This window comes from Lagenorhynchus albirostris, chromosome 8 (assembly GCF_949774975.1).
Source record: "Lagenorhynchus albirostris chromosome 8, mLagAlb1.1, whole genome shotgun sequence".
NCBI lineage: Eukaryota > Metazoa > Chordata > Mammalia > Artiodactyla > Delphinidae > Lagenorhynchus > Lagenorhynchus albirostris.
The window spans coordinates 70,466,836-71,616,769 of NC_083102.1; the positions used below are offsets into that span (position 1 = coordinate 70,466,836).

Consider the following 1,149,934-nt stretch of genomic DNA (forward strand, 5'->3'; position numbering starts at 1 on the left):
CCTCCATATTCTCCATGGTTGATCTCTTATTAAATCTGCTAGTGACACTTCCATGGAACTTGGAAATCTGTCTTTAACTCCCAGATAAAAGAGGAGCTGTACTGTGAATGTTATGAACTCTTATTTTTCAGGACAGCAATAATGGCTGAGAATATAAAATTCTTTGCACTGGCTCTCCTATCCAACCCTGAAAGATGTGTCATGGCAGGACCGTAACTCTTTAAAGCATCCCTTATTGTCAGTCACTTTGACTAATCACCAATAGAGGACTCTTAAATTTGGCAAACTTGGAATTTACTCTAAAAAATTACTTTTCCACTAAGTCATGGAAATTAAGGGAACTGTCATTCCTTCTGCTGACTCATTTTTATTCCCCCATTGTTCTCTGGTGCATGAGGAGGAAGGGTGCTCTATTTTGATAGCTGTAATTTTGTCCCTCAGTGAAATTCTGAGTGGCAGCTAAGTGTGACATTTGCTCTTCATTTCACTTTGTTTCTCTCTTTGGACCTTCTCACTGTCAAAATGGTGTTGTGGAAAGAGCACTGGGCTAGAGGTAAGCCCTGATTGTTGAGCCCTGCTCTGCCAGTAGCTAGCAGTGTGATCTCAAGCAGTCCCATAACCTCTTTAGAGGAACTTTCCAATTTTCCAATTCCTGGCATATTTATCTAAGTCATGGTTGGGAGGAGGAGAGAGGATAGGTAACTAGCATTGACTATAAAAATATTTATCTTGGGCTTCCCTGGTGGTGCAGTGGTTGGGAGTCCACCTGCCGATGCAGGGGACACAGGTTTGTGCCCCGGTCCAGGAGGATCCCACATGCCGCGGAGCAGCTAGGCTCGTGAGCCATGGCCGCTGAGCCTGTGCGTCTGGAGCCTGTGCTCCGCAACGGGAGAGGCCACAACAGTGAGAGGCCCGCGTACCGAAAAAAAAAAAAAAAATTATCTTAGGTTGAACCATATGCAATGCCCATTTTTGTAGGTCAGGCAGTTTCATATGGTTTAAACTACAGTTGACCCTTGAAAAATGTGTATTTCTGCATTCCATTAAATTCACTCTTCCATTCATGAATAATTTCTCTGTAGCATGCAATGCTGTCATGCTATCATGAGAGTCCTTCTGAGAGTAACTTTATATACTGTGACTTTTTTCAAGGTTCACATTCCTGTCTGATTTTAGGTAGCACATGAATAATTGCCTTATTAACTTCTCCTTCCTGAACTAAGCCAAGTTCCAATCAAATTGTGTGGTGAGCCTCAGGTGAGATGCACCCTGATTACAATAGAACCATATAAATGTTGGTATCCTTTTTTTTTAAATTGGAGAGCTGTAATTTTTTGCAGCTTTGAATATTTCATTTAGAATTTATATCAAAAGTAGGGCAAAAATGGAAGTATTTCTGCATTCCATTATGTATTATCCTCAATTTCAAAGGGATACTTAACATTTCAAACTAGTTAAATTTATTTCACTCTTCTTTTAGGTGAGAATTCCTTTGAGATTTCTAGTGGAAGAAATGTATATTTTCCACATCACTAAGCCTCCCAAGGTCCTTTCTCTTTTATTTGAAACATCTTCTAACAATGGCATGTAAAAAAAAAAAAAACTCATCTATAAGTAAAACTAACAGAAAATCATCCCTTCTTTTCTGTAGATTTAGCAGCATTAAACACTGTTCTCCTGTAAAGTTGAATAATCAAAAAAAATATATTTTTTTGTAGTCCAGTTCTTCAGGATTTGAATATATAAGCATTATAATTCGGATTACTTAGCTTGTTTCTTTATCATAATCACAGGTTTTGGGTATAGGAAAAAGTGTTTTTGCATATTGAGGAGGGGTTATGGAGTATAATTTTCATGAACATAAATTATCACAGAGTAGCTAATTTTTGTGGATTACCACATTAGATACCACAGAGTCCAATTTCCTTCCAGGAGTGTGGTTAGAGACATGTTTGGTTGTCAAGGAAAATAATTTTCAGGGTGTACTTAATGTGAGCATATCACTTTGTATACACAGCAGGTCTTATCTCTGACTTAACAAGAGATTATATTTTCATATTGAAAAGGTTTAATTCTTTTAACAGAGGCAGAGTGGGTTTTGTTTGTTTTTACCTTGACAGTATGCTAGTGTGGAATCTGCTGATTGCTGATTCCACAGGGGCAAAGCTGCTTTTCTAGTTAGGGGCACAAGAAGAAAACAGACAGGTATGGATACAGGCGTACCTTGGAGGTATTGTTGGTTCAGTTCCAGACCACCACTATAAAGCAAATATGGCAAGAAAATAAGTCACACAAATTATTTTGTTTCCCAGTGCATATAAGAGTTACATTTACATTATACTGTAGTCTATTAAGAGAGCAGTAGCATTATATCTAATAAACAATGTACATACCTTAAGTAAAAAATACTGTGTTGCTAAAAACTACCTGAGCCTTTAGCGAACTGTAGTCTTTTTGCTGGTGGAGGGTCTTGCCTCCCTGTTGATGGCTGCTGACTGATCAGGGTGGTGGCTGCTGAAGGATGGGGAGGCTGTGGCAGTTTCTTAAAATAAGACAACAGTGGAGTTTGCTGCATCGATGGACTCTTCCATTCATGAATAATTTCTCTGTAGCATGCAATGCTGTTAGGTAACATCTATCTACAGTAAAATTTCTTTCAAACTTGGAGTCAGCCCTCTCCAATACTGCCGCTGCTTTATCAACTAAGTTTATGTAATTTTCTAAGTTCTTTGTTATCATTTCAACAATCTTCATGGCATCCCAGGGCTAGATTCCATTTTAAGAAACTACTTTCCTTGCTCATCCACCAGAAGCAACTCCTCATCTGTGAAAGTTTTATCATGAGATTGCAGCAATTCAGGCACATCTTCAGGCTCCACTTCTAATTCTAGTTTTCTTGCTGTTTCCACGACATCTGCAGTTGTTCCTCCACTGAAGTCTTGAACCCCTCAAAGTCATCCAGGAGGGTTGGAATCAACTTCTTCCAAACTCCTGTTAATATTGATATTTTGACCTCTTCCCAGGAATCACAAATGTTCTTAATGACATCTAGAATGGTGAATCATTTCCAGAATGTTTTCAATTTACTGTGCCCAGGTTCATCAGAGGAATCACTGTCTGTGGCAGCTATAGCCTTATGAAACGTATGTCTTAAATAATAAGACTTGCAAGTCAAAATTACTCTTTAATCCATGGGCTGCAGAATGGATGTTGTGTTAGTAAGCATGAAGAGAACATTAATCTCATTGTACATTTTCATCAGAGCGTTTGGGTGATCAGATGCATTGTCAATGAGCAGTCATATTTGAAAGGATTCTTTTTTACTGAGCAGTAGGTCTCAACTGTGGGCTTAAAATATTCAGTAAACTATGTTGTAAATAGATGTGCTGTCATCCAAGCTTTGTTGTTCCTTTTATAGAGCACAGGCAGATTAGATTTAGCATAATTCTTAAGGGCCCTAGGATTTTTAGAATGGTAAATGAGCATTGACTTCAACTTAAAGTCACCAGCTGCATTAGCTCCTAACAAGAGAGAGTCAGCCTATCCTTTGAAGCTTTGAAGCCAGACATTGACTTCTCCTCTCTAGCTATGAAAGTTCTAGATGGCATCTTCTTCCAATATAAGGCTGTTTTGTCTACACTGAAAATCGGTTGTTTAGCGTAACTACCTTCATTAGTTATCTTAGCTAGATCTTCTTGTAATACGCTGTAGCTTCTATATCAACACTTGCTGTTTCACCTTGCACTTTTATGTTATGGAGATGGTTTCTTTCCTTAAATCTTATAAAACAGCTTCTGCTACCTTTGGACATTTTTTCTACAGCTTCCTCACCTTTGTCAGCCTTCATAGAATTGAAGACAGTTAGGACCTTGCTCTGGATTAGGCTTTGGATACAGGAATGTTTTGTCTTGTTTGATCTTCTCTCCAGACCACTATAACTTTCTCCATATCAGCAATAAGGCTGTTTTGATTTCTTATCATTTGTGTGTTCACTGGAGCAGCACTTTTAATTTCCTTCAAGAACTTTTCCTTTGCATTCACGACTTGGCTAAGCTTTTCACAAGGCCTAGCTTTTGGCCTGTCTCGGCTTTTGACATACCTTCCTCACTAAGCTTAATCATTTTTAGCTTTTGACTTAAATGGAGAGATGTGTGACTCTTCCTTTTGCTTGAACACTTAAGAGCCATAATAAATTGGCCTAATTTCAAAATTGTTTTGTGTCAGGGAGTAGGGAGGTCAGGGGAGAGGGAGAAAGACAGGGGAACAGACAAACAGTGAAGCAGTCAAAACAAACAGAACATTTATTGAATTTGATGTCTTATGTGAGTGTGGTTCATGGTGACCCAAAACAATTACAATAGTAACATCCTAGATCATTGATCACAGGTCACAGTAACAAATATAATAATAATGAAAACGTTGGAAATATTGCAAGAATTACCAAAATGCTGATACCTAGGCTGTAACCCAGACCAGACAAATTTGAATCCCTGGGAGTGGTGCCTGGGCCTTGTATCTTACAAAAGCTCTCATGCTCCAAGGTTTTGGGTAGCAACAATGAGTAAGGCCATGTTTCAACTCTCAAGCTTTTGACACCTGACAGGGAAGACCAGAGTACCCCACCCTGAGGCAAGTGCTACACTTATAAGATGAACAAATTTCTGGGGAGGCCCAGAGGAAGCCAGAAAATTACACACAGTGGAAGGATGTCAAAGAAGTGGCATCCTGCTGGGCCTAGAAGGATGGAAGATTTTCCCTGAGAGAGAAGGGGAGAAAGTGTGCCCAGGACAATCTCCTTTATTATGGCTCTGAGATGCTAAGAGAAAATGTGTTGATGTGATAAAAACCTGAGGTCTTTGAATCAGGCAAAACTGTGTTCAATTAGTTAGCCAAATTACTTCACCTCTTAGTGCTCACTTTCTATGTCTATAAAATGGAGATACCCACCTCATAAGGATGAGAATTACCAACAGTATTTGGTACATTGTTGGTGCTCAGTAATATTAACTTCCTACCAAAGCTAACCTTAATTTAAGTGGTTCATGGTTGTGTAAGGGGCTTTATACCCTTGCTACTCACAGGGTGGTTTTCAGAATAGCAGGGTCAGCATAAGCTTGCAACTGGTCACAATTGCAAGGCTTCAGGCCTCATCCCAGAACAACTGGACAGGGTCTGCACGCTAGTAAGAACCCCAGGTGATCTATGTGCACCTCAAATTTGAGGAGCATTTTTGTAAAGCATAAAAAGATGAATAAGAAATAGCTCTTGCCCTTATGGAGCTTAGAGGTCCCTAAAACAACTTTAGTATTTACAGAAATAATTATAATGCAGGGTATAATGTGATAAGTGACATGAGGCATCCACGCCAAATGCTAAAATACCACAGATTGTTGCAGCTCAAATTGAAAATAGTATAAAGTTCCTTTTCTTACTGATAAAGCTGAAAGTTCTTAAAGTTACAATGAGCCCTTTTCCTTTTCTGCCATCCTCCAAATGCTATAAACTGGAAAGCTTAACATATATGTAAGTAGAAAGCTACATTTGTTTATGCTTGTTAGGACATTTGACCTACAAGTTGAGTCACTGCCTGAGAGGAAAGGAACAAAAATGCCAAAAGGTAATAAAAATGACCCACTAATGTTAAGTCTCAGAGCTGAAATAGACTCCCCAGAGAGAGAGCAAGGTTAAGACAAAGCAGGTGAATGGAAATAGTACAGTTACCTTAATTTTTGATGCTCAGTGCTTTTGAAAATAAAACCCTACTTTTTAAATTCAAGAGCAATGAATAAAACAGCAAAACTGGCCTATAATTTCCCCTGTTGACATTCAGAACAAAACATTGATTTATTAATTATTCTCCTTTTGATAGTACTGATTTCATCTCATCAAGTTTACCATTGCAAGTTACGAGAACAGTCAGAAGTAAAGAAATTTAGTGAAAGAATGTGATTAAACTCTGTATAACAATCACTACAATGTACTTATTATTGAAAGTATTAGCAAAATGAATTAGAATGATCATCAGAATATAGAAGGAGATGGGCATCGTTTAGTATATCTGAGGCAGAGATGTGTTATGTGTGGGATTTAAGAAAAACTGCAGTGATTATCCTACTCTTGTCACCTCCAAAAAAAACCTAAAGGAGACACAGGCTAAGTTAAGACAGAAAAAATAATTTCCATCGCTTGGAATGATTCAGTCCCTTCCCCTGATGAAATGGAAATTGAGTTTATGCAGAAGCAGATCTCTTTGAATTTGAAGGCTATTTCAGTAATATTAACTGTATCATTACATTTTATTGAATTTACAGCACATATGTTTTGCTCCTTTAAGTGAGCATATAAAATTTTAAAGTCTGGGGATATTTCACTTCAATTTGTGGTGAAACCACACGGCGTAGTATAATATAAAGCAGAAATAATAATTTGAAATCACTGTTTAACTTTTTGTCACTGGCTAACAGTTGACCCTTGAACAATGCGGGATAGTTTAGAGGCACTGACCCTCCCTGCAGTGGAAAATCTGTGCATAATTTACAGTTGGCCCTTTGTATGGTGCCTCCTCCGTATTTAGTTCTGTATCCGTGGATTCCACCAAGCGTGGATCATGTAGTACTATTTTACTTACTATTGGAAAAAATCTGAGTATGAGTGGACCCATGCAGCTCAAACTTGTGATGATCAACGGTCAACTGTAATTAATGGTGTTTGATGAAAGTGAATCAATTCAGCTGGGTTTTGTTCTCAATACAGAGATGTTGTAAATAGTAAAAGTAATTTTCAGGTGACACGTTAGACCAATGGACTTCTGATATAGCGGAAGTGAAAATGTTCATGGTTAATTTTATTTAATATTATTTTTTATTAGTAAACATAAAGACCTGTTATTGTCTTATTTCAAATTGCATTTTTGTCTGGTAATGGTTTTACTTTCCAAAACTTATTTCAAATTGAAATTTCCCACTTACATTCTTCAAATAATGTATATTTGAATCAAATTTCCTGAAATAATATATTTGTCTTAGAGATAACAACATTCTTAGAATTTTTTTTTTTTACAAATTATTTTGGTTAAGGGAAGCTTGATAACAGATATTGAAAAGTATATTTTTTTTTGGCTATTTTATGCATATTCAGTGGATGCTTCACTCTCTCCTTAGGAATTACATATTCTAAATTCCTCTTCACCACTTATATATTTCTGACTTTGTATCAAGCAATAAAACATGCTGGGGCTTCCCTGGTGGCGCAGTGGTTGAGAGTCTGCCTGCCGATGCAGGGGACACGGGTTCGTGCCCCGGTCCAGGAAGATCCCACATGCCGCAGAGCGGCTGGGCCCGTGAGCCATGGCCGCTGAGCCTGCGCGTCCGGAGCCTGTGCTCCGCAACGGGAGAGGCCACAACAGTGAGAGGCCCACGTACCGCAAACAAAACAAAACAAAACATGCTGGTATGTTTTTGGTACCTGGAACAAAGGGTCTAATTAGGAAGAGGAGCATGTTCACAATGCGTGTGGTCCATGCGTCACCACCAAAATGAATATATATTTTGGATTTTTCAGCACTTTTATTAAATGTTTAGATTTTTAAAAACTGTTAGAAGGGCTAGTTAAAAGTTGTATAAGTGTGGAGCATGTTTTTTGATAGAAGTTCATCTTGGCAAGCCATTTCGTTCTAAACTTTTGTCGAGTATGGACATTTTGTGGAATGCTGAGGTCTTCACAGTTGGAATCTAGAGGAGAGCTGATGTTAGGTAGTTAATTGAATGCTTAAGTCATGCAAGATATTCGGGTAAACAGATCTTTCCCTTCAATGTCCTATTTTTTTATCATTTCACCAGATTCTTATGATTTTGGATACCTCAAGACATCTATAAAAACAAGAGTTGAAGGACTTTTCTTCCCCATATTTCCCATGTGTTGATGACCCATTAATATAGATATGTCACAATATATCTATGTTTATTTTAACTCATTTTACATTTGACTTGTTATTTATTAGACTGACTTTAGTAAAGAAACATCTCTTTCATTTTTGATTAGTACATGAAGCTCTTATATGATTACAAATAGTTGTTTTTAGGAAAATACACTTATTTCTTAGGACAACAGAGTTATTTGCTATAAATTAAATTTAATCTGGTAACTAAAATTTTACTATTTTTTGATTTGTATATGAGACCCTAGATATAATTGGTAAAAATATTATGCTAATCATATAGATAATCTGCAGTGAGAGCTATATTTTTCCAGTAAATATTAGTTTGAGCCATATGAAATGTCTGATATTTGACCATTTTTGACTTACAGAGATGACAGTTGCATATGGTTCACTCTAATACTAAAAGCCAAAACTTAGGATGTTACACTAATTAAAATAATAACAAAACAAAACATGGAATGGGCAGCACCTCACTCTTGGGGTACACATTTTTATGCTTAAAAAACAAAAGCTAAAGGAAAACCATATTTCTGAGGAAATTGCTGTTTTTATTATCATCACGTAAATGTGAAAAGGCTAATCAAAACAATTAATAACCAGAAAATTGAAGGTAAAGTTGAAAAACCTGTATCAACAAAAGTTGGATACATGTAAAAAAATACATATGAGTTTCTCTCAAATAATTTTTTATTTCCTAGCTAACATCAAACTAACTAAACTTCCTGATTTTAATTAGTGTGGAATAACTTACTGGTTATTTTAATCTACTTTGGTACTTATTTCCTTTTTTTAATTGTTACAGGATTAGATGAAATAATTTTTTGCTGCTTTGTAAAAGAGGAGGTTGTGTTAGAAGAATTCTAAGGTGCCTTTCAGCAATAGGATGTCGTACAAATAGGAAAAAATCTAACATGGTTTAAGGACTATTTATTTAAGCAGTAATTATGACTGGAAAACATCAGAGTGGAAATGGGGTATGGTTTAGAAGCCGTTTTGCTTTTTTCTGGAGTTCATTAAAATGAAATTGTAAAAACTTAAACCATGACTATTTTTCATTTTGAACTTTAGTTCCTGTTGAAATTGGAGAGAAAACCACATAGCAATTTACGTATGCTACTAGGAGAGGATGGCTACCCTCCAGGGCTTTCACAATGTGTCTCACTGCCTTAACTCATTCATTTATTAAGTGCCTGTTATGTGTCATGGCTGGTCTCACAGATTCTAGGATGTGGACCTTAGCAGTGGAGATCTAGACATTTATTTGGTTAGCATATTTGGACTAGAGCAGTCATGCAGGGACAGCCTTGCATTAACCAAACTCACAAGATGTTAAGGTATAAACCAAAATGCAAATATATTGATTTACAAACAGTGGGTCTTTGCTACATATGATTTAGAATGCACATGTGAACCTACTCAGCGCTGTCTCACTGAAAGTTACTCTATAGGGAAAATCAACTTATAACCAGAAGGCTGCTTGGTAGTAAGGCCCTAAGAGGGAATGGAATGAATTGTATGATTCAGTGTTTGATATTGGTCTCTGACATTCTGATGCCTCCAATTCTACCATAGTGATGCACCTGCCAGAGGGACCAGATTGCTCAAGATTTTGGACCAGATTATGCTTCCCGTAAACAGCGCTCGCATGTAGATTACTTCTTTAGAAGAATTCCCTTACTTTTCTCAATTTCACATTACACTTCCCTCCCTGCCTCAGTATTTTATATAAGTTGACTAACCTAAAACCTAGTACCTGGCCCCATAAAGCATCTCTAGTTTAATAAATTGATACTACCATTTAGCTACCTACAAAATTATTATTTTTGCTTTAGGAATAGTACATATTTTACTTCTGAGCTACTTTGGGTATAGTTTATCACTTCATTCTAAGGTCTGTGTGTGTGCGTGTCTCTCTCTGTGTGTGTGTGTGTGTGTGTGTGTGTGTGTGTGTGTGTGTGTGTGTACATGCGTCTAATGGGAAGGGCATGATACCTTCCATGCCTTGATACTTTGAGAAAATAAACGTTTTCTGATTTTATTATTTTGCAAAAGTTCTGGATATGCTTATGCTTTTTTCTTTTTTTTTTTTTTTTTTACTTTCCAAATAAAGATTTAGATCATGAAGTTTCTTTCTAGAGACATAGCTTCAAAACTAAATGAAACTCAGAGTATCCCTAAGTCATCCCAGTTTAGTGAAGCTCTTTATGATGATAGTGAGTATGTATGTTTTGCGGAGGTAGGTAGAGAGAAACTACATTTGAACTCTTGAAAGTCATACTTCAGATTCTTAGTCATTTTTCAGGGACTTGAAACTTATTGTTGATCCTAGTTTAATCTTCACTAAATGGATGATTTTTTTCTCCTAAAACCACTGTCCAATTATTGAAATTAATGCATATACAAGATATCTGACATGTAAATAGAACTGATAATTTTAGTATTTTGCCATAATCCCTTAAAGCATGAGTTGGCAGTGTAGACTAATGGGTTGAAAAAGATACCCGCTTCAGAAAAACCCAAGAGAATTAATCTTTCAAAATTCTTCTGAAACCATCAACTTCCATTTTCTATTTTATTTTTCTATACCTCAAGAAAAGCCAACCAAAAAGCTATTTCCCCTCCACCCTCTCCCCCCTTTCTGAAAATAATTCACTTTTGGTTTGTTACCCTATATAACACATGCCAAAATTCAGCTCCGAATGAATTTTTGTAGCCAACTTAGAACCCCAAAATAGAAACTGCTGACAGTTCCTTAAATACAGTAACACTGGCAGGTGACTTGGTAATAAATTCACAAGCTTAGAATCCACAAAACAATAAAGTTATGCAAATTGGAGCATGTAGGAAGAATAATCTGAAATAAAAGGCAGAAGAGTAAGTTTAGCACTGTGGCATCCTGTTTTACTAACACAGGGCAAATCACTCTGAGGAGAATCATAGGGAAATTTAAGATCAAGGAGGGAGAGATATGGACATAATAAGTAAATGAGTACAGCTTAAGCTGACCAATTAACAATTGATTTCCCTATTACCACAACCATAAACAGAAATGAGAAAATGACCATAAAGTTTCACATTGCAGGTATAAATAACAAAAGGCAAATGGAAAATAAAAAGAGACCTAAACTGATTGAAGTTATCAAAGTTGCTTTGCTTTAATTGTTCCTTCAGCATCATGCCTATCAGTCATATTCAGATTAGTTGTTTAATATTAGTCAAATAATCAAGCATGTGATACATTTTGAATCCCATTTATTTTAAATATCCCTGCTTAATTATCTTTTACTTTTGTTATTAATCGCTGATACTTTTGTCATAATGGAAAGTTTTTATTTTTAATAAAAAGAAAAGGCAACATGTTCAGTTAACTTATTTTTAGGAAATACACATTTTCAATTAAAATTTAAAATCGCACTAATAATCACAGACAGAAGTGGAGCTGAGGACTATACCTTTTGTTAGGTGTGTGGTAAAATGTAACCTTTTGGACCTGTACTATGGCTTGTAGGATGTAAAGGAAATATTTAACTTTTTCTCCTTTTTGTTTTTATCACCTTTAAGTAACTCCCAAAGAAGTACAAAATGGCTGTTGTGTGCACAAGAAAAACCCATTAGAATAATGATTATAAATTAATCATCCTATTCAAGGTGAAGACATAGTGGATGACTTAGTACAAGTTCACTGGAGATGGCACCATAACTACCCTTTATCATACCATATTCCACTACCTAGCTCTGTTCTCTGGCACTTGACTCTTTTTTTTTTTTTTTATGTTTAAAAAAATTTTTTTTAACATCTTTATTGGGGTATAATTGCTTTACAATGGTGTGTTAGTTTCTGCTTTATAACAAAGTGAATCAGTCATACATAAACTTATGTTCCCATATGTCTTCCCTCTTGCATCTCCCTCCCTCCCACCCTCCCTATCCCATCCCTCCAGGCTGTCACAAAGCACCAAGCCAATATCCCTGTGGCACTTGACTCTTAATAAATATCACCTGAAATAAAGAACAATATCATTTGCAAATTTAGTAGGCTCACAAAAATTGAGTTCAGCGGTGTGGTGGGGACCGTCACTGCAAAGTGTCTCAGGAAAGGGGGGGTCTAGAGGAACCTCTAGAGTTAGATGCTAACTAAGGTCAGAGAGCCAGGACTGGAACACACATAACAGAGTTCGGTCAGCCTCAGTATACCTTTCGTGACCATATTTTCCATGCATTCAAAAGTTTAAGCTGATTTAAAAATGGTGCCATTTATTTTCTTTAAAGTTCTCACTAAAATTCTTTCTGGGAGAGGAGTAAGGACTTTATACAGATACTAAATAATTTTCCTGATTATTCCCTTACTTAAACATTTTCAAACTAACAACCACAGTATTCTTGTGGAAACAAAGCTGACCAGTAAATATTATACCATGGACTGAGTGACCAGAGTTCCCCTGAGAGACTTCCTCTTCCCAGCTAAGACAATGTTTCATTTTTTCAGAAGTCTGTAATTTATAGCTGTGTGTGTATGTATGATTTTTCTAAAAATCTCCTCCCTAGTCACTTAAATTTGATTGTTGCTTTTCTTCTGGCATATAATTTTTCTAAGAAAATTAATGAAAAATACTTAAAATTAGTGAATACATTCCATAACTGGGCCAATTAAACCTGGGAGAATGTTGGAAGGGGACTATGGCGGCAGAATCCAAAGAAAAATTTCTGCCCCAGTTACCCTGTCCAGGGAGTGAGACATTATGCAAGTCATTGAACACATGTAGATTTCAATTAATGCATCTGTAAAATACTTTTTAAAAAGTTAAGATGATGGTTATTTAAGTGGTTGAAAAATAACACTTCTCATTTTGGCTGCTTTTTATGTCGAAGCTAAAGGAAGTTATCCCTTTTCATGTACAGTAGAATGTGAGCTAATAATTTTGTTATGGGCAGAGAAATCAACATGTGCCTTGTAACACTGAGAAAGTAGAGACCTGCTCTTTATTTCAGAACTGGAGGACCCTTTAACAAAACATCCAATGTGAGGAGATAAACTTACACAAAGATCTTGACACAATATGTTTACTGTAGGATGAGAAGTCTGTTTATCATGTCAAATTTAGCTGCTTATATTGTTAGGTATTAAGTTATGTGCCAAAAGATACTACCACAGTTTTCTCTGATCACAGTGTAATAAAACCAAAAATTATTAACAAGCTATAACACAAAAATAAACAGTTACTTGGAAGAAATAAGCCGTTAAAACCTATTGGGTCAGATGCAATTAAAACTGCACACGTGAGTCATTTAGAAAATAATAACACTATTCAGGGGAAAAAAAACCCTCCTGAAATACAGGAGAACTGTACTCACAGGCAAATATATAGTGCTAAATAATTTCACTTTAAACTATAAAATATAAAAAATATTTTAGGAACTTTTAAAAAATATGAAACTTAACATGAAATATAAAGGGGAATTGGATGAGATAAAAAACAAAAATTGAAAAAACCAGTGAAAGGTTGAGTTCGTATATACAAGAGCTGGTTCTTAAAAATAATACTTTAAAAACTTTGGAAATAAAACTAAGGGAAAATATGAACCATGGTTATTTTTTAAGTGAATGAAGAGGTTGAAATAAAATATAAATTTTAATAAAAATAGAAATTATAAGCTAATTCTCTGTGAAACTTGATAGCAAGAAAAATTCAGTGGATGGCCACTTATAATTTTGGAGTAAAAATGGGCAATATCTGAAGTGGAAGAAATTTTTTAAAACCTTATTTAAGAGTTACTCCTCAAAGTGTTTTTACCAGTAAGGTTTTCAAATTTTTTAAAAAGTAAATTCTTGTTTGTGTGAATAGAAATTGATAGAAGGTGTTCCAATTAAAAATTTGAAGGTCACATAATCCTGAATCTAAAACCTAACAGAAATTATCACAAAAAAATATATCTGTAGACCAATCCCTTTTGAATTTTGAATAAATATATAGGCCAAAAGTCTAAGTAAAGTATGGCAAATTAAATTTAGCAATATCTTAAAAGAATAATTCACCTCAACCAGGATGGCTTCATGTCAGGAATTCAATAATAATTAATTACAGAAATATATCAAAAGAAAAAAAATCTCACTAGAGACGAGTAAAAAGCATGAAAAAAGTCAATACCTATTCCTAGGTGAAAATATTAATAAACTAGAAATAAAATAACCTTCATGATGTAAGAAAATGTATCTAAATCAGACAGCATCGCAGAGGGAAATGCCAGAGGCATTCTTGCCAAAATCAGGGTATTTTTATATTTGATGACATATTAAAGATTACTGGTGATAGTTACTTTTTCAAAATATCAAATAGGTTTTTTTCCAGTGTATAAATGAAAACATCTGTCTCCATTATTTCCAGAAACCCGATTAAAGTAGCAATAAAAATCTAAAAGTATAAACCCACAGAAGGGAGAGAATAGGAGAGGAGTAATTGTGGAGAAGGGAGGCCAACAAATTTTGGAAGATAGGAGGATGGTAGAGGAGTGGTGACTATCTTAGAACCATGGAGGAAACCCAAACTCAGTGTCTACAGGGAGGGTGACATGAAGCAGAAAGATATTTTGTTCCCCTAAAGCATCAAGGATTATAGGTGGGGGATAAGGCAAAGGGGTGAATATAATGGTTGGTTGAAAGTTAATATTTAAGCAGTAGTTCACCAGTTCACTCCTCTCTCTTCTTGGCCTCACCACCTTACATGTAGTCAGGAAACTACCCATCTACTTGCCCAGCAGTGTTTGATTATTTGGAGAAATTAATCCATAGAGTCTTGAGACTTTGGGACACCAGGGTTATGGAAAGCTGGGGAGAGGAAAGGCATTGATAAATAGGGGATTAAGTGAAACTCTATATACTAAGTGTGAGAATTGTCCACCTACTTCCCACCTGCTGGCCAGAAGTTCTGATCTTTCAAAAGAACTTTGAATTTTAAAGAAAGAAAGAAAACCTCACAAACAGGAAAGGAAAAAAAAAAACTCAAAAATATATTTAATGGAGGAAACAGAAGAAAATTTAAACAATTTAATAGTAGTCTCAGAGAGATAAGAAATACGTTCATTAAACAAGAAAAGGATGCTATTTTTGTCCTACCATAGATCCTTTTTTCTTTTCCTTTCTTTCTTTGACTCTTTTCAGATCTTTCCACTTCTTAGTACTACATAGTCTTTATGCCACCAACAATCCTAGGTTCCAGTCTTGTGGCTTCTTCAGCTGGGAGGACTGAGACTGAGAGATTCCCATCTTCTGAGTCCTCCTGGATTGTTCAAGGATGTGTTCTAAGAGTAGATCAGGCGCAAGATAGTCCTGATATAGATGGATTTGCTGAAAACCCTAGTCCAACGGAGAATGGCTGTTTTTGATTGCCTTAGCCTCTAAGATATTACTGGAGACTGGGAGAAGAAAAGGGTAAGAATTAGACATTTCTAATTTCAAAAATGTAGGAAAAACATTATGGAAGAGATTAATGGGGAAAGTAGACATTCTCAGGTAAGGGGTGGGGATAAATGCTGAGCTGTTTATCTTTCTATGAATGCTTAGAACATCCTTCTCATAGAAGGAGGTTAAGAGAATAGGGCAGGACTACAAGCCATGCTGTATATAGAATGATTCCAATTCACTACATTCCTATCTATCAGCAGAAGTGATGAGTGGGGAAGGGATCATGGCAGATGCAATGATGGGGGAGGGAATTTTTTATGTTTGGGAAGCTAATCCAAATGTAAGGGGCAAGTGTTGGTCAGTCATGAATTAGTATAATTCAAAAAGCTGTTCAGCCACACAAACGTTCTGGGTTTACAGTTTTTTTACTTGTTTATTTTATTGTTCATGATGTCATACAAATGATATAAATTATATAATTTAAAAAAATATGTACCTCAAAACAGTTTCAAGTTTTTTTAGGAAAGTTGGGAATTCACCTTCTCTAGTCAGAGTGCCTGGGATGGCATTTTCACCCAACTACTTGCTAACTACTGGAACTTGGATAGTGTTTTAACTGCTTGTGCCTCAGTTTCCTCACCTGTAAAATAGCACACGTGGTATCAGGATAAAATATTATTATTTTTATAATAAACATTTTGGTCTCCTCATTTTATCTTCCCCTTGAGATGTTGCCTAGCTCTGATTATTCATTTGTTGCATCTTAACCTCTCTTTTTACTTCTCATGTTTTAATATTCAAACATTGAGGTAAATGCAGTCCATGTATATAACTATATACCAGCAGACAAGGCACTATGAGATGAATTCTGTAAACAGAAGCTTGTTAACATATCATCCTATATATAAGTAAATAATAATATCTTCATTTCAACATAGGTAATTTTCACTATGAATATATGTAAAATTCTTCTTGCTGTATTTTAAGGAATTACAGTGGTAGAAATTTGGTTGCAACCCTAGCCATTTGGGAGAGATTTAATTATTATTGCTATGTTAATCTCATGCTAAAGATTTGTAGAAAGTCTCTCTCCAAGTTGAAGATGGTATGGATGTAGATGGTAAGACTGATGAGTGAAATCTGAAATTTTACCATGATAAGTTTATGTTTCGTAAGCTGGCAAACAATTCCACTATTTATTCCTCATCTATTTTCTTTTGAGGAAGCCAATGGAACATTAAGTTCTTGTGGATGTATTTCTTTAAAAAGTAGTGGTGCCATACCACGTACTGTCATTATTTAAAAACTGTGACATTCTGACAGTGTGTCAGAAAGAGTAGTAGCTGTATGAAGTTTACATGCCTAAGTTTGTAACTAAAACTAATTAGTCAGAGAATATTTTATAATTACCAAATTAAAGAACTGTATAATTAAAGTAAAATGAGCTCTGCATGTGCCTAGAAACATAATCTCTTAATGCTTTTGTTAGTTTTTCTCCAATGATATTACTTGTAAGATTATATATATATATATATATATATATATATATATATAATTTATTTCAGAAATAGTGGCAGAGTAAGGTTGTTTTCCAGAGATATGCAACCATTTGGAGAAATTCATGAACAACTTACTATGTTGAATTATTTTCACATGTAATTCAGTGACTTTTAAAAGAGGAAGAGCAAATCAACCAAATTCAAATGCCCCTCTCCTTCTCATACTTCTGTATTTTATTTATAGCAGAGGAAAGACTTTCTTCATTTGTTCCTGTCAGCTGTGCAGAGGCAGTTTTACTGAAATTGGGTAAAAGAATATCCAGAACACTTTTTAGCACTTTGAGTTAGTCTCTGGTAAATAAATTAAGATGATTATTTTTCTAGCTAAGATGATAGGGAGCAGCTTATTTTTTAAAGCACTCCTAAATAAAACTTTAAAAATTCCTTCAGTAAAGGGAATTTATTTTAATGGATTAATTTTGTGGAAGTGCAATGAATATTATTTATATTTTGGATTCTAATGTTATAATACTGTGAATTCTCAGTTCTCTGATCTAGAGTTTTACTCACATGGGTACTTGCTCACTCTTTAGATGGTCTGATCATGTAGCAATGTAAGACTTTAGGAGTGTGTACATTCTATGATGGACTTTATTACTACTGGGCAGAAAGCTTAGTAACCGTATTAGAAGTGTTTCATTATTGGGTGTATTTGAAGGAGACTATTTAGGAAATAATTTGGCATGTGCAACTACATTCAAGAAAGATGGTGTATATTTATGAAATCATCTCTCTTTCTGAAACTTAAAGGAGATGGAAAAATACCATCATATGTTTGTGTAGAAATTATATAGCTAAAAGTGATGGATAAATCACTTAACTTCTCTGGATCTCAGTTTTCTAATTTATAAAATGAAGATATTATTACCCTGTCTAGTGAGCTCACAGAGTTTTCCAAATCAGACCATGGTAAAATCAATGTGAAATGCTTGGAAAAGTGTAAAACATTTTGCAAGCATAAGGGATTATGATTTCTCATTATTGTTTTGTTATCTAGAACTACACTAGAGTTAAGTGCCTTTATTTTATTCTGCTAAATAAGAAGGAAAATAGAAAATTATTGTGTTTACGGTAGTTCAGGTTTAAGAAATTAAAAATACAATGTGCACAGGTCTGTACTGAGACAAGGTAAGCTCTATACAATCAATTGGATATGCAACTTACTATGTGGCAAGTCAAAATGGGTAGTAGAGTGCCATTGCTGTTCAAAGAAAGATTACCCGACAATGTAGAAGTAATGACAATAACATTGCAGTGATAATGACAATAAAGATATAAGCAACAGGGGATTCAAGGTGGCGGAGGAGTAAGACGTGGAGATCATTTTCCTCCCCACAAATACGTAAGAAATACATCTACATGTGGAACAACTCCTACAGAACACCTACTGAACACTGACAGAAGACCTCAGACTTCCCAAAAGGCAAGAAACTCCCCACGTACCTGGGTAGGGCAAAAGAAAAAAAAAAACAGAGACAAAGAATAGGGACGGGACCTGCACCAGTGGGAGGGAGCTGTGAAGGAGGAAAGGTTTCCACACACTAGGAAGCCCCTTCTCACACGGAGACTGCGGGTGGCAGGGGGGGAAGCTTCGGAGCCACGGAGGAGAGCACAGCAACAGGGGTGCGGAGGGCAAAGTGGAGAGAGCCTCGCACAGAGGATCGGTGCCGATCAGCACTCACCAGCCCGAGAGGCTTGTCTGCTCACCCGCTGGGCCGGGCGGGGGCTGGGAGCTGAGGCTCTGTCTTCGGAGGTCGGATCCCAGGGAGAGGACTGGGGTTGGCGGCATGAACACAGCCTGAAGGTGCTAGTGCGCCACAGCTGGCCAGGAGGGAGTCCGGGAAAAAGGCTGGACCTGCCTAAGAGGCAAGAGACTTTTTCTTCCCTCCTTGTTTCCTGGTGTGCGAGGAGAGGGGATTAAGAGCACCGCATAAACGAGCTCCAGAGACCGGCGCGAGGTGCGACTATCAGCGCAGACCCCAGAGACGGGCATGAAACGCTAAGGCTGCTAGTGCAGCCACCAAGAAGCCTGTGTGCAAGCACAGGTCACTATCCACACCTGCCCTCCCAGGAGCCTGTGCAGCCCACCATTGCCAGGGTCCAGTGATCCAGGGACAACTTCCCTGGGAGAACACATGGCGCCTCAGGCTGGTGCAACGTTACGCAGGCCTCTGCCGCCGCAGGCTCGCCCCGCACTCCGTGCCCCTCCCTCCGCCGGCCTGAGTGAGCCAGAGCCCCAGAAGCAGCAGCTCCTTTAACCCCGTCCTGTCTGAGCTGGAAAAGATGCCCTCAGGCGACCTACACGCAGAGGCGGGGCTAAATACAAAGCTGAATCCCAGGAGCTGTGCGAACAAAGAAGAGAAAGGGTAATCTCAGCCAGCAGCCTCAGGAGCAGCGGATTAAATCTCCACAATCAACTGGATGTACCCTGCATGTGTGGAATACCTGAATAGACAACGAATAATCCCCAAATTGAGGCAGTGGACTTTGGAAGCAACTGTAGACTTGGGGTTTGCTTTCTGCATCTAATTTGTTTCTGGTCTTATGTTTATCTTAGTTCAGTATTATTTAGAGTTTATTATCATTGGTAGATTTGTTTATTCATTTGGTTGCTCTCTTCCTTTTATATATATATATATATATATATGTTTTTCCTTTTTGTCTTTTTGTGAGTGTGTATGTCTATGCTTTGTGTGATTTTGTCTGTATCGCTTTGCTTTTACCATTTGTCCTAGGATTCTGTCTGTCCTTTTTTTTTTTAGTATAGTTTTTAGCGTTTGATATCATTGGTGGATTTGTTCTTTGGTTTGTTTGCTTTCTTCTTTTCTTCTTTCTTTTTTTTATTACTCTTTAATTTTTTTATTTTTAATAATTAAAAATTTTTATTTTATAGTTTTATTTTATTTTATTTATTTTTCTTTCATTCATTCTTTTTTTTCTCCCTTTTCTTCTGAGCTGTGTGGCTGACAGGGCTGGGTGTCAGGCCTGTGCCTCTGAGGGGGGAGAGCCGAGTTCAGGAAATTGGTCCATCACAGACTTCCCAACTCCACGTAATATTAAACGGCGAAAGCTCTTCCACAGATCACCATCTCAATGCTAAGACCCAGCCACTCAGCGACCAGCAGACTACAGTGTTGGACACCCTATGCTAAACAACTAGCAAGACAGGAACACAACCCCACCCATTAGCAGAGAAGCTGCCTAAAATCATAAGGTCACAGACACCCCAAAGCACACCACCGGACACAGTCCTGCCCACCAGAAAGACAAGATCCAGCCTCATCCACCAGAACACAGGCACCAGTCCCCTCCACCAGGAAGCCTACACAACCCACTGAACCAACCTTAACCACTGGAGGTGGACACCAAAAACAACGGGAATTACGAACCTGCAGCCTGTGAAAAGGAGGCCCCAAACACAGTAAGTTAAGCAAAATGAGAAGACAGACAAACACACAGCAGATGAAGGAGCAAGGTAAAAACCCACCAGACCAAACAAATGAAAAGGAAAAAGGCAGTTTACCTGAAAAACAATTCAGAGTAATGATAGTAAAGAGGATCCAAAATCTTGGAAGTAAAATGGAGAAAATACAAAAAACGTTTAACAAGGACCTAGAAGAACTAAAGAGCAAACAAACAATGGTGAACGACATAATAAATGAAATTAAAAATTCTCTAGAAGGAATCAGTAACAGAATAACTGAGGCAGAAGAATGGATAAATGACCTGGAAGATAAAATAGTGGATATAACTACTGCAGAGCAGAATAAAGAAAAAAGAATGAAAAGAATTGAGGGCAGTCTCAGAGACCTCTGGGACAACATTAAGCACACCAACATTTGAATTATAGGGGTTCCAGAAGAAGAGGAGAAAAAGAAAGGGACTGAGAAAATAGTTAAAGAGATTATAGTTGAAAATTTCCCTAATATGGGAAAGGAAATAGTCAATCAAGTCCAGGAAGTGCAGAGAGTCCCATACAGGATAAATTCAAGGAGAAACATGCCAGGACACATATTAATCAAACTATCAAAAATTAAATACAAAGAAAAATTTAAAAGCAGCAAAGGAAAAATAACATACGAGGAAATCCCCATAAGGTTAACAGCTGATCTTTCAACTGAAACTCTGCAAGCCAGAAGGCAGTGGCAGGACATATTTAAAGTGATGAAAGGGAAAAACCTACAACCAATATTACTCTACCCAGCAAGGATCTCATTCAGATTTGACGGAGAAATTAAAACCTTTGCAGACAAGCAAAAGCTAACAGAATTCAACACCACCAAACCAACAAGTGCTAAAGGAACTTCTCTATGTAGGAAACACAAGAGAAGGAAAAGACCTACAAAAACAAAACCAAAACAATTAAGAAAATGGTAATAGGAACATACATATTGATAATTACCTTAAATGTAAATGGATTAAATGCTCCAACCAAAAGACATAGACTGGCTGAATGGATACAAAAAACAAGACCCATATATGTGCTGTCTACAAGAGACCCACTTCAGACCTAGGGACACATACAGACTGAAAGTGAGGGGATGGAAAAAGATATTCCATGCAACTGGAAATCAAAAGAAAGCTGGAGTAACAATTGTCATATCAGACAAACTAGACTTTAAAATAAAGACTAGTACAAGAGACAAAGAAGGACACTACATAATGCTCAAAGGATCAATCCAAGAAGATATAACAGTTATACATATATATGCACCCAGCATAGGAGCACCTCAATACATAAGGCAAATGCTAACAGTCATAAAAGGGGAAATCGACAGTAACACAATCATAGTAGGGGACTTTAACACCCCAGTTTCACCAATGGACAGATCATCCATAATGAAAATAAATAAGGAAACACAAGCTTTAAATGATACATTAAACAAGATGAATTTAATTGATATTTATAGGACATTCCATTCAAAAACAACAGAATACACTTTCTTCTCAAGTGCTCATGGAACATTCTCCAGGATAGATCATATCTTCAGTCACAATCAAGCCCTGGTAAATTTAAGAAAATTGAAATTGTATCAAGTATATTTTCTGACCACAATGCTGTGAGACTAGCTATCAATTACAGGAAAAAATCTGTAAATAATACAAACACAGGGAGGCTAAACAATACTAAATAACCAAGAGATTACTTAGGAAATCAAAGCGGAAATCAAAAAATTCCTAACACTCCCAAACTCATTCTATGAGGGCACCATCACCCTGATACCAAAACCAGACAAAGATGTCACAAAGAAAGAAAACTGCAGGCCAATATCACTGATGAATGTAGATGCAAAATCTTCAACAAAATGCCAGCAAACAGAATCCAACAGCACATTAAAAGCATCGTACACCATGATTAAGTGGGGTTTATCCCAGGACTGCAAGGATTCTTCAATATATGCAAATCAAGCAATGTGATATATCATATTAACAAGTTGAAGGAGAAAAACCATATGATCCTCTCATTAGATGCAGAAAAAGCTTTTGACAATATTCAACACCCATTTATGATAAAAATCCTCCAGAAAGTAGGCATAGAGGGAACTACCTCAACATAATAAAGGCCGTATATGACAAACCCACAGGCAACATCGTTCTCAATGATGAAAAACTGATACCATTTCTTCTGAGATCAGGAGCAAGACAAGGTTGTCCATTCTCACCAATATTATTCAACATAGTTTTGGAAGTTTTAGCCAGCAATCAGAGAAGAAAAAGAAATAAAAGGAATCCAAATCGGAAAAGAAGTAAAGCTGTCACTGTTTGCAGATGACATGATACTATACATAGAGAATCCTAAAGATGCTAGCAGAAAACTACTACAGCTAATCAATGAATTTGGTAAAGTAGCAGGATACAAAATTAATGCACAGAAATCTCTTGCGTTCCTATACTTTAATGATGAAAAATCTGAAAGAGAAATTAAGGAAACACTCCCATTTACCATTGCAACAAAAAGAATAAAATACCTAGGAATCACCCTATCTAAGGAGACAAAAGACCTGTATGCAGAAAACTATAAGACACTGATGAAAGAAATTAAAGATGATACAAACAGATGGAGAGATATACCAAGTTCTGGGATTGGAAGAATCAACATTGTGAAAATGACTCTACTACCCAAAGTAATCTACAGATTCAGTGTAATCCCTGTCAAACTACCAATGGCATTTTTCACAGAAGTAGAACAAAAAATTTCACAATTTGTATGGAAACACAAAAGGCCCTGAATAGACACAGCAATCTTGAGAAAGAAAAACGGAGCTGGAGGAATAAGGCTCCCTGTCTTTAGACTATACTACAAAGCTACAATAATGAAGACAGTATGGTAGTGACACCTAAAGAGAAATATAGATCAATGGAACAGGATAGAAAGCTCAGAGATAAACCCATGCACATATGGTCACCTTAATTTTAATAAAGGAGGCAAGAATATACAGTGGAGAAAAGACAGCCTCTTCAATAAGTGGTGGTGGGAAAACTGGACAGCTACATGTAAAATTATGAAATTAGAGCACTCCCTAACACCATACGCAAAAATAAGCTCAAAATGGGTTTAAGAACTAAACGTAAGACTGGACACTATTAAAGTCTTAGAACAAAACATAGGAAGAACACTTTTGACATAAATCACAGCAAGATCCGTTTTGACCCACCTCCTAGAGCAATGGAAATAAAAACAAAAAGAAACAAGTAGGACCTAATGAAACTTAAAAGCTTTGGCATAACAAAGGAAACCATAAACAAGACGAAAAGATAGCCCTCAGAATGGGAGTAAGTATTTGCAAATGAAGCAATGGACAAAGGATTAAGCTCCAAAATTTACAAGCAGCTCATGCAGCTCAATATCAAAAAAACAAACAACCCAATCAAAATTGGGCAGTAGACCTAAATAGACATTTCTCCATAGAAGATATACAGATTGCCAACAAGCACATGAAAGGATTCTCAACATCATTAGAGAAATGCAAATCAAAACTACAATGAGGTATCACCTCACACTGGTCAGAATGGCCATCATCAAAATATCTACAAACGATAAATGCTGGAGTGTGTGTGGAGAAAAGGGAACCCTCTTGCACTGTTGTTGGGAATGTAAATTGATACAGCCACTATGGAGAACAGTATGGAGGTTCCTTAAAAAAACTAAAAATAGAACTACCATATGACCTAGCAATCCCAGTATTGGGCATATACCCTGAGAAAACAATAATTCAAAAAGAGTCATGTACCACAATGTTCATTGCAGCTCTATTAACAATAGCCAGGAAATGGAAACAACCTAAGTGTGTGTCGACAGATGAATAGATAAAGAAGATGTGGCACATATATGCAATGGAATATTACTCAGCCATAAAAAGAAACGAAATTGAGTTATTTGTAGTGAGGTGGATGGACCTAGAGTCTGTCATAGAGAGTGAAGTAAGTTAGGAAGAGAAAAGCAAATACTGTATGCTAACACATATATATGGAATCTAATAAAAAAGGTTATGAAGAACCTAGGGACTGGACAATAATAAAGACGCAGACGTAGAGAATGGACTTGAGGACCCGGGGATGGGGGAGGGTAGCTGTGTCGAAGTGAGAGAGTGGCATGGACATATATACACTACCAAATGTAAAATAGATAGCTAGTGGGAAGCAGCTACATAGCACAGGGATATCAGCTCAGTGCTTTGTGACTACCTAGAGTGGTGGGGTAGGGAGTGTGGGACGGAGACTCAAGAGGGAGGGGACATGGGGATATGTGTATACATATAGCTGATTCACTTTGTTATAAAGCAAAAAGTAACACACCATTTTAAAGCAATTATACTCCAATAAAGTTGTTTAAAAAAAAAGATATAAGAGAAGGTTTTTGTCTGTTTTTTCCTGTTGTTTTCTGAGCCAAGAATTAGGCATAGGTACCTAGTAGGTATTAATGAATATTTGATGATATTACTGAATGAATAACCTTTACTATTAGATACAACTAAAACTTGCACTTGTTTCCATGTAGCTCATGAAGAATTTATTTAGTATTTTTCTGCTTCTATGAGATGATCATGTGTTTTTTGTCATTTATATGTTGTCTTTCATAATTGATTTTCTGATGGTAAACCAATCTATCATTACTGGGATAAACTCCACTTGATCGAAGTATATAACACTTTTTATACATTGATGGGTTCTGTTTGAGGAACATTGGTTTATATATTTTTTTTTGTAATATCAGATTTTAGTATCAGGGTAGTGCTGGTCTCATATAATGCATTGGGAAGGAGTCACTTGTCTTCAATTTTCTGAAAGAGTTTGCATTATTTTTCTCCTTAAATATTTGGTAGAATTCAATAGTGAACTCCATCTGGCCTGGAGCTTCCTTTGTGGGGAGATTTTTTATTACAAATGCAAATTATTTAATAGGTATAGTACTATTCATACTACCCATTTCTTCTTGAATTTGTATTTTTCAAGGAATTTGTCCATTTAATCTAAATTTTCACATGTATAGGCAGAAAGTTTTTGGTAATATTCTCTTATAATCCTTTGAATATCTGTTAAATTGCAGTGATGTCACAAATTTGATTCCTGATATTGGTAATTATTATCTATTCTCTATTTTTCATGATCAGTTTGACTAGAACTTTACCAGTATTATAGATTTTCTTAAATAACTATTTAGTTTTCTGTATTATCTTCCTGTTTTGTATTTCATTGATTTCCACTCTGATCTTCATTATTGCCTTTCTTGTATTTGTTTTGGGTTTCATTTGCTCCCCTATTTCTAGTTCTTAAGGTGGAAGCTGAGATAATTGATTTGAGACCTTCCTTCTTTTATAATATATTTATTTAGTACTGTAAAATTTCCCTTAAATACTGCTTTAGTTATATCTCACAGATTTTGACGTTTTCATTTTCATTCAGTTTAGAATAGTGTCTCTTTTAAAAAACGTGTATAATGTCATGCTCTGATATGTATACATTATGAAAGGAATTCCCCCATCAAAGTAATTAAAACATCTATCACCTCACACATTTACAGTGTGTGCGAGTGAACCGTTAAGTTCTATTCTCTAGGCAAATTTCAACTATACTGTACAGTGTTACCAAGTGTGGTCATCATATTATACATTAGATCCTCAGACCTTATTCATCTTATAGTTTATACCCTATTACCAGCCTCTTCCTATTCCCCCCCATCCCCCAGCTCCTGGTGACCATTTTTCTACTCTCCGTTTCTATGAGTCCAACTTCTTAAAATAGATTCCACATATAAGTGACACCACACATTATTTGCCTTTCTATGTCTGGCTTGTTTCACTTAGCATCATGCCCTTCAGGTTCAAATTCATCCATATTGTCACAAATGACAGAATTTTCCTTTTCTTAGTGCTGAATAATATTCCATACCCACACACATACACACACACACATACACTCACACACACACACACACACACACACATATCACATATTAGTGATCCATTCACCATTTGGCAGACAAGTTGTTTCCATACCTTGACTACTGTAAATAATGCTACAGTGAACATGGAGTACAGATATCTCTTCAAGATAATGGTTTCTTGGATATATACCCAGAAATGAGATTGCTGGATCCTATGGTAGTTCTATTTTTAATTATTTGAAGAGCCTACATACTGTTTTTCATAGTGGCTATACCAGTTTACATTCCCACCAACTATACCAGTTTACATTAGATATGCCTTTTATAAATATTTTTTACAGAATGTGTTCTCTCTTGTCTTTTTGATAATAACTACCCTAACAGATGTGAGGCGATGCCTCATTGTAGTTTGGATTTGAATTTCCCTGATCATTAGTGATGCTGAGCACCTTTTTGTGTACCTATTGGCCATTTGCATGTCTTCTTTGGAAAAATGTCTATTCAGGTTATTTGCCCATTTTTTAATTAGATAGTTTTTGTTTGTTTGTTTTGCTATTGAGTTGTATGATCTCCATATATATTTTGGATATTAACCCTTTATCGGATATGTGGTTTGCAAATATTTTCTTCCGTTTGATAGGTTGCCTTTTCATTTTTTTTTTTTTTGATGATTTCCTTTGCTGACCAGAAGCTTTTTAGATTAGTTTGATGTAGTCCCACTTGTTTATTTTTGCTTTTGTTGTCTTTGATTTTGTATCATAAAATACTTTCTAATTTCCCTTTTGATTTCTTCTTTTACCCATGAACCATTTAGAAATATGTTATTTGTTTTACAAATACTTGAGGATTTTCCTAGATATTTTCCTGTTAGTGACTTCTAATTTATTACAATTGGGTCAGAAAACCTAACTTGTATGAACTGAATCCTTTTAAAATTACTGAGACTTGTTTTATAACACAGAATATGGTACCACATTCCTAGATAAATGTCCCATGTGCACTTTAAAAATGTGCATTCTGCTGTTGTTTTCTATAAATGTTAATAAGATCAAGTTTGTTAATAATGCTACTCAACTTACTGATTTCCTATCTGCTTTTTCTGTCAATTATTGTATATCCTTACTGATTTTCTATCTACTTTTTCTACCAATTATTGAAGGAAGAATATTACAATCTCCTACAACTGTGTATTTGTCTATTTCTCCTTGTAATTTTATTACTTTTTGGTTCATATATTTGAAAGCTCTTTTATTAGGTGTATAAACATTTATGATTGGTATATCATATTGATAAAATGATCCTTTTATCATTATGATATGGTGTTTTTTTTCTTTAATAATATTCTTTGCTCTGGAATCTACTTTTTTCTCAAGGTCTCTTTCTATTAGTGTTAGCATGGTATGTAGTTTTCAATTCTTTTACTTTAAACCATTTGTGTCATTATATTTATAGTGAGTATATTGAAGGCAGCATAGAGTTGAATTGTGCTTTGGTATCGAATCTGGCTATCTCTGCCTTTTAATTGGAGTGCTGGACCTTTTATGTTTAGCGTGGCTGTTGATATGTTTAGGTTAAATCTATCACCTTGCTATTTATTTCCTACTTTTCCTATCTGTTCTTTGTCTCCTTTTTTCCTTTTGTACCTTCCTTTTGATTAATTGATTTTTACAAAATGATTCCATTTTATCTCATTTTGTTAGCCTACCATCTACAACCTTTTGTTTTATTTAGTTGTTATGTTAGGGTTTATAGATACATCTTTAATTTGTCATAGTCTGTCTTCAAGTGATATTATACTGCTTCATGTATATAGTATGAGAAGGTTACCAAAAGTATACTTGCAATTTCCCCTTCCTGACCATTGATTGTTATTGTCATAGATTTTATTTTTTTACATTATTGATTGATAAACCCTACACTGTATTGTGATGAGTTTTGTTTAAACATTAGAAATTTTTTAAAAGAGATTTAAATAATAAGAAAAATTTCTGTTTTCCCACAGAGTTATTTCAGGTGCTTTTCATTTCTTTGTGTAGATTCATCAGACTTTTCCATGTGATATTATTTTCCGTCTGTTTGAAGGACTTTTTTTTAACATTTCTTGAAGTACAGATCTGCTGGTGATGAATTCTTCTGGCTTCACTATGTCTAAAGAAATCTTTGTTTCACTTTCATTATTGAAATATATTTTGGCTGGGTATAGCATTCCATATTGACATTTTTTTCTATCAGTACTTTAAAGATATTACTCCACTATCTGTTTCTGACATAAAATACGCTGTCATTCTTTATCTGTGTTTCTCTATACTTAAAGTTTGTCTTCCCCCACTCCCACCCCTTGGGCTGCTTTTAATATCCCCCCCCACCTTATTTCTGTTCTGTTGAGCTTGTTGGATCTCTGAGCATATTCTTTCCATTACATTTGGAAATTTTGGAGCCATTATTTCTTCAAATATTCCCCACCCTTTTGAGGCTTCAAATATATGTATTTTAGGCCACTTGAAATGGTCCCATACGTTGACAGTGCTCTGCTTTTTTAAAAAATTCTTTTTTCTCTGTGTGTTTATTTCCGTAGTTTCTGCTGCTATTTCTTCAAGTCCACTAATCTCTTTTTCTGAAATGTCTAATGGGCTGTTAGTCTTATCCCAATGTATTTTTCATCTGACACATTGTAGTTTCTATCTCTAAAACTTTCATTTGGTTTTTAAAAATAATATCTTTCATGTCACTACTTAACTTTTTGAACATATAGGATACAGTTTCATAACTGTTTTACTTTTCTTTCCTTGTTAACTGTAGAGTATATCAGTTTTGGATCTGTTTTGATCGACTGGTTTTTCTCCTTAGCTGGGGTCATATTTTCATCCTTTGCATGCCTGGTAATTTTTATTATGTGCCAAACATTGTAAATTTTACCTTCTTGAGTGATGAATATTTTTTGTTTTTCTATAAATATTCTTGAGCTTTATTCAAGGACACAGTTAAGTTATTGAAAGCAGTTTTATTCTTTTGGTTCCAGTTAGGCATGACTGGAGTAATGCTCTCTAGGCCTTACTATTTCTCACTATTGTGAGAAGCCCCTTCCATTTGCTGTATCCAATGTCTCTGATGATTCATGAGATATACCGCTCTGGTTGGTGGAAATAAGCACTATTTCCAACCCTTTGTGACCATTGCACACTATTACCTCTAATGTTGTGGTTTCCTTATACATATACTTATGAGTACTCTGCCGATCACTCCTTCTGTATATAGCTCTGGAGTTCTCTTTATCACTTCATGCTGCCTTCTCCTCTCTAGTACCCTCTCCTGTGAATACTTTGGTGTTCCCAGACTTTCAGCTTTTTCTCTTCAAATATGTAAGCTGGCTGAGTTATTCCTGGGTTTTCACTCACTGTACCATCACTAGCAAATCTTTCAAGTCAATAAACTAGAGTAATTTTTAGTCTTGTATATTTCACGTCTCTCAGGAATCACTATACTTTGTTGCCTGATGTCCAGTGTCTTAAAACAATTGCTCCAAATGTTTTGTCCACTTTTGGTTGTTTCAGGTGAGAGAGCAAATCTAGTCCATTACTGCATCTTGACAGGAGATGGAAGTTTCTGATGCATAGTCATTTTTATGTCACTTATTTTCCTCCTTTTTATTAAGAAGCCTATTTTCTTAACTTGTATATGCCTCACTTTCCTAATCCATAAAATTAGAATTATAGTTTTGCCTACTTTCAGGGTTGTTGAGAGATTTAAATGAGACAGCATTGTAAAACATTTGATAAGCACATGGAAAGCCCCCAGTAACTTACTTATTTTATTGTTATCATTATTTTTGTTACAAATCACATGAAACAATCTCTCACTTTCAAATGCATGTCCACTTAATTTGATTAATTTTCGATTTGTGTTAAACAAGCTTAATATTTATATTATACACAAGCAAGGGTTAAATGAATCTACTGAATGAGAGAGAAGAATCATGTCTTGAAAGACAGGTGGGAACTGTTAATATAATCAGTTGGGTAAAGTTTCTTGGGAGAAATGTTGTCAAGAACCCTTAATATGGTGCTCAGAATATTCTTATGAGAATGAAAGCCTCTATGCAGACAAAAGATTCTCAGTAACAATTCACCAAGTCATTTATTTGTGATTTGGATCATCTCTGTACCCTACTTGCATAAAATCTCCTCCTGTAAAGATGTACCTTTAATCCTGTCTTTCTCAATTAAAGCTGGGCTCTTTAACCAAAACAAACTCAGTGTCATGGGATTTGTAATGTATCTCTGTGGTATCTTACTCATCAGGTTTTTTTATGCTTACGTCATTGGGAAACGTTTCAGCATTCCCAAAGGTGAAATATAGAAGATATTTAATAGTAAATACTTCATGTCTCATGAACTTTTGGCAAGAGAGGTAATTAGTAACTTGCTATTAAAAACCTCCAAGGGAATTTATGGTATATTAATTATTAATAATCAGTTATAATATATTAGACATAATTTAATGGAAATAGTATTAGGCACAATTCAAATCATTGTAGCATTCAGATTATCTACAGAAAAGGTTGCCTGTGTGTTTGGTGTGTGCAGCTCGGATGTGTCTGCAGAATGTGGACAATGAGGAGAAGGAGGTACTCCTTATATCAAAATTAAAACAAAAAATCAAATTCATACTTTCATGTTTTTGTTTTTAAATAGAATATAGTTTAAAAGACAGCAAAATATAAAACACAAAATATAAATTTCTGTTTTGGTCCTAGCTAGAAGACTCTTTTGTTTTCTCCACTTTTCTTGGATTCAGTAGAATAAAGATGATTTTAGCATAGATTTAATCTATACTAATCTGCATTTCCTCAAAAGAATTATTTCCATTTTAGTAAATTCACCTTTATACGTGTATTTATTTCCACCAAAAGGAATCATGGTGTTCTTTTATCAAAAAGTAGGAACAGATAGTATTTATCACTAAAGTAGTAGTCTAATATAATCTCAAAATAGTTTGGGGAAACTTAATTTTTTCAGTAACTCACCTCTATTGGGTCCTAACCAAATTATATCTACTTTTACTAGAATTTCTTTTGTAGTGGGCAATTCAATAGGAAGGTCCTTTAGCAAGGTCTTAACGAGTAATTGTTTGAGGGGGAGGGAATGGTATACTTGACAGAAAATATTCAGTTTTTTACAGAGTTCTCTTATTAAGACACTGTCCAAAATAAGGGTGTTTCAGATTATAAGTGAAAGCTAGAAATACCTTTTAAAAAACTATTTTCCTTTTACAAGTCCATGATTAGTGTCTTGAATCCATAGGTGCAAATGTCTAATCGGATATCAGAGTAGGAACATCATTTATTGATTAGCTACTATTAGCAGCTAGGTTGGGTACTTTACATTTATTATATCATTAACTCCTTCCAACAGGGTTATAAAGTATTAATATCCCCATCTGACAGATAAAGAAATTGAGGCTGAGAGATTATGGATATTGGCCGAGTAGCAAAGAAAGAATTCTAGTAAAGTTGTCTAGTTTCAAGCCAGATGATGGTAGTGACAATTTCAGGATATCTATGTTCACATGTGACCTCCAGAAATAGTTCAGGTAGTTTTAGGTACTAAAATAACAAGTCAAATTAATCTATCATTCTGTTGGTCTTAAAAGCATTTTTCTTTGCATCCAAAATTACCATTGTAAAGTTTTCAAGGAAGACAGAATCTGCATATTTTGAGCTTTTGTTTTGGCAGAAAAAAATAGGAGTTAAAAATGTGCAATTTGTTCAAAGTGCAAATATGCTGTGGCATTTTGGCAATGTTCCAAGGGCACAGATTTAACTTGGAATTTTGGTGGCTGTTACTGGGAATGTACTGTTTATCAAATTCAGTGTTAACTGCACAGTTGACGATTTTCTAGCAAAACTCTATCTCTTTTTAACTTAAAAAAATTCTTTCACCAACTTCTGAGGGTTGATAAGTAAAATCCATAAGGAGCTATGGTGTTTGATGAACAAAGTCTTTTATTAAAGGATAATCAGTGAGGTCATTCCACAGAGAGTTTGTGTAATCGGAGTTTGGATGATCTGGCATCTCTCCTAAAACCACATGCCCTCACCTCTTAATGGGAATAAGAGAGGATGGAGTTCATAGTCCTTCACCGCCTTAGAGAGTGAAATAACCAGCCAGCAAACACCTGTCAGATGGTAGTAGGTGCTCCTGAGAGGTTTGACAGGTAGTATTTTAATCAGATGCATTGGTAATTCTGTAAACTGAAAGGGTTATTGTTTCCAAAGGCCAGGGTTTCCTTTCTTCTAGATAATGTTGTGTCCCTATGGATAAAATGACTTCCAATGAAACATTATGAACAACGGAATATATTTTAACTTATTGCTGAAAATTTTCTTCTGGCTTATTTCTTCATAGATTTTAGAAATTTCTCCCTCCTCTGTGCTTCAGGAGTTGCTAATTCATACAGATCATGTTAAGCATCATTTTCACTCATGTGCTAGAAAAATGTCTGATTAAAAGATCATTGACAATAGGAATTATGATCTTCCTAGCTAATCACACAGTGGAATTCAATAAATTGTTCATTTAATAAATTCTTGTTTAATAAAAGTGTATGATAGGTGAACCTAAAACTGCTCTAAAATCGTCATAACAGAAAAAGTACATGACTGTCCTCTAGTAGATTATTATCTTTATTAGTCAACAGAAGATGAAAAAAGAGACAATTGTTTGAGTATTAGTAGACTAATGAAGAAATTCCGATTAGCTTATTTTGCTCCCCATAACGTATAGTTGAGGTATAATTCAACTTTATTTTATCTCTAGGCTAAGGCGCTAAAGAGCCTATTTATTATTCTTATTTGATTGGGTGACAGATTCTTTCCAGGTTGGTGCTGTCTACACCTTCATTCAGCATATTTCTTTTATTTTACCTATATTTTGGGGATTTTACTCCCCCTGCTGGCCCCTGGCATGCATTAGTTTTGAATCCTTTCCAAGGAATCCAGTTAAGTTGCTCCTATCTGTTTCTTTTCACGTCTTATGTATAGTAATATTTATGTTCCAAACACAGCAGCAACCACAGAAGTTTAAGGGTAGATTTTAAAGTTTTTAGGCACCGTTTTTTCTTAAAAATTTCCTAGAGAGACTAGAGTACATTGATGCTAATTTAGAAAATATAGAAAAGACATTCTGAATTTCTGATTGCAAGATATAATTGATTTAATTAAAAGTCTTTTGCTAAAGAAAGGTTATGTTTTTGTTCATAATGAAGAAAGTTTCTTCCTTTTAAGATAGCAGTAATTATGCTGCAAAAAAGAAAACTGTTTGCACTTTAAAAGATTCATAAAACCTTTGAAATAGATAGCTTGATATGAGTAAATGGAGCTGGATGATTTCAAAGTACATTTACTTTGACAATGCTTTGAAACAAGTACCACCCACTGTCATTAAATCTTTATGACTATTTCTTTATGAGAGAATTTGGATAATCTAAATCTCAAACATCGTTACATGCTATTGTAGCCTCTGTAGTTTTGCTTTTGTTGGATGCCTCAACCTCCATTACACAACTTAATTTTTTTCCTTTTATTTTTGTTGGACTAAAAGATGAATATTTTCTGAGAGATATTTCCTTTAGGTTGAAGAGAAGAGCTGCACTTTTCACATCGTTCTTTTGTTGTTATTAAAAGAAAAAAAAAATCATCTGACCAGGAAATCATATTTTTTAGGAAAAATACTCTCAGAATCTTCTTCCCATCTTGAAATCTGTTGGATGTTGCTGCTTTTGATAGGTAATGGTCAATAGGATTGGAAGATACTTTTATCTTGTACATTTATAATAGACATCCATATGTTTGATTAGTGACTCTCATCATTAATAGTCACTGAAATCTCAAAGCAGGAGAAGATAGGCATATCCCACTATTTGCTTGGGAGCCAGAGGATGACAGTTCAGATCATTTTTCTTGGTCCAAAGAGAATTAAATAGCCAGTCTGTCACCTTACTTTGTTTCCTATGTCTAAAGTTTTTCCTAATTCATGGGTGTGGCATTCATAGGAGGGTCTGGTGGCACACAAAGATAATATGGTACCTACCAGTCAATTTTTTTACATCATACAATGGATTGAGAGTTTTAAAAACTTCTCGTTTGTTCTCTGCATCATGCCGAATGAATATTTTATAGCACTTCTTTTTAGAACACAAAACTTTGTGTTCTAAATTCACCATTTTAAATGGTGAATTCACTTTGTCTACTAATTCACTTTGTGTACTAATTCACCATTTTAATGTAATGCCATCCACTCCTGGTTACCAGCACTGCAAAATATATACCACTCAGCAGTTGCCAAATATACAGCAATGTGTTTTTTGTTTTGTTTTTTTTTTTGCGGTACGCGGGCCTCTCACTGTTGTGGCCTCTCCCGTTGCGGAGCACAGGCTCCGGACGCGCAGGCTCAGCGGCCGTGGCTCACGGGCCCAGCCGCTCCGCGGCATGTGGGATCCTCCCGGACTGGGGCACGAACCCGTGTCCCGTGTCCCCTGCGTCGGCAGGCTGACTCTCAACCACTGCGCCACCAGGGAAGCCCAGCAATGTGTATTTTTAAAACATATTAAAAACTTTCCAAATGAAGTCTGTTTTTCCCACTCTTACCAGAAAGTGGAAAGGAAAATGAGCACTTCATCAGCAACACTCTTAATGAGCACTTCATCAGCAACACAATTAAATAAAACATGAAGAAAAGTTTCTAAATATTGTGAGACCTTGATCACAACCCCCTGCAGGGGGTTTCTAAAAAGAAACCCCATGTACATTGTTTTATTGCTATTCAGTTAAAATCAACAAAGGGATCTTTGACATAGTTGATACATCGCAACATTTTTAAAATCTGTATATCAAATCCCTGTAACTTTACGAAGTAGGAAGATAAGTATTGGGTTTTGAAATGGGTAGAGAGTTGAAATGGACATGTATTCTTATTTCCCCTTTTTATTACTTTTAAATTTTTAAAAATTTTTATTGGAATATAGTTGATTTACAATGTTGTTAGTTTCAGGTATACAGTAAAGTAGATAAGTTATACATATATTTACATATATCTGCTCCTTTTTAGATTCTTTTCCCACACAGGTCTTGCAGAGTATTGAGTAGAGTTCCCTGTGCTCTACAGCAGGTCCTTATTAGTAATCTGTTTTATATACAGTAGTGTGTATATGTCAATCCTAATCTCCCAATTTATCCCTCTCTCCCCCTTTCTAAAAGAGAGAAAGTCTGGGTAGCAGTAATGGAATTGAATGGAGCATGGTACAGTCACTATCCAGTGATTCTCAAAATTCCTTAGTCATACGAATCCTCTGGATTCCTTGTTTAAAATATCTATTTCTTGGCTGTTCCACAGAAGATTCTGGGTCCTGCAGTGGGACATAGGAAGAAACACAAGCACCCCAGATGATGCTTATAATCAGGAGAATTTGGGAAACTTTTACCTGGTTTAATGAATTGTAGCAGCAATATCAGGAATTTAGACCTGAGATTCGTAGTAAAGATTCATATATTCATTTAAGAAACATTCATTGAGCACTTACTATGGACTGGGTTTGAGCACACTTTACTAGATGTGTAATTTTTCTAGATGTGTAGCTTAATCTTCACAATAGTACAGCAATATAGGCATTATGACCATTTAAATGGAGGCTGAGAAATGCAGTAATTAAGACAGAATCTTATAGCTATGACATTGAAAAAGAAATTATTTTAACCCAGATACATCTGTCTTCAAGCTCAAGTTCTGGCTACTAAGCCATATAAACTACTTCTGTAAGTTGAGTACAATTATTTTTCCCCAAGATTAGAGCATACAGTTCTCACATTTGGCTTCTCGTTGGCTTTCTTCTCACTCAGAATGAAATTCAGAGTTCTTACGGGGGGCCCACAAAGCGCTAAACGATATGCCTTATGTGTTCAGGAACCTCTGCCCTTCCTTTGTCTGGAGATAACTTCCCCTAGATAGACCGCACAGCTCTGCCTCATCTCACCAGAGATGCCTTCCCAGATCACCTTACGTAAGAGAGCTTCTGCTGACATACACACACAGCTATTGCCCCTTCTCCTTGCTGTCTGATTTTTGCTCTGCAGCAGGAATCAATAGCTAATATGTGCTATGCACTTTAAAATTTATTTTGTATTTTGTATTTCTCCTCAGTATAAGTCCTCAAGAACAGTGGCTTTATGTTCACTGCTGCATCCCCAGTGCCTAGCATATAGCAGGGAAATATTTGAATATTGAACATTGAATTGGAGGATGTATTTGATATTCATTATATTAGTAATTTTATAATTTTCACAGCATTACAGCTTCATAGATGATGTCTTGGTAATTATCCTAATATCATCTGTATTAGCTTTACTTTTCATAACAGAGTTCCTGACCAAAAAATATATTGTTGGATTTCACTTTTTGTACCAACAGGAATATCACTATGAAGAAAATAAAATATATTTTTCTAGATAGAATATCTGGAATGAAAGAGTTTTCTTATAAGACTTCCTACTCAAGTAACTTAGTCGCTCTTCAGTATTAATACTCAGTACATTTTCCTTACTCTTTCCTTTAGAAGCTAGAGCATTAGAATTTATGTGAGGATTAAGCATTATCCCAGTATTAGGAGGTACTCTACGTGCTGAGGGAAAATTCCTATGTGCTAGCTTGGGTCATTATTATTAGTAGCATTATCATATATGTGTGGTAACGCTAATTCAATGGGTTTCTAGGGTTTTTTTAACTGTCATTACTTTTACTCTGAAGTTTGCCCTATGACAAACTGGATGTATAGGTGTCCAGAATTATTGTACGTGTAACTTAGTGATTTAAGGGTAATTAGCCACCTTGTCTTTTCTCAAGTTTTAACAACATCATTTCATTGATATCTCAAGTAGTGTTAATGCTAATTTTTGAAAAATAGTTTATTTTGGGGAGGCAGTAGTTTTGAGTATTTGAATTCCATGAAACAAACAAAAGAGAGAACTCAGGAGCTAACTGTGCACCAGGTTCATTGGCATTTGTGCAAAGCAATGTTTAGCAACTGTCAGTGGCAACATCCATCTGGCTTCCCTTTATCCCTACCTGGTCAGTTATGTGTCTTCATCGATACTGGTATTTTAATTTCTTCTTTCAGGTATCTTTTTGTTTTTTTTTCCTTCTCACTCTCCCTTTTCTCCTCACTTTAAGCTACTTTAAAAAGTAGTAATTTAGTGATACTTAAGATGCAAATCACTTTGGAAGTGAGAAGGTGTAAATTTATACATGTGTTTGGTGACAGGGATTTCTAAGTCTGTCCCACTGGAGATGGTTAGTGCATACCATAGCTATAAGGGAAAAATCCAAGTTTCCCAGAAATAAAGGTCAATAGACATGGAACAACTCTTTTATTATTTGCTTTCAAAACAGAGGGGTTACGATTTATGTAGGATATAAGCTTATGTTATAGCTGTGCAGGTGCCGCAGCGAAGCCGTGACCCTTGTCTAATCCCCATAAAGACATTGGGCATTGACCACATTTGCTTTGTTGTTACCGAGCTGCTTTCCCAGAGGCCTTTAAGTTTCTGAACCCAGCTGCTGGGTAGTTAGCTGGCCAGCTCGTGCTTGGTGCAAGAACACTGTTTTTAAGTGCAATCTGAAGTATATTTTATGACCCCTGTCTGCGTTAAATGACTGTCGGTTTGTGATGCTGGCTATGTGATTGAGTCTAAAGTCTCATGGTAACACTCTCTTTTTTAAAAAATGAGTTTAGTATTTGCTTATAAATAATGTGTTTTCTACATTTCTTTCTCGTTATAATGCAGAAAATAATCACAGTTACTTATTTTGAAAAATAGTAAGCAGTGGCTTGATATTTATAGGATAAAATATATCTTTGATATTGACTGATAAGTCAATGGCTGATTTACTTATATAACTTATTTTTACTGTGAGAAGATATTTTTTCCATAATGTTTCAATATTTCCTTCATTTCTTACCTTCCCCCTAAGATTAATGACTTAGTAAATATTTGCAAGTCATCACAAAAAAATGATTTACAATTTCGTTCTACCTTCCAGTATTTCCATCTACTAGGGTTTTAATATTTTTAAAGCTTTCTATGTGCCTTAGATTTTTAAAAACCTAAAAAGTATTACCCTTATTTTAAATCTTATTAATGCTTTTTATGATGTGAGGGAAAAATGTATATATGTAATTTACCATTTAAATTAAGTTAAATTCAAGAAATTAAGAATCAGGACTCTGGAGGCAAAGTACTTGAGCTTGAATCTCAGCTCCATCACATCCCAGCTCATGATCTTGAGCAGTTAGTTAACCTTTCTGTGTCTCATCTGTAAAAGTTGGATGGTAATAATAATACTGATCTCTTAGGTGTTATGATAACTAAAAAAGTTAATATTTTCAAGGCCCTACATAAATTTCTTATGTAGAGAGGTAAAGTTTAAATTTCCCAACTAAATACTTGTGATTTGATACTTTTCATTAATGTGTTTTGAGTCATTCGTACTGGTTATCACAATTTCATTATGAAGTTATTAGCTTTGTCTTAAATCTTGAAAATTTTGAATTGATAGGGAATAAAGGGAAAGTGACAGTCCACAAAATTGTTCCTTATTTGAGGTGGCATGTGGGGCAGAGATAGTTTACATACCTTTGGAGAACAAAAGCTCAAGAAGAAAAGAGTTCAGAATAAATTTATGTTTTTCTCACAATAGCTGTGGGTACCCTTCAAGTCTTAGTTAAGTGATGACAATATAATTAGACTGTAAAATATTCAAGTGTTCCTTTGTCATCTCTGAGGCTTCTCAGTTTTGTTAAGGTTTCCTTAGGCTACCTATTTAATCTGATTTCTCTGAAAATATATACATGAATAAATAGGCTCTGCTAAACAATAACAGCAAAATTAATATTTAACATTTAGCAAAAGCCGAGGCAAATATTACTTTTGAACAGGACAAAAGGAAATGAGGTAAGATGGAAGAGCCAAGAAAATGTAATATTCTTCTTAGGGGAAAACAGTAGGTTGATTTTTAGATATATATTTTTGAAATATTTGAGACGACAGGAGTAAAATTACAATGCGGATTACCTAAGCATTCAGTCCTCACATTAACTGATTAAAAGTATTTGCCAAAGAGTTACCTCTGGAGGGCAGTGCAGTCTTATATTTGTTTCAGGAGCTTCAGGTAGTTTAAAACTTTTCCTGAAGTTCATTTCAAAGATTCCTGGCCTTGTAAGACCCGAATCACTCTCTCTTTTAAACACGCAAAGGAGATATAAACGTGAAAGTAAAGTCTTTTCTGCTAAGATGGTTATCCTGTTAGATTGCGGGAGGGGACGTTACCTGAAAAAGGACTTTAAAATCCCGTATGAAAAGTGTTTCAGCACTGTTTACACCAAACTGGTAAAGCTGGGTGTATAAATAAGGGGCCAACTGATATTTGTCTTTTTTCTGCTTGGTTCAAATACCTGTGAACTTCAACTTAATTATCCTTTTTTGGTCTCTTCCTTATTCAGAAATACAAATCTGACCTTCTGTGGAAATCTGTTGACAGCCTAGACAGATGACACTGCTTAGTTGTCAAATCTGTTGACACTATATAGTGTCCTGGCGAAGGTCAGCCCCACAGGCATCAAAATATCTCCCAGTACCTTAACAAATCAGCAAAATATTTTGAGAAATGCTTTACTTTTATGAACAAAATACCCTGGTAGTTATTGGATTTGTCACAGCATCTAAGGTTTCTCTCATAACCATACTGACCTTCACGTGCTATTAAATTACAAAACCAACTCTTTATGTAATCAAACTAAAGGAAGAATGCTTAATTAGCTGTACATGACCCTATGTTACAATATAGGCATACAAAAGTTATTTTCTTCAGCACTATCTAACTATTGTATAAAGAAATGTCTTTATACAATGAAGCCTGGGCTATTTGAAGTCTCAGGAGTAAAGTAATATCAGGATTTTCTTTTTCCTCTGAAGGCGATTTGAGAGCTTTCAGCAGGGGGATACTGCATTTAAAGGTTGCCTAAGATCTCATAACTTCAAGTGTCACAAAAAATATGTAGATTATGACTTTCCTCGTGAGCACAACAAATGTGCTTTTCAACCCTAAATCATGACACAGTCTTGTTATACTACAAAGAATTAAAGAATGTTAAGTAAATGACTTTTTTCCCTCCCTCTGTGCCTCTGAGGATAGTTATTAATGTCGATTCTTGCTGCTGAGTGATCCTGAAGCTACTGTCACAACCTTTTTATTCCCTGAGTGCAAATGAATCCTTTATGAGGTAATTGAAGGAAATTGATGACATTATTTTCTGTATCTTGGGTATCAACAGCATATAAATGAAAAACACAGTTATCACACTGATCAACACATTTGGATAGAAAGGTCTCAAGCTGTTTCCTGCCTAAGCAGACTTTACACTTTTGCATTTTATGTGAAGTAGCAGGTACAAAACTTTTAAAATTACTAATACCTAGTATTAGTTTACCATCACCCAGTATAAGGGATAAGCTTTTTAGAAACACAAAGAGCCTGGACTTATTCTTTTTGTTTTGTTCCTCTTTGTTTATTTTAATGTATTCACATTCAGAACAGTGACCAGTTTCATATTATTTTATTTTGACTGTTAGTATATGCACATTCGAAGCCAATGATGGCTTTAACGTTTAAGTTAAATCTCACCATTTGGGCCACCGCAAATTCTGGATTGTGTGTTTTAAGGGGGGAGGGGAGGGAAAGCACTAAGAATAATTTTTTTAGAAATTTTATTATAATACAGAGTATAGGTGAATGATTTAAATAGAAATGCTATTTTAAATCAGCACTACTGAATGAGTGACACTAAAAGAATGCTCATTTACTTAGGGAAAAAATCATCTTAAATATGGTCTCTAGTTATTTTTCTTCTCAGTTATTGCATTTGCCACTTCATTGTGACCTTACTGTGACCTTGTAGTTTATGGGCTAAAGGTAACCATTATGCAATAATGAAAATATGCAGACCGAGCTTTACCACCTAGAAAGAACTAGTTTTTTATATTTTGTTTAAATTAAAACACTTTGCTGTTTATACAACTCTGCTCCACGGTGCTTAAAAGAGGAGAGAAGCATTAATCGCAATTAGTGTGCAGATTTGGGCTTTTAGAAACTGTGTTCAGTTGAGGTGAGTCAGCAGCCATTGTTATATTAATTATAGTGGTTTGATTCTCCACTGGTCTTGATTCACAAAGATATGTACTGTTCCTAACTTAATGCCTTAAAGTATAAATTGCTTAGAAAAAAAGAAACCTAAAAATCAAACTATTAATACCCATGTTTGCTTTCTTGTTTGGTTTGATTTATTTTATTTTACTTATGCAGACCTGAATTTATTCTACTTCCGCCTTGCTATGATTTCTGACCTTTGTGAAATAGGCAATTTACCATTTGGATGAGGCGAGGGAAAAGCTCTTAGGAAGGCAATAAAAAACAGAGAATACAAAAAGTGTTAGAGGAGGTAAGCATGTTCTTGGCACATAGGCCCCGAAATGAATTGTTACCTTCTTTGAGATCAGCCTTTGAATTTCTCCTGGTTTGGTCCTTAGGCTTGGAAATGAACTGAAACCACAGCTTGACCTTGAAGATCCACAAAGCATATGATATAAGTAGTTGTAAATTAATGTTTAAAAATCCTCAGTCTGCCTATTGCCAGTCATAATATTACCAATCACAAGTGCTTTCTTTACTGTTAAATAGAAGTGATGATAATTATCCTTGGTAAAATAACTTTCAGATAATACTGATTGCAGTCACTGTGAACTATGTTCCAGGCACACATCTCAGAACTTTTGCATCTGAAATAAACTCTTATTATCACCATTGTATGGGTGAGGAAACTGAGGTTCAGAAACTTAAGTGCTTTTCCCAGTGCAATCTGATAAATTTGAGAGCAGCATGCTTGCTCCAAAGGACAGTCTGGAGCTCCAGGACCTAATCTCCAGAGAATCTGAGTTCTTGAGAGAATCTTAATTTTCAGCGTGGGGTCTGTGTTGCACCACTAGGATTAAAATGTTCTTGACAGACTCAAAATGGAGATTTTTTGTAAAACCTCATTAGCAAAGAATACTTAGGGAATAATTTAGGATTTTTGTATAGTCAATTGAAAATTGATTGCTCACACCCAATGAAGGCAAATCTAAAAACTATTAATCCTTTATAAAACCTTGGGATGTGAAACCTTGTTTTGAAATGGACTGTTGACTCATGTGTTAAAAGTATATCCATGGTCAATTTTCCCATAGATATTAGAGACAGCTTTAGCATCACTCTCAAAACTGTGGAAGGTTAAATATACACTGTGGGAGACATTTAAAAGTGCATATTTACTTCTCAAAAGTTTGTTTTGGTAAGGGATTTAACCCCCTTTTCATGACACTGATCAAAGCAGGAGGGTTGGAAGGAGAAGTGTTACAAAAAGGAAGACTTGTCTTGATAGTTATGTTATGGAGTATTTAATTCAAGACTTTCGTATTTCAAAAATGAAAAAAGAGGCAAATCCATAGAGATACAAAGCTGGTTAGTGGTTTCCAAGAGCTGGGTGGGGAACGGGTGTATTAGCTGTAAACTGGCAGGAGGGATATTATTGGGGATGATGGAAATGTTCTGAAACTGGATTGTGCTGATAGTTGTACAACCTGGTTTAAAATTACTAAAAAAGAATCACTGAGTTGTCCTCTTAAAATGGGTAAATTTATTGTATGTAACCTTGATAAAATCCTTTAAAAATGCAGGTAGAAATCAAGAAAAAAAGAAAGAAGATCCAGAATTGTTTCCAGAGAGAACTATGATTTGCATCGGATTCAGAACTTCCTCCGTATAATATTAATTTACTTCTCAATTTAAAGTCTGACACTAACGTAATACATTATTAGGTCAAAACCAGTAAAGATAAACATCAGTGCCTTCTGCCTTCTTTCCTTTCAACTTTTTCCATTTGGTATTTTCAAGTTGAATCATTTTCCTTGTAGCCTCTAGAGGGCAGCACATGTGTTTTTATTTGAAAGAACAATGTCTTCTCAGAAGTCTTAACTTTCTCAAGCAAACAGTAGTAACTTGCAAGCAGTAGGAGAGCCAGATTGCTTTAGATGAACCTTCTGATTTCAGGAGTTTATCCTAAGGACCTGGACAGTTGAGGGTCTTCGTTCAGCGGCTTGCTGGAATGAGTCATTCCCTCCTCCTTGTCAGCTGTCCTTTCCACCTCTCAGTATTTATGTCCTAGAAACATCTTTTGGCCCAATCTACAGGGGCACGTAGGAGACATTTCACTTGAGACTTTCACAACATTTTTCCATTGTAAGGCTTGGTTTTTAGGTAAAGACAACAAAGAACAGACTCAGTATTTGCACATAGGGGGAGTGGGAAGATCCAGGAAATTGTGATACAAATCCCTGAACCTTATAAATTTATAAGGTTACATTAGAAGAATGAGCTATGACAAAAGCAAGGCAAAAGCAATGCCAGTATTCTCATCAATGTATGAATGGTTAGGGATGCAGGACTTAAAAATCTGTAAGAATTTTTTGAATTGTGAGACATAAGCATTCTGGGTTTTTTCCCATGTTCTTTTCATTTAACTATGTACAGTAGAAATCAACAAATAATGATTGAAAGGGTAAATTAGTTAGCATTAAGTTATAAACTTCAGGTCATTTTACGAAATGACTAGGCTCCTCTTTTGCCACTTGATGGCATTTTTCCTATGGTAATTTAATTTAAAAAATACCTACAAAGTTACACCATTGTAGGATCCCATCAACACACAGGATTTATAAGCATTGATTTTGGTGTAGGGATCTGAAACAATTTTAGGCTCCCCTCACTGTGTCTTAACTTTACTTTGGTTCTGAAATTCTTCCTACATATCCAACCCAGTTTATATGTGAAAAAGAATAGACAAAGAAAGAAAGAAAGAAAGAAACTTGAGAATTGTCTGAACAGACATTCACATTGTCTGAATAAACCTCACAGTCCCATGATAAAAAATTAGATTTGAGTGAAACTAGCAGTTAATTTTTTCTTCTTCCATTCCTCCTTTTCTCCTTTCCCTCCTCCTGTCTTCATTTCTCTCAGTAAACTTTGATTGCCTGCTAATTGTGTGCTAGGCCTTCTGTTAAGTTCCACCTATACAATGGAGAAAGCACAAGCATAGTTCCTGCCTTCATGGAATTATAGCCAGTGGAAAAGGCAGACAAAACTACATACAAACAAAAAGTAAATGCGTCATTATGGATTGAAATCAGTTCTGAGAAGGAAAAGTAACAGTGAGAATAACTCTTGGGATCAACTTCAGGCTAAGTAGTCAGGAAAGCTGTTTCTGAGGAGATGAGGCTAGGCGGCCCCAGCCACATAAAGGATTGGGGGAAGAGCTCTTCAGGAAGGGGATCAGAGGATGGGAGGCCCTGAGTCAGGAAAGAGCTCGGCTTGTTCTAGGAGCTGAACAGGTGTCTAGGTATCTCACTGTGAATGAGGAAGTGGGCTGAGATGCAGCTGGAGGGGTGATGGGCCAGGTCAGAAAGGTCTCTGTGAAGAGCCTGGATTTGTTTCTAGGTGCAGTGATGGTTTTTAAAGGGCGAAAGGAAAAACCAGTCGCATCATCATCTGACTGAGCTTTTGAAAGGCTCATTCTGGCTACTCTATGGAGAAAGGGTTGGAGACAGGCTCAAGTGAATGTGGGAGAAGTTAGTAGGTGGTTGCAGAAATCTAGACACAAATGATTTTGTAATTGACTTTCACTTGTATGTTGGAAGTAGAGGAGAAAGCTCTTTTTTGTTTCTTTAAAGGTATAGTTTCAGCTTGTTAAGCGTGGCTACATTGAGAGAGTAATGATAAGTGGGCTATTTAAAAGTACTCTTGGAAACATTAATATCTCGTATTCTAGTTTCATGCAAAATGACATTGATTGTAAAAAGCTGAGGCAATCCAATATCCTCAAATGAGTGTTTTCTCTCTGAGGGTTAGAATTTTTTTAAATTGCTGATGAAATATGGGAACGGATGAGAACACTAAGAACTTGGTAAGTATGTTTACATGCCCCTTAATATTATTTTGTTAGGAACTTCTCTTTAATCAAATACACTAATAGATTGCTGAGATTTAAAGTGTCAAAAAAAGCCAACCCTGTGAATAAAACTAAAAACTCCAAGCAGACTTTATGCATGTGCATCTACAAATACGTATATACTTATATTCATGAATGCCTAAAGTACCTCTGTGAATACTGCTTAGCTGTTGTATAAGTATATATTGGTGGTCTTGACATGAGCAGAAATGATATGGGAGGTCTTCCCTGGTGGCGCAGTGGTTAAGAATCCGCCTGCCAATGCAGGGGACACGGGTTCGAGCCCTGGTCTGGGAGGATCCCACATGCCGTGGAGCAACTAAGCCCGTGCACCACAACTACTGAGCCTGTGCTCTAGAGCCCACGAGCCACAACTACTGAGCCCACGCGCCTAGAGCCTGTGCTCCGTCACGGGAGAAGCCACCACAATGAGAGGCCAGTACGCTGCAACAAAGAGTGGCCCCCACTCGCCCCAGCTAGAGAGAGCCTGCGTGCAGCAACAAAGACCCAGCTCAGACATACATACATACATACAAAAATAAATAAATAAATAAATTTATTTATTTATTAAAAAAAAAAGAAATGATATGGGAAACAACATATGGGATATTTTATACTTACCACACAAGATTCCTTTCTGCTGAGGTGGTTAATGTGACATGTAATGCTAAAAATAAAAGTATCACATATCTCCATTGCAGCACCCCTCCTGAGGACCAGAGGACAAACTCCATCCAGCATCATCCAGCATCATCACCCCACACCTCCCCCCATTCAGAATCAGGAATATAGTGCTAACAGAGCTGAAGGGCTCAGATTCTGGAGGTGGGATACTTAGGTCCGAATCCTGCCTCTGAAGCTTACTTTGTGACCTTGAGCAAGTTATTTAACCTGTCTGTGCCTCAGTTTTCTGCTCTGTACAATGGGAATAATAAATTCACCTATCTCATACAGTCCTTGGGACGACTAAAAGAGTTGTTAAATGAAAAGCACTTAGAACAGTATCTGGCACATTTGAAGCACTGTATGTTGGTAGTATCCCAGTGGCATCAGTTAGTCACTCAAGGCTATTTGTTAAGCTGAATACAACCCAAAATGTGTCACCAGGTGCTACAGGTTATTTCTTAGGGAACATACGATTTACTGTTTTAGGCACCATCCTTGGACATGCCATTTTCTGGGCATCTCTTCCCTTTGCTAGAAACTGCAGGAGTTATGAATAGTATTGCTCTCTTAGTGACCACTAGAGTAAAAGTGGACCTTTGCCTGGTCTTGCCGAGGTTGTGACCCAGCCCTGAGGACATGCATATTTTGTTTACTCTACATACTAGTTTTAGAATACTTTGAATTCGTTGTCAGAGTAAAAATCCTCATTTCCATACTCTTTTGAAAAATTAAAGATCTGTATATAAACCACTATATATAAAATAGATAAACAACGAGGTCGTACTGTATAGCACAGAGAACTGTGTTCAATATCATGTAATAAACCATAATGGAAAAGAATCTGAAAAAGAATGTATATACATATGCATAATGGAATCACTTTGCTGTACACCAGAAACTAACACAACATTGTAAATCAACTGTACTTCAATTAACAAAACAAAATTCAAAAAATTTAAAGATCTGTAAATATGGACCCACTTTTCCATATGGCTGCATTGACTGGTACTGAGCAGTGACTACTTCTCAAACACTATCTCACAGTTGAGATGAGCTCAACTCATCTCAGCTGTGGTTGAGATGGGCTGGGGTGAGCTCTCCAGCCCCCTATACTCATGTGTTACCTACCTGGCTCTTGCAGGCATGTGACTTCCACTTTGGGACAGCTGTCGATTGAGTGCATGTTAATGAGAGCTGTAGACGCAAAGATCCAGAAGGCACTCTCATCTTGGGCATGGTACTGATGCTCAGGAACCCAACAAGGAGTACCGTGTAATACATTCTACTCTCAGTTGTTACCTCTCTGGATCATTTAGAGTTATGAACACAGGCTCTAGGATTGACAGAGCTAGGTTGGCTTCACCACTTACTATCTATAACTTCAGACACATATACTCTCCCGGATCCTCCATGTTATAAGAATGTGAAGATTAAATGAAATAATATATGCAAAGGACCTGTCTCATAGTATTCAAGATCATGTGGTTTGCCCCAGAACATCGGCTAACAGGTGGCAGGGCTAATATGTGAACCCACAATGGCACCAAGCTTGCACCTTAAAGATTACACTGAAGCTATACTTCTTCCTTATATTGGGGTGGTGAGGGGAGATGGAAGAAGAGATATTTACTGTTATTCCTAAACTATCATTGTACTTCTCTTCTTCCTTTCACTTTCATTTCCTTGACTCTTATTCACATTTTCTAAAACTTAAGAAAGAACTTTACAAAATCACAAACAAATAGACAATAGTACAATGACCCTCCATGTAGCCATAACCCCCACTACCTGCTTTCTGTTATTAGTGATCTACCAAGGTAGATTTGGTGGTTTCCTAGGAAACCCAAGAGCATTTTCTCAGTCTCATTATCCTCTCCAGTAGAGGGTCTTGCTGTCCAGCACTCCCTCTTCCTGCTGTAGCAGCACTGGGCTATCCTGTCACTTTCCTCAGTCCTCAGATCCTCCCTCTTCTATCAACTTTTTACTTACTTTGTCCCTCTGCTCTTCTTTTTCTAGATTTTTCTAAGAACATTCTTCTACTTTCTTGGACTCAACTGTAATTCCAATTTAGATGGGGAGACTACTCTTATCTCCAGTCCTGGCCTCCTACCCTGAATATATTTCTACATTTTCAATACCTTTTAAACATTTCTGAACAAACTCATCACCTCTCTCATCAAGTGGACTTCCTTTGTGTCACTATTCTCCTCATTTCTCGTAAGTGAAAGTTTTAAGTTCTTTCTCTCTGCTTTCATATTTCATCAGTCGTTCAGTCCCAGTCTCCATTGGTAACAGTTTTTAGCATCTTCTCCTTATTTATTTCCCTGCTCTATCTAGAAACATGTATGAACATCATGACTGGACTATTAAACTATTATGTTACTATTAACCTCTTGATTGTTATCCCTGCTTTAATCATTTCCCCAACAATTCCTAAAACATTGTGTTAGCCAAAAGTTTCTAGAGCCTCCCCTTTTGCTATGGAAAAAGGAAAAGTTTCAGAATAGCCATTTCCCCCTCTCTGTCCTCTCTCCAATGCCCTTCTCCTAGTCACTTCAATGTACTATATTCTGCACTTCTTCCAAGGTCCACTTTAATCTCATCTCCTTCTTGAAGATTTCTATGTTCTTCTCTCAAACGATAATTTTGTCCTTTTCTTTAGTTAGTACAGCACTCTTGGTCCCACTCATTTCAAAGTTATTTCACACTACATTTTTTAGTTATTTGTCTTGCTTTACCAATAAAAGCATATACTTTCCAAGGGCCCAGATGATTGCTTTCTACTTGCTTAGTTACTCCCACAGTGTCTAGCCATTTCTTTGTACATAATTCTTTTTTTTTTTTTTTTTTTTTTTGCGGTACGCGGACCTCTCACTGTTGTGGCCTCTCCCGTTGCGGAGCACAGGCTCCGGACGCGCAGGCTCAGCGGCCATGGCTCACGGACCTAGCCGCTCCGCGGCATGTGGGATCTTCCCGGACCGGGGCACGAACCCGTGTCCCCTGCATCGGCAGGCGGACTCTCAACCACTGCGCCAGCAGGGAAGCCCTGTAGATAATTCTTGATTGATTGATGGATTGACTCTCACACCTGAAAAGTGGCAGAAGAATTATATTTGTCTGATGTCAGTTTTGTAACATGTCACAGTTTCAAGCAATTGCTCAATTCATTAGGTGTATTCCCAAATAATCTAGTTGTTAGGAGTAAAATGATGTTTCTTCTGAGAATTGTAAGAAAGTGTTTTAGTTAGCAAAGTTGTTTTTCCCCCTAGCTGATTCTGTATCTCTGTACCTTCTAACTATTAACAATAGCGTAATTTATAGATTATACTAAGGTTTCTGAAAGCTGGGGGGATTTATTCTTTTCTCTGGTCAAGAGAAGCAAGGAGAGAAACTGGGTTTTCTTCTCCTAAAATACTAACTTACTAAAATAATAAGTGCTAGTTGAAAATCTCAATGCATAGGCAAGTGCAAGTAGACAATGGCTGATCGCCTTTACTCCAGCCCTGCCTCTCTCCTGAACTTACCCAGACCAGTGCTTTCTACCCCTTTGAAACATCTAGTCTATTGCGTGTTGATTTCTTGTTTGTGTAGCATTTTTTTCCTCCAAGAAGAACTTAAACCTTTAAATTAAATTTCAATTTAAACATTCTCATTTTGTACACTTGGTAAATAATTACATTCAGTTATATTACACCAGGGAAACCAAAAGAAACATTCACATCTCTATTTTGGAAACACTTTAACTGCCTCAATAGGCATAAAATTTTACTGAGGGTTAGATTTCTGTTGAATATATAGTTAATACTACTTCTGCTTAAGGAAAAAACCTGGACTTTAATTCATAGAGCAATACTGCTGCAAATGTGTAATTTTCCAAATTGTCCATAGTCTATGAAACACTTTAATGTACTGTTTCCTTTATTGCAGAGAGAGAGAGAGAGAGAGAGAGAGAGAGAGAGAGAGAGAGAGAGAGAGAGAAACATTTTGGCAGGAAGCCAATTTATTACTGATACACTTGGGAGACTCATTGTCAGTACATGATATGCTCTTTTCCTCCAAGTCCTCCTTATTTCTTCCCTGCTCTCCTTTCCAGCTCCCCACCCTTCTGGAATTTCTTGGTTCAAGGACAAGTGCTGACTCAGCATGGGCCACCGTCTTGAACTAACTTAGTGCTTTGTGCTGCTCCTGAGGTGTCGCTTTGTGGGGAGCAAATGAAGCACCAGCAAATTCCCCAATTCTCTTAGGAGTCGTAGCTCTCCTCACTGATTATGAATTGTTTCTGTGAGAATAGAATGAGCTGTTAGGCTGCAAATGAGCTAACCTTTAATACTTGGCTATGTGGACTTTCAGTATTTATGATGTTCAGTTCTCCTTTCCAAACTTTACTACAGAACTGCAGAAATTAGATTCTGTTGTCACAGAATAGAAATCTGTGATGTTTATGTGTTCAACCCTAGTTTCCCTATATATCTGTGTTAGAGGCATACAATGTATGCAGAAGAACCTTGAGGTTTTTTTTTTTTTTACTGGAGTATAATTACTTTACAATGTTATGTTAGTTTCTGCTGTACAACGAAGTGACTCAGCTATATGTATACATATATCCCCTCCCTCTTGGACCTCCCTCCCCTCACCCCATCCCACCTATCTACATCATCACAGAGCACCGACCTGAGCTCCCTGTGCTATACAGCAGGTTCCCACTAGCTAGCTATTTTACACATGGTAGTGTATTTATGTCAAACCTAATATCCCAATTCATCCCACCCTCCCCTTCCCCCACATGCCCACACATCTGTTCTCTATGTCTGCGTCTCTATTCATGCTCTGCAAATAGGATCACCTGTACCAGTTTTCTAGGTTCCACATATATGCGTTAACATATGATAATTGTTTTTCTCTTTCTGACTTACTTCACTCTGTATGACAGACTCTAGGTCCATCTACCTCATTACAAATAACTCAGTTTCGTTCCTTTTTATGGCTGAGTAATATTCCATTGCATATATGTACCACATCTTCTTTATCCATTCATCTGTCAGCAGACATTTAGGTTGTTTCCATGTCCTGGCTATTGTAAATAGTGCTGCAGTGAACATTGGGGTACATGTGTCTTTTTGAATTATGGTTTTCGCAGGGTATAAGCCCAGTAGTAGTATTGCTGGATCATATAATAGTTCTATTTTTAGTTTTCTAAGGAACCTCCATACTGTTCTCCATAGTGGCTGTATCAATTTACATTCCCACCAACAGTGCAAGAGGATTCCCTTTTCTCCACACCCCTTCTAGCATTTATTGTTTGTAAATTTTTTCTTGATGGCCATTCTGACCAGTGTGAGGTGATACCTCATTGTAGTTTTGATTTGCATTTCTCTAATAATTAGTGAATAATTAGTGGCATTGAGCATCTTTTCAAGTGCCTCTAGGCCATCTGTATGTCTTCTTTGGTGAAATGTCTATTTAGGTCTTTTGCCCTTTTTTTTTTTTTTTTTTGCAGTACGCGGGCCTCTCACTGTTGTGGCCTCTCCCATTGCAGAGCACAGGCTCCGGACACGCAGGCTCAGCGGCCATGGCTCATGGGCCCAGCTGCTCCATCTTCCCAGACCGGGGCACAAACCCGTGTCCCCTGCATCGGCAGGCAGACTCTCAACCACTGCGCCACCTGGAAGCCCCTTTTGCCCATTTTTTGATTGTTTTGTTTGCTTTTTTGATATTGAGCTCCATGAGCTGTTTGTATATTTTGGAGATTAATCCTTTGTTAATTGCTTCATTTGCAAATATTTTCTCCCATTCTGAGGGTTGTCTTTTCGTCTTGTTTATGGTTTCCTTTGCTGTGCAAAAGTAGGTTCATTAGGTCCCATTTGTTTATTTTTGTTTTCATTTTCCTTCCTCTAGGAGGTGGGTCATAAAAGATCTTGCTGTGATTTATGTCATAGAGTGTTCTTCCTATGTTTTCTTCTAAGAGTTTTATAGTGTCCGGTCTTACGTTTAGTTCTTTAATCCATTTAGAGTTTATTTTTGTGTATGGTATTAGGGAGTGTTCTAATTTCATTCTTTTACATGTAGCTGTCCAGTTTTCCCAGCACCACTTATTAAAGAGACTGGCTTTTCTCCATTGTATGTTCTTGCCTCCTTTGTCATAGATTAGGTGACAGTAGGTGTGTGGGTTTATCTCTGGGCTTTCTGTCCTGTACCATTGATCTATATTTCTGTTTTTGTGCCAGTACCATACTGTCTTGATTACTGTAGCTTTGTAGTATAGTCTGAAGTCAGGGAGCCTGATTTCTCCAGCTGTGTTTTCCTTTCTCAAGAGTGCTTTGGCTATTCGGGGTCTTATGTGTTTCCATACAAATTGTAAATTTTTGTTCTAATTCTTTGAAAAATGCCATTGGTAATTTGATAGGGATTGCATTGAATCTGTAGATTGCTTTGGGTAGTATAGTCATTTTCACAGTGTTGATTCTTCCAATTCAAGAACATGGTATATCTCTCCATCTGTTTGTGTCATCTTTTATTTCTTTCATCAGTGTTTTATAGTTTTCTTCATACAGGTCTTTTGCCTCCTTAGGTAGGTTTATTCCTAGGTATTTTATCCTTTTTGTTGTGATGGTAAATGAGAGTGTTTCCTTAATTTCTCCTTCTGATTTTTCGCTTTGGTGTATAGAAATGCCAGAGATTTCTGTGCATTAATTTTGTATCCTGCAACCTTACCAAATTCATTGATTAGTTCTAGTAGTTTTCTAGTGGCATCTTTTAAGATTCTCTATGTATAGTATCATGTCATTGGCAAACAGTGACAGTTTTACTTCTTTTCCCATCTATATTCCTTTTATTTCTTTTTCTTCTCTGATTGTCGTAGCTAGGACTTCCAAACCTATGTTGAATAACAGTGGTGAGAGTGGATATCCTTGTCTTGTTCCTGATCTTAGAGGAAATGCTTTCAGTTTTTCACCATTGAAAATAGTGTTTGCTGTGGGTTTTCATATATGGCCTTTATTATGTTGAGGTAGGTTCCCTCTGGGCCCGCTTTCTGTAGAATTTTTATCATAAATGGGTGTTGAATTTTGTCAAAAGCTTTTTCTACATCTGTTGAGATGATCATATGGTTTTTATTCTTTAATTTCTTAATATGGTCTATCACATTGATTGTTTTGCATATATTGAAGAATCCTTGCATCCCTGGGATAAACCCCACTTGATCATGGTGTATGATCCTTGTAATGTGTTGTTGGATTCTGTTTGGTAGTATTTTGTTGAGGATTCTTGCATCTATGTTCATCAGTGATATTGGTCTGCAATTTTCTTTTTGTGTGATATCTCTGTCTGGTTTTGGTATCAGGGTGATAGTGGCCTCGTAGGACAAGTTTGGGAGTGTTCCTCCCTCTGTAATTTTTTGGAAGAGTTAGAGAAGTATAGGTGTTAACTCTTCTTTGAATGTTTGATAGAATTCACCTGTGAAGCCATCTGGTCCTGAACTTTCATTTGTTGGAAATTTTTTAATCACAGTTGCAATTTTGTCACTTGTGCTTGGTGTGTTTCTATTTTCTAATTCTTCCTGGTTCAGTCTTGGAAAGTTGTACCTTTCCAAGAATTTGTCCATTTCTTCCCGGTTGTTCATTTTATTGGTATATGGTTGTCCTGTAGTAGTCTCTTATGATCCTTTGTATTTCTGTGGTGTCAGTTGTTACTTCTCCTTTTTCACTTCTAATTTTATTGATTTGAGTCCTCTCCCTTTTTTTCTTGATAAGTCTGGCTAAAGGTTTATCAATTTTGTTTATCTTCTCAAACAACCATCTTTAGTTTTATTCATCTTTGCTACTGTTTTCTTCATTTCTATTTCATTTATTTCTGCTCTGATCTTTATGATTTCTTTCCTTCTACTAACTTTGGGGGTTTTTTGTTCTTATTTCACTAGTTGCTTTAGGTGTGTAAGGTTAGATTGTTTATTTGAGATTTTTCTTGTTTCTTGTGGTGAGATTGAATTGCTCTAAACTTCTCTCTTAGAACTGCTTTTGCTGTGTCCCATAGGTTTTGGGTTGTCATGCTTTTGTTGTCATTTGTTTCTATGCATTTTTTAAATTTCCTCTTTGATTTCTTCAGTGATCTCTTGGTTATTTATTAACGTATTGTTTAGCCTCTATGTGTTTGTGCTTTTTACAGTTGTTTTCCTGTAATTTATTTCTAATCTCATAGCATTGTGGTCAGAAAAGATACTTGATACGTTTTCAATTTTCTTAAATATTCTGAGGGTTGATTTGTGACCCAAGATATGATCTATCCTGAAGAACATTCTGTGTGCACTTGAGAAAGTGTGTTCTGCCACTTTCGGGTGGAATGTCCTATAAATATCAATTAAATCTATCTGGTCTGTTGTGTCATTTAAAGCTTGTGTTTCCTTATTAGTTTTCTGTCTGGGTGATCTGTCCATCGGTGTAAGTGGGGTTTTAAAGTCCCTCACTATTACGACTGTTAGCATTTGCCTTATATATTGGGGTGTTCCTATGTTGGGTGCATAAATATTTATAATCATTATATCTTCTTCTTGGATTGATCCCTGATCATTATGTAGTGTCCTTCCTTATCTCTTGTAACGTTCTTTATTTTAAAGTCTATTTTGTCTGATATGAGAATTGCTACTCCAGCTTTCTTTTGATTTCCATTTGCATGGAATATCTTTTTCTATCCCTTCACCTTCAGTCTGTATGTGTCCCTACGTCTGAAGTGGGTCTCTTGTAGACAGCATATAATGGGTCTTGTTTTTGTATCTATTCAGCTAGTCTGTGTCTTTTGGTTGGGGCATTTAATCAATTTACATTCAAGGTTATTATCGATATGTATGTTCCTATTACCATTTTCTTAATTATTTTGGGTTTGTTTTTGTGGGTCTTTTCATTCTCTTGTGTTTCCCACCTAGAGAAGGTTCTTTAGTATTTGCTGTAAAGCTGGTTTGGTGGTGCTGAATTCTATTAGCTTTTGCTTGTCTGAAAACCTTTTGATTTCTCCATCAAATCTGAGTGAGATCCTTGCTGGGTAGAGTAATCTTGGTTGTAGGTTTTTCCCTTCCATCACTGTAAATATATCCTGACACTCCCTTCTGGCCTGCAGAGTTTCTGCTGAAAAATCAGCTAACCTTATGGGGATTCCTCTGTATGTTATTTGTTACTTTTCCCTTGCTGCTTTTAATAGTTTTTCTGTGAATTTAATTTTTGCTTGGTTTTTAAAAACATAGATCTTAGTAACTTACTTAGGTAGAATGTGGCCTAGTCATCAAAATCATGGTATAGATTCTAATCGTTGAGGAATTTGGATATTTATCACTCAGAGAGGCATGAAAAAGCAGTATGTGAGTGTATATATATATACACACAGACATATATGTATATATTGATATACAGCTTGGAATTATTATGAGTACAAGTATTAAGTTTAAAAGCAGTGATATTTCTTTAAAAAAGTGATTAAAAAGTGACCAATGAATGGTGAAATTTTTTTGTTCACAACGCTTTTTCACATCATATATCAACTTATCATGCTGATGATTTTAAATTTCATGTACCATTTCTCATGCTGCATTTATCTCTTAGCAAAAATTATTTGTGAGTCTCATATTTGAATGTAGAGCAATCCTGAATAGTGAGAGTCCTGGCTTATGTTTTTAAATGTCAGAAAAATATGCATTGTTATGTTTAGTTTGTATCTTTCTTTTAGTAAAAATCTATGCCTGACAATTACCAAAAGTGTTGAATTTATGGGGAAAAAATTTTTATCGTAGATTGATTAAAGTACGCAAAGGTGCCAATTTCTGACATGTGTTGATGAAATGTATTAAAATAGTAAGCTCACTAATAAGCATTTTTGTATTTTGGATTGATTAAAGAATGTTTATGTTAAGAAAAGCACATTATGAAAGTAATTACAACTATTAATTATACTAATTCTGTTTCTCTTTCTTAAGGAAGGATAGGATTTAATAAGGTGGTTTTTCATAAAGCCTTTAATCCATGGCTTTTATTTTAGCCACAGTGGATTGTCATATAATTTCCTTAGCTACTTTTTCTTAATGTCAGATGAGGTACATATATCTTTTGTAACTTCCTGGTGTCTGATCTCAGATACTTCTGAAGCTAATTGTGAGGATTAATGGGCAGGACTTCTGTCTAGTAATTTTGTGTTTTAGAAGAAAAATGTTAATCCTAGAGAAAGAACTGATACATTTTTTTCCATTTTTCAGGTTTTGGTTTACATTAGTGAAAAAAAAAGAATTTTTGGAGACTCCTGGTTGTTCAATTTCTTAAGAAAGGAAGCATCGTTTTTTGTTTTTGTGTTTTAAAGTTTACATTTGATGCTATGCTGTGTAGATAAATCAGTGGAATCTAAGTTAGGCTTGATTTTGAAGTTCTGTTATTGATTCACTAAGTACTACTAAGTCACTGCATCTGCTTTCTATTTACAAAATGGCGATGTTTTCTGCTTCTCATTTGCCTCTCAGAAGTGCAGTGTTGTAAGGATTAATTAGAGAAGGCCAGTAGACTGAGCATTGAGGAAGGCATAAATACAGACAAAGGCCACATCACCAGGTGTCTCCTCTTCTTTGTATGTGGTTGATCGCAATTCTGAGAGTCTTGCTTTTGCATTTTTATATAAAGGGCATCACATTGTGTCAGTTAGTTCAAAGATTTGCATTGTAAAGATATGAACTTCCCGAGAGTTTATTTTCCTGGTGAAATGCCTTATCGTGAATATTTTGTTGAGTCCTACTTTTCATAAAGATTCTTCATGTTCAGAAATTTAATTCTGAATGGATGGGCTATATCCGATTTCTTTGCAATAGCAATCCATTCCCCCTCTCATGTTGTTCTATCAGATTTCCTGCAAGAGTATATAATCCCTCTTTTGGCACCTTTCAGTCACTTATTTTCAAGATGCAAGTTGGCATCACTGGCTTGCTCATGGCCTCTTGAACAACACTGGCATGAGGCAGGATTGCCGAAGTAAAGATCCCAGGCTTTCGAGTTAAATTGCTTGGAGCTGAATTCCTGCTCCGAGCTGGCTGTACAGTGTTCGTGATGCAACTTCAATTTACCATCTTTAAATGAAAAACTTTCTCATGGATTCTTCTGAGGATTAATTAAGATAATTCATAAAGTTTGTAGCATAGTGACTGGCACATAATAAATGCTCAAAATAATATTACTATTTGTATTAATATTAGAAATTTTAAAAAATTAGGCACAAGGAAGAATAAAAGAAGTCAATAAGGAGGCAGAAAAAGGGCAATTAGAAAGTGGGGAGAACCAGCCTGGTGTGTGTCTTGGAAGTAAAAAGTAGAATTATTCAAAAATGAGAGAGTTGTATATAGCCTTGCCACTCAGAGTGTGGTCCATGGACCAGCAACATTGACTTTGCCTGGAAACTTGCTAGAAATTCAGAATTTCAGGCCCCAGCAAGGCCCAAGGAATCTAAATCTGCACTTTAACAAGATTCCTGAGGGAATGCACTTGAAAAGCAGCAGATTGGGATTGAGTGGGATTTAGACTAAACAAACGATTGAATTTGTCTGCTAGACCTTAAGTGGAAAAGAGGAAAGAAAGAATAGGTAGCAATAAAAGAGAGAGTTATTGATAATTCTTTCAAGGAGATTAGAAATTAATCAGGGTTGGAAAAAAGTTAAATGAAACTTTTAAAATGCAACAGAGTTGAGGGCAAATTAGTTTATTTTTATGAGCAAGAAAAGGTTGAGCAGTTGTTTACACATGGAGTTAGAGTATCACGTAGTGGGCGAAAGATTTGAAAAGGAATGAATGAATGAAGGCAAGGACAACTAAGAGATGGGACAAGGAGGGAAAACATTGATGACTGGCAAATTTGAGAAAAATACCTCTTCTTAGGCATGTGCAACAGTGGAAAGAGTTTGAGGTCAAAAAGAGGAAAGACGTATGTGTTCTAATTAGATGTCTTACAGGATTCAAGGCTATTTGCTAGGGGTAAGTAGGGCAGGAATACAATCGATGGGTTTGGAACCATTGTGGTAAGTGAGATAGAACTAGAGTGTCACACAAATTTTAGATTCAGTGCTAACTCTGATTGATTGGTAGTGGCTGCATGGGATAGCCTCTTGAGAAGGATTCTAAAGCCGATATAGTATAAAGAGTTAAAAGAGCTGGGTTTGATGAGTGGTTCCCGGCATTCATAATCAGGGAGAAGTAGCAGTGTATGCTCCACACATATGCCAACCCTGGTATAGAGGATCTCCTGGCATTGTATGAAAATTATTAGGTAGAAATGAAGGAATAACTCTAACACTAATTTATGGTAAATCATTTGTGCAGTATTATTTGATCTTTCTCCAATAACACTTAGCCTAGGAATAGGAAATGCAGTCAAAAGAATAAAGCAATAATGAGTTTATTTTTGAAATGCCTGACTATGAGTTCCATATTTCTTGCAGAGACAAATAAGCCTGAATTTGCACAATTCTACACTCAAGAAATTGTGGCCTAATGGGCAAAACACATAGTATGGAATTTGAACACCAGATCAACTACTTACTAGCTGTGTCATTGGTAAATTATAGTTAACCTATTGCTAAAATGAAAAACTCATTTTCCTCAACTTTAAAGTGGGAATAATAATATTAACTTCCAAATAGAGTTCAAGAGAAGTCAAATGAATGTAATATAATGCCTGATGAATTATCTCATGTTAGTTCTTTTTCCCCTTTTGTGTTTTCAGTTGTTTGTTTTTTCTGTCAGTTTCTCCTCTGTTTCTTCTGACTTTCTTTGAGCATCCAAGAGAACCAAGAATCATGAATTAGGATTGAATAATAAAGTGGCAGACTGGTATTCCCATGATCATTCTCCACTAGTGTACTTTAATTCTTAATCTCCTTAACTTTCATTGCTTCATGTGTTATATGGAGATAAACTGGAGGAAAATCAATCATGGGTGACATTGCTTTGCAGAATAGTTGTGAGCAAGGCTCCTTCAGAAACTAATAAATTCTTTACCAAGTGCCTCTTAGAAGTAGAGGTTCCATCACGGAACACGGGGTCAGTATCTTATAAGTGTTGAGAAGAAAATAATGGCTGACTTAGCCTTGGAACTTGAGAATAAAGGTTTCTAGATCATGGCAGCTGGCTTGGATGTAAAATCTAGAATTTGCTCCAGTGGAAGATCTGTGCCCCCAAATAACTTGCTACAGTGCCAGTCAAGATTTGTGCTTACTCTTCCATGGGCTCGGATCTTTCAGTTACACTTGGCTAAGGACCTCCTTGGCTGATGAACTTTCACATGAGTACACTCCAAAGGAGCAGGGCTGAGAGCTAAACAGTAGTATGCATAAATTCCACAACTACCTTTTTCTTTTTATTCTTCAAGAAAATTTAAGAACATATGATACTGACAGATGATGACATTTTTGGCAGGGCTGTTAGGCCCTTGCTACAAGGCAGCTTTCCATCTTTGCAATTGCAAAGTTATAACTTGGTTTCCAAAAGAAATGCTCATAGCTATTCACCTAGCTCATATTCCGTTCTTAGTTTGAAATTCCAATGAAATGACTCTCTTATTTTTATGTACAGGTGATGCTTTTAGTTAAATAGTCATATCGTCTATATTTTGTTTATTTTGCTTAGTTTAATAAGAAAAAACCTATAGAAAATGTTTTGGATTAAAGATGTTTATTAAAATGTCATAAACTTGGCTAGTTTTGTTAACATGCAATTCTTAACATGTAGAATTGACTACTTTTCTAGATAACTTGTTTCACATTCTCATCCCATCTGTATAAGATTTCATCATTTTTCTCTTGGAATACCCATCAAAATAAGGCTTGTGTTTCTTTTTCATAAGTAATAGATATCACTACAGACAAATAAGCACAGATAAGCAAAAAGAAGAAACAAAACCATATTTAATTTCATGGTTCTGAGAGAGCCATTGTTAATTCTAGTGCATTCTAAGGGACTGCAAACTCAGATACTTAGAAGGGCCAGGGTGATAACAAAGGAGCAAATCAAGCTGGATAGGGACGCTGGGACTGGATGGGGCAGTTTTTACTTATAGCTCCACTGCTTTCACACCATGCGAGAACGTGGGCCCAGGGTCACCAGTTATTACCGTGTTTCGAGAGAAGAGTACCAGGGTTTTTTTAATAATATTTCTCATTTCGAAGTTTGAATGACATAAAAATTAGTAAAGACCGTATTCAAACCAAACAGAGCAGGTATGCAGACATTTTTCATTCTTTCTTTTGTATGTATAAAATCTAATGTTAGAAATTGCAGTTATGTTTGTAAGTTTTAGTGTAAGGTTTTATACATAGTTTGTGAGTATACAATGTGTAATTTATAATAAAATGAATACCACCACTACACTTAAGAACATTATCAACACATGCACTACTCTTGTGTTTTATAACAATCCAATTCCATGTTAACCACTACCCATCATTCTAATTTCTCATTCCCATTTGCTTTTTTTATAAAAAGGTGCTATATCTGCATGTACACCAAAACAATCTTTAGTTTTGTTTGTTTTGGAGCTTCGTAAGCATAGCATGAAAATGACTGCAGTCTTCTGTAACTTGCTATTTTCACTGTATATTATGTTTTAAAATTCATTCTAAGGTTATTAGCTATAGCTGGAATTTATTAAATTTTTACTGTACTTTAATATTTTATTATACCACATTTGCTTATCTGTTTTTCTCTTAATAGGCATTTATGTTGTTTTACGTTTTTGCTATTATAGTCAGTACTTTTCTGAACATGCTGCCAATGCATGTTTCCTGGTACACATGTAGCTTTTTCTTAGGATATACCTAGAAGTGGGATTGCTGAGTCATAGATGGGTACATCAAAAATTTTTTTAACGTCTTTATTGGAGTATAATTGCTTTACAATGGTGTGTTAGTTTCTGCTTTATAACAAAGTGAACCAGCTATACATATACATATATCCCCATATCTCCTCCCTCTGGTGTCTCCCTCTCACCGTCCCTATCCCACCCCTCTAGGTGGTCACAAACCACAGAGCTGATCTCCTTGTGCTATGTGGCTGCTTCCCACTAGCTATCTATTTTACGTTTGGTAGTGTATATATGTCCATGCCTCTCTCACTTCGTCCCAGCTTACCCTTCCCCCCACCCCATGGCCTCAAGTCCATTCTCTACGTCTGCATCTTTATTCCTGTCCTGCCCCTAGGTTCTTCAGAACCAGTTTTTTTTCTTAGACTCCATATACATGTGTTAGTATATGGTATTTGTTTTTCTCTTTCTGACTTACTTCACTCTGTATGACAGACTCTAGGTCCATCCACCTCACTACAAATAGCTCAATTTCATTTCTTTTCATGGCTGAGTAATATCCCACTGTATATATGTGCCCCACCTTCTTTATCCATTCATCTGTCAATGGACACTTAGGTTGCTTCCATGTCCTGGCTATTGTAAATAGAGCTGGGCAAATTCTTAGAAAAGCACAACCTTCCAAGACTCAACCAGGAAGAAATAGAAAATATAAACAGAACAATCACAAGCACTGAAATTGAGACTGTGATTAAAAATCTTCCAACAAACAAAAGCCCAGGACCAGATGGCTTCACAGGCGAATTCTATCAAACATTTAGAGAAGAGCTAACACCTATCCTTCTTAAACTCTTCCAAAATGTAGCAGAGAGAGGAACACGCCCAAATTCATTCTACTAGGCCACCATCACCCTGATACCAAAACCAGACAAAGATGTCACAAAAAAAGGAAACTACAGGCCAATAACATTGATGAACATAGATGCAAAAATCCGCAACAAAATACTAGCAAACAGAATCCAACAGCACATTAAAAGGATCATACACCATGATCAATTGGGGTTTATCCCAGTAAAGCAAGGATTCTTCAATATACGCAAATCAATTAATGTGATACACCATATTAACAAATTGAAGGAGAAAAACCATATGATCATCTCAATAGATGCAGAAAAAGCTTTCAACAAAATTCAGCACAGATTTATGATAAAAACCCTCCAGAAAGTAGGCATAGAGGGAGCTTACATCAACATAATAAAGGCTATATATGACAAACCCACAGCCAACATCATTCTCAATGGTGAAAAACTGAAACCATTTCCTCGAAGACCAGAAACAAGGCAAGGTAGCCCACTCTCCCCACTATTATTCAACATAGTTTTGGAAGTTTTAGCCACAGCAATCAGAGCAGAAAAAGAAATAAAAGGAATCCAAATCAGAAAAGGAGAAGTAAAGCTGTCACTGTTTGCAGATGACCTGTTACTATACATAGAGAATCCTAAAGATGCTACCAGAAAACTACTAGAGCTAACCAATGAATTTGGTAAAGTAGCAGGATACAGAATTAATGGGTACATCAATTTTATGAGATGATTCCAAATCATTTTCAGAAATGGTTGGAACCAGTTTATACACTCATCAGTGACTGAGAGTTCCTGTTGCTTCATGCTTTCCCCAAAAACTTATATATTCAGATTTCTTAATTTTTGTTGTCTGGAGGGTGTTGATGTGATCTTCATTTACACTTCCCTATTAGTATGGGATTGAGCATCTTTAGATGTGTTTATACAACATAGCGTTTCTTTTCGTGAAAAATGCCTCTTTTGTCTACTTTTCTTTTGGGTTGTTTCTATCTCTCACTGACTTATTGAAGTCATTGGAACAGTCTGATATTAATCCTGTGTCAATTTTATGCTGCCACTATCTCTTCCCAGGTTGTAGGTTGTCTTTTCCCTTTATCATTTCCTTTGGTAAACAGAAGTTTTTAATTTTAATGAATTCAAACTTATTATTTTTATTTAATGGTTAATAGTCTTTTATGTCTTGTTTAAACATTCTTTGATTTGAAAGGTCATAAAGATATCTTCCTGTATTTTACTCTAAAATTTAAGTTACCTATTATATTTTACCTTTAAATCCACCTGGGATTTTTTTGTTTGGTATGAGGTAGCGATCCCATTTCTTTTTTGTGTTACATAGGTTAACTGAGTGAGTGTCCCAGACTAATTCGGGATCTGCAGTGCTACCATTGCCATATATCAAATTTGTCACACGGTTCTGTTTCTGAACTCCATTTGGTTTCATTGATGAGAACATGCATTCTTTGTTTATAAAGCAAAGCATACTGTTTTGTTAAAATGTGTTTTATTTTCTGAAAAATAAGTTTTAATTAATTTTAGGGAAAAAAAGTCCTTCAGTTTAATTCCATGCCTGTTCTCTTCTTTCCCCTTTGGTTTTTGGTTATAAGGATTCACTCTTTCCACTGTCTGAGCTTCATGATGATACACTTGAGTTCTGTTAAGGAAGAAAGAACATATCCAGGTTTCAGACTTGTATTCAAGGCAAGAAAACTGAACATTGAAGCCTTCACGTATCCAGTGCCCATGCGAAGGAGAGACGTACCTCTCTGTGGTTCCTGTGAGCAGGAACCGGGCTTCCAATTGTTGAATTCACTCTGTAGGCACAGCCTTATGCTTGAATATACTGCTGACACAAATCCTTATAAATACCTAGACACAGTGATTATCAATTATCTTTTTTTCCATCTGCTATGAGTTTAAAAATCTACTAGACCCATTTTTCACCCCTGAAAATCTACCACCTGGCTAAGTGCTTTCACACTACTTATATATGTGATATTTAGGGTTTTCTTAATTTTTTTCCTTTGTTCTACTTTAGCATGCTTTATGTGTTCAAAGTGAAAAGTACTCCAATATTTCCCATATCTCCGACTATAAAAAAATTGACTAGGTCATGCTACATGTCCTCTACTTTTCTGAATTAAAAAAGAAGTGAAGGGGCTTCCCTGGTGGCGCAGTGGTTGAGAGTCCGCCTGCCGATGCAGGGGACACGGGTTCGTGCCCCGGTCCAGGAAGATCCCACATGCCGCAGAGCGGCTGGGCCTGTGAGCCATGGCCGCTGAGCCTGCGCGTCTGGAGCCTGTGCTCCTCAACGGGAGAGGCCACAACAGTGAGAGGCCCGCATACCACAAAAAAAAAAAATTAAAAAAAATAAAATAAAATAAAAAAGAAGTGAAATCCTGTTAATGAACTATTTTAAGAGTCTGTTCTGTCTCATGGAACAGTAGAATATTGAGATGCAAAAACCATTTTTTTTTGCACTTTAAAAAATTCCCTTTTAGTGAGCACAAATTCAGGAAAAAATAATTAACCTATGACATTATATTTTGTAGGAGTATTTAGACTATTGTAATGATATGCTTATCATGTTATCTGAAAATTAACCAAGAGGGTTAGATTACAGATCTAGCCTCTCTTTTTTTTCCTTTCCCTTTTCTCTTTCCTTTCCTTTTTAAAATATCCTTGAGTTTGCATCCTTACCTTGAAATCTTGAGAATACTGTATCTCAAGCTTCATATCCAGTCTTTATAACTATAATGACTCCTTCAGTGGAATTTCTAATTATGAGTGGAATAAATATCCCCTAAATGCTGTGGGCTTTGCACTAAAGGAAGCTGTACACTAGACCAATTAACTCAAGATAGCTAGTATGTTATACTAAAAAATTTTTTTTAGAATGCTGCAGAGCAGGTCTTGAAAAGTGTTTCATGGTCAGTCAAGGAGAGACTCAGAGGAATGATTGAGGAAGTGTGCCTCTCACTGAGTCTGTCCCTCCATTATCCCAAAGTGGGATTGTTTGAATCAGTGTAACTGTTGCTCTGAGGGGAAAACAAGGTTTATAGAGAATCTTTAAATCATTCTAGGGTAGAAGGAATTATAAGGTCAACTTTCCCACCACCTGCCAATGCAATAATTTTTTTTGTAGGTTCAAAGCATATTCCAAGAAAAGGTTTTTTTTTTTTTTTTAAGATCAAGACTTGCTTTTTCAGTTCCCTTTTTTTTTTTGTATCTACAATATAACTTGTCCACAGAGATAATGATACTGAAATGGAAAAAAAGTATGAATTTTTTGGAGCACAAGCTATCAAGAAAGTAATTTATTCCTGCAAACCATTGTGCATGTAGTCGTGTAGGTTCTTCAAGCCCCAAGTGGGTTACCTTCTTCCTGTACTCACTAGCAAGCCAGTCAGTGTGGTTCTAGTTAGAATGCCATAAATCTGCAATATAATTAATTGCATATCCTTTCAAGCTAGCAGTGAAAGGAGTAACACGGGCCAGGATTTTGATGTGTTCCCATATTCTGAAATCAGCATGATGGTATACGACACTGCTGAAAACATTAATTTAGAGGGTGGCTGGAAATTGCTGAAAATATTGAACTCCAGCTCGTGAACCCAAACAGTCTCCTTTTTTTTCTACCCCTAGATCAGAGAAGTCTATGTAGTTAAAACTTCACTGCTAATCTAATTCTCTATTTCGAGTAGATAGGCATAAAACCATATTTTTTTGTTTAGCAAGCTCAACAATGCTTCTTATAAGTCTGTAAATCATAAGTGTGAGGCAATTGGATCATTCTGCTCTATAAGAAGCATATTCCACAATAGTCAGGTTTTTTTATTTAACTTTTATCTAGCCCTTGCTGGCAATATACTGGATTTTGTGTGATGCATTTTGCATAAGGGTTCTATTTGGTCCATAATGGTTGGTGTAATGAACTATTTGTCCTCTTCTAGATGACAGCCAGTTGCTTAAAACCTATAATGAGATGTCAGGTGAATTGCACTGATTGGCATTGATGGATGAGCTTGTTGAAATATTGCAGGGTTTCCTGTAGGGGCATAGAGGAAAATTGCTGTTTAGAGCTTTGGGTCTCCTAAGCATTGAAACTGTAATCACATAAACAGAACCACTTCTGCAGGTCTGAGGTGTCATCGTGAATTTTCTGGCTAATCCATCCATTCATCTCAAAGGTCCAGAACTCGCGCTTCATGTCACTCTTTGCCTTTGTTCTGCACTTTGATCTTTCAAGATGTCTGTCAGAAGAAAAGTGTTTATATTGAATTATGTGTGGAAAGGGGTAGGGTGCATACTTCAGAAACTTGGCATGAAATTTGCTAAACAAACCTTGCCAGTTGCTCTGCAGCAATAATCGAGGTGTGGATTTCAGTTTAACAATACATAGGTATACATTTTTTACCTTCAAAAACAACTTTAATGTAGACGTTTAGGTGCAGAAGATTTTATTTTATTTGCTTTTTCTGTAGAATGCATCTAGCACCTTTATTAACTGTTAAACTTGATGTTAAGAAGGAAGATTAATGAATTTTTTTAAATGAAACTTTTTCCTGACATTCTGATGAAAGGAGTTAACTAAATGAATGCTTGGGATGAATTATATTTTTGAGTGTGTATTTTATCTCATTGACTTCTGTATTCTAGTATAAGGTAAGATAGTAAGATACTAGTATCTAGTATAAGATAGTAAGATACTAGTTAAGTATACAGTGTACTATTTATACTGTATTCTAGTATAAGATAGTAAGATAAATAGATACTGTTTTAGTATCTATTATGTCTATTATAATATATGTGTTAGGACACACTAGGAGTTCTACAACAGAATCACAAACAAACAAAATTAGGAACTAATTATGTTGAAAGTAGTATACAGGCACAAAAGCAGAATAAATGGGTGAATTGTTAATTGCTGTATCCTTTCACAGAGATCCTTTCTCTCTTCTCTCATATCTTTTTAATAATTATGGAATGAAAGTTGTTTTTTCCTCCTTATTGTGTCGCAGTTGGTTTAAAAACTCTGAATCAGTTTCCACTGACATGATGCTATGGTCAAGAAAATATGTATTGGTTCCATTTCCCAGACTAACTTACCTTGTGATGGGCAAAAACAATTCAGAGATCTTTTGACAGCCGTCATATGTCTTTGCTTAATTTGGACACTGAAGTACTGGTGCTATTGTTATGAGATTCTTGAAGTAGGAGCAGATCTTAAGCCAACTTTTGGAACCTTTTGAATTGAAATTGAATGGGACCCTCCAATGACACTGATTATCTCCTTGAATCAGTTTTCACTGCAGATGAGGCATTCATGTAATCTGAATGAGCTCAGCCAGCCCCAGGTAACACATGCCTAACAAATTCAGGTTTGGTCTTTGTTGAGGCCCAAGCATTAGTATTTCTGAAAGCTTTCCTGGTGATTCCAATATGCAGACGGATTTGAGAACCACTGGGCTAGGAAGATTCAACACAGTGGTTGCAGCTGTGGGAATATCAGACTGTCCAGCAAGAATGAATTACATGGACACCAGTGAGCCGCACAGAGCAGTAGCTTACCCTGCTGATCTTCAGAGGGCTTTTCAATCCTGAGACCCAGAACAGGCATGACAGAGCAGTGGCTGAACCGACAGCAGAGAGCTTATGAGGCAAGAGTGATCTGCTTGCCAGGTCTGGGTTTAGACTTAGCTCAAGATCACTTCAGGAGTTAAATAAAAGTTTTGATCCTTTAAAGGCTTTGATTAGTATAGGCACTCCTTCCTATATGTCCTAATGACACTCTTAGGGTCATTCTTGAATGGTTGAAAACGTTTTTATAGAAGGATAAGAGGGACAGAGCTGTAATTATTTCCTGCAAAATTTTGAAGATGACACCAAGCTGGACTCAGACCAGACCTAGTCTAGCCCATGACTTACCAGTAATAGAAAAATCTTTCTTGAGCAGCTGAATAGCTTCTGGCCGACCTGGTTTTGTTGGATGACTCTGGTGATTATGTTGGCAATGCTACGATAGTGGCTAGATATTATGGATTATAAGAAGGGTAAGGCATCTTGTACAGGTAGCCATATAACTAATTATTCTATCCAAAGCTGTGTATTTTAACAAACTAGAAATTTTATATCTGAATAGTCATTTGTTTACTTTGGTTCAAAACATAAATAAATTGGAGCCAAAAGTCTTGAGTTTTTTATCTGCAGTTGTAGTTGAGCTCTACTGAACATGTTACTTTTATAGTATAGTGAGAAAAGGTGGGTGTGTTTGTTTACTTATTTAAAGTTATCATTTATGCAAAGTCCATCTTGTTTCAGAAAATTTTTAATGAGAACCTATAGTAAATTTTTTCTAACATGAGAAAGATAAAAGGATCATTTAAGTGTTTCTCTTTCTCAGTTTATTATTCTCATCTCTAAAACGGGAATAATAAGAGAGTCTACCTTATGAGGTTATTGTGATACATGAATGTATATATTTACAGGGTCATAATGCTGATATTAACAGCTATTCTGTTGAATTTTGTGTCCAAGTAATTCAGAAATTCTGATGCACTTTCTTTTATTTGAAGACATTTTTCTACTTTAATGGGATTTCATAGTAGCTTAGAGATTCCATGCAGGAAATGAGGTGTAAGTGCCACATTTGCAATGCTGCTTCCCTTGAAATCCAGGTGAAACTGATGGAGCTTTGAAAGGAACACACCAAAACCTGAACTCTTGAGGTAACCCTTCTTTACAGATCATTGACATTTTTCAGCTCAGCCTTGGAAATTCATTTGTTTTGGAAAAAAACTTATGTATTTTCTCTGGCATTTAAGACATGCTAACTATTAAAGAGAAATACTAGACTTAACACTTGTGAGCCTTTGAATTACTTTTTTTGTGGTTGATACTTGATATTTTTAGAAATATGAAAAGCACTCTATAATTAGGTATTTGAGCTGAGTACTTCTAATAATAATGGCAGATATTAAATTATTGGTGCTGTAAAAATTTTTAGAATATATGCATTATTTAAATCGTAAAATGGAGTTAGAATGTGATTATGTTAGATATGTTTCTTTTAGTCTGAATGAATGTTTATTCACTAAACTATGTCTCTGTCTCTCTGTCTACCTCTGTCTATCTATATATTGCATGTATATTATACACTAAATCACTATATATATATATATATATATATATATATATATATATATATATTTCTCACCCCTGTGACGTATGTAATAGGAGGCAGCAGTGTTCCAAGGAAAGAGGATGGGCATCAAAGTTAAGCAGTCAGGCTTACCCGGTTTTGAGTTTTACTTTTCCATGATTTATTAGCCGTGTGCCCTTGAACAGGATCACTTAACCGCATAGACGTTTATTTTCCTCCTCTATAAAATGTGTGGGATAACACCTACTATGTAAGGTCGTTTGTGAGAATAAAGTAGATAATTTATATAATGGGCTTGATATATATCAGGCTTTTAATAAATTGTCCTTTTCCTTTCCCCTTAGTTGAGCCACCACATAGGTGGTACAGTTGGGACCCTGCACATTGGCACCTGGCTAAGGGTTGAGTGGATGCTAAAATCCAGCCTGCCCTCTTTTTAATCAGCCTCAAACCCTGTGTGGAGCTGCATTCACACTAGCATGGGCTGGTGGTGGCCCTGCCCCTTAGAGCTCTGAGACAGGCATCTGAATCCAGGACTGAATCCTGCTTGGTTCTAACCAGCTACATGACCCTAGTCACGTCACTTCACAACTTTGTATCCATTACTTCAATATATAGAGAAGGCATTAGTATCTGTCCTCTAATGCTAATCCTGATGTCATTTTTTTGAGATGAAATAGCATAATATCTATGAAAAAAATATAAAAGCAATGTTTTATGCAAATTCCTGTGTAACACAGGTTATTTTTTATGAAGAATAGGCAAGATCATACAAATGTTTCAATTATTGATATGGAGAATTATTGTTTAGTTAGCTGGGTAATTTTAAAAAAGAGGCCAGGAGATCTTGGTGACTCTTCTGGGACAGAGCTGCTGTGTGCGAAGATTAAGCGAGGATTGGGAACGAGCCTAAGGAGGAGGTGGTCTAAGAAGTAAGGCCCTCGAGGGAGTGAGAGACATGAGAGGTCAACATGAAGGGCAATGATTAGAGAATATGACATGGATGTTGCTTGGGCCAAAAGACACTGTGAAGGAAGAGGTACTCTGCTCAGTTACAAATGTTATCAAAATAAATTTAGTCTATAAGCAGAATTATAGTTTCTCTTCTAAATATGATGTGAAATGTGTCCATTCATAATAATTCTGTATCTGAGACATAAGTATTATAAAAAATAAGACTAAACTGGCTTTCATGCCATAATTATTCCACAGAATAAATGCATATTTTCCCTCATGTTTCACATGCAGAATGCTTTGATTCAGTATATTTGCCATATTGCACACTCTGGCACCCTAAATTGACACATATTTCCATTTTTACCATTAAATTATTGAACAAATTATCGTATATTTCTGTTGCTGCGGGATCCTGGAAATCATTAAATAATTCTGGCACCACACTGACAGTAGTTTCTGGCTATTAACCATAATGCTAATGTAATGTTCCCTTCCTTTTGCTTGAATTAAGCAAGAGCTCTCAGAGTTGCTGAGGCTAAGATCCAATCCATAGCCTGGAAATTTCTTATGGGCCAACGTTTTGGTCATCTCTAGCCTAGAACTCCTACTTTACAGGCACTCTAATTCAGCAATACTGCTTTCCCTCTTTAAAAAATTGGTATCTTGATTTTCTGGAGGCTTCCTTTAAAATGAGCAGTAGTTTTACCTACAAAATGCTGCAGCTGTTTTACTTGTCAGTAATATTTATTAATTACATTAATTCCTTATTAGGAAAATTTCTTCTATTTTTTTTTCTTTAAGAATGGAAAATATACTCAATGTCCACAAATATGCATGATAATTGTTTTGGTCAAAGCTTAAGTATAGTAAAGATAATGGAAGTCTTAAATCCTCTTATCAGAGTGAATGTGGTAAAGGTGTTTAGTATGATTTGAAATTTAAATATCAGCCTCCAGATTTCAGGTGTATTTTATTCTTTCAGTAAATCAGGCAGGCTGTGGATATATATTGAACAGCTATTCTGATCAGTCTTTTATGTTTCATCCTCCAAGGATAGTAATGATGTAATGATTCATTGTTAAAGATGTCAATACATTAAGCATTTTTAAATCTACAGTTATTCATATAACAAGAAGGATTTTGTTTTTTATTACTTCTCCTATTGTTCTCTAGATTTAAAGTAGAAACTTGGTCTTTTAAATAGACAAGGGAACATGGAAGTGGTTCAGTTTTACACGTTGAAAAATACGTAACTTTAATTCCAGAAAACCTAAGGAAGGTCTCAGATTCCTCAGTAGCTGGAACAAAACTAGTAAATCTAGAGACTTGAAAAAACAGGGGGACATATAGCTAAATTAGGTGCCACTCTTTGTCTACTGAGCCCTTACTGGTAGCACCTAGGGACTAGCAAATATGACTGGATGATTTAGTGCAGGTTTAGGAAAACATAAAATAGATTATTAAGGAAACTAGCAGGTGACAGGTCAAAGGAGTTTCAACTGTACGAATGTCAAAGCAAATATAAATGTTCTTTTTAGTTTAAAAAATGCCACAGCTGAATATTTGGGAGAGTAAATCATTTAGTGTGCAGATAGATATATATTTGTGTATACATATTTTGTATTTATATTATGTATTCATTTATGTTTAGAAAATATATATTTATTTTATTTCATTGTTGATCATATTATAATATAGTGCTTTTATAATAATGCCAGATAAAAATAGCTAAGAATGGATTATATTCATATTAAGAATAATTAGGGGGCTTCCCTGGTGGTGCAGTGGTTAAGAGTCCGCTTGCCAATGCAGGGGACACGGGTTCGAGCCCTGGTCTGGGAAGATTCCACATGCCACGGAGCAGCGGGGCCTGTGCACCACAACTACTGAGCCTACGCACCTAGAGCCCGTGCTTGGCAAAAAGAGAGTCCACCGCAGTGAGAGGCCCGTGCACCCAGTGAGGAGTGGCTCCCGCTCAACGCAACTGGGGAAAGCCCGTGCACAGCAACGAAGACCCAATGCTGCCAAAAATAAATAAATTTATAAAAAAAAGAAGAAGAAAAAGAATGGGCTTCCCTGGTGGCACAGTGGTTGAGAGTTCGCCTGCTGATGCAGGGGACACGTGTTCGTGCCCCGGTCCGGGAAGATCCCGCATGCCGCGGAGGGGCTGGGCCCGTGAGCCATGGCCGCTGGGTCTGCGCGTCCGGAGCCTGTGCTCCGCAACGGGAGGGGCCACAACAGTGAGAGGCCCGCGTATCGCAAAAAAAAAAAAAAAAGAAAAAAAAGAAAAAAGAATTAGGGAGGAAAGGAGCCTAACCATAAGTAGTTGAATTTTAGTAATCTAATTTTTTCCCTGTGGATGTTTACCAGAATAAAGTGAATTTTATATACATCTATATCTAATGTAGGTATATATTTATTTATGCACATGTGTTTATATACATATAAATATGTTTTTGTAAATGTATAGTCTCTATTTTGGAGTAAACATAAATTTTATAAAAGCAGAGCTCATATGAAAACAAAACAAAATGCCTTCACTTCAATATGTCTGAGCAATTGAAGTGATAAAGCAGATAGCAAAGAGATCTTGTTTTTATTAAATGACATCTGTATTGTTTTTAGTAGAACTAAATATGGAAAGCCTTCTCTTAATTCAATTTTATCTAAAGCTGTAATTGGTTATTTGAGCTAAGGTCACATCAGTTTTTTTCAAATGCCAAAGTGAAACCAAAGCTTGCTTTTTGAAAGATTTATATCTAAAAATCATTATTCTTACTACACATAGGGATCTGTGTTTTTACTTGACATGCAGTTATTGAAATTTATAATTTTATAACTCATAAATGACTTCTCTTTTTAGTAATACTTTTTTGAAAATCACCACTCAGAAATTTGGGTCTCTTAATAATAGAAGATGCCCTTAAGGGAATGAATATAAGAGCTACGTTGTGTTTAGTATGTCATTGATCAGTTTATATTAATTCTTAGATAAATATAGATTGAAATTGTAACTATATTATCTTCTGTTAGTAGTGGCTGTTTGGTTCCTAGTATTTCTTTCAGTAGAGCAAACATTTAAATTTGCAATGTAGCAAAGAGGTCCCAAATTCATATATACTAGAGAAATAACTGTTTTGTCTTACAACAAGAAACCTGTTTATCTTGTGAACATCTTCTTAGGGAAATCATTTTTTAATGGATCCTTGAACATATGGCAGTATCCTAGCTCTAAATGGCTTTCTGCTCTATATCAGAAATTGAACCGAATTAGGTAAGAAATTGGGTACCCCACCAATTATGTTTTGTTGAACTCACACACACACAAATCTAACTTCACAATCAGTTTTTAAATTTTAAGATTAACCTTAAGTATGCAACTCTTTTCTGTCTTTAGTTTCAGAATCTGTCACAAAATTACTGATTTTTTTAAAATATTTATTTTTCTATTTTAGTGGGAGGACTGTATTTTTTCATTGTGTAGTTGTTTCTTTGGGACTCACAGTGCATTATTGGTAAATAATTACAGTGTCTCTGTTTCCTGACTCTCACCTGTGGTTTTTTTGAACAGATCTAAGGGATCTCCATTCCATATAGACTCTGGGGAATGGAGAGGATTAGTTTGAACTGCCTGGACAGCCTTGGATTTGTATCTTGTGACTAACTCTTATCCAAGAAAGTCACCAAAAAGTAGAAGTGATGTCCTTCATGCTTTTCCCTACCTGGAGTAGAATGAATGACGTAACTCATTTTAGTATTGTTCTCAAACCAGCTGAGTTCCTAAAATAAAGTGTTTGATCCCTAGGTAAAATGAGACATATAATTATGCCAATTAATACAAATGCATCAAACTTCCACTTTAAAAGACAAAGGGGATCTCTCAGATTAGGCTTAAAAATAGCCTGTTTCCAAAAGGTCTAAAACAAATGACACAGTAAGTTGAAAATCAAATAATAGGTGAAAATATATAAGCTAAGTACAAATAGGGAAAATGATATAATAACTCATAGAATGTAAGTCAAAAAGACATTAAATGAGAAATAAATGGACTTACTTTATATAATTTAAAGAAGCATCCACAGTGAAAACACAACTGTGACACTTTATATACTAAAAATACAAAGAGCAGCAAATTAAATTGCATTGATTAAGTTGCATTGCTACAGTTCAGTGATTCAGAAAAGCTAGGAAGAGACCCAAACGTTAGTTGTAAGTTTGCCAAGGGTTCATGATTAAGCAGAATATAGTTGGCTGAACAGAGAAGAAGGATGCAGCAAATTTGTGCCTGGTTTTTCCTTTGCCCCCAACGCAGTTGCCCTTGACTCTCCTGGCATAGATACAGTCCTCACAGAGACCAAAGGGAGGCTGAATTCTTGCTATGTTGGAATCCATCTGCACACGGGCTTCCATCACCATTCCAGAAGAACACACACTGACACTCTATAAGCTTCTCTTAAAGGGGCTTTTGTTCTTTAAACAAGTGTGTTATTTGCAAAGCTGCATCCTCATCTGGGGGGAAAGAACACCTAGTGTCCTGGGGTCCTCCCCAAATATCTTTACTTCCAGCTCTCTGGAGTTCTAGAAAGCTGTCTCTTCATATTTATAAAGTAAAACTTTTGAAAAACTAGATTAATTGTGTTGGAAACACAATTATTCTGGGCCTTTGACAAATGGTTTAGGAAAAAGCTTGGAGGATGTAATTAATGTGGTTGAATAAATATTTCAAACTAGAAAGAGCACAGTTTACATTATCTTAACACAAAGCAATAAAGTAGAAATTAAAATGAAGGTTTAAATAAAAAATCATGGAGACATGAAAAGAAAACTTCTTTTCTAAATTTTTGGATCCAAATGGAAATCAAAACTGTAATCACTGACAATTAAGAAAATAGTGTTGGGAATTCCCTGGCAGTTCAGTGGTTAGGACTCTGCCCTCTCACTGCCGAGGGCCTGGGTTCGATCCCTGGTCCTGGTCAGGGAGCTAAGATTCCACAAGCCACACAGCACGGCCAAAAAAAAATAGTGGCAATGATGAGATCATGTATCAAAATGTTGGGATGGGATAAAACTACAATTAATAGGCACATTTCAGACTATGCTTAAAAGGTAAGAAAGACAAAGTAAACTATACACTAAATACTAAAATTTAGAAATAATGCTATGGAAAAAATATGAAGGAAATCATTTTCAAAATAAATGTTGATTAGAGACAAATATAGAAGTCAAATAAGTTAAGAGTGCATTTTAGGAAAAATACATCCTGATATTATGTGTCTTATTTGAGGATTTGGCAGTATATTTAATATTAGAAAATATTTTAATGTTTTACATGCTTTTAGGTTGCTTGTTTCATGGGGGGTTTTTTCCTTCTCTTTTTTTTTCTTTTTTCTTCTTTTTGGCCACGTGGAATATGGGATCTTAGTTCCCCGACCAAGGATCGAACTAGTGCCCCCAGCATTGGGAACGTGGAGCCTTAACCACTGGACTGCCAGGGAAGTCCCCTGTTTCATGGTTTTTTGACTCTGGTATATGGACTCTTGGATAGTTTATGAAAATATTTAATGCCTTTTCATTAAAAGACATTAAACTTGTTTAATTTTATACAAACTTGTGGATCTCTAAGGTTAAATACAAATTTGTGTGTGGGTGATGTTTTTCTGGGTAGAATCAATATTAACACCTCAAGATGGTCTGGAAACCCCTCTCTCCCAAATTGTTTTCATTGAAACAGTAAATCACCTTGGTAAATGAAAAGAGAAAACCTACATGGTGATCTTTTAGGAAATCTCCAAAACAGAGTCCATGTTAAATCTCTATTTAAAAAAACCCCAAAAAACAAGAAACAAATTAGTTAGTTAGTTAGTTATAGAAAGATGCTTTCTTAACAGTAACAGGTTATTCCCAAGCCAATATTTAAGCATCAGTCGTATGTAATAGAGAAATACCATTGACATTCTTGGTAAAGAATAAGAAAAAATAGCTACCTCCATGATGGTGTTCATGAGGTTCTAGTCTTTGTATTAAGTCAGGAATCAAAATTTTGAGATATAACTCTTAGAAATATGAAGAGGACATTGCTGTTATTTTTGGAAGATTATCTTATTTCAAGCAACAGTCATTCAGCAAATATTTATTGAACCTCTGCTATGTGGCAAGCACCATTCTAGGCACTGGAGAGCAAGTCATGCACAGGACGGGAAAGGTCCCCTTCCATGGAGTGTGTAGTTTAAAGTGGGTAAGTGGAAGATGGCAATAAAGAAGGAGACACGTGAGAAGATTCCAGATAGAGATCTAATGATTTCAACTGTGATGTCATTGCCTACCTAGAAAGTCAAAATGTGTCAGCAGAAAATTATTAGAAGTAACATTAGGGAATAGTAAGTTAGAAGGATGTAACATATGTATAAAAGTGATAGTTTTAAATAATCATATAGAAAATGTAATGAAAAAATATCTCCATTCATGATAGCAACAAATAATATAAAATATATAGGAACAAACTTAACAAACAAGTACTGGACGTATAATGAAAAAATCTAGTTATGAATGTGTATGTATACGTATATCATGTATGAATACACACTTTTTTTAATTAAGAGAATGCATGACTAAATAAATGGAGCAACTTATGTTTCTGGCTAGAAGGGCTCATTGTTGTAAAGATAATCTTCATTTTTTAAAATAAATTTACTGCTACTATAATCCTAAAAAAATTCTTTAGGACACTTTTAAAGAGAATATTACAATCATCTGGAATAATAAACATTAAAGACCAGCCATAAATAATTTGATTAAGAAGGAATATAAAAGGGCACCTGGGCTACAAGATGTTAAAATATATCAAAAAGCTGCAAGGGAATTGAGCTGGAAAATGCAGAAACTAATTAACTAGTGCAAGGATGGCACATTTGTGGCATAGTTACCATCTTCTCCTATCTTCTTCCCCATGGCAATCATTCCGTTATAAGTTACCTGGGTGCCCTTCCCTGCTGGGCCTGGACATGGTCTCAGAATACTGCAGGCAGGCACTGTTAGGCTATCAAAGTTGGTACATGAGTTAAAACATATTGGCACCTTGTTCTTGTTCAAGTATGTGATGAAAGTGGCATTTAAATTAGTAAACAAAGGAAGGATTATTTCGGAAATGATTCTGGAAAAACTGGCTGTCTTTGGAAAGAATATTTAGGCCTTTACTTCACATTATAAAAATAAATTCCAGATGGATCAAAGGATTGAATGTAAAAAAGAAAGCAGGAAAGAGCTTGACGATAACATAGATATTTATCTAACATCAAAGTTATGTAGGTCTCTTTAGCATGAAAGAGAAGGAAGAAATCAATAAAAGACGGATGGAGAGATGAAAGTACTCCAAAATTTTTCATTTCTGTCAGTTTTAAATGTACTATTTACAAAACATACTTGGAATGTTTTACCATATTTTGTAAAATATTGTTTGAAAATATGTATATATACTCAAACACATACATGCTGAAGAGATTAGATTGAAGCATACAAAAGTATTTTCAGCCATTCATTTAAGGTAGCGAAATTATGGATAATTTTATTTTTTTTTAATTTCTACAATAAATATGTTATCCTAAAAAGCAGTATGTATCAAAGTTGCAAAGGGAAATGTAGGAAATTCATATTTTAAGAAATCTAATATTCAGTAATTTTTACATACATCATTTCTGAATTCCCTTAACAACCTCTTGAAGTATGTAGTAATATTCCACTTTTAAACTTCAGGGACCTGAGGTTCAGTGAGATTAAATAAATGCCCCAAGATAACTCAGGTAGGAAGAAGCAGAGTTGTGGTCTGAAGCAAATGTTTATCTGATCTCATAAGCCATTACCCAGCATCAGTTATGGATCTCTGCTCTGCTTGGTGTCAAAATTGTATAGAAGGAAAAAAAGGTTAAGCTGAAATTCAGGCCTGATCTTTCAACAGCAGAAAGGGGCTTATTTTATCCTACTTTCAGTGCCTGTTCCTAATTCCTTCCACACACCTCCATGTAGTCCTTCAAGGGGGTGTAAGGTAGATGCTTGTCTCCTATAGATGGTGTTAGGCTTTTGGAAACAAAATATCACAGCTGGGTAAAAAGTGAGCTCTTTCTTTTCTTATCTACCATTTGCAAATATGAGTCTATGCTGGAAGATGATCCTTCGGTTCTTCTTTTTCTGGCTCACGAACTTGTAAATCTTGTATTTGAGTTCTTGTGGTTGCAAGAGTGTTAGTATTGAAAAAGAGAAAGTTTATTTCCTTATTACAGACATTCTGGAGCCTTTAATTCTATGTTATAGGCACCTTGCTGCAAAAAGCGGCAAAGTGATGGAAACAAATGCATGTATTACAGCTCCAGGTAAAAATAAGCACTCTCAAATGCAGAGGTATTATATATAGTTAATTTTACTAGATGGGTGTATCTTCAGTAAATATTTCTTCTCTCAGCATGAATACTTCTCAAATCCCATCATTTTCTTTTTGGAGAATAAAGAAGTGAATATATTTATGTTATAGTATGCTAGTGAATGTAGCCAGTTTACAGTTTGAGTCTAGGATATATTAGTCTACTAAGGTAAATTTGCATATATTTTGGAAATAATTTTGTGTATTTCATGATTGATATGTTTTATTGTTCTCTGGCCTGAGTTTGGGGCCTTTTCTGTTCTTCTGTTCACGGGGGAACATTATTTGAAAACATCTAACTAGATATTACAAATTTCAAATTGCTTAAAAAAAGGATCATAGTTATATTTAGGATATTGTTTTTCTGGAACTATTTGCTGATGGCAGTTTTCTTCTAAATTGGCTTTAGAAAATATTTCTGAATAGCATGATTGTGACCACTGTATTTTACAGCCTCCCAACCTGCACAAACAAACCCAATGCACTGAAGCTTCTGATCCTTTTACTTTTAAGTACAGTTTATAACATTGCAGCCATTATTGACATTACAGAGGCTTTTGCTAAGCTTTTTCCTTCCTTCCAAATTTTTAACAACTTCCCCACTGCTTGTCAAAAAAAGGTCACAATTCATGTAGCCTAAGGCTACCTTTCAAACCACTTTTATTATTTAATGTGCCCTTTGTTCCAGCAAAATTGTACTATTCAATATTCAGCTGATCAGATGTACTCATTTTCTGTTTCCTTTGGTCATTATGATTTTGATTTCCTGGTGTATCTTCTTCCTCCATCTCTCTCTGGTGAGATCTTACGTGCCTTACTGGCCTGGCTTAACTCATCATGAAGCTTCCTGTCATTCCCAGTTCTGAATTCCCATTCATGGCTTATTTGTACCTCTGATACCATATGCCAGATTCAAACGCTTTGTAAGTTCCCTTTCTGGCCCAGCTAAGCCTGTTGACAGCCCCATGCTGTACACCCTGGGCCCCTCCATTGAGTATCTGCAGTTCTCCCACTTCTTTCTCTTTTTTATTTCATAAGATAATTCCTCCTTCCTTACCTCATTTGGTTTGTATTTTCCATTCACTCCAGTTTTACATCTTTAAATGAGGTCTTATTTTCATTGGAGATCTCATTTTGTAATTCTTATTTAGAAGTGGTCTCTCCAGGACGTCTTTGGCCCTGTGCATGTCATTTATGCCTTTTGAGGCCAGAAGGACCTTGAGACCAAACCATAACTTGAGACCCAGGTAACTCTCACCTTGAACCTGCCCTGCACATGGCCCCGCCTACCAGAGGAGGGGAATTAAACACCTTATCCCACTTAACATTGCCATTGTGGTATTTGAAGTGCTTCCTCAGTCCTCTTTGTGGAGCCTCATTAGGATAATAGAAGTGCCCTTTTCTAACGAATTCCCAGCTGGAAAGGAGAGTGTTCAGTCTCTTCAGCTTCAAGCAATCTGTTCCCACTCCTATTCAGTCCCCAGGGTGAAGAAGATTCTAGACTTCCTTCTTTAGCCTTTTCAGCTCTTTTACTGAGTTCTACTCGTGGAATTTAGTCCTAGTCTCTTGAGACACACCATGTGGCAAAATCCATTCTCTGCTGTTGGCAGAGACATCCCTCCTGGGTCCTCTCCCTTTAGCTCTCTCTCCATTTTCCTCCCTTCCCTCAACCCAGCAGTCATCAATTTTTTTATCTCTTTGTACCCTTGTTGTGTCTGGCCTTTTAGGAAGATTGTTAGTCTCAGATTTGTCTCTGCTGATAGATAAGGAGTGGTGACCTTCAGCTTCTGAGGATAAAAGGAGACCTAAAGAGGAAGAGCATCTCCTGCTCAAAAGAGTGCCTGTCTCTACCTTTGCTTTAAAAAGTTCCCTTTTTGTAACCTTAACCTTTTCTATATTTCAGCATGGGGTGGGTCAGGGGGGAAGCCTGCCCTGTCACATCGTTTCTGTTCATAACTAGTCTTCCTCTATTCATGTTTATATTCCCAGCTGGTTCCCAATGAGAAGTCTTGCACGTAGAAGGTGCTCAATTAAATGCTGGATTCATAATCTTGTCCATTTTTTTAAATTCCCACATCTTATTCTCTCCTGCTATTATAGAATCTGAGTATAATTAAATCCTTCTCCAAATTGTCTGTGTTGTATTTCTCAGTCAGAAGCTTGCAAAAAATATTTTAAACAGTTGTCGTGTGGGCTTTTCCTGAAATGCCATGTCACTCCAAAAGTGATACTCTGCTATTTTGACTACTCATAGAAAATGAGGAAGGAGGTAGGCTGAACAGAGAGAAATTCCAACTGAAATTAGTACTTCTAGCCAAATCAGTGGTGTAAGAACATTGCTTCTCTTTAGAATTTTAGAAATAGCTAAGGCAGTGTGAATTTTTTAAAACCTTTCCTATCAGTGGCAAAAGAAAATGATGAAATGATAATAATGGTAGTTGGTGTATAGGGATAAATTATTGATAAAAGCATCTCCTGTCTTGGCATTTTTGATACTAATCCCAATAGTATGATGTGGTTATATGCTTTGTTAGGGATTGTGTATATGTGAGTAATATAACAAATTATATCAGCTCATTATTTGAAAAAAAAAAACCTTAATATTTTTTTTGTTTTTAAAATTAGGTTAGTGGGGAAAAAGAAAAAAAAAGCTTTCCATTCACATTAGATTGAAGTAACTTAGTGATTTCTGAATTATTTCAGTGGTTACTGAAATTTTAGTTTTAAATTCTAGTAAGAATATTTTAAATTATACATAGGAGGTGTGGGAGTTCATCTTATCCAGGAGAGAAGAATCTGTTTCACTTAACCAACTTAACTATGTGGGATTGTTTTATGAAAACAATATAAATATTCTGACCCAAAAACACCCTGGTGTGTTTGTCTATGTGGCTAAGGTAATCAAATGATACTTCTCCTCAAATTGTCCCCAGCGTATTTTATTTATGTTCTCAATGACTCCTGCTGCAATCCTCTGGAAAGTTCTGCCTGTTCATGAGCCTCCACGAAAACATCTGCAGTGGGCAAAGAGGAAGGTGCCCAGTGTCAGGGCTACATAGCTTTCCCAGCCCACTTCCCATTAACGTAAGTTTGGAGTCCCAGTATTGTTTCACACAGCTTCCGAGGATAGAAGAGAAATGAAGGAAGAAAAGTTTTTGATGACTAGAGTCAGAGTGCCTTGTAGAAATTCAGATAGCTTCTTCTTTTACCAGAGGCTCCTAGTTTCTTTAACAGTTCTCTCAGAAATTTAATCGGCTTCTGATATATTGCTTCTAGTCAGTTCCATGGCCACTCTCAACGTTTTTTTAAACACAGTTAACTCTGCTTTTTATCTTTCCTTCTGCCTTCTATGCATCTTTTTTTTTTTCAAGCCTTGATTTTTTGGTTAGATTCGATAGATATAAAAGAACTGTGTCAAATTTTTATCAATGTTTCTGTCTCTTGCTCTTAGGTACTATCCCCCTCTCGTTGCAAACCAGTAACAATTGTCTGTTTTTTTTAAAAAAAAACATCCTTATTGGAGTACAACTGCTTTACATTGTTGTATTAGTTTCTGCTGTATAACAAAGTGAATCAGCTATACGTATACATATATCCCCATATCCCCTCCCACTTGCATCTCCCTCCCACCCTCCCTATCCAACACCTCTAGGAGGTCACAAAGCACCGAGCTGATCTCCCTGTGCTATGTGGCTGCTTCCCACTAGCTATTTCACATTGATAGTGTATATATGTCCATGCCACTCTCTCACTTCATCCCAGCTTAGCCTTCCCCCTCCCCGTGTCCTCAAGTCCATTCTCTACGTATGCGTCTTTATTCCTGTCCTACCCCTAGGTTCTTCAGAACCATTTTTTTTTTTTAGATTCCATATATATGTCTTAGCATACAGTATTTGTTTTTCTCTTTCTGTTTTTCTCTTTCTCTTACTTCACTCTGTATGACAGGCTCTAGATCCATCCACATCTCTACAAATGACCCAATATCGTTCCTTTTTATGGCTGAGTAATATTCCGTTGTATATATGTGCCACATCTTCTTTATCCATTCATCTGTTGATGGACACTTAGGTTGCTTCCAGGTCCTGGCTATTGTAAATAGTGCTGCAATGAACATTGTGGTACATGACTATTTTTGAATTATGGTTTTCTCAGGGTATATGCCCAGTTGTGGGATTGCTGGGTCATATGGTAGTTCTATTTGTAGTTTTTTAAGGAACCTCCATACTGTTCTCCATAGTGGCTGTAACAGTGCAAGAGGTTGCCTTTTCTCCACACCCTCTCCAGCATTTATTGTTTGTAGATTTTTTGATGATGACCATTCTGACTGGTGTGAGGTGATACCTCATTGTAGTTTTGATTTGCATTTCTCTAATGATTAGTGATGTTGAGCATCCTTTCATGTGTTTGTTGGCAATCTGTTTATCTTCTTTGGAGAAATGTCTATTTAGGTCTTCTGCCCATTTTTGGATTGGGTTGTTTGTTTTTTAGATATTGAGCTACATCAGATGCTTGTATATTTTGGTGATTAATCCTTTGTCAGTTGCTTCGTTTGCAAATATTTTCTCCCATTCTGAGGGTTGTCTTTTTGTCTTGTTTATGGTTTCTTTTGCTGTGCAAAAGTACTTTCATTAGGTCCCATTTGGTTATTTTTGTTTTTATTTCCATTTCTCTAGGAAGGGGGTCAAAAAAGGATCTTGCTGTGATTTATGTCATAGAGTGTTCTACCTATGTTTTCTTCTAAGAGTTTTATAGTGTCTGGCCTTATATTTAGGTTTATAATCCATTTTGAGTTTATATTTGTGTGTGGTATTAAGGAGTGTTCTAATTTCATTGTTTTACACGTAGCTGTCCAGTTTTCCCAGCACCATTATTGAGGAGGCTGTCTTTCCTCCATTGTATATTCTTGCCTCCTTTATCAAAGATAAGGTGACCATATGTGCATGGGTTTATCTTTGGGCTTTCTATCCTGTTCCATTGAGGTATATTTCTGTTTTTGTGCCAGTACCATACTGCCTGGATTACTGTAGCTTTGTAGTATAGTCTGAAGTCAGAAAACCTGATTCCTCCAGCTAAGTTTTTCTTTCTCAAGAGTGCTTTGACTATTCAGGGTCTTTTGTGTTTCCATACAAATTGTGAAATTTTTTGTTCTAGCTCTGTGAAAAATGGCATTGGTAGTTTGATAGGGATTGCACTGAATCTGTAGATTGCTTTGGGTAGTATAGTTATTTTCGCAATGTTGATTCTTCCAATCCAAGAACATGGTATATCTCTCCATCTGTTTGTATCATGTTTAATTTCTTTCATCAGCATCAGGTCTTTTGTCTCCTTGGGTAGGTTTATTCCTAGGTATTTTATACTTTTATCAGGTCTTTTGTCTCCTTGGGTAGGTTTATTCCTAGGTATTTTATTCTTTTGTTGCAATAATAAATGGGAGTGTTTCCTTAATTTCTCTATCGGATTTTTCATCATTTGTGTATAGGAATGCAAGAGATTTCTGTGCATTATTTTGTATTCTGCTACTTTACCAAATTCATTGATTAGTACTAGTAGTTTTCTGGGAGCATCTTTAGGATTCTGTATGTATAGTATCATGTCATCTGCAAACAGTGACAGTTTTACTTCTTTTCTGATTTGGATTCCTTTTATTTCTTTTTCTTCTTGGATTGCTGTGGCTAAAACGTCCAAAACTATGTTGAACATTAGTGGTGAGGGTGGGCACTGATCTTAGTGGAAATGGTTTCAGTTTTTCACCGTTGAGAATGATGTTGGCTATGGGTTTGTCATATATGGCCTTTATTATGTTGACGTAAATTCTCTCTATGCCTACTTTTTGGAGAGTTTTTGTCATAAATGGGTGTTGAATTTTGTCGAAAGCTTTCTCTGCATCTATTGAGACGACCATATGGTTTTTCTCCTTCAATTTGTTAATATGGTGTATCACATCGATTGATTTGCGTATATTGAAGAATCCTTGCATTCCTAGGATAAACCCCACTTGATCATGATGTATGATCCTTTTAATTTGCAGTTGGAGTCTGTTTGCTAGTATTTTGTTGAGGATTTTTGCATCTATATTCGTCAGTGATATTGGTCTGTAATTTTCTTTTTTGTAGTAACTTTGTCTGGTTTTGGTATCAGGGTGATGGTGGCCTCATAGAATGAGTTTGGGAGTGTTCCTTCCTCTGCAATTTTTTGGAAGAGTTTGAGAAGTATGGGTGTTATCTCTTCTCTAAATGTTCAATAGAATTCACCTGTGAAGCCATCTGGTCCTGGACGTTTGTTTGTTGGAAGATTTTTAATCACAGTTTCAATTTCATTACTTGTGATTGGTCTGTTTATATTTTCTGTTGCCTCCTGGTTCAGTCTCGGAAGGTTGTGCTTTTCTAAGAATTTGTCCATTTCCTCCAGGTTGTCCATTTTATTGGCATAGAGTTGCTTGTAGTAATCTCTCATGATCCTTTGTATTTCTCCAGTGTCAGTTATTACTTCTCCTTTTTTCTTCTAATTCTGTTGATGTAAGTCTTCTCCCTTTTTTTCTTGATGAGTCTGGCTAATGTTTTATTAATTTTGTTTATCTTCTCATAGAAACAGCTTTTAGTTTTATTGATCTTTGCTATTGTTTCCTTCATTTCTTTTTCATTTATTTATGATCTGATCTTTATGATTTCTTTCCTTCTGCTAACTTTGGGTTTTTTTTGTTCTTCTTTCTTTAATTCCTTTAGGTGTAAGGTTAGGTTGTTTATTTGAGATGTTTCTTGTTTCTTGAGGTAAGATTTTATTCCTATAAACCTCCTTCTTAGAACTGCTTTTGCTTTTTAGGTTTTGGGTCTTCATGTTTTCATTATCATTTGTTTCTAGGTATTTTTTGATTTCCTCTTTGATTTTTTCAGTGATCTCTTGGTTATTTAGGAATGTATTGTTTAACCTCCATGTGTTTGTATTTTTTACAGTTTTTTTTTCCTGTAAGTGATATCTAGTTTCATAGCATTGTGGTCAGAAAAGATACTTGATATGATTTCAATTTTCTTAGATTTACCAGGGCTTGATTTGTGAGCCAAGATATAATCTATCCTGGAGAATGTTCCTTGCGCACTTGAGAAGAAACTGTAATCTGCCGTTTTTGGATGGAATGTCCTATAAATATCAATTAAGTCCATCTTGTTTAATGTGTCATTTAAAGCTTGTGACTCCTTATTTATTTTCGTTTTGGATGATCTGTCCATTGGTGAAAGTGGGGTGTTAAAGTCCCCTACTATGATAGTGTTACTGTCAATTTCCCATTTTATGACTGCTAGCATTTGACGTATGTGTTGAGGTGCTCCTATGTTGGGTGCATAAATATTTACAATTGTTATATCTTCTTCTTGGATTGATCCCTTGATCATTATGTAGTGTCCTTCTTTGTCTGTTGTAATAGTCTTTATTTTAAAGTCTATTTTGTCTGATATGAGAATTGCTACTGCAGCTTTCTTTTGATTTCCATTTACATGGAATATCTTTTTCCATCCCATCACTTTCAGTCTGTATGTGTCCCTAGGTCTGAAGTGGGTTTCTTGTAGACAGAATATATATGGGTCTTGCTTTTGTATCCATTCAGCCAGTCTATGTCTTTTGGTTGGAGCATTTAATCCATTTATATTTAAGGTAGTTATTGATATGTGTTTTCCTTTTACCATTTTCTTAATTGTTTTTGGTTTGTTACTGTCGGTCTTTTCCTTCTCTTGTGTTTCGTGCCTAGAGAAGTTCCTTTAGCATTTGTTGTAAAGATGCTTTGGTGGTGCTGAATTCCCTTAGCTTTTGCTTGTCTGTAAGGTTTTAATTTCTCCACCAAATCTGAATGAGATCCTTGCTGGGTAGCATCATCTTGGTTGTAGGATTTTCCCTTCCATCACTTTAAATATGTCTTGCCATTCCCTTCTGTCTTGCAGAGTTTCTGCTGAAAGATCAGCTGTTAACCTTAGGGTATTCCCTTGTATGTTATTTGTTGATCTTCCCTTGCTGCTTTTAATATTTTGTCTTTAATTTTTGATAGTTTGATTAATATGTGTTTTGGCATGTTTTTCATTGTATTTATCCTGTATGGGACTCTCTGCACTTCCTGGATTTGATTGACTATTTCCTTTCCCATATTAGGGAAGTTTTCAACTATAATCTCTTCAAATATTTTCTCAGTCCCTTTCTTTTTCTCCTCTTCTTCTGGGAGCCCTATAGTTTGAACGTTGGTGAGCTAATGTCCCAGAGGTCTCTGAGAGTGTCCTTGATTCTTTTCATTCTTTTTTCTTTACTCTGCTCTGCAGTAGTTATTTCCACTATTTTATCTTCCAGGTCACTTATCCATTCTTCTGCCTGAGTTATTCTGCTATTGATTCCTTCTAGAGAATTTTTAATTTCATTTATTGTGTGGTTCATCATTGTTTGTTTGCTCTTTAGTTCTTTTAGGTCCTTGTTAAAGTTTCTTGTATTTGCTCCATTCTTTTTCCAAGATTTTGGATCATCTTTACTATCATTACTCTGAATTCTTTTCCAGGTTAGACTGCCTATTTCCTCTCCATTTGTTTGGTCTGGGGGGTTTTTACCTTGCTCCTTCATGTGCTGCATATTTCTCTGTCTTCTCATTTTGCTTAACTTACTGTGTTTGGGGTCTCGTTTTCACAGGCTGCAGGTTCGTAGTTCCCGTTGTTTTTTGGTGTCTGTCCTCAGTGGTTAAGGTTGGTTCAGTGGGTTGTGTAGGCTTCCTGGTGGAGGGGACTGGTACCTGTATTCTGGTGGATGAGGCTGGATCTTGTCTTTCTGGTGGGCAGGATCAAGTCCAGTGGTGTGTTCTGGGGTGTCTGTGAACTTATTATGATTTTAGGCAGCCTCTCTGCTAATGGGTGGGGTTGTCTTCCTGTCTGGCTAGTTGTTTGGCATAGGGTGTCCAGCACTGGAGCTTGCTGGCCGTTGGGTGGAGCTGAGTCTTCTGGTTGAGACAGAGGTCTCTGGGAGAGCTCTCGCCGATTGATATTACGTGGGGCCGGGAGGTCTCTGGTGGTCCAATGTCCTGAACTTGGCTCTCCCCCCTCAGAGGCACAGACCTGACAGCCAGCCAGAGCACCAAGACCCTGTCAGCCACATGGCTCAGAAGGAAAGGGAGAAAGAAAGAAGGAAGGAAGTATCGAAGGAAGGAAGGAAGGAAGTATCAAAGGAAGGAAGGAAGGAAGGAAGGGAGGAAAGAAAGAAAGAAAGAAAAAGAAAGAAAGAGAGAAAGAAGGAAGGAAAGGAGGGAGGGAGGGAGGGAGGAGGGTGGAAGTAAAAAAAATAAAGTTATTAAAATAAAAAAATTATTAAAATAAAAAAAATTTTAAAGTAACAACAAAAAAGAGAGCAACCAAAGCAATAAACAAATTCCCCAATGATAACAAGAGCTATAAATTATGCTAAGATAAACATAAAAATCAGAAACTAGTCAGTCACATACAGCAAACTCCAAGTCTACAGTTGCTCCCAAAGTCCACCGCTTCCATTATGGGATGCACACAGGCTTCTTGGTGGCTGCAGCAGCAGCCTTGCCGTTTCGTGCCCGTCTCTGGTGTCCACGCTGTTAGCCTCAGCTTGCACCCGTCTCTGAAGCTCGTTTAGGCAGTCTTCTGAATCTCTTCTCCTCACACACCCCGAAACAATGGTCTCTTGGCTTTTAGGCAGTTCCAGACTTTTTCCCGGACTCCCTCCCGGCTAGCTGTGGCGCACTAGCCCCCTTCAGGCTGCGTTCATGCAGCCAACCCCAGTCCTCTCCCTGGGATCCGACCTCCGAAGCCTGAGCCTCAGGTTTCTGCCCCCACCCGCCCCAGCAGGTGAGCAGACAAGCCTCTCAGGCTGGTGAGTGCTGGTTGGCACCGATTCTCTGTGCGGGAATCTCTCTGCTTTGCCCTCTGCACCCCTGTTGCTGCGCTCTCCTCCGTGGCTCCGAAGTTTCCCCCCCACCCACCTCCCATTTCCACCAGTGAAGGGGCTTCCTAGTGTGTGGAAACTTTTCCTCCTTCAAAGCTCCCTCCCAGAGGTGCAGGTCCCATCCCTATTCTTTTGTCTGTGTTTTTTCTTTTTTCTTTTGCCCTACCCAGGTACATGGGGAGTTTTTTGCCTTTGGGAAGTCTGAGGTCTTCTGTCAGTGTTCAGGAGGTGTTCTCTAGGAGTTGTTCCACATGTAGATGTATTTCTGATGTATTTGTGGGGAGGAAGGTGATCTCCAGGTCTTACTCCTCCACCATCCTGAAGGTCCTCTATGCATCTTTTTACTTAATTCAGTGGTGGCCATCATGAATCCACCTGAAACAAAGGCTGGGGAAAGTGGCAGGGGTGGCACTAGCTACAGTCTTATTTTCGTCACAGGGTTAAGTATTTTTGTTTAATTGGGAAATTTTAATTGATTTTTTTGTTTAAAGCCTTGTACAGTTATATTCATTTTTGGTATTTGGGGATCAGAAGCAATCTTATTTTTCAATACTGTGTAGTCCTAAATTTCTGAACTCTCTGCTCCCTTTCATTTCTGTCTTCAAAGTAGTTAAGTGTTGTCTGAGCTCATCTCTTCCTTGTCATACCTTGCACTAAGCGTCAAGGAACAAATAATAGACGCCGATGTCATGGCATTTTGCAGCTTCTTCCTCTAGAGCTTCAAGTTCACTAGGCAGTTGCATTGCCTTTTGAGAAACTGCGGGCTTCAGTTTTACTAAATGTTTTTTTGGTAGCATGAACCACCAGCTTTCCAGTTGTTATATCTGTTTTCTTGCTACTTGATTCTGACCACTAAGCCTGTATTAAAGTTTTGGGCCTTTGTTATGGCCCCATTCCATTTCCAGTGGTCAATTAATTTCTTCGTGAAGCTAGGCTGGGTGTGATAACAGAGAGACCCCAAAATGTCAGTGGATTATTTCAATAAGATTTTATTTCTCATTGACATCAGAATCTTTGGGTTATAGGAGATTAAATCAGTACAACATCTTTCCTCTCCTATGGACCCATAGTGATGGTAGTTTTGAAATCTTTCACACATACTTCCAGTGTTACCGAAGTACTGGGAGAGAGACAGCATATGGAGGATCACTCATGGTCATTCTGTAGAGGCTAGATTTGGAGTAGCACAGGTCACTTTTGCTCACATTCCATAGGAGAAAATATTGTTGTTTCATGTAACTGCAAGGGAGGCTGGGATGCGTATAGTAGGAGGAGAGAAGCTTTTAGTAATTAGCTGGTAGTCTCTGCCACAAGATGTTGGGAAAGAATTTAAGTGTGTCAAGGATATGCGTAAGAAAAAAGAATACGACTACTGGAATGGCAGTTGGACTTAGTGACTAGATGATAAAGGACCAAAAGGCAAAAAAGAAACTGTGAAGTAATGATTACTATCATGTGATATTCTGGAAGATATAACTATTCTGATTTTTTTTATCTAGCAAAGGAAAGGGTGGTTAATAAAAGTTAGTCTCTATGTTTATATGCTTTAAAGAGTGTGTGACTTCCCGAGGATATAATGTTTTATTTATTTTGGCATTTTGTGAATATGACTAACATGTTCTCTACACACATCAATTAGTGTAGTTGTTTTGAAAAAATAAGGTATTTTTAGGTCTCAGTTGCTCTTGCCCCTGGAGAAAGAAAGACAACACACACACACACACACACGAATGATTGAGGAGGGAGGCAGTGGGGCATGAGGCAAGCATGAGAATGAAAAATTTGTTCAAAGGTTTGACCATGACTTTCCTGGCTTTTGCGGGGAAAGAATATAGCTATATTTTAAAGTAATTCTTAAATCATGATGAGATGATGTTTGTGTGGCTCTCGGCAGCTGACTACTACCTGGAATAAGCTGATAGAACTGGAGAGGAGGTCTTAGGTTTCTGCAGAATTTTGTCTATGATCCTAGTAGGTCAGCAGGGTCTGTCTCTCACGGAACCACCAGTTCATAGCAACTCTGAAGGTTTACTTACTTCTGTTCTTGAATGTTTGACTTTATTCTTGCTTCTTGCTTTTTCTTTCTGCCACCTCCTAGTCTAGGCGACTTGGCATGTCATCTCTGAATTCCAGCAGTAGTTTTGTAATGGCGGTTAATGTGTCTCCACTTCAGTATATTCTGCACCCTGCTTTTTCCTGCTCATTAAAGCTGAAATTACTGTATATTTTCCATAGGATACCTTACAAGATTTTTCACTATCTGTGCCTAGGCAAGGCATGGCCTAGCAGCCAGAGATCTTCAATTGTGGCTTCAAGTTCATGGCAATCAGCTGCATGACCATGGAGAAGTCACTTAGGAGACTCTAAGTGTCACCAGCCACTCTGTAAAAAATAACTATTTATTGGTCAAAGAAGTTAGAAAACATTGTGCACTGTATCTTTTTCTTAGTAATATAAGATGGCATGATAGTATATTTTAAAGGTTCTGAAAAGCCCTGACACAAAGCGACCTGTTTACCTGGAGTTAACCGTGCATCCTCCTCACTGATTGAGCATCAAATCCTTTTATTCACACATCACTATTGATACTACAAGCAAATTAGCATCCCCAGAAGACACACTAGTGAACTACATTTGATGGCATTAAGAACCTTCCAAAAATGTCTCCACTTTGTAAAATGAGGGGAATAGTACCTCATCAGGTTGTTTTCTGGATTACGTGAATTTATCCAAGTTAATGCTCAGAGCCAAGCATGAAGCCCAGCATGAAGTAAGCCGTTCGTAAATGTTGCCTGTTATTTATTATTAGTCACTATTTCCTCCATGTAACTTTTCCTTTCCCATACTTTTACCTTCACTTATGTATTTTCCCTTACAGTAAATGACTTTCTCATCCTCATAATTTAGCTGACACCTTCTTGAATGAGGTAAGCAAGATAGAGTGAAAAGAGAGCGGTTGTCAGATGTATGTTCTCATCCCAGCACCACAATTTACAAGTAGTGTCTCCTGAGCGCGTTTCTCAGTCTACCTTGGCTGTAGATTCCCTGCAAACTGGGATTATTATCATGACCTACAAGTTTGCTGTGAATCCCCTGTTATATATACACACACACAGAATATGTGTTCTGTGTAGGTAGCACTAATCTCAGTGACTGGCACATATAGGTGTTTGGTAAATGAAGACTGTGGCTATTATTTTAATTTTTATATTATTAATTTAAATCCTAGTCTCATGTTGTCACTTTTCCTGACCACTGTTGTCCAAGTAATGCGATTTTTCTCAGAACTGTAAGAGCTTAACTTCTGTGTGTCACACATCTGCATCATTTTATTATTGGCATTTTTAATATTCTGCCCTGTTATCAACAAAGGCTTTGAAGTTAGGGACCTACATTTCATGCTTTTTATTTTGTTAGAGGACATGGCATTTCACTTTTCACATAGGAGGGCTCAACTGCATGTAGTTTAACCTCAAGAAGAGCCAGAGGAGGGCCAAGGGAAACAGTTGAATATACTTTCCTGCTGACCCTCTTTGTTTGCTGGACTGTGACATTCAAGGTAAACGGTCCAGTAGAAGGCTCAAAAGGCATGAAAGACGGTAAGTGCTGAATGTAGGTTTAGACATGACTGACAAAAAAATAATTGAAAAGAGTAATAAAATAGACAAAATTCTGCCAAGATTTATTTTTTAAAATGTGTGGAGATACATGTAAATAGCATTAGGAAAGGGGATGGGCATAATCATACTTTGGTAAGGATATTAAAATCATAGGGACATAAGAAAAGCTATATGTGTCAATAATTGTAAGAACAGATAAAATTGATTTTTTAAAAAGAAAAACATATATTGATTCAAGATGAAAGAGAAAGCCTGTGAATCAGCAAGCAGTAATAAAGAAATTAATTCAGGCCAAGGTAGAGAGTGAATTAAACTAGTAAAGTTCATAAGACCTATCCTGGATGAAAGATAAAATGTAGAATTGGTGAAAATTAGAATTAGGAGAAAAAAGAGTTTTGGAGAAGAGATCATTTTGGCGTGAAACGATTAGGGACGTTTCCAAAAGATAGATTCGACCTGGATAGTAAAGGAGAAGGGTGGATAACAGAGATTTGAAGAAAATAGGCAAAGATACTAACCTCTTTTAAATCAGGAATGCTTCTTATATTATTTTTGCTACCTTTCTGGATATTTGAAATATTTCTAAGTTTAAAACTAAGCTTTTAAAAGAACGGATGAAGTGAGGTGGGAATGGGAAGCAGAACACTTCATCTGGGGTAGATTTTTGTTTAGAAGGGCAGAAGGAGAGTAAGCTAAAATTAAAGCGGCCGAATCTTTGAGTATTGTGTGAGCCTTCCATTTCCCATTCCTGCTACTCTGACAGAGTTGCTCTTAATACGCTAGATGCTGAAAGCTTGCAAAGGTTTTTTCTGTTTTTTTTTTTTTTAAGTGAAATCATTTTGGCCTTGCTTTCCTCCGTTATGGGAAATTGTTTCAGTGAAAATTTCCTACAGGCTGCTTAAAAGCAATGCATGGAACAATGGGCCTTGTGGGAAGTGAAATGCATGTGGGGAAGTGCTTAGCACTTAATGTGAGTTATTTTTACTTCCATTCATAGACATGTCTCAGTGACGTTCAAATTATCCCTTGGACAGTAGAAGGCAGTCTGTTAATTTAAAGCTAGACTTTTTTGGTTCCATAAAGCCAAATTTAGGATAGATTTCAAAAGCTAAATAAACAACAGTCTACCTCCCCATTAAAAATGAGTGTGTCAGGTTTCTGTGTACTTAAGTCTTTAAATAATCTCCACTTAGCTTTTCTACAAGGGGCCTTAGATATTTAGGAAGAGGCTATCCTTTCCAATCATACCTTGTGTGTGAAGGGGACGCTGAGAGGTGGGGGCTGTCTTAATTTTATTACTAAAATTCTGTAGGTGTCTTGTTGATTTTAACAAGTTAAAATGAAGGCTGGGAAAGTTGTGCATATTGGGAGTGGTGTGATAGTGAAATGCTGAGAGGCAGCAAAGGCTGAAATCCTTAAAGATACTGCTCAGCATTATTTTTCTGTAATGCCATAAAATATTAATTCCAAAAATTGTCGGAGGAAATTAATGTTATACTTTATAGCGCTGGTTCTCAATCTTGATTCTTAATCAGAATCCCCTGTGAAGTTCTTAAAAATATGTATATTGGGGCTGGGTTTTGGAAATTCCAGTTTAGTAGTTCAAGGGGATGGGGCCCGGGTGTGTGTGCACGTGTATATGTGTGTGTATCTGTCTGTATCTATGTGTGGAAAATTCCACAGCGTATTCTGAAGCAGATCCAAGGATCAAAGGATCAATATACTAAATTCCTTCTCTGCGGAAATTCATTGTTTCAGAGCTACACTCTGCAGATTTCATGTATGCCAACTTGTAATAGGACTACTACTTATGAGACTGCAAAGTAAAGGTTTAGCAGAACTGTTAAATGTATGAGTGTGTTGCTTCTTACATCAAAGGACACTTTACAAATCCATCAATAACATAGTTATGTATTTTTAAATAGTTATGTATTTTAGTTTTTAAAATTTTATTTACCATAATTTAACAAAATAAAAAAACCATCCCTGAGTTAAATATACAAATATTGGGAAATTTAGTAATATTCTGATTAATGTGATAGTTGACATGATTTACAAGAAAAATTTCTGTAAAAATGATAGTAATTTTACAATGTAGATTTAAATGGATAATTGCACTATGTTTGCCATCCTATCAAGAGAGGATTATTTTAGTTAAAATACTGTGGGGTATAGAGGCAGTTACAATAAACTGGACAAATGTGATAGTTGAAGTAAGTTCAGGCTTTGAATCAAGGTCCTACCACTAGCTGTGTGACCGGGCAAGTAATTTAACCTTAAAATAGGGCTAATTTTATCAACCTTACAAAGTTATTTTAAAGATTAAATGAGATAATGTATGAAATGCTACATAAGTATAAAGCAGTATCATTAATTATTTGGACTGAGACTCATTTTGTACATTTTCCATATTGGAAGATGATGTGCATATGTATTGGGTGTATCATGTGTATGTAGGTTGTGGAATTGCAGAAGAAATTAATTATACCAGACATTTTCACATTTACATTTTTAGCAACCTAAGCCTTCCAAAAGGGAATTGTTGTAAATATCTCTGCACTCTTTTGGGAAGGAGAGCATTCTTTGTTAGAACATTCTCAGGTGTGGTTCTCTGAGACTGGATTTCTTCAGTATTACTTATGATTACATAAGAGATGTATTCTATGTGTTGGAAACTTGACATTGCCAACACATATCAGGCTTTTTTTTTTTTTTTTTTTCTTGTGGTACGCGGGCCTCTCACTGTTGTGGCCTCTCCCGTTGCGGAGCACAGGCTCCGGAAGCTCAGGCTCAGCGGCCATGGCTCACGGGCCTAGCCAGTCCACGGCATGTGGGATCTTCCCGGACCGGGGTACGAACCCGTGTCCCCTGCATCGGCAGGCGGACTCTCAACCACTGCGCCACCAGGGAAGCCCCACATATCAGACATTTTTAACATGAAGCTTTCAACCACTGCTTCCCCAAGGCCATTATTATATTTCAGAGAAATCTGAAGCTTCTAATTTTGCTTCACAATTCTAGAATTGTAGAATTTTGTGTTGACACCGTGATATTTAATAAAAAATATTTTAGTGAGAAAACCTTGGGAGAGACCTTCTTTTGAAAATTTATATTTTGGCCTAGTAGTTGATTCTACCTTAGATTATGTTTTCTCACATGATGAATTACAATGTTTTGAAGTATACTTTATTCTGTTAGGAAGGATGTAGGGAAAAGGCAATCTTTTGGTACTATTACTACCTAAGTAGATTTTCCTGACAATGACTGTCAAATTGTCATTTCCCCAAATCTCCCTCTCATTCCCCACCCTCCCTTCCTTCCACAGATGTTTCTTGAGGGACACTGTGTGCCAGGCACTATACCGTGCACTGGGGGTACATACAAATGAAACCACAAAGTTTCTGCTCATATAGAACTTACATTCTCACGAGGGAGACAAACAATAAATAGGTTAAAATTGTGTATAAGATGATTGCAGAAATGGTAAGGACTAGGCAGGTACTAGCAGGGTGCTGTTATAGAGGGAACAGGAATAGTATAGAGGAGCTCATGCCACTGCATGAGACACGGGATGTGCACATAGGTTATCAGTATCCCCAACAGCTTAGAATCAAAGAGGATTTGATAGTTCCCTCTCTCATACCCTCCCCATACATTCTCCTCTGTAACTTTATTTATCCTTTGAGACTTCCCTTGCCTTTTTATTTGTACTTGATTCTATCCCTGTAAGTTGTTTTAAAGGATGGAGGTCAAGGTGTTAATTTTTACCCCTGACTGGCACTATTCAGAGATGATGCCCTTAACTCTCACACTCCTTTATGGAGACCAGGCTTAAAAGTTCCAGGTGTCTGATTAATGGTGATAATTGTGCTCAGCCAATACAGTAAAGACAGCTAAATGCTGGAATTTTACCTAGGAAAAGTACTTCAGTTACCATGTTCTCCTTGGACATACAAGCTCTCCTGATTCATTTCTGCTTTACTTTGATGGTAGAATTAACTTGGGCTGATGGTTGTCATCTTGTCCTAAAACAAATTCCTTTGGTTTCTTTTTTTTTAATCTTATGATGTAATGCCCGCCCTCCCTCATTGACTCCCCCCTCCCTTTTCTAAAGAGAGAAGTCAATGTTATGTTGGGAAAAAAAGCATTTTTGTTTCCTGTCTTTGGGCAGAAACAAGAAGAGAACAGAGGGAATAGACTTCGGATGCGTGAAAGTAGGTAATTAAGGGAGATAATGGATATGAATGGAGATAGAAGCATTCAGGTATAAATGGTTGAAGGTGTGTGAAAGAGAATAAGGGCAGAAGGGGTAGTCATTGTATGTTATTGTTCATATAGTTTTCATTTCTCAAGAAAGGAAAAATGAAACTGAAAGATTAGCACTAAGCTGATTAAGAAATTGTTGGTGAAAACACCAGTGTATTTTCAACTCAGAGTGCACTGAGAGGCAAGCAAATACTTGTTTATTACAGAAAGGAAAACATGTCACAGAATCTGGAAGTGGCAGTCTGAAATCAATAAAGCTTCTCGCTAAGTATGATCACCATAGAGATGATTCCCTAGGTGGATTTTGGGCAGGAGGATCATTCATTTTATTTAGTGTTTTAGGAAAATTTAAATACCATCACCTCCTGAGAATACATCCAGGTTCCCCTCCTCTCTATGTTAATCAATGTCTTTGAGAATGCGAGATTCTTTTAATGTTAACCTAAGCCAGACATCATTGAGAAATGCAATATCCTTTTAAAAATTCATGAAATATATGGAAAAATTAAAATATAAGTGATTTTAAACATTCTGCTTTATGAATATACATTCTCTCTGACATTTCCCCCTTTATTACTTGATAACAAAAGTTAGTTGTCATGAGGTTTACATCAGAAAGAAATGACAAAAAATTCCATGTGCCCAATTATTATTGACTCCATATGTAGTACTAAATCAATCAGGAGGGCCAGAGAGGGAGCTTCCTGAGTTGTAATTTTCACAAAGTCACAAAATAGCAAGCCTCCAAACCAGGTAGAGTGTAAAATATTTCATCCTAGGATGAGGAAACTGGAAGGGATTTCGATAATAATGAATCCAACTCCATCATCTTACAGGTAAGGAATCTGAAGCCTACTGAGATTAAGTGATTGTCTAAGGTTACAATACAAAATCTTAAATTCCAAGTTTACTCCAAAGTAAATTTGTATTTCTGAACCGTAATCCTAGAAGATATCCCTTGTGGCTTCAATTTATGACTATTTTCCACAGCTGATTCAAAGAACCGCGCCCTTCAACTAACAGTTTTAAAGTAAGCAAAAACTATTCAGAACACTATTCAAAAAAGGCATATCACAGATGAGCATTATTTAATAAGGAACTCATCAGGTATTTGATTGATTCAGTATTTTTCACATTTTCAATTGTCTTCTAATTTTCCCGGTAGAGAAGAAAGTATTTTCAATGTGAACTTTGATGAAACAAAAGAAGATTTTGTTCTTGGAAAACTCCTACTTTAAACCTCAGAAAGTAAAACACTGCCTTAGAGTTGAGTTTATTTTTCTTGTTTTTTTTCTTTTGTCTTTTAACAGCTTAAAATATTTGCCAGCTTCCTTGCTTAGAAGCACTGTGGTGGACTTTATAGATCCTTAGATTTGACAAGTGGAAAGATATAAGATTGAGGGTGTGATTCTTTGCTCAACTCAATGGTTGAGCTCTTTAGCCCACTGGATTCTTTAGGATATATTTCAGCCATAATTTTATCATTTAAGTGTGACTGCACTGAGTTTAGCCAATTCTGATACATTTTTAAGAAGAATGTGCTGCTGAGCTAAGACTCTATATGCCATATTTCAGCCTCAAGCAGATTTTTATGACAAAGTAATGAACCCCTGGAAATGGGTTTATAATGGAAAATGCAACTTGACCTTAAATACAGGAGCCCAAATGCGACTTACAATAGCACACTTTTTGAAACACACAAAACCCTTTTCTCCCAAGGGTGGTGTCACAGGAGGAAGGTGTATAATAATGGTTGTATTTACCATAAATACCTAACATATTTTATGATTATTTGATTCTATTATAAAATTTCACCTTATAGATTTTGATAAAGCTGCCTATGGGCAAAGTTATTGCAGTTGGATTTCTTTTCCTTTGCCTACTGGTCTCAGTGGAAAGAAGCAAGCAACCCTTATGGAAAGGCTTCAGTTTTTAGTACCTGGTTAATAAAAAATAATTTCCTCTCCTTTGGACTTGTTCATGAAGCTGAAAAATAACTCCCCAGGTCAGTGGTGTGTGGCAAAGCTAATTTCTATAAGCTTTTTATCAGGTGGTACTGAGTAAAACAATATGGGGAAACCAAAAAACCCACCCTTCTGTACTAAATTTACAAGGGTGAGAGTTATTCCCAGTGTCACAGAAAGGGGGGAGAATGACACTTTTCTCTTCCAGATTTCTACTACAACCACAAAAAATTCCGAGATATAAAGAGTACAGAAGAAAAAACTAAAGTGTATGGAAAATTTCAGATAAATATAGATTTTAAAATCTGACACAAATGGCACTCATTGTTTGAGACACAATAAAACTCAGCTTTCACTTGTTTGTTGACAAGGGAACTTCATAGTAGTAAACGTGAGTGAGGCAACGCATATCATAGCAACCCAGAAAGTGGTTGTCATTCAGCTCTCTCCTCCACAAGGCCCCTTCTCCCCAAGCATCACATTTTCTCAGAGGAGCATCATGAGAACATTCTAATCAACAAAAATCGGGCTTCTTCCCTTTAGGTTCAGCAGAGTGTTTGCTGTGTGTCTTGCAAAGTATGACAGCAAGATACTTCATACCCCTCTGTCTCTCCAGGATATTCACAGGCCGCTTTCCAGGAAAGAAGCTGGGAGCAGGGCTGCGTAACACACCCAGGCACCTGTATAGCAGGCAGCTCTGATCCCAGTAAGTTTGAAGTCACATTTCTTTCTCTACTTCTTCAGGCTGGGGAATCATAAGAATGAGCAGCAGCAATGTTGCTTAGCGGGTAATGGATCCCCTTTTTTACCATCCTTGTGTAAAAGCACCCAGGGCATCCTTATACTGGCTTATTCCCCTCAGAGCCCAAAGGAAGAATTAGAAACTGCAGGGATTTGGAGAGGTTGTAGGTGAGTCTTTCTTGGATTATTTTTATTTCGATGGCTACTGTGGATATTGGGAAATGACAGTATTCGATAGAAGAAGTAACATGCTACTGTGGAACCATGTCTTGGATCAAGGTGAAAAAACAAAAACAATTATAAGGTCTTTGGCGGAATGTAACTGAAGAACTTATTTCCCATTTTAAAATTCAATTTTACAATAAAAAAGTAAAGGCATGTGGTGTGCAATTGTGAGAAGGACTTTTTTTTTTTTTTTTTTTTTTTTTGCGGTACGCGGGCCTCTCGCTGTTGTGGAGCACAGGCTCCGGATGCCCAGGCTCAGCGGCCATGGCTCATGGGCCCAGCTACTCCGCGGCATGTGGGATCTTCCCGCACTGGGACACGAACCCATGTCCCCTGCATTGGCAGGAGGACTCTCAACCACTGCACCGCCAGGGAAGCCTGAGAAGGACTTTTGATCATCATGTTAGAAACATAAATTTCTGAAACACTGCTGTCTAGTAGCTATAGAATTGATTGGGATAGTGATCAGCAGGGTGAAGGACACATCCTTCTACTGATATGGGAGACAAGTGGTAAGGATGGGTGTGGAGTCAGACAAGTGTATTGTTGTGGGAGCCCAAGGTTGGCAGTGTTCCCTCCCATCAGATGACCTCTTAGTTTCTCTGTGAAATAGACATGTGGACATTCACTGAGAGGTTGTCCAAAAGGTGTGAATGGGAACTTGAAAGTTAGTGGATGAGTTTAGTGGACAGTTTCTGCAATGAGGGAGGATGCTGACAGTGAGACGTAGAAAAATCAAGAACCCTGAATCAATTTATACATGGAATAATGTGAGTCAAGTAGAGCAGGATGGAGATGAATTAGGGCTCTGCTGGATAGGTGAGGCAGAGGAAGGAGAACTTAGAAATGTGATGGAAAGAATTAGGCCTGAAAAAGGAAGAGTAGCCTTCATTGATCAGCTCCTTCAAGAACTGGAGATTGTGTCGTGTAAATCAAGTCTGCATTTTGCAAAAATAACTTTGCCCTTAGGTTTTCTTTCCCTAATGGAGTGGGGCATGAGTGTTTAGTTTAAACGATCAGATGTTAAATAAACACAGCAGTCCAATTTGCGTAAGCTAGGCTGAGAAACCTTAGTTGTGGTATGAAAATGATGGGAAATGCTTAAATCTAAACTTAATCATTTTTAGGCTGTTTGTGGCTGTTCTGGGGGGAAATAAGTCTTCCTATATTTTGCCCAGCTTTACTTACTTTTAGTCCTTTTGGTTGTGGTATGTCAAATATTTGCTCTTTGAAAACTACTTGGGATTAGAATTTTTATGAACTATTGTGCATTTATTTAAAGTATGACACAGTTATGATTTTACAGGCTAAAACAAAATGACCTGATGGTCTCTTCCAGGGATGAATCCCTGAAAGGGATTTGTACTCAAAGAAAGGACAGCTCCTCCCTAATCTTTATGCATCTACTGGGCCTGCCTTTTCACCTTTGCATAGTCGCTTTGAAGGATTCTACAGCTGTTTACCTCAATTGGAGATGTAGTTGGGGAGAAGAGGTGGGAGCAAATTGCTGGGGGTTTGGATGGCCTTGTTCTGTAAAAGACCCAGCTCTTGTGGACCTTCTCTCACCTGGGATCTTTGTGCTTTGCATAATAATACTTAGTGTCTCTTGTTTAGGCATATTTAATGTGATAGAGCTGGCGTGGTCGTGATGGTGACAGGAAATAGCTCTAATGCCTCAGCAAGTATTACAAAGGCAATGAACAATGCTCTGTCCTCTTGTCAAAACCATGCTCAACAACCTGCAGTGGTTTTGCCTTACTTGCATCTTAGAAGCTAAACTCATAAAATGCATGAGCCTTCAAAGAACCCCATTGCTCTAACCCTATCCTATCCTCCTCTTCATTTTTGTTCCACGCCATCCAGCTCCCTGTAATTCTCTTGGCCAGAGTTACTGCTCATAGTTCACAGTCTGTCATTACCTGCTTCTGGGATTTATTTATACAGGTGTTTCCTCTGACCCTCTTTCCATTTTGCATCCTATCAAGATTTTACCCGTTCTGAGAGACCCAATTCAAGAGAACTTTTGTGTAGGAAGACTTCGTTGATTTTCTCAATCAGCTTCTTCTTTCAACTCCTATCAGCCTTTATCCATACACTCCTTTGTGGCATTTCTCATATTTATTTCCCAATTTATGACTATACAGCTGTCTAATTCCTCACCTGCCAATCTCTTTTGTAAATTCCTTAAGTATCTTTTTAAGAAAAGAAATGACTACTATTTATTAAACGCCAATCTTGTATGAAACACCATGGCTAATGTGGGTTGGAAGATACAAAAAAATGGCATGCTTTCCTGTTCTTCGGTTCTCAAGGATCTTGTAGTCTAGCCAGAAGTATGACAGGTAAGCAGATCATATCAATATAATGTATTATAATAAGTATAACAAGATAGGCATCTCAAATTGTTCTAAGAAACTAAGTCATCTAACCTGGGTGGTAAGCTCAGAAAAGGCCTCCTACAGGAAAGAACTCTTGAAGTAAATCTTAAAGGTTAAATAGGAAAACCAGTCAGGACAGGAGCAAGTTCTGGGCTGAGGAAAGAGCACGAGCAAAGGCACAAAGGCATGAGACATTATAGTGTGTAAAGGCAGCCATGAACTTTTCAGAATCAGCAGAGTATAAAATGCAAGGTGAGGTAGTGGGTGAGCCTATGCAGACTTTTGTTTGCCTAGCCAAGGAACTTGAATTTTATTCTGAATGTGCTGGAGAACCATCAGAAGGTTTCAGACATGTGAGAGGCATGATAAGACTGTTGGTTTAGAGAACTCCCTCTTGCAGCAAGGTGGATAATGGATCTGGAGATGGGGGGACTGGTTCATATTTGTGACTGCTGATGGTTGGAATGAATTTGTAGGTATAACAGCACCTAAAAAAGCTGAATGGAAAGTTGTTTTTCTGCCCTTCTTCATTGGTTAGGCATCTCTTTCAAGAACAAACTCAATAAAGCACCATATAGATTATGTTAACCTTCAGAGAGAAAATTTGGGGTGGCATAGCTAGTCTAAAATAAAATCCACGGGAAATCTGATGTTCTAAACACAGTGATTATATAAAATGCTGGCTTGTGGCTTAAGCAAACGCAATCATAGAATTGCACAGCTATGAGTCAGAGTCGGCTTGGTCCTTAGAGTCCTTGCTTGATAGCAAATTAGTGGCTTAGGGAAATATATTTACATTTCATTTCTTATTGTACATCTGATTGCATGTTTTGAGATTTGGATACAAAATTTCTTTATTTACAGATTTGGAGTAGGGAATTATATTGACTGTGTGTGCATACAGACTTAAGCTTCCCAGTTAGGTATGTAAATCCAGTGAGGTATATCCTTACATGGTAAGATATTGCTAATTTGCCATTTAATTTCAAATAGAAACATATGCAAGATACAATATTAAATCGTCATTACTGTAGAATGGCATGTTAGGTCTTATGATTTGATCAGTAATAATTTATTTGTGGGAAGAAGAACAGACAACTATTTTTTAAGTATTTCTTTCCACATGTTCCCATGTTTCTGTCATAAAGCTTAAGCACCTTATTACACTCATTATTTTCCTGTATCTTTCATCTAGATTGTGAGTACTGTGAAGGCAGGGTCTGCTATATATTTGCTTTTAACCCCAGAGTTTAGCACAGTGTCTCATCAAGTAATTGCTCTCTATATAGTTGTTAAAAGCAAATGGCAAAATGAATTGAGTAAATACATATAAATAAATGAATAAGTGAATAAGTAAATGAACTGTATATGAATTGGCTTCACTCATAAACATTTATTGAGTACCTACTATGTCCCAGGCTCTGAGCTGATGCACCAATGGTTCTTACCTTTAGAGTTCTTGCTTTCAAGAGCAACACATCAAATAATTATAGAAGAAACTATGTAATTAAGACATCCCATAAATGTTGTGAAGGAAAAGAAGAGCTTGCTATGAGGGTACTTAACAGAGACTTGACCCACCCTAAGGAGGTCAGGTAAGCTTTTTTGAAGAAGTAGCGTTTGAGCTGAAACCGGAAGAATGAGTAAGCGTTGGTTAAATGAAGAACAGAGAGAACTTTCAGGCAGAGGAAAAATTTTTTGAAGGTTGAGGACTGTAGAAATGTGGCATGTTAGGGAAATGGAAAGGCTGATATGGAAAACAAAGGGAATGGAGCTTGATCAGAAAATAATAAGGGCGAGGCACTATATGTGGATACGATTTTCTCTCCCTCATTCTATCTCAATCTCTTTCTTTGGCTGCTAGAAATAATACATCAAGATGACTATCTGCAAATACATAAATATTAATGGTTTCAAATTATTCACCAGAATAGGCTCCCAGGAATACTACATAAATCTTAGATGAATCAAAAGAAACAGCTTGGTTACATGCCTTAAAAATAGTCATGCAACTATATAAACTATATGTCTGTAAACAATTAAAGATACATCAATAAATGTAGGACACAGCTTAGATAGTCTCTTATTGAAATCTCTGATCACTGTATGTACTGGGTTTGCCGAAACAAACCCAGTTGGGTTTGTCCATAACATCTTACCAAAAAACCCAAATGAACTTTTTGGCCAACCCCATATTTCTGTCTAAATCTCCCAAAGTCCAAGATCTGATTCTTGTTTCTTTTATTTTAGATCTCACTTCCATCTAAATCTGTTGGAGAAGACCCAGCTTTCCTAATTTTCAGATTTTATTGACTTATATATTGGGTTCTTTGCTCTATTTCTAGAATAACCTCTGAGTTTTACTTGATCATCTCTTTTTGTGACCCAAGAATCATTTCTTCTCTGCAGAAGGAAAGTATACTTTGAATATCCCCTGCAGTAGGTATCCTTTGTTTACTAGGGACAAATAACATTGTATGTTAAATTTTTGCTTTTCTATTGATTCCATTCTGAGGTCTTAAGCTACTGTAACAAATCTAAAAGGGTGACATATATCTAGGCTAAAAAGAACCCCAAAATATGTGACTAACAAACAGGAACAGGAGATTCAAAGGCAGTGCCCAGCCTTCTGTGATTCGTCAGTTCAGGGAGTAATACTCTGACCCCCCCCCAAGATTAAATAAAGACCCATCGCTCACACAGTCCTAGCACAATGTGTCTAGGCATTTAGTAAATTACATGGGGTTCAAATTCTTGAAACTCTATGAAGCATTCATGAGTTAAATGTAAGAATATCAGGGATGCATCAATTCCACAGAACAATAGTAAAGCTGGCAAAAATACTTTTCAGATTTCACCTGGGATGGTGCTCTAGAGATGGTTAAGGAAAAGGATAATGCTATCCTCAGTTGTTAAAGGAAATCTGATTGTGTTTCCTTTTGTCTAGATAAATAATTTCTGCAGAAAATTTCTTTATTTGGGTAGATTGAGATCCTTTAAGATTAGATCCTAAATTATTTTTCAGACAGAGATAGTGAAGTCACAAGAACAAATGCTTTGCAGTTTAACAGAAGTGGGTTTGAATTCTACCATATTCAATTATGTATCGAAGGTCAAGTTACTTAACTTCATACTTACCTAGTATTTGCATGAAATTATTGGGAGGATTAAATGAGATTATATATATGTATAATGTATTATATATATAAAATCTCATTTTATATATAACGAGTTATTATTATTTGTGTGTGTGTGTGTGTGTGTGGTGTGTGTGTGAATTTAACACTAGAAAGAAGTGAATTCTCTTAAAATCAGCAAATTTGAAAACTAGCCTAATGGTTTGTCCTCACTAGATTATCAGATACATGAGAGCCAGGTTGTGTTGTCTCTTTTATCACTGAACCTACAGTACCTAGTTCTTGAGTTACAGAAGGCACTCAATAAAATAAGAGTAAATGAAAGGACTACTTCTTAACTTGTGTCTGTCTGTTGGCTTTCACATAAGCAGATATTCTCTCAGCCATAGAAAAATCAGATATCATATAATACCTCTACTAGCTTTCTGGCGTAAATCTTTTAATTACCCTCTTATGAGGCTAGTTCACATAAATAAAACACCAGAAAAAGAAAATGGCTCTGCCTGGTATTGTAAGTTCAGAAAAATAACCAATTTCTTAATACGGTAGTAATTCCTAGTATGACTGGCTGGGCTGGGACTGAAACCAAGGGCCCTGACACTAATGGGCCTTTTACGAAACTTACATAGCCTGAAGTCATCTTATTGGAATGTCCTTAGTAGCCATCCCCATTGTTACGGGCAAAAATTGGGAGGCTATTTCTTTCTTGCAGTGCTTTCTTTAGATTTCTGTGTTTTGTGGGCCCCACATTTGAGACCATGGTTTGGATATTTATGTAAGAACAAACAGTCCTAACACATATATAACAATTTCTAATGCAGCCCCTAGGTAAAGAGAATGAAACAAGGCACAGACCTGTAGTGCAGTAACACTAGGAAGGGTACAGATTGAGTTTGAAACAAGAGTGACCTAATCCAAGTACAATCCTTCCGGTAGCAGCTTTTTGGAGATAATCAGATCTGTTTTTAGAGCTGCACATTTTCACTAACTTTTTGCCCTCCGTAAGGACATGATTTTTGATATATATCTGTGTGCTTTTACTTCTTGATGAACGGGGTAAGGATTCGGGCTTGGAATATAGTTGCCTTGGAAAAAAAATCCAAGGGAATATTTTCTAGGTTTTGCTGACTAAGCCTTGGAAGCAAACGAATTACGGTACAGGGCTGGAACTTTACCTCCTTGTTAATTAGCAGGTTAAACTTTTATGAGTTTCTGGTACCCTGGCAATACATGACTATTAAAATTTGCAGGTGGTTCAAGAGGAGACAGATGTAAGTTCCTGTGCTAGTAATATATCATAAAAGTGTGTATTTCATGTGCCTGTTGTGAAAGTGGAGACTTTAATACTCTTTCACAATATAAGCTGATTAAGGAATCTTTATGGTTCTCATTAACTCTATGGGTCTTTTTTCATAGAAAAATGAAAAGTGTAATGCTTATAGACAGAAACATAGAAGAAAATAATTAGCCACAATGGTACCTCTTTGAGACTAACTAAAAGCTTAGTGACACCCTCTGCATTCACCCCTCAACCCTTGGAAACTGCACTTGTTTCTGAAGCTGATTCTACTACATGAAGTGCTGTAAATCTCATGCTTTGATTTTTCTCCTCAGAAGACAGTGTTTGCTTGATTACACTTGTGTTATATTTAAATGTTAGCATACTTCCTTTTTTGACTCCACCTTTTCATCAGGAACTGTGGTGAGCGACATGATTCCACACAATAAACTAAATTTTGGAAAAAGTAATGTGATTGTAGTTTTCTGAAAGCTATACTGTCTTATGTTTTACATGTGGTTTTAGGGGAAAAGCCCTCAAATATTTGCTAAATTAAGCATCCCCCCCCCAAACTTAGAAGTAGCTCTTTGTAATTAAGGTTATAGCTTGTTTTAGCATGGAGAAATAGTGAAATGAATTAAGTTTAGTTAAGAAAAGGGTAGAAAAATGAACAATAGAAGATATTTGTTTTATTTTTCATTTTTAATTCCACATTTCTCTTTACCCATTGTGGCCAAGGGTGGATTCTGTTTGTTTCTCTAGGGTTAAATCATCATCTAAAAATAACTCTTTTGGAACATTAGATTATGATTGAGTTTTTTCATTCTGTTGGTGAATATATCAATATAATGTTTTAGTTTGAACATGCTGCATCCATTTGTATGTGTTGCTGAGAAAGAAAAACAGGCAAGGATGGTAGGATTGGGCAGGGGCAGGGGATGGATATGTAAGACAGGGCGGCACGCTGTGGAGACACTGAGGACCAGCATGGCAATAGGGCATTGGGAAGTGTTAATGAAGAAAGAAACTTGTGCTGGAGGGACACTCCTGTTGGGGCTTTTAGTTCTGATATCAGTCATAAGAACCCTGTTTCCAAAACTCTGTGTGCCAAAACTTTGTAGTTTGTTTTGACAAAGAATGCTTTCTGAGCATGGCAGTTAAACATACACACACGCACACACATATACACACATACACACACATAACACTGCTAAGATAATATATTTTTATAAGGACTTGAGCATCAACTTTATGGCTTTCTTTAAATTAGTTTTTAAAACCTTATTTTCAAATGTGTGACAATAGAGTATACACTAAAATTGAAAGGAATATAACTCTCTTAAATACTTGTTCCCTTCACTTTTACTTACTTTTATTTTTTGTTTAAGGATATTTCGCTTCAGGAAGGAAGAATTACAGGTTCTTTCGACCTGATGAAATGCAAGAGGATGAGAACAGGGTTGCATTTCAAGACTTCTATCTAAAAATTTTTTAAATGAAAAAGTACTCCAAATGATATTCTTATCAAGTTGATAGTCTTAGAACAATGGTAAATATAAGCTTTACAAAAAGTGCCCTCTTTTTGGTGAGAGGTACGGGAAGCAAACTCCCTTTTGTGGGAAAGATGTAAAAAACAGTCGGCTTCGGAGAATTAGAATTTAGTCAAGGAAGTATTTGCGAATCAAAGCCTAGTTTTGGAAATCCATCTCTTGCCAAGAGAAAAGGTGCTAAGCTGCTCCGCCAGAAGCAGTTTGCAGCAGAGGCTTGTCTGTCAACGTTTGGGAAGTGCTAATAAGCTAATAAGCCAAGAGTTCCAGCTCAGGGTATTTGGTGTATCCACAGGGTGGTGGTGGATACCTCACCTTTGGCAAAGATCCGAGTCAGTCCACAGAAGTTACTGGGGACCTACTTTCAATATATGTATGTATGTTTTTCACTGGGTGCCTGTCTGGGAGAAAAATTTATTTAAAAATAGCTGATAGGGATATGTCTCATCTTACATTATATATTCTTTATTTCCTAGCCAGGAAAACTAAAAAACAAAAAAATAACTCAATGAGAAAACTGTAATAAATATAAAAGAAATACAGATGGAGTATACCAGTCAGAGGAGGAGGCTGAGGCAAGGGTTTCACCGAAAGATGGCTTCCCCGGGGCTCTAAAGGATAGTGGTGGAGATTGCTTGCAGCTTTTTTGGCAGGCTTTGTGCTGTGTGCCTTATAATGGCTTATTTTCACCACTTAGTCTTATAGGAAACCTATGATGGAGAAATGCTTGTCCTGTTGGATGAGGACCCCGAAGTTCAGTTGAGTGAGGTAGCCTGCTCGTCATTGCATCCCGAAGAGACTCATTCTCATGGCTGACTTGCTTCAAAGCCTGAGCTCTTTACTATGTGGCAGAAAACAAAGCTAATGTTATGCAAAATAAAAAATATATGCCACATGTGATAGGGACACATATCCTGTGTTTTCATTGTTCAACTGTGAGATTTAAAATTATATTTAGAATTAAATATTAGAAGAAATGGCAGTCTGACAAATGAAGACTCTTCATCTAGTGAAAACTTGAAAAAAAGTTAAAACAGTAGAATGATATGGATAACTTTTTATCTGTATTTAAAAGACTATTGATTTTTAAAAATATTTATTTATTTATTTGGCTGTGCCGGGTCTCAGTTGCGGCACGCGGGACCTTTTTAGTTGGGGCATGTGAACTCTTAGTTGTGGCGTGTGGGATCTAGTTCTCTGACCAGAGATCAAACCTGGGCCCCCCTGCATTGGGAGCACGGAGCCTTAGCCCCTGGACCACCAGGGAAGTCCCTAAAAAAGTATTGATTTGAAAACCTTTAGAAACTAGCATAATATGAAACAATTTAAACTATGTCAATAACAAATGTCACTTCAAGGTTTTAAAATATGCCCATTGTCAGATTAACTAATGACAAATATGATTTAGCTTAAGAAGCAAATTGTAAAACTTATGAATCAGTAATATATATCTGCTACTGTATCTATCTGAAAGCATTTATTAGGCTTAACTATCAACTTAACTATTAATTATCACCATTATTTGAAGGACGTGCAAAATAATAATACCCAGTTTCCACTATGACTTGATATTTCATGCAATGATATCACAAAAGGAAAGTAGAGCAGGAGGAAGTATAAGCATATCAAACTAACTTGAGGAAAAAGTATATGATAAGTACAATATACTACTAGTTCTCTAGGTTTAATTAAAAAACTATAGGAAAAAAGAGCAGAATTCCTGGAACTAATGATTGCCACCTGGAGTTCATCTCTGGACCCCTAAGGGTCCACCAACTTAAGATTTTTTGTGTGCTTATTAATGTTTAAAATTCCTAACATTAATTATTTTACTCCAGTTAGGGCTACACAGGACTTAACCAGTTGAGCTTTTTTACTCTTTATTGTTACATTAACAAAGTATGATAACCTCTCTCATGTATGGTAGAAGCTCTGATAGGCTGTTACATGTGTCTGTATTTATAAAACACATAAAACTGTATTAATTCTTACTCTACAAAATTTGCTTGCTAGGCAAAATCTTCAAAATAAATGTATACATAGAGGGGTAGATAATAATAAAGGGTATAATGAAAAGGCTGGGGAATCACTCTTCTGGACGCTTAGACTTTAAATGAGTAAAATAACATCTCATATCTCTGTAGAACCAAGGCTGGTGTTTATGCTGCATAAAACTCCAGATATTTAGCATTTGGGTTATTGGTTAATAATCATTAACTCTATAGTAGATGCTGTGTCTTACTATTAAGCTAAGCATACTTTAATGTTCTGCACTTTTTCTTCAATATTGTATAAGCCACTTGTGATGAGATTTAAGTGACAGTGCTAATAAACTCACTTCAGACTAAGATCACACATGCAAAATTTCAGCTCAAAGGAAATTAGAAGGCCAGAGGGAAGAAATTAGGAGTAAATTAATGATGTTTTAAAACTGAGTTATCATAACTAGAATGCTGCTAAGATATTAAAATACTTAGGCATTTTAGAAACATGGTTATTTGCTTTTATTTTTTAAATGTATTGAAATGAAAACTTGAAAAATATGTAAGTTAAGCAGAACTTTCATATTTCCTTAATTTGTTAAAGAAAGAAAGTTAATTTCATTGTACTTTCGTAAAGATGTAGCAAGGATATTGACCGTTACATTACATGGTGTCCCTTTTGTAATATTCGCAGGATAAATTCTTAAATTCAGGATGGGGGGATTTGTTCTATTAAAGGAACTAAAACAAAAAAAAGGAAAGAAAGAAGTAACTTTTGTAGTTTTTTCTTGTCAAATAGTGGGAGATATGTCTTCTCCATCCTTACTCTCCATTTTTTTGTCTTGGCCAAAAATGGTTTGTATAAACTACCTAGAATTGATTGTATAAGCTACCTAAAATATCTTTTATATCTGTGTAAGGAATGAATTGTAAGTAAAGAAATGATCTCTGAGGTATCACAGATTTTTGCATGTTTTTTTCTTAGTTAAATAGTCTGTAATGAGTAAACAAGTTATTTGGGCAGTATATTAACAATATCAACATTTACTTTTATATACTGAAAAACATTAGTACAGTGGATACAAACATTTCTTAGAAGAAATCAAGAAAAAAATATAACAAATAAAGAAGAAAGACTATTTGTTATTTCTGGAGACCATCCTGGTTGAATTTATATTTAATGGAGATATAGAGGATAGTTGATATTAGTGCTTTTATCTAAACTTCTTGCTTGCTCCATCATCATTTTAGAGAATAATCTTATTTGAATCCTTTATATTTGATCCCAATTCTATGTTTTTCATGCCTTTCTACCTTGCCTCTTCATCCTATGACCTGTGTGCCTTTCTTTTCTCCTTGCTTTGTAGTTTCCCATCCTTCTCTTTGTTTTCCCATCTCTTTCCTCTAATTTTACAGATGAGAAAACTGATGCTTAGAGGCATTAAGTAGCTTGACAGAGTTTACACAGCTGTTAATTGGTCCAAGCTAGGGCAAGAACTCTGATCTCCTGTCTCCTGGTACTGCTTTTCTTGACTTTCTAATGGAGTTATTGCTTAGATCAGAAGATGATGCTGATAGATTGTGGTGTTTTCCCAGTTGCTTACTGTGTATGAGTTTTCCTGTCTAAACTAGAATTCCATAGAGCTAATTTCAGCCAGTTCACACAGGCACAATTGTACCAGTTGTTAAAATATTGAAATATTTTCACACTGGCTAATAAGTAAAGAAGCTGCTGCAAGGAGCCTCTCAATTGTACCTCATTTTGCTTCAGCAGCCCCTGAATATCCTTTAGGGACCACTCCCCAATCTGCAAGACCCTCATACTTTGGCTCAATAGCAATCAAAGTGAGGCATTTAGCTGCTGACAGTTAGATAAAAGGACTAGTGAGGCACTTCAGGTGTACAGAGCTACACTCTCTAACATATTTGTCTTTTAGGTTTGTTTCATTCTTATAATGATGAGAGGGAAAATTTAATCTGCTAAAAGAATGCTGATTCCAGGTTTTGCTTGTTTTGATTCCTCCTCCTCCTCCTTCTTTTCTTTCCTTTTTTTGCAATGAGAGATGTGAAAGCAGTGTCCAGAGACTTATCGTGCCAGATCATTTTAGCAGCTATATCTACTTAAAGTTTTGCAAATGTGTTTCCTTCAAAGATCATTTAAATGTTTTGATTCTGAAGTAACTCAAAGTGTGTATATATATATGATTCTCAGTACCAAAATATTTTTGTCTCTTTAATGTGTTATTGGTGGGTTTTTTTTTTTGCTTTGTTTTTATTTAGTTTGTCAATAGGGGAATTATATTGATTGATTTCCAAATATTAAACCATCCTTGTATTTTTAGTATAAACCCTACTTGATCATGATATATTATTCATTTTATATATTCTCTAATTCAATTTGCTAAAATTTTATTTAGAATGTTTACCATTAAATTAATAAGGGATATTAATCTATACTTTTCTTGTAACGTGCTTGTTAAGTTTTACTATCAAAGTAATGCTGGCCTCATAGAAGGAGTTGGAAAGTATTACCTCCTCTTTAATTTTATGAAGGAGTTATGTAGAATTGATATTATATTTTCTTTAAATGTTTGATAGCATTCACAAGTGAAGCTCTTTAGGCCTGGAGTTTCCTTTGTGGGAATGTTTTAAACTAAATATTCAATTTCTGTAATAGACATAGGTTACTCATTTCTTTTTGAGTGAATTTTGTTAGTGTTTCAGTGAATTTCCTTTAAGGTGTCCAATTTATTTGAAAAAGGTTGTTCAAAATATTGCCTTATTGTCTTTGTAATAGTTATGGAATCTATAGTGATGTCACCTTTGTATCTTCTTTCTCCAAATTTAAACAAGTTGTTCCACTGTCTTCTTGTTCATATTGTTTCCAGTGAGCTGTCTGCTTTCATTCTTATCTTAGTTACTCTGTATGTTGTGTGTCTTTTCTTCTGGACTTATAAAATATTTTCTCTTCATAATTGATTTTGAGTAATTTGATTATGATGTATTTAGGTGTAGTTTTCTTCATGTTTCTTATACTTGGAGTTCAGTGAGCTTCTTGGATCTACGGGCTTACAGATTTCATCAGATTTGGATAATTTCCTTCACATATTTTTCTGTCCCCTTCCCATTTCCTTTGGGGATTCCAATTACACATATTGTATTAGACTGCTTAAAGTTGCCCCATAGCTAATTGATGCTTTATTATTATTTTATTTCTTTTCTCTCTGTGTTTCCTTTTGGATAATTTCAATTGCTGTGCCTTCAAGTTTATTAATCTTTTCTTCTGCACTGTCTACTCTGTCATTTATTCCATCCAGTGTATTTTTCATCTCACACTCTGTAATTTTCACCTCTAGATGTTCAATTTTTGTCTTTATTATATCTTCCATATTTTCACTTAATTTTTTTAACATGTAGACTACAGTTTTAGTGACTGTCTTAATCACTTGTCTGCCAATTTTAACATCTGTTTCAGTGCTTGGGTCAGTTCCAATTGATTGGGTTTTCTTCTCACTATAGGTCATACTTCTCTGCTTTTTTGATTGCTTATAACTTTTTTATTGGAAGCCAGTCATTGTGAATTTTAACTTGTTGGATGCTGAATATTTTTGTATTCCTATAAATCTTGCTTTGTTCTGGGATACAATAAACTGTTACATGTAAACAGTTTTATCCTTTCAAGTATTACTTTTAAGGTTTTTTTGGTAGAGGTGGATCAGTGTTTAGTTTTGGACTAATTATTTCACAATACTGACACAACATCATTTTGGGTACTCCTCCCAATGCTCTTTATATTATGAGGTTTTTTGGCCTGGATGATGGGATCAGGCACTATTCCTAGCCTGTGTGTGCCAGTCACTGTTACCTCTAGGTTTTCAAGTGCTCTTTCCTTGACTCAAGCAGTTTCTTCACATATGTGTAGTGATTGGAACTCTGTTGAATACTTAATGGAAACCCTTTGTTGATTTTCAGAGTTCCATCTCTGTGCAGCCCTCCTCCCTCTGGTACTCTGTCCTGAAAAGTCTAGCTCCTTTATTCTCCATGGAATCTCAGATCTGTCTTCTCAAGTCTGGTAGTCCATCAGGCTCCTCCTGGGCTTTCCCTCTCTGTGCTGTTGCCTAGAAACTCTCTCATGGCAACAAACTTGGACAGTTATAGGTCTCGCCTCACTTGTTTTCCATCTCTTAGGATTACTATCCTTTGTTGCCTTGAGCTCAGGATCTTGAAAACCATTGTTTCAGTTTTTGATTTTGTTTGTTTCAGGGTTTTAGTTGTTCCAGGCAAAAGGATAAATTCAGTTCCTGTTAATTCATCTAAGTTGAAGTTCTTTGACACTTGGTGCAGAGCTGAAGTAGGAAAACTTTGGGACTGGATACCAAAGTTTCAGCCTCAGAAAGTAAAACTAGGGAGAATAAATCCTAGTATTTTGGCTGTTGGATAAGTATTTATATTAATTTTTTTTCAGAAAATAAAAAGTTCATTAAAAAATTATAGAAACATACAAACCAAAAAACTACAGCCACATGAACATCTAAAGTTTTCTTCAATGAATTAATGAAATAAAGTGATTGTGGGCAATCTAAAAAATGATGTAGGTGGTTCCCAAAGTCATATTCATGGGTGAGTACTTATCTTTAAGGATGTTTTCACCAGACCATAGAAGAATAAGAAAAATATAGAGAGTTTTTCATAAAACTAAATTTATTCCATTTCAAAGACTATTTTTGACTATGTCCTTCCTACCTTTTTTTTGATAAAGTTCCATGCTTTATTGAATTTATTATGATAGCAGATGGATGGTAAGGTATTTTGTTTTGTTTTTAAAGTAATTACTTGGCAAAAGTACGAGTGGGCCATCCTGTGTTCACTCCCCATAAAATTTTCATTTTACTGCTCTGGGTACTCCAGTAGTCTGGAAATACCTGTTTGGCTATGTGCAAATACTTTAGCTCTACTCATTTTTATACAAATAGTGATTACCATAAAACTTTATTCAGGAAAGCTGGTAAAGTTTCTCTTTTTGAGTGTCTTTTTACTTGAGGATAGTATGTTTTGCTATGTACAGCTCACAGAATCTTTGTGGACAAGGGGACATATTTGAATGGCCAACCTGGGTCATCTTTATGTTTCCTTGTTTTTCTTTACTCCGTAATGGCTATGCAACTCAATTCTTTCCTCAGTACTTATAAGCAGTATTTAGAGACTGATGATTGATTTTCATTGTTTCCCAGTATTGTTTCTCTTTATTATATGACAAGAAACCAGGAATTGACTTGGTTTCTTCCCTCTCTGACATCAACATTTGGCCAGTATATTAGAATTCTCTGGAAAAAGAGAACAAATAGAATACATACAAATATATATAGACAGATATATCCATATATCTATATCCATATATATCCTATATATATCCTATTTTGTAGGATGAGCCTGGGTCTAAAGGTCTGAGAACCAGGATGTCTGAAGGCAGAAAATGGATGCCCTAGCTGAAGCTAAAAAGGACAAATTCACCTGTTCTCTGCCTTTTTGCTGTACTTGGGCTCTCAACAGATTGGATAATGCCCACTAGTATTTATTTATTCAGTATACTGATTCAAATGCTACTTTCTTCCAGAAGCATCCTCATAGGCACACCCAGAAATAATACTTTACCAGTTATCTGAGCAACCCTTAGCCCCGTCAAGTTAACACATAAAATTAATCATCACAGCCAGTGAGAAAAATATCTTTTCAATGATAACAGTAATGATAATACTATTTCAATGATGATAATAATAATAAAACAACTTTGTGAGGTGGCCATCATTATTCTTATTTTACAAATAAAGAAATTAAGTCTTAAGGAAGGTAAGTAACTGCTCAAGATGTCACAGCTAAGGTAAAGCTCTAGACAAGACTCCAGCTCTGTGTTGGGAAAAGGCAGTGCCCCACTGCCTTCAAGTGAGGAGATGAGTTTCAGTGTTTTCCAAATTGTGGCAATATGTTCCTCTCCAGACACTATTCAGAATCTCCAAAGAGGAGCAAATGACTCTATTCTATGAACTATTTATTGCTTCTGTTATTATACAGAGCTTTTTATTTAAAGAGGGGAATATTGCTAATGATAAATTATACTCTGTTGTTGAAATAAACCTTTTATTTACTTTTTAATTTTTTAAAACTTTTTATTTTATATTGGAGTATAGCCGATTAACAATGTTGTGATAGTTTCAGGTACACAGCAAAACGACTCAGCCATACGTATACATATATCCTGAAAAGGCTTGAAAAGCAAAGAAAACAGACGTTCCAAAAGAAGGATGACCACGACCTGTTTTTTTTTTTTTTTAAAGAGGATGTTGGGGGTAGGAGTTTATTAATTAATTTATTTATTTTTGCTGTGTTGGGTCTTCATTTCTGTGCGAGGGCTTTCTCTAGTTGTGGCAAGCGGGGCCACTCTTCATCGTGGTGCGCGGGCCTCTCACTATCGCGGCCTTTCTTGTTGCGGAGCACAGGCTCCAGACGCGTAGGCTCAGTAGTTGTGGCTCACGGGCCTAGTTGCTCCGCGGCATGTGGGATCCTCCCAGACCAGGGCTCGACCCCGTGTCCCCTGCATTAGCAGGCAGATTCTCAACCACTGCGCCACCAGGGAAGCCCTGTTTTGTTTTGTTTTTTAATAAATCTTTTCTTTCACTAAGATCTCCTAAAAATATTTCCATTTTTATAAACGCATTCTGGTTTCTTTGTGAAAATAGCTGCAAGTATATGTCACTGGGTAGTTTCATTAAAAATTACAAGTGTTCACCATTACTGTGAAAAGTTCCTGCAGCCTGTTTCCTGCACTTGGGGAAGGGTGCAGCTTTCCAGTGATGGCTGCCCATGAATCTTGGAGACCTGCACCTGCAGATTCCAGCCATAGGCACAAACAGGCACTGTGAGAACAGCCCCCGTTCTGTAAAAACGAAAAGGTCTGCTGTTCTACAGAAATGTTAAGGACAGAGAAGCGAAACTCAGTGAGATACACAAAACCCATAAACCACTGAGATTAGATAAATTGCTGGAGTTGTTTAGAAGGCCAGGCAGGAACAAACATTCTCTTCCTAAATGTAGTTTCCCTGCACTTGGGACAAGCATACTATCTGATTACCCAGGATGATTTATTTATCTTTCTAGGCTGTTGACATGAAGTCTGAATTCAGGCCCAGGAATAGGTGTACTTCCTGTTGTTATTTTGTTTGCAGAAATCACTGACTTTTCTCGTGTTACTTTCTGTGATTGCTGGAGCTAACAGTATTGAAGTTTATACTGTGCTATATCATCTGTAGTAGTAAAATCATAGTAAATCACTCTGGATTTGAAGTTTAGGTCATGGCATAATAATTCACAATTAACAGGGTTCCTGCTTTATTTATGGTTTCATCTACAACCTTGTATCAGTGATACTTCCGTTTCTTCTTGATATAGATTTTTCATATAGTTTCATGATAACTTGTAAAATTTATGCTGCAGGACAAGTAAACTCTTTGGAGTACTCATTCATTTATTTGTTTATTCTTTGACGTCTCAAATTTTTATAATATGTCTAATCTCTGCCAGACATTTTTGTGGATCATGGGGACTCAGTGGTGAAAAAGAAAGATGAGTCCTGCTCTTGTAGAGCTCATGTTTTAATTGAGGGGTAGAGTGGAGGGGAATAAAATGAACAAGAAAATATCAGGTAGGAATGTTGCTCAGGAGAAATTACAACAAAGTGAAGAAGTCAAGTGTGCCCGGAAACCTGCTTTCAATCAGGCAATCAAGGATGGCCCCTCCAAGGAGGTGGCATTTAAGGTAATGCCTGAATGAGAAACAGACTGCTGTGCAAAGATTTGATGGAGGAGCATCCCAGCCAGATGTAACAGCTAGTATAAGGATATAGCTATACTGTGGACATGGTGAGACGCACATCATGTCACCTTGACTTCTTTTTTTTGTTCTTAATTTGTAATATATTTTATTTAAGCTACTGTTTAAAATATTATTTCAACATATAGTCAATGTAGAAACTATTGTGATAATATCCAAAATATTAAGTGGTTAATCAATATAAAATTATTAATGAGATTTTTACATCATTTTTCATACTAACTTTTCAAACTCTGGTGTGTGTCTTACACTTACAGCACTTCTCAATTTGATCAGTAGCCACATGTGGCTAGTGGCTACCTTGACTTCTTACTCTGATTTGCTTTCACTTTTACTGTTCAGATGTTCCTTCTGCACTCTGTCCCTTCCCTCTCCCCCTTCAAATTTGTGTATTCTTAATAAAAACTATATTATTAGGGGACTGGAAAAATACTGCTTTAGCTAACTGATTCTGTAGTGTTTTCAGGAAATTATTCCACATTTAGAATAATTTTACAAAATGATTTAATTTAAAAGTAGCTACATGAGAAACAGGTAGATTTCAAAACAATTCCCCCCAAATCTTTGATCTCCAAACTTTCATTAAAACTGGCAAATGTAATGTCTCTTAAAAACAGAAACAAAGAAAAAAATGCAGTGCTTTTTCTATCTGGAAAGATAAAGGGAACTTTTTCCCCAATGAGGTAACTTGGAAGCTGGGAGACAGATTCACACATTCATAACATGAAACTCCCAGGGCATAATTTCCTAAATTATTTCTTTCACTGCCCTCTTGGTAGCTCAGTGTCACGGATGAGTGAGTTTACCTCACAAGTAAGCAGTTAGCTCCCCAAGAACAGACTCTTAACCTTAGCTTGCCACGTGATTAAACTCAGAGTGAGTGCAAAAGATTAATGAGGGCCCTGAGTGAAAACAGTCTCTTGTAAGGACGGCACTAAATCTTGAAAGTCTGGTTGTTATTGTTTGTGGAGGCTGAATCCTGGACCAACCCCAGAAGGGATCATGGTGGTGGTGGGTCCTGGTTTGGGTATTATCTTTAATGCCTTGACCCTGTTTTTCTGTGACTGGCATAATGCCATTCTTCTTTGTAATCTATTTTTAGGAGTCACAACATATTCTTGCATTTTCTCAGTGTATCTAAATGTAGATCTTATCAATCTACTTTTAGTCCACTTATTTTCCCAGATGATAGAAAGAGGACACATTCTCACATTTGGAAGTGCATGCTTTAGTTCTGGTATATTCTCCCTCCAAGTACACTAAAGACATTTTCTTCCCTAGTGTCGGTCTTCTAATGGACAATAAAATGGTGAGAAAAGAATCTGAAAACTCTTCCCATTCTCCTCAGTTTTTCCCTATTTTGCCGCTTTTTTCAATCCTATGCCATTTTAGTAAAGGAAATATGAAGAGTGATTGTTGGGAAGAAAGGATATTAAGGAGAAGCCATTGACAACTAATAGTCAGCCAAGTAATCACAAAAAGAGATTTAATATTGGCAGGTAAGATAGCCTGGTTGGAGAATGCATATGCAAATTGTGAATAGATTATAAACAAATACTTATTATACACATGAGGAAAATCTGAATCAACTCCACTTTACCCAGTTTCCGTCAATTGACTTCTAGTGGTGGTCTCCAAAGAGCATTCTAATAGGCAAGAATGAGGCATTGATTTTATAAAACAGAATCTTCAAAGGAGGGGGAAACCAAGCCTGTGGGGAAGGACAGCAAAAGTCTGGCAAGAGGTCATGGGAAAGGAAGGAATCACCATGGGGTTTGGACTTGGAGAAAGAAGTAGCAGCAGTCCACAGCCCAACCTGTCATTAGCTAAAAAAAAAAAACAAAAAACTGCCACTAACCTCAGAATGGATTAAGTTGAAGGTTATTTTTTCCCCTCTCTAGACTCATTTCCTATCTGGAGTTTATGTTAATAATTTCACTACTTCTCTACAGTCCTGAGTTTGAGGAAGGAGGGGCTAGGTCTTAAAACTTTCAATCTAATAGTACTGTATATGACCCCAAAGTGTAATGTGGAAAGATTTCTACTGAGCTAATAGCTACGAATACATCAGTTTTCTATCAAAAGTTACTTTATAGCGGACTGCTATTGGGTAACTGAGATACACTTTACTAAAATTATAACAGGTTTAAACTAGTGGTTTTTATTAATACTTGTTTTTGTTTTTTACAATCCAATTACCCGGAACACTACAGTTTATTCCAAACTGGTATCTTTTTATTTCAAAAAAGACATTGATCATTTTTATGAATGTTTAAAACTTTTAACAGCTTTGTATGGTTTTGCCGAGTGAAAATTTCAACAAGTAGTCTTGATTTTTTTTTTCTTTTTTGGGTAAGTTGCTGTGCTTCATTTGTACCATAGAAATTTTCTATTCTATATATTTCTCTCTCTCTCTCTCTCTACATATATATATATATATATATATATATATATACACACACACACTATATATATACACACTATATATTTATATATACTCTATCATATATATTTATATATTCTACCTATGTATTTATATTTATCTATCTATATAAAGAATTTTAGAAAATCAGTAATATGAATTTATTTCTTCTCTGACAGTACTGAGAGAGTTTACTTTCTAGGTACTAGATGTCCCATTAGGAGAAGGCTTTATTCATGAAATAGTATAAGATGCTTAAAGCAGTTGCTTTAAAGAACAGACTTAATTAACGACTATTTTCATATATTACAGTAACTGGGACACTGTGCTGGGGTATAGTAGACTTTCCCTTTCCCTACTTTCCTTCAATGTAGTAATTAAATATCCTATGTAAAAAATTTTTTTGATGATTTTGGAGAAATAGAGCTTTCCTCCATTTTGGATTTGGTTTTTCTAGTTTCATTTTACAAGGCACAAGTAATAATAGTTTTTCTTTAAATATTTTTTTCTTTTTTCTCATTTATAAATTTATTTTTTATTGAAGTATAGTTGATTTACATTATTAGTTTCAGGTGTACAACATAGTGATTCAGTATTTTTATAGATTATACTCCATTAAAAGTTATTACAAAATAATGGCTATAATTTCCTGTGCTGTACAATATATCCTGTTGCTTATCTACTTTATATATAATAGTTTATATCTCTTAATCCCATACTCCTATCCTGTCACCCTCCCTACCCTCTCCCCACTGGTAATTAGTTTGTTTTCTATATCTGTGAGTCTGTTTATGTTTTGCTTTGAATATTTGGAGGACAAAATGAATAGGAAAAATGTAAAATTTGATATAAATTCTAGAGGTTTTAGTTTTTTATGCTTACTGATATAGAGTGCTTATATGGAGGTTTCATTTTTCAGAGTTCTTTTTCTTTTGTAATGACAACATTCCTCAGAAGAGGAAAACATTTAGCATTATTTCTATTTTGCCTTTACAGATGTTGTATGATTATATGAGTTTTACAAAAAGATCATCAAAAAATCTAATGTTACATTCCCCCCCATTAAGCTTTAATAGTTAAATGAAATGATAGCAATGATAGTAAAATATTTTGTGATTTTCCAATTAAGAATGTTTTATTCTGTATTCAGATTACTCATATGTTATGTGACAAAGTTATCTGTGGTTTACTTAAGAAAGACAATGAAAATATCATTATGAATTTTAGTCTCTAGGGATAGTAAACCCTCTCATTTCTTGTGAGAAAAGACAGCCTTCAGGAAGTTGAACCTTTTTGCTTTTAGTAAAATTAATTGGACAGGAATTTGTAGACAGCTTGCAGGATTGTGTCCAGGTAGATTAAAAAATTTCAGAAATAGGCAAAATTATTATCGACAAAATTAGTTTTGCAGAAAATTTTGTTCAAGCAAATATAGAGACAGTTTACATCCGAGATGTACCACAAGCACTCTATTTTGAAATTGGATAGGAGCTAAGATTATCCAGCAAGTTCTCATTTCATCATGAAAGAAAAATGCTGAGTTGAAGGTGGCGTGACACATTTCTCCATTCACAGCTGAGTGGGCAGGTGACACATGTTAGAGAGAGAGCTGCTTTCTGATTTTCCTGATAAAGCTTGTCAACTAAATTGAATTTTAGATTTTGAAAATATCGAAGTGTATGACCTCTTTGGCAAATTTAAACATTTAACTAAGTCTTACACATGGCTCCAGAGGAGGCTCTCCCTTTTCCAGTTAATACTAAATTATCAGTGCTTTGGCAGGAAGAATAAAGTGCTATGTGGGTTATGATTCTGGAGAGTTAACATTTAAATACTCATTATACATTAAATTTATAGAAAATATTAAGAGGAAGTTTCTCCCTGGCAAGCTCCATCCAAGGTTATCTTTCTAGAATCAACTGCAAGCCTCTTTAACACTGTCCTTGTGATCTGTGCGTATAGGTTGAATTATCATATGTCTTATAATGGGTCCTTTTTGTACATTAATAATGATATCCCCTCGTAATGAATTCATGTCAACTTGCCTTCTACCAGGCCAGCATATATTTTTCAACTTTGGGAAGAGACAACAAAAGAGAAATACTTTTGCACTTTGGACATGACTGAATAGTTACTGGCTCTCAGTGGGGAATAGACCCCATATAATTAGCATGGTGATATGTGGATACACAATTGCCGACATGCAGATTCATTTTTTGCATTTTATTTTAGGTATTAAAACGTATATAATATTTCTTCTGAATAAGTCAGGCATAATTAAGAGCCACATGTGACTAAATCAGGAAGGGTGATTTCATGGAATTGATTGGCATACATCGAGAGTTTTAGAAAAGAACTGTCAGTGGTTTATATTTATTATCTTTTGTTCATGGGACCCTCTGAAGACAGCTGCTGTGCCAAAGTCATTTGTCATTCTTTCTCTCTAAGTTTTAGTTTGCCAAGTGAGTTTCCACATCAGTGGCAGCATTTACACAAATTCTAGTACAATTTTTTTAATCTTAGTGAGAAGCATAGAATCTGAACATTTTACTAAAGTTCAGTGACAATGGTACTTAATATCAAGCAGCAGCTTTTATCCAGGGATATCTATAGAATTTAAAATTGAATTGGCCCAAATTATTTACAAGCACTGGGGCATTGGGTTACCATATTCAGACCATAATTTATTTGACATTTGAACACCCTGAAAGGAAATGTGAATTTTTCATCCAGTATCTTCAAAGAGTATAAAATGACTACCACAGGCCTATAATAACCATACAGTTTATTCACACTCATATACACAATCTTGGAATTACTTTTATTTACCACTCTCATCCTTATTTCAAGTCTAGTTGTATACTTTATGAATCCACAAATGATTGCCTTTATTGAAGGGCTTGTGTTATTCAAGATGACTTGTAAAGTTTACTCAATCCTCCCTAGCAAAGGAAACAGGAAATTCCAGAGAACGCTAGACTCAGCAAACCTATAAAATCTGAGAAAGCAGACCATTATTTCTGGAGACATTTCACATAACACTTTGGGAAGCGATGACTAATTAGTTTTTTGTCTTAACAATAGCACTTTCAGGGGCCTTTTTTTTTTTCCTTTCATAGCTTTCATATTAGGAAAAGAAGAAAAGTAGCTCTGAATGATGAAATATTGGCAATGAATGCACTTGCTTCTCTGTAGGAGTTCAACTCTGATCCTTAGTACAATTACCTTCATTACCTGGCTGGTATTAGCCGGCTGGAGAGTAACAACCAATTGTTGCAGGCACTACAACATCCTAATATGCTTTCCCTCTAGTAACTGACTGATTATTTCAAATTGAAGGCTCTGTTCTATTCGTAAATTCCTGTTGTAGTTAAGTCAAGCCCTCAAAGAAACATAGGTGCTCGTTCATACCTAGAGTCTCATCTTTTCCAAGGCAGTACCTTGCCTAGCCACCCAGCCACAGCTGCCTGTGAATACTTAGTCATTATCAGGGATAGGATTTATTCTGAGTTCTCTCAATGTAAATATTTGCATGCAAAATTCTTCCTTCTTCCTGTCTTCCTGCCTCCCTTCTCTACTTAATAATTTACTCATTCACTCTTTTATTCATTTTAGAATTTCACTTTCCTATATCTACCTTAACTGGGACAGTTTTCCCATTCCACACCCAATCTGTCATTGAATCCTATTAGCTGCTACTGCAATACTCTAATTGATCTCTTTGCTTCTATTCTAAATTCCGTGGCCTCCCACCTTGCCCTGGTTTATTCTAAATCTGGCAGCCCAAGTGCGCTTTCAGAAGTCATACCATGTCTGTCCTCTGCTCAGAACTCTCTAGTAGCTTCTCATCTTTCTCAGAGTAAAAAACAAACATGTATCCCAGAGCCTGTAAGAATCTGTGGCTCCCCTCCTTCTAATTCATCTCTTGTCACTGTTTCCTACCACGCGGGCTTCCTTGCCATACTGCCAACACGCCAAGCACAACCCACTTTGGTGCCTTTGTACGTGCTACTCCTGCTGGTCAGATAGATAGACCTTATATCCCAGATATCTGTGTGGCTCTCTGCAAACATCTTCAGAGCTGTGCTCAATTGTCACCTTCTTAGAGAGACTTTTGCTGACTGCCCTGTGTAAAATAGCAATGCTACCCCTACCACACCCTACCCCGCCCCAGACTCCTTTTCGCCATACTCTGGTTTCTCCACGGTGCTTGTGCTCTTCACCAGCCAGCAGGGTATGTATTTATTTGGTTGTTTATAGTCTGTCACCCCTGAGTAGAACATAAACTTCACAGAGGCAGAGACTTTGTTTTGGAACTGCTGTATCCCCTATGCCTAGAAAAATATCTGCCATGAAAACATGAATAATTGCTAAGAATTAGTCTACTTTCTCCTCATTTTCTTTCCTTCGTCTTATGCCTCCCACCACCACCTTCTTTAATTTAGCCGGTGCTCATGGTATTTTGTTTCTCTTTATTTACAAATGCATTACCCATCCTTCCACGCCTGTAGAAAAGTTACTTTTTTTTTAATGTTTCTTTTTAAAATTAAATTTATTTATTTATTTTTGGCTGCGTTGGGTCTTCGTTGCTGCGCATGGGCGTTCTCTAGTTGCGGCGAGCGGAAGCTACTCTTCGTTGCGGTGCGCGGGCTTCTCATTGCGGTGGCTTCTCTTGTTGCGGAGCACAGGCTCTAGGCGCCCGGGCTTCAGTAGTTGTGGCATACAGGCCCAATAGTTGGGGCTTGTGGGCTCTAGAGCACAGGCTCAGTAGTTGTGGTGCACGGGCTTAGTTGCTCCACGTCATGTGGGGTCTTCCCGGACCAGGGCTCGAACCTGCGTCCCCTGCATTGGCAGGCGGATTCTTAACCGCTGCACCACCAGGGAAGTCCCGAAAAGTTACTTTTCATTGGATGTTGGTACTTCTTTTCATGTTCTCAATTACAGATGGCCAGTGGAAGTTTGAGTTTGTGTGTGTTTTAAACTTTCTTTACACTGTAATGTTTGTAATAAAAACAAAGAGGAATATAGATTACATGTCTTTGATATAATTTCCCCATATTGTTGCAAGAAATTCAAGAATGAATGCAAGGCATGTAGTTTAAACTTGGAGAGGCAAAAATTCAAAATTTCTTTGAACCAAATCATGGAATTCCTATGCTATTTGTTGATAGATGCATTTCCCATTGAGTCTGAGAGCTGACATCAAATATAGACTCTTCTAAATACACTAGATTCTTCTTTAAATTATATTTTCAGTAGTTAATTAAAATATATGAAGAACTCATTTCAGTTGCATTCAAGTAAAATTTCCCAAGAGATTACTATGTAAAATAATGCCGATAATTTATGACTGCTTCTGGGGTGTTAGGAACTCTTATAGGCATTTCACACATTAGTTCATTTAAATTTTAAAAGTTATATCAGTTCTAAAATGTAAAGAATATCATCCTTATTTCACATTAGGAAACTGAGGCTTCTGAGCAGTTAGTTTGTCAAAGGCCAAGAGCCAGGAATGCAAAAGCTGGAAGTTGTCTGAGTCTGAATTTAAAGCTTCTTCTCCTAAACTAGTGTTTCTCAAAGTTGTGACCACAACATACAATAATAAACTAATTTTAAATTCTGTTTATTTGCACACATACATATAATTGCAGCATAAGTTTCATTAATATAATACCCTCACCATATGTAATGGACTCTGATATTTTCTATTCTGTTCTAGCCTAGCCTAGCCTCCCCAAGTCATGCCATGCCTTGCCTCTCCTTTTCTCTCCTGTCTTCTTCTGTCCCTCCCATCTCCTTCCGCTTCCTTCCCTTCCTTCCCTTCCATCCCTTCTTATCACATCCCACCTCATTTCATCCTGTCCCACAACCCACTGTATCAGTGTTATGATGCACACACTGTTCTAGAAACTGCTTCTATATTCATGAAGCACTGTGGATACAAAACTCAACAAAATGAAACCTTAAGGAACCTGTAAGAGGATGGAAAGAAATTAATGGTTAGATACAGTGATCATGTAAAATGATATATTAAATTTCAAAGGCCTTTGACTTTTTTACTTCTCTGAGGTTAAAAAAGTAGGAGAGATTCCTTGGATTTCTCCTCTCATATTTTTAAAAAAATAATTATTTGGTTGCGTTGGGTCTTAGTTGCAGCAGGGGGGCTCCTTAGTTGTGGCTCACTGTCTCCTTACTTGTGGCATGTGAACTCTTAGTTGTGGCATGCATGTGGGATCTAGTTCCTGGACCAGGGATCCAACCCGGGCCCCCTGCATTGGGATCGCAGAGTCTTAACCACTGTGCCACCAGGGAAGTCCTGTCTCCTCACATATATATATATATATTTGTTTGTTTGTTTGTTTTTTGTTTTTTTTTGTGGTACGTGGGCCTCTCACTGCTGTGGCCTCTCCCGTTGCGGAGCACAGGCTCCGGACGCGCAGGCTCAGCGGCCATGGCTCACGGGCCCAGCCGCTCCGCGGCATGTGGGATCTTCCCGGACCGGGGCACGAACCCGCGTCCCCTGCACTGGCAGGTGGACTGTCAACCACTGCGCCACCAGGGAAGCCCTCCTCTCATATTTTTAAGGGTCCCAGCCTGATAAAGCCAGGAGAATTGGGAAAATGACTCCCATAATATGGGCATACCATGGCTATGCAACTTTGCCATTTTTTTCTTCCAAGTCCGTGACACTCATTTTGATACCTAATCAAAAGCTGTTATGCTTTAATTTTGTGGGTATTTTTAATACCTATGCATTATATCCCCAGTAACACTGTGAACTCCAAATCAAGGAACGACCAAATGAGATACTAACTGTGAATGGGTTTTGAAAACAGAAAGCTAAATACATGTAATGAATCTTTGCTGATGTATAATCATTGCTGGTAGCATTATTATTATTCTCTTCTACCCCTATGATGTCTTAAAAAATAAATGTTAAATCACTGCCTGCTGTATTGATGAATGAAGGAATTATATACTGGTTTCAATACTGTATGATACATTTGAGTGACTGTGATACATTTGAGTGACTGTGAATTACATATCAATTTCTCCATATTTCAGCATTAATTTCTTTATGTATTGTGAGAAAACCATTTATTCAGTTTATTCAACAAAGATTTATTGAGAGTTTGGTAGGTATAGAAAGAACACTGTGCTGAATTCCATCTCCACTGCCTTCGTCATAAAATCAGAATTCCTTAGTGTGTCCTTTTTACCTCTTCAGTCTTACGTCCTGTGCATTTCTGCTCACATTCTCGCTGAACAAGTGCTATTTGAAGGGTTCTGAATAAAACATGCATCCAGGCCTTTGTGCCTAAGCCCAACTGTTTATTTAGCCCTATTTGTCTGACAAATCTAATTATGTCTTTCAAAATCCATATCTATCAATTGTTGCTTTCTTTCTCCAAGAGAGTGTCAAGCTTCCATTCATCTATCCATCTAGCCACTTAACAAATGCTTATTGATCACCCACTAGACTCCACCTCTGAGCTGGGTACTGGTATTACAGCGGCCATCGTGACAGAGTCTCTGCTCTTGGGAAGCACCTTCTTGCTCTCTGCTCCCACTGCCAGCTCCCTCTTCCATTCCTCTGTTGAGCATGTTGTTTTGTAACCATTATACTTATCTGTTTCTTCTGATAGATTATGAACTCCCATGAGGGCATATACTTTAACTTATCTGGAAGGGGGTGGAATTTCCAGTGCCTAGTAAGGGGTCTTGCACGTGGTAGACAACCAGTAAATCCTAAATTAATGAATGGAAAAACTTTTGTGAAAATTGGCGTAGATTGCTCATCACAAGCCTGGTGATGCAAGCTATCCCCAGCCTCTCACATTGGGGGCTTTCTGATTTACTACTGTTTGCATCTTCACCTAGAATTGGGAATAATGCTACTTTCCACATAGTGAACACTGAGGATCATGTTGGAAATGTGAATGTTCGTTTTTTGTGCTTGAAACATCTAGAAGGAAGGGTTCTGCACAAGAGGATCAAAGTCTGTGGTTATATGGATTATGTCAACAAGATTTAAATAAATAATATTTGTGCTATACTAGAAGTACTACTAATAATAAATATACAATACTTATTTTGATGGCTATTACATATTTTCTTTGAAGATATTGAAGTGATATATGAGAAAAAGTAAATTTTTAAAAATCTGTTACTGCTGAAGTCCGTTATTATTGTTCAGTCACAATTTGATTGAAATGATATTTTTTAGGAGATTTCTACTCCGAATAAAATTGTGCAAAGATTATTTTTTGGTCTCCTCTCTCAAATGTTTAGGTAGTGATCTTAATGGAAAAAGTCTGTAGTTGTTGGAAGTTGGTGTAAATCTATCAGAAACTCTTGTGAAATGATGGTACAGTAAATAGGAAAAGATTCCTCAATTCCATTCATTTTTCTTTAAAAAATTCATATGTAGTTGTTTCGTTTTCATACTGATTTCAAGACAGACTGATCTTTAGAAATCCATCTGTCTTAATTTTAAGTTGTGGAACTATCATGAGGGACTGTTCGATGTTTCACATATACAATAAATATTTCATTTAACTTCTTTGCAAGCAAAGGGGTATAAAACATTTAACATCTGCTACAAATGGTTGTACCTTGTAAATTGTAAGTTCAATATATTATGTTTTCATAAAAATTTGCATTGCTAAATGAGGCTTTATTTGTATATACAATTTATAGTTCCAAATCATCCATGTGTTAGCAGTAGCCAGATAATGAAATGTAGATGGTGGTTTAGCATTGTTTATTTATTGAGGCAAGAAGTAGATGGATAAGGAATAAATTTGATATGATGCAAATAATAGGATTGATGGTCCTGAAATCCAAACTCTGGTACATATCATTTACTGATGAATAAATCTAACTATACTGATACCACTTACATACATATTATTAACTGATGATTCTCTATAGGATGAGGCTAATGTGAGCAAGAGGGATTTCTAAGGCTCTCTTCCAATGGGGCTGGAGGCTTTATTTACTCGTTAAAACTCTGTAAATCTCTTCCTAGCCCTGGCAATTCAGTATCAGATTTTTTGAGCTGATTTTAATTAAAGTTGATTTTAGGCTCAATGTCACTTCATGTGAAGCTAAAATGGTCTGTGGAAAGTAGTCTTTTATGTATGAGGGTAAAAGAAGAATTTTAAAAGAGTTATACGGGTATGTGTGTGTGTGCTATGTGTGCATGTTTATATATGTATAATATATTCGAGAACACTAAGATAAAGCCAGCCAGAAATATCATACAGCTTTTTTGTTACTGTAGTTCGTTTGAGCTCCAACCAAAGGCACTCCAGCCAACTGAAGTCCGACCCTCTGAGTCACCAGTGTATACCCATGTGACCATGGACAAATCACTTAAACCCTTGAGTTCCTCTGTGCTCATCTGTAATTTTTCTTTTTAATTCCTACCATCAAAATATATACTTCAAAAGCCATATAGAAAAAGATTACAAATTTGACATGTTGTAGACTGACAGAGAATATATATAACATATATGTTAGATGCTGGGTAAATATATACCATAAATCTATAAATAACATAAATTGTTCCTACAGATCACTAGACAAACTCAATGCAAACATGGACAATGGTTATGCAAACAAAATTCATAGGAGATATGCAAATGGCCATATGACATACACTTAAGAAGAAAACATTACTATGAGATACCTTCCTTCACCCTGAGCATTGGTAAAACTTTTTAAAAGATTGGTATTACGCAGTGTTGGTAATGGTATGGGGAACTGGGCACTCTGATATATTATTGGAAACATTTTGCAGGTCAATTTGTCATTTAAAAATTTAAATATAATACTTTGCAAGCAATTGGACTTTTTAGACTCTACTTATACATCTACATATTTATACATTTGTGCAAACTCATGCACATAGGCTTTTTGTTTACAATCACAAGGTGATTGGAGAAGTGTTAAATTATGACATATCTGTAAATTAGGATGTGATAGAGATGTGTATCTAGACATGGAAAGGTCCAAGACATTGCAGAAGTGAACAGAAACTATATGCTACGTCTATTACCTGTCTATCTATCTATCAATCTTTCTGTCTATCTAGTGTGTGTGTATGCACATAAATGCATAGTTGGAAGGGGCATCTGGAAGCATATACAGCAAACTTAACAGTTGTTAACTTTGGGAGGGGGGTAATTTCTCTTTTTATTCCCTAAACTTCTAAATTGCTTTAACTTTACAGGGCTAAACTTTTAATAATATTTTAGAAACCAACAGAAGTTCTATATTATCCCTGCCTATATGCTATTAAGGTCAAAGGGGATTACTGAATGTAAGTTTATTTTTGAACACTGCAGTTACCAAATAGTAGATATAAAGTGTATGCACGTCATGGTATGACTTCATCTTTACTATCTGGACTTATGTAGAATGTGCATCATGTAATTTTGGATGAATCTGATTAGCCCCCACTTGACAAGCACTTAATTTATACTGCATAGTTCACTACTAATTGGATCTGTTGGTTTTGAATCATGCTAAAATTTCTCTTCTGGTAATCCCAGAGAATTAAAATGGGAAAGTTGCCACATATAGGAGTTTTCAGTCAATCTCTCTCTGTCTTTTCCATTCTCTCTCTGTAACTCTGTGCGCTGTTTCCTCCATTCTGCCTCTTTCTTCATCTCTTCTCTCATTCTCTTAAATTCTAAAAATATTGATAGTCATATATAAATACTGGAAGAAAATTGTAATTTGACTTTCTAACAGTAATGTTAAACTTTGAAATGTTTAAAATTGGTTAAGTCAAGGCAACAAATTAAACCCTGACTGACTGACAATCAAAAGACTCGAGATCTTTTGCCCAGTTCATTTCTACTCCATCAGGTTCCTAAGAGCCTCTGCAGTGAAGATGCTAATATGCCCACTGCCACTGTTTCCTCTTCAGTCCTCTAAGAAACCCTGGGCATTTCTTGGTCCAACAACCTGAGAGGTCCTGGCCTTCATTACTATTGTCTTCTCACTGATGAGAAGACCTATTAGTATTATAGTTTGAGAAATCAATTTAGTGGGTTGAGACCATTTTTAAACACAGGATCGAAAGTAACAGAGTGCACAAAACGTGTTGTAAGGGAAGTATTATTTATAAAACTTTATTTTCTCTCTCTCACACTTTTTCTCTCTGATGCTGGTGATTCTCAAAAGCCATAACAACTACATTTGCCATAATAAACAGACACAAAATATGTAAAGCTAGAATCTACTTGATCCTTTTTCTTACTACAGCCTTATATGTATCTTTTATGAGTCCTGATACTCTTATATGTAAGTACCATCTTTTATGAAAGCTGCTTGACCTTTGGGCTTCCTTATTAATGTTTTGGAAGCCAATTCCATAATAAGAGTTAATGATATAGGCAGTGCCTTAGGAGAAAGATCTGGCTTCTAGTTCCAACTTAACCTCTCTTCGCTCTTGGAGACTTTGGCAACACGATGAACTTCTCTGGACCTTGTCCTTCATATATAGAATGGATAGAGTAATATCGAATGTTAATAAAAACTGAAGGAGAAACCCAGATAATGAATCAAAGTAAAAACTGAAGGAGTAACCCAGATAATGAATCAAAGTCCTTTTTAGGTCTAACGTTTGTGTGTCTAAGACCATGTCATTCTATTGCACATGAAAATATCATAAGCTCTTTCATATCCAGTGCTATGTAGACATTTGGCCAGTTTTCTTTTTAAACTGTTAGATCACTTCACCCATATCATCTGTCAGCTCTTACTGTATTTTACTTGGACATTTGTCATTTTTCTTTCTCTCCATTTTGGATTTACTCTTATCTTTTGTGAGTTTTTTAAAAATATAATTTAGCACTTGTGTGCAAAATGTTAAATTCTTAAATAAATATATTTGAAGGATTTAACAGTACACAAATGCACACGTATATGCACATATAAAATCTATTTTTTAACGTAGTAGTATGACACTTCCTTGGAAATAATGCGTTGTGATTTATTTCAGCTTTTACTTTCACACATGCATAATATAGGTTGTAAATTATCTTACATTCCAAAGACATTTTTCAATATTCACCTGTTTTGAGGTGAGCCTCTTAGGAAACTTACATTTTAGAAATCTAAAACAAAACAAACTATATAAGAGCCCTCCTCTTTTATCCATGTTCTATCCAGAGAGGCATTTGTAAGTTTGAAAGGGCAGCAGAGTTACCCAGGGGAAGTTAATTTTCACACAAATTTTCATTTCCCAATGCAGGGACTCTTCAAAGTGAGAGCAAATTAAAGATAATAGATGACCAATGACTATCCTTATGTACATTGATATTATACACAGGATTTCTTTCCTATCAACATTTAGCATTTTCCACCCCTGTATTAGTTGTCGTGATTGGGTGGGAAGAACTATTTTTTTTCACTTTGTCACACTCATTTCTCTTACAAGATACATTACTTCAAGCAGACTAAGATTCACATTGATGCTTGGAAATAAGAAATATGAAACAATAGAAAAGGCCAAATACACCCCCAAACACACACACCCCCCTCCCCAGTTGCTAGACTCACTTTCCTGCAAAGCTGAGACTTACACACAAGTGATCGTGGTACATCCTCCTCTCTGCCCTCCCACCCCTACTTCCCTTAATATATTCCTGTATTCATCTTTATCTTCATTAGGGGGTGTCCACAGTCAGTTAAATACCTTGGATTTTCAATGGGTTTGTAAAAGCCTGCGTTACCTGAAATACTGCAATTCTCAGAGTAATTAAACTATGTCTATAATAGGTTTTATCCTTTTGAGTGGAAGTTTACACCATACTACTACTTTGAAATATCTATTTATAATTTTTTTATGCTGTAGCACCATGGGAAATCTATATTTTTTCCTTCTCTCTAGGCTTTTCAATGGTTGGGTAGTCAAGACAGTGCCTGGTTAATTAGCAGCTGGTTTGTCCACATCCCCAGAGGCTCATTCAATCCCAGCCCAGACACAAATGTACAGCTTCAAACCAGGGAAGGTGACTTTGATATGGGGCTGATATGATTCTCAAGTGGGCATATTTGAGGATTCAGCTACAGTGTATGCCCCAGGCACCCAGGCTGATGGCTGATTGACTCCTAATATCTGAATTATTCTCCTGAACCAGTACAACTCAACGGGAACCCTGATTTGCCAGGGTACCACAGATAAAGAATTCACAATAGTCCCTGCCCTGATACAAACGCACATCCATAGAATTGAGGTAGAATCTCAGTAATCACTGACTAGCCAGGGATGATAAAGCCCAACTTCACTTAAAGTGGTTTATTGACTTGACATTTTTCTGAAGGAAACTCCTCTCATTGCTTTTGATTATAATTTCCACAGGGATCAGATGTTATATTTTAGCATTAATTTTGTGTACTATGACATCAGGGAAAATTATTTAGTAATTTAATGTAACTATATTTTCTCTAACAGAAAATTTAACTGAAGAAGACCAATGGGTAAATAGTCTCATTTCTCTCATAAAACCAGGTTGGAAACGGTTATATTACAGGGAGCACACACATATACCTCACAGAAGGAAATAGAGTTAAATAAACAGGAAGTAAGCACTAGTGATACGTTGAGGATGCTTTTTTTTTTAAGTTTTGGCTTTTCAGGTGTTAGTTATGGTCCATTCTAAAAAAAAAACATGTTATACTTTAATAGTAATAATATTAGCCCTGGAAGTAAATATTAGCGAAGCTCTCAAGATATATGTGTAGATAGATAGATATAGATAGATATATTAAGACCAAATGTTTAACTCTTGAGTCAACTAGCAGAACACCACCCTTCATTTATAAAATAGAATGTAGGAACTTAAAAATGCTTTGTATGACAATAGAATCCAGCGTGAATTTGTACACACACACACGCAGATGTTACAATCCATATATATATACATATTTATGCACACATGTATATACCCACACACACATATAAATGCAAATGTATGTATGTATGTTTGTATGTATGTATGTATTTATCTATCTAACAGGAGGAGAAAAGCTTCATTCTGGCTATGGCAGTTACTAATGAAGATAGTGATTTACTATCAACATCAATAAAGAAATAAGTCTCTGAATAGACATCTCAGCATATATTTTCTACATACTAAGTGGCATATCTTGTAAATAAAAGGGAAACTAGATCACTATATTTTTATCCTCCAAGCACTGTATATCCCATACTTATTTTAGTATTTAAATTGCTATTTCCAAATATATTTATTATTATTAAGCATATGGGATGAGATGAAGGTTTCCTAGATACAGTAGAGCCTGGTTATTTGACTTTGTCGGAACTTCTTTTTTTCCTTGCATGTTAATAGTTCTTCACTCTATGCCATGCCCAGAGGAAGCACTAGTGAATAAATAAAATAGTGCCAACTATGATTTTAAGATAAATGTTTGGTACCAAAATATAAGCTGTGAATGATACCACAATTCTGTTGTCATTGTTCAGAAAGTGGCGTTTTTCTAACCCCTCCTGTTCTTCATTAGAATCAAGTACTGTTTATCGTTTTTGTCATAATAAGACTTTCATCCATTTAATTTGTAGGTACTGAGAATAGAACATATTATCTTTATCATCTCTTTCGTTTAATGATTAAATTTCCCTAGAATATACAACCAATGTAAGATTCAGGACTGAAAATGTTAGTTAAATGTGAGTTTCTCAAATTGTGCAAGAGCTTAATCATTCTCTGACCTGAGAAGGTTATGCTCCCCCCATTACCAATACAATACACCACTGTTTTTCCAAAGTTCGCTTTATTCCACTTCGTTATTACAAAAAACTTACATACCTGTTTTCACTAACCAAAAGAAATTTGAAGAGGATTTTCACTTTTGTGAAAAAAGGCGAAAAGCTAAAACCAAACAGCGTTCAGCATTTGTTTTGCAGTGAGTCTCAGTAGTGCAGGAGCAGTGAGAGTGGCGCCACCAAGCTCCTTCCCAGGGAACCACACTCAGTGTCTCAGCCTCAATCAGTTATCGCTTTGAACTGTGTCTGTGAGTGTCTGTGCTTGATCTCCACTTAATTTGTGCGTCAGTTAGCAAGATGTGTTCTAAGGTGATTGTTTTTTTGCTTTACGCTATTACAGCTCACTAAAGGTTTCATAGGAACTCTCCACTTTCAGACAGCTGGGAAAAGCTGTATTTGTATTACAGAAAAGCAGGCGGTTGCATTCGCCATATCAACTGTATAAGAATTCACAGCTGCAGAAAAATGAATTATGCATTTTCTTAAGACAATAATCATATCATGGCAACGGATTACATACTTAACTATAATCAGCTTTCACTAATCATGGAAGGTAAAATTAGCTCTATTAGTTCAAGTCACAACTTTCTTTAAGTAGTAATATAAATCCAATTATATTGAGTTACTTTAACTTTTTTTAGTGATTACTCCATTGTTTTCACTGCAAGCTATTTTGAATGAGTTGTGTAATTTGTTTATATATTTACATTATGTTCTATATGGTGGTGTTAATCGACTTTACATATTTGACATTTTCTGCTCACTAAATGAGTTCCCTATGTTGTTATGGGTATAATTAATGCTAAAATATATAATGCTGGGTGACCCCTATAATTGTGTTGACATTGCATATTAACATTATTAAAAAAAGAAGTACCTGTGATAATATGAGTTGATGTTCACAGAGCTTTCTGAGCCTTTTTCTAACGAAAATTTAAACTCAATACTGTTCATCAGTGCCAGCAGTTGTTTTTGTGTGTGTTATAACCAGGCCTATCTCTTCCCAAGTGCCTAGAGGCAGAGCTGTTTACAGAGAGTTAGAAATGAAGGCATTGTTTTGAAACTTCAGCCTGCCTGAATCAAATACTCCTTTTATGCATGGATAGTTAAATGGGTAAAAAAGATAGTTGACAGAAGTATATGGAAATATCCTGACAAAGTGATTTGACCTTTTCATTAGGTGCTGGAAATAAAAAGAGAGAATAAAAAGAAGACTATTATTTAACCTTTTGAACAAAAACCTGCTTACAAGTCAGACACATCTTGGGTTTGTGCATGAGCTACTGATGGCATAAAGGCTCATTTGCTCCTTAAAGAACAAAATTTGAGCACAAGGAAAGAGAACCATTCCCTGTTACAAGTAAGCTCTATTTAAAAAGTGTAGCTCTCTACTTAAAGAGAGTAGGCCTGGCAAGGGTCTGTCATTGGGCCAGCCAAGAGGATAATATGCAGAGACATTTAAATTCAGTGGGACAAACACTACCCTTTGTTGGCTCCCACACTCAGACACATACACAGAGCTTCCACTAAAGTTAGAGCACTGTATCTAATTTGGAATTCAGAAGATGGCCAAAAATAGTTTATTGTCATATTCAGATTTTATTCATGGCTTTCTAGGTTGGTGTGTATAACATCACTTCTCTAAAGCCAGCCATTCATCAGCATTGGTCACTATTCCTTCACATGCCAAGGTTGGGGGTGGGTATAATAAAGAGATTAAAAAAGAATGTGTTTAGCACAGATTTGACAAGACTCGAAAAAAGAAAAAGGTTAGGGATACATTTTGGAGTCAAATCTTCTCCTTTACTCTAAACCTGCTCTTCATGTAAACTATATTTTGGGGTATTTAAATTAAATTATTAAATTTTGTAATTTAAAATTATTTAAATTACAAAAATAATAGATGTGTATTACAAAAAATCATGTTATGAGTAAAAACAAAACTAAACTAAAGCTCTCTTTCTGTCTGTACTTCTACTTCCTTGAGGAAAGCACTGTTAATAATATGGTTCTTTCAAATTTTTTGCTATTCATTTACAAATATACAATTGTGCTTGTGTGTGTTTGTGTGTGTTTGTGATATGTATATTTTCCTGCAAGATGCTTTTTTTTTTTAACTCAGTAAAATATCAAGGGCAACCTTATATGTTGAAAGCTGTAAATACTCTCAGTTTTTAACAGTTGCATGTTATCTATGTGATTAAATTTTTTCCTAATGTTGGGTTTTAGTCTGTCTCCAGTGTTTCTCTATTACACACAAAAAATTGCCCCAGTGAATATTAATCAGTGAATGCTTATGAGCACGTGAGCTTTACATTAAAAAAAAATTCCCAGATGTTTGGATAAATGTTGAATTCCCATGTTGATAGATTCTTTCTTGCAACCCTAAAAATAGTATGGGATTATTGATGTATTTAAAATAATGAAAATGTTTATTGACCTTAGTGTATCTACGGCATTGTTGACCTTTTGAAAATCCAAATCTAGATATGAGTCAGTGGTATGAAAATAAAAATAGGAGAGAGTTTAAAATGATTTGTGATAAAATATATTGACACCTGAAATAACCTTATGTGAAGAAATACTTCATCGTGCTGTTTATTTTAATATTATTCTTATATTTCACAGAAACATTTCTATCCCTTGCCAAAATCATGGTCTATAATATGACCCTATTTTTTTAACTAGATTTTTGGTTTTGGAGGTAAAAATAAATACTGATAAGCTTATGCTGTTTATAAAACAGAAGAGAATATGATGTATTGAATTTAATCATTGTAGAACCGTTTGTGTTATTAGTCCATCTGGGAGAAAAACAAATGCAGCTATGCCCACCACTCCTTTTATTCATGTGTAGCATAGAATTTGAAATACATTAAAGCAAACATCAAAGCAATGAGTTTATTAGTCTTGCAAATTTAAATTAGGAAGTTCAAATTATTTTCATAAATAGGAAAAATGTTTATATTTTCAGTGCTTATAAACTGTATTTTATTATCCAGACTGAATATTGTAGCAGGAATTTTATTGTTAATAACCATATACAACTAAAAAAACTACCACACATTTTAGGAAATCCGTAAGTTTGGTTGTTTAAAAGTCTCCATTGGCTTCTATTATGTACATATTTCTATTACAATATATAACTGGAAAAACACAACTAGAGTATGTCCAAAGGAGAGTAGTTACATTACAGAGGGTCCTGAAACTATGTCATAGAAAGAACTGTAGAATGATCTGGAGGTATTTATCCTATGAAGAAGAAACAACCATAACTGTTATAAACTATTTCAAGAGCTCTCATGTGGAAAATAAGCTAAATTTATTCTGTGTAGATGCATAAAGCAGAAAAAAAGACCAATGAGTAGATGTTGAAAGAGGAGCAAATTTCACTTTTAGTCTAATGCTTATGGATATTTTCTGCTTATACAAATAATATGTATTTATTGTACAAAATGCAAGAAAGTACTAAAATAAAACAGTATTACTTTTGATCCCACCACCAAGAAATAGTTTGGTATATTTTCTTTCAAGATTTTATTCGTGTACAATATTCAAATTAAGTGGTCATTATTAGACTTCTAACAGTTATTAGTTGCATAGGGAAGAAAAGGAAGATATTATTTCTCAGCAAATTGAACATTTGTAACGTTTATTTCCACTCAAAAATTCCTACTTAGCATCACTTTTTTTTAAACTCACCCATTCAGTCAGTTTCCTTCTTAGTCAGTGTTCTGCTGATTTTTGTATACAAGTTAGAAAGGACTGTTTTCAAAAATATAATGCAAATAGGTGCAAAGTCAAATTATGGTTTCTGGAAAAGATTAAGGATTTTATTAACTCGCTGAGAATGATGTTGGAAAACAGTTTGAACAGCAAAGCTTCTGAAATTCTGGTTGAACTTAACCTGTTGATAGTCCAATAAGAGGACACCTGCAATATTTGTGGCATGGTAGATGCTTAAAAAGAAAAGTGAGGGGCAGGGAGAATAATTTGCTTGTAAGAGGAGTAAGAAAACTCTAGGGGAAGTTGATAGAGCCCTAGAGTATTTTGGCAAAACTGAAAACTTTGTTATGGAACTCCCCATTTTTTCTGATACAGTTGAGTTCGAAACAGTTTATACTAAATCTGAACATATGCGTACCTTATGACCTAGCATTACACCTTTAGCTACATACCCAGTAGAATTGTGTACACCAAGATGTGTTTACGAAAAATATGTGTAAAGTATATTTATACACATTATATTACTAATAGCCAACAAGCAGAAACAAACCAATGCTCCTCAAAATTAGAATGGATAAATTGTGATATATTCATGTAGTTAAACATCATGCAGCAATGAAAATGAATGAGCTATTATCACATACAATAATATTTGATGAATCTTAAAATATAATGTTGAAAAAAGAAACAAAACTGCCTAATATATGATTTAAGTTTTACAGTGTTAAAAAACAGGCAAACCCGATCTACGGTGTTAAAAGTCCAGCTAGTAGTTACTTAGAGAGGGTTAGCAACAGAGAGGGCCATGAGGAGGGCTACTGTGGTTTTCAAACTGTTTTATTTCTTGATCTGGCTGGTTTCTTGAGTGTGTTTGCTTTGTGTTAATTCACTGAGATCTACAGGTATCATTTATTCACTTTTCTGTACATATGTAGCATTAGAATAAGAGAGTTTATATTTAAAAAGCTTCATCACATCCCCTCCAGAAAAATCACAACATTTAGTCACTTTTTGTTCGTTATAAGAAGGTGCTCACATATATACAATGGAGTATTACTCAGCCATAAAAAGAAACGAAATTGAACTATTTGTAGTGAGGTGGATGGACCTAGAGTCTGTCATACAGAGTGAAGTAAGTCAGAAAGAGAAAAACAAATACCATATGCTAACACATATATATGGAATCTAAAAAAAAAAAAAAAAAAAAAAGCTTCTGAAGAACCTAGGGGCAGGACAGGAATAAAGATGCAGACGTAGAGAATGGACTTGAGGACATGGGGAGGGGGAAGGGTAAGCTGGGATGAAGTGAGAGAGCGGCATGGATTTATATACACTACCAAATGTCAAATAGATAGCTAGTGGGAAGCAGCTGCATAGCACAGGGAGATCAGCTCAGTGCTTTTTTTTTTTTTTTTTAACATCTTTATTGGGGTATAATTGCTTTACAATGGTGTGCCAGCTTCTGCTCCATAACAAAGTGAATCAGCTATACACATACATATGTTCCCACATCTCCTCCCTCTTGCGTCTCCCTCCCTCTCACCCTCCCTATCCCACCCCTCCTGGCGGTCACAAAGGACCGAGCTGATCTCCCTTTTAGAGTGGCCATCATCAAAAAATCTAGAAACAATAAATGCTGGAGAGGGTGTGGAGAAAAGGGAACACTCTTGCACTGCTGGTGGGAATGTGAATTGGTACAGCCACTATGGAGAACAGTATGGAGGTTCCTTAAAAAACTACTAATAGAACTACCATATGGCCCAGCTCAGTGCTTTGTGACCACCTACAGGGGTGGGATAGGGAGGGTGGGAGGGAGACGCAAGAGGGAAGGGATATGGGGATATATGTATATGTATAGCTGATTCACTTTGTTATAAAGCAGAAACTAACACAACATTGTAAAGCAATTGTACTCCAATAAAGATGTTTAAAAAGAAAGGTGCTCAGAGTTCTAACTAAATTTTAATGACCATATATTAAAATCAACTTATTTGTGTATTTGTTTACTTTTGAGAGAAGGTCCTTCCCCCTTCCTCCTCCCCATCTTATTGTGAAATTTGTGTTCACTAATCACCTCTGGTATCTCAGATAATTAAAATCTCCAATTTATTCTGCCAATATATCAAATATCATACTTTTTATATATAAGTTTCACCTATCATTCTGCTGTTGCCATTTTCCATGATATTAAATATTTCATTGACTGAAAGTACCAAAATGTATTTACCATTTCCTTATTTTGGGAAACAAATTATTTCCAGTTGAAGAAATACTTTTTAACAAAGATGTTAACAAATGAAACAGGTATCTCGGAAGAGTGTGGTCCCTTTATTGGAGACGTTCAAGCTGAGGCTAGTGGCTACTTATTGGAAAAGTACGGGGAATCAGACTGACACTCCAGTGCCTAACAAATGTTAAGCTTTTCAAAAATGTCTGTGGAATGAATTAATGTTTTTGGAAGTCCTTCCAACTCTGATCGCCTAGGATATGTGAGCAAGCAAAATCAACAAAAATACTGTGAAATATTCACTAACTGAGGCTAATCGGAGTATGACGGTGCCTGATTGTAGTTATGACATCCACATCTATGATTCCTGATTCAACTCCAGTGCTTTGATATTTATTCTTCAACTTTGCCTTTGTTTTAGAGATAGAAGATCAGCACCGTTAATATTGCTGGGAGCCTTTGCTTTTGGCAAATGGTAGATAAGTTGTCTCAAAAATAGCTTTATCTCAGTGGCAGAAGAATGTTTAACAGAGCTTGTACACTTTATTTTTATTCTCCATCACCCTTGCATAGTACTAGTTACAATGTAGATACTTTTAGTAACCTTCCTTGTATGACCCAAGTATTTTGTAAGAGTAAGCTATGGTTCCATCATTATTGTCATTCTTCACTTAGCCATGTGTGAATGAACTTAAGACTTTAAGAAGTAAGTGCTTTCTTATTTCAAAAGTGTTCTTTTTTTCTGTTTTACTGAACATGGAGGTCCAACACTGAACTGTACTTTCATTGTTTCTTCATATATACAACACAACTAATACTATTATTTATTAAATAACTTTTTATTCTATACTTCTTTTCTTTATATTTTTGAGAAGAAGTAAAGCTCCAGAGATTATAGTCCAATCAGAAGAAAAGGAGGTTTTGATTACATATCCCTTTGAGTGCAGTGCAATGAGACATACACAATGAAGGGGAAGGTATCAAGAAGGAGAAAGAAAGCAGTAGAGGTTAAATATGTGTTTCCCTGTGCATATATGTTAACATGTGAGCTATGCATATTTGTATATGTATATGTGTATGTTTGAGTGTATACACATATAGATAGGTAGGTAGACATGCATAAATAATGGGGAATCCCAGCTGACCAGAGTAAAGAGTGTACACATCCACATGTGGAGTTCCCAGACAGAACACATTACACATTTTCACATTATTTGTAACCACTGATTTATCTGGATATAGCTATACTTCTTGGGAAAAAATGTCTGCCATTCAGCCCTGTTGGTGTATTTGGTCAACTGTGTGATATGGGGTGGCTTAGAGAACATAAGGCAAATTTTAGGAAGGACTTTGTGGCCCCAGGAAAGAATTCATCCAAAGGAAGAAGTCTGGATCAGAAACCTGGGTTCAGGCAGGGGAGCTGGGCCACTGGAGGGAATTTTGAACTTGGAATCAGCATGGTGGTTTCACTGAATCTGCCCCAGTCCAGCAGTCCTTATGGTAGTTGCATATCCCTAGATGTTAAGGTCTGTGTGGAACTGAAAGAGATGTTGCACAAAAGTATTATGTGTTTCTATATGGAATCTTGAAAAAAAAATGGTTGTGAAGAACCTAGGGGCAGGACAGAAATAAAGATGCAGACGTAGAGAATGGACTTGAGGACACAGGGAGGGGGAAGGGTAAGCTGGGACGAAGTTAGAGTGGCATGGACATATATACACTACCACATGTCAAATAGATAGCTAGTGGGAAACAGCCACATAGCACAGGGAGATCAGCTTGGTGCTTTGTGACCACCTAGAGGGGTGGGATAGGGAGGGTGGGAGGGAGAGGCAAGAGGGAGGAGATCTGGGGATATATGTATACGTATAGCTGATTCACTTTGTTATACAGCAGAAACTAACACAACATTGTAAAGCAATTATACTCCAATAAAGATGTTAAAAAAAATAAAGTGTACAACAAAAAGTATTATGCGTATTAATACTTATGAATATACCAGATATGAAAATACCAGATATTTACAAAATCAGAGGTTTTTAAAATTTTTTGAGCTAAAAAAAAGCCTTTGAATTAATAATTTGATGAATTGCAGTTCTTCTTGGGCAATGTAATTAACCTCCTAATTTCGGTGGGTCACTATAATTTTTAGATTAAAGCTTTGGAAGCTTTTGTAATAGCAGTATTTTATGTTTGAGTAATGCTTTACAATTTGCAAAGTGTTCTGTTTTCCGATACTTGGTAATATAAATAGGTCGAGTATTGCCTCCACTTTCCATTTTAGGTAACTGTGCCTTAGAAAGTTTAAATTAGTTATCAAGTTCACAAAGCCAGTAGAGTTGGAAGTCAGACCCAAGTATTTGGACTTTTACTTTAAAATTCTTTCTTTATGTTACATTAAGTCCAACATAATACATTCTTGAAAACAGTTAAAAATACACACTTTACTAATTACTCGATTGAGAACCTGTGGATAACAGGAAACTTGCTTAATTTCCTAATTAAACAAAATTGTCTTCCACCTTATTATGCAGATGTTATTTTCAGCATTTATCCTAAAAAGGTGCCATTTGATAATTAACTAATTATACAAGTTTTATTTAACAATTCTGTTGATCTCATTACTGGGTTAAATATAATCATTTTTCTTTAACTGTATGAGGTAGAACAGTACAAATTAATTTTCATTGTAGATCTTGGTTCTTGCTGACAACAAATAGTCAAAATAAAAGGTTTCTTTAACCTAAAAATGGAGGAGGATGGCATCAGAATTTACTTTCTTCTTAACTGATTGTTAATTAGTTGTCCCTGAGCACACAGGTTATACATAATTCACTGCCTTCTCTTGTCTGAAGTTTTCTCTTTCTTTTTCTTCTTCTAAATCTGAGTGTCTATTTGCTTCATTCAAAGCCCAATATTAGGATAATAAAATGGAGTCAGGGATATGGAAGTGAGTATAGGAAAAAGATGAGAACTCTATTGTAAGAAACTTAATATTCTGTAACTCAAGTATAGTCATGTAAAGAAAATAAAAACAAAATAACTCCTGCTTTTTCAAGTTCAAGTTGATACTTAAAATACTTTTTAAAATATTAAGTCTAACTGAATGACTCCTGTAAAACTTGAACTAGAAATACTTATGACTGTGATATCCTGAGTCCTTTTTCCCATTAAATATGAAATTTTAGCCAGGTCATTGATTTCATTGCACAATCAAAAATTCCTGGTCTATTAAAGCATGTAAACAAAATGAAAACAAACCAAAGAATTTTGGATTGGTGTTTTTCTCTAAACTCAGAAGAAAAAATTCTGACAATGAGGATCTGCCAGCCAGCTCTGTGCTTTGGCAATAATCAGAATAAAAAATACTATAAATAAATGTTTTCATGTACTTATTTTCCAAGGGATGGATCTGAGCACAGAATCTATGTAGACCCAGAAGAGGGTGCGAGAAGAAAGGGCCAGGTTGGGGATGTAGCCAGCCGCCTAATTACACTAATAGGTTCACAGCACAGTTGGGTCACAAATTGTGTTTCTAAACTTAGGAGATGAATCTCCACCATAAATTATTGAAAAGCACTCTGTGGTGCTCCACTCTCCATTTCCCACAAATTAGATTACTGAGAGCTATAAAGCATCTTTAGAAAGTATTTTCCTTTCTGTTTTAAAATTTTCTTTCATCATCAATTAGTGTCAACTTTGAAAACATCGGCTATAACCAGAAAACATGAAATCAAAAGATAAAATAAAGAAGCAAGGAAATTATTCCTAAAAGAAGCAGAAGCATATTGTTTAACCTGCTAGGGAGAGTTAACTTACTAATGAAATATTGGTGTGTTTCTATATCCCAAACTTCCTTAGGATAGAAATGTAATAACATATTACATAAATATAGTCCCCAGATTTCATCTCCATGTTGACATCTGTTGTGAAATAAGCATAGTTAAACTAGAATAAATTTTGTGAAGACAATTCATTCTATAACATAAATTAACCAACTTGCATTATCACTCCACATTTAGCTTTTGAGCTATATATATTCACCACTTTCATTAATAAGATTCATGAATCTAAATGGAGTTGGTAGAAGATATTAGAAAATAAGATTATGAATGACACTACACTAAATTTAAGGTTTGGCCACTCTGCTTAGCTTATGATTTTCTTCATGCCCTCTCTTTTTCTGTGTCTATAAAAATGGGAATAACAACTACTTTTCTCTGCTTACTTTAAGTGAGATGATCAGTAAGCTTAAGCTGCGAGATCAGTCAAAATTGTTTTTCAGATTCTAAATTGAATCTAGAGCAATGTGCCATTTAAGGTCTCTTTGATTGCAAGTTTAAAAATGTCCAATGACATACTGTGTTCATGGATTAGAATTAATATTGTTAAAATGACCATACAACCCAAGGCAATCTACAGATTCAGTGCAATCCCGATCAAAATACCAACGGCATTTTTTACAGGACTAGAACGAATAATTCTAAAATTCGTATGGAAACACAAAAGACCCTGAGTAGCCAAAACAATCTTGAGAAAGAAGAACAAGCTGGAGGTTTTAAGACCCCTGATTTCAAATTATGCTAGAAAGCTAAGTCATCAAAACACTGTAGTGCTGGCACAAATACAGACACATAGATCAATGGAACAGAAATAAAGCTATGCTTGTACAGTCAATCTATGATAAAGGAGGCAAGAATATGCAATGGGGAAAAGACAGTTTCTTCAATAAATGGTGTCGGGAAAATAAGACAGCTACTTGCAAAAGAATCAAACTGGACTACTTTCTCATACCATATGGAAAAATAAATTCAAAATTGATTAAAGACTTAAATGTAAGACCTGAAACCATCCATAAAACTTCTAGAAGAAAACATAAGCCGTATGCTCTTTGACATCAGTCTTAGTAATATTTTTTTGGATCTGTCTCCTCAGGCAAGGGAAACAAAAGCAAAAATAAACAAGTGGGACTACAAACTAAGAAGCTTTTACACAGCAGAGGAAACTATCAAGAAAATGAAAAGGCAGCCTACTAAATTGGAGAACATATTTGCAAATGTTATATCTGATAAGGGCTAATATCCAAAATATACAACTTATACAACTCAACAACTACAACAAAACAACCCAATTTAAAAATGGGCAGAGGACCTGAATAGGCATTTTTCCAGAAAAGACATATAGATGGCCAACAGACTTATGAAAACGTCATTCATCATCAGGGAAATGCAAATCAAAGCCACAATGAGACATCATCTCACACTTGTCAGAATGGCTATCATCAAAAAGACCACAAATAAGAAGTGTTGGTGAAGGCGTGGAGAAGAGGGAACCCTCGTGCACTGTTGGTAGGAATGTAAATTGCTGCAGCCATTATGGAAAACAGTGTGGAGATACTTTAAACATTTAAACATAGAACTACCATACAAGCCAGCAATTCTACTTCTTTCTGTTTCGGAAGAAAACAAAAAAAGATAATTGAGAACATATTTGCACTCCTATGTTCATTGCAGCATTATGTACAATAGCCAAGACCTGGAAGCAACCTAATTGTCTATCTATAAATGAATGGGTAAAGAAGATGTGGTATGTATGTGTGTGTGTACACATACACACACACACACACACACACACACACACACATATATATATATATATACATATATTTAATATATAATGGAATCTTATTCAGCCATAAAAAAAATGAAATCTTGCCATTTGTGACAGCATGGATGGACCTAAAGGGTATTATACTAAGTGAAATAAGTCAGAAGGAGAAGGACAAATACCACATGATTTCATTTGTATGTGGAATCTAGAAAACAAACAAAAACAGACTCAGAGATACAGAAAACAAACTGGTGGTTGCCTGAGGGGAGGGAGAAGGGGGGATGAGTGAAATAGGTAGGGGAGACTGAAGTACAAACTTCCAGCTATAAAATAAGTCGCAGGGATGTAATGTACAGCATATGGAATATAGTCAATAATACTGTAATAACTTTGTATGGTGACAGATGGTAACTAGACTTACCATGGTGATCATTTTGTAATATGTAAAATACCGAGTACTATGCTGTATACCTGAAACTAATATAATATTGTAAGTCAATTATAGTTCAATTTTTAAAAAAAGGAAAAACCAACAAACAAAAAGTGTCCAACTCAAACTGGCTAAAGTTAAAAGGGTATTTATTAGCTCACATGACCAAAAGCCCTGGACGTGGAAACTGCTTCACATATAGCTATATTCAGGGGTCACAAAATGGTTGTTTCCATGCTCAGTTTTGCTACCTGTGGTGTTCGCCTCACACTCAAGTTTTATGTTATAGTAAGGATGCAGTACAAGTCAAGTGCCTACACTTTCTGAGATCCTAAACTAGTAGGAAAAATAAGAATCCCTTTCCCAGGATTCCTTGCAGATGCTCCTGAGTCTCAGAGGTTCTGATTAACTCACATGTCCATTCCTCAACCCTTTTCTAATGAGCAAGAAAAAAATAGTTTTTTCATATTTTGGAAAATGTGTATGCAGTTCTGCTTTCATTTTTTCTACAGTGTTTTGAGTGAACTATTTAATGTTCATCCCATCAATTTCTACCACCTTACTCTTTTAATTTAGGGTAAAATAGAAAGAACTGTCATTAAATGAAAGGGAAAAGGCTTCTCAGAGAATGTATGAGTTAAGGAATAAAATTTATGAGACAGTAGGAAGGGCTTTCCTTTTGATTTTTTTTTTTTTTGATTTTTTTTTTTTTCAGTACGCGGGCCTCTCACTGTTGTGGCCTCTCCCGTTGCGGAGCACAGGCTCCGGACGCGCAGGCTCAGCGGCCATGGCTCACGGGCCCAGCTGCTCCACGGCACGTGGGATCTTCCCGGACCAGGGCACGAACCCGTGTCCCCTGCATCGACAAGCGGACTCTCAACCACTGCGCCACCAGGGAAAGCCGCTTTTGAATTTTTAACTTAACTTTTCAAATTAATTGTGATGTATGGTTTTAAAAAGAATAATCTCACTTTTCTTTGGCTTTTGTTTCTTTCCGAATAGTTACTGCCTGCCTCTGGGTAGGTGACCCATCATATTTACCAGTTGGTTGACTTTTGCATATGGACCTTAATAGTCTCATAACTATATGAGATAAAAATCTGCTCTAATTAACTTTCTCTTATACCAACTGATTTTGACATCTTTGTTAAGACATTAGTGAATTCTAAAAATTATTAAGTTTACAAAGAGCACCATTTTGTTGATTGGTCAAGAGTATTACTAAACTGGCTTCACAGTGTTTGAACTCACAAATTTTCAGGTGATAAGAATTTTTTAATTGTTTTTTCTTTGCCCCTGGATGGGTCTTATTCTGACACATAGGAGTTAGATCTCTGATATTGGAAGAGATCCTACATGTCTAGCTGAACAGGACACGTGTATACACAAATGCACATGCAAATACTGACACTGAGGAATAAGTGCATGTGTTCTTTCTCTCTCTCACTTTGAGATTGGGTATGGGCACGTATGCCTCAAATGGGGTTGGGTTTTATAAAAATGTTAGGGATGAATCACATTTGTTTTGCTGTGACATTTGCTGCCTCACCTTCAAAGAGTAGGTGCAGTTGCACTGACAACTCCTTGGCATTTTGCCCCAGGGAAGTGTTACATTATCAAAAGAAGCAGTGCCAGTGTGCTGGCAATTAAAATGTGGACATTTGACCATGATTTTCAGGAGAAAATGATCAAAAGAATACACTGAAGTGAAAACCTTAACTAAGCAGAGTCATCTCTAATGAATAAGAGGGAAGCTCTTTTAGGCTTGGTAACTTAGATGAGCATATGTGAAATATATGGCTAATGTTTCTAAAAGAAAATGGTTACTAGGAAACTATGAAAAGACCCCTAATTATGTTATCTCCAGGCTATACCAATAAATAGAGAATTCAGATCACTTTGTTCTAAAAGCAGTACTAAGTAACCTGCTAATATTCTTAATACTCTTGAGGTTTGTTTCTGCAGCAAGTGAGATTTACTGTCCTTTTAAGGATTAGATAGCAATTTGAAAAGACTGGATTTAACTCAAAGTTCATAACCAATGCTATTGACTGAATTTTGGTGTCCTATCGCAGTCTTCTAAAGGTAGCAAAAGAATATCTTGACATAAAAATAAGTGTTTGTTGTTTAGTTGGCCAAGACTTCGAATTAATATATGTTAAGATCTTGACCTCTACCTGAAGCAGTAACAAAGAACTAAGGATATTGGCTCTGGGCTGCCACTCCCATGGAGGGTGTTTCCTTATTAAACCTGACTGTCCTACCCCATAATTTAAAATCTTCCCACAAAGAAAATTCCAGGCTTCACCAGTAACCTGTTCCATAAATTTAAGTAAGAAATAACATATTATTCCAGGATCTAGCTCCTACCTGTCAGAGTAAGACCTGTTCAGTGGCAAGAAAAATCAACTTAGAAGTTCTTATCACCTGAAAATCTGGGATTTCAAACATAGTGAATCAGTTTGACAGCACTTCTGATCAATCATTAAACTGGTGTTCTATGTAAATTTAACATATTTTTAAAAAACACCTCCTATGGGTTCTCTTCTCTCTGTTGTAATTTCTTCCCTGGTAGATGCAGACCTCACCCTGTTTCATTGGTTGGTTGGGAGTTGAACTGAGCATGAATGGGTGATTTTCTTTCCCAGGCTATTGGTCAAAGCTGTGGTCAGTACCAACTTTGGCCAAGACATGCCTGACCCAGTCCTGCCAAGGGGTTGCTGTTGGAAGCTGGCATGAATCTGAGAAGCAGGGTTACCAGCTGGGCAAAACTCTCAGGTTGGTTAGGTGTATTTTAGGGTCTTTTCACCTCTCTTTACTCTTTTTCTTTATTTATTTACCTCTTACATCAGGCCCTTAGATTCCTTCTTCCCCTTAGTCCCAAGTGCTTGAAATCTGTTACTTCCTACTAAATTTAAACAAATAAGTCAGACAGAGGTAAAACTGCTAAGATGATTTTAAAAAGATACTGTAGAGGGGTAGGAATTGGGTAGGAAAGCAAAAAGTTATAGTAAAATAGTAAGAGTGAGATAAAATAAATTTCTAAGGAAAAGATGAACAAATAAATAAAATTGCTTTTTGGCAATATACATGCTCAAATGTTTGAGCTCAAATATTTTCCCTGCTTTTTGCGGGGGCTGTTTTCTGGAGAGGCAATTTTTTTTTTTTTTTTTTTTTTTTTTTTTTTTTTTTGCGGTACGCGGGCCTCTCACTGCTGTGGCCTCTCCCGGTGCGGAGCACAAGGCTGTGGACGCGCAGGCTCAGCGGCCATGGCTCACGGGCCCAGCCGCTCCGCGGCATGTGGGATCTTCCCAGATCGGGGCACGAACCCGCATCTCCTGCATCGGCAGGCGGACTCTCAACCACTGCGCCACCAGGGAAGCCCAAGGAGAGGCAAATTTTTAAACAGGTAAGATAAGCTTCTTTAGTGACTATAATTGACTAATGGTAACCATAGAAAATGGCCCTTGGCCTCCAATTTTTGCTCCCTTGCCAGTGAATCAGTCTGCCTAGGGTGATGATTTAATTTTCATGGTGTTCAAATTACAAATTAACATTTGCAAGTGTAGATTTGGGGGAGTGTGCTGAAGCCTAATAAAGTTTTCTGAGGATGGTGTGCCCCCTTGGGCCACATCATATAACTTCCTTATTAAGGTGAAAGGAAATTGCCTTTTAGTTTTCTTATAGCATATCAAGTCCCCATATTTGAGAAAGGCATCCATCTAACCCCTAGAATCTTCAAACCTCATAGATATTCCTGTATCAAAATATTTCAGATCTTCAGCTTGCACAGTGCTTATGGATGAAGTTAACTTAAAATGATTGAGAAGGTCAACAGTATGTTTGCTTCTGATAATCTCAGTTGTTCATGGGTACAGTGTATAAATCTAGTCCATCACCATACAGATGATACTTCAGAGTATTACTTGCACTTGTGCTTGTAGTTTAACTTTTAAGGATCGATAAAAAGGAAACAAAGGTTTGGACAGTGTCCAGGCTTGGTTTCAGGGCAAAATAAACAATTATTTGTTGAATTACGTAAAATTTTGTGGAATTATGGTATATAACAACCACATTTGGAGGGCAAAATTCATAGGTTTCTATATTTTATGGTTTTCAACTTTATTCTATGGTACCAAGAGTGGATTTTCCTGAATCCTAATAGCAAATATTTAGAGAGAAAGACTACTATCTTTTCCTGTAAGGGAGATTCAGAAGAAAAATTATAAAAACAACCTAATGCTCTACTGCGACTAACATTTGCAACTCAAAATGTTTAATAGACTCTGGAAAATAAACAGTGGTTTCTAAAGAAGAGTGAAAAAGCCAAAAAGAGAAAATCTAATTAGTGGCACTCTATCTGTGGGGAACCCTATTAACTGTGGAAAAGAATAACAAAAGTCAGACAAAGTCTAGCAAAAAGTCTCACATGTGTGTGTGTGTGTGTGTGTGTGTGTGTGTCTACGTCTACGTACATACATACACATACTTCTCTCAGACATACATGGATTTTGCAGTCAGAATAAATTTGGAGTCCTAAGTATTTGGTTAAATGCTGGAAACTAATACCAAATTGATTTATAGAATGTAAATTAACATTTTTTTGGACACAGATTGATCCTATTATGAAGTTATAAAATTCAAGCAGTTAAAAAAAAATTTGTTATGCAGTCAGTGCTGAAGTGGATATTGGTAATTTTAGATAAGTTTAAGTGATAAAAGGAGGACTTTGAATGAAAGTTGTTTCTTCTAAAATTGAAGGAATTAAAAATATTTTGCTTATAATTTTTTAGAAAGACAAAAGAACTCAAAAAGCTTTGAATTTGATATTTCCTAACATGTTTACAAAATTGTAACCTAGTGATATAAAATTTGCACATGGTTTTGTTAGCAGCAGTACTATGCTATCTGCTATTTGATAATAGGATTCCTATTCTTTATTATATAAAAATAACACTTAAATTGGTACTAGGCAAAGCAACTGCTTTTTCTATCATCTTATTTTTATTGGCAAATTTGTAATGAAATTGTCACTTTGTTAACAGTTACATTGCCTACTTGTATCTCCAGGGCAGCATCTGAAGAGCTCTCCCAATTGTTTTAAGATCACTTTTACTGCATTACTGTTAAAAGATTTTTTTCATAAACTTTTGGAAGAAATATATTTCCTTGTTTGATTTTTGTTCTTCAGTCAAGCCAAACTCAAAACTTCTGTGATTTGTTTTGCTTTATTTGGGGAGCTTATCAGTACTGTCTAACCGTAGGATTAAGTGGAGTTTAAGCAACTTTAGCAAGAGCAGTCTTTTAGGGGAAATAACTGTCTCTCCTTACCCATTTATTGTTTATAAAGTGCATATGGCTGGGTAAAGGGTTTATTCAACTATGGTTAGGATGCATGGGACTTTTTTTGTTTTGTATAACAAACAAAGTAATAAATTTTGAATACATTGAGTTATTTGATTAAAAAATATTATTTATGATACTATATGTTTAAACTAATATGACTTTAGTCAGTTTTATATGATGATGATGATAATGGCTCACAATAGGCATGCTTATTATGTGCCAGGCATTGTGCTAAACATCTTACATAGATTATCTCATTTATTCCTCCCAAGTGTTATTATATTGGAGTGAGAAAACTGAGGCCTGGAGAAATTGAGTAATGTGCTCATGGTCACTGTGTTAGCAAGTGGTCATGCTTTACTAAGTACCTCTTATTATCATTTAATACTGTCTCTCTCCTGGTATTGAATCAGAAGCCTCAGAGTTTGAGACTTCTATTCTTAACATCTAAAAAAGAATGGGCTGGAAATTATAAATCTGTCATATAGAAATCTATCTTAACCTTTGAAGTAATGTTATAGAAATTCCATTTACACAGTCATCCCCCCCCCCAGAATTTAATCTCTGATATCATCTTTCTTGTGTCTAGACTTCCTGTTCTTATCCATTCTTTATGTAACTGCATGATATTACCCTGATGCAGTGGTCTCTCCTTATCTGCCGTTTTGCTTTCCACAGTTTCAGTTACCTGTAGTCAACCCCAGTCCAAAAATATTAAATGGAAAATGACAGAAATAAACAATTTATAAGTCTTAAATTGCAAACCCTTCTGAGTAGCGTGACGAAATCCCTCCCCGATCCCATCTGTCCCACTTAGGAGATAAATCATCCCTTTGTCTGGCATATACGCCCTGCCTGTATTCCCCACTCTCCCACTAGTATAGGAAGAAACATACAGTTGTCCCTCAGTATCCATGGAGTTGGTTCCAGGACCCCCATCAGATACCAAAATCTGATGCTCAAGTCTCTTTATTTATGTCTGGATTTCACTTCATATATTTTTATAGGATTTTTGCTATTATGTTCATGAATGAGGCTAGTTTATAATTTCCTGTCTTGAAATCCTCTTGTTAGATTTAGTGTCAGGATATATCTGCATAATAAGTTTTCAGAATTTTCTATTTCTAGAAGAGTTTAGTGTTATTTCTTCCTTAATACTTTGGTACAGTTAATTGGTGAAGCCTGGAATTTTCTCTGTGGGAAGATTTTAAATTGTGGGTTCAGTTTTTTTAGTAGTTATATGACTATTCAGATTTTCTTAGTTATTCATGTGTCAGTTTTCTATGTTTTGCTTTTCTAGTGATTTGCCCATTTAATTTAAATTTTCCATTTTTTTCTTTTTACCAGAAATCCTTTTGCAGTATGTCTGAATATTTAGCTATCTTCTTTTTTATTCCTACTTTATTCTTTGTGTTACAATCCAATACTACCTTACTTATTTTCTTGCTCAAATTGTTAAGTCATTGGGAGGTGAAAATTTTTAAATACCTCTTTTCCTGGTTAGAATATAAACTCTGTGAGGATAGGTATGATGTCCACTTTATCTGAAAAGGTTAGCAAAGAGCCTGGCACCCAGTAGAAATCAGTATTTATTTCTCACAAAATCAGTTCATGACTGATGAATGAATGGAACTCATAAAAATGAAAAAAAAAACCATTAAACTTATCTAGTCTTCAATGATTCCTGAGTTATCTTCATTTTCTAAGTGCTCGGTTATTTTTCAATTCCTCTGAGCTTCCAGGCTACTGTATAGGGGAAAGTCAGATGATACAAAACTTTAAAAAACAAGTAAATCTCTGTATTGTCAGACTCTACACGTTTAGAAGGATAAGATCATTGTTTTCTTGGATATGTCTCATTTCAGATTTTTATTTGTACTTCTTAGTCATCCTGCCATTCCTTCAAGTTTTATAGTCACCTACTCTATATTGATTCACACCCAAGTATAATTGTGGTAGCCTCAGTGTTCTTCTATAGATGGTTTGGTTTTACTTAATTGGCCGGTGTGACAAAATTGGTCACTTCATTGGTTGGTGACTTTGAGAAGAAGCTGAGAAGATATTTCTTTGTGGAGCAATATATATATCCATAGTTGGGTACGTGTTGACAGAGGAATAGTCTTAGCTTATTTACAATGTTCTGCCACGTCCCCTTCAGGGAAGAGCAGTACATTTTCATGTTCAAATTTGGGAACTTCTATTATTCACCATCAAGTACAGATCTCATAAATCAAAGAGCAGTTTTAAATGTCATATTTGTATATGCTATTTCTGGGAAACACCAGATACAGTGTTATTTTGGGAAACTGTGGGTTGACCTTGTAAAACTCACATTAACAAGGAAAAAAGCACATTTTAAACAGTGACACATCTAATAGTGGGCTTAAAAGAGCAAGAGAAAGTGTGTAGGTGTTCAATAGTAACAACCTAGTGGTATCACATTGTATTTCATGAATGAGAGCAATTCACAAAGTTCCCACAAATAGGACCTAGTGCAAGGACATAAGTGTCTAGGAGCTTTCTTTATCATTCATTCTACCAACACTGTACAAGTCCCTACTAAGTACCAGGTAGGATCCTGTTTGCTGTGAAAATGAAAGTATGGTACAATTCCTTCCTGTGTGTGGCTGAGTTTAATGGGGAGAACTCAGCTCTTATAGATGTATCACTCATATTGTTTATTTTAAAACTAATGAGCTGTAGGTAAGATTAACTTTGAGAATGAAGTCATGTCACCTAGATAATGTGTCTTCTTGTATTTAATAAACCACTTACAAAGAGGACTGCAAGGAGATATGTCAGAAACTTAATAGAGCTGATCTCCTATCTTGCTAATTAGTAGTGATTTTATGTGTTCTATGATTTCTAAAACAAGTATATATTGATTTTAATTTGAGAAATAAAAAAACAAAACAAAAAGTCACTTAAGTTTCTAAAATTTGCAAGGATATCTTTATGTTTCCTTGAATTTACTTTCACTGTGCTTATTAGCCAATTATGGATTTTCTGTTTCTTAGTATTACATTTAAATTGATTTTTTTTTTTTTGGAAAAATCATTAAAATGCAGAGGTAGAAGAAACTTTCACAACAGACATTAGATAACCCACATGAGAGTCTCTTAAGACAGAGGTTGACAGGGGACTTCCCTGTGGTCCAGTGGTAAAGAATCCGCCTTACAATGCAGGGGATGTGGGTTCAGTCCCTGGTCAGGGAGCTAAGATGCCACATGCCGCAGGGCACCTAAGCCCACACACCACAACTACTGAGCCCGCACGCCTCCACTAGAGAAGAGAAAACCCTCATGCCACAACTAGAGAGAAACCTGTGTGCCGCAAAGAAGACCCGATGCAGCCAAAAATAAGTTAAATAAATAAATAAATAGATAATAAATAAATAAATCTTTTAAAAAAAAGGAAAGACAGGGGTTGACAAACTTTATCTATAAAGGGCCAGATAGCGCATATTTCAGGCTTTGTGATCTGTACAGTTTCTGTCACAACTATTCAGCTCTGCTTTTAGCAGGAAAACAAACATAGACAATATGTAAATGAATGAGTGTAGCTGTGTTTCAATACTACTTTACTTAGAAAAACTGGCAGAGGTGTAGATGTGCTACAGTTTGCCAATCCCCTGACTTAATGGCATTTGTCAAAAATGCAAAGACCTAGTTCTCATACCTCCCTGAATCAGATTCCAGAGAGATAAGCCCTTGGAACCTGCACGTTTACCCAGTTGCCAATATTATTATTGTTTACTATTTACACTTAAGTTTGAGAACTTTCATCTCCTTTACTTCCTGGGATACCTGAGACAGCAATGTATCTCTGCAGTATCCCTGAGGGACTTCCGTTTAGTTTAACTACTTTGAAGTTTGTGGAGCATATGTTTATCAGGTGGAACCTCTATTTTAAATAATTGACAGAGAAAATATGAAGGGAAAATGTCTGTTGAGTTAAAGCCTAAAAATGGAAACTCTAAGAGAACAAAGATCTTTCCTCCCATTTCCTGCTGTAGGGTCGGTGCCTGGTGTGTGTGAGGGGGGTGTTGGTAAATATATATTTGCAGATTGAACTGAACGCACTTTCCTATTGCTTCACTCTCAGCACACAATGATGCCCTACATCCAAGTGATTTGACTGTCCCTGTATTTGATATCCAGGCAGTCGAGTTCTAGCCATACCTTTCCTTCTTCTTCTTTTTTTTTGCGGTACGCAGGCCTCTCAGTGTTGTGGCCTCTCCCATTGCGGAGCACAGGCTCCAGATGCTCAGCGGCCACGGCTCACAGGCCCAGCCGCTCCGCTGCATGTGGGATCTTCCCGGACCGGGGCACGAACCCGAGTCTGCTGCATCGGCAGGCGGACTCCCAACCACTGCGCCACCAGGGAAGCCCCCTTTCCTTCTTTTTACACCATAGTTCTAGTTCTTATCCAATATTCCATCTCTTTTGAGTAATCTGGGGTTTATGAATCTTGCCCTCCAATATAGTGTTTTTCCAACATTCATGATTCCAAAGCAGGATGACATTTATAATCAGTGATAATTATATTAAAGATCTTTTGGCTGTGATCAACAGAAATCAATATGGCCAACTTAACTGAAAAGGTATCTATTAGGAAAATGAGTTCAGTGGGATCTCAGCAACAGGGGTCTGTGGACCTTCTCTCTAGAATGCCACCCAACATAATTCAGCTCCCAGCTTTTTCCCACCTCTGGGTCTTTGCACACGCTGTGCTCTAAGCCAGTTTTAAATTCCTGGAGAGAGATCAGGATTGACCCAGCTAAGGTCAGGTGCCTGTTATTTAGTTTAATTACTCAGCCACTGGATCGGGGTACCATTAAGTAATCACCTCTGTGGAAAGAAAATCAAAGACTATTACCAAAAGGATGTGGGAGTGGGATAGTTGCTAGGAAGACTCAGCTAGTTTAGACAGGCTAATTCTGGTGCCTTTTTAGAAAAACCTGTAAATGACTATTTGGACTCTGGTTGTCTAAAGCCTGTTAAATTCTGCTACTAACACAAACCAGGCTGCAGACCTGTGAGAGGTCCATGCCAATATTCTCTCTATTCTGCTGCTCTGCTGTGGACGGTGTTCTTCTGTAATTGCTGTGGACTTCCTCTAGACCTGAAGATTTAATTTGGAGCACTACTTTAGCTGCCTTTAGCTGGAAAATTTGATTTTCAGTCCTGTTTTTGCTTTTAGATTATATTTAGTTATAGTATCTATCCCTGCCTACTTATAAGAAAAGACTGTTACTGGCAGGTCTCAAATCAAATTCCTTGGTAAGAAATGGCACAGATAATATTCAGACCACTCCCTCCAGTCTATTCATTTCAGGTTCTGTCCCTGATTAGCGGCCACCCAAACAGTCACTGCCCCATCATGGTACTGGACTGCTCTGCAGCATGAGGGCTCTTAGAACAAAGTTCTTTCCTACTTATAGCCCTGTCTGCCCCATACCCAACCTCTCAACCTCTCTCTATTCTGTTGTTGTAATCTGCAAGGATTGACAGGTTCTGATGGCTCTCCCCTCCAAAAGCATCTTCTTTACCCCTCCCCACTCCTTTCTGTGCTGTAGTTCCACTGGCCTGCTTTCTGTTGCAGACACACAGAGGTCTAGTCCCTCTGCCTGGAATGTGCCTTTCCCACATATTTACAAGGCTGGCTCCTTAATATTTTTTCGATCTCAGTTCATCACCTACTTTAGGGAGAGATGCCCTCTCCACCACCCCTTCTGAATGGTCCCTGCCTCCTACATCACTCTATATCCCATTACCCTCTTTTATTTCAATGTTTCAGTGATCACTATCTGGAATCCCACTTCTTTGTGAACATATTCATTGTTTGCTTCCCCCCAATAGAATATAAGCCCCCTGAAAGCGTGAATTTCGTCTCTGGTCTATCTCAGGTATTTACATCAGTGCCTGGTATATAGTAAGTGCTCATTGATCAAAAGAACAAATTAAGGCCAATTTGCAATTTCCAAATCATCTTTGATGCAAAACAATCCATGTGCATATGGAATGTATCAAAGCCAGGGAGAGCAAAGTTAAGCAACCAGCACCTTTTAGATTGTGGGGAGCTAAGATCACTGGACTGACTGAATCTCTGGTCCCAGAAACAAACATCCATTCAAAGAAAGATGTTGGGCATTTGCAGCAACTTTTATACCTATGCTCTTGGGTCACCCTTCTCATCATTTGGGCCAGCTCTGTGTTTGCTGAGCTCACCAGAGAATTTTATCAGGCTGGGAAGAAGTAAAATGTGGTAGGTGTGATGGAAACTTAGCACAAGGCTCTGACTAACTAAGAGCACTTATTTTTGTTGCATCCTTTCATAAGATCCAAACATTTCTATTTTCTGCTCGGTTGACAGTACCTATCACACAGCAGCCTCACAGGTCTCTATGGGACAATATTTTTTCCACTCATGTACAGGTGCACGTGTGAGTGCACACACAGACCAGCAACTGTACCTTTGAAAAGTGGTGCACAAGCCTAGCCATGGCTTAAGCCACTAAAATGACCTCTGACCTTATAAGGGGGAATTATGTTGGAAAATTTTGAGCTAAAGTTAAGGACAAAAGATATGTTGAGTTTTCTTTAGCAACCTTGATTTTCCTCCCCCAATAGCTATTCTTGGGCAGCATATTTAATTATTCATAGCTATTTCAATGTATAATTCGGTTACTTCTCACTGACTAGAGCCTTGTTACAATGTTTTCCTTAGAGCTTCATGCTGATGGATCAACCTGTTGGTGAAATTATTTTAAATAGCTTTAAATGGGTTTAAAATACTTCAGAAATCAAACTCTTTGGCCTGTTTGGAAAGAGTGTAAGAGGGACCTTATGCTGTATTAGCTGCACAATAAATAATGTAGAGTAAATAAGGCTCGTGTATGAGTTTATGATGTTCCATACACATCACTTAAAATGCAGAAATAAACAACTAGTTCTTAACTTGCCAGGCCCAAGTGCTTCTCAGCTTCTTATCCTGTGTTATTTTAGACCTTCTGATGGCATCCCAATTATTTGTCCTGAGAAGACTATTTCTGTCTTTTTGCCCAATACTGATATGAGGCTTGGCTATATCTCACAACTTTTTTGTGTATGCATGTATGGAAATATTCTAAGTAAGCTAAATTTAATGAAAAAAACAGCAATAAAATGAGGCACAATGTTAAAAATTGGTGAATCTACGTATGAGTATGAAGTTCTTTGTATTATTCTTGTACCTTCTCTACAAGTTTTAAATGATCTAGATAAGATGTTAAACAAAATGTCGGCAATGTTCAGGGCAGTCGGGGTTGAGCTTTCCCATCTCAGGTATCCACCTGTAGCAGCCGCTGCAGCATCTGTTTTTCCCTGGGAGATCCCCAGCCACAATAATCTCTCAGGAAGGCTCTGCTAAGCTGATGAAATCAGAGACCTATGGAAATGAAATTTAAAGAAACAAACATTTCTATCTAATTTTTAGAATGCATCAAAATGATGCAGAGGAAGTAAAATTTTATAACAATAGAATTTTAATATATTCCTCTCTTTGTATACATTTTATTATTTTTGACCTACAATTTTTTCTTTTGGGGGAGGTAGGCAGATTTATTACCAAATTTTAATAAGCTGTTACATTCTCAAATAATTTAAAAGCAAGTTTGAAATAGGTAATGATTATTTTATATGTTTATTTTGAACTGAAATTCCTATTTTCTAGTTTCAGGTTATTAGAGAACTACTTTTTAATAAAGGCAACACTAGAAACCTGAAAGTCAGAGACAAAAACAGTGAGATTTGAAATGATGCATAACAAGAATCTGGAATACCGAAAGGAAGCAAAGTGAATGAGAATTGCTACTGGAGGAAAGGAGGGAGGGAGAAAGGAGAGAGGAGGGATGGAGAGAGGAGGGGAGGTGGGGAGAGAGAAGCAAGGAAGGAAGGAAACAAGGAGAGCGGGAAGGAGGAAAAAGAGGAAAGAAAGAAGAAATGATCACAAGAAAGAGAAATCCATAAAGACACAGTGTGAAAATATTGCTGTCTTCACTTAATAGGAAGTATATAATGTAATTGAAAGGCAATCAAATAAGTATTAATAGAATTTTTAAATGATGTTCATCATATGGCGTGAATTTACCCTGCAGGTTTATGGAAGCTCAGGCTGCTAGCAAAGCCAGGGACAGTGTCAGGATCAGTTAGAGCCCTTTGCCTAACCAAGCTTGGAAGGATCCTGCTTTGGTTAATAGCCAGGCCTTCATCTTCCCACCCAAGGAAGCTGCTGCCTTAGTAACAAATCTCTGAAAATGGACCAAGATCCCTTTCCTCTTCTGGAAGTACCCTTGAACCCACACAGAGTGTCATGTCACCAAATGTTCTGCTTCTGAAACGAGTGTGGAACAGCTCTGTATTTGGAATGAGTGAGTTAAATTCTCTGAGTCATTTTTTTTTTTTTTGCGGTACGCGGGCCTCTCACTGTTGTGGCCTCTCTCGTTGTGGAGCACAGGCTCCAGACACGCAGGCTCAGCAGCCATGGCTCACGGGCCCAGCTGCTCTGCGGCATGTGGGATCTTCCCGGACCGGGGCACGAACCCGTGTCCCCTGCATCGGCAGGCGGACTCTCAACCACTGCACCACCAGGGAAGCCCTCTGAGTCATATTTTTAATGGAGATGTAAGAATTAATTTTACAGAAGGTACCATGCTTCTTAGAAGCAAGGCTCTGGATAAATATTTTTAATTACCATCCCCTCTGTCTCTGGAGGTATCCTACTATCATTATAAGAATTTGTTTGGATTATTTTATAAAGAGCTTCATTTTGTAGCTCCACACAAGGCAAAGGTGGCAAATGGACATTAAATCAATGCCTTAGCTTGTCAGCACGGAGATGCATTTTTTTTCTAATCTTACTAACACTCTAGCCAGTCACCATGCCTCCCCAGTCCATGCAGCTGCATAATTATACATCAGATCTCCAAAATGAATTAGTTTATTTTTAAAACAGCTAATTGCCTTAGTGGAGTCATGTTTTACCAGAAGCACAAAAGGGCTTTGTTCGTTGCAGGGAAATTTTCTTCTGGAATGACTGTGTTAGGCTCTAGCTTCTGTGAATGTCAGTCATAAACAGCAAAATATAAGCAAAATTCACTAAGATCACTAATATTCCAGAGCATCCCATTGTGATTTCAGCATTATTTACTCTACATGTAGCTCTATGTAATCTTAAAATGAAAATATCCTACTTAGGAATGTTCCGGTACAATGATATGCAATGGAGCCCTGTTACGTGTGTGTTTTCTATAGCACAGTTTAGGTCTCGTCTCTTGAAAGCCAACTGTGTATTTATAAGGCAAACTCTCATTGATTATTTGGTCCCCATTATGGGTGATAGGCCAATTCTTTGAAATCAAGAATTCTCTCTATTATAATCCCAAACTTAAACTTTAAACTTTTGATTTTGAATGCTATTTTACTTAACTAGAAGCAGGTATATTTCAACTATGTCACTCTGCAGGGGTAATGTTTTTAGAAAACACTGATTAAAGATTGTTGCCATGGTAGCACTATCAACTACAAGTGTCTGAGGGTATCCCCACAGGGTAGCATTACCCTAGCAGATTCACATCAGCAATGCCCACAAAGACAAATGGATTCAACCAGAATGTCAAACAAATAATCCCAATATAAAGTATTACACCAGGGAACAGTACCCTCATGACCTCTGAACAGCAATTTCTGGGAAACCGGATTATAATTAGAAGGATGATGGAAGAATTTTGACTGAAACCCATGCCTTTTAGTTATATGGTTTGAATGTTTAATAGCATGAAGCTAAGATGATGGGATGGATCTGCCTCTGTGGAACCCAGATGTGGCAAGACCACCACAGAGAGCCTCGGATCTGGCCCCAAACTCAACATGACTGTTTCCAAACTTCCCTGCATTCCCCAAAAAGGCAAATTTAACTTCTTACACTGTAAAGCATTTGTGAGTATTTCAGACTGCTACAGTGTATGAGAGAAGAGCCTAATGAATACCACACAATAAAACTTCATGTAAAAATCCTTATTAAATATCTTTCTTTCCCTAATATTCCCCTCTAATATTAGCAGCCAGTAACATTATCTCTTTTTTTTAATGTCGTTTTTTTTTTTTTCCATTCTCTATCCACACAGCCCCTGGAATATATTGTATTGTCCTAAGCAATTAAGCTCTGGCTCCAGTTTTGTATTCCCACCCAGAAAAGCAAAGCCTGCAGTTAGCTAAATCCTCCTTTTGTTTTCAAAGTTTTGCTGTTTAAGTTTGCCACCTGGGGAGTTCATCTTCCACGCCAAATCACTTTCCAAAGTAGTCACCTAATAATTCCTAGGAAAACATTCTGCTGCTAAGAAAAATAGGACTCCCTATTCCTAATTATAAGAACTTACCAGTCTCTGGGACTGAACACCCCACCCCAGAGCTGAGCTTAGGTGGGCCCAGACAATGTTCACCTCTGTGTTCCATGTTTTCTCTGACTCCAAAGATAACATAACATCCCTTCTAATGGATCTTTCATTCAGTAGATTAAAGTAATTAATTATATTACAGTCAACTGATACTAACCTGTAGAGTATATTATATATTATCATGTTTGAGTTAGCTCACTAAGAACTTGAATATAAGAGAGAATACTAGCCTCCGAGAGCTAACTTGGCCCCCATGAACTGACAGTTTAACAATGGACAATAGATGGCTAAAAGCTGTCCAGGGAAGCCTGATATTCAATGTCAAATTTTCTAAATTAAGGCTGGCAGAGGAGGTAATTAGTTCTCCATACATATTAACAAGCAAACAAACACATACATACATATTTATTTCAGGAACCAGAAGACTATATTTACAAAATATAGTTGAGATGGGGTAGTTATTAAGGTCAAACTGTGTACCTATGGAGAAAATACTTTTTTACTAGTAAAATACATTTTTATACTTTAAGAGCTTTTAGATGGTCTCAAAATTCCTTTCTGGTTACACTTCCTAGCAGTCATGAATCTTTGAAAACTGGTGAGGAGCTTTATCACTTGACAGATTACAGAGGTGGGATTTCCAGAATTTAATGTTATGTTGGTTCTTACTATTTGCCATTATTTTCAAATTGTGTTTATCTCAGACATTCATGAAAATCAAGGCACTTTAGAATAATTATAAATTTTCTTTGATCTATTAATAATCTTTCACAGCATGTTGCTACCTTCTGCCCTTTCTGCCAGTGGTTTTTTTTTTTTTTTTTTTTTTTTTTTTTGCGGTACACGGACCTCTCACTGCTGTGGCCTCTCCCGTCGCAGAGCACAGGCTCCGGACGCGCAGGCTCAGCGGCCATGGCTCATGGGCCCAGCCGCTCTGCGGCATGTGGGATCTTCCCGGACCGGGGCACGAACCCGCATCCCCTGCATTGGCAGGCGGACTCTCAACCACTGCGCCACCAGGGAAGCCCCCAGTGGTATATTTATTCAGATATTTTAAATAGTAGTCCCACTTGTTTTTATTTTATTAAGTTAAAATATGTTTGCCTATCATGGCTGTACCTGAATTTAATAATTCTTGCTTTTGACACGAGAGACAAAGATCAGTCAATACTTTAATTGCCTGAGGGCTATCAACAGACATGAAGCTTTCCTTAAAGTAGTAATCATCTTTGGCAAAGAAATTGTACTTTTAGGTACAATTAATGCATTTACTAATTCTGTGCTGCATTCTCAAGATGATGGGCTGCACATTAGCTCTTTCCTTTTATGTTACATTATTTAATTTGGGAATCAACTTTTATTTCAGGTGCCATAGTAATTTCTCATTGTTGACAGAATTACAATAAGAAAATCTCGAAAAGAACATATTTAGTTTAAATTAAGCAAAAAAGAAAAGAGAAAGGTAAGCTTAGACAAGATTCAATTTAGGATTTTACCCAGAATATTTAGTTGCCTTAGAAAATACAAAGTTTTGCCACTTCGAATGGAACTTTCTTCAGAAAATCTAAGCCTTCATTAGTGTTTGTAACAAATGTAAACTTTTGCTGTCAATGTGTAAAAGTTCTTATTACTCAGTATTCTTACCAATACTTGGTATTATTATACTCAATTTTTTACCTATCTGCCAGATTTATAATTGTATCTCATTGTGGATTAATTTATTTTCTGATTATTAGTAATCTTGAACATATTTCATACTTAGATTGGACATCAGAGTTTCCTTTTCAGTGAATACATCTTTTTATATTTTGCCTACTTTATTATTGGGTATTGTGTTTTCTAACTGATTTGTAAATATTGTCATTATATTCTAAATACTAATCATTGGTTGATTAAATGCACAGTCAATGTTTTCTCCCAATGTGTCATAATTTTTTTTCTTTTTTTTTTTAATAGTGTGTCTGCGTAACAATTGTATTCTTGTGTCATATTTATGAATCTTTTATGATTTGTGATTTTTCTGGGTCTTTTTGGAACAAATGTATTCCTAATCTGAGGATGTGAACAATACTCTTTTATATTTTTTTTCTTCTAAAACTTTTAAAGTTTGCTCTTTGTGTATAGATTGTTAATCTCCTTGGAGTTGATTTTGTGAGTGTGTGTGTATAGTTTAATTTCACAGGGTTCTAATTTCAAGGGATCTAATAGTTTAACATAGAGAACAAGTTATCTAAGCACCATTTATTGAGGATCTCCACCTATCTATGGTGCTAGCACTGACACGTGTAAAGTTATCATGTATATGCAGGCCTAATTTTTGTTGGTCTATTATCTTACCTATTTGTTTTATGAAACAATAATATAGTCTCTTTATCATAACTTAACAGATAAGTCTTGAAGAGTGGTAAGGTACATGTTCTCATTTTGATCTCCTTCAAAATTTTAATGACTCTCCTTGGAGCTTTGCTATTTTATATAAATTTTAGAATTAGCTTGTTAAGACTGATATTACTATTCTATTTATTTTTTTCTCTCCTTGGACATACTCACTATTAATTTTTTTATTTCTTGCCTTTCATCTACAACTTTTAAGTGAAGGGCACTTTATCTAATTTAACCATCACTAAGGGCACTTATTAACATTATTATTAATATTTTAATGTTATGTAATATGCTAATGGCTTATTACATTACACAATCTTGAGCTGGGTAAGTAGGTCTGTATGTGCCAATACTCAGTTATACTGAGTTGCAAGGTTTAGAGAAGTTTTAAGTCTTCTAATTTATTATTATAAATCTTCATTATATTTATAAAGATATTTCTTATCCTTTATTTTATGAATTCATCTCTGAATTTTTTTAAATTGGAAATTATCTGTTTCTAGCAGCACCCTTTTCCTCTTTCTGTTGTTTTCTTTTTTTCTTTTGATCTCTTGTCAACCAACTTGTTAGCATTTTGTCTAAAAGTAAATTGATTTTTGAGTAAGGGTTTAAGACATAGTAAGTAATTAGTTACTATTCATTAATTAACTATTATGTACCAGCGTTTGTGTTAGACATTTCATATGTCATCACAGCAACACTCCTGTTAGAGACCTATGGTAATAGCCAATGTGTCAGTAAAACCGAGGACAATTTGCCCCTGGTCACAAAGTCAAAATTCCCTGTAGTCAGGGTTGAATCTGCGTCTTTGCTTTTCTCCCTGCGCCAACCTGCCTCTAATGCATAACAAGGTGTTGAAATTGAAGTTTAATAAGAGACATTGTGATGAAATATTTCTAAAGCCAGACAGCCTGATCCTGAGGAGGGATCAGTACCTTTCCCTGTCCTGTGACCATGGAGTTCCTGATTTGCTAGACAGTTTCTAGGAAGGGTGGGTGAGTAGGAAGGAAAGAGGTACCGTGGGGCTAGATCTGGAGGAGTCTCTCACAGGTGGTTGTGGTGGGCTGGGGACAGCACCCCCATCAGAGCAGTGGACTGAAGGGGAGAAAATAAAGGGAGTTTTAAGATGCTCAGTCTGTTCTGCTACAACTCATGTTCCTGTAACAAAAATTAAATCAAATTTGATTGGTAAATAGGGGATAATAAGAATATAAAGTGGATGTTGGTTCATATGAGATTTTCTTTCCAGGCATAGGGAACTGGAAGAGTAGAAATAGAATAATAACTTGCAGTAAGAAAAGGAAAGGAAAAAGCTATTGATTGGGGGCTATGTTGCCAACAGGAGCCATCGTGACTCTATTTAAGAAAATGAAACTAGTGCCTGCGTCCCTCACCGCAGATGCACTTGCCGAGCTTCATTCAGCTGGCAGCTCGCGGCAGGAGGCTCTTCCCCAGGTGTTCTGCTTCCCTCAGTGCTGGCTCAGCTCCCACCACCCCTCCACGCACATCCCTGTCTATTGTTTTGTGCACTTGTCCACATTGTAGTAGCTTCTGGCCAAACTGAGCTGTGCTTTTGGTGTTTTCAGGGGGGTAGGGTGAGAGGGTCCAACTTGTTTCCCCAATTAATAATGATAAATATCAATAATAATATTAGATGATGACAATGATGATGATGAAGTTAGTGGTATATTTACAAAATAACGTAGGCTTTGAACAGTTTCCTGATAACCCTATCATCTCATAAACTTGTTATCAAGGGTGCCTATTTAACAGAATATTAATTTTCTCTGGAATTCAATTATTGTGTTATAGCTGATGCATGCATTGTTATGGGCCTGTTGTTCAAAACTTATAAATACAAGGCTTAATTTACTTGGATATTACTCTTGGGTTAATCAAATGCATATCCTTAACCAAACACGGCTGTGAACTACTGAACTCTATGGGACAGTTTTACGTCTAAGGTTTGTACTTGGTTCTGTTTACTTACAGTACCAGAGTTTTTGTCTCCAGTAGTCAGATTTTATCCCCAGCATCCATTACAAAACCTAGAAAATCTCTTTTTAATTCAGGGCTTTAGAAAAATCATAAAATCCTTGAATGTGAATTGATATACTGCACAGCGATTTATTTTACTACTTAAAGGAAGGAAAATTATATGGGACAAATGATGATTCCTATAGGAATCTTCAGTTCCTATCTCACCTTTACCATGTGGAGCCAAATCCAGGTTAGATTTCTTGTCTTGTACAGTCTGAAGGCTGGTGTTTCTCATCTGGGTGGGCCACATTGTGACCTGATGATTTTTGTCTGGTTGTTGCTTCCCCACGTTCAAGACCCTTGCTATTATTTGCATAAAAATGATTAGTCTCTGTGTCTGTAATTGCCTGTGGGTCACTTTAAGTGCCAACTCTCCACCACTAGCATTTCTAAAAGGGTTTTGTTTTCCTCCAATATGTTCATCAAATGCCTGATTGCAAGTTGAGTATTCCTGAGGCATGATCACGCAGCCAGGAGCCTGTCTAGTTCTGACTGTGCTCTGCATTTTCTCTGTAAAGTTGGGGCAACGAAAAAGATTAGATTCTGTTCTCTCTGGCAAGAAGAGAAAGAGTCTGAATTGAAAACAGGGGCAGAACCATGGCCCCTGATCTTTTGTAATGAATGCCAGCATGCCCTACCACACTGTTAAAGGGTCTCCCTGGCTGTCACATTTCAGGGATATATTTTTAACTATTTCCCCTCTATATGGATATTATATGTATTGTTATCTTGATCTCAGCTATCTTCCAGCACTAAATACTTAAGATGTTAGTCTACTATTCAAATATTAGAAGTTAATGTGACAGAAGGACAAAAATACAGTATTACGGGATTAAAAACATGAATTATGAAGGAATACTTTTCCTCCATAATTATGAAGGAATAGTACCCCTTCATAATTCATGTTGAACCCCTACTTATTTATCTTAGTTTTTTCTGGGGCTACATGACACATTTTTAAGGACATAGTTTTAGGATTCAAAGGACATGATTTCCATTCCTGGGCCACAAGATCAAACTGTTCCAGAGGGAACATTGACACCCAGGTCTGCTTGGCTCTGCACCTCATGAACTTACCCTGTTCTCACTTCTGGTCATGCTCCGTTCGCTTGAACACCTAAGGCCCTACTTCCGAGAAGCCTTTGAAAGAATGAATATTTGTCAAAGGAAACAGTATTTATTGTATAAATACAGGAAACTCTTAAAATTAAAAACAGAACAAAGGCTAATATATTTTTTAAGGGATTGATCAGAAGTGTTACTTTTGCTACTGCTGCAGTTTTCCCAGGAAGAAAATTATCCAAAGAAAAAGACACTGAATTATGTGTTTGATATATGCTACAAAGAAAGATGAAAGAAGGGGGAAACAGTATGGATGCTAATGGGTGAGAAATATGTGCTTAGGTTTGAGGCAAGAAAAAAACTGACTTCTGATTTCTGTGTGAGAAAACAAAGGCATCAAAGGGTGGTGTGTGAATGAATGTCCCAAAGAGCAGGCTAAGATTCCTGAAGTGACGGAGAGATCATTCTATGCAACTAGAAAGGACATTTTAAGAAGCACTGATATAAACTGGTTTGCAGGGCAGAAATAGAGTCACAGATGTAGAGAACAAACATATGGACACCAAGGGGGAAAGTGGCTGGGGGGATGGTGGTGGTGTGATGAACTGGGAGATTGGGATTGACATATATACACTAATATGTATAAAATAGATAACTAATAACCTGCTGTATAAAAAATAAATAAAATTAAATTTTAAAAAAAAGCGTTGATATAATCACTGTTGAGACACAGTGGTTTTGAAGAACCTAATGAAATATGTGGCAGGTTTAAAGAAAAAAGGAAAATGAATGTTAAAAAGATCTATTTGAAAGTGGATGTGTTCTGATTTATGAAATGTGTCAATAGACATCATCGTTGTCATGATCCTAGGAAAATCCTGGGAAGAGTGTTCTTGGAAGTAAGAGTGTCCATGTTACCTAATGTGTCTTATTCAATTTACTCCCATGTTAAGAAGCTTTATCCTGGAAAATCAAAATTGCTCTTGGATATACATACATACAACTTCTAGGAGATTTTATTTTTCTAGAAATAAAATGTAAAATTTTTACAAATCAACTTCTTTCTGTCTTTTCCATCAAATTTTCTAAGACTGATGCTACATTGCTATCTCTTAAAAATTCAAAGTTAATAGATTTTATTATTAGAAAAGAAGATATATCATGAATGCCTATACATTATACTCAAGGGCACAGATTCAAAGTTTTGAGTATCATCTTAATCTTGCTGTTTCTTATCAGCTGATTTGATCATATACATTTGGATGTCTGAAAGCCAATATAATCCACTATTTAATAATTATGCTAGTTAAACATTCTTGAGATGTCATGATAATCCATGATTCATTTGAAAATAGCAGAAAGACTACTTAAGATTTACCCTAGACTGCATATTAAAAAATATGACTATAGGTGTCATACCATAAGATGCAAAGGTAGCCACGTTACCAAAGCTGTTGAGATTAACTATGATTTCTCATTCCTTATATTGGTTTAAGGTGTTTTTTTTCTTTTTTTTTTTTTATATAATGCTCTACATATGGTTGATCCTGTTTATTTGTTTGTTTTTAAAAAAAAATTTTTTTTTGAATTTTCTTTTATTTATTTTTATATACAGCAGGTTAGTTATCCGTTTTATACATATTAGTTATCCATTTTATACATATTAGTGTATATATGTCATTCCCAATCGCCCAATCATCACACCACCACCCCCATGGTCACTTTCCCCCCTTGGTGTCCATACGTTTGTTCTCTATATCTGTGTCTCAATTTCTGCCCTGCAAACCGTTCATCTGTACCATTTTTCTAGGTTCCATATATATGCGTTACTATACGATATTCGTTTTTCTCTTTCTGACTTACTTCACTCTGTATAACAGTCTCTAGATACATCCACGTCTCTAAAAATGACCCAATTTTTTTCCCTTTTATGGCTGAGTAATATTCCATTGTATATATATATATACCACATCTTCTTTATCTGTTCGTCTGTCGATGGGCATTTAGGTTGTTTCCATGTCCTGGCTATTGTAAATAGTGCTGCAATGAACACTGGGGTGCATGTGTCTTTTTGAATTATGGTTTTCTCTGGGTATATGCACAGTAGTGGGATTGCTGGATCATATGGTAAATCTATTTTTAGTTTTTTAAGGACCCTCCATACTGTTCTCCATAGTGGCTGTATCAATTTACATTCCCACCAACAGTGCAAGAGGGTTCCCTTTTCTCCACACCCTCTCCAGCATTTATTTTTTGTAGATTTTTTGATGATGGCCGTTCTGACTGGTGTGAGATGATACCTCATTGTAGTATTGATTTGCATTTCTCTAATAATTAGTGATGTTAAGCAGCTTTTCATGTGCTTCTTGGCCATCGGTATGTCTTCTTTGGAGAAATGTCTATTTAGGTCTTCCGGCCATTTTTGATTGGCTTGTTTGTTTTTTTAATATTGAGCTGCATGTGCTGTTTATATATTTTAGAGATTAATCCTTTGTCCATTGATTCGTTTGCAAATATTTTCTCCCATTCTGAGCATTGTCTTTTCGTCTTGTTTATAGTTTCCTTTGCTGTGCAAAAACTTTTAAGCTTCATTAGGTCCCATTTGTTTATTTTTGTTTTTATTTCCATTACTCTAGGAGGTGGATTTAAAAAGATCTTGCTGGGATTTATGTCAAAGAGTGTTCTTCCTATGCTTTCCCCTAAGAGTTTTATAGTGTCCAGTCTTACATTTAGGTCTCTAATCCATTTTGAGTTTATTTCTGAATATGGTGTTAAGGAGTGTTCTAATTTCATTCTTTTACGTGTAGCTGTCCAGTTTTCCCAGCACCACTTATTGAAGAGACTGTCTTTTCTCCATTGTATATCTTTGCCTCCTTTGTCATAGATTAGTTGACCATAGGTGCATGGCTTTATCTCTGGGCTTTCTATCTTGTTCCATTGATCTATGTTTCTGTTTTTGTGCCAGGACCATATTGTCTAGATTACTTTAGCATTGCAGTATAGTCTGAAATATGGGAGTCTGATTCCTCCAGCTCCATTTTTTACCCTCAAGACTGCTTTGGCTATTCAGGGTCTTTTGTGTCTCCATAAAAATTTTAAGGTGATTTGTTTTAGATCCGTAAAAAATGCCATTGGTAATTTGATACGGATTGCATTGAATCTGTAGATTGCTTTGGGTAGTATAGTCATTTTCACAATGTTGATTCTTCCAATCCAAGAACATGGTATATCTCTCCATCTGTTGGTATCGTTTTTAATTTCTTTCATCAGTGTCTTATAGTTTTCTGTATACAGGTCTATTGTCTCCCTTGGTAGGTTTATTCCTAGGTATATTATTCGTTGTGTTACAATGGTAAATGGGAGTGTTTCCTTAATTTCTCTTTCAGATTTTTCATCATTAGTGTATTGGAATGCAAAAGATTTCTGTGCATTAATTTTGTATCCTGCAACTTTACCAAATTCATTGATTAGCTCTAGTAGTTTTCTGGTGGCATCATTAGGATTCTCTATGTATAGTATCATGTCATCTGCAAACAGTGACAGTTTTACTTCTTCTTTTCCAATTTGTATTCCTTTTGTTTCTTCTTGTTCTCTGCTATGGCTAGGACTTCCAAAACTATGTTGAATAATAGTGGTGAGAGTGGACATCCTTGTCTTGTTCCTGATCTTAGAGGAAATGCTTTCAGTTTTTCACCATTGAGAATGATGTTTGCTGTGGGTTTGTCGTATATGACCTTTATTATGTTGTGGTAGGTTCCCTCTATGCCCACTTTCTGGAGAGTTTTTATCATAAATGGGTGTTGAATTTTGCCAAAGCTTTTTCTGCATCTATTGAGATAATCATATGGTATTTCTTCTTCAATTTGTTAATATGGTGTATCACATTGATTGATTTGCATATATTGAAGAATCCTTGCATCCCTGAGATAAATCCCACTTGATTGTGGTGTATGATCCTTTTAACGTGTTGTTGCATTCTGTTTGCTAGTATTTTGTTGAGGATTTTTGCATCTATATTCATCAGTGCTATTGGTCTGTAATTTTTTTTTTTGTAGTATCTTTGTCTGGTTTTGGTATCAGGGTGATGGTGGCCTCATAGAATGAGTTTGGGAGTGTTCCTTCCTCTGCAATTTTTTGGAAGAGTTTGAGAAGGATGGGTGTTAGCTCTTCTCTAAATGTTTGATAGAATTCACCTGTGAAACCACCTGTTCCTGGACTTTTGTTTGTTGGAAGGTTTTTAATCACAGTTTCAATTTCATTACTTGTGATTGTTCTGTTCATGTTTTCTATTTGTTTATGGTTCAGTCCTGGAAGGTTATACCTTTCTAAGAATTTGTCCATTTCTTCCAGGTTGTCCATTTTATTGGCATAGAGTTACTTGTAGTAGTCTCTTAGGATGCTTTGTATTTTGCGGAGAAGTCTGTTGTCACTTCTCCGTTTTCATTTCTAATTTTATTTATTTGAGTCCTCTCCCTCTTTTTCTTGATGAGTCTGGCTAATGGTTTATCATTTTTGTTTATCTTCTCAAAGAACCAGCTTTTAGTTTTATTGATCTTTGCTATTGTTTTCTTTGTTTCTATTTCACTTATTTCTGCTTTGATCTCTATGATTTCTTTCCTTCTGCTAACTTTGGGTTTTGTTTGTTCTTCTTTCTCTAGTTCCTTTAGGTGTAAGGTTAGATTGTTTACTTGAGATTTTTCTTGTCTCTTCAGGTAGGCTTGTATAGCTATAAACTTCCCTCTTAGAACTGCTTTTGCTGCATCTCATAGGTTTTGGGTCATCGTGTTTTCATTGTCATTTGTCTCCAGGTATTTTTTGGTTTCCTCTTTGATTTCTTCAGTGATCTCTTGGTTATTTAGTCACATACTGTTTAGCCTCCATGTGTTTTTGTTTTTTATGTTTTTTTTCCCTGTAATTGATTTCTAATCTCATAGTGTTGTGGTAAGAAAAGATGCTTGATATGATTTCAATTTCTTAAATTTACTGAGGCTTGATTTGTGACCCAAGATGTGATTTATCCTGGAGAATGTTCCTTGTGCACTTCAGAAGAAAGTGTAATCTGCTGTTTTTGGATGGAATGTCCTATAAATATCAATTAAATCTATTTGGTCTGTTGTGTCATTTAAAGCTTGTGTTTCCTTATTAATTTTCTGTTTGGATGGCCTGCCCATTGGTGTAAGTGAGGTGTTAAAGTCCCCCACTATTACTGTGTTACTGTCAGTTTCCTCTCTTATACCTGTTAGCAGTTGCCTTACGTATTGAGGTGCTCCTATGTTGGGTGCATATATCTTCTTCTTGGATTGATGCCTTGATCATTAGGTAGTGTCCTTCCTTCTCTCTTGTAACATTCTTTATTTTAAAGTCCATTTTATCTGATATGAGTATTGCTACTCCAGCTTTCTTTTGATTTCCATTTGCATGGAATATCTTTTCAATCCCCTCACTCTCAGTCTGAATGTGTCCCTAGGTCTGAAGTGGGTCTCTTGTAGACAGCATATATATGGGTTTTATTTTTGTATCCATTCAGCAAGCCTGTGTCTTTTGAGTGGAGCATTTAATCCATTCACGTTTAAGGTAATTATCGATATGTATGTTCCTATGACCATTTTCTTAATTGTTTTGGGATTGTTTTTGTAGGTCTTTTTCTTCTCTTGTGTTTCCCACTTAAAGAAGTTCCTTGAGCAATTGTTGTAGAGCTGGTTTGGTGGTGCTGAATTCTCTTAGCTTTTGCTTCTCTCTAAAGCTTTTGATTTCTCCATCAAATCTGAATGAGATCCTTGCTGGGTAGAGTAATCTTGGTTGTAGGTTCTTCCCTTTCATCACTTTAAATATGTCATGCCACTGCCTTCTGGCTTGTAGAGTTTCTGCTGAGAAATCAGCTGTTAACCTTATGGGCGTTCCCCCGTATGTTATTTGTTGTTTTTCCCTTGCTGCTTTCAGTAATTTTTCTTTGTCTTTAATTTTTGCCAATTTGATTACTATGTGTCTCAGCGTGTTTCTCCTTGGGTTTATCCTGTATGGGACTCTCTGCGCTTCCTGGACTTGGGTGGCTATTTCCTTTCCTATGTTAGAGAGGTTTACAACTATAATCTCTTCAAATATTTTCTCGGGTCCTTTCTTCTCCTTCTGGGACCACTATAATGCAAATGCTCGTGCGTTTAATGTTGTTCCAGAGGTCTCTTAGGCTGTCTTCATTTCTTTTCATTCGTTTTTCTGTATTCTGTTCTGTGGCAGTGAATTCCACCATTCTGTCTTCCAGGTCACTTATGTTCTTCTGCCTCAGTTATTCTGCTATTTTTTCCTTCCAGTGTATTTTTTATTTCAGTTATTGTATTATTCATCTCTGCTTGTTTGTTCTTTAATTCTTCTAGGTCTTTGTTAAATATTTCTTGCATCTTCTCGATCTTTGCCTCCATTCTTTTTCCGAGGTCCTGAATCATCTTCACTATCATTATTCTGAATTCTTTTTATGGAAGGTTGCCTATCTCCACTTCATTTAGTTGTTTTCTGGGGTTTTATTTTGTTCCTTCATCTGGTACATAGACCTCTGCCTTTTCATATTATCTATCTTTCTGTGGATGTGGTTTTTGTTCCACAGGCTGCAGGATTGTAGTTCTTCTTGCTTCTGCTGTCTCCCATCTGGTGGATGAGGCTATCTAAGAGTCTTGATGGGAGGGACTGGTGGTGGGTAGAGCTGGCTGTTGCTCTGGTGGGCAGAGCTCAGTAAAACTTTAATCTGCTTGTCTCCTTATAGGTGTGGCTGGGTTCCCTTGCTGTTGGTTGTTTGGCCTGAGGGGACCCAACACTGGATCCCACCCAGGCTTTTTGGTGGGGCTAATGACAGACTCTGGGAGGGCCTACACCCAGGAGTACTTCCCAGGACTTCTGTTTTCAGAAGTCATCCCCCACCTCTACAGGAGACCCTCCAAGACTAGCAGATGGATCTGGTTCAGTCTTCTATGGGGTCACTGCTCCTTCCCCTGAGTCCTGATGCACACACTACTTAGCGTGTGCCCTCCAAGAGTGGAGTCTCTGTTTCCTCCAGTCCTGTAGAAGTCCTGGAATCAAATCCCACTAGCCTTCAAGGTCTGATTCTCTAGGAATTCCTCCTCCTGTTTCCAGACCCCCAGGTTGGGAGGCCTGACGTGGGGCTCAGAACCTTCACTCCAGTGGGGGGACTTCTGTGGTATTAGTATTCTCCAGTTTGTGAGTCACACACCCAGCAGTTATGGGATTTGATTTTATTGTGACTGCACCCCTCCTACCATCTCATTGTGGCTTCTCCTTTGCCTTTGGATGTGGGGTATCTTTTTGGTGAGTTCCAGTGTCTTCCTGGCAACGATTGTTCAGCAGTTAGTTGTGTTTCCGGTGCTCTCACGAGAGGGAGTGAAAGCACGTCCTTCTACTCCACAATCTTGAACCAGTTTTCTCTGGTTGATCCTGTTTTGAGTGATGTACATATTTTAAATGAAATGCCTGAGGATTTTAAATGACATTTCCTACTATTGTTGTCTCCTAGCTTATAAAGGGGAAATACTAACCTATGTTGGAGAATTCCCTATCATTTAGTCCTCAGAACATTAATTGCTCCTAGACTTTAGTTTCCTTTAACTAGGTTTGGGCTCCATCAAGTCAGTACTTAATTATTAATAATTCACATAATCAAGAAGTAGTAATTTTAATCCAAGTAAGATATTGACTTTAAAATAATTCAGTTTGGCTTCCAAATGGTCCCTTCTGCTTATCAGAAGTACTTTTGAAAATTTCCTTCAGATATAGCCAAAATAAGAAGACAACTGTCCCCACTTCATTACCAAAAACAGGTTGTTATAGCTTCAGATGAAATTACTAATATTAGCTTATTGATTTTAAAATACACAGTCACTGCCATCTGGAACAAAAACATTAGCTGGGGGGAATGCATTGTGGATTGAAGATATTCCTAGGTTTCGATTAAATGACAAGCACAAATGTAATTCAGTGTACCCAGTGAAGGGTCTGTGTTTCATGTGAGTTTTGTTATTAATCTCTGTTCCTTATATTAAAGTATCTGATTTGACCTTACAAAGTAAACATAGAAAATAGCCTGGCATATACCAATCACCCTCTTGTTTGTTATTTCCATTTCTTATTTTGCAGTTAGGAATCAGTGAGTTTTTGAATACACATGGTTTGTTTAGTCTAGAGAGTTAAATTAATATTATGAGAATTTCCATTCTAATTTTTCTTATCTAGCTTATATATACTCATTTTTTTTCCTTTAGGAAACAGCAGAAACTAATGATGTTTATATTCTGTTTTACAGTGTTACAGCTGATTTTGAGAAATAGGAATTATCTTAGTTCAGAATATAGAAATCTAAGTAGGCTCTCAATTATTCACTTCTTTATTTACATAATAATAGTGTGCAATATTAATAATGTGCAAAAATAATAATAATAACTACAGTGTACCGGGTACCTATTATGTTCTTGTCATAATGGTAGGAATTTTATATTCACTATTTCTAAATATTAAAGCAACATTGCAAGGCAGATGTTAATACTCACATTTTTAAGATGAGGGAATTGTGACTCAGAAATGTTAAGTAACTTATACAAGCTATACAGCTCATGACTGCCTAATAAGTGACAGAGCTAGAATTCAAGTCAAATTCTGTCTGAATCCAGAGCTTCTTCTCCATTTAATAAGTCACATGATTTAGAATGTTATGTAGTTGCCCTTCATGTAAAAGAGATTCCATGGTCCTCATGAATCAAATATAAATTAATATCTGAAGCCTAAGTGTCCAGTTTACAGAATATATCTCTTTCATTTAGAAAATATGTGAACATAAAGCCCCTCCTTAAAAAGATTTAGACCATGTAGCATCTCTTTAAAACTGAAAAGGAACCCTTCAAGTCAATGAGAATATAAAGTGGAACTTCTTTTGACTAGAGCTTTGATGCTTTTATTATTTATTTGTTTATTTTATTTATTATTGGCTGCGTCGGGTCTTAGTTGCGGCACGCAGGATCTTCATTGAGGCATGCAGGATCTTTCATTGTGGTGCGTGGGTTCTTTGCAGGCTTCTCTCTAGTTGTGGTGTGCAGATTCCAGGGCATGTGGACTCTGTAGCTGTGGTGCCTGGGTTCCAGAGTGTGTGGGCTCTGTAGTTTGCGGCACGCAGGCTCTCTAGTTGAGGTGCATGAGCTCAGTAGTTGTGGCACACAGGCTTAGTTGCCCCGCAGAATGTGGGATCTTAGTTCCCTGACCAGGGATCGAACCCGCATCCCCTGCATTGTAAGGCAGATTCTTTACCACTGTACCACCAGGGAAGTACCACTTTGATGTTTTTAGAAGAGTCATTTCACTGTGTCCTGTAGAATAATTGCAACAGGATCCAGGGTGGCCATTAGAGCCAAGGAGAGCCTTAAGAGCATAGGAAAAATTGCTAAAATTTCTGAAATTTCATTTCACGTATATCCATTTAACCAACACACATAGAGTACTTATCATTAGGTTGGGCAGTGGCTTAGGCATGTAGATGAATGACAGATCTCTATTCTTGACTTTCTGAGGTCTAGTGTGGGGAACAGACATATAACCAATGTTAAAATATCCAATGACTTATGTTATGGTAGAAGTAAGAACAGAGTTAAGTCGTCTTGTTCATGGCAGCTCAGGTCAGGGAAGGCTTTTCTAAGGAGATAAACTTTGGGCAGAGTTCTGAAGGATGAAACGGATCTACTACATTTTGCTATTGAGAAGATGGTGAACCAGCAAGGGCCACTATCTCACTTCCATGAACTTAGCAAATATGAGATTTTATGGGATGAGTGGGAAAACAATTCAGAAATATGCTGTCTATTAAAGCCATACTTAAAATAAAAAGATTCAAAGAGTAAAAATAAAGGGATAGAAAACGGTCTATCATAGTAGTTGAGGAGACCAATCAAGGAATCTGGAAGAAATAGAGAGTTTGAACAGACCAATCACTGGTAGTGAAATTGAAATTGTAATTAAAAATACTCCAAGCAAACAAAACTCCAGGACTGGACAGCTTCACAGGGGAATTCTATCAAACATATAAAGAAGATCTAATACCTATCCTTCTCAAACTATTCCAAAAAATTGAAGAAGATGAAACACTCCGAAACTCATTCTATGAGGCCACCATTACTCTGATACCAAAACCAGACAAAGACACTACTAAACATAACTACAGGAAAATATATTTGATGAATATAGATGCAAAAATCCTCAACAAAATATTAGCAAACTGAATCCAGCAATATATAAAAAGGGTCATATACCATGATCAAGTTGGATTTATTCCAGGGACACAGGGATGGTTTAATATTTGCAAATCAATCAATGTGATACACCACATTCACCAAAGGAAGCATATAAATCACATGATCATCTCAATAGACACAGAAAAAGCATTTGACAAAATTCAACATCAATTCATGATAAAAACATTCATCATAATTGCAATAGAGGGAACATATCTCAACATAATAAAGTCTATTTATGTCAAACCCACAGCTAACATCATACTCAATGGTGAAAAATTGAAAGCGTTTCCTCTAAAATCAGGAACAAGACAAGAATGCCCACTCCCACCACTTCTATTTAACATATTATTGGCAGTCCTAGCCACAGTAATCAGACAAGAAAAAGAAATAAAAGCCATCCAACTTGGAAGGGAAGAAGTAAAACAGTCACTATTTGCAGGTGACATGACATTTTACATACAAAACCCTAACGTCTCCACAAAAAAACTAGGGACTTCCCTGGTGGCACAGTGGTTAAGAATCCACCTGCCAATGCAGGGTACATGGGTTTGAGCCCTGGTCTGGGAAGATCCCACATGCCGTGGAGTGATAAAGCCTGTGTGGCACAACTACTGAGCCTGTGCTCTAGAGCCTGTGAGCCACAACTACTGAGCCTGCGTGCCACAAGTACTGAAGACCATGTGCCTAGAGCCTGTGCTGTGCAACAGAGAGAAACCACCGCAATGAGAAGCCTGAGCACTGCAACGAAGGGTAGCCCCTGCTTGCTGCACCTAGAGAAAGCCCATGCGCAGCAACAAAGACCCAATGCAGCCATAAGTAAATAAATAAATAAATTTATTTTAAAAAACTATTAGAACTAATAAGTGAATTCAGCAAAGTTGCAATATACAGGATTAATGTACAAAAATCTGCTGCTTTTCTCTATGTTAATAATGAGAAAGAGAAAGTAAAAAAACAGTCCCATTTAATACTGTACCAGGAAGAATAAAATACCTAGGAATAACTTAACCAAGGAGGTAAAAGACCTGTACTCTGAAAACTATAAAACATTGATGAAGGAAATTGAAAATGATACAAAGAAATGGAAAGACATCCCATGCTCATGGATTGGAAGAATTAATATTGTTAAAACGGCCATACTACCCAAAGAAACCTACAGATTTAATGCAATTTCTATCACAATACCTAGGACATTTTTCACAGAACTAGAACAAATAATCCTAAAATTCATATGGAATCACAAAACACCCCAAACTGCCACAGAAATCTTAATAATAAAGAAAAAAGCTGGAGGTATCACCCTCCCAGACTTCAGACTATACTACAAAGCTACAGTAATCAAAACAGCATGGTACTGGCACAAAAACAGACACATAGATCAAAGGAGCAGAATAGTGAGCCCAGAAGTAAATACAGGCATCTACTGTGAATTAGTCTACACCAAAGGAGGCAAGAGTGTACAACAAAGAAAAGGCAGTTTCTTCAGTAAATGGTGCTGGGAAAACTGGACAGCTATATGTAAAACAATGAGGTTAGAACATTTCCTCATACAATATACAAAAATAAACTCAAAATGGATTAAAGACCTAAAACCATAAAACTCCTAGAAGAGAACATAGGTGGAACACCCTTTGACATAAATCATAGCAATATTTTTTTGGTCTGTCTCTTAAGGCAAAAGAAATAAAAGCAAAACTAAACAAATAGGACCTAATTAAACTTACAAACTTTTGCACAGGAAAGGAAACCATCAACAAAAAGAAAAGACAACCTATGGAATAGGAGATAATAGTTGCCAATGATATGATCGACAGAGTTAATATCAAAAACATATAAACAGCTCATATATATAATGGAATATTACTCTGCTGTAAAACAAGAATGAAAACCTGCCACTTGAAGCAAAATGGATGGACGTAGAGAATATTATGCTTAGTGCAGTAAGTCAGACAGAGAAAGACAAATACTATATTATATCATTTATATGTGGAATCTAAAAACTAAAACAAATGAATGTATGTAACAAAAAAGAAACAGACTCACAGATATAGAAAACAAACTAGTGGTTACCAGTGGGGAGAGGGAAGGGGGGAGGAGCAAGATAGGGGTATGGGGTTAAGAGATAACAAAGTACTACATATAAAATAGGTAAGCAACAAGGATATATTATATAGCAGAAGGAATTATAGCCATTATCTTATAATAACTTTTAATGAAGTATAATCTGCAAAAAATATTGAAGCACTATGCTATACACCTAAAACTAATATAATATTGTAAATCAACTCTACTTCAATTAAAGAAAGAAAAAAGAAAAGCCAGTAGTAGAATGCAACTGATAAATCACACACACACACACACACACACACACACACAGAGAAAACTATCAGGCCAATAAATGTGCACTAAAAGAAAGTCTGTTATACTAATTGGAAGCAAAATAGAAAAACATTTTAATGAACATAGAAAAATATTATATTCTCTTAAAATGAAAAGGAGGATAGGAAGGAGGAACCAAGATGACAGAGTAAAAGGACGTGCTCTCACTCTCCTCTTGCGAGAACACCAGAATCACAACTAGCTGCTGGACAATCATCGACAGGAAGACACTGGAACTCACCAAAAAAGATATCCCACATCCAGAGACAAAGGAGAAGCTACAGTGAGACAGTAGGAGGGGCACAATCACAGAAAAATAAAATCCCATAACTGGTGGGTGGGTGACTCACAGACTGGCGAACACTTACACCACAGAAGTCCACCCACTGGAGTGAAGGTTCTGAGCCCCACGTGAGGCTTCCCAACCTGGGGGTCTGGCAATGGAAGGAGGAATTCCTAGAGAATAAGACTTTGAAGCCTAGTGGGAATTGAATGCAGGACTTCGACAGGACTGGGGGAAACAGACTCCACTCTTGGAGAGCACACACAAAGTAGTGTGCACATCAGGACCCAGGGGAAGGAGCAGTGACCCCATAGGAGACTGAATCAGACCTACCTGCTAGTGTTGGAGGGACTCCTACAGAGGCGGGTGGTGGCTCTCTTTCACTTTGGGGACAAGGACACTGGCAGCAGAAGTTCTGGGAAGTACCCCTTGGAGTGAGCCCTCCCAGAGTCTGTCATTAGACCCACCAAAGAGCCCAGGTTGGCTCCAGTATTGGGTTGCCTCAGGCCAACCAACCAACAGGGAGGGAACCCAGCCACACCCATCAACAGTCAAGTGGATTAAAGTTTTACTGAGCTCTGCCCACCAGAGCAACAGCCAGCTGTACCCACCACCAGTCCCTCCTCAAGCCTTTTAGATAGACTCATCCACCAGATGGCAGACAGTAGAAGCAAGAAGAACTACAATCCTGCAGCCTGTGGAACAAAAACCATATTCAAAGAATGATAGACAAGATGAAAAGGCAGAGGGCTATATACCAGATGAAGGAACAAGATAAAATCCCAGAAAAGCAACTAAATGAAGTGGAGAGAGGCAACCTTCCAGAAAAAGAATTCAGAAAAATGATAGTGAAGATGATCCAGGACTGTGGAAAAACAATGGAGGCAAAGATCGAGAAGCTGCAAGAAATGTTTAACAAAGACCTAGAAGAATTAAAGAACAAACAAACAGAGATGAACAATACAATAACTGAAATGAAAACTACACTAGAAGGAATCAATAGCAGAATAACTGAGGCAGAAGAATGGATAAGTGACCTGGAGGACAGAATGGTGGAATTCACTGCTGCAGAACAGACTAAAGAAAAAAGAATGAAAAGAAATGAAGACAGCCTAAGAGACCTCTGGGACAACATTAAACACAATAACATTTGCATTATAGGGGTCCCAGAAGGAGAAGAGAGAGAGAAAGGACCCGAGAAAATATTTGAAGAGATTATAGTCGAAAACTTCCCTAACATGGGAAAGGAAATAGCCACCCAAGTCCAGGAAGCGCAGAGAGTCCCATACAGGATAAACCCAAGGAGAAACACGCTGAGACACATGGTAATCAAATTGGCAAAAATTAAAGACAAAGAAAAATTATTGAAAGCAGCAAGGGAAAAACAACAAATAACATACAAGGGAACTCCCATAAGGTTAACAGCTGATTTCTCAGCAGAAACTCTACAAGCCAGAAGGGAGTGGCATGATAGACTTAAAGTGATGAAAGGGAAGAAACTACAACCATGATTACTCTACCCAGAAAGGATCTCATTCAGATTAGATGGAGAAATCAAAAGCTTTAGAGAGAAGCAAAAGCTAAGAGAATTCAGCACCACCAAACCAGCTCTACAACAATTGCTCAAGGAACTTCTTTAAGTGGGAAACACAAGAGAAGAAAAGGACCTACAAAAACAAACCCAAAACAGTTAAGAAAATGGTCATAGGAACATACATATCGATAATTACCTTAAACGTGAATGGATTAAATGCTCCACTCAAAAGACACAGGCTTGCTGAATGGATACAAAAACAAGACCCATATATATGTTGTCTACAGGAGACCCACTTCAGACGTAGGGACACATACAGACTGAAAGTGAGGGGATGGAAAAAGATATTCCATGCAAATGGAAATCAAAAGAAACCCAGAGTAACTATATTCATATCAGATAAAATAGACTTTAAAATAAAGAATGTTACAAGAGACAAGGAAGGACACTAAATAATGATCAAGGGATCAATCCAATAACAAGATATAACAATTATAAATGCATATGCACCCAACATAGGAGCACCTCAATACATAAGGCAACTGCTAACAGCTATAAAAGAGGAAATCGACAGTAACACAAGAATAGTGTGGGACTTTAACACCTCACTTACACCAATGGACAGATCATCCAAACAGAAAATTAATAAAGAAACAGAAGCTTTCAATGACACAATAGACCAGATAGATTTAATTGACATTTATAGGACATTCCATCCAAAAACAGCAGATTACACTTTCTTCTCAAGTGTGCATGGAGCATTCTCCAGGATAGATCACATCTTGGGTCACAAGTCAAGCCTCAGTAAATTTAAGAAAATTGAAATCATATCAAGCATCTTTTCTGACCACAATGCTATGAGATTAGAAATCAATTACAGGGAAAAAAAACATAAAAAACAAAAACACATGGTGGCTAAACTGTACTTTACTAAATAACCAAGAGATCACTGAAGAAATCAAAGAGGAAACCAAAAAATACCTGGAGACAAATGACAATGAAAACACGATGACCCAAAACCTATGGGATGCAGCAAAAGCAGTTCTAAGAGGGAAGTTTATAGCTATACAAGCCTACCTGAAGAGACAAGAAAAATCTCAAGTAAACAATCTAACCTTACACCTAAAGGAACTAGAGAATGAAGAACAAACAAAACGCAAAGTTAGTAGAAGGAAAGAAATCATAGAGATCAAAGCAGAAATAAATGAAATAGAAACAAAGAAAACAATAGCAAAGATCAATAAAACTAAAAGCTGGTTCTTTGAGAAGATAAAATTGATAAACCATTAGCCAGACTCATCAAGAAAAAGAGGGAGAGGACTCAAATCAATAAAATTAGAAATGGAAAAGGAGAAGTTACGACAGACACCGCAAAAATACAAAGCATCCTAAGAGACTACTACAAGCAACTCTATGCCAATAAAATGGACAACCTGGAAGAAATGGACAAATTGCTAGAAAGGTGTAAACTTCCAGGACTGAACCAGGAAGAAACAGAAAATATGAACAGATCAATCACAAGTAATGAAATTGAAACTGTGATTAAAAATCTTCCAGCAAACAAAAGTCGAGAACCAGATGGCTTCACAGATGAATTCTATCAAACATTTAGAGAAGAGCTAACACCCATCCTTCTCAAACTCTTCCAAAAAACTGCACGGGAAGGAACACTCCCAAACTCATTCTATGAGGCCACCATCACCCTGATACCAAAACCAGACAAAGATACTACAAAAAAAGAAAATTGCAGACCTATAGCACTGATGAATATAGATGCAAAAATCCTCAACAAAATACTAGCAAACAGGGGGCTTCCCTGGTGGCGCAGTGGTTGAGAGTCTGCCTGCCAATGCAGGGGACATGGGTTTGTGCCCCAGTTCGGGAAGATCCCACATGCCGCAGAGCGGCTGGGCCCATGAGCCATGGCCGCTGAGCCTGTGCGTCCGGAGCCTGTGCTCCGCAACAGGAGAGGCCATAACAGTGAGAGGCCCGCGTACCGCAAAAAAAAAAAAAAAAAAAAAATACTAGCAAACAGAATCCAACAACACATTAAAAGGATCATACACCACAATCAAGTGGGATTTATCTCAGGGATGCAAGGATTCTTCAATATAAGCATTATTCAATATATGCAAATCAATCAATGTGATACACCATATTAACAAATTGAAGAATAAAAACCATATGATCATCTCAGTAGATGCAGAAAAAGCTTTTGACAAAATTCAACACCCATTTATGATAAAAACTCTCCAGAAAGTGGGCAAAGAGGGAACCTACCTCAACATAATAAAGGCCATGTACGACAAACCCACAGCAAACATCATTCTCAATGGTGGAAAAACTGAAAGCATTTCCTGTAAGATCAGGAAGAAGACAAGGATATCCACTCTCACCACTATTATTCAACATAGTTTTGGAAGTCCTAGCCACAGCAATCAGAGAAGAAAAAGAAATAAAAGGAATCCAAATTGGAAAAGAAGAAGTAAAACTGTCACTGTTTGCAGATGACATGATACTATACATAGAGAATCCTAATGATGCCACCAGAAAACTACTAGAGCTAATCAATGAATTTGGTAAAGTTGCAGGATACAAAATTAATGCACAGAAATCTTTTGCATTCCTATACACTGATGATGAAAAATCTGAAAGAGAAATTAAGGAAACACTCCCATTTACCATTGTAACACAACGAATAATATACCTAGGAATAAACTACCTAGGGAGACAATAGACCTGTATACAGAAAACTATAAGACACTGATGAATGAAATTAAAGACGATACCAACAGATGGAGAGATATACCATGTTCTTGGATTGGAAGAATCAACATTGTGAAAATGACTATACTACCCAAAGCAATCTACAGATTCAATGCAATCCCTATCAAATTACCAATGGCATTTTTTACGGATCTAAAACAAATCACCTTAAAATTTTTATGGAGACACAAAAGACCCCGAATAGCCAAAGCAGTCTTGAGGGAAATAAACGGAGCTGGAGGAATCAGACGCCTTGATTTCAGACTATACTACAAAGCTACAGTAAACAAGACAATATGGTACTGGCACAAAAACAGAAACATAGATCAATGGAACAAGATAGAAAGCCCAGAGATAAATCCACGTACCTATGGTCAACTAATCTATGACAAAGGAGGCAAAGATATACAATGGAGAAAAGACAGTCTCTTCAATAAGAGGTGCTGGGAAAACTGGACAGCTCCATGTAAAAGAATGAAATTAGAACACTCCGTAACACCATACACAAAAATAAACTGAAAATGGATTAGAGACCTAAATGTAAGGCCGGACACCATAAAACTCTTAGAGGAAAACATAGGAAGAACACTCTTTGACATAAATCCCAGCAAGATCTTTTTAGATCTACCTCCTAGAGTAATGGAAATAAAAACAAAAATAAACAAATGGGACCTAATGAAACTTCAGAGCTTTTGCACAGCAAAGGAAACCATAAACAAGACGAAAAGACAACCCTCAGAATGGGAGAAAATATTTGCAGACGAATCAATGGACAAAGGATTAATCTCCAAATATATAAACGGCTCATGCAGCTCAATATTAAAGAAACAAAGAAGCCAATTGAAAAATGGGCAGAAAACCTAAATAGACATTTCTCCAAAGAAGACATACCGATGGCCAAGAAGCACATGAAAAGCTGCTCAACATCACTAATTGTTAGAGAAATGCAAATCAAAGCTACAATGAGGTATCACCTCACACCAGTTAGAATGGGTATCATCAGAAAATCTACAAACAACAAATGCTGGAGAGGGTGCGGAGAAGAGGATACCTTCTTGTACTGTTGGTGGGAATGTAAATTGATTCAGCCACTATGGAGAACAATATGGAAGTTCCTTAAAAAACTAAAAATAGAATTACCATATGATCCAGCAATCCTACTACTGGGCGTATACCCAGAGAAAACCATAATTCAAAAAGACACATGCACCCCAATGTTCATTGCCGCACTATTTACAATAGCCAGGTCATGGAAGCAACGTAACTGCCCATCGACAGACGAATGGACAAAGAAGTTTTGGTACATATATACAATGGAATATTACTCAGCCATAAAAAGGAACGAAATTGAGTCATTTGTTGAGACGTGGATGGATCTAGAGGCTGTCATACAGAGTGAATAAGTCAGAAAGAGAAAAACAAATATCGTATATTAACGCATGTATGTGGAACCTAGAAAAGTGGTACAGATGAACCGATTTGCAGGGCCGAAGTTGAGACACAGAGGTAGAGAACACACGTATGGACACCAAGGGGGAAAACCTCTGTGAGGTGGGGATGGTGGTGTGCTGAATTGGGCGATTGGGATTGACATGTATATACACTGATGTGTATAAAATTGATGCCTAATAAGAACCTGCAGTATAAAAAAACAAACAAACAAAACTACTAAACTTTCTTTGGGTTATTTGTATGGAAATATGTTAATATAAATGTTTCAGACATTTCATGAAATTTCTAAAAATCTTATATGTTCTGGTATAATGTTATAAGTCATAATTCTAGTTATTACTTTAAAGTGTATATCTCAGAAATAACTAAATTTCCTTGTCAGTTGCATTATTATGAACTTTCATCAAATCTTTAACTGTGGTCATTTAAAAAAAAAAAAATGAAAAGGAGTTTCCCAGATGGGAAAGAGTGGAAAAGCATTCTGGATTACAAGAACAGCACATGCAAGGGCATGGAAGAATGAAGGATTTGTGTGGGTAATACCAAGAAATTGTATGTTCGTGAATTTTGAAAAAGAAAGTAAAGGATCAAGTTACTAAGTCATGTTGTGGTCAGAACCTGAATGGCCTTGGAGGCCATGGTTCTTTGTTCTTGGCACTGATTTAAGGGTCCTGAAATAGGAAAGATTCCATATCCATGGGATGTCTGATGAACTTAGTGATACAGCCAATTGCAAATGTTTGTACTTTAATTATATGCCATTGCTATAAACAGTTTTGATCAGTCAAAAAATAAGTACAGTATATTTTGGGTGCTTGCTATTTCTAAAATTTGGTAGTTGGCACCCAACTAGATCGAATTTTGAAGTCAGAATATAATTGCAACATTAAAAGAAAGTGTTGTTGCTATTTTCGGAAGCAAGCATCCCAGCATTCTCTTGATTTAACTTGGTGATAGGTAATAGTTTGGTATGGTAAATACCACTCGATCTTTGTGGCAAGAAATGATGTTTCTGGGTTTATTTTCTGATGTCTGCTATACTTTTATTAGCATGTGGAAATTAGTCTTATTACAGCTCTGAAATGTAGTATCCATCCAGATGCTAACTATGACTATTAATTTTAGGTGATCAGAATCCCATTTATTTCCAAAATGATAAATATTAAAGGTACAGCTACATAATAATGAAACACACTTTGTAGTATAATATAAAATTAAAAATTTGAGGCATACCAAATAGCAAAGTTAGAATGCTAATTTTACTTAATTGGAATTCTCCCAGAATTTTTATTTTCATAGCCCTATAGACCAAAATAGTGTTTTTGTCTTGAAACTAAGATTTGTACTAATAGTTTGTGGTGTTATAAACACCTTGTACATACAGAGTTTGGTAAACATAGCATAGGTTAGCCAAGCTTATACAATTTGAAATACAAACCAGTATTTCAAAGTAGATGCTGTTAAAAAGAGAAAATGGTCTTTTCATACCTTGAATATTAAGTGGTCTTCTTCAGTCTATTAGCAAGTTTAATTATTTTCATTTTGAAAAAGTATTCTGTAATAATAATGTTTAATTTGAAATTGGACCCAAAATAGATAATTTATTTATACCTTTAGCCATCTAATCATTGCTTTGGAAAGAATGGTCTTATCTACTGGTTCTCAAACTTTACTGTTTATCAGAATCACTGAGAGGGCCTGTAAAATTCAGATTCCCACCAGAGATTTTCATTTAGTAGTTCTGGCCCAATAAATTGCATTTCTAACAAGTTCCCTGATGATCCTGATGCTCTTAATCTGCTAAAAATAGAATAAATCATGGATCAGCACATCCACTTTGAAGGGAAGAGTTAGAGAAGAAATCATTTTCAATCAAAGCAAGGCAAATAATTCTAGAGGTTTGTTGAAGTTGTTGTTTTGTTCTCTTATGGAACAGTCTCCTGGAATTCCACTGCTGATGTGTTTTCGCAGACCTTTTGGGTCCAGGCAAGATTTCCTTTTCCGAAGATCATTTGGTAGCCAATTAGGTTGTTATAGTACAGAGGAATCACTCATAAACTTAGTGTCCACTATTTAATAAGAGACAGAAAATTCAGAAAAATAAGCTACTTAGTTCAGAGTAAAAATTAGTACATTATACTTTCCCTCTCCTTCCTATTCCTCGGGGGTCTAGGAATCAAGTCAGTTGCCTGCAGGCAAGTGTGTATAACTTTACTGATGTGACAGTACTTTGAGAAATGTGAGGATGGGAGCAACAGCAACATGAGTGAGAAAGAGTGAGCAGAGGACTTACAGCTCTTGGTGAGTAATTTGTAGCTTTCTTGTAAAGCACAATTCAGTACTTCAGGCAAACAAGTTTTAAATCTTACTGCACCTGGATTCTAGAACCATAAGTTTTGGTACTGCATGAAAAGTCTGTGCTTGATTACAGATGAACAGAGGATGTATTATTGTGGTAGAATAAATTAGGTTCTACTACCTCCTTTGCTTTTTTCCAGTGGAGTCTTCAGTCATGTTATTTGTGGAAATATTTTGATGACATGTAGATTTTTTTAATCCATAATTTAAATTTTTAATTAAAATTGAATTTAAATGTTTAATTTTTTTTGTTTTGCCTATATACCCATAAAAAGAATTGGAATTATCATAATTATTCTTGAATGACATTTTGCATTAGGATTCGATGCCCATTCCCATTTTTTATTAAATTGGGAACCTGGTTTTTTGCCCTATTCTTTTTCACTTATTATTTAAATAAATGTAAAATATAATTAGATCAATTTCCAAAATATTTATTAAATTGAATTAAAATTTATTATATTACAATTTCAAAAACTGCCCAGCTATTCTAGGCTGACATTTGTATTAGCTTCTTACTGTTCTTATAATATAAAATTTATTATCTTTTTTCCTTGTCAGTAAATTGGTTTTATAAATACCTAGAAAGAAACTTAGTCACATTTCTTTACCAACATGGTTGAGATGATATGAGAAGCGTTACCTCAACATTCTTAATATTTAAGTTCTTGGATAATAGACGTAATCAATATACTTGGTGGTAGGTTTTAATAATGCTATCTTTTCCTCCCAGAAACAAGTGGTGTCTATTTTATGATAAGCGTCCAATGTCTTTTCACTCTAAGTTTTCATTATCAAGAGTTGAAAGACAAGATTGCTAATGGCAAAAAATGCTGAAAGAATGCAGGGATGAAATATGAATAAACCTCAAATTAAATAACTTGGTCAAAATGAAGAAGACCCATTATTTATACTATTCTACGTGGATTGCCCTCTCCTGGTACCTCTGAGAATGGAGAATTACTAACTCTTTTGAGTTTTATTTTATTTTATTTTTTATGATTATAAAAGCTTTGAGACTATTTTTTGTAGATTGAGGGCATAATTTAAATGTAAAACGACAAGAGATGTATATTACGTCAATGCAGATGGTCCCCAATGTCAATGGTTCAGTTACCGAACCAAGTTCGTCCTGCCCGACTCACAGCAAGCCAGAACGCTGAAACACGGGAGATTTGCAGCTAAGAGAGGGCTTATTCGAAAGGCAGCCCAGCGAGGAGACAGGAAAACAAATCTCAAAGGCCAAGGGCTAGGGGTATTGATGGGATAAAGAATAAAGAAGCAGGGTGGTCTGAGGCATGGGGAGCCTCGGGAGCATGGGGAGCATGGGAAAGGTGATTGGAAAAAGGTGCGGGAATTGTCTTTAGGTGCTGGTATAACAAAGCTACAGGCCTCTGCAAGTTCAAAAGGTCACCTCACGGGCCCTCGGCATGCCCATGTGAAGAGTCCGTGGTCTTACCCAGTCTTAACCACCTCAGCTCAAACCACATGCAGCTGACTCCAAGTTCCTGGAAAACTACTCAGGCAAACATCTTATTGTGTAGACCACCTGCTCTTGGAGGACATGCAAATCTTAAAACACCTTGATTAGTCCAGGCAGGTGAAATGGATTTGGCTAATCATTACCCAGAGTTTCAGTTCCAGTTACGATTTTTCAGCTTCACTATGGTGCGAAAACAGTATGCATTCAGGAGAAATACAGTTGAAATTTCGATATTCTATGAAGATGCTGGGCAGCAGTAGTGAGCCACAGCTCCTAGTCTGCCACGGTGATCACTGGGTAGATAACTGATACACTTAAAACCATTCTGTCTTTCACTTTCAGCACAGCATTCAATTACATGAGATATTCAATAATTTATTATAAAATATGCTTTGTGTTAGATGCTTTAGTCCTCCTGTAGGCTTCTGTAAGTGTTCTGAGCATGTTTACAGTAGGCTAGGATTAGCTATGATGTTTGGTAGCTATGATGTTAGGTATATTAAATGCATTTTGACTTAATGATGTTTTTCATTTAGAGGTTTATCAGGAAGCAACCCCATCTTAAGTTAAGGAAGATCTGTACTAGGATTTTTGCTGTCCCTCTTATGTTTATCACTAGCTTTACATATTCTGTTTAAAACCACTCTGAGACAATTAAGAGTGATTCTATTTTTCATAAGTAGATAATATTAAAATTTATTCTCAATATCTCCGATAATTATTTGCATTGTAAGGTACAAGATGGTGGACTGGAAAACATGAATGCTAGACCTACTTAGCTAGAGTACCTGTTCGAAACTAAGCAAGTCTCTTCAGTCATAACTCCATTAATGAGTGCTTTTGCATCTTTCATAACCCTCTAAAAAGTCTCTTTACTTTCTTCATGTGTAAAATAGGGAGATCATTTGTACTAGGTGAGTGGATTTCAGTTATTTTTTTCCTTTCTCAGCTTTACTGAGATATAGTTGACATACAGCACTGTATGTTTAAGGTGTAGGGCATAATGATTTGACTTAACATACATCATCAATGACTACCACAATAAGTTTAGTGAGCATTCATCTAATATATCATCTAATATAGGTACAAGATAAATTGAAAAGGAAAAAATTTTTTTCTTGTGATGAGAACTCTTGGGATATACTCTGTTAACAATTTTCATATAACACATAGCAGTGTTAATTATATTAATCATATATTAATTATGTTTTATATAATAATAATATAACTATTATGTTGTACATTACAAATTCCTAGTACTTATTTATCTTATAACTGGAACTTTATACTTTTTAACCACCTTCATCCAATTCCCATCCCCCTACCCTTCACTTCTGGTTATCACAAGTCTGATCTCTTTTTTTCCTTTATGAGTTTATTTGACTTGGAAGTATGATTGACCTACAACACTGTGAGTTCCTGGTGCACAACATAATGATTGGATATTTCTATACATTACGAAATGATAGCGATGATAAGTCTAGTTACCATCTGTCGCCATACACCATAATTTTTTCTTAATATAAGAAGTCATTATTCAAAACAAATCTTACATACGCAAATGTAAACAGATGAAAATGAAGCTGCCCTGGTTCAGGGAAGAACGTCTTCTGGAGAACACCGAGTCAACTCCCAGGTACCTTGGCATCCTGGGGGACAGAGAGTTTGGACATCATTACAGACAATGTCTAAATTTCCTCCCAGGTCTAAAATGCTGTGGTTGCTTACATAATCTCTGAGATAAATTGCCAGGTCCACAGTATTTCCATCCCTGTAATTTTATACACCAGTTTCTTAATTGAGTGAAAGTTTACTTGCAAAAGCAGATGGAATTAAACAGTTTTTCCCATTGACAGGAACATAAGATTTTCATGTTTAGCTTAAGTCAAATGTAATTTGGAATAACTTTTTAATAAAAATTCTTATAATTTATCTGTTCAAATATAATTGCACAGTAAGTAGGAGTTAATCTATAAAAGTAGGAAAATTCAGTGCCCTTTTCTTCAGCAGTGAGTTATCTGCCTAATGACTTAACATGCTTCCTCCTTTTCACCAAAAGTCTGTCTCCGTGTTCTCTTTCTTCTGCCCCACACTCTGCTTGACCAAGATCCCTCCTTCGCCAGGTCATCCTGGGAAGCTTGAAACGCTCTGCTGTTTCCCCTTCCTTTTCTGTTGCTACTAATGCTTTAGGAGTTTTATTTTTTCTTGCTGATCTAGTTTAGAAAAAGGAGAAGAGCTCCCATGACCAGTGGATTTTTCACTTTGGGGTTTGCTCTTGGTAGTGGCTAGATGCTAGCAACCAATTTGTGATGCAGAATTTATTTCTCAGATAGAAATGATGTTAACTGTACACCAGAGACCATAGAATTTTTAGTACTAAATACTATATAGCTCATGTACAGGTGAATTCCACAATGTGTGTTGGTCTGGGAATCTATCAACTATTATAAATGCTATTTCTATAGAAAAGTGAGGTCTGTGTTTCAGGCAATCAATGTAGAAATGAATGCAGAACATTCATAGTTGGAGACTGACCATATTTATTTATTGATCCACAGGTGCATATAATCTGTAATTCTGCACCATCCATAATTAAGTACCAACATTTACTTTTGCAGGTGAATTGAATTTAGTCTGAGAGGCTGAAATAGAGGGAACGTTTTTAGGTCTAAGCTGTGTGCATATATATATATATATATATTAGATATAATAGAAACTGAATGCAATAAAATTGATAGGTGGTACTAAGATTACATTAAGATTTGTGAAACAGGACAATTGCCTTACAAAAATAGCAAGTAAAAAATCAAGCTAGTCCTTCATAAACATTTTATTCTGGGGTGTGCTTGTTTTCTGAAACTACCTCTACTAAATCTCCTGTCAGTCTTAAAACTAGAAGGCAGAAAAGCTTCTAGTGCTACAGCCAACTGCAGTGTAGCCAGAGAAACAGGCAACAAAAATAGAACACCAGGATTGCTGAGCGTGGGTGAGGCAGAAACCACATTATGAGCAAAAGCTTCCAGTATTATTTTAGAACCAATACAGAGCTCTGCACTTCTCTCCTCTCTCTTCCAAAAACACATACTACAAAAATAAAATGAAATGAAATGTATGTGCATTTGCCCTCTTAGAACTATGATTCTTAATTTTTTTTTTTCCCCTTCCTTTCTTTGGAAGCGAATCGCCAGTATGGAAACAGTGTGTAAAAGCAAGCTTGGAGGGAGGAAAGAGTTAATTGCTTTTAAGGCCCTGCAATAGAGAATTATGGTTTGAAAGATAGAGGCTGGACAGCTGGGTTTGCTGGGGTATTTTTAAATGCATTAATGCAGGCTCCAATCACTCGGCCATGCTTGACCTATTTTTGGCTCAGGCCGACCATTGTTCTATTTCTGTGCCTGTGGGCCATGCTGTTGTTGATTCATATGCAAATGCATTATCACTAGCTTTAGCCAACTTGAGCTGAGAGAGACCAGAGAGGGGGAAGAGACACACACAAACAGATAGGAGAAGGGCACCGGCTGAAGGCACTTGCAGGACTGACTGACGGTTCTCACAACGAAACTCTAGCAGCCTGAGGAACTAAAAGCCAGGTTTAATTGGTTTCTTTTTCTCGTGGGTAGAGTTAATATTTTTCTACTTATTTTGACAAAGCAATAACCCCGAAGCACATTCCTAGTTCCCACCTGCTTTTAGTTTCCGGTGTAGCCTAAACTCCAGAGAGCCTTAGCATCCACTCGGTCCTTTCTGCTTTGTACACAGGTTGGTAACGTGGGAAAAGTGTCCAGGTCTTTTGAAAAGTGTGTGTTAACAGAGAGGAAACCATTGTTGAAGCTGATCCTCTGCTTCTTTTCCTCGGGGTGGAGGGAGGACCAGCCAGGGTAACTCCTGGGGCCCGTACACTGAGCAGCGATGAATCTTTCAGTAGCTGAAGTAAGAGTGATTGGAATATGCTGCAGACAATTTACGAGACTGACTCGTGTTTTTCTTCAGATGGGGTGGCTGGACGAGAGCAGCTCTTGGCTCAGCAGAGAATGCACAGTATGATCAGCTCAGGTAAGACCCTTTTTTCATAACTGAGACCTTTTACGTGTGAAAAGGGGTTGACTTGGGAAATGAAGCTCCGGAAAGCACCTCTGTTAAGGGTTTGCTGCTTTTTGGTGTTGATGTTGCTATTTTCTTGGCGTCTAGGAGGGTTTTAGATCCCTTCCATTACTGTTTCTGTGAATATTCAGTCTGCTCAGGGACAGGCTGCTTCTGAATGAAATCTCTAAGCTTCTGATGAAGGATGGGACTGAGATAAGTAAAATGTACTTGGGGGTGTTTTGCCTGACTATGCCACTAGAAAAAGGAGATCAGTACTGATTGTAAGGGTTTTCTAATGGGACTTTAAAATAATCAGGTAAGTTCATATCGGGGCTGCAGCTTACATTGCAGTCTCCTCTAGCCGGATGATTTTATATTTACAGTGTGCCTACAGAAGCACATCTATTTATAGCCCTACCTTCTGAAATGTGTTTGCTGCAGGAGTTGTGAAGGTAGTTTTAATTGTGGCTTTTTCTCCTAAGCCCAAAATGAAACTGCTTAAGGATGAAATAAAATTATTATTAGCAGATGGTTATTTTAATTTTCTTCAAAACATTTGGGGAGTCTACATTGTCAGGCAGATGCGAGGGCGTAACACACATATAAAGGTGTTATATGCAGGTGCAACGTTTTAAAGAATAACAGTAACAGATTCCGATTTTTAGTTTCCCCGTGTATGTGCTTGTGCCTTCAAGGAGCTGTGCTGATGGAAGATGAAGCTTGTCAACTTTATCAATTTCTGTTTGTTAAAAGAGCAGACGCTCCGGGCGATGGCACATACTTGTAATTGTTGCTTTTCATATTTATTCCCTACAGCTAGTTCCTAAAGCTTGGGGGACTTTTTGTTTTGTTTCTCTTCTGAGTTCTTCCATCTAAATTGGCTTAAAGTTCTCCCTCACATCTTCTGTGTTCCTATGTGCACGTAATCGTAATTATAGATCACCACCTAGATTTCCATGGTAAGAATGCGGCATAAAGCAGCGTCTACTTGGTAGAGCTAGAATGGGAAGAAATATTCCACAGGTAGGCATAATGTCTGTTTTAGTATTGAACACCTTCTCATCTCTGAATCTATGTTTGAAGCAAGTTTTCTTAAACCTTGGTTACTTAGGATGATTTTAAGGTCCTTCTGTTGACCCCAGTTTTTCAATGAATCAGAATAAAATATCAATTTTGTGTAATTTGGTGTGTTTACACTTAAGTAACAGGACTTACATTAATTAGTAGTGCCTGCTTATGGAAAGCAAACGTACCAGAATTTCATTATGGTTTATTATCTTTGCGGCTGTAAAGTTGACAAAAGCTTGCGGAGGGGTCAACCGGAATGTCTCCGATGGAACCGGTCACTTAGCATTTTATTTTTTAAATATCCACCAACTCTATAAAAATTACTATTTTAGATGTCTTTTCAGTATTACACTTTATCCTTTTAGTCCTTACCTCTGTATTACAAGTTTCCTATTTCTTTCACGTGGTAGAAACAAAGCTGTACCTTTCAAGCAGATACTGTCTGCTGGCATTGAACCTTGCTACAGGTGTTTGCAAGCTTCACTGTCTCAGCGTCTTTGATAATCATACATAAATTTACTCCAATTTCAGTTGAGATTGTCATTTTCCTGACATTTAATGATTTTTATACAAAGCAACAGTATTTTCAAGCAGGGAAGCACTTGAGACTGTCTGTGCTATTGTCAGTTTTACAGGAAGCAACATTTAAGCACCAGCTGTTAAACGAAAAGTGATGTCAATTGACATCAACTCCCAAACCTGTCTGATATAAATAAGGAAAAACTCCAAGTTCTATTTATTTTTAAAATTTGAAACATAAAAACATTTGCATTCTTCCCACCATGTCCTATAACATTTGCTTTTGTTTAATATATTATTATATGCCCTTAAATTTAATTCCCCTAGTTTTTATTGTATACTTCTGAGACAGTGGCTCTCAAAGGTGCCGTCACCAGGAGTATTTTACAAAATACCGGTGTCTGGGTCCACCCCTAGAGTTTCTGATTTAAACGGTATTAGAAACATCCTGGACATTGGGATTTTAAAAATCCTGAGCAATTCTAATATGCAGCAAACTTTGGGTATCACTGATACAGGGGAAGGGGGAGGTGATGGGATGCTGGTGACCCATATCAATAGGGTTGGCCCTTTAAGTTAATTGCTAAATTAGGGGTGTGTTTGTCCACATTTAGCTACAAATCTTGTTCAGCTGGCTTTTGGACCAGTGGTAGGGATATGATTGATAGGCTTAGAAATGGTTGGAGTCTTTGGATCTGAAAGAGAAAAAGATATATTGTGGCAGTGCAGGGTGGAGGGGGCACTGCTCGAGGAGTGGAAAGCTCTGTTCTAGCTAGAGCTCTGCTGTTAACCAGTTGTGGAACTGGTTTACTCACCTGTAAACTGAAGAATAATGATGTCCTCCTGCTTACCTCTTGACATTTCTGTGAAGTTCAAAGGTAACATGTCATTAATGTGTGCACTCACTGTTATTATTGCTATTTTTAATGAATGAACCTGGGTTTCTGGCTCTTCAATACCAAGGTCTATCTTGCTGAATGAGCCAGATGAGCTAGATTGCATGTCACATGGGGGAATGAATTTTAGTTTTGATAAATTTTCTTTAGTTATCTTATAAATCAGCTTTTGTTTTGTTTCCCTGCTCTGATAAGAATTAAATTCTTTCCTTGGGTAAATGGTGACTTTAAATCAGAGTAGCATGGGTATGTGTGTATTTTCTGTGAAATGTCTTCTTAATAGTCAAAGGCAAAGAAGCTGCAGAATATGTAATTGGACAGTGAGATCCCAACAGCAGATTTCTTGAGATTAATTGTTTAAAAAGCTTTGTTCTGTTGTTAGTTGTTGCTTTAGAGTTCCCATTTGTTTTTCTAGTTGTGTTGGATACTATGCATTAAGCTAGATGACTTTTTTCTTCAGAGCTCTTTATATACTATTAAATTGCAAGTGTTTTATATGGTTCCGTTTTTTTCCTAATACTGACCCAGCCAGGCTAGACATCTAAAGTAGAATTAGGTTCTACAATGTAGTCTGTTAATATCTTTTTAATAAAAAGCTTTATAATATTGAATCTCGGAATTTGGTACGAGTGACACATTTTGCCAGGTCGGTCTCCACTTTTGTGGCCTGTGTGGGCCAATATAAGTGATAACTGGCAGAAGCTGAAGCATGTGCAAACATTGACTCAGGTCACTCAGCAGTAGCTGGCAGAATTCGGGGTGTTCTGTTGCCAGGCATGTTGCTTAATGCGTTGGACAGCAGAGCTTTCCAGACAATATTGGAATGATTATTATGAAAGAATTTCCTAGAGTTTGTACAGCATCAGTGTAAAATACATTTACAATAAGGAAAAGTCGTGTTTTCACTATGCATTCTTATTTTGGGGTACAAAAGAAAAACATTTAAATCTAAATTCTGAATTTCTTTTGAGGAAAATGTTTCTTTACCCTTTCAGAATCCTTTTATCTCCGTGGTGTGTATTGTCGAGGGAAAAGGAACATTTTAGATTCAGTAGTCATTTATGTCTACTTGGAAAGCAGAATCTAATTATGAAAATGTAAGCCTGTGAAATGCTCCTGTCATGTCAAGAATCACTTCTGGTATTCCCCATAATTACTATTTTTGCTGTTCTCTAACTCAGGTTATCTTCACTTACAAGGCTGTTATCAATTGAAATATTTGATACGTAGCAATCAAAAAGCTAGATATAAGTAGGCCCGTTGAGGATGGGGACAAGAATGAGTATTTTCTTTTTCTGTGGGTGACACAGGTGGCATAATTGTTGCTATGTGCTTTAAGTAAGAAAATTCAATAAAACCCCTCACAAGAATATAATAAGCCCAAATTCTGAATTTAAAGTGGTGAGTTTTGATTTTGGAGATGAGAAATTTGTAAATGTACGACATAATGTCTCACCACAGATAGATGATGAAGTGACCCTAAAATAGTATAAGCCAGCAACCCACCCCCAACACCATACACAATACTTAGCACTGACTGAGCGAAGAAAATGATATGACCTAATGCAACATATCTCAGAAACTGGTAGTTAAGGGAAAAAGGGAGGCAGGGATCTTTGATCAGAACAGAGAGACTTAACAGGGCCTGAATCCTGTTCCTCCTTAGAATTTTACTGACAAGAGGACAACTTCCTGAAAATTCTCACTAACGTTCCCGTATCTGGAGAGAAGCAAACTGAGTGGATATCCTCAGCTTTTGGTGGCGGTGGTGTTTTTTCTTGTAACTGAGGAATAGTAGAAAGGATTCTGGAAGAGAAACTGGTGAAATGGAGGAAGGTGAACAAACACTATGTCTCTGGAGAAATGAAGACTTCAGAGCAACACTCTAAATTGGGAAAATGACCCATAGCTCTTTGCAATGAAATACCCTTCCCCAACTAATCTTATAGATCCCACCAAGAAAAAAAAAAAAATCAACTTCACTGAATCCATGGAATTGTCTAATAATTGCTCCCCACAAATAGGAAAATAAATTCCATAAAATAAGAGCTCAGAGATGAGATGATATTGATAAAACAGTAGAATGGGATGAAAAGGATATTTTAGGTCTAGGGAAACAAATTTAGAATGAAAACATGATAATTATAGAAGAGAAATACCCATTAGAAATAGCGGGGAACAATAGGCACCAGTGACAATCTTTACCAACAAAGAGGAAAGGCTGGAGACAGAGGGATGAAAAAGGAAAATGGATTAAAGCAATTGGAGAGAAGTCAATAGTAAGAAAGACAAAGACAGTGTAACAAAAAGATTATTTATGTCCTTGAAGTTGATATTCCAAAACGTTGCAATAGAAGATCACTTTGTAAAAATGAAGAAAGATTATTTCAGTGAAAAGGAAAAAAGAAAAAGAAGTCTGCAGATTGAAAGAACTCCCGTCTTTTAGGAAAATTTGCTGCAAGTGCTCATCACAGAGACATAGCCTAACTGGGCTATTGAATTTCAAATGATAAATAATTCCTCAGGGGTTCAGGCAGGTAAGGCAAAGATCTACAGTGAGGGAGAGGGGGGAGGAAGAGAATGTGTGAAACTCTAGAAGCTTTATCAAACTTATCCAGCACTCAGTGCCAGAAGATAATGAAGAAAAATCTCTGAAGCTGAAAAAGAAGTACAACACAGTGTTCCACCCAGGGCAGATGTTATTAAAGTATAGAGAAAATGGGTAGGCAAGTTCGACATTCTCAAACATGACCTAGACTGCTTGACAGGGAAACCCACTCAATGAAAAAATGAGCTTGGAACAAAAGCAAAAAATGAAATTCAGTCGGAAGTAGAGAAAGCATAGTAAGGTTAATGGGGCAAAAATTGAATCCTTTTTAAACAACTATGAGATTGTGCTTGTAGGAGAGAAAGCAAATTTTATGAAGTAGGGCAATGAAAAAATATTCATAAAGCTCTCATCCATATGAGGCACTGGGGAGAGGTGAAATGCAAGGATGTGTGAAAGTGCTAATATCATCTCCTTTCTGAGCAGGGACAGACTCCCTGCTGCTTAAAATAGAAACACGTGGTTAAAAAAAAGATCTAAATACTGATTTCTTTTTAGTAGTGTCTTCATTTAATCTTAGAGATATCTTTTTGGAAATAGTACCTCATATAGGAAGGAAGCATTTAGTATGTTTATAGTCCCTTCAGTTACAGTTTTTCATTATTAAATTCATTTAAATTTAATGTTTTTTAAATAAAAATAACTTTGGTGATATGATCTCATTTTATAAGAGTATATTTTATTTATCAATCTCCCAGAATAATTCATATATAAGTAGAAGGAAATCAGGAAAAACTGTGTGTGGAGGTGGTCGGAGGGGAGCTTTGGTTTCCATTGTCATGAGTTTTTGCCTTGTGTGTGAATTTTTATAATATGCATATATTTTCTAAGGTGTTTCTTACACACCCACACATGAAGTTACTATGCCAAAATACTAACAGTGATTAACTGTAAGTAGTAGGTATATAAGCTAGGTTGTCTCCCATCGCGAGTAACAGAAAATCGTATTCGAAGTAACAATGACAAGGGAATTTAATCATTTAGTGAAATAGCATGGTACTCAGGCAGCACCAGGGGCGTCAGTAGTATCAACAGGTCCTTCAAACTGTTCTTCTCTGCTGGCCTGAGAGTTTGTATCGTCCTAAGTCTGTTTCCTCCAATAGTCTCAAATTGATTGTAGCAGTTCCAGACGTTGTCTACATGCATGGTAAATTCCAGAGACATAGATGAGAAAAGTTTGCTTTCTTGGATGTTTTCTTAAGGAAGTTTTTTACCCAAAATTTCTCTAGCAGGTTTTCCTTCATAACTCATTGACCAAAAGAGCATCACCTGCCCATATATTAGCAAGTCATTGAAAAGAAGAATGAGACCCCTATGATAGCTCCTTAGGACCATGACTGAGCCAGGGAGGGTGGAGGCGACAGCTAATAATCTAGTTTCTATAAGGAAGAAGAAAGGGTGGGCAGAATAGATGTTGGCTAGGCACCACAGTATTTGCTACAGTGTTTGTTGGTAGTTGGACTTTTCTTCTTTGTAATTTTCTTTAGTTTGTAATTTCTCAAAATACAAATAAGTGAAGGAAGTGGGCTATGTAATTTCTCTTTCAATTGAATTGTGTTACTTCATTTTCATGAAGATATGCATCCATTTAAACACCAATAAAATTTTTTAATAGTATTGAATAGAAATTAGTTGTGGAAGAAGACTGGATGCCTCTAGGTTGCAAGTCACTTTTTTAGAAAGGAGGAAAATCAACATTGTGAACTGGTGCATTACAAGCATTTATTAGAAATTTGAGTAAAATATTCATTTCTTGTTGGCTTTGAGGGATACAGAAAACATTAACAGAAATTTATGTCATAATATGTAAACTTTTTGGTATATTAAGGAGGGTTTTCTTTAAAATATTCAGAATGCAGTTTCTTTGCCAGTATGTTGTTATAGTTATTACATTTTCAGAGTAATGAACAATTTTAACAATCTGGAATGGTAACTACATTTTAACATTTTTTTTCCTGAATTGGAATACTTTGAAAACAATTTAATTGGAATAAAAGCCCATGAAAATGACTTTTAAAACAAGCCTTCTTTAGATGAAATTCAAAGATATTTTGGCATGTGCTTCAAAACAGTGTGTCAATGCCATGGTCTATCCCATTCCTCAAAGGAAGTTGAGGTTCTAGTGGTTATTAGCTTGAGAGGTGAAATGCCCTTACAACGGACAGTTTTCCCTTTTGTAATCTTGGGGGATTGACAGTTGGGATATGAAAGGACAAGAAAATACCTTGTTCCCACTAGTTCTATTCTTCTTCCACTAAGTCAGTTGCACAAAACAAATTTAATTTAAACAAATATTTTTACAGTACTAAACGACGTATATACTTTTAAGTGTTATCAGAGAACATTTTGTTTAGGTGCTCCATAAATACAAAACTAAGTCATTCTTATGTTTTATAAAAATATCAGTTCTATTCATTATTTCCATGTTAAATTTTCAATAGTGATGGGCCTTTTATATATGGTGTTTTAAAAATACCCAGTAATTAAATCCAATGAAATCTACATTTAAGGAAGAAGGAAATTTACCAAACCACAGAGTGTAACTAGTCATTTACTTATGATTAAACTCTTTGCATGTTGATAAGGTTGGAAATACCCCAGAACTTCACTTTTTTGCTTCTTCCCCTCATGATCTACCACTTGTGTTTGAGATGTTCAATTCGTAATTTATATGCAGTATTGACACAATTGTAGCCATGTGGATGTCATTTTCAATTATTCGAGGTAAGTTTTGGTGGGTGGCTAAGGCAGGACATTTCCAAACTCGGTTAAAATATGAGAATGTCATGTAGTTTTTTCAAAATTTGAAATTAAAAGCAAGCAAGAAAAGAAACCTGGGAAAATTTCACTGAATTTCCATTAAATTACATTGTGGCCTGGGAGTTCTGGCTTTAGTAGAAACATGTTTACCCAGAAAGTTTTCAGGGAACCCCACATAGGATGAACTAGAAAAGCTGTTGGTGAATTGAACTCGATTTTAAGTTTTATTTGTGGTGATGTTTTTTGAGTCTGCTTTCAAATAGAATTCAAGTATGTATTTTGAGTCTGTAATTTTATATCAGGAACTACTCATTTTAGATTAGAAACAACAATTATCAGTATTAGATAACATTTTTATGGTTTTTCTGCCACATTCCCCTCTGATCCAGTTATTTAGTCTCAGTTTAGGAGGTCAGTGATTGGACCTATATATTCTCACCTTTTTTTTAAAAAATCATTGTCATTCTTATTATTGATATAATGAGCTAATGTTTCAAAGCTTTTTCTGTACCAGGCACGTTTTATCATTTAATACTCTCCACAGCTTGAAGAGGTGTACAATAGTTGTAGCATATTTTGCAGATGAGGACATAGTTTCAGTGAACTTACGGATGGTCATCATGGCTAGGAGCTGGCAGGGTCAGGTATGAACTTGTGCTTGTTTACCATGTCCCTGCCACTTTTTCTCAAAGAGAAAAATATTTAGCATAGGATAAAGTTTTTCACATCTGTTTTGTGCTAAAAATGTGGAGTCAACTGTACTTATAGACAAACATCTAGGTACACTTCTTTGTCCTGGGATGTTTACAGCCCACATAAGCAAATCTGTTGAAAGGCTTTCTGGAACAGCCTTACTTCACAGTTCCAGAGCTTGGTATTTAAATTGGAGTAAGTTAACAAGATTCCGAGCTGAGACCAACTTAAGGCAACCTCCAGAATTCCATGAGATTGATAATACATGGAGTAATGAGCAGACACTGTGGACAGAACCAGTATTCCCCATGCAGTTTGCCATTGCTCACAGTAACGTCTCACAAAGCATAAAGGTAAGGTTTATACCACTTCAAAAGAACACGATTATTAATGTATTTTAGCTGGAGAAAGTTTTTTTTCAAATGTTAGCACTGTGGGGCTCAGTTTCTTTTAACCAAAGTATTTGAATTATACCCACCCTGGTCTTTACCTAGAAATAGGGGCAAGGAGAGGTTAATAAAGTTTGCGTCTCCACTCAAGTCTTGCTTTCAACATGCAATGTCAAATTTTTGAGCCAAAGAATGATCTTAACAAAATTTAGATTCTGCCTATTTTGAATATATATTGGTCCAATTTGGGTCCAATTTTGGGTGAAAATTGGATGGAAGTGTCCAATTTGATAGTACATTTTTCTTTATCTTGAGTTAAATTTTCTTTCTTTGGATGAATATTGTATGTTCTATAGGTGGCTTATGCATAAAATTCACCAATTAGATGCTAATCCAGTTATTCAAGACCCAACTCTTTGGTTTCCATCAACTGATTTTTATAATTCTATTTGCTCTGAGAATCTCAAGCCATCTTTATGAATCAATACATTGTAAAAGCATTATTGATTGTCATGTTAATGACCAACATAATTTATTGCCTTCCTAAGGGAAAGAAGCTTTCAGAAGATCATTAAATGCATTAAAATCTGCAAATGCCCACATGTCTGTGGCTCTCTTTAGCAGGCTGACTCCTTTGGGTCAGTTATTCTTAGCTCCGTATTTCTATCTTATGGCATTGCAGGTCTAAGATTAGCTTGTTAGGCGTTATCATGCCATCTGAGTTACCTCCTAATATAACTCTACACTGGAATGATTATTTATAGAAAGAGCATTCTGTCATTTTTGGGTTATTTCTAGTAGTTTAAATAAAGAATAATAACATTCAAGTGAAACCACAGATTCCTTCCTGCTGCCAAAACAACATGATAACTGTCTGCTTAAGGGGCAATAATGTTTAAATGTGTGCTTAGGGTGATTGCAGAATTCTTTTTATCACTGCCACTCTGACAGAAGGGGGAGGCCTTCGGATAGTGATGTATAATGCTTATGGAAAGGCAGCGAGGCAGCCTTGATGCTTTCTGTCACAGAGCACAGAAGACTCTGGTTGATGATGACAACATGAGACACTCAGGGTTTATTTTTAGAAACAGACATTGCTAAGCTCTCTGTTTGGTGTTAATATGGCTCATAAACAGGGCTCCTTGCTGTTGACCCTTCCAGTGAAAATGGCATTTTATACACACACGCACAACCTTTTTTTTTCTTTTCTTACTTTGCAAGAATGACTCTGTTATTAAGAAAAATATTAGAAATTTTTAAAGCTAGTAAGTCTAAATTCTATTAAATTCCTCTAGTAGATATAGATTATTTTTAAAATCCCATGAAGATTGGGTTTAAGAGATGGTTTATGAAAGACAATTGAATGTTTTAAGTACAGTGAATATACAGGTTGGCTGTAAGGTGTGGAAAAATAGGTGAATATACATCCTAAATGACTTTTAATAATACATTACAATGCCTGTAAAATATATCATCTGTGCTTCTGGCTTTATTGTGGCAATATATAAAATAAAGCTATAAAAGATTATAATTATGATGCATTCATGTACGTTACTGATTTTAAATAGATGAAATAAAATCTTAATATATTTTTTAAAAAGTTGATACAAGCCTCTGTTAGTTGTTTTCATATACCTAACTCTTGATGAGCCCAACAGATTTCATGTACAGTAAAGTGTACAGTTTCACATTTGAGAGCTATTCTCTTATTTTACTTAAACTGTGCACTTAATGCAGAACTTAGTAATTGATATTTTGCTTTAAAATTAGAACTGTGATTTTAATCTTTTAAATTTACATTTCGTGTTTCCTGATTATTAACTCATCATTAGATGATGAAAATGTTAAAGTGGTATGTTTCATATTACACCTTAGTCAAAATGCTTTAGAATGAATAATTTAGAGCTCTGTAGGAATATTCATAATTTTGTTACCAATTATTTACTGAAAAAACATATTATCTTTTTAAAAGATAAATATTTTTGTGCTTGTGCTCAATATAAGGAATCCACTGATCGTTAAGAATTTGCAAAATGATGGACAAAAACAGGAAACACACAGCAATTCAGGTGTATTCTCAAAGAAGCCAAGATGTAAATAAATTCAGAGGGGTGGAAGTAGAAGCAATTATAGGAACCAGTTGCATCCCAACCACTCTTAATTAGCAGGTTGAAGGTTTGGGGAGGGTGATGTAATTGTTTGAAGCTTTGGAAGCTGAGGCAAACCAGTCATTCATCTGTCCATTTTTCACTCAAAAATATTTGAGAGTCATCCATGAGCCAGGTACTGTTCTAGGAATAGAGGCTCTACCTATGAAACAGGACAAGGAGACACATGGTAGACTGTTCAATTGAATGACGGATGGATAAGGCTACTTCAGATAGTAATAAGTACTAAGGGAAAACAAAATAGAAAAATGGGATAGAAAGTGACTGGTAGCAGGGGTGGTATTAGCTATGGTAGTCAAGTAAAGCCTTTTGAGGATGCTAAGATATGAAGAACATCTTCCCAATGAAAGTAGGTTTTCCATCAACATTGCATTTGGGCTAAGTCAAATAGAATGAAAGCACAGTTAGAAAAGAACAGAAAATATTATGGAGCTATTGTAGCTTCCACTTGCCTTATGTGAAGAATGGGGGAACTTTTATCAGCATGTCAATGAGAAAGCCCCAGGGAAAGGCTGTTGGCTATGGTTCTCTCTAGTTTCCAAAGAGACTGTGGAATCAGCTGAGCTCTTCCTAGGATTAATGCTGTTGACTGGAAATTAAGGACCTTGTAGAACTCCTTACCTTTGCTGCTTCCTAAAGATTTATCTTCGCCCCTATTCAAACTCTTACCTCAACTGTGCTGAAACTTCTTACTCAAGCGGTATGAACCATCCTAGTAGTTTAGTGAATAATTCCTCTTCCCTGGGGGCCAAAAAGAAGGGGAACAATATGTCCTCATGGGGAAGAAGAGAAGTCTGAGAACATTTTCTCATGAACACAATATTGCACATTTTTTAAGGGGTATAAAATACAGTATAAATTACAGTGTTTATTGAGCACCTATAGTATGCCAGATACTTAATTCAGGGAAATCATGGGTCAAATAGCAACCTTGTTAGGTGGCTGTAGAACTGTAACTTACAAACAAAATGTTTGGAATACATAATCTTCCTTGTGTTGGCTAGTGAATAGATTTGTGACAAATTGTTGCAATAGTTGAGCAAGGAAGTACTTCATGGAGGTGACAGACCTATTTTTAAAAAAGAAGAAACAGCAGTGTGCTGGGAGCTGTTTTCCCCACATGTTCTGCTCTCTCATGGATAGGGAACAATGATGGTTACACATAGGAGAATGCACAAACATTTTTGAGGGACTGACACATTATCTCACATGCTTGATGCCTCATGGGGTTTTCCCTCAACATTCCAATTGGTCTAAGTCAAATGGAATGAAAGCACAATTAGAATAGAGCAGGAAGTGTTCTGAGGCTATTTTAAACTCCACTGACATGCCTTGTGGAAGGGATGGGGAAACCTTTATTAGCGGGTAGGTGAGAGAGCCAGGGGAAGGCTGTCAGCTACAATTTTTCTCTAGCCTCAAGAAGACTGGGACTGAGCCAGATTCCTGGCCAACGTGCTTTGTTGGATTCACAGTGTAGCTGTGAAAAATAGTTAATAGCCACCTTCTTTTTTTTCTCCAAGGATTGTCTTATTCAATCAATATTTATTGAGTACTTGACAGCTATATTTTTAAGCTAGATTTCTTGTTTATCTGTTATTATTGTTTATATATTTAATGAGCTATTTCCTTTTTCTGAAATACCCTTCTGCTTTATTCCACCTAGTATTCACTGGAGAAATTCTAACTCTTGCAAAGCCCAGTTCAAATGTTTCTATATCACTAAATTTTCCCCAAACCCCTGCAATACTTCCCCAGTCATAATATTAATCTCTCTTCTCTCCTCTCTGTCTTCTCTCTCCTCTCCATCCCCAATAATCCTTTATTACTCCCTTAGAACATGCCCATTTTCTGTCTTATACTGTGGTTATTTATGTACATGTGTCCCCATCCCCCCCAATTAGTTATGTGCTCCAAGAGGAAAAGGATCATGTTTTACTTCTATTTTTATTCCCTGCAGTGCCTAGCACATAATTGATCCCTGAGACTATTTTTAAATGAATGAATGAATGATTAAACAGTACAGTGGTATTGTACACAATCTGTTTTTGATTTTTTGAAATGTTTCCTTCTTTTATGTAGAAAATAAGTCCTCAGTTATTTGTAAATTTGAAAAATACAGACTTTTGAGGATGTTAGAAACTTTGACTCAAAAATTTAAATTATTCATTACAGAATGTAAGTCAAGAATGATCCCCAGTGCTTCGACAATATGTATATGAACCTTTAAATGTTTCAATTATCCTTAACAAAGGGAATTTTGGAATATTCCTACTTGAGTTGATTTTTCAATGAATAATACCAATAGAAATTTCATAAGATACATGTCTGCATTCAAAATGTTGTGTGAAATAGCTAATTTAAGACTGCCTGAATGTAAATGCACTCTTTTTTATCCAAGGAGAAGAGTAAATTTGGTTGTGCAGATGATTACAGGTGTACTTTTATATTATTCAAACACCATTTCACATTTAATCCTATTTTTCTCTTTGTGATACTTTTTATGTAAAGACAGTTTTCTTAGATAAAGGACAAAAATGAATGGATTTTTGGGTTAACAACAGTATCAATTTGAAACAGTTCTGCACCTTGCATTGCTATTTAGAACTCATCTTCATTTCTTCAGTCACTATTTAATTAGCTATGTTCTTTGAGAAGGGGGCAATGAAAGAAGATTTTTTTTTTTGGTAAACCCTTTACTGATCAAATTTTGAATGCCAAAGGTATCAGTAATTTTAAAAATTATCTGAAGTAAAATGTCAGAACAGGGAATTCACACAGTGAGATACTAAGGAAAAACAGATGGATGGAATGAATCAATCTGTATACAGAGCTATTCAAGGAGAAGAATGAAATAAATATATTTATGTCTTAGTGGGAGAGGAATGATGAAAAGAATAGATATAACATATGTGGGGAAAAGACACATAATTTTTTGTGGTAGTCCTTTTGCCCTGGTTTAGGCTTGAACTCAGCACAAGTTAGGATAAATTAAGAGCATTAAGGCTCAGAAAATTAATTGAGTTGGTTAAAAATATAAGTATGAGCCAAAAAAGTAGTTGGATAATAAAACAAAATTTTGCAACCTAGCCATTGAAATCAGCTTAGTAGAGCACAGGGAATGAATGCATGCCCATGTTCTTTCAGTGACTTTGCTAAATGCTGCCAATTGTATTTTCTCATCATTAGGAATCCAAGTTAAGTTTCTAAGTGCTGTAATAATCATTTTGAGATGGAACAAATCAAGGTTGGTTGATCTTGGATTCAGAAGTTTCTCATTCTTATATTAACCATTACCAAGAAATAAGGATTAGTTCAAGCAAAATTCCAAAGGAATATAATTTTAAAGCTATAAACACAGTAAATTGAAAACACTCATTTGTTTTCTTTTCTGAAGAGGAACAAAAAATGTTAAAAAAAATTACCTTGGTATCAGCTTAACCTAACTTGTATATTATAAGAAGGAAAACAGTGTAAACAATCTCAGGCAACCAATGATTAAACATAATAGAAACAATGCCCCTAGTTTAAAATCACTTCCTTCAGATTTTAATCAGGAGTCAACTCTCACTATTCATTATCCCAATAATTAAATGGAAATTACCTCTACATCATTATCCTGGAAAGAGTAATGATTCTTTTAAAAAAAATTTTTTTTTCAGCAGATAGTGCTAAACCTGGATATGGATATAACTTTAGAAAACCTTATGAGTTCATTTTTAGATGACTAGAAAATATATTAAATTGCTTTGTAGACAAGAGAAGAGAACATCTTTCTATTTCATTATCTACTGCCCAATCATGTTCCTTGGGCACTGAACCAAAATGGGGTAGAGATTATTTTTATGCTTCACCAATCATATATGTGAGAACCATTTTTCCCACATCCCTGCCATCACTGAATGTTGTCAGATTTTAGATATTTTTACCAAATTGAGAGATGAAAAATGGCACAACATTACTTTTTTATGTGAATTTCACTGATTACTGGTGGAGCTGAATGGGTTTCATATGTTATTAGCCATTTGGATTTTCTTTTATGGAGAAATAATTTCACCAGAATGCTTAAAGGGAAAAAGTCTATCAGTGAATGTCATCTGTTAACAGACTAAAGGAAAAACCAATATGATCATTTCATTAGATGCAGAAAAACATTTGGTAAAATGCGGTACCTTTCCAGAATAGAAACGGTATTAAACTAAGAATAGAAGAAAAAAGTAAATGTTATAAATCAAAACCCTATCTGAAACTTTATATTTAATGGTAAAATTAAAACACATTCTCTTTTATGTCAAGAACTTTGTCTTTGGAGTCAATGTTCTAAAACATAAACATTCAACAAGAGATATAAGATTTTTAAAGGGAAAGAAACTAATTGAACTAATAAAGAGCTCAGTTTAGATTGCTCAGTACAAGTTCAATACAACATAAAAAATTGAAAAGATTGTTTTATGCCAGAAATAACCAAGCACAAAATGTAATAAAAATGATAGCATTTATAAATACCAACTGAAATTTTTATGGAGAAATTGATAAAATTATTGAAGGCATATAAGAAAACTAGAAGAAAATTGAGTTATTCCGTGACCATGAACAGGAAAACTACTTTTAAAAATTAGTTATTCCAAAATTCATCTATAAATCTCTTCGTTTTTAAAACAGCTAACTTAAAAAAAAATAGACCATTCATAATTCAAAAGTCAAATGGACTTAATATGATTATATAGTAAGTAACCTATGTGTTATTATATAGTCTGTAATTCTCACTTCTTTTCCATTTCCAGCAGCCATTCAGTTCCATGCTTCAGATAGCCTGATATCAATTTCTTGTTTTTTGTATGTTAGTACAAATTCAGATAAAATCCTAACAGGGTCTGTCAGAGAACATGGCCTACTAAATTCTAAAATGCTAATGAAAGAGTAAGTGTGGCAATTTAGTAAAACAACAGATTAGGAGAAGAAGGATAGCTACCAAGTTATACAAAGTTGTATTAATTATGATTGTTTGGTTTGGGCAGGGACACAGTTGCATAGATCAAAGGACAAGAATACAGAATTATTTTTCATATCTTGGTGTATGGCAGGCAGAGTTTGCATCACAGATCAGTGTCAGAGGACAGACTATTAATTAAATGTTTTGGGAACAATTAATATATTTAACTTGTAAAATTACAGTCAAATGATGTTATATTCAATACTCTATTTTTATAATACCATTGTGATCCTGTCCTGTTGGACAGGTTACAACTTAAACTTCTGTAAAGCCAATGTATTGTGTAATGTGTGTAGGGTCTTGCATTTTATGGAGAGATGAGAAGTAATTTTATGAAGATATGGGAAGAATTTTAGTTAATTTAACTAAATCAGGTGAGAGAAGTACTCAGTGTTTATATAGCTCCCCAAGTTTCAAAAGATAATTTAAGATTAAATTAAATAAAAAATTCAGATTTAAGAGTACCATTGAGTAAAACAGAGGGATAATAATGCAGTCAAGTAAAAAAGGTAGATAGCAGCACTGTCCTGAGGCCTCATCATACAGCAGCTGCTGAGTAGTGCCTAAGAAGACCCATGAGGAAGTGATTTTTTTCCTAGTGTTACTGAGAAATAATTGACATACATCATTGTATAAGTTTAAGGCATATAGCAGGATGGTATGATTTACATCTGTTGTGACATGATTACCACAATAAGTTCAGCTAACATTCACCTTCTCATATAGATACAAAAAAAGAAAAAAGGAAAGAATAAAGGAAAACAATTTTTTCTCCTTGTGATGAGAACTCTTAACGATCTACTCTCTTAACAACTTTCCTGTGTGTCACACAGCAGTGATAGCTGAAGCCATCACATTGTACATCACATCCCTAGTACTTACTTATCTTATAACTGAAGTTTGTACCTTTTGACCACCTTCCTGCAATTCCCCCTCTTCCTCCAGAACACTCCCCCCCACCCGTGCCACCACCATCTCTGGTAACCACAGGTCTGGTCTCTTTTTCTATGAGTTTTTAAAAATTCCACATATAAAAGTGAGATCATACATTATTTGTCTTTCTCTGTCCGACTTGTTCACTTAGCAGAATGCCTTCAAGGTCCATCTGTGTTATTGCAAATGGTAGGATTTCCTCATTTCTTATGGCTGAATAATAGTCCATTGAATTGGGCTGGCAAAAAGGTTTGTTCGGGTTTTTCTGTAACATCTTACAGAAAAACCCAAATGAACTTTTTCGCCACCCCAATGTATGTATGTGCAACTTTTTTGTCCATTCATTGTCTGTGGACACTTAGGTTGTTTCCATGTCTTGGCCATTGTAAATAATGCTGTTCTGAACATGAGGGTGCAGATATATTTTTGAGGTAGTGTTTTTGTTATCTTTGAGTGTATTCCCAGAAGTGGAATTGCTGGACATGTGGTTGTTCTATTTTTAATTTTTTGAGGATCTTCTGCACTGTATTCCACAATTTACAATCCCACCAACAACAGTGCAGGGGGGTTTGCTTTTCTCCATATCCTCGCTGGCATTTGTTATTGCTTGTCTTTTTGATAATGACCATCCTAACAAGTGTGAGGTGATATTCTATGGTGGTTTTAATTTGCAGTTCCTAATGACTGGTGTTGTGGAATGTCTCTTCATGTACCTTTTGTGCTTTCATATATCTCTTTTGGAGGAATGTCTGTTTATGTCCCTTGCCCATTTTTAATTGTTATTTGTTTTTTTGCTGTTGAGTTGTTTGAGTTCTTTATATGTTTTGGATATTAAACCCTTATCAGATATCTAGTTTGCAAATAGTTTGTCTCCTATCACAGGTTGTCTTTTCACTTTGATGATGGTTTCTTTCATTGTGCGGAAGCTTTTTAGTTTGATGTAGTCCAACTTGTTTATTTTTTATTTTGTTGCTTATGCTTTAGGTGTCATATCCAAAAAAAATTATTACCAAAACCCATGTCAAGGAACTTTGTTCCTATGTTTTCTTCTAGGAGTTTCATGGATTCAAGTCTTACATTTAAGTCTTTAATCCCTTTCAAGTTAATTTTTGTGAAAGGTGTAAGATATGGGTACAGTTTCATTCTTTTACGTGTGAATATCCAGTTATCCCAGCACCACAGAGAGACTTTTCTTCATCAAGTATTCTTTGCTCCCTTGTCAAATATTAGTTGACTGTTATGCTTGGTTTTATTTCTGGCCTCCAGACTCTGTTCCATTGGCTTGTCTTTTTTGTTAATGCCAGTACCATACTATTAGTAGTCTTAGATTATAGCTTGAAATCAGGAAGTGTGATACCTCCTGCTTTGCTCTTTCTCAGGATTTCCTTGCCTATTTAGGGTCTTTTGTGGTTCCACATAAATTTTGACTTTTTTCTACTTCTGTAAAAATAATGCCATTGGAATCTTGATAAAGATTTCATTGAATCTGTAGATGGCTTTCAGTAGTATTGACATTTTAAAAATATTAATTTCAGTCCATAAATATGGGATACCTTTCTATTAATTTGTGTCTTTTACAGTTTCTTTCATCAATGTCTTGTAGTTTCAGCACAATCATCTTTTACCTCCTTAGTTAAATTTATTCCTAAGTATTTTATTGTCTTTGATGCTATTATAAATGGATCAATTTCTTTATATTCTTTAACAAAAATTTTTGTTAATGTATAGAAATGATAGTGATTTTTGTACATTTATTTTGTATCTTGCAACTTTACTGAATTCAGTGACCTAACAGTTTTTTTTGTTGTTGAGTTTTAAGATTTCCTATACATAAAATCATTTCATCTGCAAATAGAGGTAAATTTTACTTCTTTCTTTTCAGTTCTTATACCTTTTATTTCTTTTTCTTGCCTCAGTGTTTTAGTAGGACTTCCAGTACTGTGTTGAATAGAAGCTACGAGAGTGGGCACCCTTTTCTTTTTCCTGATCTTAGAGGAAAAAGGTTCAACCTTTCATCACTTGAGTATGATGTTACCCATAGATTTGTCATATATGGCCTTTATTATGTTGGGATATGTTCCTTCTGTGCCTGAGTTGTTAAGTGCTTTTATCATCCAAATGGATGTTGGATTTTGTTGAATGATTTTTGCATCTGTTGAGATGATCATGATTCTTCCTCTGTTCAATCAATGTGATTCATCAACATTGCATATGTTGCCCTATTCTTGCATCCCAGGGATAGAACCCATTTAATCATGGTGAATGATCCTCTTAATGTGCTGTTGAATTCAGTTTGCTGATATTTTATTGAGAATATCTGCATCTATATTCATAGGGAATATGAGCCTATAGTTTGCATTTTTGGTAGAGTACTTTTCTGGTTTTGGTATCAGGATAATGCTGGCCTCTTAAAATGAGTTTCAAAATGTTCCCTCCCAAAAAATCCTCTTTGATTTTTTTTGGACGAGTTTGAGAAGGATTGGTGTTAATTCTTCTTTAAATGTTTGGTGAAATTAGCCAGTTAAGCCATTTGGTCCTGCACTTTTCTTCATTAGGAGATTTTTTGTTACTGATTAAATCTCCTTACTAGTAATTAGTCTACTTAAATTAGTCAGATTTTCTATTTCTTCCTGATTTGGTCTTGATGAGTTGTGTGTTTCTAAAACTATTTCCATTTCTTCTAGGTTGTACAGTTTGTTTGCATATCATTGTTCATTGTAGGCTCTTATTCTTCTTTGAAGTTCTGTGATATCAATTGTAATGTTTTCTTTTTCATTTATAATATTATTGATTTAGGTCTTTTCTTTTTTTTCCTTGCTTAGTCCAGCCAAGGGTTTGCAATTTTGTTTAACTTTTCAAAGAACCAACTCTTAGTTTGGTTAATCTTTTCTATTGTTTTTCCGTTCTCTATTTCATTTATGTCTGCGCCGATGTTTATTATTTCGTTTCTTCTTTTAACATTGGGCTCAGTTTATTCTTTTTTTCTAGTTCCTTAAGGCATGTAGTTAGGTTATTTATTTGGGATCTTTCTTGCTTCTTAATGTAGGTTTTTATTGCTATGTCTTTCCCTCGTAGAAGTGCTTTTGCTGCATCCCATAAGTTCTGATATGTTGTGTTTCCATTTTCATGTGTCTTGAGAAACTTTTTAGCGTACTCTTCAATTTCTTCTTTGATCCAGTGGTTTTTCAGCAGAGTGTTGTTTAATTTCCATGTGTTCATGAATTTTCCAGTTATCCTCTTTTTATTATTTCTAGTTTGATGCTATTATGCTCAGAGAAGATATTTGTTGTGATTTCAGTCTTCCTGAATTTGCTAAGACTTGTTTTGTGGGCTAACATATGATCTATCCTAGAAAATGTTCCATGTGCACTTGAGAAGTATGTGTATTCTGCTTTTCTTGGATAGACTGTGCTGCATGTGTCTGTTAGGTTCATTTGATCTATAATGCTGTTCAAATCCACTGTTTTCTTACTGATTCTCTGTCTGAATGATCTTTCCATTGTTTAGAGTGGAGTATTAAAGTCTCCAACTATTATTGTCTTGTTGTTTATTTCTCCTTTTAGCTCTGTTAGTTTTTGCTTTATATTTTTAGGTGCTCAGATGTTGGGCAAATAAATATTTACAATCAGTTTGTCTTCTTGATGTATTGACTCCTTTATCATTATATAATGACCTTCTTTTTCTCTTTTTATCATTTGTAGTTTGAAGTCTACTTTGTCTGATATGAGTATAGCTGCCTCTGAGGTTTTTTTTGGTTACCATTTGATTGAAATGTCTTTTTGCATCTCTTCACACTCAGTCTATGTGTGCCTTCAAAGCTAAATTGAATCTCTTGTAGGCAGCATATTGTTGGATCTTGTGTTTTTATCCATTCAGCCACTCTCTTTTGACTGAAGAATGTAATCTGTTTACATTTAAAGTAATTATTGATGGGTAAAGACTACTGTTTCCATTTTATTATTGATGGGTAAAGACTACTGTTTTCTGGTTGTTTTGTAGATCTGTTGTTCCTTGTTTCTTATCCTTGTGTCTTTTTTTGTGTTTTGGTATCAGTGTGCTTTAGGTTTTTTATCCTGTTCTTTTGTGTAGTTACTACAGTATTTTTCCTTGTGGTTACCATGAGGCTTACATTAAACATCTTAAACTTATAACAACTAATTTTAAACTTACAAAAACTTAACCTTAATAGAATTCATATACTTCTTCTCTCCCTCACATTTTAGGTTATTTCTCTTATAATTTACATGTTTTTTAATTGTCTGAAGACAGATTATTGTTTATGGTTATTTTTGTAACATTCTTTTTTAAACTTTTAAACTAGAGTTGTGAGTTATGCACCATTTTTACCACATTGCAGAATTTAACTATGACTCTATATTTACCATTACCAGTAAAATTTACTCTTTTTTTTTGTATCATGTTAATTAGCATTCTTTTACTTCTTCTCAAAGAACTCCCTTAAGCATTTCTTACAAGCAAGGTCTGGTGGCAATGTACTCCCTCAGCTTTTGTTTATTCAAGAAAGTCTTTATCCCTTATTCATTTCTGAAGGACACCTTTGCTGGGTATAGAATTCCTGGTTGAGAGTTATTTTCTTTCAGTATTTTTAATATGTCATTCCATTCCCTCCTGGCATGAAAAGACTGTTGAGAAATCTTACGATAGTCTTACAGGGGTTTTCTTGTATGTAACTTCTCTCTCTTCTCTGCTGCTTTGAAAATTCTTTGTCCTAGACTTGCAAAAATTTAGTTATAATGTGTCTTGGTATAGCCCTATTCAGGTTCAATCTATTTGGGATCCTTTGGAATTCATGGATCTGGATGTCCATTTCTCTCCCCAGGTTCAGGAATTTTCAGCCATTATTGCTTTAAATATATTTTCTGTCACTTCCTCTTTCTCTTCTTCTGGAATTCCCATAATGTGAATATTGTTTCTTTTCATTGTGTCCCATAATTCCTGTAGGCTTTCTTCATTCTTTTTCATTTTTTTTCTTTTTGTTTTTCTGACTGGGTAATTTCCAGTCCTATTTTTCAGGACACTGATTCTTCTGAATGGTCAAGTCTACTTTTGAAATGATTGAATTCTTCAGTGATTGTATTTTTCAACTCTAGGATTTCTGGGGGTTTTGTTGTTTTAATCAAACTGCTCATTTTGTTCATGCATTATTTTCATAATTTCATTTAGTTGTCTATCTGTGCTTTCTTACAGGTCATGAAACTTCCTTAAGAGAATTATTTTGATTTCATTGTCTGACAGTTCATAGATCTCCATTTCTTTAGATTCAGTTACTGGAGCTGTCTTAGTTTCCTTTGGTGGTGTCATATTTACCTGAGTTTTTATAATCCTTGATTCCTTGTGTTGGGATTTGCACATTTGAGTAACAGGGCTCATTCCCCAGACTTTACAAGTTTGCTTTGGCAGTCAGTTTTTCACCAGTCAGCTCAGTTTGGATTCTGGGTGTGTCTGCTGGTAGTGTCTTTAGGCAGGTGGGTCCTGCTATTATGATCTATTTTGGGGCAAGGCAACTGTTTCAGCTCTGAGGTTGGGGATGGGGGCTAAGAACAGTTGGATAGGACTGCTGGGTTTGTTTCCTACCCAAGTGAGTCTGTAGGATGGGCTCCAAGGTGGCATGGGTTCTCATCAGGCTTGCTAGATGTTTGAGGTTGGGTTCTATATTCAGTAGGAGATGGGACTGTGAATGAGCTTTCCTGCCCTGGCAGGGCAGCAGGCCAGGGTCCAGGGGCTGTACAGCTTTGGGGCCTGTGTCATGCCTGAGTATATACTGAATTCCCTGTTCAGGTGAGGCCACTAGTTTTGCTCTGCCACAGATCATGCTCTCTGTTCAAGTGCTACTGTATATAAGGCTATTGAATGGGCTACATTGTATGTAAGACTATTGAATGGGCTAGGAAGTTTCCCATGTGCTTTTGTTGGACAGGCTAAAGACTGTATTCAGCAATGAGTGGAGCTATGAATTAGATTTCCTGCCTGGGTGCAGTGGAAGAAGCAGCTCTAAAACCTGTAAAGCTGTTTGTTGTCTTAACTCAAGCTGACCTTCACCCCAAGTTCCCTAGTGGAACAGGTCCTCTGGCTTTGCTATGCAAACTATCACTTCTGTCCACCTTCCTCTTGGTTTGAGTGCCAGTGAACTGCACAGCTTTCAAGTGTTTTCACCAGCTCTTCTTGTCAGATGGGGCCAGAATACTGACTCCACAGCAGGGGGGCCGGTATGTCTCAGCCCCCTTGCCTCCGTGTGGGTGGGAGGGGACACTCCAGGCTACTTTCAGTTTCCCAAATGGTTTCTCCAGTTGGGATGGGCTAGGAGCTACCCTCAGCCTTGGTATGAATTAATCCCCCTGCCTGTGCTTAGCACACAGGAACCCTTCATGCCTAGCACTGCCTTTGCCATGGGGGAGATCAGCTCTGCTTGCCTGCCTCTCAGCTGGAGTGCCACTGGAGCTTCCAGAAGTTGTTACCAGCCCTTATGGTCAGATGGAGCTGGAAGGCACTCCTCACAGTGGATGGAGCTGTGACTCAGCACCTTGCCTGTAAGTTGGCAAACCAAGCTCTAGGGCCTGTACATCTCTTTGTTTAAGGGCCTGAATGAGGCAGATCTGTACCCCACCAAATACCTGGTCAGATGGCACCACTGACTTGGTTCTGCAGATGAGCAGAGCTGCTGGTTGAGATTAACACTTTGGCACTGCAGAAACGAACTCAGTCTTTCAAGACTCCTGTGCTGGTTGGTGCAAGCCCCTCCCCCATTCTCCATCACATTGAGATTCCCGGTGATTGAGTCCCATAGATTTCCCTGCAGTTGTCATGGTGTGAGATCAGAGTAGGGGCTCCCACAAAGTGACTCACAATATTAAGGGAGGCTCTTTGTCCTCCCTGCATTCTCTTTTCCCACTGGAGGCTCAGGAGGCTCAGGGGAGACTTCTCTGCGTGTTGCTGTGCTAGCCTGTGGGAGGGGCAATGCGGTCAACATGTAGCTGCTTCTCTTACCTTCTCATGCAGTCTCTCTTTGTCTCTGAGGTGCAGAGGGTGTTTCAGCCTCACTCCTGTGCTCTAGAATTCTCTCGGTGCTGTCTTCTTGAATAGATGTTAAGTTTTTTTCTTCTGACTGGGAGAGGAGTCAGGAATGACTTATGACACCGTCTTGGTAACCATAACTCTCCCCAGGAAGTGACTTTTAAGCTGAGGCATGAATAACTAGAAGAGCCCAACCATACAAAGATCTAAGAAAAGGCATTCCAGGCAGAAGGAAACCAGTGCAGAGGGCCCAAGTTTAAAATATATATTTGGCTCTTTTCAGAATGAAGGCTAGCATAGCCACTGCATTTTCAACAATATGGAGAGGAAGGATGAATGGTTAGGCAGGGGCCACTTGAATAGTGCATCCAAACTGTCTTTTGCAATAGCCATAAAATGACCTATTTTTCATATTCTTAATTCAGAAATTCATAAGTGCTTCAGTGTCCTACACCAATATCTGATAGTTTGTCTTCAGAAAGCACCATTTGCATGCTGAAGGAACAGAAGGTTCTTTATCTTTTTATTTTTCCATGCATACTAGAAACATACTGAATCTAATTCTAGTGCCAGTGCATGCAGGAACAGTTTAAGTATTGCATGACATAGTAGATATGAAATCGGGAAGACTGGTCTATCTGTTCATTCATATTTTTTTTTTTTTTTTTTTTTCCGGTACGCGGGCCTCTCAGTGTTGTGGCCTCTCCCGTTGCAGAGCACAGGCTCTGGACGCGCAGGCTTAGCGGCCATGGCTCACGGGCCCAGCCGCTCCGCGTCATGTGGGATCTTCCCAGACCGGGCCGCGAACCCGTGTCCCCTGCATTGGCAGGCGAACTCTCAACGACTGCGCCACCAGGGAAGCCCTGTTCATTCATATATTTTGTGTGTGTGTGTGGTACGCGGGCCTCTCACTGTTGTGGCCTCTCCCGTTGCGGAGCACAGGCTCCGGATGTGCAGGCTCAGCGGCCATGGCTCACGGGCCCAGCCGCTCCGCGGCATGTGGGATCCTCCCGGACCAGGGCACGAACCCGCGTCCCCTGCATCGGCAGGCAGACTCTCCACCACTGCGCCACCAGGGAAGCCCCATTCATATTTTTATGAACCTAGTAAAGGTACTAAAAGATTTCAGGAATAGTAAAACTGATGAAGAAACACCAGTGTCTGGTCTCAGGAGCATATACTTTCTGGGTGTTTTAGTTCAGGGTCTGCCATTCTTTGTGAGAAGGTAGGTTATTTAGTTGACTGCTCTTGGCATATATAAACCATGAGGGGGTTGCCTAGATTACTTTTAGGGTCTCCACTAGTTCTAAAAATGTCAGAGATTTTGCCTTTTTAATTCCGTGAAACAGATCAGACCACAGACTATGTCTTTCTTGTATACCAAAAGTAATTTTGATTCAGCAGGCAAATTGCCACAGTAATGTGTTGGTCTGATACTGTCAGTTTATAATACTTTATATTTTAGGCTTAGAAACTCATTCTGTTCTACCTTATTTTAACTTTATTCTGAATCTTGTACTGCGTCTGACAAGTTTTGAATGTCTTACCTTTTCACAAAAGCGTTGTGGTCCTGTTTACAAAGACCTGTTTACAAAGAATTATTCATTAATTGTTATGATTTATCTCGCTTAATTTGATAGTTTAAAGCATTTAAATTATTTTTTATTTTCCTGTAGCGAGAGTCATGGCATTCTTCTAATAGAAATAGAAGAGAAGGAAAAATATGACTCTGTACTAAACTCTTTGTAGCTTAGAACCAGTTATTATTTCTCTTTTAGTAATGAAGATTATCATTTTAATGTTAGAAATGTAAGGTTTTATCATCAGTCTTCATTTTTTTCTTTCTATATCCACCCAGTGACTACATTTGAATTTTCTAGATCTCACTTATAATTGCATTTCACTTTTTAAAATTAGATCTTATTTTGGATTAATAAATAGAGCAGAAACTTCAGTTTAAATAACACCATAACAAAAATTATTATAAATAAGCAGAAAGTTTGTTAAATACCTCAATAAATATTACCTATTATTGCTGCACATCAGCTGCTAAAAAGATCAGGAATCATTTCCAGCTGTCTTTTTTGCACATTCATTTAAATCAAAATAATTTTCTTAGTAAAAAACAATGTTTTGGACCAAGTGCTACAGAGTCCTTAGGAATTGTTTTACTCATAATTTTTTCTAACCCTAGTTTATAGTTCATAGTGGGTAGACTTTAAAAAGAGAGAGAGATTACATTGGTTATTGGTTTTAAAGTCATATTTTATTGAGTTTTACACCTACTCTGGGTGATATTTAAATGATGCCAAAGCTACATGTTGCATTCAGGATAACAACAGTATTTTTTCTTTCTTTCTTATTCCAATCTTTTGAAATGTAATGCATGGAATTTTTGTTTCATATGTTAAGTGTATCTCATTGCTGAATATAGTGTTCCTCACTGAAGTATTCACTTCTTTGCCAAAAACACATCAGTCATTCACAAATATTCAGTACTCTGAGAATGAAAATTTATTTAGCTACTTGTGTAGTTGGTGAAAGCCAGTTTGCAAAGATTTCTAAAGCCACAGTGTTAGATGTATTATTTGGAATCTAGGACTAAGTATTAGCGCCCGGTGTGTGAGGTAGCATTCTAGATATGTTGAACCCTGCAGGCTATGATATTCTAGACCAAAATTTGTAGCCGGTTAATAGAATGATGTTAATCAGTCTTCTATTTTGTGGATGAGATAAAAATTCATTATAATTTTGGAGAACAAAATCGGTTCCATCTCTGAACACATTCATTAACATTTGAAGAAAATATCTATAAGATAAAAATAGAATCCCTGAATTAATTGACATGGAAATTCAAGTAAGAAAACCTAAGACTTAGAAGAATACCTCACAAATAAAAATTACTCAATGTTTGTGGAATGAGTAAATGAATGAATGAATTGAAAATTATCCATTTACAGCAGCTGATATTTAAACTGCACACACACCTTTGAATTTTGTATTGAATGTTTCTCAGCGCATTATACTGCGTTATCTAAGCATAAAGATATATACAAAGAATATATTTTAGGAGTCAATATTTAATTTAAATGAAATAAGGAAGAGCTTCTCTTCCTTTTCCATGATCTTTTTATTAAGGATACATTATTATTTTTATGAATATTAAGTATGTTATACTTCAAATGTGGAGATCCTTCAATAACACATAAGGTTTTGGGGGACTGTTTCTTTCAGAGAAAAGTGGCATTTGCAGCTGTGATTTAAAATCTTTGTCCTCCTGCAGGTCTCCTTCTAGTGGGCCACATTATGTTATCCAAATTTATTATTTATAGTATAGTTAGTGAATAAAAAATCAGATGATCATGCTTGTTACGTTAGCTTCTAAAGCAAGTGTTAAAAGATCCTTTGGAAGAATTTCTTTTGTGTGAAATATATTCAGTTAAGTTCATATCCATAGAAAATGTAGTTTGGCCCATAAGAGGCCAAATGCCTGAGTCTTTAGTATGTTCTGGGTAGCTGAAGTTATTAGAGTAGTATCTTTCCAGAAAAGCGAATATTACCTCACAGTCCTACTCAGTAACCTACTTACCTGAAAACACTAACAGGAGAAGCCCAACTCAACCTTCCTCTACCCCTTCAGAAAAGAGCCCTAGAGAGTGCTTTGTGTGTCAAGTTGAAATTCTAGAATAGTAAATTGAGCATCTGATCTGGCATAGCTGAAAAATGAAACATCTTCTGGCATAATAGTAAAAAATTACATAGAAAGATTATTTTAAAAGACCAACATCAGATTTCAGGCTTCTTTCTCTGAAAAAATATCAGCCAGCATTCTCTATAATTTTGATTTCTCTTTAAATAAACATGAATATATAGTCTGATTCCTAATTTCTTGGCTCAAAATTGACTTCACACATGCACAAATTCACTTTCTAATGTTTGAAGACAAACATATTTGGAAAGGTTATGATGTGAAGAGCACCAAGTGCTTATGAGCATTGGTAGGCTTTGCCTTCATGACTGCTTCATTTCACTGCTTTCTGACTGACTGACTTTCTTCCTTCTGCTCGCCCTTCCTCCCTCCCTCTGTCTTCCTTCCTTCCTTCCTTCCTTCTGCTCGCCCTTCCTCCCTCCCTCTGTCTTCCTTCCTTCCTTCCTTCCTTCCTTTCCTTCGTCCCTCCCTTCCTTCCTTCCTTCCTTCCTTCCTTTCCTTCCTCCCTCCCTCTCTCCCTCCCTTCCTTCTCCCTCTCTCTCTCTTTCTTTCTCTCTCTCTCTTTCTCCCTTCCCTTCCTCCTTCCTTCCTTCCTTCCTTCCACAGCATCAATTTACTACTTCTCAGTTTCTATAGGTCAAGAGTCTAAGCACAGGTTAGCTGCATCCTCAGAGCTCCCAAGGCTGAAATCTGCATGTTGCCTGGGGCTGCATTATCATCTGGAATTCAAGACCCTCTTCTTGCTAGTTCAGGTTGTTGGCAGGATTGAGTTCCTTGTGGTTGTAGGACTGAGACCCCTGGCTTTTTCTTGGCTGTCAGCTGGGTTCATTCTCACCTACTAGAGGCTACTCTCAGGTGCTTCCATGTGGCCTCCTCTACCTTAGCAATGAAGAAATTCCCTCTTGTTGAATCCCTCTTAAGCATCAGATCTCTCTGATTTATTCTTCTACCAGCAGGAGAAAACTCTCTTCTTTTAAAAAGTCCAATATGGGGGCTTCCCTGGTGGCACAGTGGTTGAGAGTCCGCCTGCCGATGCAGGGGACATGGATTCGTGCCCCGGTCTGGGAAGATCCCACATGCCGCGGAGCGGCTGGGCCCGTGAGCCATGGCCGCTGAGCCTGCGCCTCTGGAGCCTGTGCTCCACAATGGGAGAGACCACAACAGTGAGAGGCCCGTGTACCGCAAAAAAAAAAGTCCAATATGATTAGTTTAGGCCCACTTGGGTAGTCCATCTTAAAGTCAACTGATTACTAACCTTAATTACATCTGCTGGTAACCTAACATAATCATGGGAATAACACCAGGTAGGGAATGTCATGTGAACCATCTTACAATTATGCCTTCCACAGTAAGTTTTTAAAAAATTATTATCGTCTTATACATTCTTCTGAAGTGATCTCTTCCTTCTACTCAGTTTCAGCTATCAGCTCTATGCTGATAACTCACAAATCTCTATCTCAAGCCCCAGCCTCACCCCTTAGCCTTTAGATCTAAAGGCTTAACAACAACTCCCACTGTCCATTTGGAGGCCCCAGTACAGTATTTTAGAGATTGGAAAATGAGCTACCTGCCTTTGGTTCTGTGAGTGATAAAAACTCAAAGAACGCATTATGAAAATGAGTTCTGAGGATGTTTTATTTCCTTGCTACTCTCTACTTAGAGGTTCATGTAAAAGTACAATCACTTGTACTTGGTAAGAAGCCAGAACTTTGGAAATGAATGAAAGGGCCAGCTCTCTAGATTCAGTGACTGCTTTGAGTGATTTCCTACCATCAATGCCTCCTCTCTGCCACTCGCAGAGTCTAGCACGACTGCTCTTATTCTTCTATACATTTGTCCTAAAGAATTAGCTATTATCCATTAGACATTGTGTTCTGCCTTTGGTGTTCTCTTGTTGTCAACCAGGCTTATCTTACTGCTAATTAGATCATTTGTCAACCTCTAGGGACAAGACCTTGCAGGTTGAGGAGTACAAGTGAAACCAGGGTTAATTAAAGAAAAGGCCTTTATTCCTCTTTTCTTCCATTCTTACCCATCTGTTTCCTGCAAGGATTATGACAGCAGGGTGGAAAGTGGGTTTTTAAAGCCGATTTGACAAGAAGCAGGGCAGTGAGGACAAGAATCTTCTTTCACATGCTAAGGAACTCCTGACTATACTTCTGAAGTAGACGTTGGAATGACAGCTCTTCTGGCTGAAATGCAATTTTTTTGTTTTAAAAATACAAATGATTCTCTTCATTTTCCTTTCTCAGTTCTTATACTCACATGCTCACATTTACAGTGTTACACAGTATATTTTCCATTATGGTATACATATATTTTCCATTGTTTTCCCTTCTGAAATAACATGAGAAAATTTCACTATAGACACATATTCACACAGTCACATATTTTGTATGTCTTAATTGAGCATTTAAAAGGGCATTATTCCTTATGATTTCACGTAATCTCTCATTTTATTGGGATCTATCATCTCTAACCACACTGACTTCTATAAATGACTCACTTATTTGGGAACTTTTCTGTCTGAACCAAAATCAGGGATTTGAGGTGAATCGAAAAAGACCTGGAGAGCCCAAGGTTCCATAAATGGGCTTTAGGCAGTCCCTGAATCCTGTGAAATTGTACACACACTAATACATTTGTGTAAATGTGCATTTTTCTTGGGAGACAGTCCATTCTTGTGTGATTCTCAAAGAAATTTGTTACCCCAGTAAATGTAAGTAATCATTTTTAGAAGGGGTAATAACAAATTTGGCTGTTTGGATTCTCAAACCCGAGATCAGAAGACACAGATTAAAAGGCAGGGTAGGGTCCTAGAGCTAGGGGGCTTACCCACAGCCACAAGGCACAATAGCAAGCAAGAAGAACCCACCCTCAACCCAAATATTGAGAAAGAAGAGGTGGAACTAAGCCTCATTCCGTGAAGGCCAACCATTGTGCCTAATAAGTCCTAATGGAACCACTGTGTCACAGTGCTGTAACCGATGGGCTCAAAGATGTGTCTTCCAAACTGTGGGCATTTTAAAAAGCAGGAATATATCTGATCTATTTTGAAGAGAGCAAAACTGTAAAATGGAATTTTAAAAACTATTGGGTTGGCCAAAAAGTGTCTTCAGGTTTTAAGTAAAAATAAAAGACACATTTTTCATTTTCACCAAGAACTTTATTGAACAACGTATTCACCCTTTTGTTCCACTACCTTCTGCCATTTTTCAGGCAACTTCATAATTCCGTCTTCCCCAAACTTTTTATCTTTTTGAGCAAAGAACTGGTCCAGGTGTCTTTTACAGTCTTCCAAGGAATTGCAATTTTTTCCATTAAGAGAATTTTGTAAAGACCAAAATAAGTGGAAATCCAAAGGTGCAATGTCTGGTGAATACGGCAGATGAATCAGAATTTGCCAGCCAAGCTGTAACAGTTTTTGCCTTGTCATCAAAGAAACATGTGGTCTTGCGTTATCCTGATGGAAGATGATGCGTTTTCTGTTGACTAATTCTGGATGCTTTTCGTCGAGTGCTGCTTTCAGTTGGTCTAATTGGGAGCAGTACTTGTGGAAATTAATCGTTTGGTTTTCCGGAAGGAGCTCATAATAGAGGAATCCCTTCCAATCCCACCATATACACAACATCACCCTCTTTGGATGAAGACCAGCCTTTGGTGTGGTTGGTGGTAGTTCATTTCGCTTGCCCCACGATCTCTTCCATTCCACATTATTGTACAGTATTTGTCATCACCTGTCACAATTTGTTTTAAAAATGGAACATTTTTGTTACGTTTAAGTAGGGATTCGCATGTGGAAATACGATAAAGAAGGTTTTTTTCGCTTAGCTTATGTGGAACCCAAACATCAAAGTGATGAACATAACCAAGCTGGTGCAGATGATTTTCAGTGCTTGATTTGGATATCTTGAGTATGTCAGCTATCTTCTGAGTGGTATAACATTGATTTTTCTCAATCAATGTCTTGATCGCTATCAACTTCAACTGGTCTGCCTGGCCTGGAGCATCATCCAGCAAGAAATCTCCAGAACAAAACTTTGCAAACCACTTTTGACATGTTTGATCAGTCACAGCACCTTCTCCATACACTGCACAAATCTTTTTTTGCATTTCAGTTGCATTTTTACCTTTCTTGAGATAATAAAGCATAACATGCTGAAAATGTTGCTTTTTTCTTCCATCTTCAATATTAAGGTGGCTACAAAAAAAATCACCAATTTTGATGTCTCTTTTTAAAATGCACACTGATATGACAGCTGTCACATACAATCTAACAAAATTGTTTAGAATGAAGTTAAAGACAACTAAGTGCTACTAGAGTCATCTTATGGGAAAAAAATGAATGCACCTTTTGGCCAACCCAATACTTTGAGAGAAACCTTTCAGCCATCTGGAATGCTATTCCCATATGAACTGAGATGGGTATATGAGGTTGAGGAATGTGTCACTTGCCACCTGATGGAAGATGAACCTTTACGGCCAGAAGCCCAATGCCTGGTTTGTTAGTTTTATACATATTTGTGGGCTCTGTTAAGTGACTGAGAAACACTTTGTGTAGGATGAATCTCAAGCTTAGCTTTGAGGCCCTACTTCATAGACCAAAATGAAAAAGGTGCTAGCAGAAACTATAGTTTAGATATTATGTGTTGGGGAAAATATTTCTATCTATATTAATGAGCTTATGAGTGAGGTTATCACAACTCATTCTAGGAAATATCTCTGCCAGTGTAATCCTATCTATAGAGAGTTTAAAAAAAAGAGTGATGTTTAACTTGGCATTAAGTCAGAAACAACTTATATGACGAATGATGCCACTATGTTTCACTAAATGACAGACAGATGGAAAAGAGTTACCATGTATCTAAAACTCAAGAGGTTAAACTGTAAGGTACAAATACGAACTATAAATACACTTAAAAATATTAGTAACTCAGCAGAAAGATGGTCAAATGTGTGAAGAACACAATCACAGAAAAAGAATAAAAAATGGCCAATAAATAAATGAGTAGATGATCAGTCTAAGTCTTGATTAATACATCAATGAGATGCCACTTTTGTTTTCATTATACTAGTTAAAATAAAAAGACTCATAATATCCATTAATTAGGGTTTAGAGGAAAAGGGCACCCTCATATTAGTGGAAGAGCATACTGGTGAAATTTTGGAGGTACATAAATTGCAGTACTGTCAACGTAAAAAATGTACATGCTCTGCAATCCAATAATTCCACTTTAAATGCTGTACTGAAATACTTGTCCAAATGCACAAGAATATATGTACTAGGGTATTTATGTGCAGTGTTATTTAAAGTAATGAAATATTGAAAGTGGGTTAAGTATTGCATAATACAAAAATCAATTGCCTTAACCCATACTCTGAAATGTGAGATGTCATTAAAATTAATAAGTAATGTCTGAATATATTAAGAATGGAAGAATTGGAAAAAAGGAGTATTGTTGAGTGGGAAAAACTTCAAAATGTATAACCATATACATATAGGATTGTAAGTTCAACTAATCTTTGTTGTTGTAGGAGCATAGAAAAGTTGTAAGAGTATTTTAATCTGAATAAAAATTACCAGTTAGGGATTCCCTGGTGGCGCAGTGGTTGGGGGTCCGCCTGCCAATGCAGGGGACGCGGGTTCGTGCCCTGGGACGGGAAGATCCCACGTGCCGCGGAGCGGCTGGGCCCGTGAGCCATGGCTGCTGAGCCTGCGCTTCCGGAGCCTGTGCTCCGCAGCGGGAGAGGCCATAACAGTGAGAGGCCCGCATACTGCAAAAAAAAAAAAAAATTACCAGTTAAAGAGAAATTTTAAAATTCCATGATATATAAATTTAAAGTAAGAAATTATTTTTATGTCAGTATGTTAACTTAAAATTGAAAGTATTAATAAATTTACCTCAGTAATAAGACTTATATAGACCTATGAGAGCCTTTTTGATATACATCAAAATACTAAAGTAATGATGCTATGTTTTAATTTTCATTCTGAAGACCACCTCTCACAGATCTTTACTTACAGTTTATTATACTATTTTATTCTCCCTTCTTTACTTTAGATGGAGCTCACAATTATAGAAGTGGGTTTACCTGTTACTTGCAGAAATGTCACTCATTATTAATATCACTTTCCAGCACAGAAAAAATTTTAGCATAATTAGGCAACCAGCCTGCTTAAGTAGAATTGGTTAAGTTATAAAATTCTAAGGGAGTATGATGAACTAAGTAGACATATGTAGTTAGAGCTTTCTGTTCTACTTTTTTTCTCAACTGCCCTTCTGTTGAATATGGTTTTCAAATTGATGCTAGGAAGCATAAGTAGTACTCTTTGGACAAATAGATCTTCATTTGTATAGTGATAATATGTCAACACACATTTTCCAAAATAACGGTCCAACTACCCTCAATGTCTTGGAAAGAGTTACTTGATACCCAGAAGGTGGAGTACAAGTTGGTTGGACACGAAGCACTAGGGGGTTTATTAAAGGAGATAGCCCGGATAGCTGGAGCCCTGCTCTGCTGTGTTGACATGTCTAGAGCTCAGAATAAAACTGAGTTTCCTGCTTTAGCCATAGCTGGGTCTTAAAATAACCTGAAGAAATTATAGTTCTGATTACATAGAAAGTGAAGGACTTAGAACATTCTCCTAATAAAGCCATGAGAATGACACAAAGCTTAGTCATCAGCAGTCCTTCTCTAACAGGCATTTTAGAGAGAAAAATAGAGCTTTGAAATTGGATAATTTGATTTGAAATCTTGCCTAATTATTTTAGGAATGCAGAAAACCTTTCTTTTTGGCCAAAAAAATAATGATCTGGAATCCAAGTATGAAAGAACAGGCTTTTAAAATGTTTGATATCTCCAGTAATGGAAAAAAAACCCCATGTATTTAAAGTTACATTCTGCTAGAAATCTCATTCTTGGATGTCTTGCTTGTTGCATTTTGAATGGAGGAATTTAATGTAATTTCCTTTTGGAAACATGGCATTGGAAAAGTTAGATGGGATGTTTGATTCTGTGTTGGAGCCTATCTACTAGGGCACAGATTTTAGGAGCAAAACACGTCTTGTTTCATTTTAATTCACAAAGGGAGATATCTGACTTAACCAGATGCCTTGAGATTTGTCACAACATGAGATTTTTTATATGGATTCAGTGCCCAGTCCTCCATCTATTTGATTAGCACACCGTGAATAAAATAAGCAAAGTGGATAAAGCCTTTAAAAATTGCAGTTTTTCAAAAAATTATCACTATTACTTTTCACTCTTAATATGCTGTCCCCAATGGCATTTATCGCCACACTGCCTCACCTTGTATATTTGTATGCCATTGCTTTCGATTCACATAGTGTTTGAGTTGTAGCCATATCAGTAATATGAATGACCATAAATAGTATTCTAGGATTTCCAATTTTAAGGAAAAGCACAATAAAACAAGTTAAAGAAAGCTATATTAAGATATTTTCTTTTTACTTATAATTAAAAGAAAAACATAAGATTAATAAAATTTTTTGATTAATATCTTGAAATGGTTCCTGTTATTTTTACTACGAAGTTAGTTGGACCGTCACAGAATTTTTCCATTTTACATGAGATTCAGATTCAGCTAAGCCTTAGCAAAGTGCCTTGAAACAGGAGGTTGAATAAACATTTGTTGAAAGGAAAAATCAGTTATTGAAATATTGTGTCTTCTGTTATCATTCTTGAGAAATGGTGGTGCGACAACTTAGTAGAAGTGACTAACAACTACATACATACAGAAGACAGGATGTAAGTCTCCAAGGTAATCAAGACCATCAGGAGGATGTTAGACCAAAATTAACACCAAGAGAAATGTGTTATGCATATATTACAGCCCACGTGTGGAAATCTGTTCGTTTATAGAGAGACTGCCTCTCTGTGAATGGCTAAGTTGGCTCCTCCAAGCACAAAGAAACACTTAGGGCCATTCAGAAGTAACAGCCACACACTTAAAGATTTTAAATCATAAAAAGTCTGATAAGTAAGTCCATCTTTAAATACAAAGATGGAAATTTTAACAAAGAAATGGTAGGAAGGTGAAAAACTTCAGGGGTAAAGCTCCAGGCTGAGAAACTCTGAGGATCCAGAACCTTCTAACAATGCACTCAGAGCTCATTCCCAGCCGTCCGGCCACATTTTCATTTCTTCTCTTGATCCTGAGGATTGATCACCTACTCCTAGTCAGATTCTTCCCAGGCTTACAACAGGACAGGCCACAGTACCTTAGCTTTCACTCAGATGAATCGTAAACTTCATTTGCTAATACTGAAAGGAGAAATAGGTTATATACAAACAAACAACATATGTCTGTCATTTCTTGCCCCATCTAATTTTTATTTAGACCTTCTGGTGAAGCAGTTGGAATGAGGACAAGGATGTATCTTAAAAAGTAATAATAACATTCCATGAATATCAGTTAAGCGCTTTGAACTTTAAATGTATGGTATTTCTTTTGTTTCTCCCTAGGATCCTTTTTGTTGGTGGTAAAAAAAAAAAAGTGAGGAAACTAAGCTCATAGAGGCTGAGCAACTTAAATTAAGAAGTATTTATGGGGCTGCAGAGGGCAGGGAATTGGAGGAAGGTGGTTAAAAGGTACACACTTCCAGTTATAAGATAAATACTAGGGATGTAATGCACAACATGATGACTGTAGTTAACACTGATGTATGGTATATAGGAAGATTGCTAAGAGAGTAGATCCTAAGAGTTCTCATTACAAGGAGAATTATTTTCTTCTTTCTTTTTCTTTCAATGTATCTCTATGAGATGATGGATGTTAACTAAACCTATTGTGGTTATCATTTCACAATATGTATAGATCAAACCATCATGCTGTACACCTTAAACTTATACAGTGATGTATGTCAATTATTTCTTAACAAAACCATAAGAAAAAAAGAAGCACTTATGGATGCCCACTGAATTTTTTAAGTGAATGATGCAATGTCTTGCTTCTGGAGCACACTGTCTAGAATGGAGAAAAAAGGCAAAGTAAACAGAATGCAATAGGTGCCCAAACTAGAATATGCAAGATTGAGAACTGGAAAACCTTACAAAGAAGGTCACTGAAGGGAAGTTCTGTGTGTTTGAGGATGGCTGGAGGGCTTGATCTATACTGTTGCTGTGGTAGGAGATGAAGCTGTAAAACAGGCAGGAAAAAGATGATTAAGGACCTTTAATTCCATGCAAAGATGGTGACTGTGAACCTCTAAAGCATTTTAAGCAGTAGAGCTGCACAATAAGAAATACTTCCTGGAAGTGTAACTTTGGCTGCAGTGTAAAGTATAGGACACCCCTTAAAATGGGTTGTGTAACTTTCATTCAGCCTGTTAACTATTAACTATAAGTGTCTGGGCAGAAGTAGTGAATGAATAATGAAAGGGAACTGGAAGGAACAGAAATCGAGAAATTGGGAATTGATGCAAAAGGTAGAAGAACAAATCTAGAATGACTCTTAGATTTCTAACATTCGTGACTGGGTAGATGCGGAGCCATTATTCATTTATTTGACAAGCATTTTTTGAGTGCTTTTTATGTGACCGACGTTGTCTCGGTGCCTAAGGTAGACAAGGGAACAAAACAGACTTGTATGTACGCTTGCCCCCATGGAACTTGAAATCTACGTGTGTGTGTGTGTGTGTGTGTGTGTGTGTGTGTGTGTGTGTGTGTGTGTGTGTGTGTGTGTGTGTGTGTGTGTGTGTGTGTGTGTGTGTGTGTGTGTTCCCATTGCTTGTCTTGCAACCCGTCTGGACTGACAGATGTACAGTGGAGGCCGGTGGGAAAAATTGACCAATTTTCACTGAATGAGGGTTGGGGAAGAATGAGAGCAGAAAAACCTTAAGCAGTGAAATCACAGAGGGGAAAGAAGCCCTGTGGAAACTGCAGCATCTGGCTGGGTTCAGCATCTCAGAGTAGTCAAATATGAAAGCTGTGTGGAAATCGGGTTTTGGCATGCACACATATATCTACATGTATACATATATTTACATGTATAGTGAATTTACATGTATAGTGAACTGCTGTATTTCTTTGAGGACTGAAAGTTAACCATTTTTTTATACTTGAAGAAAACTAACTGTAGTCTTTAAGAATTGCAGGGATTTTTAACTCAGAATTATTAGTTGTAAATTTCAGATGCAGACTATTGCTTTTCTCATTGAAGGGAAGTGAAATTGCTTCAGCCATCCATCTACTTTGTGATGAGGCCTGCTATCAGAGCTGTAGTTGAGTGGGGCTCACTCTCTATTATTAGTAGTTTGTCCAAGTTAAGGCAAGTACACAACTTGTACACAGGTTGGATTCAGGATAACAGGTTATTATGTTTTGTGGTTTCAAGATATTTCAGCCTCAAACTAATAGGATAAAATATATTTTTTTAAGTATTAATGCAATTGAAGATAAAATTCAAGCTTGGGGGAGGAGGAAGAGAGTAGGCATGTATATTCTCTCTGTGTGTCTCTCTTGTGATTGAGAGGCAGAGGGAGAGATTTAGAGAGTGAATTGGAGTGAACAGACATGAATTATAGCACTGCTTAATAGAATATTACCACCTCAACACCTGGCTTATAGTATGCATGAAGAGTTCTAGTAAAAGATCTTGAGTAAAAGGAGACTGTGATAAAATAGAGGTTTAAACATATATGAAATAAAGATAGAAAAGTATGTATACAGACAGAAGGTTGCTTTTCTAAATATTATGTAATACACTACCCAAGAAATTTTAATACACTACCCAAGAAGTCTTAGGAGACTCCAAAATCATTTTGAGATTTAATGATAGTGACACATGTACGTTTTTAATGTGTCATTCATTACAAACTAGAAAAGCTTAATAAATCAGCCTGAATCAGTAAAGCGTCATAGGTTTGCATGCCATAGTATGCTTCCTCATTGTTCTTATAGGACAAAAATTACTAATTATTTGATAAATTTAAGCTCATAAAAAAGGTGTTGACAGCTTGAAAGGACATGTAATGACTTGGACGGAGACCAGATGTAACACTATAGCAAATAATATCGGGGACTTAACCACTGATTAAAAAAATGTCATTGGGGCAGATTTTTTTTTTTTTTTTTTCAGTACGCTGGCCTCTCACTGCTGTGGCCTCTCCCATTGCGGAGCACAGGCTCCGGACGTGCAGGCTCAGCGGCCATGGCTCACGGGCCCAGCCGCTCCGCGGCATGTGGGATCTTCCCGGACCGGGGCATGAACCCCCGGACCGGGGAATGAACCCCCGTCGCCTGCATCGGCAAGCGGACTCTCAACCACTGCGCCACCAGGGGAAGCCCTGGGGCGGATATTTTAAAGTGACAAAAATACCAAAGCCTTTGTTTCTTTGGTCCTTTCCCTGCTTGAAATTTTGTAATCACTTTGGTGATCACAGAAGATATATCTTTTAAATTACTGAGTTTGAGTATTGAGAAAATAAATCTAATTCTGCCCAAAAAACTGTAATCCTTTAATTCATTTGCAGTCTTTGGTAAAATAATTGCTATGGATATTAAATAATTTTCCTTCTTAGCCATTTTGCGCAGTTCATGTTTTTGTGAACACTGAATTGTTTTGCAGAATATATTAATGGTGTGGTGAAAATAGGATCGCTCTTTGAATATAGGACTATTTGTTTCCTGTAAACTGAGTCTGGCCTTGGAGAGCAGAGTTGGATGCTTACTGCCTATTCTCTAAGGTTTGGATTCTTTGGTTTTGGTTCCATGTCACTTTGAGAACGTATAGCTCCTGGACTGTTTCTCTGCAGGTGTCTTTGACTTTCTGCGAATGATTTCTGGTTCACCTCAGTCCTAACTGCCAGTCCTGCCTCGCCTGCAATCCATTCTCCCTTGCCACCTAAGACATAATGTTCTGTGGTTGCTCCATTTTGTCTCTTTGCATATCACTCAAAATTGTTCTGTACCAGGGCTTCCCTGGTGGCGCAGTGGTTGAGAGTCTGCCTGCCGATGCAGGGGACACGGGTTCGTGCCCCGGTCCGGGAAGATCCCACATGCCGCGGAGCGGCTAGGCCCGTGAGCCATGGCCGCTGAGCCTGCGCGTACAAAAAAAATTGAATTGTTCTGTACCAGATGAAACTCACTGTTTTAGGCACTATTTAAGGGGCACATGAACAATCACTTCCCTCGGGAAGCTGCAATCTTCACGGGAAAGGTTCACAAAGTATATAATGGATAATTATTATATGAACTTCGTTTTACATACCATTTTGTTGGAATTATGTAGCAATATTTTTTTATTTTTTTTTTGCGGTACGCGGGCCTCTCACTGTTGTGGCCTCTCCCGTAGCGGAGCACAGGCTCCGGACGCGCAGGCCCAGTGGCCAGGGCTCACGGGCCCAGCCGCTCTGCGGCATGTGGGATCTTCCCGGACCGAGGCACGAACTCGTGTCCCCTGCATCGGCAGGTGGACTCTCAACCAGTGCGCCACCAGGGAAGCCCTATATAGCAATATTTTAAAGTTACTATTTGAGAATTATTGTGTCCTGAATCATCTTTCTCCTAGACTGATGCATAATTCCTCCCACTGACCACTCCTAACACTGAAAAGAAGCATGTTGTGAAGACTGCAAAGTAAACTATTAGAGTTCAATGGCCATTACGTAAAGGTACTGAAATATTAAAAAGATGGTATTTTATGAGCAGTGGAAAATTTTGTCATAGAAATTTCAACTGACACTGTCTTTATTACTATTCTGTATCTACATCTGAAGACCTAGACTCAAGTAGTTGTAATACAATAGGTGTAAAATGTGGGGAAAAGCCAATTCTTGTCAGTGTGGCACCAAACATTATCAAAGCTGATCTCTTAAGGGTGTCAGAGAAATTAAAGTTGCCTTTGGCTCCATGTTATAAGAACTGACTGAAATATCAAGCTACCCTCAGTAGCTGACTACATACAGCAGCAGGAAGCCTTCAATTAACTGCATCAGTTCTATTTGTAGTACAAAGGATCTGTGGCTTAGGATAGCCTACATAACTTAAACAGAAAAAACTCAACTAGATCTTAACAGTATCCTGAAGTACAGCCTGAGAGAAAAAGATACAGGGGGTCAGTCAGGAGCATGGGGGATAGTAACTAACTCAAAGGCAAAGAGCTCTTAGGTGGAGCTTTAAAAAATGTTCTATCTAGTCAATAAGAAATTCAGTGAAATTTTGTTTGAAAAAAGGTAAGCCAGAATGTAGAACAACATTCTACATTTTAGAGATTATAACAGTAAAAGTCAGCAATAGTAATATACAATAATTTAGTAGAGAAAAAGGTGAACTTTTAGAAGAATGGGGGTAGAAGAATTCTTGAGGTTATACATAGAAAATCACATGGATTTGATAGTGAGAGATCATTTGCTTTTGATTCTAATTCTGTTTCTAGGACTACAATTAAAATAATGGAGGAACATTAAGAGAAAGAATTAGAGTGTGGTGATGGTTCTAATCTTTTACTCTTTGAAGCTATAGCTTACACTAATTTTTCAGAAAAGTTTGTTGGAGACTTGCATGTCTTTTGCATAATTTTAGTTAAAGCTGAATTATCTAAATTTTGTCATTTTTGTTCTTCCCGTTTTTCTTCCCTCTCCTCCTGCTTTATAGACCATGTCTAATTAAGTAAATTAACATTTTTGAAAAAACTTTAAGCATTGAGAAAATTTGGGGGAATCTCTGGGTAATGTCACAAAATTAGATTTGAAAGTCACTGAAAGAAATATTGTGGCTCAATAAGGAAGTTAGGTTTGTGATAATACTGAAAAAAATCTGTAGTTTGGTTTTCTCTAAATTAAGGTTCACAATACAAAAGTCATTCTTGTAATTAGCATTTAAAAAGTCTGATATTTTGCCTAGAATTTGGTAATTATTTTTGGTAAATGATTTTTACAGAAAATGTTCCACCAAATTAAAATAAAAATCTTTAGGGAGCCAGTGTATGATTTTCTGTATTGATATATTTATGTAAAATTTAAATGGTAAAAAAATGTAATATACTATTTTTTGAGTTCTGAACTTACTGGGATATTTATCTTATATATGTCTCTATATAGATGATAATAAAAAATAATTTTGACTAAAAATGGCATTCCAGTAATAGTTCATGGAAACTGTCTTCTATACAGATTATAGTTTTCATGACTTATTCTCTAAAATAATTTTAAGTCAAAATTTTTTTTCAGAAAGTAGATTTTTGGAGCTGATAAGTAAAAATGATAAATACAAGTGTAGCATATTAGAAGTGTTGTGTAGCATCTTATATATAAGTAGAAACAAAAATAATTAAGGTAAGCCAATATATTCATAACCCTAATGGAGGAAATGGAATAAATTCTCTTCTGGTTCTTCAGACCATATGAACATTCTGTTTTTGTTTTTGTTTTTGTTTTTGTTTTTGCGGTACGCGGCCCTCTCACTGTTATGGCCTCTCCCTTTGCGGAGCCCAGGCTCTGGACGCGCAGGCTCAGCGTCCATGGCTCACGGGCCCAGCCGTTCCGCGGCATGTGGGATCTTCCCAGACTGGGGCACGAACCCGTGTCCCCTGCATCGGCAGGCGGACTCTCAACCACTGCGCCACCAGGGAAGCTCGACATTTTGTTTTTTTACTGAAAATTGTGAGACACGATCTGTAAGATTAATGCTTATTCTTCTTTGGCCCTTTACTTGCTTTGTAATAGCCTCCAATTGAGCATTAAAAATGAGTTAATGAACTCATAATTATATACTAGGAGCATTCTCTTTGGTAGGAGTTTCATTTTAGGAAGTCACCTTTAAAAGTGGTAGAGTGTTTCCAATATATAAGTAATTTTGCACTAATAATATTGATAATAACAGTAAACTTTATGGTAGTGATAGATACACAGAAGATAGGAATCAGTTTGCTGGGGGTTTAATATGGAATATAGCTTATCATCTTTCAGCATATGGAGCATTAGAAGATAATATTTTTCCATCTCCTCTGCTCTTCCCTTCAACTTCAACAATTTCCTGCCCAGTCTAGAGCACATATGTTTGGAATGATAGATATTGCCACAGGAACCACATCAGTAAAAAACCTGAGGTAAATAGCTATTTCAGTCATCGGAGTTTTACTAGGGTACTTGTATGACTTCTCTGTTTTCTTGTTTGATGTCTTTTGTCCTTCCATTCTCTGAATCTCTTAAATCCCAAACATTTGTCTGGCTGTAAAGCCTTTTTCCTTATATGACTCAATATAAGAGGGCTTTAAACAGCTAAGCAAAATAACAATGACTGAAGAATGTCTGTAGCCAAGAAGAAAATTAATAATAGGAGGCAGGAAATAACCAGAGAGGAAAAAAAACATTTGAGTGGTGGTGAAATGTCTTTGAGGTAACCCTGCAGGGAGAGATACCTCTCACCTCCTCCTCTTTTTTTACCTTCATCACTCTCTGAAGGCCTTCAGTTGATGTAGGACATAAAAGCAAATCAGAAGGTGGTAGGAAGTCAGCAAGTAAAGAAGGGGAGGGATGGTCCAGATCAGAATGAGGACAGAGATACTACTTTAGTTGAGTCTGAGTTTAGTTTCCATCAGACACTTAGCTTGGAGGCATCAGTAGTTAACACGTGAATGCTCCTCTAGATTTCCAATATAGAAACCAAAGCAGATTGAGAAACTTAGTGGACCAGTCCCTAGGATTTGTTAAAGGAATTTGAGAATCTTCCACTGATGCTTTTAACTTAACAGAAAAAGAACTGATGATTGTGCATTTTGTGTATTTTTGCTCATACCCATTATGTAGTTTGTTTCATAAATAGGCCTATTTTTTCTCAGTTATTTCGTTAGTTGTTTTTAGAGTTTGGAAGAAAGTCCACATATATTTTTGAGGAAAGAGACTTGTATTAGTTGGATTGACCAGTTTTTAAAATCCTTACCTGGTTTCCATTGATCTGATGTGGTACATGATTTGCCATGACATCCGTCCTTTTAAAATGAACTATAAATTCAACATTTTGCTCCATTCATCACATTACTTATCCATAAATTTTAATCTAACTTCTAATTACTTTTTAAAAAATACACACTTAGTGCTTTCAGAATGGTCCAATTATATAATAGTATATATTCTACCTGAAAACAACATTGTTAACATCCTATGGAAGCTGCTCTTGGAATTGAGGGAGACTGGTTCATGTAAGCTTAGCCAGTGCCATGACTGCTTCAGAACATAAATAACATTTTACATACTAGTAGTGTTGAATGAAAAATGATAACCTTACCGAAAGCCACTTCTACTGCTGTGTGGCTCCAACAAGTGATTTGTACATTTAGTGAGATTTTTTTCAGGGATTTTTTTCAGCTAATGTAAAATCTAGGAAAAAAAAAAAAAGAAACTCTTGTTGAGAAGTCTCTGAAAGGGTGTGAAGTTTCTTATTTTACACTCGTTAACTTTTTATTTTATTCAAAGTTCAGAAATAGGCTATTGGTCATGCATCATAAACTTACCACCTGGGTCCACCCAGCTTTCTGAGGGATTTTCCCTAATGTCACAAACTTCTGAAGATGTATTTCATGTTTGTAAAGGTATTGGGTGCTTAATTTTATATATATAATGGGCATTTTTTTGTGTGTGTATATAAAATAAAATGTATGTACATAATACTTGCATAAATATTGAGAGTTTAAAGATGTATATGTATGTATTGATATATATAGATGTATATATATAGTTTTAAGAAATCAAATCAATCAGTGTTGAAAGGCTTATAATAAAAAGAAACTGTTCTCTGTCCAGTTTCACCTTACTCCTAGTCCATATTGGCCAATTTTAGCAATTTCTGACTTTTATGCTTTGCATGACCTCTATATTCTTAAATAATCTACTTGATTTATTTACTTTAAACGTGTCTGTTGACTTATTGATGGTCATGAGAATAACTCACTAATTTTCCTCTTCCCTCCCCCACTTCATAATATAGTTATATCGATGTTCTTACTTCTTCTGCTTATTATTACTATTTTAATTTTTTACTGATGCTTCGTAAACCCAGGAACAATAGGTTCTTCTCAGGTCTTCAGTTGGCTGAGGTTATATGCAAATTTGAATGATTTGGGATGTAAGGAAAACTACAATGTGGTAGACTAGCAAACTGTAAACACCATATAAATGTGCTTTCTTAAGGAATGTGGTTTCACTCAAATTACTATTTTAGATAAGAAAAGAATTTAAACCACTTGACATAAACTAGAGGAAATTGTTAAATGATTTATCTTAATTTCTTCAAATTCTTTTCTCTGATGTGCATGTAATTGAGAACCAAATAAGAAATGGACTCTTAAAAAAAACTTTATAAACTTAAAAGAAAGTCACCTTTTTTTCTATGATTGAAAAAAAAGCAAACACCCCTAAAGTTAATGCATGGGCTATATGTTGCTTTTTGACAGTCTTTAGTAGCCAAATTGATTCATTTCTTGTAAGTAAGAAAATGGGAAGGAGAAAAATAAAATCCTCTCTTTCCTTCCTACTTTTCTTCTGATGCATCAACTCTGCACATGTATTTCTGTTTTTATGTGCTTGTGTAAGCATGACTCAATACCTTTAACCTCCCAGAACTGCCCTTCTGCTCTCTGAATTATATTGAACTCAACTTCAATACAAACAAGTAAAGGAAATGTTCCAAAAGTTGATTCGTGATAAAGAATGAACTCTGTTTTGTCAAAATGTTGGTGATTTTGAAAGAAAATATTGTAAAATAGATTTATTTTTGGTCCAAAGCATTTTGTTTGCTATTGTGTTTTTATATTTGAAGAATTAAAGTATTTCCATACTGAATGATCACCTTTCAGCTACTATATCAGAAATTCTGTTGTCTGCAATGATATCATGAGTTCTCCTAAATATATATTTCTAAAGCTAGATTAAAATTTTTGATTAGTTCAGAGTATAGGGATGGGAAGAGAAATGGTTTAATTATTTAAAATATACTGATTCTCAAAATTAATTTTTACTTTTAAGTTAAATAATACAGCTTTCATGGAATATCATAAACATTCATTTTATCCCTCCTCTCTCTCAGCTCTGATGTTAACCATAGTGAGAGCTGTCTAGGCCTTAACACCAACTTGAATTTCAAGTTCTCCATGAATTGAGTAAGATTATTAGAATGTAATATATTAATTCTATATAGTTTTTAAAAATCAAAATAAGACATATATTTAGTTTAAAAAGTAAAAAATCTCTTATAATGAAAATAGCTGTCCTCTCCTCTGCCTCTCTTCAGTTTCTTTCTCCAGTTTACAGGGGTAATTACCTTCAGCAGTTGTTCCTTCTTCTGGTCGCCTACCTTAAAATTTCTACATAATGTGCTCACATAGAAAATTCTTAGTGTATAAATTTTAAGCATTATGTATTATTGTTTCCTTGCCCAGGGAGATGAGGAAGTTCCTTCCAATACCCATTTATATATACACCCACGAGTGTCCGCACGCCACATGTCCATGCACATATGCACACACGTGCGCACACAGGCACATTTCTTCTCCACCCTCCCCAGCAGTTGTATCAAAGTGTTAAGTAAAATCAACTAGTGTTTAAACGACTAGTAAAATGTTGCTTATTGCTGAGCCAGCTGTGCCTGTTTTCTTTTTCAGTTGTGCCTTTTTCCTGGAGTTCATTGTAAATTTACCCCCTATTTGTCTGATTTTCTGTGCTTGAATACCTCTGCTATGTGCTTATAAAAGATATTTGCCATACCTGCAACATTTCCACTCTGTCTCTTCCTAGAGTTTCCTACCTTTTGCCACTGTTGCGAACTGTTTGTTCTCTAGGCGTTGCACCTATCCTGGGTCTTTTCCTTGGCTGTTTCAATGATCCCCTCTTTCTTGGATCCTTATGGCTTCTTTATTGGTTTCCCCATTGTTTTTATTTTTGGAAGAACATCTTAAGGTATCTTATATTTATTGAATTCTTACTTGTCTGAAAATGTCATTTTTCTCTCTTTATAAGTGATAGATTTGTGTGGCTGGGCATAGAATACTAGTCGAAAATCATTGTGAATTCCGATCCCAAGTTGATTCTATTTCCTTTATATGTGGCTTCCCCCACCCTCTCTGGAAGCTTTTTACAATCTTCTCCTTATCTCTGTTCTAAAATCTCACATAGAAAATTCTTAGTGTATAAGTTTTAAGCATTAGCCTTAGTCTAATTTTATTCATTTTGCTGGGTAATTCTGTGGACCCTTTCAGTTTGGAGGCTCATTTTCTGCAGAGTTCTCTCTCTTTTTTTTTTTTTGAGAATCATCCTTTTTCCAAGTGTCCTGTTCTAATTTTAATGCATGCAGTAACTTCCTTTATTAGATAGAAGATATCATAGTCAATCAAATGTTTATTTTTCTACCTGTACTTTGTGCTTCCCACGCCTGCCCCCGGCTCCCCCAGCGCCCAACTTCACATTTGTTTTGCTCTCTCCTGCACATTGGGAACTTTCATATTTATGAGTGAGCATTTGTATAATGCAGGCATTTTTGGACTAGAGGGCTTTCTGTACAGGAGGCCTGAGTGGTTAGCAGTCCTTTGATTGGGTGTGCGTGTGTCTGTGTACATGTAGTTAGGGGGAAATACTAGCATACAGGTATCTTTAGTTTTCTTCTCCTGAGTTGTTCAGTGTCCCCAGGAAAGAATCTTCCAGGCTTCTGTTTCAGGGGAATATGCCTGGCTACCAGAGCTCAGGGAGTAAATTGGCAAGTAGACTAGGCAGACTTGCACTCGATCTGCAGCTTTTCAGCTCTACCTGTGTCCCATGTTTTCTGTTAGGGCTGTGGGGACCCAGCCCAGTTCAGTTCATCCGGAGAATAACTCTCTAGTCTTGTAGCGGTAATGGGCCTGGTGCATGTGGAGGGTGGAAAGGGGCATGGAGAGGAGGAGAAGTCTCTTGGCTGTGAGAGAGAGGACATGGCAGTTTAAGTGCTCTGAAATCAGACCTGAAACCAGTCCCTCTGCATTTGACCCTGCGTATGACCACTCAGCTTCCTTGCTGCAAACTCTGAGCCTCTGGGAATTCTCTGGCCTGGGACTGCCAGCTGCTCCCTCCTGCGGTTCCATCAGTGGTGCCGGCTCCATTCAGCAGAGCTCTTAGTCAATCACTGTTCAATTCACTTTCCCCTTTCCACATTTCATTGAACTCTCCCGCTCATTTTTCTTATCTCTGCCATTTTCTTTTCCACTGTAGCTTTAAAGAATTTTAATTCTTCCACTGCCATTTTATGGCATTTCTGAAAGGAACAGAATTAAAAGTATTTGGTCAATCTGTCATTTTTATTCAGAAGTCACGCAGTTTTAAATCACCCAAAATTAACATTATTGATATTATAGTTGATGTTCTTCTTCTTATGATTATTTGAAGCACGAGGTATTTTTAGATAATAATACTGGAACGTTTCTAAGAAATCTTCTAAAATCGATTACTGAAGAAGCCTGTTACAGCCATGGACCTTATCAACATCTATAATTTTAAGGAGGATGTCCTAAGATTAAAGTTTGTGGTGGACATCTGTGATCTCTATCAATGATGCATTCATATCTCCATACATCATTTCTTTATAAAAGCTCACCCACCCAGAACTCAGCTCTCCAGCAATCTCATTTTATTGGTAACAAATGCCAGAACAAAGAAAGTATCAGAAATGGCTTTGAAACAACACAAGTTTGCATTTGAGTCTGCAAATGTTCCTCTGGGGATAGCCTGTAAGGGCCTTAAGCAAAAATGCATTTACTTCTATTTCATAACCCATTATAATAGCTTTTGAAATGTACATTCCAAATACGCAGAAGTTAGAAAACAAAATACAAGAAAATGAGAGGAAAGCATTCCAGAAGGTAGAAGGCAAGAAATGATCTATGAAATGCTCCACCACAAAGAGACAGGAGAACTAGAACTGATAAACAGAGGAACTCAAATTCCTATTAGGAGCTTGTAATTGAAGCTCTCGGTGCCCTGCCCAAATCTACCAGGGCTCTACCATTTTATGTCCGCTGGTGGGGCTCTTGCCAGCGTAGATCTCTCTCTGCCTAAATAATTTCTCCGGTAGCTTGAGCCTACATCACATGCCTATTACAGGTGCATGACAGGTCAGAAATGCCAGAGAAATAATGCCACAAGGAACTGGCTCACAACCAGTGACTGACAGGAGTTGATGTGTAAATATCCTAGCTTCCTTGCCTCTTGGTTGAGTAAGTCTAAAGAATGTGTTGTGCACTGGCAACCAGAGGCCCCCAGAGAGATGAAGCTCCATTTGTCCACCGTGGTGATTTACTTATTTCTTTGCTGCCTGCCTTTATTGTCTCATTTCCCTTCTCTCCTACTGGCGTTTTGTAGAATCATCTCCCAAATAAACTACTTGCACTACAATTTTTTTTTTTTTTCCGGTACGCGGGCCTCTCACTGTTGTGGCCTCTCCCGTTGCGGAGCACAGGCTCCGGACGCGCAGGCTCAGCAGCCATGGCTCAGGGGCCCAGCCACTCCGCGGCACGTAGGATCTTACCAGACCGGGGCACGAACCCGCGTCCCCTGCATCGGCAGGCGGACTCTCAACCACTGCGCCACCAGGGAAGCCCTGCACTACAATTTTTGACTTAGGTTAGGAGAACCCGAACTAAGTAAGGACCTTTTAGAGTTGGGGAACAATGATATATTCTTCAGTAGGACAGTGTGATATGTACAAAAAGTAAAATATCTAATTTTCAGATGATGCACAGTCACTGAGGAAATAGTTATATTCAATATGTTTTGTTTAAGAACATGAGAATTATGTGTATATTTAAGAAAGATTTCCCATTTAAAAATAGCTAATCTATTTCAGGTCCAGTGTTTGACTTTTATCTATACAGAAATTTAAATCATCCTGAATGATTTCATTTGATTAGAATTCTAGATATCCAAGAGGTTATTCTGATAATTAAAACATGTGTGAATGTTAAAGTATTTTAATAAATTGGGGATCGTTAACAGTGCTCAGTAAAAAGCCTACCTAAGCCTCCAAAAATTCATGGAAATATGCTAGTGAAGGTATTAATGAAGTTAATCATATACTTGCTACTCGCTACAGAAGCTTCAAAAAAAAGTTTTTTTTAAGTCGTACACCTATTATGAAATAAATGCTGACATGAAACACTGTGAGTATATCTGTGTGCACTCTTCCTCAGCTTCTCCTGGAAGTTAGTTTCCTAAAATATCATTATTGCCAACATGTTTCCACATTCTCCTAATCCTCCTGGGATTATCTGAAATATGGGACAAAACATACTTTCGCTCAACTACAGAAATTTAATTAACATGAATAATTGTAGGGCAAACATTTTAAGTGTAACCTGAATGAGTTATCCTCTGTGCTTCTTTTTCCTGATATCTCATCTTCTAACTGAAAAAGGGTGGAAGAGATTGAGGAATAGACTTTTGGGACAAGTAGAGGGGAGAGCCAGTTCTCTCTGCCAGGAGAATGGAGGATATTTATTTGTTGTTGTTATTTCTAGAGGAATGTAAATGAATGAAAAGGAGAGAAAAAGGCAGAGAAGGCATAGAGAAGTAATGAGAGAGCGAAGCCAATGAACTAAAAATAGACTTGTTGCATATTCATGTTTCACAGGGTTTTTCTTCACTCTTTATCCCCAACTCTACAAGAAAATCAGATGCCCACAAAAAGTCCACGAGTGAGTGGGTTTGTTTTTATAGGGATCAAAAGGATAAATGGTTTTTTAAAAATTTATGTTAACAACAGGATCAATGCCAGGACATGGATGAAAGTGAAAAATGCAGCAGAAAACAATAATTTAGTGGTGACAGGAAGTTAAACCAGATGGCCCTGGGAATTCCCTTAAATAGGAGGGAACATCATTGGACTTTGCATATAGAGGGAAATACAAGTCCAATCCAATCTGACCTAAAAGTTATAGGGGGGAAAAGTTAAGGGTTTGGGAGACGTGGCTAATATCTGAGTGTTTAACCATTCAGTGTCCACAGACTTTACAAGTCTTGAAAATGCCCAAATCCTGAAATTGAGCATTTCACTTTCAGCCACAGGTTGAAGAGATGGACTGTCATCTTTCTTAAGGCCTCAGTTGATGGGCAGGCGACACCTCTAGTCCCTCTGTAACTCTAAGGCTGTGGTTTCAGTGCCTGGAATGATCTCTGCTCTATGCTGTGCTCTGCAAGCTATCAGGCCACTCATTCCCCTATAGCCTTGATTGTACGGAGAGAAAAGAGCTATAATATCTTTTCCCCTGACAGTTCTCTGCTATTATTTTCTGTACTTCTCTGGCATTCACCCTCTGGATTTCTCTTCTGGTCTTCCATTCACTTGCATTCTCCCATGGGATCTCTATTTCCCCATAGTCCTCCTCTCCCGGGTTTGGTGATGTTTATCTTTGTTGTCTGGTATCCCCATGGATGACAGGTCCTATCTATCAGTTTGCTAATCACCACATAGCTCAGCCACAGCCTTATGAAATAAACACGCTAGTTCAAGTATGTTGGTATGTTGAGTTGGAAAGGTAAAATATAAGACTTGCATACTTAGTGAAAGGAATAAATTGCTTCACTTTTGTTGACACTTATTTTGGGGTAGATGAAAGGACAGTCTGGTAAGGTCAGAGCATGTGTTTCAGAATCAGATATTCATGGACTTGAATTTTACTTCTACCTCTTACTAATTAAGCACTATTTAATTCCAACAAGCCTCAATTCTCATAAAAAATCAGGATGATAGTACTTGTCTGGTGTATGTGGTGAAATGGAAAGCACCTTTCACATGATAAGGTTGTGGATAAATTAGGCTTGCAATAGTTAGTCATAATAAGAATGTTAAATTAGTGACTCAATGGCTGTCTCAGTGAATGGAGTACAGAAAGGGGAAAAGAGTAATGTTACAGTGGAGAAACCAGGCAGAAATCTCCTTAACCAAGTGATCAAGGTGAACCTCACCAATGATAAGTATGAGGGTCTCCTATACTTAGGTGGATGTGATGAAAAGAGTATTTCACCTCTTCATGTTCTTCCCCCAAATTCATATCCTCATTCTAATAATGCAAAAACAAAAATCAGACAAACTCAATTTGAGGAACAGTCTACAAAATACTTGAGCAGTAATCTTTAAAAAGCATGAAGATCATGAAAAACCAGGGAAGACTGGACAATGGCACACATCAGAGAGATTAAGTAGACCCAGCCACTAAATGTAACTTGGGACCTGGACTGGATCTTGAAGTTAAAAGGATGTTAACGGGAAACTGATGAAATCCAAATAAAATCTGTAGTTTAATTCATAGTATTGTAGCAATATTAATTTCTTAGTTTCGACAAACATCCTATGGTTACGTAAGATGTTAACATTAGGGGAAGCTGGGAGAAGCATATATGGGAACTCAGTGTATTATTTTGACAACTTTTCTGCACATCTGAAATTATTCCAAAATAAAAAGTTAAAAAAATTTTTTTTAAAAAAGTAAAACTTCAGTGACAGAGGACAGACCAATGGTTGCCAGTGGTTGGGGTAAGTGGAGCATAAGGGAGTTTTTTGGGGTAATGGACCTATGTTGTATCCTGATTGTGATTATAGTTTGTTTTTTTTCATTTAGCAATATGCACTTAAGATTTTTTAATTAATTTTTTATTGGAGTATAGTTGATTTACTATGTTGTGTTAGTTTCTGCTGTACAGCAAAGTGAATCAGTTATACATATATCCACTCGTTTTTAGATTCTTTTCCCATATAGGCCATTACAGAGTATTGAGTATAGTTCCCTGTGCTATACAGTAGGTTCTCTTTTTAAAAAAAAATTTATTAAAAGCTTCAATTTCATTTATATATTTTTTTATACAGCAGGTTCTAATTAGTTATCTGTGTTATACATAGTAGTGTGTATATGTCAATCCCAATCTCTTATAGTTATATTAATCTATACATGTGCTAAAATTCATAGACCTACATGCCAAAGGAGTCATTTTTACCACATGTCAATTTAAAAAATAAAACAGAAGGAAAGAAAGAAAGAAAGAAAATTGAATGGGAAGAATATACTATAGGGTACAAGAAAAAAATTATAGATTATAAAGTTAGAGCCTTGTTTCTTATTATATAACACCAACATCATCAAACTGACAAAACCTTATTAAATATTTTTGTTCTTTCACTTAACAAATATTCATTGAATCTCAGTGATGTGTTGGACACCGTGCTGAGGCTTGGAGGTACACAAGAACTGGACATGTTCTAGATATTAAAACAGGTCCTTATTCCAACATAGGCCAATATAGATTATAAAAAAATTCTTGTGAGGAATCAGGGCATACGCTTATGAGGAGTTAAATGGCATAAATATTTACAAAATATTTCAAGATAATGTACTATATTAAGCAAAGTGAATTATCATGACATAAGTTCAGAGGAGATGTCAACATCCTTAGATGAATAGGGAATTTTGACGAAGGAGGTACATAGAACTTTGAAAAGAGATTCCTTGTCTGTGGTTTCAGACTATTATATTTAGGAAAGGAACATTTAAACACCATAATTTTTTTTTGTTTCAAAAATTTATACTACATATTTTTGTCTCCCTAAATTTATATGTTGAAGGCCTAAAAACCCGCAAGGTAATCTTATTAGAAGGTGGGGCCTTGTGAGGTAATTAGGTTTAGAAGAGGTCATGAGGGTAGGTCCTCATGAAAGGATTAGTGCCCTTGTAAAAGGAGAGCAGAGATCCTGCTCTTTTTCTCTCCACCACGTAAGGGTAAAACAAGAAAGCAGCTGTCTGCAAATCAGGGTGAGAGCTGTCACTAGACACTGGCATCTTGATCTTGGACTTCTCATCCTTCATAACTATAAGAAATAAATGTTTGTTGTTTAAGTCACCCAGTCTGTGGTATTTTGTTACAGCAGTCCAGGCAGACTAAGACAAAAAATATATTAGAATAACCAATATTAATCAGCATTTAGTATAGTAAAACTCTTATAAAGATTTTACATGTATTAACAACATGATCCTTACAGGAACCCTAGGAGATAGGTACTATTATTTCCCTCAATTTAGAGAGGAAGAAACTGAGTTGTCAGACAGTGAAATAACATGCCTAAGATCGTACAGCTGGTAAGTGGCAGAACCAGGATTTGAATCCAGGTGCCTCAGGCCAGAGCATACACCCCACCCCACTAAAATACATGGCGTTGATAGTCATGGTTTGTTCCTTTTTTTTTTAAGCTGGAAACAAGCATGAAATGTTTCAGCTATCCAAGAAACCCTGATTTTTCTGGGAAAAAAAAACTACTTTAAAATACATCTACTTAGAACACACTTTTTTTTTCTGGAAGCAAATAGCCTTTGCCATGCCCTCCGTTTGGCACCCTGCTCGTTGCTAACGTGCATGGATGAGGGCCTGTTACTTTGCTTCCTGCCAGCAGAACATGACCTTGGCAGCCTGGCGTGCCAGCCAAGATTCCAAATAGCAGAAGTAGCAGTTAAGTTCCTGAAGAAACTCTTTGAACCCCTAAGTATGCCTTGCCTTGTCCATAGACACGTCCATAGATACGGCAATAGTCCTTTTACGAGGTGGCTCATTAGCTAATGGTTCTAAGTGTGGCTTAATTGTCTCTTAGTTTGCTCACAATGTGTTTGTAGTTCTAATACATTATTTCCTTAATTTTGTGTTTCTTATTGTTGGAATTGCCTAATTTGTCTGAAATAATTCCATTTCGTGTTACTCAGCAATGACCCATTTGCTTGCAAGCATTTTGGTGACAAACATAACAATTAATTATACGGGATTTTGTTTTGCATTATTTTTGTTGGAACAAAAACAGGAATTCTAATTTCTCTGTACAATTACTGCAAAACAAGGGTGCTCTATAAATGAATTATATGTGGCTAAATGTTCAATTTTTATAGTCTATTTAATTCTGAAAGCTTAATAACAAATTTGATACAAGCTGCCAGTGAACAGAGATGTAGATAACAGCATACGTTCACAGTAATCCATGAAAATATAACCCTTTTATGGTGTGCCTCTATATTGTTTATGCCAAATCTTTCTCTCTGACCTAGACCACTTTTCTGAGTTCCAGACTCCATATTAAATATATCCATTTAGATGGATGTTCCCAGCCTCAGTACTACTGACGTTTTGGGTTGGCCAGTTTTTGTTGTGGGTGGGCTGTCCTCTACATTGCAGGATGTTTAACAGCATTCTGGGCCTCTGTCCATTAGATGCAAGTATCACCCCCACCTCCTCAATTGTGATAATCAAAAATGTCTCCAGAAATGGCCAGATGTCTCCTAGGGAACAATATCATCCCCAGTTGAGAACCACCAACTTAAATATTCTAGAGGCTTATGAAAGTAAACACGTACAAAATTCAACGCATTTTTCTCCCTCAGATCTTCTCCTCCAGAGGAATTAATAGCATATGTGATGGGCTTCCCTGGTGGCACAGTGGTTGAGAGTCCGCCTGCCGATGCAGGGGACACGGGTTCGTGCCCCGGTCCGGGAAGATCCCACGTGCCGCGGAGCGGCTGGGCCCGTGAGCCATGGCCACTAAGCCTGCACGTCCGGAGCCTGTGCTCTGCAACGGGAGAGGCCACAACAGTGAGAGACCCGTGTACCGCAAAAAAAAAAAAAAAAAAATAGCATATGTGAGACAAGTCTTAGCTCTCTCCTTTAATACAACTGTGTTAACTTGATCAAGGTACTAATCTACACCTTACTTTCTTCATCTGCAAATATAGTCATAAAACCCCCTTCATATGACTGTTGTGATGATTAAATGAATTAATATCAATACATGTAAAACATTTAGAACACTTCCTGACACATAGTATGCTTAAGTTAATAAATGTTTGCAATAATAAATGAAAACTGTTAAATGTTAGCAATATTTGTACCATACAGGAAACCCTTGATTCTTCTTTCCAAAGGGTGTGTGCAGACAATTTAAAAAGGGAGATACTGAAGTGACAATAAATAGATGAAATAATGTTCAACATCATTAATAATCCAGAAAATTTTTAAGAGGCATCCTGATGTACTATTTAAATCTATTAAAGTTGGAAAGCTTTAAAAAATACTCTGTATTGGTAATTGTATAGCAGAAAGACACCTATACACTGTTAGGAGAATGTGTGGCTATATTCTTTCTGGAGGATCACTTGGCAACACATATTAGAGCTTTAAAATATTTATAGCCTTTAACAGTAAATCTAGTTCTAGAAATTTACCCTGAGGGAGTAATGTGCTCAAAAATGTATAAAGAAGTATGTTGATTACTCTGTTATTTATGATGGCAAAAATTAGAAGCAACTTTAAAAACTCAATAATAGGGGAATGACGAAATAACTCATCTTGTGTTTGTCATATATTAAGTAGGTATCACATTTGCAAATAATATTTATAAAACTGGACAAATGCTGTAGGGCAATTCCTGGTTAAGAATGCCTCCCTCACTTTCAAGATAGACATTAAAAAATCTTTAGGTATGCAGTAGCATGCACACATTAAACACTTACCTTTTAAAGTTAGTTGTTGGCAACCCCTCTGCCTACTTATCTAGCCATTTATTCTCCTTAGGTTTCCTTCCCAGTTTCCCAACACCCACGCATTATGAAATCTTGATACACCATAAATAGAGGGGCATCATCTGTATTTGAGAACCACAGGGAAGATTCTCTTGGACGTATGAACAGTGAATTTGTATGAGTGGAGACACGAAAGGACTGAGGGCTGCTGCCCAGTACCCCAGCTCTGCTGGCCTGCTTACAGTTTCCCGAACAAACCTTGCTTCATTCACCCTGCTGAGCTTTGACCCGCCAACCCGTTTTCCTAACTTGGAGAGCTCTTCTTCCCTTTCTCCTTTTGTCTTCTCCTCAAGACCAACGTAAAGCATCAGCTGCTGTAGGAAGCTTTCCCTAATCCACCACCCCATTCAGACTTCGTGTTTTTTCCCTCTGTACTCGTGTGGCACAGCATGCAGACCTGTTCATTCATTCATGCATTCCCCTATTCAAAATTTGAAATCTACCGTAGCACCCTGTGGGTCCACACGGGAAACTGTAAGTCTGGGAACTGTAGGTTTAGTGCAGAGGTTCTCCACTTTGGCCCTGCAGACATTTGGAGCTGGAGATTTCTTGTTCTAGGGGTTGCTCTGTACATTGCAGAATGTTTAGCAGCGATGCACCCAATAGAAGACAGTAGGAGACACTGCTCTCAGTTGTGACAATCAAAAATGTGTCCAGACATTGCCAGATGTCCCTTGGAGTGCAAAATTGCCCCTGTTTGAAATTCACGGGTTTGATGGAAGGAATAAGTGAGTCAATCAACATTTCCAATTTTGAATGAACACACAAAGACATCTGCCAAACACCATGTGCACTACCAGCTGAAGGCAGTACAGAATCTAATCTGATTCTAAGGTTTGAGAAGTTGTGCAGAGCCCAAAAGGTGTTAGGTTGTTAGGACGTAAATAGTTATTAAGTTGTTTGGGCTGGCAACTCAGTAAACTCAATCAATAGGTATTTCTTTGGGCTTAGGAGTATAGTTTAAAAAAAAATTACTGAGATGCTAAGAGCACCATGAAGGAGAAAGTTGGGAACTGCTGTGCTAGATTGAAAGTTCCTTGGGAATAGATACCTATATTAGTACTTTATATTCCCCTCACGTAGCACAGTCATGGTTCAAGTGTGATGTGTGAGATGCCAAGTGGACATCCAGTGGAGGTTGTAGGAAATGTAATAAATATAGATTGGCGGGCATGGAATAAATGAATAAAGGGGGCACGTGTGCACTGTAATGTCAAGGTAAGGATATGGTAACTAGTGAATTTCTACCTACTGGTTTACTGTATGCTAAGATATAGATATACTAAATATCCCTATTTTTATATTTGGTCAAAAACATACAGGGAAAAAAACATTTGGCTTACTTACTCTTTGGCCTGTGAATCTCTAGATTATAATTTCTTGATTTTAGTACTTGTAAGTTTACTTCCTCAGATTACATTGAATTTTTTTTTTCTTACCACTACAGATTTCTATTCTCACTTTCATTATGCATATTGACACAACTGTGATCTTATTCTGTAAGAATATGTAAGAGGGAACAATTTGAATATCTCCTAAATTTCTGGCTGCTTCTCTTCCTGTCCCTTTTTGCCAAGCACTACATGCCCTTGCCTAGTGATTACATAGATGCTGGAAAGAGATGTTCTTCTTAGACTTAGTAATTTTATTTCGTTTGAAGTAAAAAAGAATCTTTTTAGTATAAGAAAAAGATTAAAGACTATAAAATTCCAGAAAAACCCTTGGTGTAGCAGAAAGAAGTTGGCTTTTGGAAAGGAGTATCAACAGTCCTCTGCATCCCACACTCACTGAGGGACATCTTAAGATGCTCAGCCTCTTTGGTTCATAGTTTTGCCATCTGTAAACTTGGAACAGAAATTCTTACCTTTCAAAGTTGTTGTAAAGATTAAACAAGTTAGCCAATGGCAAGTACCAGCCCTGAGCCTGACCCCAGAGGAGATACTGAATAGACTGTAGCTTCTCTCTGTCCTTCAACCTGACCCATCCTGGCACCTTCCTTCTCCTTTCTTTTGTTTGACTTAATCTACGATGAAGCCAATAGAACATGTTGCCATTTTAGAATAGACAAGATTTTAATTTTCTTGATATCTGGTGGTGGTTGATGGTATGTTTCCCCTTAACCGAGTGAAACAGTAGTGCATTAGAAAATGTAGACACATTCACAGAAGTTCCTCCAGCAGGAGCAGAGCTGGAGAATGGCTGTGTCACCAGGGACTCATTGCAGTTTTCCCCACCCGAGAGCGTTCACAGCAAAACTTCTGCCTATTTCTCTGTTCCTTGGTCTTGCTCAGTTGTTATAGTCTGGAAGAATCATAGACCCCATAGATAATAATATTCCAAAATCATCAGTAAAACTAAATTTATATAGTAGGTCTAACTTCTACCAGATCTTTTTACAGAGTTGCTAAAATGCAGCCTGACTGAAATCTGGCTTACTGAACTTCCTCAGAAGAGTTTACCATGTATTAGCCCTGGTGACAATTCCACTGCCCTTCCCCTGCTCTGCTGTTTTGCTTTAGGCTGATGCTGGCAAACATCGTTTCCCAGGCTCCTTTGCCACCTGTTTCCTTCTTAGGTTCAGCCAGTGGGAAGTACCGGGTGGAAATTGAAGGACAGATGGAAGAGCTCCCACCTTGACCCCTTCTCTCTCTCCAAGAAGCTCTTCCCTCCATGGCTCCATACCTGGCCAAATGGCTGCATTTTCTCCATGGTCCCAGATCTAATCTCACAGCTCTGGCCTTGTCCCAACTAAGGGTGGCACCTTGGTGGCCGCCTGGGTTTCTGGTTCCCTTATGCCAAACCCAGCTTCTGGGCTCTAGCCTAACATGTCTTCTCTTTGTCACTTTGATCCTTTGAGGCAGTAGCACTTGTTAAATCTCTGGGTTACCTCACCTTCCTCTGTTTTCTCTTTTGTCTCTTCCAACATTTTTCAAGTAATTCTGCCATATTACTCTATTGAATTACCTCGCATGGGTTCTGTTTCCCTGAGTGGTCCCTAACTAATACAATGATGATGATGATGTTTCTGCAATTGCTGATAATGAGCAGTGTGATTGAAGGATCAGAAGACCTAACATTCAAAATAAATTTAGGAAAAACACAGAGATTGGAACCTTACTCATAAACACAGGTTTAAGTTGCTAAAATAGACGGGTTTTAATTTTGTGACAAAGGATTCATGTAAATAAAAAGCTTTTCAATTGTCGAAAAGAATGTGAGGTATTTGTCACAGTGAGAAAGTAACTTTGATTTTCAGTAAAATAGAAACTACTGTTGAACCTTATAAATATATTAACAGAGAATCCATTGGTCCATGTTCTACCGAGTGACAAAATGAGACGATTTGCCCCTGAAGCTTTTTTGTTCCTTGGATCTAAAAGCCAGAATGGTGTGTGGGGTATGTGTGTGTGTGTGTTGGGGGTAGGTGGATATAATTTTATAACAATATGTACTACATGCATCTACAGAGTAAATGTGCATGAACGAAAGTAGGATGTACATTTATGTATACTTTTTATTTAAAATTATTTTTACTTAAATGTTTTTCTGATGAAGCAGAGAAAGGTTTAAGAGGTAAAATAAGTGGATGACAGACTAAAGGCAAAAACAACAAAAAAGAGGGATTTTTATTAGTCATTTCAGTATAGTTGTTATCTGTTGTGTAATGAGACCTTGTGTTTATTAAATTAATAAATGTGTATAATATGAGAATGTGTGCAAAACGCTGACTATATTAAAAAAACAACACTTTTGCAACTATACGTATGACAAAGGATTCTAGATAGAATGTATAAGTAATTCTCAAAACTCAACAGTAAAGAAAAACAGAGTTCAATTAGAAAACAGGCAAAAGGCATGAAGAAGCATTTCACTGAGGAGGATATACAAAGAGCAAATAGGCACATGAAAAGATGCTAAACATCATTAGCCATTAGCAAAATGAAATTAAAACCACAATGAAATACCAATATACACTTATTAGAACAGCTAAAATTAAAACTAGTGATAATGCCAAATGCTGACAAGGATACAGGAAAATTGGATCACTCAGATATTGCTGATGGGAATGTAAATGATACTGCCACTCTGAAAACCAGTTTGACATTTTCCTAAAAATTATGAAAATACACTTACTGTATGATGCAGCAATTGCCTGTCTCGGAATTTATCCTAGAGAAATTAAAACTCATGTTTACACAATAAAAACTGTACACAATTGATCATGACAGCTTTATTTGTAAGTGCTCAAAAGAGTAAACATTCACAAGGTCCCTTGACAGGTGAGTGATTAAATAAACTGTGTGGTATGTCCATACCATGGAATACTACACTGCAATGAAAAAGAATGAACTATTGATACAGGCAACATCTTGGATTTATCTTAAGGGCATTATGCTGAGTATAAAAAGCAGTCCTGAAAGGTCAAAACAACACACTGTATGATTCCATTTATATAACATTATATCAGGGTTAACTTCCTGCTTTTGAGGTAACTATGTAAGATATAATCACTGGGGAAAACCGGGTGAAAGGTGCACAGGAATCCTCTCTAGTATTTTTGCAATTCTCTTTGACTCTAAAATTATTTCAAAATAAAAAGGTTTTTTTTAAAGCCATTCTTTGCACACACACTGTTGTTTGTTGGAAAAGGGTTACTTTGAAGTAAATGGGGAGTGTAGTTATTTCACTTATTCTGGCCAAAATTGTCTGTTTCTGTGTAAGATTTTGAGAGTTCTTCATTTTCTCATTTAGGAATATGCCCTCACTGGTTCTGGCCTTCTGACTAGTGCCTTTGCTTTTAGAAAGGCAACATTTTTTACCATTAGTTAATTAATTTTATTGTGATTATAATTTGGATATGTGGCTCCTTTGAAAACTCTAGACCATTTCAGAGGTATCTCATTGTTCTTTGTGTACTTAGCTGGATTTTTTTTGTTGTTTCATTTGTTTTTTCACAGATTAGAAACAAAAGCAGAGTCAGTGATATTAACTGGAGTAGATAGCAAAACAGAATAGACAGTTGCCATACCACCCTATTCTGATCCATTCCATTCCATTCCATTCTCTGATTTCCCAGCCTATTCTGTTCCATTCATTCTGTTCTATAAATGTTTTTTAAGCATCTGGTATGTGCCAGGTATTATTCTAGGTGGCCTGGCATGTAGCAGTGAACAGAGCAAACAAAAAAATGCTCTCCTAAAGCTTATATCCCAAGAAGGGGAATCAGAAATAAAATACACATAATATATAAATAAACTTTGTAATATAAGTTAGTAGGTGCTATGGAGAAAAAGAAAAAGCTAAGCAGATGGGAGGTATAGGGTTGGGAGGGAGGGAAGTTTATATTTTCCAAACAGGATAAATTATGAGAAATTGTGTGAGAGGTAAAGGATTTAGCCATAAATGGAACTGAGGGAAGAGTTTTCTGGGAAGTAGGATGGGAGGTGTCTGGAATGTTTAAGGAACAGCAGGGAAGCTGTTGTGGCTGGAACAGAGTCAGGGAGAGGAGATAAATTGGAGGCGGAGTCAGAGAGGAAAAGTAAGATCTGATCACACCAGGCTGTGTGGGTCATGGCTTTTACTCTGAACAAAATGGCCAGCCAGTGTAGGGTTTTCAGCAGAGGATCACGTGATCTGAATAGTTTAGGACCATGGTAATCTCACTGAGAAAGACACTGGCTTACACCCTACTGTTAGCAGTGGAGTTACGGAAGTGGTCATATTATTGACACCCACCCCCTCACAAAAAGTAAGGGTATTTTGAAGACAGAGGCAATAGAATTTCCTGATTAATGTGATGTAGAGAGCATGAGAGAATGGAGAGAAGGAACTCTATCCTTCTTTCACCTGGAAGGATAGAGTTGTCAACAAATGTGGAGAACAATAGAAACGGGGTGGTCTGAGGGGACTATCAGGAGTTCACTTTTAAATATGGTAACTCTGAGGTATATTTTAAACATATTGATACAAGAAGACATTGCTTGTCAGCAGGTGGGTACATGAGCGTAGAGTTCAGGAGTGAGGTCCAGACGGTAATATGTAATTTAGAGTTGCCAACACAAAGTGATATTTATGATGAGATTAGATAAGTTTACCAAGGGGTTGCCATAGATTGAGAAAAGAACCAAGGACTAAACCCTGGGAAACTCCAGAATTAAGAGGTCGGGGGTGGGGGGTGGGGGTGGAGAAAAGGAAACAGTAAATGGGACCAAGAAGAAGCAGCCAGTCCAACAGGAGGAAACCTGAGGGCAGAGTGTCCTCTAGGCCAATTGAAGTATGTGTATCAAAAGGCTTCCAAATACTAAGGTATATCTGTTACCATCAGTGTAAATGCGCATGATGTGATTCAGTTGCTGTACCCCTACTTTTAAAAAATTCTATTTTTATCCTGGGAAACAAGATCGTTGTTGTAAAAATTTATCATGCTAAATTCTTATTCTTTTATTGCTCAAGTTTCAAACACAGAATCAACATTAATTTAAATTGCTTTAAGAACTGGGTTTGGTGTTAGTAGTTTCTCTATAGTGATTCTGTGTTTATTTGACCCGATATTTACAGTAAATGATGGTGTGATGTCTTGATAAGAAGCCCATTACACTTACTTTAGGAGGCTAAATTGAAATGTACTCTTTGTGTAATTATTTGAGGAAAAGAAATTAAGCTTCTTATCTTTATTATGGTAATTTTTGTTATTGTTAGCATCTTTTATAAATAAGTTTTTTGTGTGTTTCATTTTCTCTTGTGCCTGTACATGTTAAAAGATTAAGCATTTGACTTGGAATTATCAAATAATCCTTTGTAATAACTGTGATTTAAAATTATACGGGAATTTATTTCAAGCAGTGACTACTATATGGAAGTTTACATTCTTCTTATTGAATTTTCCATATATTTTATTCAAGGATATCAAGTATTTATATACCAAGTACATGAAGGATGATAGGTGAAAATAGAAATTATTAGTAATGCAATTTTGCTATCTAGGAAAGCAGCTAGATTCTCAGGCTTAAAAAGTTTTTTTTTGAGCCTGCAGAATATTTTACAATTAATTTGCATGCATTTTGTGTATATTTATGTTGCCTTTGGCTTGTATTCTGCAGTGCAGGCTTCTGAGTTGCCACCTCATGAGTAGGCTTTACACTCCCCACAAATTACTGTAACAAAGTTAAAATTTTTTAAAACCTACAAACCTAATGAACTGGACTGCTGAGAAGACAGAGCTGAATAAACACAAGCTTCCCTTTTTGCAGTGACTGTTCCAAACTAAGCAGAAGCTGCTGCTTTTTTTCAGGGAAGGGAAAATAATGACCTGGTTTTCTTTATTTTTCTGGTGAGCAGTTTAACTGCTACCTCCGTTTGGTGTATTCTCCCACTCCTTTTATTGGAATGTGGCATAACTGTAGGTATGGCACTCTTTACCACAATGTATATTTTCTTTACCACAGTGTATATTTTGAACCATATTTACTGATGCAAGCTATATAATTTTTGTCTGAGGTGTAGTCTTGAAGCAATTGTTCAGAGAGAAATCCGACACTAAAGCTGGAGGTACAACCATTTCCAGGCATTTAAGTGTGTGTATGTGTGCTTGTAGAATTATCATCAAGGAGAAAAGATTATTCTCCCAGATGGCATTACCTTAATAGAAACTGCTAATATGCACATGCTTGAAAACCATTTCTAATCCAAGTGTACTGGCAGCATATTATTTTCAGACATGGTTGAATTAACTGTTTGAACCTTTTATTTTATTATTTTCTACTTTTGAACTGGACTTTTGGAAAGATAATAGCTCTCCCAATTAAGTTAGTATTTGAGTATTGTATGTGTGTGTGTGTCCCTTTGTGTGTATTTGTGTTGTGTATAAACCCTTGTATATTTTGGCATGGCCCAAGTCAGCAGGAAGGCTCCAGGGTTGAGGCTGCTTTCATCCTATGTTATACCCTCACAACCTTCCTGTTTTACGATAATTCTGAAACCTAATGCTCCTGCCACTTTTAACTCAGAACTGTGTTTATTTGCCTGTGGCCTGTTTTATTGTGAAATAAAAATCTTAAGAACCCTATGTTTTAGGGTGTGTTTTTCCCAAGAACAGTACGGTTGTCTTAAAGGCTAAATGATTGTGTTTTAACAGTATGTAAAGATTCAGTAAAAAATAAATCAAGGCAATTTTGTTTTAAGAAGAAATTTTTAAAGGTCATACATGCTGCAGACTTCAAAAAGTCCAATGAAACGATTAAGAACAAACTGTACTTGTGTGAACGAATCGTTTTATTCTGCACTTTCCATAATGTGTTAAGTCTTAAGCTTCAGAAGATTATGCTTCAATTCCAGGTGACCACTGGTAGAGGATTAGAGCCACAATTAGTTAAAAATAAGTTTTCGCAGATCTTGAATGTCTCTAGGAATTTTCCCCCTGTGGCACGTGATAGAGGGAATTATACCGATTTGCTTTCTCTGCCGATGTAAACAGTTAGGTGGCTGTCATTGATTTTATTGCACAGGCTAGCAGCTTACAGCCTCATCATTTTCTGGCAGTGCCCCTCATGGTGATGCATGATAAGTAGTAAATAATGAGACAGTGAAGTGCTTTGAACCTTTTAATTGTTTTTGAAATCTTACTACTTTTCATGTTAATCTGTCAAAAGGTATTTACATTTATTACATATCTAGCATCCATGTGTTCTAGGTGTGATGAAGGTAACATGTAAAATACCATTTTTGTGCTCAAGGAACTTCCTGTCTGGCTCAGCATGTCTTAAGAAGGGAGGGTGGAGCATTACTGGCATTTTAGGTGGAACAATTCTTTCTTTTGTGGGAGTGTTCCTCACAAGTTAAGCCTCCCTGGACTCTGACAAGTGAATGTCAGTGGTACCATTATTTATGGTGACAGTGAAAAATGTATTCGTATATTTATCAAATGCCCCCTAAAGAGGCTGTTAACTACACCTCTTCCTCCTGAGAACAGTTGGAGGCGCTAAAGTATACCCTATATGGATAGAACGTGATTATAGAACTCTGTTGTTGAAACTATGTTAAAGGAATGATACATACCATAAAAGTTTAGAAAAAACGGGGAAAAAGGCTGCACCTATTCATACCAAGTTATATTACAGATTACTCTCGAAGCCCATGATGATCCTTCTGCTGTGACTGTCCTCTTTTTTTGGTCCTTAGTTTTTATTCTCCTGGCAAGTTCCTACTTAATCATCAAGATAAAACTGCATTGTTATAGCTTCCTAGAAGCCTTTGGTAACTTTCTCTTTTCTCAGATACGGGGTTGGGTGTTTCCTACCTTTATTCTTATAAATCCTTATGCGTATCTCTACCATTGTCTTTGTCATTATGTTGACATCATCTCTTATGGATCAGTCAGTTCTGGTGGCTCAGTAGCTTGTATGCTTATTGTGGGCAGGAACTATGCTATACATCCTTCCTACTGATTTAAATTCTGTGGTGAGTACATGTTTAATGAGATGACTTGAACTTGACAGGTAACTGATGGAAGCACATAAAGTTGGGTAGTTTCATTGTTTCTTGACATCAAATTTAAATTGTGTTTCCGAGTCTCCTTAATGTTTAACTATGATCATTTTAAGAAAATTTTCATGCCTTGCTGTTGGAAATGTAATTTGGTACAGTGCTTTCGGAAAGTCATTTGGCAGTAGGTATCAAGAGATTTACAAATTCATGGCATTTGATTTATTAATTCCATTTCTGGGAACCTCTCCTAAGGAAACAATTCTAATTATAGAAAAGGCCTTATGCACAAAAGTCTCCATTTCAGCACTGTTACTAATAGAAAAAATTGGGAAGTCTTTAAGAAGTCTGGGTAATAAAAATGGGACTTCGCTTAATTTTCAAAAAACAATTCTAGTGGACAATTTGGGGGAATTATGTGTGAATATGATCTGGCTTTTAGATGAGATGAAATTATTCTGAAAAAGTAAGATGGAGATTGTTAACCCATAAAAATAATATAGCTATAAAATAATATGCCTACATTATCTCATTATAATATACATATACATACACAAATGCATACAGATACATATATACATAAAAGATTCAATAGAATATATTAAGATCTTAACCATAGTAACCTCTAGGTGTTAGAAATTGATGTTTATGTTTTCTGATTTTTTGTGTGTGTTTCGTAATTTTCTACAATACCCATTACACAGGTATAATAATAAAAGGATATTTTTTAAAAACAAGGAACTGAAAACAAATAATAGTGCAATAGCTTCACAATGGTTAAATTAATTATTATAGCTCTACGTTCTTGATTATTTCATTATATTTAAAGACAGCATTTATGAGAAGCTTTAGCAGCATGATAAAAATCTTTCTGTCATAATATACGGTGAAAAGAGCAAGGTGAAAAAGTTTTTATGCGGTTTGGTCTCATTATGTACATACTTCAAAAATAGATCTCACAGTTATTGTTTCTAGATGGTAAAATGGAGTTTTCTTTTCTTGTATTTTTAATTTTTTATAATATATAGTATTTTTATTTGGAGAAAAAATATATATCATCAAAAATTCTATTAGAAGAGCTCTAGTATGTGTTTCAGAAGTTTTAGGATATTGTCTTAAGAAGTTCAAAAAAGTTATAGCTGCAAATCATGACTGTATTTAAATAAAAATAACATTTCATACTAAAACTATATATAGGAGGGAATTATATTATGTCTTTTGTAAGGATAGGGTAAGAATCTACGAACTTTGTATAGGCAAAAATGGTTACAAAGATTTGTATAATTTCAGCATAAAGGCAGGTTCCTTAATACTACTTTTCATTAAATCATTCATTCACTCATTCATTCAGATTGCTCATAGAACATGGATTTTAGTGCTGGGTATTCAGAAATAAGAAATGTTAAGAGGAGACATAAAATTGAATTGTCTTACCTTTTGCCCCAGAATTGAAAGGTTAAATTTTCTTAGGACAGCAATACTGTATGTGATCAAAAGTCCAAAACACCTTTACTATATCTGAGTAATATTTACTGAATTTCCAGATGTTCTCCTAGCTCTTTAATTAGGTTCCCTGGTTTCTGTCTCATTCCAGTGTTGAAGTCAGCAGCCAAATGCCACATATGGAAAAACGTTCCTCTGGAAGTAAATTGAATATTTTAAAATTTACTGTCACTTATCTTAATATTTAACTCAAGAAAACTTCTGTTTCTCAGTGTTGCTGTACAGATTTTCATGTGTCTGTTAAATTGTTGGTAATGCTACATAATTCAGCAGAAAACTAAATGGATTCTACCTCATTTAGAATGGTTTTAAGGGTAAAGTGATAGATCATTCTTTGGAGTAATTAAATACATCTAATAAGTACCATTTGATTTCTTGTTGGTTTAACCACCTTTATTTACTTCCCATATGGTAAATTCAGAAACCTATTAATATTACTATTTATTCAGAGGGCTTCTGAATATCTTTTAATGAGAAAAATCTATTAGGAATAGTAGAAAATTATGGAATCCAGTAGATTCAGGAGGAATTTTTAATGGATCTCATTAACATTTGAGTTTTAAGTTGAGAGAATATTCTGTGCTCATTTCCCAGCTACTTTAGGAATAGTATGATTATGGTTATTTTTAAACCTAGAAGAAGCTATTTTGGAGTGCTTGTTAGTTCAACATTCTAGATCTATTCTCCATGTGATATTGACTTAAAATTTAAAAAGCAGATGTAGGTCAAAGGAGATTCTGCAAACACTTTCAGTGTTTTATCCTGGGGCTTTGACAACTTTAAAGCAATGGCAGGATGATGAGTCTTTTTAATATCTAACCTAAATACTCCTGGTAAATTTTAAAGTCATCTCTTTCTAAATTTTCTCTCTTACAAGCGAAAATAAAAATCTAATTATTATGCTTGGTCTTTATTTCAGCAATGGTTATCTGTTTTGTCCCTAATACGTAGAGACAGAAACTTAACATTTCATGAAAGATAGACCTCATGAAGCATAGATAAGAAACTGTTAATAGGGATTTCTTCTAGGAGTGGTAGTGGGAGGTAAGGATTGAGAAAGAGAGATTTGGACCTTCTACTATATTTCTTGTACTGTTGACATATTTTGCCATGAATATACTATTAATTTTATAATTTAAAACAAAAAGGCAAAATTTTATTTATTTATTTTTATACAAATTATAAGTTTATATTTGGCTTTTGGCATGTTATGAGCTTAATAAATAATTAAATTTCGGCATTTATTTGCATTTATTTTTACAAGTGTGCCTACCATCTGCTGAACTTGAAAGGATCTAGCATGAAAAAGTTTTTAACAATATATGAGACCTGGAATAAACAAGCACAAATACTTTAGACATTTAAAAAAGCTGTTTAAAGAATATCCTCATGTTTGTTCAACTTTGGCCCCCAGATACTGAAAGCATTTCTTTTCATAATAAACCAAAATTACTGGATATAATCTTTGCCATGTAGAATTTCATGTAATCAGTCATCTTTTCTGACCCAGTCATTAATGGTTATTCTTCTCATGTTTTACGTATTTCATTTTCAGAATCCTCAGAAAACACACTCATTTTCCTACTACTAAAAATAAACAAACATAACAATTTATTCCTAAGTATAGTGTATTTCCCGTTATTGGTGTTCCTTTCACAGGCTATGGTAAGTAAAGGAACTGGAGAGATAGCGGGGTAAAAGGTGACAAGAATGATGTCCTGAAACTTTGTTTTGCCAAGGTCACCTGCCAGCTATATATCAGGGCTCATTTCAAGACTATTTCAGGACTAATCCCCTGAATTTATATACCATACTCTACAGATGTGGAAACTGAGGTTTGTGCCTTACCTAACACACTAATAATTCGTTCTAATAATGCCAAGATCATATGGGCTAATTTTTTTTTCCTTACAACTATTGTAACTTTTACATTAAACACTTGGGATTTGTAGGGTACCAACAGAAAACCAACTTAAATTTCTTTCCGCTCTGCCCATTCAAACTAGAACTGGAGGAGATGTCTGACCCAACACTGGGAATGAACTATAGGCCTCATGACTTTTCTGTTCATTATCAGATAATTAAAGGTACTCAACACACTTTAGCCTTAGATTGTTTCAGTTCAGTAATTATCAATGTATGGTAACAATCAAACTTTATTCAAAGTAAAAGTTTCTCAACTCAGATTAGCTGCATCGATAAGCCTGAAATAGAAACGAAAGGCATGGTCACCTTCCCTGTTTTCTTCAGCTTTTTGCTTTTATCCCTCTTCTGTCAGCTTGATGTGGGGAGCAGGGAGGAGAGGTAAGGACGCAGGAACGGTCTTCTGTGTTGGATTCTCCTGTGAACTGACATCCCTGCTTAGGACAGATGGTTAAAGTTGCCTGTTTCCCTTACAGGTGCTTATTAGGGTTCACTCACCCAGTTTCCTGAACTAAGTGAAACACCCCACAATTGGCCAATTACATGCTCCCTCATTCTTTGGGTACCAGCCTGTACGCCTCTGGAGTATTCTTGCTGAAGTGTCCTCGACCAGTTAGGTGTCCCTCACAGGCAGATTGTAAGACAATCCCGGGCCAGTCTTGTCATCCTCTTTCTCTCCTGGCCTAAATCTGCTCTACACAATATACACCTTAGACCTGCTCATAAGGTGTGCCTTCTTTCTCCAGGTGGACTCAATTACCTTCTTATTCTTGAGATTTCTCAGACTTGAGTCAGAAACCAGTCCACCCTGTCTCCAAAACTTCAGGAAACATATCAAGTTCTCCAAGTGTGTTCTTTCAAGCCCTTCTCATTAATCTTAAGGGGAGGGACAGGCAAGCCCTACATCACTAAGGAGGAGGGGGTGGGCTGGGGAATACATACATGGACACTCTTCCTCAAGAAACTCTCCATGTCTTTTCTCCAATGTCTTGGCCATTTTTACTGCAGCTCTTTTATACCTTTGAGTGTTGAGGAGCCATGGGTTCCCACACTGGTTTTGTTTATACCTTTGCCTTCCTACATGGGTGATCTAGAATGTGGGAGTAGTTGATACTCATTTTCCTGGGGTCTCAGCCAAAGTAGAGACAACTGTTTAGTAACAGCTTTGGGAATATAACTTTTGAAAAACTTTAATGTAGTCTGTGAGATACTTTTTCAATCAAATATCTCAGTCTAAAGTCTGTTTGTTTCGTACGTGCTTGTCGGAGCCAGTAATGCTAGCTGCCCTACTTAAATATAAGCTTAGACACCAGAGACTAGCAGAGGTGATCCATAAATACAGGTATTGTCCTGTATTTATTTCGATTGATTATTCATTGACTTGAATAGATAATACATAATATGATATGACATCTAAAATACGTAGAAGAATATATAATGACAAGTGCATTTTCCTTGTGCTTGAATATCCCAATCACTCTGCCTTACCAAGAAGCAAATATTTTATTTATTAGTTACTTAAAAATTAATTTGCCTAACATTTGCAGAAATCTTAAAGGTCATGTGGATAATTTATAGAAAATAATGTCGTAATTGTGCTCAGACTGATTTGACTTAGCTTTCCATGTATGTTACCTCTCAGCTGAGAAATGTTGAGTATGGAACATAACTGTGCTAAATCTTGATATTCCGTCTGTAAAATGGAAATCGTAATACTAAAGACCTTACCGAGTTGTGGAGAATTAACTGAGCAAAATAGATTGAAAGGCAGTAGTACAGTTTCTGTAACAGAGTATTCACTCAATAAATATTAATTTTTTGTCTCAAACTCTTTGTCATGTGATATTAGCTTCCACTTCCTCCTCTCAACACTCAACACTCTGCCATCCACATCCTTTGTGTGCCTCTGTGGCAGTAATTACTTGAAGTTTCCTGCATATACCCAGCTCCAAAACTTTGTTGTGTAAAGCGTGCCCACGGTGCCCTGTGCGTATCTCTGATATCATGCTTCCTCACTGTAGTATAATTGAATAATGTTTATTTTTCTCCCCACCTTAGTGCTTTGTTCAATGTTTTGTCACTCGGTTCAGTGATTGCCACTTAATAAACAGAATGTATTTGTGAAATGAGTGGATGCACAAATAAAGCAACCTCGCTGAGGGCCTTTTCTGTTTTGCTACTGGGGAAATGGACAAAGGTGAAATATTTACATTGATGACATGAGTGTGTGGGGACCATGGGACTTAGCTCACCTAGTGTCACAGAGGAAACATCAAGGGGGTGGGAAGAAAAGGGTTGTTAAGGAGAAGGTAGGGGGCGAGGGGGAAGATCCTGAACGTCTGAGTATACATTTAGGAGTTTTGCTTGGACCTTAACCTTGATTTATCCTCTTGTTCAGGCATTAGAAAGAAAGTGGCTTTTCAGTTAAGAAATTGGAGGCTTGAAGCAGACCACATGTGTTCCTTCATACTGTATCAGTTAGCCCCAGAAAACCTAAAGTGTCAGGGGGAAGAAGGAACAAGAAAATGAATCATTTTTCTCGATCACGTGAAAAGTCTGATGCCTTGATTAAAAGGATGGAGTCAATACTGTGGTGGCGTTTTAAGTCCGTGTTTTCACACATTCTGCTCCAAAGAAGCTGGCGATAGTATGTATTGAATTAAAAATATAATCTTAATAGCTTAAGGGAAAATATTAATAAGGCATTGGCAACTTTCACTTTGCATAATTTAAAATTTCTGTATGTTATATTTCTGGAAATATAACAGTTCCCAAGTGATTGTCTTTTATATTTCCGAAATGAAGAAATATTTTGTTCTATGTATTAACTTTTTGTTATTTCTAGATCCCAGTATATTTAAAATTTTTTATTCAATTATTTTAACAACATAATTGAGATACATCATAAAAATTCACTCATTTAACATGTATAATTCAGTGTTTTTAAGTATATTCACAGGGTTATGTAACCCTCACCACAATCTATGAATACTTTTGTCTACCCTAAAAAAACTCATACCCACTAGCAATCATTTCTCATTCCCACTTTCCCTCTCCCAGCCATAAACAATCATTAATCTATTTTTTGTCTCTGTAAATTTGCCTATTTTGGACATGTGGTATAAATGGAATCACACAATATCTAGTCTTATGTGGCTAGCTTACTTTGTTCAGCATAGTGTTGTTAAGGTTCATCCATGTTGGCATGTATCAGTACTTCACTTATTTTTACTATTTAGTATTACTGAATAATACTCGCTTGTATGGATATGCCACATTTTATTTATCAGTTCATCGACTGATCGACATTTGGGTTGTTCTGTCTTTTGGTTATTATGAATAATATTGCTGTGAACATTTCTGTACAAGTTTTTCTGTTGGATGTGTTTTTCATTTCTCTTGTTGTATATACCTAGGAGTGGAATAGCTGGGTCATAAGTGCTTGTCAATACTTGGTATAATCTGTCTTTTTTATTATAGCCATTCTAGTGGGTGTGAAGTGGTGTCTCATTGTGGTTTTGATTTGCATTGCCCTGAAGACTAATGATGCTGAGAATCTTTTCAAGTGCTTATTGGTCATTTGTATATCTTCTTCTTTTTTTTCTTTTTTTTTCTTTTTTTTGCGGTACGCAGGCCTCTCACTGCTGTGACCTCTCCCGTTGCGGAGCACAGGCTCCGGACGCGCAGGCTTAGCAGCCATGGCTCACGGGCCCAGCTGCCCCGCAGCATGCAGGATCCTCCCGGACCGGGGCACAAACCCGCGCCCCCTGCATCGGCAGGTGGACCCCCAACCACTGCGCCACCAGGGAAGCCCCTGTATATCTTCTTTTAAGAAATGTCTTTTCAAGTTCTTTGCCCATTTTTTTAATTGGGTTGTTTGTATTTTTGTTGTTCAGTTTAACTCTTACAAATTTATTTATTCTGGATACTAGATCCTTATCAGATTTATAATTTGTGAATATTTTCCCCCATTCTTTGTATAGATGTTATCATTTTCAGCACAAAAGTTTTAACTTTAATGTAAATCTATCTTCTTTTTTTCCTTGTGCTTTTGATTTTGTTATTTAAGAAACCATTGCCAGGATCCAAGGCCACAAAGATTTACTCCTGTGTTGTCTCCTAAGAATTTTATAGTTTTAGCTGTACACTTACGTCTGTGATCAATTCTGAGTTAATTTTTTGTGTGTGGTGGAAGGTAGGGTTCCAACTTCATTTTTTTTTTATTTTATTGGAGTATAATCGCTTTACAACATTGTGTTAGTTGCTGCTATATAACAAAGTGCATCAGCCATACGTATACCTATATCCCCATATCTCCTCCCTCTTCAGTCTCCCTCCCACCCTCCCTATCCCACCCCTCTAGGTGGTCACAAAGCACCGAGCTGATCTCCCTGTGCTGTGCAGCAGCTTCCCACTAGCCATCCATTTTACATTTGGTAGTGTACATAAGTCCATGCCACTTTATCACTTCGTCCCAGCTTCCCCTTACCCTGCTGTGTCCTCAGGTCCGTTCTCATGTCTGTGTCCCAACTTCATTATTTTTGCATCTCGATATCTAGTTGTCCTAGCACAATTTGTTGAAAATACTGTTCTTTCTCCATGAACTGTCTTAACACTCTTGTCAAAAAACAATTGACCGTAAATGTAAAGCTTTGTTTTTAGACACTTAGTCCTATTTCATTGATATATACACATGTTCTATGCCAGTGTCTTGATTATTATAGTTCTGTAGTAAGTTCTAAAACCAGGAAGTGTGTCCTCCATATTGTTTTTTCTTTTCAAGAATGTTTTGGCTATTGTGAGTCCCTTCCATTTTTATGAATTTTAAGATCAGCTTGTCAGTTTCTGCAAATAAACAAAGCAAAAGTAGGGATTTGATAGGGATTGCATTGAATCTGCAGATAAATTTGGGGGATATTGCTATCTTAGTAATATTAAGTCATCTGATCTATGAACATGGGATGTATTTCCATTTATTTAGATCTCACTTAATTTCTTTCCAAAATGATTTATAATTTCAGTGTACAAGTGTTGCAGTTATTTTGTTTAATTTCTGCCTAAGAATTTTATTCTTTCTTGATGTGTAGATTATTTTTATTGACCTTTTACTTAGTTTGATTGTATTTACTGATCAAAAGTTTCCCAGAATTTCTAAATATATTATAATATGGTTTTGTACAGTTAGAAAACATATTGATGACTACAAAATAGTTTATTGCCATTTATGTGCTCCCCACCTTTGCCATTGAAAGATTTTGCCTCTTTAAAGAAAATAAAATTATATGTTCTTTTGCCCTATAATTTTAAAATTAACAAAAAAGTTCAGTGTTGCTGTAACAATGCTACCATAATCTAAATATATCAGTGATTTTTTTTAAAGAATTCCTAGTTGTTTCATTCAGTTGGTCTTCCGGTCTTGCTGACTGTACCTTGAAGACATCTCTTAAATTCATCCCTTTCTATTCTGTGTTCTGTACCTTAGTTATTCAATGGTTATCTTCTTGTCTGCTTTTGTTGTTGCTGTTAGCTTTTTAGTTATTTCTCCATCCACCATCCTCTTAATATCTTGTACTCAGGAGCATTTCTTATGACCTGTATAGAAAGAATTGTTACTATTTCTGCGATTTCATAATGTATTTAAGGTGCTTAGCACAATACATTTCATAGAGAAAACTCTCAAAAATTTGCACCCATCAACATCCCTAATTATCTATTCAGATCGTTAAGTGTAGACTTTATCATATTCTATACCTTTTGTATGTTTTCTTACCATTTCTTCCCTCAGATACCCACCCTGCTTAGATTGTAAATCTTTTGATAACAACAACTAGTTATTACTCCTCACCTTTCTATTTTTGGGGCCTGCATTGTTTAGAGGTAAGAAAACTGAGTTAAGTTTTAAGAGTAAACTGAAAAAAAAATTGTCCATGATTATAAATTAATTAATCTGTCTTGCTTTCACATTTGTCAAATAATGGATAGTATTAACCTGGTGAGAGCTTTGGTGTTAAATAAAATATTACAGTTTTCTTAAGTTTGAGGTGGTCCCGTTTTTGAGTTGTTTATTCCTCTTAGGGTTCCAAATATGTATGTATTTTAAGAGAAGAATTGTATTTCTGGCTTTATTTAACCATTTGGTTTTATCTGTTTGCATAATGAGGGGAAGCTGGCACTTAGCTATCTAAGCTAAGTAAAAAATAAGTGCTCGATTCACATGTACAAAAACAGAATCTGAGATGCCAATATTTAAAAATAATTTTTCATTCTGAATAACAATTATGTACTCTACAATATTTGTATTCCTTCCAATTATTTTGTACCACATGCTTATGGTATTCATTGGATCTCTATTCCTAAATCTTTTGGTGTAAGGTACTAGTTTTGTACTAATATTTTACTAATAGAATATAAAAATGCAATTCAAAGTATTCATGATTTTAATTTTATACCTTTTTTCTTGCAAGACATGCAAGTGCCATTCTTTAGAAAGTTATTTTTAAGCCCATGTTTGGGCTCCACTCTTCCCTGTGCTTTTCCCTTATACTTTTAAACTGTAAAATCCATGAATATAAGAACCATGTTTTCGTTTTCTATTTTTCTCAAATGCCTAGGCCAGCATTGAGTGAATGTATTTTCAAAGTATCCCATGGTTTGTTTATCATATAATTTAAAATTGAAAATCCAAATATTTTTCAAAGGGAGGAGAATTTCTGAAAGTAGTTTTTTTCTTAGCATCTTAACATCCAAACTCTGCTTGCTCACAAGATGACTTAATCAGCACCATATCAGAGACAGCTTGCTGTGTTTACCATTGTTAGTTGGGCCAGCATATGTCCAAAACAGTTGGAAGGAGAAAAACAGCATTGACTTGAAGCCAAATTAGAGAGAGGAGAAAAAAAAGAGTTCTTTAACTATTGAACAGGACCAAATGCTTTGGACAGTTAGGGTACTTCTGTAGAGGGAAAAAAAAGGACAATTCTTTTAGGAAAAAAAAAAAGAAACCCAAAGCTTAGTTCATATCTAAATGCACTGAAATAATTAAAGTAAGTAAATTGATGTGTGATGGTAATTTTACTTGTATAAACCTTTGCAGGTAATGTTATTTTTATACATTAACCAAAAAAAGGAATTCTAAGATATTTAAATTGTGGGTAATTTTTTTTTTCAGTTTTACTTTTCAACTTTAGTTGGTTTTCTTCTTCCTAATTACTGGCAATTTTCTGTTACCTTATTAAGCAATGTGGGCACATTTGACTATCCATTACATTTCATGGGATCAGAATAATATTTCTGATTTTTGTCAAATCGAGTACTGTATTGCTCTGTAGTAGCACTTTTGAGGAAAATGTTTATTCTTACTTTCATAAGTAATTAATAAAACAAAATGTAAATACTGTGTTCACTATACCTCACTGAGAAACAACCCTTGGAGGAAAATAAATATGTTCTTTGAAATAGAAAATGGAAAGTGTGTTTTGCTGTTTATAATGGAAGGTTTGAGAAGTTTCCATACACCACAATCAGGGAATAGAATAATTTTGACCATAATTGAGTTTGTTTGTTTTTTTTTTTTTAACATCTTTATTGGAGTATAATTGCTTTACAATGGTATGTTAGCTTCAGCTTCACAACAAAATGAATCAGTTATATACATACATATATTCCCATACCTCTTCCCGCTTGCGTCTCCCTCCCTCCCACCCTCCCTATCCCACCCCTCCAGGCGGTCACAAAGCACCGAGCTGATCTCCCTGTGCTATGCGGCTGCTTCCCACTAGCTATTTACCTTACGTTTGGTAGTGTATGTATGTCCATGCCTCTTTATCGCTTTGTCACCGTTTACCCTTCCCCCTCCCCATAACCTCAAGTCCATTCTCTAGTAAGTCTGTGTCTTTATTCCTGTTTCACCCCTAGGTTTTTCATGACATTTTTTTTTTAAATTCCATATATATGTGTTAGCATACGGTATTTGTCTCTCTCTTTCTGACTTACTTCACTCTGTATGACAGACTCTAGGTCTATCCACCTCATTACAAATAGCTCAATTTCGTCTCTTTTTATGGCTGAGTAATATTCCATTGTATATATGTGCCACATCTTCTTTATCCATTCATCCGATGATGGACACTTAGGTTGTTTCCATCTCCGGGCTATTGTAAATAGAGCTGCAATGAACATTTTGGTACATGACTCTTTTTGAATTATGGTTTTCTCAGGGTATATGCCCAGTAGTGGGATTGCTGGGTCATATGGTAGTTCTATTTGTAGCTTTTTAAGGAACCTCCATAATTGAGTTTTATATCTCAGGCAAGGCATGCCCTAGGATAATTTTTAATTAGATAAAGCTTTTCTAAGGGAATTCCTGCTTTCCATTCTCTGTCATTTTCTTCTATTTGGTAGGCATCCCTCTCTTTCCTCCTAGGACCCCTTGCTTTCTCTATGGTCAGACCCTGCCTTGCTGATTTACCCAAAGAAGTCAATAAAGGCAACAGGAATTGCCTATCTCATGAGACAGACTTTCTAATAGAGACTAATACATATTCTATATATTTGAAGGTTGGGAAAGAATAGCCTTGGCCCTAAAACAAGCCTTGAGATCATTACTTCAGCCTCTTAGTTTTTATTTGTCTTATACATGAAGAACCCAAGGCCCGTAGAAGTAGAGTGATGAAGATTAGAACCAAGGACTCAGTTTTCTTTCTGCCATGTTCTGCTTCTCTCCTTTGGCAAGATCTTGGGTATTAGCCAGTGATTGAAAGAAGATGGACTGATAGATCAATTCATTTATCTATTCTCTAAAACAACTGTGTCCCATGATTGTGAGAATCAAGTAACACCAAGGCTTGGTTTTAACAATTTGATGTTACTGATGAGTTTGGTGAAAGCATTTTCAGAGCAGCATAGAAGGTGGGATCTAGGTTTGCACCCTGGGACCTGGAGGTGAGAGTAGACAGAGGAGGGATGCACCTTGTGTTGAGAATCAGAATCACTCAGGCCCTGAGGCTTGGTTATCAGGTCACGTGTGTCAGGCCTGGCTTCCTCTTTGCTGAAGATGAGTTTTTCTTAGGAGGTGCCTTAGTCATTTATGCAAATGGACATCTGTTGTGCCAGCCCCACCTGCTCTCCAGACATGCCCAGAAATTTCTGAACCTTGACTTTGACTAAATCCTGCATCCTGCCAAATTTACCTTGAGAGGAATAAACCCAACTGAATGACCTCCATAAATCTTAGAGAAGCATGCCTAACGTGGCAGGTTGAATTTCCTCACTGACCTAAGGAATCACATGGGATTCTGTCTCCTTATCTCTCCCTCTACCCCAGCAGGGAGAGGAAACCTGAATAACCACTATAAAAGTGTCTTTTCTCTTAGGATAAAGAAAATTTTCATGTGTTTTTGTTCTCTTTTGTTTAACCAAGGTAATATTTACTTTTTTTTTAATTTGAAGGATTATAGATACCAAACTGCTGAGTTAAAGCATTTAAAAAAAACTAGAACTTAAAATTCTGTGTAATAAATGAGTTCTCAAGTTGTTGAATCTCAACTCATCTGATCTAAGTTATATTACGAATTCTGTGGAAAATAAAATGAAACCATTGGATTCAGAATGGCTGTGGTAAACTCTGTGATTAGCAATATATTTCCTATAATCTTGGGTTACATTAATTTAAAATTACATTAATATCTGGAAGGACATTTGGGTAACTATTTTTTTCCATAAGTTTTTTTTCTTACAATGCCTAACTAGTAAGTCTATTTTGTTTGAGGCACCACATTTCTTTAGTGGTTTGGCTGCAGATCTATCACTAGGATATAATAGCCAACCTTGTAGTAGGTATTATTGTAGCTTTGAGGTACATGTGCTGTTTCTTTAAAACCTCAAGGTTTTAAAATATTCCATACAAACTAAATCAACCCACACATTATTAACAAAAATTTTAACGTCAAATAAACACAATATCCTATAATTTCTAAACATTCCTTTCCTAAACTCATGCAAATGTTCACATGTTGATTTCTGTAAGATGTACTGGCCTTGTGTGTGTGTGTGTGTGTGTGTAGTATGAGGAATCATATATCAACTGCTACACAGATGGGAGCAGTCTGTGTCCTTTTCTTTTTAGTAAAAGAAATTTCAATTGAACAAATATTTGTTCTAGATCTAGCTTCTAACATGCAGAGTCTGTTATCTTTCCTCATAGAAAAGAGATAAGTTAGAAGGAGAAGCCACCTGAATCTTTAATATGGAGTATGATACAGTGACTTTCATTTAGTGTCATTCGAAGTTAATATTTACCATGATTTTAAGTAAGCAAGATAAAAAAAAGTAGCACTTAAAAAAATGTTGTGTATGTGACCTTGGAAGTTTTCACTCTAGCCTGTCTATTGCTCATTATCATCACCTGTAAAAGGGGAATAATGATTGCTATAATAAATGAAAAAACTCCATGCAAAAATTGTAGCTAGTGCTCAGCATACATCCCTCACTTTAAAATGTCATCGTTCTTACTTCTATTTTTGTTTTCTAGTTAACTGCTTAATGCGAAGAGCGAGCAACAAAGCCTAAAACTAATATATTAGTCCAATAAAAATACTTAGAGCTACTTTTACATGGAATTTTCCTTGTCAGTGTAATCTGCTTCCTAATTATGTTTTATTTTAGATGAAATAAGCTATGGTAATTTTTAACCTTCTACATTATACCAGTAGAGAGTAGAGAGGTAGCTTAGGCATTGGATTGTCAATGGGAGGTATCACTGTATGAGAATAAAAAGTAGATGTAGATTCTCTGCCACAGGTTTGGCAGACTTTTTCAGTCAGGGCAGATAGTAACTATTTTAGACTTCACAGCCTGTACAGCCTCTGTCACACTCAACTCTGCTTTTGTGGTGTGAAAGCAGCCATAGACAATAAATAAGTGAATGGGTGTGACTGTTCCAATAAAACTTTATTTGTGAGCACTGAAATTCGAATTTCACGTAATTTTCACATGTCATGAAAGGTTTTTCTCTTTACTTTTTCACCATTTAAGAATATGAAAATCATTCATGTGTAGCAGGCAGTAAAAAAACAGGAGGCAGGCTGGAATTGGCCATAGTTTGCTTACCCCGGCTCTACACAGTTATGTTCATTTTTAATGCTTTAAATTATTTCTTATACTTTTGTTTGTACAAATTGTATATACTGCTTCAAATTGTAGACTGATTATCTCAAAGCTGTGCTTAAAATATTGAGAAGCATTCTGTAATGCTGACAGTTCTCTGAATACAGCCTATTTCTATAAACAGATACTATGAGTTCTACCAGGAATAGAAATTTTAATGACAGTCTAATTAAACAGAAGAGAAAAATTATTACATTTTCTTATGCCAAATTATGAATATCTTTAAGGCACATATACTGTCACATTGATTTCTCTTTATATATTTTTAAAAAATTAGATTTTTCTGACAATTTTAGGCTCTTCTTTTAGGTAGACCCTTCCACTTACCTAACAAGTTGTGCCTTAATGGCTAGTGATCATCTTCTATAATGCACAAGGAATCATGAACCAAAAAAACCTCTGAAATAAGAAAAAGATAAACTACCACAGTCTATCCTGTCAAATCTTTTCTCATACTGTCAAAAAACAGCTGCCTCTTCCTTTTTGTTACTGCTCGCTTTCTTCAATTAAAAAAGTAATCTAAAAATTTATGAACAATACATTCAAGTCTCATTAACAGTTTACAGTTAATATGATTCAGGATCTCTTTCTGAAACAATCCAATGTTATTTAGTTAATCAAGTACTAATAATAACTTCATTATTAGGCTGTCTTTACCTGTGAGTTAGTGGATTTCAGAGAGTAAGATGAATTTTTAAAAATTGTATAGACTCAACAGAAATTTCTGTAGCTAAAAGAAAAGAGTGAAACACTAAATTTGCAATTCCTAAATACAGAATTGTTTCTAAAGAGAGCATTGAAACACCTGAAAATTCACCAATGTGTTAAAATATGCAGAAATGTGTTCCATTACACATTTCTCTATGGTATATATCGGCTGTTACAAGCAAATGCTTTCCTTTTACCTCTAAAACATATGTAATATTATTTTAACAAAAAACTTTTCATTCTCATTTACATCAAGGCAAACTTCAAGGTGAACTGTGTAGAAATTAAATTGGATACCTGTTTTGTAGAAGTCAAGAAGAATAATAGTGGAGTGGCCAAGACCATAGACTCTGCAGCTGGTTGCTGTATGTTCTAATTCCTGTTGCACCACTAAGTAGCCACGTGACCTTGGCCAGTTTCCTCTGTGGCCTACATTTTCCTCATTGGTGAAGTGAGGCTCATAATTGTGTCTACCCCGTGGGTTACCAGATAGCACAACCTTACAGTGTTGTGAAGAAGGATAAATGAGTTAACATTTCTTTTAAAGCATTCAGAACGGTGTGTGGCACATAGTAAGTGCTATATTGGTGTTGGCTCCATAATTTAAATTAAAGCAAAACAACTCTCCAGACCAACGAACAATATGGTATTAGTCTTTGTTCCTACCCAAGTTTAGAGAGCTAAATTTGGAATCAGCAGAGGGAAGTCACGTTTCATTAAAATGCTCAAGGCCTGAAAACTTTGCATAATTCCAAGCTTGCATAATTATTTTAAAACTCATCTCTGAAGCACTTCTGACAAAGGACAGTGGGTATTTCTACTTATGAACAAGAGTGGCGCCACCATGTGGCAATAACATAAACACGGGTGCCAATGCATTTATCTGGCTAGGTTTGAAATTGTGCAATTTTGGATGATTTTTTTCTTTTTTGGCTATGTTGGGTCTTTGTTGCTGCGCCTGGGCTTTCTCTAGTTGCGGCGAGAGGGGGCTACTCTTCGTTGCGGTACACGGGCTTCTCGTTGCGGTGGCTTCTCTTGTTGCGGAGCACAGGCTCCAGGCGCAGGCTCAGTAGTTGTGGCTCGCAGGCTCTAGAGCACAGGTTTAGTAATTGTGGCATACGGGCCTAGTTGCTCCGCGGCATGTGGGATCCTCCCGGACCAGGGCTCGAACCCGTGTCCCCTGCATTGGCAGGCAGATTCTTAACCACTGTGCCACCAGGGAAGTCCCGAATTTTTATTTTTTAACATTAACTTTCACCCCCAAATTGTATGTACAAAGTGAAACTTTATTATTTCCAAATCATACATTCCAAATTCTCATAATTCCATGAAACAGTAGTGCATTTTTCTTTGAAAGAGGACTAATGTAATTTGCCTCTGATTTGAATTTAGCAAATAAAGAAATAATGCCATTAGAGCAGTGTTTTCCAGTTGAATTCCATGGAGTCTGGATTCCCAGGGGAACAGGCCAGGGAGGAAGTGAGTGGGTGGGATATTGGCTCCTACTTAATAGTTGCACTCGTGCTGGCTTTATACGTTGGGACTATTCATAAGTTTTTATTTGAAGAAAGTGTCCAGCTGTATAAAGAAATGTTTTTGTTTTTAAAAGTGAGTGCAATCCTATATTAGAACGTTTTAGTGGGACTATAAGACTTTTGTTTTGTAATAAAGATTTCCTCAGAGCTTAGAAAACAACTGAGATCTGGAGAAGGGGGGAAAAAAAGGTTGAAGTCCTAGTCCCATTATGCAAGACTGAAGATTAGAGAGTAGAAAAGGAAAAGACATGGTTTAAATCGAAGAGGAAAATGAGAGAAGCATCATGCATGGCATTTCTGCTCTTTTTCTTTCATACCTTCCTGCAACTTTTAATATATGTTCTTGTCTTAAATATACTAAGCATTGAAGCTTTCAGAAAATATTGGAATATTTTTTAGGTTAAAGGCAATTGTTTCTTGCTGGCAGTACACAAAACCAATAAAAGCTCTTCTTTTCTCTCAAAACAGAATACGGTTACATACTTCTGCACACAAGGGTTCCTGATAGAGGAGTGGGAACATATTCTTTGAAAAAAGTCTATTTGCCAAATAAACAAATGTAATTTGTTCAAAAAAAGTGTTATTAGAGTGAGGTCTCTGCTGAGAGAATCATTTATTCAACCAATATTTATTAAACTTACATTACATGTCAGGTGATGAGCTAAATTCTGGAGTCAGAGGGGAATCCCCTGCCTCACATATTAAGTTTTCATAATGAGAAGGAAGTTGTGTTAGCTGTTTGCAAATAGTAATAATTTAGTACTTGTGTGTAACCTAGAAAAAAATATAAGTTGTAGAGAAAAATATGGAGGAGACAGTTTGTCCCACCTTCATCATAGTTCTTATAGAGGTCAGTTTGCTGTACATCCTAGATGATGAGTGGTATACATGGCTGAATAAGTGACACTTTTTAGATAAATACCTGTATTCCCTACTTCACGGCATTAACATTTCTCATCTACTGAATGTTTTATTTACAGGTATCATTATATCTGATTAAATTTTTGTCTGAAATTACAAAATGATATGGATTAGGTTCTTAGCTCCTATTACCTTGAAGTCACGTAAATTGGTTTGATTTTGTCCCCATACTGCAGGAAGCTCAGTGAAGCTTCTACTTGGTTCTCAAATAGTAAAGAACTAGCAAACACTGCGATACTTTAGAACTAAGTGGGTATTACAAATGAGTTGACAGTTCATGTTGGTGTTATGGTTTGTTATGACTCCTTAATTCAAAAGCATATTTGCAGAGAGGGAATTTGAATTAAGTAAATCAAAATAGTAAGGCTTTGATTAAAAAGTTAGCTTTCTTTAGCTTAAATGTTGATATTTCAAGGCCTACTGATATTTTAGTCATTTGTGGTTATTTTTGTTTCCTGTTCAGACCCCTGGGAATAAGAGAATAGTAAATAAAAGCTCAGATTGCTTCTTGCATTTATTTTCTTTTCATTTATGCCATGTATTAGTGCACCTTAAAGAAACAGTAAACATGTGTAACTTGAACAGAATCACTATCAGGGAGAATTGTATTTCTGGACTAATCAATTTAAGTATTCTTGTTCTAGAAATTATTTTTTCAAGTTTGATTAATTTATTCTTTATTTCATTATGATATAAATATTAACAGTGGAAAATAAGCTAAGAATATTTATTTGTATTACTAAAGTGAAATTTGGGCAACATTGTCATCAAACTGACGTTGTATTGCTTGTTTTTGCATTTCCCATTTTTGATGTTAGCCACATTCAAATTGAGTAATTTACTTTTTCAGAAAAAAATATGCCTTCCCAGTCTGCAATGATTCTACACATTTCAGTGAAGAGCCTTCAATAAAAGGCACTTCAATGCTTTTTAAAAAATCAGTTATTGGATATTTTAGAGAAAATATTAAATAACCTTAAGATGATTTATTCTTTTCTATTAATTTAGTATTAATTAATTTACTATCTTTTCTATTAATTTAGAAATTTTCCATTAATTTAGTAATTCTTCATTTTTCAAATTGGAGATTTGAAAAAAATTCTTAGCTTATAGTTTATTGGTTCTGTTCTAATTTTCTCATAATGTAACATGGGGTAATCATTCATGAATTAGGCCTTACTGTTTAGATAACTCAGGATTGTGGCTTATTCTTGGTGATCTCTACTGAGGCAAACAGCATGATGGGTAAGTTTTATTTTACTCAGCGTTCCCTTCCTGCACTTTGGTGGTTGTCACCTATCAGCACACTGAGCTTTAAGAGATAACTTGGGGTCTGGGAAATGTGAAATGACATCTTAGGTGGAAAAATTTTTGAGATTGCTTTTTTCAAATACTTAATCACTTTTGCCAGAAACTCATTCACTTATCAATAAACAGTCAATGTTTACCTGGATTCAGACAGTCAAAAAGAACTAATAAGTAATTGTTTTAGGATTTTAATTGGATATGTACATATGTGTTTCTAATTTTATTACCATATGATTCATCACTATCACTCATTCATTTATTCCTTCATTCATTTCAGGTATGCACTGAGGCATTACTATGATTTTATGCTGTGCCAGGCACTGAAAATGTGGTCCCTCTTCTCAAGGAACTTAGAATAATGGTGAAGGGAGTCAATTAAACAAATATTATGAAAATGAATTGAAAATTTTAATGAGAAAATACAATAAGATACAGAAAGACATCCTACATCAAATCATTTTTAGCTAAGCTATGAAGGATAAGTCAGAATCAGTATAGAAAAATAGGGTGGGATTGGAATTTAGAAAGAGATAATGTATATGAGAAATCTCTGAGATTTCGGAGAGCATGGTGTGTTCACAGACTGAAAGCAGATCGGTGTGATTCAAATGAAGGGAGGAGAGTAGGGGGTGTTGAAGCTGAAAACACGGGCAGAAAGCACATCATAGAGGGATAGGCCATCATGTTAAAGATTGGGGTTCCACTGATGGGTGTTACCCAGGAAAGTGACAGAGGGCTGCTTTAGTAAAATAGGCAGTGGTAGTGGAGAGAGCTTGATGAATTCAAAAAATATTTAAGAGTAGAAAAGATTGTTTATGTTGATTGGGTATGGATAATAAAGGGACAGAGGAGTCAAATATCACTTTCATGTTCTCCTCTGGCTGCACAGTACCTCTCCAGAGGTACTGGAGAAAGAGCAGAGTAAGACAGGTAAATGAAGAGTAACAGTACTAGTTATACATATCGGTGGCAAGTTTAGAATAGATGTTTAGGCTGGAGAGAGAATTGTGACCACAGAGGAAGCAAATAAAGTCCTGGGAATGGAAAATATCACCACTGAGAGTCCTGGAGGGAAGATAGAAGAGGGCCCAGGTGGGATTCTAGAGCACCAACATCATTGCCCTTGATGCGTCATGTTTTCTACATCAGTTTATGGCTTGATGTGCATCAACACATGAGTTCCTTGAAGGCAGTGCCTTCTCTTGTTGACTAAAAACTGTTTTGGCAATTAACATGGCTTTACAAATATTTGCTGAATAAAGGTGTAAATGAAAAGTGATATGTTAACCTATGATACTTTAAAAACAGTGATTTCAATGTTATTTTAGATATACACAGCCCTAAACAGTCTGATACTTTCTTTAGATAGTATTAATTATATTATACTTAAGAATTTATGCTGCAATGTAGTTATTGAGGCAAAGAGCTAGAGGAACAAAATACAAACAGCCATCAGGCGTGGGCCAGCCCTCAGTTAGGTTTATGCTGTGATATAACAAGTAAGATATAATGGATAAAAGTGTAAATAAAATTACAAAATTGGATTTATTTTGTTCCAAATCAGTGTTAAAAGAAAGGGAGTGAGAGGTGGTAGCAGGATTTCAGAAAAGGAAATATCAAGGTGGTTTAAATGGATGTAAATCAAGTTCATGGAGTTGAAGGAAGAAAAACATTTAAGTTCTGTTTCTTTCCCAAAGCCCATGGATTCTACCTGAAGAATTCTTTCTGGTGATCAACGTAACCAATGATGAGGAAATGTCAGTGAAGCTAGAATCACAAAAGCTAGGTATCCCCTGTTGCTGTACCAGAGCAAACTTTAAGATTCTTCATGGTGGGATTGACATCCCACACATAAAGTTGTATCAGTAGCACAAAGACTGTAAGTGATACTTATGGATCTTCTTCCATCCATTCTCCAAGACCTCTCCAGTTTCTGTTCAAGAAGGCTCACAGTGAAAACTGTAATAGCGTTAGCTGACCAGATGATCAGTCGAATTGCATATGTGCATATGAAGAGTTTAAGACACAGTAAACCAGATAACTTCCTGATTGGTAGTGGGTGTCACTGTTTTTATTCCATATTGATTTCAGTTTGGCCAGAAAGTACAGAAATGACAGGACAAGGCAGTACATACTATACAGAGCAGGTAATAATCTCTCTGACACTACCTGTCAAACCAGCATAAGTGAACATCTTGGTATTGAGCAGAGTTTCATAGATGACACGGTATCATTAGAATACATGTACACATAGGTTAATAGAACCAGCCTCTCCTGGCGAAGGCTGCAAAAAAGAAACAAGTAGGGAAAGATTAGTGAAAGATGTCTATTCCTGCTGAAGTTTCATATAAATTCCTGCAGCGTTTCCCATGTACTTAAACTATTATTAAAGGCTATACTTTGAAAAAGTATGGATTACACGTATCCGAGAGAGGTATTCCACATTCATTTTTTTTAAAATTAATTTTTATTGGAGTATAGTTGCTTTACAATTTTGTGTTAGTTTCTGTTGTACAGCAAAGTGAATCAGCTATACGTATACATATATCCCCTCTTTTTGGATTTCCTTCCCATTTAAGTCACCACAGAGCACTGAGTAGAGTTCCCTAAGCTATACAGTAGGTTCTCATTAGTTATGTATTTTATACATAGCATCGACAATATATATATGTCAATCGCTTTCTCCCGATTCATCCCACCACCACCCCTTTCTCCCGGTTGGTGTCCATATGTTTGTTCTCTACGTGTGTGTCTCTATTTCTGTTGTGCAGATAAGATCATCTATACCATCGTTATAGATTCCACATACATGTGTTAATACGATACTTGTTTTTCTCTTTTTGACTTCACTCTGTATGACAGTCTCTAGGTCCATCCACGTCTCTACAAATGATCGAATTTCGTTCCTTTTTATGGCTGAGTAATATGTTCCATTGTATATATGTGCCACATCTTCTTTATCCATTCCTCTGTTGATGGACACTTAGGTTGCTTCCATGTCCTGGCTACTGTAAATAGTGCTGCAGTGAACATTGGGGTGCATGTATCTTTTTGAATTATGGTTTTCTCTGGGTGTATGCCCAGTAGTGGGATTGCTGGGTCACATGGTAGTTCTATTTTCAGGTTTCTAAGGAAAAAAAACTCCTCCATACTGTTCTCCATATCCACATTCTTTTCTGAACCCTGAACTAATGACAGGCCCACACATTTGACAGGATGATGTTAAAGCACAAAACAGCACAACAGTCAGCCTTTTCCCATGGGCGGAGTCTGCAGGCCCAAAGATTTCTGCACAGGAAAGGAGGAACAAAAGAAGCTGAGCAGATGATCAGAGCAGCATTTGTTTCTCCCACACCTGGAAATCGTTATTCATATATCCACCTGCCAGTGGTTGTGGTCACCCATTTCTTGGTGTAAGAACTTATTTTCCATATAAACTGGCTCTGGGCAGCACTGGTGATGCTGTATCCTGAATATTATTGTAGCTGCTGTAATTGTGACTATTAACTGAGATAGTTAAACATGGTTCCATTTTTTGTCACGGTTTTTCAAATCTCAACTTGTAACTGAATTGACACATACAAATTGGTGGCGAGATTGTGCCTGTGCCATTTTTCTGTGTATGAAAGCCTGTGCTTTACACTGCACTGCTTCGGGATCTCATTCAGAGGAACAGCGTGAACAGTCTTCACCATTGTTGTGATAGTTGTAAATGGTCAAAATTTGCATTCTTAGAATTTTTCCATCCATGAGGTTTGCAAGTTATTCACTGAAAACATTCTTAAAATGGATGGCTTCTTGTTTGTAACCCAGCTGATAAAAAAGCAACCAAAGATTCCTGTTTTTGAACATACAAAAATTCTCCCTACATACCTGTGCTATAAATAATAGCATCTAAAGTGAAAAATTAAGAAACATGCTGTGACTACTTAGTGTGTCCTTAGTACCTTGATTTAACTGTTTAATGGTCTTGGTATATAAAACAACGTATTTATCAAAGAAATTTAGTTACAGCTGAACAGGTGTATATGTTGCTGAAATAAATGTAATTATCATAAGCATCTATATGAGCTGAGATTTTTATTTTGAAATGGGAGCTTTTTTGTTTCCATGTTTCTTAAAGTAAAAACTATTTCTAAAAAATTGCACGAGTTGGGCTTCACTGGTGGCGCAGTGGTTGAGAGTCCGCCTGCCGATGCAGGGGACACGGGTTCGTGCCCTGGTCCAGGAAGATCTCACATGCTACGGAGCGGCTGGGCCCGTGAGCCATGGTCGCTGAGCCTGTGCGTTCGGAGCCTGTGTTCCGCAACGGGAGAGGCCATACAGTGAGAGGCCCGCGTACCGCAAAAAAAAAAAAAAAAAAATTGCATGAGTTGATAAGTCCTAAGTAGAGGAGGGAATAACTATCAAAGAGTTAGTAAGAAAAGACACTGAGGAAAGAACGAGCAGAACTCTGTAAAGTGATAATAAGACTAAATATATGTGGAAATGTTCTGACTGGGTATTTGCTATTAGAATAACAATAAACATATACATATATATGTCACATGTATTTGAAATCTCAGACAAATAAGGTGAGTCTAAATAAAGTTATGAGATCTGTTAAGAAAACAGGATTTGTTTATAAGTAATGGTAATGCTACTGTTATCATCAACTTCCTTCTAACTTATGTATCACTGGCCACCTGTTCTAAGTAATTTGCCTGTTCCTAGACAAGAAATGTTGTGAACAGTGATGATTCCATTTCCTCACTGTTAAAATTGGTTGTTAATTTTTCCTTGTTAGTTGATTATTTCTGATTATGATAATACAGCAGCTGTGGACAATGCCCTTTCTTTCACATTCTGTGATGTGTAAGTGACTGTAACTTGTTGAAACTCAGCCCTGGTATTGTGTTACTATTATTGCTCCTGGGGAGGCTTATTAGCCTGTCACAGAAGATGGAAGAAAAATCCATCATTCTTTTTGGAATACGATGAGCCTTTGTCACCCACAATGCAATTAATTTTAAAAATAGAAAGAATGGCTGTGATATGATTATGATTAACCAGAGATGAGCTATTGTCCAAGTAACAGGAACTAATCCAGCAGGCCAGAGATGACCTACACAGAACCATCAGTTTGCTGATTGCCATTTCTCTCTGAGTTTGATGAAATATTCATGCCTTCGCTCTCCTCTCTGCAAGCACTATTGATTTCTTGTGTAAACGCTGCTATATTTAGTCTAGACAAATGGAATGTGGATTGCTGCTGAATAAATTGGATGAAAGACTGGGATCTTGCCTGCCTCTTTCTCTCAGTCTTGGGCAATTATTTATAATCAAGAGCAGTTTTTGTAAGTTGAGGGTGATTTTTCACAATTTAGTGATTAGTCTCTGAACAAAGGCAAGCAGTTAGACACAATCATTTCTGTTGGGATAGCAGGTTAAGAAGTCAAATTACCCTTTGAGGCTTACACTAGCTGTTTTGGAGAGTTCTGGGGGGTCTTTTTTCCTTATCTCTTTTGGGTTTTGTTCTTTTTTGGGGCGGGGGGTTGATGGTTATAGTTTATGGATATTAAGAATGCCAGCAACAAGAGACCCCAGGATCTCTCGAAATTTTACATTTTGCCTTTATAGGGTTAAATTTGTTTACTGAGATGTCCATGTAAAAACTGAGGCTTTAGTCTGGACTTTTTAATGTAAAAGTGAAATATATGCTTAATAGCCATTGCTTTTGGTTGGAATAACGCCAACTCTATAAATTAATGCTCAAAATCTCATGTTACTCCAGAGCCTTAATTGAAGGTTCTACATTGGACCTTTTGACCAAGAGATCTTACAGGCTGTCTTCCTCAGTTAGTTCCAAACTTGTCACAATTATTATTTTTCCTTTTGTAAATATCATGTTTTAGAAGACATTGTCCCCCAAACTATGGCTTATTGATAAATTGTTTTCCCATTTTCATTAAACTGGCATATACAGCACTATCAGTGCAAGCTCTTCTGATCTATACATTGAAAAATCACCAGTGTCAGCAACCAAGATTGATATCAGTTCCCCCACTCCACCCCTACAAGCTGACACACACACGTGCCTGCACACACACATGCTTGTGTGTACACACAATTCAGATGATAAGCAAGACATTAACGTTTCATTTAGTGTTTGAAGCCTTAACTTCTATAGACAGAATTTATGTTAGGCTTTATTGACTTCCTGAAAATATCTCTTAAATTTGCATGGAATATTAACTTTGTAGTTTCCAGCCTGGAGTCTTCAAATTTAAGTTACTCAGAGTAGGAGTCACAGCATTAGATACAATTTGTAAAAATATGGAAAATTAGAAGGGGGAAAATTATTCATATTTCCACCCAAAATACAACTTTCTTTTGTTCTCTATCTCACCAGTCTTTGCTGGTAGAATTCAGAAACTTAATACCATTAAATCTCCAGTAGAATATATGCTCTTTGAGGGCTAGAATTTTTTTGTCTTTTAGTTTTACTACTGAACCCAAACATCTAGAATCACCTTGGGAATTTAAGATTCTCAGTAAATGTACATTGACTAAATTAACTAATTTTTAAAGAGTTATCATAGGGTATATGTCATTTTTATTATTGTTCTTTCACTTAATGTTACAACAACATTTTTCATGTTCCCATAAACATTATTTTTAATGATTGCATATTTTTCCATGAAATGGATGTGACATATTTTACTAGACATTTCCTTGTAGTTGGTGATTTCAGTTAAAATGATAATACTTCAGTAAACAGTATGACATTGAACTGTTTCTTCCTGTTAGTATTATCTCCTTAAGATATATTCCAAGAGTTGGCAAACCTGAATCAAATGGTAGAAATACTTAATGCCTCTTAACAGATGTCACCAGATTGTGATATCACGTATCACTTTTTCAGAAGTTTTAAACCAACTGGCAGTGCCACTTGCAACATATAATTGTCTACTTGATCATATGTTTGTCCTATACAAGCGGATGTTGTACATACACATATGCATATATGTGAATCATATATATGATATTTAATCATTAGAAAATGATGCCTTATTTTTATTTAAAATTTTGCATATCTTTACTAGTGAAGGTGGATTTTTTTTTTTTAGTTGTTTGGCTATGTTTCTTTGTTTTCTTGTTTTATAATTTTTTTAGATGTTTTAGTGTTTCTATTTTCTAATATTTAATAGAAATCATAAACAATTTTATTTTCATACTGGCTCCATATTTTTGTTTGGTTAGCCCCACAGTGTTGATGATTTATTTTAATACACAGGAAATTTGTTTTTACATAATTTTTTTAGAGAAAGCATTTATTGAGGGATATATGTTGTCAGTCTTTGAGTGGATTATCACATTTAATCCTTTTAACAACTCTGTGTTGTTACTGCTAATGGTAATTATCTCCATTTTGCATATGAGGGAACCGAGACCTAGAGAACTTAAATAACACACTCAGGATAACACAGTTACCCTGAGGGTGATACATCCTTTTAAAAGTTATGGGAACAGGCATTTAGATTTTTTTTAAGGTTTTATTTATTATTTATTTATTTAATTTATTTATTTTTGGCTGCATCGGGTCTTAGTTCTGGCATGCGGGATCTTCGTTGAGGCATGTGGGATCTTTTGTTGCGGCACGTGGGTTCTTTGTTGTGGTGCGTGGGCTTCTCTCTAGTTGTGGAGTGTGGGTTTTCTCTTCTCTAGTTGTGGCGCCCAGGCTCCAGGGCGCATGGGCTCTGTAGTTTGCAGCACATGGGCTCTAGTTGAGGCCCATGAGCTCAGTAGTTGTGGCGCGCGGCTTGCCCCACAGCATGTGGGATCTTAGTTCCTTGACCAGGGATCGAACCCGCGTCCCCTGCATTGTAAGGCAGATTCTTTACCACTGGACCACCTGGGAAGTTCTAGGCATTTAGATTTAGAGCAGAGGTTGAAAATTGGCAGCCTGAATATCAAAGTCAATTTATAGAAGCATTTTTTGTTGTTGTTGTTCCAGTAGTTTTTAAATTTTTACAATGATTTGAAATTGAAAATTAGGTGACTTCTGTCTACCCTGGGTCTGTATTTTCTTTCTACTCACCATTTCCCACATTTTACCTTGCATATTTTTACTTTTTCTTTGGTAGGTCCAGTAACCCTACAAATACATTATTTTAAAAGGTTTACTTCATAAGGAATATATCTTAGAATATGTTTTCTGACTCTGATTACAAACAAAAATGTTTGCAAGTGTACAAATTTAGTTGTGTTAGAAGTTTTCTAATATAACATGACATCTTTTCCTCGATAGAGTTGCATTTTTTTATCCTAAGTTGACTTGAATTTGGTAAGTGGTCCAGTAGAATAAGTTTTATGAACAACTTTGATATCCATGAATCTTTGGAGTCATCTCTTTGAAAAAGGGAAATGTGGAAGATTTCACAGCAGAGTACAAATTGCTGGCTGAAAATTAACCTGTGGTTCATTTTATCAAGCCTGATATACAGAAGACCTTTTACCATCCTTGTGAAAAAAAAGACTAGATTTGTTGATGTAAAATTTGTCTAATGGGGTATAGTGTCTTTCACTTTTCATTTGTTTCCAAGTCAATGTGCTAATTTTCTATCCTCTATCATCCATCCTTTTTTTCTGTCTCTCCAGTTGATGTAAAATCAGAGGTTCCTGTGGGCCTGGAGCCCATCTCGCCTTTAGACCTAAGGACAGACCTCAGGATGATGATGCCTGTGGTGGACCCTGTAGTCCGTGAGAAGCAACTTCAGCAGGAGTTACTCCTCATCCAGCAACAGCAGCAAATCCAGAAGCAGCTCTTGATCGCAGAGTTTCAGAAACAGCATGAGAACTTGACACGGCAGCACCAGGCTCAGCTTCAGGAGCACATCAAGGTAGCAAACGTTTCTTTGTCTCTGACCGTTGACTTGGGGAGCCTGTACCATAACATGGGCATAAGAGGGAGCAGTGGAGGGATATTTCACTATGAAAAGATACGGATGCATGGCTGGGAGGAAACTTTGATTGTACTAGTGAAAAACCTGGGTAAGTAAAAGGAATCCTGGCAAAAACCTGCTTTGCTTTTTGGAGAGGAGCCTCTACCACTCTTTTTTCTGTTAGTTTACAGCATCAATAGTAAGGAATAGTAACTTCCCACCCTTTTTAAGATTCTCTTCTACATGCTTTTGTCCATTTGCCCCATCTGCTCTCCACCAAGAAGAACCACGAGCATGGAAAGACCCATTTTATATTTCTAATAACAAATGTATGGATACAAAGGGGGAAAGGGAGGGGGAGGGGGGGAATTGGGAGATTGGGGTTGACACATACACACTACTGATACTATGTATAAATAGGTAACTAATGAGAACATACTATGTAGCACAGGGAACTCTACCTAATGCACTGTGATGACCTAAATGGGAAGGAAATCCAAAAAAGACCATATATATATATGTATGCATGTATACATATAGCCGATTCGTTTTGCTGTACAGTAGAAACTAACACAGCATTGTAAAGCAACTATAGTCCAATAAAAATTAATTTTAAAAAAAAGAATCTGCATATACTATTCACCAGAGAGGATAAATTAATCCCTTTATGTGAAGAGAGAGCCTTTTTTTATTTTTGTCTTTGGTCTATAAGTAGATATTCTGAGTGCTCTATAAGTAGATGTTCTGAGTATGTCCTAATCTTCCTTATGGAAAAGACCTCATAATGTATACATTCAAAATAATAACATAATGAAAAGCTCAACAAAATTTTATATAAAGAAACTGATACATATATTTTCAGTGTTTTTATATAAGTCTAATAGACTGTAGATAAGAATTTATTGAAACAGTTTTGGGAGTAGTTGACAATTAGAGACCCAAGTTGTTTAAATTATTCTAGGAGAAATATGTCCATATCCCACAATTATGTATGATGGAGTATTTTATTATCAGTGTCTGTGTATCTATTTATTCTCTTGTATCCTCAGAGATAAATATTACTTCAGCTTTATTTGTAAAATGTCTTTCAACTTCTTGATAAAAATAATTAAAACAAAGCTATTTTGGTCTGACTTAGTAGATGTTTAATTTGAATTTATTATGACAGTAATATAAAGTAGCAAATATTTGTAATAAAAAAGTCTACTTTTATGTCCAACTCCTTCAAAAGTGACTTAACTTATGTTAACTTATTAATATAATAAAGTATATGTTATATTATTTCATTTTTATTGTATTGTGTTATAGACACTTGATTTTTTTTTCCTTTTGCATTTTTTTAAATGTATTTTTTTATACAGCAGGTTCTTCTTAGTCATCCCCATTTTATACACATCAGTGTATACATGTCAATCCCTATCTCCCAATTCATCACACCGCCACCACCACCCCCCGCCCCTTTCCCCCCTTGGTGTCCATACATTTGTTCTCTACATCTGTGTCTCAATTTCTGCCCTGCAGAAGTTGATCTTTTACTCACTTGCAAATAAAATATAAGCACATTTATGTGGGGTTAATATAGATAACTAATTTATGTTAATATTATATAATTTTACCACATTGATATTACAGTGTCTCAGAGGGTAAAAATGCTTTTTCTTTCCTATGTTCCTTGTTTTATATTTCCTTAGCCTGGAAGACCTATTTTAACTTACTTTCAGAAAAAGGCTCTTTGATACCTGTTGTAAAATGTGGTATTTTTTTCCTTTAACTAGTGAACTTTACTAAAAGACGCTTACAATATATTGACCCATAAGATACCTTAAAAATAAGAGTGACGATTTTGTTTTAAGTCTCATATGGAATCCTGGTTGTATTTTGCAGTATAGGAAACCTTCATTTAGTTTATAGACTTATTTTTGAGTGATTCTGGAACATTTTATTTCAGTTTGACCTTTGAAACAATAATAGTAACAATAATGTCCAGATTTCCTTCTTCATTCATTCTAGGCATGTTAAAATGGCAATGATGAATGAGTAAAATTTATATTCTTCCCCATAGTTGAAGGTTTGTTTCATTTTGCTGTGGTATGCAAGTGGTGTTGCCCTGAATATAGGGCAATACTGATAAGTTACAGCTTTAGACAGTTCTTTTCATTTATGTTTGATGCCTTTTATAGTTGTAAAGATCAACATAAAATTTTTTTAAGTAATTGATTGTTTGATTTTACTCAAAAGTTAATAGTAGCAAGTACGTAATTGTTACTTTAGCCCAAACAAGGTAGTATATAGCAGGTTTACTGACACCTAGAAAATATTGGAAAAGGGGAGGGAGAAGAATGATTCTGAGATAGCTAAGGAAAACTTAGTGTTTGGAATTATTTTCTAAAGTAATAAGTTGCTTTTTCGGAAACTAAAGTCATACTTAAAATTTCCCTTTAAGTTTAAGAAGTTTCTTTGCTTTAAAATTTTTTAAATTTTATTGTTTTATATTTTTTATGCATAGGACTAAAAGTTGATGCTTTTAACATTCATCTAGATTTTACTTTTATGAGGAAGACACAGCATGATGCTTTACTTATATTAGTGTTTGGAATCTTTGGCTTCTATAATCATCTGTTGAGTTAGATGCTGTTATCCCATTTTTCCACCTAGTAATCTGAGGCAGAAACACTGTAACTTGCCCAAGGCTACACAGCCAGTAAGTGGATGCTCCAGGATTTGTAATCTTGCCTCATCTACCTCCAAAGCTACTACTTCATTCTGCCTCTGTCTTGGACTAGAACATGAAACTGGAGGAGTGACGTTTTGTTTCTTTTTTTTTTTTTTAACCTCATTCCTGCAATCTTTGATAATGAATAGTAGCTGTGGAAATTAAATCGTGTGCTTTTCTAATTCCTAAGAGAGGTTAATATTCAATTCCACTGGAGCTTTGGGTGAAGCAATAAATCAACTTGATCAACCCCAATATCTATATAGAATTAACATTTAAGGCAAAGTTTAAGCAGAATTATGAAATTTTTGGTTAGAATGGAGTATCTAAAAACACTTATTAAGAGACTGGTGGATCAAATCCAGAATGTCAAAGACTGTAATTTGAAAATTAACCAGAAATGCTTCTAGCCATGTCCTTCTGGGACGAGTGAAGCTATCATGCTTGACATGCAGAGTTGGCTTCCTGTTGCTCCACAGTGACTCTGATGCCATTCCATATAACTTGTTATTTTTGTTCTGTTACTGTGCAGTGTAAATTTCAGAATTTTAGGCACCTATCTCATATAAACAGCAAATTACACTAACTTCATTAGTATTTAGAGTTTAAAATAGTAATAATAAGCAAAATTAGTATTGTTCAAACTTACAACTTATATTTCATATGCATTTATGAACATGATGCATGGTGGAAATTATTCCTCTGTCTTATATATGAGGAACCAGTTCTCTGAGTGGCTTAGTGTTGTCTAGATCTCGTATCTAGTAATGTCAGAGCCTAGTAGAACTCAGTCTTGAGTTATTCCTCAGTGGGCACATTTACGATTATTCCATGTCTGTTTCTTAGTCTGAGAGAAAATTGACATCTCAAAATGGTTTTGTGTTTTTTTTTAAATTTTATTTATTTATTTTTTTATGGCTGTGTTGGGTCTTCGTTTCTGTGCGTGGGCTTTCTCTAGTTGCGGCGAGCGGGGGCCACTCTTCATCGCGATGCACGGGCCTCTCACTGTCGCGGCCTCTCTTGTTGCGGAGCACAAGCTCCAGACGCACACAGGCTCAGTAGTTGTGGCTCACGGGCCTAGTTGCTCCGCGGCATGTGGGATCTTCCCAGACCAGGGCTCAGAGCCGTGTCCGTGCATTGGCAGGCAGATTCTCAACCACTGCGCCACCAGGGAAGCCCTCAAAATGGTTATTAAGAATGCTTTATATTCATGATGTACCTTATTTAGAAGTGAACTCAAGGGATTCAGACAGCCAAACAACAGTGCATCAAAGTGTAGTCTGATGGAAGTGATTTCTTCTTGACCAGTCTCTAATCTGAAGGGTTTTGTGCACTGAGTGAACTAATTAGACTTTGCTATTTTGAGAGAAGAGCTTGTTATGGATATACAGATTGCATTCATCTTTTGAAAACCTTCTTGGAAGGTTTTGAAATTTTTAGCCTTCATTTTATTTCAGGTAGATTTCCCCCAAATTAACTCATATCTCACTATTCTATTCAGTTTGATTATGTTCACACAGTTTCTCAGGATAAGAAGTGAAGATTTCATTTGTTTATGTTGCAAGGGAATTGGTAAAACAGACTTCTGGGAAGTTCCTGCCTTTCTTTGCCTGTATCATGTATTTCAGATGCACAAAGGAAAGTTACTCAAGGAACTGAAGATCTGAGTGAATTTGGTAATATTGTGATAGGACGGCGTAGGTGTTGAAACTACCTAAAAACTTTCTTGTTAATGACCTTAAGACCATTTATGGCATTAGTTGCTTGTCTTTAGATTTCAATAATATACCAAAAAATGGGTAAAATGTAAAGTAAATACAAATAATTTCCAAAAGCTCATAACATTTCGATTTTGGTCATTGATGACTATGAAGTCTAAAGAAATTGCACACTCTCATGTCTTTCTCTTCTCGCAAGTTGCAACAGGAACTTCTAGCCATAAAACAGCAACAAGAACTGCTAGAAAAGGAGCAGAAACTGGAGCAGCAGAGGCAAGAACAGGAAGTAGAGAGGCATCGCAGAGAACAGCAGCTTCCTCCTCTCAGAGGCAAAGATAGAGGACGAGAAAGTAAGAGGCACCAGGGTAAAAGACGGATCTCTTCCCTCATCTTTAGCTGATGGTCATTCAGAAAGGAGCCTGATAAAGAGTGGAATTAAACTTGTCAAAATTGTCTGTGTTTAAGTAAAAGAATACATTATGGACCCAAATGTAAGGCTTTGACATTCACATATCAGCTCTCTGCATTCAGTCTACAAGCACCTCCAGAAGTAAACATAGCATTGTTTGGCAAAGATGCTAATTTCTGTTGTTTTGAACCTTAAAAATAATGTTATACTAAGGCAATATAGCTATGGCATTGTGTTTAATAATAAACTCACTTCCACATTACTCCACCATACCTTCCTCCTGCTCAAGTAATAATTACTCTTTAATAAGTCAAGCCTTGTCTCACTTAGTTTTCAAGTACCCAAACTTTGAGAAGATTTAAGGTAGAATTTTTTTTTTTAAAAAAGCAACTATCCACAAGAGGGAGACAGATCCAAATAATTCCCCTGTATGAGGTCAGTTCAAAATCAGGTCGTAGCAAGGTTTAAAATGTGATGACTTAAACTGGAATTGTCAGCAATATTTATTTGTTTAATGTGCAAAAGTGCTTTTTAAAAAAGTTTTTCAAACTAGCAATTCAGAAGAGCTCATTTTAATTTGCTTAATCACTTATATGGTCCCCCAAGATTCTTGACTTTTAAAAAGCAGTGTTCTGTTCCTCAGCAGTATTTTTTAAAGCTTAGGAAAAAATTAGTATTAATTCTGGGAATCCCCTTTCTGCAAAAGCAATTAAAGAAATCATCGAAGGTCTTTTGAAAATTGGCAGTTGAAGCAGTAGTTACAAAATATTACTATGTCATTTTCTAAAGGCTGTTTAGACTCTGGTTTCTTCTTTTAATAGGAAAACTTCATATGCTGTGACGAGTGGTGTTACTTCTTAATTTTTGCTAAATATTCCAGAGGCTTGAGAGGACAGAACCGCAAATCACCATCTGTTTCTGTATGTGTGTGTTTCAGGGGCAGTGGCAAGTACAGAAGTAAAGCAGAAGCTTCAAGAATTCCTGTTGAGTAAATCAGCAACAAAAGACACTCCAACTAATGGAAAAAATCATTCCGTGAGCCGCCATCCCAAGCTGTGGTACACGTATGTTCAGTGTTTGGCTTTTTTCATTCCCAGGGGTAAAGATCACAGGTTCTCAATTCAGCCAACCTGGGCTCAAATCCCCGGGCTGCCAAGTTCTCAGCTATAAGGCCGTGGGCAAGCTCCTCAAATTCTCCAAGGCTCAGGTTTTTATTCTATAAAAAGAGGACGATAATAGTACCTGCCCTCTAGGGTTTCTGGGAAGGTCCTGTGAAACAATGTGGTAAAGTATGTAACAGAGACCAGCTCTTAAATAAATGTTAGCAAGTATCATCTTGAGGGCTAGAAAGTATTATACATGTTCTTTGCCAAATGAATAACTGACAAATGTAGGGTGGGGCATAGAAATTAATTCATATTTTGCATTTTTCTATTCTCAGATGGTGCATCTGATATCTTTACAATAATTTCTGAAGATTTGGCTGGTTGAGATTTTATTTTACTTGGCTTGAAATAAGGTGGAGATCTGAATTATTTTTAAAAGTCCAGAAGATTTTTGACTTAATTAGGAAAGAAAGAAAGAAAGAAAAGTAACTGATATATCTAAGTCTTCAGTGACTAGTTTACCCGTGCCCACCTCATCTCATTTCTTCCCACCCTGTAAAATGAGAGTAGATTGGCTTTTAACACACAAGCTGACAACATAACATACTGCGGTATTACAGTTTTTTATGCAACCATCTTTCTCCAAGTCTAGTAAAGAGATACTGTGCAACACACAATTCTTCCTTCTGTAAAGTATGAAGGAGGTAATATTTTTAAAAAATCAGAGGAAGAACTGATAGGCAAGGCATATTTGGATAATAGACTAATAGATCATAGTTTCATCTCTCTCATATTTAAAAAATATGTTTAGGATTTTACACTTACATATTTTTTAATCACATCATAAGGATAAGGGAGTAAAAACTTGATTATTTGATACTCTGTTACATTGACATTTCAAGCATGCCAGGAGTTCTATTAAAAGAGTTATTGTGGGCTTCCCTGGTGGCGCAGTGGTTGAGAGTCCGCCTGCCGATGCAGGGGACACGGGTTCGTGCCCCGGTCCGGGAAGATCCCACATGCCGTGGAGCGGCTGGGCCCGTAAGCCATGCCCGCTGAGCCTGTGCGTCCGGAGCCTGTGCTCCACAACGGGAGAGGCTACAACAGTGAGAGGCCCGCGTACCAAAAAAAAAAAAAAAAAGAGTTATTGTTCTTATAATTCTATATTATAAGTATCTTCCCTTCTCTGCATCCAGAAAAAAAGATGAGGCAGATTCTAGAATGCTATATAAATATTTTTTAATGGTTTACATAATTTATACCATGCATGTCAATTGACTTGAGAAACCAATCCCTGAAGAAAATTTTCACATGTTCATTCAACATCAAAAAGTATTGAAAAAGAAATTCTGTCTTATTACCTAAAATTACATACATAATTTATAACTAACTCATGTTCCTTCTAAGTTAAAACCTGTTTTAAGAAAAGATAATACCTTTTTTGTTGTTGTTGTTAAGTGGAAACAACTACATGCAAACAACTTGTCAGCTGAAAATTCTTTAGCTGTTCCCTTGGGTATATTCGACATGGCTCTCAAATGTTACTTAGGAATCCTTTTTTTTGTACTGAACTGAACTTCAGTAGGGTCCAACTCCTGGACAACCATAAGTCATTAATTTATGAAATCTGAACTTAATACTTTTTGCCAGTTATGGCTAGATAAAATATCCTTACACCAGGTAATTCTTGAGAATGTTGATTCAAATAAATAATATTGGGGGCTTCCCTGGTGGCGCAGTGGTTGGGAGTCTGCCTGCCAGTGCAGGGGACACGGGTTCGTGCCCTGGTCCGGGAGGATCCCGCGTGCCGCGGAGCGGCTGGGCCCGTGAGCCATGGCCGCTGGGCCTGCGCGTCCGGAGCCTGTGCTCCGCAACGGGAGAGGCCGCAGCAGTGAGAGGCCCGCGTACCGCAAAAAAAATAAATAAATAAATAATATTGGTAGAATCATCATGGTGGTGATACTACGCCCTATCTATATTTTCTCCATATATAATGATTATAGATGTTTATATCCACTGGGTAATCTATGTTCAGTCCTAAGCTATTCTCCAGTAGCACAATTGCATCTGTTTTACTGTATTAATGCAGGACAGACAAAAGATTTTAAAAGGTCAGGTTCATATTGAAGAAGGATGTGTCTCCAGTCTTTACCTTGAAACTGCTATAGAAGTTTGGAGACCTGAGGCTGTTCGCACAGTACTGTCTCTCCAGTAGAAAGGCACCCTCATGTACTCTCATGTACTACCTAGCAGTTTTTTTTAAATGAAGTCCTTCTGTATGTTTACTTTTACCTTGGTTGTTCTACATTGTTGACTAAAAAGGATTCGGATGATGACTTTTCCACTAATATGGCTCTTAAGAAAACATACACAATAATCTCAGATGTCAAATCTCAGGCTCTGGGTAAATTCTCTCCTTTAGTGAAGCAAACTTTTCTATGTGACTGTGTGACCAAACACACAGTGGGCATTCTTGGGCATCCTGCATCATTCCGTAACATACTGCTAAATTGAACTTGGTTACATGAGGCTGTGGTTTGTACACACTAAAAAGAAAGAACATAAACACAGCTGAGACACGTGTTACAGCATGTGCAACCGATTATTGCTGACCAATGTGCAGTAAAAACTCAAGGGGAAATGGTGAACCCTCTTTTTCTTTTGTAGGGCTGCCCACCACACGTCATTGGATCAAAGCTCTCCACCCTTGAGTGGAACGTCTCCATCCTACAAATACACGTTACCAGGAGCACAAGATGCAAAGGACGATTTCCCTCTTCGAAAAACTGGTAAGTCAGTTCCACAAGAAGACTCCACTTGCTCTTCCATGACCTTCCTGCAGCTTTATTTTGCCATACCTCTAGGGGAGCGTCAAAGGATTTGAATCATAGCTGTCAGGCTCTCTCCACCTCTGCCCTCAGCATAAGCAGACGCGCGCACACACACTCCTATTTCTGTATCGGTTCATTCAGTATATTATCAAAGTAGCTTTTTTAATTTAAAGGTTAGTCACATTTGGGTTTTAGACAAATTATTTTCTTATTAGCAATAAAGAGAAGAATTAAAGAAAATAGAAATTTGATTTCTCAGAAAATTTAAATCTTCTCCGTTAATGAGGACCTCTCTAATTTCCTCCATTTCTCTGATTTTCTGTTGAGCCTCAGCCATTTACTACAAAAATGGAAATAATCTTTTCCTCCCACTTTTAAAAACCTTAAATTTTAATTGTTTACTAAAACAGATAAGGCCAAGGCTAGCTCCTGAGTAAGTGACTTGCCTAGTGTCTCACAGATTATAGGAGAACTCATGGTGAAGCTTTGTAGCTAATAATCTCATGTAATTGTATTAAAATTTGCTTAGGGGAACTGGGACAATGAATCTGTAATAAATTTGGAATTTAGTAAACAGCTCTATAGCTTTACAGTCTGTGTTTGTTTTCCCATATTCCTTTTTAGCCCTCTGGTATGTGCATATTTAATGTGTTACATGCTCTTACCTCTATAATAAATATATTTAAATTTTAGCTAGGTAGAAGCGTAAATAGCAGTTGTATACATTATGTTCTAAATATTTTGAGATTTTCTAAATATAGTTCTTTAGAGGAGGTTGTAAATTTAAAAAAATTTTATAACCACAATTGATGTGAAGAGATATTCAGAGCAGAGAGTTTGGTCTATTGTATTTTACTCAGATCTACTTGAAGAACTATAGATCTGTTTAATTTGTATATAAAATCTACAGAGTGAAAATTATTTCCAATAATTATATTCATTTTCCCAAGGAATTTTGAATAATTAAAATGGATATAGATTGTAAAAACACGTGCTGAAGCTATTTTCTGTCTTATAATTTACTTCTAGCATAATGAAGATTTAAAAATAAAATCAATCATGAGTAAGAATTTATTCTGTCATCTAGCCCGTATTGTACCAGGCACTGAGGAAGGATGGCCAAGTATTGTAAAGCAATTTGTGCCTTTTTATTTTAATAGCCGAAAGATGTTCACATTTCTACTATAAGATATCAGATATAGTAAAATACTTCAATGGAAGGCTGTGCAAAGGAAAGAGTGAGTTTTATGTATTGCATGAGAATTTCACACTCTTATCTACAAATCAGATTGCCTTTCATGTAAATAAACTTCTCTGGGATAAAAGGAACAAAGCAAAGAGTGAGCCTCCACATATTTCTAAAACATGGCATATAGTTTATGAAAATTGATCCATAAAGGACATGGATTTTAGAATGTGGGGACTTTGATCTGCAGCCTTGACATTTAGTTGCACCAATGGCATGTGTAGGAACTATTGACAGAGATTATGTGAATATTGCCCCAGGTCTTAGGGCAGTGACTGGCATTCAAGAGCCTAAGGAGTCACTAAAAGGAAAGAAAACACAAGTCCCCTTATGGCAGGAGGTTACTGATGAGTGATATAGTTACATTTAGGGAGAAAGACTTCTACCCTGCTGTGCACATAGCCTTTGAATATATTCTTACCACTGGGAGATTGAAAACTGACTGCAGAAGTGACACTGAGTTTGAAAAGTAGTGGCATTTGGAACCAGTAAGCATCCAGAAAGCAAATTTGATCTTTTTCAATACTTAGGACAAGTACTAAAAGCCCATACTTTTGTGTCCCACTGTTTCCCTGAGAACGGCTTAGGATTTTTCCTCTGAAGAATGAATAGCAAGCTGTTAATTTATTCTTGTAGAATTTCTCAGTCCACAACACAATTCCAAGAGAAATCCTGCTTATTATATACCTTACAAAATTTAATTCAAATCTGTACTAATATGAAACTCATCTTCTGTATCTCTTTATGTGATATGTAATAATAGTGAAAAGGTACAGCCCTTGTCTTTTCTAGTGGTGTATTTTCTGTATTTGCCCATTACGTTAAGTTTCTTCCCTTTATATCGAATATCTGATATTTATGAAGCGTCAGGCTGCTGATCTGTAAAACCAAACATTTTCAAGCATTGTACCAATAAAGTTCTTGAACAGCCATTAATACTTTTATATCTCTATAGGGGTTTCAAAATATTCCTTAATTCAATTCCTATTGTCTAAGAAAAGTATGATATAATTAAATACAGATGTTTTCTACACATCTAAATACTTAGAGATACCCCTCATTAATTACAAATAGGCGAAACTCTTCCAACTTTTATAAATATAATCCATTTGGTGTATTTCCAGTGCACTTTGAGAAAGTTTAGGTGTATGTTTGCACTAAATAGCAGAGCATTGAAATATAGTCAAATAATTTTTACTTCAGCATTTGTTGTATTTTAGTGGCTCAATAGTTGTTACAAAAAAGTAAACAATAAAATATTACCACAGTTAAACTTATTTGATGATTAGGGAAACTGTATAAGATAATTTTCAAGTAAAGCTTTATCATATTAAATGAAATCTAGAGGAGTGGCATTGATCATATAGTACAAATACCAGTACAGCCGTAATAGAGTGTAGCTTTTCTGTTGGGCCCTGATTATCACTCTCTGAGGTCTACTTGAATTTCATTGAATTCAATCTTAGATTTAAAAGAAGTTTTTAAGTGGATTCTATCTTTTGATCTGCATATAATACTAAATACTTTCAATTTCTTTTTAACCTATGTCAGTACCGAATTGCCAATATGCATTAGCAAGATTTACGGGAGTAAAGCTGGAACCAAAGTAAGAAAAGTTCTAATGACCTTAAAATGATTAAAGTGGCCCCAGGGGTGTTCCCTAAGCAGTGAGCAGAATTTGGAACCTCTCTTGACCTCTTAGGACTCAGACAGTGACAGCCTAGGAACAGTCAACCATAGAAGTCTCATTTGCCTGCAGAAATCTGACCTTTGTCATGCAAAGTGGACCTTTACTTCCTTCCCCTAAGGAGAATCATAGTTGTTCATAGCATTTGGGCTTTTTGGAAACCTCAGAATAATATGAATAGTTAGCTCTAATCAGGCCCATTCCGAATTCACTTTTCTTTTAAATGTAAGAGTTGAGAGTCTTTTGCTCCTTTCGTAACAATGAATGACCGTCAAAGGCTTTCATAATTGGTTCTGAAGTTAAGAATAAAATAATTTTTGAAATTTTTATATTTATTGCCCACACTTAAAGTAGCACTTCCTTTTAGAATTACCCTCAGTGATTGCTTTTGTTCCATAACACAAGAATTTGTTGATTCTGAAATTTGGATTATTTTACTGAACTTTAGGTTTTGGCTGCAAATTATATCATGCTGTAGTAGGTGATTTTTTTTTTCTCTAATATAATGCTCTGCGGGACTGATAATGAACTATAAAATAGGGAAAGGAAGCTTCTGGGTCCGGGTACTTTTGAAATAGTACATATTTCTCACAAAGATGCTGCGTATGTGGTGACTTTGAACTGACCTCCAAAACCATTTGAATTGGATTCTGTTACAAAGAGTGTGTGCATATGTTTCATAAAATATTATGGTAAAACATTCTAGAGGTTTTATGCTCCATTGTATTATTGGGGTCTTACCCAGTGAACTTTGCCTTTCTTTGAGTGTTACAATCTTTCCACTTAATACTTCTGAACAAAGTGAGCTGGCTGGCTAGATTCACCTCTTAAAGAGCACAAGCCATGTAAAGCTACAGCTTGGCTTGGGCTAATAGGACTGTCCCCGCCCCACTGAAATATTCATTTTAATGGTCAGCAGCACTAGAATAGGACTCAAAGATGGAAGGGGTCCAAACATAAGTTAAGGTTTTAGGAGGCCAATGTCATTTCCACACTGAGTAATTGGAAGGAAAGCAGAGATGAGATATATAACTTTATACATCTCCCTCAGTATAGCAGTTAGAAGTTATGTTCTGATACCTTGGTGACCTGTTCAAGTTATTATAATCCAGAATTAGTACAAGGAGGTTTTTAAACAATGTTTTAAATTCTCTCTTGCTCTCTTGCTCTCTCTCTCTGTCTGTCTCTCTCTCTCTCTAGCTCTGTGTCTTTCTCATAATACACAATCACACATGCATGTGTACACATGGACATGCACACACATTTTTACACAGATAGCACTAACGTTTATAAAAATATTCACTCAGAATCTTATTCCAGATTGACCAAAACTGAAGTATTTTTATATATCTTAGTACTCGATCCTAGTTCCATTGTAGTGGCTCTTCTTGCTTAAAATTATTGAAATGTAATCTTTGTGATAAGTCTTACACTAGTTTTCCCAGAATTGGGAAGCAATGTGGCACAGTAACACAGGTTTTGAATCTACCTACCAGCTTGAAATCTGGATCAGCAATCTTGGGAGATTTACTTAACCTCTTTAGGTTGTGATTCTCTCATCTGTAAAATGGGAATATTTTTTGTACTTGGTTCATACAGTTATTTTGAGGATTCAGTTAAGTAATGTATGTCATGCACTTAGGATCATACCTAGGACTTAGGAAGGGCTTAGTAAATCTTAACTTTGCGTTTCTAGTTGATAAGGAATTGAGTTTCATTTATTTTCATCAGTGAAAACTAAATTGCTTATTGTTGTGGAAAGTCTTTTCAAGGACTTGTATTCTGCCATCTTATTGATAAAATGAGAAAACTGAGGAGCAAGTGATAAACATTTTCACTTTAAGCTATCTGCTGCTTGCAATGCTAATCTCAAGATGGGAATAAAGGGCTTTGTTAATTTTGCATATTTGCTGGCATTTGGGAGCATAGTATGGTGTCAAAAAGTAGCGGCAGATTTGTTTCTTTCCTTCACCATAGGTGGAGCTCTTCTTAATGCTCCGTCCTCACTAGAGCCAAACAGAGTTTTAATTTCTGCCATTGACTTCATTTTAAAATCAATAGACTTTAATTTTTAGAACAGTTTTAGATTTACTGAAAAATTGACCCATAGTATAGACGGTTCCCATATTACTCTTCCCTCTCTCCTGTAGTCTCTGCTCTTGTTAACATCTTGCATTAGTGTGGTACATTTGGTACAATTAATGTATGACTATCAATACGTTATTATGAATGTAACCCATAATTTACATTAAGGTTTACTCTTTGTGTTGTAAAGTTCTATTGATTTTGACAAATGTATATGTCATACCATGTACCCACCATTACAATATAATGCAGAATAGTTTCCTTGCCCTAAAAATCCTCTGTGCTCCCTCTGTTCATCCCTCCTTCCATCAACCCCTGGTAACCACTGATATTTTTACTGTCTCTCTGGTTTTGCCTTCTGCAGAATGTCATATATTTGGAATCATACAGTATGTAGCCTTTTCAGACTAGCTTCTTTCACTTGGCACTATGCATTTAAGATCCCTCCATGTCTTTCTGTGGCTTGAAAGATCTTTTTAGCACTGAATAATACTGCATTATATGGGACAGGCCACAGCTTGTTTAACCGTTTACCTATTGAAAGGTATCTTGGTTCCTTCCACGTTTTGACAATTATGAATAAAGTGGCCCTAAACATTCACATGTAGGTTTTTGTGTGGATATCGGTTTTCAGCTCAATTAAGTAAAAGCCTAGGAGTGCAATAGCTGGATTTTTATGGTGAGACTGTGTTCAGTTTTGTAAGACACTGCCCAGCTGTCTTCCAAAGTGGCTGTACTATTTTGCGTGCCCACCAGCAGTGGGTCAGAGTTCCTGTTGCTCCACATTCTCACCAGCACTTGGTATTTTCAGTTTAGTGTTCTGGATTTTAACCATTCTAGTAGGTATATAATGGTTTCTCATAATGGTTTTAATTTGTAATTTCCCAGTGTTAGCATGGTATATCTTTCTTCATCCCTTTACTTTTAATCTGTGTCTTTATATTTTAAATGGTTTTCTCATAGACAACATACAGTTGTATCTTTTTTTTCTTAACCCACTTTGACAGTCTCTTTTAATTAGTGTATTAGACCAGTCACATTTAAAGTGGTAATGGATATAGTTAGATCAATGTCTACCATGTTTGTAACTGTTTTCTCATCATTGTACTTACTCTTTTTTTTTTTTTAATCTTCCCTTCTTTTTCTGCCTTCTCTGGTTTTAACTGAACATTGTATGATTCCATGTTCTCTACTGTCTTAGCATACCAGTTTATTTTTGTTTGTTTTTTTGTGGTACGCGGGCCTCTCACTGTTGTGGCCTTTCCCATTGCGGAGCACAGGCTCCGGACGCGCAGGCTCAGCGACCATGGCTCACGGGCCCCAGCCGCTCCGCGGCGTGTGGGATCTTCCCGGACCAGGGCACGAACCCACGTCCCCTGCATCGGCAGGCGGACTCTCAACCACTGCGCCACCAGGGAAGCCCTGTATCTCTTTAAAAAAATTTCTGTGGTGGTTTCCTTAGAGTTTGAAGTGCACGTTTGTAGCAAATCTATAACCACTTTCAAATCACACTATACTGCTTAATGGGTATAGGTACTTTATAACAGAGTATTCCCAATTCCTCTCTTCCATCTTTTATAATTTTGCTGTCATTAACTTCACTTTCCCATAGTGATATTCTTATTTTGAATAGTCAATTAGTCAATTAAAAATCAGAAAAATAAAACATTTCATTTTACCTTCATTTATTTCTTCCTTTATACAGCTCTGAGTTTCTGATTTATATCCTTTTTTTTCTTGCTAAAGAACTTTTTTTAATATTACTTGCAAGGCAGGTCTACTGGCAACAAATTTCCTTAGTTTTTGTTTGTCTGAGAGTTTTTATTTCTCCTTCATGTTTAACAGATAATTGCACTGAATACAGAATTGTACGTTGCTGGGGTTATTTCTTGCAACACTTTAAACACTTCACTGGCTTCTTGTTTGCATGGTTTCTGACAAGAAATTTGCTTCAGTTTGTATCATTGTTACTCTATAGGCAAGATGCTTTCTCATATCTTCTGGTTTCTTTTAAGATATTCTTTGTCTTTGGTTTTCTGCTGTTTGAATATGATGTGCCCAGGTGTCCAGTTTTGTTATTTATGCTGTTTCATGTTCCCTGAGATTCCTGTATCTGTGGATTCCAGCCATTGTTCAAATAGTCTTCTGCTTCATTCTTCCTTGTTATTCTGGGTTTCCCATTATGCAAGTGTTAACATCTTTTGTAACTGTCCCAGATTGGGGGGCATTTTGTTCTTTTTGTCATTCTTTTATTCTTTGCCCTTCAGCTTCAGGAGTTTCTGTTGACAGGTTTTCAAGGTCACTGGTTCTTTCCTCAGTCTTGTCCAGTCTATTAATGAGCCCATCAAAGACATTCTTCATTCTGTGCTTTTGATTTCAGGCATTTCCTTTTGGTACTTTCTTAGTGTTTCCACCTCTCTGCTTACAGTTACTCATGTGTTCTTGCATGTTGTCAGCTTTTTCCATTAGAGCCCTTAACATTTTACTCATAGTTATTTTAAGTTCTCCGTCTGACAATTCTGAAATCTTTGTCATAACTGAATCTAGGCTGACGCTTACTTTGTGTCTTCAGACTGTTTTCTCTTGCTTTTTAGCATGCTTTCCAACTTTTTGTTGAAAGCTGGACATGGTATATTAGAAAACAGAGATTGATGGGTTAAGCTTGTGGTGTGAGATTTTATGTTAATGTAACTGGAACTGGGCTGTGTTTAACATTTGCATAGATGTAGGTGCCAGAGGCTTTAGTTCCCTCTAGTTTGCTTGGTTACTGTTTGTTTGTTTGTTTTTATTCCCCCTGTTTTGGGGTTTCCCTAAGAACTCCTTCATAAGCAGTGTCTTGCAGCTCTCGCATTTGCAATCCACTCTTATTATACTGGAACCCTGTTAAAATGGTGGTAAGATATTGGGGAGGGACAGTGTTCTACAATCTTATAATTAAATCTCAGGTTTTTTTTAGTGGAACCTGAGTTTGTGGTCTGTGACCTCCAGAGCTGTTTCTTAGCTTCTTTTTTTCAATATTTCCCTTAATAAGTGAGATAGGAAAGGTAGAAGAGGCTGCAGTTGGCTAATTGCCGTACCCTCCAGGTCACATAAAGTTCTGGTAAGATATTTTCCTTTGGAAGTCAGGTTTTGTTATGTAGAATGCTCTAGGTATATTTGAAAATTGTACTTTTCTCCTGGTGTATTTCAGAATGACTGCTTTTCTCTCCTCCTACACCTCTACTCCCTACCATCACTTATACAGGAGGGGATTCTTCACTGATCTTCACTGAGAGAACCTGGTTGGGTTCTTGTAAGTCAAACTTATGAATTTGTACAGTCCCCCCCTGAGATTGGGCCCCTGGAATTTTTAACTCTCAAGCTAGTCCACACTCAGGCTCCAGCAACTCATCAAAATTAACATCTAGGGGCTTCCCTGGTGGCGCAGTGGTTGAGAGTCCGCCGCCTGCTGATGCAGGGGACGTGGGTTTGTGCCCCGGTCCGGGAAGACCCCACGTGCCGCGGAGCGGCTGGGCCCATGAGCCATGGCCGCTGAGCCTGCACGTCCGGAGCCTGTGCTCCGCAGTGGGAGAGGCCACAGCAGTGAGAGGCCCGCGTACCGCAAAAAAAAAAAAAAAAAAATTAACATCTAAGTGTTCCTACCAGTTACTGGCTCCAGTGGCTTCTGTTCTCAGTAAGTTGATCTCAGCTGTGATTTTCAGTACTTTTCTGTCTCTCCAGATTTTGGAGTGGCGGTTTGCTCTGAGACCTCAATTCTCTGATGAATCTAAGAAAATCGCTTTGGTTTTTAATTTGCTCAGCTTTCTTCTTGTGGTGAGGATGTCAGTGAAGATTTCCAAGCTTTTTACGTGTTGGAATTGATACCAAAAGTCAGCCATTGACTTTTAAACCGGTAAAATACTTTGAAAAAATTTTAAAACACAACTTTACAACTTTTTGAAGTGACAGATTCATATTTAAGCAATATAATTCTTACCAATTAATTATAATCGATTTTTATAAGATTATAAGTCATCAACGATTGACTCTCCTTCTGCTCAGTGTGATCATGACTAACAAATGCATGTGCTAAAAATACTATGACAGAGAGAGGATAGACTAAAATAATTTCAAATCACATTTTGGAAGGAAGGCAATACTTTGTGTTAAAGTCTTTGCCTAATGATTCAGTCTATGGTATATAAGGACTATATATAAGGACTATATATATAAGGACAGTCTATATATAAGGACTTTTTTCCCTGTATTTTCCTTACTTTTCTCTTCATATCAAACACTAGAGGTTTGATGAGGTAACCACTTTTTGGCCCTCCAAAATCTAGAAAAATCAACTCCTTTTTAAAATAAGATTTAATTTTTTACATAGAAAAATTACTTTTTAAAAGAAGGCTTTTTGATAGGTTTAATTATTTAGATTATGAAAAGTTAGCCATTTTCAACTACCATGATTTCATTGATACACACTTTTCTCCAGTTTTATTAAAATATACCTCACATACATTAGTTTAAGGTGTACAACAGAATGATTTGACTTACTTGCTCATTTTTTAAACAAACATATCTGAGTGGATCTAATGGATAATATTTTATAGTTTAACTAGCACTGTTTTTTAGTTTTGCATTTTTTCCTCAGTGGTACACAAGGTAATTGTGCCTGTTACAATTGATAAATTACTGTAGTAGAATTAAATGGTGTAGAGTAGTAAGAATCCTTGTGATAGAAAAAGAATACAAATTTATAACGTGATTTTTCACTTTAAAGCATAATAGAAATTAATGTTCCTAAGAATTTTTGATTCAAGAGTTAGATGTATGGTTATGTTAGAAACAAGGGACAAATTGTTTAAGTTTCATAGTTCGATAAAAGAGAAGCTGGTCTCGCAGATTGTATATGTGGTATGTATGGTGACTAGTTAGAGCTAAGAGCAAGTGTCAGTTGAGAATTGTTTGATAATCAACCTTGTGAGATCTTTGAACATCTAACTAAAATTATTTGCTTACGTGGAAACTATTGTGAAAAAGTTAACAGAGCCTAGAAAAACAAAGCTTGGAAAATAATCGCATGGTTTGGAGTTAGATCTGGTTGAGAATTCCAGCATGGTGCTACCAGTTAGAGCTTTATGACTGTGGGCAAGTTACAGGACTTCTCTGAGCCTCAATTTTTAAAGTGTCAAGAATGGAAAATATTTGGCTTGCTGGATTATCATAAGCAATAAAGATACTTCATGAACCTGCTCAGCACAGTGTCTGACATAGCAGAGTCTCTGTACATATTGCCAGTGTGAGTTACGGAGAAGAATGATGTGGCATTAGTAGTAGGAATTATTAGTAGTAGCCACATAGTATAATTGTAAAATAATTGGAATGGCAAAAGGAGTCTAGAGTTGTAGTCTTTTGTCACTAATATATGACCTTGAACATATTACTTCATGATTTTGGATCTCAGATTTCTCGGTTAAATGACAGATTTGGACCAAATGATTCCTAATATTGTGTATAAGTCTAAAAAAGAACTATATCACCATATTTCATGAAGAGTAAGATAAGAAAACGTTAATGATTTGAAGAACATATAAATAAGAAATAAATGATGATGCTTTTGCAGAATTGTATCTCAAATTCATTATAATTAACTGTAACAAAGTCTAATGACATATTTTTCACTCCCCATAAAATGGTCAATTAGAAACAGGCAGGACATTTTAGATAAGATTGGAATGAGAAATTGGCAAAAAATAATAATTAAGACTTCAAAAGCATTTAGCCATCTGTTGTATAATCATGAGAATGATTGAAAAATGACTCCTAATTTGTAATATTCACAGTTATATAACTTGAAACTGGGAAAATATTCTATGCAAATATATGCACTTATATCTCTAGATACATCTAATGAAATAAATTAAAAGATGAAAAAATAAATGATAAAATATTGGTGGTTATATTTTCTTTAAATTTTCAGCCCCCTGGTGAGCTACTTTGAAATGCAAGTGTCCTTTATGGTAGAGAAATCTGCTGGAAACGATTATCTGTTTGCTCAAAAACCTTCTTAGTATTTAAGGTAGCACATAATAACAGTTTTACCCTTGCATGCTAGATTTTTCATCAGATGACCTTAATTTGCCCAGAGTTGTCTCTATTTCTGTCTACCAATTTCTTCTTTTATAAAAGTGTTTGCTTTTGAGCTTATATTTATTTTAATGTTTATACTGATCCCTCCATTCTTTACTACATATCCATATACAAGATAAATTCAAAAGTCATTTTTCATAAAACTTTCATTCTGACAGTTTCCTTATCTGTATTCACTTTTGTAATTTTTGCTATAAAAGCTGGCAATCGTATGTCAGTTTTTATGTATCATATTTCATCCTCTTGTTTTTATCTTGTTCTTCCCAATTGGATGGTAAAAATGTCCTTGAAGAGGGTGTTTGTCACATCTTCATTCCTTATCTGACGAACCACACTTTGTGCTGGGCCTGTTGGTGGGTATTAAAGAAATTAATCTGAGTAACAAAGGATTTTTGCCATTAAGGAGCTCACAGTCCTCATAGTGAGAGGCATGTTGATTGACAATTAGTTTAATTTAGCTTTTGAGCCACCTTACTTCTTAAGAAACTACTGTTTCATATTTCCACATTATAAACATTCTTGAGTGAAAGCAAAGATCCAAACCACCTGAAGAATGTAGGTAAGAGAAGACACTGATATATTAGTTTTTTTAGTTTTAAGCTTTCAATGTATTTAATTGGAATTATCTGTATTAATTTTATTATCACATTTTGAAGTAGGTAACACAAAAGAAATTCTCAGAGAATTTATTAGCCTGCTACAACTGTACATGTGTTTTTTTGTTTGTTTTATTTTTGGCTGCGTTGGGTCTTCATTGCTGCGTGCGGGCTTTCTCTAGCTGCGGCGAGCGGGGGCTACTCTTCGTTGCGGTGCGCGGGCTTCTCATTGCGGTGGCTTCTCTTGTTGCAGAGCACGAGCTGTAGGCATGAGGGCTTCAGTAGTTCTGGCACATGGGCTTCAGTAGTTGTGGCTCGCGGGCTCTAGAGCACAGGCTCAGTAGTTGTGGCGCATGGGCTTAGTTGCCCCGTGGCATGTGGGGTCATCCTGGACCAGGGCTTGAACCCGCATCCCCTGCATTGGCAGGCAGATTCTTAACCACTGCGCCACCAGGGAAGTCCCCATATGTGGTTTTTTGAAAATAGAATAGACTAGTCCTGCTAAATAGATTATTCTGTAATAATGGGAAAAGTTCTCTGTCTGCACTGTCCAGTAGCCACTAGGCAAATGTAGCCACTTGAAATTGAACACAAAATGTGGCTAGTGTGGCTGAGGAGATAAATTTTCATTGATAAATTTTAAATTTAAATATTCACATGTAGCTAGCTAGTGACTATCATATAGGACACTACAGGTATAGACCAAGGCAGGCACACATATGGCCTGAGTGTCACTACAAAATCCCTTCAGTGCCCAAGGCAGACATCCCAGTCACAGCAAACTCGTCCCCTAGAAGTTTGGACATAGACTTAGAAGCATTCTAAATCATATCATGTAAAAAAGATATAATGTCTGAGCAGCGCTGTATTTTCAGGACTCAGTTTTTAAGAAGCAAGAAACCAGTACAAAAAAGCTTAGTTTAAAAAAAAGGAGAGGATTTGGAGGATTCACTTAACTGAATTTTCTTAGTGTCTAGGTGCTTAGATGATGTTAGTTCAATGTTTTCACATGTTGTTATTAGACATATGAGCTCCTATCCTGCTTCTGCTTGACTTCACATACAGTAATGCTCTCTCCTAATGGTGACAAGGATAACCCAGTACAGCCCTAGGCTTACCTCTTCCCTGCTTAGAAAGAACAGCAAAAACAAGCACTTTCCCCACAAGTAACTCCTTTTTTAAAAAAAAATTGTTATTGAAGTATAGTTGATTTACAATGTTGTGTTAATTTCTACTGTACAGCAGAGTGATTCAGTAATACATATATGTACCTTCTTTTTCATATTCTTTTCCATTATGGTTTATCACAGGATATTGAATATGGTTCTCTGTGCTATACAGTAGGACCTTATTGTTTATCATTCTATATATAATAGTTTGCATCTGCTAATCCCATCCCTTCTCCACCCCACTTCCCCCTTGGCAACCACAAGTCTGCTCTTTTGTCTGTGAATCTGTTTCTGTTTCATGGATAAGTTCATTTGTGTCATATTTTAGATTCCACATATAAATAATATATGGTATTTGCCTTTCTCTTTCTGACTTAGTATGATTATCTTTAGGTCCCTCCACATTGTTGCAATTGGTGTTATCTCATTCTTTTCTAATGGCTGACTAGTATTCTACTCTGTGTGTGTGTGTGTATATACACACACACACACGTCTTCTTTATCCATTCATCTGTCGATGGACGTTTAGGTTGTGTCCATGTCTTGCTATTGTAATTCTGATAATTCCCAGGACTAACTCACCTGAATAGCATGGGTCATGTACCAGCCCTGAGTCAGTCTCTCTGAGAGACAGAAATTATACCGAGGAGAGCAGGTGGGGAGCCTGCCTCACTTGCCCAGCCTGGAAGTTTGGATGGAGTATACAGCAGCTCTCAGATGGCCTGGACTGAGAATGAACCTCTAACCAGCATTCATCCTTCTAAAGGGCGGCTCTGATCCTATTAACTCCCTTCTTCAAAATTATGTGTGGATTTTCACAAATGCCTCAGTGCACTCTTCAGATCTAGGATACCTACCTGTTCTTCAAAAGTCATTTTAAACACTTAAATTTATAGGAAGTTTTTTCCAAATCCTTTACCTTCCCTGCCCTGAAGCCCCGATGTTGAAATTTTTTACAGTTCATCTCCCTTAAAATGCCCTTGCTATGCCCTGCATAAACACTGCCCTCTATAATATATTATTGTAATAGTTAAATTTAACTCCAATAAAAATATAAAAAAAGAATTGCTTAATTTCTAAAAAAAAAGTTAAATTTATATAGTAGTAATATTGGTTTCACGTGCTAGATACCATTTTAAGTATCTTATCTATATATCATACTGGTTTCCATACAATAACTCTTGAAATACATCTTATTATTTCTCACTAGTTTTATAGACAAGGGAACAATCACAGAGAGGTTAGTAATTTTACTCAGTGCTCGTTTTATTTATATGAGCAGGAAGTGCAGTGCCAGACTCAAAGAAAGGAAGTTTTATTTCAGAACCTGGTCTTTCAGCCCCCGTGTTTTGTACATAAATAAGTGGTTTCTAGTATCATTGAAAAAGGCAGTTTTGCTAAAGTTAAAACACCACGTTGATTCATCTTAATGTAGTGAATTATAACAATTTAGACTGTACCATTTATAATTTAACTTCAGACCAATGATGAATAATGTTCCAAATATTTTAGAAATAATATGTTTTGATTATTCTTCATAATTTCAACTACTAAGGCATTTTTCATTAAAAGCAAATTATTTAAAACCACAAATTGATGTGTTCTTTCTGCATCTAAATATTTAAACATTTTTAAAAGATAAACTATTCCAGAAGTTAAATATCGTTTTAAGTTGGATCTTCCAAATGTTTTTGCCACAAATACAAGAGCTAATTTATTGATCAATGACAGAATTCTGAGAAACTGAAAATATAAAGTTAGTACCAAAATATGATACTTTGCAGTCACTATACAAGAAAATAATATCTGCTAGGTTTCTTTAGGGGAATAGATAAACTTGTGGATACAGATGAACTAATAGACATTAATTTATATGAATTTGAATATTCCACATAGAAGCAATTTTACTTTTTAAACTTGTCATGTTATTCATTTATAATATAGTTATAAGAAAAAAGATATGAAGAATATTTTTCTAGCTTTTAAAATGTTTCTTAAAGACATATCCATTATATTTTCCATTACCATTACATATATATATATAATAACTTTCCTTTGGATTTATTACTAGGATCATGTTTGTGTTTCTTGAAGAATTAATATACTTACTGCAACTATATAATTCTTTGTACTTTTCCTTTTGCTCGTCAGAAACTAAGCTGTTCAACTTGTTCAGTTGAAGTAGATTTATTTACAGTTCTCTCATGTTGGACATTTAAAGTATTTCCAGTACTATTGGAAATAATTTTGCAGTTAACGTTATACAAGTTCTTCTTTGGGCAAATTGATTATTATCTCTACAGGATAGATTTCTAACAGTATATTTTCTGATTCAAACTCTATCTGATCTCAGGTGGCCTCAGCCTGCAGTGCCTTGAAGCAGGGTTTCAGTTCCCAGCCAGTGACTGAGGTTGGGTCGCAGCAGTGAGAGCGCTGAATCCTAGCCACTAGACCAGTGGTCAGTGACAAGGCCCCGGCCCTATGGCTTTGCAGAAAAAGAATTCCCACAAAGACAGAAAGTAGTGAAACAAGTAAAGTATTTATTAGGAGAAAAGAGTACAGTACATGTGGATAGATACATGGCAGGCTCAGAGAGAGAGAGTCATACCCTTGTGGCAATTTGAATCACTTTTATGGGGCATTTCTTCTGGGTTTCCTTTGACCATTCATTTTGATTTGCCTGGTTCAGAGTCCATATCTGGTGTATCTCAGGATATTTCCATGTGTGTACGCATCTCTTAGCCAAGATGGATTCTGCCGAAGAGGCCTAGGTAGGTTTGGCCACTTGGTATCACTCCCGTTTTGACCTCCAAGGAGCCTTTCTGCACATGTGTAGTCGGGAAGGTCTCCTGACTGCGAGAATGAGGAATATGTGGTCTCTTAATCTTCTATGTGGGCAGAGCCCAGCCTCCTCTCTCAATTTTTCTGTTATTCCCGTCTTCGAGTATCGGTCCACAGGAACGAACTCAAACCATTTACCCTGAGGGCCCATCTGTCTCCTGCCTCAAATCTACTAAATAAGATTTGTTTAACCTCCCACCCCTAACTACAGTGAATGAAAATGTCTATATCCCTGGACCCTAAGCTATCTTGAGTGACATTATTTTTTTCAATTGCCTGTTTAATGTATACCATTTATTGAGAGCATCTTAAAATTCCTTTAACAGTGGCATAACATAAATAAGTTACAAGATTGCCATTGCAGTTTTAGCAGAAACAGGGAAAAAATCTGAAATAATGGGCATATGTGACATTTCTTGAGTGGACAAATGTTAATAGAGAAATGTTCCTAATTGTGGAATTCACAGATTTTATAATTTGTAAACGTATAAAATTTATACTTAAAAAACTCCAGAAATGTTTTCTCTATTGCTTTTATAGCTCAGTATGATGCTTTTTTTGATTCAGGTGACATATTAAACTAATTTCTGCCTTCAAGATAAGTAGTTTATTTGTGAAAACACATAGAATAAATACAAATGGAAGACATTTCTGTTTATGTATTTATTTGTTTTTTAATCATTACCAATTTTATTCCCCCAAAAGATTTTATTATGGATATAGAATATTATATGATTAAGATCATAACATGTTTAAAGTTTTTAAAGTTCTTGAAAGTTTTAGAAGCAGATAGTGAAGTCTTAGTGGAGAGAACAGGTTCACAATATTACCTCAGTAATGGTTAGGTGGAGAGTTAGGGAAAAGCAAAAAAGGCAGAGTGCTAAGGAGTGAGCATCTTAAGGTGGAGGACCTATATTATACAGCAAGGAGAGAAACTTTTGCTAGATAGTGTAGTGCCAGATCATGGAAGCCCACGCACGACCCAGTTTGCAGGAATTCACTTTGTCTTGAAGCCTAGTGAAAGAAGAGGAGCAAATAAGTCAGTGCAATACACTTGTATATATGAGATTAACTTGAAACAATAAAAGCTTGAGAGAGATATGTGTTGGTTATTGTGTGCCAGTCTGAGTAAAAAGAGAGAATGGAAAGCAGAGAGTGTAGCTAATTAGCTTTTATAAAAATTAACATTCACAGAACTTCTAAATGTATCCAAGTTCACACGGCTAGTAAACCAAAAAAGTAGAATTCTAATTCCAATCTTTCTGACACCAAAAAGTGTAGGTATTAGCATAGCACTGTAGATTTCACTAGAGATGGAAAGGATGATAAAAACAATCAGTGTAAAGGTGTTGCAGAAGGTAATTCCTTCTGGCTTGATAGGAAAGTTGATGATTTTTTTTATTATGCTGATGAAAGGTGGGAATAAAATACAAAATAGAATTAAAGATCACTGATTGAAAATTGGAGTTTTCTCAGATCACTTATGTAGAAAACTTAATAAGATTTGGGAATTTTTGACCTCTTTAGAAGAGAAAAGGTATGTGTGAGAGAGAGAGAGAGAGAGAAGCAGAGAAGAGGCCGAGAGGAAGTGAGGGAGGATATGAATATGAACGTTTAGAGAGTAGAGCAGGGAAAAGCCTCAGGGAAAGCTGCAGGGTAGGAAAGAAGGTAAGGAGGTGGAGAATTCAATGATGAAGAGCTCTGGTACAGAAGGTAAGAAGAGCAATGAAATTTTGGTTATTTCAAGGAAAGGTATTGGAAATAACTTTCATTTGTTTATAAATAAGTAAGTAAATCATATAATGCAGAGGCAGTATTGGGTTAATCCTAGAGATGAATGACGTGAGAACACAGGAAAATATTCCATCAGAAAAAGGAATGGAGATGCTGGCACATGAGGGAAGACCATGACTATTGAGGTCTCTTCGCTCTTAAGGAAAATGCAAAAGACAAAAAATTCAGGAAGTTGATGGTTACAGTGAACTTTTGAATTTTAAAAAATTGCAGTATGTTAAAGGTTGAAACTTTAGGTTGATTAGAAGGAAGTATTTTTGAAACTTGTTGGTAGAAATTATATTAAAATATATAGTCTAAAAGGTTTATATGCTTAATTTAAAGTTAGGGCACAAGCCTCTTAGATAGCTTCATCCACCACAGGGCAGACAGCAGAAGTAAGAAGAACTACAGTCCTGCAGCCTGTGGAACAAAAACCATATTCACCAAAAGATAGACAAGATGAAAAGGCAAAGGGCTACGTACCAGATGAAGGAACAAGACAAAACCCCAGAAAAACAACTAAATGAACTGGAGATAGGCAACCTTCCATAAAAAGAACTCAGAATAATGATAGTGAAGATGATCCAGGGCCTCAGCAAAAGAATAGAGGCAAAGATCAAGACGATGCAAAAAATGTTTAACAAAGGCTGAGAAGAATTAAAGAACAAACAAACAGAGATGAACAATACAATAACTGAAACAAAAAATACACTAGAAGGAATCAATAGCAGAATAAGTGAGACAGAACAGATAAGAGACCCAGAAGACAGAATGGTGGAATTCACTGCTTCAGAACAGAATAAAGAAAAAAGAATGAAAAGAAATGAAGACAGCCTAAGAGATCTCTAGGACAACATTAAAGGCAACAACATTTGCATTATAGGGCTCCCAGAAGGAGAAGAGAGAGAGAAAGGACCCAAGATATGAAGAGAGTATAATCGAAAACTTCCCTAACATGGGGAAAGAAATAGCCACCCAAGTCCAGGAAGGGCAGAGAGTCCCATACAGGATAAACCCAAGGAGAAACATGCTGAGACACATGGTAATCAAATTGGCAAAAATTAAAGGCAGAGAAAAATTATTGAAAGCAGCAAGGGAAAAACGACAAATAACATACAAGGGAACTCCCATAAGGTTAACAGCTGATTTCTCAGCAGAAACTCTACAAGCCAGAAGGGAGTGTCATTATATACTTAAAGTGATGAAAGGGAAGAACGTACAACCAAGATTACTCTACCTGGCAAACATCTCGTTCAGATTCGATGGAGAGATCAAAAGCTTTACAGACAAGCGAAAGCTAAGAGAATTCAGCACCACCAAACCAGCTCTACAACAAATGCTAAAGGAACTTCTCTAAGTGGGAAACACAAGAGAAGAAAAGGACCTACAAAAACAAAAACAAAACAATTAAGAAAATGGTCATAGGAACATACATGTATCGATAATCACCTTAAACGTGAATGGATTAAATGCTCCAACAAAAAGACACAGACTTGCTGAATGGATACAAAAACAAAACCCATATATATGCTGTCTACAAGAGACCCACTTCAGACCTAGGGACACATACAGACTGAAAGTGAGGGGATGGAAAAAATATTGCATGCAAATGGAAATCAAAAGAAAGCTGGAGTAGCAATACTCATATTAGATAAAATAGACTTTAAAATAAAGACTGTTACAAGAGACAAGGAAGGACACTACATAATGATCAAGGGATCAATCCAAGAAGATATGACAATTATATATGCACCCAACATAGGAGCACCTAAATCAATAAGACAACTGCTAATATCTATAAAAGAGGAAATTGACAGTAACACAGTAATAGTGGGCGACTTTAACACCTCACTTACACCAATGGACAGATCTTTCAAACAGAAAATTAATAAGGAAACACAAGTTTAAAATGACACAATAGACCAGATAGATTTAATTGATATTTGCAGGACATTCCATCCAAAAACAGCAGATTACACTTTCTTCTCAAGTGCACACAGAACATTCTCCAGGATAGATCACATCTTGGGTCACAAATCAAGCCTCAGTAAATTTAAGAAAATTGAAATCATATCAAGCATCTTTTCTGACTACAATGCTATGAGATTAGAAATCAATTACAGGGGAAAAGATGTAAAAAACACAAACACATGGAGGCTAAACAGTACGTTACTAAATAACCAAGAGTTCACTGAAGAAATCAAAGAGGAAATAAAAAAAATACCTAGAGACAAATGACAATGAAAACACGATGATCCACAACCTATGGGATGCAGCAAAAGCAGTTCTAAGAGGGAAGTTTATAGCTATACAAGCCACCTCAATACAAGAAAAATCCCAAACAATCTAACCTTACACCTAAAGGAACTAGAGAAAGAAGAACAAACAAAACCCAAAGTTAGCAGAAGGAAAGAAATTATAAAGATCACAGCAGAAGTGAATGAAATAGAAGCAAAGAAAACAATAGCAAAGATCAATAAAACTAAAATCTGGTTCTTTGAGAAGATAAACAAAATTGATAAACCATTAGCCAGACTCATCAAGAAAAAGAGGGAGAGGACTCAAATCAATAAATTTAGAAATGAAAAAGAAGTTACAACAGACACCACAGAAATACAAAGAATCCTAAGAGACTACTACAAGCAACTCTATGCCAATAAAATGGACAACCTGGAAGAAATGGACAAATTATTAGAAAGGTATAACCTTCCAAGACTGAACCAGGAAGAAATAGAAAATATGAACAGACCAATCACAAGTAGTGAAATTGAAACTCTGATTAAAAATCGTCCAACAAACAAAAGTCCAGGAGCAGATGGCTTCAAAGGTGAATTCTATGAAACGTTTAGAGAAGAGCTAACACCCATTCTTCTCAAACTCTTCCAGAAAACTGCAGAGGAAGGAACACTCTCAAACTCATTATATGAGGCCACCATCACCCTGATAGCAAAACCAGACCAAGATACTACAAAAAAGAAAATTACACACCAATATCACCGATGAATATGGATGCAAAAATCCTCAACAAAATACTAGCAAACAGAATCAACAACATATTAAAAGGATCATACACCATGATCAAGTGGGATTTATTCCAGGGATGCAAGGATTCTTCAATATACACAAATCAATTGATACACCATATTAATAAATTGAAGAGGAAAAAACATATGATTATCTCAATTGATGCAGAAAAAGCTTTTGACAAAATTCAACACCCATTTATGATAAAATCTCTCCAGAAAGTGGGCAAAGAGGGAACTTACCTCAACATAATAAAGGCCATATACGACAAACCCACAGCAAACATCATTCTCAATGGTGAAAAATTGAAAGCATTTCCTCTAAGATCAGAACAAGACAAGGATGTCCTCTCTCACCACTATTATTCAACATAGTTTTGGAAGTCCTAGCCATAGCAATCAGAGAATAAGAAGAAATAAAAGGAATCCAAATTGGAAAAGAAGAAGCAAAACTGTCACTGTTTGCAGATGACATGATACTAAACATAGAGAATCATAAAGATTCCACCAGAAAACTACTAGAGCTAATCAATGAATTTGGTAAAGTTGCAGGATACAAAATAATACACAGAAATCTCTTGCATTCCTATACACTAATGATGAAAAATCTGAAAGAGAAATTAAGGAAACATTCCCATTTCCATTGCAACAAAAAGAATAAAATACCTAGGAATAAACCTACCTAGGCAGACAAAAGACCTGTATGCAGAGAACTATAAGACACTTATGAAAAAAATTAAAGATGATACCAACAGATGGAGAGATATACCATGTTCTTGAATTGGTAGAATCAGTATTGTGAAAATGACTATACCACCCAAAGCAATCTACAGATTCAATGCAATCCCTATCAAATTACCAATGGCATTTTTACAGAACTAAAATAAAAAATCTTAAAATTTGTATGGGGACACAAAGGACTCCGAATAGCCAAAGCAGTCTTGAGGGAAAAAAACGTAGCTGGGGGAAGCAGACTCCCAGATTTCAGACTATACTACAAAGCTACAGTAATCAAGACAATATGGTACTGGCACAAAAACAGAAATAAAGGTCAATGTAACAGAATAGAAAGCCCAGAGATAAACCCACACACTTATGGTCAACTAATCTATGACAAAGGAGGCAAAGATATACAATGGAGAAAAGACAGTCTCTTCAATAAGTGGTGCTGGGAAAACTGGACAGCTCCATGTAAAAGAATGAAATGTGAACACTCCCTAACACCATACACAAAAATAAACTCAAAATGGATTAGAGACCTAAATATAAGACCGGATACTATCAAACTCTTAGAGGAAAACATAGGAAGAACACTCTTTGACATAAATCCCAGCAAAATCTTTTTTGATCCACCTCCTAGAGTAATGGAAATAAAAACAAAAATAAACAAATGGGACCTAATGAAACTTAAAAGCTTTTGCAAAGCAAAGGAAACCATAAACAAGATGAAAAGACAACCCTCAGAATGGGAGAAAATATTTGCAAACGAATCAGTGGACAAAGGATTAATCTCCAAAATATATAAACAGCTCATGCAGCTCAATATTAAAAAAACAAACAACCCAATTCAAAAATGGGCAGAACCTAAATAGACATTTCTCTAAAGAAGACATACAAATGGCCAAGAAGCACATGAAAAGCTGCTCAACATCACTAATTATTAGAGAAATGCAAATCAAAAGTACAATGAGGTATCACCTCACACCAATCAGAATGGGCATCATCAGAAAATCTACAAGAAACAAATGCTGGAGAGGCTGTGGAGAAAAGGGAACGCTCTTGTGCTCTTGGTAGGAACGTAAATTGATACAGTCACTATGGAGAACAGTATGGAGGTTCCTTAAAAAACTAAATATAGAATTACCATATGACCCAGCAATCCCACTACTGGGCATATACCCTGAGAAAAACATAATTCAAAAAGACACATGCACCCCAATGTTCATTGCAGCATTATTTACAATATCCAGGTTATGGAAGCAACCTAAATGCCCATCGACAGATGAATGGGTAAAGAAGAGCTGGTACATATATACAATGGAATATTACTCATCCATAAAAAGAACGAAATTTGGCCATTTGTAGAGACGTGGATTGATCGAGAGACTGGCATACAGAGTGAAGTAAGTGAGAAAGAGAAAAACAAATATCGTATATTAATGCATAAATGTGGAACCTAGAAAAATGGTATAGATGAACCGGTTTGCAGGGCAGAAATTGCGACACAGATGTAGAGAACAAACGAATGGACACCAAGGGGGGAAAATCGCGGTGGGGTGGGGATGGTGGTGTGATGAATTGGGAGATTGGGATTGACATGTATACACTGATGTGTATAAAATGGATGACTAATAAGAACCTGCTGCACAAAAAATAAATAAAAATATAAAAAAGTAAAAAATATTGGGGAAAACTAAAAAAAATAATAAAGTTGGAAGAAAATTAAAGATGAGTAAGGGTTGAATAGGTGTTTAGTGATTGAGGTGGATGGTCAGGGAGTCATCTTCCCCTGACACTGAATGTAGTCTGCTTTGCTACGTCACAGAATGGAGATTGCAAAGGATGAAAAATATTGGGAAGATCAGTTCTTAAGTTTTGTCATTCTTCTCAGTTTCAATAGCAATCTTCTAATTTAATCTGTTACAAAGAAAGAGGTAATTTTCAAAGTTGCCCCTTTCAGTTTTGCTTAATGAGATGGGAGAAGGGAGAAATGAGAGCAAATTTGTTTTCAGCAGTTACTCTGGGCCAGAAACTGTGCTCAGTCTGATTAAGAGACCATGGTTGCTTTCCAGGAGCTAAGCGACTTTGCTTAAATATCCCCCTAATGCAAGCATCTTCTAAGTCTTCTGATTAACAAGCTTCTTCTGTGATGTTCCAACACTCAAAATCAATCCTTCTCCTAAGAAAAAGAATTAAAAAGAAAGAAAATTTTAAATTCTTCCAGTTTTTTCTAACCTTCTTTTGTTGTCAAAATTTGAGCTTATTTCATCGTCACCTATATGAATGAGATCAGTATAACATTTACTGAGCATCTATTCTATATTAGTTATTTTGCTAGGTTATGGTGTTATAGAAATGTGTGTATCATCTGATTCAGCTCTTTTTCTCTTCTGTATCAGTATTAAAGAACACCAGTAATTTACGAATCCCCAAGTCAATGGATTTTTCTCAGGTTTCCTTATTATCTTTTGCTGCTTTTGACCCCACTGATAACTCTTCATCCTTCAGATTTTAACTTTATGTGTTGTACTTCCATTCATCTGAGTCCCGTCTTCTATTTTCATGACTATATCCTTTACATCTGCAGCCAATGAAACATGGGAGAAGAGACAACTGGACTCTAGAAATCCTACGTTTCATAGGCTGCAAATGTAAAGGATGTAGTCATGAAAGATGCATGTTTTAATTTACCCATGTTTTAATTATCATCACCCTCTTCTTTAATTCTAGTTTCTGTTCATTCTAATCAGTAGGTATCTCTGATGGTAGGGCTTAACCCAGCTTTCTCATTCCTACAGTGAACAGACTGATCAGGACCATCTTCACATTTTTGCTTTAAGTTCTTTCTTTTGTGATCTAAATCCACATCTCTAATTCTCAACACTTTCATAGATTCCAGGCTGACATTTCCAAGATGTCCTGCAATTGGTTTAACCTACCAGGTTTAAACATTGACCCTCCTATCTTCTACCTCAAGGCTTGCTCCTCTTCCTGATTTCCTTAGTTCTGCAAATACCCCTCCCTGAATCATTCAGGTTTGACCATTGGATTCCACTTTGGCTCCATCATCTTCTCTCTCCTCTTGTCCAATCCATCACCAGGTTAAGACCTTTTCCCCTACCAGCTCTTTCACTTTTTTACAGTAGGAATCATCTTTTCGGATAAATTTCCCGCCCACTTTAATACCTAGTATACAACCTTGCACAGCGCAGGTGCTCAGGAAATTTTCAGTAAAAGGAGCATCTCATTCTCTTTCTTGTCTAGCTTCTGTCAATACTTGTTCAGAAATGTTGAGTCATAATTAAAGCCAATAAAATGAGAATCGGAGCAACATTCTCTTTTTTTCTACGCATAGCTTAAGTACAACATTTAAACCACCTGAATTCGAATCAACTGGTTAGAAAAACAATGCTGTTCTTCGAGCCTTTATGTAACATAAATTCAGTGAAAATATGCTCAAAGCAAACTCTAATTAAAGGTTTTAGTTGCCAAATAATACGTTCTGGTTAAAGCCAAGTTAGTATTAAGGAGTGTTTCATGAATAACAGCACAAGCTTTATACTTTGCTGTTGATTTTCTCATGGGAAACTCATGTAAAGGAGAGTGATACCTCCCTGTTGACTTTAACTTTTAGAAATGCAAAGCATGCTGAAATTGTACATAATTCTCTTCTAAAGAAAAGGAAATAGCATTTCAGTGGTTTTCCTCAGTGTCTTACTGAGTTATGGTAGGGCACAATTATGTCTGTTAAATTGATTTACCAGATGGAAGGTTACATTTTATATTTAGCTGATTAAGTTGTAGGAGAGTAGAATTGTATCTCATACCATAAAGATCATATGTAAAGGTAAAAATATTTTAATTAACCACATTTTGAAAGTGACTAATTAGAGGTCTAAACTGTTTTTTTTCACTCATTTTAGTTACATTGCACCAAAAGGGGAAATCATTCTTAGAAATGGGCCTCATCATACAGTTGTTATTTGGCTTAATAACTTAATATCTCAAATGGAATCTGTTTTTTTAAAAAAAGAGTAAAATGTTCCCACTTCAGTGAGTTTTGGAAATTGCTTGCTTTTGATGCTATTTAGAATGTACAAAGTACTCAGCATTTGGGGGTTAAAATAAATGGTCCTTAACTTACACACTTATGGAACATTAACAGAAAAAATTAAAGAGATAACTATATTTTTGTATTTTTTTCTTTTTTGGATACTTTTACAAATAAGTAATTATATTAATAAAAGCTTTACTTTTTATAAAAAATTTTATCTGATCAAGTGTTAAATATTAATTTTAAGGAAATTATTGTCTTGGTAATTTTGCTAAGCAATGGGCATATAGCATTAATAGTTTTCTTTAATATCCTACTTCCTTACCTAAAAACAATACAAAAAAATATAGCACAGTGAAATGTGATCTAGTCAGAACCAGTATTTCAGGATATTCAGACTTCTAAAGCAGTGCCAACTTGGGAATTTATTAGACTGCTCTATTGACTTCTTATGGCTCCTGTAATAAATTAGCACGAACTTAGTTACTTAAAACAACCCATATTTATTATCTTACTATACTGGAGATCAGAAATCCAAAATTGGCTAAAATTGAGGTGTTAGCAGGGCTGTGTTCCTTTCTGGAAGCCCTAGGAGCAAGTCTATCCACTTTTGTCAGCTTCTTAGGGCCACCCACACTCTCTGGCTTGTGCCCGCCTTCCATCTTCAAAGCCAGAAACGACTAGGTGAGTCTTTGTTGCATTGCATCACTCCAATACTCACTATTCTGCCTCTTTCTTCCATATGTTGAAAGGACCCTTGTGATTATATTGAGCCCACCTGGGTCATCTAGGATAATCGCCTCATCTTTATTTTTTATTTTTTTTTATTTTAACATCTTTATTGGAGTATAATTGCTTTACAATGGTATGTTAGTTTCAGCTTCACAACAAAATGAATCAGTTATGTATATACATATGTTCCCATATCTCTTCCCGCTGGCGTCTCCCTCCCTCCCACCCTCCCTATCCCACCCCTCCAGGCAGTCACAAAGCACCGAGCTGATCTCCCTGTGCTATGCGGCTGCTTCCCACTAGCTATCTACCTTACGTTTGGTAGTGTATATATGTCCATGCCTCTCTCTCGCTTTGTCACAGTTTACCCTTCCCCCTCCCCATAGCCTCAAGTCCATTCTCTAGTAAGTCTGTGTCTTTATTCCTGTTTCACCCCTAGGTTTTTCATGACATTTTTTTTCTTAAATTCCATATATATGTGTTAGCATATGGTATTTGTCTCTCTCTTTCTGACTTCACTCTGTATGACAGACTCTAGGTCTATCCACCTCATTACAAATAGCTCAATTTCGTTTCTTTTTATGGCTGAGTAATATTCCATTGTATATATGTGCCACATCTTCTTTATCCATTCATCCGATGATGGACATTTAGGTTGTTTCCATCTCTGGGCTATTGTAAATAGAGCTGCAATGAAGATTTTGGTACATGACTCCTTTTGAATTATGGTTTTCTCAGGGTATATGCCCAGTAGTGGGATTGCTGGGTCATATGGTAGTTCTATTTGTAGTTTTTTAAGGAACCTCCATACTGTTCTCCACAGTGGCTGTATCAATTTACATTCCCACCAAAGTGTAAGAGGGTTCCCTTTTCTCCACACCCTCTCCAGCATTTATTGTTTCTAGATTTTTTGATGATGGCCATTCTGACTGGTGTGAGATGATATCTCATTGTAGTTTTGATTTGCATTTCTCTAAGGATTAGTGATGTTGAGCATTCTTTCATGTGTTTGTTGGCACTCTGTATATTTTCTTTGGAGAAATGTCTATTTAGGTCTTCTGCCCATTTTTGGATTGGGTTGTTTGTTTTTTTGTTATTAAGCTGCATGAGCTGCTTATAAATTTTGGAGATTAATCCTTTGTCAGTTGCTTCATTTGCAAATATTTTCTCCCATTCTGAGGGTTGTCTTTTGGTCTTGTTTATGGTTTCCTGTGCTGCACAAAAGCTTTTAAGTTTCATTAGGTCCCATTTGTTTATTTTTGTTTTTATTTCCATTTCTCTAGGAGGTGGATCAAAAAGGACCTTGCTGTGATTTATGTCATAGAGTGTCCTGCCTATGTTTTCCTCTAAGAGTTTGATAGTTTCTGGCCTTACATTTAGGTCTTTAATCCATTTTGAGCTTATTTTTGTGTATGGTGTTAGGGAGTGATCTAATCTCATACTTTTACATGTACCTGTCCAGTTTTCCCAGCACCACTTATTGAAGATGCTGTCCTTTCTCCACTGTACATTCCTGCCTCCTTTATCAAAGATAAGGTGACCATATATGCATGGGTTTATCTCTGGGCTTTCTATCCTGTTCCATTGATCTATGTTTCTGTTTTTGTGCCAGTACCATACTGTCTTGATTACTGTAGCTTTGTAGTATAGTCTGAAGTCAGGAAGCCTGATTCCTCCAGCCCCGTTTTTCGTTCTCAAGATTGCTTTGGCTATTCGGGGTCTTTTGTGTTTCCATACAAATTGTGAAATTTTTTGTTCTAGTTCTGTGAAAAATGCCAGTGGTAGTTTGATAGGGATCGCCTCATCTTTAAATAAGCCAATTAGCACTCTTAAATCCATTTGCAGCCTTAATATCTTTTTTGCCATGTAAAGTGACAGTCACAAGTTCTGGGGAGTGGGAATAGACATCTTTGTCCTGGAAGTATTACTCTGCCTACCACAACTACTTAAGAGTTTTATAGGATGATGTTTGCTAAAGCATACTTTGATTTACTACCTCTTTACCGTTTTTATGAGGGGTGGGCCGCGCTGCACGGCTTGTGGGATCTTAGCTCCCCAACCAGAGATTGAACCCACACCCTTGGCAGTGATTGTGTGGAGTCTTAAACACTGGACCACCAGGGAATTCCCTCTTTACCTTTTTATTTGAAGTTTGTTCGAGGTTTATTTATCCAGACAATCACCCAGAGAAAATTGGCTAAATAGAAGGTATTTAACGGAAGGTCTGTCTAGAGAAGGTCTCTGGGTGACCTTAATAAATCCAAAGGCAAAATATTACCTTTTACATCATTCTCAAATAGATAATAGTGTTTCCTTATAAATATGTATTATAAAGAAAGTTTATGATAAAGATAATAAAGCTGTGAATTCCATCACGGCAGAAGTGAATTACCAAGAACATTCCAGAACCATGAAGTTTACAAAGTCAAACTTGCAAAAGAAAATAAATAATAACAAGACCTGCCCAAATGACTTGGAAAGTTTTGAAACAGGAAAAGAAGAGCAGGAAGCAATTTGGCATTTGAGCTGGGTGGAGGACAAACTCCTGTTGATCAGAAGTCAGTGATGTTGAGCCATGGCAACTAGATGTATCTCAGGGGGTTCTAAAGGGCCCAAAAGACTAGTGGTTGCACCTAAAGACTTGAAATTATATTGAAGCTGATAACAGTTCTAAGCAGCAGTAATTAAGCATTAAAATATATGTACATGACTAGACTGACCAGAAAGCCAGTAAAAACTAAACTGAACAATGTGATTCCCTAAAGAGACTAATGGAACCACTTCTACATATGACCTAATCCAGAAATCTGGCAGTCACACTGAGCTACTGGTTCCCCTTCATCTCATCAGATACAAGCTTCTGTCATTGCTTGCTCTTAGACTTCCTCTTTCTCATCATGTCTTCTGTTGTAGTTCAGTACCCATTTAGTCATATCCCCATTCCAAGTATTGACCATTCTCTGATTTCAGCATAGCCTTGTCCAGTCAACCCTCTGTCTTTTTAAAATTTAAATCTAGTCTTCCTATCCTCCTACTTACATGTCAATTAATACCTCTTCTATTATGTACAAGGCTCAAGTCCTTCCATGGCAAGCACAAACTCTCTTCTCTCACCCTCCCTCCCTTACCTTCCCCCCTCCACCACCTCATTCTCCTTTGTCCTAACAGTACCTAACAGTTTACAGTTCCATGAATAAGTATTTCTGTTTCACACTCACACAAGCCATTTATACCTGGTTTTCCACAAGATCCTTGCTAAAATGTATGCTTGAGTAATTCATACTCATCTATCAGTGCTCAGCTGATACATGCTTCCCTTTGTTAAGCTTTATTTGGTGCCTTCCCATCACCCACCAGGCTACCCTAAATACTCACTACATTCTTTATGCCAGTATATATGCCCAAATATACCTGGACAATTCTCTGTGCATATATGTCTATATTAAAATTAAAATTCTCTGCTTAGCTGAGAAGTTTCTTAAGGTTAATATCTATAGCTTGTTTTGTATTGTATCCCCAGCATCTTCAGAGAGCTCATATTATGCACTGAATAAACTTCTCTTATAGGAATAAATAAATATATAGACTAAGATAGGAGGTAATATACATCTCTTTAGGTATTTAAAAATATGGGAAGATTCTTCATGAAATAATTTTTAAGAATTTAATTTGTGGGCTTCCCTGGTGGTACAGTGGTTGAGAGTCCGCCTGCCGATGCAGGGGACGCGGGTTCGTGCCCCGGTCTGGGAGGATCCCACATGCCGCGGAGCAGCTGGGCCCGTGGGCCAGGGCTGCTGGGCCTGCGTGTCCAGAGCCTGTGCTCTGCGACGGGAGGGGCCACAGCGGTTAGAGGCCCGCGTACCGCAAAAAAAAAAAAAAGAATTTAATTTGCAGTAATATTTTGTAGTGAAGAGATTGACTGCTTTTGGATGGCTATCACTAGGCAAGTCAGAAGAAAAAGTAAACAAAATAACAGGTTAGAGAATGATATCGTTTTATGGGAATGAACTGAAAATTTTCAGGTAAACATCAGAGACAAAAAAATTAAAAGTCATACAATTGAAGAAAGTAAGTTGTATGGCATTTAAAATTAGACAGTGATTTACTCTATTTACTATTTGTCATTTTAATCAATACTCCTGAACTCTTTAAGGTCAGGAGAATGGATGATATTGTCCATATTTGCAGGCATAAATACTGAGGCACAGCGACATTAAATAATGCTTTACCCAAGTCACACAGTTAGTGGCACAGTCAAGACTGAAAAACAACTTCACACTCTTATGAATATAACCAGGTAAGTTCATGCTGAGAGCACAAATGCGTAATAAACCTTAGGTTTATGGTATACTCAGGGAGTTATTAGGAGATAGGTGTTAGGTTTCTGGACCATACCATCCCAACTATAAGGTTGTTTTCTGGGAAAAATTGTGTGCTGTTCCAGCATGTACCCCTGTAAAATAACAGGGCTGCCCCAGTGCAGATCTTGCCTGCTAAGATGGTCCTTGCCCTGCCACGAAAGCAGTTCACACCTATGTTTATACATGTAGCTCTTATGAAGTATGTGGGTAGAAAGTATGTTACAAGTTTTACATCCACAAATAAAACTACTTTTCATGACATTTGTATTCAAAAGAGTATATAAAAGATACATCTAGTAGAGGAGGTGAATAAAACTGTAGAGTGCACAGTGTAATTTTTGTGTATGTGTACATAGTCCGGATTAGTTCATTACTTAAAGAAGATTAATAATGTAATTAATTTTCAATTATATTTTTCAGTATGAAATTTTAGAACTCAAGAGGGCTTTTAGAAAAAAAGATATGAATATATCTATAAATACAGACTCCCCCCAGAGTACTACATTATTTAAGCTGTGAAATACTTGTTCAGATACTTGACTTTATTAGAAACCCTCAGGCTCTAGGTTAAAAAACATTATTTTAGAAACTGTATTGAAGAAGATTGAAACGTGCTCCTAATCAAGTTTGTTTTATTGAAGTCATAATTCAAAATTTTGCTGTATTTTCAAAATACAGATTTTCAAAATTTATTTTTGCTTAGGTAAGTAAAATATTTTATATTTGAAAAAATTAAAGTGTATAAAGGAATTAACTTTGAAGGTATTCTAGACTGTATAGGATATGGATTTCCTTGACTCCAAAACCTGGTATTTTTGATGCTTGCCAGAAAAATGAAATTCCTTCTGCATTCCACACCTGATCTATAAGACCTCTTGCCATAAAGTTCAGCATCAAGAAATTCTTAGAAATTAAAGAAGTTGAAGTTCAGCTAGTTCTCTTCTCAGCAACATTTGAAACCTGGTCTTTTACTGTAAGTTTCATTTCATGTTGGCTATATGCGAGCATTCACTTTTTTCATTCAACAGCTGTTTACTGAGACCCACCATGAGTCTATGTAGTTGTTCAGTCCTGAGAGTAGACACAGGAGTAATTATTGCATTTACTATTCCGAGTGCTATGTGTGGTAATTTCAGTGAAACAGTGACGGTTAGAGCCATATTGCAGTGGTTTGAGGTTAGGAAGCAGTGGTGGCAAGTGTAAAGCTACTTAAAAAAAAAAAAAACTTGACTGTGAATTAAAGTATAAATGCAGACAGTAGCTAGTAATATCAGTATCTCAGGAGGGCTTATTTTTATTTGAATGGGAAAAATCTGAGCATGTCTACATGCTGAGAAGAAAGCCAGCGGAGAGAGGGAGTTAGAAGTTACAGATTGAGTAGCCTCTGTTAGTATTACATAACTTAGCTAAATTTTTCTTGGCATTTAATTTTCTTAAGTTTATTTTTAATTTATTTTTGGCTGCATTGGGTCTTCGTTGCTGTGCGTGGGCTTTCTCTAGTTGTGGCGAGCGGGGGCTAATCTTCGTTGCAGTGTGTGGGCTTCTCATTGCAGTGGCTTCTCTTGTTGTGGAGCACGGGCTCTAGGCACAAGGGCTTCAGTAGTTGTGGCGTGTGGGCTTCAGTAGTTGTGGCTCATGGGCTCTAGAGCGCAGGCTCAGTAGTTGTGGTGCACGGGCTTAGTTGCTGTGCGGCACATGGGATATTCCCAGACCAGGGCTTGACTCTGTGTCCCCTGCATTGGCAGGTGGATTCTCAACCACTGCACCACCAGGCAAGCCCTGACATTTATTTTTGAAGCTTTGCCTTCCACGTAGTATCCTTTCCCCACCCTGCTAGAATATTTAATACCCATTCCTTAAATTTGCCAGCATCTTCCCCTGGACAGGGTTGTTTCCTCTGCCTAGAACTGCACTTCCCTCCCACCTCTGCCTGTCAGGATCTCTCTGTCCCCAGGATTTCCCCTCAAGGCAAATGAATCTCTGCCTCCCAACCCCAAAGCTCTGCTTACACCTATCACATGGCATTGATGACAGTGTGTCATTTGGTCTTGCTAGACCAGGAATGCCTAGGAGAAAAAGGCTCTCTGGTCTATCTCTGAGACAGTTGCCTCAGCACTTAACACACCCCTTTTCCCATTCATTGATTCATTCATTCAATAAATAACTAATGGGTTTAATCTATGTGGTAGGTACTGTATACGTGCCGAATAAACAGTGGAAACATAACTAGACATGTTCCCACTCCTCATGGAACTTGCAACTTTGGTTCTCAGTATTATTTAATAGCTCTTCAACTTAAACAGTGGAACCAACTGAATAGAAAGTTTCATTTAAACTATAAAAAGTGATGAAATATATCTCATTATTATTATTTGCTTATTATCACTTATTATTATTTTTTTCTGTCCAGAATCACATTGTTTGATTAAAGTATCTTATCTGTTAAAAATGGCAATTTTTACTTTAAATGTCATAAAAAAATTTTAAATAATTATTTCTTCTTCTGTGCTAGTATTAAAAACAAAACCAAAAACCCAGCATTGAGTAGCAATTTGTGTATTCATTCACTCAGTAGATGTTTTTCTGAGTGCTGACTAAGCCAGCTGAGTACCAGGCGCTGTGGAGAAACACTGAGGAAAAGGAAGCAGGATTCAGCATAGAGTCCTGCTGTTGGGCTGAGGAAACTCAGTGCCCTGTCATAGGTTTTTGAGCTTTAGAGATGCCTGCTCTGGCTCACGAGATGAAGCATCCACAGATGCTAAGGGCGAATGCCAACCCAGAGCTAGCAACCCTTCCATTCTAAACCAAGCTTCTGTTAACCAGGACCTCCATTTTGTTTTCCCATACTCCTCTGAGCTACTTCCCAGGACTCCGTAATACTCTCTGCCCTTTATACCCACTGATTTTATTTTCACAAGAAAGTTGTTGTCATTGTTGTTATCATATGAATTAAATTTCTGTTTACATTGATGGAAGGAAATACAAATGGACATGTAGATTCACAGTGATGTGTGCTACTGTGCTTTGAAAGCAAAGCATTGTAGATCACCTAAATGCCCAAATGTTTTCAAATGCTTAAATAAAATATTACATATTCACATGTAAATGTAGCTGAATAATATATGGTATATCCACATAATGTATTTTTAAAAGAATATATAATTGCTTGGGAAAAGATTCATGATAGATTTTTAAATGAAAAATAGAATAACTGTAATCATTTCAAGGCATAGATAATTACTGGGATAATTACATAGTACCTTATTAAGTGAACAAACAGGATATTATTATAAATGTAATATGATTCTCATTTTCAAATACTTTTATAAATACAACGCAAAGGATACATGAGTAGGGTACATACTCAGTTTGTCCTGTTTCCAAAAATTTCAAACATGCGTGATTCACATAATCAGAAGAAAGCAATAAATGTAATTACAAAACACTTTTCAGAAGATCACACTATAAATTATGTAACATTTACCAATGTGCTTTTTGAAGAAGAATAATTCTCTTTGAACAAATAGACATAATTAGCGTGTTCTAAATAAGAAGATAGATGGTTGTCTACATTAATATTTCTGAAACTAAAAGAAGAGTATTATAATTCATACAGGAAATTGCATTTATATATTACCATAAATGTGGCTATTAGAAGCTAAAATTTCCCAATAAATGGTTTCTAAAAACTGTTTTACATGAATTACATATCATTAAATGATTGTAATTAGAAAGAGGTAGACTAGAAATTTTGCTTCTCAATATCAAAATGTATAAAATCTGACTCATAACATTGAAGATTCATATTATCCAAGCCCCCAAAAAAGCATAAGTTGTATTAGATTTACTATATTTTTCTGAATGCTAATTTGAAAATAAATGGCCTTTGTCTAGTTATGAGATTTTAAAATAAGAGTAAGCTACATGTTTATTTTTATTATTTTTTAACATCTTTATTGGAGTATAACTGCTTTACAATGGTGTGTTAGTTTCTGCTTTATAACTAAGTTAATCAGCTATACATATACATATATCCCCATTTCGCCTCCCTCTTGCCTCTCCTTCCCACCCTCCCTATCCCACCCCTCTAGGTGGTCACAAAACACCGAGCTGATCTCCCTGTGCCATGCGGCTGCTTCCCACTAGCTTTCTCTTCTACGTTTGGTAATATATAGAAGTCCATGCACTCTCTCACTTTGTCCCAGCTTACCCTTCCCCCTCCCTATGTCCTCAAGTCCATTCTCTATGTCTGCATCTTTATTCCTGTCCTGCCCCTAGGTTCTTCATAACTTTTTTTTTTAGATTCCATATATATGTGTTAGCATATGGTATTTATTTTTCTCTTTCTGACTTACTTCACTCTGTATGACGGACTCTAGGTCCATCCACCTTACTACAAATTACTCAATTTCGTTTCTTTATATGGCTGAGTAATATTCCGTTGTATATATGTGCCACATCTTCTTTATCTATTCATCAGTCAGTGGACACTTAGGTTGCATTGTGGTACATGATTCTTTTTGAATTATGGCTTTCTCAGGGTATATGCCCAGTAGTGGGATTGCTGGGTCATATGGTAGTTCTATTTTTAGTTTCTTAAGGAACCTCCATACTGTTCTCCTTAGTGGCTGTATCAATTTACAATCCCACCAACAGTGCAAGAGGGTTCCCTTTTCTCCACACCCTCTCCAGCATTTATTTTTTGTAGATTTTTTGATGATGGCCGTTCTGACTGGTGTGAGGTGATACCTCATTGTAGTTTTGATTTGCATTTCTCTAATGATCAGTTATGTTGAGCTTCCTTTCATGTGTTTGTTGGCAGTCTGTATATCTTCTTTGGAGAAATGTCTCTTTAGGTTTTCTGCCCATTTTTGGATTGGGTTGTTTTTCTGATATTGAGCTGCATGAGCTGCTTGTAAATTTTGGAGATTAATCCTTTGTCAGTTGCTTCATTTCCAAATCTTTTCTCCCATTCTGAGGGTGGTCTTTCTTTTTCTCTTATTTATGGTTTCCTTTGTTCTGCAGAAGCTTTGAAGTTTCATTAGGTCCCATTTGTTTATTTTTGTTTTTATTTCCATTTCTCGAGGAGGTGGGTCAAAAAGGATCTTGCTGTGATTTATGTCATAGAGTGTTCTGTCTATGTATTCCTCTAAGAGTTTTACAGGGTCTGGCCTTACATTTAGGTCTTTAATCCATTTGGAGTTTATTTTTGTGTGTGGTGTTAGGGAGTGTTCTAATTTCATTCTTTTACATGTAGTTGTCCAGTTTTCCTAGCACCACTTTTTGAAGAGGCTGTCTTTTCTCCACTGTATATTCTTGCCTCCTTTATCAAAGATAAGGTGACCATATGTGCGTGGGTTTATCTCTGGGCTTTCTATTCTGTTACATTGATCTATATTTCTGTTTTTGTGCCAGTACCATACTGTCTTGATTACTGTATCTTTGTAGTATAGTCTGAAGTCAGGGAGCCTGATTCCTGCAGTTCCGTTTTTCTTTCTCAAGATTGCTTTGGCTATTCGGGGTCTTTTGTGTTTCCATACAAATGGTGAAATTTTTGTTCTAGTTCTGTGAAAAATGCCATTGGTTGATTGATAGGGATTGCATTGAATCTGTAGATTGCTTCGGGTAGTATAGTCATTTTCACAATGTTGATTCTTCCAATCCAAGAACATGGTATATCTCTCCATCTGTTTGTATCATCTTTAATTTCTTTCATCAGTGTCTTATAGCTTTCTGCATACAGATCTTTTGTCTCCTTAGGTAGGTTTATCCCTAGGTATTTTATTCTTTTTGTTGCAGTGGGAAATGTGAGTGTTTCCTTAATTTCTCTTTCAGATTTTTCATCATTAGTGTATCGGAATGCAAGAGATTTCTGTGCATTAATTTTGTATCCTGCTACTTTACCAAATTCATTGATTACCAAATTTATTGGTAGCATCTTTAGGATTCTCTATGTGTAGTATCATGTCATCTGCAAACCGTGACAGCTTTACTTCTTCTTTTCTGATTTGAGTTCCTTTTATTTCTTTTTCTTCTCTGATTGCTGTGGCTAAAATGTCCACAACTATGTTGAATAACAGTGGTGAGAGTGGGCAACCTTGACTTGTTCCTGATCTTAGTAGAAATGGTTTCAGTTTTTTACCATCGAGAACGATGTTGGCTGTGGGTTTGTCATATATGGCCTTTATTATGTTGAGGTAAGTTCTCTCTATGCCTACTTTCTGTAGAATTTTTATCATAAATGGGTGTTGAATTTTGTCGAAAGCTTTCTCTGCATCTATTGAGTTGATCATATGGTTTTTATCCTTCAGTTTGTTAATATGGTGTATCACATTGATTTATTTGCATATATTGAAGAAGCCTTGCATTCCTGGGATAAATCCCACTTGATCATGGTGTATGATCCTTTTAATGTGCTGTTGGATTGTGTTTGCTAGTATTTTGTTGAGAATTTTTGCATCTATGTTCATCAGTGATATTGGCCTGTAGTTTTCTTTCTTTGTGACATCTTTGTCTGGCTTTGGTATCAGGGTGATGGTGACCTCATAGAATGAGTTTGGGAGTGTTCTTCCCTCTGCTGTATTTTGGAAGAGTTTGAGAAGGATAGTTGTTAGCTCTTCTTTAAGTGTTTGATAGAATTTGCCTGTGAAGCCATCTGATCCTGGGCTTTTGTTTGTTGGAAGATTTTTAATCACAGTCTCAATTTCAGTGCTTGTGACTGGTCTGTTTATATTTTCTATATCTTCCTGGTTGAGTCTTGGAACGTTGTGCTTTTCTAAGAATTTGTCCATTTCTTCCAGGTTGTCCATTTTATTGGCAAAAAGTTGCTTGTAGTAATCTCTCATGGTCCTTTGTATTTCTGCGGTGTCAGTTGTTACTTCTCCTTTTTCATTTCTAATTCTATTGATTTGAGTCTTCTCCCTTATTTTCTTCATGGGTCTGGCTAATGGTTAATCAATTTGTTTGTCTTCTCGAAGAACCAGCTTTTAGTTTTATTGATCTTTGCTATTGTTTCCTTCATTTCTTTTTCATTTATTTCTGATCTGATCTTTATGATTTCTTTCCTTCTGCTAATTTGGGGTTTTTTTGTTCTTCTTTCTCTAATTGCTTTAGGTGTAAGGTTAGGTTGTTGATTTGAGATGTTTCTTGTTTCCTGAGGTAGGATTGTATTACTCTAAACTTCCCTCTTAGAACTGCTTTTGCTGCATCCCATAGGTTTTGGGTCGTCGTGTTTTCATTGTCATTTGTTTCTAGGTATTTTTTGGTTTCTGAAGTGATCTCTTGGTTGTTCAGTAGTGTATTGTTTAGCTTCCATGTGTTTGTATTTTTTACAGATTTTTTTTCCTGTAATTGATATCTAGTCTCATAGCATTGTGGTCAGAAAAGATACTTGATACAATTTCAATTTTCTTAAATTTACCAAGGCTTGATTTGTGACCCAAGATATGATCTATCCTGGAGAATGTTCCATGAGCACTTGAGAAGAAAGTGTATTCTGTTGTTTTTGGATGCGAGGTCCTATATATATCACTTAAGTCCATCTTGTTTAATGTATCATTTAAAGCTTGTGTTTCCTTATTTATTTTCATTTTGGATGACCTGTCCATTGGTGAAAATGGGGTAAGTCCCCTACTATGATTGTGTTACTGTCGATTGCCCATTTTATGTCTGTTAGCATCTGCCTTACATATTGAGGTGCTCCTATGTTGGCTTCATAAATATTTACAATTGTTATATCTTCTACTTGGATTGATTCCTTGATCGTTATGTAGTGTCCTTCTTTGTCTGTTGTAATAGTCTTTATTTTAAAGTCTATTTTGTCTGATATGAGAATTGCTACTCCAGCTTTCTTTTGATTTCCACTTGCATGGAATATCTTTTTCCATCCCCTCACTTTCAGTCTGGATGTGTCCCTAGGTCTGAAGTGGGTCTCTTGTAGACAGTATATATATAGGTCTTCTTTCTGTACCTATTTAGCCGTTCTATGTCGTTTGGTTGGAGCATTTAATCCATTTATATTTAAGGTAATTATTGATATGTATGCTCCTATTACCATTTTCTTAATTGTTTTGGGTTTGTTATTGTGGGTCTTTTCCTTCTCTTGTGTTTCCTCCCTAGAGAAGTTCCTTTAGGATTTGTAAAGCTGGTTTGGTGGTGCTGAATTCTCTTAGCTTTTGCTTGTCTGTAAAGGTTTTAATAAGTCAGTTGAATCCGAATGAGATCCTTGCTGGGTAGAGTAATCTTGGTTGTATGTTTTTCTCCTTCATCACTTTAAATATGTCCTGCCACTCCCTTCTGGCTTGCAGAGTTTCTGCTGAAAGATCAGCTGTTAACTTTATGGGGATTCCCTTGTATGTTATTTGTTGTTTTTCCCTTGCTGCTTTTAATATTTTTTCTTTGTATTTAATTTTTGTTAGTTTGATTAATATGTGTCTTGGGGTGTTTCTCATTGGATTTATCCTGTATGGGACTCTCTGCACTTCCTGGACTTAATTGACTATTTCCTTTCCCGTATTAGGGAAGTTTTCAACTATAATGTCTTCAAATATCTTCTCAGTCCCTTTCCTTTTCTCTTCTTCTTCTGGGACCCCTATAATTCAAATGTTCGTGTGTTTAATGTTGTCCCAGAGGTCTCTGAGACTGTCCTCAATTCTTTTCATTCTTTTTTCTTTATTCTGCACTGCAGTAGTTATTTCCACTATTTTATCTTCCAGGTCATTTGTCCATTCTTCTGCCTCAGTTATTCTGCTATTGATTCCTTCTAGAGATTTTTTCATTTCATTTATTGTGTTGTTCATCATTTGTTTTCTCTTTAGTTCTTCTAGGTCCTTGTTAAATGTTTCTTGTATTTTCTCCATTCTATCTCCAAGATTTTGGATCATCTTTACTATCATTACTCTGAATTATTTTTCAGGTAGACTGCCTATTTCCTCTTCATTTGTTTGGTCTGGTGGGTTTTTACCTTGCACCTTCATCTGCTGTGTGTTTCTCTGTCTTCTCATTTTGCTTAACTTACTCTGTTTGGGGTCTCCTTTTCGCGGGCTGCAGGTTTGTAGTCCCTGTTGTTTTTGGTGTCTGCCCCCAGTGGCTAAGGTTGGTTCAGTGGGTTGTGTAGGCTTCCTGGTGGAGGGGACTAGTGCCTGTGTTCTGGTGGATGAGGCTGGATCTTGTCTTTCTGGTGGGCAGGTTCCTGTCCGGTGGTGTGTTTTGGGGTTGTGTGACCTTACTATGATTTTAATCCTCTCTGCTAAAAGGTGGGGTTGTGTTCCTGTCTTGCTAGTTATTTGGCACAGGGTGTCCAGCACTGGAGCTTGCTGGTTGTTGAGTGCAGCTGAGTCTTACCTTTGAGATGGAGATCTCTGGGAGAGCTTTCTCCGTTTGATGTTACATGGAGCCGAGAGGTCTCTGGTGGACCAATGTACTGAACTCTGCTCTCCCACATCAGAGGCATAGGCCTGACACCCGGCCAGAGCACCAAGACCCTGTCAGCCACATGACCCAGAAGAAAAGAGAGAAAGAAAGAAAGAAAGAAATTAAAAAAAAAATAAAATAAAGTTATTAAAATAAAATTATTAAAAATAAAAATAATTTAAAAGTAATTAAAAAAAGAAGAGATCAACCAAACCAAAAACCAAATCCACCAATGATAACAAGTGCTAAAAACTATAGTCAAAACAAAACAAAACAAAACAAAAACGGACAGACAGAATCCTAGGACAAATGGCAAAAGCAAAGCTATACAGACAAAATCACACACAGAAGCATACACATATACACTCACAGAAAGAGAAAAAGGAAAAAATATATATATATATCTTTGCTTCCAAAGTCCTCCTCCTCAATTTGGGATGATTCGTTGTCTATTCAGGTATTCCACAGATGCAGGGTATATCAAGTTGATGGTGGAGATTTAATCCACTGCTCCTGAGGGTGCTGGGATTTCCCTTTAATCCAGATGGTGGAGATTTAATCCACTGCTCCTGAGGCTGCTGGGATTTCCCTTTCTCTTCTTCGTTCGTACAGCTCCCAGGGCTCAGCTTTGGATTTGGACCCGCCTCTGCGTGTAGGTCGCCTGAGGGCGTCTGTTCTTCGCTCAGACAGGACGGGGTTAAAGGAGCAGCTGATTCGGGGGCTCTGGTCACTCAGTCCGGGGGGAGGGAGGGGTACGGATGTGGGGTGGGCCTGCGGCAGACGTTGCACCAGCCTGAGGCGCGCCATGTGTTCTCCCGGGGAAGTTGTCCCTGGATTACGGGACCCTGGCAGTGGCGGGCTGCACAGGCTCCCAGGAGAGGTGGTGGGGATAGTGACCTGTGCTCGCACACAGGCTTCTTGGTGTCCGCAGCAGCAGCCTCAGCGTCTCATGCCCGTCTCTGGGGTGCGCGCTGATAGCCGCGGCTCGTGCCCGTCTCTGGAGCTCGTTTAGGTGGTGCTCTGAATCCCCTCTCCTTGCACACTCCGAAACAATGGTATCTTGCCTCTTAGGCAGGTCTAGACTTTTTCCCGGATTCCCTCCCGCTAGCTGTGGCACACTAGCCCCTTCAGGCTGTGTTCACGCAGCCAAACCCAGTCCTCTCCCTGGGATCCGCCCTCCGAAGCCCGAGCCTCAGCTCCCAATCCCCGCCCGCCCCGGCAGGTGAGGAGACAAGCCTCTCGGGCTGGTGAGTGCTGGTCGGCACCGATCGTCTGTGCGGAAATCTCTCCGCTTTGCCCTCCGCACCCCTGTTGCTGTGCCCTCCTCCGCGGCTCCGAAGCTTCCCCCCTTCCGCCACCCACAGTCTCCGCCCGCAAAGGGGCTTCCTAGTGTGTGGAACCCTTTCCTCCTTCACAGCTCCCTCCCAGAGGTGCAGGTCCCATCCCTATTCTTTTGTGTCTGTTTTTTCTTTTTTTCTTTTGCCCTACCCAGGTACGTGGGGAGTTTCTTGCCTTTTGGGAAGTCTGAGGTCTTCTGCCAGTATTCAATAGGTGTTCTATATGAGTTGTTCCACGTGTATATGTATTTCTGATGCATTTGTGGGGAGGAAGGTGATCTCCACGTCTTACTCCTCCGCCATCTTGAAGGTCTCCCTCACTATATCTTTAGATCAACTAGATAAGAGAATTTACTTGTGTTCCCAAAGTGTCTTTTCATAATTGTAATGATCATTTGATTGAACAGTTTCACACATGACAGGGAATACTACAGTGTTAGTGTAAAAGTGATTTGGGCAGGAACTACTCCAGGAAACCTAATATTCAGAAAGGACATTCAAAATAGAGTGAATGGGTCATAGGTTATACCTGCTTGGTTCTAAGTGACAGAGTGTCAGAATATGGCAGCTCCAAGGTAGCCCTGTGGGTTGGAAATAGCAGGAGAAATCCAGGAGAGAGGGAGGCTAGGTTGATAAGCTGATATCTAGTCCAGTAGAAAAGAATAGACAATGCCAGAGAAGGGATCTGACACTGGCTATGGAAGCTTGACCTTCACCAATGATTGTAGTGCTAAACATGGAGGTGGAATTGTTGAGTATCTTAAATATTCATTAATATTAAAATACATTTCTTAATCTAGTACTTAATCTTGATAGATCATTAATGATCTTAATTAATAATATCATTAATCATTACTCAATGGAAACATCTTTCTTTTCTCCTTATGATCATATCCAATGAGAATGAAGAACTTCTTTATACCATGATACGTAGTTATTGAATTTTTGTCTAAATTACTGATGTAAAGAACATTCATAAGTTAAGATTAAAAATGAACAGAAACAGGGGCTTCCCTGGTGGCGCAGTGGTTGAGGGCCCGCCTGCCGATGCAGGGGACACGGGTTCGTGCCCTGGTCTGGGAGGATACCGCGTGCCGCGGAGCGGCTGGGCCCGTGAGCCATGGCCGCTGGGCCTATGCATACGGAGCCTGTGCTCCGCAATGGGAGAGGCTGCAGCAGTGAGAGGCCCGCGTACCGCAAAAAAAAAAAAAAAGAACAGAAACAAAATGCACAAAGTAGGTAATCATTCATAGTAAAAGGTGATGTATTTAAGACGTAGAGTAAATAGAGTAGAAATTATAAACAGGCAAGTAAAAAAAGTGTGGAAAGGGCTTCCCTGGTGGCGCAGTGGTTGAGAGTCCGCCTGCCGATGCAAGGGACATGGGTTCGTGCCCCGGTCCGGGAAGATCCCACATGCCGCGGAGCGGCTGGGCCCATGAGCCATGGCCGCTGAGCCTGCGCATCCGGAGCCTGTGCTCCGCAATGGGAGAGGCCACAACAGTGAGAGGCCCGCGTACCACACACAAAAAAAAAAAAGCGTGGAAAGTATGGAAAGTCAGTTATTAACCATAAAGTATTTTAAATACACTAAGTGAAAGATCAGAAAAGGACCATCATTATTTTTGTTGTTGTTATAGATACTATTGCCCTAAGCAAAAGTAAACCACTTTTAGTCTTCTATCCCTCTGCCTACGTTTTAATTTTATTCATTTTGTTTTATTTTAATATGTTTCATAGTCTTATATGTGGACACAATTAAACATTCATTTATTCAACATCTCTCTATTGAACAACTTTTTTGTGATGGCCAGTTGAGCTAGGAACTTCATTCCACCCCTTTAATCTACCACCGTGATGTATCCATATATATCATCTACCGTAGATGACAGAATGATTCATGGAGATCAGAAAACTCACCCAGATTTGCTGGGTGTTAGTACATGAAAAACTTAGCATTGAAAGCTGAGTCTAGTCTGTTTGTGTCAGAGACCCATTTGCTCCTGCAAAAGATAGTTTTCATGTTCGTATGTGTGTACATGTGCAAAAATGACACCTCCACACTCAAATACATGCTCAACACACCAATCTCTTAGTGAAATGACAAGTCTGGGCCTTGTCACTTACTGTGCCTTAGAATCCTAATTTTTTAACTTGTGCTTCTCCTACCTAACTTTTCTATTTCTTTCCCATTGTTTATTTTCATACCCACTGACACCTAAGTTCATTCTGCACCATGGAGATCAGTATGAGAAGAAAGATTCAAATATATTTAACTCATAAGGCATTCTTCACATGTTTTCTCTTTCCTTCTTTCACTTTTTTTTTAAGTGAAAAGAGAAAAAGGTTTTGGTTCTCTCTTTACCATTGTTTTCATTTAAATAATTATAATCAATTTTTCATGCAGTGTTTTCATCTCAGCCAACAAATGCATTCAGATGGGAATACATGCACTAAAAGCTTGCCTTCTGTTTTTGTGATTAATTGAGATGTAGAGAGTGATGGGTGTGGGGTAAAAATAGAAATGCAATTAGTGCAGCTAGGCATGACATACATTCAAATGCAAGCAGAATGTCTCCCCAGTTAGTGATCTCTTTCTGGGCTCTTGAGGATTTTCCTCCCATTAGTAAGTCACTGGAATGGAAATCTTCAGCCTTCGGGGAGACCAGAGCATTAAATATGGAATTAACTCTTAACTGCAAACTGAGTCAGCTCAATACGTCATTAATTCTACTGCTTGGGTATATATCATGCTGAGCTTTGGTGTGTGGGCTTCTGAAATGTTAGGAGTGAGTTTGTAAAGCATTGCAAGGACTAAATGATGGTTATCTATCATTCCAACCTTTGCCTTCACCACTTAGATATTAATATCTCTGGTGACTCAAAATCAAAATTGAAATGCAGGCAAAAGCTTTTGCTAAAACCAATGGATTTGGACCTTTACTTAGAAAAGTTGTATATTGTACATTTTGAGAAAATAAATTTATGTTGCACTTTATAGAATATGTGATTCTTAGTTTTTACAAAGGTGTGTCCTCAGTTGATAAAGATATCACAGTGCCTCAAATATTATCCTACCCCAAATTGAGAATCTTTCTGCATATCTTCATAACCAGTAGAAGTTGACTAGCTTTGCTTTGAATGTTTTAAAATAAATTTCTAAGTATAAAGTGTATTGAAATATTTAATATTTTAAGCCACCTATAGCACTCCCTGATTTCTGATAATATTTCTTTTCTTCCCATACTCTTTTATATCCTCTTTGAGAATCTCCAACAGATATTATTATCTCCTTTGATCATCCCAGTGTAGTACAGTTATTAACAACTTGCATTTACTGATTGCTTACCCCAAGGTTTTTCACACTTGATGATACTGATGTTTGGGTCCAGATAATTCTTTGCTGTGGGGGCCTATCCTGTGCACTGTAGGATGTTTAGCAGCATCCCTGGCCTCTGCCCACTACATTCCAGCAGCAACTCCCCATACTGACAATCAGAATCTCTCCAGACATAGCCAAATGTCCCTTGGTGTCAAAATCTTTGCTGGTTGAGAACCACTGGTTTATCTTCTACTGGGCATTATTTTGTTTGAGTCTACAATAACCTTGTAAAATATGAAGGACTGTGTTGATCAGAGTCTTGGCAGGAAGCAGAACCTACACAATATGGGTCGTAGATTTTTATGAAGGGACTGCTTAGGGGTGTTGAGGCACCCAGAAAATAGCAACAGTGAGAAGCCAGGGCTAAAGAAGCAAGGAGAGGAAATAATGTTGCTGGAGTGCTGGGAAAGCTGAAGCTGTGGAGCAGAGCCCTCAAGAGGGAGATGAAATCAGGAAGAGACAAAGCTACACCTGGTGATGCAGCACGGTAGCAGAGAGAGCATAGGATACCTGGTCTCTAACTCCTTAATTCTTTGATCACTAGCCAATCCTACCAATAGGTTGAGTCCAGATGAAATCCAACCAACAAAGGACTGGAGTGATGCAGTCCCAGGATTCGGTCCCATGAACTCAGAGAAGGAAGGAAAATGGAATCTGTTGGAGCATATGGAGGAAAAAACAAAACAAAAACAAACCTATCTCCGTTTTAACACGAGAAACTGAGATTTAGAGATATAAAGTAATTCATCCAAAGCCAAATACCTAATGTATGAAGCAGGCATTTAAAGCACATCTATTTCACTCCATGCACTACAAAGGTGTCTTCATTGCTTATTTGCATGAATGAGCGGACTGATAGTAGCTGAAAGATGCAAAACCAGGACCCAGTTCTCATTCCTATTCTAATGTTCACTTTTTTTATGTTGTCATTGAAAGATATTTAAGAGCTGTATATCCAGCCCATTCTCATAGACATGTAGGAACAAAAGCTATCTGCCCGCCTGTAAAGTCTTTTCTGAAAAGCTTATGGAATTCTAGGTTTCATGTAGAATGTTTAAATGGCATATGCTGATTTTCCAAGCTGTTGGCACATTTTCATCTTGATTGCAGAAACTCGGGCCCAGCTGGTGCAATGTGTTAGGAACAGGAGGACTGGACTGGGAATCTGGGGATCCGGGGCCCGGTCCTGGCTCTGCCATCCCTAGTGTAACACCCCCGCCACCAGCAGTAGCAGCAATAATAAAAATTCCGTAAACCTTTTCTTCCCTTTTGCGTTCACCCAGATCTTCGCAGTTATTCTCAGGTATCTAATCCAGTGGCCACAGTTCTGTGAAGTAAGGAAGGTATTAGAGTTTCATGTTTCACAAACGAGGAGTCAGGCTCAGATAGTACTAAAGTCCCGCTGAAAATCGCGTAGCTGGGAAGTGTGGTCTCAACTCCACATATTCCCGCTGAAAACACAGTGCCTTTTCTCCTCCATCTTTGAAGTGATGAATCAGTTGGTGTATTTCCTCTGGAGAGCCAGTCTGTAGTGTTGAATCTGTTAGGCTTCATCATAAAGTCATGTCTAGATTAAAGTCTGAGACTCTGTGATTTTTGTCCTAGGGTTATAAGCAAGGTGACAGCAGATACCAATCTAGTTAGCACATAGGGATTCCTCATTTTTTCCTTTCTGGGTATTAGATGGAATATATTTATTAACCTACAGCTTTTCAGAGACAAAATTGGCGTTTTAAAGGCATTTTAAAATAGGGCTTCCCTGGTGGCGCAGTGGTTGAGAGTCCGCCTGCCGATGCAGGGGACATGGGTTCATGCCCTGGTCCGTGAAGATCCCACATGCCGCTGAGCGGCTGGGCCTGTGAGCCATGACCGCTGAGCCTGCACGTCCGGAGTCTGTGCTCTGCAACGGGAGAGGCCACAACAGTGAGAGACTCGCGTACCGCCAAACAAACAAATACATACATACATACATACATACATACATACCAGGGGGCGGGGGTGGGGTGGAATCTAAGTAAGTTAATACAGTTCCATTTTTTCCCCTTATTCATGAGTAAGTTGTATGCTAGTAATTCAGACTCAGCCTTCTCTACTAAGATAAAGTGAGTTGAAGGAAGCTCTGGACTCCTGGAAGGTCTGACAAGAACCTTAATCCTTCCCCCAGACTGTTTCCCTTCTTTGCCTCAAGGTGGGAGGCCCAGGAAGTAAGACATTTCAGGTCTCTAGGCAGTACTCAGTACTCAGTCCTGATCTCTGCCCACCTCTCCTGCCCATTTTCTACTTCTACAATATTTTCAGCACCACCCCTTTATTTTTACACTTTCAGTATTTTCAGGCATAAAATCAGGTGTAAAACACAAAAAAATTAACTTTTTTATTTTACCTAGCTAGTTCCAAGAAAATCTAGGGTTCTCAGTCCAAGGCAGAGCTAAAGAAAGGGAAAAAGAGAAGAACAAAGAGGAAAGTAAAGTATAGGATTTTGAAGTCAAAAACAAAAAATAAATAAATGAGTAATAAAAGATTGTAAGTTCTACTTTTGATACTCTCTGTAGTTTGGCAGAATTATAAAATTCCTTCAAAGAAATCATTTTATCTGATCAAGAATTATAGCTACATTATAACATTGTATCTGATGTAGATGATTAGTAATGCTTTGGAAAAGCAGTTGTATAACTGTTATACTGTTCATACAGAAAGAAAGGTGGAAGAGCAGTATTTTCAGTATTTAGAAGATTAGAGTTGAGCTAGGTTACCTGGGTACAGATCCTGGCATCATCCCTTTTTACCTTTGTGACCTTGGTAAGTTACTTTCCCCGTCTGGGTTTTGGTTTCTTCATTGATATATTCAAGGTGTAAGTAGAATGTATCCCATATGGATTTTTATGTTTGAAGAAGTTAATATTGACAAAGCTTTTAGGACAGTAGTGGAACATAATAATCACTCTGTGAACGTTAGTTGTCATCAGAAACATTGTTTCCCTAATCATCATCATCATTATCATCTCCACCAGCACCATCATAATCACCGATTTCTACTACAGACTCAGTCCAATGTTTCCATTCTTCTAAAGTATAATCACTTAAAAACCTAATAAATAATGACTAATTATACAGCATCGCTATTTAGGATAGTTCAACCAAAGAAATGGTAACGTATGTATGAATAATGTGCATTTGTATTTTGGAACATATAACCTAACTCAGAACTTTAGTAATAAGACTTGGCTACCCTTCCTTTCTAATTGATTGTGTACTCACTGTATACAAAGGTTTATTCATAGTGATTCTACTTGGTTTTGTGTTATTATACCGAGTATATTTTCCCAGGATTTCAGGTTCGAAACTACTGACAATGAAATATTTCAGGAGTCAGAATCAGACATAAATTATATGCTGCAGAGGTGTCTTCTTATTACCAGAAGTCAGCCTAGAGTCTCTAAAATCACATTAAGGTACTGTTTTTGTGGTTATTGAGTTTCACCCTTGAGAGAATTGAAAGAACTGACAATGAAGTGTAATAAATCTTACTCTGACCCAGACATACTCAGTCATTTAACTTCCCGTTAACAATCCCAATTCTGCTACGTAAAATAAGTCGAAACATAGTTTTTCTCCTTTTTCACTTTACATTTAGAGAAGTAGAAGAACATTTCACATATTTCATAAAAATAATTATGACATTTGTCTGTTTAATTAATTTATAGTCAATGCCTTATTTACATGCTTGGGGTTTTACTTTGAGATGAGAAGGGACTATGAAAAGGGTGAGCCGTTCTTTTATACACAGGAGCGATTGGCTCTCCATTTTTTAATTTTTATCTATTTTCTTTGTCTCAATCCCCAGCCTCTGAGCCCAACTTGAAGGTGCGGTCCAGGTTAAAACAGAAAGTGGCAGAGAGGAGAAGCAGCCCCTTACTCAGGCGGAAGGATGGAAATGTTGTCACTTCATTCAAGAAGCGAATGTTTGAGGTGACAGGTAATTGAGGACTGGGCAGATATACGCTAAAAAAATGCTGCTAGTAGGAATGAACAAAAAAAGTTTAGAAAAATATACCTGTTGTATATTAAAAGTTATTTTGAGGAGAAACATTTCTTGAAAGGAAATTATATTGAAAACTCACAAGTAGTTCAGTAAACCTTGCCATGCATTCACCGTGTTAAACAGGAAATGAATGAAAAACAGAACTGTGTGTCAATAGGCATAACTAGGGAATGCCAAAGCTCACCTTAATCTTTTCAGAAACAAGCAGTCCATTTTGGGAATGCCAGCCAGGAGAATATAGCTTTTAATGAAATTTGATCAGAAATGAGCAGAGGGAGGTCCAAGAAGAACACTTCCCCCATACTCAGACATGAATGTACAAAATACATCTGGGAAAATTAAACTACGTGGAACAGCAAAACCTTGACTTTTCAACAAATTTACAGAACTCATAAATGACTTTATGTGTTTACTAGTGAACTGGGACTTATGGCAGGAGGGGGATATATTGCCTTTTATGAAGGGAAAAAAACTGTCATTTTCACTAGTCTCAAATGGAAGAGTTCTTATTTTTTTAGCTGCCTGGTTAGTAGTGGGGTGAACAGATTAGGAAATTCAACCTGATGTCTTACAAAGCCCGCTAGTCCCATTTGTACCTGGTCTGAAATTGGAGAAGACATAGGGATACCAGAACCAAAAAGGCTAGCCAGAATAACAGTACTGACTACTGTTTATCGAGTACCTACTTAGAGCTATACATTGTATCTGGTCGTTTCCTTTAGTTGCATCAATAAAGAAATGGTAATCTACAACCATTTGTCTCCATCCCCAAGGAAAATTGTGCTTATACCAATATAGTCAGTTGGTATTATTTCTCCAATATCAGATCTTATTCTTAGCAAGTTTTAACAAATTATTTGTTTTCTATGTCTTCTTTGGTCATGATAGTATCTAGTTTAGGGAGGCAGTATGGAGAAGATTGCAGAGGTAGAGGCAGAGGTGGAAAAGTACAGAATACTAATGACACAGTGCTTTGACAGGCTACTAGGGCAAAAAAATGTTTAGTCTTCTATTCAGTCCTGACAGATTAATATGTTTATCTGAGGGAAAGTATTGGTGGGAAAATTTTTTCTTGAGGGATAAGAAATATTAAATAAACAATTACTTTACTAGAGTTTATTTTCCAGTATCAAATATAATCACTAATTTTGACCAATTGAATTCTAAATTTAGAGTTGTAGACTTTTTATGCCAAGAAACTTATATGTATTTTAGTGAATAAAAATCTTAAGTAAGTTTTCATGATAGAGGTCCTTGGTGGGGTTGGGGAGTTGGGGAGTGAATCTGTTTTAATGAATGCAAGCAATAATGAACATATCAACTGCCTAATGTAACGAAATATAGGTGATTTTTCTAGTGGGAGAGAGTAGGTTCTCTCATAACAGAAAAACTTGAAAATAGAAAAACATGTATATTGCTTTTTTGTTTGTTTTTTTTTAGAATCTTATTGTTTAAGGTCATATTTATTTATCCCAATTTCTTTTCTATTTTCCTATTAATCTTTTTCTTGATCATAACTTTTTTCCCATGGTCACTTTCTCGTCCTTACCAAATTTCAGTGGGATTTAGCTCAGTGCTTATTTGAGTAACAATTAATTCTCATTTGTAAGGGTTATGATTTGCTAGAGTTCCACTAAGATTTCTTTATTTGTGAAATATCATAATTTTCTCTTTCTAATTTAGGGATATAATAACTCCCCTTTTCAAATGAGGAAAAAAACATGTATTTGAAGAGACTTGTACATTTATTAGACACACATTTCTGATCAATAAGCTAGGACCCATGGATGCTTTGGTAGATATTTTTAACTGGTATGTTGCAGTTATTCTAAATATCTTTGGAGGATCTGAACTACTGGACACGCAGCTTTCTTTACCCGTACTCCTTCCCCTTTCTTTGCCAGCTTTCATGTAATTAGGATGAGCTCTGTTTGGATCTTAATACTAATTATTTTTGCTATCGAGTCAGAGACCACCATAGCATCATAGCAGTTGAATTCCCACTGCTTTTCTTTTTTCACCTCTACCTCTCTCTTCCTTGTTTCATAGGTTCAAGTGTTTGCTTTTTCCAAACCCATGCCACCTCTCTCTTCCCAGTAATTGACATGGGAACCACTTATCATCTTCCTCTTTTTCAAAGCCAAGAGTTTTCCGCCCCTCCCCACCCCCAAAGCCATGTTAATTTAAAATTCTAACATCCCTGTGCCTGCAACGTCTTCTCCTCCACTCTTCCCTTCTCCACTGACCCCGTTTCATGAGCTGCTCTTATTTAAGCCCCAGTTGTGATATTATTTCTTCTCAGAGATTTTTGTCAGTGTTCCCAGAAAATCAGTTGCTGCCTCCCCTCCCAGACCCTATCCAGCGTGATGCTGTAGAATCCTGTTGTAGTATTTGTTGTCTTGAATTCTAGCGCCTATCATAGTGATTTCTACATAAGGAAATACTTCTGTGTATCACATAAAATAATATAAATAGCGTAATTTTAAATTGACAAGACAGAATGTTTAAAAATAGTTTTCATTTTTACTTTTGTTCTTTTAAAGACAGGATACAGAAATGGGACTTTAATGAGAAGCCAGTGTGTAGTCATACAGGAAAGACAAGAGTTAGGAGTCCAGGGGAAGGAAGCTCTTGAAGTATTTTTTTTAATGTGCATCTTCTTTGTTAAAAGAAAAGTAAATAAGAAAGAGGCAAATATAAAAATAGACTAATCAATAAGCAAGATATATAGACCGAAAGGTAGTGAGCAATATGTATTTAAGAATTTTATGATATCATTGACTTGATGAAATCCCACAGTTGGTAGGTGGCAGGATCAGAATTCTGCCACCAGTCTCACATTCTTTCCATTGGTACTGCACTTCTGAGTAGAGAAATATTTATAATAGAAAGTTGAAAGTAATAGGTGTTCCAAGGGAGGGCAAGCAACTATAGCCTGAAAATTGGGAGCTTCCATTCACGGGTGACAGATGGTATGTGAGCCAGGCTTTGAGCATAGAGGTGGGATTGGACCTTCAATGAAGTAGGTGGAGGAAAAGGAGGGTAAAAAAAGCATGAAATGGGAAAGCAGCACATACGGAGAGTAGGGGATTTAAATTTGACTGAGTGCAGAGTTCAGAAAGGGCAATATTAGGAAATAATGTTAGGCTCCATTTTGGAGCAGAGGAACATAGTGAAAGTTGTCTTGCTATGATCCATCTGGCAACAGTTTAAGGAAAGTTTGGAGAGACTGACTGCTGTAGCAACTTAGAAATACAGGAGACTTTTGCTGTAGTCCATGAGAGAGTAATGAGGGCTGAGGGATTAAGCTGAAATCATTGTAGTCAGAAGTAGATGAGAAATGATGTAAAGAACAAAACTAAATAATGTAGTAATTGATTAGATTTGGAGCAGGGAAGGGAATGAGAATGACTGTAAGGGTAGTGATAAACAGAGGTAAGCAGAGCACATTTAATATTGAAATACACTGAGTTTGATACACATATAAAAAGAGATGAAAGGGGCTTCCCTGGTGGCGCAGTGGTTGGGAGTCTGCCTGCCGCTGCAGGGGACACGGGTTCGTGCCCCAGTCTGGGAAGATCCCACATGCCGCGAAGCGACTGGGCCCGTGAGCCATGGCCGCTGAGCCTGCGCATCCGGAGCCTGTGCTCTGCAACGGGAGAGGCCACAACAGTGAGAGGCCCACGTACTGCAAAAAAAAAAAAAAAGGGATGAAAAATGTCCAGTATTCCAAAGAGATTCAGGCTAGAAATTATGAGAAGGAAAGACAAGAAATAAAAGTTTTATGGGAGTATTCTGCATAAAAATGATAGTATGATGTCATAATTTTGAGTGATTTTGACAAGGGAAAGAGAAATAGGATAAGGCTACAAACTTCAGTGAATATCTACATTTAGAAATTGGTCGAAGGAGGAACAGCCAGAGAGATGGAAAAACAAACATGGAAGTGGAGAATCTTCTTGTAGAAAGGATGAGGAGAATGAGAACTGTTTTGTCAAAAGCCTTCAAATTTCGGGGTGTTCAAGAGAACAATTGCAGTCCACAGTGAGCAAGCTAGATTGCCTGGTCTCAAAGAACAAGCACACTACTTCTCACAAGTTATTAGCATGCTTTCAGACTAGAGGGACAATTCCAGTGGAAAAGGAGGACCTGAAGATTCAAAATAATTGCTGGAGCAGAATTCTAAAGCAAGTGTTAAGGGGACTGGGTCATGGGTGAGGGTGATGGTGCCCGCATTGGAGCGGGGAGCAGAAGAGAAATGCTTTCACTTTGACACGGGCAAGGAGAGTGTGGATGACAAAATCATGAGGTAGAAAGAAAAGTCACTGATAGAAATCATGTCAGAAGTTGTCAGTCTCTGAGAAGTGTGAGGCCAAGATCATCTGTGCAGAGCTGAGTAGACAAGGTATAAGGATGAGTCACCTAGAAAAATGTTCAAATGAATGAACTATGGAAGGTGATAGGGGATTGATTAGAGCTCAACAGATAATTTGCCAAGGCTTGATAAGATGGCCTCTCTTAGCTATATTTCTAGGAACTGAAAGTTTCTATTTCATTAATTAGATATTTTAGTAAGTGCATTTCTTCCTTTGTAACTTGAAATGTGTGTGAATTTTATATCTGAAGATAATAGAGATGATCTATATTGTTGTTATCCAACTCTTGCTTAAATGAGTTTCTTGTTATATTGATGTTTAAAATTGAACATATTAAATTTAGGCAACTTATCATCTTCTGGAAAATAAGTTGGGTAGAGCTAAGGTTAGCCAGTGTTGTACAAGGCCATCAATACAATATTGAGATTTTATCTTATGTTGTATTTTCTTCATACAACTTTGACTAAGATGTGCTGTAATAAGGTACAGCCTTAGTAAATTAAATAAAGAGCCATTTATAACATAGCATATAAGCAATCTTTCCACACACAACAGGAATGACTCCAGGCCTCATTTGTTGATGGCATGTTTTTATGAATTATGCAAGTCCATTATCTCTATTACTGTTATTATTTATGGTAGCACAAGAGCAAGTAAGAGGAGATTACATTCTTTTTTCTTTCCCCTAATCGAAAGCTTCTACAATCCTCTCTAACTGGATATCTCTACTTCTCTAAAATTAATGAATACTATGTTGTATTTTTAGCAGTGAAAGCAAAGGAAGAAACGTGGTATGGAAATTCAGAAATGTTCCAAAATTTTTCACAGTTCTTTTTATTTAGTCATTCACGTAGGGGAAGAGAAACAATGTTCGCTTCTGTATATTACTTAGAGTATAACTGCAGTTCATCTTTGTATGTTTTTCATGAGTGTATTCGTACTTCACAATGTTTTTCAGAATCCTCAGTCAGTAGCAGTTCTCCAGGGTCTGGTCCCAGTTCACCAAACAATGGGCCAACTGGTAATGTTACTGAAAATGAGACTTCGGTTTTGCCCCCTACTCCTCAGGCTGAGGTAAGACTCATTATTTTGGTTCTTTTAAAAGTTAATCCTCGATTAGCCCCCTAAAATGCAGTGATATTTCTGAATTGAAGTTTAAAGCCACCCGTTCTTAGTTATTTTTCTGATAGGTTTATAATGTGTGGAATTGAATAAACTCAATCTGATTTACAAAGTTTGGATGACAGTCATGGTTTGAAAATACTGAAGTATAATCCTCAAAGAAACCACTCTTAGTGATGCTGAGTATATACTGCCCAGCAGTTGTGCAACTCAGAAGTCCTTCTGCATCGTTCTTGGTTATCCTGATGGGAATAGACCCATCAGTAAGTAAAACAACATCCTGCAAACCTCTCAGAAGAACAGTTGCCCAAAACAAGTTAGGTGTTTTATCCAATGGACCTGAAGAGTAATGAGAAAATTGTTGAAGTATCATAATTGAGGAACACAGAGCTCCACTAAGCAAACATGTATTAAGGACCTACTATGTGCCAGTCATTTTGCCTGGCAGTGGGGCTATAAAGATAAATGATATGTGAACTCCGACCTTGAAAAATGAAAGATTAAAGGAAACTGGTCTGAAATAACACATGATTTTTTTTTCTGACTGTATGCGGTCAACTTGAATAACATTTGTTTTTTGGCGTATGATTTATTGAAACAGTGATACAACAATAGAGGAAAGTAAATTTGTGAGTCAGCAAGAATTTGTCTATGTAGTTTCTGTAGTAGGCTAAGCAAAGGCAACAGCCACTCCTGTGGAATCAGCTGTTTTGGAGTCACCATCAATCAACTGAAATTCTCAATATTTCTTTTCTGTCATTATAATGCCTCCTTACCATGCATTGCTCTATGCAGGGGAAGCTGGTGTAGTAACTTCTCATATATAACTGTGACATGCTTCTTCCATTGTGTTTTATAGAGTCATGATCCTTTGGGGCTGAAAGGGACTGATCAAATCTCTGATTCCTGAACCATCTGTGTAGCTCTCCTGATATGTGATTATCAGACTGCCACCAGAGCACTTTTTATTCAAAGGGAACTCGCTTCACTGTCTCCTGGGGCAACCTGGTTGATTTTGGACGGTTAGCTTGACTGATAGAAATGTCTTCTGTACATTATGCCAACATCTGTGTCTGTAACTTCATACATTCACACATACATGTATAATAAATTATTTATAAGTTATAAATTATCTGGACAAAATATAAGGGAAAGTTGTCCCTGATAAGGAAAGGACTGGAGCCAGTGAAGTCACTTCCTCTCTGAGGACATTTGTATACTTGAGTTTTGGTTTTCAGAGCCTCACATAACTCCGAAGGGAGAGAGAAGGCAAAGCCCAGTACTGACCAAAGAGGATAATCTAACAGGAAACCATTCAAACCCAAAGACCCATATCTGTGCTACATTGGTGAGTCCCTCATCCCCACCCACGGAGGTGTCTTGATGTAGACCAGAGCAGGGGCAGAGTCTTTCCCGGAGAAGTTGTAACCAGAAGCTAGTTGTAGCCCGAATTTTCATAACCTCAAACTGTTAATTTAATTTAAAGTGCCCCAGATTTTTAGTTCCCTAGGTATCTGGAAAAAGCAAAAGTAAATTCTTTCTAGAGGAATAGACATTCATTTTAGATTTCATAAATTTCCCTCAATTTTCCAAGGAAAATGAGCAGAATAGATAGATGCTCTGTTGCTTATGACCATCTTTCAGCTATGTGAAGAATACAATTCAGGCCGCTATATTTTTTCCTGTCCTCCATCTATTTCTTGTTTCTTACCATCCTATTGTCCCTTTCTCGTCTTCATTTTTCTTTGTAAAACATGATACCAGGTGGAATAAATATTTCACATGTATTTATGGCCATAGATGTAAGTGGGATTCTTGGACTATTGGTTACAAGCATTGTATTTCTGTTAGTGCAGTTATATCTCAATATCAGTCAGTTTTCTGCAACCCTTTAATCAATTTCCAGGAAAAGAACAACTTGGTCACAAATATTTCTAAAAAAACTTTAGATTTCCATTTCCTCTCAGTTTGAAGAATGAGTTTCAATTGCAGAAACACTAAAAGATCTGGGTTCTTAATAGGTTCTGGATGAATTCTGTATCCTTGGAAAATGAAAACACACTAAACCACATTCATTAAACAGTATTTATGATTCTTAGAAAAGCATTGTTAGTACAAAAAGGTGTGGAAGACCACTTACAGCTTGATAGTATTTTGTTAAGTTCAGAAACAGGCAGTACAGTATTTTGATCGGAAAAACGTATGTAATAAAAGTATATTTTAAAAAAGCGAGGGAGTGATGAACACAGAATTTAGCATGGTGGTTACCTCTCAAGGGGGAGGAAGGCAGTGGGGGACATGGTTTGTTACTAAAGATGAAGATACATATAACCTTTCATTATAAATACAAACATATGCATATAGCAGTTAGTACGACATTAAGAAACAACGAAGCAATACATATTCATGAGACTGGATATAAATGGGAAAAGGTGAGATTTTGTCTTCAAGCTTTTTAAAACCTGGTAAATTAAATTGAGTGTCCCAGATTGTGTGACCCTATCATTAAATTTCAAAATATATACAGTGGAGAATGTAAATGAAAGGAATTTGCTTTTACTATTTTAATCTGTTTTATATTCCTAAAACCTTTTGCTGATACCTAAACACAACTATCTGTTTATATGCCCCAGCTTTTCAGCGAATTGTTGACATATTCTTTCCTTCCACCCCCACCAGTTTAAAAAAAAAAAAAAAAAAACAGAAGGAAATGTGATTGAATGGAGTTTGAAAGAGTAGAGGTATTTCTTCAGGTCAGTGACAGGATGTTCACCTCCAAAGCTGGAAAGACTAGTTCAAAAGCAAGCAGTGACTTACCTCATAATGAATTAATTGTGTGTCTGAACTATGATCCAAAAGGCCAGGTGGGCAGACCTTTATGCACTGATGGGTAGCCTCTCCGTGGCCCAGAACAAAAAATTCAGCCCTGATGGCTAACATGTGGTTTTCTGCTGCATTGCATTTACAGAGGTCTGTAGCATAATTCATACTGGAGAGGTGAGGAGACAGCAGGATTCAGACTGAAACTGTCAGCAAATTAATATCCTCGTCTTGTAACACCAAATATTTCCACCTAAACTAGAGAAAAGAGGAAAAAACAATGTTTTTCAGCCAATTTTGGATTAATCATTTTGAATTTAGTATGATGTTTACAGACATCTAAGATTAATAATAGCATGTGATATCACATCAACAGAAATATTTGGGGGTATGAAAAATTTACATCATTACACTTTCAAAAATCAAATTGGTTGCATACTTTACCATTTATAAAATAGGCTTATTCTACCATCTTTGCTTAAAATAGTGTAACAGTGTACATTTGAATCAACTCTCTGTTCTGTGACCGGGAAGTAGAAAAGCATGTCACCTAATTCTTTCAGATCCCATGTAAACAAATGGGATTCTACTCCCTTTTTGCTGCTTAGGAAATAGGAAAGTAAGGCTGTATTTCAGGCTGATCTTGAGGCTTAGGTAAAAAGAAAATTTTCTCTCTCATAATTCATGTGTTCTGCATAATTTAAATAAAGGTTAAGACAGAAGTAAGGGGAGAATTTACTCGTAAGTCCAGGCTAAGGAAACCGCACATTGCATTCAGATGTATGGGTCTTCCATTCAAAAGGCTCCCAAGGAACCTGGCTGCAAAACCAACTACTTTGTCATCATTGGTTAAGTTGCTGAACTTGCCCTGAACCTCAGATTCTTTATCTAGTGAAAGGTGGTAATGACTACCCCAGCAGCTTTGTGGTGGGGAATCAGTGCTTGGAAGGCAGGTGTTAAATTGTGAAGTGCAGAACAAGTTCATTTTTTGTTGTTGGTATCAATACTGACTTCTAGTAGGGAAAACTCATTAGTATGTTTGTCACCAAGCCAGCAAATCTCACGTGAGACTGAGCCTCCATCTGCTCTGGCCACTTCTGTTCCATTTCTTCAATTTCTTACATATGCTCAGTCCCGAACTCGGATCACTGGAGCTACTTGCTTTACTCATTTGTAAACTTGGTTGGGGAGCTGAAACCTCAGGAGTTTCTATTTCCAACTCCAGTCAGAGATGTCTTTACCTATCTAGTTACTTTATTGTTAATACTGTGGGCCTGTGGGTTCAAATATGTTTCCATGAATATCAACACCATTATTTTAGACTTGGGAGATTTATTTGATAGCTATTTTAACAGTAGCCAAGCCGCTGGTTTATTTCTAGTTGAACATTAGTGGCTGGCTCTGCTATGCTATTTTTTAAATAATTTTTTCCAGCAGATACAAACGATTTTAAAAATGGATTCTAATAATAAGGCTAAGTACTCTAAAATCATCTGAAATGTCACTTGTTTTGCCCCAATCTCACATGACTCATCTGCCTGTTGTTTCATAATAGTTGTTGTGACATTTGCTGTAAATGTTATGCTCCCTTCTGTGTGGGTGTAGAGCTATGGTTTTAGATAGCTGCAAATAAGACCCTCCTCCCCCCCCCCAGGGGAAAGGAGGTTGCTATGACACAAGAATCATTTACTAGGAATAACATGAGTCAATAATGTAAACCAAGGCCTTTAACAAAACATCAGTGACTTTTAAATGCAAAGGAAGCCCTGTCAAATGATAATTTTTTTTTTCCTCCAAACCATTTTAGTAATACATTCTTGGGTGTCCAGTAAAAATGAAAACTTAGAGATTTTTACTGCCTAAAAAACTTTATTCATCACATGGAGATTTTAATTTTCTATCAGCTGTCTGAAAGGAGAATGGAAAATAAATACTATACTGAAAAATACCATGAAAGCCGTAGGCAAACATTAAATGATTAAGAGTTTTATTTCTTTGTTTACTTGTTTGTTTTTAATGTGGTTCTTCTTTTTATTTAGATAATCTAGATTTGGGGATTTGGAACCTTTTAAAGCCAAAACAGATTGAGGCTTACAAGCATGTCTTCCTAGATGCCACTCTGATAGAACAGATATTTCCTGATAGATCTAGTCAGAGGTGCTCCAGTCTTAGGCTGAAGGATCTGATGTCCAGGGAAGGTAGGCAGCTACCCAGAGTCATAAGCCAGTGAGTGGTAGAGCTCAAGTGTAAGATGCTTAGACCACTCTCCTTTACACCAGTCCAGACTGCTGCTCACCAAAGCCTGGTAGGTACTTATATTCTTTTTCTAATGTTTCTGATGCACATGCATAGTGTAGATAATTTTGAGCATGCAGTAACTTGAAAATTCTACATTCACTTTTTCTATGAGCCTCTTAAAAAGTGGGTGATTACATAGTTAGTATTCTGTCAAGGGTCATCTGTTGACTTCTTTGTCTTCTTAAGAGCAAGAAAGGAATTCTCCCTCCCTTCTTCCCTCCCCCCTCCCTTCCTTCCTTCCTTTCTTCCTCGGTATCTTCTATCCCCACAGGCATTTTCCTTGCCCCTATATGCAGTCATTTTCTCCTGTATTTTTGTTTGCATGGATTCTTACATCATACATGTATTTTTTGCTTTGTACTCATGAATTTTAGGGGATTTAAATGGCATGGTGTTATCAATCTCATTCCATTTCTTATTCTTATCACTAAGCATGTGATAAAAATAAGACTAGCTCTTTTTAGAGCTAGTCACATCATAATGGATGCATATGCCTAATTGCTTTTAATCACTGTAATAATCCATGGTGGGTACTCCTCCATTTTACCTACCTGTTCTCCAGTTGGATTCCCCAGTGACCTCCAGTTCTCACCCACCACCAAAAAATGCTTTAGTGTATATCCACACTCATCACTCTGTAGCTAAATGAGAATTTCTTGAGCAGCAGGAGAACCTCTGTGTCATGGTGTGCAGTGCTGAAATAGTCACCAGAATTGCTATACCAGTCCACAGTCTCACCAGTAATGTGTGATGGTTTTTACTTTCCTAAATCCCTGTGACATTTAATATTGTCCATTTTTCTAATTTTTGCCAGTGTCCATCTCGTAAGAGAATTTGAATCTTTTGATTGAAACTAAGGTCTTCTTGATGTCAATGGCTAAAGAAATAGCTCTACTGAGAGACGTAATTTTCAGCTTATGTGTATTTTATTCACCTGAATTTCAAATATTATCCATAATTTAGGGTTCCAATTACCATGATGGTGAGAAAAGTAATTAAAATTTGAAGGTCATTATTAAGATATGGATAGGCCTCCCCTGCCCCAACACCCGGCTCAGTCATATCCCTCTTCCCAACATCATGCTCTTTCTGGTGAAATGCTAGTTACCCATCAAAGCCTAGTTTAAAATCGACAACCTGCTCTGTGCCATTGAAGTGTTTTGACCATACTCTAATTATAGTAATTATGACGGGTCATTAGAGCTAGTCCTCTACTTTTCTGTGCACCCGAGTAGCATGTGAACTTACGTGGCCTAGGGCATCTTTGTACCCCTCCCACCCAATTAATCTAACTTAATTGTAATTAATTAATTGTTTTGTGAATGTTAAGCAATAGCCATTATATGTTTAATATTTCCATTTTATCTGACTACAGCAATCATTTCTGGTTCTGAAAAATTTTTAGATTAAAACCATCTTCCGCATGTTCTAAGGTATGAAACATTGGCATCTTAGCACAGCATTGATTTAAGGGCTGCATTGTTTCAAAACTGCTTCCTGGAAAAATCCTGGCCTTGTGTGGAAATACTTGTAAGCTTACCACAGTGCTAAGGTGGGGTAACCTTCCAGCCTTGCAAGAATGCTGGTCAGGATCCTTCACTGTCTCAGTGAAATGGTCCCTCTCACCATCTGTTCATCTGACTTTCAAGTGTGTCTGCACCTTTTTAGCAGTGTACCATATAGCTCCGGTTTCTTATTAAGAAACATTAACCTGGAACAGGTAGCCTGCTTCTATCAAGAAGTCAAATTGAGGAGACTTCCCTACTGGCCCAGTGGTTAGGACTCCACGCTCCCAATGCAGGGGGCCTGGGTTCGATCCCTGGTCCAGGAACTAGACCCCACATGCATGCCACAACTAAGAGTTTGCATGCCACAACTAAGGAGCCAGCGGCCTGCAACTAAGCAGCCCACCTGCCACAACTAAGACCCAATGCAAACCAAATAAATAAATTTAAAAAAAAAAGTCAAATTGAGGAAAGTTATATTTAAAGGAGATAATTTGAGAAAAACATTATTTCAGCTAAGTCATTTGTGATTTTATCCATTGGAAGTTTATGTAAATGTTGTGCTTATTTCCTTATCTGTAAATTGAAGGAAATAAATTATGTCCAAATCTCTGAAGTTCCGTGATATGATATATACCAGTTAGCCTCTGTGGGAAGAACCAACTATACCCCCCAACTTGGGGGACTTTGGACTTTCCTTACTTCCTCAGGAATTGTCTCCATGACTTGAAGATCCTCACGTCTATAAAGCCACCAGGGCTTTTGATTTCTTCTCACGCCAGACTAGCTGGCTCCCAGTTGTACACTTTTATTCTTTTCCATAAGCCCCAGGGCCTGATTGTGCTTCCTGTTTTTCTCTCAAGCTTCCTCCTTCTCCATGCTTTTTTATGGTTCCCTTATCCTTCGGTAATGGCTGCAGAGTGGTGTGTAGCTTCTGCAGCAGTACCTGACAACAAATCATCCAGCCTTGATCGGTTTAAAAGTTTTATTGCTGATCCCACGGGGAACCAGAATGAGGGAAATCACTCAGTTCCTTCATCCATAACAAGAGCATAAGATTGCTGGAGAGTGCCTGGAATTAGGAACTAGGAATTAGGTTAATGTCCCAAAACTCCCTGGCATAGGGCTTGGCACATGGTCACTGCTATCCTAGGAAATGGCACCACTCAATTTTGCTCTGAAGCTACAGGGGCCTAAAGTCCCATAGTAAGAACATTCCCAAGTCCCTTCACTTTTGTCAAAGCCCCTGTGAGCAGCCAGTGTGCTACTGCAATTATTACACCTGAGAAGAAACCTTTTTTTCAGTTTAGTATAGGTTTAGCTTCCTACGATGGGGTAGGAGGAGATCGCCCAAGTTCTGACTGGAAAACAAAGATAACCTCTTTTGTGAGGTTGGGGTAACTTTTGGTGTCATTCCCACAGTGCCTGTCAAGTCTCCGTGCTGTGGGAAGCAGATACAACCTTGAATGAATATTGTACATGATTTAAAGTAATTATTTTTCCACATTTATTTCTCTTCCATAAATACAGAGAAGCAGATGAAATATCCTTTTATTATAAATGGCTGCTTACTGCCAATAAGCTAGTTTAAATATTTTTACTTCCTCATACGTTCTTTTGTTCTTGTTCAGGTATATATTCTGTATTTAAAAATCATGGTAAAAACACATCAGTATAAGCAAAATAACTTGTCTTTTTAAATTAGAGCAAATATGCAGTTGTTGTTGATACTCCTTAAATAAAATTGCAGTCTCGTACATTCTGATGATAAAATCTTTTCCAATAGTCTTCATGGGTTTTTGACAACTTTAATTTTGTAAAGGGTTTCATATATACTCAATGTAATGTTAAAAATTTCAATATACTTCTTGCTTTCCATGTACAAATATCTGGCTTGTTCTTCTGAGAAAAAAACAAACTCTGAGTTGGTTTGGAATTTCAAGTTGCAATGAGAAAAGTCCACCTTTAGCTTTCTGCTCTTATGTTAAGGCTACGACTCATCTCCAAACAAACGTATGATTGAGGTGATGTTTTGGAATAACATCCTGTGTTTTGGTGGCGCATCACTCTTCAGTGACATTCTGAGGTTGCATTGTATTAGCACATGATATTTTCCCCAGTTAATTGATATCCCAGGTTTGTCCAGGGGAAAATCTACCGCTCCCCCAAACATACTTGACAAGTTATTATATTTACTTTAGTCAAAGCCCGTGTGTGCAATATCCCTCTTGGAGGTGGTCTATTATTGGAGTCCCATATGCTTTTTGTTTGGGAAGAAAGCAGTCACTGTGTCATACTGTTACATGGAGTATTCTTTTTCAGGGATGTTGTTCCCTTGGGGACCATATCAGGCCAGAGTTCCTTAGTCTAATAAGACCTTTGTAACTCTTATTGTATAAGAGTTCTGGGAGGGAAGCAAGAGTTAAACAGAAAATGTAATTCAAGCAACTATATTAGGCCACATGTGGGAAAACATGACTCTTAGTATTGGATTTAAAAAAAGGTTTATTTGTTGTAAAAAGGACTCTGATGCCAAAATTTTCAGGGTATTTCAGTGTAAGTGAAGACTGTTGTGGCCCAGGGAACTCACAACATTTTAACATTTGCTTTAGTTTCTGAATATGTATGATTTAAAAAACACCATACAGAGTTGTCTTTTCACAAATTTTATATTTAAAAAAAGATATAATTAATTGTTATAGAAGTCCTGTATGGTGATATTTAAGATTTTCTTGTGTGAGTTTTCCCATCAGCAAAATTATGTTTATTCCATATGAGGATAATGATTATAGCAACGTTACATACATATTCTTCATGCATTAATACAAAAATCTGTACTCATAAGAATTACTCAATTTAATTGTTGTACTTTACCAATTGATGACAAACACACTGATTATATTCCATAAAGGTAGAATTTTAAAAATGAATTTTTTCTACATGAACATAGAAGCTTGCTCTTCAGATTTTATAGTTACAACTGATGAAGAAATTTTTAATTTATTACATATAACATTTTTGGATACAGAAGTCATAAAATACTTATAAGTTCTTAATTAAAATATTTAAATGTTTTGACAGATTATGATAATATAAAATCTGTTTTCTGAAATGAGAACGTTACAGTAAAATATGTGATATTGTGTAATATTTTGAGAGTTCCCTTTCACTTTTTTTTTTTTTTTAACCAGAAAATGGTTTCACAGCAACGCATTCTAATTCACGAAGATTCCATGAACCTGCTCAGTCTTTATACCTCTCCCTCTTTGCCCAACATTACGCTGGGACTTCCAGCAGTGCCAGCCCAGCTGAATGTAAGTCATTATTACCCTGCAACAGCCTAAACCAGCCCAAGGGATATTTTCATAGGGAAATTCTCGTTCTTTTCTTGTATATTTAGACTTCAGGGAAACTTGGTAGTCTACTTCTCCTTCACTGTTTGCTGAGTTGTTCAAAGATGTTCAGTTTAATTTCACATTAAAGAATCATGCTGGTTCATATAATATATAAAAATAATAACTAACATTTGTATAATGCTTTATAGCTTTTAAAAAAGAAAGCACTCTCCAGGTATATTATTTTGGTAGCTCCACCGAACCATCCTATGAAACAGAGATTACAGGACACATTTTTACAGAAGAAGCAGCTGAGACTTGGAATGCATAAAAGCCCAAGATCACAGACCCAGCAAGTAGCAGACCTGAACCTCAACTCAGGCCATTGCTGAGAGGTGCAGCGTCTGAAGCGCAGCAGCATATGTTTAAAGAATTTATTTTGTGAATGACTTTATTTTGAGAATTTAGGTTACTGACTCTGTGGTACTGAAGAATACATATCTGGAAAACCTCTCTAAGAACAATATTAAACTCTTGCCTGGAGATTCAAAGTGAATCAATTACTTTAAAAGTCCTGACAACTGAAATAGGATCTTTTGGAGGTAATTGTCCTACTAACAGAAGACAGCAATAATTATTTTATGCATATTCCCTAAAATAATATAAATTTCAGTCATTGTAAAAGATTTTTAACTTTACCTAGACTAATTTATCTGTGAAAAGTTAGTAAATTAAATTGTACTTATGTAGAGGTCATATGATACATTTGGTTTAAAGAGAAATTTGTTCCAACCCTTGGCACCAATTTTGCCAGTTTTTAGATGCAGGTCTTCCACTGAGTCCATCTTGTCAAATTCACATCTTTTACAGTATGCTAACGTTAAGAAATCATAAAGAGTTGACCATTTTGTGACTAATTTATTTTCAAAATATGAACCCTATCTATGGTATGCTACTAGTTTATGCACAAGCACACCTACAGGTGACATTTTTAAATGATACATTTTTATGATTGTGTTCAATACATATTATAAAACCAATCTAAGAGGTACCTTATTGTATTTGGTATTTTTAATAGAGTAGAATGTTATCTTATGTGATATAGTAATCTTATACCAGTGAGGAGAAAGCAAAATTTGGATGTTGTTTTATATTTGGAGATTAAAGAAGACAGGCTTAAAAACACTGAATTCAGCTATGCCCCTGAAATTCCACATGAAGCATTTGTAAACAGTTGGCTCTAGTGAAAAGAAGAAAGAAATTAGGGATGAAATAAAACATACATATTTATGGATGATATTTTCAAATCTTCACTTACTAAAAATTATTTTCTTCTGTTCCTGTTTTTTCCTATCTCTTCTGATGATAAGCAAATGCTAGCACATAAACTTATGACACGTGAATAGGCTTTTTTTTTCCTACTCTTTTTTTTGCATGTTCTAAGTCACTCCTACCAGCTAACACAAACATACACCACATTTAATGTGGTCGGGGAGAATTTTTTCCCAAAGGACCAAGTACTAAAAACCAGACCATTTAATGTTTCAATGGTAATACAATTTGGTACCTTTGGATGAATAAACCAGTGTGGTTTGGATTGAAGTTTCATTTTTCTTTGCTTCCATTTTGGTGTGGATGAGGCCATCACAATTAATTTTTCAAGCTTAGCATTGCTTTGGCAAAGGGATCTCTAATATTCTAGTTCCCCACTGAGTAGTGGTAACTTTTAAGGAAAAGAGGCCAGGAGAAGGAATCACTTCTAGATTAAACATTGCATTGACTCACTGTGTGACTAAGACAAACCATTTACCTCTTTGTCCTTCAATTTCTCCGTTACTGAAAATTGCTTTGCTTCCCTGGTACACAGCAATTTTGAAAGATGAAACATGAGTTTTGAAAAGAAACATGCCACATAATTTTGAGGTATTAGACCTCTGCTTTTGTAATACCAAAATGACCACCATTCATTAAGTTCTTTGAATAGGAGAATTCATTATTACTGTTGATGATATAAATATTATTGCCTTATTATTGTGTTATCATATATTTCAAGTTCTTAATAGCATTTTTATTTGATATCTAATTTCACTTGTAGTTTATTTTATTAAACAAAAGTATCTGGAGTGTCATTTTCAATATTTAAAGATTTGGGAATCTGTTATGAATTAATATAAAATACATGTTTAAATCAAATTCCTGCATATTTTATATAACCTTTCATTGACTTATCTCAAGAATTTTATTTTAAAAATTAAATACTGGAAACCCACACTCTGTGAACATATTAGAGGACGTATAGAGAAAGGGTGAATGGTTCCTTCTGCTTGAAGCTCCAAAATTACGGATCTTTTTATCTCTAGCTTCTTAATCCCTATTGTATAGCCATTAGCTCAGCGATTTGAAAACATTTTACTTTTCTAATATTCCTTTTACTACAGCAGTGTATTAAACTATTTTAGAAATAACTGTCCCAGTTATTAAGCCTGAAATTAGCATGATTTTTAATGTTAAAAAGCGTTTTATTTTGGGTTCCGTATAATGATACCCAATACTAAATTGTCTCCAGTGCTTCAGCTCTATTTTTGTTTCTCCTTTGTTAGTTCACTTAGTTCACAAGACATGGTGTTATCCATTTTCCCTACTCAGCCATTGGATAAGGTAGGGCCTTTTGGTCGGGGGTTAGGGGGGGTGGGAATTATGGAATAAGAAACTAATCTAATGATTTACAGACCTAATGACCCATATGGATGAAAGTGGATTAACATCAGTATTATTTCTTGACACAGGCTTCAAATTCGCTCAAAGAAAAACAGAAGTGTGAGACCCAGACACTCAGGCAAGGCGTTCCTCTGCCTGGGCAGTATGGGGGCAGCATCCCGGCATCTTCAAGCCATCCCCATGTCACTTTGGAGGGAAAGCCCAACAGCAGCCACCAAGCTCTCCTGCAGCATTTATTATTGAAAGAACAGATGCGACAGCAAAAGCTTCTTGTGGCTGGTAATTCATAACGGCACCATTTGCAGGTTATTTTAGGGCTTTCATTTTGTCAGCAATTCAATGTAATGTCTCTTCAATGCAAGACCTAGTAAAGATTCAGTGTCATACATAGGTCTCCCTGATACCTACTACTGTGGAAAGACTGTTGTCTTTATTTATTCCTCTAGATCCATGAAAAAAAACTCACCTTATTTAACCTTCATACATACCAGAGTGGACTATTGGTGAGTCATTGATCAGTTGCATATCTGCCCAATGCTTTGGCACTTTTGCCTTCACCCCACCCAACCTAGCCTTCTGATATTTGCCCGGTAGTATACTACTTTTCGTAAAACTTATCCCATAGCTATTTTCTGTAGCTTCTTTCCTAAATTGTGTATGTGTCTGTGTGTGTGTACATATATACATGTACATATATATTTTTTTCAGGTGGAGTTCCCTTACATCCTCAGTCTCCCTTGGCAACGAAAGAGAGAATTTCACCTGGCATTAGAGGTACCCACAAATTACCCCGTCACAGACCCTTGAATCGAACCCAGTCTGCACCTTTGCCTCAGAGCACATTGGCTCAGCTGGTCATTCAGCAGCAACACCAGCAATTCTTGGAGAAGCAGAAGCAATACCAGCAGCAGATCCACATGAACAAGGTAAGTCCCCAAGCCACGTCAACATGCCATAACCACTGGTGTGGAAATTGGGGTTTTCTTCGCTGATGTGTGCATACAAGAGAGAGTGTTGGTATCCATCACAGCCAAACGGAGACTGCCCTCCTGGCCGTGTTGTCAGGGCTCAAGGGCACCATCACATTATCACTGTTTTCTCCATCACTACATGCGTAGGACATTTGTAGCAAAATTGAGCTCCTAGATTAGAAAGTCTCTTATGATTGGGTACCTATCTTAATACAGAAGCACATACAGGAACATGTGTGCAGAGCCCCATTTTTTGTTATTGTAGTAAAGGTGTGAGGCAGAGTTGAAGTTTGCACAGGTGCTAGCAGCTATGCCAAGGTCGGCCAGTTAGGTATTTCTCAGCAACTTCTATGTATGCATGTTATATTTATTTTTTAATATGCCCTACTTTATTCCAGTCAGTGTTGAAGCGGTTTCTCAGAAACTTGTGGTAGTTTCTTTCTGGCAGCCTTATTGTGGCTGAAATGGACAGCAAATGCCTGAATCACAGCACATCCTCAGGAGCCCTCCTGCTGAGGCAACCACAGCCATTCTAAAATAATGGTATCAGGCGGGCCGGCAAAGCATTTTCAATGAACTTGTAAGCAAAACTGTTCTGTACAGTTTTGCCACTACTCTCTGCTATGGTAGCCTTACAAAGTAGAATCCTCTCATTTCTGGAGAGTGAAAGGTCCTGAATATCAAAATTCTTTCTATTATCTTTTGTTACTATATCACCTCCAGATATCTTGTAGAGACATTATATTGAGAAACAATCTCCTGTTTACTGATAAATGGATAGCTAAAAATTGAAATAGTATTTAAATGCTTTATTGCGATATAAACAAAACAAAATCTCATGGGAGAAGGTCTAATCATCTTTCTAATAGCAAGAGAAGGGGGTGTTTATCATGTGCTCACCTTATTGCAGGTGGGATTAGAGATTTTCTCTCCTCTTTGGCCTCCATCTTATGGAGCACAGGCTCCGGACACGCAGGCTCAGCGGCCATGGCTCACGGGCCCAGCCGCTCCGTGGCATGTGGGATCTTCCCAGACCGGGGCACGAACCCGTGTCCCCTGCATTGGCAGGCGGACTCTCAACCACTGCGCCACCAGGGAAGCCCTGGCCTCCATCTTAACAAGGCAGAGCCATGAAGGGAGCATGGGCTGAAGACCACAATACTGAACACAAATTCTCCCAGTCCAACCCTTTGCAGCATTCAAAGATGACATGTATGTGTGTATATCGGGGTTCAGGGTGGTTGGCTGTGCCATCTGCCTCTCCTGTTATCGTTTGCTGTACTGCAGATTGTATTTCACTATATTTCAGACTCTTTCTATATCGTCACATTAATGCCTGTTTTATTGCTACAGCATTTCTCTAAATTTATCAGATTGTTTTGGGTACAAACAGTCTTGTCAGAGGAGAACCAACTTCCTTCTTGTATAATGGCATATAATACTCCTTGTCTTGAATGTTTTTCTGCATGTTTACTATCTTATGGTAGAGTTACGTTGGTTTGTTTGTTTTGTGGTATCTTAGCACTACTTAAAACTACCAGGTATTCTTGAAACATTGTCCAGTGTGAGAGGAAAGACTGGGAATTCTACTTTTCACCCCACAATATTTTGATCTGGAATTAAGTTCATTTAGAAAAGTAGTATTGGATTGTAAGTATACTTTCTGCTACTCGGTTTGATTTCCTAGAAATATGTGGATGTGCATATTCTATTATAGGTAAATTAGGTAAATTGGTCCCTTTGAAATCATCATCTACAGATGATTTCTATGAATACCTTTAAGAATACTTTGGAATACATTTTTTATGACCTAGAGTTGCCACTGCTTCACATTCAGATGGTTTGTTAATATCAGAATCTTTGTATATTAGTATCACAGTGGAGATTTTGACAGGCAGATGCTAACCTCAGTCACATGGAAGAAACTAAGATGGAAAGCAGGCATTTGCATTTTAGCAATGAGAAAAGCAAATCTTATCAGAGACCTTCTCCCATGTGGAGCTGATTCCTTGGAATCTGTTAAGAATTCTTCCCAAAATTAGAAACAAACCTATACTTTTAGGTACATGTTTGTACAGTGGTTTGATTATTAAATCTTGTCTTAATTAGGCAAAATGAAGCCCAGAAAACTTCAAAGTACAAAGCTGATCTTTATATATTAACCTCTCTCAACTTGGGTGTTTAGATTACTCAAGCAGGTCTCTACTTGGCTTTTCTCCATGTATATATTCCATATGTTTAATCAAGATGGCATATGCACACTGGGTATTCTCTAGATTTGAAAATATTTCACTTGCCCTCAGTTGTCTAAGGAAATAGAGAAGAATCTTATTAAATAAATCTTGAACTCCATCCTGTTCCATGGTATTCACAATAGAACCATTAATAAATGAATTGCTACTGTTCACCCTCCCCCATGAGGTAATGAAAACATTTCACATTAGGAGAAGGCCAAACTTAGATGCCAAAAGATAACAAGTTTTATATAATAATACATTTATGTGTACTCTAACCATTTAGAATAACCATTAATGAGAAATAACCACAGAAACTTTAATATATGTCGTTTTTTTCCTATCATGGAAGAACCTTTACTGAATCCATTCAAATTGGAGCCAAGTAGTTGGCATCATAAAAGCATGGTTCTTACTCTTGAGATACTTATTCCAGCAGGAAATATAGGCACACATGAAGAATAGGTGTGCAGATGACATATTTTAAAATGTCTTTTCCTTTTATTCCCTCAGCTTTTCTTTATGGTTCTTTTTTGAGGAATTTAGGAATTTTGAGGAAAAATGGAGTGAGAAGAAAGAAAAAATAAGTAGGTTTATCTCTAAACTTACATCATATTAAATATGATTGGGCTTCCTGGTATGAAATTTTTAATGATTTATTTGAATTGCTAAAAATCTTTAGAAGAATTAGAAGCAAAGCTATACTTTTCAGAACAGTTTATACAATGATTGGCTTATTAAATTTTAAAAACTTTCTCATATCTTGCTATTATTTGACTGCATTTATGAAAGCGGTCATTCATGCTTGTTATAACTATACAATGTAAATGTTATTAATCATACTAAACAATTTACCTACCTGTTACCTGATACTTTAATGACATTTACATGGGAAATTTGTGTGTGGTAAGATGTTAAGCCTCATGTAATTATGTTGTAAGTGCTTAATAGCTTAGCAGAAATACCCCAGGAATGGGTTTATGTAGCATTTGTATTGCTGTATCTACCAGTAAATAATGGGGCAAGCCTGAAAAATGAATGAAAAATGTCAGAATGATTTATCTCTGCTTATCAGTTTGTATATTCTGTTTTCACTGAAAGAGTTTTGAGAAGCTTAACCGTAAGAAAATCACGGCTTACAACATTTGTTCTTTGATTTTTTTTTGAGACATTTACAAAATTCAGAAATGCATTTAAACAATTTATATTACTAATATATAGTACCTTCATGTTTCCAAAAAAACAAGAGTTTTTTAATATGAGGATTTCAAAAGAAAACTGTTGCTTTTGCCAGTATCTTTTGATTTTTTTATTAGAAAAAAATGGTTTCTAAAACAGAATTTTCCTTGTAAATACAAAATAGCAAACAAAAATATAGGAGGGTATTGATAATTTTCTTCTGAACCGTTTTCAAGTTTAAATATTGCCACAGATTATCTGGTAAAAACTATGATGAAAACAAAATACCACAGTTACTTGGACGTTTTTATGATTTTTGAAGGAGTATTCTGACCACTGCCTAATTACCAGAAGGGTAGATCTCTAGTCACATCACTCTCTGAATGATATACAGAAATTTTCCAAAGTATATTCAGGCATTTTTGTTGTGAGATAATTTGACATAGATCTCTGCCCCCTTCCAAATGACAACATTATTCTTTGAATTATTTCTCAGTTATAGTATTAATAGAATAGCATTGGTTGATGCCTAATTGTTTCTGTTTTAACTAGAATTTTAATAACTTTTCTAATACCTATATTTTTCATATTCATTCCATCAAATCCATATGAGAAGAAATTTTAAAATTATTTCTTCATTCAATACTTATTTATAAATAATCTATGCAAGTATCCATTTAGCAAATCATTACTGAATTCTTACTTGGTACCAGACACTATTTTAGGCACTAAGAAAACAACATTCATTATCCTCATGGAGCTTACCATATGGGGAGCAGGGGACTGAAATATTCCAGTAAACAGTAATACAATACAATGTTTTAAGTATTAGGATAGGGGACATGAGGAAGGAAATTGTTTCCTTTGAGGAAACAAGATTTGAGACTTGTTTAGTTCTTCTCAGGATTATCTTGTCCTTTTTACATCTTTTCCTCTCCCTTCTCTCTCTCTTTCTTTCTCTGTCTCTCTCTCTTTCCTTCCCTGCCTCTTTCTCTGTTTCTCTCCCTCCCTCTCTCCCTCTCTTTCTTTCTTTGTAAAATGCTCTGTGATAAATACCTTATGCATTCCTATGACTGGATATCAGCCAACACTTAAAAAAAACCCCACATAAATCATGAGATGATATCTTATACGTGTCAAGGTTCACTCTAGATATAAGTATTTATTATATATTTATTACTATGATACTTAGGCATTTTGACATGAGTGCTATTTTATCATAATAAAAATATATCTAAGACAAGAGCAGTGAAGGGGAGGGTGGGCAGATGTCCTACATTGCCCTTATTAAAACAGGTAGATTTTATGTCTGACAAGCAAGGCATGAATATAGTTAAGCTCAAATGCTGGCACGGAGCTAATGGGGAGCTTTCATCAGTTTTGGAAGAGAATTTGACCCTTTATTTGAGCAGTATCTATTGTATTCCTTTTCTTGACACAATTTTCTAACATAGATGTTACATTTTCTCCATAACCCCTCATGATTCATACCCACTCCTTGTCCCCAACAATCCATCCAGAGCAACTCAGGGGAGAATATTCTTTCATGCCTGTGGTCACATGCAAACATAGCATGGTTGTGTGTGTGTGTGTGTGTGTGTGTGTATTTTTCCTTATAAAGTATCCCTGAAGGCAGCACTAAAATATAACTGTTTTGTGCACTATTAAGCAAAGTGTATATTTTCCCAAGGAAATTAATTTGAACAACAATTATACAGTTACAATCCCAAGAGTTTATATATTTTGAAGTCACACTTCATATTAGTTTATTTTAATAAGGGTATTTCTATCCATGCCTTACTTGTAAGAAGATTAATATTTTAAGGATAATTAGGTAAGGACCAGGTACCGATTTCTGCTTTTTTGCTACACCTATTTCTCCTAATGTATCTTTTCCTCCCCATCTTTTATACAACATGCATCTTTCCAGAACCTTTCCCATAGGGACCTTAGGGATAGGATCATTTAAATGATGCCAGCTCTCTTTTACGTGTAGGATCTTCTAGGAGCTGGGACACCATACTAGCATTCTTATGTGTATCATCTCCTCAAACTATAAGCACACTTCTTTTTTTACTATCAAGAAAGTTAATTTAAAAGGGCTTAAGTAAGCTGACTGAGGTGGCTAGGTTAGTAGTTGACAGAGCTGGGATTCCAGCATAGGTTGTATGACACAAAAACCTGTCCTTAACGTAAACTCAGGCTTATGATTTCAATGTTGCTTTTATCACTAAGCAGGAAACAAGGTTTCCCTAGCTTTATTTTTGCCAAAAAGTAGGAAACTTACAATAAAAAAACAAGGCAAACAAACAAAAAAAAGGAGGGTTATCTTATTTTTTAGGTATTTGTTTGGATTTGCCAGGAAGGAGAAATCCCATTTGCTGACCTTGCTTCCCAGTTCTCCACTCATTGCCCTCCATCCAGTTATTCATTTGGATGTCTTTTTATATGGACCCGATGGTGGGACTTTCAGATATCCTGTTGACTTTCCAGCAATGCAGTGTGAATGCAGTACAGAGCCAACTACAGCCAGGCCACACTTCATTCCTTTCTTCTGTGTTGTAACGTTGCCATATTATTTAGACTGGGCAAACATCTTCTCACAGGAGTTCTGAGCAAGGCTGAAGCTGAAAGTCAACTGACTTCATCAAGTTCAAGTGAAATGCAAATGTTGGCATCTCATCTATGGGTGGTTTGGAAAATGCCTTGTTTTAAGTTTTGAAAAATGGATGAGTAGAAACTTGAACTGGGCTTTCATTTAGGAAAGTAGGCATTACTGTTGTCAGGTTTAATTTCTCTCTATCCATTTGACAGCTTGTTTCCATGCAGTCTTTAATCACCAATTTAGGATTACATTTTGCCCATTAGATGGATAGTATGTCCAAAAACTTTAGCAGGCATTGAAAGGCAGTCTTAATTTTATAACAGTAAAAAGCCTCCTAGATTATTTGTCTATCTATAGAGGTTTATAAAAGAAACTTTGACTTTACCCTTAAATAGATGCTATTTCGACATGATTAGCCCAATGTAAATAGAGCCTTGTAGGTATGTATTGGGCTTCAAAAAAAAAAAAAAAAACTACTCATGCTGCAATACCGGCTTACATCATCATAGAGAATTCATATAGAGGCATTTCACTATATAATTACAAGTTGATGGTTTATAATATACAGAAAATGGCTTGTTGTTTTATTATTAGATGTGATGAAATCCTGTGTTTGGAAAAGAAACTAAATGACCATTTCAGTGGATTAATGTGTAACATTCATAAACGTTCCCAGGGCTGCTTTCATAACTTGAAGACCAAGGGAAGGACCTCGACCTTTCCCTTTCACTCTGCACTGTTAATCTAGTCAGAGATGCTTTTATTGAATGAGAAAAACAATAGTTGGACATGACTATGAGGTAAGAAAATAGGGGAAAGAAAAGTATCTGGGGAATTAGGCCATGTGAGTGGTTTGACTGATGTTGATTCCAGGAGTTCAAAAGGAGAGGGAAGCTAAATAATTTGGTTGTTTCCCAACCTTGACAAATAGTTTCATTTGACAGAATGAAATAATTAAGTCTTACTAAGGAATTTTTAATATAACTAAGTGATTTGTGGACATGAAAACCACTGATGTGTAGCAGTCTCTTTGTTACAGATTTTGGTTGCTTATAAGTTCCTGATTTTAGGGGTTTTTTCCTCTGTATCTTTCTGCTCTTTCTCTAAATATTTATGAAGACTGAGGGATTATAGTGACCCTGAAATGTCATACAGTCTGGAGTATTCCCATTCCTTCAGGCAGAATTGCATCCAGGGCTCTGCTCCCATGTCCTAAATATACTGTTACTCTCTTGCTATCAACTTAGTTGTATCAACCAGCAATAAAAACTCACTTCTAAAAAATAATTTCCTGGCATGGAATAATTGGTGTTCCACAAAGATTTATTAGCAACTATTTTGCTGCGTCCTGGAAGTGAAGACAGAGAAGGCATGTTTTTCCCCTTGAATGGCTCATAGACCTGCAAATAGATAATTTTAATCAAAGATAGTTCTACAGAAGGCATAGTTCATGTGAATTGCAAAATCTGGACTGCTGGGTAGCCTTTCCAAGAGAAGTTTCTGATGCCCTGCACACTTATTTATTTGTTTTGCGATTTTGGCCAAAGTGTCAAACCTCTTTTTCCACTAATGCTCTAATCTGCACACTTTAGAGGTTTATAGTGAGAATTACATGAGAGGATGTACTGAAAGTGCTTTGTAAACATAGTAAGAAATCCTTCCATTTAACACAGTATTTATATTCTTATATAGCACTAAGAGTTATATCTTCCCAGTTATGTTAATGCAAATGGCTTTCTGGAAGTGTAGAATATTTCTAAGACACACATTTTTCACTTGCCTCAATATTGCATCAGGCTACTTTGTTGTAAACCAAACCACGAAATTTTGTTCCAGCTCTTCCTTGCATCTTTGTATTCATCATGAAGCTGACCTTGTTTTCTCTTTGGAACAATATTATGGTTAGTTATTGAATTTTTTATTGAGGTATAATTCACACACTGTAAAATTTATTCCTTTTGCTGCACAGTTGAATGAGTTTTGACAAATGTATATCGTCATATAATTACTGCAATCAAGATATAGAACAATTCCCTCAACTTCCAAAATTCCCCTGTGTTGCTCTTTTGTAGTCAATCCATACTCCTACCTCCAACCCCTGGCAAAGTACTTGAATTTTTGACCATGTAGGGAACATAAAACGAATCACAAGTATGAGGGATGGTGTATTTTAAGAGCATGCAGACATCAGCCCTAAATGATTTAAACCATAAAATGTTCAAGCAAGAAGAGACATAAGGGATTCTTTGCCGAGGTCACAAGCTGATAGTCTATGGACTGGATCCATTCCATTGAACTGATGTCTTTGGCCTGCCTGGTGTCTTAAAAAGCATTCAAGTTTTGGGTCAATCATTTCAAATACAAATCTGGATTTCTGGCATTGCCTGAAAAATTGAAAAGTCTGGCTACACTGGGCCCACTTTTCCATGTGGCAGTTATTGTCTGGGGTTTACTCTTGGTTGTCTTTTTTAAGTATCGCTTGCACTGCTATCCAGTTTACCCAAGCAAGGGATTGAGGGGAGAAAGGGAGATGTTTATGAGTCAAGTGATCAGGAGCTCCCTGGCTTTGAGATCTTGTCTATTCTGAGACACAGTCCAAAATCACCAAGAGTTAGCAAAGAAAATAAGCATGCCTTTCCTCACTGTGCCTCTCTTCATTACCCTTAAAGAAGGAAAAACTAAAACTTTAAAAGAAAATGCACTGTCAACTGAAGATCAAGAAGGAGATTATCAGGGGGAAATCCTATTATGTAATATAAAAGGACATAAAATTACACAGTGCTCTAAAAGAAGGAAAAATAGCTCATTTGTGTTCTAGTTAAGAAAAGCCCCTAATAGTCTTGTTACACTCTCTTGCTGAGGATTTTATGTTCTGAAAGGCCAGTCTTCCTGTTTCCACTTTTCCCCACCTAAATCCAATCTTCTGTAGCAGCCAGAGAGATCATTTACAAATGCAAATCAAATCATGTCAAGGGCTTCCTAAAAACTCCCCAGTTGCTCCTTATTGTTTGTTGGATAAAATCCAAATATCTTTTCATGGCCCACAGGCTCTTGCCCCCTCACTGACCTTATCTCCGACTCCCTACCCTAACTCGCTGAGCTCCCACCACATTGGCCTTCTCTCCTGTGTGAGGAGTCTCCTTCCATCTCCTGGAATGAACTGCGAGTCACAGTTCTGTGTGGAATGTTCGACCTCCAGGTGTTCTTATGATTCGACCTTGGTATTGGAGTCTCTCTCAGCTCAAACCTCAGCTATTCAGAGCGGCCTTCCTTGCCCATCCAAACTGGACACAGACACCCACTCCTTCCCCCATTATTCCCTATCACATTTAGTTCCAATCTTCAGTTACTTATTTTTTATTTCCCCCTGAGAGACAGAATCTTGCCTGATTGACCGCTCTCTTCCCAGGTCATGGCCTATAGCAAGTGCTCAGTAAAAATTTGTTGAATGAATGAAAGAGTGGGTAACTTTCTCTAAGTAGCCGGGAGGAGGAAATTTTCAGTCTCCTTTCTGGAAGTGAACACATAATTGAGTTATTGGAATATTAGGATGTTTTGAGAGCCGAAGAAAGGATATTTTAATTGCTGGCATTGTTTTGGATAGTCATTTAGCATTATAAAAATAAACGCATTTTTATTAAGAATTCATTTGATCCCTAGATTAATTTTATATCTCTTCAGTATTGGCAAGAAAGGGTGTTTTTCAGTTTAGAGCTTTAACTTATGTGAATAATGGACCAGTACTTAGAAAATCTTTCTCTCTTGTTATTTAACTTTGCTTCTGCTGGTTATTTCCCTAAAATGCACAGAAGCAAAATGGCATGTAGTATTTTGGCTTGAGTCGGAGTTCTTCTCTAAGTAGACCTCTTGATTTGAAAGCCCTCCAAGCTCTGGTTGTTTTTGAGAACAGTTGGTACATACCTAATCTATTTGTGAATTGAGGCAGAATTTTATCATTATTTTTAAATCTAGTTTCCTTGGAGCTTAAGGGAAGGGTTTTATTTTCCAAAAGAAGTATTTTACATTTATTTAAAAGAAAAAAAAAAAAACTTATGCTATTGCCGTTCCCCAAGTAAAATCTGTCTTAAAATCTGAGGCAAAATAAAAAAGTGATGAATAGGGTTGAAGGTCATTTTGCATGGTTTAATTCAAACACTTGTGCTGAATGGTTTGTTGGCAATTTCAGAAAATCAGATGTCTATCAGAAACAGATTTACTCCTTATATACTCCGTTCTTAGTTTGATATTCCATATCTAAAGATATTTGTGGGGACATGAAGGATTTCTGTGGCTAAAGTTAAAAATATAAATGTTGGTTTCTAGAATTTTATCAAACAATGTAACTTATACAGAGATGGTCTTAAATGGGTCAATGTGTAAAGATTAGCAGCACAGCCTGTAAATATTATTTAATGAATTTTACACCATTTGCCAATAGATTATATGATGTTCAACCTGGAATTATGTTGAACATCATATAATATAACAAAGTCCAAACATTGAAGTTGTGGACTTGCTATAGTTATGACCCTAGCAGGGAGTGATAAGAATTCAAGAGTCGAGTTATAATACTCGAAGCTGTGAGCAGTTTGGATAAATTATCATGCTATCTGGTCTATAAAGTCTCCAGTGTAAGTGTGTATAGTGTGTGTGTTACAAACCCAAATGGTGATGGACCGCCTGCAGCATTCTTAGTGTTTGGTACAATTGCTGTACAGTAGCATGGAGAATACAGAGACATGCTGACAGATGAGGAAAAGCACAGATAAAAGGAGTAGAAGAAGCTGCTCAGCCATCATCTTCTTCATCTCAGCTGGGTTCCCCACCAAAGTAACTCACCTGGTGTCAGACGAATGACACACAGTGTGCTTTACAGATGGGGCCTCAGCCGAGACTCACACAGGCTTACACATTTATCTGTCACACAGATGTTTCTTCTTGTGTTTTCTAGCCAGCAAGGCAACAGCTCAGCTTTGCTGGGGGATCACCTCCAGATGTTCAACCAGAGAGAGACCCTGCCACCCCACTGAGAGTAAGCAGACAGCTCCTCCCTGCAGCTGGGGCCACTCAGCAACAGTACAAATTAGAAAAGGGTTTGCTCATACCTTCTTTGTAATGGTCACATTTGTAGTTCAAAAACACATAGAAGACAACATAGTCCAAACACTGGATTTCCTAGTAAATAGTCAGAAACTTACAAATAACAACAAGTAGCTTTTCACTTTAAAAATCTGAAATAAGTCAAACCCGGCAGGCAGGTTTTCTGTGACTTTTGTTTGCAGATCTTCTTGATGTTTATTGCTGATTTTTCCACTCCGGCAAATTTGACTGTTTAAATAAAAACAGCTTGAGTCAAATATCTAAAAAAAATAAGTGTAGGTTAACTCCCTCTGTGCATTTATATTTTGCAAACCGGTCTCCAGGAGATCCCATTTATTTCTTTTGTATTTTTTGAAACTTCACAAAGAGCATGTTTTATTCCATAAATGGTGAAAAAGTAGTAGTTATTATTCAAGTGGATACTGGCATTCGCCTCATAACCTGGGGGAAAAAAACGTGTCAAAGCTTTGTTGCTAAGCACTAATTAAGTTTTCAGATATTTATGAAGACAAGTGAGAGAGAAACAAGGATAAATCCTAGATTTTAGACTCGTGCCACTGGGTAATGCTGTTTACTCAGATGAGAAAAATTAGGTGATCAATACATTTGGGTGCAATGGGAATAAAGGTTATCTTTGAGCTACTTAAAGTTTCTGATGCCTGTTGGATATTTTAGGTCTAAGTGATGACGTTAGGTAAGCAGCTGAATATGCAAGTTTGGAGCTCAGGGGAGACATTGGAATTGTTTATATGAATTCAGTTGTCATTGGAATATAGCCGTTTGAGAGGAGAATGCAGAGTGGAAGGGTATAAAAAGCTCTAGGTGTCTTCTCTTCTCTGTAGATGACTCGGCTTTTACTTGGGCATGAAATTCCTTCTCTATAAAATAAGGATTTGAAGAATGTTATTAGAAAATTTCCAATTCCAACATTTTATATCTATATGATCTCCACTCATAAGTCACAGTTTTGTGTCAAGGAGCATTTCTTTTACAAACCCGTAAGGAGTTCTGCCCTTGGAAGAGATCATTTTGCCGTCTGGCCTTCTTGTCCAGTTATCATAGCATTATCCATTCTGGCACTTTTCTCCCTCGTGTTTCCTTTAGTCCAGCAGAAGTGTAGATGAATCCAGAGGCACCGGAACAAACAGTATCGTTTCTGTGTTGTACACTGGAAATTGTTATACACACTTTCATGTATGTCGCTATGTCAGTGCGGCGGTAAATACCAAATGTGATTCATGGACTAAATGCTGTGATTTCTGGGCACTCCGGTGACCTCAGAAATACATTAACAGATCGGATTTTCTGTTAAAGGTTTTCTGTTAAAATGTACCTATGATTTATTCTGTAACCACTCAGCATTTTGTCAGTATTAAAGATTTTCTTTGACGTATTTGCTATCTGTAGGAAATTATATTTCAGTAAATTCACATATATCTTGTCTGGTCTTTGACTGCACCACTGTTAGTAATATCAGTCTCTTACTTTCAAAGATGCTATGATTTTGTCATGTTTTCTTTTCTAAAATGCTTCATCCTGACTGCACCTGTTAATATCCTATTTCAAGTGCCACTGGATTTGGTATTTATGCAGTCATTATTGACTTTAACGAGAGAGATTTCAGTCAAATAGTGTGGATGAAAGCCTAGTTGGCGAGAACTCTAAAGAGAATGAGACAAGAGAAATGAAGACAATGAAGAGAAATAACTCAAGAAGTTTTACTGTGAAGGAAGGTACATAATGGGTTTGGGGATGGGGGTGGTCAAGGGAGGTTTCATTTAAAATGGATGATAAGACTGAAGGTGTCCAAGTGAAAGTACTGCAGCAGAGAATGGAAATGAGTGATAGAGGACAGAGTGGATAACTGCAGGAATGGATAGGACCCAGGGCATTAAGCTGAGGGGTTGACTAAGATAGGGCTGCAGACCTTTCTTTCACGGTAACAGGAGGAAGAGTGAGTGGGGAGGCTTGGTAGAAGAATGTTGAGTTTCTCTAGTGACGCTTCTATTTGCTCACCAAAATAAGAAGCAAAGGTAGCAGGAGTGAGGAAGAGGTCTGGATATTAGAGGTTTGAGGAGAGAGGAAGTAATTTGAAATAGTCATTGAAAGAGTGGGAGAAAATTAACTAGAGAAATGTACTAGGATTTCCAGGCAGCACTGAGGGTCCGTTTGAGGGTTATGATCACAAATTTGAAGAAAAACACTCAGCATGACTGTAATTTGTTTATTTGTTTCCTAGCTTATTCAGCTGCTTGGGTTTGGCAGGGATTTAGTATTAACCAAGGTTAGAAGTCTCACTTATACAGTAAAATCCATATTGAAAAGGGCAGGGGAGTTGAAGATAATAAGCGAGTGATTTTTATCCATGGAGAATGGAACCTAGTCCCTCAAGGAAGGAAGTCGGGGAACGAGGGCGGTGGCGGTGATGGGCAGTGAGAATGTGGTAGGCTCGGGAGCTTGGAAGACCCTCCAGCGGTGAGGAATGATTGGGGTCAGAATATTCTGAGGGTGAGCCAGAAGAAAGAAATGATGTTTGAAATTGAGGTTTAGGAGAGTGTACAGTTACCAACGAAGACCAGGTCATTGGGAGCTGAGGTAGGGTGGAGGACAAGACCATTGGAGGTTAGGAGGTCAAGGCAGTGAGAGGCCACGCTGGAACTGAAGCTGAGGAGAGAAATAGCAACAGGAACGTCTTTTTACTTAGCGGGTGGCATCTGTAACTTCCTCTTGGTTATTAAATACTCCCTGTAGTCAAACATCCAGAAGCCGGATAAGATGCGGAGTCACTCACAGGAAGCAGGAACTTTTTTTTTTTTTTTTTTTTTTTTTTTTTTTGCTGTACGAGGGCCTCTCACTGTTGTGGCGTCTCCCGTTGCGGAGCGCAGGCTCCGGACGCGCAGGCTCAGCGGCCATGGCTCACGGGCCCAGCCGCTCCGCGGCATGTGGGATCCTCCCGGACCAGGGTACGAACCCGTGTCCCCTGCATCGGCAGGCGGACTCTCAACCACTGCGCCACCAGGGAAGCCCAGCAGGAACTTTTGACGTGGCATTTCCTGGACACTGGTCATGTGCTCTCTGGCTGACCTTTCATGAATGGCCTTTAGTTCCAGTCCTGTGGCCACACATCCCATAGAGTTTTTTTTCTTTTGCCCTCACAGAGGCTCTTATGGGCAGGATTGTTTGACCACCTTGTGGAGGCATCTCTGACCCACCGGTATCCTTGGCCCATCAGCTCTGATGAGCTATAGCTCCCGTGAACGTTTCCAGAGAAGCTTTGGTAGCAAGAGGGGGACTTTCTACAGCTCAGTACATCCATCCATAAGATGAATTGCAGCAGTCTTCTGGCAGATAGTCTTTCTGAGGGGCTCTTGCAGCCTCCTTCACCTGACTAGTACTTTTTCTAAGTAAATCTCTTCTCCCCACAAAATCCTCTAACCTGCTCTTGTATGTCATCCTAGGTTAGTGATGGAGGTCAAAGTTGCAGGCCTGGCTGATGACCTCTCTGTCTCTCTCTCTCTTTCTTTCTCTCTCTCTCTCTTTCTCTGTCTCTCTCTCTCTCTGAGAAAATGAGTGGGTGTTTGTCACCGAATGTTCTTATCTCTGGTGTCCCAGCTAAAACTGGAGCTTTTCAGTTAAAACCCTGCTCGTTTTCTGTGGTGTTAGATGTTTTTTTCCCCTAGCCAATTAAATGGAATTTTACAATTGTGTAGTCAGAGTCCAGGAATGTTACATTGTCTCTTTCCTCCAAAATCTCAGCAGTGTTCAAGTTATTATGTATTTAAGACAAGAAGAGCTGATAAGTGTTCACGATTGGTACAAAAGTCCTGCAGATAGTTTCCTAAAAAGTACCTAAAAACATTTAAAGCATGGTGGGATGAATGTTCTCCTTATACTAACTGTCCAGGAACAATAGACGTTAGATTGTAGGCACGAAGGAAATTAATATTTAAGTTTACCTTCTTCATTTTGATATGAGCTTTGGTATGTATTCTCTTCGCTTGATCATGTCTAGTTTAGGATAAGTGATGTTTAGGTCTTATATATGGCTTATCCTAAGTTATATTTTATTTCTCTAGAAGCTTATTCACGACCCAAACATGTTATAAACTGTGCTACCCTCTCCAAAATCGTCTTCCAGCTTTCTCTCTCTGTCTTCCTGTGCTCAAACCCCACTGGCCTTTCAATGGCTCAAACGCATGGGGCTCCTCTTTCAGTCCACACACTGTGCCTTCTGCCAGAAGTGCTCCTGATTTCCACTCCTTACACACACCCAACGACTCCTGTCCATCCTTCATCTTTCATGTCTCAGCCTAAACATAGACCTTCCTCAGTGAAACCTTCCTTCATACTCCACACTTCCCCTCCTATACCAACTAGTGTGTTGTTTTCTTTTAACACCCTGTGTTTGTTTTTTTTCATTTACCACGCTTGAAAAGAAGAACAAATTTATGTATCTATTTGGTGCCTTTCTAACACTCTAAACTATAAGCTCCATGAGGGCAGGGCAGTGGCTGTTTTCCCAGTGCCTAGCAGGGTGTCTTGAACATAGTTGGCACTCAGTAAATATTTGTTGAACAAATGAATGAAAACTCCCAGGATAATTCTACTACAGTGAAATTGAAAGGCTTTGTCAGCGTATGCAGGGCATTGGAGGAATGATCTGAGAGGTTAGAGACACCCTGCAAAGTTTGAGTTCTTATGTATTCTAACTCTACAGTATGTGTTTAGTTTTAAAAACATAGTTAGGTGTGAGTGGGAGGTAAATTTGAATTTTTCATAGAAAAATCTGTATTCATGATTTTTGTGCTGGTATTCTAACCGTGCTGCTCATTATAATAATTGGTGTGTTGCTTACATGGGCACTGACTCAGCAGAAAATTCTAACCACTCCTGAAAACACAGTTCAAGATCTGCAGATGATCAGTCAATAGGGTCCTTGTCAAATAAAACAAAAAGCCTACACGAGATGGAATCATCTTGAGAATTTTTCCCCATATACTGAGCTTTTATACTATGGCATTTTGCTATTGTTTAAGATAGGTGTGTTGTCGATTATTTTTTTTAATGATAATTCATACACTTCTGAAGATTAAGTCTGATTTAATTTACAAAATAAAAGGTCTAAATAATAATTTTCAAATTAAAAAGAATTCCTTGTCTCTCTCCTGTTATTTAATTTACATTTGGATATGTTTATAAAACATTTTTAGTGCTGTCAATTTTTTTTTAATTCCACATCTTTTTAAAGTTCAGGATTTCAAAATCAGTATATCCATGTTTTAGAAGTATATATGAAGGTCTTTTATCATTTGACCATTTAGGTATAGGAAAATTAATAGGCAAGAAGAACCCTTAGCATTTGTGCTTCTGCCTTTTACAGTGGTTGCCATTTGGTGGAAAATGAGATTGTGAAAGTTTTGTGGTTTCCATAGAAAAAGTTTATTATTTACTTTTTTCCAAAAGAGTGATGTAGTTTTAAAAACCACTTAAAGACTTCATTCCCTGTCTAGGACACCAATACAATATGGAATTGATGGGACTGCTTCAGATTTAGTACTACTGAGGAAGTTTGTTGCATACAAATTCATTCTGAAAGGAATGTTCAGAGATTAGACATCAGAGTGTACTGAAGTAGAGTCATAAGAAATCAAAGTGTTTATTGCTGCTCTGTTACCACCAAGAACTATTGAATTTTGAACCCCTGAACACTCTCTTCTAGCTGCTTTCGAAATCTATTGAACAACTGAAGCAACCAGGCAGTCACCTCGAGGAAGCGGAGGAAGAGCTTCAGGGGGACCAGGCGATGCAGGAAGACAGAGCGCCCTCTAGTGGCAACAGCACTAGGAGTGACAGCAGTGCTTGTGTGGATGACGCATTGGGACAAGTTGGGGCTGTGAAGGTCAAGGAGGAACCAGTGGACAGTGATGAAGATGCTCAGATCCAGGAAATGGAATCTGGGGAGCAGGCTGCTTTTATGCAACAGGTAATAGGCAAAGATTTAGCTCCAGGATTTGTAATTAAAGTCATTATCTGAATATGAAATGCATTGCAGGCTTTGGTAAATGGATATAATTTCCTATCCTATTATATCTCTGAATGATTTGACTTTAGTGTTTAAGGATTCTAATGCAGATATATCTATATATAGATCTTTCTATATACTGATCTCTATATAGATATCAAGGTTTCATTGAAACTCTACTGGTAAGGAAATACCTGTTACACTAAAATTATACTACATCAGTATCCAAGTAATAGGGTTTTAATTCATCCCAAAGCCTGCCCCACCAGTTACTTCTAAGGAAAACGAAATCACTGTTGTTTTTAGTTTATCTGTTGAGATCAGTGACTGCTGGATATAGTTTCCCAGTCTGGTCAATGAAACATTCTATTAGTTCTTGATTTTTTTGATATGCAGAATTCAATTTTCACATTGTTGTACATAATGTATCATACTACAGTCTTGAACCCTGTTAAAGGTAGTCAGCCCTTCCTTCCTCTCTCTTTTTTTGTTAAGTGAAATGTTCTGGTTACTATGCCAGTAGTCCTAGGTTATTGTATAGATTGCAACTGAAAATTTTAGGAATAGAGGTGGTTTTAAATATATAGATGCAAAGTACAGCACAGCACTATTTTAAATATTACATTATGTCTCACCTAGTACTGCTCATTTCATTTTTATCCTGTGTTATTTGATGACATTGTTTATTGAAAAAGATCAAATGAAGCAGATGCAAATGTTGGCAAGAAGTAATGTGCAGCATTATGGTCCAATCAGATACTGTATTGTATCTACAGTTGTGGAAAACATAGTAACGGTGTGATTATTATCTGATATGAAGTCAAAATCGTGTTTAAAAGAAGAAGGTGTATCATGTTTGATAATCATTGTCACTCGGATCTCTTTAATATAATTCCATAATGACATGGCATATACCATACTATTTTGGCAAATAAAAAATTAGGAAAGTTAGGTTTAACAAAAGAATCTACTTGTACATAATGCACCTTCAGAAGGACTATGTCCTTTGATGTTATGAAATGCAAACAACTTTGAAGGCAACAGTAGACTGTTTATTTAAGTCAGTTCTTTGTCAGGTTCCTGCTGTTCTACAGAAAACTGATTCTATGAGGCCGAACAGGAAATGCCTTGTGGAAACAGGAAGTCCAAGTGATTCATGTACTGAGGAATGTAGGGAAAAAAAAAAAAACGGAGGATAGTGTTTTACTCTCTCTGTTTTTAAAGGGCACTCTATGAATTGATTTATTGTCTAAGAAAATAACACCACAAGTAGGGAAATTGTTAAGGAAGCTTTTCACTGGAACATTTCCTTCATACTCCCTTTTGATATGTTTACCTTGTTTTATAGGTTTACTTTTGTTAAGCTAGTTAAAGATTCGTTGTATTAAGACCCCTTTAATATGGATAATCCAAATTGACCTAGAATCTTTGTGAGGTTTTTTTCTATTAAAATATTTATATTTCTAAATCCAAGGCATTTTAAGGTGTAGTATCCTGTTTCAAAGGAGATATAGCAGTTTTGCCAAATGTAGACCTTGTACAACTGTATGTTACTGGCACGTGTTGTTTACATTTTGCTGTGACATTTTAAAATATTTCTTAAAAAAGCTTACTGCTAAAGATACATTATCCTTTTTTAAAAAGTCTCCATTCAAATTAAATTAACATAACTAGAAGTTAGAAAGTTTAAAACATTTCCATATAATGAAAGTCCTGATAATTTGACAAATAGCTGTAATAGGCAACACTTCCTACTACCAACATATTTTGGTTAGTATATTCCTTCAGATTAAAATGACTTTTTGTCAGTTGTTTTGCATTAAAAATATGACATTCCTAAGATAAAATTGTTTATTTTTCCCATCTCATAAATATACATTTTCTTTAAAGTCTTTTTTCAATCTCATAAAAAAGGGATAGTGCATCTTTTAAAATACATTTTATTTGGGGAGGAACATGTGGCTGAGCAGGCTTTTGTATAATATTACTGCAAAGATATGTAATCACAAACAAAAAAAAAACCCTATTTTTTATAATGTCATTTGAGAGAGCTTCATCAGTACAGTTGGTGGACGTTAATTGTTTGAATTTGATAGTCTTTGAATTTAATCAAGAAACTACCTGGAACCAGTGAAAAGGAAAGCTGGACTTAAATAATCTTAGAGCTAATTGATAAATGTCTCTTTTAAAATCTACTGTATTTATTATAATTTACACCCTTGAAGGTGATCTCTTGTTTTGTGTTGTAAATATATTGTTTGTATGTTTCTCTTCTTGCCTTCTGTTATAAGTCTCTTCCTTTCTCAAATAAAGTTTTTTTTAAAAGATCCCCTTTCATACATATGGCTTTGTGTAAACTTGATATATTTAATCGAATTTGAAGCTCATGCACTAGGTCTCATATACCAAAATATATTGCCATTCTTTGTTGAAACAAGAAAATAAAGATCTTTCGAGCAGTTACTTCTAATGCCATTAAAAATAATAAATTCAGCAATAGTGACTTTAACCTGTTTACATCAGCCATTGTCACATAGCAAACACATGTAAAATTTGTTGCAGTTTTATTTTCCCCGCGTGGCCTTTTTCGTATGTTATCATCTTTGATGTCAACTTCTAAATATAAAATTTTATATAAATAGATATCAGTTCCTAACTTTGCTCAACTTAAAAAATTATTTTTAAAAAGGTTAATATAATCCCTTGAATATGTCAAGCACTCAATAAAATATTAAAATGAATAATTTTCTGTGTATCATAATAGTTATATCTATTACAGTAAGGACCTGACCTACAAGTATAAAGTGACAGTACATAAATTTAAAGAGAAAAGAGTAATTAAATGACCTCCCCTTATATGGAAACAATTATTATAATAGTAGTGTGAAGAATAAGGAGCCTGACTCAAGTGAAGGGAACCGGACCATATACATCCAAGGGTTCCTTTTCCTTTTCTGGTCAGTTGCAAGCAAAACTTACTAGTCAGTACTTCATAATGTGTTACTGTGTATTTGGTTCAATAGGTTAAAAATATTTGTTTTATATTCTTTGATTCTCTTTAAACTTCAATAGTGTCACATGAGGTAAAGCTACTCTAATTCTGGAGCTAATATCATTGAGTATTATGAAATGGATTATCATTCCATAGTGCTGTAAACTAGATAATTTGGTCAGAATTGTGGAAATACCATTGATGCTAGTCATAATTTCCTGAAAATTGCCTTTGGACGGTAAAATTACAAAATTAACTTGGTACTAGAGATCCTCAAAAAAGAGTTGGAAGAATCAATTAGATAATGATTTTATACTGTGTGTCTGATTTCCAAAATGTACAGGGACTGATAACTGCATCAATATTAGAAACTTCTTCTTCAGAAAAATAGTTTTTGCCAGGACCTGAAATGAATAACCATTAGATTTCCTCTTCTGATAGTCAAGAGCTGCCTTCTCCCTGGTGAAGGTGGCTGCTGAAATGGAGACTGCTACTTTTCATAGTTCTAAGAAAGACAGTTTTTAAGAAATTTTTATGTTGCTTCATACTTCTTTTTTTCTAAAGTATGTTAAAAAGGAATTCAGACGCTAAACATTTTCTTGAAGCCTGGTACTCAACGGATATATAGGAGGACAACAGCATTTTTTTAAATTTGGCATTCCTTTGTGATTTTTTTTCCACTAATGGAAATATACAATTGTGGGTGTATAATTATGGGTGAACAATGATAAGTAATCCAGGTGTACAAATTATAAGCATTTATAATCAGGGACTTAGAGATACTAGAGAAGGAGTTTGAGAGGTAGATTACCATCCCCTTTATTATTGATCATTCCTCCAACTGGATTTTAAAGGGAAGGTAAGGGGTGGGTGTGTGCAGGCAATCAAAGAAGTCAGGCAAATGAAGCAAGATATTGGGAGTGTGACTTTACAGAACTAATCTATCTAGGTTTTAAAAGGTCTCTATTCTCATTTAAAGTAACTTCTTTAAGGCTTATAAACTGTAGGGTGTAGAAAATGCAACTTTGGGGGACCATCTTGATTTACAAAAAGACTTTTAACTATTGCAAATATGTAATGTACTAGGTATTGTTATAAGCACTTTACATCTTTTAAAGCATTAGTCCTCACAACAACCTTACAGGGTAGATATTATTGTCTCATTGTAGAGATGAGGGCGCTGGGGCCCAGAGAAGTCAAATCAGGTCAAGGTCACCCAGTTAGTGACAGTCTAGCTCCAGTTTGAAGCCCTTGTTCTCAGCCTCTACCACTGAGCTGTATTTGTGCAACAGTTCTTCTTACATGTCCAAGTCTCGCTCTCTCTCTTTGCATTTCCAAACTGTTTTGAATCCATTTTCTCTTTCAGTCATTGCTGTAAGTTAGGAGATCAGGACTCTTTTTTTATTCTAATTCACAGATGAGCAATCTAATTCTTGTACATTATGTTCAACTGTTTAGAATCATGAGAATTTGTGAGTCCCTTTTTTTCTGACCAGAGCCAGTCCTGAGATGGGGTGAAACAGTGACTGCACTTGGAATTAACTTTTGGGGAGAGTGAAAGAGACAAGATTTCAACCAGCTCACAGCTCTCCCTTGCCACTTCTTACCTTCATTCCCCAGCGAAGGGGAGGAGACTTCAATTTCTAAGCAGTCAGGACACTTGCCTTTAAAAACTTTTTTGACGTATCAAGGATGCACTTGATAGTCACTTTGACATAAAATAGTCTGTATATAGTATTGTAAAAAAAATAAATAAATAAGGATGTTTGTCTTGAGTTCTAGACCTCCTAAGTGGTTTTCCTATTGAAAAGTGCATAAAAATTGTCTTGAGGGAAGATGTTGACAATTGAGATTCCTGACCACACCCTGCAGAGGTTCTGATCCTGTTGTACTGACTGGGAGCCCAGCAATCTACATTTTTCAAGCCCTTTGGGAGAGTCTGATTCAGAAACAGTGCTCTGGAGATGGCCAAGGGCCCTAAACCACTTCTCAAAATATGTCTTGATTTTTAATAGTTTTTACCTAAGATTCTTTGATTCTCTGATTCATTGTTTTCGTAAGACTGTCTTGTGTTTCTTGTATATTTCACCTGCATGTTAATTATAGATCAAGTATAGTTGTAGTATAAATATAGGTTACTGTATTTACTGCTATTACTTCTTTGATAGTGTTTGTCTGTTTTGCTTCTCTCTTCTAATAGAATAATTTCCTAGTCTATTATGGAGTTTGCCAAGACGTGGCAAATTATTTTTCCTCAGAATTTCTGAGCTACTGTGGTATGTTGTTTTTTGTTTTTGTGTTTTTTATTGAGATAAAACTCATATAACATAAAATGCACCATTTTATCCATTTTAAAGTGTACAATTCAGTGGGTTTTGGTATTTTCACGATGATGCGCAGCCATCACTACTTCCTAATTCCACAACATTTTCATCAGCTCAAAGAAATTCTGTACCAGTTAAGTGTGGACACTCTTCATCCCCCACTCCTCCAACCCCTGGCAGCCACTAGTCTACTTTATGTTCCTATGGATTTTCCTTTTGTGGACATTTTCATATAAATGAAATCATACATTATGTGGCCTTTTATGTGTCTGTGTCTGGCTTCTTTGACTTTGCGTAATATTTTCAGGTTCCTCCACATTACAGCGTGTATTAGTACTTCTTATGACTGGACAATATTCTGTTGTATGAATATACTATGTTTTGTTTATCCATTCATCAGCTGATGGACATTTGGGTGGTTTTCACTTTTTGTGTATTACGAGTAATGCTGCTCTGAAAATTCGTGTACAGATTTTTATTTTAACATGTTTTAAGTGTTTTGGGGTATATAGCTAAGAGTGAAATTGCTGGGTTATCTGGTAAGTCTGTTTAAGTTTTGAAGAACTGCTAAATTGTTTTCCACGGTGGCTGTTATATTCCCACCAGCAATCTATGAGGCGTTCCAGTTTCTCCACATCTTCTCTAACACTTGTTATTTTCCTTTTTTTTTTCTTAAATTGTTGCCATCCTAGTGGATGTGAAATGATCATTGTTGTTTTGATTTCTGTTTCGCTAATGACTAATGATGTTGAACATTTTTTTCATTTATTTATTGGATATTTGCTGATATTTGCTTATCTTCTTTAGAGAACTGTCTATTCAGGTCTCTTGCCCATTATTTAATTGGCTTGTTTGTCTTTTTTACTGTTGAGTTGTCAGAGATTTTAAATATATTCTGGATACTAGACCGTTATCAGCTATATGAGTTGCAAGTATCTTCTCCCATCCCGTGGGTTGTCTTTTCATCTTCTTGATAGTGTCCTTTGATGCACAAACATTTTTAATTTTGTTGAAGTCTATTCATCTATTTTTTCTTTTGTTTTGAATATGTTTGCTTAATCCAGTGTCACAATCCAGTGCACCTATGTTTCCTTCCAAGTATTTTATAATTTTATAACTTACTTTTAGGTCTTTGATCTGTTTTGAGTTATGTACATTTTAAAATATTCCTCCATGCTTTTGTGTTATTTTTAAAGAGATAAGAACTTACTGATTAACGAACTCCACTTGCTCATCCATCATCTTCATTTTCCTCATTCCTAGTTGATTTTGGTCTTGCTTTTCCACCGTTCCTGATGTTGTCTCTTGTTGCCTTCTAGCTTTTGATGCTGCTTCTTTTTTTTTTCTTCTCAATTAAATGCTACAATCTTGATGTTTAATATAGCTAATATAAACTGAGGAAAATACTAAGTTTATTTTTCCGTTAAGAAATGCTTTTTATTTTTCCTGGTGATCTTTAAAAGCTATTTTTCTTCATTTATGTGGCTTTAAAATTCTGCCCTGGTTACTCATTTTTACTTATGTCTACGTTGCACTTAAATTGTATGTTGAAGTTATTACGTTCAAGTCTTTGATCTTTGTTCCTCTGTTGACAGAATTTCTGCAAAGAACTGTGTATTTGTACTTTCAAACTGGTAGCAACATGTAGCTAGTGAGAATTTAAAATGTGACTGGTATGAATTGAGATATGCTTTAGCGTAAAATAAACACCAGATTTCAAAGACATAGTATAGAAATATATTAATACTTAAGTAATGATGATATATATTCATTACATATTAAAAGATAGTATATTTTAAATATGTTATATAACATTATTAAAATTAATCTTGCTTTCTTTTACCTCTTTAATGTGGCTATTAGAAAATTTAAGATTATATATGTAGCTTACATTTGGGGCTCACATTACATTAATGTTGTACACCACTGCTTTTAGATCATCTTCCTCTCATGTTAATAGACAGATCTCACTACATCATTTCGGAAATAGGTAGGCTATAAAATGTGAACAAATGAGTATTTGCTCTTGCCAGTATCTTTCTATTGCTGTAATTTAGTCTAACATAAAGGTATAAAATGTTGTGTTAGAAGAGATCTGTGGCATGTTAATGGTTTAAAGGTTTAAAGATATCTTTCTTTTTTTACCTTAAAGACAACTCAAAGTCTATCACGTGTTTTGTTAATACTGTCAGTCTTAAAGACAGTACACTCATTGCTCCACTCTCATCTCAAAGTTAGTAAAAGTTCATCCTCTGTAAAATGTGCTGTTTTTTCTCACTCTTCCATTTCTGTCTTTGGAACCACCATTTAGACTCTGGGATGGATTATCATGAAGCCACCCTTGATCATCTCCTCTTTATCTCTTATAAGCAGTTGGTATTCCTATTTCTGATTTCCAGCCATCATATCTCTTCACTCTCTCTTTGGCTCTGCTTTCCCTAGTCACTAACATAATTAATACTAAAACGATTTTTTTTTTTTATCATTGCAAGGGCTTCCTTCCACATCAGTGTCCTCTTTACACTAATTCAGTTAACATACTGTGAAATTCCGATACCACTTTCCCATTCTCTATGGCAGAACATACAGTAATATCTTCCTAATATCTTTATCTAAATGTTATCATGGAACTTCAGTCCTCATAATTCGACCTTTATATTCTGACCAGGCACTTATCCCTCCCAATCTAACTTAATCACTTTCCATGCAAAGCAAATTTCCAACTTGGGATTCCAATTGCATGAGTTTCATCAAGCTTTTTTCACTATCTGGAAAGCGCTTAACTTCCTTTTTCAAACCTTTCTTTGCTTTCTCCTTTATGCCATCTCTGATTTCTCTAACCCGCCTGAATTATTCAGTCAACTTAGAAATCAGTTCCATACAATTTGTCATGTAGTTTTTTCTTTCATTATTACCTTTTGCCTTTTGAAGCCAGGGAAAATATCAGGGTTCCTGGAACCACACAAGGAACCTATGAAGTTCTCAATTAAATGCCATTTGAATGATTTTTGTTTTACATTTCTCTTATTCAGATTCCTTAATGGCTAAAGGACATTTTCTTCCCTATTATGATTACAGGTTCACTTTTGTTTTCTAATATGAAATGTAGACTCATTTTTTACTTGTTGGACTATTTCTTGTGCTGAATGTCTCCATTAGTAACATTTTCTTTAAGGTGGCTCTAGTAATAATTGTTACTGTTTAATTTTCATTTTCAACTAGGGGTAAATGGTGGAAATTTTTTTCTTGATGAATTTATTATTTGATATTACTCAAACCTTACTAATTGTTTTTCATAATTTGTATTCTATATCAATCTTTATTACTTCTATTATAATATCTGACACACATTTTTAGATAAAAATACAATATCTCAATTTTCATGGGCTCTTTATAATACAGGCATATGAGAGATATTGTGGCTTCAATTCCAGACCACTGCTATAAAGCAAGTATCACAATAAAGTGAGTCACATGAATTTTTTGGTTTCCCAGTGCATGTAAAAGTTATGTTTACACTATAGTCTATTAAGTGTGCAATAGCATTATGTCAAAAAAATGTGCATACCTTAATTTAAAAATAAAGCTGTCAAAAAAATGGCACCAGTAGACTTGCTTGAGGCACAGTTGTGACAAACCTTCAATCTGTAAAAAATACACTATCTTCGAAGTGCAGTAAAGTGAAGCACAATAAAATGAGGTATACCTGCATTATTTTTTCTATATACATGTAATCTATATAATTTTTGAAAGTTGGAGCTTGGAAAGAAAACAAAATGATTCGTACTAATCTTAGAGAGTAAATCAACCTCATCTTTATGCATATTTAATTAAGGAAAACTATTTCTGAACCTGGAAATTGTGTTGTTTTGACTACATATACAAAAAACTTGAACAGTGGCATTTCTCATTGTCTTTGAGATCCATGTGTGAAATTACATTATAGGTGTCACTGCCTAGTGGTGACAATGCTGATTCTATAGACTGACTGAAGGAGTTCCAACTCTAACTTCATCTACCAGCAACTCCACCTCCAAATTACTTAATTTTGCCAAGCCTCAGTTTACTGGTTTGTTAAACGTGATTAACAATTGCAATATTTATTAGGGTGTTAAGAGATTTAGATGGGTTAGTCTGTGTAAATACCAATGTGTGCTAGCAAAATTGAAGCAGAATAAAAATTAGCAAAAGCTAGTAATATCACTATTAATAACATTACTAAGACCTTCTTGGAACTTTAGTTACTTTCTTCTCCTTGGCAGGAACCTACCTCACACTCAGTTTCACTTTTTAATAATGCATAACTTTCTCTTCAGTAAATAAAAAAGCAGAGAACAATACTTCCCCACCTTTTCCATGTCCCAGCACACTCAAAAAATGGCAATAAATATACAGCGTAGGTGCCTGCAGGAGGCTGCTTGGATTGCCCTTCCCTGTCCCAAGGACTGCGAGTAAACAGTCCAGAATTTAAGTGATTGAACTGCAACCCTTTCATGACTCGTCGGGCAATACCCACTTTGGATTGTTCTTTGGGAGACCCTGTGAGTACATGACTTTTCTTCTTCCTCTCATCCCCTTTCAATCTATCTCCTTTTATCTCCCGTAAAAAGAACCCCAGATTTTTTTCTTCAGATTTCAACGAAGGATTCATCAAATTTAAATCAACTCTAGGTAAAAATGACCCACATGATCTTTGTGCCAAAGAGTGTATTAAGAAAATATATTGATCAAGGGAGGGTCTTCGGATAAGCTGTCTATGCCCAGCTCTCCTCTACCGTTAATTCCCACCCCATTATCAGAACCAGGAAACAAAACTCTGAAAGTCTGCCTTACCAGTAGCCTATAGGACAGATTCTCTTCTCGCATTTTCACTGGGCTGTGTCTTTTTTGAGGTAGCATGAAAGAAACAAGAGTAGTGAAATTTCTGTGACTTTGCTTTTTAACAAAATGCTCTGAGAGCATTTTCCTTTGGTGTGGGAGGGGGCAAGAGGGGGTTTCTATTGTCTCCAGTTTGCTGAATGCTAAATTCATTCCATCATGGAACAAGAAATCCTGCAATGATTTCTTGATCTTAAGTGAATTGCTTGCTAACTTTGAATAGTCATTAGTCCTCTCTATTACTTTCATTTAACATGATAAAGATGACTTAACACTGTATTTTTAGTAGCTTATGTATGTTTTGGTCATGATGGTGGTGCTAGCAAATCCCTTTTTTTATTTATACTTTACGAATTAAAGTAAATGTAACATTTAGTTTTCTGGTGCATATTTTAAATGGTTTGATTTTTATTTTATTGCTTGAATGGCCTGACAAACTCGTGAAAATATCCAACTTGATTCCTTGATTTTTTATTTTCTTTACCTCATACACATTTTTAGGTATTTTTATATATCTTACAGCTTTATGTACGGTGGTTAGTTGTACTTCAGTATAATACTCTTTTTTCTTTAATTTTTGAATTCTATTTTATTTATTTTTTATACAGTAAGTTCTTATTAGTTATCTATTTTATACATATCAGTGTATACATGTCAATCCCAATCTCCCAATTCATCCCACCACCACCAGCACCGCCCGCCACTTTCCCCCCTTGGTGTCCATACATTTGTTCTCTACATCTGTGTCTCAATTTCTGCCCTGCAATTTCTGCCCTGCAAAAGTTCATCTGTACCATTTTTCTAGGTTCCACATTTATGCATTAATATATGATATTTGTTTTTCTCTTTCTGACTTACTTCACCCTGTATGCCAGTTCTCGATCCATCCACGTCTCTAGAAATGACCCAATTTCATTCCTTTTTATGGCTGAGTAATATTCCATTGTATATATATATATACCACATCTTCTTTATCCATTCCTCTATCGATGGGCATTTAGGTTGCTTCCATGACCTGGCTATTGTAAATAGTGCTGCAATGAACATTGGGGTGCATGTGTCTTTTTGAATTATGGTTTTCTCTGGGTATATACCCAGTAGTGGGATTGCTGGGTCGTATGGTATTTCTATTTTTAGTTTTCTAAGGAACCTCCATACTGTTCTCCATAGTGGCTGTATCAATTTACATTCCCACCAACAGTGCAAGAGGGTTCCCTTTTCTCCACAGCGTCTCCAGCATTTGTTTTTTGTAGATTCTCTGATGATGCCCATTCTAACTGGTGTGAGGTGATACCTCATTGTAGTTTTGATTTGCATTTCTCTACTAAATTAGTGATGTTGAGCAGCTTTTCATGTGCTTCTTGGCCATCTGTATGTCTCCTTTGGAGAAATGTCTGTTTAGGTCTTCTGCCCATTTTTTAATTGGGTTGTTTGTTTTTTTAATATTGAGCTGCATGGGCTGTTTATATATTTTGGAGATTAATCCTTTTTCCGTTGATTTGTTTGCAAATATTTTCTCCCATTCTGAGGGTTGTCTTTTCATCTTGTTCAGAGTTTTCTGTGTTGTGCAAAAGCTTTTAAGTTTCATTAGGTCCCATTTGTTTATTTTTGTTTTTATTTCCATTACTCTAGGAGGTGGATCCAAAAAGATCTTGCTGGGATTTATGTCAAAGAGTGTTCTTCCTATGCTTTCCTCTCAGAGTTTTATAGTGTCCGGTCTTACATTTAGGTCTCTAATCCATTTTGAGTTTACTTTTGTGTATGGTGTTAGGGAATGTTCTAATTTCATTCTTTTACGTGTAGCTGTCCAGTTTTCCCAGCACCACTTATTGAAGAGACTGTCTTTTCTCCATTGTATATCTTTGCCTCCTTTGTCATAGATCAATATAATACTCTTTTAGATAGGGAAGCAGATTTAAAAAGCTGGGGTTTTTTTTCCCCGCCCAGAAGGAGGCTTTCCTGGAGATTTAAAAAATGTTCCACTTCTAAAGGTCTGGATTTTTTTTCCATCATAATTTGGATTAAATTTTTGAAATGAGATTTTACTTTGGTTACTTTAACTGCCTAAACCATATTGGTTTTTTAATCCATTTTATTTGAAGTATAATTTACATACAAAAATCTACTTACATATGTACATTTGATGAATTTTGACAAATGTGTACACCACGATCTAGGTGTAGAATAGCACACTATAGAGTTCTCTCTTGCTCCTTTTTACTCAACCCTTCACCCCCACTCTCCACTCAGCCACAAGCAATCCTTCGTCTGTTCTCTGGCACTGTGCATTAGTTTTGATTTTTCTAGAATTTCATATAAATGAATTATATAAAAAGGTTCTGTGATATTTTCAATTTTTTTTTTTCAGTCAGAAAATGCTTCTGACATCCATGCATGTGTGTATCAGTAATACGGTCTTTTTTTAATCGCTGAGTAGTGTTCCATTGTATGGACATGACACGATTTGTTCATTCATTGACAGAAATTTAGTTATTTCCAGGTATAGACAATTATAAATAAAGCTGCTATGAATATTATATTCAAGGTTTGGTAAACAGTTGCTTTATTTATTTTGAGTAAGTACCTAGGAGTAGAATTACTGATTTGTATGTTAAGTATATGTTTAGCTTTATAAAAAACTGCCAAAGAATTTTTTGATGGGATATTTTACAGTGTCGTCAGCTACGTATGAGGGTTCCTGTTGCCAACACTTGGTATTGTCAGATTTTTTTTAACTTTATATGTTCTAGTGGATGTGTAGTGTATTCTCACTGTGGTTTTAATTTGTGTTTTCCTCATGTCTAATGATGTTAACCATCTTTTCATGTGTTTATTGGCCATTTGCAGAGCCTCTTTGCTAAACTGTTGATTCAGCTATGTTGCATGTTTTTTGCTTGGAGCATCTGTATTTTTGTTATTGGGTATGGGAGTAACATATATTCAGGATACAATCCATTTATAGATGTATATGTTGCAAGTATTTTTACCTAAACCTATAGCTTGTCTTTTGTTTTGAAGAGTAGAGTGTTTTAATTTTGGTATGTCCCATTCTGTCAATTTTTTCTTCTATGGTTAGTGCTTTATGTCCTATCTGAGAAAGATTTGCTTTTATATTTTCTCGTTCTAGTTTAGTTTTTACATATAGGGCAAAGAAACATTTTGAGCCATACAACTTTGTGTATGAACTAAAAAAAGGTTGAGATTCATTATATTATATAGGTAACCAAAGTTTTCCGTACCAGTTTTTGTAAGGATTATCATGTTCCTTTGAATTATTCTCATGCCTTTGTTAGAAATCAATTGAACTTTGGATTATTCTCATGCCTTTGTTAGAAAGCAATTGAACATATATATGTGAGCAAACTTCTGAACTCTTTCCTTTATTCCACTGATCTATATGTCTAACTCTACACCAAGATCACAGAATCTGGATTAATGTTGCTTTATAGCAAGTCTTGAAGTCAGATAGTGTATTTTTTCTTCTGCTTGTTTTTAAGATTTTCTTGTTATCACTGGTTTTCCACAACTTGATTATAATTTGCCTCAATGCTGTTTTCTTTGTTTGTATCCTGCTATTGTTCACTGAGCTTGTATCTGTGGATTTGCATTATTTTTTAATTTTGGAAAATATCAGGCATTATTTTTTATAATATTATTTTCACTCACTTTCTTTTGGGACTCCGGTTACACCCAGGATAGACTGCTTGGCACTGTCTCACAGGTCTCTAAGTCTCGGTACATTTTTTTCTTATTCTTTATTCTCTCTCTATTTGTGTAGTTTCTGTTGCTGTACTTATCTTTTCTTCCTGGTAAATAAACTTCTTTTAGTCACACCCAATAAATTGTTCATTTAAGACATTGCGTTTTTCAGATCTAGAAGTTTCATTTGGTTCTTGTATATATTTTCCATTTACCTTCTCATTATATTTATGTTTTCTTTTAAATCCTTGAGCATATTTATATGTATTTGTTTTATTAAAGTCTGTTTCTGCTCATTCTATTCTCTGCCATTTCTGTGTCTGCTACTGCTGCTTAATTTTTCTCTTGAATATTGTTCTTGTCGTCCTACACCATTTACTGTGTAGTAAATTTTCATTAGATGTCAGATAATTTAAATTTGTCTTTCTTTAAACAATATTGATCGCTTAAACCTTTTCAAGACTTGTTTTTAAGTTTTGTTGGTGCAGGTATATAGTAGCCTTGACTCTAATCCTGGTTTTTCTCTCTCACTAATTGGTGAACTCTGGGCCTCTAGTGAACAGTCCTAGATGTTTACAGGGATGAATAACCCTAGGGAGTTATCAATCTTAGCCTAGGGCCCTGGGGCAGGGATAGGGATGGAAAAGGGAGGATGGGACTCAGTAAAGGTATGAAGAGATAAATACAACTATCTTGGGGAGGGGGAAAGAGCTGCTTTAGCTCACTCTTAGGCCTTGGCTTCACTTTAGAAGCTGGTCACTTACTGGCTTCTATTAAGTCAGTTCTTCTATGTGGCTTGACTATTTTCTCTTAGGCTTTGAATTTCTTGAATTTTGGCTGTCTTTACACTCAATTCTTAATTTTGAAGGCATACATGGGGGAACAATTGTTAATAATTTCTTATCTATTTTTGGCATATATACACAAATATAGTTTGAATGGGCATTGCTAACCCATGTATATTAGAGGAGTTTTGGCATCCTACAATTACATAGAATAAACCAACTAAAAAATAATAATACCAACTAAGTTTCAAAAACCTTTCAAACCTCAGTTTAAAGAATTAGTTCCACCCCTCTCACCCTCCCTCACTCCCTCCCTCCTTGCCTCCCTTTCCCCAACTGACCCCCCCATTTCTTTTTTTCTGCATAATATTGAATCCCAATAAATTGAGTGTGTTTTTGTTGTTAAAGATTATACTATAATCTTATTAGATCATTGTCTTGAACAAAAGCCTAGAACTCAATGGCAAACTTAGAGAAAATTATGGTATTGGGTGAGAAATTGTGGCAAGCATGGAATAAGAGTTTTCTGAAGAGACTCCAAAGGCTCTATTCCTTTTTCAATAGATCTCCTAATTTCAGTTGTGTGATGGGGAGGGAGGATATAAAATTGATGGAAAATGAGCAATAGATTTAATTTTAACTCTGATTCAGAAGTATTGAGGTTTTGATTTATTTTTGTGTAGAAATGTGTCCTTAAAGCAATCAGAATATTGGCTAAAGTAAAAATGTTGGTAAACCTTAGGGGGGTTTCTTTTTCATCCTTTTTAATTACCATGGGCTTTTCGATAGCTCCTAAAGTGAATTAGGAAGTTCTTAGGCATTTGGCGTTAAAGTCCAGGCCCAGGGAGTTTATGTGGATATGCAACTTCTGATTCTTGGATGGTGTGTTGGTACTGTATATTTTTTAATGGTTACATTTTCCTTGACTAGTATAAAAGATTTACTGTTACAGTTTGTGTGTGGCCAGGCCATGGCATATGGAAAAGCTGTTTCCTGCTATTTAATTTAATTAGCCAAATCACGTGCCAGCCTTCGGGCATGTCACTCTGGACCTCTGAGGCTCTTTGTCTGTCAAAGAGATGGACAATATCTTGGCTTTGTTTGGTTGCTCCGCATGCTGCAGATAAAACCACTGAAATTCTGACTGTTTGTTTAACCAAATCTTTGCATTTTTACCATTTGGCTTTGATTTTCTTTAAAAAAGAATGATGACATTTTGGCCTTGGGAAAGCGGAAAAAAAATATTGAGGATACGAAGAAGAGCTGCTGCTCTTCGTGGTTTAATATTGGGTTGAGAATGTTATCATTTTCTAATCAGAAATTTTTAGTTAGTTTGTTACTACCTTGTTAGTAGAAACTCAAGACAATTATTATTGAATTATTTTAACCCTAACTTGGCTGACAAACTGTGATTTTAAATCGAGCTTTTTTTGTTCATGAATATATTTAATGTGCTTTTTTTCATCTTGCAAAATCTCTAAATCTTTCATTGTGAATTTGTTGTTGAAGAAGAAAATATTTCATTTGATATTTTGAACGAGAATATTTTAGTTTAGTTTTGGTTTCACAGAAAGGACAGTGGTTAAAACATTCAATTACTTCAAGACTTGTTCCCAATATTTTAGTCTTTCTTTCAAGGTCAAAGATATTTTTAATTTCTTTAATTGATGCGTTCAAATTTTAACAATTATCTTTAATTATATTTAAGTCACTATTCCTAATATTGTTCAGGCTTTAAAATTAGTGAAGAATATTTGAAAAGAAACAGAAGAATAAAAATTATATTCTGCAACTGATTTGCAATGAGGACTTTTGCCTAAATTCCCAGCTGAATTAACAGCAACTTCCATGAGTCAAAGTGACTTGTCCAAGGCAATAAACATATCTGAATATCCACATTTTAAAATTAGGTATCCCGGATTTGAGATTCTTAATTAATTTAGATACATGCATAGTTCAGAACTTCAAGAGGATTTGCGTGGTTAATAATGCACTGAGAGAGTTCAGTTCAATTACACTGAGCATTTAGTCAGGGTGTACTACTATCCTAGGTGTCAAGATATAGCCCCTACCTACCCTCTGACATCGCTTGGCCTTTGGAGCAATGCTTAGGACGTATACTGAATACATGACAGTCAGTCTCTAAGGAAATATCTTTGTTCTAAAGCTAATAGATCTATTACATTTGAGTAGATGAGGAATTTTTGAGAAAGTTTATTGCACATTTCACTTTGATAGAATTTGCAAATAAGATCTTTACCTTTGATCATTTTTTAAATAAAAAAAAGTTAAGTGGTAAAGAAAAAGGGAATTAAAACCTAAATAGGTAAATCCTCTTAACCAACATGATTCTTACAAAATAATTTACATTTACAATACAGACATTTATAATGGCCTCATAGTTAACATGTGTCCCATATTATGAGCTACATAGATTTTGAGTTTTGTTTAAGGGCAAGAAAACTTCAACAACAAAGTGAAAGCTGTGCTTTTTATCTTCTAATGCTTTTCATGATCAGTTCTTCAATGTAATTGTACTTAAATATTCAATATTGTATCTATTTTCAGATTCATTGTATCCTATTGTTCTTTATGTATGACTAATTTTTCACTTAATTTTCTTTTAAATCTATGTTAAGAGTGTGATTTTTCTGAGGGCATGCACACACACCACCACACATTGATTTTAGACTGAAGTTGTATCCATTCAAGAGAATCCACATTGCTGGTAACTTTTTAAGAATGAATATATTTTTAGTATCAAGAAACACTCATATTCTCTACAGAAAATAAACTTATGGCAGAAATACAGTCATTTTTCATAAAGCTCTGTTTTTCAGTATTGATGTTGAAAATGTTATAGACTATAACATGATTGAGGTTTGAAATGAAATTAGCAATGAGGTGACAGTTAACTCAGAAATAGAGATCTTTTTAAGATTTTCTAAGGAAAGAGTATTTGTTATTAACTTAAACAAAGACTCTTGAATATAGGTACAACCTGGTACAACTTGGTTTCATCTAGAAAATGTAACCCTTGTAAAATTCTGGTATTTTTTACAAAAAAACCCCGAATAACCACGGTGAAAGTAATTATGAGATTTCAAATAGATATTTTTTCTGTCTTTATTCCTGTCCTGCCCCTAGGTTCATCAGAACCTTTTTTTTTTTTTAGATTCCATATATATGTGTTAACATACAGTAAGAAATCACATTTTTAATTGTTATATTTCAACTCTATTTGTTACAAGGTATAGTTATCAAAATTTGAGCCAAGATATGGGGGTTGAGTTTTCTAAGTGTAATTAAGTATAAGCATATGTAAATATGCTTCCATTTATGGAACTTTTTTATTGTGGTAAAAAAAAAAACCAACAACATAAAATTTAACCTCTTAACCATTTTTAAGTGTGCAGTACAGTAGTGTTAATGATATGCACATTGTTGTACAACAGCTCTCTAGAGTTTTTTATTCTTCAAAATTGAAACTCTATACCCATTGAAGAACTCTCCAGCTTCCCCTACCCGCTAGCCCCTGACAACCACACTCTACTTCGTTTCTATGAGTTTGGCTATTTCAGGTGCCGCATATACGGTATCACACAGTATTTATCTTTTGTGACTAGCATATTTTACTTAGCATAATGTCCTCAAGGTTCATCCATACTGTAGCATGTGACAGAATTTCCATCTTTTTTAGAGTTTAATAATATTCCATTGCATTTTTTTTTCTTTATGCGTTCATTCATTTGTGGCCACTTAGGGTGCTCCCACCTCTCGGCTATTGTGAAAAATGCTGCAGTGAACATGAGTGTGCAATTGTCTCTTTGAGATCATATTTCCGGTTCTTTGGGACATCTACCAAGAAGTGGTATTGCTGGATCACATCATGATTACTCTTTTTTTTGAGAAAAGTTCATATTTTCCACAGGGGATGCAACATTTTACATTTCTACTTATAGTGCACAAGGGTTCCAATTTCTCCACATCCTTGTCAGCATTTGTTACTTTATGTTTGTTTGTTTTGATAGTGGCCGTTTTGCTGGGTATGAGGTGGTGTCTCATGTGGCTTTGATTTGCATTACCCTGATGATAGAAATGTTGAGCATCTTTTCATATGCTTCTTGGCCATTTGTATATTTCTTTGGAGATATGTCTATTCAAGTCCTTTGCCAATTTTTTAATCAGGTTGTTTTATTGTTGTTGAGTTGTAGGAGTTCTTCATATATTTTAGATGTTAATGCCTTGTTGGATATATGATTTGCAAATATTTTCTCCCATAGATTGCCTTTTCATTCTGTTATTTCCTTTGCTTCATAGAAGGTTTTAAGTTTGATATAGTCCAATATGAGTGTTTTTTACATTTATTGCCTGTGATTGTGGAACTTTTCAATTTTTTTTCAAGTTTTATTTACTCTAAAGTAAGAGAGTAGCAATAACTCACTCATGTAGATCAGAAAAGCAATTGTGATCAATTTTATTGCCAACTAAGAACTTTCATCAAAGCTATAATGAGTTACTGAAAGCACCTTGATTAACAAAGCAACTGATACTTTTTAGGTGATTTAAAGGCATCTTTTGAGCTATGTACTAATAATTGTGTTTTTTCTTTGAGTAAGTTATCCAATTTTTAAATAATGCCTTTCTTACTTTTAAACATAAGATCAAGGTCCTAAAAGCTGATATGGATTGGTTATTCTTCATTGGTCTTGGGAATCTTATTTCCTACCCCAAAGGACAGTTGGCATATAAAGTAATCTGACACATAAACACATATATGGATACATATTAACATATGTATGTGTATATATATATATGTGCATGTGTGTGTCTGTATATGTATGTGTATATATGTAACCCAGCCTGACATATAAAGATAAAAAATATTTACACTTATATTGACAGCTATCAGGCAGATAGACCATGTTGAATGTCCATTTTATTTTTAAAATTTCTTTTTTCTTTTATTTTCATATGATTTCCTTCAAAGTTCTTTTTTCTTCTTTTTTTTTTAAAAGGCTGTTGAGGGCTTCCCTGGTGGCGCAGTGGTTGAGAGTCCGCCTGCCGATGCAGGGGACATGGGTTCGTGCCCCGGTCTGGGAAGATCCCACATGCAGCAGAGCAGCTGGGCCCGTGAGCCATGACCGCTGAGCCTGCGCGTCCGGAGCCTGTGCTCTGCAACGGGAGAGGCCACAACAGTGAGAGGCCTGCGTACCGCAAAAAAAAAAAAAAAAAAAAAAAAACAGTAAAAGGCTGTTGAATGTTTAAATATAATAAAAAAGGTCAAGTGAATACTGATTTACTTTTTTTTTTTTTTTTTTTTTTGTGGTACGCGGGCGTCTCACTCTTGTGGCCTCTCCCGTTGCGGAGCACAGGCTCCAGACATGCAGGCTCAGTGGCCATGGCTCGCGGGCCCAGCCGCTCCGCGGCATGTGGGATCTTCCCGGACCGGGGCACGAACCCGTGTCCCCTGCAGCAGCAGGCGGACTCTTAACCACTGCACCACCAGGGAAGCCCTGATTTACTATTTTTGAAACAGAATTGACAAACAGATTTTCACCTAAAGGAGAGAAGATGGGAGAAACACATTCTGTACTGACAGAGTTTTTGATATTCCTCATGAGTGAAAATAACCCAACTAAATTAGTCATAAAATATATGCAAAAATAGTGTGTTCCTGTATTTAAAGTTTTATAGAAAACAATATAAAAATAGTACAGAATAACAAAATATTATTATTGGCAAAGATGTTAGATAATGAAAATAACAATAAAGGTAGTATGTTTGAGAATTAATTAAATGCCTGTCACCTTGCCCAGCAGTTTACATGTATCATTTAATCACCATCTCTTATTTACAAATGAAGAAATGTAGGCTTCATTAGTGAAACAGTTGCCTAAAGTCATACATCTAGAAAATGATAGCGCTCAGATTTCAACCTCAGTCCAAATCCAGAGAGGTTGAGAGATGGCTTGGAGTCTCACAGCCAATTTGTGATAATGTAACAGAGACTAGCATCTGACTCACAGACCATTGAATAAATTCAACTCATAATTCCTTCATCTGCATATCAGAAAGCCATTTCCTACTACGTTAAATTTTTAACCAAGTCTTTCTTACTCCCAATTATTTTGATGACAATGTGCTAGCACTTGTAGAAAGAAAAGTCAAAGGTGAAAAATGAAAGCTAATTAGAGTCAGGATGTCATTGTATCAGTGTCTTCATAGTTGTAGCCCTGCTTTTTTTCTTCATACTAAATATATTCCTTATTATCATTTAATTCTTCTATTTAACTCTAGTTCATAAAACTTAGTGGTCATGGCTTAGAAGACACTGCAAAATGTCATTTATGGGATCCTCAACTCTTTAATGCTTACTTTTCATACTCGATGTGAGATTAACTTTATTTACTAAATATGTTTTTGATTTACAATATACGTTTATTCCCTTTGCCTCAATATATATAAAAAACAAAAATTTAAATACTTAACTTGGCATAACTTCTTCGCAATTGGCTCAAATATCCTTAACCTGCCCAAGGGATTATGCAGTCTTAACTCTGTCTACCAACATTTAAACAAAACCGTTCCCTCTCTCCTGTTCATGATTATGAAGCACTAGGTTTAAAGGAAAGGTTGGAATCCTGTCTCTTTTGCATGTAAAAATACTCATGAAACAATGTTAACTAAGCTAGTTTAAATCTTCATTTCTTTGTTTGTTAATTCCTTATCATGCATCCATAATGTGTAGGACATTGTTTAAGTGTTGTGTACGATCCTGCCTGGCTCCAATAAGTTTATAATCTGGTAGGAAGCAGATACATCACATATACAAATATTATCAGATAAAAGAAGTTGGGTATTAGGTACAGGTATAGTAGTACTTTGGGAGTTCATCTGTTTATAACGTAACTGTTAGAGATTGAATTTCCAAATGCCCTCTGATTTAATATAAATAGTTAATGAACATTTATGCTTTTCAATGCCATCAAAATTCTTAATTTAGCTTTGTCAATGTTATTTGTATGTGTATGCATTTCCTAGGTCAACACACTTTCCAGCACAGGCAGTAAGCCGTTCAGTGTATGAGCTAGTAAGTAGTCTTAACTCAATTGCTTTAAGTAAATATAATTTACATAAACCTTCCACTGACGTCACCCGACATGCTGGTTCCCTTTATGTATATTTGCATGCAAAACCACAGACTAGTTTAAGATTCTTGAAACAACAGATATTCAAAGATGTAAGATTTAATTATGACAATATTTTTAAGTTATAATTGATCCTATCATAGAACTCCCACTGATGAGAAATTTCTATATTGGGGTAAATAACACCTGTGCTATTCAAAATTACTTTAGTGAATTTTGTATTCTTTCATTTTTACAACTCAAGGCATTTTAGCAGATGTAATAAATCATTATTTTGGCAACCTAGTCAGTATTCACATATCTTTAATATTCACTGAGAAATAAAACTTTTCAGGATATGGAGAACAGATCCAAAGAGGTGACCTCAAGGGCCCAAAGGTTAATTAATGGCCTAAGATAGCCTGACTCAAAATAAAAAGGAATTCAGAAAGGGAGGGAGCAGGGAAGCTGTGTATTTCTTCAGGGTTTCACAGCTAGTTGGATGGACATATTTTATTATGTTTTCTCACAAGGGAGACATTTTCCTCCATTGCATGTTGAGGTGTGGTCTCTTGTAATAAAGATCGTTTTAGTCTTTACCCAATAAATTTTCCCCATTATCTACTATAAAGTCTGGCTAGCTACTCTTTACTTTATAGAGTTTTTCCATAGTGTAATGTGTGAAGGAATGAGGTGGCTATCAGATTTCTCTTTAAGCTAACTAAAAACATGGAAACCCCACAAACAGGCTATATAACTTGAAAAATTGAATAAAAGTAACAATATGTGTGAGGTTATGTATATATACATCTATACACACACACATTATGTGTATATATGTGTGTATACTATATAGAGTAATTCTCTTTTTCCATTTGTCATTTTGATATTATTCTATTATTAATTCCCTTAAGTTTGTTATCAAAAAGGGGAATAAACAATAGAATTTCGAAAGCAATACCAAGAAGTATAATATTCTCAGAGATCAAGAAAAGATGGAGGGAAAATGCTGTTGTATAAAGCTACCAGTGACACAGGAAATGCTTTCCTGAAACCTAAATAATAAATGCTCCATTTCTAGTGTATTTATAGACAGATTTTATGAATAATATGTACGTGTACAAAAGATGATTTGCTTAACTCCAATTCCAGTCACATATTTAAATCGATTGTTTTAGAAATATTAGCACATGCCTACATATATTGCTGATATTATCTCATAGTTTTCCTTTACTTATTTTGATATTGAATTCTGGGCTCACTTCTTAGAGATAGCACATCATTTTTTTATATTTACCTCTTTGTAAATTTCCTTCTTCCAATACACAATGACACACCCTGCAAGTGCTTTCAAATAGGAGGTAATTGGTTAGACAGCTAGATCCAACTGCTTCCACCAAAAAACTAGAAGAAGCACACATCCAGGGGAAATGTCTTTTCGTTTATCTTTAAATTGGAGCAGGGCAGAGGTCACTAGCTGAAAGGAAGTCAAAATGACAAGGACCCTAACAGTTGCAAAGAAAAGTTAAGACAAGTAAATATCTTTCCATGAGACTCTTGGACCATTGTTAGATACCTGGCACAGACCATTTTCTACTGAAATAAATTAAAATATCACTGACTTAGAAAAAGTAAGGGAAAGGTAGTCTAACTTAATGGAAGTCTCAATTACAGTCTACTTTAAAATTGATTTCATTTTATTGCTTCTAAACCTGCATTCTCTCACATAGTTTAAAACTAATATGTAGGAGCAGCTAAGTTAAAAATAGGGTTCACAAACCGTATTTTACATTGAAAAGTAACTTGTCATAAACATAAACACCATTAATACATAAACATTTGTTGCTAGAGCCTGCCTGAACCTCTAGGAAGGAATCCTTAATTTGGATTTTGGGAATTTTCTTTTCTAAACATTGTAACAAGTTCCCAATAAATATATTTTCCTCTTTCACTGTGGAATAAATAATGAGCTAAATTAACCCATGGGAGGCAGCAGAGAGATTCCAAGTACTATGGCCTCCATTACAATTTTCAAAATCCGAAAAATTTGAATTTTCAAGTAGGCTTTTCTGATAGGGTATGGCTGAGAAGCAGTTTCACAGGGGTCAATGGTAATTGCTGCAGAAAATCTAAATGGTCAGAGTGGAATGATTCAAATTCAGAGAGGAAGAAAAATAGTTATAACCAAAGGATCCCATCAGAGCATTTTAGAAATGCACTGAAAATGCTCTAACCAAAGGACAGTGCTTGTTATTCTTGGAGAGATTTTCACACCAAGGGTAAAGCTTTTGTTGGTTTATGGGTTTACAGCAATGTTGGTTCTAGCCAATTGTGTGCAACCATGGTAGCAATAAAGACTAGTGCTTAGCATGATGGATTTATGGTCAGTGTTTTGTTTATGGCCATTAGGATCATGAGCAGTCTAGTTTCCTTTGATTTAAACAGGATATCGTTGGTTTGGTTAGTGGTATGTTTTTCTGTGGCTATGGCTGACTTCAAATAAGCATTTTTAACGTACTTGCCAACTCAATCTCTAGGGAGAGGGAATAATCCAAATTGTCCAAATGTTATTAAGAAAAGGAATCACATTCTTGGATATATTGTGTAAAGGAGGATAAGAATTCCATCATGATGTGTTTAAGGCATTCTTCCATGGTTAATTTTATCACCTTAAATCAAGATTTATTGACATCAAACAGTAGTATTTCATCCTATGGCCTGAACATCCTTGAGAAAGGCATAGAGGCAATGACTGGAATGAGGCACCGCTTGATAAGCAGCCCTGCCAGTTCATTTCCAGCACATCGCTGCCTGTTTGTCATCTTTCTGCAAGAGCCCCCTTATCTGATGGTAAAGGAGGAACATTTTATTCATATTTCATTTTCAGGAAGGCTAGATGTGAACTGAAGTGCATTTTAGCTTTTGAGTATCTGTAGTACGGAGACATTACTGGCGATAATATGCCAAGATGCATTGGCTGCAATTTGCAATGTTATGAAACTCAAGTATTTGCAAATCATAGCCCACAACTGTTCATAGATTGTATGATAGGACTATTGGGATATTTCATTTTTGTTTCGAAGGCTATGTCCATGTTCTCTTCCTCACTTAGAGATCATTTTGGATTTTTGCTGCTGTTCAGAAAGTGAGAAGCTCTCTTTCTGTTCACCAAAGTCAAATTGCTAAAGTACCACTCATGCAAAAAACAATGTTTCTATAATATATATTATGAGTAATTTCCTCCTAGGGAAAAGACAATTGTAACTATTTGGAGAGAAACTGATCTTTTTTAATTTATATTTTTTATTAGTTACCTATTTTATACATATTAGTGTATATATGTCAATCCCAATCTCCCAATTCATCCCACCACCACCCCACCCCCCTGAAAAACTGATCTTTAAAGTTGAACAAAGATAGGGTAATGTAAATAATTTTGCCAACAAGACATAGTGTAAATAGCTAGCATATTTCAGCATCGTGCCTTTTTTCCTATTAAAAGATATATCAGCTTTGATAATTAAGTTGATTAATGTCCTTTTGGAAATTTGCCTGTTCTCACTCATGAAAAAGGCATATTTCCACATTATCTGGTACCATGTGATTATACTTTGCCACTAAGGAATTATAGGGGAAATTTTTAAAAATTACTGATATTAAAAGATATTTGTTTAATCCATATTTATTTCTGAATGATTCATGTGAAATTTTCCTATCTTGGAGAATCCTGAGGGAAAAAAATGGTAATTTTATTTAGTTTACAATACTTAACACATGTGTAGAAAGTCTTTTCTTACCTGTGAATGGGACCTACATAATAAGTGGTGGAGAAAAAGTGACTGAGATAGGTTTTGAGAAATGGCAAACTGTTCAGATCAATTTGTGGACTCAAACTCAACTTTCTGCATGTGAGGGTTCTCTTTTGTATCCTAATAGAAAAAAAAATACCTGCAATGTAAGAATTTAACATGTCCCAATTAATGCTGAGAAGATGATCGAGAAGTTTGAATACGTTTTCCCAAAACTTTTCTGAGGAGTTAGTCGCTTTGCATTGCTCTTTTTGATTTTATATCCATTTTAGTACCAAAGAGTAGAGGGACTGAAGTGAACAGAAACTAAATTATATGTTGATTTTTCCATGGGATATTAATATGTTGTTACCTTGAGATGGAAGGAGTTGCTTGGTGGTTTCTCGCTTGGTAGTATTTGGCTTGTAGGTAAACAGGAGGAAAACACCGACCACCTCTGACATGAATGCTGATTTCCAACTGCTCTTTAACATAAATTTCTTTTGGTTGTTTCCAGATTTACCTTTGATTAGTATCTTAACATGTATGCATTCCGCATCTTGCTCTGTGTATTATAAATGGCAGTCCTTGAGAATGGGTAGAGTTGTAAGTAAAATTATCATCGATTGTACTGATTTGTCCATGCTAGAGAGAATTCAAATTAGCATAGTCTGCAGTGGTAAAAGGTCAAACCATTAGGATTGCAAATGCAGGGTAAACCATCTCAATCCCAATGACCTTACATGACCTAGGCACACCGGAGAAGCCACTAAAGAGTTTCACCAAAAAAGAAGGGTTCTTTGCAACACAGTTTAAGGGAGGGAGGGAGGCCTTTGCAGTGAGCACATCTTCTGTATGAATCCTGGCTCCGTCACTCCCTTGTCCTCAGAACTCTTAAACTCTCAATCTCAAGTTCCTCCTCTATGAGATGGAGTTGATAACATCTATCCTCCTGAGGTCGATGTGAGCTTTAGATGAGATAGCACATTTCAGGCTCATTCACAGAATGAACTCAGGTTACCACACTTACCTCAACTTACCACACTGACTTACCACACTGGTGCTCCATGTGGTAAGTCCAGGTTGGAAATGAATGAACTATCACTTTCCTTAAGAGCACACGGATGTAGAAAGGCTGGATGACTTCAGAGTTAATTTTCCAAACTGTGTTTTTTGAAACATCAGTCCAGAGGGAGTTTTGGAAAGTCTGCATTTGATGTAAGCTTTTTGGAGACACCCAATATACTTTAGGAAATTAATGGCTCTGATAAGCCCTGCAACAAAGCAACTTATTCGTGTTGTTTAATCTGACATTGAAAAAGATGACCATGACATTTTTCAAAGTTACTGTTCCACTGAACATACTTTTTGAAACACTGACCTAGGACATTAGCTCCTCCCATCCCAGTCTTTAGGTAACCTGTAATTGAAATGAAATGTAACCTACAACAAACCACCTCTCTTAACTTTCTTGTGGCATGTGGGTAAAAGAAGATTTGGGTCTAAGTCCATTTATCTTAGACCACATTTGGCATTCCTCGTTAATCTCTCTTTAAAGAGACTGTGGGCCACAAAAAAAAACAAATGGAGATCTGGTTAGTATATAATACTTTCTCAGCATGGTGTGGCTAAGTTTGGTTGTTTGCTGATTTTCTGTATAAAAAGGGCACTTAAAGCATCCAGAGCTGACAGTCTGGTATCTTTTGCAAGCAATTTATATAAGTACCTATTTATACTTTATCTTGAAAAAGGAAGTGCATCATTTGGGTACTAGTAAATAATGAATTGTTCTTGTCCTACCATTTTTTGGAGAAAAAAAATCCTACTTTATAATTAGATGTTTGCAGTGAAAGGAAATAGCCATATTCACTAGCTGGTGATAAAACACATTTTCAATGTGATATCTTGTCTGCTAATTTGTTTGGCTTTTTAATTTGTTATTGTGGCAAAATATACAAAACATATAAAGTCATTTATTTTTAAATGGTAGTTGAGAATGAAAACTAGATCGACTTAGATATTATTAAAGCCTTGGGACCCATAGGAAACAATAAATTGTGATAAGGGTCATATCTGAGACCTATTGGTTAGAAGGAGAGACAACCAAATCAAACAAAGATATCTTTTTTTCTATTTACTCTATTGCAACATTTTCCTAATGTTATTAGAATTCTAAAGTACATTGATAAAAACCAACAACATTCTTTGATTATTGTGTACAGAAAATACCCTTGAATGAGAGAACAGATTAAATTAAGACTTTTAATTGAATTATTGAGTAAATATAATACCATTCATATCAAGAAGGTCAATATGTCTTTATAGGATTATGTGGTGTATTTGTCTCAACCAAATATTCAATATTAGAAAAGCAAGAGACATAATTTACTTTTAAAGAGAAAAGTAAAAAGTACCACCCCCTCACCCCCATTGGAAGGAGAGAGAAGAAAAAAAGGAGAAAGAATAGACGCTTGTAGCCTAGCAGCAGCACACATCAATCCGTTGTCCAGTAGGGGCTGCTCGTAGAGCAGGAAGGCTGATTCTTCTAGCTACATGTTTCACAACTTCAAGGAGGCTGGGATTTCAAGGCCACTCCAATGTCTGTACTTGAAATAACCTCTTCACATACTCCTGAAGTGACCCAGCCTCTGATAACTACTCGAATAAAACAGTATGTATAAAATTAAAGAATCATTAAATGAGTCATTTGCATCTTGTCATCTGCCTTAAAATGCCATGTTACACACCACATAACTGCATTTCCAAAAAGAATCAAAGTGTTGTTAAATTGTTTTTAAACACAGATTTAGAGAATGAAATGGGGGGTAGTAAACTAGTAGCCAACTAAAGCAAAACAGGCTGGAATGTTGGTAACCGATTGTGGACACAGGATCCAAGCAAAACATCTTGAATTGCTAGTACCATAATAAATTATAGTTTTCACATTTGTACTTTGCAAGTGAAAACAGCACTAAGTCAAACTTGTGAAATAAAGACCCAATGATGGTATTTTAAATTCACCCACACCTATGATGACTGGGGAGACCTGAGGCATCATGGAATAAATTGGAAAACCGAGGTTGAGTAAAGAAAAGGCCAAGGGACAGACCCTCTATGGCCAAAATGCAACTGTAGGTGGAAGAAAATGGCTGAGGTAGGCAAAGGGTTAATTGTCACATAGAATCTAATGAATGTGATGATTTCTTCTCCTCACAAGAAGACCCAAACCACTTCACCTAACACCCAAGGGGCTGTTATCTCATTTTCTTCAGACTTAATTTTCTCTCTTTAACATAATGAGATAAAAGGCTGAATAGGGTTAGTGTCCCGGGAGTGTTCAGAGGGCAAGAAGTGGTCAAGAACTGGTTTATCTCCAAACTTCATTAGCCTATTAGATAACCGATGCAGGGGACCCCAATTAACGTAAGGAATGAGAGACTTCTAAGGGATGAGGGTCAGTCCTCACAATAATGGAACTTGGCCTCCTGCTTCAGAAAGGAGATTGGAAAATCCCCTTGGTGGAGAGGTATTCTCCTGGGTGGAGATGATGGGCTGATTTATTTCTCCCTGGTGTCCTGGAGTGTATCTGCCCTGATGACTCCCTTGATCTTGACATCAGTCACTTTGGAGTCAAGATAATGAAAACTGCATTAAAGAGGCCCATCCAGTTTATGCAAATGGAACTTTATCTTCAAAGAGACCATATCCTTGGAAGAGTTTCTTTGCTATTTAAAAGTATTAATAAAATGTGTTCAATATTTTCTCCATTCTACTCCTTGTTTTCACTAATTTACGTAGGCATGGGGGTGAGCTTTTGTTTTTATTTATTTTTTAAACCCAAAGCTTTCTTGATGTTTTATCTAAGAAAGTCAAATCATATTTAGTTTGAAGATTGCTGTATGGAATTAGCAAGGACATAAGTGAGGCATAAACATTATTCTAAACAAAAGAAGTCACGCACTTTAGTGACTTGGGACTGGGTCTCTTAAACTGAGGTGACTGGAGGAAATTGAGTTTTGCACTTGAACAGGCGTTCTTAGGGTGAGAGGGCAAAAATGATAGCGCCATCAGCAATTACACCCGCAGATGTACCTTGGGCTACCACCCTAATTAGAAATGAATCATGTTATGTCTGTACAGGGACTCTTTGGGGAAGGAACGTGAGGTAATGTACACAGAGGAAATATTGGAATCATGGGGGAGCTTTGTGTTTCCCTATCTTTTCTGCCATGTCATTTACCAAATAACATCAACATAAAAATGTTGACAATAGATGAGGACTGTGTTTACCTGACTCAGTCCATGTTTATTCGACGTTTTAGCAGATTGATTTTGAGTGTATGTTTCCCTCGAGATACACAGAAAGAGCCTGTTACACAGCCTAGTGACACTTTCAATAACCAGGATGGGACTTTGAGAGCAATGGTGAAAGAATGAATAGAGTTTGCTCAATAATCTCTCTGGTGTTTTCAAAATGTTGCCAACATTAGAGATACAAGATTTATTTTTACCTTGATGTCAGGTCCGTGTTCTTTAGTATTCTGAATTTGGAATGAATGGGTGGTTTATGACTGTGTAACAGAAGCTTATCCTCACCTGAACTTTAACAACAACAAAAAAAAAAAAAAAGGAAAGAAAGAAAAAAGAAGAGAAAAGCACAACCTTAAGAATTGTTCCTTTTCCTGAGAAAAATCACTTATCTAAAGAATAATGTCTCAGTTTTCTCTCACATTTGTATTTATTTTCTTGCTAGTATTTCACATATATTGTACCTAGGTGGTGAAATGTTCCTCTGAATATTTCACAGACAACTATTTTGCTGAATGCACTCAAACTGTTACTTTATTTTTGAAAGTTAGAATCTTTAATATCTTTTCTACCAACACTATACTGCTTTAAGAAATGTATAGTTAAAATGTGCTAGAATGCTTTCACTTTTAATATCTTTTTTGTCTTTTCAACCAGGTAGTGATCATTCCCTGGATATGTTTACACAGTATTCCAAAATGATCACTTCTTTCAACCAAACAGACTTTCATTTCAAACTAATCACTGAAATAGATTGGCTGTGAAATTATAATTAAATTATCTTAAAGCACCACAAAATATAAAACTGTATTATAGTTGCATATTTATATAACTGTATTATAATTATATGTTGTAATTATTACATAGTAGAATAGAACATAGTATATATTGTGTGGTTATCTTATAGTTATATAACCACTATGATGATTAACCTGAGGTCATTCTTATTACTACCTGAATGAGGAATTACGGGGCTGTACAATTCCAGGTGGTATTCACAATATTTAACAACCATTTGGCATGGGCAGTGATCAAACTAAACGGATAGGAGCAGTAACAATCTCACATGCTCATTGAACATCATCAGCCTTGGGCAAGAGATACGACTACAAAATATTGACGGAGTTATCATTCTTCCCACAAACAAACAAAAACAACTTTGCGAGGAGAAATAACAGAAATCAAGAGAGTTATTTTGCTAATGAAGACACAAATGCAAGGTCTTAGAGTTGGACTAAGAGTAAAAGACTGCCTGAGGTATGCTTTCATTCAGATCCCAAATACTGGACTTGGAATAATAGCCTTCTCGAAACGGTCTGGCAGTTCCTCTTCAGCAGCCAGTAAGTCCTGGAGCAGCTTCTCTGAGATTTTGTCAAGTACGACAAGGCAGTTGTTCATCATGGCAAGGCCTAGCCTATAAGAGATGGGATCATTGGCATGCCTTTTACATTCAGAAGGCCTATGTGCCTTCCTACTCGTTTGTGTATTTTCCTCCTCTTTTATTTTTTATTCAGAAGGAGCACATAATCTTTGCAGAAAAATTGGCAAAAACAGACAAGTATAAAAACTGGTGAAAAATCACCTATAATCCCACTACCCAGAGGCAAGCACTGTTAACATTTTTTCATGTTTCTCTTTCTCTCTCTTTCTCTCTCTCATTACCTCATTGTTTTGCAAAGATGGGAAATATTTCTTTCTTTGAGTCACATCTAAAGTTTTCGGTAAAAATATTGTCTCCTTCCAACTCCTTTCAACTGCAATGCCACCTACAGTAAGACTGTTTAAAGTGGCTAATCTTTTAGACGCTGATATTCCTAATGTGTTCAGATGTCTATTATCTGTCCCCTGAGTCACCAGTTTTGCTCAGTCTTCATAGGACCTGTGAGGAAATTCCTCTCAGGGATCTTAGCATGAGCCAAGGTTCAGAGTTCAAGCATTCCTTTCTCTGGTTCAAAATGGAAGTAAACAGATTTTTTTTTTTGGTATGCTCATCACTGCCAACATTTTCATTTTATGATTGGATAGCACATGGCGAGTGTGGCCAGTGTTAAAGCCTTGTCTTAAAAAAAAGAATTTTAACGGTAGTTGTGGAAATGTCTGGTGAACCCTAAACACTTCGTGAACCAATGATATCATGAATAATGCTAAAATTAGAGCACTAGGAAAAGATGCACAAACAAAAATTATGTGATTATTAAATCATTGAAGCGGGAGAGAAACTCATCCATTATCATAAATACAGATTACAGCCCCGGGAACATTTCACTAAATACAATCAAAAGTATGTTTTGATCAGAAGTTAATATATGCTCAGCAAGTTGATAATGTAAGCCCTATGCTCCCCCTCTTCCTCTCCAGTGAATGCCTAAATAAACTTTATTTTGCAAGTTGAAAGGACCTTCTAAAATTCCTCATTCTTAATGCTCTAAAATGCCCGGGTTCAGAAAATTAAATTACACCATTTTTATCTGTTCGAGATCAGCTCTGTTTCCTCCTTTGCTTTGTGTTTACTTTCCTGCAGTAGCTGACATCAAAATGTTTTCTGGAATGCTGGGACTAAATAAGTTATGCTTAACTCAATATCTAATACAAATAGCCCTGGGGAGCTTCAGCGACACAATCATAAAAGCTATAGTTTCTTTTAATAGCTTGCCACACTTTGCCGATATAGTATTTCTCTAATCACCAATCTTTACGTGCCTTCCTGACCTTGCAGCTCTCAGCCCAAACGGCTTCGTGGTATCAAAGGCCTATGTCATTGGAAGAGTGAATGGCTTTCATTTTTCCCCTTGAAACTTCCGGTTCCTAGCATCTGTAAAGAATTACTCCGAGTGGTGTTTTGCTGCCTTGCGGCCACTGCCCTGTCCAATGGAAGTGACTTTTCCCAGAAAGGTCACAGTGGTCAGTAATAGGTGGATATTCAGGGAGGAGGCAACTCTGATTTCTCTGGGTTTGTGTTACAATATTCACTCTTCTTGTATCACATTAGCTGTTAAAAATCCAAGTCGCATTTCATTTGCAAAATATTTCATCAAGGAAGGGTCCACTCTGTCACGTAGGAAGGCTGAAAGGATTAGCAACAAGTTTCATAAAGTCATCCTATCTGATGGGAAAAAAGTAAACTCCCCATTTGCACCTTTGGGGAAGATTACTTTTTGATGGCGCACATGAATTCATCTTCAGAATATGTTACCCTACAGGATCTAAAAAGCACACACAAATGCGTGGTACTGCAGTGATTGAGGAATCGCAAACCTGCAGATTCTGTCCTGTAAGTCTGTCAAGTGGGGCAACCATTGAGACGCAGGACTTCTGATTCATGCCTTATTTTAAAACTGAATTCCTCGACACCATTATGTTTTAAGTCTTCTGTGTAGTTGGTAGTGGGGGACTTCATGAATGTATTTCTAGACTACCGGCTTACACTGAAGTCTGGGAAATGGATAACATTTCCAAACGTTCCAATAATTGAGTTGTTCTCAAATAATTTCTTACCTACTCTGTGCATGAGAATCTTAAAAGGGAGAGAAATGCGGTGAGGGGGGACAGAAATAATATAGAATACTAGTAAGAGCTGTGAAGCGATTTGATATGTTTCCAATGAGGGATTTTTTGTTAGTTTTTTTTTTCTTTTTTAATGAGAGCTTCTTATTTATTTTTTAAATTTAAAAAAAAATTTTGGCTGCATCATGTGGCATGTGGGGTATTAGTTCCCCAACCAGAGATCAAACCCGTGCCCCCTGCATTGGAAGCACGGAGTCTCAACTACTGGACCGCCAGGGAAGTCACCAATGAGGGGTTCTTAACACAGCAAGAAACGTGTATTTAAAACAATCAGTGTGTAGAAGAACATGATTACAAACTTAGAAGTACTTGTATGGCGTGCAATTTCATCTATCAGTCTATTTATTTATACAAAATCTGTACACGCTTTTACTACTGTAATGAACATCGGCTTACCCCTGGGAATGTCCATGATCTATAATTTTATCTAAATTTCTTGATTTGTTTCCCTAAATGGTTCTTAGAATATCATTTTATAGATAGTCTCCCATTGATTTCCAGTTTATGCTAATTTATTTTATATTTTATATATATTAATATTTCTGAGGATTAAAACTAGAAAAAAAACCTATAATTCCATGAAGTCCTTTACTATTTGGTTGCGTTTTCTTTAAAGTCTTTATTTTTTCTTATTTTATACATAAAATACATAGAATCCTTACAAAATTGAATTCATATTAAATGTACAATCTTAAAAGTGGGTTTTTTTCTGTATCCACTTTATTTAGCATTGTTTCATGTTACTAAATATTCTTTAAAACCATGTTTCTCTGGAATTGCCAGAACACCTATTAAAAAAAATAAGTGTCACAGATGATGGTGATAGAGTAACAGGCAAGCTTGTCCTGGCACTGGAAGCTACAAGAAGAAGAAAAAGTGTCTCCTTGATGAAGAAGTACCAATTCTGAACGTTTTGAGGTCTTAGAGCAATTAGGGAATTTGGATGTTTCCTTTACTTGCTCAGCCATGTGTGTATGTTAGAGAGAGAGAGACAGATGACAGACAGGAGACAGAGAGAAACAGAGAGAGAGAGTATTTTTGAAGCCTTTTAATTTATGTGAAACACACGGAGTCTTATGAATGAACTGCCTTGTCCGTACTATCTTAACTTGACACTCTCTGAAACCTCTCCACATCCCCTGTAGCCTTTGGCATAAAGATTGGTGACCGTGGGGTTGTCTTTCTAGAATTTAGTTTCCTGAAATTAACTGAGATAGCTAATGTATTTATCAAGATGATGAGTGAGGTCGTCTCTTAGCTCTGTGAGGTAGGAACAGTTTTCAAGCACTCTAAGCCTTAGTTGGATTTATATTTACATTTTTGGCGGAACAGTATTGAGTTGGTTACATTTTGCTCTGTAACTAGCTTAAAACACAGTGCCTTAAAACAGTTAACACATATCATTTCTAACCAATCTGCTGATCAGCTGGTGGGTCTTCTGTTCTAAGCCAGCTCAGCAAGGGTGGAGTGGTCTAGGATGGCCTCCCTCACTGTCCCTCTGGGAAAACAACCATGGCTGGGAATGCTGGGGTCTCTCTCATGGTCTCTTAGCTTCTGGAGGGCTAGCCCTGGCCTGCTCATACAGTGTGGCACAGGGGTTCTCAGCACCCAGAAGCGGCATGTCCCAGTGGGCAAGCACTTTACAAGTGTGTGCTTCTATCACGCTTGCTTTGTATTATCTCATTGGTCAGAGCGCATTGCGTGGCCAAGCTCAGAGTCACCACGGGAGGGGGCTATTTCACGGCATGTATATAGAAAGGGTGATTCACTGGGGCCCTTACTTCTACGTTATACCAGCACCGTCTCCTTAATTTCTGAAATCCATTTCAATTAGACAAATACAGGACCTAATTTTAAGTTTTTAATAATTGTTTCATTTATGTTTCTGCAAAATTCACATAAGGGTCAATACACCTGAATATACAGAAACTTGTTTTTGAGAAGAAACATGGCATAGTGTTTTTTTTCTCTTCAAGCAAAAACAAAACAAAACAAAAATCCCAACCCTGTGAGAGAATTAGGCTTTCTCCCAGCTTTGCCCTATCATTCTAGTCATTTGAGCTTCTTAGGAGAATAATGAATGCATGTGTTTTAACACAACTGTGATCTGACACAGCAGAAAGACATTTTTAAATCTCTTAAATAAACAGAAATTACCCTGTTATGCCATGTGTTTAAAAAAATACAATTTACTGTACACTACTGCTATGAAAGTCCACTGATGACATGTAGTTTTAGATGAAGGTAGTTTCTTAAGGATAAATGATTTCATTAGCAGCTCTTAAATATATTTTATATATATATGTGTGTGTGTGTGTGTGTGTGTGTGTGTGTGTGTATGTGTGTGTGTCTATATGTTTTTCCTAACAGAAAATGCTATGCTGTTTCAAAGTTGTCATTTTTCCCTTATTAGAGTCAATTACAAATAGTCTTCTCATCTTGGGAAGACAGAACCCTGGGTAATTTGTAGATAAAGGCATCTCTCAATAACATGCCTAGTTCATATATGAAATCAATAGGGAACATCCATTAGATGTCCGGAGACATTCTAGATTCCCACAGATCTGTGACATCCTGTCAATATGACTTCCCTACACCCATCTGGAAAGGAGGAGCATGTGTACTGGAGACAGACTTGGGTTAAAATTCTGGCTCTGTTAATTACTGTTGTAACCTTGAGCAAAATCCTCTAATTTTCTGTGTTTCCACAGGGCTGATGTGGAGTTAAATAGGTGGCAACTCAAAGGGTTTGTAGACATTTTCAGTGTTAGTTGCCTCTCCTCCTCCTTTTTTTACTCTTTCTTTTTACTATTTATTGACTTCATCTACTGAGAGCAGTTGAACACTTCCTGATAGGTTGCACGTCAGGCTTTTTGGGAGCAAAGAAGGAGACCGGGAGGGTGACTCTGGGTTAGTCTGAACGTTCCTGGCCTGAGTCAAGGGACGGGCTGTTGGCGCCAGTGCCAGACCCATCTTTCCATGGCTGTTTCCTCCTCCTTCCAATTTTCCTGTGTCTGCTTTTTCAGAGACGGCTAAATTTTGTTGCATACTGATAACCAGCTTGCTCTGCCTGCCCCTAGTGCTATTATTTCTTCAAGGAAAAGGCACTCTGGGGCTATAACGAGAACTTAAAACACATCAGCAAAAGCCTTAAGGGAGTTTATGGATACAGCGGTGCTTGCAGCACCTCCAGAAAGTGGACGGGGTGAACAGGATGAGAGCCGGCGACAGTCTGGGATGCCGCCTATAAGGCCTTACCGTTTCTGTGACTTAAATTTGTGTTTTCGCTAAACATTAGCTGGCTTAATTTGTCAGTGCGTCGGAATCAAAAACACTTCAGGACAACCATAATGCTACCCTGAGAGAACCCAGGGACAAGCTAATTAGGAATAAAGAGGTGAGATGGAGAAGAGTGTGTATCTGGGTTACTTCACAAGGTGAAATCCCCACATGGGCGGTGGCAGCTCGGAAATCTGCATAGTAACAAACCTGTCACAAATCAAGGACAACTCGATGGAACAATTAGAATTAACATTTCACTCTGACATTTATCAAAAATCTCTGCCCACATTTTACTCTTTGCAACAGAAACTGTGGTTTTGTCCTAACATTTAGTAAGCTGTTGCCTAACTGTAAACATCCATTTGTAAGATAGGCACTGCCTGCTACAAGAGTAAAGTTACATCTTTTGAAAACCTTACCTGCCATTTGAATACTGCACTTATTCCATTTGAATGACAATTACATATTTTGAAATATATACATACTGTCTGAATCCTACACTTATTCCATCTGAATCACAAATGCTTTAAGAATTCAAGAAAATATTATTTTACGGTAGATAACATCTGTTTTAATGACCTCTTCTTCAAAACGTTTTTCATTTTATTTTTTCCTTAAAACTCTCTAAATTGAATGAAAGAAAACCAGATAGTCTGACTATATTATATATTTTTTCTTAGTTAAAAAAACCACAATTCTGATTTTCTAATGTTCATTCACTATAAAACAATAGATGTTTTGTTTCTGAACGGAAGCTCAGAGGACACCAACAAATCGTGATATTTGTAAGGTATTTTGTAAGCTGTAATGTAATTATATCCCTGACTTCCTGTTTTCATCACATGGTAATAGATACTCATATATCAGGATGCACAAATAATTAATTTTGAAATTAAGTAAAATACATCAAAAGTTACAATGAGGGTAAAAGGCCATTGTTAGATGTCCAACTGTGCAAACTAATAAGAGATCTTTAAGAAGATAAAGACACGGTAGAACAAATCTATGTTGGCATTGCTTTGTCTGAAGTTCTTGCCCACTTTTCTACACAGAGGCACACACTGGTATGTTCGCAATTCCATCTTTTTACTGTCATCCAGTTTTTCAAGACCTAATGAGCTAAGGCATAAAATACTATAGCATATTTACAAAGGATTCCAGAGTGTAAGCATTGGAGAGAAAACATTGCAATAAGATTAGCAGACGGGTCTGAACACAAAAGGCGGGAGGACTGTGACATCGACACCCCAGACCTCTCCCTCCCCTCTGGCAGTTATATTCCTACTTCTTCCTCCAGACAGAACAATCCAGATGTGATCTGGAGTTGCTCCTCCACTGTTTCCCCTTTCTCCACAACACAGGCGCACATTCAGTCCATTACTAATTTTAGCCACTTCCTTTACATATACCCCGGCCACACCCTGACCTTGTCCTGCCTTGACTAATGTGGCAACCCTGCCACTCCTGGGCTGGGGCAGGAGGGCAGCTGGAGAGAAACAATATCAAAAACAGCCCTTTAAAACAAGAAGCGTACCCTGCTTCCATGCATGTAGCATCCGTTACATCCTCTCGAGACCCCAGGAGTGTCCATGCTGTCGTTAGGACCCAGTGGCACCTGCGAGCTCTTCCTGGCCTGCCTGCAAGCACAGCCTTAGCAAGATCTAACTTGCCACACACGGAAAAAAGGAGTCTTAGGAGTGCAAAGCAAAGCTCTTAAGCTGCCCCTACTTTTTCTCGTACTCTTCTTCCTCCATGACTTGTTGACTTTGGAAGATTTGGGACTTTCCTTGTTTAAAAATACTAGGAATATTGTGGGGTCTCCTTACCTTCTGTGACTTTAAAGAGTTAGCATTTTTCCATGTACTACATAAAGCCTTATTGCAATCCATTTTTTCGTCCAAAATTTTAAGAAGGGATTCTAACTACTTAACTGCATTTGTAGGTCCAGATTCTCCTTGAATGGTTGACACATTCTCAATGACAGCCACATCCTTGGGTGACAATTGGATATTCACAAATGACATTCTCCTCTGCTTCAACCATGATTTTCTATTCCTTTTAGGTACTTCAAAAGTAAGACAAAAATAGAATTTGGAACAAGTAGAAAGTCAAGAGTTTGCCTGAAATCTAAACACATCAGTGATTTCAATAGCTGATGAAACACTCTAAACCTCACTTTATATATCTCAGCAGTAGGAGCGGTATTCTCTTGCATATACACAGATTAGATAATAATTTTTAACAGTCTATATAGCCCACCTATGACTAGCAGTTAATTACTAAACTACAGTATAATAAATTAAGATAGAGGGATCTGAGGAGCAAAAGATCAATTTCCATTGGTTAAAAGGCTTTCAACATTTTATAGACAATGGAATACTTTTTTTTTTATTTTTAGAATTTTACTTATTTCTTTTATACAGCAGGTTCTTACTGGAATACTTTTTAATTACTATGAAGAAATGGACAGATCTGTGCTATCCGATAGAAATGTAATGGAAGGCACATATGTGATTTTATATTTTCTAGTAGTCACATTAAAAAATGAAAAGCAGGTAAAATTATTTTAAATAATGTATTTTTATTTTACTCAATATATTTTACCCAATACATCTCATATATTGTCAGGTTTCATGATAGAATAACCTGGTGAGATCCTGTGTTTAAAGACATTAAATCAATATTTACTATCTATCTATCTATCTACCTACGTATCTATTTATTTATTGAACTACAGGAGTCCAGGTCCTTTAACATGCTCATTAGTGTTGTGGATCCAGAAGCATGGGGTAGAACAGGGTTTCCCAACCTAGGCACTACTGACATTCCAGAATGTCAGCCCAGTAAGTCTTTGTTGTGGCGGGCTCTCCTGCACATTATAGTATATAGCAGCATCTCTCACTTCTACCTACTAGATGCCAGTAGCACCTCTTCCCTATCGCCTCACCAGCTGGGACAACCAAAAATATTTCTATGCATTGTTAAACGTTCTTTGGGTTGCAAAATTCACTCCCCCGTTGAGAACAACTGGAGTGTGTGGAGTATGATTCCTCTCATTTGCTCACATCTGCTTATCTAAATAGGTCTGCGTCTTGTATTCCAATGATTAACTGAACTTATATATCCATGCTTATTAATTGAATTGAATTAATTTAAAGCGTTTTATACCGCTAGGCATTATAATGTATTTCACTGGAGCAAAACATGAACCTACACTTAGTAGCTAAATTAATCCTGTAGTTGAAAGGAATAATCTCATTGATGTCTGGGCAGTCTTGTGTCCTTGAAGACCTAGACCTTAATCCATCTGTTTGAAACCGTTCCCCAGTCTTTCCCATATGATTGGAAAACATCCTATCCCTCTTGCCTCCATGCCAACCAGGTCTTTTGTTCGCATATGGTAAAAGATCTAGCTCTCCTGAAAGTTTTCCTTTTTTGCTTTCCTCTCCCTGAACTGTAATAAATTGCTGCAGAAAACCTAAACATTGCATTTGTATAGTTAAGTTTCCATATGCATTCTGACTGCATGTTGGACTCATTTCTTTCCTCCAAAATTGTAAGCTCCTTGAGGTTAAGGACACTGCCAATTTTTAATATCCACCATGAATTAAGGAAACTTGTTAACAATATGATATCTGCTTGGTGGGTGAATAAAAATTGAATCATTTATATGCTGGACACTGGGCTGGGTGATGGCAAAAAGTGATGAATACACAGGTCCTACACTTGCAAAACTCACGTCTAGCACAGTGTTTCTCAACCTGGGGGGGATTTTGTATCCAGGGTACCTTGACAGTGTCTTCAGACATTTTGCATTCTCACAACAGCCGGGAGGTTGCTACTGACATCTAGCTGGTAGAGGTGAAGGATGCTGCCAAACATCCTGCAATACACAGGACAGAGGCCCACAGCAAAGAATTATCTGGCCCCAAATGTCAATAGTGCTGAGGCTGAGAAACCCAGGAAAGCGGAGGGCGAGTCACCAACAGTTTAAATTAAAAGTGATACATGGGGCTTCCCTGGTGGCGCAGCGCCTGAGAGTCCGCCTACCGATGCAGGGGACACGGGTTCGTGTCGCGGTCCGGGAGGATCCCACGTGCCGCGGAGCGGCTGGGCTCGTGGGTCATGGCCGCTGGGCCTGCGCGTCCGGAGCCTGTGCTCCGCAGCGGGAGAGGCCCCAACAGTGAGAGGCCCGCGTACCGCAAAAAAAAAAAAAAAAAAAGCGATACATGCCATGATACAGTTAGGTATGGGGTGTCATAAGAGCTTAGAAAAGGGAAATAATTCAGAGTGCATGGCTGAGAGGGAGAAAAGTCTCCCTAGAGGAGATAAGCAAAGGTTGGATGTGCAGGTTTGAAACCAGCAGCATATGAGAATGAAGGATGAGGCATTGGTTACCCCCAGGAAGCCAAGAGGTAGGGATGGAGCTCCAGGGAAGCAAACTTTCACAGGCAAGGCCAGGAAGAAGCACGTGCAAAGGGGATGAGGGTGAGGAACTAGAAGGGCGGAAAGCAGGAAGATGGTTTCTTTCCAAGGGAAATAGACGCCAGATAGAAGATGGTTTCGAGAAGGGAATCATCGCTAACAATGTCAAGTACCTCAGAGAGGCTGAGTGAGATAAACCAGAAAAGTCTCTTTAACATTGGTAAATAGTCATTGGTAACTTTAATGAGAGAAATCTCAAGGGAAGGAGGTAGAAGATAGATTGTCTTTGGCAGAGACGTGAATGGGAGGAGAGCAAAAGTATGGATTCGTCTTCAGGAAGCATGTTTATGATTATTTATAGAAAAGAAAAATTGAAAACAATCTAACGGTCTAATAAAGAAGGCATTTAAATGGTTACAAATATAATGCAATAATATACAACCACTAACAGACATGTTTGTATTTAAGACTATGGAAAAATGGTCACAAAAGTGAAAAAAAAACCAAGATGTGAAACTTTGTGCAGTATGATGCCCATTTTTTTTATGGGTAGTGAAAAATAAAACGAAAGAAACAAAACCACAATATTAGCAATATATTGACAACTAACAATATTAGTTGTCATCCCTGGGTGGTGTATATTATGGGTAGTTTTCTTTATTTTCTTTGAAAATCTTTATTCTCTGAATATTCTAAAATGAGTGTGTATTACCTTTAAAATCAGAGGGAAGACATGTTTTAAGAAGCTTGGCTGAGAAAGGAGAGAAAGTTTTGCAGTAACTTGAAGAGAATACAGGGAGGGTTAAGGAGTGTGTGTGTGTGTGTGTGTGTGTGTGTGTGTGTGTGTGTGTGTCTGTGTTTGAGTTGGAAGCAATGAGAGCATTTTTGTCTGTTGAGGGGAGAGGAGAGAGCCCGTGCACCTTGAGAGGTTGTAGATACAGGAGCACGGATGATTGATGGAGCACGTCCCTGAGGGAGCGGGAGGGGATGGAATCCAGATCACAGGTGGTGGGATTAGTCTTGGCTAAGAGGAGTGACATCACTTCAACTGAAAAATGAGGAAGAGAGGTAAGGATGGATGTGGGTGCTGATAAGAATGTAGAGGAGGGGGCAGGAAGTTGAGGGAGTTGCTGTCTGTTGGCCTCTATTTCCTTTGTGAAGTAGAAGGTGAGGTCATTTGCTGAGTGGGGTCAAGGGTTTATGGAGAATGATGGGGATTTGGAAGGGCTGCTAAGGGGAAAGAGGGAGGCAGGGGACTTGGGACACACAGACAGATTGTCCAGCTAACTTGCAAGACCAGCTGAGGCTGAAGACTGAGGTTTGAACGAAGGGCACCTACTTTTGTAACCATGTGGCTTTCTCTAGAAGCACTCTGTAACATTAATCTAAAAATTAAGAAAGTAAATAGACTGATCAGAAGGTTGTAGATTTAGGGGGAGGCCATGCAGAAACACCATTATTTTGAGTGCTTGGCGTGATAAACAATGGAATTTACGCTGGAAATAAAGAGACAGAAATCAGGCCAGAAGAGAGCTGAAGGGAATGGAGGTCACAATGAAGCCTACAGATGGAAGGAGGGGGAGACAGGGAGGGAGAGAATTTGAATAATGGGAGGTTGGGCTAAGAATGGGGTATTGGGAGGTAAGATTCTAGGGATGAAGGATTACCACATGGAGGTGAGAGTGGAGGTCAGCTGGTGTCTCCATGGACTCTCCCTGCTAGGATGCTCACTGGACAGTGAAAACACAACTTCTGGTCATATGTAAAACGCAGAAACGCTTATACAATCAGACAAAAATTTCATGTAGATTAAAATACTGTCTCCCTCCCTCTCTGTCTCTCTCTCTCTCCCTCTGTCAATCTCTTTACACATACACACACAGACACACACACACACACACACACGTATGCATATAATTTGGAATATTATTAAGAAAATGGCATAGATGTTAAAACAGACTGAACCAAGCAAAAAGAACACTGGATCTTGTTTCAGTTCCATACACTTAATTGCTCTGTATCTTGAACAAGTCACGTTCACATTAGAAAACAATTATCTCATTGGTAAAATGGGTTAAATTAGATCGATTTAACAAGTTTTCTTTAAAGAACTAGATCAAAAGTTTAAAATATACCTCAGTTTTAGAAATTCCAAATACTATAGTTTAATTCAGTGTATATTTCTTGAGCACTACAATATGTGATTGGAGAATCTAACAGAAAACGAAACAGATGGACTCCTCTCCCTCACAGGTTTAGAAGCAAATGGGGGAGTTTAAAAGATTATTGTACAAATAACAGGACACCTTCCTTGTCCTGTGATTCTGTTCCCTACCGCATCCCAAGACTTATGTTGGGGTTCTGCCAGGGCCCTCCTAGACATAGATATGTCTCCTGAGATATATCAGGGATAAAGGATTTTGAATATTTGTGATCACAATTTGTTAATGTTTCCTCTTATATTACTTTTATATCTATTTGATTATTTGAAATCCTGAATGCAAGTTTATAATCTCACTTCCAAACTGCTATTTTCACATGTCTATACACACAGGCACATGCACAAATGTATACAAACACACACATATAAACATGCATAAGCGTACACACATACATATATACACATACATATTCTGGGAGGAAACACTTCATGTATAATCAAAGCCTAAAAGATTTTAAATATTCAGAATATTAGCCTATCAGTAGTCAGCATATTAGAGATAGCGTCTAAATACATCTGTCTATCTAATAGATGACTAGCTTCATACCTAGGAGTTGAAAGTACGTCAAATGCTCTTTGATGAGCTAAGAAAAGTGAAAAATTATAAGGCATGCCTCTAACAAAACCACTGAGTTTAATTAGCAACACAGAGCACACAGAATAGAGAGAAAACTCCATGTAGTATATTTTATTGCTTAACTATTCAGTGGTAAAGTTAGCCAGGTATACATATGTATGTACATGTGTTTATTTATTCACATAAATACATATGAGTTTAAAACTAATGCTTGTAAATAACATACATTTCAAGTTGGAATACGAATTGGACTTTCTAATGTTAACAATTTTATTTACTTGTAGTTCGATTACTCTCTGCAGGTATAGTATAATTGTTAATATGTTCTGAGTACCCAGAATGTGCCAAGCACTGTGTTAAATATTTTTAGTGGATCATCTCATTTAACTGTGACAAAAATCTCTAAGAGGTAGATACTATTATTATTCAAAATTTACAAATTGAAAAAATGGGACAATTGAGGTTTCAAAAAGTTAAGTAATTTACCTAACACTACATCTGGTGAGTGATAAACCCAAAGCAGTCTGATTTCAGAGCCCAGGCTCTTCATCATTGCTCCCCATCTCCCCCACATCATCATCTTCCCAATTCATCAAATTTTGTGGATTCTGTCTTCTAAATATTTCATGGGTCCATTTTCCTCTCTTCAACCCACTGCTGCAATCCTGGCTCTGACCATGTTCAGAAAGATTATGCCTATCTCTGGTAGTCTGACTCCTTGGGTTCATCTGTGACCCATGAGTCTGGCCAGTGGTTACAAATTAGGTCACATTAGCATCAAGTACCCACCTTCTGCTATCATGATAGTCCCTAGCACCATCATTCTGGAAAAAGAGCCTGACTCACTGCCTCTCATGTACTTCTGGGTTTTCCTTGAGGGAGTCTCGCATGTGTTCAGGAATGAGTCTCTGCTCACTTGAGAACCACCAACACCTGCCATGATCTGCCATGTCTACACCCACCACCCACACTTTGGCTGCTGCCTCCCAGGTCTTCAGAGCCTTACAGTCCTCAGAGTGCAAAATGGCTCTTCATTGCCTTTAGCCCCTCAATTTTATCTTCAGCCAGAAATGAGGACAGTGGCCTCCTTCGAATTCTATGCCCCATTTTGCCACAGGAGGCACAAAAGAACAGCATTTGTGACCTAAATCTCACAGGGAAACAGCTCATTCAATCTCTACCTGAAAGCCTGGCCTCCTGGAGCTCAAATAACCACTCACGAGGACCAAAGAGCAGACTGGTTTGCTTCTCTCTATTCCTCATCTTTTCCCATCTCTTCTCTCAGATCTCACCAGAATTCCTTTTTCCTTCACCAAACAAACACAAAGCAAATTCGTATCAACCAGTGCAAAGGTCCATTGGATACAGGGGACAATGGGCAGGTGAAGCTATGTGGTTTACCCACTGACCCACTGGTCGTGGCTCATCAGCTCTGCCAACGGCAGAGTCCTCCTTACATGCAAATATAATCATGCTCTTGCACTGATTCAAACGTACCAATGAGTGCTCACTGTCTTCAGAATGAAGTTAAAATTCCTAAAAATGGTTAACAAGGTTTTTCGTTAACCAGACACTTTCAGTTTTCTTCTCCTCCCTCATCTGTTGCAGCCTCCTCCAACAACCTTACTTCAAACCCCATGTTCTAGAGAAGGACTGGATTATGGCAGGTGGAATCATTATAGGACAGGCTAATAGCAGTCCATGGAGCTATTGTAGAATGCCATATTCACCAATTCTGCAAATTTACAATAATGCCTCTTTTTTGTCAATTTAAAAATAACTACTGTTTACTAAAAGCATGATTTTAAATCTCTCTTGGGTATAACTAATAACAAATGTACCATCTAATAGTGATAAGAACTCTTTCAGCCTTGTGAACAAATATTATTATTATTTACTTTTTGGCTGAAGAAGCAAGCCAAAAAGTAAAGAATCAAGCAGATGAAAAATAACACTGGTAAACACTAGGTATTGCAGGTTCATTGACATAAATCAAATATAATAACTTTGGTGATAATTGAATATAACTGCTTTTAATATCTCATTCATATTTATTGCATATTTTCAGGTTTGTATTATAAATATAATTTTTCAATAGCAATTTTTAATATTCTGAATGTATAATATGTGCATAAATGTGAATAATCATAACATTATTTAAGTTTTTCAGAGATAAAATAACTTTTAAATTGAAGTTTATTCATGTAAGCCAGGAATTTATATTAGTGAATGTACTTTGTCTCTGCTCATTCTATTTAGAACTGATTCCATTATACTAAAGCCAAATTACCAGACAAGATTTTAAACTAAATTGTTAAGCATTGTCTAATATTATATTATCCATCTGTTCTTTGTAGGCATTTTAAGGTTTTTGCTGATACTTATAGCTGTATCCCCTTTTGAATTTTAAAAAGAAATCTTTTGGTCTATATTCATAGAAGTAGGAATGGATAAATGCTGATCAGTTAACATTTTAAATGAGTTAAGTGTAACAAATCGGACAATCTCAGGGAATATAGAATCATTGAAGATCTAGAGTAAAAAGAAAACTGGGAAAACTTTTTGGAATTGAGAAGTATTATCATTTTGCTTTTAAATTGTATGAAAATAGTCATTTCTGATATAAACAAAAAATTCTTACAACAGGCAATAAGATGATTGTACCTACTTAAGTACTCATTTGTTATCTCAAGCTGCAAACGGGAAGGCCTTCTTATATACCATTAGAATGTTATTAACAAACATTGCCCTGCTTATGAGTTTCACATTACAAGGTTAAGGAATTAATTCCAAACGATGTCTGATATTGTGGATATGCTCTGGTGAAACTGACCAAACCATTATAACTACAGCTAACATTATGTAGTGTTCAATATATGTGAGGCACCATTATGAAATTTGTACATTTACTCTGAATCCCATGCTCTTTTTATAAACTTTAGTTTGCTAAAGAAGGTGCTTGAAAATTAAGTTATCTACCCTAAATAAAATACAGGTTATTATTCTGCTGGAATGATCATTCCAAAATACAAAGCTGTTCTTATCAACCAGCTCCACTAAATGCCCAATCCCCAGGCCCAAATCCTTGGGAGCTTAAAACTATTCATTGACTTGCCATTGCTCTTAGGATTAACATTCAGCCGCTTTAGATAGAATGCCTCCTTCAGCCTCAGCGGCCTCCTCTCATTATGAATAGCCATGCTGACCTGCACCTGTTCCATGGTACTTACCAGGTACCGTACCGTCAGGGCCACTCTGAACATGCTGTTCCCTCCATATGGAACATTCTTCTTCTTACTCAACTTAAATCCTTCTCATCCTTCATCCTTTGGCTCAAATATCCCTTCCTTGGAAAAGCCTTTCTTGACTCTTAAATTAGGACTCTATACCACCCTTTCTCAGGCCTTACCTTGGTTGCTCTTTTATATCTCTTTGTGCAGAACTTTGATGACTATTTGTCTCCCTCACTGGACTGTAAACTCCACAGGGGAGTGACTGTTATCTGTCTTGTTCACCATTGTTTCTTCTGGTATCTGACACAGTGCCTAACATCTAGTAGACTCTTAGTACAGTGAATGAATGAACAAATTAATTAAATTCCACCAAAGTCAAGAAATGATTACAGAGTTGTTTTAAATTCCGGTGCCTTTTTTGTGATATTTATTTTTAGGTTTGAGCAAATATTTACAAAGGCATTCCATTCAAAAATTAAACATCAAATTTGGAGGTGTGCTATGTTTTATTCATCTTAGCAAATGTACCCTAGGATTATTGTTAAAGGTCTAGTTGTGGAGGAAACAGCAATTTTCAGTTCTAAACCTACAGTGACAAGTGTTTATTCTATTTAAGATGCTTTTTTACATGCTACAGTTTGAGCTGTGTGCTTCCTTAAACACTTGTCTATTTTAAGCAGAAAACTTTCTGCTTTAAGAGGATGCATGTGGTAAAATACCAAAAGGAATACAGGTTAAACAGTATTCTTTCTCCTTCTCTTTTTGTTAGTGAAATATTTTAGCAGGGAGCTACCAGTAATTGGCTCTAGTTCAGTGACTTGAGACTTGGAATACCTTGCCTTTGACCCACGCATGCTTTGGGAGAAAGAGTGAGATGGACATAACGTTACACATATTCTGGAATTTGTCATTTTTGGTAATTTGCACACAAGCAATTGGATCTGGAGACGAGTGGTGAAATATGGTGACTCTCTTAATGTTGAGTTCAATAAGATACTTTCTCAGGCTGAGAGATGAGGGTTTAAAGCTTTAAAGCCTGATTCTGCAAGAATTCTGATCCTACTCACTTGACCAAACTAGTGATATGTTTGAACCCAAGGGTTTCCAAAAAATCCATTCACAACATATTGTTAAAACTGGCTTATTAATAGAGACACCCAGAAGTTGTAGTTAGTGGGATATTATTTTGGCACTTACTGCATTTTTTTTCTTAGAGCTGCGATTCACAACATTTTTTAAAAAAATTAAGGACCTTTCTGATGAAAGCTATGACTGTGTCCCCAGAAAATTCACACACGCACATACTCATACAATTTTGCACACGATTTCAGGGGTTTATTTCCACTAGAATTCTTCCAGAGATCTTAGACTGAGAACACCTATCCAACAAAAATCCATCTATTTCATGTGTCTTAAGTAGCATTGATTTATATTGCTTGTCCTCTCTCTCCTTATGAGCTGTTTTATATCTGGACTCTAATAATCAAAGGGGGAAGAAGAAAGGAAATGCTCAAGAGATTCATCATGGTCAAAAGAAACCTCTTTCTCCCTTTTCTTTATCTTCAGGCTATTATTTCTAGACCAGAGCTCTATTGTTCATGCTGTACTGTTCACTGGCTACCAACCAGACAGAGGATACTAGTCTAGGCCATTGCACAATTTCATCTTCCTCTGGGCTGTTATGTAATTAAAATAATTTCAACCCACTCTCTTGAACATTTTTTTTCCTACAGGCAATTGTAAAAATGTAGAAGCTGAAAAGCAAATAAAAGAACAAAAATGTAACTTGTTTTCTTTACTTTTTATTGTGAAATAAAATACTCATTATGGACTTGTTACTTATTTAATTTCAAAATTCAAATGTGGTTTCTTTTGTTTTCTGTAGTGGAGTAAAATCCCCATTGGTTTAAAATGGTCATTTTCCAAGATTGCTCCAAAGTGGCTGGGTCTTAAACATTTCTAGAGCAACCAGCCTTTCACAGATATAAATGCATATATAGTGCATTTATATCTGTGAAAATAGATATAATGCATATATAAATGCAGATATAGTGCAACTGAATTAGTAATTTATTTTCTCCTGGAACTCATATCTGAGGATATCTATAAATGAATCTGAAGCAATTTATATACTCTGTACATAGGTAGTAAATTTCACCAACATTCTACCCAGCTGAGGAACGATGTTAATAGGTTCAGCTTCACAGCAGGTCAATAGCAGTATTAGAATAAACCGTTAAGCCTCAATCCAGAATCACAGGTTAACTACGCACCACACACATTCCCACTGTGCTAGATATAAACACTGGTTACACCTGAAATCAGTTCCCTGGTTCTGCTGCTGATGCTTCAGCTGAAAGCTTTGTAGTATTTGGATACCCACAGCACTGCCTTGTGAGTCATATTATTGTTTATTGATTCCTCATGATTTGAAAATGAGGATATTATTTAATATATAAAATTGTACCCTTCCTTTGTGCTTTTTTTGTATAACTGTTTGCTGGCATGAAAAAATATGCTAGACAAAGACTCTTGTTTGGAATGAGAAGAACCTAAGAAGAAGGGAGTGAGACTGACCTGACCTCACTGGAAATAACCAGTGAGTACATGAGAGCAGTAAGTCAGCTACCTTGAGCCTGACCTCTGCTACAAGGGGCCACCATTGGCACTGGAAGTAAGGTTCGTAGAGAAATAGTGAGCAGTAACCTCACTATTAATCCAGCTATTAATCCACCTTCTCCTGGATTGTGTGCCACTCACTCTTGCATACTAGAATTCAGAAATACTGCCCATTGCTAGGGGAGAGGGGGCATAATAAAAGTCTTACATGTTTGTTAAAGGCACCCTCTAATCAAGTTTTTACTTAACAGAAAAGGAGCCCTCCACCTTTCAACTCTTATGCACAGGTCTAATTTTTTTTTTATCACAAGCAATAAAAAATATTTTAGCATGTACTTGTACACATAATCATTATATAGATATACAAAGAAATATAAAATACATTTTCACAAATTATATAAGTGTATCACTACATCAGTATATTATATATATTACAAAGCGTGCACAAAAACAGAAATAAAGAAAGGTGTGATAAAAATTAAATAATCATGATCTGTAAATAAATGTTATCTTATGAGGTAACCTTTTATACTATGATGAAAATAGTGTTTTTGGTTTTTTTTCCGGTACGCGGGCCTCTCACTGTCGTGGCCTCTCCCGTTGCGGAGCACAGGCTCCGGACGCGCAGGCTCAGCAGCCATGGCTCACGGGCCCAGCCGCTGCGCGGCATGTGGGATCTTCCCGGACCGGGGCACGAACCCGTGTCCCCTGCATCGGCAGTCGGACTCCCAACCACTGCGCCACCAGGGAAGCCCAAGTGTTAGTTTTAACAAGTTTTTTGTTGAGATGTAATTCACAGACCATATGGTTGACTCATTTCAGTGTACAATTCAGTGGCTTTTAGTATATTCACACAGTTGTGCAACCATCAACACAGTCAATTTTAGAACAATTTCCTCACCCCCAAAAGAAATTCTGTGCCCATTAGCAATAATTCCCCAATGCCCCCGCCTCAACTCTAGGGAACCAGTAATCTACTATCTCCATAAATTTGTCTATTCTGGACATTTACGTAAATAGAATTGTACAACACATGGTCTCTGTGACTGTCTTCTTTGATTTAGCATAATGTTTTCAAGAGTGCATCCATGCGGTAGCATGCACCAGTGCTTCATTACTTACTTTTTCTTTCAAATATGCAATACAGTATTATTAACTGTAGGCCCCATGCTGTATATTAATTATATTCCCAGGACTTATTTATTTTATAACTGTAAGTTTGTACCTTTTGACCGCCTTTACCTCCTCCCCGCCACCCACCAACGTGTACTCTGTGGCACTCTGGCGGGGCTTGCTGGGATCCTGACGGAGAATCACTCCGGGCCTCCGGAGGCCTCCTGGAGGCGCTGGTGGGGGGAAGATGCGCAGTCGCAGCAGCGCCCGGCTTCCCGCCCCGCCCCCGCCTCAGCGTCTCGCATTGCGTCCAACGTAGGCGGCACCTACTTCCTCAACGCTCCGCAGATGCACTGTAGGGACCTGAAATCCTTCCTATACCGTTCGTGCCAGGCTGACCCCGACCTGGACTCCGACAAGGATGCAACCGGTGCCTATTTAACCCACAGCGAGCGCACCTGTTTGGGGCCCGTGCTGAAAACTCTCTGAGACTCCGAAAGCTGGTCATTAACAAAGACCTCGCGGAGGAAGGGGTGTAGGAGGACGCGGAATTTTACCACATCACCTCACTAGTGACACTTGTAAAGGACAGAGAGAATGGGACAGCAGACCATCACAGGTACGGGTGAAGCATGCGTACCGCCGGCTTCAGTCGAAGAGGCGCTCACGCAGGTGGCGCCCACCATGTATGAGGGCGGGAAATTAGAGCACCTGGGCATCATCAGCTCTTCCTGCAACTGGGGGAGTGGAGACCAGGACGAGTTCCTCTGCGTGCCCGCTAAAGAGCTGCAAGACTCGCTGTCTGGCCCCACAGCGAGCCCAGCGAGAAAGGCAGGATTTTTGCAAGAAGGATGTAAGAAGCACAGGGCTAACAGCCGAAGAAGTCTTTTATCTTTTCCCAAGATGCAGCGAACCACCTTCTCAGGAAGAGACCTGCGTTTGACGATTTATCTGGAGATCCAGGTGTGAGTCCTTTTCTGCCTCTCAATTTGGTGCTGCGTCACGGGACCAGCCGACCAAGGCCGCATGCGCCCTTGCACAGGAAGCCTGCTTGGCGGTGGGCGTCCTTTGGAGGCCCTCCCTCGGTTTTTCCAAGTGCAGCCCGGGCCTGAAACTTCCGAATCACCGAAAATCATTAAAGGCGACGTTCTTGGTGCTACATACAGTCCGTCATGCAGCGTGGGCCTCCCTGGTAGGCAGTGGCCGCAGCACGGTGGCTCCGGGGACTGAGTCCTGGTCCGCGGTCAGGCTCCCAGGTGGGAACAAGTGGCGGTTTCTCCCGGCCTCTGCGAGCCGCTCCTCAGAGGGGCGGCCTCCGCCTTCACTACTCCCTGGCCTCTGCTCTGGGGCCAGGCCTCCTTCAGAACCAGGCTCCTCCACCGGGACCCAGGCCTGGAATCACAGTCAAGCCTTCTCAGTTGTGTATTTTCCTGGCGAGAGACCTTTGCATCCCTTTTTTCCCAGGGTCCATAGACTACCCAGTGTTTGTACTTTTTAGAAATGCCTGCAAGTGTTGCGCCATTTTGGAATGATCTGTTACATCATGGAAAGGGAGGCAGAAGTTTGGCCACGTCTCTCCCACCCCCAGGCTCCTGGGGGAGCTGGTAGCCCTGTCAATATGCCTCTGTCTGGCCCGGGATGGAAGTCGGGGCAGGGGCCTGGCTTCTGGATTCCTAGAAAAACTTGTGTATGCCTGCTTCGAGAACAGACGGCTCACCGGGTCGTGGGGACTGTCAAGAGTCTGGGGGACCTGGCCCAGATGAGTGGCTGTTTGCTTCTTGACCTCTGGCTTCCCAGGGGAGCTGTGCACACTGATCACCCTGGCGACCTGCAGGTAGGTCAGAGGTTGTGACCCATCTAGTTTCAAATGCTTCTGGAGACTTCTGCCTGTGCCCCTTTTTCTTTTCCATCCCCCCAAACCTGATTAACCAAGTTCTTCGGAACCTAGGACTTAAGTCCTCCTCTTTGTAAGGTCTGTTGTATGATAAATGTTTGGCCTCAACATTTTATAACATGCTTTTCTATAGGACACATTGAAACACCAGCAGACCATTTCTCCCCAGTGGAGCCCCAGGAGGAGGGCGGCCTGCTGTTGGCTTTGGGGTGTCCCCTATGGGGAGCTGCCAGCTACTTTGCCCTTGTTTGATCTCCGACCCCGGCATAATACATAGGCTTGTCTTTTTTAAGGTCTGAAGGTATTAAGAATTAATGCAATAAAATTTATTCTAGGAGGATATTTATACTTTTTTAGGTATTTGTATTTTATGAGCTTGCAGTTTAATACCTAAGTTTTCCCCCTGAAAATAGCAACTATGGTTGTGGTTTTGCAAATGAGGAAAAAACAAAACAAAAAAAGTTTTTATGGCTGGATAGCATTCCATTGCACAGATATACCATATTTTATTTATCCATTCATCAATTGATGGATATTTGGGTTGTTTCTACTTTGGTCTGTTATGAATAGTGCTGATATGAACATTCATGTATGAGTTTTTGTGAGACATATTTTCATTTCTCTTAGGTATGTACATATTACTGAAATTGCTGGGTCATATGGTAGCTCTAAGTTTAGCTTTTCAAGGAACTGCAGAACTGTTTTTCAAATTGGCTGCATCAGTTTGTCTTCCCTCCGACAGTGCATGACAGTTCCAATTCCTCCACATCCTCACCAACACTTGTTATTAGCTACCTTTTTTTTTTTTTTTTTTTTTTTTTTTTGCTACGCGGGCCTCTCACTGTTGTGGCCTCTCCCGTTGCGGAGCACAGGCTCCGGACGCACAGGCTCAGCGGCCATGGCTCACGGGCCCAGCCGCTCCGCGGCATGTGGGATCTTCCCAGACCGGGGCACGAACCCTTGTCCCCTGCATCGGCAGGTGGACTCTCAACTACTGCGCCACCAGGAAAGCCCTTAGCTATCTTTTTTATGGTAAACCATTCTAGTTGGTATGAAGCTGCATCTTATTGTGGTTTTGATTTGCAAATCCCTGACGGCTAATGATGTTGAACATCTTTTCATGTGCTTATTGGCCATTTGTAGATGTATTTTAGAGAAATGTTTATTCAGAAACTTTACTCATTTTTAAATTGGGTTGTCTTTTTATTATTGATGCATAAGAATACTTCAGACATGCTGGGTACAAGTCTCTGATCAGGTATATGGTTTGCAGAGATTCTCTCTGATTTGTGTTTGTGTATTAACTATTTACTTGATGGTGTCCTTTGAAGCATAAAAGTTTTTACTTTTGATTATATCTGTATTTGTGGGGGGCACTGTTGGTTTTGGGCCTTATATCTAAGAAGATTTACTTCTATATTTCTTCTAATAATTTTATAGTTTTAGCTCTTGTATTTATTCTGTGGTCCATTTGGAGTTAAGTTTTGTGTTTGGTGTGAGGAAGTGGTTCGATTTCATTTGCCTGTGGGTATGCAGTTGTCCCAGCTCCATTTGTTGAAAGACTGTTCTTTCCCTTTTGAATTGTCTTGGCACCCTTGGTGAAAATCAGTTGACCATAAATGGAAGGGTTTATTTCTGGGTTTTCAGTTCAATTCCAATTCTGTATGTTTATCCTTATGCACACGGTTTTGATTACTGTAGCTGTGTATTAAGGTTTGAAATTGGACTCTCCTCCCTAACTTAGGATATCTCAGAGAGTTTGTGCTGTATGACCCTTGATGCAGGGACTGGGTGTAAATGCTACTGTCTATCCATATATCAAATATTAATATAGTTAATTTGCTTTCTTGTGTTTTTATTTAAAAATTAAATACGAGTAGCACCTCTGCTATTTTCTTCTGCACTCACTGGATGCATGTGTCCTCCCAACTTGGGAGACCACTCCTCTCAGGTACCATATTTGGGTTCTATTAGGCACTATTCCAGTTTTTAGCCAAATGTTATCAACCAGTGGCCTGCCCCTACTTCACGCCCCAAGGTAATATTGAATTACTTGTACACACCCAATAACATCTCCAGGAGAGTAGACTTTCTCTGAAACTTCATCTCTATCACTCTGTTCTAACTATGGTTCTAAGTGGATAAAATGATTATTCCCCTACACTGGTGGGTTAAAAACAAAATACTAGAGAAAATCTTAGTGACCTAGAGTTGTTGATGGGTTTGGGTTTAGCAAAGTGTTTTCTGACACAATGTGAAGAAGAAAACAAGAAATTTAAATTACATTGAAAAAAATTAGGTAGGTTTATCAGCTCAGTCAAATACATTAGAGAGTCATATTTTTACCCTAATCTTAGGCTAGAAGCAGTTATATTTCTATGGTATAATATATACATTCTCAACATTTAGTGAGCCCCTGTGTTCTGGGCTCTAGGTTTAGGACTGAGAGTATGAAAATACAGTCGGGTTTCTGTTCACAGGTATCTAGTAGTCTCTCTTTTTCCAAGTCCAAATTAATATCCATTCTAATCCCTTTAGTATATTTAACCACTTAAAATATTGATATCACAATAAAGTGTAACATTTGAAAATAACTTTAAAAATAGAGTTAAAACGCTGTTTATCAGACAATTTGGAAAATACAGGTCAGCCAAAGTATTAAGAAAATAACAATAAATCAGTCATATTATCAGTACTTAGAAATGATTGCTTTTAAGTGTCTTTATATTTCTTTAGATAGTTTCTTAAAGTTGGCACATTTAAATTTGTTTTTCTTCTGTTCCAAATCATCATTTCAAGTTTCCAGTTTACATTTTTCTGCACTAATTTCTCAGTCCTTTAAGTATCATTGTTTTCTCATTGAGATGAATTTAATGATAATATGTTGAAATTCTAAAGACTAAATGTACTTAATTGTACATTTTATTGTATTCATTTATCAATCAGTGCAATATAGTACAAATTAATTGATCTCTTATGAATATATGACCTAAAAGTAAATTAGCATACTTAAACTTACTAAAAAATAATTTTTCATACTTATCTTTTTCTCACCTACTTTTACTTTTTTTCTCTTATTTTTTCTTTTTTGTATTTTCCAGTGAATCTTTGTTCCCTCCCTACAAAAACTTAATCTTTTCAATAAAACCAATTTTATGTTATAATAATATTGGTCTTTTATATGTGCCAGTTTATTAAACATTTTACACTTATTTTAAATGTATTAATATACAGAAAAAATAATAAAGATTATATAATAACATCCAGCTTGAGAGATAAAACTTAATATATATAAAGTTTACTATGTATCTCTTTCCTATTTCATCCTCCTCCCATTCCTTCTTTTCTGAATTTGCTTTTTATTTTTCCTGTGCATTTCTTTATATTTTTATTATATTCGTATATACTTAAATAATGTATATTAACTTGCATATTTTTAAACTTAAATAATTGACTTCGTATACATTTTTTGCTTGCTTTTTTCACTCGTTCACCATTTCTACTGTACGTTTACTGTTCATCTTCACTGTTACTAAATATTAGTCCATTGTTCTTTAAGGTGGTTATAATGATTTATTCTCCTACAAGCAGTCTATGAGTTTCTTTTGCTCTATGTTTTCTGTAATGCTTGGTATCATGAGACTTTTAAATTTCTGGTCAATCTCATGAGTATAAATTGATATCTCATGTTGGTTTTAATTTGCCTTTTTCTGATTACTAGTGAGGGCTTTCTATGCATGTATTTATTGATTTATTGAAATATTTTATTATTTAATCTGGGAATTTCCTGTTCATACTTTCTGTCCATTTTCTGTTCCTATTTATTTTTAGGAGTTATATAGGTAACGTAGACATTAAACGTTGCCTTATTCTATGTTTTGCAAATATTTCTACCCAGTTTCTGGCTTGTGTTTTTCTGGCTTATGATAAACAGAAGTATTTGAATTTCTTTCCTTCCTCAAGTTTAGAATGACATTCTCCATCTACTTCCATAAAACTTTAAAAATTGTACATATACATTTTTCATCCACTTTCAGTTGTTTTTTGCATGTAGTGTTAGGTAGGTATCTAAATTCGTTGTTCCCTTATGGGTAACCAGTGTTCCCAACATTGTTTATTAACTATTCTTTGTTTACCTGCTACTCTGTAGATCATCTCTGTTATATATCACAAGTTTCCATATACTCATGGGTCTGCTTCTAGGCTCTCTATTCTCTTCCATTAATCTATTGTGCTAATATGTCTGAAATAGTTTAGTTTTTAGTATGTATAGATATCTGGTTGGGCATATCTCCCCAACTTATTCTTTATTTTCAAAATTCACTTGGCTATTCTCTGCCTTTGTTCTCCTGTGCAAAATTTAGAATCAGCTGAAACATTCCAGAAATTATAGATTCTTTTGGGAAGAACTGTTATCTTTATGATAGTGATTCTATCACAGCATATAGTGTATCTTTTCATCTACCTAGTTTTTACATCTCTGACTATAATGTTGTCCTCATATATGATTTGAATAATATCAATTTCTCTTTTTTCTGTAAAATATATGTAACAGAAAATTTACTGTTTAACCATTTTTAAGTGTACATTTCAGTGGCAATCGAGTATATTCACATTGTTGTGCAACCATCACCACGAACCATCTCCAGAACATTTTTCCTCTTCCCAAATTGAAACTCTGTAGCCATTGAACAATAACTCTCCATTTCCCCTTTTTGCCAGCCCCTGGCAACCACCATCCTACTTTCTGTCTATATGAATTTAGTTACTCTAGGTGTATTGTATAAGTGGAGTCACACAGTATTTGTCCTTTGTAACTGGCATATTTCACTTAGCATGGTGTCTTCAAGGTGTATCCATGTTGTAGCATATATCAGAATTTCCTTCCTTTTTAAGGCTGAATAATATTCCATTTTAAATATTAATTCTTTAAAGTTTGTTGACACCTCCTTTATTGTATTGGTCAATTTTGCAATTGTTACATGTGTGCTTGAAAGAATATGTTTGGCTGCAAGTTTCAGTATATCACCAAGGAATTGTGTTAATTCAAATCTTTTGTAACCTCACTCATTTTGTTATACGTTTGTGATGATCTCCTTCCATGATGTTGATTTTTCTTTATAGTTTTCCTTTATAGTTTTACCAATTTATGCTTTTTACATTTTGAGCTCCTGTTATTAGTTTTAGAATTTTTTTTTGGTTAATTGAACTTCTGTATTATTTTATATATACCTTTATATGGTCTCTAATATTTTCCCCATAAAGTCTATTTCATCTGGTTTTAACAGGGCTGCACAAGGCTTTTACGTCTTTTTGTTGTTGTGTTGTTATTATTTTCTTATATCATAGAACCTTTTAATTTAATCTTGGTCTGCCAAAGAATATAGCCTTTGTATTTTTGAAATTCAATTTGACTGTCTTCATCTTTTAACTGGCAAATTGAGTACATTCACATCAACTGTGTTTAGTGATATGTGGGAATTTGTTTGTAGCATCTTATTTTGTGAATTATATTTGTACAGCTTTTTCAGTGCTTCATTTTTTTCTCCATTTATTTTTAGACTGATTGCTTCTTCGTTTTGTCTCTTTCTAAAAATGTCTGCTTTAAAGTTATGCATGTTATTTCTATTTATTTAATAGCTACTTTTAAATTACTAACATGCATGTTTAGCTTTAAAAAGTCTAAAGTTAACCACTATTTCTACACCCATACTGAATAATACAAAGACTTTAGAACATGTAAATTCTCTCTAGCCCTTGGCATCTTATAAGATAAACTCTAGGGATATTTATGATTCTAATTTTCTGTAAAAGCAAGACTTCTTAAATTCAAAGCACTGCAAACCAAAAAGAAAATTCAATTTTCTCATAATGCCAAACCAGGAGGAACATATTCTTTAAAGAAATGGCTTTAGAAACAGAATTTTAATATTTTTTCTAATTATTTTCCCATGGTTCTTTTTCCTTTATTTTTAGGTCATATCTTTTATTAAACTAATTCAAATAATTTTGATTATTTCAAAGATTAAACACTATAATTTATGATTTCTGTATTTGCTTTTGCTGAGATTGCATGATGATATTGATTATAGCACAAAATGAGTGATATGTCTGGAAGCAAAGGTAACCATCCAGAACAAAGTGAAAACCCAGAAGCCATAAAATAGATCCCTGAGCAGTGGCAACAAGAAAGCAAAATAAAACCAAACAGAAGCAAAATAAAAAATCACTGCTATCACAGAAAAATAGAACCTTGAAGTCTCCTCAACCCAGGGGCTTTATCATTTCATAATCGCCATTAGCAAGCCACTCCCAAATATTTAACTCTAAGCAAGAATATTGTGCCTGCCACACAGAGACCTATATATAGAGACCCACTTTCCAAATAGATGGCAGTGCCTATGCCCCACAGCTTAGGAAGGCCCAGGCCCCAATGACATTGATATCCTGCTAGGTATCATTGAAGAATTTATAAAGTAGGGGCATAATAACTCTTCACTGAAAGTACTTTGCAACTTTTATCAGTAGGAGGAGACAGATGATGCTCAGGCGTAGTGGCCTTAGGCCACTTCATATAGAAAAGGTTGTCCTACACATCTCAGTAGCCTGACAGAATGTCCCTGAATAACAATCTGGCAAAGTAACCAATCAAAAGCAAGTCCCTAGTTAAATCACCTGAAAAAAGAAAGACCATGTATGCATAAGAAACAGGCTCAAAATACTACATGTATTTAAAAAGTATTTTAAATAAGAATGCTTTCAGGGGATGAGGGCCTGTTTATTATTCATTTATTGGGCATGACACATTTTCCAAAGGCAGTCAGTAGATGACAGGTTAATTTGGGTATCCATGCAATTTTTAGTAGCAGTAGGTTCTGAACTGTTAGACATTTTATTTTTCTGATGATGCAAGAGAGAAACATGCATTTTTGTCCTTACTTCGAAGTATGGGAAATAACCATGAACAAAATTCTCTCATTAAAATTGCTAATAGAAAAAAATGTTTAATGAAACACTTTTTTGGCTATAAAAATACTATCTCAATTTTCAGCCTCATGAAGGAAGCTTTTTATTGGTGAGGAGTAATATCCATCTGAAATAAAAGTGGCCTACTGTTTTGTGATACTTTGGTCACTAACATGTACCATAATAATCGGTGCCTTACAGAATTGTCAAGATTTGCCCTATACATTAAAAGCTATACTTCATTTGTAAAGGCATATAACTGTAGTCAACTCTTTTGAAAGTGAATAAACTTTTCTCTCTTTTATAGTCCTTTTTCGGTAGAAGGTTCAAAAATATTTGATCCATGTCTGCTCTTAGAAGCAATGATTATGAATCTGTCCCAGTGAAGTGTTTGAAAGGTTCAACTATTTATTTTAAGTAGCATTTGCCAATTTTCTTAATTGTGATATGCAGAAAGTTTGGAAACCACATAAAAGCACAAAGGAAAAAAATAATTCTCAAATCACTTGCTTCCCTCAGCTCTTGGCTCCATCACTAAATAACTTCAGAGTATTGTACTTCGATAGTTGTTTTGTCTGTTCTCCATTTTCTTATATTTTCATTAGCCATTCCTTGGTTCTTTATATAATGATCGCTTATAAAATGCTTTCTTGTTTTATCCTTGTAGTGAGATCTGAAAGATGGCCATGTATCTCCTTTCTATTCATGTATTTATTCAACATATATTTGTTAACACCTACTCTATGTGTGAAACACTGCATGGGAATATATGATTCAGTAGGCAGAGCTCATATCCTTATGGAACTTACTATTTATGGACAAAGTGCTTGAATTTGGGTTTCAACCTATAAGATCAGGAGCCATGCTTAACTCACTTTCCTGTCTATACAACCCAGCATGGGATCTATCAGTATTTTCTGTCTGCATGCACAGTAGATATTGAAAAGACACTTACATGTGATGAGTAAATAACTACTATTGAACAAGTAGTTCTTTGTCTCTTACCTATATTGCCGTATTCCTAATAGTATGGATAAGAAGATTAGATAAGTAGAATTGAATAAGTAGAATTTGCTTGCCTGTTCGTAAGGGTCTGTGTTGAGGTGTAACATTTGTATCTTAGTTATGAGGTAGCAAACTGTAATTCCATTATCTCAAAGGTTCCTGTGAAGTCCAAGTAAAGCAATAAATATGCTTTATTAGCAAAGAAAGAAAGAAGGTGGCGGTGGTATTTACATGGAGCTCTTACACTATTGAGTTATTCATTAAGAGGTAAAACATTTAGTAACCCCAGTCATCTAAAACATGGTTATGTTATTTGAAAAAACCATGGCCTTTAACTCTCAAATATCTGTTACATATGCTTTTTCTAAAAATTAATTAATTAATTAATTAATCTAGCATTGTTGCATTGGGTCTTCGTTGCTGCGCGTGGGCCTTCTCTAGTTGGGGCTAGCGGGGACTACTCTTCGTTACGGTGCACAGGCTTCTCATTGCGGTGGTTTCTCTTGTTGCAGAGCACGGGCTCTAGGCACGTAGGCTTCAGTAGTTGTGGCACATGGGCTCAGTAGTTGTGGCTCACAGGCTCTAGAGAACAGGCTCAGTAGTTGTGGCACACGGGCTTAGTTGCTCCATGACATGTGGGGTCTTCCCGGACCAGGGATCGAACCTGTGTCCCCTGCATTGGCGGGCAGATTCTTAACCACTGCAAGTCCCATGTTACATATTCTTAATGCGCAAATAAATATTTAGCTTTGAGAAAGCATAAGAAAAGATATAAAATGCAGCAGAATATAAGTTCACAGATGATATAGATCCAGTCCCTGGTTCAAAGAGCTTTCAATATTATACATGGAAAGATGATTTCACACACACACACACACACACACACACACACACACACACACACACACACACACAACCTATCTAGAGCCTTCTCCCCACTTTGCATCTGGCTAATGGAATTTATCTTTTACATATCAAGTTAAATGTCACTTTCTTAAAGTTCCCTCAACCTCTAAATTAGGTTCTTCTTGACAGCTTTTCATGGTACTCTGCATTTTTCCCATATAGCACTCATTATATTTATAATTACATTATACTTAGAAATATTTAGTATCTGTCTCCTCACTAGACAATAAATATAAAAAAGGCTCAACACACCTGCAAAGTGTCTGGCTCAGAGTGTGACCTCAATAAGTAGTTACTGCATGCCGTAACTCTAAAATATGAAAGATGGTGGCAGGGAAATGGAGAGAGAGAAACAAAGTGTGATGAGAATGTAGTGGAGAGGGAAAGAGCATGTAATATATGGGCTTGAAAAGGTTCCATGTAAAATTTAGAGGACTTTAGAGGTAGTGAATGGTTGCTGAATGTGAAGCTTCATGGACACACCTGGAGGGGGTGATACAGAAAAGATAGATTGGAAGCACGAATGATCAGAGCCAACATATCCGTTAGACACAGTAGACACTGTGCCCAGAACCCTTGATACTCTGAGGGGCCCCCAAAATGTTTTACATGTTAATTTTTAATCAGGAAGAATGAATGTTACAGTAATGATTCCAGTGTATGCCAATATTAGCATAAAATTTAATTTTTAATATTTTTTTATACAGGAAAGAGCCCATGAATACAGCCCTGGGGATGGTATTTGTTATACAGTAGATAGGATTTGAGCTGGAATCTGAAAAAGGAATAGAAGATCTAACATTGAAATTCAAGTTGGCCTCACTTAGGGAGATTCCAGATGACAGGCTGGCGAGGTTCTTCAAACTTTGCTTTACCTTCACAGACTTTCTATCAGCTTTTTACTTATAGGAGAGCTTTAGGAAGAGAATTCTTGCAGCAAAGAATTGGATAGGTTGATTTTAGAAGTAGGGTGATCAATCAAGGGCCTTTGCATTAGTTTAGATTATAATAGAAAGAGACAGAAGGGATAGATATTACAAACATCCAGGTATATATTTACCCAGGCATTTTAGATCATATGCAGAAGAGCTCATTTTCTCTATAGAAAACTCCCAAAGTCATAATTACACATTTACATTCCCTGTATAAGTTTCATGAGAGGAGAAACCATGTCCATCCTACTGCTGTACCTTAGGGAATTGAACATGGAGATGCTCAAGAAAACAAGAGACTTCGACTCCTGTAGATGTGTTAAAACGAATAGAGCTAGTACTACATCCTGGCCAAATCATTCTAATCATCAAAGCAAATGCCCAGAGTTCAATGATGTGACAAATGCCTTCCAGTTGATTGATGGTTCAGTTATTCTGCAGAGCAAAACTGAAGTAACACCATATACACATACATTAATTATAACTTATTTTAAAGTTAATTTTAAAGGATTCTTAACTTTTTTCTCAATTGGGGAATCTCTGTCTATGGTCTGTAACTAAATATATGTTCATAATCATAACTCATTTTTATATATAGCATTAACTCCTACAGAGAAAGTCATACTGACATAAACCAATGAAATACGCATCGAATACAGTTGTGTTGTATGTAGATTTGTTAGCATTCTCACTAAGTAAATAATTTGTACGCTAAGGATGTACCAAGCCTTGTGCTAGAGGAGCAGCACCCTAACAGGAAGGTTAAGGCAGGGCCTTACTAAGGAGAGGTGATGTTTGCATTCAGTCTTAAAACCGTACGTGCCTGGCAGGTAGACCAAAGCAGAAGAGCGTGTACATTTTTTTCTTTTTTTTTTTGCGGTACGCGGGCCTCTCACCGTTGCGGCCTCTCCCGTTGACCGCAGGCTCAGCGGCCATGGCTCACGGGCCCAGTCCGGTTCTTCCCGGACCGGGGCACAAACCCGTGTCCCCTGCATCGGCAGGCGGACTCTCAACCACTGCGCCACCAGGGAAGCCCAGCATGTACATTTTAAGAATTATAGCAGTTAGGCTTGTATTTAAAAGGCTTAACCTTCTGGAGTGTTCGTTTCCTTATCCATGGGATGTGATGATCATCCTTTGTATCACCGTTCAGCTACTTTTCACGTTTGTTGGGAACATGGAAAAGGAAACAAACATAAAAATCAACACGAAGGTTATGAATCCCTTGATGTTGAAGAGAGGAAATATTCGGTGTGTAACACTGATAGTTAAATTAACCACCTGTCTCTATTTTAGAGATTGTCTTTGTTGGAGACAGAGGAATAGACCAAGTGAATCTTTCAGGAGCTTCCAAATTCTGGCTCTCTGATTTCATAACTTGAGAAGTATGAAGAATGATAATGTTGTTAAGTCACTGAGATTGTATTTAATACCTTATAAAGAAACTAAAACTTTTCATAGTATTGAGATTACACCATGCAACCTATGAAAACTTCCTTATTCTGTACCATCATATGAAGACTGAAAGTTGTCAAATAGAGTCATTTAACTGGCAATTTTTAGGCTCCCATAAATGTCATTGACAATATTACTGAAATAAATTCAAGATAGGGTTTTCAGAATTGAGCCTCGTTGGCGGTTTGAAAGCAGTTGAATTGTTCTCCCACTTTGCGTTGTAACAGTTCTGGGGCTGTATTCAAAACGTTGATATCAAGGTAGGAAATGAGTCTAAGTCAATGTTCCTCTTGAGGTTAAAGGTCTGTTTCTTTCAATCAGTTCAAACTGACAGGCCTCCTGCCATCACCTCCTCCTTAGCCAGGCATACAGGCCCTGGCCGTCAGTGTGAAAACATCTGTTGAATGGATTTATTGATTAGATCGTGTTTTGTTTCTCCCTTTCTCTATTTTTTTTCCTTCACACCGTTTATTATGTCTCTGACCTGATGAACTTAATTGGTTACCATGTCGCTCTCAGTGTCTCCCTTAGTGCTTGTCTCATGTTTCTTCCTACTGTGCTCTTCTCTTGGCAGCAGCCCTTCCCGGAGCCGCAGCACGCACGTGCGCTCTCGGTGCACCCAGCTCAGCTGGCTGCGGATGGCATGGACGGATTAGAGAAACATCGTCTTGTCTCCAGGACTCATTCCTCCCCTGCTGCCTGCATTTTACCTCACCCAGCAATGGACTGCCACCTCCTGCCTGGCTCTGCAACTGGTGAGAATCCCTAAAGACTCTCCCTAATAGGCAGGCTAAATACACCGTTCTTGTAGGATTAAGTGATTTAAATGCTCTGAATAACTCCAAGAGCAGAACACTCCATTTTAACCCAGTGCAACCCAAATTTTATGAGATTATATTGGCCACAAGACAAACAGCACATCTGATAAATCTTGGGCTTAGTATTAATAGCCTCATAAATTGTTACCGTTCAAGGTCCTGGAAAACACATCAACAGGTGCATGGGTCCCTTTTGGAAACAAAAATCCCTACAACATTCTTTAGCAGTGTTCCTCAATCTCTTCCTTCTAGTAGTCCTGGCCACTAGGAAATTTATGATGCTGGCTTCATTTGAGTCGAAAGAGTGCCCCTCTTCCAGTTTGTTTTTCTTGCTGTTTTGTTGGTGTCCCTGTTTTCTTCTGACTTTGCATACAAATGACTCATAGGAGACATTGGTGCCAAGGCAAACCTTGTTTAATTCTACATGCATGAGTTCCATTTCCATTTATTATGGCACCGATGGGTGGGCTATTTGACTACCCTCTTCCTTTGCCTACAGCTGTGTTTGATATTTCAGAACCTGGCTACAGAGGAAAACAAACCAGATAATTCCAAGGCCAAAGGAAGGTCAGGTCCGGAACACACACAAAAAAAGAGTGCTGTTCTCTCACAAAGGAGCTGTACCATGAATATCCATGTGGATAAATATTCCTTTAAGTCTGCTGGCCCCTGTTCTTGTTCCATGCACTCAGACTGTGGCTCATCAAATGAACGATATTCTAGCGCTAAGGGCTCATAGCTTGGATGCAGCAAGGGGAGAATTCAGATGTACCTTCCCCCAAAGTCTCTCACAGGTTATCTGATTTATTTTTGAAGCAGTTTTTAGGATTCAGAGTTTGTTTTTGTGGCTTCTGTGACCTCAAGCAACCCTTTGTGCTTGGAAAAGTTAAAATACTTTTTCTGAAATCACGTTCCCAAGCCTTGATATCATCTTTTATTTAAAAATCAATGAATGAAATGGCCAAGTTATTTAACTTTGACAGACATCTTAATAAGTATGCATAGGAGCTACTTTTTATAATGTGTTACACCACAAGCCAACATTCCATACTAGGAGCTACAGTCGTTATATTTGGATATATTTCCTTCACCACATTAGCCACTGCCTCTGATCCCTCTATAACTTGGAGCAAAGCAGACCTGTCCTGGTATCCCAGACGACCCAGGACTGTAGCCCACTGTCAGCAGAAGCCGCTTGGATCAGTCAGGCCTGGTTCTATCCCTGGTCTTCAGAGAATTTTTGCTCAAAGCCAGATACATGATATAGAGAAATACTTTTTGTAGGTAGTGAGAACAGCAGCCTTTAAGAATTAGATACTTCTCAATTCTTTATACTGAAAGTGTTTTTTATTCATCCATAAGCTTTCAGAGACACAGACACCCTATTGTAATACAGGTTACATTCACTCAAAATCATTTCCTTAATTTAAAAGTGAGCTTGATTATAAAGTTTTGTGGTGCTGTTTCCATGTGCTCTGCTGTCTACTATTGTAATCCTACTGATAGTTTCTTTTCTTGGTTAAGAGGGGTGACCCTTTCCTGACATGCTGTGGTTTCCTTCCATATGAATGAAGCAAGATCTCTGAATATTAGGATGATCCTACTAGTTTGAGAAAACATGTTGAACAGGGTTTGTAGGCCTTAAAAGAATCAGGTGAAAGGGTGGACTGCAAACCAAATAACATAAGCATGACATAAACATAACCTAATCCTTCAGACTGAAGACTGGGTCATTTCACATGATTAGTTTCTTTCTCATAATGTCAACATCCTAGTATTTATCAGAGTTTATTCCAAACACAAATAGGGGAATCAGCTTGAGTTTATTTTCATTTTTAATGTACGTGATGAGGCACATTTCTTGCCTAAATGAGAGATTATCTAAACTTATATTTTAAAAAATACAGGATTTTATACTTAGTAGGTATTCAATAAATTTTAGTTGAATGAACAAATACTAATTTGTAGTATATGTACATGATATATGTACGTATAAATCGTAAACCCTTAGGAATTTACTAGTTCAAATTTGAAAACATAGAAAATGAAAGTTACTTTGTAACTATTGTTCTGTAAAGAACGACTAAGTGATTTCAAAGTTACATACTTCAGTAGAGAAGAACCTTCTTATTGTCTTAGTTACCTTAAGAATGTTGCATCCTAACACTTAAAGTAAAAATATTAGATATTTTTTTAAAACATGCAAAATATATAATTTATGTATCTGTCAATAGCCCCTCCACTGTCATTGGGACTAAAAATATATATTTGATTGGTGACTTTCATTTAGTGCTTTTCCAAATCCAAAGGAAATGAAGTGCACTGTCTTCAATCTGCTCTTCCACATATTATTCTGGCTTTAATTCAAACTTAAATTTCCCCTGTAAGCTACATACTCTTACAATCCACATGATCTCAAAATTCATTTTAGTATTTCTAATGATATTTATTTTAGAGGAGAACTCTTAAGGCTTTCATTTGTGGTATGTTTGAAAACAAAATTTTTAAGCATTAAATGCGTTTCTTTTGGCTTTTTAATATCTGGTGTAGATACATCAAGAAAAATCAAGTGACATTTAAGTCACTTTGAAGTCACATGTTCTTTGAGAATATTTAGCTTTTTTTTTTGAAAAGAAAGTCATAAATCTTAAATACTCAGTGGTTGTTCCACTAAAAAGTAAGGAAGAGAAAACAAGTTGTAAGGGTAGGCGATTTGCTTAATTTCATTCTCTAAGAGCTATACATTTTGAAACAACTAAAAAGTTACTCAGTACTAAACTCACATAATTTTCAAGGCACAACATTCAAACCTTTACCTTCCATGTGATCCTCAACAGTCAACTAGAGTAGCCACACCATCCCCTTTTTGTAAAGAACAAAGCAGTGGTCCAAGGGGAAAATGTGGTCTGAACTCAGTCAGTTGTTGGAAGATGATGTCTCTAGTCCATTTCCTGTGAGAACTTGAATGGACCAAGAAGCAGACTCAGATGCAGCCACTCCCTGGTGGCCCTACAGAGAGCCTGGTTGAGGATATTTCTGGATGGACAAGAAGATGATGCACCTGCTGTAGTGCTAATGAAGAATGTGTATTGTAGAGCCAGGTTGCCACATATTCAAATGAATTTTGTTATATTGGAAAATGAGTAATAATATTCAACTTTTATATCATATTGAATTTAAGAAGTGCTTTTTTCCTTCTATGGAAAGCCAAGGCATGGTGTTTGTATGAGTTCTGATGACTAAGGAAAGGGCAATGTATGTCATTTTCTCTGCCATAGTCTTTCTTTCTACTCAGAGGTTGCTAACAGAGATGAGGCTTGGTCATGGCTCACAACAGACCATTGAGAGTAGATGATATAATTGTGCTAAGTTTATACCAAATGGGATTCATTGACAGAAGAATTTAATGGCAAATAAATTTGATTGGCTTTATCTTCCCCATCACCCAGTACCACTTAAGGTCTTCTTTCTCCCAACATTAGGTTCCTTTACATATTCTGTGAGTAAATTCTTTCTTTGTAACATTATCTTTTTAAGTCAGTGTCTAATGTGAAGTAGAATTATAGTGCTCAAACTAAACCAATGTTTATGAAAGCCATTACAAATAGTTTAAAGAATTTTTAAATTGACGTTTAGTGGGTGGCACATTGTGACAGAAAGTGAAATACATTTGAATATTTCAGTGTGAGAATAGCAAAACTGGCCTTTTTTCCTGTTTTTTTGGTTTGTTTTTGCTTTTTAATTAAAGATATTTTCCCAAGTCAGGCAAACTCCCATTAATCCTTCAGGTTTTAGTTTACGTGTTATTTCCTTCATGAAGCCTTGTTTGGCCAGCTAAATCCAAATTAAATCAGTTATAGTCCCTCATAACAAACTGGATTTCTCCCTGAAAGATTGTAATTATTTATTTTGGGGATTGTGTTCAGATGGGCTCTCTGTGTGGGAAGAGATTGTGTTTTCTCTTCTCTCTAACCCTAGCACATAGGTATATGGCTAGCCCAAGGAGGGTACTCAGTGCATGCACTTACTGTATAATAAACAAATGAATATCCGAATGAAATGAGAGTAAATAGACATGAATTATGTGCAGCTACACACAGAAAAGATTATTGGTGCATTAAGTGAAATTTGGGAGTAACACTTATATTTTTTTAATTCAAAAAAATGTTCATTGAAAGTAATTTGGTAAATTTGGAAAACTGTAAAGGAGAATCACCTATTATTCTATCACTCAGAGGTAACCATAAGTAAAATATACATTTATTTATTCCAGTATTTTTTCCTCTTCCTATGTGCCTCTCTGTAACAGAGTGAAGAAAAGTTATATGTGTGTTTGTGTTCACGTCTGTGTGCACGTGTATATCTGTAAATACGTATATGTGTGCGTGTGTAATTGTGTGTGTATGTATATGTGTATGTGCATGTGTTTATGTATGTGTTTTAAGACCTCTCAGAGTAACTAATGTTACCACCTGTATCAGAATGGAGAGATTAATTTCCTTTGGGTAGATAATCAGTTTTGAAGTTACTGTCCTCAAATATATGTGCTTGAAATTTCTCCTGAAAAATTCCTCCAAAATTTGTTTCTCTAATTCTCACTGAAGATGATAAAATAGCTATCTTTGTTATCTAGGAGATTAAATGGACTTGGTCACATATATATTATAACATTTATTAACATAAGTTATAGCATATATTTTTAAAGTATATATTAATATACATTAGTTATACATATATGTGTATATATATATTTTAATTAAAAAAATTGTTTTGGCTTTTCCATGCCTGAGAAAGTCATCCTATTACCTTCATACACACTTGGACACAGACTTATTGGGGCACACTTTTTTTCTGGAAATGTGGTTAAATGCTCAAGTATTTGACATTCAAGAGGAGAAGTCTGAGGTTAGCACTGAGGAGAATTCAGAGGCCATCTTAGGATGTGTTCCTTTGTGGGCAGCTTGTTCATTCTTTTCTGGTGCCTCATAGTATATTTTCTTTATCCTGTTAATCCAAAAAACAAAACCAAAAAAAAAAAACCCAAATTATCTTTATGATGAGCATTTGCAGTTACATACTCATGTACATTGACTCTTTCTATTTATGGAAAAATTCTTCAATTATTCCAATTATTCAGTTAAATCTGATTTCTTCCTCGAGAACAGTCTTTTTGTTCAGTTGTCTATTCTCTGACCTCCATACTCTCTGTAAATCTCTAAGTTTTTATTTAACGGCACTTATCTGGTTTTCTGAAATGTGAATTCCTTTTTTGTTCTCCAGTGTAGATTTTAATTTTGCCACTGTGTATTTAGTTTTCTTGCCATCCTCATTTACCTTATTCATCTTTCTTTTTACTCGTTAATTTAGCTTGATTTCTCCTTTTAGCTGTTGGCTCCTATTTTATAGGATCGGTGTCTTTTGACATTTGAGGATCTCAAAAAGTTTCTAAAATCTAATTTTTGTTCCTATAGTAAATCAAATTCACTGAGCTAAGTAGTAAGAATGATGTTTCCTTTACAGTTTCTGTAGCATATTCTCATAGGCCCAGTTTTTGTTTTTTTGTTTTGTATTTTCTTCTGCTCACTCAATCTTTTAAAAACAATTTTTTTTGAAGTATAGTTGACTTACAATTTGGTGTTAATTTCTGCTGTAGAGCAGTGATTCAGATGTATATTTTCTGACTTTCGTTTCATTATAGTTTATTATAAGATATTGAATGTAGTTTTCTGTGCTATACAGTAGGACCTTGTTGTTTATCTATTTTGTATATAGTAGTTTGTATCTACTAATCCCAAACTCCTAATTTATCCCTCCCCCCACATTTCCCTTTTGGTAATCATAAGTTTGTTTTCTATGTCTGTGAGTCTGTTTCTGTTTTGTAAATAAGTTCGTTTGTATCATTTTTTAGATTCCACATATAAGTGATATCATGAGAAATTTGTCTTTGTCTGACTTCAGTTAGTATGATAATCACTAGGTCTATCCATGTTGCTACAAATGGCATTTCATTCTTTTTTATGGCTGAGTAATATTCCATTGTACATATATACACTACAACTTCTTTCTCCATTCATCTGTTGATGGACGTTTAGGTTGCTGCCATGTCTTCACTCTTGTAAATAGTGCTGCTATGAACATTGGGGTGCATATATCTTTTGGAATTAAAGTTTTATCCAGATATATGCCCAAGAGTGGGATTGCTGGATTGTATGGTAACTCTATTTTTAGTTTTTCGAGGAATCTCCATACTGTTCTCTATAGGGGCTGCACCAATTTACATTCCCACCAGTAGTGTATGAGAGTTCCCTTTTCTGCACACCCTTTCCAGCATTTATTATTTGTAGACCTTTTGATGATGGGCATTCTGTGACCAGTGTGAGATAGATAGTTACCTCATTGTAGTTTTGATTTGCATTTCTCTAATAATTAGTGATGTGGAGCATCTTTTCATGTGCTTTTTGGCCATCTGGTGTGTCTTCTCTGGAGAAATGTCTCTTTAGATCTTCCACTCATTTTTTGATTTGGTTGTTTGTCTTTCTGATATTGAGCTGCATGAGCTGTTTGTATATTTTGGAGATTAATCCCTTGTTGGTCACTTCATTTGCCAATATTTTATCCCATTCTGTGGTTTATCTTTTTGTTCACTTTATGATTTCCTTTGCTGTGCTCACTTATTCTTGAAAGCTTGAATGTAGAGTGATCTTTCTAGATATTTGCCAGTAAATATGTAGTGAATTGTTTGACTTCGCTTTTTGCCAACTTACATACTGGTTGAATCTCCTTCTCGGTTATATAGTTGAATGGCAACACTTAATCTAGTTCCCAGGTTCTAACAGACTTGCATATAGTGTTAGTTGGAAGCCCTAGGATGGAATTTCTTCCCCCCACTTCTTTTTTAGCTGCTGATACGATGATTTACATAAACAAACAAATCTAAGTCTTAGAAAATGCTCCTTATGTACTCAGAGGCACAATTTAGCAAGTTTTAAACAATTATTTTTGCATATTTCATTTGCCTGCTAGACAAATCAAGTTTAACACATAATTAAAAATTGTACTATTTGGAGGGAACTTACCTCAACATAATAAAGGCCATATATGACAAACCCATAGTCAACATCGTTCTCAGTGGTGAAAAACTGAAACCATTTGCTCTAAGATCAGGAAAAAGACAATGTTGTCCACTCTCACCACTGTTATTCAACATAGTTTTGGAAGTTTTAGCCACAACAATCAGAGAAGAAAAAGAAATAAAAAGAATCCAAATTGGAAAAGAAGTAAAGCTGTCGCTGTTTGCAGATGACATGATACTATACATAGAGAATCCTAAATATACTACCAGAAAACTACTAGAGCTTATCAATGAATTTGGTAAAGTAGCAGTATACAAAATTAATGCACAGAAATCTCTTGCATTCTTATACACTAATGATGAAAAATCTGAAAGAGAAATTAAGGAAACACTCCCATTTACCACTGCAACAAAAAGAATAAAATACCTAGGAATAAATCTACCTAAGGAGACAAAAGACCTGTATGCAGAAAACTATAAGACACTGATGAAACAAATTAAAGATGATACAAACAGCTGGAGAGATATACCATGTTCTTGGATTGGAAGAATCAAAATTGTGAAAATGCCTCTACTACCCAAAGCAATCTACAGATTCAGTGCAATCCCTATCAAACAACCAATGGCATTTTTCACAGAACTAGAACAAAAAATTCACAATCTGTATGGAAACACAAAAGACCCTGAATAGCCAAAGCAATCTTGAGAAAGAAAAATGGAGCTGGAGGAATCAGGCCCCCAGACTTCAGACTATACTACAGAGCTACAGTAATCAAGATGGTATGGTACTGGCACAAAAACAGAAATATAGATCAATGGAACAGGATAGAAAGCCCAGAGATAAACCAACACACATACTTTCACCTTATTTTTGATAAAGGAGGCAAGAATATAGAATGGAGAAAAGACAGCCTCTTCAAAAATGGTGCCGGGAAAACTGGACAGCTACATGTAAAAGAATGAAATTAGAACACTCCCCAACACCATACGCCAAAATAAACTCAAAATGGATTAAAGACCTAAATGTAAGGCCAGACACTATAAAACTCTTAGAGGAAAACATAGGCAGAACACTCTATGACATAAATCACAGCAAGATCCTTTTTGACCCACCTCCTAGAGAAAGGGAAATAAAAACAAAAATAAACAAATGGGACCTAATGAAACTTCAAAGCTTTTGCACAGCAAAGGAAACCATAAGCAATACGAAAAGACAACCCTCAGAATGGGAGAAATTATTTGCACATGAAGCAACTGACAAAGCATTAATCTCCCAAGTTTACAAACAGCTCATGCAGCTCAATGTAAAAAAAAGAAAAAAACACTCAATCCAGAAATGGGCAGAAGACCTAAATAGACCTTTCTCCAAAGATATACAGATCGCCAACAGACACATGAAAGGATGCTCAACATCACTGATCATTAGAGAGATGCAAATCAAAACTACAATGAGGTATCACCTTACACCAGTCAGAATGGCCATCATCAGAAATCTACAAATGATAAATGCTGGAGAGGGTGTGGAGAAAAGGGAACCCTCTTGCACTGTTGGTGGGAATGTAACTTGTTATAGCCACTATGGAGAACAGTATGGAGGTTCCTTAAACTAAAAATAGAACTACCATATGACCCAGCAATCCCACTACTGGGCATATACCCTGAGAAAACCATAATTCAAAGAGTCATGTACCACAATGTTCATTGCAGCTCTATTTACAATAGCAAGGACATGGAAGCAACCTAAGTGTCCATCGACAGATGAATGGATAAAGAAGATGTGGCACATATATACAATGCAATATTACTCAGCCATAAAAAGAAACGAAATTGAGTTATTTTTAGTGAGGTGGATGGACCTAGAGTCTGTCATACTGAGTGAAGTAAGTCAGAAGGAGAAAAACAAATAGCATATGCTAACACATATATATGGAATCAAAAAAAAAAAAGTTATGAAGAACCTAGGGGCAGGACAGGAATAAAGACGCAGACATAGGGAATGGACCTGAGGACACGGGGAAGGGGAAGGGGAAGCTAGGATGAAGTGAGAGAGTGATATGGACATATATACACTACCAAATGTAAAACCGATAGCTAGTGGGAAGCAGCCGCATAGCACTGGGAGACCAGCTCGGTGCTTTGTGACCACCTAGAGGGATGGGACAGGGAGGGTGGGAGGGAGGGAGACGCAAGAGGGAGGAGAAATGGGGATATATGTATATGTATAGCTGATTCACTTTGTTATAAAGCAGAAACTAACACACCATTGTAAAGCAATTATACTCCAATAAAGATATTAAAAAAAATTTCGTACTATCTGGTACTTTGTTTTAGGTGTTCCTGTTAATAGATACTATAACAAATAATTCAGGTATTAGAATGTAAAGAGTATAGTAGAAATAGAAAAAATTAGGCAAGATAAACCTCATGGATAGGTTAGAATTATGGTTAGAAAGTATAACAGCTGCTGTGGGTATGATTTAGAGGTTATTAGAAATGACCCTTACTTCAAAATAGCTCCTTGTATCCATTTTAGTAATTCTACCAATTGCAGGCCATTTTTTAAAGATTTGTTTTTTTTATTTTTAAAAGGTCATCTTTGACCTCCCCACCCTGTATTTTTGTTTCTTCCTTACCATACAGAGTCTTAAAAAAACATGTCATAAAAGTATATTCGTAAGTACCTCACCTTTACTGCTAGATCGTAAGTTAAATGTAATAAAATGAAGTTGCTGGTGCCTGGATCATTGTGAGCATTCACTGACTGTTTACTGAACCTGCATCTTTTAGGAAAGATATTATGTTATATATATATTTGTGTTGTGCTTGGTTCAGTTCTTTGGCCCTGAAAAGTGTTTAATATGTGTTGTTGAGCAAATCCTTAGGAAGGTATGAAACCTCAGGCTTTAACCAGAAAAGCAATGTGAAGCTGAATGTTAAGAACTTGTGATCAGGATCAGGAGTTTTAGGTCTAAAGATTCTAGACTCAACTTTCCTAATAGACCAAGGTGGACTCAGCCTCGCAATCATATAAGATTGAGCATAAACCTGAAGATATGAATGGCTTCTATGGCTAAATAATGACTTAACTACACGCAATGATTAAGGAAAGGGAAAGATGCTGCACTTTGTGCTTCCTCATTTAATAAAACTGAAAGCCAGAGAAAGCACAAAGTCCAAGCTTATCTAAAAAAACATATCAAAAAATTTTGAGAGTTTTTTTTGGTAGAAAATAAACTACTAGAGTTTAAAATTGAGGTAAGGCTTTATGTTAAGACTCCTTTGTGTATTTTCTCAAAACCTAATTTTAACTCTTGTCCCATTGACTGAGAGAGATTGATCCATTGGCTTATGTTGTAAGTGGTAACCAGTGAGGCAGAAAGGGTCAAAGAAAAGTAGCATTCCATATGAATCCCAAAGAGAAGATCAGGCTTGTTTCTCACCCTATAAGTTTTTGTTACTGGAAAAAAAAAAAAAAAGGAAAAAAGAGAGAAGAAAAGAATGGAGATGAAGGGATGAGGTTAAGTCTCACCTTGCAGCGTACCTGTTAACACCTCATTGCTAGGTCATTAAGATGAGTAAGTGGAGGTTTGGGGTTCCAGACTTTATTTATTTTCTCTTAAGTTCAAATGTCTTTCCAGGAGTTCCTGGACTTTGTATTATAATCTCCAGATACTTGGCAATAAATTTCAGCTACCATAACCTGTTTAATACATTTTTTTTGGCAGTGGCTTATGGAGAAAATTTTGTTAAAAGAGGAATGATTACTATGGAGGTGAAGTTAGATATGTCAAGAGATGAAATAGTGAAAAAAATAAGCAACTTAATGATTAGAATCTCTACTCTTACTATGTTTTCAGAATGAGGGAAATACTGTATTTTATGTTTCCATGTTAATCATTAATATATCCTTCATGCAGCGCAAAACTGTGGTTGAAAATATATTAAACAGTTCCTTTTATGTAGTAGCAACTCATAAATAAATACTTGATATATCTGAACTGTGGAGACATGTCTTATATATCATTGTATTTTTTAAAATAAATTTATTTATTTATTTTTGGCTGCATTGGGTCTTTGTTGCTGTGCGAGGGCTTTCTCTAGTTGCGGCGAGGGGGGGCTACTCTTCATTGTGGTGCACGGCGGTCTTCTCATTGTGGTGGCTTCTGTTGTTGGGGAGCACGGGCTCTAGGCATGCGGACTTAAGTATCTGTGGTACACGGGCTTCAGTAGTTGTGTCTCATGGGCTTTAGAGCGGAGGCTCAGTAGTTGTGGCTCACGGGCTTAGTTGCTCCGCGGCATGTGGGATCTTCCCGGACGAGGGTTTGAACCCATGTCCCCTCCATTGGCAGGCGGATTCTTAACCACTGCACAACCAGGGAAGTCCCTATCATTGTATTTTTAATGTTTCTTTTTATGCCTGCTTCCTTTTTTTTTTCCTGCCTTCCCTCTTGTCTCCCTTTTGACTTTATTTAAAAATATTTATTCATCTCTTTTTTATGCAAAATGCCATGTAGAAATATAACGAGTAAAATAAATGCCTGTATTAGAGGCACTGGCCAGTTGGAAGGTAAGGCAAATAAAATAACAGGTAGAACATTAAAGAAATAAGGCTATAAATACTTCAGTAGTCCAATGAGGTCCACCAAGTAGGTTCATCAAGGAGGTCTTTATAATGGAGATATCTGACTTACTTCTTGCATCAGTTCATTGATTTATGTTTTTCATTCATTAAAAGTACTTTTGAGGATCTACTATATTCCAAGCATGGTTTACAGACACGAAAAGTTCAGAGGTAAACAATACAACTCTAGTCTGTGTTTTCATAGATCTTACCAGATAGTAAAGAAAATATACAATTAACAATATTATACAACAGTTACAGAATTGTGCTAAATGTTCCGAGGAAGACCTAGAAGAACTAGTAGAGCATATAGTAGGAGATCTAATTTAGAGATCCCAGGGAATGCTTTATTGAGGAAGTGACATTAAAACAATTTTGGGGCTTCCCTGGTGCGGCAGTGGTTGGGAGTCCGCCTGCTGATGCAGGGGACACGGGTTCGTGCCCCAGTCCGGAAAGTTCCCACATGCCGCGGAGCGGTCTGGCCCGTGAGCCATGGCCGCTGAGCCTGCGCATCCAGAGCCTGTGCTCCGTAAAACAGTTTTGAAGAATGTATAGGTATAAGCCAAATGAAGGCTAGAGTTATGGAGGCAAGAAGGAAGAATTTTGGTCATAGATGGGATAGCATGTATGACGATCCTAAGGCTGGTATGATTTTGAGTCTTTTGAGGAGTGGAAGGTAAACCTTTGTGGGAGAAATAGAGGTCAAGTGAGGGAAGAGTATGAGATGAAGCTGGAGAAGTGGAGAAGGGTCTGTGTATGCTGCCTTGAGAAATTTTAACCTCATCTTTGAAGTCACCGAAGGGTTTAAGCAAAGGTGGCTACTGTTAAGTGGCAAATAGCATAGAGTGAAAGTCAGATAGCCAGTTACAAGGCTATCTCAGGAGTTCAGATTAAAGATAATAGCACCTTGGATTTTGTATGGTTTTGGCATTGGAGTTAAGAGAGTGATTCATTATGTATCTTCCAGGGAAAGTAGACAATACTTGTTGGTTCGTTGGAGAGGGAGTGTCAAGAGGACTGTAAGATTTCTTATATGAGCAATGGTGGATTATGATATCCTTTACTGAAATGAGGAACAGTGTGTGAAGTTTAAGATTATGAGCTCAAATCTATGATAGTCTCACTTTATGAAAACAAATGCAGATTTTGAAGGGGCAATTTAGACAAGTGTGCAAGTGTACTGCTCAGAAGGGAGATCAGCACTGAAGATGAAAATGTGAGAGTTAGGGGCACAAGGAGGGATTTTGAAGCCATTGTGTCGATGTTACGCATCAAGAGGGTATCATGCTGAGTGAAACATGGCAGACAGAGAAAGACAAATACCCTATAATCTAAAATCTGTATGTTTAGACCTGGAATCTAAGAAACAAAGCAAAATGAAAACAGACTCAAGTGTGTAGTTGCCAGAGGGAAGGGGGTTGGAGAGTTGGGCCAAATAGGTGAAGGGGATTAAGAGGTACAAACCTCCAGTTATAAGTAAGCCACAGGGGTGTAATACACAGCATAAAGGATATGGTCAAAAATATTGTAATAACTTTGTATGGGGACAGATGGTTACTAGACTTATTGTGGTGATCATTTTGTAATGTATGCAAATGTCGAATCACTATGTAGTACACCTTAAACTAACATAATATTGTATGTCAGCTATATTTCAATTAATAGAAAATAGTGGATGTTATTTGGGCCAGCAAAATGATATTTTTTCCTAGACATAATTTTTGCCACATGGTTCCAAATACACATGTCATTCTGCTGCATGATTTTAATACAGTCAGGGACAAGTATTTTCCCCTCTTGAGTAACAGGGACAAGTATTTTTCCCTCTTGAGTAACATTCCTCTAACACAATAATGTAAGGGAGAATAAAATGCATTAATTGAACCTACTTTTTAACACTAATTGCTTGTATAGTATCTGTTCTTGAATAGATATTTAGAAATTTCTTATGATGGATTCTTCTGCCCTCACTCCATGCCCCCAGAGAATGTATTTTGATGGTAATTTATTGGAATATTTGATTGGTTAAATAATGTCTTATGTCAGGCAATTTTGTAAATAACATGTTCCCCCCCGCAAGGAATCGGGTTAAGGGTGGAAACGCTTTTATAGTAATTATTATCTAATTTGTTGCTTTAAAGAGCCCTATTTTATATATCCCTAATAGTTCATTTCATCAAATGTTTATAAAATCTTCCCCATCAAAGGGTGTAACTGAAATATGAAATGTGTTAACTCATGATAATTTAAAAGCAGAGTTTGTTAAGTATCTATGTGATCTCTACTAAAGGTATTGCAGCTGACTTACTCGTTTTTTAAAAGAAACACTTCAGTGTTCCACAATCTAAATTATAGATTTTATTTTATTATAAAATAAGAAGAAGCTCTTTCTGCATAACTTTGAAGAAATTGATAAGCAGAATAGGCAAGCAGTTGGAAACTCTTCCAGTTTATTACAGATGTCACATGATCTAAAGTAAGGCTAGAATTACTCTTGAAATAAATTCACAATTTAAAGAGTCAGCTCATTTTGTGGCTTCACTGATAAAATTGAAACCTCTACTGAATTGAATTATCTGTCTAAAAATGCTTCATAATGATTTAAGATACTGGTAAAATTACAGTATTTTTTTAAACCTGAAATTTCTTAAGTATCGCCATCTTTATTACTTTACTACTAAGTAAGCTAGGGTCTGAGTACTGATTAATCCATGAGTTGAGTTCTTTGCATATATATCCAGATCCATAGAGCTAAATAGCTCTGTGTGCTTCCTGGGAATTTGTGGATATGTATTATTTCTCCATTTGTAAATTTATTTGGAAAAGAATGCCTTTTTTGGAGCAATCATATTGTCATGTAACTTGTATCATTCCTTTGTATCATTACTCATCTTGTGCTGTGTTTTCTTTGTCCTGAAGGAATTGCCTATGATCCTCTGATGCTGAAACACCAGTGCATTTGTGGCAATTCCACCACCCACCCTGAGCACGCTGGACGCATACAGAGCATCTGGTCACGGCTGCAAGAAACTGGGTTGCTAAATAAATGTGAGGTAATCCTGAATTGGCCACACTCTTTTACTTACTTAAATAAATCATGTAAAGAGGCCAGTATTCAATTGGGTAGGTGTAGAAAAATGTTAACTCTGTAGTACAAACACCATGATTGATGAACCATCGTAGACATTAGTAGCATAGAACTTATAACCTGACACTGGGCTGGGCACACGGTGGGTACTCAGTCTGTGTTGATGGACTGAGCAGCTGCCTGATGTATGTGCTATTACTGCAGCGTTTTTCTGTACACACGGTAGTATTCTAGGTATCATTTATTGAGTTAATTTTCTGAGAAACTCTTCGCAAACTGTTAAGTGCTCAGTAGTTGTTATTTCTTGTTATAAGCGATACTCTGAACTAACGTATATGCCGATTTTGCCTCGTGGAAATGAATAGTTTTAAAAGATTAACTGTCTTCTTACCAAGAAAAGTCACTTCTTTTTATTGATGTTTAGATTCATTTCTGTAGATTCTTGGTGAGTCTCATTTTTTATTTAGAAAAATTAGTTTCTTTAGGCTTTCAAAAGTTAAAAGTAAAAATGTTATCAGGTCAAAAAGACTCCCATTGTCAAATCTGCAAAATATATAACAACGAGCAGTTGTTTGATTTAGTTGCTATAAATATCCAAAGTTGCTTAAGATCCAGTAACAGTCTATATTTGAGTCTGAAACTTTTTTAAAAGAAAAATATCCCCCATGTGTTTTCTTACATTACCTTAACATTTATTGATCAAAAGCACTTTTTCTTGGGTCTATATTCTGTTCCAGATGTGTTCTAGGGACTAGAATTATGGAATTTCACAAGGCAAACATGGTCCCTATTCTTATAGACTGATAATTTAACATGTTGCGGAACATATTTGGTTCTGTTATCCTTCTTTATAGAGCAATGAAGGGAATCTAACTAGTTCTTACCAGTTTGGGAAAAAAGTAAATGGATAATATTGATATTTTGACCATAGTTATGTCAGAAGGAAACTAATACTTTGAAACCATACTAAATTCACTGTACTTTGATAAAATGAAGACAATCTTTTGTGACTACTTTTGAGTTAATTGAGTTAACTGATTTTGACAATCGAAAATGTAGTCAATAAAATTCTATTCAAAGCCAATGTACTTTAAAGTGAACCTGTAAAATATTTCAGTTGAAATAGACATGCCAAAGCAGACAGACTATTTCTTAGAGTAAAGTGCACTTGCCTCTATTTGATAGCAGGGGTTAATTCAGTCTGATCTTTCTTCTCTGCAAAGTACTAAAAATAACTGACTTTTAAAGATGCAAACTCATTCATTCGTTGTGTTCATTTCTAAGGATAAATTATTTTCTTTATTGATTTTCTCTTTTGAAGATGAACTGTCTCATCTTACAAGGGGATTAAATGGTTATTTTCTTTACATCAAAATATAGATAATGTCGATGGGTCATTCAGCAGTTGGGATTGTAAATGAATACGTCAGAGCAGTGTATACAGACTTAGTTTCACAAGTTTTATTATGTGTTGATAATAGAATTATCAAATGTTTTTCATATGTGGAGTTCTGCTTTTGATTAAATGTATCCTTTACCTAGAAACCCCAAAGTGACAGAATTTCAGCTAGATTTATTTCTCTGGTTCTTTCCTGAGTGAAAGTCTATTATTCATATTTTTCCAGTAGCATCCATATTATATGGCAGAAGGCTTTCATACTCTTTGGTAAATTTTAGAGTTATCTTCAAGGTTTTCATGATTTTGATAATGCAGTTTGGAAGCCAAACCACTCTATTGTCTGCACAATCCTATATGGAGCTGGTAAAGTAAACCATCAAGGAGACTTACTTGTGGTAGACTAGCCTTAATGGATATTTATTCATGAGAGTGTTCCTGTCTCACCTTCACATCTACTATAGATGTTTCCTAGTTTGGCTGTCTCTCTTTACTTTTGCAAGCTGAGGCATTGCTGTTTACATTTTTTTCACTTTCAAGTCTTTGTTATATCCTGAAGCCCTGCCCCACCTGCTCCAAATTAGCAGTGCCTGATGATAGCCTGAAATGCATTGTTAGTTTGTGATATCCCTTAAATCTGTTACCTGAAGGAACACTATTTATCAAAGGAGCAAAGTGCAGAAGTAAATGGAATGTAATATGGTTCACACTGGTCTTAAAATTTAAAAGTCTGTTATCCTTTTGTGATCAGTCTTCTTCTTCTGTTCCTGGTACATCACATTATTTTAGTCTTGTATTATTTGAAACCATGAAATTCAGTTTATACAACAGCACTGCTGATGTGACATCAGACCCAGGATGAAATGTTAGAAGAACAGTGGGCACCCCACAGTTGAGTGAGAATGAGTGAGTCTATTCCAGTCCAGTCAGCAAAGACGGGTCTCTCTAGCAAACAATCACACAATTAACAAATAATGCACTTGAAAGCCCAGATTGGCAGATTGGCTCTTAATGAAGACCAAGCACAAAAGTCTGATCCAAAACTTTAAAAGTGCAAACAGAACACTCTTTTTCCTAACATAGTTTAAGAACAGTTCAGCAGGTGTTTGCTTTCCTAAGTGATGAAATTGTTGCCCATATTATTTATTTGCTCCTGTGTTATCAAAACATCTATGACTTATGCTGACCTAATCCAAAACATGCCATAGAATTTCACTGGGACAGGAGGTAAGGAGTCTCAATTCTGCTGGCGTACAGAGAAAAAAATGCTTTCCTCAGCCAATGGAGTAGTCAATGTTGCAATTAAACAATGATTATGATAGAAAAGATGGCAATTTTAAAACGTTGAAAGGGCTTCTGTTTTTAAACAAGAGTCTGATCCACAAATCAAACTTATGTATCGTTTCAATTCATTTATCAGTGTAGAAAATTAACCAAAATGGATTCCTTCAAAGGTTATTGTTCAGTGTTAGAGTTGACCTTAGTCCTGCCATTAATTATCTGTGTACTTTTGTCAGATCATTTAACCTTAGTGATCTTTGGTTTTCCCATATGTAAGATGAGGGTGTTAAGCAGGATATTTGCTAGGATCTTTCAGCTCTAATATCATATGAAATTAGATGCCTAAGAAGTTAATTTGGAGCATAACACTTTCTTTGGTTAAGAGTAGACAAAACTTTTAGGATGTTTTAGTAAACATATTGCTTTTAGTTTGTAAGCTATAGTGTAAATTGGCTGTGCTTACAGTCCTGATTGGCAGCCAGAGAAAACATTAGTCCTTATTATATTAGATCACAGTGGTTACATGGGTTAACTTCTCTTGGCATGATGTGGCACTGTTTTAAAAAAATTGAAATAGTTAATAGTCCCTCATGCCAATACCATTTAGTTGTTTCCCCTATTGAATCATTCACACTGAGTTTAGTGATTCTGTTGGGAGTAAAAAGCAAAACCAGCAGCTTTCTTGTCACCATAAGAAATGGGTCTGGAGGGGTCATTTGGTGTCCTCTTTGGGAATAAGCTCTTGGATTAGGTAGCCAGGTTTCTGAAGTGTGTGTGCCCCTGAAGAAAAAGATGTGCTCTTCTGTGCTTAAAAAATTGCAGAGGTTGACCCATCATCTGTTAGAAATGCACTTGCAGGTGTTTTTCCAGAAGTGCTCATGACTCTCAGCCCACCACGCCACCCACAGACATTTGCTTGCTCTCACATTTGTTTTGAGAATAATAACATTTTATAATGCTTTTGTTGGATTACACATTATATGGAATTTGCATTGCCTCTTTGTGACTAATATTGAATAACTTTGTTTCGCTTAATTCATAAGTAAAAACCATAAGCAACATACTGTGCTGAAATGTTTAACTCCTTTATTCAAGTGCCAACACAAAGTAATTACAAACAATTCTGGGACACAGAACCAAGCTACTGTTGCCCCTTCTGGGACTTCTCAGCCATTCCAGTGAAAAAAGTAGGGAGCAGGTTTAGTGTAAAATCTTAAGATGCCAGGGAGCTCAGGGATAGGGTCTCCAGCACACTTTCCTGCACACACAAGTGATTTTTAAAATACCTTTTGTAAATCTAAATAAAGAAATATAATACTCTTTAGAAAAACTCAATTTTGAAGTGTGCAAGTTTTCTGACTTGAAGGTTACAAAGTACTAAACATTGCAAGTTAATGGAAATTCAATTAAACATTTGTTTTATGGACTAATCTAACTAGATGGCAGCACATAACAGCTTACTGTTTTGTTTAGTTTGCAAAAAACTTTTGTGTGTGTGCTTGTGTCTTAGAATCTAAGCACAAAGCAATAAGAAACTCAAACAGGGAATCTGGTGAATTGTCTCTAAAGGATATGGCAGTTATGGAAAGAAGTACAAATGATCTAGATGTGATGAGTAAACCAAGGTGTCATTATTCTGAGAGAAATTTGTATAACCCAGTAGAGTGGACCCTGGCAGATAAATAACATTAAAAATACGTGTGCAGCCCATAATCAGAATTAAGATGATTTGGAATTTTTTTTTGATTTTGATTTCTGCAAAAAAAAAATTAATGTGGAAAACAACCAATAAAAGGAAGTAAGACAGGCTGCCCTTCTGAGTCCATTTGGAAAGTGATACAGGATTTTTTTTTTTAAACAGCAGCATTAAAGCTTATTAGCAAAAAATGACTAGTTATATGGATTTGAACTGTCTGAAAGTTGTTGTGCTAAAGTAACAAAATATTTATTGTGACAAATTTGTTTCATACATGATTAGTATAAAAAAATGCTTCAACCCAAATCAGTAAAATGTTCATTACAATGTTTAAAAAAATAATTACAACATAGGAGATTCAGTTGCATAAAAATTGTGAAAATTGAGCCAGTACACTAAGGCATAACATTTTTTTCTTACTTTCTGATGAGCATAATGGTTTGAAATGAGTGGACACAAAACTGGAAAAAAAGTACATAGTACATACGCTTTTTACCACCCAGACATTTGTTATTGAATGGACTTGCTGTATTCTGAAGTACTTTTGAAATTATTCTATGCCCTGAACTACTTTTAAATAAATTGTAATGACTGAATCCAGCAGTATTACATGCAAGTAGATGACACTTGTTATTTTGAAGATCAGATAAACTTTTTTTTTTTACTCTCCAACCTTCTCTCTGCCAGCCATTTATTTTAGCTATTCCATAGTCCCAAATGTTGGTTAGTACAGGGTCAGCATCTTGAATTCACTTATGAGCAGGAAGAATGGACAGCTCCCTCTAAGATGTGGTTCTTGACCTAGGTTACCCATTAAAATCCACTGAGTGGGTCTCAGTTTCTGGATGCCTAGGTTGTAACCAAAGTTAGGCAGGAGCTCTGAACGTATGACCCAGACATTAATACCTTTTAAACTTATGCAGCTGATTCCAAGGTTCACCAATATTAAAAATCAACAGAAACTCAGTTTCTTAACATAAACTTAATGAGGTAGAGACAAAGAGGTGAATGGAGTCAAATATTTGGAGATGGGAGAGTAACAAAAGTAAACATTTACCTGAGAAACAAAGGTGGTATTAACTCAGAAGTTTCATGCACAAAATTTTTTTTAAATTGGGAAAAATGTTCTTTATTTTGAAGTTGTCATGGGATAGGAAAATGAGTTCTAAAAAATACTCTTCTTTTTCAAATATGATTAAGCATTTTTAAAAAATGGGCTTCAGGGAAAACCTGGCATCTTTTTGAAAACCTTCATAGTGAGATCTCCTCTCTTGCTTCAACCATGGTAATTTATCATTTCAGTTATGATATTTGCTTGCCCAAGGCAAATCTATAAATCAAAATGAAGGATATTTTATTGAGTGTTGTGTATAAGGTAATTTCTCATAGCCATTTTAGGGCTTACCATTTTCACTTACCATTCTAGGGCTAAAAGTAATTTGGTTAAATCTCCTTATGTTTATAGATGAAGAAACAAAGCTCCAGAAAGGTACCTCATAGCAGGCTATGGGCACGTTAAGGACATGTGACAGTCAGAACCCAGAACTCAGGGCTCCTGACTTGCAATTCACTTTCTTTTCATATGACTGACAGAAAGGACCAAGAGCTTGTCCGACTGCCTGCCGGCTTAGTAGCTGCCTTCCTTCTTTCATTCCCCTTTCCTTATAAGAAAGCCTCTGAGGAGAACAGGTTATTAGATGATGAGGGATCTATGGAAGGAGAGAATGCAGTGCGGGGAGGGGATAGAAACTATCTTCTTTGTAACATTTAAAGAAGCAGTTGGTTGTAGCATTTGAAAACGCCGGTTGGTAAGCTTGGGCATGAGCAATGAGACCGGATTTTTTGTGTTTGTTTAAGAGAGGAAAGAGTATCGACAATAATGAATAGGTGTGAACTGATTTGTTAACTATTAAGAATGGGGTTTGTAACAGAGGGTAACTTTGACAGTCATAAGTCATTTATGATTCTTTAGTTTAACTCTGTAAGTCTGCAGCCCTGCAGATCTTTGTAGAAAAAAATAAAAACGCATCCCTATATTTAGGGACACTGGATGAAATATTTTCAGAAAATGAGATATTTCAGTGGAAATTCTTGCCTAATATGTCACCACTTTGAAAATGATTAAAGAAAATGGGGTCTCCCCCAGCAGAGGCAGGTACTTTGACTTGTCAAATTGAAGTTGGACATTTTCTCTTAGTTTGGAACTGCCACAAAATAAGCCCTTTCATGTCCTCAGTAATACCAAACCAATGCAATCCATCTGTTCTGCTAAATTATTTCTAGTTCCCTAACCAAAGGCACTGCTTTTTCATGCATTTTATCATGATTTTATGCCCTTTATTATATTTTACAAAAGGTTCTGATTCCTCCAGGGCCAATGAGAACTGATTAGGACACTGGCCTCAATCCAGGCTTTGAACAGAGGAGGGGAAGGAATAGAACTATTTCCTTTTTTCCCTGCTCCTTGGCAGAAAAAAATATGAATCTATACCGTGTGTGTGCTCTGTGTGTGGGTAGGCTGCATTTTATCCTGTCACAGTATGACTTTGTAGATCATGTTCAGAACATTCCTTCTATAATCAGGTTGCATTAACAGGCTTTAATTCAGAAAGACTACTTCTTTAGGAAAAAACCACGGTGTGTTGTGATACTCAATGATATGGTCATTTTGAACAACTTTAGCAAACTTCAAACGTGAATGTATACTGTTTGGGGCTCTGATCTAATAAATAAGATCATATTCCTCGGGTGCTTAGCACAGGGTAGGCGCTCAGGGCGCGTGAGTTCCTTTCCTGCTTTCAAGGAAGAAACTACTTGAGTGCAAGTCACAGAGAATGGAAATAGAATAATGAATACCTCCTACATGACAGCGTTTCTTTACTAAGAAATTGAAGGAAGAGCTATAAAGTTTCTTTCTTAGACTTATATTGGCAAGTTACTTAAGACCTATATTTGCATCTCAAGTGAGAAATACCCAGGTGGAGACCCATGCCATCCTTTATAGGCATTGAGTGTCCGAATATACTCAGAATTCTCAAAAATTCTTTTGGTCAAACTCATAGATGACTTTAGCTAGGCATCCTGCAGGCTAAATATCTCTGAGAACGGAAATCAGTATCTCCCTAAATTACAGTTATCAGAGCACTTTATCCTATTTTCTGACTCATTGCGCTCTTGACCTTTGGCTCAAAAGCGCATCATGAGACAAAATTGAAGGAATAAAGGGTACACAGGAAATAGAAAATATGGGAAGGGATTAAACGGAACTATCTATATTTAAGCATAAACACATAACTTAATAAATTACTGATGATGATACCAGAAAATGAAAACTGTTGGAGACCTCAATTTGAGAGGAGAAGTAGAATGTGACAAATTTAAGACATCTGATAATAGTGAGGCAAAACGAACTAATAAGAAAGGAGAGCTGGTGCTGTTTCAGAATTTTTAGTTAGACATCCACGGAGTTCCCACAGCAGTGCCTCTTGGAGGTATAAATCTCAGAGCATGCTTTCTCCAGATCCTTTCTCCAGGTAGAAACATGTTTTCATATTGAACTGGTTTTCACTGCCCTCTTTCTGTAGAAACATGTACACCCTGTTTGTGGGTCTTGTTCTCCAGCGGCCTTAAACGCAGAAAGTGATCGTCAAGAATTAGTGCTTATATTTAGCGTAAATATTTTTTAAAGAAACATTTTCTATAATAATAAAAAGAGTCATTGTAAAATGCTTCCTGGGAATCAAAAAGAAGTGTGGTGGGGGGAGGTGAAGAAATCAAAGGAAATACTTGTATACTTTGTTACATTTTAGTAGTGAAGGGGAGATCTTGAGTATACTAAAAAGTAATACTCTTAGAAGAAGTGAAAGCTAAATAGGCTGGGCCAGATGCTCTATCCTTAGTGTTAGTTAACTGGTATTACACAAGGGAATGACTGAGATTCAGCAGGTGTTCTCTTAAGATTTATCAGTTCTTGAGCTACTGTCAATAATTGAATCTTGCTAGCAGATTATTTTTCAAATGTGTGATTGAACATTCAGCCTGAATACTAGTGGGATTGTGGGAGAATGAGAAAGGACTTAGGACAAGCATGGAATGTATGCTATGTAAATATATATGAGTAGTTTGTGAAAACATAAAGATATATTTATTACTAATGGTATTTAATGTTACACCAGAGGCAAAAATTCAATGTAGAACTGAAAAATATCTTTATAGAAAAGGAGAAAGGGAAAAAATGATGGCGCTTCATGATAGTAGTCCAAACATGGGTCTAATAGTTAGCTACAGAGCTGGCATTGTTTAAGATAAAGATGTTTCACTGTATCAGCGTATAAGATGGTAGTGGCTATGGATTTCATAGACTCATAGAAGTGAGAGCTGGAAGCCCTGTTATTTCATGGTGTTCACTATTCTGCCAGACCAGGACCGGCTGCCGCAGTCTGGTTTCCAGTGTGCTGCTCATTCTAACATTAGATGACTCAGACCATGGAGTTACTACTACTTATCTTGGGGGATTTTCCTCCAGCTGAAATCTCCCAGTTAAAATGTTTCCCTTTAATAGTGACTTAGCACTTTCTCTTTCTCATTACTTGTCATTCTGCTTCTTTGGTTGTTCTGATCTTCCATAAATGTCTCCAAATCTAATGTTTACCAGCAAGCCATCTAGGTCAATAACATGTTTGTTTATTGATCAGAGCAATGGTTGACCAGATGGCCATCATAAATTTGCCCTAGTCTTCAGCATTACCTACCTGGTTTAATTTTAACATTCAGCGCCTACCTGGGAATAATTTCTCTAAAGCGTATTTTTATTTTTCTGGAAATGTCAATGGGGTGTCAAACACAGGGAACTTCAGTGCCATCACAAAGAAATTCCATAAGCATTTGTTTATTCAGCACATAATGGCACAGTGTCAAGAAGTTTCTGTTTTACATCACTCCTGTTACCTTCTTCTTACCCCTTGGGTCCCTCACCATTCCTTTCTCACTGTGACATGATGATTTATTTTCCGTGACAAGCACCTCTACGCAGTAAAGCTCTAGGAAGTGTCAGTGTGTCGAGGTTCTCCCTGCCTGCCCCTCAGGGGGCCACACGGCAGCAGCCACACCACCTCAAACTAGGGGGACTGAGCAAGGAATTGTCTTGGTCCTGAGAGGTGTCCTTGTCACCTTATGTTTCCACGTCAACCGGTGATTCATGGTCAGGAACATGAAAGGACAGGATTCCCTGAACAGATTCTCTCTGAATTTTACTGTAGTTCTCTGCTAATATATTACTTTACAAGTGTCTTGTTTTGATAGATATTTTAAGTAAAATGTTAACACGGTTCGGGTAATTTTAGGAAAGCACAGCAATTTTTAAAATAAGGCTAATTAACTTCATACACCAGCACGTTTATTGGGCTCAGAGATGCGCCAGCTGAGAAATGTGACCAGGAAGAACACTTTGTCCATTGACTGACTGAGATTTAATTTATGTACAGTTTTGTCTGTGTTGAAGGACCATTCTTTGTTAGCTGAAGTGAACGTTTCTGCCTAGCATGGGTGTAAAAATATTGACTGAGTCTATAGAGTGTCTCAGACTGTCTCTGATTAAACAGCAGTTATTGTTTTTGTTTAATTTCCATTCTGTCACAAACTAATGCTTATATAAAATACATTAAAAATGAGATACTACAATAGTGAAATAAAAATTGAAGACATACAAGATTATATTTGATTCAGCAGACATAAAAATACTCTGTCAGATTACTATAAAAGTTTCTAAATATTTATTCTCAGCTTTATGCAGACCTCATCACAGACCATTCATAAACACTTCCTGAACTGTTACTGATCCCAGTGTTACATATTTTGAGTGGCATTTGTCTAGACGAACACTGTTGTGAGGTGCACACACATGAAGTGATCAGCATATGGGTAATAATCAAATACATTAAAATGTATTGGTATTTACTTATGTCCTTTAAGAAACAATAAGGAATTTGTTTCAACAAGTTCTTTGGGTGAGTGTGTAAAGTAAGAGTTGAATTTACTTGTTAGCTAAGCAATAGCTCCTGTTTGTTTTTAAGTTGGTACTTTTACAAAGGAGTTAACTATTAATTATTATTAATTTTTAATTATTATTAACTTTTTTGTTTGATGCTTTACATAATTATTTTATTTCATTTGCTCCTCACAGTAATACTATAAGGTAGATGTTATCTTCTTTTTTTTAATAAATTAATTTTTACTGGAGTATAGGTGCTTTACAATGTGTTCGTTTCTACTGTCAGCAAAATGAATCAGCCATACATATACATATATCCCCTCCCTTTTGGACTTCCTTCCCATTCAGGTCACCACAGTGCATTAAGTAGAGTTCCCTGTGCTACACAGTATGTTCTCATTAGTTATCTATTTTATACATAGTATCAATAGTATATATGTGTCAATCCCAATCTTTTTTATAGATTTTTTTTTTATGCCAAAGAAGAATATGCTTAATGTCAATTGCCCACTTAGGCATAAGCAATCCATTGGATCTGAACCTTGCATACACTTATTTTTCAAGTATTATTATGGTACCTCGTTAATGCACATCCGTGTCACACTCCTACATGATGAAACTCCGACCATTATTAATCATCTTAAATGTGACTTGGGGTCTTATTTTCTCCTAAATGTTGTCAGTGAAGTACTGTAGGTCTCTGCTGTTTTCTTTCAGCGAATTCAAGGTCGAAAAGCCAGCCTGGAGGAAATACAGCTTGTTCATTCTGAACATCACTCGCTGTTGTATGGCACCAACCCCCTGGATGGACAGAAGCTGGACCCCAGGACACTACTAGGTCTGTATGGGCCTCCATTCTACTGAGAACAGCACATTCCAGCACTGTCATTAGTCAGCGCTGCTGTCAGTTCAAAATACTTGGCAAGCAGTGAGACAAAAAAATCAGCTTTTCCAACAGCACTGCTCTGTGGAATGAGTCGTTTACAATAGAAGTCAATGTAGATGAAGAAAATCCCGCATTAGAAAAAATGACACTGCAAGTTTCATGATGTTTACTTTTATTTGAATAGCATTTGTTCACTGTGTTTTAGCTGACAGGAATAAATGCACTGTGGAGTTTGCTGGCTTACATTTTTAGACTAAAAAAAATAGTTTTTGTGTTCTTTATGCAAATTTATCTTCACCTTTCACATTTATTTTGTGTCTTTCAGTTCTTTTTTCTATGACCTTAACAGACAAAGGGTATAATACAACTTATTTTAAGTGAAAACTCCTTACTGCTACACCTAGAACACTGTATTTTATAGTAAGATTGCATTTTAAATCTTAATATTATCAGAGTTTAAAATCAAATTTATGTTTCACAGCTTTATATAGACTTTATATGAGCGATAGAAACAACAGATTTTGAAGAAAGTTCATGACAAAACCGTATTTTAACGGAAACAATCTATTAATTACGTTTATTCATAATCTTTTACAATGCAATAACAATACATGACATGGCAATGTATGACAGAAAGATCATGTTTTAAGTTTTTTAACTAAAAAAGGCATTTGAGGACTTTTTCTTGCCCCTTTCTTTCAAATAAACCTATTGTGTCAGTTCCAAATTATTGGACTCTTTCACGCAATTCAGTATTATTTCAAAATGATTTTATGTTAACTGGTCCTAAACAATTCAAAAGCAAGTGTATGACATGTAGTAGGCAGGCATCTTGGAAAGCAATTATAAGGGGAAATTAACAGTTACCAATTATAACGCTAAAAATCTGCCCTTTTAAAACAAGTGACAGGCATCCCTAAATTTATGAAATAAAGGTATATGGTTGAGTGTGTGTGTGCATGTACATGCATGCAAGGTAGGGAGAAATTGACAGAAAAGGGAACACAGAAAAATTACTCAATTTTTAGAAAGTGTATTATGAAAATTTGATGATGAAAATCAATTTGTATAGTAGAATTAAAGTCATATATGGACTTCCCTGGTGACGCAGTGGTTAAAAATCCGCTTGCCAATGCAGGGGACACGGGTTCAAGCCCTGGTCTGGGAAGATCCCACATGCCACGGAGCAACTAAGCCCGTGCGCCACAGTTACTGAGCCTGTGCTCTAGAGCCTGTGCTCTGCAACAAGAGAAGCCACCACACTGAGAAGCCCACACACTGCAATGAAGAGTAGCCCCTGCTCGCCACAACTAGAGAAAGCACGCACGCAGCAACAAAGACACAATGCAGCCAATAAATAAATAAAATAAATTGATTAAAAAAATAATAAAATAAATATTCAAATTTCTTTAAAAAAAGAATTAAAGTTATATAGTAACATAAAGGACAGTGAGTCAATCTAAACATATATAATCTGTGTGTTTTTTTCTTCTTTCTGTTGAAGGAATCCATCTCTGCACATGCAGATTTTTACATAAAGTACTTCTTTTGCTGTGGATACTGTCATAAATGTCCTTATTTTAACATGAATTAATAATCCCACCCAGTTTACCAAAATGATGAAGTAAACCAAACAATAACTTTCATGGTCTTCTGTGGTCGAAATACTGATGCATTTTAAAGATTGGAAGCTATGTCCATTTTGATTATTGTTAATTTAGTTAAGAGAAAACAAGTAGAAAACCTTCCCTATTTCTTTTCTTTTCTATATTTTTTAACTAGCTCTCAAATTATTATTCAACCTAAGCATAGGACTAGGTACTTTGGATTTAGTTAGGATAAATTTACACATAGGTGTTTAGATGTTCCAAGACCACCATTATTCCACATTTTAAGAGAAAGGACATATTTGTAAAAGAAATGAAATTTAAACTCCGGCAACTTTGAACTGTCATACTTATGAAACATGGCAATACCACTTTTTTTTAAATGAAATTTGACACTTTTGAGAAAAACAGATTTTCTCAAAACACACATATCATTTAAAGATTTGATGATTTAGAAATGAATTCTAATACATAATTTAGAACTTGGACAGAAGTCCTTTTCAAGTATGTATGCAATGAAAACACCAAGTACCAATTATTTAATTTTTACAGTTTTGATCCAAATGGCCATTTATCTCATTAGTTCTGAATATTTAATGTGAGATAAAATTCATACAATTGATGATTTTAGAATCAACTTTAGATACACATGTGGAGTTCCATAGGCACCTCTCAGGGATCAGTGCAACGATGTCAGCCTTGAGTGCAAGCTACAGGAGTAAAGGTAACCAAGGATGTTGCATTGCTAGGTCTTGATATCGAGCACTAAATTCCTCTTTGATGATGCTTCTGAACTGTATCAGTTTCTCTCATGAATCCAGAAACTTGGCCAATTTTCCTCAATTCAGGGTCTCAGTTAAAAATCCCATTCTTTTAAAAGTTTAATTTTTCATAATTTTTTGTTCTTTGTGAAATTTGAGTTCTTGTGGCTTGTTTTTTGTATCTAAAAGACCAGATTGAAGCTGCCTTGTATGAATGTATAGAAATTCATAGCCATCAAGATATTTTCTCTCTCTTTATCCCTTTCTTTTTCTCCCACACATCCTCTTCTTCCTCTGATCCCTCCCAACACAGATGGTGAGGGAGGGGTTGTCGATGCACACACACAGTAAACTGAAATTTATTCAATTCTATGAATTCTCTGAATTTAATTGATACTACTACTTTTGATAGTTATGTTCTGGAGTTAGGAGAAAGGATTTAAACAAAAGTTCATTATGACCGGACCCATCAGTCTTCGTATGTTGAAAGACATCTATAGCTTATAAAATAATTAGATTTGAAAATGGGCAGCATTTATCTCTTTAAATACTCTAGACCCTGTAAGGTGACACTTTTCAAACATTCTCTTTAGTCATTTCTGCCGAGAGGTTTTTCCTTAGCATTAATATTCCTGTCATTCTTACTACCAGTTTTCGTTATCTTGTGGCTAGCCAGAGCTCAGTCCATGGGTGAGGCAATATAACATTATTAAAAAATAAATTGAGTCAGTTCAGTGAAATAAACATTTTTTGCATACTACTAAATTTAAATTATCCATTAATTTGGTTGTTTAATATTATTTAAACAGTACTAAGCTAGATTCTCCTCAAGTATTAAATCATTTATTTTCTGTATTCCCTTAGAGTTTAAGAATTTTTTAGATTACTTTAAAAATTACTTCAGTACACTGTAATATTATCTTTAACCTTTTTCACTGACTATGGAATGAAGAGTTCAGACATTAAAATATACATTATTATATATTTTAATTTCACATATGACATATGAATACATCCTTGCAAAATATTCAGTGACACAGAAATATCTTTGTTATGAGGAACAACTTAAGAAAACTTTTTACCCCTCCCCAAGCTATCCATAAATTTTTTTTTTTTTGCGGTACGCAGGCCTCTCACTGTTGTGGCCTCTCCCGTTGCAGAGCACAGGCTCAGTGGCCATGGCTTACAGGCCTAGCTGCTCCACGGCATGTGGGATCTTCCCGGACCAGGGCACGAACCCCTGTCCCCTGCATCGGCAGGCGGCCTCTCAACCACTGTGCCACCAGGGAAGCCCCCATAAAATTTTTTATGTATCTTTTACTGAAGTCAGTATTCCAGCTTTAATATTTTTTCATGATTTGTTTATTTTTTTTGTTGACTTTTCATCTTTTTTTCGTGAGGCTCCTTATATATAACGAGATATCTTATTTTTTCGTTTGCACTTACATTTTTCTTTATCATTTTCCATCTGTTAGCAATTGCATGTGAAAACTCATACAATTTATTGTTTTCAAAATAAACTTTCTTCTGTGACAGTAAAATCTATTTAGACTTTTACTGACATGATGTGAATTCCATCACAAACCTGTTTTCAATTTTCATTATTTATTTCATTGATCATCAATAGAACAAATGAATTAGGATAAGTGAAATGGAGGTTTGTACCTGGTTCTACCACGAATCTCCTGAGTGACCCATATGAGTCACTTCAGAGCTGTTTAACTGTGATGTAGAAATGCCCACTGCCGTTCCTTTAATTACTTTGCAAGACAGATTTTAGTCTTGGAGGTTTAGGAGTAGTAATTTTTTGTTTTCTCTATACATGTAGTAGATAATGTAGAAAATCAAAGTGCAGGTAAACAAAAATGATTAAAAATTCCATAAAATCTCAATTCCAAAAGATAGTCACAAGTAAGATTTTGGCATTTACTTTAAAGATACATTTATATGTATATTATATAGATCCCCAAAAGGTTATCCTATTTATAGTGATTTGTGACTTATTTGTTTAAAAAATTGTGAATGTTGGAGAGATTTATAGTATACTTGGTCTTAGCTATATCTGAAGTAGAACTTAAAGATAGGTCTGTATACTTAAATAAATGCTTTAATATTTGGAGCATGTAAAAAATGACAGTGTATTTCATAAACTTTGCGGCTCAAAACATTACACTGGAAGGATACACGTAATGAACAGCTGAGTTATTTATGATAAGTTATAAACAAAAAAGGTATTGTGATAAACATCCTGTAGGGCAGTTGAAAAAAATCTTGAGACTCAACTTTCATAAGTATGTGTTTGTTCATGTGGAGTAAAAGGCTCTACATGTAATAATATATGTATTAATTTGCTTTGAGTTCTTAACTATCTAAAATTTGATCAGTTTCCTTCTGACTCAAATGATAAATACGATGTGACATATTATGTGTTAATAAACACCAAAAATTTTAAAAACTATAATTATATTCCAATTTATATATTTTTTCATGTCTTCTTACTGTGTAGGTGACTCTTCTCAAAAGTTTTTTTCTTCATTACCTTGTGGTGGACTTGGGGTAAGTATGAGTTTGTTTACTGCTTTTTAAAAAAAATTTTTTATTGGAGTATAGTTGATTTATAATGTTGTGTTAGTTTCATGTGTACAGTAAAGTAAATCAGTTATACATATATCCACTCGTTTTTAGATTCTTTTCCCATGTAGGTCATTACAGAGTACTGAGTAGTGTCCCCTCTGCTATACAGTAGGTCCTTATTAGTTATCTATTTTATATATAGTAGTGTGTATATGTCAATCCTAGTCACTCAAATTATCCCCACCCCCTTTTCCCCCTGGTAACCGTAACTTTGTTTTCTACACCTGTGACTCTGTTCTGTAAATAAGTTCATTTGTACCATTTTTTCTTTAGATTGTACATACAGGCGATATCATATGGTATTGGTCTTTCTCTGTCTGACATACTTCGCTCAGTATGACAATCTCTGGGTCCATCCATGTTGCTGCAAATGGCATTATTTCATTCTTTTTTATGGCTGAGTAATATTCCATTGTATATATGTACCACACCTTCTTTATCCATTCGTCTGTCGATGGGCATTTAGGGTGCCTCCATGTCCTGGCTATTGTAAATAACACTGCAGTGAACACTGGGGTGCATGTATCTTTTCGAATAATGGTGTTCTCCAGATAAATGCCCAGGGATGGGATTGCTGGATCATATGGTAGTCATATGTTTAGTGTTTTAAGGAACCACCATACTGTTCTCCATAATGGTTGTACCGATTTACATTCCCACCAACAGTGTAGGAGGGTTCCCTTTTCTCCACACCCTCTCCAGCATTTATTGTTTGTAGATTTTTTGATCATGGCCATTCTGACTGGTGTGAGGTGATACCTCATTGTAGTTTTGAGTGCTTTTTGACCATCTGTATGTCTTCTTTGGATAAATGTCTATTTAGATATTCTGCCAATTTTTCCATTGGGTTGTTTATTTTTTTGATATTGAGCTGCATGAGCTGTTTGTATATTTTGGAGATGAATCCCTTGTTGGTTGCTTCATTTGCAAATATTTTCTCCCATTCTGTCATTTGTCTTTTTGTTTTGTTTATGGTTTCCTTTGCTGTGCAAAAGCTTTGAAGTTTCATTAGGTCCCATTTGTTTATTTTTGTTTGTATTTTTATTACTCTAGGAGGTGGATCCAAAAAGATCTTGCTGCTATTTATGTGAAAGAGTGTTCTGCCTGTTTTTCTCTAAGAGTTTTATAGTATCTGGTCTTACATTTAGGTCTTTAATCCACTTTGAGTTTACTGCTGTGTATGGTATTAGGGAGCGTTCTAATTTCATTCATTTACATGTAGCTGTCCAGTTTTCCCAGCACCACTTATTGAAGAGTCTGTCTTTTCTTCATTGTATATTCTTGCCTCCTTTGTCATAGATTAGGTGACCACAGGTGCGTGGGTTTATCTCTGGACTTTCTATCCTGTTCCATTGATCTATATTTGTTTTTGTGCCAGTACCATACTGTTTTGATGACTGTAGCTTTGTAGTATAATCTGAAGTCAGGCAGCCTGAGTCCTCCAGCTCTGTTTTTCTTTCTCAAGATTGCTTTGGCTATTCATGGTCTTTTGTGTTTCCATACAAGTTGTGAAGTTTTTTCTTCTAATTCTGTGAAAAATGCCATTGATAATTTGATAAGGATTACATTTAACCTGTAGATTGTTTGGGGCAGTATAGTCATTTTGACAATATTGATTCTTCCAATCCAAGAACATGGTATATCTCTCCATCAGTTTGTGTCATCTCCAGTTTCTTTCATCAGCATCTTTTGTACTCATGGTTTTCTGAGTACAGGTCTTTTGCTTCCTTAGGTAGGTTTATTCCTAGGTATTTTATTCTTTTTGATGTGATGGTAAATGGAATTGTTTCTGTTTACTGCTTTTAAATAACATAAAATTCCAAAAATATATCCTTTGATTTATCTGGTCAGTTGTGTTTAAGGCTGTTCCTCAGTAAAAGTTATGCTGGACTTCAGGTTATTATGGCTACATAATTTGTAGGGCTCAGTGCCAAATGAAAATAGAGATCCCTTTGTTCAGAAATTATTAAGAATTTCAAGATGGCAAAAATACCAAAGTAATCCAAACTTGGGGCCCCTGCTAAATACAGGTTCCTGTGTGAAGCCACTTTGCTAGACTTTTATATTGCTAGAGAAAAGGTAATATGAGAGGGTTTATAACGTAGTTTCATAGCAGAATTCAGTTTTCAGTAGAGTCATACTGAGTATGCATATGCATTATATTCCTGGTGAAAATGGCATAAACTTCACAAAGCACTTTGCATTGTGGGACATTTTGTTTGTGAACCTCCTGAGGCCATTTTTGTCTTCAATAATTAACAAAGCCTTTTTAACCCAGGATATTTATACCATATTTCAAGGACAAATTTGTTCAAATCCAACAATGTATGAAGAAAAATGTCTGCATTTTTGTGGATGATTAGAACATACCCTATAACCTGCAATCTATTTAAAGTTAACCCTTACCAGTAACAAGCCATCATCCTGTAGAACTGAGTGCTAACTCATGTTAGGACAGAGTAATTCTAGATCAGGTTTCCAAGGACTAAGGAATTTAAGTCAGTTAAGTTTCTTAGATATTGAAGGAAAGAACACAACTAGTCCTGACGTACGTTTTAGGTGATACTTCGCTATAACTAAATTTTATACAGGGAAATCCCATACATTTTCAGCTAATTCTGTCATTTTAGTGATGCTAGATTTTGCAAGGATAATCTTTCTATTCCTTCACCTGTGACTCTGCCTTCTAGAAATAAAAATGGCAACTACAACCAATATCCATTTGGACTTTACAGTTTACCAACATGCACCTGAGGTTTGTAATAACGTTATAACGTAGTCGTAATTATTAACACCATTTTGCCGATGAGAACCTGAAGGCTCAGAGAAGTGAGGTTATTTTGCTGAAGTTACTTAGGAAAGGCTGAAAGGCTGAAGGTACGAAGTTGACGTGCACGTCCGTGTGGAGGAGTTCCAAAAGAGCATTTTAGGTCCTTCCAACGCTCTCATCTTCAACAGACCAGCCGCAGCCCCTGGAGCCTAGCAGTGCATCTGTGTGGCTAACGTAGTGTGGTCCCCTTGATGGCAGCTCACCAGTGAGCTTTGCTTTTTGACTCCTAGGACAGGACAGTCACCATCCCACATTAATCCATGCTCATTTTTTGCAAACCTCCAGTGAAGCCAGGAGCTTACAGAGTCATTCTAGAAAGCAGAGAATTTACTGACTTTTAAAATGGGTTTCATTGGTTTTTGCACTTATTTTCTGACATCCCAAGTGGCCATTTTTAGAGAATGGCTGATTACCTACAAATGAGGCAAAGAATGAAGCAAAGTTAATGACTGCTTAGTGGGGATGGTAATGGGGAGGAAATCAAAGCTGTGAAAAGAGTGGTGATCATCAAACTCCCACTCACTTAATAGGTACATTTAATTCATGATCCAGAGTTGAAATGAGGACAGTTTGCTAGGACCCACTTCCCAAGTCTGACCTCTGCTGTGCCTGTGACTCACTATGCCTTGAACATAAAATACATGTACTCAACTGTGCTAAACACATACCAAGTAAACTTCTTATTCTTTAGCAAGAACTGCTCTAGTAAACTCTTAGAAGTACCCAAGGAATGAATAGTGGCTGCTGCTTCTGGCACAGTGGGTGTCATAGAATAACACCTCATCAGTATGGTGGCAGCAAAGGTGGTGGATAAATCTGGCTTGCACAAGCAGAAGCAGGTAGAGTAAGACTGGATTAGTTTGACTCCATCACTACTGGAAAGGGCTGGAGAGAGGCACCTCTGTTTTTCACATTGGCCTATAGGTCTCCTGGTGGTGTTTATGTAGGTGTAGGTGAGTGTGTATGTGTTGTGTTGTGTATACCTACGCTTGTTGATGCTCTAGAGAACTAGCTTGATTCAGTGTTTTGGGGTTTTTTTAGGAATCAGATTGTGTTCTTAGACATTCAGGAACCATCTTGACTCCTAAGATCTTTGGTTTTGTTATAAGTCCTAAGAGAAACTCTGGGTCCTGTGGATTTGTATCCATCTAAATTTTTACCTCCAGGACAGTCCAAGACATATTACGTATACAAAAGATACCCAGTATGAACATGGAGTGGCCCAGCTTGGCAACATGGGGGCACACCAGCAAGCTTGGAAACCACTAAAATCACTTTTGTCTTAAGGCATTTCTTCCGGTTCATATTATCTAAGATGAACCCATTGGTTTAAATTCCAAAACACTTAATGCTCCCCAGTTGTTGGGATAAACCCCAGTTGCCTAGAATATATACCTTCCTACCAGATGGATTTAATTTATACCTACTGAATGCTGATGGATTAATTGGCTTTCGAGGGGTCTGCCTGGGACATGATGAAATTTAAAAAAATCTCTACCTCTTATTAGCTTTTCCTGTAAAATTGCAGGTGATAATTTGGTCAAGTAGCTCAATGGGTGAACGGTAATAAGTTGCTTTAAAGTGTGCTCTCCAGAATTGCATTTTGGACAACAATCTCAAGGTTTCCAAATTCCTTTGTGTTTGGTTCTCATTTTGTTTCGTTACTATGGCATGACTCATTTCTGATTACTGTGTGATTGCACTGCAAGAAAATGCACCAACTGAAAAGAGCATTTTACCAAATCCCGGGCCTTGGTAGTCATATAGTGAAACAGATAATTAAGGGACTCTGGAAACAAAAGCCAGTGCCGGACCACTTTAGTTCTCACTCCTCAGGGTATATCACTAAAAATAGTGATCATTTTCCTGGCCATCTGACCTGCTGCTGTGTGAAGAAATCTTGAAGTCATTTCTCAGCCTTATTTTTCCCTCTTCACTTGATAGGCCACAAAAAAACCCACAAAAACAAGGACGAGCAGGCTTTTATGATAATGTCGTCATCAGCTCCCAGCTTCAAACGCTTCTGCGGCTTTTGAGTTGTCATTTATAACTTGGAACTGAATCGACCCATAATTCCCCTGATACACTTAGAGAAATTGATAACAGACTCTGCACTTCTTTTATGGCTCGGAGGAGGCAACTCCAATCACATCACTATTGGCAGGCAATATTATTTTTTGACATGGTTGTAAAAGTATAAAGGGGCTTATGGCATTTGTTTAGATGAGGAATGGGCTCTCAAGCTGTGCTGGGGTTTACAGGACCAGATTAGTGAGAAGCAAAGGGAATATGATGTTTGCAAACAGGATATGATTTTATATATAAGTTTGGGTTTCATGCTCTGTTCCCTGGGGAAAGCCGTGCAGACAGCAGAGAATTCCACTTTTATCCTACAACAGACAAGCTCCTAGTGCCAAAAGGCAGAAAAATAAACGTGGTCAATGGGCAGTGTCAGACCCTTGATTGGAGGAGGAGCTGTGGAAGAGGCAGAACAATTCCCTGGGAGGAATGAGGAATTGCAGAGCATGGGCAGAATCTGGGCCTGCCTAACTGGTCAAAGATGTGCCAAAAATGAGGCTCTGGGAGGTTTAACCAAGGCACCTTCTCCAGCAGCAGCTCAGTCAGTCCGTGAACATGACACTGGCTTTTTATTACAAACTTTTACTCTGTCCATATTCTCTTTGATTATACCTAGATCTGGCACCCTGTGAGGCTTATGGATGTCATTTTTTTGTGATTTTTTGGGAGGGGGAAATAGGGAGAAGGATTAGGTGATTGTGTGGAGGTAATTTGAGGCTCATTTCAATTGCTCAGAGGTTTTCAGGAGACATTTTAGTTATATACTAACTATACTCCCTATAGAGGAGGCAGGTTTGGATGAAATGTGTCAAATTTTCTTGAATTTCGTCAAATTAAAAATGTAAGCTCTCCCCTCTGATGTATGAAATGTACATATATATAAATATAATATATATATATACACACACACATATTTTCAGAAGCAAATTCTATTCTTTCACTACATTTATAACTTCATATTATTTTCCCATTTATTATATAGCACATTGGTCCTCCACATTCATTCCCCCAATGACAATTAAAAAAAGTTCCAGTGGCAAGCCTTTCAAAGACAGCTTTCTGTATTATATTATCATATATTATATTATCAAGGAATGATAATGTATTATAATATCAAGGAATGATTTATTTTATGACCAAATCTATGGACATATGGTTAAGTTCAACATAACAGAAAGGTTTGGTTAATACATTTTTCTGCTGTTTGCAGTGGTCTTCTTCGAAACAAAAAAATCAGTATTTTAGGAGGCATAACATGTGCCATCATAAGAGGGGTGAAGGGCAGGAAAAAATAAGATAAGGCTCGTTGCCAGTGATTAGACAAGGAGCAGGAAGGCAAAGACTAATGAGACAAGACTACTTTTCCCATTGCTCCTAGCCTTTTCAGTGGGCTGATCTTGATAAACGTTATGCTGTGGGAGCACAGAGGAGGGAGCTTCCAGAACAGAAAAGAAAGAAGAGGGCTGTGGAGGTTAACTCCAGCAGTTGTAAGCTGAATATTCCAGAACAATTAGGAATGAACTTGTGTGTGTGTGTGTGTGTGTGTGTGTGTGTGTGTTCGGGGTGGGTTACAACTGTGGAGTAGCGGGGAGGCGTCCAGGCATTAACTGTTTAGGCTCTCATAACACACCGTATTTTTGACAAACAGACTAAGCAGTTGTCGATTAGTAGAAAATTTTTTTCCTCAGATAAAAACGGAACCAAAACCTAATGCTTATGCCAAAATTTGGATATTCCTGAAATTTTGATAATGATTCAGGAACCCCTTCCTCTTATCTTAAGTATATGCATCATGTGTTATTCCCACCCAGTTATCCCAAGCGAGAACAATGCCTTTTGTTACATCTGCAGAAAGAGGAGGGAATGGCATCTGTTTCTCACATGCGGTAGTCAGGATAATGTTGATTTCTCTCATATTAATGGTCAGCTCAAACCTGGCTTGCAATCAGTGTTTCATTTCCTCCACTGCTGCTATCAAAGATGCATCACAGTCCTCTTCCCTCCAGCACAATAAGAGGATCCACCCTGATTTGGAATCTCTCTTTTCCTCATCTCCCTTTCTAATTGTATTTGGATTTTCATTAGTTTTAAACTTGATGCAAATGATACTAGCAGGAACACCCCAGGGCACCTGGAAAAAGTAAAACAGATAAGCGGCCTTAATGAAATTGTTTTGAGAATTTTGTTTCATGCTGTGGATTCCACAAAAAGATCATGTTGCCCCAGACTTGGAAAATATAGTACAAAATATTATGCAAGCCAGGAAATTCTTTCTAAATAACAAAGGAAGTTTCCAGTATTGCATAAATTATGCTAATTGTGTATACTCAATGATAGTTGCAGGGAAATAGACAACATTCCCCACAGAGATAGACATACATACATTACTCTGTGTTTACTGCGAACTGTAAAATTTTATAGAATCTTTAAATGCATGATGTCCATTGCAGGGAAGAGGAAAATTAGAAATGAAAACCTTAACTTCCTCCTTAATTCACTTAACTGTAGCATGCCATCAGTGATTAAATTCTTTCGATTGCTTTGACATTATGGCTAAACACAACAGGATGCATTTTGGGGTTTTTTTATGGGTTTTTCTTAATTTTTCTTTTTTAAGATTTAATTTAATTTTTTTTTTTTTTTGGCTGCGTTGGGTCTTCGTTGCTGCGCGCGGGCTTTCTCTAGTTGCGAAGAGTGGGGGCTACTCTTCGTTGCGGTGCGTGGGCTTCTCATTGCGGTGGCTTCTCTTATTGCGGAGCACGGGTTCTAGGCACGCGGGCCTCAGTAGTTGTGGCACGCGGGCTCAGTACTCGTGGCATGTGGGCTCTAGAGCGCAGGCTCAGTAGTTGTGGTGCACGGGCTTGATTGCTCCGCGGCATGTGGGATCTTCCTGCAGCAGGGATCGAACCCGTGTCCCCTGCATTGGCAGGTGGATTCTTATCCACTGCACCACCAGGGAAGTCCCGACAACAGCATGCATTTTGAAATTTCATTTTCATTTTCTTATTTAAAGTAAAAATGAATATAAAAAACTATTAAAATTCCTCTGTTGTCAAAATGAGATAGCTTAGAAATGCTATCATCAAAGTTTTACACGTGTTTTTTACACTTGGGGCTACAACACCTGTAAAAAAGACATACACAACTATGTCAACCAAAGTAGTGTCAGTAGTAGGGAAGAAGAAAACATATTCATTTCTGGAATTCCTTTTTCTGTCATTTTACTCTGCTCATTTTCTTTACTGGCCTATGGTTCTTGACAAGAAAAATTGCACCTTAGAGTCTGCAGTTGCTGAAGGTAAATGGATTTGATGAACTTCAGGCTTCTACCTACCTCAGGAAATCTATGATTCTATGAAACAAAAATTCAGAAATTAAAACATACTAGAATAAATTTGAATATACATCACTGATTGTCACTTCTGATTATCAAGAAAACATAAAACCTTAGTTCCAACAAAAATTTAGAGTTAACAAAGGAAATGAGACTACCTAGGAAAAAGGAATCTTTGGGACAGCTTCTGTGCTGTGCAGCCTGAAATGCAGATAAATCCAGGCTCACCTCAGACTTTCATTTTGATGTGAAAAAACTACACTTATATTTTCCCCTTGTCACATTTCTACCCTGGATAGTTTCGGGTCCAGATATATATTCATCCTGTAACTAATATCTAATACATAGTATTGATATATCATTACTGGATTTGTCTTTGCCAAGTATTTTGGCAGAAAGTTTAATAAAGTATAACTATTATGATTCTCAAACAATACACATAGTTTTTTTTACAAAATCCAAAACTAAAATAAATTAGTTTACTGAATGCTTGAGCCATAGTAGGCAGTTCACAGCAGAGTTCCTAGGACTGAATCATTCCAAACCCCCAAGTAGAAGCCATAGCTCCCAACTCCTAGGCCAGCAGCATCATTATCACTGGGTCGTGTTTTATTTTTAAATATAAAATAATAAGTAAAATAAAGGACTTGAAATACAGAGTGATGACGCACTTTAGCAATGAAGCATATACATTAATTCATTGTTTTTATTGAGGCTAATAAGACTATTGAAGGGCTAATACATTTGAGAATGATATGCATCCCAAACCATTTGGTTTATTTATGCTTTTATCATATTCTAAATAATATGATTTGTATGGTCTCTAATGTGTACTGTGGATACATTGTTATCCTTTATAACAATCTTTAAAGACTTCTCAAAGTGATTCTATACCATTCCGAAGTGTAATCTTTCAGTCCCAGGAGCCTTAGTACTAACTGTGTAACTGAGGCTTTGTAGTCTACAGAAAAGGAAACTGAGGCTCAGAGAGGAGAGTAACTTGTTCAAGTCTCATAGTTAGTAGGTGGTGAAGTATGATAGAAGTCTCCTGATTCCCAAGCTCTTAACCACAGTTCTGTGCACACACAACTCACCATAATTTCAACCTCACATGATTGTCAGCACTCCTTTCCCAAATGAGAATAACCCTAACCGTAAGAAAAGCAAAATTGTTCCTTTTGCCAAGAAACATTCTCTTTTTAATTGAAATTCCTATAAAGTATTAAGTCCATGAACTCAGACATCATTAATTTGAGGTAAAAAATTATGTAGCTGTATACAGCATTTCAACTCTAACTGGACCACTGAAGAATCTCTGGCCTTGGAGGAAACCACTGTGGAGTGGGTTAGAGAGAATCTCATTTCACACACCGACTGAGTCAGAGGTAATTTTATTAAGTTGCTTTTGGTAGGAATGGGGCTCTAACATGCATTGTTTAGTGAATAAAAAGATCAGCTTATTATGAAATACCCTTTACACAGTATGTGCATCAGATTAAATAAAGAAGCAGTAGGAAAATACTAACATGATATTACTTGGCTGTAGCTCTAACTCAGTCTTGGTAGGACTGATGAGCAGGTCACTGAAATTGTGAATAGCAACAATGGGAACTCTCACGTTCCTTCACTGACCACATAACCCACAGGAATCCATATATTATTTGTCAAATCCTTTAGTCCACCAGTATCTTAACTAAAGATCCTGAGTCTCAAGATGTAGCACTTTGCCACAACAAACATGTTACTTCAATTATTCTTGTTTTTGGCACGCAAATAGCAAAGGGATATTTTTCTGAAGATGAAGAGTGACTAAAAATTGCACATGTAAGGTCAGTAGAGCTGCCAGAAAGCAGTCGATCATACTGGGAGGGGGTTTGTAGTAGAGCATTAATGTACATGGCCTGCCCCTTGTCTCCTCCAGCTGCTGCATTAATAGTTCACGCCTTCTTTCCATATGGAATGTTGGTCACAGTGTTCATTCATCATATCCATGGTTTTCCTTGGAATCTGAAGGTCCTCCCTGTAGTTGCTCTGTTTCTTTTTCATCTCACCATGACTAAAGAAGCTAAGGTGTGGGCATTATAACCTACAAGTGATCCCAAGGGAACGGGCTGTCATTCATGTGTTCCTCTCAGTGTTGAACAAAAGAGAGAAAGCATGTGGTTTCACCCACCCATTGTCATCATAAATCCATCCCAGCTCCATTTCAAAGGTCTCAGGGTTTCAGCAGAACATCTAACATGAAATGAATACATACATTCGAAGAGCTGGCATGTTGTATCACATGGGAGAGGGGAGAACACCCATTGTTACAGGCTGCAGAGCCAAATGAAGAAGAATCCAATAAAGAATACCATAGCTCCTCAGCCCAGAAGTAGGTCTCTCATCATTATACTACGGAGGAGAAAAGTGATGATAACCCAGAGTTATAGTGGCCTCTGAAGAGGTTCTGAAGTGTTGCTACCTAGATGACTGCAGAACTATCCCTGAGAGGTTTTATGATTTTAGGGGATATGTCCTTCTGCCCAGCCCTGGAGTCAGAGAAACCAGCGATGCAAAGTCTCTGTTAATAATTATTTCAGTCATGTGAGTCTCAGTTTCTTCATCTGTATAATAGGGATAATGAAGCCTCTCTCATTGTGTTATTGTGAAGATCAAATGTAATGATGTAAGTTATCAGTGACAGCTGTGTCTATAGAATGGCCACTTCCCCACTTTGACGCGTGGCCCGAATTTTTTCTCCTTTTGCAGAGAATAAATAGGCTGCTGTCTCAAGGGTGTGATTTAAAAGCTTCAAAGCTCTGAAACCCTGGGGTCTCATAGGATGCACCTACCCAACTGATGTCCTACCATTAGAATCCTGGCACTGTAAGGAGACTAATAAGGAGGGGGAGGCCATTGTTTTTAGAAGCCCCTATGATGAAGCACATGGACAAAGAACCTTGATTTAGGAATTGGAACATTTGGATTCAAATCTCCACACTGTCAAAACTTGAAAAGTGTTTCTCTGACTGTGAAGTGTAGAATCTGATTCAACAGTACTGGATGGGGCCTGAGGTTCTGCATTTTTAACAAACACCCATGTGATGTCAAAGCTGCTGACCCATGGACCACAGTTTGAGTGACAAGATCCTATATGACCGTGAATGGACAAATCATTTAATTTTTCTGTGCTTCAGTTTCTTTACTTCTTTTAAGTAGAGGTGATTAATGAAATGTGCTTCATCTTTCTCCTTAGGGACAAATGTGACATGCTTGGGGATCTGGTTGACTAAGACTTAGATGAGCAGTCTGTCTCCTTTGGGCAAATAGTTACAGGGCAAGGAAGTTTCTGTGAGGGGCAGGGGTGAACCATGACGGCAGAGGTCCAGGGTGCTAGAGGAAACTCCAGGTGATGCTGGATGCCATGCCAGGGAAAGGAGGCACCTGATTCTGGCAAATGAAAGATTCAGGTCTAGGTGTGACACTGACTGAGGAAAACAGAATGGTTCTTCACTCAGTTGTGTATGTAATACAAGAGCTAAATGGAAGAGGGATTTTTATGTCACGTTTTATCTTTATTTAGCCACAGGAGAACACTGTCAAGAAATATATCACTATGGAATGAATTTGTTTTCATTCATTAATTTATTCCCTTTACAAAAATTTACTAATCATCTATTATGTGTCAGACCCTGAAGATACAGACACCCGTAGCCCTGCACTCACGGCACTTAAAACTAGCTTTCATGGTATATCGTTAAGAAGAGATCTACAGAACAAACAATAAAGAATCTCTCTTATTTTTTAAACAGTTTTATTGGAGTATAATTGCTTTACAATGGTGTGTTAGTTTCTGCTTTATAACAAAGTGAATCAGTTATACATATACATATATCCCCATATCTCCTCCCTCTTGTGTCTCCCTCCCACCCTCCCTATCCCACCCCTCTAGGTGGTCACAAAGCACTGAGCTGATCTCCCTGTGCTATGCGGCTGCTTCCCACTAGCTATCTATTTTACCTTTGGTAGTGTATATATGTCCGTGCCAGTCTCTCACTTTGTCCCAGCTTACCCTTCCCCCTCCCCGTGTCCTCAAGTCCATCCTCTAGTAGGTCTGCATCTTTATTTCCGTCTTGCCCCTAGGTTCTTCACGACCATATTTTTTTTGTAGATTCTTATATATGTGTTAACATATGGTATTTGTTTTTGTCTTTCTGACTTACTTCACTCTGTATGACAGACTCTAGGTCCATCCACCTCACTACAAATAACTCAATTTCGTTTCTTTTTATGGCTGAGTAATATTCCGTTGTATATATGTGCCATATCTTTATCCATTCATCTGTCGATGGACACTTAGGTTGCTTCCATGTCCTGGCTATTGTAAATAGAGCTGCAAGAACATTGTGGTACATGACTCCTTTTGAATTTTGGTTTTCTAAAGAATATCTTTTAAAGTTCATATCTGTGTCAGTCCACTGGGGCTGCCATAAAAAAATACCACAGACCGGGTGGCTCAAGCAACAGAAATTTATTTTATCACAGTTCTGGAAACTAGAACTCTAAGTTCAAGGTGCTGGAAGGATTGGTTTCTCCTGACGCCTCTCTCCTTGGCTTGCAGGTGGCTGCCTTCTCTCTTGTGTCCTCACGGGGCCTTTTCTCCGTGTGTACACATCCCTTGTGTCTCTTCCTCTTCTTATAAGGACACCAGTCCTATTGGATTAAGAACCTACCCTGGTGACCTCATTTAACATAAATTACCTTTGTAAAGGCCCTGTCTACAAATATAGTCACAATTGAGCTTCAACATTTGAATTGGGGGTGGGGCAGGGGGGACACAATTCAATCCATAACAATATCCATGTCTAGGGTTGACTTTGATTGAAATCCCAGCTCTGTGCCTTATCAACTATGTAACTTTAGTCAAGTTACTTAACCTCCTAAACTCAGTTTCCTCTTTTGTAAAAGTGACTATAATACATTTTTTAAGCTATCATGGGGAATAAATTGAGTTATGTTTGTAAAATGTTTAACACAGGGTCCAACACTTAACTAGGTATCCTTACTGCCCCGTATCTCTTTTTTTAGATGCTGACCAAAGATATTTCCTTTTTCCTTTCTTTGGGTAATAAATTTGATTTTACTACCTCTTGCACTGAATCTACTAATAAATTCGGTTTTTCTCTCTCGAATCTTTCCTACTCCCACCCCCACTATCAGTATTCCCAGAAAGAAAATATCTACTGGAATCTTCAGTTCTAGCTGTAAGAGTGGAGGCTTGATGATAGAAAAATATTGAACTTTTCAAATATCTCTTAAGTGGATAAAAGGTAGTTATTCTATTCCCAAAACGGACAAATAAGAAATTTGGCTTGCAGATTCCATTATATGTAATGTAGAATTTAAAACTGACTAAGCTATGTAGATATATTAAAGCTAAAATGTCTTAGAAATCAAACCACACTAAAACAATTTCAGTGATTTTAAAATATTTGATAATTTCTAAGTTACTAAGATGCTGTATGCAGAAATGTCTGGTCCACAGTAGATGATTCATTTAAAAATTACACTTTACCTGATGCAATGCAAAAGTTGAAAAGATATTGAATTTCTTTTACAGTTAAACTTTTATACAACATACCTAAAATGGTACAGAATAAGAACGATGATGAAAAACCTCAGTTTCTTTGTTGAGTCTGGTGTCTGTCAGGAGGTTTCTAGGGGCATCTGATCATTATTTAAAGTTTAAACTCAATTATTCAGAAATGCCCTGTGGCCCTAGAAGCAGCATAGCATAGCAGCAAGAGCTTACTAAACTGCTTAGTAGTAGCCAAGGAGTTTTGATTCCCAACTTTTAAGGGGAAATATTCAAGGAATCCAAGGAGCAGTCGTGTACCACATTAACCATGCACAGTGCATATGAAACTTGTTCTGTTAATGGGCACAATAGTATTACATTTAACTCTGGGAATATTTCCGAAAGGAATCAACAAGCTGCATTTAGATTATATAAAGGAGACTGTGCCTAAATTCCTTTTCTTCTAAGTCATTCTCTTTCCCTTTTAAATACTTTCAGTACAGGTAGCTTAATTTCTATCACGTGCAGCTTTTCAGAGCCTGAGCTTTGTTTCGGGTGCCAATGATTGAGCTATGCTGGATGTGCTTGGAAAAGGCCCACATTCATTCAGGAAACTCTAGCTGAACTAGATCCATATGTAGCTAAAAAAAAAATGTAGCTTTGTGATTGGAGGTAGTTTCTGACTTCCAGCATTATCACATATGATTTTTGTTTTTGGTGTACTGCAGAATAGAAAGTAATTTTGGAACAAAACTCTGGATTTTTTTTTTCTTAGTTATTAGCATTTACTCAGAGCTTACTGTACTATACTTTCACCATTGTGTTGTACTGTGGTAAGCACTTTACATGCATTGACTAATTTAATGCTCATAAAGGTGGAAAGTGGTATTATCTCCATTTTTCTTAAGGCTTGGAATGGTTAATGAACTTGTCCAAGTTTGAACAGCTTTTAAGTGGAAATGGTAGTTTTCAAGGTCTCTAACTCTTAGGTCAACAAAAATAAATAAGGTGGTGTTGTACTAAACATTGATGGTGGTCTAAGCAAAAGCTACCACCCAAAAGAATGGGATAAGGTAGAGGAGACATTGTCTGAAGATTGGTTCTTTGGAAACTCTGTTAAAAAGCTTATTAGAGGACTGTTGCCCTCTCAGGCCCTTCTGGCTCCACAGGTTCTGTGGTTTTGTTTCTGTGGCATCTGCCTTAGTTTCTGTTAAGCCAGCATGCTGTGGGCATGGACTAATGATCATGGTGCGGAAAAAAGAAAGAAATATTATCTCTGGCCTGCCAGGTTTTAATGCCACAACTAACCGCGTCGTCTTAGCGTGGGTTCCTACAGTGCCCCCCAAGGAGGGAGCCCCAGGAAGTCAGTCCCTGGGACAGTGTGGGAAGAAACTGGAAAAAGACCATCCATCCTCTCCCATCTCCACTCTCCTTGTGCTCAGCGTGAATTAGAAGGGTCAGTACCACGTCCCAGTTTCAGATGCTGTTTTCCAATTGGTCGGCCATGTGATCTGGTGCAGATTTCCTTTAAAAATGAACAATATCATAATGACATTGAGGGCAGAAGTACACAACAGGTAAGATGGTTCCGTAAGCTATAACTATACGTGCATTGTGGGGGAGACCCTCAAGATGGCGGAGGAGTAAGACGTGGAGATCACCTTCCTCCCCACAAATACATTAAAAATACATCTACATGTGGAACAATTCCTACAGAACACCTACTGAACGCTGGCAAAAGACTTCAGACTTCCCAAAAGATACATAGATATTTTTACTTTTTCTCTTTTTGTGAGTGTGTATGTGTATGCTGCTTTCTGTGATTGTGTCTGTATAGCTTTGCTTTTACCATCGGTCCTAGGGTTCTGTCTGTCCGTTTTGGGTTTTTTTTTTTCTGTTTTTGATTTTTAGTATAGTTTTAGCACTTGCTATCATTGATAGATTTCTTTTTTGATTTCGTTGCTCTCTTCTTTCATTTTGTCTTTTATATTACTTTTTAATTTTTTAAATTTTTAATAATTTCTATATTTATTTTATAAATTTATTTTATTTTATTTTATTTTTTTCGTTCTTTTTTTCCCCCTTTTCTTCTGAGCCGTGTGGCTGACAGCATCTTGGTGCACTGACCACATGTCAGCCCTGAGCCTCAGAGGTGGGAGAGCCGATATCAGGACATTGGTCCACCACAGACCTCCCGGCTCAACCTAATATCAAACGGCAAAAGCTCTCCCAGAGATCTCCATCTTAACGCTAAGACCCAGCTCCACTGAACGACCAGCAAGTTACAGTACTGGACACCCTATGTCAAACAACTAGCAAGACAGAAACACAACCCCATCCATTAGCAGACAGGCTGCCTAAAATCATAATAAGGTCACGGACACCCCAAAACACACCACTGGAGGCAGTCCTGCCCACCAGAGACAAGATCCAGCCTCATCCACCAGAACACAGGCACCAGTCCCCTCCACCAGGAAGACTGCACAACCCACTGAACCAACCTTAGCCACTGGGGGCAGACACCAAAAACAATGAAAACTACGAACCAGCAACCTGTGAAAAGGAGACCCCAAACACAGTAAGTTAAGCAAAATGAGAAGACAGAGAAACACACAGCAGATAAAGGAGCAAGGTAAAAACCCACCAGATCAAACAAATGAAGAGGAAATAGGCAGTCTACCTGAAAAAGAATTTAGAATAATGATAGTAAGTATGATCCAAAATCTTGGAAACAGAATGGAGAAAATACAAGCAACGTTTAAGTTAGGACCTAGAAGAACTAAAGAGCAAACAATAATGAACAGCACAATAAATGAAATTAAAAATTCTCTAGAAGGAATCAATACCAGAATAACTGAGGCAGAAGAACGGATAAGTGACCTGGAAGATAAAATGGTGGAAATAACTACTGCAGAGCAGAATAAAGGAAAAAGAATGAAAAGAATTGAGGACAGTCTCAGAGACCTTGGGACAACATTAAACACACCAATATTCAAATCATAGGGGTTCCAGAAGAAGAAGAGAAAAAGAAAGGGACTGAGAAAATATTTGAAGAGATTATAGTTGAAAACTTCCCTAATATGGGAAAGGAAATAGTCAATCATACGAGGAAGCGCCGAGAGTCCCATACAGGAAAAATCCAAGGAGAAACATGTCAAGACACATATTAATCAAACTATCAAAAGTTAAATACAAAGAAAAAAATATTAAAAGCAGCAAGGGAAAAGCAACAAATAACATACAAGGGAATCCATATAAGGTTAACAGCTGATCTTTCAGCAGAAACTCTGCAAGCCAGAAGGGAGTGGCAGGACATATTTAAAGTGATGAAACAGAAAAAGCTACAACCAAGATTAACCAGCAAGGATCTCATTCAGATTTGATGGAGAAATTAAAACTTTTTCAGAAAACCAAAAGCTAAGAGAATTCAGCACCACCAAACCAGCTTTACAACAAATGCTAAAGGAACTTCTCTAGGCAGGAAACACAATAGAAGGAAAAGGCCTACAATAAAACCAAAACAATTAAGAAAATGGTAATAGGAACATACATATCAATAACTACCTTAAATGTAAATGGATTAAATACTCCAACCAAAAGACATAGACTGGCTGAATGGATACAAAAACAAGACCCGTATATATGCTGTCTATAAGAGACCCACTTCAGACGTAGGGACACATAAAGACAGAAAGTGAGGGGATGGAAAAAGATATTCCATGCAAATGGAAATCACAAGAAAGCTGGTGTAGCAATTCTCATATCAGACAAAATAGACTTTAACATAAAGACTATTACAAGAAACAAGGACACTACATAATGATCAAGGGATCGATCCAAGAAGAAGATATAGCAATTGTAAATATTTATGCACACAGCATAGGAGCACCTCAGTACATAAGGCAAATGCTAACAGCCATAAAAGGCAAAATCGAGAGTAACACAATCATAGTAGGGGACTTTAACACCCCACTTTCACCAATGGACAGATCATCCAAAATGAAAATAAATAAGGAAACACAAGCGTTAAATGATACATTAAACAAGATGGACTTAATTGATATTTATAGGACATTCCGTCCAAAAACAACAGAATACACTTTCTTCTCAAGTGCTCATGGAACATTCTCCAGGATAGATCATATCTTGGGGCACAAATTAAGCCTCAGTAAATTTAAGAAAATTGAAATCGTATCAAGTATCTTTTCTGACCACAATGCTATGAGATTAGATATCAGTTACAGGAAAAAATCTGTAAAAAATACCAACACGTGGAGGGTAAACTGTACACTACTAAATAACCAAGAGATCACTGAAGAAATCAAAGAGGAAATCAAAAAATACCTAGAAACAAATGACAATGAACACACGATGACCCAAAACCTATGGGATGCAACAAAAGCAGTTCTAAGAGTGAAGTTTATAGCAATACAATCCTACCTCAAGACACAAGAAACATTTCAAATAAGCAACCTAACCTTACAGTTAAAGCAATATGAGAAAGAAGAACCAAAAAACCCCAAAGTTAGCAGAAGGAAAGAAATCATAAAGATCAGATCAGAAATAAATGAAAAAAAAATGAAGGAAACAATAGCAAAGTTCAATAAAACTAAAAGCCGGTTCTTTGAGAAGATAAACAAAATTGATAAACCATTAGCCAGACTCATCAAGAAAAAAAGGGAGAAGACTCAAATCAATACAATTAGAAATGAAAAAGAAGTAACAACTGACACTGCAGAAATACAAAGGATCGTAAGAGATTACTACAAGCAACTCTATGCCAATAAAATGGACAACCTGGAAGAAATGGACAAATTCTTAGAAAAACGCAACCTTCCAAAAATGAACCAGGAAGAAACAGAAAATATAAACAGACAAATCACAAGCACTGAAATTGAGACTGTCATTAAAAATCTTCCAATAAACAAAAGCCCAGGACCAGATGCCTGCACAGGCGAATTCTATCAAACATTTAGGGAAGAGCTAACACTTATACTTCTCAAACTCTTCCAAAATATAGCAGACGGAGGAACACTCCCAAACTCATTCTACGAGGCCACCATCACCCTGAGCCCAAAACCAGACAAAGATGTCATAAAGAAAGAAAACTACAGGCCACTATCACTGATGAACATAGATGCAAAAGTCCTCAAGGAAATACTAGCAAGGAGAATCCAACAGCACATTAAAAGGATCATAAACGATGATCAAGTGGGGTTTCTTCCAGGAATGCAAGGATTCTTCAATATATGCAAATCAATCAATTTGATAAACCATATTAACAAATTGAAGGGGAACAACTATATGATTATCTCAATAGATACAGAAAAAGCTTTTGGCAGAATTCAACACCCATTTATGATAAAAACCCTCTAGAAAATAGACGCAGAGGAAACTTACCTCAATGTAATAAAGACCATATATGACAAACCCACAGCCAACATCATTCTCAATGGTGAAAAACTGAAGCCATTTCGTCTAAGATCAGGAACAAGACTAGGATGTCCACTCTCACCACTATTATTCAACATAGTTATGGAAGTGTTAACCACAGTAATCAGAGAAGAAAAAGAAAAAAAGGATTCCAAATCAGAAAAGAAGAAGTAAAGTTGTCACTGTTTGCAGATGACATGATACTATACATAGAGAATCCTAAAGATGCTACCAGAAAACTACTAGAGCTAATCAATGAATTTGGTAAAGTATCAGGATGCAAAATTAATGCACAGAAATCTCTTGCATTCCTATACACTGATGATGAAAAATCTGAAAGGGAAATTAATGAAACACTCCCATTTACTATTGCAACAAAAAGAATAAAATATCTAGGAATAAACCTACCTAAGGAGACAACAGATCTGTATGAAAAAACTATAAGACACTGATGAAAGAAATTAAGGATGATACAAACAGCTGGAGAGATATACCATGTTCTTGGATTGGAAGAATCAACATTGTGAAAATGACTCTACTACCCAAAGCAATGTACAGATTCAGTGCATTCCCTATCAAACTACCAATGGTCTTTTTCACAGAACTAGAGCAAAAAGTTTCTCAATTTGTATAGAAACACAACAGACCCCTAATAGCCAAAACAATCTTGAGAAAGGAAAATGGAGCTGGAGGAATCAGGCTCCCGGAATTGCTATACTACACTACACAGCTACAGTAATCAAGACGGTATGGTACTGGCACAAAAACAGAAAGATAGATCAATGGAACAGGATAGAAAGCCCAGAGATAAACCCACGCACCTATGGTCACCTTATCTTTGATAAAGGAGGCAAGAATATACAATGGAGAAAAGAGAGCCTCTTCAATTAGTGGTGCTGGGAAAACTGGACAGCTACATGTAAAAGAATGAAATTAGAACACTCCCTAACACCATGCACAATAATAAACTCAAAATGGATTAAAGACCTAAATGTAAAACCAGACACAATAAAACTCTTAGATGAAAACATAGGCAGAACACTCAGCAAGAAGATCCTTTTTGACCCACCTCCCAGAGAAATGGAAATAAAAACAAAAATAAACAAATGGGAACTAATGAAACTTCAAAGCTTTTGCACAGCAAAGGAAACCATAAACAAGACCAAAAGACAACCCTTAGAATGGGAGAAAATATTTGCAAGTGAAGCAACTGACAAAGGATTAATCTCCAAAATTTACAAGCAGCTCATGCAGCTCAATACCAAAAAAACCAAACAACCCAATCCAAAAATGGGCAGAAGACCTAAATAGACATTTCTCCAAAGAAGATATACAGACTGCCAACAAACACATGAAAGAATGCTCAACGTCACTAATCATTAGAGAAATGGAAATGAAAACTACAATGAGGTATCACCTCACAGCAGTCGGAATGGCTGTCATCGGAAATCTACAAACGATAAATGCTGGAGAGGGTGTGGAGAAAAGGGAACCCTCTTGCATTGTTGATGGGAATGTAAATTGATAGAGCCACTATGGAGAACAGTACGGAGGTTCCTTAAAAAACTACAAATAGAACTACCATATGACCCAGCAATCCCACTACTGGGCATATACCCTGAGAAAACCATAATTGAAAACACACATGCACCACAGTGTTCATTGCAGCTCTATTTACAATAACCAGGACATGGAAGCAACCTAAGTGTCCATCAGCGGATGAATGGATAAAGAAGATGTGGCATATATATACAATGGAATATTACTCAGCCATAAAAAGAAACGAAATTGAGTTATTTGTAGTGAGGTGGATGGACCTAGAGACTGTCATACAAAGTGAAGTAAGTCAGAAAGAGAAAAACAAATATCGTATGCTAACACATATATATGGAATCTAAAAAAAAGGGTTATGAAGATCCTAGGGGCAGGACAGAAATAAAGACGCAGATGTAGAGAATGGACTTGAGGACACGGGGAGGGTAAGCTGGGACTAAGTGAGAGAGTGGCATGGACATATATACACTCCCAAATATAAAATAGCTAGCTAGTGGAATGTAGCTGCATAGCACAAGGAGATCAGCTCGGTGCTTTGTGACCACCTAGAGGGAATGGATAGGGAGGGTGGGAGGGAGACTCAAGGGGGAGGAGACATGGGGATATATGTATATGTATAGCTGATTCACTTTGTCATAAAGCAGAAAGTAACACACCATTGTAAAGCAATTATACTTCAATAAAGATGTTAGGAAAAAAAAGCTTATTATAAATTCTGACATTTTCTCCAAATCCTTGGGTTATGGAAACCTCTAGGTACAAAATACTAGTGTAATGCTCAGACAGTTATTGGTAATCATTCTCTGTTGGGACAACTTACCTTGATAGGGCTAATTTATTAATAAAACTTCTAACACATTCCTAATTTTACCTCTGGCTTCAGCTTTTCTTTCTTCCTCTCTTTCCCAAATAGAGCTCTTTCTTTGTACAATTTGGCAGGAAATTCCTTTCTCTATGAAATCAATACTTCTCAAATTATATGGTGAAGAAAGATTTTTGTTTGCTTATGCTTTATTTCCTACCTGTCATAGAGTAATGTTTTTGTAAAATGCATTAGAATGGAATTACTAAAATTGAGATACAAAAATATGCAAAATAAAAAATTCAGTTATTTTTTATTAGATTCAACAGGTATAAAATTATTCTAAATGGATTGCTACAAAAGTTTCTAGACGCTTGCTTGTGTTTATCTTGCAGACTGGGAATAGTCTGTGGCCCACTGTGGTTCCCCGGGCCATACTTTGAGTAGCAGTATTCTAGACCAGTCTTTCTTGATATGGTTGAATTTAAATCTGCCATCTTGTTAGTTGTTTTATATTTGTTCCATCTTGGTTTTTGTTTTTTGTTTTTTGGGTTTTTTGTTATGGTTTGTTTTTTCCTTTTTCTCTCTTTTCCTGCCTTCCTTGGAATTGAATATTTTTTAATTGTTTCATTTTATTTCCACTATTGGCTTAGTAGTCGTACCTCTTTATTTTTTTAGTAGCATTTACACTTATTAACACTTATCACAGTGTGCTTTCAAGTAATATCACAGTACTTCATGTATTATGTTAGAACCTTACAGCAGTTTATTTTCAACCCTCTCCTCTTATTCAGTGTGTCTTTGTTGTCATACATTTGACTTTTACATGTGCCATGAACTCCACAAGAAATTTTTATTATATTTGCTTGGGATAGTCGATTATCTTTTTCAAGGGAAAGAAAATAAAAGAAAAGTCTCTTATATGTGCCTTCATTATTATCACTTTCAGCACTCCTTATTTCTTTGTTATAATGTGTTATTCTAAGTTTCCATCTGGTGTTACACTGTTTTTCCGAAATGATTTCCTTTACCATTTTTTGTAACTGAAGTCTGATGGCAGTACAGTACCTCAGCTGTTATTTTTATGAAAAAGCTTTATTTTACCTTTTAAAGTTATTTTTAAAAGATATTTTTGCTAGTATATAATTCTGGGTTGACATTTTTTTGTTTGAAATCTTTGATGTCATTCCATTGTCTTCTATCTTAAATACTTTCTGCTAAGAAATCTGTTATAATTCCTATCTTTGTTGAATTTTATATAATGTGTTTATTTTCTCTGGCTGCCTTTAAGATTTTTTTGTTGAGTTTTTAACAGTTTGTGATGTGTCTAAATACGTTTTTTTTTGTTTGTGTAATTGATTTTCTGGAGTTTTTTTTTTCTGGTTATGCTTTGAATTTTTTGGATCTGTGTTTTCATTATTGTTGAGAAATTCTCAGTCACTATCCCTTCAGTATTTCTTCTGTCTCGTTTTCTCTATCTTTCCTCCTTCCAAGAATCCAGTTATACCTGAGTTAGACATTTGAGATTAATTGATTGTCTTGTGACCTCAGCTCCCAAATACCTCCCAAATTAATATTTATCAGCATTTTTCTTCTTACTGATTTTAGGTTGGGTGTATCATTTTTTTGTAGCTTTCTTTATTCTAAACAATAGATTAAATGTAAACCAGTTGTTCTTAACTTGTGTTCATAAACTGCTGAAGGGCCATGAGTTATTTATTACAAGAAGCCTGTGAATTCATATACACACCCAATATTGTCCATGGACTGAATAAATATTATGTGTCAAAAATATGGGGCTACATTTACAGATGCATGTAGATACTGCTGCAATTAATATGCTTGAAATTAATTTAAAATCATTGCTGAATTATAGATAACTTTCACCATGAAACATTGCTCAAATAACAAAATTTAATAGTGCAATAAAACTCTTCTGTAGCGCTGTGACTATTTTGAACATTTACTTCAGGTGTTAACCTGAGCATCCTTACTCTAGTCTTTTTCTCAGGCAGAGGTGAGAGTCCTTTATAAACACACCAGGTGTAGTATACTCTCCAACTGCCCCACCCTAAGAAATCTCCTTGAGTTAGGCCATGATCTTTGTGCACAAGAAATAACCCAGCTAGTTCCTTAGAGATACATTTTTGCCTTTTCTGCCTTAGAAGTTTCAAACTGTGTAAAACATAAGTCACCCTGGACAGCAGGAGTTATGCACTGGCAGCCCAGTAGCCAAATTCAGCACACTAATAGGTTTCTTTTGGCCTGGCTGTGAATTTTTTTAAGTGAATTCTTGTCAATATTTAAGATTGAAAAATTGTAGCTGACCCTCCCACCCTTTCCCCATTTACCTTATATTATGTTATGTCTACATTACCAGTCTGGCCCTGGGAGTCATTAGAATATATAGCTACTGCTTTAGTCCTACTCTGCATCATTTCTATATGCAAGTTTCTCCAGGCTCATTTTTGGTACTTTGTCCTTGTTTATGGACTCGACTTATCTATATATTGGTCATCAATCCCTTTAACACCAAGAAAATTATTTATACCCTAGTTAATATTTAAATTATACATGCTGCAGATCTGAGGAAGTATTTTAGGGGAAAAAATTGCTGCTGTTATTGCTATTTTTAAAATCATAAATTACATGACAGTGTATATTATCCAGTGACAGATCTATCTATGGATAATTCACTTACTTGGGACTCTGATTATTTGGTGAACCATGTGTCACTTTTTATGTCCTTTTTTTTTTTTTTTTTTTTTTCCCGGTACGCGGGCCTCTCACTGTTGTGGCCTCTCCCGTTGCGGAGCACAGGCTCCGGACGCACAGGCTCAGTGGCCATGGCTCACGGGCCCAGCCGCTCCGCGGCATGTGGGATCTTCCCGGACCGGGGCACAAACCCGTCTCCCCTGCATCGGCAGGTGGACTCTCAACCACTGCGCCACCAGGGAAGCCCTTTATGTCCATTTTTATATGGCCATTCTCAGAGCAAACAATAAAAAAGAAAAGGAAAAAACTGAAAGCCATTAGGTGCTTATCGAAAAGATTTGCAGAAGTACAGAGACTTCTGAATAAGGCAGGGCACTCAGGAAACATCTTCATTTCTTGGAAAATCCTGACTGTGGATTTTTGGTCATTTTAATTCATGTTTCTAATTAATAGTGACATAAAGAAACTGTGAAAACAGTGGTTTTTGAAATGTTATACCTAGTTCTCAGATGCTCAGAATCTATTCCAAAGGAAGTGAACATTTGGAAGGGTGGATATACTCGGAAACAGCACTTCCACATGTGTACTCAACAAAATGAATCATGGTCTCTCAAAGGCCTCAGGCTATCTGTGTACTCCCATGCTGCCATATGTGCAGGGACAAACCCAGCATCCTTACGAACAACCATTCATCAATGATCTGGCTTTTAACAAGTAGAAATTGTCCCTTCCTTCCTTCCTTCCTTCCTTCCTTCCTTCCTTCCTTCCTTCCTTCCTTCCTTCCTTCCTCCTTCCTTCCTTCCTCTCTCCCTTCCTTTCTTATTTTTGGTATAGATGCCAATAATCACATGATTTCCCTTGATGTTTTATTTTGCCACTGATATTGTATAATTATTTACTTTTTGAAATCTTTAAAGAAATTGCAGTCGCTTTCTTTGATATATTAAGGAAAGATAAATTGAAATTGGAGCAAAAGAATGGGAAGAACTGTGAAAAGTTTTTACTGGCTCTGTCACTAACATTTGTGAAACTTAAGAAACTGAAAAGAGCAGAACAATCCTTAAAAATAAGTTTATATTAGTGTTGATTCTATTCGGTGGACAGAATTATTTGGGTAAATTCAGGAAAAGGATAACATGGATAAAAATTATTCTTGGTTGTATTCCAAATAAAAAAGCAAGAGACAAAGCACAACTTTAGAAAGTAACAGTGAGAATATGAAGTGTTTACCTCCCTGTTCCCTCTCTCTCCTATCCTTCTCTGTTGTCTCTGGGCTTTGTCTCTGCTTTCTCATTTTGCTTGTCCTTCTTTCTTCCTTCCCTTCCTCCCTCCCTCCCTCCTTCCTTCCTCCCTTCCTTTCTTTTCCTTTTATTCCTGCCATATTTCATAAAAGATTTGAAGCAGCTTTTAAAACAAACATGAACTCTGTGTGTGTGTGTATGTGTTTTAAAGTAGGTGTGGTAATCATTCAAAGGTGAAAATACCATGAACCAGGAATGAGGTTAGCACATAAAGTGTGCACTGTGGTATCTACTGCTTTTACTAGAGAAGGACCACAGATTTGGCTTTGAGATTTCTAGAAGCCAGTATGAAGAAAACAGCACTGTTGTTTATAAGGTTCTCAATGTTTCTAGGGCAGGATTTCCCAACTTTGGCATTATTGACATTTTGGCCAGATAATTCTTTGTTGTACTGTCCTGTTGCACTATAAGGTGTTTAGCAGAATTCCTGATTTCTACCCAATAGACGCCAGAAGCACACCTGCCCCCTCATTTTTGACAACGAAAAATGTCTCCAGAAACCACCAAATGGCCCATGGGGGGCAAAACCATCCCCATTGGGACACTGCTTCAGAAAAATGGCAAGCAAATCACAACACTCAGGAAAAGCCCAGCTATTCCAGATACAACTTGGGGTATTTAAATTTCTTGAATATTTTAGCAACTTTACATGACAGAAGTTCAATACCTTTAAAGATAAAACATTCGTGTAGGTCTTAGCTGATTCATTTCATTAGGAAAATCTTTTAATTCTACAAATATATATATATTTTTTAACTTATTTATTTAGTTTTTAGATTTTGATTTGACTAGCATAAAAATCAATATGAGTTAAGAGCTTATCCTCTTTTTTTCTGGCTTCTCATTTCTGCTCCACTAATTACTAGCTGAATAACCTCTCTGAATTTCATATACAAAACTGCTTAATAATAGCATCTATGTCAGTAGTTGTTGTGAGGATTGTATGAGTTAATACAGGCAAAGAGCTTTGCACAGTGGCTAGATCGTAATAAGTACTCTATGAGATGACAACTCTTATTATTGTGGTCATTATTATTTGTAAATAATAAAGACCAGAACTTTATAGAGTAAGGGAATAAATAAGAATAATAAAACTGAAAACGAGAAATGTCCATACTAGTTTTCTATTGCTTTCTCTGTATATTTCCTGAATTGCGTTCTGCTTTGACTTCAAGTGAATGAGATCACATTTCTACCATTCCTATTCTGTAAGTCATGTTTGAGTCAGCAATCCTTCTTATCACCCCTCATCCTTCTTCACTACTACTGAGAGAGGTTACAACATGATGTTCTTCTTTCAGATGTGTAGAGTGTTATCTAGTGGCTACATCTTTATAAAGAGGTGTGTAACTAGTGCATTATTGGCCCTTACTCTCCCTCCTACTACACTTCCTACGTGTCTCCTTAGAGAGAGCACCTTCGTAATTATTTTAGGAGCTTCAGAAATGGCTAATATGAATAATCACTGTCTACTTCTGAATTGCTGATTTCCCCCCCATATCCTGTTCTTTTCTTTTCTTTCTTTTTTTTTTTTAATCAGTGAGGTCTGTTGGCCTCTGCTGATTATTCCGAGGTTTTCACATTGCTAGTTGCTCTGGATTTTCTGAGGTCCATAATGAAGTGGAGAATGTGTATATTACCCTCTTTTAACATTATAATTTTCCAAGTTGATACGAAAGTGTTTTACTTCAATCTCATTTTTTTTTTTTTTTCGGTACGCGGGCCTCTCACTGCTGTGGCCTCTCCCGTTGTGGAGCACAGGCTCCGGACGCACAGGCTCAGCGGCCATGGCTCACGGGCCCAGCCGCTCCGCGGCATGTGGTATCTTCCTGGACCGTGGCACGAACCCGCGTCCCATGCATCGGCAGGCAGACTCCCAACCACTGCGCCACCAGGGAAGCCCCAATCTCATTTTCTTTTAACAGAATTTAAAATGTATTGCCTATTTCAGTTTTTCCTTACAGCTTTCTCTATCACTTTACCCTTTTCTATCCTGCTAAATAGACGTGAGTGGCTGGGAGTAAGAGGCAGGAGGATCTCAGTGCCGGATTCTGTACCGTCTGCAGAATTGTGTCTCTTCCTCTTTTAACTAATCTTCCTTATGGGCCAGACTTGTATGATTCTCTACCCTAAAGCATATTACCACTTTATCTCACCACATTTGCTCAGTTTCTCACACAGAAAGACTTTTTGTGGGACACCTTCAGAAACTAATGTTTCTGAACCTCAGTTTTGGACACACGTTAGGTCCAGACCCTCCTACATATTTATAAAGTGATTTGAACTGTTGGGGAACTGTTTCCAGATTGAAAGATTTTAACTCTGGCAGTAAAATAAGACCTCTGTGGACAGTTACTCAGCAGACTACTAAAGCTGCCTTCATGTTTTGTACACTAGTTACATTGTCAGAAATATTTGAAAGTTGAAAGCATATTGTTTTTTAGAATAGTACATAAGGAAAAGCTTGGTGCACATTCCAGGTGAATTCTGAGGGGGGCAATAAGTTGCATATTGCTACGTTAATTCTAAAATACTATTATACACCACCAACCATGTATGCAGCATATCCTTGGAGAATTCTGTCCAGGATCCTGGCTAGACTCTTTTCCCTGTCATCCAACAGAGTACATTCCTGACCTTGAAAATGGGACACAGAATGATCCGTGCTTACTCATATATGTGATAAATAGGCTCTTTCTTTTTTCTCCTAATTATGCTGATCTTCTCCACAATTAATAATATATCAGTCTCTTTAAGTTTGAATAGCCTCATTTTAGTTTTAAAATTCTGTCTCTTCATGATCAACTTATTATTAGACACAGTCTCTTTAGGTAATTGCTCTGTCTGTCAGCTTCCTCTCTCGAGATGGCGTTTGGGTGTCTGAGGGAAAGAGAGAGACCTGATGGGGTCTTTGGATACTCACTGTCCTCTGAATATTCAGGTTTCCGTGGCAACCTCATTAATCTACCTGATTGGTGCTGATTTCTCAGCATTTAAAACTGAGGTCAGCAGCTGAATTTCTCCTGGTTTCCAATTTCACTGCGAAATGGAGCTTGGTGGGGTTTGCAGGCTCCAACAGCCTCACCTCGGCTCTCCCTGCGCTGGAATCTTCCTGAGCTTCTGCTGTGGACTTCATTTGACTCCAACCATAGTTACTCCATTTCAGGGGCTCTCCCATAGCATACACTTGGAAGACTGTGGGAACTTGAGGCTTCCATTGCTACCACACAGGACCCAAGAGCATCTTAGGAATGCTTCAGTCTGAACTTCCATTTACTTTTCATACTACTCCCTAGCCTTTTTAATGTGGTGCCCACACTTTGGTATAGACATGGACTGCAAAAGTCCTAAGTGTAAATGACACCAAAGATTTGCTTATTATCTTGTCAATTTACCTAACACATTCTCCTCTCTCTGAGATGTGCTCTCTTATCATTCTTTACCTCTCCTGCTTCTGTCACAACTCTTCAGTTTGCCTTTCTCCAATATCTCATCACCATAAAGGATGGCTTCCAGCTTTTTCTTCCTGTCATCATATCCTATCTATAGCCTAGGTCAGCAAGCCCTCTGCCTGGGTGTCATAGGTAGAAAGAGTCTCTTCTCTGAACTATCATTCAGAGAAGCAGTGATAGTATTGTCTCGATGCTATCACTAACATAGGATTATAATCCGAGAGCACCAAGCTTAGTTTTTAATATGTAAAGGAGTTTGGAAAAAAAATCTTCTTTTACCACAAAATCTGGATTTTTATGTGTATTTATGAAAAATCTTTGTTTTGAATGTCAGTTTCTTTATATTTCTTTTATATCAATCTGAATCTCCCTTTGATCTCATGTACCACTGCCCCATAATAATGCACATGTAATAAGTATAAAAGAGCTACTAAGAATGTGCTGTATAAAAAAAAGTTAAATTAAAAAAATAATGCACGTGTATGTGTGTGTGTGTGTATGTGAATTAGTACATGCACACACACATACATGTCAGGCAGAAGAATGCATTGGTGGGCAGACCAAGGGGAAGTAAATGTGGTGCATGGAAAAAACAAAGATAAAACACTTTGATTTTTTTCAGATTATAATAGTTCTGGTTTTAAAAATTTGCCTTGCATCACTTAAGAACTTTAGCAAGATCTTAGTAACCAGCTAGTGTGGTCAGAAGGATTGCTTTCTGCTCCACTGCCATTTCTTTCCCCTTTCCTGGCCTAATCTATTATAATTTACATTATTTTACATGTCCAGAGCCAACTCTATGCCACTTTTCTAATAGCTCTACCTTCAACTTCCAAATTCTAGAGCACCTGTCTTCTGGTCTCTACTTCCACAATTATTGTACTACCAGCTCAGCTCCTTAATCCTGTTTATATCCACCTGAGGTGAGCTTTTCTTGTTCTTTTCCTTTCCTGCCCACCCACTCAATATCCCATTGCATGCCAGGAACCACCATCATTTGATGGAGTCAACCATCCTTTCTTACCTAGAGTTTTTTCCTACTGTCGTGAAGTCTTGTACAGTTGAAATCAGCTCTCGTATGAAGGAGATCTTCTTGACACTATCACAAATACAGGGAAAGGTTTTTGGCAATCTCTCCAACCAATAAGAGGGACATAGGGGGAGAAGAAATAACTTTTTGCCATTGAGAATGACAGGAAGTGTATTTGGACATCTCTTCTAATGGCAGGGATTATGTAGGGAGAGTTCATGAGTCATGCATCCTTTTTTACCCTTAGAACTCTTATTAAACTATAATATGCCAAATACATGTGGATAGGTTTTGGTAGCTAATTCTGACAGCTGATGTCCCTGAAACATGACTTGGAACACAATGTCTTAGGGAAATATGCTTATAAATTGACTTATAAACAAGCTTTGGGGCTGTAACCTTGCTATAGGCTGAATTGTGTTCCCCCAAAATGAATATGTTGAAGCCCTAACCCTTAAGTGATTGAATTTGATAGGGCTTTTAGGAGGCTATTAAGGTTAAATGAGGTCATAAGGGTGGGGTTCTAATTCAGTAGGGTTGGTGGCATCCTAAGAAGAAGGAGAGAGAGATCAGTCTCTCTCCATGTGCACTCACTGAGGAAAGGCCATGTCAGGACATAGTGAGAAGGCAACCATCTGCAAGCTGGGAAGAGAAATAAAACAGACATTAGATTTGCTGGCACTTTTATCTTGGTTTTCTAGCCTCCAGAACTGTAAGAAATAAATTTCTGTTGTTTAAGCCACCCAGTGTATGTATTTTGTTGTGGCAGCTCAAGCTAAGAAAACCTTTTTCATACATTCAGAATTAAATACAATTACTCGTTTATGAATAGATTATACGTACAAAACTTACCACTATTACTACTTAGTTATAAGTTAAATGTACATAAAATATAGGTTGAAGTAGTATTTAGAGAAATTTTTTTTATGTTTAAATACAAGCAAATAAATGAATGATAAATCCCATAGATTCCGAAATAGGACCTGTTTAGGGATAAGCCTAAATTTTGGATGTGGTCAAAACTTCAAGCATCCATTGAGCATCTCTGTGCCTGGCACTAATCAGTAACCATATCCTTATTTTTTTTTACATCTTTATTGGATTATAATTGCTTTACAATGTTGTGTTAGTTTCTGCTGTACAACAAAGTGAATCAGCTATATGTATACATATATCCCCATATCTCCTCCCTCTTGAGCCTCCCTCCCACCCTCCCCATTGCACCCCTCTAGGTCATCACAAAGCACTGAGCTAATCTCCCTGTGCTCTGTGGCTGCTTCCCACTAGCTATCTGTTTTACATTTAGTAGTGTATATATGTCCGTGCCACTCTCTCACTTCTTCCCACCTTACCCTAAGGCCACAATAAAATTTGTTTATTTTTATTTTCATTACTTCTGGGGGTGGATCAAAAAAGATCTTGCTGAAATTTACGTGAAACACTGTTCTGCCTATGTTTTCCTCTAAGAGTATTATAGTGTCTGGCCTTACATTTAGGTTATTAATCCGTTTTGAGTTTATTTTTGTATATGGTGTTAGGGAGTGTTCTCATTTCATTCTTTTACATGTCACTGTCCAGTTTTCCCAGCACCACTTACTGAAGAGATTGTCTTTTCTCCATTGTATATTCTTGCCTCCTTTGTATAGATTAGGTGACCATAGGTGCGTGGGTTTATCTCTGGGCTTTCTATCCTGTTCCATTGATCTATATTTCTGTTTTGTGCCAGTACCAAACTATTTTGATGACCATAGCTTTGTAGTATAGCCTGAAGTCAGGGAGCCTGATGCCTCCAGCTCCATTTTTTTTTCTCAAGATTGCTTTAGCTATCAGGGTCTTTTGTGTTTCCATACAAATGTAAAATTTTTTGTTCCAATTCTGTGGAAAATGCCATTGATAATTTGATACGGATTACATTGAATCTGTAGATTGCTTTGAGTAGTTTAGCTATTTTGACAATATTGATTCTTCCAATCCAAGAATATGGTATATCTTTCCATCTGTGTCATCTTTTATTTCTTTCATCAGTGTCTTATAGTTTACTGAGTACAGGTCTTCTTTCTCCTTAGATAGGTTTATTCCTAGGTCTTTTATTCTCTTTGATATAATGGTAACTGGGATTGTTTCCTTGTTTTCTCTTTCTGATCTTTCATTGTCAGTGTGTAGGAATGCAAGAGATTTTTGTGTATTAATTTTGTATCCTGCAACTTTACCAAATTCAGTGATGAGCTCTAGTAGTTTTCTGGTAACATCTTTAGGATTTTCTATGTATAGTATCATGTCATCTGCAAACAGTGACAGTTTTACTTCTTTTCCAATTTGGATTCCTTTTATTTCTTCTTCTCTGTGCCACAGCTAGGACTTCCAAATCTATGTTGAATAATAGTGGTGAGGGTGGACATCCTTGTCTTATTCCTGGTCTTAGAGGAAATGCTTTCAGTTTTTCACTATTGAGAATGTTATTTGCTGTGTGTTTTTCATATATGGCCTTTATTATGTTGAGGTAGGTTCCCTCTAATCCCACTTTCTGAAGAGTTTTTATCATAAATGGGTGTTGAATTTTGTCAAAAGCTTTTTTTGCATCTGTTGAGATGACCATATTGTTTTTATTCTTCAGTTTGTTAATGTGCTGTATCACATTGATTGATTTGCATATGTGGAAGAATCCTTGCATCCCTGCGATAAATCCCACTTTATCATGGTTTATTATCTTTTTAATGTGTTGGATTCTGTTTGCTAGTAATTTGTTGAGGATTTTTACGTCTATGTTCATCAGAGATATTGGCCTGTAGTTTTTTTTGTGATATCTTTGTATGGTTTTGGTATCCGGGTGATGGTGGCCTCGTAGAACGAGGTTGGCAGTGTTCTATCCTCTGCAATTTTTTGGGAAGAGTGTCAGGAGGATAGGTGTTAACTCTTCTCTAAATGTTTGATAGAATTCTACTGTGAAGTCATCTGGTCCTGGACTTCTGTTTGTTGGTAGTTTTAAAATCATAGTTTCAATTTCAGTACTCGTGATTGGTCTTTTCATATTGTCTATTTCCTCCTGGTTTAGTCTTGGAAGGTTGTACCTTTCTAAGAATTTGTACATTTCTTCTAGGTTGTCCATTTTATTGGTGTATAGTTGTTTGTACTAGTGTCTTATGATGCTTTGTATTTCTGTGATGTCACTTGTAACTTCTCTGTTTTCATTTCTAATTTTATTGATTTGAGTTCTCTCCCTTTTCTTGATGAGTCTGTCTAAAGGTTTATCAGTTTTGTTTTTCTTCTCAAAGAACCAGCTTCTAGTTTTCTTTTGGGGTTTATTGATTTGTTTTATGTTTGCTTGCCCCCCCCCCCCAGTAATTTTAGATCTGAAGAATGAGGACTTTCTATGGCACCTGTAGCTATGTAATGGTTGAAAATTGGTTTAAAAGTATCCAACACAATGTAAATGTTGGGGGTTTTTGTTGTTTTTTTACATCTTTATTGGAGTATAATTGCTTTACAGTGGTGTGTTAGTTTCTGCTTTATAACAAAGTGAATCAGTGATACATATACATATATTCCCATTTCTCTTCCCTCTTGCGTCTCCCTCCCTCCCACCCTCCCTATCCCACCCCTCTAGGTGGTCACAAAGCATGGAGCTGATCACCCTGTGCTATGCGGCTGCTTCCCACTAGTTATCTGTTTTACCTTTGGTAGTGTATATATGTCCATGCCACTCTCTCACTTTGTCACAGCTTACCCTTCCCCCACCCCATATCCTCAAGTCCATTCTCTAGTAGGTCTGTGTCTTTGTTCCCGTCTTATCCCTAGGTTCTTCATGACATTCTTTTTTTCTTGAATTCCATATATATGTGTTAGCATACGGTATTTGTCTTTCTCTTTCTGACTTACTTCACTCTGTGTGACAGACTCTAGGTCCATCCACCTCATTACAAATAGCTCAATTTCGTTTCTTTTTATGGCTGAGTAATATTCCATTGTATATATGTGCCACATCTTCTTTATCCATTCATCCGATGATGGACACTTAGGTTGTTTCCATCTCCTGGCTATTGTAAATAGAGCTGCAATGAACATTTTGGTACATGTGTTTTGAATTATGGTTTTCTCAGGGAATATGCCCAGTAATGGGATTGCTGGGTTATATGGTAGTTCTATTTGTAGTTTTTTAAGGAACCTCCATACTCTTCTCCATAGTGGCTGTACCAATTCACATTCCCACCAGCAGTGCAAGAGTGTTCCCTTTCCTCCACACCCTCTACAGCATTTATTGTTCCTAGATTTTTTGATGATGGCCATTCTGACTAGTGTGAGATGATATCTCATTGTAGTTTTGATTTGCATTTCTCTAATGATTAATGATGTTGAGCATTCTTTCATGTGTTTGTTGGCAGTCTGTGTATCTTCTTTGGAGAAATGTCTATTTAGGTCTTCTGCCCATTTTTGGATTGGGTTGTTCTGTTGTTACTGAGCTGCATGAGCCGCTTGTAAATTTTGGAGATTAATCCTTTGTCAGTTGCTTCATTTGCAAATATTATCTCCCATTCTGAGGTTTGTCTTTTGGTCTTGTTTATGGTTTCCTTTGCTGTGCAAAAGCTTTGAAGTTTCATTAGGTCCCATTTGTTTATTTTTGTTTTTATTTCCATTTCTCTAGGAGGTGGGTCAAAAAGGACCTTGCTGTGATTTATGCCATAGAGTGTTCTGCCTATGTTTTCCTCTAAGAGTTTGATAGTTTCTGACCTTACATTTAGGTCTTTAATCCATTTTGAGCTTATTGTTGTGTATGGTGTTAGGGAGTGATCTAATCTCATACTTTTACAAGTACCTGTCCAGTTTGCCCAGCACCACTTATTGAAGAGGCTATCCTTTCTCCACTATACATTCCTGCCTCCTTTATCAAAGATAAGGTGACCATATGGGCGTGGGTTTATCTCTGGGTTTTCTATCCTGTTCCATTGATCTATATTTCAGTTTTTGTGCCAGTACCATACTGTCTTGATTACTGTAGCTTTGTAGTATAGTCTGAAGTCAGGGAGCCTGATTCCTCCAGCTCCATTTTTCGTTCTCAGGATTGCTTTGGCTATTCGGGGTCTTTTGTGTTTCCATGCAAATTGTGAAATTTTTTGTTCTACTTCTGTGAAAAATGCCAGTCCTAGTTTGATAGGGATTGCATTGAATCTGTAGATTGCTTTGGGTAGTAGAGTCATTTTCACAATGTTGATTCTTCCAATCCAAGAACACGGTGTATCTCTCCATGTATTTGTATCATCTTTAATTTCTTTCGTCAGTGTCTTATAATTTTCTGCATACAGGTCTTTTGTCTCCTTAGGTAGGTTTATTCCTAGATATTTTTTTCTTTTTGTTGCAGTGGTAAATGGGAGAGTTTTCTTGGTTTCACTTTCAGATTTTTCATCATTAGTGTATAGGAATGAAAGAGATTTCTGTGCATTAATTTTGTATCCTGCTACGTTACCAAATTCATTGATTACATTTAGTACTTTTCTGGTAGCATCTTTAGGATTCTCTGTGTATACTATCATGTCATCTGCAAACAGTGACAGCTTTACTTCTTCTTTTCCGATTTGGATTCCTTTTATTTCCTTTTCTTCTCTGATTGCTGTGGCTAAAACTTCCAAAACTATGTTAACTAAGAGTGGTGAGAGTGGGTAACGTTGTCTTGTTCCTGATCTTAGTGGAAATGCTTTCAGTTTTTCACCATTGAGGATGATGTTGGCTGTGGATTTGTCATATATGGCCTTTATTATGTTGAGGAAAGTTCCCTCTATGCCTACTTTCTGAAGGGTTTTTATCATAAATGGGTGTTGAATTTTGTTGAAAGCTTTTTCTGCATCTATTGAGAAGATCATATGGTTTTTCTCCTTCAATTTGTTAATATGGTGTATCACATTGATTGATTTGCATATATTGAAGAATCCTTGCATTCCTGGAATAAACCCCACTTGATCATGGTGTATGATCCTTTTAATGTGATGTTGGATTCTGTTTGCTAGTATTTTGTTGAGGGTTTTGCATCTATGTTCATCAGTGATATTGGCCTGTAGTTTTCTTTCTTTGTGACATCCTTGTCTGGTTTTGGTATCAGGGTGATGGTGGCCTCGTAGAATGAGTTTGGGAGTGTTCCTCCCTCTGCTATATTTTGGAAGAGTTTGAGAAGGATAGGTGTTAGCTCTTCTCTAAATGTTTGATAGAATTTGCCTGTGAAGCCATCTGGTCCTGGGCTTTTGTTTATTGGAAGATTTTTAATCACAGTCTCAATTTCAGTGCTTGTGATTGGTCTGTTCATATTTTCTATGTCTTCCTGATTCAGTCTTGGCATGTTGTGCATTTCTAAGAATTTGTCCATTTCTTCCAGGTTGTCCCTTTTATTGGCATAGAGTTGCTTGTAGTAATCTCTCATGATCTTTTGTATTTCTGCAGTGTTAGTTGTTACTTCTCCTTTTTCATTTCTAATTGTATTGATTTGAGTCTTCTCCCTTTTTTTCTTGATGAGTCTGGCTAATGGTTTATCAATTTTGTTTATCTTCTCAAAGAACCAGCTTTTAGTTTGATTGATCTTTGCTATCATTGCCTTCACTTCTTTTTCATTTATTTCTGATCTGATCTTTATGATTTCTTTCCTTCTGCTAACACTGGGGTTTTTTTTGTTCTTCTTTCTCTAATTAGGTGCAAGGTTAGGTTGTTTATTTGAGATATTTCCTGTTTCTTAAGGTAGGATTGTATTGCTATAAACTTCCCTCTTAGAACTGCTTTTGCTGCATCCCATAGGTTTTGCATCATCGTGTCTCCATTGTCATTTGTTTCTAGGTATCTTTTGATTTCCTCTTTGATTTCTTCAGTGATCACTTGGTTATTAAGTAGTATATTGTTTAGTCTCCATGTGTTTGTATTTTTTACAGATCTTTTCCTGTAATTGATAGCTAGTCTCATAGCATTGTGATCGGAAAGATACTTGATACAATTTCAATTATCTTAAACTTACCAAGGCTTGATTTGTGACCCAAGATATGATCTATCCTGGAGAATGTTCCATGAGCACTTGAGAAAAATGTGTATTCTGTTGTTTTTGGATGGAATGTCCTATAAATATCAATTAAATCCATCTTGTTTAATATATCATTTAAAGCCTTGTTTCCTTATTTATTTTCATTTTGGATGATCTGTCCATTGGTGAAAGTGGGGTGTTAAGGTCCCCTACTATGAATGTGTTACTGTCGATTTTCTCTTTTGTGGCTATTAGTGTTTGCCTTATGTATTGAGGTGCTCCTGTGTTGGGTGCATAAATATTTACAATTGTTATATCTTCTTCTTGGATCGATCCCTTGATCATTATGTAGTGTCCTTCTTTGTCTCTTCTCATAGTCTTTATGTTAAAGTCTATTTTGTCTGATATGAGAATTGCCACTCCAGCTTTTTTTTTGGTTTCCATTTGCATGGAATATCTTTTTCCATTCCCTTACTTTCAGTCTGTATGTGTCTCTAGGTCTGAAGTGGGTATCTTGTAGACAGCATATATATGGGTCTTGTTTCTGTATCCATTCAGCCAGGCTGTGTCTTTTGGTGGGAGCATTTAATCCATTTACATTTAAGGTAATTATCGATATATATGTTCCTATTCCCATTCTCTTAATTGTTTTGGGTTTGTTATTGTAGGTCTTTTCCTTCTCTTGTGTTTCTTACCTAGAGAAGTTCCTTTAGCATTTGTTGTAAAGCTGGTTTGGTGGTGCTGAACTCTCTCAGCTTTTGCTTGTCTGTAAAGGTTTTGATTTCTCCATCAAATCTGAATGAGATCCTTGCTGGGTAGAGTAATCTTGGTTGTAGGTTTTTCTCCTTCATCACTTTAAATATGTCCTGCCAGTCCCTTCTGGCTTGCAGAGTTTCTGCTGAAAGATCAGCTGTTAACCTTATGGGGATTCCCTTGTGTGTTATTTGTTGTTTTTCCCTTGCTGCTTTTAATATGTTTTCTTTGTATTTAATTTTTGACAGTTTGATTAATATGTGTCTTGGTGTGTTTCTCCTTGGATTTATCCTGTATGGGACTCTCTGTGCTTCCTGGACTTGATTAACTGTTTCCTTTCCCATATTAGGGAAGTTTTCAACTATAATCTCTTCAAATATTTTCTCAGTCCCTTTCTTTTTCTCTTCTTCTTCTGGAACCCCTATAATTCGAATGTTGGTGCGTTTAATGTTGTCGCAGAGATCTCTGAGACTGTCCTCAGTTCTTTTCATTCTTTTTTCTTTATGCTGCTCTTTATTAGTTATTTCCACTATTTTATCTTCCAGGTCACTTATCTGTTCTTCTGCCTCAGTTATTCTGCTATTGATCTCATCTAGAGTATTTTTAATTTCATTTATTGTGTTGTTCATCATTGTTTGTTTCATCTTTAGCTCTTCTAGGTCCTTGTTAAATGTTTCTTGCATTTTCTGTATTCTATTTCCAAGATTTTGGATCATCTTTACTATCATTATTCTGAATTATTTTTCAGGTAGACTTCCTATTTCCTCTTCATTTGTTAGGTCTGGTGGGTTTTTATCTTGCTCCTTCATCCGCTGTGTGTTTTTCTGTCTTCTCATTTTGCTTATCGTACTGTGTTTGGTGTCTCCTTTTTGCAGGCTGCAGGTTCGTAGTTCCCGTTGTTTTTAGTGTCTGTCCCCAGTTGCTAAAGTTGGTTCAGTGGGTTGTGTAGGTTTCCTGGTGGAGGGGACTAGTGCCTGTGTTCTGGTGGATGAGGCTGGATCTTGTCTTTCTGGTGGGCAGGTCCACGTCTAGTGGTGTGTTTTGAGGTGTCTGTGGATTTATTATGATTTTAGGACACCTCTCTGCTAATGGGTAGGGTTGTGTTTGTGTCTTGCTAGTTGTTTGGCATAGGGTGTCCAGCACTGTAGCTTGCTGGTCATTTAGTGAATCTGGGTGCTGGTGTTGAGATGGAGATATCTGGGAGGTTTTCGCCGTTTCCTATTATGTGGAGCTGGGAGGTCTCTTGTGGACCAGTGTCCTGAAGTTGGCTCTCTCACCTCAGAGGCACAGCACTGACTTCTGGCTGCAGCACCAAGAGCCTTTCATCCACACGGCTCAGAATAAAAGGGAGAAAAAGTAGAAAGGAAGGAAGGAAGGAAGGAAAAACAGGAAGGAAAGAAGGAAGGAAGGAAGAAAAAGGAAGAAAGAAAGAAAGGGAGGGAGGGAGGGAAGGAGGGAGGAGAGAAAGAAAAGGAAGGAAGGAAGGAAGAAAAAGAAAAGGGAGGGAGGAAAGAAAGAAAGAAAGAGGATAAAATAAAGTTATTAAAATAAAAATAATTATTAAGAAAAAAAATTTTTTAAAGAAAAAAACGGATGGATAGAACCCTAGGAGAAATGGTGAAAGCAGCTATACAGACAAAATCTCACACAGAAGCATACACATACACACTCACAAAAAGAGGAAAAGGGGAAAAAATGATAAATCTTGCTCTCAAAGTCCACCTCCTCAGTTTGGGATGATTCGTTGTCTATTCAGGTATTCCAAAGATGCAGGGTACATCAAGTTGATTGTGGAGCTTTAATCCGCTGCTTCTGAGGCTACTGGGAGATTTCTCTTTCTCTTCTTTGTTAGCACAGCTCCCGAGGCTCAGGTTTGGATTGGGCCCCGCCTCTGCGTGTAGGTCGCTGGAGGGCGTCTGTTCTTCGCTCAGACAGGACGGGGTTAAGGAGCCGCTGATGCAGCTCTGGCTCACTCAGGCCGGGGGGAGGGAGGAGCACGATGTGGGGCGAGCCTGCGGTGGCAGAAGCCAGCGGGACGTTGAACCAGCCTGAGACGTGCCGTGCGTTCTCCCGGGGAAGTTGTCCCTCGATCCCGGGACCCTGGTGTAAGGTCGGGTCTTAACAAATGGCACCGTGAAACAGAGGAAAGCTTTAAGTGAGCTTTATTAGGAAGCGCTCCCGGGCGAGGTTCACTGGTCCGAGAGAAAGGGGCCAGAGAAGTCGCACCCGGGCGAGGGTTGGGCAAGATTTTATAGGGGAAGAAGGGAAAGGGGTGTGGTGAATCTGGGAGGGCGCAGGGTATTCCTTATTTGGTGGTCTTTTCGGGTATCCTGGGGGACCGTTGGTCCCGCCCCTCGAAAGGCGGGAAAGCTGGGCTGGGTTCAAAGTCCCCAGGTCAGTTCCTGGAACTGGGTGGTCCGGAGAATTTCGGTCTGATGCAACCTGTGAATCTGATTGTGTTCCCCTGCCTCGGGCCAGTTGGCCTTACACCTGGCAGTGGCGGGCTGCGCAGGCTCCCTGGAAGGGAGGTGTGGAGAGTGACCTGTGCTCGCACACAGGCTTCTTGGTTGCGGCAGCAGCCTTAGCGTCTCATGCCCACCTCTGGGGTCCGCGCTTTTAGCTGCAGCTTGCGCCTGTCTCTGGAGCTTCTTTAAGCAGCACTCTTAATCCCCTCTCCTCGCGCACCAGGAAACAAAGAGGGAAGAAAAAGTCTCTTGCCTCTTCAGCAGGTACAGAGTTTTCCCCGGACTCCCTCTCGGCTAGTGTGGTGCACTAACCCCCTGCAGGCTGTGTTCACACCGCCAACCCCAGCGTTCACCCTGCGCAACGACGGAAGCCCGAGCCTCAGCTCCCAGCCCCCCGCCCATCCCGGTGGGTGAGCAGACAAGCCTCTCGGGCTGGTGACTGGTGGGCAACACTGATCCTCTGTGCGGGAATCTCTCCGCCTTGCCCTCCGCACCTCTGTTGCTATGCTCTCCTCCGCGTCCGAAGCTTCCCCCCTCCGCCGCTCGCAGTCTCCGCCCGCGAAGGGGCTTCCTAGTGTGTGGAAACTTTTCCTCTTTCACAGCTCCCTCCCACTGCTGCAGGTCCCGTCCCTATTCTTTTGTCTGTTTATTCTTTTTTCTTTTGCCCTACCCAGGTACGTGGGGAGTTTCTTGCCTTTTGGGAGGTCTGAGATCTTCTGCCAGCGTTCAGTAGGTGTTCTGTAGGAGTTGTTCCACGTGTAGATGTATTTCTGGTGTATTTGTGGGGAGGAAGGTGATCTCCGCGTCTTACTCTTCCGCCATCTTCCCGATTCCCCTCAATGTTGGTTTTTATTTTTTAGCTTGAACAGCCATTTTCCTGAAGGCTGTATCCTCATGAAGCTCAAATAACTACTTACTTACAGTGGTTTAGTAAAAGAATAAAAGTCTCAGTTTAGAGGGTAAATGATTAGGTTCTAGGGTTCATTTGATGATTCCTTTACTTTTTAGTTGATAGTGTTGACCATGATGGTGTTGACTATGACATGGGCTGAATGTTCTTAGAAAGTAAGTGTTATTTCAGTAGTATGGTAGACAGGCATGTGTTAGGGTCAGAGCTCTGTGTGAGGGTCCTCAGACCTTCTGGGTAGCCACTCTAAGCCACAGTATGTTCATTCAGTAACCACTTCTTAGGCCTCAACTATGTGTTAGGCATTACAAAAATGAGCGTAGTAGCTGAAATAGTAGTAGCTAACAGTTGCATATCACGTACTCATTTAATCCTCCCCAACCTCATATGCAGATGGCACTTCAAAAAGCTGCTATTTCATTGGTAAGAGAATCAAAGCACAGAGTTGTTAATTAATTGATTGCCCATTGTCAATCACCTTTTAGTGGTGAAGTCATAATTTCACCTGGACAGTTTAATTCCAGAATCTTCTCTCTTTACCACTTTGCTGTTGTTGGGAGAATCTTAATATTCTATTTATTTATTTAGTGTTCTCATTTATTATGTATTTACTCATTGCTCTTAACAGAATTTAAGTTGTTAAGGCCCTCATGACAAAAAGCATGTGAAAATGCTTAGGAAACTGCTTAGTGCGTTGTGAATGAGTTATTATTTATTGTGTTTGTTCCCTGTCATTAGGCCTCTTCACTTTAGTTCTTCTTTTTAAAAAAATTCTGTATTTTGTGTCAGAGTTCCCTTCTTTGAGCCATTTGAGACGTCTTGATATTTGCACAAATTTTTTTATTGCATTTCCCAGTGCTCCAACTGTGTCCTAAAATAATAGACTTCTACAGCTTGATACTGTTATTTTTTTATATTATGACATATTTATACATTAAAATTATGTAACATAGGGCTTCCCTGGTGGCGCAATGGTTGAGAGTCCGCCTGCCGATGCAGGGGACACGGGTTCGTGCCCCGGTCCGGGAAGATCCCACATGCCGCGGAGCGGCTGGGCCCGTGAGCCATGGCCGCTGAGCCTGTGCGTCCGGAGCCTGTGCTCCGCAACGGGAGAGGCCACAGCAGTGAGAGGCCCGCGTACTGCAAAAAAAAAAAAAAAAAAAGATATGTAACATATATGACAATTATAAACCACTACTATTGCACTTTTCTTGTCCTTGTCGTAAATGTTCTCTTAATGTGTGCACAAAAAAGAGTAAACAGCATTTTATAAAGGTAAATCCAAAATATTGGTTCATGCTTTGTTTTGATAATAATGTTCTCTAGTATAGGAGCAACCATATATTTTAATGGCCTATCTAATTTTAATAATACTAGTTTGCACTAAGACTAGCTGCCAAGCTGTACTAAATGTTAAGCTTCTACTTTGAAAGTCAAATCTCTCCCTGCAGTTGAGTGTTGAGAATATTTTAAGTGTGAGGACCACACACTCCCTCCATTTAGTTGGAGAACCTGAACTGCGGTTGCTCCTTCCCACTCACTGACTGCTACTGCTACCTGCCTAATAATTGTTTTTGGCTCCCCGTAAACCTGCAGCCAGAAAGGTATTTGAATTTTCCCCCTCTAGCACTTGCAAATCCGATTTTTATGTATAGCTAAGTGCTCTTAGCTTTTACTCTATCTACTACTGGGGCCTGGTTTCTAGCAAGCCTGTAGCTACGCCAGATCTGGCCTATGTAATGCTGTTTGTAATGAGAAATCTAAACAGGGAATGGCAGTGAGGCATGGCAGGAATGTGTTTCCATTGGAGAAGTCAGTGTAGAGAAAAAGTATAAGCAAAGCCGTGTGCAGAAGGCCTTTTCAGCTGGCCAAGACGGAAGACTAATGTTATTGTACATAGGCTGTTACTGTGCCAGCCCTTCCTCACAAATTTGCTTTCTCTCTCTCTCCCCTCTCCTGAACTCCCTTCCTCCCCCCTCCCTCTTTCATCTACTCCTTCTCCTTCTCCTTCTCTCCCTCTCTCTTCTGCGGGCTCTGCTCACTGTTTGCTCAGGTGGACAGTGACACCATTTGGAATGAGCTGCACTCGTCCGGTGCTGCACGCATGGCTGTTGGCTGTGTCATCGAGCTGGCTTCCAAAGTGGCCTCAGGAGAGCTGAAGGTGAGGTCTGGATTGCATTAAGTGTGGGAAATCCAGAGAAGACGCTGAAACAGAGATGTTGTTGTTTGGGAATTGTGGGGAGTGTGGTGTGGTAATAAAAGGAAAGGGGCGGAGGGAGGAGGGCAAAGAGATGGCCACTAAGGTGTGATAATAACTAGTGTTTAGGTAGGTAGTAGCTGATCGTGCTCCCAGGGCCTTCCTCTCCTTGGGGAAACTCTGCGGTTAGGGCACTCTGATGTATTTTTAAGAGCATAGAAATGGTGAGTAAAGCTATGGTCCAGGTTAAAAATACCCAGTATATACATACCAGTCATGCCCTCCTGGGATTCTCTTTTGAAGCGACATAAAACATATGATTACTGAGTACTGTGTATAAGCTCAGAATACCACCCAGAGAGAAGGGGGTGGGGGTGGGGAGAAAGGTAAATATCAGATGGGAAGGATTGGGAGGAAGAAGGAAATTGTTGACTAGAAGGGTAATGATCCAGAGTATGTTTTTCCATGAAAGAACTTCAGAAATGAACTACGCTTTATTGTTCTTTTCTTTTTATGGTCTCTTCTTTTCTACATCATGTGAAAAGAACAATGTCCAAACCCCAACGTTTCCCAGTCTAAACAATTTATAAAAGCCAGAGACCTGACAGACGTTGACACTTTATTTGGTATTTTAACAGTGCTATTTAAAGGTATACCATGTGCATCTTGAATGCAGTTGCCCCAATAAACTTTGTTGGTGCTAACATAGCTCTTTAATGCACTGGTTCACACACTTCATAATGAAATCTGGGCAGTGATTGATTTGGTATTTTTAGCAATTGTGGGGCTTAGGGGAAATATATTGTAACCAACAATATAGGCACTGTGAGTTTTGTTCATCTAAAATAAAATCTAATTAGGATTATTTTTTTTATGCCTAATGAATTTTTATTCAATTACACCTGACTATTTCACTTGTGATTAAAAATGCAGGGTAGGAATGTGCACTTTACAACACATTGTCTGCCCCAGAAGTCTTTGCTCTAACTCTTTAAGTCAAAACCTACAGAAATAGCATTATGATAAGGTGGGCTATATTTAAAAAAAAAAAAAAAATATATATATATATATATATATATGCACCTCATGTTAAGTTGACACGATCAGCATTAGGATATTAATTGCTCATCTCAGGAGATTTCTTAGGCCATTAATGTGGTGCTTAATACTCAGTCTTTACCTTTGATAATGAGCTATTTATTGAAAAGAAGAAAGAAATCAGCCTTATGGAGAGGTTTTGGCTCTCTCCCAGTAGCACTTGAGGAATAATTCTTCCTGTTTGAATGTGTCACTTGTAGCACTAGAATCAATTGACATTTTAAAAGAAGTATTTAAGTCTTATTTTCAGAAGAATTCAAATGACAGATAACAGCCAGGCCACAATATTATAATTTTTAAAAGATTATGCCAGCACAGACCCACTTAATAAAAAACAAAAATGATTGTTAGCATTTCAGTTTCTAATTGTTTTGATTTTGTTGAAGTTTAATCAGTAATTCTGAAACCTTCTCAAGTAGAATGCCCACCTGTTACACTCAAAATCATCATTGCTATTAACCTCACAGAGTGCAGAATTACCAAATGTATGTGTGAAGAGTGTTGAACAAAAACCTAATTATATTTTTTGGGAGGTAGTCATTTAAAATAGCCAGTTACAAACAGAGTGTCAACAATATATAGTATGGACATGCTGACCACCAGCTGTACTAACTAGCATTGGCTGTTTATGTTAAGATCAAGGATTCATACAAATGCTTTTCCTCCCCTTGGTTGAGAAATCAGCAAGTATGATTAAAAAAGAGAAGAATAGGGAAAAAGAGCCAGCATAAAAATCAAGAAACATTGATCCAGGCTCTGCCACTTACATTCTGTGTCACTTGTGGCAGATCACTTAATATCTCTGGGCCTCAGTATCTCGTTCCACAAAATCAGTAGGGTAGAATTGATAATGTTGAAGGTTGTACCTGGTTTTGACATTCTGAGCTATTTGCAAATGAGAAGTGGATCTGGTTATCAGTTATATACACCATGACGTACCAAATAGTAGATATTCCACAACTGATTTCACCTTCCTTTGCTGAATATTCCAGACAGTATAGCTGGTTTATCTTTCTGATTGTTAGCCCAAAGTAAAAGTCCAAGACAGGCAGGACCATAACAAATGGACTAGTGCTGACAGACCAAGAGACTGAATCCTTTTATTGCTAATAATTTGATGAGGCCTATGGGAATGCCACTGTAGATAGCCAAGAATTGTGGTAGATAGCCATGTTCAGGGACCTCTAGCTAACCAAAAATGTTACTCAGTGTCTACCTGTTCCAGACTCCAGTATGACTGGACAGGTACACCTGCTGGCCAGGAGCATTAGCACTCATGGCTGTGGAGTCACTTCATTCAGATGTAGGAAGAAAATAGGGAAGCTTATTTGAGGACACTGGTAAGTTATCCTCTGATAAGAGATGTGAACAAAGAAAACTTCAGTGTTTTGTTTATCATTTTCTGCATCTACATTCAGTTCTCACATGTTCTACCTCTTTCTCCCAGTAAATCTATAACTTGAGACAACATTGACATATTGAAAGACTGCATTTTGTGAGTCTGCACTCATTTTGCTTGGAAATTAGAGAAGAATTAAGAGCTTTATTTCAAATAGGGTGGGCCTGGATGGGGTGCTGAACTGAGAGGTTCGAGATAGCTGGAGGGAGGTCACCAAACTCTTAGGGGCTGGGGACCTAGGAGATAATAAGGGCGCCCAAACAAGGAAAATGCCAAAGGCAAATTTCATTACCTGGAATTTTTCCTTGATATTAAGCTTGATCATGATTGTTCCCCTAACTTTTGACAGGTTCTGTCCTTTCTTCACCTGCAGATACTAATGGGCTAAAGGAATTAGAGGTATAATCCAGGCACAGGGAGTGGGTCTCATGTTGATGCTTAAACTAAGCGTGTGCAGCAAACTACAGCAGTAAGTGGGTGTATTTTTTGCACAGCATGGACATGCTCAGTGGAGTTCAGTGGAAATTATGGGGACTTTCAAGTTTTCCAGGTTTTTAACAAGATATTTTAAAAAATCCATGCAAGTGGAAATTTCTCAAACCTACAAATACCCAAGTTGGCTATTTCTCAGAATCTAGAACTAGGGAACATAAATATTCTGGAAATGCTGACATGTTTGTTGTTTTGGAAACTATAATTGGAAGAATAGTTATCTCAAAATGGTTTTATTGTTCTAAAGGTCATTTAAGGAAGTATGTCTAGAAATAGAAATATCTTTAAAAGATGAGCATTTTTCAAGTTATAAATATTCAATATTTTGTTCAAAAAATGGTGCCAAATATGTTACCTTAAAGTATACAATTTTTATTTGTCAGTTATGCTTCAATATATCTGGGGAAAAAATGATTCAACAGTTATCTAGCTTTACTATAAGAATGCCCTTTGATGCCATTTTGGCAATGCGTAATTTCATAAAACAGTAAAAATTGCTTTAGTTGTCTGGAAATTTTTGTCAAGAAAATTCCCATCTGGTTATCTGAAAAATGTATGGATTTCTTTACTGTTTGAATGGATATTGTGATATCGTGTTGCTAATAATACCTGCCATTCATTAAGTATCTACTATAGATTGGACAGTTTACATGTAATTTGTCATTATTCTCACAGTGTCCACCAAAAGTAAGTACCACCAATAGGATACCAGCTCAGAGACATCAAGTAACTTTTTAAGATCCTGCACACAGTTTAATAAATGGCAAAGCCTGTAAGTGTCACAATTCTCTCTTCTCTTTCAACACTTTATAAGGAATTTCTTGTAGAGGTGGCACAAATATGTAAGAAAAAAGGGGTTAAAGCTATCTTTTTAAAATAGTCTAGATTCTTTCCTTTTTATTACTGTAAAACAATACATACAAAAAAATGAGTTACATTAATAACTTACAAATCATAATAATATGGTTGGATGTGAGCCCTTCATCCAACTAAAGAAATAGTACTGTGCTAACACTATTAAAGTTCTTTCAGTACTTATCTCATTCCTATCTTTTGACCCAGGAGTAATTATTAATCTGTTGTATTTTTTAAATTATTCCTTTCCCTTTAATAGTGTTAACCATATGTTGTAGATCTTTATAAAAAATGGAATCTTATTGAATGTTTTATTCCTCAGATTTCTCTCCCCCAACTTAAAATCATGTTATGAGGATTTATCCTATTTACATAGCTGTGATTTATTCATTTTCCTTGTACATCATAATTTGTTTATTCATTCTTCTGTTGGACAGTATAGTTGTTTACAGGTTTTTGCTCTTTTGATCAGTGCTGCTGTGAACACTCTTGAACTATGACATAACTAAGAGTAAAATGGTAAGCTCCTAGGATAGAAATATAATAAATTTCAGAGAGTAATGCAAGGTAGAATTCCGAAGTCATTGTGCCACAATGACATCAGCAAAAATAACAGTTTAAACCTCTGAAAATTCTTCACTCCATGAAATCAGTGATAAAACTGGCAAAATTTATCAGAATTAATTTTTAAAAATCTTTTGTTGGAGTATAGTTCCTTTACAATGTTGTGTTAGTTTCTACTGTACAGCAAAGCGAATTGGCCACATATATACGTGTATCCCCTCTTCCTTGGATTTCCTTCCCATTTAGGTCACCACAGAACAATGAGTAGAGTTCCCTGTGCTATACGGTCTGTTCTCATTAGTTATCTGTTTTATACATAGTAGTGTATATATGTCAATCCCAATCTCCCAATCCCTCCCACCTCCCTTCCCCACCTTGGTATCCATATGTTTGTTCTCTATGTCTGTGTCTCTATTTCTGCTTTGCAGATAAGTTCATCTATACCATTTTTCTAGATTCCACATATATGCATTAATATATGGTATTTGTTTTTCTGACTTAATTCACTCTGTATGACAGTCTCTAGGTCCATCCACGTCCCTACACATGACCCGATTTCGTTCCTTTTTATGGCTGAGTAATATTCCATTGTATATATGTACCACATCTTCTTTATCCATTCCTCTGTTGATGGATATTTAGGTTGCTTCCATGTCCTGGCTATTGTAAATATTGCTGCAGTGAACATTGGGGTACATGTATCTTTTGAATTATTCTCCAGGTATATGCCCAGGAGTGGGATTGTTGGGTCATATGGTAGTTCTATTTTTAGTTTTTTAAGGAACCTCCATACTGTCCTCCATAGTGGCTGTACCAATTTACATTCCTACCAACAGTGTAAGAGGGTTCCCTTTTCTCCATACCCTCTCCAGCATTTATTGTTTGTAGATTTTGGGGGGATGGCCATTCTGACTGGTGTGAGGTGATATCTCGTTGTAATTTTGATTTGTATTTCTCTAATAATTAGTGATGTTGAGCATCTTTTCATGTGTTTGTTGGCCATCTGTATGTCTTCTTTGGAGAAATGTCTATTTAGGTCTTTTGCCCATTTTTTAATTAGGTTGTTTGTTTTTTTTATACTGAGCTGCATGAACTGTTTGTATATTTTGGAGATTAATCCCTTGTCAGTTGCTTCATTTGCAAATATTTTCTCCCATTCTGAGGATTATCTTTTCCTCTTGTTTATGGTTCCCTTTGCTCTGCAAAAGCTTTTAAGTTTCATTAGGTCCCATTTATTTTTGTTTTTATTTTCATTACTCTGGGCGGTGGGTCAAAAAAATCTTGCTGTGATTTATGTCAAAGGGTGTTCTGCCTATGTTTTCCTCTAGGAGCTTTATAGCGTGTGGCCTTACATTTAGGTCTGTAATCCATTTTGAGTTTATTTTTGTGTATGGTGTTAGGGAATGTTCTAATTTCATTCTTTTACATGTAGCTCTCCAGTTTTCCCAGCACTACTTATTGAAGAGATTGTCTTTTCTCCATTCTATATTCTTGCCGCCTTTGTCATAGATTAGGTTACCATAGGTGCGTGGATTTATCTCTGGGCTTTCTATCCTGTTCCATTGATCTATATTTCTTCTTTTGTGCTATCAACCATAGTGTCTTGATGACTGTAGCTTTGCAGTATAGCCTGAAGTCAGGGAGCCTGATTCCTCCAGCTCCGTTTTTCTTTCTTAAGATTGCTTTGGCTATTCGCAGTCTTTTGTGTTTCCATACAAATTGTAAAATTTTTTTGTTCTAATTCTGTGAAAAATGCCATTGGTAATTTGATAGGAAAAAAAAGAAAATTACAGACGATATCACTGATGAACATAGACACAAAAATCCTCAACAAAATACTAGCAAACAGAATCCAACAACATATTAAAAGGATCATACATCATTATCAAGTGGGATTTATCCCAGGGATACAAATATTCTTCAATATACGCAAATCAATTGGCGTGACACACCACACTAACAAATTGAAGAATCAAAACCATATGATCATCTCAATAGATCCAGAAAAAGCTGTTGACAAAATTCAACACCCATTTATGACAAAAACTCTCCAGAAAGTGGGCATAGAGGGAAACTACCTCAACATAATAAAGGCCATATGTGAGAAACCTGTAGCAAGCATCATTCTCAACGGTGAAAAACTGAAAGCATTTCCTCTAAGAGCAGGAACAAGACAAGGATGTCCACTCTCACCACTGTTATTCAGCATAGTTTTGGAAGTCCTAGTCATGGCAGAGAAGAAAAAGAAATAAAAGGAATCCAAATTGGAAAAGAAGAAGTAAAACTGTCACTGTTGGCAGATGGCATGATATTGTACATAGAAAATCGTAAAGATGCCACCACAAAACTAGTAGAGCTCATCAGTGAATTTGGTAAAGTTGTAGGATACAATCTCTTGCATTCCTATACACTAACAATGAAAAATCAGAAAGAGAAATTAAGGAAACAGTTCCATTTACCATTGCAACAAAAAGAATAAACTACCTAGGAATAAACCTACCTAGAGAGGAAAATGACCTGTACTCAGAAAACTAAAGATACTGGTGAAAGAAATCAAAGACAACACAGACAGATGGAGAGATTTGCCATGTTCTTGGATAGGAAGAATCAACGTTGTGAAAATGGCTCTACTACACAAAGCAATCTACAGATTCAGTGCAAATCCCTATCAATTTACCAATGGCACTTTTCACAGAATTAGAATTAATTATTTTAAAAACCCAGGAAATTAACCAAAAGCTTGTAACATCTCAGGAAGCATGTATTCAAAAGAAAACTGGCTAAATCTTCATGAGAACAGTGAACTTTGTGGTATTTTAATTCACCCTTTCTCATTTAACCCTTTCCAGCTCCCCAGTAGTCTCATTCCAAATGAAAACCAATAATTTAGCAGTCTCCAGACAGGGCAGAATGGGGCTGAAGCTTCTTCAAAGCCTCATTCCCAGAAAATTTTCATTATTTGGCCTGTCTGGTCCTTCAGTACAAGTCCCCAGTTACAAAGTTGTCTTTATTTGTCTGGACTTAGAGTGAAAAGCCTTTCCTCAGAAGCACTTGTTGAAAAAAATTAAAGGTAATTGATTAACTTATGGCTGCCTGAAGTGGTGGACAACAGTAGAGAAAACAACAAACTAACCAAAAGCTTCCAGAAAAAACTGGGGAATGAGATGTGCATAAGCGCTATGGCAAGCCCTATCAGACTCCTAAGAATCTAGAAGGTCATGTGTCTGATAGGGCTGTGTGCATACTCAGGGCTGTGTTCACACCACATCAGGAAAGACTGAAAGGCCCTAAAGTCTCATCTCAAGCTGACTTTGAGGCTCTGCTCAAACCAGAAGTAAAGGCCAAGGAAGAGCTGTCAGATCGCAGACCCAGTATTGAAAGTGTATCCAACACACATGGGCAGGACCCCTTATAAAAGGCTGGGGACTGTTGGTTCCAGGCATTTAAGGAAATCTCTATCTGATTATTAACTGACCAACCACTGAGTTAAGCAAACAAAGACTTCAGTCCCACACTCAACATAGAATACAGTCTTTATAGAATTAGTTCAGAAGAATCAACAAACGAACAAAGCAACAATGACAAACCCTAGGGAGTGGTAAAAATCTGATTTCCAGAATTGTCATATTATATTGCTTAAAATGCCCAGTTTGCTACATAAAATTATGAGAGATGCAAAGAAGCTCATGAATTCACATGAAGAAATAATGAGCATCAGTAAAAGTAACTACATAAATAAATATAATTGATAGTATAATTGTATTTTTTGTTTGTAACTCTTATTCTTCTCTCAGATTTAAAAGACAACTGCATAAAACAATAACCATAAGTCAGTGTATAAAGATGTAGTTTGTATAACAGTAGAAGCATGAAGTAGGGGATTGGGAATGGAGCTATATAATAGCAAAACAAAGTTTTTGGATACTGTTAAAATGTGGCTCATGTCTGAACTAGATTGTTAAAAGTTAAGATGCTAAGTATAATCCACTGGACAACAGGCAAGAAAATAACTCAAAAATATATTCAAAGAAATGGCCAGGAAATTAAAATGCTACACTAGAGGATACCTATTTAACTTAAAAGAAGACAGTGTAATGGAGGAGTTGAGGAACAAAAAAAGGTGACATATAGAGAACAAACACCTAAGTCATTGTGCCAATTTCAAACCCCACCAGCAGCACATAAGAATTTCCAGGGCTCTCCACTTCTGTCTGTGTTTGGCATTTTCACATTTTTAAATGTTTACAAATCTTATATGAAAGTATGCTCAATATCACAAATCATAAGGAAAATGCAAATTAAAATCACAATGAGATGTCACCTCAAACCTGTCAGAATGGCAACAAATAATGAATGTTGGTGAGGATGTGGAGAAGAGGGAACCCATGTACACTGTTGGTGGGAATGTAAATTGGTGCAGCCACTATGGAAAACAGTATGGAGGTTCCTCAGAAAATTAAAAATAGAACTACCATAGGATCCAGCAGTTCTACTCCTAGGTATATATCCAAAAAAGCAAAAACACTAAATCAAAAAGATACATTGAACCCTATGTTCATAGCAGCATTATTTATAATAGCCAAGATATGGAAATAACCTAAGTGTCCATCAGCAGGTGAATGGATAAAGAAAATGTTGTATATATACACAATGGGATATTACTCAGCCGTAAAAATGAATGAAATTTTGCCATTTGCACCAATGTGGATGGGGCTGGATGGTATCATGCTTAGTGAAGTAAGTTAGAGAAAGGCGAATACTATATGTTTTCACTTGTTTGGGGAATCTAAAAAAAATCAAACAAGAAAATATAACAAAACAGACTCACAGATACAGAAAATAAACTAGTGTTTACAAGTGGGGACAGGAGTCAGACAACGGAAGGAGATTAAGAGGTACAAACTTCTAGGTATAAAAGTATAAGGATATAATGTGCAGCATAGGTATTATAGCCAATATTTTATGATAACTTTATTTATTTTTGTAAATTGGAATATGATTGCTTTACAATGTTGTGTTAGTTTCTGCAGTACAGTGAAGTGAATCAGCTATATGTATAACCATATCCCCTCCCTCTTGGACCTCCCTCCCCCCCATCCCACCCATCTAAGTCATCACAGAGCACCGAGCTGAGCTCCCTGTGCTATACAGCAGGTTCCCACTAGCTATCTAGTTTACACATGGTAGTGTATTTATGTCAAACCTAATCTCCCAATTCGTCCCACCCTCCCTTTCCCCTCGGAGTCCATACGTCCATTCTCTACATCTGTGCGTCTATTCCTGCCCGGCAAATAGGTTCATCTGCAAATAGGTTCATCGTCTGTTCCTGCCCTGCAAATAGGACATCTGTACCATTTTTGTAGATTCCACATATGTGCACTAATATATGATATTTGGTTTTCTCTCTCTGGCTTACTTCACTCTGTGTGACAGACTCTAGGTCCATCCACATCTCTACAAATGACCCAATTTCGTTCCTTTTCATGGCTGAGTAATATTCCATTGTATATATGTACCACATCTTCATTATCCATTCATTTGTCATTGGACATTTAAATTGTTTCCATGTCCTGGCTGTTGTAAATAGTGCTGCAGTGAACATTTGGGTACATATGTCCTTTTGAATTATGGTTTTCTCAGGGTGCATGCCCAGTAATGGGATTGCTGGGTCATGTGGTATTTCTATTTTTAGATTTTTAAGGCACCTTCATACTGTTCTCCATAGTGACTATCAATTTACATTCCAACCAACAGTGCAAAAGGGTTCTCTTTTCTCCACACCCTCTCCAGCATTTATTGTTTGTAGCTTTTTTGATGAAGGCCATTCTGACTGGTGTGAGGTGATACATCATTGTAGTTTTGATTTGCATTTCTTTAATAATTAGTACTATTGAGCATCTTTCTATGTGCCTCTTGGCCATCTGTATGTCTTCTTTGGTGAAATGTCTGTTTAGGTCTTCTGCCCTTCTTTTTTTTTTTTTGCAGTACGCGGGCCTCTCACTGTTGTGGCCTCTCCTGTTGCGGAGCACAGGCTCCGGACGCGCAGGCTCAGCGGCCATGGCTCACAAGCCTAGCTGCTCCGCGGCATGTGGGATTTTCCTGGGCCAGGGCACGAACCCGTGTCCCCTGCATCAGCAGGCGGACTCTCAACCACTGCGCCACCAGGGAAGCCCTTCTGCCCATTTTTTAATTGGGTTGTTTGTTTTTTTGATATTGAGCTCCATGAGCTGTTTGTATATTTTGGAGATTAATTCTTTCTCCATTGCTTCATTTGCAAATATTGTCTCTCCTTTTGAGCGTTGTCTTTTCGTCTTGTTTATGGTTTCCTTTGCTGTGCAAAAGCTTTTAAGTTTACTTAAGTCCCCTTTGTTTATTTCTGTTTTTATTTTCATTACTGTTGGAGGTGGGTCAAAAAAGAACTTGCTGTGATTTATGTCAAAGAGTGTTTTTCCTGTGTTTTCCTCTTAAGAGTTTTATGGTGTCTGGTCTTACATTTAGGTCTTTTATCTATTGAGTTTATTTTTATGTATGGTGTTAGGGAGTGTTCTAATTTCATTCTTTTACATGTAGCTGTCCAGTTTTCCCAGCACCACTTATTGAAAAGGCTGTCTTTTCTCCATTGTAAGTTCTTGCCTCCTTTGTCATAAATTACATGATCATATGTGTGTGGGTTTATCTCTGGGCTTTGTATGCTGTACCATTGATCTATATTTCTGTTTTTGTGCCAGTACCATACTGTCTTGATTACTGTAGCTTTATAGTATAGTCTGAATTCTGGGAGCCTGATTACTCCAGCTCCGTTTTTCTTTCTCAAGACTGCTTTGGCTATTCGGGGTCTTTTGTGTTTCCATACAGATTGTAAAATTTTGTGTTCTAATTTCGTGAAGAATGCCATTGGTAGTTAGATAAGGGATTGCGTTGAATCTGTAGATTGCTTTGGGTAGTATAGTTATTTTCACAATATTGATTCTTCCAATCCAATAACATGGTATATTTTTCCATCTGCTTATGTCATCTTTGATTTCTTTCATCAGTTTTATAGTTTTATGAGTACAAGTCATTTGCCTCCTCAGGCAGGTTTATTCCTAGGTATTTTATTCTTTTTGTTGCGATGGTAAATGGGATTGTTTCCTTAATTTCTCCTTCTGATTTTTTGTTGTTAGTTTATAGAAATGCAAGAGATTTCTGTGCATTAATTTGGTATCTTGCAACTTTACCAAATTCATTGATGAGCTCTAGTAGTTTTGTGGTGGCATATTCAGGATTTTTAATGTATACATCTGCAAACAGTGACAGTTTTACTTCTTCTTTTCCAATTTGGATTCCTTTTATTTCTTTTTTCTTCTCTGACTGTTGTGGCTAGGACTTCCAAACTATGTTGAATAAGAGTAGCAAGAGTGGACATCTTTGTCTTGTTCCTGATCTTCGAGGAAATGCTTTCAGTTTTTCACCATTGAGAATGATATTTGCTGTGGGTTTGTCATATATGGCCTTTATTTTGTTGAGCTAGGTTCCCTCTGTGCCCATTTTCTGGAGAGTTTTTATCATAAATGGGTATTGAATTTTGTCAAAAGCTTTCTCTGCATCTATTAAGATGATCATATGGTTTTTATTCTTCAGTTTGTTAGTGTTGTTTATCACGTTGATTGATTTGCGTATACTGAGGAATCCTTGCATTCGTAGGATAAATCCTACTTGATCATGATGTATGATCCTTTTAATATGTTGTTGGATTCTGTTTGCTAGTAATTTGTTCAGGATTTATGCATCTATGTTCATCAGTGATATTGGTCTATAATTTTCTTTTCTTGTGATATCTTTGTCAGATTTTGGTATCAGGGTGATGGTGGCCTCGTAGAACAAATTTGGGAGTGTTCCTCCCTCTGCAGTTTTTTGGAAGAGTTTGAGAAGGATAGGTGTTAGTTAGCTCTTCTCTAAATGTTTGATAGAATTCGCCTGTGATGCCATCTGGCCCAGGACTTCTTTTGTTGGAAGATTTTTAATTACAGTTTCAGTTTCATGACTTATGATAAGTCTGCTTTATTTTCTAATTCTTCCTGGTTCAGTCTTGGAAAATTGTACCTTACCAAGAATTTGTTTATTTCTTCATGGTTGTCTATTTTATTGGCATATACTTGTTTGTAGTAGTCTCTTTTAATCCTTTGTATTTCTGCAGTGTCACTTGTGATTTCTCCTTTTTCATTTCTAATTTTATTGATTTGCATCCTCTCCCCCCGCCTTTTTTTTTTTTTTGGATGAGTCTGGCTAAAGTTTTATCAATTTTGTGTATCTTCTCAAAGAACCAACTTTTAGTTTTATTGATCTTTGCTATTTTCTTCATTTTTATTTCATTTATTTCTGCTCTGATCTTTATGATTTCTTTCTTTCTACTGAGTTTAGGTTTTCTTTGTTCTTCTTTCTCTAGTTTTTTTACATGTAAGGTTAGATTGTTTACTTGAGACTTTTCTTGTTTCTTGAGGTGAGCTTCAATTGCTATAAACTTCCCTCTTCGAAGTGCTTTTGCTGGGTCTTGCTGCTAAGATGAGGACCTCTGGGAGACCTCACTCTGACGCATATTCCCTGGGGTCTGAGGTTCTCTGTTAGTCCAGTAGTTGCGACTCGGACCTCCTACTGCAGAAGATCAGGTTGGACCCCCGGCTTGTGAACCAAGGTCCCGCAAGCTGCGCAGGGTGGCAGAAAAAAAAAAGGAGCAGAAAAATAACAGAGAGTAAAAAATAAAATAAGATTAGAAAACTAACAGATATGGTAGAAAAAATTAAAATATAGATGAAACAACAACCAGAATGTAAAACAGAACCACAATAACATAAAAGAGAAAAGAAAAAGTAAAAAGAAAAGCTAGAAAAGGCCTTGGCTGTAGGGGGTGGGGTTTAGTCAGGGGCTGGGTTTTGGCTGTGGGCAGGGCCTATGTTTAGGACCCACAGGGCTGGAAAAATCCCTGGGCAGGGGTGGCGGGGGGGCATGGGGCTTAGGCTCAACACAGCAGGAGGGGCCCAGGAGTGCCTCTGGCCTTGGAGGGTGGAGGACCAGGTACTGGATCCCAGCTGGCTCCCTCAGCCAAAGTGGTCAGGGGAAATGCTAGGCACATTTCCCCACCCCCATCTTCTGATCTGGGAGGGTCCCTCCCCATTGGCCTCTCTTCTTCTTCCCCACCCTCCCTCCTATGCCCCTAGGACCCCTGTGGCTGAAGGGGGCCCCGGAAGGCAGGGGACCAGACCCTCAAGCCCCACAGGCTTCCCAAGGCCGAGTAGGCAGGGGAAATGGCCAGCGCACTTCCCCTGATCCCGCGGTTCTGGAGGGGCCCCCCGACCACACCGTCTGCCTTTCCTCTTCTCCCCCTGCCTCCCTCTTATGCCCCTAGGATCACTGTGGCCCAGAGGGGGCCTTGGAGGGCTGGGGTTCCGGCCCGGGAGCCCAGCAAGCTTCCCGGGGCCGAGTGGGTAGGGGAAACGCCCGCCACGCCTCTCCTAATCTTCCGGTCCTGGAGGATCCCCCCCAACCGTCTGCCTCTCCTCCTTTTCCTCCCTCCTCCCTCCCACGCCCCTAGGACCCATGAGGCCAGAAGGGGCCCTGGAGATTGGAGGACCAGGCCTGGGAGCCCAGTAGGCTTCCCGGGGCGACTGGTCTGGGGAAGTACTAGGTGCACTGCCCCCTGATCCTGCAAACCTCCACAGGTTCCCTCGATGTGTGGGAACCCCTCCCCTCTCCCAGCCACCCCTCAGGGGCGCCAGTCGTGTCCATCCTCCACTTCTCTACCCCCTCACTCCCCCCCACATCCTACCCGGTCGCTCTGGGGTTCCTCCCGTCTCCTTGGGCGTCAAGGTCCCCCACCAGTGTCCGGCAGGTGCCCTAGCTGTGGGAAGACACAAACTCCACATCCTCCCATATGCCGCCATCTTGACTCCACCCCATGATAACTTTAAATGGAGTATAATCTATAAAATCTTGAATCACTATGTTGTACACTTGAAACTAATATAGTATTGTGAATGAAATATACTTCAAAAAATAAAAATTAAAATATTTTAAACATATATTTTTATGTATTTATAAATTTAAAATATATGTATTTATAAATTTGAAATAAATAATAACAAATATTTTAAAATAAAATAAATGTTTGCCAACCTTGTAGGTATAAAATGTCACCTTATAATGAACCTCTGTTATTAGATATGGACAAAATAAGATCGTGATATCCTTCTTTAACCTTTTATTAATATTTATGCCTTATCTCAAGTAAAGCCTTTTGTCCTCAGTTATATTTGTATGATATTAATATAGCATTTTTAGTTTTTTTTCTTTCCTAGTATTTGCCTAGTTCATTACTTACCATCCCTTTTCTTGGGGAGTTTGTCTTTGCTGTATACTAGGTCTATCTCTTATAAATAGCTTAAGGCTGGATTTTGCTTTCTAATCTGACTGTATATTTTAACTGAGGAGTTGAATTTATTTCCATTTATTATGGTCAATAGTATACATAATTGCATTTCTATCATAGTTTGTTTTTTCTTTGTCCTACCATTGTGTGCACCCTTTCTTTCACTCACCCTTTGCTTTCTTTTCAATTGAAATATCTCATTCTCTGTTACCTCTAATTTTTAAAACATACACAAATTATTTGTATTATTTCAGTAATTATCATTTATAAATTTAACCTATTTAAGAAATCTTAAACTTAATTACTTTATTCTCTTCACTAACAACACAGGAACTTTAGAATGTTTTAAAGGCAATTATCCTGTCCTAATTTTATGCTATTATGGTATAGTACTTTAGCTTTATCTCTTTTGTAAAAGTAATATCAGCAGTGAGACATTATTAACCTGTTTATATCATCAGTGTTTCATTTTACTTTCCCATATATTTACCATTTTCCTTATTCAGCATTTATCTTTGTATCTGAAACTTCCATTTCTTGTTTTCTTTCTTCCAGCACATTTTTAGAAGTTTCTTTAGTGACAGTTTTTCAGTTTTTGTTTATCTATGATATCTTTTTGCCCCCATTCTTGAAAGATAGTTCTGTTAAGTACACAGAGTTGACAGTTTCTCTCAGCACTTTAAAGATCCTCCATGCTTTTCTGGCTTCCAGTTTTGATGTGTAAAATAGCAGTTACCAATCTAATTATTATTTCGTATAGATATTGTGTCTTTTCTCTCTGATTGTTTCTAATGTCTTCTTTCGACTTTGATATTTGTATTTTGCTTTCCATGTGTCTAATAGTGGATTTTACTGATTCAAAATTGTTTAAAATATATATTAACAAAACTAAAGTTTAATGTAACTTTTGGATACATTACATATAAATCCTTACATTATCCTTACATTTATACATATAAATCCTTATATTATCCCTGTAAGGATACACTGTGATAAGTCACCTGCATCAGACTAAAAGTAACCTTGCTGATTTTCAGTCATTAATTATTCATTTATAAAACAAATATATGTAGAGCATATTTTCAGGTGAAAATTAGTACTATGGAGAAAGAACAAAGCATGAAAAAGAATTAGAGCGAGACTGCGGGAGAGGGCTACCTCTGTTAGTTTTTGTTGTCAAGAAGGCCTTAAAGATTGTTAAGGAAAGATTTGAGGTAAATGAAGTAAGGGAAGAATCATATAGAGAAGTGGGAAAGAGTAGTCCAGACGAAGCAAATACAGAATCTCTCTTGTAGAGTGGACTGAATAAGTCTTGACATGTTTAAGGAACTGCAAGGAGGCCTGTGTGTCTGGAGTTATCTGCAGAGGGGCTAGCAAGAGATGATGTTAGAGAGATGGTCAAGAGCCAGATAATGGGTTGCGTGCGCATGCACGCACACACCCCCCCACACACAATTATTTAGCATACATATGTATGCATATGTAGGTACCATTAAAAACTAAGAGTGTATTTCTAGCTTTGAGAATAAGGATAGCGATTACATTTTTAAACTTCTGATTATAGATAAAGAAACTGAATTGCCATTTCAAATACATTTTGCCATGAATTTGGCCTTCCTTAAAATTTTATACTATTTTCTAACCTAAAGTTGTACATCAAATAAGGTATGAAATGGAATATTTGTGTTGACCCCAATTTTGACGAAGGTCCCAAGCTGAGGACAATCGATGTTAATTATGTATGATAGACACCTCTTCAACGGATTCATTAAAAGATAGTCAAATAGGCCTGCAGTTATCTTACCTAATCCAGTTTATATACTAGAAGACTAGATAAGAGAGATGTGATTGATGGAAGATTCTTTAAAAGGAATTTAAGTATTTTGGCTATTTTGCTCTGTTCCCTTCTTTGCTTTCCCCAACATAAGCCAAATGGTGAAGGAGTCCAAGGAAATTGCTTATGTCTGAAAATGGGAGGAGTGGCTTTTCAGTCCTTAGCTTGATACATGGTGAGTTACAGAAATTTGTAGGATCATTCTAGACTACTACCAGGGTGGGGCATGAAAGAGTTCACTAGGGGGACTGATATATGTATCAGGAGTTTGGGAGTTGTATAAACATAGAAGAATGTCCAAGCTTGTCACCTAGAGAGGGCAAAGTAGAGAGCTGGCTGAAACTTTCATGTGGGTAGGTTGAAGAGAGGGGGCTGAGCAGCTGTAGTGAAACTCACACTGTTGGTACGGCAAGGACTTTAAGGACTTTTTTTCCTTGTGGACCAGTGGACACTTTGGATGGAAGCCAGATCTGATAATCTCGGAAGTATCTCACCAAAGAGGTCTACCTTTCAAGACAAAAGGCCCTCAGGAGAATATGACTGGAGATGTTTGAAAAAGCTGATGACGGCTTGTAAGGTCAACCAATGAGTGCATTGCCCACATTAGTGAACTTTGCAGACTGGAGGTCACTGACAGTGTCCCTGAAGAACTTGTGAGTGCTCCCATTGGAAGAGGGACAGCATTGGATCTGCCATGACAGGGCGTTTGAAGAATCCATAGAGATCTCCAAATTGCACTGCTAATCCAAAGTCTTCATCCTTTTTATTCTTCCCACTCTCCACAGCTGGAAGATCCATAAGCACAGCATGAAAATAGTAGAGCAAGAAAGGAAAAAATATAAACCGTATGGCCTCCTCCCCCAGCACACGTAGATTTTCACCCACTGCTGGTCCCTGATTCTGTGGGTCAGCAGGTCAGTGGGGAGACACTCTCAATTAGATGTGACATTAAAGAGTTTAACATTAAAGAGTTTAGACTGAACTGGATGTTTTAATATCTAAAGATGAGAGTGTTCCTATAGCTGAAAGTGATCTGAAAAGCTTTGGAGTATATCAGATAAAAACTAAAGAAAGGTTAGTGCTGGGAGAGAAATAATGCCATTTCCTTTCTATACCATTCCTAATTTAACCCTAATATATGGGTGTATTAGTTTTCTATTGCTGCTGTAACACATTACCACAAATTTATTGGCTTAAGACAGCAGTAATTTATTATTTTCAGTCCTAGAGGTCAGAAGAACTCTACAGGTCTCACTGCAGCCCTGCTAACACCTTGATTTTAGCCCAGTGAGGCCTGTACACTTCTCCAGCTTAATCAGGTTTTGGCTGAATTCATTTCCATTTGGTTGTGGAGACCATGTGGTCCCCACTTGCTAACTAGCTGTCAGCTGGGGGCTGCTGTCAGCTTCTACAGGACTCTCTCCATTCTTTGCACATAGCCCCTATGTGTCAAAGCCAGCAAGAGGGCCTAGAACCCTTCTCAAGCTGTCATTTTTGTGAACTTTTTCTATCATTGCAACTCTCTCTAACCCTTTAAGAATGCATATAATTTGAACAGGACCATCTATATAATGCTGAGTACCTTTGCCATCTCAAAGTCTGTCATGGTAATCATATGTGCAGTCATATCTTTTGTCATTGAAGGTAATATTCACAGATTCTGGGAATTAGGAGGTAGACATTTTTGGGTGACTTATGTCTTCCACAAACAGTTACTCAAAGTTCAAAGTAGATTCCTTCTTTAATGTTCTCACTGTATATGGCTGTAAGCTATTTAGTAATCACTCGAGATTTTTCAAAAATAGATAAGTTTATTTTTTAATCAATGTATAGTGTACATTGAATTGAGTGTACAGATTTTCAAGTGTATGAAGTTGTTTGACAAATGTCTATACCTGACTACCACCACAAATTATCTGATATTTAAATCACCCCAGAAAGTTTGCTCATGCTCTTTGGTCATTTTCCCGCTGGCAAACACTGATCTGATTTTTCTGATAGTCACCTAATTTTTCCTATTATGGAACTTTATATCCGTGGCAGTATATAGTATGTAGAAATTTCTGTGTGGCTTCTTTCACTTAATATAGTGTTTTTGAGATACATCCATTCTATTGCATGCATCATTTAGCTTATTAACTTTTATTGCTTAGCAGTATTCTATTTTTATTTAACTTTTATTTTCTTTAGGATACAAACAATATAATTTCCCCTTAGTTTAAAAATGAAAGTTTCTACACTCTTAAAAAAAACTAGTGATAATTTTAAATGGTAGGAGCTATTAACTCCCAATTTGGTAATTGCTGACTTACCTCATTAAAAGTTAATCTGCCAAATTGTAAATTAATTTTTTTATTGAGGTATAGTTGATGTACAATATTATATAAGTTTCAGGTGTACAACATAGTGAGTCACAATTTTTAAAGGTTATATTCCATTTATAGTTATTATAAAATATTGGCTATATTCCCTGTGTTGTACTATATATCCTTGTAGCTTATTTATTTTGTACATAGTAGTTTGTACCTCTTAATCCCCTACTCCTATCTTGTCCCTCTCTCCTTCCCTCTCCCCACTGGTAACTGCTAATTTGTCCTCTCTTTCTATGTGTCTGCTTCTTTTTGTTATATTCACTAGTTTGTTGTATTTTTTAGATTTCCCATACAAGTGAAATCTAAACATACAGTGAAAACATACAGTATTTGTCTTTCTCTGTATGACTTATTTCACTTAGCCCAATACCCTCCAAGTCCATGTATGTTGCTGCAAATGGCATAATTTCATTTTTTATGGCTGAGTAATTTTCCTGTGTGTGTGTGTGTGTGTGTGTGTGTGTGTGTGTGTGTGTGTTTATTCCACATTTTCTTTATCCATTCATCTGTTGCTGGACACTAAGGTTGCTTCCATATCTTGGCAATTGTAAATAATGCTGCTATGAACATATGAACATTGGGGTGCATATACTTTTTCAAATTAGTGTTTTCATTTTTTCAGATATATACCCAGGAATGAAGTTGCTGGGTCATATGGTAGTTCTATTTTTAGGTTTTTGAGAAACTTCCATACCATTTTCCATAGAGGTTGCACCAATTTATGTTCCCATCAATAGTGTACGAGGCGAGGGTTCCCTTTTCTTCACATCCTCACCAACATTTCTTATTTGTGGTCTTTTTGATGATAGCCATTCTGACAGGTGTGAGGTGATATCTCATAGTAGTTTTAATTTGCATTTCTCTTATGATTAATAAGCAGTATTCTGTTTTATGAATATTACGCAATTTGTTAATTCATTCCAGTTTTGGACTATTATGAATAAAACTGCAATGCAGATATTTTTCAGTCTCTTTTTAGGCCTATGTTTTTATTTCTCATTGTTAAATGCCTAGGATAGAAATAATTGTTATAGGGTAAGTGTATGTGTATCTTTATAAGAAAATGTTAAACTGTTCTCCGAAGTAATTACTATTTTATCTATAGAATCTGTAGTTTTGTCATCGCTCTCATTCCTGAGAGTGGAAATTTGTGTCCTTTCTTTTTTTCTGATCAGCATGGCTAGAAGTTTATCAATTTTATTGATTTTCTCAAAGAGCCAGCCTTTGCTTTCATTCATATTCTTTATTTTCTATTTCACTGATTTGACCTTTATTATTTCCTTTTTTCTGCTTACATGGGGTTTTATTTGCTTTTCTTTTTCTAGTTTTTTAAGGTGGAAGCTGAGTTCACAGACTTGAGACTTTTCTTTTTTTCCCAGTATAGACATTTAGTGCTAGAAATTCCTTTGTTATTACTTTAATAAAAATTGTATATATTTAAGGTATACTACATGATGATTTGATATACATATACACAGCGAAATGATTTTTACAGTTCATACAGTTAAGCTAATTAACATATTGATTTGGGGTTTTTTTTTAATGGTGAAAGCACTTGAAATGTCCTTTCTAAGCAAGTTTCCAGTATTCAGAACATTATTATTAACTATCTTAAATTTCTTTTTAAATACTACTTCAGCTGCATACTATACATTTTGGCATGTTGTGTTTTCATTTTCATCATGTTCAAAATATCTTCTAATTTCCCATTTGACTACTTCTTTGACATATGAATTATTTGGAAGTGTGTTTCTTAGTGAATGACTCTTTGGGGACTTTTCCAGATATCTTTCTCTAATTGATGTGTGATTGAATTCTACTGGAGCCAGAAAATATACTTTTTATGACTTGAATCATTTTATATTTATTGAGACTCATAACAGTGTAGTTCTCTTTATCTTCCCCTTAACTCTGCATTATTTTATCATATATTTTACTTTTACACATATTAGATATCTCCACAGTAAATTATCATTATTTTTGCTTTAATAGTTGACAGTTTTTAAACAAATTTAAAGTGTTTGTGTGTGTTTATGTGTGTGTGTGAGAGAGAGAGAGGGAGAGAAAGGGAGAGAAAGAGAATATGGTCAACATATATGATATAAAGATAACTTATAAAATGTCTTTTATATTTGACCACATATTTAATATTTCTGGTGTTCTGTATTCATTTGGGCAGATCCAGGCTTCCATCTGGTATCATTTCCTTTCAGGCTGAAGAATTTCCTTCAACATTCCTTGTATTGCAGTTCTACTGGCAACTGATTCACTCATCTTTTGTTTATAAGAAAATGTTTTTCTTTTCCTTTAATCTTTGAATGATAATATCATTTGATATAAAATTCTGTGTTGACAGTTATGTCACACTTTAAAGATACCCTTCTGGTATTTTTTCTCTTTCTTGATAATGAGAAATCAGTTGTCATTCTTATCATTGACCTCTATAATTTAATGATGTAATGCATCTTTTTTTCTCTCTGTCTTCAAGACTTTTATTTACCTTTGTTTTTTAGTAGTTTTGTGGTTACATATAGATTTCTCTGTTTTTATCCTGGATGGAGTTCACTGAGCTTCCTGTATTAGCTCTTTTTGATAAAATTTGGAGAACTTTTAGTTAGTATTTCTTAAAATATTGTATTCTACCACATTCTCTATATCCTCTGTTTCTTAGAGTCTTATTATATGTTTACTTGATGAGTTCACACTGTCCCACTGGATATTGAGGGTCTTTTCATTTTCTTCAGTCTTTTTTCCTTCTCTGTATGTCTCTTTGGCTAATTTCTCTTGACCTATTTTTAAGTTCATTGTCCTTGTTTTCTGTTGTGTCTAAGCTGCCACTAATCCCATTCAAATACTTCTTCATTTCCCATTTAGTTCTTTTCCACAGCTTCGAGATCTCTTTTGAAATTCTCTTCTTTACCATTATATCTCTCTTCATCATCTTTTCCCATAGATTCTTTAATATATCTATCATAATTATTTTAAAATCTTTTTTTAGAAATTCTAATTTATGAGTCGCTTGTGAGTATGTTTCTATTACCATATTTTTTACTTGATTATAAGTCTTGTTAGTTTGCTTCTTTGTGTGTCTTGTGATATTTGATTATATGCTAGGCATTGTGTTTAAAATCCAGTAGAGGCTACACAGGGCTCGTTTCTCTCGAGTTTAATTCTTTTAAAAATTTATTTGTGTCCAAAGCTCTTCAGTGGTAAAGAAGAGCATCTTTTTTTTGGGTTATGCACTGATTTATTTTTACTTTTTCAGGACTGAAGTTTTACACATCCTTTTTCCTTCTAATCAGATGTGGACCTCCAAAACAAATATATTTTTGAGAGGATGTTGAAATTCTTTCCTGTTGCAAATTTTCTCTCTCACACTCATAAAGGACAAATGCAGATGATTAGGATGGGATCATATTGACTTATTTCTCCATTTGGTTTTTCAACATTAATGAAGGAAAGGACAAATATGTTACTGATATATTCTCTGTACATCCACTGAAAATGGCTATCTAAACATCACAGAAAGGGAGAAACCTTGGCAGTTAAACGTTTACTCTTGTGGAAAACTGCCTTGTTCTTGACCTTCTCACCTCCTGTTACAACAAGTGCTCCAACTTTTTCTGAAATTAGCCAACTTTGGACTCATTTATACCTCTGAATAATGACAAACATTGAAATAGTTAAAAGCTCTTAGATTAAGTAAAAGGTGAGCCTACCTATTACTCATATTCTTTGCTCAGGAACCAAGACTTGTTGCCTAGTTGGCCTACCTGTAGTGTTCCCACTGCACAGTTTGCTTCTTTCTAGGCTTTTATTCTGCCTATCTGCTTTTCTGATGGATAATATTTCAATTTCTAGTTTGCAGTTTTAATTGCTTGCCCCATGGTAATTGAATCTGCCTATTTCCAGTCTTTCCATCTGGTTCTTGGTTTTGGACTGTCCAGATTTCATTACTTGTATGTGGTTTAGCTCATACTGACTAAAAATTGCTACATATTCCTTCAGACTCTATCTACATCTCTCTCCCCTCTAAACCGTGCTGAGCTCTTCTCTATCCCTGACACTAACTTTATAATTTTAGTCAAAGTCCTGATGATATTTTAAAAATAACTTAGATGGGAAAGAAAGCTTCCTGAAGTAAATTCCAGTCTCACATTTAGCATTTGCTTGCAAGGTTTTTTACTGCTGTATATTCACCTCAGTATTTAAAGTATAGAACAAATAATATGTAAGGGAAAAAAATCTTCCAACTAATTTATGTTTGTTTTTTATCTTTAATAATATTAAATTTGATACCTGCTGGTTTATGTATAATGCAGATGTTTCCTTTTTTGTTTCAATCTCTGCAAAAGACATTGTTTGGCTTTTTGATACCAGTGTTCAAATCACACGTATCATACATACTTGGCGAACATAAGTCTTTTACACCTTTGTAATTTTATATGGCAGTAAATTTCATACACACACACATACACACACACACACACACACACACACGTGAACTTAAAAAATGAAAAGTCTGGTCAATTGAGTTGGTGTTCTTAGTACATAATGCTATATAATTTAATTTCTTTGCTTGAAATTTTGATTCAGTTGCATAGTTTTGACTGAAATGACCAATTTACTTGTTGGTAGCTATTCTTGTTATAGTGTATGGCCATGGAGAATTAAAATTTAATACAAGAAGAAAATTTACAGTTAGAGGAAGAATAATATGGCCAAAGTTAAAAATCGTCTATGTAAAGAACCTAGACATTTTAATAATAGTTATTAAGTGTACATTGCTACTCTAAAATTTTTGAAGCTCATATATATAATTGAATAAATGTATGTTTACACCAAAAGATACCAGGAATATTAGATCCGCTGTTGATTGAATGCGAATCTGCTGTAGTAAGATGTGCGTATAATGATAAAAGTGGTATTATGGGGCATTTGTTGATACAGTCTTTGTCCTCCAATGTTATCTGTGCTCAGGTCTTGGTCATTACTATTATCTTACTATTATTATAATATCATACTATTTTAATTACTATTATTATAATGTCATAATATTATTTTGTGCTATTATCTTCTTAGAAGGCTGTGATCATCTGTCTTAAAATTTTTTTTCCCTGTTCTTAAAAACAAAAAGAAACGTTCTTTTGCCCTAATTCTATTTTTTTCAGAAATTTTTCATACTGAGGTTCTATTTACATGATGAAAAAAATACCTGTTATTTTGTTTTTGTTTTTGGTCACTGTGGTCCAAAAACCAGTCATGTTTCAAAAAGTTCAGGGAATTGAATTGTTGGGTCTTGTATGAACTGAAACCACTGATTGATAAACTAAACAAATTGCTTTTAGTAGGTTATTATTGCCTTACCAAGACCCACATCCTGATGATTCCCACTCCCCAACAAAAACTTCTTCATAGTGGATCCACTGTTATTATTTTCATATGGGGCTCAACTTAAATTATGTGTAATATAAGCACCATCAAATGCCCTGTCTCCTTTCCACCAGGAGACTGGTTTTTCATGAATGTATTTATTCCTGTCTATAGCCACATCTTTGCCAGGCTCAAGGCTGTAGGCATTATGGGCCACAGATGCCAGGCTTCCTCAGAACTGTTTTCCAGTGCTGTCATCAAGCTCCTTCCTTCAGGGAACAGGGCTGGCAGCTGTGCATATGCTTTGGGGTCTACCATTCAGTTAAACTGCCAATGCTAGGCTCCTGTTTTCCTGGCTCCCTTGAGTTCACTCAAAGAAACAAAATGGTATTCCCATATGTCCCTTATTGTTTTCTTGGCAAATCTCCCTACCTCCTTTAACCTCCCAGATTCTAGTATGTAAGAGACAAACTTTCTTTGTCAAACTTCCTTCCCTCAGACACTGTAGACTATAATAGCATTGATTCTAAAGCAAACTGTCTTTTTAGAAAGTCTTTTTTGAGGCTGAAGTTGACTAGTTTTAAGGACTATAATAGTGTATTCCAAAAATATGCATCCCGGTGAACTGCAGTTAAAGGCAACCCAAAATGATTTACTAATTTGAATGTCAAATTTTAGAGTTGGTTCAGTTATCATTAGGAGGTACCCATTAACTGAGAGTTCAGGCATTTTGCCATATAGTGTTTTATCCTCATATTCCTGTTAAATTCCTTCTATTCAAAAAGAATCACAACACTAGATTTCTAATTTTTATATAGAGAATTAATAATAAAGGTATTATACAGTACTTATTAGAGACTTGTGAAATTAAGCAGAAGTGGATAAAGTGTAGCATTTGTTAGTAATACGTCCCTAGGATGATATAATTTGATCCCCTCTCTCTTTCTGATAAAGACAGACAGGGTATGGCAAACCAACTATTTATGACATTTAATAGACAATTTTTTTTTTACTTCTAAATAAGATTTTATTCCAAGAACTTAAAGCTGGATAGGGGAAATATTCTACTTTCACACTATTGTTGCCATACTATAAATCACGTGGAACTATTTCATTGCAGATAATTAGTGTAGCTGAAGAAAAAGACCTCAGAATACACCAAAGATTCACAGTTGCTATTCAGTAGCAACTTTGAATGGGACCTGGTATAATGCATGTTAAACAAATGATGAGCTGTATCATATCCCTGTCAGTCAGCTCAAGATTGCAGGTTATTTAACAGCTCATTAACAACATTGCTGTCCCTGAGCTGGTCCTGAAAAGTGGACTCTGAGCCAATTGTTGCATAAGTTCCTACAAGGTAAACAGAAGTGGGGGAAGCAAGGCAGGAGAGTGCTTATCTGTTTTTCCTTTCTCTGCTCTTAAGTTGGTTTCTGATCTTCTAAATCCCCACATCCATTACCAGAGAGTGATAGGCAGGGAAGGTAGTATTAATTCAACTTTCATGTATGACCTTCACCTAAAATTTTAACATTCAGTGATATCAACAAAGACACTGTGAACAATTTCCATTGAACAATTTTCAGTTTCTTTAGCCTAAAGAAATGGACTCTCATACAACAATGTTGAGTGTAACCAGCACCATTTTGGATGAGGAAGCCGAGTTGAGTCAAGTTCAAATGAACCATCATAAGTGACCCCCAAGGTGCTAGGGAATTCTGATGGATGCTTTTGCCTTATTCAGCTCTACCTAACGGGGGCAGGGGGTGGGAGATGAGGAATCCTTATAAATGAAGTGCTTACTATAGCAAGATGAGCAGTATTATTTATGTTTTAATTCTCTGTTACAACAGGTAGCATTAGCCACCTCCCTCTGCCAAAACAAAAGAACAGCAACAAACAAAACAAAACAACAACTGAAACCTCCAAACATATACAACAGACAACACAAATACTTCAAGTAATGATTTTTTAGTAACAAAGTTTTAGTACAATAGGAGAACTTAGGATCTTCTATCCAGTTAAATCTTTTAAAAGCATTATGTCTTTACCATGTTTCTGATTTCGTGATCTTTGTGCAACTTAATATAAAGAACCAGAAGTTTCTTACTATACATAATTTTATTAAATGTGTGAAACCAGCTAATGCATGCTTATTTTCATTACTCGTTTGATCTGTCATCAGGCAAAAGACTTGAACACTTGGCAGACACATTTATTGAGAAGTTAGGAAGGGCACTTTCAAGCAAATTGATTTGTTAGGAGATAAATTATGCTATCCTAGTATTGTCATGTAAATTGCAGATTCTAGCTGCTTTCAGCTCTTCATTTTACTAGAGCCAAATAGCTTATGCTCTGATATATTTGATAATTATAGTTATTTTTATCTACTTTGATATTCAAAACTATCTCCAACTATTCTTAAAAAAATCAGCCTACATATAGGTAAAGAAATATTTCTTAAAGTCAGTTTCAAAATTGATAATGCATCAGTATAAATCTGAGACAACTGGGATTTTGGTTTCCAGTGAAATATTTCAAGCACATAAATCATTGCATATGAATTTCCAATTCAGCAAATGTATTGGAAGTAATAATTCAACCATCACAGAGTTTTTCCATGCTCTGCTTGGTTTTGATACATATTATTTCACTGAGGATTGATACTTTAGTACATTTAGAAATACTTTGGTGGTAATACTTAGGCATTGGGAGGTAATTACTGAGTTCCAAATTAGTAATGCACTTAAAGAGAAATTTTAAAAATAGAATCGCAATCAACTGGTCTGACATGCTCAATTAGTCTTTGGATAGTAGGCAGTTATATTATACATGAAACATTTTTCTCAGCAGGACAGGTTTCTTTGATTTTGTTCCCAAAATAGAGTTACATTTGAAATATTGAGTAAAAATACAATATTTGATCAACTACTTCTAACAAAGAAACACAATCATCTCATCTCTTGTCAGTTTATGAATATCACAGAGTACACATTCTGTATTCTGCTTTGCAGTTATGCTTTTATAAAGAATATAAGTCAAAACTAGTAAGTGGCTAACGGGACTACTGGGTATTACAGGTAGTATTAGTTTAAGCTCTGGTTCATAGCTTAATATCTTTGGAAGTGTATAAATAATCTTTGCTTTCTCTTTTGGATTGGCTAATTCTGCTATACAACAAGTTATTAACTTTCTACTTCATTCTTATCAGTGGTGATTAGGCCCTCATTTTCCATGATTGCTGAAACCTAAATTACTCTATATAGGTTGGAATTAGTAATGGTTCTTACTATCCATTGAATATCTGCTAGGCCATGGGGTTGTCAGAGAAATGAAAATATATATTTCTGCTGTCCATCTTATTAAATGCAACAAGTAAAATGATCAGATTATTTTGTACTTCGCAGATTTTCAGTTCCCATCATTTCCATGGGAATGAACTGTGCTATGTAGAGGAATTTGAACTTTGGTCACGCTGAGTAGAAAAAAAAAAAAGAACCTTTAAAACGGTTCTAGTGATTTGCTTACTGCCGGCCCTTTACCTGCCTGGGGAAGGTTTCACTATGCATATAAGGAATACACAAATAAGTTTGACATTTTAAGAAATTTGAACAGAAAGTACAGATTACATCTGTTACGAAAATAGACTAGTTGTTTTTTGCGGTAGGCGGGCCTCTCACTGCTGTGGCCTCTCCCATTGCGGAGCACAGGCTCTGGACGTGCAGGCTCAGCGGCCATGGCTCACGGACCCAGCCGCTCCACAGCATGTGGGATCTTCCTGGACAGGGGCACAAACCCGCGTCCCCTGCATCAGCAGGCGGACTCTCAACCACTGCGCCACCAGGGAAGCCCAATAGACTAGTTTTAAATGATTGGATTCCTTTCCATCTCCTTCAAATCCATTTTACATATAGACAGTGTCATCGATTCCCTTTCCTGGATGTCACATGGCTATCTATGGTGAGCAAATAGTCTCCTGCATATCCCCATAGGATAACACCAGAGAACACATTCTTCTTTAACGAAAGGGAAGCATCGGCAACACTCATCTAAACAACAACAAAATAGGAATGTGAGCACACTCAGTATTTGAAATGTTAATTGTTAGTGTTAGTGATGTTCAGACACTGCCAAAGCTCTATGATTAGTCGTGTTCATGACTGAAGAGAATGTAAAACTTGAAAAGACATTTTAAAAATTAGATTCTTAAGGTAAAAATTACATCACCATTAAATTGTTATAAATCCACAGAAAAGTGCTTTGGCATGATGCGTTTTCTTAGATTAACTGCTTGGTCTGCGTAAGTTTGAGTAAAATATAGAGCAAATAATTTTTTCATTGAGTAAAGTAGAAAAATATCCACCATTGTATGGAATAATACGGCATTTGTAGGTTTTACTACTATACTCTGAGATGCTCACAAAGTAAAAGAGATTAAGAACATCATACACACTCCAAATTTTCAGAAAACAGAATATTTCTTCAAAACATGAAAATGGCTATCTATATTATTAGCATTAGATGAGAAAATAATAAACCGAGCCTCTGAATCCTTTATTATGTACAGATTTTCTCATAGTTATACTTTGTGATTATTGTTATATTATATTGTTATAATCTATAAGTTATACTTATAGATTATTGAGGTCTTGGAAAATACAGTTTATTATTTAAAAGCCTCATTGAAAATACTGAAAAATATTCACTGAAGATATATGTTCTTTATTTTACTGGAATATAAAAAAAATCAACTACTGAAATATAGTTGATTTACAATGTTGCGTTAGCTTCAGGTGTACAACAAAGTGAATCAGTTATACATATACATATATCCACTTTTATTTTTTTACATTCTTTTCCTGTATAGGTCATTACAGAGTATTGAGTAGAGTTCCCTGTGTTATACAGTAGGTCTTTATTAGTTATCTCTTTTATATATAGCAGTGTGTATATATCAATCCCAATCCCCCAGTTTATCCCTCCCCCTTTCCACCCTGGTAACTGTTTTGTTTTCTACATTTGTGACTTCGTTTCTGTCTTATAAATAAGTTCATTAGTATCATTTTTTAAATTAGATTCCACATATGAGTGATATATAGTATCTGTCTTTGTCTGACTTACTTCACTCAGTATGTTGATCTCTAGGTCCATCCATGTTGCTTCAAATGGCATTATTTTGTTCTTTTTTATGTCTGTGTAATATTCCATTATATATATATGTACCACATCTTCTTTATCCTTTCATCTGTCACTGGGCATTTAGGGTGGCTCCATGTCCTGGCTATTGTAAATAATGCTGCAATGAACATTGGGGTGCATGTATTTTTTCCAATTATGGTTTTCTCCAGATATATACCCAAGAGTGGGATTGCTGAATCATATTATAGTCCTATATTTACTTTTTTAAGCAACCTCCATACTGTTCTCCATAATGGTTGTGCCAATTTACATTCCCACCAACAGTGTAGGAGAGTTCCCTTTTCTCCACATCCTCTCCAGCATTTATTGTTTGCAGATTTTTTGATGGTGGCCATTCTGACTGGTGTGAGGTGATACCTCATTGTAGTTTTGATTTGCATTTCTCTAATAATTATCAGTATTGAGCATCTGTTAATGTGCTTTTTGACCATCTGTATGTCTTCTCTGGAGAAATATCTGTGTAGATCTTCCAGTCATTTTTTGATTGGGTTGTTTGGCTTCTTTGATATTGAGTTGCATGAGCTGTTTGTATGTTTTGGAGATTAATCCCTTGTCGGTCGCTTCATTTGCAAACATTTTCTCCCATTTTGAGGGTTGTCTTTTCGTTTTGTTTATGGTTTCCTTTGTTGTGCTTTTAAGTTTCATTAGGTCCCATTTGTTTATTGTTGTTTTTATTTTTATTACTCTAGGGTGTGGGTCAAAAAAGATCTTGCTGTGATTTATGTGAGTGTTCTGCTTATGTTCTCCTCTAAGAGTTTTATAGTATCTGGTCTTACACTTAGGCGTTTAATCCATTTTGAGTTTATTTCTGTATATACTGTTAGAGAGTGTTCTAATTTCATTTGTTTACATGTAGCTGTCCAGTTTTCCCAGCACCACTTATTGAAGAGACTGTCTTTTCTCCATTATATTTTTGCCTCTTTTGTCATAGATCAGGTGACCATAGGTGCGTGGGTTTATTTCTGTACATTTTATCCTGTTCCATTGATCTATATTTCTGTTTTTGTGCCAGTACCATACTGTTTTGATGACTGTAGCTTTGTAGTATAATCTTCAGTCAGGAAGCCTGATTCCTCCAGCTCCATTTTTCTTTCTCAAGATTGCTTTGGCTATTTGGGATCTTTTATGTTTCATACAAATTGTAGAATATTTGTTCTAATTCTGTGAAAAATGCCATTGGTAATTTGATTGGGATTGCATTGAATCTATAGATTGCTTTGGGTAGAATAGTCATTTGACAATACTAATTCTTTCAATCTAAGATTATGGTGTATCTCTCCATCTTTTTGTGTCCTCTTTGATTTCTTTCATCAGCATTCTATACTTTTCTGAATACAGGTATTTTGCCTCCTTAGGTAGGTTTATTCCTAGGCATTTTATTCTTTTTGATATGATGGTAAATGGTATTATTTCCTCAATTTCTTTCTGATCTTTCATTGTTAGTGTATAGGAATACAAGAGATTTCTGTGTGTTAATTTTGTATCCTGCAACTTTACCAAATTCATTGATGAGCTCTTAGTAGTTTTCTGGTAGCATCTTTAGGATTTTCTATGTATAGTATCATGTCATCTGCAAACAGTGACAGTTTTACTTCCTTTCCAATTTGGATTCCTTTTATTTCTTTTCTTTCTCTGATTGCCATGACTAGAACTTCCAAAACTATGTTGAATAATAGTGGCGAGAATGGACATCCTTGTCTTGTTGTTGATCCTTGAGGAAGTGATTTCAGTTTTTCACTGTTGAGAATGATGTTAGCTGTGACTTTTTGTCATATATGACCTTTGTTATGACCTTTGTTATGTGCTAGATTCCCTCTATGCCCACTTTCTGTAGAGTTTTTGTCATAAATGGGTATTGAATTTTGTCCAAAGCTTTTTCTACACCTGTTGAGATGATCGTATGGTTTTTATTCTTCAGTTTGTTAATGTGGTATATCATATTGATTGATATGCATGTATGGAGGAATCCTTGCATCCCTGGGATAAATCCCACTTGATCATGGTGTATGATCCTTTTAATGTGTTGTTGGATTCTGTTTGCTAGTATTTTGTTGAGGAATTTTGCATCTGTGTTCATCAGTGATACTGGCCTGTATTTTTTTTTGTGTGGTATCTTTGTGTGGTTTTGGTATGCAGGTGATGGTGGCCTCATAGAATGAGCTTGGAAGTGTTCCTCTGCAATTTTTTGGAAGAGTTTCAGAAGGATAGGTGTTAGCTCTTCTCTAAATGTTTCATAGAATTCACCTGTGAAGCCATCTGGTCCTGGACTTTTGTTTGCTGGAAGTTTTTTAATCACAAGTTCAGTTTCAGTACCTGTGATTGGTATATTCATAGTTGCTGTTTCTTCCTGAAGATATATGTTCTTGAGCTACGGAAAAACCTCAGTCAGGCGGTATCATGTACAACAAATATCTGTGCCGGACAATAAAGCAAAACAAATGGAAAAAATATAGAAAAATATTAAAAAAACTTGTCAAGAGACTCAGAATCCAGTGTGAAAATCAGATATTTCCATAAGAATAAAAAAGTCATTTTAAAGCACTTTCCACAGTAGTTCATCAAATCAAAGACTCCATTAAGTGTAAGGAACAAAATATTTTATGTGCTTCTAAGAAGATGTTACATAGTCTAATAGGCAGCATCCCAAAGAAAGCTGGGATGCAAAAGCTGGAACCTTGAAAGAAGGAAGTACTAGTTGCTGAGGTGAGAACAAAGGACCAGAGGGATAAAAACCAGGGTAATATGTATTCACAAATTGTTTTATCTTTCTTTTTTAACCAGTAGTCACTGTGTTAAGTCTACAGGCACTATGTAAGTCTAGAAGATAAAAAGGTGAGCCAAGTCATTAAGTGGTGACCCCACTATGGGGAGTAGGGGTGTGGATACTAACCATATAAATCACATTAATCAAAAATAATAAATCAGATAATCATACTAATGAGTGTATTGTTACAAATTAAGATGAGTTCTCACAAACAAGGCTTGGCAGATCTCTAAGAGCACTTTATACAGGAAACTGTTGGTGACTTATGGAGGTTCAGAGATGGTTTTCCTGGGGAAATGATGTTGGAGTTGAAGTGTGCAGATCAGGAGGCATTATCCAGATAAAAGAGAGGGTAGGTAAGTGGAAGACATTCCACACAGAACTAGGAGCATGTGCAAGGGGTTGTGGCTAGAGGAAACAAGGCATGCTGGAAGAATCTGAAGGTCAGTGTAGCTGGAGTGGAGAAACCAAAGTGGATGGTGGTATAAGATGTTGAAGAGGTGGCAGAGAGGGGGACCTTCAAGATGGTGGAGTAGTAAGACGTGGAGGTCACCTTCCTCCCCACAAATACATTAAAAATACATCTACATGTGGAACAACTCCTACAGAACACCTACTGAACGCTGGCAGAAGACCTCAGATTTTCCAAAAGGCAAGAAAATTCCCACATACAGGGGTAGGGCAAAAGAAAAAAGAAAAAACAGACAAAAGAATATGGATAGGACCTGCACCTCTGGGAGGGAGCTGTGAAGGAGGAAAAGTTTCCACACACTAGGAATTCCCTTCACTGTCAGAGACAGGGGGTGGCGGCGGGGGAGCTTCAGAGCCATGGAGGAGAGCACAGCAACAGGGGTGCAGAGGGCAAAGTGGAGAGATTCCCGCACAGAGGATCAGTGCCAACCAGCACTCAACAGCCTGAGAGCCCGTCTGTTCACTTGCCAAGGCGTGTGGGAGGTCGGAGCTGAGGCTCAGGCTTTGGAGTTCAGATCCCAGGGAGAGGACTGGGGTTGGCTGCGTGAAGACAGCCTGAAGAGGGCTAGTGTGCCACCTCTAGCCGGGACGGAGTCTGGGAAAAAGTCTGGACCTGTGTAAGAGTCAAGAGACCATTGTTTCGGAGTGCATGAGGAGAGGGGATTCCTCCCCTGTTTACCCACAGAAGGCAGAGCACTGCCTAAACAAGCTCCAGAGACCGGCGTGAGCCATGGCTATCAGCTCAGACACCACAGATGAGCATGAAGTGCTAACGCTACTGGTGCAGGCATCAAGAAGCCTGTGTGCAAGCACAGGTCACTATCCACACCTCCCCCCCACCCCGGGAGCCTGTACAGCCCGCCAATGGCATGGTCCCATGATCCAGAGACAACTTACCCGGGAGAACACACGGTGCACCTCAGGCTGTCACAACATCAAGCCAGCCTCTGCCACTGCAGGCTCTCCCTGTATTCTAATTATAACTGCCGTAACCCTACCTCCCCCCTGGCATGAGTGAGCCAGAGCCCCTTAATCAGCCTCTGCTTTAACCTCATCCTCTCTGGGTGGGAACAGAAGCCTGAGGGCAGCCTACATGCAGAGGTGGGGCCAAAACCAAAGCTGAACCCCAGGAGCTGTGCGAACAAAGAAGAGAAAGGGAAATCTCTCCCAGCAGCCACAGGAGCGGCGGATTAAATCTCCACAATCAACTTGATGTACCCTGTATCTGCGGAATACCTGAATAGACAATGAATCCTCCCAAAATTGAAGTGGTGGACTTTGGGAGCAACTGTAGACTTGGGGTTTGCTTTCTGCATCTAATTTGTGTTCTGTTTTATGTTTATCTTAGTTTAGTATTTAGGGATTATTATCATTGGTAGATTTGTTTATTGATTTGGTTGCTCTCGTCATTTTTTAAAAATATATATATATATTTTTTTCCTTTATCTCTTTTTGTGAGTGTGTATGTGTATGCTTCTTTGTGTGATTTTGTCTGTATAGCTTTGCTTTTGCCATTTTTCCTAGGGTTCTGTCTGTCCGTTTTTTCCTTTTTTTTTTTTGTATATTTTTTTACCACTTGTTATCACTGGTGGATTTGTTTTTTGGTTTCGTTGCTCTCTTCTTTCTTTTTATTATTATTTTTTTTTTACTTTTTATTTTTTAATACTATACTTTCTATTTTAATAACTTTATTATATTTTACTTGTTTTTTTCTTTCTTTTTTTCTTTCTTTTTTTTTCTCCTTTTTTTTCTGAGCCATGTTGCTGACAGGGTCTTGGTGCTCCGGCCGAGTGTCAGGCTTGAGCCTCTGAGGTAGGAGAGCCAAGTTCAGAACATTGGATCACCAGAGACCTCCCGGCCCCATGTAATATCAATTGGCGAGAGCTCTCCGAGAGATCTCCGTCTCAACACTAAGACCCAGCTCCACCCAACGGCCAGCAAGCTCCACTGCTGGACACCCCATGCCAAACAACTAGCAAGACAGGGACACAACCCCACCCATTAGCAGAGACGCTGCCTGAAATCATAATAAGATCACAGACATCCCAAAACACACCACTGGATGCAGCCCTGCCCACCAGAAAGACAAGGTCCAGCCCCACCCCCCAGAACACAGGTACCAGTCCTCTCCACAAAGAAGCCTACACAACCCACTGAACCACCCTTACCCACTGGGGGCAGACACCAAAAACAACAGGAACTATGAACCTGCAGCCTGTGAAAAGGAGACCCCAAACACAGTAAGTTAAGCAAAATGGGAAGACAGAGAAATATGAAGCATATGAAGGAACAAGGTAAAAACCAACCATACCAAACAAATGAAGAGGAAATAAGCAGTCTACCTGAAAAAGAATTCAAAGCAATGATAGTAAACAGGATTCAAAATCTTCAAAATAGAACGGAGCAAATACAAGAAACGTTTAACAAGGACCTAGAAGAACTGAGGAGCAAACAATGATGAACCACACAATAAATGAAATTAAAAATTTTCTAGAAGGAATCAATAGCAGAATAACTGATGCAGAATAATGGATAAGTGACCTGGAAGATAAAATAGTGGAAATAATTACCACAGAGAAGAATAAAGAAAAAAGAATGAAAAGAGTTGAGGACAGTCTCAGAGACCTCAGGGACCACATTAAACACAGCAACATTTGAATTATAGGGGTTCCAGAAGAAGAAGAGAAAAAAAAAGGGTCTGAGAAAATATTTGAAGAAATTATAGTTGAAAACTTCCCTAACATGGGAAAGGAAATACTCAATCAAGTCCAGGAAGGGCAGAGAGTCCCATACAGGATAAATCCAAGGAGAAATACTGCAAGACACATATTAATCAAACTATCAAAAAGTAAATACAAAGAAAAAATATTAAAAGCAGCAAGGGAAAAGCAAATAACATACAAGGGAATCCCCATAAGGTTAGCAGCTGATCTTTCACCAGAAACTCTGCAAGCCAGAAGGGAGTAGCAGGACATATTTAAAGTGATGAAAGGGAAAACCCTACAGCCAAGATTACTCTACCCAGCAAGGATCTCATTCAGATTCAACCAAGTAATTAAAACTTTACAGACGAGCAAAACTTAAGGGAATTCAGCACCACCAAACCAGCTTTACAACAAATTCTAAAGGAGCTTCTCTAGGCAGGAAACACAAGAGAAGGAAAAGACCTACAAAAACAAATCCAAGACAATTAAGAAAATGGTAATAGGAACATACATATTGATAATTTCCTTACATGTAAATGGATTAAATGCTCCAGCCAAAAGACGTAGACTGGCTGAATGGATAGAAAAACAACACCCATATATATGCTGTCTACAAGAGACCCACTTCAGGCCTAGAGACACATAAACAGACTGAAAGTGAGGGGATGAAAAAAGATATTCCAGGCAAATGAAATCAATAGAAAGCTGGATAGCAATTCTCATATCAGACAAAATAGACTTTAAAATAAAGATTATTACAAGAGACAAAGAAGGATACTACCCAGTGATCAGTGGATCAATCCAAGAAGAAGATATAGCAAGTGTAAATATTTATGCATCCAACATAGGAGCACCTCAGTACATAAGGCAAATGCTAACAGCCATAAAAGGGAAAATAGACAGTGACACAATCATAGTAGGGGAAACCTCACTTTTGCCAATGGACAAATCATCCAGAATGAAAATAAATAACGAAACACAAGCTTCAAATGATATATTAAACAAGTTGGACTTAATTGATATTTATAGGACATTCCATCCAAAAACAACAGAATACACTTTCTTCTCAAGTGCTCATGGAACATTCTCCAGGGTAGATCATATCCTGGGTCACAAGTCAAGCTTTGGTCAATTTAAGAAAATTGAAATCGTCTCAAATATCTTTTCCGACCACAACACTATGAGACTAGATATCAATTAGAGGGAAAAAATCTGTAAAAACTACAAACACATGGAAGCTAAACAATACCCTACTAATTAAACAAGAGATCACTGAAGAAATCAAGGAGGAAATCAAAAAATACCTAGAAGCAAATGGCAGTGAAAACACGATGACCTAAAACCTATGGTATGCAGCAAAAGCAGTTCTAAGACAGAAGTTTAAACCAATACAATCCCACCTCAAGAAACATCTCAAATAAACAACCTAACCTTACACCTAAAGCAATTAGAGAAAGAAGAACAAAAAACCCCAAAGTTATCAGAAGGAAAGAAATCATAAAGATCAGATCAGGAATAAGAGAAAAAGAAATGAAGGAAACAATAGCAAAGATCAGTAAAACTAAAAGCTGGTTCTTTGAGAAGATAAACAAAATTGATAAACCATTAGCCAGTCTCATCAAGATAAAAAGGTAGAAGATTCAAATCAACAGAATTAGAAATGAAAAAGGAAAGGTAAAAATTGACCATGCAGAAATACAAAGAATCATGTGGAATCACTGCAAGCAGCTCTATGCCAATAAAATGGACAACCAGGAAGAAATGGACCAACTGTTAGAAAAGCACAACCTTCCGAGACTGAACCAGGAAGAGATAGAAAATATAAACACACCAATCACGAGCACTGAAATTGAAACTGTGATTAAAAATCTTCCAACAAACAAAACCCCAGGTCCAGATGGCTTCACAGGCAAATTCTATCAAACATTTAGAGAAGAGGTAACACTTATCCTTCTCAAACTCTTCCAAAATATAGCAGAGGGAGGAACACTCCCAAACTCATTCTACGAGACCACCATCACCCTGAAACCAAAACCAGACAAAGATGTCACAAAAAAAGAAAACTGTAGACAAATATAACTGATGAACATAGATGCAAAATCCTCAACAACATACTCGCAAAGAAAGTCCAACAGCACATTAAAAGGATCATACACCATGGTCATGTGGGGTTTATCCCAGGAATGCAAGGATTCTTCAGTATACGCAAATCAATCAATGTGATACACCACATTAACAAACTGAAGGATAAAAACCATATGATAATCTTAATATATGCAGGAAAAGCTTATGACAAAATTCAACACCCATTTATGATAAAAGCTATTTAGAAAGTAGGCATAGAGGGAACTTACCTCAACATAATAAAGGCCATGTACGACAAACCCACAGCCAACATCATTCTCAGTGGTGAAAAACTTAAACCTTTTCCACTAAGATCAGGAACAAGACAAGGTTGCCCATTCTCACTGATGTTATTCCACATAGTTTTGGAAGTTTTAGCCACAGCACAAAGAGAAGAAAAAGAGATAAAAGGATGTCAAAATGGAAAAGAAGAAGTAAAGCTGTCACTGTTTGCAGATGACATGATACTATACATAGAGAATCTTAAAGATGCTATCAGAACACTACCAGAGCTAACAAATGAATTTGCTAGAGTAGCAGGATAGAAAATTAATGCACAGAAATCTCTTTCATTCTTATACACTAATGATGAAAAATCTGAAAGAGAAATTAAGGGAACAGTCCCATTTACCATTGCAACAAAAAGAATACCTAGGAGTAAACCTGTCTAAGGTGACAGAAGACATATAAGCAGAAAACTATAAGACACTGATGACAGAAATTAAAGATGATACAAACAGATGGAGAGATTGACCATGTTCTTGGATTGGAAGACTCTACATTGTGGAAATGACTATACTACCCAAAGCAATCTACAGATTCAATGCAATCCCTATCAAACTACCACTGGCATTTTTCACAAAACTAGAAAAAATTCCACAATTTTTGTATGGAAACACAAAAGACCCCGAATAGCCAAAGCAATCTTGAGAAAGAAAAACGGAGCTGGAGGAATCAGGCTCCCTGATTTCAGACTGAACTACAAAGCTACAGGAATCAAGACAGTATGGTACTGGCACAAAACCGGAAATATAGATCAGTGGAATAGGATGGAAAGCCCAGAGATAAATCCACACACCTGTGATCATCTTATCTTTGATAAAGGAGACAAGAATATACAACGGAGAAAAGACAGCCTCTTCAATAAGTGGTGCTGGGAAAATTGGACAGGTACATGTAAAAGGATGAAATTAGAACACCATACACAAAAATAAACTCAAAATGGATAAAGACCTAAATGTAAGGCCAGACACTATAAAACTCTTAGAGGAAAACATAGGCAGAACACTCTTTGACATAAATCACAGCAAGATCCTTTTTGACCTACCTCTTGGAGAAATGGAAATAAAAACAAAAGTAAACAAATGGGACCTAATGAAACTTAAAAGCTTTTGCACAGCAAAGGAAACCATAAACAAGATGAAAAGACAACCTTCAGAATGGGAGAAAAGATTGGCAAATGAAGCAACTGACAAGTGATTAATCTGCAAAGTATATAAACAGCTCATGCAGCTCAATATCAAAAAAACAACCAAATCAAAAAATGGGCAGAAGATCTAAATTGACCTTTCTCGAAAGAAGATATACAGATTGCCAACAAACACATGAACGGATGCTCAACATCACTAATCATTAGAGAAATACAAATCAAAAGTACAGTGAGGTATCACCTCACACCGGTCAGAATGACCATCATCAAAAAAATCTACAAGCAATAAATGCTGAAGTGGGTGTGGAGAAAAGGGAACCCTCCTGCACTGTTGGTGGGAGTGTAAACTGGTACAGCCACTATGGAGAACAGTATGGAGTTTCCTTAAAAACCTAAAAATAGACCTACCATATGACTCAGCAATTCCACTGATGGGTATATACCCTGAGAAAACCATAATTCAAAATAGTCACGTACCACAATGTTCATTGCAGCCCTATTTACAGTAGCCAGGACATGGAAGCAACCTAGGTGTCCATGAACACATGAATGGATAAAGAAGTTGTGACACATATATACAGTGGAATGTTACTCAGCCATAAAAGGAAACGGAATTGAGTTATTTGTAGTGAGGTTGATGAACCTAGAGTGTGTCATACAGAGTGATGTAAGTCAGAAAGAGAAAAACAAATACCGTATGCTAACTTATATATATGGAATCTAAAAAAAAAAAAAACCAGAAACTGCTTCTGATGAACCAAGGGGCAGGACAGGAATAAAGACACAGATGTAGAGAATGGACTTGAGGACACCGGGACGGGGAGGTGTAAACTGGGAAGAAGTGAAAGAGTAGCATTGGCATATATACACTACCAAATGTAAAATAGCTAGCTAGTGGGAAGCAGCTGCATAGCACAGGGAGATCAGCTCGGTGCTTTGTGACCGCCTAGAGAGGTTGGATAGGGAGGGTTGGCGGAGACGTAAGAGAGAGGCGATATGAGCATATGTGTATAAATATAGCTGATTCACTTCGTTGTACAGCAGAAACTAACACAACATTGTAAAGCAATTATACTCCGATAAAGATGTTAAAAAATAAATAAATTTAAAAAATGCAAAAAAACAAAAAATAGGTGGGCAGAGGCCAGATCATTTGTGCAGTGTTGCTGGTCTTAAATGCTTGTTCTTAGGTGTCAGAGTGTGTGAGATGGAATCCCAGCTGTCACTTGCTAGACATGAACCTAAAGCAAGTTCTTTAATCTTTCTGTGCCTTCATTTCCTCATTTGTGATATAGGAATAATAATATTATCTGCCCTCAGATATTTTTGGATTAAATGAATATCAAATATTGGAGTTTATTATCTATCATATTATTATTTGCATTATATTATTTTTGTGTTATGTATTACATTATAGCATTATAATATAATACTCTTATTTGTCATTTTGGTTTTGTTTATATTAAGAGGAAAAATAAATATGTTTTTTACTGTGGTGGCAATAATCTAACAGATGAAATAATTAATGATATTGTAGAGAGAAGGGGAAACTATAGGTACTTTGTCTCTGAATAGGTAAGAGAAGCAGCACAGGGAAATTAATTGACCTTAGATCTTATTGGGGACTAGTAAATGGATAGAGTTTATTATGGAAGGATGAGGAAATTTTATTCTAATTGCTTCCATTTTATAAGTGAAATAAGAGGCAAAGTCATCACAAAGGATAAAGGGTGAGTAGGGGTTAGTGGAGATTTGAAGAAAGAGAAGAGGGTAGAAATACCATACGAAAGGCTTGGAGAGTTAATCGACTAAGGGATATAGTATGATTGCTAGGCATCATGAAGAGCCTACCGAGGTTTCTAATTGTGAATTTAAAGGAAGACCAGGCGTGTGGGTTTTATATATGCTTAGGTGCAGGGACAGAGCAGATGCAAATTGTGTTTAATCAGAGTTACAGTTTTACCAGGGGAGTATGTTGAAGGAAGAAAAGGACAAAGTGACTAAAAGTATGTTGTGGACTGAATATTTGTGTCCCCCAAGATTTATATGTTGAAGCCCTAACTCCCCATGTGACCAAATTTAGAGAAAGGGTCTGTGAGGGAATGATAAAGGTTGCATGATTTCATAAGGGTGGGACCTTAATGCAATAGGGTTGGTGTTCTTATAAGAAGTGGAAGAGACACCATAGTTCTCTCTGTGCTTTTATACATGCACTCAGAGAATGGCGTTGTGTGAGGACTCTAGGGACAAAGGAGATGGATCTGCAAGGCAGGAAGAAAGTTCTCAACAGAAACCGAACCCTGCCAAACCTTAATCTCAACTTCCAGCCCCCAGAACTAAGAGAAATAAACTTATGTTGTTTAAGGCACCCAGCCTGTGGTATTTTATTTTGGGAGCCTAGCAGACCAACACACCAGGGGAGTATGTTGGAAGGAAAAAAGGACAAGTTGTCTAAAAATATATGCAAGGAAGTAAATATAATAATGGACTGTGAAGTCTAAGTCAGATAAGGAGGGAAGGGAACATGGTGTTGGGGATTGAATGATGTACATCAAAAATTAAGTAAGGTCAGGACTTCCCTGGCAGTCCAGTGCTTAAGACTTCACCTTCCAATGCAGGAGGTGCGGGTTCAATCCCTGGTCAGGGAGCTAAGATCCCACATGCCTCGTGGCCAGAAAACCAAAACAGAAGCAATCTTGTAACAAATTCAATAAAGACTTTAAAAATGGTCCACATCAAAAAAAAATTTTTTTTAAAAGTTAAGTAACGTCAAAGGATTGGAAGTCCCAGTGCTGCTGAAGCCTCAACTGGAAAATAGGAGAGTAGGAGAGTAGGATATTTGACATTGAGATTTTGGAGGAGATGTCGTTATTTATTGGTAATGGCAAGGTCTAGGAGTATGGCTGTAAATAGAAGACAGATTTATGGAAGGCAAGGAGTCAGAGAACTAAGAAATCATGATATTGAATAGATATTCTGTGTGGTTATTGAAATCGCTAAGAAATTAACTGAGTGATGGAGACAAAGGCAGAAATTCCAAAGGCAAAATATTCAAGGAATGGATATAGATATAAGTACATAGATTTGAGTGATATTTAAAAGCAAAATCAACAGGAATTGGTCATGAATTAAAATGAGATAGAAGAACAATAGGGAGAGGGAGCCATTAAGGATAACTCACTGGTCCCTGACTTGAGCTACTGGATGAATCATGGTATCATTGGTAAGTTAGGGAAGGCTGTGAGAAGATCAGGAGCTTGATCTTGGATATTCTAAATTTGAAGTGACCTTGGGATATCCCAGCGAAGATATCAAGGAAGTGGGCTGGTATTTTGGTACTCAGAGCAGGATTCATCCTGGAAATAAAAATCTGTGAAGTATCTGATGATGGGTGGTAATTGAATTCCACGACAGTTGTGCCATTGCCTATGAAGTAAGTATAGAAAGAGGAGAGGAGAAGCCTAAGACTGGGCTTTGAGTAACTTCAGTATTTAATGAACAGATTGAGGAGTATGAGCCTTAAGGGAGACTGATTAGGAAGTTGAAAGAGAGATAAAGAAGCCAGGAGAGTATGAAGTCACAGAAGCCAAGGGAAGAGAATCTTTTAAAAAGGAAAGTGTAGCCAGTAGTGTTGAAAGCTAATGAGACCAAGTAGCCTGAGAGCATAAAAATCTCATTAGATTTAATGACATGGAGGCTATTGGTGACCTTAGTAAAAACTTCATTAATGGACTAATGGAGGTGGAAGATAAGTTAGAGATAGGTGGCTGAGGCAGAGGTGAGGAAAACGCAAAAAGAGAAAGCAGGTTAAACCACGTTTTCAAGAGTTTTAAAGGGGAAGAAAAGACATGTGGCAGTTAGAAGGGTCAATCAAAGTAAGGATGGATATATATATATATATATACACATATATATATATACCCATATACATATATATGTATATATATAGTGTGGGTGTGTGTATTTGTATTGTCTTAGTTAACATATATATAATTTTATTTTCAAGATGGCAGGAACTTGAGCCTATTTAAATCTTGATGAAATGTATATAATTGGGAATTTTAATATGAATTTAATATGTTAGTGAGGAAAACATAAATGATAGTGGAAAAGTAGGAGGGGATGGTATCCTAACCACAGGTGATAGTTTCTAGGAGGACTAACAACTCCTCTAGTCCAACAGGAGGGAAAGAGAGCTGGACTACCCCAGGACTCAGTCATCTTAATTGTGTTCTATCTTCTCTCTTTCTGGGTGATCTAATCCTTTTTTACAAGAAAGTGTTGTGGAGGATTGGTGCAGTGGGCTTCATGGTCTCAAAGCAGCCATGAGAAAGGAGAACACAAGCTCCATCTTCTGCTGCAGGCAGGTTGGTGAGATGTGAGAGAGGAAATAGCTACCACCTGAGCATATTATGGGAGAAGCAGCCTTGCCAGGCTTCAACTAAGGAAAGGCAGGGGCCCCTCAGAAAAGACTTGGAAAATGTAGGGGAGTTTGCCATTCCTGAGAACACATTGGAAAGTTTGGGTGGACCATGATAACTAAGAAAATATTTGTTATTGGCAAGAAGATAATTTTCAATCTAAAATCAAGTAGTTGAGCAAAGTGGTAGAGGTGACTGAAGACAACTGTAAAGTGAAAGGCAGACCTTTTGTTCAAGGAATTTGGCCATAAGAGAAAAGAAGAAGATGGAATTAAATTCTATTTGGCTTTTTGTCTTCTATAATCTAGCTAGTTACCTGTGCTATTTCACTTCCATTTTTTTTCCTTAACATGAACTCTATTCAGGTTCATTTTCTGTACATAATACTTCCTAAAATTCTTTTTCTCTGAGCCATGTTTATGCTTTTCCCCCTGCCCAGAATACCATTTAAGTCCTTTTTCACCTTTATGAACACAACTCTTCTTGTAAGGACCCTTTAAAATTTACCTCTTAACTTTCTCTTTGTTTTATAGTATTTTTTCACTCTGAAATAATTGACGTTTGTTGTAAAACCATTTGGAAAATACTTGAAATTATAAATTAAATATAATCCACATAATACTATCACTCAGATATATCACGCTGTATGTATTATTTTCAACACCAGTACTTGTAAATTGCTAAGTCTTTACTGTTCCACTAAATATTTATAACAAAATTTTAATGGCTCTCTAATATTCTATGGTATAGATGTACCATATTTCATTTAACCATTCTCCTAATATTAACCAACTTAGATCATTCCCATTTTTCCTGTTGTAAATAAAACATTATCTTTTACATAAATACTTGTCTACACAAGAACACTTTTAGAGCAAAAATCTTTTAAGTAGATTACTGGTTCAAAGGGTAAATGTTTTATAAAGGCTCTAAATGTATAGAGGTAGATTATTTTCCAGAAAGACTATAATAAATTATCCTCCTGCAGACATCATTTGTCAGTATATAGGCACCCCTCCATTGTCAGCATGGAATATTTTTAAAAGTTTTAATGTCCTAAGTGGAAAAATGGCTTCCCATTGGGATTTTCATCTGCTTGTATTTGATTACTAATTAAGGTGAATATTTTTTCTTATAGTTATTGATTACTGGATGTTTTCTTCTTTGTATTGTCTAGTCATGCCCTTTAATACACAAAACATAGTATTTTTAATTGAATTATAAAAGATCATTAGTATTGTTAATCTAATTGTAAAATTTTGTTACATGCTAATTATCTTGCTCCGTATTATATTGGTTGTTATTTTCACCCTAACTACTGTTTTCGCAGTAAAACACATCACACATATCTAATCATTACAGAATTCTCCATTCTCAGAAGTCACGTAGCACTCTAGAGTTTCACTCCACAATCTTAAAATTGCACTCTCTACTGTCTTGTGTTGTTCATTAATAGTTTCTTTTATATTAATCTTTTATAGCCACAGAGATAGTAACTTGCTTGAGAACAAGCACAGGGAGTATGTTTATCATTATTCCTAGATTTGTAATTGGTATTGTGTTATTGACTTCTAATTTGCTTCTGGGATTATCATTATGTATATGCCCATCAAAATATATAGCAAATTAACTCATTGTGTGTTAATTACCATTATGTTCTAGAAAAATTTATGTATATTTACAGCCGTTGGGAATAGGTTATTTTTCTTGAGACTATCTTTATGCTTGTGGTAAGATCTGGGAAAAAATATCCCTGGGGTATATTAAAATTATTTCAAAAGTTTTAGGATTGTATATTAAAGAAACATTCTGTCGTGAGCATGTTACTTGTATCATAGTTAAGTGAAAGGTGGTGTGAGCCATCTGATAAATGATTTCTTTTTTCACGTCAAGCAGCCCAGCTTTTCTGAGCATGCTGGCTTTGCAAGGATTTATAGTTCCCTGCCTTCATGCTGGAGTTACTTCAGCTTTCCGTGATGCATTCCAACTAATCTGGAGGTTAAGGCATTCCTTGATCATGGATAGATCTGATTGCTACTCAGCCCTGGAATTCTTTATAAAATTCCAGAACGTGGGCTAGAAATTGACTTAGGGAATCCAATAAAGTTGCAAGTCTTGGCAGTCATCCAAGCTAAATTTATAGACTGGAAGAAATATGGGCTTTCCATTGTTCTCTTTTTCACCTTTCTGGGTTTCTTTTGTGTGTATGTGAGTGTGTGAGTGTAAATTTATCATTTTGCTGACGTTGGAGTGGAAATAATCATTGAGGAAATCCAGCTAAAGAATTTTCACTTTGGATCGTCCGTGGTCTTTCCGAACTTTGACCCAAACCTGCACCAAAAATGAATTTGTTCTCCCTCTCTAGGATGCTGGTGTCATAAAATAAGAAGTTGTTCTTGAAAATGAATCATGCTAGTATAACAGCTGATGTACACATTTGCCAGCTAGGTACAACTCCCAAATCCCCGTTCTTCCCCTGGCTCTGTGGGAGCCTTCTTTTTGAGACATGATCTGAGAAAATGTGATCATATGTATTGTTTCTGTTCATTCTGTGGTAATGGGGGCAAGAAAACAAGCTCTGAAGCCTCTTACAGATTTCAGTGTTTTTGTGTGTGCCTGATGCTCTGTAGTACATGGAGATCCAAGCAATCCTCTCCTATCTGATCAATGAAAATCTGTCTTGTTCTTACAGAATGGATTTGCTGTTGTGAGGCCCCCAGGCCATCACGCTGAAGAATCCACAGCCATGTAAGTACCAGGGACTGTTGCCCATCTCCAAGCGCCACGGTTCCTGGCGGTCACCTGCCCCGTGCATGTCTCTGAAGCCTCTAATTGTTAGCAGATGGACTGAGAAATCTTGCGAGGTACTCCCAGAAGCAGATTTATGGCTTCAGAGATCATATAGCATTTTAAAAAATGCTCTGAACATTATTTATAATGGTTTTCCTGGCTGATTTGCTTTCTTATTTCTCTGTTCTTCTCTATTCCGCAGGGGGTTCTGCTTTTTTAATTCAGTTGCAATTACCGCCAAATACTTGAGAGACCAACTAAATATAAGCAAGATATTGATTGTAGATCTGGTATGTATTCCTGGCCAGAGCTGCATTTTCAGTGACTCTAGATAAAAGGGAGTGTATTTGTATTTCTCTGTTAGGTTGCCTTGCTTTTCGCACTTGCAAACAACTGAAGGGTGTGTTTCCTTTGAATGTGGAAACTCATTAAATTCAGGATTGCAGTTCTGAAACCATAAACATTCACGTTTCACTTTCATGGTGTTAACTGCAATTTAATGAGAAGAAGGCGCAGATCAGGGCAACTTTTATGATGCTTGAATGAATTGATACTTTCACAGTTAAAATAACCCAACAGAACCTGAATTTACTTTTCCCTGCAGAATATAGACTTTAAATAGTCAGATGTGCTGGAAAGAATGCTGTTGCTTTGGTAACCAATTGGCCACTTCCCCTGGTTAGCAATCATATTGCTTGTTGTGCAACAGTGGTATTATTAAAACAAGTCAGCATGTCATTTTTTCTGAAAAGATCTCAGATCATGTATGCCAGTTTGGGATGACTCCCGGCAGGAACCCTGAGTGATTAAAAGTCAGAGGCATTAGATTAGTCTTGCATTTTAACATGATGCATTCTTACACAATGGAGTTATAATTAGTTTAACAAATGGTTTGTTTAAATGCAGATGACACTTGGCAGGTTGTCTATAGTATATTTGTGAATAATGAGCTGGAGATCTGCCCCATACAAAAGGACCAACCCAGGAAAGGGCGAAAGAGAGCTGACTGGTGATTTATGAGCCCCGTTTTCGGTTTGCCTCCAGTTCACGAGGAGGTGTAATAGGTTGTCTGACAAAGCATAGACAGGAAATGAACCCTGGCATCCAAAGCTAACCTGCTACATCTGCACTTAATTAATTTTTGCAGGTGATAAAAGATTTAAAGGCAAAATATGTTAAAAGTTTTTTTTGAAGTGCAAGCCTTAATAGTCTAAATCTTGTTCGTATCTGCACTCATAATTAAATCTTATTGGGAAGTCGTGGCCTCCCTGTCCCGCCCTCCGATTCAGTTAAGCAGGCACACCAAAGGGTTGAGAGAGCACAAACCAAGCCATGTGAAGAAATACTTAGTCAAGTTAAAATGAAGATAAAAGGAATGAAAGACTGATAACCATTTGTACTGTTTGGTAGGAATGGTTATTTTCCACATCCTGTAGTGTAGCCTTTCTGCAAGTTCTTTGGTGCTGAGGGTATTGAAACCCAACTTCCCATGTATTTTCCAAACATGCTTATGTTTCAGTATAGGTCATAGTTCAACATTAAAGAAATGTGTTGAAGGCCTAGATATACTACAGCAGCAAGGTCTTAAAATTTTACAAAAAGGAGGACATCAGTACCTATTTTCCCATGTATATACAAAATGACGTTTTAAATAATTAATATTCATTGGCTTGCATGATTCATAAGATGGTAAATTTAAAAAACATTTAATATGTTTCTAGAACTCTTAAGTTTTGCTCGAACGATAAGCAAATAACTTGAAGAAAGGTAGCAGACGAAGACCAAGGATTGTGGGAAAATTTTTCTATGCTTTCTAAGTTTGTCACAATTATTCAGGAAGGAGATTGTTAAACTGTCACCCTATCCTTAAGAATTTTTTAGTATTACTTTCTGAGGAATCTCCTCTACTATGAAGATAATAACTGTTAAGAGGCTCTTTAAAAGCACATTTGTGACATCCAAACTCTAAAGCAATGAATTGTACAAGAGACTTGAAGGCTAAAATGCCTGGCTTGTGATAGATGAATATTTTGTACCTCAGAGGATTTGTGTGTAAGGTTTTGTTTTTGTACATGAATATAAGAATAAAAGTTTGTTGGATGTAATTTGATATGATTTATAAATTAAGTTGCTTGGTAGCTATTAGGAGTGTCCTGTAAGCTTACTGGCCTTTGATTATGAATTTGCTCCATTATCCCACGTAAAGGATACTGATTTCCCAACAGGCTATAGTAAAAGAGAAGTTTTTGTTTTATATTCTCTAAACATATGAAGTTCTGTCCAAAGGGTTGCCTCTGAGATCACCACCAGCCCGCATATTCTTACTTTCAAGTCTTCCAAATTCTGCAGCTGCAGGGATACTTTGAGGAAATTCCCCTGTTTCTTCCAGCTGCTGAGAAGGAAGTTTTAAAGTGCCACGTGGCGCTGAGACATCCGTTCTCCCTGGCTGACAGGTCTGTTCTGCAAGTTAGCAGAGGAAAAGTGAAGGTTCTTCAGCGGCAGAAGAACTTCATTCCTGCATATACAAAGTCACTAACTTTAGCTAAATGGTATGAACCAGCTCCATCAATTCCTAGGCCAACAGAAGGCAGAGGTACTCCATTGTTTGAGCAGCTAGATTCCACATTTTTTAGATGCCTAGTAACAGAGAGCTCTAATTCACCCCCTATTTGAAGCCACAGCCAAATATCAGAGGCGTTGAGTATTTTAGGCAGGAATGATTCTAGTTGATCTGTGGAGCTTATTCATTCCAGTTCTCCTTCTGGGGAAGATTCCAAAGATACGCAGATTGGTGAGGAAAGAGAGCAGGTGCACCTGCTTCTCAGCTTGCAAGAGACTGGCCGTTGTGTTCAGGGCGTGAACCTGTCCTAGAAGTAGGATTTGCCTGAATGACTCAGGTAGCTTTTATGTAATGTGACCTTCAGTCGAAAATAATATATTTTAGGCTATTTTCATTAAAAAAAAAAAAAAGACACTTCAAATGTCCATAGATTTTAGGCAATTCCATTTTTGGTCAAGCACCAAACTTGACCAAAGGATTGTCGCAAGTGCCCGTACTAAATAATTATAAGTGATAACGTTAGTTGATAGAATATATAATTTATTCAGAGCTATTTTAACATTGTAGTGAAAACATGTTGGCTCTAAATCCTTGTATAGGATACATTTTCACAGTATGTCATTAACCAGTAAAATAGCGAAATTATTTTTCAGTATTTCCCAGCAAATCTTAGATACAAGATCTGTTTTGAGGCTGTTCATGATTTGGTTCATTTCCTTACTATAGTAAGTCCTCATAATCACCAATAATTGTCTTATATTGATCTAGTATATATTTGTTGCTGTGGAGAAAAAATCCTCAGATCATATCTGACCAGTAAGTAGTTTGCATTTATATTTTCAGAGAAACTGGAAAAATACTCTCAAGATTATAAGTTGTTGCCCAAAACAAAAGGCACATTTGGACTTACCTTTATCTCTAAATGCTTTGTGAATATAAATATGGAATCAAGAATTATGCAAGTATTTTTAGAATGGGTTTGTGAATTTTAATGAATAATGTCTGTTGAAACCTTATTGTGCTGTGGGCAAGAGTATATTTCTTATTCTGAAATTTGTGCAACAATAAGCACCCAACACATTTTTGAAGAACATATTATTTTATATCTAAGACAAATGATCTTTTATTTGACCTTCTTAGATAAACCTTTACAACATCAAGGCAATATTTTTCTGGTTTGCAAACTGTGGATGTATCTAGGCCCAGCGAAAAATTTTTCTTACAACGCTGACTAAAAATTCTATCCTGTAGTAGCAATGCAAACATTCTATCACTGTTATTTTTCAAAATATTTTGTTTGTCCATCCTCTAGGTATCCAGTAGCAAATTCAAGACATTGTGGGTTAAATTGTATCATTTTTGTTCTCATAAAGGACAAGGTTTGCTATTTCCTCCTTCCTTTCCTTTAAACGTTCAGAAATCCAGGAATTAATATATATATTTTTCAGTAAGCTATTTTTTTTCCTGATGTGTGTGTATGCCTTTAGTCAGTACAAGTTTCTGGAAAGATGCCTTTCTTTCTAAATATTTTATGATTCCTTAGTTGATTTTGGATATATGTACTATGTAAAAGGGGGGAAGATTAGTGTATGTCTACACTGTGGATAGCAAGCTCACTGCTTTTAGAACCCACCAAAAGGAGGTTTCAGTGGTGTCTAGTGAGGGAGTTCTGGGCTGGAGGTTGAAGTGGAGACAAGTTATATAAACCTCAATAAGGAGCAATAATGACCACCAGTCTCACTTCTTAGGTTTGCTAAGAAGATCAAAGAGATAATGAATGTAAGTGTAAGTTAACAGCATAATGGTTACGAGTTTGGCCTTTGGAGTGAGAAGTGGATTCAAGACGCTGTCTTGAAAAATAACTGAAGCTCTCCAAGTCTCAGTCTATTTACCTTTTAAATCAGCGATAATATCATATACCTCATATAAATGTTAAATAATCTATGTAAGATATTTAGCATGGTACCTGACTCAAAAATTGTAGGAATCATTGTTGAAAATAGTGTGATTCTTACTGATATAAAATACAGTGTAAGTAAGTAGTTACAAGTGACCAATAGTTTTTTATAACAGAACCTGAAACTATAAATGTTACACATGTAGCAGTAATATTATATTAAATACAAACATATAGGTTATTCACTTTTATGAGTCATTTATTTTATCTTGGTCAGAAGCTATTAGGAACCATATTAACTGAGACTCTTGACACTTGGGGTCTTTTAGTAAGGATGTTTTTAAAAATGCTATTGGTTTTATTTTTCCTATATCTTTTATCAATTCCAGCATGTTTATATCATAAAACAATTAGAAAAAAAGAACTATTAAGTCTTGAATCATTATCAAATACAAATGTCCTAAGAATTTTTTTTCTTTCATTTTAATGAAACAGGCCCCTTTTTTTTCCTGTGGGAAGGGGGAGTGGTGTGGAGAAAGAAAAAATAGGAAGAAGGAGGCTGGGAAGAGAGCCATAATATAATATTAAAATTAGGCAGATTGGACAAGATTGCATAAAGGCCCATGCCATCTTTCTGCTTTGGCCCAAATGATTTAATAGCTAATGAGCTCACGCTCCTGTGTCTTTGACTCTTGCCTTCACGATTTTACCAAAATAAAGTATGAAGTCCTTTTTGCATCTGGCATCTCTTTTGAAGTCATTCTAACTGCTGAGGGACTGCTAACTGAATTGAACGCTTCAAGAAAGCCAATTTACTCAGCTGGTTGCAAAGCCTTTGACCTTAATGGTGGGACTTGGCAAATCAATGCATACACGTATGTTTAGTGTTCTGTCAAGAATTGCGAAAATGCTCTGTAAGCCATAGATCCTTCTGCAAAATACTAGTTTGTAGTTTAAACATTAGTCTTTCCGCAGAGGCCAATGAGGCTAGTTAATTAAGCCTAAGGGGTTATGAACTGTTGGCAGTTAATAAGTCATAAAATTTCTCCATAAAACAGGATGCGAGATTCCATCACTGAAGCAAAGAGTACAAAGGGCCGGTGTATAAATATCTAATTGTACCAAAGGACTGGGCTTTCTCAATGACTGCTCATCTGGAGTCTCCAGGGCATGTTTGCTGTGGTTTCCTGATTTTTAGAAGCCAGTTTAAAAAATGAGTGCATTAAAGGGTAATTTGCCTGAAAGTTCAGGAAGTAAAGGGGGTGGTGTGGAAGCAAGCTGAACAGGAGAAAGAAAGAGGGACATACAAGACAGCAAATGAGAAGGAGGGTGGGGTAGAAAGACAGGGAACTAGAAATTAGAAAAGTTGTCTCCACACAGAGTGAGACACGACTGTATTTGTCATCTGGTTTTTTTTTTTTCCCCTGTAGGATGTTCACCATGGAAATGGTACACAGCAGGCCTTTTATGCTGACCCCAGCATCCTGTATATTTCACTCCATCGCTATGATGAAGGGAACTTTTTCCCTGGCAGTGGAGCCCCAAATGAGGTTCGGTTTATTTCTTTAGAGCCCCACTTTTATTTGTATCTTTCAGGTAATTGCATTGCATGATTACCCCTAATTTTCTTGTCCTTTGCTGGTGTTTTAAATTACACGAGATTACTGAATTGTCCCACGGGACCAAGAACCAGTGCAGAACAAGTGCATAACCCAGAGCACTGGTTGTCAAGCAAAGTTGGGCTGATTTGACATGTTGTTTGATGTTTATTTCAAGAGCTCACATGTGTTTGTTTTCCTCTCTTCTTGCTTCTTCCCTGTGCTCTTCTCTACCCACTGTGGTGTGGTTTTTCTCTTCCTAGGTTGGAACAGGCCTTGGAGAAGGATACAATATAAATATTGCCTGGACAGGTGGCCTTGATCCCCCCATGGGAGATACTGAGTACCTTGAAGCGTTCAGGTTGGTACTTCTTTCTCTGAAAGTGGAAAATTAGAAAACAAATGAAACAACACCAAATGTAAAAGAGAAATGTAAATTTCTAACTAAGGTAAAGTAGCTAAAGGAGTCATTCTATTAAAGCTCCAAAAAATGTTTGGTTTGAGGGACCTGAATATTGCTACAAAGCCACTTAAGGAGTATGTGTATCAAAAAAAGGTACATCAAGACCTAGTTGTAATCAATGGCCAGGAATGTTCCCCTCTTTCTACAAAAAAAAAAAGGGAAAAAAAGATTTTATTATTCAGTAGTCTGGAAAATTCTGCCTATTATGACATATGATGTGATTTAGAATGGACATTAGCATATTAACCGCTCTGGGAATTCCTTCACTACCTATTTAACTTTTTTGAACAGACGTTTCGCAAACTTCACTGGACTAAAGAATTTTTTGCACATATTTTTACACATAGCACCACTTGGCATTCTTAGTTCCAAGGAACATTGGCCTAGGCAGTCTCATTTCATGGTTAAGTAAATGGCTTTTCCCTATCATAGTATGTGTATTTTCCCTCTCACATTAAAACACCAACTGATTAATTGGTTGTTGCCAGTTTCTTTAGAAAATGTAGGCAGTAATTAAAGTGTATATTAATATATACACATTGCTACTATTTTTCTAAAGAGCTCTAAAAATTAGTTGAAACAAGAAATACAATAAATTAAAAGTTGTTGTTTTGGATATAGTTTTTTAAGGCATTTATTCTCTGGAATTAAAATTTTGTTCAGTGTTTGGAAAGGTCTATGTTTTAAGGGAAATAGCAGATTATGTCAATATGTGCCTCACTTGCAAGATTTTAGGAGATTTTAACCTATTGGTACTGCATGAATTTTGGATGTTTTGTTCATTTGAAGCAAAAGCAAACAACTGCATGATAAGAAATTTTTGAAGCATTCTTTTCTTTGGCTAATTTACCAATTATAAACTCCCAAGGGAAAAATCCTGTTGACAACGCATCTGAAATAGATAAGAAAATTTTTTAATCAGTAAAGTTTTGATGGGTTTCTCTTGTCCTGTGTATCATTCATACTTCAATTTCTCCTTTGAGAGTCATTTCTCATTTGAAAACAGGCCCAAGAAAAATGATAGAAAATTGCTATTTTTAAGAATATACATTAAAATAAATATATTGTCTTGATATTTGAGGAAAATTCTACTCATATTTCAGATTTGTACTTTGAAAAAAATGTACATGTTCTATAGTACATGTATCTTTACTATTTATAGGAAAAATAGGTGAAATAAGTTTATTTATTTTGACTTGGGTTGTCTATGAAGATATCTTGCGTTAATTAGCAGTAAAAGTAAACAATTATATTAAGAAACTATAGGGGTTTCAATATTATGAATTCTTTTTGCAACTTAACAAAACATTATTAATGTTTTAAAGGAACTCTAATGGGATAATAGATTTTTACATTATCTCACATATGAATTTATTTGTCTGTTTACCAAGTTGACTTAGTAACTTACATGATACACACATTAAGTTCTCAACTTTACCATAGCATATGATCATAGTCATTGGTCTGCAACATAGAATTACTAGTTTTTTATTATCACAATACTATTTGTGGTACTGTTGCTTTACATAAGAATGCATTATGCATTCACAGCAGGGAAGGATAATTAATATTTTGTATCTGTTTGTTCTCTCATGACAAAGTTAATGGTAGATGAGATTTTTTAAAAAGAACCCCTTTGAACACAACAATTACATTAAATAATGTGAAAACAGGTATTAAGTGTACACTATTGATTTTTTACTGAAATGGTTAAGTGAGTCAAGTGCTCCTGAAAGTGTTTGAACATCCCCAAGAATGGCACCTTCTCTTTGCCTGGAATGTGGACACTTTATTTTAGAAAACGTTTTTAAACTTCCCAGTGTGGTCACCATATCCAGGCTTAATTAGAGGAGAAGCAGCATTATTCAGCTAGGCTGCAGAAATGTAAAATTGTGACTTTTAATGTTCATAGTTATTTAAGAACCAGATTTAAACTATAATAATTCTGTCAGTTTTTAACTATACTATACCATGTCTGCTTGCTGCTCAACGTGTATAACTAGAAATACTTGTAAACTTTTTAAGGAGGAATCAAGAAGGTAAGTCTTTCATTCAAAAAATACTCATTGAACACTCAGTATGTGCCAGGAACAATGGCGAGCACTTGGAATTTAGAGCCAGTTTGCTCTCAGGGAACATAATAGAAGTGATACTTATTGTTCTAGCGAACAGATGTCCTTAGACATAGAGAGGATAAAATGATGAATTCTTCCTGAAGGGTTTCGGGAAAGGCTTCATCAAGTATTGTTCAACCTGTGCATTCAAAGATGAGTGGGAGTTTTTAAGGGGTAAAAGAATTGGAGTAGGGGGTTTCATACTAGGCAGAGAGAATAGACTGTGGTGTGAAAAGCATGGAGCCATAAAATGACCTTGCTCTGTGGGCTCAAGAGAGTGAGGGTGGGATTGCGTGGCAGGTATACAGATTATACTTCATAAAGTCTTTTGCAGGCAAAGAGTGCCCAGCTAAATATATAAATTTCTTTCTAATTTGGGGCTCTAGTGCAATAGACTCCCAAATAATTTTTAATGTAGTATTAATTTATAAGCATATCCTTCTTAATATAATCCTTTTTCTAAGTATTGAAACTAAAGCTCTTTCTGGCATCTGTGTGTGGGTGCAGAATACAGAGGTTGGGAGAAAAGTAACTGGTACCTTTTCTTTTTTCTTAATTTTTAATTGTTTCTGGACTATGATAAGTATCTTTGTAAGGAAAACCTCTCTGAAACTCCATTTATAATAGGATATAAGATGGCTGCTAATTTTAAATTTGCATATATATTGCCTTTGTGGTCTCTATTATGTGTTTTTTTATGTGGCAAGAAGAAAATTGCAGGCAAACCAAACATTTTCATGTTTGCTATAAGTTTTAAACATAGTTTTAAAAATATAAGAGAATATCTAAATTAGTTCAGATAATTAGTTGTTTCTTCCCTGTAGTTATCATTCATCTCTGAAATAATTGAAGGTTATGATTCAGATTTTTCTCAGGAGTTTTTAAAATCTTCAAATAATTTCAAATATCTTCTATGTTCACCTAAAATATATTTCTAAGGTTATCATTTTATTAAATAATTATGGGTATTTGTATTAAGGTCTTACATGCCAGTTCTAGATTATAAATTTTATAGACATCATGGCTATTTCTTAAGTGGTTTGTATAAGCCACAGAACTACTATATGGAAGGGCCATGATGTGGCTCTAAAATCTATGCTGTAGGGCTTCCCTGGTGGCGCAGTGGTTGAGAGTCCACCTGCCGATGCAGGGGACACGGGTTCGTGCCCCGGTCCGGGAAGGTCCCACGTGCCGCGGAGTGGCTAGGCCCGTGAGCCATGGCCACTGAGCCTGCGTGTCCGGAGCCTGTGCTCCACAACAGGAGAGGCCACAACAGTGAGAGGCGCGCATACTGCAAAAAAACAAAAAAAAATCTATGCTCTTTCTATACCACCACACTGCTACTCTTTTCTACTGTTCATGACTTAAAAGGCTAAGGTGTGATAAAGCATAGTGAACTTATACTGAAACATAAGGCCTTCTACCCCAAACCTAAATCACAAATGCCTAGTACACAGCATGGCAGAGAAGAGCTATTAAGTAATACTGGCTGAATGAAACAGTTAATAAATAAATAAATCAGAGAAGAAAGGGGGAGTAATACACTACAGTAGAAGCATTGGAAACCCGTGAGGGACCTGCATGAATCCTATCCCTTGGTCCCTCAAGGAGCATGCTTCACAAAGAACTCTGAACACCCATTCATTTGCTTATAACAATTTCAAATGTCTTCTCTTCATTCAACAAATTTGCTAAATGCCTGCTTAGCAGCTTCTGTTCCAGTCACTTCAAAATATTGTTCCAATGGTTCTGTCTTATCCATAATCCCTAGATGAGTGCTGGACACATTTTTTCTAAAGATTAATTCTTTAAGAGTTCTGTAGATGTTAAAGTGGTTATTTATATAAGAGAATTTATTTTTTGTACAATATTACATGTTACAGGTGTACAGTATAGTGATTCACAATTTTTAAAGGTTACACTCTATTTATAGTTATTATAAAATGCTGGCTATATTCCCTATGTTATACAATATATCATTGTAGCTTATTTTGTACATAATAGTCTGTACCTCTTAATCCCCTACCTCTAAATTGCCCCCCTTCCCTCTCTCCACTGGTAAGTACTAGTTTGTTCTCTGTATCTGTGAGTCTGCTTCTTTTTTGTTATATTCACTAGTTTGTTGTATTTTTTTAGCTTTTTCATATAAGTGATATCATACAATATTTGTCTTTCTCTGTCTGTCTTATTTCACCTAGCATAATGCCCTACAAGTCCATCCATGTTGCTGCAAATGACAAAACTTTATTCTTTTCTATGGCTCAGTAGTATTCCATTGTGTGCATACACACACACACACACACACACAGACACACACACACACCCCCTACATCTTCTTTATCCATTCATCTGTTGATGGACCCTTAGGTTGCTTCCGTATCTTGGCAGCTGTAAATAATGCTGCTGTGAGCATTGGGGTGCCTATATCTTTTCGAATTAGTGTTTTTGGTTGTTTTGGGATGTGTACCCCAGAGTGAAATTTCTGGGTCATATGGTAGTTGTATTTTTAATTTTTGAGAACCTTCATGCTCTTTTCCACATTGGGTGCACTAATTTACATTCCCACCAACAGTGTGTGCGAGTGCCCTTTTCTCCACATCCTTGCCAACATTTGTTATTTGTGTTTTCTGATGATAGCCATTCTGACCGGTGTGAGCTGATATCTCATTGTGGTTTTCATTTGTATTTCTCTGATGATTAGCGATGTTGAGCATCTTTGCATGTGTTTGTTGGCCATCTGCATGTCCTCTTTGGAAAAATGTCTATTCAGTTCTTTTGTCCATTTTTTAGTCAGGTTATTTAGTTTTCTGATGTTGAGTTGTATGAACTATTTATATGTGTTGGATATTAACTCCTTATTGGTCATATCATTTGCAAATATTTTCTCCCATTCAGTTAGTTGTCTTTTCATTTTGTCAATGGTTTCCTTTGCTTTGCAAAAGTTTTTAAGTTTAATTAGGTCCCTTTTGTTTATTTTTGCTTTTATTTCCTTTGCTTTAGGAGACAGATCCAAAAAGTATATATTGCTATGATTTCTGTCAAAGCGTATTCTGCCTATGTTTTCCTCTAGGAATTTTATGGTCTTACATTTAGGTCTTTAATCCATTTTGAGTTTATTTTTGTATATGATATTAGAGAATGTTCTAATCTCGTTCTTTTACATGTAGCTGTCCAGTTTTCCCAGCACCACTTATTGAAGAGACTGTCTTTTCTCCATTGTATATTCTGGCTTCCTTTGTCATAGGTTAATTGACCGTAAATGTTTGGGTTTATTTCTGGGCTCTCTATTCTGTTCCATTTATCTATGTGTCTGTTTTTGTGCCAGTGCCATAATGTTTTGATTGCTGTAGCTTTTATAATAGTCTGAAGTCAAGGAGAGTGATTCCTCAAGCTCTGTTCTTCTTTCTCAAGATTTTTTAGGATGTTCAGCCTCTTTGGGTTTCCATACAAATTTTGAGTTTATTTTTTCTAGTTCTGTGAAAAATGCCATTGGTATTTTGATAGGAATTGCACTGAGTCTATAGATTACCTTGGGTAGTATGGTAATTTTAACAGTATTAGTAGTCTGTTCATAGTGGGCAAGATAATATGTATCTCATGCTTCTAATTGAATCTAATGAGGAAAACATCACCACGTGTTTTAAAAAGAGAGTAGCAATTTCCACTGTAGAAATAAAATATTAGTAGTTCTTCAAATTATTCATGTTTTATTGGATAGATAAATAAATGAATGAATGATGATCTCTGGATTTTTAATTTCAAAAAATAGGTATAAGCCCTTTACAGTTGGAAGGTATTGATGAAATAATAAATGACTCATTTGGCACACACTGAAAACAAGCTAAGAGATTGGCTTAGAGCTGTTGATCTGGGTTCCTTAGATGCAAACAAGTTGTGATTTTTAAAAAATTACTGCTCTCCAGGCTAACGTGCTTATAGTCTGTAGCTACCATAATTAATATTTGTTAATGGTAAGGATTTCCAAATACAAATGGTCTGTAAATATCAGGTCTTTGGGCATGTTCACCTCTCGGGGAAAACTTCTAAACAGAATGATTCTGTTTCACCAAGGTTGTCAGTATGCCAACTGAAAAAGAGGATTTGAGCAAGTTATCTAGTCTAGAAAATAAATATCTAGTCAAAATATGTGTTGTGGGCTTCCCTGGTGGCGCAGTGGTTGAGAGTCCGCCTGCCGATGCAGGGGACACGGGTTCATGCCCAGGTCCGGGAGGATCCCACGGGCCGTGGAGCGGCTGGGTCCGTGAGCCATGGCCACTGGGCCTGCATGTCCGGAGCCTGTGCTCCGCAGCGGGAGAGGCCACAGCAGTGAGAGGCCCGCGTACCGCAAAAAAAAAAAAAAAAGTGTTGTTATTTCTACTGTAAACTAGTTGTTTTTTCTTTTCATTGATTTATGAAGTATCTCTTTAATCAAAATGTTTTTGTGCTTGCAAATGTAGCCTTTGCTAAAATACTTTGACCATATAACCAATAGAATGTTTAAAAATTAGCATATTTATTACAAAGTCAAAGCAGCTGAATCAGTTGGACATATACAAAGAGCCCAAACAGCATATATCTCTTTCCGTTGTCTTTGGTTTATACCTGTTTGCTTTAATGATATAAGCAAATTTAAAATCCATTGATACAAAACTGTGACTGGAAATTTGACTAGATAACATCTATTCTCAGTTCATCTGTCACACTGTCAATTCTATTGTAGATACAGCATCTTTAAAATAGAGCTTCCTATGACTTCTCCTGTTTGTGGCAAAAATAGAAACATATACATTTAACTTGAGAGCAGAGAATAGAACCCTTAATTGTCATATTCATAGAGCAGCTACTCCTCAGACAACTAGTCAGTAATGGTTAGCTTGGAGTTTTCTTAGAGTGGTTGAATTTACCATGGAATGATAGTAGATAATTTTGGGCAGTGAACATAAATAAGTACAATATTTTATTTTCTTTTTTATCAAACATATCATTGTTGTTATAACTAATTTTAGAGCACTGACTTCTAAATAGTCTTGGCATATGCATAGTCTGAAATTTAGAGGTTGCTTAATTCTGTCTGAGAAATGAGATGGGATCATAGTAAATATTTATGTTCTCTCGGTAATGACAACTAAGTACATATTTTTATGGTTATTCTTATTTTTATCATATTTTAGTGAAATTTCATGGTAAGAGAATGTAAAGTAAAACTATTATAAAAATAATAACATAATATAATGATAATAATATCATAGTAATATAGAAATTCATTGAGGACTTGATAGTTGCTCATTTCTTTTCATCTTTACAAGTTGTTGAATTAAGTGCTCCCAGTTTCCAGATGAGGATACCAAGCCTCCCTTGAGTTCAGTAGGTTGGTTACCTGATGTCACATAGCTGGTTAACGGTGATCAGGGACTGGGTGGCAAAAAGTGTGAGTGTAGAGACAGTACTCCTTTGGCCCTGAGCTATAAACTGTAGTTCCTCTGTCAAGAGTAGGGGTAACAAAACAATAATAAAGTGAGAAATTCTTTGCCAGTGCATTTTAGTCTATCCAGCATTTATCTTCGACATCTAAATTGGTAATACTATTTTAAAATTGAAAATTACTCCCTGATTCTCACTACCCTTGTATCATATAATAATTCCAAGCCACTTCTCTTTGTGCCTTTCCTCATGTGCCACATTAAGCCTATCAAATAACACCCCTATAATTTTTCTTCCTTTTGATAACGAGACTGTTTACAATGGAAAATATATTTTTTCCTTTTTTGTTAAAACAAATTTTTTTTTATTATGTACACATTTAGATTTTTTTGGAATGGGTATGCGATTGAACTTGAGAAAACCCAAATTAAATTTTAATAGAACATAGACTGATAAATGAATGCTTAGCTCCAATTTTCAAATAAAGAATGATTTGTTGTCATCTAAAAATCATACTCAATACTGCAAAATGATTTGGGGTCTTGTTTTGTCTATAAGAACTGTGGTTGATGCTTCCCAGTCTTGAAATGGATTTTCAATTGTTAATGACAACCTAATATATTATGCTCATGATAGTATGTATTTTCCCAAGGATGTTGAAGACATTTTGGGAAAGAGGGTGGAATTTCTTGAAGCAATTTGCCAATATGAAATACTGTACATATCAAATTGGCCCTACTACCATCTTTCTCAGACCATTTATCATAGCTCACAAATCAAGCCCACATTTTCTCTTTGTGAAAGACTTGGCTAATAAAGAAGATGTGGGCTTCAAATCCAAACTTGTCAATCAATCTTGGGAACAAAGCAGTAATGATTTTCATCTATTGATATTTTATTTCAATGAAGAGCAATACATATGAAATTACTGCTGGAGTGATCTACAGTTTAATTCATTGTCCAGATTCTGTTCTTTATATTCAGCATGTAGAGATGTTTCAAGAAGTTTTATCAGAATAGGTCAGAAGAAAAAGATCCGTAGGAATAACTTTTAGAAAGCTGTCAGCTCTATCTGCTCTTTAGTCTCAGCAATAAGTATAGTTTAAGAATAATTTTTTCTCTTTCATCTGTGCAACATATTGTACCAATTTTCATCAAAAAATTACAATTTCTATAGGTGTGTGTCTCTAGATACCCTTAGAATTTTGCTCTTTGACCCTGGGAGTAAATTGATCTTATGCACACCTGTCTTCCTTGGGACACTTGCAAACTTCATTTTTGAGCTGAGCATCAAAGAGATATGATATTATTAGACAGTATAGAACTCAGGTAAAAAGTCCAGGAAGTATCTTGAAGTGCTTGAAGTTTTGAAATGTGAATTATATTATCTTCTGTGAAGAACTATTTAAAATAGTTCAAATGCAAGGCATAGTTTTTATTATTATTTTAAAAGGTCAGATCAACTGTAAAAATTTTAAGACATTTTTCCCTTCTGACTTAGGACAGTTTTAAAGCCAGAAATTTCCAGGAATTCGTGTAGCAATTATACAGTTTTCCAAATAATAAGGACTAATTAAAAGAGTAGCTATGTTCTATTAACTTTTCCTTAGCACTTCTCTCTAAGGAAGAAAGCAGTTTGCGTGACTAGAAACGATTTGTTTTTATTTTCAAGATGGAACAGTGGATTACAAAACCCTTGCCTTGCACAAAATCCTCCCAACATATGTGTAATACTCAGAGATATCAGGAAATGAAAGCTTTCTACGAAATATTATTGTGAAGCATTTTAGGCCAGAAATAGCAGATCTTTTGGACTGTCAAACAGCTCAGATCAATTCATCAACTTAAATCATCTCATCTAGTAATAATGGAATTGGTGTGCCGTTAATTATGACATAGCCATAATGGAAGATAAATATAATTAATAAACTATGGAGTCACACTTTTTTCACAGTTTTAGTGAATATTTTAAGATTATGCTTCATTTACTGATAAGATAAAGCCAAATAAAAGTCACTTATCCTGTATTTCATTAAACAACTATTTATTAACCAAATTTCAATGCCTTTTGTTCTTCATGTGTTATCTTGAAACTGAATAATTCCCCTCCATTTCCATGATTTCACACCTAAAGTTTACTGTAACTAAGTTTGAGATGACAAATAATGTGAAAAAAGAGATAGAACTTTGTTTTAATATACCATAAATGTAAATTTGTAATCTTTTTTCTGAACTAGATAAATATAATGTTTACTAATAGAAATTTACTTATTAACTTTTCCAAGTAAAAGGGTCCACTTTGGGAAACTTGTGTTCAATAGGAAGTCTGTTCAGATATTACTCTTGAGGTTCAGGGCCGAAACTTACACCATTTTCTGGTAGGCAGGACTTTCAGATAGTAGTCCAGGTCTTTGCATGACATCAGATATCTGAATGATAGATTCAGTTTTCCATATTTCATCCCAATGATTTGATGTCATGTAGATGAAACTTATCAACATTTGTTCCCATTTATATAGACATTTAAACTCCTCTGGCACTTTTATAGAAGGGTGAGGACTTGTCCTTGTAACTCTTATAAATCTGTCCATCTTTCTTATGGGCGCCCCAGTTCTGGGTATTTGTTGTCTAAACATCTTCTACTCCAAAGATCAGCCCTGTTGTGAAGCCGTACAGAGGTCAGCAGGCTTATAGACTGCGTAACTCCTAATGGGAAAGGCTCAGCAAAGTAACATTCTTGCCATTATAATTCATATTTTGCAATTTAAAAAGTGGGTGGGAGGGGAATTCCCTGGCAGTCCAGTGGTTAGGACTCCACGCTTCCACTGCAGGGGGCTTGGGTTTGATTCCTGGTTGGGGAACTAAGATCCCACAAGCCATGCAGAGCAGCCAAAAAAAAAAGTTTTGAGAATACACAGTCTGAGGCTCTGGAGAAAAAATTAGGCATTTTATCCAAAAGTAAAAAAAAGTGGGCTGGAGAAGGGGGAGATGGATGAGTGAGTCACCTTTCAATCTCAGCAGAATTTTAAATCCATCTGCATCTCAACTTGGGCATATTTTGCATCCGAAAATAATTGCAGAAATGGCCGTCAAAAAATAGCCTCTACATATTATCTTATGTATTAAAGATGTATATTGTTGTAGTTGAAAACAAAATATTGGTTCACCTAGGATGTATATTTTTTGTTGTTTCATAACTTCTTGCAATTAAAGCAATATTGGAATTACTGAAATGGACTGAATAATAGTGAAAGCTAAGATGTGAAGGGGAGTTTATTTACAATCCAGATTAAGAATGGAGCTGGCACAGATTTATAATTTAAAAGTTTTGTAGCCCAAAGAAAGCTTGATCTTCTGTGCTTTCAGTTTCAGAAGTCTCTTAAATGTTAAAGTTGCCGCATTGGGCCTCTGACTTTGCTTTGTGTACCCAAGTCCTCTCCCTTGTATAAGTTTCTGATACTATCACTTCCCTTTCATATTCCAGGACTTCTAAATTGAAAATACATTTGCAGAAATTATTCAGTGATGCCTTTTTCTGCAATAAATATAATTTTTCCAAGTGACTCGGCAGGTGAAAAAGGCAGGGACAGAAATAATAAAATCTGGGGTGTGTCTTATTTTATTGATTCAGTTTAGTTATCTGATTAAATTCTAAATTAGAAGACTGAAGTCTGTCAGAAGCTAAATATATTGCCCTTAGTTTAGTTATTTGAGGGTATGACAATTGATATAAATCAAATACAGGATCCAAATGAAAAATAATAATTATGAAAGAAGGATCACTCACTCGTTAGTTTACTAGTGTCAATTTTTTGAAAGTAAACAAATTACTATTTTGTGTCTTCTAAAAAAGCAGTGATATCTCTATATAGATATATAGACATAATGTTTGACACAGTTCTCTAAACATGCTTTTGAAGAAATTAGAATGTAAAAAGATCATCCCATTGTCAGAGCTGAGCATGAAATCCTGTACCAAGTTTGAAGGCCCATTTTAAAATTTTGTTGTTTTATAATACCTTTGGAAAAGTGTATTGTTCCTTGTAAAATACCCACATATTCTGCTTTGGAATGGCTCCAGACTGTTACTGAACCACGAGATTGCCCCCTGGTGCTTTCTATATTGTTTAATTGTTTGCCTTTGGTGGATGTTTTTATTAAAAGCCTATTCTTTAGGATAAGACCAAAGTGTCATTTTAAGAAGAGCAGAAGCAGAGCTGCTCCGTCCCATAGCTCTTTTTCATAGGTGCGTTAGTGAACACTGGATGCAGCTAATGAGCCTGCCAACATTTTTTCTTGTAATACTTCAAAAAGAGCAACAAGAACAACAAACAAAACCCTGGATTTTTATTTTCCTCCCATAAAACATGACTGCGCTGGCCAGAAGAGCTGTGAGTTTGAATGGCTGTACCCAGGGCAGTAGGGAAGAGAGAGGTGTTTGCTGTGTATGCTCACCCACTGCTCTGTCTGTGTCTTGGTCCAGGAGGAGCTAGTCTGGCGTTACATGCACCTTGGCACGCATGGCCAGGTCACGCCCGAGGAGCTTGGGGGGCAGGGAAGTCCATGTGTTAGGAGGGCCGTGGTGGGCTTCCTGGGGTGTTTAGCAAACCCATGTATGCTGTAGTGTACGTCGCAGCTACAAAGCAAGTTCTTAATGTCCTCTCCCTCCCCACAATCCAGTTGTAAGATAAGTATCATTCTGAAGTTCTCAGATCACTCTGAATATAAATTAGGTCTGGAAAAAGTTATTAATCTAATGATTTTAATTCTAAATGTTCTCCCTGAATGTTTTCTTCTCTGAAGTGGCATCATCGTATCACTCACTGATTTCTCAGAAGTTGGCTCTGGAAAGAATTCAGTGTTCTCTAGCAGGTCCTTGCCACAAAGAGCAAGCAAGAATTCGATTAGTCTTCCCAAGCTAGTCTTCCTGACTGTGACCCACCCTCAGGCAAGAAGCTTGAAGGCAGTGTACCTTGATACAATTTCTAGGACTTAAATGATCTCATTAAATTCCAATGCTAGATATCATGTTGACATTTGAGGAAATATGATTATTGACAAAATGTAAGCCTGTTATACACTATATCACTTCAAAAGGAGAAAGGCCATTAGGCCATAATTACATCAGAACAGTGTACACATTTGGCTGGTTTATAAACTGTCACTTTCAGAAGTACCAAGACATATAAAAGTCTCCAAAGGTTCCATTATGACCCTATTTCCAACAGTCTTCTCTGACAAACTAAATAAATTACTGCATGTATTGGACCTTTGAGGCTTGGGGCAAAGAATGGAAAAATTATTTACAAAAGCTTGAAAATATTTAATCACTAGAGGCAGGGGGCAACGGTGTTTTAATTAGCAGGTCCTCGGGCCATTGGCTGACTGGAGGCTTTCTCAAACAACCACACAAATGCACTGAATAGCTGTTTGCCAGCCTTAGGGTCAGGTCTGAGATGAAACAGATAAGATAATTGGCTCTAATGAAATCCAGAAGGCCTTGGCTTTCTTGTTTGAGCTTGGATTTGAAAAGTGCGTGTGGAAGTGAGGCTTAATTCAAACCAGAACGGAGCTAGGCCCGCTTCTTAGTGACTTTGATATTGTTTGAAGTTCTAAAAGTGTTCGCCACACCACTAGCCTGCTGGGCTGGGCCTCCCTGGTACCCTTAATTACTAAGCTTTATTGCTGACTTTACTACACAGGAAAGGGGCCATTATATGTTCCATCAACATCAGCTCTTCTCAGATTGGAGGAAAGGGCAGGGTTAAAGGCCACTGTAGGAAGGCAAAAACTTCACTTTGAGGTAGTCAGATCATTTACCAGTGTTGGATTTCACCGTTATGCCCATACATTCCTTACAACACAGAAGCCCAATTTCCATTTTTTAAACAAGTGATTACTTTTCAAAACATTTTTGTTTGTTGCTGTTTTTTTGCAGAGAGAACATTTATTTTTAGGGGCTGAAATGATTGCACCTGATATATTGGAGAAAAAAAAAAGTAACACCTCCCAATTAATCATCACACCAGAAAGGTCTGGTTGGATTCTGTAATAAGGAGGATTATTATTAATGCTCCTTTGAAGTGGAAATAAGTGAGGAACCCTCCTGTGGTGTGAGAGTTGTCCTGACACCCTGAGGAATAAAGACCCCTCAGGAGACTCTACAAAATTAAATCCCAGCTTCTAGAATCTCTCACAAAGGGGTTATACAAAAGTGCTCTCAATCCAGTTCAAAGCCAAGAAGCAGAAATGAGGAAGTCTCCCCCTTAGGGGTTGGCTGCAGTGTCACCAAGCATTCTGTCCTCTGCAAGCTTGCTGCTGCTCTGTTGCTTTTGGTCCATTTGGTAAAGATAGATTATGCATCTTAGCGAATTAATAATTATTCAAGCCTTAGCCCTCTCCGACAAGGAGATCTGGTCATGCTATGAAAGCCAAGGGACGTGGAGTTCAGGCCTATTTCCTGCCCTACTTATCACGTCTTGGGTAGGAAAGTCATGAGTGATACCATCTGACTTAGCTCTTTTGGAAGTAAAAACAACTATTTTTGCCTTATTTATGTTAATTTGACATTAATGTGTTCTGATCTCATGCACGATCCTGGGGACCATTCATCCAGTACTCCTATCTGAGTATTCTTATGCACAGGCTGGACTGGGCATTAGCGCTCCACAAGGATGATGTGTCTGGGCCTAAGTAACCATATGGAGAACCCAGGGAAAGCAGTATTGAGAAAACAAGACTGAGCGTCCACTTCTTAACCTCCTAAGAGAAATTAAGGAGGCCTTGACAGATTTTTTTGTCAGTGATGAACATGATGTCTGCTCAGATCAAAAGAAAAAAAAGTCTTAGAGTACTCAGCTAATTCAAAATATATTTTTTTATTAGGCACGGTTATTGACTGAATGCTTTTGTCCCCCCCAAATTCATATGTTGATGCTCTAACCCCCAATGTGATGGTATTTAGAGATTGGCCCTTTGGGAAGTAATTAGGGTTAAATGAGGTCATGAGGGCAGGGCCCTGGTCTGACGAGATTAGTGTCTTTATAAGAGACACCAGAGAGCTTTCTCTCTCTCTCTCCCTGAATGCATGTACCAAGGAAAGGCCCTGTGAGCACATGGCGAGATGGTGGCCATCTGCAAGCCGGAAGGAGAACCCTCTACAGGATGCAACCAGGATGGCACCCTCACCTCAGACTTTCAGGTTCCAGAATTGTGAGAAAATAAGTTTCTGTTGTTTCAACCACTCAGTCTATGGTATTTTGTTATGGTGGCCTAAGTAGAGTGAGACAGGCAACACAAAGATGTGGGAGAGCAAGACAGTCCAATAATAGCTCTAAATTTGAGATACCAGTAGAAGTATTTTCCACACTATGTTCTGCTAAACATGAGATACAGGGGATAATAATATGCATTTCTCACCAATAAGAAGTATCCTTTGGTGAAAAATCTCCTCTTGATAACTTGCAAAAGCATATTAAAGAGTTTTAGAATTCCAGTAGTAAGGAAATCTTAGATTATTTAACACATTATTTCCTCAAATTACTTGAACATGGAACTCTCCATTTCCCCAGTTTCTCTCCCCCAAAAGAACTGCAAATACCACAGAAACTAGCATTCCATAGAACATAGTCTGGGAAATCCTGATACACAGGGAGCAAAGTTAGTTGGCACTTTAGACAGTTCATTATTAATTAAATAAACATGATAATATAAAAGTAAGTAAAATATATCTACCCTTTAGATTCCAGCAATCAATCTAATATAAACAAGTGCAATATATAATATAATATTTCATTATCAGATAAACTGAGCACTTGGGTGAGCCATATTCTACAGACTGTCTTCTCCATTTCTCACTGGTTGCATCTAGATGGTTCTTAGATAACACATGGTCATAAAGACAAAGAAAGAAGGAATGAGAAACAGAAGCAACAAGAGAGGGAAAAGGGAAAAGAGGGTCAGTTTCCTTTGATATCACTATTAAATCATCCAGTGAATTTTCTTAGGGTAACGTTACTGCCATTCAGAATTATAGCAAATTGGTGATATTTTACAGTCATTGTGTGTATTTTGTTTCAGTTTAAATATGTGCACATATCTCCCAAACTTACTAGATCAGATATGACACATTAAAAACATGGATTGGTTTTTTTTTAACTCTTAAAATTAGCAACTAATTGCAGTGTGAACATATAATTGGTTTTATGGGTAAATCCATTTATGGACTTAAGAAATATTAAAGCCTCATTTGTTATTCATGACTATATTTTGCTGAGGGAGAAGAGCGTATATTAGTTTGCCTTTATGTCAATAAGAGAAGAGTTTCAATTAAGTAAATACCTTTCATGGTAAGAAAGCACACCCTGAAATAAGACAGTAAGAGTTAAACTATATTACTTTTCCTGGTCAAAAAAGAAAGTGGCTTTGGGAGTGGATCCTGGGGTATCATGGTGTGGCAATGTCATTTTGTTTCCAAAGATAATATTTCTAGATGTACATATGTCCTGAACTTTATCAAACCACAGCTATGCTTATCACATATTTATTCAAAAGATAATTATGGCTATCAGAGCAATAAATCAGCAAAGTCCTTAGCTGTTTGCTTAAAATGCTCTTTTGTTTTACTGGATGTTTAAGTACTCAACCAGTGTCTTTAGGATATCCATGTAGGTTGAATTATATAAGTGAAAGAAAAACGCCTGAATAAAAACACAAGAATAAACCAAAAAATTATTGATATCAAAACATTCAGAAGTCATTAATAACATTATGACACACAAACCTTTGTGATGTTTAATAGATTCAAAAAAAGGAGAAAATGATTTTCTTGAATAACAAAAGAATGCAGCTTTCCTTGGCTGAATTGACCCTGATTCCGATATGCCAAGTATGGGATGTGTTTGGGAAACTGTGGTGTGGCTGGAATGTGCAGTGTTCCATGTAATACAGACTCTTGTACTTCTTGTTCTGGGAGAGGCAGAAGTGTGACACTTCTCTTCCCAAAATGACAGTTGAGGGAAGAATTTTTCCCTAGAATAAACCTACAGAATGCTTTCCTCCATGAATCGTCAATAGATATTTCCTGGGCCCAATGTTAAAGAAGTATCTTTCTTCCCAAAGCTCAAAAGCCCTGCATCTATTGTAATGTTTTATTTGTCCTCAGACATCCTTATGAATTGGACAAGGTACTTATGAAGATCACACAGGAAGCTAGTGTCAGGGCTAGAAGAAAAGCTTGGATGTTTGCTCACCATTCATTCAAAATGGGAATCTAAGTGTATTCCCAAGACAAACATGAATGGATTTAGAAATATACTCAATTTATTTTATTATTATTATTATTATTTTTTTTTTTTTTTGCGGTACGCAGGCCTCTCACTGTTGTGGCCTCTCCCGTTGTGGAGCACAGGCTCCGGATGCACAGGCTCAGCGGCCATGGCTCACGGGCCCAGCCGCTCCGCGGCATGTGGGATCCTCCCGGACCAGGACATGAACTCGTGTCCCCTGCATCGGCAGGCAGACTCTCAACCACTGTGCCACCAGGGGAGCCCTATACTTATTTTAGAAATATATATATCTTTAGAAATATACCAGCCACTCAGCAATGCCTTCTTCCCTTCTGGCAGGCAGGTATATGCCTGTGGGTGAAATACCATAGAAACTGAGGTTTATTGGAAACTTATTCCCAGATACAACTCTTCTGACATGGCTGCTGAGGGGTGCAAAAATGGCACAACTATGTTCTGACAGACTGATCAGTTTCTTAATTCAGCCTTTGGGGCTTGAGGTATCTGTCATAGGTATGGATGTGCATAAAGCTGCCTTACAAGTAACTGACCTACTGTGGGCTCAACTCTGGGCTAGTTGCTGTTGGAGCAAAATGCAGAAGTATCCAGCATTTTCCTTGGAGAAGTATACAATCCTAGTTGGGAGTGAAAGTTACTGTGAGACAGAGAATCAACAAAGGATAAACTATTGACCATGCAGTAGGAGAACACATATAAGGGAAAGGGATGCTACTCCAAGCCTTATAAGTAGCCCCCGCTTCTGCAGGTGTCCAGGGAAGGATGATTTCACACAACACAGGCATGCTATCATTTCTACTCAGAGTCAGACCTCAGTGTATGGGTCTCATTCAATCTTCTATGATTATGAATACTCTCTTTCAGAGAAAGAATACCAAGGAAAAAAATTTTAAATAGGTACAAGGCCTTGGAAAGGGTTCATGTGAATGAGGGACTCTGAAAATTAATCTTCTTAGTTTGATGGTAAATATGCCTTGGTTTATTTAAGCCTAATGCCTTGTATTGCCATTATTTAGAATGAAACAATGTACAACATATCATGTAATGAGCCTCAGATAAATTTAGTGGCTAATCTAGCTAGGGATGGGAAGCAGAGAAACTCTACAAAGGTGGAGAATTTCTTAGAGAAACTGCGCTGACAGAGGATGGTCGTGACATAAAAATTCAACTGGGATACCTTTTTCATCCTAGGGCACGTGCCAAGGAGATCAAAGTAAAGGATTTTTTTCTCTCTTTCCAGTGTATGTTAAGGCAGACTTTTTTTCTAAATAAACAGGATTCATCAAGGGAACATAAAGTCAATTCAAACAAAACAAAGTGCGGGTGGGGCGAGCAATCAGTGTTTGCATGGGGAACACACACTTTTCTATTGGTTTTGGTGTGAAGGGTCTGCACCTGTTTGTGAACGTGTTCAAAACCAGGACTGAGGCAAGTCCCTGAGCTGGCCTGACTCAGACTTTCCTCCGAAGGGGTAGAGTTGCTTTAATGCAGTTCATGTGTAGGGAGTTTCATCTTAACCAGAGTGATTTATGTTAATGAAATGAAACAGAGAAAATACCCTTGACATCCTAGTCTCCTTTTAAAAATATTAAATAAATATGTCCAGGACTTTTGTATAATTATATTTATTAAAACAAATGGAAGACTTCAATAAACTCCAGAATAAATTTGTAGGTGACCCTGGGTAGGGTTAAATCCATTAGGAAAAAAAAATGAGTTTGGGGGTTCCTTACTGATTCTGAAAATTCTAAACAGCCATTAAGATCAGACAATGAGCATCAGTTTTAAGGTAATTTATTCTGTAATTTTGAATATTCTTTTGTCTGGATTCTGCAAATTTAGTCCCCAAATCATGATTCACAAAATATATTCACAGCATCTTTATAAATCTGATACTAAGCCTCCTTAACTACCTCTTTGGAAATTAAGTAGTGTCATATTTACTTTTTTTTGTTTGTTTTTTTTTTTGCGGCACGCGGGCCTCTCACTGTTGTGGCCTCTCCCGTTGGGGAGCACAGGCTCCGGACGCGCAGGCTCAGTGGCCATGGCTCACGGGCCCAGCCACTCCGCGGCATGTGGGATCTTCCCAGACTGGGGCACGAACCCGTGTCCCCTGCATTGGCAGACGGACTCTCAACCACTGCACCACCAGGGAAGCCCCATATTTACCTTTAAAGGATCTCTTTGGAAATGTTACAATTTAAGAGTTTAGTTTCTAGTGTTTGTTATTACTAATATAGAACTAGTCATTTTTAAGACTTTTTTATATTTATTTTATTTATTATTTATTTTTGGCTGCATTGGGTCTTCATTGCTGCACACGGGCTTTCTCTAGTTGTGGCGAGTGGGGGCCACCCTTCGTTGGGGGTGTGTGGGCTTCTCACTGCTGTGGCTTCTTTTGTTGCAGAGCATGGGCTCTAGGCCCTTGGGCTTCAGTAATTGTGGCATGTGGGCTCAGTAGTTGTGGCTCGTGGCCTCTAGAGCACAGGCTCAGTAGTGTGGTGCACAGGCTTAGTTGCTCCGGGACATGTGGGATCTTCCCGGAACCAGAGCTCGAACCTGTGTCCCCTGCATTGGCAGGTGGATTCTTAACCACTGCTCAAGCAGGGAAGCCCAGAACTAGTCATTTTAATAGACCTTATAAAGCAGCAGAAAGACTCTTTTCAACTCTTAGATTTCAATAGCATATATTTACCTATTCCTATATAACACTAATTCCATGGAAATCAAATTAGTCAAATGAATAGATTTTTTTAAAAAAATCAGTTGATTGGAATTTTTCTCAGAAGTTATGGAACTGAAAAAACATTAAAGAATAATTCACATGTCTGGTTTTCTCAACTGCTGATTGAACTGTAATTTATCCAGCTGATTGTGACATTTAGAAAAAACAGAATTAGCCAAGGAAAAAGTTTACTCGCTAGGAACATATTGACATAGTTTTAATCCACTAGTATGAGTAAACAGTAATCTATTTTTGGAAGACTTTTTGAAGTAAAGATTAAGGGAGTAAAACTGAATAATATTTTTATTTTTAAATATCTTTTTGTCCATTGATGTGGGCACATTTCACCAGATATGTACCAGAAATGTGCCTAATGTGATTTATCTCTGGCTATTTGGTAAGCATGTAAGGTAGCAGCTACCTACCAATATGCAGGACAAGAAAATAAAATGAAAAGGAACTTTTACAACACATTTCTGAGAAATGCCTAGTTCTCTCTGCTGGTCGATATGTCATTACACTGCCATCCATTAGCAACTGAAATATTATATTTTCATTTTTGATGTATATAGATATTAAGAGAATGATATTCTTGTGGGACTTGTGGTAGTGATGGTGATTGTAATGATGTTGGTGATGGTCATTTAATGTGTCCTGAGACTGTTATTGTATCTTATAGCATAGAAAATAAGTCTATGAGGCTTCAAGAACATTATCATTTAGACAGAAAAGAACATCAGTAGGTGAGTAAAGAAAGGATAGAAATGGCTAAGCGAAGACCAATAAAAGGAAAGAGACCAAAGGAAGTGAGGACAGAGTACAAACACTTAAGAATGAAATGCTAAAATAAAAGCAAATTAATGGAGGAAGATGTAAAAAGCCTAATAGGGGAGTAAATAATCAAATCAGGGGTAATTTTTAAAAATGAGTGAGAGTAAGGACCCACTACCGCAAGGAGAAAGCAAAAATATTAAATACCATTATTTTCAGTTGCTACGGCTACATTTTATAAAAATTGGTCATTGGCATTTATCATGGTCATTGACATCATAGCTTTTATGGTCTGTATATTTTGTCAGTGCATCTAAACCCTCCAAAGAAGGCAGTGTGGTCAGTGTCTGTACAAATTAGTCATCTTATGTTGTGATTGTTAAATATTTTGAATATCATCAACGTTTAAAATAATGCTTTTATAACATAATGGGAAAACAGATGCAATTGGTTGCTGAAGTGATTGATGTCAGATTTCAGAGATGGATGGAATTACCTAGAAGGGATCCTTTAATCCCACTACAATCTTCTTTCCAAAGGCAGAGTCTGAAACTAGAGAAGTAAAAGTACATGCCTCCACCACACAACCAGTGAATGGCAGAGCCTGGTTTCAAATACAGCTGTCTGAGTTCAAGCCCAGGGCTCTTTAAACTAGATTACACACAGCACATTTTTATAAATGTGCATCCCCAAAAGATCTGTTGTTCCCCAGCATTGTTTTTGTAAAGAAGGGAGTTTGAAAGCTTGACTAATTAATTAGTGGCTATCTTCTGTGAATCTGACATAATTGTACATGTTCTCTATGTAGAGAGAAAAGTTGCAATATATATGTTTTTTAATCCAGCCATTGTCAGTAGCCCTAGTCTCCTTATTCCTATCATTTGAAGAGACCGTTGTGCTTTAAGACTTCGCCGTGAGCACTGCTTTCCTGCTTGCCCTCTGCAGATACTGTTCATAGTTCACTACACCCACTGTGTTTAGAAATGGTGGCTGTGCTGAACTTGAGCACTCCTTTTCAGCTGCCTGTGGTTTCACCACTTCTTAATATGTTAAATTTAATTAGGCTGTGGTTGCTAGCCCCTTGCTTTTTTGCTTGCCATTCTGTCGGTTAATGTTTCCCTTGTATAGGTCAGAAGGCATAGGGGGAGGGGAGAAAATGGGGAAAGGGTGGCCAGATTCAGGTCAAGCTGTCTAACCAAACGGTAGCTGATTCTACTACTGACTCAGTCTCTGTTTCCCAGCCTCTGTAGTACCAAGAGACCTTTGCAGTAATGGAAACATTTCTTCTTTCACTCTTGTGCACTGCCGTCCCTGACTTCATGCAGAGAAACATGAGGGGCAAAATAATTGTAAGCATTACAGCCTTTCACTCTAATGACCTTGACTCTGCACTGGGATAAATGTCTAATTACCAAGAATTCAGCACAGACCACATTAGCAAGGCTGATGTTTGCTTTGCACACAGACCAACATCTGTTGTATCTTTGTAGTAAGGGCTGTTGGTTAGGGGAGCTGAATCCTGCTGTTCTCTTAAAATGCATGTTTTAAACAGAAGGTGCTCTTATAACATTTTGGTCTTGAGAGTTATTGCATCATAGGTTCAGGCAAAAGACTTGTAGCCCCCAAGAAACTGAGTAACTGGTTAGATTTTGAATCTAACTCATAAACTAACCCTAAAAATCAGAATCCTTTCCCTAAATAAACCTTAAAAATCAGAATGCATTTTGCTATTTTGGACATTATGATGAGCAGTCAGAGTTGACCACGTGGCAGTCTTCTCACCACTCATGGCCACTACATAGAAACGGCTTCCAAAGGGTGTCATTGTGATTGATTTTAGAAACTATGTAGACACAAACCTCTATTTTTCTTTTTTCTCCTGAACTCTGAGTGGGTAAGAAGTCTGTTTTCTACAAAGCATTAGCATCTTCCCTTAATTTCAGTTTGTTAGTTTGTAATATAAATGATAGGAAACAAAGAATTCCATGTGCCTTTTCCTTTGGAGATACCACAGCAATTTAATCAATTGTTTTCCATTAACATTTTTCTGGTTAATGTGAACAGTATAATCAAGTGTAACGTCAATTTGGGTTCAAACTATTTCTGTTTGGGGAACCATTTTCTAGTTTGCCACAGTATTGTAGAACAGGTTACCTAATTACCTAAATTATTGAGATCCTGAGCTTAGGAACCAGACCGCCTGGTTTCAAACCTCAGCTCCTCTACTTACTGCCTGCGACCTTGGGCAAGTTAGTTAAGCCATCTGTGCCTCTCTTTTTCACATCTGCAAAATGAAAAAATTAATAGAAATACTTTCCAGGATTCTGTGTGGAACAGATGAATTTATATAAGTGAGGCACTCAGAATAGGGCCTGACACAAACTCAGTGCCATTTGCTGTTCTTACTACTATTTTGAAGTAGGCTTTCTAAAGTGTTAAGGCCACACTCTATAGTTACAATAAATACCTAGAGAAGAATTTAGATTAAGTCTTGTACTCTGCTTTTATATTGCTTCTAATCTTTAATAGTAAATATCAACATACATTTAAGGATCTAATCAACTAAGTGCTTTGCCTCTGTGTAAGAATTATGGTTTATTTTTATCAGGACACTAGCAAAATACAGATTTTCTGTTCTTTTCCTATCTTTCAGGATGTTTTGTTCTTGGAAAAGATTCTAAAGAGGTTTTTTTTTTTTCCTTCAAGAAAGAATATGCTAATTGATTAAAGACTTGATCTCCAACTTTTAATGGAAATCACCACAAATACATTTTTAAAAGCTATACCTGGATATTATAGTATGCAGTATAATATATTCTGAGAATTACACATCACATTAGGGTATCACAATTCTCAGTCACACAAAGTGTAAATCTTCCTGGAAATTAGGTGAAAAATACACTGTGAGGGTCAGAAGCCTCAGAAAAGACTGCCTGAAAGGGGCTGTAACCAGAGATTTCTCTTCTCCAGGACATTTTCTCCCTGCTTCAGCCATACCTTATAATGGGCTTCTAGGGCTTCTTTAGAATCCATGAGGATGCACACCGATATATACATAATATACATGTATCATGGGCTATAAGTGAATGTTGTTGTAGAATTGTTTTAGGCCAAAGTGTGTTTGTTTTGAAAATAGCTCCCTATGTCTAGTTATTTAGATATCATCATCATTCATTCAAATTGTTTCCATTCTATATGAAAACTATTCTTTAGGATAGTACCTGTTTATCAAATGCAAAGTACCAATGACTTTTTTTGGCCTACTATCATCTTTCTCAAGCTCACGGTAACTTGATAATATCTGTCTTGAAATTTGTATCCCTCCTGCTTTTTATAACGCTGTGGTCTCCTGGATCTCTTCCTATAATTTTAAAGGCTTATTGTCTTTTGTTTTTTCTTATCTGGCTTCTTCCTTCTGCTCCCCAAAAGGTAGAGTGCCCAACGTTTTGTTTCAAGTTCCCTGTATGTCTAGGAATTTGACCCAAATAATAGAAGGGCTTATATTCATAATTTGGGCTGGTACCGAGAATATAATTATGTTAGAAAAAAGTTGGAAAACGGAGATACAAAAGGATCATCACCCGTAATCCTTTTCACAAAAGATAGTGTAATGATTTTAGGATGAATATGACAATATAAAAATTCTGACATTTAGTTAACAATATAATTATATTTTGAGTAAATATTAAACCTTCATTTAAATTATGTTCCTTTTGAGGAAATTAAATTGGAATCCTTGTAAGATTTCTAGAATTTTGACTTTGATTCTGGTTGCAAATGCCCATTGGAGAAATTCTTTGTTGTCCAGAAGCCATCTTAGTCATACTAATCTAATGTCTCAGCTAAAAGATGTAATAGTAGAAAAATTCGTATATAATGTTTTTATGGAAATGTATAGGACTTTTAAAATAGCATTTTCTCTTATATGATCACATTTAATCTCCCAAACTCTGGGAGGTAGTGTTTTTTCATCCCCATTTAATGAAAGAGAAAATATAATAAAAAATCTCTGCTTATTAGTAAATGTGTAAAATGATTGTAATTTTTAATTACTAATAATACTGACAAGTCTTTTATACTATCTGATTATAAAAGTAATATTTGTTCATTACAGAAAATGTGGAAAATAAAGGAAAGTATAAAGAATAAAATAAAAATATTTCTTGGAATCCCAGAGTATAGGTGTAATCTCTAATAATTTTGTATATTTTCATTATCTTTCACATGTATTTTGACGCCTGCATTTTAACATCAGCACTACAAGCATTTTCTACATGTCATTAATTATTCTTTAAAACATAATTAAATTCAAATTATGAATATAAACCCTTCTATTATTTAGGTCAAATCACAACATAATTTCTAAGAGCTACATAATATTATTTAATCACTTCCCTAATGATGGACATTTAGCCCATTTTCAGTTTCTCATATTTTTAAATATTGATCAGACTTAAGTTTGTCTTCATTAAATCTGACTCTTTCCTTAAAGAAAAAATTGTAGAAGTTGAGTTATGAGTTAACGGATATAATTTTTTTAAGTTTCTTGATACAGACTGCCCAACTGATTTCCAGAAGAGATCTTAAAAATTTATAACCCCATCAGTAACACATGCAAGTCCCAATTTCAACTCACCTTTACCAATATAAAATATTCGTGTTTTTAAAAACTACTTTACCAACTGATAAGCAGGAAATGGCATATTTTTTGTTAATTTACATTTCTCTGATTACTAATAAGGTGGATACTTTTTCAGATATTTAATGGCCATTCATATGAATTCATTCCATGTCAATTCTGAATAGTTTTAAAGAACTGTTTGCATTTTTAAGAATATTTAGTTGAATACATAAATTCTTATGAATGGTTGCTTTAAATTTTTCAAATGAGAACAATTTTATTTTGTATTTCATCTTAACTATGCTATATATTTTGTTCCAGTTTTACTAGGACTGTGTGCTGTATTGCCAGTTATTTTTTTTTTTGTTTTTTTTTTTTTGTTGTTGTTGTTGTTTTGGTTTGTTTTGTTTTTGTGTGGTACGTGGGCCTCTCACTGTTGTGGCCTCTCCCGTTGCGGAGCACAGGCTCTGGACGTGCACACTCGGCAGCCATGGCTCACGGGCCCAGCCGCTCCGCGGCATGTGGGATCTTCCCGGACCGGGGCACGAACCCGTGTCCCCTGTATCAGCAGACGGGCTCTCAACCACTGCACCACCAGGGAAGCCCTGTTGTTGTTGTTTTTAACTCAAATCCCTTCTTAGGAATAACTCTTAAAATTGCTCCTTGCTATCCATCCCCACTGCCACTACCTTGGCTGAGGCTTTTATTATTTTCCCTGCCACCTGTCTCATTGCAGTCTGGTCTTTTCTCGCCATTACTGTCTTTCCCTAAAGCAAGGGTAGCATGCTGTTTCCCACTTTAGCATGCTCTATCACTGTTGTAGCATGCTCTGTTTCCCACTTTAGCATGCTCTATCACTGTTGTCACACCATAAAGCCTATATTCCTCAAAAGTAAATAACAGTCTGATTATTCACAGTCTGGTCCTACATTCTTCTCCTACCTCTCAGCCTTATCTTTTCCTTTCTGTCTTTGAGTCTTCCAATCCAGTTTTCAACTCTTCACCCCCATGCCAGTCATGATTCAACTCCACTGAAATGTTTACCATTTTCTCTACGTGATGGCTTCTGTAATACCATGACTTACACATGCTGTTCCCTTTGGATATATTTTCTTCAAATGGATAACTGCTTTTCTTCCTTTGAACTTGTATTTTTTATACTGTGAGTTGCAGCTCATTCAAAGGTTATAAAGTCAATTTAGTGGGTCAAGACTGGCATTCTGGGAATGGAATGGAATATAGTAGAAAACGTAAGAGTGTACGTATTATTTTATGAAACTTATGTTTTAGCTGTGTGTGTGTATTGGTTTACAAAGTGAAATGTGTTTTTTGCTGTTGGTTGTTTTTTGAGGATTTTGAAATCTACTGAGCCACTGTTTAAGCACCCAGCTCATATTATTTTATCTATAAAGCCTTTCCTCTATTCCCAAGAGACAATTAATAACTTCCTTTTCTTTATCTACATACATAGCTATGTTTTTTAGAGTACTTAATCATTTTGAATGGGAGAAAAAAATCTTTATCTGTATAAAAGAACTTATCACTTTGAACTGGGGGAAATTTGTTTACAGATCTGTTTCACACGTGCCATGTGAGCTTCTTAAGTATAAGAACCTGTCTTAATAGTATGGAATACAGCCCTTTGCAAAGAGATTCAGTGTAGATCTTCAATGAATGCTTGGCCAGATAAATGAATGAATGAACAAATGAACAAACTGATGCATAGACGACCTTGGCAGAGTTCGCTTCAGCTTCGTTTTCAAATGGGAACGTGACATGTAAAACCAGTTTGAAATATTTTTAGATATCTGCTACTTGGGAAGATTTTTTAAAGTAAATTAAATCTTTTTTGATATGAGGGTGCAGAATTGCTGTACAGATGACTGTAGAGGATTATTTGGTTGTAAGACAAATATACATGCACAAAAGAAGATGAGTCTTCAAGCTTTTTATCCATTGGAATCTGGGGTTCTGCCAGGTATTCAGCAGCTCCTTCAGTATGTCTCTTTATCACTATAGTAGCATCCATGAGCCACCATAACAACCAGTTTTTTAAAAAAAATTAAAATAATCAGATAGCTAGCTATTTGTGTATACGGAGCCAGACGTCTGGTTATTTGGAAAAGTGGATGATCAGATATTTTTTCACTTCTTATATGGAATTTTTGAGTGTACTTACAGATTGCTTTCTACTAACTCAAATGACAATCCATAGTTTAACTCATCAGTGGTATACCTTTGTCATAACTAATAAAACAGTAAATGTCAATTAATCTCTCAGACCACCATGGAAAGCCCATACTTACTGATGGAATGAACATTGTGGCTGGAAATAAGTTGCTGCTGATTAAATGTTCACAGCCAGCCTTGGTTCTACCGTCTCCTGTAAAATGGGGCGTGGCCTACCTGCTTTACTTCTAATTCACAGAAACATTGAAGTGATTAGTTTGATACACGTGATATGCCTTTATCTCCTCATAGAATCATAGCATTTAGAAACATTAATTTTTCATCCAATAATGAAGTTAAAAGGAGGGAAATTGTCAAGTTCCTGAGAATATGGTCCTTGGAATCAGACAGATCTTGGTTTGAACCCCAATTCATGCTGTTACCTGCTCAGTCACCTTGGATAAAACTTTTTTAACTTCACTGAGCTTCCACTATCTATAAAATGAGGAATCAAAATACATAATTTCAGATATGTTGTAGGCATTATAGCATTAGATAATGTATAAACTAACTCCATGCCTGGCATATGGTACATTGTCAAAATGGCTGATAATTTTATCGTTGTTGCTAGAAGTAAAGAGTTAGCTTGCCTCCAACATAAATGAACTATTTCTTTATCTTTGGGGTAAATCCTACCTTCCTGTCATTTTAGATATGAATAAAATTAGAACTCCTTGATCTTGGACTGGTCTCCTGACTGAGGAGATAATGACTTGCACTTCAGAGCTCCATTCAGCTCCTAGGTCCTTCCTTCTCAGTCTCTTTCTGGCTGTGCCTCAGGGATTTAAATTACTAAATGAACTTGCCTTTTGTCTTGTTCATCTCGTAGTGTTACGCAATTAAAAGAAAAAATCTTGACGATGCTGCTTCCCTCAGAAAGGCCACATCAAAAGGTAGAGTTCACCAAAAATAATACACACTTTTTCCGAAGACACAAACAGTTCCTTGAAAAGGATGTCATGCTGTAATTTGTTTTGTGAATTCTGCAAACCACAGAACATTTAGTTACAGTAATGTTTGACCTTTCTTTTTCTTTCTTTTTATGCCTACAAAGCTCTATCTTCTCTTTTTTTTTTTTTTTTTTTTTTGCGGTACGCGGGCCTCTCCTCTCACTGTTGTGGCATCTCCCGTTGCGGAGCACAGGCTCCGGACACGCAGGCTCAGCGGCCATGGCTCACGGGCCCAGCCGCTCTGCGGCATGTGGGGTCTTCCCGGACCGGGGCACGAACCCGTGTCCCCTTAATCGGCAGGCGGACTCTCAACCACTGCGCCACCAGGGAAGCCCTATCTTCTCTTCTTTTGAGAAGAAATGTAAAGGCTAAAATTCTCTTCAAAGTGCGTGTGTGTGTGTGTGTGTGTGTGTGTGTGTGTGTGTGTGTGTGTGTGTGTGTGTGTGTGTGTGTGTGTGTGTGTGTGTGTGTGTGTGTGTGTGTGTGTGTGTGTGTATTCTCAATTGGATTTTATTATAATACTGAGTTTAATGTCTAGCCAGGGTGCTTTGGCTTTATGTAATAATATTTTATGGAATGCAATCACTTGTGCAAAGACCAAAGAGAGGCTCATTTAAAACTTTACAAAAAAGAATATTCTGTGCTCATAGGGTGACGGGAAATGCAACATGTATACTAAACCCCACATTGCACCCCACTGAAAGCAGAGAAATCCCTATGACTGATTTGATGGTAGTAAAATCTCTTTAGGGATTTTTTTGGTTAAAGAAAGTAATAGCAAGAAATGGGCACATAATTAAGTTTCCAAAGTGCACGTGTCACGAGCATCTCATTGTCCCTCTGGAGGGGAAATTTACTATTGACTTAGGTAGAAATTTTTCCTGCTATGAGCCCATTTAAAAAAAAAAATCAGCATTTCCGAATTCTGTAAACAATTCTCTGCTATTTGAGTTATAAGAACATTTTACTGTCATTTGTGTTCTATTTTCATTATGGCAATATTTTACAACCACCAGGTTGCTATAGAAATGAAAATAAACAAAGGTTTGGAAAGATACATGTTGCAGGGGCTTGTTCTGCCTCCTGCCTGCGTATGTGGACTGTGTTCTCTCTGAATGGACTTCCTTCCTCAGTTATTCAGTTGGTCTTTACCTAAGGAACAAAGGTGAAAAATTTGTGTTCCGATATGTTTTTCCAAATTCTTTTTAAATTATTTTCATGTCTTTTAAGAATAAATCGGTCTAAAAAAAGACAGATTAGAAAAAGGAAAGAAAAGAAAGAAAAGAAAAGAAAGAAGGAAGAGAGGAAAGAAGGGAGGAGGGGAGGAAGAAAGGAGGGGAGAGAGTAAAGGAGTAATAAGGTAGGCAGATGTGAGAGAGAGTGTAAAGTCTGCTGTGGAATTAGCATCTTTGTAGGTGCCCACTTAACCATAAGGAAAAACCACATTCTACTTGTATAGCCACAGACAGTTTTGAAGGGATTCATGAAGGAATCAGTTATTGCAGTGCATTACCCTAGGGAAGATCCTAGTTCTTTCTATTTGGGCTCAGCATTGGTTACCTGCGAGTGGGTACTTTGTTAATTGGAGAGTGGCACAGCAACTGTTCCTTTCCAGCCCTAGCTTTTACAAATTAGGAAGAACTGATTTACCAATACTTATAAAACTAAAGACATAAGACCATCTGTAAGTTACTGGACCCACATTTGGCATCATAATAAAATATTTCTTGAAAACCACTGCTGCAAAATTATAGCCACATTTTGGCATATTAAAATACATGGTATTTATATACTTTCATAAAATAATGACTAGAAAGGGACACATATAAACATATATACATTTCTTTCTATATTTCAAAGCAAAAGAATGTTCATTTTAATAAAATTTAAATATTAACTCTTAAATGACATCTAAAAATTCCAAACTAATTATGTCTCCTAATTCTGGTTTGTTAATTTTTCTAAACCAAATTTCAGTGTAGAGTTCAACAAAAGCAAATCTCTTAATTCTATTACCACTGTGTTTTTATATGGTAATTAGATAAGAATCACTTTATCCATTTTGATAGACTAGCAATCTTATAATTTTTCCCAGCTTGCTATACTTGAGTATAGGATTTTTGCCTGGGAAGCTAGCATCTCTCCACATTCAGAGAAATACCAAATATAATGGTATAAATATAATAACATGACACTCATTGACAGTGTCCCAAACCAGGAAGAGCTACCATTGAGAAGGATATTTCTCTGAACTCTCAGCTCAGAGAAACATTGAGTAATATCTCTGAATTAGTCAGAACTATTACTGGTTCTATGACACATCTTAAGCAAGGAAAGTCCCTTAGTCCCTTAAAATACTCTTTTTTTTAACAGAATTCTAAAGTTAACATTGACATTTTAATGTACTAAAGCAATATAAACTTACTAAATGTCACATTTAAAACTGTAATTAAATGAATTAACTTTATGGACTAGGGATATATATATATAATTAGATATTATATACATATATGTGTATATATACACACACATATATATTTAGTTTGAATATATATACTTATATTTTCCTAGTTAGAATATATTGTGTGGTATTCTGATATACACACACACATTTAAATGAAGTAATATAATAAGATTTAGACCTATTACGCTAACTTTTGAAATGTGCTGTTTTTAAATAGTTTCCTTATTGTCATCAAGGATTCAGTCTTTTAAAAACACAGCATACTGTAATTAACATCTTATTGTAGCAAAATAATAATATAAACTCATTAGATGGCATATTTAGAACTCTAATCTCTTTAAAAGTACTACTTTTACAAAATTTAAAAAATTCCGCTCTAGGAACTTAGCTCATAAATACTTTGTTCTTGCTGTGAAGTAGTTTGCTCTCGACTGTAGAGTCCAGAGTCATCAAAGGAAAGACACACCTCAGAGTTGACCTGAAAAGATAAGGGCAGATAGGTTGATATGTAGCAAAGATTTTGATCAGAAAGGATGTTGAGCTTGAGAAAATGGTTTTTCTTTTCTTTTTTTTTTTTCAGTTTTATTGAGATACAATTGACATGTAACATTGTATAAATTTAAGGTGTATAGCATAATGTTTTGATATATGTATAAATTGCAAAATGATCACCACAATAAGATTAGTTCACATCCATCACCTCACATAGTTACAATTTTTCCCCCTTGTGATGTGAACCTTTGAGATCTATTCTCTTAGCAGCTATTAGATATTCAATACAGTATAGTCACCATGCTGTACATTATATCCTCAGAACTTATTTATCTTATAACTAGAAGTTTATACCTTTGGACCACCTTCACCCAAATACCTCACCCCCGCTCCCCCAACCCAGGCAGTGGTTTTTCTTATCAAATGCAAGAGAAAGAGAATAAGAAGGGGAAAAAGCATCACTTTGATGTAGTACCTCTGAGACATAACAAATCATGTGAGAGCTGCATTTGACTTTAGAGACCATTTAAGTGAATCTCCTCTCCCTGCCCACCCCTCCCCCCGCTCCTGTCATCTTACAGTTGAGGAAAATAATAGTTGAAGAAAGTTTACTAAGGTCATACAGTTAAGAGCAGTGCCAAGAATAGAAACTGGATGTCTTGAGTTGGAGTCTTTCTATGCACTACAGTTGAAGCCGAAGAATTCAATTTCAAGATGGCAGGCAGTAGAAAACATTGCAGAGTTTGGTCCCCTTCTTTGAAGGCTTTTGGAGAAACCTCATTTCAATATCTATTTGTGAAATGTACAGAAACTTCAGGAAGAATGAGAGACCAAGAAAACCTGAGCTGAAAGCACAAAAAAATCACAGGAACTATCATTTGACATTTCATTTAACACCTATTTATTGAATATCTAACACATGCTAGGCACTCTTCTATGTCCCTGGGGTACATCTGTGAACAAAGAGGCAAACAGTTTCTTCCCTTGGGGAGCTTGTGTCTAGTAGAGAGAATTAGACAATAAAATAAAAAATAAACATAATAAGTAACTCATGTATCACTTTAGAAGATAATAAGTGTTATGGGGGAAAAAAAACAGAATAAGAGTTAGGAGTGACAGAGCTGGGGAATGTCTTAATGAGAAAATTATATATGAGCAAAGATTTGATTGAGGTGGGGGAGTTAGTCATCTGGGGAAAGAGCACTCCAGGCAGAGGCAAGAGCTATTGTTAACCCCGATGGCTGGAATGCGTCTAGCATATTTGTGAATAGAGTTCTGGCAGAGAGTGGTAAGAGATGGGCTCAGAGAGATGCTAGTCAGCCTCCTTGTGCAGAGACGTAGGTCATTTAAAAATACTTTTACCCTGAGAAATATGATGAGGACCTAATTAAGTATGTCAACCTGGCTGCTGTGTTGAAAGAATAGAGAGTGGGTTGGGAGACGTGGAGGTAATAGGGTACCTCTTAGGAGGCTGTACCTGTAATCCAGGTAAGAAATGTAGACCTAGGCCAGGGTAATGATAATGGAGGTGTTCAGATGTGGTAAGTTTCTGAATAGTTTGAAAGTGTAGACAACAGGATGTCCTGATGGGTTGAACATGGGTCTGAAAGAGAGAAAGGGAGCTGCCAAAGATGGAAAACCGAATCAATAAAGAAAAAGGAAGATGGTGCAAGAGAGAAAGGAACAAAGTGTGTGTGTGTGTGTGTGTGTGTGTGTGTGTGTGTGTGTGTGTGTTGACTATGTGAGGAGATGGAGGGTGAAGGTTAAGGAAGAAGAGCAGGGCTTACTCTGGTTGGTGCTGGTGGAGAACACCAGTTATACCCGGTGTGTTTAGAGCTCCCAGCACTGACCCTCTTCCACAAATGCCCATGATAATCCCTTCCTTTGGTGCCTTCCCAGAAGGGCACTGGTCCAGTGGTGAGTGAGGTGCTGGGGGCCATCCTGAAGCCCAGCAACCACAACCACTGCCCGGGATCTTTTTAGCAGCTGCTCTTTGATGTGCTGCCTTCACCACTTCTCCAAGCGTGAACTGTCATGAGGCGTTTTCCGTGGGAGCATCCTTTTACTGCACTTTGTACACAGACATGTACAGATGGATGAAAAAGCATGCATGCTCTAATGTGCATTTTAATTTTGTAAGAAAAATCTAAAAAGAAGTCCTTGTAGCATTTGAAAATGTTTGATTTTATAATCTGATGCTTTTAAGCAATGACCTACAATTAAACTATAAAGAAAAATGTAGGCTTGGATTTTCACCTATAATTCATATTTGCATGATTATAATGCGCCATTATAAATTATACAGGGGATCAGAATCTGCCACCTCAGAGGTCAAAAAGACCTCATCATTCTAAAGGACACTTTTAAATACTTTGCTTAATTGATGAGGACAGAAATAATATAAACCGGATCATGTCACTGTCCTGCTCAAAACTTTCTAGTTTCCCTTCTCATTCAAAACGAAATCCAAAGTCCTTAAAATGGCCTATAAGGCCCTACACGAACTAGCTTTATGTCACTTTTCTGGCCTCACTTCCAGCCATCTTTCCTTTTATTTACTTTGTGTCAGTCACAGTGACCTCCTTATGCCGACTTGAAGACACTGAAGACCCTCCCACTTCAGGTCCTGTGCACTCACTATTCCCACAGGGCAGTACTCTTCCCCCAGGATTCGCTTGCCCTTCTTCCTCACTTCATACAGTGCAGTGCTCTGTTCACTGTCCCCACCTGAGAGCATCCTTCTCTGTATACCCACATCTAAATGTGCACCACCTCCCATGACTTTGTCTATGTTATTTTCCCTCTTAGTCCTTACTACACACTTGCTCATCTATTATCTGTACACTTTCTTCTCCATTAGTATGCAAATTCCTTGAAGGCAAGAGAGCAGAGACTTTGCTCTTAACCCTAGCCTTGCAACAGTGCCTGGCACATTGCAGGTGGTTGGTTAAGACTTGTTGAGTGAGGAAAGTGAATGGGATGACCTTCGTCATGCTTTTATACTGTGGTCTACTCCAGTTCTGGAAATACTGGACACCACCCTCCCTCAGCCCCTGGTTTCCTCAACATCAGGCTCTTCTGGTTCTGTTGCAGACAGGTAGGGCCTGGGATCTGGGATACACACTCCTCTGCTACCTCTACCTTATACACTCCACATGCTCCAGAAATATCAGACTATTTTCACAAGCCTCCATGTCCTTTCAGATGTCCGTGCCTTTGTGCTTGCTAATCCATCTGCCTGAACTGTCCTCCCTAATTTTTCTTCCTGGCAACCTCTTACACTGGTGTCCGAATTCACTTTTCATGTCCCTTCTTTGGGTGAACTTTCTTCATGCTGCGTTCCTCCCTATTGGCTACCCACTCCCTTATGTCTCTTGGTACATTGTTTGTGCCTGAATTCGTAGCGCGCTATACTGCAAAGACATGTTTCCCCTCTGCGTTTCCTCCTAAGTTATGAACTCCTTGAGAGCAGAGCTTCGACTTATTCATATATATGAATCTGGGCACAAACCCAGGGCCTCTCACATAACAGGGGCTCAATAAATGACTTCTGAATGAATATAAAAATATTGTTGAGTAACTCTATAAGGTAAAATGCTTTGAAATGCTTTAAATTTTGAGTTGAAGGCTGTGGAACCGAGTTTTTTTGTTTTCCTTAAAGCCACAGCAAAGCATGCTCCCCTGCACAGAGCATGCTGAAGGAGTGGGTAGCATAGCACACTGCTGACTCAGCACATGCCAAGGTGAGTCTTGGGAAATCACTAGTGGAGTTCTGTTTAGGCACAGCACATGACTCAGCGTCAGTGCCACCAGTTCTTTGGCCATTGACTAGAGATGAAATAAATCCAGAGATCTGATTCTAGCTGAGGAGGTTTTGAATTAGAATCACATTTCATGGAAAGAAATCCAGAATGGGATTCTTTTCTCCTTACTGTGTTTAGTGTCTAATCACATGATCTGTGTCTCCTTTTATTATTAGTAGTAGTAGTAGTAGTATTCTTGTCTCCATTTATTTTTATAAGCTCAATGTACTCTCTCTAGCATGAGTCTTACCTGGGGAGAGGACATGCAGTAACAGAGAAGGAAAGTTGCCTCCAAGGAGAGCATGATAATCTCCAGTGATCAGGTGAAGATGAGAAAGCATAGATGCCATTATTATTGCTTCAGTCATTTGTTTTCTTTTTTTTTTCTAACATCTTTATTAGAGTATAATTGCTTTACCATGGTATGTTAGTTTCTGCTTTATAACAAAGTGAATCAGCTATACATATACCTGTATCCCCATATCTCCTCCCTCTTTGTTTTTCATACACACACACTGTATTTTATTTTTACAAGAGATAGACTGACGCCAAGCATTGTAAATGGATGACCACAACAAAAGCAACAATGATTGCAATTACCAAACATGAAACACTCTCATACTGTGTCATAATATTGACATTCAGTCCAGTAATCCTCCACTGTAACAGCTCCTTTACTTTGCAGTGAAAATTGATTTGTATATTTTTTGCCTCTGAGTCCTTGTGGGATTTTTTTTTTTTTTGGCAGCATGCTTTTTCCCACACATGAACATTTATTAAACATTTTGAGTATTATACACAATTTGCTTCTTTAATTTAGCAATTTTTGGCATTTTCCTGTCAGTACTTCGTTCTTTTTAACTGTTGCAGATGTTACATTTTATAGACATATTGGTTAGTTATTTCTTATTAATCAACATTTGGGCTGTTTCTAAGTTTGAAAAAAAAAGTTGCAACAAATACTCTTGGGTCCATATCTTTGTTCAGGATTAATTTATAGAAGTGGAAGTTCTGGGTCCAAACCCAGAATATTTTGAATTTTAATTGATATTGCTAACTTATACTCTAAAAAGGTTGTACCAATTTATAAGGCAGAAAATGCTATTTTTTTGGATACTTAATCTAAATCTTTGCTAACGTGATGGGTAAAACATGTTTTAATTTTCATTTTTTAATTCTGTGAAGTTTAGTTTCTAACTTACTAATTTTGGTTTCTAGCAATATTCATTCTCAGTGTATCACCTCTTTGAATTTTTAATTTTAGCCATTATGTTTGATATTAGATTATTCTTTTTTGTAAAGAGCAGCCAATTCTTGTTCTATCATTGTAACATCCCATGCAACTTCAATGAAGATCAGGAACAAAGTTTCTTAAGGTCTCAAACCTTCTCCTTTAACCACCGAAAAGGTAGTCTCGTACCTGCCTCTTTACTATCCCTGTGGAATATCCTGGATTTTTCAACTTACTGACTCCTGGTCTGAGTGAAGAGAATTTTTTTCAGAAATGTGATATAAAGTAATTCCCAGTCCCTCTTTTGATCTAATTTAAATAACCGAATGCTAGCTCTTCTGTTTATAATCCATTTCTGACCTTTGGACCCATCTGCCTAGCTCCTAGCGCTATAGGCTCTGGTTTCAACTCATGCTACCAGGGCACTGTCCCACTTTGGGCTGTCTTGGTAGATATTCTACCCTAGGCAAGTGCTGGTCACCTATTCTTGACTCTTGATGGGCATTCAGGAAGTTACAGCAAGAAATGTTTCTGATGGTATGTTCAGATGGTATCTGATACAGTCTAGTTAAGATTAATGGGGAATAAAAGTACTTTGCTTAGAAATAATTATCCATAGATATAAAGTCAACAAAAGTCTCTACAACAAAAAATACATAATTTTTCTGGGGGAGGAGGAGGCTTGAAATAGATCAGAAAACACTTTCACATTAATTGTTCTTTTCATATACTTCAAATTTGTACTTAATGCCTTTCTCCTCCTGGACATCAGAAGGAACACCTGGATATTCTGGGATAAGTTTATATTTTTCCAAATCAATTTCTGGAAAAAAATGTGTCACTTTCAAATTCCTGCATGATCCTTGTCACAAATAGTCTAAGATGGCCTGGCTTGTTCATGGCTTCCTTATAAACAGAACTGCCTCCCACTATCCAGACCATGTCCACTGTATTTGTTAATTCTGGTTGCTCAATAAGTTTTAAGCACCATCCAGACTTTTGGCAAGAAAATGAGCTCCCTGTGGAGGTTCCTTGAGTTCTCTACTGAGAACTGTATTAATTCTGTCCTTTAATGGTCGATTCTTCTCTGGAATGGAGAACCAAGTTTTCCTACCCATAATCACCAAATTCTGTTTACCTTCTACTGAAGAGGTTGTGGTCATTCTTTGGAAATACCTGTATTCATTCCTGAGCGGGGGCCAGGGCAGGTCCCCGTTCTTGCCGATGCCCATGTTCTGGGACACAGTGACGATGCAGTTTAGCGGACAAACCATGATAGCGGCAGAAAACATTTCCCGGATTTTTTTTTTTTTAATTCAAACAGAAAGTCACAAGAATTATAATCATCCTCATCAGTTCATTCAGTCCCATGTAATTAATGTTTTTTTTCATCTTGATCTTTTGTTAGCACTTTTATGAGTTCATCAGTTTTCCATTAGAGTTCGGAAAATGCTTATTCATTCAGTTCAGCAGTGTAGTCAGTTACCAGAAACCTGTACTTGTCAGAGTCTTTTCCTTGAATTCCTTGAAGATGAAACCCTGTTATAGGAGCATATTTGCAAAAGCATCACAGTACACCCAGAACTGTCTGTAAATGACAAAAGACTTAAAAATGACCACGGTTAAAGATTTGATGAAAGTTCACAATAATGCAATTGACAAGGAAATTTAGTTATTTCTGAGATATACATTTTAAAGTAATAACTAGAATTATGACATAACATTATACCAGAAAATATAACATTTTTAGAAATTTCATGTAATGTCTGAAACATTTATATTAACATATTTCCATACAAATAACCCAAAGAAAGTTTAGTATTAGTTGTTTCTTTTGTTTGTTTTTTTATACTGCAGGTTCTTATTAGTCATCCATTTTATACACATCAGTGTATACATGTCAATCCCAATCGCCCAATTCATCACACCAGCATCCCCACCACACCACGACTTTCCCCCCTTGGTGTCCATATGTTTGTTCTCTACATCTGTGCCTCAACTTCTGCCCTGCAAACTGGTTCATCTGTTCCATTTTCTAGGTTCCACATACATGCGTTAATATACGATATTTGTTTTTCTCTTTCTGACTTACTTCACTCTGTATGCCAGTCTCTAGATCCATGCACGTCTCAACAAATGACTCAATTTCGTTGCTTTTTATGGCCGAGTAATATTCCGTTGTATATATGTACCAAAACTTCTTTATCTGTTCGTCTGTTGATGGGCATTTAGGTGGCTTCCATGACCTGGCTATTGTAAATAGAGCTGCAATGAACATTGGGATGCATGTGTCTTTTTGAATTATGGTTTTCTCTGGGTATATGCCCAGTAGTGGGATTGCTGGATCATATGGTAATTCTATTTTTAATTTTTTAAGGAGCCTCCATACTGTTCTCCATAGTGGCTGTATCAATTTACATTCCCACCAACAGTGCAAGAGGGTTCCCTTTTCTCCACAACATCTCCAGCATTTGTTGTTTGTAGATTTTCTGTTGATGCCCATTCTGATTGGTGTGAGGTGATACCTCATTGTACTTTTGATTTGCATTTCTCTAATAATTAGTGATGTTGAGCAGCTTTTCATGTGCTTCTTGGCCATCTGTATGTCTTCTTTGGAGAAATGTCTATTTAGGTCTTCTGCCCATTTGTGGATTGAGTTGTTTGTTTCTTTAATATTGAGCTGCATGAGCTGTTTCTATATTTAGGAGATTAATCCTTTGCCATTGATTCATTTGCAAATATTTTCTCCCATTCTGAGGGTTGTCTTTTCATCTTGTTTATGGTTTCCTTTGCTGTGCAAAAGCTTTGAAGTTTCATTAGGTCCCATTTGTTTATTTTTGTTTTTATTTCCATTACTCTAGGAAGTGGATCACAAAAGATCTTGCTATGATTTATGTCAAAAAGTGTTCTTCCTATGTTTTCCTCTAAGAGTTTTATAGTGTCCAGTCTTACATTTAGGTCTCAAATCCATTTTGAGTTTATTTTTGTGTATGATGTTAGGGAGTGTTCACATTTCATTCTTTTACATGTAGCTGTCCAGTTTTCCCAGCACCACTTATTGAAGAGACTGTCTTTTCTCCATTGTATATCCTTGCCTCCTTTGTGATAGATTAGTTGACCATACGTGCCTGGGTTTATCTCTGGGCTTTCTATCTTGTTCCATTGATCTATGTTTCTGTTTTTGTGCCAGTACCATATTGTCTTGATTACTGTAGCTTTGTAGTATAGTCTGAAGTCAGGGAGTCTGATTCCTCCAGCTCTGTTTTTTTCCCTCAAGACTACTTTGGCTATTTGGGGTCTTTTGTGTCTCCATACAAATTTTAAGATGATTTGTTCTAGTTCCATAAAAAATGCCATTGGTAATTTGATAGGGATTGCATTGAATCTGTAGATTGCTTTGGGTAGTAGAGTCATTTTCACAATTTTGATTCTTCCAATCCAAGGACATGGTATATCTCTCCATCTGTTGGTATCATCTTTAATTTCTTTCATCAGTGTCCTATAGTTTTCTGCATACAGGTCTTTTGTCTCCCTAGGTAAGTTTATTCCTAGTGTTTTATTCTTTTTGTTGCAGTGGTAAATAGGAGTGTTTCCATAATTTCTCTTTCAGATTTTTCATCATTAGTGTAATAGGAATGCAAGAGATTTCTGTGCATTAATTTTGTATCCTTCAGCATTACCAAATTCATTGATTAGCTCTAGTAGTTTTCTGGTGGCATTTTTAGGATTCTCTATGTATAGTATCATGTCATCTGCAAACAGTGACAGTTTTACTTGTTCTTTTCCAATTTGTATTCCTTTTATTTCTTTTTCTTCTGTGATTGCCGTGACTAGGACTTCCAAAACTATGTTGAATAATAGTGGTGAGAGTGGACATCCTTGTCTCATTCCTGATCTTAGAGGAAATGCTTTCACTTTTTCACCATTGAGAATGATGTTTGCTCTGGGTTTGTCGTATGCGGCCTTTATTATGTTGAGGTAGGTTCCCTCTCTGCCCACTTTCTGGAGAGTTTTTATCCTAAATGGGTGTTGAATTTTGTCAAAAGCTTTTTCTGCATCTATTGAGATTATCATATGTTTTTTATTCTTCAGTTTGTTACTATGGTGTATCACATTGATTGATTTGTGTATATTGAAGAATCCTTGCATCCCTGGGATAAATCCCACTTGATTGTGGTGTATGATCCTTTTAATATGTTGTTGGATTCTGTTTGCTAGTATTTTGTTGAGGATTTTTGCATCTATATTTATCAGTGATATTGGTCTGTAATTTTCTTTTTTTGTAGTATCTTTGTCTGGTTTTGGTATCAGGATGATGGTGGCCTCATAGAATGAGTATGGGAGTGTTCCTTCCTCTGCAATTTTTTGGAAGAGTTTGAGAAGGATGGGTGTTAGCTCTTCTCCAAATGTTTCATAGAATTCACCTGTGAAGCCATCTGGTCCTGGACTTTTGTTTGTTGGAAGATTTTTTTTTTTTTTTTGCGGTACGCGGGCCTCTCACTTTTGTGGCCTCTCTCGTTGCGGAGCACAGGCTCCGGACGCGCAGGCTCATTGGCCATGGCTCACGGGCCCAGCCGCTCCGCGGCATGTGGGATCTTCCCGGACCGGGTCACGAACCCGTGTCCCCTGCATCGGCAGGCGGACTCTCAACCACTGTGCCACCAGGGAAGCCCTGTTGGAAGATTTTTAATCACAGTTTCAATATCATTACTTTTGAATGGTATGTTCATATTTTCTGGTTCAGTTGTGGAAGTTTATACCTTTCTAAGAATTTGTCCATTTCTTCCAGGTTGTCCTTTTTCTTGGCATAGAGTTGCTTGTAGTAGTCTCTTAGGATGCTTTGTATTTCTGCGGTGTCTTGTAACTTCTCCTTTTTCATCCTCTAATTTCATTCCTAATTTTGATTTGAATCCTCTCCCTCTTTTTCTTGATGAGTCTGGCTAATGGTTTATCAATTTTGTTTATCTTCTCAAAGAACCAGCTTTTAGTTTTATTGATCTTTGCTATCATTTTCTTTGTTTCTATTTCATTTATTTCTGCTCTGATCTTTATGATTTCTTTCCTTCTGCTAATTTTGGGTTTGTTTGTTCTTCTTTCTCTAGTTCCTTTAGGTTTAAGGTGAGATTGTTTACTTGAGATTTTTCTTGTTTCTTGAGGTAGGCTTGAACTCCCTCTTAGAACTGCTTTTGCTGCATCCCATAGGTTTTGGATCATTGTGTTTTCATTGTCATTTGTCTCTAGGTATTTTTTGATTTTCTCTTTGATTTCTTTAGTGACCTCTTGGTTATTTAGTAACACATTGTTTAGCCTCCATGTGTTTCTGTTTTTTATGTTTTTTTCCCTGTAATCCATTTCTAAACTCATAGCGTTGTGGTCAGAAAAGATACTTGATATGATTTCAGTTTTCTTAAATTTAGTGAGGCTTGATTTGTGACCCAAGATGTGGTCTATCCTGGAGAATGTTCCATGCGCACTTAAGAAGAAAGTGTAATCTGCTGTTTTCAGATGGAATGTCCTATAAATATCAATTATATCTGTCTGGTCTGTTGTGTCATTTAAAGCTTGTGTTTCCTTATTTATTTTCATTTTGGATGATCTGTCCATTGGTGTAAGTGAGGTGTTAAAGTCCCACACTATTCTTGTGTTGCTGTCAATTTCCTCTTTTAGAGCTGTTAGCAGTTGCCTTATGTATTGAGGTGCTCCTATGTTGGGTGCATATATATTTAAAATTGTCATATCTTCTTCTTGGATTGATCCCTTGATCATTATGTAGTGTCCTTCCTTGTCTTTTGTAACATTCTTTATTTTAAAGTCTATTTTCTCTGATATGAATATGGCTACTCCAGCTTTCTTTTGATTTCCATTTGCATGGAATATCTTTCCATCCCCTCACTTTCAGTCTGAATGTGTCCCTAGGTCTGAGGTGGGTCTCTTATAGACAGCATATATATGGGTCTTGTTTTTGTATCCATTCAGCAAGCCTGTGTCTTTTGGTTGGAGCACTTAATCCATTCACATTTAAGGTGATTATCGATATGTATGTTCCTATGACCATTTTCTTAATTCTTTTGGGTTTGTTTTTGTAGGTCCTTTTCTTCTCTTGTGTTTCCCACTTAGAGAAGTTCCTTTAGCATTCATTGTAGAGCTGGTTTGGTGGTGCTGAATTCTCTTAGCTTTTGCTTGTCTGTAAAACTTTTGATTTCTCCATCCAAGCTGAATGAGATCCTTGCCAGGAAGAGTAATCTTGGTTGTACGTTCTTCCCTTTCTTCACTTTAAGTCTATCATGCCACTCCCTTCTGGCTTATAGTGTTTCTGCTGAGAAATCAGCTGTTAACCTTATGGGAGTTCCCTTGTATGTTATTTGTCATTTTTCCCTTGCTGCTTTCAATAATTTTTCTTTGTCTTTAATTTTTGCCAGTTTGATTATTCTGTGTCTCGGTGTGTTTCTCCTTGGATTTATCCTGTATGGGACTTGCTGCGCTTCCTGGACTTGGTTGCTATTTCCTTTTCCATGTTAGGGAAGTTTTTGACTATAATCTCTTCAAATATTTTCTTTGGTCCTTTCTCTCTCTCTTCTCCTTCTGGGACCCCTATAATGCAAATATTGTTGAATTTAATCTTGTCCCAGAGGTCTCTTAGGCTGTCTTCATTTCTTTTCATTCTTTTTTCTATATTCTGTTCTGAAGCAGTGAATTCCACCATTCTGTCTTCCAGGTCACTTATCCATTCTTCTGCCTCATTTATTCTACTGTTGATTCCTTCTAGTGTAGTTTTCATTTCAGTTATTGTATTGTTCATCTCTGTTTGTTTGTTCTTTAATTCTTCTAAGCCTTTGTTAAACATTTCTTGCATCTTCTCGATCTTTGCCTCCATTCTTTTTCCGAGGTCCTGGATCATCTTCACTATCATTATTCTGAATTCTTTTTCTGGAAGATTGCCTATCTCCGGTTCATTTAGTTGTTTTTCTGGGGTTTTATCTTGTTCCTTCACCTGGTATATAGCCCTCTGCCTTTTCATCTTATCTATCATTCTTTGAATGTGGTTTTTGTTCCACAGGCTGCAGGATTGTAGTTCTTGCTTCTGCTGTCTGCCCCCTGGTGGATGAGGCTATCTAAGAGGCTTGATGGGAGGGACTGGTGGTGGGTAGAGCTGGCTGTTGCTCTGGTAGGCAGAGCTCAGTAAAACTTTAATCCACTTGACTGTTGATGGGTGAGGCTGGGTTCCCTCCCTGTTGGTTGTTTGGCCTGAGGCAACCCAACACTGGAGCCTTCCTGGGCTCTTTGGTGGGACTAATGATGGACGCTGGGAGGGCTCACACCAAGGAGTACTTCCCAGAACTTCTGCTGCCTGTGTCCTTGTCCCCATGGTGAGACAGAGCCACTCCCCGCCTCTGCAGGAGACCCTCCAACACTAGCAGGTAGGTCCTGTTCAGTCTCCCCAGGGGTCACTGCTCCTTCCCCTGGGTCCCGACGTGCACACTACTTAGTGTGTGCCCTCCAAGATTGGAGTCTCTGTTTCCCCCAGTCCTGTAGAAGTCCTGCAATCAATTCCCACTAGGCTTCAACGTCTGATTCTCTAGGAATTCTTCCTCCTGTTGCCGGACCCCCGGTTGGGAAGCCTGACATGGGGCTCAGAACCTTCACTCCAGTGGGTGAACTTCTGTGGTATAAGTGTTCGCCAGTCTGTGAGTCACCCACCCGCCAGTTACGGGATTTGATTTTACTGTGATTGCGCCTCTCCTCCCATCTCATTGTGGCTTCTTTGTCTTTTATGGGGGTATCTTTTTTGTTGAGTTCCAGTGTCTTCCTGTTGATGATTGTCCAGCAGCTAGTTGTGATTGTCCAGTCATTTCTGTTCTAGCAAAGAAATACATGTACAAATCCTCAGTGGGCCCTCTTTATCATTTTCCTATGATATATATACTACTTTGGTCCTATGCCTGTCTATTTCTTTGTTTTACTTACTTGCTTTGTAGTAGTACATTCCCAAGTGAATTATTCAGAAAGAGTATGTTGAAATTAAACTTCTGAGTCCTTACATGTCTTAAAGTATGTTTAACATACTTTAATCCTAGTATGTAATGGCTAGAAGTAGAACTAAAGATTAAAAATAATTTTCCCAGGCTTCCCTGGTGGCGTGGTGGTTGAGAGTCTGCCTGCTGATGCAGGGGACACGGTTTCGTGCCCCAGTCTGGGAAGATCCCACATGCTGTGGAGCGGCTGGGCCCGTGAGCCATGGCTGCTGAGCCTGCGCATCCGGAGCTTGTGATTCGCAACGGGAGAGGCCACAACAGTGAGAGGCCCACATACCGCAAAAAATAAAAAATAATTTTCCCTCAGAATGTAAGGACATTCAGTGTTTCTGATTAGGAGTTTAATGCCAATCTCATTCTTCATCTCTTTTTGAGGATAACTTTTTTTTAAGGATCTCTGGGGATTTGAAGTTTCATGAGAATATGTCTAAGTGTGTATATGTTGTTATACGTAGAGTTTGGCAGTGGTTAGACTTATCAAATCTGGAGACTTGAGTCATTCTTCAGTTCCTAAAATTATCTCCTGCTACTAGTTGAAAATTTTCTCCTCTCTCTTTCTCAGCATTCTCACGGACCCTATTATTCGAATACAAGACTTCTATATTGATCATTTATGTCTGTTTTCCCCCTTGTCATTATATATTTTATCTGCTTCCTTTTATAAAGGACTACTTCAATTTTTACTTTTTCAGATACCTTACTAATTTATGCAATTGCAGTTTTATCTTTAAGTGCTTCCCTTGTTCTTTAATTGTTCTTTTTCATAACAGCATATCTGCGTTTTAGATAAAATGTTTTCTTGAATCTCTTTGAGATTATTATTTCTGTTCCTGTACTATCTCTGTTTTGTCCAGAGTTGTTTATGTTTATTTTAAACTTGTTTTTCTTCATAATATTGTGTCTCCTTGTATATGCTGGGATATTCCTAATTTGCCATTGATATTCATGAAAGTAGTAACTGGTATCAGTTTTCCCTGTGGTTGTGTAAATGGGTCAACTGGGAGCTCTGTGTCAGCCACTGTGGGTTAGAGTGTATGGACCGCCAAATCCCACTTAGGGTTAGCATTCCAGAAGATGGCTCATGGTCTCTGTATCTTCCTAAATGACTGTACGTGGGGGACAGTATCCACATTAGAGGGCTTGGCTTTCTCCAGACACATCCTTTTCTTAAGAAAGAATCATCTGAATGTTTTCCCTGGGTTGCTGGCATAGAGGAAAGGTAATTAAGGTGTTGAGCTATAGTCCTGGCCTCCTTAACCAGCTAACATTTTTAAATTTCTTGTTTTCAGTCCTGCCTCTTTTTCCTTCACCATACCTGTTTCTTCAGTGGGGTTCCTTTGGGTAGAGTGTCTCCCATCTCTTCTGTGGTAGCCTTCTTTTTGTTTCATTCTTTTAATATGCACCTTTTCTGGAATTTCCCTTTTCTGGAAGTTTACTTAAAATATCTGTTTGTTGACAACTCTCACATCCTCACTTTTTGTTATACATCTATTCACTTTTTTGGGTTCTGATACTTGGTAGCATTTTATTTTAAAATACTATTGGACTTACAGAAAAGTTATAAGAATAGCACAGAGTTCCTGTATGCCCTACACCCAGCTTCCCCTAATGTTAATACTTACATAACCACAAAACAATTATCAAAATTAAGAAATTAATATTTGTATAATACTGTTAGCTAAGCTACAGATTTTATATGGAACCGAAGTTTTCCCATGAATGTCCTTTTTCTGTTCCAGTATCCAATCCAGAGCCTTACATTGCACTTAAATGTCATGTCTCCTTAGTCTCCTCTAACCTGTAGCAAGTCCTTAGTCTTTCCTGACCATGACTTTTAAAGTGTACTGGTCAGTTTATTTTGTAAATATCCCTCGATTTGGGTTTGTTTGATATTTTCTCATTATTAGATTTGAGGTTGTATGTTTTTAGCAAGAATACTACAGAACTGATCTGACTATCTTAGGGAGTAGTGAGGTTAATATGTCTTATCACTAGAGATGTAAACCTTGATCACTTTATTACGACAATATCTTGGTCAAGTGCTTATTTTCTATTTCCCCCATTTCTATACTTATTAGTTGAAAGTTTTCCTTAGGCAGAGCTATTTCTTCTTTTCTGTATTTATTCTATTATTTTTTAATCTCTGTAAGGATTCTTAGATACTTACTTGACTCTATGGCTTATAATCCAGTACTATCATTGTTTATTTTGCTCCTCAGATTGTCACAGCTTTGGCCATTGGGAGCTCTTGCACCTTGCCTTATATGCCCTACTGACATGCCCCTATCTCTTTGAGCCTTTCATTGTTTTCTGTCACCAGAAGATATTCCAGAAATACTTTGTATTTTCCCTGACACAGACCTGGAATCAAGCGCTTCTCCAGGGATCCCTGGATCCTTTTTTATTGTTGTTTTTAACATGTTTATTGGAGTATAATTGCTTTACAATGGTGTGTTAGTTTCTGCTTTATAACAAAGTGATTCAGTTATACATATACATATACCCCCATATGTCTTCCCTCTGGCATCTCCCTCCCTCCCACCCTCCATATCCCACCCTTCTAGCTGGTCACAAAGCACTAAACTGATCTCTCTATGCTATGCGACTGCTTCGCACTAGCTATCCATTTTACATTTGGTAGTGTATATATGTCCATATATACACTAGAACTCTCTCACTTTGTCCCAGCTTATCCGTCGCCCTCCGCATGTCCTCAAGTCCATTCTCTAGTAGGTCTGCATCTTTATTCCCATCTTGCCCCTAGGTTCTTCATGACCTTTTTTTTTTTTTTTAAGATTCCATATATATGTGTTAGCATACAGTATTTGTTTTTCTCTCTCTGACTTACTTCACTCTGTATGACAAACTCGAGGTCCATCCACCTCACTAGAAATAACTCAATTTCGTTTCTTTTTATGGCAGAGTAATATTCCATTCTGTATATGTGCCACATCTTCTTTATCCATTCATCTGTTGATGGACACTTAGGTTGCTTCCATGTCCTGGCTATTGTAAATACAGCTGCAATAAACATTGTGGTACATGACTCTTTTTCAATTATGGTTTTCTCAGGGTATATGGTCAGTAGTGGGATTGCTGGGTCATATGGTAGTTATATATTTAGTTTTTTAAGGTATCTCCATACTGTTCTCCAGGTGGGTGTATCAATTTACATTCCCATCAACAGTGTATGAGGGTTCCCTTTTCTCCACACCCTCTCCAGCATTTATTGTTTGTGGATTTTTTGATGATGGCCCCTCTGACTGGTGTGAGATGATATTGCATTGTAGTTTTGATTTGCATTTCTCCAATGATTAGTGATATTGAGCATTCTTTCATGTGTTTGTTGGCAATCTATATACCTTCTTTGGAGAAATGTCTATTTAGGTCTTCTGCCCATTTTTGGATTGGGTTGTTTGTTTTTTTGGTATTGAGCTGCATGAGCTGCTTATAAATTTTGGAGATTAATCCTTTGTCAGTTGCTGCATTTGCAAATACTTTCTCCCATTCTGAGCATTGTCTTTTCATCTTGTTTATGGTTTCCTTTGCTGTGAAAAAGCTTTTAAGTTTCATTAGGTCCCATTTGTTTATATTTGTTTTTATTTCCATTTCTCTAGGAGGTGGACCAAAAAGGATCTGTGATTTATGTCATAGAGTGTTATGTCTATGTTTTCCTCTAAGAGTTTGACAGTGTCTGGCTTTACATTTAGGTCTTTAATCCATTTTGAGTTTATTTTTCTAGGGAGTGTTCTAATTTCATTCTTTTACATGTAGCTGTCCAGTTTTCCCAGCACCACTTATTGAAGAGGCTGTCTTTTCTCGACTATATATTCTTGTCTCCTTTATCAAAGATAAGGTGACCATATGTGCGTAGGTTTATCTCTGGGCTTCCTATTGATCTGTGTTTCTGTTTGATCTATATTTCTGTTTCTGTGCCAGTACAATACTGTCTTGATTACTGTAGCTTTGTAGTATAGTCTGAAGCCCAGAAGCCTGATTCCTCCAGCTCCCTTTTTCTTTCTCAAGACAGCTTTGGCTATTTGGGGTCTTTTGTGTTTCCATACAAATTGTGAAAATTTTTGTTCTAGTTCTGTGAAGAATGCCCGTGTTAGTTTGATAGGGATTGCGTTGAATCTGTAGATTGCTTTGGGTAGTATAGTCATTTTCATAATGTTGATTCTTCCAATCCAAGAACATAGTATATCTCTCCATCTGTTTGTATCATCTTTAATTTCTTTCATCAGTGTCTTAATAGTATTCTGCATACAGGTCTTCTGTCTCCTTAGGTAGGTTGATTCCTAGGTATTATTCGTTTTGTTGCAGTGGTAAATAGGAATGTTTTCTTAATTTCACTTTCAGATTTTTCATCATTAGTATATAGGAATGCAAGAGAATTCTATGGATTAATTTTGTATCCTGCTACTTTACCAAGTTCATTGATTATCTCTAGTAGTTTTCTGGTGGCATCTTTAGGATTCTGTATGTATAGTATCATGTCATCTGCAAACAGTGACAGCTTTACTTCTTCTTTTCCAATTTGGATTCCATTTATTTCTTTTTCTTCTCTGATTGCTGTGGCTAAGCCTTCCAAAACTATGTTGAATAATACTGGTGAGAGTGGGCAACCTTGTCCTGTTCCTGATCTTAGTGGAAATGGTTTCAGTTTTTCACCATTGAGGACAATGTTGGCTGTGGGTTTGTCATATATGGCCTTTATTATGTTGAGGAAAGTTCCTTCTATGCCTACTTTCTGGAGGGTTTTTATCATAAATGGGTGTTGAATTTTGTCAAAAGCTTTCTCTGCATCGATTGAGATGATCATATGGTTTTTCTCCTTCAGTTTGTTAATATGGCGTATCACATTGATTGATTTGCATATATTGAAGAATTAAATTGTTTAAATTAAATTAAATCAATTGTTTAATTGATCATATTGTATGATCCTTTTAATGTGCTGTTGGAATCTGTTTGCTAGCATTTTGTTGAGGATTTTTGCATCTGTGTTCATCAGTGATATTGGCCTGTAGTTTTCTTTCTTTGTGACATCTTTGTATGGTTTGGTATCAGGGTGATGGTGGCCTTGTAGAATGAGTTTGGGAGTGTTCCTCCCTCTGCTATATTTTGGAAGAGTTTGAGAAGATTAGTTGTTAGCTCTTCTCTAAATGTTTGATAGAATTCGCCTGTGAAGTCATCTGGTCCTGGGCTTTTGTTTGCTGGAAGATTTTTAATCACAGTTTCAATTTCAGTGCTTGTGATTTGTCTGTTTATATGTTGTATTTCTTCCTTCAGTCTTGGTAGGTTGTGCATTTCTAAGAATTTGTCCATTTCTTCGAGGTTCTCCATTTTTTTGGCATATAGTTGCTTGTAGTAATCTCTCATGATCCTTTGTATTTTTGCAGTGTCACTTGTTACTTCCCCTTTTTCATTTCTAATTCTATTGCTTTGAGTCCTCTCCCTCTTTTTCTTGATGAGTCTGGCTAATGGTTTATCAATTTTGTTTATCTTCTCAAAGAACCAACTTTTAGTTTTATTGATCTTTGCTATCATTTCCTTGATTTCTTTTTCATTTATTTCTGATCTGATCTTTATGATTTCTTTCCTTTTGCTAACTTTGGGGTTTTCTTGTTCTTCTTTCTCTGATTGCTTTAGATGTAAGCTTAGGTTGTTTATTTGAGATGTTACTTGTTTCTTAAGGTAGGATTGTATTGCTATACACTTCCCTTTTAGAACTGCTTTTGCTGCATCCTATAAGTTTTGGGTCATCGTGTTTTCATTGTCATTTGTTTTTAGGTTATTTTTTGATTTCCTCTTTGGTTTCTTCAGTGATCTCTTGGTTATTAAGTAGTGTATTGTTTAGCCTCCATGTGTTTGTATTTTTTACACATTTTTTCCTGTAATTGATATCTAGTCTCATAGTGTAGTGTTGTGGTCAGAAAAGATACTTGATACAATTTCAATTTTCTTAAATTTACCAAGGCTTGATTTGTGACCCAAGGTATGATCTATCCTGGAGAATGTTCCATGAACACTTGAGAAAATGTGTATTCTGTTGTTTTTGGATGGAATGTCCTATAAATAATAATTAAGTCCATCTTGTTTAATGTATCATTTAACACTTGTGTTTCCTTATTTATTTTCATTTTGGATGATCTGTCCATTGGTGAAAGTGGGGTGTTAAAGTCCCCTACTATGATTGTGTTACTGTCGATTTCCCCTCTTATGGCTGTTAGTATTTGCCTTATATATTTAGGCGCTCCTATGTTGTGTGCATAAATATTTACAATTGTTATATCTTTTTCTTGGGCTGATCCCTTGATCATTATATAGTGTCTTTCTTTGCCTCTTGTAATAGTCTTTGTTTTATAGTCTATTTTGTCTGATATTAGAATTGCTACTCCAGCTTTCTTTTGATTTCCATTTGCATGGAATATCTTTTTCCATCCCTTCACTTTCAGTCTGTATATGTCCCTAGGTCTGAAGTGGGTGTCTTGTAGACAGCATATATACAGGTGTTGTTTTGTATCCATTGAGCCAGTCTGTGTCTTTTGGATGGAGCATTTAATCCATTTACATTTAAGGTAATTATCGATATGTGTGTTTCTATTACCATTTTCTTAATTGTTTTGGGTTTGTTATTGTAGGTCTTCTCCTCCTCTTGTATTTCCTGCCTAGAGAAGTTCCTTTAGAATTTGTTATAAAGCTGGTTTGATTGTGCTGAATTCTCTCAGCTTTTGCTTGTCTGTAAAGGTTTTAATTTCTCCATCAAATCTAAATGAGATCTTTGCTGGGTAGAGTAATCTTAGTTGTTGGTTTTTCCCTTTCATCACTTGAAATCTGTCCTGCCACTCGCTTCTTTCGTTTGTTTGTTTTTTGAGTATGCGGGCCTCTCACTGTTGTGGCCTCCCCCGTTGCAGAGCACAGGCTCCGGACGCTCAGGCTCATTGGCCATGGCTCACGGGCCCAGCCGCTCTGCGGCATGTGGGATCTTCCCGGACCAGGGCACAAACCCGTATCCCCTGCATCGGCAGGCGGACTCTCAACCACTGTGCCACCAGGGAAGCCCTGCCACTCCCTTCTTGCTTGCAAAGTTTCTGCTGAAAGATCAGCTGTTAAACTTATGGGGATTCCCTTGTATGTTTTTTGTCCTTTTTCCCTTGCTGCTTTTAATATTTTTTCTTTTTACTTACTTTTTGATAGTTTGGTTAATATTTGTCTTGGTGTGTTTCTCCTTGGATTTATCCTGTATGGGTCTCTCTGTGCTTCCTGGACTTGATTAACTATTTCCTTTCCCATATTAGGGAACTTTTCAACTATAATCTCTTCAAATATTTTCTCTGACCCTTTCTTTTTCTCTTCTTCTGGGACCCCTATAATTTGCATGTTGGTGCATTTAATGTCCCAGAGGTCTCTGAGACTATCCTCAATTCTTTTCATTCTTTTTTCTTTATTCTGCTCTGCAGTAGTTATTTCCACTATTTTATCTTCCAGGTCACTTATTCCTTTTTTCTGCTTCAGTTATTCTGCTATTGATCCCTTCTAGAGAATTTTTAATTTCATTTATTTTGTTGTTCATCATTGTTTGTTTGCTCTTTAGGTCTTCTAGGTCCTTGTTAAAAGTTTCTTGTATTTTCTCCATTCTTTTTCCAAGATTTTGGATCATCTTTACTATCATTATTCTGAATTCTTTTTCAGGTAGACTGCCTATTTCCTTTTCATTTGTTAGGTCTGGTGTGTTTTTACCTTGCTCCTTCATCTGTTTTGTGTCTCTTTGTCTTCTCATTTTGCTTAACTTACTGTGTTTGGGGTCTCCTTTTCGCAGGCTGCAGGTTCGTAGTTTCCGGTTTTTTGTGTCTGTTCCCAGTGGCTAAGATTGATTCAGTGAGTTTTGTAGGCTTCCTAGTGGAGGGAACTAGTGTCTTTGTTCTGGCTCATGAGGCTGGATCTTGTCTTTGTGGTGGGCAGGCCCATGTCTGGTGGTGTGTTTTGGGGTGTCTGTGACCTTATTATGATTTTAGGCAGCCTCTCTACTAATGGATGGGGTTGTGTTCCTGTCTTGCTACTTGTTGGGCATAGGGTGTCCAGCACTGTAGCTTGCTGGTCATTGTGTGCAGCTGAGTCATGGCGTTCAGATGGAGATCTCTGGGAGATTTTTGCCGTTTGATATTATATGGAGCTGGGAGGTCTCTGGTGGACCAGTGTCCTGAACTTGCCTCTCCCACCTCAGAGGCACAGCCCTGACACCTGGCTGGAGTGCAAAGAGCCTGTCATCTACACAGCTCAGACTTTTGGGAGGTCTGAGGTCTTCTGCCAGCTTTCAGTAGGTTTTCTGTAGGAGTTGTTCCACATGTAGATGTATTTCTGATGTATTTGTTTTGAGGAAGGAGATCTCCATGTCTCACTCCTCTGCCATCTTGAAGCTCCTCCCCTGGATCCTTTTTTTGCAGATTGTTGCTAACTGTACTGTTTGCTACTGTGCTGTCATTGCTTTTAGGAAATACGTAATAACCCATACATACACACGTATCTAAAGGTTTTTCTGAGTCTGTTTGCCTGATATATATTTAAAGCCATGAGTTCATTTTTTTTTTTTTTTGCGATACACAGGCCTCTCACTGTTGTGGCCTCTCCCATTGCGGAGCACAGGCTCCGGACACGCAGGCTCAGCGGCCATGGCTCACAGGCCCAGCCGCTCCGCGGCATGTGGGATCTTCCCGGACTGGGGCACGAACCCGTGTCCCCTGCATCGGCAGGTGGACTCTCAACCACTGCGCCACCAGGGAAGCCCCCATGTGTATATTTTTATAATTTTCTTCCAGTGGGATATTGGGAAATAATGAGGGACTAACACATATGCTTTGTTTGCTGTGTTTTACCATAAAATCCAATAATTCAGATAAAATATTAAATAAATGCCTTTGAGGATTTGTTCTATTTAAGAAAAATTATATTATTTTCCCCACTCAGTACTCCCAATATATTTTCAGTCTTTCAAACATGATAGATCTTTTGAATAAAAATCAATCTAGACTAACATAAAAAGAAGAGTACAAACACTTCCACATACATTGCTAAAATACTTGCCACAATAAGATCTGTGGAGTCTTAGTCTCATCAGTTTATCAGAGAACTGAGTATTAAAGAGTTTAATACTAACAATGGGAAAATAAATAAGTTTCAGTTCAAAATTTAGCACATCTTTAAGCCAAACAGTATTTGCAACATGGTAGACACTGAATCCATACTTGTTAAAATGCCTGAATGAACCTTATCAATATCACCACCAATAAGCACCTGTTATCATAGAGTTCTTCAATACCCAGAATCTATTGTAGCATAGCATTACACAACTCTTATAATCGTGCATCATTGACTCATTCAACAAACAGCTACTACTCGGACACAATTCTAAGCATGCATATTTTTAAATGGAAGGAGTTTATCAAGTGATGTATTGTTTTTCAAATTTTCCATTTTTCCTTATTTTTTGGAGTGAATTCAAGTGTATAGGATTAGTCTTGTGAAATAGAGCATTTTGAAAGCCTGTGTGAAATTGTAAAATCCACGTTTGTATATTCAGGAATAACATACATAACAAATGTGGTATTTGCTTCAGACAGAAACTAGTGGATTCTGTATATTTGGAGATATGTGGCATATCTCCAAATAAACATATTTCCTCTGTAAGTGGGTAAGGTCTTTATTAACAAAATAGTTGCATTGGAATTAAAACCAACTCCAGTCCATATCAAATTTCCAATTGCAGACCAAATTTCTATTTTGTTCTAAGGTTAGATCTTTTTTTTTAATTATGGCAAAAATGGACATTTATAAAAATGTTTTGTTGGAGGGAATGGTTTGTGTCTCATTCTCTTTTTTAGTTTATGCCTTCATTTTGATGGAGGCATCCAATACCTTCCTTTGATAATGTTTGTGGGAGATAATATCTTTTTGTTTGATATTTTAAATATCTGAAACTCTATTATCTACTCAGTTTTGCAGCTTGGATGTATATGAGATTATAATTTTTAAAATATTTTCCTTAGACTTTCCTTCATAACATAATTTCCTAAATGGGTCCTTCAGGTTTCTTGCCTATTTTTCACATCTCCGTTTTGTGTTGTACTTTCTGAGAGAATTTGTCAACTTTATCTTCTAAAAAGTCTGTTACACGTTTTGTTTGCTGTTTCTTCTTTTTCTTAATAGCACCTTCTTTTCATTTCATAGATGTATTATGTCTTTGAGGATAATCAAAATTTTTGTAATTATAGTCTCTTCCCTGCATTTTCTCTTGTTTGCAGAGTTCCCTTTCATTTATTCATTTGTTTGCATGTTACTTTTCTTGTCTTTCATGCTAGAAACTTTCTTCACACAGTCCATCATATTTGAGAAAGGGGCATTGAAAAGATAAGTGAGAGCTCTGTATAACTGAGGGGGCCTTTTTGACTGGTGAATTCACTATAGGAAAATAGAGGAAAAAACCTGACTGTTGGTCTGAGTGACTCAGAAATGTCAGCCTCTCTAGGTATTTTCTCTTTGGCCAGTTTGTTCCTCCAGGAAGACAGAGAAAAGTCAGCTTGCTTTTTGTGGCTCCCTCTCTGCAGATTTACACTTATGCTTCAGCTTTCCCCTCTGTACATCATCTGTAAATTTCCCATATTCTAAAATTATGTTTGCAGACCTTGTCTCCTGTTCTATCTTTGTCTTTCAAAAATATATACATATATATTTTATATCCATATGTAGAGAGAAGCCTTTATGGAGAAGGTAGTAAGTGAGCTGTGCCTTGAAGGATGTTTACCCTTCAATTAATCTTACAAGTATAGATTGACTGGGGAGAAAGAATAGTAGGGGAGGAAATCTTCCAAAGAGAGGGAAAGGAGGTGGAAAACTATAATGCATGGTTACTGTAATGCATATGACTGAAGGGACAGCATTGCTTAATCATCTACCTCCATATTTTCCTAAGAGTGTAGTGTTTGTTCTCTAAGATTGTACATAGGATTAATCAAGCTAAATAGATGGAGTACCTTGGTAAAACACTCTTGATTCTTTGAGACAATTTATTCCAACATCTAATATTCCAACCACATACATAACATGGCTATTTCACACATATGAAAAGTAGTGACTGTATAACATGTGACACTTGTGTAAAAAATTATTGGTATTATTAGGAAGGAACAGTATTGAGTATCTCTCCTCATAATGTATTAGAGATTCTTAATTTTACTGAAGAGTAAAATAATGAAGTGGTACATGGTAAACAAAATTAAATTTTCACTTTCACAGATGGGCCAATTCAGGTATAAGTAGCTTTCCAAATGTTGGCAAGGCTATCGTGGAAGTCACTTACGTGTACATTTATGATTTTGAAGGATTGAACTTTTATACTTTTATGACAGTAGTACAGTTATGAAAGATATTTAATTCATTTTTATCTCTATGTAGGTAAGTTTCAAATAAGTATTTTTTTTATTATAACGTGAACAACTTCTTGTTTACATGCAAAAAGATTTAAGTATAAAACTAATATGTGGTCATTGTAAAAAATATGGGAAATTTGCAAATATACAAAAGTTAGAAGAACTTAATTATGTCATCGTTCAACGATAGCTATTTTAATATTTGGTCTAGTTGTTTCTCCCAAACACACAAAAGAGAACTTACTAATTTTTAAATTCACAGTAGTGTGAACTATTCCCATTTCATTAAATAGTCTTTGAAATTTTGAATTTAAATGATGGCACACTGGTCTTGAAGCCTGCAGCAAAAAACCATTTGGTGTTTTATAAAGCCCAGTAGCATCCACTAGTCATTCTCTCTCAAATCCAGCTCTGAGGAGGAAGGGGTTAGGGGAGGCTGAGAAGGCTGAGGAGGTAAGTGCTGAAGTGTCTGAGTGGGACCAGCAGGGGCTGCTGTCAGGGATGAGACTGCCACATTCCTGGTGTCTCTGACCTTGGACTCGCTTAACATTATAATCTGGATTCTATTAAAGGAATTTCGTGTTTTTCCTTTGCAAGAGTCACCCCCTACCATGACAAACATTTTAAAATGTTTCTTTAAAGAAGTTGGAAAAGCAACTTTTTCCCAAAAGAAATTTATAGTTCAAATTTACACCAAGTTCTCACTAACTGGAGCAAGCCGGGTTTTCACTAAAGCTTCGACTTTCCTCTGTAAAACATTAGTCACTCCCTTGGAAGAAGCAGTTTTTTATAGGCAGTGGGATAAAACAGCCACAGATGTTCATGTAATATGACGGGCTTTAGAATGTACCTGCAAAGCATTTTTTTTTTTTAAATTTGGAGAAAAAAAGACTGAATTGGGATGCTAAAATAACAGTGATTCAGTATTAAGAAAATGATAAGTTTTTGGTCCATTCAAATAGTGTTTTCTTTTCCCCTTTTCTTTATTCTTGGGATGTTCTTGAGGTTGTACCAAGTCATTTTCACTGCACAATTTTTAAAGGTATTTGCCATTCCCATGGGTAACTGGTTGCCTTTTTACCGTGCAGGACTATAGTGAAGCCTGTGGCCAAAGAGTTTGATCCGGACATGGTCCTGGTTTCTGCTGGATTCGATGCATTAGAAGGCCACGCCCCTCCTCTGGGGGGCTACAAAGTGACAGCAAAATGTAAGTAATAGACAGCATTTTTTACATGTGAATAGTAACTTAGGTGAGACTTTCAAAAATGATTTTAGATGGTGTTCACTGCTTTGTCAGATTCATTCCTCTGTAGAAATTGGTCTTTAAGAAAAGCAAAGTTAAATCATTGCCTTTGGTGGGCTTGAAGGGACATTTCAGCACCTTTGGTTTTTCAGGAGTTGTGTTTTGCTATTTAAAGGCAGAAGTGATAGGGCTTCTGTTTAAAATATGTTAAATGACTTGAGAGGTCTAGAAAAGCTACTGGGCTTTTTGCAAGTAGAATGGAAGTCACTGCATTTATTTCATTGTATATGGGGTAGAAATAGCAGTTTCCCAATAATGCTATGCTCTTCTAGGTTTTAATACAAAAGTGTAGTTCCCCTTGCTCAGAGGTTCTGTACATGCCTATGGGCAATGATCAGGATCTCTACTGCTATTCTGTTGTTCTGCAAAGGTTAACTTTTTGGCTGTATTCCTTAGCAGCTAGACACCAAATGAACAAATGAATTTTGTGTCATATTGTATTTGAATAACATGACCTAATGGAATCTGGTATAAAGAGTCTTTCTTTAAGAAGAATTTCCGTGCTCTCCGAGTATGAAAACAAGGCATATGTATAGTCCACACATGCAGATGTATGCTGGCACTCTGAATATATATTTTTAAAAAAAGATGAAGGAAAAAAAGCAAAATTACACCAAGAATAGTATCCACTATTGTGTATTTTAGTGGGGGTTGAAAAGAAACAAACTGAAAACAACCCAAATAGTTTTAAGTGAGAGAGATGTGTTTGGAGCTAATGTGTTTTATTAATTTGAAAAGAACCAAAGAACCAGTATTATGCCAGCCTTTGTTTTAAATTGGCTTTACATGTGACAGAGTTTTCTGCACTTTAATTCTTCCAGTAACGTTGTTAGGTAGTAGCTATTTTTAACATCTGTTATTTACTCAGCATTCTTGGTGCCTTGTTGTCTATTGAAAATATATTGAAAGAGGCAGCTCTACAAACACAAACAAAGCATAATTCACAATTTTGGTAAAATTGAATAGAGAGGTGTTTGTTCACATCCCATATCTTTATTGTCCTTTTTCTTTGTGGAATCCCCCTCACATGGAAGTCAGTCTTTTCACTGCAGATAAACCTCATTTGGGTCAAGACTGGTGAATAGTTTACTTTAAATAAAGGGGAAAAAAATGCTTGTACCCTAAATTGAGAAAAACCCAAACAATAGAAAACACATGGAGCAAAGATGGAAATCTAGAAAAGGTGTCCTTTGCCATTAAATCCAAGAATCTCCCTCAGAGGGAGGAATGTCTATATTTGGATCTTTCTCCCTGCCAAGGGGAAAAGTTGTAACAAGTCTGAACTAGCTGGAAGGAACTAATCTTTTTGTTTGCTTGTTTATTTGTTCATGTTTTGCCAAGTCAAATTCAAACTCAAATCTCAAATGTCATCTTGGAAGTTTCTACCTCTTGTTAGCTTTAATACAATGCACCAAGACCTTCTTTATGTTGTGTTTCCTTTATAATTTGGGGGGATGCTCTTCGTTGTTTTCTATCCCCGGATAAGTTTATCTATAATTTCTCCAGTCCCCCCCCCCAATCTATTTCTTCTCTTCTTTGTCTTTTCTATTCAACAGAACATTGCTTCCTTACTAGCTGACTTGTTTCCTAAGAAGAACACAGATACAAATTTTAAAAATTGACCCTTTGTTGAGTATATGCAGTTTAATAAGGAAAAGATAGACAATGAGGAGAGGCAATCTTAGAACCCAAAGAGGCTGTGGTAAAGGCTATCTAAAACAGTTCACGTATTTCATAGATGAGAAAATGAATTTATTTTACCATCTGAAATACTTGGGGTTTAAACCCAAGTGCTTATCCTGAATTTGTAGTTAGATGAAATTGCATAAGCTTTTACTGGATGTTTTCCACAAAGAAAAACGTTTCATAAAATGCATGAGAATAGGGGCTTCCCTGGTGGCACAGTGGTTGAGGGTCCGCCTGCCGATGCAGGGGACACGGGTTCGTGCCACGGTCCGGGAAGATCCCACATGCCGCGGAGAGGCTGGGCCCGTGAGCCATGGCTGCTGAGCCTGCGCGTCTGGAGCCTGTGCTCCACAACGGGAGAGGCCACAGCAGTGAGAGGCCCGCATACCGCAAAAAAAAAAAAAATGCATGAGAATAGAGAACTTGTGTGCACACTACAGAGGCCATTTTGGTGCCCAGGACCCTTAACCACAAGCAGTCTGAGACAGACACCGACTAGTTCCATGCTACTTAAATGAAAAACAGCAGGACATCATATATGAGCAACTTTTTGTATAGATCATCTCATGCAGGTCTCAGTTTGCCAGCTATATTTTCTAGAGATGCTGCCATCCTAACTGGGTAGAGGTTAGGATTACTGGACCACTGTATAGTTATTCCCCAAATAGCACACACCTGGGTCTCTTTTTTTTCCTTTCTAACCACCTGTCAAATGCATTTATATTGCTTTGGTCTGGACAGACAATTAATATTGGTCCTTCACTGTCCTATGCCAGAAGTCATTCTCCATTTGAGGGGAGTCCCAAAATGAGGCTAGAAATGGGCTAAAACCTAAAGTAAAAAGCAGGTAGAAATGAAAGAAACACATTTCTTTCCCATTCCTGCAAAACCCACCCTTGCCCGAAGTAGAATGTTTAAGGATTTTAGAGAGTAGTTTGGAGGATACTGTCTTGTCAGAGATGCCAAAATTTTGTCTTAGCACATTGAATAAATCCTCTAAAAAACTTTTGTTTGATAGTTCTGAAAGGAAAAGATAAGTCAAAATGAAAGTGTTTTTGTTTTTAAACATCTAATTAATTCCCTGATTTTTTTTTTTTTTAAGTATTGGTTGATACTTTGACAAAAGTCTCAGCTCACATATAGAGGTAATTTAAAATTAAAGTTGATTCTTGGCTAGTAGTATTTTTCTTCCTCTTTTCTCCTCTCATCTCTTCACATATTGAGCGTTCTTTGCTGTGAGAGTAGAATACAAATATTCAGATTTGTTTGTGCTGAAGTTTTAAATAAATTAGCTTAATTAGTTGTTTGAAATCTATGCTGTTCTTCCAATTAGCCACCAAGATTAAGGCCCAAGCTGAATGGAATGAGTATCTTTGTGTCCTACCCTAAACCTTACATCAAACTTTACCTTAAAGTTATCAGCTTATCTTTTTAAATACTCTTGTTTGGATCTTGGAACTGTCTTCAGGTTACAGTTTAAGAAGTTTGGCATAAAACAACTAAGTGCCATGTTCAAACAGTAAAATTGAGCAAAATTGATTCACCATATTGCAGCACCCCCTGGCTTAACAGTGTTGTCACCATTAAAAAAAAAGTTTTAGTTCAAATTCATTTTACAACAAAACATACTTCTTCTTTCTTTTCAATACATCTGTATATTTTCTGTTTTCCATGGCTTCAGGTAGTGAACTCATATGTGCAAATTGCTTTTATCGTGTAAGAACTTTCCTTTCTTTGGAATAATGCAAAAATCATTGTGAGATGATAGCCATGTGTGATTAAAAAAAACGAACACATGCTCTTTTTATAAACAGAGAGTAGTTTTATAGTCCTTGAGATAGAAAGCACTTCCCTCAGCCAATACACAAGTGTTATTTTGACAAACAAAGAATAGATAATAGTTGCGGAAAAAATCAAATAACATGTCTTAGAGTTTTGAATTACCATCTTCTCCTTGATAGAATGTTTTATTCTTTTGAGTGACCCTCTCATTCCTTTTTCCCTTGTGGAATGTCTGTCAGGGAGATACACTACTGTGGGGCAGATACCTGTCTAATTGAATTGGTACTTAGCTGTGAGTTAATCTCGGGGAAGGACAAAAATTCCTTCATTGGTTAATTCTCCAGAAATAAGTCTCTAAGAAGTTGAGTGCTAAGCCAGTCAACAAATCAGTGCCAGGAGACAAGTTCGTTAAACATATGAGGCGATGCTGATCTACTTCATCTGCTAATGATGGATGTTTGTGCTTCTCTCGTGCGTATTCAGGAGGGTCTGTTTCACAGTGTCCTCTGCCATGCATTTTATTTGTCCATAGAATTGAAGGCAGACTGAGCCAGAAGTATAAGTAGATTTTCATTTTTACTTGTTCTTCCCTCACTAATGATTGTGCTTTTACCTTAAAATGTCCATGGCTGTCTGAGGTCTCTAATTTTCTCCCCATTATCAAAGCCTGTAAAGGACTTGATCATATTCACTGTGTGTTTTATTACCCGATTATACTTTTTTAAATGAGTACATTCCAGCTAGTGTGTTAGTTCTGTTTGGCAGTTGAATCTTTTATTATTTTTCTGCAATTGTGGCAGCAATGGTTTGTCTTCTCATAATAGAATTTCAGGCCACAGCAAACAGGTGTGGAGAAAAGAAGTGTCTGGAAGACACCTACCAAATGTCACTTCATGAAAGATCAACCTTAAACTTGAACTGCTTCTGTTCTTTTATATTAGGGTGGAAATTGGGGGAATATCATGCTGGTTGATTATTCAAAGTATCCTCCCATCCATCTATCATCAGATTAACCTCTGTTATATACTTCTGTGCTGTGTCCTCAGAAGCTGGACCAGCACCTGGCACATAGTCTAAGTAACTTTATTATTTCTTTTTAATGAGTAAAGGCAAAATGAACCCATGATTTCTTAGCTAACTCAGACCCTTTCTTCCAGTATATTTGATGCTACTTGAATTGGGAGTTCATGATTATTTTTGGTTTTGCTATCCCTCTATCACTGCTACTTATTTCCAGGTCTTAGACTACATATTCATAACTCCTATAATATTTTAATGAACACAGCCCTGTGTTTCTGACAATGGTCACTTATTCAATATTTCTTTTAATAGAAATATTATTGAAAATATTGTAAATATTAAATGGGAAGTAATGATTTCCTTAATAATGGGCCTTGGGCAGAAGCACTGAGTATTAAAAACTGCTAGAATCTAGATGGTGAGAAAACTCATTTCATCTCTCCTCAGAAAAACAGGACAGGGGGAGAGTGACTCCTTTAAATAATATACCTGAAATAAGTGTGAAAAAATATGGGAGAGTGCAGAAGAGCTCGTTTGGGGGGGTCAGAAGCTCTATGTTTAAATCTCAACTTTGTTCCTAATTTTGTAATCAAGTTAGTTTCTTAATCAGCCAAAAAAAAAAAAGTAGGAGAGTAGGGAAATAATTATACTTACAACATAAGGAATGAATGATTAAGCATTGTGAGGTAATAGTTTTGAATTTTATTGTGGATATCATTTCAACAATTCTAAACATTCAACAGAAGTCTGAGATTTTAGGTGAGGTATTTGAACACAAAATACACAACGCAAATGTAAGAAGAATTTTATACTCTTATTTGAACAAAATGGTCAGAATGGTCCTAGGAAGCTATTCAGGATTCTAGGTGAATAAAAAGCATATGTCCATTCAGTTAAAAGTCAGGTTAGGAGGAGAAGTACCTTTGTCTCACATTTTCGTATCCACATGCATTCTCACATTGTAATTAGTCTGGGGCAATTGGAATAAATTACGATTCTTTTTTGAAAAATGAGACATCATTATTTTGTAGTGAGGATAACTCAGGCACTGCCTGCCTAAAAACTCTGCAGTTTGTCTTGGTATATTGAGGTGTGCTTGGATCTTGACATTATTAATATGCTGATGCAGAAGAAATTATCCAGTGGTGCATTTTTAGCAACTGAACTATCTGAAACACAGTTAAGAATCAGAAAACAGAAGAACTTCTGAAATGCAAAAATTGATGCAGAAGGTCCACTTATAAATGTATAGACATGCCTTCTTGCTCTTACTGAGATTCTGCTTAATTCTTTGTGTATATAACTAGCATACTTGATTATCTAATTTTCCAACTGATGCAAATTTAAGCAATAGTTTGGAAGTAGAGGTAGATGAATGGATGGTGGGCATATTTCTGTCTCAGACGTTCTTAAATTTGAGTTTGCAGGCCTCCTGGGAATCCATGGATAGAATTCATGGGGCTCATGAACTTGGATGGGAAAAAATTACATTATTTTTACTAATCCTGCCCCTTATTAGCTGTATGAATTTAGGAATGTATTTTCTCCCATTATAAATATAGGCAACAAACCATAGCGATATCAGTAAAATAGGTAGCCTTGTCACCAATAGAAATGGCAGCTGTTTTCATATCACTTTACTGTTGTGTAGATATTTCCAATGATCAGTTATTCTCACCATTACTTTGAAGTGATGATACATGTCAGACCAGCTGCTCAGTTAGTTCTTTGATGCAGTAATATAGAATTAGATGTATTACACCATGGCTTTCCTCCATATTTTGGTAGCTCCTTTCTATAGTAGTTTATTTTGTTTTCTGTGTACTTTATTGTGTACATTTTAAAACATTCTGAGAAGGGGTCCATAGGCTTCACTTCAGATACACACACACACTCACGCACACACACACCCACGATCTTTACCTTGAAGCAGAGAATAGTTTGTCTCTTTCTACTTGCTGATTTGCTTCTCCCATTATGCCTGGCATAATTATTTTGTTATATATTACTGAACTTTGAAGTAGACGATAAAAAAAATGAGTGTTCAGTTTTTCCAAAGATTTCTTATCTGTAAAACAAACTTCAGATATGTGTTGCAGGGCAAGCTAATCTTCATGTCTCATAACTGGAAGTCACACCGACATTATAAACATCATATCAAGGATTTGCACGTTGATATGTCATCATTTTAGAGAGAATAAACTAGTGTAATTTGGGAAATCAGAAATTTTGTCTAAAATCATACATCCATTCTAAATATTTTTTATTTTGGGCGATTTAAAAGATGTATAATACAGAGAATTATATAACAACTTTATTACTTCCACTATTCAGAATTGGCAGCAGCTAAATATTTTTATTATGTTTACTCCAAATCTTTTGTTTATAAAAGAAATAAAAATTGCAGTTGAGTGAGGACTTCCCTTTAATCACTGAATCACTGTCTCTAAGTCTTATTCCCATTCCCCTCATAACCACTGTCATAATTTGTATACTTTCCTGTACATACACACACACACTCGCACACAAACACACACTATACAATATTATTTTAGTGAGTATGGTTTTTAATTTACCATATATAGCAAAAGGTAAGTATTTACATTATTCTGTACATATAGTTTAAGGAGGTTGCTTTTTTTCACTTTTAGTATCTTTGTTTTGACATATGCTCATGAATGTTTATATATCCTTTTAATTTCTCTGTACTGGGCCATTATGGACAGACACCATAGTGTACGTTATCTATCCTCCTATCAATGGACCTTTACGTTGTTTCCAGGTTCTCACTATTGTGAATAGTGTGGAAGTGAACATCCCTTCACAAGTCTCCTGTTGCCTGGATGTTACCTTACCTGACTTTTCTAGTCAGTTTGGGCTTCTGTCTCTTTTTCAGTATGAAGCACTTATAAACATGGAGGGAGGCAGCTGAAGAAGGAAGGAATGCCTTCTACCTTCCATAACTATTCCTCAAACTGCAGTACATGTCCTTTGTCTCACAACCACATACACCCACCAGATCTGCTCTTTCCTCTTCTCTTTACCATTTTACACTTTGTATATACACCCCTTCCTTTCAAGTTAAAATTGGCAGAGAGGCTATTGGGTACTAAAATTCTTCAAGTCTCATCCGAACTTTAATGGGCTAGAAATCATGTGATAGATAAAATATTATAATTTTAAGGTGTTTTTAAGCAGTACTTTGGGAATTAAATTTAAATCGAAAAGATGGGCTACTCAAAGCCCATCTGACTGGCTATGCTGTGAATGACTGTGGAGGGCACCGTGGCTCTGAGGTTGAAAGCACAGGCTGGTCATCCAGTAGACAAGTCATAATCCTGGCCTGGGCCCTTAGGAAGACCACAGGAATGTCATTTCAACGTCTTGAAGATTGTTTTCTTACCTGGAAAAGGAACGTTAATTTCGTTCTGGCAGTGTTGTTTTTATTGTTGGTACAGTAATAATACCTACTGGAAATCGTTGAGTGTTTACTCTGTGCTAGGCACTGTACACAATACTTCCCTGCATTTTCTCATTTCATTTTTATGATTAAATGAGATAATATATATGAAGCACTCTTTTGTTTTATACCCTGCAATCATGGATTTTACAGTCACATAACTTGCAAATTTAAAAAAAAGTGACAGAAAAATTAAGTGACTTGCTCACAGAGCTGAGGAGTAACAAAACCACACCTTGATCTCATGTCTTTTAACTTCCAGCTCAGCATATTTTCCACTTGGCTCAATGGGTTATTAAAAATATCCCAGATAAATAAGGAGAGTTTTTAATTACTGTAGAAGCTTATTCCAAATTGAGAAAATACAGAAAAAATAAAAGGAAATTTTCACAACAAAAATGTTCTTATTTAAATAAAATTCTCCAAGTCAAAAAAGTAACCAGAGCTCTTTTAACATATGGGAGCTTACCATTTTGCAGACCGTGTGCACTGTTTCTCATGAAGCTTTCTGTGCAAGAACTAGTTAGGGACTCATTTTGTCTTTGGCTCAAAATTTCTGCATACCAGTACATCTCTTTGTTGTGCTCTTAAGCAAGTACATTGCCCCCTGCAAAGACAGGGGGAAGTGGATTTACAGGACATTTATATTCAAAAATGTCTTATGCAACACGGCTTCCTTATATGTAACTAACAGTCATTATAAAGACGCAGCATGGTTAATTAAGAAGGGAAAATGTCAGCATATAAAAAATTACAAATCTTAGATTTGGGAATGATTTTATTTTTAAATGACAAGCAAAAGATTTATTCAGTGAGAGCTCCATGTTTTACTGTTACCCTGCCTTCATTTTCTCACTCAATTGCCTGTTTCCTTATACCACTTGACAGCTCAGATACCAAATTATAGAAGAATATTTTCCATCTGCAGTGCTTAGTTACTGATGTCATGAAACAATCCTTAGGCTACGATGACTACTGCTTAACTTTGAAGAGCAAAATTACTGTAACTGTACCATAACTGGGGCCAGGTCAACATTGCTTTTGAAAATAAAATACATACATCCTGAAGGAGGATGACAGCTGCAACTGTACAGTAAAATACATGCTATATTTCATTGATACTTTTTCATACTTTAACATGTCTGAATCGGAATACCTCTTGCATTTGATGGCATTTAATTGTTGGGTGGGCAATGTTTTTTTTTTTTTAATTTACATAGTGGTTTGTAAAAACATGGTCACAATTATTTTGTGCTGTAATTGATGACACCTTAGATTAAATGAAATATGTAGTATTTTACTTTTTGAGATGTTGTTTTAAAAATCCCAGCCAAAGACCATACTAAAATTATAGCTTAGATTTCCATTTCATATTTCCTTTACAGACTTCCAATGATTGAATAGAGTCTTGAGAAAGTAAAAATTAAAACAATAATATAATATAAAACAACCAAAAGTATTATCAAGGAGAAATTTCAGGTAGTGGATTCTCTTAATGGGTTTGCTTTTAATTCAGACAAAAAATTGTTTTCCCTTGGCCTGAAATCGTGATGATCACGCTAAGTAAAACTGGTTTCCAACTCATTTTACAAATCAAATCAGTACAGTGAAGAGTCAGGTAGTCAAACGATTTATTAAGTAATGTCATAGGTCGGAGCCAGTAGTATAAGGGCCTGGGCCACAGCTACATGACTGATAATCATCTACTAGCACATGTGAGGCTGATGAAGTTATCATGGAAATTATGGGGAATGAATGTGTACTTTCCTCTTACAGGAAGTTTTCCTCACACTGCTCTCATGGGCTGGAGAATCACTACCATCTAGTACCACGGTTTCCGAACTAGCAGGCATCAGCATCACCTGGGGGACTTGTTAGGTGTGCTGGGCCCCACTGTTAGAATTTCTGATTCATTATGTCTGGAGTAGGACCTGCAATTTGCATTTCCTACAAGTTCCCAGGTGAGTGCTGATACTCCTGGTCTAGGGATCACACTTTGAGAACCATGGGGCTAGTTATATAAAGAAAGGACACAGGACTTGGAATTAGTTGATCTGTATTTTGGGTCTAATTGGCAACCAACTCACTTTTCTGTGACTTAATATTCTTGTCTCTCAAACAGAAACAGTACAAATTATATTTGTTTTGGCTAAGCATGGGGCTATTATGAGAATCAAATGAGGTAATGAACTTGAAAAGATGCTTTGTAATATATGATACTGTAAATATGAGAAGATATCAGTGATATTGTACCCATTAAATTTGGGGATATTGTTGTTTTCATACAAGTAAGCTGGGTTCAGAATTCTAAGGCAAAACAACTTCTCATTCTTAGATGAAAATATATTCTAAATATTTAGTTATTTTTAAATGTTTAACATATTTAAATATTTAAAGATATTTTAAAACATCTGAAATAGGTAGCTATTGTTGCTTTTTATAGGGAGATGGCTGGAGTCCCACATATCTCTTTTCTCCCTGAATCTTTTTCAACAGAACCTCCAGACTTGTCCCAAGTGACACTGGGGCTCATGGCCACAGATAAGTCACCAGGAATTGTGTCAACTGTCTTAACACAAATTCTTATGATTCCGGAGCATTACAGTTAATGAGCCTCCTCTGCCCAGTATTTCCCTCAGTCACTTCCATGGACTTCCCCTTATCTCTTCACCTAAATAACATAATTGTTACTCAGTAGAGTACAATGAACTCTACCAGGTCCCTTGGTAGAAAGAGTACTTTAGAAATCAGCTTTCTCCTAAACAAATAACAAGTGTTGGTGAGGATGTGGAGAAAAGGGAACTTTCAAACATTGTTGGTGGGATTGTCAACGGGTGCAGCCACTATGGAAAACAGTGTGGAGGTTCCTCAAAAAACTAACAATAGAACTGCCATGTGACCTAGTGATTTCACTTCTGTGTACTGTATTTACCTGCAAAAAACAAAAACATTAATTTGAAAAGATATATGCACTCAGTGTTCATTGCAGCATTATTTACAATAGCAAAGATATGGAAGCAGCCCAAGCGTTTGATGATAGACGAGTGGATAAAGAAGATGTGGGGTATATGTATCATGAAATATTTTAGTCATAAAAAAAGTATCAGTAATTTTTCCATTTGCGACAATATAGATGGACCTAGAGGGTGTTATGCTAAGTGAAAGAAGTCAGATAGAGAAAGACAAATACTATATGATCTCACTTATATATGGAATCTAAAAAACAAAACAAACAAACAAAACAAAATGAAAACAGAGTCATAGATACAGAGAAAAAAGAGGTGGTTGCCAGAAGGAAGGGGATGGGAATGTGGGTGAAATAGTGAAGGGGATTAAGAGGTACAAGCCTCCAGTTCTATAATAAATAAGTCATGGGGATGTAATACACAGAATGTAAGAATCTTATGATTCTTATGTAATCATAAGAAATATGATTAATTATATTGTAATAACTTTGTATGGGACAGATGGTTACTAGATTTATCATGGTGGTCATTTTGTAATGTATGCAAGTGTCAAATCATTATGTAGTACACCTAAAATTAACATAACGTATGTCAACTATATTTCAATAAAAAAGAAGTGGTTGAAAAAAAAAAGAAATAAGCTTTCTCCTGATCTCAGAATTTGATGTATTTTCTTTTCTTTTTTTTAAAAATTTGTTTATTTTATTTATTTAATTTTGGCTGCGCTGGGTCTTTGTTGCTGTGCGTGGGCTTTCTCTACTTGTGGCAAATGGGGGCTGCTCTTCCTTGCAGTGCACGGGCTTCTCATTGCGGTGTCTTCTGTTGTTGCGGAGCAGGGGCTCTAGGTGTGCAGGCCTCAGTAGTTGTGGCATGCAGGCTTCAATAGTTGTGGCACGTGGGCTCCGTAGTTGTGGCTCGTGGGCTCTAGAGCACAGGTTCAGTAGTTGTGGCGCACGGGCTTAGTTGCTCCATGGCATGTGGGATCTTCCCAGACCAGGGCCCAAACGCGTGTGTCCTGCATTGGCAGGTGGATTCTTTGCCACCAGGGAAGCCCCCAGAATTTGATGTATTTTCAATCAAACAATGTGAAATGTGATGAGATAGAGATGATGGTGATAGATAGATAGATGATGAGATAGATAGAGACTTTTCTTCCAAGTTGTTTTTAAAATGCCATACTTATGTTAAAGAAGTTTTTTCATCCTCTCCCCAACCTACCTCTAAATCGTAGTACCAGCTTGTTCCATAAGAAATTGTATGGATCTAACCAGATTGTAAGCTCTTATTTATCTCTTCCTATCATTTCTTCAGATTTTTAATGTGTAGAATTTTTCAATCTAAATGAGTCAGCTGCATAAAATAATTTGATGTTTATTTTCACGTTGGAAGTGAAAGAGAAATGCCTAGGGTTAGGAACATCAGTTTGTAAATCTCTGCTTCAACTACTGCATATTTCTCTAATGTTCAGCCTTTATTCAGGAATGACTTAGGTGGAGTCATATATAACGATATAAATGTATAGGTAAGGTCTTCATTCCCTACTGTTTTCCTCTTTTCTCTGCCTTGATAGAATGTGTCTGTAACTGGAGGAGCTGTCTGCTTCAGAAATTATTTTACCAAATCATTGACCATCTATTACAGGTCATCCCTATGCTTAATATTCTTTTCCTGCAACTACAATATAATTTGCACTTCCTACCATACATGACCTCTTTCCTCTCTCTATGTGACCCTATTCTCCTTGGTCCTCCTCTTTGTTCATTATGCTCCAGACCTGCAAATCTTTCCATCTCTCAAACTGGCCAGACTCCTGTCCGGTCTGTGCATAGGATATTCCTTTTGTCTGAAACCCTCTCTCCTTCAGTGTTCCCTGGCTGTTTTCTCAGCTCAGGTATTATCCTCTCAGAGAGTTCTTCCCTAACCACGTGTCCACCCCTGCCCCCCCAATCATCCTCTACTGCTTGCCCTAATTGCTATTTGCCAAAACTATGCAATTTGAGGCTATTTTGTATTGTTAACTATTTATCCCCAGGCCTAAAACATCTCCTCACTCACTGTCCAGACTCAAAAGATATTTATTGATTTTCATTTATTGGATGCTTTTTCTCTTAAAAAAATCAAATGACCTCATTTAAAAATGTATTTAAATTCTGCAAAGTCAATCTATTTTTTTTCTTTTACTTGAAAAGTTCGGTAAATGGGTGTATATTCAAGATACTTTCATAAGCATTCAAGTTGAACCATGTTTGTTGCTATTAAAAAAAGAAAGAAAAGAAACAATAACCAGACTAGCAGGCAGTATGAGAGAGTGGTTCAAAAAAGCAGGCTCTGAAGCGTACCTCTCTAGGATCGACACTTGGTTCTGACACTTTTCTAATTGTGTGAGGTCGGGTAACTTATTTTACTTTAGTGACACTCAATTTTCTCTTCTGCAAGTGGGACTATTTCATAGGTTTGTGAAGATTAAATAAAAACAGCCCATTTTCACCCTAAAAACTAACATTTAGTAGGCCCTCAACAAATCTTAGCCAGAATTATATACTGTTAAAAGTTTCATGTGCCTTGAAAGTGCTTTGGATTACAAGTTTAATACATTCATAGAACACTACGCTTGTTGGAATTGAACAATTCTGGATCTGTGTCTTGATAACAAAATATAACTATATGGCTTTTAAGTACTTCAAACTAATTTACAGATGAAAACAGCAGTAATCAGCAATTGTTAACAAAATGCATGAGTCTCTAGATTTTGAGGGATCACATTTGTTGGTGGAACAAATCTCCCAGACACTTACATAACAAGGAGTCAGTCTAGCTAGACAAGCTCATATAGGTAGTACAGGCTAATGATACCTGGGACAAACAGCAAACTTCTTCATTTAGTAAGAATTTCCATAAACACCTAAAAGATCTTTATGTGCAAAAAAAAAAGGACCCTTCATGTTGCTTAAGATAAAAACAAGGAATAAAACTGAGGGAAGGGACTTCCCTGGTGGCACAGTGGTTAAGAATCCGCCTGCCAATGCAGGGGACACGGGTTCGAGCCCTGGTCCAGGAAGATACCACATGCCGCGGAGTAACTAAGCCAGTGTGCCACAACTACTGAGCCTGCAGTCTAGAGCCCGCGTGCAGCAACTACTTAAGCCCGCATGCCTACAGCCCGTGCTCCACAACAAGAGAAGCCACCACAATGAGAAGCCTGCACACAGTAAGGAAGAGTAGCCCCCACTGGCCCCAACTAGAGAAAACCCATGCACAGCAATGAAGACCCAACACAGACAAAAATTAAAAACTGGAGATTGGTTCAAGATGGCGGAGTAGAAGAATGTGCTCTCACTCCCTCTTGCGAAAGCACCGGAATCACAACTAACTGCTGAACAGTCATCAACAGAAAGATGCTAAAACTCAGCAAAAAGATACCCCACATGGAAAGACAAAGGAGAAGTCACAATGAGACAGTAGGAGTGGCGCAATCACAATAAAATCAAATCCCATAACTGCTGGGTGGGTAACTCACAAACTGGAGAACACTTATACCACAGAAGTCCACCCACTGGAGTAAAGGTACTGAGCCCCACGTCAGGCTTCCAAACCTGGGGGTCTGGCAACAGGAGGAGGAATTCCTAGAGAATCAGACTTCGAAGGCTAGTGGGACTTGATTGCAGGACTTCTACAGGACTGGGGGAAACAGAGACTCAACTCTTGGAGGGCACACAAAGTAGTGTGTGCATCAGGACCCAGGGGAAGGAGCAGTAACCCCATAGGAGACTGAATCAGACCTACCTGCTAGTGTTGCAGTGTCTCCTGCGGGGGGGGGGAGGGGAGCGGCGGTGGCCGTGGCTCACCATGAGGAAAAGAACACTGGCAGCAGGAGTTCTGGGAAGTACACCTTGGCGTGAGCCCTCCCAGAGTCCACCATTAGCCCCACTAAAGAGCGTGGGTAGACTCCAGTGTTGGGTCGCCTCAGGCCAAAAACCAACAGGGAGGGAACACAGCCCCACCCATCAGCAGACAAGCAGGTTAAAGTTTTACTGAGCTCTGCCCACCAGAGCAACAGCCAGCTCTACCCACCACCAGTCCCTCCCATCAAGCCTCTTAGATAGCCTCATCCACCAGGGGGCAGACAGCAGAAGCAAGAAGAACTACAATCCTGCAGCCTGTGGAACAAAAACCATATTCAAAGAAAGATAGACAAGATGAAAAGGCAGAGGGCTGTGTACCAGATGAAGGAACAAGGTAAAACCCCAGAAAAATAATTAAATGAAGTGGAGATAGGCAACCTTCCAGAAAAATAATTCAGAATAATGATAGTGAAGATGATCCAGGACCTCAGAAAAACAATGGAGGCAAAGATCGAGAAGATGAAAGAACTGTTTAACAAAGACCTAGAAGAATTAAAGAACAAACAGAGATGAAAAATACAATAACTGAAATTAAAAATGCACTAGAAGGAATCAACAGCAGAATAACTGAGGCAGAAGAATGGATAAGTGACCTGGAAGACAGAATGGTGGAATTCACTGCTGCGGAACAGACTAAAGAAAAAAGAATGAAAAGAAATGAAGACAGCCTAAGAGATCTCTGGAAAAACATTAAACACACCAACATTTGCATTATAGGGGTCCCAGAAGGAGAAGAGAGAGAGAAAGGACCAGAGAAAATATTTGAAGAGATTATAGTTGAAATAATATGGGAAAGGAAATAGCCAGCCAAGTCCAGGAAGCACAGAGAGTCCCATACAGGATAAATCCAAGGAGAAACACGCCAAGACACATAGTAATCAAATTGGCAAAAATTAAAGACAAAAATTATTGAAAGCAGCAAGGGAAAAATGACAAATAACATACAAGGGAACTCCCATAAGATTAACAGCTGATTTCTCAGCAGAAACTCTACAAGCCAGAAGATAGTAGCATGACAGACTTAAAGTGAAGAAAGGGAAGAACATACAACCAAGATTACCCGGCAAGGATCTCATTCAGCTTGGATGGAGAAATCAAAAGCTTTACAGACAAGCAAAAGCTAAGAGAATTCAGCACCACCAAACCAGCTCTACAACAAATGCTAAAGGAACTTTTCTAAGTGGGAAACACAAGAGAAGAAAAGGACCTACAAAAACAAACCCAAAAGAATTAAGAAAATGGTCATAGGTACATACATATCGATAATTACCTTAAACGTGACAGGATTAACTGCTCCGACCAGAAGACACAGGCTTGCTGAATGGATACAAAAACAAGACCCATATATAGGTCTGAAGAGACCCACTTCAGACCTAGGGACACATCCAGACTGAAAGTGAGGGGATGGGAAAAGATATTCCATGCAAATGGAAATCAAAAGAGAGCTGGAGTAGCAATACTCATATCAGATAAAATAGAGTTTAAAATAAAGAATGTTACAAGAGACAAGGAAGGACACTACATAACGATCAAGAAATCAATCCAAGAAGAAGATATAACAATTATAAATATATATGCACCCAACATAGGAGCACCTCAGTACCTAAGGCAACTGCTAATACGTATAATAGAGGAAATTGACAGTAATACAATAATAGTGGGGGACCTTAACACCTCACTTACAGCAATGGACAGATCATCCAAACAGAAAATTAATAAGGAAACACAAGCTTTAAATGACCCAATAGACCAGATAGATTTAATTCATATTTATAGGACATTCCAGACAAAAACAGCACATTACACTTTCTTTTCAAGTGTGCACAGAACATTCTCCAGGATAGATCACATCTTGGGTCACAAATCAAGCCTCAGTAAATTTAAGAAAATTGAAACCATATCAAGCATCTTTTCTGACTACAATGCTATGAGATTAGAAATCAGTTACAGGGAAGAAAACATAACAAACACAAACACATGGAGGCTAAACAATACATTACTAAATAACCAAGAGATCACTGAAAAAATCAAACAGGAAATCGAAAAATACCTGGAGACAAATGACAATGAAAACCCGACGATCCAAAACCTGTGGGATGCAGCAAAAGTAGTTCTCAGAGGGAAGTTTATAGCAATACAAGCCTACCTGAAGAAGCAAGAAGAATCTCAAATAAACAATCTAACCTTACAGCTAAAGGAACTAGAGAAAGAAGAAGAAACAAAACCCAAAGTTACCAGAGGAAAGAGATCATAAAGATCAGAGCAGAAATAAATGCAATAGAAACAAAGAAAACAATAGCAAAGATCAATAAAACTAAAAGCTGGGTCTTTGAGAAGATAAACAAAATTGATAAACCATTAGCCAGATTCATCAAGAAAAAGAGGGAGAGGACTCAAATCAGTAAAATTAGAAATGAAAAAGGCGAAGTTACAACAGACACCGCAGAAATACAAAACATCCTAAGAGACTACTACAAGCAATTCTATGCCAATAAAATGGGCAACCTGGAAGAAATGGATAAATTCTTAGAAAGATCTAACCTTCCAACACTGAACCAGGATGAAACAGAAAATATGAACAGACCAATCACAAGCACTGAAATTGAAACTGTGATGAAAAATCTTCCAGCAAACAGAAGTCCAGGACCAGATGGCTTCACAGGTGAATTCTATCAAACATTTAGAGAAGAGCTAACACTCATCCTTCTCAAACTCTTCCAAAATATAGCAGAGGGAAGAACACTCCCATACTCATTCTACGAGGCCACCATCACCCCAATACCAAAACCAGACAAAGATACTACAAAAAAAGAAAATTAAAGACCAATATCACTGATGAATATAGATGCCAAAATCCTCAACAAAATAAGAGCAAAGAGAATCCAGCAATACATTAAAAGGACCATACAATATGATCAAGTGGGGTTTATTCCAGAAATGCAAGGATTCTTCAGTATACGCAAATCAATCAACGTGATACACCATATTAACAAATTGAAGGAGAAAAACTATATGATCATCTCAATCGATGCAGAGAAAGCTTTTGACAAAATTCAACACCCATTTATGGTAAAAACCTTGCAGAAAGTAAGCATAAAGGGAACTTTCCTCAACATAATAAAGGCCATATATGACAAACCCACAGCCAACATCATCCTCAATGGTGAAAAACTGAAACCATTTCCACTAAGATCAGGAACAAGACAAGGATGTCCACTCTCATGACTCTTATTCAACATAGTTTTGGAAGTTTTACCCACAACGATTAGAGAAGAACAAGAAATAAAAGGAATCCAAATCGGAAAAGAAGAAGTAAAGCTGTCACTGTTTGCAGATGACATGATACTATACATAGAGAATCCCAAAGATACTACCAGAAAACTACTAGAGCTAATCAATGAATTTGGTAAAGTAGAAGGATACAAAATTAATGCACAGAAGTCTCTGGCATTCCTATACACTATTGATGAAAAATCTAAAAGTGAAATTAAGAAAACACTCCCATTTACCATTGCAGCAAAAAGAGTAAAATATCTAGGAATCAACCTACCTAAGGAGACAAAAGAGCTGTATGCAGAAAATTATAAGACACTGATGAAGGAAATTAAAGATGATACAAATAGTTGGAGAGATATACCATGTTCTTGGATTGGAAGAATCAACATTGTAAAAATGACTCTACTACCCAAAGCAATCTACAGATTCAATGCAATCCCTATCAAACTACCACTGGCATTTTTCACAGAACTAGAACAAAAAATTTCACAATTTGTATGGAAACACAAAAGACCTCGAATAACCAAAGGAATCTTGAGAACGAAAAATGGAGCTGGAGGAATTAGGCTCCCTGACTTCAGACTATACTACAAAGCTACACTAATCAAGACAGTATGATACTGGCATAAAAACAGAAATATAGATTAATGGAACAGGATAGAAATCCCAGAAATAAACCCATGCACATATGGTCACCTTATCTTTGATAAAGGAGGCAAGAATATACAGTGGAGAAAAGACAGCCTCTTCAATCAGTGGTGCTGGGAAAACTGGACAGGTACAAGTAAAAGTATGAGATTAGAACACTCCCTAACACCATACACAACAGTAAGCTCAAAATGGATTAAAGACCTAAATGTAAGGCCAGAAACTATAAAACTCTTAGAGGAAAACATAGGCAGAACACTCTATGACATAAATCACAGCAAGATCCTTCTTGACCCACCTCCTAGAGAAATGGAAATAAAAACAAAAATAAACAAATGGGACCTAATGAGCCTTAAAAGCTTTTGCACAGCAAAGAAAACCATAAACAAGACCAAAAGACAACCCTCAGAATGGGAGAAAATATTTGCAAATGAAGCAACTAACAAGGGATTAATCTCCAAAATTTACAAGCAGCTTATGCAACTCAATAACAAAAAAACAAACAACCCAATCCAAAAATGGGCAGGAGACCTAAATTGACATTTCTCCAAAGAAGATATACAGATTGTCAACAGACACATGAAAGAATGCTCAACATCATTAATCATTAGAGAAATGCAAATCAAAACTACAATGAGATATCATCTCACACTGGTCAGAATGGCCATCATCAAAAAATCTAGAAACAATAAATGCTGGAGAGGGTGTGGAGAAAAGGAAACACTCTTGCACTGCTGGTGGGAATGTAAATTGATACAGCCACTATGGAGAACCATATGGAGATTCCTTAAAAAACTACAAATAAAACTACCATACGACCCAGCAATCCCACTACTGGGCATATACCCTGAGAAAACCATAATTCAAAAAGAGTCATGTACCAAAATGTTCATTGCAGCTCTATTTACAATAGCCAGGAGATGGAAGCAACCTAAGTGTCCATCATCAGATGAATGGATAAAGAAGATGTGGCACATATATACAATGGAATATTACTCAGCCATAAAAAGAAACGAAATTGAGTTATTTGTAGTGAGGTGGATGGACCTAGAGTCTGTCATACAGAGTGAAGTAAGTCAGAAAGCGAAAAACAAATACCGTATGCTAACACATATATATGGAATCTAAGAAAAAAAAATAAAAAACAAAAAAGGTCGTGAAGAACCTAGGGGTAAGACGGGAATAAAGACACAGACCTACTAGAGAATGGACTTGAGGATATGGGGAGGGGGAAAGGGTAAGCTGTGACAAAGTGAGAGAGTGGCATGAACATATATGTGTACGGCCCCGGGCGTCCCCGGGAGTCCCGACCAGCAGGACAAATCCTTGTGAGTCCGAGGAGGAACCTGTGGGGGTTGAAAAAAGGGGGAAGGGCAGGAGACGCGAAAGAATGGAGGCAAGACAGAATCCTGATCAAGCCTCAAACTTTTATTGCTGCGGTAGCTGTATTTATACACTGCAGAGAAAGGGGGGCGGGATTCAGAATGAGGGAAGTACTTGGCTAATCATCATTGGTGCTGCGTGCGCGGGCTTTCATTTTAGGCGCGAACTTCTATCTCATAAATCAGGAAGAGAAGCAGGGTGTCGGCCATCTTCTAATGGCGAAAACTTCTTGGCTCCCAACATTTCCTCCCTTTTTATTTCTTTTAAGGAGGTGGGCATTAACCGAGTGAGGGAGTAGTGACCTGAATCCTCCCGTGGACAAGGTATGTGTGTCCACACTCATCGGCTCTTGGTATCTTTTGGGGAGGAGAGGCAGAGCCAAAGATAATCTTAGCTACTAAAAGCCAAAAACAATGTTTAGATACCAACCTCTATCATAATTCAGGTATACTCACAGGGAATAACAGAGATTACCTTGTATATACATATATACACGTTTTCCCTTGTGCATGCTTTGCTGCCACACTCAACTCGGTACCCATACCCTCCATCAAAGAGGGGGGTAGGCATGTCTCTGTTTCATGCTGCTCCAGTGGAGGGGCAGCCAGAATCATCCTTTGGTTCTGCTTCTGTAATGGCGAGGCGATGGTAATGTATGAGGTTAAATTTTGAGGTAAGTGGGGAGTGCTTTCAGCCTGTCCAACAACCAGCAAAGATGACAGGATCAGGGTCACAACGGATAGCTCATGTCGTCTCTGCCGCTCTTTCAATATTAGGAGGGTCTCCATCTTTTTCTGAAAAAGAAAAAGAAATACAATCTCAGGGAAAAGGGCCCTGGATAAAATTTATTACAATTTGTTGGACCCAATAAACATCTGAGGAGCCAAAAGCAGCATCTGCTCTAGGACAATTAGTATGGCTCTTATTTAAAGAATTTAGGGGCAACAATACTAACTGTGCTATCCTTTGACCTTTAGGGATTGATATAGGGCCTTGTAAAGCAGATGCCAAAAGGGTAATTTGACCTGAATAATCATTATCAATAACACCAGGTATAATTTGGAGGCCAGCCAAAGCGGAACTACCTCTTCCTAAAATTAAACCAAAAGTATTTGGGGGCAGGGGGCCATAAACTTCTGTGGGAATTGGTTGTACTCCTTGTTCTGGGACTTATATTGAGTCGGTGGAGGCACAGAGGTCCAATCCTGCGCTTCCGGGTGTGGCTCGACAGAGGGAGCCAACATCTGGGTGCAGGGAACTTGTCCAGATTTTTGAGGAACAAACCGAATTGCCCCTTGGTTTGGTTCCAAGGAAGGGGCCAGGGGCTGGCCCCGTGAAAAGTTTCCCTGTTTTTTGGGGAGCAATTGGCCATTTATATCCGTTTTTGAAAAACATTCTGAAGACCAATGTTTGCCTCTTTTACAACGAGGGCAAACGGTGGTGGGAGGAGCCCGGGATTGATATTGGGGTTGTTGTGGGTTAGCCTTTAATGACTGTCCTTGTCTATGTAATGAACAATTCCGGGCAAAATGTCCAGGTTGTTTGCAATTATAGCAAGTTTTTTGTTGTTTATCTAGGACGGATGTATCTTTAATAAAATCTTTTAGAGCAGCTCCAATCGCAAGACCAACAGAATGGGAGGGACCAATTCCGGAGCACAACTTAATGTAATCAGCCAGGCTACCACCACGATGAGCCCGAAGGGCAGCTTGGCAGGCCGGATTGGCATTTTCATAAGCTAAATGTTTAACAAAGGCATTATCAGTTTCACTATCACCCACTACACGCTCGGCGGCGTCCGTGAGGCGGCTAATAAACTCACAATAAGGCTCTTCTGGTCCCTGGCGAATTTTTGCCAAGGAAGTTGTGGGCGAACCCTTAGGCGGAAGACGGCGCCAGGCCTTAAGGCCAGCATGTTGTATTTGAGCCAACAAACCAGGGGGAAAAGCAGCCTGAGACTCATTGGATTCATAGGGGGGACGGCCAAGTAATTTATCTCGGGTCCATGATCGGGAAGTTCTGTTTTCAGCATTTCTTTGGGCAGTTTCTCTACAATTTTCTGCAAATTCAGTGCGCCATAAAACAAAATCTCCCCCAGAAAGGGTGGCCCGAGCCAGGGTAAGCCAATCATTTGGGGTCAGCCAGCGATCGCTTAATCCCTCCAAGATTGCCAATGTATAAGGGGCTGTGGGCCCATAATTATTGACAGCAGATTTTAAATCTTTTATATGTTTTAAATTGAGGCGGCGATATTTATGTTCAAAAGGGCCGCCCCCAGAAGAATTATGAATATCTGGTCCCTCATCAGGTTCAGGAGATTCTTCTCCCTCTTCCTCTTCCCCTTCCTCACTATCTTCAGCTTGAATTTCACCTTGAGTGGGTAAATTTTGACTGCGAGTAACAGGGAAGGCTAACTTAATGGATCCTGGTTTTTGTCGAAGCGGGGGTTTATTGGGACCGTTCGAGACATTAAAAGAAGTAAGCTCCACCTCAAGGGCCTTAAGCTCCTTTAGGAGATCCAAGCGTTCCCGTTTTTGTTGTAAAACATCTCTCAAAGAGGAAATTTCCTGGGTTAAGGCCATCTTAGCCTGTCGAAGGGGATCAATCAGGGGGGCAATGGGAGCAGGGGCGCTAAAGGCAGGCATCTGATGAGGAGTATTATAAGATGGTGGAGGCTTCAAAAGGGGGAATCCCCAGGGATCATCATTGCGATGATAACGAGCAGCCTGCTCATCGAGAGTTTCCTGATCTTGGGGGGAAAGCTGGTCATCATTGGGATCACCCTTAATAGCAGTAAGGGAAGGATAAATCTTTGGGATAACTTTATCATCTGTGGGATAATGATGACCGGTTTCTGGAATTTTTGGGAACTCTTCATTTGAACCCATATCAGTGGTAACGGATGGACAAGCTGAATGGAGACGAGAGGCTGCTTTAAGAATTGTTTCCCCGGTCTCTACAACCTTTTGGACATCGGGGTCAAAAAAATGACCCATGAGAATCTCCCTAATTAAATTCCAATACGAAAATGCAGTCACAGGCACTTTAGAAGGCCCAAAGGTTTGATAATAATCATTTAAACAATTTCCTACACGATTCCAGCATTTTTTATCTATTGTCCCTTCCTGTGGGAACCATGGGCAAACATCAGACAAGAACATAAAAAATTCACGCAAATCTTTTTTTCTAGCCTTAATCTTCCGCATCTTGAGGGAATCCTCGATCCCCTGAAGAAAGAGTTCATGGGAACTCAATTCCTGTCCCATATTTATAGCTCCGCTTACCTTATCCTCAGGTCACGACTGCCGAAGGGCGGCCAGTCCTCCGGGGACCTAATCAAGCTGCACTTTCGAGTAAGTCTCGCGGCGGCTCAGTGGGTGCCTGGCCAGGCGTTCGTAAGCGTGCTACCTCCGTCAGGATCCGTTCCTCGAGCCCCACGTTGGGCGCCAATTGTGTAAGGCCCCGGGCGTCCCCGGGAGTCCCGACCAGCAGGACAAATCCTTGTGAGTCCGAGGAGGAACCTGTGGGGGTTGAAAAAAGGGGGGAGGGCAGGAGACGCGAAAGAATGGAGGCAAGACAGAATCCTGATCAAGCCTCAAACTTTTATTGCTGCGGTAGCTGTATTTATACACTGCAGAGAAAGGGGGGCGGGATTCAGAATGAGGGAAGTACTTGGCTAATCATCATTGGTGCTGCGTGCGCGGGCTTTCATTTTAGGCGCGAACTTCTATCTCATAAATCAGGAAGAGAAGCAGGGTGTCGGCCATCTTCTAATGGCGAAAACTTCTTGGCTCCCAACATTTCCTCCCTTTTTATTTCTTTTAAGGAGGTGGGCATTAACCGAGTGAGGGAGTAGTGACCTGAATCCTCCCGTGGACAAGGTATGTGTGTCCACACTCATCGGCTCTTGGTATCTTTTGGGGAGGAGAGGCAGAGCCAAAGATAATCTTAGCTACTAAAAGCCAAAAACAATGTTTAGATACCAACCTCTATCATAATTCAGGTATACTCACAGGGAATAACAGAGATTACCTTGTATATACATATATACACGTTTTCCCTTGTGCATGCTTTGCTGCCACACTCAACTCGGTACCCATACCCTCCATCAAAGAGGGGGGTAGGCATGTCTCTGTTTCATGCTGCTCCAGTGGAGGGGCAGCCAGAATCATCCTTTGGTTCTGCTTCTGTAATGGCGAGGCGATGGTAATGTATGAGGTTAAATTTTGAGGTAAGTGGGGAGTGCTTTCAGCCTGTCCAACAACCAGCAAAGATGACAGGATCAGGGTCACAACGGATAGCTCATGTCGTCTCTGCCGCTCTTTCAATATTAGGAGGGTCTCCATCTTTTTCTGAAAAAGAAAAAGAAATACAATCTCAGGGAAAAGGGCCCTGGATAAAATTTATTACAATTTGTTGGACCCAATAAACATCTGAGGAGCCAAAAGCAGCATCTGCTCTAGGACAATTAGTATGGCTCTTATTTAAAGAATTTAGGGGCAACAATACTAACTGTGCTATCCTTTGACCTTTAGGGATTGATATAGGGCCTTGTAAAGCAGATGCCAAAAGGGTAATTTGACCTGAATAATCATTATCAATAACACCAGGTATAATTTGGAGGCCAGCCAAAGCGGAACTACCTCTTCCTAAAATTAAACCAAAAGTATTTGGGGGCAGGGGGCCATAAACTTCTGTGGGAATTGGTTGTACTCCTTGTTCTGGGACTTATATTGAGTCGGTGGAGGCACAGAGGTCCAATCCTGCGCTTCCGGGTGTGGCTCGACAGAGGGAGCCAACATCTGGGTGCAGGGAACTTGTCCAGATTTTTGAGGAACAAACCGAATTGCCCCTTGGTTTGGTTCCAAGGAAGGGGCCAGGGGCTGGCCCCGTGAAAAGTTTCCCTGTTTTTTGGGGAGCAATTGGCCATTTATATCCGTTTTTGAAAAACATTCTGAAGACCAATGTTTGCCTCTTTTACAACGAGGGCAAACGGTGGTGGGAGGAGCCCGGGATTGATATTGGGGTTGTTGTGGGTTAGCCTTTAATGACTGTCCTTGTCTATGTAATGAACAATTCCGGGCAAAATGTCCAGGTTGTTTGCAATTATAGCAAGTTTTTTGTTGTTTATCTAGGACGGATGTATCTTTAATAAAATCTTTTAGAGCAGCTCCAATCGCAAGACCAACAGAATGGGAGGGACCAATTCCGGAGCACAACTTAATGTAATCAGCCAGGCTACCACCACGATGAGCCCGAAGGGCAGCTTGGCAGGCCGGATTGGCATTTTCATAAGCTAAATGTTTAACAAAGGCATTATCAGTTTCACTATCACCCACTACACGCTCGGCGGCGTCCGTGAGGCGGCTAATAAACTCACAATAAGGCTCTTCTGGTCCCTGGCGAATTTTTGCCAAGGAAGTTGTGGGCGAACCCTTAGGCGGAAGACGGCGCCAGGCCTTAAGGCCAGCATGTTGTATTTGAGCCAACAAACCAGGGGGAAAAGCAGCCTGAGACTCATTGGATTCATAGGGGGGACGGCCAAGTAATTTATCTCGGGTCCATGATCGGGAAGTTCTGTTTTCAGCATTTCTTTGGGCAGTTTCTCTACAATTTTCTGCAAATTCAGTGCGCCATAAAACAAAATCTCCCCCAGAAAGGGTGGCCCGAGCCAGGGTAAGCCAATCATTTGGGGTCAGCCAGCGATCGCTTAATCCCTCCAAGATTGCCAATGTATAAGGGGCTGTGGGCCCATAATTATTGACAGCAGATTTTAAATCTTTTATATGTTTTAAATTGAGGCGGCGATATTTATGTTCAAAAGGGCCGCCCCCAGAAGAATTATGAATATCTGGTCCCTCATCAGGTTCAGGAGATTCTTCTCCCTCTTCCTCTTCCCCTTCCTCACTATCTTCAGCTTGAATTTCACCTTGAGTGGGTAAATTTTGACTGCGAGTAACAGGGAAGGCTAACTTAATGGATCCTGGTTTTTGTCGAAGCGGGGGTTTATTGGGACCGTTCGAGACATTAAAAGAAGTAAGCTCCACCTCAAGGGCCTTAAGCTCCTTTAGGAGATCCAAGCGTTCCCGTTTTTGTTGTAAAACATCTCTCAAAGAGGAAATTTCCTGGGTTAAGGCCATCTTAGCCTGTCGAAGGGGATCAATCAGGGGGGCAATGGGAGCAGGGGCGCTAAAGGCAGGCATCTGATGAGGAGTATTATAAGATGGTGGAGGCTTCAAAAGGGGGAATCCCCAGGGATCATCATTGCGATGATAACGAGCAGCCTGCTCATCGAGAGTTTCCTGATCTTGGGGGGAAAGCTGGTCATCATTGGGATCACCCTTAATAGCAGTAAGGGAAGGATAAATCTTTGGGATAACTTTATCATCTGTGGGATAATGATGACCGGTTTCTGGAATTTTTGGGAACTCTTCATTTGAACCCATATCAGTGGTAACGGATGGACAAGCTGAATGGAGACGAGAGGCTGCTTTAAGAATTGTTTCCCCGGTCTCTACAACCTTTTGGACATCGGGGTCAAAAAAATGACCCATGAGAATCTCCCTAATTAAATTCCAATACGAAAATGCAGTCACAGGCACTTTAGAAGGCCCAAAGGTTTGATAATAATCATTTAAACAATTTCCTACACGATTCCAGCATTTTTTATCTATTGTCCCTTCCTGTGGGAACCATGGGCAAACATCAGACAAGAACATAAAAAATTCACGCAAATCTTTTTTTCTAGCCTTAATCTTCCGCATCTTGAGGGAATCCTCGATCCCCTGAAGAAAGAGTTCATGGGAACTCAATTCCTGTCCCATATTTATAGCTCCGCTTACCTTATCCTCAGGTCACGACTGCCGAAGGGCGGCCAGTCCTCCGGGGACCTAATCAAGCTGCACTTTCGAGTAAGTCTCGCGGCGGCTCAGTGGGTGCCTGGCCAGGCGTTCGTAAGCGTGCTACCTCCGTCAGGATCCGTTCCTCGAGCCCCACGTTGGGCGCCAATTGTGTAAGGCCCCGGGCGTCCCCGGGAGTCCCGACCAGCAGGACAAATCCTTGTGAGTCCGAGGAGGAACCTGTGGGGGTTGAAAAAAGGGGGGAGGGCAGGAGACGCGAAAGAATGGAGGCAAGACAGAATCCTGATCAAGCCTCAAACTTTTATTGCTGCGGTAGCTGTATTTATACACTGCAGAGAAAGGGGGGCGGGATTCAGAATGAGGGAAGTACTTGGCTAATCATCATTGGTGCTGCGTGCGCGGGCTTTCATTTTAGGCGCGAACTTCTATCTCATAAATCAGGAAGAGAAGCAGGGTGTCGGCCATCTTCTAATGGCGAAAACTTCTTGGCTCCCAACACATATATACAGTATCAAACGTAAAATAGATAGCTAGTGGGAAGCAGCTGCATAGCACAGGGAGATCAGCTCCGTGCTTTGTGACCACCTAGGGGCGGGATAGGGAGGGTGGGAGGGTGGGAGGGAGGGAGACGCAAGAGTGAAGAGATATGGGAACATATGTATATGTATAACTGATTCACTTTGTTATAAAGCAGAAACCAACACACCATTGTAAAGCAATTATACTCCAATAAAGATGTTAAAAAAAAGAGAAGAACCTGCTGTATAAAAAAATAAATAAAATAAAATTCAAAAAATTTAAAAAAAATTTTTAATTAAAAAAACACCTGAGGGAACATTTCTAGTGATGATTGTGATTATACCACATCTATTGTGACTGATTATCTTTTCAGAAGCAGGTGTTCTTTATAAAGTAAGGAAATTTACTACAGTATAAGAGAAAATATTTACGTTTGAACAATACTATGGAAATTGATAGTACTATGATATATATTTTAAAATAAGACAGAAGATAGAAAGATAATAGCATAGATAGAGGTCGAGATGAAAAGACAAAGGTAAGCCTAGAGAGACTGGACTTAATTTAGCGGTGCACTCAGGATTTAATTTATTTGGCCAGCCATGACTTAACTGTAACAGTGTAGGTATTTCGGGAAGTCTGTCTGATCTGGGTTTCATAGCACATATTTGAGCACTGTATAAAATCCAGTCATCTCATTTACAATCACTTATCTCAAATTCAAAATGTGTTGCCAGCTCTGTTCATTTATTTGCAGTTTTCTGGATATAAACCGTTTCCTCAGGCGTTTTTATTTCTTTCAAAGACTTCTTCCCACAGCACTGTCCTTATGCACAATATTTCCTTCCTGTTTTAGGGTAATCATCTAAATAAGGCACACATAAGAGTTCCTAAAATCACTTTATTTTCCAAGTAGCCAGCAGAGGGAAACGTTTATTAAATGTAGCTAATTTCAGTAACTGAGAGGCTCATGAAGGGCCTAAAGAACACAGAGGAGTGTCAGGCTACTTGGGTCGGTTCCTGGAAGGTCATCTACTTTAAGAGCTGCATTTTATTAAGCACTGTGCTGGTTATTGGGACTGTTCCTGTTGTTTTACTCAGTAGTCTCAGGGGGACTGTTTGGCACTGTTTGCACTAGGGTGCAAAATGGGATCTCAGCAATTGGGAAAACACACCACTGCAGGTTCTGTAAATCGTTGAGTACAAGCCTTAATAACTGATAAGTGCCTGGCCAAATAATAGCCCAAGGTTGTTCAAGAGTCCATCTGCTCACTCTTTCCAGTAGGCCTGCCTCATCTATCCATCTAGAGGCAGCCCTAGAGCCACCTTCCATGTAGAACAGAGGCATTGGTGCTATAGCAGCCTGGCAGATGTGTGAATGGATCTGTAATCTCTGGGGTTAGGAGGCAGAGACTTCCCACTGGTCTGCTTTGATTTTGATGACTCCCACATCAGAGAAGGAAAAATGTGAAGAGCGCAATGTTAAGTAACTTTTTGCTTTCAACCAAAGCCACCATTTCCACTTCCAATTTTCCTAAGGAGTCTGTTGACTCCTTTTACTTCCATGTAACAATCAAGAAAAAGAGGGAAAGGAATAAGGGGACACAGTGAATATTAGAGTGGTGTATTGGAAAGTACACTAACTAGGAAGTTAGGCGACCTATGTTCTCATCCTTATTCAGACACTAAATATCTGTTTAAAGAATTGATGTTTCCAGGAGGGCTTACCTGGTGGTGCAGTGGTTGAGAGTCCGGCTGCCGATGCAGGGGACACGGGTTCTGGGAAGATCCCACATGCCGCGGACCAGCTGGGTCCGTGAGCCATGGCGGCTGAGCCTGCGCGTCAAGAGCTTGAGTTCTGCAACGGGAGAGGCCACAACAGTGAGAGGCCCGCATACCGCAAAAAAAAAAAAAAAAGAATTGATGTTTCCAGTCCTCACGTGTAAAATGAAGTATTTGGACTAGCCAATAGAATGCTTTAAAGTTCTCTATCTAGAATAACAAGAGCTGCAAGCATTTAATAAGCACTTTCAGTCTATAGTAAGCACATTACATTTACTTTTTTAATCTTTATAAAAACACTGCAAGATAAGCAATATTGCTATGATCCCCATTTTATAGATGAGGACACTAAAGCATAAAAAAGATAAGAAATGCCAGATTTGTAAAAGAGCTACAGTCGGGATTCACAGGTGGTCTAGCTTCAGAGCTGGTCAAATGTATTCTTCTGTATATGTTTGTATCAGAAATTGACCTTGAAAACAAGGAGAGGCAGGGCCAGGACATGCTTAGGACTTGCATCACCGTAGGGATCCAAGTTTATTAAGTTCACCCCTTTGGCTACATATCTCTCTCTCTCTCTCTCCCTCTCTCTCTCTCTCTCCCTCCCCCCCTTCCCTCTCTCCCTCTCTCCCCCCTCCCCTCTCCCCTCTCCCTCTCCCACCCCCCCCTCTCATTTTCCTATTCTTTTCCTTTCTCTCCTGGAAAGTGATTTTGGGTGTTGAAAGCATAAAACTCTCCAACGTGAAGGACTTGGGCCCTTCCCTGCTAGGACAGAAAGAGGTAAACCTGGGTCCCTGTGTATCTATTCTCTCATGATGCTTTAGTAAAAGATAAGTAAAGGAGCAATACAAAGTGGGAAAAGGAGATTTATTGCACAGAAACAAATTCAGAGGGCTAGGGAAAGTGCATTTGATTTTGTCCCAGACATATAATGATGTTAAATTTTCCACACGTAAGATCGATGGAGCTTCCTTCTTGGTAGAGAGATGAAATTTACATTCTAAGGATAATTACTATTGAGTTTAAGAAGATTAAATTTATGTCTGATCTTTTATTTTTTTTCTCCCAGCCTGTTACTTAATTCTTCTCATATTTGGCCATTTTCCAACTCAGAGTTGAGACTCTTCTCTCACCTGAGTGTTTAGAACCTACACAGGGTTTCAAGTAGGTAAAAACATTGAAGGAAAAAAAGGAACCCTAAGTATCTTTTTCATCAAGGCAGTGACAGTAGACAGAGACAGGCATATTTAGGGCTCTCTCACTGTGTCCTTGCCGTTCGTTTCACATTATTGGTGATAGCTGTGTCAGAAAGGAGAGGGAAAGCTACAGACTCTAAACAACTGGTGTTTATCTGCAAAACCAAGTCATTCAGGATGACCACCTGTTGTTGCACAGTTTAGGATTTGCACAAAGGGCTACAGGGTGAGCGGGAGCTAAACCATGTAACCTGTGCTCCTTTCATCAACCAAATACCGTGGCCTGCATCATTGTTTAATCAGGAAAATGAAACCAGAATGGAAAAATTGCTTAGTTCATTCAACGGATAAATGTTGGGCATTGACTATGTCCTGGGGTTACATCAGTCTAAAAAAATCAGAACTCCCTGAGCTCATGTAGCTTATATATCCAAGCTGTGCTGTCTAAAAGGGTACCCAGTGGCCACATGTGATAATTTTAATTTAAATTAATTAAACTATATATTTTAAGTGCTCAGTAGCCACACATAGCTGGCTGCTGCCACACTGGACAGCACTGATATAGAGCATTTGCATCATCGTGGAAAGTTCTTTCATAGAGCATTTACTAAAGACTAAACCAAATAAATAAGTAAACATACAGTACATTAGGAGTTGATGTGCTATTAATAAAATTAAAGTAGGGGAAGGATCAGGTTATGCTGGGAGAAGTGAGACTTGCGATTTTGAAAAGGATGGTCAGAGATGGCCTTGCTCATAAATGATGTTTGCATGAAAACCCAAAGGTAATGAGGAAGCAAACTGTGAGAGCATTCTAGTCCTGTGAAGAGACAGGGCAAAGGCCCCGAGGCAGAGGTCCATTGGAGTGCTCAAAGAGCGAAGAAGCAAGGGGCACTGAGGTAGAGTGATCAAGGGAGAGGAAGGTAGAAGTGATGAGTGGTCATGCTCTGATTTATTTTAAAGGTAAGTGAACGGGACTTGCTGACAGACTGGCTCTGGACTAACAGAGGGGGTGAGGGTAGGGGGGGACGCATAGCTCCAAGGTCTGGGGTGTGGACACCAGATAGAAAGGAATTGATGGTAACTGAAATGGGAAAGGTCATGGAAGCAGGTTTGAGCTGATGATCAGGTGTTCAGCTCTGTGCACAGATTTGTAAAAGTTTCCTAGACATCTGAGTGGAGCTGTCTACAAGGCAGTTGGATGTATGTGCTTTGAGTTCAGGGTAGAAGTCAGAGCTAAAGATATAAATGTCGTTGTTATCAGCATGTAGATGGTATTTAAAGCCATGAGCCCAGATGAGATCACCTAGGGGGCAAGTATAGGTAGATAGAGAAGATATGTAAAGACTGAGACCTAGAATGCTCCAGCATTAGAACATCAGAGTCGTTAGGAGGAGCCAGGTGAGGATTGGTTGATTTTCACTAGCTAGTGTCCTGGAACCCAACTGAAGCAAGCGGTTCAAAGAGGAAAGCATTATCAGCCCTGTGAAATGTTGTTGAGGGGTCACTAAGCTCAGTAACAGGGAGGACACTGCTGACCTTGTCACTAAGGGGTTTGATGAGTTAAATCCTGATTAGACGAAAGAATTGGAGGAGAGAGATTGAAGACTGCATGTATAGATTCCTCATCTTTTGAGGAATTTTGCTCTAAAGGGGATCAGAATAATGGAGCAGCAGGTGGAGAGAGGAAATAAATGAGCATTTAAAAACATAATATTAGTAAAATAACAGTATATTTATGTGATGCTGGGGATGATCTAGTACAAGGTGAAAAATTGATACTGTTATAGAGAGAGGAAAGAATTAATTTCTGGGGAAATTTCCTTGAATTTAAGAAGGGAATGAGATCTTAGATACATGGACAGCTTGTCCATGGTAACAGTAGGAAAAGCAGAGCACATGGGTCCAGATGTTGGCAGGTGCTTGAATGGAGTGGTAGGAGATTGATGAAGTGTGCTTCTGATTGACTTCTTCCTCAGTGAAATAGGAACCAAGGTCATCAGGGAGGAAATTTTGGGGGTTTGAAAACTGAAGAGAAGATAATGACATAAGTAGCTAGGAGAGTAAAAAGGCATCTACTAGCAGAAGGTGACACAGAGTAACTTTGAGGGCCCACATAATTTTCATGGGCATTGCTTCAAAGTGAGACTGTTCAGCATAAGCTGTGTCATTTTCACCAGCCCTGTTGAGCAATAGAGTTTAACCAAGGCTGAATTAGAGTGAAAGAGGCAAGGCAGTGACTATCTTATGTACTATGAATTCTAAACCAGGTAAAGGAGGGAAATGAGTATAAGAGGAATGAAAAATGGATAGGATCAATGAATTGCCAATCTCAAAATTATTGCAGTTGCTGTAGTAGTAGGAGTAAACTGAAAAGATAGGCAGTGATGATAAGAGACGAGAGTGCTTAGAACTGATATTATGGAAGGGTTCTAATTATTGCTGAATAAGAGGATCCAGGCATGATCGTGAGTGATTTCACTAAATCCTGTTCTAAAGATCAGTTCATGTAGAGAGTAACTTTCAATTTGTATTAGTTCAATGCACACTTTGTCTAAATTAGAGTGTTAATCTCTATGAAAGAAGAAAATTTTGATAAGATGTAGTCAGTTGATGCTTACATTTAAAAATCAAAAATAATAGGGTGGCATGTTCCCCTTAGGTAGCATCAGATGGATCTCTGGCCTGTTCTGTTGTGAAGCAAGACAGTGCGGTGTTGGGGTTTGCATTTGATCAGAATAAGCTTCTTGTTCCACTCAATTTCCAAGAGTTTTCAGAACAGAAACTTCAAATACAAGCTGAGTAATAATAAGCATAATTTAATTATTTTTAGCTACTTTCTTTATGAGTAAATTTCTAAAAGAGAGGAATGGCAGTGTCCTAGTGTGGATTCTGTACTCCTTGACTGTACAACTATAAAGAAACTATGGATCTATTTGTGTAATCAGGGAAACCTCAAAAAAGAACAGGTACCTCTTTCATTAATGCAAAAGGGAAAAATCAAGAAGACACTTTTCCTAATATGTAGGAAGTTCTAAGTGTTATTTATAAAAGAAGGAAAATATAATGAGATACAGTCAGTTGATGCTTAAATTTAAATGTTATTTTCCATTAGAGTCTTATTTACGTTTTAAAATAAATGAACAGGGACTTCCCTGGTGGTCCAGTGGTTAAAGACTTCACTCTCCAATGCAGCGGGTGTGGGTTCAATCCCTGTTTGGGGAGCTGAGATCACACATGCCTTGTGGGCAGAAAACCAAAACAGAAAACAGAAGAAATATTGTAACAAATTCAATAAAGACTTTAAAAAAATGGTCCACATTAAAAAAAAAACCTTAAAATAAATAAAATAAATGAACAAGCAAATACATTTATTCTTGAGACGTAAATGTGGACATATTTCTGCCTCTTGATTGGAAGATTTGTTGGCAGTCAGTAAAGAAAAATAAAAAGTGGACAATTGGTTTAAGACCTAAGAAAAATGTGTACATTTTCTCCAACTTCACAAAGACTTTGATAAAACACTCAATTTGGTCAGGCAGGATTCATCCACCATTACCTTGAAAAGTACGAGGTAGAAACTTATCTTCATTAAGTGCCACTGAATGTCTGGCACCATATAACTAACCAGAGAATTCAGTAGCTTAGGGTCCATGGGATGCCTCAAGTTCAAAGGGAATATAGACATCCTGTTTGGTGTTGTATTTCACTCATGCTGTTAAAACTGCCCAGACCTCCTTAAGTGTTTTCTTTTTCAATCTTGAGCATGATCTTCTTTGTTCCTCACGAATAACACAAAGCATAATAAAACCCAATGTCAGACCAAATAATTTTCACAATGCGTCACAAGATTTTATTTTTAGTTATAAAGGTTTTTCCTTTTGTGTAAAATGACTTTTTGTTAGTGATGGTGAAAACGGGTCACATACCACTCCTGAGGACCTGTGGCTTGTTAGAGAAGAAAGAACATTGCTTCACAGTTACCAATTCTGACCTAGTACATTCAAAGTGCAAATTCTATTACTGAAATTTTCAGTACACAGGATGTCTATTGAGAAACAATGAAGGTAGGTAAATTAAGCTCTCATGTGTCCAATGAAGAAATTCATTCTCAGTTCCTGAGACCATAAACGTGAACAAAGGAAAATAAAGTGATTTAAACTACCTCTACATTCAGTGACATTCTAAAAGATTTAGCAACATATGTTCATTCAATGCACAAAATTCAGATGCTAATATTTTTCTAGTATAAAATCATGACCTGTGACTTCATTGAATGTCTCAAAGCTTGTTTTCATTAACATTTCCTATTTTTAAAATTTAAATCATGGAAAAGAATGCTGGCTGAACAAAATCTGGTCTGACTGAATTTTTCAGAAATGGCTTTAGTGATATTTTTCTACATATTTATAACAGAGGGTGATAAATAAATATGAAAATATAAGTCCTGTTATATGTTAGACGTCTATTGAAACTTGGCTGCCATTTGGAGAGAAATTAATAATATTTCTTAACTGATCACTTATTGAGTAATTTCTGAAACCTAAACAGTGTTCAGACTTGGGAGAATTCATGGTTTATCAAAACTCTGGGACTTTATACATTTTCTGTTCGTTTTCTTAGGATATATCTATAAGAGAATAGATAATATCACATGACTCCTAAAATCCAGTGTTACAGTTTACCACAAATTGTTTAAAGGATGCTGTATGAGGGCTTCTGCTACCTTCTGCTACCTTCACCTGCAGAATATCAAATGATCAAAGTTGTAGGTCACATACAATTTGACCATGTTCTACTGGAGAAGGTCTGGTTAAAGCTGCTTGATTGAGCAACCAAAAAGGATGAATAATGGGCTATAATTCTCCATATAATATTTTTTGAATTATTTTCCATTTAAAATTGTATTTGCAATTTGTTACATATGTTAAATAGATATAATTAAATTTTAGAAACGATAAGACAAATTTTTTTTCCCCACTCAGATATCCTTTAAAAAAAATTTTTTTTTAAGAAAACATTGTCCCCGCCATTCCAGCTAATAAGTCTTTGCCACCAGTGAACAATGGCATGGATCTAAAGCTAAATATTAAAAGACCATGTCCACGTATGGTCTTCCTAGATTGCTGCTTTTTACTGTCATTCTTGAAATGTCTCCTCTGAATTAATCTCTTTAGGAATAAAGAAGAATGATAATACCATGTAAATTTTTGTATGTGTAGAAATCAGCGAAGCATATTTTATGCATTTAGAGAAATCACCTCTTCTGGAGCATGAACTTAGACGTGACTACTGTCCTTACGAAGCACTGTTTCAGACATTTCTTGGTGGAGCTACTACTTTTTAAAAAAAAATATTTTTTTAATTTATTTGGTTGCACCCGGTCTTAGTTATGGCAGGTTGTGGCTTAGTTGTGGCAGGTTGTGGCAGGTTGTGGCTTAGTTGTGGTCCTTAGTTGTGGCTTACCGGCTCCTTAGTTGCGGCAGGAGGGCTTCTTAGTTGCAGTAGGCAGGCTCCTTAGTTGCAGCAGGCAGGCTCCTTAGTTGCGGCTCACCAGCTCCTTAGTTGTGGCATGTGAACTCTTACTTGTGGCATGCATACTCTTACTTGTGGCATGCATGTGGGATCTAGTTCCCTGACCAGGGATCAAACCTGGGCCCCCTGCATTGAGAGCACAGAGTCTTATCCACTACGCCACCAGGGAACTATTTCTTAACTACTGAATCATTTGTTGATTCTTTTGTTTCATTTAAAACCATTTAGTAAGTCTTTAAATACAATAAGTAACCATATTAAGAGAGATATGTATACAACTATAGTAATATAGATGTAAAATAAATACTTAGAATAACCTATGGGAAAACAGATGAAGTAGTTGATCAGTTTACCTGTTTGAGGAAAGAAAGATCTTGCTTACAAGGTAACTTAAGTATGGCATGAAATGTTGAGTGGTACTTGGCCAAATGGCAGACAGCTAAGGAAATTTCACATAAATGAAAAAAATTCTAATATTTTCATGAAAATAATGAGTGGCCTCATGTAGATAATGTTTGGAGTATGTGAATAAGAATGATTAAGAAAATGCATTATCTCTGAGGGATTTTTTTTTTGTGATCACAAAACAAAGTGAGTTTTGGTAAGCAATATTGAGGGAAACAGTATCTTATTTAGGTTACAAACTCACAAAAAGACTCTGTGCCTCTATATATATGTGTATGTATGTACATATGTATGTATGTACCTACCTATCTTATCTATTTATCCATTCGTCCATCCATCTGTCATCATTCTACCTGTGTTGGAATTCACTTATACAATATTTGAATTGAAAAAGGGAATAATACTTTTTCCTGGAAAAGAAAAAATGACTCTGATTTAGTTAATTGGTGTGACAAATAGGACTGGTATTGCCAATTCTGTCGTATGGTGGACATTTTCCATACATTGAATAAGCTGGATCAAGAGGTCTAATATTTTGAAGAAATATTTTTGAACTGCCTATACAATATGTTGAAAATGCATCCTTTAAAAATTACTAGCTCTTAAAAATATTAGACATGCTCTTAAAATACGCAAGAGAGTATAGAGTTTTTAAAATTCTGTTAAGATTATGCTACCAAAAAGTATAAAGATTGCTGGGTTAGAAAGTTATTACATGGGGAAAGTTTCCAGAGTATGGACTTAGGTTTTGGAGTCTCCACCAAGCAAACTGTTATTAATGAGAAATCATGTTTTAATCTTAGGATGTATTTGCTATGGTTTCGCTGATTGAAAACATAACTTTTGGATGAGCTATCTAGACTGTTCTTTCTCAGAATCAAAATTCTAATTCATTGTCCTATCAATAGAGAGCACTTTCTTTGTTGTGTTTAGATTTGAACTGAACTCTGGTAAACAGCAACCAGTATGATTGAGTTCACTCAAAGTCCTGGTGTTACCACTGGCATCACTTATCCTGAAAGTAACTCACTCTTCTATACCTGAATATGAGCCTGATTTCTTCTTTTTTGTTATCTTTACTGAGATTCGTGAAGAATCTGACAGCATAGGCTAGTTGTGTTAAAAATATTAATAAAGAGAGACTGTCATCCACTAGTAGCAAATTTCAACTTACCTTGTATTGATTAAATAAATCGTAGTTTTAAAATTTTATAGGCCCTGGAAGATACAAATTTTAATTGTTTTGGTCCAAACTTAAAATTGGTAGCATTTTAATATATCCTTTAGAAGATGCGGTGGCTAACTTAACTTACAAAATAATGAATATGAATACAATGGGTTAAAAATACTTAAAATCATTGTATAAGCCTTGAATTATTCAATGTAATTTGTCACCTACCAAGTTGTGTGGATAAAGACACATATTCCACATTAATCACATTTAATATTTAATAAGCTACACACCCATGTAATAAACAATTTTATATTGAGTTTGAAATATTAACAAAAATTTCAAGTTTCTGTTTCTTATTTCCGGATCTCTAAAATTGAGACTGTTTCGTGTGTTTTCTGAAATGAAGCATTCTTTGAAATGTTCATAGCATACATAACTACTTGAAAGATGACAGAGGAGGGATTTCTTTGCATATAGATCTCAAACAGGGAGTTTCTCTAATTAAAAAAAAAAAAAATTCACACAATACACTCAAAAGAAAGCAAAGAATTCCAGCAGCACAGCGTTCCAGGGTGTTTCCGTTGCCAAAAGGCTGTATGAGTTTTATGAATACATACTTGAGTTTTGTTTTAATTGTGATAGTCTTACTTTTAAATCTACAAAGAACAACTCAAATCCCCCAACACACACACACACACACACACACACACACACACACACTCTCTCTCTCTCTCTCTCTCTCTCTCTCTCTCTCTCTCTCTCTTACGTCTATACATACTATCATTATTTAGAGCATTAAGGTAAATAAACTATGTAAAATATGTATCATTAGGATTGGGAAAGCTCTTATTGGTGACAGCTGTAGCCATGAAATGTACTTGATCCTGGGATGGTGTGAAAACGATGAGTTAGCTGATTCAAGAACAGATGGCCCCTATTCACCCCATGTGGCTAAACACACAAATGCCAACCTCAGAGACGCCTTACCTTTGCCCTGTCTGTCCCTTCTAGGCTGGTTCTGTTATATTAGGGGTTATTGCCTTCTTGGCCCTCCCTGCAATCAGCTTTTGAAGTCCATGGCCAAGAAGGCAGCGTGAGACACCATTATGAGCGAGGTGTTTGCTTAAAGATATAGTCTGAACAAGGTCCCATGGACCCCTTGATAATCTAGCAGGAAACCACAAACTCCAGCCAATATCTTCTAATCCCCTGAGGATTCGGAACTGCCCACCATAAAAACATAATGGGCTGTTTATCTGAGCAGCCAGGAGATAACATCTTAAAGTTACAGTCTGGGTTACAGACTGGTGACATAAAGCAATAAGAAATTCAAATACCTCCCTTGCCCTGGGAAAAACAAAATGCGAACAGCCCAGTGTATAGATACCACTGGATGCTCCTTTCTCATGCTAATGAGAGTCACAGTTTTCCCAACATTTTTCTGTTAAATAAATTAAATATACTTGGGAAGAAATGGATGGACCCTGCCCCTTCCGCCATTTGCATGCTTTATACTATTTTTGAAGTTTGGGACTATGTTAGGAAATATTCCCACTGGCACAATCAAGTGAATTTTTGTGGCACATTTTGACTTCTTTTCAAAGATTGCTTAAATTCTGTGACATTAATCATGATTGTCTAATAAAATACTACAGTGATTCTCAACAAGATGTTTTATTCCCAGGGCTCCCATACTGCAACAGATCAGACGCTCATTATTACATATGTGTATGTGTGTGTGCATGTGAATAATATATTTTTTTCTGTGGTTCTTTGTTTCTCTGCTGGGGCAGAATTAAAATATCTCAAAGTTTAAAAATTCTTCTCTAAAGGCCTGTTATTTGTCTGCATTGCTGACATTAGGAAAAAGAAAAGCTAGACTTGATATTTAAACTATGTCTATTGAACACATAATATAGTGGAGATTTTAGAACCATTTGTTTCTAGTGAGCCTGTTTGTTATTATCAGTCAGCTGGGAGAATCCTATGCCTATACAGGATTTTCCTTTCCCCTTAAATAAATGAATCTCTGTGACTATGGATAGGGACCAAATTAACCACTTAGTTGCTAGACTTCTCCCCACTGGATAATATAGGTATTTTAGCATATATAAATATGACCATTACCTATGTTTCAACCAACTTGGTTCATTTTAACCATTTCCTGAACATTCAATAGGATTGTTTTCATAACCAAGCTTATTTAATTATAAAAATAGGCTTCATGTATCAGTCTAATATGCTTAATCTAATCTTCTTCATCCTCAGACCTGCATGTATACATTTCTGATCTATTGTATTTAACAAGTAGCTTTCTTTTCCATTTCTCCCGGGGTAAGTCACATGATTTTACGTCAGACTCAGCTTAATCAGAAGCTTTGCCTGCTCTTACCTATTTATTTTCTTCTACCTTTTCAATAAAAACATAAAATTGCTCTGAAAAGTATAGAAATAGCTTAAGTCACAACTGTGTTGCGCTGTTCAGTAAAGCTACCTTCACGAGAGACTGCCCCTTTAGGCTGAAGCCTCTGGAACTGATCTCAAAGAGAATATACTCCATCCCAAACCATATTCCTTAAGGATGACTGAAAAGTGAGACATCTGCTCTCCTTGGGCATGTGCACTATGCTGCTTTCTCTTACAACTTGAAAACGTTTTATTAGCTTTAAGAATTTGTTTAATCAAATCCTCGTGGAGGTCCTTCTCACTCCTGGGGCTATTTAGTAAAATATGGATTAGGGCAAAGCGCTCTAATGTGTCTTGCGGAGAGTCATCATGGGGAGAGCCACCAAGGGATGGGGGAGAGGAACAGTCTCCAGAAAACAGCTTTTAGCCAAAAAGAAGGAGAAAAATGAGGCTTTGGCAGGAAAAGCTCCTCATGTTTGAAACAAAACTATGAAAGAAAGTATGTCAGTAAAAAAAGATTTCCCCAAAGATTCATTTGGAATAGAATTTTCAATATAATGAAGATAAAGCACTTTTTGAGAACCCCCTCTAATAATATTTCATTCCTAATAGAATTGCCTGTGAGCAGCTGAAACAAGGGCAGGGGAAGATATTTACTGAATAAATTACATCGTTGAAATAAATAAAAATATACTTACCTCAGTTAGACATCTTGTTGGATTTCCTAGAACGTAATAATTTTGCTGAGTAATCAAATTAGCACATAACAAAAGAAAAACACTCGATTTTAGTACCCGAGGAATAGGAAAGGTTGGGAGAAAGAAATTTCACACTGTAAGTGAAACACTTCTCTACCTAAATGTGTTAGCGTTCAGGAGTCTCACTGATCTCGTTCCTTGGAGTGTTCTCTAGCGAGAATAATCATCTACAATGAGCGCACTTATTTACCTGTGGTATTGTGCAAGGGATGAACAAAACAAGTTGTGCACAGATAACCCCTGCTTGTAGGAAAGGTCAGTCTGATATAATAAAGCATGATACAGAGTTATTCAGGGGGAAAGGAACAAATATATTCGGCAGTTTGCTTGCATGAGCTATTTGCAAACAATTTACATGTTTAGGCCAGAGAATAAGTTTATTGATCACAGTAGGAGAAAGGGAACACTTTGAGAATTGATGGACTGTCAGCCTGGGGGTTAATTACAGCAAGGTCTGTGAAACTAGGCGAACCTGGATTTGTGTCCTGACTCAGCCTTGTGTAAGCTACGTGACTTTAGGCTGGTTGTTAACCTCTCTAAACTTCAGTTTCCTCATTTATTAAACAGAAATAACACTATACTCATAGTTCATGTAAAACACTTGCATAGGGCCTAAGCAGTGGTAAGTTAGACCAGAATTACTGAATCGATAATGCTCCTCTCAAGCTTTAATCCATTTTCATCTTTCTTAACTTCTTTACTCCATGGTCTTCCTCTTGCCAGTCTTACAAACAGACCTCCAGTAGAATTTCCTCTCTTGCACTTTCTGAAGATAGGCATAGAGTTTCTGTTTTTAACTTTCTTAATTTCCTTTTTTATCCCTATCTCACTGAGTGCCAGTATTTGACCATGAAAAGGGTGACTTTTCATATCCTGGCAGGAAGCGTTGTTTTCTTGTCCTTGCCAGCCGTTCGCTCTCATGTCTTCAGTCATCTTTCTACGAAATACTCTCGTACGTCTTAACTACACCTTAAACTAAAATGGAGCTTTTATTCATTCCTAAGGTCTCTTCTCCCTGTCATTGTCAGTCACCATTAGTCAAGAATGTACCGGTTGACTCGCTCTGGTTTGCAATCTTTGTAGTCCAGCACGCTGTTCCTCTATTTTATCAATCTGGAGTCACTTTAATGTTTCAAGTGGAATTGGAGCCAGATACCTCATATTCTGCTCACCTCCACATGACCTTTACACAACTGGCAAAGGATCTAGAATCAGTATAATGCTGGCTATGACTGGGAACAGAGATTCTGCTGAATGTCCGAGACTGAAATACTCATAATTACAATAAGCATGATTCCTGTCTTTCCAAAAACACCCAACAATTGGAACACGTACAAGCTTTAAAATACCTTGAATAATTTGTAAATCAACTATACTTGAGGAAAAAAGAAGATGAAGAAAAGAATCCTACCAATTAAAACAAAAAAATTCCTTGAATAAAAAATATTATTTTCCCTATTTTTTTAAAATAGATAAAAGTTATTTTCTAATTTAGTAAGAAGTAGAACTTGACTGAAATGGTCAGGTTTGTTTTCTACTTCACATGTGCCTACCGTATAAGTAGAAGATAATTATGAAAGACACACTGTTCTTCACACTCCCAATATATTACAAAAGGAGAATGAGCCTCTCTCCTTGGCTGGGGTTCTCTTTCTTATAAGGACACCATTCATATTGGATTAAGGCCCCACCTAATGGCATCATTTCAACTTAATCACCTATTAAGGATATTATCTCCAAAAATGGTTACATTTTGAGGTACTGGGTTTGGGACTTCAACATATGAATTTGATGGGGGACACAGTTCAGCCCATAATATCCTCATGGAGATTAATGTCTATTTGAAAGAATAAGCAGTATATGGCAGGGATGAATTTGCTGTACACCCTTGGATTCATAAAATATTGTGCTGATTGATTGTTCTGAATCAAATTTGATCTGGCTTTGGGTTTCCCACTTGCTAGATCCTCAGCAAAGGTCAATGGGGATCCCCCTAACCATCTCCAACGTCATGCTGAGACCTGAGTGAGAGGGTAAAGGGGGCTTCCGTAGTTAAAGAGTTTCACAGGGGGCTGTAGCCTTCATTCCATCACGGCTGCTGTTGTCCACTGTCCAGGCTGATGTGATCCATTTGAAGGCATGTATTTTCACTCACTCTGTGCCAAGCTAGGGCACAGGGATGTTTTTTGTTGTCCTTTGGCTCCTAATTTCACAAGCTCTTGGAGTGTTCTGTTGCTGTCAATATGTGTATGCTGCCCCATCAGCACTCCTGCCACTTCCAGAAAAACTGTCAAGGGAAGATAAAATTCCCTATCATTTCAAGAACCTAGTCTTTCATTTAGGGAATTTTATTTTATTTTTTAAATTAATTAATTTGTTTATTTTGGGCTGTGTTGGGTCTTTGTTGCTGCACGCGGGCTTTCTCTAGTTGTGGCGAACGAGGGCTATTCTTTGTTGTGGTGCGCGAGCTCATTGCGTTGGCTTCTCTTGTTGTGGAGCACGGGCTCTAGGCCCACGGGCTTCAGTAGTTGTGGCTCACAGGCTCTAAAGCACAGGCTCAGTAGTCGTGGTGCACGGGCTTAGTTGCTGCGCGGCATGTGGGATCTTCCCGGACCAGGGCTCGAACCCGTGTGCCCTGCACTGGCAGGCAGATTCTTAACCACTGCGCCACCAGGGAAGTCCCTCATTTAGGGAATTTTAAATGCGTGCATTATTCTCTGTTTGCTCCCTACTTCACATCTCCAACCTGCTCTGTGCCCACGGAGATCAACCTTTACAGTCTGCAGCCTCAGGGTCCCTTGATGCCAGATGCATGGAGCCCATGCCGGTACTGGCAGGAGCTCAGACGGCAAGAGGAGAGAGAGAGTGGAGTGTCTATTCCCTGACAGCTCCTCCTACCCGCCCGGCCTTGGGCAGGCGCAACGTTCTTCTGCCTCAGATCACAGCTTCTCTCAGGGGGCCTTTTCCCCACAGCTCCAGATTGTCTCACTCTGTCTCCTTGCCCCCCAGCCCTAAACGTTGCAGTGGCTTTCCACTCATGCAAGTATCACTCTAGCCTCAGTAAAACGTCCCTTTGTTTTTGTTTTTTGGGTTTTTTTTGTGGTACGCGGGCCTCTCACTGTTGTGGCCTCTCCCGTTGGGGAGCACAGGCTCTGGATGGCGCAGGCTCAGCGGCCATGGCTCACGGGCGTAGCTGCTCCGCGGCATGTGGGATCTTCCCGGACCGGGGCATGAACCCGTGTCCTCTGCATCGGCAGGCAGACTCTCAACCACTGCGCCACCAGGGAAGCCCCGTCCCTTTGTTTTAAACTCTGTTCTCACACCCTTTGAGGTGCCATCTGCTTCCTGAGGATGCAGTGGTGAGAATGAGAAAGATAAATTCACTGTCCTCATGGAACTTACTTCCTGGGAGTGGTGAGGGTGTGGGAGTCAATTAGCAAACAAAAAGTTAAACGTGGATAGTATTAGTAGCATTAAGTGCTAAATGAAAAATAAAATCAGGCGATATGACAGAGTGACACAATGGCTACCTTAGGTTTAGGATTCTCCCTTTCATCTCTAAGAAACCACGCCTGGAATTGGGCCAGTTTCTCTCCTTTCAACTCAGGCTCCAATCCCTACTTCCCTCCCTCTCATGATGATCTATATTAAATCATCTTGTAAGGCTGGACTTCCAAACAAAAATCTGGCGGAGATTGTCTTCTGGTATCTGGCAGCTTCTCATTTCCTCTGAACCATAAAAGCCATCAATAGCCTCTGAAAACCAAAGAACCTAGCACTCAGAACCCAAAGACCTGGGATTTCTCTGTGAATAGAAGTGGGCAGCGTGTATGTGTGTGTGTATGGGGCAGGGGTGGGAGATGGGGGAGCAGGTGCTGGAAAGAAAATACTGTCATTTTCCCAAAAGGAAGAAAAGGCACTAATTAACATCTTAATAGATTGTTTTTCCATATACATCTGCAAGAAAATTTAAACTAATAGTAGGCAGGATAACTAAACCTTACTAACTCTTGTTTTATCATATATATTTGCATTTATTCCAGAGCTAAAATTCTATGAATTTATGGTTTTTGTGGGATAAGTGAGTGACAAAAATAAGTGCTCTAGGCTTTCGGAAGATCACTTCAAGTCAAGATGGTCAGGAATAGGACAGGTTTTATGAAGAAATGACATTCCAGACACTCCATGGGTTGTCATAGACTCGCCTTACTGTGATGTTTGCCCTCTTCTACATAAAGTTCTCCTTTCTGTTTAGCAGAACGACCTCAAATCCTCAGCCTTTCCTTTCTCTGTAACGTGCTCAGTGGATTCTCTACCCTTCCTCCCACTTTGGCCAAATCGTCTGATCCTTGAGCTTCAGCAGAAATGTCCTCACCTCCTTGAAGAGCCTCCTTATTTCCCAGCTGGAAGAACTTGCTCTTGTTAACTGCTCATGATACTGTTGGCGTCTCTTCTCTTGTTCATCCCCTTATCTTTTCTTGTTGTAGTTCACGACCTTGCCTTATGTCTCTTATTGGCCTGCAAGCACTTGGGAATCTAATACAGCATCTTAGAGTAGGTAAATGTACACCAAGAATACCTTGACTCTTATAAGATAGATAAGATGTATTCAAAGCTCCTTTCCATAGAATTTGGAAAGCCCATTTCTCTCCCCAAGATTATGAAGTATCTAGGTTTGTTCTGGTGAGGATAGTGGGATATTTATAGTTTCACGGATGTCTTAAAGGTTTTAAGCTCTGGAAAGCTCTCATTTGGATCAGTGAATACCAGAACTCTTGCCTTAGAGATGGGAGAGTTTAGGTATAAACCTGGGGAATGAGAGAATGTGGGATGAAAGAAAGATCTCTCTTTCATCTTCAAATCAGGATCATCCTCACGTGAAAGAAGAAACCAACTCCATGTGCATCCAAAGACTTAGAAACTGCAGGCAGACGCTATGAAAACAAGCTCCAATAAAAAAACCAAATGATCCCAAGGGTGTAGAATCCATCCTGCAGGATGTAGTTCTATTCAGCAGATGGAAAAGGTAGAGAAGGGAGGAGGTTCTCCCACAAATCACTAGAACACTCTGATTTGTTAAATGTTTCCCAGGTAAAATAGACAATTCACAGATTAACTGTTAAAAACGTTTGTCACTAGGTGAGGAATAATAGGAATTTTAAATTAGTTAATTTGCAGGTGATGAAGTTTTGTCTAAAAAGATTTTTAAAGAGGGACACATCATAAGATCCTGTGATGCATATCAAGAGTACATCACTCATGTTATTCCAAGTTGAGTCATGCTGCTAGTGTAAGAATTCCCCACAGATGTTGTGGTGTCATATTATTTGACAGCCAAATTTGATTACAGGTGGGTCCTACTGCAACCTTGAAGAGCAAAGTAGAATCCAGCAATGATGTCATTGTGGTCCATCCTTATGAGCAAGGCCATAGATCTTTGGAGCCATAGCTAGTTTATTCCTTGGAGAAGAGTAGACCAGTGATCCTCTGTCATGCAACCCAGTGATGTGAAACCAGATAATCCTGGAAAGAAAACAAAATGCACCAAAGGGCAACATGCATGGTATATGAGGCATTTAGAGTTTACTTTACTCTTGGTAGTGTAATGACTATTGGTAGAATAGTGATATCCTGAGCATAGGTATAAGTATTTAAGGTCATTTTCAGCATCATCCAGATACAGAATAACCTTGAAAATCAAGGTTAAAGGTGACTTCCATAGAATTGGTTCTGATCAAATTTGTACCTATAAGGTATGCCATAGTCATATGTAGTATATGTAGTATACATATCTAATATATTTTAGATATTTTTACAATATTTTCCATGATAGTTTATTCTAAAGGAAAAGACATACTTTCTTACACTGTCTCTTAACATATGGAAGGAAAATGTCCTCATATGGAGCCCATTTGTAAATGTTGCGTGGAATTGTTGGCACCTCACAAATGTATGTATATTTTTTTTAAAGATTAATATTATAGAAGTAAGCATAATATAAAAGCTAAGAGCCACACCAGTTGCACTGTTTTTATATAGTCAGTGCTTGGTAATTTTTCATTGACTACATATATGAACGTTAGAATATATTTGGATCTAGCACCGTAGCTGAGTGATCTTTGGGAAGGTATTTCTTTTTCTGTTTTCAGTTTTCTCATCTATGAAGATAGTCGTAAAAACCCACATGTTTAGGTTATGAGAATTAAATGAGATAATGTTTTAAAGCTTTTTAAAACTACGAAAGTATCTTAAAAGTGGGAGAAAGTATTATTATTATTATTATGCGGTTTTCTTCTTCATCAGTAGGTAAGAAACCTCTAAAAGTGTGTTATGTGTCAAGTTAACATTTTCACTGGAAATCAGTCTAATTCAGCGATTCTCAACCAGAGGTGATTTTTGTACTCCAGAGGATGTTTGGCAATGTCTGGAAACATTGCAGCTGATACAACTAGATGGTGCTACTAGCATCTAGTGGGTAGAGCCCAGGGATGTTGCTAAACATTCTGTAAGGCACAGGACAGTTCCCTACAACAAAGCATTATCTGATCCAAAATATCAGTAGTGTGGAGGCTGAGAAATATTGGTCTAATTTTTAATTATAAAAAACTTGTGGGCTTCCCTGGTGGCGCAGTGGTTGCGAGTCTGCCTGCCGATGCAGGGGACATGGGTTCGTGCCCCAGTCCGGGAAGATCCCACATGCCGCGGAGCGGCTGGGCCCGTGAGCCATGGCCTCTGAGCCTGCGCGTCCGGAGCCTGTGCTCCGCAACGGGAGAGGCCACAACAGTGAGAGGCCCACGTACCGCAAAAAAAAATGCGAACAAAAAACTTGTATGTGTCATTAATTGTAATGATTCTAATAAAAATTAGAATAATCTCTAATTATTAGATTATTAGAATAATCTCTAATTAGAATTTGGGAGAAGACAGATTTGTGCTGAACCTATGTAGGCCTGAGATTTACGTATTTCAGTTTCACTAAGGACGTGCTCATGCTCTCTAAAAATGATGTTACATAAGAGCTTAGGTGGTATGTTTATACTGCTGTTCTCATCCCTGTACTACAAATAATAGTAGTCTTAAATATTAGAAAACTACTTAAAGAGGAATTTTCAGTGAAAAAGTTCTATTTAGTTGTAGCACATACAACTGAAATTTTCTCTGCTTAGAAATTTTGTTTGTCTTTTGGGCATTGAGGGGAATCTAGCATTCTTGAGAACTAGACCAAAGGCTATGTAAGTATATATAAATAATGCAGTCTTTTCAACACATGGCTAATTTCCATGGTCAAACTTTCTCCAGTTCTTATCCAAATCTCTTCCACATCCCTTCTGGAGAAAGAGATCTTAATTTTCTGTCTAAAATCTGTTTGTATTCAAGACAGTCATTCATATCAGAATAATAGAATTTAAACTACTTGACAGAGAAATGTTTTTCATTTGTAGATGGAGGCTGCTGTCAAAGTAGAATGAGAGGAAGTTTGGCAGCCCATCTGATGATTATTTAATACTTAAGGGATTAGGCTACTTGACATACTTGGTACCCCCCTTCCAGACACTTAACAGTCCAGGATTCTAAGGTAATGACATAGCAATAGACACTTTACTCCCCTCTCCTTTTAAAAAAAGAAATTATGTACAGTTTTCTTTCTGTTTCATTTGGACCACGTGTGCCTGATCCTGGCCCAGAAAATAAGAGGAATCTTATACCAACCTTCCTAATTACTGTTGACATCACAGAGTATGTAAATTTTCATTAAAGCCTTGAGAGGTGGTTCAGTAGATGTGAAAATGCAGTTTTATTCTAGGCAGAAAAGAAGTTAAAACCCTGGAAGCTGGGAACGTAAAAAGAAAGTATGTTGAAAAACAGTGAAGAGATTGAAAAATAGCATGCAGTTAAGGAGATTTGAGGACTTTCAGGCTGCAGGCAAGTGGAAATAGTAGAAATAATTACACGTATTCTCATTCTCCCCTTCCATGCTCCCCGCAAAAGGAAGATTTACAAAAATAAATTCCAGCTTCCAATTCTTACTTGAATTTACACAAGATAAAATATAAAGTGATCATTGTAAGTTGTAAATTAGGTATTTTGAATAATTTAGGTACAGAGGTCAATTAGTGGTGCAGGTAAATGTTTGAAAGGTAGCTCTCTAAAACAGACAGACAAACAAACAGGCCTGTGGTGTAATACTTGCACGTGGCCAATTTCAGCTACAAAAGTGAAGTCACTAACACAAGTTAAGAAGAGATATGCAGTAGCAAACCGTTACATAGTATTTCCACCAGAGGACTACAATAGAGATAAATAACCCCAGGAGCATATACAGTAGCAACTGTGCTGAAAAATTAGGAAATGATGAGTTTTGAGTATTTAATACCTTTGTTTTTAATATGTTTTAAATTGTAAGCTTATATAATATTTAATAATGGCTGTGCTTGCAGAGTCTCTGAAAATTTAGCCACCAGTTCTCAGAAGTGAGTATAAGCTGACCAGTGATGGGGATAGTTCTTCCAACTTCCCACATTACTTTGCTCTATGGAGTTGGAACTTGACATAAAAGATGATGAGTAGTCACTGAAGGTCAGTACGTTGGATGAAATCATCGTTTTTGAAATTTTGACCATTAAAAATATAGCAGAGAAGAAACCCTGCAGGAGAAATTTCACTCTAACAATGGAAAGAGGTAGAATAAGGTGTAGCAGTATTAAGAAAGATTATAAATATTACAGTACTTTATATGATAAAACCAATACAAGATTTACAGAAAAAATATAGAAGGAGGAAAATGACTGGGGCGACTAAGAATCTTTTAGCCTATTCATATTTGCATGTAGATTTTAAAGGGGCTGTTGGATTACACAATTCATGTGCACCTTGTTCAGGTAAATAGGTATGACCTCTGAATGACAACATTAAATCGGTTTGTGTGTGGTGTGTGTTTATGTGTATGTGAGTGTGTGTGTGTGTGTGTGTGTATGTGTGTGTTTGTTTTCAAATTTGGCATCTACCAGACAAAATTTGAAATGCAGTTTTTATTAAGAATCCTTGAAACCTTTAGTAATGATCTTTTGCAATTAGAGCATGAAAACGAAGCAGACATTTTCTCTAGACTGCCTGAAAATTTAAGGTACATTTTTGTCTTTCTGCCAAGAGAATTGGGTACTTTAAGAGCTAAACCCTATATTGCTATGGCTTTTATCAAAAAGTTTCCGTTTAATGTATTACTCTGGATTTTCCAGTTCCTTTCTTGTCTTCAGAAAACCACAATGAACTATTTTTTCGTTGATTAAAATAAAAGTAGAATGCTTCATCTTGGAGGAGAAAAGAATAACTGAAGATCGAGCTTAAAGGGAAAAAAATTACAAAAAACTATGTGCCACAATGAAGCTTTGAAAACAGAGCCCATAAAAAAATGAAAGAATGACAATTTGTAAATCAGGAGTCCCGAAGTTCTGTTTCATGATTATGTTGCAGTTTAATTTCTTTATATCTTTCTGCCATTGTTAAAAAAAAAAAAAAAAAAAAAAAAACAGCCAGAACTTCAAAGGGACTCTGCATGTGTTCCGAATCAAGGCTTCAGAGCTGATGTCTGACAGCCCAGAAATTAAAAGGAAATAAATGTGCTGTTTAAACTCCCATTTTTTCCAACAACAACAACAACAAAATCACCTTTTTTGTATTAAGAGTTTTTTTTTTTTTCTTTGCTAACTTTAAAATTCTGTCCTCTCAGATATTTCCTCATTTGCCAATTACGGGCCTGGGTCCATGGAGTGCAGCATTCTCATGGACTTCAGAGAGAATTTTCAGACAACCAGAGGGGATGTCAAGACTTTGGGATCAGCCTTTGTGACTTTTTCTATACGTTAAAACAGATTCCCTCCTCAAAAAAAAAAAAAAGACAAAGAACCGTAGTTGTTAGGCCATGCCCAAACACCTGTGTTTGACTGTTCATACATTTTCTTGGGATGACGGAAACAGACATCCCAAAGAACAAAGACAGGCTCAGGATGGTTTGTGTTTGAAAGTGCACTAGCGTGGATATGAAACGTCAGTCAGCAGCCAGAGGTTTGGCAGCCGTTTCTTGGAGTTCCGAAGAGAGTAATTAGAGTGTGACCTGGAGAGCTCTGCTGCATGGGGGTATAGATGAATCTTTCACTCGGGAAGAATCATGGATGTAAAGGAACTAGGTTTTAGTTCCTTTACAAATGAGAAAGTGAAGATGCTGCATCTCAGAGTGGCAACATGATTTGCTCAAGATAACACAGTAAACTGGTGTCGAATTTTGGTGAATTCTGTATCCTTTGTCTAATGAGGTGGCTCTTGGGCTTTAGAGAGAAAGGGGCACATAAACATTTTGGGTTTAGGTGGTGCTTTCTACCTCCCTATCAGAACCATTATTCTCAAACCTACCTTTTAATAGATATTAGCAAACGGCCAGGAAATGTGGGCATACAGCAGCCAGGAGCAAAGGGCTTCCCCGCCACATCTTTGCAAAGAAAAGCAAGCCACCCTGGGAATACGCTAGATTTAATGCGCTTGGGTTCTTTCTCTCATCTCTCACATGCCATCTCACAGTCTGCACATCTGGCCTGCAGAGTATCCCAGAATGTTTATTTCCGGACCTGAGAGGCTTTCCTGAGCGTGGCTCGGGTAGAGTCCGCATTTTGTTCATGTTAAGTCACATCTCCAGAGGAAGGAGACGATCCACTTCAGTATTCACATTACATTTCAAGTTCTGCAAGCACACGTGGTGGAGAGAAACGAGTCAGTAAAGGTGAGCTGAAATGCTTTCAAAGTTCACAAATAGGAAATCTTCCTACATTCCTTGGGAAAAGGCACCGAGAATGCCAAAGCACTGATCTCCCTGGCTCGACTGTCACAGTGTTTGCGGTCAGTCAGGACTAAGAACTCAGGTCCAAGCATAGGCACCGCTCAATCTAAATGTCCCTTTGCACATGAGAATGAGGAACACTGGCTTTTTATTTATTCAGTAAATACGACTGTTTTGGTTTGGATGACAGGTCAAAAATTGGGATGTTGAACAACTCCTTCAGAATTTCACAATTAAATTGAAAATAAAAAAGACATGCAAGAAAAGACAGTACCTGGTTAAGTGAATTCTGCAGGGAAAATGTATAGTGATCAAGGAAATTTCTCTAAGAGTAGTGACAGGGGGCAGCAGAGCTGGCTCTTGGATGATGAATTAAATATAAATAAGAGGAGAAGGGAAAGCAGATGGAAAGAAAGACATAAGTAAACACATCGCATTTGCTCTCTCCAGCAACCATTTGTTGCACTTTGCTGTGTCCTCATAGTGCTTAAGCAGAAATGTGCAGTCTTCCATGTATTCACCATAATCTCAAGTGTTATTTACTCCGAATTCACAGAAGAAGAAATGGAGAGCCAGGAAAATTAAAGAACATTTCTGAGATGTCAGTGGTGGCTCTTACCCAAAGCAATCTCCAGAAAGAAAGCATCTTTAGGATCGTCAGTTTGACAGTGTGGCATATTGGGGCCTGGGTTACCAAACCAGGTAGTTTGAGCATTGTCATTGGCAGATGTTAAGGGGATTTTAGGAGGAGAAGCTGTGGAAGGTGGATCATGGATAATATTTAGACATGTTCAGTTAGAGTCGAGTGTGGATGTATAAAGAAATGCCCTACTGGGCAATTTGTGAATGAGAGTTAAATCTAGAAAAGGAGGGTAAGGAGAGATGGAGATTTCAGTCTTTGACTTAGTGATTATGGATGTAAATGATGTAGCAGTGAAAGGATTCACCGATAGAGTTTGCAGAGGAGGAGTGGAGCACTGAGGGCAGAACTCTGGGAGTACCCACATTTCTCAGGAGGAAGGGGGTAGAGGAGCCAGCAGCTAGACTCGGAACAGGAAAGGAAGGAGGGACACCTGAGAGTATGATGGCATAAGGCCAGTTGAGAAGAGCGTTTCATAAAGCAGGGGAGAAAAAATGTTGATACAGAAAGTCAGTATCGTTCAAGAGACATTCTCTAGGGCTTCCCTGGTGGCGCAGTGGTTGAGAGTCCGCCTGCCGATGCAGGGGACACGGGTTAGTGCCCCGGTCCGTGAAGATCCGACATGCTGCGGAGTGGCTGGGCCTGTGAGCCATAGCCGCTGAGCCTGCGCGTCCAGAGTCTGTGCTCCACAACGGGAGAGGCCCGCGTACCGCAAAAAAAAAAAAAAAAAAAGAGACATTCTGTAGACTAATGTAACTAAATGAGATATTTGTATAAATGATTTACAATTTTCCCCACTTATTTATGCTAAGAATAGTTGTAAGAATTCCAGGCCTTCTTCAGGTGATCATTAAAAATTGACCCTAAATTAAGCCACCAAAATAACCATGCTTTTATTACCTTTCCTTGTTTATTGTCTGTCTCTCCTCACTAAAAACTTAGTATATCCTTGGGTGATATATTCACACACAGTCAGTTTGACCATATAGTCCTACAAATGCTGCACCCTCAGTTGTTTCAGCCAGAAACAAAACTTCAGTAGATCCAATTATTTGACTGAATCAACCAATTGAAATGATGAAATATCCTAAGAATCTGCTTTTCCTTTTATGCTCGATGATGGCAGTTGGGATTCACCAGAGTTCTCTTGATAATAAACTTAGTTTTAATTTAATTTAATTTATGGACCTGAAAAATTGTTTTCCATTAAGACTCATGGCTCCTCAAATGTAGTTGTCTGGTTGGTTGAACATAGGCCAAGTCTTTTTGTTTAATAGTATTGCATGTCTCAGATCCTCTATTCAAATCAAGCCTTGCACTTTGAAGTAGTAGGTAATAAAGGGACAAGTACAACATAGAAAACTTTCCTCAATAAATACTTGAGGTAATAAATAGTCATGATTAACTTAAAGGCCTAATCAACAGACAATTCAATGCGCTTAAGGAAAATTTTATTGTCTTTAGAAACATGAAATCAAAAGGGCAGTAATATGTTGTTTTGCAAATTATTGTTTCCAAAGAGCTGCCTATTATCATTATAACCTAAACTATTTATTTATCATTAGTGTAATGTCTTCTTCATGTTGGCATTTCACTCTTTATAATTTATCATAAGAGTAACCAAAATGATGGTAACAAGGTTTGGTTTTAAATGTGAGTTAATAATTTCCTTTAAGACTATATTTTGGGGGAGAGCCAGGACACAGTTTCACTTGAGAAGGCTTCCTAATAGAGGAAAAAGGCTTTTATCATTCCAGAATTAACAAGTTATATAACTTATTATAATGGATCACCGTTTTATGAATTTTGTAAAAGTTAACATTTAATTTTTGAGATGCCTAAACTCTCCTGATAAAGATAACCCACTGACATAAATTCACCATGTAAGAACCCTTCTTAAAAGTGTATTTCATGGAGACCAGAAGGAAGAGGAGAATTGCACTTAAAAGGGAGACTGGGGGGCTTCCCTGGTGGCGCAGTGGTTGAGAGTCTGCCTGCTGATGCAGGGGACACGGGTTCATGCCCCAGTCCGGGAAGATCCCACATGCCACGGAGCAGCTGGGCCCGTGAGCCATGGCCGCTGAGCCTGCGTGTCCGGAGCCTGTGCTCCGCAACGGGAGAGGCCACAACAGTGAGAGGCCCACGTACCGCAAAAAAAAAAAAAAAAAAAAAAGGGAGACTGGGGTGCAACACAGGGCAGGGAAAGGGTGAAATACCAGGTTGAAATTCTACTTTGTATACAATTTCATGACAGCCCAAACCTGGAGTAACAATGAAGTCTATTATCTTTATTTCGATGTCTGTTTGTCTTGTTGATAAGCAAAATAAAACTGGATCTATTTTGCTTGTTTCTTGATATGCTTAAATTGTTGACTACTACAAATATCAAAGGATCAACCCAAATGGCAGAGCTGGAAGGACCCTTCACGATCTTGTAGTCACATGGCTCTGAAACGTAATTCGAGGGCCTTATTTTAAGAGTCTGGGGGACTTCCCTGGTGGTGCAGTGGTTAAGAATCCACCTGCCAGTGCAGGGGACATGGGTTCAATCCCTGGTCCAGGAGGATCCCACATGCCGCGGAGCAACTAAGCCCGTGTGCCACAGCTATTGAGCTGCACTCTAGAGCCCACGAGCCACAACTACTGAGCCTGAGTGCCACAACTACTGAAGCCCATGTGCTTAGAGCCCCTGCTCCACAAGAGAAGACACTGCAATGAAAAGCCCGCTCACCTCAATGAAGAGTAGCTCCTGCTCGCTGCAACTAGAGAAAGCCCACACACAGCAATGAAGGCCCAACGCAGTCAAAAATAAATAAATTTAAATGCAGAGTCTGGGTCTCACCCCAGAGATTTGGATTTTAACTTGTTCGGGAATGAGCCTCAGGAATCTGCATTTTAATAAACACTTACATGATTCAGATTAGCCAGAGGTTAACCTCACTTTAAGAAATACTTAATCCAACCCCTTTAATTGACCCATAGAGAAATTAAAACCTAGAGATGGGAATTAGCTTTATCCAGCAGAACTCGAATTTAGTTGGTAACATTCTTTTTTTTTTGGCTGTGTTGGGTCTTTGTTGCTGCATGCGGGCTTTTCTCTAGTTGCGGGAAGCGGGGACTACTCTTCGTTGCGGTGTGTGGGCTTCTCATTGCGGTGACTTCTCTTGTTGCACAGCACGGGCTCTAGACACGTGGGCTTCAGTAGTTGTGGCTCGCAGGCTCTAGAGCGCAGGCTCAGTAATTGTGACTCACGGGCTTAGTTGCTCTGCGGCATGTGGGATCTTCCCGGACCAGGGATGGAACCTGTATCCCCTGTGGTGGCAGGCAGATTCTTATCCACTGCGCCACCAGGGAAGACCCGATAACATTCATTTTTATTGTTGATTAATGTTACCCAAACTCAGAATCAGTAGTGCCACACTGGCTCTGTCACTGATGTTTCAGAAGATAGACTAGATAATCTTTTCTAGAAACTAACATTCCTTAGGCAGTAAGACTCAACAGATGTCTTGGGTGGATTTAAGGAGCTGGCAGAGAACATCTGGGTATCTCTCAAGAGAAGTCATTTTTCCTTAATGAATTTGAGGTTGAAAGTTTTTATGATGAGTTACACAACTCTTTTGAGACATAATAGTTATGATAAAAGGCACATTCCTTTAACAGTCATTTTAAATTTATTTTGTCATCTGTTATTAGGTAATTTTGGTCACTCAGTTCTTTTTTTTCTTGAAGCTATGACGCTTTTGATTGGGATAAGAAGAATGCCAGTGGTCATACCTTAATAAAATTCCCACATTTTTCAGTTGTGGATCAGGCTGTTAATATCCAGATTCTGCAATTTTAACTCTTTTTGGTAAATCTGTACTGACACTTTAAGGGAGGAGCAATAGACTAGACAGGTGCATATCTGAAGTGTATTCCAGCTTGACTCCCAGCCTAGTGTATCTGTAATGGTCTTTAGTTTGAAAATCGGTTGCCTAATTTCATTACAGACTCTTTTTTAAAAATTTATTATTTATTTATTTTATTTATTTTTGGCTGCATCGGGTGTTGGTTGCAGCTTGCGGGGTCTTTGATGAGGTGCACAGGCTCTTCATTGTGACGCACTTGGGTTTCTCTCTAGTTGTGGCATGTGGGTTTTCTCTCTCTAGTTGTGGCATGCAAGCTCCAGGACCTGTGGGCTCTGTAGTTTGCGGCACACAGGCTCTCTAGTTGAGGTGGATGAGCTCAGTAGTTATGGCGTGCGGGCTTAGTCGCCCCGCGGCACGTGGGATCTTAGTTCCCCAACCAGAGATCGAACCCGCATCCCCTGCATTGTGAGGCAGATTCTTTACCACTGGACCACCAGGGAAGTCCCTCGTTACAGACTCTTATTGAAAGACATCCATGACCTCCCAGTTCTAATGATTCTGGAATTACCAGCAGATTATGCTCCTTCATTTATTCTGATATGTAGTCCAGACTTTGGACTAGCTGGACTCCAGCTAGTGCCCAAAGTCCTGAAAACTCTTCTTTATCTTTGATCTACCCATTCTGACACTGGCCTCTGCTTAGTTCACTCTGTCAACATTCAATGCTACAGTCTTGTCATCTTTCAGGTCTCTTAAGTGCCTTGAAGTATTTGACCTAAAAAGCCACCACGCTCCCTGAAATACTCTGTTTTTGCCACATTTTAGAGTATCTTATGTAAGTTGGATATTGGGCCTCATTGTGCCTTAAGATGCAAGACCTCTAGCATGATCTAGGGAAGACTCCTTTTTCATGTTCCACATCTCCAGCTCGGGAAAGCAGGAAAAAAGTACAGTATATAAATCATGATGCAGTGTACTCTGGAATATTTCATTCCTCCCCACCGCTGCCCCAAAATGATAGTTATACTCATATACTGATGGATATGTGAGGAAGTTCCTATTTTCATCTACCTGTGATTCAGTTAATGATTTTTTTTAATGGCAGGTGGGAAGAGCCTATAACAGACCAAAAGTACTTTGATAATAAATATTTAAAATAAACACTTTTTGGTTTCATGTTGGCACGTTGGCAAGTTGAATCATGGCATTTGTAAAGATTGTGTAGGATTCTGGCCACAATTGCACTACAGATTTTCTACCACAATGTTGGAGAATAGGCTACTATTTTTTTAAAGAGCTACCTTACTGGTCTTACTAGATTCTCATGGGTTTTGCTAAATACTATACTTTCCTTTGTAAATGTTCTTTAAATATTTCAATTAAATGGTGATTTATTTTAAAAATCAGCAATAACAAATGTGTAATAGAAGCCAAGTATTACAGAATGCTTAATCTTTGACAAATACATTCAGAGCCATTTCATATTTATTTAACATACAATTGCTGTCTAATTTAATCTAAATTAAATGGTTGCTTGAAACCTATAATTCAGAGGCTTCCTGAACCTCCTTTTATGGCAAGAAAAATAAGAAATCATCAGTTTTGCCCCGAGGGTAGAAACTTATCCTTTAAAATCAGGTATTTTTTTTTTTTAATTAAAAACCTGGGTTATTTGGGAAATGGAATTCCAAGGAAATGTTTTTGGCAATGAGAGTTATGTCCATTGAGACATGGGTTCGAGCCCTGGTCCGGGAAGATCCCCCATGCCATGGAGCAACTAAGCCCATGCACCACAACTACTGAGCCTGCGTACTGCAACTACTGAAGCCTGTGTGCCTAGAGTCCATGCTCTGCAACAAAAGAAGCCACCTCAATGAGAAGCCCATGCACCACAACGAAGCGTAGCCCCCACTTGCCACAACTAGAGAAAAGCCTGCGCACAGCAAGGAAGACCCAACACAGCCAATAAACAAATAAATAAATTTATTTTTTTAAAAAAGCAATTAGTCATGAAGTAATCACAAGGACACGTATAGTAGATAAACTTTTGGGCAGTAGTCACTACAAGAATTGCCATGACCATCATTATCTGAGCTGGATTTGGGGAGTACCATCATGAATTAATGCTATAACCAACGTTGAAAAGCAAGCTTAGTTCCAAGGGTTAATTCGAAAAGAAATTAGGGGTTTTAGCAGGGGGGCAAGTAATATATTTCTTTTCGAAGTGATAATATCAGAAAATCAAAGTGGATTTTTTTTTTCCTGAAAATCAGTTTTTATGAATGTAAGTTAAAGCTTGATTAAGAAGAATGGGTAACAGTCACTAACTTTTGAGGAGTGTTATTCAGGCACAGTTGGTGCCGTGACTGTAGCATTAATACATTGAACTAGTACTCAGTATGTGGATTCAAACACAGCTGAGAGGTTTGAAGGACACGTGCTGGAATCAACAAACCACTTACTTATTATAGCTTTGCCACTGTCTGTGTTGCTTGGGCAAGTTAATTTCTTTTTACTCATTCTCCCACTTGGGCAGTTGTGATGATTAAATGAGATAATGTGTTTCAAACACATAGCATGGTACCTGATGATGGTAGCTCTCACTAACATTAGTTTCTAAGTGATGTAAGGAAAGGGACTGTCTTTGTTATGCTTAAAACTATATCCTCATTGGCCAGCACAGTTCCTGTATTCTACTTTCACTCTGTAAAACTAAATTAATGAAATTGCTTACAAGTTTCATAGAACTGTGTAAGAAACAGTCTGTGACAGGGACTTGAGTTTTCTTTGTGGCTTGTTGTATTTCTTTGGACCTAAACTTTTCCCCTGGCTGCTCCCCCAGCCAGTCTTTGAGAAAGATTTTTTACGTGTACTGGCCATAGTATTTTTTTTTAAACATTAAGAAAGGAAAATAGTTATTCTGTAGTCGGTATATTATAAGAGCATGACATTTTTCAGGGCTTTGCTTTTCTTTACTTTTCTTCAAAAATTGCTCTCCGGTATCACCATGGGCCCTGAATCCAGAAAGTTGGGTATTGTAATTTAAGAGTGTGGACTCCAGAGCCAGAAGGTTTAAATCCTACCTTTGCTGTTTTACCTTGGACAATGTGCTTTAACCTCTCTGTGTTTACTTCCCATCTCTAAATTGAGAATAATGGTAATACCTCTTTCATATCTCTGTGTGTGTGTGTGTGTGTGTGTGTGTTAGCTGTGTTGAACATTAAATAAGTTGTAAAGAGCCTACCCTGCAATAAGTTCCACATACACTTTAGCTATTAACACACATTCATCCAGGTCTATAAAGTCAGCTTCAGGTCTCTCTACTATTTATACATCAGTCATTTAATTAACATACTGAGAATGCCAAGCACTGTACTGGGCATTGGATATACAAAGCCAGGCAAGATGTGGTCCCTGTTGTCTAGCAGTTTATAACCTCGTAGGGTGAACTCACAAATTAAGGACTATAGAGAGAAATCAGTGTGAAGGGGGCACATAGGAACAATTCTGCATTGCCCACGGGGCTCAGGATGTTGCTTACACTAAATTTAAAAGGTGAGTAGGAGTTAGCTGGATGTGGACCCGACACTTCATCAGTGGAAGCTCAGAACTGTGGGCATTGTTTGGTTGCTGTGTTCATCAAATTGTATAAATAGTTATGTCAAGGGAAGAGTAAATGTGGGGACATGACAGAAGATGGGGCTGGAGAGAGAGACCATGTCTTGAAGGCTTTGAATTTAATCCTGAAAAATGTGAGAAGCCAACTACAAGTGGTTGGGTGGCTGGTGTATGGAGGTCACTGCTCTCTGAAAGTGAGCCTAGAGTTTTCTGCTGGGATGCTTGCCCATCTCCAGGCCCAGGGTCTTCTAACTTGTACACTCTTTCAGCTGTATAAGCCCTCCCATAGTTCCTTGAGCACAAGATGCGTTAGTTAGAAAAGGCTTGCAATGTCCAATTTGACGTGGCCAGCGATCATACAGAGCCCTTGGTTCTTTAGAAGAGTTCACAGTTCTCGAAATCTCTCTGCCTGGAAAAGGTCACCTAATTTACATAGACCCGGGTTCATCCAGGACTGGGATTCTCCTGTTCTTTTAAACAAAGTGACCCACAGATTTTGGCTTTGGTTCAGGGTAACAGAGAAGCTAGCAGCACTGACTCTATTTGAAGTATCTCACCATGACTGAAAATTCATCATAACCTTATTTTCTTCTAACAACCCACTTCTTCCAGATCCAGCAGACACTTTGTTCAGGCATTGTCAAGGTATGTGTCTTATTCCTCAGCATACTGGCAATTGGCACTTATTGGGGGAAATGGGTGGAGAATAGCGAGGACAGATGAACCCTTTGGGCACATGGTGACATGCATTGGTTACTTCATCTTATTCTAAGTGAAAAGTAAACATGCTTTATGTGTGTGGGGTTTTTTTTTTAATTATTTGGGGCTCTTCTCACTTATTTTAAACAGGCAGTAGGGTCAGTGGTTAAGACCTCAGAGTCTAAAGCCTGAGTCCTGACATTACTATATTGCAGTTGTGTGACCTTGGGAAAGTTACTCAACTTCTCTTTGTTTGCCCCTCTAGAAAGTTGGATACTGTCTGTAGCTACCTCATAATGTTGGTGTGAGGACTGAATGAAACATCTGTATGAACCCCAGGACCTGGCACAGGATAACTATTTTAGAATTGTTCATTGCTGTAGTTACCATTACTATTCCAACTTTCCTTACACTTTCACTTTTACCTCATGAACTGTTATTCTGTTATCGATTTATCTTACGCCTATAGCATATTCAGGAATATGTGAAAATTTATTAACTCAAAACACCATCCTTTTTTAAAATTTTTATTTATTTATTTATTTATTTATTTATTTGTGTCTGTGTTGGGTCTTCGTTGCTGCCCGTGGGCTTTCTCTAGTTGCAGTGAGCAGGGGCTACTCTTTGTTGTGGTGCACGAGCTTCTCATTGCGGTGGCTTCTCTTGTTGTGGATCATGGGCTCTGGGTACACAGGCTTCAGTAGTTGTGGCTCATGGACTTAGTTGCTCTGCGGCATGTGGGGGTCTTCCCAGACCAGGGCTCGAACCCATGTCCCCTGCATTGGCAGGCAGATCCTTAACCACTGCTCCACCAGGGAAGCCCCACCATCCATTTATTACCTCACAGTTCTGTTTGGTCACAAGAACTGGGTTCTCTGCTTCTGGTCTTACAAGGTTGATATCAAAATATCAGCCAGGTTGGCTCCTTATGCTGGAGGTTGTAAGGAACAATCCTCTTCTGAGTTTATTTAGTCCCTTGCATTTGTAGAACTGAGGTCTCCATTTCCTTGTTGGCTAGAAGCTACCAACATTCCTCCTCACATTGTCCCTTACATTTTCAAACTGTCAGTGGTCCATCAAGTCCTTCTCATGCCTCAAATCTCCCTAACTTCTTCTTATAATACCAACTAGAGAAAAACTCTGCTTTAAAGGGCTCATGCGGGACTTCCCTGGCGGTCCAGAGGTTGAGACTCTGCGCTTCCACTGGAGGGGACATGGGTTTGATCCCTGATCTGGGAACTAGGATCCTGCATGCTGCGTGGCATGGCCAAAAAACATTTTTTTTTAATTAAAAAAAAAATTGAAGGGCTCATGCGATTAGATTATCTTAGCCAGCCCCCTCCAGTTCCCCCTGACAGTGCCTGAAATCTTCCCTTTGATTTACTCATAGTCAACTGAAACATCTTTTTGCCGTACCACAGGAGTATACATTATATGCACAGATTTCATCCACACTCAGAGGAGACTGTATTATACAAGAGCAAAAGTTATTGGGGGTCATTCTGAGATTTCTGCCTACCATACTATCTAATTGAAATGGAATTAAGTAAACTTAAATAGAATACATTCATTCCATATTCATTCATTCTTTCAGTAGCATGTACTGAGCATCTACTATGTACCAAGCTAGGTGCTAGATTTGAATGTATTAATTCTGGCAATTTATTTTTTAGAAAAAATTTTAAAGAGTAGGATTATCTGGAAATATGGGTTCCTGTTCTCCAAACTTATTTTTCCATTCCCCATTTTGCTGTCTGGAACTGTAATATATATGGTCCTATGTGAGCATAACTGAGTAATTCTACAACTAAGTTTACTAGTAGAAAAACCAAATGAATGAAAAAAATGATACCATTTAGAATACTTTGCCTGTTTACCTAAGAGAGCTTCTGAATTACGAAGAGGGCTGATGGGCTGGTGAGGAAGTAATAGTTATTGATATTGCCTAGATGTGAAGTGCTGGGTGGGTGCATTTTACATATATTATTTCACTGAAACTAACCAACATGACTGTTCCTGTATCAGAAGTGGGAAGCTGAGACAAAGATATACAAATGCATAACACTGCAAACGTTTGAATATGTCCTCTATTATCTTCTGAGTTTCTTCTAAACAGATGTATGTCTTCCATCTATTAAGCTTTATAAAAATGTGTTTATTTTATAACAATTATCTTTCTCTATGTCAAATTTTATTTATCCGTGTATGTGCCCCTTATATGTAATTTCTCTGGAAGCAGGAACTATATCTTATTCATCCACGTATTTCCCTAGTTATTGTTAGAGTGTGTGCTCAGTAAATACTGGTTGAATTTGAGTAGTGCAAAGTACTGTAATGGGATCATCATTGCTTAGCATGAGTCTGTCCTGCTCTTGTTCCATCCCACTTGGCCAATTTTGCGTGAGCATCGATGAGAGAATAGATCCCATGTGTTTAAAGCATTATTGAAAACAGCAGTAAAAGCTAGTGATTGGCAAATCAAATTGCAGTTGGGGTTTGGCAAAAACAATTTTGTTGAGGGGTGGGAAGGAATGGTCCTATGATATCCAAAAGCATTTTCTAGGGATTTTTATCTCCTCACTGGTTTTATATTTGTGTATTTTAAGGGAAATTTAATTCACATGTTTCTGGATCATTTACACTTAACACACCAAAGCAATGATTTGTAAAAGCCATTTGGTGTCTAGGAACTCTTTTTAAAGTTCCTTTTGAACTGGAAATCATGTCTGAAAAAATGGGCAGTCTTAATATCTATTAGGTTGGCTGAATAGTGGGAAATGCTTTGGGTTCTCACCCCAACTCTGTAGTTAACCATTTGCCTTGATAATTGACCTTTCTGAGTCTTAGTTTCCTCAACCTTAAAACGAAAGGATTGGAGTATTTAATCTTAAAATTCATTCCTAGATCTTAAGTTCTACGGTTAAACTCTTTTATTCAAAAATATAAAAACTGAATACCTGCTGTGTGCCAGGTTCTGTTCAATGTATAGCGTTTATATATATATTGAGGTGGCTTTTTATGATTAGATACTTATTTCAAATCTGTGAGGTAGAATAAATAATCCGTAGTTGTATTTACAGGTGAGAAAACTGAGGTTCATGTATTTGAAGTATAAGATTTATATATAAAACGGTGGCACATAGTAGGCATTTAGTAAATCAACTGTTGATTTGTAGATAGATGGATCATGGATGGACAGACAGATGGAAGGATGGATGGTCAAAATGCCAGTCAACCATGCTTGCCATTTTATTCTCAGGAATTCCTGAGGATAAATATTTTTAAATTTCATTTTCCCAAAATACTGGCATTGAAGTATTCTCTTGTCTCAGATTTTGTTTAGGATACAAACCAACTATTCATTTGTTTTCAAAAGGTGCTGAGAATATAAAGTTACTTCCTGGAGCATCCCTGGCTGGAACAGTAAAAGGATTTTTACTGTACTTGAAAGTGCCTTCTTTAAAACATATGCAATATTTATAGGGCTGCTTGGAATAAGCCAACTGAAAGATTTAATGATAATAATCTCCTTAGTTCTTCTAAAATTGATTTCCAGTTTCAATGAACTTGAAAAGAGTCCTAGGACATCAAATAAATAAAGATCTTAATGTGAAATGAATCTTCAAAATATGTTCATAAATTTACATTTTAAACATGACCAGAAAATATATACCTTTCCCATTATTAAGGTGATGCTTTAATGAAAAATTTTCATTTGCATGAAATAAACCTTTTTTGGCTACAGATGAAAGGATTTTATGGTAGCGACAATGGTTTTGTGAGTTAAATGATCCCAACATCATCAGGAACGAATCACAAGTGCCTACCATATGAATTACAGCATCATAATTCTTAAAAAGGTATTTCTGTGGAGACCATTCTTCCCATCTGCAACAATCAGCTTCTGCTTTGAAGTCCTGCTAGGGAGCCTCACAATACATGAGCCAGCCACATGCTACCCAAACTTCTCTCTCAACTTGAGTTTGACTGCATTTTCCTAAAGAACAACATGGTAACTTAATGACTAAGGGGTTTAGAGAGGAAAATGACTACAATTTTTGTAATTACACTTTACCGTATGTTCATTCTTCAGTTGATCTTTCCTGGACATAACTACGGAAATTTTGCCAGTGGATGTGCAAAATTAAATTGCAAATGAAAACGGGACAAAAGTATCTGACTCCATTGATCCCTACTATATTGAATTTGCAATGAAGTCTTCACAAATATTTTAGGACCAAATGAAACTAACCTGTTAAAAAATGAGTAAAACTGTTATTGAGGCTTCTTTACCATATCAGAAAGAGTTACAAAAATTACATAAATCAGTAACGTATTAGGTGTCAATATTTCTAAAGAGACTGTCGCTGCTGCTGACTCTCCACTACCTCTGCTAAATGGCACCATGGGGTGGGGGATTGCCTCTATCATTCTTGCTTTGTTTACTTGAAGCTTTCGTAGGCAGACATAGGAAAGAATAGTGAAGAAGCACTGGTAGTGAATGGGAGACTGATATCAGAAAAGTTAGGAGATTTACAAGTAGAAGTGAAATGATTTCTAATCAGTCATTTTGTGTCATTATTTCTTTATTAATCAAGTGAATCATGACCCAGGTACCTACCTTTCTTGGGGGTTGGCTGCTGATTCTAGAGTGTGATTTTTATAGGATGGCAAAATAGCAATGGTTAACTACACTGTACGTTGGAGAGAAGTCCCTCTTCAACCTACAGCAGAAGTCCCTCAGTGTTGGCCTCCCTAGAGAGTTCTGATACACTACACGTTTTCAATTTCATAATAAAAACAGACTTTCTAAGAGTATCTCATTTCTCTGAGCTTCTATAAGAATGTTTCAGTTATCCACAACAGGCATTGCTGAACGCACATGAATGAAGTTTATAAAGTTTAGGAACTTCATTCCCATCTTGCCATCATGTGCTTTACTATTTGTGTTCTATCTCATACTCTGGTAAAAAAGAAAAGTTAGCAGTAAAAAAAAAAGCAAGCCTCTTTTCATCCTATAATATACGTAATAACACTAGAATCAGATAAGTGCTTCAAGCATACAGGAGGATATTATTTGCAACCTTATATATAAAGCTGAAAACTAGTAATAATTTAATATCTAAAAACAGAGAATTAGTTGGTATATTAATACATTTAGAATGATATTGCAGAGTATATGAAACATGTTTTCCACTATAATTGTATTTGTAAATGTAAAATTAAAAATTACAATATGATCCTGTTTTATTTTAAAAATACACAAAAACTATAAGCATGAAATACCACAAAAGTGGGATTGGCTATTTCTGGTTGGTAGGACTGGATTTATAATTATATAAATTATAATTATTTTATTAATATTTATTATTTATTAAAAATATATAATATATAACAACATATATCATATTTGTTATATATTACATAATTTTATTTGCCTTTTTTTTCTATTCTATTTCCATATTTTCCACAATGAACATGTGTTAATTTTTCTTTTGAAAATAGTTGTTTTCAAATGGAAATTAAAATAAAGTTAGGGTTGTTTCCTTGCACTACCAATATTCTGGGAACTATTTGGGAAACATTAGGGAGAAGCATATGAGACATGCCATTTTGAAGGGTGAATCCTTTTGTGTCCTAATGGCTTAGTTACGAAATATATATCTGAAGTTTAATCTTTGAGGCTTCCTAGAGCAACTTTTCATTTCAAACAATTTCTCCAAACTTAATAAAAATGCTGACACGATATGACTTCTTTAGCAGAAATGAACCCTCATAGAATTTCAGGAAATCACAGTGAAATTGGTCATTTGAAGCACTACCATATTTACTGCTTAGTTAATATTCTTTTCAGAAGCAACAAAATTAAGTTTGCTTCCAGTGAATCAGAGGATTTCTAGCTGAAGATGCCCTTGCAATTCTCTTCCTCAGTGCTGTCTCAGTCTTGGTAGTTACCAGTTCAGTATGTTCGGTCATCAAAAAAAAAAAAAAAAAGATTTGTTACAGTGTACCTTCCTTCTTATGCTTATAATAACGCTGATTTAATTAAATTAATGCTTTTTGAAACAGCCAGGTTATATATAGTATTCTTTAGTGTAGCGGCAGTAGCAGTAGTACAGTAAGTAGTAGTGATAGTATTTTGTTAATGCCTCATTCTAGAAGATTTTCTCAGAAGAGCTTAAGGTGCCAACTTTCACTTTGAAAAATATTTCTTAGGGTATTCTGTCACAGTCAATGCACATGGTAGGGACAACTTCTGAGGCTGATTTTCACTGAATATGTATCATTTCCAGTCACTAACCTGATACTGCCCATCTTGCTGCCCCAGGCAACCAGGCTCCTCCCTAAGTACCCCACCCTCTAAAAAAAATTCAGAAACAAAAGGTATATGTGGAGGACCTTAAGAACCCAGTTCCACCCCATTTCATATCTGTAATTGCTTGAGCTCAACATGCACCGTGTTATACAGACTTACTTTCTCACTTGATCGCTTCTTTCCCATCAACCCTCACACTCCAGACACTCGAACCTCCTTGAGGAAAACCTTGCTGGCGCTACGCTCTCTGCTATAATTTTTCGCTGTACAGGTTCAGTTTGTTGTGACACGTAGGATGAACTTCTGTGCTTTTGTGAAGCTGGAAGTAAAAACTATTAAATGAAACTTGTAATTATGCCCATTAAAATTATGTTACAAAACCTCTCAAATAAACACACATACACGCACACACCACTGAATCTTCTTTTTCTCATGTCCAGAAAAATAATACCTTGACATTGGTAGCCACACTTAGCTTTTCTAATCCCTCTTATATACGTACAGCAGTAATGGACACGGTAGAACTCAGGTTAATAGAAGTAAAATGTTGTTCTTAAATTTCTTACTTTGATGGGAAGAAAGAGCTTAGGCCTCGTAGAAATTTTATTTCTTTACTTCACTTGAACGTTTTGTGCAAGGATAACTCAGAGTTCAGCTGCCTCAGTCTGTGGCTCCAGAGATCACATGGGCAACATGTGAATGGGAAATAAACCCTGTAGGTAAAAGAAAGAGGAATTTGGATGGAGATCAAAGATTAGCTTCATTCCATTCTTTCCTTCCACTTTTTACTATCCCCTCTAAATTTGGTATTTTACGGGACTCTTTTTTTATTCCCAAAGGAAAGAGTGAACTTAAATCAGATTTGAGACTTTCTCCCTCCCCCCACCTCCTTTTTTTTAATCCATGTGATTTGATTCACTCAGTAGTAACTTTAGATAATTGAATTCTCAATTGCTAGGAACCTTCGGTATGAAAGATGTGGCATACGGGCTTGATTTATTATTATCTCTTTTTAAGTTATCACTGTAGCCATGGTTTAGGCTACAGGAAAAGCTGTTCAGAATATTTAACAATATGATTAGTAGAAATATCTGTCTGTGAGTATTAGGAATATTTCTTGCTCATTTATCTTCTAGAATAGAATTACTTACTATGTGCTATTAACCCTGACTTAGGCCAAGTACGTTTCTAAGCATTAGGATCAGGACTCTGTATAACACATTTTCTGTAAGCTTACCGTTCTTTTTATAGCAGTCAGGTAAGAAGGTGGAGCTTAATGTGTTCAGCCTCATTCCTAAATGGCCTGTGGAAAAGATTCTTATTGGTATCATCATGAGGTTCATAGAAGTGAAAAACATAGTAATGCTTAAAAACAGTTTTCACCTGGGCTTCCCTGGTGGAGCAGTGGTTGAGAGTACGCCTGCCGATGCAGGGGACACGGGTTCGTGCCCCGGTCCGGGAATATCCCACATGCCGCGGAGCGGCTGGGCCCGTGAGCCATGGCCGCTGAGCCTGCGCGTCCGGAGCCTGTGCTGCGCAACGGGAGAGGCCACAACAGTGAGAGGCCCGCGTACCGCAAAAAACAAAACAGTTTTCACTTAATTTTTAAATCTTTTTTAGAATAGTTTTTGCCAAGTATTTAGAAACATAGGGTAATTATAAAGTGAATATTTTGACTTCCATCAAAATAGTAACTAAGTGGATAGAATCAACATGAAGTGCTGCAAGGTAATGGGGAAATGAACTCACTTTGTTCATAGTTAACCTCAAGTGCTAGACCAGAGCTGAAATTCTGGACAGCTCTGGTTTATTGAGTGGATATCTCAATGCATTCCAAGGATTAAGATGATACTATTTCATTGTTCTAAAATGGAAGCAACTTAGTTTGGTTTTAGGGTCTCATTGCTTGACAGTTTTATAGACTTGCATTGCTTCTACCAACCTTATCCTGAAAATTTACTTTCTTTTCAAACAGAAACCCACAATACCTAAGAGAAGAACAAGGTCAGGCTTGAGAGCAGCCTAGGTAGGCTTGCAGACCATGCATTTCCACATTCGTGATAATTCTTTCAAGTTTTCATGGATATAGAAGTATTGTAAATATTATATAAATGAGGGAGAATGAAATAGTCTTGTACTTAGAATGGTTAATACAATAATAAAAATTTGAATTAATGTAAACACTGAAAAAATGAGTGACAAAACTATAGAGACAAAAAAGATCATTTGTTTGCAGGGATTGGGGGGCGAAGAGGAGGGATGAATAGGTGGAGCACAGGGAATTTTAGGACCTTGAAACTAATCTGTATGATGCTACAATGGTGGATACATGACTTTATGTGTTTGGCAAAGCCCATAGAACTATACAACACAAAGAGTAAATCCTGGTCATAGACTTTTGTTAACAATAATGTATCAATACTGGTTCATCATCTGTAACAAATGTACCACACTAATGCAAGATATTATTAATAGGGGAAACCACAGCAAGGGGGTAGGGTAGTATATTGGAACTCTCTGTGCTATCTGCTTAAATTTTCGATAACCCCAAAACTGCTCTTAAACAGTCTATTAATTTTGTTAATGTTTTGGTTTTTTCCCTTCCAGTTTTTTTGAAATATAATTGATATACAAGTATTGTATAAGTTTAAGTGTATAGCATAATAAATTGACTTATATAAATCATGAAATGATAAATCACAGTAAGTTTAGTGAACATGCATCATCCCATATATGTAGATATAAAATTAAAGAGATAGAAAAAAATATTTTCCTTGCAATGAGAACTTTTAGGATTTACTCTCTTAGCAGTTTTCATATATGACACACAGCAATGTTAATTAGATTTATCATGCTGTACATTACATCCGTAGTACTTATTTATCTTATAACTGGAAGTGTGTACCTTTTGACTGCCTTCATGCAATTCCCCCTCCCCCTAAACCCCACCTCTGATAACCACAAGCCTGATATCTTTTTCTCTATGTATCTGTTGAGTGCATTGGGTCTCATGTGTCTTTTAAAGCCAAAAGACTATCTTTAGAATTATGTTTGAATTCCTTTTTCTTTTTTGTGTGCGTATCTATTGTAGATTTTTGGTTTGTGGTTACCATGAGGTTTATATATAGCAATCTAAATATAAATATGATTATTTTAAGTTGCTGATCTCTTAAGTTCAAACACATTTTAACAACCTTGAATTTTAACTCCCCTTCCCATGTTTACTGTTTTTGACATAATATTTTACATCTTTTTGTTTTGTGCATCCCTTACGTACTTATTGTGGATATAGATGATTTTACTTCTTTGGTCTTTAAACTTTCCTACTAGCTTTATACGTGGCTAATTTACTACCTTTTCTATATATTTGCCTTTACCAATAAAACTTTTCTTTTCATAATTTTCATATTTCTAGTTATGGCCCTTTCTTTTTCACATAGAGAAGTCCTTTTAACATTTCTTAGAAAGCTAGTTTGGTGGTGCTGAACTCTTTTAGCTTCTCCTTGTCTGTAAAACTTTTGATCTCTGCATCAAATCTGAATGAAAGCCTTGCTGGGTAAAGTATTCTTGTTTGTAGGTTTCTCCCTTTTATTACTCCAGGATCAGCAGGTGTGTCTGACTCAGGCTCCTTTCAAATTACTGTTTCTGCCCTGAGTCCTGGAGAGTGTAAGATTTTGTGTGTGCCTTTAAGAGTGGAGTCTAGGGACTTCCCTGGTGGTGCAGTGGATAAGAATCTGCCTGCCAATGCAGGGGACATGGGTTCGAGCCCTGGTCTGGGAAGATCCCACATGCCGAGGAGCAACTAAGCCCGTGAGCCACAGCTACTGAGCAGGCGAGCCACAACTACTGAAGCCTGTGTGCCTAGAGCCCGTGCTCCACAACAAGAGAAGCCACCACAATGAGAAGCCCATGCACCGCAACAAAGAGTGGCCCCCGCTCACCACAACTAGAGAAAGCCCACGCGCAGCAACGAAGACCCAATGCAGCCTAAAATAAATAAATAAATACATTAATTAATAAAAAAGAGTGGGGTCTATTTCCCACAGCCCTCTGACTCTCCCCAAAGTAATCCCCACTGCCCTTCAGAGCCAAACTTTCTGGGATCTTGGCTTCCCAGTGCAGGACCCCCAGGCTGGAGAGCTCGATGTGGGGCTTGGACCCCTTGCTCCTTGGGGAGAACTTCTGTAATCGTAATTAGCCTCCTCTCTGTGGGTGCCCACCTAGGAATATGGGTCTTGACTATACTACATCTTTGCCCTTCCTACCCATCTCATTGTGGTTCCTTCTTTATATCTTTAGTTGTACATCTTTTCTGATATCCTTTTAGTCTTTCTCCTCAATAGGTGCTCTGTAAATAGTTGTAATTTCTGTGTGCCCATGGGAGCAGGTAAGCTCAGGGTCTTCCTACTCTGCAATCTTGGCCACTTGTTTTCAACAAGTCGATTCAGGAACTTGTGGGCTGCTGAGCACGTGAGGATCTGGGAGCCCAGTCCAGATGTGTTATGCTGTAGCAACACATCTGTTAACTGCTTTAAAAATATAATTGTTTTAAAAATTAAATGTTTATGTCCTGCATGTTCTTAAAGCCTATTAAAAAAATGAAATACCATATTGAACACATGGTTGTTTTTAAAAAATTATTTATTTATTTATTTATTTATTTTTGTCTGTGTTGGGTCTTCGTTTCTGTGCGAGGGCTTTCTCTAGTTGCGGCGAGCGGGGGCCACTCTTCATCGCGGTGCGTGGGCCTCTCACTGTCGCAGCCTCTCTTGTTGCGGAGGACAAGCTCCAGACGTGCAGGCTCAGTAGTTGTGGCTCACGGGCCTAGTTGCTCCGCGGAATGTGGGATCTTCCCAGACCAGGGCTTGAACCCGTGTCCCCTGCATTGGCAGGCAGATTCTCAACCACTGCACCACCAGGGAAGCCCAAACACATGGTTTTATATATTTTCATTTATCCTTTCTTTTTTTCAGTAGTGCCTGAAATTGAGCAGGTTGATGAAATGTTAAAATTTTTTAAATATTAACTGAGAGACATTTACATTTGGCAATATGAGTGACTGCATATACTGAAATACTCCTACATGAAAATATCAAGACTACTCTTTTAAGTTTATGGATGACTTCCAAAAAGATGAAGAAAAGTGAGCAAATACTATAGCTGGTGGCCACCCTGGGCTATCTCAAAGTGTTCAGTTGGCGAAAGCTTGAACATTAAAAGACTACTGCATACTAGAAAGGGGAGTCGAAGCTTTGGGTCTATGAAGGGAAGGGTTTTGATTGGGGACCAGAATAAAAAAGGGAATGTCAAAGGGCCAACTCTAAAGAAAAGGATAAACAGGAGAAAAGGAAATACTGCTGAATAAAACAACAAATTGATCTTAGCTATGGCTATCAGTAGAAGGAATTTCAAAGGGAATGGAAAGGGAAAAAAAACTATATTTTTTTCTATGTCAATTTGTAATCCTTTGGGGGTCCATATTTACATTATCTGTGCATTAAAAAAAAAACAGCCCTTGAGTCTAAAAATTTTAAATTGATCTTGGTTGGTAATGTTTCAGCCATCCAGCAGAAGCAAACAAAATCACACTCAACTCAGGTTTCAAAGATGAATATCACATTCAACTCAGGCTTCCAAGCTTTCTCACATATAAAGTTCTGATTAATATGAGCGCAAAAAAATTCAAAAAACAAAGGAGAATTAAGACATCATGAGGCTGAATCATCGGAAACAAAAAATAGTAAAACTAAGCCATAAAGACTTCAAATAGCAGGTATAGAAAATAAAATAATTATGCCTAAAGAAAGAAATAAAAACATGAACCAAAAGTAAGAAAATATAAAAATGACTAGGAAGTTATGAAATATAACCAAATAGAACATCTAGAATTGAACAATGTAATCACTGAAATGAAAATATCTGTAGAAGTATAAATAGCAGATAAGATACATCTGGAGAGAGAAAGTCTGGAAGATAGATCTGAAATAAAAGTACACATAATGCAGGACAGAAAGAAAATATGAAAGAAAACTTCAGAGATGTTGAGGATACAGTAACAATGACTACATCTAATTGGAGTGCCAACATATGATAATAAAGGTAATAAATAACTTTACTGGATAAATTTGAACACAAAAGATAGAAATTTCTAGAAAAATATAACTTAGGAAGATATTGAAAACACAAATAGTCCTCTAATCCCGAAAGAAATTCTCAATAGATAAAAATCTTCCTCAAAGAAAACACAAGAGTCAAATGGTTTTACAGAAGATTTCTACCCAACATTCTAGGGTCAAATAATAGAAAAAGAGGGTCTGACCATAATAAAATTCAACATGGTCAATAAAAGAATGGAAATTTATAGATTAACCCCTTTCATAAACATAGGTTAAAAAATATTCTAAACAAAGCATTAGTCAAACAAATCCAGCTTTGTATAAAAAAGATAATATATCACAACCAAACTTATTTTATTTCATAAATTCAATGATGGCTAAATATTTGAAATATTAATGTAACTCACAACACTATGAAATTATAGGAGAAAAACCATCTCATTTGGTATAGTAAAATAATTAAATTCAACATCTGTTTATAATAAAAACTCTTAATTTGGAGTAGAAATAGAAAGGTTCCTCCTTATACTGAAGGAAACCACAGTAAGATGCTGTCATTCATCCACCCAGTTGGCAAATCATACCAAATGGTGGCAAGGATGTGACTAAACTGAGATTCTAATATATACTGCTTCTCAGAGTGGGGATTGATAATAGTCCTTTGGAAATGATCTGGTATTATTTAGCAGGTTTTAAGTCATGACAGTTTCACTCTGCTCTTGCACATGTACACCAGAAGACTGGTATAAGAATGTTCATGGGACATTTTTTTTTTGGCCGCACTACATGGTTTGTGGGATCTTAGTTCCCCTGACCAGGTATGGAACCCCGGGCCCACGACAGTGAAAGCACAGAGTCCTATCCACTGGACCTCGAGGGAAGTCCCATAGGGGCATTTTTTGTAATAACACAAAACCTAAATATTTGTCAGCAGGAGAATGGGTAAATAAATTCTTCTATACTTGTTAAATGGCCTACTAGACAGCATAAAACTGTAGCTACATGTATCAACAGAGATGAGCTAACAAAATGTGTGAAAAGAGCAAGGTGCAAAAGTATAAAACCATTTTTATAAAGTTCCAAAATAAGCAAATTAACAATGGAAAGCAAAGGAGTTATAAACATAAACTCAGGATCCTGATTTCCCATAGTGAGGAGGAATTATGTTATTAGAGAGAAGCATACTGGGGACTTCAAAAGTATTTTCCTTAAATTGGAAGGTGAGTGACCAGGTGTTTGTTATATTATACTTTATAACATAAATAGATATTATTTTTTGCATTTATCAACTATTTCATAGTAAAAGAATGTCTGTAAAATCTATTGTGATAGTTAAGTACTTTGAGGTGATATATAGAAAACTTCCTTTTATAATGAAGGCAGATGATGGAAACAGGAAAGAAATATTAAGGAAACGGAATTCTTTACCTTATTAACAGCGAAACACTATTCAAGTTTTTCATCCAGGTACACATAGAATGTGTTGTGAAAGGCAGTAATGTGCACTGGTGAAGAACCAAAACGACTGTTGCAAATCTTAGTTGTGATACTTCTTAGCTGTGGGATCTTGGGTTTTGGTGCCCTCATTTGTTAAATAGAGATACTAATAGGACCTAATTTATCAAGTTATTGTGAGTATTAAACAAGTTAGCACATGGGAAGTGCTGAGAAAGGACATATGCAGAATAAATGCTCAATGAATATTAGATTCTAGTGGTCAGTTAACTTTTAATTTATACTTTGAAATGTTCTGTTTGCATTATGTTAGGCTTTGGTCATTTGACGAAGCAATTGATGACACTGGCTGATGGACATGTGGTGTTGGCTCTAGAAGGAGGACATGATCTCACAGCCATCTGCGATGCATCAGAAGCCTGTGTAAATGCCCTTCTAGGAAATGAGGTAAAAAACTAAAAGTACAAAAGAGTAGGGGTAAAGGACCAGGAATGTATGCATGCATAGTTTTTGTCTTTTTTAAAATCACGTGAACTCAGAAAACACAATGGAGCTCTTACAATTTTAAGGAAGAAGGAAAGCCTTAGATAAGAAAAGTTTACATGTTCTCATGGTATATGCTATAACTTTTGCCCAGTTATGGAATCCATATAGTACTCCCCTTGATCAGGTTATTGGCAGACGTCAATAAATAAGTAAAGATAACCCTTGGGAGGAAATGGTTTGTATATTTATCCGGCTAATGAGCAGTGAAACATTGAAAAATAAATAACTCAAAGAAAAGTTCTCTTAATATTTTCTGTAGGATTATGTCAGTTCAGGGGGGAAAAAAGCTTTTGAAAAATATTTTTTCAGCTTTATTAACGTATAATTGGCAAATAAAATTATAATACATATATCTAACATATACAGTTATGATTTGATATGCATATACATTGTAAAATGATTCCCTCCATTGAGTTCATTTAACACATTCATCACCTCACAGTTACTTTTTCTTTGATGAAAATACTTAAGTTCTACTCTCTTAGAAAATTTAATTATACAAGACAGTATTATCAGTTATATTCACCATGTTATACATTACATCCTCAAGCCTTATTCATCTTATAAGTGAAAGTTTAAAAACATTTACCAACCTCTCCTTATTCCCCCCACCACCCAGCTCCTGGCAACCACCATTCTACCCTCTGTTTCTATGAATTCAACTATTCTGTTCGTTTGTTTTTGGTTCTACGTAAGTGATACCATGTAGTTTTTCATTTTCTCTGTCTGGCTTATTTCACTTGGCATAATACCGTCCATGTTCATCCATGTTGTCACAAAAGACAGAATTTCATTCTTTTTTTTAAGATTGTGAAATATTCCATTGTATCTGTGTATGTGTATGTGTGTGTATTACATTTTCTTTATCCATTCATCTGTGGATGGACACCTACATTGTTTCCAAACCTTGACTATTGTGAATAGTGCTGCAATAAATCTGGCAGTTCAGATATCTCTTTGAGATAATGAAATAGTGATTTCATTTCCTTCGGATATTTGCCCAGAAGTGAGATTCCTGGGTCATATGGTAGTTCTATTTTTAATTTCTTGAGGGACCTCCTACTGTTTTCCATAGTGACTATACTACCAAGAATGCACAAGGGTTCCCTTTTCCCAACATCCTTACCAGCATTTATCTCTTCCCTTTTTGATAATACACGTCCTAACAATATGTGAGGAAGTATCTCATTATGGTTTGATTTGCATTTTCCTGATCATTAATGATGTTGAATACCCTTTCGTGTATATGTTGCCATTTGTACGTCTTCTTCGGAAAAACACATATTCAGGTCCTTTGCCCATTTTGAATTGTGGTATTTGGTTTAGTTTGTTTGTTTGTTTGTTTTGCTATTGAGTTGTATGAATTCCTTGTATATTTTGGATACTAACTGCTTATTGGATATGTGGTAAATACTTTTTCCCATTCCATGGGTTGCCTTTTCATTTTATTGATGATTACCATTGCTGTGCAGAAGGTTTTTAGTTTGAGGTAGTCCCACTTGTTTATTTTTGCTTTTGTTGTCTTTTCTTTTGTTCTCAAATCCAAATAACCATTGCCAACAGCGATGTCAAGGAGCTTACCCCCTATGTTTTCTTCTAAGAGTTTTATGATTTCAAGTCTTAAATTTATGTCTTTAATCAATTTTGAATTGATTTTTGTGTATAAGATAGGGATCCAGTTTCATTTTTTGCATATGGCTATCCAGTTTTACCAACACCATTTATTGAAGAGACTATTCTTTCCCTATTGTATATTCCTGGTTCCTTTCCTGAAGATTAATTAATGGGTTTATTTCTGGGATCTCTCTTCTGTTCTTTTAATCTATATATCTGTTTTTAATGACAGTATCATACTGTGTTGATTACTTGTAATATAGTTTGAAATCAGGAAATGTGATAACTCCAGCATTATTCTTCCTCCTCAAGATTGCGCTGGCTATTTGGGGTTCTTCTGTGGTTTCATATGAGTTTTAGGGTATTGGGTATTATGGACATTTTAATTATATTAACCTTCCTGTTCCATGAACCTAGGATATCTTTCCATTTATTTGTGTCTTCAATTTCCTTTATCAGTGTCTTAAAGATTTTTGTGTATAGATCTCTCACTTCCTTGGATAAATTTATTCCTGAGTAGTTTGTTTTTGATGCCATTGTAAATGAGATTTTGTTTTCTTTTTCAAATAGTTAATTGTTAGTGTACAGAATCACGACTGATTGTTCTGTGTTGATTTTTTTATCCTGCAACTTTGCTGAATTCATTTAGTTTTAACAGCTTTTTGGTGGCATCTTTAGGGTTTTCTATATGTATCATGTCATCTGCAATAGTAACAGTTTTACTTCTTGTTTTCTGATTTGGATGCCTTTTATTTCTTTTTCTTGCCTGATTGCTTTAGATAGTATTTACTTACAGTACTATATTGAATAACAGTGACAGGAGTGGGTATCCTTATCTTGTTTCTAATCTTAGAGGAAAAGTTTTCAGCTTTTCAATATTGAGTATGATGTTAGCTGTGAGTTTCTCATATACGGGACTTATTATGTTGAGGTACCTTCCTTCTATACCAAATTTATTGAGAGTTTTTTTCATGAAAGGATGTTGAATTTTGTCAAATGCTTTGTCTGCATCTATTAAGATGATTACATAGTCTTTATCCTTCATTTTGTTGATGTAGCTTATTGCATTTATTTATTTACAGATGATGAACTACGCTTGCATCCCAGGAATAAACCCCACTTAATCATGGCATATGATCCTTTTAATGTACTGTTGAATTCACTTTGCTAGTATTTTGTTGAGGATATTTGATCTCTGTTCATCAGGGATATTGGCCTGTAATTTCTCTCCTTGTAGTGTTCTTTACTGGCTTTGGTATCAAGGAAATGCTGACCTCCAAAAATGAGTTTGGACATCTTACCTCCTCTTCAATTTTTTGGATGAGTTTGAGAAAGATTGGTATTACTTCTTCTTTAATATTTGATGGAATTCACCAGTGAAGCCATCTGATTCTGGACTTTTCTTGGTTGGGAGGTTTTTGATTACTAATTCAATCTCCTTACTAGTAATTTGTTTGTTCAGATTTTCTGTTTCTTCGTTATTCAATCTTGATGCGTTTTTTGTTTCTAGAAGTTTATCCATTTCTTCTAAGTTATTTAATTTGTTGGCATATAATTTTTCATAGTAGTTTCTTATGTTCCCTTGTATTTCTGTTATGAATTGTAATGTCTCCTCATGCATTATTAATTGAGGCCTTTCTCATTTTTTCTTAGTCTAGGTAAAAGTTTATCAATTTTATCTTTTCATAAAACAAGCTTAGTTTTATTGATTTTTTCTATTGTCTTTTTAATCTCTATTTTATTTATTTCCACTCCGATCTTTGTTGTTTCCTTCTTTCTACTAATTTGGCCTTAGTTTATTCTTCACTTTTTAGTTTCTTGAGGTGTAAAGTTAGGTTGTTTAGTTGAGATCTTTCTTTTTTCTTAATGTAAGCATTTATCACTATAAACTTCTCTCTTAGAATGGCGTTTGCTACATGCCATACGTTTTGGTAATTTGTGCTTCCATTCTCATTTGTCTCAAGATTTATTTTATTTCTTTTGATTTCTTCTTTGACATATTGATCGTTCAGTAGCATGTTGTTAAATTACTATCTATTTGTGAATTTTCCAGTGTTTTCTTGTCATTGATTTCTAGTTTCATGCTATTGTGTTCAGAAAAAATAATTGGGATGATTTCAGTCTTTTAAAATTTGCTAAGACTGGTTTTGTGGCCTACTGTATTATCTCTCTAGGAGAATGTTCCATGTGTGCTTAAGAAGAATGTATATTCTGCTGCTGTTGGATGGAATGATCTGTATATGTCTGTTAAGTCTATGCCATCTAATGTAGTTTAAGTCCAGTGTTTCGTTATTGATTTTCTATCTAAGCTATCCGTTGTGTTATATCCTCTTGGTGAATTGACCCTTTATCATTTTATAGTGATCTTCTTTGTCTTATATTACAGTTTGGGGGTTAAAGTTTATTTTTTCTGATATAAGTATACCTGCTCTGCTTTTTGTTTCCATTGGCATGGCATATATTTTCCATCCCTTCACTTTCAGCCTGTGTGTCCTTAAACCTGAAGTGATTCTCTTGTAGACAGCATGTAGTTCAGCCTTGTTTTTTTAATCATTCAGCAACTATATATCTTGACTGGAGAATTTAGTCCATTAAATTTAAAGAAGTTATTGATATATATGGGCTTACTGTTGCCATCTTGTTGTTTCCTGGCTGTTTTGTACTTCTGTTTTTCCTCTCTTGCTGTCTTCCGTTTGCGTTTGTGAATTGATGATTTTGTGTAGTGGTATGTTTTGATTCCCTTCTCTTTATCTTTTGCGTATCTACTATAGGTTTTTGCTTTGTGGTTACCGTTAGGCTTACATAAAACTTCTTATAGTTTTAATAGTGTATAATATTTTAAGCCAATAACATTTTAATTTTTAATACTTAGAAAAGCTCTACATTTTTATACTTTCCTCCCACAATTTATGTTTTTGATGTCAAAATATACATTTTTTATACTGTGTAATCATTAAAAATTATTGTAGTTATGGATTATTTTTAATACTTCAGTCTTTTAACCTTTACCCTAGAGTTATAAGTGATTTACCCACCACCATTACAATATAAGAGTATTCTGAATTTAAGTATAAAAAAATATATATATGTATGTATATATATACATGTATGTATATACATGTATGTGTGTGTATATATATATATTTATAATATATACATACTTTACCAGTGAGTTTTATATACTTTTATGTTTTCATGTTACTAGTTAGCATCCTTTAGTTCAGCTTGAAGAACTCCCTTTAACATATCTTGTAAGGCAAATCTACTGGTGATGAACCCTTTAGCTTTTGTTTGTCTTCAAAACTTTATCTCTCCTTGAATTCTTAAGGACAGCTTTGCTGGGTGAAGTATTCTTGGTTGGCAGTTTTTTCTCACTACACTTTGAATATATTATCCCATTCACTTATGGTCTGCAAGTTTTCTGTTGAAAAATCCACTCATAATCTTAATGAGATTCCCTTATATGTAACAAGTTGCTTTTCTCTTGCTGCTTTTGAGATTCTCTCTTTGTCTTTAAGTTTGACAATTTAATTATAATATACCTTGATGTGTGTCTCTTTAGATCCATCTTATTTGGTATTCTTTGGGATTCCTGGATCTGGATGTCTGTTTCTTTCCCCAGGTTAGGATAGTTTTTAGCCACTATTTCTTCAAATACACTTTCTGGCCCTTTCTCTCTCTTCTCCTTCTGGGAAACCTAAAATGTATATGGTGGTCTGCTTAATGGTGTTCATTAAGTCCTTTAAGCTATCGTCATTGTTTTTCATTCTTTTTTCTTTTGCTGCTTTGATTTTGATGAGTTTCACTGCCTTGTCTGAGTTCCCTGATCTTTTCTTTTACTTGATCTAGTCTGCTGTTAAACTCCTTTATTGAATTTTTCAGTTCACTTATTGTATTCTTCAGTTCTGTGATTTCTGCTTGGTATTTTTTAATATTTTCTTTCTCTTTGTTGAAATTCTCACTTTGCTCATGCATTGCTCCCTGACCTTGGTGACCATATTTAGGACTGTTATTTTGAATACTCTGTGGGGTAAATCACTTATCTCCATTTCACTAAGATTAGTTTCTGGAGATTTATCTTCTTTTGTTTGGAATATATTCCCCTGTTTCTTCACTTTCCTTGACTTTCTTTGTTGGTTTCTGCACATTATAAAAACACCCACCTCTCCCAGTCTTGATAGACTGGTCTCATTAGGAGAAGAACTTTGTCTATCAGCCCAGCCCAAGCTCCTGGTTACCTCTCAAACCTTTGTGATTGTCCAAGCCACAGTCTTCATTGTTAGTGGCTCCCAGTAGTTGAGGGTGTGCCCAGACCTATAAGTGTCTATAAGGCAAGAATCACAGTCAGCACCTAGAAGTAGGCTGATTAGAAGCTGGCTGGAAAGTATGCAGTCAAACCCCTTCCAAAGAGAAACTGTGAGATGGAAATTTTTGCCTTTCCTTCTACACTGAACTCGGGTGTGTTGACATGAGGGGTACTCCTGTGCCCATTTAAAACTTACTTCTTTGTTTGCTACAGTCCTATGGGACTAATAAACACATACTCTATTAGCTATCAGAGCTAGGTGATTTGGGGTCCCATCCTTCAGGTCGCAACCATAAAACTTGTGGTGCTAGATATGTGAACAAGCTCCTTCCATGGAGACACTTGGTGACTTGGTTTTATTGTTGGAGGGAACCAGAAGAAGAAGGCAGGAGAAGTGCCCACCAGCTATTGAACACTCTGGGGAGAATCACAGTCAGCATCTTGATGTGAACTAATTAGAAGCCAGACCCCTCAGGCAGCAGCTTGTAAAGTATGTAGTCAAATCCCTTGCAGAGAAAGACTGGGAGATGAGCATTTTTGCCTGCTCCCTCTGCACTGATCCTTGGGAGGATAGCTATAGTATTGATGGTAAGTGCTCACATACTTAAGAACTGCTTTTTTGTTTGCTATGGTCCTATGGGACTCAAGAAACCAAGCCCTGTTGGCTTTCAGAGCTAAGTATTTTGGGAGCCCCTTCTTCTGGTGGGAGCCTTAAAAGTTGGGGTGCTAGATGTATAGTCCAAACCCTTCACTCCTCAGGGAGAAGCTGGGAAATGAGTGTTCATGGCAAAAGTGTATCTAAGAATTTCCCACCCATTTTGATATGGGTATTTTCTCATTTGCTCAGTGTGTAGTCATCACTCAGCTAGTTTCTTTCAAGGGAATTGCTCTGTTTGTAGCTATACATTCAGTGCATCCATGGGAGGAAGAAAATTCAAGAACCTCCTGTGTCACCATCTTGGTCTGGAGTCTTAAAAATATTTATAAACTCTTTTTTTCGGTCACCACTTGTAAATTCTTTCGGCTGAGAGATACATACTATTTCCATCTTACAGATGGTGATACCGAGTCTCAAAGAGGTTTGAGAAATCCATTCAAAGTCATGCAGCCAGAATGCAATAGATCCAAGACCTGAACTTGAATTTACATTGCCAAAGGTCATTCTTTTTTCTTTCACATCACATAACTAAATTGCAACATATTTTTCTGACTACTCTGGAGAAGACTTCAGATCGAATTACCATTAGGTTCACTTCCAGACCATGGAAAGCTTTTGGACAAATTAATTGCAATTCAACAAATATTTCAAAGTTCATATGCATTCATTAATATTATCATATCAATTCATTTATTTTTCTAGTGAATGTACAGAATGTTACAGCTACTTTATATATTTTGCCTTTTTTCACAAACTCAAAATATTACTTTGCTTATAAAATAAACATATACAAAATCATTTTAAAAATCTGTAATTCATACTGTTCTTTAAAAGTAACTCATGATGGGCTTCCCTGATGGCGCAGTGATTGAGAGTCCGCCTGCCGATGCAGGGGACACGGGTTCGTGCCCCGGTCTGGGAGGATCCCACATGCTGTGGAGTGGCTGGGCCCATGAGCCATGGCCGCTGAGCCTGTACGTCCGGAGCCTGTGCTCCGCAACGGGAGAGGCCACAACAGTGAGAGGCCCGTGTATCTCAAAAAAGTAACTCATGTTTTCACCTGCAGTATTTATGAAGGGGAAAAAGTATATTTTCTTCTGCACACTGAACACATAAGTTTTATTGTCATTATCTTACAAACCTATGGCGTTTCAATATGATTATTGTGCTATATTTATTTAAGTAAATATGTACATTTTTAATTTGAAGGAAAATATGAGACAGAAAACTTGAGCACTGCTCAAGTCTTTACTCTGTTGTGTAATATTAGCACAGTAACTCAAAGGATATAACTATCTGGTGATTAATGTTGTTATTAGTGGACTGCTAATTCATATCACACATAGATCATGGTGTCTAAGATTTTCTAAATATTAGAATATTTCTGAGATTCCTATGAACAAATAACATCAAACAGAATGTTGAGGTTTTAGTTTTTGGTTTTTTTTGTTTTTCATTGAAATAAGGGAGTGCAAATAATGAATACTACTTCTACCTTATCAGTTAATGTTGGGCTGTTCTATCTGCCTACCAGATAACGTATTTCGCATATTCACCTATATTCTCAAATTACTTATTTCATTTTAAATATAGAAACATTTTAAGGACGTAGACTGGTTTTAATATTTGCATGCAAAGGCTTACACCAGATGTGCAGAAAATCACAGTATGGTGTGGATTGTGGCTCCATGGATGATTGACCTGCCCAGAAAGAAATGTTACCCAGTTGCAAAAGCCAACTACTTTTCCAACTATGTGAAAAGAGATTATGGATTTCACTGGCTCTATTTGAACACATTCATTCAAATGACATTCTATCTCTGTGCTCTTGTAATCTCTGCACTTGGCCCACTCCCTTCTTCCAAGGGAGGATTTCCAATGAAGATGGAATAATTTTTCCTGTGGTCTCTTTCTTTAAAAGATGATTGTATTTCAGAACAGATGCAAGTCAGTTGTATGGAGTTACATGTTTTTCTTAATTTATCTGAATTTACTGAAAAAGCAAAATGGATGTTTTGTACCTTCCTTCCCTTGTATGCTCATTTGACTAGGATGTCTTTGATCATTTTATTATATAAGCTGTGCCTAGAGATCAAAGACACTGTTTTCATAGAACAGTTACTGACATTAGAGGGATGTCACCTAATTTAAAGTTTGAGACCTATGCCTTTTCTCTGTTTTTAGAAAGACCAGGCTTGAAATAGAGGAAGGGATAAAAGTACCATTGGCCAATCTTAAACATGCCCACGTGTGTGTATACATACTAAAAATTCCAGTAAGTGATAAACTAAATGATTTTTTTTGGCTACATTGACTATTTAATCAACTTCAATTATCTGGATGTCTTATAGTAAATTTGATTTAGTTATTATAATACCCTAAATGCTACCTGTTCCTTTCACTGGCTGTCAACAAGCACAATCTAAAATTTGTTCATTATGAACTAAACAAGAGAGATTTAAGTAATCTATGTCTTTCTTTTTTAATTGAGATATCTTAGGGATATAAGCAAAAATATAGATTTTTCACAAAATACTTTAAGGGTAACAGATGGATTTGGTATATTGAACTTTGAAAGGTAAATTTTGGTGTGTCAGGTCTATCAATACACAGAGAAACAAAGCTAAGAGAAAGAATGATTTTTTAAATGAAAAATGGAAGAAAAATACATATGTGTTGTACATTATAATTCATTTGAAAAAAGGAAATGAAAATGTAATACTTGAAACAACATATGAAACAAAAAGTTCTTCTCTCTTTCATTGACAATACAATTTATAATCCATGGCCTGGTTTTCTGTATTTTTTTCCAGTTCAAAGGTCATCATGACTAACAGCATCACTACACTGAAGTTTTAAGTTTCATTCCCTTAGAAAAACTAATATATAAGGCATAGTGCTTGTACCTCACCATTGAAAAAAAGTGCATGCATGTCGTTTTCATAGTAGTATGTGGTAGGCTCTAGGTAAGAAAATAAAAAAGGATGTCTTTCGGGATACCAATTATTGCAATTTCAAATCCCATTTTCCTTCCAAACTCCCTTTTCAAGTGATTAATAGGGCAATTATAACTTATTATCCGGGATTTCACTTTTACAAATAACAAAATGTAGTAAAGCTTGAGCTTAAAACATTGGCAGAACATACACTGGCTTCTCAACACTGAACATGCAATTGAACTCAAATTAGGAAGGTCAAGAAGGGCTTTTTTGAGAGACTCTGCACTTTGTCAGATGTATTTATTCATGTGCAGAGGATTTAGAGTTCATAAACATTTTCCAGTTTTTTGAATGCTATTTCTTTTCCTTGTTGTTCTTGGCCAGGCCATGTCAATACAGCAAAATGCTGCTTCATATGGCTTATTATCAGCAGAATAATATGTATTACATAACCCAAAGGGATTGTAAAATCAGCAGGAACTCTTGGCTCTGCATCTCAATGTAGATACATAGAAGGGTACCACAAACTTGATTTTTTAAAAAAAACTAAGTTATCTGAGTATTACACCCAAAATAGGCATTTCTTCTTTTTAATTATTTTTTTATCATGAAAGTGATCTAGTTAGCAAAACATCTCTTAACTATGCTTTTAAGAAATATGCACAAGGTCAGTCAAAATAATATACTATTGGATTAAAACTAATTTGAGCATGATACAGGAAATGCCTTGAGGCAACTGATTTTGAAGACATACCAGAAGTCCATTTTTTTTCCTTTTTGTTGGCAAAGTTCAGGACTTGGATTTATCAGTCCAGTCACTGTATGATGAATATTTTTGAACTTCTTTAATGAAGCACTTAGAAACTCCAGCTTGAGGATTGTAAGAAATTAAAGTGACTATCTAAATGTGAAGAATCAGGTTGCTTGGACTAGCATCAGAGATACCTATGTGAATAGTCACATCGTTTGTTAGTTGTAGTAATAGAAACATCTGTGAGGTTCTCAGAGACACTGATTTTGGTAATCTGCATTTGTGCTGGCTGGCAAACAATGTCACAGTTGCTTTAAGGCCACATTTGCCTACTGTTATGCAAAGCCAATTAGCAGCACCCTGGGTTGCTTCCTCTGAAAGAAATTTTCTTAGGAGGTGAGAAAAGCTTAAGCAGTTGGCATTCCTATGGAATTTAAAATAAAAACATTGAAAAACTCAAGATAGGTAAAAGAAAGGAGAGTACATATAGCACTAAGAGCCTTGAGTAGTGACTTGAGAACATGGCCATTAAAAGACCACCTGTCAAAACAGAATAAATGACTGTTTTAAGCTTGTTAGAGAAAAAAAAAATTGCCATAGACATGGAAGCTGTTGAGATGATGCTACAGCCTCTGGTACTGAAGGTTCTGCACTTAGCATTTGCGTCTATAGCATGTCTTTTCTTGATCTCCCTCACTCTTATTAAGGTTTGGCTTCTAGGCCTTTCTTCCTTCCCTCCTTTCTCTCTCTCTCCTGTTGATTAGGCTCAGCTGCTTTTATTTGACTTGATTTCAGCAACAGTGGCTACACTTAGTGATTGTGTATGTTTATAATCTTTCCAAGATGACTTTTTGCTCTAAAGGTGCTGAAAAATCTCTCGAATTGACTTAAGTGTTGACAACCACCGCTGAGGTGAACTGTGGAGATGTTGTTGTCTGAGTTGCTCATCAGGGGTTTGTTTGTATTAGATTTTGAATGGATGAGCCATTTTACCATCTTTTTCATCCTTTAGATGATGTATAGCTGACTCCATCGGGGAACTGGTGTGAATCTGGGAAAGCTTACAAAAGCTCCTAAATAGTTGCAAGTCATGAGTCGAGAGAGAGAGAAGTGACTACAGGGAAAATGTGTGATAATCCAGAGTAATGTTTTTCATGGTCTTTTCTTAGACTTTGAAACCTATCCGCACTCTGAAAAAGTGTATGGATAATCTAAAGAGTTAAAATGTTTTGGAAAATATTATTTGAAGATATTCTCTATTGTATTGATAGATAAAGCCTATGAATTTGCATTTCATAAAAGCCCATGAGAAGTAGAGCCAAAGTGATTGTGGAGTTTTCTGTTTATCTGTTTTAGCAAATGCCAAATAAACTAGAAGTTATCTGGATAACTCAAAACTCCATCATGCAGATCTTCTGTACTGATTGTCTTTAGGCTTTTTAGAAGGTGTTAAAAGGAATGGGGGCTGGGAACCTGGACACTTCTTAGAGTTCTGGTTACCAATACAGGAGAGAAAGCATTTCTTTTCAGTGGTGAAGTAAACATGTTATGATATTCATTTGTCTGTCTATTCATTCAGTAGTCTTTTATTGGACATCAATTTTATACCCGTAAGTTATGATACAAGTACAAGTAAAAGAAATATAAACAAAGTACTTTGGGAGTGTAATGTAGGACCCATTATTTTTAACTATAAGGATGGAGGAATATTTTAATAGAGGAAGTAACTTTTAACTTTGATCTTGAATAAAAATGATAATTTGACAAGCTGAAATCAAAGCAAAGAATTTCTCTCTTGTAGTGGAGATAACATAGATAAAGACATTAAGACTTCTTGGAATTGTGGATGACTCTTTTTTGGGCTTGCCTGTTTGTGGCAGAGGAGAGGATACTTTGAGTGGAGTAAAAGTGAATAATGAGATTGGATCAGTGGAATGGAATACTGTAAGGAATTAGAATTCCTGTGGACAATATGGAAGACTTGAACAAATGAGTCCCATCCTTTGTGGTAAAATAACAACAAAACAGTGTGTGCGTTTTGAATAAGGCAATCTCATGCAAGAAAACAAAAGTTTATTAAGGAAATAATTGTTAGGAACAATTTCCCCCAAATTATCAACAAACAAAATGATAGCCTATTAGTGATATGTTAGAGCTGTCTCTTAATGGCTTGTGAGTGCTAAGTGTGTGCATCTCTGCTCAAATCTGAGTTCAGTGATATCACATTGTTAGCTTGAAATAGGCTATGGTGGGAGTATTTACACCATGGAAATCAGCAAATGCTACAAATTACAACTATTGTTTTTGACAGTCAGCTGTTAAACATTTACCACTGTACCACTGCTGCATGATATGTGAAACAGGTCTTAGCAGAAAAGTCAATATTTCAGACACAGTATAGTAAAAATCTCTTTACGTAACAAAATAATTAAGGAAAAACAGTTTCAAACATGCATATCAGCAGATTGAAATAGAGAAAACAAAAAAGCAAATGAGGGTAAGACAAACAAGAATAAAAGACAGTGAAACATGAGGAGTTACAAAACTTATTTGAAAAACAGGGACAAGGAAACAAGATTTTTTGCTTATAGGATGAATTAAGCCTTTTTTAATAACAATTGATGTCTAGACTATGGACATTACATTAGGAAACTACACATAAAGCACTGACCGCACATCTCTTAAATGTTATTGAAACTTCAGTTTAACATGCACCTTTTAATATATATAGTATTTTCCTAACTCAACTGGGTGATTTGGAATATTTTCTCATTATATTGCATATTTACACTCTTACCTCAATGTTTAAACAAAATATTGATAGTGTGAATTATCCAACTAATTGTATTCATTATCCTCTTTCTAATAGACCACTATGCCTCCTTTTTACCTTTAAGTTCATTTTTAATTATTTAGCTAGTTATTGCCATAGATGCTTAAATATGCCATCACGTCCAAACTTTCCATAGTTAAGTACCATGGAAACTGTGGTATACTATTTGGATATGATAGTGGATAGAGGCACTTCCTCATAGTCTTCCTCCTTCCATTCATTGGCCAATATATTGTATAACCTACATTTATCTAAGCTGGGGTAGTTTTGGATAAAACTCAACTAATAGAATAATAACCATGTAATAATCTCAGAGTCTAGCCCCGCTGTCCCTCATATTTTATTAAGGGAATTCCTTCAGTATCTCCTGTGAGCTGAATGGCCATGACTGTACCCTTTGCCTCTTGGTCCTCCTGATAGTCTCATAAGACTTGTTAGGTTTATATCACTTCTCTTGGCCAGAGATGTATCTTTATTGCTGTGTGATATCACCATTGTCTATATGAAAGTAGGTTGCAGGCAGACTCAGTCTGAACAATCGCAATAGTGTGTCAGTATAGTAACTTGATTATCAGTAGAATCTATTCTGACTTACTTTTGTTTCCCATCTATTTGGTCAAGAATTTTAATGACTCCAAATGAGTAAAAGGGGTTATTTTGAGAATGACTCGTGAATCACAATATGGATAAAATTATATCCAGGTTTACTTAAGCAATCAAATTAAACATATACAACTAATTGCAGGCATCTCTAAGATAATTATTTCAATGAGAGCTGAGTTTTAACCACCAATCCCTCCTCACTAGGGAATCCAGAATAGTTCCTCAGCATGGAGAGTCAGGTCTTCATGGCACTCTGCTTCCCTTATCCTCTTGGTCTTGATCATCATATTCTTCCAAGGTTCCACAAGATCTTTGACCCTGACAACTGAACCTTTTCTGCATTTTTTTCTGAGTTGCTTTGCATGTTATAGGGGACTTTCAGTTCCCTTTATAGGTGAATTTGTGGCCTGTATCTAAGAATGTAACTTGTTCTTGCTGCAAAACCTATAATCTCACTTTTTTTCTTAGATGTACCATAATATAGTAGAATAAGCGTGGACTCAAGAACCAGACTTAGTTTCCCCATTCCCTTATGTCATAAAACATATTCTCTTTTTAAACTGCTTTTAATGATAAGATACAATATTCATATAGAAAACTGCATTAGACATGAATGTACAATGCAATGAAATATCACAAATAGAACACATATATAACTATCAACCAAGTCAATGAACAGAATAATGTCAGCACCTCAGTAGATCACATACACACTTTCCCAATCAGTACTTCCTTTCTCTTTTCTGAAAGTAACCAATTTTCTGGTTTCTAACATAAGATTTTAATTTATCTGTTTTTGAGCTTTGTATACATGAAATGACATATATATATATATACACACACATATATATATGATTTTATATATATATATATAACTTCTTTTGCTCAACATTGTGAGATTCATCCATACTTGTGCAATAAGCTATAGTTTATTCATTTTCATCATTATATAGTATTAGATTCCATAAAAAGACTTTCCAGGACAATGTCATGGTTTATTTATCTATTCTACTTTTAATGAGTAGAGGGAATTTTTCTAGTTTGGGGGCTGTTGTAAACAGTACTGTGATAGACATTTTATAAATGTTTTTTGGTACATTTGTACACACATTTCTGTTGAGTATATATCTAAAAGTAGTATTGCTGGGTCATGGGGTATGCATGCATTTAATCTTTGTAGATAATACCAAACTGCTTTCCATAGGGGTTGTCACAATTCATACTCTATCAGGAGCATATGACTATTTCCATTGTTCTGTGTCCTTCCAAAACTTGGTATTAGCAGTCTTTTATAATTTTGGACATTTTTGTTATGTGTGTAGTAGAATATCATCATGGCTTTGCTCTTCCAGAATACTAATTAACTAAAACAGCTCTTCATCTATTTATTATTTGTACATACCATTTTTGAAGCACCTATTCAAGTTTTTGTTTACTTTCAGATGGACATTTTCTTACTTATTTGAGCAGTTCTTTTTTTAAAAATAAATTTATTATATTTATTTATTTTTGGCTGTGCTGGGTCTTCGTAGCTGTGCGGTCTTTCTTTAGTTGCAGAGTGCGGGGGCTACTCTTCGTTGTGGTGCACGGTCTTCTTATTGCAGTGGCTTCTCTTGTTGCAGAGCATGTGCTCTAAGCACACGAGCTTCAGTAGTTGTGGCACATGGGCTCAGTAGTTGTGGCTCACAGGCTCCAGAGTGCAGGCTCAGTAGTTGTGGTGCACGGGCTTAGTTGTTCCGCAGCATGTGGGATCTTCCCGGACCAGGGCTGGAACCCTTGTCCCCTGCATTGGCAAACAGATTCTTAACCACTGCGCCACCAGAGAAGCCCTGAGCAGTTCTTTATAGATTCTGTTGTTGGTTTCATATGTTGAAATACCTTGTCTGTCTTTTTACCCTCTTAATCATGTCCTTTGATAAATAAAAATAATTTTCAATGTAGTAATTTATCAATCATTTCCTTTGGGATTAGTTCTTTTTGTATTTTGTTTAAATATTCTTTCTGTATACCCCACATCATGAAAATATTCTCTCTATTCTCTTCTTAAAGATTTTTGACTTGAACATTCAGATGTGCAGTTCTTCAGGAATTGCATATGTATATGGCATAATTTAGAAGTCAAGTTTTTTTTAATGTGGATATATAGTTGATCAAGTACCATTTATTGAAAAGGCCATTCATTCCTTATGGCTCAGCAGTGGTATCTTTATCCATATATACATGGAGACTCTAGTCTTTTCTGCAGGTCTCATTATCCTTGAGACATTATCAGACTGTCTTCACTTACATAGTGTTATAAGCAATCTTGATATCTAGTAAAACAAATCTCCCAGTTTGTTTTTCTTCAAGACAGTCTTGGTTACATTTGTCCCCTTTGTGTTTTCATATACAATTTTAGAATCACCTTGTGCAATTTCACAAGACACATATAAATGGATTTAGTTCACCAATAAAAGCAAAGATTATCACATAGTAATAAAAAGTGCTGTTTAAAGGGACACTTTCTGTGATATAGTGATAAAGTTTGAATATAAAAAATGAAGAAAAGGGACTTCCCTGGTGGCACAGTGCTTAAGAATCCACCTGCCAATGCAGGGGACACAAGTTCGATCTCTGGCCCGGGAGGATCCCACATGCCCTGGGAGGATACCACATGCCACGGAGCAGCTAAGCCCGTGCGCCACAACTACTGAAGCCCGTGTGCCACAACTGCTGAAGCCCACGTGCCTAGAGCCGATGCTCCACAAGAGAAGCCCCTGCAGTGAGAAGTCCGCACACCACAACGAAGAGTAGCCCCTGCTTGCCGCAACTAGAGAAAGCCCATGCACAGCAATGACGACCCAATGCAGCCAAAGATAAAATAAATAAATAATTAATTAATTTAAAAAATTTAATGAATAAAAAATTAAACTACATTAACTTACTGAATGAAAGCTTACATGGCTCTATCAGTATCACTTTAGTGGATGTTAAGACAAAAAAAGAACTAGAGTTAGAGATGCTTCATAGTGGTAAAATATTCTATTAACTGGTAGGATAAAACAACTTAAAATTGTGTTTTAATAACACAGCTTCAAAACGTACCAAGAAAAAGTTGAATGAAACAAATGGAAAAAATAGTTAATACCACAATCATAGTGACAGACTTTAAGACACCTCTTTCAGCAGCTGATAGAGAAAGAAGACAGTAAAAAAGGGGGGTATGTATAAGACTTAAACACCTTAATAAACCTGCTCTAATTGAAATAAATAATAGGCTTTACCCAGTAACTGCAGAATATCATTCTTTTCAAGGACACATGTAAAGTTTTCAAAAATAGACCATATTTGGGGGTATAAAGCAAGTTTCAGTAAGTTTCAGCTAATGGATTTCAAACAGAGTATAATTTCTCATAGTGAAACTAAACTAGAATCTATATTATATAACAAATGGAAAGATATCCCATGTTCATGGATTGGAAGACTTAATATTGTAAAAATGCCCTTACTACCCAAAGTAATCAAGAGATTCAATTACAATTCCTATCAAAATCCCAATACTTTAGCATTTTTTACAGAAATAGAAAAAAAATTCTAAAATTCATATGGAATCACAAAGGACCACAAATAAAAAAGCAATATTGAGAAAGAAGAATGAAGTTGGAAGCATCATATGTCCTGATTTCAAAATATATTACAAAGCTACAGTAGTCAAAACAGTAGGGTACTGCCATAAAAACAGACATACAGACCAAGGGAACAGATTAGAAAGTACAGAAATAAATCCACACATATATGGTCAACTGATCTTCAAAAGAGTGCTAAGAATACAAAATAGAGAAGGGATAATCTCTTGAACAAATAGTATCGGGAAAACTAGATATCCACTTGTAAAAGAATGAAGCTGTACCCTTGTCTTATACCATGCACAAAAATAAATGGGTAAGTAGTTAAATACTTTAACATAAGACCTCAAAGTATAAAAATCCTTAAAAAAAATAAGGGTAAACTTTTATGACTTTGGTCTCAGCATTAATTTCATGGATATGACACCAAAAGCATTGGCAACAAAACAGAATAAACTAGTGGGACGACATCAAACTGAAAAGCTTCTGAACAACAAAGAAAACATTCAACAGAGTAAAAAGGCAATCTATGGAATGGGAGATAATATGTCCGAACCATATATCTGATAAGGTGTTCATCTCCAAAATATATAAGGAACTCTTAACAGCTCAGTAGTAAAATATAGTAAACCTGATTTTAAAATGGGCTAAGGACTTAAATAGACATTTCTCCAAAGAAGACATACAAATGGCCAACAGGTATATGAGAAATGCTTAGCATCACTAATCATCAGGGAAATGTAAATCAAAACCACAATGAGATATCACTTCACATGTCAGAATATCAGGATGACGATTATTTAAAAAACAAACAAAAAAAAACCCCAAAGACAAGAAGTGTTGGCAAGGACGTGGAGAAATTAGAATGCTTGCATTCTGTTGGTGGGGATACAAAATGGTGCGACTGCTATGTAAAACAGTATAGAGGGCTCTCAAAAAATTAAATATAGAAATACCACGTGATCCAGCAGTCCCACTTTTGGGTATTTATCCAAAAGAATCAAAATCAGGATCTCAAAGAGATATTAGCGCTATGAATACTGAAGCCCTATTCACCATAGCCAAGATGTGGACACCAGCTAAATGTTCACTGACAGATGAATGGATAAGAAAATGGTATATACATACAATGGAATAGTATTCAGTCTTTAAAAGGAAGGAAATTCTGCAATATGCAACAACTTGGATAAACCTTGAAGACATTATGCTAAGTGAAATAATTCAGTTGCAGAAAGACAAATACTGTATGATTCCACTTATATAAGGTATATAAAATAATCAAATTCATAGAATCAAAGAGTGGAATGGTGGTTGTCAGCAGATGAGGAGAGGGAGAATTGGGGAGTTACTAATCAATGGACATAGTGTTTCAGTCAAGCAAGATGAATAAGCTCTAGAGAACTGCTCTATAACATTGTACCTATAGTCATTAATAGTGTACTATACACTTAAAAAATCTGTTTAAGTAGTTAGATCTCATGTTCAGTGTTCTTACTACAATAAAATTAAATTAAAAAATAAAACAAAATACCAGTAATGTAAAATAAAAAGATGAAGTATAGAACAAAACTTTAAAAAAATGGTTGTATAATTTGAAATAAAAAGAAAATTGGAAAATCTCATATATTTGGAGATTTCAAAATACAATCTCTTATGTGTCAAAGAAATCACAGTAAATTTAGTATTTTGAGCTGAATAATTATGAAAATATGAAATATCAAAAAAAGTGTAATATGTATAAGCTGAATTTGGAAACACATGTAAAGCTTTAAATGTATATACTAGAAGAGAAGAAAGTTTAAAATTACAGATAGAAACACACAACTCAAGAAATTAGGAAATCAAAGCAACAAATTAAACATGAAGTGAGTGACTTAAATATAAAGAAACAATGAAATAAAAATAAGCATATAATATATAAGAATTAAAATGTCAAATTTTAGTTCTTTGAAATAATTAACAAAATTGATAGCACTCTAGAAAGACTGATTGAAAGAAAAGTCCTACATTACCAGCACTCTGAATGAAAAAAAGACTTTACCACAGATTTTAGTGTATTAAAATGATTACAAGAGAATATTAAAAAAAAATTTCATGTAAAAGAAAATTGAAATTTTATTTGAAATGGAAAAATTCTTGTGAAAATAAACTGAATCAAAAAGACAGAAAATTTGAATGCTACCATAATTAACAAAATTGAATCTTCAATACCAGATATACCAACAGAAAACACCAGGCCCATATAGCTTCAGCAGTGAATTCTGCTAATAATTTATACTGTTTTAGAGTAAAGGGGAAGATGGGAAGAGAACACTTCATAAATGATTTTTGAGGCTAGTATACTATTGACACCCAAGCTCAAAAGAGCATTATAAGAAAAGAATATTACAGGAAAATCCTGCTCATAAGCATAGCAGTTAAAACCGTGAACAGAATATTAGCAGTTCATCATTATCTTAAAAACCCATAATATAATTGTGTTTAGGCCAAGAATGTAGGATATTAACATTCCAAAATAAGTTGTTATAATTCACCACATTAAGAGAATGAAGAAGAAATATAACCATTTCAATAGATGTTTAAAAATTTGTTGATAAATTAGACACCCAATTATGAACTACTTTTGATAAACTGGGAATAACTTATTAGCTTGATAAAAGATATCTACAAACATCCTACAGTATGCATCAGATTTAAAAGTGAAACATGAGAATTTTTCTTTGAAATAAAAAACATGACAAAGATATTCACTCTTAGTGCTTCATTTTAACATTACACTGGTGGTCCTAGACAGTGCAATAGGGTAAGAAAAAGAAATTTAAAAATATAAAGATTGGAGTGGAATAAAAAAATCTCTCATTATTCACAGAAGATATGATTATATAAAGTCTATACAAAACTATTTGTTTATACATCATTGGAATTAATAAATTAGTTTAACAAAATGGATGGTTAATTTAAAAATCAATTAAAAATCAATTATTTTGATTTAAAAATGAATTATCTCTGTTGTTTTCCCGATTCTTTTAGTCTAAAAACATGCCCTGATTATGGCAGACAGCCAAGTGGAAGAACATATTCCATGTAGGTCTGTTAGCTATGGCGAGCCAAATAAAGCCTATCTCCCCATGTTTTCTTTCAACTAATCATTCCTCCATTCATTCAACATTTTTTTAAATGCCTATTATATACCAGGCTCTATCTTTGCCTTTAAATTGCTCACAACAAAATAGAGAATGACACACATGGCTGACTACAATATAATGTGTAGAGTAATAAACAAGAGAATTTGTGTGGAAAGGAGACAAAGAGTGGAAGCAGTTTGCTCTATCAGAGGATTTTAGAAAAGATTTCAGAGCAGGCAGTGTTTGTGTTAGTCCTTGAATGATTTAGTAAGGTTTCACCAATTCAAAGAAGGATAGGGAAAATACAATTCAGAGGGAACAGAATAAATAAAGGTGTAAGAGTATGCCAAGTATACTTGGCATATTTGGGAAACATAATATAAAAGCTAAGAGTACTTAGTAGATCCTTTGCTTGGTTGATGTGTGCATCTGTCCTCTTGTATCTGTTATATTTTGCAAAATCTGTTTAGCCTTTTTTTTTTCTGTTCTTTTCTCAATCATGAAAATAATAGAGATGATTTTCATGTCTCATAAGTACAAAGTGAGTTTTAAAACTTCTTCTCGAGCTTCTCCAAGGATACCCTTGCCTTTTTCCATAAGTGCATCTTAGCCAACTAAAGTGATTTTTGATGATTTAAATGATCTGATTCTAAAGAATCTGAAAATTATGTATTCACAACATGATAATGGCCCCAACTTTTATGGTGTTTTAAAATAGCTGTAGTACTTAGAAATTACATGGTATATGCAATTTAACAAACATCTGAATTGTATCAATAGGGTATTGCAACTTTCTGTAAAAGATGCAGAAAAGTAAATATCCCTATACTGAGTCTGAAAATTTATATAAAGAATTGCAGTAAGTAATGATTGCATTTAAGCTTTAGATATAGGAAACCTAGATGAGAGCTTCAAATGTCAAGAAGTTGTGTTAAAATCATCTAGTGTATCTTATAACTCTATTATTACTTGATGGAATTGTGCAAAAAGACGGTGTGATGGGTGTGTGATATTTCCTACATCTGCATCTGTTTGATCTTAGTATAACTTTTGCATGCAGAAGTTCTCTGGTTTGCATAAATTATTTCCTTATTTATCTTTTAATAACTCTTACTAACATTGATTAGCCTTATTGCCAGTGTTTTTGCTACATCTTATTGGCCAAACTAGATATATAACACAGCTTTACTGTATATTCTTAATTTTTGCTCCAAAGTTATAAAATATGACTATTTGTTTAATATTAATTACAGTTAGTTATTAGATTTTATTAATAATGACCAATACTCATAAATATTTATTAAACAGATGCTTCAGTCAGATGTTTTTAGTGTTTATAACTGTGAATTATTAAATCAACAAACTCGTTTAGAAAAGACAACTCAATTCTGTGGTCCCTCTATACAAGGTTTTAATATTATGAAAACAGACTAAATGCTGCTTGCCTTCTTGCCAACTGAGAGTATTACCCATTACCTTCTCAGCAGAGCTACTAGAGAAAAAATAAAGAACCTACATTGAGAACTTTCTGAATTCAGCTCTGTCTGTGTGTATACACTCAAAATGAAACAAATTGGGGCAATTTACTGAAGGTTAAATCCTCTAAATGACATTCACCTAAAATATGCAGGGAAATGGTTTGGGAGGCTTAAATTATCAATGTAATTGCCTTAATTCTCTAGGTTGCTTTCATAAGTAGACACAACTTTATCGTATCTAACTGACAATTCCAAATTGGAGGTTTAGGGTTGTTTGTATTTTTACTCTCAACACTCTGCATCAAGTTTACTTTCTACATAACCCAGGTCCTAAAAATAGCCCATGAACCTAATGTGAGAGTGTTCCAGAAGTGAGGTTTTTACATTAATGATGTGCCTGTAGCTTTCTTTCCAGTAGCTAGCACCTTTCCATTTGTCAGCATTTTACCCTGAAGTCTCAGGAAAGCTTGTTTAAGAACTAAATATGCTCATACTACGTTGTGCTTTTATTCTTAAGTATTCGAACATAGAGTGATATTTCAGAACATTTTGTTAATAAAGTCTACCTAATTTCTATTAAAATTTTTCTCTAAGCCCTGAGAGAGAAGTGAAAGGAAAGATTATTTATGAGCAAGGTAGCTCAGCCCTAATTCTTGAGTAAGAGTTTTCCAAGTAACCTTCCGTTTATGATTCAGCAATTCCTCTGAGTTAAGAGGGTGTTACTAGGATAACATATTTTTGAAGATACTATCTGAAATACCAGATTTTTAAAAAAATGATTTTTAACAAATTTTAAGAGTTTAAGATTGCAGAACCTTTCACTGACACTGCGGGTTTTTTTTTTTCCTCTTGCCAAACTGTACTGCAAGTAAACCTTTTGATGTTTTAAATGTTTTTCTTTGGCAGCTAAGAAAAACACTCTGGAAAGTTATATTTAGTGAATTTACCCATGTATAAATATCCCTGAGCTAGTCTGTTATCCTATGGCATCTGGAAGAAAGGTGCTATTGTTTTAGATTCCATGATTAAAGTATAGAATAATCAATTCAGAGAGACCCTGGGGGGAAGATTCACTCACACATGCTGTGGAAACTTGGAATCCCTGAGTTTTTTAGTTTTTTTCTGCAGATGAAGAGACATAGATGGGTTCATGTTTTAGCACGGTGTCTAGTGACATTGTTTCCCGTTCTTGCCATATAATAGTTTGGCCTATTTGAGACTACTAACTTTAAATTTTATACGAAAACTTTTTTGTTGTTGTTAATCCCTTTTTACTATTACTTTCCTCGCTTTCTGGGTCACAATAGCTGGACAGCTATTTTGTTTGCAAGTGCTCTGCTATGCAGTTTGTCCTGCTCCACACGAAGCCACATCACCAACGTATTCCCAGGGATGCATCATCAGATTTAGTTCTGCCAGAACACTCCATAAATTATTTAAAGCTCTTCTTCATTTCTTGCAAAACAATGTTTGCTGAGCTTCCCCATGAAAAATCAGTGTAATTCCAGAAGATCAGGATAGATTTGCAAGACAGGAATTTGTCCTGTGCTTCCACATGGCTATCTGCATAGATGTGAATACAGTGGAAGTTAAAGGAAAATGTACAGTTATTTTACTTTTGGTTTGATTTGAGCATTTTCTCTACTACTTATTCAATAGCAGTTGAATAAGAGCAGCTATGTCTCGTGGCGTTCTGCTGTGAAGTGTCCAAAAGTGTAAGGTAGTTAGGTGTAAAAACACCACAAAAGTATGGATAATAGACTGCCCACCTTCTGTCTACTTCAACTTCCCTGAGGTTTCGTTTGCAGGGCCCAGCTGCATATACAGACATGATGGAATTTGGTTTGTCAGGAACCTACAAAAATTACACAAATAACTCGGATTTTTAATGAATAATACACAGACATGCACCTGCTTCAGGGACTTCATAGATTAGTTTTGTGACCAGTAGAAAATCCCCTCGGAATTCAATTACATTGCTGCAAAACAGAAAATAAAACTGGCTACGCTTTTGGAACTGGTATCAGCAAAATGTTAAGTAGTTCTTGGAGCAGGCTTTTTTTTAGGTGGTTTCAATTTGGTGTGCTTCTGTGAAACTTATTATAAAGTCATAACGTTCTGCTCATATCATTATTTACCATTCTTGCAGCTGGAGCCACTTGCAGAAGAGATTCTCCAACAAACTCCGAATATGAATGCTGTTATTTCTTTACAGAAGATCATTGAAATTCAAAGTATGTCTTTAAATTTTTTTTAATATTTCTAATAAGGTACTATTAGAATAGAATTCAAGCACATGAAAAATATATTTGAGCTTCTCAAATATAAGGAATATATTTAAAGTAATTATAATTTCCACATATTATGTATTCATACCTAAATGTGTTGTTGCCTTGCTGTTAATGTGGCAGTCTTATCTCACACTGATAACGAAATTCAGAGACTCTAGATTTAGAACCTTGTTTTTCTCATATTTTCCAAAAGTGTTTGGATTTTTTTCCATTACTGCCACTAAGTATCTACTCAGAGCTATGAAATTAACATAGAAATTGTGATTATATTGTCCAGTCTTAACTGAGGTAAGTTATCTCCTAGTGATGTTGGAATTCACCAGTCATTTACTGGTTTTAAGTTTGTCAATAGAGGAAAAAGTTCATGAGAAAGCCTACTAGAAAATCCAATTGAACAAAAAGGAAAAGTCAGAGACCTTTTTACTATCCCAGTTCCTTTCACATCACTGTTACTTTCTCAGGAATTACTCTTTTTTAGATGATAACAAGCATGAGTGTTCGCGCACACACACACACACTGAAAGCAAGCACAAATTGACATGAAAGTCAGCATGAATGGGAAAACCAAATGGCAAAATTAAGTGTGAAGGAGGATCAGAAAACCCTTAGCTTTGCTAGTCTTTTGTAGAAGCATTTTGAATTGTGGATCAAGAAAATATATGTGTACACAAGGATTTGAGGATTCTTTTAAAATTTTGCTGCAACCCTCCAGTGGTTTGCAGCTGATAAGTTGAAAAACACTAGTGTGGAGGGTTTTAAAATGATACGAATTTCAGTATAATCCTCACTGGAAGTGTGAAGGAGGATCAGAAAACCCTTAGCTTTGCTACTCTTTTGTAGAAGCATCTTTTGTAGTAGCATTTGCTACTCTTTTGTAGAAGCATTCCATCTATCTCTGAGTCCTTGTCTTTGCTTGCTCAGTAGTAATTTGGAGATATGGTTGTGACTGGGGTTCTATGTTATCCATTCATCTGGTGCTTATGCAATCTAATCTAATATTTCATTAAGGTGACCAGCAGCATAAAAAATATCTACTTTTTACACATACGATTCTTTTTTTTTCTGAGTATTGTTTTCCCATTATATACACAGACTATTAAAAATTATTGTTCCTATGTATATTATGATCACATCACTTTCAATAAGCATTCTTAAAATACTTATTACATGTTGATACATGATAACTTGAGCACTTATCGAGGCAAGGCACAGAAGAGGAATAAGGCAGTTTCTAGCACTAGGGAGTTTACACTCCAGTGAGTGAGAGGCACTAAAATAGATCATTTCAATAGAAGTCACAACACGCACTGAGATCATGGACAAGAAACAGTCATTTTCTTAAGTCCTTTGCAGCCAGAAGGAGAAGTACTGCAAAGTGAGGAAGGTTCACGGAAGGTTTGAGGAAGGCTCCTTGGCGGTGGTAGGGCCTGACCTTGGTCTTAAGGTCCTATTACTGACCAGGGTTCTTGGCCTCCTTAATCAATAGAAATTGATCAGGGGCCAGACAAGAAATTCAGGCTAGGCTTTATTGGGGCCCCTGCTGCAGCAGCCCGGAGCAAAAACAAACAAAAGATTCCTTTGTTTGCTCGCTCGCTGAGGAGGGGGCGTAAGCTTCCTCTTTATATGAGGTTGAGGTTAAGGTTGTGTCCAGGGGTCGGGCCAGAGGGGTGGCTTAGGTGTTTGGCCCGCCCCTTAGGTGGTGGTGTGTGCAGGGAGCGTGCGCAGTACGCTGCTTTTGCTGCTGACCCCCTGCTTTTGCTCCAGGCTCTTCAAAAGTGGCTCTTGGGTTTTTTGGTCCCTTTGTATCTTTTGTCCAGAATCGCCCCAACTGGGCATGCAGGCAGTTATTTTGAGTCCCATATAGTTTCTTTGTATTTTGTTGCTTGAAGAGAGGTGTGTCCAGGTGCAAGCGTTACAGCAGTGCAGCAAAGGGTCCCAGGTCCCAGTTTGTCTCAGTCTGAACAGGATTTTGGCCAGATGAAGAAAGAGTGAATGTTCTGAAGGAAATAACAGAAGCAAAAGACTCAATTTTCACATAGGTGTAAAAAGTCATGGTTTATATATGTCTTTAGAAACCATGCTGTTGTCTGTTGCATTGGATCTAACTTGCCAGTAATGACTTTCCACTGCATGATGGTTTTCCTTTCACCACTGACATTTTTGAGTGACTTGTACAGTCTACTTTAGCCAAACAAACCTGTTTGACTCTTGAAAAGGATTCACTGAACTATCAAAATTGGCTGGATAAGAATTCTGCCCCTGTGGATTGTGAATCTCTGTCTTTTGCTCCAAAATGCATTTCAAACACCCAACACTGACCATTTCCCCCATTTAAAAATCTATTTCTGGGGCTTCCCTTGTGGTGCACTGGTTAAGAATCTGCCTGCCAAGTCAGGGGACATGGGTTCGAGCCCTGGTCTGGGAAGATCCCACATGCCACGGAGCAACTAAGCCCGTGTGCCACAACTACTGAGCCTGCGCTCTAGAGCCTGCACACCACAACTATTGAAGCCTGTGTGCCACAACTACTGAAGCCCTCGCACCTAGAGCCCGTGCTCGCAACAAGAGAAGCCACCGCAATGAGAAGCCCGCACACCACAATGACGAGTAGCCCCCGCTCGCCGCAACTAAAGAAAGCCTGCGTGCAGCAGCGAAGACCCAATGCAGCCAAAGATAAAATAAATAAATTTTTTAAAAAATCTATTTCCTCCTAAACTCATATTGAAGATTCCACCCAGAGCTTGTTAATCCAGTACTTCTGTAAAGTCTCCGCACTAACGTGTAGATTTTAAGTGGTATTTTTATTTAAAATTTTTCTATTATTTGAGTTTTTGTATGTTTTATGGTCTTTCGGTCATGGTTCCTTAATTATATGATAATTATCAAGAGGATGGAACCGTGTCTTCTCACCCCCACTTGTACCTGCAGGCAGGGTTGGTACCAGAGACGAGGTTTGAAGTGCATGGAAACCTGGGAATTGAGAGTTGGAAGATTTGAGCAGGATTGATTCGAATAACTCTTCAAGGCCCTAGGGAACCAAAACTTGCATCAAAGAGAGCTTCTGAAGAAGAATGCCTCCTTCTGAGTCATGGATACAGTATATGGTATAGTGGGTACTGTTGTTGGCTACTCAGTAACTATGTGTTCCTCATGTTTACTCAGAAGCAGCCTGGTTTCACACATGAATCCTTGCCACCAGATACAGTACAGATCGGGGAAGATGAACTTATGCCCAGCTCCAAAGGACCTGTTCTTAGTCCAAGGCTAAACTTGTCAACCCACTTACCAGTGATTAGTTAAGGAGTGGGTACTTGACCAATTCTGGCCGGGGAGAAGCAGGGCTGGCTTCATGGGCTTTCAACCAGTGTAGTCACACAGGCCCCACACTTAGAAGGGCCCTACACATGGTTTAATGCTGTTACTCTTGCTGCCTTAAAATTCTCACTAATTTGTATTTTGTGACAGGGAGCCCACATTTCATCTTGTACTGAGCCTTGCTAATTATGTAGCCAGTCCTGATGAAAATCAAGGTGCTGGTGATGCAAAAAAATATTTACCAAAAAAGACTGAGAGTAGCACCACCACAAGGAGAACTCAAGTTGTGGTTGAGAAGGAACTGAATGGTGGGTTGAGGTTGTAAAAAGGAAGATAAACACAAGATTACAGTGATCTCCCACCAGTTGGGACATAGGGTGAAAATCTGTACAGAGAAAGTGCTTCAGTACTGTGGCTTTGACCACTGTGTGGTATATTTTTATGTGTTTCTCTGAATTGTGTGTCTTTGGGGCTACTCTTTTTTTTTTTAAACATCTTTATTGGAGTATAATTGCTCTACAATGATATGTTAGTTTCTGCTTTATAACAAAGTGAATCAGCCATACATATACATATATCCCCATATCTCCTCCCTCCCACCCTCCTTATCCCACCCCTCTAGGTGGTCACAGAACACGGAGCTGATCTCCCTGTTTGCTAAGTGGCTGCTTCCCACTAGCTATCTATTTTACATTTGGTAGTGTATCTATGTCAGTGCCACTCTCTTACTTCATCCCAGCTTACCCTTCCCCATCCCTGTGTCCTCAAGTCCATTCTCTACAGCTGCATCTTTATTCCTGTCCTGCCCGTAGCGTCTTAAGAACTATTTTTTTTGTTTTGTATATACTCCATATACATGTGTTAGCATAAGGTGTTTTTCTCTTTCTGACTTACTTCACGCTGTATGATAGACTCTAGGTCCATCCACCTCACCACAAATAACTCAATTTCGTTTCTTTTTATGGCTGAGTAATATTCCATTGTATATATGTGCCACATCTTCTTTATCCATGCATCTGTCAGTGGATATTTAGGTTGCTTCCATGTCCTGGCTATTGTAAATAGAGCTGCAATGAACATGGTGGTACATGACTGTTTTAGAATTATGGTTTTCTCAGGGTATATGCCCAGTAGTGGGATTGCTGGGTCATATGGTGATTTTATTTGGGGCTACTCTTCCAGGTTAAAGAAACAGAAAGCGATTGTATAAAGTCTACAAAGCAATAAAAGAAAGTGGCATTTCAGAGTAACAAACTTCATAATGGCTTGGAAAATCAAAATTGTGGGTACCTGACTTAACAAACAATGCTATATTTCCTTAAAAACGATAAAATTGAACTCTCAATTTTATTTTTCTCTGTTTTATAACACACTTCCATTTCACATGCTCGTGTAGAACTCCAGGCCCTTGATTAGGCTCCCCATTTTGCCTTTGGCAGGGAAGGTAGTCAGGACTCACTAAAACTTTGTGGATCCTAGTGCAAAATGAAGATGTGTAAATGCTTCCCTGTTAAAAATTATTAATAATTTCAAGAAGATGCCAGCCGAGCATAGAACCAAGCCTGAGAGCCCTTCTGAACATGGGGTCCTTTGCAACTGCACAGGTTGCCTGTTTATGAAGCCTGCCTTGAAGGTAGCCTTTGTTTAACAGAGGAACCTTCTCTTCACATGTCTCTGAGTGTCAACCAGGTGCCTCCTTTCAATTTAAGGAGGTGTTCGAATTTCAGCTCACCCCCTAGTCCAGGTTCTGAAGGATTCTTTTGTGCCAGGGTTTGGGACTGCTGTACCAGAAAAGTATGTAAATGTTGAAAAACAGGCCTTGTAGCATGTGGGAAGCATTCAGGCAGGTTCCTAGATATCCTTGTCCCAAGGCAGACGGCAAGGTGCTGACAGGCCTTATGTGTATTTCTTTGAGAACTGAGCCCCACAGCTGAGGGTATGCAGGTGCTGGAGGCTGTGATTAGCATTGGCCCTTTGCCTGGCCACATGTATGTGAGTATTTTGCAGCAGGATCATCCCTGTTGTCCTGTTCTTGTTTATATTACTTATTTAGCTGAGAAGAAAAGGCCTTACAAGGCAACAGCAGGGCACCTATTTCTCCTGACAGGTAAAGACCCCCACCCCTGACAGGTCAGGGGCTGGTTTCATCTTCAGATGGCGGGTGTATACAAAGATCAACCATCTCTGAAATAACAAAAGGGAGGTATGGACAAGAAGCTTCATGTTTGCACATGCTGTTCACTCTGCTGACAAAGTCTTCTGCCTCATCCCTATTAAGTTTTCAAGACTTAGCTCAGATGTTCTCTCTTTTGGGAAGCCATCTATGAATCCCCATTCATCCCTATTCTAGATTAGGTGCATTTCCTGGGTGCTTTCATGGCAGAGATTGTTTTTGCTGATGTTCTTTGCTTTTAATCGCTGTGTCCTCTGCACAGTTCTGGAATGTTGTAGGTGCTCTGCAAATGTTCGTTGAATGAATGAATCAGCCAGTATGTCAGTATTTGCCACACTCTTTTTTCCTTAGCCTAGATTGACTTTTCAACTAAGGTTATACTTCTTGGTTAGGTCATACAGAACAAGAGATTAAGAAGTGCAGGAAAAATCTATATGAGAGCCCATTTCTTCACTCTCTTTCACAACCCACAATGATGAATCACTTCTAAGTTAGAAAGAACATGAACTGCTTGTGAGCTACCATTTCCATCGCCAAGCTTGGAGATGGCAGTTCTAAGAGTTGACTGGCCAGCTGTAATCACTTGACTGGCCAGCAAGCAATGCCAGGTAAAAGTCAGCCCAGAGTAGGATAAAGGACCCTCATATGTATATAGGCTTTCCTGAAACCCATCCTAACAACTCAGTCCGTTGAACTCTTACCTTTTTCTGCATAGTACGGTGAGAAGCAAGATTCCCAAATGTCATGTTTCACACTAGTCCTGGCCCGTGATAACATTTTCACTGATTTTGAAGGGAAGAACCATGAAGTGAGTTTTCCACAAAACTAAATTTATTTAGTTTGAAAGACTATAATTTTAAGTTTGAAAAACATATAATGAATGATGTTGATATTGATCTATGAAACCTCAAAATATGAAAACCACAAGTATATAGTCATGGTTTCCTTTTATTTATTTAAATTTTTTAGTAAGAAGAGTACTCCTTTTAAGTGTCAACCAATTTTGTAGACCTCCTGCATGATAATAACGATAATCATAGTATCTTTTGAATTGTGGATCAAGAAAATATATGTGTACACAAGGATTTGAGGATTCTTTTAAAATTTTGCTGCAACCCTCCAGTGGTTTGCAGCTGATAAGTTGAAAAACACTAGTGTGGAGGGTTTTAAAATGATACGAATTTCAGTATAATCCTCACCAGCCATGTGACGATGAGCTAGCCACTTAACTTTCCTAGGGAATTTCCAGAGGAATGACATATCACCACACCGATTTTCTAAGGTGGTGCCACTGTGGCAACAAGATGGCAGATCAGAAGCGGAGTCATAAAAGAACAGTAGGCAGTTTTTCCCTTTACCCCCACTTTCATCTTTTTCCCACTCTAGGAATTCTTCCCTTGTTTAGTAGATTGAGGTCTTCTTAGAATTCCTTATTATGCCAGCCACAGAAAACTGGTGACATAGGCCAGAATGAGGAAGAGACAGTAATTGCAATGTCACCATATGTTTTTGTCAAACTTGTTGTATATCAGTGGAGGAACAACATCCATGCCTCCTGCATATAAAATTTGTCACTATGGCTAAATTTATCTGTATTTTTTAAAACTCGCCCACACACAGGACACACATTATTATTTAGGGCAATGAGAATTGCATTTATGGTCTCCTGAATTTATCCAACTTTTGAGACCGATATGAAAAGGGATATGATTATCTCATTGCAGGAGAATACACCATGTAACTATGTAATTGACTATGAGGTAGTCAGTTATCCACATGGTTCAGGCAGCTACAATGGGCAGAGCACACCTTTCACCCATTCTAGGGGAAAAAAAATTGAAATCAAATTTTCTCTGGGAGATCCGAGGCAAGTATAGTTAACACCAACTCCTTGTCAGAATTCTGCTTAACTTATGTTTTTATATGTGTTATTGAGTGAATGACTTCCTTTTCCTCTTTTTGTTGTTATTCTTTTCCTTCTCCCCCTCTTCCTTAATCTGCTTCTCTTATTGTTACTATATATCCTCTGTTCCAGAAACTACCCTTAGAAGTAACAACTGATGTTGCAAACAAACAAAGGAATGTTAATTTTGTTGATTTCATTTCCACTCTATTTCCAATGGAGATAACTGCTGGTAAAAATAAAATACAGATACCGTTGATGTTGTATTAGAGTGGATAATCAGAGAAGGTGCTATCCAGTTCTCTTGGTAATTAAGAGATCTGGATAGTAATTAATGAAAAAAAGCTATTAAAGTAAGATAAACCTCGCTGTAAAGATGGCAGTCATTTTCTTCTTTTATGTGAAATATCATTCTCAGCCATCTCCTTCCATTACTTTAATACCCTCTACATACCCCCTTCCCAAGGAGAAAGGGCATTTACATCAGACGATCCAGGAGAAAATCAGATTGTTTCTAATCTGAAAGGAATTTGTGTACATCTCTTGTTGTGAGGAAACTGTCCAAGATTTTGATCTCATGGGGCTATGCGCATAGATTAAAGGGTTGTTTCCCCAGATGGCAACAAGCACTGCATAAATCATTTCACTAACTCTCTAGCTTCTTGACTCCACACCCAAATGCTAACCCACACTCAGTTTTTCTTCTCTCTTTTTGTCCCTTCTTGTTTTGATTTTCTACCTTTTTTCCTTATCTCTCTGTCTTTCCCTCTCTCCTCCACCTTCATCCTCTTCAGACCCAGGGGAAAAGAACAAGAGATATGCACGATGTTGAAAATGGGCTTTTAACTCATAAGGATTTAATGATTTATTTCAAGCAGGGAAGGAACATGATCAAACCTGCATTTCAGAAGATCACTATGCCTGCAGTAAGGACAGGAGATTTAGCAGAACTTACTGTCAAATGTGAACAGTTTAATTCAGAAGTAGAGCTGGCTTGGTATGTAATTAATAGGCATGGAGAGGATTAATGGTTTCTAAGTTTCAGGCTTGGACAACAGAGTAGGTACTGATGTCACCTCCTGTGATGGGGAGCAGTAGAGGAAGAAAAGGTTTGCAAGGAAAGATGAATATTAGACTTAAGAAAAAGAAACTGCTGATTGAAAGGCTTAAAATTTGGGGAACCCATCTTAAATATCAGTTTTCTCCACAGTAAAGTTATGGAGGCATATTGGATGAAATTATTTACACAGTGCAAACCCTGTAAGCTGTGAGCAAGTAATAAAATAACAATTACTGAGTGTTTTCAGTGTGCCAGGCACTGCTCTAAGCACTCTTATTAATATAAGTTAAATCATTTAATCTACTTAACAACCCTATGAGGTAGGTACTATTTTCATTCCCCTTTTACAGTCAAGTAAACTGAGGCACATCTAGGTTAAATACTTTGCAAGGACACATAGTTACTAAATGGACAAAAGCAAGCTCATAAACCAGGCATTCTAGCTCCAGAGTCTGTGGTGTTTGCCATTATGTTATTCTAGCTCACAAAGAAATTAATTCCTTTTGCAATTTCTTGTATGCACTTTTTTCTATTTCATCCAAAAGTGACAGGTTTGGGGGGAAATCAGTTAAACTGAAGATTTGGAGTTTTGGACATTCTGGTTAATTGAGGTTTAGCCACAGTCAGTTTTAGAAGGGCAGTGCCAAGTTGCAGGGAGCCATGGAGCTATGAATCCACTCTGGAGTCCCTTGTAAACTTTCAAAATACATCTAATCACAGAAAAATGCAAGGATTGGCAGAATTTCAAATCCCTGCCCTGCTGAGTTTAAAACCCTGACTGTTGTCAGGTGTGAGCTGCTATTTGTCATAGATTTTTTGGCTTTAGACAGAGGCCTTGACGTTGCAGCCCTGGGCCAGGCCGACCTTCATTGAAGAAAAGCAGCGTTAGACATTTTCCCACTATTAACCCCGCCAACCCTTGCTTGTATCAGAGCCAGGTCAACCTTGTACACATGGCTTTTTGAAAGTTGATTTTGAACTTCTAATTAACCATTCTCTTGAAATGTTGAGACTCTGATTATTGTTTGGTGGAGCACTAATACTAGAATATACCAGAATTAAAAGGAAAACCTGCCATCTGCTTAGAGACTTAACTTGTCTGGAATTTTTTTTTAATTCCAACTACATCTGTAATTATGAGTTTTCTTTCACTCATGTTTCTACTAAGGCAGAACTAATCACACCAAGAGTCTAAATAAAACTATGCATCTTTCTAGGACTGAAAACTCTTTAAGGACAGAAATGCTTTCTGATTATACTCAGCTGTTAGCACCCAGATGCACTTCACACATGCAATACCATTATGGTGTGCTCGAAGGTCAAGTTTGGGGAAGATCATTTGTTAGGTATTTATATATACATTATATACACACATGCACAAACATAGATTATATATATGCATATGTATAAATAAAGTATGTATATATAATCTCTAGTCCTCACACAATTCTGCAATGCATAATTAGTTTCCTCATCTTGTTCATGAATAAATTGAGGCTTAACAGTTTAGATCACTCATTGGAAGTCTGTCAACTAATAGCACCAAAACCAGCATTTGAACCCTGGTCTGGCTATGCTTTCAAAGCCCACTTTCCTTCTGTTAAAGCATATGACCTTCCTGTTCCCACTTCATTTCACAGATAAGAACAGAGTTCCACCAGACTTCCTGTTCCCAAGTATCCCAGGATAGGCACTAGAATAGACCTCTCCTAAATAGCTTCTGCATACGTTAAAACAGACTATTTTAATCCATTAGTGGGCTTCCTAGAACATAAGGGAATATGAGGGAAAAAGAAAACATAAACTGAAATTTAATAGGGAGCGAGCAGTAATCAATAAGTAACACAAAATGGGAGAGTATCCCTGGGGCAAATGATGACATCAGTGCTATAACTGCACAAAAAAGCCTGAAGTCTGCATCAAAGTTAGGGATATGAATTTGATAGATACTAAAGAGGTTTTGTCTTCCTCCCTAATTCTGGAGGAAGCAAATACAATTCCTTTCTGGAGGAAGTATCCCTAATTTAGACCCTCAGTATATGCAGAGATCAAATTCAACAAAATACGAGCTCAAGTAAATAAATACATACATATTTAAATAAATGAATAAAGTAAAATGCACGAGGACACAAACCACTAGGGAAAGTCAGCAGAAAAGAGAAACAGAGAATAATAAACCTTATTTGTGGGGTTAAAATGGTGGAGGGGCATAATTTCAAGTAATGATAATAGATTTAAGATATTCATTTACTTTCACTCCTCCATAAAACTCCACTAAAAATTAAGAGGATCATTTTTTGTTGTTTTACTTTGTTTTGGTTTTAAGACATACACTCATAGGGATGAAGAATGCAAAAGGAAATAATAGGAACCTGGAGAGCAGATGACCATCTGTTACTGTCTTAGCAGACCCGAAAAAAATGAATTCTAAACCAGTACTAGCAGGCATATCTCTGCCAGAGAAGGATACATCAGACGCATGTAGAATTGTTGACCCACACACCTAAGACTTTGTATTTTATTTCATTTATTTTAATTTGTCATTTTTCCTAATTCATTATCCCTTTCCTTTCTTCACTTCTATGTCCAGCTTAAAAACACTAACTCTTAAATCCATTTGCCCTTCTACCTTTAATCTGCCTTAAAAATCTTGCCCTTTTACTTTACCAATCTAGTGAAATCTCAACCCTGAATATAGTCTACAAGGAACTTTCTCTAACACTGGATGTAAATAAACAGGTCCGCTTGAGATTGTCATGAATCATAGCAATTTGATTTCCTGTAAGTTTATGAACACCAAACTCAAGTGGGCCCAGTATAATCCTGCTGTGTTTCTCAGGTCAATTTTCACTGCCTCTCTCAAACTACTTTTTCAAATTTCACTCTCCTCAAACCTCCATCTGTTTCACCTTTGCTGGCAATCTCGGCAATAAACTTTTCTTAGAGTAAATTGCAGCTACCAAACTGCTTTCTTTGAATTGTTCATTCTCATCAACAATTAAACAGCCTAAAATCTCTCATCTTAAAAAACAAACTCCAACAGCCTCACTCCTTCCCCAGTTTACCATCCTATTTCTCTCAAACCCTCCAGGAACAAATTCTTGAAAAAGGTTTCTATCTAGTTATCTTCATTTTCACAGCTAGAAATCCCTATTGGAACCACTCTATTCTGGTTTCAATCTCACTGTGGTCACCAGTGGCATTTCTACTGCCAGATTTAAAAAGTGATTTTATTAAACTTTATTTTGAAATAATTTTAAGTTTAGAGAAAACTTGCAAATATAATACACTATAGAATTCTCATATAACCTTCCCCTGGCTTCCCTTAAGTTGACATCTTGCAAAACCATAGCACAATTACAGGAACTAAGAAATTAATAGTCATACAGTACTGTTAACTATAGACTTTCATTGGATTCTACCAGTTTTTTCACTAATTTCCTTATTCTGTTCCAGAATTCAGTCTATAATCAACACATTGCATTTAGTTGTCATGTCTCAGTCTCCTCTCAACTACAACAGTTCTTCAGTCTTTCTGTGCCTTTTATGACCTTGACACTTTTGAAGAGTATTGGTCAGTTATTTTGAAAAATGTCTCTCAGCTTGGGTTTCTCTAATGTTTCCTCATAATTAGATTGAGGATATGCATTATTGGCAGGATTACCACAGCAGTGACTCAGTATCGTTCTTAGTGCATCAGATCTGCAGCACATAATGTCAGTATGTTTTATTATTGGTAAGGTTAGCCCTAGCCTGGATCACTTGATTAAGGCGATCTTCAGTATAAAGTTAGAATATTTCCCTTTGGAATTAATAAATATGTTGGGAAGATACTTTGAGATTATGCAAATATACTGTTTCTCCTCAAATTTTTGCCCATTAACTTTAGCAGCCATCAGTAGATCTTGCCTGCAAAAATTATTACTCTGGTGTTCCAATGCCGACTTTCTATTTTCTTTACTCTGTCTACATTTCTTACTTGGAAGTTATCTGTAATGAGGAACTGTCCTTTCTCTTCCATTTACTAACTTATTCATTATAATATTTATATCAGTATGGACTCATGTATATTTATTCTATAGGTTATAATCCAATACTATCATTATTTATTTTGTTGTTGAAATTGTTCAAGCTCTGATTATTCAGAGCTCTTTCAGGATGGCTCCTATGTCCTTTTGACTTGGCTTCAGACAAATACAGTGTAACATTCCAATCTCCCAGAGTCTTTGAATCCCTTCCTCTTCATTAAACCAAGGTAGGTCTGATGTTTCTAAATCACTTCCTGTGGGCCACCTTTCGGTCCATGTTTTAGCCAACCAAACAAATGAAGTTAGAACCCTTCTTAACTCTTCTAGCTGCAGCATTAAATGCAGCATCTCTGCTTAGTGGGCCCATCATCCTCTACCTTTCACCCTACATAGTCTTTTCTTAAGTATATAATATTGATAAGTTGTTTCAACCCTCTTTACTTCAGTTTTCTCAACTATAAAATAAAGAAAATGAGATTATCTTACAAGGTGGTTTTGAATTTTTGTGAAATTACATATAGAGCGCATTTTCATAGGCAATTAATAAATATTTCTTATCATTTTACTTATCGTTGTTTTCGTCCCAGACCATAGCTTCATAGTCACCTCTACGTGAATAACTCCAAAATTTCTATCTTCAGCTCAGACCGCAGACCTGAGTTCCAGATGTTTCCTAAACTTCTAGCTCAGCATCTTCCCCTAGATGTTGCAAAGGCATGTCTAGTCAACATGCCCAAAGCCAGTCATTATTTTTGCCCCAAACCTCAACCTCTTCCATGTTTATTGGTCCAAGTAAATGGCACCACTATCCTTCCAGTTTCGCTGGAGAGGAATCTAGGAGTTATCCTTCTTGTTGTTCTTTCCATTTCTGTCTACATCCAATCCATTACCCCATCCTGTTTGTTGTACTCCTTAAACACTGCATTTATCCAACCAATTATTTCTGTTCCCATGGCCACTGTCCCAAATCAGGCTTCCATCATCTTTCTACTGTACCATTTCTATATCCTACAAAGTGGTCTCCAACATCCAATTTTGGTTTCTCCATTTTTGTTTCTCTAACGTGCTGCCAGAGTGATCTTTTACAAAATAAGGCATATTCGTCTCCCTACCTCCTTGCTTTGAACCAGAGGTCAGCAAATTTTTTTTCTGTACAATACTAGAGAGTAATTATATGAGGCTTTGTGTTTCAACTGCCTAACTCTTCCATTGTAGCAAGGAAGTGGCCATAGCCAGTGTGTAATGAACATGGCTGTTTTCAGTGAAACTTTATTTACAAAAAAAGGATGTGGGTCTGTGCCTTTATTCCCGTCTTAACCCTAGGTTCTTCATGACCTTTTTTTAATTTGTTTTTTCTTAGATTCCATATATATGTGGACTTGAGGATATGGGGAGGGGAACGGGTAAGCTGTGACAAAATGAGAGAGTGGCATGGACGTATATACACTACCAAACGTAATATAGATAGCTAGTGGGAAGCAGCCGCATAGCACAGGGAGATCAGCTCGGTGCTTTGTGACCGCCTGGAGGCGTGGGATAGGGAGGGTGGGAGGGAGGGAGACACAGGAGGGAAGAGATATGGGAATATATGTATATGTATAACTGATGCACTTTGTTATAAAGCAGAAACTAACGCACCATCGTAAAGCAATTATACTCCAATAAAGATGTTAAAAAAAAGGGTGTGCGACCAATTTGGTTTCTGAAAAAGGAAAAATCTGAGACAAGTGGTATCTGGATGTGATGTTAAAATACCAGACATCAACCAAAACACCAACTGTAAAGGACACCTAAATTTCTGGCCCGGGAGGTGGAGGGAGAAATAGTCAACATTTCTGCCACCTGGTGCACCAAACAGGTGTGCTGTAGCCACAGCTTGTGACATGCATGAAGTCACCAAGCTGTCAGAAGGTGCGGTTGGGAGGAACATGGGGAATCAGAGGTTAGGAATAGATAAAATGTGTTCAAGAAATAGAGAGGGAGCAGAGTTTAGTGCTCAATTGTTGTTTCCCAAGAAGGCTGATAATGAACATGTAACTTTGCACAAAATGTTTATCAGTATTGATCTTTCATCATGGGGATATAGTGATGAGTGACAAGAACACTGAAGACACAATGATGTTGAATCAGTAGTAGTATCTATCTACTTTAAAATGTAGTCATTATTAAAAACAAAACAAAAATAAAAACTAAGGCCACAGGGGACAATTTAACAAGTGCAGTTGCAGAAGGTGCATTTAGGTATTACTTATGAAGCATGGATTTTTATTTAGATAAAATGACTATGCATTTAGTTTTTATTTTAATTTTTTAATGAGTTTTCAATTTCAAGCGTTTTTTTCTTTTTTTCCCCCCAGCTCCAAAGTGAGGTAATAGTTGTTATTTGTTGACTCCACTAGAAGAATATCTTGGTTAAAGATGCAGTGTCCTTAGGATGCTACAAACAGAAAAATCAGTTAATTCAAATAATGGTTTGATATTTTTCATTCAATTCATGGAATTAAAGTTTTTGGAAATAAATCTGTGAAAAAAAAAACTTAGTGCATTACTATGAATGCTGTCATAAATTACAGTGAAAATCTAACACTGACAATATAATCTTTTGATTTCATATTAATATGAAAATTTAAATTTTGCTGGAGCATAGCTTAATCTTAAAGAACAGAAATGCATTTGGCATTGATTACATAGTACCAAATTCCTTAACTTTTTATAAATAATAAAATATAATTATAAGTTTAATAAAAATGTATTTTTAAATCCCTAAAAACAAAACCCAATAAGCTTGATATTCTATCAATGAAAGTTTATGGTGTTGTTCTTAAAATTTTAAATACTTTTTTATAAACACAGGGTAAAATACAATTAAATGAAATACAAAGTTCTTAAAATACAAATGATATTGATGACAAAGAAACACGTTCAGCATGGCAGTACAAAATTTCTCTCTTTGCTGCCCATTATCAACCATACTTTAGAAATGTTTGAAATGACTATTCTGCAATAATACTGAACTATTTTGTAAGTCAGTTTTCTGAACTTTGATTACATCTTTCTAATCATTTAGAATTCACTAATCAAAATATTCAATAAATGGCCCTCTGAACTCACATATGAAGGAATAACTACTATAGGAATTGCCTGTTGATCAGAAATAAAAGTAAACTAGGAAAAACACACATATGAAACTTTTTAACATTTATTTTATTGATGTATAGTTGATTTACAATGTTGTGTTAATTTCTGCTCTACAGCGAAGTGATTCAGTTATACACATATAGACATTATTTTTCATATTCCTTTCTATTGTGGTTTATCACAGGCTATTGAATATAGTTCCCTGCGCTATACAGTAGGACCTTGTAGCTTATCCATTTTATATATAATAGTTTGCATCTGCTAATCCCAAATTCCCAATCCATTCCTCCCCCCACCACCCTTGGCAACCGTAAGTCTCTTCTCTGTATCTGTGAGTCTGTTTCTGTTTCACAGATAAGTTCATTTGTGTCATATTTTAGATTCCACGTATAAGTGATATCATATGGGATTTGTCTTTCTCTTTCTGACTTAACTTCAGTTAGTATAATAATCTCTAGGTCCATCCATGTTGCTGCAGATGGCATTATTTCATTCTTTTTTATGGTTGATTAGTATTCCATTATATATATGTACCACATCTTCTTTATCCATTCATCTGTTGATGGACATTTAGGTTGTTTTTATGTCTTGGCTATTGTGAATAGTGCTGCTATGAACATAGGGGTGCATGTTTCTTTTTTAATTATAGCTTTGTTGGGATGTATGCCCAGGAGTGGGATTGCTGGATCATATGGCAACTCTAGTTTTTTGAGGAACCTTCATCCTGTTTTCCATAGTGGCTGCACCAGTTCACATTCCCACCAACAATGTAGGAGTGTGAAACTCTGTTTTTGGACACCGGACAGCAGGCATTGAAGGCCTGTGATCCTAGCAGGAAACAAACAAGGAAAGAGAAACAAAATGATTCCTACAATTGCTGGAGCTTACTGATAAGAGGCAAGTTCCAGGCTGCAGCATAGGGAGAGAGAAATCAAAGAGTGTAGTGGTTTTTCTGAGTAGAAAATGAAGTGATCAGAGTTTGGGGGGATTGAAGTGACTAGAATTTGTGAGGCAGAATACTTGCGATAAAGTTGCTGCACAAAGAAAGAGTTCTGGGTATCTGTACAAGAGTTTCCTTAAACCACTGTCTTACTTACCTTTCCATACATGAGGTGAAACTCCACAAGGCTGGGGAACTAACCAGTGGAAAACAGTAGGTTAAACAATTCAAGGAGTTCAAACAGAACTGGGAGTAGTTTGCATTCCCACTAGCCAGAGTGGAAAGACCTTGTAATATACAAGGCATCATGTAGAGATATCAAAATGGTTTCATCTTAGTAATAGGGCTAAATTAACTTTATACTAAAGCCTGCTCTGGAGTTAGTCTAACAAAGAATACAAGCATCCTCAAAAAGTTCATACTGATTGCAAGCAATTTAACTGCATGCCCGAAGTCCAATGCTTTAAAAGAACACAGCGAAATTCAACAACCAAAAATGTTCAAATTAACAATGTCAAGCATCCAAAAGAAAATTACCAGGCATACAAGGAAGTAGGAAACTATGACCTAGAACCAGAAGACAAGTCAGTTAACAGAAACTAACTCAGTAATGCAAGGTATGATGAAATTAACAGATGAGAATGTTACTTCCAATGTAAACAGGAAAGTACAAACATACTGCAGAAAAAAATGAAAAACAGAACATGTAAATGGAAGTTTTAGAGATAGAAATAAAATATTTGATATTGAAAAATTCTGCAACCTAAAAGGATTAATGGCAGATTATAAACTACAGAAGACAAAAGAAAAAAAACAAAAACAGTTAAGCTGAAGAACAGAAACTATCCAAAGTGAAGAATAGAGAGAAAAATACTTTTAAAAAGTATATCCAGTTATATATTGGGCAACATCAGTCAGTTCAACATACCTATAAGTGGAGTCTTACGAAAGGGGGGAATATTTGAAGAAATAATGGGAAAATGTTTCATAAATTTGCTGAAAACTACAGATCCCCAGATCCAAGAAATCCAGTCATTCACCAGCAAAATAAATATGAATAAACTCACACTGAGAAACATCAAAGAAACCAGACAAAAGAAAAAGCATATTACATTCAAAGAAACAAAGATAGAGATGATAAGATAAAAAAATGATAAGAAATTTTTTGTTTTGGCCGCACAGCGCAGGATCTTAGTTCCGTGACCAGGGATCGAACCTGTGCCCCCTGCAGTGGAAGTGTGGAGTCCTAACCACGGGACCACCAGGGAATTCCAATAAAGAAATCTTTTGAATCTCAAAAGTATTATGTTAAGTGAAAGATATTAAAGACTACATATGGGCTTCCCTGGTGGCGCAGCGATTGAGAGTCCGCCTGCCGATGCAGGGGACACAGGTTCGTGCCCCGGTCCGGGAAGATCCCACATGCCGCAGAGCGGCTAGGCCCGTGAGCCATGGCCGCTGAGCCTGCGCGTCCGGCGCCTGTGCTCCGCAACGGGAGAGGCCACAACAGTGAGAGGCCTGCGTACCGAAAAAAAAAAAAAAAAAGACTACATAGTATATGGTTACATTTCTATGGAATTCTAGAAAAAGCAAAAGTTGTACTGTGGCAGAATTTTAGTGGTTGTCAGGGGCTAAGAAGGAGGGTAAGAAATTAATTCCAAAGGGCCAAAAGTAACTTTTTGGGTTGAAGAAAGTATTACATATTTTGATTGTTGTAGTGGTTATCATAACCTGCCCTTAAAGTTGGTAAATTTTATTGACTGTATACACTATACCTCAATGAAGCTGATAAAAAAATAGTCATGAAATGAAGCAAAAATATAACCTTTGGAACTTTTAAAGGACTGCAATTACAGGAAATAGTATTTGCAAAAAGGAAAACATTTAAATTGATCCCTACAAAAGCAAAGGAATAAATGAACAAACTGAAGGATAAGAACTCAAACCATGTACAAGATTTGATTTTGAAAATCTGTAACTAGGCTTTCAAAGATATATATTTGTTGATAGAATCATTGATAAAACTATTCTCAGGGCTTCCCTGGTGGCGCAGTGGTTGAGTCAGCCTGCCGACGCAGGGGACACGGGTTCGTGCCCCGGTCCGGGAAGATCCCACATGCCGCAGAGCGGCTGGGCCCGTGAGCCATGGCCGCTGAGCCTGCACGTCTGGAGCCTGTGCTCCGCAACGGGAGAGGCCACAATAGTGAGAGGCCGGCGTACCGCAAAAAAAAAAACAAAAAAAAAAACAAAAAACTAAGTTGGATAAACATATTCTGTTCTGGAATGTAATGAAATTTAAGAAGTCATATGATTTTGCAGCATCTAAATTTGGTAAATAAAATTTGAAGTTATAAACGGAGAAAACTTTTTTGATAAGTTCAGCTTACATAAAATATTTGCCAAAGGTATTCTGAAAGGAGGAACAAGACAGTAGTCATGAAAATATTTGGTATGAAATACTCATTTCGATATTTTGAAAATTGGAAGTGAAAATATTTCACATTTAGCAGATATTGCTCTGAGCTTACCAGATCGCACTGCACTGGTAGAGACAGTATTTGTCAACCAAAAATATTATAGTCTCTCAAGAAGAGTAAATTAAAGATGCCACAATTTAAAATTTATTAACTCTAAAATTCTGCTTTGAAGATTTCAGGCAATTTTATGAAACAGTCTAAAACATTCAGACCATGTTGAAACGGAAAAATACCAGTGATAACTCTGTCAGTGAGATATATGACCACAAAACTGATTAACATGTGAACGTTTACCAAAAATCATAATACTGTTTGTCATTTTCTAATGTTTAGATAATATTTTGAAAGTTGGTTATTATGCTTTGGCATACATGAATTGTGCTATTTCTATATTTTAGAATTAATAATAATTAGTTGTGACAATTTTTGAATAGTACTATTTTATAGGCCCACTGGTATAATTTGTCAACTAATAAGTAAATAGTTCTATAACATATAATTTTTATTTTTAGCCCCATTTTCGCCTCAAAATTGCCCCAACATGAATGAAAAATTACCTTATCACTCTATTTATAAACCAGTTTCCAATATATCTTTATTTTTGCATATATACAGTGCTTAGGATCCCAAGAAAGTTCTCCATTTAGCTAAGAAATCATCCTTTTTAAAAATATATTTATTTGTTTAGTTATTTATTTAGTTTTAGCTGCGTTGGGTCTTCATTGCTGCACACGGGCTTTCTCTAGTTGCAGCGAGCAGGGGCTACTCTTTGTTGCGGTGCGCGGGCTTCTCATTGCGGTGGCTTCTCTTGTTGCAGAGCACAGGCTCTAGGCGCGTGGGCATCAGTAGTTGTGGCTCGCAGGCTCAGTAGGTGTGGCTTGCGGGCTCTAGAGCGCAGGCTCAGTAGTTGTGGCACACGGGCTTAGTTGCTCTGCGGCATGTGGCATCTTCCGGGACCAGGACTCGAACCCGTGTCCCCTGCATGGGCAGGCAGATTCTTAACCAGTGCGCCACCAGGGAAGCTCCAGAAATATATCTTAATGAACCTGAAAGAGACCACATTGTGAAACTCCTGGGCTGCCAGTGGGAGCATTTACTCTTCTCTGAGGATTTAGTATTCTGAAATGGGAGCAAAATTACCAGACTTGTGTTTTAGAAGGACTGTCATAGCAATGTGGGTGATAGATTGCATGAGAATAGACAGGAAAAATGCAGAAAAGAATTTCTCTTTAAAAAGAGCTAACAAGCTCTGAGCTCTGGAGAATCCATGAACATAGGCCCCTTGTACGTCCCACAGGTGTTAATAATCTCTAAGGTTGAAGGGATAGGAAGAAGTTTCAGTCAGCGCCAGCTTCTTTTCCTATGGGAACATGGTACGTAATGACAAAAGAGGACATCATTCAAGCGGCAAGAACAAATTTGAGAAGTGACTCCAAGGCTCCCAATGATGATGGAAGGGGGAGGTTGTGGGGTCAGGAGGTTTTCAGAGTCTCAAAGGGCTTTGGTTGGGAAAACGTTTGGTGGATAGGTTATTGCTAACACAGACCTTCATGTGTCAACAAGTACCTCTTTTTCCAAATTGATCATTATCAAGAAAAACCTGGTTTATGCTGAAGTCTGATTACACAGTTACCTGCAACATGTCCTTTCATGGCTCCTATCTGACCCAGCGACACTCCATCTGTGTCCCCCACTTCTAACTCTTGACTGTCTGCATTCTGTTATCTAGTTTTTACCTTTTAGATTCATTCTTTGCTTCACCTCTACAGACAAAATACAAATGCAGAACAATGAAAGCCAAATAATTCCCCCCCAGAAGTGCTGAGAAGTGGGAAGATTTATGCAATGGGAAAAATGAATAAAGATAGAGGATATGATCAAAGAGGGAGTGTGTGTGTCCAGGTTTAATGGAAAACCCCTCTCTTCTGCCAGTTTTATTGCCTTAGGAGAGCAACACAGTGGTGGCTGTTACTAGTATTCTACTTTATGAATAGCAGCTCCTGAAAACTCTGGCAGTACACCTTACTTCATTTGTCTAACTTGCTAATGGGGCTATTATTCTCATGCCAACAGATAGGATTTTTCTTGCACATATGTTTCTTTAGAGGGAAAAAAAAATACCCATCACATGAAAATATAACCCATAAACTGTAGGGTTTGAACTGGCTGCATATTGCACAGTCTTGCTATACCTACTTCCATTTTAATTATTCTTCTTTACAAATAGAGATAGTGGCCTATAAATGCATTATTAATGTAGAATATTTCCCTTGTTTTTATAGGCTTTGCTAAAAGCCATGTTGAATTTAAAGTCTTGGGTTATTTCTGAGTGAAGAACCTCATACACTTGGATAAAAACCAACTTCTAACATTTAATCTTAGCAGGTTATTTTATACACATTAACTTTTATTGAAAAGGTCTCACTGTTTCTATTTAAAATCCGTCTCACTACTCACAGGCATAAAGGCTGAACTTTGAAGAATCATTGTCAGTCATTCTGCTGAATGATTCTCATTAATGATTGTCCTTCTGTCCTGATTGTGTTTGAGGAGTAAAGATGTTTCTTGAGGAAGAAGTACAATTCTTGAAAATTGAAGCTCTTGGTTATTCTAGATGTGCCATATTATCTAAAAGTAAGTTGTCCACTGACCTCTTCAAGTGTTCATAGGCTCACAGAAAACTAAGATTTTCTGCCATAACAAATTTATTCTAATATCCAAGAGTGATATATGACATCAGAAGAATAACAATCATTGAGAATTAGAGCAGGAAGAGACCTTTCCTTATCATCAATCCCACCACTATCATTTTATAAATGTGGACACTGTGCTCCAGTGATCCAAATGATTTCTCTGGGTCTAGGATGGGGTCCCAATTTATAAATCTCGACTCCCAGGGCTCCCTTTAGAGCCCGAAATACTCAGAGAAAAATTTTGCACGGGTAGCTTGGTCAAAAGATATTCTGGTGACTCTGGGCAACTCCTGGCTGTAATGGCATGAAACGGGCCTCTGATTCTCTTCTCAGTTAGATACCTGGCTTAAAGAAAGCGATCCATGTGGACTATAGGACCTCTAGCGATACAAGTCTGTGATGGACAACCCTACAGGCTTCAGAAACTTGGGGTAGGTGCCACAGGTTCAAAGAGCACTGTGCCTAATGGTGCCTTCAGCTAGGTGGCGAGAAACACATCACGTTAAAAAGGGATACTCTTCAATGAGCACTTGTCTCCAGTTTCATGATAGCTTCATCAGTGAAGCAACGAGGTACTTGCAATAGACTATGAGAAATGAAGGTAATGAGAAGTGAGGAGTAGAAAGAACTAGTCTCAACATGGTTGTCTCACTAGGTGCAATAAACCCATGCCATAAAGTCAGTAAAAGGTAGATCAGCTGAGTCACATATCTAAGGAGCAAGGGTAATTTGTTGTTACCAAAGACGATTTCTTTGGTAAAGGGAAGAAAAAAAAAAAAATATATATATATATATATATATATATAAAATTGTTTTGCCATGTGCATAATTCTTTTAAGTTGAGATTTTCCTATATTGAGTCTATTTTTGTATTTTTAGGGGTAGTGGGAGGGTGGTAGAGAAGGACTAAATAAAGGAGGACAGCCGATTACAGAGGAAGAAACATTTTCGGAGTCAAGCAGTCCTGGGTGAGGATTTCAGCTCCTCTGCTTTTTAGCCATGTGACCTTAGAGAAAAATTACCTAACACTGCCTACACAGTTGTCATGAGGAGTAAATAAAATTATAAATGTCATGAGGAGTAAATAAAATTATAAATGTGAAAACACCTAGCACAGTCCTTGGCACATATTGGAAGCTCAGTAACTTGAGTTTCTCTTTCCTGTAATTTGTAACATAATTTAACCCACAAAACCACCTGTTGTTTACTTGTCAGAGGCCTGATATTAGTCACTCTAGAAAAAAAGGAAATGATGACTTCTAGAATCACCTGCTCTGTGAATATCATGTGCTAAAATAACAATTAATAATAATACTTTGTGAAACTCATTACATCTGAAGGCATTTACAGATAGAATATGATATTTCCAACTTGGGTAAGATGATAATGACATTGTGATATAGAGAAATTAGGGTCTTGGAATGGAACTGTCAATTCAGAATTATCTTTCAAAGCTGAGAGAGGTAGGAGGCTATTAAAGAATAAGACAAGACGCATTTCCATTGCTCACCTCCTAAACCTCTCTTTAGTCCATCTCTTCATTTCTATTCTGTCACTTACTTTTGATTTAGACATCATCATTTCCTGCCTGGATGTTTGCCAGGAGGTGAAATTGGTTTTCCTGCCACCACTCTCACCACCTATTAATCCATCATCCGTAATCTCTCCAGAAGGATCTCTGAAAAATTTAAACCTGATTCTCTGCCTCTTCTGTTTAAAATGGCACCTCATCACCCACAGGTTGAAAGCCAAGATCACTGGCATGCTATTCAAGATTGTGTGTTAATTAGCCCATGCCTACACCATAGCAGTCTCTTGCATTACATTCCATACTGCTTACATTCCACTTGTGCCTAGCAGTGGACTTTGTACCCCAGTGAACAACAGAGACTTGAGTATCTGCACATTTGTGTGCATTATTTCCTCTTCTAGGGATACCTCATCACCACCATCTTCCTCTGTTTCAGCTTGACTAACTTCTGATGGTCTTTCAAATACTTGGTCAGGTGTTATTTTTTCTGGCAAGTGTTCTCTTGCCTTCTTGGCATCAAAAGTATATGTTCTTCTTATTTCCTCTTAGGATCACATGGGCCTTCTCCATACAGAATTGTCATTGTTTGTTAACTAAAAGGGCTTTCTTAACTAGACCATGAATTTCTTGGTGTCAGGGAAGCATCTTTGTGTCCTCAACATCCGGCACAGCCTTGGCTTTCAGAAAATGTTACCTTGTGGGTTCATTCAGTTAGAACTGGTATCATTTGGTCCAAATTAAAAGCTTTATGATTCTGACTTTGGCCAGACTAGGTGATCACAGCAAGTAAAGTAGTAGTAGTAGACAACTATGCCAGAAGGTTCTGTCGACATGGGGAGTGGATGGGAGACTGGGTCTCCTCCCCTAACATGACATGACATCCATTCCTTTGTGAAGCAGTAAGATAAGGAGAGGCCAATCACGAAATGTTACTTATAGCTGGAAGGAATTTGAGGCCATCCCACTGTTTCTGAGAAGCAAAAATAAAGTGCCGAAGAGCCCTGCCAGCATAGGATGGTTAGTGGCAGAGCTGGGTCTAGAACTGGGTTATCTTACTCCCCAATCCAGTATTCACCCATTTGTCTTTTCTACTCTAGCATAACGTTATTTTAATTTTGGGGCGGGGTGGAAGTAAGCTACTTTGCGTGCCAGCTTCCCTCGTAACTGGTCAGGCTGCCGAGATACTGCTAACCCGGTGAGTCATGTCAGCACCTAGGGAGACTCTCCTGCTTTGATACGGGGCTATTCAACGCTTCACAAAAAAATAACTTAGGGGCTGCAAAAAGGCTGTTGACTCTGCTCTTTCTTATTTATCCCACTGGCATGTTCTCATGAAATTACCTCCTATTTTCCTCTCATTCTCCTTCCCTGCCTCAAAAAAAGAAACGTCCGTATAATTGGGTCCGTATAACTTATGGAAGGGCTCCAACATCAGCCAATGCATATATTAAGGTTTTAAATCAATTATTGTTCTAGTACACACCCCGGGGTTGAGAAAGAAAGAACATCCAGGACTAACAAACCTGATTGTTCTGGCAAAGTTGCCATTCGGTTCATGCTGGCATTTCTGGGCTTTTCTTTTCCTTTAATATTCCAACCTCATTAAAAAAAGAAAAAAAAAGTTAATGGCTCAAGTAGCAATTTTTAACATTACTGGTTCATTCAGTTTCTCCATAAGACTTCTACCTCCGAGTCTCTTGAGGATTACCCAGAGGGCATGATGCCCAGAGTTTGCTTACCTAGTTGCAGAGACAGCTGTCAGTCTGATAGTGAGTTCATTAGACTGTGGATTATTCCTCACTTTATTAACTTCTGAGCAAGGGAGAGACTCAGGCTTGGCAATATGAGCACTTCACAACTTGGCATTCCAGATTGAGAAAAACACTTAATCACAACAGTTAAGAAATTAAATTACAACTGTGTATAACATTGTGAATTTTAACCTAACAATTACTCTGAGTTAGACCTATACAAGTTTCTGATTAACACTGTTGAACTAAAATTCCTATAACATATGATGCATGCGTCTTTGTGTTTTTTAGGCAAGTACTGGAAGTCGGTAAGGACGGTGAGTGTGCCGAGGGGCTGCGCTCTGGCTGGGGCGCAGTTGCAAGAGGAGACGGAGACCGTTTCTGCCCTGGCCTCCCTGACGGTGGATGTGGAACAGCCCTTTGCTCGAGAAGACAACAGGTATGAATGCAACATGGGGGGAATCATCAGGGTCAGTAACATCCAGGCTCATCATTAGCGTTTGTGAGCCTCTCTCTAGGCTCTCCTTCTCCGGTCTCCTCCACTTCCACTTCTGCGAAGCCACAGATGCCACAGCACATGCTGTCGGCTGTCAGGAATTCATGTGTTTCATTCTTCATGAGAAACACAGAGGTGGGGCATGTTGTTACAGTTCACAGAGAAATAGAGTGATGAGATAGATGGTCCTTGTTGGATAATTTAGTACAGATCATTATGGAGAAAGCTTCTTGTGGGCTTAACTTCTTTCCTTAGTTATCTCTATTCTTCAAGATGTTCTTTTTCTTTCTCTCATCATTTCGAAGTTACTGATATAACAGAGGGGAAAAAGGAGAGCAGAAGCTGGAGGTATGGCTTGTCAGTTGGGTAGCCTTATATGACTGTCCGTGAGGTACAACTACTCGATAAAGGTGAAAGTCACCTTCCAAGAAGATGGGAGTGTGTATAAAGGAATGTGTGGATGTGGGTCTGATTTTATTTTACTTTATGATAAGGAGGAGTTGATTTTAATTAGTCTTCATATGAATAGCTTTCAGGAAAAGAAAAAAAAAAACATAAAGATAACCAAAGATTGAGTTTGCTTCTTCTCCTTTTAAGAAATGTTTGTTAGTTTGTACATTTTGCTGTTCAACAGACAGTGCTACATTCAGGATTTCTTTTTACTATGACCAAAACCACCCCAAATGTACAGACAGTGACATTGGTGCTCTCTGTGGATGACTTCAAAGTCACATTTCTTCAATTTAAAAATGAATAGGTGAGCTTGCACTAAAGCTCTGCCAGCTTGCACTTTTAAATTGCTTCTGAGAATGAAATCGAACTCCCTCCGTCAATAACATCACCATTAATTACACAGATCCTGCTACTAGTACATAGGTTGGCAATTTTCCCAAGAATGCACAAATATGAACAGTTTTAGTTTTTCTTGCTTTTACTGGGTGTTCAGAGTTTAATGGATTTAACATCTTGCTTTGGTCAAAAGCAGGAGATACATTGAATAAGAGATTTCATTTTTATGCAATTGTTTTTCCTAACTATAACCACTTAAAAAGAAGATTACCAGTAGGAAAAAAAAAAGTTGTACAATATTGAATTAAAAGATATCTTCATATGGGCATCTGGAGCATAAGGGTAAACTTATTTTACATCTTTGATAATATGAACTAACCCCCTGCTGTTCCCAGCTAAGAACCAAACCAAGTTCATAATCCAAAGGTGTTGCAGTTATTCCCAAGGCCAAATACAGTTAGTTGTCTGTCATTTGAGGGCTGTAAAACTAAGGAAACTAACATCTGTTAGTGTTGGATATAAAAGGAGCGTAGCTATTCTTTAGAATTCATTTAGCATAGAGAAACGAAGCTAAATTCCAGCCTGAGTGAAATGAATTGTAAGTAATTTTTCCCATTAAATTGCAGGGCTTAGAATAATAAAGAATAATAAGTGCTGTTGTGAGCCCCACATAACATAAAAATCTCAGCACTTTGGCAGGAATTGGCTCTATAAGCATGCTTGTTTATCCTCAGGTACATAGTGTGCTTGACTCCTGATCATCTATAGGGACTTGACCCTGGCTTCAGTTCACCGTGATTTTTAAGCTTCGTCTGATGGCAGAGAAAGAATGGGAATGGGAATGTTTTGATGTACAGGGAAACAGAGTTGAAGCTTGTGGCCTGGATTCATGTTTCTTTATCAGTTTTAGACAGATTGTATCTATTTTGATTGATTTTTCTTATGGGAAGGAAAATGGTTTTGCTTGAAATATCTTTGGTGGCTTTGAACTCACTTTTTCAGCAGAGGAAAAGAAAAATTCTTCTAGAACTGGCTTTTGCATTTCTATTGAACCATGCATGAATTTCATCACAGAGAATCAGACAGGGAGAACCCTTAAAAGCCACAGAGCATTTATTCTTTAAAGGGGAATGCTATCAGAATTGTCCCCCAACTCAGTATAGGAAAGATGGCTTTCACAATGAGGTAAAGAGGTAGAAATGTTCTTAGGCCTTTGTTATGAATGCAGTGTTATAAGTACACAGGAAATTGAAAAATTAGAAAAATCAGAGAACTAAATGGATGGAAAAGGGTGAAGGCAAGATTCTTTTTATAGGAAATTCTTGCCAGTTATTTTGGAGAATATATTGGTGTTTGGAGTGAGATGACTCATTTTGTACTAAGATTTTGGGTAAAGCAGCTCTTTTCCTGGCCAACTCATATCTGACTCATTTACCACTAGTGAATAAGGGATAAAATGCTCCTGGCTAAGAACCATTGTAAGTATTTTTTGTTCAGTTTGGGGGGGGGGGTGTAAGGGAGATGACAACACAGTGCAAACAGTCATTTCATTTTTATAACTCACTGATGGACCATGAAGAATAAATTATTAGAAAAAGGCTCGGGATTCATTTTGGGGATGATTGACTGAAGTACAGTTTTCAAAACATAATTTTCAGGTGGCAGAAGACTTGAGCAGGAACAAAATGGTGGGTCAGTTAAAAAAACAACAAAACAAAAATAAAGGACAAAAAACTACGTGGGGTCAAGTTACATGTTCAAAAAAATAGATAGGACTAGTCACATATAGCATATTGTTTAGAAGACAGAACTGTGATCTTAGTTTCTTTCTTGATTGTCAGGAGACTGTACCTTTAAAAGATTATAGTTTGCATTGTTCAGGTATCTATTTCAAATGCTTCTACTTTGAAAAGGTCAGTTCAATATTGAGGTTTATTCTTGGATACCAGTTCGGGCTCTGCTGAAAATCAAGAAAAAGTTTTCTCTGGCAATCAAGACTTCAGAATGATCAACTCTTAAGTTACCGGGAGCATATTTACACTCTAGAATTTCTGACTCTCTCGTTTTTTAATCAAAACAAAAACTGAAAGTTAGGTTTTCAAATGTCAGTTTATTGATTACAGTGTGAGTCACATTAGATTTTCTTTAATACAAGAGGATCTGGTTGTTTCTGAATCATTTCATCTTCAACTTTTGTCAACTTTTCTCATGAATGAGATGGTTTCAGTCATTATATGACACAGAAGCATGAGAAAAATATATGATTCTGAATCTGGCTATTTCTTTAATTAACTTTTATTGGAGTATGGTTGCTTTATAATGTTGTGTTAGCCTCCACTGCACAACCATACACATGTAGATCTCCCCTCCCTTTTGAACTGCCCTCCCATTTAGGTTACCACAGTGCATTAGGTAGCGTTCCCTGTGCTGTACAGTATATTCCCATTGGCTATTTTGTTTCCTGAATAACTGTCTTATTCATGAATATTTTTTAAAAGTATAATAAGCTAGAAAATCCTAAGTATCATCCGCCTTAGCTTTGAATGGTCTATCAGTAGCGTCAAGGGCATTGATAACCCCATTTTCCTGTGTCTGGAGATTTATATAGAAATATAGACCAGTCTTAAATACACATTCGTGTCTAACAGAAATACAGCTTTGTTTTCCATGCTTTAGGATTGTCTCTCCAAGGCTTCTGGAAGCTAAATGTTGCACTGATTTTTCAGGTCTCTGATTTTTCTCTCTGATACCGTTATTGTGAGCACCTGTTTATCTAAACAGGCAAACATTCCAATATAAATTTTATTCTTAATTTTCATCCAGTGTCAACAATACCTTAGTTGAAAAGTGGACTGAGATTTGGAAGCTCCTGGTAAAAGAAAGGAGCTCCTTTATCTTCTTTTCCTCTTCCTCTGGGGACCATCATTTTATCCCTGTGTTCAGTGCCTAACATGTGGTCTTGGGGCATGTGTGAACTCTTAGTATGTTAGGGATTAAATCCAGTGTGTGATGTATTTCAGGGTTCCCTTCTGAACTGTTTACAAACAAGTGTTTAATTTGAAAAAAGAAACACAATGGACTAGAAGCATAAGTAAAATGAGATGCACGGTAACTTTGGCTTCCCACCATCCTCATCTTTCAGTCCTGTCTTCTTACCACTACAGAGGAAGAGTAGGTTGTGACTCTGGAATCAGCTTGCCGAGGTTCAGATCCCATCTCCATCTTAATAATTGTTGATCAGTGGCAAGTTACTTATCTCTCTGGGCTTTACTTTCTTTGTCTTTAAAATGAAGGGAAAATTTCAGAGGGTTTTGAGGATGAAATGAGACAATACATCTTAAGAATTTAACATAACACTTGACACAGAGTAAGTACTCAATATTAAGGTTGGCTTTTGTTATTTTTTTCTATCTTTTTCCCGCTTGCTCAGTTTGCTCTTTTCTTTCCCTCCATTAATACATTGTTCATCATCCAGGGATCTATAATATTAGAAATAGAGAGGCTGTACCTGGGCATCTGTATGTTTAAGTGTTCATAGGTTAACTCAATAGTATAGTCATTAAAAATAAGAGGTTGATAAATAATCACTAAGCAATAAATTGATTCAGTTAACTAAGCTGTGATTAGCTGACTTAAAGAACTTTCACAATACCTAATACATTGTAGGTAATAAACAAATACTTATTGAGTGAATGAGTCCAAGACAGACAACAAGACATTGTTAAAATGGTAACAGAACAATTTGTAATGATACCTGAAGTTTCTTTGTCTCCTTGTCTCCTGAGGGAATCAGTGTTTTTATCTTTCACAAGAGTTTTCAAAATGTGTATTTTACATTTTTTCTTCCATAGTACTAATCGACAGGGTCCATTTTCAGATATGTTGGCTAACCAGAATCCACAGTACTCATATCATAAAGATCGATTGACTGAGGATAAAGGTGATAAAGGTGGGAAGGGAAAGCAAAGTGTCTGAATGGAGAAAGGAATTGTCTCGGGTGAGGTGGAGGGGCTATGGGAGTGATGCTGACAGATTACAGGATTATTCCGCGACTTGCAGAATGAGGAGGGAGAAACTCCGGTTCATTTATTCTTTAAACATTTTCTGATTAGTTTTTATGTGCCAGACAAAGTGTTGGGAGTCAAGGTCACAAAGCTTCCGTGGAGTCTTCAAAATATCCACATACTTTGAGATTGTATTAGTTTTCTATTGCTATCTTAACCAAAAAATTACTTCGTGGCTCAAAATGACAAAAAAGGTCAGAAGGGTGACAAGTCTCTGGGCTAAAATATAGAGGTTGGCAAGATCTTTTCCTTTCTGGAGGCTCTAGGGAAGAAACTGTTTCCTTGCCTTTCCCAGTTTCTAGAGGCTGCCTGCATTCCTTGGTTCATGACCCCCTTCCTCTGTCTTCAAAGCCAGCAACTTTACATCTCTCTGACCTTTCTTCAGTCACATCTCTTTCTTCAGTCACATCACACCTCTCTCTGACTGAAAGAAAAAAGCTAGGAAAACTGGCTTAAAACCAGGAAAGTTTCTCTGCTTTTAAGGACTCATATGATTAGATTGGACTCACCAGGATCATTTCTCTCTCTCAAGGTCCTTAACCTTAATCGTATCTACAAAGTCAGTTTGGCTACACAAGGTAACATTCACAACTTCCAGGGATTAGGACATGGACATCTTTGGGGGCTGTCATTCTTCCTACCACAGGATCAGACATGAACGACCAACTATTGTAAATGATAGGTCATTTGATAGACCGAGCTCCAGAATAAAAGAAGACCTAACATAGGCCAAGAACTGGGGAACAGATCACTGAGCCAGGGTAGAAAAATGGAGGATTTCAACTAGTAAATAAGAACAAAGGCATCCAAGATACAAAAAATAGCTTGAGCAAACGATCTATTTGTTTTTAATCTTATATTGGAGTATAGTTAACAATACTGTGTTAGTTTTAGATGCACGGCAAAGTGATTCAGTTATACATATAAATTATCTATTGCTTTTCAAGCTCTTTTCCCATTTAGGTGATTACAGAATATTGAGCAGTGTTCCCTGTGCTATACAGTAGGTCCTTGTTGGTTATTTATTTTAAATATAGCAGTGTGTACATGTCATTCCCAAACTCCCAGTCTATCCCTCCCTCTGCCCCTGCTTCCCCACGCCCCCCCAGTAACCATAAGTTCATTCCTGAAGTATGTCTGTTTCTGTATTGTAAATTAGTTCATTTGTATCATTTTTTAGATTCCACTATAAGTGATATCATATGATATTTGTCTTTCTGTCTGACTTACTTCACTTACTATGATAATCTCCAGGTCCATCCATGTTGCTGCAAATGGCACTATTTCATTCTTTTTTTATGGCTGAGTAACATTTCATTGTATATATGTACATCTGCTTTATACATTCTTTTGTTGATGGACATTCGGTTGCTTCCATTTCTTGGCTATTGTAAATAGTGCTGCAGTGAACACTGGGGTGCATGTATCTTTTCGAAGTATGGTTTTCTCCAGATATATCCCCAGGAGTGGGATTGCTGGATAACATGGTAGCTCTATTTTTAGTTTTTTAAGGAACCTCCATACTGTTCTCCATAGTGGCTGCACCAATTTACATTTCCAACAGCAGTGTAGGAAGGTTCCCTTTTCTTCACATCCTCTCCAGCATTTATTCCTTGTAGACTTTTTGATAATGGCCATACTGACTGGTGTGAGGTGATTTCTTATTGTAGTTTTGATTTGTATTGCTCTAATAATTCGTGATGTTGAGCATCTTTTCATGGGCCTCTTGGCCATCTGTATGTATTCTTTGGAGAAATGTCTATTTAGGTTTTCTGCCGATTTTTGGATTGGGTTGTTTGGAGGTTTTTTTTGATATTGAGCCTCATGAGCTGTTTGTAAATTTTGGAGACTAATCCCTTGTCAGTCACATTGTTTGCAAATATTTTCTCCCATTCTTTGGGTTGTCTTTTCATTTTGTTTATGGTTTCCTTTGCTGTGCAAAAGCTTTTGAATTTAATTAGGTCCCATTTGTTTATTTTTGTTTTCATTTCCATTACTCTAGTAGGTGGATCAAAAAAGATCTTGCTGCGATTTATGTCAGAGTGTTCTGCCTATGTTTTCCTGTAAGAGTTTTATAGTGTTCAGTCTTACATTCAGGTCTTTAATCCATTTTGAGTTTATTTTTGTGTATGGTGTTAAAGAATGTTCTAATTTCATTTTTTTTACACTTTTCCTAGCACCATTTATTGAAGAGACTGTCTTTCCTCAATTATATACTCTTGCCTCCTTTGTTGTAGATTAATTGACCATAGGTACATAGTTCTGACTTGCATTTCCCTGATGATTAGAGATGTTGAGCATCTTTACACGTACCTTTTGGTCATCTATATGTCTTCTTTGGAAAAATGGCTATTCAGATCTTCTACCATTAAGGGCTATTGCGAATAAAGCTGCTATGAAGTTTTGTCATTGTGGAAAAAACACATAACATTTACCATCTGAACCATTTTTAAGTGTGCAATACAGCAGTGTTAACTATATGCCCATTGTCATGCAACACATCTCTAGGACTTCTTTGTCTGCAAAACTGAAACGCTATTAAACAACTTCCATTTTCCCCTCCCCCCAGCTCCTGGCAACCACCATTCTACTTTCTAAGAGTTTGAGTACCTTAGATACATCAAATAAGTGGAATCATGCAGTATTTGCCTTTTTGTGACTGGCTTACTTCATTTGGCAGAACGTTTTTTGTCAAGGCTTATCCCTGTTGTAGCATATGACAAAATTTCTACCTTTTTTATGGCTAATATTTCATCGTATGTGTATACCGCATTTCTTTATCCATTCATCTGACAATGGACATTTAGGTTGCCTCCACTTCTTGGCTATTGATGCTTCAATGACTATAAATGTGAAATTATCTCTTCAAGATCCTATTTTGAGTTATCTTGCATATATACCCAGAAGTGGAATTTCTGGATCATATGGTAATTCTATTTTTAATTTTTGGAGGAACCTTAACTCTTTTATACAGGTTTTTACTTTGTGAACACAAGCACTCAGTTTTCTTTAATGTACACTGAGGAGTGGAGTTGCCAAGTTATAGGAAAGTTATATGTCTTACTTTATAAGAAAAACTTCCAAACTGCTTTCCAAAATGGCCATACCATTTTTCATTCCCACCATCAATGAATGACAGTTTTGTATCCTCACCTGCACTTTGTATAATTGGTCCTTATAGTTTTAGCCTTTCTAGTGGGTATGTAGTGATAGTCCATTGTGCTTTCAAATTTTCTCCCAAGAGCCATATTTATGTCCGGATCAGGTCTTCTTGGAACATACCCTCCCTTCCTTCTGTTTGGAATACTTAGCTTGTCTTCCTTCTCTTCTCACTGACCCTTCACTGACCTTCCCATTGTCTTCCAACTTACCTTTTAGATCTCATATCAAATATCACTTCCTCTTCTTGGACAATTTTCACTGACCCTCAATCCCAAAATTAGATCAGGTCCATCTGTTATACTGTATTATGTCTCCCTATATTTCCAGTACCTAGAACACAGCCAGGGTGCATCACAGACACTCAGTAATTATTTCTTCAATCAGTGAAAACTTCAGTAATCCGGGGAATGCCAGCATTGGTGGAGATGTGGGGCTCTGGAGCTCTCATAGCTGTGGGAAGGTAAACTATGGCAGCATTCTGAAAAGCAGTTTACTACCATTTTTAGTATACACAAAACATATAACCTGGTAATCTTGCTCCCAGGAATGTATATTGAAGACATTCTCATCTAGGGTAATTAGAAGACATGTGCTAAGAAGTTCACTACAGCTTCTTCGTGGTGGGTAGAGAGGAGGAGTCAAACCCAGTGTGCATTATTGGAAGAACAAATGGTTACAATGGGGTGAAGGTACACCATGGAGGAGATGACATGTAGCACTTGGCAACTACAGACTAGATAAACATAACTGCTTACAGTGATGTTTATGTAATAACTAACTACACTACTGGGTGAGAGAAGTAAGCAACAGAAATGATACATGTGTGTATAAAGATAAAATAAAAATACATGCTCATAAATCAATAACATATAGCTTTAAAGAGCACCCTATGAACAGATAACATACATAACAGGAATTAGCTCTCTGTTGCCTCCCTCTTGCGAGAGGACCGGAATCACAACTAACTGCTGAACAATCATCAACAGGAAGACACTGGAACTCACCAAAAAAGGTACTCCACATCCAAAGACAAAGGAGAAGCCACAATGAGACAGCAGGAGGGGTGCAATCACAATAAAATCAAATCCAAAACTGCTGGGGGGGTGACTCACCAGCTGGAGAACACTAGTACCACAGAAGTCCACCCACTGGACTGAAGGTTCTGAGGCCCACGTTAGGCTTTCCAGCCTAGGGGTCCAGCAACAGGAGGAGGAATTCCTAGAGAATCAAACCTTGAAGGCTAGCAGGATTTGACTGCAAGACTTCGACGGGACTGGGAGAAACAGAGACTACACTCTTGGAGGGCACACACAAAGTAGTGTGTGCATCGGGACCCAGGGGAAGGAGCAGTGACCCCATAGGAGACTGAACCAGATGTACCTGCTAGCATTGGAGGGTCTCCTACAGAGGCCAGGGGTGGCTGTCTCTCACCGTGAGGAAAAGAACACTGGCAGCAGAAGTTCTGGGAAGTACTCCTTGGGGTGAGCCCTCCCAGAGTCTGTCATTAGCCCCACCAAAGAGCCCAGGTAGGCTGCAGTGTTGGGTAACCTCAGGCCAAACAACCAACAGGGAAGGAACCCAGCCCCACCCATCAGCAGACAAACAGATTAAAGTTTTACTGAGCTCTGCCCACCAGAGCAACAGCCAGCTCTACCCACCATCAGTCCCTCCCATCAAGCCTCTTAGATAGTCTCATCCACCAGAGAGCAGACAGCAGAAGCAAGAAGCACTACAATCCTGAAGCCTGTGGAACAAAAACCACATTCACAGAATGATAGACAAGATGAAAATGCAGATGGCTATATACCAGATTAAGTAACAAGGTAAAACCCCAGAAAAATAATTAAATGAAGCGGAGATAGGCAACCTTCCAGAAAAAGAATTCAGAATAATGATAGTGAAGAGAATCCAGGACCTCGGAAAAAGAATGGAGGCAAAGATCGAGAAGATGCAAGAAATGTTTAATAAAGACCTAAGAAGAATTAAAGAACAAACAAACAGAGATGAACAGTACAATAACTGAAATGAAAACTACACTAGAAGGAACCAATAGCAGAATAACTGAGGCAGAAGAATGGATAAGTGACCTGGAAGACAGAATGGTAGAATTCACTGCTGCGGAACAGAATAAAGAAAAAAGAATGAAAAGAAATGAAGACAGCCTAAGACACCTCTGGGACAACATTAAACGCAACAACATTTGCATTATAAGGATCACAGAAGGAGAAGAGAGAGAGAAAGGACCCGAGAAAATATTTGAAGAGATTATATTGGAAAACTTCCCTAACATGGGAAAGGAAATAGCCACGCAAGTCCAGAAAGCACAGAGAGTCCCATACAGGATAAACCCAAGGAGAAACATGCCAAGACACATAGTAATCAAATTGAAAAAAATCAGAGGCAAAGAAAACTTACTGAAAGCAGCAAGGGAAAAACAACAAATAACATACAAAGGAAAACCCATAAGGTTAACAGCTGATTTCTCAGCAGAAACTCTACAAGCCAGAAGGGAGTGGCATGACATATTTAAAGTGATGAAAGGGAAGAACCCACAACCAAGATCACCCACAAGGAGCTCATTCAGATTCGACAGAGAAATCAAAAGCTTTACAGACAAGCAAAAGCTAACAGAATTCAGCACCACCAAAACAGCTCTACAACAAATGCTAAAGGAACATCCCTAAGTGGGAAACAAAAGAGAAGAAAAGGACCTACACAAACTAACCCAAAACAATTAAGAAAATGGTAATAGGAACATACGTATCAATAATTACCTTAAATGTGAATGGATTAAATGCTCCAACCAAAAGACACAGGCTCGCTGAATGGATACAAAAACAAGACCCATATATATACCGTCTACAAGAGACCCACCTCTTGTAGGGACACATACAGACTGAAAGTGAGGGGACAGAAAAAGTTATTCTATGCAAATGGAAATCAAAAGAAAGCTGGAGTAGCAATACTGATATCAGATAAAATAGACTTTAAAATAAAGAATGTTACAAGAGACAAGGAAGGACACTACATAATGATCAAGTGATCAATCCATGAAGGAGATATAACAATTATAAATATATATGCACCCAACATAGGAGCACCTAAATCCACAAGGCAACTGCTAACAGCGATAAAAGAGGAAATCGACAGTAACACAATAATAGTGGGGGATTTTAACACCTCACTTACACCAATGGACAGATCATCCAAACAGAAAATTAATAAGGAAACACAAGCTTTAAATGACACAATAGGCCAGATAGATTTAATTGATATTTATAGGACATTCCATCCAAAAACAGCAGATTACACTTTCTTCTCAAGTGCACACGGAACATTCTCCAGGATAGATCACATCGTGGGTCACAAATCAAGCCTCAGTAAATTTAAGAAAACTGAAATTGTATCAAGCATCTTTTCTGACCACAACACTATGAGATTAGAAATCAGTTACGGGAAAAAAACCGTAAAAAACACAAACATGTGGAGGCTAAACAACACATTACTAAATAACCAAGAGATCACAGAAAAATTCAAAGAGGAAATCAAAAAATACCTAGAGACAAATAACAATGAAAACACGACCATCCAAAACCCATGGGATGCAACAAAAGCAGTTCTAAGAGGGAAGTTTTTAGCAATACAGGCCTACCTCAAGAAACAAAAATCTAAAACAATCTAACCTTACACCTAAAGGAACTAGAGAAAGAAGAACAAACAAAACCCAATGTTAGCAGGAGGAAAGAAATCATAAAGATCAGAGTAGAAATACATGAAATAGAAACAAAGAAAACAATGGCAAAGATCATTAAAACTAAAAGCTGGTTGTTTGAGAAGATAAACAAAATTGATAAACCATTAGCCAGACTCATCAAGACAAAGAGGGAGAGGACTCACATCAATAAAATAAGAAATGAAAAAGAAGTTACAACAGACACCACAGAAATACAAAGCATCCTAAGAGACTACTACAAGCAACTCTGTGCCAATAAAATGGACAACCTGGAAGAAATGGACAAATTCTTAGAAAGGTATAACCTTCCAAGACTGAACCAGGAAGAAATAGAAAATATGAACAGACCAATCACAAGTAATGAAATTGAAATTGTGATTAAAAATCTTCCAACAAACAAAAGTCCAGGACCAGATGGCTTCACAGGTGAATTCTATCAAACATTTAGACACGAGCTAACACCTATCCTTCTCAAACTCTTCCAAAAAATTGTGGAGGAAGGAACACTCCCAAACTCATTCTGTGAGGCCACCATCACCCTGATACCAAAACCAGACAAAGATACTACAAAAAAAAAAATTACAGACCAGTATCACTGATGAATATAGATGCAAAAATCCTCAACAAAATACTAGCAAACAGAATCCAACAACACATTAAAAGAATCATACACCATGATCAAGTGGGATTTATCCCAGGGATGCAAGGATTCTTCAATATACGCAAATCAATCAGTGTGATACACCATATTAACAAACTGAAGAATAAAAACCATATGATCATCTCAATAGATGCAGAAAAAGCTGTTGACAAAATTCAACACCCACTTATCATAAAAACTCTCCAGAAAGTGGGCATATTGGGAACCTACCTCAACATAATAAAGGCCATATAAAACAAACCCCCAGCAAACATCATTCTCAATGGTGAAATGCTGAAAGCATTTCCTCTAAGATCAGGAACAAGACAAGGATATCCACTCTCACCACTATTATTCAACATAGTTTTGGAAGTCCTAGCCAGTCAGAGTCCTAGAGCCTACAGAAGTCCTAGCAGTCAGAGAAGAAAAAGAAATAAAAGGAATACAAATTGGAAAAGAAGAAGCAAAACTGTCACTGTTTGCAGATGACATGATACTATATATACAGAATCCTAAAGATGCCACCAGAAAACTACTAGAGCTAATCAATGAATTTGGTAAAGTTGCAGGATACAAAATTAACGCACAGAAATCTCTTGCATTCCTATACACTAATGACGAAAAATCTGAAAGCTAAATTAAGGAAACACTCCCATTTGCCACTGCAACAAAAAGAATAAAATACCTAGGAATAAACCTACCTAGGGAGACAAAAGACCTCATGCAGAAAACTATAAGACACTGATGAAAGAAATTCAAGGTGATACCAACAGATGGAGAGATATACCATGTTCCTGGATTGGAAGAATCAATATTGTGAAAATGACTATACTACCCAAAACAATCTACAGATTTGAAGCAATCCCTATCAAATTATCAATGGCATTGTTTACAGAACTAGAACAAAAAAACGGAGCTGGAGGAATCAGACTCCCTCACTTCAGCCTATACTACAAAGCTACAGTCATCAAGACAATATGGTACTGGCACAAAAACAGAAACATAGATCAATGGAACAGGATAGAAAGCCCAGAGATAAACCCACACACCTATGGCCAAGTAATCTATGACAAAGGAGGCAAGGATATGCAATGGAGAAAAGACGGGCTCTTCAGTAAGTGGTGCTGCGAAAACTGGACAGCTACATGTAAAAGAATGAAATTAGAACACGCCCTAACACCATACACAGAAATAAACTCAAAATGGATTAGAGACCTAAATGTAAGACCGGACACTATCAAACTCTTACAGGAAAACATAGGAAGAACACTCTGACATAAATCCCAGCAAGATCTTTTTTGATCCATCTCCTAGAGTAATGGAAATAAAACCAAAAATAAACAAATGGGACCTAATGAAACTTAAAAGCTTTTGCAAAGCAAAGGAAACTACAAACAAGACAAAAAGACAACCCTCACAATGGGAGAAAATATTTGCAAACGCATCAACCAACAAAGGATTAATCTCCAAAATATATAAACAGCTCATGCAGCTCAATATTAAAAAAACAAACAAGCCAATCCAAAAATGGGCAGACCTAAATAGACATTTCTCCAAAGAAGACATACAGTTGACCAAGAAGCACATGAAAAGCTGCTCAACATCACTATTAGAGAAATGCAAATCAAAACTACAATGAGGTTATCACCTCACACCAGTCAGAATGGGCATCATCAGAAAATCTACAAACAACAAATGTTGGAGAAGGTGTGGACCAAAGGGAACCCTCTTGCACTGTTGGTGGGAATGTAAATTGATACAGCCACTATGGAGAAGAGTATGGAGGTTCCTTAAAAAATTAAAAATAGAATTACCATATGACCCAGCAATCCCACTCCTGGTCATATATCCAGAGAAAACCATAATTTAAAAAGACACATGTACCCCAATATTCATTGCAGCACTATTTACAATAGCCAGGTCACGGAAGCAACCTAAATGCCCATCAACAGATGACTGGATAAAGAAGATGTGGTACATATATACAATGGAATATTACTCAGCCATAAAAAGGAACGAAATTGGGTCATTTATAGAGGCATGGATGAATCTAGAGACTGTCATACAGAGTGAAGTAAGAAAGTGAAAAACAAATATCGTATATTAATGCATATATGTGTAACCTAGAAAAATGGTACAGATGAACTGGTTTGCAGGGCAGAAACTGAGATACAGATGTAGAGGACAAACGTATGGACACCAAGGGGGGAAAGCAGTGGGGGTGTGGGGTGGTGGTGGGATGAATTGGGAGATTCGGATTGACATATATACACTAATATGTATAAAATGGATAACTAATAAGAACCTGCTGTATAAAATAAAATAAATAAAATTCAAAAAAAATTCCCCTCTGTGAAGCTATGAAACTAGAAAATAATCAATACTAAAAATTAAAATGTTTTCACTGAAAAAAACAAATAGGAATTAGATTGCTTGCCTTGGAGAAGGAAGAGGAAAGTATAGGGATTAAATTAAATCAATAAACCAAGAGGAAATGTGTCTTTAAAAATAATGTTGTTGGGCTTCCCTGGTGGCTCAGTGGTTTAGAGTCCGCCTGCCAATGCAGGGGACACGGGTTCGTGCCCCCGTCCGGGAAGATCCCACGTGCCGCAGAGCAGCTGGGCCCATGAGCCATGGCCGCTGAGCCTGCACATCCGGAGCCTGTGCTCCACAACGGGAGAGTCCACAACAGTGAGAGGCCGGCATACCACAAAATAAAATAAAATAAAAAATAATAATAGCATTAATATACATTAACAGATACTGCTTTAAAAATCATAGGAAATGAAATACCCCTTTAAGGGAAAATACAAGAATATAATTTTATGTTATATCTTATCTCAAATTCTTTCTTTCTGCTTTTTATTTTTGCAAATTATCTAAACTACTATGACTGCTGGACCTAACTGATCCTTCCCTTAATATATGAAATCTTTGCCCTTCATCAGTAAAGGACCATCTGTGTTCACTTCTACTTGCTATAGCAGAAGTTTGTGTCTTTCAATCAGCTGAACTATTGTACTAAAATTTATCTTTGAATGTTTTATTTTACATTTATTCCTGACCTTCCTATGTCTCTACCTCACCTAACTGAAAAAGGAATTAAATCCAAATATTGAAGATTATCTCTCCCCTTCACCCAGCCCTTTCCACAGCTGTGTTTTTGTTAATCAAGATAACCTTGGTATCTGTCTATAAATGATTGAAGTGGGGAGCCCCCCACATTTCAAGAGTACTGCTTCTTACTCTTTCACCCAAAACAGCCATTAAAGGGTCATCCCTGACCAGTTCACTTTCTAAGTGTTTCATGAAGATGACTTCTTAAATTAACTTAAAAAAATATGTAGACATTTAACAGTTACCTAGGGACAGGGATTAAGTAAAGATAATACTAAATCCACTGAGAGCTATGGATATGAGAACACCCAGAGAGCAGGTCGTGGATTATTATTTCAGTTTTAAAGAGAAAACTGAGAATCTAGGGACGATGACTTGCTCAAAGTTAAATTTTAAAAATGGCAGAGTTGGGACCTAAATACATCTACCTTGTGAAATCTACCTTGAAATCCAGGATATTTTCCTACTTGCTATACTAGTAATAAAACTTCTGTGTTGCAAGACACTGAGAGATTTGGCTGGTTGTGTATTTGTTTCATTAGAATGTGGCAGCAGTTAATTAACTATTTTCCAAAAAAGTGGTTAATATGAAATGACTTTGAGGGGAGGAAAGCAAAGAGAAGCATCTGATGGAAAGCTTTATATTGTACCTGAAAGTCCCCATGTTAGAAGAGAAGAAGTTCCATTTTGCAGTGAATGGTTTGTGCTAAGACACTTCGCTTACCTCCTCAAAGCCTAAGACGGATGTCTGGAGAATGCACAGACACTTACCACTGTCTCTGAAATTCCAGCCACAACTGAGTCCTGGATGTGGGGGGAAGATCATCTTGCTGTGGCTTTGGGTTAGAAGTAGGAAAATTCAGATGGAGGGAGTATCATCACCAAGACGGTAGAACAGGAGAACTGAGCCTCTCTCCCCACACAAAGACCTGCCAGGAGAGAGTAGGATGATATGTTCAAAGTGCTGAAAGAAAAAAACTGCCAACCGGACTACTTTACCTGGCAAGGTTTTCCTTTAGAAATTAAGGTGAGATAAAAAGACTTTCCCAAACAAAAAAAAAAGTTGAAGTAGTTCATCACCACAAGACTTTCCTTACAATAAGTGCTGAAAGGAGTCCTTCAAACTGAAAAGAAAGTACGATAACTACTAACATGAAAACATATGAAAATGTACAACACACTGGCAAAGGTAAGTATATAGTCAGATTCAGAATACTCTAATAGTATAATATGGTGATGTGTTAAACACTTAACTCTAGGATAAAGGTTAAAGGACAAAAGTATTTTAAATAGCTACAGCTACAGTAATTTGTTCATGGATACACAATATTAAAAAAAAAATCATGACATCAAAAACAAACTATAGGGCTTCCCTGGTGGCACAGTGGTTGAGAATCTGCCTGCCAATGCAGGGGACACAGGTTCGAGCCCTGGTCTGGGAAGATCCCACATGCCGTGAAGAAACTAGGCCCATGAGCCACAACTACTGAGCCTGCGTGTCTGGAGCTTGTGCTCCGCAACAAGAGAGGCTGCGACAGTGAGAGGCCTGTGCACCGCAATGAAGAGTAGCCCCCGCTCGCCACAACTAGAGAAAGCCCTCGCACAGAAACAAAGACCCAACACAGCCAAAAATAAATAAATAAATTAAAAACAAAAAAAACAAACTATAACACACCATTGTAAAGCAATTATACCCCAATAAAGATGTTAAAAAAAATACTATAGACAGGAAGAGTAAAAGGGTAGAGTTTTGTATGCAATTAAAGTTAAGTTGTTGTCAGCTTAAAATTAGACTGTTATATCTATTAGATGTTTCAAGTAAGCCTCCGGGTAACCACAAAGTAAAAACCTATGGTAGGACTTCCCTGGTGGCGCAGTGGTTAAAAATCCCCCTGCCAATGCAGCGGACACGGGTTCAAGCCCTGGTCCGGGAAGATCCCACATGCTGCCGAACAACTAAGCCCGTGCACCACAACTACTGAGCCTGGGCGCTAGAGCCCACGAGCCACAACTGCTGAGCCCACATGCTACAACTACTGAAGCCCGTGAGCCTAGAGCCTGTGTTCTGCAACAAGAGAAGCCACTGTGATGAGAAGCCCGTGCACTGCAACAAAGAGTAGCCCCCACTCGCTGCAACTGGAGAAAGCCCGCATGCAGCAATGAAGACCCAATGCAGCCAAAAATAGATAAATAAATTTATTTTTAAAAAAAAAAGAACCTATGGTAGATAGGTAAAGATAAAGAGAAGGGAATTAAAGCATACCACTATGGAAAGTCATCAGTTTAAAAGGAAGACATTAAGAGAGGAAGAAATGAACAAAGTAAGTACAAAACAGCAAGAAAACAATTAACAAAAGTGGCAATAGTAAGTTGCTAACTATCAATAATTATTTTAAATGTAAATGGCTCCAAGTGAAGGTATGGAAACGGATATTCCATGCAAATAGAAAACAAAATAGAGCAGGAGTAGCTATACTTATATCTGGAAAAAAAATAGACTTTAAGTCTAAACTGTAACAAAAAACAAAGAAGGTCATCATATGGTGATAAAGGGATCAATTCATTAAGAGGATATGATAATTTTAAATACATATACACCCAACATCCGAGCATCTAAATACATTAAGCAAATACTAACAGATCTGAAGGGAATAATATAGACAATAGTACAATAATAGTAGGGAACTTCAATACCACACTTTCTACAATGGATAGATTATCCAGGCAGAAAATCAATAAGGAAACATTGGACTGGATTATACTTTATATCAGATGGACCTAACAGACATATACAGAACATTCCATGCAACGGCAGGAAAATACCTATTCCTCTCAAGTGCACATAGAACATTCTCTAGGATAGGTCATATGTTAGGTCACAGAACAAGTCTTAGTGAATTTTAAAAGAGTGAAATCATACTAAGTATCTTTTATGACCACAGTGGTGTGAAATTAGAAATCAGTAACAGAAGGAAAATTGGAAAATTCATAAATGTGTGGAAACTAAACAACACATTCCTGTATAACTAATGGATCAAAGAGGAAATCAAAGAGAATCAAAAGTTATCTTGAAACAAACAAAAATGGACACACAGAATAACAAAACTTATGGGATGCAGCAAAAGCAGTGCTGAGGCAAATTTACAGCAATAAATGCATACATTAAAAAAAACCCTCAAATAAACAACCTAACTTTACAGCTTAAGGAACTAGAAAATGAACAACAAACTAACCCCAAAGTTAGGATAACAAAAATCAGAGCAGAAATAAATGAAATAGATAATAGAAAAGCAATAGAAAAGATCAACAAAACTAACAGTTGGTTTTTTAAAATGATTTTAAAAATTGACAAACCTTTAGACTTACCAAGAAAAAAAGAGAGAGGACTCAAATAAATAAAATTATAAATGAAAGAGGAGACATTATAGCTGATACCACACAAATACAAACCATCACAAGAGACTACTATGAACAATTACATGCCAACAAATTGGACAACCTATAAGAAATGAGTAAGTTCCTAGAAGCATACAACCTACCAAGACTAAATCATGAAAAAAATAGAAAATCTGAACATACCAATAATAAGAAGATTGGATCAGTAAACCAAAACCTCTCCAAAAAGAAAAGCCCAGTCCCAGATGGTTTCACTGGTGAATTCTTCCAAACATTTAAAGAAGAATTAACACCAGTTCTCAAACTCATCCAAAAAATTGAAAGCCCGCCCTCCCTCCCTCCCCACCCAAAAACTGGTGTCTGAGAGACATTACCTGTCATAGCTGTCTTTTCACAAGGTCCCACCTCCCAGACTCACCATGGGACTTGGGGTAAGTGACAATCCCACTTTCTGGTCATCTGTTTCTCTTTTTTATTTTTTTTGGCTGCGTCAGGTCTTAGTTGTGGCAGGTGGGCTCTTCATTGAGATGCGTGGGCTTTTCTCTAGTTGTAGCACATGGGCTTCTCTCTAGTTGTGGCACGTGGGTTCCAGAGCACTTGGGCTCTGCAGTTTGTGGCACACGGGCTCTCTAGGTGTGGCGTGCAGGCTCAGTAGTTGCGGCACTTGTGGCGCTCGGGCTTAGTTGTCCCGCAGCATGTAGGATCTTAGTTCCCTGACCAGGGACTCGTCATTTGTATCTGAATATCTGATTTACTGATTTAGGGAATCTATCACTCCTAAACTCATTTTATGCAGCCACTACCCTGATACCAAAGCTGGATAAGGATACTGCAAGAAAAGAAAACTATAGGCCAATAACCCTGATGAACATAGATACAATAATCCTCAGCAAAATACTAGCAAACCAATTTCAACAGCACATTAAAAAGATCATACACCATAAGCAAGTGGGATTTATCCCTGGGAGCGAGGGTGGTTCAACATATGCAAATCAATGAATGTGATACACCACATTAATGAAATAAAAGATAAAAATCATTGTCTTTTCAATAGATGCATAAAAAGCAGCAGACAAAATTCAACATTCTTTCATCATAAAAACTCTCAACCAAATTGGGTATAGAAGGAACATACTTCAACATAATAGAAGCCATATATGACAAACCCACAGCTAACATCATTCATACTCAACAGTAAGAAGCTGAAAGATTTCCCTCTAAGATGAGAAACAAGACAAGGGTTTCTTAACATGATCCTGTACTTGTATGTAAAAAATCCTAAAGACTCCACCAAAAAAAAAAATGGCTAGTAATAATAAATGAATTCAGTAAACTTTCAGGATAAAAACTAAGATCTATATACCAAAACCAGTAAGATCTGATGAAACAAATTGAAGAAGACACAAATAAATGGAAAGCTATTCCACATTCATGTATCAGAAGAGTTAATATTGGTAAAACATCCACACTATTCAAAGTCACTGATAGGTTCAATGCAATCCCTCTCAGAATTCCAATGGCATTTTTCACAGAAATAGAAAAAAAATCCTAAAATTCAGTGGGATTACCGAAGACCCTGAATAGCCATAGCAATCTTGAGCAAGAACAAAGCTGGAGGCTTCACACATCCTGAGTTCAAATATTACAAAGCTGTAGTAATCAAGAGTATGGCATTGGCATAAAAACAGACACATAGACCAATGGAACAGAATTGAGAGCCCACAAATAAACCCTCACATATATTGTCAACTAATATTTGACAAGGGAGTCAAGAATACTCAATGTGCTAACAATAATCTCTTTGATAAATGGTGTTGGGAAAACTGGACATTCATTCATATGCAAAAGAAAGAAACTGGACCCCTACCTTATACCACTCACAAAAATTAACTGGAAATGTATTAAGAACTTAAATGTAAGAATTGAAACTATAAAACTCTTAGAAGAAAACAAAGAAAAATAGCTCCTTGACTTTGGTCTTTACAATTAATTTTCTGGATATGACAACAAAAGAAAAAGCAAAAAAGGCAAAAATAAGCAAGTGCAGGGGCTTCCCTGGTGGCACAGTCGTTAAGAATCCACCTGCCAATGCAGGGGATACAGGTTCGAGCCCTGGTCCGGGACGATTCCACATGCTGTGGAGCAACTGGGCCCATGCACCACAACTGCTGAGCCTGCGCTCTGGAGCCCGCGAGCCACAACTGCTGAGGCCCGCATGCCTGGAGCCCACTCTCCACAACAGGGGAGGCCACCACAGTGAGAGGCCCGTGCACCGCAACAGAGAGTAGCCCCTGCTCACCGCAACTGGAGAAGGTCCGCGTGCAGCAACGAAGACCCAACGCAGCCAAAAATTAAAAATAATAAATAAATTTATTAAAAAATAAAAGCAAGTGCAATGACGTCAAACTAAAAACTTTTGCACAGCCAAAGAATCAACAAAGTGAAAAGGCAACCTATGAAATACAAGAAAATATTTGCAAACCATGTATCTGATAAGGGGTTAATATCCAAAATATATATGGAGCTCATACAATTCAATAGCAATAAATAAGTGAATAAATTAACTCAATTTAAAAATAGGAAAAGGGGGGCTTCCCTGGTGGCACAGTGGTTGGGAGTCCACCTGCCGATGCAGGGGATGCAGGTTCGTGCCCCGGTTCAAGAGGATCCCACATGCTGCAGAGCGGCTGGGCCCGTGAGCTGTGGCTGCTGGGCCTGCGCGTCCGGAGCCTGTGCTCCGCAGCGGGGGAGCCCACAGCAGTGAGAGGCCCGCATACCACAAAAAAAAAAGGAAAAGGACCAGAATAGATATTTTTCTAAAGAAGACATACAAATAGCCAACAGGTACATGGGAAGGTTCTCAACATCACTAATTATCAGGGAAATGCAAAGCAAAACCACACCGAGATATCACTTCACATGTGCTAAAACAGCTTGCATCAAAAAGACAAGAGATAACAAATTAGTGAGGATATGGAGAAAGTGATCTATTTGCACTGTTGATGGGAATGTAAATTGATGCAGCTGCTATGGAAAACAGTATGGAGGTTCCTCAAGAAAGTAAAAGTAGAACTACCATGTGATCCAGTAATCCCACTTCTGGGTATATATCCAAAGAAAACAAAATCACTATCTTGGAGAGGTATCTGCACTCTCATGTTCATTGCAGCACTATTTACAATAGCCAAGACAAGGAAACCACCTCAGTGTCCAGTGATAGATGAATCGACAAAGAAAATGTGGTATATACATACAACAGAACATTATTCAGCCATAAAAAAGAAGGTTCAACATGGGTGAAACTTGAGAGCATTATGCTAAGACAGAGAAAGATAAATACAATATGATCTCACTTATATGTGAAATCTAAAAACATTGAACTCTCTCTATGAGATGATGGATGTTAACTAAACCTATTGTGGTAATCATTTCACAATATATGTAAGTCAGACTATCATGCTCTCCACCTTAAACTGATACAGTGAGGTTTGTCAGTTATTTACAATAAAACTGGGAAAAAAATTGTTGAACTCATAGAAACAGTAGATTGATGGTTAACAGGGGCTGGGAGATAGAGGAGATGGAATGATGTTGATCAAAAGGTAGAAGCTTCCAGTTATAGGATGAATAAGTTCTGGGGATCTGATATACAGCATGATTACTACAGCTAACAATACTGTATTGTATACTCAAAATTTGCTATGAGAGTAAATCTTAAATGTTCTCATCATAACAACAAAAATGGTAGTTATGGGAGGTGAAGGATATATTATTGTGGTAAATCGTCACATTGCCTTAAACTTATACAATGTTATATGCCGACTGTATCTCAATAAAGTTTGGAAAAAGTAAATAGGAGAATTCAGTCTCCATTGGAGTATCTAGTTTGAGGATTCTATACCTGTATAATCCACATATTCTCAAATGTAAATAAGTTTGCATGTTTACGTATAAATCAGTTTAGTTACTTAAATGTTTTCCTTAATTTAAAAATTTTCTTGTGGGAATGCTGATAATTTTAGTTTGGAAAGATTTTAATAGAGTATGACTCACTTAAATAGCTTTTATCTTATATAGCAGCTCTAAACACTTTCTCACAACCTCCTTATCCAGTATACTGTTGGACAGGCTATAACTTCCTAAGAATTTTTTTTTAAGTATTCCACATGGACTCATTTGGAACTCTCTCCTTTTAGTAATGTTAAATAATGAATATCTAATATTTCTCATTCTTTAGAGAATGCATTAAAATCTTCTTTATTACTGTTCCATGGATAAAATCTTTCAGTGTTTTAAATTTATTATAAAAATGCTAAATTAAAATGGCAACTACCTTATTTGTAGATACACAGAAATCTTGGTTTTTTCTTTATATATCTGTAAAATAACATGGCTAAATTGTTCATTTTTCTTCATTAACAACAGTGTTCCAAATATAGCAATTTGTTCTAATAGAAAAGTAATTCATTATAGAATACTGGCAAGTAGAAAAACAGTATGAAAAAGAAAATTTAAACCACCTACCTATTATTCCACCACCCAGAGAGAACTATCTTCCCAATATTGCATTTCCTTATGGTAGCACAGGCATAACTCTGTACCTGTGTACCATTCAACACAGTTTTATACATATGTTAGATGATGAGGGGACAAATCCAGAGTTAAATAACTACTGCCCCGTAGTGTGTATTGTTTAGAAGTCCATTTTATCTCCTTTATTTTTTTAACCTTCACTGATTCTGTAAGGAACATCTTTTTTCCTCACGGGTTTTAAACATGAAACCACAGCTTCACAGAAGTATAGTTACAACATTCGCAGTTGCAGCATTAGCAAATCACAGAGCCCAGACTCATACTCAATTTTCCCGGCATCTCAAACCCCAGCGTTCTTCCCTCAGCAATCCAGCTACCTCATGCATTTGGATTCCTGCTACGACTTGTCCTTTTGACTAAATTAAAAATCATTCTAAAAGTTTGCCTTAAAACACCCTCAGAGTGTTACTAAATTAAGGCTAAATCTCAAGTATAAATTTTCAAGCAATTAGTTTTGGTTTTGCCAGAGCAGAACACCCCTCAGATGATGCCGAATAAAAACTATTTACACACTACCATAGTGCGTTTCTTGTAAAAACGCTGGGTCTGTAGCAGTGATTTGCTAATCAGATTCAGAATTTGATTTGAAATGCCTCCGGCAGGCAGCCAATCCAGTTATGAAAGAACAGAAGCAAAAAAACCAGAGCCCTGGTGAGTCTCCTCCAGAAGCTAGCTGGGTCCTTTGCTCTCGTTAGCAAACTGGTTCCATAGGAAATCACTGTAATTGCTCCTAAAATAAAATATCATAGTTAATTTTTTCAATAAATTATTGGACTGTACTAGACACAAAACATGTACATTTTGGAATCTAGAGTTATAAAATATTCTGACATGTTTTAATATAAACAGGAACATTTCCAATGATTGCTTGGATCGAAAATGTTTTTCCACTTGACATTTGTTTATACTTCCTAGGAAAGAAACTCTATTTATGGATAACGGAATAACACAAATAAACATCAGAGAGAGCTGAAAAATCAGCTTTGATTATGCATGAAAATCTACAATGTCATTGTGTACTCTTATGCTGTATTCTGATTGCCTGTTTATTTTTACAGAACTGCTGGCGAGCCTATGGAAGAGGAGCCAGCCTTGTGAAGCGCCAAGTCCTCCCCAGCCTTCCCCACCCCCGATATTTCCTGTGTGTGACATCATTGCATATCCCCCCGCCACCCCAGCACCCTCAGACATGTCTTGTCTGCTGCCTGGGTGGCACAGATTCCATGGAACATAAACACTGGGCACAAAATTCTGAACAGCAGCTTCACTTGTTCTTTGGATGGACTTGAAAGGGCATTAAAGATTCCTTAAAAGTAACCGCTATGATTCTAAAGTTACAGTAAACCACGATTGGAAGAAACTGCTTCCAGAGTGCTTTTAATATGCTGGGTGACCCACTCCCAGGCCCAAAGTATGAACTAGAAACATCCAGTACAGCGTTAGATACTGTTAATTACAGATGGTATGACAGCCAGCGAAATTTTGGGCAAAACCTGAGAAATCTCATTCCTGACATTCTGATCAGTTTTTTTATTGGGAACTTTTTTGTCACACAGTCATAAATTGTTTACAGGATTTGCTTTCAGCTATGAAAGGATAGCAATTCCCGACAGATCACGGGGGTTTTTGTTTTGTTTTGTTTTGTTTGTTTTTGGCCTTTGTTTTAACATATGGTTCAACTCTTGCTAGGAAGAGTCCAAGATGGAGGAACGAGGATGAGGCTTTTTTCAGTGGAATAAACCACAGTGTATCTCAAAGTCCAATGCCAAAGCAACCTCACACATTTTATGTAATGGTGCAATATTTTATATCACATTTTTTGAGAAAAATTACCCTGTTTCCCTAACATCCCTCTCTGTGTTCTCACACACAGGAGATTTGCAGTTGATTTAGGATGAAGTCTCCTTCCTCCCTCATACATCCCTTGCTCTGGTGACAGTAGCTCTGAGCATATGTTCCACGGAGGATTTTCAGTGTCTTTGAAAAGTGCATAACTTTTCAAAGGCCATCTTAATTTGTTCCAAATCTATCAAGAACTTATTCTCTCACTTTTATTTTTCTGCTTTCCATCACTTCCTTCTTGCCTTTCATCCTTCCTTCCTACAAAAAAAGACGAGGATTACCCATAATCTCCCCAATTACTCAGGAGCTTTGAGGACTCAGTTTATTTTCTTGCTTCCCAGGTTAACACAGCTGCTTGGTCTGATGTGTTCTTTTAGCTGTAAAACCATTGAGGGCTTAAGCAATGTTACTGAATTTTCTAGATCTTTGAAATGTGTTAATGAAGGCATTGCTTATTTGAAGTCACCTTGAATTGAGTTATCCTTGAAGTTGTGCCTTCATGTGAAAAAAACAACACGAACTTAACCTTTACACATGTTGCCTTAGTGTTAAAGGCTAAAAATATAGGACATTTATTTCTGAGATTAAAAGCAACTTACTAAATATAAGTAGGTTATCCCCCTACCTCCCCAAATTCTATTTCAATGTATAACTCAGACACCTAAAGACATTGATGTAGAATAAAATACCTCGCAGTATTTAATATCTGACAATGCTTTCAAAAGAGTTGATGTTTCTTTTTATATATTTTCCTAACTCAAAGGATATATTAAAGCCATAAGTGAAGATTGTCATGCTTTTATTCAAAAATCTGAAAGAAACCTTAATTAAAACAAGGTTTTAGGGAAGGCCATGATATGAAAGATATGGGACAATATGGTTTTAGTTAAAGAGGACTCCAACCTGTAAATCAAAGATGAAAGATTTCACTCAAGTAGAATTATATAACTCCCTTTTGTTATACAGTCAGACCATATTTTTCATGCATTTGGTTTTTTTAGGATTACCATTTTAATTTTAAAGACTTTTATTACATATACAAAAATGGCTCAATACTTGGTTTAACATCTTAGAAATTTGAGACACCCTTTGAAATAGGAAATCTGAAATGGAATGTAACTCAGTATTAGTTAAAAAATTACTTTCATTGCATAAGGGTAAGGTCAATCTAGATTCACAATAGTAATGAATTTTTTCCATGACATTTTTAGAGAAATTCATGCCAATCATATTTCCTAGCTCTTGTTGTTTTTGCTGTAATTACTTGAGGAGATTTTACTTAAAGAAACCAAAGGCTTAAAAACAGAAGACAACCCCCACCCTTTAAAAAGGAAAGCTATAACATACGGTAAGTGGAAACATAATTGTGACTTTTTAAAATCAACTTCATAATTACAAATCTCTATTATTCCTCTCAGTCCTCCCAGATCGTTTTTAGATTTTGAATAAGAAAATGAAACAGTATAATGCAAACATACTAATTTACTGAAGTTTCCTGCAGTTATTTTACCACATACTTAGGCATAGCCATCAATCTGATAAAGCCAAATCAGTAGGACATCTCCAAGGTTATTTAGATTTAAAATATGACACATTAATGAGTTAATCACACATCCTTCCAAGTGATATGGTACCCAATTGGTTGCAGTTAGAGTCTTTAGGATACAGAGAGAGACAGATAAACTATGGAGAGGATTAATCACAGCTGAATGTAGTTGTAAGAACAGAATGCCAGCGCTTTTTGATTATATCGTTACAAGATGTAATGTAGCCCTCAGGGACAGAATGGAGGCTTTTGGAGAATATCAACACTTCTTTTGAAATAGAACAGTACTTTTTAAAAGGGTAGTTTCACTTGGTATAGTTTTCTTCACTTATACATTTAATTTTTATTGCTCACAATAGTTCCCTGTAAGAGTCTGTTAGAAAAACTCCTCTTTAGGCATTACCAATAATATATCTCTTTCTGATCCATGCTTTGAAGGATAATCACATAGGCTTTCTCACAATCTCATAATAACTCATATATGAGGAATAAAAATAAAGGTTTTTGAGAAATCTATTACTAAACAATGCCAGGACTTTAATAAGATTTGATAATAAGTCCAAAAAGAAAACGTAAGAAAATTTTTCTCAATTATATAGTACAATCTGGGGTTGTATATTAAATTGAAAACCAGACAGTTTTATTAAATAATAAGTAAAATGGACCTCAAATGGTAATAGAGGCTATTTAATCATTGCTTAGTAAATGAGAACATTTTGAGATGAAACATTTTAAAATATTTTAACAAATTTACAACACCAATAGTGGAGATAGAAGTCAGCTTTTGGAGAAAACAGAGATACTTATGAAAAACTATTGTAAATCGCATTTCCATTATCAATTGTAGGAACTGAAATCTTGCCTTCAGTTTTGACTATAACCCTTTGCAAAATTCTCCCACACCTCTCACTGGCAACATGGTAGATTTAAAAGCAGGACAACATCTCCTCACAGGAACATTTCAGAAACTATAGGGCTGGTCTTGCCCAACAATTCAGTACTGTCCTATTTCCAAAGGTCATTCTCAAAGCTTTGTGGATTTACTAGGTTTCTTTACAAATTCCATATGGAAGTGAAATAAAATGATCAGTGGAAGTTCTCCTGGGAGAAAATTTCTCTCCAATCAGCACTTTTATACTTATTTTTTGTCCTAGCATTTACGTTTAAGACAATTTATTTAAATATTTTTTACTGTCGATCTTTAGAAAGTTTACTCTCACTTTGTCTCAGTGGAAGTATTAAAATGCCTAATAACCACAAAAACAAACAAGCCAAAGGTTTCTGTCTTAAAAGTGATTCATTCTGAGCTTGAAATAATCACTCTGTCAAGAGTTGGACATTGTCACTTCTAGCAGCATCTATCTTAACATTCTTTTCCTGCTTCAGGAATGAAATCACTTGACTTAGAAAAGAGAAGAAAAAAAAAAAAAGAAAAGAAGATGTAGGAAACAACACACCTGTTCAACCATTCCATAAAGAGGGCATTTTCACCTCCAAAAGAAATGAAAACCAGATGATGTATGCTAAGAAATGAAGGCATTTTATTGTTGTCTTCCAAACTGATCATCAGTATGGTCGTGATCATCATCAAATGTGTCTTGTGTTCACAAAGGACACAAGTATATTTTGGTCTCCAGCAGTATTTTGTACTATTCACTGCCTTTTTAATGAAGTATCGTAAGTATTACATCATCTTCATCAACACCCTCACTAAAATATGTAAGTGCCTATGTGTGGCTTCTTTCCTGGTCATATTTACATTGAAAATCATAGCCCTTGCCTCCTACCAACTTGCTTTTACTCCATCAATGCTTCATGAAGCACAGCATGATTGTCATGTGACCAGAGTATAAATTTTTTAGATGAACACGGTATACTCACACAGGGCTGTAGAACTTGATTTCTCCAAATCAACTGCAGTTTGTTGTTTTTTCTATGATACACCTGGCAGGTTTTATGTAATAGTTTATGCAACACCTGAGTCAGTTATTAATATCCTGGAAATAGTTGGGTCAGACAATTGAACCTTAGACTCTTGATCTGGGGCTGCTTCGACTTGACCTCAATGATAGGGTAATAGGGTTGTAACAGGGTTGAAACAATTTCTCAAACCATCTTAATTCTCAAACTGGAACACTTAGTAAATATGTGGTGAATTCACCGTACAGTGCCAATCTTTCTAACCAATAATTTCCTTTCCACCCCTCTCTCCTTATCCAACTGCCAATACAAAATTGCCGTATCTAAACTATCAGAATAATTTCTTAAATCTCTACTTTATGTTTCCTAAGTTGAAGCAACCTTGGCAACTTATTTTCTGAGACATCACTAGGTATGCTTTCTTTGTGCCATTTTATATAAACACTCTAGTAGATACTTTTTATCTTCTTTTTTTATCTCTTTCTTTCAAGAACCACTTGACTTTTTGCTATTCTTATCTTAAAAGATAAATCAGGTTAATGTGTTTTGGTCTACAGTTTTGGACCTGGCATTTGTTTCATTAATACAGAATTTTTTGGTCTCAAATATAGTTTTCCACCGTTCTTGGTACTACCTAATTATCTTGTGCGTTATCACATAGAAGATTGTATGTAGACTTCTCCTGCCCTCTGGATGATGTTTTATGAGTCAAACCCACAAGCATAAATTCCAACCATAAGAAAAAAATGACAAAAGAGAAATTTTTAAATCAATATAATTTGGAAGTAAGATATTTCCAGACTATTCAAAGAAAACGGAAGTGCTTTTATTTTTCTGTTTGGGCCTTAGGTACATTAGAGCCAAATGTTGCAACATCAAATAAAATAAGGAGGGTCAAATGTGTTGTGGGACATTGTGGCCATGCCCTTTAGGCTTCATTGTGGTGCCCTTTCTTGGAGTTGGCATTTTATGACATTTGATAGAGATCTTGCAACAATATCTGGCTATTGCCTTTACTAACTTAAAATTGAGTAGAAATGGAACAAGTTTTTAAAACATAACAATTAAGAATTCTAAAATCTGAGGAGGAATGGCACTTCCTTACATATGCAAAGATTTGTTTTTAGATTAAAAAATCTGCATATGCTCTTTCTAAATTGTAAGATGCTTGAACTCTTTCTGGGTAAGCAGAGCTGGGTTCTATGAAACTGTCCTTTCAGTGGTGACTGGGTATAACAGGCATGTTGTTAAAAGTGAGTGATCATTTTGTAGATTATAGCCTCGGCAGTTTGTGTCATTTGAAAGCAAATATACTGATATTTTTAAGTAAGGTGGGCAGAGCAGGCAGAAAACCAGTATTTATCACTCTTGTGATTAAACACTCTAGACCTGGCTTGTTGATGTGTATGCCAATAATCTGGAGTTTCTGGCTTAGTGTAAAATTAAAATGTTTTTTATATTGTGGTCTGATATCTGTTTCTGTAATAAGATCAGTTTGTTGTCCTCTGTGCACCAGTGGTTTTGCCCTTAATTTTTTTGGCTAGCATTCACCAAAATCTATCATCCAGAGCTGCTGAAAAAAATACGTGTTGCCAAACTTCTTAAAATTGTGCTGCCAGTGATGTTTTCCCAGAGGTGAAAAATAATTATCTAATAAAGGATTAATACCTAATAACAATACCATTGTTGAACATGCTCATGGACTGTTCACCTTCTATCTGATTCCTTTTTTTGTATTTGAAAATATTGAATGGAAAATTCAATGGCGTGTTCCAGATTATTGCTGATGTTGTTAATGTCATGATTCTCCTTAAGAGTGTGAAAGATCTCCTTTTGTCTTGTGTTTTCTACTGAATTAGACTTTCCTCTAGTCCTAGTGTGAATAAAAGCTATTTGAAATAAAAGTGTTCTTATTTTTCTACCTCTTTGGTGCCTACCATTAGACTCTGAATACTAGTTATTTGACAAAATTTGTTGAATAAATATTACTAATTATAAATTACTGTGACACTGTTCCACTTTCAAAAAATTAAAAGGTTACTTGGAAGTAAACTCTCTTTATGGTGATGTGAGAATTCACAAAAGAAGAAAAAGTAAAACAGAATTGCTGTTTTGGACTTCCTGGTGGTCCAGTGGCTAAAACTCTGCACTTACACTGCAGAGGGTGCAGGTTCGGTCCCTGGTCAGGAAAGTGCTGCATGCCACATGTTGTGGCCAAAACAAAAAAACAACAAGTTGCTTTTTGAATGTATGTTTCTGGTCAGGATAAATAATAAGAAGACCTAACACTGATTAAGCACCAACTATGTGCCTGTTACTCTACTGAGTACCAAAATTATATTATCCATCACATGACTTCTACATCACGTATTATTATTCCCATTTACAGATGACAGCATGGAGCAAGGAAGAGGCTAACTCCCTTACTTGCCCATTGTTACAGATAGTAAGAGGATTAAATCCCTATCTGTGTCTATTTAGCTCTACAGTCTGTCCTCTCTGCAAATGGCAAACATGGCATGTCAAAGATGGCATACTAAAAGCATTCTTTTTAAAACTATGACTAACCTTCAGAATAAACCGTGTGCTCATTCTCTGCTAACCTCATGATTTTATTAAATTATCATTTTAAATGGATCTGGTAATTGCGGCTAGGTTTGTACACTAAGTACAAGTTACAAAACAGGTTTTTTTTTCTCCCTATTTCAACATCTTTCTTTAATCTAGCCAAGAACTCTAAGATGTCTTTGGAATACATATTCCAAACACTTTTGAAATCTATTCCAATGACCAATACTTATTTTTGTATTTTATAACCCCCTGCAATGTTTAACAGTCTACAACGTAACTGTTTCCAATGGACAATGGTTTGGGTTCCTTCTGGGAAAAGACAGTAATATTTTGTCTAACAGAAAGTAAACTTGAGATGGAGTGGGTGAGCAGAGTCGGTTTCAATGGTAAACACCTTTGGTTTAATCAGATTTGTCAAATGGCAAATGTTACTTCATGGTTCTTTGTTTCTTTTAAGTTTTAGTGGTGAAATGATAGCAGTTGCAAAAGTGGAGTATAAGCAAAAATAAGAATGAATGTTGTAGCTTTTTTTAAAGTGATTTGTAAATAAAAATAGAAGTCTAAAGAATTTCTTCCTCTACCTAACACTTTTAGAGTTAGGTCAAAATACTTCCAAATATTATAATTACTTCTCAGCTTTGTAATATTAACATCAATATCAATTGCTGTGATTCTCCCAGGTGACCACAAATGGATAATTCCCCACATATCCTAATAAGTACTTTGGAAAAAACTGATTGTTCTTCTTTCAAATGTCATAAGAACAGGAAATAAGATTCAGGGAAAGAGATGAATGAATTCCCTTTTTAAAATCTTTTAAAAACTGGAGATAAATAGAAGAGAGACTGCAGTTACCTTAGATCAAGTAAAATTTAAAGTTCTTAGTGTATCTAGAAAAGCCACTATTTGGGACTTCCCTGGTGGTGCAGTGGTTAAGAATCCACCTGCCAATGCAGGGGACATGGGTTCAATCCCTGGTCCGGGAAGACCCCACATGCCCCAGAGCAACTAAGCCCATGCGCCACAACTACTGAGCCTGCACTCTAGAGCCCACGTGCCACAACTACTGAAGCCCACGCACCCTAAAGCCCATGCACCGCAATTACGGAAGCCTGCGTGCTCTAGGGCCCGCGTGCCACAACTACGGAGCCCGCGTGCTGCAGTTACTGAAGCCTGCGTGCCTAGAGCCCGTGCTCCACAACAAGAGATGCCACCGCAATGAGAAGCCCACACACCACAACGAAGAGTAGCCCCTGCTTGCCGCAACTAGAGAAAGCCTGTGTACAGCAATGAAGACCCAACACAGCCAAAAATAAAAATAAAATTTAAAAAAAAACTATTAATTCTGTATTGAAAGCTTATATAGTACATTTAAATTTTTACATAGTCCCACATATATATTTTGCTTTTCCCTCAAAAGAATTTTTCCTAAAAATGATTTTAAGACTTAAAATGTGATAAAGTAAATCAATTTAATGATGTAAAAATAATTTTTTATAAATTTATTTATTTTTGGCTGCATTGGGTCGTTGTTGCACATGGGCTTTCTCTAGTTGTGGCAAGCAGGGGCTACTCTTTGTTGCAGTGCACGGGCTTCTCATTGCGGTGGCTTCTCTTGTTGCAGAGCACAGGTTCTAGGCGCGTGGGTTTCAGAGGTTATGGCACGTGGGCTCGGTAGTTGTGGCTCACGGGCTCTAGAGTGTAGGCTCAGTAGTTGTGGCACACAGGCTTAGTTGCTTCACGGAATGTGGGATCTTCCTGGACCAGGGCTCAAACCCATGTCCCCTGCATTGGCAGGTGGATTTTTAACCACTGTGCCACAAGGGAAGTCTGTAAAACTAATTTTAATAATAAATTATATATTTATGAGTTATTCTTAATTGGATGTGAAGACTTTAATGTCCATGTTAAATGTGGTTTTTCTTTTTAAAATGTATACTTTTAGTACATTATTTTTAATTTTTCTCTTTGCTTAATGTTTGTTTTAGTTGTTTTATCCTTAAAAAATTAATATTTATTAAACACTTACCCTGTGTTCCCATTTAAATCTCAAAATACTCGTGAGGTGAGTAAATTAATAGATGAGGAAATTGAGGCTTAAATACCAGGGAAAAAAAGCCCATCTACTTTACTGCTACCCAAAATATTTTATCCAATGTAGTCAACATTCACTGAATGCCTATTATGTCACATATATTCAGTATTATTCTTGTAATAGCATGGAGAATAGCAAGAAAATGGGTAATATAACTATATAAAAGAAATGAAAAATTCATTAACGCTCCCCCTTCTATAACTGCAAAAGAAATTTAATCAGAGATTTGAGTTTAGAATAGTACGATACTAAGGCTTTAAAAAAAGTTGTGACCTGTTTTTTTTCTCCATAGAATTATAACATAGAGGCAGACATAGAATACATTCAAGAAATATTTGTTGTCTAAATTATGTATCATATTCACAGGAAGATTTGGGCAAAGATCTATTAAGAGAGTAGATACAATTTAGGGTGTTGTTAATGTCCCTTTCATCCCTAATGTCTACCATCCTTAATGTCAATATTCAATATCTAATGTTGAGAATTAGAAAGATAGAAGATTAGATTTATAGACATCCTAAAAATCCCCTTAGAAATTGCTTTCTAAATTGCAGTCATTTGCATTTCTCTCAGTATTTTTTTTTTTAAAAATCAGTTAATTATAATTTTTGGTACATCAGGCCCCAGATAATCAAGTTCTTCAATAACCACTTCTGGTTTATTTCATTTGTCCTTTAATGAAACGTAATTTTCAACCTCTTTTACTTTTCAAAGCACTAATCTTAATAAGCAGTACTTTCAGTTCTTTCATCAGAACCCAAACCCTGATAGACTATAACACCCTCATCAGACAGAATGTATTCATAGGGGGTCTCTGTGCCATTAAAACTATTCTGCCATTTTGAAGTTATAATTTCCCCAGTTTAAAATTTGGCCCATACTTAACTAAATGTATTCTAACTTCTTTCTATGGTTACATATATGTCCATCTCTTGCAAGAGACTATTAGGTTCAACCCAGCAATCCGACACAGCCATAAACACAGATTTGCATTTGGTGAATATTTATGAAAGGATTGTTAGATGCTATGAAATATCCTTCTTGTCACTACTCCTTTAAGCTCAATGGAAAGTGAATGGGAAAGTATATGGAGCCCTATACTATAATCTGTGTTACAAAATCATTGTCCTCTCTGTTGAGAGCAAGTTGAGTCAAGTGTTTAGAGCTTTAAAAAACAAACCTTTAAAAGCAGGCAAATACATAAATCTTATTTACTCTACAAAAATTCAAATTTGGTTGATGTATTTCCAGAGTATTCCCAGAGAAGATAATGCAGAACTGGAAATATACACCTTTAGTTTCCAGACCCACTTCTACAAAGAACTAGCTTGTGACAATGGGTAAAGTTCTCGTGGTCTTAATTCGTTCATTTTTTCATCCTTTAATGCTTTCAAAGTTAAACATTCTACTTCTGTTCTTTTAGGAAAGTTATACATGATGTTTCTATTATTTTAGTGATTACTCATATTATTGACTTAAAGTCAATTACCTTAGTCATACATCTCTACTTTCCCTTTTCAGAATACAAGAGCCTTAAATTACATTGATTCCTATATACCCTGTTTTATCTTATGTCTCATTATTGTCTAGTATTTACTTTCACCTTGTTTGAAACCTTAAACTTATTTAAAACAATTGTTATATATCAGTGATTAATATTTTTCCATTTACAACAACAATAGTAGTAAGTCAATAATTATTGTTTCATCATGTTTGCCAACTTCTTTGCACAACAATTTTGCTTGCACCCATTTTCTTTCTTCTTTCAGGCTTGGAGTGATGATCAGCTTCCATTTTCCCTGTCTAAAATGTATTTTTGGGGGCCTTACTCTTAAATGATATGTTGGCTGGGTACAGAATTCTAGGTTGCACTGTGATAGCATCATTTTATTGTATTCCTAACTCTACTTTCACTCTCAAGATGTCTGCAATTGCCTAATTATCATTCCTTTGAAAGTAATCTATTTTTCTCTCTAGATCTTTTAAGATCTTCTCTGTGAGCAGGTATGATCTTTGTGTTTATCCTGCAAGGGACTTAATGAGTTTTCTAAATCTGAAAATGAAATTCTTTCCTCTATTCTGGGTATTCTAGGCTATTTATGATTGGTAATAGCTCCCCCTGTCTTCTATTCCCTTCTTCTCTAGTATTTAATACAACTCTTATTAGACATATATTGATAGGCCTCACTCTATACTTTTTCTCCATAAACTTGCCTTTTACATTTTCCATCGCATTGTCTTTTTATACTTCCCTCTGCATAATTCCTCAAATCTTTTCAGGCCTAATTTTATGCATTTCTATACTAGGAATTTTAACTTGCAAAGACTACATTATTCATTTAAAAAAGATATATGCACCTCTTTTTCAATATTCTACTATTCTGGTGTCTTCTTTTCTTATTACTTACACTTCCTGTTTTACGTTTCAATCATCTTCTACACATTTAGTTTATAGTATCTATCAGAGTTCTCTATGGCCTCAAGTACTTAGGCATTGCTCATATTAGTTTATTTACTCTTCTGAAAAAATTCTGTTGTGAATTCATCTTCAGTAGGCTTTTACCTGTGGGAATTCCATGTTATCTGAATTGAGGACATATCCCTCTTTAGCATTATTATATTTTCTTCTGGCAGGGATCCCAGGAGGTTTTACCACTTAGGACAATTTTTCTGCTTATTTTGCTACTTATGGGTTCTTTGACCATATGACTAAGAAGAATATAAATAATAAATCTATGTGCAGGCTTACCACTTCCCAGGAGAAATTTTCTTTCCTCCCGAGTATCCACAAAAAACTACCAGCTTCCTTCTTGTCATTCTGTTGTCAGTGGGCATTTTTTTTTTTTTTTTTTTTTTTAGTCTACCCTACCACTTAGAGGGCAGCCTTTCAAGGATCCTAGGTTAATTGTGAACATGTGTGTACAGGATAGGTTTCACAGTTCCAATTCTCTACCTCAGGAAGTTCCAAATACCCAACTCCTATCTCTATATACGTATTAAAACATAAGCCTTTGGGTTACTTGTACTGGCAACTCCCCACAACCCCATCCCAAGCCAATGGCAGCATTAGCTCTCCCACCTGCTGCTCTTATTTTCTGTGCCTGCTTCATTCCTGGTACTTGGAGGTTTCCTTAGTTTTGGTGAACTTATCCATACATTTAATAGACAATTTCATTTAGCATTTCTTGATCTTTATGACAGAAGTGTTGCAGCTTAACTGGTCCTTCACACTGACAGCATTAGAAGTGGTCTCAGGCTCTTTCTATGAAATGAGAGCATCAGATATCTAATCTGTGTGGTTCCCATTAGCTCTGATACTGTGTGAATTATTTATATGCATGAAATTTATACTTTAGTTTCTGAATCTGCTGGTCATTCCATTGCTTAAGAGAACTCCTCACTCTGGGTAATGAGTAGCTACTACCATAAGAGTTTTTCACAAACTAAAATGATGAAAGGGTTTGCCAGCTGCTTCAAGAGAGAAAAGAAAGAAGCACATAGGCCATCCGCAGAGATGTGACTACTCTTAATTATTAAACTGCCTCTGACAATGCAGTGCTGGTAGTCCTTTCTTTGGTGTGTATGCTTAATCTCACTGTTGGCTGCAAGTGAAAAGAGGAAGAAATAGTAGTGAGTACCACTTGCCTGAACCTTAGAAATGAGGATAGGGTTACATGGGCAATATTTTCTTTTCTCTCAAAACATGACAGGGAAACAGATACCCATCACATGTCAGAGAGTGAAAGATTTGGGCTAATGCTTGGCAGGAGCATACATAGCTGAGGTTTCATTTCTTTGCTCTCTAGTACATACTGTGGCCATGTTAAAGTTCAGGCTTCACATTCCTTTCTGGTGAAAAAGGGATTTAATGAATATGCTACATGTTCTTCTAGATGCTAAATGACATGCATCTTCCTCTCATTTTGGCTACCATTCTTTGAATACCTTGGATATACTGTTCGTGGGTATCTGTCCAACTAAAAAGTACTTACTGAGAAGGAAGAGGAATCATTGCTGTGGGACAAAAACATTTTCCCTCAAAAAAGAATGTACAAGCACACAAAAAAGATGTGGGATTTTTATGAATCATATCCTGTAATTTTTCACTTTTTTCCAGCTACCTCCTTCTTAGAACAGAATCCAAGAAAACCAAAGAAAACTATTTGTGCTGTGAGCAAAAATTTTGCCAAATTGAATTACATAATTCATCTAGCAGATTTGATGAGTTCCTGGATGCAATTTGCAAATTTGCATTCCACGCACAAGGAAATAATGCATTTGTTATATATGAAAAAACACTGTGCTTGTTACAAAACCATATTTTGTAACTGCTCAGGATTGTCCCTGTATATATATATACTTAGGCATGAAACTTGGCTGTTTATCATGTACACTTCAGGATATTTGACAGTGAACATAGTGAACTATGTAATCAAATACATGAATTACTAGAAATTTATCATTTTTATAAAATGATATTAAAATATTCATTAAATATATTGATTAACTATTCATTAAATATATCAACTTTCAAAACACCCAAGTAAACCAATATACTCACTTTAATGTATCATACTTGGATTCACTATATGTTATCCCTTACTTTCCAAAATAAACATTCTAAATTATGAAAAGGACGGTTGATGTCAGCAAGATGGTAAACTAGGAAGCTCCAGGCACTCATTTCCCTACAGAATTATCAAATAAACAACCATACACTGATTAAGATAACTTCACAGGAGCTTTGGAAACTAGCTAAAAATCTACAGCAGCCAAGAAAATGCCCAATCAAGAAAAAGCCACATTCAAGCAAGATGATACGAAATTCCCCAGGGCTTTTACTCACCTTTGCCCCATCCCCTCCACGTCCTTGTAGCAAGGACAGAAGGAAGTGGACTTAGTTTGCTCAAGCATCCATAAAAAAAAATACCATGGGGACTTCCCTGGTGGCAAAGTGGTTAAGAATCCGCCTGCTGGGCTTCCCTGGTGGCGCAGTGGTTGAGAGTCCGCCTGCCGATGCAGGGGACACGGGTTCGTGCCCTGGTCCGGGAAGATCCCACATGCCGTGGAACGGCTGGGCCCATGAGCCATGGCCGCTGAGCCTGCGCATCTGGAGCCTGTCCTCCGCAACAGGAGAGGCCGCAACAGTGAGAGGCCCGCATACCGCAAAAAAAAAAAAAAAAAAAAGAATCCGCCTGCCCATGCAGGGGACATTGGTTCGATCCCTGCTCTGGGAAGATCCCACATGCCACGGAGTGACTAAGCCCTTGCACCACAACTACTGAGCCTGCACTCTAGAACCCACGAGCCACAAATACTGAGCCCTCATGCCACAACTATTGAAGCCTGCACGCCTAGAGCCCATGCTCCACACAAGAGAAGCCACCGCAGTAAGAAGCACGCACACCACAACGAAGAGTAGCCCCCACTTGCCACAAACTACACAAAGCCCATGTGTAGCAACGAAGACCCAACACAGCCAAAAATAAATAAATAAAATAAATAGTAATTAAAAAAAAATACCATGGACTGGTTGACTCAAAAAACAGACATTTGTTTCTCATAGTTTTGGAGGCTGGGAACTCTGATATCATATTGTCAGCACGGTTGGGCTTTGGTGAGGGCCCTCTTCCTGACTTGACGATGGCTGCTGTATCCTCACATGGTGGATAGAGGGAGCTCTCGTGTCTCTTCCTTTTCTTATAATGGCACTTTTCATGTTGCGGGCACTCACAATATGACATCATCTAAACCTAATTACCTTCCAAGGGCCCTACCTCCTAATACCATCATAGTAGGGCATTAGGGTTTCAACATTTGAACTGGGTGGGAGGGAATAAATATTCAGTCCATGGCGTGGCCCAATTCCCAGTTCTCTCTCTTGGGCTGGAAAGAACAGAGTGAAATTTGCTTGCAAAGTTTAGGCCTGTCTGTGGGATTCCCAAGGAACTGGAATCTATCTTGACAGTGAAATTTGCTTGCAAAGTTAAGGCCTGTCTGTGGGATTCCCAAGGAACTGGAATCTATCTTGCCCGACTTGAACCTTAGTCAGGAAATGGTGGCATAGCTTGGACATCAGACTGGAAGCCACAGAAGTCAGTGGTGGGCACTATGGTGTGTAAAAACTGCAGGTGGATTGCAAACTTGTGGATACCTACAGACAAGAGATTGATCATGGGTAGAGGAATACAATAGAATATCTAAGGTCCCAAGAAGAAATTGATGTGTGACTGGGAAACTAAGCCATTTAAAAACAACCAGGGGTGACTGGCCATCAAGATGGAGTAGAAGGATGTGACCTCACACCTTCCTACAAAAACACAACGAACTGCTGGAAAAGAGTAAAGAAAAAAGAATGAAAAGGAAGACAGTCTAAGAGACCTCTAGGACAACCATTGACAAAAATAACTCTGGAATCTATCAAGAAAGATACCCTACATCCGAAGACAGAGAAGAAGCCACAACAAGATGGTAAAATGGGCGCAATCATGTTAAAATCTAATCCCATATCCTTCGGGTGGGTGACCCACAAATTTGAAAATAATTATACCACAGAAGTACACCCACAGGAGTGAAAGTCATGAGCCCCACCTTAGGCTTCCCAGCCTGGGGTTCTGGCAATGGGAAGAGGAGCATGCAGACCATATGGCTTTGAAGGCCAGTGGGGTTTGATTGCAAGAATTCCACAGGACAGGGGGAAACAGAAACTCAACTCTTGGAAGGTGCAAACAAAGTCCTGTGCACACCAGGATCCAGGGGGGAAAAGCAGTGACCTCATAAGAGACTGGGCCAGACCTACCTGCTAGAATTGGAGGGTCTCCTGTGGAGGCAGGGGGTGGCTGTGGCTCACTGCGGGGACAAAGACACTGGCAGCAGAAATTCTGGTGAGTACTCATTGGCATGAGCCCTCTTGGAGGCCACAGTTTCCTCCCCAAGACCTAGCCCCACCCAAAAGCCTGTAGGCTCCAGTGATGGGTGCCTCAGGCTAAATAACCAACAGGGTGGAACCACAGCCCCACCTATCAACACACAGGTTGCTTAATGTCTTCCTGAGCACAGCCCTGCCCACCAGAGGGACAAGACCCAGCTCCACCCACCAGGGGGCAGGAACCAGACCATCCCACCAGAAAGCCTGCACAGCCTCTTAGACAGCCTCATCCACCAGGGAGCAGACAGCAGAAGCAAGAAAAATTAAAATCCTGCAGCCTGCAGAACAGAAACTGCAATCACAGAAAGTTAGACAAAAATGAGACAGCAGGGGAATACATCCCAGATGAAGGAACAAGATAAAACCCCAGAAGAACAACTAAGTGAAGTGGAGATAAGCAATCTACCAGAAAAAGAATTCAGAGTAATGATAGTAAAGATGATCAAAAATCTCAGAAAAAGAATGGAGGCACAGATTGAGAAGATACAAAAGATGTTTAACAAAGACCAAGAAGAACTAAAGAACAAACAGAGATGAACAATACAATAACTGAAATGAAAAATATACTAGAAGGAATCAATAGCAGAGTAACTGAGGCAGAAGAATGGATAAGTGAGTTAAAAGACAGAATGGTGGAAATTATTGCCCTGGAACAGAATAAAGAAAAAAAGAATGAAAGTAAATGAAGACAGTCTAAGAGACCTCTCAGACAATATTAAATGCACCAATATTCACATTACAGGGGTCCTAGAGGGTGAAGAGAGAGAGAGAAAGGGCTTCAGAAAATATTTGAAGAGATAACAGCTGAAAACTTCCCTAACATGGGAAAGGAAACAGTTACCCAAGTCCAGGAAGCACAGACTCTCCCAGGCAGGATAAACCCAAGGAGGAACACACCAAAACACAGTAATCAAATTGACAAAAATTAAAGACAAAGAAAAAATATTAAAAACAACAAGAGAAAAGCAACAAATAACATACAAGGGAACTCCCATAAGGTTATCAGCTGATTTCTCAGCAGAAACTGTAGGCCAGAAGGGAGTGGCATGACATATTTAAAATGATGAAAGGGAAAAAACTAAAACCAAGAACACTCTACCCATCAAAGCTCTCATTCAGATTTTACAGAGAAATCAAAAGCTTTACAGACAAGCAGATGCTAAAAGAATTAAGTTGCACCAGACCAGCTTTGTAATGCTAAAGGAACATCTCTAAGCAGAAAACAAATGGCCACTACTAGAAATAAGAAAATTATGAATGGAAAAGCTCACCAGTAAAGGAAACATAAAATAAAGGTGGGAAATCATCTACACACAAATATGATATCAAAACCAGCAACTGTGAGAAGAGGACAGCACAAATGCAGGAAATTGGAAATGCATTTGAAATTAAAAGACCAGCAACTTAAACAATCTTGTTTATATATAGACTGTTATATCGAAACCTCATGGTAATCACAAACTGAAAATCTACAATAGATACACATACAAAAAAGAAAAAGGAATCCAAACACAACACTAAACAAAATTTTCTTTCATAGATGTTCCTTTAGTCATCAAATCACAAGAGAATGAAAGAGGAAGGGAAGAAAAAGAGACCTACAAAAGCAAATCCAAAACAATTAAGAAAATGACAATAGGGGGACTTCCCTGGTGGTCCAGTGGTTAAGACTTTGCCTTCCAATGCAGGGGGTACAGGTTTGATCCCTGGTCGGGGAGCTGGGATCCCACGTCTCGCAGCCAAAAAATCAAAACATAAACAGAAGCAATATTGTAACAAATTCAAGACGTTAAAGATTGTCCACATCAAAAAAATCTTAAAAAAAAATAAAATGGCAATAAGAACATACATATTGATAATTACCATAAATGTAAACAGATTAAATGTTCCAACCAAAAGATACAGACTGCCTGAATGGATATGAGGAAAAACAAAAAAGCCCAGGTATATGCTGTCTAAAAGAGATTCACTTTAGACCAAGGAACACATACAGACTGAAACTGAGGAGATGGAAAAAGGTATTCCATGCAAATGAAAATAAAAAGTAAGCTGGAGTAGCAATATTCATATCAGATGAAATAGACTTTAAAATAAAGACTGTTACAAGAGACAAAAAAAGACACTACATAATGATCAAGGGATCAATCCAAGAAGAACATATAACAATTATAAATATATATGCACCCAACATAAAAGCATCCCAATATATAAGGCAAATACTAATAGCCATAAAAGGAGAAATAGACAGTACTACAACAGTAGCTGGGGACTTTAACACATTATTGACCAGAGACATATTAATACATCTTTTGATACCCGAATGTTATTGGCCAGAGACGTATCAATACATTTTTAGAGTGTGATACAATTAACATCACCGTGAAGTTCTTAGAGCTTAAAATTGATGAAGTGTTCATTATACAACTTATGATTGTCATTATCATTCACATTTTGCTCTGTTACGCTTTTGTTCCAAGCCTGTGTGTATTATAAACGTAAAATTTTCAAAAACGACACATTGCAAAATTTTGAGTAAAAAAGAATTTTTCGGTGAATTTTATGCAGATACTTGCTCTGACTGTCCAAGCAACATATATACTAGTGTCTCAGAAGATTATAGCTCTTCAGAATATAGTTCTGATTCAGATGATGTGAATATTAGACCAATAAAAGACAAAAAACTTTAGTGATTGATTCTGATATGGAAAGTGAAAATGAAACTCATGGTGCTGGAGAATGCTCCTTTGCTTCTATAGAAGAGTGGATTGAAGACAACATTTCACAAAAATTAGACTTTACAGGTGTGTCAGGTATGAATTTTTTTTTTTTTTTGGCGGTATGCGGGCCTCTCACTGCTGTGGCCTCTCCTGTTGCAGAGCACAGGCTCCAGATGCACAGGCTCAGCAGCCATGGCTCACGGGCCTAGCCGCTCCGTGGCATGTGGGATCTTCCCGGACCAGGGCACAAACCTGTGTCCCCTGCATTGGCAGGCGGACTCTCAACCACTGCGCCACCAGGGAAGCCCTCAGGTGTGAATATTGAATGTACTAACCCACAGAGTGTTAGTGAAATAACAGAATTAATTTTTTGGCCAGCCAAAATAAAAATCGCAGGCCACAGGCATTAGTTTCTGCAAAGATCCCCTGGTAAATAATGAGTTGACACCCCAATTTCATCAGTGGACAGATCATCCAGACAGAAGATCAATAAGGAAATATAGGCCTTAAATGACACATTAGACTGGATAGACTTAACTGGTATTTATAGAGCATTCCCTCTGAAAGGAACAGAATACACATTCTTCTCAAGTGCACAGGTAACATTCTCCAGGATCGATCACATGCTGGGCCACAAAGCAACCCTCAGTAAATTTAAGAAAACTGAAATCATATCAAGCAACTTTCCCGATCACAATGCCATTAATAAAATTAGAAATAAATTACAAGAAAAAAATGTAAAAAACACAAATATATGCAGGCTAAACAATATCCTACTAAACAACCAATGGATCACTAAAGAAATTAAAGAGCAAATCAAAAAATACCTAAAGACAAATGAAAACAACAGCACAACAATCCAAAACCTATGGGACGCAGCAAAAGCAGTTCTAAGAGGGAAGTTTATAGCAATACAATCTTACCTCAGGAAACAAGAAAAATCTCAAACAACCTAATCTAATACCTAAAGCAACTAGAGAAAGAACAAACAAAACCCAAAGTTAGCAGAAGGAAATAAATCATAAAGATCAGGGCAGAAATAGAAACAAAGAAAACAATAAAAAAGATCAATGAAACTAAAAACTGGTTCTCTGAAAAAGTAAACAAAATTGATAAAATTTTAGCCAGACTCATCAAGAAAAAAGGGGAGAAGGCTCAAATCAACAGAATTAGAAATGAAAAAGAAGATACAACATGCACCACAAAATTACAAAGCATCATAACAGACTACGACAAGAAACTATATGCCAATAAAATGGAAAACCTAGAAGAAATGGACAAATTCTTGGAAAGGTACAGTCTTCCAAGACTGAACCAGAAAGAAATAGAAAACATGAACAGACTCATCACAAGTACTGAAATTGAAACTGTGATTTAAAAACTCCCAACAGGGATTTTCCTGGCAGTCCAGTGGTTAAGACTCTGCACTTTCACTGCAAGGGGGAAGGGGTTCAATCCCTGGTTGGGGAACCAAGATCCTGCATGCTGTGCCACATGGCCAAAAACAAAAACAGCAACAACGAAAAAAACACCCAACGAACAAAAGTCCAGGATCTGATGGCTTCACAAGTGAATTCTATCAAACATTTACAGAAGAGTTAACACCTATTCTTCTGAAACTATTCCAAAATATTGCAGAGGAATACTCCCAAATTCATTTTACAAGGCCACCATCACCCTGATATCAAATTCAGACAATATCACTGATGAACATAGACACAAAAATCCTCAACGTAATACTAGCAAAATGAATCCAGCAGTACATTAAAAAGATCATACACCATGATCAAGTGGGATTTATCCCAAGGATGCAAGGATTCTTCAATATCTGCAAATCAATCAGTGTGATACACCACATTAATAAAATAAAAGACAAAAATCATATTATCCTCTTAATCGATGCAGAAAAGGTTTCTGACAAAATTCAACACCCATTTATGATAAAAACTCTCCAGAAAGTGGGCCTGGAGGGAAACTACCTCAACATAATAAAGGCCATATATGACAAACCCACAGCAAACATCTCAATGGTGAAAAACTGAAAGCATTTCCTCTAAGATCAGGAACAACACAAGGATGTCCACTCTCACCACTATTATTCAACATAGTTTCAGAAGTCCTAGCCACAGCAATCAGAGAAGAAAATAGAAATAAAAGCAATACAAATTGAAAAAGAAGTAAAACTGTCACTGTTTGTAGATGACATGATACTATGCATAGAAGATCTTGAAGATGCTACTAGAAAACTACTAGAGCTCATCAATGAATTTCATAAACTTGCAGGCTGCAAAATGAATGTACAGAAATCTCTTGCATTCCTATACACTAAGAAGAAAAGATCAGAAAGAGAAATCAAGGAAACAATCCCATTTACCATCACATCAAAAAAATAATACCTAGGAATAAACCTACCTAAGGAGGCAAAAGACCTGTACTCAGGAAACTATAAGATATGGATGAAAGAAAAGAAAGATGACATAAATAGATAGAGAGATAAACCATGTTCTTGGATTGGAAGAATCAATATTGTGAAAATGACTATACTACCCAAAGCAATCTACAGATTCAGTGTAATCCCTATCAAATTACCAATGGCATTTTTCAGAATTGGTACAAAAATTTTGTGAAATTTGTATGGAAATACAAAAGACTCCGAATAGCCAAAGCAATCTTGAGAAAGAAAAGCGGAGCTGGAGGAATCAGGTTCCCTGGCTTCAAACTATAATACAAAGCTACAGACATCAAAACAGTATGGTACTGGCACAAAAACAGAAATATAGATCAATGGTACAGGATAGAAAGCCCAGAAATAAATCCATGCACCTATGGTCACCTAATCCATGCCAAAGGAGGCAAGAATATATAATGGAGAAAAGACAGTCTCTTCAATAAGTGGTGCTGGGAAAACTGTACAGCTACATGTAAAAAAATGAAATTAGAACATTCTTTAACACCATACACAAAAATAAACTCAAAATGGATTAAAGATCTAAATGTAAGACAGGATACTATAAAACTTAGAGAAAAACATAGGCAGAACACTCTTTGACATAAATGGCATCAATTATCTTTTCTGAGCTGTCTCCTAGAGTAATGGAAATAAAAAGAAAAAATAAACAAATGGGACCTAATTAATCTTAACAGGTTTTGCACAGCAAAGGTAACCATAAACAAAACGAAAAGATACCTCTCAGAATGGGAGAAAATATTTGCAAACAATATGACCAACAAGAAATTAGTCTCCAAAATTTACAAACAGCCCATGCACTCAATATCAACAACAACAAAAAAAACCCAATCAAAAAATGGGCAGAAGACCTAAACAGACATTTCTCCAAAGAACACATACAGATGGGCAAGAGGCCCATGAAAAAATGCTCAGTCACTAATTATTAGAAAAATGCAAATCAAAACTACAATGAGATATCACCTCACACAGGTCAGAATGGCCATCATCAAAAAAAGTGTACAAATAAATGCTGGAGAGTGTGTGGAGAAAAAGGAATCCTGCTGTATTGTTGGTGGGATTGTAAACTGGTGCAGCCACTCTGGAGAATGGTATGGAGGTTCCTTAAGAAACTAAAAATAGAGCTACTATAAACAGATCCAGCAATCCCACTCTTTGTCATATATCCACAGAAAAACATGGTTCAAAAGGATACATCACCCCAATGTTGATTGCAGTGCTATTTACAGTAGCCAAGACATGGAAGGAACCTAAATATCCATTGGCAGATGAATGGATAAAGAAGACGTGGTACATATATTCAATGGAATATTATTCAGCCATTAAAAAGAATGAAATAATGCCATTTGCAGCAACAGGGATGGACCTGGAGATTATCATACTAAGTGAAATAAGTCAGACAGAGAAAGACAAATATCATATGATATCACTTATATGCACAATCTGAAAAAAAATGAACACATGAACTTATTTACAAAACAGAAACAGACTCACAGACTTAGACTACAAACTTATGGGCACCAGGGGGAAAGGTGGGTGTGGGAGGGATAGATTGGGAGTTTGAGATTTACATGTATACCCTGCTATATTTAAAATAGATTAAATAGATAACAAACAAGGACCTACAATATACCACAGCAAACTCTGCTCAATATTCTATAATAACCTAAATGGGAAAAGAATTTGAAAAAGAATAGATATATGTATAACAATCACTTTGCTATACACCTGAAACTAACAACACTGTTAATCAACTATGCTCCGATATAAAATAAAAAATTTTAAATAAATAAGTAAAATAAAAAACTAGATTGTAACTTGTAAAAAATAAAATAAATAAATCAACCAGGAAATAAAGGGTGGGGGCGAGAAAAGCATAGAGACAAAACACATGTCCCGAAAAGGTTTGAGAAGACCTTAAGCCTTCACCACTGGCTAATCTCAAGAGTGAGGAGTTCTCTAATTAGTAAAGGTCTTCCACATTCGTCTACAAAGACTGAGAGAGACTGCAATTTTTTCAAATGCCCAAATTTTTAAAATCGTTACAAGGCACATAGAGGAAAACATGGCTAATGTAAAGGAACAAAATAAATCTCCAGAAACAGTCTCTGAAGAAACACAAGCATCAGGGTTACTAGAAAAAGACTTTAAAACAATGTCTTAAATATGGCCAAAGAGCTAAACGAAACCATGAACAAAGAACTAAAAGAAATTAGGAAAATGATATTAGAACAAAATGAGAATATCAATAAAGAGACAGAAATTATAAAAGATTCAAAAAGAAATTCTAGAGCTGAAAAATACAAAAAAATAAATTGAAAAATTCACTAGAGGGATTCAACTGCAGACTCAGAGAGGGAGAAAAAGAAACAGCAAACATGAAAACAGATCATTTGAAAGTATCAATTCTGAGGAACAAAAAGAAAAAAGAATGAAAAAAAGTGAACAGAGCCTAAAGGACTTACAGAACATTATCAAGTGGACCCATATATGCATTATGGGAGTACCAGAAGGGAAAGAAAGAAAAGGACAGAGAGATTATTTGAAGAAATAATGACTATCATATGACATCACTTTATGTGGAATCTAAAATCTGACACAAATGAACTTATTTACGAAAGAGTAACAGACTTACAGACATTGAAAACAAATGTATGGTTACCAAAGGGGAAAGGGGGTGGGGGAGGAATAAATAAGGAGTTTGGGATTAGCAGATACAAACTTCTATATATAAAATAAACAACAAGGTCCTACTGTACAGCATAGAGAAGTATATTCACTATCGTGTAATAAACCATAATGGAAAAAAATATAAAAAAGAATATGTATATATATGTATAACTGAATCACTTTGTTGTACAACAGAAACTAACACAGCATTTTAAATTATATTTCAATTTTGAAAGAAAGAAAGCAGGAAAGAAAGAAGGAAAGAAAGGTTGAAAACATCCCCAAATTGAGGAAAGGCATAAATACACTAATCCAAGAAGCAGAATAAACTCCAAGCAGAATAAACTCAAATAGACCCACAGGGCAGTGGAATGATATATGTTAATTGCTAAAAGAAAAAAAAAAAACCTTTCAACCAAGAGTCTGGCAAAACTATCCTTTAAAAATGAGGGAGAAACTAAGACATTCCCAGATGAAGAAAATTTGAAGGAGCTCATTACCACTAAAGCTACAAGAAATGCTAAGGAGTTGTTCAAGTTGAAATGAAAAGAAATTAGTAACTTGAAGTCGTATGAAAATAAGAAGTTCTCCAGTAAAGGTAAATAAATGTACAAATATAAAAAAATAGTATTTGTAATTTGATTTGTAACTCTACTTTTTGTTTCCTACAGGATTTAAAAGACAAATGCATAAAAAATGATAAATCTAGATTAATGGGTACACAAAATATATAGATGTAATTTGTGACATCAATAACATAACTGGGGGTTGCTATAAACAAGTAGAGCTTTGTAGGCATTTGAAGTTAAGTTGCCAACAATTTATGATAGATGATCATTACTTTAGGATATTATATGAAAACCCCATCATAATCACAAGGAAAATATCTATAGAATATACATAAAAGGAGGTAAGAAAGGAATCAAAAGGTGTCATTAAAAAAAATCAACCATATAAAGGCAATAATAGATTAAGTGACAAAAAGCTTTAAAACATATAGAAAACAAATGAAATGGCAAAAGAAAGTGCTGCCCTATTAGTAATTACTTTAAATGTAAATGGATTAAACTCCCCAATCAAAAGATGTAGATTGATAAAATGGGTTTAAAAAAAAAAAACAGGATCCAACTACGAGCTATCTATATGAGACATATTTTAGATCTGAAGACACTCGTAGGTTGAAAGTGCAATGATAGAAGAAGATATCTCATGCAAACAGCAACCTAAAGAGAGCAGAGATGGCTATACCTACATCACACAAAATACACTTTAAGTCAAAAACTGTCACAAGACAAAGAAGGACACTATATAACGATAAAATGATCAATTCACCTGGAAGTTAAAGCAGTTATAAATATACATGCATGGAACATCAGAACACCTAAATATATAAAGCAACAAAACATATGAAAACTACAGGATACAGTGAAAGCAGTGCCAAGAGGGAAATGTATAGCTTAAATATTTTCATTGAAATCAATAATCTAACTACATCTTGAGAAACAAAAAATAAAAGAACATATTAAATCCAAAGCTACCAGAAGGAAGGAAATAATGAAGATTAGAGGAGCGATAAATAAAACAGGGAGTAGAAAAGAAATAGAGAAAATCAACATAACCAAGAGTTGGTTCTCTGAAAAGGTCAACGAAATTAATGAACCTTTAGAGAGACTAAGGAAAAGAAGAGAGAAGACCAAAATAACTAAAATCAGAAATGAAAGAGGGGCTATTACTACAAATTTTATAGAAATAAAAAGGATTATAATAGAGTACTGGGAACAACTGTACTCCAACAAATTGGATAACCTGGATGTAATGGATGAGCTTTTAAAAACACATAAACGGTACCAAGACTGAATCATGAAGAAACAGAAAATCTGAATAGGCCTATAATTAGTAAGGAGAGTAAATAATCAAAGACCTTTTAACAAAAAGGTTTTCTACCCAAGAACAAATGGCTACACTGATGAATTCAACCAAATATTTAAAGAACCCTTATCCTTCTCCATGTCTTCTGAAAAACTGAAGGGGAGGGAGCACTTCCTAACTCATTCTATGAGGCCAGCATTAACCTACTATCAAAACCAAAGACACTAAAAGGAAAGAAAATTATAGACAAAAATCCTCTCTGAATACTGGTGTAAAAAATTTCAGCAAAATATTAGCAAACAGAATTCAACAGAACATTAAAAGGGTTATATACCATGACCAAACAGGATTTATTCCTAGAAAACAAGGATGGATCAACATACAAAAATAAATCAATGTAATGTATGACATTAACACAATAACAGAAAAAAACCTACATGATCATCTCTATTAATACAGAAAAAGCCATTTACAAAATCCAATACCCTTATGACAAAAATTTAACAAACTAGGAATAGAAGGAAAATACCTCAACATAATAAGGCCATATATGAAAATCCACAGCCAACCTCATACTTGCATTAATCAAGGTTCTCCAGAGAAAACAGACCCAATTGGAGATATATGTATGAACATTTGTGTATTATTATTATTGTTATTATTATGATTGATTGACATGATTATGGAAGATGACAAGCCTCAAGATCTGTAGTTGGTAAGCTGGAGTGCTAGGAGAGATGATGATGTAGTTCGAGCCTGAAGGGTGGTAGGCTCAAGACCCAGAAAAGGCCAATGTTTCAGCTCAAGTCTGATGGCAGGAAAAAAACTTATATCCCCACTTGAAGGCACTCAGGCAGAAGAAATGCCCCTTGCTCATGGCTGGGTCAGCTTTTTTGTTCTCTTCACACCTTCAGCTGATTTGATGATATCCACCAACATTAGAGAAGGCAATCTGCTTTCCTCAGTCTGCTAACTTGTGTGTAATCTTGTCCAGAAACACCCCCACAAACACACCCAGAATGACTGACCAAATGTTTGGGCACCCCATGGCCCAGTCAAGTTGACACATAGAAAGTAATAATCACAATACTCAATGGTTAAAGTCGGAAAGCTTTTACTCTAAAATCAGGAAAAAGACTGTCCACTTTCATCACTTCGATTCAACATAGTACTGAAAGACCTAGCCAGGGCAATTAGGCAAAAGAAAGAAACAAAAGAGATCCAAACTGGAAAGGAAGACATAAAATTATCTCTGGCTACTGATGACATGATCTTATATGCAGAAAACTAAAGATTCCACAAAATTTGTTAGACCTAATTGAATGAATTCAGCACAGCTGCAGGATACAAATTAATACACAAAAATTAGTCGTGTTCGGTATAGTAACAATGAATAATGCAAGAGGAAATTAAAACAATTTTACTTATGGGAGCATCAAAAAGAATAAAATAAATAGAAATAAATTTAACCAAGGAAATGAAAGCTTTGTACACTGAAAACTGCACTTTCTGAAAGAAAGTAATGAACACACACAGAAAAGGAAAAACACCCAGTGGATTGGAAAACTTAATATTGTTAAGAAGTCAATAATACCCAAAGCAATTTACAGATTCAATGCAATTTCTATCTAAATCCCAGTGATTTTTTTTGTTTTTTTCAGAAAAGAAAAAGACATTCTAAAATTCTTATGCAATTTCAAGGGATCCTGACTAGCCAAAAACAACCTTAAAAAAGAAAAGTGTTAGAGGTCTCACACTTCCTGATTTCAAAACTTACTGCAAAGCTAAAGTAACCAAAACAGTGTGGTACAGGCATAGTACAGACATAGAGACCAATGGAAAAGAATAGACAGCCCAGAAATAAATCCTCACATATTTGGATGAGTGATTTTCTACAAGGGTATGAAACCAGTCAATGGGGAAAGGACAATCTTTCCAACAAATCGTGTTAGGAAAATGGGATATCCACATGCAGAAAATAAAAATTAAAAAATTGAAGTTGTACCCTTAATTTACACCATATGTGAAAACGAACTAAAAATGGATAAAGACCTAAACTTAAGAGCTAAAACTATAAAAGTTTTACAAGAAAACACACGGGAAAAAAATCCATGACACTGAATTTGTCAGTGATGTCTTGGACATGGTACTTAAAGCACAGTCAACTAAAGAAAAAATAGGTAAGTTAGATTTCATCAAAATTAAAAACTTTTGTGCATTGAAGGGCACTATCAACAGAGTGAAAACGCAAATAATGGAATGAGAGAAAATAATTGCAAATCATATATCTGATATGGAATTGATACTCAGAATATATAAAGAACCCTACAACTCAATAACAAAAGAACCTCTTTTTTTTCCTTTTTTTTTTTTTTGGCCACGCTGCACAGCATGTAGGATCTAAGTTTCCCAACCAGGGATCAAACCTGCACCCCCTGCATTGGAAGCAAGGAGTTTTAACCACTGGACTGCCAGGGAAGTCCCCAAAAGAAACTGATTTAGTAATGGGCAAAATACCTGAATAGATATTTCTCCAAAGATATACAAATGCCCAATAAGCACATGGAAAGATGTTCAACATCACTAGTCATCAGAGAAATGCAAATCAAAACTACAATGAGATACCACTTCATACCCATTAGTATGGCTATTATTAAAAACAAAACAAAACAAAAACAGAAAATAACAAGCGCTGACAAGGATGAGGAAAAACTGGAACTCTTGTGCATTGCTGGTGGGAATATAAAACAGTGCAGCCACTGTGGAAAAGAGTGTGTTGATTCCTCAAAGAATTAAAAATAGAATTACCATATGATCTAATAATTCCACTTCTGGATATATACCCAAAAGGACTGAAAGCAGGGTCTCTTTTTTTTTTTTTAACATTTTTATTGGAGTATAATTGCTTTACAATAGTGTGTTAGTTTCTGTTTTATAACAAAGTGAATCAGTTATACATATACATATATCCCCATATCTCTTCCCTCTTGTGTCTCCCTCCCTCCCACCCTCCCTGTCCCACCCCTCTAGGTGGTCACAAAGCACCGAGTTGATCTCCCTGTGTTATGCGGCTGCTTCCCACTAGCTATCTATTTTACATTTGGTAGTGTATATATGTCCATGCCACTCTCTCACTTTTTCCCAGCTTACGCTTCCCCCTCCCCATGTCCTCAAGTCCATTCTCTAGTAGGTCAGAGTCTTTATTCCCATCTTGCCCCTAGGTTCTTCATGATGAAAGCAGGGTCTTGAAGAGATATTGGTACACCCATGTTCATAGCAACATTATTCATAATAGCCAAAAGGTGGAAGAAACCCACCGACAGATGAATGGATAAGCAAAATGTTGTGTAGACATACAATAGACTATAATTCGGCCTTTAAAATAAATGAAATTTTGGGACTTCCCTGGTGGCGCAGTCGTTAAGAATCCACCTGCCAATGCAGGGGACACAGATTCAAGCCCTAGTCACCAGCCCTAAGCCCTAGCCCTTAGTTGCTGTGAAGCAACTAAGCCTGGGTGCCACAACTACTGAGCCTGCGCTCTAGAGCCCACAAGCCACAACTACTGAGCCCACGTGCCATAACTACTGAGCCCACATGCCACAACTACTGAAGCTCGCACACCTAGAGCCCAAGCTCCACAACAAGAGAAGCCGCCACAATGAGAAGCCTGCGCACCACAACAAAAAGTAGCCCCTGCTCGCTGCAACTAGAGAAAGTCCGTGCGCAGCAACAAAGACCCAACGCAGCCAAAAATATAAATAAATAAATTTATTAAAAAAATAATAAATGAAATTTTGACACATGCTACAATATGGATGAAATTTGTAGACATTATGCTAAGTGAAATAAGCCAGTCACAAAAAGACAAATGCATGATCCCATGTATATGTGGTCCCTAGAGCAGTCAAATTCTTAGAGACAGAAAGTAGAATGGTAATTGCCAGGGGCTGGAGGGAGGGGGAAGTTATCGTTTAATGGGTACAGTTTCACTTGCAGATGGACAGTAGTGATGGTTGTATAACAATCTGAACCTATTTAATGCCACAGAACTGTGCACTTAACTGTTAAAGTGGTAAATTTTATATTGTCTATATTTTACCACAATTTTTAAAAATTCTCAATTTTTCCTAAAACTTTTGGAAAATGTTCAGAGTTAGAGTACTCAAGGTGAATGAGAAACTGTAGGTGGGCAGATTGGAAAGAATGTTGGCAGCAGCTCGTTGATATAATACTCATTTAACTTTTGACTTCACTGTACCAAGTGAATTTAATGTCCAAATAAATGTAAGATGCTGGACTAAACATTCTGAAGGTGACAGTGCAAATATTTTATTTCCAGTATTCACAAGATACTTTTAATATTATTGTTTATTGCACTGTTATTTTGCAAACAATATATATAAACATTACAAAGGCCTTTATAAATAATGCATGAGAATTAACACAACAAATATCCTTGTAGCGTAAATACCTGACATTAAACTTTTTGGTTGTAAAAAGTGCCTGACATTGAGCTTTTGATTGCTGAGGCATCCATTTCAAAAGATATCCGTCTTGAATAAACTTATTGCCAGCTGTATGACACAGCTACAAACAAAACAACCAGATAAAGAATTAGGCCACTCCACCCATAAAGTTCCCTCTTTCAGAAAACCCTGCGTCACCTAGACTACTTGAGTGACCCTGCTTCTCCCTTCCTGCACCCTAATTCCTGCTCTTATGCTTTAAATTAGCCAATAAAGAATGAACTTGTAAAACCCTAGACACCCCAACCTCAGACCCTAATAAAGGCAGAGCCCCAGGTCTGTGTACTCTACTCACAACTTTGCTGTGTGCCCTCTGGCATGCTGTGTACCCTCCAGGACCGGTGAGTAATAAATCTTGTTCCTCAAACCTCCCTGATGGTTTTTGCTGAAGTACATCCCGCAATCATAGTAAGAACGACAAGGGCCACTTCAGCCACACATTAGGAGAAATGTCTGTGGGGGCCTGCTACAAGTAACAGTGGCCAGAGGTAGTGCCCCAGGCATTCCTAGCTGAAAGCATCTCTATCCATAGTCTAGGACCCACACAAAAATCCTTATCAAAGTCATTTGCGTATCTGGTAGGAAGGACTAAAAGATTTGTTTTCTATTCTCAAATATATCACCATATTTAAAATTTTTTTGCTTTGCTTCATTATTTCTCTGGACCCAATTTCTACCTTAGAGGCTATTGTGAGAATCTACTCAGCAAGTCTGATAGACTATTACATAGGACTCTGTGCCAAAGCAATTCCTAAACTATATCATCAGAGCCATTCAGCCCTCTGCCCCAAATTATCACCTTCCCAATCATATAGCAGACATATATTTAACCTGAGGAAAGTTATTAACTTCATAAGGAACAGTACAAATACCCTTACAGAAAGCCATGTATTAAATTTAAACTCATTTATCTATAGGGTAGTGTGTGCAAGTAGAACTTAGAAGGTAGAAATACCTAAAAATGTTTGAAGAAAAAGCAACAGGAGAGCAGCAGTTTTAGAAAACTGAAAGAACTAAGAATAAACTTCTGCTTTATACCATCACTGTAGAAATATCTTTGAAATGAGGAGCTACATAGTACCCTTTGCTATGATTAATAATTTTTCTTCTAGTAAAAAATGGAATCTCTTTCCTTCCTGTTCATCTGCACTGAATCAAGAATTTTTAGTAGAAAAAAAATGTCCTTATATCCATCTAATCACAGAGAAAAAAAAAGAAAAAAGTCTATGGTCTATTGAATGATTTCATTTGAAGCCAACTACACTGAAAAGAAGCAGTCTTACTTTCCAAGACTCTAAGAAGTTGTGAAGCCTGTGCAGATTAATATATGATAGATACAACACCACTGCATATTAGCTGGGGATTTCTCTACAAAGACCTTCTCTCCTTGGCAGTTGATACAGTGGGGTTTTCCTGCGTTTAGAAGGAAGCACTGTCCGGAATGTTAATTCAATAACTATGATTGTTGTGAGCCAAATCATATCAAGGGGTAGTCTGACTGGGCAGCTGCCTTGGAAGCCAACTATAAAATGTACTAAAATATCACTGGAAAAAAATAGTAATATGATGCCAGCTAATGCAGATTTCCACATGGGACTTCTAACATAACTGGCACGAGGTCAATTGGCCCTGATTTCCCTGAAACAGATAGCATCCCAGAGTGGAAATAACATACACTCATCACCCTCACTACCCTGTCTCTATTGAGCATTTTTGCCACAGATATGTGTAGGTTATGTGGTGATACTATAGGGCTTAATTCCCAGGACCAACAAAGCCACGATTTCCAGCAGTTGGCAGCCTCAGGGCAGGTTACCAGGGACAGGTGATTTATATTTTCATTTAAAAATGGAAACCATTTAATTTGTCTCCAAAGAATAAATTTAGTTCAGAAAATCATAAAAGAAAAGCAAAGAAGTAAAGAATCAGAAATACCTTGTCTGTGTGGAAGCTGGAAGTAGAGCAGATAGTGGGAAAGAAAATTTAAACATTCTATCTTTAGTGAGTATGATGAGTGACTGATGCTATATGATAATGAGTAATGGAAAATTTGTGGAACAAAAATAATCCCAAATAATTTGAAATGATATATCATATTCTGTCCAAGTAATAAATTTCTAATCACAATGATAAAATGTATTAATAGAAAATTTGTTTACCTCTAACTCAAAGAAATGTTTTTAAATATTTAAATAAAAATATTAAAAATATACAAAATTAAGCAAATCATAAAGTATTAAATTGAATAAAATATTGAAATATTTTAAATCATTTTGAAGTAGCTCTCAACAATTAGTCTAGGGCTTCCCTGGTGGCGCAGTGGTTAAGAATCTGCCTGCCAATGCAGGGGACACGGGTTCGAGTCCTGGTTGGGGAAGTTCCCACATGCCGCGGAGCAACTAAGCCTGTGCACCACAACTACTGAGCCTGTGCTCTAGAGCCCGTGAGCTACAACTACTGAGCCCATGCACCACAACTACTGAAGCCCATGTGCCTAGAGCCCGTACTCCGCAACAAGAGAAGCCACCACAATGAGAAGCCCGCGCACCGCATCGAAGAGTAGCCCCTGCTTGCCGCAACTAGAGAAAGCCCGCGTGCAGCAACGAAAACCCAACACAGCCAAAAATAAATTAATTAATTAAAAAAAAATTCGTCTAGGACACCCACAATGTCAGTCTAGCCCTAGTTGTGAGAATCGATGTTATAAAACACCTTTATTAAATGCATGTCAATGTCAATCTAGCCCTAGTTGTGAGAATCGATGTTATAAAATACCTTTATTAAATGCATGTCAATGCAAAAACAGTATCTGAAAATAATTAGAATATGAGTAGGAAACAGCTAAATAATTCACATCCTTCTTGAATGTTGACTTTGCTGTTCCTTTGGGGGTTTTCGAGGTGGGATTATAACTTTTGGCCACAGGGTATCACTTATCCTACTGCCACTGCAAAACTGAATGTCTTCCTAAGCATCCAGAACATAGATAATTCATGTTTAAGCTACGGCCAATCAATAAAAGGAAAATGAAAACAAATTATATAAAACCACATATACGGAAAACAGAAAATAAGCTATAGTTTACGAATATGTCAATAAGAACTCATCAAATTATGTACTACTTAATAGGATTTAGGTACTTCCTAATATGGAATTATTCCCCAGGTTAGATGACAAAGGCAGAGACAAGGTCTCTATACAACCACTGTAAATATCCTTTGTGTTACCTCAGAGAAAAAAGCCTATACTGCTATGGGAAGCCTTCTCCAGTATGTCCCCATTAGACCTTCAGGGTCTCAGAGCTCTTGGGTATCAGCATAAAAGACAGATTTTTTTTTTTTTTGAGGTCTTGGTTGTTAATACTGATGAGGAAAAAAAATTGACATTGTGGTACGATGGTAGAATGAGGAGGTAAGAAAGCAGGATGGTAGACAGGCATGGGTGGCCAGAATTAGTTGGTTACTCAGGGTGCTGTGTGGGGAAGGCAATAACTGTTGGATATGGAAGGGTTTATAAGACCAACTTTTGACTAGAATAAGCCCAAATTGTTGGCACTCTTTACCCCAAAAAGATTCGCATGCTGTGGGTTTAGAGAGGCCAAGTTGGAAGAAGGACAATATCACAGAAAGTAAAGTGGTAATAAATTTTCTTGACATAATAAACACTAGTAAAACTATACAAAGAACTGGATTCTGAACTGGAGAACTCTCATCCAGAATGATGGAGACAAGCTGAAAGATTTTCCGACTGGGGACACAGAAGTTATATGAACATTAGGGAAAACAATGAAACGAACAAATTTTATATGAAATTTTGTCTAACTAATGGACATAGGGAGGCCTTGTCATATTCCTACATATCTTTACCCAATGTAGTAATTAGATTTTTTAAGTTCTAGAGAAAATCCCAGCAAGCTGTCTTCCGTGCTTTGGAATGTTCTGTGGCTTCAAATGTTTTCCTGTTTTAATCCCTTGGAAAATTTGTATAAAACTATAACAGATTTTACATTTTAGCATCAAAAATAGAAGCTAATAACTTAGAAGTTTACAGCACTAACTTAAAAAAAAAAAGACCAAAAGTAAAAGTTACCCTCCACAACATCTGCGTAGTGTCTTACATATAATAGATGTTGAGAAAAGTTTATTGGATGAATGGTCTCTTGGCTGTCCTAGGCTCTCCACTTAATGACCTTTCGGTGGTATGGAGTGAAATCCCTGTGGCATGGCATGTTTAGTCAGGAGGGTTATTTTAACATAAAATCAAGCTAAGAGAAACTGACAGAGCCATGAGTATGCTTGTACCACCCCAGGTCACTCACTTTAAATCACTACAAGTCTCTCTGAATCTCTGTGCTTCATATGTCTTTTTGCTCTTTGAAGAATTTTATTTTTCTTTTTATCTTATACCTGTCAGTTTATGTGATTTGATTTTATGAAGGATGAACAGTCCTAATTTCTGCAGTGCTAAACTTAGAAATGAAGCTATCAGGTGACTTATTTTAATGGGCCAAGGGTGGGGTCTGCTCTATGTTTAACAGGACTGCCTTTAAAATATCATTAAAAATGGAATCTGTCTTGGTGCAGCCACTATGGAAAACAGTATGGAGGTTCCTTAAAAAACTAAAAACAGAGTTACCATATGATCCAGCAAACCCACTCCTGGGCATATATCCAGAAAAGATTAAAACTCTAATTTGAAAAGATGCATGCACCCCAATTTTCACAGAAGCATTATTTATAACAGCCAAGACATGAAGGTGACCTAAGTGTCCATCAACAGATTAATAAACAAAGAAGATGTGGTATATATATATATACACAATGGAATACTACTTGGTCATAAAAAAGAATGAAATATTGCCATTTATAGCAACATGGATGGACCTAGAGATTATATCATATTGAGTCAAGTAAGCCAGACAGAGAAAGACAAATATTATATATCACCTATATGTGGAATCTAAAAAATAATACAAATGAACTTATTTACAAAACAGAAACAGACTCACAGACATAGAAAACAAACTTATGGTTACCAAAGAAGAAAGAGGGGGGGTAGGGATAAATTAGGAGTATGGGATTAACAGTTATACACCACTATATATAAAACAGACAAGTAACAAGGATTTACTGTATAGCACAGGGAACTATATTCAGTATCTTATAATAACCTATAATGGAAAAGAATCAGAACAATATATATATGTATAACTGAACCACTCTGCTGTATACCTAAAACACAATATTGCAAATCAACTATACTTCAATTAAAAAAAAATCTGTCTTTATAGACAATAGCTCAGAATTTGTTATTTATTTATAGAAGTTTGGTTTGTTTTTTTGTTTTTTGTGGATTTTTTTTGCGGTACGCGTTGTGGCCTCTCCCGTTGTGGAGCACAGGCTCCGGACACGCAGGCTCAGCGGCCATGGCTCACGGGCCCAGCCGCTCTGCGGCACGTGGGATCTTCCCGGACCAGGGCACAAACCCGTGTCCCCTGCATTGGCAGACGGACTCTCAACCACTGCGCCACCAGGGAAGCCCAGAAGTTTGGGTTTACATTAAATTTTATTAGTTTATCTTTGGCTGCATTGGGTCTACGTTGCTGCACGCCCGCTTTCTCTAGTTGCGGTGAGCGGGGGCTACTCTTCGTTGCAGTGCGTGGGATTCTCATGGCGATGGATTCTCTTGTTGCGGAGCATGAGCTCTAGGCACGTGTGCTCAGTAGTTGTGGCTCACAGGCTTGAGAGCGCAGGCTCAGCAGTTGTGGCACACGGGCCTAGATGCTCCACGGCATGTGGGATCTTCCCAGACCAGGGCTCGAACCCGTGTCCCCTGCATTGGCAGGCGGATTCTTAACCACTGCACCACCAGGGAAGCCCCTACATTAAATTTTAAAATGCAGTTACTTTGCAATTGCCTTTATGGAGTATCCAAGAAAATCCCACTTCTCTCTAGTCTTCCAAAAACTCCTCGAACAGCCCTGATTCCTATGAGGTCCCCAATTTGTTGGGAAGAAGTGTTTATTTAATCCTAAATTCTGTAGTTACATGATAGGTAAGCATAAATAAGTTTAGTTACTAGCTAAAATGAGGTTAGAATTTCTGAACTGGACATATTATTGCTTCTTCCCCCTCGTCCCACCTTTTATACTATTCTGTGAATAGTAAGTTGAGGTCACTTTAATCATTCAGTAAATCATGGACATAGGAATAGTAGTAACTGAGCAATCTCAATTGCAAACATTTATAGTGAGCTTACAAAATGCCATGCTCTGTGTTAAGCATGTAAAGAATTTAACCCTTACAAACACACTATGGCATAGATCCCCAAGACAAATGATAATATTCCTGTTTTACAAATGAGAACACTAAGGTTTAGTTAACATACCTTGAAGAGTCCCACAGCTAGTAAATACTAGAATCTAGAATCTAAACCAAAGTCTTCAGTATTATACTTCATTTTTACTATGGAACTGAAGTATACTTACAAATCAAGTTATTAATAAGTCTGAATGTCATTTAGAACACTTCATACCTAAAACCTAGGTTGCAAATGAAGGTGGAGGCCAAAACATGCTCTCAACCAACTACTGCTCTACTTTATACTTTGGCTTTATGTGCTATTTACTAATACTAATGATTTAATTTGAAGAGGAATGAGGTACACTGTAGATATGAAAGCATCTGCCCATTGTCTACACAAGAGTCAATAACCTTTCCCTACTGACAGAGCTCTTAGATTGTTCAGATGGTGCCTGCGGTGCCTTGACCTCAGAGATTTTGATTCTTACCATAGCTCAGGGCGTAAATCTCCATTGCTCGAAACCATTGTAGTTATCTGATTTTCTTTGGTCAGTTATTAGTCTGGAAGTAGTCATGTGACTTCCTTCTAGCCAATAAGATATAAGAGGAAGTCTACTGCACTGAGCTCTAGAAAGGCTTTTTCTTTCTCAGTAAAAAAGGAACAGACATGGCTGGCATAGATCTTTGCTCCTTTTCCTTTCTTCTTGCCTGGACTGTGGACATGTTGGTATATAGGTTGTATTGTGACCAAGAAATGACAAACATGAGAATGAAGACAACATGCTAAGCACAGCAATGCACAAAGGATGCAGAAAGACCTAGATTCCTGATATTTATCATTGAATGTCTGCATCAGCCTTAAGCAGCTTACCATTGACATTCATGTTATAAGAGGGGAAAAAAACACCCTTAATTTTTTAAGCTGTCACAGGTAGATTTTCACTTATCTGGAGCAGAATATATTGCAGACTGATAAAAGGTCTCAAAACATGACCCTTACAACATGTAGCTGGCAGGCAATCTTTGTTGATATATTTATCAAACTAAAAATCACAAGCCCCCAAACTTTTGCTGATCCCACCCCTGGGTACCAGCAAGCTCTTTCTCATCCTGAGCTAGACTCCATGCCTTTGGATTCAGAGGAAAGAGGGGCTGCAGAAATGACTTGTAGCAACCCTGGGTTATTCGTTTAAGTCATGAAATGTCATAGACTTTAGGCTAGCAGGTTGCTTTAAGATTTTATGATACAGTTTAGAACAATACATACCTAGAATTTTGAAAAGAGTCCATATTAATGTTGGCAGAAATAACTGTGAGTAATCTGAAAAATAACTTAGAATGGTAGAATTCTGTAAGCATGAGACTTACTGAAGACAGGTCCCTTACTGATTATAAATTTTTTAATGTTAGATTTATGGGAGGGTTCACCACTTTAGTATCTTCATGACAAAATATTTTCAGTTTTATTTCTGATATGCAATCTGATTTGCATGAATCCCTTCCCACACCAGGGTTTACTTTATTAATCTGTAATATTTCCCCACAGACATTGTAATAAGCCAAATAAAGAAGAATTTGGGGGAGCTTCTCTATATTTAGAAAAGTTAAAAAAGTAAAACAATTTCTGAGAAACATATTCAAAATTCTTGAAAGGCATGTTAGGTATTTAATTGAATTTCAAAGTGCCTGGAAACAAGGGTGAGATACATTCACAGAGATTTATCTTTTTAAAAGAATTTCTTCCCATTTGGTTTGATATATTTTTGTGTAAAACTTCTAGTTTATATAAACTATAATTTCCCAAAATAAAATATACAAATATAATTCTTAATATTGCCAAAATGTCATTTGTTTTTCTGACCTTGAAGAAGATACCATAGTGTCAACACAAACAAAGAACATGAACTTGATATGTTTATCATTTTACCATTTGTAGCTAGATAAATGTAATTATTTCAGTGGGTGTACATACACATATGTGTGTGTATATTTATATACATCAAACAGTAAGATCTTATGTGGCATGTACTATGGGGAAAAGAAAAAGTATAGTAGGACAAGGGGAATCAGGAGTTAACAAAGAAGAGTATGAAAACTGCAATTTTAAATAGGGTGATCAAGGTAGGCCTTATTTCCATGGTGTAAATACTCCCACTATGGTCAACTTCAAGCTACCAAAGGTTTGAAACTGGCTTGTAAAATTCCTGAATATTTAATAATTGGCACTTATGAACTGGTAAAAGCTGGCTCTAGAAGAAAATTTGAGCAAAGACTTGAAGAAATTGAAGGTGCTCGTTTACATCTGGGGAAGGAGCCAAGCTTACATCAGGGAGAGCAGCTAGAGCAAGGCAGAATCTAGAGGACTTGAGGAACGTCAAGTAGGTCTGTATGATGGAGCACAGGAAAGAAGTAACAAGGGGGAGAGATCAGATTCTGTAGGGCCTTGTAAGCTTTCCAAGGACTTTGATTTTCACCCTGTGCGAAAAGAGAATCCATTGCAGAGTGCTGAGTAGAAGAGTGACGTGATCACATTTTCAAAGGATCAGTTTGGATGCTTTATTGAGAATAGATTTTAGGAGAACAACTTGGAAGGAGGGAGACCAGTTTGGCACCTAAGCCATTAATCCAGATGGTGAAGTTATCTTTTGAAAGTAGAACTAACGGACTTTACTAATGGATTGCATGTATGGTGCTGGAGAAAGAGAAGAGTCAAGGATGACTCCAAAGTTTGGGAGCTGAGAACTAGAAAGATGGAGTTGCCCCTGAATTAGATGGAGAAGGCCAAGGGTGGAGGAAACTCCAGGGGAAAGATCAGAAATTCTGTTTTTACTGCTTGCCTTTGAGTTCTCTCAGGTTGGAGAGAACAGAAGGAATCGTAAAGGGAAAATGAAAAGGAGTAACGAAGTGAACAAAAATTAAGGGAGGGTAGTGTCCTAGAATCTATGTGAAGAAAATGTGTCAAATACGGATTCAATATCTTTTCTTATTGAGGTGCATTTTTTTCAGAATGACTTTTTTGCTCACCCTAAGTATGTGGCATCTAGGATTTAAACGTATAAGATATTCTAATTAAATTATGTTTAGTTGGAGATAATACCCACTTACTATAACAATGATCAAGAAATAACATCTATTTTAGCAATTTTAACTTGATTTGTGTTTAGTTCCAAAAGGAATCTGAAATCTTTTATTAGGAATTCCACTATTAAATCAGAATTTTATTTTCATTTTTTTTATGTTTGGGGGCATGCAAAATTGAACTAATCATAATCCTTAGTTCATAACAAACTTTTAGCACTGCATGGTCTGCTTTTATTTATATAGCTATTTATATATTTGTATTTATCACCCATAAGCCCCCACCTAAAATTCAGCACCCAAAACAAAAGTTAGGACCTCGAAAATTACTTGATCTAACAATATTGCTTGCCTACCATTCCATTCTTTTGGCTTCTTCTCCCCAAAATAAACATCCTCTTGAATTTTAGGTTTATCATCCTTCCCATGCATTACTTTTTTTATAGATTTAGTGCATATATAAGGATTCCTTTGAAAGTATATCTTATTTTATTTTAGTTCTCTTTAATTTATAAAAAGGATAAAATGTTTACTATTTTGAGGCCTCTTCATATATTGCTGAGTTTCATATACATTGTTTTATATTTGAGTAGTTTATTTATTTTGACTGCTGTATCCATTCATCCATTACTGAATTGATGGACCCTTGCATTATTGCCAGATTTTGCTAGTGTGAAAAATACCATTATGAACATTTTTGTACATTTCTCCTGTTGGCTATATATCTGCTCCATTGGTCTCTTTCTAGCCCTGCACAAATATCACACTATCTTAATTACTATAACTTTATGATAACTTTCAGTATCTTATGAAGCAAGTTGTACCAATTTGTCCTTCAGTTTTATCTTAGCATTTCTTGGCCAGTTGTTTTTTCATCTAAATTTTAGTATCTACTTGTCAAGTTCTACAAAAATTTTGTTGAAATTTGCATTATAATTGAGAGGCAACTAAATTAGTTGGGAATAAGAATTGGCTCACTCACTTATGGGGGCTGGCAAGTCTAAAATATGCAGTCAATGCCCCACTTCAAGTCTGAGTCTGAAGGTTGACAGACTGCTGTAGAACCAGGAAGTCTATGTCTCAGTTTGAAGGTGATCAGGCAGAGAATTCTCTCTTATTCAGGGTAAGGCCAGCCTTTTGTTTTATTCAGGCCTTCAACAGATTAGATGAAGCCCACTGAAATTATGAAGGGCAATCTGCTTTATTCAGTCTACCAATTTAAATGTTAATGTTAATTTTGGTTAATCCAAAAATACCCATACAGAAATACCCAGAATAATGTTTGACCAAATATCTGGACACTCCATGGCCCAGTTAACATGTAAAATTAACCATCACATTCATCTACTGAGATGATCCCATGACTTTCTCTTGTCATATGTTAGTATGATGATCTGTAATTGATTTTCTAATGATAAATCCTACTTCATGAATTATTTTTATACACATGACTCAACAGTTTTTTGACTATTTTATCACATTTTTGCATTTATCTAAGTGAAATTTACCTATTATTTACTTTCTGGTACCCTCTACATTTGAAAATATAGTTATTTAAGCCACTTAAGATGAATAGGGAGTGTTTTCTATTTCTCTCTTCTCTGGAGTAATTTGTATAATCTCAGCTTTTTTGTTTCTTGAGTGTTGTAAGAACTTGCCTGTGAAAACCATTTAGACCTAATGTTTTCTATTTGGGAAAATGTTTAACTACTAATTTAGTTTCTTTTATATGGTTATCAAGATCATTCATATATATTTTAGTATTACTTTTAGTTAGTTACACCTTCCTAGGAATTTGACCACTGCTGTTAAGTTTTCAAATTTAATGATATACATTTCTTCATAATTTTCTCTTACTATATGATATTTATATCCCTTTTATTATTTTAATAATGATTATTTATGCCTTCTTTCATTTTCTTAGTCTCTGCAAAAGTCTGTCCATTTATGAGTCTTTTCTGAGATTAAACTTTTATGTTTTTTATTTCCCTGAATCAGAGTTGTTTTCTATTTCTGTAACGGCCGTATAGTAAATATTTTCAACTGTGTGTTATGGAGACCATATGGCCTCTCTAACAGCTACTCAACCCTGACATTGTGGCGTGAAAGCAGCATGGTCAATACTAAATGAATTGATGTGGCTGTGTTCCAATAAAACTTTATTTACAAAAACAGTGAACTGGCCTACAGGTTACAGTTTGCCGACCTTTGTTCTATTTCATTAATTTCTGCTCTTATTTAATTATTTATACTTTCTTTGGGAGTTTTCTGTGATTTCCTTGGGTTATCTAGCTGAACGCTTAACTCATTAATTTTTGGCTCTCTTTGGTACATAAAAATTTACCCCTTAAAGTCCAGTTAAGTCCCTCTCTTTAAAAAGTGAGTTAAGTAACTTTATGGATAACTTTTTTATCAGTGCAAATACATACAGATCCTACTGCATGCAGTTTTGATAATAACTCTGTAGAACCAAAGAATGTCTGGCCTGAGAACACAGGATTTGCTACACGATTCAAAGGGAAGGACAGATATCTTCAGGCAAAACAGTCCCTGAGAATTAAGGTATTATCTAACAGAAGCCATTAGACCCAAAACAAACAAACAAAGGAGCAAATAGAGATATGGAAACCCAGAAATGCAACAAATTTGTATTGTGCTTACTGCAGGTTAAGTTCTCTGAGAGCACAGGCTGAGATGAAGTTTTGGGGAATTAATACCAGTGGAAGGGAGAGGAAGGAAGCAGCAAGGGCCAGAGGGGAAGTCAGACTGGGCATGCAGGTCCTACAAAGCCTCAGCCAACCCCATAACGAGGTCTGGAATGAGAAGAGCCCCTCAGAGTTATCCAGCACTGAGCTGAAATGGTGAAGCTTTTATGTCACACTGTGACCAGTCACCAGATGTGGGTTGCCTCTGGAAAAGTGTGACTAGGGCCCAGCCAATCCTCTGTAGCTGAGGAAAACCCCGAAGGGGCTGACAGTGGAAGTTTGCCTGCTGACAGACAGGTTATATGTCCTCCCATGAAATGATGTCTGGGCCCACATGTCCTTGTCCACCACAGCACTCCATCTTTATTCCTGACATCATGTTAGGCTCTATGAAAGGTGCCCTTGGGCATGCTTTTTAGAATGTCAGTCTAAGAAGATGGGCACATAAGTTTTGGTTCAATTTTTAATATCCCTGAAGCTTCCACTACAATGATTCACCTTGATTGCCAAGATTCACCCTGATCTAGAGACTGAAATCCCCAATTCCCTGGAAATTGCTCCTATCTTACTGACAAATTTTGCAGTGTTATTCATGATTTAGGTTCTCCTTATCAAGTGTACACGTGTGTATTCTGCCAAAGAAAGTAAATGCCAATAAAGGATCACCATCACCTAGTCAATTAGAAAAGGTTAAATTGCCAAATAAAGAATCACCATCACATAGTCAATTAGAAAAGGTTAACTTGCCAAATGAGGAAACAAAGACTTTCTCACATTCCTTAACTCTGAAAAATGACATCTGCTTTTTGAGAGAAGAAAATTACATAAAATACATGCAGTTTTATCACAAGCATTTTAAGGATGCATATAAACAAGGCCAAGGAGTAGACTGAGCTTGTGAGAGGTAAGTTAGGAGGACTGTTAAGAATGCCACTGTCAGGTGTAATTTGAGTACGTTCCTTTTAATAATTGAAAACCTAGTTTTATGAGTATCTAATAAATGAATATTTTTTAAAATTTCTGCACTATTTTCCACTCCTTGCTGTGTGCTGATATTTCAAAGATGCAAATATCATATGATTTCTAGACTATGGCAAGATTACATTAATAAATGTTCCCGGGAAATGTTCTCCCCTTATATTTTCTTGTTGTGTGTGTGTGTGCCCTGAAAAGCAAGACGTGTTTGCCTCCTGTGACTTCTTCCCAGACTATAAATAGCTTGAGGTAGGATAAGTGGAATGAAATACCAAGTCTTAGATTCATCGAAAATGTTTAGCTTAGACTTTATAATCTATAAATTTTGTAAACCAAATCCCAGGATTCCGGTGACTTAAGAGTCACCAGTATGTGCAGAAGTTAGTGGCACAGAAGCAGTCAAGGAGTGTTCAGTATCTTCTATGCCGTGGCCAAATTATATTTTCCAGTGTCTAGATGCCACAGGGCAAAATACTTTCTGCTGCACATAGTGTGATTTTTTGTGAGCTCACCATTCTTCTGTAAATTGTTCTTTCTTGTCTCTAGAATTCATAGCCTCAGCATTTGTTCTCTGTGCTCTATCTTGTCTAATTTTTTAAAACCACAAATTAGTTTTTAAATTGTACCAAACCTGAAAAATAATATGGTGAATATTCTAACAACTGACAGATTTTGGCTCTTTTAAAGAGTATTGTTGATCTTTCTCTATGCATTATTTTACCTCAAAGTGTACATCATACTGTAACTCAGAATGTAGTTGTCTTGATTGATTTGCAGCCAGACTGACAAAAACCATGACAGTCATGGCAAATTCTCCCAGTTCCACTTTATGGAGTGTTAACTAAGAAACGTAATTTAGACCTTTTAAAGACTGGGCCTTAGGTATTTTTCCCAAACCACCCTATCCGAGGGAGAGGAAGTAATTCCTATTAACCTATAGGACACTTAAATGGGAGGACTGTCTAATTGAGACACCTTCCAGATACTCCATTTAAACATAATGATGTATAATGGCAGTAACTGCCACTTAATTAGGAGAGTGATTCTGCTACATCTGAAAGTAACCAAACCAGGAATTTTATTTTTACTTTTCTAAACTCTCAATTCCTGTGATATTGAGGTACTAATATTTTAGCCCCACTGCTATTCTGAAATGCCAGTGAATAGGGGACGATCAATTTAATTAAGACATTTGTTACTTGGAATATTATCTTGGAAAATATAAGAGAAAAAGATCAAAATGACCAAGTATCTATGCTGTGTCAGCGGCCATATTAAGTATTTAAACATATAATATCTCCTTTGATATTCACAAGATATTATTACTCATGTTTTAAAAACGGAGAGTCTCTGGGCTTCCCTGGTGGTGCAGTGGTTGAGAGTCTGCCTGCCGATACAGGGGACACGGGTTCGTGACCCGGTCCGGGAAGATCCCACATGCCGCGGAGCGGCTGGGCCCGTGAGCCATGGCCGCTGAGCCTGCGCGTCTGGAACCTGTGCTCCGCAACGGGAGAGGCCACAACAGTGAGAGGCCCGCATACCGCGCAAAAAAAAAAAAAAATGGAGAATCTGAAGCTCAAAGAACTTAACTGGCTTGAGATTACATAGCACACACACACTAAAAAAAGGAAAGTCCTAGTGAACTGCAAGCCTCAATCTATTTGATTCTTCCTTGTAGATATGGGTTCTTAGGGTTTTAACAAGTGTTAATATGGTATTAGCTAGGATCCACAATTTTTGAACATCCATGATGAATAAAGAATAACAAGTTGTATGCTATTCCTACACTCTTTCACTTCTCAGTTCAAAGTCTATTTAATGATTCATTTATTTGTAGACAGAGTTCATATTTTCTCACATTCAACTCAATTCTGGTCGGTGAAAGTGAAAATGGAAGAATATGACAATTAGGTTGAGAATTATACTGCTGCCGCCACTAAAATTGTATTTTCTAAGAAAGATGGGGTAGAGCAAAAAATATTATTTACCTAAGATCTGAAGGCACAATCCTAACCTGGAATGTATTTTTAGGTTTTACTGAGGCCAGCAATCCTTCTCCCAGCCTAGCTTTCTGAACACAAGAAATAATATACTAGGTTGTACCTACAAATCTTCCATGCTAATGGAGGTCTTTATGTTGGCTTCCAGAGAAATTACACATACACATACATACATACACACACACACACACACACACACACCACTCTACACTCCATTATCCCAAAGAAATAGCTGTTACTAGACATTCATGATTTGTCCATTTATCAGAATTAAGTAAAAAGAGTGGAGGCAATTTTCCAAATTGGACCTCCAAATTTTCTGTTTAGGCAAACAAAACTCAGTTTGCCTGTCTGCATTGATAAAATTCCCTTGTTAAGTGCTTAGTTCTACATTTTGCTTTACCTGTACAGACATATCTAGAATAAAGCCAATAATAGTAATTATACGTCTACAAATTTTTTGAAACTAAGTCAGTGTAGTTTTCTGTAAATTAAATCAAAGAAAGGACAAAAATTGGCTCCAATTATTATATTTATCCATTATCCCAACTCATAAGTAATGGACTATTTAGTTTCTCATTATCCAAGTGATCATTTCTTCTGATTTTTCTTTTCTGATTAAAAAAATATGAAATAAACCCTAAGATTTTGCTGGAGTTATGGGACTTAAATATTAGGAAGCAAACTTCTGTAACGCTGAATATAAATATTTATGTCAGGGTCATGCTTGAGGCTTATTTATTTTTTTCTATAATGATAGCTTTTAATATAGTACAAATTATCATTAAAGTCATATTACAATGTTAAATCTCTTTATTCAAAATTAGAAAACATTTAAATAGAAGGCACTAGAATTTTTAATTAGTTTCCTCTTGGTCTTTCCTGGATTTATTCTTTTATTGACTATATTTGGCATATAATATTGTGTAAATTTGAGGTGGACAATATGTTAATTTGATATATTTGTATATTGTAATATGATTGCTGTTGTCATGATATTTCACAGCTATATTGTATCACGTAATTACCTTTCTTTTTAGTGGTTGGGATAATTAAGCTTTCATCTCTTGAGATATATTTAGAACTTGAGCAAATACAGGTTCTTACAGGAAATACATTTTTCTGAGCAATTTAACTCCCTTAAATAAATGTTGCCTAAAAACAATAATATGTATACAAAACAGAAGCATCTATATCCATTTAGGTACATTAAAATAGAGGGTAGGTTACTTTCTGAGTTGGATACTTTAGCATTAGGCAAAAGGACAACTGACTAACTTGATCTGGTATATCAATGCTATCACAACATTATGCAATATTTATTAAAAACCATATAGTCAACATTTCTTTTGTGCCAACCTCTGTGTGAGATAATGGGTGTAAGAACACTCTTTCTTGCTGATGAGTGTCCTAGGCAAAAAAGGAAATAGGAAGGGCGAGTTGGGGCCATTTTTTTACTTGAAATAACGACTGCCAGACAAACTGGCTCTTCGGCCATGGATATTTAGCAGACATTTTCCCCAAAATGGCCTTGTCACTCCAAAACAATTGAAAATGTTTTTTGCCAATGGTAAAATTCAATCTTTCAAATAAAAATTCTGAATTCTAGAAAACTTGCATTAACCACTCTGAGTTTGACAGCTTTCCAATCCTTAAGACTTTCTGGATGAGACTGGTGATATTAATGAATGTGAGTTTTTTATTTTGTATAATGAAATGTGTCAACATTTGGAAGTTCTGCATAACTTGAACCAATATTTTTCAAATGATCAATGCATAATGTTAAAAAATCATACACTGGTAAAAGATCTATTCAAAGTACAAGACAGACTAATAGATTTTAATGTATAGTAACAGAGAAGGAAAAGTACACTGATGTGGTTTCAAATTCCACACTGAAACTAATCTTTAAGATACGACTATTGTTCATTTTTGGTAGAGTACCAAAGAAGAATGTTGCCAATTATCTAAAAAGGCTAGTAAAATACTCCTCCTTTGCCCAACTACATTTCTTTGTGAAGCCAGATTTTTACCACATATGCCAATCAAAACAGCACATTGCAACAAACTGAATGTAGAAGCAGACTTTAGCTGTCTTTTCTTAAATCAGACATCAAGAGATTTGCAAAACTTCTCATACCATGTCACTTTTTTCACTACATTTCTTACTCTTAGAAAATACAGTTATTCTTTAGGAAACTATGTTCTAAGTTTTCCTATCTAATAAAGTAAACATTAATACATATAACCCAGATAAGTAAAAACTCTTTGGGGAGCTCAATAATTTCTAAGATTGTAAAGGACTCCTGAGACTAAGAGTTTGAGAACTCTAGCTTTCGAGAGATTCTGACTATCCAAGAAAGACCATAAAAAAGAAGAAAGGATAGAAGTCAATGTGGACCATTCATGAGATAGTTGTCTCTCTGGTTGTTAAAACTCTGTCAGAGTTATTTTTGATCCCAATGTTCCAGAGGTAGAGGGGGCTGAAGATGAACTTGCTACTTTTGTGTTGTTTCAGGGAGAAAAGCAAAGCAATTATATTATGCATTGCTGAGATAGAGTAAGAGCAAGCACTAATAGTGGGAGGTAGAAAAGAGGAGGGAGGCCTGAAGGAAAGGAAATAAGAGGTCTTATTGTTCCAGGTGAAGCCTCAATAAACCCTGATAATAAAACTGAAGCTAGGAGTGGCATGAACTCAAAGGAGGAAATAAATTCCGTTTGAAGGAATATAAAGGATGGCTCTGAGATTTCTGGCTTACTATCTGAGTGTATTGTATAAGAATTATTGATACCCAAAAACCCCTATAATATTACCATTAAGCTCTAGTTTTCTGCCTTCATGAGATTCTCAAGATTTCTACCTATAAATCACAAACCAAGAAGTCCTTGGTGTTCTGTGATTAAAACGTAGGATAGCATGAATATCAAAAAGCATCTGCTTAACTTTTTTTTTTTAAACAGATGAATAAACCAAAATCTTGAGTGGTGAAATAACTTTTCTACATCATAGCAGAGTTAGACTAAAATCCAGGTTTTCTCACTCTTGAATCTGCGGCTTGTGTGAATATAAAGAAAAACTACACCTTAAAATTGTATCCCAAAGAGACCAAGGGATTCATTTCATCCTAAATCATCCAAAGAGCTTTGAGCAATGTAAATGTTCTGCAATCTAAATTTGAATTCACTGGGTATGTCAAAGCTATATTAATCAGAAGAGACCGGGTTTTCCATATGAGATATTTTAGAGAGGAATGTCAAACATCATCTACATGGGCAGCCTAAATCTTATTTCATTAATTGCATCTGCAGCCACTTTTGCTTTTTCCTACATAGTGTAAGTCACCTTTTTTCCCCCTTAAATGTACTGCATACACCCATGTTTATGATGTGGCAATACTCTCTCAAGTATTATAATGCCAGTCCATTTCCATGCCCCAATTAATAAGTCACAATAATGGTACAACATACAATCCAGAAAACACCTGATTCTACACATTAAAAGAAACAAACAGGGTGTGGATAATTCAAAATGGTGACTAACCCAAAAGACATTTAAATTTGTAATGTGCCCTGTGCTAACATTAAATATGGACATAATTATTTTTTGAAAGTTCTCTTCAAACAAATGAAGTCACTCTCTAAATGTTTTCCTTTTTCTTGTTTTTGGTGTTTAATTATCCATACCCTATCACATATCCTCCCTTTGGTATACTTTATAATAGTTATGTCTAAAATCTTCAAAAGGATCCTTATTTTAGAAATATGAAGTATCTGATAAATTACATAGCTGAGATAACAGCAAATATTTACTTCAAATATAGCTATTTTCTTACCCTTCACCCTTAGTACTTATCCAGTGATCACAGTAATCTTATTGATCACAGTACTCTTAACCAATGGGACTAAATTCTGCTTCAGAATTCTTCTCAACACACAACTCCCAGACAGCTGTGTTGGACTAACACAAGAATTCAAATCGATTTTACACTCCTGATCTAGTCAATGATGCTCACTCCTTATCTGATAACACACAGTTGGCTAGCTACACAACAAAGTCTAGAATGCAAAACTCCTCATTCCAAATCTGGAATGCTTTTTCTAGCATCTTTTTGGGTCAAAAGTCATGCTTCTTTACATTTGAATTAGCTGAGTTATCTCAGTTAACAAAAGTTATATGAATGTGTGTAACATAACTGCTACATGTTAAAATTACAGTAAGATTTGTTTCTGAAAATTTACAGTAAGGACAAGTACAGTTAACTTATTGTTTATCTTAAATCATTCTTAATTTGCCCATGCTTTCATATTTTCAAAGAACATTATAAAAACTAATCTCTTGCAAATAATTTTTCATTTAAGTAATATATTTTAATATTAAAAGACCTTAAAGATACTTAAAACCCAGACTCAGTTATCACTCCCACATGTGTATCTATCTGAATTATACTGTTGGATGTAGCAAAGACTGGCTAATTGGTCATGAAATCTGTTTCCTCTTTCTCCTGAGCACACAGCTAAGCCAGCGCTACTCAAAGTGCTGGTCCACTACTAAAAGCTTGTACCAGAATGTAAATCAACAAACTTCACCAAGAAAGTTGTAACTGTACTCAGCAGTGTCTTTAGTGACATAAATAGTTAATTCACATCCAGAACAAGTTTCTGATGTTATCAAGGATTAGTAACAAATAGTTTATAGATGGGTAGCCAGTACATGGACCACAAACCGAATACCACTGACCTAGACTATAGTCTCCCTCACAGTAACTTCTAACCACTGCAATGTGGTTGGAGAAGAGGTCCATCATTTCCAGGGCTGCAGACATAAATCTCCCATGTTCCCTCCATTATCCAGTGACTTTGGAAGCCATGTGGTTGAAGATGATGTAGTTAGGCAAAGAGCCTAGATCCCTTAAATAACCCACATAAACACTTATATTGAACTTTATGTGTGCAAAATAAAAATTACTACTATGTTAAATCACTGAAATTGAGCAGATTATCTATATAACAACTAGAATAGCATCAACTACTGGAGTGCATAATACAGCAATGTTTAGATGTTAAGATTTTCAATCAGAAATAATTCACAATTGTCTATTTTTTAATGATTACCTCATTTTCAAAAAAGTCAGGGTTTAGTAAATTAAGTTTAAATTTTAAACATTTTCTTATTCATGAATATCACATTTTACTTTACTGTTTTTAAGACCTAAAGTAAGGTTTTCAATTTTCTCAAGCAGGACTCACCTGCCACTTTGCAATGGGAACAAGCCAACTACAAATGGCCTGATTGGGGTATATGCCCACATTACTTTTCTTCAGACACTCTGACGTGTAGGTCCTATGTGTAAAGACACTGAATGTATCTCTACCACCTAGAATAGACTAGGCTCTGGATGACTATTTGTTGAATGAGTGATGAAATCAATGCTGTCATTTTTCACATACACATGATCCGCACACCCTTCCATACTGAGAAAATTGTCTTTTAATTGCAAGATACATAGCTTCACATTTTATGCTTAGATCTGCATTTGCGCATCTTTGCCTCATATAACGCATAACATGTTTTCTTAATGTTAGAACTCCGCACAGAACAAAGGCCCTCTTCATTCTGTAAATTATACCTATTACTCATAGTATATACAATAATACTAGCCAAAATTTATTCTGTCAGATGAGTGCTTTCAAACTAGTGTCACTCTTCCTCATAATAACTCTTCCAACAGGCATTATGACGCCATGTTATCGATACAATGAAAAACTAAGGATTGTTGAGAGTACCTTGTCAAACAATGTGAGTTTTAAAGAACAACTGTGATTTGTACTCCACAGGCCATTATCTTTCTACCATCTCATTCCACCAACCACATTGACTGATATAACCTGTACACGTCCACACGTCCTTAATATGATTTTGCTGCACATGTTATCTGTGATAGATACCACTCAATTACACTATTCAACAGCCAGTGAGACAGGCTAATTTCAGGAGTTTTCTACATGATGAATACTTCCTCTTCTGCATGGGAACTGGGTGTGTTCTAAGACCTCACTATAGGGATTCTGTTTACCAGCTGGGATGTGATACTAGTATACTTATCAAATGAACAAGTGATTCTGTCTGTGATAAGTCCAACCTCTGACAAAAAGAAGATCAAAGCACTGGGCAGAATCTAGGCTTTCAGCTTACTTCCCAATCTCTTAACATAGTTAGTTTAGTGATTAAGAGTTTGGGCTCTGAGGCCAAGCAGAGTCAGACTCCAGGCTCAGCTATTCCATTTACTGGCTACATGACCTTGTACCAATTTCATAACCTCTGTGGGTCATCAGTTTCTTCAACTTTCTATTTCATGGAATTGATTTGAGATTAAATAAATGAATGCATATAAATCAGTTAACAGTGACAAGCAAGTGATAAATGCTAAATAAATACATTATTACTGGTCTAGATTTCTTGTTTACTAATTTCTAGTTTTGCATCTTTGATTCTTTCACTGGAAACTGCTCTGTTCCATAGGAAGAGGATTATGGTAGTATTTTTTCCTGTTTGGGTAAATACATGGAACCAAAATCCAATTAAGCAAAAAATGGGGGAAGAAACCTAGGTAGAGAAAAATATTGAGGAATGTAATAGGGATCCCATAGAGTGATTTAAGTACCCACCCTAGTGAATATGAAAAGGTATGCAACCTGATAATTAGCTTTTTAAATGTTTTATATATGGATGATAATATTTATGGGCCTTTGGCATGGGAGTGGTCCTCAAAGAGGACCCACCATTATTTTTATTTTTAATTTGCATTTCTTTTATAATAATACCTAAAGATGATGTTATGAGACTGCTGTTTTAAGTCCTTCACATCAGTTGTTCTAAATGTTTTCAGCAACTAGAAAATTTAATATTATTTAAAATCACTCACGCTAAGGGCATTTTAGGAAACACTCCCAATATGCTGCAAATCCATGTAATGACAGAAAAACTAAACAGAAAGTGCTATCCAAACTGACTGTACAATGATAAAACAAACAAATAAAAAAAGACAAGAAACAGTGTCAAAAATTGACAGTTGGCAAGGTGTTAGCATTTAAACAGTATCCACCCAATGAAATGTTTTATTAAAAAAAAATTTTTTTTTTAAACAACAAATTCTGTCATCTTGAGAAGATAATTCCAGAGTTTCCTGTCTCCTCCACTTTGTAGGACTTTGTTTTCTTTAGTGTAGGAGAAAAGAGACAAACAGGAATTTGTTTTTTAATGTTAAGTACATCTAAATACAAACCAAAAATTTTTTAAGTAGCGTGAAAAATTATTGGAATTCTTCAACTAACCAGGTATTTAATATATTCATGAAATTCATCCTTTTTTATAAGCCTCAAACAGAACAATTTATACAAATCATCTCAAATATTTTTATAAAATACTAACTCAAAATTTGATGGTCATAGAAAGTAATTTTATATAGAGCATATTTTGCATTGCTATAAAAATAAATTTTACTGCAATGCAAAGTAATATAGTTGGAAAAAAACAAATTATGAAAAAAATACCCATAATCATACCCATATTTTTTAGCCTTTTTTGTATGAATACTTTAAAAATTCATAGTTAAGATTACATATAATAAAAATTTTGCATCCTGCTTTTTTTCACTTATAACGACTTTCAATATCATTAAAAATTCTTTCAAAAAATAATTTAATTGTTATATAACATTTCAACATATGACTGGGTGTTAACATTTTCTACTATAGAATATTAAAGATAATTCTATTCTTGATATTATAATTAATTATATACCAAATACTGTTACGTGTAAATTCTTATTCACATTTTCTGAAAAAAGTCTCGTAACTATCATTACTGGCCCAAAAGGGAAAGAGTGAACATTGCCGACATGCCCTTCAGTACTGTTTAACAATCACGATAGCTCTGCTAATCTAAGACATGAGAGTTGGAACTTTTTAAATTTACATTCCCTTGATTACAAGTGGGGTTGAATTTTTTCACTATCAGTTGTATTTATTTTATCAACAATTCATTGCTTATGACCTTGATTCCCTTTTCCTTTCAATTGATCTCAATTTAAAGATACTTATATACACAGAGTAAGAAACTTAGAACAATCTATATGTGTGATTCTCTACTTAGAAGTTCTGCTATTCAAGTCAAGAATATGTTTAGATTTTCTTCACCTCTCCCAAATCACCTTGTTTCTAAGGCTAAATATTGTTATTAATTGTTCATTAATTTATTTGTTCTTATAAAGTTACAAAATCTACAAATGTTTGAGACTTCCCTGGTGGTGCAGTGGTTAAGAATCCGCCTGCCAATGCAGGGGCCACGTGATAGATCCCTGGTCTGGGAAGATTCCACGTGCCGCGGAGCAACTAAGCCAGTGTGCCACCACTACTGAGCCTGCGCTCTAGAGCCCACCAGCCACAACTACTGAAGCCTACACACCTAGAGCCCGTGCTCTACAACTAGAGAAAGCCTGCGCACAGCAACGAAGACCCAACGCAGCCAAAAATAAATAAATAAAATAAACAATTTTATTTTTTAAAATTCTACAAATGTTTAAGAAAGAATAAAGTGTTATAAAGACAGCTTGAAGAGTTATAAAAGAATCATTTTTAAGGCAAAAATTTACACACAGTAAGACCCTCAAGCTTATGTCATATTTGCTAAAGATATTTCTCAAATTTTGTTTCCTAATTTTACTTTTGATTTCTGTATATCAGACATGCATTTCTGTATATCAGACATGCATTTGATTTCTGTATATCAGACATGCATTACTTTTGATTTCTGTATATCAGACAAACACATATACCTGTGTTTGTTGATATTTTCTTTTGTAATTACTTCCATTCATTTGAGTTAAGAAAGTCTGTAGAGATCAGATAGATATTCATATTCCTTTTCTTTTTATCATTTAATTCTTTCCTTAATCCTTGAAAAAATTTTTCAGCTATGGTATGAGGTAAAGAACTATTTTTTTCCAAATATCTATTCATTTTTTCTGATATTATATGATTAGTAATAAATCCATCATTGGTTTTTAATTTTACCTTTTTTTATTAAACTCTATGTCATATATATATCAAGACCAATATGAGTAAACATATATTTGTTATAATTTTCCATTCTACTTATCTATTTTTTCCCTGAAATCACACTGCTTTAATAATTATAGCTTTATAGTATATTTTAATGCCATCATTTTGCCCACCCCCTTTTTTTCAGAATTCTGTTTAAAGTGTGCTTTGTTGCATGTTGTCATGGAAATTTAAGGAAATAATGTATGATTGTCCCATAATTTAATCCCTTATAATTGGAATTTGGGTATTTGTGTTATTTCATTTTTTTCTTTCTGTATAAACAATGATGTGATTATATATTCTTGGAGAGAATTCATTGCACATACACCTAATTAATTTTGCATATGCATTCCCAGAGATGGAATTGTTGGCCAAATTTATGCATACTTTAAAGGCATTTTATATGTAGTGGTCTCAAAAAGAATGTAATAATTCATATTTCTAGAAACTGTGCATGAAAGTAACTCCCTACATTCTTGTAAAAAAAGAAAAAAGAAAGCTAATATTTAACAATGGCTTATTTCTTCCCAGGAAGTGTTCTAAGTATTGTAGTATATTCACACACTTAGTTCTCACAATAACTCTTGAGGTACTGATTGTTATTTGACCCATTTGATGAAATAGAAAAAGAGGTACAGAGAGATAAAGTAATTTGCCCAAATTAATCTAACTAGAAAGTGATCATCAGGATTTAAATCCAAGCACTTTGAACCATATTCTTTTTCTAAGTTTTATCTCTCTATATATGTTATATATATATCAAATGCTATTATAATTTGCAAGGCTAAACATTTTTCCTGTGTTTACATATCATTTTCAGGAAGCACCTGACTCATGTGCCCCGAAAAGCCTCATTATGTGAATAAACCTTTTCTAACTTCTTGGTGTGTGTGGCATCAGCAGTCTCAACACCTGAACCCAATTTTGTATGAGATCCACCTTGTTGATGGGAATGCCCAAAATAAGTTATTTTTTTGTGGGTGGGGGGTAGTATTTTGAATAAAGCTGCTATAAAAATTTACACTTAAAACTTTGGGTTTATATATGCTTTTACATTCTCTAGGGGGAGAAAAAAAACTAGGAATAAAATTGATGAGTCATATAGTAGGAGAACAATGAACTCTGAAAGAAACTACCAAACTATTTCCTAAGGTAATTATATCAGTTGTATTCTCAATTACAGTATATGAGACTTCCAGTTGCTCCACATTTTTACCGGCACTTTGTACTGTCAGTCTTTTTAAATTTAGCCATTCTAGTGAGTAAATAGGGTGTCTTATTGGGGTTTTAATTTGCATTTCCTTGATAACTTGTGAAGTTTAGCATCTTTTCATGCACTTGTTTATCACTGGTAACTCTTTCTTGAAGTATTTAATGTCTTTTGTCCATTTTTTCAGGTTGATTTTTCTTTTTATTATTGATTTGTGTAAGTTTTTAACATATGCTAAATATAAGTGGTTAGTAAGATAAACATAAAGTGAATGTTCTCTCTCAGTCTGTGACTTGCTTTTTAATTTTCTTGGTGGTGTTTCTTTATTCTAATTGGTATTTCTTTTATTTCTTTTTCTTGCTTTGTGTAAATATTTAAGACATCCAGTATAATACTGAACAGACTTGGTGAGAACAGAAATCCTCCTCTAGTTCCTGATCTTTAGGGGGATAGTACTCAGTCACTGAACAGCAAGTATGATATTAGCTATAACTTTGTAATAGATGCCCTTTATTAGAATGAAGAAGCTCCTGACCATTTCTAGTTTGCTGAAGTTTTTCTTTTTTACCTTCAATGGTGTTGAATTTTTTCAAGTGGATTTTTATTTTTGCATATTTTGAGATGATCTTTTTTTCTTTTGTAGTTATATATGTAATATAGTGAGTTACATTGATTAATTTTTCAAATGGTAAACCAACCGTGCATCCCTCAGGCATGGTATATATTGTACTTTCCATATATTGCTGGAGTCAATTTCCTAAATTGATTAGGATTTTTTTAAAAGCTTTTTCCATCTATGTTCAGAAGGAATATTTCCTAAAATATCTTTTCCTAAAATACCTTTGTGTGTTCCTGGTATTAAGATATTACTGGCCTCATAAAAAAACTTGTTTTCAGGAATATGTAATAAATGCACTTTTCCTCACACCAAGTACAATTTAAAACTTTGGGTGTTATATATAAAACAAACATAAGAAGGTGGAGAGAAGGCACACCAACTAGTGACATCAGGACCCAGGGAATGGCCAGAGTGGTGTAAGTGGATGCCTACTGGGCACGCACCTACCCCTATCATTGGGGTCAGTGGAAGCCAAGTGAAGAATCTGGACTCCCACTGCCATCTGGCAGTAATGATGTGGCACCCTTCATCACTCAATAGAATGGTATCAGAGAAACCTTGCTAAAACGCCAGATTTAAACAAAATGGAACAGTGTCTTGTAACACAGTACCCAAACTGTCCAGATTTCAATCAAAACTTGTATCATGCAAAGAATCAGGAATATCTCAAACTGAACGCGCAAAGACAATTCAACAGATGCCAACACCAGATGACAAAAATGTTGGAATTATCTGACAAGAATTTTCAAGCAGCCATCATTAAAATATTTCATGAGCAATTACAAATACACTTGAAATAAATGAACCACAGAAAGTCTCAAAAGAAGAAGAATATATAAAGAAGCAAATGGAAATTTTAGAAATAAAAATGACAATAACCAAAGTAAAAAAAAAAAAACTCAATGGATGGATTTGGTTTCATGTCCAAAATGTAATGAGTTTTGAAGTCATCACTCCCATCATTAAACCAGGAAAAAATAAACTAATCAAATTAAAAAGCAGTGAGTTTTCTTGGACCCATTAGAGAAACGAGTTCTAAGAGCAAATCACCATCCTGAATCCGATGAGAATCAGGTGAATCCAGAACATTACAGCTAAGATCTACTTGCCTGAAGCAGAAGCAGGTGGAGCCATAAACTGGTGGTAACACTGATTGACAATTTTAATGAATTGTTGGAGGCTGAATGAGGACTAGTGTGAGAGTGAGAAACCCTTGGGGGCTACAGTCTTGGCGGGGAGGGTCTCTCACACTTTTATGGGCTTACCTCCAGGAACCCCACTAAGTCCTCATGGTGAAGAGCTGAGAAAGATCCCTTTGTGGCTCTGGCAGGGAAGGTGAAGGATAATCATTGTGAAATATCCTCTCAGTGTTCTCCATAAGAAGGTTTGCTGTCCATACTCTCCAGGGGAAAAGACTTTACCAGAGCCAGATCTCACCTGAGGAAAGGACCTTTCTCCCACTCCAGCCCCCTCTAGACTTCTTGTCTAACCTAAGGGAGAGGGGAACAGCTAAGAAACACTTGTGAAGATCAAAGCTTATGGTCACAGACCCACTAACAGATGGATTTAATCAAACAATTATAGAACACTTTCCCCCCATCTACACCTTGCCACCATAAAACAGGGCTCCAGCATAATAGTAGATTACAGCTGAACAAGCTGCAAGACAGAATCTCTAAGGAGGAGTACTTCAGGATGCCCAAAGTCAACAGGGAAGAAAAGAAAAAAAGGCCAGCCCCTAGTTGGGATGTGTTTATTGTTTAATGTTAACATAAAACCTCACACTAAAGGCCTATTTACCTTAGTTCCTATTACTGGATATGTCATACCCAGGTTTCAACAATAAAAAAATCACAGGGCATGCTAAAAGGCTAAAAATCCATAATCTGAAGCGACAAAGCAAGCATCAGAACCCAACTCAGATATGACATGGATTTTGAATTATCAAACAGAACAGAGAATTTAAGAAAGAATAAAAGAAAATACTAGAAATCAAAAACACCATGCTTTTTGGTTCACTGATCTTCTCCATATTCTTGACAATTGTTCTTCCCTAGCTTCTTCTGCTTAATTTGGAGTTAATTTGCTCTTCTTTTTCTTGTCTTCTTTAGGTGAATGCTTGGATCATGGATTTTAGACAGTTTTTTTTTAGCCCCTCTTTATCCCTGATAATATTACTTGTCATTAAATCTACTTTGTTAGATATATATAATCACTACAGTTCTCAGTGTTTGCATTATCTTTTTCCATCCTTTTACTTTTAACATCCAATGTATAGTACCTGCAAAAATACATATATTTTATTTTCACATATTGTAAGACATCTCTTACAGTCTGCATTATAGTTCGGTTTATGTATTTAATTCATTCTTATAATCTCTGCCTTGTAATTGGAATGGTTAGGAGATTGCCCAAGATGTTGGAGTAAAAAGAACCTGAGCTCACTTCCTCTCACGAGCTCACCAAAATCACAACTTTCTACAGAACCACCATCTATGAAAAAGGCCGAAACCTACCAGAAAAGATCTTCCACCACTAAAAACATAGAGGAGAAACCACAACGAGACAGCCAGGAGAGGCAAACTCCTGATATATTTAACTCCCACACCCTCAGGTGGGCAAATCACAAACTGGAGAATAATCATAGTGCATTGGTTCTCCCATAGGAGTGAGAATTCTGAGCCCCACGTCAGGCTCCCCAGCCGGCCGGCCTGCACCGGGAAAACGAGCCCTCAGACCATTTGGCTTTGAAGTCCGGCGGGGCTTAATTTCAGGAGCCCCACAAGTCCGTGGGCAAGAGAGACCCCCTCACACAAAATCTTACGCGCACCGGGACCCAAGGCAAAAAGCCGTAATTTGATAGGAACCTAGCACAGACCTACCCGCTGGTGTTGGAGAGTCTCCCAGAGAGGCTGGGGTGGGCGGCTGGGGACGCAGACGCTGGGAGCAGCCATATTTGAGAGCTTATTCTACACACGTGTGGAAGTGGGAAGCCGTGTTGGCTGCACCAGGTGACCCTCCCTCTCGCTGATTGCAACGAGACCTGGCCCCGCCCAACAGCCTGTAGGCGCTGCTGCTGGGACACCTCATGCCAAACAACTAACGGGGTGGGAACAGAGCCCCACCCATCAGAAGGCAGGCTGCCTAAGGTCTTCCCGAGCTCATAGCTGCCTCTACACAGGGCCCTGCCCACCACAGGGCCAACTAGCTCCACCCACCAGTGGGCAGACAACAGCCCTGCCCTCCAGGAAGGCTGCACCAGCCTCTAGACCTGCCTCCATCCACCAGAGGGCAGACACCAGACCCAAGAAAACCACAATCCTGCCCGCTGAGAACCCAGCCTGCACACCAGCCGGCCAGACCCTACCCTGAGACCAGCTGGGCCCCAGCCCTGCCCACTAGCAGGCCAACACAAGCTTCAGGATACCCCGGACCCCATGCCCAACTGTGTCGGGAACTGACCCCCAACCCCTCTGACACCAGCTGTGGGATCCCTGGGCCTGGCAGCCAGGACCCAGCTCTGCCTGCCAGTAATCCAGCTCTAACCCCCAAACCTGGCTTCACCCACCACTGCAGGGCTAAAAGCCCCAGTGTCTTTTGGACCCTGACTCTGCCCACCAGTGAGCCAGCACTAGCCCTGAGGGCCCCTGGGGTTCTGCATCAGCCACCTCATGACCAGGGCCTGCTAACCAGCACCAGCAGCATCTGTACAAGGCAAGGCCTGACAACCAACTGGGCTTGGGACCAACCAAGCCTACCAGACCACCCACATACTCAGCCTGCCACAACAAAAGGACCCATGCAGCCCTCTTAGGGGGAAACCCCTAAAGCACGTTGCTTGGGTGAGCACACTACAGGTACTCATAGGACATCTCCTACAGAGGCCACGTCTCCAAGGTCGAGAAATGTAACTAACCTACCACATTCGTAAAAATATACACAGCAACTTAGACAGAATGAGGAGGTAAAGGAACACGTTCCAGATGAAGGAATAAGATAAAACCCCAGAAGAACTAGGTGAAGTGGAGATAGGCAATCTACCCGAGAAGGAGTTCAGAGTAATGATCATAAAGATGATGAAAGAACTCAGGAGAAGGATGGATGCACAGAGCAAAAAGTTTGAAGTTTTTAAACAAAGAGCTAGAAATTACAAAGAACAACCAAACAGAGATGCAGAATGCAATAACTGAAATGAAAAATATACTAGAAGGAATCAACAGTTCACTAAATGATACAGAGGAATGGATCAGTGAGCTGGAAGATGGAGTAGTGGAAATCACTGCTGCTGAATAGAAAAAAGAATGAAAAGAAATGAGGACAGTTTAAGAGACCTCTGGGACAGCATCAAGCACAGTATTATTCCCATTATAGGAGTCCCAGAGGGACTGGGAGAGAAAAAGGGGCTGAGAACATATTTGAAAAACATAATAGCTGAAAAATTCCCTAACCTGAGAAAGGAAACAGTCACCCAAGTTCAGGAAGCACAGAGAGTCCCATACAGGATGAACCCAAAGAGGAATGCTCTAAGACACACTGTAATTAAAACAACAAAAATTAAAGATAAAGAGAGAAATTAAAAGCAGCAAAGAAAAAGCCACAAGTAACATACAAGGTAACTCCCATAAGGCTATCAGCTGATTTTTTTCAGCAGAAACTCTGCAGGCCAGAAGGGAGTGGCAAGATATTTAAAGTGATGAAAGGGAAAAGCCTACAACCAAGAATCCTCTACCCAGCAAGGCTCTTGTTCGGATTTGATGGAGAGATCAAAAGCTTTACAGACAAGCAAAAGCTGATTGGAATGGTTAGACTGTTTCCAATTAATGTGCTTTCCAATATGATTTTGTTTAAGTCTACCATCTTTTCTATTTTTCCTATCTTTCAGTTATTCACTTTTTTCTCTTTCCTTACCTAGTTTTAAATTAAGTGATATCTTATAGTTTTCAAAATAATCTGTACATTTGGCTCAATAGCTATACTTTTATTTTTTGTTTGGGGTTTTGTTTTGTTTTGATTTTTTTGCTTAAATTTGGTGCCAAGGTTTTTGTTTTGATTTTTTTAATGGTCGCTCAAGAGTTTACAACATGCATCTTTAACATAGTTCAATTTACCATCAAGTAATATTATACCACATCATGTAAAAAGTAAAAGCTTTACAGCCTTATGCTTCTACTGTCCCCTCCCATTGTAAATATTATGTTGTTGACTGAATTTTGTTCCTTCCTTTAAAGAGTATTGAACTTCGTTTTGTTTGGGAGTTAAATTATTTGCAGATCAGCTTGATTATCTCAAAGCTTAGTTTTAAGTTATATTAGGGCAGGTCTAGGGTATCCTTTACTCTGCATCTAGCTTAGCTTTACTATTAAGCCAGTGTATTTTAATACCTAGTAATGTCCCAGGTGTTCAACAAGGTCTCTGGCTAGTTGGAACTCAAATATCCCCCATTCCCATGTGAGTTCTAGGAATTGCTCAGCTTAGAGCTTCTAGTAGTTTTGAGTCTGACCTCATGAAGTTTCATCATATACATGCATGGTTTAGTAATCAGTCACAGACTCCAGACACCCCAATGCAGACTCTTATGCTCCTTTTCTATTTAGCCGCCTCCTCTCTGGTATTTTGTACTTTCAGTTGCCTCAGTGTCCTAGAACTCTGAACTTTTTCCTCTACGCAGCAAGACTTTCCCTGGGTTCCTCCTCCCTTCCAGAAAATTTCTTCAGGTAGAAACATGGTACAGTCTAAGGTTCATTTTGTTTCCCTACTCTTAAAGATCACAGTCCTGTACTGTCTGCTCTCCAACATCTGAAAATTACGGTTTCATATATTTTGTCCAGTTTTGTAGTTGTTTATACTATAAAAGTAAAGCACAACAGGGTCTGATTACTTTTTCATGGTAAAAGCTAAAGTTCCCGAATTTCCTATTTTCTGTCAACTACAGTGTAACAGAGTGGTGTAAATCCCAATTTTACTACTGCCTAGCTAGGTGACTTTGACCACTTGATTTAAGTTTGTTGAACTTCCTTTTCCTCACCTGTAAAATGGACATAAAAATACCTAAACTACTAGCCCCTTCTGCTTGTTGAGTTAAATATGTTTTGTTTTGTTTTTTCTTGCGGTACGCGGGCCTCTCACTGTTGTGGCCTCTCCCGCTGCGGAGCACAGGCTCCGGACGCACAGGCCCAGCGGCCATGGCTCACGGGCCCAGCCGCTCCGCGGCATGTGGGATCCTCCCGGACTGGGACACGAACCCGTGTCCCCTGCATCGGCAGGCAGACTCTCAACCACTGCGCCACCAGGGAAGCCCTAAATATGTTAATAAACATATCTAGAAGAAGCATCGAAATGTCGATTTTCATTCTCCTTGCAAGAAAACTGACTGTGGAACAAGATGATTGCATTAAGCATCAGAAATATAAAAAGCAAAATTTTGTGATATCTATAATGTAAAATGTTCCTTTATGCTCCTGTGTCTTCAAAACACATACTACGTACTGATTAAAACATGTATCCTAAACTCATACCTGAGCAGACAGTTCCATATGCTTATGTAGACACCAAATATTAACAGAATCAATTTTGTGGAGGCACACTTGGCTTCTTTATGATTATAATCATCATATGAGTGAGATTACTAGAAGCTGTGAAATAAAAGCATTGTATTTGCACTTTCTCAAATAAGACCATCCTTGGCATTAAATTAGGGAGTGCATAAAACTTGTTAAGGGGAAACAGATCCACATCTTTAAGAATCAATACCTAAAATATTTATAATATTCAACACAATTTCTGAGCATCTACTATGTGCTAGTGATTATTAGGTTCTGGAGGAACCAAGATAAACAAGATATAACCCCTCAAGATTAGGAAAGATCAAAACAATAATATTTGGAAAGTGTCATAAATTGTATAGGTAATTAAGAGGGAAAAATGTAAAATCAGAAAACAGAACATGCAGTTACCTTCTTACAGTACTTCATAAAGGCACAAGGTAGATTTCATACTTTGCATGACATTCCCTTCCATCCAAAGTAAAAAATAAATAAAAATCCAAGGCTCCTTCTAACATTTCAATTTCTATTATATTTTTTTATCCACAAAAATTAACTGGTTGAGTGACTGAGTTAATCTTGATGATTAGGTTCACTAGGGATCTGAACCCATCATTATGAGGATGCTTTTAAATAGCTTACATCCTTCTTGGCATCTAAGTCTTTGCTATTGGAAGCCACACAGTATGAGATATGAAGCAATTACATGGTAACAACATTGAGGCAACCATAGTAGTGCTACGCAAAGGATAAAATGGCACCCTGAAAATCAGTTCATCATCAAAGTAAGACAGAGTCATCTCTAAAGAGGCTTTAAAACCCTTATTATCACAGCATCACATTCTAGCCTTCTCACAGCTTCTTTAGAGTCATAAAATTATATGAAGTAGTACTTATAACAATATATTGTTCAGTTTGTAACATTTATACGTGTAATATCTATAACGATAATATCACAAAAAGGGGAAAGAGAATAGAGCTCTATAGGAGTAATGTTTCAATATCTCACCAAAATTAAGTTAGTATAAGTCTGATTTTGAGGAGTTAAGATGTATAAAGTAAGCCTTAAGCAACCACTCAGAAAATAATTATTAAAACTATAATGGAAAAAAAGTTAAAGTAATTAAAATGTTACATTAGAAAATATTCCACATAAAAGAAAGCAGTGAAGGAAGAACAGTACAACAAAAGAGAAAAGAGATATAATAGAAACAAAAAGTAAATCAGCAGATGTAAATCCAACTATATTAATAATAACATTACATGTGAATGGATTAAGCAACTCAACCAAAAGGCAGAAATTGTCAGACTAGATTGTTAAAAATTCCCAACCCAAATACACAGTGTCTACAGGATACACACATTAGGTTCAAAGATACAAATAAATTGAAAGTAAAAGAATGGAAAAGGATATATCATTCAACAGCAACCACAAGAAAACTGGAGTGGCTAGAATATCAAGCAAAATATACTTTAAGACAAAAAATGTTTCTAGAGATAATGAGAGAAAATTTTTAATCACAAGAGGGCAAAATCACCAGGAAGGTGAAATAATTATAAACATATATGCACCTAGTGAGATTGTAGCAAAATACATAAGACTTGACAGAAATGAAGGGAGAAATAGAAAACTCAATAATAATAGAGACTTCAATACCCCATTTTCAATAACGGATAGAACAACTAGGCAGAACAAGGAAATAAAAGACTTGAGCAAAACTATAACCCAATCACCATTGGACCTACATATCCTTTGCATCCTTTGCATCGTGGATTAGACCAACTGTGGGTCGAAAATATTTTTTTTTAATTCCATAAAGTTCCAAAATGTAAAACTTGGATTTGTCATGCACTGGTAACTAATTACATAGTATTTACATTGTAATTACAAGTATTTACATAATGTTCGTGTTGTATTAGGTATTATAAGTAATCTAGAGATGATTTAAAGTATACAGGAGGATATGCACAGGTTATATGCAAATATGATGCCATTTTATATAAGAGACTTGAGCATCCTCGGATTTCAATATCCTCAGGGGGTTCTGGAACCAGTCCCCTGAGGATACAGAGGGACCACTGTAGACTAAACAGAAATCTATAAAACCTTCCACCCCAAAACAGCAGAATATTCCTTTTTTTCAAATGCATATGAAGTATTCTTCAGGATAGACTATACGTTATATGTTAGGCCATAGAACATACCTCAATAAATTTGACAGGATAGAAATAATATGTATGTGTGTTCTGACCACAGTGGAATGAAAACAGAGGGCAGTTATAGAGAGAAATTTAGAAAACTCAAAAATATGTGAAAATTAAATAGCACACTCTTAAATAAGCAATGGGTCAAAGAAAAAATCAAAAGGGAAATTAAAAAACACTTTGAGATGAATGCAAATGAAGACACACATATCAAAACTTATGGGCTGAATCTAAAGCAGTACCTATAGGGAAATTTATACCTGTAAATTCTTGTATTACAAAAGAAGGACGATAAGAAATTAACAATCTAAACTCCCACTTTAAGATGCTGGATAAAGAAGAGTGAACTAAACCTAAAGTAAGAAGAAGAAAGGAAATAAAGATTACAGTGGAAATTAATGAAACAGAGAAGAAATAATCAATGAAATCAAAAGCTGGTTCTTTGAAAAGATCAACAAGATTGACAAACCTTTAGATATATTGACCAAGAAAAATTTTGAGGGCTCAAATTTATAGAATCAGAAATGACAGAAGGGACATCCCTACTAAATTTACAGAAAGAAAAAAATAATTATAAAGGAATACTATGAACAGGTGTATGCAAATATATTAGATAACATAGAGGAAATGGACAAATTCCTAAAAGAAACACAGACTACCAAAATTGACTCAAGAATACACAATCTGAATAGAACTAAATGAAGAGATCTAATTAGTAATCAAACACTTACCCACAATGAAAAGTCCAGGCTCAGATGTCTTCACTGCTGAATTCTACCAAGCATTTAAAGGGGAATTAGTATTAATTTTCACAAACTCTTCCAAAAAATAGAGAGAACACTTCCCAACTCAGTCTGTGAGGCTATTTTTATCCTGATACCAAAACCAGACAATCAGGAGAAAACTGTACACCAATATCTCTTATGAATATGGACATAAACTCATCAACAAAATACTAGCCATCTAGCAACATATAAAAGAATTATACACCATAGCAAAATGGGATTTATCCCAGAAATACAAGGTTGGTTTAGTATCTGAAAATCAATTAATGTAATATACCATGTCAATAGAATAAAAAACAAAAACCACATTATCATCTCAATAGGCTCAGAAAAAGCATCTGACAAAATCCAACACCTTTTCATGATAAAAACACTCAACAAAGTAGGAATAGAAGGGAATATTGTGAACCTGATAAAGGGCATCTACAAAAAAATCCATGGCTAACAGAATGTTTAATGCTGAAAGACAGGATGCTTTCCCCCCTAACATCAGGGACAAGACAAAGACGTCGACTCTCACCACTTCTATTTAAAACTATAGCAGAGGCTCCAGGAAAACTACGTACTATAAGGAAATAAAAGGCATCCAGATCTTGTCTGTAGAAAATTCTAAGGAATTTAAAACAATAAACATACAGACAAAAAACTAATACAACTAATACATGAGTTCAGCAAAACTGCAGGATCAATATACAAAAATCAGTAGTGTTTCCATACACTTGCAATGAACAATCTGAAAGTGGAATGAAGGAAAATTCAATTTACAGTAGCATCAAAAATAATAAAACAGTTAGGAATAAATTTAACAAAAGTCCAAAACTTATTCTGAAAACTACAAAACACTGTTGAAAGAAATTTAAAATAACTACATAAATGGGGAGGGGGTAGGTCCACATTCAGGTATTGGAAGACTTAATAGTTAATGTGTCAATACTCCCCGAATTGATACATAGATTCTATGCCCTCCCTATCAGAATCCCAGGGACTTCCCTGGTGGCGCAGTGGTTAAGAATCCGCCTGCCAGTGTAGGGGACACGGGTTCAATCCCTGGTCCGGGAAGATCCCGCAGAACAGCTAAGCCCGTGTGCCACAACTACTGAGCCTGCGCACCTAGAGCCCGTGCTCCACGAGAGAGAAGCCACCTCAGTGAGAAGCCCGTGCACCACAACGAAGAGTAGCTCCCTCTTGCCACAACTAGAGAAAGCCCATGCACAGCAACGAAGGCCCAACGCAGCCAAATAAATAAATAAATAGAATCCCAGCTAACTTCTTTGCAGAAATTGACAAGCTGATTCTAAAATTTATATGGAAATTCAAGGGATTCAGAATAGATAAAACAATCTCGAAAAAACGATCAAAGTAGGAGGATTCACATTTCTCAATTTCAAAACTTAGTACAAAGTAACATTAATCAAGGCAGTGTGCTGCTGTCATAGGTGTTGTCATACAGATCAAATGAATAGAACTGAGAGTCCAGAAATAAACCTATGTGTCTACGGTAACTGATTTTCAGCAAGGGTTCTAAGATCATTCAGAGGGGAAATAATTGTTGTTTTGGCAGATGGTACTAGGATAACTTGATAGCCACAGGTAAAAGAATGAAGTTGGGCCCTTAACTCATAACATATATAAAAATTAACTCAAAATAGATCAAAGACCTACATGTAAAAGCTAAAAATATAAAACTCTTAGAAGAAAACACAGAAATAAATCTTCATGACCTGGGATTTGGCAATGACTTCTTATATATGACACTAAAAACTTGAGCAACAAAAGAAAAAAGAGATAAATTGGACTTCATCAAAATTCAGAATTCTTGTGCCTTGAGGACACTATCAAGAAAGGAAAAGATATCCCACAGAATGGAAGAAAATATCTGCAAATCATATACGTGGTAAGGGACTTGTATCTACAACATACAAAGAACTCATACAACTCAATAACAGAAAGACAACTCACCTGATTTTAAAATGGGCAAAGGATCTGAATACACAGCTCTCCAAAGAAGATATACTACAATGGCCAGTAAGAACATGAAAAGATGCTTATCATTAGCCATCAGGGATATGCAAATCAAGACCACATGAGATTCCACTTCATACCCACTAGAATGGCTAGAATCATAGAGTCATAATTATAAAAAGTATTGGCAAGAATGTGGAAAAATTGGAACCCTCATGCAGTGCGGATGGGAATGTAAAATGGTGAGGCTACTTTGGAAAACAAATGCAGTTCTTCAAATGATTAAACAGTTTTTATATGACTCAGCAATCCCACTCCTAGCAATTTGCCCAAGAGAAGTGAACACACACACACACACACACACACACACACACACACACACACACATATATATTTACAAACTAAGACTTGTAGATGAATCTCTATAGCAGCGTCACTTATAATAGCTAAAATGTGGAAAAAAACCAGATTTCCATCAGTGATAAGTTGATAAACACAAGCTGGCATTTCCATACAATGGGATATCATTTGACCATAAAAATGAGTGAAATACTGTTATGTGCTACATTGATGAACACTGATGACATTGATGAACCCCAAAAACATGTTAAATGAAAGAAGCCAGTCACAGAAAACTACATATGACATTAGTCCATTTACATGAAATGTCCAGAACAGGCAAATCAATAAAAACAAAGTAGGTTGGTAGTTGCTTAGGGCTGGGGAATATAGGGGCATAAGGAGATGGTAGTTAAATAATAGATGGTTTATTTTTGAAATGATGAAAATATTCTAAAATTGACTGTTGTAGTCCTTGCATATATTTATGAATATACTAAAAATCTTTGATGTATGCACTTTAAATGGTGAACTGTATGGTATGTGAACTATAGCTCAATAAAGCTGTAAAAAAATTCTACTTTTCAACATACCAGTTGTAGAACTGAACAATATTTAGAAAATTTGAAAGAATCTATGGCCAAATATTTTTCCCCTTGAAGTCTTGAGTTAATAATACCTCTGTTCTGACTCATTTACATGTAATTCATCAACATGGTTTCTAAGGAGGCATTTGATGTCTAAGGGGACTGATGAGATTTTAATTTGGTGAACCTTGGTTGGATGCTTTTCTTTTTTCCCTCTGAAGCATGATGTTGTGCTTGACGACATTAGTTTTAACTTAGTTCTGGAAAGGTTCACTTCCAGTTCCAAACTCAGATCTCAGGAATTGCAAGGGAGTCCTACATTTGGTAAAAATGCAGAACATGTTATTTCCTTTGGTTTGAATGATGAAGCAAGATTACATGTGACACTGATGAGTAAGATAGCAAGTTCAAATGCCTGGAGTTTTTAACCATATGTAAAGTAATACATAGCACCCAAAACATGCTTTGCACTAGTTTTTTTTCCTGTAGCTGGGGCAGTGGTGGGGGGTGAGAAGGGATGCCACATGGGTACTTCCTAGAAGAGGCAAGAGGGACAATCATAGTGTGTGCTTCTGTTAGCTTAGTCTCACTCAGTGACTCTCAGCTGGCCCCCTTATATGAGTTATGTCTGTGGGAGAGTAATAAAAATAAAATGCACTATGGAGAAGAGACAGTGATTTTGGTGCTCAGTGGGGAAGAGAAAAAAATGTGATGTTATAAATCTCATGTTTAATTGTAGAAACGAAGTGAAGCAGAGACACTGACTCAGGGGTATTTAGGAGCCACCAGTGGCCTCAGATCCCCCAGCGTTCCACACTCCTCCAAACATTTCTTGGAGTAGCAAGCATGGTATTACCCTCAAGACATAAAATGATGTACTAGTCGCCCTCAAGCTGAAAAGTTTACTAGGTTTTTCCTGTTGATTGTGTTTAAATGCATTTAAGAGGCAGGAGTATTGTCAAAAGAAGTAGTACGGCTTGCAGAGTGGTATACAAGATATATTTCATATCCTCCTATTTTTCTATTCCCCTATGTCTATACCCAATGGCAACAATTTCAAAACTCTTTGCAAAAACTTGCCAGGGAGTTTCATTTCTAAATCAAACTAGAAGCTAACTTGTTAGTGACTGTGTGGTCAGTAACCAAGAAAATAGGGGGCTCTATTTTGTTAGCCCTAAAATCTTAAGTAGTCAGTAAGGTGGTTTTTGTTTTTTGTTTTGTCTTAAATATTTGAAAATAAGGAATCACATAAAAGATTTGTAGGATAATGCTTGGTCCTAGATGTCAGATAGGTGACCTGGCCTAGCTCCCCCTCTGACCCAACAGAAAGAAACCTTTCTATTATTATTAAGTCAGAAACAGTTTTACAATCCTTCTCATCGCTGAGGATTAGCCATCCTTACCTCACCTGCTCCTGAGAGACTGCAAGTGAATCAGATTTACCAAGGGAAGGGGAAGAGGTACAGGGGAGAACCATTCATCCCAGTGACCTAGTATTATTTAGGAATGGAGGTCCAACCTCTTACCCTCACTACACACATACACACTTACACTTTTGTATCTGTGAGTGTGGCTGGGAAAGGATTTAAAATGTGGGAAAGGCTAATAATGAATTCAGACTTCGGGTAGCAAGTTTGTACTGTTAACTGTGCTGCAGCCATGTTGTCATTAGAAAGCCGAGAGAGTCTCAGCTTCAAACATGCATAGAACTGAGAGAAGAAAAGTTCAAAGATAGGGCTTTTCTTCCTTTCCTCAAAAGCTAAGAGTATTTTTTTTCATGTCTTCTGTGATGATAATAATAACTACAATAATAACAAGATGGAATAGTGATTAGGCAGTATGATGGGACAGACACTGGCTTAAGTCCTTTTCATGGATACTCCTACTTAATTTGAATACCTTCTGAGACACATACCATTATTGCCCACTTAACAAACTGAATGTAGAGACCGAGTGCCTTGTAAAACATCATCTTGCTGAGCAGCCACAAGGGAGATTTGAATCGAAGGAACAGACTTTGGAGGCTAAGGGTCTCACCAGTACGTGACAGTGAAAGGGGGATCTGGGGCAAGTGAACAAGACATATGGATGGCCCCATAGTAGTTCAAATCAGCAACCACTTACTGAAAGCCTCCTCTATACAATATTACATACATGGAACCCTGAATATATGTTTGTTCTACCCCATATTAAAATCCAGTCAGGGAGTTCCCTGGTGGCGCAGTGGTTAAGAATCTGCCTGCCAATGCAGGGGACACGGGTTCAATCCCTGGTCCAGGAAGATTCCACATGCCGTGGAGCAACTAAGCCAGTGTGCCACAACTACTGAGCCTGCGCTCTAGAGTCCATGACCCACAACTACTAAGTCCCCGTGCTGTAGCTACTGAAGCCCGAGCGCCTTGAGCCCACGCTCCACAACAAGAGAAGCCACCGCAATGAGAAGCCCACGCACTGCAACAAAGAGTAGTCCCTGCTCGCGGCAACTAGAGAAAGACTGCGTGCAGCAACGAAGACCCAATGCAGCCAAAAATAAATAAATAAATTTATAAAAATAATTAAATAAAATTCAGTCACTAAAATTAAATATGGAGAGCAAAAAAATTTATTTGATTTACTTTTAGATCTTATTATGCTTTTGGCTGGGAAAAACGGCTTCCAGTCATATACACAATATTTAGTTTATAAAGCATTTAAAAAAAACAGATGAGACTGAAATTGCAGATTGATAGAAATTATATTAAAATGATTAACAGGTCCTATATAAAATTAAAAGAAAACAAGTCTTCCTGCTGAAGAACCGTCATAGCAGAGTCGCTGCCCAAAATGAGGTCAATCATATGATTTAAATGGGAAGGGGACATGAAGAAACAGGAACATTTAAAATATTAAAAAACCCTTCTAGAGACTTGAGAACAATGCAGCTTTCACAATGTGGGTACCAAGTCCCAAACTGCCAAGTTGCCTTTGGGGGTAAGGACACTTAATTGCGATTTTGGATGGATAACAAAACAGACTGTTTTCTTCTTCTCCTACCTCCCCTGTAATAAAGAGTCAAAGATGCACCCTGTGAAAATACTGCGTTTGGGCTTTGAGGCCATATGCTATCACTGAGAATCTGAAATGGGCTGACTCATGCACCTTGTGAATTTTTTCTTCATTGTTCTGATTAATAAGGTTAGCTGAAGTCAAGTTATGTGAAAATCAGTTGAGAAAAGATGGATGATTTCTCTTTCTTTTCAGAAAATACCACCCAGCTTTTAATTACAAATGCTGTATTTACAACAACAAGCCAATATTTTGTTTGACTTTACTGAGAAGGAAAGTAGAATTTTGACAAATTTTTTATCCTTTTCAAAAAAGCAAGATATTTAAAAATATGATTTGGTTGTAATTAGCCATGTGTCCCCAACCCCATTAGAATGCCATTTTGACTAGAGACAAAGTTGGGTGTAGGTGAGGTCATGGAGCTTTGAACCTGTCAAACTTAAATTGAAATCCTGGCTCAGTCAGTTAATGGCTGTGAAACCCTGGGTAAGTTTACTCAATCTCTCTGAACTACATTACCTTATTTGTAAAATGTGGATTATATACATCACACTGTGAGTTACTTTAAGAATTAATGTATATATGCCTAGTATATGCTCTAACTTATATTAACAACTGATCATTTATCTGATGAATTGATTGGCTCACAGGTATGTCTGCTAGTCAAAATGATCTTTGATCTGATTGAGGCTGCTACCAGTTTTAAGTTTTTTTATTATGAACTGCTTTAGCTAAACAATGGACTTATGAGAGACCCAGATATTTTTTGTTGTTCCTGCAATATACGGAATACATGATGAAATAGAGAGTCACTTAGAGCTCTAAATTTCTAGCCTCTAATGTCTAACAAAAACCTTGCTACTTATTCATGAAATATTTACTTAGCTTTCATTCTATGGCTAACACTAGGATTACACAGGTGACCAAAACAGACAATGCTCTACCCACATAAAATTTACATAAGGGGAATGGATAGGGATGAGAGAGTCAGAGCTAGCAGGTTGGAGAGGCAAGAAACAAAGGCTATAGGGAAATATAAGGCAAAGTTATAGATGAGGTTGTGGATTATTTGTGTGGCTTGATCTAAGAAAGAACAGATGTTTGAAGTAACTCTCCCCTTATACAATGAAAAAAACGTTTTTTAGGTTATTTAAATTTTATCATCTTTGGTGTCCACTTCTGATTTTACTTCAGTTTTTGCTTAGTTTATTTAATCCAAAAGTTTTGTCAAGATATCCCCTAGGAATCCCATCTGTAATTGTCAGGATTGTAAATTGAATACATTTTAACTTTTCTGCAATGCCAGCTGGAGTTAAGGGAAGAGATTTCTTCTTCAAGGTATTTGAGGCAGAATTTTTCAATAGACTTTATTTTGTTTTGTTTTTTTGTATTTTTGCGGTACGCGGGCCTCTTACTGTTGTGGCCTCTCCCATTGCAGAGCACAGGCTCCGGAAGCGCAGGCTCAGTGGCCATGGCTCACGGGCCCAGCCGCTCCGCGGCACGTGGGATCTTCCCGGACTGGGGCACGAACCCGTGTTCCCTGCATCGGCAGGCGGACTCTCAACCACTGCGCCACCAGGGAAGCCCTCAATAGACTTTAGGGGAAAAAAAAAAAGGGCTCTGTGACGGGCTGAGTTGTGTCCTCCCAAAAGTCATATGCTGAAGTCCTAACCTCCAGTACATCAGAATGTGACTCTATTTGGAGACGGGGTTTTTAAAGAGGTAAAATTAAATGAAGTCATTAGGGTGGAGCTTAATCCAATATAACTAGTGTCCTTATAAGAAGTGAAGAGTAGCAACGACCTAAGTGTCCATCGATGGATAAATGGATAAAGGAAATGTGGTATATATAGATATAGATTGATAGGAAAGTAGATAGATATTAGAAAATTACTCAGCCATAAAAAAGAATGAAATCTTGCCATTTGCAACAACAGGGATGGACCCCAAAGCCATTATGCTAAGTGAAGTAAGTCAGACAGAGAAAGAAAATATGTATTCCACTTATATGTGGAATCTTAAAAAAAACAAAAAGACAAGCTCATAGATACAGAGAACAGACTGGTGGTTGCCAGAGATGGGATGGAGGGTGGGAGAAATGGGTGAAGGGGGTCAAAAGGTATAAACTTCCAGTTACAAAATAAATGTCAATGAGATAAATGTACAGTATGGTGATTATTGTTAATAAAACTGTATGGCATATTTGAAAGTTGCTGCAAATAGATCTTAAAAGTTCTCGTCACACACACAAAAAAACATAACTATGTAAGGTGAAGGCTGTTAACAAGAAATGGCATGTTGATCGTTTTGCAATGTATACAAACATCGAAGCATAATGTTGTGTACCTGAAACTAATATGTCAATTATGCCTCAAATATAAGTGAAATACATAGAAATACACAGAAGAGAGACCATGTGAAGACACAGGGAGAGGATGGCCATCTGTAAGGTGAGGAGAGAGTCCTCAAAAGAAACCAACTCTACCCCAAGTGAATCTTGTACTTTTAGCCTCCAGAATTGTGAGAAAATAAATTTCTGTTGTTTAATCTCAGTCTGTGGTCCCTGTTATGGAAGCCCTAGCTAACTATTATGAGCTTCAAAGTAATATGAAAGCCATTTAGCCCATTTGCCTACTCAGTCATTTACTTTTCAGATTATCTGACTTCAGCTCATAATAAAGACATAGAATTATAAGTGTTGTTTAAAATTTATGAAAAGCCTCAGTCTTCACCCTCTAGGACCAAAGATGTGCTTTCCTACTCCAACTCCCTTGGGTTTTTTTTTCCCCATTTGTCAGAAAGGTAAGGTATCAGACTAGGACTAGGCCTCTACATTTCTTCTTTATAAAAGAGGAAAATCATTCAGAAAAAAAATGACATTTCTATTTTGATTTTCGAGGTCTTACTGGAATGCAATATAAAAGTTACATTCTATTTTGCAGAGGAAGAGATAAATCTGAACTGCAAAACTATCCTAGTGGAGATTGAAAAAAAACTTTGTCCAGTAATTATTCCTTAATTTTCATTTCTCTCTCATTTCTCTCTCCTGTACTAGCCACAAAAAACAAACAAACCAAAACAGGCAACAAGGGTAACAGGTTACTAAACTATATCTGTCTGCAGGTGATGATTTGGGATGGTATCGGCTAGTTCTTTTTCATGGATACCTCAGAGTTTAACAGAAAGTTGAGAATGCTGGACCAGCAGAGCAGGAAATTCCTTACAAGCCCCCACTTCCACATCTGCTGCCTCTTTTTAAATCCATTGACTGTAGAGAACAAACTTATGGTTACCAAGGGAGGAAGAGGGGGTGGGACGAATTCGGAGATTGGGATTGACATATACACACTACTACATACAAAATAGATAACTAATGAGAACCTACTGTTGAGCACAGGGAACTCTACTCAATGCTCTGCAGTGACCTAAATGGGAAGGAAATCTAAAAAAAGAGGGGATATATGCATACGTGTAACTGATTCATTTTGCTGTACAGAAGAAACTAACACAACATTGTAAAGCAACAATACTCCAATAAAAACAAATAAATCCACTGACTGAAGTTCAACAGTATCCCCAAGTTTCCTCCAGTTCATCTGTCAGTTAGCAGTTCCCTGCCAGTGACTCCATAGTTTTGGTAGATGAAAGACCTGCAAATCCTTTTTGCCAAAAAGATTAATACTGTCAAAATATTTGCAAAGAGGTAATGAGAATGGAACACTAATCATATACAGTCTGTGCCACACATATACATACAGTTATCAGAGTAGTACATTTGTAAAGTGCTTTATATATCTAACTTCTTAACCATTCACTCGTATCATCCTCAAGACAACTGTTTCAGTAAGTAGGCAGTTATTGTCCAGGTCTTGCTGACTTCTAAGAGGGTGTGAGAGAGGGGTAGACTAATGGCAGAGATGTCAACTGACTCAATAAACAAATAGGTGCACCTAGAACCCAGGTATACTGTTCCCCATCTAGTGCATTCAACCATGTAAAAGTACGTAAGAGCTGTGCTTATGTGCATACATTTGACCTTTTTAGACAGTGTGAATATATCAGCAATATTTTTTAATCTGGTAGTTTGATTGAAATTACTGATCAATCAAGTGAAAAGAGTTACTGTGGTTGTAGATGTAAAACCATTGCCTTGGGGGTCTGTAGTATCTGGGACACAGGTGTGCTTTGTTATGTGAGGGGGATTCAGGGCAATTAATGTTTTCTTTCTCCTGTTGCCTATTTAGCACACAGCAAGGCTGGCCTGTTCCAGAATCCTCATGTGATCCTTGATTGCATTACAAAATATGATCAAAAGACTCCACCTCAATGGGCATGATTGTGCTGCTTGCTAAACTCAATGGCAATTTATTTAAATATGATACTCTGCAGGAGAACTCCTTCAAAGAAAAGGCACAACAGGCAGTTTATCATTTCCATGCGAGGCGTTTCGAGTTATTGCCTCTTGAAAGCATTGGGGAAACAAGGATAATGCTGGTGGAAGAGTTAAAATGTGACATGATCATAAGACCCACTCTCTATGAACAATGCTAGTTATGTCCTAGAGTTAATAGCTTGGTGGTCTCTTCTTAACACAAATCAGCCTTCCAAACAGAGGAAAGAGATGGGTGTGGGTGGTAAGGAAATTAGGAGCATGGATTCTAGACAATAATGCATCTGAGATAATCGAGTGATGCAAGCACATTACTATTCAGTGTGTGGCAGAGTGCCGCTAATTCACTAAAAAGCTAAGTCAGGCAAATATAAATTAAAGCATGTGCAGGACTGGATTGTAAAAAATAAGAGCAATTAGCATTGCAGTATGTGCACATCTGCAATAATCCTGTTTGATGCATCTTCTATTAATTAACTTTATTGGAAGAAAAAAAAATCAGGTCAACAGAAGGAAATGCACAGCTTTTGGCCACTACAAAGCATTTCCAAACATTGACTAAGTTTGCCATGTAAATGCATCAAATGTCCTCCTTTAAACCTAGAAAAGCAAAATGCTTCTTATTTGCAAAGCTGTGATTTTTTTAAGCCTACAAAGTTTAATTTTTAGAAGTGCATTATGACAACTTCTGTTCATGTACTCTTTTTTCTCCCTGGTGATGTGCTTCCTGTGTTTATGAGGGAAATTATGTTAAAAAGCAGGTTGAATAATTTCATTTATTTACACATGAACTGCAACCCAATCAAATCTATGATTTGGAATATGTAATATGAAAAATTATAATTATGCCCCTGAATCTGGAAATACTTTATTGTATTTCAACAATACTTTATTGTAATTCAACAATGTGTTTTAAATATTTCCATATTCAAATATAGAAAATAAGATTTTAGATCTAAATATATAAAGATTTAATCAACATAGAAAGTATTTTTAGGATGCAACAATTCTTCCCAAAGTATAAAAATAATTTAATTCCTAGTTTAGTAGGCTGTTAAATATTTCTCACTAAATATTTGCTATTTTACCAGTATTTTCTGAAATCACTAGTATAGGGAGGCAAATTATCAGTTTTCAATGAATTGAATTGTTTACTAAGAAATCAGTATTTCTTAAATATATCATTGATTATGTCTCATTCTTACAGTCAGTTTGCTTTTAGCACAGATCTCTAAAATAAAAATTGTATTTGGGGAGGTAATATTTATATCAAAAAGCAAAAATTATTTTTCTTAAGTAAAATTGGAAGTAATCTATGATTTCTAACTTAAGTAAATTCATCTTTATTTTTCTGATTCCAAATGGGCTTACTTTAAATAACTGATTACAGTTGGTTTTCACCGCCTTTCTTTTTCATTTACAAAGAAGGCAAATAATATGCCTGTATATGAAGCAATATATGAATTATCATTGTTTAATTCTTTTGACAAAGCTCCAACTCAACAGAAATACTTTTAAAAGTGCACTATTACCATTATATGACGATGCACTTAGATAATGCCATCAAGGGTATACCTATAATTCAAGAACTGCCAGTCTTTCTATATTTGTAGTTTTTAAAAATTTAAAGCATTGTACTTAATCCAATATGATATTTTGCTGTAAATTAAGCTTAATCGTGATAATAAATTGTATATTTAATAATTTATTGATATTGATATTCTTGATATTGATATTCTTATTAAAAATTCAAAATATGTTTTCTGAACTAAATGATAATTAAAATTTAAAATGCAAACAAGCATTTGAGGAAACTTGCTATGCAATTTAATACAATAGAATAACAAACCAGATGAAATGTTTTCATCAATAAAAATTTGCTCTCTTGACTGATATATGAATTTCAGTTTTAGATGATTATATGTAAGATAATGTTTGAAAAAACTATAAAAATATGTCACTACAACATTGAACTTTTGCCTTCTGTGTTGTATACATAAAGGAGACTTTTTTCCTGAGACCTAATCTGTGTGAATAGCCTGAATCTCTGGCCTCTGAAGTGAGATCAGTAAGATAGAAGGACTTGAAAGTATTGCTTCCCCCATACATTATAAGCAAAGATTGTGCAAGTGAATATTACTTCTAAAATCTCATTGGAGAATATCATTTTTGTCAAGTTCATATGGCTGGATACATCTACACTACAGATCAGAATGTACATTGTCATTTTAGAATTTGTGACTTTTGTCTACATATTAAGGTTAGACAAGAATTGATGTTTACAAAGACTTATTTCATATTAAGGAAATGTGATTAGTGTCTGAGAATTGTACTAACCATGTGTACCCTCTACCATACCATCTTGCCAATACTTTCTTATTTTATTATTTTTAAAAATATTTATTTATTATCTTTTTTTTTTTTTTGGCTGTGCCAGGTCTTAGTTGCGGCATGCATGTGGGATCTAGTTCCTTGACCAGGGATCGAACCCGGGCCCCCTGCATTGGGAGTGCAGAGTCTTAACCACTGCACCACCAGGGAAGTCCTGTCAATACTTTCTTTTAAAAATTCTTACATCTATGTGCACTAGGCACTACCTGTCATTCTTCAGAGGTCCTAGGGTCCCTTGGACATAGAGCCAGATCAGAGCTTCCACATTAACTCTCAATTTCCTGGCTCTTTCAGGGCTTCGGCAGACTCATAATGTCTCTTTAGCATTGGGTTTTTTTGTGGTTTAATATTTCTAAAAGCAGTAAATTATTTCCAGTGTACGTAAAAAAGACAAATTTCTCTGTGGTTAGTGACCACAAAACAAAACAAGAAACAGAAATACTTCAGAGCACGAATCCTAAGAAAAGTTTCAAGTTTTAAACTCTTACTTTGATGTCATATGTGAAAAAGGAAATTTTGATAAAGAATTGCGAACTACTATGTTAAAGAAGCCTTGAAACTAATATACGTTCCTATGTCTATCATTTTCATTACCAATAATAAGCATGCTAATTGTTAGGTAAACACACACACTCATTGTCTCTCATAGGCATATAGCATAGCTATGAGCTGCTGAGCATGATTAATATTGACTAGTAAAGATATCTTATGATTTAAGATAGACTCAATTTTCAATTTAAGGGCTTTATAACAAACAGTTTTTTTAACAAGAAAGTATACTAGTAGCAAATGAGTTTTTAAAGCAATGAGATGTTACTGATTTATCACTGCTTTTGTATTTGCTCCCAGATCTCATTATTATTTTTGTTTTTAATTATAATAATTTGAAGTTCAGAAAGTTTCTGGATTTTAAAATAATGCCTCCACTTCACAATTTTTAAGTGATACTTTTAGAAAATATATTTTAATTGATCTTGTAGATTTAAAGTTTGGCAACTGACGGAGAAAATTTCTTGACAAGCTAATTGACAATGGTAATTTAAAACTGTATTTATTGAAGCATCGTTAGAGATATTAGATCATAGAATGACAGAATGATAATGCTTGTGTTATAATTTACCATGCTCCCCAATTTTAGAGAACCGTATGCTCAGATAAATTCAGTTAATTGGCAAACAGCACAGCTCATAAGTGGAGGAGCTTAGACTTGCTCTTTTTTTCATTTACATTCTAAATTAACTTAACAAGTGTAACTTTTATTTGGGGCAAAATTAATAATGCAAGAGGATGTTATAATTTCAAAACAAAGATACATAAGTGAACGAAAAGAACAGCATTAAGGGTTTCATTACTCTATACAATAAAGAGGAGAGAAAAAAGCATGCTTAGATTACATGATAAAGCAGCAAGATTTTCTGAGCACCTTTCCTTGTTTCATATTGCTAAACCTTCACCTTCTTTCTCAAATTTGGCCTCATTCATAGAGAGAGCACTAAGCAATAGAGATTTTGTGGCAGAGAGAGATCAATAATGACAAAATGCAGTTCAGATTCTAGACTCTCAAACTGAGGCAAAGTAACATAATCAAGTTTTTTACTTTTTTCCATCATTGCTCCTGCTTTTTTCTGCATATTTCTTCTGGGGCAGATCAAAACTAAGCTGAGACCCTAGGTGGTATGTACAGATAAAGAAAATGGGCATATCACTTAGAGATTTTTACCCCTGATATGGTAAAACCAATGTTATATACAGAACAGCTTTTTCCAAACTGTCTAAATTACATATTTTGGATCTGAGAATTTCTAAACCTAGAAAAATAGGGAGACACAGACCCAAAATTTATATATATATATATATATATATATATATATATATATATGGCTACCAGTAAGATGGACCAATGACAGCTTTAGGATATATGATATCAGAATTGTTCTAGAACCTTGCTCTGACTTTTTGTGATAATCCTTTATGAAAGATAGGTTTCACTTTAGAAACTGAAATTGAATAGTAAATAAAGAAAAGAAAAACAAAACAAATAATTTTTTGACTAATAAATTATTTTGTTTCAAATGTATAATTATTCTCAGATGAAAACTACAGTCTCATTTATTATGAAGTCCTCTCTATTAAAATACTTACATATTCCTTCTATTAGCTCTTCTTAATGGAATAAAATACAGAAGTTACTTTACTTGCAAAAGCAGAGTTGGGATCCCTGCTCCAAACATGACAATGAGTTTTTAAACTAAAAGTAAATTATGATATGGTGTCCCAAGAGGATATTAAAACAGTAACGTTAAGTAGAATATCACAGTCGGACCTGTCAAGCACTGAGTTAACAGTAAATCATATAGTGATGCCAAAGAGGAATAATCCAGACTCCAGGGCTCTTCAGACTAATAACTATGATGCTGAAGCAAATGACTATGTTTGGAGACAATGAGGCAAAACAAAATTCCAGGAAAGAAAAAAGATAGTCATAAATAAGATATAAATGAAAAATGCTTTTAAGTTTTAAAATGTGCACATGGCTTAAAGAATATATATATATTCATTCATATATATTTATATATAATACATAAAACATCATACCTGTGCTTCCTGGCTGAGATCAACACATGCTCTCTTATTTAAAAGGAATGGAACTTAAAGATCACGCTTCCAATTTCTATGTGCCAGGGATATTCCTTTTTTTTTTGACTCACTAATTTGACTAGAAGTTGTGTGATTTTTCTGGAGAAGACCCGCACACTTCTTTATGTCCAACATTTCCAAAGTTGCTACTCTACTCTCCTCCCTTGCATTGGAATCTTGTCTAATATGCACAAGGGTGCCATTTCTTAGAGGTGTTCATTCTGAAAGGAGAAGAAGCAGATAGGTGGGACGTCAAAGAAAGACAGCCATGCTAATGGTCTGGTAGATGTTATGACGGTTTCCAGCAGTAACAAAGACTCCACTGTGTGCCCTCAGGTAGGTCACTTAACCTGCGGTGTCACAACTGCTCCACCTGCAAATTAGATAATCACCTTTGCCACTCATCTTCCTCTCAGGGTTGTTTTGAGAATGTCATAACTGGTCATTTGTTTGATCTATTTAAGAAACACTCAATGCCCTTGGACCTCTGAATGTGCATACCCAAGTGCAAGCTCAGTTATGAAACTACATCCAACAGGAATGTTTCCTTACTGAAAGAGACAAAGGGCAGCCAATTGAAGAATGCCAGACCCAGATGACATCTTGAAGGCCTTTGAGATTCTCAGATGAAAGGCTTTATATAAAAATAAAGTATTGTTATTACCTAGGCAAAGAAAAATGCATGCATTTTTCTGTCAGTGTTCAAAAGCCAAAATATAGCGGTGCCCTTTGCTCCCCTTTGATATTTCCTTCGCATTTAGTTTGATGACAATATAGATAAATCCTCTATTTGGTGCCATTGGACCTGGGTTACATTTCAGTATGTGGAAAATGACGAAATGAAAGAGAGAAGCCTTTGAAAGAAAGTGAAAATAAATGTAATAGCCAAAAGCCAAATAATAGTCAAAGTATATTTAAAGTCTATTAAAGAGCAGCAGTCAGGGTATCAAATGCACACTCTCTCATCCTCTGTGGTCAGCCTACTATGTGGACCACCTGCCTTAAATTACACAAATTCACCGCATCCCTGGAGTGAAGGGGGGAAGGCAGGAGAAAAATGGGGGTGGAGAAGCAGCTTTCTCCATTCATACTAATCATACCAAATTTTAAATATTTTTCAAATGCCTCTTTTCAATTCACAATCAATTATACTTCAATCTCTAAACTGCCACTCTTGGGTTTGGAATATGTGTGCATACATGCAATAAGTAAGTAACTTGGAGTTTCAGTTTTTCAGTAGATACTGATTGACACGTATTGTTTAGTTATCAGTGATTATGCTGTTTTAGGAGGTGACAGGGCAATGTAGAGCTGTTTATGGCACAGGAATATAGGAAAATGGAACCCCAATTGGCTGGAGTAGGAGATGATACCCTTCTGGGTAGACTGCCCCAGTTTGGTTAAGAAGCACATGTGGAGAGTCTGAGTTTGGACCTTTCATAGAAATCAAGTGGAATCAATTTCAGGGACATGAAAATGCACTGATAATAAGCTAGCCAGATTCCTTATTAAATTTGACAATGATTGCTTTTGGGGTGCCAAGACTGCTACATATAGTTGTGAGGGATGTTCATTGAACAAAGGCACTTGTCCATGGGGAAATGGGGCCTGAAATCAGCCCTACTCTGACTGCTTTTACAGGCAAGCCATATGCCGCAGGGGAAAAAAATAAAAGCTACCCTTTGCTTATTCACACAAAGAAATCACATACGACAATGGCAGCTATGGGCTCCAAACAGAAAGACACTCTAAAACACTTGAGTTGAAATAAATGTCTGAATATCAGTGTTTTAATAAATGTCTTATTTTGTGCTTACTTGGGTTTTCATTCTAAACAGAAACCTGAGAGACAAGTATATGAATTCCTCCGCTGTAAGAGTATGGGACTGTCATATTGTAATTTTTTTGGTTCTTTTACATGTGGATTCTGCTTCTCTCCCTCAGTTTCCCTATTAGTATAATAGTGATGTTAGTTCAAATCAACAAAAATGCCATCTGACAGGTGTTAAGCAAGGTGCTGGGATTATAATAGTGAGCTGGATAGGCACCTGCCTACAAAAAGTATAAAGTCTAATAAGCAACTATTAATCTATAGGATTTTGCTACAGATTGATGAATGTGCATTGAAAAGAAATAAAAATAGCAAAGGCAAAAAAAAAAAGTGTTCTTGGACTCACTCTACTCTCTTTGTCAAGTTTCCAATTTTAGAATGCTAGATGGAGAGGGACCATGTTTGCCCCTCCACTCCACACTTAGGAGAAGTCCTAATTTTCTGCACTGCTTCAGAATAGCAAACAAAACTGGGGGCGAAGTAACTACTGTAAGGGCCTCTGTGCACACGCAGCAAATAGCCACAGGTGAGACCAGCCTTCTGTGATTAGGGGCGCCTTTGTTTGTTTATGATAGGCATGACACAGTCACTTCCACATAGGCTTCAGACGTTAGAGAGAACTTCAAGAAGTGTTTGTTGACTGAATAATCATGCATCTGTTTAATGCAGTATCATAGTGGCCACCCACACAGCCTGTCGCTTGGGGAAAAGTGCTTGGGAAAGAGTGAACATTTCGAAATTGCTTCTGCAGATCTACCGATGTTTAACTCTAGCTGGAAAATCTGACAACTGGGCAGATATGTTCTAGGAGTAAGTGAGAGTCACTTGTGGTCATATATTCGAATAAGTTCACACACTCTTTACCTAGGTTGTTATTTTTCTGAATTGTGCTGCCTATAATCTGATTTCAAGTTGTTCTTTGCATCAGTAACTCAGGAAAACAAAACCCACTAGGAAAGCATGTCAGACATGAGAATAGCATTGCAGATCACAAATTCAAAAGGCCCCTGGGAACATTTGTACAGAGTAGGAAAACCCACTTATGATCACTTCCCCTTGGTTTTGCCTCATTCCATAATCACTCCATGGGGCAAACTGTACTCCTGGTTTTTCTACCCAACAAACAGTTTCTGCACATGCTAGTTAAATTATCTTTCTTTTTCCAACAGTCTTGAATTCATAAGAGTATTCTTAGTGGTAATTATCCTTATAAAAGGCAAAAATAATGGTCTTGGGGCATTTTTCCACAAACAAGGCTTTGTATCAGTAATTGTAAAAATCAAAATAAAATAAAAAGTACTCTGAAAGGTACACATATTCATAATATTACTATTGGAATTTTTAGTATAAATAAAGACATACTTATTTTCATTCTTAGGAAAGGAAAAGATAAAACAGCTAAATAGGATCGTGGCCTTTACAATTTACCAGGTGTTATGTCTATGCCGAGTAGTGTCCAGCCTCATTTATCAGTCGTGGTCTTGTCTACTTTGTTTATGCAAGACTTTGTAGTAAAAGAGAAAGATAGTGAGCCTTGGAGGATAGTTGCTCAGCTGGAAGTAATGGGTAGTTCTAGTACACAGGCCAATTCTGGAGTTTACTAACCTGCTTAAAATCTTAAAATCACGCCCCCAAGTAGAGAAAAAAAGCACTGGACTAGGCCCAATTAGTCTTGGACAAATATCCTAAACACTCTGGACTTCAGAGTCCTTTGCCATAAATTAAATGGTTGAATTAAATGAATCTAAACCTTGAGAGAAATGGAGACTTCATAGCCATGGTAGAGAGCCCACTGGTAACCAATCAAGGAAGATATGCAAATCACCATCAGACTAAAATTGACCCTGGGAACCTGTTGTCTAGGGAAGCAGATAACCAGGTACCCAAAGCAACTCTTGAAGGCACTGTGAAATGAACCACAGGGAAAACTGGAAATAATGACAATGCAGTCAAAACGACTACCAATATCAGGATTTATCGAAGGATTGGTCCAAAAGCAGTAGCCAACCAGCAGATTAACCTGCAATTCAGCAGTTAAAGTTTGCTGTCATTTCTTAGAACGCAGAAGTCCTATGTAAGCTATAAGTGGGAAAGAAGCTGCAGCTCATAAGTGGAAAAAGAGATTATTCCAAGTCTCACGTGGGTCTTGTTCTTCACAGCCAACTACAGAACCAACCTATGTCACCATAGAGCTGACACCACCTATGTCACCTTCCAGTGTAAAGGGCCATCTCTCAACACGGCAGAATTATAGGTTGAAAGAATATTTGGATGAAACATTTCAGAAGGCAATTTGTGTTAGCTATTAAAAATTTAAAATGGCCACACCAGTGTACACCTTCCCTCCTCCCCCCAATGAAATAACATTTGCTATGGTAGACATGACAGTCTTCTACAGAAAATAAATGCCAAACACATAGGAGTTCAACACTAATTTCTCCTTACACAGAATGCACATGACCCCTTTTACCACCAACCTGTCTTTCATGCTAGTTTTAGAAACCTGGTCAGAAAAAATGAAAATTTCTGTGGCTTGTGAAACTTTTTTTTGGGGGGGTGGTATAAGGTCTTGACCAGCAAATATGAAAATATATTGTTTGGTTTCCTCTCAATATCAATACTTAGTATCGCATTTTGGGTCTTGTAAGTGCTCCCATATGTTTCAGAAATAATTAAATTTTTATTGACATTTTGGCCTGCCTCCTAAAGATGAATATCCTTCAGCTGTTAAACATTTGATAAGATTGAAGTTGGGAAAGTTTTTTATTTAATATTTTTATGCTCTTGAATATATATATACAGAAAAGACAAGAGGTGACCTGAGTCTTTTGATATGGTGATGGGAACTCAAGGAAAAAGCAGTGACTTTCAAAAACTCTCAAGCTGCCCTTTGAGAGAGAGGAGGGGATAATCAGTACACCTTCTGTCATATGATTAAGCTTATCAAATCAGGATCGGTTCTACATAAGCCAATAAACTGATCTGGTTCCTTGTTTGGTGACGGTAATGAAGAACCAAGAAGCTTATGCATTGGGAAATAAGGTTTTTAAAAAGGCTCTCAAGTTAACCCATTCTCTTTCACCCAGGAAATCAGCCTTCTTTTCCATTGGGAAAACAAACCTCTGACCTTCAAGTTACTAACGTCGAAGGGACATGGGAGGAAGGGGGGTAAAGGTTCATAAGAAAAAATACTGAAATGGTCAGACACTGTTCCCCAAATATACAGATTCCCAGCCTTGTGGGATTCTACGCAAATAAGCAGACTATCACTCAGGCCCAAACCTTCCTCTGTAAGCAGACATTTGCTAGCGGTGCCCTGGCCTCGACCCTCCTCACCGCTGGTCTTCAAGCCTGCGCGGCTAATTCCTTCCGTAATTTGCCTTCACCTTGGGAAAGAAGAAAGAAAACAGTTTCTCCTCCGCAATCCCCAATCTGTTACACTTTGAAAGGAGAAGAAATGGCTGGAAAACCTCTCTCGTTTCCTCTGGGAAAAGCGTCCTCTGGAGGCTACTGTGGGTCGGGCCCACCTTTAGCTTCAGGTTGACAAATGTCTTTAGCGCGTTCTCAGTTCTGTCGGCCTTAGGGGTCCCCTAAAATCGCGCTAGCGTCCGCCCTGTCTGACCTGCCCCCCTGCAGCGGCGCACATTTCAGCTTTTCAGCTTCCCGGTGGAGCTCACAGTAATTGAGTCGGGAGGGTTATTTTTCCTGGCCTCGCTTCGCCGTCCAGAGACGGCAGGGAGCTTTCGAGAAGACATCGCCTCCTACCCCCTGACGCCCCGGCAGCTTCTGAGCGCCGCCCGGGCCTCCGCCCCGCGGGAACCAGAACAGCGATTCTCGCGGCGGCGGCCAGAGGCTGAGGCCGGAGGGTGAAACCACCAGGGGTCCCAACGGAGGGCTTATTCCCGCCCCTCTTCACACTTGGGGTCAAATCGTATTAACACCAAACCACCAACGGGGCGGGAGCAGGTGGTTAATTGCATAAAATAGTTAACTGCAAGAAACTGACTTTACAGGCGGGTGACTTGGTTTCCCTCCGTAGCTTTGTCATCATAAAAAGAAGGGCCCTCCCTCCTCCTTAGTTGGAAGGCGGGGAAAGGTTATCAGCTGCTCCAGAAGGCTGGTGCACACTGTCAGTTTAGCGTGGCCGGCAGGCGGGCGCGGTAGGCGCGCGGGCTCCCGGTCCGCGCGGCTCTTGAAGGCAGGTTTCCCTCACCCCTGCCTGGAAGGTAAGAGCTCTGGCATCTGGAAGTGTCAGAAAGGAGCCTTTCGCCATAAATCATCCTGAAAAGCATTCAAATCAGACAAGCGTCTAGAGACCCCTTAGACACTCCACCCCCAAAATCCTAGATCAAAGTGAAATTCCTGGAACCATAAACACCTATTATAAGCAAAATCCTCCTTATCTGGAGGATGCTAAAACCGAGGAAACAAAAAGGGGTAAGGGACATTGCCGCTGTGAATCCCCCGCACGAAATTCACAAACCTATCTTTTCTTAACATTGTCAACTGCTTTCTTGGAGACAGCCAACCACAGCGCTTCTAAACTCGCCCAATACGCGTTTCTGGAGTACTCGGAACAGCTGGCGGGAGCGTTCTGCACGCGGGACTGGACATTCACTTTTACTTGTTTTTTCAACCAGCAGGAGCAGGTGCGGGAGAGTCCGGGGTTTGGGACGTGGGAGGCGGAGAAAAAAAAATCCGCTTGGTGGTAGTTTAGAGGACAGCAACCACTCGCTACATACAACTCTAGCGCTGCAAACCTAGTTGTTCGAAACGTAGCAAAACTCCGAACATAAAACACCCGCCCAGGCAATTTCTGCTCTCGCTGAACTCCCTGGGCTGCGTTACATTTGCACCTAACACTTTGCAAATTTCCGAGATCTCGCAAGAGGGATCATCAGAGGGACGAGAACACTAAGAAGGGACCTGGAAGGGAGATGTCTTCGATTCGGAGAGAGCAATTTTCTCGCCTCGGAAATGAAAAGACCCCAGCTTTTTCCCACGAATTCCTTGGTCAATCCAAAATCTACCGATTGTACTGAAATCTCAAGTCTGAATGGAGCACGGATGGCCGGGCCCGGCGTCTACGGCGGAAGCTAGGGGGTGGGGGTGGGGATGGGGGTGGGGAGGACCGGGCAGGAGAGACCTCCCCCCACATACATTCCCTGGTGGGAGACGCGCTGGGCGCGCGGATTCCGCGAGAGGGGGCGTCATGAACCCCGCGGGCTGCGAGCGGACACCGGGGTTGAGATTATTCGACACGTGTCTTTCACTCCTCACAATCCATTTCTTACGCGTGATTTACGAACGAAACGCTTTGATCAGGCTCGGTTTTATCTGTCCACTACTTACGACAGACGCGGCTGCTAAAATGCCTCGTCCCAGCTGCCTAAAAGTTTACCCCCCCCCCACTTCCCAAATGCTGTTTCTTTTTCCCTGGCGATTCCTCACCCCCTGCCTCTTCGCTCCCCTCCCCTACCCCCAGCCCCATTTGCTCTATTAGTTGCAGCCCCTCCGGGTGTTTTAAATCAACAAAAAAGCTCCGGGCAGGGTCAGCTGGGAGCCAAGGCAGGCAGATTTGGGGCACGCCATCCCCTTGGTGCCACAAGTGTTGGGGTCCTAACAAGGCTTCCAGCCAGGGGCCAGGAGAACTTGCTCCCCAAGTGCGGCGGCCCGCTTTCGAAGGGAGAAGGCGAAGCCCTCGTAGTTAATTCCCCGGGGGCCTGGCTTTGCTAAGAGAAGGGACCAGAGTCGGGATGCAGAGGGCAGCAGTCCACGGTTATCTGCGGGGGCCGGTACTCACCAGAGCAACCACTTTGGCTTAATTGGGGAGGAAAGGAGGCAGCGGGAGAAGGGGGAGAGGGTATCACGTTACAGAGCCTCCTGCTTCCTAATAGGTAAAGGAAAAGCGGAGTCTCAGAAGCGGTTATTAGTAGTAGATGTGTGTGTGTGTGTGTGTGTGTGTGTGTGTGTGTGTGTGTGTGTGTGTGTGTGTGTGTGTGTGTGTGTGTGTGTGTGTGTGTGTGCGCGTGGTAGTAGTATTTCATTAAAACCATATTCTGGAACAAAGAGTTGTTCTTTCATGTTTCTTTGTTATTACTCTGACAGGAGTTCTAAAAACAGGATTTTCCAAATCAAAGGATCCCTGAAGTCTTCTGCCCCCTCCCAGCCCCCCTTTCCTTCACCAAACTGCTCTTGGTATCATTATCCCGGTAAGGATCCTTATACTCTTGATTTAGCCGGAGGACATTTAATAGCTGACTGGATTAAATATTGCAGACTCCAGCCTGGGCCATTTGAAAATCCGGGTCGTGGACTTGCCTTCAGAGAAGGAAAACTGATCTGTGAGATGTGTTTTAAGTTTCACTCAGTCGGGGCCTGGAGGAAAGGAAGAGGAAGAAGGATTCTCTGCTCCAAGTCTCTTTTATACGTTACAAAGTTAGAAGTTGTAAAAGGTGTGTGTTGATGGGGTGGGTAGCAAGAGGACTCAGGGAGGAATGAGGCCAGAGGCAACCTTAGTAAGAGGCTAACTGAAATTTCCTTCTTCCATGATGTGAAAAAGGGCTTTAGGAACATTGTAAAGAATGCTGCTCTGGAAGGTAGTGTTCTGCCCCAGGAATGCAACACAGATTTAAGGGTGCATCAGCAGACCTCTCTGAAGGATTCATTGTCATTGCTAAGCTTGCAGGACTGAGAAGGTCTGTGTTTGCTGCATGTTGGCTTTCAACAATAGTAACAATTCTTTGATTGGTGTAAAGTTTCAGGAACAAAAGAGGAAAAGAAATGTGCACTGTTTTGTCCAGTACTATGTTTAGAAGTAGAGTTCTGGAAGCCTCAGAGGAAAGCTTTACATAGCAGAGTCAGCAAGTTGGGGTCCAACCCAACATTCATCTAGGCTGGGCAAATTCCAGAGGGTCAGGATCTGAGATCTTTGTCCAAGGCACTTTGGGGGCTATCACCAGATACGTTATGCACCCAAAGGTGGTAAGTCAAGGTTAAGTTCCTCCAGGGATGGATAGATGGGTATTTAGATTAAATGCTATAGAGAGAAAAGATATGTCTGTTTATCTGGTCTTGTGCGTTTTAAAAACTGTCAACCCTTAAAGCTAATGTGATCACTTTGAATCTATTTCAATTCTGACCACACCTTTGGAAATCCAAAAAGGAATAAGATAAATTCTGACAGTAAATTTAGATTTAATATTGTGGAAAAAATACTCCAACTTTTAAATTTTGTTTAAAGAAGAAAGCTGAATTGGTGGCTATATAGTAACTGTAAGCCAGGTGCAATGTCAATTTAACAAAGACTTAGGAATAGTGTTGCATTTAAATGAAGAGCAACAGCACAGTTCATTTAATGTACAAGCTTAAAGTCATTGTCGACAAATATTTAAAACCTTAACGTGGGCAGAGACCCAAGCCTGTGCCACATGGTAATATTCATAATAACATCTATGAACATCTCTCTTAAATACAGAGAAAGGAATTAGACTGTTCCACAACTGGGCAACTGCTAATTCATTTTAATTTTGTTTATAAACTGAACTTCCGTCTTGCATGTAGGGTAAAAAAAAATCCCTATCTGTACAAGTCATTAAAAAAAAAATCCTTTCAACCAAACCAATAATTTAACTTGGTGAAATCCCTACCCTGTCGGCAGCAGGGATCCCCAGAGCTCTGGATCCCGCCCCAGGAGGGAGGGATCACCCGCTCATCTTTCAGCCCATCCAAGCATCTTGGAGGTTTAGGGTCTGTCAGGCCTGGCATTCCTTCGCTCTTCTTATCACTCTCTACCCCTTCAAAAAGGCAATTGATTAGTTTCAGCTTTTCCAAACCGAGATCCGATATGTTTCTCAGGATCAAACGTCTTTGAGAAGCCAAGAGAGTAACGTGGGGGATGGGGAATGTGAAGAAAGAAAACACGAGCAGTAAAGAAATTTGCCCTCCATCCAAACCATCCACACCCAAGACACCTAGAGGATGGGGGGCGGGGGGGGGATGGGGGAAGTGCCGCCCAGAAGATTGGATCGTGACTTCTGGAAGACTCACTTAGGATGTGTCTTCCCTTTCCGGAAGCAAATATTTAAAGGAGAAAATAGATATCTAGAGAAGGAGGTTGATGATTTATGCCTGGATTTTCCCTCCAAGCATTTGCCTCCCTTGTATTTACAGGCGTGTCCCCATTTGCAAGTTGTACATCTGTTCTCTTCACGTGACATTTCATAAAAGCCCTAACATCTGGGCAAGATAAACTTCCTTCAGGTACCTGCTTAACTTTTCACTTGTCGCACTCACGTCACCCCAGGCGCGTCCCTGCCCCCCCTCCCCGCCTGCCTCACTGGTGAGGTCTGTGGCACGCTTTGTTCCAGCCCCTTTCGCTGGGACCCCCATCCCCAGGTGGTCCCACATCGCCCGCTTCCCAGCGCCAACCTTTGCCAGGGCCAGTCTCTTCCGCAGACCCCCATCCTTGCGCCTCCCGCCTCTGGTTCCACTGTGCAGGTGAGAGAGGGCACCATCTTGAACCCAAAGAGAAAACTCCTATTTCCTTCGATTCCGGCTTTAGACCAAAAACAAACAAAACAAAACAAAACAAACAAACAAAGAAACCTGCCTAATAAGCAGCAGGCAAACTCGCGCTTAGATTCGACCGTCTCATACACATCCATATATACCTCAGTGGAATGAGTAATAGGGAACAGCTGATTTTGATGATTGTCTTTTCGCTCTCTCTGGTAGATGTTTAAACTGCATGTTTTTTACAGAAACTTAATTTCACTTGCTCGCAATCTCCCCTCCCCCAAGAAGGCCGCCTTCTAGAATGAATGTTTTTAGAATTGCTTTTTCTTTTCCTACTCTGGAATTTTGTTCCTCTGGCTTCAGCCTAAATCGCACGCATAAGTACGAAGACACATCCACAAACTTGAGAGGGGGAAAAAAAATAGAAGGAAAAGAAAATAGTCCACGTAAACAAGAAAGACGGCAGGCAGTTGGAGGCCCTCGCTGCAGCAAACCCCAAACGATCTCATTGCAGGGCGCCCACGAAATCCCGGCTATAATTGAGTGTTTTCTTTGAGGTTTTCTGACCATGTGCTTTTTACCATGGTTACTGTGACTCTGATACGAGAAGCTGGATATTCATTATGATCCCGTCCCATCCTTTCCCCAAGGCTTATCTCCGTGGCCCTTATAAAAGAGAATATAAACGGCGGAATTTTGTGCCAGTGATTTTAACCTGCCCCAGCTTCCAGTGACCTGCCACATGCTCCTTCTTACTTTATGGACATCTGGGAATTCCATACATGCCTTAAACTCCAATTACACACCTTCTTCAAAGGACACGTGCTTTGATTTGCTAAGAATATTAAGTGGGCTCACCTCCTGGGGCCTTGGGACAAAAGCGAATGGAAAAATGTATCCCATGCCCTGTTTAGTAGGTCTATCTTTTGCTGTTCAGTAAGTAAGGATCACTCATAATCCTGTTTGCATTTTCGAGGTGCCTGGCAAATAGTGGGGTGATCCGCTTTCAGATATTATGAGGAAACCTATTTCTCCTTCCACTTTGCCCGGTACCCTTTCCTTCCACAGTCGCCGGTGCTGGGGGTGGGACACGCTTTACGACACACCAGTAGAAAATTCTGGAAAAGTGGCCCGCGTGGATCCCTCTCCCGACCCCTGTTTGTCGCTAATGCGGTCCTGTCTTTGGAAATATGAGGTTGGGCCTTTGCCTGACTCTCTTGCTGCCGCTGCCCTTGCTACTGCTGACAGTTGGAGCTGCCTCCTCCGCGCAGCGGCCTGACGCTGGGCCCGGGGCTGGGGCCGTCCGCGCTGTCCCAGGAGGCCACGGACACGGTCACTCTCCCCACCGTGCGGCCGCCCGCCACCCACGCAGGGGAGTCCGGGCCCGCGCCCCCTCCCGCGCTCGCCGCAGGTGAGACTCCCGCTCCCCACGGAGTTCTGTTTGGGTTTCCGTGGCGTTTGTTCCCCGCAGGTTGGTTTGTTTTTCTTCAAATTACAGATGCAGGGAAAACCGCCTGACATCATGAGAGCGGGACAAACGCTCACTTTGAAGGATTCCTGGGCAGGACTTCAAGTGAAATCATATGCCTGAGAAGAACTTGATACCGGTCTAGAGAAAATAACCAGCTCTGAGTCTGCCAAACCGTGGAATGTGCAAAATGCTCTACTTTTTTGCAAGAGGCCAAATGTCCCTTAAAAAGCTCCATTATGAATATGAGCCTGAGGACCGAAGGAGCAAGAAGCTTGTGTCGGTTGCTGAGTGTGGGGGAAAAGTACACACGTTGTGTGAGTTTCTGCTCTTTGACGTTATTTTATTAATATGTTCCACTTTGGGGAGGGTACCTGCAACTGTGCATGAATTATCATCTGTGCATGTGCTTGTTAGCAAGTGTGTGCACAAAGAGGGGAAATGTGTGTAATGGGAACAAAAATTTACTGCTTTCTTACGACTGAAGGCTGTCAATCCAACGAAATTAAAAGCAAGATTAAAAAATTACGTGCACAGTAAAGGAAACATTCAATTGTTTAGAATTCACCCAAGACAATTTAATACAATACTTTCCCTTCAGTGAATACACTCTGGCTAAAGGGTAAAGATTCCTGGGTCCAGAAATCGTATTAAATTCTCACTTCTGAAACAGAGGTAATTCATCCTAAATGTCCTTTAAATAAGAATAGGTAGTAAAGATAAAATGAAATAAAATGAAAATAGGAAATATTGATAGAAACACAGGTGCTTCGTTTCTGTTCTAAAAAAGAATTGGCACTGTGGTGTGTATGGGGTGGGGAAGGTTGGGAATACAGATATAGTCTGGCAAGCTGAAAATTGTATTCTAATAGTTAATATTTTCCACCATGAATCCTTCTCATTCAAAGTAAAACTATTCACCACCTTTCTTTCATTCATTTATTTATCTGAAAATCTCGGGGAAAATATTACCTTCAGTTTAGTATTTAGTATTATGTAACATAAATGTGGCATTTGATTTTCTTCCAAGTCTTTTCTCTTATGTGAAAAGTGGAGAGAACAACACACACACACACAAACACACACAAAGAAAAAAAAGGCAAAAGGAAGGCTACCTTTTTTGAAACTTCTAGTGTCTACATCATCAGAGGTTAAGATAGAAATTACCTTCTCAGCAAGGATGGTCAGCTCCATTCTGATGTACACCAAGAAATCTGAAATATCAAATAGTCAGGCCAAGCTAGTAACAAGATTCCTCCATGAACAATTTAGAAAATGGAGGTGGTTCAATGACACACACAAAAGAGAGAATTACCATCTTGATGATCTCCCTCATCCTTCTAGGGCACCCTCTTTACATTTCTGCTCTACACACACACACACACTCACACACTCCACAAATAATGTTTCCGTCTTGTTATCTTGTAAAGGACTATCAAAATCTAAAAAATTATTTCCCTAAGCTTTCACTGATCTTTTAATGTAAGTAAATTCTACAGGCTCCTTATTGTAAAACATGGTCTAAAATACAATAATAAATTTACAATATTGTTATGTCAGCATTCTATGATGTGTGGAGAGGGGGAAAAAAACCTTCAGGCAATATAATAACCTCAACCTGGGCTGAGCAAACACTATCTGTTTGGATTCATACACTTATTTGCCACAGTCATTATTTGATTTAGGCAGCAAAATTATTTGCCAGTTTGAAAGCATCCCTAATTATACTTGAAGGCAATAAACTGGATTCAAAAGTTAAGAACTTAGGGATACAAAGTCACTATTTTTAATGTTATTCATTATAAAACCCAGTAGTTTTTTTGGCCCAGAAATGACCAGAATGAAATTAAAAATCAAGCAACATTTGTCCCTGTTATTCCTTTACTTAATAAATCAGATTTTGTATACATGTAAGTAACGAGGGAAAAATTCTGTGTAATTTTGGATAAAATATATTTGCTAATGAACTGACTAGAAAATGAATAGCTATAGCATTTAAAATTGTAACTGTTCCAATAGTTACCGAAGATACTGAAAGTTCAGGTTCTTTATTGTGTTCTACTCCATAGCTGTATGTACTTTACTTTTAAAGAAGGAGCATGCTTCCCAAATGGACAACATCAACATGGGAAAATATTCTTAACTTTGGCTTGTCTTCTTAGCAAACTTGACATTAAATGTCATTCTCATTCATGAAAGAAGAGTTAAGCGAATTACTTTATAAATGGAATTCTCTGTCATGCCAAATTAAACTTTATTTTCTATACATTTGTGTTCATTTATATGTGTGTATAGACAGGTAATTTTGATAACACTTTATGCATCCCTTCACTGAAATAAACCTATTATTTAAAAATCCTTATAAAGAGTAGAAATCATGACAAAAACAAAGAGAAAATAGTGCTGAGTTCGTAGTGCTTATTTGCATTTAACTGTTTTACAGCTGCCTTCTCAAAATATAAGCAAGAGAGGTGAATAACTCTTAAGTTTTTGCTGTCTGGGGACCTGATAAGAGATGAAGGGGAGATGCTAAGTCCACTGAACACCAACAGGAATAACGATAAAGCTGTCTTTCTAAATAACATGCCTGTACCTGTCAGTAACTAGTTTTGAGTTTTTCACTGCTTTGTTTATATTAGTGCTCCCTCACCCTCTTGGGTGTCTCCAGAGTTAAACAAGCAGGTTTTTACCTCCAACTTAGTCCTTTAAAAATATAGACCAAACTTTAAGGTTCTGACAATTTTCAACCATATTTATTTATTGCAGAAAAATAATATACAAAGATATTTACAAAACAATCATAAAAATATGAATGCATTTAGACACCGGATCTATTTGCATTTTACCATGGGTCATCAATAAATAAATAGAATGTTGTTTTTGTATTTTAAGTTTTTTTTTTCCCTCAGAGGAAGAATGAAAAAAGGAATTAACTGACTGTGATTTTGCAAGTCAGTTTGATCCCAGTATTTTTATTTCTAAAGGTGTTCTTAAAATTCCTCTGATTGTTACCATTTTAAAATGGAGAAAGTCCATAATGATGCCTTTCCTTTCAGTGGCTGATTGGCACGACCTCTTGAGAATGCATGCATGAAAAAATAAAAATAAAAACATTCTTCGTCAAAAAAAAAAAAAAGGAACACAAACAAACTGTTCAGACTTCTATCAGAATGTAGAGGTGTGAGGATGGTGCCGCTGCCCGTCCGGGAATCACTGTCCACGGGCCTGTCTCGCTTTCTCTTTTAAAAGTGCGCCCCACGCCCTGTTTCTTTGAATTTGGATTCTGCTCTTCTAATTTCCAAGAAAACCTTTGGCATATATATTTATTTTTAATTATCCAGCTCCAGAGTCTCTAGACTGTCCATTTTCTCCTTCTCTGGAAGCAATGACATCTGCAAAAACCCAGAGGGGGGAAAGTTGGTTATTGTTTAGGTCTCTGTGGCTGTTTTCTAAGACTAGTGAGCACTGTTCTTATCACCACCACGGAGAAATTACGCTGAACAACCTGGAAGGATTTCAGCCCAAGGGCAAGAGGAAGTGGGTGGGCGGAATGGAGGAGGAGGTGGAATTTGGAAACATTTGTTTTAAGGAGAACGAAAACTTAAAGCCGAAAGAAAGGGAGGCGCTGGCAAGACTGTCCTTATCCATGACCCTCGACTCTTTCTCCGTCTTCCCTCCTGTCACGCGCACTCACGCACACTCACACCCCTCACAAGGGCGCATCCCTCTCTCCCTAGCGGGGACTAAGCTGCCTTCCAGGGACGCTCGGGAGATGAGGTGGCGGTGCCAGGTGGGGTGGGAAGGTTGAGAGGGGAGTAGGAGACGGGGAGGAAGGCGAGGCGGACAGGGAGCCGCGGCCCGGCCGTCAGTCGGTCTGCCACCTGAGCGGCGAAGGGGCGCAGAGGCGCCGGGTCCTTACCTAGGTCTCCGGCCCTGCCGAGGGGGTGGGGAGCTCCGCCTGCTAGTGGGACGCGGACATGGACCAGGCCCCCTCCATCCTCCAGACCGAGAAGGCGTAACTGAGCCGCTCGTGGGCCACATAGCTGCAGCTTGCCATCTTGGAGTCCAGCTCGTCGCTCTGTAGGACCTGGTAGAGGAAGTCGATATACCTGGCCGCCAACTTGAGGGTCTGGATCTTGCTCAGCTTGTCCGAAGGCAGCGTGGGGATGATCTTCCGCAGCGCGGCGAATGCCTCGTTCAGCGACTGCGTGCGCTGGCGCTCCCGCACGTTAGCCATGACCCGCTGCGTCTGCAGCTCCTCGTAGGATTGCGGACTCCCGCCGCCGCTGCTGCTGCCGCCGCCGCCGCCGCCACCGGCGCCGCCGCCGCCGCCGCAGCCCGCAGACTTCTTGCCGCGCTTGCCTTGGGCTGGGCTGCCAGGCTCCTCGCCGCCTCCGACGCCCCCGCCCGCGGACCCACCGGGCCCCGCGCCGCCCCCAGCGCTGCGCCGGCTACTGCGCCGCTTGCGCCCCCCGCGCTTGCCGCTCGGCGGCTGCTGCCGGTCCGGCTCCTCCTCGCTGTTGCTCAGGCTGTCGTCGGCCGGCGAGACTGGCGAGCTGGACACGTCCTGCATCATCTCTCGGGCGGCAACGCGCGGCCTCGCAGGCCCGGGGCAGAAGGGCGGCCCGGGGAAGAGGAGGAGAGCCTGGCGCCTCAGCCCGCCAGCTTCCCTCGCGCACGGCGCCGGCCCGGGCGGTGCGGACCGCGGAGGAGGGAGCGGGAGGAGGAACAGGGAGGATCTCCGCGGGGAGGGCGCGCGGGGGAGGCGGGGAGGGAGGCGGGAGGGGGAGGGGACGGTGTGGATGGCCCCGAGGTCCAAAAAGAAAGCGCCCAACGGCCGCACGCACACCCGGCTCTGCCTCCTGGAAACGCTGCCGGTGCCGGCGAGCCCGCGAGGTGTCTGGGAGTTGGGCGAAAGCTGCCGACTTGGAGGCTCTTATACCTCCGTGCAGGCGGAAAGTTTGGGGGCAGCAGTGTCATTGGCCTGACGTGGGGAGGAGGGACTTTTCGAAGTTTTATAGGAAACTTTCCGCTTTCCAGCCCCCCTTCTCCGTCCCCACCCCCGTTCCTCGGGGTCTAACAATTCGTCCTCCCAAACCATTCAAAAACGACCTGGCCCAGGCGGCCGGCCCCTCTGCCCGCCTCCTTGCTGCCCTCCCCCTTCCCTCCCCGCCACCCTCTTCCCGCGGGCGCGGGGCAATTTCCTTCCGCGCCGGAGCAAGCGGGCCGCGACCCCGCACCCGAGCGCAGCCCGGGGAAGCGGCCGGAGGGTACCATTCCCGCCGCCTTGTCGGCCCCTCCCGGAGTGGCTGTGACAGCAGCGGCGGCAACAGCTTCTACGCAGTGGGTGAAGTCTCATCTCGCCTCAGTACCCTCTAGGTCCGTGGCGCGATTTGGGACTGCTGGGGCGGGGGTGACTGGCAAGAATACCGGCAACGGCGGAGCCCACCCGATGGTCAGCCAGACGGGCCCCTCGAGTCCCAAGGGCCAAACCACCGTGGCTGGTCCTGAGGTCGTGGGCGTTTCTGAAGACGTGGCCGCGCAGGGGACTGCAGAACTGCGCCCCGGCCTATTCTCTCACCCTTCCTCGAGAAGCATCTGGGCCTTTCTGTTCCCTCCACAGTGTCTCGATCTGACGTTTCCCAACACCCAAAGGACTACACCTCCGAAGGTGCTAGAAAGAGGCAGACGTTCATTCTCCCGCGGAAGGCAGTCCTGTCCTTGGAGAAGGCAGCAGGGCCGGAGTGGGGCAACGCGGGGTCTTCGCCGCGGCCCTGATTGCCTGTGCTGCTAGCCCAAGGTGGAGTTCCTGTGGCCGTTTCATCCCCACCCCACTCCCAGATAAGGCCCTGCATTGTGACCTCTAAAGGTCGGCTCTGAGAGAGTGAGACGGGGGCTCAACATTGCCTGGACACGCGGGTCTGATGGTTGCGAGAGTCCCCTTTCCCACTCCACTCCCCACTCCTAGGAGGTCCAGTGAGCCTGTTCCGCGCTCCCCAAACGCATTCCAATCGTTTGGACACTGACATTTTAAGCGTTTCTATCTAATAAGTCACAGTGAAGAGCCCCGAAGAGGGTGTTAATGTAGATTCTGTCAAGTCGGAAGCAAGAAAAGTTGGCGAGCTGGAAAGGAAGGGACGCTGCCGTGGACGAGAACCCCATCTTTTCAATGCTAGACTTTTTTTTTTTTTTTCCTTTTTGGAACGAGTTGGCAGAGAATAACCGTTTCATGTTCATTCTTCAAGTTGCAAAGCAAACCAGAGGTCAAACGCAGTAGTTAGTTTTCGGGGCAGATTTGGGGGTGCGGAAGTTGCGTGCCCTGTGCTCGGGTACCCTGCTCAGGCCGAGGTCCGCTCACGCTCTCCACGGTTTGGACTCTAAGCCGAGAATTAACTTAGCTAAGCTTCCCTTTCTGGGCCCGACCGAGGGTCGAGGCCCACGGTGTCCGGAGGAGGAGGCGGGAGCTCAGGCGACGCGCGGGCAGGCCACGTGGCTGTGCCCCACTGAGGCTCGCAGCTTCGGTCCCGGTCCCGGAAACCCCGGGGTCTGGAGCGCCTGGGGCCGGTTGAAGGGCTCAGCCTTCCAGGGAAGTGAGAGCAAGCAGGATCCCTTCCGCGGGGGGCGAACAAGGCTAAGCTTTCATGGAAGGGGCGACGTGCAGGGTTTGTCTATCACTATTCTTACAAATATTCATAGACAATGACCACAGCGTGCCAACTTGCCTGCTTTTTGAGTCGCTGCCATATTTTAAAATGAATGCCTGTCTGAAAATCAGATTCTACTTGACCTCCACTTAATCGTTTACAGTCAGGTCTTCTTAAAGCGCCCTCTGATAATTCACTCCTGTGATTGCATCTTCTGCCTATAGGATTTGATCTCTTGGAAGCAGTTAGAGAATAGGCAGAAATCATCTTTTTATCTTTTGTAAATCGGAATCGCAGAGTATTCCACAATTCTTATTTGAACGTCGCTGCAGGATTCTTGAAAAATTTCATCCTTTACCTATGTCTGTGTGTTTTTTTTTTAAAGATCAATCTCAAATCTTAATTTTGTTTTGTGTTTTTTTTTTCCCTTCAGCTGAATACTCAAAAATAAAGAGATCAAATAATTGGACTCTTTCCTTTGTGGCTATGGGTAAGCAAGACAGGAAAGTGTGGGCAAAGTGTAAAGGAAACCTTACCTGCCCAAGGGGAATTGGAGTTGGGGGCGGGGGTACGAGGATGGAAATCGGGACAGACGCTGGAGGAGAAACCGAGTCCACAACAGCGCAGCAGCCATTAGTTAGCCCGATTTGCAAAGTCATCAATCTCTAAGACCAGGTCTGTTTAAAGTGAGCCCAGCCCTTCTCTGGGCACTCAACTTCTAGGGGATAAAGAGCTCCCGGCCACTGAATACAGGGATCCCCGGGAGTGAGGCGATGCTATGGATGCAAGAATGCTTAAAACAGGGTTTAAAATGAATGAACTAAGCAGAACTACCCCGGGCACGGAATGAACTAAGCAGAACTACCCCGGGCATGGAATCTTCTTGATGGAGTCACAATGAATGACTTTAGTTTTGAGGGAAAAAAAATTTCTCCTGTACTCTTCGAAGGAGTGGAAAATGAGGATGAGGGATTTTGAGTATTTAAAAGTTAGTATTGAAAAAAAAAAAAAGTTAGTATTGAAGCAGAAGGTTGCAGCTTGCCAAATGAATTACCTCTCAAAACATCTGAGGCTTGATGCTCCCTACTTTGCAAACTTCAACATTTCCTGGCCTGATTGTCCCATCTGTATTCTACCTAACATTTTATGTAACAAATTTCTTATCCACACTTGCTGGGGCAAGAATAAAGGCAAACTCTCTTTTAAATGTGCTGAAGAGCCAAGTATAATTCTTGATCTTTTGTATATGCAATGATAATGGCACCTTCCACAATATTTGGTTTAACATGAAAGCTTACTTAGTTCTAAAATCCTAATTTCAGGCTCTTTAAAAGGGGTCTTAGGAATTTTCCTTTGGGGCTGAACTCAGCCTGACTTAAAGGATGTCAGTGGAAGACTACCTTCTTTGGGAATACTGGATTCATTGGAATTAAATAATTTCATCTACTTCTAAAATAAATGCCCTAAAAAATTAACTGAAAACAAAACAGCTTTCTTTTGCACTTGGATAATTCAAAACGAGCTTTGTTTTCAAACTGCAAACTTGGCATGTTCACAGTCCTTCCTGAGGAATGTGTGCTGTGTTAAAATATGAAAAAAAGAATACTGTTAGAAATAACAGAGTTAGGAATCTCATACTCAGCATATGCAAAAAGTATGTACATATCTGTGTTCCTATAGTATGAATAGGCACTGGCATTCTCCTAGCAACATTTATAAATACTTTTAGAGAAGGAAAAGAAACACATACACTATAGAATGTTAGCAAGCTGGTACATTTTGGAGTTGGGATTTGCACAAAAGGCGAGCACTTGAATCTGTTCCTACTGTTTCTCCTCAGTTTTTGGATGACTTACCACCTGTTTGTTGGCTTGGAGTTCTGCGAAATAATTTCTCTGGATTGCATGAATGAAGCACAGGAACATTCACACAGAAGGGGGCGCAGATTGGAAAAGGCTGCATTTGAGTGCATCTCAGTTGAGATTGTACATGTTAGATTTCATCTTGTTTTGAACACTTCACAGGGATTACTTAATTTGATATTTAAATGAGAGAATTTTATCAAAGTGGAATATAAAATTTTTGTCAGCAGGAGTGACTTGGATAACTCTATGTGAAAGCAGATTCTTTTTCAGTGACACAGGTAGCTTTAAGGATGTTTGTGCACCTTGCCCTAAAGAGGTCATTCTTCTCTTTTAATGACAGTTTAATTCATGAATTTAACTGATTCTACCTTTCTCTTTTTGAATTTCTTTAGGAATAGGGATCTAAAATTATGAAATTTGAAGCTTTCAATCCAGAAATAAAATGAAAAGTATAAAGCACAAGAACTTGAGTTGCCAAGAACACCTCAAATGAGCAAATCGAATATGCAAATAAATATTAATCTTTAAAGTATCTGGCATTCTGCAGTAAAAATTAGGATGGGATTAGGAGACATAATATGCCAAACTTGTAGGGAGAGAAGAATCAGAGTGTGGAAAAGTACAGAGTCTTCAAGAGTCTCCCCCCTACCCCCTTTATTACCTTATTGGGTATGCATGCTAGAAAGTTTGTGTCCCAGCTTTGCTGCCACTTAACCTTGTTGAAATATGCTCTCACTTATATCAGTTACCGGAATGACTGAAGAAATAATGTAAGAAATACACAGTTATTCATAGAGGCTTTTTATCATGGCCACAATTTTCCTACATAGTAATCATTTTTTCTCTTCTTTTTAATCATCTGATGATCAAGCAATTTAAATATAAGTTGAATGATTTACATTCTGTGTTTTTCCAGCTAAAGTTCCCTTTCTGATTACTCACAGCTTTCATCTCTCTTCACTTCAAGGGATTTCCTTTTTTCACAAGTGGCTTTTCCTGAAGCCTTAAATCCTATTTCCATTGTTTGGATTGATTCTTCCTGCAAAAACATGTTGTTTTTGCCAGTGACCACAAGAGGACACAATTTCCCAGAGAACTTTGTTGAAAAAGACACAGAAGAGGAAAGCTAACAAAATAGCAAAAATACTACACAATGAATGAATGTCATTTGGGGAATGTCTATTTGATTTATGTTACTTTTATTAATTTTTGAAAACATAAAAATGAGTTGGCATTCAGGCTTTAGATTTTTTGGAAGACTTTGTCTTTTTTCTTTATTGTAGAGCATACAAGAAAAGCATACATTTAAGAAAATACCATTTTAACAGAAAATATTTATTTTACATTAGCAAATTTTTTTACAAAACAGCATTTTGTTCAAAGGAAAAAAAAACTTTTTATATTAGCAAATTCTGTACAAAATTCTCAGTGACCTGGAATTCTACTTTTTAAATTTTAGAACCATGTTTGACAATGAAAAACAATTTAAAAAATATACTGCTATTCCAAAATGCCTTTGAAAGTTTGAGTTTTCTGCCTGGGCACACTTGGGATGTCTTTACATGAAAAATTACATGGAAATCGTTTTATGGTCTGTCAATTATATAAGAACTAAAATTATTTTTCCAAGATATGGCAAAATAGGATACTTTTAACGTATTGACTCTTAACACTTCCCCAGAATTATGATATACAATGTTTGATTTAAGATCACCTTCCTCTTTCTTACTACTTTTTCTCAAAAAAGTTTTCAGAGTATTTGATTACTTTATAAATTATGGTAAATTAAAGTAAATTATGTTTTGATATTTATCTGGAAGAATTTTATAGTTCTGGTGGAGTGCCATGACAATCAGACTGGGAAATCCCTGCTTCAGTTAGAACTCAATGCTTTTGCTTTGCATTTGTGTCTCTTTGCAGATACATTTCTAATCACATTCTCTGAGACCCTGCTGGAGGGACTGAGGAAGGGACCAAAAGACCTGGAAAAAGAAGAAAAAAAAACGAGAGAGAAGGAGCAGAGTAAAAATAAGGAGATCAAGAGAGAAAGAGCAAAGTGTGGAGAGAGGTGAAAGAGGTAGCTGGACCAAGTGAGGAAGACTGATATGGAAAAAGAGAGAATGAGGCTTAGAAGGTAGGGGGAATAAAAGGCTTAAATGACAAGAGAAAGAAAGAAATTAATGCACTTAGTGGGAAATAGAAAAGCACTGCGATTATTGGCCTCAGTTTCTGCTCAAAGAGACCATTGCAAGTCGTTGCCTGTACCTTGGTATAGGCATTTAGTGTTTTTTTGTTTTGTTTCTTTATACAGCAGGTTCTTATTAGTTATCTATTTTATACATATTGGTGTATAAATGTCAATCTCAATCTCCCAATTCATCCCACCACCACCCTCACCACTGGCTTTTCCCCCTTGGTGTCCATACTTTTGTTCTTTACATCTGTGTCTCTATTTCTGCCTTGCAAACCAGTTCATCTGTACCATTTTTCTAGATTCCACATATATGTGTTAATATACAATATTTGTTTTTCTCTTTCTGACTTACTTCACTCTGTATGACAGTCTCTAGGTCCATCCACGTCTCTACAAATGACCCAATTTCATGCCTTTTTATGGTTGAGTAATATTCCATTGTATAAATATACCACATCTTCTTTATCCATATGTCTGTTGATGGGCACTTCGGTTGCTTCCATGACCTGGCTATTGTAAATAGTGCTGCAATGAACATTGGAGTGCATGTGTCTTTTTGAATTATGGTATACGCCCAGTAGTGGGATTGCTGGGTCATATGGTAATTCTATTTTTAGTTTTTTAAGGAATTTCCATAATGTTCTCCATAGTGGCTGTATGAATCTACATTCCCACCAACAATGCAAGAGGGTTCCCTTTTCTCCACACCCTCTCCAGCGTTGGTTGTTTGTAGATTTTCTGATGTTGCCCATTCTAACTGGTGTGAGGTGATACCTCATTGTAGTTTTGATTTGCATTTCTCTAATAATTAGTGATGTTGAGCAGCTTTTCACGTGCTTCTTGCCCATCGATATGTCTTCTTTGGAGAAATGTCTATCTAGGTCTTCTGCCCATTTTTGGATTGGGTTGTTTGTTTTTTTTAATATTGAGCTGCATGAGCTGTTTATATATTTTGGAGATTAATCCTTTGTCCATTGATTCATTTGCAAATATTTTCTCCCATTGTGAGGGTTGTCTTTTCATCTTGTTTGTAGTTTTCTTTGCTTTGCAGAAGATTTTAAGTTTCATTATATGCCATTTGTTTATTTCTGTTTTTATTTCCATTTCTCTAGCAGGTAGATCAAAAAAGACCTTGATGTGATTTATGTCAAAGAGTGTTCTTCCTATATTTTCCTCGAAGAGTTTTATAGTGTCCGGTCTTATATTTAGGCCTCTAATCCATTTTGAGTTTATTTTTGTGTATGGTGTTAGGGAGTGTTCTCATTTCATTCTTTTACATGTAGCTGTCCAGTTTTCGCAGCACCACTTATTGAACAGACTGTCTTTTCTCCATTGTATATCCTTGCCTCCTTTGTCATAGATTAATTGATCATAGGTGCGTGGGTTTATCTCTGGGCTTTCTATACTGTACCATTGATCTACATCTCTGTTTTTGTGCCAGTACCATATTGTCTTGATTACTGTAGCTTTGTAGTATAGTTTGAAGTCAGGGAGGCTGATTCCTCCAGCTCCGTTTTTTTCCCTCAAGATTGCTTTGGCTATTTGGGGTCTTTTGTGTCTACATACAAATTTTAAGATTTTTTTTTGTTCTAGTTCTGTAAAAAAATGCCATTGGTAATTTGATAGGGAATGCACTGAGTCTGTAGTTTGCTTTGGGTAGTATAGTCATTTTCACAATATTGATTCTTCCAATCCAAGAACATGGTATATCTCTCCATCTCTTTGTGTCATCTTTGATTTCTTTCAACAGTGTCTTACAGTTTTCTGAGTACAGGTCTTTTACCTCCTTAGGTAGGTGTATTCCTAGGTATTTTATTCTTTTTGCTGCAACGCTGAATGATATTTTTTCCTTAATTTCTCTTTCTGAACTTTCGTTATTAGCATATAGGAATGCAAAAGATTTCTGTGCATTAATTTTTTATCCTGCAACTTACCAAATTCATTGATTAGATCTAGTAGTTTTCTTTAGGATTCTCTATATATAGTATCATGTCATCTGCAAACAGTGACAGTTTTACTTCTTCTTTTCCAATTTGTATTCCTTTTATTTCTTTTTCTTCTCTGAGTGCCATGGATAGGACTTCCATAACTATGTTGAATAATAGTGGCGAGAGTGGACATCCTTGTCTTGTTCCTGATCTCAGAGGAAATGTTTTCGGTTTTTCACCATTGAGTATGATGTTTGCTGTGGCTTTGTCGTATATGGCCTTCTTTATGTTCAGGTAGGTTCCATCTATAATGGGTGTTGAATTTTGTCAAAAGCTTTTTCTGCACCTACTGAGATTATCATATGTTCTCTCTTCTTCAGTTTGTTAATATGGTGTATCATATTGATTGATTTGCATATATTGAAGAATCCTTGCATCCTTGGGATAAATCCCACTTGATCATGGTGTATGATCCTTTTAATGTGTTGTTGGATTCTGTTTGCTAGTATTTTGTTGAGGATTTTTGCATCTATATTGCATCAGTGACATTGGTCTGTACTTTTCTTTTTTGTAGTATCTTTGTCTGGTTTTGGTATCAGGGTGATGGTAGCCTCGTTGAATGAGTTTGGGAGTGTTCCTTCCTCTGCAAGTCTTTGGAAGAGTTTGACAAATATGGGTGTTAGCTCTTCTTTAAATGTTTGATAGAATTCACCTGTGAAGCCATCTGGTCCTGGACATTTGTTTGTTGGAAGATTTTTAATCACAGTTTCAATTTCATTACTTGCGATTGGTCTGTTCATATTTTCTATTTTTTCCTGGTTCAGTCTTGGAAGCCTATAGCTTTCTAACAATTTGTCCATTTCTTCCAGGTTGTCCATTTTATTGGCATAGAGTTGCTTGTAGTAGTCTCTTAGGATGCTTTGTATTTCTGCGGTGCTCATTGTAACTTTTCCTTTTTCATTTCTAATTGATTTGAGTCCTCTCCCTCTTTTTCTGGATGAGTCTGGCTAAAGGTTTATCAATTTTGTTTATCTTCTCAAAGAACGAGCTTTTAGTTTTATTGATCTTTGCTATTGTTTTCTTTGTTTCTATTTCATTTATTTCTGCTCTGATCTTTATGATTTCTATCCTTGTACTAACTTTGGGTTTTGCTTGTTCTTCTTTCTTTAGTTTCTTTAGGTGTAAGTTTAGATTGTTTATTTGGGATTTTTCTTGTTTCTTGAGGTAGAATTGTATTGCTATAAACTTCCCTCTTAGAACTGCTTTTGCTGCATCCCATAGTTTTTGGATCATCATGTTTTCATTGTCATTTGTCTCTAGGTATTTTTTGATTTCCTCTTTGATTTCTTCAGTGATCTCTTGGTTATTTAGTAATGTATTGTTTAGCCTCCATGTGTTTGTGTTTTTTATGGTTTTTTTCCCCTGTGATATATTTCTAATCTCATAGCATGGTGGTTGGAAAAGACACTTGATATGATTTCAGTTTTCTTAAATTTACTGAGGCTTGATTTGTGACCAACCCAAGGTGTGATCTATCCTGGAGAATGTTCCATGTGTTCTTGAGAAGAAAGTGTAATCTGCTGTTTTCAGATGGAATGTTCTATAAATATCAATTAAATATATTTTGTCTATTGTGTCATTTAAATATTTTGTTTCCTTATTAATTTTCTGTCTGGATGATCTGTCCATTGGTGTAAGTGAGGTGTTAAAGTCCCCCACTATTATTATATTACTGTTGATTTTCTCTTTTATAGCTGTTAGCATTTGCCCTAGGTATTGAGGTGCTCCTATGTTGGGTGCATATATATTTATAATTGTTACCTCTTCTTCTTGGGTGGATCCCTTCATCATTATGTAGTGTCCTTCCTTGTCTCTTGTAATATTCTTTACTTTAAAGTCTATTTTATCTGATATGAGTATTGCTACTCCAGCTTTCTTTTGATTTCCAGTTGCATGGAATATCTTTTTCTGTCCCCTCACTTTCAGTCTGTATGTGTCCCTAGGTCTGAAGTGGGTCTCTTGTAGACAGCATATATATGGGTCTTGTTTTTGTATCTATTCAGCGAGCCTCTGTCTTTTGGTTGGAGCATGTAATCCATTCACGTTTAAGGTAATTATTGATATGTATGTTCCTATTACCATTTTCTTAATTCTTTTGGGTTTGTTTTTGTAGGTCCTTTTCTTCTCTTCTGTTTCCCACTTAGAGAAGTTCCTTTATCATTTGTTGTAGAGCTGTTTTGGTGGTGCTGAATTCTGTTAGCTTTTGCTTGTCTGTAAAGCTTTTGATTTCTCCGTCGAATCTGAATGAGATCCTTGCCAGGTAGAGTAATCTTGGTTGTAGGTTCTTCCCTTTCATCACTTTAAATATGTTATGCCACTCCCTTCTGGCCTGTAGAGTTTCTGCTGAGAAATCAGCTGTTAATCTTTTGGGAGTTCCCTTGTATGTTATTTGTTGTTTTTTCCCTTGTTGCTTTTAATAATTTTTCTTTGTCTTTAATTTTTGTCAGTTTGATTACTATGTGTCTCAGTGTGTTTCTCCTTGGGTTTATCCTGTCTGGTACTCTCTGCGCTTCCTGGACTTGGGTGGCTATTTCCTTTCCCATGTTAGGGAAGTTTTCGACTATAATCTCTTCAAATATTTTCTTGGGTCCTTTCTCTCTCTCTTCTCCTTCTGGGACCTCTATAATGCGAATGTTGGTGTGTTTAATGTTGTCCCAGAGGTCTCTTAGGCTGTCTTCATTTCTTTTCATTCTTTTTTCTTTATCCTGTTCCACGGCAGTGATTTCCACTATTCTGTCTTCCAGGTCACTTATCCGTTCTTCTGCCTCAGTTATTCTGCTATTGATTCCTTCTAGTGTATTTTTCATTTCAGTTATTGTATTGTTCATCTCTGTTTGTTTGTTCTTTATTTCTCCTAGGTCTTTGTTAAACATTTTGGGCATCTTCTTGATCTTTGCCTCCATTCTTTTTCCAAGGTCCTGGATCATCTTCATTATCATTATTCTGAGTTCTTTTTCTGGAAAGTTGCCTGTCTTCACTTCATTTAGTTGTTTTTCTGGGGTTTTATTTTCTTCCTTCATCTGGTACATAGTCTTCTGCCTCTTTATTTTGTCTATCTTTCTGTGAATGTGGTTTTCGTTCCATAGGCTGCAGCATTGTAGTTCTTCTTGCTTCTCCTGTGTGCCCTCTGGTATATGAGGCTATCTAAGAGGCTTTTGCAAGCTTCCTGTTGGGAGGGACTGGTGGTGGGTAGAGCAGGGTGTTGCTCTGTATAGGCATTTAATTTTAAAAATCCCTGTCATTTTCACCCCAATCATAACAAAATGTAAGGAACGAGGAGGAGGGCCAGGAAACTTTTATTTAAAGTTGATTTTTATCTAATAGTTATTTAGAATTACAGTAAAGATAGTAACATATTGTGATCACTGGATCTCAAGATGGCGGCAGGAAGATGTTTGGGGGAATATTGATGCTGTTATTCCATGAAAAATGCTATGAACCATATTGGATTTCAGAAATCTTAGTGGTTTCTAAGGCTCCTAGCTCATTGTTTGTTTTCCATTTGACCTCCACGATGAATATCAAACTGGGTGTTTTTCCCTGTAGTTATCCAGGATCAATGCCTTTGCCCTCCCCACCTCAGATACCTCTGGGAAAGATATAGCAGTAAGTGATGAGTCTTATTTTCACTCACCACTGCTCAAGACCTTGAGAAATTGTACGGTTCTGGTTCTGCCTAATGATCCATTTGGGAGACCTGAATTCTAGTTTCAACTGGCCCTAATTACTTGCAACACATTTATTGATTCTTTTGTAATTTAACCAAAATGCATCAAAGTCTCATTATTTTAGGTGCTCTGAATTAGAAGATTTAGTCTCTAACATCAAGCATGTCACATTCCAATGAGAAATAAAACAGGACCATATTGGATGTCACAAAACGGAGCCTATTTAAGACCTCATAGATATGAGTGCCTCATGAATATGGGGTTCCCTGAGAGCTTCATGCTTACATAGTCTTTCTGTCCCTTCCTACTTACTTTAGTGATGTCTAAGAAGTCTCTCAGGTTATTTATTTTGATACTTAATATTATCAATTCTCCTTGTTGCTCTTATTCTGTTTAGCAGAATTGGGTATTCATAAGTAATGCAGCAAGCATAAATTGCAGTTTTCCTGAAATGCATTTTATCTCAGCTTTAGTCTTGAAGGATGACTATGGGTGAACCAGGAGAGTAGAAAGGGTAGGAGGAAAGAGAGACACTGGGAGGGGCACGGGCAAAGCACGGAGGCATGAGCATACATGGCCTTTTCAGGGACCTGTAAAGAGTTTTGTATGGTTGGAGGTAGAATGGGTGTGGAAGCAGCCAGAAATGATACAAAGTTTAGCTCACAGTAACACTGTGTGCTGTGCTAAGGAATTTGGGTGTTATTCTAAATGCAACCAAAACTGAAGAATGTTAAGCAGGGAAAGGACATGATCAGATGTATATTTTAGATGTGTATTTTGGTCTGTGGACAGACAGTGCAGGGAATGTGATTAGATTTAGGAAGTCCTTGCATCAACCTACCATGTACACAATGTAAATAACATTGTTTTACTTATGAGAACTTATACCATTGTAGTATCTATGGGGATATGGACAGGATAATATAAAGCTGAGAGAAAATGACTGGATTTAGGAAGATTTGGAGGCATCAGTTTCCTCATCTGCAAAATTAAGTAATTGGATAGATAATTTGAAAAAGTTGAAACATGTAGAAAAGATTTTATAAATTATCTAGTCTGACTAGTCAGTTTTATAGATGAAGAAGTTTTCTCTATGACTGCTTATAACTCTAAGTATCTGGAACCTGAAAGCATTTTCCAACGTGATGAGAATGAGTTTCCTTCTAGTTCTGGAAACCACTTGTGGCCAGCTGTGGTCCTAAACTGTTGTGCCAAAAATGAGTAAAAGAGGAGGTGAAGTGTTTCGGGGTGGGGGCAGAAGGGGCTACCTCCAAACACCACCTTCTACTTCCCATAGTCATGCTTTAAATTGATCGCTGTTTCCTCATTAAGTTGGGGCCTGGCATTGTCCTCTCCAGGCTCCTCTTTTAGATGGCAAAGTCCCCAAAGTGAGGTAACACATTAGGTCACTAACACTTTCGAGTGAATGATATTGTATGATGTTTTTCTCAAGAAGGGAGTGGCTCAGGGTAGCAGAAGGACAGTGGGACATATTAAAGAGGACGGACTGAAAGGCAGGGGAAATTGTGAAAAAAGGCAAGTTGTGGTAATAGGGCCTTTGCGATTTTTCCAAGTGTGGGCCTTGGCCTGACACCATGGGCTTGTCCGAGCATTCCATGCCTGTTATTCAGTGTGGCTGAAGCTATCCAGTTCTGTCTTTCAGACTCAACTCTAGATAGATGGAGCACAATGAGATAATGAGGAAACCGGAGCCCAATGGCCTTGACTCATCTCAATTTCTGTCAAGGTCTTAGAACCTTGAAGTGTGTCTATCAAAGGTTTTAGGGCCTTGAACTCTTCTATTTCACTATCAGATATGCGTTAAGAGCAAACAATAATCCATGATCTATTTGTTTTAACTACATATAATTGGCCTATTTAGATGTAGTTGTGTTCAAGAGTAGAAACGTTTCCAAGGAACATGAAGTATATGTAGTGACTGAGAAAACAAAAATATCCAGTAATGGTCATAAGCACCCTTAATGGCAATTGTAATTTCACAGACTAGTGTTTGGACTGAGGAGAAACATTTGTTAAAAATACACTAAATAGAAAGACAAAGATGTTAATACTGAAGATATCAGCAGGCTTGGACTATCTGAAGAGCAAATTAATTTTATTTATTTTCTAACTGGACCTTTCTCCAAAATAGGCTACAGTCTGATATAATTATTAGGAAAAATAAACTGTATTTCTAGTTTATGTAACATTTATTCGCTATATTTTCATTATATTGATTCTTATATGAAAATTATTTTCATTATAGTGATTCAGATAATTTACAGGAATTCATTAAAATATTTTACATTACAGTACCTTGTTTAACACATTTTAAATGGGAGAGAGAGAATTTCATGTCAAATTTTGGTAAAACAGAATGACTACTGGATTTTATATGTGAATACATCAATGACAGAAGCTGAAATCACAAGTATGCTTTAGTTTTTGTCATTTCTGTGAGTTAATAGGTATGGCAGAGGATCATATTATTAGAAATAATCGAGTAATTTCATAGAATGAAAGCAGAATAAAAATAGGAATCTAGGTAATTTCCCTAGATTAAATTAAATCCGTTGATGATTTTAATTTAATATTATAAAATTCTTAAAATGTAACAATTGCTGAACTGGAGAAATGGCTTCAATCACTTGAATAAAATCACAGACTACTAGGGCTAAAAGAAGTTTTATAAGTCCAGAGCACTTCTTCCTTTTCTGGCAAGATAGAGTGGCCAAAGAGAACAGTGTAGTGAATGATGGCCCAGATTCTGGAGCCAGTCAGCCTAGGCTCAAATATGGCTCAACTTCTCACCACCTGTATACTTTAGATATGTTACTTACCCTTCTTCGTTTCTCGTGAAAGGGAGATGCACATCATTAGGTTGTTGTGACGATAAAATAAAGCCATCACTCCTAACAATTTTAAATGGTGCCTGGCACTTGACATGTGTTTTATACTATTATTTTAAATGAGGACTAAGTTATTCAGTACCTTCCAGACTGAGATGAAGCATTTGCACTCAATTCTAAGTACAAAAGGAATGGTTTAAAGGGTAAATGAAGAAATGAATTGATGATCCATTTCTGTTTGAAGAGCAACTGTTCCTTTATTCTTGTCTCACTCCTAAAGACTCAAAGTTCAGGGTAGGGACACTAATTGGAGGAGGTTCAATAATTTATCTATGCACCAGCTGCCAGGAAATGCTACGAGGAGGTGTATGACCCCTTCAGTTTCAGTAGTGGGTGGCATCTTGCCTGAGCTAGAGACTCTCATATTCAGTTCTCCACTTGATGCTACAATGTGGGTTTCTCACAGACATCTTAAACTGATTCGTCACTCTCAAATAACTTATTCCTTACACCCCTGCAAATCGGTACATTTCAGTAATTTTTCTAATTGTTTAGCCTAAAAATCTAGGAACCATCATTAATCCCTCTGTTTTCCTCAGCCCACCCTCTCCTCCACCCAGGTGATCATGAGGAGTACAGTCTCCCACCAAGACTGACAGACTGGGCATTCAGGCAATAGTAGGAAGTTGGTTTGGGTGTGGTGCATTCAGAACTCCAACAGAGATGGCATTTCCAGAGTCCATAGCATTGAGACTATCTGTACCACAGTTTGGTGTTGAGTGGCTCATATGGGAGTGTGTTTCATTTGTATTAGTATTTTCTTCCCAAGTAGCCTAATTTCCATAAGAAACTAAGCTCTCCTCATATTCCTGATGGGCTCCTTAATGTACAAAATGAGTACTCTATAAATAATTGTTTATTGATTGTTATTCTTTTAAAAAAGTATAAAAATTACAAGTACTATCATAGGTCAAATATTCCTCAATTTACCTCAGTGTTACCCTGAACGTATATTTTAGTCAATAAACTCAAACGACAGTGAAATCGAGTAATATCTATTACTCAAAGATCAGAGATTTAAAACAGTTGAAAATATTAATTTGGAGACTGTTTCCTCCCACAAATATTCAATCAAGTATTACTACTAACTTGATTCTGAAATTATTCAGTAAACATATCTGGTCTTGCTCACCCAAATGCTGTAGCTAATAGTTAGGACAACATTTTATTTTGTATAGGAGCACCAGAGGGACATGCACAAATATTAGTGAGGAGGGAAAAAAACTATAATAAAGCAAACATTATCTGTAAATTCTCATTTTATTTTCTTTAAGAAGCTGAAGCAGTTGACCCTGAGCTGGAAAACAAGGAATGCCTTACAGCTATGTAATTTCAAAGAGCCAGAGGTATGTGTAATAAAATAGTTGGGAGGAAGTACTAAGGACAGTGCCCAATCTGAGGCTGTGGCAATTAGAATAGGAAGGGTTGTGAGTTCTTTGCTGAAATGTCAACCCTGTCCTTTTCTTGATTCCATAGGATGGCACAACCATTTAAGGAGTGGTCCATTCTGGTTATCATATGAAGATATCACTCCACCAGAAGTGTCAGAACTCAAAAGTATTCACTTGACAACATCTCTGTGTAGCGGGAATAGTGCTGACCCAGTAATGTGCCAAGGTCAGTGGCATATGGACTTTCTTTGGGGAAAGAGAGACTAGTAAGGAAACGAGAGCCGACTGTGACCTAACCTGGGGTGGCGGCAGTGGAGTTTAAAGTGGAAAATGAGCGGTTATATTCTAGATATATTTTGAAGGTAGAGCCAACAGGATTCACTAAAGATAAGATATAAGGTGTGTAGGAAAGAAATCAAGAATGACTCTAAGGCTTTTTATTTGAGAAAAATAAAGGGGGAGTTGGCAACCACTGAGATGGAGAAGGTCGTGGTGGGGCACATTTCAGGGAGGATATAGAGTTCAATTTCAGACATATTGAATTTGAGATGTCTGTTAGACATCCAAGTGGAACTGTTGGGTAGGCAGTTGGACATGCAAGTCTGGAGTTTGTGAGAGAGGTCTGTGATGGAGATAAAATTTGGAATATATCAGCATATAGACAGCCTTTTAAGGTATGTAACTGAAGGAGATCGCTATGGGAGTAACAGTGTGAGAGGAAGAGATGAGAACTAAAGCCGAAGGGGAAAAAAAGATGGTGATCACTGTGTTGGAGAAAAAATAAATCAGAGAAGGGGTTTAGGGATTGATGGGAAGGGTATAATATTTGTGAAATTAGAGATAATTCATTCTCCTAGGAACATACTAGGACAAATTGAGAAGACACAATAATCAATAATAAAAAAACATGAAGAAAATAATTCTCCAGAGAGGAAAACAAATTAACAGAGTTCGTAGACTGGAATGGCAAATTGTATTCCAGGCAAAGTGAATAAAAACAGATTCATACCCATAAATATTCTTAGAAAAATTTTGAATATGGAAGATACAGAAACCATCCTATAGGCATCCAGATAGAGCACATGGATTACTTATAAAGGAGTGAAAATTGGACTACTTAGATCTTCTCCATACGAACACATGCCAAAAGTATGTTGTAGTCCAAGAAGTTCACATACGCAGCCAAAGTCACATTTACACATAAGAACAAGGATGGAAGCACTCAGAAAATACCATTTTGTCTTCTTAACAACAACAAAAGGTCAAGTATATTCTTAGCTTACTGAGAATGACACAAGAACTGTGGTGAACAATGATATAAGGAAACACAGCAATTTAAGCCTAATCAGTTATTAGAAAAAAGGCAACAAGAGTGAGTGCAAACTAAACAAAAAAATTTTTAAAGGAAAACATCATATAAAATATTATGTATTTATAAATATACACTTAATTCTAGAAAAATATTTGAGGTAGATGACATAAATTTTAAAAAGCCAGCAAGAAGACATATATCAAAAATAAGTAAGATAAATTAATCAAAAAGAATAAAAACACAGGGTATATAAAGTAAAACTTAGTTAAGTTAGCAGAAGAATGTATATCTGTCCTATGCATTGTTTTTTTAGGATTTATAGCTTATATTTAAGAGTCCTGGGACTCTAGGAAGCTGATTATCTTTCTGTCCTATGTATTTTTTAATGGCGGATTAGACACTTGGCTCTAAGACTAGTGTACAATGTAAACAGGTATCACAAACGATTGTAGATCCACAGGGTCCATGAGGAAACACACACACATGCACACACACACACACACACACACACAGTCCAGAAGTCCAACTATTCCTGGTACTGTGACCTGAAAAAAGTTTCTTCCACTTAGGTTCATTGGAGAAGGAAGCATTGGGTATGATAAAGGACAATATCCTTGACAACATCTGTACATTAAACCCAATAAATTTCATAGGGCTGTTCTTTTTTAAAAAATGTCATTTCATATAGGTTTTATGATATTATGGTGGCAAAAGTCATTTACTAAAAGTAACTTTTTGCAAAGGCTTATGTTTTTCTGATTGTGTGGTTTAATCTTCTTACAGATATTTGAGATCTTGAATGATGCATATACTTCAGTAAATACTGTCTGTCTTAGCTGAGATATTGAAAGTTATTAAGAAGTGATTTTGAGGTTGTGCTCCCTGAAATTTGGTAGTAAAATGTGGTAATGCAGTTTACCAGTGAAGTGATATTTTCTTGAGAAAACCATTGAGCCCAACAAAATCTTAAGTGGAAGACTTTTGCTTAACTTGAAAGCTTTGTTATCCCTAGTTACTTGGAGGCAAGGGTATAGCAATTAATAATTACCAACTTTCGTACGTTAGTACTATTAGCCCTATATTGTCAAAGAGAAAGTCACAGCAGCAGATGGACTAAAAATATGCTAAATTTCTTATAATTTAAAAATTTGATTTTAGATTAGATATATTTAACCTATGTTTTTTGAAAACTTTTATTGCATTCAAATTTATACTGTTTATACTGTCATAGAATGAAAATAACTTTGAGCTGTGTTTCATAATGTAGACAGCTGATTTTTATTCTATCACACTTCACTTTCTCTTTCATTTTGTATAGTTAGACTGTCTTTACCCTCTGAAACATTGGAATTGTACCTTTTAAGATGAGGCTAGAGTATATGGAATTGAGGTATATTTTAAACTGGAGTGCGGAGAAGGCATAGCGTGTAGCACTCATATCAGCCTAACATGCTCAGAACAATTTCAATTTGGCCCCTGCCTATCTACTCTGGACTTAGGCTTAAAAACCTTTTGTGTAATCTGAAGTCATTCTGTCCCTTTGTGGTCCACAATATTAATGAGACCTTATTATGTGTCAGGAACTGTCCCAAGGCACCTGGGAGGAAGAGATATATTAAATGGGATATGGCACTATAATAAAGATATAGTGGATTAAACAAGGCAGTTTGTTTTATGAAAATTTTGGTTAGATGTTACAGGTGTGGTTCAGTGGCTCAGCCAAATTGGAGATTTAACTTCTTACTTTACTATCCTCAAAATGTGACCTTCCATTTCATGGGCCAAATAGTTACTCCAGGTCTCACTTCCATTTTGCATTCCAGCCAGGGGAAAGGAAGAAAAGCAAGGGGAAGACATGTCCCTCTTCCTAGGGACCTATCTAGAAATTATGTGTGACTTCTGCTCATATTCCATTCCTAGATCTTAGTCACATAGCCACAACTAACTACAAGTGAAACTGAAATGTAGTCATTAGCTGGATAGCCATGTCTTCGTGGGATCTACTGTTAAAGGAAGAAGGGGAGAATGGATGTTGTTAGATAACTAGGTCCTTTATGAAGCAGTGACCCAAACAATCATGATCCTTGGCTTCAGTCTGGCTCCGGGCTTAGAATTTCCTCCTTTAGACCTAGACGTAGTCATAGTCTGCACGCTAGGTATACAGCTATTTTACCCAGCCTGCCAATGCTGTTTTTCCCAGCAGCCTCAACTTAGGGCCATTTACGTACAAAATAACACAGAACTTGCAATATATTAACTATATTTCTTCCATTCCATCCCAATAGCTATTATTTCTAATGCTCCCACATCCAATATCTGCACGAGTTGGTTGAGTGCATGTCCCTCATTCTACTATGAGCTCTTTATTAGGCAAGATACCTTAACCAAACTATAAAATTGTGTTGAGAACAGAGCCAAGTCCATAGTAAGCATCCAATAAATATTTGATAGATTTTTGTTGAATTGGTAATGAAAGTTAGCACAAGAACTGGATGGTGATCAGAGAAAGAAAACTCAATTGGATCCAACCCAATTTAAATGTAAACTGAGCCTACATTATCACTACTTTTCACCCTCTCCTCACTATGACATTTATGTGCTTGTTTAGTTTAGGGCTACACATAAGAATGACCATGAACATTTGACTTGGGGAAGGGGAGTCAGGAAACTGTTCACCTTCTTGATCATTTTGTCAACCCCTTTCTCCCAAAGGAGATATTTATGTAGCCCAATAACTTCACTAAACTGTAATAAAATATATCTTCATGTTTTCTTTCTCTATAATTTCTGTAGAAAACATATAATTTGCATGCATTTTTACAGAAGAATGTTAAAAAGAAAATAAACTTTTAATTTTATATGCTAGCATATAAAATGCAGTCAGTAAATCCAACAGACAGGGACAGCACGAAAGGAAAAAAAGACTGTGTGGGGGGAAAGAAAGAGAGGAGAAGGGAAGCAGGAGAGATCTGTAATGATTTTAGATTATTATTATTATTTTGTTATATGAAGCCACTTATCCTTGCAACATGAATGATAAATGAGCAACTAGTACAACTGTAATACAGTATAATACATTGGAAGCCAATTACTAATGATATAGGAATGTTAAAAAGCAACTATAACTAAATCGTAGAAAATCAGAGTATGAAGGAAAAACATTAGATTTATGAAAGAGTGAAGTGTACTCTAAAGAACATCCACAAAATCAGAGACATAATAATGGCATTATACTTTAAGCTGATGAAGAAAATGTTATAAATCATATCTTCTGACTTGGAAATTCTCCCAATGGTTGGAATTTTATTTCAAGAGAACCTCTGTTTCTGAATTAAATGCCATAACTCTGAGAATTGTATTCACTTTTGTCACTTGATCCGTTTGGTAATAAATTTATGGTAAGCTTCCATGAAAAGTTTCCAGCTACCCTCAGATTCATAGTTAAGGTTAGTGTGAGTAGTACTCTCTCCTTTTAAAAGATGTTTCCTTGGAGTTTGTCTACACTGTCCTTTTGAAGCTCAGACTCAGAATCTCTGACCTCGGTGCTGCTTTTGACGTTGTTTTGGGTTCCGTGGCTGTGACATTATAACTTTAGCAAATTATTTATTATATTAGTATTGCATGTAGACAAGAACCAGCCTTAGTTTTCAATCCAGAAGCTGTGTTTTTTCTTTTGTTGAGATGATGAAATAAACATCTTTAGAAACAAATTTTCTCTGCTTTAATGTTAAAGTTTCACATTTAGAAGTTCATCTCAATTTAATTTTAATTTTGTCAAAGAGCAGGAAAATAAAGTGAATAAAAGGAGAAAAAACCCTGAAAGTAACTCTAACCAGTAGCACAAGGATAGTTATATCCAATTTGACTAGTGGGATGGACCTGGCCAAAACACAGGATAGATTTATCTAATAGTCATATATTTTTCTTGCCTCCCCACTTTTTTTTGCTACTCCAAGCACCATAAATATGATAAATATCATATATAGGGTCTTTAGCTGACAGAATACATTATGATTAATTATGAAACAGAGACTCTAATGAAATGCAGCACCTGAAGGAAATACCAAAGATTATGCAGTCTTGAGGTGGTAGCCCTTTTATTATAGTATCAGGCAGTAGGAAGCTATATATGTACGTCACACACACACACACACACGTGTATTTCTGAAGCATTTAGAAAAATAGCCCAATTCAGATGCAAGGAATTATTTCTTTCACACGCTATGAACATAAAGCAATAATAATACAGAAAATGACACGAGTGGAACATATACAGATGGCATGAAATAGAAATCATCCCAGTAGCAACAGCTATTTTATTTTAAAGATGGTATAAATTGAAACCATAGGAACTAACAGAAACTCTTAAAGGAGCCCTTCAGTTTATGCTTTAAAAAGTGCCTTACTGAGCTGAACACCCAAACAATGCTGGGCTGCCTTTGCAAGGAGAATATGCAAGCCTTCTGCTAATTGACATGGGCATGGAGTTACATTATAGCAACATTTGTCACTGTTACCTCTAGAGAAGGAGGCAACTGGGTCAACTGGGTCAATATTTGGCTCCATTGTTAAGTGTAAGCTTGGACAAGATATTTAAACTAATTTGTTTCCTTATTCGTAAAGTGGATATATAAATATTCACTGTAGTATTTTGTAAGGATTGGATGACATAGCTTATGTAAACAGCTAGTGCATAGTAGTTGTTCAATTAACTCACTCCTGTCTCAGCTGGCTTTGTGTGCATTTCCTCACTTAGCCCTGGGAGTGTGTTCAATAACTCAGCTGAGCAGTCCACAGGAAAGAAGGTGCCTATGAAAGGTGAGGCCAAAAACCAGGCAAACAAATCAAATTGGACTTATTGCTCATTATTTTTCAATTTGCTCTTTGTGTTCCCTTTGACTAGTAGTGAAGATAACGGAGTTGGAAAAGAGTAAGTAAACACTGTTGTTTTGGGTGGTCTTTTCTCTTTAGAATTCACCCAGATTTTCAGTCTCGATGACTGATTAATTTTTGACAATTAAATGAGAACAAAGCAAAATTGTAAATACTATGTAACATGCACGAATCAACGGATAGGTTTTGTTTTGTTCGAATTAGCTCTCTAGGGGCTAATACGATCATATTCTAGGTATTAATTTAGCTTAAGTGGCTCCCACCAAAACTGTTTTGGTTTCTATGGAGACTTTTTCTCTGGTTTACTGGTATATAACTGTTTCCTCACCTTTTCATTTCCTGAAATAGCACCAAGTACAGTATCTAAATTTTGACTAATATAAATCAAAGCACATGCTTTCCTTTCAGTAAAGTCCTCTATTTCAACATGCGTGCAGGATTTTCCTTTTTAATGCATTAGACATCTGTTATTGCTAATGGGGATAAAATGTCACATGTTAAAAACAATAAAAGTTATTAAAAGCAGTGCAGGTTTTAAATATTTTGAAATTATTTATGTTAGAAGTATAATTTTTTTCTTTAGATGTACAGTAGAGATTTCAAACAATGAGGATAAAAAGTATGTGAAAATATGTGAAAATGAATGTGTATGAATGTGCAAATACGATCATATAAAGCTTTTATGGATCACATTTATCAGGTTATAATGTACACTTTAAAAAATATATTAAATATTACACAATCTCCATATACCTTTACTCACACGATCACATGCACACTCATGCATACAAACGTACACACATTGTGTTCCCATGGGCTAAATAGGAGCAAAGCTATGATACTAATTGTTTAAAAGCCAGCAATTTCATTAGATATTTGAAGTGTATTCCTGACTAATCAATAATGTCTTAGAATTAATATAGTTTACCGTAGCTATTTTAGTTGGATGTGTCTCTTTGTGTGTGTGTGTGTGTGTGTGTGTGTGTGTAATTACAGGTGAATTCAACTGTGTTTAAAAGAAGGAACACCTCAGCATTTTAACTGAATTTCCCATTTCAGTGTCAATGAAATTAAAGTCATATTTGCTAAGTACTTTTAACTTATTTAATTAACTTAAACTTCTATTTTGGGGCGACTGTGGGAATACTTGTTTTATTGAAGAAAGACTTATAAATGAAGATCGTTTCTCCAAACCCAATGATTTCATTTATATAAAAGAAAACAAAAATGGGGAAGCAAATTGAGATTGTTTGAAATCAGGATCTGGGTATTCCTGCAGGAAGAGAAGGGCAATAACTGGAAGGACTCATGAGAGGGGACCTCTAATATGCTAGTAATGTTTTGTTCTCTAGTATCTAAAGAAAAGTATTACAGAATATCACTCCTAAGCATGTAAAATACCTAGTCTAAATGTTTTAAGCTTAAAAAGGCAAGCATTCTCACATAAGTAACAGCATCCTGCCCTTCAACTAAGAGTAAAACTTACAAATTGTATTGTTGTGTGGCTATTTTTAATTCAAAATAATTTTATTATTTTTCTCTTTTTTCATTCTTTGTGGTGATAAGTTAAGATTTACTCTCTTAGCAACTTTTCTAATATATAATACAGTATTTTAAACTATAGTCACCATGCTGTATATTCAATCCTCAGAACTTACCCATCTTATAAATGGAAATTTGTACCCTTTGACCAACATTTCCCCATTTCCTCCACCCCACAACCCCTGGCAACCACCATTCCACCCTATTTCTATGAGTTTGGCTTTTTTATAGATTACACGTATAAGTGAGAACATACATTTGCCTTTCTCTGTCTGACTTATTTCACTTAGCATGATGCCCTCAAAGTCCATCCATCTTGTTGCAAAAGGCAGGATTTCCTTCTTTTTTATGGCTGAATAACATTCCATTCACATCTTCTTCAACCATTCATCTGTTGATGGAAATTTGTTTGTTTCCATGTCTTGGCTATTGTGAATAATGCTGCAATGAACATGGGGGATGCAAATATCCGTTCCAGATAATGATTTCATTTCCTTCAGATATATACCCAGAAGTGGGATTACTGGATCATATTGTAGTTTGATTTTTATTTTTTGGAGGAAACTTCATACTGTCTTCCATAGTGGCCGCACCAATTTACATTTCTACCAACAGTGCATGAGGGTTCCCTTTTCTCCACATCCTTGTCAACACTTGCCATTTAACAGGTGGGAGGTGATAACTCATTATGGTTTTGATTTGCATTTCCCTGATGATTAGTGATGTTAACCACCTTTTCATGTACCTGTTGGCCATCCGTGTGTCTTCTTGGAAAAATATCTATTGAGGTCTTTTGCCCATTTTTAAATTGGATTATTTGTGTTTTTGCTAATGAGTTGTATGAGTTCCTTATATAGTTTGGATATTAACCCTTTACAGACAGATAGTTTGCAAATATTTTCTCCCATTCCATGGATTGCCTTTTCATTTTGTTGATTGTTTCTTTTGCTGTACAGAAGCTTTTTAGTTTTATGTATTCATACTTGTTTTAAAATAATTTTGTTGTTTTTCTGTCTACAAAAGGATGATAGAAAACTGGAAAAATACAAACAAGTACAAAAATGACCAGTTCTTTTATAGCATGTATAAAAAGAACATTTATATTTATAGATAAAAGTATGCTACATACAACTTATATATTTACACACATTCCCATATGAAACAGAAATGAAATCATGTCTCGCATATTACTTTCTTTATAAAATACTTTTCTACTTATTTATGTTAATAATCTTTCTATGGCACAAACTATTTTGTACATCATCCTTTCAATGACTGCAACAATTTAAAATAAGTACTCACATTTTTAGACATCTAGGCTGTTTTCTATATTTTGACATCAAAAACAATACTGAGGTGCATATTTGGTAGTCTAATCTTTGTACATAATTTTGATTATTTCCTTAGGGTAAATTCCTACCAGTGAAATTTCTGCAAGCAAGCCATAAGAATCCACAAAATGTCCTAATGTTGTAAAATATGGCTTAGATCTTCCTAACCAAGGAGCCAAGGTTCAGAGAGCATTCTTGAATCCTTTCTAACTCCTTTCTTGATATGGTAAATTACCTGAACTTCAGATACTCTTGAATCACTCCAAGAGGAAGTAGCTCTGCTTCCAGGGAAAATTCTGTTTTTCTCATTGAGTCAATGACCCTCATCTAATCAATGAATGTTCAGTAGGTTTGCTGAATGGCAATTCCAGACACTTTGTTTTCTACAATTGGCTGGCAGCTGGTCTTGGTAATTATATTCAGGCCTGATATTCTTATGTGGGGCCAATGCTCAGTCAAAACCTGGAGTAATTCTTGGGTTTGTTTTCAATATATGCAAAGACACTGATACTCACTTAAATACCTGTTTTAGTGACAAGTGATGGAAACATTAAACAATCATTAATATTACAACATACGAAGTATTCAAGAAAGAGATGCCAGTTAGTAAAAAAAGAGCAAAGCTACCAGCGTATGGAGGAAAAGAAAGAAAAATAAAAACTTTTTAGAGGTTTGATCTGGGAGTAAAAAATTTTTACATATATACCATCCATTCTAATATACACGTGAAGGTATTCTGATGGAAGTAATTTTGTATGTATGCATGTTCATACGTATGTGAATCATACAATGGAGAGAGGGGTTATAGGTAAAGAAGTAGAAACTTTGAGGCTGTCCAGGGTAAGGTCCCTGAGGTATGGTATATATTTTCATGTGGATGTAATTTGGGAAGATTTTTATTGCGTTTTGTTGTGTAATGCTTTGAGTTCTGGGCATTTTTCAGCCTGCTTCATGTTAACTGTAGAAGTAGTTGATTGAATTTGATGAAATATAGTACACTAAAGTTTAATTTGTAGTTGTGTCATCTTGAAACAAAGTGGCACCCAATATATATATTTTAACTGAGCTCATCTGCTCTAATTTTAATGGGCTTCAGTGAGATTAGGCAAATGAATAGTGATGAAAGAAATGGTGTGGCATGTTCAATAAGATCTACAATTAACAAAACCACTACTTGTCAAATGCTTGTTAACTACAGTCACCACATTTTTTCTGGTCAAAAATATGAACCCATGGTGAGAATATTTGAAACTGGGTATGTTTCCCAAGTTGGAAAAGTTTTAGTAAAGTTCAGAGGGCCCTTCAAATAAGACTCTTGAAGTTGAATCAAAGCATTTAAAAGGAACAAGATATTTAATAATTATCCTTTTAACTTTCTATGCAAGGAGGCAAATTTTTCATATAAAATAGTAGATATAAAAAAAAGTTACCTATTTTTAAATGTTGAGAAATTATGTGCAAGTTAAGACCAATTTTATCTTTTCAAAAACTGATGTTTAAATTGCAAGTAAATCTAGGCCAAAGCTTTTCAGAGATTTTATATAAATCCACTAGTGTTAGAGTGAAAAGGAACCATGTGAATATAGAAGATAAGTCCAGGTGCCAAATTTTCAAAGACTGTAAATGGCAGAAGTAACACAGGATGTCCAAGGATGCATTTTGGAACCCGACGTCCCCCTCTGCTGCTCCAAATAGGGGTCTTTTCTCTTTTCTTCCTGACTCCTCTCTGTTGCAGGTGGCAGCCACTTAACCTTCCTGGGTGCACAAGGACTCCTATGTCCCTCAGAAAACCTAACACAAAGCATGGCCATGCTACCTCATTCCAGTTGACTAGGCTGAGTGAGTCCCAGGTTTTCGGATTTCACATCAGCCATCATCAGGCATGCATAAATGCTTAGTACATGAGGCAGTCCTACTTCTCAATTACTTTCACAAATACAGCAGCCTTTCAAGATGAATTTGCTCAGAAAAAAAAATTACTAGAGGATTTACCAATTGAGCTATCGCTTTTTCATATGAAAGCTTTTTATGCAAAATTCAGAGACTATTTTAGGAATGTAGGATTTACAGTGACCTTCCTGGCAGACCAAAGATTATAATTATGTATGTCATGGACCAGAAGCCTTACCCTTAAATTTTTATGGTTTTAAAACAAAACTAAACAAAAACACTTTATTAGGGCAACAAGTTGGGCACAAAATACCATGCTAAAAGACTAAGTCTGAAAGACTTTGATTCATTTAGGAGAGACAGGACAACTATTTAATATTGCTTTTATATGTGTTCTCATGAGTCCTTCTTAAAAGGCTGAATTGTCATTTTGCTCTGCATACACATTCAACATTGAAAGGGCATAAACAACAATTACAATATTGGCTAAATATTTATTTTGCATGAGGCACTGTACTAAGCACTTTACATGATCTCTTATGATACTTTTAATAATGTGTTAATTATTTCCACTTTACAAATCAAAGTATTAAAGCCCAGGAATTTTAAGTGAGTTATCTAAGTTAGTAAGTAGCACAATTAGGATGACAATTAGGATGTGAAGCTCCTCACTACTATAAATCCATACCTGAGAATGTAATCTGGCCAAGAATGTCAACATGGACCAAGGGACATAGAATCAGATACTCAGTTCTTGACTATGACCTTTAGGGGTACAGTACTGATTTTTATTCCAGGACCCACACAGTAGCATGCACAAACTTGGTTTCACTTTATGGAATACTTAAAGAAAAATTGTAGAGCATTATGTGTATCAAGTGTATGTGAATGTCTCCCTGAAATTAATGATAATTTACATTTATAAGGTGCTTTATAGGTTCAAAGTAATGTCAAAATAATTATCTATTTTTTCACTTTTTATTTTGAAATATGTACTTATAGACTCACAGGCCATTACAAAGATGGTGCACAGAGGTTCTGTGTACCCTTCACTCAGTTTCCTCCATTAGTTATATTGTATATAACTACAGTACAATATCAAAACCAGGAAATTGACATTGGTATGAAATGATACAGTTCTATTTCATTGTATCACATGTGTATTAGTGTAACCACTATTGCAATTAAGATACAGAACTATTCCATCAGGAATCAGCTGATTTGAATAAATCCACACTGATTTGGAAAGCATATATTTAATATAATGTCTGGGCTGCTGACAAAATAGAACTCCTTTGAATGAATTTAGTTCATTTTTTTCAGATTTAAAGTCACTTCCTTTTTAATATATGTTCTCTTACAGTAGCAGATTAAATTAGGAAGTTTTGGAGGTATATTGAGGGTTTATTGCTCCACTTAGAAGGATACATAGACTAGGACTAAATGCTGACACTTAAATATTCCAGGAATAAGAAATTTGGGACAATAAAAAAATTCATTTCATTTTTTTCAGCTTATTTTAAAGCATTATACAATGAGCCCTGCTCTTTATATATTTTATGCTTTCATGTATTACCATTGGTGGTGAAGTTGATGTCTTATTCTTTGAGTTTTCATTGCCATAGAACTGGAAGGGATATAATAATAATTATAGTGATGATGATGTGTATTTTAATAGTAGTTACCATTTACTGAATGCTCACCCTGCACCATTTAGTCTGTATACATATTTCAGTCAACTCTCATAAAAGCCCTATGAGACGAGTGTTATTATCTTTAAAGATGAAGAAACCGAGGGTCAACAAGGTTAAGTAAGTTGTACTAGCTTTCACAGCATTATGCTATGTACTTGTGATTCAAACCCACCTCTGTCACATTCCAAAGCTTGTGTTTATGTTCATCAAAAGAGTTTTTTCTCTTCTCTTCTGGCAGGATTGCACTGAAGCCACCTGAGGAAAGTCGTGGCTTTAAAATATCCATAGAAGATTAGTTCAGAGACTTCAAAAAATTCCATCAGTAGTCCACCTTCCCCATTCCACTGCAGCGATTAAATCCCTCCGCATGATATGCCCATGCCTACATTTCTGATCATCAGTAAAGATGAACATTTACTATTTTTTACCATACTATTTCTACTTAAATACAACAATCATACAATCGTTCAGAAATAAACTCAGACCCTGAGAGTTTGGTCTCTGAAATCCTTGACTGTGTGTAAATCTTCGCTTCACTATTTATGAGCTGATTAACTTTGGGAAAGTTATTTAACTTCTTTATTCCAAAGTGATTTCATCACTAACAGAGTAATAATCATGTCTATAGCCTAAAATTATTGTGAACTTCAATAGTTATCAACATGTGCTGTCATGTAAGTACGCAATACAGTAATTATAGACATTACTACTTATTATAGATATTACTTCATCCAGACCTAATAATCCAATTATTCTCTTGTTCTCCTTTAGACCATTTCTAGTTTCTCCAACATTTCACTAAACTATGGGATTAAATGTAGCCAACATTTTACTAAACTCTAGGACTAAATACAGTCAATCAGTTTAAGATCTGACCAGTAACAAATACAGCCTGTGAAGTTTTGAAGAAGTTACAAAATTATCTGCAGTAAAATAATTGTGTAATCACATTCATCATTCATTCATTCACATATGTTTACATGACATTGTTGTCTTCTACTGTTCGCCAACTGTTTGTTCTATTTCCATATTCTCATAGATATTTTCCTCCTTTTTGAAGACTGGAAATCATAAAAAGCTGTCCATAACATCTGCTTTGAGATCATCTACGTTTGCTGGCTGCAGGTGGAAATCTCCTTCACAGAGCCTTAAATAGAAGGTTGTAAAATGTGGCCTTTGAGGGAGCCAGAGTGTACCAGCCTTTTGTATAATTTATCATCCACAGAGCGTGTTAAGGTGCTTTTGATCTTGAAGGCAATATCTTTCAAAGAAATGTGTTGCTTACATGTGACCACTGGTCCTTTATAGGAATCTCAGTATCATGCTGATTTCCATAGGTGAATGAATTTTTAAGATGGTAAACTGATGCCTCAATTTACTTGAGAGACTCTAGATCTTGTTGAAATCCATTCAGAGGATCAAATGAAAGAAAGTATGCGAAGGGTGCTTTGAAAACAATAATGTGCTAAGTAAACATTTTATTATCATAATTATGACATTTTATTATGATAATTCGCAGCATATTTGTCAAACTCTTGACTTCACTGAATATTAAATGTTCTTTGCCTTCTGCAAAACTGAGTGGAATTCTACCAAATATTAGCTGTAAAGAATGTTTAAAAATACATTCATGCTATTCTTTGCATTTCCTTACACGTCCTTACGGAATGTGTTTTAGGCACAGAACTAAAATTTGGTATCACAGAGAACATTGTGGAAATTTATAGGCTTTGGTTTATAGACACTTGAAGAAGTTTTTCCATCTTCCTGGTATTTTATTCCTGTCAGTTTGCATTGCTTCTTTCCTTTCCTTCTCTTCCTTCGCCAGGTTTGGTTTTAAGCTTTGGATTCAAAGAAACCCCAAAGTCAAAACAAAATGGTCAGAACTGCTGACTCTTGTTTCGTAACCTTTTTTAGTCAGGCATTCACAGGAAGAGAGGGCGCTGACCAGAAACTGGGACTAACTTCACCCAAAACGTTGGGAAAGTTCAGGAAACTTTGACTGAACTTGGGTCAAGATATAGATATATACCAACACTTTTCTAACACATTTAAACTATAATTTAATCAAGTAATATCACCCAATAAGTAGAGTTAGTACTTAAAGTTCAATATTAATCTGCCAGCTATTTTTGATAAAAATAAATCTAAATAAAAATAATCTAATTTATATTTTGTATTAAATAGAATCTCTTGGTTTTTAAAGTTGCAGGTACATTTGGGAACCTCACACGTAAAGTATACCTAAGTGTCTTCATTAACTTTGAAATTTTCTTTGAAGATTTATAATTACAAAAAAAAGTTATGCTAAACTGTGCTTTATCAAGTTTGATTTCAAATTTTTGAAGCTGTTATAAACCTTTCACAATAGTGTTTTTATAATGGAAATGCTGACAAATGCAATAATAAACACGAATCCCAGGGTCTTAATTTATGTTCATGCAGGAATTATGCATAATAGCATGAAATTTGGTTCAGTTTCCAGTGCTAATTTTGCCAAAATCTGTTTTCACATTGGGTAACTGTAAAAGATGATCAGCCTGAATGGCTGCCTGTTGATGGCAAAGGCTTTTGATTATTTTTACTTTCCTTGGAAAGCCTGATTATCTTTCAAATATGATTTCATTTAGATCTTTTTTTTTGGTTTACATATCTGAATACTAATAGTAACCTGATAGTTATGGGGAACTTAGTTTGAGACCAAAAGGCAGTTTTCAGTCAGTAAAGAGTGTATAAATAAATCGCCTCCAAGCAATGTCTAAAATGGTATTTACATTCCAAACGTCCAAATTACTTTAAGATTTCAAAAACCAATTATTACAATTTTCCAGAAGTAATTGATACCCTTAGGATTTTTTTAACTGTTGGAAGGTATTGAAAAAACTATGTCTGCTAATATTTCTATCAATGTTGGTTTAGGAGGTAATAAAGAATAAGACAATTTTAACATAGGATGTATTAAATACTAAAATCACTTGTACTAAAGAGTGCACTGAATTTATGGATCTAACATGGGAAAACTAAAATTATCACGTTGCTTAGAAAAGTTGAGTGTCAAGACATCGAGGTGTTTAGATTCATGTTCGAAATGCAGATAATTTTGCTTTATCTCTATGGATGATTTGGTATAAGGAATAAGTCAATCCATTTTTTTCTGTATTTTTTTTTTTTTTTGCCACTCCGTGCAGCATGCGGGATCTTAGTTCCCTGACCAGGGATCGAACCCATGCCCCCTGCACTGGGAGTGTGGAGTTTTAACCACTGGACTGCCAGGGAAGTCCCCATTTCTCTGTATTTCTGATCCTTATTTGGTTTCAAATTACTCAGTTAGTACAATGATTAAGAAGAAATCTTAAGAGACTTTACATTTTAGAGCAGCTTCTAAGCATATAAAAAAACAAAACGAAGCATTTATGAGCTGTAACAGTTTTAAGAATCATGGACATAATTCTAATAATAATGGGAAAAACCTTTTTATTTAGAGCTTCTTTGGGTATTATTTACTATACTGAATAAGAAGTATTCACTGTAGGATACCATGAGATTACTAAGAATATAACAGAATGGTTCAGAATATGAGGGAGAGCATTAAGGATGATGGATGGTTGTATTTACTCTTCAGGACCCGATGATTTTGAGGTCCTTTGTCTATGCAGTTTTTAAAAATTTCTTATTTTCAAAATTGGCTCTTTCAACAAAATATTAATGATTCCTAAAGTTGAATCTTTTTAGAAAAACTTATTCATCACTTGCAGATTTAAAAAAATGATGTTTAATTCTCAGGAGAACTTTAAGTGGGAGAAGGAAGGGAGCTTCTATAAGCTCTTTCAATTTTGAACCCATTCACCCTATATGTAAAACGTCAACACACCTGTTTAATTGAATGAATAAATAACTGGATAAACATGAGGGATTGATGGAGCCACTTGCACTACAGAAGAAGTTGGGGAGCAGAATACTGTTTGATGATGAGTTGAGAAATAGTTATTTTTCTTTGACACATTAAAATGAGTAATTTTAAATGTGTCTTTAAAAATACACATATGCTAGTCTGAGCAGTCAAAAAGTTGTCTAGAAAAAGAGGAGAAAATGAGTAATTTTATTTTATAAAACTGATACAGAGGTCATTGTCCAAACTTCAGTTTATTTTAGTAAAGGTGCTAGAGAATTAAAGAAAAAAATACACTCCCTGGTTTTGTTGTTGTTTGGTTTAGTTGGTTACCTTTTTTTCTTTTACCTGTTTATCCTGATGTTCTTATGGTAGAGGTGGAAACAGTCCTGGTGAAAAGATACTCAAAATAAGAAATCATCTTTGCGAGGGTAGTCATTTCAGAGCTAATTCAGTTCCTATAGATAGGAGAACTAGGAAAAGTTTTAAATGAAGGTGTATGAGACAAGAAAATCGCTGTAATTCTGGTGGGAGGGAGTGTGAACTGGCAGATCTGCTTGGAAGGCAATCTGGCCATTTGTAGCCACACACTTAAATGTTCACTTGATGAAAAAATTTCACTTCTAGTTACCTAATATCCGGAAATTATCAAAGGCAGAGAAGACATTTATAAGAATGCTCTTGCATCATCATTTATTTTTTTAAATAAGAAAATATCTTAGCTATCCACTTGTAAAGGATTGGAGTTAGGTTGTGATACACGGATATAACAATAAAATACAATGATTAGAATTACGTTTGAATAATATTTAAAGGGAAAAGTGCTCATTCTATAAGGCTGAGTGGAAAAAGATAAATTCCAAAACTATCCCAAATTTGTTAAACACACTGAGTTTATTTCTGTATAAAAAAAGACTGGAAGGAAATAGATAAAAATGCTAACTGTGAGGTAATGAGGAGTGATTTAAATTTTATTTCTTTTTTAAACTTTTATTTTCCAAACTTTTTGCGATGAGTATATATTACTTCTTAATAAGATGAATTATATTTCTAAAAGTATGATAGGGAGATTTGTGTGTGTCTGTGTGCCTCCGCGCAAGGATGTGAGAAGTGAGAGCAAAATAAAGTGTTGGAATAACAGGATTTATTTTTAGGATTACGGACTTTACAGTTAGATGGGCATTATTCATTCCGCTTCCTCTCCTCACTTACCTACTCCTGTCTGAAGAACCCCAGTTCAGGTGTTAGCAGGTTGCCCAGAAGGAAGAACTGTGGAATGGCAGACCGTCCAAACTCGAGGGAGCCCCTCAGCATGGTCCTGCTTCAACCTCATCTCCATCGCACACATTTTGGCAAAGTGGAAGAATGCAACTCCTCCTCTGACGTTTTGTCTCTCCTGTCCCTAGATGCGAATAGAATAATAGCTATCTTTCCCTACCTTCAGCTAAAAATTTGAAAGTGCGCACTCAGGTGTCGCTGCCCCTGGGAGGACCCAGCCCTTTTCCCCCCTGTAGGCGACAGGGGAAAGCACCCGCGGGCGGTAAAGGCTCGGGGCGCCCAAGACACCCTGTAAACCCAGGTGCACCTCCAGCTCGTGGGCCGGAGCAGTCACCTCTGGGTTCAAGCGTCCATAACAGGGTTGCTGTTCTGAGCCTAAGGGGAGGGAAAGGGAGGGGGAGGGAAGGAAGGGGGGGGATAATGTTCCTTTTTAGAGGTCGCCCGTCCCTTCGACTCCCCTTCCTTTCTCATCTCCTTCATTCTGCCTGTCGACAAGCCTAAGAGGACCGGAGGAGAGATCCGGAGCCCCTTGGCCTCTCAGAAGACCCAGTACCGCACTCCTCGCGGGTTTCTGGTCCAAGGCCTCCCTAAGAGCACGGCCGGAGCGGAGTGCCTGCCTGGGATGGCTGAGCACCGATTCTTGAGGCTTAAAAAAAAAAAAAAAAAAGTAGGAATGCCTCTTTTATATTTACATTAACACACACACACACACACACACGTAAGAAGGAGGGAGATATGGGACTCCATAGAAGCCCCCGAAGTCTTCCTTTTCGGAGAGGATTAACGTCCCACCCGCCTGACAAAAGCTGCTTTGGGGCGTGGGCCTCGACTGCCCCAACTCTTTCTTAACCAGTCCTAACTTGCCCCGCCCGCTCCTGCCCCACACTCCGCTGAGAGCGATCGCGTATATATTAACTCTACGGCTTCCACGCTTCTCGAGGGCTGTGGGAATTTTATAATCCAGAACCAAGCTCCCGAAGGCCAGACGTTCTGTCTTGGAGCGTCCCTCCTGGCCTTTCAGCCACACCCACTGCCGGGTCCCGAAACACCCCAAACCCGCGCGCGCCCAGGCGAGGAGGGGGCAGACACTTTCATCCCACACTGGCTCAGCCGGTTTCCTTCTCGAAGCTCTCCAAGAGCTCGGTCATGAAGGAAATGTAGACGATGGCCAGGCGTAGGGTCTCGATCCGAGACAGCCTCTTCTCGTAAGCAAAAGTGGGTACCTTCCTCCGCAGCTGGTCGAAGGCCTCGTTGAGGTTGAACATCCGCTTCCTCTCTCGGATGTTGGCGGCTTGGCGCTGGGCGTACGTGATCACTCTTTTCCTCTTGGGGCGGCCCAGCAGGGAGGCGCCTCTCCCGTGCTCCTCTTCCTCCTCGTTTCCCCCCTCTTCTACTTCACCCTCCTCTTCTTCTGGATCGTCCTCAAAACGCGCCAGACTCCTGGGTCCTTCCTCTCGGAGCACAAGGTCCTGGTGGTCTCCATAGGGGACCCCGGGTGCGAAGTCGCAGAGAAGAGGGTGCCCCGGGGAGGCTAGGGACAGGTCTGCGACGAAGTCCAGCACGGTGGCGTCCACGCAGCTCTCGGGATAGGCTGCCATCGCGTCGGCTTGGCCCTGCGTCGCATCGGTTTCTCGAAGGGAGGGGCGAGGCTGGTGATGGGCTTCCTAATAGCCCTGAATCTGATGGGTCACCATCACCGAAGGACCAGGGGACATTAATATTTATAACCAAGCTGATAACAGGATTAGTTGCACCGACAGGGAAGGCTCTGACAACGTCGCTCCTCTCGAAACTGATGGAAGAAGACAAGCTTGAGCACGCATGGAAGACTCAAAGGGACAGGCCTCCAAATCTGCGATCCTTTTTGCTGTGCCACCTGGGACAGTTCCTTCTTGGCAACAACTCCCAGCCCTTACCTGCTGTGCTTTTTGTGTCTCTCCACACCCCCGCAGCCAACTAATATTCTTCAGGCTCCTTATCTCACGTAGTTCTTTAATTTAGCTTTGGATTTTCAAAGCAAGGATGTTTTCCACCGCTCTGGCTTCTCCTTGGCTTCAGAGTAGGAGTTCCGAATCTTGCCACCCTAGGCTGCCAGTGGGTGTGAAACAACTGCATGTGCTTTTAATGATGTCCTGAAGAGGGGCCCTGTCTGCCAGGGGTCGAGGGGAGCTGTTTGTCTGGTATCCCAGTGCAGCGGCTACTGAAAGGCAAGATCTTCCATTAGCTTAAGTAAGCACGGTAGGGGGGCCGAGAGTGCATTCCCCAGAGTCGCTGTTGGAACCGGCTTTCTCTTTCCACTGGGTTGTAAACAGCTCTCCTTTCGCTTTACCAACCCTGACTTCTAAAATCTGTTTTGCTGTAATCAGTCTAACAATTGAGGTACTTGACTTTCCTTTCCTAACCCTATCTCCCACCCAGGTAAATGATTTTACTTAGGGGGCAAAAGTTATGACAATAAAACGAAAAAGGGAAGCTCAATATTTCCACCCAGTGTGCTTTACTGTATAATCCCAGCATGGGAGGCAAAGTAAACTCTCCCCCCCAAATAAAACAACTTCAGTCTCTTTTCAAAACTGCAATTCACCCTTTGATAAACCAATTGGTCGATCAGCTCACCCTCTGTTGAGAAGTCTTTCAAATTTTAAATTGCTGATCAGTATTCGTGAACAAAGAATAACCCTGACACTTCTATCTGGTTTGTTTCCCTCATTACCAGCCTACAGGATTTAAGAGTGGAAACTATACTTTACTGCATTTTATTTAAGAGAGATTTTGGTTATCTTTTTTTTTTTGAGATGAAAAAAGACTTAAAATTTGGATAGCGAAAATAAAATTTTACTGATTTCATATTATATATATATATATATCTAACAAAGAAGGGGTTCATTTTTCCTTCTTCTTCCTTTTTTTTTTTTTTTGCCAGTAGCTATATTTATTTAATTATTCTGTGTAGGGATTTTTAAGAAGACATGGTGGGGCAGAACAACATAGTAGAAAATCATTTTAAAGATGTGTTAAAAGAAATAGCCTAAAAAGATGAGTACAGAGATGCCTTGGTTCAAGGGAGAAATACCTAGGACATCAATTCCTATTAACAAGGTAAGTTGAGACTACGATGGTTAAGTTAGTACATTGGACAGCTCCCAGAAACCGCTTATTTCTAACAGGTAAGCACAATTCCTTTTCTTTTTCCTAGCCTTCCGGTGAGTACTCCCAGATACTATTAAAGCAATATCATCTTGTAGTCTTCTTTTTGCTTTCTTCTTCTTCTTCTTTTTTTTTAACCCATTTGTGTCTAGGTTCTCCCTTGCTCTTTTGTCCTTTAATTAGTTTTCTTTTCTCTTGCTTGTGTTTACTCTTCACTCTCCAATTTGCATTGTGATAACTCAGGCAGAAAAGAAACAAAATTAATGTTCCTGAAAGACGTAATGAGAATGAGATCTTTGATTATGATTACCTATTTGGTTTTTACTAAACTTCTCTCAGAGAAGACTGAAGAATAAAAAAAGAATTGGAATTTCAACAGTGGCTAAGGAAAAAGTAAGTGGGAGGATTAATTTTTGTTTTGACAAGCAGTAACATTCTTTCTAACTCTTGTTTAACTTAATGCATTAAGCGTTTGGATAAATTTTATAGTTGATTTGCAGTTGTTGAATGTTTCTCATGACTTATTTTTTCCTTTTAAATGCATACATAAGCGGAATAAATACCTCACCTAGTGAGAATCTAGTTCTACATCAAACATACATTAGGACATTTAATGAAGGGAAATATGGTAGAAATTTAAATTTAAAATTTAATAAAATAAATGTCAGAAGCTATCATGAGACTCTAAGAGACACTTTTCTTGGACTAAAATTCTTTATGATTTTATCTAAGGGAATGAATTTTTCAACAATCACATCACAAAAGAAACTGTAGAAAAATTAAAGGAACCAATACACAGGATTGGGTTGAAACTGGGTTGAGATTCTCTATTAAAATATTAGAGAATTTATTAAAATGTTTAATAGGCATGCATATAGCAACTATTTAAAAATACTTTCTCTTCAATTTTATCACAAAATCCCAAGATAAACATTTCTGTTTGTACCACAATAATTTGTTTATCTTACAAGGTTCTAATCATGGTGACATAATCAGAGAAAAATGTTAAAATCTAAGTTATCATGATTGAATCTACTTTTTGTTTATAAGTATAATTAATTATAGAACAGAAATAAGTGAAATTGCTTTCTCTGCTTATTTTGAAACATCCATATTATTAAAAAAAAAGGTTTTTGTGGATATTTGGTTCCACAGCAAATATAAATAGTAAATGCAGTAAACTTGTAAAGTACGATATGGTTTAAAACAGTTCATTTCACTGGAAGGAACTATTATTTTCATTCCTAGATTTGAAAGAAGAGAGAAACATTTTTTAAAAACCCAACTGAGGATTAAAGGACATTAAATTCAAACTTGATTCTTTTGGGTTCCAGGCCTATAGATGTTTTATAATTATTCAGTGACCTACATGGAGGCTTTTGGAAAGAGTTTGATAAGCCCTCAACAAATTTTGATCAAGATGTTTCAGGAAATGATTACGAAATGACAGTTTTGCTTAGTTTATTACCTGCTTTATCTCTGTTGGCCATCCCAGTTAAACATTAAACATTTTGTGTATACAGATGGTCCCTGATTTACCGTGGTTCGACTTTAATGATTTTTTTTACTATGGTGCAAAAGCAATACACATTCAGTAGGAACTGTACTTCAAATTTTGAATTTTGATCCTTTCTCTGGCTAGTGATACGCTGTATGATATGGCTCTTGCAATGCTGGGCAGTGGATGCAAGCCACAGCTCCAAGTCAGCCATGCTATGGCAAGGGTATGCAACCCATACACTTAAAACCACTCTGTACTCATACAGCCATTCCGTTTTTCACTTTCAGTACAGTATTCAATAAATTACATGATGTTCAATACTTTATTATAAAGTGAGCTTCGTGTTAGATGATTTTGCTCAACTGTAGGCTAATGTGAGTATTCTGAGCATGTTTAAGATAGGCTAGGCTAAACTATGATGTTCAGTAGGTTAGGTGTATTGAACACACTTTGACTTTCAATATTTTCAATTTATGATGGCTTTATCTGGATGTAAGCCCATCATAAGTTGAACAAGAGCTGTACGATTATCTTGTATTCAGAATCAAAGCAGAAAAAAATAAATGACCAGGAATAACCTGAGCAGTAACTGCTAAGGGGGCTGGAGCATGGGATTAAGAGTGTTAAGGAGAGAAAAGTAGATAAAAAAGTATCCAGCGAGTAAAGCAAATACCTAACTCTCCCAAATTTATTAAAATTCTTCCCTTCCTTCCCTTCTTCGTGCCCCTTCTCTTATTCTTATAGATCATTAAGCAATTTTCAGGAAAATGATAAAATAAAACAAAGGTAAATGTTTGTCATGATTGCAGGGAGAAAAGTCTAAGAAACACTTCCTTAGCTGACACAGAGACAGGGGCCTGCATTCTCTTCTTAATCCATTTCAAATTATGCATGGTTTATGGCCTTGGCTGATTTTAGAGTTAGGAGAATGTATATGCATCTCTTTTATTTTTCTATTTTAGGTAAACTATTTTTTTTAAGTTTAATACATATACTTAAAAATTCACCAGTCATATATGTGCAGCTTAATGAATTTTCATAAAGTAAGCATACTCATGAAACCTCTGCCCAAATTGAGGAGTAGAATGAACCACTGAAGTTAGAGATTATGTAAAAACAGGTAAATATTAAGTATATGGCTTGAGACTATTTCAACCTCTCCCACAACATCGTACCTATATCGTGTCACAGAACACTCTCCAAAGTATTATTCTTGACTTCCAAGATTAATTTTGCCAATTTTTGAGCATTATATAAAAATAAACTATGTGTACTCTTTCATGTCTTTCATTCAACATTTTAAAATGGGCTTCATGTATATTATTCTCATTGCTGAATAGTATTTCATTGTGTGAATATATCTTCTACTGTCTATGGGCATTTGGGTAGTTTCCAGTTTTTATCTATTACAAATAGCAGTGCTATGGTTATTTCTGTACATAACTTAGGTGAGAACATTTAGGCATTCCTGTTTTTGTATACACCTAAAGTAGGTTATGTATATGTTCAGCTTTAGTAGTTATTGATAAGTTATTTTCCAAAATGGTTGTAACAATTTATACTGTCACCAGTGATGTACTAGAATTCTAGTTTCTTCACATCCTTGTCAACAGCTGGCATTTTCAAGCTTTTCTGAAGATGTGCATGTGTATCACATTGTGGGTTTGACTTGCATTTCCCTCATGACAAATGAAATTGAAAACCATTTCTTATTGGCTAATTGGGTACTGGCTCCTTAGTAAAGTGTCTGCTCAACTGTTTTGCTAATTTTTATATTTATTTATTTATTTATATATCTATTCAGCTATGACTCCTATGTCATATATATGTATTACAAATATATTCTCCCTACTCTGTGGCCTTTTTCACTCTTAATGATTGTCTTTTGATGAAAATAAATTTTTATTTATTAAGACAAATTTTTTAGAGCAAAGTCCATAGTTCTATCTTAGGATTCACTTTTGATGCTGTACATTTTATGGGTTTGGATAAATGTATAATAACATATATCAAACATTATAACACAGAGTATTTTCACTGCCCTAGAAATTCTCTGTGTTCTGCCCATTTATCCCCCATTACCCCCCAGCAATCACTGATCTTTTTATTATCTCCATAGTTTTGTCTTTTCCAGAATGCTATATAGTTGGCATCACACAGTATATAGCTTTTTCATATTGGCTTCTTTCACTTTGTAATATATATTTGTTTTCTCCATGTCTTTCATGGCTTTATAGCTCATTTCTTTTTTGCACTGAGTAATATTCCCTTGTCTGGGTATTTATTTATCCATTAACCTACTGAAGGACATCTTGGCTGCCTCCAAGTCTTGGCAATTATGAATATAGCTGCTACAAACATGCATGTGCAGGTTTTTGTGTGGAGCTAAGTTTTCAGCTTCTTTGGATAAATGACAAGGAGCATGACTATTGGACTGTATGCTAAAAGTATATTTAGTTTTATAAGAAACTACTAAACTGTCTTCCTAAGTGGCTGTACCATTTTGCATTCCCAAAAACAATGAATGAAAGTCCCTGTTGCTCCATATCCTCACCAGCATTTGGTGTTGTCAGTATTCTGGATTTTGGTCGGAAGTTTTTAGCTTGAATAGAGTCCAAATTATCATTTTTTTTCCTTCATAGTACTCTTTATGTCATGTTTAAGAAATCTTAACCTATTCCAAAGTGATGAAGACATTCTTTTTTGTTTTCATCTAAAAGCTTTTTTTTTTCCTCTCACATTTAGAACTCTAATCAACCTAGAAGTGATTTTTCTATGGTATGAGTAACAGAGGTGGTGGCCAAGATTTATTTGGTTTTCAATTGGATATCCAATTAACATAGCAACATTATTGGAAAGCCCATCCTTTCCACATTAAACTTATTCATTATATGAAAATATTTCCAAATAAAATGAGCGCCTTTTCTGTCTTTAGAAGCTCTAGGAAAAAATTCAAGAAATGTAAAAGAAAATCAATTCTATGATTTGAATACATTTAGAGTTAAGAAATTCTTACTTACATTCAAATTAACACCTTTAACTAACATTCTAATTAAAATCCTGAGTTCAAATGAAAGCAAGGGCTCCCCAGAATGCCATAGTTCAGAAATTGGCAAACTTTCTTGTTAATGGAAAAAATAATAAACAATTTAGGCTTTTTATAGGTCATACAGTCTCTGCTGAACTAGTCAGCTTTGCCTTTCTAGTATAAAAGTAGTCATAGACAATACGCAAATGAATAAGAATGGTTGTGTTCTCTAAAACTTTGTTTACAATATTTGGCAGTGGGCTGGATTTAGCCCTTGGACTTTAGTTTGCCGATCCTCACTCTGGTTAATGAGCCTATCTCCACATTCCCTGTGACTCCTAATATGGAGACTTGCTAAGATAAGGCACTCAGAAATATAAGTGAATATAAAATTGGTGAGCATATATCTTGTTTATGTGTGTATATGTGTGTGTCAGGGAGTGTAAAAATGCTCCTGAAGCAATTGAATCTGTAACTAGTGTCTTTGAAATTATACTGAGGTGCTATAGAGTAACAAGAAGAGGCTGGATGGGAAGCATACATACCAGATTAAAGTTACCACTGCAGAGATTAAAGACTTATCTCTAGTCACTGAAAACAAATGCTCTGCTGATGATCTGCTCTTTAAAATATTAGTATTGCTAGGCCGTGGGTGAAATACATTTAACTAGGAATAAGTAAGGAAGAGATAAAGTTCCTGGACAGAGCAGGCTTCTACTTTGTGAATCGCTTCTCATTGTCAAAATTCATTCATTCAATGAAGAGGGCAGCTGTTTCAAGAGGCTTAACGTTTCCATCCTTATTTCCACCTACATACCCTCTTTTTGCCATAGATAACTTGTGGCAGAAATTGCTCATTGTTCTCCAGTATCTACTTAACCATTTTCCTTTTAGTAATAGACCCACCCACACATATTTTAGCTGAGCCCCACTAAAATTATGCCAATGGGTTAAATCAGAAGTGATATATGCAAGTTCAAGTTGGTCTCTTGAAACCTTTGCATTCTACTTTGTCCTTTGCCTTCTTCCCACAGCCTAGAATGTGGGTGCTTTGGTGGTGAGCTAGCATTGACCATATAGACAAGGACATCACCCTATAGCAGGGGTTGGAAACGTTTTTCTGCAGAAGGCCAGATAGTACATATTTTAGGTTTTGCTGATCTCTGTCACAACTACTCAACTCTACCATTATAGTGTGAAAACAACCATAGATAATACACAAATGAATAGGTGCAGCTGAATTTCAGCAGAATTTTATTTACAAAAGTAGATGCCAGGCAGAATTTGATTCTCAGGCTGTAGTTCGCTGACTCCTGCCCTAGAGGATGGCAAAGCAACAGGAAACTGGGACTTGAAATGATTCAATGAAGGAGAGCTGAACCTCTCAAATACAGATTAACATGTGAGAAAAAAATATATTTTCAGTGTATCTCAGATCTCTTTTTTATAGTGGTGTTTTCTGCTGGCACCTAAAAAACTAGACCATGATTTGAAAGATTAGACAGATATGTTACTTTATATCTATTTTTAAAGTATCATACAGAAAAACTGCTTAAAATTGGTTATTAGTTTTTTTTGCCCCAGGTTTTCCCTCTTCATAGGAAATAATTCCATTTCAGTTAGCCATTGGAATAAATGTATTTTCCAGATTTTTGAATATATTAGTTCTTAAATTAGTTGTCATTTGAACGCTCTCCAAATTCTTCACTTCTTTTTGAAAAACGTGGAAAATTAGAGAGGTGTGAAGGCAAAAATATCCCTCAGGATGTTATAAAATACTACCCCTAAATAACTTCCTTTTTTTCCTCATTTCCTATACTATATTTTTGCATGTCATTTATTTATTTATTTATTTGCGGTACGCGGGCCTCTCACTGTTGTGGCCTCTCCCGTTGCGGAGCTCAGGCTCCGGATGCGCAGGCTCAGCGGCCACGGCTCACAGGCCTAGCCGCTCCGCGGCATGTGGGATCCTCCCGGACCAGGGCACGAACCCGTGTCCCCTGCATCAGCAGGCAGACTCTCAACCACTGCGCCACCAGGGAAGCCCTGCATGTCATTTTAATAGTAACTTTCCTTTGTAATAAATGTTAGGAGTTTGACACTCATCCTTAAGTCCATAAGTTCTCTGTATATTTGGAGATTAATACTATATGTGTAGTTTTGCAATTTAGTAATTTTTCAGTTTTTGCCATTATACTATTCATTTATGATATGGGGAAAATATTAGTATTTATTAGTATTAAATTGAAACATATGTAACTGACAAAAATCAAACAATATTCTAACCTAAAAAAGTGAGCAATTTAAGTTGGTTCCATGTAATATATTCAGACTCCTACTTAATAAGAAAATGAAATTAAATGTATTAATATAATGAATGTACTAATCACATCAATACAAATTATAAGCTGTTATTCTATTGCATACTAAACTTTATTGCACACCAAATTAATTAAATTAATTAATTTATTTGGCCATGCTGGGTCTTTGTTGCTTCACGCGGGCTGCAACTAGAGGTTGCAGCGAGTGAGGGCTACTCTCTGTTGCGGTGCGCGGGCTTGTCATTGTGGTGGCTTGTCTTGTTGTGGAGCAGGGGCTCTAGGCATGAGGGCTTCAGTAGTGGCAGCACGCAGGCTCAGTAGTTGTGGCACGCGGGCCCCAGAGTACGTGGGCCTCAGTAGTTGTGGACTAGGGGCTTAGTTGCCCTGCGGCATGTGGGATCTTCCTGGGCCAGGGATCAAACCCATGTCCCCTGCACTGGCAGGTGGATTCTTAACCACTGGACCACCAGGGAAGTCCCAACTGCACACTAAATTTATATATACTGTTTTTCAACAAATTCTTATTGAATGCCTATGATGTGCCTGATCCTTGCAGCACTAATCTAAGGGTTTGGATTACATCAGTGAACAAGATAGGAAACACAAAAAGTTCTTTATTGTGTTGAGGGTGGTAAGTGTTATGGAAACAAACTGCTTAGTGTAAGTGGAATCATGAGTGCTGAAAGTTGGGGACAGGTTGCTCTTTTGAACACGGTTATCATGTAAAAGTCTGATTGGAAGGTGATATTTGAATAAATACTTGAAGGTACTAGGGAGCTAGTTAAGTGCACGTCAAGTGAGAGAACTGACATTTCAGAGAAGATAGGCTAGAAGAATGCCTGGGATAGTGGAGGAACATCACAGAGGCCATTAGCCAGAATTGAGGGAAGGAAGAAAATTAGGAGATGAGGTCAGTGTGGTAGTATGAGGCAGGGTTTAAGGACCCTTGGCTTCTATTATTTAAGGACCTTGGTTTCTACTTTGAGTAAGATGGGTATCCGTTGGAGCCTTTCGAAGATTTACTTACTGTTTAAAAGAATCCCTTTGGATAATGTGTTGAGGATAAATTCTACAGGGAACAAGAGGGAGATAGGGAGACCTGACCAGAGATTCTTACAGTAGCCCAGGTTAATAGTGGTCTCTGTAATGTGCAGTGGTTATATTCAGGATATATGCTGAAGAAAATTCAACAAGATTTGCTGATGAATTGGAGTACGTGGAGTATGAAGGAAAGAAGAGAGTCCAGGGTGATCCCAAGGTTTTAGCCTGAGCAATTGGAAAGTGTTGTGACAACTGAAATGAGAAAGACTCCAGCAAGAGCAGATCTGGGGGAGGGTGAAGATCAGGAAATCAGCTTTGAACATCTTAAATTTAATGTATTTATTAGACAGTCAAGTGGAGACACTGAGTAAGTTTCTACCTCTCTCAGGGTAAAAGTCATCACTGTGTCTTAAAAGGCACTATTTTACATGATACACTATTGTCTCACCCCAACACCTGTGAGAACTTGTCTCTTGTTATTTTCCCTCCTCCCTCACACTGCGTTAGCTATGCTGGTCTCTTTGCTGCTCCTCAAACATGCAGGCACATTATCTGCCTCAGTGCCTTTGTATTTCTGTTGCCTCTGATTGCAATGTTCTTCTCTCAGACATCCACATAGCTCACCCCATCTCTTCCTTCTGGTCCTTGGATAATGCCAGCTTATCAGAGAAGCACTCCCTGATCACCCTGTATAAACTAGTACTCCCCCTCCTCTGCCTTGCACTCCCTAACCTTCTCACCTTGCTTTATCTTTCTCCATTGCACACAAAGTAACTGACACAGTATATACCTACTTTTTCACTTGTTTTACTTTCAGTTTCCCTCATTAGAACATGAACTCCAAGTGGTAACCATGGCAATTAACTGCTTGGATTTCTCTTTTAACTGTAGGAATTGCAATTAGCCAATATTATCCAAAAGCAATGCCTTCGGCCACGGCAGCATTCAAGGTGAGGCCATACTCTTTCTGGCCAGCCTCAGCACATAAGGCATACTAGGGCCTGGACATTTCTGCCCAGTGGGGGACTTCTTCAATAGAGAATATTTGCTCCAGAACTCCCAACTGTGTTTGCTGAGCTTTTGTCAGCTCCACATCATAGTTTGAGGTTCTTCTTGTGCAGTCCTCATTCCTCTTATCTTTTTTTTTCATAGCTGTTAGATCAGTATTATGGTCTCAAGCTTTTCTCAGCATAATTCTGTTTTCCCCGCTTAATCTTTCCCAGGAGTTACCACTCTCCTCCCCCAAAACCCAACCACCACCACCACCACCATCACTACCCTCTTGCACTTCAAACTCAATCTCAGTATCTCCTTTCTAGAGGATCTAAACTGACGGTTGCTACTAAGAGTGTTCTGAACAAGTGGTAAGTGGGATTGGGATTTGGGGAGTGCACCACTTGCCATCCTGAGTGGTATGTGAGACACAGTTCCTGTACAAAGTGGTGGTCCATTTGCTAAAACTTTCAGTGGTAGAGACTAGGAAGGATATTCTAGTGGAAGGGATTACCCTGGGTAGTGTAATGATGCAGACTTTTGAAAAGTATGAAGGATGCAATGCATCGAAAGACAATGAAATTGACTGGCTGTTAATAAGTTGCAATGATATCGTAGTGAAAAAAGGATAATAAAAAATTCAATCAGTTTACAGATGACTTAAAATGAAGTGGGAAGGCAAGAATTTCTTATCTCCATCAGTGGGAGAGCAGAAACATTTGGAAACCAAATTTAGGACTCAATTCTTAGAGTTGTTGAGCTTCAAAGACAGCAAAGGTCTTGCTGAACTACAAGCTTTGGTGCCACGTGGACCTTTGGAGTGCTCAGGGATCAGCAGATATGAAGCGCAGTCACTGTCCTCTGATGAGCAGGAGGAAAATATATGGAACTCAGGTGATCCACTTCAGTAACTCTTAGCAATCCCTTATCTAATTTTGAGTGAGGAGGAGATTACCAGACTCAGGCTCCTGGAAAGAGAGTCTGAGTTACATCATTAGATAAGCCTCTAATACTAGCAGAGATGGTAGCTGAGGGTGGGAGGAATTTAGAATGGAGAGTGGAAGAGGAAGAAAAGGAGTACCCATTGCAACCACAAGAAGAACTGCAGTGATGGGGTTATAGTTGGTTCTATTAATCTCTCTCTTCCAAATTTCTGCTCAAAAAGAGTTCAACTGACACCCTGGAGGAGCCACCACTCAACACACGTATGGAGAGGTGAATCCATGCGGCACAGAGTGAACTGTGGTATCCATGGAGACGCAGTGCTCAGATTTCCCTTCTAGAAAGAACATATTCAACTCTGAGGAGTGCAGTTAGCTGACAGTCTCCCATCGCACTGTAACTCCCCACTCTATGGACTGAGACACTGTCACATCTGCATCACAGTCTAATGTTCCCTCTACTCAGTTCTGCTTCCTCACCTCTTTCCTTTCATGAGTGCCTATCTCTGCCACAGTCTGAAAGCTTTCTTGCCAGTTCTGCTTCCTCTCTCTTTATATTAATATTTCACAGGCAATTCACCACCCACCCCTACCCTCACACACACACACACACACACACACACACACACACACACACATTAGCCTTTTCATTCTTAATTGGGCCTCAGCATCTGCTCCTGAAGGATCCAAACTGACTTATTCCATGAGGACAGGATTTTGTCTTTTTGATTCTTAGCTGAATCCCCAGGGCCTTGAATAGTATCTTCCAAGTTGTAGGCATTAAATAAGCAGGATTTTGAAAGTTGTAATCTGAATTACACATGATAATTATCTCCCTTTTCATTAGACTGTAGGCTTCTTCAAGACCAGAATAATAATAATAATAATAATAAATGTTGTTGAATACTTACTATGTGTGAAGTGCTATGCATGCATTATTTCATTTAATACCACAACCTTATGCAGAAGATTCTCTCAATTTTCCATTTTCCAAATGAGTCTTAAAATGGTTGTGATCACAAATGTGTGAATGCTCACATCAAGATCAAACACAGGTCAGAGCCCAGGGGTTTGATTATCAAGTCACAGTATTTCCCACTAACTCACGTTGCAACCTTTCTGATATCAGCACATAGCAGAGAGTCTAACTTAATATTTCCTCAACAATTTTCAGAGTCTTTCTATGAAATGTACACCTTCAATTTTATCTGCATTTTGTTTGGAAGCTTTTTGTCACCTTTTTCTTCAATGAAGAATAGTGTATTGAGCTCACTAGATATTTTCATTAAATAACTTTCTTAAAGTAAGGATACCAAGGGTATTATTTAGATTTATTTCTGTCCTATATTATCTCTTCTAAATTTAAGTGATTTACTTAAGCTTAAAAATGCTGGCTGTACCAGAACTAACAACTTTGAAGTGAAAGGCTCCCTAACCATTTTCCTGCTTCTTGACTCACCAATCTTCCTCGGGCAGGGTTTTCTGGTTATCCTACCACTGTCTTTAGCCTTGTTGTGGCTGCTTATGGCTATCATTTGAGGATTATGGACTCTCCATACTGGTTAGCATCATGAATGGAGAAAACCATCATCTTGGTGGAAGCCATTACTGTCATTATCTCTGTGGGTCCTGAAAGATGATGACCGTCCAGAGCATTCTCACAAGTGTCGCTCTATGCCACGAGAAAATTCTAATTTTCAAACACGTGTCCCCTCACCCCATCTAAGTGGCAATTATGTCATATCAGTCATCGTATTTGGCAAAGTGGTTTGTTACACACTTTTGTTACTCTCTTCTTAGACCTCTTTCACTATATTTCCTCAGGATATCACATAGTTCTCAGATCCAAATTTGAGCCTCTCCTGCTTCCGTCCTTTAGAGCCACATCGGCTCACCCACACTCATTAACTTAAAGGATGTTTAAAACTAAGTTGCCACACCCACCAGTGGCCACATCAATAGAACTATTTTCAAGTCTGCTTACATCTTCTCCCACAAACGTATGCAGTCTCATTTTATTTCTCTATCTCTCCAGGCTTCAAAATGTAGTCTCTGTTACTCCTACCTGGATTTATGATGATGTTCTGTGGATATGATCTGTTATTCCTCTCCATGGTCCTTTGAAGTGGCTCTTGGGACCATTACCTCCAGATTGGTTATCTTCAGTCAGAATCCACTAGGAAGAACATGATAAATTTCTTTCAGTTCATTACAAGGTGGAGTTACAATATGGTAGACACATTGAAGATAGCAGAAATGATTAGATACTATACTTAGTTTTAAGATTCTGGAGAAGAATGGTCAAATGGTTTTTAGTTTCTGTCTTTATTATTCTGAATTTATCATTAAATTAAATTTATTGTGAATTTATTTGTACTTTATAGGTAAAACAAGACTTGCAAGATTTGTTTTGTCCTAACACTAGCTCACAGTCTGGTGACTCTGACCTTGTTTGGATATCAGGTTTGGACTTGGCATGCTATGGAAACGAAAAACTGTGTAGGGAAAGTATGAGCTGGCTCAGTGCTGCCCTTGTTATTAATAAAGTAAACCACATTGAAAGCAATACCATAATGTTGTTCGCCATTGTCAATTTGCTTTCTCTCATCTTAGAATAAACATCCCGAACACATACAGTATTAGAATAGAGTGGGCCTCTGGTGCCTTAGACTCTTCTGGAGTTCCACACTGGGCCTTTTTTCTCACTCATATTGCTCCCTTTCATTAGGACATGCACTGAATCCTAACTGGTACTATAATATGAAGCTTAAAAAGGGTCACCTGGAGGTTACAGCCCAGCTGCTGCTTGAGCGCCGGAAGCACGTTCTGCGCGCCTGCGCATGCCGTCTTCCTCGCGCTTGTCTTGGTCCGAGATGAGAGCCGTGCGTGCGCAGGCACGCACCCACGAGAAGAGCGGAAGAGCGCCTTGTCCACCAGGAGTGCGCTGCTCCGGCGGAACAGGTAGGCCAGGTCGCTGCAGGTGCGGGCGGGAGCCGGGCAGGACGCCGACCCACCTGGCCCGGTACAGGCTGACCAGGATGGGCCTCGAGTGGCCGTCTCGGGATTGAGGAGTTTCAAAATGGGGGCGCCTGACGTCCCTCGTCACCGGGCTGGCTCAGGGCGCTGAGTGGCTGACTCACCCCTCCACACACACACCGGTTAGTCCCTTGGTTTTGGCCGCAGTTTTTGGAGTGGCTTTGGGGGGCGGCGTCGCCGGGGTTGAGGTGGGCCTGGGACTTCCGGGTACGGCCGAGGCCTTCTGTTAGCCCGGCCTGCTGGTTGGGCGGTGGGACTGACAATATATCGGTGTTAACCGTGCACATGCCGGGTGGGGTTGGCAGCGGGAGCGCGGGGTGGGACTTGAGGGGGTTGTCAGCGGGTCGCGGCGAGGGACCACGAAGCCCTCCACGTCTTCGGTTGGGTCCACGGTGCCGGGGGCGGCAGGCGGCCGGGGTCTGAGTCGGACAGGGTGGTAGGGACTCGCTGACAGACGTGGGCAACGTCTTCTGGGCCCCGGAGCACCGGCCGGCTCCTGGGACCTGGCAGTGTTGTGTTTGGAGCTGCCGAGGGACGGAGGTGCTGCGCCAGGCACAGGTCTACGTCGTGCGTCGTGCGCGTCGGCCGCGCAGAGGGAGGGGCAGCTCGGCCTCTGTGGAGCCGTGGGAGGTGGCGCAGCACCTGCGGGAAGGAGGTGGAGAAGGACTGTCCACTTCCGCGGAGTGTGGGAGCCCCCCTCCGTGTGCAGGGAGGGCGTGGTTACTGTGGGATACAGTACTGTTGACTTCTTCGCTCTTTTCCTTATAGGCATGTATTTCACACCAGGTATTTCCTTTAGTATGTCTCGTCCCAGACCAAGGCATTTTCTTGCATTGAAATAATCAGTTTTGCTTTTCATCATGAGTACCCAGAGGGAGCAATTCTTTTTTTCCGATAGGATGTGGCTATGGTTAATACCTGAGTAAAACAGTGGATTATTTTATTACCTCAGTAAAATATTGGCCTGGAATGTTCTATTTCAAGGTTCTCTAAGGAGAGTGGATTGATTTTGATGAATGTCGTAACCATTACGGGGTGAAGTTTTACATTTTACAACCTAAAATATGCCACCTTTAGGGTTTTAATTTATTTAAAGTTATGAAGAATTAAAGTTCATAATGTGCTACTACAGTCCTGAACAAATCAACTGAAATTTTTTGTAGTAACAGTAATTACACTGGCCTTTGGGAAGAGCACAGGGCCTCTCTTTAGTCTTCCCCTTACTTCATTCCCTAGGAGAAGTAATTTCTGGTGCAGGTTCTAGGACATTTTATTGGACACAGTCCTAGTGGGTAAAACTTGTACGGGTGGAACTTCTGCTCACCTGAGTATTTTCTTCTTATTTATCTTCGTTAGGTTATATGAAAGTTATGAGAGTGCTGGAGCCCTCACATGTCAACTGCCCTCTGATCTTGCTCTCCTTCCTGACTCTCTGGGTCTTTTTTCTCCTCTGGTACTGGGGACTGGGGAGTGTACTCTAGACAGACCTTAATAAACAGAAATTGGAAAAATACAAAGCTTGGTTTTGAACTTAGGACAACAATTCTCATTTGACCTGTAGACCACCTATCTCAGAATGACCTGCTAGCTAAAGGGTAGATTCCTGGACTTATCCTAGAGTTATGGAATCAGAATATTTGAGGGTACACTGAGGTTGACCTATCCGGGACATTGTTGTTTATGTTAAAGACTTTGATTCATGGCTTAAGTCTAACAGTGGTTCTCAATCCTGGCTGTGTATTAGAATCACCTGTGAATTGAAAACTATTGATAGTGAGATAATATGGAAAAACTGAATCAGCCTTTAAATTGAATTCCCCAAGTGATTCTAGTATGCATTTACAGTTGAAATTTATTGATTAGAAGAGTGGTATTGCCTAAATAGTGAAGTCTTTACTTTGATTTTCCTTTCTTTCTGACCTTATGGTATATGGTTTAATCAAACTTAGATTCCAAAGAATCAGTTCAGTAAACACTTCCAGGAAGAAAGATGAACTGCATTTAGAATCAATAATAACACAAGTAGAATATTTGTGTTGCTCTACTAGCCTGTGAAACTTTGTTTTATATAAATTGTAAAACTAAAAATACAATCATATTAAAGTCAAGTTAGATAGATTTTATGCTAAAAAACGGAATAGGTTTTTAGACATATTTCACCAAAGACTGCCCCCTGAGCTTTGAAAGAAAGTGATTAAAGTATCACTTAAGTTGAAAAGAAAAATCTTTTCCAGCCATCTTATCCATATTGTGGAAATCCATATTGTGGTCAGTGATGGAAATCTGATGCATAAAGTCCTGGTTACTGCAGCTGATGTTGAGTGTTTTCTTATCACTCTTATATTGCCAGGATATAATCAATGCTCAGATCAATGTTCTGTTGAATAAGTTTGTGTATCAGGTGATCTCCTAAGTGACTTCCTGGGGTTCTTAGGTATGCCGCATCATTTCTTAATGGATTCTAGCTTCAGTCATCTCAAATGCATATATGCACATGCACACACATGCACACGCATCCACACACAGTGTACCGAAGGATGTATATTTATCTATTATAGTTACTGAATTGTCATTTATGAATTTTAAGTTTATGGTGATGATGATTTCATTGAACCTGAGTATTCATTTCACTGATGTGTTGTAGCCTTTTTTTTTTTAATTAATTAATTAATTTTGGCAGTGTTGGGTCTTCATTGCTGCCCACCGGCTTTTTCTAGTTGCGGTGAGTAGGGGCTACTCTTCACTGCAGCACGTGGGCCTCTCATCGCGTGGCTTCTCTTGTTGCGGAGCACGGGCTCTAGTCACGTGGGCTTCATTGGTTGTGGCCCACGGGCTCTAGACCGCCGGCCCAGTGGTTGTGGCGCCCCGGCTTAGCTGCTCTGTGGCATGTGGGATCTTCTTCCCAGACCAGGGATCGAACCCATGTCCCCTGCATTGGCAGGCGGATTCTTAACCACTGCACCACCAGGGAAGTCCCTAGCCTTTTGGTTTTGAAAACAATAGAAATGATAATTTAGACAATTTAGATAATTTAGAGGGAAAAATCGATAGTAATTTCTATAATACAACTTTTGGATCAAGTGGCCAAAACCAAATCTGAAATTATGGCACATAGAATATATTTTCTTCATCACAGAGCTCAAATTCCTAAGAATCTTTTCTATAAAGGGAAGGGGAAATGTACATGCATCAGTCGTATCATTCTGCCTTCATCGATAAATAATGATAACCATGAAGATGTTAATTTGTTAAATTTGACTATTAATCTTTTTATAGCCATTAATCTATTAAATGCTTAAACAGGCTGGTATATAAATCAGTGGCTGGATATGGTTTTTATAGTTAAAATGTTAAGCTTAATCACAATTATATGGGCTGAAATAATGCTAAATGTAGTCAGAAATTATTTGCATAATACAGAAAATATTACAGAATGCTATACAAAGAGTACTTAAAATATATAAAACATACAGGGCTTCCGTGGTGGCGCAGTGGTTGAGAGTCCGCCTGCCAATGCAGGGGACACGGGTTCGTTCCCCGGTCCGGGAAGATACCACATGCCGCGGAGCGGCTGGGCCCGTGAGTCATGGCCGCTGGGCCTGCGCGTCCGGAGCCTGTGCTCCGCAACGGGAGAGGTCACAACAATGAGAGGCCCGCGTACCAAAAAAAAAAAAAGAGACAATCATCTATAAATAAGGTAGAATTGAGAAATTAGGTAGTTTAATGAGTGCCTATGAATAAATTTTGAGGCTTTAAAACCAGATAAGGAGATTTTTGTTGTGATTTCAATTCCCATTTTCACAAATCTATCACAGTCTTGTATTGCTTTGATTCAGTATCAGCAATTATCTCCAAATGTCCTTGAAACTGATCTTCATCTCTTTTAATCCATGGACCATATTACTATCAAACTAAATAACTTCTTTGATATTTCTGCACATAAAACCTTAAATTTGCTCAATACTTAATTCTGTTATTCATATGATGTGAAATCCTTTGATTACCATTAAAGACCTTCCCAACTTTCTCTGTCTTCTAACTGACCATTAAATCTCACATGCTCTCTCTTAACCATGTCAAGAATATACTTTCTCATTCATGATTATTTGCCTTTGGTCATGGTATAACTCACATCCTCCACCCATGACTTACATTATCTCATGCATCTGCCCGAAATGTTTCACATTTCCTAACTGGTCTCTGAATGTCTTAACCCACTGTAACACCTTGCATTTCATTCTGATTCCATTCTTAGGCTGGAATTAGAAATCTGTGATATGATATATGAGGTCTTCAGTAATCTGATCTCTGTCAACCTCTCCAGTTTCATCTCTCACCTTTTCCCTTGTTCTAGACATGCTTGGGCTTTTAAAATTCCTGGGATAGGCCACAGCTACTCTCCAGGCCTTCTGACATGGGGCATTCTCTGCACCCCTAGTGGTATACCACATTCTTCTGGGTTTTTTTCCCCAGTTCTCCAGGTAGGAAATAAATACAGATTGTGTAGCTAATGCCCCTAAAAAAAGATAGGATTTTAAAACAATTCTCAAAGTCTTTCATACAACCTGTGATTGTAACTTTGGCCACCTAACTAACCACCATGCATTTTTTAAGTGATACCACTTCAGTAAGCTTAATTTTATGTATATTGAGACAAAATCAAATGCTACTCAAAATGGATCTTAGGCTTAAACATAAAACCTGAAACTATAAGATTTCTGTATCAAAACGTAAGAGAAAATCTTTGTGATCTTGAGTTATGCAAAGATTTCTTAGATATGACTCCAAAGGTATGGTTCATAAAATTACTAAATTGATAAGTTGGACTTTATCAAAATTAAAACTTTTGTTTCAAAAGATACTGTTAAGAGAAAGAAAAGAGAAGCTGCAGGCTAGGAGAAACTATTTGCAAATTACATATCTGAATACATGGGAAATGTATTTAGAATATATTAAAAATACTTTCAAAACTCATTATAAGAAAACAAAAATAAAAAGCTGGGCAAATTTTTGGACTCTTTAACAAAGAAAATGTATTCTTGACAGTAAGTACATGAAAAGAAACTCAACATCATTAGTCAGTATGGAAATACAAATTAAACCCAAAAGATAGTACTACATACCTATGAGAATGGATAAATTAAAAAGACTGACAGTACTAAGTTTTGGGGAATATGTGGAGAAACTAGAACTCTTATGCTCTGCTAGTTGGAATGTAAAATGGTATGTCTACTTTGGAAAACAATTTAGCAGCTTCTTAGAAATTTAAACATAACACTTACCATATGATCTAGCCATTCATTCTTAGGTATTTACCCAAGAGAAATGAAAATATGTGTATTGTACATAAATGTTCATAGCACCTTTACTTTAATAGCCCCACACTGGAACTTTCCAAATGTGCATCGTCAGAAGAATAAACAGTGGTATATCCAAACAATGGACTACTAGTCAGTAATAAAAAAGAATGGACTATTGATACATGCTACAACTTAGATGGATCTTAAAATAATTATGCTGGGTTAAAGAAGACCGAGCAAAAGCAAGTACATATTTTATGATTCCATTTATATACAGTTCTAGAAAATGCAAACTAATCTAAAATAACTGGTTGCCAGTGAATGAGAGTATGTAGTTGGGAGGGAGGAATTACAAAAGGACATTTGGATACTTGATGGTGATGGGTATACTCATTATTTTGATTGTCATTATGGTTTTTACAGATGTATACCTATGTCAAAAGTTACCAAGTTGTATTTAAATAGGTACAGCTTATTAAATGTCAGTTACACATCAATAAAGCTGCTTTACCAAAAAAAAAAAAAAAAAAGAGTATTCCTAATAGGCAAAACTTTCCTTGAGGTATTTTTCTAGCTTTCCTGAATTGGTGAGAGGTGTGATTACTTAGAAGACTGTGGTGCACAGCCAAAAGTGAGAATCACAAACCAGGAAATTGGAAGAGTGTGGCTTCTAGTGGCTTGAGGGTAGATCTGAGTTCCTGAGGTACAGATGTGGGAATTCTCAAAACCTTAAAAGTTATCAGGTTAGAATTCTGGTCCATGATCCAATTATGCATTTTTTAAATTCAGTCTCCTTGTTTTGTGCCACTGGCGATTCAGTGAGATGGCTTTGTACCCTGTTGTTTAGATTATACCTGTTGTTTAGATTATATATATATAGAGAGAGAGCACTTAATGCAGATAGAGTGTTGTGGAATCCAATTTGTAATGACCTTAATTGTTTTTAGTAACTCTGGAAAAGGCCTTCATATCATAATTTTAAATCACTGTTTTAGTGGATCACACATATTGAGCATGCTTTTAGAAATGTCTTGGTTAACATTTATATTCAGTATATAACCTAATGCAATTCTTATCCTAAACTTTGATGAAATTTAATGTTGATTTTATTATTTTTAAAGCTTGTAAAGCCTCTCTATGTGGAAAGCAATTAAGTGTAGGACCAGTGGTTTTAGTAAGTAGACTAAAAAATATGAAAACCACATAACCGAAGTAGTTATATAATACTAAATAAACTTTCTGAAACATATTTTTCAGGCTATATTCAGTCCCCAAAGCATGGAATCAGCAGTTTTCTCATGGATTATTTTTTGATGGTTTAATATTCTGGTCCTTACATGACTGAAATTATAGTTGGAGATCGTTGAAATTTACATTGCTGTGAAAGTCCCTTCCTTTTCTGTTCAATGAGTATTGTTTATGATTAATATGACGGTCTTTAATCTTCATGTTAGGAAGATTATTATTATTGATATTGAAAATGCAAGTAATTGCATTTTTAGACACATAGAACAAAATCAATTAGTATTTTTGACATAACTAGTATTAGATATGTTTCCCATCAAACATGAAATCAATATTATTATAACATTGCTCATATAGGCTGTATTAGGTGTTGTCTTCTTAACAATCAATAATGAGATTCTCTCTAACTTTTAATAATTTGGTGGGGCCATTCTTTTTTTAAAATTTTGTTAATTTAACATCTTTATTGGAGTATAATTGCTATACAGTGTTGTGTTAGTTTCTTCTGTATAACAAAGTGAATCAGCTATATGTATACATATATCCCCATATCCCCTCCCTCTTGCATCTCCCTCCCACCCTCCCTATCCCATCCCTGGTGGGGCCATTCTCAATAGGCTATAATGATTAATCCTTTTTCTAAGGCGTATAATAGATTTCTAAGTAGGAGATTGTTTATATCTGAATATTTGTTACTTACCTGAATTCACATTATAAAGTTAAAATACCATTTTATCTTATGGTTTCACTTGTGCTCATTTATGCTACTTGAATCCTGGGCTAGCAGTTTGTAAGGAGTAAACAAATAAACCATTTTCCCCTCCAGATATTCATATTTTGAGCATGACTGCTTACTTGTACTAATTGGTATCATTTTCAATATCACACTGGCCTTTAAAAACATATTTATTTTGTATGAAGACTAGCTTGCCAGTTTTACTCTCAATTTTTCTGGGGGTCATATCTACCTCTTTATGTCTGTTCTTCTCTTTAGTTCAGGTGTGGGAGGTAAACCATCTTTCAGTGCAATAAAAACTCTAGCCAATCAGGTAAGACTTTCCAGAATTTTCCAACAAAAATCTTTGAATCTTAGTACGTAAATCATATTTCACTACCATTCAGTAGGTAAATCATATTTCACTACCATTCTGAATTTCCAGTTTAAGCACTCTGTCTCGTGTAGCTTGAAAAGATTTTTAATTCTTAATTTTGTTTAAATATTTTAATTATTGTTTTCAAGATTTTTTTTACTACTTGCTGTCTCCTTGTTTTTTCTAGTTATATGCTCTAGAGCATATAAAATCAACATAACGCAAGCCACATATATACCTATACCCTATAGCAGTTTGAGTCCAATCGGGAGACAGAAATCACATAGTGATTTAAACAGGGGATGTTTAATATAAAGAATTGTTAAGCTAAGAAAGGAGAGTAAATATGAAGGTATAAAGAGAACTCTACAAGGTACTCTAGAGCTGAAGGAGAGTACTCAAGGAAGGTTAACCTTGGCGGGAGGGGGGTGCTACTTCAAGGCTGAATTTCAGACTCCCTTGGAGAATGTGTGGTTTCAGCCCACTGGATGGCCAAGAAGTTTCCTGGGTTTCCTGGGCCAGAGGTGGTCCATTGTCTTTGAGCAGCAAGAAGCAATCCTTGGAAGTATTACAGAACCATGGCTGGTAGGCAGATGCTCAGAAAGAGTTGAGGCACTCTTATGGGTGTGAGAAATGGAACATGCAGTGTCTCTATCTGAAGGGAAGGTGATCTGAAGGGAGGTGATCTGAAGGGAGGTTGCTGAGGGACTGTGCACTCTGAATATCTATCTAGAGCGGAGTGTCACCAGGTGTCCTCAAACATCCACACTGCTGATGGCTGTTCAGTGAGAGCAAGGTAAAAGACAAAAGCTCAGCAGTCAGAATCAAGGGGAGTCCACTTCATCTTGCAGTGTTCCTCTAACACCCTCAACTTAAAAGTATGTGGACAGTAAAGGCAAAATGCTTTAGGAATGCAGTCCATTGTCACAGAGCAAGTCCTGAGAGTGTATTTGGAGCTCAGAGGCAATAAGTTGATAACTGACAGATCGCCACATATAAAAAGAAGCAGGTGAAATTAATTTTAATAATGTATTGAATATGATATATCAAAATATTACCATTTCAACAGTTAATATAAAAATTATTAATGAGCTTTTTACATTACTTTAGTACTAAGTATTCAAAATCAAATGTATATTTTGCACTTACAGGACATCTCAGTTTGGACACAATTTTCATCGGATGAACTTGATCCATATTTAAATTTCATAAAATTTACAGTTTAAAAAGAAAGTTCATATAACCAAATTGTTCCAGATATACTAAAAAGTTTTCAAAGAAACTTAATTGAGAACCCCAATCATTTTCCTTTAAAATTCACATTTGTGAAACTCATCTATTTTAGAGGAATTGATGTGAACACATATCAGTTTCAAACCTATGTCTAAGTTAAGAAAGTTCACTAATTGTTATGTTAACTCAGTATCAATATTGAATTCAAAAGGGTATTACAGGGCTTCCCTGGTGGCGCAGTGGTTGAGCGTCCACCTGCCGATTCAGGGGACACAGGTTCATGCCCGGGTCCGGGCAGGTCCCACGTGCCGCAGAGCAGCTGGGCCCGTGAGCCATGGCCGCTGAGCCTGTGCGTCCGGAGCCTGTGCTCCGTAATGGGAGAGGCACAACAGTGAGAGGCCCGCGTACCGCAAAAAAAAAAAAAAAAAGGGGTATTACAGAATTGAAAATTAACTGAATTTATCACTATCAACAAAGTTTTCTTCAAATTTTTAATAGGTTTGCAGCCAATTTACATAATGCTGTCAAAAACAATTAAAATCTGTGTATAGAAAAATATATAAAAGCGTTATTAGTGATTGTATTATGCAGTTTCAATTTTAAAACATAAAATTTCATACCTGTCTGGTTATGTCGTAAATAAGCTTTTCCTTTACTTGGTGATTCAGCTCTCATTCATTCATATGCAATGTGATATGGATTATAACTTGATAAGCAAGAAACCCACTAGGCTTTTAAAGAAACTATACTAACTTGAATTTAAGGAACAGAGTCATTTTATAATGAAAGGAGGTCTCTGGGTCTTCAGCCTTCTGCAGACATGAATCAGACAGAGAAAGTTCTTCAGCTGTAAACTCAAGCCAGAAAGCAGGGCCAGTGGTCATGGTAAATCACTCTTAGGCAACTGGTCTGGATTTAATCAAGGAATTGGAAATATGCATTTAGCTGTATTTCAGAATTGTAAAAGATCTGTGATGGATATGAGCCTTCCTTTACCCTTCCTCCCTTTTTTTCTCAATTTTTTTTACTGTGGTAAAATACACATAACATAAAAATTACCATCTTAACCATTTTAAATGTACACTTCAATGGTACTAAATATGTTCACGTTGTTGTGCAGCCATCACCAACATCTCCAGAACTCTTTCCATCTTGCAAAACTGAAACTCTGTACCCGTTAAACAATAATTCCCCATTGCCTTCCTCTCCCAAGCTGTGGTAACCACCATTTTACTTTGTGTCTCTTTGATTTTGACTACCCTAAGTACTTCATATAAGTGGAATCGTACAGCATTTGTCTTTAGTGACTGGCTTATTTCACTTCACTTAATGTTCTCAAGGTTCATTCATGTTTTAGCATATGTCAGAATTTCCTTCCCGTTTAAGGCTGAATAATATTCCATTGTATGTATATACCACATTTTATTTATCCATTCATCCACCAATGAATACTTGTTTAAGCTATTGCGAACAGTGCTGCTATGAATATGTGTGTATGGATATCTCCTCAAGGCCTTGGTTTCAGTTCTTTTGGGTATATATGTAGAAGTGGAATTGCTGGATCAAATGGTAATTCAATTTTCAGTTGTTTTGAGGAACCACCATATGGTTTCCCACAGAAGCTATATTATTTTATATTCCCAATGACGGTACAAAAGGTTCCAATTTCCCTACATCCTTGCCAATAGTTGTTATGTTTTCTTTTTATGATGGTAGCCATCCTAACATATATGAGGTCGTATCTCATTGTAGTTTTGATTTGTATTTCCCTAATATTAGTGATGTTGAGCATCTTTTCATGTGCTTATTCACCATTTGCATATCTTCTTTAGCGAAATGTCTACTCAACTCCTTTGCCTGTTTTCAAATTGGCGTGTATGTTTTGAGTTTTAGGATTTTTCTCTATATTCTGGATGTTAATAAATTATCAGATATGTGATTTACAAATTTATCCTATTCTGTGAATTTCCCTTTTAGTCTGATGATAGTTTCTTTTGATGTACACCATTTTAAAATTTTCATGAAGTCCAGTTTGTCTGTTTTTTCTTTTGTTGTCTGTGCCTTTGGTGTCAAATCCAAGAAATCATTGCCAAATCCAGTGCCATGAAGCTTGCCCTATGTTTTCTTCTAAGAGTTTTGTAGATCTGGGGCTTGCAATAATGAGCAGAGATACTATAAAAATGACTACCCACCTCTTTGCACCTCTTTGATTAGAAGTAGTAATCAGTGGTCAGAGCACAGATCCCCAATATTTGGAGGAAAAGGTCCTTTTAACCCACTGTGGGTCTTGCAAACTGTGCCCAAGCTGCTCCTGGAAAGTCTGCATGGCTGCCTGCTGTGGAGCTGGGAGTTGGGTTGGGTAGCTGTTATTGTGCTAAGAGCTGAAACTGATCAAAATTAACTGCGATTTACTCTCCAACCCTTCTCCTAGGACTTACAAACCCTCAGTAGACTGGAGTGCCAGAGTAGTTATGTCAGACAGAATCTACTAGCACACTTGTCTAGATAGGGAAACAGATTTCTTGGGCTTCCTACCCCACCATCTTCGCAGAATCCTGTCCAACTTAATATGACTTTTTGATCAGTCTCTTGAAGTGATTGTTTGGACATAGGCCAACATTTAAAATATGTTTTAAAGAATCCATTAACTTGAGCTGGAAAGGTGAATAAATAATGGAAGGCTAGCAGGCGCTTTTGATTCCCTCCTAAAAATTATTATTCTGATATAACTAATTTTTATGTACAATGATGTTCTAATAGTTTTATTTGTCCAGTATGTCATTTAACCAATAACTGGTTGTATTTATCAATCTCTAGATTTCGTGAAGAGGGCCAAGTCAAACATAACTACCCAGTTTATGACAGATTATTGCCATTGGTCTGTGAAAAGTTTTTGTCTGTTAAAAATTATTCCATTTTATCTGCAGTTTTCCTCTTATATCCTCACCCTTATGGGCAACCTTAGAGCGTGTTTGAGGTGTATCCTTCTGTTTGTATTTATTCTTATTAAAAACTATATTGTTGTGTGGATTGTTAGTTTACATAAATTGTACTGTTATATAGATCTAATTTTGTTTCTTGTTTTTCTCTATTCAGCACTTTAAAAAAGATCTGTTACTCCTTTTATATCTATTCAGTATTTTCCCTGTTGCCACACAGTAGTTTATAGTATGCATTTACACACTTTATCTGTCTTATTTCCCAGTGGCAGACTCAGAGATCTCCTATTTCTTATCATCACAAACAATCCTCATGTACTTCCCTTATGGACTGGGTCATAAATTTTATTCAGCATAAAACAGCACTGTTAATGCTACATTTGAGAATGCCTACATTCATATATGTAACTTTAAAGACTCATATCCTATGTTTCTCCCTGGGAATTTAAATTAAAGGCCATAGGAAGAAACCTTTTAATCCCAAATTAAGGGGCCACTGATTTTCCCACAGACTTACTAATGAAGTGAATCAAACTATTATGGTGTGGTCTAAATTCTGTGTGAATATTGAGTATTGTTTAAATAGTCATTAAAAAATACTTATGGAAAGAAAAATTCTCCCATGGAAGTGTATGAAAATTGTTTATCATTATAAAGCCATTTGAAAGGAGCATATTTTTGCTATGCAGTCTATCATAGTTTCTTACTTTAAAAAATAATTTTAAGTACTGTGAAAGAATTGCCATTTTTCCGCCTATAATCTTGAATCTGGGCACCTTTGCCAATTCATCTGGGCTGAGTTGAATTTATGATCTATAAGTAACACCATCCATTAGATTTTCGTACTAGAGGCTAACATAAATAAGTACACTTGGAACACTGGTCAACATTATGTACTCTAGTTATTAGCTAATTAAAACTTAAATTTCTAATGGAAAATAATTTCTAACTATGGACATGATTAAGCATATTGAATTTCACTGCTTTTTTACTTCTTTTAGAAATTTGGGAAGTAAATTTTTGTTTTCAAAATAAAATTTGAGATTAAGGATTTATTTCCAGGCGGGAGCTTAGTATTATAGACTGAAGGTGGTCACGGATTATTTGACCTTTCTCCCATTGAGATGTAAGGTCTCTTCTGCACCTCTGTGATTTCTTTGATTAATAGAATGTGACAATGTGACCTTGTGTCTGTTTCCAAGCCTAGCTTTTAAGCAACTGGCAGTTTCCAATTATAATTTCTTGAAATGCTCATTCTGAGGGCAGCCAGCTTCCATGTAAGAAGACTAATTGCGCTTCATGAACCATGCTTAGAAGAAGCCCAGGTGACCACATGGAGAGCCCAGTGAATGTTTAGTTTGCCCCTAGTTGTTCCAGCTCCCTTAGCACAGGCATCACACATGAGGGTGAAGACTTCAGATGCTCTTTGTAATCCAGTGAGAGACCCCAAACAAGAATAACTTCAGCTGAGCTCAGTCAACCCACACAGAACAATGTAAAATAAATAACTGTTTTAGGCCATTAAATTTTTGAGGCGATAGGTATGCAGAATTAGACAACAGGAACACTTGATCTCCAAATTGTTGCTCAGGCTTATGGGATGTTATGGCAATTGTGTGAAAATGAAATGTGTCAGTGGGGTCATGTGTGCTCTTTTTACTAAAATAATTTACATCTATGATAACTAGGACAAGTAGCAGGAGATAATGAGTAGTTTCTCAGTGTAAGGACTGGACAAAGCTTGAAACTTATTATTGCAGTGATCTATTGATCAAAGAAAACCAGAAAGAAAAAGAGACAAATGTGTTTGCAATTGCAGATAAATTTGATAAGCCTGAAAATGACTTGTAATGTTAAAGAGTATATTTCCCAGAAATTCTGTCATCACCCTACAGGGAGCATTCACCATTTCTCTGTGGGACTGTATAGATTTGTAAAGTTTTTATTTTGTCAGATTAATTTTTATTCCTTTCTCTATTTGGGACTGTGTGTATGTTATCAGAATATGTGAAATTTTAACACAGCCTATTCGTATATTTTCAAATGATTGAATTTATTTTTGCAGTAATAGTGGTGGTGATTTCCATTTCAAACATGGATGTTCCCTTAACAAACATTAAGACCATGTCACACTCTATAGTATTCCAAAAAGGACGGTGAACTGTTTTCAAAGGTAATAAATAGCTTTAACAACAAAGGATGTAAACACCTCACGAAACAAAAAGTCTCTAGTCATGTGAATGACTTGTGGCTAAATATTTCAACAGGATCAACCTTTGTTTCTTTGATCTTTAGGTTTTTACTTTTGAATATCCACACCTGGCATCTACAGTAAAATACACAGCATCTGGATTACAGAATGCAAATAACATCCATTCAGGCAAACCTTTAAGAATATATGCTTTGGTATCTGCCTCACGCATTAGAAATAAATTGATTTGGACTGCAGTAGGCACTTTATATGATTTGTGGGGTCAACTTCTAACAGTTTTTTTGGACAGACCTATTATGTCTCCCTTCTTGGTATTGAATACCATCTTTTACTCTTCTCAATATCATTTTAGTACTAAACAATACTAATCTAGCACATTTAGTAAGAATGATGAGTTTTGCTTAAGTTTCTGTGTACCATTTCTGCTTTAAACAGATTTGTAAAACTCAAGAGAGAACCATTCATTAGCAAGATACTTAAACATTCCCCTTATTTATTGTCTGCAAGTTTTAGGTACCTTGGAAAAATGTAAAAATTTGAAACAAGCCAACAGATTTTTTTTCCCAACTGTATACGATTATGACTTTTTTCCCCCAAAAGTTTAATGGAAGTAGGGTTAGAAAAGTGCAGGGGCTGGCAAAAACAGAGGAAGGCAAATATTAATTGTTGTGTATAATTGAGTAATGTGCCTTAGAGGCAAAATGTTTCTGGTTCACATTTTATGTTAAACAGACAACATTGTGACAGTGCTTCAGGAAAACTTGTAGATCATGTTCTCTTTAAGTGGATTGTTAAACTTATATATAATAAGAGCGATTGTAGGTTACTCAAGCAATTTATAGTAATAACTTTAAGGTCTTTTTAACTGAAAGCTGTTTGGTTATTATGCATTTACATGTGACTGATGCAATTGGGTTATGAATTTTTATTTCTATTCTAACCTGGCCATTGTTTAAAGAAGGTATGTTAAGAAAATATTATATTAAAAGTGAATAATATTATATACAAACAAAATCTATTCATTCAGGTAATGCTTTAGGTCTTGTCAACTTTCCTCCTATCTCTATTCATCTACATATCCAGATGTTTGATGTTACATGTGATTGTATGAAAGCTCTGATCTGAAATCCTATGGCTTACTGGATTACCCTTTGCCCACATGGTTTAAATTAATAATAAAAAAATGAACCAGGGCAATCTTGCAACAAAAGAACAAGACTTTATTGTATAACAAAATTGCAGATGTGGAAAGGTGCTTATAATAAAGACAATATTTCTGTTTCATAGAGCATCTGGAATGCTACAGGATCTCTAAGTTATCAGGAGCTAATGTTAGACAGCCTTGGTTTGTGATTAATTTAATATTCAGAGAAACATTTTTTTAAAGCCTTGTGCCATTCATCATCATAATGTCATTTTTGCAATCCTAAAATGATTTACAAAGTCAACTCTCCCCCCTAATTTCTAAAACAATATTAAGACATCAAAAAGTTTCAGATATAACTTCAAAGGACAGCCAAATCAGAGATTACTGGCTAAGACAATTTAGATCATTTAATATCCTCTGGTTTTCCTAGGATTAAATTACAGCCTATAGAATTCTTGGAATCTGGCTAAGGAAGTATTATATAATATAGCATGGCAATCCTGGGGAGGCTGACAAGGGACTACACAGAGAAGGAGATGCCATCTTTTCAGTTTATCAACCTTTCAGCGAGTGCTTGTGAAATGTTAGGGGTTAGAGAAGTTATCCCAGTGTGAATAACAAGCTCTGATAACTGGAGAAATGTTTGTATGTAAGCTCAGGATGACATTTGTTTGGGGACACTTACTTTCTTCTTTGTAGTTATCACACTACAAGGAAGCTTATATTCAAGGAGTGAAGTTACGGCTCATGAATGAATATCTGAGGCAGGAACCAATAACAGGAACTCATTCTGGCACAGCCACGAAGGCAGTTCTTCCAAATACTGTGGTTTTCTAGGGACAACAGTGAGTGCTGGTTGCTTGTGTAGTGCTGTGACGTGGCATGCGAGAGAATCACACCACACATCATTCTGGCTGCAGGAACAACCTCATATGTAACCACTGGGTCTCTCTGAGGAAATTTAGCATTTTCTAAAAGAAAAACATTCAGCTTGAAGTTGAGCTGGTAAAAGAAAAGGTCTGTAAAACAAATGTTAGTGCTCTTAAGTAAACTAAAATATAAGTGATTGTTCGGGGAAATAACCTGTTAGGACTTTCCACCCCAAACACATGCCTCCAGAAAGGTGAGCATGTTACAGGTTGTGATGTGCACAAAAGCAAACTCAGTCACTCTTGGGATAATATATATTTATAAACAATATTTTGGTGACCTTAGTCTACACTGTTGGTCTGATAATCAGGTTTGCTTCTATGCCTTAAGTTGGCAATGAATTGTACACACAAAATGCACTGAAATTTACATGATTTAGAGAGAGAGACTAGCAACAACAGAAAAAGATAGACAATTACAGGAAAAATTAACAGAAAAATTACTCCTCACAAGTTTAAACTGATTTAAAATTTAAATGTACATGTATTATTCCTAACTTCAATGTTTTGTGCATGTGCGCAAGAGCATCAGTACCCTTAATCCACAAAAGCATGATTTAAAGTGATTAAAGTGTGAGATCTGCTTAAAATTCAGTGCATGTAAACCATAGTCTTAGGAAACCAGAGTTCACTTTGTAGATATATTTCAATTTGGCATAACTAAATAGATCCAAACCCTTATTAGTTCAAGCTGCATTTTATACTGTTCCCAACATGTGTTGATCCTCCCAGTTTATTTTATTTGCACTTCACATTCAGATATGTATTCCATCAGAATCTGATTACTCTTTATTTTTTTTAAAGGGTTGAGAACATAACTCTCTGTTTGCTTTAGCATAAAGTCTTGTGTAAATTGCTCTGTGTCATATTTTGGGGTTCATTTTTTCCCTTGCATCCTTCCGTGTAGTTACTTACAATTTCTTTGTGTGTGAAATGGCTAAAATAAAGGAAACCATAACAGCACCTTCAAAATTGCAATAGGGATGAACATTACATCAGTATAACTTTTCACATTCTTTCTAGATTAATTCTTTTTATTCACTTTAAAGATAAATGAAAACTGGTAAAGAGGGAGCAGGTAGGGAATGAAAGCACAAGTAGATTAGAAAGCAGGATAGAGATACAAAATGGGGTTAAAAGACCCAATAAAAGAGGTGGCTACTGAGCTATGGTTGGAGCTCTGCCATATGCTTCCCCTAAAGGTATTAAAATTATGATAATAGAATAAGGGTGGGTAGAGAAGAAGCAGGCATATAAAATTGGATGTGGCTTCAGGGAGTTCATCAATGATAAAATGTTACCCTCTTGCCTTTAGGTTACAATCCTCCCACCAGTTTCTTATGTATCTGCTAGAATCTAGATTATTTTATATAATTAAAAAATTCATTTTCCTCCTGTTGAGGTCACACACTAATGCCTCTCTGTTGAGGTCACACACTAAAGACCAAGAGGAAAGGATAAACATGTCCTATTTGTAATTACATATTTTTAAGCAAGATTTTTGAAATCTTGGATTAAGGAGGCACTTGTTCTTTTTAAAAGGTGCAGCTTGTGCCTCAACTCTGTTTGCTGCTATGAGGGACTGTGAGGTCTGTGTAGCTGTAGCTAACTCCTCACATGTGAATAAGAAAACAAAAATGTTAGTTTCTTGTTATTAAAAAATACAGTAGAAAATTCAAAAGCATATATACGTTTTTAGTATTATGCAGTTTATTCCAGATATCTTCAAATCAAGGGCAAACCTAATTAAATCACATGGTAACATCATAATTTTCTGCCTGGATATAGAGACAACATACAAATTCCTTTTTTTTTTGGAAAATCCATCCTTTGGAGGATGTGGAACCAAATAAGATCCTAGATTCCAGAGTGAAAGAAATAAGACCTCATATTTTCTTGATTCTGTCAGTTCTTCTCATTTTGTCAACTCTCTTGAGGATTGGCTGTCAAACACAACTGAGGGACATTAGAATACATCTTGTATATGAATTGTCTTCCACTGTCTGATTTTTTAAAAACTCATATGTGTTATTAAAGCAAAAGGATATTAATTCCAGTGATTACATTAAGGTGGTTTCTAAGGCGTTGCTGTTAAGTCCTCTGAATTTACACAGGTTTCCTCATAAGCATATGTCGTCAGGTGTCTGAATTCCATTTAGATTATGTTTCTTAGAACCGAAAATTCATTGACAAGAACATGTGTGCCAAATGCAAATATTTGATTTAAAGGTAGGATTTAGCAAGATTTTCTGTGTCTGTTTTGCAGGAGATTACCTGTGAGATGGTTCGGGAACATACCTTTTAAAAATCAATTAGGAGCCCCTTGATAGAGCCTAGGTAATGTTGTCTATCAGATGTTCAGCTGGTACGTGTATTTGTTGGAAGTTACTTGGACCTAATGAATCACACAGCTTCTAATATAAGGAATCTCTACATTGTTTTAGGTTGGACTGCTTTTTTTTTTTTAATGAGAATTGGACCATTTTTTTCCAAATCAATAAAAGAATTTTATGATAAGGAAAAATGGTGGTGGCATATGAAATGTGGAAAGACCACAGCAAAGTTACCTTTCAGACTAAATATGTCTCCTTATAAGTCTTCATCAAATGTTAATTTTGAATAGAGCCCCATATAAAGTAAATTTATGGCCCTAACCAAATGGTTTTAGGTTTTTCAAGTGACAGGAATGAATTTTCTTTGTACCTATGTGCCTTTTTGGTTAAACATAAATATATAGAGGTATATATGAATTAATACAAATGACTTAGAAGCCAATAAATCTCTCCTTAATTAAAATAAATAAATCTAAAGAGGCTAGACAACTTAAGATTTGCTTAGACTCCCCAGTCACTATTCGCAAGAGAAGATACAGATATTGGTATATTCATTCTCTCCAAAGACATGTGTTACCCAAGATGACCTAACATTGAAGACCCTTTCTTTGTAGGTAGTTGCTGATGTCTAGGTTCGACTCTTGTGTTGGGCAACTGCAGAGGCTGCTCTGGACCCTGAGTTTGTTTGTGGGGAGGTGCCAAAGACCACTGCACTGTGCTCTGTTTTTCTGAACAACGTTAAAATTCAATTTCAGAATTTTGTTTTAATAATATATAAGAGGCCAAAGAAGGGTGCCAACAATGTAACTCATTTGAATCAGATTATCTTAGGCAGGTCCACACTGATGGAGTTGCCTTCTAGACATAGCCTTGCTAATGTCAAGTCTTTTCCCTTCTTTTGGAGCTCTCAGTTGCCTTCCCTTCGCAACCAGGTCTTTTACTTTTTAAGAGTGATTGTCTTCCTCCTTTTTCGAGTGGCTTAGTGGTCAGTGATTACTTGAGCAGAGCACCAGGGGTATCTATACCTGTAAAGTTTAGTAGAAGCTTTGAGGATTTCATGAATCGTAATAGTGGGATCTTTGACAAACTGAGGTTTCTGTGTAGACTTTCTACTTCTTTAAAGGAAATATGTTCCAGCCTTCAAAATCCCTGGTGTATACTGCTAGTGACTTTTGAAAACTAAATTTCTTTCTTAATTAAATCCTTGCTTGGAAAAATTAGAATTATTTATTTATTTATTTATTTGCGGTATGCGGGCCTCTCACTGTTGCGACCTCTCCCGTTGCGGAGCACAAGCTCCGGACGCACAGGCTCAGTGGCCATGACTCACGGGCCTAGCTGCTCCGCGGCATGTGGGATCCTCCCGGACTGGGGCACGAACCTGTGTCCCCTGCATCGGCAGGCGGACTCTCAACCACTGCGCCACCAGGGAAGCCCAGAATTTTTGTTTTTATGTTAATATATGTTTAAATATGTTAAGTGGTATTATGTGCAAAATAATATTATATTCTCCATCTACTTTGCTTGGCTAGATGTGTGTGTGTGTGTGTGTGTGTGTGTAAATGTTTTTCTACATTGTAGTAAGTATGATTTCAAGACATTTTTTCCATTGGACACCTTAACTGTCTTAGGGTCTACTAGACAGTGCTTCTAAGAGGTTCTTTAGGCTTTTGATAAAGTTGAAAAATAGAATGCAATTAGATAAGGATAATAGTGCTAAGCTGTATTCCATGGGTATTTCTTCTAAGGAGGGGAAACGAAAACAGAATCTTCTGGAGCAGAGAACATCTGTTATACATGGTAGGCAGATAGATATTTAGTGGATGGCAAACTGTTGCTGAGGAGGAATTGTGAATTAGGATAGAAGGATAAAAGGAGGTTGACAAGGATCCACATTTATCCTTTATGGATACCTCTGTATCTCTCTCTCAATTTATTTAAAATAGCTTCCTATACTTTAGGCATGGTGCTCTCTGGTCAGCAAGAATCACTGTCTCACTTCTTCCTTCACGCACTTGATTCGTTTGTTGGATTCTCCTCATTCTCATTTTGTTAACTTTGACATGGTACTGCTTTTGTTGTTTTACTCAACCTGCTCCATAGTGGTCATTAAGAAATTATGCAGAAACTTTGTGCGGTGGTGGGAGAACAGGTATTTAAGTCTCCTTTCAGGCAATCTGGAGGTTAGGAAAGTTGTCTAGAAGGTATATCTGAGGAATAGCAGTATGTCCATATAATAAATGTGCAGAGTTTCAGATAAAGTGACAATGAGATATAATGGCAAAAACATTGACTTGGAAAGCGGGATTCCTGAGATGTATAGAATTGGATGTTACCACTGTGTGGTATTGAAAAAGTCTGTAATATTTTCTAGCCTCACTTCCATCCTCTATAAAATGCAAAGGTTGGGACTTCCCTGGTGGTCCAGTGGTGAAGAATTGGTCTTGCAATGCAGGGGATGACTGTTTGATCCCTGGTCCGGGAACTATGATCCCACATGCTGCGGGGCAAATAAGCCCGTGCGCCACGACAAAAGAGCCCATGTGCCGCAACGAAAACCGACACAGCCACAAAAAAAAAAAAAAAAAAAAAAACAAAACATAAAAAAGAAAATGTAAAGGTTTAGTTAAATGGTCAGTAGGGTCCCTTCCATTGTAAAATTTATTCTATTATTTTAGAATACAACCTTAGGGAGTTGAACATCTACTACTAACGTAATTATTTGGTGGATTAGGAACTTACTATTAGTTCACATTTTGTAAATTAATTTATCAGACAGGACTCCCTAAGGATATCTGTTTAATTAATTTTTAAGAATCCTGGAATTGCCATGCAATATGACTACTGAAAATTCCAGGACTCATTAAGAGAATGTATGTGTTTTTAAACACCATTGAGAAAAGTATGAAATTATTCTCATTGTTATATCTCAGTATCTACAAGAAACAAACTTTCTTAGAGTCATTTAAACTCACTTGTTTTTTGAATTTCTCAAAAGATAAGAGTTATATGTCAATTTCTTTTATATAACAACAATTTATTATTATTGATAGCCTTCTTCACATTCTATGAATTCACACCTCTGGCTCTCTCTTCTCTACACTAAATAATCTTTTAAAATTGTATTAGCCAATTTAAGGCATTTTCAGTGAGGCTAAGTGATCTAAAATGAATGTTTTGAGTAATTGTTACTTAGTGAACTTCACTGTATCACAGGGCATAAAACAGAAATATGATCTCCTTAATTTTGATTCTGTTTTCTACATGTTCCTTAACTTCCTCCATCAGTACAACTAAAGCAGCTGAAAGTTAGAAAACTGTGGTACTTGTCTTCAAATCCCTTTACACTTAGGTAGTGGGTGTGAAAACAGAAATGTAAGAAACAGAACATGTGTGATATATGAATCAAAGTGTAGAGGCTATTTGGTGTGAAACAATGTGATCCTTGTAGCTCCTGCTAATGCATCATTCAGCAAATGCCTGAAGAAGACAGAGTTTTCAATGGCAAAAACAGTCTCCTGGAAAGAGACCCTTCATTCAGTCCCTGGCATGAAACTTTATTGGATGAAAACAAAGGAATATCTTTATCTCATGAACTTCATATAGGTGTCTGTAATTGGATACATAATAAATACAGGGAAATGAATTTGTTCACATCATTACTCGTTTTTCTGCAAAACTAGCTGCTCTCCATTTCAGTTAAAATTCTTAACAAGTTAAGGTGTCACATGTAGCACATGGAAACAAATAAATGTGGCTAAGGTATATTTTTAAAGGATGTAAATTAACTGGTTTGGCTTACCTTGGGCTCCAAAATATGATTATAGTAATTAGGTAGCATTAATACAACTCCAGACATCTGAACATAAATACTTGGAAGTGTTTTTTAATCCAGAACTGATGAAGGTGGTATGCTTAATTGGTGAGAATGACCATTTGTCATTATAGTATAAGTGATATAGATTTCTATTCAGTTAACCTAAATATTATTATATAACAAGTTACAGAGGAAATGCTGCAGATCTCACATCATTTTATTCAGTAACTGGTTAAAATGGGTACGACTAAGAGAAAGTATGGATAAAAGAATTAATTGTTCAGTTTGGGTCTTTCACAGGTATTTATGATCTTTTCCTCTGTGTTCCCACCTTGCTTATCTTCTGTTCTTGTATGCCTGGTTGTATTTTTTGTTTGTCTGTTTCATCGACCCTGTTTCTATCTGCAGAAAATTCTTTATACTACTGTAATTGCTCTAAGATCTCTAAATATTGATTAATACCATTACTGTGGAAGTGTTTTTGTTCTCCCCTCAGTAAATCCTGCAGAACATCCCGAGTCATTTATTACTCCAGCATTTACTTTGCTCAGTTTGTTCAGCACCATAGGTCAACTTTCTAACCCGAGCATCAGTGTTCTCTGCTTAACACCTCTGGTCATTGGAAAGAGTCCGGAGTCAGAATGTTCTATTTCTCCTGATTGGGGCCAGAGGTGAAACTACATCCTTCTTTGGATGGTCTCATGAAACAAATTATGTTATTCAGTTTAACAAAGCTCAAACTCGCCATCCTTCGATATCATCCTTATCTCCCCCCTAAAGACTATCAGAAATGTCACTATATAACAGTTTCACCACTTCTGGTCCCCCACATTTTCCAACCTCCTTTCCCATTGCCAGGGCTATGAACTACCAAGTCCAGACCTGTTGACCTCACTTTTGCATTTATTGTTTCACTTTCTTTTTCTGGGAGTGTTTTGCTTGTATTTCCCCTAGACTGTATACCCTGTGTTCTTTCAGAGAGCCTTTTCAATTCCCCCTCCATTGCTCTTTGTATCCACAGGCTGGTTGCAAGAGTAGACAAGTGGTGGAAGCTCTGTTGGAATGTTTTTTTCTTTCTTCTACTTATGGATAATTTGAGTTTGGAGTCTTGTCTATCTAATGCTGAAGCCATAGGTCCTGTGTGGGTTTATTCTTATTCTTGTTGATTTTATTGTTTTGGGAGAGTGAGGAGGAGATTCAGAAATGGTCACCCTGTTCTCCAGGCCTCCAATGATTATATTTTTAATAAAGATATCATATGGACTTCTAAATATTGTTGGGCGACTACATGATATCATGGATGTACAGGTTCAAGCATTCCATCTAGAATATAGGTGCTTATTAGATGAACAAATGTTAGTTTTCTTCTATCTTGTAGGGGACTTTTTGAGGACAATATGAGGTAATACACAGGATGTATTTTGTAAGCTGTCTGGGCTTCATAATTGGCATTTTTCATTATTACCCATTCATGTGTTTACTTCTAGGCCCAGAATTTGGCTTCACACCTCTAGGCAAGTCTAAGCCCTGATTCCTTTTTATAGTGTGAGATGCTGTTCCATTAGGGTTTTCAAAACTGATATTTAAAAAAAAAAGATGGAGTAACACTTTCAGAGATTGCATATGATTGGGACATGCTACATCTTTTTATAAGCATGACAAGAGTCCTTGGCAGTTAGAATGCCTCTGACTTTTAATCTCAGCTTCACCTCTGAACAGCTATTCATGATGGAGAATATGTGTTTTTGTAAGCTTTCCTGAATTATTTTTTGGAACAATATTGTGTATAACATGAGCAAAGAAACACGAAATAATTAACCAGCTTTTTGTCCTTTTTTGAGTGGCGATCTATACTAACTGGTGACTAAACTTACAAACTCTTTAAAAACTTTAGTTTAAAAAATCCTAGGTTAAAAAAGAAAGTAAGTAGGTTTCTTTTACCTCAGGATTTCTCAGGGACCTTGGTTAGTTCATGTGTGTTGTGGTTTCCCACAAAGGAGTTATAGTATGAGTGATTGCATTCATTTATTCATTCATTCAAGAAATATTTTTTAGTGTCTTCAGTATGGCAGGCAGTGTTCCCATTTATTCAGACTTAAGCAGAGAAGAAGAAGGCAGAGTCTGTTCTCCATGGCATTCTCTTGTACATGGTGTTCTCCATTGACACTGTATTTTTTTCCTTAGGAATATCTCCTGGTAATAACTATTATTCTGCCCTCATTATTTAAGTTAATATTATATATTATATATTTTCCCTTTCTTTGTTTCTGTTTTCACTCTTATTTATAGATACACAACCCCCCCAATCATTATCATAAAGGCTAACAGCAAGTATTTATCGAATACGTATATGCTAGTTATCATATGTAAATAAATGTTGAGTTCACAAACTAAAATGACAAGGCAAAATGGTACAGCCCTACTTATCTCTGACATTATTTTTTTCCTAATACACTTTTCCATTATTTTTCATTGTATTTCTAATCTTCCATTAAGCTTAACATTTACACAGTCTTGGGTATGTATTTTCTTTTAAGTTTCTAGTCACTGGAGAATTACAGGAATGCTAGACAATTAAGGGTTTGATTATTTTGGTGCCTGATCATCTTAAGAAATGATTTTGTGTTCCAAAGCCAAGTTTGGCCAAGAGTGGAGACCAATAGCGTGGCTTATTTGGAGTCTTGAAAAGTCCCACAAAGAAACTATTGCTTGAAAATAATGTAGAACTGAGAGTAGAGGTGCTGGACCAAGAAGATGGTTCATCACCAGAGAGAGATACAGATTCCAAACAGTGGCGGTCCGAGGAGAGTTGTTGATGGCCATTGTGTCAAAGTTCTCATTCTTACTTTTCATTGACAGGGAGCTGGCACGCATCTCAGCTGTGTCAGGAAATGTGTTTTTGACATTTGAGAGGTGAGAAGAGAGCCAGGAAGGAGACTTTGGGACCTCTTAAATGATTACACAACTTAAGCCAGATTCTTATTCTATAGAAATAGTCATACTGAGTTGTAAGTATGAAAATCTGGCTCCACTGTCTTATATTCTCTAAAGAGCTTAACATTTCATCTTATTTTATCCAGCAGCAGTAATGTGCTTCACCTGCATTTAGCGTTATGCAGTGGATATTTAATAGGATTAAGTAGCTGGGGCTTTTGTGCTCTGATATAGCCTTTAATAATTACAAAAGACTTATCATTACTATTTTGGAATGATTTTACTCTCTTATCATCAGTATTTAGCTAGTCAAAAGACAAACTGTGCCTCTATCCTTTTGTTTCTGGATTCAACACAGTGTTGTGGGATAAAAAAGCATTGAGTTATAATTCTGTTAAGGTTGGGTGCTATTTCAAATTTAGTTTATAAGTACTTTAAAAATTAAAACTGCTTCAGAATTAGGTCAAGCTATTGTGCATTGGTTTTTGTGCAGTAATTTCAGCTTCTTACTCAGTAAAGGGTTGTGGGGTTAGTATATGTAATCCTTCCCTCTCTCTCTTTATGCTCTGTGCTTAGGATATAAACAAGCCGGGTGTGTGCTGATTCAAGGAAAGCATTTTTTCAAAGGGGCTGCTGCCTGCTCTGCCCCATCCGTGTGGGCGTCTCAAGATAGTGGCCACAATTTTGGTTGGTTACAACAGACTGAGGAATTCTTTTCCCTAACAAGACGTGAAGGCAACACTCGATAGTAGATTTTATAAATTGAACAAAAAGACTAGTTTAAGATGAATTGAATTCAAACAAAACAGCAAACAGTCTGGTGTTGACTACCTGTGCACTTACTGGAATATTTGTGGCACACATGGTCCCACACCCTCCTCCAGTCACCAGCCCGGTTTTGGGTCTTCACTTCCACCATCTGTACTGGCCCACACAGCTCACAGACCTGTATCCTCCTGACCACTTCCTTGAAACCCAGCCCATATCCTCATTGCAGAGTGCTTTGTTTATGTCTGCAGTTGGCTCAAATGCCATCTGTGAAGCATCGAGCTGTTGTGCCTGTATTTCTGCTGGCTCCAGTTATTTCTCTTCCTATTTTCTATGTGTAACTTTTGGGAAACAGATGTTTTTGCATTGTGAATGATTTTGATCACACTTAGCAAAAATTTACTTGCAACAAAAGGCCTTCTGAGACTTCCCTGGTGGCGCAGTGGTTAAGAATCCGCCTGCCAGTGCAGGAGACCCGGGTTCGGTCCCTGGTCTGGGAAGATCCCACATGCTGCGGAGCAACTAAGCCCGTGTGCCACAACTACTGAGCCTGTGCTCTAGAGCCCACGAGCCACAACTGCTGAGCCTGTGTGCCACAACTACTGAAGCCTGTGCACCTAGAGTCCGTGGTCTGCAACAAGAGAAGCCACCGCAATGAGAAGCCTGCACACCGCAACGAAGAGTAGCCCCTGCTCAACGCAACTAGAGAAAGCCTGCACGCATCAACGAAGACGCAATGCAGCCATAAATAAATAAATAAATAAATAAATCCAGTTCTTCAAAAAAAAAAGGCCTTCTGCACTTGGGGTAAGTGGGACTTTGTTGACCTCCTTCAATTTAGGCAGAGAAAAGTTTGGTTCTAACTTGCATGTTACCTGGATGACAATTTTTTTCTTGTATTCCTTGCAAATTTTTGTTTCTTGGAACGTTTCCTACCTCTTGTTACCAAATCCACCAAGCTGCAGCAGAAGGGATTAAAATTGTTTCACTTGCTTTCTAGGCAGCAGTTTTGCTAGGAGGGTGGGGCTTGTGAGTATCTCTGTCAGGAAGCTGTTTATTACAGACTGCTTCAGAATTTCCTAAAGATTATTGTTGTTACCTAAAGGGTAACAGCGGGATAAATATTGGCTACATTTTTGTCCCTTGGAAATAGTTTTGGGGATATGTAGGGACAATGAGTTAATATATAAAGTACATAGAACAGTCTGTGATACACAGGAAGTGCTGTGTAATTGTCAGGTATTATCACTGTTGCTCTTTTTAATCTCTTTGAAGCTATAGTGGAACTACTGATGTAGTAACCAGAGAAAATGTATTTTCCCGTAAAATAGGCTTGTCATAGAAGAACTCAAGGAAGCAATTAGTGTTTCCACTGCCAAAACTTCCACTTGCCATTTATAAGACTATATAATTGTAAAAAAAACTTTCACCTAAACTTTTTCTTCTATATGATGATTAGAAGTACTTTGTCATTTTTCTTCACCGGAAGTTTTCTCATTGAGGCTTTTTAGATGTGGATTGTATCTCTCAAAGTACAGAAATGGTAATGTAAGGAATATGCGCCTGCTTTATAAAGGAAGGTAATATTTCAAGTAGGTACAACAGATAAAGGAACAATGGTGTGAAGGTTTTATTTGAGTCAGTGGCAACTTGAAAGGTTTATTAGTGACACAGCTAACACAGGCCTGGATTCAGAGTCTGAAGATCTGAGGATTGCTACTAGCTTGAGCTTTGTATCTGTCACTTAACCTTTGTTTCTTCTCCGTAAAAAAGAGGATAATATTACTAAACCAAACCAAGAAGGGACAGAGGAATGTTGATATATAAGGATTTTGAGTGTCAAGATTCTCAGAAAATGCATTCTTTATTTTTTCCCCCATAGTATTTGAAATAATGTTAATATTTTCCTTGTTTTCCAAAGTTCTGGATTGTGTTCTAGTGGACCCCATCAATTATGACGCCACATTTTTTTTTTTTTTTTTTTTTTTTTTTTTTGCGGGCCTCTCACTGTTGTGGCCTCTCCCGTTGCGGAGCACAGGCTCCGGACGCGCAGGCTCAGCGGCCATGGCTCATGGGCCCAGCCGCTCCGCGGCATGTGGGATCTTCCCGGTCCAGGGCACGAACCCGTGTCCCCTGCATCGGCAGGCGGACTCTCAACCACTGCGCCACCAGGGAAGCCCGACGCCACATCTTAAAAAAAAAAACAAAAAAAAACTTCAAAATGAATATTATGAGGTGACAAGGTAATAAAAGCAGATAAAGCCTTCTAGTCAAGAATATTTTAACATTAACTCTGTTTTGGTTTTGGTTAGAGTTTAATAATGTTCTTTAAAATACCTAGAGTCATAAATAACTGATATTTATGTGGCATTTTATTATTTTGCAAATTCTAGCACATGTTATCGCACTTAAACATCACAAAAACTTTGTGTGAAATTTCTTGAGGAATTTGGATTTCAGAGTGATTAAGTGTCTTGCCCAAGGACGCACAGCTGGTAAGAGGTAGATCAAAATATTCCAGCTTCAAATCCAGTGCCCTTTCCAAAATCCACCACAGCTTCATCAAAGACAAAAAGACATTATCCGTCAGACTTCTGTCTGATGAGCCTTATGATCAACATGTATTATACTAACACAAAACCTACATAGTGAAGTTAATGATAAAATAATGATTTGATCTCCAGACAGTCTTCCCAAACCACCTCTACCTCCACTTCCCTAACCCCAAACTTTCTATTTATCTTTAATAGGCAAACACGGTTCTTAATTTACTTGAACATTTTTATTTGCTCATGCGTTATGAATTTGTGGCTTTTATTTTTAACTCAGTCTAGAATTGGTACTTTTTTACATGATGTTCTCATATATAACAAAACAAATTCTCAAACACATTTTGGCAAAGAAGTGGAGGAGTGATTTGAATTATAATACAGCTGGCAAAACTGTAAGCATCATTGGTAATTAAGTCTAATTTGAGTCAATGTTTATCATTCAGTGCAAGCAATGTTATCTGATCCAGTTTCCTTAGTTCTTGATATTTTACTGTGTTTCACCTTTTCATTATGTTTGCTGGCATTGACTATTAAACACTTGAGCTCTTTAAATTGGGGGAGATTCTGTTTAGCTATCTCATACCTTTCAAACATTTGCCTGTGAATTAACACCTGTGTTGTTTCTAAGAGTTATGTTAATAGAAAGAAATGAAATGGCTGCCTTGAAGTCATGTGTGCTCTGTGTTTGACCCTTATTCTCTTTTCTTTATCTGCCTTTAGCCTTTTAAATTATAAAAGTGCCATGATAACATTAACTGACTTTTAAGAAAACACATAAATTTCCATCCTTCCACCCTTCATACAATGGGTTTTCTTTTCTGGTTTAACTTTTTGTCTTCATTGTACTTCGTACACTTAACGAGTGGACAGGCAGTTCTGGCTTAGCCCTTATTAGAATACCAGTTGCACTGCGTTGTAATTGGCTATTTACTTACTGGTCTCTCCTTCTAGACTGCAAACTCTTGCAGGAAGAAGGCTTTATTTTGTTGGAATTTTTACCCCCAGCTCATAGAATGATGTCTGGTACATATAAGTTAATCATTGAATGTGAGTAAACGAATGACTTTCGAGTCAAGTGAACCGTGATAGTATTCCTATTTCTTCCATTCCCTGACTGTTTTCCTTTGGCATGATACTGAGTATCCATCTATAAAATGGAGGCAGTGATATTATTCTTAGAGACTACCAAAAGAGTTCCTTAGACCAGCTCTTGAAAGTTTTTATACTGTGAAGTATTCTTCAAAAGATGATTATGCTAATTATCATAACTTTGTATCTGTGTGTTTTACTTCTCATGAATATACCATAAATACTTTCTGCTTTAGTTCAGGTCTGTGTTATTGCAATAGCAAGGTAACTAGCCTCTGTGTGCCTCGATTCCTGCTCTTTATTCCACACTGCATCTAGACTAAGCCACTGAAAACATAAGATAGGGTTGTCAGTTCTTCACTTCACACCCTTCAACAGAGGCTTGTCTGTCTTGTTCATCCTCACATCCCCAACCCCCAGGCCAGTGCCTGATATCTGTGCCTTTGGTAGTTGTATATCAAGCATCTGGAGGCCTCCAAAGAAGGGCATAAAAATCTATTATCACATGCCTCTTGCATATCTCTCCAGCCTCCATACTCACTCTAGCAAGACTTGGACACATATCCAGGAGTGCAGTAGTAAAGAACAGTGGGGTATTTCCCAAATGGCCAATGCTTTTTCACACCTCAGTGCCTTTGAGTATGCTCTCCTTGTCTTCCTAGAAGGCAGTCTCCCTCCCCCACTGAGGTATTTGTCAAATGTTTATCCCTTACAGTGCAGCTTAACATTAGACTCCTCTTCAAAGCATTTCCCTTTCACCTGGCAGAGGTTTCCTGTTATTTGAGCTCTCACAGCACATTGCTTGTAAGCATATCTATACAGTACGCAAGTAATCTGTAATAATTGTTTGCATGTGTTTTTTTCCTAACTCGATGATGAGCTCTTTGTGTGGAGCCTGAAATGTAATGCCTATATTCCTTGCACCTAATGGGGTCCTTGGTACTCCATAAGCACTCAATAAATGTTTCTGGAATGAATTATTATACAGCCTTTTAAACTATAATTTCATGGGCAACATTATATTCTACCATATTCTTCTACTAGAATTTGCTTTACTATTCTCCTATTGTGGAAATTTTGGAGATTACCAATCATTCTACATATAGATTCTCATTTCAGTTGAATTTTTCACTTAGGGTAAATTCTCAGGCAATATGAATATTTAAAAATAGAGTTTCTGATAAATAATGCTTTACAATTGTCAGGTTAAATTAGAAAGAAAAAAATACTTTTATAAGCCTATTTTTCAGGCAGGTTCTTTGTGTAGACACATACATAGTCAGATACTTAAAATGCTTAGTTATCCATGTAAAACATGAAATTTATGTGCATATGTGACTTTATATAATGAGTAAAACAGGAAGCAAAATAGCAAAATGGGTAACTAGCATGACTGGGCAGTTCACAGAAGGGGAACTATGAGTGGCTTTCAAGTGTGAAGAAATGCTCAAACTCACTAGTAATGTAAGAGATGCAAATTATTATATCAGTAATCATCATTCACTTCAATCAGAATGGCAAAAATTAAGGAAAAGGGTATTTTTTTAACTTTTTATTTTATATTGGAGTAGAGTTGATTAACAGTGCTGTGATAGTTTCAGGTGTACAGCAGAGTGATTCAGGTATACATATATATGTATCTATTCTTTTTCAAATTCTTTCCCCATTTAGGTTGTTACATAATATTGAGCAGAGTTCCCTCTGCTATAGAAAGAGAGTATTATTAATTATTGGCGAACGTGGGAGGGCATAATTTTTGTGCACTGCTAGTCCAAGTGTAGACCAAAGTGGTCTTTCTGGAAAGAAATCTTACAGTACTTAGCAAAATTAAGTCTACCTCTTACAGTATTATTTGTGGTACCAGGGAGACGAAGGAAGCCTAGATGTCTAATGCAAGCAAACTATATAAGAAATGGGATGGATGCAAATTATTACAATGCAGCAGTTAGAAGCAAAGGGACTGAATGACATACAACATAAATAAATCATAAAAACATATATTGAGTAAAAAAAGGTAAGAAATAGAATGCAATATATACTTACACTTTCTAATACGCCCTTTTCTTTCTCATGCTTAATGGCAGTGAGGTAATATGATTACAGTTTTATATTACCCTGCTAGCAAAGTGGAAGCTCCTGTAGTAGTGTTACATTGTTATGTAACGTGTTCCAAAGCTATAATTGTTTCTTGAAGAGCTAGATATTAAAATAAGTTTATTAAAAGAAAGTAAGATAGATATCCCCCCTACAGTATATGACTGTGAAAAGCTTTTCTTAATAGTTAAAACTATATTTGTTGGATTGCTACATTTTTAAAGCATTTTTCTTCTCTCTGAGAAGATATGGAGGGCAAAGAGTTAAGGAAAAATAATTATAAAATATTTTAACTTCTTGATTTATTTAAGAAACCAAGAGATCGATTCTTTTCTTTTTCATGGTATTTTTACGTGGATTACTTTGGTAAATGTTTTCCACTTTCTGTTAAAATGTTATTTAGAGAAGGTGTTAAACTGTTTTTTTTTTTTTTGCGGTACGCGGACCTCTCACTGTTGTGGTCCCTCCCGTTGCGGAGCACAGGCTCCGGACGCAAGGGCTCAGCGGCCATGGCTCACGGGCCCAGCCGCTCCGCGGCATGTAGGATCTTCCAGGACCGGGACACGAACCCGTGTTCCCTGCATTGGCAGGCGGACTCTCAACCACTGCGCCACCAGGGAAGCCCTAAACTGTTTTTAACTATTATAATGGTAAACTGGGTGGCAAAGATAGAGCATAGAGAGTACAGGAGATCGCAAAGCAGAGAAGCTGACATTTAATTTTGTTGACAAATCTAGAAGTTTATATACGATTCACTGTTTCTGACCTTCACGTTGCTCCAGTTGGAAGTTATCATGGGTGAACGTGGTCAAAAGGTATAAATGTCCAGTTATAAATAAGTAAGCCCTGGGGACATGCTAAACAACATGGCGACTATAATAATACTCTATTGTATATTTGAGAGTTGCTAAGAGAGTATATCTTAAAAGTTCTCCTCACCAAAAAAAAAAAAAAATGCATTTATGTGTGGTGACAGATGTTAACTAGACTTACTATGGAGATTATTTTGCAATATAAGCATACCTTGTTTTATTATGCTTCACTTTATTGCACTTCGCAGATAATGTGTTTTTTACAAATTGAAGGCTTAGGGCACCCTGTGTCAAGCAAGTCTATTGGCATCATTTTCCCAACAACATTTGCTCACTTTGTGTCTTAGTGTCACATTTTTTGTAATTCTCACAATATTTCAAAATTTTCCATTATTATTATTATTTTCTGTGTATTAAAATAATAAACAATAATTATTAACAACAAATAATTAATATCAATTAATAAACAAATAATTTATCTAATTTTAATAAATTAATAAATTTATTTAAATAAATTGTTTAATAATAAATTTATTAATAATTAATAAAAATAAAACAAAGTATTATTTTCTATTGTAATCGTTTTGGGTCACCATGAACCACAGCCATGTAAGACTTAATCAAAGTTAATCAATAAATGTGTGTGTTCTGACTGCTTCACCAACTGGCTGTTCCCTTATCTCTTTGCCTGTCCTTGGGCCTCTCTACTCCCTGAGAAACAGTAGTATTGAAATTAGGACAATTAATAACCCTATAATGGCCTCTAAGCATTCAAGTGGAAGGAAGAGTTACGTGTGTCTCACTTTAAATCAAAAGCTAGAAATGATTAAGCTTAGTGAGGAAGGCCTGTTGAAAGCCAAGACAAACTAAAAGCTAGGCCTCTTGCAACCAATTAGCCAATTGTGAATGCAAAGGAAAAGTTCTTGAAGGAAATTAAAAGTGCTTCCCCAGTGAACACAGAAATGATAAGAAAGTGCAATAGCCTTATTGCTGATACAGAGAAAATTTTAGTGGTCTGGATAGAAGGTCAAACCAGCCACGACATCCTCTTAAGCCAAAGCCTAATCCAGAGCAAGGCCCTAACTCTCTTCAATTCTGTGAAGGCTGAGAGAGTTGAGGAAGCTGCAAAAGAAAAATTTGAAGCTAGCAGTTTGGTTCATGATATTTAAGGAAAGAAGCCATCTCCATAATATAAAAATTGCAAGGGGAAGCAGCAAATGCTGATGCAGAAGCTTCAGCAAGTTATCTAGAAGATCTAGCTCAAATAACTAATAAAGGTGGCTACACTAAACAACAGAATTTCAGTGTAGATGAAACAGCCTTGTAGTGGAAGAAAATGCTATCTGTGATTTTCATAGCTAGAGAAGAGAAGTCAATGCCTGTCTTCAAAGGACAGGCTGACTCTCTTGTTAGATGCTAGTGCAGCTGGTGACTAAGTTGAAGCCACTTCTCATTTACCATTCTGAAAATCCTAGGACCCTTAAGAATTATGCTAAATCTTCTCTGCCTGTGCTCTATAAAAGGAATAATAAAACCTGGATGACAGCACATCTGTTTACAAAATGGTTTACTGAATATGTTGAGCCCACCTACAGCTCAGAGAAAAAAATTTCTTTCCAAATATTACTGTTCATTGACAATGCGCCTCGTTACCCAAGAGCTCTGATGGAGATGTACAGTGAGATTAATGGTGTTTTCGTGCCTGCTAACACAACATACAATCTGCAACCCATGGATCAGGAGTAAGTTTTGACTTTTAAGTCTTATTGTTTAAGAAATACATTTCGTAAGGCTATTGCTGCCATAGTAATTCCTCTGATGGATCTGGGCAAAGTAATTGAAAGTAAATCCTTCTGAAAAGGATTTACATTCTAGATGCCAATGAGAACATTCATGATTCATGGAAAGAGCTGAATATCAACATTAATAGGAATTTGGATAAGTTGATTCTAACCCTCATGGATGACTTTGAGAGGTTTAAATTTCAGTGGAAGAAGCAACTGCAGATGTAGTAGAAATAGCAAAAGCACTAGAATTAGAAATGGAGCCTGAAGATGTGACTGAATTGCTGCAATCTCATGATAAAACTTTAACAGATGAGGAATTGCTTCTTATGGCTGAGTAAAGAATGTGGTTTCCTGAGGTGGAATCTACTCCTGGATGAAGATTTTTGAAATGACAACGAAGGACTTAGAATATTGCATAAACTTAGTTGATAAAGCAGTGGCAGAGGACTGACTCCAATTTTGAAAGAAGTTCTGTGAGTAAAATGCTATCAAACAGCATTGCATGCTACAGAGAATCATTTGTGAAAGGAAGAGTCCATGATGCAGCAAACTTCATTGTTGTTTTATTTTAAGAAATTGCCACAACCACCCCAACCTTCAGCAACCACCATCCTGATCAGTCAGCAGCCATCAATATTGAAACAAGACCAGCAAAAAAGTGTGACTCTGAAGGCTCGGATGATGGTTAGCATTTTTTAGCAATAAAGTATTTTCAGTTAAAGTACTTTTGGGGGATATAATGCCACTACACACGGAATAGACTATAATATTTTGTAAACATAACTTTTGTACGTACCAGGAAACCAGAACATTTGTGTGACTCACTTTATTGTGACATTTGCTTTAGTGTGGTGGTTGGGAATTGAACCTGCAATATCTTTGAGGTATACTTGTATGTACAAATATCTATCCATTATGTTGTATATCTGAATTTAATAAAATGTTATACATCAGTTATTTCTCAATAAAAAAGTTATGGTTATCTTCAACTAGTCTATTTTACTGACTCCTAGATTTATCCAAGGTTATTAAGTTATGTGGAGTCTCCCTTCTAAATCTCTTTCTAATCAGTCTCCTCTATTTCACCATAACGTGTCTATTTAACTTCTTCCTTAGTTTCCTGGCACAGCTTTCTTGTTTGAGTCTCTCCTCACTGCAGCCCATCTCCCCAGTTATTCTTTTTCCATTGTCATTGACTTTCTTAAAGCTAGTTCTCCTGTTCCCCACAAGATCAAGTCTAGACTCTTTGTGATGGCATCCAAGACCCTTTGCAAAATGGCCTCATGCTCACTTTCTGCTTCCAAACTCCAGCACACTTCCTCTGTGTTGCTCCCTGTGCCTAAAATTGTGCCGTCATCTGATGAATGTGCAGTGTGTTTAGCACCCAACAGAAAATGATCCTACCTCTGTGAAGCTGCTCCAAGGAAACTAGGACCCATCCTGTGAGTTTCCATTATGCTTTGTAAATGCATCTATTATTGCACCTATCTCCGCAAATTATATGTATTGTCATAGGAGTCCAACTTCCCAGGAAGAGCTCTACATAATCTGGCAGGGCTAGTGCAAGTATTTAATATGTATTTCTTTAGAGAATTATTAAGATACATATCTTCCTTGTAAATGTAAAAGAGAAAAATTAAGTGTTAGGAACCTTTTTTTGTGAGAACTGGGAGGGCTATCTAACTGTCTAACATCATTTTATCTCTATATCAGTTCTTTCTTCTGAAAAAAGAGGCCAGAATAGATGATGGAGGAAGATCCTTCAAAATCTTTTTCCTCTTACTTTTCCCCCAACGAATAAGTATATATCAGCCAGCCTTGAAGATGTGTCTGTGTATAAAACCTAAGTCAGTGTATATACAATGAAGAATGCAGTTATTTATGCCACAGATCTTTCACCTTAAAATTCATTCTATTATAGCAAAATTGGGCTGAGGACTTCTAAAGTCACCTAACCGTAGATACACAGAATAGGAGTCAGATGTTTGAAAGTTCCGCTGAGTTCTCTTTAAAATACTGTGCTTGTGTTACTTTATAATGAACGTAAAGATACAACTGTCGGCATGAAGGAATGTCCTTACTATTACTATGATTTTGAAGTATAAACCACAAAACTGGGGATCAAACCATTAAATTGTTACATTTTGGTCCTTTTCTAGCTCCCTTTTGGGTATAAATAAGACATTGTTTTTATGTAGTTTGCAGAGTTCTCTATAACCTTAATGGGGGAGATTTTTTTTTCTGTCATTTGTTTAGACAAAAAGACAACTGGTAAATTTAGGATTTCTTTGTGGAAAGTCTCTGTAAATGAAACTAATGAATCTTGATTCAATAAACTTGAATGAATATGTATTTTGTCATAGTTGAATGATCTAAGTACTCTGAAGTCAGATGTGCTTTCAAAATACTCCCATAAATGTAAATTCTTAATTATGACCATTTTTAGGGTATTTATCTGTCTCCTGGTGGTTGTTGGTGCTTTGCCTCTTTTATATGTTTTGGACAGAGAAGGAAACACAATGCTTGCATTCCTGTGGTTGCTATAGTAATGGAAAAAAAACTGCAGCTGTGATTGTAGACTTGAAGAAAAAGACTGAGGTAATTTGGGCCAAATCTCCAGCGGCCCTGGAGACTTAGTAAATATTAATTGTGAAGAAGAAGGCTCTTGCTCTCATTCTCTGGTAGTTTTTAAAATTTTATGTAAGAGCCAGAAGTCATTGTACTGAGATAAATTGTGACTCATTGTTACAGCCTCTAATTGCATTCCTAAGGTAGGTTGAAACGTTAGCTAAAATTCTAAGCAGTAGAATTTTGCATGTGATTTAATGAATTCTCTGGCTAGAGCTGATAGTCTGTGATGCAGAAGAAAAACTTGTGGCTTGATTAAAAAAAAAGTTGTTGATGTAGGTTTCCTCACAGAGCAAAAAACTACGGTTTTTCCTCAGATGTTTCTTGATTCGTTGTTTTTTATTTTTTTTTTTACTGAATAGGTGTTCCATTTTAGAGTGCTCTTTGGACAATTGCATGGTCCATGCAGAGTAGTCTTAGGGCAAAATTCTTTCTGTATTGCATAGAGCCCAGCCACTATGACAGCCCAGGGTAACAAAGACTAAAATCTTAGCTGATGCTCAATAAATACTAACTCCTGTCTTTATTGTGGTTCTTATTATCATTGTTGTTTTTGTAGTGGCAGATGTTATATTGTTATTGGTTTTGTTCCAGGGGTAGTGATCTGAAAGGAGTTCAGGGGTCAAGGTTCAAAAGTTGAAGGTGAAAGTCAGCTGTCATAAAGACAGTACAAATGCCAGTGGAGCAGACAGGGGTATCCGAGAGTGGTGAGTAGCCATGGTGTTTGGTGGGTTTTCATCAGCACATATTTATTGTGTTTACCATAAAATAATTTTCCTTCCTGCCCAAGCTAGGATCACAGAGGATTTTGGATTATATTACTATAAATGATATAGTAATAATAATATAACATTATATTCCTATGTATTAATAATAATATGGTATTACTATGTATAGTAATATATAAATAAAACATTTCTCTCTATATAAAATATATAATAATAATTAATATATAAATAATAAAATACTGTTTTAGCATAATTTGAGAAGCACCACGACAGAGGCATGTATAGGGTGCTACACAAGCACAGAAGAGGGTAAAATGGAATAAAAACTTTACAGAAACAGTATGAAAACTTGGTGATTGAGAATGGACTCTGGAGCCAGGCTTCCTAGGATTAAATCTCAATTTTGCCATTTCCTCCTTGAGCAATGTTGGCTATGTTATTTAATGTCTCTGTTTCCTTTTCTGTAAAACGTGGGTAATGAGTACCTAGTTTACAGGATGTTATGAAGAGTGTGTTTGCTGTAAGTGGAGATGAAGTGAATATATGTCTGTCTATTTCTCTCTGTCTCTCTCTTTATATATATATATATATATATATATATATAGGAATAGTATCTGGCATACAGCAAGTGCTATATATGTTTGAGGAGGTATTATGATGAAAGTTGGGCCAGTAATATTTCTGCTGTCACACAGTTTGTTTATTTTAATAATGTTTTCATTTACTTTAAAAAATATTTATTTATTTGGCTGCATGGGGTCTTTGTTGAGGCATGCGGGATCTTTGTTGCGGCATGCAGGGTTTTTCGTTGTGGTGCAGGGGCTTCTTTCTAGTTGTGGCACGCGGGTTTAGTTGCCCCACGGCATGTGGGATCTTAGTTCCCCAACAAGGGATTGAACCCGTGTCCCCTGCATTGTAAGGTGGATTCTTAACCACTGGACCACCAGGGAAGTCCCCCAAACAGTTAATTTAATACCACAATCCTGGGCCTTCTGGTTCCTTGGCTTCAATGGGCACTGGAAGCCTGAAACAATGGATTGGAGGTTTGGATGTAGCTCTATAGATGGGGGGTGGGCACCATTCTCACACTCTTGCAAGACACAAGTAATTTGATGTACACTGTTCAAAAGTACCCTTAGGCATTTCAGATTAAAAAAATAAAGAGGTTATATATAGGGGACTGAAGAATATTTGGCCAGTGATTTCAAGGCCTGATAAAGCTTAGTAGGGTTATTGCCGCTTAAGATTTAGTACTCTGTCTTTCAAGCCTTATAAAATGTTTTAGTTTTAGTATATTCTAGAGGCATTTATGTCACACTTAATTGATTCCATAAATTCAATTTACATGAGTCTAACTTATGAGTTAGAATGTAAATTTACTTCCCTCTGCAAAGAACTTCAATGGCTCCTAATTGCTTATTGGGTATATTCCAAATCTGTCAGAATTCTTTGCTCTGTGATCTGACTCAAGCTACTTCTCAACCTCATTATTATTTTCTGTCTAAATTCATGACCTTCAACTGAAAGATAAGAAGATGCCACTTATGCCCTCAAGTGCTCCAGTTTTTTAAACAAGGACTTTAAAATCATCAGAAATGCGTCTCCCATTTCTTTTGTGCTAAGCCTTCCTATGTGGGTCAGGCATCAGCAGCAATTGATAGCAGTTGGTAGGTTTGATTAACTAAAGATTGACTTTTATTCACATCTTGTATACATGGTCTAGAAACATATCTGATTAGCCATAGCAGTTCTTCATCATGCTGACCTTGTGTTTTTCAGCAGGAAGCTGTCAATTGCTAATGTACATCTCTACTTTTTGAGACTGATAATGGTCCTCAGAGTTTTCAAGGGCTCAGCATTTTTTAATCATTTCTTGAAAAATGGGGTGTCATTTGTCCTATTGCAAAAAATCTAAGTGTAGCTTCTATGGAAAGAGTCTCAGATGTGTTGTGCTGCTACAGCAGTACAGGATAGACGTGTTTGTCTTTTTCCAGTCTCTGTCAAGCTATTATTTTCTCTGTTGACTAATGCTTGAGACTGGCTTTGAATTATCTCTTTCTAGAATCTGTTTCTTTAATGTTTTTTTTGTCTAAGTAATTCTTCTGTGCTGTTTAGCAAGTCTTCAGTCTCCTTAATGAGATGGAGCACACAGAAGCATTTTTCAAATTCATTTACTTTCCTCTGCAATGCATAGACCAGCCTACATGATTAGGGACCCATCTTCAAGCAGCAAGATGTGGTTCTCTTGGCAGCTGTATTGCTGGGACTCATGCTTAACAAGCACCAATTTACTAATTCATTCATCACTTATTCACTCATGCATTCAGACATTCACTGAATATTTCATTAAGGCAGTCACTGTGCTAGAAGGTGGCAGTCATGACAGAAAGACATTTTGACCACTGTGAAGAGAGGCCCTGATTTCAAGAGACAAATACATAAACTAATAATTATGACATTCTTTTAATACTAATAAATCATTTTGAGGGAGTCCTTTGCAGCCTTGGGTATCAAGAATGCCTTCCCAGAGTAGATACTTGTGAAATAATTCTTCATGGATGAATGGGAATGTTTTTCAGTGAGAAGGGAAGGAGGGAATTGCAGGTAGAGCGAGAACAAAATATTTCAGAGCAGAGGAGTTTAATAGTGACCTGGCATATTAGGGACCTCCAAAGTGGTGGTTATGTCTGGAGCTTATGGATCAGAGATAGTGTGAGATGAGATAGGAGATGAAAGCAATGCTTGGCAGCACCATGTATGTCATGTGAAAGACTTTAAGCTTTGAAGGGTTTGGTTTTGAAGGATTTTAGTCTAGGCACCAATGATCAGTCCAGAATGAACAGTCTTCTTGGATACAAGGATATGAGGCAGGAAGTGATTGCAAGGTCCCTGTAATGACAGCCTTGAATAAAGCAGTGGCAGTCATGATAAGGAAGGAAGAGATAGAAATAAGGGATGTTTTATTGGTTGAATCGGTAAGATTTAGTGACTGACTGGATGTTGGACAAGAAGGAGAGGGAATAATGTGTGACATTAGGATAATGCCCAGATTATGGCTTGGGTATCTGAATGGAAGGGTATATATCCTGCAGGAGTGATTCTTTGTTCAAACATATTTCCTTTACATTAAAAAAATTAATGTTTTAAAATATTAAAATTATTTTAGTATGGCAGTTGCAGAAACAAAACTTCTGAGTATATTTGACCTCTCTGTGTCTCAGTTTGCCTGTCTTTTAAAAATGTTTAAAAAATCATGGGAAAATAAACATCACACAAAATTTACCATCATAACCATTTTAAGTGTACAGTTTAATAATGTTGAGTGCCTTCATGTTGTTGTGCAGCCAGTCTCCAGAACTCTTTTCATCTTGCCAAACTAACACTGTATACCCCTGAACAACAACTCTGCCTCTCCCCCTTTCCCTGACAACCATTCTACTTTCTATGTATTTGAACTTGACTATGTTAGGCACCTCATATAAGTGGAATCATACAGTATTTATCTTTTGTGACTGGCTTATTTCACTCCCCAGAGTATTCTAAAGACTCATATACATTGTACCACGTGTCAGAATTTCTTTCCTTTTTAAGCTGAATAATACTCTGTTGTATGTGTATACCACATTTTGTTTATCCCTTTCGTCTGTGAGTGGACTCTGGTTGCTTCTACCTTTTGGCTATTGTGAGTAATGCTGTTGGAAACCTGGCTCTGTCAGTTTTCTGATCTTTAAAGTCCAGATATTGCACCTACCTCATGAGTTTTTTGTGAAAATCAAATTAGTTGATTAGTATTTAACATAACGATTAGCATGAAACAATCACTAAGTGATTTTTAGTTATTTTTACTGCATCTGGGTGAAAAAGATAGAAGTAAAGACCAGGAGTCGGGGAGGGAAGGATGCCTTCTGTGGTCTTGATGCACGGGACTATAATACTAATGAAGCTCAACTCGGTGAAACAAGATTGAAGCAGTCTAGTTAGGGCACCCCTCCATCCACTTCTCCCACTTCTGTTCTGACCTGTTTCCAAGCTTACCATACAGCAATTTCATTATTCATACTGCTTTTGATGTAGACCAAAGTTTAATTTTTAAGCTAAGAAGAGGATCACATTGCAAAGTATTTTGAATGTTGAGGAAAGGTTATCTTACATGAAATTTTAAGCTTTTTCATTTTACGATTCAAGCACATTAGTGGTTACAAGACCTGAAATAGACACATTTCAATGAAAAAGCAGCTTAAATGGTAGTTGCTTTCTGGCAGATAGGGGAGTTTTAGTTCATATCTAAATATGAGCTTTGTTTATTTTTATCAGATTACCAACTCTGCAAATTGGATTAATGTGTAATTTTAAACATGGCAGGCATAAAACTTTATAGAATGGTTTTATATTTCTAGCATTTCCATCTTATTGAGTTATTTTTAATTTTTAAACTGATGTTGGGTAATGGCATATATTTATTCTCTTTCCAGAATTGACATATAAAGTAATGTTATTTCTTTGATAGACTCCTTGAAAGAAATTGTCTAACGATCACATCTGCCTGAAATTTGCAGCTGACAGGAAGAGAAACTGAAACTATTAGGAGTTTGTGAAAAAAATAAGGCCTTGGTGAGGAGATTTCCTTGTTTTCCCATTCCCGAGCCCACATGATTTTAGATCTGTATTCAAGGTCACTGATGGACCCTTTAACTAAGCTCAGCTCTGGGCTCAAGGCCAGTGATTCCTGGGCCTCTTCCATCAGTCTGTCTTTTGGAGTAGGGAATAAAAATCTGAATTCAACATCTATGTAATCCTTTCCTCTAGCTTCACATGTCCCTCTGTAACTTTCCAGCTTTTCTTGTCATTCACATCTCAAAGTGACAGCTTTTGGCACTTCTAGGTCCCTCCACTAGTGAGGTGTAAAGGTGTAAGGGCCATCACACATCTCATCCCTGCTCTCCAGCTCTTTAGTTTACAGAAATAAAGAAGTCTCTGGGGGAGAGACATAGTATAGCTTAAAAAAATGATTGCAGTAGAGTTTGGAAAACACAATTGAATGTGGTAATAGTATGTCTTTCCATGAGCTAGAGTTCGTAATTTGTTTTGGTTTCTAATTTGAAGAAAACCAAACAACATAGCACAGACATAACAAATAGAACCATGACATATATTTCATAGTGTACATAGCTGATTTTATCCAGCTCCAGGCTCTATCACATTTCTTTGGGATGTTATATTTGAATGCTAGCGTGGGTACACACCGTGATGGCGACTGGAGGGTGGAGTGGGGAATTCTCTGTATTCTCTACATGGTATTCCATTGGGGGAGTTGTATTTTCAGAGTCTGCCACTAACTTCAAGTGTCCCAGGAGAAATTTTATAGGATTTACTTAGTCAAAACAACTGAAGTGCTTTTCTGAGACGATCACAGTCCTTAGATGATCTCAAAACTGTTCAAACATTTGTATGATCCCTGCTGACTCCAAGACTTAATTGTGCAGTTCTTTACTCTGGGATGCAGGTTATACCTGGCAAAACATAACCTATCCCTTTATAGTGGGAGCCTTATCAAACCTGCTTGGCACAGGTTCTGGATGCAATCACAGGCTCTAGGAGCAACTTATTGTTAAAATTACATGGATGACCAAGAGGTAGAATCTCCATTTTATCAACAGGGAAGCCACAATAACTAGTATCAAGATGGCAAATTCACTGCGTGTAATTCAATTATGATTCTGTCTATCAAGAAATCAAATTTACATTTATATTTCTTGTTGCAATATGTTGGTATGGATATATGAAATAATGTTTTATATTTTTGAAATCAATAAAGATTATTAAAGTAATGTTAAACAGCTGAAATTATCTGGAGCTAAAGAGCCTGACTAGTTTCCCATTCTGGGAATCAGACTTCTTATTTTAGCAGACTTCTGGCCTCAATTCTATGTACTAATATTCAGTCACAGAACATTTAGTTCAAGCTTAAAGGAGATTTATTAAAAATGCACAAAACTAGCCAGAGTGCCATGCACAAATTTTTCAGATAATTGTCTGTATTTACTGTACCTTTACTGACTTTTAAGACCTTTTCAATGATTTTAAAGGCAATATTATGATTTGTTTAAAAAATGTTGATAAAAATAAGCCTAAAAATGATTATCCCATTAATTTTCTAGACATTATAATTATTATAATTCTAGAAAAATATTTAGCACTTAGGTCTGTAAAATGCTTTATTCACTAAGTTTCTTTTTCAGCATGGTTTAGTAATTATTCTCAGTATTAAAACTCTGTCTTATCACCACAAGGTAGCAAAGTGAATGTTAACATTCTAGTTCTGCAATATGTATCAATCCTTTATATGTACCAAACTTAATATTTCACTGAATTTGCACTCACTTTGCAAAAATTCTCCTATATATTTTTTAATTTAGTTGTTATTTTATTTTGGAGTATAGTTGATACAACGTTGTGTTGATTTCAGGTGTACAGCAGAGTGATTCAGTCATACATATACACATATCCATTCTCCCTCAGATTTCCCTTCCTATATAGGTCATTACAGAATATTGAGTAGAGTTCCCTGTGCTATACAGTAGATCCCCATTGATTATCTGTTTTTTATATAGTAGTGTGTATATGTTAATCCCAACCTCCTTATTTATCCCTCCCCACCACGTTTCCTCTTTGGTAACCATAGGTTTGTTTTCAAAGTCTGTGAGTCGGTTTCTGTTTTGTAAATAAGTTCATTTGTATAATTTTTTTTCGATTTCTCATATAGTGACATCATATGATATTTGTCTTTCTCTGTCTAACTTACTTCACTTGGTATGATAATCTCTAGGTCCACCCATGTAAATGGCATTATTTCATTCTTTTTTTATGGTGGAGTAATATTCCATTGTATATATGTACCACATCTTCTTTATCCATTCCTCTGTCGATGGACATTTAAGTTGCTTCTCTGTCTTGGCTATTGTAAATCGTGCTGCAGTGAACATTGGGATGCATGTATCCTTTCGAATTATGGTTTTCTCTGGATATATGCCCAGGAGTGGGATTGCTGGATCATATGTTAGTTCTATTTTTAGTTTTTTAAGGCAGCTCCATACTGTTCTCCCGAGTGGCTGTACCAATTTACATTCCCACCAACAGTGTAGGAGGGTTCCCTTCTCTCCACACTCTCTCCAGCATTTGTTGTTTGTAGACTTTTTGATGATGGCCATTCTGACTGGTGTGAGGTAATACCTCAACTGTAGTTTTGAATTGCATTTCCCTAATAATTAGCAATGTTGAGCATCTTTTCATGTGCCTCTTGGCCGTCTGTATGTCTTCTTTGGACAAATGTCTGTTTAGATCTTCCACCCATTTTTAATTGGGCTGTTTGTTTTTTTGACATAGAGCTACATGAGCTGTTTGTATATTTTGGAGATTAATCTCTTGTTGGTCACTTTGTTTGCAAATATCTTCTCCAAAAATTCTTCTATATTTTGAATTGGTTTAGTTTAAAATTTGCATGCACATCTTAAGAAGATCAGCTGATGAAACAATAAGTGAAGGTTAGCATTGTGAATATTCTATGATTTTTTATTATTCAATTTTATCTGACACATTTATTTTAATATATCTGCCTTTATTATAAAAGTAGTTAATATTTATTGATAAAGTGAAAAAATGTATAGAAGGATAAAGAATAAATAAAAATCATTTATCACTTTAATTACCACATAGTATTTGGTTAGAATTTAGATGTGTTTTACATATATTCATAAATAGGGTAATCTTATTAATATACATGGCTTTATATATATCTTTTCATCTATATGTATTACGGGTATGAAATTGCTAGACATCTAACTATACAAATATATACATATATTTTTCCTATTCACATGAATCTTGCGGGCAAGACTACCTGCGTCTGTATTCATATAACATGACTTTTCTCTGTTCCTCTCCTTTCCACTACCAACAACATCACACAGCTGATTGGACTAGGGTGGGTAAATGGCCCAATCAGGGCCAACAAAATCTTTCTCTAAGGGATCTGGAATTGGAATGAACAGATTCCATCCTCATACTTCTTAGTCTATTGAATAGAGGAAAACCAAATGTTTTCTGACATATAGACCAGAAGGCAGAGGAAGTCAGGTGGCACCAGGATAAGAGAATAAGACAGGCCAACAGAAAGGAGCAGAATCCAGAAGCGGGGAGAGGGTGCCAATTACCGTGAAGGCCATGATTAGTGTATTTCCAAGGTTTCGCTAAATTCCTGTCTTTGGTGTTCATGGTGCATTTTCTTTTTTGCATAATTGACCTGGGGTGTGTTCCATTTTTTTTAATATCAAAAAAACCTTAATTAGTATATTATTTCTACAAACTGCTGTTTCATTTAGCAATATATTATTGACATTTTCCTATCTTATTAAATATTTTTTCTGAAAATTTATTTTTACATTGTGATTATTTGCTTACCAAAATTTTCAGAAGTGCAGGTGCTCAAAGTGTATGAATATTTGTACAGCTATTTGTTAATGTTTAATAATTATTTTCCAGAAGGATTTGTGAAGCAGTGAATTTTCTTGCAGTTTAACAAGTGCTGGATATTATCAGTAAGGATATTTTAGGTTGACATTTCAAGTTAATAATATTTGAAAACATAATAATAATGGAAATAGTGTACCATGCACAAATTTCTTAGATTTTTGGAGAACTTATAATTTAAAATTTAATTTTATCAAAATATTAAATTTGTAAGTTTTCATAAGAAAAATTGAAGCCTGAAATATAAGATGTAAAGAAAACCAATAATTTTAAAAAGTGCAACCTTGCAAAGAATAAAAAGTAAGTGTAAGTATTTTTAAAGAAATATCTAGTTAAAATGCTGAAATTCTGGTTGTTTTCCTCTGTGTGGAGAAAAATTACACATACAGTTACCAATCTGTAGTTGGTCATCTCGTAATTCTTTAGATAGTTATAAAGACCTCAAGTAGAAGAGGTAAATCCCCTTAAGTAATGTTCAGTGTTGAGTAGCTTTTCAAAATATGGACAGTATCCTTCAAAATAAAGTGTGTATATTGACTGAACAATCTAGGATGTAAAGATAAATATAAAAGGATATTTATTACAGCTTATTTTTGATACCAAAACCCACATGAAAGTGGGAAAAACTTGAATTTCTATTACTGATTGATTAAAATATGATATAGCTCTATTATGAAGTGTTATATAACCTAATCTGTACATAAAAAGCTACATATACATACATATGTGTATCCGTGCTTGTATGAGCATAGAAAATTGTGTTGAAGGATATATGTAAAAGTGTTAACATCTGTTACTTCACAGACAGTGAGATGGGAGAGAGGGAGAAAGAGATTATAAACATAGTCTTTACACACTTCTTTATTGACTTATATGTGCATGATTGTGTAATTAGAAAAAACTTGAAAAAATGTAAAGAAAAAATAAAGCAGTTAGTGTAGATCACTTATTTTAGGGAAAAAATGCTTATTATCTGATTGTTGCTGTTAACTACCCCTCCCCAAGAATTAGACTTTTTAAATTAAGTTTTTAATTGAGATAAATACAGATCCACATGCAGTTGTAAGAAATAATTCCGAAATTCTGTGAACTCTTTACCCCGTTTCTTCCATTGATAACATCTTATAAAAACTGTAGTACAGTATTATACCAAGATATTAAGACCACAGATCTTATTCAGAGTTCCCAGCTTTACATGTACTCCTGTGTGAGTGGGTATATTTAGCTGTAAGCAGTTTTATCACTTATGAAGGTTTATGTAGCCACCAATGCGGTCAAGATACAGAACAGTTCCAGCACCACAAGGATCCTTCTTTTATATCTACATCTACCTTCTTCCTCCACCTTGCCTCTAATCCACAGCAACTAATATTCTGTCATTTATTTCTGTAGTTTTGTCATTTTAAGAATGTTGTTTAAATGGCATAACACATTATGCAACCTTTTGGGACTGGCCTTTTTTACTCAGTATTAGTCCCTTGAGATTCATCAAAGTTGTCGATTGTGTCAGTAATTCCGTCCTTTGTATTGTTTAGTCGTATTCCATGGTATGGATATTGCCAGTTTTTTAACCATTCACCCACTGAAGGACTCCTGGGTTGTTTCCAGTTCATGCCTGTGTGAGTAAAGCATCTGTGTACATTCATGTGTAAGTTTCTGTGTGAACGCAAATTTTCATTTTTCTCTGATGAATGCCCAGGAGTCCAATTTTGGGTTGTATGTTAGTTGCCTGTTTTTTTTTTTTTAACTGCCATTTTCCAGGTTGCACTATTTTACATTCTTACCAGCAATATGTGAGTAATCTTGTTTCTCTGCATCCTCACTAGCATTTAGTGTGGTCATTATATTTTTATTTCAGGCATTTTTATAGGTGTTCATTATGTTTTACAGGATTTTAGAGATGGAAGGAACCTCAAAAGGCTTTAAGTTGCAGGGGTTATATAAATATCTAAAGCAGAATTTCAGTTCCTCATGTTTTCTGAGTCTTTCCCTGAAAAACTGAAGCCATATATCACTGTTACTGCCTTAGGTAAAGCATGAAAATGATAAAATTCCAATTCTTTCAACAGATCCAGCAAATATTTGTTGAGTGTCCAATATGCAGTAAGCAATATTCTAGGTGCTGATGCTATAGGAATGAAAAAAATAAAGTCCCTCATCAAATGGAAGGTATATTATTGTTGAGGTCTGAGGGCACTTAATAAATAACACCCCCTTCAACCCTAATTGATTTGAAAACAACTGAAAGGCACAGGAGTCAAGAAAACTTGAGGTTAAAATGTGTCCTAAGTTACCGACAAAACCTTTTGGAGAATATGGCTCAGTTTGGTGGAAATGATGGACTTTATATCGCTGCACTTAATCTTAAGCTGAATTATTTGCATGGGCACAAGAAGTTCTTGAAAGGCACAGGCAACCACCCCAAAATGCTTCTTATCAGGGAACCACCAGTACATATGTTCTCTGAGGTAGGAATGTCCCAAAGAGAGGATTCAGAAGGCTGGGCCATGTATTCTCAGGTTCCCCCTCACAGCACCATCCTCTAGACAGAGGAAGGGATTTTACTGTAGTGGAAAGTCCTTCATAGAGAAACAGAAGGACTGGGGAATGGGATTTCTCTCCTAAGGATTATTACCAATAATACTACACTAAGATTAAAAAAAAAATCTTATCATGTTGTTCATTTAACCTTCCAATTTGTTATACTCCTTTTATTCTGGAATACTTTGGGTACTATTTGCAGACCCCTCGTTGCTTTTCTTAAATATAAACACAGAGTCTACTTTGAAGGTCGATAAAGAGGAGTATGAAGAAAATCCAAGGAGAGTGGCCATATGTTACGCATTAAACATATATTTACTTAACTTATATAATGGGTTGGGGTTTGAAGGAGTACAATAAATGTTGCTCTTCTTTTCCTTCTGAGTTTGAAACCAGTTTAGAGGGAAAAAAACACTCAAGTGGCTAGATAGCAAAGTATAAGATTAATGCAGGTAAATGATGTATTACAGGATGTGGCAATGATAAGTTACCTAGTACTGAACCTCAGAATTATGCTTACCCACCAAGTTACAGACAACTGTAAATGGTCACAGATGTTCCCACATGGGAGTTCTTGTAAAATGTATGGCTTGGAGGAGCAAACCAAAGTGCATACTCACTGCAGGCAAGGAGATTCTCAAAAGGAGGAAAAGTTAGTAAACTGAACTATGCAGGGTCAGATTCTTGTTCCACATCTTGTCAATAAGAAGTGTTCAGGAGAGGGCTTCCCTGGTGGCGCAGTGGTTGAGAGTCTGCCTGCCGATGCAGGGGACACGGGTTCGTGCCCCGGTCCGGGAAGATCCCACATGCCGTGGAGCGGCTGGGCCTGTGAGGCATGGCCGCTGAGCCTGCGTGTCCAGAGCCTATGTTCTGCAACGGGGGAGGCCACAACAGTGAGAGGCCCGCATACCGCAAAAAAAAAAGAAGTGTTCAGGGGAAAATCTCACCTTAGGGAAATGTAAATAGTAAGGAATAAATATTTCTTCCTAAGAGTAAATAAATTACAACTGAATTCTGGGGAGACACGCTGATGGGTGTCTTTTCAGGTCAAAAGTAAATAATTAAACTAGAGCTTAGTATACTGAAAAATGATGGTAGAGGAAGCATGAAGAGTAAGGACAAAAAATGTGTAAGTTAGTTGTGAGTGCAGGCAGGTATGTCAAAAATTAAGGTAAAGTTGCTAAAGCCTTCTGTTACCTGCAAACATGCAAGTAGATACTTTTATTTGCCAGTCAGTATATGAATTTGATAAATTTTATGTTCATAAAGTCTTAAATTATCAATAACTTCAAGGAGAGTCTTCATAATTAGTGAAATATAATTACATAGGTGATGACTCATTAGTGATAACAGATTTGCTGCATGCCAAGGGACAATGAATCAGGGATTTTTAGACATAATTAGTTTTGCCTTTTAATGTTCTTTCAATTACTATTTAGAATCCAAAATATATATCTCTTTTCTCTGATCTCTGACAAGCAAGCTACCAAAAATTCAATCAGCACAGATTGGTAGAGTTCCAGCTTTTGCCAATTTTCCAGAAAAGGGAAAATCTCCATAGCCTTTTGTGAGAAACCAAATCTTAGAGTGTCCCAGTCACAAATGTGTGTAAGAGTCATCCCTGGAACTTGTTAAAAATGGATAATCTACGTCTAAATCAATATTCGTTATGAAGTCCTATCATTTTATTCAGTTTACCCTCATGTTATGCATCTACCAGGCATGAGGTGGGAAATTCACATGGATTAATCTTCAGAGGTCTCAGTTATTTGCAAAAAGTGCCGACTTTCAGCACCAGTGGAATGTTGGCATTTAAAGAATGCTACCACCACCGTACCATGAAAACAGTTGCCAGGAGTAAAGTAGCTTAATAAAACTACATGTTTTATCCATGGAGAGTTTCCATCAGCTTTCCACTATTTTTAATTTCAGTAGTTCTTAAAATAACATTTGAGATTGAGAGTAAAACTAAATTCAGTTATAGAAGTCTTGAAGACATAAAATAGAGCACTCAAACTGAAAGATGAAGTCCTAAATTCTTGGACTCTGTGCCAGTGGCTTTAGAGCCAAAGGTGAGATTTTGTGGCAGTAGTATCTCTTATTTATATTCATTTCTCTTGAATGTTCATTTTCTCTTATTTAGTTAAAAAATAATGGCATCTGACTTGTGGCCTAATTCCATATCATCAATGTAATTTTCATTTCATTTTGGCTGAGGAGACGGTTTTTTTTAAATTAAAATCTCTCACTGTTTTTCAGTCAATTACAAAGAAATGGTGTCCACAAATCTAGCTATACTATGAATTTACCAGAATCTCTGGTGCAACTTTAAAGACTGTTGTTCCTGGAAATAATGACTCTTATTACCACATCTAGATGTGTGCCCAAGCAGACCACAGCACAGAGGGTAAGTTATTCCTCCTTTTTTCATGGTGGCAGAAGTTGCCTTCAAACCAATCCTGTGGTGGTCTTGATTGCCCCGCCATTTCAGGCCATGGCCCCTTCATTTAGTACGTATGAGGGAAAACAAGGTCTTTTGAATTTTGTCCTTTTATTATCTTTTCAGAGATCCATGTATTCTAAACCTTTGAATTATGTATGATAGGTTTTTTTGAAATCTTATAAAGTAGTATGAGATTTTTTTTTTTTACTATGTCTTACTCGTGGACTGCATCTTTGTGATTAAAAGCTTTAAGTGCCATGGCATAGTGGCAAATATTTAGGTGTCAACATTTTTTAATAGTCATGTCATAAAATATCATGTTTTAACTCTCCCCCTAAACAATCTACTGAGTCAGTCTGAGCATCATCATACTGATTGTACCTTATAATAATTGACCTCATATATTGCTAGTTGCTGAACAGAGAACTTTCTTTTATTTATCTCATAATTACATTGATCAAGTTGCAGAGTTTCTTTGTTTTCATCATGTCACCATTTAAACAGGTTGACACATGCTAATCCATTATACAAATGAAAAAATACTCTTACATGATATTTGTTATCAGTTTTTTCCTTTCTTGATTTTTCTTCTATTTTTCATATGTAATTTTGGGGTTGATTTTTATCTTTTTTTGAATTGTCTTGAATTTCACCCAGAATTGCATAAAACAATATATAGGTGAAGATGTCTGATATGGGTTGATAAAAGATTATGTAAGAATGATAAACTTTTGTTTTTCACCCATCTTGTTGATTGGCTTTAATAGGCCTTTTCTTCTGCAATGGTATGTTGTTAACTTCTGTAAAGAAGAGACTAGAATGTCTTCTAGATTTTATTTCAAGTCACAAGCAGTATTTTACAATCAAACACTTTATAGTAATAGTTTGGGTTAATGGTCTTAAACGCGCTAATGTGATCACATTGAAATACGTTTGTTCGTAGTAAGGTAGATAGCTAGTGGGAAGCAGCCGCATGGCACAGGGATATTGACTCGGTGCTTTGTGACAGCCTGGAGGGGTGGGATAGGGAGGGTGGGAGGGAGGGAGACGCAAGAGGGAAGAGATATGGGAACATATGTATATGTATAACTGATTCACTTTGTTATAAAGCAGAAACTAACACACCATTGTAAAGCAATTATACCCCAATAAAGATGTTAAAAAAAAAAAAAAAAAAAAGAAATACGTTTGTTACTCTTCGCCTTACTTGCAGCATCACTAAATCCTTCCTTGAGTTTATTCCTCATCCTCCTGCTATTCTGTTTTACTATACGGTTTTATCTGCAGACTTGGAGATTTACTCTTGCTACTTACTATTTACTCTTGCTCTCTCTCAATAAAATTATAAACGTGTAAGTAGTTTAATTCCTCTCACCTTCTTTTTATCCTCAATAAAAGAGTTGGGTGGACTAGTTAATGCCTAAGATGCCATCCAGCCCTGAAAGTGTATGGTTTCCTCAAAACTGGAATTGTAAGTTGTCTGAAAAATTATTTCTGTGTATTTAAATAGAGAAATGCCTATTTATTCTGACCTTTTTTCCTCTTTTTTAAAACAATTCCATATCAGTGAGAATGAAGTTTCTTATAAATGTCATTTGGATTGGCATCTTTTCTAAGAATTTTTATAAACTCATTAGTAGATTAATCAAGTGTAATTTCCACTGACCAGAGTTATGTTCCTTTCACATTATAGAGTGTATTTAATTTGCTTGAGTTGCGATTCATCATAATAGATACTGTGTAGAGAATGGAAAATGCTTTCTATCCTATAACATAGCTGTGTCCTTCTTTTAACGTGCAGAGGTTACTGTTGGCACCCATATGGGATGTAGGGTTAAACTACATCCACTTGTTGAGTTTCTTAAAAACAATGGTCATGTTTTTTCCTTTGCTATTATCGTACGATATTACTAGTACATGGTAGGTGCCCAAGGTTGTTAGTGGAATTAAATTGGATTACTTAGGTTATTATTTTTCTATTACGTCTTTTCTCTCTTCTTCTCTCTGTTCCCCACCCTCCTTGTATAAAATAGGTAATTTAGTACAGAAAGATGAAAAACACTTTTCATTGAGTGTCCAAATACTGAGATTAGTAGCTGTGCAGTCTTGGATAAGTTATTTCTCTCCTGTGGGACTAGATTCTTCATCTATCAAAAATTGAATTAAACCAAACCTCAAGTCCCTTTCCTGTCTACATTTCCATGTTTCTAGACATCTATTTTTTTGTTTAAGTCAGCATTTCCAAAATTTATTTGACTATGAAACTTTCCCTTTTCTATTTTTTTTTCAGTTTCTGATAACCTGATATTGACCCTGAGAAACAAGTGTTTGAGAATCACACTTTGGGGAATGTTGATGCAGTTGGATGATATTTTCATATGTTAAATGGTGTGAGTTTCATTCCTGGTAGTTCTTTTTATTCCAGGGATTTGCCTGTATTTGAACTAGTTATTCACTGCCACCAGGGAGAGATGATAATGTCAGAAATGAAGACAAAGATTTTTCAATTTTAGAAGTTAAAGCTTTTAAGTTGGCAGTGCTTAGTCCTGAAAACATCAGTGTTTCTGATTTATACTATGATAGGAGGCTGGAAAGGCTGGACATTGCTGTTAAGAGTCAATTTTTCCTCCTCTGAGTATATAAAGATTCCTTACCTGGAAGGCAAAATGATTTGATGCAGTGTATGTCTGTGAGAAGGGGACCTGCTTCCTGATTGAGTGCTATTGGGAGATATAAACTCCAGAAGCGTTTTGGGATTTGAAAGTAGCAAGAACTGCTGGGGTGACACTAGGGAGTAATCAAGCCCTGTAGTAAGCCTCGCATCCAGCAATGAGGTGGGAGTGGAAGAGTAAATATGGTTATGGGTGGATTTCTAGGTATGTGGTCATGAAATGACCTCCTAATTTTCTGTGTACAATATGGCAAAGTATTATGAGTTGAATTGTGCATCCTTCTCCCCAAATTCATATGTTAAAGTCCTAATTGCCAAGTACCTGAGCTTCTTATTCAAGCAGGGTAACTTGCTTTCTTTAGAAATAGAGTCATTACAGAGATATCAAGTTAAAATGAGGTCATTAGGGTGGGCCCGAATCCAATATGACTCCTGTCCTTATATGAGGAGGAACTTTGACAACAAACATACACACAGGGAGAATGCCATATGAACAGTAAGACAGAGATCAGGGTGATGTGTCTACAAGCCAAAGAACACCAAAAATTTCCAAGAAACCACCAGAAGCTAGGAGAGATGCATGGAACAGATTTTTCCTTATAGCCTTCAGAAGGACCAACCCTGCTGACAACTTGATCTTGGACGTCTAGCCTCCAGAACTGTGAGACAATCAACTTCTATTGTTCAAGCCTCCCAGTTTGTGGTACTTTATTATGGCAGCCCTAGCAAACTAATACACAATGGGAAGAGAAAAATATTTTTAATTTGCCCAAGAGAGATTCAGAAGTATCTGATGGAAATCAGGCCCTGAAGAGAACTTGTGATAGACACATAAGAGTAAAGACAAGATAAGGCACAGTACAACTTTGGACAGAAGGTAGACAGAGGGCAGCTCACTCATTGATCTAACGAGGTTGCTGTCACATCATTGTCTGTGTGCTACACTGTAAAGCTTCTCCAGCTCCAGGTATTTAAAAATCTCTGATATTTATATAAAACCTTATAGAAGGTGGCAAGGGAGATGGAAGAACTTGAAATAACTGAGATTATCTGGAACTGAGCAAATATTTTAAGGTAGAATTGGGCTTAAAATAGATGATAAAATTATAGAGAAATAAAATAATTTCATTTTGTGCACACCAGAATTGTGGATTGAAATTTATGCTCTCAGTATTGATTTTAGTAAATATTACATTCAACCTAACAAATATATATGTCTGTCAAGAGCCACTTTTTGTAATACGCAGTTTGAGTGATCAAAAACGAAGAGAGATGAGGACAATTTAAAAAGCAATCAGATGAATCTGGAGGGCATTATGCTAAGTGAAATAAGCCAGGCAGAGAAAGACCAAATACTACATGGTATCATTTATATGTGGAACCTAAAAAAAAAATTGAGGACCTAGAAACAGAGTAGAATGGTGGTGGCAGGGGTTGGGGGAAATAGGGAGAGGCTGGTAAAAGGATACAAACTTTCACTTATAAGGTGAATAGGTCTTAGGATCTAATGTATATAGCATGGTGACTATAGTTGATAACACTGTATTGTATAATTGAAATTTGCTAAGAGAGTAAAACTTAAATGTTCTCACCAAAAAGAAAAAAGAATAGGGGAATATGTGAGGTGATGGATTTAATTAACTTGATTGTAGGAATTCTTTCATAATGTATTTGTTTATCAAATCAGCATGTTGTACACTTTATATCAGCATGTTGTACACTGATATATATATATCAGGGGTCCCCAACCCCTGGTCCACAGACCAGTACTGGTCTGCGGCCTGTTAGGAACTGGGCTGCACAGCAGGAGGTGAGCGGCTGGCGAGCGAGCAAAGCTTCATCTGCCGCTCCCCATCGCTCGCATTACAGCCTGAACCATCTCCCCCCCGGCCCTGTCCGTGGAAAAATTGTCTTCCACAAAATTGGTCCCTGGTGCCAAAAAGATTGGGGACCGTTGCTTTATATCACAGCTTTGTTTGTCAAATACACCTTAATAATACTGAATAAACGAAATACATCTTAGAATTGACCCCTCTCATCACCTCCACTGCCACTATCCTGGTCCTATCACTCTGTCCCAAGGCACCATTATTCTCATTAGGTGATCGTAATAGCCTTTTAACTATTTTCCCTACTACTGTATTTACCCCCCCCTTCAAACTAGAATATTCACAACACAGCACCTAAGTCATAACACATCACTTCTTTGCACATAACTTTCCAATAACTTACATTTCATTGTATATAACATTACCTACAAGAGACCCTATGAAACAGCCTCAGGCTCTATTCCTGACCTATTTTCTTCTGTCTTTCCTCACTTGTACTAGCTTGCCCACACTGTCTTTGCTGCTCCTTTAATGCATAGTCATGTTCTGTACCCTTGTTGTTTGTATTTGAAAATGTCTTCCCCTAGATTTCTACATGGATTTCTACTTCTTTCAGATCTTGGACCAAATGTCATATACTCACTCACATGTCTAAATTTGTGATTTCTTAACATAGCCTTACATCTCTAACTTCTTCCAATAGTACTTCTCAGCATCTTTTGACTGTATTAGTTTTCTAGGCTGCCATAACAAATTACCACAAATTTGATGCCTAGAAACAACAGAAAATTAGTTTTTCACAAACCTGGAAGCCGTAAGTCCAAAATCAAGGTATTGCCAGATTAGTTCCCTCTGGAGGCCCTGAGGGAGGATCTGTTTCATGCCTCTCTCCTAGCTTTTGGTGGCTAGCTTCTCCTAGCCTCCCTCCAAGCTGTCGGCATTCCTTGGTTTAGGGCTGTATAACTCTATCTCTACCTCCCTCTTTACATGGCCTTCTTTCTGTGTCTCTGTATCTTCCCTTTTTATAAAGACACCTGTCACTGGATTGAGAGCTTCCCCTACAATCTATGATGACCTCATCTCGAGATTATTAAGTATATCTGCAAAGACTTTTTCTTTTTTTCAAATAAGGTCACATTCATAGATATTGGGGATTAGGACTTGGACATATCATTTTTCTTTTTTTCCTGCGGAGGGGGGACACATAGTATGAATTTATTTATTGGTTAATTTTTAGTCTTCCCCCATTAGAATGTCAAGTCAGTGACAACAGCGCTTAAATATGTTTTGTTCATGTTTGTGCCTTCACCAATTTCTGTCACATAATGGCAGCTTAATAAATGTGTTGAATGAATAAAAAGAGAAAATATGGACAAGACATAGGGGTTATCAGTATAATTGGAGCCGAAAGTAGAAGAACCAGGGAAGAAGAATTTGAAAAATAGGTCAGACTAGTGTGAAGAAATGTAGAGAGTGGTGCCCCTAAAGTTGAAAGAGGCCCAAAAAGAGACCTCCTATTGATTTGAATATTGGAATTCTGCTGGTACCTGGGAATATCTTCATATTACTTGGAAATATGTCCAAACTGGAGCCAGGTTTTGCCTCTGTATTCTGGTATCTTTGTGGCTACATCACCACCTTGTTATATGACAAGATAAAACAGATCAGGAGGGAAATAATCTCTGCCATTGGATTAGAACTCATGAACCTTGTTTTTTAGTAATATTCTTGTGGGATCTTTTACTTTCTAGACCCATTGACTTGCCAGTCTACCTATACAGAGCACAAAGGTTAGAGCTAAAGGAATAGATCCAATATGGAGTCAGGTTTGTTCTTGTCTGTTAAAGTCATGGATCTTTCAAGGCTTTATTCCACATACTTAAAATTCTCCTGGTCTGTCACCCTTGTTTTGTCTCCATGTGCTTTGTTGAGATGACGTGATCAGCCATTTTCACAGGGCTTTCACTAGTACTTGGGAATCCTTAGCTATTGGCAACACTCCCACTAACAGGAATCACTTATAGAACCCTGCTCAGAAGATGGATGCTTTCTGGCATGACCTCTCTCAGCCATTATCTTCTCCCTCTCAAGATATTTAGGTATCTCTACCAACCACAAATACCTTTGACTCAAAAGGAGTTATATCTCTTTGTTTACTAAAGTTTACCCAGGTTCTAGATTCAATTTATCTCTACCAAGACATGCCCTTTCGTTTGCCTTCATTCTTAATCTCTTCTTTCCTTTTGTTTTCTTTTTGGTTTCATGTTATCCAAGCCCTGAAAATAAATAACTAAATAACTTAAATAAAACTCACTTAACCCTAACACTGTTGAATAACAAAAGTTCAACTGAAAAAGTCTGAAGATCTAACTGGCTTTATTAAACGATTCATGAAGTAGACAGCATCCCATCTAGCAAATAGAAAGAAACTCCAAGGAACTGTACAAAATGGAAGGCTTTTATAGGCAGAGAGAGGATTACCACATCTTCCTTTGGGGGATGGAAAGGGCCTACCTATGTGGCAGATTCCCTCATTGGTGCCGACCAAAAAATTCCAGACTGACTGGTTTAAACTACATTCCTGAGGGAGGTTGTAACGGTGATTAGGTTAGGTATTAAGCCTTGGGCTGATGACATGGACTTAGCACAAGTGACTCCACTTGGGGCCTGTTGTCCCTTTTTTAACACCATCTATGAATATTACTATTTTTTCTTAATTCTTTGCTTCGTGCCCAGATATCAGGTAGGAACACACTAAATGGTTGCTCCAGAACCTCACTACTTGTTCAATATTTTCAATTTATAATCTGGCTTTTCCCACCAAACCTTCTACTGAAACTGAATCTTAAAGATGAATGAGGGCTTCCCTGGTGGCGCAGTGGTTGAGAGTCCTCCTGCCAATGCAGGGGACACGGGTTCGTGCCCCGGTCCAGGAAGATCCCACATGCCATGGAGCGGCTGTGGCCGTGAGCTGTGGCCGCTGAGCCTGCGCGTCCGGAGGCTGTGCTCTGCAACGGGAGAGGCCACAACAGTGAGAGGCCCGCATACCGCAAAAAAAAAAAAAAAAAAAAAAAAAAAGGATGCATGATAACTCTATACAACAACGCTCACAGAATTTCTGGCTTATTCCCTATCTTCTTCTATTCTGTTATAGCTACTGTCACGTGCTTATATCAGGTTTCTTTCCCTTTACATTCACTGCTCCTTTTCCTCTCTCTAAGGGAGACAAGCAAGAAAGTGAGGAGGGGCCTAATAATTAGTGATGGTTACCTATAAACAAGGCGTGGTGTTATGTGATTTTATATATCTCATCCCTTTTACTTTTCAGAATAATTCTGTGAGGAAGATATTTTTCCACTAAAGAAGTTTTAGAAATTTTTTCAAAATCACACAGACTTTGGTGGAACCCAAATCTGAACCCATGTCCTATCTTTATTCCATTGTATCGTGACCTCATATGCCTTTTCCTCTTCCCACTCACAAAATATAGGTGTCCCTGAAGTTGTGTCCTCTGCCTTGTTTAGTTTGTGATGTTTGTCCTCAATGGCTCCAAAATATACATCTTAAGCCCAAACCTGTCAAAACCCCCAACTTCCCTCCCTCCCTTCCCATCTCTTTCCTTCCGTTCTTCTCTCACTCCCTCCCTCCTTTCTTTATGCTCTTCCTCCTTCCCTCTCTTCTTTTCTCTTTTGTTTTAAACATTCACTGAGCATTCACTATATGCTAGTCACCGTGGTAGGTACTTCACATGCATGGTCATACTCTCACTGTACACTTGTTAGTAACTCAGTTTTAAACAGGAGGAAAGAGAGGCTTAGAGAAGTTGTGCAACTTGCCAAAGGTCAAACAGCTAGAAAGTATAGATCCAGGTTTGGAGCCTCTTATCCCCTGAAATCTTTTCACAATTTCTCATGCTGCTGAGAGATTACTGACTGTTTTCTGAACATGCACACTGCTTTCCCACTTGCTGCCTTGTGTATGATGTTCCCTCCTATTTTGTCAGAATTCTACACATTCCTCAAGGTGCTCTCTGGTGGACCGTTCCTGAAACTCCTTGACTGGATGTGATGTGTTCTCCTTTCCCAGCCTCATAGCACATTGCATCTCATGTATTCAGTTTTCTGCGTGCACATATCTATTTTCTTCATACAACAGTATAAGCTCCTTGAGGTAGATGCTGTCTTGCACACACAATAGGTGCTCTCAATAAATCTTGTTGAATTCAGGTGAATTCCAAGTGAGCAGTGCCTTTTTTTAAAAAAACAAATAAATATAGCAATCATATATTTTGAATGTGGTATTACTAAGATAACAATGAAATGCAGAACTAATTTTCATTATAACTTAGAGATTAATAACATGTAGACTACATTAATATTTATGTACGTCATGGCTTTGTAGTTTGCTGAATTTCTTTTCTGATTACTCTCCCAACCAAAGGATAGGGACTGCTGGAAAACCTTCCATTGCTAACATTTACAGTGTGTTGATTGGAAACAAGTTCCAAATGGCAGTGAGCTCAGTATATGTGATGGTATTTTAATGTCTCTTTAATTTTTTTTAGTAATTCCCTCCAAAAAAATAAATCCGGTGAATGAATTCCAAGTCTGTTGTCAAACTTCCCTAATATAACTAAGCAAGGCAACTAGAAGGGTCTGATTGAACAAGGTTGTTTTGTATTTCCTGTTTATTTCTGTATTCTTCAGTTTCCAGCTTTGTAGGTCAGACTTAAAACATTTACATGGATGCAATTCCCACAGTGAGTCATGGGAGATTGGTATGAGGGGGATTGCAGCGTGGGTATAAAGAATTGTGTTTTGCCTTTCTTTCCTTTATTCTCCAGCTGCTGTTCCTTAAATAAAACTTTAAAAATAACTTTTATAGGGTGGTTAATACATTCCTACCCTGTGGGGACAGGCTACATTCTCAGCTGCCCCAGATTTTAAGCAGGCTCTAGTAATTTGGGTAAAGAAACCAGCTCTTGTCTTGAGTCTTGAAGAATTGCCAAAGGGTCAAGGCCAGAGCAAGGGAAGTGTGGGCACTGGTGAACTTGCATTCTGCACGCTTTTCCCTGGGGGCTGCAGGAGAAGGGAGGGGACAGAGCTCAGCTGGTGAGGAGTGGGACAGGGTTGTAGGGCTAGTCTGAATTTTATGAGAGAAGAGGGAAAGTCACAGTGCTTAAATTTAGAAGGTCCTATGCCTTTCTCAAGTAGTTTCCTTTGTCATTCCTTGAGTCGCTCTTTTTTGAGTTAAACTTGGATATTGGGCAAACTGGGGGAGTGCAGCAGATACTTACACCCTCACTGTGACTCCATAGGAAATCCATGTATGTTTAAGTTTCCGAGTTTTCTTAGAGGAGGAAGCTGGGCAGAGGTATGTTGGAGGCTCTGAAATCACATTGGTCCTTTATGTAAAAATAACTACCCCTGAACACACAGGTGGAGCAGTACTGTGTGCTCTCACACCTGCCCAGCAGGCTCCAGGTAGAGATGCTGTTGAATCTGTGAGGCCACTGGTTTGGCTATTTGTACTGCATAATTCAATACCCTGCTCTGTGAAAGAGATTTGGCTTTCATTGAAAAATCCAGCTTATAAGTGGGAAGGATTTTTGGACATCAGCTACCTGCTTCTCCTCAGCCCTGAGCGTTTATACCATGCGCATTTTACAGATGAAGGAATAGGTAGGGTATAAGAAGAAAAGTGAGCAGATAATCTACCTTTGTTAAGCACTCGTAGGTATTCATTGTCACCTCATATAAACAAGGTTTACCTCACATAAGACCAAACAAATAGGTGTTATTACCTCCATTTATAAACTTAAAAAGTGAAGTCCAAAGGAAGCTAAGAAACTGAGGCATTAGTTAGATATTATGTTACTCATGTTTGGGTCTTTAATATGCTAGTGGGGAAGGGTGCACAGGATTGCTTTGGCATCTTTATTTCAAGATGCTGTCAGCTTTTATAGCACTTTATAATTTAAAGTGCTTTTTACTTATGCTATTTGATTTTCAGAGTAATTATATGTGTGGTGTGCAGAGCAGACATTATTATTCCCATTTTACTGATGTATATACTAAAGTTCAGAGATTTCAAGTGATGTTCAGGTTTATGGAGTAAAGGCATCGGCCAGCATGGAGGTGTTTCCTGACTTCAGGCTGCCTGGGCACAGTAGGTGTTGAGCACTGTAATAATCATCTACCAGATTTCTGCTTCTTGTAACTTTTTAAGAGAGTTTTTACCTGATAAAAACTAATACATATGCCTATAGAAAACTCTCCAAAGTCCACCACATTAGATTATCATTGTGGTCTGTTTTTTCTTTTTTCAGTTTATTTTTCTAGGCAAATACAAATATGTACAAAAGTGGGATTATACTTTATATATTTATCCTACTTTTTCACATACTATTGTGTTTACCCCCATAGTCACATTTTATTTATATATATAAATATATATATAACAGTGTCTAGTGTTACAATAATAAATTTATAGTTTATTTAGTCATTTCCCTACTATTGTTTTCATTTTTGTACTCTAAGAAATACAGTTTTTAAATGTTTACCATAATCTTTTCTTTCCTTCTAATTGTTTTTTTTAGACCAGAGTCCTAGAAATTAAATTACTAGGTCTAGGGGTGTGATGGACATCTGTTATCTTTAAGTGCACAGCATCCATTTCCCTTCTCCTGGAAATAGCACCTGGATTTTTTCTTGTTAACTACTTACCCTAAACTCCATTCCTATGTTTTAAGCTCTGATTCAGGCATGATGAACCCCACACCTTGTTTCTATCCCAGGAAGCTGAACCTATTCCCTGACCATAGTGATTGCTTCAGAGAGGAGCAAGTGTGACCCAAGTCATGCCAATAAGATACAATGAGATGTTATCCTGAGATTTTAGAAAAAGCCGTTGGGAATTTGAGGTCCTCTTTTTAAAATTTTTATTGGAGTATAGTTGATTTACAGTGTTGTGTTAGTTTCTGCTGTACAGCAAAGTGTATCAGTTATACATGTACATATATCCACTCTTCTTTAGATTCTTTTCCCATATAGGTCATTACACAGTATTGAGTAGAGTTTCCTGTGCTATACAGTAGGTCCTTATTAGTCATTCTGCTGGCTAGTGAAGTTGGTAGAACAGAAACCTAAAGTGCACCTGAGGGAGAGCTTGCCTGAGGGGAAAAAATAGCCATCACAGTTGAAAGCAGACCTGATATGGAGAGAGAGAGATGCATAAGCACAAGTTAGAGCACTGGGATCCAACATGAACACTGCTGGAATTTTCACCTCTCTGAGCCAATCCATTCCTTTTCCCATTACAGCATTTTGAATTGTGTTTCTGCACTTGTAAGCAGAAGTGCTGATTTAGTACAGTAGCTCAAAAAGGTATGACCACATACGAAGGTCTTTATATGTGTCGCAAAATTAATTTCTGACAGTGCTACCAACCATTTAGTACCTATTTCTATGTGCCAATATTGGGACAGGTACTATGTATCAATATTTTAAATTTGAAAACATTCCTTTACATTTCTAGACTATTTTTTACACGTTTAATGACCTTATGTATTTCTTCTCAGATTTGTCTGTTCTTCTGTGATTTGCCTGCTTTTACTGTACTTTGGGATGTTAGCATATTTTTCCATTTTTTTAGAGCCCTTTTTGCATTAAAAATACAAATAACTTTCGTATATTTGTGTCATATTTGTTGTGGATATTTTCTGTTATTTGTTTATGAAAGGTACTAACGCTACATATGTATGAAATGCTAAGTATGTAGTTTTCTTTTTTTGTCATAGAGTTTTTACTTTTAGGATATTCTTTACCTTCCCAAGATGAATATTTTAATAGTTGCATTTTACCTCATTTTAAAATTTAGCATGTCCTTTTTTTGGAATTTATTTTGGTAGATAAAGTAATTTTATTTAGGAATTTTCTGAATGCTAGTCACAAGAATTCTGGAGCTCTTAAAAGGTAGGCTGTTTCTTACCCTGAATGTGGGTAAGAAATGTGGGACATTCAGGATGCCGCCATGCTTCAGGGAGAGACAGGGAACTAGGGTGGGCATGCCATTGGGATTCTGTGTCTCTGTTTTTCTTCTCTCGCCTTTGCTCTCAGTGCATTTCCTCATCCTTTTCATTTGTTTTCCCTACTTCCTTGTCCCAGTGGGAACCATCTAACCATCCAGAGAAAGACTAAATCTGGTTGTCACTCCCAACCCAAATTCCCAGGAAAGTGACCCTGTTTTTCTAATTTGGATACGGTGCTTCATGTTGCCCTGAAACAAGGTCACGTTGGATGAACTCTGGCTTCTAGGAGTCCATTCTCTGTGGATCAGATTCCATATCAAAGAATCAGGGGAAGGGTAGTTACCAGGGAAGGGGAAATATTTTGAGCTGGGGAGACAAACAATAGGGCAAGTGATCATCATAGAGATAAAGGCCTAACTTGATTATTTCCCAAATAGCTTTTCTAACAACAAATATTGGTGCTCTATGCCTCATTATTGATTTATAATGTTTGCTTTGTCGTGTAGTAAACTCATATGTGTGCATGAATGTTCATATTTCTGAACTAAGATTTTCTGATATGTTGGTCTCTTTGTCAGTTCTTACAACAATTTTTGTTTCAATTCTTCATGGTAAGATAAATTTCCCTTTCTTCTTTTTCTTTTCAAATTTGTTATACATGCATTCTTCCGTTTATTTTTCCAGGAAAATTTTGTTGCATATGGCAATGAAATATTTTTATAGTAACTCTTCTAACTTCTTAAAGAAAGCTATTATTTTTATTCTTTTGTCTATACCTGGCCACTTTTCTAATCTATGGTATTATAAGAAATTTGCGGTTTTCTTAGAATTAGAGTTACATTAGTTATATACTTGTTAATAATAATAGTCATTTAATCTTTTTCCTTCTAATTATACCTTTTATTTCCACTTTATGTCTTATATTATTAGTCAGAATGTCCAATAAAGCAATGATTATGTTAATGGGTGTTGTTATGAGCAAGAATAAAAACTGATATTGACTGACACCATGTGTCAAGTGCTGTTAGAAATTTGTGTGAATTATCTTATCTACTATTGTTATTTTTCTAATTTTGCTGCTGAAGAAGAAACTGCAGCTTAGGGAGATCAGATTACTTGACCAAGGTTACATATCTCATGAATGGTGGAACTAACATGCAAAAACAGGTCAGTCTGACTCCAGTAATCATTTTTGTAATGATTATTTAGACTACCTTCTTTAAAAAAGGAAAGCCAATTTATTATTTGAAGATATGGTTATATACTGAGAAAACAAGAGAGTTTTATAACAAAACAAATGATTTTTACTGTTCTAAAGTGGTCACTGGTAAAACTCTGTCTTTGGAGTCTTTTTTTTTTTTTTTTGCGGTATGCGGGCCTCTCACTGTTGTGACCTCTCCCGTTGCGGAGCACAGGCTCCGGACGCGCAGGCTCAGCGGCCATGCCTCACGGACCCAGCCGCTCCGCGGCATGTGGGATCTTCCCGGACCGGGGTACGAACCCGTGTCCCCTGCATCGGCAGGCAGACTCTCAACCACTGTGCCACCAGGGAAGCCCTGTCTTTGGAGTCTTTTGTGAAAATAATCAATTATTTTTGTAACCTCCCCCATGGTTAATGGCCTATTCAAGTTTCCTAATGCTTTTGGGGTGGTTAATGTTGATAACTGCTCTTTTTCTCCTACAAAATTCTCAGTATAATTGAGAATTATGTAATTACATTGAATTGTCCTTCTGAATTTTTATTTCAAGAAGGAGCCATGATATTGTATTCAATAGATAGCTCTGCCCTTAGAGTGAAGTGCATAGGTGACAGATGAATCTCAAAAGTTCTCTTTTTAGGTGAGAAGAAAGGAAATAGTATGCAATTGTTAAATCATGTGCCAAAGGATTTCCCTTTTCATTCTTGATTTAAGAAGGCCAATGTATGCAAAAATTGCCAACTGCGTGCAAACCTTGTTACCTTTTTGGCATTTGAGCACAATTTTACATTATAAGTTATTGCAACTTGATTTTTTTAAAAAAATAAACAAACAATGCCAATAATAATTGAGGTAGATCCCTGTTGGCATATTATCATCCAAATATGTTAGCATAATAACTGTGCAGTTAGCATACTCTGTAATCATATGTACATTTATTTTCAGGGTGATGGGGAACAGATTAAATGTTCAGGGAGAACACCTACTGGAGTGTGCCAAATAACAATAGGGCGGACTGTGTCAGTCTAGTTTGGCATATCCTGTGTAAACCAGAGACAGATGTAACTTTCTAGAGGGGTCCTCTGGCGTTCTTCAGACAGGAATCCTGGCAAACTCAGGTGAGCAGGATAGGCCTTGGATTGATTGTATCTTCTGTATGGTTGAAATGTAGTAATCAGTGATTATCAATAAAGCAGATGGAAATTTGCATTCAGTTTTGTAGCCACTCTAATTGTATTCTAGATAAAATAATGCATTCGCCTGTTGGTATTTTGTTGTATTGACAAAGTAGTTTATGTGGTGGAGAGTAGTGAACTTGGAGCTGAGTTTTGTTCTTAACTTTGACACCGATTTTAGTCTTTTGATGTATACTTTATCTCCTTGAGTTTTATTGTCTCATCCATAAAAGAGGTAATGCTACCTACCATGCAGTCAAAGGAAAAGAAAACATTATAACATTATAGTATTTAAAAAAGACATTTTATGGAGGATCAAACCAAAAGGCCCAGAAGGTTTAAATGTCTTTCTTAGGACACAGTGCTCACAATAGAACTCAGGTCATCATCTTCTTCCAGTAGATTCCCTTCTAGATTCTATACCCTCAGTGGCATTGACATGTCTTTAACTAAAGCTGCAGCAGCTGTATGAATCTTACTTGGTAGACAGGTTAATGATGCTATTAATTTTGTAAAACACATACATTTCTGTGTTTGATTTACAGATCTTTATACATTCCATTAGTGACTAAAAAACTGTATTCATAATAGTAAAATGTGAAATTAATGCATTTATATCTATTACTTTCTGATGTTTATGTTGAGAAAAAATGGGTAAAAATATGATAAACATATGTGGCAGATTGTATTTTCCAAAGATGGCCATGACATCTCCCGTTCCATATTCTAGCTTTACACTATGATTTTGAGAAGTGAGTCTATATTCCTTCACCTTGAACCTACCTAGACTTGTGACTACACTGAAGCAACACTCTGTGACTTCTGAGGCTAGTCCTAAAAGGTACAGCCTCAAACACTCACAAAGAAACCCTGAGCTACTGTGTAAGCAGCTCTATTTCCCAGAGGCTGCCATGCTATGAGGAAGTCCACATTAGCCAATGTGGACAGACCCCATGGAGAAACTCTTGAGACTACGTGAACACACATAAGTGTATGTCTAGTCCGCACCTGTTGCAATTCCATTTACTATGTGATTGAAACCACAGCCCATGTCAGAATCACTCCGCTGAACGCTTTCCACATTTCTAAATTTCAAGATCTCCCATGGTTTAGAAGAGAGGCATTTGATGGGATGGTTTCTGAGAAATAGGCCATTTGAAAAATAGTTGTGTCTAATCTTCTATTTGAAGTTATTTGTGTGGTTGTAGTAGAAACTTTTACCTCCTCTGAGGCAGCTCCTTCACCATCTTCAGGAAAATCTATAGTACATGAGTGGTTATTTTTAATGAGTGGTTTTTGTTTTGATTTGTTAGAAATTACAGAATGTTCTAATACCCCATCTGGGTTGATGCAGTGTAGACAGGGACAGAGAACTCAATGTTCGATAATGCCAAACTGAGTTCATTTAGTGGAAGCAGCTACTCAGATAGGCCAGAGGTTTGGGAAGGTATTACTCATCTAGAGGACGTGGAATGAGTGAGTGTTCAGTTAATGTAGTTGAGATCTTAAGATGTAAGTGGATGCCAGTTGACATCTGGCCTACATGTGTTACAAAACTGATGCTCGTCAACAAGCTATTATTTAACATTACTGTGAATGGCTGTCTAGGTGTTAATGCATCCTGGTTATTTAGACTCAGGTAGCATTTTCCCCCCAACTTTCTGTAAGACTGATCATATTTGAATGGAATTGTCTTTATTTTGATTGTTACTATATTTCTTCAAAACTGTTTCTTATTTAATCATAAAAATGAAATCTTGATGTACATTATTTTTTCTCACTCTCCGTATAAAGTTTAGTACTTGAATACATGATGTATGTCATAGCTGTAAATATTCAAATCTTATTTGCCAGTTTTATTTAAAAATTACTTTTAAGCTTTAAGAAAAGTGTGCCATAAGACAGCTATTTCTACAAAACTTATCCCATCATCCTTAGGAAATAAAAATCTGAAAGTATCTAGTATATAACTACCTCCATGAAAAGTAGCAATATAAAGCTGAAAAATATAAGGATCCTCCTCACATGCATAAAGATTCTATAAATAAAGTACTGAAGTCATTTATAAATGCTTTTATAATAAATGTCAGTAAAATAGACCCCACACTACATCATTTCTGATGAAACATTAACCATGAATGTACCTGAATGTGCATAATTAGACAGTAACTCTGAATGGTGTTGATGGTTCATGGATGAAGCACTGGAGAGATTCATGTGGCAAAGACATTTTATTTCTACATCAGCTAATCTTGACTTTACTGAACAGGCTCCAATTCTTTATCTCTGAAATATAGAAGTGCCTGTGGCACCTGTTATTTTATAGGGTGCTTATATGGGCTTCTGGCTTTTTCCTCAATTACATTTACATTTAGAATTATGTGTAGCCTATGTGTAACCTCACACCATGAGTTTTGAAGTTTTACCTAAGTTAATAATCACTTCTTGTACTAGAAGTAATTGCCTAGGTAGTTTCCTTAATTAAATTTTCTTATTTTTGTACATAATGTGTGGTGAACTCATTTATACAACCATCACATTTGATTTATGTGCTCTAATTTATCTATAACTTTTATTTTCTGGCTGAGGAACTGTTGCTTTTTAAAACTGTTCCATTTTCTTTTCATTTCTATCAACAAGGCTAGCTCTTGGCATTCTTTGGGATTTTCCACAGGGACAATGTTTTATTCACTTCCCAAGACTTATTTAAAACATTGGGGGAAGGAGACAAACAAAACTTTGAAGTTAGCACATAGAAGTGAGCTATGGATACTTTGGGTGGACAGCAAGTCTCTACTACACCAGCCTCTAAGTCCACATGATTCAAATTTGTAACTCAGAAAAATATACTTTAGTTACATAGAATTTTAGGAATTGTTTTTAAGATTTCTTAGTAATAGTTTAAATTGAAAATGTCAATTACTCAAATGCCATGAGCATACTATAATTTTAGCTAAGACCTATATCAAGGGACTTGATAATCACAGGGAGTAATAAATAACAGTTTTGGAGCTGTTGTCAATAGTCGATGTCTAAGGTCTGTCCGAATTGAGAAGTTGTTCCCTTTTCTCTCATTTAAAGAGGAAGAAAAAAAATGTTTGTGCCCTGTAATTTCATTCAAAACCTTGGAGGGGACACTCTGTCCACTTCTAAAATCTGGTTCTGGGAGTAAAAATGAAAGTATTTTAAAATTCACGCTACACTAATTATAGGTGCAACTTTGAAATTTCTGCTTCTCTTAGATTTGACAAATGTTACTTAGTGTTTTCATAATGACATAACAGTTTTGTGTAGCACACTATCAAAATGTCATTATAGCATATTACCCAACCACTGAACACACCATTCTTTGCCAGAGAATCTTTTCTTAGTACATGTGTTTCAAAAGCACTTACTCTGTAAATGAAAGATTAAGGCTTAGCTGACCTAGATTGAGCTGTGGGGATTTAAAATCCAGGGATCAATCATCTTGGGTCTACCTCAGTTCAGTTCTTTTTTGGATGACTCAGTGGATTCATTCCAGTTTTCTGGACAAAGAAAATCTTTCATGCTTGCTTTAAAAAAAAAAAAAACCCAAATGAAAACAAACAAAAAAAATGAAATAAGCAAGCATGATTAGATGATCCTCTTTTGAATATGATACCACAAGTAGCTTTTATTTTATATTCTGTTGAAAGAAATTGGAAATTCTGTTGCTGTCTCTTTAGTCTCACTGGTTATTGACAGAGAAGTCCCAAGCAGATGTATAGTCTTATTTGGAAATAAACCTGTTTTCACAAAAGCATCTCCTTTCAAGCTATGGCTTGCGTTTCATGGCATTCAACTTGTCTTTCTCCCAAGCCCTGAGATGAACGGAAAACTATCCCTTGTTTATGAAGAACCAACAGCAGAGAGACACAACATAGAGCCATTGCATGTTTATTTAAGTCCTATAATTAATGAAATAACAAATGTGAAACCTTTGAAGAGTCCCCAGTAGTTATGGAATTTTTAAAATGTAATTCTACATGGAGGAGTTCTTTTGTAAAAGTCTGCATGATGTCCAATTCTGCTTGCTTTTTAGGAAAATAAAATTAATGAAAATATCTTAGGAATTTTCAGTTTTCATTGGAAATGAAAAATGCGATTGAACTTAACACTTTTGACTCCAAAAGAAAACTAATTTTATGTAGTGATTTGATTACATATTAAGACATGATGAAAATATACAATGACAACAACCTTCAAAATACACTTATTTTTCTAACAAATTTTATTTGAAAATTCATTGTATATTAAAGGAACTTAAAATAGAAATAAAGTAATTAAAATTTAAGGTTAAACTTTTGACAAACTTTCAGTAACCTTCATAGAAAAAGAAACAGTGTAGACTTCCTTTTTTCACTATGATGGAAAAATAGTGAAACTAGATTTACTGTCTCACATTAAACTACTAGAAAACTAGACAAGATATTTGTGAAACACCAGATTTCAGGCAATGGCCAAAAGGTAACACAGAATATTTATCCCTGAGAGAAGGAAAACAAACTATGTGATTCCTACAACTGCCCCAGCTCGTGGCCTGGAGTTTCCAAGAGGTGGTGTAGTTAAGAGAAACCTCAGCAATGCTCAGAAGCCTTGTGAAGTTGAGAAGACAGAGTTTGAGGAGACCAAGTCGCCTAGATTTGAGAGCAAAATTCTGGATATGAGGGCACAGCACGGGCATGGAGCTCTAAATATCTGCAAGGAATCCACTTGAGGCTCTAGCTGAGTACTGCTCTGTACATACATATAAGGAAAGTATATGAAACTAAGAAATGAACCAACAGAAAAGAGTAGGTAGAGCAATTTTTGGAGCTCACATGAGGCTGGGTATAATCCACGTTGGCACCAGCCAAAGTGGAAACATCTAATGTATAGGACATTGAGTAGAATCCTCAAAAGTGTATTGCCTTAGTGGTGGAACAAAATTATACTCAATAAAAGGCTTCACTGTACTTGTTCCTAAAAAAAGTTGAAAAGCAAGCCTCAAAAGATAGAATTCTGTTGACGTTAGCTGCATCCCCAAATAAAGCCACATAATATTTAAAGGAATACAACAAAATCCCAATAAATAAAATCCACAATTCCTGGAACCCAATAAAAAATAGGTATGCAAATAAACTGGGAAATATGGTCCATAAGAATTAGAAGAGTTGGGGCTTCCCTGGTGGCACAGTGGTTGAGAGTCCGCCTGCCAATGCAGGGGACACAGGTTCGTGCCCCGGTCCGGGAAGATCCCACATGCCGCGGAGCGGCTGGGCCCGTGAGGCATGGCCGCTGAGCCTGCGCGTCCAGAGCCTGTGCTCCACATGGGAGAGGCCATAACAGTGAGAGGCCTGTGTACCACAAAAGAAAAAAAAAAAAAAGAAGAGTTGATCAATAGAAGTAGACCCAGAAATGACCCAGGTGACAGAAACTGCAGAAAAGGATGTAAAAACAGCTATTATATATTCCATACGTTCAAGAAGATGAAGGAAAAATAAACATTAGGAAGCAAGAAACAGAGATATGAAAAAGACTGAAATGAATTTCTAGAGATGAAGGCTATATTTGAAATAAAAGTACCCTCAAATGCCTTAATGAATAACTGGTTCAAAATTGCAGAAGAGTCCTTTGAAATTGAAGATATAGGAATGGAAAATATACAAAATAAATTACAAGAAGAAAACACCTGAAAAAAAATAGTACAAATTGACTTGTGGGGTAGTATTAAAGTGTTCTAAAGGCCCAGAAGGAAGTAGTAGGGGAACATAAATGATAATGGAATAAATAATGGCCAAAAATTTTCCAAACTTGTTGAAAATTATAAAACCATAGATCCAAAAAGCTCAATAAACTCCAAGAAGAAAAACATATGAAGAAAATCACACCAAATCATATTATAAACAAATATCTAAAAAGCAGTGATAAAGAGAAAAATTTATGAATAGGCAGAAGAAAAAAAAGGTGTTATACACATAAAACAAATATAAATATGACATGACAAAGAAGCTTATGGAAAAAATACTGGACTCTGTGGCACTCCCATGTTGCCTTCGATATAACAGCAGTGTGGCTGACAGGGTCTTGGTGCTCCAGCCAGGTGTCAGGCCTGTGCCTCTGAGGTGGGAGAGCCAAGTTCAGGACATTGGTCCACCAGAGGCCTCCCGGCTCCATGTAATATCAAACGGCGAAAACTCTCCCAGAGATTTCCAACTCAATGCTAAGACCCAGCTCCACTCAACAGCCAGCAAGCTACAGTGCTGGAAAAACAATGCCAAACAACTAGCAAGACAGGAACACAACCCCACCCATTAGCAGAGAGGCTGCCTAAAATCATAATAAGGCCACAGACACCCCAAAATACACCACCGGACGTGGTCCTGCCCACCAGAAAGACAAGATTCAGCCGCATCCACCAGAACACAGGCACTAGGCCCCTCCACCAGGAAGCCTACACAACCCACTGAACCAACCTTAGCCACTGGGGGCAGACATCAGAAACAACTGGAACTACGAACCTGCAGGCTGCGAAAAGGTGACCCCAAACAGAGTAAGTTAAGCAAAATAGGTGACAGAGAAGCACAGCAGATGAAGGAGCAAGGTAAAAACCAACCACACCAAACAAATGAAGAGGAAATAAGCAGTTTACCTAAACAAGAATTCAGAGTAATGATAGTAAAGATGATCCAAAATCTTGGAAATAGAATGGAGAAAATACAAGAAACGTTTAACAAGGACCTAGAAGAACTAAAGAGCAAACAAACAATGATGAACAACACAATAAATGAAATTAAAAATTCTCTAGAAGGAATCAATAGCAGATTAACTGAGGCAGAGGGATGGTTAAGTGACTGGAAGATAAAATAGTGGAAATAACTACTGCAGAGCAGAATAAAGAAAAAAGAATGAAAAGAATTGAGGACAGTCATAGAGACCTCTGGGACAATATTAAATGCACCAACATTCGAATTATAGGAGTCCCAGAAGAAGAAGAGAAAAAGAAAGGGACTGAGAAAATATTTGAAGAGATTATAGTTGAAAACTTCCCTAATATGGGAAAGGCAATAGTTAATCAAGTCCAAGAAGCACAGAGAGTCCCATACAGGATAAATCCAAGGAGAAACACACCAAGACACATATTAATCAAACTATAAAAAATTAAATACAAAGAAAAAATATTAAAAGCAGCAAGGGAAAAAGGACAAATAACATACAAGGGAATCCCCATAAGGTTAACAGCTGATCTTTCAACGGAAACTCTGCCAGCAAGAACGGAGTGGCAAGACATACTTAAAGTGATGAAAGGGAAAAACCTACAACCAAGACTACTCTACCCAAAAGGATGTCATTCAGATCTGACAGAGAAATTAAAACCTTTACAGACAAGCAAAAGCTAAGAGAATTCAGCACCACCAAACCAGCTTTACAACACATGCTAAAGGAACTTCTCTAGGCGGAAAACACAAGAGAAGGAAAAGACCTACAAAAACAAACACAAAACAATTAAGAAAATGGTTACAGGAACATACATATCAATAATTACCTTAAGTATAAATGGATTAAATGCTCCCACCAAAAGACATAGACTGGCTGAATGGATACAAAACCAAGACCCATATATATGCTGTCTACAAGAGACCCACTTCAGACCTAGAGACACATACAGACTGAAAGTGAGGGGATGGAAAAAGATATTCCATGCAAATGGAAATCAAAGGAAAGCTGGAGTAGCAATTCTCATATTAGATAAAATAGACTTTAAAATAAAGACTATTACAAGAGACAAAGAAGGACACTACATAATGATCAAGGGATCAATCCAAGAAGAAGATATAACAATTGTAAACATTTATGTACCCAACATAGGAGCACCTCAATACATAAGGGAAATGCTAACAGCCATAAAAGGGAAAATCGACAGTAACACAGTCATAGTAGGGAACTTTAACACCCCACTTTCACCAATGGACAGATCATCCAAAATGAAAATAAATAAGGAAACACAAGCTTTAAATAATACATTAAACAAGATGGACTTAATTGATATTTAAAGGACATTCCATCCAAAAACAAAAGAATACACTTTCTTCTCAAGTGCTCATGGAACATTCTGCAGGATAGATCATATCTTGGGTCACAAATCAAGCTGTGGCAAATTAAAAAAATTGAAATCATATCAAGTATCTTTTCCGACCACAATCCTATGAGAGTAGATATCAATTACAGGAAAAATCTGTAAAAAATACAAACACATGAAGGCTAAACAATGCACTACTTAATAACCAAGAGATCACTGAAGAAATCAAAGAGGAAATCAAAAAATACCTAGAAACAAATGACAATGAAAACACGACAGCTCAAAACCTATGGGATGCAGCAAAAGCAGTTCTAAGAAGGAAATTTATAGCAATACAAGCCTACCTCAAGAACAAGAAACATCTCAAACAACCTAACCTAACACCTAAAGCAATTAGAGAATGAAGTGTAAAAAAACCCCAAAGTTAGCAGAAGGATAGAAATCATACAGATCAGATCAGAATTAAAAGAAAAAGAAATGAAGGAAATGATAGCAAAGTTCAATAAAACTAAAAGCTGGTTCTTTGAAAAGATAAACAAAATTGATAAACCACTAGCCAGACTCATCAAGAAAAAAAGGGAGAAGACTCAAATCAGTAGAATTAGAAATGAAAAGGAGAAGTAACAACTGACATTGGAGAAACACAAAGGATCATGAGAGATTACTACAAGCAACTATATGCCAATAAAATGGAAAACCTGGAAGAAATGGACAAATTCTTAGAAATGCACAACCTTCCGAGACTGAACCAGGAAGAAATAGAATATATGAACAGACCAAGCACTGAAATTGAAACTGTGATTAAAAATCTTCCAATAGGGCTTCCCTGGTTGTGCAGTGGTTGAGAGTCCGCCTGCTGATGCAGGGGACATGGGTTCGTGCCCCGGTCTGGGAAGATCCCACATGCCGCGGAGCAGTTAGGCCCGTGAGCCATGGCCGCTGAGCCTGCACGTCCGGATCCTGCACGACTGGAGCCTGTGCTCCGCAACGGGAGAGGCCACAACAGTGAGAGGCCTGCCTACCGCAAAAAAAAAAAACAATCTTCCAACAAACAAAAGCCCAGGACCAGATGGCTTCACAGGCAAATTCTATCAAACATTTAGAGAAGATCTAACACCTATCCTTCTCAAACTCTTCCAAAATACAGCAGAGGGAGGAACACTCCCAAGTTCATTCTATGAGGCCACCATCACTCTGATACCAAAAACAGACAAAGATATCACAAAGAAAGAAAACTACAGGCCCATATCACTGATGAACATAGATGCAAAAATCCTCAATAAAATACTAGCAAACAGAATCCAACAATACATTAAAAGGATCATACAGCGTGATCATATGGGGTTTATCCCAGGAATGCAAAGATTCTTCAATATACGCAAATCAGTGTGATAAACCACATTAACAAATTGAGGGAGAAAAACCATATGATCATCTGAATAGACACAGAAAAAGTTTTCAACAATATTCAACACCCATTTATGATAAAAACGCTCCAGAAAGTAGGCATAGAGGGAACTTCCCTCAACATAATCAAGGCCATATATGACAAACCCACAGCCAGCATTGTTTTCATTGGTGAAAAACGGAAAGCATTTCCTCTAAGATCAGGAACAAGACAAGGTGGTCCTCTCTCATCACTGTTTTTTTTTTTTCTCACCACTATTGTTCAGCAAAGTTTTGGAATTTTTAGCCACAGCAATCAGAGAAGAAAAAGAAATAAAAGCAATCCAAATTGGAAAAGAAGAAGTAAAACTGTCACTGTTTACAGATGACATGATACTATACATAGAGAATCCTAGACATACTACCAGCAAACTACTAGAGCTAATCAATGAATTTGGTAAAGTAGCAGGATACAAAATTAATGCACAGAAATCTCTTGCATTCCTATACACTAATGATGAAAAATCTGAAAGAGAAGTTAAGGAAACACTCCCATTTACCATTGCAACAAAAATAATAAAATACCAGGAATAAACCTACGTAAGGAGACAAAAACCTGTATGTCAAAAGCTATAAGACACTGATGAAAGAAATTAAAGATGAATGAAACAGATGGAGAGATATACCATGTTCTTGGATTGGAAGAATCAATATTGTGAAAATGACTACACTTCCCAAGCAATCTACAGATTCAGTGCAATCCGTATGAAATTACCAATGGCATTTTTCACAGAACTAGAAAAATAATTTCACAGTTTGTATGGAAACACAAAAGACCCCGAATAGCCAAAGCAATCTTGAGAAAGAAAAATGGAGTTGGAGGAATCGGGCTTCATGACTTCAGACTATGCTACAAAGCTACGGTAATCAAGACAGTATGGTACTGGCACAAAAACAGAAATATAGATCAATGGAACAGGATAGAAAGCCCAGAGATAAACCCACGCACATATGGTCACCTTATTTTTGATAAAGGAGGCAAGAATATACAATGGAGAAAAGACAGCTTCCTCAGTAAGTGGTGCTGGGAAAACTGGACAGCTACATGTAAAAGAATGAAAGTAGAACACTGCCTAACACAATACACAAACATAAACTCAAAATGGATTAAAGGCCTAAATGTAAAGCCACACACTATAAAACTCTTAGAGGAAAACATAGGCAGAACACTCTATGACATAAATCACAGCAAGATCCTTTTGGACCCACCTCCTAGAGAAATTGAAATAAAAACAAAAATAAACAAATGGGACCTAAACTTAAAAGCTTTTGCACAGCAAAGGAAACCATAAATAAGACGAATAGGCAACCCTCAGAATGGGAGAAAATATTTCTCCCATATGAATCAACGGATAAAGGATTAATCTCCAAAATTTACAAGCAGCTCAATATCAAAATAACAAACAACCCAATCAAAAAATAGGCCGAAGATGTAAATAGACATTTCTCCAAAGAAGATATACAGATTGCCCACAAACACATGAAAGTATGCTCAACATCACTAATCATTAGAGAAATGCAAAGCAAAACTACAATGAGGTATCACCTCACACCGGTCAGAATGGCCATTATCAAAAAATCTACAAACAATAAATGCTGGAGAGGGTGTGGAGAAAAGGGAACCCTCTTGCACTGTTGGTGAGAATGTAAATTGATACAGCCACTATGGTGAACAGTATGGAGGTTCCTTAAAACACTAAAAATAGAACTACCATACAACCCAGCAATCCTACTACTGGTCATGTACCCTGAGAAAACCATGATTCAAAAAGAGTCATGTACCAAAATGTTCATTACAGCTCTGTTTACAATAGCCAGGAAATGGAAGCAACCTAAGTGTCCATCATCGGATGAATGGATAAGGAAGATGTGGCACATATATGCAATGGAATATTACTCAGCCATAAAAAGAAACAAAATTGAGTTATTTGTAGTGAGGTGGATGGACCTAGAGTCTGTCATACAGAGTGAAGTAAGTCAGAAAGAGAAAAACAAATACCATATGCTAACACATATATATGGAATCTAAAAAAAAAAAAAAAAGTTCTGAAGAACCTAGGTGCAGGACAGGAATAAAGATGCAGACATAGAGAATGGACTTGAGGACATGGGGAGGGAGAAGGGTAAGCTGGGACGAAGTGAGAGAGTGGCATGGACATATGTACACTGCCAAATGTCAAATAGATAGCTAGTGGGAAGCAGCTGCATAGCACAGGGAGATCAGCTTGGTGCCTTGTGACTACCTAGAGGGGTGGGATAGGGAGGGTGGGAGGGAGATGCAAGAGGGAAGAGATATGGGGATATATGTATATGTATAGCTGATTCACTTTGTTATAAAGCAGAAACTAACACACCATTTTAAAGCAATTATACTCCAATAAAGTTGGTAAATATATATATATATCAATATGACAGCGGACTTCTTGTCATGAACTATGCAAGTGAAGACAGTAGAGCAACATCTTAAGGCATTGAATGAACAAAAAATCTGTCATCTTAGAATTGTATATGCAGCAAAATATCTTTCAAAAATTAAGAAAAAGTAAAAACTCAGTCAAATAAAAAAAGTGGGAAGTCATTGTCAGCAGTCCTGCACTATAAGAGATGTTTAAGGCAGTTCTTCAGGCAAAATATGATAACAGATTGAAATTTGGATCATCTTATAGGACTAAGGATCACTGGAAATGATAAATGAGTCATTAAATATAAAAGATTTTGGCCACATATTTTAAAAAGTCTTTAAAATATAACTGACTACTTAAAGCAAAACTAGTAATAATATATTTTAAAAATTATAACATGTAAAAGTGAAATATATAGCAGTAATAGCACAAAGAATGGGAGGAAGTAAATGAAGTATATTGTTTTAAGGTTCTTTTAATGTTGTGAAGTGTTATATTGTTTAATGAAAGACTTTGACATGTTAAATGTGTGTGATGTAATCATTAAAGCAACCAATAAAGGACCAAAATAATTTAGATAATAAGCAAATGGTGATGATAAAATGGAATCACACCTAAAAATTTCAGTTAATCCAAAAGAATACAGGAAAAGAAGGAAAAGAAGAACAAAGAGTAGGTGGGACAAATATAAAACAAATAGTAGAATTCCAAACAAAGCAATAAACACACTAAATGTAAATATTCTAAGTACTACATTTAAGACAGAGATTGCCAAATTGGATAATATAGCAAGACACAACTATATGCTTTTCCCAGAGAACCTTCCTTAAATATAAAATGATAGAAGATATGCTGTGTCTTTATAACCTCCTATTTACTAATATTTTATTACTCATTACTTTGATGTATTATTCTTTTCTTTGTTCTGTTTTCTGTGGCTACATATTTCCTTCCATATTTCCCATCTTTATGTTTGTCCTCTTTTTCTTATAATGAGGTTGGGAGATGTTCCATGAAATTTTTTCTTTTAATAAAAGTATCTCTTCCTGTTTCTATTTTCTGCCCATATCTGAAGGTACTGTGCCTTTGAATGAAATTCCATTGTTTGCTAAATGGAAAATATGAAGCATAGCATTGTGAATAGTGGTTAAATTATTTCAGTAAGTTCAAAAAACATATGCAGGTTTTGTTTTGTTGTTTGTATGTTTTGAAAATAAATGTCATTACTTTTATACCACTCTGATCACGTGGAATTCCATGTACTACAACTTCACATTTTAAAGGCTAATGATTTTTTAGCTTATTTTGATAAAAAGTTCTGTCCTGTTTCTGATAACTTTCTTTCCTAGACTGACTGAATTTTAATACTTATATTATTCTTTTAGCCTAGTGTGCAGTTTGAGTTTACTTCTTGGTATTTATATTTAGCCATTCAGGCTTCTTCCAAATCACTTTTCAACCAGGGAAGTGTATTTTCAAGACACAGGTCAAAGTTAGGGGTCCAGGTCTGCGAGTTTGTCTTTCATTTTTCTTTTGCTTTTACTGATCTGATTTAGATAACTGGCCTAGACCTTAATTACTTCTTTCTTCTCTTAGAAGCCTGTGACGCTAATATCTAAATTATGTCGGGACACATAATGTAAAAATAATTATCTTGTATTATTACAGAAGTGATAATACAAAATACTCTTCACAATTACAAAATTGTCATCTTATAGGACCCTAGAGGAATGGTTTCATAGTTGCAAATATAAAGAATTTTGTTTTTTAAAATATGCTTATATTTACACATAGAAAAATACCTTTATTGCTCAGACAAAAGCAACAATACTTTCATAAATTAAGGGTTTCTTAAATGGAGAAATTTCTGTCCTCCTAACATAGACTCTGTGTCTTACTTTACTTTGAAGACTTTGATTAATGTAGTGAATGTCAAATTTTAAAAGATACTGATTACAGATTAGAATCATTTCGTAAATTCTGGTGTGTTTTTTTTTCCATAAAACTCATTTGAAAGGCATATTAAAAATGCAGGTTCCCCCAAGCTCTGTAGCAATTCTTATTCAATAGATTTGGTGTTATGCCAAGGAATCAGCATTTTTGACAAGCTCCCCAGATCTTTCTGGTGCTTGTGGTCCTAGGACACTTTGAGAAACACTAAGCTAGACTTTCTGAGCTTTACAGACAATGGTTAGTGATTCTTAAAATAACCTGCACCATCCTGCTACAGTGATTGGCAATATAGGTTGGAAGGGTCCTTTAATGAACAAGGCAGTATTTTCCAGTGGGATGAAACATGTCTGTGTTGTAGTTCCACTTCTCTTTTGCCTAAATGACTTGCTCCAGCTTGCAGTTGAACTGAATGGAAGCTTTCCTCCTCTCTTCCTTTTCCACTATTTAGAAGCCAAGAGGGACTTTTCCTAATATACATTGATAACAAGCATTTATTAACATGAACCTGGAGTAACTTAAAAAATAAATTAATGATACCTTAAGATCAGCTTTTCTAAAGCATAAACCTAAACCATCATAGTATATATCCTTAAAAAATTAATTGGCTACTAATAGACTTACTAGATATTTTTTATATCTAAGAACATATTTTTACAGTTAATTTGTGTGAAGGAGTATCTGAGGACTTAAAATTGTTTAATGGCAGATATTCTAGAATAAAATACTAATTCTGTTCCCATATATAAAAAATATTTTAAAGTAATTATTACTTTCAGATTTCTTTAATGAAATTTTATTCAGACTGATAATTTAAAAGAATGGCTCCAATGATAGTTTGATAACATTGATTTCTATGGAATTATGGAATTATATATGCTAAAATTAATGTATCTATATTTTGTGGGATAAAACATTGGATACTTTATTCTCCATTGTTCCATGGCTTAAAATTAACTTCAGATTATTTTCTGAGAGTGTTATCTTTGATGAGGATGGAAGGCTATGTACCTTTTAGTCTTTATTTTATGAGAGAATATCAACTTGCTCTCCTTTTAAGATTAGGAATCTCCCTTTAACTGGCAACATCTATACTTATTTGTCAGAAAGTAAAACTTTGGGATCCCTGATGTCTAATATTAATCAAAAGCTCCCTTTTGGGCTTCCCTGGTGGTGCAGTGGTTGAGAGTCCGCCTGCCGATGCAGGGGACACGGGTTTGTGCCCTGGTCCGGGAAGATCCCACATGCCGCGGAGCGGCTGGGCCCGTGAGCCATGGCCACTGAGCCTGTGCGTCCGGAGCCTGTGCTCCGCAACAGGAGAGGCCACAACAGTGAGAGGCCCGCGTACCGCAAAAAAAAAAAAAAAAAGCTCCCTTTTAAGAAAAATAAAACTTACATTTATGGAGAATTACCTGTAGGACATGACATTTGTTCATTTTCCTTTACTAAGTTCCTAGGTGGTTTAAATGTCTCTTTCTTGTGACTTTTTTTTTTTTTTTTTTCTTTTTGCGGTACGCGGGCTTCTCACTGTTTTGGCCTCTTCCGTTGCGGAGCACAGGCTCCGGACGCGCAGGCTCAGCGGCCATGGCTCACGGGTCTAGCCGCTCCGCGGCATGTGGGATCTTCCTGGACCGGGGCACGAACCCGTGTCCCCTGCATCGGCAGGCAGACTCTCAGCCACTGCGCCACCAGGGAAGACCTCTTGTGACTTTTAAAAATCATTTCATACAGCGCTCTTATTGGAGCTTACTATTTTCTCTTTTCCCTTCTGTACCTCTTATTTTTGAAAACTAAGTTTAATTAATTGTGAAATAGTTTAGACATTTCAGAGAATGACAAGATCATTATTCCACTACTAGACATTTCTTAAATGCTAACATTGTGGGTCATATTTGCTTCAGACCTTTTGTGCTTAAAGGATGAAGCATCAGAGATAAAGTAGGAGTCCTGGACCCATGTCTTGCCCTGTCTTCTCAGATGTAATGACCATCCTGAAGTTGCTTGTCTTTCTCCCAACCGTGTCTTTAGTTATTATATTTTTTATCGTAAAAGTGTGTATTTACAAATATGGAGTATATTTAGTGTATTTTAATTTTTACAAAGAACTAATGCAGATATAGTGTACTTGTTTTCCTGCAGTCTTTTCACTCAACATTATATGCTCTAGATGAACTTATGGTGAAAAATTATGCATTCTTTTTTTTTTTTTTTTTTTGTGGTACGCGGGCCTCTCACTGTTGTGGCCTCTCTCGTTGAGGAGTACAGGCTCCGGACGCACAGGCTCAGCGGCCATGGCTCATGGGCCCAGCCGCTCCGCGGCATGTGGCATCTTCCCGGACCGGGGCACGAACCCACGTCCCTTGCATCGGCAGGCGGACTCTCAACCACTGCGCCACCAGGGAAGTCCCTATGCATTCTTTTTAACTGTCATGTATATAGCATTCCATTGTGTAATAAACCAAATTTTTAATCTTTTCTTGTGTTGATGGACTTTTAACTTTCAAAATTTTTGATATTATTAGTGATCTAGATCTAATAAAAATCCTTGTATACATCTTCTTGAGTAAGAAATACCCTAAATTTCTGAAGGCTGTAAATAGCTGGATCTTCACTGTTACTACATGCCACATTACTTCAGAAGAGTTGCTTCAATTTTATTCCCTCTTACTGGAGCTTACTGTTTTCTCTTTTTCTTTCTGACTTTTCCTTTTAAAACTAAATTGGGAGTTTGGGATTGACATGTACACACTGCTATATTTAAAATGGATAAGCAACAAGGACCTACTGGATAGCATCAGGAACTCTGCTCAATATGATGTAACAACCTAAATGGGAAAAGAATTTGAAAAAGAATAGATATATGTATATATATATAACTGAATCACTTTGCTGTACACCTGAAACTAACACAACATTGTTTTTGTTTTTTTGCTGGAACCTGTGTACCCTGCAGGGACACAGGCGGATTCCCAACCACTGTGCCACCAGGGAAGTCCCCACACAACATTGTTAATCAACTATACTCCAGTATAAAAGAAGAAGTTAAAAACACCCCAGAAACAAAAAACTAAATTAAGTATGAAATAATTTAGGCATATAGATTTTTTCAGAGAAGGATAAAATCATTATTCCACCACTCACACATTGAAAATGGAATTTTAAAAGTGTCTGTTTCTTTACTTTTTCACAAATGCTTAGGTTTGCATACTTTAAATTTTTTGCCAATCCAGTGGATGTAAATGGGTATATATAGCTTTGTAAATGGGTATATATAGCTTTAATTCTTGTGTCTTTGTTTACTATTGCTGTTATCTTACTACCTTTACAAGAGGTTTTTTTTTCGATTGATTTTTAGTGTTTTTCAAAAATTATCATACGTGGGTTGGGGCTGACAGTATTTTCTCAGTTTCTGGCTTGTGTTTAGATTCAGTTTGTAGTACACACTGAAGATGTTCATTTTATGGAGTCGAATGAGGAAAATAAAATGATTGTCAAGAACATGGGCTTTGGATCAAGTCCTGGTTACATGTAAGTTCTAAGACCTTGGGCGACTCCATTAGCCTCCCTGGGCCTCATTTGTACAGTGGGTATAACAATAACACCTACTTCAAAGGTTTTGGTATAGCAGTATGGAGAAGGTGCCCAGTATATATTAGACATTATAATTTTCAAAATGTTTCTTTATGAATTTTAATTTTTGTGGCATTAAAGAAATACTTCCCATACTGAGGTAATAAATGTATTCTCTTACATTTTCTTAAAAATTCTTTAATGTTCTATGTTTCTTATTTACATTTGTATTTAGATCCTCTGGAGTTTACTTTTATGGATGGTATGCAGTAGGGATCCAACTTTTTTCCCTATAGTTAGTTAACTTCCCCACTGTTATTTATTTTCTATCCTGTCATTTTCTGGCTGATTTATAATGCTACCTCTGTGACATAACAAGTTCTTATGAATGTATGTGTATCTTTCTGCATTCCCTATTCTGACCTGTTTGTTGAAAACATGAATTATTACCATGCTTTTAAATTTTACTTTTGCTTCACAATGAGATTTGATACTTGGTAGGGCAAGTCACTCTTACTTCTTTAAACTTTTCTTGGCTATTTTTGCCTTTCTTGGTTAACTTTGCCCTTTTGTGTAGATAGCTATGCATTATTTATTCAGAAAATTATTTTCTATGCAAAGTAACAATTTAGTTTTCTCTTTTCCATTTTCTTATAGTTTCTATTTAATTTCCTTGCCCTAGTTTAATTATAAGTGTTTCCTATTCATTTTTGGAATACTCTATTCAACATGATATGTGTGGATTTTACTTTTTTTTTGAAATCCAGGCTGAAACTATGTATATTTCAATAGGTAAGATTGATTTTTTAATACTTATTTTAATTACTGATGTATTTGGAATAGTTTCAACCATTTTATTTTGCAGTCTCTATTTTCCTGCCCCTCTTGTCATGTCTTCCTGCCTTTAATTTCTCTCTAGTGGTATGGGAGTTAAGCATTTGTATTTGAATTAAGAAGCCTAAATTTAATTACCCTTTTGATCCTTTCTCTGGAACCATAAAGTAACTCAAGAATGCCTTAACTCTGCTTTCCTCAATCTTATTTTTCCCATTATTTTTGTCAAGTATATTAGTTCCCCCTTATATTTACTTATTCTTAAAAATTATAGCAATTATTTATTTTTTCATTCAGCAAATATTTATGAATACATATAGGCAAATGATAGACATATCTGATCTGAGTTTACAAGGGTGATCAAAACAAACCAACTCTGACTCAAATGCACATACATAAATGTAAGTAAGTAAATATATATATATATATATATGGAGAATTTTTTGCTTTTATTGTTAACAAAATCACTTGAGTGATTTATCATGCTGAAAATTTTTGTCTGCTTTGTGTCATCTTAATAACCTCGTAGAAAATAACAAATTAACTTGACTTTAGTGTTCTTTTGCTTTATGTGGAACTGTTCTCCTGCATGTTCCAGAGCCTTTGCTCTTGGAGTGGCTTAGTATTTGTCCCTGTTATTTGCTATTCTTTTATAATTGTTTGACTCCTTCCTGGAATTTTGATTTCTCTGTTTTTTATTTTAGTTTACTGTAGTTTTTAGAATCCCTTCCTAGCTGTGGGTCAATGATCGTGTTTCCTTTTCAAGGAGAAAGTACATTTTCAGACTCCATTAAAGATGCTCTGCTTGCCATGTTTCTCATCTCCTTTATCTATACAAGCAGTAGGATCCCAAGCATCACACCCTTGAACGTACACATGGGTTGAAACTCCCATGAGCTCTCTCTTCTGCTTACCACTCTAGGTTTGATTTATCTCTATAATTCTGGAAACCAGGATTTCCCTTTTTTTTTAAAAGGCCCACCATGTGCTTGTTTTAATATGATTACATTTTATACAAAATTCTTATGTGTTATAGCATGAGAAAAACTCACCTGTGTTCAGGTTTTCACCCTGCCAAACAACTCTCTCTGGTTTCTGTATAAGTGAGATGAATTTGATGGATGACTTTTTGTTTCAAGTTTTTTTAAAGGTACTTTTGCTTTGTGTGGTGACAAAAACAGTGTTTTCCCTTGAACCACCCTGCACTTATAAAAATACATAGTTTTAGTAGTAATTTTTTCCCAGAATTAAAGCTTATAAATGCAACTTTCAGATGGCTTTATAGAAACCTGTGTGCTTGAGTCTTTGGTCATAATAAATTGGTATGTCTTCAGTATCTAAAGGCAACCTTAAAGAAGAACCTGTCAACAAAAGAAGCAGTTTGTCAAGAATGACAGCTGGAATTTCTCAGCCTCCAGTGGCAGAGTTGCTGAAATCAAGTCAACAGCCATGTCAGTGGTAGAATCCATAGTCTAAGTTTATTTGCACGAATCATAGAGAGATAAATGTTTAAAAAGGCACACTTCTTTATCATTTTGAGCAGAGATTCTCAAATTATTCTACAGAAGTATCTCTCTTCTCTCTTCATGCTTTACTTTAAAATGTAGTGACAACCCTCAGAATGGGAGAAAATATTTGCAAACAAAGCAACTGACAAGGGGTTAATCTCCAAAATATACAAACAGCTTATGCAGCTCAATATCAAAAAAACAAACAGCCCAATCAAAAAATGGGAGGAAGACCTAAATAGACATTTTTCCAAAGAAGACATACAGATGGCCAAGCTCAACATCACTAATTATTAGAGAAACGCAAATCAAAACTACAATGAAGTATCACCTCACATTGGTCAGAATGGCCATCATCAAAAAATCTACAAACAATAAATGCTGGAGAGGGTGTGGAGAAAAGGGAACCCGTTACATTGTTGGTGGGAATGTAAATTGATACAGCCACTATGGAGAACAGTATAGGGGCTCCTTAAAAAACTAAAAATAGAACTACCATATGACCCAGCAGTCCCACTCCTGGGCATATACCCTAAGAAAACCATAATTCAAAAAGACACATGCACCCCAGTGTCAGCACTATTTGCAATAGCCAGGACATGGAAGCAACCTAAATGTCCATGTACAGATGCATGGATAAAGAAGATGTGGAATATTACTCAGCCATGAGAAGGAACAAAATTGTGCCATTTGCAGAGATGTGGATGGACCCTTGAGTCTGTCATACAGAGTGAAGTTAAGCCAGAAAGAGAAAAACAAATATAGCATATTAACACATATATGTAGAATCTAGAAAAATGGTACAGATGAACCTATTTGCAAAGCAGAAATGGAGACACAGATGTGTCTCCAAACAAACATATGGACACCAAGCGGTGAAGTGTGTGTGGGGGTGTGATGAATTGGGAGACTGGGACTGACATATATACATTACTATGTATAAAATAGATAACTGATGAGAACCTACTGTATAGCACAGGGAACTCTACTAAATACTCTGTGGTGACCTAAATGGGAAGGAAATCCAAAAAGGAGGGGGTGTATGTATACATATAGCTGATTCACTTTGCTGTACAGCAGAAACTAACAAAAACATTGTAAAGCAACTATACTCCAATAAAAATTTTTTAAAAAGAGGTTGAAAAAATAAAATGTAGTGACTTCTGCTTTCTACTTCATAACTTTGTTCAAATTGTTTAATTATTCATTTGGTTTTCCATTTCTCCTCAATTTTTTCTATGATTATACTTTTAGATAGATGTGTGACAGCTATTTTGTGGCTTCATATATTCCCTTGTTATTTCCTTATAGATACATATCCTGTTTGAAAAATACAAGTTTAGATAAGAGTACTTTTTGATTGCTTGAGCAATGCAATATTAAGATAAAAGGTTTGAAGATGACTGCCATGTTATTCATATTTTTTAGAAGTTAGGAGAATGTACACATTCTTAGAAGTCTAAGGACCCTAGAAATCATCAAATCTATTCAAGTGAGGATGTAGGGGAAAGGGAAAACTTAGTCTAGAACTTGTTATAAAAGCACTTGTCTTAAAATCTTTGTAAAAAAACACTTGAAGTATTTATGGAATACTTTCTGTGCCAGACACTGTTTTAAATCTCTTTGAATGAATGATCATGCCTAATATTCAAAACAAAACTATTACAAGTTATGTCCATATAACTGATGAGCAGGCTGTGGGATAGGGAAGGGTGAGTAACTTGCCCAAGTTCACCATGACCAGTAAGTGGCTGAATTAGGATATGAACATATTCAGATCATGGGCTCTCACTGGTTAAGAATAAAACAAGAATAGTTAAATAGAGATGAGACTCCTAGGATGTCTCCTAACTCCTGATTCAGTGCTCTTTACAGGGTATTAATTTATTGTGGATACCACATATAGGTTATTGATGTCCATTACTTTCATTTTGCTAAATGGAAAGAAAAAACATTTGCACTTCACAGATTTGGGATTTGGAAGGCACTCCTACCTAGCAACTTAGTCTTCAATATATTTGATATGGCTGTTATGATGGGAATGGTGAGAATTAAATTGTCTTTCTTTTTTTAACATCTTTATTGGAGTATAATTGCATTTTAAAACTCTTAAACTGTGCTTTAATTCCTGGGAAGGCAAAGAAACTTTTGGCCATGAAACACTGCAAAAATAACCCATCTAAGCAACTCAAAAGTCATACCAAAATGTAGGAAGAAAGGAATATGGACAATAAAGAATTGAAAAATATAATTACTTAGCCTCTCAGAAACTTCCATCTTTTTAATAAACTTCTGTGATCAATCGAATAGTTCAATCAGTTTAACATTTTGTTCTTGGACTTGCCTGATATGTAAATTTATGGGTTATTTCTTAATGTTCAAGTGATTTGCCACGTTTAAAGCACGAATAGTTGAAACTCCCTGTGATTTAAAGGGTATTGTGTAAGACAGTAAGTCCACAGTGATCCTCTTCCATAATTGTAGGGTAATCACATAGTGGCCTGCACACTAGTAAGAAATGTCTTAGTTAATTGGGATCCTTGTACAATTGGTTAGGTTTGGATATTCCTTCTCTTGAATAAGAGGGTATTTAGCTTTATTTATGATCCTGAAAATGCATCTTTGAATTCTCAATTGTAAACTGGTTACCACAAATGCTATGTTCATCAGTTCCATAACCATTACGGTAATAACACTGATGTACCAAGAAAACTCATCATTGCCAAAACTGTACCACAGATCTAGAAGCTGTTTAAACGAGAGCTCCAAACTGTTTTATTTACTTTTAAAAAACAGTAACTTAGGACTGAATGATGGCCTTGAATTGTGTTGTTACAAATGCATTTTGGTTTAGATGATATGGTTCAATTTTTGGCACTTAGAAAGCATTAAAATTCCCTCATTTTAACTTTCATTGTGTAAAAAATTGTGATGGGATTCAGAACATTAAGATTTAATATTGGCTAAAATGTATATGATTCTGGTGTTTGATTTAATACTTGCATAGATGTGACTGGATAAAAATGAGGTGTTTTGGATTTTTGGGGATTAAGATTTTTTGGATTAAGTTTTTGGGTTAAGGCATTCTAAAATTTAATATTGATTTACTTCCACATCAACAATACTTTGTTTAGAACTGGAGTATCTTCCATCGTACCTTATTTTTTAAATTACAAAACGTTTTGTAGAGTAACTGACTTAAAGAGTAATGGGTAGCAGACTGTAAGTTTGAAAGTCATTTGATTTCTCTTGTATCTCTTAATCCACAAATACTGTTTTCACCGTTTTTGATAATTCTTTTAGATAGGATGAAGTATCAAGATGGCAGAATAAGCTGGTAACCATGAGACATCATAGATGTTAGAGGTTCCCAAAAGGAAAAGTTCCCCATCTCTTATCCTTATAAAAACCATCAATGTGGAAGTTTATTATTAGCAAGCAAGCAAGCACAAAAGTGAAAATTCACATGACCTGTTCTTAGAGTGACCATATAAGTTATCACCTTTGAGAGTGAAATGGGGCATTATTAGTAATTACACGGGGACAACAGACATAAAGTAAGGCTGCCCTGGATGGATAATGAAAACTTTTTGCCCTGTTATGTACTCTGTTCAGCATTTTGAATGAAAGATTTACTTAAGGCAAAGGCAAAATTCCAGAGCAGAATTATGTTATTCTTTTGGCCAACAGAGTCCAAAGTTGTGATTGGACAGACCCCACAGAGTTGAGCCTGAGACAGTATTCCTAAAGGTATAAATTACAGGCCTTGCTAGAGTTCTTTTTAACTGGCTCATAAAAGGTGGGGAATGTTTTTAAAGTAGTGCATGGGAATCACCTGAAGATCTTGTTAAAATGAAGATTCTGATATGGCAGGCCTGGAATGGAGCCTGAGATTTTACATTTTTGATAAGCCTCTGGGTGATGTTGATGTTGCTGGACCCTAAAATAATTTACACCTTTGCTACTCAGAGTTGTAAATTATTTTACGGTCTCCGTACATCTTTTTTTTACCTTCACACATCTTGATTACCTCTGATTTTAGCAGTGAGTGCCCATTTTATCAAATTAATAAGCTATGTCACTAGTTTCAACAATAAAAACCCATTTTCAATATCCAGTAACCTAATTAGTGAAATGTTGGCTATAGGTCAGAGACAGAAATTTTAGGAAGGCTGTGTAGCCACCTCTCAAGTTTAGCCCATTCTGATAGTATGCTGCATCTTTGAGGCATTTAGACTGGGTATTCTTTTTTCTTTTTTTTTTTAACATCTTTATGGAATATAATTGCTTTTCAATGGTGTGTTAGTTTCTGCTTTATAGCAAAGTGAATCAGCTATACATATACATATGTCCCCATATCCCCCGCCTCTTGCATCTCCCTCCCACCCTCCCTATCCCACCCCTCTAGGTGGTCACAAAGCACCGAGCTGATCTCCCTGTGCTATGCGGCTGCTTCCCACTAGCTATCCATTTTACATTTGGTAGTGTATATATGCCCATGCCACTCTCTCACTTCGTCCCAGCTTCCCCTTCCCCCTCCCTGTGTCCTCACGTCCATTCTCTATGTCTGCATCTTTATTCCTGTCCTGCCCCTAGGTTCTTCAGAACCGTTGTTTTATTGTTTTTTGTTTTTTTAGATTCCATATATGTTAGCATATGGTATTTGTTTTTCTCTTTCTGACTTACTTAACTCTGTATGACAGACTCTAGGTCCATCCACCTCACTACAAATAACTCAGTTTTGTTCCTTTATATGGCTGAGTAATATTCCATTGTATATATGTGCCACATCTTCTTTATCCATTCATCTGTAGATGGACACTTAGGTTGCTTCCATGTCCTGGCTATTGTTAATAGAGCTGCAATGAACTGTGGTACATGACTCTTTTTGAATTGTGGTTTTCTCAGGGTATATGCCCAGTAGTGGGATTGCTGGGTCGTATGGTAGTTATATTTTTAGTTTTTGAAGGACCCTCCATACTGTTCTCCATAGTAGCTGTACCAATTTACATTCCCACCAACAGTGCAAGAGGGTTCCTTTTTCTCCACACCCTCTCCAGCATTTATTGTTTGTAGATTTTTTGATGATGGCCATTCTGACTGGTGTGAGGTGATACCTCATTGTAGTTTTGATTTGCATTTCTGTAATGATTAGTAATGGTGAGCATACTTTCATGTGTTTGTTGGCGATCTGTATATCTTCTTTGGAGAAATGTCTATTAAGGTCTTCCTCCCAATTTTGGATTGGGTTGTTTGTTTTTTTGATATTGAGCTGCATGTGCTGCTCGTATATTTTGGAGATTAATCCTTTTTCAGTTGCTTCGTTTGCAAATATTTTCTCCCATTCTGAGGGTTGTCTTTTTGTCTTGTTCATGGTTTCCTTTGCTGTGCAAAAGCTTTTAAGTTTCATTAGGTCCCATTTGTTTATTGTTTTTATTTCCATTTCTCTAGGAGGTGGGTCCAAAAGGATCTTGCTGTGATTGATGTCATAGAGTGTTCTGCCTGTGTTTTCCGCTAAGAGTTTTATAGTTAGACTGGGTATTCTTGATTAGCATGTCGGTTGACCACTTTTCACAAATGCTTTCTTGGTGGGCACTTGGAAGTTGGCTTAACTTAAGTAATACTTGCACATTATACCACCTTGCTTATGGTGAAGCTTTCAAGGTACAGTTGATCCTTGAACAACACAGGTCTGAACTGGCTAGTCCACTTAATACATGGATTTTTTCATTAGATACGTACAACAGTATTACAGGACTACAGGATCTAAGGTTGGGACTGATTGTAAAGTTATACTTGGTTTTTCAACAGTGTGGAGGGTCAGTGCCCCTAACCTCCATATTGTTCAAAGGTCAGCTGTATATTCTAAGCATCATGATTGATCTATTTTGATTTTCATCTTTCTATAGTCAGTATGTACTGTCTGCATAATTTTTGTAGTTGTGTGATCATCTGATGCTAGCATGAGGGAGAACACAAATACTAAGAGGTTGACCTGGATGTTACATGACACTGAATCACAAGATGAAGATAGAGGTGACCTCCCAAGGCAAGTCTCCTGTGTTAGTAATCAAAGTCTGAATGAATTCATCTGAATTCTCCCTGATGGTAATGGGAGACACTTTAAGGCCTTTTCAAAATGTGGCAAGTGGGGATGCCCAGATTCTGGCTTCCATATGGCCATACACTTTTGGGTCTACTGATTCCAAAAGCTTAAGCTTCCATAAACCAGCATAATTAATTTCTTAAAAAAGATTTAAAATAACAGTTAGAAGACCTTCAGTAGTATTGAAGAGGCTGTGTCTCTGACATGTTTGGGTTCTTAGGTCAGGTATTTAATGTTTTTGTCATTGTGCTTTTATTTGTAATATAACAAAGCACATCACTGCATTGTCAAGGTGATCAAATGAGTTGATATGCATAATATGCTTTGACAAAATAAGGTGAAATAGCAATGCATAAAATGCCCAATTCACATTTAAAATAATATTCTTTTTTTAATTTTTATTGAAGTATAGTTGATTTACAGTGTTTCAGCTATGCAGCAAAATGATTCAATTATACATGCATATATATGTATGTGTGTGTGTGTGTGTGTGTGTATGTATATATATTCTTTTTTTGGTTTTTTTCCTTTATTGGTTATTACAAGATATTGAGTATAGTTCCCTGTGCTATAGTAGGTCCTTGATGTTTCTCTGTTTTATATATAGTAGTATGTATTTATTAATCCCAAATTCCTAATTTATTCCTCCCCACAAAGAGAAGTAAATAAGATAAAATGTATCTTGATAGCTTCTAGTATTTTTACTGTAATTCCAAGTTTACTATCATTTTCTTGCACAGTACTTAATTTTTTATTAATGCCATCCAGTGTATTTTTCTTCTGAGGCATTGTATTTTTATCTCTAGAAGTTTGATTTGGGTATTTTTATATTGTCCATACCTTTCCTTATCAGGCTCTTGCTTTCCTCTACCATAATTTCTTAAAGATATGGAATGTATTTGTAACAGCTGTTTCAATATCCTTATCTGCTAATTCCATCATCTCTGTCATTTCTTGATCTACCACTATTGACTGGTTTTCTCCTTATTGTTGGTCATATTTTTCTGCTTATCAGAATGCTTAGAAATTTTTGATTGGATGCTAGTCATTATATTTTTGATACTTTTATATTAGAGCCTAATTTTGTTTTTTTTTGTATTTTTTTAAATATGTATGTGCTTGGTTCTGGGATTCTTCTAAGGAACTTAGAAATAATTTGATATTCCAAAGGATTGAGTTTAAGCTTTGTTAGGCAGGACCAGAGCAGCCTTTAATCTATAGCGAATTTGGCCCCCCTTTTTTTTTCTAAATTTAAAAGTCAGGTTTATTGACATATAATTTACATACATTGGGGGCTTCCCTGGTGGCACAGTGGTTGAGAGTCTGCCTGCTGATGCAGGGGACACGGGTTCGTGCCCCGGTCTGGGAAGATCCCACATGCCGCGGAGCGGCTGGGCCCGTGAGCCATGGCCGCTGAGCCTGCGTATCCAGAGCCTGTGCTCCACAACAGGAGAGGCCACAACAGTGAGAGGCCTGTGTACTGCAAAAAAAAAAAAAAAAAAAGAGACATGTACCACAGAGTTGATTGCAGCACTATTTACAATACCCAGCACATGGAAGCAACCCAAGTATCCATCGACAGATGAATGGATAAAGACGATGTGGCACATATATGCAGTGGAATATTACTCAGCCATAAAAAGAAATGAAATTGAGTTATTTGTAGTGAGGTGGAAGGACCTAGAGTCTGTCATACAAAGTGAAGTAAGTCAGAAAGAGAAAAACAAATACCGTATGCCAACACATATATATGGCCCCATTTTTGAGGCTGTTCCTTTTAAAGCACTCTACTTGTTACTCCATATGTTGAGAAGGTATTTCCACTCTGGCTAATGAGAACATAAATTATAGTTGCCCTATGGTGTCCCTACTGATTTTACTGCTGCTCTCTGTTTTGTGCTTCTTTTCCTGACCTTGGATGGTTACCCTGTGTCCATCATTGATCACTGTACAGGTGAAGACTCAAGGAAATGCTCTGTGGATTTCCAGATCTCTGTCTTTATGTAGCTTACTTCTTTTCAGTCCTCTGCCCTATGAATTATAGATGCTTTGGCTACCTCAAATTTTAAATTGTATATTACCAATTTAGGGAGGCTGCCAGGCTCTATTTGCGTTCTTGTGCTTATTTATTTTGTCTTCTCAGTAATCATTAATTTATGCTACATTTGGTCCACATCTGGAAATTATGCTTCTTATATTTTGCCTGCATTATTGAGTGTTTAAGGCAAATGGACAAACATGTTATTCTACCATATCTGAAAGTGAAAATACAGATTTGATGATCTTCAGAAAATATTCACTCTCTTGTAACCATCACCTCAGTCAAGATATAGACTTAACAATAAATAACAAGTAAAAATTTTAAAGTGAGTGTCTCTTAAAAAAATAGTATTCAACTCCTTATAAATCATCACAGGTCTCTTTTCATGGTCATAAATCCATCAAGATATTGAGGGAAAACACAATTGTCCTTTCTTACTACCTCCCGTTGTTTTAAGAAATAACAATACATTATGGTTGGGAATAGAAATAAATGTATAAATGTAAATCATAAGGATGTGTATAGATTTGGCTTGTTCAGTTCTCAGAACTGAGAATTCAGGGGCTTCCCTGGTGGCGCAGTGGTTGAGAGTCTGCCTGCCGATGCAGGGGATACGGGTTCGTGCCCCGGTCCGGGAAGATCCCACATGCCGCGGAGCGGCTGGGCCCGTGAGCCATGGCCGCTGAGCCTGCGCATCTGGAGCCTGTGCTCCGCAACGGGAGAGGCCACAACAGCGAGAGGCCCGCGTACCACAAAAAAGCAAACAAAAAAAACCCCTGAGAATTTAGAATAGTGAAGCCCGGATATTCCATTTTTAACATTAGAAAATGTAACCATGAAATCTAGTTTTCCTTGTGTCCTAAAGAGGGAATTGTTATCCTCTTTCTTTTGTAAGGTTTGACCCTCCTGCCTGGACGAAGGGTACTTATGCCATATAAATGACCATTTGTTTTAGATTTAAGTGGATGGCTATTTTCTGTTCTTTTTTCTTTATAAGTAGGATAACAGACATTATGGAAAGTTTCTTTGAAGTTTTATGTTGAGTACTTTCTGCTAAAGCTCTCATTTTCCTCTCTTTACTTACTGCCTTTCCATTATGATAAATCACTGAAATTTCATAAGCTTATCCTTACAACAAAACTATCATTCCCTTCTTTCCTCTTTTTATTTTTCTTCTCCTTCTATGAAGCTTTGATGACTTAGATGACTTAGACTACACTTTCCACTTCAAAGAGTAGTGTTATATATAAGTAGATTTTGTAGTATTATATATATAGAAGTTTTTCATCTATTAAGCATGGATTCCCCCCTCCAAACATGTCACCTGTGAATCATATGGTAATTGTGAAATATGTGTTGAATACTAGTAAAATGAAAGTAAAAAGACTCAGCATTTTAAATTTACCTTAGTCTCAAATTTCTACTTTGTCACTGTATCCTTCAATTTCTTTACTTACCATTAAACAATGCTGAGCTGAATCTTCAGTATACTAGACACAACTTACAACATTTCCCACATGCATATTACCCAGTGGTAATATTGCTCTGTATAAAAGCTATAATGAGTTTTATTTATACTTTTTCACATTTCTGATCTTCAAAAGTACATATATTTTATGCCACTGTCATCTGAATTGTTTTTGTTTCTTCTGTGTGACCCATAAACAGTTAATTGATGTGTAAAGTGCATATCTCTAAAAGGTCTATAAATATTTACTATAAAATTACAGAAACAAAGAGTAAGTACTTACATTTGATTCACATGATATTAAACAGTATCTGCCAAATCACTATACAATGGACCAAAGTTATTATTTCATTTTAAATAAAATTATATAATACCCCATTTATAATTTACTGAATAATAAGACTTTAAAAATATAATTGCTACTGTTGCAACTAGTATTCATTTTCCAAGAAGTCAACCTATAGATTAAAAATGATCAAACTTTGTGTTAGAGAATAAAAAAAGAATTTCATCTCTTGGGAATTAAGGTGTCATAAACAATACATTTAAAAAATTGATATCAAAAATTGATATCAAGAAATATTTCTGAAATTTTCCACAATTCCCCTTGAACTAGATTCAGGAGTAAATTATTTCTGTGAATTGCACTCTATCAAGTTGCTGAAAAGTCAGTTTTCCGAAGTGTAAGTGTGACACAAGGAGGAAGCCTTGGCCTCTGTATGTTTTTTCTTGTCAGGAGCCTTGTTTTATTTATCTCTGTATCCCTCGTGTCTGGTGTACCCTGGAATAAAGTTGTTTCTCAATAAATGCTTGATGACTGAATGAGTGAATCTTATCAGTGTATCAAGGAGAATGAGTATTCTGTGATTATTCTCTCTACTGCAGTTATTTTTCCTCAGGGAAATGATCCATTTTGTAATTAAAGCTCCACATACAAATTTGAATATTAGGGTAGATATATTTGCCTACTTGTTCACATTTGTAGTGGTCTGTATGTTCTGTCATATTTTTATATTTTTCCCCATGGCACTATAGATCAAAAAGAATATAGTGGAAAGATCCAGCTGCCTCTTTTTATAAAAGTATGATTACTAAGATCTAAATAATAACAGTTGCAGGCTTTGTTGTTGTTGTTGTTGTTAATTAGTAGCCAAATAAATATCAGGCCCAGTGTGGTTTCTGGACACTCCATTAAATTAGATTAATCACAATCCTTGGTTAATGACACTCTGTCATTCTTGATTTATGAATGGCCACATTTTAAATAGCATAATTAATCAACATGAAATGAACATCAGTAAACTTACTGGTAAACTTACTACGCAGCCAAAGAAGCAGGTTAACAGTATGTTATATCTACTTCTGTGTTGCTCCTCTATCCCATCTCTCCTGGTGCTCCCACTGGAATTGACAGTTATCTTTACATTTGTGTTTAATGTATCCTTGTTTATTTTTTACTTTTAAATATGTAAGCCTAAATAGTATATTATTTAGCTTTATTTGTTTTTGGATTTATAAAAGGGATATTGTAAGTACCATGTGTTTTGATATAAATCAGAGCTTAATTATTGTATGCTTGTAATTAATTCATGTATTTTTAATTCTACAACTATTATATTATTCCATGTAGTTCATTAGGCTCTATGAATATGAACCAAAATCTAACAGTATTTCAGTTTGGGGAGGGATTTCTCATTCTTTGGTGAAAATAGACAAACTCATAGTTACTATATAATTTGACAGAGAAAGGACACCAAATGCCTTATGATATGTACTAGGAGGAGGATTGAATTGAACCTTGAAGAATGAACAGGCTTTACTTAAGCAAGTGGGAATGGCATTCAAAGCTTTTTTTATGTTTGTGTGATTTATGTATACTGGTGGCATAAAATGAATCTGGAAAGGAAGTTAGAGGCCAGATTTTGAAAGGCTTTGCAAGCCATAGAAAGAGTTTGGACACTTCTCTGTAGGTTAGGGCCTCTGTAGGTTAGAGAGTCTGGGAAAATTTAAAGAAGAAGGAGAGGGCTTCCCTGGTGGCGCAGTGGTTGAGAATCTGCCTGCTAATGCAGGAGACACGGGTTCGAGCCCTGGTCTGGGAAGATCCCACATGCCGTGGAGCAACTAGGCCCGTGAGCCGCAACTACTGAGCCTGTGCGTCTGGAGCCTGTGCTCCGCGATAGTGAGAGGCCCGTGCACCACGATGAAGAGTGGCCCCTGCTTGCCACAACTAGAGAAAGCCCTCGCACAGAAACCAAGACCCAGCACAGCCAAAAATAAATAAATAAACAAATGTGGGTTTTTTTAAAAAAAAAAAAAAAGCAGGAGAAGGAGAAGAAAATGATCAGTTTTGTCATTCAGAGAAATTACTCTGGTAGTGTGGAGGACAGGTTACAAAGAAGTCAGACATAGTTTCCAGGCTATGGCAGTGGTCCAGGTAAGAAATGTGGAGGAGAGACAGAGGCAAGTTGATGGAAAGAAATGAGAGATTAATAAGGAATTTTGAAGAGAACATCAATAAGACTTGTTTACCAGTGTAAATGATTGGTGGGAATTATACTGAAAGGTGAGAAATTTAAGACTTGCAGCTTTTTGAATTAGATTACTGAGTCACTAGTTGGACCATTAGCCCAGTGTAGGGAATTTTTTGTATAGAGAAAGTGTAGTGAGGGACTGAGTTGGGGTTGGGGCATAGGGGGAGAGTTTAGTCTAAAACATGTTGAGTTTTCTAGAACCTGTAAGACAACACCTAAATCTATAGCTGAATACCTTAAAAAAAGCCACTATGGTAAGAGTTCTGAAAGAATCAAAATTAAACATTTCTGAGCCTCAAAATTTTACTGTCAGGGAAGGAATGATACAAGGATTGAAGACTCTCTAAGGTGAGACAGAATATCCTAGGTGACATTGAACAAGAATACACAGTGAATAGAGAAATCCTTTTCTATTTGTTCAGGATGGACTGCATGAGTGAGATGTTCCTTGAGGTTCACCTTGCCAGATCATGAGTCTTTTAGTTGACAGAGATGTTGGTGAAGGAGGGAAGTATAGGAAACTAGAGATGAACGTAACAAAGTGTGTCATGGTATACAGGCAGGAAGCATGGAATATATTTAGAGAGCATCCCGGCCCTCATTTTGACTACAATATAGGGTTCCAAAAAAGAGTAGTGAATGATGAACTTGCAATAAAGATTGGGACCAGATTCCAAGGGGCTTTGAATGCTAGGCATTGTAGTTTATTTGATTGGCAACTGCATTAGGGATTGGAGCTCTAAGCTTAAGAATGGTTTTAAGGGTGAACTGACCATATCAGAATTTCACTGGGGAGGATAGAAAATGACTGAGGATCCTGTTTTGGAGCCTATTGTAGCAATTCATGAAGAGAAAATGAAAGCCACAAAGGGGCAATAGAAAAAAGGAAGAAGACGTATGTAATTTCAGGTTGTTTTTAAAGTAAAAATGAAAGGAAGGACGGAGTCAAGGACAGTTCTAGGAGTTTGGGTTAAACCCTTGATGGGAAGGCTGTGTGGATCTGGGATGTTCCTAGATGTCTGTGTGTTGGAATGAGTTTATGGCTGTAGGTGATTGGGAGGAAATAACTTCTCTGAGAAGGAATAGTTACCCAAAATAGCAAAGCCAGAAAAGATAAAAGACTAAGAAAAAGTAATTGAGTCATTCATTACTTTTGAATGAATGGATATATTAAAATTGTGTGCATAGAGGAAAGACTGAAAAAGGACATGAGCTTTTCCCTTTACTTGTAACATGATTTAGTTAAGACCACATATTTTCAGATTTCTTTCCAACTCTAATGTTCTTGAAGTCTAAGATTCTATGAATCTTAAAAACTCAAGAGATTAGGGAGTGGGTATATAGAGGTGTTGTGTACAAAGATGGCTTGATTACATTTGTGAATAAAGGGCATTGGTCAGCAGAAGTAGAGATAGTGATGAAGCAAAACAGAAGTGAAGATGGTTCAGGACTCCTCCAGACGGAGGACGGGATGCATGCTAAGCCAGAGACGGGGACATTTGCTATGGTAGGTTGGCATGGTAATTAGCAGTGAGGAAAGAGAAGATAGATAAAGATAAGGAGGGTTTTAGAAGGTATTTGAGGTAGTATATTTGATTGGGCTCAGACACTGCAGTAAACTAACAAGTGAGGTTTCCTTTCTGGGAATGAAGGGACATGGAGAGGGAACTAGAGGGGTCTGAATAACATCTGCAAGTACTGCTAAGGAATGTGATGGCAAGAGGAGATGCAGTGAAAATTGCCAAGCAGCAGTGAGGGCATAGATTACTTTGTGTCTACATTTGTCTTTGCCTGCATGAACTCTCTATATTCTGTGTTTACTTAGGCAGACAGTGATAATTCAGAATGTTTAAAAAATATTCTTTCTGGTGAGTGTAGGGAGAGATGGACATCTCTTTCCATAGCTCTCTTCACTAAAACTGAAAAACACAGTGGCATGCAGGCTTGTCATGGGGCAAAAGCTGTTTGATATTGCTTGGAAGGAAGATGATGTTTCTTTGATCCGTTGCATTTCATTTAGAGGAACAGGTATAGATAAGTTATTAGGATTTTCCTCACCGCCATCAGCTTAGCCCAAATTACCATAGTCAGCAGCATCTTAATATGCAGGGTGAGACACCCCAAGCCAAACCTCTTCTGTTATCCAGATTTATAGACTCTCATGCATTTAAGAGATTAAATATCTTAAAATATTGGCCATACATAAAGATATTTTTTCTCAAAGATGAAGATTATATAGGTAACTTTATATACTTTTTAAAATTAGAAATTCATGCACAGGTAGAATATATAACATTTAGCCTTTTTCAAAGTGAGTAAAGTCTTTAAGAGCTCTTTTAGAAAAATCCTTTCTGTCAGTGACTACCATAACTTCCTTTACTTGGAGTCACAGCTGGGAACCTGGAGCAGGGTCAAGGGCACATACCATTTCTTAGTGCCAGTGGATCCCCAGTAATTGGACTTCAAACGGTGCTGAGTCCATGTTCCTTGAAGACCAAACCCAGACTTGTGTAGCATTTAACAAAATAATACTCCCTGGACAAAATCGAAGTCTCAAAATGTAGACAGTGTACAATCTGGACCCATTCCACCTGCTTTCGAAAGCTGCCAAATGTTTACTTTCTTCTCATTTTGTCCTGTGTTGTGTTTTCACTCATAACACATATTTTGCACCAAAAATAATTTAGTGGCTTAGTGGGAATAGAGTCATAAATGAGGAGAACATGGAGAAAACTGCTGGCTGGTGGAGCAGCTCATGATTAATAAATTGTGCAACATGTGACTTGGCAGCTCTTTGATTCACCAGCAGAGTCCCCTCCCTTGTAAATTCTAGTTGGCTTTCCCATACGTTATTATGTGGATTCCTTATAACCACTTCCCTTTCTGATTTTCCAGAGACAGGGTATAAAGTTTCCCTAAACACCAATAAAATGTGAAATCTTATCCCCCTCTTTAGGCTGGCTTTGTGTAGTCATCTTCTAAAATAAGAACAGCAAACGTCTTAAACATTGCTATTTTCTATTTTTATGTTCATTCAGTAGTTACAGTTCTTCATAACATCACAGTTTTCATTTCAACAACAGTTTGTTAAGTTTGGGGGGATGAATATTGAGAGAAATTGTGTTTTCTTTTCTCCTTTAAAAATAAAATTGATTTTACATAGCACTGTGAAGATAAATCTACATCTTTAAATTAGTATAGATTATACACTAATTACCTAATCAATATCTATACGTGAATGGACTTGAATGAAGTACATTAACTTCAAATCCTTCAACATATAATCTTGGTTTGTTGTATATTTCTGAAACAACATAAAAACACTGGGGTTCAAATGTTGATTTTGTTTACATAATCAAAGAATATTTGTTTTTTATGAAGGCAGTAAATTCAAGCATTGTTATTAACCGTGACACATTAAAAACAAGGATTCTTTACTATACCGTACTGAAAGATTTGTTGACAAGCTTTTAAGAGGAGGTTTTCATTGTGAGCAATGGAGGAGTGGAGGGATATAAATAGCTTTCATCATGTGCAGTGTCTTCTGAGAATAATTTCTTTTTCTTTCTTCTTCCTTTTTTTCTAAAGGGAACTTTGGCAAGGAAAAGCCTAAAATATATATATGGCATTACATCATTTGTATTAAATCATTTTGTGTTTTGAGGGCCTTCTAGATTCAGAGAGTAGAAATTAGTTAGAGTGAAAAGATAAATTGTTCAATATGTCTGAAAGCCTCAGAATCTGTGTTCCTCGTATCAGAAAAAGTTCATGGCATATTTATATCAGACCTGCAATGTGTAAGCCTTGAGTGTTTAAAAGTTGCCTTGGAATTAAAGTGGAGAAACAGGATTTGCAAAAGAGGTTTAGTAAATTTGGGATGAAGATAACGTAGCTTCACTTAATTTTGATTTCTGTTGTTCTCCACAAAAGTTAGGTAACACGGGTCATATTTTAAAATTTCTGATATGGTTTTCCCTTTTGTATTTCTGGATACATGACTTTTATGCATACTACATTTGAGCATTTCTCTGTCTCTGAGATTGGGCTTGAGATGGAGGGTGGTATGTAGATTAGACACATTTCTAAAGAGAGAGAGAGACTTTAAGCAATATTTAGTTACACTTTTGCAAGAAGATAATACTCTTGAGAGCCGAGTTTGGGGGAAAAGAAGATTGTCCCGATTTCTTTAGCTCACATTGTAACCAAAAGTGTGGGTACGGCTGCTCGCTGCTCAAAAGCCATTAAAGAGGCAAGGTTGGTGGAAAGGAAAGTTTGCTTTACTTTAGATGTCGGCAACCAGTTGGGGAGGGGGCGCAGGGAGGACAGACTCCTGTCCAAAGGTCGACTCCCCCCACTGAAAACCAGTGATCAAGAGTTTTTATAGTTGGAGGGAGGGGGCTACATGTAGAAACAGCACAGTCAGCTCTGGCAGTCATCTTGAAATTGGTCGTGTGATGGTCTGACCAGCGTCATCTTGATTGTTTTAGGTACAGTTAGTCTTCACTTCCAGGGTCTCTTTGTTTGCATTTCTTTGAGGCTGATTTTCAGAATTGTGGCAGCTTATGTCATGGCTACAGTCTGGTCATCATGTAGTTAGCTTCTTAAACCTGTGAGGGTTTCAGTATCTATAAGACAGCTCACAGGATATGGCTCAGAATATTATCGATAGCCCTCGAAGAGGAAATAAAGGTCCTTGACTTTGGTTTAAGGACTAAACTATTATTATTTAGTCTTGTTGGACTGTTTTCCTTTGTTTCTGCATTTTCTCATTTCTCTGATTCAGCTTTTCTTTGACTAAAGTTTTGCCACAGACAAAAGTCAGGCTGAGGATGGGGCCAAGGAGGTGGCAAGGATCGTAGTATTCTGTTCCACTTCAACATTAAGATGTCAAAGATCCAGCCTGGAGGACCCATGCATAGAGTTGGGCCTTGGTGTAGATACGACGTCCCTTCTGCTTGTCCAAGCAAGGCACTTTGCTGATAGAAAACAGATATGACTTGTAGAGAGCAGAAGAAAATACCCTCTGGCCTTGGGGAAATGTGGAAAGGATTGGAGATGGAGGAAAATGAGAAGAGAAAGGTAGTCAGATATGTGTCCCTAATTCACCTGTCTGCTGACCGAAGAGGAGTTGTGTTATACAGTTGGGCTGGGACACTGAGAACAGTAGGCTGTCACCCAGTTCCCCTTTTCGAAGAGATCACTGGGCAAGAGACACACCAGCATGGGGCAACTTGGTCATAAGAGGGCAGTGCAACATAGATGGTTCTGGTGGTCCACCTGTGCCTCCCAGCCACCCATGGGTCTGGTTGCTGAGGTGAGATCCAGTGAGCCTGTTGGGTGGGGTGGGGTGAGCCAGAGCAGAGGCTGAAGTGGACCATCAAGCCAGGGGCCAGCTGGAGACCCACAGAGACCTGAGTGTGAAACCTTTTATAACTGAGGGGAAGGTCAGCAAAGATCAGGTGGCCCATGTGTTCTGGGGAAATCCCCTTGGCCCAAAGAATGGGCAATGAGCTAGTCAGCTGTGGAGTTTAGAAACAGAAGCCAGCAGGGTGCCCAGAAACCAGGTGGATTGGGGGCATTATGCTAGGAACAAGTAGATATAGCCAGTGTGTGTATGGATGTCAGTTTAGGGAGAGGGTTGGCATAGGGGCTGGGAGGGGCCATGCCGAGGAGTCATATAAGGTAGTCATATACTTTACTGCCTAGAGACTTTTTTCATGTGTGCATCAGACTGAGTTTTAAACCGGTTAAAGCCAGAGTTTGATCTCCCCCCTCCCTCCCAGCCACCTATTAGGTAGGAGTTTAAGAAGAGAATCAGCTTAATTATAGGTTGAATAAAGGAGCTACATTTTCTCAGCATATTCAAGGATTACTGACCCACCTATAGTTTGGGCAATGCTCTGTACAAATGCTAAAATTGCTGGTTGTTCATTGAGCCAGCATCACCACTTCTGAATTCCCAAGTGTGTCATGTGATGTCATATCACGTCTTTTACTATATAGGAAAGCAGCAGTAAAAATGTCACTTCTTGTGCTTTTAAAAAACAAAATAAATCTTCTATAACTCCTCTTTGCAAGTACTAGAAGTCACAAACTGATGGTTTGTGGGTCATGTCAAGCTTGTATATATGTTTTATTTGACTTATACAATGTTTTTTGTCAATAAAGGTTATAATTAAAATTAGGATATTTCAGAAAATAATAGATTTCTGCCTACTATTGAAAAGATTTGAAGGTCTGACAGCACGGTGCCTGGATTCCTAAATGTCACTCATTACTAGAGCTGAGTATTGGCATGCCCATTTCATGGACCATGTGCTCCACTTTGCCTCTGTTCTACTACTGTCTCCACCAGGTGAGCTTAACTCATGACCTTTTGCTCCCTGGAACTCTGTCACATTGGTTTTGTGACTGATGCATCCAAAGGATAAATGTATGCTTTCATCCTATACCCAAGCTCCACCACAGTGGTCACTGAACCTGTATTTTGCCTCACCTTTCATTATCTCCTTATAAGTCTCCTCTTCTTCAAACACAGCTGCTAATTCTTCACTTGTGTTTGTCTTACCCCATTCCCTTCCTCATGATGTTCGAGCCCTACCCCTCCCCACTGCCAACACTTCCTCTCTCTCTCCCTGTCTCTTTTTAGCCTAATTGAACCTTCTGAGTAAAAGAGTTAAGTCAAACCAAGACCACAGACATTTCCTTAAGATGCTACTGTATGTGAGGCATTGTGTTGAATGCTGCTGGGATACAGTCCCATAAGGACATTATAGTATCTTTGGGCATATAACACATAAACACTTAAAAATTAAGTTAAATATATGGAGCATTAAATAACAGATCACTAGAATGTTATAAGAGATATGATGTAACAGTATAACCGGTGGTGCCACTGGAATCTGTATGAGTCGCCCACATCATCTGCATCTCTTTAGGATACAGAATTAGAATCCTAGTTTTGTGTCATGGGAGAGTAACTCCATTAATTTCAAGGGTATCACTAAAATCTCTATTTAAAAAATTATTCATTTAAATTGAAAACAAAATCTAAGAACTAAAGCAGTTAACATCAATTTCCACCTCAGTTTCATGAATGTGTACACACATAAAAATACATAATGAACATTTACTAGAAGTTAATAAAGATTAAAAGCATGCATGTAAATTTCATGGTTCTTTGAATTTCTTGGTCAATGGTTCTTCAGAATTTTTGCATTTTAAAACTTGATAATGTTAAAACAGGTATAGTTTTCTTATCACTTATTAAAGTTAAAATCATGATTTTTTTCCTCAGTGTATCAAAATTCTCCTAAAAGAAATATGAGGAATATATTCTTCTAGGAAACATGAGGAATTGTTTTCTTCCTGTCACACTGTCAGGACTTCTCTATGCTTAGACCTAGTTAAAGAAGTTACAAAGATATCCTGCTGGTAAGCAAGTTAACTGCTAAATAAGGCTCTAGGGTTAAAGGTTAACAGGCATGGCTTCAACAACAGCTTTTTAAAATAGACATGCATTATACCTATTAGCCTAAACACCCTATTATATGTCATATTTGGTTGTATTTTATTCCATTTTCCACCTAAGAAAATTGTTGTTCCCTTAAATTCCTGGAACTAAGTCACTATTGTCATTCTGAAATTCTCTCTATTGGTCATAATGACAGCAGGCATTTAAATTATTATTTAATTAAAATTACATGTAATAAGATATAAAGAGAGTTTTATTTAAGTGGAATTAACTCTGATATCTTTCTTTTTATTGGTCTTAACGAATTACTTAAATTGGTGAAAATGAAAGAGCATCTACCAAAAGATTATTGTGCTGAAGTATACATGACAATCCATTTATTTCAGCCAACCTAATGAATAATTAATGTAGGTTAATTAATTAATCTTACTGGAAGCTATCCTCTGGGGGTTAATTATGACCATCCATCTACACATCTGCCATTGCTGAGGCAAAGGAATAAAGGCATTACCAGGAACTGGGAGGTTTAGAGTCTTCCACAGTCATATTTACATACTGGGAAGCAAACGCTATTCATGTTCCTATCTGAATAGACCATCTCTCTCAGTTTAAAAGAAGTGGAAAAAATAGGCAGAAGGAGTTCAAGAATGCTCCCTTTCTCTATCACTTTTCCAAGACACTACTGAAAGCTTATCAGACTTTAGCTGAAAAATCCCTGATCCTTACCAGTCTGTTGCTTAGCAACTAAATCATTCACTCCTTTCCCCTTTGGTCTACTCACCTTGCAACCTGAAAGACTGAAAAAAAAATATCCCATATGTGCATATTAAGCATAGGGACATCCAGATTCACAAGATTTTCATAGGTTTAGAGACATGTCAGGAGGGTAGCTAAATTTGAATGCTACCCAGGGTAACTGTGATGAAATGGGCGTTAAGTGAGTTTTAGTAGCAAAATTCTATCGACTGGAATGGTAATTTTTATAAAAATTATTTATTTAATGGTCCTTGATTTCCAAACTCATTAGAAAGTATATTTCCCTGGAAAAAAAGACAAAGAGAATCTTGTGGTTACTTTTTAGTGAACAACTAAAAAGGATAATCCTGAAATTCTTAGAAGTTGTTACCTAGAATAGGAACATAGTGGGATTTTTTTTTTTACAAGAGCTAAACTTAACTCAAACAAGGAAAATGTGTATGATTTCCATTTTATTTATGAAAACTTCTATTGTTTACAAAACACAAAGAAATTAAGATTTTAAGAGAAACATTTTACATCTGCATGTATCATGTATACTCCTTACAATTTTCCTCTTTTTTTTTTTAACTTAATTCTTTCTAAACTTCCAAGTTTCTCTAAACATTTACTAGGGCAGAGGAGAATCTCTAGATATAAATGTAAAAAAATGCATAATTTGAAAAAAAACACTCAAATCCACAAACACATCAGTAGAGTAAAAAATGTATTGCTGGTAAAATTTTCTTATCCAAATATTTGTAAACTGTTTTGCCAGAATAATAACAACCACCACAACAAAAACCAATGGAATAAGCTTTAATTTGGGACCACAAGACTGTGTAAAGCTGACTCACTGATAATTATGAATTAGGCAGAATTGTGGTTAGCTTAATGAAAAGACTCGAAAGTGTGCCAGGCCAATGGCAAAGGACCTAAATCTAAAGACAGACAAGCTTTTCTTGATTACAGTGATTACATCATGGTCATTAGAATTTAAAGTAACTAACCCAAACACAGACATCATATCTTCATTTGATAGCCGTAGTCTAGTAAATAGTGGGAAAGGATGTTATGTATGGATTAAGCTTGATGAAATGAAAACAGACATTCTTTTTGAACCTGTCTGGCAAGGAAAATGAAAACTTCAGAATCAGGCAGTAAAGTTAACTTTTAAAGCTCAGACTCTTTGATTGGAAGGGGTCTGTGTAGTGTTTTTGGCTATTCTTTGTTTTATAGGGAAGCCACTGCAACAAATAGCTTTGCACGACTCGTTCTCTCATGCAAATCTATAGTCAAGTAAGATGTTTGAGATCTACTTTTGGGAAATTAAGACAGTATTTTCAGATTTTCAAAGTATAATGAGGTGTGAGCTTTGGTTCAATATTTGTTTTCTCATCAACTGTATTACAATTAAACCTCAAGTGTGAGTTTTAACTCTCCAAAGGTCCATCCTCAAACAGTCTGCAGGGTCCTACCCTGCTCTGCGTGTAGACAATTCATGCTGAGAAGACAAATGCTTTGCTCAGGGGAAAGGGATGCATTGGGTTACAGTTAGAGCTACATACATGAAAGCAAGCCTGTTGACCTCTGATCCTAAACTCCCACTTCATAGCACTACCTGTGGGAACACTGTCTCAACTAGAAGAGCAACTATTTAGGAAAATGAGGGGAGTGAGGCAAAGAAAAACAAGGCATAGAACATAAAACGGCATGGTGAAGTTTCTCTGTATTACCTGTTTTACTTATAGAAGACCCCAGCTTGGTTTAAGAGAATACAGTCTTTTTTTAGTAAAAAAAAAAAATTACGTTAAGAAAATGAAGCCAAGAGGAAAAAGACTTACATACCAACCACATTACATAATTTTAAGGAAAAACATTTGATAAGACAACCTGTGGTCTGAACTTCAGTAAGACATTCAGTGTAAGTAAAGGGAAAGAACACCCATGTTAAAATCAACTTCATCATTATCATCATCAAAAAGCATTTATTGAGTGTCTGGATGCACTGAGCATCACTGAACCTACTATGTTTAAAGTACTTAAGAAAGGAAGCTAAATCTTAATGTAAACACAGCTCAAGTAACGTGAATTGATATCAGTTCCTTAAATTGAACCTTAAAGAAACCATTAGGTTGTTTAAAGAAAAACTATATAGAGACTACATGTGAACCCTGCATGTTTTATCACTTTGGTAAATAAGTGGTGTCATTTTCTACTTTACTGAAGTTTCAGAATGGTCAGAGGGACCCACAAAAGTTTCACAGCAATTCTCAGATAAAGTTTTATTATCACAGTGAACAAAAACATGGATTAATCTTCCAAAATGCATTTTCTTGAGTCACTTTGTCTTGAAATAAAAGTCAGTCAAACTTGCAGAGTTTTACATTATCTGTTGTCCTAGCATCTGGCACAGCCATTGCCAAGTTTTCTTCATAGCACAGAGAACAGGCATATATAATGGCATTGCCCAGGAACTTTTAAGTCTGTTAAGATACCAAGGGCCTGAAACCTTAGTCTGCTCAGATGGAAGCCAGGCAGGTGGCCATGTCGGTAAGAGTGCATGAAAGCCTCAGTGAGCAAATGCACATGTTCGCGTGTTATTTAGAACACTGGGTCCCAACTCATTCTTATTTAACTGATTTGGGCTAGGATCAAGCAGAAGCATTTTATAAAATCTCCCTAGGTGAATCTAATGTTCACTGTGATATGGTTTAGATTCTTTTATCTATTCTAGTCGTTAAAGTGATATTTCTTATACTGAAGTGACTGTGTAGTTTGTAAGTAGAACAGAGATAGAACGATTGCACCTCTAAGGCATAAATAATGTATTCAACCTCCTAGATACCTATAGAATCTGGTCACTCTTACTTTGCCTGTTAATCCCTGCAGCCATGCCATGGTAGATAAGAGAGAAAAGGAGCTCTAAATTATATTGAACTGGTCACTTAAAAAGGGGTAAATTGCAGTGCAGATCATAAAACTTGGTATTTGTGTGGATAAAGTATTCTGTGGATAAAGGTCAAGTTGGGTTCATGTTCTAAGGAATCCAAGTGGGGATACAGGGAGATGCCTTATCCTATATCAACCCAATGATGAAGACCCAATGCAGCCAAAAATAAAGAAAGAAAGGGGGAAAAAAAAAAGGGGGCTTCCCTGGTGGTGCAGCGGTTAAGAATCTGCCTGCCAATGCAGGGGACATGGGTTTGAGCCCTGGTCCGGGATGATCCCACATGCCGCGGAGCAACTAAGCAGGTGTGCCACAACTGCTGAGCCTGTGCTCTACAGCCTGTGAGCCACAACTACTGAGAAAACAAATACAAACAAACAAATAGAGTTTGGGGAAACAGGAGAGTTAAGCACTGAAGAACCCAGGGGCTAGTAAGGAGGTAGTGGGCGAGGAAGCCATACTAATAAGCAAGAAGGTTGACTTAGACAGATGAAGGATAACCTGGAAACAGAGGCCGTGTTCTTACCACTAAGAAATATTCATGCTTCTTGTGGGGCCTAGGTAAGCATCCAGAGTGGAACAATAAGGTCAGGGAAGTGTATAAAAATATATGAAAGGGAAGACTGAGGAGTTAAAAGTCAACCTCAGTTCTGGGTCACTGGTTATTCCAGAATCTCATTGATCAGGTAAAGGCAGTAAAAAGATTAATGATTCATGTGCATCAATTCACTATTCCAGTTTACATACATTGTGACATTTATTTCTCATCATAATTACAGATAAAAATTATTATTTGGTTTTTTCAGATGAAGAAGAAACTGTAAATTCAGTGATGTTAATGAACTTGTCCAAGGTCCATACCTGTTAACAGTAAAATTAGATTTGAACTATCTGCTTGTATAAATGCTAGGTATTTATTTCATGTTTTATGTATTATTCCATTAAAATATTTGTACTCCAGAATAGAAAGTCAGGTAATAAGTTATAAAGTTTTGATGGTTTTGGTAACATTTGTGAAAAGCTAGAGTTGTTCTTGCTCATTTTTCATGTTTTTGTATTTTCACACGCTCATTTCCTTTTCTTATAGTTTTGCAAACCTTGCAATGTATATATATCTCTAGCGTGCTAATATTTGGCAATAAATGCTTAAATTTTGTAATAGTACTTTGTAATAACTTCAGTAGAATTAAATATATAAGAACAGCATTTGCCTTTATTATGCAGTGAATATCTTTAACAGTTACTTTAAATGGTAACAAAGTTTCTAAGAGTGTATGATTCTGGGATAATTTAATGATAGGATTTCAGGTTTGGTTTAAGCACCATCCAAACACCAGCTAAATTACTGAGGTTTCATTTTATTAAGAATGCAGAATTTAAAATATAAATATAATTCCTTTTAACCATAGAAGTTGTCTGGATAGGAAATTCCTGTGTATGTTTACCAATCCAAAACCTAACTTATCAAGCTTAGGAACTCACTGTTTATTCATTCCTGAGTGTCTTTTAAATTTTCTAATATGCTAATATTTGAATTGAGACAAAATTCATAAAATCTTTGAAAAGTCAACGTTTTGTGTTTTAAAATAAATGTCTGCTGTAGAAGGTAGCATTAATCCCAATCAGTAAGTCAACCAGAATTTATTAATCCTTTTCTAATTACTGAATGTTGTTGTATGCTCTTGAATGCCCAAGAGAAGGGTGATAAGACCCACTTCTTGGTCTCAAGAAAAGAAGTACCAAAAAAAAACCCAAAAAACAAAGAAAAGGGACTAATATAACATAGCATTAAGTAAACAAGTGTTTAAATATGCGGTAGATACTTTATTCCTAAGACATGGAGGAGGCAAAAAGTAAGGCTTGAGAAGGGTTTATAAAGGAACTGGCATGTTAACTAAATGCTCAGTAAAAGGTATTATTTAAGGAAAGGTAGCAACTGCTTTTTAGGTATAAAGGATGGAAGTAGGAATGTGTGATGACTAGGAGGAGTGAAGTGCTCATTTCAGAGAAGTGATACTGGAAATAGAAAGTAAGCTAAGGTTATGGAGAGTCTTTAATTTCCCTCCAGTGTTTTAGACTTGGAACAAATTGCTGGAGTATTTTAGATAGGAGCTATTCTTAAAATGCTTTTTTTTTGAAGAAGATCAATTGCATAAAGTTTTGCAGAATGGCTTGGGTCGGGAACACAGTATGCGGTAAACTTGAATGACAAGTGCCTGAGGAGTTAGTGCCATAAGGGTACTGGCAATAGAAGGAGAAAATACACCTTTTTGTGACACCATTTTTTCTATTCCGTATTTTTGCGGTGAAATCATACTAAAGGTTATTTATTTTTTTATTTTTTTGCGGTACGCGGACCTCTCACTGTTGCGGCCTCTCCCCTTGCGGAGCACAGGCTCCGGACGCGCAGGCTCAGTGGCCATGGCTCACGGGCCCAGCCGCTCCACGGCATGTGGGATCTTCCCGGACCGGGGCACGAACCCGTATCCCCTGCATCGGCAGGCGGTCTCTCAACCACTGCGCCACCAGGGAAGCCCCCAATTTTGGACATGGTGATAGAAGTTGAAAATATTTCAGAGACAGTTGGACACGAGACTAGAGTTCTGGTCTGGAGATGTAGGTTTGACAGTGGAGAAATAGTATGGCATAGATTTTTATGTTCATACAAACTCAGGGTTTATTGCGATTCTTTTCATTGATTATCTAGGTGACCTCAGGCGAGTTATCTAAGTCCTTTGGGATCTTCACATTTAAAAAAATATTTATTTTTGTATTTATATATGTATGTATGTATTTATTTAGCTGTGCCATGTCTTAGTTGTGGCACGCGGGATCTTCATTGCCATGTGCAGGATTTTCGTTGTGGCATGCGGGGTCTTTAGTTGCAGCATGGGGGCTCTTAATTGTGGCATGCATTATCTAGTTCCCTGACCGGGATGGAACCCAGGCCTCCTGCATTGGGAGCATGGAGTCTTAACCACTGGACCACCTGGGAAGTCCCTCTTCACATTTTTAAAAATAAAAATCTGTCTTTCAGAATTTTGGGGCCAGCACTTTGTAGACACAGTTAAAATGTTAATTATTCTGCGGAAATAACAATTACAAAAAATTAATTGTGGCATCTCCTTGTTATTTCATTCTAATTGAACATTTTTCTTGGCATAATAAGGAACACCATCATGAGCCAATATGAATTTTCTTTTTTTTTTTTAATCAGGAATGCTCTAAGGTGGGCAGTTTGGCTCAATATGTATAAAACCATCTATTGGTTTGGCATAAATCTGTTCTAAGCTAGATGACTGGAAGAACAAAGAAGATCGTCATATATATTATTTTGTTTTCCCTAAGTTAATTTTCCTTCAACACTATATAACCCTTCTGTCAAAAGACATTGCTAATGTGAAACATCTATATTTACAAAGCTGTCTGAGAAATGAGTAATGAGAAATGGTGATTTCTGTGTATCTGGAATATGCCTATCAGAAATGATACTTGATGAAATGTGAAAATGCTGATTAATGAAGAAGAGATTGGACAGGTCTGGGAATGCAAGATAGCTTTGTACTCCAGGTTGCATCTGAAAGCAAAGTGCAGGGGGAAATGTTCTGCTTTAGTCTGTGAATAAAAGAACTTCAGTCTCTGTGACTGCCCATCTGGCATTTTTCACCAGCACCAAATTCATTAGGAATGATTAGTCCTTTTCTCCAAACCCCTCACTCAAAATAAGTAAATAAAAGGAGAGTTTGGGCAGTAAAAGATCAAGGAACAGTATCTCTATTCTGAGATGTCCTAAAGTTATCCTGATTGGTCAAAAGCTAAACAAGCATTAAAGAAGGAGCTACATGATGAAAAGATGAATTCTCAGTAAACATCTCCAATGTTATGTTCTATTTAAGGTAACAGAGAATTTAGTTGAAGTAACTCACATATATTGACAGTTTGTTGTGTGAATTTAGATTTAAAATGATGTGGAAAAATTATTTTTACTTCTTTATTTCTCTGCCTCAGCCACAGAGAAAAATATTTACGGGTTGTTTTATTGATCAACTTATCTATGATAAAAACTCTCAGTATATATATAACTTGCTTTTTTTAGCTTAGTTCTTTATATGTAAAATATTATATTAAAATATATTTAATGCTAAGTCATCATGTGGTTATAATCATTATATTGTTTGATAGTATAAAGCCAGCAGGATTCCTAAAGATTTTAGTAACCATCTTCAACATTTATGCATCAACAGGCAACTCTAGATTTTAGAGCACATTTTTAACTTGAAAACTAGAGTGAGATAGAGAATTTAAGAGTAGATTTTTCCCAAGGATATCCCTAAATCATTCAATTCTCAGAAGTTGCTGTTTTGGAATGTGCTTTCTGAAGAAGATGACATAATATGGTCTGCCTACACTAAAACCAGGATTTACAAAAATGTTAGAATCCTTGCTTCGATTTTCTGATTGAATGCATATGCATTAAATATTAGACATTAATTATAAGAAATGAAGATACACAGTCATCAAAATACTACAGTACTATACAACCACTTTAGTATTAGATTTAAATATATATTAGTTAATAGTGCTGAGAAATACTATGAGTTGCTTTATCAAATTCAATAATATAATTTCTTTTCCTAAATATTGTCTCATTCATCCCTGAGTAAATTCCTCTTACATTATTTGTTGCTATCCTTAGACAGTTTTACAGTTTTTCATCAGGATTCAATGCATTATTAGAGTTATAGTAATCACTAGTGTTTAAATCACTTATCCTAGCCTCAATATCTATTGTGTTTCTATTATGTAAACATTGTGGTTCATGTAATAATAACATTACCTTTGTGTTGGCTGCTAGAAAACTCAGAGCCAAATATATAGCCCACTTCTAAAATGTTTACAAGACTTAAGGCTTTCTTTTCATATATTAATTTTTTCCCTAAACCTATTTCCTTACTCTTACTTTAGTTACATTATATATTTCTGGATACTGTTCTGTACAGATTTGTATATGTAACTGCATATTTAATACTGTAAACATATACTCTTTATACGACTGCTTGTCTACCACATAAAGAACATGCATTCTGGATAGAGTGATTTAGAGAGCCACATAGCTTTTCTTTTCTTGGGTCTGATTTGTAAATGTGTTCCCAAATACAATATTTTTAATATTGTTAGAATTTTTTAAAAAAATAAAAGGTATCTAATGAAAATGCTATTTACTGAGCACTGTGTTAAACAGTAAATATATATAATCTCAATTTGCTCATATAATAACTTTATAAGGGTAGGAACTATTTTTATCCCCATTTTACTGATCAGAAAAATGAGGTACAAAACTTAAGTAACTAGCCTGAAGTTACATTGTAAGTGATATGACTGTAATTAAAAACCTTGAGCTCCACATTCTTGTAAAACAAACCACTCAGGAAGCAAGTAATTTTCCTGTATCTGGCATGAAGCTGTAGTATTGATGGCCTACAGCTTTCTTGGTTAATTCTGCCATGGAGAGATTAATTTTCTGCCGTTGGAATTCACTGAATACTAGTTATCTCTCATCTTTTCCAAATTTGCTAAAGACTAACCAACGTGTGTGTGTGTGTGTGTGTGTGTGTGTGTGTGTGTGTAGGATGGATAAGGGAGAAAGGATTTTAGAGGAAGTGAAGTTTTCACAAGACTGGGGGATGCAGAATACTGCTGAATATGATCTCCTTGCCCTGGGAATTATTCCTTGAAAGCTCTAGGGAAGAAAGTATATGGTACCAGAAACGAGTCTTTGGGCTTAGGCCACCATTCAGTGTGATGATTTAGGAGTTGGGATTTCTGATTGGAATTAACTTGTCTGGGGCACACTGAAGTCTTTTTTAGGAAAGGGCTCGGTCTTTCTCTGATGGCATTAGCAGATTGGGAATTTAAGTTGTTGTTTTAAAAAGAGAATCACTAACTGCCTAGAATGAGAACTAGAGGAGTAAAATGTTAGTGGTGAAACATGTCAATATTTCCTTGATAAATTGATTATTAATAATTGTGGCAAAATTAAAATTTGTCAGACATTTGTGGTAAAGACTGTGCTGATTCTTGTTTCACCTTTACCTTTATCAGGAACCTCCCATGATGATAATTTTCTGTCTTCATTGAAGGAAGCATCTGTTGCCTAAAGTACTAATAACCCAAACAAGTCCATTTGAAGTCTGTTGAAGCTCTGAGTCTTTCTAATAGTTATTTTTATTTGTTTTAAGGATTACAAATAGGCAATTCATCTTTGAAATGGGAGCAAGTTTTATAACGTTATCTATTAATGAAAGCCAGAAGTCTCTGAACTATCCTACCTCTTGGCCATTTAAGTGGCTTGTGATAAACTATAAATCCTCTTTTCATCAAATGTTCTAGAGATACATTTTCCTGACGTCCACAGTGAGTTGATAGCTTATCTCTGCAGGGACCACGATTTAGTTTTGCAGAGGTAGAAGAAAGAATTGCCAATACTTAAAAAAATCTGATTTCCATCTGGGAAATGTGGATTCTCCATTCACATAGCTGTAAAACATCTATGAATAAAAATGTTCTAGCATGAGACCTCAACAGTATGGGAGTCAACAGCCTTAATTAAGTTGTTGTCCTAGGGTAATGTCAAGGTAGCCTAATGCCTTAATTAAGTCTTTTAATTTCTCTGGGGCAGTTATTTTCATTTGTTTTTTTTAAAAAGTGGTTTTATTTGAGAGGCTCCTTTTAAAAAACAATTGAAAGTAATAAAAAGCTCAAAATAGGTGTATGAGAAAAACAAATTTAAAGATTTAAAACGCTGACTTCTGTCTGTCTTAAACTTAGTCTTATTTATGAAGGAATTTGGTATCATAGTTTGCTTAAAGGTAATTATCTGGGGGAGCTGAAATTTTATTTTCCCAAATCTATTAGTTATTTCAAATTTAAGCTAAGATAGGCTTAAGTAAATAAGTCAAAAACCAAAAAAAAAAAGATGAGCTTAATAAGATTATTTTCAGGATTTGTTTGTATCATATTCAAAAGTTAAAACTTAATTAACGAAAGCTACAGCTCTAAAAGCACATATAAATTCCATTCCTTTTTTTAAAAAAATTTTGTTTGTTTATTTATTTATTTATTTTTGGCTGTGTTTGGTCTTCGTTTCTGTGCGAGGGCTTTCTCTAGTTGGGGCAAGCGGGGCCCACTCTTCATCGCGGTGCGCGGGCCTCTCACTGTCACGGCCTCTCTTGTTGCGGAGCACAGGCTCCAGACGTGCAGGCTCAGTAGTTGTGGCTCACGGGCCTAGTTGCTCCGCGGCATGTGAGATCTTCCCGGACCAGGGCTCGAACCCGTGTTCCCTGCGTTGGCAGGCAGATTCTCAAGCACTGCAACACCAGGGAAGCCCTCCATTCCTTTAATGTACCTCCGTCCCTACATCCCCATCCACCTCTGCAAAGTCAGCAGTTTCAAGACTGTAACATTTGCTGAGACTTGAATTTCCAAATCAAGTTATTATTGGTTTGCTAGTGTACTTCATTTTATTGAAACTTTAAGTTGACATTCAAGAACAATTCACCCTAACATTGAAAAAAATATCTTTTCCAGTTTTCTTAAATCTTATTGCTATTTTGAATGCTGTCTAGGAAAGAAAACAGATTACAACTTCTGATAACATAGGAAGAAAATATTATTATCACAGCTTGAAATCTGTTGACAGGGACTTTCTTTAAGGAACAAGCATTAAAGTATAACAGAAATTTAATTACAAGGAGATTTTCCACTTGTCAGAAATATCTGCATTAATGTCAGTAATAACTACGATGAAGAGACTATTGTCTGGTGCTGCAGAAAAGGGAAAAGATGAAAGAGATCCCCATAATCCCTGTTATAGACACACTAAAGGGTCATCGATTGTTTAGATTTTCTTTTGGATAACGCTAAACAAAATATTGAGTAAAAATATTAAAACAGTGCTCATTTATTAGTATCACGTTGATTGTCAGTGTTTCACCAGGAAACTGTTGAAGCTGCTGTTTGTCTTTGTGGTCTGATATGGATGAAGGCCACCAAGTATTTAATATTTGTGGAGAAATGTGACAACTGTAGAAGGTTATTAGCGTTTTATTTTTAATTGATTCTTTGCTTTCCACTCCTAACTTCAGTATATTGCTTATAAAATGAGCTTCATGAGCATCATATGAGAAATCCAGATACTAAATTTATTTAGAATCTGAATCTTAATGACGCTGCAAAATTAGGGTCAATAGAAAATTCCCTGGCAGATCAGATAATGTTTTCAAATGTTCTGGCTATTGGTCCTCTTGCTGCAGGGAACAGAAAAAAATGTTAATGAAATGGATTTCTTATAAGGAACCAAACGTTTTCTTATGAATTAAATTTTGTTATCCATCTAACATCTCTTGGAAAGAAGGGAGCGCTTTACACAGCCCTCCCTATGTGTGAAACTCTTTACATATATTATTTCATTTGTCCTCACAACACTTAGACATACAGATATAATTATGCTCTTTTAAGAGACTTCAGATAAGTAAAGTGCATTTCCTAAGGTCATCCAGCTAGAGCACAGTGGAGCCATGAATGAAATGTAGGTCTGCAGAGTTCATATCCCATGCACTTAACCACAGTGTTTTTTTAGCAGCTTGGTGGGCAATTTCAGATATACCCTGAGACAAATTTCAAGACCAAAATAATAAAAGTGAAGCTTGTATCCAGTGCTGCACAACCAACGGATCATGAGTCCCTGGGGGACATCCAAGTTAATATAAGGCATCCTTGAATTCACATATTCAAAAGCATTATTTGTAGACAATAAAAATGTTGCATACTACTATTTATTAAATGTAAATATATGCATTGTGAATAATAAAATATAAGTTCAATTTTTTTATTGGGGTATAGTTGCTTTACAATGTTGTGTTAGTTTCTGCTGTACAACAAAGTGAATCAGCTATATGTATACACATATTCCCTCCCTCTTGGACCGCCATTCCACCTATCTAGGTCACCAGAAAGCACCGAGCTGAGCTCCCTGTGCTATAAAGCATGTTCCCACCAGCTATCTGTTTTACATATGGCAGTGCACGTACATCAATCCCAATGTCCCAACTCATCCTCCCTCACCCCCGTGTCCACACATCCGTTCTCTCCATCTGCATCTCTATTCCTGCCCTGCAAATAGGTTTATCTGTATCATTTTTCTAGATACCACGAGTATGCATTAATATACGATATTAGTTTTTCTCTTTCTAACTTACTTCACTCTGTATGACAGACTCTAGGTCCATCCACGTCTCTAAAATGATCCAGTTTTGTTCCTTTTTATGACTGAGTAATATTCCATTGTATATATGTACCACATCTTTATCCATTCATCTGTTGATGGACATTTAGGTTGCTTTCATGTCCTGGCTGTTGTAAATAGTGCTGCAATCAACATTGGGGTGCGTGTGTCTTTTTGAATAATGGTTTTCTCAGGGTATATGGCCAGTAGTGGGATTGCTGTGTCATATGGTAGTTTTATTTTTAGTTTTTTAAGGAACCTCCATACTGTTCTCCATAGTGGCTGTATCAATTTGCATTCCATCAACAGTGCAAGAGGCTTTCCTTTTCTCCACACCCTCTCCAGCATTTATTGTTCGTAGGTTTTTTGATGATCGCCATTCTGACTGGTGTGAGGTGATACCTCATTGTAGTTTTGATTTGCATTTCTCTAATAATTGGTGATGTTGAGCATGTTTTCACGTGCCTCTTTGCCATCTGTGTGTCTTTGGAGAAATGTCTATTTAGGTCTTCTGACCTTTTTTTTTTTTTTTTTTGTGGTACGTGGGCCTCTCACTGTTGTGGCCTCTCCCGTTGCGGAGCACAGGCTCCGGATGCACAGGCTCAGCGGCCCTGGCTCACGGGCCTAGCCGCTCTGTGGCATGTGGGATCTTCCCGGACCCGGGCACAAACCCATGTCCCCTGCATCGACAGGCAGACTCTCAACCACTGTGCCACCAGGGAAGCCTTTCTGCCCATTTTTTGATTAGGTTGTTTGTTTTTTTGATATTGAGCTACATGAGCTGTTTGTATATTTTGGAGATTAATCCCTTGTCAGTTGCTTTGTTTGCAAATATTTTCTCCCATTCCGAGGGTTGTCTTTTTGTCTCGTTTATGGCTTTCTTTGCTGTGCAGAAGCTTTTAAGTTTAATTAGGTCCCATTTTTTTTATATGGACCTCTTTTTTTAAGTCTTTATTGAATTTGTTACAATATTGCTTCTGTTTTATGTTTTGGTTTTTTGGCCATGACACATGTGGGATCTTAGCTTCCCGACCAGGAATCAAACCTGCACCCCCTGCATTGTAAGGCGAAGTCTTAACCAGTGGACCATCAGGGAAGTCCCAGGTCCCATTTGTTTATTTTTGTTTTCATTTTCATTACTCTAGGAGGTGTGATTTATGTCAAAGAGTATGCATGTTTTCCTCTAAGAGTTTTATAGGGCCTACGTTTTCCTCTAAGAGTTTTATAGTGTCTGGTCTTACGTTTAGGTCTTTAATCCATTTTGTGTTTATTTTTATGTATGGTGTTAGGGAGTGTTCTAATTTCATTCTTTTACATGTAGCTGTCCAGTTTTCCCAGCACCACTTATTGAAGGTACTGTATTTTCTGCATTATATATTCTTGCCTCCTTTGTCATAGATTCAGTGACCATAGGTGCGTGGGTTTATCTCTGGGCTTTCTATCCTGTTCCATTGATCTATCTTTCTGTTTTGTGCCAGTACAATACTATCTTGATTACTGTAGCTTTGTAGTATAGTTTGAAGTCAAGGAGCCTGATTCCTCCAGCTCTGTTTTTCTTTCTCAAGATTGAGAAAGATTTGGCTATTCGGGGTCTTTTTGTTTTTCCATACAAATTGTAAAATTTTTTGTTCTAATTCTGTGAAAAATGCCATCAGTAATTTGATAGGGATTGCACTGAATCTGTAGATTGCTTAGGGTAGAACAGTCATTTTCACAATATTGATTCTTCCAATCCAAGAACATGGTATATATCTGTTTGTGTCATCTTTGATTTCTTTAATCAGTGTCTTATAGTTTTCTGAGTACAGGTCTTTTACCTCCTTAGGTAGGTTTGTTCCTAGGTATTTTATTCTTTTTGTTGCAGTGGTGAATGGGATTGTTTCCTTAATTTCTCTTTTTGATCTTTTGGTGTTAGTGTATGGGAATGCAAGAGATTTCTGTGCATTAATTTTGTATCCTGCAACTTTATCATATTCATTGATTAGCTCTAGTAGTTTTCTGGTGGCATATTTAGGATTTTCTATGTATAGTATCAGGTCATCTGTAAACAGTGACAGTTGTACTTCTTTTCCAATTGGATTCCTTTTATTTCTTTCTCTTCTCTGATTGCTGTGGGTAGGACTTCCAAAGCTATGTTGAATAATAGTGGTGAAGGTGGACATCCTTGTCTTGTTCCTGATTTTAGAGGAAATGCCTTCAGTTTTTCACCATTGAGAATGATGTTTGTTGTGGGTTTGTCATATATGGCCTTTATTATGTTGAAGTAGATTCCCTCTATGCCCACTTTCTGGAGAGTTTTTTTAAAATCTAAATGGGTGTTGAATTTTGTCAAAAGCATTTTCTGCATCTATTGAGATGACCATGCGGTTTTTATTCTTTAATTTGTTAATATGTTGTATCACATTGATTGATTTGTGTATATTGAAGAATCCTTGCATCCCTGGGAAAAGATCCTGCTTGATCATGGTGTATGATCCTTTTAATGTGTTGATGAATTCTGCTTGCTAGTATTTTGTTAAGGATTTTTGCATCTATGTTCATCAGTGATATTGGTCTGTAATTTTTTTTGAACTTTTAATTTTATATCGGGGTATAGACAATTAACAATGTTGTGATAGCTTCAGGTGCACAGCAAAGCGACTCAGCCATACATATAGATGTATCCATCCTCCCCCAAACCCCTCTCCCATCCAGGCTGCCACATAACATTACGCACAGTTTCCTGTGCTATACAGTAGGTCTTTGTTGGTTATCCATCTTAAATATAGCAGTGTGTACATGTTGATCCCAAACTTCCTAACTATCCCTTCCCCCCACCCTTCCCCTCTGGTAATCATAAGTTCATTCTCTAAGTCTATGAGTCTGTTTCTGTTTTGTAAATGAATTCATTTGTGTCATTTCTTTTTCGATTCTGCATATAAGGGATATCACATGATATTTCTCTTTCTCTGTCTTTCTTAACTCAGTTTGACAGCCTCTAGGTCCTTCCATGTTGCTGCAAATGGCATTATTTCATTCTTTTTAATGGCTAATATTCCATTGTGTATATGTACCACATCTTCTTTATCCATTCCTCTGTCAATGGACATTTAGGTTGTTTCCATGTCCTGGCTATTGTAAATAGTGCTGCAGTGAACATTGGGGTACATATGTCGTTTTGAATTATGGTTTTCTCAGGGTATATGCCCAGAAGTGGGATTGTAGGGTCATATGGTAGCTCTACTTTTAGTTTTTTGAGGAACCTCCATACTGTTCTCCATAGTGGTTGTACCAATTTACATTCCCACCAACAGTGTATGAGGGTTCCCTTCTCTCCACACCCTCTCCAGCATTTATTGTTTGTGGATTTTTTGATGATAGCCATTTTGACTGGTGTGAGGTGTGTAATTTTCTTTTTTTGTGATATCTTTGTCTGGTTTTGGTATCAGGGTGATGGTAGCCTCCTAGAATGAACTTGGAAGTGTTCCTTCCTTGGCAGTTTTTTGGAAGAGTTTGAGAAGGATGGGTGTTAGCTCTTCTCTAAATGTTTGATAGAATTGGCCTGTGAAGCCATCTGGTCCTGGACTTTTGTTTGTTGGAAGATTTTTAATTACAGTTTCAATTTCATTACTTGTGATTGGTCTTATAAGTTCAGTTTTTATCACCACTGATTCTTAGGAGCTTTATTCATTATCATTTTTCTAGCCAATTTTTACCAAAAATATTTTTTTGTTAAATATCAACTATATGCCAGACACTATTTCTACTCATTGGGCATATAGCACTAAAGAAAACGGACAGAGAGCCCCACTTTTTTTTATTGGGGTATAGTTGGTTTACAATGTTGTGTTAGTTTCTACTGTACAGCGAAGTGGAGTTCTCTGTGCTATACATCAGGTTCTCATTAGTTATCTATTTTATACTTATTAGTGTATATATGTCAATCCCAATCTACCAATTCATCCTACCCCCCACACCCCCCCCGGTGTCCATACATTTGTTCTCTACATCCGCGTCTCATTTCTGCCTTAAAAGCCTGTTCTTCTGTAACATTTTTCTAGATTCCACGTATATGCATTAATATACGATATTTGTTTTTCTCTTTTTGACTTACTTCACTCTGACAGTCTCTAGGTCCATCCATGTCTCTACAAACATCCCCACTTTTGAGGAGTTTAAATTCTAATGTTACGTGTACTGTGTTATATAATGTATCTGTTTTTAGTATTGGGTTGGCCAAAAAGTTCGTTTGGGTGTTTCCCAGAACATTGCACCAAAAACGCGAACGAACTTTTTGGCCAACCCAATACAACCAAATAGTTTTCTAAAATAATCTTGGCACTCTCTGAAGATATTGCCTTGGTACACTTTTTGGTGGAGTTGAAGTGGAAAACGATTCAGACTAGTCTCTTGTAGGTTTCCAATAGAGGCAATTTTGGAAATGGATTGGACAAACTGTCAATCAGGATTAGCCATATGCAGTACAGGGTGTTACCAGGGATAACCTTGGTGACCCGACTCTTATCAAAACTTGGTTTTTGAGAAATAACATCAAAAAATATTGCCTGAAGGATATGCATCCCAGTCCCTCCAGTTTGCTAAATAGAGTAGAAATTTATCCCTGGATAAAGTTATGCTATCAGAAAGCTGTGCGCATAGATGGTGTGGTTTTGGCAGTCTTTTCAAACTGTGTTTATTAAACTGTGTTTTGGCATGAATTCCCTGTTGAACACTGTGGGGCAGCCACAGTAAGTAACAGCTCTAAGGAGCTCTCTATGTGTTGTAGGGATATGACTGAAGATGAAATCCCCAAAGCTCTTCAGTGTCCCGTCTCTGAAGAACTGTGGGAGAATTTGTGCAGACTTCAGTGTAGGAAAATGTGTGTTTCTCTGGACCAGCAGTTGTATTTTTATCTTATGCAAAATGATCATTTTATAAGTAACTATGCTTCTCATTTCAGTTTGTCTGGTAGAGAACTCAGAACTATATTTATGGCCACTTTTAATTCTTTTGCAGAAATGTACACATTTACTTCTGAATTCTTAGTCTCTGGGTTTTTCATAATATATAAGCCTCATTTTCTCTATTACTTGATTTTTTTTTTTTTTTTTTTGCGGTACGCGGGCCTCTCACTGTTGTGGCCTCTCCCGTTGCGGAGCACAGGCTCCGGACACGCAGGCTCAGCGGCCATGCCTCATGGGCCCAGCTGCTCCGCGGCATGTGGGATCTTCCCGGACTGGGGCATGAACCCGTGTCCCCTGCATCGGCAGGTGGACCCTCAACCACTGCGCCACCAGGGAAGACCGATTTTTTTAATTAGAGTTTTATTTTACCATACAGATTTTTATAAGCAACTGAAAATAATTTTGGGAGCAAGGCAGGCTATATATTCATTAATGAAATAAAAATAATAATAAGAACTAGAAGAGATTTAGAAAAGTAAAATAATCTAAACCCTATGCCTTAGATCACACCAAATTTACACTAACCCTGTAAGGTGACTCACTGCCTATCCTTTTCTTTAAAGCTCTTCAAGATAGGCTCCAGAAAAATCCCTTTTGAACCATGCTTAGATTCCTGCTCCCTGCCCCTATGGTTTGCTGTTCTTGAGGCTTCTCATTTCTCTATAGAGTGTTTCAAAGAAAAAAATTTACCTGAAACAAGAAGTTAAGCAACTAAACGTAGAGTTGCATACTGTGTTTGTAGTATCTTATTTGATTTCCACCTTCTGCATCTTTAAGATCCTCATATTTTTGTAACTCAATCTAAGAATCCTTATCCCAGGTAACAGATTGGATAGAATATTTTGACACCTGTGCTTTTTTTTGCATTATATATTTTTCCCATTAGGTTGCTTTGAAAGGTCATTTAATTTCAGTCTTCTATAGAATAGAATCATATGAATAGAAATGTTTGCTTATATAACCTAATAGATATAAAACAGTATCTATTTTCAAAGACCCTGCTGCATTAAGAATACAGAGGTGGGCTTCCCTGGTGGCGCAGTGGTTGAGGGTCCGCCTGTCGATGCAGGGGACGTGGGTTCGTGCCCCAGTCCGGGAAGATCCCACGTGCCGCGGAGCGGCTGGGCCCGTGAGCCATGGCCGCTGAGCCTGCGCGTCCGGAGCCTGTGCTCCGCAGCGGGAGAGGCCACAACAGTGAGAGAGGCCTGCTTACCGCAAAAAAAAAAAAAAAAAAACAAAAAGAATACAGAGGTACCTTCATCCTCTAGTCATGCTTGTCTATCTTAATTTTTTTTTTTTTGCGATACGCGGGCCTCTCACTGCTGTGGCCTCTCCCATTGCGGAGGACAGGCTCCGGACGCGCAGGCTCTGCGGCCATGGCTCACAGGCCCAGCCGCTCCGCGGCATGTGGGATCCTCCCGGACTGCGGCACGAACCCGTGTTCCCTGCATCGGTAGGTGGACTCTCAACCACTGCGCCACCAGGGAAGCCCTATCTTCATTTTTAAAATAAGAATGTCAGTCATAGTCCACCGTCAGTTTTATTGGTTTATTAACTGTAGAACTTTTTAAAGGTACTGATGCTCACAGGAGGTTCCTGTTTGAGTTCATTGGACTGATGATAGGTCTCTTAAGAGGAATTTAGATTAGGAGATGTATAGCTCTCACATGTCATATTTAGCTACTTTCCCCACATATGACTGTAGTTCTTTTCATAGAGCACAGTTCATGTTCCTCCATGGTCCCAAGGAGATTGTGCATGTAAACAGGAATTTTCTCTTGCTGGGTGAGAGAGGAGTTGAGCAGGATGTGAACCAGGCTAATAAAATGTGAATTTATAGGTGTTCTGCTTCTCAGCCCACTCTCTGTGTCTGGTAGGACCAGCCCTTCCTGGTCCTTCCCCACTGCAGAGAAGAACCGTTCTTCATTTTTGTAGTTAATGAATATGAGAGTTTGTTCTGAGATTGTATAAGGATGGTAGCAAACCGATGCAGCCACATCGGTGCGCACATGAATTAGGAAGAACCAAAGCCCAAGTTGAACAATCTCTCAGAGCTTGCTACCATGACATTTAATTTGTACAAGGACTTGAAAAACAAACACATTATTTCCTTACATTTTTTTCTGTGAATGTTTTAGTTTATTTTGAACCAATCCATTGTCTTGATAATCGTCTACATATTTATTTTTAAACACTAATACTGATCTAAAATCTTCAGATGCAATTAAGCAGTGTTATCCCAGACCTATATGGTAACCGTGTTAGGAACCTTTTATTTAGCATTTAAGCAAACACACAAACATTCCTCATGAAAAAAGTACTGAAGACAGCATTTCTATTACAGTCAGAAATAATAAACCATGTGGTTTCGTAAGCTATCTAACACTTTTCTCAAAGTGGAAAGCTTTTCAAAGTTAATGTCAAATATTCCCGTTGAGTGATTCTTAAAATGCATAAGAATGTAAATGGCCAAAAATTGAAGTTAACCTCTTTTGACAATTCTATAATATCTACTATTACAGATTCAAAACAGGGCAGTAATTCCATATGAAAACTTGGCTAGTTTGGTCTGAAAAAAATTTAGAATAAAAAGCCATGCAGGATGCTCCCACATAGTATTTCATAAAAATATGATTTGATCTGATCGTCATAGTCTGGAACATATTTTTCTTGGTATTTGGCTTTTTCCCCCTCATGCCTGAAATAAATTTTCTGGAGTCTGTGTCTTTGCTACATGCTCTGTGTTCAGAACAAAAATATCTTTCTTCTCTAGGGAGTAACTGAGGCAAATGCTTCTTTACATGGGATATTTTACTGCCTGCATTTTTTTTCAGGTGCTTTTGCTTAGAAATGTCACTCATTACATTTTTACTCCTTACTATTTTTTAAAAATGCACCAAAATCTTCCTTCTTATCTTGCCTGTTATTAACTCTCTTAAGTCAAATTCAACCTGCCACTTAAAACAAGCCTTAAATATATCTGGAATAGTGCCATGTATCCCCTATGGTTTCTCTAGTTCGCTTTTTGTTTCCTTCCACTTTTTGTTGCCTTTCTTAGTGCAGGCTCTTTGGAGATGCTCAACAAATATTTGTTGAATAAATGAACAAATAAACATGTTTGTTGCATTTACCATATACTGCCTTGTGTTATAACTAACTTTTGTATATCTAAACTCTAAGTTCTTTGAGGGGTGTAATGTTGGGATACACCATCCCTCCCGACTGCATCATGCGCGCGTGTATTCTCTCTCTCTCTCTCTCACTCACTCACTCACTCACTCTTTCTCTAATGCAGATATGCTTAGGATTCCAGAGATTGCCTTCAGTGACTGGCAGAATAGTTTAATATTGGGAGAGGGTCTTAATTTTTAATTCCCTTCATCGATTCCTTCTTCTGAGTGAAAGGTCTGTTGATGTGTTGGTGGAGTACTCATTCATTTCATAAATACTTTTTAAAGAGCTACTCTGTGCTTTAGACATTGTTCTTGGCACTGAGAGTGAGAGAACTAAACAAACATGTCATTTGTCTTCTTGGTATTTGTCCCCTCTACTTTATTGATTCATTCTGATTTCATATTTAGACTGTGACATGCTGGTTGAAATATCAAATTTAAAATGTAGTCATTTTTATGGGATTAATTAAATTTCTATTTTTCTGAGCACATTAAGGTGAACAAAGTTTCTTTGTTATATTTCAGAGGCTGCCAGAGAGAGCTTTTGGAGCATAGTTTAGTTTTATTGAAAAAAATATTTTAAATTACCTACAACTTGTGAGATTATCAACTCCACTGGTAATAAGTAAAACCTTTAGGATTTTGTTTTTAATTTGTAGGATTGTAAAATGTTCTTTCCATAATAGGGTCTAGGGAAAAAACACTTTCACTCCAGTGAACATCCAAGTCTAGGACACACACTCATATCTCTTATTACCTGGAATAAATATCTGCCTCACAGTCACAACTAACCAGTGTATTCACTGTGTGACTCCTCAAGCAAAAATTATTAACTACATATCGTGTGTTTGGCATTCTTGTCGTCATTTCCACCTTAGCATTTAACAAAGTTTTTTTTTTTTTTTTTTTTTTAACTTGAAAACGGAACCACTTGCAATCCTTTGGGGAAAATTGAAAGAGGGAAGATTTTATGTGACTGTGTTCCACAATGATATACTCCCAGCATGGGGTGGGATATGAAGAAGGAAAAGGGTTGAAGAAAAAGAAACTGAACAACTTTATTGAGCCTCCTGTGTGGTGTTGTTACGGTAGGACGTTATTATTTGCCTTGGAGTGGATCCCCAGAGGAGCAGATTCCATCTTAGTCAGATGTCAGTATAAAAACACAATCACCTGATTCAAAGCACAAGCTTTCCTGGGAGGATCTGTCAGCTTGGATTGTTCACCCTTTTGTTTTCTTCTATTAATACAAATGACCAACATTTATTTATAGTTATATTAAACATCATAATTTTTCTTCTTAATTTATTAGGTGGTTTTATTTGCTTGATTTCTGCAAACAAAATCGACAACAAAAATCCCAGTATAATATTTCCCATGTGTTTTAAGTTTATATTTTCAGATCCATGAGTATTTTAGTTTATTAAAATTGTAGTTAACTTATAAATGATAGGCAATTTCAGAAAAGTAAGACATCTTCCTGGACTGAAGGGATCAATAATATTTGTTGAGGACCTATCACATATGGTATTGTTCCAGGTGTCATAGGGGAAACAAGGACACTTCACACATCAACCTTGGCATCATGGAATTACAATTAAATTGGGGGAAGAAAACATGCACATGCAGAATTTACAGAATGCAAGACAGAATGCTTCATTGGAGGAAAGTGTTCAGGTTAATAGTCAATTAGTTACTTATTTTCCCCCACATTCTCTTTTAAAATTCTTAAATGCCTTTTTTTAGTTAAGATAGTCTAATAACAATAAAACATTGCAGTAACTTTTCAAGGGAACTTACCTAAGAATAGGAAATATTATTACTGGAAGATGTGAGACATTTTGGTAACACAAAGTTCAACTTGAAAATAAAAATGTTAACTCTTGTAATTATTTTGTATTTTTTTCATACAATCTTAGTTCCAAAGGAGTCGACCCGCTATTTTATCCAAGTCTTTTTAAAGAGATGTGTAATGCCAGAGAAGAAAATTTCAGAAAAAACAGAGCATATTTTCTACAGTTATATGCCAATAAAAGAAAATTATGATAAAAAACATTTTGTGACTTTAATTATAGCATTTTTCAGCCATACACGACTTGCATAATTATAGCTGGGGAGACAGTTCAGTCCTAGGTCTTTAGTACCTAGACTCTACGGAACCAGAGTCCTGAATCCTGGCAGAATGAACTCTACTCTTAATCCCTCTGAGGCAGATAAATTGAGTTCCACACAGTTTAGTTTTTGAGGTTCATTGATGCTACAGTGTATGAGCGATTTCATGGATGTTATAAAGACCACAGATCCACCCTGGTGTCCTTGGCCTGAACCTCTGTGAGGCAGCCTTAAGACAAGGGAATACTAAAATCTCAGGTTAGTTACAGGGTGATGGAAACAGATGCTCTCTCCACCTTGTCTCACTTGTGTTGAAGATATGTTAAAAGTCATTGAAAAGGTAAAACCATAATGACTTTGGTGTTAGTTGGGTTTCCTCATTTGATCATGGGAAAAGTGTTGGTCAATTCGGTTAAACTGAAGGGTCAGGGGAGGAACTGGGGGTTTCAATGCCAGCATCTTCCAGTCCTTTCCTAACAGTTTCTTGAAAGTTGCAGGTACTTCACCTTCAGAGGTGGAAGGGAGGGAGGAAGGAAGGAAGGAGGAAAGGAAGGAAGGGAAAAAGGAAGAGAAGAAAGGAGGGAGGGAGGGGAAACATAGGGAAGCACCTATTTCATTTTCTCTGCATAGTTTTGCTCCTGTGGGAAGTCCTCTTTCTACCTGTCAGCCAACTTGCAGACATACCATTCAACAAAGGCCACATTCCCTGAAGCCATTCCAACATGCCAGCTCCTTCCCCCAGCTCTCAAGCAGGTCTTGCAAGTACTATTCTCTTGGGATATATATTACATTACTTTTATGCTTCTGATAAGGTTGGACAACCAAAGTTTAGGGAACCCAGCTCTGTTGCTGTTTCCAGAGGCATAAATAGGTAAAGATTAATGTTATGCAAGGTCCTGCTTAATCATAGGATTGTGTTTCCCTTATTCTAGTGTAATCTCCCAATCTGTAGTAGTATCTCATTTAAAATAACCCTTTGCTCTCTCTCTCTCTCTATATATATATACACACACACATATATGTGTGTATATATATATATATATAAACACACATATACATTTAATCACTACCCATCTTAGTTAATTGTCTTCAAGCTGTCATCCATGTATTAAGGGGATCTGTTTTTTTTCGTTATTATTTTTTGATTACATGCTATTCAGTGCTGTGTAAGAAGCGTTACTTCAGCATCCTTTATATTTTCTTTTCCAGGGTAGAAATGAACCAAGCATGGTTTCCACTTTCCTCTTTGATTCCCAAACCCAACCATTCATTTGAAAACAAGATGATAATATAAATCACAGCAGTCACATACCACTTCCACATCTTTAATTGGTTGTATTATATACTTTACACTCTAATGTTCAGTGACTTTCTAAACTCCTTAGGACTACTTCTTTTTTTTATATAAATTTATTTTTTATTTATATATTTTTGGCTGCGTTGGGTGTTTGTTGCAGTGCACGGGCTTTCTCTAGTTGCGGCGAGCGGGGGCTGCTCTTAGTTGCGGTGCACCGGCTTCTTATTGCGGTGGCTTCTCTTGTTGCAGAGTATGGGCTCAGGCGTGCGGGCTTCAGTAGTTGTGGCACGTGGGCTCAGTAGTTGTGGCTCACGGGCTGTAGAGTGCAGGCTCAGTAGTTGTGGCACATGGGCTTAGTTGCTCTGTGACATGTGGGATCTTCCCAGACCAGGGATTGAACCCATGTCCCCTGCATTGGCAGGTAGATACCCAACCACTATGCCACCAGGGAAGTCCCAGGACTACTTCTTATAACAACACATCCACCAAAATTAATGTTAGTCTTTCCCTGCCAATTCACCCTCTACATCCTAGCCAAGCATATATATAATTAGAAGACGATTGCTTCACACTCAGGTTTCATTTCAGCTTCTTTATTGGTAACTTGACCTAATTTTCACCTTACTGACTATCTGGCTTCTCTCCCTTCCACCTATGGGGTGGACCTTCAACCCTCCTGCTTTTATTCTGCACATTCCACTCCAGGAAACTTCTCCACCTTGGACAGTCTAATCCTTTTCTTTCAAATTCATCCGTAACAGATGTAATCCATAACAAACCTGAACAGTTTCCTACTAGACAATGCCCCTTAATGAATATTTCTTTTATTTTCTTAATGATGTTGTAAATTCTTTTGTTCAGGGATCTTTATCTTAGACTTTTTAATTTCTCCCTTAGTTACTAATACAAGGTATTATATATAAGTTTAAATATATACGCAAATATATAATATATATCTTTTGTTATGTTTATAAAATTTGTAGAAAAATGTTTAATTTTTTTCTTTTTCTGTTTTCAAACTTGAGCAAATGACATTTTTGAGTTTTGTTTCTGTGCATTTCTTAAATTTGAAAAATCATTTTTTTAGATAAGAGGATAGATGTTAATTAAAATCCTAGTTCAATAAATATTTTGCATTTCGTAGGGTTAACTTTAAAAAATATTTACTTTTCACACCAAGAATCCAAGACCTCTTTGTAGTTTTCATGTGGTATCATTTTAAATAAAGCAGATTTTTTTTTCTTTTAACTTACTTTTTTTTTTAAACATCTTTATTGGAGTATAATTGCTTTACAATGGTGTGTTAGTTTCTGCTTTATAACAAAGTGAATCAGTTATACATATACATATGTCCCCATATCTCTTCCCTCTTGCATCTCCCTCCCTCCCACCCTCCCTATCCCACCCCTCTAGGTGGTCACAAAGCGCTGAGCTGAAGTAGATCTTTTAAAATAGCCAGTCATCTCAAAATGTTCAATTTTGAAGAATGAAAATGTTTTAAAATCAGTAATTAATTTGCTTAGCTTAATAATTGTATTATTATGGCAATAATATAATTAATATAATTAATTATTCTTAGCTTTGTGAATATTATATGGATTTTTAAGGTTAATCGGTTATGCATTTTGAAACCAGAATTTCTAGAATGTGAGGGGATTAAAGTTCTATAAAGCGATTAAGTATATCTCATAATTATTATGAAGGAGGATTTGAACTGGTTTTAGAAGTTGGCTAAGGAGTTGAATGGCTGTGTATAAATATAAAATAAGAGGCTAGTTGTGGATAAAAATGAACATTTGAGAGAAAAGAAGAAAAAATGCAGAGACTAGAATACCATTAAAGACATTTTGAGATGATAGCTTCTGAGTAGTCTTTGGAAACTTGTTCTTAACATAATCTAATCTCATTTTGTTTGTGAGATAAATGCTTTCCCCACAATTACAAGTGAAGCTTAATAGTGATTTTGATGTTAAAAATACTTTCTGATTCTGAATAGTTTTTTTAAAATGTATATGTATGCCTGAAACAGAATAAGTGACTAAATCTGAAGAGGGTCTTAATAATTTAGATTTATTTTTATGTGAGATTCGGTTCATACTGACTAAGCAGTCTCATTACCATACTTTGTATACACTGTAAAAAGAGGGTAAACAAAGTAGAAAAATTTCCATCCAGTGGACAAATTTACTATTTCATCTGTCCTTTTTGCCATATACACTAATTCAGCTGTTTCCAACAAAAATGATGAGCGTTCTGGTTCCTTCTGGGTGAGACTTTCAGACTAAGTTTAATAGAGCAGCAAGAACATGTTTTGTTTTCTGCAGGAAGACAAATTGCCACACTTATTTTAGTTTTTAATTTTTTTTTGTAATTAATCGCTCTACTATCTGGATCAAACATTGTCTATGTAAGATGTTTGAATTGTGTAGATTGCATTCATAGTGTCTGTGAAAGGGACATTTGATGATTTTGATATATCAAAATCTGTTCTATTTAAACAGAGGCTACTGTCCTATTATTTTGAATGAATTACCTGGGAAATTTATTTACGAATAGGTCTATCTGCCCTTAGTGTGAGAGACCTTTCAGCTCATTACCAGGCAGAAGTTTAGTGCGACATCACTCAAGATGATAATGGTTTGAATTATTTTGAGCCCCCAAATAATAAAGAATCTTCTGCAAGTGACCAGAATTTATGGCTGTGGCTTGCATAGTAGCTTAGCAGTTCACATATGGTTTATGTCAATGGCAGAAACAACGTTATTTTCTAAATCACATTGATTTGTTATGTGGTATTGAAAGATCTTAAACAGAATCAAGGTCTATAAATTGCAGAATGTAGTCCTCAAAACTTCTTATCTGTGTTTCAGTTCTGTCAAAATGAGCCCAAGAGCCAAGCATTCTATGTACACAATGCTACTAGTCAAAGAATAAGAACTGAGACCATTCAATTTCCTCTTTTTTTGGCAAGAAGCCAGACTGACATTTTCCTTTCTGTTAGTTTTGGCAAGGAAGAAAGAGAGAGGAAACTTTACTGCTCAGTTACTGATGGTTTTTCTATTTTGTTTTTATTAAAAATGTTGAAACATGGGCCCTTTGTCAAAATTATTTTATTATTGAAGGGTGGGTGGGGTGAATGAACTGGCGACTGTTCAGAAAACCATTAACAGCACTGATAATGGACAATCTTATTTTGGTTCCCCAACACAGAAGTGCTTAATTGCAATAAATTATACTGCAGTCTGGTGACTGATGTGCATGTTTAATGAATTGGTACAGTCTTGGAGGTTAATCTGCTGGGAGGCAACAAATGTAGCCCATCTGATATTGCAATAAAAAGTATGATCTTTAAAAAGTTACATGATGATATATTTTGGGCATGAAACTAAAAGAATGAGTTTTCATTGGCTGCAGATTTCTTGGGTCTCCAAGACTAAAACATTGAAAAACCAACATCCCTAATGGTGATATTTGAATTAAATACAACACTTAAGTACATCAGCAGTGGAATGCAACCCACCCAAGACTGAGAGACTGGTGGCCATCAAAGAATTTACACAAGATGCAGTGTGTTCTCAGAAAACAATTGCTCTTAAACCATGCAGTGGATTATATTGATATTTTTACTTCTCAATTTATTTTTATAGCAAGAAAACAAATACTTTTTCTACAAGATTCCGTGTTAAATATCACTTGGAGTTTGTAGAGAAATATGACTTTCTTTTCTTCATGATTTTATCAACCTAATTGTGAAACTGAGTGTCAATTAGAAAAACACTAATAATGGATCCGCTGATGGTTATGGGGTCACTGCCAAGGCGAATGGAGGAAAATAAACTCAATAAAACTAAGCAACAAAGCCCTTTAATGTGTTAAAAGGTTTACAAATGGGGAAGTATGGGAAACAGTTCTTTATTTCGTAACCAGTGTTTAATATTGTAAGTTCACAGAGAGTAATATTTAGAGCAGGAAGATTGTGAGAGAAATTGTTTCATAGAAAAACATTTCTGCACCTTAAGGTGTTAAGTGTTTGTTTGTTTGGTTTTCCTCATCATGGCATATCTTGACATTGAGGACATTAAACTAAAATCTTTGGAAGCCACATCCGCTAGCTGGGTTGTCATTGAAAGGAAAAGTGAATAACTAATTAAAATGCGTAATCTGCCTAGAATTCCTTTCTGTAGTTTTTTTGTGATATCGTTTGCAGATGACTTAGTGAAAAATTGCTGACAATTAAGGTCCTAGAGAAAAGTTAAAATATGAAGTCCTGTGTTTCCAAAAGAGGTTAAGAACCACTCTTCTAGATAAATCAATCAAGAGGCCTGTTTTGATAACAACTATCTAAGTGACTGTATAACAGGTTGTAAAGAATAGAATTGTAATGAGAGAGGATTTGCCTAATTGGAGACATTGTGCAGGCTTTTACAAGATAGATGTCTTTATTTCTTTTTATTAAGGTTTTCATATTTACTGAACTTGCCTGTGGATTCTTCCATACATATCTTTTATAAAGTCTTACAAATGAAAATATACAGTGAAATGAAGGAAACTCTAATAGTGCAGTACTTCTTAAAGACCAGTGTTCCAATTTCTAAGTGGCTGGAATTTTCTTTTTTCTGAACTCTCACATTGATGGCAGTCATTTTTTATATTATGCAAGGATCAAAGAACATCCTTATATGTTTCTGGCACTTTCACTGATATGCTTAGCTAAAACTCTTTAAAGAAGACAGAATATTAGTGTTCATTTTTTTCAGATCTTATACTTGAAATCGATACTTAGTCCAATAAATTTTTAATATAAATATACAAATGCTCTTTTTCTAATCTCACTGCAGAATAACATAAACTGTAATATAAAATTTTGTCAAACTGCTTCTGAAGACTCCTTCCTATTTTGCTTTATGTAATGAATTCTCTGACTTATCTACTTGTATTCACTTGGTTAGGAGAATTTGGTTATAGGAAGCCTAGGAAAAGGATTTAGTAGAGTAGTTGAAGCCATAGGTCCAACATTTCCTATTTTGAAGAAAGATAATTTCTGCCAATCTCATTCTTTTGTAGGAGGGAAGGTCACAAGAATAAGAATGCCATGGGCCCCTTTTTATGCAGTGGTGCAGTGGTGCATGGGCCACATAACATAATGTTACAATAGCTCACTCCACAAATTAGTAATTTTTTTCTGGACAGGAGGACTCACCAAAGTGTCTTCTCAGTTTGCACTGGGTCTACTCACAACATTTTAAATCTGCCCTCAAAATGAACTTCTGAATTTGTGTAAATAGACGCATCAAATCTAAACTAACATGTTAGATTTGATGACAAATTATATACAACAGTTTTACGAGAATGGATATTTTAAGAACAGTTTTTTTGTTTATTTTATTTTTTAAGATCAAATCAAGATGTTTGACTTAAGTAACAGGTAATATTGGTCAAAAAGTTGAACGAAGATTATACCTGTTTTAAAAAGAGCCTGAAGAAAGCTTTATACAGCATATAAAGAAAACTTGGAATCAGTCAAGAGACATATTAAGCACATTGATCTGAATCTGGTATTTGCAAATTCTAAAGATTTTATCCAAATTATATCTTCAGTCTAGCCATCATGACATTTTGACCAGCTCTCTGAGGAATGCATTGCTGACCTGTAAAGACCTGAGTGGACCATCCTTATATAGTTGAATGTTTCTTCACTGATTAGAGAATATCATGTTTACTGAAAACAGAAGATGAATGACACACTGTGTAGAATTGTATCCGGAAAGAGATTGAAACCAAAGTTTCCACATTCAGTGAGTGAAATGGAACTTCATGGAAATGCAAGATGTTAAGGAGAGAACTTGAACAAGCTGTACTTTGTATATGTATAGGGATTTCTTAAATTATTTGTGATTGAGAGGAGAGAGTTGTTTTTGCTTCTTGAAGGAATGTACAAAATAAGGATGGTGATGAAAAGGAAAGGATGAAATATTGCTTGGAGACTGTCAAGATGATGATAGAATGATGGAGTGAGGAGGGTCACTGCAATGTGCAGGAGGACAAGAAAGAAAGTAAATAGTGTGGTAATGAATTCTTTCTCCTTCCTGGTGGTATTCCTAAAGATAGAAAAAAATACAAATAAAATGTAAAACTTCTCTTAAACAATATGGTAAAAATGTTTTCTTACAAGATCTATTTAGTTATTTGTACTTTGGAGAGCATTATTTGTTCAGCTATACATGCTTATGGCTTATAACCTTACACCTAAATGTTAGTTTTGGAAAATAATGAATACTAATTTAGATCAATCTATAATGTTTAAGGAACTCAAGATAAACAGTTATATTATCAATCCTCATGTTTTCCCATTGAAATAGAGTTAGGAACATGCACTCGGAAGGACACACAACTCTCATTGTGTGGTAAGAAAAGTAAAAGAAGTGATATTTCCCAAGTCACATAGCGAAGTGACACCTGTTAAAATTAAAACCAAGTCTCATTCCAGAGCACTTTCCAATATACTACACTGTGAGTGAAAAGAGAAAGTTATCCAGTATTCCTAATGAAAAGTTTAAGACTCAATGATGTCCAAAGCTACAGTGTCAGCAACAGAAGCAGAAATATCAATCGCTCAAGCCACCAGATTGCTAGTCCCAATACTGGATTAGCAATGCCTACACTTCCAAATGTCCGCTTGTCAGTGTCAGGCATAATAGTGAGCAAGATTCTTCTATACTTATTAATAAACAATTACACAAAGCCTCTCATGAAAGATTTAGTATAATGTTTTGTTAAATAATTTCATGTATCATTTTATACTTGGGGAAAAAACAATTGCTTGAGTAAATCATATAATTTGCTTGTGGGCTGGAGAGACAAGTAGATTTGGGTGCAAAATTATTTTCAACCATTGACATGTATGACTTTAAGTAGGCACCTCAGTGCTCTATAATATAGTTTCCCTACCTGTAAACTTGGGACACTAATAGTCCTCACTTCTACTAGGGTGAGAACGAAAGGAGATGATGCATTTAAGTGCTGAACACAGAAATCACTCAAAGAATGTTCACTGTTATTAGCAACCTTAAAATATAGAATCATCTACCAATTATTTTATATTCCCATCAGCTCAGAGTGATGTATGGTATACCAAATAGTCCTAAATTAGGAAATCTTTTACTTTTAGTTTACTTTTATCTTTGATTGTTAAAATACAGTATAAAATTTACTGTCTTAACCATTTCTAAGTGTACAGTTCAGTAGTATTAAATACATTTGCAGTGTTGTACAGCCATTGCCACCACACATCTCTGGAGCTCTTTTCATTTTGCAAAACTAAAACTCTATACCTAGGAAACAACAACGCTCTATTCTCTTTCACCCCCAACCGCAGCCCCGACAGCCACCATTCTACTTTCTGTCTTTATGACTTTGACTACCTTAGGTATTTCATGTAAGTTGAATTATACATTATTTGTCTTTTTGTTACTGGACTGTTTCACTCAGCATAATGTCCTCAAGGTTCATTTATGTTGTAGCATGTGTCAGAATTTCCTTCCTTTTTAAGTCTGAATAATTTTCCTTTGCATATATGTACCACATTTTGTTTATCCATTCAGCCATTGATGGACACTTGGGTTGTTTCCACCTTTTGGCTATTGTAATGCTGCTATGAACATGGGTGTACAGATGTCTCTTTGACACCCTGCTTTCAGTTCTTTTGGATATGTACCCAGAAGTGGAATTGCTGGATTGAGATAATTCTATGTTTAATTTTTTGAGGAATTACCATATTGTTTTTCATAGTAGCTGAACCATTTTACACTCCCACCAGCAATGCAAAAGGGTTCCAATTTCTCAGCATTCTCATCAACATTTGTTATTTCTGTTTGTTTTTGTTTTTCTTAATAGTAACCACCCTAATGGATGTGAGATGGTTGAAATCTTTTATTTTTAATGTAAGATATCTTGAGGAACTGTTGACATTTGTTGCAGAATGTGATTGCTCTACATCTTAGGAGTTGCTGTGATTGTGAGTTTGCAAAAGTCAGAGCAAATCCTTGGGGAAGTAATTCTAAATTCTTAAGGACTCACTGGTGTATGAATGACAACCATGGAATGATCATCACAAACTAGCAACCAAAATTGTTAGGTTTATGCCAGTTACCCTGAATTCTAATTATTACCTAAACTATCTAACAGCTGCAGTGATAGAGCCCAATTAGTGTTGAGGAGACAGTAAAGCTTGAGTTTGTGTGTTTTATAGATACTAATCTTAGGATGACTTCGTTCATTTTCTTTCCTAAATGAAGAGCCTGGAGTATTATACCCAGCACTGGAATACCAGAGTGGAAGATTTTTTTCCTAGTTAATATAAATTTAAAAGTTTGTATTTATTTCTAAAAAATCAAAACCAAGCATTTCATTCTTTTGCTATTGATTCTTACACGTATCTGAATATAAAGCCTGAGTGCTACACAGTTAAGAAATATGTATTTTATTATCATATGAAGACTAAAGCAGAAATACATTCATGAGTATCTCTTTTACTTAATTTTAGAGAAAAACAATGATGAATAAGTTAAACTCTGGGATTTCAACAGGCAGTATCTATTTCCCCAACAGAACTTATGGATAATTGAATGACTAAACCATTAATCCTATAAATGGACACAAAGCATAAATAATTGTAAACAAAATTAAAAAATAAAAGTTAATGAAATGAAATTAAATCAAAAAGAACTAAATGAAGTCAAAAAGAACTAAACAAATGGAGACGTATTTGGTATTCATGGATAAGAAGATTCAATATTTTCAAGATGTTATTTCTTCTCAAAGATCTATAGGTTCAGCGCAAACCTAACCAAAATCTCACCAAGTTATTTCATGGATTTCAACAAAATGATTCTCAAGTTTATATGGAGAGGTGAAAGACCCAGAATAGCCAACATAATATTGAAAGAGAAGAATGAAGTTGGAAGACTGACACTACCTAACTTCAAGATTTACTATAAGCTTATTATAAAACTGTTATCAAGAAGGTGTGGTATTGGCAAAAGAATAGACAAATAGATCAACTTCCAGAAATAGCCCAGAAATGGACCCTGTAAAGATAGGCAACTAATTTTTGATAAGGGAGCAAAGACAATACAATGGAGCAAAGATAGGTGTCTTCAGCAAATGGTGCTAGAACAACTGGACATCCATATGCAAAACAATGAATCTGGACACAAACTTTATACCCTTCACAATAAACTCAGAATGGACCACAGACCTAAACGTCAAATGAAAAACTATAAAACTCCTAGAAGATAACATAAGAGAAAACCTAGATAATCTTGGGTAAGACAATGACTGTTTAGATACAACGCCAAAGGCAAGATCCATGAAAGAAATAATCAATAGGCTGGAATACATTAAAACAAACAACTTCTTTGTGAAAGGCAATTTCAAGAGACTGAGAAGACAAGCCACAGTTCAGAGAAAATATTTGCAAAAGACACATTAGATAAAGGACTGTTATCCAAAATATATAGAGAACTCAAAAAAAAAAAGTAAAAAACCAAACTTTATTTTGTTTTCTCTCAAATTTATCTGGTTATTAGCTGGCACATGTCCTGTGGTATTTTTAAGCCAATTAAATAGATGCTTTAGTTAGGATCGATTGTAATGCAGAGGGAAAAAAAAAGGAACGATTTGAATGCTTGTGATTCTATTTAATTTGAATGTGAAAGAAGATATATTTTACCCTAAATTCTAGGAGGTTTAGATCCCTTTAGGACAGTTTGAAAGCCTTTCCTATTCATTTTTAATTGAAAATGTATGGTGAGTTCATACCTCGACTAAGTATAAATCTGAAGGTTAATATTGCCAAAATAATATTCTCTTCCATTTTACCCATTTGGAAATATCAAGAAAAAGGTTTTGGGGAATCTTTTCGTGTTCTACATAGAAGAAGAAAAATGGTACAGCCTTTGGTTTCGAGCTCTCTTATATTTTGCTTGTAGGTTTTTGCGACATTTTAAGTCTAGTTCATCATTTGTGAAAAGAAGATAACTTTGAAGTAGCAAAGGATGAACTAAGTTTAACTAGAAATATAAAGCACCTACTATATAGAGAATGTGCTAAAAATGTTAGTTCAGGATCCCCCTGTGTGTACCAGTATATAGAAGAGATTGTTTAATTATGGTTAGAGAGAAAATATGTGTATGCTAGATTTTATTTTAAATTGAGTTTGTAAGCACTTTATTTATACATGAGTACAGTAGTCCCCCCTTATCTGCAAGGGGATATGTTCCAAAACCCCCAGTGGATGCCTGAACCTTGGATAATACAGAACTGTATATGTACTATGTTTTTCCTATACATACATACCTATGATATAGTCTAACTTATAAATTAGGCACAGTTAAGAGAATATCTGAATTGCTGGCATCACTACTCTTGTGCTTTGGGGCCATCATTAAATAAAATAAGGGTTACTTGAACACAAGCACTGTGATACTGCTGCAGTCCATCTGAAAACTGAGACAGCTACTAAGTGACTAATGGGTGGGGTAGTGTATACAGTGTGGATATGCTAGACACAGTGATGATTCACATCCCAGGTGGGACAGAGCAGGATGGCGTGAGATTTCATCACACTACTCAGAACAACATGCAACTTAAAACTTATGAATTGTTTATTTCTGGAATTTTCTATTTAATATCTTCAAACTGCAGTTGACCACAAGTAAACTGAGAAAGTGAAACTGTCAAGGGAGGACTACTGTATTGCCTAGGTTCACATTGTTTATAATGGTATTAAAATTTATCCATTGTATTTCAATTCAGAATTATCAAAGTAGATAATTTCTCTGTAGCCTGTCAGGAGCTTGGTAGAGTTGTCTTTGAGCGACAACTTAGATTTTTCTAGGAATTTTTTTTCTCTTTGGTTACATTAAATCGAGTTGACAGCTGCCACAAAAGGAAGTATTGTTCAGAAAGCCACAGCTGGGATCATTGATGATATTGAGGGCTTCAGCAAACTGAGTTGAAAAGAAGAAAGGCTGATAGGGCTCCTACCCCAGATGGCATATAGAGGCTTCCAGTGAGGAGAAAATTGAGAGCTCACCAAAAAACATGTATGTATGGAAAGCGATATCTTTAGATACAGATAAATGAAAATCTTGACTTTGTATGTAATCACAAGGAATAATTTCAATGGAAATAAGTATTTTTCTCAAAGAAGTCTTACGGAATATTTCCATTTGATCTCTTAATTGATTTTGCCAGAAATAGTACCATAGTCCAATGAAATATTACGTATTTATTAAAGGACGTACTAACAATTTTGATCCCTAATTGTGCTGAAGTTTGAGTTATTGTAAGGGACGTAAAACACGGACACCATTGCTACATTGGCACAAGCACAGTTGCTTTCAGATTTTAGAAGATAGGAGAAGGTGGAGGGAGAAATTTACCTAGAAATAAATTAATCTTGGATTGCTCAGGCCATAGCTTCCTTAACTACAGCAATGCATTCCTATTTGTTCCATAGCCCTGGCCTCTGTTTTACACAAATATATATGGATTTATGAATTGTCATCTTTATAGTTATAATAATTGTAAATAATGAACATTTTCAAATATTTGAACTAAGTTTAATCAGAGAAAATCTGGTATTTTTTTCCTTAAAAATTTTCATATAAGATATTGTCAAATGGGAAATTTCTTATTTTTGCTTTTCCTTTTGTCTCATGATGTAATTAAAAGAATACTGGATTAGGACACAGAGTAACTACAACCTTAAACTGTTTTCACTTGGGCAAGAAATTTAAGCCTTTCATAGCTTAGTTTATTCATCTTAAAAAGGAGTTTGTGAGACTATATCATATTTAAGGACTGGGGGCAATAATCCAAATTCTTATCTCCTCCCAAATGTAAAGTGAGGTGGCCTCTGATATTTGACTGTATTAACCTATTAATAATCTGTTTAGTACCCCTTCCCTGGTTATACTTCTGTTCTATAATAAACTCCTTTGAGTTAGTAGGTTATAAGATTTATTATAAAATTTGCATGTAATATGTGCTCAAAATTGTTTGAAGCAATAGAACAGAAGTATTATTATTTGGTACTTAGGATGTGCAAGCTGTAAAATAAATGCTACCAGGGTACAAAGATGTTTATGACATAGTCTGTGATCTCAAAAGGAAAAAATAAATAATATGACTTAATCACTTACCATGTGTCATTTTATGTAGTATTTTTAAAATTTATGACAACTTCTAGTTTTCAGAACTTTAAGAAACATTTTTAATAGATCATCATCCATTATTTATAGATGAGAAAACTAATGTAGTTGAATAACCTACTAAAGGCCATGTGTTAATTAACTGCAGAACCGGAATACAGAGCCAAAGTCTTTCTGGACCCAGAGCATGTGTGTTTTCCCACAGCATCATGGTAATAAGCAAAATGACATTTACATGAAAAACTCAGTGTCAGACAGTTCTTGATGTACACCATAATGGCCTCAAAATCAATGTGGAATAGAAATAAATGCAGAGGGGGAAGAAACTTCTGGTTCAGAAAATTAGGAAAACTTCATGGAGGAGGGATTTTTTTCCTGGGTCATGAAGTATGCTTAAACCCCGAGAGAAAGAGATGAAGAAGAGAATTCTAGGTACTAGTAGCAATTCATCAAAATCATGGAGGCAGCCAAGGGCACAGAGTGTCTTAAGGAATGGTGAGAAGTTCAATTGCCAGAACTGAGAGAATATTTTGAGAAATTAGACAGCATTTTAGCAAATGTGGTTGCAGTAATATCCTTGAGTTGCTGTGAGGCTAATGACCTACCTAATCCAGAAGAAAATCAAGCACTGTGAAATTTCCATTCTTCCAAAGATCAAATTGGCCCTTAGATGCAGCATGGTGTAACATGGATAAAAGATAAGAGGCAGAGAGGCTGGAGAGGAAGCTAAGGAGTGAAGACAGGGTCCTGAACTGGGTAGTGACAAAGGAGTACTTCTCTGCCCTGGATGACTCCCAGTTCACAAGTTTGTGTTGAAGCTTCACCTCTCTCACTCCCTCTTTATCAGTTTTCAGTAGAGCATCTAAGTATTTTTAAAATGTAAATTCAGTCACGTCATTTCTCTTCATAAAGTTCTCCAATGGCTTTCCTTGGCACCTAGAATGCAGCTCTAAATTTTCACCATATGTTACAAAACTGGGTGAATGGGTCCTACCTAGCTCTCCTACACATCTCCTGCTGCTTTCACCGAGGCTCACTTCACTCCAATCAAATAGGTCTTTCTCAAACCTTCTGCCTTCAGGTCTTGTAAATGTTCCCTGTATCCTCCATAAATGCCTTGTTGCTTCTTGGAATTTGCCCCGCCCTCCTTTCTTTGTTCCTCTTCCCCTCTCACCTCCTTTATGTTAAGGTCTCAGCCCAAGTATCAGTTTTTTAGAAGGATGTTTATTGTTAATTAAAAAAAGAAATCTGTCTCTTGTTTATTTTCCTTATCACATCACATTTGTTATTATTTTACTTGTTTGTTTACTTATATTGTGGATCTTCTTAGAATTTCCAGCGGGCATATCGATAGCCTACAAAGAAAGAAAACTGACTTCATAGCAAAGCTGAAAAAAATTATAGAGCAAAGAAGTGACTTAAGACACTTTTTTCATTTTGCTAAAACAATAAAAACTGTTAGTTTAAAAGATTACGTGCTTTCTGTGTGACTGTTAATATTCTGTCCATTCTGTTTTTCTGTGAGATGCTGTGACATGTCATTCATATGATTTAGCAGAAAGAGTATGCTGCCCTCAGAACCGTGTATAGAATAGCAACCATGAGTATGTCCCCAACATTTAACAACCACTTTGCAAATCTAAATTAGGGACTATTTCCCTAGTATAAGACACAGTTGCAACTCTTCATTTTATTTTATTTTTCTCTTTGTCTCACATAAATGATTCTAATACCTCTGCACTAGAAGTTCTGAATCCTTTGGAGTAAAGCTCCTTCCACCTGTTTCCTCAGATACTGGCAAGTCTTCAATTTATTTTCTTTCCTTTGCCAATGACAGTATTCTTCATTTTTGAGTTCCTTTGGGGTATCTTTCTGACAAAGTTTCCCCTACAACAAATGCACACACACCACACAGAAGTGTTCATTTGACTCTAGTTGGCAAAAGAGTCACAAACAGATGCTGCAGAGATCTTTACTGTAGCTGACTGTTACAGCCCCATCATGTCAGAATTAAATGTCTTCTTAGTTTTTCTCTAATATATGTTAGTAGATATAAAAACCTCGAGTCTAATGTCTTAGGTGGTTGTTGGCATCACTTTCATAGTGTCTGTAAGCTTATACACAAGGACCATTGCTCGTATCTCTCTTTAGGTGCTAACACTTTCAGCACAGTGTGATATACTTTCTGTGTAACTGCTTAATTTCCTTACTGTGTTTTGGGGTACTAGACTTCCAATTGTCCTACAAGTGATTTTTAAATTATACTTTCAATATTTTCCAAAAAGTTCTTTGAATATTATTTTCCGGCTAATATTTAAAAATCTTTCTATATTGACCAAGGGATAACTATACATATTTACCTTGGAAGTTAATATGTTTGTTGGCCATTATTACATTACATTTATCTTCACTATTCTCTTAGAGTCTAAAGTGACCTGATCAGAAACTAAATTCACTGAGCCAGACTAGCAAGATTCCCTCTTGTGTCTTATTTCCTTCATGGTTATTATGGGACCAAGAAAGCCACGTTGAATTATTTCAAGTTATTCAGGTCAGTCTAGAGGTAATGTGTTCTGTGCCTCTTCAAGAATTTAACTTTGCTCTCCAGAACAGATATTTCCTATGGGGAACACCATGCATGATGGTATTTTGTATTAGAAAACTTGACTCCTGTGAAACAGAAACGGTAATAATATGCCATAAAATATATGCTATCTTGTTACTTTTAAATTTAATGGTACATATTAGTGACCTTGATTGATTAGAAATTCATTCAAAATTGTCCATATAGAAAGGAAACATATCAAATTTCACCTTAGGTCCACGAATGGCCTGACCAATATAATAAAGTTCTTACTGTCTTCAAAACATCAGAGAACTTGCTATCCGTGGTTTGGCCTTTGAAGTCACCATGACACCATCGCCTCTGATAAAAGAGTTTATTTATAACTTGCTCAGCTTATGTCTTTTCCCACTGAATCAGCAGGCTTTCTAAGGTTTGGGGATATAATTTCAAGGACTGTTAAACCTCTGTCAGAGTTTGGTTGGCCCCCTGAGGGGCCCTGAGTTTCAACATTCTCTTTGCTAAGACAAGACTTCTCAAGAAAGTTCTCAGAAAACTGACAGCTTCAAGTACCAGCGGTTTTGTAATTTGAAGTGGCATGTAATCTGAAAAATAACATTAGCAAATCAGCATATAATTGGCTTTCTATTTCCTTTCCAACCCCTCATTATTTTTTCTTTTTGGTTAGGCTAGGACACAAGTCAAAATTATACTTGATACAGCAATTTCCTAATCTTTTCAGAAGGATGTTCCTAATCACACAATTAAGTAGATGAAGTGTCATTATCTTTAGAAAGTAGCAACATGTACATTTTAATAAGGACCGTTTACATTTCTAGTGTTTCTTTTGCATTGTCTCCTTTATTATTCATATACCCATTGAAGTTTAAGGGGACTCTTTGCCAACAACTAAATTCTATGAACAGGTTTAGCAAAATATATAAAAAAGAAAATCCTCATACGACCTTTTCGTTTTTATATTTAATTGCTCTTGGGTCCCCTCATCACTTTTCAAGTTTCTCTGCTTCTCAGCTCTTGCACTCCACATTATATTATCTTCACATTTTAGACTTGTCAACTAACAGGCAAATGGGAAATGCCCTATGGCATTCTATGAGATCAGGATCCTCCTGATACCCCCTTAGATTTTCATTCTCCATAATTTTACTTCTCACATCCTTTGTTAATATCTTTTCTCTAATTTTTTTCACAAAGCAAGGTTTTGTTAAATAGCATTCCCATAAGGAATCTTTCCTTTAATTAGTTATGCTTTAACTTGCATTTGTTTCACAATGCTTTGGTTGACATTCACTATTGTTTGTATGGAATATATGCACACAATATAATTTTTATAGTATTCTCTGCATGATAGTATTTCATTCCAATATGACAGCACTATTCTACTGCTCATCTTACTGCTGAGATCAGGGAGGGTTGTTGGCCTTGCTTGTGGCCACTTACGTTGATGAGATAATAGAAACTGGACATCTGGACTCTGATTCTATTCTATTGCCTAGTTCTGAGAGCTTTGATTCCTTACCACCAATCTTATTTTTTTTTCCTTCAACAGTAACAATCAGACTATGTTGATCCACCTCTTTTTTATCAGGTCCCTGAGGATTTATTACTGTCTACTTGAATACATAACTAAGCTTAGGTTCTGTTCTTTGTGTTGTGCGTTTTTGTTTGTTTGTTTTTAAGAGCTTGGGTTTTGTGTTTTTTTAAAAAACTTAATTTATTTATTTCGCTGCACCAGGTCTTCATTGCTGTGTGTGGGATCTTTGTTGTAGCATGCGGGATCTTTAGTTGTGGCATGTGGGATCTAGTTCCTTGCTGAGGGATCGAACCCGGGCCCCCTGCATTGGGAGCGTGGAGTCTTAAGCACTGGACCACCAGGGAGGTCCCTGTGTTGTGTTTTGTTGTTTGTTGCACAGGCTTTAGAGTTTAATCCAAGTTCTCTATTTAATAATTTGTGACCTCGAGCAAGTTTCTCAACCCCTACATGGCTCAGTTTTGTCATCTGTTAACTGGGATCATAATAACTGCATTATAGGACTGTTACTAATTTTAATGAGACATTTCATGTAAAGTGGTCAATACTCAATGAATAGTGGCTATTATTATTAATAATAAGTAGCATATATAAATCTTGCTCTTAATCACATGAGATTCAATTGAGGAAAAAAAACTCAATATGACTTAAGAATTAATCATAGTTCTCAATTATTAAATGTTTACTGTATATCCTAGATACTGGGATAAACATTGCACAAATATCTAATTTAATTTACTTATAATAATCTATAAGAAGACATATTTTATCCTCATTGTTTTGAATGACGAAGCTAAAGCTTTAAGAGGATAAATTCTTTCCTCATAATATCCTATTTGTGTTAAACAGAACCAAGATTCAAATTCAAGCCTTTCTCCTCAAAGACCATCCTCTTCCTTAGTATCTCATACAAATTCTGAGTGACATAGTACAAAAAGTACACCAGATCTTGAAAGAATTTTGAAGAAATGATTGGCCACTGTTGGTTTGGAAAACTCCATGGAGGACTTGACCCTTCAACTAATCTTGAAGGAACCTTGAAAGAAGTGGATGTCCCAGAATGAGGGAAAAGATTCTTCCATTTCAATGCATACTTTCATAACCATAGGTATTTGTTTTGTTTTTTTAAATTAATTTATTTATTTTTGGCTGCATTGGGTCTTTGTTGCTGCATGTGGGCTTTCTCTAGTGGTGAGTGGGGACTGCTCTTCATTGCAATGCGTGGGCTTCTCATTGCAGTGGCTTCTCTTGTAGTGGAGCATGGGCTCTAGGCACATGGGCTTCAGTAGTTGTGGCTCGCGGGCTCTAGAGCACATGTTCAGTAGTTGTGGCACACGGGCTTAGTTGATCCATGGCATGTGGGGTCTTCCTGCACCAGGGCTTGAACCCATGTCCCCTGCATTGGCAGGTGGATTCTTAACCACTGCGCCACCAGTGAAGCCCCTACAACAGTAAGATATTTGAACATAAATATATTAGAGATTCCATGAACAAAATCAATCACATATGCCTAGATCTGAAAATAAAGAAAAAAATATTACTTAATCAGGTGGGTGACCACCAAAATATACAGCAGTTTCAGTGTTCTGCTTCATTATGTAAAAGTCTTAGGAATTCTTCAGTACAGCTAGAAAGAAAAAGTCATGAGGGCAATGGAGAGTATGGCCCTTTTATATTAATTGTTTAAGATGAAAATACTGGGAAGAGTTTTGATTTTCCTGTGCTGATCTTTCTTTCTCCCATTAGTTGTAAGTGTTCCCTAATGAGCAGTATTGGACTTCTCTATTAACTTTCTGTCTCCTCATTTCCTTGGGGAAGTCATCTGTATACATAGTTTATTTTTTGCTGTATTTTTTTTGCCATCTATTGTGTTTGCTTGTATGTTAACCTTGTATCATGCAGCCTTGCTATAATTGCTTATTAGTTCCAGGAGGTTTTGTGTAGAGCCTTTCAGATTTCTACCTAAATGATCACATCATCTGAACAAAGGCAGTTTTATTTCTTCCTTCCCAATCTGTATACTTTTTATTTCCTTCTCTTGTTTTATTGTATTATCTAAAGATTTCCAGTACAGTCTTGAAAAGCAGTGTTGTTAGGGGACATCCTTGCCTTATTCCTGATCTTAGCAGGAAAGCTTTGAGATTCTCACCATGTTAGCTATAGATTTTTTGTAGCTAGGTTTTATCAAGTTGAGGAAGTTCCCCCTTATTCCTTGTTGGCTGAGAGCTTTTATCAGGAATAGCTGTTGGATTTTGTCAAATGCTTTTTCTGCATCTATTGATATGATCATGTGATTTTTCTTTTTTAGCCTATTGATGTGATGGATTACATTATTTAATTTTTGAATGTTGAACCAACCTTACATATCTGAGATAAATCATACTTGATTGTGGTATATAATTCTTTTTATACATTGTTAAATTTGATTTACTAATATTATGTTGAGAGTTTTTACATCTATGTTAATGAGATACTGGTCTATAGTTTTCTTGTAGTGTCTTTGTTTTTTGTATTAGGGTAATACTGGCCTCATAGAATGAGTTGGGAAGCATTCCCTCTGATTCTATCTTCTAGAAGAAATTGTAGATAATTGGTATAATTTCTCCCTTAAATGTTTGGTAGAATTCACCAGTGTACTCATTAGTGCCTAGTGCTTTCTGTTTTGGAAGGTTATTACTTTTTGATTCAACTTCTTTAATAGATATGGGTGTATCTGAATTGTCTTTATCTTCTTATGTGAATTTTGGCATATTGTGTTTTTCAAGGAATTGGTCCATTTCATCTAGGTTATCAAATTTGGAGGCACAGAGTTGTTCATAATATTTTTTATTATCCTTTTATTGTTCGTGGGATCTGTAGTGAAGTACCTTCTTTCATTTTTTTTATGCTATCACATGATTTTATTGGTGTGCTGCCAATTTCTATCAGCACAGAAGTTAAATTTTTCACCTTATGGGTGTAAAGTGATGCTAGAAAAGAGAATTATTAGTATACAACAGTTTAATTTGTAACCATATTTTAGTGTTGCTTGTTTTTATTTATTTTTTATTTATTAATAGATCTTTATTGGAGTATAATTGCTTTACAATACTGTGTTAGTTTCTGTTACACAACAAAGCAAATCAGCCCTGTGCATATAAATGTCCCTATATCCCCTCCCTCTTGAGCCTCCCTCCCATCCTCCCTATCCCACTCCTTTAGGTCATCGCAAAGCACCGAGCCCATCTCCCTGTGCTATGCTGCTGCTTCCCACCAGCCAACTATTTTACATTCAGTAGTGTACGTACGTTGATGCTACTCTCACTTTGCACCAGCTTCCCCCTCCCACCCCATGTCCTCAAGTCCATTCTCTATGTCTACCTCTTCATTCCTGCCCTATAGCTAGGTTAATCAGTACCATTTTTTTTTTTTTTTTAGATTCCATATATATGCGTTAGCATACAGTATTTGTTTTTCTCTTTCTGACTTACTTCACTCAGTATGACAGACTCTAGGTCCATCCACCTCACTACAAATACCTCAGTTTTGTTTCTTTTTCTGGCTGAGTAATATTCCATTGTATATATGTGCCACATCTTCTTTATCCATTCATTTGTGGGTGGGCATTTAGTTTGGTTCCATGTCCTGGCTATTGTACATAGTGCTGCAATGAACATTGTGGTACATGACTCTTTTTGAATTATGGTTTTCTCAGGGTATATGCCCAGTAGTGGGATTGCTGGGGCATATGGTAGTCTAATTTTAGTTTTTTAAGGAACCTCCATACTGTTCTCCATAGTGGCTGTATCAATTTACATTCCCACCAACAGTGCAGGAGGGTTCCTTTTTCACCACACCCTTTCCAACATTTATTGTTTCTAGATTTTTTGATAATGGCCGTTCTAACTGGTGTGAGGTGATACCTCATTGTAGTTTTGATTTGCATTTCTCTAATAATTAGTGATATTGAGAATCTTTTCATGTGCCTCTTGGCCAGCTGTGTGTCTTCCTTGGTGAAATGTCTATTTAGGTCTTCCACCCATTTTTTAACTGGATTGTTTGTTTTTTTGATATTGAGCTCCATGAGCTGTTTGTATATTTTGGAGATTATTCCTTTGTCTGTTGTTTCATTTGCAAATATTTTCTCCCATTGTGAGGGTTTTCTTTTGTCTTGTTTATGGTTTCCTTTGCTATGCAAAAGCTTTTAAGTTCAATTAAAGCCCATTTGTTTATTTTTGTTTTTATTTCTGTTAAAATTTCAGTTTCAATTTCATTTCTTGTGATAGGTCCATTTATATTTTGTAATTCTTCCTGGTTCAGTCTTGGAAAATCATGCCTTTCCAAGAATTTGTCCATTTTTTGCAGTTGTCCATTTTATTGGCGTATAGTTGTTTGTAGTAGTCTCTTATAATCCTTTGTATTTCTGCAGTGTCAGTTGTGATTTCTCCTTATTCATTTCTAATTTTATTGATTTGCATCCTCTCCCTTTTTTTTCTTGTTGAGTCTGGCTAAGGGCTTATCAATTTTGTTTATCTTCTCAAAGAACCAGCTTTTAGTTTTATTGATGTTTGCTATTGTTTTCTTCCTTTCTATTTTATTTATTTCTCCTCTGATCTTTATAATTTCTTTCCTTCTACTGACTTTGGGTTTTCTTTGTTCTTCTTTCTCTAGTTGTTTTAAGTGTAGGGTTAGATTGTTTATTTGAGATTTTTCTTGTTTCTTGAGGTGAGGTGGAATTTCTATAAACTTCCCTCTTAGAACTGCTTTTGCTGTGTCCCACAGGTTTTGGGTCGTCCTGTTTTCATTGTCACTTGTTTCTATGTGTTTTTAAATTTCTTTTTTGATTTCTACAGTGATCTCTTGATTATTTAGTAGCCCACTGTTTAGCCTCCATGCATTCATGTTTACAGTTTTTTTTTTCCTGTAATTGATTTCCAGTCTCATAAAGTTGTGGTCAGAAAAGATGCTTGATACAATTTCAATTTTCTTAAATTTTCTGAAGCTTGATTTGTGACCCACAATGTGATCTATCCTGGAGAACGTTCCGTGCGCACTTGAGAAGAAAGTGTAATCTGCTGTTTTTGGATGGAATGTCCTATAAATATCAATTAAATCTATCTGGCCTACTGTGTCATTTAAAGCTTGTGTTTCCTTATTAATTTTCTGTTTGGATGATCTGTCCATTGGTGTAAGTGAGGTGTTAAAATCCCCCACTATTATTGTGTTACTGTCGATTTCCTCTTTTATCGCTGTTAGCAGTTGCCTTGTGGATTTAGGTGCTCCTATGTTGGGTGCATATATATTTATAACTGTTATATCTCCTTCTTGGATTGATCACTTGATCATTATGTAGTGTCCTTCCTTGTCTCTTGTAACATTCTTTATTTTAAAGTCTATTTTATCTGATATCAGTATTGCTGCTCCAGCTTTCTTTTGATTTCCATTTGCATGGAATATCTTTTTCCATCCCTTCACTTTCAGTCTGTATGTGTCCCTAGGTCTGAAGTGGGTCTCTTGTAGACAGCATATATACGGGTCTTGTTTTTGTATCCATTCAGCCAGTCTTTGTGTTTTCCTTGGGGCGTTTAATCCATTTACATTCAAGGTTATTATCGATATATATGTTCCTATTACCATTTTCTTAATTGTTTTTTTGGTTTGTTTTAGTGGGTCTTTTTCTTCTCTTGTGTTTCCCACCTAGAGAACTTTCTTTAGTGTTCGTTGTAAAGCTGGTTTGGTGGTGCTGAATTCTCTTAGCTTTTGCTTGTCTGAAAAGCTTTTGATTTCTCTGTCAAATCTGAATGAGATCCTTGATGGGAGAGTAATCTTGGTTGTAGGTTTCTCTCTTTCATCACTTTAGGTATATCCTGCCACTCCTTTCTGACCTGCAGAGTTTCTGCTGAAAAATCAGCTGATAACCTGATGGGGATTTCTTTGTGTATTATTTTTTGTTTTTCCCTAGCTACATTTAATATTTTTTCTTTGAATTTAATTTTTGTTAGTTTGATTAGTGTGTGTCTTGGTGTGTTTCTCCTAGGGTTTATCCTGTATGGGACTCTCTGTGCCTCCTGGACTTGGGTGACTATTTCCTTTCCCATGTTAGGGAAGTTTTCGACTATTATCTCTTCAAGTATTTTCTCAGACCCTTTCTTTTTCTCTTCTTCTTCTGGGACCCCTATAATTCGAATGTTGGTGCCTTTAGTGTTGTCCCAGAGGTGTCTAAGATTGTCTTCAATTCTTTTCATTCCTTGTTTTTTTAATTCTGCTCCTTGGCAGTTATTTCCACCATTTTGTCTTGCAGCTCACTTATTTGTTCTTCTGCCTCAGTTATTCTGTTATTGATTCCTTCTAGTGTGTTTGTCATTTCATTTATTATGCTGTTCATCTTTGTTTGTTTGTTCTTTAGTTCTTCTAGATCTTTGTTAAACATTTCTTGTATTATCTCAGTCCGTGCCTCCTTTCTATTTCTGAGATTCTGGATCATCTGTACTATCATTACTCTGAATTCTTTTTCAGGTAGATTGCCTATTTCCTCTTCCTTTATTTGTTCTTGTAGGTTTTTACCTTGCTCCTTCATCTGTGACATATTTTTTGCCATCTCGTTTTTTTTTGTTTTGTCTTTTTATGAGTGGGATTGTGTTCCTGTCTTACTGGTTGTTTGGCCTGAGGCTTCCAACACTGGAGTTCGTAGTCTGTTGGGTAGAGGTGGGTCTTGTGCTGATGTGAGGACCTTTGTGAGACCTCACTCCGATGAGTATACCCTGGCTTCTGAGGTTATCTGTTAGTCCAGTGGTTCTGACATGGAGTTCCCACCACAGTAGCCTTGGCCTGACCCCCGGCTCATGAACCAAGATCCTGCAAGCTGCGTGGGGTGGAAAAAAAGGAAAAGAGAGAACAATAATAAGTAAAAAATAAAATTAGACTGGGAAACTAACAGATACATTAGAAAGAATATAAAAATAAAAACATAGATGAATCAACCACCGGAATGTACAGCAAGTAGTAAAAAAAGAAGAGGAGGGAAAAGAGAAGAAAGAAAGAAAAAAAAGGTGGAAAAGGCCTTGCCTATGGAGGCAGGTCCTAAGCTAGGGCGAGGTTTGGGTGGTGGGTGGGGCCTATGCTTAGGACTCAGAGGGCTGGAAAAAGCCCTGGGGGCTATGTGGGGTGGGGCTGAGGCTCAAGGAACAGAAGGGGCCCAGGTGTGCCCCCCACCCCTGGTCTCAGAGGGTGGAGGACCTCCCCTGGGAGCCCAGCAGGCTTCCTGGGCTCGAGTTGGTAGGGCAAATGCCCTCCTCTCCTCTCCTCCTCTGGTCTTGGGTGGCCCCTCCCGCCTGCCTCTCCTGATCTCCCCTGCTACCCTCCTGTGTCCCCAGTGTCCTGTGTGGCCTGGAGGGGGCTTTGGAAGGCACAGTATTGGCCTGGGAACTTAGCAGGCTCCCTGCCTGAGTGGGCCAGGCAGTCTCCCTCCACTCCTCTCCCGCTCTTCCTAGAGGGTCCCTCCTGCCTGCTTCTCCTGATCTCCCGGGCCTCAGGGGTGCAGATCCTCTCTAGTCCCCACTTCCTCTCCCCCCTAAGTCCCCCAACATCCTACCGGTTCATTTTGGGGTTCCTCCCGTCTCCTTGGGTGTCAGAGTCCCCCACCAGCCACTGGCCTGTGCCCTAGTTGTGGGGAGACAGTAACTCCATGTCTTCCCACACCGCCATCTTGACTCCACCTCGAGTGTCGCTTCTCATTTCTGATATTAATAGTTTGTGTCTTTTTTTTTCTTACTTAACCTGGCTAAAGGCTTATCAATTTTGTTGATCTTTTCAAAGAACTAGCTTTTGGGTTTATTGATTTTCTCTTATGATTTTGTATCTCAATTTCATTGATTTCTGCTCTAATTTTTATTATTTATTTTCTTCTGCTTACTTTGGATTTAATTTGCATTTCTTTTTCTAGGTTCCTACAGTAAAAACACAGATGGTTGATTTTAGTTATTTTCTAATATATGCATTCAGTGCTATAAATCTCTCTCTAACCACTGCCTTTGCTATATTACACAAATTTTTATAAGTTATATATTTTTCTCACTTAGTTTAAAATATTTAAAATTTTTCTCTTGAGATTTCTTTTTTGACTCATGTGTTCTTCAGAGAGGTATTGTTTAATCTTAAAGTATTTTAGGATTTTCTAGCTGTTTTTCTCCTATTGATTTCTAGTGTAACTCCATTGTGATCTGAGAGAAGGCATTGTATGATTCCTATTTTAAAATTTTAAGGTTGTTTTATGGCTCAGAATGTGGTGTGTCTTGTGATCTTGAGAAGAAGTGTGTACTCTGCTGTTGTTTGATGAAGTATACTGTGGGTGTCAATCATATACAGTAGATTGATGGTGCTATTGAGGTCAACTGTGTCCTTATTGATTTTATGCCTGCTGTATCTGTCTAGTTTTGAAAGAGGGGTGTTAAAGTCTTAGCAGTTCTATCAGGTTTTGCCTCATGTAGTTTGTTGCTCTGTTCTTAGGTGCTTACACATTAAGAATTGTTATGTGTTCTTGGAGTATTGATCCCTTTATCATTATGCAGTGGCCCTCTTTACCCCTGATAACTTTCCTTGCTGTGTAATTAATATATAAAAGACAATCTGTCTTTTAAATGCATATTTAGTTCATTGATGTTTAACGTAGTAATAGTTGCTTAATAGCACCAAATTTATTACTGTTTTCTATTTTTTCCCTTGCTATTTGTTCCTATTTTTGTCTTCCATACTTTTTCTGCTTTTTTTGATTCTTACTGAGCATTTTATATGACTCTATTTTATCTCCTTTCTTAGTACATCAATTATAGTTCCCTTTTTGCTTTTGTTAGTCATTACTCTAGAGATGCAATATACATTTTTAACTAACCCAAGTCCACTTTCAAATAACTTTATACTAATTAACAGTAGTGCAAGTACCTCATAATAACAAAATATTCCTAATTCCTCTCTTCCGTCCCTTGTAGCATTACTGTCAGTTATTTCACTTACACTCCTTCCTCAGTATGGAACTTTGACAAAACCTCTTCTGACCTCTCTCTCTTCATGCTGTTTATGCAGTTATTCTAGTAATTCTTAGAAAATGGGCCATGAATGTGTTGTATGTCCTGTTCTTTTTTTGTATGTATTTTGAATAAGTTTATTCTTTTCCTTCATTTGATTTCTAGACTTCATTTTCACCATAATGTCCCAAAATGTGTGGAATAATTCTCACCTTATGATTGCTCAATAAATGCTGTTAACCTGTGGCTACTCTCAAGTAGTGTGTGACCAGCATCTACTTATGAGGTGCGGTTAGATCACATGCCCATGTTTTTTTTCTTGTATAGGCATAGGAGTGTATGCAGTTTTTGTTTTGGAGAGATAATGCAGTCTTGCTTGATTTGTATAGTAAAAAACTACTCTTGGTATGTGCTTGGATCAGTAGCAGGTTTAGGTAATGGAAGTTTTGTAAGTCAATTTATATTTTAATCAGAGGAAAGGACTGAGTAGTTTTGAAGTTTATCTTCAAAGCTTATTCCTTTAGTCTTTGCTAAAAATTATATCATGTCTTCAGAATGTTAAACGGAACAATTCTTTTGAGGCCTGGGCTAGTTTCTGATTGTTCCCAGGGCCTATGAATTTTGAAGCTAATTTTTTGGTCATCCAATTGACATGTCCCATGATGACATTTGAAGAATGCCTGAAAGCAATGTAGAGATAGATCTGCCAGATTTCCATTTCTGAAACACCTTTTGTAATAAGGCATGTCATAGTACTTTTTGCTACAGTATGTAATTCGCCTGATATGTTTCAAAATTACAGAGCTTAAATTTTATGAATCTCTTGTTACTCTTTTTTTTATTATTATGTCAGCTGAAACAGAAAGCCTTTCAAACATAGGTAGGAATAAAAAGACCCTGTTCAGTCATAATCATTCCTACCAATGGCCAAATGACAATTACTGGAAAATAAAATAGTTTAACAAAGAAAAGTGGTATAGATGAGAACCAAATTAATTCTTGCGGTAGAGTATCCATAAATCTTTTAATTGTTATTGCGTGCACTCATTTCCCCTATACAGCAGTTCCAACTTTGCTCTAAAAATCTTCCAAAAAAGAATTAATTTGTTCATGAATTATTGTTATTAATATGGATCAGGCACTGTCCAAGGAACCACAGTTGTAGAAGTGAATGAGTCAGACATTGTAACCTTCAATATGGGCCATGTTAGAGTAAATGGAAGAGAGAAAAAAATCTATATGAAGAGTTTAAATTTTGATTACACAGGACAGCAACACATGTGTGTTCTCTTAACACCTTATTTTAAGATTAAAAATTATACTGAATATTACAATATATCCAGGGAATAAGTAGTATGTTTCATATTTATCTTGGTTCCCCCATTTTCTCATTCTCTTTCAGCTCTAGTTCTAGCCATATTTCTAGCTCTTATCTGTCTATTCATTTATCCATAGACTGTATATTTTTAATTAAATTATAAGAAGATGCTCCTGGCATTAATTTTTACGAGTACAGACCCTAATAGAAAAGAACAGTAACATATGCCAAAATATACCCTCAGTTAAGAGGCTATACCTATTATATACAACGTTTTTAAGCATTTAACAGTTGGGGCTCTTGACTGTTTCAAGTTAGGGCCCCAAAATTCTAATCGCTGTACTGTGTACACTATTAATTGTTTAGTGTTTCACAGCTTTGTTGCATTGTGGTACTTTGTAAAGTGTCAACTTGGCTATGCTGAGCTACTTTCCCAGAATACTCTTTTCTGTATGTTCCAGTTAGCATGGGCCGTATGAATCCTAGTTGTCTCCTTCACTGTGGCTGACAAGATACCACTCTCCAGGTCTCTGTTTGTGGCTTCCTGGTCCATCTAGTCTCTAGCCAACAACTGGCTGGTCAGATACTTGAGTGGGCCCCTGGAGAACAAGATAGGCATCTCAGACCAACTCACAGCATTATGAGCTAAATAAATTTTTTTGATTTAAGGCACTAAGTAGTTTTTCATCCAGGCATAGCTAACTGATACAAAAGGAATGAACATAGTTAGAAACGGGAAAAAGCTACAGATTGGGATAATACTATTTGTAATTATTTTTGGCAGAAATAGAGGTTAAATCCCTTAGGTCCAGTGAAAAAAATGTATATTTCCCAGAGTACTAGTTGAAATTCCAAGTATGATGCAAGTACTTAGTTGAAGGGAATCTGGTGGAAAAAAAGTGGAATAGTAAAGTACTTCTAAATAATGTTAGATATGATGTAGTTTAATTTCTTCAGAGTTGAGTCATACCATCACACTTTTGAAGATGGTATATAATTCAGTATTGAAGGTCTTTATATGTTTGAGTATCATAATATTTTTTAATTCTTCATTTTATTGAATAGTAGCATATTGAGTAACAAAATTGGACATATATAATATATAATCAAAATATTCTTGAAATTCTTTCACACTTTATATCACTTACATGGCATTATCCCATAGTGTCTCATGTGTTGACCATTTACCTGACTTGTATTTCTTTTTATTTTTTGCATTTTGCATCTAAAATCCTTGTATCCATGTAGACTGTGCTTTCTGCAGTGTGTGCCATTGACCATCTGCGCCAGAAACAACTGGAGTGTGTGTTTGAAATGCACATGTTTGGACTCACCCCAGAGCTTCTTGACAGAGTCCTCAAGGATGTGGCTGGAAATTTCCTTCCTTAGCAAGTTTCCATTCAAACACTAAAGTTTGAGAATCTTTACTATGAACCTGGCATAGCGCTAGGTGCTAAAAAAAGTTTAAAAATGAATGGCAAACAGGAATATGTGTGCTTAGTTGAAACTCCTATTTTAATATATGCAATTATAGTCTACAGAATTAGTCTACAGAATTTACATAGCAATACCTCATACCAATACCCTCAAATAAACTATTTTCTTAATATTTGTTATATTGAATGAATATTGTTCATGTCAAAAGTTAAATACAAATGAATAATTATGTTTGTGTTTGTACAGCTAATTTTAGTAAGTATTGGCTAATTTTCCTTTAAGATTTTAACATAACTCCACACAGACAGATAAAATGTAGTTTAACACCCAGTTGTCATTGGAATAACACAAGTTACTAATCAGTCTGGGTCTGATGTAACTAGCAAAGAAAAAACACTTTTTATCCTTAAATCGGCAGATGCCTCTTCTGTGACTCTCAGAATCAAAATAAAAATGATGAAAGCAGAAGGTCCTGGCCGAATGAGAGGAATTTTGGAGATAGGTAGTAAAATCCCTAAACTGTTATCTGTGTGGCAGATGTATGTACAGTTTCTCTATAAAAGTGAAATTCAATAAAGAGTTGAATCTAAGTTCCTAGCAGTTTTGCCTAAGTCCACCTTTACTTTTGAAAAAAATAATGATGAAGCATGGTTTTAAAGCAGATGTCATCCTTATGTTAATACCGTGAGGGAGTCATTGGAAACAGCAATAAATAAACTCTGCATCGGTGTTAGCTTTAAAAATATGCTGGTGGAGATGATCTAAAGCAGCGGTCCTCAACCTTTTTGGCACCAGGGACCGGTTTCATGGAAGACAATTTTTCCACGGACCGGGCGTTTTCTGGATGACTCAAGAGCATTACATTTATTGTGCACTTTATTTCTATTTTTATTACATTATAATATATAATGAAATAATTATACAACTCACCATAATACACAATCAGTGGAAGCCCCGAGCTTGTTTTCACTTGCCACTCACTGATAGTTTTGATATGAGTCTGCAATCATTTGATTTATTATGGTCTCTGTGCAGTCAAACCTCTCCGTTAATGATAATCTGTATTTGCAGCTGCTCCCCAGCACTAGCGTCATCGCCTCAGATCCACCTCAGTTCATCAGGCATTAGGTTCTCATAAGAAGCGCACAACCTAGATCCCTCACATGTGCAGTTCACAGTAGGGTTCGCGCTCCTATGAGAATCTAATGCTTCTGCTGATCTGACAGGAGGCAGAGCTCAGGCGGTAATCTAAGCGATGGGGAGTGGCTGTAAATACAGTTGAAGCTTGGCTCGCTTGCCCGGTACTTACCTCCTGCTGTGCAGCCCAGTTCCTAACAGACCCCGTGGCACGGGGGTTGGGAACCCCTGATATAAAGAACATATGAAGGGACTTCCCTGGCAGTCCAGTGGTTAGGACTTTGCCTTCCAATGCAGGGGGTGCAGGTTCGATCCCTGGTCAGGGAGCTAAGATCCCACATGCCTCATGACTAAAAAACCAAAACATAAAACAGAAGCAATATTGTAACAAATTCAATAAAGACTTTAAAAATAGTCCACATTAAAAAAAAATCTTTGAAGAACACATGAAGAACATGATTAAAATGTGGTCTTGTGTGGTCTGGAAGAAATAAAATGCTCAAAAGAGTTTGGTCATTTCTCAAGGATGAGTTCTTGACTTTACAAATATTTCATTAATTCCCTCTCAACATAGTAGCAAACTACAGTGTGAATTAAACACTATGAATCAAGAATGCAAGAGGAATAGCAATACCCCTTCTCACCGCTTCTGTCCCCTGCTTTGATTGTTCATAATTTCTTCTATTATCTATCATAAGAATAAAATTATTCTGTTCTTCCTTTTTATGCATTTGATTCAGAATCAAAGAATTAAAAGTGGAGAAACTATTTCCCCACACTTCTCCAAATCAACTAAAGATTTTCTAATAACTGAGTCATGACAACCAAAATTTTGGGAACAGAGGCATAATTGGAAGAAGGAGGGGGGACGCTGAGGTTACCTTTCTATTGCTTTGAATATATGTAGCTGCACCAAGGAGAATAAGCCCATATGACCTACAAACTAAGCAGATTTTTGTCCAGAATATGTCTCTTAGTCATGAAACTTCCATTGAGTGTATGTGTCATCCAGAGTGAGAAGCATGTTTTCCAAGTCTGTTTTTGTAGATTTCTCAGAACCCCTTTTATCCTTTTAGTTTTATTAACTGAGATGGAAACCTCTTGACATCAGAATTTTTGCAAAGTTTATTCCATATCCCAACCCCTGAAAGCTTTTAAATACCTAGGGGATGGTCTAGATTGTCACCTAATGAATAAGAAAATCTTCCAGAGTCCTAGTATTTGAGACCATTAGTTGCCATAAAATCAGGAATGATTATATTGTCCCTGTAAAAACAAATTAAAACCTTAGGTTTATTCTACTATTTTTCCATTATAAATGGGGACTTTCCAGAATCACTAAAGAAGTATGTTTGTTTAGTCTGTCATTTCTTTGGACCAATTTACAGCAAATACAAGGTATGGAAGAACAAGTCAGACAACAGAATGAGCAACCAATCAAAAGAATCCCGAAAATAAGACCATATATAGGAATACTCTTCCATTCTTTTCAAGAAGCTGATGACTTTAAAAAGGGCAGAGATAAAGGAAAAGAAACTATAGCACATTAAAAGAGATTAGAAAACAACCCTGTGAAATATACAGTCCTTGACTGATCCTAGTTTCAATAAACTAGTTATAAAACATAGCTCTGCTGCACTTAGGGAAATTTAAATATGCACTGCGTATTAGATGATATTAGAGAATTATTATTAATCTTACTACATTTGATAATATATCATGGTTATATAGGAAAATGTCTTAACTTCTAAAGATATATGCTTTAAAGATAAACTGTCATTATGAAGGTAATTTACTTTAAAACATCTAAGCAAAAGAAAAAATATGAATAGATTAGATTGATTAATGTAAATATGGCATAATGTTTACTAATTATTAAATCTCAGTTTTAATTACATGGTTTTATTATATATTCTTATTTTTTGATAATTTTCATAATAAATTTAAAAGGATATAGTTGTCTTTTATAAAATTCAATTATTCAGAATTTTTCAAATGAGCATGGGTCTTACATATAATCTAGAGTACTGGTTCTAGTAGCAAAGAACACTCAACTTAGTGTTAAGAGATCTGCATTCAAGTAAAACCATGGGTGAGGGTCTAGTCCAGTCCCTTTCTCACCCTCAAACCAAATTCATTTAAGCGCTTTTCAATCTTATTTAAAATAAGAACAATAATCCTTGTCACCTTCGCATGTCAAGGGCGTGTTATAATGATGAATGAGCTCCAGGAATAGATTTAGCCTGCTGATGTATTTGTAACCCATATGGCTGCATCACCCTTTGACTTTTCTAAGAGGAACAGAAAATAGGTATATTTAGTATGCCACAAATTAAATTTCTGTCAACTTTGGCTTTAAAAACCACTCTCCTAGAAATTCAGATTTTCATAGGCTAGGAAAGAATTTATAAGATCCCATGTAGGGAACTGAAGTTACTATACTAGTAGCAGGTAGTTTTGTGTAAGTTGACATGAAACTTTGTTGGCATTAAAAAAACTATTTCTTTCTTTTTTTTTTAAACATTATTGAGATATAGTCAATATGCAAAAACTGCAGATATTTATTATATATATAATTTGATTAATTTGGACATGTATACACCTGTGAAACTGTTACTACAATCAAGGTAATACGTATATCCATCTCCTCCAAAAGTTTCCTCATACCCCTTTAAAAAAGTAGTTTTTACTTGAACAGCTTTAAGAATTGTTTGGCAGTGCTATGCATTCTATGTAAGTACTGAAACAAACAAACATTTAATAGAGGTTCAATATTTTTAGTATTGATCACATTAAAACTAGTATATACACTAACAAGTAAAATTTTATAGGATATTATTACTTGGTTGTTAATTTTTAAAAAATTCCTAGACCAAAAAGTGTTTATTAAGTACTTCTTTTGTGTGATAGTAGCACAGATTAATCCAATACATTTGCATTGGAAACATATCACACTCTAATCTAGAAGAGATTTTTTTGAGTTCAATTCAGCAAACATTTATTATAGATCCTTTTTTTTTTTCCTCCACCTTGTCAGGTGACATTTTCACAAGAGTCTGGTCAGGAAAATTAATCTCTTTGCCTTTGGAATTTACATTTTCAGCTAATCTTAGAAAATCCTTATGCTTCTTTCCATTTGAAGAAAAAGATATCCTGGGCATTTATTTCAACTTGTTTCCATGAGCTCAGATTCCATGGGGCTGTACCATAGCTACAGAGTTTAGCGTAAATCAAAGTAGAGATAGACTCCTAAATAGAAATGAATTTAGAAAATGAAGGAAATAGCATAAGTGTCCAAATAAAATTAAAGAGTAACAAAGAAGGGAAATTTTGTTCTACTCAAAAATGAGGAGTTTGCAACTGAGATCAGGTTAAGACCAGGATTAAGAGACCACACCAGAAGAGAAGAGGGCCTCCTAGACACCTTTGGCTTTACCCACAGTTGTCTAGGAAGGTGATCAGGAGGATGCTCTTTAGGGACTAAATCTGCTCAGATGTCAGTGGAGTTGGTACTCTACCTTAGGTAAGCTGAGATATAGCCTAACGGATGCATTTCTTGTGGTTAGATGTTTCTGAGAGCAGCCTACCTGTGAAAAGAGGGCCTCAAATAAGGAGAGTTCACTAGGATCTCAGGGTTTATGTGTCCATCAGAAGGACCGTGGCTTCTGCACAGGGCACATTGGGGATTAAGCAAGCCTTAAGACAGGAAAAGAAGCTTTCTTGAATAGTGGACCTCTCAATTGCTACAGTGTCAGTGCTTACGTTCTTATTTGAAAACCCCAAAATTTTAAAGGCCAAATTGAATATTTGGCACTCAAAATTAAAAATGTCAGTGATCTCTTGATAGTATGGCCAGTTCTTCCACAATTTCAGGAGAAGAATAGTTTTTATGGCAAATATAAAAATCTATAAACACAAGAATAATAATTCTATTTGGGTTATCTGTATGATACAGGAGAAGTAGAAATGCAGTTATTTTATAGTGGTTAGAGACAGTTTATCAGTTGTGACACTTTCTGTAAATCAGTAAGTTTTTAAAAAAATCCATTGAACAAATATTTATTGAACATCTCTTAGTGGATGGGAATATTTTAACAGTAAACCTTCCTAAATGATGGAAATATTTTCATTTTATGTACAACAAAGTTTACAACTGCATGTACAACAATTAGGAATGCATCCGGATAAAAGTAACAGAAATCCTGACTTATAGTTACTAAAACAAAGGAGAGTTTATGCTCATATTTTTTCAGGTAGCAAGTAAATCTGGAAATAGAAGCTTTGGTGTTTGTTCATAGCTGAGACTGGTAATTGAATGCCTCATCCCAGAAGTCATTCCATTCACAGCTCATTGGCTTTCCATTTGCCTAGAAGGATAGGAGATCCAGACGTTGTTGAAAACACTAGAAGTCTCTATCATGGGATTCTGAACAGAACCTAAGAACAGAACCTAACACTGTGCTTTTCCCCATAATAGTCACTGCATAGTGAATTAACTCCAATTTCAACTAGCTAAATAATTTAGTCTTAATCTGAGTTTTGCATGTGTAGCTGAGGACATGATTGTGCCACTACTTGAATTTGGAAATGACACTGTTGGTCATAGATGCAATAACATCAGGATAGATATCTCTGCAACTCTCTTCGTCTTTCCCTTATAGCAAAATGGTATACCAGATCTAGGAATCATGCCATATTTAAAGTATAGCAAAGGAGGGACTTCCCTGGTAGTGCAGTGGTTAAGAATCTGCCTGCCAGTGCAGGGGACACGGGTTCGAGCCCTGGTGTGGGGAGATCCCACATGCCACGGAGCAACTAAGCCCGTGTGCCACAACTACTGAGCCTGTGCTCTAGAGCCCATGAGCCACAACTACTGAGCCTGTGCTCTAGAGCCCACAAGCCACGGGTACTGAGCCCGTGCCACAACTACTGAAGCCCACGCGCCTAGAGCCCATGCTCTGCAACAAGAGAAGTCACTGCATTGATAAATGAGAAGCCCACACACACCGCAACGAAGAGTAGTCCCCGCTCGCCGCAATTAGAGAAAGCCCACACGTGGCAACGAAGACCCAACACAGCCAGTAAGTAGATAGATAGATAGATAGATAGATAGATAGATAGATAGATAGGAGAGATGGCTGTCTCCAGCCATATCTGTCTCTTTTATTGGGAAAGTTAGAGGCTTCTAAGAAACATCCATATCAGACTTTCCCTTATGTCTTGTTGGCTAGAACTGAGTTATATTACCACTTATAGCTATAATGAAAGTGGGGAAATCAAGTATTTGGCAATAAGGAGCAGGAATATTAATGATTGGTTTGGATTAATCACAAGTCATTGCCAGGGGCTGGATATATTACTACCCTGAATACAATCAAGTTTCCAGTATTAAAGAAACCTGAGAGAGGGGAGATGTCATTGAGTAGTCAAGTAAGAGTGTGCCACAGTTTGCTTCAAATCTTCTGTCTATATGGGTTGCCATTGTATGCTTATTCAACACAAAATTTTAGTCACATATGTGAAACACTATACTACATAATATGTGAGATAGTTAAAGTATATGCAAAGTGATAAGTGAGTAATGCAATACATTAAGAAAGGACTGGTTTGGTTAGTCTAGAGAATTAAAACCTAATTTATTTGGACTTTTTCTGTCTGTGTTAATATAACTTCTGTACTGTGTAAAGGAAAATATGTAAAAACTACAAAATGACCATCAAATTATTATGATAAAAAACCAATATGGAACTTCCCTGGTGGCTCAGTGGTTAAGAATCCACCTGCTGATGCAGGGGACACGGGTTCGAGCTCCGGTCCGGGAAGATCCCGCATGCTGCAGAGCAGCTAGACCCATGCGCCACAACTACTGAGCCTGCGCTCTGGAGCCCTTGAGCCACAACTACTGAGTCAGCGTGCTACAACTACTGAAGGCCACACATTTAGAGCCCGTGCTCTGCAACAAGAGAGACCACCGCAGTGAGAAGCCGGTGCACTGCAACGAAGAGTAGCCCCTGCTCACTGCAACCAGAGGAAGCCCGCACACAGCAATGGGGACCCAGTGCAGCCAAAATTAAATAATTTATTTAAAAACCCCCAATATGTTACAATAAGAACAATGGTGAAGGTAGTCACAGTATATGGAATCTTAACTAACATCCACAGCTAATGAGTGGTATGACTTTGGACAACATCTGTTACCTGTCTAGTTTTCTTATCAATAAACTTGGTCTCTAGAGTCCAAATTAACTGACTCTAAAACTCAAAATGATGGTAAAAATCAAATACAGAGATTGGCTTGGAAGATATCATGATCATATATGACTATGTAGTTCAAAGTAAAAAGATGAACATTTTATTTTCTGGTGAAAAACTATATGTCTGATGGTTACATTAAACTTAATTTTGATTTAAAAATATTTTGAACATAGCTTATTATGAACACAACTGAAGAGGGAGAAATAACACTATATATATATCAAGATACATTCTCACCAGATACATTCTCATGTCATTCTTAAAAAGTGCTGAATGTGAAGATGGTAAACAAGAATGAGATAGATATTATACACTAAATATATTTAACTAATATTAGTATGATACATATAATTTAAAATGATTATAATTATCCAAAGCTAGAAATTCAAAATATCGTAACTTAAATTTTAACGATTTTCTTGTAGTTGTGTTTTCTTATTTTCAGAAAAAGCAAATGTAGTTGATTTTGTGAAATTATTTATTATTAGATTGTCAGACTTTCTTTACACTCAGAATTCCAAAATGTAGTTCTGTCAGTTATTCTGCATTTGTCCAGTTAATTTATTATGGATATGAAATACTTTTGTTGCATTTCTAGAAAATTCTTCCTCCTGTAATCTCTACCTATCTTCACTGTGTATATACAATAGTTACATTTGAAAAGCCATTTATGGTATAGGTTAGTTGAGAATTTTTCTGTAAGTTAGCACCATTAACATTGTATTATGAAACCAAAAGTGAAAAATAAAAAGAAACAAAGTATAGGGAGTCGAATGAGAAGGAAACTTTAAGATTCAAGGGTAAAAAATGATGTTCAATTTTGCAAGTACACTTTGTGGTTGGTTCAATAAGTGCATTCAAATATATTGCCTGAAATTTTTAAGTTGTGTTTAATCAAATTGGCTGTGGAAATAGCCCATGAGCAAAATTACATACAGCTTTTAAAATTAGGCCTTAAACTATAGGGTATAACAACTAACCTGTAGAATCTTTAAAACACAATAACAGGGTTGGGAAATATTTGGCATCTGGGAATTTTCTTTTGGCATTATTAGGGTTACAGATATAGTCAAGGTATTCATGTCAGAAAAGTTTTCAGTGAAAATTCCAGATGTTTGACAAATGTGTTGCCTTCTAATTCTTTTTAGACATAAGCTGTATGTTCATTCTTCCCAATAGTTTTTCTTTTTAAAAAATATGTAGGCATCAATAAATACCTTGACCTAGTGAAAGATGGATATGGTAGGTAGTTTAGATTTTGCATAAAGAAAAAAATGTTGAACAATATATGTGTACATTGGACAATTTTGGAAGTAATATTTCCATCTTTCTTAGTATTTTTTTTTTTTTTTTTTTTTTTGGTACACGGGCCTCTCACTGTTGTGGCCTCTGCCATTGCGGAGCACAGGCTCCGGACGCGCAGGCTCAGCAGCCATGGCTCACGGTCCTAGCCGCTCCACGGCATGTGGGATCATCCCGGACTGGGGCACGAACCCGCGTCCCCTGCATTGGCAGGTGGACTCTCAACCACAGCGCCACCAGGGAAGCCCTCTTAGTATTGTTGTAGATAGATAGATAGACATAGTGTTGTAGAAATTTGTCATTCTTTTGGCTGCCCAGCAAGTATGTTTCAAATATTTCTACCTTTTAGTATTGGTCAGAGGTAACACTCCCTGCCTATTTAGAAGTAGGAAATGTCTGATACTTGCTTTCCCAGATTCCTTGGTAGATAGGAAACAGACCAATGACTAGATTTCGTCAATCAGATTCACCAGCCCCAGGCTTTGAATCAAGTGTTAGTGATGCAAGTACTACCAGAAACTCCTCTGTTGGAGGTCGCAGGAAGATTGAATTCTTAGAAGCAGCAATGGCTGTCTTGCTAATGGTGGCATCCTGAATTTGGTAGTTTCAGTACTAGCAGTGTAAGTTGCTTTATCCAGTACTCACAGGTGACTCAGTTGTGTCTTCACTGGTCAGTTCTGCAGTATGATTTCCAGAGTTGTTCTTGGTTGCATAGCCCTGAGACTTGTTCATTAGTTCTTTTGTTACTTGTGGCGGCCAGAAGAACGTGTCTCATGTACCTCCACCAACTGTAGAAACCTTAATCAAATAAGTGTCCAGCTGCTATAGTCTGAAATCTGTCACTGAGTTTGCACCCAGGCCATGCTTTGCACAAGCTGCACCAGTAACTGAACTCAGCAAGAACTCCAAGACAGGTGCTCTGTTGGGTGACTTGATGGCCTTGGTGATCTTTAATTAGGCTGTACCCAGAAGCTTCCATCCAGTCTTCCCCTACGTCTTTCCTTCACCAGGCATCAGATTGCTGCAAGGTCTGATGGCTTTCCAAACTGACCCAGATCCTTTCCAGTTTTCTTTCAAGGTGTGTTTCCCCAAATGAAACTCCTGTACTTTTAATTGTGTCATGATGTCTGCTTCTGGGAAGACTGGAACTAACATAGTTATTCTGTGGGCTAACATGTTATTTATTCAGTACATTCCTTCTCTGCTTAAATAAACCTGAGTTGGTTTTTGTTACTTTCAGAACATTGAATGATAAATATATGTTGTAGAACCATTAAATATTAGTGTTAATTATATCTAAATAAATCTAGAGTTACCCCTCCCTGCCCCAAAGTTTTATTTGAATCAGATATATAGTAACATATCTAACATTGCAGTGAAACAGTATTCACTAAAAATTATCCAAATTAAAGACTAAAATGTTATAAATGTTTTGGTCTGTATTAAATGTGAATACTGTATACAAATATTTATCAAGACCCTTTCTGAAAAGAGTTTCTGGGAGTAAGAGAGTGCATTACTTACAAGGAGGTATCAAACGATTAAAGGTCTTCTTTAAGGATGATTCATGATGAAACAATTATAGATAGTGAGTATATAAATAACATGAAATGTTCAAATAGCAAAAGTAAAATAAAACAATGAGGTGTGATATTTTTGTTGCTATTTTGTTGAGTATTATTTGTACAAAATAAATGAGCAGAGTTTAAATGAAAAGTTAGAAGAATTTTTATAAATGAATACATCTCTGTGACCAATTAAGATATAAGACCTTACCATCACACAAGTAAATTCCCTTGAGTTCCCTTTCCAATCTACCTCCATTTCCCTGGAGGCAACCTGCAATCTGATTTCCATCACTGTAGTTTATATAGTCTACTGACCCCCAAATTCATATAAATGGATTCATACAACATGTCTTCTTTTGTGTCTGGCTGCTTTGGATCAACAAGAGTCATTGATAGTCATCCCTATTGTTGCATATATCAGCAGTTTGACTTTTTTATTGCTTAATAGTACACAATTTTAAGAATACATCAATTTGTTTATCCAGTTTTCTATTAATAGACATTTGGGTCATTTCCAGTTTTTCTATATTATGATTAAAACTGCTGTGAACATTCTTGTAAAAGCCTTTTTGTGGACGTTTTCATTTCTCTTGGGTAAATATCTAAGCATGTGTCTTGTGATAGATGAATTGCTGTGTTTTATGGTAAATGTACATTCAACTTCATGTTAGAAACTACGAAATTGTTTTCCAAAGTCATTGCATAAGTTTCCATCTCTACCAGTAGTGTATGACAATTGTAGTTGCTCCACATCTATTTTTTTTCCTTTTTGCTTCCATTTCTGTCTTCTTTTGGATTTATTATGTAACTTTTATTTTCTATTTTATCTCTTCTATTGCCTTTTTAGCAATCCTTCTTTATGTTGTTTTTTAATGGTTCTTCCAATAGTTACAAAATACATTCTTAACTTACTACAGTCTACCTTATACTAATACATGTATAAGAGTCTTATGGAAGTATAATTATGAAAGTATAAAAAAGCATATGTTTATGCTTTTTCCAGCGAAGTGCTCTTGTTTTCATTTATTTGACTTCTTCATATGTTATAAACCTCATAATATGTAGCCATTATGTTTATTTTAACAAATAAATTTACATTTAAAGAATCCAAGAATAAAAAAGAAAAATAGTATTTTGTATCAACAAACATAGTTACCATTTTCAGAGCTCTACCCTTATTCTGATTTATATTTGGATGATCTCTATTGGCTGTTCAAGTTCACTGCTCCTGGGCTTCCTTGGTGGCGCAGTGGTTAAGAATCCCCTTGCCAATGCAGGGGACACGGGTTTGAGCCCTGGTCTGGGAAGATCCTACATGCCACGGAGCAACTAATCCCATGTGCCACAACTACAGAGCCTGTGATCGAGAGCCTGGGAACCACAACTACTGAGCCCGCGTACCAGAACTACTGAAGCCTGTGCTCCTGGAGCCTGTACTCTGCAACAAGAGAAGCCACCACAATGAGAAGCCCGCACACTGCAACAAAGAGTAGTCCCCCACTTGCCGCAACTAGAGAAAAGCCCGTGCACAGCAAGGAAGACTCAATGCAGCCAAAAAAAAAAAAAAAAAGTTCACTGCTCCTTACTCCTCTAGATTTTAATTTTTATCTGTGATCATGTTGCCTTAATCTTTCGGCAAAAATACTCTTGCCTTTTGTATAATGGAAAATGTCATTATATTTCCCTTATTTTAAGAATTTAAGGTAAGTTTACATTTATGGAAATGTGCATATCTAAACTGTCCAGTTTGATAAGTTGGACAAATATATACATTCATGTGATCCAATCAAAATATAGAACATTTCCAAATCTCCAGAAATTTGCTTTTTGCCTCCATTTAGTCAATTCCTATGTCTCATCAGCAACTACTGTATTTAGCTTTCCTTTTTTTGACATACGCTTTTTTCTGAATACAGAATTCCAGGATAGCAGGGTTCCCCAGCCCCCTTCCCCTAGCACTTTAGAAGCTCCATTTTCTTCTGACTCCCATTGTTCTTTATGAAAAGTCAGCCATCTTTCTTGCTGTCTCTCTGCAGTATGCACAGTATATACTGTCTTTTTTCTCTGTATTTAAATATTTTGTCTTTGCCATTGGTTCTCAACAACTTGATTATGATGTGCCTGAACAATGATCCTGTCCCACATTTCATCTGCTGATTGTTTGTTTGTTTATTTATCCTCTCTACCTTATGTTTGGATGATCTCCATTGGCCCTTCTTCAAGTTCACTGCTCCTCTTGTGACCAATCTGCTGTTAATTCCATTGTTGAATTTAACTTCAAAGTTGGTTCTTTTAATTGTACAATTTCTATTTTTAGAGTTTAATATCTCTCCTGAAATTGACTACCTGTTCACACACTTCACCCCATCTTTGATTTGTAGAATCTTTTTTTTTTTTTTTTTTTTTTTTTTTTTGCTGTATGCAGGCCTCTCACTGTTGTGGCCTCTCCTGTTGTGGAGCACAGGCTCTGGACGCGCAGGCTCAGCGGCCATGGCTCACGGGTGCAGCCGCTCTGTGGCATGTGGGATCTTCCCGGACCAGGGCACGAACCCGTGTTTCCTGCATCAGCAGGTGGACTCTCAACCACTGCACCACCAGGGAAGCCCTGATTTGTAGAATCTTTAACATGTTTGTAATTGTTACTTGATAGCTCTTTTCTCCTAATTCTAAAATCTAAATAATTTGTTGGTCTCTTTCAGCTGACTTTTTTTTCTTGTCATGAATCACATTTTCTTGTTTCTCCACTCATATGTTTTGATTGCATACCAGACATTTTGTCATATGCATTATAGAGACTCTTGATTCTGTTGTCTTCCTCTGAATAGTGTTGAAGTTTGTTTTAGTAGGAGTTAAATTACTGATGGATCACTTTTTTTTTTGTGGTACACGGGCCTCTCACTGCTGTGGCCTCTCCCATTGCGGAGCACAGGCTCCAGACGCGCAGGCCCAGCGGCCATGGCTCGCAGGCCCAGCCGCTCCGCAGCATGTGGGATCTTCCTGGACTGGGGCACGAACCCGTGTTCCCTGCATCGGCGGGCAGACTCTCAACCACTGCGCCACCAGGGAAGCCCCTGATGGATCACTTTTAATTTCCATAGGCTTGGTTGTGTGTTTTATTAGTGCATGTCTGTTTTAATTTTGCCTTTAATACTGGGATGTTCTCTTTACTCCTATGGCATGGCTCTTCTGGAGTTTCAGTAGAAAGCCTGAGATGTTTACCAAGCCTTTTTAACTCATAAGATTTGAACTCAAACTGTCTCCCTTGCAATGAACAGAAGCTAAAATTTCTGCTTCCTCCCCCCTCCCCCAATTTTCAAGCTGCTGTTGTTCCCTTGACTCCATGGGGTCTTGCCTCCAAGTTTTGCACAACTCAAAAGTCTACCAAGGATTTGAGGAAAGTTTAGGTGCATATTTTTGTATTGCTTCCTATGTGGCTTTTTCCTTTCAAAGAGGTTCTCTCTCTAAATTCTAGCCATTCTTGTAGTCCCAAACTTCTTTTCATATTCCTCAGACCCAAGAGACTAGCTTTCTGCTTGAGTTCATGACCTTTCATTAATTTATATAAACAAAAATTCTCAATTCTTTAAATTGAAGACAATTTAAAATGACATAGCACAGGAATGGTTATGGCAGTATGCTCTTCTCCTCCCATCTACTCCACTCCATTTGTTCTAGAGTATTTGGAGGTAAGGCAAGAAGATAATTTTGGGTAGACTTAGAAATAGAGTCAACACAAATGGTTACGTTAAAGCAGAGATATGCCAAAAGAAGTGTCTCCTTCCTAGCCAGGTTTTCCCCCTGATTAAAGATATTAATATGTTAACATACATTTTTAAAGTATTCTGTCTCCACTGTCTTCTGGAGTGTAATAATACAAAGGAGAAGTTGGAGTCATTCTAGCATTTTTCCTTTCTCACTTTATTTCATCTTGTCCCAGAATACTTGTAGAATGCCCTGTTATCCTTGATATTAAAAAATTGCTAGGACATGTCTATGCATGGATTTCTTTATATATTTGTTTGGAAGGCAGCAAAATTTTTCCATCTATGTACCCACGTTTTGTTTATTTTCAATACAAAAATATTTTCTTAAATTGTCTGAAGTCTTATGAAGGTCAAATCTTTTACATTAATGAGGATTAATAAAATCCACAATCAGGAACCCTTATTACTTGCTAGGCACTGTATTTTCCACTGTGGATACAATAGTGAGGCTACAGTCTACTAGGGGACAGAGAGATATCAATAAAACAAAAATAAAAACATTATTTTAACACTAGGGCAGGCTTACTGACAGAATTAGGGATGCTGTGATGTGAGAGAGCAGTTTTTAATGTCTGCCAAATAAGATTTATCTCAAAAATTTAAAGATGGCTCAATAGCAGAAAATATTTCAAAGTTTATCATGCTGTTAACAGAGCAAAGGCCTAGAATGTTCAAGAAATAGCCAGGTGCATGGAGTGGTTGAGTGAGAGGGAAAAGAAGTAGGAGAAAAGATAGAGAAGTAAAGTGTAAAGGGGAAGGGAGAAGATCATGAAGGGTCTTATAGGCCACTGTAAAAATTTTGGCTTTTACTCTAAGTGACATGGCATGCCTTTGGAGTATTTTGAGGAGGAAAAGTGATATTATATTTTAAAAGGCTTACTCCACTGTGTTATGAATAAACTTTAGGAATGGAGGAGTAGAAAGATGATCACTGAGATACATTTTTAATACTGCTGAAATCTTTTGCTAATAATTTATATACTATTTTTACCATCCACTCTTATAAATAAGATTAGCTTAATATTATTTTCTAGTGTTGTCCTTTACTAGTTTTAGTCTCATGGTTAAACAAATTATCCCAGATTTGGTGAGTATGAGCCCCTTTAAGCTGAATCCTATGTCCTTTTGACATGTCCTCACCATCTTTGAGCACTTTACTCTCTGGTACCTTTTACTCTCTGGGACCTTTTTTTTTAAAAAAAAAAAATTATTTATTTAGTTTTGACTGTGTTGGGTCTTTGTTGCGGCGCGCGGGCTCTTTCCTTGCAGCACGCAGGCTTTTGTTGCACCGTGTGGGCTTCTCTCTAGTTGTGATGCATGGGCTCCAGAGTGTGTGGGCTCAGTAGTTGGGGTGTGCAGGCTTGTCTAGTTGTGGCACGTGGGCTCCAGAGTGTGTGGGCTCAGTGGTTGCGGTGTGTGGGCTCTAGAGTGCATGGGCTCTGTATTTGTGGCATGTGGCCTCTCTAGTTGTGGCATGTGGCCTCTCTAGTTGTGGCACGTGGGCTCAGTAGTTGTGGCATGTGGGATTAGTTGCCCCACGGCATGTGGGATCTTAGTTCCCTGACCAGAGATCAAACCCGTGTCCCCTGCATTGGAAGGCAGATTCTTAACCACTGGACCATAGGGAAGTCCCTACTCTCTGGTACTTTAACATGTTCTAGACTTATTTTATTCCCTCCTAACCACAGTCCTGGAAACAGCAATTTCTCTAAGAAACCCTAATTCTTATTCATCAAAAATGGTACTTAAAAACCAAGATTTTGAGGACTGAGTAGCAACACTGGCCTCACCACAAAATGAGTCTAATTGCTGGGTCTACAGTGAGATGCCATTGTCATCCTCCTGTGGACTTCCATGAAAAATTGGCCCAGCTACTGTGACTATGTGGGGACTACTGACCATGGGGGAGAAAGGCTCTCACCATCTTCCTGTCCCACGTGCCAATGCGTAGATCAGAAGGACCCCCACTGGTAAACATTACTGTACAACTGACTGCCTGTGAGCCCCACTGGACTGTGATGTGTGGAATGGAATGGGCTGGCTTCTGGACACACATGTCCAACTAGTTGGATTAACAGTTATTTGTTTGGAAAGACCTAATGGGTCCAGCCCTAATGGCACTCAGCATAACATGGGATGACAGATCTGTACTGTGACTGCTGACTCCTGGCTAGGCCAACAGAATGTTTCCTTTAAAGCTGGGCCTTCACCTCCCCATGGGGGTGGATCTGGGTTTGTGAAAACCAGGGGTGGCCTTACCTTCCTTATAACTGGATAGGGCACTGCTGCTGTTGACTCCCTTTCCGTTAACTCAGTAAGCTCCAAAATTTTGGCCCCCAAATTTGCCCATATCCTGGAAAATGAGTGTTCTGAGCATACCAGGTATCTTACTCTTGATACTCTTTGGCTGCTGTTGTCTGTACTCTATTTGTGGTATCTGGTTGCAGTGTCCCCCTAGGGGACCTGACCCTAGGAATATTGCAGAAGATGGATGGACCAAGATTGTAAGGGTCATGTAGGGTATGTAGGGGTGGAATGTATGGTCAGGCCACTCAAGATGGCTGTTCTCTTGCTCTCCATAAGTCCCCGGCCCAACCAGTGCCTGCTTCACCTATACCCTACTCACATGACTGAGCTGCCTACTACTTGACCCAGGCCGCAGCTGTTGGTTGTTCTTATCAAAGGGTCTGTGAGGGGCGTGCCCCTCTACTGGTTTCCCTGGTAGCTAATGAGCCCACTTGAAGTCAGATCCCCTATAACTGGTAATCTCTCCTTCCTCCACCTGGAGCAAAGACTGCCATATCATGCCCGCTCTCTGCTGCACACAGTGGGGTGTTGCTCCAGAACCTTGCTTCAGATGTCTAAGCTCCCCCATCCATTAAACCATTGATGTCTTCGTTGCTGAAAAGAAAAAAAAAGAAAACAAGATTTCGGCATTGAGGTATTTTATATTTTTGAGTCTGTTTTTGTAATTTAAGTTCTTCCCAGGAAACTTACTCACTTTTATAGCTAAATTTTCAAATTTATTGGCAAAGTTGTGTTTATTTTTCAGGAATCTTTTATGTTTTTTGAAAAGATATTTATTGTACCTCTATTTCTTGAACAGCCTTTAAGGTAATATTCTCAAACAGATTTGGGTTTTGATCAAGTATTTTTGGGGGGGAGTGGTTGTTTGTTTGCTATTGCACTGATTTCTGTTTTCAACTTTATTTTTTTAGTTTATTTTGTGTTGATTATATTGAACATCAGTATTCTTCATTAAATCAGAATATATACAGGTGAAACTAGGCTCAGTAGTTTGTAAAGATCCCCAAGTAATTCCTGTGTGCAGCAAAATTTGGGAACCACTGGGAAATGACGGTCATTTGTTAGGTTTCTCACCATCCTGTTCCTTGCTAAATACACTAATTACCATTTTTGTTTTGTCTTCCTTAAATATTATTTCTTGTATGTTAAAATGTACTGTTCCTAAAAAATATTGCCTGATGATGGTCTTTGAGAAACTTGTGCATTTCATCCATACTTGTGAAATGAAAGCAGTAAGTACCGTAGAAGCAGGTTATATATTTATGAGACTAAGGAAGCTTCGTTTAAACTAAGAAGTGACCAGAGCAAGGGAGAAAAATTAGAAATCCAAATTTATAATTAATAAACCAATAATTATTGCTTTTAGAGAATTTATTTAAATGGCAGTTGAGTTCTGCTTCTGAAGGAAGGGTTGTTTTGGCAGGGGGAAGAGGAATTTCATTCATTGTAAATGGAGCCCAGATAAATAAGAATTCACCAGCAAAATAAGAATTCACCAGCAAAGTAAATTTATTATAATCCTATGCCAAGTTCTTTTTTTTCCTGATCTTTCCAAGGTCTTGTCTCTCCCAGTCTACTTAATTAGACTCCTTCCCTCTCTACTTAATTATATTTGCAAATTCTTGCCATTTGGAACAGTTTTGAAGCAGTGGCAAAGTGATGCTTGAGAGGTGAAAGGCAATCACAATCTGGCCTGGAATCAATTGATACAATTGGAGAGTTCTTGACGGCCCTCACCAGTTGCTTCCCAGCTGCACTTGGGATGCGGCTGCTCAGCAGCAGACTTAGCAATTTGGGTCCACTCATGGTAATTGGTTTCAGATGAAACCAGAAAATTCATTTTACGCTGTCCTCATCCCACTGCCCAAGGAATTGGAGGACGTAATATAACGTATTCAAGGCAAAATCCCAGCTTCATGGAAATCCCATCACCTAAATTCTAGTCTGAATTGGATCTGATTGTGTCTTGGTAGTCCCCGTGTGGTGAGAATGATTATTATAATGTTATTTCAGTGGTTAGTTGTGCTCACCCTCCTGCTCTGGCTGTGACTCTTCTATTTCCTTTAGAACAACTTGCTTTACAGACACTAAATGTGTCCCTAATCATACAGTTAAGGAAAATATTGGTGATCATATTCCTAACTTGGAAGTGAAATAGGGGGTACAGCTTTATCTCATTCTCACTAAATGCTACTCCTTTAAATTTAAAGCTTTGAATAAAATGAAAATGCTGTCAATATTCTTCTTTCCTTTGGTAAAATGAAATATTTTATTCATTTATATATATATATAAAACTATATATATAATTTCAGAATTTCTCTAGTGGAGAAGTGAGTCTATCCTATTTCTAATTTAACAGACTGTGTATGTTGTTTTCAGCTTCAAGTAAAGTAACAAGATAGTAGTAGTGATTTAAACGATGAGGACCTATTAAGTAACATAAGAAGAAGTCTGGAAACAAAGTGCTTCCAGGGTTGGTTCAGTAGCTGAAGAATGTTATGAAGGACCCAGCTGTTTTGCCTCACAATCACACTCCCACCTCCACTATCCTCACTGTCTCAGTATGTCAGGAGTCTCTACGCTTATGGTGACAAGATGGTGTCACTAGAGCCAAACAAACATCATATCTTTAGAGGATACTATTGGTGGTATTCTGGTCAATGTTTAGTGACCCACTCTCTGGACAAACAAGAGACATACTACTCTGCAGCATTTGATGATTTCTATGTTGTAAATTTGCCAATCCTGGCTGATTCCAAGCTCCAATGTGATATCGTTGAATGCAGTGTTGGGAAGAGATCATCACAATCCTGATGAAATACTATTTGTGCCTCCAGCATACCACCAGATACCATCCAAAGTCAAGAAGAATTAATTTTTTTCTTTAGAAAGGAAAAGTTTTCTCAGAAACCCTTAAATTCCCTTATGTCTCATTGGTCTGGATTGCATCTAATGCCTATCCCTAAACATATTACCACAACCATGATTGACCATGATTGCTGGAGAAGACTAATCCTCATTCACTCCTGGAAGCAATTTTATCTCATTCTCACTAAATTCTACCCCTTTAAATTTAAAGTTTAAAATAAAATGAAAATGCTGTCAATAAATATTCTTTAAACCTTCCTTAAACTTACAGCATAGTAAATACCTGCAAAATATTGGAGCGGTCTGGCAACTAGGAAGGGGATGAGAATGCCTGGTGGGTGGGCAAATAATGGTGTCTGCCAAAGAGACAAAACCAGACATAACTATATTCTTAAGCACAAATACACATGAAAAGGAGTATAGACATGTAAGCATATGTATTTTTTATTCTACTTCCAGCGTCTTTTTATGAGTCTACCATAAAAACACACACACATCATTTGGATGTGTCATCTTTTTGTTTGGGCAACTCCTGGAGCCTAGTCATAGTGAAACATCAAAGTGGAAGGAGATTATGAGCTGAGTTGGCTTGATGGCTCTCAGAGAGCACTTCAAACAGTGTGAATGGTTGAGAACAGCTAAAATTCCCCAAGAAAAACATCATGTCTTACATGAAACATGATCCTGAACAATGTTAATATATTTTTGAATTTGAGCACTTTATTATCTGCTGTTCCACAGCACCTTTCTAAAGCATGCTCATCATTTCTAGCAGTTGAGCTGTTTCCTTTTCATTTGAAGGAATGAAGCCTTCCCCACAGAGATGTGCATAGCTGAGTTCAGGACAGTAGCTAGGGATAGTTTAGGAAGGACCTGGGCAGACAATAATAAATACTGTGTTTGCTTGAGGTCAAAGAAACGAAGCATGCTTGTTCCTCTTGATTAAAGGATAGTAATTCATGTCTTTCTTTCCATTATGCCATTTTCTAGTTTTTTTAATTGTATTTTTCTAAGAAAGTGTCAGCTCCTTTTTAAAAACGTTCATTTCTTGGGGGATTTCCCTGGTGGTCCAGTGGTTGAGACTCCACACTTCCACTGCAGGGGGCACAGGTTCGATCCCTGGTCCAGGAACTAAGATCCTGCATGCCGCACAGTGCCGCCAAAAAAAAAAAAAAAAAAAGACATTAAAAATGTTCATTTCTGTCATTCAAACTTCATGCTCCTCCTTTCTCCGTACTTTACCCACAAACACACACATACCACCTTATCTATGAATCTACATTTTTTTCCTTCTTTAAACAGCAGCTGGATTTTAGGTATCTTTTTTGCTTCATCTGCCATTGCTAACTATTATTTTACTTATTGCCAATGTAGAGGTGATACAAGCAGTTCAAAATCTTGTGCCCACTGTGATGAGGGGTTAATATCCCTGCTGCTTCTAGGCTCTGGAATATCAGGCCAAGATTTAGGATACCTTTATAAATTGTTAATTCCCGAAGATGAGGCAATGCATGATCTAACACAGGAAGAACTGTTAATAATGTTGCTATAATGGTAATGAGCTATCTGTTGCCATGAGTTAGTTATGTTGTTCTCTGACTAGAACATTGGTGTTGTTCTGTAGTGTCTATTCTAATAGTACTATGTTATTAGTAATACAACATTAATATTTGCTATATATGTGCTGAGGCTTAAAAAGTAGGTTTTTTTCTTTCTTATTTTGGAGGAAGAATGATAATCACTTTGCTCTCTATTGATAGAAAACTACTCAAGCAGACTTAGATTCAAAAAGAAGAGATATTGGGAAGATATAAGGAAGCAACACTTCGAGGTTGATAACCCCTCCAAAAAGGGGTGAATTGTCAATGTTGGAAAAATTTAGAAAAGAATAGAGATTTTTTTTGCCCTCAACATTTTAGCAATACTTTGTCCAAAGTCCAGAGGGTGACCCAAGAGATCTGGTGTATCCTTCCAGGTTTAAATTTGTTCAATGATATAAATTATTTCTGCTCCAAAGAAAATTTACAAAGTGATCTCATTTTAGATACTGTATAGATTATTTATCCCTGGGGTCCAAGAAAATAAGTGGCTCCTTCATCAGGAGCACTTTATGAATATTAAGATGTTACCCACCCCTCCCTCTGCATCTGATGCCAGATAGTTTGAAAGATGTCATTTTCTTGGACCATTTGCTTGAACATTCCATGGACACGTGATAAGAAAATAATCTATTCTTTATAATTCAAATAAAAATGTCATTATTTTCTGATTCCACCTTCAGAAGGCATAGATTTTTGAAATATTTCATGTATATGTAATAGCTGTTTCTTTGTACCTCTAAAACCTAGGGCTATTATATTTAGGTTCTTGTTTCACTACTTTTCTATACAGAAATATCAATTTTGAGAAAGTTTTCAAAATCGGTGCTCCTCAATACCAAAATATGTTTTAATAAAATGTAGATAATTTACTCACCGCATTGTTAGGATAATTAAAAAATTAAAACATTTAAATTTGCAATCTTGTTTGCTCCTATGGCAACGTACAGCAGATTACTCTGAAACAAAATGTAATTTACAATTGATTTCTTTTATGCATCTACATTTTTTTCCTTCCCTTTTATGGGAACTTCATGTGGTTACCACGGATTCTTTTTTTTTGGCTGTGTCAGGTCCTAGTTGCTGCACACGGGATCTTTCGTTGCAGTGCGCGGGCTGTTCATTGCGGCTCTCGGGCTTCTGTCTAGTTGTGGCCTGAGGGCTCCAGAGTGCATGGGCTCTGTAGTTGTGGCACACGGGCTCAGTAGTTGAGGCACGCAGGCTTAGTTGCCCTGCAGCATGTGGGATGGAACCCATGTCCCTTGCATTGGAAGGTGGCTTCTTAACCACTGGACCACCAGCAAAGTCCCAATGACAGATTCTTGATTAGTCACAGTTTTTTAAAAAATGTGTCTTTTTACTAAATGCATATTTTATATTTTAAAACTTAAATTTTTATTCTAGAAAAGTTTTAAAGAAAAGTTAAAAAGATAGTACAGAGAATTCCCATATATCTCCCCATAATTTCCCTTATTATTAATAGCTTATTACATTAGTACAGTACAGTTAACACAATTACTGAATCAGTATTGATGTGTTATTATTAACTGAAGTCTATACTGAGATTTCCTCAGTTTGACCCAATGTACTTTTTCTGTTCCAGGGTCCCATCCAGGATATCACATTACATTTAGCAGTCATGATTCTTTAGGCTTCTCTTGGCTATGACAGTTTCTCAGACTTTCCTTGTTTTTGATGACCTCATCATCCTTGAGGCTTTCTGGTCAGATATTTGGTAGTCCTCAATTTGGGTTTATCTGATGGTTTTCTCATGATTACACAGGTGTTACACGTTTTGGGGAAAAAGCCAAATGCATTTTTGCATGCAAGTGTTTTATTCTGTCTTCCCATTTTCACATTATGGATACTGTTTATGTTAGTGAAAGTACAGGTTAAAGGTCTCCTGGAAACATGGTTATTAACTGCATTATTTACCATAAAGTTGTAAGTAGATCATATAACAAAGTTAAATTTTCAAAAGCAAGGAAATTCATTAATTTCAGCAAAATTTTGCTTCCCTCTGGAAAGAGTAGGGTGGATACTATGAATTTCCTGTGGTGATTTCCTGATTTTTCAATTATAAATACACAGTATTAGAAAAGACCAATCCCATATGCTCAGGAGGCTCTGTAGTATAAAATAGTAGTTTTCCAACTCATTAGCCATGAAAATATCTGTTCAAATGAAATCTTGCATGGCCACATAAACAAATAAATAAAAGCAGAATTAGTCTGATTGAAGCAGGACCCCGGAGGGATGTGCTTAGAGTATAACAACCCAATAGTTTGGTTCATTGGTAGAATGAACAGGAAACAAATATACCTACTTTGCATGATTTGTATGAGGCTTCAATGATATGTGAAGTGTCTACTGTTGCAAATTCATGGCACTTAGTCATTCAATACCAGATCCCTTCTTCTCAAACTATTATTTAGTAAGTGAATCTTTACTCTGCCATTTGAATATATATATGCCATTTGAATATATACAGACAAATATGTGTGTGTGTGTGTGTGTGTGTGTGTGTGTGTGTGTAGGTGTATAGCCCAAAGAAAATACATATGATGGTGAGAAGATGAGATGGTTTCATTTAATAATTAATTTTATGTTGTGAAATTGAGAGAATTATTGTAAGTTAATATCTAAACTTGGAATAATCCAACAAAATTATATAAAATATTTCCTAACACCTAAAATATACTGCATTTTAAATAGCTTTAAAAAAAATTTATTGAAGTATAGTTGATTCACAATGTTGTGTTTAATTTCTGCTGTATAGCAAACTGACTCAGTTATACATATATATGTATTCTTTTTTATATTCTTTCCATTATGGTTTATCACAGGATATTGAATATAGTTCCCTGTGCTATACAGTAGGACCTTGTTGTTTATCCATCCTGTATATAATAGTTTGCTAATCCCACACTCTCAGTCCTTCCCTCCCCCACTCCCCCATCTCCTTGGCAACCACAAGTCTATTCTCTATATTTGTGAGTCTGTTTTTGTTTCATAGATAATGTTCATTTGTGTCCTATTTTAAATTCCACATATAAGTGATATCATATGGTATTTGTCTTTCTCTTTCTGATTTACTTCACTTAGTATGATAATCTCTAGTTATATTTATGTTGCTGCATATGGCATTATTTCATTCTTTTTGATGGCTGAGTAATATTCCATTATATGTATTTTATATACCATATCTTCTTTATCCGTCAGTGGACACTTAGGTTGTTTCCATGTCTTGGCTATTGTAAGTAGTGCTGCTGTGAACATAAGGGTGCCTGTATTTTTTCTTTCTTTCTTTCTTTTTTTGATTTTTGATATTATTTTTGGTTTTTATTTTATTTTATTTTTAATAGATATTTATTGGAGTATAATTACTTCACAGTACTGTGTTAGTTTCTGTTGTACAGCAAAGTGAATCAGCCATATGCATACATATATACCCATATCCCCTCCCTCTTGAGTCTCCCTCCCACCCTCCCTATCCCTCCCCTCTAGGTCATCGCAGAGCACTGAGCTGACCTCCTTGTGCTATGCTGCTGCTTCCCACTAGCTAACTATTTTACATTTGGTAGTGTATATATGTCGATGCTACTCTCACTTCGTCCCAGCTTCCCCCACACCACCTGTGTCTTCAAGTTCATTCTCTATGTCTACATCTTTATTCCTGCCCTGCCACTAGGTTCATCAGTGGTTTCTCTTTCTGACTTACTTCACTTTGTATGACAGACTCTAGGTCCATCCACCTCACTACAAATAACTCAATTTCGTTTCTTTTTATGGCTGAGTATTATTCCATTGAATATATGTGCCACATCATCTTTATCCATTGGTGTGTTGATGGATACTTAGGTTGCTTCCATGTCCTGGATATTGTACATAGTGCTGCAATAAACATTATGGTACATGTCTCTTTTTTGAATTATGGTTTCCTCAGGGTATATGCCCAGTAGTGGGATTGCTGGGACATATGGTAGTTCTATTTTTAGATTTTTAAGGCACCTCCATACTGTTTTCCATAGTGGTTGTATCAATTTACATTCCTACCAACAGTGCAGGAGGGTTCCCTTTTCACCACACCCTTTCTAACATTTATTGTTTCTAGATTTTTTGATAATGGCCATTCTGACTGGTGTGAGGTGGTACCTCATTGTAGTTTTGATTTGTACTTCTCTAATAATTAGTGATGTTGAGCATCTTTTCATATGCCTCTTGGCCATCTTTATGTCTTCTTTGGTGAAGTGTCTATTTAGGGCTTCTGCCCATGTTTTTAACTGGATTGTTTGGGTTTTTTTGATATTGAGCTCCATGAGCTGTTTGTATACTTTGGAAATTAATTCTTTGTCTGTTGTTTGGTTTGCAAATATTTTCTCCCATTCTGAGGGTTGTATTTTCGTCTTGTTTATGGTTTCCTTTGGGGTGCAAAAGCTTTGAAGTTTCATTAGGTTCCCTTTGTTTATTTTTTGTTTTTATTTTCATTACTCTAGGAGGTGGGATGAAAAAGATCTTGCCATGATTTATGTCAGAGTGTTTTTTCTGTGTTTTCCTCTAAGAGTTTGATAGTGTCTGGTCTTACATTTAGGTCTTTAATCCATTTTGAGCTTATTGTTGTGTATGGTGTTAGGTAGTGTTGTAATTTCATTCTTTTACATGTAGCTGTCAGGTTTTCCCAGCACCACTTATTGAAGAGGCTGTCTTTTCTCCATTGTATGTTCTTGCCTCCGTTGTCATAAATTAGGTGACTGTATGTGCGTGAGTTTATCTCTGGGCTTTCTATTCTGTACCATTGATCAATATTTGTGTCCTTGTGCCAGTACCATACTGTCCTGATTACTGTAGCTTTGTAGGATAGTTTGAAGTTGGGAGCCTGATTCCTCCAGCTCTGTTTTTCTTTCTCAAGATTGCTTTGGCTATGCAGGGTCTTTTGTGTTTCCATACAAATTGTAAAACTTTTTATTCTAATTCTGTGAATAATGCCATTGGTAGTTTCATAGGGATTGCATTGAATCTGTAGATTGCTTAGAGTAGTATGGTCTTTTTCACAATATTGATTCTTCCAATCGAAGAACATGGTGTATTTCTCCATCTTTTTATGGCATCTTTGAAACCTTTCATCAGTGTTTTATAGTTTTCTGAGTACAAGTCTTTCGCCTTATTAGGTAGGTTTATTCCTAGGAATTTTATTCTTTTAGTTGCGATAGTAAAGTGGATAGTTTCCCTAATTTCTCTTTCTGATATTTTGTTGTTAGTGTATAGGAATGCCAGAGATTTCTGTGCATTAATTTTGTATCCTGCAAACTTACCAAATTCACTGATTAAGTCTAGTATTTTTCTGGAGACATCTTTAGGATTTTCTATGTATAGTATCATGTCGTGTGCAAACAGTGACAGTTTTACTTTTCTTTTTCAATTTGTATTCCTTTTATTCCTTTTTCTGCTCTGATTGCCATGGCTATGACTTCCAAAACTATGTTGAATAAGAGTGGTGAGAGTGGACATCCTTATCTTGTTCCTGATGTTAGTGGAAATGGTTTCAGTTTTTCACCATTGAGTGTGATGTTTGCTGTGGGTTTGTCATATATGGCCTTTATTATGTTGAGGTAGGTTCCCTCTATGCTTATTTTTTGGAGAGTTTTTATAATAAACGGGTGTAGAATTTTGTCAGAAGCTTTTCTGCATCTATTGAGATGATCATATGGTTTTTATTCCTTAATTTGTTAATGTGGTGTATCACATTGATTGATTTGTGTATATTGAAGTATCGTTGCATCCCTGGGCTAAATCCCACTTGATCATGCTGTATGATCCTTTTAATATCTTGTTGGAGTCTGTTTGCTAGTATTTTGTTCAGGATTTTTGCATCTATGTTCATCAGTGTTATTGGTCTATAATTTTGTTTTTTTCTGATGTCTTTTTCTGGTTTTGGTATCAGGGTGATTATGGCTGCATAAAATGAATTTGGGAGAGTTCCTCCCTCTGCAATTTTTTGGAAGAGTTTGAGAAGGATGGGTGTTAGCTCTTCTCTAAATATTTGATAGAACTCGCCTGTGAAGCCATGTGGTCCTGGACTTTTGTTTGGTGGAAGATTTTTAATTACAGTTTCAATTTCATTTCTTGTGATAGGTCTGTTTATATTTTCTAGTTCTTCCTGGTTCAGTCTTGGAAAATTGTATCTTTCCAAGAATTTATCCATTTCTTCTTGGCTGTCCATTTTATTGGCATATAGTTGTTTGTAGTAGTCTCTTATAATCCTTTGTATTTCTGCAGTGTCAGTTGTGATTTCTCGTTTTTCATTTCTAATTTTATTGATTTGCATACTTTCCCTTTTTTCTTGATGAGTCTGGCTAAGGGTTTATCATTTTTGTTTATCTTCTCAAAGAACCAGCTTTTAGTTTTATTGATGTTTGCTGTTGTTTTCTTCATTTCTATTTCATTTATTTCTGCTCTGATCTTTATGATTTCTTTCCTTCTACTGACATTGGGTTTTGCTTGTTCTTCTTTCTCTAGTTCCTTTAGGTATAAGTTTAGATTTTTTATTTGAGATTTTTCTTGTTTTTTGAGGCAGGATTGTATTGCTATAAACTTCCCTCTTAAAACTGCTTTTGCTGCGTCTAGTAGACCTTGGCTCATTGTGTTTCCATTGTCATTTTTCTCTAGGTATTTTTTGATTTCCTCTTTGATTTCTTCAGTGATCTCATGGTTATTTAGTAGCGTATTGTTTAGCCTCCATGTGTTTGTGTTTTTTACAGTTTTTTTTTTTTTTTTTTTTTTTTTTTACTGTAATTGATTTCCAGCCTCATCACATTGTGGTCAGAAAAGATTTCACTTTTCTTAAATTTTCTGAGGCTTGATTTGTCACCCAAGTTGCAATCTATCCTGGAGAATGTTCTATGTGCACTTGAGAAGAAAATGTATTCTGCCACTTTTGGGTGGAATGTTCTATAAATATCAATTAGATCTGTCTGGTCTATTGTGTCATTTAAAACTGGTGTTCCCTTATTTATTTTCATTTTGGATGATTTTTCCATTGGTGTAAATGTGGTGTTAAAGCCCTGTACTATTATTGTGTTACTGTCGATTTCTCCTTTCATGGTTGTTAGCATTTGCCTTATGTATTGAGATGCTCCTCTGTTGGGTGCATATGTATTTATAATTGTTGTATCTTCTTCTTGGATTGATCCCTTTATCATTATGTAGTGTCCTGCGTTATTTCTTGTAACAGTCTTTATTTTAAAGTCTATTTTATTGGATACGAGTATCGCTACTCCAGCTTTCTTTTGATTTCCATTTGCAGGGAATATCGTTTTCCATCCCTTCACTTTCAGTCTGTATGTGTCCCTGGGTCTGAAGTGGGTCTCTTGTAGATAGCATATATATGGGTCTTGTTTTTGTATCCATTCAGCCAGTCTGTGTGTTTTCCTTGGGACATTTAATCCATTTTACATTCAAGGTTATTATCAATATATATGTTCCTATTACCATTTTCTTAATTGTTTTTGGTTTGTTTTGGGTTTTTCTGCTCTTGTGTTTCCTGCCTGGAGAAGTTTCTTTAACATTTGTTGTAAAGCTGGTTTGGTGGTGCTGAATTCTCTTAGCTTTTGCTTGTCTGAAAAGCTTTTGATTTCTCCATCGAATCTGAATGAGCTCCTTGCTGGGTAGAGTAATTTTGGTTGTAGGTTTTTCTCTTTCATCACTTTAAATATATCTTGCCACTCCCTTTTGGCCTGCAGAGTTTCTGCTGAAAAATCAGCTGGTAACCTTATGGGGATTCCTTTGTATGTTTTTTATTTGTTTTTCCCTTGCTGCTTTTAATATTTTTTCTTTGAATTTAATTTTTGTTAGTTTGATTAATATATGTCTTGGTGTGTTTTTCCTAGAGTTTATCCTGTATGGGACTCTCTGTGCTTCCTGGGCTTGGGTGACTGTTTCCTTTCCCGTGTTAGGGAAGTTTTTGACTATAATCTCTTCAAATATTTTCTCAGACCTTTTCTTTTTCTCTTCCTCTTCTGGGACCCCTATAATTCGAATGTTGATGTGTTTAATGTTGTCCCTGAGGTCTCTTAGGCTGTCTTCATTCCTTTTCATTCTTTTTTCTTTATTCTGCTCCTTGGCAGTTATTTCCACCATTTGTCTTCCAGCTCACTTATTTGTTCTTCTGCCACAGTGTTTCTGTTATTGATTCTTTCTAGTATATTTTTCATTTAAGTTAGTATGTTGTTCATCTGTTTGTTCTTTAGTTCTTCTAGATCTTTGTTAAACATTTCTTGTATTTTCTCAATCTGTGTCTCCATTCTATTTCTGAGATTCTGGATCATCTGTACTATCATTACTCTGAATTCTTTTTCAGGTAGATTGCCTATTTCTTCTTCATTTATTTGGTCTTTTAGGTTTTTACCTTGCTCCTTCATCTGTAACATATTTTTTTGTTGTCTCTTTTTTTTTTTTTTTTTTTGGTGAGTGAGATTGTGTTCCTGTCTTACTGGTTGTTTAACCTGAGGCTTCCAAAACTGGAGTTTGTAGGCTCTTGGGTAGATCTGGGTGTTGGTGCTGAGATGAGGACCTCCAGGAGACCTCACTCTGATGAGTATTCCCTGGGACTGAGGTCCTCTGTTAGTACAGTGGTTCAGACTCGGAGCTCCCAGTGTAGGAACTTGGGCCCAACCCTGGCTCGTGAACCAAGATCCCGGAAGCCATGTGGGGTGGCAAAAAAAAAAAAGAGAATAATAACAAAGTAAAAAATAAAAGTAGACTAGGAGACTAACACATATGTTAGAAAGAATATAAAAATAAAAATATAGATGAAACAACAACTGGAAGGTAGAACAGAACCACAATAGTAAAAAAAGAGGAGGAGGAGAAAAAAAAGTGGAAAAGGCCTTGGCTGTGGAGGGCAGGGCCTAAGCAGGGGTGGGGTTTACGTGGTGGATGGGGCCTATGCTTAGGACCCATAGGGCTGGAAAAGGCCTTGGGGGTTTTGGGGGGTGGGGCTTAGGCTCAACAGAACAGAAGGGGCCCAGGTGTACCTCCCGCCTCTGGTCTCAGAGGGTGGCGGACTCCACCTGGGAGTCCCGCAGGCTTCCTGGACTTGAGTGGGTGGGGCAAATGCCCTGTGCTCCTCTCCAGCTCCTCCAGTCCTGGAGGGCCCCTCCTGCATGCCTCTCCTGTTCTGCCCCAACCTCACTCCTATGCCCCCAGGAGCAACGTGGCCTGGAGGGGGCCTCTGAGGGAGTAGAACCTGGCCCAAGATCTGGGCAGACTTCCCCCGTCTATTGGGCAGGGGAAACACTGGGCTCACTCCCCCCGATCCCAGCCCCCGAGGGCTCCTCCAGGTATGGGAACCCCTCTTCCCCTTAGCCGCTCCTCAGGGGTGTCAGTCCTGTCCGGCCTCCACTTTTTCTCCCTCCTCAGTCCCCCCATGTCCTACCAGGTTACTTGGGTGTTCCTCCCGTCTCCTTGGGTGTCAAGGTCCCCAAGCAGCATCCAGCAGATGCCCTAGTTGTGGGAATATGCCTATTTTTTCAACTTATAGTTTTGTCTGGGTATATGCCCAGGAGTGGGATTGCTGGATCATATGGCAACTCTGTTTCTAGTTTTTTCTGAGGAACCTCCATACTGTTTTCCATAGTGGCTGCACCAATTTACATTCCCACCAATAGTGTAGGAGCATTCTCTATTCTCCACATTCTTTCCAGCCTTTGTCATTCACCAGCCAGTTCTTTATAAGAGAAAGGAGAGGGAGTTTTGGATACAGAGACTAATATCCACATATCCTTATTTCACATATAAGTGATATTACATGATATTTGCCCTTCTGTGTCTGACTTACTTCACTTAGTATGATAATGTTGCTGCACATGGCATTATTTCATTCTTTTTATGGCTGAGTAATATTCCATTGTGTGTGTGTGTGTGTGTGTGTGTGTGTGTGTGTGTGTATGTATATAGCACATCTTCTGTATCCATTCATCTTTCAGTGGACCCTTATGTTGCTTCCATGTCTTGAGTGTTGTAAACAGTGCTGCAGTGAACATTGGGGTGCATGTATCTTTTCAGATCACGGTTTTCTTTGGATATATGCCCAGGAGTGGGATTGCTGGGTTATATGGTAGTTCTAGTTTTAGTTTTTTGAGGAACCTCCTTACTGTTTTCCATAGTAGCTGCACCAATTTTCCATTCCCACCAGCAGTGTAAGAGGGTTCCCTTTTCTCCATACTCTCTCTGGCATTTATTATTTGTATACTTACAATGTTTATTTTATTTTATATTGGAGTATAATTGATTAACAATGATGTGTTAGTTACAGGTGTACAAGCACATTAGGTTCAGTTATACCCATACAAGTATCCATTCTTTTTCAAATTCTTTTCCCATTTAGGTTATTTGTAGACTTTTCAATGATGGCCATTCTGACTGGTGTGAGGTGGTACCTCACTGTTGTTTTGATTTGCATTTCTCTAATAATTAGTGATCATAAGCATCTTTTCATGTGCCTATTGGCCATCTGTATATCTTCTTTGGAGAAATTCTGTTTAGGTCTTCTGCCTATTTTTCTTTTCTTTTTTTTCTTTTTAACATTTTTATTGGGGTATAATTGCTTTACAATGGTGTGTTAGTTTCTGCTTTATAACAAAATGAATCAGTTATACATATACATATGTTCCCATATCTCTTCCCTCTTGCGTCTCCCTCCCTCTCACCCTCCCTATCCCACCCCTCCAGGCTGTCACAAAGCACCGAGCCAATATCCCTGTGCCATGCGGCTGCTTCCCACTAGCTATCTACCTTACTACGTTTGTTAGTGTGTATATGTCCATGTCTCTCTCTCACCCTGTCACAGCTCACCCTTCTTTTTCAATTAGGTTGTTTTTATTTTTGTTATTGAATTGTAGGAGCTGTTTATATATTTTGGAAATTAAGCCCTCCTTGGTCTCATCATTTGCAAGTATTTTCTCCCAGTCCATACATTGTCTTTTCATTTTGTTTATGGTTTCCTTTGCTGTGTGAAAGCTTATAAGTTTCATTAGGTCCCATGTGTTTATTTTTGCTTTTATTTTTATTGCTTTGAGAAACTGACCTAAGAAAACATTGCTACAATTTATGTTAGAGAATGTTTTGCCTATGTTCTCTTCTTGGAGTTTTATGGTGTCTTGTCTTATTTTTAAGTCTTTAAGCCATTTTGAGTTTTTTTTTGAGTATGGTGTGAGGGTGTGTTGTAGCTTCATTGATTTACTAATTTACATGCGGCTGTCCAACTTTCCCAGCACCACTTGCTGAAGAGACTGTCTTTTCCCCATTTTATATTCTAGCTTTCTTTGTTGAAGATTAGTTATCCCTAGGTGTGTGCACTTATTTCTGGGCTCTCCATTCTGTTACATTGAGCCCTGTATCTGGTTTTGCACCAGTACCATGCTGTTTTGATTCCTATAGCTTTGTAGTATTGTCTGAAGTCTGGGAGCATTATGCCTCCTGATTTGTTCATTTACCTCAGGATTGCTTTGGTAGTTCTGGGTATTTCATGGTTTCATATAAATTTTAGGATTACTTTTTCTCGTTCTGTGAAAAATGTCATGGGTATTTTGGTAGGTATTGCATTAAGTCTGTAGATTGCTTTGGGTAGTATGGCTATTTTAACACTATTAATTCTTCCAGTCCAAGAGCATGGGATATCTTTCCATTTCTTTGAATCATCTTCAGTTTCCATTATTAATGTTTTGTAGTTCTCATCATATGTCTTTAACCTCTTTGGTGAGGTTTACTCCTAAGGTTTTTTGTTTTGTTTTTGTTTTTCTGATGAGATTTTAAAAGGGATTGTTTGTTTACATTCACTTTATGACATTTCATTGTTAGGATAAGGAAGGGCAACCAATTTCTGTATGTTAATCTTGTATCATGCTGCCTTGCTGAATTCGTTTATCAGTTCTAGTAGTTTTTGTGTGCAGTGCTTAGGGTTTTCTGTATATAGTATCATGTCATCTGCATAAAATGACAATTTTACCTCTTCCTTACCAATTTGAATACCTTTTCTTTTTCTTCTCTGATTTCTGTGGCTAAGACTTTCGATACTCTGTTGAAGAGAAGTGGTGAGAGTGGGCATCCTTGTTTTGTTCCAGATTTTAGTGGGAGGGCTTTCAGCTTTTCATTGTTGAGTGTTGTACTGGCTGTGGTTTTGCCAGAAATAGCTTTCGTTATGTTGAGATATGTTCCCTCTATTGCCACTTTTGTAAGGAGTTTTTTAATCATGAATGGATGTTGAGTTTTATCAAATGCTTTTTCTGCATCTGTTGAGATGATCATGTGTTTTTTGTCTTTTGTTGATGTGGTGTATCACATTGATTGAGTTGCATAAGTTGGATCATCCTTGCTGTGGATAAATCCAACTTGGTTGTGGTGTATGATCTTTTTTATGTGTTGTTGGATTCGGTTTGCTAATATTTTGTTGAGAATTTTTGCATCTATATTTGTCAAAGCTATTGGCCTGTAATTTTCTTTTTTGGTTGTGTCTTTGTCTGGTTTTGGTATCAGGGTGATGATGGCTTCATAGAATGACTTTGGGAGTGTTCCCCCCTCTTCAGTTTTTTGGAAGAGTTTGAGAATAAAATACTTTCTTAAGATGAATACTCTGTTGGTCAGAGGTTTTAAAAACTACTGTTTCTGTATATCATGTTGCATTGAAAATATTGGTATTATGGGGCATTATGGAGTATCTTGTCAGTTATTCTAATCAAATATTAATCTGTATTTTCTAATATTAAAAAAATTAAGATTTTATCACTTACCAAGTTTGTATTCCAGGAAGATGGTAGGAGTAATAGAGCTTAGAATTCAATGGAAAATTTTTACTAGTCTTAGTTGACAAAAATGAACAAAGTAAAAAAGTTGAAGCCACTAAATCAGAATTCTAGTATACTCTGCTGTGTCAGTGTCTGACAAAAATTTTGTAATAAAAAAAAGAGGAAGAAGGAGGAGGAGGAGAACAACAAGTACAATAACATCATCAATTTTGAAATAATAAAAAGTAATAATAATTTGTCTTTGGTATTTGGCATCTTTAGTGAATCTAAATGATAAATTTTGTGAAATTTAAAAGGTCTTAATCACGTTTGCTTGTGGGTGGATCATTAATAACTTTTTAATGTGCTGCATTATTTTATATTATTTTTTAGTAATTAGTTGCAGTTTTACAAGGCATTGTGTTAATAATAATATTGCAATTTATTTTAAAATCTTTTCACATCCATATGAGGTAGGGAGTGAAATCAATTGTTTTTCTGGTTTTACAGATGAACAAAGAAAAGCAAAGATCAGTTGGGGAACTTCTGGGTATCACAGAAGCATTCACTAGAGCAACTGATATCTTAAGTCTCAGGTCAGTAATTGTTCCACTGAAGATTATGGTTAATTTTGCTATATCTGTTCTATTTATAATTTTAAATTTTGTTCCTCCTTTTTTGTGTTTAGCTAAGAGTGTTCTCTTCTCTTTATTTGAATCTTCAAAGTGGTTTAAATCAGATAAAATTCTATATCTGATATCTGTGGTATTGAAACAACGAATTTTTAAGTGTAGAAAAGAAGCAAAAGAATGACAGAGTATGGTGATGTCCTACCATGTGTTTAGTTGAAGTTCAGGGTCATTGTCATATTGATCAGAGCTTTATCCTTGGTGACTTTGTGCTCTCATTTTTCTCCTGAATTTACCCTGTGTCCTGGCCAGTATATTGTCTATGTCATTCTTATTTCACAGAGACAAGACAAGAGACAATAGGTAAGCTATAGTCAAGCCACAACCACCACAAATAATGATCACTAACATCATCTTCATTTATGAATGTCGGAATTGCTATACACTTTATTACTGAAGTCTGAATATATTGGGAATTTATTTGCTGTTTCTCAGACTACTGGTGGTATATAGAGATCACAGATAATTGACCTGTGGAACTAACTAGAAAGAAATGATGGCAAGATAAATTGTATTATTTATCTATCAATTTAATTAGAGAAAACTTATGGATAACGTTGACAATACTAGACTTTTCTCACTTCCTAGAGGTCATGTAAAACTGAATCTGGGGACTTCCCTGGTGGTCCAGTGGTTAAGAATTTGCCTTCCAATGCAGGGGGTGTGGGTTCAATCCCTGGTTGGGGAGCTAGGATCCAACATGCCTCACGGCCAAAAAAAAGAAAACAAAACATAAAACAGAAGTAATGTTGTAGGAAATTCAGTGGGGACTTTGAAAATGGTCCACATCAAAAAAAAAAAATCTTAAAAAAAAACCACAACAAACTGAATCTGTATCAGATAAGCAGATCCTGCCAGGAAGCAGGATTCTGCCTCTTCTTAGGTTGCCTTTGGTGAGCTACAACCCTTTTAAATAGGAAGTTACTTACTCCATCTAGTCTTTTATCTCTTTTGCCACAAGTCATCCCTATTCCTTTGCATTATTATCCTTTTGGGAGGGGGTGGGTTAATTAATTTTTATTGGAGTATAGTTGATTTACAGTGTTGTTAGTTTCAGGTGTACAGCAAACTGAATCAGTTATAAATATACATATATCCTCTCTTTTTTAGATTTTTTTTCCCATATAGGTCATTACAGAGTATTGAGTAGAGTTCCCTGTACTATACAGTAGGTTCTTATTAGTTGTCTGTTTTATTTTAATGTGATGTTAATTATTCACAGTCCTTCATAGGACGTTTTCAAGAAGATGACGATGTTCAAGGCATAATTTATATTGACTTCCCCTGTCTGTAAGTACTTTCTGTCACCTCTGAATTTCCATTGTTAGGCATTTTTACTATCCTGATGTATCTCTCTTTTTTCGGGCCTGTGTGTTACTTGTGTGAGTGTGCTTGTTTTGTCATCTTTACCTGAGTGCGTATTCTGGTAAGCTAGCAAGAGCCATTGCTTACGTCTTGCTATCCACGCCATTAGTCTCTTGCTTAGTGTAATGAAAGGAGTCAGTGAAGAAAATCTTTAGACTATCACAGAGTGACATTTCAGAAAAATGCCACTTTTGCTTAGTATCTTTGAATATTTACTATTGTTCGAGTGCTACCAAAATTATTAAACTCAGAGCAGCATATAGATAGAGTAAACACCTCTATGTTGGTGTGTGTTTTTTGTTTTTAGTATGGATTGTATTTTTCTGTCTCTCTAGGATGTTGGAAAGCCCAAAGTGGCTTCCAGGTATTTTCAACAGAGGCTTCTCTAGCTTTATGAATATTTATAAAAGCCATTTTCTGCTTAAATTTAGCCTCCTTCACTTGTCATTGTTTTGTGTCATTTTCTACAGTTTTTTAATAGTCTAGATAGCTTACTAAGTGCATAGTGTTTAAGGTGTTTAGATGCCATTTGGAAGCTTCATAAAAGGAGGTCACTTAGAGTTCAGAAATGTTTAGAAAAGAGAAAAAAATCTCAGGAAGGTTCTCCTTGGGGTTAGTCATTGAGAACCTCCGCATTGTTTACCCTCAAGATATAATATGCCTGCTAAGATTATCTGTTGTGAATGAGGCTAAAAGCAAAAGGAAAAACTGGGCAAGTGTAAGTGGTGTCATATTTAAGGGAATATCTCAAATGCCTCCAGCCTGTGTCAAGTAAAACATATATGTAGATTGATGGTAATTTTAAAGTGATGCACTTACTGAGTTTGAAAAAGAAATTTAAAGAAAAGAACAATAACAGAAATTTCTATTGCTCTGCCTAAGTTGATTGCTCATAATTTTGGAACATATGCCCCAAGCTATAAAGTCAGGAACACAGAGCTTCTGAGTTACTATTCCCTTTCTTGTTTGGCCTAGAGGAAAGTAGAATTTAAGATGTGGTCATTTATGTATCTAAACATACTACTTTAAATGTAGCCAGAGTATCCATTGAGAGAAAGAAAGAGAGAGACAGGAGACGGAAATGACCAATAGCTAGCTTCTGGCTGGATAAAACATTTACACATAACTTCTGGCTTCCCCTCAAGTGGAGCTTTTGCAAGGGATTTATAGGTCAGATAGCTCAGCAGTTGCAGCCTGCTGCCCACTGTACCTTAACAAAGCTTGTGCGTGTTTGTACAGCTGGACTGGTAGCTGTGGGAGTCCCAAGAATCCCATAAGGCCCCTGTCCTTTTACCTCCCCTTCGCCATCTACCAGCACACAAATACATGCAGAATGAAACTGTCTGACTAGCAGGTTAAAGGCCCACAATTCAAACCCTGTTTATTTTCTTTCCTTGATTTCCTGCTGCTGCAGAGAGTAAATGGTATTTTTCCCCCTTGCTTTTTTTTTTTTTTTTTTAAACCTGTTTGTCTATCAGTGTCTGGTAGAGAATGAAAGAAACACTCACATTTTAACATAGTTTATGGGACTCTTGCTTTGGTGTACTATTTTGAATCTCTCTCTTTCTCCTCCTCTCCCCCTCACCGACACACACACCCACAGCCCCCATTCCCATCCTGCCACACACCTCTGTCTCCTTTCTCTCAGGATCTTTCCATTCTCAACTTTTTCTCATACTTTTTGGCAGAAGGACTTATTTACCCAAAGGAAGGAAAAAAAAACATCCCCAAACTCTTCAAGTGTAATTTCACCCCAGAGGAAGGGTGTTATTTTAATTACTGTTGAACCCATTCTGAGGGGAGGCCTGTAAATACTTGATGCAGCTAAGGAGAGTGGCAGTTAATATGCCTTTTGAATCAGTGCCACAAACTACAAAGACTGCCATCTGGGGAGGTATTACATTTGTAAGAAAAAATAGTTGAGACTTTTCTTTAAATGAGCTTGTAAATTCCAGTCAATCTTAGGTTCACTTCATTTTTTTTCCCAAAAAAATCCTCCCATATGAAATATTTAAAATCTTAGTAATTAACCAGAAAAGAAACTGCTATTCTAAACTGCAGTGGCTACCACCATACTCATAGGTTTGATATGAATATCATCCCCAACAGCCATTTCATTAAAATCCTTGAATTGGAAAAGAATCAAAGTAATGAAGAAATGTTTTTTATATGTTCAATATTCTTGAATTATCTTATTTCTTCGTACCAAAAGAAAAGTTTTAATTAGAAAGCAAAAACAGTCCATTAATTTCTGGTATTTTTAATAATTGGTCACCCTTCATCTCCTACGTAGCTGTTTTTGGCAGATGATGTAGGAATGAAGGATTATTGGAGTTAGGTGAAACTGGGTGGTATTTAAGTCTCAGTTTAATTAGCATATTGTTCTAAGGCAAGACATGAAATCATTTGGAGCCTCAGCTTCTTCATTTGGGAAATGGAAAAAATTATACTTCTTTGTCAACCTCACAGAGTTGTTGAGAAAATCAAGTAATATTATGGCTGTCAAAGTGTTTTATACATGGAGAAATTTTATGTAAATCTAAAATAGTATTCTTTTTCAAACGTTTTAAATTATTCTTGATATTTGAACTTTTCCTTTCCTTCCTGAGAGGATACATCCATGGCAAATCCATAGTTGATGGAAGCCTCACATTCTAAATTTTAAGGACAATTTAAATCAGACACAAGAAGTTTCTTTTTGTAAAATTAGTGTTTGCACTTTGTCTTTTAACAAATTATAGGGGTACCTGAATTATAATTTTTAAAAAATTAGATTATTTTAGTGGTTGATCCGATTGACCTAATTATAAATATTCAGAAAAAGTGCCCATAATCTTATTTCAGAACACTCCAGGATGCTTAAACTTCACACTCTGTTGACATTTTAAATTACTTAGCAGGAAACCTTCTGATATTTATCCTTCCGTTTGCTATAGTTCCTTAGTTCAAAGCCCTCTATGGAATTGCAAACTTATCGGCACTGATTTAGTAAAGAAAATACACACATAGCATCACAAGAAACAGGCTCTAAGTTACATTGGACTTCATGTAACACCTTTACGATTAGAAAGATTTTTTTAACATATATGTATTGCACTGAAAAGTAATACATAATATTATGAGGGAATAATGGTTAAACAGTTTTTCATTTGGGAATTTTTCTTCATTAAGTATTTGAAATACCATGTAGAAAATATTTTTCAGTTTTCCCCTCTCATCTCCTTTCCCCTTTCATCCTCATATAATCCCTGTCTATGATAGTCTACATTTAAGAAGGCGATATCTCTAGATCACTGCTTATGTCCATGTCCATATCCGTAATCATCCTTTGATAAGAATAGGAGATCTTTTCAGGATGTTTACTCTCATCATGTGGATTCTATTATAATAGTGATCTTTTCTTCACCCAAAAGTTTTTGCACAAAAGTAAATATTTTATTTGAACATAATTTATATTGTTCCTCAATTTGAAACATCTAAGGAAAAAATTAAGTCTATTTTAATCTGCTTTAAAAAATTTATCCATATTTTTATTTATTCCTTTTCTTTCCATTCTTTTCTATTCTATCTTTCGACCTTTGCAGTAAGTCTTCATTTAAAAAGATAAAGCATTTAGATTCCTATGTGATGGATCAACTTAGGACTTTGTATTGCATGTGTTCTAATCATTCTTTGAGGCAGACTTTTTTTGACAATAAGCTTTCCCACCCTGTACAACTGTACTGCTTTTCTTGGTGGAACAGGTAGTGAAGTCTAGAAGCATCGGTTGTTCCCACAACATTTCCACATAGCCAACTTTGCCAACTGCACGTGATAAATGTATGTGGTTTGGCTAGTTCTCATAAGTGCCCAGCATATACTTGTCCTTCAGCTGTTCTCTTATTTTAATAGTTTCTTACTCTAAAAATTCCGAAACATCTGGAACAATCTACTTAATAAATATGAAGAGGAGGTTGAAACTTACAGGCAACGTCTACGTTCAGACCAGCAGCTGAGTACAGTTTTTGAGTGTCTTGGTTTAGGAAGCTTTTATATTCAAAATTCTCAATGAGTTTCTTAGGCAGGAGAAAAAGATGCAGTGAAGATCTGTTTCCCCTGTGAAAAGTAGGAGACTGTTGAAGAGTAGTATTAAAAGTTGAACAGCTGGCCACTGTTTATGAAAACAGCCGGGCTCTTATCCATAAGACAGGAAAAAGAGTCAAAAAACAAAGTTTCCTTCTTTCAAGACAGCTGGAAGATTTTCAGGCTTCAGGGAATTTTTTTAACTAGGGTAGATATACCTTTTCTCTCTTCAGATATAAGAAAAAGAAGAGTAGGGAAATATCTTGGGAGTAAAAATATCTTTATCAATTCTACTATTTATATTCTACCAAACACATGTATCACTTTTAGGAAAAAGTATTTTGTTATCTTTTACCAGAGCTAAGAACAGATGAATAATGTGGCCACGATATAAAAATAAGCGGGAAGTAAATTAATTAATGTAAAATGGAGAAAAATGTAAAATCAGCTGTATGACTAAGGATTACTTTTAATTCCTCTTATAGTCTCCTTATTAACTGAAACAAGTTAATGACTTTAGCAAGGAGTAATTTTTCAAAATATAACAAGCAACCTTCTAAATCAGTTATTTGGGATCCTTGTAACCTATCTGGTGTATAGTAGATTCAGTGAATTTTATGGCCAGAGGGATTTACTCAGAAAAGGAGCTCCGGATGAGAAAATTAAGGAGAAAGTAAACTGAATGCTTCATTTGTACATTGTTCCATTGATCAGTTTAATTTTCTACTGGCAGAGAAAATTTTCATCTGTCTCAAACATTAGTAGGAATTATAGTTAGAGGTTATGTGAGTAACCAAGAAAAAAAAATTGAGGTTAAAATACAACTTCATCCCACAAATAAACTTCCCTCTTTTAAGCAGTTGTGTTTTGGAAGTACCAACATGACCCTATTTTAACAGATGACAGGACTTGCAAAAAAAAAAACCACCTGGTTCCCCAACAGATAAATATGAATTCGTTCAGAGTCCTCCCCGTAGGTAATATCTGTAAATTTTCCCTTTGATGCTTTTCTTTCTCTTTAGAATGCTACTAAGTTCTAATAAAACAGTTGATCATTATTTTGGGCAAGAGAATTTGAATCTTATGCATGGAAAAATGAATATACATTTATAAGTTTTACAATGAAAACAAAACTGCAAATTTAATTCATTTGTTCAAGTAGATAAAATTTGAACTCAAAAGAAAAACTAGCAAAATGAAATGCAGGTTAAGATGCAGATGCAGATGCAGCGTTCCAGATGCAGCGGTTAAGAATTCGCCTGCCAATGCAGGGGACACGGGTTCAAGCCCTGGTCCGGGAAGATCCCACATGCCGTGGAGCAACTAAGCCCGTGCGCCACAACTACTGAGCTTGTGCTCTAGAGCCCGTGAGCCACAACTGCTGAGCCCACGTGCTGCAACTACTGAAGCCCGCACTCCTAGAGCCCGTGCTCTGCAACAAGACACCACAATGAAAAGCCCGTGCACCGCAACAGAGTGGCCCCCACTCGCCACAACTAGAGAAAGCCCGCAGCACAGCAATGAAGACCCAACACAGCCAAAAATAAATAAATTAATTAATTAATTTTAAAAAATGAAATGCCACATGAGGTAACCAATGGTTTTTAAAATTTGCATGCATATCATACATCTATCTAGGTTTCCAAGAAAATCAGATTAAGTTAGTTATTTCATTTTATTCTCATCCTAAGCTGTTGGTGAAATATGCAGTAGGATTTGTCATTTGATTTTAAAAATATGAGTATAGGTGTTTAACTTCTTTTTTTGGGAAACCAATTTCCAAGCCTTATTATTAGAAATCTCCTAAGAGGGTAGGGTGACTGATAAAGCTAAAGATTTTGAATTTCCTTTGAGTAAAAACAAAACAAATGAAAAACTTCTCAGATACTTGTTAAGTCTCTTATGATATGAAGCATTTATTACTTTTCCTCTATTATCATTCTTTCTCACCATAAAAAGTATTCTTTAGTGAAAATCAACATGTAATGATTCTTGGCTTCCTAACACCTATTACACTTTCAGATATAAAATAAATGCTTTCAGTTGAGCCAGTTCAGCAGAAGCCTGGACTTAACTGCTGGAACAGGTGGGATTCTAGTGATAGTGAGGGTAGGGGAACCCTAATGTGAGAGAAAGCAGCTCTGCAGCTTCAGGAAAACCAGGAGAAGACAGGTAGTTGGGGACTGTTCCGGGAGCTGGGTGGTGTCAGAAGCTATGATAGAAGTGGCCCTGCCAAGAAACCAGATGCATCTCACAGTAGATAAGAGGAGCAATGGGTTGTAAAGTGCACATGCTCGGCTCTAGCCTTTTGGTCAGTAGAATAAATGTGGTACCACCATGGCACACAGCAGGGAAATCTTTTCTTCTTGCCTTGGATCAACCCTCACTGGGCCATCCTAAAGGTAAATGGGCTTTCTGATACCCTAATAGTCTGTGTTCTAGCCCCTAACATTGTCAAAGCCATTGAAAAAATAGCACCAACATTCAACAGAATCCAATTTTACCATGTAGACATAATGTAGGCTGTTTCCACCATGTGACACTGAATTTTGGTGGAAATATTTGCTAATGAGTGGTAAGTGACTTTCAAGACTACAAATGTTTCTTTAATCCTCACATATTCTGTGTAGGTGAGGTAAGCTTATTGAGCAATATTTTGAAGAGGAAATATATGATATAGATGTTGACTTACTGGCAGTGATAGAGAACAACAGTAAATGAAGTGATTCCCAAACAAAAGACAATTACCAAAAGACATATTTCATCTCACTGCTATATAAGGTCAGGCAGGAAACAAATTGATCAATCTACATTAGCATAATATTAACAAAATCAGTTTTGAAGGCTGTTGATCTTTATAAAAACTATTAAAGGATTAAAAATGTAACATTACATGTATATCTTTTCTTAAATGTGATTCTTTCCCTTGTTACCTGAAATGCATTTTATAAATTTATATGTGCTTTAGTTAGCTTTTTGAATTAAAAGTGTTACTTCTAAATATATTTTATTGACAAATCACTTTTTAAAGAATCCCACATTGGAATAAATGATATCTTTGATTTATTAGAATAGGCATAAGACACCAACATTTTTTTTTTAATTTGGGTATAGTTGTTTTACAGTGTTGTGTTAGTTTCTACCGTACAGTGAAGTAGAGGTCCCTGTGCTATACAGCAGGTTCTCATTAATTATCTGTTTTATATATGTTAGTGTGGATATGTCAATCCTAATTTCCCAATTCTTCCAAACCCCTCCTTGCCCCCCTTGGTTCTATATGTTTGTTCTCTACATCTGTGTCTCTATTTCTGCCTTGCAAACCGGTTCATATGTGCCATTTTTCTAGATTCCACATATATGCGTTAATATATGATATTTGTTTTTCTCTTTCTGACTTACTTCACTCTGTATGACAGACTCTGCGTCCATCCACGTCTCTACAAATGACCCAATTTCATTCCTTTTTATGGCTGAGCATATTCCATTGTATATATGTACCACATCTTCTTTATCCATTCATCTGTCAGTGGACATGTAAGTTGCTTCCATGACCTGGCTATTGTAGATAGTGCTGCAATGAACATTGGGGTGCATGTGTCTTTTTGAAACATGGTTTTCTTTTTTTTTAATCTATTATTTTTTGTGGATCAGACTCCCAATCTCTACCATTTTTTCCTTCCCCCTATCTCAGACCTGTGTTGCTGACATTACATACTGCTATATGAATTTGGGTTTTATACTCTTAGATAAAAACAATACTTCTGTTTAACTCTAGCTGAATAACTTGGGACGGCACTCAGTAACCAGTTGAGCAAGCTTAGTTTCAATATGGCACTACAGAGAGTTCTACCCTGCAGCAGAAAGTGCTGTTTTTGGAACAATGTTAAATGGTCTTTATTATTTTACTGTCTCCTGACAAAAATTAATAGTGAAGTTCTTATACGGTTACTTATCAACAACTTTTGAATTCACACCTTTACAAACCATGTATCCTCAGTTGAGGGAATATGTTGCCGGCAATTTTGCATCAGAATGTCAGTGGAAGGCAGATTCCAACCAGGGTAAGTTTTTTGGAGTAACTGATGTGGGTGACTCGGACTTTGGTTAGACTCCTTGAGGCCTAGTCTTGAAAGAAGCTGAAAGGACCTGCAACAGGGCTCCGAGTGATCCCACAAGATATGTAGACACAGATGCAGCAGGCAGAGACAAGCAGCACAGCAAAGAGCCTGGGCCAAAGTCAGAGCAGTTAGTACCTTGTGAAGCAAAGTGCCCATGTGGGCCTCAGAAAATAAACAAACTGTTGTGCGCATGTGTTTTTAAAAGAAAGCTTCAAAGCAGACTTAAAATTTTATAGAAGATCATGAAAATGGGAAGGATTATGTATGTTCTATTTATATCTTTTGCAGAAAAATACAGTCATAACTGTATATAGATCTTTTTTGTGTACCTTTAATATAAAGGTAAAAAGTTCATTTAAAAATAATGCACTAAGCACCGAGCTGATCTTCCTGTGCTATGCGGCTGCTTCCCACTAGCTATCTATTTTACATCTGGTAGTGTATATATGTGACCACCTAGAGGGGTGGGATAAGGGAGGGTGGGAGAGAGGGAGTCACAAGAAGGAAGAGATTTGGGGACATATGTGTATGTATAACTGATTCACTTTGTTATAAAGCAGAAACTAACACACCATTGTAAAGCAATTATACTCCTATAAAGATGTTTAAAAAAATAAAAAGTTAAAGAAAAAAATAATAATGCAGTTTCAGTATCTATTAAGCATAGCCTGGTCCTTAATATTCACTTTACCAAAAACATATTTTAAAAGTATATTGGTAATGTGCCACACCAGTGCAAGATGTTAATAATTGCATCTGGGGAGGGGAATAAAATATGGGAACTCTTTTTCTGTAAACTTAAAACTGTTCTAAAAAGGCAAAGTATATTGATTTTTAAAATAATTTAAAAAGGATATTAAAACCAGTACCATAATTCATGATGGGATAAAATTATTTCCCCCCATCACTGTCTACTATCATAAAGTCAAGAGAGTTAGAAGTGCTTTGAATGTGTTTAGGATAGAAGCAAATGAGTATTATGTAATTATAGAAATACTTCTTAAGAAAATGGATGAGACTAAGGTGTATATAAAATACATATATTTTAAAGTTGAGAATCTACCCTCCCTGGGTTTTTATGTAGAAAAAGACAAACAGAATTAATAATAGTTTGTAATTGTATGTATATATCTCTTTTCTGTGTGGTGAGGAAATAGTCCTATAGCAGTATTTTTCAGTGGTAAATAAGATCCTTTTTCTTAAAAAGCTTTGAAAATGATAAAAGTGTATCTACAGAAGTTGATTTTAGAACCCTCCTATTTAGTAATCTTAATAAATCTTAGTATTTTCACATAAGCCCTTATTGGGTGTTCATGTGGTTGTAGATAATATTTATATTCCAAAATCTAGTCTTATAAAAAAGAAGAGAGAGAAAAGGAAAGAAAACAAACAAACCACAGTGTGATATTCTAGTGGAAATGATTAAAGGGCATTTTCCAGTAGTGAGCTTAATTTCCAGCCATTTATCTTGTGTCACTTCCTCTTTTTAAATATGACTTCTGATTTTGCTTTGTCTGAGAAGTGTCAGCAAGTTGAGTAGGAGGGCCTGAAGTTTAAGAAAAAAAGTCTAAAGTCTTGACAAAGAAAAATATTCTTTCTAATTCTGTCATGTGATCTCCAGGATCAAAATTTATGGAGACCTGAAGTTCCTGGCACTACCTGACATAAGTGGCATTATTTGATCTTTCTAACCACAGCACCCCAAAGCTGAAAAGAATCAGTCAGGTAGAATTCACATTCATTTTTTCCTTCAATGACATTCATTGTATAGTAGCTTATGTTTAAGGGAACTTGTGAGTTTTATTGCAGGTCAGAAAGGCTGCAGTTCTAATCTGTGATTCACAAAGAAAACAGAGCACACAAAGGCCAGTGCAAGACTGCTGGGTTGGAGGTTGGAAGGTTCCAGTATGTAAATCATATTCCAGTGTGATATGTGTGCAACGATAGGGTAATAAAAATGAAAACACTCCATGTGGGTAGGAGACAGTCTTCATTTTAGGGCACTTAACGCTTTATTAGTATTTAAAAATTGTTGGTCAGATTCTTGCAAGGCTAGAATGATTCTGAGTATGGTCCTTTGTGAAGGACCATAACCATTTGTAAACTCAAGGCGAATATTAAATATATTTCACTTGACGAGAAGTTGATCAGTCAACCACAGATCTTTATTCAATGCAATTTATTGAACACCTGCCATATTAGAAGAACCATAACAAGCCAGGTGGTGAACTAAAATGGCAACACTGCCCTCAAGGTGCTTATAGTAGAAGAAAATAAAGAGGATGGCAGCTAAAATTTACAAAGGACTTCTAGTTTACAATATTTCATATACATTTACAAAGGATGATTGAAGCACAATAACTATATGCAACCACCTTCAATAAAAATCCCCACGATATACATACATGATCAGCTGTAGGTATTTATGTATGCATATGAGTGAGTATATAAACATGCTGCATGAGGGGACGTTTGTCTTTAGTCTGGAATAGCTTTAGGGAAGATTTGAACTTGAAACAGATTTCTGAAGGAATGGTAGGAAACAAGAAGGAGGCTTCGTAGTTAGGGGACAGAACTCTGAGTGATGTGGCTTTGAAAAATAAATACTGTGTCAAATCGTAGTAATCAAGTAATCAAATAATTAGCTGTTAGCTTTCCAATTCAAAGTATTAACTTGACTTTAAAATGGATTGGGAACAGTTACTTAGAAGGTCTTTAGCCAGGGGAGTGATATAAACAAAAAGTCACTTAAAGAGGTCTCTTTTGTCTACTATTTGTAAGACAAATGATTAAGAAACTAGAGGCAGGCTAGTCTCCCAGCTTGAAGGTATGAAGAGGAAGCCTGATCTTTCTAATCATATTGGAAGTTCTGGACAGGTCAGAAGAAGTAGATTCAGCTTTAGTTAATCTCACTCTGTGCCTGTTAACTCACCAAGAAAATTAGAATTATGACAAAAGATTGTTACGAAGATTGATGAAATAATATAAGAACATATGACACATAGTAGGCACTCAAATTACATAGTTTAATCTGAATCTAAAATATAAATCCAATTATAAGAATTATAATAGATTAATATATAGGCTCAAAAATAAAGTTAGTTTTTTAATGAATAGATATTTTCATTTTACAGTAACATCCAGAGAAAATTTACATTCAGCAAAAGCTATACATCTATACTACCATCTCACACTCAGATAAAAAGGTATACCTTTCTTATATTATCCCATTTTTGTCAAATTAGAAGAAATCTGTAGTAAATCTGAGGGATTTTTGAAAAGTAGTTTTTAAAGTAATCTTATTACTGAGAAAATCCTCAAGGCTGTGAGCAGAATCATTTTGAACAGAGTGTTCAATGTTTCTGTCTAGCCAGTCCAATGGAAGGTTTATTGCAATCTCAGGATACCAGTTTGATTTATCTTATCAAATCCAACCAAGGAAGTACCAGTCTTTTTTTGTTGTTTTTACAGTCGAGTATGTAAAACAAAAAGAACAACAGGATTTGAAAAACATGAATTGGATGGTTCTGATGTGGAACATTGTTTTAACTAGCTTTAATCTTATAGTACTTTGGGTTTAAGGATTTGGATACTTTCGAATATATGTTTGTTTATAACATATAAATAAGCAAGGGAAGATTTTTGTGTGGTTATTCCCTTGGAGTACCAACTTTAAAGTCAGACAGTTCTATTTTTGCAATTCATCTTCTCTCCTGACCAGTTCTGGGACTCTGGCAGACTTAACCTACCCTCCAGGGCTGCTGCCTTAAATGAGGTTACATATGGAAAGCAGCCTACACAGAGCATATCCTCATCAAGTAACTGCAGACCCTCTTCTTTCCTTTCTCCTCTTTATTTTTATTTACAGCCTAAGTTCAAGTACAAATAGAGTCAAACGTAAAATAACAATGATAAAAACAATAATTTGTGTTTACTTAGCATTCAGCAGTTTACAAAAGCATCCAGGTTTATTATGTCACTTGGTATGGACAGAGCAACTATTACTAATGCCATTACACAGAAGATTATCCTGAAATTCAGAACAGTTTCAAGAAATATTGGTGATCCCAAAAATCAATAAATGTTATGGTTAAATTGAAACCCAGATGTCCCCACACTAAGGACAGGGCTCTCTACCATTCTCTACTGCCATTGGCAGAGGGGTGGACTTAGGGAGAGCAAGACAAGTCGAAAGTTGAAGGGCAAATTCATGCTAGGAGGTAAGGGTAGAGGATAAGACAGTACTAATTTTATGTGTCAGGATAGATGACAGGTTTTCAACACAAGTAGTTTTAGAAATGCAGGGCTTGAGATAGAATTGGGAATGAAACCATGTGTATACAAACAATTATCAAGGTCTTGAGAAAAAACTAGAATTAATTTTGGTAGAAAATAGCAAAATAGTACATTTGTAAATCTTTTTAAAAGGCTGGAACACTTATTTTCTATTATTAATGCAGAGGTCCTAATACTTTGTTTTTAGGGCACATTTTCTAAATTGACTTGGTTATTTGTTGGCATATATTAATAATATATTAACATTTTTCCAGTTTTGAAGATCAAGAGGATACAGCAAAAAGTTTCCCTCCTAGGTCAATCATCCTAAACACGCAGTCACCCTCCTGTATCAGCCAGGGTTCAACTGAAGTGGCAGAACCACTAGTGGTAGAAAAAAAGATAGATAGATGATCTATCTCAAATCTCCCTCTCTCTCTAGATATATATTATCTATATATTTGTGTGTGTGTATATATATATTATATATGTAATATAAAGAGATTTATCACAAGGCATTCTCTTATGTGATTATGGGGTCTGGCTAAGCAAGCACTGAATTTGTATGGCAGCCAGTCAGGAAGGGAAGATCGTGGGCAGACTCAAACCTGCTGGCGTGGCCTGGGGCTACCGCCTGTAAGCAGTCGACAAAGGAGTATCATGAGCAGACCGGAACTCTGCAGGCACAGTCAGAAGCTGTTTTCCACAGGTGGAATTTCTTTTTCCTCTCAGAGAAATCTCAGCCCTGCTTGTTTTTGGCCTTCCGATAGATTCAGTCAAGTCATGAAGATTATCCAGGATAATCTCTTTTACTTAAAGTCAACTGATGAGGAGATTTCCTGATATAAACATCTTTGATATCGTGTAACATTCTTTTAATATTGTATTGCATTTTTTGCTATATTATTAAATTTTTGTAGCAGTATTCATAAGTGAGATTGTGATTTTGTTTTATCTTTCTACTCTGTCAGATTTTGGTATCAGTGTAATTCCAGCTTAATTTAAAATAACTAGAAGCTTTTTTGTCTGCCATGCTTTGTGAAAATATATATGTCACTGGAATTTTCTTTGCCGTAATTGTTCGGTTGAGTTTGACTGTGAATAGTCTTGGCCTGCGTGGCGTCTTTGGAGGTAGCTGCTTGGCAAATTTTCCTATTTCTTTTAATAATGACATTAGCCCACTCATAGTTTCTTTCCCTTTTGGAGCAAATTTAAATAAATTATATATCCCTAAAAATGTGACTACTTAATTCAAATTCTCCGAAGTTTTTGCATAAATTCGGGTAAGCAAAGCACTCTTAGAATTCTTTAATTTCTCCTGTAACCATTGTTATTTGTTCCTCGGAATTTCTTAGTTTATAAAATTGTGCTTTCTCTCCCTCCACTCTCATGGCCCCTTTATAAAAGCATTAAACAATAAAGCATTATTGTTTGTGAGGTAGTATAAATAGTGGTTAATGTACTGTATGTACAATGTAATGTACAGCATGGTGACTGTAGTTAATAATACTGTATTGCATATTTGAAAGTTCTAAGAGGATAGATCTTCAAAGTTCTCATCACAAGAAAAAGATTCTGTACCTGTGTATGGTGATGAATGTTAACTAGACTTATTTTGGTGATCATTTCAGAATATATACAAATATTGAAACATTGTGTTGTACACCTGAAACTAATATAATGTTGTATGTCAATTACACGTCAAAAAAAAAAACATTGGTTAAAAGCATGTTTCAAGATGTACTTACTGTCTCTGAGACCTTGGAGAAATCTCCTTAGCTTCGATATTTCTCAGCTTCCTCACTGATAAAATGGAATAATATACTACTTACTATACAGGATTTCTTGAGTTGATAAACAATGTGTTGATAAACAATGTGTTCTTAGTACAGTGTTAGCTATTATTATTGTTGCCATTATTATCATATTTCCCAGGGAGGCAGCAATTGGATTTATTTATTAGTTTTACTCCTTTTTGTTTTCAAATATTAATTCTTTCTTTTTGATACCCTTAGGGTTATTTTATTACTCTTTCATTGATACTAAGATTTTATTTTATTAATTTTATTAATTCAGTCTTTTATTGGTTAAACCAGCTTCCAGTAGGTTTTACAAAAAGGGCTATTGGGAATAACAGTCTGAGTTCCTTCATGTTTAGAAATATTTGATAGGTGGCTTTATAGTTGGGCAGTTTGGGATTGGTAAACATTTCTTGGATCATAGCTTCTTTCTTGAAGGATTTTTTTCAGGCATTGCTTCAGTTTCTTATGGGGTTAAATATTCCTTTGGAAATTCATGAGGCCATCTTGATGATTTTTCTCCTTTAAAGTGACTTCATATTCTTTGCTGGAGTGCCATTGAATTTCTCCAATTCTCATTGGATTTCTTTATTTACCTTTGAGATCCAGAAATTTTATTTCTTGGTGTGATCTGTTTTGCATCAGTTTTTCTGGGACATAGTTTGCTGGTATAATCTGCAATTTCAAGTCAATTTTTATATTTGAAAATTTTAACAATTATTTAAACATCTATTTCCATACCAGAATTTAATGCAGGAATGCCAGTTATGTGTATGTTGGGCATCTTTTGCTTACATTCAGTGTCTTTCAGTTTCTTTCAAATTTTTTTTTTCTTTTTTTTAACATCTTTATTGGAGTATAATTGCTTTACAATGGTGTGTTAGTTTCTGCTTTATAACAAAGTGAATCAGGTATACCTATACATATGTTCCCATACCTCTTCCCTCTTGCGTCTCTCTCCCTCCCACCCTCCCTATCCCACCCCTCTAGGTGGTCACAAAGCACCGAGCTAATCTCCTTGTGCTATGTGGCTGCTTCCCACTAGCTATCTATTTTATGTTTGGTAGTGTATATGTGTCCATGCTACTCTCTCGCTTTGTCACAACTTACCCTTCCCCCTCCCCATATCCTCAAGCCCATTCTCTAGTAGGTCTGTGTCTTTATTCCTGTCTTACCCCTAGGTTCTTCATGACATTTTCTTTTTTCCTAAATTCCATATATATGTGTTAGCAAACCGTATTTGTCTTTCTCTTTCTGACTTACTTCACTCTGTATGACAGACTCTAGGTCCATCCACCTCATTACAAATAGCTCAATTTCATCTCTTTTTATGGCTGAGTAATGTTCCATTGTATATATGTGCAACATCTTCCTTATCCATTCATCCGATGATGGACACTTAGGTGGTTTCCATCTCCGGGCTACTGTAAATAGAGCTGCAATGAACATTTTGGTACATGACTCTTTTTGAATTATGGTTTTCTGAGGGTATATGCCCAGTAGTGGGATTGCTGGGTCATATGGTAGTTCTATTTGTAGTTTTTGAAGGAACCTCCGTACTGTTCTCCATAGTAGCTATACCAATTCATATTCCCACCAGCAGTGAAAGAGTGTTCCCTTTTCTCCACACCCTCTCCAGCATTTATTGTTTCTAGATTTTTTGATGATGGCCATTCTGACTGGTGTGAGATGATATTGCATTGTAGTTTTGATTTGCATTTCTCTAATGATTGATGATGTTGAGCATTCTTTCATGTGTTTGTTGGCAGTCTGTATATCTTCTTTGGAGAAATGTCTATTTAGGTCTTCTGCCCATTTCTCGATTGGGTTGTTTCTTTTTTTATTATTGAGCTGCATGAGCTGCTTATAAATTTTGGAGATTAATCCTTTGTCAGTTGCTTCATTTGCAAATATTTTCTCCCATTCTGAGGGTTGTCTTTTGGTCTTGTTTATGGTTTCCTTTGCTGTGCAAAAGATTTGAAGTTTCATTAGGTCCCATTTGTTTATTTTTGTTTTTATTTCCATTTCTCTAGGAGGTGGGTCAAAAAGGATCTTGCTGTGATTTATGTCATAGAGTGTTCTGCCTACGTTTTCCTCTAAGAGTTTGATAGTTTCTGGCCTTACATTTAGGTATTTAATCCATGTTGAGCTTATTTTTGTGTATGGTGTTAGGGAGTGATCTAATCTCATACTTTTACATGTAGCTGTCCAGTTTTCCCAGCACCACTTATTGAAGAGGCTATCCTTTCTCCACTGTACATTCCTGCCTCCTTTATCAAAGGTAAAGTGAGCATATGTGTGTGGGTTTATCTCTGGGCTTTCTATCCTGTTCCATTGATCTATCTTTCTGTTTTTGTGCCAGTACCATACTGTCTTGATTACTGTAGCTTTGTAGTATAGTCTGAAGTCAGGGAGCCTGATTCCTCCAGCTCTCTTTTTCGTTCTCAAAATTGCTTTGGCTATTCGGGGTCTTTTGTGTTTCCATACAAATTGTGAAATTTTTTGTTCTAGTTCTGTGAAAAGTGACAGTGGTAGTTTGATAGGGATTGCATTGAATCTGTAGATTGCTTTGGGTAGTAGAGTCATTTTCACAATGTTGATTCTTCCAATCTAAGAGCATGGTATATCTCTCCATCTATTTGTATCATCTTTAATTTCTTTCATCAGTGTCTTATAATTTTCTGCATACAGGTCTTTTGTCTCCTTAGGTAGGTTTATTCCTAGATATTTTTTTCTTTTTGTTGTAATGGTAAATGGGAGAGTTTTCTTGGTTTCACTTTCAGATTTTTCATCATTAGTGTATAGGAATGCCAGAGATTTCTGTGCATTAACTTTGTATCCTGCTACTTTACCAAATTCATTGATTACATTTAGTACTTTTCTGGTAGCATCTTTAGGATTATCTGTGTATAGTATCATGTCATCTGCAAACAGTGACAGCTTTACTTCTTTTCCGATTTGGATTCCTTTTATTTCCTTTTCTTCTCTGATTGCTGTGGCTAAAACTTCCAAAACTATATTAACTAAGAGTGGTGAGAGTGGGTAACATTGTCTTGTTCCTGATCTTAGTGGAAATGGTTTCAGTTTTTCACCATTGAGGACGATGTTGGCTGTGGATTTGTCATATATGGCCTTTAGTATGTTGAGGAAAGTTCCCTCTATGCCTACTTTCTGGAGGGTTTTTATCATAAATGGGTGTTGAATTTTGTTGAAAGCTTTTTCTGCATCTATTGAGATGATCATATGGTTTTTCTCCTTCAATTTGTTAATATGGTGTATCACGTTGATTGATTTGCATGTATTGAAGAATCCTTGCATTCCTGGAATAAACCCCACTTGATCATGGTGTATGATCCTTTTAATGTGGTGTTGGATTCTGTTTGCTAGTATTTTGTTGAGGGTTTTGCATCTATGTTCATCAGTGATATTGGCCTGTAGTTTTCTTTCTTTGTGACATCCTTGTCTGGTTTTGGTATCAGGGTGATGGTGGCCTTGTAGAATAAGTTTGGGAGTGTTCCTCCCTCTGCTATATTTTGGAAGAGTTTGAGAAGGATAGGTGTTAGCTCTTCTCTAAATGTTTGATAGAAGTCGCCTATGAAGCCATCTGGTCCTGGGCTTTTGTTTATTGGAAGATTTTTAATCACAGTCTCAATTTCAGTGCTTGTGATTGGTCTGTTCAGATTTTCTACTTCCTCCTGATTCAGTCTTGGCAGGTTGTGCATTTCTAAGAATTTGTCCATTTCTTCCAGATTGTCCATTTTATTGACATAGAGTTCCTTATAGTAATCTCTCATGATCTTTTGTATTTCTGCAGTGTCAGTTGGCACTTCTCCTTTTTCATTTCTAATTCTATTGATTTGAGTCTTCTCCCTTTTTTTCTTCATGAGTCTGGATAATGGTTTATCAATTTTGTTTATCTTCTCAAAGAACCAGCTTTTAGTTTTATTGATGTTTGCTATCGTTTCCTTCATTTCTTTTTCATTTATTTCTGATCTGATCTTTATGATTTCTTTCCTTCTGCTAACTTTGGGGGTTTTTTGTTCTCCTTTCTCTAATTGCTTTAGGTACAAGGTTAGGTTGTTTATTTGAGATGTTTCCTGTTTCTTAAGGTAGGATTGTATTGCTATAAACTTCCCTCTTAGAACTGCTTTTGCTGCATCCCATAGGTTTTGGGTCCTCGTGTCTCCATTGTCATTTGTTTCTAGGTATTTTTTGATTTCCTCTTTGATTTCTTCAGTGATCACTTCGTTATTAAGTAGTGTATTGTTTAGCCTCCATGTGTTTGTATTTTTTACAGATCTTTTCCTGTAATTGATATGTAGTCTCATAGCGTTGTGGTCGAAATGACAGTTGATACGATTTCAATTTTTTTAAATATACCAATGCTTGATTTGTGACCCAAGATATGATGTATCCTGCAAAATGTTCCATGAGCACTTAAGAAGAAAGTATAATCTGCTGTTTTTGGATGGAATGTCCTATAAATATCAATTAAGTCCATCTTGTTTAATGTATCATTTAAAGCTTGTGTTTCCTTATTTATTTTCATTTTGGATGATCTTTCCATTGGTGAAAGTGGGGTGTTAAAGTCCGCTACTATGAATGTGTTACTGTCGATTTCCCCTTTTATGGCTGTTAGTATTTGCCTTGTGTATTGAGGTGCTCCTATGTTGGGTGCATAAATATTTACAGTTGTTATATCTTCTTCTTGGATTGATCCCTTGATCATTATGTAGTGTCCTTCTTTGTCTCTTGTAATAGTCTTTATTTTAAAGTCTGTTTTGTCTGATATGAGAATTGCTACTCCAGCTTTCTTTTGGTTTCCATTTGCATGGAATATCTTTTTCCATCCCCTCACTTTCAGTCTGTATTTGTCTCTAGGTCTGGAGTGGGTCTCTTGTAGACAGCATATATACGGGTCTTGTTTTTGTATCCATTCAGCCAATCTGTGTCTTTTGGTGGGAGCATTTAGTCCATTTACATTTAAGGTAATTATAGATATGTATGTTCCTATTCCCATTTTCTTAAATGTTTTGGGTTTGTTATTGTAGGTCTTTTCCTTCTCGTGTTTCTTGCCTAGAGAAGTTCCTTTAGCATTTGTTGTAAAGCTGGTTTGGTGGTGCTGAACTCTCTCAGCTTTTGCTTGTCTGTAAAGGTTTTAATTTCTCCATCAACTCTGAATGAGATCCTTGCTGGGTAGAGTAATCTTGGTTGCAGGTTTTTCTCCTTCATCACTTTAAATATGTCCTGCCAGTCCCTTCTGACTTGCAGAGTTTCCGCTGAAAGATTAGCTGTTAACCTTCTGGGGATTCCTTTGTGTGTTATTTGTTGTTTTTCCCTTGCTGCTTTTAATATGTTTTCTTTGTATTTAATTTTTGACAGTTTGATTTGTATGTGTCTTGGCGTATTTCTCCTTGGATTTATCCTGTTTGGGACTCTCTGTGCTTCCTGGACTTGATAACTATTTCCTTTCACGTATTAGGGAAGTTTTCAACTATAATCTCTTCAAATATTTTCTCAGTCCCTTTCTTTTTCTCTTCTTCTTCTGGAACCCCTATAATTCGAATGTTGGTTCATTTGATGTTGTCCCAGAGATCTCTGAGACTGTCCTCAGTTCTTTTCATTCTTTTTTCTTTATTCTGCTCTGCAGTAGTTATTTCCACTATTTTATCTTCCAGGTCACTTATCCATTCTTCTGCCTCAGTTATTCTGCTATTCATCCCATCTAGGGTATATTTAATTTCATTTATTGTGTTGTTCATCGTTGCTCATTTCATCTTTAGTTCTTCTGGGTCCTTGTTAAATGTTTCTTGCATTTTGTCTATTCTAGTTCCAAGATTTTGGATCATCTTTACTATCATTATTCTGAATTCTTTTTCAGGTAGACTGCCTATTTCCTCTTCATTTGTTATGTCTGGTGGGTTTTTACCTTGCTCCTTCATCTGCTGTGTGTTTTCTGTCTTCTCATTTTGCTTATCTTACTGTGTTTGGGGTATCATTTTTGCAGGCTGCAGGTTCGTAGTTCCCATTTTTTTTGGTGTCTGTCCCCAGTGGCTAAGGTTGGTTCAGTGGGTTGTGTAGGCTTCCTGGTGGAGGGGACTAGTGCCTGTGTTCTGGTGGATGAGGCTGGATCTTGTCTTTCTGGTGGGCAGGTCCACGTCTGGTGGTGTGTTTTGGGGTGTCTGTGGACTTATTATGATTTTACGCAGCCTCTCTGCTAATGGGTAGGGTTGTGTTCCTGTCTTGCTAGTTGTTTGGCATAGGGTGTCCAGCACTGTAGCTTGCTGGTTGTTGAGTAAAGCTGGGTGCTGGTGTTGAGATGGAAATCCCTGGGAGATTTTCACTGTTTGATATTACGTGGAGCTGGGCGGTCTCTCGTGGACCAGTGTCCTGAAGTTGCCCTCCTACCTCAGAGGCACAGCACTGACTCCTGGCTGCAGCACCAGGAGACTTTCATCCACATAGCTCAGAATAAAAGGGCGAAAAAGAAGAAAGAAAGAAGGAAAGAAAGAAAGAGTGAGGGAGAGGGAGAGGGAGGGAGGGAGGAAGGAAAGAAAGAAGATAAAGTAAAATAAAATAAAGTAAGATAAAATAAAATGAAGTTATTAAAATAAAAAATAATTATTAAGAAAAAAAAAATTTTTAAGAAAAAAGAAAAAAACCCCAAACCAAACAAAAACAAAACAAAACAACAGATGGATAGAACCCTAGGACAAATGGTGGAAGCAAAGCTATACAGACAAAATCTCACACAGAAGCATACACATACACACTCGCAAAAAGAGGAAAAGGGGAAAAAATCATAAATCTTGCTCTCAAAATCCACTTCCTCAATTTGGGATCATTCGTTGTCTATTCATGTATTCCACAGATGCAGGGTACATCAAGTTGATTGTGGAGATTTAATCTGCTGCTCCTGAGGCTGCTGGGAGAGATTTCCCTTTCTCTTCTTTGTTCTCACAGCTCCCGGGGCTCAGCTTTGGATTTGGCCCCACCTCTGCTTTTAGGTCACCAGAGGGCATCTGTTCTTCGCTCAGACAGGACGGGGTTAAAGGAGCAGCTGCTTCGGGGACTCTGGCTCCCTCAGGCCAGGGGGAGGGAGGGATACGGAGTGCGGGGCAAGCCTGCGGCGGCAGAGGCTGCCGTGACGTTGCACCAGCCTGAGGAGTGCCGTGTGTTCTCCCGGGGAAGTTGTCCCTGGATCCCAGGACCCTGGCAGTGGCAGGCTGCACAGGCTCCCCGGAGGGGGGTGTGGGTAGTGACCTGTGCTCGCACACAGGCTTCTTGGTGGCGGCGGCAGCAGCCTTAGTGTCTCATGCTCGTCTCTGGGGTCCGCGCTTTTAGCCACGGCTCGTGCGCGTCTCTGGAGCTCCTTCAAGCAGCACTCTTAATCCCCTCTCCTCACGCATGAGGAAACATAGAGGCAAGAAAAAGTCTCTTGTCTCTTTGGCAGCTCCAGACTTTTCCCGGACTCCCTCCTGGCTAGCCGTGGTGCACTAACCCCTTCAGGCTGTGTTCACGCAGCCAACCCCAGTCCTCTCCCCGTGCTCCAACCGAAGCCCAAGCCTCAGCTCCCAGCCCCGGCCGCCCCAGCGGGTGAGCAGACAAACCTCTCGGGCTGGTGAGTGCCGGTCGGCCTCGATCCTCTGTGCGGGAATCTGTCTGCTTTGCCCTCTGCACCCCTGTTGCTGCGCTCTCCTCCGGGGCTCCGAAGCTTTCCCCTCCACCACCCGCAGTCTCTGCCCGCGAAGGGGCTTCCTAGTGTGTGGGAACCTTTCCTCCTTCACAGCTCCCTCCCACTGGTACAGGTCCCGTCCCTATTCTTTTGTCTCTGTTTATTCTTTTTTCTTTTACCCTACCCAGGTACGTGGGAGTTTCTTGCCTTTTGGGAGGTCTGAGGTCTTCTGTCAGCGTTCAGTAGGTGTTCTGTAGGAGTTGTTCCACGTGTAGCTGTATTTCTGGTGTATATGTGGGGAGGAAGGTCATCTCAGCATCTTACTCTTCCGCCATCTTCCCCTCGTCCGTCTCATATTTTTTTAAGTCTTTATTTTCATTTTCAGTTGCTATGTTTTTTTCTGATTCTGATACTCTGCATTCTTTACTGTGTTTTCAGCATTGTCAGTACTAATTTGTACACTATCATGTTCATTTCCTTGATTTTTAAAATCTTCCAGTTTTTTTCTAAACTCTTCCAGCTCGTGTTTCATCCTCTTTTGTCTGATCATCTTCCTCCTGAACTCTTATCTCTGTCCTTTGATTTTTTACTCTGTAAAGCCAGTAATCTCTTTGACAGTTTGAAAATGTATAGTGCAGTGTTTGTTCAACATTTTCCTCTGATTTCTGGTGACATAGTCTGGTGAATTTTGTTTGACTGCTATTTGTTTTTACTTTTCCTTTTCTCATTTTTTTTTCAGTAAAGACATATAGACCAGTACTTGTTTCTTTTAATTTTTCAGTTCTGTATGAGATGAGGATCCCCCCTGCCTCCTGAATTAGACATTTTCAGGTGTTTAATGTGATGGGTGGGCCATGCCCATTCTGCAGACTTGCAGAAATTTTAATATAACTCAGTTTTTTGGAGAGTTCTTTTTGTCTTTTCTTCACCCCAGTTAATAGAGCTTGGCAGCTGTTGGGCTACTCACAATGGTGAGATTCACTTCTCCTGACTGTTCACTGACAGACTGACCCGTGCCTATACATCAGTGTGATTGCTAAATCAGGTCTTGCCTCCTCTGTTTCTTAAAACCAAACAACGGTCCAGGGACTCTGCAGCCACTAGCCCGGGTGTTCCATTCCTGTTTTTCCAAACAAGGGATTTGGCCATGCAACTCAGGATGCCTCTCCTCTCCAGGCAGAAGTACATTCTGCCAGCCTTTTCTGAGATCTACAGCCAGTAGTAATATTTCTGCACGTACTTTTTTTTTTTTTTTTTTTTTGCGGTACGCGGGCCTCTCACTGTTGTGGCCTCTCCCGTTGTGGAGCCTCTGGACACGCAGGCTCAGTGGCCATGGCTCACGGGCCCAGCCGCTCCGCGGCATGTGGGATCTTCCCGGACCAGGGCAGCTGCACTTACTTTTATGCGCTGTTTTAATTTCACTGCTTTTGCACTTATTTTTGATTCATAATTTCATCTGTCTCCTAGTTTTATTAAAGAGTTTGTTTGTGTTTATTTTGTCCTTGTTCATTTGGTGTTATTTTCTGTGAAGGAGAAGGGAATGTTGACTTTTCTTCTCCATTTTCAAACCAGAAGTTTTCATGGGGGTCAGATTTTCCATTAATAGGATTTTGGTAGTACATTTGAAGATAATAAGGAATAAATATCAAGATAAAATTGCGATCTTGTATTAGAATGTGCTTCTCACTGCTTACTTGCAGCAGGCTGTATTTTAACTCTACAATAGGTCATGTGACTTAATTAGCTCAGTAGTCACTTTAACATACCTCACAACAACTGATTGTTTGCTCAGCTTTAGCCAAAATATATTTAACTTATTTTTCAAAATTCCAAAGTCTACTACCAAATGGATCACAATCCTAGGTAGTTATAGCATACTAACTGGGAAAGAGTGACATTTTAAAGGATATTTTCCATCAATTATTGATGCCAGTAATTATTTTATTGATTCAGTTGTTTAGAAGCATGAGATGTTTATTTAGGCAAAGAATATTATGAACAACTCATTTCTTTTCCAGAACATACTCCTGGATACTCTTCTGAATTTTAAAATGAAATATTATATTAGATCTAAACACACTGACTTTGATATTGTCCTTACTATAGCCAACGAGACGCAACATGGACTGCACTCCTGTTAACTTTGTGGTCCTGTCTCCTATTTCTCTTGCCCTCACTCATTCTGCTACAGCCACACTGGCTTCCTTGCTATTCTTTAAGTATGACAAGCATAATTTAGACTCAGAACTTCTTTTGCATTTGCTGTTTCCTATAGCTAGAATTCCTTTCCTCATTTCCACATGGCTCGCTTCTTCACCTTCAATTATCTGCCCAAATGTCTCCCTTCAGTGAGATTTTCTCTGATGATTCAAAAAGCAACATTAATCTCCCCAACCTCTACTACCACCTATTGGTCTCCCTAGTTCCCTTCATTATTTTTCTCTACAGCTCTATTTAACTTTCTAACATAGTTTATCACTTATTTATTTTGTCTATCACCTGTTTTCCCCCATTAAAATAAAATATAAGCCTCATGGGAGAAGGACTTTTTTTCTGTTTTATTCACTGCCATATCCTGTGTTCCTGTCTCAGTTCCTGGAATATAGGAAATGCTCAGTAAAATGTTTGTTGCTTGAATAAAATTATTGTGTGTCCCACTTAGTCAGTAGCTGGTTAATCACGTCTACAGTCAGCAGTGCAAATCAGCTTTTAAATTATTACAATCATTTTGATTCAATGCAGTAAGCTTTTTGAGAGCAGAAACTAAATATTTCCAGTATATCAAACTCTTTAATTTTTGAGTAAAAGACTTAGCCAAAAATGGACCATGTCAGTAACCTGTCTGAAATAGCTTAAGGTAGAATTCAAGCAATTTGAATCAGGAATCTGGCTCTGCTTCCATTGTGTTGCTGTCGGGTTGAATGAACAGCAGCTCTTAGACCTATATTCTCCCAGTTTGTAAATCTTGAGAGAAGGATCAGGTCCAGTTCTCCAGTAGCTTCAGCCTCACCCAATCCATAACATCCTGGTACTAGGACTTATTAGGCTCTGATTATTCCATCCATCAGCCAATCAGTATTGCCATGTCCAGGCGTCCTCTCTTTGTCTGAGGACTAAGCTTATGCCCGGCCATTGAAGTCAGGAAGGAGTTGCCAGGACCACATAGTCTGAGAGTGGAGAGGGAAGTGATTAAACAGTAAGACAAAAGAAAAAATATTAAATACTATATAAAGTACCTAGGTGTTCCATGAATACTGGTTGTACATTTTATGGCCATTTCACCTCACAATCATATTTATTTTATTTCTGTGCTTAATAATTACAACTTACAAATGCTTACTTCACTTTCATTCAAATGCTGGAGACATGTTTAAAAATGTTTTAAATTTAATTTGTTTTTTATTTAGGATCTTCAGATAATTGTCCTTCCTCTTCTCCTTTTGCAGGAGAAAGTCAGTTGCAGTCAAGGGATACTTGTTGTGGCAACTCCATCGAGTTCTCTGGGTCAGTGAGGAAAAGAAAGATCCAATCTAAGTGGGGATCTTGCATGTTCTTTTCCTACCTTGGAGAAATTTGCTACCTGTCTTCTAAGCATTGTCAAAATTAAGGTTAGGTTGTCCACAGTGGTGCTCAAGACATCATTCTACCAGAAGTACTAAAACATCGCTGAAGTCTTTAAACCATATTAGAAATCTAAGATGATTTTTAAAATCATATTTTATGAAGTATTGTGTGTTGTTGAAAGAACCATTTTAAAAAGCACCTCAGGCTTGAAAATGAAGCCTCAACCCATGGGAAGGCTTGAGTATAATTATCATTTATTGCAAATGGTGTACAATAAACTACCCACGCCTTAGTGGCTAGCAGCAATGAACATTTATTCCTACATTCAGGGGTCTTCTGGTTGAGGTTCAGCCTGTATAAAGAAGAGTTCCACCTGGGCCTGGCTCTATGCTGAGGATTCAGTTCTGCACATCATGTGTGCCTTGTGGACCCAGGCTAAAGGGACATCAGCTACCAGGGCCATGATCACTGCTTCACAAAGAGCAAGTGGAAACATGTGAAGCCCTTTTGGGTCTTGGCCTGGAAATTTCACATTGTCACTTTCTTCCATATCTCACTGACTGAAGCAAGTCACATAACCAACCCAATGTCTGTGGTGTAAGGAAACATCCTGTACGTCTAAAAGGCAGGAATTGGAGAGTCTCAGGGCTAAGGGTGTGAATACATCATTCTAACACAGAAGGGTGTGAAGAATTGGAAACAAAGATTCAGTTATCCCCATTCACCACAGATGTATACAAAATCATTTCTAAATCAAGATTAGGAGCTAGAGGATGATTGTTCTGCTGAGCAAAGTTTATAGATTAGGTCTGGTGTTAGTCAGCCTTCTCCAGAAAAACCAAACCAGTGGGATGTGTGTACGTGTGTGTGAGATATATATAGGTATAGATAGATGATAGATAGAGATACAGATAGATATGATTTATGATTATGGAGGCTGGCAAGTTCCGAGATCAGCAAAGTGAATTAGGCAAGCTGGAAACCCAGAAGAGCTGATGGTGTGGTTTCATTTTGAAGGCTGGCAGGGTCCAGACCCAGGAAGATCCAATGTTTCAGTTCAAGTTTGAAGGCAGGAAAAAAAGCCAGTGTCCTAGTTTTAAGGGCATCAGGCAGGAAGAATTTTTTCTTACTCAGGGAGTGTCAGCCTTTTTTTTTTTTTCCCTATTCAGGCCTTGAACTGATTGGATGAAGCTCACTCACATTAGGGAGAGCAGTCTGCTGTACTCAGTCTACAATTTAAATGTTAATCTCATTCAAAAACACCCTCAGAGAAACATCCAGAATAATGTTTGACCAAATATCTGTTGCCCAGTCAAATTGATACGTAAAATTAGTTGTCACAAGCCTGGTTTTGGGGGTTTGTTTCTGTGTTGATTTTTCAAGACAAGAAAAGAGAAGCTGAGTACTCCTTTTTGTCCTTTTCTTAGTGCATTCTCAGCCTCTTCTCCAAATAGCGAGCCAGCCAAACTTTGAAGAATATAGGTTACAAGAGATGCCAAATTATTAGTCTTGAGTACCCATGGATCTTGGCCTGGCCCTGTTCCTAAGGTTTGTGCATGTGGCCCTCAGTAACTCAAGAGAATGAAAGTTCCTTTTCCTTCAAGAGAGAACCACACTCTGTGGGAATCTGAAGTCTTCATTCACATGACCTCATTGTGGAACTGAGCATTAAAACAGTGGGTAGGGATCTCTGAGGCTACTTAATAGTATGGTGGTGCATGAAGTTTCTCCTTTTGGGTGTGGTACATAGAAGCTGTGGGGACATTTTTGCTGATTTGTTATGGTGAACCAACATGTGAGTCAATAAGTGGATTTTTAAATTTCACTTATCATTTGCATAATAATAGGAATGTCCAAAGGGCAGGTTGAAGAAGCCACATCCTGCCTTTAGAAAAACAAAGTATCTGAGTTAAAATGTTATCTTTGGAGTATATTAAAGGTGGGATCGGGCTTCCCTGGTGGCGCAGTGGTTGAGAGTCCGCCTGCCCATGCAGGGGACACAGGTTCGTGCCCCAGTCCGGGAAGATCCCACATGCCGCGGAGCGGCTGGGCCCGTGAGCCATGGCTGCTGAGCCTGCGCGTCCAAAGCCTGTGCTCTGCAACGGGAGAGGCCACAGCAGTGAGGGGCCCGCATACAGCAAAAAAATAAATAAATAAAAAATAAAAAAAGGTGGGATTGTTTGGAACCTGAATGTATGAAATGTCAAAGGGGAATAGCAAAAGAGGTTTCAGTATTCGTCCAAAGAAAAGTGATCTAAATTTAATGAACACTAAAGACTATATAATCTTTTTTTTTATGATTGCCTTTAAGGAGAAGAGTTACATATGAGACCCTACTGGAAGTTTCAAGAGAATTAAAAAAATCCCTTTATCCCTTTGCTTAAAGAACTTGTAGTTTGGCGTGATTAAAGGGCAAAGGGTGAATGTATGAAGGTGAGACTGAAAAGACAGCTCTGGCTATATCATTGAGGGCCTTGCTTGTGAAGCCAGGGAATGTGAACCTTCTCTTATGGGTGTTAAGGACCCATCAAGATCATTAAGCAGCAGAGTGACAGAATTGGTGAGTTTCTGGAGAAGTTGCCCTGGTGGTAGTAAGAAGTACAGATGAAGGCTTGATCAGAACCTTAAAAAGATCTGAAGGTTGAAAAGATTCCGAGGGCACCCTTTATGCAATTCAAACTAATATACAAAGCATACACAAATGTTGAAATTAAAAGAACATTTAAAAATGTAAATGTCATAATTATAACTTCTTTCCAGAGATTCTAATTTTTAAAATCTGGATAAATTCGTTGAACCTAAGGTTTGCTCATATTTTATATTGTTTTTTGTTTTACTGGCACCCTAAGAACATGATTTTATTGCAAATGGGTAATCTAGTGTTCCATGAAGATTTGAACTAAAGCTGGAGCAGTGGGGATGTGCGGACAGCGGAAAATTTTTAAAGGTAGAGTTGAAAGAAGTTTGTGATGAACTGGCAAAAGAAAGGGTCAGGGATTTGGATGTTTCTAGCTTAGAACCATGGGTAGATTGAAATAAAAGCATATAGGAGAAAGCAAACATTTGGAAGCATATGATAAATCTGAAATGTAGATTAATTCTTATTGCATCGTATAGAAGTGGTTTGGAAATAAGTTTGCTGGTGATAGGAGAGTTTTTTTTTTTTTCTAAATTTGTATGGACCAAGTTTATGTTATTGATAGTGGCAATTCAAATAACTTCCAGCACCTAACACAATGTTAGGTTCTTGAGATCAGAATCCAAATTTTACCTTATATTATCTAGAAGGCTCTTTGCTGGCAGATGTTGTCTAATTATTTGGAGAAAAGCTAGCTTTCATTACCAAATTGCAAACATTACAATTTTAGTCAATTGTGTAATATTAGTCATGCCTATGAATAATTTGAATTTCCCTAGCCAGTGCCAATGATAAATGTGGAGCCAAATAGTTTCAGAATTCTAAAGAACTCACTCGTGCTATAGAATTCTGAAATCCCCTTCATTCATTCATAAATGTTTCTTTGGCGCAGTAAACATACACAATTTGTAAGTAGCCC

General features: G+C 37.0%; 3 protein-coding genes and 2 pseudogenes across 6 annotated transcripts; 2 read left to right on the forward strand and 3 right to left on the reverse strand.

Annotated features, from left to right (window-relative positions):
- The first annotated feature begins 193,716 nt into the window (after positions 1-193,716).
- Positions 193,717-780,109, forward strand: HDAC9 (histone deacetylase 9). Of its 4 annotated transcripts, XM_060157126.1 has the most exons (26): positions 193,717-193,843; positions 194,244-194,306; positions 287,868-288,109; positions 292,782-292,932; positions 293,929-294,055; positions 296,765-296,886; positions 345,322-345,453; positions 350,854-350,969; positions 360,832-360,954; positions 363,762-363,972; positions 364,402-364,619; positions 381,502-381,765; positions 446,478-446,655; positions 461,331-461,464; positions 472,579-472,699; positions 477,622-477,671; positions 521,006-521,113; positions 567,344-567,399; positions 567,644-567,731; positions 573,329-573,448; positions 573,760-573,857; positions 630,630-630,748; positions 705,439-705,572; positions 729,733-729,817; positions 755,175-755,322; positions 779,932-780,109. In XM_060157126.1, exons 2-26 carry the CDS (start codon positions 194,285-194,287, stop codon positions 779,969-779,971), a joined length of 3,207 nt encoding a protein of 1,068 aa, XP_060013109.1. In that variant the 5' UTR covers positions 193,717-193,843; positions 194,244-194,284; the 3' UTR covers positions 779,972-780,109. The 4 variants fall into 4 exon arrangements, with proteins under 4 accessions (XP_060013109.1, XP_060013107.1, XP_060013108.1 ...); XM_060157125.1 differs by lacking the exons at positions 193,717-193,843; positions 446,478-446,655; positions 461,331-461,464; ... (10 more) ...; positions 755,175-755,322; positions 779,932-780,109 and adding an exon at positions 194,014-194,050 and having other exon boundaries at positions 381,502-384,131; XM_060157124.1 differs by lacking the exons at positions 345,322-345,453; positions 446,478-446,655; positions 461,331-461,464; ... (10 more) ...; positions 755,175-755,322; positions 779,932-780,109 and having other exon boundaries at positions 292,791-292,932; positions 381,502-384,131.
- LOC132524939 (casein kinase I-like) lies at positions 202,124-281,481 on the forward strand (annotated as a pseudogene).
- Positions 610,659-611,359, reverse strand: LOC132524284 (dihydrofolate reductase-like; annotated as a pseudogene).
- Positions 780,110-875,457: 95,348 nt separating the features above from the next.
- Positions 875,458-877,808, reverse strand: TWIST1 (twist family bHLH transcription factor 1). Its single transcript, XM_060156141.1, has 2 exons — positions 876,637-877,808; positions 875,458-876,109 (listed from the first exon to the last, which is right to left on the reverse strand). Exon 1 carries the CDS (start codon positions 877,291-877,293, stop codon positions 876,679-876,681), a length of 615 nt encoding a protein of 204 aa, XP_060012124.1. The 5' UTR covers positions 877,294-877,808; the 3' UTR covers positions 875,458-876,109; positions 876,637-876,678.
- A 34,503-nt stretch (positions 877,809-912,311) lies between these two features.
- On the reverse strand, positions 912,312-912,803 carry FERD3L (Fer3 like bHLH transcription factor). Its single transcript, XM_060156142.1, has one exon. The coding sequence runs from the start codon at positions 912,801-912,803 to the stop codon at positions 912,312-912,314; it is 492 nt and encodes a 163-aa protein (XP_060012125.1).
- Positions 912,804-1,149,934: the final 237,131 nt, after the last annotated feature.

Bases quoted from the DNA above. Each gene is read 5' to 3' on its own strand.
- HDAC9 (XM_060157126.1), top strand. From the start codon at position 194,285: ATGCACAGTATGATCAGCTCAG. The intron at 461,465-472,578 runs GTAATCCTGAAT...GTTTTCTTTCAG, and splicing joins GGTTGCTAAATAAATGTGAG to CGAATTCAAGGTCGAAAAGC. The intron at 573,449-573,759 runs GTTCGGTTTATT...TTCTCTTCCTAG, and splicing joins GCAGTGGAGCCCCAAATGAG to GTTGGAACAGGCCTTGGAGA.
- TWIST1 (XM_060156141.1), bottom strand. From the start codon at position 877,293: ATGATGCAGGACGTGTCCAGCTCGCCAGTCTCGCCGGCCGACGACAGC.
- FERD3L (XM_060156142.1), bottom strand. From the start codon at position 912,803: ATGGCAGCCTATCCCGAGAGCTGCGTGGACGCCACCGTGCTGGACTTC.